At 44.4% G+C, this 1,153,433-nt stretch overlaps 1 protein-coding gene across 1 annotated transcript; it reads left to right on the top strand.

Annotated features, from left to right (window-relative positions):
* Nucleotides 1-267,657: 267,657 nt before the first annotated feature.
* Nucleotides 267,658-860,728, top strand: IDO2 (indoleamine 2,3-dioxygenase 2). The gene is made up of 10 exons (XM_069617631.1): nucleotides 267,658-268,095; nucleotides 308,141-308,236; nucleotides 402,278-402,397; nucleotides 426,105-426,223; nucleotides 541,020-541,037; nucleotides 638,166-638,265; nucleotides 658,394-658,511; nucleotides 685,163-685,214; nucleotides 737,073-737,221; nucleotides 859,198-860,728. The coding sequence occupies exons 1-10, from the start codon at nucleotides 267,973-267,975 to the stop codon at nucleotides 859,599-859,601; spliced, it is 1,299 nt and encodes a 432-aa protein (XP_069473732.1). The 5' UTR covers nucleotides 267,658-267,972; the 3' UTR covers nucleotides 859,602-860,728.
* The last annotated feature ends 292,705 nt before the right edge of the window (nucleotides 860,729-1,153,433 follow it).

Here is a 1,153,433-nt window from a genome sequence, read left to right as displayed (position 1 = left end):
ACAAAGTTTTTTTCACTGAATTTCATAGGTTTTTAGTAGCGCAACTTAACCATAACGTCCCTTTAACAAAGTTTTTTCACTGAATTTCATAGGTTTTTAGTAGCACAACTTAACCATAATATCCTTGACATGTAACATAGAACATACTAACCCCCTCGTAGTGATTTTCATGTCCGCGGACTACCGCCATGTCTGCGGACACATCGAAAATCTGAGCGTGGTGAATGTAAATTTAAATAGTGTGCCCCATTTCCCCTTTGAAGTTGGCTCTGAAAAGAGCCGTTCTTTTTTACAGATGCTTGACAGACACCTGTTATTTTATATTTTTTTTCTTGTTTTTTTTTCTTACTTTACTCCTAAAATCTTCACATAACCTTCTCCAAAGCAACCCTTACATTCCAAAATAGAAAGGCATTTCCGGTAAAAGATAAAGAAATGCCATCTTCTTTAAAATTAACAGCATTACTGGCATCAATATTCTCATTGTTACAGAAGAACATACCAGCTCTAAGCATGAAGGCACACATGCCTCGGTTGATGACACACCTTGCAATGTTTTGCTGAGGACAAAAAACTGAACTATTGTCCCATATTGCCCTAGGTAGTAATCCAGAAAAAATTACTTTCGCATTCGGAAGGATCTTCATTACGGCTTGAACCAAGCGTTCCAAATCAGCCAACAAAGTAGGGGCACTGACGTTGCCCAAATGGAAAGCACCATAGTGCAAAACTACCACATGCGGACTGTTCATCGTGGCCATATCCGCACAAACTTGTACAATTCCCTGTACATTGCAATCAGGCACAGTGCTCCACACCACCTCCACTCCTTTCACATCAAAGTTCTTTGCAACATGCCTGCATTCAGCTTACTGCTGTAAACCATGCACAAACATATCTCCGAGCACCAACACCCTGACTTTCTCCACTTCTGCCATCTGCACCACACACAGTCTCTTTCAACACAAATCCACAACCTCGACATCTGATTGGCTGATCCGTACAGTCTTCTTTCCATGTTGGATTTCCTGGAAAAACCCGGATGTACCACGCCCTGTCCACGAACAGCCGCGGTGTCCGCGGACGGCGTCCACTTTACTCTCTGTGCCATTCCCTCATTGCATACAGCTAAGCAATCACACAATACGAATAACATCCTCAGACACCCCCATTTTGTGAATTTTCGAACATTTCAGGACAATTATCATTTCATTATTCAACATATTAACATTACAAATATTATACTTTTATCTTGTACTCTGCACACAATGCTATCTTTCTCCGTTAGTAGCTCAGTATACTATATAGAATCCCATAATAAAATGCTATTTATATCAATGCATCGTTCAAAGCACTAATAACGGTATGATATTTATTGCAATATACTTGACACTTTTTTCGGAACATTATAATAAAAATCCCTAGTACACAAATTCCATGAAAAGTACATACACATGTGATGTCATCAGTGATTTCATCAATGACATTTGCGATGTCATCTTTGATGTCCTGGGTGTTAGTCTTAGCAGTGCATGGTGGTGGCGCAAGTTATTTTTCATAGCTTACCATAACTTGCTATTTTCAGGGGTCTTTCGGCTGTACTTAGAACCATAACGTCCTTTAAACAAACTTTTTTTAATATCACGCAAACAATATACAAACATGGCGTGCAAAAACCAACTTCTACAGATGGCTTTACACAGAATGTTGCAAAGTAAGAATTTATGCTTGTTCACAGTGAAGGTCAGCTGCTTCCATTTTTTTCTCGGGCCCCGGAGAGGCTCACGAAGCAGACTATAAGGTTGTATTGTGTTTTGACCTTGACAGACAGAGATTGTGATGAAAGACTTCTCTTGAAGGAGTGTTGCTAAAACGTAAGAGAAGATAAAGATGAAAATTCTGAAACGAAACCACTTTTATATATTATATCACTATGCGAAAGATCGTTGGCACACGCGGAGTCGTATTTTGGGACTGCACCACTGGTAGACAATGGAAATTGCAATTGTACTGTAAGTAACCCTTTAGATTACTTTATACCAAATATAATTACAATAGCGTAGCATTAAAGACCGCTGAAGTTGAACTTGTTCGTTGAAAGTGGCATAATGTTTTCTACCGCGCAATATCACCGCCGAATTGATCCCCTGTCGTTTAGAGGGCTCTGAAAAAGGCAGACGACACAGGGTGGGTTAATAGAAATAATTTAAGCGGTCTATAGCCGGTCAAGCGCTCTACTCGCTGTGCCACTTCACTGTAGCCTGTCAAGTGGCACAGCGAGTACAGCGCTCGCTTTGACATCCGTGCACAGCTTGCTAACGCAAGTTTGAATCCCGGCAAGGCGAAACTCAGCCTTTCATCCTTCCGTGGTCGATAAATGAGCACCACACACCGTGGTTAATAATAAGCACCGCTTACATACCTCACAGTTCTTAGCGCTATATGAATGGGAAAATATTATTATTTTATTATTAACATACTCTGTTGCACTTTCTTCGATAGCAAATATTTTCACGCCCTAATAAATAAAATGATGATTTTTAATGAAGATCGGCTGGTGAGACTAATTTATGTTTTTTAAAACAGGTACGTGGCCCCATTTTGTCTATGTCACGATTTACAGACTCCAGCGGATGGGGTCTTCAACTGCCAGGTGCAAGTCCAAATATGCAACTTCAAGACACTAACCATTTTATGGGACAATCGCCAAGGACCAATATGCCCTTATGCAGTACTAGCGGCTACAAACAACATACCAACCAATAGAGTGGTCTAATGGCTCGTTGTTGGAGCAACCTTCCGATTATCAGAGCGACTATTTACTGCTTTTATCATAAACCAACAGTCTATCTACCGCAAAGGAACAACGCGTGGCTCCAAATAAACTTTTCCTGATCGACAGCAGAGACAATAGCAAATCGCTGAATATTCACTAAACATTTCATGTGAAATAAATGTACTTTACCAAATGTACAATCCTGCTGTTTACTTTTAAACCACAGTTTCATATTCCGAATTGTGGCGCACTGAGTTGTAAGCGGATCTAACACTCTCTGTACCGCAAAGGAACATTGCGTGTCTCAACATGAACTTTTGCGGATCGACAACAAAGACAAATGCAAATTGCTGAATATTCTCTAAACATTTGATGTCAAATAAATGTACTTTACAACATTTACAATCTTGCTCTATGCTTTTAAATTACAGTTTCATATTCCGAATTGTGGCGCGCTGTGTTGTGACATAATGTGTGTTGTCTTCCGGGTTCTGTGTAAAGTCGCGTAGTACTGGAGACGACTGGGCGCGTTTGATTACGCACCCTGTAACGTCACGGAGAGAGGCGGGGAATATGAATGCTTTGATAATATCAGGCTTACGGGCGGGAGATATGATTTAGTGTCGCAAAAGCAAGTCAGCCAGGTCAATAGCGCCAGTCATAGGATTATCACATAATGTCAGCGCACACCAGCCGGATTTATCGTTTCTTTAGTGGACAAAAAGTCGGTTGACGCCCCTAGGAAATTGTACTATTAGCGAACAAAAGGAGTGCTCTTAAAACACTTTCACCCTGACAACGAACAATACAAACAACGTTCTCCGAACACCCCCATTTTGTGTAATTGCAACCATTTCAGGACACTGCGAGTGTTCTTAGAACACATTCAACTAGACAGATTACAATACGGAGAGCGTCCTGAGGACACCCCCAGTTTGTGTATTTACGAACAATTAAGTACACAGCGAGTGTTCATAGCTCATTTTTACCTTCCTTGCGAACAAAAATGACACATACTCCGTCCTCTAAACACCCCACCATTTAGCGGACATGACGCAAGCCCATGGGCCAATCGGGTGCTGTCCGCGGAGCGAACAGGGAAGTCCGTCCGCGAAGCGAACGCAGATATCACTAATTTTTTTGCCTTACATTTTGGTCATTTTTTAAAAAACTACTGGACAGATTTACACCAAATTTACAAAATCACGCTTTTGGGACCAGGCTGCCGGTCCTGCCGCAAATTTGGTGTAAATCCGTCCAGCGGTTCGGGCTGTAGCCGTGCGCAAAGTTTTTTCCCATTCAGTCTATGGGAAAAAAAAAGTTTTGGGACCCCCCCTATAACTTTCCCCCCCCTGGACGAATCCTCGCCAAACTTTGCAAAACAATTCAGAGTGACCCAACTATTTTTTTTGCAAAGTTTGGTGAGGATCCGTCCAGGGAGAGCGAAGTTATAAGCCGCCCAAAAAGTGTTCTTCCTATGGAAACAGCAACTTAACCATAACTACACGGCCACTACCGTGTACCCAAGAACAACATTATAAGTACTAGATGTGGAAGCCACTGCACACCCATCCCATGTAAGATCTATGGACATACAGCTAGGAGTGAAGCATCTGAGCAGAAGCACTGAAGGATACCACGCCTATAGAAAAACCCACACTACCACACATAACTGCGGTGGTTGTGGGGAGACTCTGTAGTCTTGGGTGCATGACCGAAGGCCATGCGCCCAATAACACACTTATACCTTCTTCATGATGTATTTTCTATGGCCTCTTTGTACGCATAGAAAATGAGGGGTCCAATAAGGGCAGTATTTCAGTCCGTGCAGTGCACAGGGAACTTGTAAGAGTTGTAAGGACATGTGCAGTGTTAAGGAACATTGAAATTGACACCATGCCGTAATTGCAATACTTTTTCCTATGGTTATTGTATTCATCAGTACGCCGCCATCGGTGGCACATGCTACGATGGTTGTAGCCGGGGCCTAGAGTCTTGGATCCATGGCCATCGGCCGAAGGCCTTACTTCCAAAACTCTAGGCCCTGGCCACCAACACTTCAGCATGTCACACCCATGGATACCCCCTTACTAATGCGTATCGATAACCTGGTTGTGGGGAGTGTGTGTACTCTTGGGTGCAAGGCTGAAGGCCATGCCCCCAACAACAAAGCTATAAACCCTTCACTTACAAGCCCACATGGGTTTCATGTAGTGCGGTGGTTGTGGACAAGATGTGTACTTTTGGGTGTATGGTTGCAGGCTGTATGCCATACACCCAAGCATGCACCCAACAGGAAACTTGTAAGCACTGGAGTTATAAGACACTTCACAACCATGTATTGAAATGTATGGCCATACACCTATAATTTTAGACCTGTGCGCAAACAGTGCAGCATTTCAGAGCTACAGAGACACTGCTAGTATTGAACATCAGTCAGGTGGCTGTGGGGAGAGTCTGCAGTCATGAGTGTATGGCCACAGGCCATGAATCCAACAGCACAGTTATATGTAGTGTACTTACAAGGCACAATGGGTACAATATGGTGTGGTAGTGCATCACTCTGGCGGCTGTGGGGAGGGGGCACAATCATGGGTGCATGGCCAAAGGCCATGCCCCCAAAAGTACATTGGTTTGTAGTGTATGTATATGCCACAACGCACGTCATATGGTGTGGTAGTAGTGGGAAGGATGCAGAGTATTTGAACAAAGTAATAAGCAATGCAGTTGTACGTAACTATGCATTTTAAATACTGTATACCCATACATTCATAATGCTACAGCCTCAGAATCACCTCTGTAGCCTGTGGCTACAAACTACTGCACCATATCACAGCTATTGGTACACTTATACTATGCAACATCATTAAGATGGTTGTGGGGAGGGCGTAGCGTTTTGGGAGCATGGCCAGAGGCCATGCTCCCAAAACCAAGTTTGTACATAGTAAAATGACAAGGCACAATGGTTCCGATATGCTGTGGTGTTTCTAGCCAGGACCCAGACTCTTGATTGCATGCCCAAAGGCCATGCACCCAAGACTGAAGTCATAAGCAGTGGAGTTACAAGTGAATATGGGTGTGGTGTAATGCGCTAGTTGTGTGGACGCCCTAGTGTCTTGCCTGCATGGCTGCAGACGATGGTCTGAAAAGTAAATTTATAAGTAGCTAATTTTCAAGGACCATGGTTTTGATATGCAGCGATGGCTGTGGCTAGGACCTATACTCCTTGCACCTTAGTCGTAAGGCGTAGATGGTAGGTTAAACACCGAAGATTCAAGGGCCAGCCTACAGGCACTGCAGCATATTAGTGCCATAGATTAGACGTGTAGATTTGCATGTGTAGAAAATGACTGTCAATATACTTACTCCTTACTTTGTTCAGAATCCACATACAATTTGTAAATGGTTATCATACTTGGAGGAAGCATCCCTTTTTCCATTTCTGTGATAAAAGAAACAGGTATGTTAGTCTTTGCATTTTTTGAAAATGTACTACATTGCTTAATAGACAGTTTACCTTTTTTTAACCCTCATATTTAGTTTACAAACCAGTGTACTGTGCATTGCGCTCAGTTTCTGTGTTGGTTTATCTAATCCTTGGGTCTGGGGAAATAAATCCTTGTCAGATTAAAATAAAAACTTCATTTACTATGGTACTAACTGCTTCCTTGTTTCCTTTGAGTGTTTCCTTCATCTTTCTGATTAATGTTATGTTTGTTGCATCCCTGAAAATGTTTGCCAACAGTTAGATACCTGTAGGCGTATTCTAACTGTGCATTTGTTCCTACAGCTTTGTGATATTCATTAATTTGTGTTGTTGTTATATCCTGTTTCCTTCATCTTTCCCATTAATGCTATGTTTGTTGCCTTACTGCCAATTTTTAACAACAGTTAGATACCTGTAGGCGTATTCTACCTGTCCATTTGTGCTCAACGATCTGTGATATTCATTTATTTGTGTCATTCTTACATCCTCTTGGGTAATTAGATACCTGTTGTCGTATTGTAACTGTTTGTAGTCTTTCACATAATTTCTTTTGAAAATCTTGAAGTACACACTATTTCGTAAATTTTGGCTTTAAGAACATTAAATACGCATTTGTAAGATTAGCTGGCAATCTCTGCTTTAAAGTAATGGTGCTATCATTACATTCGAACCATCCACAATTCTTTTTAATGTATGCAGTGTAGTGACCTGCATTGGTTGTAGCTCCTGCATGGTAGATTATACCTACTGTTGTAAAGGTTATTTTTCCAAGTGACACTTGACTGTGTTTGAATCCAGTCAGTTTGCAGTTGTTTTTGGTGCCATCTGCATTATAACGTAGAAGCATAAGTATTATGTAGGCACTATGTGATTGTATCAGTAAGGTGGAGCGATTGTCTGAATTGCAAATAGTACATAATCTGCCATGGTTTGTATTTTGTACTAATTGCTGAAATGGAATGCTCTCACAATTTGGTATGAAACATACACAAATCGCTCATTTTAGATTTCTTCCTGTATCACGTTGCTACAGAGAGTGCATGTATGCTTCCACATGTACGAAATCTGGAAGATTTAATTTACAGGTATGCTTTTGTTTTCCAGTACTAATAGTATGTACATTACAAATTCTTGTGGATCTTCTTGTGAGTTCATAGTAAATCTCACCATTCCAGCACAGTCGTCCAATTGTTGCCTTACTCCATGAACACTGTATGTGTTGTCAGGATTGATTGTTGCATTTCTATGCAGCACTAACATTTGCAAACACAATTGGTCTGTACTGTGCAGGTAAATATTGTTAACAATTGGTGGCAATTGAAATAGAATATTCATTGCTACATTTGCATAGCAACTTACCCCACTTTCATTTGCAAATTTGAATGGTCCAGCAAGTTCTGTATCTGAGTGCATTTTTCGGAATTTTTGTTGCTTCTTTGCCGACGTCCCTGGTTTACATTCCCCAATAGGTTCTTCTATGTTTGCGGTAATTGACAAAACTTTAGCTTCTTTTCTTTTCTTTCCGGAATTTGCTGTTGGATTCTGTTCCATTTCTGTTTCATTTAGTTTTCTTTTCCCACTTTTTACTTTATCTGGAACAGGGTATTGTTTCAGATGAGGGGTGTACAGTGAACGCAATCTATTGTATTCTAGAATGCAAGGAATATCAGCTTTCACTTTACTTGTATCAAAGTTCATTAGCAATAGACCGTCAAGTGTACGTAAGCGTGATAATGCTAAGTAGCTCATGCCTTCCTTAAAGACTGTGTTTCCTATATCTATCAATGCTTTGTCTTGGGTAACACCTTGAGATTTATGAATGGTAACTGCATATGCAAGAGTTAGAGAAAATTGCTCTCTACGTACATACATGTCTTTGAACAGAAGGAATCGAGCAATTGAGTGCCCCATCCTTTTCACTTCTGAAACTTTATCAAAGTGAATATTGACAAACTAAATGTTGCTATCATGTGGGTAAGATTGAAAGCCAACAACTGTGCCCAGTGCTCCATTAACTAGCCCTTGCTCTACGTCAAGGTTACGTTTAAGCATTACTCTATAATTTAGGGATCATTTCAATATTTTTTCCAAACCGGCTGCATACAATTGACATTTTTGTGCGCTATTTGTTCCATAACATCAGTTGCACATGCATTGTTGCCATAAAGTGCATGTATGTGCCGGTTTTTCAATACAACTTGTGCTTCTTGTGATAATACACCAACTCTTATACTTTTTAAGATGTTGGCATAAGTGAGATCTGCAGATTGCCGCATGTTCTCAGTTAATTCTCTATATTGGAAATGTTGCCAAAGGTTAATATTACCTATGCTACCAACAGTTTTCCGGCAGAGTTTGTGGCCTAAGGTTTTAAAAATCGGTTAAGCTTTTACTGGTGTCAATTGTAGAAGATCTCCGAAAACGATAATGTGTTTCTCTGCAAAGAATTCTTTGTTGTTACTTTTAAGTACTTCTTGCAATCTGAGATGAATCAAAGCCAACATTAGGTTGGAGACCATGCTCACGTCATCTATTAGTAACATTTCATTCCTTTCAACACTCTGCGTAATTCCATTGCAGCTTCTGCATAAAGTTTGTAGTAGTCTAATTTATTTTATTTATTTTGATGCTCTACTGGAAGCAGTAGTAATCGGTGTAAAGTGACACCACCTATGTTGTAGGCAGCTAAACCTTTGGGGGCCATTACAACAGCTTACAGTTTGTTGTTTGTCAATTGTTGAAGGAACTTGCTGATGATTTTGATTAAGAATGTTTTTCCTGATCCAGCTTCACCACTGACGTACAGCAGTATAGGTTTGTCATTTTGCAGGTACATTCTTTATGTTCGTGTTGTACACCATGTACAATTTGTTTTGTTACGTCATAAATGGTGCGCTGATCGTTGTTAAGTTTTGCTTGTTGTACAGTTAACTCTTCTGTATCTTCTTGATACTGATACATGGGCCCTCATTACAACACCAGCGCTAAACCATGGTGCTATTAGCACCATGGTAGCTGCCGGTATTGTAACGAGTCCGCCATGGTGAAATGGGGAAGTACTACTCCATTCCAAGGTTGGCGGGGCGGTACTTCCCCATTTCACCATGGCCCTTCCCCATTCCCATTTTTGCCCCATAGGTCATAATGGGAATGGGGAAGGCGGTAATTACGGTACCACAAATCGTGGTACTGTAATTAGCACCAAAGTCCCTTTGCGGGTCCATTCCTTAACAGCTGGTAAAACCAGCCGTTAAGGTGGGAACCCGCAAACGGACCTTGTAATCAGGCGCTAAGGGATTACCGGTACGAGTACCCTTACCGGTACCGGTAATCCTTTAGCGCCAGGGTCGTAATGAGGCCCATGGTGTTTTCTACTTCTGCCATAGCTACTTCAGCCTCATTTGCTATTAGTGGTTGTCCTAGTAGTTCTTGACTTCCTGTTACAGAAGGTTGACTACTGTCGGTAGAGTCCTTATCTAGTTGGGCCTGAAGTTCTTCTTCCTGTTGCTGCTCATTGTGTAACATTGTTTTGTACTGCGTAAAGTTCACATCGGTGATATCGCTTTCATTTGCTTTGAAAGCATCTTCATAGCAGTCATAGTTATCTAGTATCTCTTCCTCTTTTCTCCATGGTTTGAAAAGTTATAATAGAGACATGTAATATAGTTTTTTTCTGTTGAGGAGTTTTTAATGACAATTTTACATGATTAATTAAGCTTCGTTTGGTAAGTTTCACTAAGCTCCCTTCACAATCGGTCACTCTTTATCTATGTTTGCTTTCATCGGGTTTTACATTATTTTTGTATGCAAAGTTTTGAGCTATGTGGTATAGACACATGCTTTCCAGAGTGCTACTCCTGTTCGGATAGTATGTGTCCAGTAAATAGTTTTTTAGAATGTCTTGGCTGTTGGGATCATTTCTGGCAATTGTTTCTATGTCCTCAAATGAGCCATACTAGGTTGTCTGATTTTCCATACAAAGCAGTACCGGTTAAACGATCTGCTGCTACATAGGCGCCACATTCTCTATGAGAGAGCATGTTTATGCCTAGGCTGTACAATTTCTGTGATAATGTTTTGTCTGATGCTAGTTCATCCCAGAGGTCTTGAAGCTCTGTTTTTTCTGCTTTTGTTAAGTAGGCTGTAACATATCGTGCAACAGCAGTTGAATTGTCTTCAATGTACTGCAAATCTATGTTTGCATTCCATAAGAGGGCAATGATTGCATTGTAATCATTGATATATTTTGATTCTTCCCTTCTTTTTATGTAATACGTTTTCTTAGGTGATTTACATTTAACACTATGTCAAACTGAAGACATGAAGTTGTTTACTTCACCTGTTTCTGTAACTGATCTAGGGAAACCAAAGCGGTATTTGGTGTAGTATTTACCTTTGTTTTTGTATTTGCGGCGACAATATTTACAACATTTGTGTCTTTGAAATTGTAAAATCTGCCCATGCAGCTCACTATGTGTCTGTTGAGAAGGGATTTCACAAGTGACATATTTTTGGATAAACTGCAAAACAGTGCTGTCACTGTCATGACCAAATTTCGGTGCACCTTTGATCCATTACAGCATGTGAATATGTGGTGCTCCTCACGCTTGATATTCTTTTCTCCAAAAGAAGTGTTGCACTTCTCCAATGGGAGGAACAGTTTAATTGCAAATAAAGTGTAGCATGGCAATGAAATGATGATGGAAATATCTTGACACATTAACTGCATCTAGAGAGCAAAGTTCTCCAGGTGTTAATATATCTATCTTGTTTTTGTTGCTGTTTGCTATGCGTAGGAACTCATGTAAATCTTCCCATGCATATTGGGCAAAACTTAGCATAACAAACCAAGTCGGTGGTCCAAGGTTTCTGATCATACAATGCACGTCTCCGTGCCGTCGGAACCAGTATTCCTTTGTACCACGCATGTTTGCAAACACATTTGTTATACTTGATTGTAAAACCTCATCTTTTTCCTGTACTTTTTGTATTAACTGCGTAGCTGACATATTTTAAAAGTGGGTACCAGATTTAAGAATGTGTGCAACTCCGTAACATAGTGTTGCTAATTCACTTTCATAGAGTAGGTCGAATATGCATTCGTAATGAACGGTATTCTGATGCCCCAATCTGAGTGGATCTATCATCGTATCTTCCACCTTTGCCAGTAGGAAATAGCAGTGGAAAAGCATGTGCTTCTATACTTTTTTCCCATATACTCATTGGTGAACCTTTGGTTTGTCGCATTTGGTAAGTTTCTAGTGCATCATCTATGCTTTCATTGGAATGCAATGGATGAATTGTGTAATGGTCCAAAAGAGTGGATACTACAGCAGGATCCAGAAGTTCGAATTGTCCAGTTTCTGATGGATCTTGAATTATTTCAGTTGTTTCCCTTAAGCTTTCATCAATATTTATTTCCTTGTAGTACTCATTATTGTCTTTTAGATATTGTAATGCTTGTCTAACTTTGTGTAAGTCCATTAATTGTTGCAAATTTTTCTTGTCCTTTGTTGGTACTCCATTTACCAAGACTATTAAAGAATGCTCTATTGAACGTTCCACTCCTAAAGTGTGTACATTTTCCGTTAGATATAATGGCAAATAAACTACTTTGCCACGAATGCCTTTCACCAATTCAGAGGAAGGTAATTTTGCTGTTTTTGGATGAAGGCGTATAATTGCTTGAAATGGGTGAACTGTTTGAATTATTATGCTCTCATACAAATTGAGCTGTTGCAGGATTTTTGGTAATGGAAACAATTCCAAATTATGTGTAATAGCACGTGAAGGAGTGTGGTTGTTGTCTAATTTTGTAGTACAGTAACTGCAACATATTAGGCGTTCAGTTAGTCCATAATTGTTTTCTTCTAAAAGGTAGAGAGCTAATTCAAACCATTTAGAATCTTCATTGTCTTCTATTTTGTATGCTATGTCCACATTTTTTGTGTTCCTTTTGTAAAATGTTATGCGGCAACACACACACATATGGTTTGGTACTTCAGCCGATGACCTTTTAAATTTTACTATTTCTTTTCTGTATGTGTGTAATAGAAGGTTGCTATGTGCAGAATTGTTGCTATTATGTTCTAAAACTGTTGCATTTTGTAAGTGGCTGTCACTTCCAAAATACTTTCTCTGAATATGGTCAATTTCTTCTTGTAAGTATTTGGGTGTACCATGCAGAAGAGTGGTATTTAATTTGCCTAATTCTGAAGCTGGACTTTTTGCATAGTATATTTTATACACTAGATTTCTTACATTGGAATGATGTATTGATATCCTTTTGATATTATGGAAGGTGCTTTTGCAAATAGGCCAAGAAATGCAGGCTAATGAATGTCCTTTTAGTCCTGTGTATTTCTGCACAGGGCAAATATCCATATTTTGCAGCACTTTCATTTTACTTTTGTCTTTACCTTTTACATATTGATTGAGGAACTGACGTAAAGATTTGAACGCTTTGTTTGGAATGATACACATTGATGTGCACAGCCATTTGTATACTGGATGGTGTGGTTCTGCTGAATCGAGAGGTAATTCTGAGTTTTCATGGAATACATTTGTAAGCAGTGTTTCTTGTTCCATGATGGTAGTATTGATTTTCTCATACCCTCGTACACTGCTATGGATGGCAATTGTGTTTGTTTGATTTTGTTTGTATGATTCTTCATTAAAATATGGTTCTGTGGTTGTTGTGTGACTCCATTCACCACCATAAACATGTAAGAAATTATTTTTGTTCACATTCCGTTTATTGCTGAGTTTCTTTTGTAGTTTAGTACTTAGTTTTGTTAGTGCTTTCATCCTATTTAACACTAATATAAACAACTTCCTTTTGAGAAGGATTGTACTGTCCACGAGACCTTGTAGGATTAACTTTCTACGGTAGGTTTTAAGGGGTGAGGATGATTTCGGTCCTCTTCTTAGTAGATTCTGAAGGACTCTGTGACAAAACATTTTTGATAAAATACTTTTTTTACTATACATTCTTGTTACACTATCAGGATCATTAGGAGCATTGTTAGCTGTACTGGTAGTCGTTTTTTTGACAACATTTTTGTGTTTTGTAACACATTTTGATGGAGGAGGTAAAGTTTCGGTAGTTGAGACTTCCTTTGTTTTGCTAACCAACTACATTAGCTGGTTTGTTCCAAAATTCTCTACAAACTCAATAACAGGTAAATGCTTACATATGGCACTTTTATTTGTATTTTCTCTACGTTTGTGTTCCTTTCTACGGAGTTGCTTTTTGGTAGGCATTCTTTGGTGTCTGTTGAAAAAAAGGCATACTTTGGCCTGTTGTCCAATGTCTGTGTGCTGTGTGCATGTGTGCATGAGTCTGATGGGAAGCTCTTTGTCATGGTGTGTCGATGTGCATTGGACTCTTGCAATGATTTGGTAAGGCTACTTTATTGTTTGTATACTACTACAATGTACTCCAGATGAGAGTACAAAGTGGGCTACTTGTGAGGAGAACCATTATTAATAAACGAAATGACATAAACTTGCAACAGCAACTTCTTTTCTAAATCTAACCTTCTAAGGATTACGTATGTTATTTGAGTTCCAAACACACAGGGATTCGTGAGCCATTCTGCCTGTTATTCTTTGTTCAATAAATGGATATTTGTAGCTAAAATGGTTTAGAAATGAATGTTTGCTTTGGCACCCAAAATAAACAAATAACCCACACAGCCTCTTTGAGGAGTAGTTACAATATAAAGGTAGTACTGTACTTGTTGTTTTGCAAAATAAACAGGTTTCTTCACATATGTCGTCTGCACTGTAGATGCTGTTGATTCTCAGGAAAGTAGTCTTCACTGCGATGCAAAAAAACAAAATCAATTACTTTGTGTGTTTACAGCAGTGATGATACTGCACACATTAATTGTGTTTCTTTCGTCACAGCATTCTACTTTCATAATTCAACTCAGTGCATGTGTGCATTTCACTTCACTCTGTGCAGTATTTGCATGGTATTTGCAATATGGTAGTTGAAAGTCCTTCAAAATTGCTAACAATTTTAAGTTTATGGAAATTATTTGTTATTTACACAGTGTACTATGCATTGAAGAGAGGTTTGTAAGCAATAGGGCACAATAGTAGATGGGGAAAAATGTTCTACTTGCAAATTAAAAGCACAATGCCGAGAAATCGGGAGACCCTCAGAGGGAAATGTCACCACAGCAATCGGAGAGCTTACTTTCCTCATACGATTACATTGCAAGTACCATTACTGTAGCCTGTACACAGTACACAACTCCGACATTTTCACATACAAAATTGATTTCCGCCCTAAATAGGCATGCTTCCAACGTATGTATAGGTTATGCGGAAGACAGTAAGCAGTTGTGCGGTTTGTCAATGATAAATCGGACATCTTGCACTTAAAAGGGGGAGCATTGGTATGTATTGCCTATGCACATTTAGTGGCATTCATTTGTCTAAATTAAATCATAAGGGTTGCACATGTTCTCTGATTACAATATACACACCTGTATTCTATACTCATGCATGTGCGCATGCATTAGGCTGTATGTAGAAATTCTCAATACTTGCACAGTAGCTTGTGAAGTAGGTGCTTTGCAATGATATTCGACTTCCATTCAGAATTATCAACAGTAATTTTGAAGTGTGCAATGTTGATGACAGAGTAAGAATTAGCGATGTTCAATGTGATTGGTGGATGGTTGTGTGACTGCTTAGTTATGTCCAATGAGGGACTCGACTTGCTACCGCTGTGGAAAGGGTGGAAGGACTGGGTAAGAGTTACGTGCTGCATGTAGGCAACGCTTGTCCGCAGGTAGGGCGTGTCACATACGGGTTTCTACAGCAAATCCTGCATGGAAAGGGGACTGTAGGCATCAGCCAATCAGATGTTCATATTACTCTTTTGTGTCGAAAGATGGTGCGTACACTGAAGATGGCAGAGTTGGAGAGGGTCAGGGTTTTGGTGCTTGGAGACATTTTTGTGCATGGCTTACAACACGATGCCGAGAGTAGGCATGTGGCACACCATTTCGATGTGAGAGGAATGGAGGTGGTGTGGAGCACTGACACTGATGCCAATGCTGCGGCAATTCTGCAAGTTTGCAGAGACATGCGTACAATGACCACTCCTCATGTGGTAATTTTGCACTATGGGGCTTCCCATTTGGGATACGTGAGTTCATGTACTTTGTTGGCAGATTTGGAAAAGTTGGTTGAAGCACTCATGACCATCTTCCCAACAACGAAAGTCATTTTTTCTGCTTTACTTCCTAGAGTAAAATGGGACAACAATTTGGTTTTCTGTCCAGATCAAAGTATTGGGAGGTGAATCATCTATCGCGGCATGCGTGCATTCATGTTACGAGCTGGTATGTTTTTCTGCAGCCACGATAATATTGCTTCAAGCAATGCAGATTATTTTGAAGCAGATGGTGTTGCGCTATCTTCTTTAGGAAATGCGATGTTCTTTTGGAACGTAAGGCTTGCTTTAGAGAAGGTTCTGTAATGGTTGTAGGAGTAAAGAAAGGACAAAAAATACAAAAAAATAAATAAAATACCTGATGTCTGTACGGTATCTGGCCAAAAATAAAGAGCCCATTTTAAAGGGGAAAAAGGGGAAAAAGGGGAATAACACTTTAATGTACCGTTGTCACGCTTTGATCCAATACATGTCCGCGAATGTGGCGGTACTTTGCAGCCAGCGCATATCACCAACGGGGATTCAGGGGTGGAGACGCATGCAAATGAGAATGAGCAGAGATAGGGATTGGTCCATAAAGTTCAGTAGGTGTGTTCTGAACGGCACACTTTAGTAAAATCGTCTTTTCCCTGACAGGAGACCACACAGCCATGGCTTTCCATGTTCAAAAACAGATTATCTGGATTTTGGGAGACTCATGGATACAATGGTTGAAGGTGCATGCAGAAAGCTGCAGTTTATCTGCAGATCTCAGATTTCCTCATGTAGACGTGCACTGGCATGGCGTGCGTGGCATGAGGTGGCTGGACTTGGTACCTCTCTGTGTTACTTTACTGAAAGAGCGTCCTCCAGATATACTTATCATTCATTGTGGAGGAAACAGTTTAGGCCATGTCTCTGGAATTTCTTTGCAATTTTCAATGAAGGAAGGACTTGCAAAGCTCATGGACATGTTTCCAAATTGTCAAATACTTTTTTCGTATTGCACAAAGACAAATATGGCTGTGTTCTTCTGCTTTTGGTCCACAAAAGGAGAAAGTGAAACGCAATGTGAATAAGGCTGTTTGTGCCTTTTTAAGAGATGTTGGCATGTCCTCCTCCACAATGAAAACATTTTGTTTCGCAGGTCTTTGATTTTCCGCAGAGATGGAGTCCACCTCACATATGCTGGCAATCAGCTTTGACTTCACAATGTACAAAATGCATTGTGACCTCTTTTGAATTCACACTAACCTATCTGACAATCCGTTTTCTCCAATTCACAGTTTCTGACCCACACAACACACTACCAAAAGGCTCTTTTCAGAGCCACCACTTACTCCCAGCGTACACTTCATTGTGTTTGCTCCGCTTGCACCCTCCCTTTTTTCCCCTACGACTGTCTGTGAACCTTTCCACAACTCTGCGGGGGTCTACAACCGTCACTTCATAGTTCTATCTTTAAACTGAGGAGGGGGGCTCTGAAAAGAGCCTTTTCAGTAATTTCTGTTGTTTTCACGTTTATTGCTTCACAGCCACTGCATACAACACACTAGGAGGAGAGGCCAAAGGAGGGTAAGGAAGGGACACCAGCCACGTGGATAAGAAAGGCCAAGTGAACAGAGAAAGATATAGGGTGAGCTTTATTTAGGTAAGGAGCAGATCTTCTGGTGCTCTGTGACCGTAGCCTCAAAAGCACTTCGAAAACTCTCTCCCCAGCAGAGTACTGCGTCACAATACTTACATACTATTGTCATCTTTGAAAGGTAAGGCTCAACAACATTGCGAATGGCTTGGGAGACAACTGGAGGGAGGCACAGAGGATGCTGTGGAGGAACTCAATCGACTTTGCACTTCACATGGCACCACCTTGCGAATGTCCGCAGTATGGAACGAAGTGAGGTGTCGCTTCATGGTTGTCGTACCAAAGCTGTACGAACCAAGTCTCCCACGACTCAGCACCACCTCGCACTGGTTAAACTTCACCAGGTTCGCACGTGCTTTTAGTACGTTCCCATAAACGGAAAACAACCGCCACACCCACGACTCCCGGCGAGTGCTCCTAGTGCCGAGTTCCTCCACTTCGTTCTCTTCCTCCTCTTCTTCCTTGCTCTCTACATCCTCACCCATATATCTCTCTGCAGGCCCTTGGGGAGGTGGTGGTGGTGGCGGGTTTGGGGCTGGTGCAGAGGCTAATGAACCAACAGCAGCCATGGAAGCCATACTGATTATTTTCCTTTTGGTCACTACAGAAGTAAAGGTACTACACTTCAATCTGCTATAGCTAGAAGGACAATGAAGATGCGCTCGGGGGTGTGGCTATTTGTAGGGGTTGAGGGGTGTGCCTCGTGACCATCTTCATCACTGCAGAGCGGTACAAACATTTTACACACCAAGTCCTCAGGTCAGCTATTGTCTGGGATATGTGAAATTACATTTTTACACTGTACAATACTTTGCCTTGCGTCTACATGTTTTTTTGGACTGTTGCGGAAGCACACAAACTGCGCAAATTAGTCAACATGCTCAGCGTGGGTGCGGTCACATGATGACGTCCTGAACACATCCGCGCCAGAAATGGGAGTCCGCTGGACAGCAAATGCAGAGTACCAAACGTGTGCATATGCGCAAGTGTCCTACGGACAGTGTTTGAGTTCTCAAACTAATTCAAAGTGCGACACAAGTGAGACAGACAGTTAGGGACAGGCACGATGTTCGCTATACTTACGGTTGTACTGCGCATGTGCATACATGATATGTTCACTGTACGGACAGTTCCAGTGTCCTTAGGACAACTCCATTTTGTTTGCCTACGAACATGCCGGCCACCGCGCCTGTTCTACGGATGGCACCATTTGGCTGCGTCCAATACGGACAAGTATACTGTCCTTCACACACTACCATTTTGCACATTTACAGCTATCCCGGACATCTGGTGTGTTCTACGAACATGTTTCATCTCGTTTAAAAGAGGTATGGCGAGGTATAATGTCCTTAGGACGCCCCTTTTTGTTAATGTACGCACAACTTCAACAAATGGTGCGGTCAAACATCAAGTCCATCTTACTTGACATTAGTAAGGGTGGGTGTACTGCCGTTACAGCACCCACATGCCATTCCTTACGGAGAGGTCGAACAGGCGCGCTGTTCGCAAACATTTTATGTCTTTTTAAAAAAATATTTTTTTACTCACACTCTTTCACTACAACTACTGTACAAAAACATTCCAAACACACACACACACACACACACACACTTCAATCCAAAGAAATAGCGGGGGAAGCGGACACTGACACAAATATGGGGGAATTAGGATTCAACACAGGCTGGTTATGAGGAGAAGATTTGTGAGGGGAAGGAGGGATGGATATTTCGTCAAAACGTCTATTTTCCTCTTCAAGGTTTGGGTAAAGTTCACTACGGAATGGAGAAACGGGGCAGGTACAGGTGGGGCAATGGTGACAAACTTTTCCTCTCACACAGTCCTCCACAAACTCCCGTAAACCTTTAAAATTCTCGTTCAGTATGTCCATTTCCTGCTCTATCCTTTTTATCCTATCTTTTTCTATCTCGTTTGTTGCCCTTTCTTTTCTTTCCTGGTCTGTTCACAAAACATATACATATGTTAAATGCCTATAAAATACTGGTCATTATTTTGCATATGCAGAGCAATGTGTACCATTATTGTCGCTGTCTTCAGACATTTCCCCATGCAGAAAATACTCCTCCAGCCACTCCAAAGTACTAGCCATTTCTGAGTCAGTGGCGGCTGCTATGATAGGGCGGAAGGGCGCCGCCCCCCCAGAAAAAAAGAAAAGAGAGAAGCTAAAAGAGATGCAATCAGAGAACTTCTCTGATTGAATCACTTTTAGCCTAGATGCTGCTGCATTTCCTTTGCCAACAGCGCGGGGGCACTGTGGCAAGGAAACAATAGTCAGTGAAGTCACAGTGTAGTATAGGCCGACCCGGCAGCGGGGCGCGTCCCAATTTAGTATATTTTTTATTATAGTAGAGTGCTTGGAGCTCGTAGCTCCACGCACTCTACGTAGCCCCTTTAATTAGAGGCCTGGCGGGGCGCTTCAGGTGTGGCCCCGCCAGTATTAAAATGTGCGCAAACAGCGCACTTATCAATCCCTCCCCTGCCATGGATACAGTAATGTCATTGGCTGGCAAACAGCCAATGACATTGCTGTATCTATGACTCATGACTGTCGGCGTAGGGTGTGTGCGTGTGCCTGCGCCGCCTTCACACCCGTCTCTTTCTTTCCAAGTCCGACTCGAGTCAACAACAACAGCACACACGAGGAGTGCTGCTGCACCACCAGGCCACCAGCCCAGCAGCGCTGTGGTAAGTACCCCATTGTTGTGCGTTCTTTGTTTCTTCTTGGGCCTGGGGACTCGGGAGTGTTGCACTTCCACTCCCCTCCCCGGGCCCAAACTATGTGGTCCACACGCGGCCCAGGCCCAGTCAACACTGAACGACGTGTAGGCCATGGCCTACACGTCGTTCAGTGTTGCTGCTGAGCTGACTGCCGTCAACTTGGGGCGAGCCTTGGTGGTAGCAGGGCCCGCTACCACCAAGGCTCGCCCCAAGTTGGGCATCCACGGCACAGACCAAGGCTAAACAAAGTAGGCCCAGGCGGGCCTACTTTGTTGAGCCCCGGTCCGTGCCGTGGCCCATGGGCTAAAGCAGAGTTTGGGAGAGTTATTTCAAAATGCTTTATAAGGCCGCGGGAATCCCACCTCATAAAGCATTTCGATTCCCGCCTCCGGCAGTTGAGGGGCACTCTCCCCTGTGAGAGAGAGAGGGGAGCCCAAACTCACCACCACGGCTAGAATGGGCATCTGCTGGTAAGTGGATCCAGGTGACAGGGCTGCGCTTCCTGTTCGGGAGTGACCATTTTCATACCATGCCTGGAAGATGTGCCTCCTGCAGTACACATCAACAGGGGTGGGCGGGGGCTGTATCTTCCTCTCTGTTACAACCCTGTGCCATCCGAAGCTGGGGGTTATTTTAGCCCTAGGCACTAGGGTGATATTCTTCTTCAATAGCTCATATACATAATTGCTTTCCGCTTTACGGCGCAGGAGAGGACTTTGCTATGTAAATTCAATAATGATGCATTTTTTGCTTGGCATATGTTTCGCTTCTTGGGGTGCATAACATGGAGCTGTGCTATTTGCTATTTATCTGTGGTGACGTGCGTTGTGATATTTGAAATTACCACGGTCTTGGAGATTAGGAGGAAGGGGGACGGAATCGCTTGGGTTGCGTTACACAGGCAGGCTGGTTCATTTTGTGGTGACCCTGCCACATTGTGATTATTGTGAGGCCCCACTTCCCTCCCCAATCCAGCTGGGGATCCCTCTGAAACATGCGACGTCGCCACCTGTGTCGCATCGCTGCGTGCGTGTGGTACCTGGTCCTGGAAGGCTCCTTCCCTCTCATTGCGTAGCCCGCACAGGAGCAGGCTCTGCCGCAGACAGTCGGCTCCCTGTGTCCCCCGGGCGCACCCTGACTCTTGCATACCAGAGAGAGAGACCCGCATTGATTTCCATTGCACTGGTTGTCTCCTCACCAGTACCCCCCACCCCTGCTTCAAGCGTAATGTAATTGGGCGCGTCTCAACTGTTATTTTGTTATTGTACTGTGGGGATAAGAGTTTCGCGCCTGCGTGTGTGGAACAGTCATTAATCCAGTGAAGAGGTCCTCTTTGCAATATCCTATGTTGTGGTTTGCACCGTACTTTTCGTCTGTTTAGCAAGATATTGCTCCAGTTGTGTTTTGGCGAGAGAGTACACAGGAGAACGTATACGCCTGCATGTAAATCCAATGCTCCCATTGGACCCCTTTATGTAAACATATACTGGCAGTGTATACCCTTACTAGCCCCTGCTTTTAAATGTACGCCACTGCATGAGAACGTATACCCCCGCACCCCCCACTACATGTAAACGTGGACCCTGTTTTTGTAAACATACACGGTCAGAACCCCTGCAGGTATATATACACGCTGCATGTAAATATGTGTTGCTTCCTAGAGCCTAGTCCAAAGATGCAAAACACTGACACTTCCATGCCCAAAATGTGTACAATCCACCCACCTGTGCATAATGCGCCAGTGCCAGTTGATGCGAATGATGAGTTTATAATGCCTAAGATTCATGGCCTGTGCGGCCTGTGCTAATAAGGATCTTTGGGAGCACAATACTTGGCGTTAGACTCTCCCTGCACCTAATTCAGAGAAAACGAATTTGCCTGTACATAACATTGTCAATGCTGATCTGCTAAAGCCTAATATTAATGTACATGCTAATGTTGATTGGCCAAAGCTTGATACTGATGTACGTGCTCTTAAGACTGCTAATGGTGATAGACCGGAGCCTATTATTCATGTGCCTGCTAACAAAACTGTAAATGGCGATCAGCGGCAGGCGCCTGCACATAAGGCTGTTAAAGGTGATCTAGTGAACCCTACTATTGATGCGCTGGTTCATAAGACTATAAATGGGGATCTGCCTGATGTGTCTACACCTAAAATTGCTAATGTTGATTCGCAGCAGCCAAATGTTGTTCACGCTAATCTGCCTGCACCTACTTCCTTGGTAACAGATTTGCCAATGCCCAACACTAATGTGCTGAGGACCAACTCTAACAGTTCTGCACCTAGTCTTTATGCATACACCATAGTACCAGCTATTCTCAATACAAGCTGCTGTAAAATACAATAATACACTTGCACACATACGAATAGTGTATCACCAATAATTTGTAAAACCGAATGCTTTTTTCATATTTCAGTGCGTTTTTTGGACAGTAAATTGCACATTTTGTAGGCCATTTTTCCCAAAATTTCGCGGGGGGAGAAACCCCCCGGACCCCTCTTGGGGGAGTGGGCTCGCGCGCTGCGCACGCTCGCTACTAAATTCACCCTGGGAAATTTACGCCCCACCAGCTTTCAAACTCACCAGCCGCCACTGTTCTGAGTCAAAACAACAGAAAGAAATTATTAATTCTGCACCACATACCAAAAAAAAACACACACATATACAAAAAATGACCTCCACTCACTGTTTTGATGTAATCTCCCTTCTTCCTACTGCATCCGTCCACTGTCGTTCCAGGCTGCCGAGTTTCTGTGAAGTGATTACTATGGAGGCATCCATTTTTTTTATGGTACCATCCATTTCATTCTACATGCTTATTAAATGTGTCCTTATCTTTTCACATCTTCAGGTTTCCATAATTACTTATTACTACTTACAATATCTTTATGTCCTTCTTCTACGTGGTACCCTTTTTGTGTATGACAATAGTATATTTTCAGATACACCCTGCCTCTTTGGATAATGTTGATCCTCTCCTCCCCCATCCGCAAACAGGCGCTCAGTCCGTCCCTTTCTATTATCAATAGGGAGGGTGTTCTGTATGTTCTATGTGAAATGTATATCAAGTACGTAGATTATACTACATATCTCCCAAAATCACATCATCACAGTGTATATTCCACACAACACCTTCATTGCCACAATGTCATGATTAAGTTCCCCTTCCAACAACCTGTACAATTCACTACAAAAAACACTATGTTAAGGGTGACGTTAAGGTTAAGCTTCCCTCTCCTAAAACCTGTAAAATTCACTACAAAAAAACTTTGTTGAGGGGACGTTATGGTTAAGTTGCCCTCCCAAAAACCTGTACAATTCACTACAAAAAAAAGTTTGTTGAGGGGACGTTATGGTTAAGTTGCCCAACCAAAAACCTGTGCAGTTCACTAAAAAAATAATTTCAACCTCCCCTTTATGGTTGAAATTAAAACCGAAAAAACCCTGAAATTCGACAGTTATGGTAACCTAAGCCCCCAAACCTGGGTGGCTTATAACTTCGCTCTCCCTGGACGGATCCTCACCAAACTTTGCAAAAAAAAGTACTTGGGCCACTCTGAATTTGTTTGCAAAGTTTGGTGAGGATTAGACCAGGGGGGGAAAAGTTATAGGGGGGGTCCCAAAACTTTTTTTTTCCAATAGACTATATGGGAAAAAAATGTGCGCACAGCTACAGCCCGAACCGCTGGACGGATTTACACCAAATTTGCGGCAGGAGCGGCGGCCTCGTCCCAAAAGCGTGCTTTTGTAAATTTGGTGTAAATCTGTCCAGTAGTTTTTTAAAAAATGACCAAAATGTAAGGCAAAAAAATTAGTGATATCTGCGTTCGCTTCGCGGACGGACTTCCCTGTTCGCTCCGCGGACAGCACCCCGATTGGCCCATGGGCTTGCGTCATGTCCGCGGACATGCGACGTGTTCGCTGATTGGACGGTGAGGGGCGTGCAGCGCGTCAGATTTTCTGTGGCGCCCGCCATCTTGTATTCGCAGTCGACCGCGTACAGCACAGTGAAACGTGGATAAAAAATTGTATTTAGTGCCGTGTGTTGGTGTGTAAGAGTGTTTGGGGAGGGTTGGGGAGTATGAGATAGGTTCAATGTTTTGTTTTTTTATGTGCTATACCTTTTTGTTGCGTTCGATTTGTCCGCGGAGAACACGGCTGTTCGGACATTTTGTAAATAAACTAAATGGTGGGGTGTTTAGAGGACGGAGTATGTGTCATTTTTGTTCTTAAGGAAGGTAAAAATGAGCTATGAACACTCGCGGTGTACTTAATTGTTCGTAAATACACAAACTGGGGGTGTCCTCAGGACGCTGTCCGTATTGTAATCTGTCTAGTTGAATGTGTTCTAAGAACACTCGCAGTGTCCCGAAATGGTTGCAATTACACAAAATGGGGGTGTTCTGAGAACGTTGTTTGTATTGTTCGTTGTCAGGGTGAAAGTGTTTTAAGAGCACTCCTTTTGTTCGCTAATAGTACAATTTCCTAGGGGCGTCAACTGACTTTTTGTCCAGTAAAGAAACGATAAATCCGGCTGGTGTGCGCCGACATTATGTGATAATCCTATGACTGGCGCTATTGACCTGGCTGACTTGCTTTTGCGACACTAAATCATATCTCCCGCCCCTAAGCCTGATATTATCAAAGCATTCATATTCCCCGCCTTTCTCCGTGACGTTACAGGGTGCGTAATGAAACGCGCCCAGTCGTCTCCAGTACTACGCGACTTTACACAGAACCCGGAAGACAACACACATTATGTCACAACACAGCGCGCCACAATTCGGAATATGAAATTGTGATTTAAAAGCAAAGAGCAAGATTGTAAATGTTGTAAAGTACATTTATTTGACATCAAATGTTTAGAGAATATTCAGCAATTTGCATTTGTCTTTGTTGTCGATCCGCAAAAGTTCATGTTGAGACACGCGATGTTCCTTTGCGGTACAGAGAGTGTTAGATCAGCTTACAACTCAGTGCGCCACAATTCGGAATATGAAACTGTGGTTTAAAAGTAAACAGCAGGATTGTACATTTGGTAAAGTACATTTATTTCACATGAAATGTTTAGTGAATATTCAGCGATTTGCTATTGTCTCTGCTGTCGATCAGCAAAAGTTTATTTGGAGCCACGAGTTGTTCCTTTGCGGTAGATAGGCTGTTGATTTATGATAAAAGCAGTAAATGGTCGCTCTTATAATCGGAAGGTTGCTCCAACAACGAGCCATTAGACCACCCTATTGGTTGGTATGTTGTTTGTAGCTACTAGTACTGCATAAGGGCATATTGGTACTTGGCGATTGTCCCATAAAATGGTGAGGGTCATGAAGTTGCATATTTGGACTTGCACCTGGCAGTTGAAGACCCCATCCGCTGGAGTCTGTAAATCGTGACATAGACAAAATGGGGCCACGTTCCTGTTTTAAAAAACATAAATTAGTCTCACCAGCCGATCTTCATTAAAAATCATCATTTTATTTATTAGGGCATGAAACTATTTGCTATCGAAGATAGTGCAACAGAGTATGTTAATAATAAAATAATAATATTTTCCCATTCATATAGCGCTAAAAACCGTGAGGTATGTAAGCGGTGCTTATTATTAACCAGGGTGTGTGGTGCTCATTTATCGACCACGGAAGGATGAAAGGCTGAGTTTCGCCTTGCCGGGATTCAAACTTGCGTTAGCAAGCTGTGCACGGATGTCAAAGCGAGCGCTGTACTCGCTGTGCCACTTGACAGGCTACAGTGAAGTGGCACAGCGAGTCGAGCGCTTGACCGCCTATAGACCGGTTAAATTATTTCTATTAACCCACCCTGTGTCGTCTGCCTTTTTCAGAGCCCTCTAAACGACAGGGGATCAATTCGGCGGTGATAGTGCACAGTAGAAAACATTATGCCACTTTCAACGAACAAGTTCAACTTGAGCGGTCTTTAACGCTACGCTATTGTAATTATATTTGGTATAAAGTAATCTAAAGGGTTACTTACAGTACAATTGCAATTTCCATTGTCTACGAGTGGTGCAGTCCCAAAATACGACTCCGCGTGTGCCAACGATCTTTCGTATAGTGATATAATATGTAAAAGTGGTTTCGTTTCAGAAATTTCATCTTTATCTTCTCTTACGTTTTAGCAACACTCCTTCAAGAGAAGTCTTTCATCACAATCTCTGTCTGTCAAGGTCAAAACACAATACAACCTTATAGTCCGCTTCGTGAGCCTCTCCAGGGCCCGAGAAAAAAATGGAAGCAGCTGACCTTCACTGTGAAAGAGCATAAATTCTTACTTTGCAACATTCTGTGTAAAGCCATCTGTAGAAGTTGTGGAAGCAGCAGACCTTCACTGTGAACAAGCATAAATTCTTACTTTGCAACATTCTGTGTAAAGCCATCTGTAGAAGTTGGTTTTTGCACGCCATGTTTGTATATTGTTTGCGTGATATTAAAAAAACTTTGTTAAAGGGACGTTATGGTTAAGTTGCGCTATTAAAAACCTATGAAATTCAGTGAAAAAACTTTGTTAAAGGGACGTTATGACTCAAAGTAAAACCGAAAAACTCCTGAAATTCGCCAGTTATGGTAACATAAGCAACCATAATGTCGCGCCACCGTGCACTGCTAACACTAACACCCAGGACATCAAAGATGACATCGCAAATGTCATTGATGACATAAATGATGACATCACATGGCTGGCTCTCCCTTTTTATCCTTTACTGACATATCAAAGCCACATATTTTTCTTCAGTAACAGTCAGGAAGTAAAAATTGAAAAGGTACTATATTTGTAGACTTAGGGTCCTGTCACATCATATGAAACATGTACATAGCGGAAGATACAGGCTTGAAAGAGAGCAATCCTTTCTGTGCATGAAGATAATCATTATGGTTATCAGCACTTTCTCATAGTTTTATTTTTATTACTGTACCTTCCCTCTATATGCTCATATTTGTATACATTATACTCACTCTCCGTAGAGTGAATGGGAAAAAAATGTTGCTCGCGCATACAGCCCAAACCGCTGGACGGATTTCCACCAAATTTGGACCAGGAGCAGCGGCTTGGTCCCGAAAGCCTGCTTTTGCAAATTTGGTGAAAATCCGTCCAGTAGTTTTTTTTAAAATGACCAAAAAGTAGGTAAAAAAAAATTAGTGATATCTGTGTTCGGTTTGGGGATACACTTCCCTGTTCGCTGCGCGGAAAGTGTCCTGATTGGCCAATCGTCTTGCGTGATGTTCGCGGGCATGCAAAGTGTTCGCTGATTGGACAGCGTGGAGCGTGAAGCGCGTCAGATTTTTCGGTAGCGTTTTTAGAGTGTGTTGGTGTGTAGGAGTGTTTGGGGAGGGTGGGAGTGTATGAGATAGGATGAAAGTTGTGTTTTTTATGTGTTAGACGTTCTTTTTGTGTTCGATTTGTTTGCGGCCATCACAGGTGTTCTGAAATGTTGTAAATAAACTGACTAGTGGGTGTTCTAAGGAGTCAATATATGTCCGTTTTGTTCGCAAGCAAAGTGAAACTGTTCTAAGAACACTCCCGGTGTCCTGAAATGTTTGTAGGGGTTGTTCTGAGGACGCTGTCCGTATTGTTCTCTGTCAAGTTGAATGTGTTCTAAGAACACTCGCGGTGTCCTGAAATGTTAGCAAATAAACAAAATGGGGGTGTTCTGAAGACGCTTCTAAAAACACTTGCGGTGTCCGGGGAGTGTTCGTAGGGGGTGTCCTGAGGACGCTGTCCGTATTCTTCTCTGTCAAGTTGAATGTGTCCTAAGAACACTCGCAGTGTCCTGAAATGTTCGCAAATAAACAAAATGGGGGTGTTCTGAAGACGCTTCTAAGAACACTCGCGGTGTCCGGGGAGTGTTCGTAGAGGGTGTCCTGAGGACGCTGTCCGTATTGTTCTCTGTCAAGTTGAATGTGTCCTAAGAACACTCGCGGTGTACTGAAATGTTCGCAAATAAACAGGATGGTGGTGTTCTGAAGAGGCTTCTAAGAACACTCGCGGTGTCCGGGGAGTGTTCGTAGGGGGTGTCCTGAGGACGCTGTTCGTATTGTTCTCTGTCAAGTTGAATGTGTCCTAAGAACACTCGCAGTGTCCTGAAATGTTCGCAAATAAACAAAATGGGGGTGTTCTGAAGACGCTTCTAAGAACACTCGCAGTGTCCGGGGAGTGTTCGTAGGGGGTGTCCTGAGGACGCTGTCCGTATTGTTCTTTGTCAAGTTGAATGTGTCCTAAGAACACTCTATGGTGTCCTGAAATGTTCGCAAATAAACAAGATGGTGGTGTTCTGAAGACGCTTCTAAGAACACTCCCGGTGTCTGGGGAGTGTTCGTAGGGGGTGTCCTGAGGACGCTGTCCGTATTGTTCTTTGTCAAGTTGAATGTGTCCTAAACACACTCGCGGTGTCCTGAAATGTTCGCAAATAAACAAGATGGTGGTGTTCTGAAGACGCTTCTAAGAACACTCCCGGTGTCCTGGAATGTTCGTAGAGGGTGTCCTTAGGACGCTGTCCGTATTGTTCGTTGTTAAGTTGAAAGTCTTGTAAGAACTATCGCGTTGTTCTGAAATGTTCGTAGGGGGTGTCCTGAAAACGGTGTCCGTATTGTTCGCTGGCAAGTTCAAAGTGTTCTAAGAACACTCACATTGTTGGCAGACATTAAAAGTTTCCAATAGATCATAGTTGAAATGTTTGACTCTATGGATGTGATATGCTGCGGTGGTTGTTGCCAGGGCATAGAGTCTTGGGTGCATGGCCATTTGGCCATGCACCCAAGACTCTATGCCCTGGCAACAACCACCGCAGCATATCACATTCATATTTGCTTATAACTTTGGGTGAAAAACAAATGTATAAGGAACAAAGGTATTAGATACTATAGATGTGATATGCTGCTATGGTTGTCCTTATTATTGTATACTTACTGTTTGGTCTAGTAATGGGAGCCCATGTTTTTCTTCTTCATTTCTGTGATAAAAGAAAATAGCATGTTAGTATTAGTATTTTGTAATAACTTATTACATTGTATAAGCAATATACTTTTATTTTTTTTCGACCCTCATATTTAGTAGAGTACAAATCAGAGTACTGTGCAATTTGCTCAGTTTCTGTATTTGTTGCTAAAATCATTGGGTCTGTGGGAGAAAAAAAAATCCATGTTGGATTAAAAAAAAAACCTTTTTCTGTTATGCTACAGTTTATTTGTTTGTTTGTTTTCAGTGTTCACTTGTTGTTTCTGGCTAATGCGTTATACTTTGCTTTGTTGTATTTTTTTTGGAGCAGTAACAGATTCTTCATTTGTTTTGATATTATAAAATTTTGGAGCAGTTAGATACCAATTGGCATATTCTAACTGTCTATTTTTTTAATATATTTTAGTGGTTTTGATTTACCAATTTGGATATTGTTAAATTTTGGGACAGTTAGATACCAATTGGCGTATTCTAACTGTGTATTTTTTGGTCTAATTTAGTGGTATTTATTTATCTGATTAGTTGTTGTAGAATCTTTGAGCTGTTAGATAGCTTTTGGAGTATTCTAACAGTTTATATTATTTTAACACAAATTTATAATTTTGGGACAGTTAGATACCAATTGGCGTTTTCTAACTGTGTATTTTTTGGTCTAATTTAGTGGTATTCATTTATCTGATTAGTTGTTGTAGAATCTTTGAGCAGTTAGATAGCTTTTGGAGTATTCTAACAGTTTATATTTTTGTAACACAAATTTACTTAAAGGTTTAAATACAGTTTGTTTATCAAATTTTGGTTTTAAGAACATCAAATAAGCGTTTGCAAGATTTGCTGGTAATCTCTGCTTTAGAGTAATGGTACTATCATTACATTCAAACCATCCACATTTCTTTTTTATGTATGCAGTGTAGTGCCCTGAATTGGTTGTGGCTCCTGCGTGGTAGATTATACCTATTGTTGTGAAGGTTTTCTTACCAAGTGATATTTGACCATGTGTGAATCCAGTCAGCTTGCAGTTGTTTTTGGTACCATCTGCATTGTAACGTAGAAGCATTAGTATTACGTATTTACTATGTGTTTGTATTACTAACGTGGAGCGATTATCTGAATTGCAGGTAGAGCATAATCTACCATGGTTTGCATTTTGTACAAGTTGCTGAAATGGAATGGATTCACAATTTGGTATTGATATATATATGAAGCGTTCATTGGGGATTTCTTCTTGTGTCACATTGTTGCAGAGAGTGCATGTATGTTTCCACATGTATGAAATCTGAAAGATTTCATTTATAGGTATGTTTTTGTTTTCCAGTACTTGTAGTAAGTACATTAGAAATTCTTGTGGATCTTCCTGTGAGTTTATAGTGAATTTCACCATTCCAGCACAGTAGTCCAATTGTCGTCTTATTCCAAAAACACTATATGTGTTGTCAGGATTGTTTGCTGTATTTCTGTGAAGTACTAACATTTGCAAACACAATGGGTCTGTACTGTGTGAGTAAATGTTGTCAACAATTGGTGGTAATTGAAATAGAATATTCATTGCTACATTTGCATAGCAACTTACACCAACTATAGTTGAGAATTTAAATGGTCCAGGTAGTTCTGTATCTAACTGCTTTTTTTGGAGTTTGTCTTCCTTCTTTAAAGAAGTACCTGGTTTACTTTCTCTAATTGTAACGCTCACCTGATTCCCACGGAGGCGCAGGTCTGGCTTTGAGTGCTGATGCTTCTTCAATGGTGAAGCGCAGGACTCTGAAGATGGACAGGAAGGGCCCCTCTACTCTGCCTTCTCTGGCTCGCAGGAATATTCCCCTGTGCGTGAAAAGGGAATATTACCTACTGACTGAGTTATGCTCAAGCCTCCCACTCTCTTCCAACCCTCCACGATACCCTTCCACGATTCCCCGTGAAGTCTCACCTTAGGGTCAGGAAGGATGAGCTCTCCATCCTGCTTCTGATGCAGGGGCGCGTTGAAACCCAGTTACTTCACTGGATTGAGGATTGATGGGAGTTCAGGTAAGCTTGACTATTCAGGTAAGGCGCTGCAAAGGTTCTGCTGCAAGTTCAAAAGTCCAAGCTTAATAATTATGTTCATTGTCTTGTTGCAGCAAGCGCTAATGCTTATGTCTTTTTCCCCTTAGGGGCCGGGGTTCGGAATGCCTGGAAGCGGCAAGACCCGAAATGAAATGGGAATGACCCAACAGGTAAGTCTTAGGAGGAAACTGAGCTTTTCCTATTCCTTTCCTTCTCTCACCTTGTTCTTGTCTTTTTCTCTCTAGGCTCTGGGAAGTGGCTGTGGATCCGGATGATCGCTGCTGAAGATGGAGGCGTCCAGAATAGGTGAGTGAAATGCAGCGCTGCAGCGATCATAGCGAAATGCTTTTAAAAATGATGTCTTCCTTTTCAGGATCGTCGGTGTGATGTCTCCGTGGTGCTGATTTAGCAGGTAAGGTCTTTTGTCTCCCTTTGCAGGTGACCCAGGATACTGACAGGCGTGGCTGAGGTCCAGATGCAGGAGCTGACACGGTGAGCGTCCAGCTGCGAGGAGCAGAACAACGCAAAGCGTGAGTTGCTGATCGGGTGTGGTTTAAATAGCTTTGGAAGAAGTTCCAATTGTGTATCCTTTCACCGATCAGGTAAGTATCCTTCCCCGACCACACCCGGGTGGAAAGTAGTCCCACAGGTAAAGTAGTTCCATTCAGGCCTCAAGGGGCCTGGATGTAGCAGCATGGTCTGCATCAGGTAAGTGCACATTAAAACACTTGAACACATGTCTAGCTTTATGAGCCTGGCGACTAAGGCGCCAGGACAGGGGTCCAACATGAGCCTGGCGCCTAAGGCGCCAGGACTGCGTCCAAAGGGCCCCAGCTTGGGCCCGCTGGCACTCCCCTGGGGGAAATGATGCCTGCCTCTGGGGTTGCTGGGTCGGACCTTGCTTCTTGGAGGTAGGCATCATGACAGTACCCCCCCCTCAAGGCCCCTCCCAAGGTTCTTTCCTTCGGGGGTTTTGGCTTGTTTGGAAATCTCCGGTGAATCCTTTGTACAATCGAGGTGCGTGGATATGGTTACTTGGCTCCCACGATCTCTCCTGAGGTCCATATCCCTTCCAGTCAACAAGATAGAAGAGTTTCGACTTTACCACCTTGGAGTCTAAAATGTCTTTAACTTCGAATTCTAATTCCCCTTCAATTTGAACTGGATCTGGAGGCTTGTACAATCGGGTTCCTGGTTGTACTGGCTTCAAAAGTGATGCATGAAAAACTGGATGAATACGCATGTTGGACGGTAGATCCAGTTTAAAGGCCACTGGGTTGATGATAGCCTTGATGGGATAAGGTCATATGAATCTGGGATTGAAGGTTTGCTGGCCCTTGAGGGGTAAATGTTTAGTTGCTAGCCATACCTGGTCTCCTACTTGGTAAGGAGGAGTTTTACTTCGGTGCAAATCAGCGTTTTCTTTATACTTTTTCTTGGCTTGCTGTAAATGACTTGCAGCTTCTTTGAAGGCTTGGGTTATTGTGGAATGCAGATGATTTACTGCGGGCATTTCCAGGGTCAGAGGTGGATCTAGGTCAGAGGTCCGAGGATGGTGACCATACAAAGTATAAAAAGGGGTTTGTCCGGTTCCAGAATGCACTGAGTTGTTGTATGCATATTCTGCGATCCAAAGAATGTCTTTCCAATTCAACTCAGATTGGTGTAACATGCACCGAAGATATTGCTTGAGAGTCTGATTGGTTCTCTCGGTTTGTCCGTCAGTCTGGGGGTGGTGGCTGGTGGATAACCGTACATCTATTTGTGCTAATCGGCAACACTTCTTCCAAAAATGGGAGATAAATTGACTTCCACGATCCGAGACTAATACGCAAGGGAAACCATGTATGCAAACTATATTCTCCAGGAATTCCTTGGCCAAGGTGGAAGCTGAAGGCAAACCTTTTAAAGGGATAAAGTGAGCCATTTTGGAGAATAGGTCCACAATTACAAGGATTGTGTTGTAACCAGCACAAGGAGGCAGGTCGGTTATAAAGTCCATTGACAGGGTGTGCCATGGTGCCGGTGGAATATCCAAGGGTTGAAGTAGGCCGGCTGGCCTTTTCTTTTGAGCTTTCTTTTGGGCGCAAATTCCGCAAGACAGAACAAAAGACTTTATGTCTTTTCTCCAAGAAGGCCACCAGAAGTGGCGTTTGATTTTTTCCTCCGTTTTAGCGATACCAGGGTGTCCTTCCATTAAAGATTCATGATGATGGGCAATAACAAGTTCTTGCAATTCTTTACTTGGCAGAAACAACCGCTCCTGGAAGTAGGGTAAATCATCCTTAACGGTGTAATGAGGACCCTTTTGACTCCATTCCCGTAAGGTTGAAGAGTCTAGAAGTTGTTTTACTTGCGTTTGAATGTCCTCAATAGTTTGCAATGAAGTTAAGCCTAAGATTCTTTGCTCAGGTATGATGGGCACAGGTTCTGAACTCGAATTAGGTTCTTCCATGCCAATCTGGGATAAGGCGTCCGCTTTTCCATTCTAGCAGCCAGGGCGATAGGTAATTACAAAATCAAATTCCGCAAAGAATAGAGCCCATCGGAGTTGTCGTGAAGATTGAGCTTTGGCCGTCTTTAAATACTGTAAGTTTCTGTGGTCCGTAATTACTGTGATGGTGTGTCTTGCCCCGAGAAGGTAGTGACGCCAAGCCCTGAAAGCAGATTTGATGGCCAGTAACTCTTTATCGGTAATTGCGTAGTTGATTTCAGGAGGAGAAAATGTTCTGGACCAAAAGGCCACTGGGTGTAGTTGGTTAGTTTTTGGGTCTCTTTGCGACTGGACAGCTCCCATGGCCGAACTGGATGTGTCGGTTTCCACAATGTACGGGAGATCTGGGTGTGGGTGCTTCAATACAGGTGCAGAGGTGAATTTGGTTTTCAGGTCCTGAAAGGCTTGTTCGGCCTCAAGAGTCCATTCGAAGCGTTTGTTTTTCTTTAGGAGAGCTCTGATGAGTTGGACTGTTCGGGAAAATTCCGGAATGAATCTTCGATAGAAATTGGCAAAGCCGAGCATGCTCTGAACTCCCTTCACTGAGCTAGGAGATGGCCATTTGAGGATGGCGTCCACCTTTCGCGAGTCCATTCGGACTCCTTGAGGTGTCAGGATGAATCCGAAAAACTCAACTTCTGTGGTATGAAAAACGCATTTTTCGAGCTTTGCAAATAGTCTGTGCTGGCGCAATTTCTCAAGAACTGCCCAAACATGTTTTCTGTGATCAGATTCTGAAGAAGAGTACACCAGGATGTCGTCAATGTAAACAATGACACAGACATCGATAAGTTCCTGAAGAACATCATTCATAAAGTACTGAAATGCGGCAGGTGCATTGCACAAACTGAAGGGCATCACCTGATATTCGAATAGCCCAAACTTGGTGCGGAATGCAGTCTTCCATTCGTCGCCTTCTTTTATACGCACCAGGTGATAAGCTCCTCGGAGATCTAACTTGGTGTACACACAAGCATCTTTCACCTGGTCGATAAGCTCAGGGATCAAGGGCAGAGGATAACGATTCTTAATCGTTATTTGATTTAGGGCGTGATAGTCTATACACGTTCTAAGGTCGCCCTCTTTTTTCGGCACGAAGAATAGAGCTGAAGAGACAGGAGACTTGGACGGGAGAATAAAACCATTGGCTAGGTACTGATCTAAATACTGACGCAAATGCAGGTTCTCAGGTTCCGTAAGAGCATAAATCCTACTACAAGGGAGTTGAGCATTGGGTACCAGATCGATTTGGCAATCATAAGACCGATGGGGAGGTAACGTGTTAGCCTGTTCTTTCTGAAAAACGTCTTAGAATTCTTGGTATTCTGACGGTAACTGTACAGGGGTGGTAGTTGCTGAGGCTAGACCCATAGCTGGATTTCTTGGATAACAAGTTGGTTCACAATCAGGAAAACTTATCTTCTTTGCTCGCCAGTCAATTCTGGGATTATGTGTTTCTAACCAAGGAATTCCAAGAATTACTTGAAATTGTGGGGCCTTGATCACATCAAGCACGATTGCTTCCCGATGTCCATCCTGACCCACCAGTGTCACTTCAACAGTGGAATGCGTTACAGGCACTGAGGCTATTTCGGTTCCATCTACTGTAGTGATGACATCTTGGGTTACTTTCGGGCGGAGAGGAAGCTTAATCATGGAAGCCAATTCACGGTCTATGTAATTTCCAATAGCTCCACTGTCGATGTATGCTTTTATAGCATGCAACTGCTGAGGCTGTTTTGGGTCCACGAGCACCATTGGCATGACAAAATGCGAGGTCAAAGAGTTAGTTTTCAAGCTCGGCAAGCGGACCCCTACACTTGTCGGGCTAGGTCGTTTCCCGAATCAGGTGTCAATAATTCGTTATCAGTAGCTCCAACCACCTTCTTAGGTGGTTTAACTGGACAATTTCGAAGAAAGTGTCCGGAAGTCCCGCAATACAGACAAAGTTTCATTTGCCGCCTTCTCTCTCGTTCTTTCTGCGTTAATGGTCCTTTAACACCACCGATTTGCGTAGGTTCAGATACGTCGGTACTCTTGGAGTTAGCGTGGGTTTTGATTGGTATTCGTGTTTCGTACTTGAACCAATCTGCTTTTCTATTTTGAAGTCTGTGATCAAGTTGAACCACCAAGTCTATGTAGTCTGCGCAGACCTGGGGTGGGTTTACTAACTGAGCTAGAACATCCTTAAGCTCTCCTCGCAGGCCTCGATGAAACAATGTGATCCTTTTGTTTTCTGGCCATCCAGTTTCCACAACCAGTCTGTTAAAGATGGCAATGTAGGGCAGAAGATCCTGATTACCTTGTCGTAAGGATAGCAGTTCGTTATCAAGGGCCTGTCCTTGAGAGTGTCGAGCGAACAATCTTTCCATGCTGGCCTGGAAGACCTGAAAGTTCTGGAGAATGGGATCATCCTGATTTACCAATGGAATAGACCAATCGGCAGCACTGCCACTGAGGTAAGATAGCATAAAGGCTACCTTGGCCTGGTCGTTAGGGAAGGCTCCGGGTCTGCATAGAAAGTGTAAACGACATTGGTTCATAAAGACGGCATATTTCTTGGGATCCCCCGCAAAACATTCAGGCGGGGCCAAAGGCATGTGTCCAGGTAGATTGATTTGTACCGGGTTATTCAAACCCATTGATGTGGTAATGTCTCCGGAAGTAGGTAAAGGAGTGTGCCCTGCCTGGGCCTGTAATAACCTTTTGGCTAGGTCATCTGTTCTTTCCTTGTATAGGATCAGTTCTCTTTTGAGAGCGTGAGTCTCCTGGCGGGCTGAGTGCACCTCTGCCCGTAATTCCCCCAAAAGCTGGGCCAGCTGGTCAGTCTCGGAAGTCTCCATAGCGCCTGGGTGGGAAATTGTGGGTAGGCGTCGCGTTCTGTAACGCTCACCTGATTCCCACGGAGGCGCAGGTCTGGCTTCGAGTGCTGATGCTTCTTCAATGGTGAAGCGCAGGACTCTGAAGATGGACAGGAAGGGCCCCTCTACTCTGGCTTCTCTGGCTCGCAGGAATATTCCCCTGTGCGTGAAAAGGGAGTATTATCTACTGACTGAGTTATGCTCAAGCCTCCCACTCTCTTCCAACCCTCCACGATACCCTTCCACGATTCCCTGTGAAGTCTCACCTTAGGGTCAGGAAGGATGAGCTCTCCATCCTGCTTCTGATGCAGGGGCGCGTTGAAACCCAGTTACTTCACTGGATTGAGGATTGATGGGAGTTCAGGTAAGCTTGACTATTCAGGTAAGGCGCTGCAAAAGTTCTGCTGCAAGTTCAAAAGTCCAAGCTTAATAATTATGTTCATTGTCTTGTTGCAGCAAGCGCTAATGCTTATGTCTTTTTCCCCTTAGGGGCCGGGGTTCGGAATGCCAGAGATATGGCGCCGACCCGAAGTGAAACGTGCAGTTCCAGTAAATGACGGGTAAGTTCTGGATGAGAGCTCGTGTAATGTCTTTGCATTTGCTCATTCAATGTCTTTGTCTTTTTTCCCCATAGGGGCCGGGGTCCGGAAAATGCCTGGAAGCGGCAAGACCCGAAATGAAATGGGAATGACCCAACAGGTAAGTCTTAGAAGGAAACTGAGATTTTGCTATTCCTTTCCTTCTCTCACCTTGTTCTTGTCTTTTTCTCTCTAGGCTCTGGGAAGTGGCTGTGGATCCGGATGATCGCTGCTGAAGAGGGAGGCGTCCAGGATAGGTGAGTGAAATGCAGCGCTGCAGCGATCGTAGCGAAATGCTTTTAAAAATTATGTCTTCCTTTTCAGGATCGTCGGTGTGATGTCTCCGTGGTGCTGATTTAGCAGGTAAGGTCTTTTGTCTCCCTTTGCAGGTGACCCAGGATACTGACAGGCGTGGCTGAGGTCCAGATGCAGGAGCTGACACGGTGAGCGTCCAGCTGCGAGGAGCAGAACAACGCGAAGCGTGAGTTGCTGATCGGGTGTGGTTTAAATAGCTTTGGAAGAAGTTCCAAGTGTGTATCCTTCCACCGATCAGGTATGTATCCTTCCCCGACCACACCCGGGTGGAAAGTAGTCCCACAGGTAAAGTAGTTCCATTCAGGCCTCAAGAGGGCCTGGATGTAGCAGCATGGTCTGCATCAGGTAAGTGCACATTAAAACACTTGAACACATGTCTAGCTTTATGAGCCTGGCGCCTAATGCGCCAGGACAGGGGTCCAACATGAGCCTGGCGCCTAAGGCGCCAGGACTGTCTCCAAAGGGCCCCAGCTTGGGCCCGCTGGCACTCCCCTGGGGGAAATGATGCCTGCCTCTAGGGTTGCTGGGTTGGACCTGGCTCCTTGGAGGTAGGCATCATGACACTAATTGATTCTTTTTTGTTTGTGGTACTTGATGAAGTATTAGTTTCTTTTACTCTCTTTGGAGGATTTGCAGTGACGTCCTGTTGCATTTCTGTTTGATTTAGTTTTCTTTTACAACGTTTTAGTTTTTGTGGAACAGAATATGTGTTTAGATGGGGAGTGTATAGTGAGCGAAGTCTATTATATTCTAAAATGCAAGGAATATCAGCGTTTACTTTACTTGCATCAAAGTTGATTAGAAATAGACCGTCAAGTGTACGTAAGCGTGATAGTGCTACGTAGCTCATGCCTTCTTTAAAGACTGTGTTACCAATATCTATCATTGCTTTGTCTAGGGTAAGACCTTGTGATTTATGAATTGTGACTGCGTATGCAAGAGTTAGAGAAAATTGTTCTCTGCTTACATACATATCTTTGAAGAGAAGGAATCTAGCTGTTGAGCATCCTATCCGTTTTACTTCTGAAAGTTTGTCAAAGAGTATATTGACAAACTGAATTTTGTTGTCACGTGGGTATGTTTGAAAGCCAACAACTGTACCCAGTGCTCCATTAACTAGTCCTTGGTCCACGTCAAGGTTACGTTTAAGCATTACTCTGCAATTTAATGATAATTATAACATCTTTTCTAAGCCTGCTGTGTTTGAGATTGATTTTTATAAATTATTTAGTCTTGTTGTGGCTTGGTCACACATGGGTAGTGTCATACCATGTACATCTAGTTTGTCTGTGGCGCTAATTTCCATTATTGGTTGCATTTCTTTACTTAGCATGATTTCATTGAATTTGAAACAGCTTGCAAGAGTTGGCATTAAGGCCATACAATTGACATTTTTGTGGGCTAATTGTTCCATAACATCTATAGCACATGCATTATCGCCATAAAGTGCATTCATGTGCCGTGTTTTCAATGTTGCTTCTGCTTCTTTAGAAAGTATACCAACTCTCAAACTTTTTAAAATGTTGGCATAAGTTAGATCTGCAGATTGGCACATGTTTTCTGTTAATTCTCTGTATTGGAAATGTTGCCAAAGGTTGACATTTCCAATGCTGCCAACAGTTTTACGGCAGAGTTTGTGCCCTAATGTTTTAAAAATAGGTTCACCTTTTACTGGTGTTAATTGAAGCAGATCTCCAAAAACAATAATGTGTTTTCCTGCAAAGAGCTCTTCATAGTCTGTTTTGAGTACTTGTAATCTGAGGTGAATCAAAGCTAACATCAGGTTGGAGACCATGCTCACTTCATCTATTAGTATCGGTGTAATGTAACACCACCTATGTTGTAGGCAGCTAAACCTGTGGGGGCAGTGACAACAGCTGACAGTTTGTTGTTTGTCAATTGTTGAAGGAACTTACTCATGATTTTGATTAGGAATGTTTTGCCAGAACCAACTTCACCACTGACATACAGTAGTATAGGTTTATAATTATGGCAGGAACATTCTTTATTTTCATGTTTTAGTCCATGTGCAATTAGTTTTGTTTCTTCTTGAAAAATGCTACTTTGCTCATTGTTTAGTTTTGATTGTAGTATAGTTAAGTCTTCCTTATCTTCATACTGACACATGGTGTTTTCTACTTCTATCATAGCTAATTCTGCCTCATTTGTTATTAGTGGTTCTCCCAGTGGTTCTTGGCTTCCTGTTACAGAAGGTTGACTACTGTCAGGAGTATCCTTATCTAGTTGGGCTTGGAGTTCTTCTTCATGTTGCTGTTCATTGTGCAACATTGTTTTGTACTGTGTAAAGTTTACATCAGTTATAGTGCTTTCATTTGCTTTGAAAGCATCCTCATATGAGTCATAGTTATCTAGTAATAGTTCTTCTTTTCTCCATGGTTTGAAGAGTTGTAGCAGGGACATGTAATATACTTCTTTATGTTGAGGAGTCTTCAATGACAATTTGATATGATTAATTAAATTTGGTTTAGTGAGTTTAACTAAGCTGCCTTCACAGTCTGTCACTCTATATTTACCTTTTTTTTCATCGGGTTTCATATTATTTTTGTATGTGTAGTTTTGGGCTATTTAGTATAGACACATGTTTTCCAAAGTATTACTTCTGTTTGGGTAGTATGTGTCCAATACATTGTTTTTTAAAATGTCTTGGCTGTTGGGATCATGTTTGGCTATTGTTTCTATATCTTCATATGATTTTAGAACTCTTTTTCTAGATTTAGCTGGACCAAGACTTCGCCATACTATATTTTCAGATTTACCATACAATGAAGTACCAGTTAAACGATCAGCTGCTTCATAAGATCCACATTCTCTATGGGTGAGCATTTTTATGCCCAAGCTGTATAATTTCTGAGATACTGTTTTATCTGATGACAGGTCATTCCAGAGGTCTTGGAGCTCTGTCTTTTCTGCTTTAGTTAAGTATGCTGTGACATATCGTGCAACTGCAGTAGAATTGTCTGCAATGTACTGCACATCTATGTTTGCATTCCATAAGTGGGCAATGATTGCATTATAATCATTGATATATTTTTCTTCTTCTTTTCTTTTTATGTAATATGTATTTTTAGGTGACTTTCCTTTAACAGTATGTCTAACTGAAGACATGAGGTTGTTTACTTGATCTGTATTTGTAACTGGTCTAGGGAAACCAAATCGGCATTTGGTGTAGTATTTGCCTTTGTTTTTGTATTTGCGACAACAATATTTTCTACATTTGTGTCTTTGAAATTGTAAAATTTGTGCACGAAGATCACTATTTGTGGCTTCTGATGGAATTTCACAAGTGACATATTTTTCAATAAACTGTAAAACAGTGGCATCACTCTCTTGACCAAATTTAGGAGCATCTTTAATCCATAAAAGCATGTGGATATGTGGTGCTCCTCTGGCTTGGTATTCTTTTCTCCAAAAGAAGTGTTGCACTTCTCCAAGGGGAGGAACAGTTTTATTACAAATAAAATGTAGCATAGCAATTAAGCGATGGTGAAAATATCTTGAAACATTAACAGGATCCAAAGAACAAAGTTCTCCAGGTGTTAGAATATCTATGTTTGTTTTGTTTTTATTTGATATGTGTAGGAAATCATGTAAATCTTCCCATGCATATTCTGCACAACTTAATGTAACAAACCAAGTGGGTGGGCCAAGGTTTCTGATCATACAACGTACATCTCTATGACGTCGAAACCAGTACTCTTTAGTACCACGCATATTTGCTAATAGATTTGTAATATTTGATTGTAAAACATCATCCTTTTGTTGCACGTTCTCTAATAATTGTGTAGCTGTCATATTTTGAAAGTGTGATCCTGATTTTAATATGTGTGCAACTCCGTAACATAAAGTTGCTAGTTCACTTTCAAAGAGTAGGTGGAATATGTATTCCACATTTTGTCTAAATCTGGGATCTTCAGAATACATCCGTAATGAGCGGTATTCTGAAGCTGATATTTGAATAGGTCTATCATCATACCTTCCTCCTTTGCCAGTAGGAAAGAGTAGAGGAAAAGCACGTGCTTCTATACTTTTTTCCCATATACTGATTGGCGATCCTTTTGTTTGACGCATTTGGTAAGTTTCTAGTACATCTTGTACGGTGTCATTACAGTGCAAAGATTGAATTGTATAATGGTCTAAAGTATTTGATATTGTAGCAGGATCTAGTAGCTCAAATTGACCAGCTTCTTGTGTTTCTTGAATTATTTCAGTTGTATCTTTCAAGTTTTCTTCAATATTAATTTCTTTGTAATATTCATTATTCTCTTTAAGATATTGGACGGCTTGTCTAACTTTATATAAATCTACCAGCTGTTGCCATATTTTTTTGTCTTTTGTAGGTACTCCATTTACTAATATAATTAAAGATTGCTGCATTGGACGTTGCACTCCTAGAGTATGCACATTTTCTTTTAGATTTAATGGTAAATAAACTACTTTTCCACTAATGCCTTTTACCAATTCAGAGGGAGGTAATTTTGCTGTTTTTGGTTGAAGGCGTATTATTGCTTGAAATGGGTGTACTGTTTGAATTATGATGCTATCATATAAATTAAGTTGTTGTAGAGGTTTTGGTACTGGGTATAATTCCAAATTATTTGTGATAGAACGTGAAGGAGTTTGGTTGTTGTCAAGTTTTGTAGTGCAATTACTGCAAAGTATTAAGGGCTCAGTTATTTCATATTTGTTTTCTGCTAGAAGGTAGAGAGCTAATTCAAACCATTTAGAATCTTAATTGTCTTCTATTTTGTATGATAGGTCCACAGTTTTTGTTTTACTTTTATAAAAAATTCTACGGCAACATACACATACATGGTTTGGTACTTCAGCTGATGTACTTTTAAATTTTAGTATTTCTTTTTTGTATGTGTTTAGCAAAAGGTTGCCATGTGTAGAATTGTTGCTTAATTGGTTTAAAGCTATTTCATTCTGTAAATGGCTTTCACTTCCAAAATATTTTTTCTGGATATAGTGAATTTCTGCAAGTAGGTCTTTTGCTGTACCATGTAGAAGGATGTTATTTAACTTTGCTAGTGCTAAAGCAGGACTTTTAGCATAGTTCAGTTTATAGACTAGATTTCTTATAGTTGAATGATGTGTTGATATCCTTTTGATATCATGGAAAGTGGTTTTACAAGTAGGTCCTGTAATGCAGGCCAATGAATGTCCTTGTAGTCCTGTGTACTTGCGCACTGGACAGGTATCTATATTTTGCAGTAATTTAATTTTGATTTTGTCTTTGCTTTTTACATATTTATTGAGGAATTGGTGTAAAGATTTGAAACATTGTTTGGGAATGTTACACATTGACGTGCATGGCCATTTGTACACTAGACATTCTGATCCAGTTGAGTGGAGGGGTAATTCTAAGTTTTCAGGGCATATTTTTGTAAGGAGTACTTCTTGTTCCATTATGGTATTATTCACTTTTTCATAACCTCGACCACTGCTATTTATGGCAATTGTATTTGTTTGCTTTTGTTTGTACGCTTCTTCATTAAAATATGGTTCTGTGCTCGTAGTGTGATTCCATTCACCTCCGCAGATACTTAAGAAGTTCTTTCTGTTGACATTTCGCTTATTGAGAAGTATTTTTTGTAATTTAGTTATTAGTTTTGTTAGTGGTTTCATTTTGATTAACAGTAAAATAAATACATTTCTTTTGAGAAGAATTGCACTGTCCATCAATGCTTCTAAGATTAATTTCCTACGATAGGTTTTAAGCTTTGAACCTGATTTCTCTCCTGTTTTTATAAGATTTTGAAGGACTTTGTGACGGTATATTTTGGCTAAAGTACTTTTCTTGGTATGCTTACTTTGCACTATATTAAAATTTGAAGAAGTAGTTTTATCTGTACTGATAGCTGATTTTCTGTTAATTGTTTTTTGGTTTGTTTTACATTTTGATAGAGGAAGCGAAGTTGTTGTACTTGAAACTTCTTGTGTTTCACTAAATGATTGTATTAGCTGTTTTGTTTCAACTTGTTTTACAAATTCTGCTAGAGATGGATGCTTATGTTGGACACCTTTATTTTCATTTGCTCTAATTTTGCGTTTCTTTCTACGGAGTTGTCTTTTGGTAGGCATTCTTTAGGGTCTGTTGAAAAAAATAAAGAAGATATGGGTTGGGGTGTTCTGGAATGTATGTGTGCTGTGTGCATGAGTGTTTGAGTAAGATGATCAAGATGTATGTAATGGTGTGTGATTGTGCATTGGGAACTAAAACTAGTAGGGATAGGTATTCTTGAATTTATGTGTCACTAAACTGGGGTTCAGATGACAAAAAAAAAGTAAGCTAGTGGTGTGGAAAAGTACAAATAGTAAATCTAATGTATACAATTAAAACAGTTGTTTGTTCTATAATATGAAAATTGTAGTGGTTCAGTTGGCTAATTTGTGTGTCCAAAAATAGAAATTTGTGGGCCATTCTGGTTGTAAATCGCTGTTTACGACATGGAAAGTTTTGGACAAAATGGTACAAAATCTCTATTTTAAGAAACCAAAATAGCTGGTATTAATGTTATAGTATATTTGATTAATAATATAAATATTATGGTGATATTTTACTTACTTTTTTAAAAAATTAACAGGTAACTTCTTAGTTTTTCTTTCTTCTTCGAATTTGACTGCTTCTTTTCAGGAAACTGGTCTTCACTGCAACTGTAAAAGCTTCAAATTAGTAACTTAGTTTGTATATAGCACTGTTTTTAATTTAGATATTGATTTTTTTTAATTGAAATCCTCAGTGCCTTCTGTAAAACCATTAAACTAATTTATTTACATAAGATACATTGCATCAGTTCAGTACATATGATATGTTCTTAATGAACAAATTGTATTGAATGACTAACTGTAGCAAAAATAAATATCTTTACTATGTCTTGTGAAATTTATAATATATTAGTGAATACCACTATTTCTGTAAGTAAACTGTTCTAGGTAATAGCGCCTCAATGTTATGTCTAATTTAAAGTAATTAAGTAAATAAATAAATAAAAACAAAAAATATGAAATTGTATAAGTATTTTTATAAAGGTTTAAACATAGATTGTGTTTGCATGCAATTTTGTTTGAATATATGTAGTCTATATATTTCATTTAAAAAATGTTAGTTTAACATGATTTGAGTGTGTGTGCATAAAGAAAGTAAAAAGTATAAAGGTGTATAAGTGATAGTTGATTTTAGGAAATTGAAAAAAGTACAGTAAATTCATTTTACAGATTTTACAAGGTAAAAGTCTGTTTGAAAATGTGTTCATCTACTATACAGAAAATATGCATACCTGAAGTTTGTGTTCATGCATATGGATATGCATGGCGCTGCAAGTAGAAATCTTGAAGACTTGTGCAGTATTTCTGGTAGATGCTGCTTGCCAATGATATGACACTTGTACTCAGAGAGATTCAGAGTACATTTGCAGTGCTGATCTATGATGATGCAGTTAGATGTAGAGGTCTTGAATGTGATTGGTGCATGTCATGTGATTTTTGAGGTACATCCAATGAGGGAATGGCAGAGAGAGTGTAGTGGAAATGGTAGAAGGGCTGTTCATGTTACGATATGTCCGCGGACATGGCGGTAGTTCGCGGACATCGGGAGTTACATCCGGGGATTTTTGGGTTCAGAAGTCATGCAAATGAGAATAAGCCCTGAAAGGGATTGGTCAGGAAAGTTTGGTGGGTGTGTTGTGCCAGGAGAGATTTTCTTAGATACTCTTTTTGCTGAGAGAACAAAAGATAGCTATGGCTGTGTGTTTCAGAAAACAGATTGTTTGGATTTTAGGAGATTCGTGGATACATTGGTTGAAGGTGCATGCAGAAAGCTGTGGAGTAGCTGTAGATCTTGGATTCCCACATGTGGAAGTACACTGTCATGGAGTACGTGGAATGAAGTGGTTGGACTTGCTACCTCTCTGTGCTACTTTGGAGACAGAGCAACATCCAGACATAATTGTAATTCATTGTGGAGGGAACAGTTTAGGACATGTGACTGGAATTTTTTTGCAATTTGCTATGAAAGAAGGACTTAGGAAGGTTATGGACATGTTTCCTAATTCTCAAGTGATATTTTCACGGATTGCGCAGAGACAAATGTGGCTTCGTTCTTCTTCATTTGGTCCACAAATTGAAAAAGCAAGGCGCAATGTTAATAAGGGTGTTTGTGCCTTTCTAAGAGATTTTGGCATGTCTTCTTTTCACAATGAAAATATTATGTTTTGTAGTACATACATTTTTCGCAGAGATGGAGTCCATCTTACTTATGCTGGCAATCAGATTTTTCTGAGAAATGTACAAAATGCATTGCGACCTTTTTTGGAATTACAACAACGATTTTGAAGTAGATGTTAAGCATTTACAATTTTTGACTTACAAACACCACCCAAAGGCTCTTTTGAGAGCCACCACTTCTTTCCAGAGAAAATTACAATGTTTGTGATGGAGTAGCAACCCAATTTTTTTAATGTTCGCGAACTGTCCGCGGACTTCTAAAAAATACAAAGAGCCCTGCTTCATTTATTTTCACGTCTATTTTTTAACTGGGAAAGGCGGCTCTGAAAAGATCCTTATTTTTTTTTTGATTTTTGTAATTTTGTTTTTTTTTTGGTTTTTCAGACACGACACACTAGGAGAGGAGGGTAAAGGAGGGTAAAGGGGAGGACACCAACCACAGGGATAAGAAAGGGCAAGCTGAGAGAGGAAGATGTAGAGTGGGTTTTATTTGGGTAGTGAGCAGGTCTTCTCGTGCTCTGAGACGATAGTCTCAAAAGCACTCCAAAGTTGCTCCCCCCTGCAGAGTACTGTGTCACAGTACATACATACAACTGTGACCCTCGAAAGGTAAGAGTCATCAGCATTCTGTATGGCCTGTGAGGCAGCTTGAGGAAGACGGTGTCCCACAGAGGTGGTCCTTGTGGTGACAGGATCATAAACAGTGGATGAAGTAGAGGAAATCAACCTGCTACGTTCTTCGCAAGGCACAACCCTGCGAATAGCCCCAGAGTGAAATGACCTCAGGTGTCGCTTCATAGTAGTGGTCCCAAAGCTGTACTTACCGTGCTTCCCGCGACTGAGTATCATTTTGCACTCATTGCAGGTAACACGGTTCACACGAGCCTTAGGAAATTTACCATGAATGGTAAATAACCGCCACACCCAAGACTCACGCCTAGTGCGGGTAGTAGGGTTTTCCTCTACCTCATTCTCATCATCCTCTTCTTCCTCCTCCGCATCCTCACTCCTGTTCCCCTCTTCAGGCCCTTGGGGAGGTGGTGGTGGTGGAGGGGGTGGAGGTGGTGCTGAAGCAGGTGCAGCACCAAGTGGCAGTTCAGCAGCCAAGGATGCCATCTCGATGATGGTGTAGTCTGCAGGTGGCAGCAAAAATCACTGTGTTCTGAAGAATAGCCAGAAACACAATGGGAATAAGCTCTTGGGCATGGTCTTTTATAGGGGTGCTTGTGCGCGGTTCGCGGACATGCGCACTGTCCGTGGACAGATCGAACACAAAAAAAGGATCGGAAAGTTTCAAAAGGTATATAGAAACTCAAGATTGCTATGTGGGACTTGTGCCATGGTGAGATTTTATTGAAAAATATTATGGATTAACTGAAAATGTACTTTTAAATTGTTCGGGGACACAAACAGTGTCCGTATTTCGGGGACACACGATGAGCGTGGGCGCGGTCATATGATCCGTTCGTGAACTAGTCCGAGAAGGAAGCGCCTGTCCGCAGGACACCAAGTGCACAGAGATTAGTTAGCGCATGCGCATTGATGTCCTACGGACACTGTTCGGGTTCTGAAGTAATTAAAAGTGCGTCACACGTGAAACGAACATTTCAGGACACCGCATGTGTTCTTAGAACAGTTTAAACTTGGTAGCGAACAGTAAGGACAGATATAGTGTTCTTCAGGACACGTGTAATTTCGTTTATGTACGAACATTTCAGGACACCAATTGTGTTCGTAGAACAGTTTCAATTGGGTAGCGACCACTACGAACAGGTATATTGTTCTTCAGGACACCTCCATTTTCATTTACGTACGAACATTTCAGGACACCAATAGCGTTGTTAGAACAGTTTGAACTTGCTAGCGAACAGCACCGGACAGGTATAGTGTTCTTTAGGACACTTTAATTTTTGTTTGTTTACGAACAATTCAGGACACCGCGTGTGTTCTTAGTACAGTTTCATGTTGCTAGCGAACACTACGAATAGTTGTACTGTTGTTCAGGACACATCATTTTCGTTTATTTACGAACATTTCAGGACACCAATTGTGTTCTTAGGACAGTTTTAAGTTGATAGCGAACATTAGGGACAGATATAGTGTTCTTTAGAACACTTTAATTTTTGTTTCTTTACCAACATTTCAGGACACCACGTGTGTTCTTAGAACAGTTTCAACTTGTTAGCGAACAGTACGAACAGGTGTGGTGTTCTTCAGGACACCTCCATTTTCGTTAATGTATGAACATTTCAGAACACTCGCACTGTCCGCGGACACTTTTAATGTTTTTTAAAAAAAAACGGAAACTATTCACAATACAATATAAAAATTAAACTTTATTTAACATATATTAATAATTTATGACAGAGAAGGTGAGGCAGAAACAGAAACAAAAACAGGAGAATTTGGGGTTTCAACATGATTTGTATTAGGTGAAGAAGGGATGGAAGTCTCATCAAAACGTTTTGGATTATGGAGAGGGTTTGGGGATAATTGACTGGGATATGGTGAGGAGGGACAAGTACATGTGGGGCAATGGTACGAGGTTTTTGGTTTGAAATGATTTTCTACAAAAGTTTTTAAATTATTAAATTTAGCCAACAATACATCCATTTTTTCTTCTATATTGTGAAGACTGTTATCCATAACAGGGTTTTCTGAAGTTTTTTCTATTTTGGTATGCTCTGTACAAAAAAATAATATATATGTTAAATGTATATAAAAAAAATAATAAATAAATGGTTTATATTATAAAGTGTTAACCATTAGTTTCACTATCTTGTAATATAAATAATATATATGTTAAATGTATATAAAAAAATAATAAATAAATGGTTTATATTATAAAGTGTTAACCATTAGTTTCACTATCTTGTGACATTTCTTCATGTGGGAAATTGTCCTCTAGCCATTCCAGAGTACTAGACATTTCTGTGAGAAAAAAAAAAAAGATAATATATTTTTTAATCTAATACAGAAAGTTTATAAATATATGAGTAAAATGAAGTACACTTACTATTTCTGGTAAGATAAGTCCTATGTATTCAGTGGGTCTGGTCTTGTTCTCAGTTCTGTTGTGTCTGTGAGGTAATTATGTTGGAAGCCAATTTATCTTCTTGTGGTATATTCCATTTCAGAACATATTGTATTTAAATGAATGGTTAGTGGGTTACATATATGGGTTACATTTCTTATGTATTACTATATATAATGTGTTTGTGTGCTGCTTTTTGAATTTGTTAAATGTTCCTATATTATGAAAAAACAATCAAACATACCCCACCACCGCCCCCACAGTTTTTAGGTAGTGGTACTGTTCTCCGAACATGTCCGCGAACATTAAATAAGTTCGCGGACATCAAGTTCATAAGAAGAGATCTAGTCAGTTCCATATGACATGTATATAAAGTCAAAGTCATTATTGTTAAGTTGTGCTACTAAAAAACTATGAAATTCGGTGAAAAAACTTTGTTAAAGGGACGTTATGGTTAAGTTGCGCTACTAAAAACCTATGAAATTCAGTGAAAAAAACTTTGTTAAAGGGACGTTATGGTTAAGTTGCGCTACTAAAAACCTATGAAATTCAGTGAAAAAACTTTGTTAAAGGGACGTTATGGTTCCAAGTAAAACCGAAAAACCCTTGAAATTCGCCAGTTATGGTAAGCTAAGCAACCATAACTCGCGCCACCACCGTGCACTGCTAAGACTAACACCCAGGACATCAAAGATGACATCACAAATGTCATTGATTTACACCAAATTTGCAGCAGGAGTGGCGGCTTGGTCCAGAAAGCGTGCTTTATTTATTTGGTGTAAATCCATCCAGTAGTTTTAAAAAAAAAGACAAAAATGTAAGTGAACAAAATTAGTGATATATGTGCCCGCTTCGCGGACACACTACCCTGTTCGCTCCGCGGACAGGACGGGGATTGGGCAAGCGACTTGCGTGATGTCCGCGAACATCTGACGTGCTCTCCCATTGGCTGTAGTAAAGCGTGCAGTGCATCTTATTTTCAGAGACGCCCGCCATCTTAGTTTATTGTTCGTATATTGGCATCTGTGGCAAGCTCTGCGTGACTTCAGACTTCACAAGTGATTATCACAACTTAACAAGCGAAAATTCCGATGCGATAAGATCAGAGCACAGCGGGGCCTCCAATGGGGCTGTGTGAGGCTCATGTGGATTACACTTCCTGAACGTCCCAGGCTGCTGCAGACTTGCAGGAGACACACAATCGGTACACGATGGCCTGCGGAGGACCGAGGAGCGGATATCCCGTTCCCCCCACCACCGCTCATTACCCGTGTCTCCCTCCTGTATCCCCCACCCACGCTCATGCCCATGTCTCCCTCATGTTCCCCCCACCCCCGCTCATTACCCGTGTCTCTCCCTTGTTTCCCCCCACCCCCCGCTCATGCCCCGTGTCTCCCTTCTGTTCCCCCCACCCCCCGCTCATGCCCCGTGTCTCCCCTGTTAACCCCCACCCCCCGCTCATGCCCCGTGTCTCCCTCCCATTCCCCCCACCCCCGCTCATGCCCCGTGTCTCCCTCCTGTTCCCCCCCACCCCCTGCTCATTCCCCGTGTCTCCCTCCTGTTGCCCCCACCCCCCGCTCATGCCCCGTGTCTCTCCCCTGTTCACCCCCACCCCCGCTCATGCCCCGTGTCTCCCTCCTGTTCCCTTCACCCCCGCTCATGCCCCGTGTCTCCCTCCTGTTGCCCCCACCCCCTGCTCATGCCCCGTGTCTCTCTCCCGTTACCCCCCACCCACCGCTCATGCCCTGTGTCTCCCTCTTGTTGCCCCCTACCCCCTGCTCATGCCCCGTGTCTCCCCAGTTCTCCCCCAGCCCCCACTCATGCCCCGTGTCTCCCTCCTGTTCCCCCCACCCTCCGCTCATGCCCCGTGTCTCCCTCCTGTTGCCCCCTACCCCCCACTCAAATCCTGTGTCTCTCTCCTGTTACCCCCACCCCCGCTTATGCCCCGTGTCTCCCTCTTGTTGGCCCCTACCCCCCCGCTCATGCCCCGTGTCTCCCCAGTTCTCCCCCAGCCCCCACTCATGCCCCGTATCTCCCTCCCATTCCCCCCACCCCCGCTCATGCCCCATGTCTCCCTCCTGTTCCCCCCCACCCCCTGCTCATTCCCCGTGTCTCCCTCCTGTTGCCCCCACCCCCAGCTCATGCCTCGTGTCTCTCCCCTGTTCCCCGCCACCCCCCGCTCATGCCCCATGTCTCCCTCCTGTTCCCCCCACCCCCGCTCAGGCCCAGTGTCTCCCTCCTGTTCCCCCCACCCCCGCTCATGCCCCGTGTCTCCCTCCTGTTGCCCCCACCCGCTGCTCATGCCCCGTGTCTCTCTCCTGTTACACCCCTACCCCCGCTCATGTCCCGTGTCTCCCCAGTTCTCCCCCAGCCCCCACTCATGCCCCGTGTCTCCCTCCTGTTCCCCCGCACCCTCCGCTCATGCCCCGTGTCTCCCTTCTGTTGCCCCCTACCCCCCACTCAAACCCTGTGTCTCTCTCCCGTTACCCCCACCCCCCGGTAATGCCCCGTGTCTCCCTCTTGTTGCCCCTCATGCCCTTTGTCTCCCTCGTGTTCCCCCAACCCCCTGCTCATGCCCCGTGTCTCCCTCGTGTTCCCCCCAACTCCCGCTCCTGCCCCGTGTCTCCCTGCTGTTGCCCCCACCCCCGCTCAAGCCCCGTGTCTCCTGTTGCCCCCCGAACCCAATCATGCCGCGTGTCTCCCTGCTGTTGCCCTCCACCCCACGGTCATGCCCTGTGTCTCCCTCGTGTTCCCTGCACCCCCCGTGTCTCCCTGCTGTTGCCCCCCACCCCCCACTCATGCCTCGTGTCTCCCTCCTGTTGCCCCACACACCCCACTCATGCCCCTTGTCTCTCTCCTGTTACCCCCACCCCCCGCTCATGCCCCATGTCTACCTCGTGTTCCCTCCACCCCCGCTCATGCCCTGTCTCTCACTGCTGTTGCCCCCCACCCCCGCTCATGCCCCGTGTCTCCCTCGTGTTCCCCCAGCCCCCGCTCATGCCCAGTGTCTCCCACCTGTTGCCCCCCACCCCCCGCTCATGCCCCGTGTCTCTCTCCTGTTACCCCCACCTCGGCTAATGCCCCGTGTCTCCCTCTTGTTTCCCCCAACCCCCCGCTCATGCCCCGTGTCTCCCTCGTTTTCCCCCCACACCCTGCTCATGCCCTGTGTCTTCCTCTTGTTCCCCCCACCTCCCGCTCATGCCCCGTGTCTCCCTGCTGTTGCCCCCCACCCCCTGCTCATGGCCCGTGTCTCTCTCCTGTAACCCCCCACCCCCAGCTCATGCCTCGTGTCTCTCTCCTGTTACCCCCCACCACCCTCTCATGCCCCATGTCTCTCTCCTGTTGCCCCCACCCCCAGTCATGCCCCGTGCCTCCCTGCTGTTGCCCACCACCCCCCGCTCATGCCCCGTGTCTCTCCCCTGTTACTCCCACCCCCCTCTCATTCATGCCCCGTGTCTCTCTCCTGTTACCTCCACCTCCATCTCATGCCCCATGCCTCTCCTGTTGCCCCCCATCCCCTGGTCATGCCCCATGTCTCCCTTCTGTTGCCCCCCACCCCCGGTCATGCACTGTGTCTCCCTGCTGTTGCCCCCCACCCCCGCTCATGCCGCGTGTCTCTCTCCTGTTACCCCCACTCCCCTCTCATGCCCCATGTCTCCCTCGTGTTTCCCCCACCCCACGCTCATGCCCCGTGTCTCCTTGCTGTTACCCCCACCCTCCGCTCATGCCCCGTGTCTCCCTGCTGTTGCCCTCCACCCCCCGCTCATGCCCCGTGTCTCTCTCCTGTTACCCCCACCCCCTGCACATGCCCCGTGTCTCCCTCGTGTTCCCCCCACACCCTGCTCATGCCCTGTGTCTCCCTCCTGTTACCCCCCACCCCCGCTCATGCCCCGTGTCTCTCTCCTGTTACCCCCACCCCCTGCTCATGCCCCGTGTCTCCCTGCTGTTGCCCCCACCCCGCTCATGGCCCGTGTCTCCCTGCTGTTGCCCCCTACCCCCCGCTCATGCCCTGTGTCTCTCCTGTTACCCCCCACCACCCGCTCATGTCCAGTGTCTCCCTCGTGTTCCCCCCACCCCCTGCTCATGCCCCGTGTCTCCCTGATGTTGCCCCCCCACCCCCCGCTCATGCCCCGTGTCTCCCTGCTATTGCCCCCCACCCCCCGCTCATGCCCCGTTTCTCTCTCCTGTTGCCCCCCAACCCCCGGTCATGTCTGTGTCTCCCTGCTGTTGCACCCCACCTTCGCTCATGCCCTGTGTCTCTCTCCTGTTGCTCCCCACCCCCGCTTGTGCCCCATGTCTCCCTGCTGTAGCCCCCACCCCCCGCTCATTCCCTGTGTCTCTCTCCTGTTACCCCCACTAATGCCCCGTGTCTCCCTTGTGTTCCCCCCACCCCCCGCTCATGCCCGTGTCTCCCTGCTGTTGCCCCCCACCATCCGCTCATGCCCCGTGTCTCCCTGCTGTTTCCCCCCACCCCCCGCTCATGCCCCGTGTCTGTCTCCTGTTACCCCCCCACCCCCCTCTCATGCCCCGTGTCTCTCTCCTGTTACCCTCACCCCCTCTCATGCCCCATGTCTCTCTCCTGTTGCCCCACACCCCCGGTCATGCCCTGTGTCTCCCTGCTGTTGCCCCCAACCCCCGCTCATGCCCCGTGTCTCTCTCCTTTTACCCCCACCCCCCAGTCATGTCCCGTGTCTCCCTGCTGTTGCCCTCCACCCCCCGCTCATGCCCCGTGTCTCTCTCCTGTTGCCCCAACCCCCGGTCATGCCCCGTGTCTCCCTGCTGTTGCCCCCCACCCCCGGTCATGCCCCGTGTTTCTCTGCTGTTCCCCCACCCCCCGGTCATGCCCCGTGTTTCCCTGCTGTTGACTCTCACCCCCTGCTCATGCCCTGTGTCTCCATGCTGTTGCCCCCCACTCATGCCCTGTGTCTCTCTCCTGTTACCCCGCACCCCCTGCTCATGCCCCGTGTCTCTCTCCTATTGCCCCCCACCCCCTGCTCATGCCCAGTGTCTTTCTCCTGTTGTCCCATCCCCCGCTCATGCCCCGTGTCTCTCTCCTGTTAGCCCCAACCCCTCTCTCATGCCCTGTGTCTCTCTGCTGTTGCCCCCCACCCTCCGCTCATGCCCCACGTCTCCCTGCTGTTGTCCCCACCCCCCATTCATGCCCCGTGTCTCTCTCCTCTTACCCCCACCCCCCTCTCATGCCCTGTGTCTCACTCCTGTTGCCCCCCACCCCGCGGTCATGCCGTGTCTCCCTGCTGTTGCCCCCCATCCCCCAGTCATGCCCTGTGTCTCCCTGCTGTTGCCCCCCACCCCCGGTCATACCCCATGTCTCCCTGCTGTTGCCCCCCGCTCATGCCCCGTGTCTCCCTGCTGTTGCCCCAAACCCTGCTCACGCCCCGTGTCTCTCTCCTTTTACCCCCACCCACCTCTCATGCCCCGTGTCTCCCTCGTGTTCCCCAACCCCCCGCTCATGCCCCGTGTCTCCCTGCTGTTGCCAACCACCCCCCTCTCATGGCCCGTGTCTCTCTCCTGTTACCCCCCACCCCCCTCTCATGCCCCGTGTCTCTCTCCTGTTGCCGCCCCACCCCCGGTCATGCCCCGTGTCTCCCTGCTGTTGCCCCCCAACCCCTGCTCACGCCCCGTGTCTCTCTCCTTTTACCCCCCCACCCCCTCTCATGCCCCGTGTCTCCCTCGTGTTCCCCCCACCCCCCGCTCATGCCCCGTGTCTCCCTGCTGTTGCCAACCACCCCCCTCTCATGCCTCGTGTCTCTCTCCTGTTACCCCCACCCCCTCTCATGCCCCGTGTCTCCCTGATGTTGCCCCCCACACCCCGCTCATGCCCCGTGTCTCTCTCCTGTTGCCCACCACCCCCCTCTCATGCCCCATGTCTCTCTCCTTATCCCCACACCCCCGGTCATGCCCCGTGTCTCCCTGCTGTTGCCCCCCACCCCCCGCTCATGCCCTGTGTCACTGTCCTGTTACCCCCGACCCCCGCTCATGCCTCGTGTCTCCCCTGTTTCCCCACACCCCCCCGATCATGCCCCGTGTCTCCCTGCTGTTGCCCCCCACCCCCTGCTCATGCCGCGTGTCTCCCTCCTGTTCCCCCCACCCGGTCATGCCCCGTGTCTCCCTGCTGTTGCCCCTCACTGCTGTTGCCCCCACCCCCACTCATGCCCCGTGTCTCCCTGCTGTTGCCCCCCCTCGTGCCCCGTGTCTCCCTCGTTTTCCCCCCACCCCCCCGTTCATGCCCTGTGTCTCTCTCCTGTTACCCCCCACCCCCAGCTCATGTCCCGTGTCTCTCTCCTTTTGCCCCCACCCCCTGCTCATGCCCTGTGTCTCTCTCCTGTTACCCCCCACCCCCCGCTCATGCCCCGTGTCTCACTCATGTTGCCCCCCACTGCACGGTCATGCCCTGTGTCTCCCTGCTGTTGCCCCCCACCCCCGCTCATGCCCCGTGTCTCTCTCCTGTTACCCCAGACCCCCTCTCATGCCCCCTGTCTCTCCCCTGTTACCCCCACCCCCTCTCATGCCCCGTGTCTCTCTCCTATTGCCCCACACCTCCCAGTCATGCCCCGTGTTTCCCTGCTGTTGCCCACCAACCCCCGCTCATGCCCTGTGTCTCTCTCCTGTTACCCCACCACCCCCACTCATGCCCCATGTCTCCCTTCTGTTGCCCCCCGCTCATGCTCCGTGTCTCTTTCCTGTTGCCCCCCACCTCCCGGTCATGCCCCGTGTCTCCCTGCTGTTGCCCCCCACCCCCGCTCATGCCCCGTGTCTCTCTCCTGTTCCCCCACCCCACGCTTATGCCTTGTGTCTCTCCTGTTACCCCCCACCCCGCTCATGCCCCGTGTCTTTCTCCTGTTGCCCCCCCGCTCATGCCCGTGTCTCCCTGCTGTTGCCCCTCACCCCCGCTCATGCCCAGTGTCTCTCTCCTGTTACCCTGCACCCCCCGCTCATGCCCTGTGTCTCCCTGCTGTTGCCCCCCCACCCCCTGCTCACGCCCTGTGTCTCTTTCCTGTTACCCCCCACCCCCTCTCATGCCCCGTGTCTCTCTCCTGTTGCCCCCCACCCCGATCATGCCCCGTGTCTCCCTGCTTTTTCCCCTACCACCCGCTAATGCCCGTGTCTCTCTCCTGTTACCCCCACTCCCCTCTCATGCCCTGTGTCTCTCTCCTATTACCCCCCACCACCCTCTCATGCCCCGTGTCTCTCACCTGTTGCCCCCCACCCTCCGGTCATGCCCCGTGTCTCCCTTCTGTTGCCATCCACCCCCCCGGTCATGCTCTGTGTCTCTCTGCTGTTGCCCCCTATCATGCCCCGTGTCTCCCTCATGTTCCCCCCACCCTCCGCTCATTCCCTGTGTCTCTCTGCTGTTCCCCCCCACCCCCTTCTCATGCCCTGTGTCTCTCTTCTGTTGCCCCCAACCCCCACTCATGCCCTGTGTCTACTTCAATCCAGTATACTAAGGTACTCATGTAGAAACATAGGCATTGTGTGTCAATCCAGTATACTAAGGTACTCATGTAGAAACATAGGCATTGTGTGCAGCATACATGATGGGGGTGCAATATTCATAAGCTTGCCATGTTGAATAGTGAAATGATAACTGTTTTCATATTAGAGTTTTGCGTACAGTGAAACTTGTGATAAGTAGGTAATAAAACCCACTTACTACATATTTGCATTATTATAGACGAATCACAAACAGACAACACCACATACAAATATGAATATATACAAGGGAATTGAAGTAAGAAAAAAAAAACAGCAATAGTAGCAGAAAGTGTTCATAACCTAACTGATTACCTTTATGCAGATAAATGATTGCTCTGTTTCAAAGCTGTTACTTACCCTATCTATATATATCACATGATGTGTCTGGACCCTAAGGAAAATAGTGTGAGTACAACATATATAAATATGAGCATATACAGGGAAAGTACAGTAATAAAAAAACATCAAAACTATCAGAAAGTGCTGATAGCTCTACTGATCATTTTAATGCACAAAAAGGATTGCTGTCTTTCAAGGTTGTGTCTTCCCCTATGTATATGTTTCATATGATATGACTGGGCCATAAGGGAATTAAGAACATACTTGAAGGATACGTCTACAAATATAGTACATTTACAATTTTTAGTTCCTGACTGTTACTGAAGAAAATCATGTGGCCTAGATATGTCAGGAAAGGAAAAAAGGGGGCGTCAGACATGTGATGTCATCAGTGATGTCATCAATGACATTTGTAATGTCATCTTTGATGTACTGGGTGTTAGGCTTAGCAGTGCACGGTGGTGGCGCGAGTTATGGTTGCTTAGCTTACCATAACTGGCGAATTTCAAGGGTTTTTCGGTTTTACTTGGAACCATAACGTCCATTTAACAAAGTTTTTTCACTGAATATCTATCTATATCTATATATATATATATATATATATGTATATATATATATATATATATGTATATATATATATATATATATATATATATATATACATATATATATATATATATATATATATATATATATATATATATATATATATATATATATATAGATATTCAGTATCATGGCCACGGTAGTGGGCATGTAGTTATGGTTAAGTTGCTGTTTCCATAGGAAGAGCACTTTTTGGGCGGCTTATAACACCGCTCCCCCTGGACAAATCCTCAACACATTTTGCAAAAAAAAGTATATGGGGCACTCTGAATTAATTTTTTTGTAAAGTTTTCAGGGGGAGGGGAGTTATAGGGGGGGTCCAAAAACACCTTTTTTTCCCATAGACTGTATGGGGGAAAAAGTTTGCGCACGGCTACAGGTGAAACCGCTGGACGGATTTTGACGAAATCTGCAGCAGGTACAGGGGCTTGGTCCAGAAAGCCTGCTTTTGTAAATGTTGGCCCCAAACATGCAGTACGTTCATTTATGATTATGGAAAAGTAGGTCTGAAAAAATTGGTGTTATCTATGTTCGCTCCATGGTCACACTTCCCTGTCCGTTTGACGAACAAGAAACCGATTGGCTAAAGGGCTGCCGTCATGACTGAGTACATGTGATGTCTCTGTCCATTGGCTGCTGCTAGACGTCTTCTGTGTCAGATGGTTTGGATGCGCCCGACATCTTGGATCCGCAGAAAGCGGAGTAACAAACAGCGTACACATGCTTTTTTCATTACCCTATTTTGCTGTGGCACAGAGCATTTGGAAAGGTTCACACAGTAAGAAATGGGTGATCTATGCATTTGTTCCTCGGCCGTCATGATTTAATTTCTATGGACACCTTGTACGTACAGTAAATGTGGGGGATAATAACGATAGCACTTCAGTCCATATAGTGGGCAGGAAATGTGTAACACTTGAATGCATGTAGTGGATAGGAAATGTGTAACTCTTGAAAGCACACAGGTATAGGTAGGCAACATTGAAATTGACAACATGCTGTGACCGTATTATTTTTCGTAATGCTTATTATTACAATCATTAGTACACTGCCATGGGTGGCAAATGCTACGGTGGTAGTGGCCAGGGGCTACAGTCTTCACATATGGGTGATTAATGCACTTGTTCTGGGGGTCGGTCATCATGATCTAATGTGTATGGACATCTTGTACGCACAATACACTTATACCTACTTACTGACGTATGTTCTACGGCCTCCTTTTATGCACAGAAAAGGAGGGGTCCTGTAAGGGCACTATTTGAGGCTGTGTATTGCACGGGGGAGTTGTTATATTTGTACCGACATGTCTGGTGTTAGGGAACATTGAAATTGCCTACATGCTGTGAATACATTACTGTTTCCAATGCCTATTATTATATTCATTAGTAGACTGCCATGGTTGGCACATGCTACGGTGGTTGTGGCCAGGGCCAAAAGTGTTGGATGCATGGCCGTTGGCATGTGCATGTGCCGTAGCATGTGCCAACCATGCATACACCCCTTGTGTTGCATTTTCATTGGCAAGTTGTGGAGAGTGCGTGCAGTGTTGGGTGCACCCAAAAACAAAGAGGTGGTTGTGGGGACATCCTGCACTCTTGGGTGCAAGGCCGAAGGCCATGCACCCAATAATACACTTATACATACTTACTGTTTCTAATGCCTATTATTATATTCATTAGTACGCTGCCATGGTTGGCACATGCTACGGTGGATGTGGCCAGGGCCTGGAGTCTTGGATGCATGGCTGAAGGCCCAAGGCCTTACTTCCAAGACTCTAGCCCCTGGCCACAACCACCGTAGCATGTGCCAACCATGCATACACCCCTTGTGTTACATTTTCATTGGCAAGTTGTGGAGAGTGCGTGCAGTGTTGGGTGCATGGCCGAAGGCCATGTACCCAAAAACAAAGAGGTGGTTGTTGAGACATCCTGCTCTCTTGGGTGCAAGGCCAAAGGCCATGCACCCAATAATACACTTATACATACTTTATGACGTATGTTCTGTGACCTCCTGGTACGCACAGAGGGAGTTGTTAGATTTGTAGGGACACGTGCATTACTGTTTCCAATGGCTATTATTATCTTCATTAGTACGCTGCCATGGTTGGTACATGCTACGGTGGTTGTGGCCAGGGCCTAGAGTCCAGGATGCATGGCCATCGGCCGAAGGCCGAAGGCCTTACTTCCAAGACTCTAGGCCCTGGCCACAACCACCACCGCATGTGACAACCATGCATACACCCCTTGTGTTGCATTTTCATTGGCAAGTTGTCGGGGGAATGCGTGCAGTGTTGGGTCCATGGCCGAAGCCCATGCCCCCAACAAGAAAGTGGTAAGTACTACATTTGGAAGACACTGCACACTCATCCCATGTAAGATCTACAGACATGCACCTAGGAGGGAAGCCTCTGGTCAGAGGTACAGCAGGATAACACACCTATAGAATAACCCCCACTACCACACACCACCGAGGTGGTTGTGGAGAGACCCTGCAGTCTTGGGTGCATGGCTAAAGCCCATGCATGCAATACTGAAGTCATAAGCAGTGGAGTTCCAAGTTAATATGGGTGTGGTGGATTCTGGTTGTTGTTTTGATGCCCGAGTTTCTACACTTCATGGCTGCAGACAATGGTCCAAAAAGTAAATTAATAAGCAGCTACTTTACAAGGACCATGTTTCACATATGCAGTGATGGTTGTGGATAAGACCTGTACTCCTTGCAACTTGTTTGTAAGGTTTAGGTGGTAGGTTACGCACCGCAGATGAAAGGCCAGCCTACAGGCACTGCAGCATATTACTACCACACATTAGGCGAGTACATTCCCATGTGTAGAAAATGCCTGCCAATATACTTACTCCTTACTTTGTTTAGAATACAGAAACATTTTTTTGTGTTTAGTTTTCGTACTTGGCAGAAGTATCACTTTTTCCGTTTCTGTGATGAAAGAAAAAGGTGTGTTAATGTTTGCAGATTTTCCACATTTACACATTGTTTAATGGACAGTAATTATTTTTTTAGACCCTCATTTTTACTTTACAAACCAGTGTACTGTGCATTGCGCTCAGTTCCTGTGTTTGCTTCTCTAATCCTTGGGTCTGGGGAAAAAAATCCTTGTGGGATTAAAAAAAACCTTCATTTATTATGCAACTAAGTACTTCATTTTTTCCTTTCAATGCGTTCTTCATTTTTCTGATCAATATTATGTTTGTTGCCTTCCTGCCCATTTCTATCAACAGTTAGATACCTGTAGGCGTATTCAAACTGTGCATTTGTTCCTACAGATTTTCGATACTCATTCATTTGTGTCGTTGACATATCCTGTTTCATGTATCTTTCCCATTAATGTTTTCTTTGTTGCCTTCCTGCCTATTTTCAACTACAGTTGGATACGTATAGGCATATTCTACCTGTGAGTTTGTTTCCAACGATCTGTGATAATCATTTATTTATGTCATTCTTCCATCCTGTTGAGTAGTTAGATACCTGTAGGCGTATTCTAACTGTGCATGTGTTCCTACAGATTTGTGATACTCATTCATTTGTGTCGTTGACATATCCTGTTCCCTCTATCTTTCCCATTAATGTTTTCCTTCTTCCCTTCCTGCCCATTTTCAACTACAGTTGGATACGTATAGGTGTATTCTGCCTGTACATTGGTTTCCAACAATCTGTGATAATCATTTATTTGTGTCATTCTTAGTTAGATACCTGTGGGCGTATTCTAACTGTTTGTAGTCTTTCACTTACTTTGTTCACAATTTTGAAGTGCACACTATTTCGTAAATTTTGGCTTCAAGAACAGTAAGTACGCATTTGTTAGGTTAGCTGGCAACCTCTGTTTTAGAGTAATGCTGCTATCATTACATTCAAACCATCCACAATTCTTTTTAATGTATGCAGTGTAGTGACCTGCATTGGTTGTAGCTCCTGCATGGTAGATTATTCCTACTGTTGTAAAGGTTTTCTTTCCAAGTGACACTTGACCGTGTGTAAATCCAGTTAGGTTGCAGTTTTTTTTGGTGCCATCTGCATTATAACGTAGAAGCATAAGTATTATGTAGGCACTATGTGATTGTATTAGTATGGTAGAGCAAATACTACATAATCTGCCATGGTTTGCATTTTGTACAAGTTGCTGAAAAGGAATGCTCTCACAATTTGGTATGGAAATATACACAAATAGCTCATTTGGGATTTCTTCCTGTATCACTTTGTTACAGAGAGTGCATGTATGTTTCCACACGTACAAAATTTGGAAGATTTCATTTACAGGTATAGTTTTGTTTTCCAATACTAATAGTATGTACATTAGAAATTCTTGTGGATCTTCTTGTGAGTTCATAGTGAATCTCACCATTCCAGCACAGTCGTCCAATTGTTGCCTTACTCCATAAACATGTGGGCCTCATTACGACCCCGGCGCTAAACCATGCTGCTAATAGCACCATGGTCCATGCCGGGGTCCGCCATGGTGAATGGCGGAATTACCGCCCCATTCCAAGGTTGGCAGGGCGGTAATTCCCCATTCACCATGGGCCCTTCCCCATTCCCATTTTTGCCCCATAGGGCTCAATGGGAGTGGGGAAGGTGCTAAGTACGGTGCCGCAAATTGTGGCACCATACTTAGCACCAAGGTCCCTTTGCGGCACCCTACTTTAATGGCTGGTAAAACCAGCCGTTAAGGTCGGGTCCCGCAAAGGGACCTCGTAATTAGGCGCTAATAGGTTAACGGCGCTGCAGCCTTTTATGGCGCCGTTAACCCATTAGCGCCTGGGTTGTAATGAGGCCCTGTATGTATTGTCAGGATTGCTTGTTGCATTTCTATGCAGTACTAACATTTGCAAACACAATTTGTCTGTGCTGTGCAGGTAAATATTGTTAACAATTGGTGGCAATTTAAATAGAATATTCATTGAAACATTTGCATAGCAACTTACCCCACTTTCATTTGTAAATTTGAATGGTCCAGCAAGTTCTGTACCTGAGTGCATTTTTCGGTTTTTCTGTTGCTTCTTTGCTGACGTGCCTGGTTCACATTCCCTAATAGGTACTTCTATGTTTGTGGCAATTGATGACACTTTAGCTTCTTTTCTTTTTTTTTGCAGAATTTCCTGTTGCATTCTGTTGCATTTCTGTTTCATTTACTTTTCTTTTACCACGTTTCACTTTATCTGGAACAGGGTATTGTTTCAGATGAGGGGTGTATAGTGAACGCAATCTATTGTATTCTAGAATGCAAGGAATATCAGCTTTGACTTTACTTGAATCAAAGTTAATTAGCAATAGACCGACAAGTGTACGTAAGCGAGATAATGCTGAGTAGCTCATGCCTTCCTTAAAGACTGTCAGGGTAATTCATAGAATTTCGCAGAAAAGTGTCGCAAGCGGCTGGCGCAGAGTGTCCGCGTGCGATTGACTGCGCCAGGCACGTGCGCTAAAACCGATTTCCGCGCACAGCGTATTCATGGATTTCAGGCTCCCAAACCAGCCGTGGCGCAGAGTATCGCAGCGACCCTGCAGCAGCGCCAGTAACGCCCCCAAGAACGCCCTCGCGCAAGGAAAAGCCATCAAAATCGCTAAATCATCGCAAAGGGCAGCGCTAACCCTGGACCAGTCCACAGGGCTGCCAAACAAGGAACGCAAAGCGGGTAACGTGCATATCAGGGGTACGCGTGAAGTTTTACACGCGATTAGCCAGGGCACGTGTATCACAGGGGTACGCAGGAATTATCACACGCGATTTGGCTGGGTATGTATATTACAGGGGTGCGCGGGAATTATCACACGCGATTTGGCTGGGTACGTGTATTCCAGGGGTGCGCGGGAATTATCACACGCGATTTGGCTGGGTACGTGTATTCCAGGGGTGCGCGGGAATTATCACACGCGATTTGGCTGGGTAGGTGTATTACAGGGGTACACGGGAAGTTCTACACGCGATTCGGCTGGGTACGTGTATTACAGGGGTGCGCGGGAATTCTCACATGCGATTTGGCCAGGTACGTGTATTACAGGGGTGCGTGGGAATTATCACACGCGATTTGGCTTGGTACGTGTATTACAGGGGTGCGTGGGAAGTTGTACACGCGATTGGCCAGGGTACGTGTATTACAGGGGTATGTGGGAATTATCACACGCGATTTGGCTGGGTACGTGTATTACAGGGGTACACGGGAAGTTCAACACGCGATTCGGCTGGGTACGTGTATTACAGGGGTGCGCGGGAATTCTCACATGCGATTTGGCCAGGTACGTGTATTACAGGGGTGCGTGGGAATTATCACACGCGATTTGGCTTGGTACGTGTATTACAGGGGTGCGTGGGAAGTTCTACACGCGATTGGCCAGGGTACGTGTATTACAGGGGTATGTGGGAATGATCACACGCGATTTGGCTGGGTACGTGTATTACAGGGGTACACGGGAAGTTCTACACGCGATTCGGCTGGGTACGTGTATTACAGGGGTGCGCGGGAATTCTCACATGCGATTTGGCCAGGTACGTGTATTACAGGGGTGTGCGGGAATTATCACACGCAATTAGGCTGGGTGGGTCCTCACAGGTGTTCCCTGTACACCCTCCACAGCCCCTGCAGGCAGCCCACAAAACAGGGGACTACCCTGCACACCTGCTCATGTCCCCCTGCACCCCCACCCCCCAGCCACCAGGGTCACCCTCCACCAGGCCCCCACTCATGTCACCCACCACCCCCACCCCCCAGCCACCAGGGTCACCCTCCACCAGGCCCCCACTCATGTCTCCCACCACCCCCACCCCCCAGCAGTGCAGGGGCAGCCTCCACCAGGCCCCCACTCATGTCACCCACCACCCCCACCCCCCAGCCACCAGGGTCACCCTCCACCAGGCCCCCACTCATGTCACCCACCACCCCCACCCCCCAGCCACCAGGGGCAGACTCCACCAGGCCCCCACTCATGTCTCCCACCACCCCCACCCCCCCGCCACCAGGGGCACCCTCCACCAGGCCCCCACTCATGTCTCCCACCACCCCCACCCCCCAGCCACCAGGGTCACCCTCCACCAGGCCCCCACTCATGTCTCCCACCACCCCCACACCCCAGCAGTGCAGGGTCACCCTCCACCAGGCCCCCACTCATGTCTCCCACCACCCCCACCCCCCAGCAGTGCAGGGGCAGCCTCCACCAGGCCCCCACTCATGTCACCCACCACCCCCACCCCCCAGCCACCAGGGTCACCCTCCACCAGGCCCCCACTCATGTCTCCCACCACCCCCACCCCCCAGCAGTGCAGGGGCAGCCTCCACCAGGCCCCCACTCATGTCTCCCACCACCCCCACCCCCCAGCCACCAGGGTCACCCTCCACCAGGCCCCCACTCATGTCTCCCACCACCCCCACCCCCCAGCCACCAGGGTCACCCTCCACCAGGCCCCCACTCATGTCTCCCACCACCCCCACCCCCCAGCAGTGCAGGGGCAGCCTCCACCAGGCCCCCACTCATGTCCCCTATCACCCCCACCCCCCCGCCACCAGGGGCACCCTCCACCAGGCCCCCACTCATGTCTCCCACCACCCCCACCCCCCAGCAGTGCAGGGGCAGCCTCCACCAGGCCCCCACTCATGTCCCCTATCACCCCCACCCCCCCGCCACCAGGGGCACCCTCCACCAGGCCCCCACTCATGTCTCCCACCACCCCCACCCCCCAGCCACCAGGGTCACCCTCCACCAGGCCCCCGCTCAGGTCACCCACCACCCCCACCCCCCAGCCACCAGGGTCACCCTCCACCAGGCCCCCACTCATGTCTCCCACCACCCCCACCCCCCAGCCACCAGGGTCACCCTCCACCAGGCCCCCACTCATGTCTCCCACCACCCCCACCCCCCAGCCACCAGGGTCACCCTCCACCAGGCCCCCACTCATGTCTCCCACCACCCCCACACCCCAGCAGTGCAGGGTCACCCTCCACCAGGCCCCCACTCATGTCTCCCACCACCCCCACCCCCCAGCAGTGCAGGGGCAGCCTCCACCAGGCCCCCACTCATGTCACCCACCACCCCCACCCCCCAGCCACCAGGGTCACCCTCCACCAGGCCCCCACTCATGTCTCCCACCACCCCCACCCCCCAGCAGTGCAGGGGCAGCCTCCACCAGGCCCCCACTCATGTCTCCCACCACCCCCACCCCCCAGCCACCAGGGTCACCCTCCACCAGGCCCCCGCTCAGGTCACCCACCAACCCCACCCCCCAGCCACCAGGGTCACCCTCCACCAGGCCCCCACTCATGTCTCCCACCACCCCCACCCCCCAGCCACCAGGGTCACCCTCCACCAGGCCCCCACTCATGTCACCCACCACCCCCACCCCCCAGCCACCAGGGTCACCCTCCACCAGGCCCCCACTCATGTCTCCCACCACCCCCACCCCCCAGCAGTGCAGGGGCACCCTCCACCAGGCCCCCACTCATGTCTCCCACCACCCCCACCCCCCAGCCACCAGGGTCACCCTCCACCAGGCCCCCGCTCAGGTCACCCACCACCCCCACCCCCCAGCCACCAGGGTCACCCTCCACCAGGCCCCCACTCATGTCTCCCACCACCCCCACCCCCCAGCCACCAGGGTCACCCTCCACCAGGCCCCCACTCATGTCTCCCACCACCCCCACCCCCCAGCCACCAGGGTCACCCTCCACCAGGCCCCCACTCATGTCTCCCACCACCCCCACACCCCAGCAGTGCAGGGTCACCCTCCACCAGGCCCCCACTCATGTCTCCCACCACCCCCACCCCCCAGCAGTGCAGGGGCAGCCTCCACCAGGCCCCCACTCATGTCACCCACCACCCCCACCCCCCAGCCACCAGGGTCACCCTCCACCAGGCCCCCACTCATGTCACCCACCACCCCCACCCCCCAGCCACCAGGGTCACCCTCCACCAGGCCCCCACTCATGTCTCCCACCACCCCCACACCCCAGCAGTGCAGGGTCACCCTCCACCAGGCCCCCACTCATGTCTCCCACCACCCCCACCCCCCAGCCACCAGGGTCACCCTCCACCAGGCCCCCACTCATGTCTCCCACCACCCCCACCCCCCAGCAGTGCAGGGGCAGCCTCCACCAGGCCCCCACTCATGTCACCCACCACCCCCACCCCCCAGCCACCAGGGTCACCCTCCACCAGGCCCCCACTCATGTCTCCCACCACCCCCACCCCCCAGCAGTGCAGGGGCAGCCTCCACCAGGCCCCCACTCATGTCTCCCACCACCCCCACCCCCCAGCCACCAGGGTCACCCTCCACCAGGCCCCCGCTCAGGTCACCCACCACCCCCACCCCCCAGCCACCAGGGTCACCCTCCACCAGGCCCCCACTCATGTCTCCCACCACCCCCACCCCCCAGCCACCAGGGTCACCCTCCACCAGGCCCCCACTCATGTCACCCACCACCCCCACCCCCCAGCCACCAGGGTCACCCTCCACCAGGCCCCCACTCATGTCTCCCACCACCCCCACCCCCCAGCAGTGCAGGGGCACCCTCCACCAGGCCCCTACTCATGTCTCCCACCACCCCCACCCCCCAGCCACCAGGGTCACCCTCCACCAGGCCCCCGCTCAGGTCACCCACCACCCCCACCCCCCAGCCACCAGGGTCACCCTCCACCAGGCCCCCACTCATGTCTCCCACCACCCCCACCCCCCAGCCACCAGGGGCACCCTCCACCAGGCCCCCACTCATGTCTCCCACCACCCCCACCCCCCAGCCACCAGGGTCACCCTCCACCAGGCCCCCACTCATGTCTCCCACCACCCCCACACCCCAGCAGTGCAGGGTCACCCTCCACCAGGCCCCCACTCATGTCTCCCACCACCCCCACCCCCCAGCCACCAGGGTCACCCTCCACCAGGCCCCCACTCATGTCTCCCACCACCCCCACACCCCAGCAGTGCAGGGTCACCCTCCACCAGGCCCCCACTCATGTCTCCCACCACCCCCACCCCCCTGCCACCATGTGCAGCCCCCACCAGGTCCTCACAATGTGCGTAATGGTCAGCCTCCACAGCCAAAAAGCCCTACCAAGTAACCCATTCACCCACATGGAAATGGAAATCACATGTTACACCCCCAATGTTCATGAAGCAAATGAACCCATGTCCATCACACACATATTTTCCAATTGAATGGGAAAACACACAACATGACATGCATGAAACCAATGAGATGAAACCACACAGTGAACAATGTAAAAAAAAATGTATTAGAAAAAAATACGAATGCTAAAGAAAGAAAACTAACTACAATGTAAATGTGAAAAAAGAAGCTGCATGTCCGCATAAAAACACAAAACTAGAAAATCTAATCCAAAAAATTTTGTCCAAAGTCAAATGTCAAAACTCTCCGTGCAACAAAGAACTATGTACAAAAATAACAAGGGTCCATCATCACAACAGAACTAAAGAAACCTCCTAAAAAACCTACCTAAATATCAACTATATACAAAAAGTGGAGCAGTGTCCGTCGACTCCAAATCATAAGAAAAACCAAAGGAAACCTAAAACTAAAGAACTATATACAAAGGCGGCGGGCAAGTCCAGCGGCTCACTCTGTGGTGTTCCGGGCCAGGGCATCATCGAACTCCTGTTCGATGTCCCGGAGGCGGTCCAGTTCCATGGCCCCGAGGGTCCGCAGGGACGACGCCGTGTCCTCCTCCAACCCCCTGCGGATAGCCTCGAGGCACTCGGCCCGCCTCAGGGCCCTCCGCATGGAGTTCTCCGCCCTGACCATTGTGAGCCGCGCCTCTTCCGCCCGCCGCCGCTCCGCACCTATGGCGTGGCCCAACCGCTGCCACACGGAAGACACTCTCTGTCCTGGGTCCTCCTGCCCTCCGGCCGATGCCTGCCCCTCCGATGTCGAAGGCCCCGAGCCTTCATGGCTCCCACCATCTTGCTGCTGCTGCTGCTCTGCCTCTGCCCGTGCACTGCCTCCTGCTGCCTGCACATCCTCCGCCGGCTGGGGTGCACCTGTTGATGTGGCCACCCCTGCTGGACGTCCGACTCCCGACTGTGGCAGGGATGCCTCCTCCACCAGCCTGGCCGCACTGTCAGAGGCAGCTCCACAGGGCACCCAGGTGACTGATGGGTGGGAAGATGGCACAGAGGACGACTGGCGCGTAGGGGGTCCAGTTGAGGAGGGGGTCGGAACAAGCCCCATCAGACGGAGGAATCCGGTCTGGGTGACCTGTCCCAGCAGGCTGACGTGGTCAACGAGCCATTCGAGATGACGTGCAGTCTCTCCATGAAAAGACTGCAGGTCACCTCGCATGGCCCGTTGACGCAACGCCACACCAGCCAGGACAGGCTCAACCCAGACCTGGATAGCCACGTCCGCAGGCAGAGGAAGGCCAGTTGACGTCAGCTCATCCCCTGCCTGAAAACGGGTCTGGACGTAGGCATCCCTGCTGGTGCAAGATGATGCAGGGACAGGATCGGGGACAGGATTGCACACAGGCACCTCCGCGGCCGCCTGTGCTGCCTCCTGTCCCTGGTCCTGGACTGCACCACTAGCACCAGTGGGATCCCCACCTCCAGACCCCGTCTCTGGTGCTTGCACGGCCTCCTCCTCCACCAGAGCCCCCACCAACCTGGATGACTCCGTGCCATCTTCCCCTGTTGGGCCCTGTGGGGTCCCAGCTGCCCCTTCTGCTGCCGAGGAGTCCAACTGCAACCTCCGCCTCTTGGACCTCCCCCCGGCAGCTGCAGCCTGGGACGCGGCACCGGACTCCTCACTCCCCGACGAGATGACAACACGGGAGGGGAGCCGGGCCTTGCGTCTCCGGCTGGCGGTCGGATCCCCGCCGCTGTGCTCCACAGCACCTTCTCCGCCCTCTTCATCAGTTGACGCTGCAGACAGGGAGAAACAAAACACAGGCATCAGGGCACTGTACAATGGACACATACACGCATGACAGTTGCACATGAGTGGCATTGGCAAACCTCAGACATGTCATCACAATCCCCAACACACATGTCATTGCAACTGGCACACATGAGCCATACCACAGCCATATCGCAACTGCCACCACCATCCCTACACATACAACAGCATCAGCAGCCAAAGGGGAGCCATACATCACATGCAACACAGGAAGTGCACCACACATGTACACACACCACCACACTTGCATGCATGTCTACACCTCTGCCAAGTGTCGCACTGTTCAGACGGGCATCCATGTCACATCTGGCAATCAGGCTTCCACATACCGCTGTCACATGCATTCATGTAGCATCACTGTTGCACCTTTGACAAATACACACACATGCACATGTACACAGTGCTCATACATGCAGCCGAAAACAACATACATGCCTGACATCACGGACATGTCTACTTACATACACATTCATCCAAACATGTGTGCACGCACAACTGCATTTGCCATGCAAGCCCACACACACAAGCACCATCCATGTCTCACACATTACAGCCCTCGCATGTGTCAGCCCCACGGCCCTGTACACCCCCACCCATACTCCACCCCATACAAACAGATGTGCAACCGGCACAATGGGGAATGATCACCACACGCCCTGCTCACAACCAGGATGCATGTACACTCACCGCTCGACTCCAGACGGCTCTGCTTCTCTAGGACCTGGACGTGGAGCGCTGGGGATATGCGTTCCAGGACCCCCATCTGTTCTTCCGACAAGTGGCCCCGGCGCCCCTTGGCATCCGCTGCCTTCAAGAGGCGCCGGGCCTTGTTCAGGGTCCTGGACCTGAAGTCCTCCCAGCGCTTCCTGACATGTTGTAAGTCCCGGACTGCCACCCCCTCCGCGTTGATGGCAGTCACGATGTCAGTCCAGATCCGAGTCCGTCCTTCCTTGTCGGCGCGGGAACTTCCAAAGAGGGCATCATACTGCCCCAGGACTTGCTCCACCAGGACACCAACTTCGGTGGCACTGAAGCTGGTGCCCCTCTGCCTCTCTGGCCGGGGGTTGTCAGTGGTCGCAGATGGTGTTAGCCCCGACATGACAACCCCAGAGGCAGGAGTGGGTGGGCAACTGGGTCCTGGGGCTGGGCTGTGGAGCGATGGAATTCCAGTCGGGAGTCTTCTGTTCCAGCAGGGGTGGTCACAGCAACAGCACCCCTGGCTGATGTGCAGGCAGCAAATGGCAGTGCACGTGGGCAGCAGGCAGTCAGGCAGCAGCAGATAGCAGGTGGGAGCGTGCTCGGGGCTCTGGGGGGCAGTAATTCGGCCTTCTGGGCAGGAGCGTGGTCTCCCGTGTGCTCACGCGTGGCCAGCTTGGTACGGAGTGAATTGGCACGTGAAAATCCTGCACGTCAGCGTGAAAACCGAGGAAAGGCCCTTAGCGCGTAAGCGCGTCAGCACGCATACGCGATTCCATTGGACCAAAGGCCCTCAGCGCGTAGGCGCGTCTGTGACGTGACCCGCACGGGTGTTTCCCACACAGCACGTGATGACAGCACACGTGGAAAGACTGCACGTCAGAGTCTCATTGCGTGTGATTGGTGGAAATGGCCGTACACCGGGATACAGGTGCGCTGACGTACTTGCGTGTGTAAGTGTCCGCGCACACCTCATATACACGTACATAGGCCAATCGCGTGTACACGCACTTTTGTCCAATTACACGCGATGAGACTCTGACGTGCAGTCTTTCCACGTGTGCTCTGTCATCACGTGCTGTGTGGGAAACACCCGTGCGGGTCACGTCACAGACGCGCCTACGCGCTGAGGGCCTTTGGTCCAATGGAATCGCGTATGCGTGCTGACGCGCTTACGCGCTAAGGGCCTTTCCTCGGTTTTCACGCTGACGTGCAGGATTTTCACGTGCCAATTCACTCCGTACCAAGCTGGCCACGCGTGAGCACACGGGAGACCACGCTCCTGCCCAGAAGGCCGAATTACTGCCCCCCAGAGCCCCGAGCACGCTCCCACCTGCTATCTGCTGCTGCCTGACTGCCTGCTGCCCACGTGCACTGCCATTTGCTGCCTGCACATCAGCCAGGGGTGCTGTTGCTGTGACCACCCCTGCTGGAACAGAAGACTCCCGACTGGAATTCCATCGCTCCACAGCCCAGCCCCAGGACCCAGTTGCCCACCCACTCCTGCCTCTGGGGTTGTCATGTCGGGGCTAACACCATCTGCGACCACTGACAACCCCCGGCCAGAGAGGCAGAGGGGCACCAGCTTCAGTGCCACCGAAGTTGGTGTCCTGGTGGAGCAAGTCCTGGGGCAGTATGATGCCCTCTTTGGAAGTTCCCGCGCCGACAAGGAAGGACGGACTCGGATCTGGACTGACATCGTGACTGCCATCAACGCGGAGGGGGTGGCAGTCCGGGACTTACAACATGTCAGGAAGCGCTGGGAGGACTTCAGGTCCAGGACCCTGAACAAGGCCCGGCGCCTCTTGAAGGCAGCGGATGCCAAGGGGCGCCGGGGCCACTTGTCGGAAGAACAGATGGGGGTCCTGGAACCCATATCCCCAGCGCTCCACGTCCAGGTCCTAGAGAAGCAGAGCCGTCTGGAGTCGAGCGGTGAGTGTACATGCATCCTGGTTGTGAGCAGGGCGTGTGGTGATCATTCCCCATTGTGCCGGTTGCACATCTGTTTGTATGGGGTGGAGTATGGGTGGGGGTGTACAGGGCCGTGGGGCTGACACATGCGAGGGCTGTAATGTGTGAGACATGGATGGTGCTTGTGTGTGTGGGCTTGCATGGCAAATGCAGTTGTGTGTGCACACATGTTTGGATGAATGTGTATGTAAGTAGACATGTCCGTGATGTCAGGCATGTATGTTGTTTTCGGCTGCATGTATGAGCACTGTGTACATGTGCATGTGTGTGTATTTGTCAAAGGTGCAACAGTGATGCTACATGAATGCATGTGACAGCGGTATGTGGAAGCCTGATTGGCAGATGTGACATGGATGCCCGTCTGAACAGTGCGACACTTGGCAGAGGTGTAGACATGCATGCAAGTGTGGTGGTGTGTGTACATGTGTGGTGCACTTCCTGTGTTGCATGTGATGTATGGCTGCCCTTTGGCTGCTGATGCTGTTGTATGTGTAGGGATGGTGGTGGCAGTTGCGATATGGCTGTGGTATGGCTCATGTGTGCCAGTTGCAATGACATGTGTGTTGGGGATTGTGATGACATGTCTGAGGTTTGCCAATGCCACTCATGTGCAACTGTCGTGCGTGTATGTGTCCATTGTACAGTGCCCTGATGCCTGTGTTTTGTTTCTCCCTGTCTGCAGCGTCAACTGATGAAGAGGGCGGAGAAGGTGCTGTGGAGCACAGCGGCGGGGATCCGACCGCCAGCCGGAGACGCAAGGCCCGGCTCCCCTCCCGTGTTGTCATCTCGTCGGGGAGTGAGGAGTCCGGTGCCGCGTCCCAGGCCGCAGCTGCCGGGGGGAGGTCCAAGAGGCGGAGGTTGCAGTTGGACTCCTCGGCAGCAGAAGGGGCAGCTGGGACCCCACAGGGCCCAACAGGGGAAGATGGCACGGAGTCATCCAGGTTGGTGGGGGGTTTGGTGGAGGAGGGGGCCGCGCAAGCACCAGAGACAGGGTCTGGAGGTGGGGATCCCACTGGTGCTAGTGGTGCAGTGCAGGACCAGGGACAGGAGGCAGCACAGGCGGCCGCGGAGGTGCCTGTGTGCAATCCTGTCCCCGATCCTGTCCCTGCATCATCTTGCACCAGCAGGGATGCCTACGTCCAGACCCGTTTTCAGGCAGGGGATGAGCTGACGTCAACTGGCCTTCCTCTGCCTGCGGACGTGGCCATCCAGGTCCGGGTTGAGCCTGTCCTGGCTGGTGTGGCGTTGCGTCAACGGGCCATGCGAGGTGACCTGCAGTCTTTTCATGGATAGACTGCACGTCATCTCGAATGGCTCGTTGACCACGTCAGCCTGCTGGGACAGGTCACCCAGGCCGGATTCCGCTGTCTGATGGGGCTTGCTCCGACCCCCTCCTCAACTGGACCCCCTACGCACCAGTCGTCCTCTGTGCCATCTTCCCACCCATCAGTCACCTGGGTGCCCTGTGGAGCTGCCTCTGACAGTGCGGCCAGGCTGGTGGAGGAGGCATCCCTGCCACAGTCGGGAGTCGGACGTCCAGCAGGGGTGGCCACATCAACAGGTGCACCCCAGCCGGCGGAGGATGTGCAGGCAGCAGGAGGCAGTGCACGGGCAGAGGCAGAGCAGCAGCAGCAGCAAGATGGTGGGAGCCATGAAGGCTCGGGGCCTTCGACATCGGAGGGGCAGGCATCGGCCGGAGGGCAGGAGGACCCAGGACAGAGAGTGTCTTCCGTGTGGCAGCGGTTGGGCCACGCCATAGGTGCGGAGCGGCGGCGGGCGGAAGAGGCGCGGCTCACAATGGTCAGGGCGGAGAACTCCATGTGGAGGGCCCTGAGGCGGGCCGAGTGCCTCGAGGCAATCCGCAGGGGGTTGGAGGAGGACACGGCGTCGTCCCTGCGGACCCTCGGGGCCATGGAACTGGACCGCCTCCGGGACATCGAACAGGAGTTCGATGATGCCCTGGCCCGGAACACCACAGAGTGAGCCGCTGGACTTGCCCGCCGCCTTTGTATATAGTTCTTTAGTTTTAGGTTTCCTTTCGTTCTTATTATTATTTGGAGTCGACGGACACTGCTCCACTTTTTGTATATAGTTGATATTTAGGTAGGTTTTTTAGGAGGTTTCCTTAGTTCAGTTGTGATGATGGACCCTTGTTATTTTTGTACATAGTTCTTTGTTGCATGGAGAGTTTTTACATTTCACTTTGGACATAATTTTTTTGATTTGATTTTCTAGTTTTGTGTTATTATGCGGACATGCAGCTTATTTTTTCACATTTACATTGTAGTTAGTTTTCTTTCTTTGGCATTTGTATTTTTTTCAATACATTTTTTTTTCCATTGTTCACTGTGTGGTTTCATCTCATTGGTTTCATGCATGTCATGTTGTGTGTTTTCCCATTCAATTTGAAAATATGTGTGTGACGGACATGGGTTCATTTGCTTCATGTACATTGGGGGTGTAACATGTGATTTCCATTTCCATGTGGGTGAATGGGTTACTTGGTAGGGCTTTTTGGCTGTGGAGGCTGACCATTACGCACATAATTGGGGATTGTGAGGACCTGGTGGGGGCTGCACATGGTGGCAGGGGGGTGGGGGTGCAGGGGGACATGAGTGGGGGCCTGGTGGAGGTTGAGCCTGCACTGCTGGGGGGTGGGGGTGGTGGGTGACATGAGTGGGGGCCTGGTGGAGGGTGCCCCTGGTGGCTGGGGGGTGGGGGTGGTGGGAGACATGAGTGGGGGCCTGGTGGAGGGTGACCCTGCACTGCTGCGGTGTGGGGGTGATGGGAGACATGAGTGGGGGCCTGGTGGAGGGTGACCCTGGTGGCTGGGGGTGATAGGGGACATGAGTGGGGGCCTGGTGGAGGGTGACCCTGGTGGCTGGGGGGTGGGGGTGGTGGTAGACATGAGTGGGGGCCTGGTGGAGGGTGACCCTGCACTGCTGGGGTGTGGGGGTGGTGGGAGACATGAGTGGGGCCCTGGTGGAGGGTGACCCTGCACTGCTGGGGGATGGGGGTGGTGGTAGACATGAGTGGGGGCCTGCTGGAGGGTGACCCTGCACTGCTGGGGTGTGGGGGTGGTGGGTGACATGAGTTGGACATGGGTGGGGGCCTGCTGGCAGGTGCCCCACAGTGCTGGGTGGTGGGGGTGGTGGGAGACATGAGTTGGACATGGGTGGGGGCCTACTGGCAGGTGCCCCACAGTGCTGGGGGGTGGGGGTGGTGGGGGACATGAGTTGGACATGGGTGGGGGCCTACTGGCAGGTGCCCCACAGTGCTGGGGGGTGGGGGTGGTGGGGGACATGAGTTGGACATGGGTGGGGGACTGCTGGCAGGTGCCCCACAGTGCTGGGGGGTGGGGGTGGTGGGAGACATGAGTTGGACATGGGTGGGGGCCTGCTGGCAGGTGCCCCACAGTGCTGGGGGGTGGGGGTGGTGGGAGACATGAGTGGGGCCCTGGTGGAGGGTGACCCTGGTGGCTGGGGGGTGGGGGTGGTGGGAGACATGAGTTGGACATGGGTGGGGGCCTACTGGCAGGTGCCCCACAGTGCTGGGGGGTGGGGGTGGTGGGAGACATGAGTTGGACATGGGTGGGGGCCTACTGGCAGGTGCCCCACAGTGCTGGGGGGTGGGGGTGGTGGGAGACATGAGTTGGACATGGGTGGGGGCCTGCTGGCAGGTGCCCCACAGTGCTGGGGGGTGGGGGTGGTGGGAGACATGAGTTGGACATGGGTGGGGGCCTGCTGGCAGGTGCCCCACAGTGCTGGGGGGTGGGGGTGGTGGGAGACATGAGTGGGGCCCTGGTGGAGGGTGACCCTGGTGGCTGGGGGGTGGGGGTGGTGGGAGACATGAGTTGGACATGGGTGGGGGCCTACTGGCAGGTGCCCCACAGTGCTGGGGGGTGGGGGTGGTGGGAGACATGAGTTGGACATGGGTGGGGGACTGCTGGCATGTGCCCCACAGTGCTGGGGGGTGGGGGTGCAAGGGGACATGTGTTGGTGTTCATTAGTTCAAGGAGACATGTGCCTTTGCTGGGGGGCATGCCCATGTTGGGTGGGCTGCCTGCGGGACATGACCAGGGATGCAGGGTAGTCCCCTGTGGTGTGGGCTGCCTGCAGGGGCCGTGGAGGGTGTACAGGGTACACCTGGGAGGACCCACACTGTCAAATCACATGTGGGACTCCCCGGCACCCCTGAAATACACGTACCGTGCAGAAATCGCGTGTAAAACTTCCCGCGCACCCCTGAAATACACGCGCCCAGGCTATTCGCGTGTAGAACTTCCCGCGCACCCCTGAAATACACGCGCCCAGGCTATTCGCGTGTAAAACTTCCCGCGCACCCCTGAAATACACGCGCCCAGGCTATTCGCGTGTGGAACTTCCCGCGCACCCCTGAAATGCACGGGCCCAGGCTATTCGCGTGTGGAACTCCCCGCGCACCCCTGAAATACACGCGCCCAGGCTATTCGCGTGTGGAACTTCCCGCGCACCCCTGAAATACACGCGCCCAGGCTATTCGCGTGTGGAACTTCCCGCGCACCCCTGAAATACACGCGCCCAGGCTATTCGCGTGTGGAACTTCCCGCGCACCACTCAAATTCACGCGCCCAGGCTATTCGCGTGTGGAACTTCCCGCGAACCCCTGAAATACACGCGCCCAGGCTATTCGCGTGTGGAACTTCCCGCGCACCCCTGAAATACACGCGCCCAGGCTATTCGCGTGTGGAACTTCCCGCGCACCCCTGAAATACACGCGCCCAGGCTATTCGCGTGTGGAACTTCCCGCGAACCCCTGAAATACATGCGCCCAGGCTATTCGCGTGTGGAACTTCCCGCGAACCCCTGTAATACACGTAGCCCGCTCCCCCAGGCCCGATCGCGTGAGGAAATTCCCGCGCACCCCTCAAATTCACGCGCCCAGGCTATTCGCGTGTGAAACTTCACGTGAACCCCTGAAATACACGTAGCACGCTCCCCCAGGCCCGATCGCGTGAGGAAGTTCACGCGAACCCCTGTAATACACGTAGCCCGCTCCCCCAGGCCCGATCGCGTGTGGAACTTCCCGCGCACCCCTCAAATTCACGCGCCCAGGCTATTCGCGTGTGAAACTTCACGCGAACCCCTGAAATACACGTAGCACGCTCCCCCAGGCCCGATCGCGTGAGGAACTTCACGCGAACCCCTGTAATACACGTAGCCCGCTCCCCCAGGCCCGATCGCGTGTGGAACTTCACGCGAACCCCTGAAATACACGTAGCCCGCTCCCCCAGGCCCGATCGCGTGAGGAACTTCACGCGAACCCCTGTAATACACGTAGCCCGCTCCCCCAGGCCCGATCGCGTGTGGAACTTCCCGCGCACCCCTCAAATTCACGTCCCCAGGCTATTCGCGTGTGAAACTTCACGCGAACCCCTGAAATACACGTAGCACGCTCACCCAGGCCCGATCGCGTGAGGAACTTCACGCGAACCCCTGTAATACACGTAGCCCGCTCCCCCAGGCCCGATCGCGTGTGGAACTTCACGCGAACCCCTGAAATACACGTAGCCCGCTCCCCCAGGCCCGATCGCGTGAGGAACTTCACGCGAACCCCTGTAATACACGTAGCCCGCTCCCCCAGGCCCGATCGCGTGAGGAACTTCACGCGAACCCCTGTAATACATGTAGCCCGCTCCCCCAGGCCCGATCGCGTGAGGAACTTCACGCGAACCCCTGTAATACACGTAGCCCGCTCCCCCAGGCCCGATCGCGTGAGGAACTTCACGCGAACCCCTGTAATACACGTAGCCCGCTCCCCCAGGCCCGATCGCGTGAATAACTTCACGCGAACCCCTGTGATGCACGTACCCTGCAAATCGCGTGTGACACTTCCCGCGCACCCCGGTATACATGCACACGTATTTTTTGTCAGCGGGTGTCCGTGTTTGTGGGTACCCCTTTGCACGTCATTTTTCCTGGAGGGCCACAGTATGGGACATTCATCATGGCAGTATATAGGTGCTATTTGTTGGAGCACCTTTTGGCGCACATTTCTTACAGCCGCAGAGACGCTACCGCCTCCTTTCTTGTGGCGGTCGTGTTTGTGCCTGTGCGCTGGTTTGAGCGTGCGCTTTTTTCCCCTATTCTATTCCATGAATACGTGTTGTAGGCGAGCGTGTGGGCGTTCCGCGCACTTGTGCCCTGTACTTCCCCCGTGACGCCCACGTTTTGGCAAGTTGTTCCCCATTCCGAGTGTTACGCCCGTGTTCCGCCTACTTTTATTGCGTGCGCTGCGCTATGTGCGAATTTCGCTGTGGCCTGTGCGATTTTCGCTGTGACCTGGCGCACGCTGTTAGATGGCCTGTGCGCCAACGTGCGCCAACGTGCGCCGCGCACTTTTTTATCGCACATCCGCTGGTTTTCTCGCGCACGGCCTTCCATGAATCGACGTGCGCTGCTTTTCGTGCGATTTTCGCACTTGCACTGCGATTTTCGCTATTCCACTGCGATTCGCACGTTTTTGCCCACTTGCGCCGCGCTAATTATTCCATGAATCGGCCTCTGTGTTTCCTATATCTATCAATGCTTTGTCTAGGGCAGACCTTGGGATTTATGAATGGTAACTGCATATGCAAGAGTTAGAGAAAATTGCTCTCTACGTACATACATGTCTTTGAAGAGAAGGAATCGAGCCATTGAGCGCCCGATCCTTTTTACTTCTGAAACTTTATCAAAGCAAATATTTACAAACTGAATGCTGTTATCACGTGGGTATGATTGAAAGCCAACAACTGTGCCCAGTGCTCTTTAACTAGTCCTTGCTCTATGTCAAGGTTATGTTTAAGCATTACTCTACAATTTACTGATAATTTCAATACTTTTTCCAACCCAGCTATGTTGGAGATCAAAATTATTAGCAAGTTGCTGCAGCAATTGACAAACAACAAACTGTCAGCTGTTGTAACAGCCCCCACAGGTTTAGCGGCCTACAACATAGGCAGTGTGACTTTACACCGATTACTACTGCTTCCAGTAGAGCATCAGAATAAGTTAGACTATTTATTCTTATTGTGGCTTGCTCACACATAAGTACTGTCAAACCATGTACGTCTAGTTTTTCTGTGGCGCTAATTTCTATTATTGCTTGCATTTATTTCTTTAGCATTGTTTCATTGAATTTGAAACAGCTTGCAAGAGTTGGCATTAAGGCCATACAATTGACATTTTTCTGCGCTATTTGTTCCATAACATCAGTTGCGCATGCATTATCGCCATAAAGTGCATGTATATGCCGCTGTTTCAATACAGCTTGTGCTTCTTGCGATAATACACCAACTCTAATACTTTTTATGATGTTGGCATAAGTGATATCTGCATATTGACGCATGTTCTCAGTTAATTCTCTGTATTGGAAATGTTGGCAAAGGTTAACATTACCTATGCTACCAACAGTTTTCCGGCAGAGTTTGTGGCCTAAGGTTTTAAAAATCGGTTCACCTTTTACTGGTGTCAATTGTAGAAGATATCCGAAAACTATAATGTGTTTTCCAGCAAAGAGTTCTTCCTTATTACTTTTAAGTACTTCTTGCAATCTGAGATGAATTAAAGCCAACATTAGATTGGAGAACATGCTCACTTCATCTATTAGTAGCATTTTTATTTGCTTCAATACTCTCCGTAATTCCATTGCAGCTTCTGCAGAAAGTTTGTAGTAGTCTAACTTATTCTGATGCTCTACTGGAAGCAGTAGTAATCGGTGTAAAGTCACACCGCCTATGTTGTAGGCCGCTAAACCTGTGGGGGCTGTTACAACAGCTGAAATTTTGTTGTTTGTCAATTGCTGCAGCAACTTGCTAATAATTTTGATTAAGAATGTTTTCTCTGATCCAGCTTCCCCACTGACGTACAGCAGTATAGGTTTGTAATTTTGGCAGGTACATTCTTTATTTTCGTGCTGTACGCCATGCACAATTTGTTTTGTTACATCTTCAAAAATAGTGCGCTGATCATTGTTAAGTTTTCCTTGTTGCACAGTTAAGTACTCTGTATCTTCTTGATACTGATACATGGTGTTCTCTACTTCTGCCATAGCAACTTCAGCCTCATTTACTACCAGTGGTTATCCTAATGGCTCTTGACTTCCTGTTACAGAAGGTTGACTACTGTCGGAAGAGTCTTTATCTAGTTGGGCCTGAATTTCTTCTCTTTGTTGCTGCTCACTGTGTAACATTATTTTGTACTGCGTAAAGTTAACATCAGTGAGTGTGCTTTCAATTGCTTTGAAAGCATCTTCATAGCACTCATAATTATCTAGTATGTCTTCCTCTTTTCTCCATCATTTGAAAAGTTGTAAAAGAGACATGTAATATAGTTCTTTCTGTTGAGGAGTTTTTAATGACAACTTCACATGATTAATTAAGCTTCATTTGTTAAGTTTCACTAAGCTCCCTTCACAATCGGTTACTCTATATCTACGTTTACTTTCATCGGGTTTTCCATTATTTTTAAGTTTTGAGCTATGTGGTACAGACACATGCTTTCCAGAGTGGTACTCCTGTTCGCATAGTATGTGTCCAGTAAATTGTTTTTCAGAATGCCTTGGCTGTTGGGATCATTTCTGGCCGTTTCTATGACCTCATAGGATTTTAGCACTCTTTTTCTAGATTTTGCAGGACCAAGATTGAGAAATTACTGTGTTGTCTGATTTTCCGCACAAAACAGTGCCGGTTAAACGATCTGCTGCTTCATAGGCCCCACATTCTCTATGAGCAAGCATTTTTATGCCTGGGCTGTACAATTTCTGTGATAATGTTTGGTCTGATGCTAGGTCATCCCAGAGATCTTGAAGCTGTTTTTTCTGCTTTTGTTAAGTAGGCTGTAACATATCGTGCAACAGCAGTTGAATTGTCTGCAAGGATTGCATTATAATCATTGATATATTTTGATTCTTCTCTTCTTTTTATGTAATACGTGTTTTTAGGTGATTTACCTTTAACACTATGTCGAACTGAAGACATGAAGTTGTTTACTTCACCTGTTTCTGTAACTGGTCTGGGGAAACCAAAGGGGCATTTGGTGTAGTATTTATCTTTGTTTTTGTATTTATGGCAACAATATTTGCCACATTTGTGTCTTTGAAATTGTAAAATCTGCCCATGCAGCTCACTATGACTCTGTTGTGAAGAGATTTCACATGTGACATATTTTTGGATAAACTTCAAAACAGTGCTATCAATGTCGTGACCACATTTCAGTGCACCTTTGATCCATAACAGCATGTGAATATGTGGTGCTCCTCTTGCTTGATATTCTTTTCTCCAGAAGAAGTGTTGAACTTCTCCAAGGGGAGGAACACATTTATTGCAAATAAAGTGTAGCATTACAATGAAACGATGATGGAAATATCTTGAGACATTAACTGGATCTAGAGAGCAAAGTTCTACAGGTGTTAATATTTCTATTTTGTTCTTGTTGCTGTTTGCTATGCATCGGAACTCATGCAAATCTTCCCATGCGTATTCTGCACAACTTAGCATAACAAACCAAGTTGGTGGTCCAAGGTTTCTGATCATGCAACGCACGTCTCCGTGCTGTCTAAACCAGCATTCCTTTGTACCGCGCATGTTTACAAACAAATTTGTTATACTTGATTGTAAAACTTCATCTTTTGCTTGTACTTTTTGTATTAACTGCGTAGCTGACATATTTTGAAAGTGCGTTCCAGATTTAAGAATGTGTGCAACTCCATAACATAGTGTTGCTAATTCACTTTCGTACAGTGGGTGGAATATGTATTCCACATTTTGTCTAAATCTGGGATCTTGGGAATACATTCATAATGAGCGGTATTCTGATGCCCCAATCTGAGTGGGTCTATCATCGTACCTCCCACATTTGCCAGTAGGAAATGGCAGTGGAAAAGCACGTGCTTCTATACTTTTTTCCCAAATACTCATTGGTGACCCTTTGGTTTGTCGCATTTGGTAAGTTTCTAGTGCATCATCTATACTTTCATTGGAATGCAATGGATGAATTGTGTAATGGTCTAACAGAGTGGATACTTTAGCTGGATCCAGAAGTTTGAATTGTCCAGTTTCTGAAGGCTCTTGAATTATTTAAGTTGTTTGCCTTAAGCTTTCATCAATATTTATTTCCTTGTAGTACTCATTGTTGTCTTTTAGACATTGCAATGCTTGTGTAAGTTTGTGTAAGTCTACTAATTGTTGCCAAATTCTTTTGTCCTTTGTTGGTACTCCATTTACCAAGACTATTAAAGAATGCTCTATTGAAGGTTCCACTCCTAGAGTGTGTACATTTTCCATTAGATCTAATGGCAAATACACTACTTTGCCACAAATGCCTTTCACCAATTCAGACGGAGGTAAATTTGCTGTTTTTGGATGAAGGCGTATAATTGCTTGAAATGGGTGAACTGTTTGAATTATTATGCTCTCATACAAATTGAGCTGTTGCAGGATTTTTGGTAATGGAAACAATTCCAAATTATTTGTAATTGCACGTGAAGGAGTGTGGTTGTTGTCTAATTTTGCAGTACAGTAACTGCAACATATTAGACGTTCAATTACTTCATATTTGCTTTCAGCTAAAAGGTACAAAGCTAATTCAAACTATTTAGAGTCTTCATTGTTTTCTATTTTGTTTGCTATGTCCACATTTTTTGTCTTCCTTTTGTAAAACGTTCTGCGGCAACATGCACACACATGGTTTGGTACTTCAGCCGATGACCTTTTTAATTTTAATATTTCTTTTCTGTATGTGTGTAATAGAAGGTTGCTATGTGCAGAATTGTCGCTACTATGCTCTAAAACTGTTGCATTTTCTACGTGGCTCTCACTTCCAAAATACTTTTACTGAATACGGTCCATTTCTTCTTGTAAGTATTTGGGTGTACCATGCAGAACAGTGGTATTTAAATTGCCTGATTCTGAAGCTGGACTTTTTGCACAATATATTTTATACACTAAATTTCTTACTTTAGAATGATGTACTGATATTCTTTTGATATCATGGAAGGTACTTTTGCAAATAGGCCCAGAAATGCAGGCTAGTGAATGTCCTTTTAGTTCTGTGTGTTTTCGCACAACTACACAAATATCCATAATTTGGAGCATTTTGATTTTACTTTTGTCTTTACCTTTTACATATTGATTGAGGAACACACGTAAAGATTTGAAAGCTTTATTTGGAATGGCACACATTGATGTGCTCGGCCATTTGTATACTGGACAGTGTGGTTTCGCTGAATCGAGAGGTAATTCTGAGTTTTCAGAAAATAGTTTTGTAAGCAGTGTTTCTTGTTCCATGATGGTATTATTGATTTTCTCATACCCACGTCCACTGCTATGGATGGCAATTGTGTTTGTTTGATTTTGTTTGTATGCTTCTTCATTGAAATATGGCTCTGTGGTTGTTGTGTGACTCCATTCACCACCACACACATGCAAACAATTTTTTTTGTTCACATTCCGTTTATTGCTGAGTTTCATTTGTAGTTTGTTACTTACTTTTGTTGGTGCTTTCATCCTTTTTAACACTAATATGAACAACTTCCTTTTGAGAAGGATTGCAGAATTAACTTTCTATGGTACGTTTTAAGGGGTTGGGGATGACATTGGTCCTTTTCTTAGTAGATTCTGAAGGACTCTGTGACGAAAAATGTTTGCTAAAATACTTTTTTTACTATGGGTTCTTCTTACACTATCAGGATTATTAGGAACATTGTTAGCTGTACTGGCAGCCGTTTCTTTGACATCATTTCTGTTTTTTGTGATACTTTTTGATGGAGGATGTACCTTTTCGGTAGTTGAGACTTCTTTTATTATGTTACCCAATTGCATTAGGTGGTTTGTACCAAGATTCTCCCCTAACTCTACAACAGGTGGATGCTTACATTGGGTACCTTTATTATTATTTGCTCTAATTCTGCATTTCTTTCTATGGAGCTGCATTTTGGTAGGCATTCTTTGGTGTCTGTTGTGAAAAAAAAATATTCTTTGGTCTGTTGTCCAATGTATGTGTGCTGTGTGCATGTGTGCCTAAGTGTGATGTGGAAACTCTTTGGCACAGTGTGTCAACGCACAGTGACCTCTAACTATTATTTGGTAAGGCTACTTTACTGTTTACATAGTAGTACAATGTGCTTTATGGAACACGAGAGGATTCACGCACTTGTTTAACACTTTCCAAGAATCCTTGGCGAATGTGTTTGCGTTATGTCTACAGGAAACATGGCTACGGGATCCCCCGACTCGTGATGGATTCATTACGCTGATGAATCCAGCTAGAAAGAACCTAAAGGGTAGACCATTTGCAGGCTTGTTAACTCTTTTGAAAATCCAGAACTGGTGGTCGCTCGTTAGTTCCACGAACCCTAACCCATTCGTGCAAAGCACTTTGCTCAAACTTTCATTAAGAGCCACCGTCTCCCATCTTCTAATAATAAATGGATACTGGAATCCTGCCATGATTTCTTCAACATCTTTCATTCAGTCAATATTGAATGAAATAGATCACACTTTTGTAGAACACAACAATGTTTCTGTACTTATCTGCGGCGACCTCAACTGCAGTTGGTTCAAATATGATCCACTTACTAAACTAAATGTCCGGCTCCCGGACCTTGAAGTAGCCAAGCGAGGCCAAACTTGGTCAAAGGAACTTCTGGCACGCAACTGCCAGATGCTAAATGGAACAACAAAGGGCGACTCTCCTGCAAATCCGACGTGGCATAGCATGGCCCGAACAAACACCCTCGATTATATTTGGGCCTCGGCGGACCTCTTCGATAAGGTTTCTTCCCTCAAAGTACGGCCAATGCCATCTAGCGATCATAACCTGCTGCGGCTTGTTTGGCATGAAGAACTCTGCAAAACGCCAGACAAATATTCTTCTCAATTACAAACAAATGCAGCAGGCAATCGATTAGTAATCAATGGTTCAGCTATCGCTAATCTATGCCACAGTGTAAACGAATTTGAGACAGTAGAATATACACATCTGCTGATGGACCACAGTCAAATAATTTCCAACTCAAGAACGTATGGATCACTCCCGAAACATCTATATAGTTCTGAAATCAGACTGGCAAAAAAACTACTAAGGAAAGATCTCAGGCAAATTAAAAGAGAGCTGTGTGATCTACGCTGCAAGGTAATGAAGATCAAGGCCCGACGACAAGACTATCGAAACTGGCTAAGATCACACTCAACCATCATTGATCAAGGTCGAGAAGAAACGATGTTAAAACTTCTTGTACAGAAAAATACCCGTGAAATCTGGGCCATCTTGAATAAGGGCCGCTCCAAATCATCGCCAGCAATTTCTAATGAAATCACCGGCGACAAATGGCGCGAATACTTTACCTTAATGTACGAAAAACCTGAGTCTGAAGATCCCCCGCAGCCTGACGTGACACTTTCTACCTGGGACATCATACCTTCTTGTAAAGAGATTGAACATGCAATCTCCAAGCTGAAAAATTCAAGAGCCGCTGGGCCAGACCAAATATCAAATCTCATGCTCAAAAAACACAGTATACACTGGGCGAAATTTATTCACGAGCTGTTTTGTCGGATTACAAGCTGCAAGAAACTGCCTTCCTCCTGGAGCAGGGCTATTGTAGTTCCGATATATAAGAAGGGATGTCGAGCTGACCCTTCGAACTATCGCCCGATTACCCTTCTAGATACTATTGGGAAAGTATTCGGATCCTTTTTGCGCCAACAGCTGGTGAATTGGGCAATTTCAACAGGAAAACTTGACAATCGCCAAACAGGGTTCACGAAAAACGTGGGGACTGATGTGAATCTGACAATATTATCATTTTTAAAGCTGTCAGCGATGGAGGCGAAAAAAAGAATCTTCCTGGCGTTTGTCGATCTTCGACAAGCATTTGACGCCATAAACAGGACCAAACTATGGGCAAAACTACGTCTGTGGCATTGCCCAGAGTCTCTGTTAGAGCCCATCATCGCCTTACACTCCAATACGTCCATCCAAGTCAGAGTCAATTCACAAGGCGATCTTACAGATCCAATAAGAACATTTAAAGGCGTCAAACAAGGCTGCCCCCTCGCAGCAGACCTTTTTAAACTTTTCATAGCTGACCTACCCGAGTGGCTAAAGTCTGTTCATTGTTTTCCACCCAAGCTAAACGGAACCTTCATTAATCACCTGGTATACGCGGATGACATAGTGTTGGTTGATCAAACCCAAATTGGCCTTCAACATCTTCTTCTTCGCCTGCATGAGTTTTTAACCTTTAACGAGCTCTATCTAAACACAGAGAAAACAAAAATCATGTGCATCGGCCAAGGTAGATCAAAAAAAGACAGGTCTTTCCAATGGCACATAGGAAAAAAAGTGCTAAATGTTGTCAAGTCTATTCGCTACCTTGGAGTAATGGTCAATGACTCGGTTTGCGAAGCTGCATGGACCGGTGATCTGAAGGACAAAATAAAGATCCTGAGTATCCAAGCTGCCAAAATAAATACTGACTACGGGAAATTTTCTATCGCTCCCGTAGTAACGTTCTATCTTCAAAAAGTAATCCCAACTATTACTTTTGGCAGCGAAGCATCCTTGAATATCAACCACAACCTATGGTGCCAACTGGAGGGAAAGTTTTGGAAACGTGTCCTGAGCCTTCCGAATCAAATCCCCATGTCGGCTCTGAGATATGAGCTAGCTTTGAATTCCATGTATATGACAATTGTCTGGAAATCTCTATCTACCTTGCGCAAAATATTACTTAGCTCTACCATCCCAGCATATAACATCTTTAAGCTGGGGCTGGAAACCACCGACAATGTCCTCATCCAGAAATGGAAGCTCAAACTAAATTCTATCATGGCTGACGCAGGCATATCGGAGGAAGAGCTAGTCAAGCGCCCACAACATGCCAAAAAGAAGATAGCGGAATGGGATTGGATCACAACCTACAATACCCGCCTAGCCCTTAAATCAACCCTGCCCACTTCCAGAAGTCAAGTTAAACTGAATTTTCAACCAAAATACCTCACAAACTGTCCATCTCGCCACCATAGGGCACAATTTCTAAGGCTGCGACTGAACGCTCTAAATACTAATGAGACGCTCTGGAGGCAAAAGATCAATGGAACAGCAAATAATTACTGCCGCTTTTGCAAAACCACAGAAGTTGAATCTCTGAAGCACCTAGCTATACTGTGCCCAATGCTGACAGATCTCCGTGAGGTGCATCTAAATGAATTCAAAACACAATCCGAGGAACCCGATGATTGGTGGGATAACGCAACAGCAGGTCATAATATCAAGCTCTCTTGCAACCTCATCAACTTCTTCGATGAAGCCCTAAAGTCAGTACCCATCTGAAGGACGCCAATATCTGAAAGTTCTGCCCTCTTGGTGGCTGCTCTTTCCGGTAACTGTGTTACCATAAAAAATGTGTTATCCTAAACTACAACATTCACTGTTAAATCCAACTAAGATACCCACGGTGGAGATGGATGAAGTAGAATTTACTTCTTTTTTTTTTACTTTTGGAAATGTAGCAAAAACATGATATGAAAATATCAAGTTGAAGTTTTACAATAAAAAAAAAAAAAAAAAAAAAATAGTACACATTGCCCTACATGTGCCGAGAAACATTATTAATAACCAAAATGGCAAAAACGTACTACCGCCACTTATTTTGACAATCTAACCTTCTACGGATTTCCTATGTAATTTCAGTACCAAGCACACAGCCATGTGTCAGCCATTCCACCTGTTAATCTTTGTCCTGTAATTGGATATTTGTAGGCAGAATGGTTTACAAATGAATGCTTCCTTTGGTGCCCAAAGTAAAGAAATAACCCACGCAGCCTCTTTAAGGAGAAGTTACAATATGAAGGTTGTACTGTACTTACTTTTTTGTGGAAGGTTTCTTCGGATATGTCGTCTGCAGTGTAGATGTTGTTGATTCTCAGAAGAGTAGTCTTCACTGTGAATTAAAAAAACAATATCAATTACTTTGTGTGTTTGCAGCCGTCATGATACTGCAGCCTTTACTTGTACTTCTTTCGTCATACGATTCAACTTTCATGTTTCAACCCAATCAACGTGCACATTTCACTTCTCTCTGTGCACTCTGTATACTACTTTAAATATGGTACTTCAAAGTCCTTCAAAATATCTATCTTTTGTTAGGGGTTTGGAAATGCCTTGTTCTTTACAAAGTGTACTATGCACAAGAGAGAGGTTTGTAAGCGATAGGGCAACGTAGTAGATGGGCACATTTTTTGTACTTCTTAATGCAAAGCACGATGTCCAAAAATCGGAAGACCCTCTGAAGGACATGTCAGCACCACAATCGGGAGCAATTGCTATTGTCATACGATCACATTTCAAGTAGCATTACTGTTGGCAGTCCAGAGGACAGAACTGCACCATTTTCACATACAAAATTAAGGTCTGCCCTAAATTATACTTCTCAACTCACACGCTTTTGGTGGGTGTCACCCGCCTTGTAAAGGGCAGACTCACCCGCCAAGCCTCCTGCACGGCCATTCATTCCAATGGGCGTGTCACCCGCCAAAAACAAAATCAGCTAATTTCACCCGCACTTCACTCAAAAATGGTTGAGAGCTATGCCTAAATAGGCATGCTTGCAACGTATGTACAGGTTATGCAGAAGAACGTAAGCACTCGTGCAAATTGTTAATGGCAAATCGGCATTCTTGCACTTTACAAGGGGGAGCGTTGTTATGTGCTTCCTATGGAAATTTACCGGCATTATTTTGTCTATTTTAAATGATAAGGCTTCCACAAGTACTCTGATTAGAATGAACATACCTCCACTCTATACTGATGCATGTGGTCATGCATGGAGCTGTACGCAGAAATTCGCAATCCTTGCACAGTAACTTGTAAAGTAGGTGCTTTGCAATGGTATGCGATTTCCATTAAGAATCATCAACAGTAATTTTGAAGTGCACAATGATGATGACAGAGTTAAAATTTGCGAGGTTCTATGTGATTGGTGGCTGATTGTGCGCCCGCTTAGTTGTGTCCAATGATGGACTCGCTTTGGTACCGCTGTAGAAAGGGTGGAAGGACTGGGTAAGAGTTCCGTGCCGCACGTAGGCAACGCTTGTCCGCTGGTAGGGCGTGTCACATACAGGTTTTTACAGCTAATGCTGCATGGAAAGACGACTGCAGCCATCAGCCAATCAGATGTTCACATTACTCTTTTGTGTCGAAAGACGGTGCACACACTGAAAATGGCAGAGGTGCAGAAGGTCCGTGTTTTGCTGCTCGGAGACATTTTTGTGCAAGGCTTACAACACTATGCCGAGAGTAGGCATGCCTCACACCATTTCGATGTGTGAGGAGTGGAGGTGGTCTGGAGCGCTGACACTGATGCCAATGCTGCGGCAATTCTGCAAGTTTGCATAGACATGCGTAGAATGACCACTGCTCATGTGGTAATTTTGCACTACGGTGCTTGCCACTTGGGATACCTGACTTCAGATTTGGCACAGTTGGTTGAAGCAATCATGACCATCTTCCCAACATCCAAAGTAATTTTTTCTGCTTTAGTCCCCAGACTACAATGCACCAAAACTTCTGTTTTCTGTCCAGATCAAAGCATCGGGAGATTCAGCATCAATCGCGGCATGCGTGCATTCATGCTGCGAGTTGGTATGTTTTTTTGTAGCCACAATAACATTGCTTCCAGCAATGCGCATAACTTTGAAGGAGATGGCGTTGCACTATCCTCTTTCGGAAATGCAATGTTCTTTTGGAACATAAGGTTTGCTTTAGAGAAGGTTCTGTAATGTTTGCAAGAGTAAAGCAAGGACAAAAACTACAAAAAAATGCATAAAATACCACATGTCTGTATGATATGTAGCCAAACATTTTTAAAAAATGGCTCTTCTCAGAGCCTACCTTTAAGGGGAAAAAGGGGATTAGTACTTTAATGTACTGTTGTCACACTCTGCTCCTCTACATGTCGGCGCACATGGCGGTAGTTAACTGCCACCACATATCACCACCGGGGACTGAAGGGTGGAGCCGCATGTAAATGAGAATGCGCGGCGCTAGGGATTAGTACATAAAGTTCAGTAGGTATGCTCTGATCAACGTCCTTTAGTAAGACCATCTACTCCCTCACAGGACACCACACAGCCATGGCTCTCCATGCTCAAAAATAGATTGTCTGGATTGTGGGAGACTCATGGATACATGGGTTGAAGGTGCATGCTGAAAACTGCAGTTTATCTACAAATCTCGGATTTCCACATGCGGAAGTGCACTGGCATGGCGTGCGCGGCCTGAGATGGCTGGACTTGGTGCCTCTTTGTGTTACTTTACGGAGAGAGCGTCCTCCAGATATACTCAACATTTATTGTGGCGGAAACAGTTTAGGCCACGTATCTGGAATTTCTTTACAATTTGCCATGAAGGAAGGACTCGCAAAGCTCATGGACATGTTTCCAAATTGTCAAATACTTTTTTCCCGTATTGCCCAAAGACAAATATGGTTGCGTTCTTCTGAATTTGGTCCACAAATGGAGAAAGCGAGACGCAATGTGAATAAGGCTGTTTGTGCCTTTTTAAGAGATGTTGGTATGTCCACTTTCCACAATGAAAACATTTTGTTTCGTAGCAATTTTATTTTCCGCAGAGATGGAGTCCACCTCACATATGCAGGCAATCAGATGTTTCTTCACAATATACAAAATGCATTGCGCCCTCTTTTGCAATCACACTAACCTATCTGACAATCCGTTTCACCCAATCCACTCCTTTTTAACCCACACAACACACCACCAAAAGGCTCTTTTCAGAGCCGCCACTTACTCCCAACATACACTTGCGTTTGCTCCACTTGCACCCTCCCTTTTTGCCCTCTTCGACTGTCCGCATACTTTTGCTGAACTCCGCAGGGCTCTACGGCCTTCACTTCATAGTTCTATTGTTACACTGAGAAAGGCGGCTCTGAAAAGAGACTTTTCTGTCATTTTTGTTGTCTTTACGTTCATTGATTAACAGCACTCCACACACTAGGAGAAGAGGCGAGAGGAGGGTAAGGAAGGGCCACCAGCAACGGGGATAAGAAAAGGCAACTGAACAGATACATATTAAGGGTGATCTTTATTTAGGTAAGGAGCAAATCTTCTGGTGCTCGCTGACTGCAGCCTCAAAAGCACTTCGAAGACTCTCCCCCCTGCAGAGTACTGCGTCACAATACGTGTACACTACTGTCACCTTCGAAAGGTAAGGGTCCACAGCATTGCGAACGGCTTGTGAAGCAGCTGGAGGGAGGCGCTCCCCCACAGGAGTGTCTCTTGTGGTGGGGAGATCGGATTCCGACGATGCTGTGGAGGAACTCAACCGACTACGCTCTTCGCATGGCACCACCTTGCGAATGTCCGCAGTGTGGAACGAAGTGAGGTGGCGCTTCATGGTTGTCGTACCAAAACTGTACGTTCCAAATCTCCCACGACTCAACACCACATCGCACTGGTTACACTTCACCAGGTTTGCACGTGCTTTTGGTACGTTTCCATAAATGGAAAACAACCGCCACACCCACGACTCCCGGCGAGTGCTCCTAGTGTGGAGTTCCTCCACTTCATTCTCTTCCTCCTCTTCTTCCTCAATCTCTACATCCTCACCCAAATATCTCTCTGCAGGCCCTTAGTGAGGTGGTGATGGTGGCAGGTTTGGGGGAGGTGCACAGGCTAATAACCCAACAGCAGCCATGGAAGCCATAGTAATTTGTTTCCTTTTCGTCACTACAGCAGTAAAGGCAACGCACCTCTATCTGCTATAGCTAGAAGGACAATGAAGATGCGCTCCGTGGGTGTGGCCTTTTGAAGGGGTGCAGGGGTTGCCTTGTGACCATCTTCATCCTTACAAAGCGGTACACTCAATTTTACACAGCAACTCCTGAGGTGGCCTATTGTTTAGGATGTGTGAAATTACATTTTTCCACTCCACAATACTTTGCCTTGTGTCTACAAGTTCATTTTTAGTGTTGCGGAAGCACACAAACCACAGAAACTAGTCCCCAAGCTCTGCGTAGGTGCGGTCACAAGATGACGTCCTGAACACATCCGCCCCCTTCATGAATGTCCCCTGGACAGCAAATGCAAAGAATCAAACATGTGCATGCGCACAAGTGTCCTACGGACAGTGTTCGGGTTCTCAAAGTACTTCAAAGTGCGACACAAGTGAGACGGACAGTTAGGAACTGGCGCAATGTTGCCAATCCTTTGGTTTGTACTGCGCATGTGCCTGCATGCTATGTTCACTGTACGGACAGTTGCAGTGTCCTTAGGACAACTCCATTTTGTTTCCCTACGACCTTGCCGCCCACCGTGCCTGTTCTACAGACGGCATCATTTGACTGCGCCCAATATGAACCGCTACACTGTCCTTCACACACTCCCTTTTCTACTCATTTACACCCATTCCGGACATCTTGTGTGTTCTACTACCATGTATTATCTCGTTCCCAAGCGGTACGCCGAGTTAGTATATCCTTTGGATACCCCTTTCTGTTTATGTACGCACATTGTGAAAAGATGGTGCTGGTCCACATCACATCCATCTTACTTGGCATTAGACAGCACCCACATTCCATTGCTTGCGGATAGGTCGAACAGGCGCGCTGTTCGAAAGCATTTTACGTCTTTTAAAAAAAAATGTAAACACACACTCTATCTCCACAACTACTGTACACAACCATTTACTATATACACAAAAACAGACATCAATCTAAAGAAACAGCAGGGGAAGCGCACACTGAAACAAATATGGGGGAATTTGGATTTAACACAGGCTGGTTATGAGGGGAAGATTTGTGAGGGGAAGAAGGGATGGATACTTCGTCTATTTTCCTGTTGCAGGTTTGCGGGTGGGTCACTAGGGAATGGAGAAGCAGGGCTTGTGCAGGTGGGGCACTGGTACCGAACTTTCCCTCTCACAACATCCTCCACAAACTCCTGTAATCTTTGAAAATTGTTGTTCAAAACATTCATTTTCAACAGTATCCTTTTAATTCTGTCTTCTTCTATCTCATCTATATCAATGTTATTTGTGATGTCATCTTTGATGTCCTGGGTGTTAGTCTTAGCAATACACGTAGATGGTGTGAGTTATGGTTGCTTAGCTTACTATAAAGGGGGAATGTCCAGTGGAGTTTGGGTGTACTGTGAAGTGTAACATTCCTTTTGTGAAATTCTTTCACTGATTGTGCATATATATGTATGGCAGGGAAGGAAAAGAAAGGGGCTAAACAAGTAATGTCGTCATTGATGTCAGCATTGACATTTGAGATGACATCTTTCATGGTCTGGGTGTTCGTGGTAGCAGTGCACAGGCGTGGTGGCAGGGTTGGGGGCTTAGTTTACCATAACTGGTGAATTTCAGGGGTTTTACGGTTTTAATTTGAAGCATAAAGGGGAAGTGGAAGGTTTTTTTTGTGAACTGTACAGGTTTCTGTTAGGGCAACTTAACCATAATGTCCCCTCAACATGCCATGTAGTTATGGTTAAGTTGCTAAACCCATAGGAAGAGAACTTTTTGGGTGGCTTATAACTATGCTCCCCATGGACGAATCCTCACCAAACTTTGCAAACAAAGTATATGGCCCACTCTGAATGTTTCTGCAAAGTTTGCTGAGGTTTGGTCAGGGGGGGCAAAGTTATATGGGGAGTCCCAACATTCATTTTTTTCCCATAGACTGAACGGAGAAAAGACTTTGCTCATGCGTACTGCCCAAACCGATGGACGGATTTTCACCAAATTTGTGGCAGGAGTGGTAGGTTGGTCCCGAAAGCGGGCTTTTGTACATTTGGTGGAAATCCGTCCAGTAGTTTTTTTTAAAACAACCAAAAAGTAGGTCTAAATAAATTTGTGATATTTATGTACGCTCCGCGGACACACTTCCATGTTCGGTCCGCGCACAGGACTCCAATTGGCTTAGAGGGCAACATGGTGTCCGCGGACATCGGACGCGCCCGCTAATTGGATGGTGAAAAGTGTGAAGTGCGTCAGATTTTTGGAAACGCCTGCCACCTTGGATTCACGGACAGCGGCCGGTGACTGTGGACATCAGGGTAAAAACATATTAAAAAACACAACATTGTACTTGTCAAACTTATCAAATAGTCTCTGGGGAGGTGAGGGGTGATGAGGATGGGATGGGATATGGCTGAACGAAGCAAAAACCAGGTGTTTTTTTGGCAGCGAAATCCGCAAACTGTCCTGTGAAGTTCGCGGATACGTCAGCATTACAGGGTTGGTGAAAAACAATTTTTGGATGGCTTATAACTTTGTCACCACTTAATCAAACTACATGAAATCATATTTCTGACCTGATTCCGAAAGAGTTTGCAAAGTTTGGTGGGATTCTGTCAAGAGGTGGCAAAATTAGAGGGGATCCCAAAATAATGTAAAGGCTGATAATTTAGGTGCCATTTGAGGAGTTTACACTTAATTTGGCAAACTGATAATAGATTTAGATATAAATGTTATTGCAAAGTTTGGTGGGATTTAGTCAAGAGGGGCAAAATTAGAGGTGGGGTCCCGAAATATTGGAAAGGCTTATAAATGTGGTGCCATTTGACAAATACTAAACAAATGTTTGCAAAAAGAATATAGATCTAGATATAAATGTTTTTGCAAAGTCTGAATGGATTTTGTCAAGTGGGGGCTAGGTTATATGACGATTGTATGTTCATACATTTGACACTTTTGAAAAAATAAAACATGGGTGGATTTCCAGCAGACTTGTCTAAGGACATTGGCAAGGACCTGAAAGCATGGTTTTGCAAATGTGCCAGTGTTTTATTTTTAGCTGAGTGATATAATGTAGGTACACAAAATAGTGATGTACCTTTGGTGACTGAGGTGTAGCCATTGGCCATGGGCAGTGGCCAGATTCTCCAGGTCATGGAATAAGGTAATGTTCAAGACAATCTGGCTACTGGCCATGACCACAAGGGACAAAACATGGGGTTAAAGTGGCCATGTGCACCTGTGATTGGCTTTGTCGTAAAGTTATTTGAAATTGGGATATGTGTGAAAGGGAAGAACAATGTGCTTGTGTTAATATGGTCATAGGGTTCTCTTTTCACCTTCTGCAGGCTGCCATGGAAAGTGAAGAGGGGCCCTGTATGGAACCTGCCTTCCCTTTCCATGGTGGTCATCTTGCAAACGGATTTTCCTTTCTTCCCCTGGGATGGCGTGGGCGTCCCTGTATAGGAAGAAAAAAACTTTTTTTAGCACCCTGGGTTTCCGATTTGGGATCCTAGGGTGCTAATGGCCTTCATCCTCTATTACAGGGGTTGGAATGGGGGGATAATGGTACAGAGACCTCGTTATCCTTCCTTGCTTCGCTTGGGCTGATAACTTGGGATGCTGGGCCAGTATCCACTGTTGCAGTCCGTGGAACGGAGGATGAACGCCACAATATTCCAGTTAGCATTCACAAAATGCAAATAGAAATGTTGGAAAATCTTATTGAGTCTATGTACTTTACTGGGAAATATAAAGTAGATGGAGTCTATAAAAACATTTTTAGTTCTATTTTTTAACTGTGAAAGGTGGTTCATAAAGGAACATTTCTTTTGTTGTTTTTGGATGTATTTTTTTTTTGCAGGATAGCTAACAACGAAAGGTGGGGGGGATGAGGGAAGAGGCACCAAACACTAATATGGAGGGGTAGGTGGACAGGGGAAAATGTTACAGGTGTGTTATTTCTAAGGTGGTGGGCAGTGTTTCTCATGCTCCTTGATAACAGCAGTGGTGGTGGCTCTTGGGGATGAGGGATGGCATTAGCTGATGCCATTTTAAGATAAATAGCAGTTTTGCTAAAAGTATGTACTGTGTACTAGATTGTTAAGGGGTAATGATTAGGAATAGGTGTTGGAGCTGTGCAAGGGAAATGTTGAAGTTGAAAGTTCCTAGATCAATAGAAAATGCAGTTCCGAACTGTCCGTGAAGCACGGATCTTATCGTGAAGTGCGGCCGGGTTCTCGAACACGTCATCATGCCGCGCACCAGCGTATGGTCATGTGGCACTGTCTGGAAGGTCCGCAATGAAGTCAGATGTTTGTAGACGTCTACGGATGCAAAACTAATTGAAATAGTTGCAAAAAGTGTATAGAAGTGTTAAAAATGATTCTAGAAGGTGGGAAATTACAGAGTTTTAAGGTGACACTTTGTAAATTGGACACAAATATTGCTATATTGGGTAAGTATGGTATTAGTGAGTTGTAGGAAAATAGCATTCACTGGTAAAAACCTATGAAATTCACTGAAAAACGTTGTTAAGGGGACCTTATGGTTAAGTTGTACTAATAAAAACCTATGAAATTCAATGAAACAACTTTGTTAAGGGGATGTTATGGTTAAGTTGCACTAATAAAAACCTATGAAATTCAATGAAAAAACATTGTTAAATGGACATCATGGTTAAATTGCACTAATAAAAACCTATGAAATTCAATGAAAAACGTTGTTAAGGAGACCTTATGGTTAAGTTGTACTAATAAAAACCTATGAAATTCAATGAAAGAACTTTGTTAAGGGGATGTTATGGTTAAGTTGCACTATTAAAAACATTTGAAATTCACTGAAAAAACTTTGTTAAAGGGACGTTATGGTTAAGTTGCACTAATAAAAACCTATGAAATTCAATGAAAAAACGTTGTTAAAGGGACATTATGGTAAAGTTGCACTAATAAAAACCTATGAAATTCAATGAAAAAATGTTGTTAAAAGGACGTTATGGTTACAAGCAAAACCGAAAAACTCACATCTGTGATGTCATCTTTGATGTCCTGAGAGTTAGTTTTATCATTGCACACTGGTGGTGCGAGTTATGGTTGCTTAGCTTACCATAACTGGGGAATTTCTGGGGGGTTTCGGTTTTACTTGTAACAATAACGTCCTTTTAACAAGGTTTTTTCATTGAATTTATATATGTACATATGTATATTATTATACTCCCTGAAAATAAGCTAATATTCCCCAAAAATAGAAAAAGAAATTACAAATACTAAGTAGACCCTGATCCCCTGCTTTCACGTAACATCTCCATGGATGTTTGGAGAGGTAGTGCATGTAGTACCACAGGAAGAAAGTAAAATTATTACTGACCGATAGGTTGACATGCACATGTACCTTTTAATGTGTATGAGTAACTTGGTACAACAAAATAATTATTAGAAAAACATTTCCGTTTTTCAATTAAAGCATTTTTGCTTGCTTACAAAATACTCCCATGGGGAATTGGATTGACTTCTTTACTCCCTAAAAATCATTGTACTCCCAAGTTTACAAAATAGGGAGTAAAATTGTCCCACTTCAAAATCTTATCTGGAACACTCAGTATATACCCAAGCAGTGATTTTAAGTATTTCTTTTTGTAGCTTACTTTTAGGCCTGTCCTATCTGTCAGGGTTATAGTTTAGATTTGAGAGATTAACAGTTGCAACCTATTCCCCTATAAAGAAGGAAACCCCTAGTCCCTGAAAAAGAACTGATGTGAAGCATGTGTTCAGTGTCATACAGTTTGAAGTTAATTTTGTGGCATTCTCTGATTCAATGAAAGATTGGAGGAAATGCAGAGGATGCAGGCGATTGACAGAGGTCACGAGCCAATCAGCACAGGTCGCTCTTGCATCCTCTGGTGACCCCTAAATGATGTCCCTGAATGGAGAGGGAAATAGAGAATAAAGGAAAGGAATAGAGTTTTGTAGGGTGACATTTTGTTCACTATGCTCGAACATGCCCACTCAAGGAGGAGTGCAGCCACAGCAGCAATACATGCAGACATCCAACCTCAACAAATGCAAATGATACCACAGCAACAGATGCAACTGCAGCATATAGAGACACAGGTCATACCAACGCAAGCACAAGTATCAGCCCATGTTTGAATGATAGCTGGAGGTACTGTAAGACTACTGCAGGCACCAGTTCAAAACCAGGCACAAAAGAAGGTGACAATATTGAAAAAAATGAGGTTCCACATTACACTGTGGTCACAGTGGTGGGTGGAAATCCATTTACAATCATGGTTCCCAGGATACAATGAAAGGTCTTTCAACTGTCAAACAAATTTGCATTCAGACCACAGTGCCCTTCAATCATCATGCCAGGCACATACACAATGCTATACCTAGAGCAAGTAGTTGTGAGAAAAGATATGGTTATACTGGTTGCTACAGATGACGATAACATGGAGTGATGATCAGTATTGTGTATCAATCCCACACTAACACTGACAGGAGTAACAGCCACAGAGTTGTTCACCTAAAAAGACGAAGAGGAGGGAGAGATAGTGTTTCAGTTGAGCATACCCTGTCCAGTACAGATAAAGTAAAGAGCAGTGCTTCAGATGACAAAACTGTTGGAAATAGAGACAAATACATACAGGAGGATTTGGAAAATGTTTCAAAGAATCCATGGACTAAGGGACCCCATGATGTGGGAATATTGAAGTTGGCAGGAGCAGTGTGCATTAAGATAAAGGAAGGAGCACTGCTTCTGGGAGTGAAGCAATACCCCCTATCACGAGAAGCAGAGGAGGGTATATATGAGACACTGCATACCTTATGCAGCAAGGTATCATACAGGAATCTACATCACTGTGCAATACGGCGCTCCATCCACTTACAAAGTCAAAGGGTGGGGCATGAAGATTCATACAGGATCACCACCCTCTTAACCATGGCATCGAATTTCTGCTAGTTCCAAATCCTGCAACAATTGTCTGCTGCATCCCAGCAGAAGCATGCTACGTCACCGTTGTGGATTTGAAGAATGCTTTCTTTTCCATTGTCCTGCATCCGGACTCCAGGTATCTCACTGCGTTTACGTATCACAGGACCAGATTTGAACACATGAGAATGCCCCAGGGGTACTGTGAGGGACCCAGCATATTTAACAGAGTAATACAAATGGACATGGGCAATTTGCAAGTAGCAAATACAATGACACAATACGTGGATGACCTTTTAGTGTGTAGCACAACAGAAGTTGAGTGCAGAGAGGTCTCAGTGACACTACTACAAGGGGTACAAAGTGGACAAGGAAAAATTGCAGTATTTTCAAACAGAAGTGGTTTACTTGGGGCGTATTAGATCAGCAGATGGGAGAAAAATAACACCAGAAAGGGTTGAGGCAATGGATATAACAACCCGATCTAAGACAGTGAAATAACTATAACCATTCCTGGGTCTATAAAAGTACTTGAGAGCATGTTTATTTGATTACTCCACATGCACCAGGCCACTCCTCCAAGTGCTTAAGGAAATTCAGAAAAACAAAAGCAATATAAAATGAACAGCTGAGTTGAATGAAAATGTTGAAAAGCTCAAAAATTAGCTAGCACATGCACCAGTGTTGGCCACACCCAATTGCAAAGAGAAGTTTCATTTGTTTTCTCACTCAGACAGTAAAGTAATGACAGCCATACTCAAAAGAAGGGACAGGGACATAAGCTACTGGCATATTACAGTTGGTCACTAGACCCCGTGATGCAGGGACACTTTCCTTGTGAACAGGCATATGCTGCCGCTGCAATCACAATTGAGAAGGCATCAACAATAATAATGGGATGCCCAGTGATTTTGTAAGTGGAACATGCATTATATAAAGTACTAGAAAGTTCCAAATCAACATTGACCACTCAGAATGCATCAGGTTTTGAAATTATACTGACTGGGGACATGGTCTTTATTGATGGATTTTCAAGTATCTATCCATATTTAGGACAAAGGCATTCTGGTTCAGCAGTAGTAGAACACAAACATAGAAAACACAAGGAAGGGGAATTCACAATTTTATCCGAAACACAAATGCCAGCACACTACTCCGCACAAGCGGCAGAATTGGTTGCCTTAATTGAGGTACTAAACATGTCCGAATGACATGCATAAATATCTTTTCAGATTCTGCATACATCACATCTACAGTAGATTCAGGACTAGCAGGATGGGAAAGGAGAGGATTCATGCACACAGGTTTAACATGCAGCACTTTTATTTTTTTCTGAATGAGAAGCAAGTTTGTTGAAATAAAACATCCCATATATGTTTTCAAACAAACCCCCCTCACATTTCTATGCAAGGACAGGACCTAATTCAACATTTCACATTTAAACACATATTTTTCTTGTGTACAAAAAGCCACTCTTTTTACACGTGGTGAATGTTCCTTTTGCTGTCACTTCCAATGCAGTTTTCTCTTCCATCTAGATTCTCAATATTATTTGCAACCTAGTCAATTTCTCTTACAAAACAATCTGTTCAAGGCAAAGGTCCTCTGACACTAACATAAGCATAGAGAAATAGGGCTTCTTGTTGAAGAGTTCAGCTGTGATATTTTGTTTCAAAGTACAGCATTTTTCTGTATGTCTTGGAGTAAAGTTCTTGGTGATTTCACAGATCTTCCCTGACACAGCTTGTCATTCAATGAGAAATGCCCCTTTTTGTTGGAGCACAACCTGAATATGGCTGGGCATAGCTTGGTCTCCCTGGATCAGCACTGTGTATTGTTGAACAGATGAAAAAGAGCATCAGGTGACCATCATTTTAAATGTAAAATGTTTCCTTTTTTTCAAGGGGAAATTTTGAGCTAGCAGCAAAGCAGCGCTGCTTTTCAATTTGATTCATTGGTGCACATAAGGAAGCACATTGGCAGCCTTTCTCGGTTTTTTCCCTGTCCCATCTTGCCCAATAGGTGCTTGGCAAAGACAGCGCAGCCATCATTTTTGTAGCTGCAAAATGCAGTTTTGATGCAAGGGAATGGCGCACTGCAGAGCCAGCGCAGCCATTCTGCTGGTAACTGCTGAAGTGCAGATTGGTGATGGAGGGGAATTCTGCTGGGTAGGTAAATGTACTAACTAAACAACTCCCATTGGTTACTTTCATGAGTGAACATTCTAACATCTCTTTATCGCAAAGGATATGTTGTGTCTGTAAATTACCAGGGAAAATAGAGACCCCCAGGCGTATATTTACCAAATCTAAAACTTTGGGTGTTGCACAAATGACCACACTGGGAAAATATGAGCACCACTATGAATCAATTAAGAGCAAAGCATTTCGGGATTACTTTCTGAATAGTGACTCTGGACAGGTGCATATAGTTCTGTATTGGGTATGGCGTCAATTTGTTAAACGTTTGTGAAAATCATAAAGAATAAGTCCAGACGACAGTAGCAGATAGGTGGTTGGTAATGCCCTACTATTAACACAATGGTTGCCCACAGTCCTACAGAATTTACTGGTAAATGGCTGGTTGACTTTATTTTACTTTATTTTATATCACTGTTTTAATGATGATGACATTTTATGTAACAGTACGAAAAGAGTGTCTGTTTGACTGTTCTTACTATTTTATATTTTATATTGCTTAAAATGATGAGTATTGTGTAATTTTGATGCTAAATGTGTAAAGGTTCTTTTAGAATCAAAACAAATAAATGAATAATAAAAGTATCTGAATTTGTGAACAATTGTATAGTTTGTCAAAACTTTTTATCAGGCCACACTTTGAGAGTAATACAAGGAACATTACCGTGAGTGGAAGGGCCCTTCCAGCACTTGCATATAGCCTATGTTAATATGCAAGGAAGATATACCTCTTACAGATACATGCTTACTGTTGTCTGTCCATTTTCACATTGGCTTGAGGCTAGTCCCTGTGTCCGCAGTGACGCCTGCTCAGCTGCAACATGTTTGGTGAAGGAAGTATTTCCAAAGTGGGGATCCCAGACAAAATTCGATTTGGCAATGGTCAGTATTTTGCTCATGATTTGATTGGGGAAATAATTGCCCTTCTGGGAATACGGCACAAACTATGCAACATTTACCACCTACAGGTCAACAGTATGGTTGAGAGAATTAATGGTTTACTAAAAGAGTGCTTAGCTAAGCTAACACTGACACTTGTTAAGACATGGTTGCACTGCTTACCACTTTGCGTTGCGCAATTCACCTGGAGGAGACCATCACCTCACTCCGCATGAAATTGTTTCTGGTCAGAGAATGCATGTGCCTATTTCTACGGCATATACAATTTTGGATGCTAACTATTCTTCTAACATCTTTGGGGAGGAGTTTCTTATGTACCTCACAGAGCTTACAAAATCACTTGCCTACATATCCCAACAGACAAATACAAGAATATGGACAGAGCAAGCAGGTGAAATAACTCAGGCAAGGGAATTTCTGCGAGCAGCACTTCTATGCCACGGAGATAAAGTGTTTATAAAAACCCACATCAGAAAGATCAAAGAAGAATGTTTTACCGGTCCACACACAGTAACATACTTAACACCAACAGCAGTGCAGTTTGAAAGTCGCCGAGATTGGGTTCACATCACCGACGTGTGCAGGGAGAAGAGCACTAGCTCCCCCGGAGAAGAGGGGCAGAGTGCAACATGATGGGAAGTATACCTCAGCTCACATTTACTTTTTTTTTCAGCAATAAGGTTTTATAAAAGACCAACAAGGGAAGTATGAGAGGGTGTTTTGTGGGACAATATTATTATAAACAGACAACAAAAAATGTCTGTTCTATGTAGTTTAATAATATTGACATGCATTAGTATAAGATTTATGTTATTATTATTTTTTGTCTTACAGAAAAGAGTGTTACACGTTAAAACATTAGTGCGAGCAGAGCTAAACAAAATGTGTTAAATGAAGAAAGGTTCTAAATGAAGAAAGGTTCCATCATGACACTAAAAAGGGACAGGTTATATTATCCAGAAATATCGGGTACGATGAAGTGTTACGTGTGGGAAGAGAAAGGGCGAATGGCACATGTAACGTCTGCTCACTCATCCCACACATAATAGGGGCACCCAAGCTTTTCCTGCATCAGTCGGTATCCTATGAGGAATCAGGATGTCTAATGTACCTATTCCTCTGCAAAATTAGGGGTCTATTTCAAGGAACAAAGTTTTCTGTTGAGTGGGTGGATGAAAGGGAAGCGGTATACACAGATAATTACGTGCAACTTGACAGGATGTCTGCAAAAAGTGAAACCAAAAAGATGATGGTAGCATAAATAACAGAAGGCTTTAAAAAGGGGGAGAACATTATTAGTGGACACCAACGACCGCAGTGTGTCGATAAAGAGGCATATAACATTCCCTGCTGTCACACAAGACCATTTATGAGAATAAATAGCTCTCTGCTGCTCGACGGCACGGGAGGCGCTGCCAAACACTCTGTCACAAGTTAAGGCACCTAAAACTACTGTGTCAGATGTGCGCCCCTACCAGTGAAACCACTCCTTCTCTTTGCATGCCACAGAAATGCACGGCTGCGGTCGCGCACCCACCTCCATTTGCAGTGCCACTTCGCTCCCAGTCTGACCTATCTAAAGCTAAGGCTAGGTCACAGATGCACCCCATTCTCACCATGCCCACCTGTCATCTAATTTTGCAGTGAGACCCAGCCACTCACACCACATCACTCAGAGTCCCAAGCACATGTGAATACAAGGAACAAAGACAATGGGACCGTCATGCACCTAGAACCTGAGCCCCCTTTGGCCCCTATGCCTGTTGATGTGTTGGCCATTACTGATGTTGCACTATCCACCATGCCTAAGCCCTCTGTGGCCCCTATGCCTGTTGATGTGTTGCCCATTACTGATGTTGCACTGTCCACCATGCCTAAGTCCTCCGTGACCCCTATGCCTGTTGATGTGTTGCCCATTACAGATGTTGCACTGTCCACCATGCCTAAGCCCTCCGTGGTCCCTATGCCTGTTGATGTGTTGCCCATTACTGATGTTGCACTGTCCACCATGCCTAAGCCCTCCGTGGCCCCTATGCCTGTTGATGTGTTGCCCATTACTGATGTTGCACTGTCCACCATGCCTAAACCCTCCGTGGTCCCTATGCCTGTTATTGTGTTGCCCATTACTGATGTTGCACTGTCCACCATGCCTAAGCCCTCCGTGGCCCCTATGCCTGTTGATGTGTTGCCCATTACTGATGCTGCACTGTCCACCATGCCTAAGCCCTCCGTGGCCCCTATGCCTGTTGATGTGTTGCCCATTACTGATGTTGCACTGTCCACCATATCGACAGACCTCCTGGTCCTACTGTAGACTTTCAAGACGCCCTCATCCACTCACTGTCCAATAATATTAAAAAGACCTCACAAGTCATCCTACTGGGCGATCTAAACCTAGGGCTCGATGACCCAACGGACTCCCACGCCAGATCCCTTACGAAGGCCCTCTCTACCCTGGGCTTCACGCAATCGATCACAGACCCTACCCATGTCAAAGGACGCACCCTCGATTGGATCAGCCAACATAACTGCTCCATCCAAATCATCGCCAACAGCCCCATCCTCTGGTCTGATCACCACTATCTTCAATTCAACATCGATACTAAAAAAGGACCTCCTGTACCTATCACCCCCCTCCCTGAGGCACTCGCAAGGAGCTCACGCCAACTCACTGCCCAAAACCTACCACCTCTCCTACAGGTGCCAGCCCTTCAAGCCCCCTTCTCCAAAGATCCAGAAACCCTAGCCAACACCTTTAAAGAAATTGTCACCCAAGCAGTTGACGCCATAGCTCCACTTACCATAAAAAAGCCAAGAAAATTAAACATTCTAACACTTGGTTCTCAAAAGAACTGCATGACCAACGCTCACGAAAGAGGGCTAAACCCTCAGAAGCCACATGGAATGCCTTCAAAGCCATCTCCATTTCTTAGAAAGCTAACATCACCTTAGCCAAATCCTCATCGTTCAATTCAAGGATTAATGACGCCAAATCAGGCCCCACAGAATGATTCACTATCTTCAGGGAACGATAAAAGCCCAATAGGCCCATCACTACCGTCCCATTTTTATTAAAATTTCTCGACAAAGCAGCCTACCTGCAAGTCCAAGAATTTTTGGAAGAGAATCGTCTTCTTGGCCTGCAGCAATCTGGCTTCCACCCACGTCATGGCACTGAGACGGCCCTCCTAGACCTAAAAAACCAAATGGATGATCTCAGAGACACAGGCAAACCTGCGCTCCTCTGCTCCTAGACCTGTCAGCAGCCTTTGATTTGGTCGATCACAACACTCTGTGTCGCCATTTAGCTACTGAGGCCAACTTTTCCCCAAAGGCATGTGATTGGATCACCTCCTTTCTCCAGCAGAGAGTTATGAAAGAATTCTCTGACTCTGCCTGTGCCACCCATAGCCACATCAAATGTGGCATCCCACGGGGATCGTGCATTGCACCTACCCTCTACAAGACCCTTGTTCAGCATCCTTGATGCCATGCACATCTCATATACAAACTATGCTTATCCCACTCACGGGGGACTATGATGCAGATCTGAAAACAACCACCTCCATCTACTCCATCATCCAATCCTGGATGGCAGACAACTGCCTCTGCCTCAATAGCGAAAAAACTGAGCTCCTGCTCATAGGGTCACCCACCACTCTGGGCAACCTCGATAAGCAGTACTCATCCTTCTCCATTGATAAGATTCCTATCAAAGTCTCCAACATTGTCAAGACCCTAGGAGTCTACCTGGACGCCGACTTGACCATGGACAGACAAGTCAATGCCATTGCCTCATCTTCTGCGTACTACACCAAAGTGCTCAACACAGCCAGACCTTTCTTATCTCGTCAGAACAGCCTTACCATTGCTAGAGCTATAATCGTCTCAAGGATTGATTACTGCAATGCTCTCCTCATAGGAACATCCCAAAAAAAACTCAACAAACTCCAGCTGGTGCAAAATAACACACTCAGGGCAGCCACAGGAACTTCTAGAAGAGACCACATCTCTGAAGTGAGAAGGCAGATTCACTGGCTCCCAGTCAAATAAAGAATTGTCTTTAAAACCCTTGCCATCACCCACAAATGACTCCATGAGCTCGCACCCCCATACCTATCCCAGAGAATCACAAGGAATACTGCCTCGCGGCCTCTCGGAGAAGGCTATTCCAATACGATTCTCATGCCAAAAATCCGTAAAGCTCGTGCAGGCGGCTCCAGCTTTCCTACATTGGCCGCCACTCATTGGAACGCACTCGCTTCCCACCTAGGACAGATCGGATCCCACCAAGCTTTCCGCAAAGCCATCAAAACTAATCTCTATAACTGAAAGCTGTAAACCTAGTATCACCTTCTAAGGTAGTACTACCATACTGTTGCTCTTTATTTGCCCGTCACGTCTTTCATTCTTTATGTCATGTAATTTGTAACTAACTAAGAAGCCCAAGGGCGCTTTAACCTGTATGTCAAACCTTGTACATTTTCTTGTAACAGCGCCTCGATACCCCTGGGCTGCAAGTTGCACGATACAAATGCAAATAAATAAATAAATAAATGGAGCTGTGTGGTATTGTAGTCAATGGGAGGGGGGAATATTGCAATGTCGTGCTGAAGGCTTGGAGGGATTTGAACAAAATGTGGTGTCCAAAGTAAATAAAAGCTGCAAGGCAGTTTGGGGGAAATATGTACATGCATTAACTTGGATAGGTGAAACTCATCAATCAGTTTCCATGAAAAGCTTTACATGATTTGCTCTGTGTTTCAGGTCCAGTGGTTCCATCCATTTGGGAACTAACACCAGCTGTGCCAAGGTGATGAGGAGTGCGGCGATGATGCACGGGACAGCTGTCATAATGGACTTGAGGTCGGCGTGTGGATCGAAGGCCTATGCCCAGATTCCTCATGATTGGAACAGGGTTTTAGCGATTGTAACGCTGCACAGCCCTGCCCTGTAAGTATACATAGCTTAACAGTAGACTGAGGTACTGTAAACAGGCCTCAGAGCATGCTTTTCATTAGAAATGAATTCACATTTTACTAATGTGCTTAGTAGCAGCAGAGGATGACACCACATTGCAAATTACGCGTTCCCAGGATCATACAGCGAGAAATGAATAGCTGTTAATACTTTCGAGATCAGGGAGCTGAGCTCATGGGTGTCGAAGAAAGACAGTGAGCACACAGTAGTCTTATAATTTGGCAAATTGGTTTATGAAACTGGTCTACTGGTGCTTTCGAAGTGTCCTATAGCAGTTTCAAATTGTCCTTTGGCACATGTGAGCCTGAGAAAAGGTGTGAAGAGCTCTTAAAATGCAACATTAAAATTGTAACTTGTCAGTGGTTCAAGGCTCCTCCAGTGTCATGATCAACTATATTCTCATGAGAAACGGATGGAGATGACCGGCGGCAGATGAATAAAGAGCCACTGGTCATCTGAAATGTCTCAATGTTTTGGCATTCTGATGTGGGAATTGTCGGTTGGACTGTGACATCAGAGAGGTGGTGGAGGGTGGTGTGGCTAGGTTTGCAGGACCCAATCATGTAAGGATAATGTGTGTTCCACTATAGGGCAATGACTCAACTCTACCAATCAGCTTCACATGGAGGACTATCCTAATGTTGCATTGTGTTTTGATGCTAATTAGTTTGTATGCTTATAAAAGCTTATGTCTTACAGTGTATCTTGACTGCGCCTTTCATGCAGTTTTGTTCCACATTCTGTATGAATCTTGCTTTCCCAGCTGTGACTGGATACAGAATAAATTGGGCTACTTCTTGCTTGGTGTACACTCCTTTTTGGATTACTTTTGCAATTCTTTATTGGTGAGTTCGGAGGCAACCCACGGTACACTATAACCAACACACAGGTTCATTCATTGACTGCGTCAGTGTCTGTTGACAAGGGGACTAGCCCAATATTCATGTGACTGCCACTGCCATCCATTGGGTCACTTGGGCCTTTGAAGTCTTGGTTTTCTAAGTCAGTCCCCTCTGACATAAATGTAACTGACACAATTTGGTCAGGTGGCATGCACATTGAGATCTGACACATCTGCAGGTGCTTGTGATTGGGCCATGTGTGGGGCCTTGTCAGGTGCTGAGGTGGGGCCCATTTGCCTTTTCTTTACCATTGCCATTACTCCCTTTGGCTTCATTATGAAACTCACCAGTCTTTCTCACATTTTCTATGCTTGATGGGGTCATCATGGAGGTGGTGCTGGGGACACATGTGGCAGCGGCTGCGCCCATTGTTGCAGTTGTTTGAGATGTGGATGCCACTGAGAAGGTCCGCTATGAGTATAGAGGTGAGGGAGAATGGGTCATTGGCATATGTGTGATTGCTGGGATGATGCATGCATACATATCAATTTTATGTCTGACATGGTGCAGATGCATGTATGTCTTTCCTTCAAAATCAGATCTGCTGGAGCACTTGGAAATGGCAGCCCAGTACATTATGACTGATTGCAGTTCTGGGGTCTCTTGTGCATGGAGGAGGATTATGCAGCACATGGGGCATGCTTGTTTGCCACCGGCAGGTGTAAGCTGCTGTGGATTGGAAGGAGGTTTCCTGTTTGCCTATCACAGAGTTTTGAGGCCAATATCAAAGCATGTGTCCCATATGGTTGAGATAAGGCCAGGCATTGGTTTTCATTAGTTTGTCCATGACACAATGCCCAACTCACAGGTATGCTATTCTGCTCATGGATGTACGCCTGACCCACATGTCACATGGCTCTGATTATCAGGCAACATGTTATATATTGGCAGAATATGGTTGTTTTGCGCAAACTCTTTTTATTGAGCTCTGCATCAACACTTTGAAAGTGGGCTCGTTCACTAAAAATTGGAACGAGGACCATAGGGTGGCTTGTCTAATGTGTGGAGCAAGAGAATTGTCTGTAGTACATTTTTGATTTTTTAGTTAGGGTAATGATGACCTCAGAACAACATATTTGGTTCCGCTGTTTAAGCAGGCCGGCACTTGACAGGTTGAGTTGACTTGGCTCTCTCTGCACATACTGGCAACATAGCAGTGTGACTTCTGATGTTGCCAGGGATGTGCACAAAGCGTGGCTGAAAAGATTAAAAAAGAACAGTGCTTTGGCCTTAACTATTGGTTGAAATGTTCTGTTGCAGTCATTTTTATGCAGACGAGGGGCCAGATTACAGAAACTTTGCATCGGTGCAAGTGCAAAGTTTGCACAGTATTACACTAGGGCAAAGTCTGCCCTTTTTTTAAAAACACTTGGACACATTAAATAACCATTGCACCTCGAAAAGTGCATTTTAGCATATTAAAAGCACCAGGGATAAAATTGCCCTAGTGCTAAAAAGATACATTTTGGTGCATTTTTGCATCAGGCAGCGTTTGCCCTAGAGCTAATAGCATTCCATATTAGCACTAGGACACACTTTGCCCTGGTGCAAACATTTAGTGAAAATACATCTTTTTTGCACTAGGGCATTTTTTGCCCTGGTGCTTTTAATATGCCAAACTGCACTTGTCGAGGTGCAATGGTTTTTTAATGTGTCCCATTGTTTTAAAAAATTGGGTCAATTTTGCAACATTTCTATAATCTGGCCGCTGGAGTATGAGATTAAAATATTTGTAATGTATCGCACTGCACTGTAACCATTGAAAATTACAAGATGCTGAAAGAGTTTTTGATAGGTGTTAAACTGTATGTTATGTCACACTAGGTGCTATATTATTAATACAGGTTGTATGTAATTGAATTGCACAAAAAGTTCATTGCGGGAGGCATTTCTGCTGTTGCATCAACGTTGTGGAAAAGCAAAGAGTAAAGTTGAGTTTGCCTGTTTTAACTCGTTACTGTTGCACCCAGTTTTGTAAAATCAGAAAATTGCATGATGAAGAAAACCCAACAGCACGTCAGTGATAAGGAAGCATGCAAATATATATATATATATATATATATATATATATATATATATATATATATATGTATATGTATATATATGTATATGTATATATATGTATATATATATATATATATATATATATATATATATATATATATGTGATTCCAGCTGTTTCAATGCGTGCAGGTCATAAAAGACATATTGCTAGCAATGAATTGGCAAGCTAATTTAAGCTTGAGAAAGGCTCTCAATATGGATGCTTGCTAGTTTCAACCTACGTGTACGAGCATCACAGGCTCTTAACCATCCCCCTCTTGCCAATTCTCAAGGTAGGAAGTACAGACGCTCAAATCCCGCTCTACGGACATGGCATGACATTTCTCTCCCCCAAGAAAGAAGTAAGCAGGGTGAGTTTGAAGTAGGCCTTTCAAAGACTATGCACCCAACTAATATCGTATTGGTGTAATAAGGGAACTTGTATAGTTGTCAATATTTGCGAGAAGCCAGCGATGTCTCAAGGTATTGGCACACAGTTCGAAGAATTCAGTGTCCAGATCATTCCACTGAGTGTCTATGCAAACAAATTAGAGTTGCACTGTAACGTTGCACCCGTGCTTTGGCAGACTCCCAGGATTTAAGCAATTTAACCTTGCAACATTTGCACAACAGATTAACTATTTAAACATCAACTAGACTACCAGATGTAGCGCCTGCACTTTAAAGGTTGTGCCCAGTTTGCTTTTACAATGATGTCAAAGCCCTCTGGCAAATCATTGGCAGACGGTCATTTTGTCAGTGTAGACTTTTTATTGCACTCAGTCATTTGCACCCCCAGTACATTAATGTGAGAGACACATATATATGACCCTTACCGGATATGAATAGGCGATGCGGTTGTTAATCTCAATGTTGTGTAGATAATCATAGTTATGATAGGTTTTACGTGTGCAATTAGGCAGTTATTACAATGTAAACGTGTTCACTGTAAGCCTTGTGTTAATCTGGGCAGCACTGACAACACATCAGTAGAAGCACAACACGTGTTTGCAGACCCGGGGAAAATTATTTTTCTATTCATTAGATTATTGTTTTAATTAAAATGTTTCTACCTGCACCCCAAGTCTCTCAGAGTGTGTTCAGCAATGTCCTTTGGTGTTTGGTGATTGCCACCAGAAGAACAATATGCAGGGCAAATTAAGTAAATGCATTTATGTATTGTGTATTTCTCTGCTGCATCAAGTGTACCTTCACTACCAAACGCCAAAGAAAGGTGAGCAGACTCCAAAGAGGGGCAGGGAGACAAAAGGGAGAATGGGTAAGGAACAACATGATTTCTTTTGCCTCTTAGTGCGGATTGTCCTGAGGGTCTGTTATATGAAACACTTGTGGGCCAGGGGGAAAGAAATGAACGCAGTTTATATAGATGGAGGTGTGCTCTAGTCAAGCCACCTCCCCCCGCACCTTTCATCATCTTTGCAAACAGTGGTTCTGAGGTTAAAGCATTAAGATGCTTTGGGAATATGAGGATGTTGCATCACACACCAGACGACCTGGAACACTTACACCTCCACTGCATGTAATAATGTCAGTCAGACACAGCACCAACAACACACTCAGGTATGTTGCTGGACCTTCGGGTTTCATTTAGTACTAGTCATCATATCTAGGATGTACTTGTAAGTCCGATAGAACAGAACTGGATGTAACTGCACACTGAGAAGGTGTCATGCAAAACGCAATGGCAGACTCAACAGGAATCAGGGATGACCATGGATGCTGGTCCTTCAGGTTCACAGAGCACAATCCGATAGAACACACTTAGGGACTGATTCATGGAATTTGTGTGCGAAAAACAGGGTTTTGTGCATCATTCTGCCCTCAAATCCCCATTTGTTAAACAGGGATTTGCGGGCAGAATGGAGCACAAATCCCTGTTTTCCGGTGCACAAATACCATGAATCAGCCCCATCATCTCATACACAAGCTCCACCACTGCCAGAATGCAGCTACCCAAGTCAAATCGGCTGCACACATTCTTCTGATGTCACACAACCACGAGACCATGCCTAGCATTGCAATGCAGCTACACACCACGTAAACTGCCCTGGCTGCAAACATACGGAGTGCGCCCTTGCCCTATTTACTACCTATTCTCTCCACTGACCTGTACTACTGTCCCTCGAGGATGATCATCCCACAAAGCTCTGAGATCATACCAATGGTAAAAAAGAAACTATAAAAAATAACATAACATAACATTACCATACAGACCTATCTACACTTTGCTTCTGAGATCCTTCCGGTAGCGGGACTCAGAAAGAAATGAACAAACATACAGAAAACCAACCAGTGCTGAGGGGCAGTGCTCTTACAGTGCCCTATATTGCAAGAGTCTGAAAGAAGGCTGGGGTTGGTCCAGTCACAGGTTGTGCCAGGCTGAGTGCCTTCAGCTTCTTCCTCTAGTGGCAAAGATTTTCTTGGGTTCTCAAGGTATGGAACCACCTCTATTTTACTGTTAACTTAGTGGGAAATCTAACCCAATCTTGATGTATGCGTGGGAAGAATTATGCAAAATATGGAATGTTTAAAGACATCTCTGGTCAAACTGATATATGTGAAGCAGTGACTAGAGGTGTACTCAGCTAATACTACCAAATTACTCTATAATGAATTGAATGTGAGTACCATATAAAACGACAACAAAGATATGTTTACGTTTAGACTAACAACTGGACATTTGGTCAAAGAATACGTACTTCCCTATTGTGAGCCAATAACAACAGCTGAAAACCCTCCCTACCCAAAGCTGACCTTTCAGGTCCTTCTTCACAAACCCAATAATAATATTGCAATTAATGATTAAACCCATCTAGAAACATTTGAAATCTCTGATAACGTTGGTAACACTTGGCATTTAGAGTAAAAACAATGAAAGCGAACAACAGAAATGGCGGAACAGCATATTCCATCCTCTACTCTGGGACAATAATTGGGCCTCATTACAAGATGGGAGGTAGCCTGCCTGTAATACAGGCAGGCTACCTCCAAAATTGCAAAAAATCTGGCACCCGCGAACGGGCAATTAATGGGGTATTCTAGCCCTGCTGAACCCGGTAATTGCCCTTTTGTGTGTCCTGGAATCGGGTGATCCCCATGCCCATTGAGCCCTATAGGGCTCAATGGGAATGGGGATGCCTGTAGCACCGGCACTAATCATTACAGTGCCTGTGCTACAGGCATGCTGTGCTAGCAGGTTCCTTTCATTCCACCAGATCAGAGCTGGTGGAATTAAAGGCATCGATAGGCAGAACTTGGAGTTTTCCGGTCTGGACACAACGGTACTGGAAAGCTTACTGGTACTGTTGTAGCCGGACCGGCAAACTCGTAACGAGACCCTTTAAGTCTTTTATGAAAATAAGGGATTTGCCAGGGTTTTGCATGCCTTTGTGGTTTGCCATTTTCCTGGTGGCTGGATGGACTTTGTGAGTGCAAGCATGGTGTTGTCTGCAGCTGGTTTGTAGCTCATTTAGGTTTTCTCTAGAGTTATTTTTATGCAACATCAAGGCGCGATTTAATTGTCATTGTTTGGTCACCCTGTATTGTATCATTTGTACAATGTACTCAAACAGAACTCAGAAGCTTCTATAACTTCCATGAGTTATATGAAACGTAAAAATACATGCATGAATAGACATGCAAATACAGATATGAATAGATGCACATTCTAGCTAGGACTTGGTTTCGGTTCTGCTGAGCAAATGGCTGAGATGAGAAAGGGATGGTGGAATGCTTCAGGGCAAAGTTGTTCCTCTTATTCAGGGCCCATTTTGGGATTGATGACTCCCTGCAACCAATGAATCTTGGTGCATCAAGATTAGCATGTAAGAGTGACTGGCAAATAGGGGACTATTCCATACATGTCTATGCGGGGTGTTGCAAAATGGCACTGAAGATCATTTTCTTGGTTACAGGAAGGGGTCAGCTGGTGCAAGTGGATCTAAGTCATGTGACCTCTGCCCCTTCCTCCTGCTAATCACTGATATTTGGCATCTCTTCTTTGGCGCTCTTTTCCTTAACCGTCCCCCTTTCTTTCCTTACTAAAGGTGCCTTGCAGCCTCTTTTCTTTTGCAGTTTTCAGCTGGTGCAAGCAGATCTTGGGTACATGAACTCCGCCCCTTGAACCTGCTAATCAATGCTAATCTTTTTGGCGTCTCGGTTTTGGTCCTCTTTTTCTTAACCGGAGACCATTCTTTCCCTAATGAAGTTTCCTTCCTCCTCCCTCTTTTCCTTTAGAGCTTTTCGGCTGGTCCAAGTGTATCGAGGTAACGTGATCTGTGCCAGACCAGGCTGTTCATCCACAACAACTTTTTGTTTCCCTTGCTTAGTTCTTAGACCAAAGGACTTATCTATCCAGGACGCTTCAAGTAAACGGAAAATAAACACCTGGTTGATCCTGATAATGTTATCAAACGTCCCAATATGCGTAATATAAATGGACTAACCTGATTAGATTCACAGTTGAGGCTGATGACTGTAAGAATGGCCCCAACACGTTTGACACCCTGTGAAGTAGGTAAACACAGGGGAGACAAAGGTTTTAGGCAAACCCTCTGAGGAACAAAACCCTGTAGTTCACGAAGTCTGGATGGTAGGTAGAAGGTTCACTACTTGAAGAGGAGCGGTGATATCTTCTCGCTATTGAATCCACTGAAGGACCAGGAAGAGCCTTCACAGATCTCTCATAGGGGGAACCAGGAGAATCGAAGGTAAAGCCAGGAATATGGACTTGAACATTTGCAATAGCATAGCTATAATTCATGCTGTAATGTCTTATGTTCATCAGAATGGCTGAGTGCTGTAGGACAGTAAAGCTGTAATTAGTTATGCTAAATATACTATTATCAGGGCAGTGGGATGTGTCTTGCTGTAAGACTTACGATATTGAGTGGAACGGGACGCAGTGATTAGGAAAGGAGAGGCAGTGCAAAGGTGTGATTCTGTCTGTAGATAGATAATAATAATAATAATTTGGCACTTATATAGTGCTACGAACCCTCAGGTATCTGAGCGCTGCTTATTATTACCCACTGTGTGTGGTGCTCATTTATTGACCTCGGATTCGAACCTGCGTTAGCAGGCTCTGCACGGATGTTAAAGCGAGCGTTCTCGCTGTGCCACTTGACCGGATAGACATGAAATAGAGAGAAAGGAGTCATGGGAAATAACTAGGTAAATGACTGAATAAGAATAAGAAAGGAAACAAAATAATCACAGAATGATTCTTGATCAAACAAACACATGGAGCATCTGGTGAAAACAATAGCAACACACTGGTTCTTCAAAGCTACACCTAGTAAGTAGACTTCCTGTAACAACATTCTGCACCGAGGGTCGAGAGTAAGTGACCTGGCACACGATCACAGTAGCCACTAGACATTCACTCGGCACACCGGGCACCATGTTGGAAGAATACGATGGGGCATATGAAACAGCATGAATGTGGCACCAGTGATGCAAAAACGAATCCTGTTGAATGTGAGTCATTACAGTATGCACTCACCCTAAAAGAGAAGAGCCCGACTTACCCAGTTGAAGTCTGTGGAACCGATGAACCAATCTCGGAGCATGAAGAGAAGAGGCAGGTTCCCAGGAACGATCCGCAGGGGAATACAACTTGCAATAAACCAGATATTGCAGTTGACCCCTGAATAAACGGGAGTCACAAATGCTTGTCACTTCAAATTCAGGACCAGTGTCAGTACTGATATGAGGAGGATGAGGCAAACAATTCCTGTTAAAAAGATCTGGCACATTAGGGTTCCATTGTGAGACATGAAACACCAGGTGAATTCAAAAACATGAAGGAGGGAGACGCCAAAACTTCCAAAAAGCAAAGTCAGAGTTTTCAGTGAGAGTTTGGAAGGCACCACATGACAAGGAATAAAACGTGATCCCCAGGATGCAGTTCTGGAGTGGGTGAGCGATGGCGATCAGCAAAGCGTTTACTGAGCACCTGAGCTGCCGTGACAGCGGCTAAAGTACATTTATATCCCCGTTGATATAACTAATCAAAAGCTGGGGAATGAGTCAACAGAGGATCGACAGTTGGAAAAAAGAAGTGTGAAATCCGTAGGTGCAATAAAAAGGACTGAACCCCACAGTGGAGTGACAGGAATTATTATAAGCGAATTCCACAAGAGGTAGAAGATCACACTAATTGTCCTGAGGCACAGATGCAAAATACCTCATGTATCCTTCCAATGTCTGGTTCAACCATTCAGTCTGTCTGTTCTTTGAGGGTGGAACCCCAAACTAAGGCCCCTTTGTATATTCAATGAGGAACAAAGTAAATGCCAGTCTCTGCAAATGTACTGAGGTCTCCGATCCGAAACAATCAAATCAGGAAGACCATATTGCAAAAAAATGGTCTGCAAAAAGAGTTGAGCCATCCGATGAGCATTTGGAACCTGAGGCAATGCCAAAAAATGACTCAACTTAGAAAAATAATCAATGGTCACCATTATAGTCTTACAACCATTAGAAAGAGGCAATTATACAATGAAATCATTGGAAATGAATTGCCATGGTGTAGAAGGTAAGGTAGGCATCACATGATGACCTAAGGGAGCATAAATAGCCATGCCCGCCGTGACCCGTGGCACAAATAGCACTGAATCACAACATAGCGAACAATCTAAGGCTAATAGCACTATTGCCAGTTCACGGTGCTAATAATGCCGGCGGGAAACGATTCACCACTGGATGGGAAGCAATATGGCAGCCATTTTAAAAGACCCATAAACCGGGCATTTGCGACAGGGTGCAGTGAGTGGGTACCACATCAGCCACCTAACAAAGCATCCATGTGACAGTGCACCAAGACCACCCCTGTGAGTCAAAGCACTAGGGAGGGCAGCCAAGGGACCCATTCAATTATCATGAAACCCGCAATCATGGCGGGAGCACAGCAGTGCCTAATAGAGACCTGCCAGTGCCACATACACTGCCACCCCCCTAAATTCCACCCGTCGAGTTGACGTGGGTGCATGGGGATCAGAAGCACGCATGCCCAACAATAGCTGCCCCAGCACCAACATCTTGCCATCCACACTGACTAAATGCAAGCACCCTATGTGACCCCTCCAATCTGCAAATGTCTCATCAGTGTGAATCCACATGCAAACACCACTGACCAAGACTGCAGTTCGGCACAATTGCCTGGGGCCCTACACATCACCATGTATTGAATGCTATAGATACCACAATATGTGAGGGAATGAGACCTTACACCATCACGTATGTCCATCACAGGCACACACACTGAGGATGAAGTGGTGGCTGGTCCATATGGGAGTGTGATGTCTCGGCACACAGACACCACCAACAAAAGCACTGCGCAAAGGGACGGACGTGCCACACATAGGTGTAAGTCTCAACAGGCTACTCCACATGGCAGCAAGAGCATGCCCACCCCCCGCTCAGCAAATCAGGTGTTGCCAGGGTAACATATGGACAGGTATGTGAAGACAGGCTATCTATGAACATAATTTTTTTCTCCATTTTTCAATGCTTAGTTTAAAAGAACACCATTTTGTTTCTCAATTGAAAATGCCTCAATTACAGAAGACACATTAGATACTTGATTAATTAACTTAACTAACAAATACTTATCACTAATACTAATAAAATAACATCATAATGTGATCTCCATGTGAAAATGAGGTAGAAAAGACAGGCTCTGAAAGTCATTTAAACGTGCACTTGGATTCATTTTTTTTCTTTGTTCACTGTGTTACCTGGATGCAAAATCTGCATGCCAGGAAATGAGTAGATACAGTTTCTAAACTGTATAAGCCAAGCCATTGTTGAAGAAGGAGGATAGATTATAGTGGACTTTGATTGGGTACACGTAATTTTAAGAGTTGTGACAGAGGTTTCTTGAAGCAGCTCGGGGAGAAGGAGAGTTAGTGGACATTTTGCAAAGCTTCAGTGAAGACTTGGCTGGAGTTGCTGTGGGGTTGCCTGGCTGGGCTGCTGGAAGGCGTTGTTCCAGTGCACTGCTGACCTTCGGAGACTGGGGTGCCCAGTCAATTAGCACCGGCTTGAGAACAAAAGATTGCAGATTGGAACTGCATGTTCTCACCGGGTGCTTTAAAAAGAAGACCCTGAGCCACTTATCGGAGGCGACCAGCCAGGAGATTGTGTGTGGGAGAGCTACAAATAGTTGGTAAATATACGAATCTAGTGAGTTTACTGTGACGGACAAATGATTTATTGTTAGGCAGGCGGTGTAGCGATGGTCACTATTGGGGAGTCACCGTGTTTAAATGCCACATTCTAATGTTGCCATCTAAATGCAAGTCAATTGATGTACTGTTCTTTTTATTGTTGCAAAGAATTTAATGAAATGCCTTGTATTTTTGCAATTGTTTCTCTTCTGTTTATTCTAGAAAAGACTGCTTCGCAAAGCTGGTAATGTATGATTTTGAAATGAAACTGGTATAAATCACAACCTGTGTAAAGTTTATTTTTTTTGCTTCTGTCTTTCTCTGGTGCATTTAGCCCATATCACATAATAAAAGGGGAGGTTAATAGGTAACATATGTGCCAAACTGCCTATGTAGATAAAAGTAATGTTCTGAACAATTATAAATAGCTGTGTGCATGGTCCCACTCAGTGTATATGTATGTGTGTGTCTTCTGAGTGGAATATAATACAATAGTCTGCTGGGCGTATATGAATCAGCAGAGAGAGGCCTATGGAAACATAGGGCCTCATTACGACCCTGGCGGTAATCGCCCGTCATTACCGCCATGGCGTAATGAGCGTTTACGCCGTGGGACGATGGCGTAAAGAGCGCCACATCACGCCCCATCGCGCACGAGCATTACGCCATGGCGGTAATGCAAATAACGCCATGGCGGAAAAGGCCCCTACCGGCATCGCTAAGCGAGCAAGGTGCCCTTCCGCCAGCGTAAGTAGCGGCCACCGTAATTTACGGCCACCGTAATTAGCGGCGGCCGTAAAAGGCCAAACCGGAAATAGCGTCATCGCGCCGGAACGGGAAGCAGCCCGTCGGCCATCTTTAAAAACACAATCCATCGCCATCCTACCAAACAACACCAGACCCAACCCTGACACCTGTCCCAACAAAACACCCACCCATCCGAGTTCCCGAAAATGCCAAAATGCGTGAAAAAGGCATGTGACCGCCTGCGCCAGGAGCGATTCAGCCGGGAGGAACTCTGCATGCTAGCGGAGACCCTGCAGGACAACGCAGGTGTTGTTTTCTCCCCTGAAATGACCCGGACAGCAATCGGGAAGAAGAAGGCCATCTGGGCCCTGGTGGCTGAGCGCGTCAGCGCGGTGGGGACCGTACCCCGCACCCCACAGCAGTGCCGGAAGCGCTGGGATGACCTGCGCATACGGGTCAGAGCCGTCATCTCGGCAAACCGCAACCTTGCCCAGGGAACCGGTGGAGGGTCAGAATCCCCCCTGAAACTCCAACCGTGGGAGGAGATCTGTGCTGCCACCATCGGCATGGAATCCATCGAAGGCGTTGGAGGGATGGAAAGGGGAGCCCCGACATCAGGCGATGAAGGTAGGTGCCTCATACAAGACATGCCATAGTCACAGCAGTCCAATCATGTGTAGCACAAGGTTGCCCTAGAGTGTAAATGCAACACAAATCAATACTGCCCATAGCCACATGCGAGCACCACCCTGCATACACTGCTGGCACCCGCATACCTGCATCCACATACCACACCAAAAGGAGACAACCTGCATGGCACTGCCTGAAATCTGCCCCATCCACTGGCCAAAATAATGTCAACCATTGTCAATCAAAAGTCCGTATACCCATCAATAACGCCCTCCCACCTTTGCTCCACCACAGGCACAGAATCACACCCAGAGGACCAGGACACCCCTGCGCCGAAGAGGGCGAAGTCCACCAACAACCTCCCTGCACCCTCAACCTCAGCTGCAGTGAGGCAGACCCCACGACAAGCAGGTCCCACTGCAGGCATACCGGAGGTCCCACCGGCAAGCACCCCTGTTGGCAGCAGGCCAGCAGCAGCTGCTCCACCTCCACCGACATTGCCTGCCACAGAAGGCAGGGGGTCAGCGGCCAGCAGCAACATCGGGGAGACAGCTGCAACAGCTGCATGTTCTGACTCGGACATGGAGCAGGAGGTCAGAAGCCCCACTGACCAACTACATTCCCCCTGTTTCTCAGACGCCAGCCCCCATGAGGGCGACACACAGGGGCACACTGAGGCAGAGGAGTGGCCTTCCACCCCATGCCCTGTCCACACTCCACAGGAGGGGACCAGCCCCTCCATCACTCCACCTGCACTGGCCATGGGCCAGCACGGCCAGCCGTCCCTCGAGGACATCACTCAACGGCAGCATCAACTGTCCGCAATGCTGGATGAGCATGCCGCGGAATGTGTGGGGGCTAGGTTTAGCATTGAACAGGCCACGGAGACACTAAGGGCGGAAGTGGCGCAGAGCACTGCCACCCTGAGGGATGCCATGCAGGCCATGTCCAGGGACATCTGTGCAGAACTTGCGGCCTTGCGTCGTGCGGTCACTGGCCTCACCCACACACGACAGGACGTGCATGCACAGGAGCAGCCAGGGACATCCTCCACTGCCAGTTCTGCGCAGAGCAGCCCCGTGCGCCGTTCCGGACGCAACCTGCGCTCCACAGCCAGGGGTGCCCCGGGTGCCGGGAGAGGGGGCTTGTGACGGCCTGTGGACACTGTCACAGGCATCTGTTGACAGCTACATGGGGTGTGTTGGGGTGTGCAGGGGGGAGGTGGGAGGTGGGAGGGGGTGTGTTGGGGTGTGCAGGGGGGAGGTGGGAGGTGGGAGGGGGTGTGTTGGGGTGTGCAGGGGGGAGGTGGGAGGTGGGAGGGGGTGTGTTGGGGTGTGCAGGGGGGAGGAGGGAGGGGGTGTGACACGACAGTTCATAGTTCCAATACACTTTTTTCTTTCAAAAAAAGGAAATGTGTGGACATTTTCATTGCGTATGTGTGCTTTATTGGTGTACAGTCCACAGTGTGCATGTCCCAGAGACACACAGTGCCCCAAGTGCAGTCTCCATGCGATGAACACCAGCCGTGTGTGCTAGAAGCAGTGGTTGATGATACTTTGGCGCATGGCACGCCCCTCCTGTGCATCGCCTCCTCCATGTGGTGGCGCCCCATCTGCACCCTCCTCATCCTCATCCTCATCGTCAGGTGGTTGCAGTTCTGCGTCAGGGGGCAGGGGCACATTCCGTCTGACGCACATATTGTGCAGCATGACACATGCCATGACGATCTTTGCCACCTTCTCATGGCCATACAGGAGTGCCCCACCAGACCTGCTGAGGCTTCGGAACCGTGCCTTCAGGAGGCCGAATGTCTGCTCTATGACCACACGAGTACGTGTATGTGCAAGGTTGAAGTCCTCCTCGTGCTGGTTCTGCGGGTTCCGGACTGGCGTGAGGAGCCACCTCTTCAGGGGGTAGGCTGCATCACCTGTATGTAGGCGAGAATGTATGTGTCAGTCATGTTGTCTGATCAGGAACATGATGTTCCACCATGGCTGGCATGGAACTGTTACCTTGGCTCACTTCTACATGCACTAATTGATTCACACTATGCAACCAGTATGTGCTCATTGCTGCCATGGCCTGTTTTGCATGCCATCACCCTATGTATGCAGAGGGGTTTTGTGCATTGTGAGTGGCCTTCCTCTGTATCCGTTCTCTGTGTTACTCACAGCCAGGTGGAGTATGCATCATCCCCCCCCTTTCTGCCAGGTGGAGTATGCATCATCCCCCCCCCCTTTCTGCCAGGTGGAGTATGCATCATCCCCCCCCCTTTCTGCCAGGTGGAGTATGCATCATCCCCCCCCCTTTCTGCCAGGTTGAGTATGCATCATCCCCCCCCCCCTTTCTGCCAGGTGGAGTATGCATCATCCCCCCCCCTTTCTGCCAGGTGGAGTATGCATCACCCCCCCCCCTTTCTGCCAGGTGGAGTATGCATCATCCCCCCCCCCTTTCTGCCAGGTGGAGTATGCACTGGTACGTCATTCCCATGCCCACTTCCATGACATAGCACTCACCGAGTAGCCAGGATCTTGGGCCTGCATGTCGCTCCATGTAGCGTGGTATTGTGGAGTTCCTCAGGACCATGGAATCATGGGCTGATCCGGGGAATTGGGCACAACAATGTGTGATGATCTTGTTGGAGTCACAGACCATTTGCACGTTGATAGAGTGGAACTGTTTCCGGTTGCGGTACGGTACCTCCATGGCACGTGGAACCACCAATTCCACATGGGTGCAGTCGATGGCACCAATGCAACCGGGTATGCTGGCTAGTGCATGGAAACCCACTTTGGTGTTTGCAATCTCCTGGGCAGTCCGTGGTAATGAGATGTGGTCGTCTGTGTGCTTGAGGAGGGCATCGAGCACTTGGATGAGTGTTCGTGAGAATAATGGTTGTGAAATGCCATGCAGGTGCCCCACTGTGTGCTGGTAGGTGCCTGTGGCCAGGAAGTGGAGTACAGCCACTACCTTCAGTAGGGGGGGGATGGCGGTTGGACTTTCTATCATGCTGACGATGTCGTCGTGTGTCATGTCTACGATGGCGGTGATGGTGTCCCGGTCCAAACGGTACAGGGTGTGGATCTGCTCAGCAGTGAGGTTGTTTGGATTGGCTCTGATGCGTGGGATTGGGGGCTGCCTGCGTGGTGGCACTGGCTGTGCTGGTGGGGCTTGCTGGGCCTGCCTTGCCCTCCTTCTCCTCCTGCGTCTCCTCTGTGCTGCCTGTTGTTGTTGTTGTTGTTGCTGTTGTAGTAGCACATGCATTGCTATCAGGTCCTCCAGCCCCAACATTGCTAGTCGTATTGGCATCATTGTGGAGTGTGACTGGGTGTGGGTAGGGGTGGGGTGTGCTCTTTTTGTACTCCCCTGAGTCTGTATTGCCTTCACCTGTGCTGTTTCTGTGCACCTGTGGCAGCTGCATTCACTTGAATTGGCCCTTTACGGTTGGTTCGCGATGGCGTTATTTGCACCATGGCGGTAAGGTACTTAGCGGCCTCGGTGATGGCGTTAGGTGCATGGCCGCTTGGGTCGGCATTTGCGTGCCTTTCCGCCATGGCGCTAAGTACGGTGTGGGCGGTCGCGTGCGCGCACCCTTAGCGCAGTTAGCGGCAGCGTTAACTACGATGCCGCTATTGGCATCGTAGTTTACGGTCAGGAGTCATGATCGGACCTGGCGGAAAACGATGGCGGTAAGCATTTACCGCCATCGTTTTTCACTTAGCGACAGGGTCGTAATGAGGCCCATAGTCTCACTAATGTAAATAAATTAGTGATAACACCACATGTTATTGTGAATTCTTTATAGAAGCATAGCTCACTGGTGTAGATAAATCAGTGATAACAGCCACAAGTGGCACTCCATATGAAAATGTGGTGTTATTGAATAATGTAGAAGCCTGAGGCCTCTAGAGAGCACAAGAACAGTCTAAACAAGAGAAAGGGGTTTTGTACTTTGGGGCCACAAATAAAACAAAGAAATTATGCTCACCACTATACCACAACGAAATGTATACCAACCAAATGTAGCTGTGTACTGAAATAATGCATAGCTACTATACCACTATAATACCAAAACCAATCTAAATACAAGGAGTGGTTATTACTAATCTGTTTTGTTTTTGGTGGTAAGAAAATACCGCTAGGTCCCAAATCTACACAAAATACCCAACATATTTATGGTGCGTTGGCTGGGAAAGTGATCATAGAGCACCTACTGGGCGTGGCAAGTGTGTCTCACACCGCCATCTGTACATTAAAGGGAACCCATTTCATAATAGCAGTGTGTCACTAAAAACGAATTTCAGAATGTCTCAAAGGGAAGCCACATTCTCAGACCTAGTGCAATATTTAGAGGCAAAATTATTTGCACATGGGACGTGGTCATCGAATAGTACCTCAGAATGGCATGACCGCATCCATGTTGAGGTGCAGAAAGAAAAACTAGACAATATTTTTGCAGAAGGAAGCATAATTCAGGTCTGCCTTCTAAGGTTATTAAATGCAGCCAATAAAAATGCAGAGAAAGACTGTTTGATACGGCTATGCACCAAGATCTGGTTTATTTTGAATAGGTCCCTGCGAATGCAGGAAAATGATACCCAGCTAATTAACAGGTTAAAGACTGACTTAGATGGGGCAAGTAAGAAAGAGGAAATGTTAAGAGCGGAATTGGATGTATGTCAAAAAGATATGCTGATAAAATGCAGAGACTTTGATATTCAATTGTCCAAAAGCAAGAAACATTTTGAAGACATTGAGCAAGAATTGGTACACTTAAAAGCATTGGTGGACCACATTAGACAAGATAAAGATGAGATGGTTTCAGAAATGCAAGTTTTACAAAAAGAACATTTTGAAAAAGAAAGTGACCTCCAAAATGCAGAACAAGAAATGATTAAAATGCTTCAAGAAAGAGACAAGAGAAATAAAGAATTTAATGAATGCCAAATGCAAATGTGTGACATGCAGGAGGTAATTAATAAAATGAGTGATGAAAACAACTATTTGCAAAACGAAGCAGACAGGCTCCTTAAAAAGTGTAAGGACTTGGAACAGCAAATGTGCATTCGCAGGTCCCAGGAGAGGTGGCAGGGCACCACATTCAATGGAGTTGAGGTGAATTCTATTTCTACCCAAAGAGCTAGTGCCCCAGTGAATGGGCCGGTGACCGAACTTGGTTGCAGCGCCCTTGGGGGATTTGTTACTCCCATTGGGGGCCGCCACTAATCCCATACACCTGGAACCAGAGTTGAGTCACCAAGTAGTGCAATTCCATGCATTGCAACAAGTAGCCCAATAAAGATAATGAAATCCATTAAAGCCCTGATCAAACCATTTAAAAAGGGAGGGGAATGCTGCATAGAGGATCAGTTAGAAGCGGTTCATGACATTTTTAAAGGCCTCCAGATAGCTAAGGAACAGTACAGGCAGTATTTTCATTTAACTTTAGATGCTCCGACGGCCAGTATCATAAGGTGATTGAATGAACAGCAGAATATGACATGGGCAGAGTTTGAAAAAGAGATTAGGCGTAATTTTTCTCCTTTCCAGTCATTGCAGGAGGCAAGAAAGTCGCTTACACAATCACTGCTGGGCCTAATACATCCCATTGCCAGTTTTTACAAGACATAAAAAGAGCATTTTCTCGCTTTGATGTATCTTTTGACCCCAATTCTAATGAGCTTAAAACTGCCTACTTCTATGGGCTACAGAAAGACATCATATCCCAATTGGTCCGTGAATTTGACCGTGACAAGTCCCTTGAATGGATTGTACACAAAAGCACAAAACTGTATGAGGTACCCTATTGTCCGGGTAGAGAAAGTGATACAATGAACGATACTAGACCTAAATCTAAAGAACCTTCAGCAACAGTAATGGAAATCAGGTCAGGCAAAATGTCCCTTGAGACTGCTCAAAGTCCAAGTAAAAATAATTTGGCACCTGAACAGAGGGGTAATCAACAAAGGTCATCACACCCTGCACCAATGTTTCAATCATATGATCCTAGTAATAGGGAGAGCTACATCAGCCCCAGGTACTTAGGAGATAGGCCCGGGCAGGCTATCGAACTGATATGTCAGGTATGAACAATAACCAGAGACAAAATCAGGATCAAAGAAATGATAGTCCTTATCAGACATTGGGGACACAAAACAGATTTGATCCCAATACCATGATATATGAAAATCAGGATAGACCCCGATATGTGGATCGATTTGCTGATAATGGGAATCAACATAGAGGCCAGTACTCACAACATGAGAGACAGGACATGAGGCAGAGCATAAACTACACTCCACGTCAGTACAATGGTTCCCCACCAGGGGACTACACCCAAAGGATGGGCGCACCTCTCTCCCCTACACAAATGAATCAAGAGTTCAGGAACCAGCCCAATAGAAATCACTCACCTGAGAGGTATCAGAATAGATCCAATCAGGGGGAACAGCTCTGTACAGAGCAAAAACAGCCATCCAAGTAGGGGGCATAAGGCTATAGCATTGACCGGGGGGCTTCTGAAAAGTGACTAAGTACTTATGATACCTGCAGTGCCAAAAAGACAGATTGCTCTGATGTAATTTTGCATAATGATTCTGAGATGCCTAATGATTTAAACGTGAAAGTACCAGTAAATGAACATGTAACAGAAAGTACAAATACTTCTAAAAGAGAGGTACGGTTTAACCTAGTGCTAAATCAAATATTGGAGATTTCTACAAATGAAAAAGAAACACCTGAAATTCCAAAAGAACAAAGAGACAGATTTAAGAAAAAATATTCATGCATGGGGAATACCAGTGAACAGGGAGTAAGTGGGGAAACTATAGCTCCTTCCCTGGGCAATCAAAACAATGACCAAACTCAGGCAGAAAAAAGGAATACTCAAAAGGAGGGTACAGGTCAATTACCTGAAGAATTCTTTGAACCACATATTTTTGAAGAGGTTAAAAGGGCTGGTACCATACTGAATAATCACAAATGCACATAATTAGACAATGACAAATCGCCAAGTGATGTTGTTACACATGTTCAGTTGGAGGGTTGTAGTGTGACCTCTGATGATACCTGGTTTGATGGGCGAACAGTGGCCACACTCCAAAAAACCTCTGAACATGGAGAAATGAATAAAGTCTCTCACATAGGAATGAGCAAAACAGAGGGAAACATGTCTTTCCATTTACCAATGTGCTTAGCCAAAAGTGATAAAGGCCTGAGAAAGGTGAGCCCTGAAATCAGTAGGAATTCGCATTTCTTATGTGTGTTAGAGGACATTGAAGACAGGTATTATGCTCCCATCACTGTAGAAGAAAAATGCCATACATTTGCAATGATTGACACTGGCGCACAGGCCACAATTATGTCTAAAGAATTAGTAAAGAGTATCAATGAAGAGAGATCCCCGGAGAATCAGATCAAAGTGAAGGAAAATCACAGAGGTTGACATAAAGATAGGTAAACACAGAATGAAACAGGAGGTATTGGTCACATCCATTTGTGAAATACCATTTCTGATGGGAACAGATTGCCTAAAAAGATTGTCTCCTCTCATAGATGGGGTGAATGGAGTACTGTGGTCCTTAACTAAAAAACCATTGAGACCTAAGAAACAAAAATCACAAAACAGCAATATAAATGAATGTCACACCATTGCCAAAACAAATGATGCAGTGGAGTTGTATCTCCAGAATAGTTGCATACCTAGCGCCACTGTTATATTAATGTGTCAAGACAAAATGCAGAGTGAAAATGAAAAATTACCTGTACAAATATACTTAGACCCAAGGAAAGAATGGCAAACTGCCATAGATGAGCACACCTTACGTTTTTATTTAAAAGAGAAGACATGCAAACAGAATACTGCTCCTAGAGCAGGTTCAGAAAAAAAAAACATTACCACTCTTGCTGAAATACACATGGAAGATGAGCAACCATAGGTTCATGTTGGGATAAATGACCATTCTAAAACAATAAAAGCCACTTTAGCGCTTGAACAGGAAAGGAGCTTCATTAATAGAACACAACATGACTTTTACATGGGCAATGACATCATGAACAGAATGTGTATGGTGTTAGATTTCCTTAATCAAAAGATATGGTCACGCCTAGGTGGACCGGCACCTGAATTTGAAGACAAAAGAAGGGCTTATCATTGTGCACAGCTGGTCCCTTATGCAATTGAATTACAAATGAGGAACGATACTATTATCCCTGCATTCACAAAGCAGTTTGCAATAACACTGAAATGCAAAAATGGACAGAAGATGAAAGATTATGATGCATTTGTGTATCTGAATGAATCCATGAAACAGCAAGGCCTGGATTATGAATACATTCCATTGGTAGATGTGGGTGAAGGGTCTGTAAAAATTATGGTGAATAGTAAAGGTTGTCAGGATATTCATTTAGAGGAAAACTCCCCATTAGGAATGGCCATACAAAAATCACATTACACAGCAGATCTAAATAACATGGTGATTGGAAATATGCCTGAAAAGCATGTAGATGCTAAGGGTGAATTGCCAGAATACCTGGACTCTCAGCCCAAAGGGATTTTTAAAATTCATTTTGTGTACCCTTATTATTCAAGCGAGACAGTGTGCTGTCATCAGGAAGATTGCATAAATTTAACTTAAATGAAAATGAAACAGAAAATCAGCCCATTGAAGTGGAAGCTGATATGCCAAAACATTTAAAAGTGGCAGCTTTACAAAGAGACACAGCCACACAATTAGAGGAAAGCGCTGAGATTCCCCTGCCAGAACATTTTCCAGAATTCTCCAAAATGGTAGAGGAGCTGATTTTATCAGCGGATGCATGTGACAACGATGAGGATAGAAATGAAATGAGGACGATATTTATGGAGTTTAAAGATGTATTTGCAAAAGATGCTTATGATTGCGGGCTAACTGATTTACATGTGGCCACGCTACCGGAAGGGTGTAACAGAAGTCCAATATTTGTGTGTCACTATAGATTACCACTGGCATGTCTACAGTCAATGGCAGAGATTATTAAAAATTTGGAGTCGCGGGGAATCATCAGGCCCATTCATAGCACATCCAATACACCTATTTTAGGTGTCTTAAAGCCAAATGGTCAATGGCGACTGTGTGCAGATTTGAGGAAGTTAAATAAAAGAGTGCCAGTATCCAGATGGCCACTGCCATTCATTATCAGGGATTAGCTCAGATACATGGTTCAAAAGTATTTACCACATTAGATCTCACCTCTGGATATTGGTGCATGCCATTGGCAGAAGAGATACAGAATTTATTTTCCTTTTCATTTGATAAGACTCAATACGCATGGGTTAGAACTCCATTCGGGTATATAAATAGTGGGAGTGAATTTGGCATATTTTTGAGAAATGATATGCCTGATGCAGCAGAAAGAGGAACCATAGTTTATGTGGATGATGTGCTGATAAAAAATGAAAGCTTAAAAAGCCATTTTGATGAAATAAGACATGTGCTTGGTCAATTGCAGAAAGCTGGCGCCAAAGTATCTTTACAAAAAGCACAATAGTGCAAGAAAAAAGTGAACTTTCTAGGCCATGAAGTGACTGAACATGGACTAAATCCACAGAAGAAAAAAATAGAGGCCATACAAAAACTAAAAGACCCTAAAAATGTGAAAGGGGTAAAAAGTTTATTAGGAATGACAGGCTATAACAGAAAGTTCATTGAAAATTATGCTGAAATCACTCAACCATTGACTAAACTGCTTAAACTGAATACCCCTGGAAATGGTAAAAAGAGCAGTCTGAGGCAGTGGCTAAATTAAAGGAATGTCTTGTAAAGGCACCATGTTTAGCATATCCCATAAAGGACAGGGATTTCTTTATAGAAATAGGTTTCCCTGAACATTGTATGTCGGCAGTGTTATCAAAAAAACATGATTTGAATCACAAAACCATTGCCTATGCAAGTAAGGCGTTTTGCCAAGTTGAAATTAAATTCAATGAATGTGAAAAGGCCCTATTAACAAAATACCCAACAGACCCTAGCCGACCCAGGCCGACAACACCTTTGCAGCTGTGGACACTGGCACAGAGGACATGCCACCAAGTCCAGTGACATTGGAGACACAGGGCAACAGCAGCCCTGACTCTGATCATGCGGCAGTGCAAACAACAGTTGGGTGCAGTCTCTGCCAGAAGTCCACCACCACACCAGACACCCCACCACATCAGCTACAGCATAGCCAGACCGCTGTGATCCCACCACGCTGCAGGCGCATGTCAACGCTGGAGCTTGACACTGACACTCACTCGTTTGGCTTCCCTGTTGCAAGCCCACTCAGACTGCTCACCCCTCAATAAATGCTGCAAGCAGCTACAATCAGCATGCTGAGGCAGCAGCTGGCGGACATGGAACAACGCCAAAGAGGGATATGGAAGCCATTCGCCACACCCTCTCCAGCCCTCTGCAGGCTTTACACAATATAATCCACGGTGCAACACGCAGGATGGTGCGTGACAATGCAAGGTACTTTAGGGTCAAAACCACCAGTACAGTTGCACTGGTGGCATATGGACAAAGGGTGAGTGAATTGATGGAGGGTGCCTCAGCCCTTGCAGAGGTCATCAGTTAGAGTAATGAACTCCAACTGGAACAGCTCCAGGCAGCTGTCTTCATCCCTTCCCCTTTCCATTTTGCCAACCGAGGATTCCCAGGAGAGCACTCCTAAGCGCCACTCCCTGCGCCAGCTGCGCACAAGATCACTGGCTGCCGGGAGTCAGGGGAAGAGGGCATGGTTGCTGGTGGGTGGGCATAGGGGGATTGTGTGCTGGGGTGTTGGTAGTGGGCGGGGAGGGGAGCTTGTGTGCTGTTGGGATGTGGGGGAGGGGAGACTGTGTGCTGGGGTGTTGGTGGTGAGTGGGGGAGGGGGAACTGTGTGCTGGGATGTTGCTGGTGGGCAGGGGGAGAGGGGTAGTTGTTGAATTAAGTTAGATACAAGTTTGTTGAACATCATTCATGCATGGACAGTTGTGATTTTGTTCATGTGCAGTTTATTCACAGTGCTGGAAGTGGACAGAGGAAGGGTATTGTACTAGATTAATTTGTCTATTAATGCCTGTCAGGCAAGTCTCCCTTCCTCACGTTATCCCTGAGAGTGGCACCTATAGCCCCTGCTTCATACTGTTCATCTGCATTGTCCTCCGGATGTGGAATGTCCATGCCGTGGGGTAGTGGCACAATTGTCCTCAGGCAAATGTTTCTGTGCATGCTGTGTCACTGGTATCATGCATTCTTTGACCTTCACATGCACCCTGTTAAAATACAGTAGATGTTTGGTAATGGTTCTGCTGGTAACATGTTTTCCTGTAGGCGGCCTTGAGCTTGTGAATTGTTGTCTTGCTTGTGGCATGCAGTGTTTTCCATCAGCATTGCATACTCCTCGTGGGCAGTTGGGCAACATTGCTGGGTGGGTGTACAGGGGAACATGGCTGTGTCACTGTCAGGTCTGTAGTTGGGCAATGCAATTTGTTTGGTATGGCTTCTGTTCAGGCATGATGCATTGTGGTACCTGTTGTCATGTGTGTGGTTTGCATTGATGCTGTATGTGTTTGACAGCATGTCCGTCCAGGTGTGTGCAACTCTGACGTTGGTGGTGGGGCCGCCCAGGTACTACATTTGCATTTTCTTGTCAAGACATGATTTGTGTCGTTCATCGCATCCCCCCATTTTGTCAGGTGCTTCACAGTATATGCGTGCAGGCAGATGTACTCACCCGCTATCCACATCCATTGTCCTCTGTGCCTCTCCATGTATCCTAGCAGTGTTCTGTTCCGTAGGACCATGGAATCGTGGGTGGAACCTGGGTCACAGCACAGCTGTGGGTGATGGTGAGGTCAGGGCCGCAAGTCACCTGCACATTGAGGGAGCGGTAGTGCTTCCAGTTCCTGTATATGTCCTATGGGCCTGGGGTGCCACCAACACCACGTGGGTGCAGTCAATGGCTGCAATGGCATTAGGCAGTTGGGCGGTGCATAGCATCTTGCCTTCATGTAATTGACCTTGGTCAGTGGGGTAGGCAGTGCAATATGGTGGTTCACATGCTGAAGAAGGGCCTTCAGGGGGGCCACCAGCACCTGGGCCAGGACTGCACAAAATGTGGTCTATGTCATGCTGTGCATCATGGCCACAGAGGCTGGAACGTGCCTGTCCTCAGGAACTGCTGGACTGGAACGTGCCTGTCCCCAGGAACTGCTGGACTGTCACCAACTTCACCATTGGGGGCACAGATGTATGGATATTGATCCTGCTCCTTATGGCTTCTTGGATTATGGCAAGTAGCTCAGTGATGGTCTTACTGTTGAGCAGCATGGTGTAGGAAACAGTGTTTGGGGCTTGGGCGTGTCTTATGTAGTCCTCTGATAAAAATTGGGTGCACCTGTGGCTTCATTTCTGCCACTGGTGTTCATTTACTTTCAGCTGGAGGTAATTCTCTGATGTATCAGCGCTGGTTTTCGGCGCTAATACCACCGGACATGCACTTGTGACAAGGCTGTAATTGCGCTTTGTGTTGTCTGTGCTATTAGCGCCGGCTGTGATAGTGCCAGCTGTAATAGCGCTGGCTGTAATTGCGCCAGTATGTTTTGTGTCTGGTGGTATTTGCACCAACTTGTAATTCAGCAAAGCAAAATTGGCAGCGCTAATTCCATTACCTCTGTATTTAAGGGCTACTGCCCAACTCGTGATGAGGCCCTTAGTTTGTAGACAAATAACACAGGAAGCCAGGTAATAACGTACATCCTGTGCTGGAGAAAGCCACCAAAAATATCTCTTGATAAGGTCCATAGTACAGACCATACCCCAATGGATGGCCATGACAGAATCTTGACACATACTTAGGACTTCTTTGTGTAATTTGGTAGTAGGAACAAACACCTGGTGACCATGAAAATAAAATTAACTCTCATGAAGAAGGGAGTATTTTACAATTAGTGCCGAACATAAAGGCACCAGTCTCTATTTTTCATTACACCACAAATATGGGCTTAGGAAAAAGTAATTCCGGTTGGAATTGTGGGAACTGAGAACTGACCTTCCTGGATAGGACATCTGCCATAAGATTGGTGGCACCAGGAATGATGGTGAACATGATATCATATGATGAAAAGAAAAAAGCCCAGTGAGCCTGAAGACTGGTTGGTCTTTCATCATACTGCAGACTCCTCAAATTCTGATGATCGGTATTAACTTTAATTGGAAAAGCTAAACCCAATAACACATCTCTACATTCCTGAAAGGCCATTTTGATAGCTAAGAGTTCTTTTTTCCAAAACTGTATAGTTTATTTCAGATTGAAGCAAAGTCTTAGACATGTAGCTACCGGGAACTCCATTCCAGAAAATACAGGTTGTTTAAGAACAGCACCTAAAGCACTCGAAGATGCATCTGATTCGACTATGATTCGACGGTTCTGATCAGGAGTTCGGAGAATGGGGGCAGAAGAGAAAGCATGTTTAAGGGAGCAAAAGGCAGTGTGACGTGAAGATGTCCATTCATATCTCACACCTTTTATGTGGAAGGCAGTAAATGGTAAGATGTGATGAGAAAAATGATCAATACATTTCCTATAAAAAGGTGTAAATCCCAAAAAACATTGAAGTTCTTTCATAGATCCTGGAGGAGGTCAATCAAGAGCGTTCAATACCTTCTGAGGATCCACCGCCATGACTTTGTATGACAATACATAGCCTAAATATGTGACTGCGGATTGGTGAAACTTACACTGCTCTAGTAAAAAGAAAAAATTGGCTATCTCAAAGACGAGTCAATGCTGTCTGAACGTGGACGATATGGTCAGAGGAGTTGTGAGAAAAAAATGAAATATTGTTTAAATAGACAATAACAGAATGTAGAAGAAGATCAGCAAACATATGGTCCATGAGTCTTTGAAATATTGTGGAGGCATTGGCAAGACCAGATGGCATGACCTCAAAATGACCAAATGGGGTGCGGAATGTCGTTGTCCATTCATCACCTGCATGGATTCTGATGAGATGGTAAGTACCTCTAAGTTCATGTTTGGTGTAAAAAAATGTCCCTTTGGGTGCATCCATTATATCTGGGATGAGCAGCAAAGGGTATTGATCAGGAACTGCAATCGTATTAAGTCTGTGAAAGTCAATACATTGACATAGTTCTTCCGAATGCTTTTTTGGGATAAAAAAACAGAGATGCTCCCGCTGAAGATTTAGATTTGGTTATTAAACCGCTTTTTGGATTTTTCTGCAAGTAGTCCTTTAATACTCCTTGCTATTTCTTTGAGAGGATGTACATTCTGCCAAAGGGCCTAAGTTTCTCAGGTAATACATTGATTGCACAATCAACTCTATGCTGTATAGGAAAATCTTTGAATTGATTGGCAGAGAATATATCTTGGAATTCTAAATATTGATCAGGAATCAGTTGAATTTTAATTGACAGGTGTGGAGGATGTCAAAACTCGGACTGACGCATGGGAATAAGGAATTCCAACCAATCCCTCTGCTAAACAATGGGAGACACAATATGCAGACCCCCAAAACAAGGAACTGGCTGTCCAATTAATGTAAGTGTTATTGGTGTTATAACAACAGCAATCCCAAAATTATGGGTTAGTGAGCAGCTTTAATAATGTCAAATGTTATTTGTTCTTTATGGGATGCAATATTCATGGTAAGTGGAGAAGTCACTGATGGGTCCAGATATTTATGGAGATCCATCAACTCCATCCAAAGGAATGGGTATTTCTTTGGTTACACAAGAAATCCCCTTTCTTCTGGTCCATTGATCATCAAGGAACAGCCCAGCAGCGCCATAATCTACTAAAGTGGGTCCAATAATAGTTTCACTGCTAGCAAAATATAAAGAAACTCTAACCACCATTATGGACTGATCCAAACTAGGGTTAGATGATGTGCAGGCGGTCAGTTCAGGGGAACTGTGAGAAACAAAGGGGTGTCTTGCCTAGTAGTCCCCGGGGATCTCTCTCTCAGGTGGCCAGGGCACAGACATCTCCTTTGGATCCAGACCCTGGGGGTGGACCAGTGTGGGAGAATCACCTGAGTGAGGGGTCTACAGGGTGTGGGGATGAGGCAGCTGATGGTGAGACGCAGTATTCCACCCTTTTTTGTACACCTAACCTATCCTATTTTTTAGGATTCTCCAATGTCCCAACTCCCCCCTTTCTACACAAACAATGGGCGGAAGAAGAGGGCGACTGAGAGTAACAAGACTAACCCTTAAACATCACAACAGAAAAAATGTCCCGCTAATCCGGTTCGGCGAAGTCAGGCACATGACTTTAAGTGCATACATCTAATCCCAATTAGCTCTCCTCAAACGGATAAAGGGCGGAACATAGAGACCCACTCTGAGTAAGGTGGAACATGATTAACAGCATAACTTCCGGGGTGAAGGTGAACCTAATGGAGCAGAGCGACGAACCAAGGTATGACAGCAGCACGACGAGAACCCCAGGAGTTCCCCTTAGGAGGTCGGTGCTGCCAAAAGGCTGTGAAAGACACATGGAGAAGGCCAGATCGCAGAGCAGAGGGCTTCATTGTGTTTCATGGATGCCAGCAACCATCCCGGATGAACGGCAGAGTTGGAGAGGCGAGGCCAGGCCTGTGGTGCTAGCCTTGACTCATGATTTGGAAACCCATATAGACAAGAAAGAAACGCACACAGCCAGTAAGTTGGCAAGCGACCTGAGAGACTGGTGTGTGTCAAGGAAGGATTTAAGTTGCAACATTGTATTACAAGTGAAGGCTGCACGCCTGTGGATGAGACACAAACAAAGGCAGACCTGTGAATGAACTTTAAGTAAAGATAGCTGGGAAACCAGCGATACTGAGTAACTGATTCGTCCAGCAAAAGGAAGTAGCCCACTCAAAATCTCTGTGAAAGGTGAATTGTTGTAGCTATAAAGTGAATGTACTGTAAAAGCGAAGTGATCAAAATTAACACTGAGGGAAGGGGAGTAAAGAAATCGAACAGTGAACTTCAAGTCGAAGCGGTCCTGCAGAGGTCTTTAGAGAAAGCCACGCACATTCGAAAGTTTTTGACATACGAAAATGGTCTGAGCCCGACTGAGGGAGACCCAAAGTGTAATAAATTGGGTGAAGGGAGCCCCCTACAAGAATTGTTGAACTCTTGTTAAAGTTCACAGCGTGACAGAGGGGTACCAACGTGATCTTTTGTTTTCAAGAGGTCTGAGCCGGACAGATTTTGTTGAACGTTGTTTAGAAAGACGTGGAAAGCCAGGCGGGCCTCTATCCACATTTTGAATTGTTTTATGTTAAAAAAACCTGAGCCAGAGAGTGTCATCCTGCCTGTGGGGTCCACCCTATTGTGTGCTGCCTAACGTGGGGAGGAGAGCTGAGTTAGTCACATGTATTCTTTATATTTGAACACTGATTTTTCTTTACAATCACATCTCCTTTATACACTTTTTGTAAAGGGGATAGAGCAGGCAGTACATTTCGTTAGCAAAGGCCATTTTGATTTGACAGACTCAACTAGGACTGTTTTATTTGATGGTTGAGACTACTCCCATTCTAGTTATAGGGCAAAGTAGGAGTTTTTCCAAACCCAGAAACTTTAATAAAGGTTTTACAAATTGCACCTTTTGTGTCAGTGTCATGCTTGAGATAACATTCTTTCCCTACAGAACCTAAATGGCCTTCCTGGATTGTAGTTCCCTCTACAAAAAGGCATTTGCATTCCCCTGTCGTCTAGGTGGAGCTAGAGGACAATCACGTACCAGGTGACTCTTAGATACACAATATGATTTATTTCATCTGTAGATAAAGGTCATCTATCCACACCCAGTTGCATGGGCTCTTCCTGTTCAGGTGGTTTGGAAAAGCTCCTAGGGTCCTCATGTGTTTAATGTGTTGGTTTTCCCTTTCTGCATTCCATATGTCGCTCCTGTAAAAGATAATCTAATTGCAAGGCCAACAAGATAATTTCAGCCAAATTAACTGGCCGTGGTACCCACAATACCTCATCTTTGAGATGTTCAGCAAGACCCCATCTGAACAGAGTGATGAGGGAATTATCAGGCAATTCCATGTCGGCCGCCATTCGTTTAAAATGGGTAATATAATTCAAGAGGTCCATAGAACCCGGTCTAATGTCTAGGAGCTGTTCTTGTGCAGACAGAGTGATCACCTGTCTACCAAACATTGTCCTGAGACTGTTGATGAAAGCTTGGTAAGTATCAAGAATCAGATTATTAGTCCTGACTAAAGGAGTAGCCCTAGCTAAGGCTGCACCTGTGAGATGGGAAATCATGTGCCCCACCTTATCCCTTTCAGTAGGAATAAATATCAGCTTTAAAAGAAAACTGGACTGTGCAAGCATCTAGGAATTCCTTCAGCTTGTGTGGATTTGTGCACCACTTGATGGCGAAGTATAATATTTTCTTGCTTTACAGTCTGCATTTCCATGGTCAAATTCTGAAAAAGTCGGCTCTGCTTTGCATTTGTCAAAACTCAGCGGCAAAGTGAAGTGCAATTTCCTCAAGGTGTGGTTACCTGTAGGTGTGTCGGCAGTGTGGAGATCACGCTGGTAAGTGTGCAGTGGATCTTTCTCCCATTCCAGGGTTCTAATCTGTACATTTCCCACAAAGCTTGGACATTCTAATCCATTCTTGCTTGGACTGTCCAACAGTGGAATTGTTCTATTAAACGCTTCTTAGCTCCCATATCTCCCAGGGGGTGGCTAACACTAAACAGCTCTGAATGGCAGTGCCCATGAGAACAGGGCCATACGTTATCAGATGCGTGGGTAATTCTGCTTTGGGTCAGGATCTGCTTAAAGGGCTTTTTGGGGCCCCATCTATGTGACAAATTCATTTGGCATGGCATGGTGGCCCATGGGATCAATCTCACACTGCCTCCTAGTGACATATTATGTAGCAGATTCTGGCAACTAATACTCTTGCCATCTCATCTTCTACCTCTATATCAAGGGAGGGAAATTTGTCACATAGCCACACACCCCCTTCTCCTCAAGGCTCCCCTCAGTTTTGAGATAGTGGCTCCATCTTGGTATATAGGTTCTAACCAGGTTAGTGACCACAACCGCTCACTCAATACACTTTATTCTGATATAAAATGAAACATAAATGTCCATATACAAAAATAATCACAACATACACGGCAAAATGCTAGAGTTATTAAACATAAAAATCGCATGTGATTACAAAAAGGTCATATTGATTGGCATTATTAATACTATGGAATACATTCATTCAATACAACCCTTACTTTAGGTGTATGTCGAAGACATGTTGAAGAGTCCAAGCAACCAGTGGTCTGTGAGCCATTAGGAGAGCATGTACAGCTGGCCTGCATTGCCTGACCCATATTTCATGTAATAACGGTACTTGGACTGATGCCCTTACCTTTGAACGCATTGGGCAAAAAAAAAAACAAATAAAGTGCATCAAGTCTTCAAGGGGAGCGTTACTTAACAGGTAACGTTCACCATTCAAACTATTCGTGTCATTTTTTTTTGCCAATTTCCAGTAATCGCTTGCAGAGGTAATACATGAAACCTGACCCTAGTGATAAGAACACGTTCATACTTATAGGCAGTCCATGGTAGATAGAGATCTTGTAAAATGACATCATTAAGTTTGACTGGTTAGCTACTTTTCTACATTTCCTATGTTCACAGACAGTAGAAAGAAAAGATCTAAACAAATTCCCAAGATTTCTGCACACTCTGAATGTGTAAAAGATGTTGGATTTATACAATTAACAACAGCATTTATTGAAACCAATTGCATCTTTATAAAAGACAGCCAAGGAATAGACAGACATACAGTTGGCTTCACTTGAAACTACATGATTTAGCATTGCTTGCTAAAGATTTGCAATTCCATAAGCCCATATTGTGAGTCCAAGCTTAACTGGTTCACAGTATAAATTATCTTCACTTTTGCAAATCTAATTATGCCCTTAAGGATTGTGGCATTTTTGTTTGCTAGTTTACTATTTGCTGTGCACCTGTCAGTTTTAATGTAAATGTAAAGCACAGCTCTTCATATGATGTACAGACTTTAATGTACACTTTTTCTGCACCCAGATGGCTCAGGGTTAGGTGCGCTATAAAAATGAATAAATAAATAAATGACCTCATCACCGTCCTTGAAAGTCCGTAACTTACAGTTTTTCTGACGAGTTTGACTTATAATTATGGCAGATTTGAACGCATCAGTTAACAGATCCAATTTCCCCATAAAATTAACATAGGCAGTTATTAGTTGCTGAAGTGCTAACAGTGTTCTAGGAATTAACCCTCATTACGAGTCCAGCGGAAACTGTTCCAGAAAAATCGGCAGGTAGCCACCTTACATGTAATGATTTACCGGCGCCTGACTTGCCGGAGTAACTGGGGCATTACAGCCCCGGCGGTCTGGCAAGTCAGGCGCCGGTAAAATATTGACCCCATTCCCATAGGAGACCCATAGGACTCCACGGGAACGGGGAACACGGAAGCACAGGCACCGTTAATAACGGTGCCGGTGCTTCTTTGAAAGTCTGCTAAAGTCTACTACTATTGTCTGCCTCATGCCCCCTAAATATAGGCTGTATGTACATACCTCGCTCATTACTGCAGGACCTCCGAATCCTATTTCTAAAGCACGCTGCCCCTCCCTCCTTTACTGAGGGATGTGTACACTCCACTTACCAGTTTTCTAACGAGATGTCACAGCTCCTCACTACAAGATCCCTTTTTACCTTCTACTACAAAGAAAAAAAAAATATTTGCCGAAACAAATCACGTGACTCAAAATAACATTCACTCTACTTCTGCATCTATAATCACTGTTTGCATAGTTCTCGTATCAGATGTACTGACTCGCTGCCATCATCCAAAGTCTTCCAGTATGCTTCTCTCCTCAATGGTCTGCACTTGAGGGGATGAGCCACAAGCCTGGAGAGGCCAGGCAGGCCTTTCTGGTTTAACTCAGATGCCTAGTACCTTCCTAAACGAATGTGCACATTATTCTGTTTCCTCCAGGTGGATTTAACTTGTCCCCCAAAGTGCGGCAGAGGAGTCCAGAGATTTTCCTGGAGAACCTGTATTCCCTTTATGGGCCACCAAAATGTATGGCAAGTCCCTTTGTATTAATAAAAGGAATCCAAAGAGTCAAAAAATGAGATGCACAAGATATAAGAAAAACACATTTATTTTGCATCTGCCAGGGCAGGGAAATATCTAACAAACATTCAAATTGTAGAAGAGTTTTAACGTGGTTACAGAAATAAAAAAGCAACAATTTGTGAGTTACAGCATGTATGCTTGCATACATTATACAACTTCATTGGCCTATTCTACCCATGTGGACTGTGACGGATATGCTAGTTAGCTCATGGTCAGTGACGTCATCTCCCTTCTCATGCTCCACAATTGGATAACAAAAGTTAAAACCTGTAACAGTGAGATTTGGTTTGCTATTGGCTGTTCCAGCAGGAGTAGATATGGAGTGATTAAGCACAGAACTCTCGACCAATCATAATGTGAGATCTGACAGTGTGACACTAAATTATTACATTTAAGTTTCCGACCTAGATGATCTAAGCGTTTGGCACCCAAATATTGTTCCCATCATTAAGAACTGTGTCCTATCAGTTCATTTTGCAACTCAATTGGTAGAAAACCTACTTGCATGTCTTCCAAGTTTCCAAGAGTTCATCTGTCTGGATTCTGACCTTATGTGTTGTGGCCTAGCTTCTGCCAAACTTTGCTCTTTCATAATGGCACAAATGGGAATGTATTTGTGCAGTATATATTGCCATAGAATTGTCTTTATTTTGCTAGTACATTCGATATAGTCGAGGCACTGCTCAACATTTGTTCCTGTGTTCGGTATAATCGATGCTGAGGTAATACAATTTTTCAACCAAACATGAGTTTATAAGAGGACATTCAAGTGGCTGAAGTAGGGATAGATCACAGAATCATAAATGTCTTAAAAATGTCCACAGCTGTCTTTTTATATCACTCAACCATCTACACCAGATTCGGGGAAGTGTAGGCTTTGTAGTTTCACTTTTCCTTCTAGAATTTCCCACATCGTAGTCCTCACTTGACTGGTAAAATGACGAAGGAAGAAAGGAGCAAAGAATTGTTTCATTAATAAAGTGACAGTAGTGTCTATCTTGCGATTTGGGGATTGGAGGCATTCAATCCACTTGGAATATATTGAGATGACTATCCGCATATCTTTTGCACGGGCAGCGCCAATCACCGGACAAATTAAATCTGTACATCAGACCATCGCAATGTCATTCCTATTTTTTTTTAAAGGAGCCTGGTGAGTGGGATCTCTCAGTTGAAACTAAGCACATACGAGACACCACTTTAAATAAATACATATTTAGGTCTTGACCCACGTGTGCTGAATTAGAAACCTCACATAGGATCATTTAAAAAAAAATCCCTGATAACCTGATACTGCTGCATCATGGACATAATTTAAAATTATACCTTAGAATGAAGTAAGTACTACCCAATGACCGTAACCAGAATGGGGTTTGTAGGGATATATGGCAGTAATTTTAAAAGCAGCCTGCAACATGGGTACAGATGACAGTGTTTGCAAAAGAGGCAGCCAGTAAAATGGTTGCAAATAGGAGCAGCAGATTAGGGGTACAGGTCTGCATTTTTAGTGGATTATTCTAAATGCAGAAAGTAGATGGTAAATTATATGAAGCAGGGGAAATGCCACAGTGGTTCATTATAACAGTGAGTTAGGCCCGCCATGCCAAAGCAGAATGTTTGCAAATTATGAATTATGAGAATTCCCATCTGTGTAAAGTTGCATTGAAAAAATTACCCATATTAACTAATTAACTTCCCTTTTAATAACACCCTAGTAACTAATTAGTTCTCCTGATTAACATTGCAACGCAATGTCAGTGAACACGGATGGAAATTCTGCCTTTGTTTTTCTCCATGGAAGATAAAATTGCACACAAAAAAAATGAAATGAGAAATAAATGGGCTGTTTTTTACGTGCATTCTGAGAGTCCTTTGTGTGCGAAGGAAGTAGGAAAGTAAGTTGATACATGTACAAAATCCTGCAGAGGATTGGTCATTGGGATCAGGAGCATGGGATTTGCTTAGATATGTCAGAAAGGAGGCAGCTTTGTGGTGATTGACAGGGAAATAGGTAGGGGTGCACAGAAAGGGAGGGGGCTCTTTCCCTGGTGCTGCTCTGATGAGAGAGTTCGGAGAGAAGGCTGTGCTGCCCTGGCATTGAAGGTTTCTGGGATCCCAAAGCTGACTTTGGGGGCGCGAGCAGGCAGCGTAGGAGGTGCAACACTTCAGCACAGATAAATCATGACAGAAAGGGAGTTTTCCTGACCAAGCGCAGAAATCTCATAATTCATCGCAAGTGATGTTAAAACATGAGTAGTGTGTTCAGTTGAATGTGGTTCTTATCAGCTAGCACAGGGGGTTAATTTTAAAACAAAATCTTCAATGTTTTCTTTTACACACACTAAATGACAAAAGGACAGAATGCCACTTTATAAATATTTTCCATGTACTGCAATGCCTGTTTATATTTCTTCTTTTAGGTAACCACAGCAGTGTTGCTACGTGGGTAAGAATTGGTAAAGGCATGGTTGATAATTGAATTATGCTTTTATTGTAAATAACATGATGTTTAACAGATTCATAAAGTAGGTGAAAACTGACTTGGTGTAAGGATTTTTGTTATGTCTCCAATGCTTATTATCTAACTGAGGGGAGATAACTAGGAGGCGCTCTAGTGCCTACACCACAGTGGTAAAATATTTACCCCGGAGGTAAAATAAGAAACAAAAGGAAAATATTTATACAAGCTAGCAAGCTGGTTTGCTGTATCCATGCATTCAGCCATGCATGCCAGGGCTCAATGGGGCCCTTCAATGGCATAGGCTAATTATGTAGATAAGTCATTAGCACAATTTATACACAATCTATGACATTATTGATGACCTTACCGGGTTCCCTCTAAATGTGCTAAGCCTGAGTGGATGCCTACAGTCAACCAAAATACAGTTATAATAGTTATGAAACGGGAAAGGTTTGTCTTATCATATATGGCAGTGCTATGAAAGATATGCTCACCACTAAATTACCACCAAAATGAGGTAGTGCCAATTTACCGCCAGTATACCACAATACTAAAATACCGCCAAGCTATTTAATAGCCCAAAGACAAAACCTCCTACAGGTTTGAAAACCAACAGTCCATCTTGGATATTAAACATTTTCTGAAATGTCATCAAGGCACTTAGATATTGCGTCCCCTGTTAAAGATGTTGGCATGGGGGGAGGTTTTCTGGATCTTGCAGATAATTATAAAATATGCCAATGAATAGATCTTCTTTTTGAGAAATAATTAAATCAAGATCTGGAGCATTTGCATTTCCACTTCATTGAAGAGTGTAAAGTTCACTTTCAGCACATGTTTGTGTTTGAGTCACTGTTGTTCCATATCAATGTACTTCCCTTGGAGAGCTCCATATTTTGTTAACTGATGTACTAAATAATTTATTGTTTTGTCAGGATGCTCTACCTTTTTTGTTTTCTCCCAATAGCTGGTGACATTGTTTGCATCACCAAATCATCTATTGCTAGGATTAACTCTCCGTGCTTAAGGGGTTTGTTGTTGGCACGCAGCATAACCCTGGCTTTGCATTATGTCAGGTGTTCAACAAATCCATTTTGAACATAATCTGAATTGGTAATTCTCACTAGTTCCCAGAGTTGATGATTTACGGCCGTAAAGACAGCTTGATTATGCCCGCAATTCTGCCACTTCACTATTTTGGGGACCTAAGGGTTCATTGTTATTTACCCACGCATTTCCAATGCCAACCACTAATTCCTTTTTGCTATTTCCTGTGATTTGGTAGGAACATCCATTTACATACATTATGGACATTACTTGACATAGAAGATCCTAGGCATTCCTCCGTTTTGTCAGGTGTTGTAAATATGTATCCTGAAAACAGTTATACTTGACACAGTCTTGTAGATCTGCTAATCATTGAGCCATTGCTCTGATTTTCACAGAGCAGCCATGGATAGAAAGAATCCAGGAAGAAATCCTTGAATTATAGACATTCCTAGTCTGTAATCCCCCTAAATATATTGAAACGATTTGGGTAAGGTCTCAACTGTAATATGTTCCCCATTGATCAATGGATGGTAGGTTTTCAATGCTCATACTGTTGCCAGGAGTGATGTCTCACCTTCATTCAACTTAATGTCAACAGGAAATAACCTATAACTTTCACATTAAATTACATTATTAACCTAATCCTAATGTCACAGTTAAACAGACATCTGAAAAGCCTGTTTCCAGGAAAGAATATTTGTATTAAATGCACAGCCTATGTTTGAGGGTTTCCCCCCAACCACTTTAACCCTGTCTTCAATATATAGACTTAGGGCTGGGCGATCTCTACGTAATTCTCTATGAATGTATGACTGTAGCTGGTCAACTGTAAGAAACTTTGTAAATCACATAGTTGTGTTGGGATTCTTCCATAAACTTTAACCTTCTCTTTCTGAGTGCTAAGGCTCCCAAGTTTGATTTAACCACCTAGAAAGACCTTTAGGTCTGCAATGCACAGAATCTTCAATGTTCATTTGATGTTAATAATAATAATAATAATAATAATAATAATAATAATAATAATAATAATAATAATAATAATAATAATAATAATGATATCACTACTACTATTATATTATCACTAGTATTATTATTAGTATTATTATTAGTATTATTTTATTTGTTATTAAGTCATATGGGAAGCACACAGCGAGGGAAGCAGATATTTAGGGATCAACGCAAGGTAGTATGGATCTCAAAACAGGAAAGAGGTCAGGTAGGGACTTTGACAGAAGGGATCTAGAAGCAACCAGGGGAGGAAATAGTGGGAGCATATTGGTCAGTCACAATTTAGGTGTGGAGTGCAGTGGATGTAGACCTGGGTGTTACGGAGGAGCCAAACCTTGATGGGGAGGTTGTTTTGGTCCATCCTGAAATGGAGAACTGAGGGGCATGTCTGGTGTTGAAGAGGAGGAGATTCCAAAATCTGTGGGTTTAGACAACGATGGCCTGTCTTTGGATTATTTCTGTCAGGCAACAGTGCACATGTCTTTTCTTCTTGTGGTTTGTTGACCTTCTCGGCAATGAGATTCAGAGCTAGGTTCTTTGGGTACTTAAGAGCAATGACCTCGTAGATTATGCAGCAGGATGTGCAGGTGATACTTGCTTGCAGTGGGAGCCAATGTAGTTCTATCAGAGTCAGTCTAATGTGTTAGAATTTGCATAGTCCTTTGAAGAGTCATTCTGCATCATGTAGGACACATTTTAGGGGAGACAGAGAGGCCACGGGAAATTTTTCTATATGGGCATTGCCACCATTCTGGTCGGAGATTACTAAGGCTTAGACAGCATGACTTGAATTTCCTCAGGTGGGAAAGTCACAACTAATCAGATTGTGTCATCCTTGCTATGTGCTCCTTGAAGGAGAGGCAGCTGTTGAACCAATGATAGGCTTTGTTAAGGCCAATGAAAACATTTTTGAAATTGGCCGCCATTTAGGTAGATGTGTCTTGAGACAATGTGATACTTTGAGGATAATTATTGTGAACCAATATTCAAAAGGTATACTCTTTCAAATCTGCTAATGGACTTGGATATAAAGAATGTTTGTGCTGTAGAAGAATATCATTTATAAAATAAAAGCTTATTTATTAAGCAAGGTTTGTCCTTTTTTACCTTTATTGTCAGAGGATATTGTTGAGTATTTTCATCACTAATAATTTGATTCCTTTGCTTCTTTTGATTTGTCCTTCAGAGGCATAACATAGCAAATGACCTGACTGAAATGCTTTCTGGAGATCATTAACATCCATGCAGTGTCCCCCGATTTTGGACCAGACTTTATTGCTTTGAAAGTCCAAATGAATTTCTAATCAATGTAATAAGTAATTCCAGATATACAAATCAGAAATAACATCTACGAGAATGCATCTATTATGGTTTATTGCTTTGGTTTCCATTATGATATTCAATATAACCCTGCTATAAATCAGGTGTTAAAAACACCGGATTTATAGCAGGGTTATATCATACATCATATCAAGACCAGATTCTGATTCATCTAGTCGATTGAAAGTGGGAATTTTCTCCTCTTTCTGCAACTGTCTATGTCTATGCAGATTCTCACTGATAATGCATCTTTCTTGTTTTAAACAGTCTTTTGAGGGAAGCAGCTACTTTCAACCATTCATCATTTGAATCGGTTTGAATATGAGGTATTCTTTCATTTGTATAGTAGTTAGACACTGATTGATTTAGACCATCTGTGGATATCAGCCTTGGATAGATCTTCAAAAGACCCATTATTAGTTTGATTAATTATTTTGAAAGGTTCAGTGGTTGTTCCTACACTATCATCTTGTATCTTCTAAGATGTGATAGTGATGACAGGTAATTGAGTGTTTAAGAAATACATTTCAACTTGGTCTGGGTGATTCTCTATCAACCAATGCGTATCATTTAAACTGACATAATTGTAACTTCTTGATCAGGTGGCGAGATTTGGTTCACAGAATCTGTCAAACATAAAAGCTTCCATAGCAAATCATTCTCCAAAATGAACAGTGTCTGGATAAACTATGACTATCCCTGGATTTGGTGAGTTGATGTCATGCTATCTTGATTTTTACTTGGGTAACTCCATTTACTAGAAACACTTTTAAATCAAATGTTTGTAATTCCTTAAGGAGGGGTTTGATAGTAATGCAATGATGATCCCTTCATCCTCAGTGCAAGGTATTGAGATATGTTTCCCAGGCCCTTTATCTATGAGAAACAACAATTCACACCGTCCATCATCTTGGTTAGGCACAAAACACCTATTATCTTTCATTTCCAACCTTCAGAAAAAAATTGAATTTGTGGATTGGTCTGTATGCATGCAACTTTCTCATGTTTGGAGTGTCATGAACGTGATCTTTGGAACACAGCATATGCGCATCTTCCCCAACTCCATGTTCTGGTGGGTTGGTCAAGGACCCTTTTGGAATAAAGAGGTTTGTTTAACTAAGAAATTGAACAACCCCTCCTTCCCCATGTTGCCGGACACTGCATCTGCTTGGGGTGTTATCTCTAGAAAAATCTGGTGCTGAAGGAATATCCTTTTTTGTTTTTCAGTCACATATAATATGTATGCTTATTGTTATGTTTTGTGTCTAGTGTATTATTGGTTTATACCATCCTTTTCTTTAAAACTATGTTAGGTTTGATTTTTTGTTTTTTTGGTGGTGACAATCCATTTTTGAAAGAAAAAAAACCTTGTGGTGCCTTCTCCACCAAGTTCTCTCCTTTCTCCAGCATGATTGTCACATTTTTGTCATCATCAAACTTCACTTTCTTGTTTTTCTGAAGGAATGACAAGAAGTCACTATTGGTATTTACCAGTTTTTCAGCAAGCTTAGGGGTATTTTCACTGGACATAAAGAAAGTGTCCTCTAAGTTTTGTCATATCTTTTTCTTTTAAATTTGTTTGGGTAACATAATCAACCTTTCACACAAAACAGAAGTAAGAAGATAAAAATACAAAATGCAAAATATAAATTGGAAGAAACAGTCTTCATCTTAAACCAACTTAATTACCGTTCTCATGTTGATTGAATTCACATAGCAAAACATGTATGTTCACTTTTACAAGAATTTAAAAATCATCAAACCTCAATCATCATTACATGTCACCAATTCATCCTGTCTCGAATGCATAGACTAAAATGCACATCAGCAGAACTAGTAAATTATCATTTCCATTACCATTCAATTTTAATAAGATACATTTTTGCTGACATTTTTTAAAACTTCTGTTGTTAATGAGGTCTCTATTACCGAACGTAATCTATTTCAGAATGCATCTGCGTTTAGCCATTTGTTGCGGTAAACAAAATGGTCAAATAACTGCATCCTAATTTATTGCAGTGCGTCGCAGGTAACCATAATATGTTTTTGGGTTTGCAATTCTTCTCATTTCTACCACCTGTCACAATGCCTTGACAACTCTTTACTATTTTGGCAAGTTAACACAACCTCTCTACTATTCAGCAGGTTTAGTCTAAATCTTAAAAAATGATTGCACCAATAGGCGTTTGGAAACCTCCACAAATAGGGAGCTAACAAACCCAATGGTTTGTTAACCCTAGAAAAGAACAAATGTATAACTCTGCATTCTCTAAATCAATATTATCCAGTCAGAGGCAAATAAAGATTTTTTAACAGCATCTCGATTTGAGATTAGTGCATCAATTGACTGGCACCAGTCACTAAGAATTATGTTGGCTACATTTTTAAGCTTTGCTAGTGAAGTAGGTTTTCTATCAACCATTGACAGACTTAAGTCCACAAACACTGAGTCTACCGGTGGCACAATCACTTTACCACATAATGTAAGAATCCTCTAGCAGAACTACCCCCTAAGGAGACTAGGCCTAATTTGAATTTCACTGTGTCCATTGCAATACTTAGGGGGATATTAAAGGTTTGCTTCATGATGTAGCCCTCAATAAGCATCCAATTCACTTCATATGCCTGGCAATACATTTCCAGGTCATAAAGTATTGAGGGGACTACCTTAACTCATAGAACTCTGCTAGAAGTTGGATGGGAAACCTACAATATTTCTGGTGTGTTTTCCTCATTTGAATTGAGAATTGTCCACTTTTTCAAGAAGTCTTGTCTAATCTGTTCTTTTTATTTGGGACTGCATGGATTTCAAAGCCAAGATATGTTACCTTTCTCAATACTGGCAACTCTACAGCCCCTATCCTTCCTACTGCATCCCACTTTTCACTTTTCCTTGTACATTTTGGCTAAAATTTTCATCCTGCCATTTCATTGTCTACTCAGACCAGCTGATTCAATTTGATGCGATTTCAAGGGGCATTTATATATAGTATTTTCATGTTGGAATCTCTTCATTTACCCAATGCAATTCTCTCAGACAATTGCATGTTTATCTGTGCAATTGAAAAATATGTTGTCCATGCTCCTGATTGAGTGGTGGTCTTTAGTCATATCTCTGTTCATCCCTCAGAACATATTTTTCTGTAATAGTGACTAATTCTGTTCATTCTATAACTGGTGTATGTATTGCATGATCTAAACTAACTCTGATACTGGTATATATTTTTCTTAAACCTAGGAGGAAGAGGAGGCAAATTGTCTTGGTAATTGGTTTAAGGAGAGGGTGATTAATTTCTTTCCTAAGAACAATTCTGGTTTGGATTCCCCTGGTAAACAATAATGATTGTCAAAAAAGATATGACATTGATTTATAGTGTTTTAATATTGACACATTGTGTTTCAGTCCACTTAGAGACACTTCTTATGTAGCTCTTAATATAATTATCATAATAATTAGTATTATTCTTATTATTATTATTATTATTATGTTTATTATTATTATTATTATTATTATTATTATTATTATTATTATTATTATTATTATTATTATTGTTATTGAGCACAGACCTACCTTCAAAAAGCAACTGAATACTTTACAGAGGTATACACCAATACAGATACATAACGGAGTGCTTAACAGAGGTGTGCAACATTAGAGATGCATAACAGAGCACTTTTCAGAAGTAACGAAAGAACAGATATACATCGAGGGTTGGATACAGAGGGTTACAGCTGTACCGGGTGGTGGGGAGGAGTGGGGTGGGCAGCATCTAGCGAGTCAGGTAGCGTGAGGGCTGATGTGATGGACTAGGTGTTGAAGAGAAGCGACTCCTTGAAGAGGTGGGTCTTGAGTTATTTTCTGAATTGTAGGAGCATGTTGGTGAGTCTGATGCTGATGGGGAGGAGGTTCCATGGTCTTGGGGCATAGGCAGAGAAGGCTTGTTTTCTGGTCTTTCCTTTTTGCAGCAGCAGATTTCAAGTCTGCACATGTCATGGCTTCTGGTGGTACGCTGTTCGTCGCAGATACTGAGTTTGTCTGTGAGGTAGCTGGGTGACTTGAGTGCAACAACCTCATAGATGTTCCAGCAAGACTTGAAGGGGATTCATGCATGCAGTGGGAGCCAGTGAAGGTTGATGAGGGCCGGGGTGATGTGGTCATATCTGCATAGACCGTTGATGAGGCATGCATCCACATGTAGGACTCTTCTTAGGGACACAAGGTAGGAGGACAGGAGGCATTCAAGGAGTGTATCGCCCCATCCATGTGGGATAGGACCAGTGCTTGAACAGTGGATCTAAAGCTGTGCTGAGGGAGCAAGGACTTGACATTTCACAGGAGAGAGAGCTGATACCAAGCTGTCTGAGTTTTCTTAGCTATATGTGTCATGAAGGAGAGGTGTTTGTCGATGTGAAACTTGGAGGACTTGGGACAGGAGGTGAGCTTGGGTATTAAGTCCTCACTCGTGAGCAAAGTACCTTGACTAATCACTGCATGACCCGCCGGAAAATGCTGTTTCACTGTTTGCTCTAATGAATGTTTTCTCTGGATGTGGAATGCAAGAACAATTCCTGTGGATTGCAAGCACAATTCCTGCAACCTTTGGCACGCCCTGTTTTGGTGCCGCCCATTGCCATCCTTATTTCAAGAGAATGCTCGCGCAGCCGCGTGTGCGCACTTGTGAGCAACGTACCTTGACTATGTACAGCTTGTCCTTCTGGAAAACGCTGTTCCACTGTTTGCTCTAATGACATTTTATTCTGGATGTGGATTGCAAGAACAATTTGTGTGGATTGCAAGGTGACTAAGGTAAGTTGTCTATGTGCCCAAACGTTGTGTCAAGAACTAAGTATCTTATGCTTGTTTCTGCTTGATTGCAGCACAATTCCTGCAACCTTTGGCACGCCTTGTTTTGGTGCCACCCATTGCCTTCCTTATTTCTCGAGAATGTGTGTACACCTGTGCACGCGCACTCGTGAGTAAAGTACCTTGACTTACTTTGGGGTTATTGTTAAGGTATGTTGATATATGAGTGTATGTCGTATCATCAGTATTCTTTTAAATTGTGTATGCCGCTGCATCTGCACCACACATCTAATATGTTTGCAAGTGGTAGAACCAATATATATGCTTTCCACATACCTCCATTACTCTTACCCCGATAACCAAACCAAAAATGATTGTGAAAAATCTGGTTTGCCATGTGAAAATACGGCATCCAAGTCAACGCAGCCAAGAATCACTGTTGCCTCGCATCCACAAAACAATCAAAATGGTTCTGCTATTCACCCATTTGGGGCCACGCGAAGCAACCAACCAACGTTTGGGGCCATGGTAACCTTCCAACCATTTTTTCATGCTCGGATGAGCTCCAAGGTAATTCCGCCTATGCCGCAACTACACTCTAATTGTACTACGCTAAAAACAGAGGATTGTGACATCGCCAATGAACAGTCTGTCATGCTATCTCTGGTGAGACTGAATCACTCAGTTGGGAGTAGCAACACTGGCGCTGATATCTCGATTTTCGCAAGCCAATACGAATCACCGATATCAATTTGCACTGAGCGTACTTTGCAGCGTTAAAGAGGCTCAATGAATTCTTTGATCCAGGTTGCCTCATCATTGTATGCACATCCCATGCCTCGCCAATGCAACAAATTTGCAATTCAAGATAATGGCCTCCCCCAGGCAGTCATGATTGAATTCACACTCAACGCTATCGACACTCCTATGTTAAGTTTATTTAAGCTATTTGAAACCTTGGACGCTAAAGTAACAAAACAAGCGACACAACTTGAATCCATCTCGCAATGTATGACTTCTAATTTAAAGGCACAACGTCAGGCTGTTTCTATGCCAGTAATTGTCAACCACCAATTTCCGTCTTAGGCACCAACAATCTAACATTGGTTAGCATGAATGGTCTGTCATCGCTGCATGCTTTCCCCAGATAATTTGTCTGATTGCTGATTCGGCCGATAATACTATCAAACACATCAGTGATAACTCATGGGTTAGTATTAATCATGCTGAGACCTCATTACCAAGTTCCCCGACACGGTTGCCGCAGGTTGAGGAGTGTGACCAGAGTCTTGAGGTGATTTCTAATCCTGAGCCATTATCAAAAAAGCAGCAAAGGAAAAAAAGAGCTGTGCGGCTGCCTCTTATAAAGAAAAAAAAAAATATGATGGCGCCGAAAAACACGAGAAACACGCTGACTTCTAAAGCAATGACAGCCGCTCCAAAGCCCCGGGAGCAAATCCAACACATAACTCAGGTGCAGGACGCCCACAGGTCGTCAACTGCTACATCATATAATGTAAATATTGGATTACAGGCTGACAAAGCCAAAGATATAAATGAAGGTAGTTCAAATACAATTAATCATTCTCCAGCACTTAGCCTGCCTCTAGCGTATTCACCGCTTAATAGACTCTTGCAAGTCATTGAGCAAACAAATCCTAAAAGTGCACCGAAACCACTTGTTAAAGAGTTAGTTGCTTCTACATTGATGATAGACGGCTTGCAACAAGTGACTTCTAAAGGTTTAGACCCAACTTTGTCAATGGAGAGCATTAGAAAAGCAGTAGACGCATATTTAGAAAAACAACTTGCGTCTATTTCATCAAATATCACTTCTAACACAGTGCGTCATTTACCATTAGCATTGCCCAGTGTTCAAGTCCAAGTGCCAAATACCATTGTCAATGTAGACACGACTGCCCCTACTTCACATGCTCAGACCTTAGCTAAGTCCTCCTTAAACATGAATTTAGATTCTATGCAACATAAGACACTACCAGAACATCAAAACAGAACCTTTAATTGGAATAAGGGGTCTGAGGAGGAGTTTAACCATCTTCAGAAATATCACACTACCTGCCATTCTTTAATTATGAAGTGTCGGGGGGGGTCCTTTTAGATCTTATGACCTCAATAGACAGAGTGTTTTCAATATATTTAATGAAGTAGTAGAGTTGGAGGATATTTCCACCGGAGACATAGAGCAGGTTGAGTTCATAACAGATCAGACTTGTGCAATAGTGCGACTATGGATACCATCTGGAGTGTTTTTAAACACTATTTGGAAAGCGAAAATGATATTGTTCAACATGGGCTTTCTTATAGCACAAGATCCTGAACGTATGAAAAGACATGATGAACAGTCAGATATAAGATTATCCAGCCACCCTATTGCCGCCAATTATCAAGGACACGCTTATCATTCTGCCACATTGCTTCCGCCAAAAGCATAATGAGCAAATTCAAAGGACTCTGCCCTTTTTTCTTTGGCCAGCTGGAATACACGGGGTCATTTGCACTTGCAGGCTTCGATACATACATTTAATCACTCTTTTGATATCTTAGTGTTTCAAGAAACCTGGCCCTTGGCTCCTCCGGTGTGGGATAACTATCTTGTGTCATTGATACCTGCAATTGCGGAAGACAAGGGAAGACCATCTTCTGGCCTCCTGGTGGCAGCAAAAATGACCTTGGGATTTCTAATTCAGCTGTGGTCTTCACCTAGTGCATTTTTACAATTAGTAAAGCTTGTGAGCGCACAGGGCAATATTGCCTTGCTAAATGTGGACTGTAACCTTGCAGGCATAGTTGATGAGGTATTTTATCGTGAATTGGCAGCATTGATGGATATGATAACCATGGCGTTAGACATTACAGCCACAATTCTAGTTGGCGATCTTAATATCGATTGCCTGAACAAAAGGACGGGGAGTTCCCACCAAGAGGCACAGAGATGGACCAGTTTTATGCGTGAAAGGAACTTTCAGATGGTCAATGGTGTGGTCAATGGTGATATTCCAGCCCACACTAGTTGGCAAAGAGAAGCCATAACTAGCATCATTGACTACATGTATGTGGATATTCATCTCTTTATGCAGGTGCTAACATTTGAAATAGTGAGCTCACAAAATAGTGACCATCATTTACTCTCTTTAAAAGTTCAGTGGAAGCAGACTAAAGACAATTGCTAATGCCAAACAATGCCAGAATGCGGTTTTCACGGTCCATCCCAAAACGTCTTGCGTTGAATAAAGCAGTAGAGTGGAATCACATTGCTCAGTCTTCAGCACAATATACCATTATTTTGTCCCAATTTAAAAACAACATCATAAATACTGGTTGGCAATCGATCAAACACACACATGCATTTGATCCGGCTGTTCGTGCTAGACGGGCCACCTAACGTCAGGAGAGAAAGTCCATTCTAAAATCTTCAATTGTGACTCTGTGTGCTGCCTTATAATCGGCCAAATGCAGATATCAAAATTGGTTAAGGCTTGTAAATCTCTCCTGTTTCAACAAGATAGTGAAGCAATGTTAAAAGCGGTGGCCTAAAAAAACTCAGCTGAAATCTGGGCCCTACTCAACAATCGGAGCTTTTATTGCCAAGTCGAAACAGAGGCAAATGGCGTGCCAGAACAGCTATGGGTCACTCACTTTACACAGTTATATACAGATAAACGATGTGATACCTTTGTTTATAAAACTAGAACGAAATCTAAGTGGCTAGTTGATATATTTGAAGAGTACATTAAAAAGGTAAGTGGCTCCAGGAAGGCTTAAAGGCCGATAGGTTAAACAACATAATGTTAAAAGACCAATTTTACCTTCATCATGGAAAACATGTTTAATAGTCCCCATTTTTAAGAAGGGGAAGGGGGACCGCTTGTTGCCTCAGAATTATAGGCCGATAGCACTCTTAGATACACCAGGCAAAATATTTGCAAAGTTAATTTTAAGAGACTTTAATGCTTGGACATTAGTGAATCAACTTTGTAACCCCCAATAATCAGGTTTTGTAGCTGGAATTGGTACCACCATAAATCTGTTGTGTTAATCGCACTAAAGCACTAAAGCTGCAATGTCAAGCATTAAAGCAATCAATTTTATTAGCGTTTGTAGATCTAAATTCCGCATTTGATTTTGTGTCACGCGTGCTGTTGATGACGAAATTGATCAGAGATGAGTGTCCTGCGTCATTATGTGACATCATTTACAGCGTTCATTCAAATACTTCTATTTGTACTCGATTAACGCTAGATGGTCTATTATCTTCTTCCATCTCTACCTCAAGGGGCCTCAAGCAAGGGTGCTTGCTAGCTTCGGCTATATTCAACTATTTCATCCATGATGTGAGAATAGCATTTGAAGTGGTATGTTCCGACTCTCCAAAAATCAATGGGTCCACAATCAAGGCATTAATGTACGCAGATGATTTAGTGCTTGTATAAAAAACACCCATTGGGCTTCAAAAACTATTAGCGGCCTTTGATAGTTATATAATCCAAAATGAATTAAAAATCAATACAGCAAAAACACAAATTGTTTTATATACACCGAACAAGCGAAGCAGGAATCTGATGCCGTGGTCGAGTAATGAAATTAGATTAGCCATTGTTCCAAGTTATACCTATTTAGGTATGGTATTTGAGGGGTCAGTTATAGCATCAGGACATATGGAAGGCATTGAGCGTAAACTAAACACAGCCATATCTCAAGACAGGGTAATATTGCATCGTTATGGCAAATGTTTGTTGACACCTGCATTGTTATATTGTAAACAAAAGGCACCACAGTGCATATTCTATGGTCTAGAAACAGTAGCCCCTTTACTGCCCCATGTCTTGGACAAGATTGAAGCAAAATTTTGGAGGCAGACATTACAGCTACCACAATGTACACCTGGTCCCTGGTTACGATATACACTGGGGTTAATTTTGCTAAACGCAAACTATCTCTAGAGATTATGTGCTTTATTTCGAAAATTCCTTATTTCTACTAAGTTAGAGGTTATGCTTAAGACATTATCTGCATATTTTTTTTCCAGCCGACATACATTTGTACAACTTTGGTTAACAACCATTTATCGTATTCTTGTACATGCTGATGTTACAATTGATTTATTGCTGTCAAATCCAGATAAGGCCAAAAGTATGATCTATCGTATGGACTGGATTGATAACAGAGATGTGTGCTTACAATACAAACGCTCTTCTGGTCATAGATTTCATGATAAATTGTTAGGCACCATGGAACAATACCTATGTAAATTTCTATAACCATTTTATTGATAGTTCATATTAAGATTTCGATAAAATGTATGGCCAACTAGAGATCTGTTGTGCATACTTAAGATAATTCCAATGGAGCAAAATATTTGTCGGTTCTGCGAGAGCCATGATTGTATAGAAACTGTTGATCACATGATTGTATTTTGCCCAGTCCTTACTGGGTTGAGAGTTGTACACTTTGCAAAATATGCTTAGATTAACAGCAATGCTGGCTATTTATATTGAGTAACTCTTACATTCCTATTCAAATTTCCATTGTGAAATTTTTAACTGCTCTGAAATTTCACTTTGTAGATTGTGAATTTCAGTTGGTAAATTGATTTGATGAATGTTATGTTTGTTTAACTCTATAATTGCATGATGAGAATCTTGTAAATTGTACTTGTAAATTGAACATTTTATTAAATTCAGCTGATTCAATAAAACAAAATGTATAATAAAAAAGTCCTCAGAGTTCATGGTTGATAGCCAGGTCTGTATGTCTGGGTGTTCAGTGTTGTTGGTGAGGAGTAGGAATTCGGTCTTGGAGGGGTTGAGCTTCAAATATGCACTGGACATCCAAGACTGGATCAGAGAGAGGCAGATTTTGAGCCTATGTATGTCCTGAATGGAGTCGAATTTTGAGCTATAACTCTGTGTTCTCAGTGTATTGGCGGATGTGCATGTTGTGTGTGCCTAGGAGGGCTCCCAGAAGCTCAATGTATAGATTGAAGATCACTGGGGAAAGGATGGATCCCTGCAGCACTCCACAGGTGATAGGTAGCATTGGCAATTTAGAAGAGTCCATTTGAGCAAACTGCCTGTGGTTGGTGAGGTAGGACTTGAACCAGCGTAGGACAAAGTTGCTGTTCCCCATGCACCAATGTATGGCGTTGATAAGTGTTTGGTGGTCTAATGTGTCAAAATTGGCCGAGAGGTTGAGTAGAACCAGGAGGCAGGGGTTTCCGTCATCAAGGATGTTGAGAGCGGCATCGACCACCTGTATGGTTGCTGTCTCTATGCTGCATCTGGGTCTGAATCTGGATTGGTAGGTTTGGAGGAGATTGTTGGTGTTGATGTGTTGCTGCTTTTGTGCAGCTACCACTTTCCTGATGATATTACCTAGTAAGGAAAGATGGGTGATGGGGCAATAAGTACATAGATTGTCGGGGTTTGTTAGTAGAGGGATGATTTGTCCTGTTTTTAGGATTAATGGGAAGGCGCCTTGAATTAGGGAGCTGTTGATGATCTCCAGGTAGGGAAGAAGAGCTTCTGTGGCTAGGGTCTTGAGAATGGATGATGGGAGGATGTCATTTGTATACGATATGCCTTTGAGGGTGGCCAGCATCTCTACCAGGTCCTCTGTCAAGAGTTTCTTGAATGTTGTCCAGGGTGTGGAGGGACATGAGGTGGGTCTGAGCATACAGTGCTGGTGTCTATGCGCTGGCGAATCTTGCTGATTGAAGGTGTTAATGGTGGTAGATTTTTCAGTTGAGTGTGGTATGGCAGGCTTTGGTAGCTGGTTGACGCAGTGCCTGACCACTTTGAAGAGGGCTATGCTTTTGTTGTTGGCTTCAGCTACAGTATTCTGATCATAGGAGGCCTTGGCTGTGTTGATTAGTTGTTATCGGTTTGCTCCGAGTTCCTTGAGGAACATCATGTCAGATGTGGTCCTTGAGTGGCACCAGATTTTTTCTTGTTTCCTGATGACTCTTTAGCTGAGGTTGGGTTCTTGCGTGCACCAGGGTGCTGATGGTTTCAGTTTGCAGGTGCATTATTTCAGAGGTGTGTTTCGGTCGAAGGAGGCTGAGAGGGTGGCATTGATTGCTTCCAATAGAGAGTCATAGTTTGGTTGGGGGTGTTCAGTCCATGTGAAGGTGTAGGTTGGTGAGGTCTTCTGTGAGGGCTTTCACTGGGAAGTTCTTGAAGGACCTGAAGCTTTGTCTGCTGGGTTTGAGTGCTTGACTGGGGTGGTGTGCAGGATGTTGAAAAGCATGGCTAGCTGGTTAGACCAGTCAAGTGGGAGAGGAGAGTTATAGTCGAGGGAAGACAGTGCAGTGATGATTAGGTTGAGGATGTTACCTTTCTCCTGTGTTAGGTCTTTTGTGTGCATTGTGAGGCTGAGGGTGTTGAAAAGGCAGAGGAGAGCTTAATTCAATGGTTTGATGGCCTTGTTGCATCGGAGGATGAAGTTGCCTTGGAAGATGTTGTTTGCATGCATGAGGGACATGGTGGTCACCAGGTTGGTGAAGTCTCTGATGAAGGCATTGTTGGGTTTGGGTGGTCTCTAGATTAGATGGAAGATGACTGTGTCTGTCAGGTAGAGTGGAAAGTGGCAGAAGAGAACTTTGAAGGAGACAATGTTGTCAATCTCAAGTCTGGTGCAGGGCCACATTGTCTTGTGTATGACTTGTTTGAGCAGTCTCTTTGTTGGATGCTACAGCCGTCATGGAAATTGAAGTCTAGGATGAGGGGGGAGGTGGGTGTAAGCTTGGTCTCAATGATGAAGATGGCGTCAAGGTCTTGTGTAGTGATGAGGTTGGCAATGTCTGCTGAATGGGTGATAGATGAGCAGACGTTGGCGATCACCAACTTCTGTATTGTGTACAGTGAGGGGCTGTTGATGGGCTTGAGGCTGTGGTGGGTGAGGTTGCTGCATTGCATAGTCCATACCTTAGAGGAGGTGCAATGTCATTGATGTTGGCGTTACCTGGTGATGTGAGGATGGCCTGGGGATGAAGGGACAAAACACATGTCAGCGCATGCTTACCTGTTGTCTGATCATGGTTCCAGGTCCTGGGTCCTCCCGATCCAAGCAGGTCCAAACAGGAATTGCCCTTTTCTTCAAAGAGATGAGTTTGATCTAAGAGTTAAGAGCAGAAAGGAAGAGCTAGGGCTAAACAAGTGGGTAGAGCTTAACCCAGGTGACCTAGCTCCACTTGCACTTGCTCATCAACTGCAAAGATAAAGAGGCTGGAGCGCAGCTTAAGTAGGGAAAAAGGGCAGCAAAACAGGAAGACATCAACAGTTTAAAGTCATTGACAGGTGGGCAGGGCATATGCCAGCTGACCTCGAACCACCTGCACCTGCTCACCAACTGCCAAGAGGTGGATCTTCATCAGGAGGATGCAATTTTACACAATTAATGTTCTCCCATATGTTTTTATGAAGTGACATATACCTTCATAACCTTTAGAAAGTGTGCTGGTGCCTTCCTTCATCTTGTAATGTTTAAAGAGGCTAAACATGCTGCTCCTCTTGAAAATACTCACTAATGGTGATCTCATCTTGTATTTCTCCTGTCTCTCAGTGGTATCTAGATATAAATACAGAACAGTTATAATTTCTAAGGAAAAAACGAAGCCATCAGATGAATGGCAAATGATTGTAAAATAGCCCTAAACTGAAAGATGTTTACATTTTGTTTGTTTGTTATTTGACAGAAATATGTGACTTCATAAAAAAGCACAGGAGAATGGTAATTGTGCAACATTGCCTTGTTTCAATGAAGGTCTCCCATTAACAAGAGCTGGAAAATAATTGTCTCTAAGTGAACGTAAACACAACGTGTCGACGATAGCCCACTATGCATCAACAATCTATTTTGACAATTATCTTGGTTTTAAAAATCGGACCACATTGTGTTGCTGATGACATATTTCTTTGAAGAATCAGAGTATTCTAAATAAGGGCGCAGAGATGCACATATTTGAATCCCATGGAAGATGACTATCAAAGATGATTTTAAGGTCTTGCATTTTTAACACTTTATGATTTCAATATAATCAATTTCCATTTTTTGCAATAGGGGTCAGCTGGACACTCTGGTTTCAATTCAGTTTCTAACTGACTTGCTGAATTTGCTGAATTAATATTTAGTATGCTCTGCTGAGGGCAACATTTTGTATTGGTGTCTTGAAAATAAATTAGAGATGTTCTGACTTTTGTTGAGTTTAACTAATTGCCATTTAGTTTGCCCTGTTGAGGTCAAATTTCTGTTTTGGAGTATTGAAATGATTACATATTACTGATTGCTCTTCGTGAGTGAAGACCTTCAACCAGGTATCTCATATGTTGTTCAGGTGGAGTAATAATGTGTTTTCTTTGAAGGGAGGGTCTTCTCTGCCTGTTTGTACATTTACCACCAGTGGATTATGTCTTTGTCTCATGTCTAATTAAATGTAGAGGTATGTTTTCCCTTGGCTACCTTAATGGTGTCTGGTGGAGTTGTGTGTTTAGGGTTCTTTTCTTTGTTTTGGGGAATTATTGAGTTTTTCGTCTCATAAATTCTTTTAGCTTTGGTGATAATCCATGCCAGTGATCTTGATTTATCAGAATTTCAGACTAACAGAGTTACCAATTATTTTCAAAGGGCCTGGAAGGAAGTATCATTTAAGTTCCTTTTTTCAATATTGACATGTTGAGAAATGTGTATAAATGCTTGCTTGATTCCTTTAGCAAGCAACTGGAATATTGATCCTCAGCACCCATTAAATTGTAGGTTAACTTATTGGCTTCTAGGGCACTTCTATGTGCTGATCTGTTTTTGAAATGGCTGCCTTATAAGGGGACAAGTAATAGTGATAGAGATATTAAAGTCCCACAATGAAAATATTCACATCTGAGAAAAAGTCAATTTGATGCATTCAATATTGTTTTGGTCATTTTTCAATCCACATGATGCCATCATCTGCTCATACTTTGCATTTTTATGATTAGGGGTTATACACCATTTTTTAAATGTCTTTAATCAGTTTGATTGGGTCTTTCACAAAATGTGATTGTGTTTACGTTTTCTTCCACTTCTTAATTATAGCAAATTCCCATCATCAAAGTCAAAACCACTAGTTGAACTGCCCTCTCTATTTGCATATCTACTTTCCCTGTTATAATGATTGTAGAAAGGATTTCTATCTATATATATGGGGTCCTTTCTTATCTCTTTTCTCCACTGTTCATCTGGGGAATGGGACCCAAAACCTTTAGGATAATATTGTGTTTCTTCCTGTTGTTGCTCAACCACAGTTTTTCCCCATCTTCCTATGGGTTTGAGGTTCCCATTTAATCACTTGTGTAGAAAATGTTTTACCATGCCCTTTCTGGGTTGCATTCATTGTTTCATAAGGTTAGTCAGATGGGCTAAATGGTCTATATGTTGGATCATACATTGTAATTCTTGTTCTCTCAGCTCATGTTGATACAAACAGTGACTCAATGAAGAATCATTGAGTCACTGTTTCTGAGTATTCCATTCCCTATACTACCCACTTCTGACAAACTAAGTGGGCTGCTATGCTTTCCATTCATCTCAACATTTGGGGAGTCCTCTGTGTCTGAGAGGGAATCAGCCCTTCTTGTCTGTCTCTGTTTGGAGAGTCGAAATGGTGTAGCACTCACTATGTCCTAGATATGACCAGCTTTAACAGATATGCTTGTATTGTTCAGGAATAATCTGAGCACTTGCAAGACAGTCTCAGGAGTAGGAAAGATTCCCCCATCTTGAACTGTCGCTACTGATGCAGAACTCAACTTATTTTCTTTACTTTCCTGACTAAATTTAGCATTATTAATAATATAACATCTCATGTGTTTACTACCTTGTACTAAGTGTTCCCTAAATTCAATCAGATTGGCCTGGCTAGACTCAAAAACATTTATTCTACAGACCAGTCATTCTTGTGTGTTTTCTAACAGTTTTTAACAGAATATATGTATCACAGACAGGCATGGATTTTTTTCTATAGCTCTTTGTAGATAGACTGGCAGCTAGCTAACTGTTTCTTCAATTCTTATATTTGCAATATTCTACTATCAAGATCCTTCATTGCTTTTTCTGATTTATCACTCAATAGTAATTTAACTTGTATTCTTCTTACCACCTCTTTTATAGATAGCTCAATTGTATCACCTTGTGCCTGTGCTTGTGTCATTTACAGGGTGAGTTGGTGTGCTGCTTGAAGAGCAGTGTCTTTTTTGGCATAACACAACACTGCTGTTTTCTTATTTTAAATTGTGTTGTAACTGATCAAATTTAGTTTGAAATTCTACCTCTGCTTTGATGAATTTTGCATCTATTTCTTGACTTTCATTGAGTTTTGTTTTTATAGTTATAATGTCAACTAATAATGCATTGGATTATGTGGCATGATAACTTAATTTACCATCATTAATATTTAAAATGTATGTTTTAATTATTATTTTGCTTCTCTGCCTATTTTCAGTTTGTCTTGTATTTCCTCAAAGGGATGTTAAGAGTTTTTCTGCTGATGCCGTTTCGCAATCCAGGGCCTCATTCAATTGTTTTATTTCTTGTTCTCGCTGATCACCAACTTGTTGAATGAGTGTTAATTCTGCCGATGTTTTTGAGCAGTATATATGATTGTATTCATGTATGTTTCCATTTCATGCTAGTCAGTCAGCTGGTCAGGTGAAAGGTTCACAAGCATAGGTCTTTCTTCTTTGTTAGTTGAAGTCATGAACAGCTTCTGCAATGACTGGTCTCTTGAACTCTGTTCTTCCCAAAGGTTTGCTCTTACTCAGCCCATCCTTTTGCTAATTTTGTATGTTGACGACTCAAGATCCAGTGTCACCCATTGTCCATGCAGGACAATATCTCGAGAATGCATGAACCCGGGCCAGTTTTAAATCAATCACTACATTCTTGTACATGTTTAGACCAGGTACTTAATTATAAATAACAAAGAATATTTATTCATTCATAATTTTTTATTGAATAAACAATCTGCCAGAAGTTAATTTCTCATGCCCATATTTCAATATTTTATCAAACCACAACTCCACAAAAAACAAAACAATTCTCTTTCCGTCTATATATGGCTTATTCAAAAAGAAATCAACCTGTATCCTTCATGAGATTATCTAGCCTGGACAATCCAATTGAGCACATCAATTCACTTTCACACATATCTGTGATATTGGGCACAGTCTGTGTCACCGAATCCATCTATGTATTGTCATCTGTGACATTGTAACTCTTGCATCTGTGACAGATCCCATTTTTGTAATAAATCTATCTTTGGTATATTTTTTAAATGTACCTCTACCATGACAATCCCATACCAAAATCTGGAACAAGAAACAGATTGTTAATATTCCAAATATTCTGTTTTATTTAAAATAATAAATAAAAGAAATGGAACGTGATCCCCTAACTTTCAATGTTGGGGAGGTCACCCACAATATTTGACATTAACACACGCAGATTTTCTACATGAAGGAACCACAACTTGCCTGGCATTATTTTTCTAATGTTTACATTCAGAATACACATAAACATCCATATGTATAAAAGCAAATCTGAATAACATTTCCAGATAACAGAATAAAATCCTTGCTAGTATAAATGTAAAAATTGAGGTTGTTGGATTATTAAAAAAAAACATTATTAGGATAGATTTTAAAATTCACTTTGTTTCTAAAAAGTCCATCAACACCTGTTGGTGTCACAATTTGCTCCCTTGATTCTCGTTCCCTCCACTTCAGGACATCATTTGAGGACTGTCCCCTGACGGACTTGCCTTTCAAATTCTACAACACTGTACTGTGGTGATTTGGAAGCTCTAAAACAATATTTTAAACTTCACTTCCTTTCCAGATCAAGTCTGGGTTTTTGGCAGCCAGCATGCTTCTTTATTTCTATTTATTTTTCAAAAACATGTAAAACGTATTTTTATTCGTTTTCAGTAGTAATAGTTATTTATTTAAAGGAGTATGATTCACTACATGCCGTGGCCCACAGCTTCCCCTCCACCCTGCCAAGACAAGGTTGGGTGGAGAATAAGGAACAATTGTGTCTGGCAGGTGCTAGCAAACAGCACACCTGAGACATGTGATGGTTTGCCTGCTTTAACAGCCTCCGTTTGTTCCAGTCCACCGGTGGCCATAGTTGCAGTGCTACTGTTTGTAGCACATGCCTTGTTCCTGGTACTTTATAAATACATTTATAGTTCCTTATTCCTGGATTATTGGATTTCGAATGTAGTGTGCTAATTAGCATTTTCTAATTCCTGCATTCCTTTTTTGGCTTCCTCTGTTTTACAGTCAGCACATTGCAGTGCTTTCCTTTCCTTGTGCAGCCCAACTTGTCTGCGCTCTTTATTTCTTTTCACTTGCTCTGTTCTGCCGTTATACATGATCTATTAGACACACCTCATTGAGAGAGACTTCCTATTTTAGTAGCCTATGCCTTTCCTGGGACAGGTGTTGGCTTGTAATTCCATTTCCCTGCTCCTGTTCCTTGACTTTCTCTTGGAGTCTGTTCTTTGTTCTATCTTGCACTTCTCTCTCAGTCCCCTATTGATTGTTAGGTGTGGTGTGCTGTTGTGTGAATTATTGTGTCATACTGTAAGCATATTTCTACTGTACCTTGTCAGGAGTCTACTGTATTAAGTTATCCTCCCTTTAGTGTTATATCCTTTCTGGGTCCCTCTTTGGTCAGCATGGTTTATATGCTTCGCAGACATTCCAAATGATGTTTCTTGTCCTTGTGAATATTGTCTTTAAGTTACGTTATTTAATACCATCAAAATTGTTAGCTCATACACCCTCTCATTGATTCTCCTGCATTTGAGATGAGCGCTGACACAACATGTAACAACAATTCAGGGTGAGGAGCTTGCAGACTTTCTTTGTAATCAAAAGGAGCTTCCATGTGCATATCCAACATCCCTTCTCATATATGTGTATCATGTTCTATTTGCACATCCTGGAGCGTGCATGTTTCTTGGTTCCTGAGTGCATGCCGTTTGATACGTATTTCTCACTGTTTGATCTTTTGCACATTTCCTTTGCTGCATCCTCTGACCTTTTTTGTCTCCTCATGACAATTGTCATCAGAGGAACATTTTGACTTTCCATTTCTGGGGCTGATTCAACTTGAAAATATTGGGCACACTTGTTTACTAGCTTGGTAATAGATAAAAAAAAAATGTGTGGTAGTGTCCACTTGCTACACTTACTCTCAAGGCTTGTTTCAGGGTAGAAGCTTTCATTCCAGAGAGCAAAATATCTTGGTATATTAAAGCGTCACACACGCTTCAGATTACAGATCTGAAATAAAAGAGAAATCAACACATTTTTTTATTTGGCATTTTCCCACTATTTCTGAGAAACATTTTTGGAAAAATGCTGTTGGTTATTTAAATTAACAATACTTTCTTGAGAATGACTAATACAAACTAGCCTTCTTCTTATTCCACTTCGAGGAGTAGAAAACTCTATTCAGGATGTCTTGTTTATATAAACTATGATTTACACATGTAAAGAAGTTCATCAATCCCTAAAAATCTATGAATCACATTGTACAACATGCTCACCAACCTATATTTAATTTGCTCTTATGACAACTCAGGACATTAATTAGTTATTGGATATTGTTGAGAGTTATATGGCTTGCACAATTTACGCCTCTAGGACAATCTATTTTAAATACTTACACACAGTTTTATTTACAAGCTCAGTCCTGTTTTAGTGATTTAGCTAGTAAGGAAGACTCCCCAAAATGTTCTGTGGTTATTGTACTCACTTTTGGTTTGTCTTTCAAAGGCCTAGGACAGGGAGAGACATCAATAGCTCAAGACAAATCTGCCAGGTGAGCTCTTCTATAAGAGTCGTCTCAGCACTCAAATAATTCTCGGTAATTTGACTGTGTCTTAGGAAAGGCTTCTCAAGTCATCCCCTTCTTGAGAAAACCTTCATAAGCAGCATTTTATCAGCTAAATCCTGGTGGATTCCTAATCCGCATTTGTCCTGTCAGGCACACTCTCTTCGTTTTATGCTTTCCCCAAAATGCCCCCCCTTCCTATGTACCCAACAAACTACACCAATGGAGTATCATTTGATGTGTCAATTTAGGTGTGGACAGGGTCTGTGCTAGGTTCCCTTCACTTACTCAAAACCAGTAAAGAATGATCCTCTTTGCTTTGATTTGCCCAATGTATTTTACCATGTCATAAGTGCATGTATTTAGCTATGTGTTATCCATCCCCTCAGGATTACTGATCAAATTGGACTTATGATTTGCTGTATGAAACTGTTCCATTAATACGGACTATATATTCAGACTCACAAGAAAAGTCTGAATTCAGAGGAATTCATGTTTCTGTAGCTCCATGCCCAACAGAGTTATTTAAAAAAGTGAATCAATTAATAAGTCATAATTTAACATATCCTTCCTATATGTTAATGCCCGTGTTAATGTTAAAGGTTTTTATATCTTACACAGGTGCCATGTGCGTGGTCTCTCAGTGCTCTGGCAGTTCTGTGAAAAAAGAAGGGGGGTGGCTAGGTTAGTGGTAGGAGTGGGAGAAAGAGCAAGGAAGCCTTGATGTGCTGTTGGCAGCTTCAGTTCAAATGTACCATTCACTGAACTTGGGTATGAGATTCAGGAGGTGGAAGTCATGTGGTGTTGTGCAAGTTTGTGTGTGCTATGTCTTGTTGTTGTGGTGTTGTGAAGTGTGTGTGGTTTCCTATGATGTGGAGTTCTGGTTGTTTTAGTGCAGTATGTGAGATATGTATGCAGAGGGTTGATAGGATGTTAGTGGACTTGGCTGATTTTCTTCAGCTTTTCTGGTTTATTAGTTGGATCTTCACTTCTTCCGTGTGTCCTTTCTAGTAGTATGGGTAAAGTCGCCTCTGGGTGAAGGGTTCTTGCTCTACTTTGCTACACTTTTTGTTGCCCGAATTCCGAGTGCAGTCTCTTTTTCCTATTAGATGCCTGTTCCTAGCCCAGAGTGTGCTCAGCGAGGTGGGGAGCTCTTTAACTGGATTCCCTTGGGGGGGTTAAGTTCTAGTAGGGGCATAGTTAGTGTTTGGTCCAGTTCCCTCTTGTTGCACTTACTCGTGGCTTGCCTGGGGGTGACCTTACCCTTACCATTTCCATCCCTGGGTTTTCCTTGGCCTACTTCCCTTGCCCTAGCATTTCTGGTTTATCATCCTTTCTTTCCGGGGCTCTATGTTGGCCGGCGAGGTGGGTGAGGGGGGTGGCATGCTTCTCTTTTGGATCCTATCCCTCAATCTTGTTTTTCCCGGTTACTTCTCTTTTTTCCCATGCTTGGTTGATCAGGAGGTAGGCAGACATCGTTCAGTCAGCTTTGTTGTGTTTCGAGTTAAAGAGCCAAGTTTTCAGCCGTTTCCTGAATTTTGTATGGTCCTCCAAGGTACGAATTTCAGTCAGAATTGAGTTTCATAGATTCACGGCTAAGCAGGACAATTCTGAGCCACACAGTTTTTTATTTCCGGTACCATTTGGGTTCAAGACGGATGTCTTGGCAGGATCTCAGAGTTCTAGCTGGTTTGTAGATGGAGAATTTCTTTTGGATAAATTTTGCTGCCTGGCCATGTATTGCTCTGTGCGTAATGCACATGGCTTTGAAGGAGATTCTCTTTATGACCGGGAGCCAATGTTGCATCTACAGCGCTGGTGTGATGAGTCTGGTTGCCACGTTTTGTATTCATTGTCGTTTCCACATTAGGTATTCTGGCATTCCGAGGTAAATGAAATGCTGTTAGCATATTCAATCATGTACATAATGACGGATATGATGGCCAGTATTTTGTGCATGAATGAGAGGAATGATAAGATATTTTTATCTTTTGTAGGGGAAAAGATTTCTGGATTTTTGCATTCACTTGTGGTTCAAGTGTTAACTTTTTGTCCATGAGGATTCCAAGGTTTTTTACAGATTTGGGTGCTGCAGTTGGCTTCCCAGCTCTATTGGCCATGTTATGTTCCCTCTGTCTTCCTGTGTAATCATGATTTCAGTTTTGTCAGGATTGATTTTGAGTTTGTTAATGATCATCGATTGTTAGAGCTCCTTGAGACACTCTCCTAGGGTTGCGTTCTCTTCTTTTATGTCCTCATATGTGAAGATGATTTGTGTATCATCTGCGATGTTGTAGCATGTTAGTCTATGACTTTTGATGAGGTTGATTAGAGATGTCATGTAGATTTTGAAAAGAAGCAGGGATAGTGAGGAGCTTTGTGGTGCTCAATAGGAGGAATACCATGGCGTCGATTTGAAAGGCTTTAGCCTGATCATTTCTGTCCTTTCCAAAAGGAATTATTTGAACCTGAGCAGTGCTGTGTCAGTGAGCCCTATTTCTTTGATTCTTTTTATTAGGATGTTGTGGATAACTGTCTCGAAGGCAGCTGAGAGATCAAGTAACATCAGTACTGATTTGGTGTTGGAATCTGCGTTCATCTTTAGGGCATCCCATATTGAGATTATTGCTGGTTCATTTCATCTCAGGGGTCTGAATTCTATTTGCACCCGATCCAGTAGCTGGTTATTTTTAACATGCTCCAGTAGTTGTTCGTAGACATAGGTCTCTAGTATTTTCTCCTTGTAAGGGATGTTAGAGATTAGTCTGTAGTTTGAGAGGACTTCCACAAAGCCTGTTGTGTCATTGAGTGGGGGGTTTGAGGTAGGTCATTTTGAAAGCTCTTGATATTTTCCCTGTTGAATGGGATTGATTGAAAAGGTTTACATAGTATTCCGCTGCTGTGTCCTGTACGAGGATAGATTTATAGATGTCTGGAGGACTGGGGTCCATCGGAGTAAATGCCTTGTTGCTCTTTTTCACCAAACTCTCAGCATCTGTTGGAAGCAATACATTTTGTTAGCTGGTCCTGTGGTTGGTGGTAGCTGGTGGGTTGTCTGGTTGATTGGTTTGCTTTGTATGATTCGGTGTATGCTGGTGATTTTGTTCTTAAAATGGTCTGCAATATTTTGGGAGGGTGTTCGTGCATTGTTGCATCCCGCTAGGTTTCTCATTTCATTTATGATGTCAAACAATTCTTTTTGAGGGTGGGTGGTTTTTGTCGATCCGCTCGCTATAGTATTTCTTTTTTCCCTTTAGAATTTCGGATTTGTTGGAGTGCATTATGGAAAGGAGTCAAATGGGATTATAGGTTTTTTTATGCTGAAAAGGCCTTTGATAGAGTAAATTGGAAATTTCCTGGAATATACACTGTTAAAAATGGGGTTTGGTCCAGTTTTTATGCGAATGATCGACTGTATACATCATGACGTTAAGGCAAAGGTATTTGTTAATGGAATGATCTCTGGATCCTTTTCTCTATCCAAAGGCACTCAGCAAGGATGCCCCTTGTCACCATTTTTATTCAATTTGGCATTAGAACCATTAGCATTAGCAGAGTACATCAGACAATGTGCAGAAATTAAGGGACTTTATGTTGGGAATACAGAAGTTAAAGTGTTGTCTTTTGCGGATGATATGATGATTCATTTGTCAAATCCAGAAGAATGCAGATCCATGTTAAAACAAATGTTTGAAGAAGTGGGAACATTGTCAGGGCACAAAATAAATTGGGACAAAAATAAAAATGTTGCTCTGTCCAGGACATCTGATAATGGAATTTTGAAGTCCTGGAATTGTAAATGGTCTCTCCGGTGTGTTAAATATTTGGGTATACATATAATTGGTGATGTTCAATATAATGTTGATAAGGTAATAGATAAAATTACATTATCTATTAAAAGATAGGAAAACTTGAATTTATGGGTAAAAATTAATGTGATTAAAATGGTCTTGCTGCCTAAGGTATTATACATCATATAATAGCTGCCATTATTGGTTTATAAGAAACAATTACTGAAGATTGACAAGCTTTTTCAATACTTTTTATGGGGAAATGGCAGAAGACCACGTATTCCAAAATATATATTGATGCCGTTTTACTCAAGAAGAGTTCATATTATTTTAAGGAAGAAAATGTTAAAGGACCAATTTGGCTACATATGGAAAGAGAGATTTGTGCTCCTTATCATTTAGATAACCTCTATACTATGGGAAAACTGTCAAATAAGAAGCTAAAGTTGCAACCAATAATTGCGACTAGACAGGCACTATGGTCATGGTTGAGAGAAAATGATCAAAGTTTTGGTTTCAGTGAGATGCGTCTATATGGCATAATGAGGCATTGCAACTCAATAATAGGTGTTTGTATTGGCAGAGTTGGATTGGGAAAGGTATATTAAATCTAAGTGATTTGTTGGATGGTGGTAGACTACTGCAATTTGAAGAAATGCAAGGAAAACATAATTTAGGAAATAGAGATCAGAATAAATATCAAGACATATTTCATTAATTGATCAAAGGAAGTGTATGATTGGTGATTTGTTGGGGAAGAAACCAGAGATCTGTAAACTATTGAATGGGCAGGAATATAATATGTGTACTTACATGTGTTTCATGCCCTTGGAGATAGGACATATGGTTGCTTGGAATGATTTAAGGAATATTTGGTCAAATGCTGTCAATGTGGTCATTTCGGAAGCGGATTGTAAAGGAACTGTTAAAGTTGGTATTCATTTGGGATTGGATAAGAATTTATGTTTAGTTAGACAGAAAATAGTTGGTAGGGTTTACTGGACACTGGTTAAAATGTTCAAATTGAAGTTGAGGATGGATGAGTTGGGCTGGAGTTGTGGAGGAGATAGAGGTACCCTATTGCATCTACTTTGGGACTGCTCGAGAGTACAAGCATTTTGGAGAGAGGTCATTGATAGCATTTATATGGTTTTTGGTATAGTTATGCAAAGATCGGCAGCAAATGTGATCTTGCTTCTACATGGAGAGAGTTGTGTGAATACTAGGAAACATAATATTTGGCTAGATAAAGCTGTGATGGTGGCAATTAAGCTAATCCTTAGGGTCTGGAAGACGAGAATGAAACCTACTGTTGAGGACTGGTTGGTGGAGTTACACATTTTGTCCAAGTATGAAAACATTTCAATGAAAGATAAAGGTAAAGAGGTTAATTATCTTTCATTATGGGGGCCATGTAATACCTTGTACAAGTGAAGAAATCAAATTATGGTGGGTAGGTGAGAGAGTCTAGTTTTCTGTTAATTCTTTTCAACACTTTTAGGTGGGTGTGTACCATTTTGCCACCAGTTTTTTTTCCTGATGGGACAACACCTTTCTTCCTGCCAAATGACATTTATTGTTTCTGCAATCCATTTCTGGATTAGGTTTGCTTTTTTCCTCTAGGTCTGTTGCATCCAATGATGTGGTCACTGTCTTCGTGATTTCTAGTCACTCCTCTAAGATGCTGTTCTTGATGGTTCTCCAGTTTCTTTTCAAAATAGGTGGGTATTTTCTGGGTTTTTTAGGTGGCTGTGATGGTATTTAGATTACAAAAGGGATAATGAGGTGGTTGGTCCATAGTATTTGCATGGGTGGTTATGTTGTGATCAGGTTTCTATTGCCAAAGATGGCTTCCTGGGTGTGCCCTACTGTGTGTGTCACTCCTTTCACCTTCTGTCGGAGGTTCATAGTCTTGACTTGCTTGTTTAATATTGTCTGCGAGTTGCGGTTCTTATCTTCAAACCATATGTTGAAGTCCCCGAGAATGATCAGATGCTCATGCTGTATGGCTAGATGTGTGACTGCTTCTATGAAGGTGTCTGCGAAGGTCGCGTCATAGGTTGGTGACCTCTAGACTAGAATGAATGTGAAGTTTGATTGTGGGTCCATGGTGAGTGGACGAGGGACTTGCACTTAGCGATTTTTAAGGGGTTGGCTGTTTTTATTATTTTAGCCAGGTTTTTGTGATGAATAGGATGTAAATTCCCCCATCGCAGAGAAGATCGTAGATCTTGGTTGCGTGTTTGGGCATAGATCTGACTCTGACTAGGTTGCAGTGTTGCTTCCTCTTTAAGGTTGTTTGTTTTGTTATGGCTTGTGTCTTTGGCTGGTTTTGTTGGTTGTTCTCCCTGTCGTGTGTGTGGGTTATTGAGCAAGTGCAATTGTTTTAATTTTGTCGTTGAACAGATTGGTTAGGTTTTTTATCGGGTTTATGGCCTGCTCTGGGTCTTCCTCAGATTCAGGACGGTGTTGGCAGAGTTTCCCTTGGTGTTTGGTGATGTATGGGATGAGAGTGTGCTACCCCAATCTTCTAGGCATGGCATCTTTTTTGCTTTGAGGTCCCCATATCCTGCTTACGTGTATGATTGTTTGTTCTTGTGGACTACTAGTGCTGTGCATGGGTGTGTGTTCCATTGGTGTTCTATATATTGGTGGCATGGAGGTCTGTCGTGGTTCCCTTGCAGTTGTCTCTTCATCTTGCTTTCTCTTGAATCTGCTGGTTCTTTGGTGTGGCATTATCTGTTCTTCAGTTATCTAAAAGATGGTCTCACGGTTGTGAGCGTCTTCCCGTGGTTTAGTGATTGCTTGCCTCCCAGTTGCTAATGGTTTCCCGTGGTTAGTGGTTGTTTGCCTCATGGTTACAAAGCACTTGAGTTGTTGTTTTGTGTTTATGTCTGCAATGTGATTATTCTCCTCTATGGCTTAGAGTTAGGTTCATTTGAGTAGTTGTTTCCTTGCATGTTTTCTTTTAGTGGTTGTGTTGTGGGGTATTGGGGGTGTCTTAGTCTGGTTGTTGATTGGTGATAGTTTCAGTGTTTGTTGGGGTCTCAGTGAGCTGGGCCCAATGGTTCGCTGGGGAGCTGATTGGGTTGGGCTAGACTGGATGGGGAGGGGAGACCTGATTTTTTCATTGGAGCTTTTTTTCCACTAGACTATATGTGAGTTCTGTCTTCTTTGTTTTTTGGGTGGTTTGGGGTGGGGTTGTGAGAAACGGCTGAGCAAAATGTACGCCTAGCTGTGAGCGTAGGTTGAGCGGGACAGTTTGCCTAGGTGTGGGGAATGGCTAAGCACCACAGTTCACCTAGATATGGGAGCAATTTAAGAAAACAGAGTTCATGTAGATGTGAGACTAGTCTAAGCAAGGCCGCTCACCTAGATGTGAAAAGTGGATAAGCAATACAGTTTGCCTAGATGTGAAGGTAGCCTAAGCCACACAGTTTAACCTAGAGGTGAGAATAGTCAAAGCTAAGCCACTCACCTAGATGTGAAAAGCGGATAAACAAGATGATTTGCCCAAATCTGAGAGTAGACTAGGCAGCACAATTCACCTAGATCTGAGAGTAGACTAGGCAGCACAATTCACCTAGATCTGAGAGTAGACTAAGCAGCAACGTTCACCTGGATGTAAGAGCAGTCTGGGCAATGCAGATCACCTAGATGTGAGAAATGTCTAAACAACACCGTCACCTAAATTTGAGAAATGGCTAAGCAATACAATTTGCCTAGATGTGAGAGCAGACTAAGCAACATAGTTCACCCAGATTTGTGAAATGACCAAGCAACACAGTTCACTTAGATTTGAGAAATGGCTAAGCAATACGATTCACCTAGATATGAGAGCAGAATAAGCAACACAGTTCAACTAGATTTGAGAAATAGAAATGGCTAAGCAATACAATGGATGCAATTGGGGTGACTCTGCTGAATTCAAATCCAGTCTTATCTTCTAAATTTGACAAAGGCAATACTGTATGTTGTTGTCACTTTGAATGCACTTCTTTAATGCACAAATTACTGTGTCATTCAGAATGGATTAGGTGTCTTGCTAGGATCCTAGTATCTACAAAAACATCTGTTTTCTTCAAAACAAAATTCCATTTAAATGGGTTCCTTCATGGACAAATTCACAATTTACAAGAATCCCTATTGCTGGGCCAAGTCAGGTTCAGAGGCGTTTTCAATACCTCAGCCATTTGAAGTTTCTATTACTAGATCAATAGGCACCTGTACGTGTTCACCTTGCTCTCCTTGTTACTCCTCTTTAAAATGCCAGTTCACCAAACTGAACAGTAACAATATGTATCTCGCACAAATTAGATCTACTCTATTTCCTAGGTATTTTAAAACAGGACTTTCGTTCTGCGTACACACTGCTCTGCCTATTCATCTATTGCAAAGGATTTGTCACTGTTTAATACTGAGGTCTGTTTTACAGAAAGCTGACGCTTGCATTCCTTGCCTCAAGAGAGCAGAGACCTGCATAAACACACATCTTAGGTTTAACCAGAGTTCCAGCTAAGTTTACCATTTTGCATTAAATATAAAAATAGAAATTAAATTACAATATAATAAAGTGAACACCTATCAACAATTTCAACTCAATATATCAGATAACTTGTAAAACACATTAAATGGGCCTCATTACGAGTTGGGCGGTATCCCGGCTGTAATACCGCCCAACTTTAATTGCGTTAGCACCAACTGGTCTAGCTCTTTTAGCGCTGGATCATGGGTTGGGTGTTGGGTGACACTATCCATGCTGCCAAACATTGTGCCCTTAAAAAACCAAATAAGATGCATGACACAAACAATGGAGGCCGACACACTCTGGCCGCACACCAATGTGTAAATGTCAGGCTCACAATCAGCATCACCCTTGAACATGTCCACTGGACATCACCTGACCATACCCTCAGCACCACAATTCCCCATCATATGGTCACAAAGCGGCATACACATGACCGCATCGAAGCACCTCGCAGGTCATGCATCCATGAGTGCTCAGTATGAATTCCACCTCCGGCAATTCAGCTTTCACTGCCCCTCCCCGACATTAACACTGCATAACACCATGGCAACATATGCAGATGAATACAAATGGGAGAATACATGTGACAAGGATGCATCAAATTGAAACCATCAAGTAGTGAGCAACACCTGCATGGGTGCGATTGGTGCGGGAATCGCCCACAGCACATGAGTAAAAGCATGCAAGTCGACACCCTGCATCATTTAAGCTACTCTTCCCTACACTGGCGGACACTACCAACAATCACATTGTGCCATTGTGACTAGTGTGAAGACATCGAGGGACACGTGCATGGCATCAACAATAATCCATATGCATGATCGTCTAAACAAGCAGTATTATGTAGTCTATCAGCCTAATGCATCAAACAATGCCCGACATGCATTGGCCACATCCCCTGTCACACAACCCTCACATGTGTGTACATCATGGACCTTGTCACTCCATCTGGGTGGCTGGTGATTCCAATGCCAACGCCCCTAAGTGGTGTACATCACCCAAGACCAGCACCATGGATTGCCAAGTTGTGTACAGGGCAGATAGTTGTACAGATGTCAATAGCTGCCGTTGACAAAATACTGCATGTGAGCATGAAAGATGTACAGGCCGAGCACAAATGGAAATTGAGAAATACCCTTAGCATACCTTATTGTGCTCCAATGCAGGCGATGCTGGCTATCCCCTGAAGACGTGGCTCCTCACCCCTGTCAGGAATCTGCAGAACAGGCATGAAGAGGGCTTCAATCGTGCCCATACATGCACTTGTGTGATCATAGAGCAGACCTTTGGCCTGTTGAAGGCACGGTTTTGCTGCCTCAGCAGGTCGGGTGGCGCCCTCATTTTTGGGCCTGAGAAGGTGGGCAAGATCATCCTGATTAATTCATGCAATTTGTGTTGAATTGTTTATTTTATGCACTTTTTGATTATTTTCTTTTAGTAATTGCTTCAATTGGGCCTAGTAAGATCGTTGTTTCGTTCTCCCCTGTTCCCCTCCCTTGCCTCGCGCTCTGAAACACCTCTGTATGAGCGCAATATAAATAAAATTTCATATCATATCATGTTGACAATTGTAAATGTGCATGGCAATGTGGTATACTTATGACCTATGTTAGACAACTGTGGATTGAGTTGATTTCATTTGTCTTATATCAACATTTCATTTAGCATGTTAAAACGTTTTTTGTACTCTAAACACATATGTATGCTATCGGTTCAGCTTTTTCAATACAGCAGTACACAAGGTTCATGCTGGGTTTAAAGTATTCAACTATACCATTATTTTGTCTTTTTGGAGTCATTTTATGCAAGTTACTCTGTATCTTTGGCTGACTTTCTAGATTTCACTGCACCAGTATAGTGAAGGTCTAGTGTTTTTACACTTGCATTATCTAACATCAAAATGAGGGTGGACCCAACCACTGAGTTTTAAGGCTGACTATCACCTAGTGTTTTACACCCATCGAAGTTGGGGGAAGATCTTTCTCTTCACCTGGCACCTCCCTCTAGAACAGCCTCCCTACCTCTCTGAAACTTGAGGAGAACCATCACCAGTTCTGGAAAAAAGCTCAAGACTTTCTGCTTTGTGTCTGCCTTCTGTCTTCTGCTACCTTGATGATCTCCTGTCTGATACTGCACTGGTTACATGGCTGCCCTCTGAATCACGGACTCAGGTCCCTGCCCTCCCAGTCGCACACCTGCACTGCACTGTCTCCTGGCAACCATGCACTTGGGGCTGTATCTGCAAACCTACAAACCCCCTACCTGCACATATCTTATCACTTGTCTTCGGCACTTGACCCTGTACTGCCACCTGAGGCCGCACTTCATGTTGTCAATGTTTGATCCTATCTCTTGCCCTTGCTCCTCCTCCCCTTGCACTTCTCCACTTCCCTCTCATCTGAACTTGCACAATCTAAATGTCACTGGGCCTAGTAAGATCGTAGTCTTGTCCCCCTTGTTCCCCTCCAAGGCTCGTTGCGCCTTGAAACACTTGTGTATAGTTCCGCTATAAATAAAATATCATACCATATTATGTCCGAGCGAAATCCAAATGGTACTGGTTTTGAATGCAGAGCTTAGCAGATGGAACATCATGTGAGTTGGGTAACTCATGCCCATCAATTCTCTCCACATAATTGTTCTCTATCCTGTATGTCTTCATAAGGTAAGGATATTTCATATTCTTGATAATTTAATAGTTGTTGGATCCACGTATTGGGTAATTCTCATCTTCTTTTTTCTCATTATAGGAGAATACTGCACTGTTAGAAAGAGAATGCGCTTTGTTTCACTACTTTGGTAAGAAATACAAGCTCTTTTTTATGACCCTAAGGGGTAATTCATAGAATTCAGCGCACAAGTGGCGCACGCGGCTGGCGCACAGTGTGCGCGTGCGAATCCCTGCGCCAGACGCGTGCGCCAAAACCCATTTCCGCGCACAGCGTATTCATGGATTCCAGCCACCAAAACCAGCCGTGGCGAATAGTGGCGCAGCGACCTTGCAGCAGCGCCAGTTACGCCCCCAAGAACGCCTTCCGCGCAGGGAAAAGCCATCAAAATCCCCAATTCAGCGCAAAGGGCTGCGCTAACCCTGTACCAGCACGGCAAGCGGGCTACGTGTATTTCAGGGGTTCACGTGAAGTCACTCACGCGATCGGGCCTGGGGGAGCGTGCTACGTGTATTTCAGGGGTTCGCGTGAACTTTTTCACGCGATCGGGCCTGGGGGAGCGGGCTACGTGTATTTCAGGGGTTCGCGTGAACTTTTTCACGCGATCGGGCCTGGGGGAGCGTGCTACGTGTATTTCAGGGGTTCGCGTGAACTTTTTCACGCGATCGGGCCTGGGGGAGCGTGCTACGTGTATTTCAGGGGTTCGCGTGAACTTTTTCACGCGATCGGGCCTGGGGGAGCGGGCTACGTGTATTACAGGGGTTCGCGTGAACTTTTTCACGCGATCGGGCCTGGGGGAGCGTGCTACGTGTATTTCAGGGGTGCGCGGGAAGTTCCACACGCGAATAGCCTGGGCGCGTGTATTTCAGGGGTGCGCGGGAAGTTTTACACGCGAATAGCCTGGGCGCGTGTATTTCGGGGGTGCGCGGGAAGTTTTACACGCGAATAGCCTGGGCGCGTGTATTTCAGGGGTGCGTGGGAATTTTCTCACGCGATTTCAGCAGGGTACGTGTATTTCAGGGCTGCGCGGGAAGTTTTACACGCGAATAGCCTGGGCGCGTGTATTTCAGGGGTGCGCGGGAATTTTCTCACGCGATTTCAGCAGGGTACGTGTATTTCAGGGGTGCGCGGGAAGTTTTACACGCGAATAGCCTGGGCGCGTGTATTTCAGGGCTGCGCGGGAATTTTCTCACGCGATTTCAGCAGGGTACGTGTATTTCAGGGCTGCGCGGGAAGTTTTACACGCGAATAGCCTGGGCGCGTGTATTTCAGGGGTGCGCGGGAATTTTCTCACGCGATTTCAGCAGGGTACGTGTATTTCAGGGGTGCGCGGGAAGTTTTACACGCGAATAGCCTGGGCGCGTGTATTTCAGGGCTGCGCGGGAATTTTCTCACGCGATTTCAGCTGGGTACGTGTATTTCAGGGGTGCGCGGGAAGTTTTACACGCGAATAGCCTGGGCGCGTGTATTTCAGGGGTGCGCGGGAATTTTCTCACGCGATCGGGCCTGGGGGAGCGGGGTAGCACTCACCGTCTGCCTTGCGTGTAGTAGAACGCGTAGCCAACACCAACTGTGAAGTAATAGCGTGTGAACCCCAACGGATGGAAAACACACGCACCGCACGAAAAGCACGTACAGAACATAAAGGCACGCGGGATCTCCAAGCCCTGCCAGGGCAACGCCCGTGCGCAAAACGTCACAGATGCGCTTACGCTGTAAGGGCCTTTGGTCCAATGAAATCGCGTACGCGTGCTGACGCGCTTACGCGCTAAGGGCCTTTCCTCGAATTACACGCTGACGTGCAGATTTTTCACGTGCCAAATCACTCCGTATCAAGCTGGCCACGCGAAAACACATGGAAGACCACGCTCCTGCCCAGAAGGCCGAATTACTGCCCCCCAGTGCCCCGAGCAGCCTCCCACGTGCCATCTGCTGCTGCCTGCCTGCCTGCCTGCCTGCCTGCCTGCTGCCACCGTGCCCTGCCATTTGGTGCCTGCACATCAGCCATCTGCAGGGGTCCAGTTGCTGTGTCCACCCCTGCTGGAACAGTAGACTCCCGACTGGGATACCATCGCTCCACAGCCCAGCCCCAGGACCCAGTTGCCCACCCACGCCTGCCTCGGGGGTCGCCATGTCGGGGCAAGCACCATCTGAGACCAGTGGCGACCCCCAGCCAGAGAGGCAGAGGGCCACCAGCTTCAGTGAGAAGGAAGTTGGTGTCCTGGTGGAGCATGTCCTGGGGCATTATGATGCCCTCTTCGGAAGACCACGCGCCAACAAGGAAGGACGGGAGAGGATCTGGGACGATGTAGTGGTTGCCATCAACGCGGAGGGGGTGGCAACCCGCGACATCAAGCACATCAAGAAGCACTGGGAGGACTTGAGGTCCAGGACCCTCAATAAGGCCCGGCGCCTCGCGGAGGGGGGCCGGGCACGCCTGAGTGACATCCAGATGAGGGTCCTGGAACGCGTAGACCCAGCGCTCCACGCCCAGATCCTTCGGAGGCAGACCCATCTGGAGTTGGCCGGTAAGTGGCCAAGCATTACTGATGGCTAGCGTTAAGGAAACAACAGATGGCTTGGCAACATTCTCTAAAATCAAGAATCCAAAGAATGGGAATTATCAAGGTCTCAACTTCGTTTGGACAAAAAGGACAATAAATCGACAGTGGTCCTTTAACTTTCAATAAAGAATTAACAGAATTTAGACACAGACAGCTGAACCTTAATGTGATCATTAGCACATGGTGCTTAGCATAATGTGAACAGAAAAGATAGATCTGGTGGCTTTAGGAACAAGAGCTCGCTTTGTGTATTCTGTTCAAAGGTTTAGCCATCTCACCCTTTGCTCTGGTGATTGCGTAAAAGCGCACAAGATCGATTGCATGTTTGTGTAATGGTTGACATATTAAGCACAACATTCACAATATAATCTGAAAGTTATTTGAGCAGGTTCAGTTCACAGAGGTCATTCTTTGCATGTCAATCCTAATTGACACCAAGAGCAGGGCCACTTTGTCATAAGTCATTATTTATAGACTGTGAGACTGAATTCTGAGTTAGATATTTTGAAAGACTAATAGTTGGGGCACTGAGACATGTGTCAGTCAAGTGTGCCCGGTCAAATTCTCAATGACATTCCAAATTTAAGGCTGATGGGGTCAAAGCATATATCCTCATACGTTGGGTGGGAGCCTCAAATGCGGCAGCAACGCTATTACCACCGCATTTAAGGGCTGGCACTATCATGAGTCTGGCTGAAAATGAGATTTTTACCTCCAGATTATCGCTCGGGGTAAACATTCCATTTTCGTGCCTTTTCTGGCGCTATTAGGATGGAATGGGGATTTACCAATTTACCGCTACTCGTGATCCGGAGCTCATAGCGCCAGACCGAGTAGCGGTAACGCTATTTGCATTGGTGGTATGCCTGCCCAATTAGCCCCGGGATACTGCCAACCTCGTGATGAGTCTTTTGACAAAATAATTCTCAGTTATTTGTAAAAAGCCCTCCATTAACATTGAAACCTCAAATTGTTAAACCAAGTGCAACAGTAAGAACATGGGCCTCGTTACCCTTGAGCATCATTTTCAGTTTGAACCAAGAAATTACACGTTTATAAATGAGAACCTGGTATTTTCTCAAGATCCCGATAGTAATTGAATGTTAAAACAAATATCACAAATTGTTTCACTGATGCTTTGTACAGCTTGCTATGACGCTGGCAGATTGGGCTGCAGACAACTGGCAACATGTTTTGGATCCTGTTGAAGATGAAGTCTGAGAAGAAAATGAGTTTTCTTGATTTGTACAAGGTACTTATTTTTTCTTAATGGATACATTGTAAGAGTTCATCTCGTTTTTTCACTTTTTATGCTCACAGGTGCAGCACAAAGTTAGACATGGAACTGATTGGGAAATAGTGCTCTTGGGTCTTTTTGTAATGAAAAAGACCCTCATCAATAATACTTTGGAGTCACAATACTTTAGCTCCTATATGGCCGAAACACTGGAGCATTGACAATGTTTTTATTGTGCTAACTATTGTAATATGTTACAAAGAAGTGTTGTGTTGATGAACTGTCAGTATAATATCTTGTCAGTCCATCTGTGACCATTATGTATGAAAAATGTTGATCTATCTGACCTTAAGACATAAGATGTGTGGAATGACATAAAACCTAATAGCCACGTACCCACACAATGTATGAATATGGGAAATAGTGGTCTATTACATGATAACACAACACAATATTGATAGTGTATTTATCTCTGATGTTACGTATTTAATTACAAATAAAAAGTCTACATATGATTTTAAATTTGCAGATCCTGATCTTCACAGAACACATTTTGTGACAATCAGAAGATGGACTCATCTGTACCCACCATTCATGTGACTATGAATATGAGGACCAGTAGACAGGCAACAGACTATAGGGGTCATTCCGAGTCGGGTGGTAGGGGATACCGGCAACCAGTAAGGAGACCAGTGCCAGTAATCCCCTACCGCCCAATTCCGAGGTCCCCTAACGGTGCAAGAATTCAATCAATTGAAGCTTGACTTGTTGTTCCTACAAGAGACTCATTGGCAAAAAGGTAGGGTTCATTCACTGAAATCTCGGACCTTCGACACAATCTATCATGCATTGGATTTAACTGGAAAAAAGGGGTGGTGATTATGGTGGCAAGTAAGCTAGGTATGGTGGTAGACAGTGAAACTAAGGACTCAGAGGGGCGCTATATCTTTTTGGAAGGATTGGTGAAGGGGAGCATATTGACAGTGGGGACTGTTTACTGTCCAAATGAGGGCCAAGCACAGTTCTGGGAGTCGGTAAAGGAGAAGCTTCAATTATTCTTGGAGGCTCTCCTGGTGGTGGGAGGGGACTTCAACATAGTCCTTGACACAACGGCAGATAGGAAGAGAAGGAATGACTCGCCTGCATCCCATACGCTGGTGGCGCAATCTCTGTGTTTTCAACAAATCAATGAAGTCCATGACTCCTATTCGAGAATAGATGACATTCTCTTAGAGGGGAGTCTGAAAAGGCATGGAATCAAGTCAACCACATAGCCACTAGCATGGTCTGACCATGATTTAGTGAGAATCGATATTTGGGACTGGGTGAGGTAGGGACACAAGGGATGGTGGATAGGTAAGGATTTCCTCCTGAAGGATAGGGATGTCGCTCAGGGATTGCTGACCAGTATTCAAGAATATTTCCAAATCAACAACAATGGCGAGGTGGGGATTCCGGGGGTGTGGGAAGCCATTAAAGCAAGGATCGGGGGCATGCTCATAAGAATAGGTGCCCATAAGAAGAGCAAAAGTAGTAAATAGGATGTGGACCTGATGGGCAAAATTGAGGCCTTCCGACTGGGGGAGGGGGGATCTAACACACGGATATCACCTGCAGTGTCAGAAAAACGTAGAAGTAACAAAGCTCAATTGAAGGGCCATTTGCCCTATCAGATGAAAAAAAAGTAGATATTTCTAAAACAAAAATATCATGTTCTTGTTCACGGGGATGAGGTGGGGTTTATAAAGGGGCACCAAGGTCAGATAATGGCAAAACGAAAGAGGCGATGGCTGGAAGGTTTTGAATTAATCTTAAAATCTGGCATTGCTCTGGGCAACCCTCCAGACCATCGTTCTTCACCTGCCAAGCCATCAGAAAAAGAGGAAAAGACCATATGCAAATCAGGCTTCGTTCCACCCTAAAAGGGGCAGGCCAGCCTACACTGCTAGGTCACATCCCTTCTGCACAAAACAAAAAGCATCCCAAAACATATTTCGGCCTTGTAGGCCCTCATCAGTGAGGAGTAGCATGGGTCTCTAGGCCCAGCCGGCACAGGACCCTCATCTGACCAACCTCTCCCACTCAGGACTGCAGGGTCAGATATTGTTCAAGATGATTGATGTTTTCATCATGTCCAGGATCAAGACTTAGACGCATGCTTGGTATCAATCAACTCCGAAAAGGTATTTGACCAGGTGCAATTGGTCTATATGGGAAAAGTGCTGCAGAATATGGAGTTAGGTCACAATTTTCTGCAATGGATCTCATCACTGTACAGAGCCCCAATCACAAGAGTACTGGCTTATGGGGTACTCTCTGCCTCCTTCCTTCTCACTAGATGTATTAGGCAAGGATGCCCCCTCTCTCCCCTGCTATTTGCACTGATGGAGCCTCTCGTGATTGCTATATGAGAGAATCTGGAAATTTGTGGTATCCGATGCAGGGAGGTGATCTTTAAATTATCACTGTTCGTGAATAATATCTTGTCCTACCGGGAAGATGTCCACTATTCCCTCCCTGAAATTTTGGCGCAAATATGTTACTTTGGTTCCTTTTCTGGTAAGCGGCGCAAAATCTAATGACATGTCAATGCATCTCACAGACTCTAGCATACAGAATCAGAAGACCGTCAGATTACCTACTTGGGTATCTCCCTACCAAGACATTTGGACACATTTGGACACATTTGCACGCGTAATTTTGCCCCAATGCTAGAAGTCAAATGATCAGACCTCACTCGCTGGGCTCCCGCACCATTTTGCGGTATGGTAGAATGACCTTGGTGAAGATGAACCTCCTACTATGCCTGTTGTACCTGTTTAAGACCCTCCCGACGAAGCTCCTGGGCTCCTTTTTTGAAAACCTAAACCCCATAGTGCCATAGTGACTAAATTATTTTGGCCGGGGAAGTGACCTGAGGTTAAGAGAACAACCTTGATGCTGCCTAGAGATTTTGGGGGGTTTGGGTTCCCAGAGTTTCAACTTTATTACAAGGCAGCCCAATTTTAGATTCTTATGGAACATATGAGAGTTGACCTAGGTATGTATTGGACGTATTTGGAGGACATGATCACCCACCCTAAAAAAGTCAGGGATCTTTTGTGGTCCCCATTAAAGCTGTCCCTGATAGAGTGAAAACTCACCTGAGATTGGGAGTGTTGTGGTCCCTGCGGAAAAAAGGGGGTATGTATATCAGTCTATATTCCTGACCATCACCAATGAGTCCTTTGTGGGGGGGGCGCCTCTTGATTTGGGTAAATGCGGTTTTTGGGCACACAGAGGCGTGCTCAGACAGGGGACTTCAGAGAGCTGGGCAACTTTTCACTGAAGGGGTGTTTTATGAATTTGAGGTGGTCACCGCAATGGTGGGGCGAGAGACAATCAATGTCTTTGAATACATCCACCTGTAAGAAATTCTAGTAGACCCTAGATGGAACGTTGAGTTGGCACAACCCCTTACAATCTTCTAAAAAACACTTGACAGTGCAGTCACCAGGAAAGGGATACTCTCTAAGCTATACAAGGTTATGGTGTTAGTGTATACTATAGGGAAGAAAAAATACTAAGATATTGCGCTTTGAAGACCGGGACGGACATTTCTGAGGGAACTTGGGAGAAAGTTTATAGGATCATGTTTCATGGCAATCTTTTCACAGCAGCAATGGAGCACAACTTCATAATGCTGCATTGTTGGCATTTAGACCCCGCAAAACTCTCCATAATGTACTGCGGAGTATCTCAGCTATGCCCCAGAGCGTGTTACCAAATAGGCTCCCTGTTTCATATGAGGCACTCATGTCCAGAAATTCATATTCACTGGATCGAGATTCTGAATTGTACAAAGGAACTAGTGCGGGTCCCACTTACGGTCAATCTGCTACAATTATTAATGGTAGTCCCAGCAGGTGACAGGGAAGACTGTCATTTCCCCAGATTGTGGGAGACAATGTTCGATGCAGGAAGACTGGCGCTAGCCCAGGAATGGAAAGGCGAGTCTGTAATATCAAAAGTGGATTGGATGAACAAACTTTAGGACATATACATATTTTTGATTTTTATTTCTTTTTTCTTTTTTTTTAAAGTTGACGGCTATGGTTAATGACGACCTGGGGGCGTTCCATCAGGACTGCGGCAAGTTTATTCTGAAATGTGGCTATAGTAACCTTGTGTATAGTCCTCGATAGGGGTTGAATTGATGTTGCCATCCAAGCATGGGGTGAACCCTCGGTATCCTGGAGCCATGATGCCACTCCCCATTGACGTGTTTAGACAAAGGATATTGTTCTACATGGTGGCACTTGGAATGCCATTCAAGTAGGCAAGTCGTCCCCAAAGGGGTGTAGCAATCATTTCAAACCTTTGTTTATCTTCTTTGATGATGCAAATAGCTAAACGATCAGAAGTGTAACATTTGAATGGTAGGGTGGGATGGGAGGGGGCGGGTGTGGAGGGGAGGTTTGTTTAAACTGGTGTGTAATCTGGACACTGTAATATGTTCTGAACCTTTAAGAAGAAATCTCAATAAAAATGGAAGTTTTAAAAACACTGGCTGTATTCAATCAGATGGTTTTGAGGTGGCTAGGCAAACATGATTGGTTGTTGGCTTTGTTGTGAGTGACAAAAGCAGCAACATTGTGTGTGTAGGAAAGAGTGGGATTACAACCAGGTGTCCTGTGTTGCAAACTGCTGGGATCTCATAGTAAAGGACACAGGGGTTCACAATGTAATGGCCACATGATACGCAATATATGGGCATTTAAGACAATCTATTAAAGCCCAGAAGATGTTGAGAAGATTGCAAACCATTATTGGACTTCGAAAGGCAGCCAAACAGAGCTAGCCCTTGGCGACTTCTCAGTTAGTTCAAACTAATGGTTGTTGTTAAGCAGAAAAATTTCCGAAAGAGTGTGGCTGCCATACTTAGTAATTAGTATAGAAAAAGGGTTCATTGGGAATAGTTCTCAATGCGCCAACCATTGTAGTGAAAAAAAAAAAAAATAGAAATGCTATGCTGGTGAGTCGAATAATAAAACAACAGGCTTACACAAACTAAGGTTATTTAAGAGCTGGTGCTCTTATTAGTAGTTTTTATTCTTGATATGCTGGTGTTACTTCACAGCTTAATCCTTTCAAGTACTTAAAGTCCAACTTAGTTGGGTAATGCCATATAAAGTCAATTTTCCATATTAGTGTTGCTTCACACTTTTAATTGGTTAGATTAGTTCAATTGTTAATTCTTCTCAAGATCAATTTTCCAAATTAGTGTTGCTTCACCCTTATAACTGGTTTGTTTCTGCTGCTGACTCTCTTAAGATCCTCAGAAGACATTCCATCTCATTGTCCTCGGTCACTTGAATAAATCCTTGCGACTAAAAGCCTGTGTGCAGCATAGAAATGTTTGACAATAGCATATTTAGGGGCCCTTGGTTAAATTGTGCCACAAATAATGTTTTTTTGTAATGTGTCTATCTTTCCTATCTCCCTGGCATGCTTTTCAGGATGTTTGTTTGCATGTATGAGGTAACGAGTGCCCAGAGTACGGGATGTCATGTGAGTGCGCTGCTTTCCCTGCACTACTCTAAATTCTTTAATACACAGTTATGAATCCTCCCAATTGTATGTATTTTGCCGACCTCTGAAGCCTGAGAAGTAGATTGAGGCAGGTTTCACATGTGGCCAACTTTGCATCAGATTTGTAGATGGACTGGCCTGCTGTTAAATCTCAGTTACCAATTTTATGGTATCCACTACAGAGTGTAATTTGCTTTCTGGCTTTGAGAACATCATGTAATTGCTCATTTCACTATAGCCAGCGAAACAGCTATAGCCGCTAGCATAGCTCAGTGAGTTGAGTGCTCGCTGCTGTGATGTGTGTGTTTCAGGTTGGAATCCTGGCAGGGTCAACCAAGCCTTTCATTCTTCTGAGGTTAATAAATGAGTACCAACACAGGTTGGGTGATATTCTATGTATATTTGTTCTATATGAGACGCTTAAGCGTAACTGCTATATAATAACACTTCATTATCATTTGGCCTTTGTCTATACGCACTGATATTAATAGTACATATGGGGATCAATTATTGTATGAAATGTATATCACATTATAGCTATATCGTAACCATATATTTCGTAGTGTACTTAGGAACAATGCTATGTGATGCTACTTCCTGTTTTGTCAAGGGGTGAAAGGTTGTGTTCCATTGCTTTCTGTGATGTCACTTTGGGGGTGGGGTCAAATGACATCACTTCCTGTGATGTCATCAGAGGTCAGGGGTTGTGTGATGTCAATTCCGCTACCCCTGGCATTTTGGTGAAGTGAAGTCCCTGGATACAACCACAGTTCTCATGCAATCTAATTCCTAAATAGTCAAAGAATAGAGCCTGTTCCAATTTACAATTACCCACATAGATATTCAGTTCACTATACTTTGAGAACTGTGTTCTAAAGTCCATGGTCTTTGTTTTTCATATATTTCTTTGTAATTCAAGGGATTTAGCTTTCTTAAGAAATAGATTCAGATTTGCTTGTAAACCTTGGGGTTCTGGGAGGAGGGGGGGTTGGTGAATAGAATCAGAGCATCATCAGCATAAAATAGAGCAGGATAATTATCCTGCAACATCTGAGGGCAATTCATACACTTGTGCACCACCACCTTAACTATTTCTTCAAGGTGTATACTAAAAAGTGGGCAAGAACATCTCCTTGCCTTACCCCCTTCACTACACCGAAGAGAGCAGCTAGTTCTCCAGCTAATGTACAACTGCCTTGTTCTCAGAATATAGAGACTGTATAGCAGAGATCTTTTTTGTGGGAGCGCCACTGTCCATTAAAATCCGCCAGAGGGACACTTGTAAGACACTTTCAAACGCTGACCTGAGATCCGCAAATACAATATACCACTTCATCTTGAAAAGCACAGTGCACTTCTGAATCAACAGGAACGGCCGAAAAGTTTGATCGACAGTGCTATTATGTTTGAGGAACCCCGCCTGGAGGTCATCAATAATATTATTTTCATCAACCCAAATCTGTTGATGCATCAAGGTTGTTTTTACAAATTCTTTCCCCACACTATCTAACAGAGAAATGGGCTATTAGTTAGCTTTGACATCCATGCCCGCTTTTTTAGATACGTATAATATTTGCATGTCGCCAGGAGGCTCATCTTTGTAGCAGTCTAAGGGAATGATATCTTTCCCAGATGCTATTCTACTTTTAAGGGTCACAATAACCCTCTGTACTTCCTCTCCCTTGAACACAAGAGTCTCTTCCCCGGGAGTACCATCTCAGTTTAACAACAATGGAGTGCCTTGGGTTTCTCCCATGTCTCCATACAGATTAGAAAATTGTTGCAATAAGGCATCTGCTGGTAAACAGCATAAGAGAGATGAATCCCCATTTAAACTTTTGCCTGCTATCAATTTCCAATAGGAGGTAAAATCCCCTTCTTCATATGCCTTCAATACCTCCTCCAATTATTTACAACAAAATCTTTCTTTTTCCTCGCAATTTGGGACCTGTAATTAGATCTATATCGACAGAGTTGGATCTTATCCACGGCCCCAGCTAGACCCAAACATTGCACTATTTGGCTTTTCGCCTCTCGACAGGCCTTGTCATACCAGCCTGGCTTTATTATCACATGCCCTTTAACTCTAGGCCCTGCACAAGTCAAATGTGGGACTACATTCTCTTTCAGCTTAACTTCAGACGGTAACTCTAGGCCAGAGACACTGTCTGAACAGTGAACTTCAAGATTTTCCAGAATTGCTTCATATATAACTGGTTTTGTTCCTTGTTCTACCACTCTTGTCCATTTCACCACTTTACGAGCATAGCCTGTAAGAGCTATGGGTTCCACCAGATCTAAAGATTCAGCGGATACTAGAGCAACCTTGTTGACTTTAAAAATAACAATCAGAGGTTTATGATCACTTTCAATCCTTTCTTGGATCCCAAACGTGCTTACCCTGGCCCAATCCTTTGCTAAGATCATAATATAATCAATGAGGGTGCTCCCATTATTCCAAGTAAATTGTACTTTAGCAGGCTGATCATCTACAAACCAGCAATAACAAGCTCTCAGTTCCAAAAGCTCTCAGTTCCATATTATATCAAATATGAGCTGTATCAATGGCACAGTGATGAACCCTCCTTAGGGGTACTGCTACCAGGGAAGGGAGTTCCCATGCATTGTCCTGGTCTTCCCACAATCCCTTCAGTTCCCTTATGGGTTCGATTTGTAAGTTTAGATCACCTGTCACAATTAAATAAGTCTTCCTATGATTGGAGACCAACATAAATAAATATGTTTTTATCTGCGGTCTCATCAGGAAACCATACATTGCATTTGTCACATAAAGGACCCTAGGCCCCTCAGGATCATATGTCCTCTGTCGCCTGCGTAAGACTAAGTCTGTATTAGTGAGTTCCATTGGGTGGTGGCAGCATTTTGAGATTCTAGGACTTACTTATAGAGCAAAAATGGGGTCTGGTTGTGACCAAATATAAGCAAACTTTGGCCAGCTGTTGAATGGTGTTTTGGATTCAACCATGGATCCACACAGGTGGAAGGCTAGCCAACTTGAAAGGGTGACCCCAGGGGATGGGGACAGCCATCCATCCATGATGGTGGCCCCATACGCAGTATAAAGATTATGGGCCTCATTACACGGTAGGAGGTAACCATGGCGCTATTAGCGCCATGGCTACCCCCTACCGCCTTCTGTGTCCGGGTAGGCGGTATGGGCACTCACCGGGTCATTCCGATCCTGGAGGACCCGGTAAGTCCCCATGCCATTTACCATTCCCCATTCTCATTCGAGCCCCCATAGGCCCAATGGGAATGGGGAAGGAGCAAATAACGGTACCGCTATTAGCTCTGAAGTCCCTCAGCGGGTCCCGTCCTTAACGTGTGGTCTGACCACACGTTAAGGACGGGACCTGCTGAGGGACCTCGTAGTAGGGTGGTAAGGGATTACCGGCACTGGTGCCCTTACTTGTGCCGGTAATCCCTTACCGCCTACCGTGTAATGAGGCCCTATGTCCTGTGTCCCTAACCTATCCATTGCTTTGATGCAGAAAGTCCACTAAACTATCAGACCCCTGTTGTGGCCGAAGAATTAAATTACATGTTTTCAAAGGGGTACTAGACAATGCTGGATGATCCACTCAAGGACCTGTAGTAACAATCATACATGAACTATGTATTGACTATAAGGAAAACAATCCACTAGAAAGAAAGAATCTTATGAGCACTGCTCATGGATTCTACAACAGGCCGTGTACACTATAGTCTGCAGTATACCCAGGGTTTGGGGAGACAGGCTTGTCAATGCAGAGAGGCTTGAGACACAGCCTTGAGGTGGCATCAGGGAATTAAGAGTCCAAGGAAAATGGCTGACTAATTCCAAGATTGTGGGCAGACACTTTCTAACCTTGGCATGCAGAACCGTGGTGCTGTCTGCTGAGCATGTCAGACCACCAGAAGGAATTGTAACTTACTCTGGCTTCAACCGGTCTCCAAACCTACCTCAGTTGAACAAATAGCTAATACCATTCTCCTTCTCACATGACATGACACCACCTGCATTAGAACATATATATTGTTTGAAACAGTGGCTAGGAGTGATAATTATAAATTGGAATACTGAAGTGCAAAAGTTAGAGTGAGCGGAATAGAGTGTTGTGGAGAGCAGAGAATAACGAGAGAGAGTGAAGGCGAGGGGGAATGGAGAAGAAGAGAGTATAGAGGAGTTGGAAAGGAGAAGGAGAGAGAGTGGAGTTGAGAATAAGGCAGGCAGGAGAGAGATGAGGAGGAGAGGAACAATAGGGAAAGCATGAGGTCAAAAGGCAGATGAGGTAGCAGAAAGGCGAATGAGAGGATAATGAGGGAGTGTGGTGAGGAGGAAGAGACAGAGATTTTAAGCAGGAGGTTGGAGTGAAGAGAAGGAGCAGGGGTACAGAGGTATGAATTTCAGATGAACAAGGAAGAGACATAGGCAATGCAACACTCAGACACCAAATGAGAGGTGGAATATCAGAGAAAAGGGGAAGGGAAGAATTAGGAGATAAATCAAGAGGAAGTAGAGAAAGAAGAGGTAAAGAAACAAGTAGGAAGAGGGAGAGATAGAGAGAGGGAGATGTACCAAGGTAAGGAAGAAGCAGGTGCATTTCTCAGAGAGGAGCAAAACACACTGCAAAAGGTAAAGTTTTTGAAGCACTCCACAGCATGGACTATAATGGGGTTCATGAAAGTAGTGGAGGAGGGGCCACAATAACGGCTAAATATAAGAACTAGAGAACTTTGCACAGAACTCCTGTAGATTTCATCTGGAGAGGAAAGCTGATTTTACCCTTGAGTTCAACGGTCTGTATATTGTCTGACAACAGAAATCTGCCAAAAGACTGTTGAGTACCAGGTGGGAGTACATGTTAGAGCTGTACATGAAGACAAAAGTGTGCCCCTGACGATGCCAGGCACAACCAAGAAATGTATCGAATCCCAGAGACTGTGAGTGCCAGTTTTACCAGACAAGAGTTGGTCATGTAATTTGGAAGAGAGAGAAAGACTAGGGACCACAGTCCTAGGACACATTTAAGGGGAGAACAAAGTCTTGGTTGTGTGGTCTGAAGCCCCATTCTCCTGGCTCTTGTGAAACCTAAACCCTACTGTGTGCAACCAAATCAAAAACAATAGTAAACCTATATTTGGACTAAAGCCATCTGTTCATACTTTAGCTGTGACAAATTGTTAGGCAGAATTAGATGCAGTACCCTTTGGGAACACTGCACACAATTAAGACTACAAGTGTAAGCACAATTTCACCCTTAGTACAAGCCTGTACTACACAGTTATGTGGTAGCAGTGGCTGAGCAGCCAGACTTATCTGAAGAGTAATGTGAGCAGTCCAAGAGGTTACACAAAGGACTTGCAATCACAGTAGTTCAAACAAACACCATTCAAGGTTTCATGGTAAAAGAATATACATTTATTTAAAAAATCATTTGGAAAACATACCACTAGTAAGAAAACAGCTCAATATCACACACTAATATAGTACAGTACACAAACAATATGTTCCTGAACAAGTTAAGCTCCCTTGAAGTGGGAGCAAAATGGTACTTCAGTTACTTTCAAAAGGGGTAGAAAGACAAGGTTAAAAGAAGTTAAAGCACAATTACTTTCATAGGCAGGGCAAATAGTTTCAGTTCACTACAACCAGCAATTCAATTCAATAGGCATGGGCCAAAGTCAATGGTTCAGAGTCTTGGATAGGATAGCACAGTTCTGGCAGTAAACTGTTAAGTCTTTGCCAATGTTCGAGGAAGTAGCTTGCCAGAAAAAGAGTTATATATCAGTTTAGGAAAGAATGAGGCCCAAAGTTGGGAAAGTTTCACAAACTTTCACCGCAGCGGAAACAAGTTGCACACCGCGTTTTCACAGTGCCTTAGGTATGAAGAAAAGCTTTAGCTGAGGCGGTTGTTCCTGGCAGTTCCTGCAGATCTCGCTGTTCCTGAGCTTCAGTCGTGGGGACCAAAAAGAGGACGTCAGGAGGTTCCTGCCTTGCCCAGGGAAGAGGCCACAAGCTTGGCTAAGCGTCGGTTTAAGGTGTCAGTGCCTTAAAGCCCACAAACTGGTATCCTTCTCACTGGCGATCTGGTTTTTAACAGCACTCTGAAGAATATTTGACCAGTATGGAGACGGTGTCCAGGCGGCTTATGAGTTGGTTGTTCCCACCAGCTCAAGGGAAGAAGTTGTCCTTGAAGGTGCTTCTCTGTTGATGGATTTTCATGCAATTTGGACCTGCAGCAGGGCTTCACCGGCAAACCAATAGTCCAGGAGTTGAAGCAGTCATCTTCCTTCAGCTCGTCTTCGGTTCTTTCGTTCCAGTGGTCGACTCTGCCTTCCAGTCCTGGAGAATGGCCTTTTAAACAGTTTTCTCCCATTCATCCCAGCCTAGCTGCCACTCACCCAGCAAGGTGGCTGTCCTTGCCGGACAGTCAGCCAGCCAATCACGCCAGAGTGCATTCAGGTCTCCTAGGAGACTAAGCACAGGGAGTTTCGGGCACCTCCCTCACATCCTGTCCACCCCAGACACTCAGGCACCAGAGGAGGGCTTCAGCACTGAAGCCCACCAAAGGGCATCAAATAAAGGGACCAAACCTGGTTTAGCGCGCAGAGTTAAACACAAGAAGGAACTTTCCTAAAAGAAATGGCTAAAAAAGATGACCAGAGTCTGTTTTTACCGAGGGGTCATGGCAGCCAAATTGAAAAACATGGCTGACCCGATTTTTAGCTACACGTGTTCGCGGTCGGGAAAAATCATGGTAGTTTGTTCTGAAACCACTGCCACCAGCCATTTCAAGAGGAAAGGGTAACATCAGACTGTTACATGAGTGTTTTGACACAGGGGATGCTAAGCAACCCCTTCAGCACTCTATAGGAAGATGTGTGCTGGGTCTATGAATTTAAAAGGACTAGTAAAGTCAATTTAACTTTGCACGCTCTTGGAGACGGTAGTCAATCCCAGAAAAGTTATTTAAACCTTGGGGGGTCTGAAAGACACCCCTGTGCCACTGCACCGAAGGTGCTGTGTGACACTCAAGAAAAAGCTGAAATCAGAAAATGTTGAATTATACATTTTAAAATGTTAATACTGTTTTTTCTATTGTGATGTTTTAAGGGAAATTTTGTAATGTGATGTATTATTGTGAAATTGTATATGTGGATAATTTTATGTAGATGCATCTTTTTATACACTTGTATTTGATATGTTTTGTGAAGGTTTTAATAACCAAATACAAATAAAAAATAAAAAAAGATGATGCTAATGGATTTTGTCTAAATACACCATATCCAAGGAACATAAAAGTAAAACACACATCAAAATGCATGAAATAGTGGGAAAAAAAGGCTCACACTCTTTTCTGGTAATACTTAAAATCCTAGAAATCCAGCAAAGTTGCTCAGGGTCTCAAAAGGAAAGGGAAATTAGCACATTCTTGAGAATTCTCCCTAACACATATGGTGATAGAAAAGGGACTACAAATCTTCAGACACTAGCGTCCAACCAGCCTAGTCAACCTGCAGTAGAGCACTGGGTTATTGGGTTAAATCACCCCCATTTACAGTTCTTACGACAGGTGAAAGGGATGAGTCTACAGAAATATTAAATATTCAGAAGGCAGTGCTAATCTGGTTCAGTTCCTGAGTGCCTGCCTCTCTGTCGACATCAAGTCAGAATGGTCTCTGCCTTCTCCAAGTCTTAGGACAAAGAGCTTCCCTTAGCTGCAGATGAGGAGCCAGACAATAATGAGCCAATCCTTGAAGAAGGAGGCTGCTGCAGTCTGACAAACCCTGGAAGTTCACCTTTGTTGGGAAGAGCAATACCTCCTGGGGGTCAAGCCAACACTTCGGGTTTGAACCAGAAGTCAACCATCTTGCCAAGCATTTTAAGCTGTCTTCCAAGGGCATATAAGTCATTTAGCTGACCACACCTCTGAAATACCTCACACAGCTCTTCTTCTAACACCTACTTCAACCTTTGGACAGGGGAGAGAGGGAACATAGCATGTAACCCATCAATGAGATTTCTCTTGAAGGCTGCTGTAAGAACAGTCAGAATAAACATTTGAGCATGATTAGGGACTGACAGAAGTAGTAACTCCCTTATGGAATTAAGAGCCTGCAGAACAAATGAACCAAGAGATTGACTTTGGGGAAACTATAAGAGACCCCCATTTTGGAACAATTCTGAAATTCATAACACTCTGTATGCAGTGGACAGTGAAATATCTGCAATGACCCACCCAGAATCAGGCCATCGAGACAGCTAACAATCACTAGAGGATATATCAAATGTACCCAACCAGAGGATTTCACCAAAAAGTGACATGGTCTTGGAATCCAGAATATAGAGCCTAAGTCCCTTTCAACGCTTGGGGCTGGTCTGAAACCAACAATACCGTGGATACCTATGTAGGTCCCTGAGTGAACACAGAAGATGTAGCAAGGAGGCTTTCACCCACATTAATGGTATGACCAATTTGGCAAGTGTTAATTCCATATCCCAGGCTTATTCCACCGGATCACTAACAGTGGCAGACACTCCCAACACCCAGACGAAGTCCCTGTGGAAATACTTTAATTTGATATGTGATTCTTACACAAAGAGTGAAGAGTATTATGTGCCAGTGGTCTCCAACATCATTATTATTCGATTACGGAAGCACACACACTTTCATCTGGGTGGACATCATTTCACCAGATTTTCATGGCGAATCAGTTTGTCCATATAACTTGAATCCATGGAGATCAGACAGTATACAAGGGATACCCAGATTCCCCATTCCCTCCCTTGCATTGTTTGTAGAAAGCCCACTAAATCATTGAAGCCTATTTACAAGCTATGTATTAACCGGAATTAAACTTAAATGCTAAGGAGATATAAGCTTGCAAGCACAGTTCATTGATAATGCTATGGGCACCGTTCATCCCAGTTTCCGGAGCCCTGCAGATGTCCAGACGAAACCAGGCTGCCTTTCACAAAGAGACAGAAGAGATAATGGGCAGTCTTATTCCAAGGTAGGAGACAGCTGATTTCTGTCCTTAGCACACTGTTCCATGGGTGTGTCCAACAAGCATGTCAGATGGCATGGGGAATATATTGTTGATGCTGCTCTCCCACATAGATGTGTCTAAGAGCGTACAGCGGAAGTTCAGGTGAGTCAGAGAGTTTAGATCAGAACATGGCAGAGTTGCAAGAAGTGCAGGCGAAGGAGAGCGTGGAAAGGAGCAGAGAAGGAGAAGGTTTGAAGAGGAGTAGGAGAGTGGGAAGAGGGAGTTGAGCACAGAAGGGGAGTAGGAGAGAGAGCGGAGAGTAGAAGGAGAGGAAAGGTGAGACAGTGGAAATGAAGAGGTCGTGAGTGAGAAGAGTGAGAGCAGAGAGGCAGTGGAGAGGAAATTGAGTGGGGGAGGGGAGGCTAAAAAGAAGAGTAGAAAGGAAAGAACAATATGGAGGAGAAGGCACATCTGAGAAACAAGAAAGGGAAGCAGGTTGTGAAGTAATCAAAGGAGAGAAGATGGAGGAATATAAGATAAAAGGAAGTAGTGTTGTCAAAAGAAAGAAAAGAAAGGAGATCACAAGTAATACATGGGGAAAGGGAGCAATAGAGAGAAGGAGACAGGCCTGGATCAGGAGGGAGGTGAAGCTCTCAGAGAGGATAGATTAAAAAACCTAGGAAGAAGGCAACAACAGTGAAGTCCTTTACGACCTGGGCCATGTGATGAATCTGATGCTGTCCTACTTTGTGGCCAGTGGAAGGCAGCTGCTATTTGATCCTGACCCGGGCGGCAGCTATATGAGGGAGGATCACTTCCAGGAGCGGTGATGGTATCAGCGGGTGAGACACGGTATCCTCATTTACACTTGCAGGACAAATCTCCCATTTTCAACATTTTAATGGCCTATTGTAATACCTCCCTTTTAGTATTGAATCCCTTTTGTTATGGACTCAACCCTCAAACATGGACTTGCCTTGTACATCCGCTAAGACCATCTGTCATTAATCCATGCACCAGTCCTCCATGAATGACTTGTCATCAAAACCCATTATGACTGTTCATCCAAAGTTTTCATGCAAGTTGCTGTAAAGGCACTACTGTGCCCATAAACACCACAACAATGCAATGAGGAATAGGAGTAGAGAAGTGCAGAGCAAGAGAAGCCCTGAGCACAGGCAGTGCTCTAATTGCTGCGAGCACACATCTGTGCCCGGGACATTTAAATCAGAACCGCACGAAACTCAGAGAGACTGCTGGTGGGAGGGGACTGCATCTTTCTGTGTGATAGACGGGCTGGAAGAAGGTTGTGGAGCCAACCAGCTCAGAAGTAGAAGGCTGCACAGAGCAGTTAACACATGCCAGGAATGCCAGAAACCAGTGCAAAGCTTCTGGTTGTTCACCAGTGTTGGAGAGCAGCAGTTTACCTACCTGAGACCCAAGCGAAGCAGACAAGCCCTGTTGCAGATGCGGGAAGCAGGGACACAGAAAGGGAATGGTCTCAAGGAAGAAAGCACCTGAAACTATCACCTGCAGCCTGCAAGAGGAATAAGGAATCTTGTGAAGAGCTGGTGAGTCCACGCTGGGACAGAGGGAACCCTGAGGCGTATTGGCAGCCATGCCAAATTCAAATAATTAAACATAATGGAACTGAGAAACAAAGAGAGCCATTTACAAAACCAGGGAGAGAAAGAGTGAACGTCCATCTTCTAAAGAAGGGCACTTTGAACTGTATGAGTATGTGCTGCATATGCATGTAAGAAACACTAATGAAGTGTGCTGGCCAAAAAGGCAATCACAAGGGGGTGATCACAAAAAGGCCTGGCAGGAGAGTAGACCAAGCAGTTACAAGTGTGTGCTTTCAAGAAGTCCTGGTAGGAGAGTAAACCAGGCAATTCCAAGAGTGGTATTCCAGGAAGCCTGGCAAGAGAGTATACCAGGCAGGTGTGAGTGAACAAAGGAAGTCCTGATAGGGAAACATACCAGACAATCACAATTTGAGGAGCATTTAGGAATAAGGAAAAAGGCATTATCGGTCCAAGGGACTGGGGGAGCAAAAACCTGTCAGGTGAATACACCAGGTTTCCTGGCAAAACAAAGACCAAACAAAGTTGTTGTGATTTTGTTATTGATCAAAAGGTACAACTAAAGAAGAAAAGAAAATGTGGCAGGGGAGTGTACCTGATATCTCGAGAACATAAAACTAAAAAGCCAAACTGTTTATGAACTACTTTGGGGTAAACTAAATAAGTGACAGAGAAGTCCTGAGAAGGAAAGATCAGGGCTACCCAATGACCACATAATTCAGAGGAGAAGAACAAGGAGCCTATCTCTAAAATAGAGGTTTCAAACCCTATTAGACTTTTACTGTCAACATCCAGATACGTAATTATGTTCTGTTTGGAAGGTCCTGTGTAAGAAAGAAAAGTCTTAAGTTGACACCAATATCCAAATGGGTGAGAGGAAACAAGAGGAATAGAACAAACCTCCAGAGCAAAGATACCTACAGAGTTTCTGTATTGGAATAGAATTGGTATATAGCAAGTGGACACCCAAAATGTGCTATTTTTTAATTCAAAGGACAGTGAAGCTGAATCCAGGGGCAAGGAGCCATACACTTGTGAGATTTTTTGTTGGAGTTACCTATTTCTTTACCCGTTTGAACATTTCTAGAACACTGAAAGCCAAAAGCATTATCCTTTTCACGTTAGAGTTAATTTCTTTAGAATGTGATGGTCATAATAGTACATTCAACACAGAAAGGTTTTGTTTTGGGCAGTCTGACACTGACAGTTCCTTAGTTTTGAGTTTAGGTAGGGAAACACCTCTAGTGCTGGGACAGCCAGGCATTTGCCCAACACCTTTTTTTGGATCAATACAAGTCTTTAGCCAAAACGACATCCAGCCTGTGTCTGTGTTTCATTCCTGACTCTTCGCAGACAGCTACAAGAAGGGTCCTGAATTTATGTAGGAGGGGCTAGACAAAAGGCTAAACATAAGGACCAGAGAGCCAAGCACAGGCCGGTTGTGGGTCTGATCAAGATGGTAAAGCTTAATTAAGCCTAGTGTCTACCTGCTTCTATATTTCCTAATATCAGAACTCTGTCAGAAGGTAGCAGGTGGCTTACGAGAGTTGCCATCATAGGAGCCCGCCTGCAACTTCCACCATGATGCTCATTCTCTTGGAACTGGACCTGACTAGACTGCATCAATCCTTGGTTTCAGCTTATTTTCTTACTGAATCACCTTGAACAACTGATCGAGCCATGCCACCAGACACTAGAACCCTGGGAAACCACTGCCATTATACTCTGACTTTCACCAATCCCATTGGTGACTAGCAAACGACATTAGCTGCCAGAGAAACAATAGTCCACTCAGCTCATCCTCTGAAGGTTGTCCAAGGGATCCCCAATACACTCATTTAGCACACACATTAAATAAGAGTTATCCAAATGTTTCTTGAATTTCTTCCCCAGTAAATCGGCTAATTCATAGATGTGATTGCATGTTCCTTTACGCAATGTAATATTGTCTAATACTGTGTAACCTAACGTTATCACTCAACCAATGTTTCCTTTCAAAAGAGAAAGAGACCACCAGAGCACTATTCTTCCTAGACTTGGTAAGGTAAAGCTGGCTTCAACATATTGGGCTGGTAGTGTGTCCTCTTAACTGATGTTCATGTTTCATATCCTTACCCTTGCTTATTACATGTATTTGTTATGTTGTATGTCTCTCCAAAGCCAGTGATGGGCAGTAATTCTTCAGCAGTCCCTCTATGTGTCCTTGTCCCAGTCTTATGTTGATGATGTAGTAATATAGATGGTCCATGGCCAAGTGGTGAACCAGGTGTATCACTGTTTTTAGGGGATCTTGACAGCAGCATATTATAATATTCAATTTACCGTGCAATATCCCTGATGAACAATTGTGGCTGGAGATCTCTCTTTAAATAAATTGCACTTGGAAAATAGTGTGCATTTGTCACTGAACTCAATGTGCAATGCCTTTAGCACTTATTTGAAATAAACCATCAATCATCAATTGTATCCCTTATACTAATTGTGTTCAGACTGTAGGAGATTGTAGCAAACTTGAGAGATTTGTCAAGCAAGCCAGTGTCAGGAAGTTGACGTTTCAAAGAAATGTTGTCACGTTCAGGGAGAAAAATAACACAAACACTTAGATACGAGTTCCTAAGAAAGTTTATCCTGTGGTTTAGCACATCAAGCAGGCTTCTCGATTCCGAAGGCTTTAAAACACTGGCTTCTCTCAAGTTTAGATACCACTAGCACAAACACCACCCTTTCTTACAGTGACGAGAAGCCGATGATATGGAGAGGCATGTACATATATATTAGGTTCCACAGGATTCCTTTATATTCAGCTTATTTGATGATTTAGTTACATCCGAATGATCATGTCTAAAAAAAAGAGCTGTACATCAGAAAATCAGTGGTGATTTTTTTAAATCGAAATCCAATAATTCCTTACTCAGATCCGTCTATGATAAAAAAAAGTGGTCGTCTACGCATCTTGTAAAGAAATTAATATGTTTATTCTGAGGATTTGTCACCCACCCCATCCGCAATCTTTCTACCTCCTTTTACAGATGCGCTGATAGAGTGTGGAATGATCGAGTGATTAGCGCGTGCTCAATAGATCCATCTCCGCCCTATTGCAATTGCTGGTGAGAGCAACTTTCTGCCACTGTTATGCATGCAGTGCTTCTGAAGGTTTGCCCTGTCCAAGTCTCCATTGACCGAAGTGATAAATACTCTTTTGGCAATGTTAGAATTAGGTGTCATCAGGGGTGCTGCTAGGTCTGGAAAGGATGCTGGGCTATGCTGATGCCAGACAATCGGTACTCAGGGCTAGCTAGCCTTTTGGAAGGAGCACCTGAGCTTCTATCTGGAGCTATAACCAAAAGACCCGGGGCTAGAGCCCCCTTTTCCACACCTAGCAGAACCTCTGGGTGTCATAATTACTGTAGCCCACAGACCTGGATTGGGAGCCGCATTGTGCCTTTTTAAGGATGATTGGTCATCAGTTCTGGGTCTGTGCAGTCTGCATGTGTTCCCCCACACGAATGCCTAGTGCATGCCGATGGATTTCTGTAGAACCCTAATCCATGCCAATGCAGCCAGCATCCTCTGAATGAACGGTCCTCATCCCTACATGGGCGCAGGGAATGGTTTTGCGAGTTGTAGTAGTGTAAAGGGATCCTTCTACTGAGGGTCTCTCCTGGGGTTTATTCACAGGATGCTGGCATTAGGTCTTGGGGCTTCAGCGACTGTTTCCTGCTGGCCTTCTATGAAGCCAATATCACTTCAGTCCATACAGTTAAACTCTCCCGGGATAACCAGCATCTGAGCCCAGGACCTAAATGAAGGAACTCTGAGAAGGATTTGGGGTTACAACCTGCTGAGGTTACATCACAGTGTGGGTGGATTTTAATGGGTCCCAGTGTTCACAAGCTTTTTCTATTACTGGAAAGCTGGCATTGTCACAAATGGAACAATACAGCTGTTGTTAATGCCACACTCAAGAAAGTGTTTATAATGGACAGAACCACTTCACTCCAGGACAAATGGAACATTGAGTGACAACACACTGCACCTGAGATGGAAATTGGTTAGATAATCCATCATATATTCCAGCGAATATGTTCAAATCTGCACATTTCTGAAAACACCCTCTCAGCGACTTAGCTGAGTGTGTGATTTACAGTAGATGGTCCTGAATATTCACCAGTTACCTTTAGGCAATTGCCCAGTGCACTAGCTAGCTACCTATCAGATGGAATGTAAACAAGTGGTGTGACCCACATCATCGGGAGGAAAGTCCACACATGTTGTTCTTTATTCCATGGGCTTCAACCTTGGTGTTTTATGCAATAGTCTGTCTCTGTTGCAAGAAATATAATATAGGATTCAAAATCAGTACATTAAATGCCCTCTTACAGGACATATTACAGATAACAACTATACCATTTAAAGAAAATGTAAACAAATGCATCATGCCCAGTGGTGAGCCATTTTAGGAAATGCCTTTTTTTGCTCTGGAACAGTTCTCCGGTCCTTTGTAATTGACCAGTTAAGTATTGATGAAAGCGGTAGAAACACAGCAATGACAGTTAGACCAATAGAAAGTGGATGGATGTTGCTGCAATTTAGTAAACAGCCAGTGCCGGATTGCCAAATAGGCAAAGTAGGCACTGGCCTATAGGCCTCACTCCTTTTAGGGGCCCCGCAACACTGGATCAAAATAATATTGATTTGATCATGAAAGAACAATACAATCAAGCTTTCTTAAATTGTTTCCAAAAGATAGAAAAAAAATGAATCAACTCAAAGAAACTAACCAAAACTATACATGTCAGTAACATGCAAGGCTACTCTTTACAGCTAATACAGTATGATATTTGTCATGGTTTGTGTAACATTGGATATTCGTTTCTTAACTTTTGTAGACTCTCTTTGCAGGACACATTGGAAAGCTGCACTGTGCTTTTTTGGCACAACATGGTGTGACAGTGTGTGAGTTTGAGTCCCGGCTACAGGTGTACAGCTGGGTGCTATTAATTAGAGAGGAATCCCGGTAGTGATTTGTCCACTGCAATCGTGGAACCAAATGACTACTCTGTCTATACCCAGGAAGGGAAAACACATCAACATATTAGGAGACAGACCTCAATAACAGGTTGCACACCGCAATTAGGTTCCTAAAAAACTATATATATCTTTAATTAATACACATAAAGAGGTTGTGATTCCGACAACTAATAATAAACATCATACATTCCTATACATAATCTCTGTTAAGATCAACATCTAAAGAACAAAGATTATGTCAATTCCAATCAAATGGTAAGGTAACAAATAGGTCTAAAGTACATTCAGAAAACAGATGGCAATGTAATTCAATTTCTGATTAGTGTTCGATAACACAAATTGTTGTAATCCTGTAATCATCCAGGAAATTGTCTAGCTGGGTGCTACATATATGGACTGTGCCAACAATCAGGTTTCCTGCAATACCCTCCATTTGGTTTGAGAGTTACTGTTTTGTTGAAGGGTGATACCAAAAAAATAAAATAATTGTTGGCACATTACCAGAATGCATCAGGGCTGGTTAAGCCTTCGCGAAACCCGGTGTGCAACCATACAGGGGAAGGCACAGGTGACTGAGAGCAGCACTGTTGCAAGCATATTAGTCAGCTGAGCTATCTTAGTAGGATTGGATTTTGCAACCTGCAGGCTACACATGGATCTCTGCTGCTGACACCTTAGCATGCAGAGAGGTGTGATTGGGACTGGCGTCTCTAACTGAGGAGCTATCTCACCCACTTACTCTGGGTGACATTCATTAAGTGCACACTCCTCCATGCTGAAACAGAATGTGTGATGTAAATTTGAACTGGCCTCCCAAGAGGCTGTTGCTAACAGGTGCTAGTAGCCTCTAGAATGACACTTATCCGGCCACCCTGCACATGTCGAAAGGTTGACATGTGAACCGTAGGGACTGAGACCGGCGAGATGTTTGCAAACTATACACATATTGTATGTGTGATAGCAAAGAAAAAGGCTACAGACTAGCAGAGCATATGGTGGTGCAGCTGAGAAAGAAAAGTCGATGTTGACGTGTGAGTCTGCTTCTGCAGAGTTCCCGTGTTTGCAATAAAACATTTCCCCTCCACATCGTCTCTATTAACTGGCTTTCATCCACTCACCTCTGCTTCACAAGGCGCTCACACACAACCTCATTGCCATGAGACTGAGGGGTCGATTCATGGAGCAAACGTGCGCCGAAAATCCCAGCGCAAGCAGGTGCAAGGTGGCGCTAGCGTGAGAAACGCAGCGCACGCACACGCGTGCGATTCAAGGAAGACGATGCGTGTGTTTCCCGCTGTCCGTGCGCCCAATCCTGCCATGGCGCACGCGGGCACACACGGCATGCGCTACGCGCACAGCAAAAGCGCACATAGCGCGGCGCACACAACCAAAGTGTGCGGAACAGTGGGCGTAACACGCAGAATGGGGAATAACGCGTGAAAAAGAAGGCGTAACTGGGGAAGTACTGCAGGGAACTACACGGAACGCCACACGCACGCCAACAACCCGTATTCATGGATTCGAATACAGGAAACCCGCGCACGGCAAAAGACGCACACAGGCGTCAACGCATCCGCCACACGAAGGCAGGCGGAAGCGTCCCCGCGCACAGTATAAAAGTGCGCGCAAACAACAAACACGTATATACAGCTACGATGAATGCCCCATTTGTCGCACCACTGATCGTGGGACACCGCAGGAGGAGGAGAATAGCCAGGGCAAGTATTTTCGCACCACGGACAAGCCTTTTTGGGATGCCTGATGACCAGGTCTACGGCAGGTATAGGTTTCCACCCCATATCATCCTAGACCTGGTCAGGGAGTGGGAAGATGACCTTACACCCCCCACCCTTTGCTCCCAAGCATTGAGCCCCTTGGAGAAGGTGCTCAATGTCCTGCATTTTTTGGCCACTGGGTCATTTCAGCGGACTACTGCCATAGTGGGGGGGTCTCACAGGCCACGCAGTCACACTGCCTACACCAGGTACTGGCAATCATGACAGCGCGCCCCTCAGTCCGCAGGCACATATACATGCCCAGAACACCCGCAGAAAGGCAGGTCGTTGTCCTTGATTTTTTCAGGGTGGCACACTTCCCCAAAGTGCTCGGTGCCATAGATTGCACCCATGTGGCCCTACGTCCACCTAGGGCCACTGAGCACATCTACCGAAACTGCAAGCACTGGCATTCCATCAATGTACAGGTGGTATGCGATGCAAAGGGAATCATCACCTCTGTCTATGCAAACTACCCTGGCTCCACCCATGACAGTTTCATATACAGAATGTCCGCCCTGAGCCGGGCCCTGGAAGCTGGGCAGCATGGCGACACCTGGCTCCTAGGTGAGTACAAATGCCCTTGCACATGCATGCATGTCACACACACACACACAAATACACAAACCCCAATAATCACAACCATTTACATCTCCCCAGGGGACCGTGCCTACCCTCTGAGCAACCACATGATGACGCCAATCCAGAACCCCACCACACGACCCCAGGTAAGATACAACGCCGCCCATATTGCAACCAGGGCCATAGTGGAGCGCACATTCGGAGTGCTCAAGTCATGTTTCCGGTCCCTTGACCACTCTGGCGGGCAGCTACTCTATGCACCCCCAGTAGTGTGCAGGATCATTGTGGCAGCATGTGTCCTGCACAATGTTGCAACACGGCAGGGCGTACCGGTGGACATGGTGGTGCCCCCACATCTCCAACCACAGGCACAGGCGCTGCCCATGGGAGGGGACAGGGCACGTGGCGAGGAAGCCCGGACCCAGGTTGTGGCCACATTTTTCACCTAAACTCCCACCCCTGCGGAGTGCACACAGGCCTGGCACATACCAGGTGACAATCGATGATGACAAAGAGACAGTCAACTGTCACAACCCTACCACCCTGAGGTAGTTGCCATGGAAGTGCCACATTGTCTGCATCCTTAGCTACTTAAACACAAGCTATCCTGTGTGACCAAAAGGCACACATATGACATGACATGATATGGCCTATACACAAGTATTTCAAGGTTCGATGAGGCAGGGAGGGGGGAACAAGGGAAGACAGGCAACAATAATACTAGGCCAGGTGTCATTTAGATTGTGCAAGTGCAGGGGTAGGGGGAAGGGAAAAATGCAAGGGGAAGGGGAGGGGGGAGTGTAGTACAGGGTAAGTAGACTAAAAATAAATAAATAGGCCAGCTGGTGGCAACTGCAAAGGTAAGTGCAGACAAGTGCTGGGAAGGGGGGGCTGTAGGGATAGAGAAACAGTCCCGCAGTGCAGGGGTTGCCAGGGAGGCAGTGCAAGTGGAGAGTGGCTGGGCCAGGGACCGAGGTCGGTGAGAGTGGCCCAGTTGCAGATCCAGTGCAGTTCCAGTGAAGAATTTTGCAAGGGAGAGGCAGAGAGAAAGCAGAAGCAAAGAGGAAGGTCTTGAGGTGCTTCCGGAACGGGAGATGGTTCTCCTCAAGTTCCAGTGAGGCAGGAAGGCTGTTCCAGAGGGAGGCCCCTGCCGCGGAGAGAGATCTAACCCCAGCTAGTTGCTTTGAGAAGCGGATGACCCTGACATGAAAGGTGTGAATCACACACACCTGCAAAACAAGCCATGGCCATCACTGTTATGTCACTCAAACCCTCCCAAACCACAACATGACATGGCAAGCAATACCCATACACCAACACAGTAACAATAAGGTACACATTGCCATGTCAAAAATGTACAGTGGCATCAGACAATGATGCCTGACATGGAATCAGATGAAATGACTGACCAACAACCTGACACCCAAAATAAGTCATTTCCAAATGCATTACAAGAGTTGTAGACGTAACATAACAATGAATGCCTGTCTACATGCACATTGTGCATTGCAAAATCAACACTGCAGCTTCTGTGTGCTGTGTCCAACTCCTGCAACACACTGCTCAGCGCACAGCACAGTGAACAGCCATTGTGTGTGATGCACACCCTGAGCATCACATCTAAGCGACAGACCACATCAAAAAGCAAATTAGGCATGTACAGGATCCATAATTGGTCACAGAACATGTGCTGCAGGGACACAGTGGGCCCCAGAAGGCAAAGAGTGTACATGTGGATATGCAAGGGTGGTTGTACATGTAGTGCATCAGAATGCAAGTGTGTGGGTCAGTAAGGACATGCACTCAACATATGCATGTGCAATCAAGTGACCATCAGTGTCCTCTACACATCACATGTGAACACTCACCATGTGTACACCCCAGCATGTCAAACCACAACTATCCCCTCACACCTGAAAGGTAAACACAACACATGAACAGGCATTGATCAGCAGAACACAACATGTACATAGGATACCACCATTACAATGTCAGGGTTCCCATCACACTGCAGGGCAAGGCAACTATCAACAACAACCCCCCCCCCTCACAAATGACCATAACCCACTCAACAACTGCACCTGGGTCATGGAGCCTTCAACCCTCAATTCCACCTGGCCACAGGATCACCTGTCCCCTTCGTCACCATCTCCCACCTTGTGTGTAAAAAGGTGCCTGCACCCTCAGAGTCCACCCTCATTTGCAAAATCACAAAATTCAAGCCAGAAAAACGAACCAGAACACCCTCCAGTAGATGACTTGACGTAGCAGTACCTCACAAAGGCCAAGTACTACCACAATGATGTAACAACCAAGGTAGCACAGTAAAACAATGTCACAGCAGATGTGAACCATGTGTGGTACATAACATAGAATGATGCACCATGAACAGATGTGTACTGTCGCAGGTCCCGTGTACATGCGCGGGAGTGTCACAAAACAACCACCACCACCGTGTCCCAGGTGCCTGCAAGTTCAAACTCACACAGGCCTCTGAGACCCTGGTGGGGAAGGAGGGTCAGGGATATGCAGTTGGGACAGGTGTTGGCACACTGGATAACTGGAATGAGTGGCAGGAGAGGGGAGGAGGAATGACACATGAAAGTAGGGAATGCACGAAAATGTACTACCTGCATGAACACATACACAATCCAAACAAACTTGGACATCATTGTCATGGCCTTCTGTAGTCCAGGCTTAGGAGTGGCACGAACCAACCACCCCCTCTAGGGTTTTGGCGCATGCAAGTTTGGGGCTTACACAGGCATCCGCAACCCCAGCGGGGAAAGAGGGTTAGGGAACGTTGCTTGGATAGGTACGGGAAGCAGGAGCACGGGGTAGAGGGTACAGGGTTTAAAATTGGATAGGACTCAGGGTGATTAGGGGAAAAAAAATATACCAAATTGAATTACACATTCATCCATGCATTAGTGCACCCCCCAGCAAGCCTATGCAGAGCAGTTTGAAAGAAAAACAACAAGACACTTAGCTCTGGTTTGAGTGCTGGCCTCCTGCCTGCGCACTCTCAGGTCCGGTTACAGGAGCACTGCAATGCTGCAAAGAGAGCCACAGTCAATAACCCGTACATGCCCATTACACAAAAACACACCACCAAACATGCCCCATAGCAACAAACTACTCTACAAACAGACAATCTGGTGTAGATGCTTCGTACCCATATATAAGATTACCCCTGTGATGGGTCATACACAGTCAATGCAGTAAGTCAGCCGCCGGTGGGTGCGTGGCAAATGGAACACCAATGTGTCACAATTCACACAACATGCAATGTTCCCTGGGTAAGCAGACAGACCAATATAGAAAGGCATGACTTCAGAACAAGTTGTGTTCCACCATGACCGAAACAAAGTTGGCAGTGCATGTATGAAAATGTACATGGAAATGAAATGCACTGCACCCGAGTATGTCCCTTGCTGTATGTCCCTGTGAGCTGCCCCTTTCCATGTCTAGGAAGGCTACATGGTTGATACAAGTGCCTCAATGGACCTTGGTGTACCGGAGGGCATGTGCCACTGCCCCTGCAGGTGTCCCAGACAACCTTACAATCAACAGCCATCAGTCCACCAACACATCTGAGCTGCATTGTGTGCTTCAACACCAATATTCGTCCAAGCTCACCCTCAGTGCTGTGACGAAGCCTGCATGTGCAACTCGCCTGGTGCAAGCTTTGCTGTGTTGTGGCCCCCCTGTGCTGCTCACCTGGCCTGGAGTTACTTGGAACACGTCAGCAGTTCTAGGATGTAGGTCTGAAATCCCTGTGCCTCTGCTTGTGCACACATGTGCATGTGGGCACCAACAAACGTGTCCAGAATTCAGATGTCCAATGGGCCATGTCTGCTGGCAAAGGTGCTCTGGAGGCTCATCCCCCTGCAGAAAGGGCATGAAACACATGATTAATGCTTTAAAGTCATCTGTGTGTGTCTCTTCAGGCATCTCATAACTTGACCATGTCAGAGACTTACATCAGAAATCACAGTATCAGTCCGTCTTTCACATCCAAAGTGTGGAACACACTATCTACGGCATGAATTGCAACAAGCATGTGTACAGTAAAGATAAGAAACATACTACACAATGCATAGCTATGAATGTACACATTAATCATGAAACACCCCATCTAGCAAAAGCTGAACAGTGGACAATAACACCAAAATCATCCCCACTAGGGGTGTCAACACAAGTCACACAGCACCAGACATGCCACAGATATGACAGTCCAAAGCCCTTGTGTAATAGGTTGTCACACCGAACCATCCTTGCGAGCCCATGGATAAGGGAGGCAGGAGTGGCATATGTGAGTCAAGGACCCCAAGCAGCAAACACATACACAAGACAAGTCTGAAGGGCCCAGCTGGAACAGACAGTGGATGCCTTCAAAAGCCACAAAGCACTGCACCATCACATGAAAGCACAATAGACAAGCAATTTTAAACTATATTAACTACACTAACTATGGAAAACCTACATTACCTAATTAAACTAACTATCAAACAGAAACTTAACTAACTAAACTAAAAGAAAAATCAAAAATGGCCACATACGACCCAGGGGGAGGGGAGGCACCCAGGAGGGGGGAGGTACAGGGTGCTGCTCAACACCCACATGCAATGATGCTGAGCCAAAAAAAAAACCTCCATGGGCTCAACGCCTGCACAGCCCGACCTATGTGGGAGATAGATGGTCGTCCGAGTCTGGCTCATCCTGGAAAGGAGGACGTGAAACAGTAGCCTGGCCACGCCTAGCCGCAGCTTGCCCCTCGTCGGCAGAAAGTCTGCTGGACGGGTGAGCCTGGTTCTGTGTGGCGATGTGACGTAGGTCTGCATGCAGAACCTCACGTGATACACGTGCTTCCTCTTGCAAGGTAGCACGTGTAACACGGAGTTCCTCCTGCAAGGCCTGGCTGGACAACCGCTGCACCTCCCGGCAAGGCTGTAGCTCATCCGAGATGGTCCGCTCAAGCTGTGCAAACCTCTCCTCTGCCCGCTGCCTCTGGGACATCATAAGGACATCCAGAGTGGATTTGAGGGAAGCATACTCCTCCCTCAGGGCATCCATGTGCGCCTCTGCGTGAGCAGCAATTGCTTGACGCAGAGACGACATTTCAGCCTGGCGTGCCCTGTCTGAGGCCGCCATGCCGAGCCTGAGTGAGCGGGCCGTGGACCGTGCCGCCTGCTGCTGGAGAAGCACCTGCCTAGCAGGGGGGGAGCACAGATTGGGCCACACGCTCCATGCTCTCAGCGATGTTCTCCATTGCTGCCCCCTGCCGTTCTGAATTGGCAGTCATGTCTTGCTCCCACTCAGTATACTGCGGTTGCACGCGGCGACCGCGTTGCCGGGCTTGACCCCTGCAGGACCCAAGGACCGGGTGTCCTCGCTGTGTTGGAACCGCCCGCGGCTGCACAACTACATGCCCCCGTCGACGTGATGTCCCAGGCACATCAGTGACTGGTGTGGAGGGTGACCCTGCGTCCCGATCCACCACGGGCGAAGGAACCAAGACTGTCTGATCCCTCAGTGCAGGTGTCGCAGACAGAAGAGTGTCCACATCAGAATCACTCACCCCTGACACATGGACTTGATGCTCATCCAAATCAACATGGACGTCAGAGTCGTCATCAAGGCTGGACTCATAGGCAGCCAGAGACAAGATGGACTGTAGCACTTGGGGGTTTTTGTGGCCTACCACCCCACGACCCCCACTTGTGCCAGGTTGATGTAGTGGTAACAACCCTGTGTCTGGCATGACAACACCATCCTCCGCCTCCATAGCGTCATCACCTTAAAAATAGAGAGAAAAAAGGTTGCTACACATGTCAGAAGCACACAACACACACACACACCGACAACAAACGCATCAGGCAGACATGTGACACACAACATATAACCTGACATGCATGCTGGGTCAACTTTGAATTGCTTCTGTGATCAGACCTGTTGAAAGGTGGCAGTTTCCATGGAAGTGGGTCTATGCAGTGCAGAAAATGTGTACGCCACTCACTACCTACATGTACAAGGACTCCATGGTGTGTGCCAGGAAATATGAAGGCAGTGCAAGGTCAAATTCAGGCATCACGTGCATTGTGCATTCAATGTGTACCATATCTAGAAGCCAAGCACCCCTCCACCCCAGTACCAAAGCAGGGGTGCATAGTATGGTATCAAAAGGCTGACCATACACCTGTGTATTGACAGGCAGTGTTGACTGGCATCAACAGCTTAATGTGATTCAAGTGACAACACTGCAAATGATGATGGGACAGTAAGCAGGACACATGTTGAAAAGTCTGGAGGCCGCCCACGTGTGAAGAAGACACAACAACAGTTGGACAGAGTCATTGGCCATTGAACAGGCTGAGGCCTGTGAGCCACACAGATTGTCAGGCCCTAAACATGTGTGCAACGCAGTACTGAGCCACAGTTGACATGGGAAGGCTGATGAGATGCCATGCAATGTATGTTACCAAGGACTTGTATTACAGTGATCATCCAGTCAAGGACACATAGGGGCATGCGTGCAATGCACATGGAGCATGAATGGGCACTCATGTCCCTGCGGGACATCTGACCTATGCACAGTACAAGTGAGATACCCTGCATCAAGTACTAAGGCTGTACCACACGGCATATTTCTGGCAGATTCTACGCTGGAAGTTAGCATCTACACAGGACGCATGAACAGGAAAGTACACATTGGCAAGATTGAAGCAGACCAGTGCAAAAGTGGAACTGGGGTGCAGAGTGGCGGAGGAGGGGCAAGTGAGCATGCCTACATGGAGTCCCCGCATGCAGGCAGAGAAGACATGCATCACGGAAGCATTGCATTACTTACACATCAGAACCATGTACACGTCACATGTAGTGGCAAGCATGCACAACACATCCCACAAGTGAAACACACACGTCCTCAACAAACACGCATCAACACTCACTGGACTGGGCATCAAAGTCCAGCATCTCTCCCACTCCTTCGACCAATTCAGGTGGTATGAACTCTGCAACGAGTGCCTCATGCGGAGTGAGCTCTTCCTCCTCTGGTGCAGGCCCACCGCCAGTCACCAGAGTCAAGTTGTAATTAGAGGCACGCTTAGCCTTAGTGCTGCGTTTGATGTCATTCCAACGCTTTTTGCACTCTTGCGCCGTGCGCACCTCATGGCCGAATGAACTGACATGTTCCGCAACATGCTTCCAGTGGGTGTCACGTTGGGAAGCTGTAGTCTGACTATTGGCACCCACTAGCATGTCACGGCTGTGGCCCCGCACGTAGCCCACGAGGAAGTCCAGTTCCTGCTTGCAGAAAGGCTTCTTCCTTGACGTGCAGGAGGTCGTGGCTGTGTGTGGGGTCCCAGCCTGTGCTGCAGGTGCAACCTTCCTCCTCTTGGACTGTGGCGCAGACCCTGGCTGGCTAATGCCGCCCTGACCAGTATGGCCAGTGGGTTCGGTGGATTGAGCCAAGGGAGTGGCAGGTGGAGGGATGACCAAAGGCCTGACTTGTGTCAGTGGCAGCTGGGTGCCCTCTAATGAACCCTGCGCAGCAACATCAGCTCTGGCAGGGACATTGACCGCAATGGTCCTGGTTGGCAGACTCACAACCGGGGTGTTGTTGGCTGCATCTGCCCCTGCACTTGCCAACACCCGGCTGTTCGGGGCAGCAGATGACATAACTGCTCCAGGGACACGCGTCTTGGTCTGAGCAGCCTCGCCTGCCCCTATGGTTTCCCTCCTGGCCTGTTGGAAATCTACCAAGGGCTCCTCAAGTGCCAACGCAGCCTGCGCTGGCAGACCCTGAGCCTGGGTGGCGGTGTCCGCAGCTGCACCTGCAGCTACCACTACCCTTGGGCCCGTGGCAGTCGATAGAATGGACTGCCGGGTCACACGGGCGCCAGTGCCAGATGCAGAAGCTGCATCCCCCGGAACCACAGGGGGTGGTGGCATGACTGCACCGACACATGGCACAACATTGTGCTCAAGTGGCACACCCCTGCCTCTTCCCCCTCTGTGGCCGGCCTGGACACCCTGGAGTCCCCCTACTCCCTGGTCACCACGGCCACGTCCCCGACCACACCCGCCACGAGGAGTACGCCCAGCTGAGGCGCCCCTCACCTTTGGTGTCCTCCCAACCATGGCACAGATGTAGTAGTGCCGGCACAGATGGAGTAGTGCCAATGGGAGGTGTACACCATAATTGACCTGGGCAATTGGGGTGAAGGGGGTGGGAAGCAAGATGTTAACAGCCCCCCTGCACCTGCAAGGCTGTATGTGACCCCGGTGATGTAGTGATGGGTCACGCAACGCTCAGGCACCCCAAAACTGCAGTAAAACCGTGCACGCAACCCTGCAGCCTACGTGCGTGGATTCAAACTCCCGCAGTATGCGGTGGCACCAAGTAACATGAGTAACGCGTACGCGTGGGACACGCAGGCTACTATGACATTGAAAATGGGTGCGATACACAGGGGCACCCGCAGTGGGAAAAAGAGCGTGTGCGACTCACCGTCTGACTAGCGCGATGCAGAAAAACACGCGTAGCCAATACCCCCGCCAAAAGATGAGATACGTCCTTGATAGCTGTGAAGTTGTGATGGCGCGCGAAACAACAGGAAGCAGCAACACACGTCGGTCTCCACGAAAGGCACGTACAGCGAACTGCTGGCCCCGCTCACCTTTAACCCGTGCTGAGGGAAATGCCCGCGCATGTCACGTCACTTACGCGCATGGGCCCTTTCCTCGGATTACATGCGGACGTGCAGTTTTTCACGCGCGCTGAAATGCCCATGCACGCCTGCGCGTGTCACGTCACAGGGGTGCTTTCGCTTGAAGGGCCTTCTGTCCAATGAAATTGCGTATGCGTGCAGACGCGCTTACGCGCTAAGGGCCTTTCCTCGAATTACACGCTGACGTGCAGAATTTTCACGTGCCAAATCACTCCATATCAAGCTGGCCACACGTAAGCACACGGAAGACCACACTCCTGCCCAGAAGGCCGAATTACTGCCCCCCAGAACCCCAAGCACGCTCCCACCTGCCATCTGCTGCTGCCTGACTGCCTGCTGCCCACGTGCCCTGCGATTTGCTGCCTGCACATCAGCCAGGGGTGCTGTTGCTGTGACCACCCCTGCTGGAACCGAAGACTCCCGACTGGGATTCCATCGCTCCACAGTCCAGCCCCAGGACCCAGTTGCCCACCCACTCCTGCCTCTGGGGTTGTCATGTCGGGCACTGCAACATCTGGCACCACTGACAACCCCCGGCCAGAGAGGCAGAGGGGCACCAGCTTCAGTGCCAGGAAAGTTGGTGTCCTGGTGGAGCAAGTCCTGGGGCAGTATGATGCCCTCTTCGGAAGTTCCCGCGCCGACAAGGAAGGACGGATTCGGATCTGGACGGACATCGTGACTGCCATCAACGCGGAGGGGGTGGCAGTCCGCGACTTCCAACATGTCAAGAACCGCTGGGAGGACTTCAGGTCCAGGACCCTCAACAAGGCCCGGCGCCTCTTGAAGGCAGCGGATGCTAAGGGGCGCCGGGGCCACTTGTCGGAAGATCAGATGAGGGTCCTGGAACGTATATCCCCAGCGCTCCACGTCCAGGTCCTTGAGAGGCAGACCCATCTGGAGTCGAGTGGTAAGTGTACATGCATCCTGATTGTAAGCTGTGCGTGTGGTGATGTTTCAGTAGTGTGCAGGTTGCTCATCTGTTTGTGTGGGGTCGAGTATGGGTGGGGGTGTACAGGGCCGTGAGGCTAACACATGCGAGGGCTGTCATGTGTGAGACATGGATGGTGCTTGTGTGTGTAGGCTTGCATGCCAAATGCAGTTGTGTGGGCACACATGTTTGGATGAATGTGTATGTAAGTAGACATGTTCGTGATGTCACGCATGTATGTTGTTTTCAGCTGCATGTATCAGCACTGTGTACATGTGCATGTGTGTATATTTGACAAGGGCGCAACAGTGATGCAACATGGATGCATGTGACAGCGGGATGTGGAAGCCTGATTGGCAGATGTGACATGGATGCCCATCTGAACACTGCGACACTTGACAGAGGTGTACACATGCATGCAAGTGTGGCGGTGTGTGTACATGTGTAGTGCACTCCCTGTGTTGCATGTGATGTCTGGCTCACCATTGCCTGCTCATGCTGTTGTATGTGTATGGGTGGTGCTGGCAGTTGCAATATGGCTGTGGTATGGCTCATGTGTGCAAGTTGAAATGACATGTGTGTTGGGGATTGTGATGGCATGTCTGAGGTTTGCCAATGCCACTCATGTACAACTGTCATGTGTGTATGTGTCCATTGTACAGTGCCCTGATGCCTGTGTTTTATTTCTCCCTGTCTGCAGCGTCAACTGATGAAGAGGGCGGAGAAGGTGCTGTGGAGCACAGCGGCGGGGATCCCACCGCCAGCCGGAGATGCAAGGCCCGGCTCCCCTCCCAGGTTGTGATCTCGTCGGGGAGTGAGGAGTCCGGTGCCGCGTCCCAGGCCGCAGCTGCCGGGGGGAGGTCCAAGAGGCGGAGGTTGGAGTTGGACTCCTCGGCAGCAGAAGGGGCAGCTGGGACCCCACAGGGCCCAACGGGGGAAGATGGCACGGAGTCATCCAGGTTGGTGGGGGGTTTGGTGGAGGAGGAGGCCGTGCAAGCAACAGAGATGGGGTCTGGAGGTGGGGATTCCACTGGTGCTAGTGGTGCAGTGCAGGACCAGGGTCAGGAGGCAGCACAGGCTGCCGCGGAGGTGCCTGTGTGCAATCCTCTCCCTGATCCTGTCCCTGCATCATCTTGCACCAGCAGGGATGCCTACGTCCAGACCCGTTTTCAGGCAGGGGATGAGCTCACGGCAACTGGCCTTCCTCTGCCTGCGGACGTGGCTATCCGGGTCCGGGTTGAGCCTGTCCTGACTGGTGTGGCGTTGCGTCAACGGGCCATGCGAGGTGACCTGCAGTCTTTTCATGAGGAGACTGCACGTCATCTCGAATGGCTCGTTGACCGCGTCGGCATACTGGGACAGGTCACCCAGGCCGGATTCCTCCATTTGATGGGGCTTGCTACGACCCCCTCCTCAACAGAACCCCCTATGTGCCAGTTGTCCTCCGTGCCATCTTCCCACCCATCAGTCACCTGGGTGCCCTGTGGAGCTTCCTCTGACGGTGCGGCCAGGCTGGTGGAGGAGGCATCCCTGCCACAGTCGGGAGTCGGACGTCCAGCAGGGGTGGCCACATCAACGACTGCACCCCAGCCAGCGGAGGATGTACAGGCAGCAGGAGGCAGTGCACGGGCAGAGGCACAGCAGCAGCAGCAACGTGGTGGGAGCCATGATGGCTCGGGGCCTTCGACATCGGAGGGGCAGGCATCGGCCGGAGGGCAGGAGGACCCAGGACGGGAAGTGTCTTCCTTGTGGCAGCGGTTGGGCCACGCCATAGATGCGGAGCGGCTGCGGGCGGAAGAGGCACGGCTCACGATGGTCAGGGCAGAGAACTCCATGCGGAGGGCCCTGAGGCGGGCCGAGTGCCTCGAGGCAATCCGCAGGGGGTTGGAGGTGGACACGTCGACGGCCCTGCGGACCCTCGGGGCCATGGAGGAGGACTGCCTCCGGGACATTGAGCAGTAGTTCGATGATGCCCTTGCCCGGGACATCCAAAAGTGAGCCGTCGGACTAGCCCGCTGCCTTTGTAAATAGTTCTGTAGTTAGTGTTAGGTTTCCTTTGGTTTTGCATTTTTTTTGGACCTTTTGGACAATGGGCCACATTTTTGTATATAGTTTTTTTTGATTAGGTAGTGTTATTAGATAGGTTTGATTTCTTCTGTTGGGATCATGGACCCTGGATTGTTTATCTGTATATAGTTAACTGTTGAATTTTCATTTTTTTTTACAATTTACCCATGGAGCAATGGCTTTCAATTTTAATTTTCCATTGGATTTACTTTTGTGGACTGTGACTTTGGACACCTTTCCTTTGGATTATGATTTGTGGTTTTGCATTATTTCACGGACATGCTGCTTTTTATTTTTTTAAATTCCCATTTTTGTTTGTTTATTTTTGATTCAATTTATGTTTTTTTTTATACATATTTTTTGTTCAAACTTCAATGTGTAGTATCATCTCATTGGTTTCATGCATATCATGATATGGGTTTTGAGATTCACTGACACCCATTGGGTGTATGTGAGGGACATGTGTTCATTTCCAAACTTGCAATTGGGGTTCTATCATCTTATTGACATTTCTAAGTGGGTGGATGCAATACTCGGGTGGGTGTTTGGCATTTGGAGGCTGACCATAGGGGCCAGGGATCTAGATTGTGATGACATGTTGGCTGGGGGACATGAGTGAGGGCATGCTGGCAGGTGCCCCACAGTGCTGGGGGTGGGGGTGCAGGGGGACATGAGTTGGACATGAGTGGGGGCCTGCTGGCAGGTGCCCCATAGTGCTGGGGGTGGGGGTGAAGGGGGACATGAGTTGGGGCCTGGTGGAGGGTGCCCCACAGTGCTGGGGGGTGGGGGTGAAGGGGGACATGAGTTGGACATGAGTGGGGGCCTGCTGGCAGGTGCCCCATAGTGCTGGGGGGTGGGGGTGCAGGGGGAAATGAGTTGGACATGAGTGGGGGCCTGCTGGCAGGTGCCCCACAGTGCTGGGGGTGGAGGTGCAGGGGGACATGAGTTGGGGCCTGGTGGAGGGTGCCCCACAGTGCTGGGGGGTGGGTGTGCTGGGGGACATGAGTGGGGGTGCAGGGTAGTCCCCCGTGGTGTGGGCTGCCTGCAGGGGCCATGGAGGTTGTGGAGCGAACACCTGGGAGGACCCACACGGCCAATTCACGTGTAGTACTCCACAGAACCCCTGAAATACACGTACCCTGCTGATATCGCGTGTGAAACTTCCTGCGCACCCCAAAATACACGTACACAGGACATTCGCGTGTGGAACTTCCAGCGCACCCCTGAAATACACGTACCCTGCTGAATTCACGTGTGTAACTTCCAGCGCACCCCTGATATACACGTACCCTGATGGAATAGCGTGTAGAACTTTCCGCACACCCCTGAAATACACGTACCCTGCTGAATTCACGTGAGTAAGTTCCCGCGCACCCCGAAATACACGTACCCAGGACATTCGCATGTGGAACTTCCAGCGCACCCCTGATATACACGTACCCTGATGGAATCGCGTGTAGAACTTTCCGCACACCCCTGAAATACACGTACCCTGCTGAATTCACGTGTGTAACTTTCTGCACACACTGAAATACACGTACCCAGGACATTCGCGTGTGGAACTTCCAGCGCACCCCTGATATACACGTACCCTGATGGAATCGTGTATAGAACTTTCCGCGCACCCCAGTAATACACGTACCCAGCTGAATTCACGTGTGTAACTTTCCGCGCACCCCGAAATACACGTACCCAGGACATTCGCGTGTGGAACTTCCCGCGCACCCCTGAAATACACATACCCTGCTGAATTCACATGTGAAACTTCCCGCGCACCCCTGATGTACACGTACCCTGATGGAATCCCGTGTGGAACTTCTCGCGCACCCCTGAAAAACACGTACCCAGCTGAAATAACGTGAGGAACTTCCCGCGCACCCCAGTGATACACGTACCCCGCTTGCCGTGCTGGTACAGGGTTAGCGCAGCCCTTTGCGCTGGATTGGGGATTTTGATGGCTTTTCCCTGCGCAAGGGGCGTTCTTGGGGGCGTAACTGGCGCTGCTGCAGGGTTGCTGCGCCACTGTGCGCCACGGCTGGTTTTGGTGGCTGGAATCCATGAATACGCTGTGCGCGGAAATGTATTTTGGCGCACGCGGCTGGCACAGGGATTCGCACGCGCACACTGTGCACCAGCCGCGTGCGCCAATTGTGCACTGAATTCTATGAATTACCCCCAGCAACTCTTCATATGAGAGCACAACCGTGTGCTGCAGTTTTATGGAAGTGCTGCAAACAACCCAGAAAGTGGTCTCTCGGTACAATATTTACATATGAATGATTGTTTGGCTGCAAATAACAGCGACTCTAAGTCCAGGATGAATAAGCACCTGTAAAATTGTCTAACAAGTGTTTACAGGTTTCTGTCTCTATACATGGGTGCACACAATGGATTTTTTTCTGGCCTTTTCATGGGGCGGGCTAAGTGGGCAGCTGTCTCAGGCACACACATTTTTGACTCTACAGGATCACATGTTCCCAGCCAGTAAATGCAGAATGCGTGCCTTTAAAACAGGAAATACAGCACGGAGTGCGGCGTGGAGTCAAGAAGGAGAGTCAGTCTGCATCAGTCCACATCAGGCAGCCGTGGGCGGCTAGTGAGAATGACCGCCAAAACGAGTCACTCAGGTCCTGTCACCAGGCGTATAACTCTGCAACAACGTCAGATGATTAATCCTTGGACTGCTTTGAAAGCCGATAAAACAGGAAAAAATTCTGAGTTAAGCGATTTGACTTCCGCTTCCTCTGTACATGCTATGTCAAACCCAGACTCTGCTATTATAAATTAATCTGGCCTCGCGGACGAGTTTGTAGCTGTGCCCACCACAATGTTTTCATCTAGTAACAATACTTTTTCTAAAGCTGCGAAGCCCGATAGTCAGCAAAACACTGTTCGCATTAATGACGAAACTGAAACTGATGTGGTTACTTCATCTGAGGGTGACGCCGAAACCAGTCTTGTAGCTGCATCGGCGGTGGAGATGCCCGTTGCTGCTCCATTCGCTCTGAGAATGTACCATATTGCTCTCTTGACTCTGTCTGGTCTGGCTCCTGTACTCCGATATTCCCTACACTGGTGCAAACGCGCTTGAACATTGCATATCCTTATTCAACTGATGTTTTCTACTCACCATTCGACTTCTCGGACGCCGAGCTAATGGAGGCGACATACTCTGAAATCCCAAATGGCAATAACGAGTTCCTCTCTGAAACCGCCTCTCACACCCACACACTGGCAACTCACAATAATGACACTGCCACTTCATCACATGCAAGTGAGGCCTTGCGGGAAATAGTTCCAACATCCACACACGCCAACGTGAGTTGTAGAGATGTATTAACCTTGAAGAACCTCCCACGGGCAGACTGTATACCAGCCAAACCAAACCACGAATCAATGCAGGCACATAAGACCCTAACTATATTTCAGGACCTCACTACAGGCAAGAAGATACGCTCTAATCTTTCCATCAATTCAGGCAATCAATTACGTAACCAGCGATCAGAGACGATAATTGGCAAAAATTCAATTTCTTTGCCAATAATACCTGACGCTCCTTTTCCGCGCAAAAGCCTGGAGGCTGCTACAGGCGCTGTTCATGGAGTCAACTTCCAGGCACAGAAACATGTTATTAATAGCTCGACCACAAAACATCTGAGAAAGTCCTCTTCGATCACACCTCAAAATACAGCCACAAGAGCTGGGCTTTTCAATTCATCTAAAGTATCACCTGCACTGATGCCTGCAAATGTCTGTGTGATCGGCGACCAACACTCTGACTCGGTTAGCAGCACGCTCTCTAGTGTTGAAGAGCCCCCTGTGCCTCGTTCGAAATCAAGTCTTTCCTCTGTTGCCTCCACTCAGATCTACAATAACGTTCTAGCCGCTTCATCCATGCCAATGCTTCCCTTTATTAAACTGTATAAATCCTTTCATGAAGTGCTCAATGACCAGACAGCGATAATCATCACCTTGAAGGAAAAAATGGAAAAGTTTGAATCTTTAAATACTTTTCTCCAAAGTCAAATCTTAAGAGAAGCTGACCCAGCGACACGCTGGCAAGAGCGCTTAAGCGATTTAGCTGCTCAACACCATTGCCAGAATGACACCCTGTCCGATGGCCTTTTGGAAGCGGTTTAATGGATGCTCCACTCTTTTCTTATGGTGTCCCATAAAGCACAGCTGATGTAGGACCTAGCTTCACAACGTGCAACATTGACCACATTACCAACGGATCCAATTCACCAATCTGGCCCCTTGCCTGATGAAAACCTAACAATTATTCCATTGCTCACAGCTAACATTGTCAATCAACCACTTATTGAAAAAATGCTGAATAATGATGCTTCTGCTTAGATCGAGAAGCCGAATCACCAAATTAGCAAGCATACCACCGGCCTATGATGTCAAGTCCTCCCGCTTCTTTTGGTATATTCGTGGGGGCAGCTAAATCTGTTATTCCTAACCTGAAAGCAACTCTCCAACCCACCACAAACTTACCTAACCATCAGGGTATGTTCTCTAGAATGAAGTGCAGGCCCCTAAAAGTATGAAAGGAGGCAGCAAACAAAAGAAATTTATCAGAAACCTGATGCTACCACCAAAAACTGGTCTGGCAAGTACCACCAAAATTACCAAATTGGACAAGTTAAAAGACTTCTCGTCAACAAAAACTTTGGACTCTGGCACAAATCACTTAGGTCCTTTACCAACTAAACGATGAAGAGTCGACTCAGAACCTGAAAATGACCTGTGTGCCTCAGCAACGTCAACAATCAACCTTTGCGATCTCTCAGTATATTCCTATGAAGACGACGTGTGCAGCAACAGTACCATGAGCACAAATGTACATCCTTAGCAAACGAAACACTTATCTTTTTGGGGATTCGATCAGACGACAGTGCCCTGTCGAAAACTCAGAGGCAATCAGCTCAATACGACAAGCCCTCAGCAGTAATTAGCAAAGCCCCAGCTCGCAATCTAGTCTGCACAACAAATCTGAACCCAAAATTAACTCTAACGCAAAAGAGTAAGATGGTACACTACAGCTCACGGGTTCACCAGAATTTCAGTAACAACATTTATTATTATTATTATTATTATTATTATTATTATTATTATTATTATTATTATTATTATTATTATTATTATTATAACATGGTTAAGCCCATTTGGAAATTGAGACTACAAAATATTCACTCCGATGACAGTGAAATCAATCTAAACCGTCACAATGTCATGAAACTCTTTAATTGTATTCCCTCTCTACGCACCATACTGTCTGATGATATTATGATCGTTGAGTACCCGACAGAAAAAACCTCTGATCAAGTTCTTCAACATATCGTGTCAGCCCCGGTTCGCAACACAATCCTGAAAGCAACAGAAGAATTGCTTGTCTTCGGATTCGACATAACACTCGAACCTATGGCTACGGCAGAAGTAGCAGATGAGCAGCACTTAAGGTACACTGAACAGGCTAACATTGCACAAAAATGTTCACAGCTAAGGAATGCAATGACCACCTCATCGTTGAAGCGACATCACAACGACCAACAAAACCAAAGGCCTATGATGTCACAACACAAAATGGATCACCAACTGGCCCGTCAATAGCCATGACATGAGGTGCGTGAGTACCCAGGTATGTTCCTATCTTGGAACACAAGAGGTTTCACGCACCTATTCAATGAATTCGAAGCGGACCTGGAAAACGTGTCTGTAATTTGTTTGCAGGAGACCTGGTTATGTGAGGCACCTACAAGAGATGGCTTTGTCACACTTGTAAACCCAGCTACAAAAAATCTAAAGGATAGGCCATCATCAGGCCTCCTAATGCTAATAAAAAACAAATTTCTGGTGGTCGTCAGTGGATACATACAATCCGAATCCTTTTATCAAAGGAGTTCTCATGCAGACAAATGACGCAAACATCTTAAGATGGAAATTCTTGCTCATCATAAACGGGTACTAGAATCCTGGGAAAATTAGTACCAGGGCTTTCCTCAATTCAGTGACACAGCTCATTGATAAGGTTCTTATTGCATCTAAAAAATGTATCCATCATCTGCTGTGGAGACCTAAACTGCACATGGTTTAGATACGACGATGAAAAAGGGTCACACACAAACCTGCTTGCAGATGAGGTATCCGCAAGGGCTCAGCTATGGATGTCTGCACTCTCAAACCGATAGAATACATTTATTTATGCACAACAAGGCATGATGCAAGCATTACCAAAACTATGCAAATCTCAACTTTGCACCTTTTATGCTTCTGGTGCAAATCTACCATGCAATAACTATAAACCTTACAGGATTCTAATGCAATCTATCAGTGTCTAATGCAATATACATATGGCAAGTGTCACATCAGCATTCCTCTACATTCCACACCATACTTCACACTCACTCTCTAAGACGATCCCTGTCTGATTTCCCTTTCTAACAAACCCAAAGCTCTTTGTGTGAGTGTCTGTTCTAATCAATCAGTTTAGGCCATAAACCATACTTCCCATTTGCATGTGCCTCTCTCCCCTCTCCAGCTCTGTCTTTGTCAAGTCTCTCCAAGTCTCTCCTCTCCCGCTACTCTGCAACCAGCCAGTCATTCAGAGCCAGGCCTCGCTCTCTCTCTGCCAGATCGGTCTCATCAAGGACTCATCAGATTCTGCTGCACCAAGACACCTCTCCCTCATAGAACTAAATCAACATCTAGCACCATCTCCAACAGCAACAAAAAAATTCCCTTCTCTTCACCTCTGGTTATACTATTCCATGATGCACTCAAATCCCTATGGTTACTTTCATTCTCTACTAAGAATATCTCTTTCTCTGTCAGCATTTTCTAAATATGAACATGCCTGAAAGTCTGTGTTCTTTCACTCCGTGTTCTTGTCGTGTTCTGTGTCAATGTGACATTGGACATCATATCTCTGTCATGGACTTCTAATGCATGCCTGCAAAACACCATCTTCCTCTATATATCCATTCATACCCATTCACTCCACTGTTGGCTTCACAAAATCCTCTTTCCGTGCCTGTGTGCAAAGGCTCCTCTCACATCTCCCCATGTGGCGCTGCCTCCACCCTTTTATGTCTCTCTGAAGCACACAAGCCCATGCTGATAAGGCTTCCTTCGCCTTCCACTCGGACAAGGTTCGTGTTATCTGTGTTTGCATTCCAATCTTTCACACTAATTCATAACTACTTGGCACAGAGCTCAGTGGCGCTTCTGTGTCTCCATTCAGAATGGATGCATAGGCCTTAGGCTTTCAATAGTGCTTACTCTTTCTCTCACAATGGCAAGCGCTATTTACATGCAGACTTCATTGCATTTTCTAAATGCGTGTCTCTCTACATGCATACATAATACATATACATATCTCTAAATGTGTAACTACAAATATACCGTGTCATTATAAATGGCTCTACATGTCATTCCAGGCCTCATTCATTCTCTATAGTGCCTAGCACATTTCTCTCTCAGACTAAGTGCGACATAAATGGCATAATACATAATTCTAAAAGCATCTCTTTCAACATATATAACAATAACATAACTAAGCAAACCCTTCATATAACAGGCCCTATTTCTCTCTTCAAATGCATGGTTGTTACTAGCCAGTACTAATCAGAACTAAACAGAATATATGATGGATAACTAAACATGATACAATAATTCCTAAAGGGGTAATACTAAATAATGGTTCTGTAACCAAGAGTAATGATGGGTAAAGGTGTTTAATGATTCTGTAATGATAACAAACCAGGCCTCCCCATTTTATCAGGTTCTACAGACATGCTGTGGCTTCGCCATGACAATGGCCTCATTACACGGATGCCGCTAAGGGATTACCGGCACCGGTAAGGGCACCGATGCTGGTAATCCCTTAGCGCCATACTACGAAGTCCCTCAGCGGGTCCCGTCCTTAACGTGTGGCCAGACCACACGTTAAGGAAGGGACCCGCTGAGGGACTTCAGGACAAATAACAGTACCGCTAATAGCGGTGCCATTATTTGCTCCTTCCCCATTCCCATTGAGCCCTATGGGGGCTCAAATGGGAATGGGGAAGGGCCTTGGTGAATGGGGAATTACCGCCCCGCCAACCTTGGAATGGGGCGGTAATTCCCCCATTCACCAAGGCGGAATCAGTAAAATACTGGCGGCAACCATGGCGCTAATAGCGCCATGGTTACCGCTGTGCGTGTAATGAGGCCCAATGAAATCAAAGATAATCTTTGCTGCTACTGTAAATTGGCCCCTGAATCAATACAACATGTACTAAGAGCTTGTACGGCCACTACGACACTGCGCTCCTGCCATCTCGTGCGCTTTGCAACTGCAGATATCGACATGAAAAATTGGTGGGCATATGCATCTTCTGACCATACTATAAAATTAAGCTGCGCTGTTGTCGAATACATGGACTTGATAAAGTTGAAAGATAACCTCAAACAGATGGAAATTTGCTGAAAACGTTGGATCTATTTGTTTTTTCTACTTTTATCGGTCTATCTTGATTAAGAAAGATTGGAGGATTTTCCTCTTCTTCCTCTTCTTCTTTTGTTTATTAGTTCCGTACCTTACTGGTTTTTTGGAACAAAAGTTTAACTTTCTAAGTTGATCTCAACTTAAGTTTGTTGTACTGACGTTTCAATAAAAAAAATTAAAAAATGTAACATATAGCAGTGCAAACTCGATCTGGGAAGAAATGCGCTCATGTGACTAAGTTGCAGCCTATTCTGAAATATTGGCTTCACCACTTACCTAAACTGTGTGATCCTGGGCAAATCATGTAATCTCTCAGTGTCTTACCTTGCTAAATTGGGAGTCACTACATGTGATTCAGTGTGAACTGTGCCCTGTTCAAAAACAGACTCCCTCTGGTTGACTAAAGTATAGATACTGACAAAACCAACGATTATGGGTTGTGAATAATGAAAATGCTTTCTTTCTTGTGACGTATTAAACAGACAGAAAAATATTCACTATATTCAAATTTGCTGGTTGTCCAAAATCTCTTGTCTTAAGGTGCTGTTTCTGAGACACTCCTATCTGGACACAAGTCGCTCTTTGCCATTGACAAAGGCTATATAGAAACAGGTCTATCCACATTACCCGGATAATTCCAAACTGCATGCATGAACACAGCAGAATAGCTATTTTGGCTAATCTCACTCTCCTAACAAACCTAATCCAGCCCCCTTTCTTTCAGATCTGCCAGAGCACCTGAAGACCTTGGAAATGACAGCAGTGCATTGTATTGTTCAACTAATTTAACAATAAACGGTTGAAAGGAATGTCGCTAAATTTGCATCTAACAATAACATTTGTATAGTCTTTAATGGCTGAACAGGAGCTACTGTTATTAGTTATATATTCAATTAAGAGCCGAATCATAACGAATATAGAATCCACAAAAGCAATGGAAACGTTTGCAGTAGGATATTGTGCTTTAGACAATCAACATATTCAAGCGATAATAACATTCAGTGATTTTTTTCTCCATATGTACTTAGTACTTTAATTCCATCAATAGAACTTAGTTTTTGTTTATATTGCAGTGCTTTAATAATGTCAGGGAGGGTTGCAGTGTGAAGCTTCCAGTATGGGAGTTCATTTTAAGGTTTCACCCTCGAGGCAATGTGGTCTAGAAACTGCCATGGTGACACTTCTCTCTTTACTTTACTTTGCAATTATACCGCATACCAAGGCCCCGAAGGCTTTAGGGCGCACACAAAACAAAACACAGTAAATACCCCCACATGGAAGGGGGAGCAGCATGCCCAAGGGACACCAAAATAGAGAACTAAGAAAGACAATCCAAGCAGAATAGCAAGGTTTTTAATTATTTCTTTCTGAATGTTTTTGAAATTTAACTTCCCTTAGATCCATAGGGAGAGAGTTCCAGGCTCCTGGGGCAGCTGTAACGAAAGCTCCCTTTACAACTTTGCTAGCATTACAGCGCTGAGTTATCAATTGGTTGGTATTATTGGATTTTAGCACTCACAAACTCTGTTTCTCCACCAAACGATCCATCAGGTAAGGTGGCGTGAAACTGAACTCTAGCCCTCACCAGGAGCCAATGTAGACTTTGCCTTTCTTCTGACACATGGTCTCTCCACTTGAGGCCTTTGACCACCCTAACTGCACTGTTCTGTATAACCTGTAGGTGGTTGCATTCTGATTGCGGAATACCAATAAGCAGACTACAGCAGGAATCGATTTTTGAGCCTATTATGCCGTTGCAATCGTCTCTGCATTTTTTGGAGAAATGAGCGGCCAAAGGTGGGCAAGTAGTTTTATATAGTACGTGGATGACAAGACCAGTCCACTAACCAGTGCTTTCATATACAGGTTTATGTCCAGAAGAATGCCTAGGTTTTTCACTTTCTTTTTCACCTCAGTTTTGCAGTCGGCAATGGAGAAGCATTTATACAGTGGACCTAACTTCAGAATTTTATTATGTGAACCCACCACCATAAGTCTGGATTTATCCTTGTTTAGAGCCAGTCCAATCTGTAGCATCCAGGTGTCATAGACCCTGTTGATATTGCACTCGTCCTCAATGTGTGAGCCTCTTTGCGGGATGGCACATTGTGTGTCATCCGCATAGTTGGCGAACGTAATATTATTGTGCTCCAGTAAATCAAAAAGGGACCAAAAATATATTGTAAAGTGACGGGGAGACACATGCTCCTTGAGGCATGCCATATGATAAATTTACTGGCCTAGCCTCAGCTTCCCCACTAACAACTCTACACTGTCTATCACTTAAGAATGAAGCAATCCACTGGGCAGTATTCTTTGAAAATTTAGCCGCATCCTTCAACCTGGTGATCAGAATGGAATGATCCACCAAGTCGAAGGTCGCAGAGAGATCTAAAATCATAAGGAGCAAGGCTTGGCCCTTATCCATAGTCTCATGTAGCTTGGATTTCAAATCAAGGAGTGCCATTTTGGTTCCGTAATTTTGTCTGAAAGCTGATTGGAGTTTATTCAAAATCTGATGGTGATTGTGATATACTGATATTTGATTATACGCCACCCTATCCAATATCTTTAAAAGAAATGGAGTATTCGTAATGGGCCTATAATTAAGCGCTGTCAGTGGGCAAAGACCTGGTTTAGTTTAGAGAGGGGTCATCCAGGCTTTCTGGAATGTAATTTTTGACGAATTAATCTTTCACAAATTTACACATTGAGGAGATGAGTATAGGCAAGCATGCTTTAATGATAATGGTGGAACAAGGGTTCCCCTTGCAGCTAGTAGATTTCAGCTGCATGATGACCTTAGACAAATCTTATTCAGAAATAGGAGAGAAGTTAAAAACCTGCTGAGAAACAGACTCACCCAAAGTCTCTAGGTTATCTAGCTCTGATGACTTATTTATGATCAATTTTTGAACCTCTATGACTTTTTTGAATTTGTCTAATTTCCCCATCATGGCATCCTGAATTGCAGCACACCAGGCATAATCTTGCTTGCGCCCTTCAGAGATTCTTTTTCTCTTAAGATTTTAAACAGTTCTTTGCTTTCTGAACTTGAGTTCGAGTTTCTGTCATTAAGCATCTCTTTTTTAGCAGACAAAGTTGCGGTCTTGTAGATCTTGGCCGCTTTTTTATACATTTCCAAGCTTGGATTATCCTAATTCTTTCTCCAGGCGTAGAGATATTTCTACTTTGTTGATTTGAGCTTATGTAGATCCACATTAAACCACGTAATGGATTTACAACCATCAGAAGAGTGTTTTTTATCGGGGCTTGTGTCTCAGAGATCTCATGAAAAGAATGCAGGAAAAGATTAGGCATATCTTGCAATTCTATAGCATTTAGAATCTCTGGAACCATGGAGGAGACCCATGGGTTTAGTGTCTCTGGTGTAAGTTTCTTAACATTTCTTGCTAGTGTAAAGTCCATGCCTTTGCCTGTCTTTCTAGCAAATAATTCATTATTGATCTGAAAATGAATTAATGAGTGGTCTGACCAAGGGCTTGTGAGCAATTCGAGAGCAGTAAAATTCAAATTATGAGAAGCCACCCAATCCAGTGTATGTCCCTTGACATGTGTAGAATCTCTGACCAATTTCTGGATCCCAAGAAGGCCCAAAGCATCTTCAAGAGCATTGGCTGCAGTGTCATCATCACATCCGAGCCAAAAATTAAGAACACCCAGCATAACAAATTTAGAGTTAGGTTTGAGAAGAGGAAGTAAAGGATTACTCAACAAAACCGGGAATTCAATCCCTGATCCTGGGGCTCTATATAGCAATAGTAAACTGATGGTGGATTCAGCACTAATGCCAAATTTAACTAGTTTTAATTCATTACCAGGATGATCTTGGGTCTTAACCTCCCACATTTTCAGATCCGATTTAAAAATTAGGGCTACCCTCCCTAGCTTCCAGTCTATCCTGCCAAAAATATCGCATTTCTGTCTGGGAACATCAACCCTAAAGAAGGGCCTGTTGCATCATGGTCCCATGTTTCTGTGAGTACACAGATATCAATATTGCACAGCAGAACATAGGTAGCCACTTCAAGAGCATGTTCAACTTGCCATATGGTGTTCAACAATACAATTTTTAAAGCGCAAGTGGGTTGTTTGGTTTTCACCGCAGCATTATTCCCCAATGCTATCAATCGACTCCCCTCAATAAACTTGAAAGCCACAGGAGTAACATCACCTGGGACATACAGGTTTGAAGGGATGGCTGACAGTGGGGGGTTGGAGCTACTCATGACAGCACTAGAACAGGTACTCCTAGTCATTTGAGTCCCAGGCATTAACATGGGTAGGCTCCGTGAGCCTATCCTAGATGCTCCCCCTCTCGGAGAGAAGTAGAGACTATTTGCTTCAAGCCTTGCGCTAGCAGAGTCGATGGACTCTAAGACCGCTAAGATACCCATATAGTCGAAGACATAGCAGTGGAAAGAGAATGATGCCACGGAGGCAGAAAGTAGGCTCCTTCGGATGAATTTCTAGTTAACAAGAGTATTCAATCCTAACAATGCAATATTAAAAAGGTTAAAACCTAATCAAGTAAAATTGAGCAGAGTAAAATCAATAAGAACACAATTTGACAAAGTGCACACGCAAACTGACAAAATGCGTGTAAAAACACAGAAACAGAAGCCAAGTGAGGAGAAGAGCTTCTTTTTAAGGGGACCGCCATAGCCATATAACGGCTTGTCCCTCTGGCGCTGGCGCTCTCGCACCTGGCTTGCGCTAATGAGGGCTACTGAACTACAATCCCCATGGGATTTGTAGTTCAAAGGTTCAAGGCAGACCGAAATTAACATCTGTGAAACCGCGGCTGTTTCTGAAAAAAAAATTGACGCCACAGAGGCAAAAAGCAGGCTCCTTCCAGTTGAATTTCTAGTTAACAAAACTATTCAATCCTAACAATTAAAATATAACGTTCCTACTCAATATAATTTTGAACAATGGAATGTTAAAAAGGTTAAAACCTAATCAAATACAATTGAGCAGAGTAAAATCAATAAGAACACTATTTGACAAAGTGCTCTCTGAGGCCTGCCTCTCTTTTCCCATGTTTTAGAGCAATTGGGAACCGTCCCTAAGTATAATCCAGTCAAACAATTTTCTTCTATGACACTAGCAGGCAGCTCTTGACCTGTGCTTCTTCAAAACTCATTTACTTACAATAACTCACAAAATAACTTGATTTAAATGTTAGAAACCCTATCCTGTGTAGAAGAAAAAATATATGGCAGAGACCGGCATTCTTATTAAGAGTATATTTGGGAATGTGAGTTGGAGAGGTTTTGAACAGCAGCCAGATGAATTTCATTAAAACAGATCATGGTGTATATTTTTGTGAAACAGACCTTTGTGTCTGTTTTCTGTGTGATACCATCCCTGTTCATATGCAAAGTACAGACATAGGGCCTCATCACGACCTCGGCGGTAGCGGTGGCACTATTAGCGCGGGGGCTATTAGCGCGACCGCCATAGCCTCCGGCGCTAATAGCGCGGGATCACGAGTTGGGCGGACTTGGAAGTCCCCATTCCCCATTGAGCCCATTCGGGAATGCCCCATTCCCCATTGGGCTCAATGGGGAAATTTCGCGCTCATACTGCCGGCGGATTTCCCTCCGGCGGTATTAGCGCGAATTCTCGATGGATTTCACACCAGCTCAGAGCTGGTTTGAAATCCGCCGAAGCCCTGATTCGGCGGACCCTTAAATCCGGCGGTAATAGCGCTACCGCTGGATTTAAGGGTTACCGCCGAGGTCGTGATGAGGCCCATAAAGTAGACTTCCCTTTTCTGCATGTATTTGCCCTTTTAGATTTGTGATGTAAGGCAACATGTCTTGTTTTGCACGATTTATAACGTTTTCATGGCCTTTTTCCATCACATTAAGAAAACACATTAATTCTATTTGCAGCTGGAAAGATGTGTACTTAACATGTTTGTAATGGCAGTCAACCACACAGGCATATCTCACAAGTATAAGTATATCTTCAATTAGCAAAGTTGTGAAATTCATCTGCACCGGGGACCCTTTTTTTATTGGGGGAGGGAGGGGTGCAAATGATCACATTGCTCCATTGTCAATCCAGTTCTTGGATGCATAGTGTGTCACATGAGCAAGGTTAACAACAGTGTTGTGCAGGTGGCTGCCATAGCCAGAAGTGTGTCTCGTATTTGCATTTTATTTATTTGTATAGCGCACAAGGCCCGAGGGCAACCGGGCGCATTATTTAGTTACAGTCAGCTTACATAAAGTATTTACATTTAGAATATACAAAATATACATGTGACAAAATCGAAGGTATACATATTACACAGGATCAGCATAATGCAATGGCAGTGACATAATATAGTGCAGAAGCCTATGATGCCATGAATAATGTTACAGTCAAGGTCATAACTAGTAACTTCCGTTTCCCGTTTCTCCTTCCATGGCAGTGTGGCTTATAATTGCTGAACCCATATGCATGCATTAGTATTGGCCGACCCCCAAACCCTCTCCCGTAATGATAGGTACACAACTTGTGTCAAGTGTTGGCAATAAAAGGCTGTAGGATTTTATTGTACAGATATGGGTTATGGCAATACACAATATCACATCTCATAATGATATCATACTTTTGGGCACCGGGTCGTGAGGTTACCCCCTCTAGCCCATGCCGCCTTCTTGTGTCCCACGACTTGTTGTGGGCACCGTACAGTGCCTTGTACTTCTTTTTGTTCTTCTCCCCTTTTTGTAGGGTGGGCGGGTTCTGTGGTAAAGAAGCAAAAAAGATTTGGAAGACACCGAGTAAACAGTGAACCTCCTGTTTGCTTGGGTCCCCGTTCAGGGTCCACAAACAGATTGTGTTTACTCAGAGCATGCTGCTCTCATTTATAGGACCCAGGGAGGCCCTGGGTCTTTGTTATGTATGTGGTGGGGGCTGCTGTTGTTGCAGCCCCCGGCCGGATAGCCGACTGTCTGGCCCCCTGGTGGGGGCAGGTCTTTGAACCTGGGTCCTGTCTGACATTTGGTTTCGTTATGGTGCTTAGGTCCTTGGTATTTGGAGGAAGGGTGAGGTGACTGTTCACACCTCACCCTTCCATGGCTTTGTGCTGCAGAGACTGTGTGTCTCTGTAGCTGGGGGGAGGAGAGGAGCAGGCACAACTAAGGTTGGGGCTGCCCCTCTCCCAGCTGCTGATGGTAACAGCAGTTACCCTGCCTCGCTTTTGGGATGCCCATGCAGCATTGCCCAAAAAGGTCTCATAAGGGAGCGGTCTGCTGTCAGCTGTTTGTCATCCTCGGCATCCTGTGGATCCTCGTCTTGTTCTTCCATCCCTCGTACGTGTGGCAGCTTGTCAGCGCTCTGGTACTCTGTTGTGCAGCAGAATACAAATGAAGTTAATTGAATTAACAAATACTTTTTTGCTCCAAACGTTCCTCTAATCCAAAATCTAGAGGGCTTTTCAAGTGACGGCAGTGGAGGAGACTAATATTGGTGGTTTCTGGTGGAAATCCACCTACAGAGATTGTTTACTGCACCATTTAGTGTGCTTGTGTGAATTTCTGCTTTTGTCAGTTCATTTGTCATTTTCTTGTCCCTTCTCCATGTCGCACCCTTTCCTCCTTGGGGGGACATCTACAGACGTGTAATAGTTTTGTCATAATGTTGGTATTGGTTACTGGGATGTTGTGTTCAACTACGTAGTGAACGGAATCACGCGATGTACCCTAAGCACCTAAATCACTAGCTACAGAGAAGTTGTACCAACTGGGAAACTTGGGAAGCACTGCAAATCAAAGGAAGTGTTGTGAGTTCAGTTAATGCAATAACATTTGGAGAGCACACAGGGCACACTTGAAGCTCCATGCTCCCCGAACACAGCCAGAGGCCTGATAAAACGGAGTGACAACCGACTGTTGAAAGGCAGATAACTGTTGGAAAAGGAATATGATATGAGTAGTGCAACCACAAACACATATTGGAGCAAAATGAGAATAATGACGTCCAAAATCAAACTCCAGCAACAGAGAAATTCAAATGTAGATAATGTAGTGAGGTGACCGAACTTCCTGCGCTGACATGCAAGGAAGGTAAGCCAATAGGGACTGGGTTGTGAGACAAAGCCAGTAGCCTAGTATTGTCAAAAGGGGATGCTATCCCCTCTCAGCAAGGTGTGGGACGCTTACCACAGAGTAATCCTTTCCTTGCGGAGGATGGTAACAGTTGAGAGGGTCCTAATTCCTATCCCCCCCTTCTGCCAGCAAGCTTTTATGCAGTCCACCGTTGTATCACACCATGCCCGGGGCATGATGCCCCATGTGCAAAGTGCTTGCAGATTTATACTGTTTTTTTGTAGAGTGTGCAGCAACTCCCAAATAACCAGACCAAGAAAATACAACCCACTAGGGAAAAGACTCAGTGCACCTGCTTTTGAGAAAGACGAGCGTTTTATTTCGTATACAAAAAGGAAAAGGCGACAGAGTATTATGAATCCACTGCCACAGAGCTCTCTGATGGCTTTCGTACAAGATTCAGGTTGTAAATACACAAATCGTTACTCATGACATAATCGATATACAGTATTAACCCCCCTCCCGAATTTGACTGACACCTATTTTACATACTGAAATTGGTTCTGCTGTTTGTTCACTTATCTTTGCCAAACATGAGCAACGTCTGTGTCCATTATGGGATGTTTATGTTTATGTTTATTGAATTTATATAGCGCTTTAAGGCAAAGCGCTTTACAATATAACAACAGGTACAAAAGTGAGAGAAGCATATTTACAAAGATGAACAGGTCATTTGAACAATAAGTATATCTATTTACAAGGGGGGGAGACGGTGGGGGGAGGGTACAGGAGGGTGTATGTGAAGGGAGTTACGGTGTAGGATTTAAGGTATTGGAGAGGGTAGGGAAGGGCGGTGATCTGGTGTCCTCATTGCCCTTAAGTAGTATTTGTTACCAATTTAAGGTCAGAGGGGATGGGGGTAAATGAGTGGGGCAAGGGTAGGAGGGGAGGGGTAAGGAAGGGAAGTCAGGGGGGAGTGAGGAAGATGAGCTTTCAGGGATTGGCGGAAGGATGAGTAGGTAGGGGTGGAGCGAATGGAGAGCGGGAGGGAGTTCCAGTGTAGGGGAGCCAAGAGTTGGAAGGAGCGGAAGCGTGAGCAGGCACATGGGGTTGGGGGTACAGTGAGGAGGTAGAGGTTTGCTGAGCAGAGAGAGGGGAAGTAAAATGAGAGGATGGAGGAAAGGTAGGGGGTTCCAGGTCATGGAGAGATGTGTAGACAAGACAGAGGAATTGAAATTTTCGTTGTGAGAGGAAGGGAAGCGAGTCAAGTTGAGAGAGAGAGGAGGAAATAGAGTCTCGAGGGCTGAGGAGACATAGAGTACGGATAGAGGAGTGGTAGATGGATTTTAGGGGAGTTAGGTGAGAGACAGGGAGTCCAAAGAGGACAGAGGAGCAGTAGAAGAGGCTGCAAAACAATTGGTTAACATTAACTGGCACAATCCTACCTTTTATCATAGCCACGTGACATGCACCTGGTTATCAATATGAACTCAGTGGGGCTATTCGAGGTCAACCTGGTCCTTGCAGAAAAAGCTGCCCTTTTCTCTTCCCAGACACGTTTGCGGTCCCATTATGCCCTCCGTACTGTACAGGCATCATTTGTTAGCTCTCCCTGGCACAAGGCGTAGATCATGTTCTCTGTTTTCCTCTTTATCAGGTCCCCCTCCCCAAGAGTGAACTTAGTGAACTTAGTGTCCCACTAATCAATCAAGGCTTCGGGAAAACACACAATGTTGAAATTGCAGAAATACAGATCCATGTTGAGCCCAGGCAAAAGCTGGCAACCACAAGCCAAGGTTACCACAAATTAAGGGAGGGTCAGAATGTTGCAGTGAAAACAAGAGATAGCAATTCTCAGGACGTAAGATGTATACTCCACAATTAATTAAAATCTAGAAGAGCACAACAGACCATTGTGAGTCAGTGTGAGTGAACCATAAGCCACAAAAGACTCTACACAGAATAAATCATGAGTGTCCCCAGTGGTAGAAGAAACCATAACTCTCACATTATTATTAGCTAAAACACTAACAGGGTAAAATAATTCAGCCCAACGTCCAACTACGGTCCCATCAGATGTGACCCATGATGGAGGAACATTGTCTATTCAATAAAGATGAACATAGGTAAGACACCTGCTTACTCTCTACACTACAACCAGACACAAGATGCCACACACAAGGCCAAATATAAGGAGATCACCCTGGCTCATAGCCTACAAATTAGGGATGGTATCTTATTTAATTGAAAGAAAAGCAGCCGTGGACTTCTCTAGCCTCAACTTATTTCTGGCCTGTTAATTGCCCAAGGTTGGTCAGCAGAAAGCCGACCAATCAAAATTATTGATGTTAAGCTGTCCATTATGTATTATGCCAACCAATATCTAATTGCACAGATGATATCTTTTTACCTTTATTAATTCAGAGGTGGTCTCAGGAGGAGCTATCAGACAAGTGTTGCCCAATTAGAAATGTAACCCCTATAGAATGTATATGTAGTCAATCCCTTTGACCAATCCCGAATCCCTGTAGGTTTTGGTAATCAAGATTAGGGTATGATGTTAGTTATGGCAAATTTAGATTATACAAACCATTGTTTTTATGCAACCATTATGATCTCCAAGAAATCCAATGCTTGTCTGTTGTCTTTGCTTTAATTGGATGCTAATAAAGCTGGGATTTGCATTCACTTTGCGTTGTTGAGTCTGCTTTTATCTGGCTCCAAATCCTCTGTTTAATTTGGGATTGTCCAGGCCATTTTAACAGATGGTAAAAGAGGTGCTGGTTCGCTAGATTTCATCAGATCTTTGTGGGATCGCTGCTGCGTCCCTGAAGAATTCAGATGTAACCTGTGCAGAATGGGATTCCGCACAACACAGAGAGGTTGACAGGAGCCCCTTTTGGAGAAAGTCCTGCCCGGTAACTGCAGGCCACCCTGCAGGGCCTTAAGGGTCATGAGACTGATAAGGGAGAAAGGACACCAAAGACCCTTATCATATCCACGGGTGTAAGTATGACATTGGCCTAGCAAAAGGGGGGGGGGGGTTCTTTTTATATTTGGGAATTGTGATGAAATGAAGAGATAAATGGTAAAGAGATAGCTTCTGAAAAGGGTCATAAAAGATGCCGTGCTAAACCTTGCTATGGGATAATAATGAGAAGATACAAATACCTCACCAGGAGTTGGGAAAAAATATTTATTTGTGTAGTAATTTCTGGTGCTAGCCTCATGTTGTAAGACAGCTTATGCTTTGTAAAAAATGGACTCTTTGTGTATATTGGTATATATTGTGAAGAACGTGAAGTTGTGGTGTGGACTGGGGAGTGTGGTCCGGTGTGGGGGCAGCGAGACTGGGCTGCCCAGATCATGAGTAATGTTGTGGTGTCACTCAGAAGGTTAAGAGTGACTAGAGAGGTGGGGCTCTTCTGAGTGTGAGTGGCATTTGTGGTGCTGCTCTAAAATATTGGGTGATGCAGGAGTCATGGTCTCAGAGAGAGATGCAGAAGCATTAAAGGCAAGACAAGTAGTATTTTGAAAGGGTGTGTACGGGAGGTAAAATAGGGTGATTGAGACTTGAAATAAACATTTGGTAAGTATTGGTAAGTTAAGCTGTGACATATTTTCATGTGAGACACTACCATTACCCACCTGTAAAAAGTATTACCCCACTATAAGGCCAACATCCTTAAATACCAAAGGCAATGAGTTTGGGACACATCGGGCAAAATGTGTATGTCCTGGCTGCAGGAAGGCACTAATTGGAATGCAGTACTGCAACAAATGTGTACCTATTTAAATGCTGCATATAGGGCAAAATAGAGGTAGATGAGCCACTCTGCTCTGGAGCAGCTCCCGTCCTCAGAAGCACAGTGATTATTTCCAGTACAGGCATTAAAAGCAATGTAGGGTACACTAATCCCACATGTGCACCCCCGTGTACAGTAGTGGAGGCATTATGAGTGGAGAAAAATAGGTAAAACAAGACTAGTGTCCACACGCGTACAGTATGACGAGCCTCGTGACTTACAAGCAAAATTGACAGAAGCCAAGGAGGAGATTCAGAGAGAGAGAGAGTCATGTCGGGTAACAGAGAGGAGACAGCGATTACATCAAATAAATGGGTAAGGGGGACAGATAATGCTCAAATTGGATGGGAAGAGCATGAATGATTCTAAACAAAGGGAAAAGGAAAGTAGAGAAAGGCAGGAGAAAGAAAAAGAGAAAAGGGCACCGGAGGAGAGAGAAAGTAGACATGGAAGGATGAATAGACAAAAAAAAGTTATGAAGAAGAAAGGGGCAGGGAAAAGAAGCAGGCGATAGAAAGAGAAATAGAGAAGAGAACAGAAGAAGAAAGGAAACATGACTAACGAACAAGTGAGGCAAGGGAAAGAGAAAGGAAATGAGAAGTGGAAAGGGAAAGGGAGAGACAACAAGATGTGGAAAGAAGTAGGGAGAGGCAATGAAAAGAAGTAGATTGTATTATTAGGGGACATGCGCTCCCGGGCAGAGAGCGTATGCTCCCAGATAGAGAAAGAAACAGGAAGCAGGAACAAAGAGAAAGAGAATGGAGCTCAGAGAGATGTTGTAACGAAGCTGATGAGATTCCTAAAGAGCATACTCTTCCAGACCAAGCAGAGGATGGTGCTAGGCGGAGGATGATTGGCAATCAATACAGGATTAGGAGGGATGACACCAGCAGCATAATGGGCTATGGAGGAGGGATGCCAGAAAATGGGGGAAGGAATATTTTGGAAGAGATGATGAGCAGAAAGTATACAACGAGTCCCCTTGGGAGACTAGATATTGAAGACAGAGAAGACGATGAAGGTAATGACTATGATGATACTATGTTGGAAAAAGAAGAGGGTGAGGAAAGCAGAGAGGAATAGGGCACACAAGCCCCTTCCATAAGCATGGGGATATGAAAAGAAATAGTGTGGTTAGACTTGGAAGACCAATGAGGAAGGCAAGCCTGCTGAATATCCCAGATGCCCTAAAATACAATCACACTGTTTAGAGGAGAAAACATTGTACATGAAAAGACTTGGGAATTTATGAGGGCAGAAGAGAGTTACTATGACAGATGCGGGGACAAAGACAATATGTGCAGCGGGTTTACACAATTCACCTTATGGGAGAAAGGGGGAGGCCTGCCACAATATATTTTGAGACACAAATGGACACAAATAATTGGTTTATAAATTACCATCACTTACGTAAGGGCAGGCAAATGGATTTATGAATTAGCGAGAATGACAGTTGGAATGAATTTAGCAATTGGTGACATAAATAGAGGGGAGACTGTTTTGATATACAAGAGACACAGCAGGTACAGCCAAAAGTGAATGGATATTTTGTAGGAAGAGGGGGGGTATCTTTATTTTGTCTGAGAGTGAGGGTTTGCACCCAGAGTCATAGGGTTTGGTTTTCATGCTCCGCGAGGAGGAGAGTTTAATCGGGTCTAACCTAAATTTGGGAGACAGCCACAACAGTGTTGGACATGTGGGAAAATGGGGCACATTTCACGTATATGCAGAAGCAGGGGGAATACAACAAAACTGGTAACCAGCAGATAAAAGAGGGGTACAGCATATCCCCACCATATAGCACAAAGCCCTCAAAATATTATGCCCAAGATCACACACAGTATCAAGCACAAGCACCACAAATACAACAGACACAAGGGATGCCTCACCAAATACAGCAAGCCCCAATACAGACACAGCAAACACTAATGCAGATGCAAGCACAACACAACAGAATATAGTGACATCATGGAAGACAAACATATTGCCACAGGCACCTACACTTAGAATAGGGTGTGATGGTAGTGGAGTGAATCCTTTCAACCACAGAGGACTGGACATGTATCATGCCAAAGGACATCCCACAGAAAGACTTTATGCATTCCATCCTATCAATTACACAAGACCTACAAAAGAAACTGAGGGTCAGGGTGACCAAAGGTGACAAGACATTGTCCTTCCTAGTAGATGCAGGGCTGACTTGATCTTGTGTAAAAGAGGGAAGGTTGCCAATGTCAGGTATTGCATTGACTGCACAAGGATTTTGGGGGTGGAGGGAATGTCTCCTTTTTCATTTCAGAAAATCCTGTCAGCTTCCCTGAGGCATTGTGGGACAAGTACTTAGCTATAATTTTGGGAGAAGGTAGTGCCCCCTTCTCTGAAAATATATAACAACTACTGGACGGAATAACCCCAGACCCCTCCCAGAAATCAGCATATGACCACAATACTAACATCACAGATCACATAACTGATGACATCACTAATTACATTACAACCGTAACTGGCATTAAGCATGGCTTTGAGCCATGGTCAGTGTGCATGGCCAAATATATTTTAACAATTAAATGGGTACTAGTCATGGCCTTCAGTTATTGACAGGGGTCACTACCTTCACCCATGTGCACTGAATATTTTCTTTAAACACTAACAGGCTACCAACCATAGCTTTTGGGTTTGTCCATTGGATACAGCTTTCAACTGTGTCCACTGGATATTATATACACTGATCAGGCACTAGCCATGGACTTTAGCACAATACTGGCCAGTGGCCATAATCCTTGGCTGTGCCCGCTATATATTCTAAAATATATATTTGGGCCACTAGCCATGGCCTTTCACCATGAGCAGTTTGTACATCTTTTCACCATGTCCAGTGTATATTTTAAAATAATAAAATGCAATAAGCGATGACCTTCGGCCGTGCCCACTGTGTATTATACAACACTAACCAGCCACTAGATATGCCATTCGGCCATGCCCACTGTATATTATATATACTAACCAGCCAGTGGTCATGGCCTTTGACTGTGCCGACTGTATATTCTAACATATTACTGAACATTAGCTAATTAGCTATGAGGTTTAGCAATGGCCACTGACTAAAGCGATTAACATTGACCACTGTAAATCTTAAAACAGAGATGGGCTACTAGGCATGGATTTTAGCCATGCACAAATTGGTATTTTTTAACACTAACAACCACTAACTATTGCCTTTGGTGCTTGCCAGTGACCACAACCTTTGTCATGGCCAAGTACACAGCCTAAATTGTTATTAAGAAAATCAAAGTTTTCATGAGCTAACTTATAAATTATGTTATGTCTAATCTTTTATTGATTTAATCAGTTACATGCAATGTAATTACTGTTGTCACGAGTGATGGTATCAGTGATGGTAACAGTGATGTGATTTGTAATGTCATCAGTGTTCTCATACAACATGTAATTAGTGATTTCATCAGTGTGGTCATAGGCTGCACACAGGGGGCACAAAGTCAAGGTGGCTTTAGCTGAATTTCAGGGGGTTTGTTGCATTAAGTTCTCACCTTAACGTCCCTGCAACTAACGCTTTGTCATTGAATTTCAAAGTTTTTGTTACAATGTATTGCTCAATTTAACTTCCCTACAACTAAAGTTGTTTCCTTGAATTTCAAGGGTTTTGTTATTCCATAAATATTTCACATTAACAATACAGACATCTGGGCTAATGAAAACTATGTTTCATTTGTAGAAAGGAACAAAAAAAAAATGTAAAACAAAAAAAACAAATAAACCTGTTGTTATGACATGATATGATGATAGTTTATTTATATACCACCTATACACAATGTGTTTCAAAGTGCTTCAAGGCAAGGGAGGGAACAAGGGAAAATGCAGTGACTTTCTTATAGGCCATGAACTGTAAGGATGTGAAATCAACTATCGTACTCGGCCTGATGACATTTCAGATAGTGCAAGAACTAAGACATAGATAAGGAAGGTAAGGGGAGAGTGGGAAGGAAATGGAAACCGAAAGGCAACTACCGTACTAGGCCTGACAACATTTCAGATAGTGCTGGAGGGGCATGGGGCAGGAAAAAAACAAGTAAGGGGAGGGGAGAGGAGACAGACGAGATTGCTATCATACTACATCCAGGGACAATTCTGATAGGGTAAGTGCATATAAGAAAGTAAGGGGAGGAGATAGGAAAAGGTAGAAAGGGAGAGGAGACAGAGAGTAAGCAGTCAAAAAGAGTGGAGAAGCAAGAAGAGAGAGCGAATACGATTACAGAAGTCAGTAGTAACACATAAAGTCGCAAGCCAGGATACAAGTTGAAGATGGGAACAGCATGATTCAGTGCCACCATGAGTACAAGATTCAAAGGAAGTCCAGCATCAGAGTTGAGAAAGGGTGATGCACCGTGAATCAATGAAGTCCATAGAAGTCAAATACAGCATTGGCCACAAGCCGGTGCTGGTGAAACCAGAATGTATTAAGACAGACTCCTGCAGAAGTACGCTGGAGGGGGGAAGGGGTCTAGGGTAGAAGAATCAAGCAAAACAGGCAACACCTGTGTGCGAGAAGGGGGGGGCACAAGGGAACATCAGAGAGGGACCAGAGGGTTGGGGTTGGCATGCAGGGTTAAAATACTTTGTTTGCATATGTACTTAACTTTTTAAAGTGTTGAAGATATATCTGTACTATTGATAAATAGAAAGTTATTAAAATGCTACAATAAAACAGACTATACTCAATGTATCCTGAAGGAATTAATTAGAACCCTACTGCCCACATATATATATATATATATATATATATATATATATATATATATATATATATATATATATATATATATATATATATATACACACTCAGGCACCTGCGATTAGGCGAATTCTCAACAACCACTGGAAAATCCTCATGGTGGACCAAGATCTTCGTAGTAACCTAAAAACCGGCCCTCAGATAACTTTTAGAAGGAATCGATCTATAAAAGACTCTCTTGTTCAAAGTTATATGATCAAAGAAGAAGACACCAACAAGAAAAGCTGGTTATCAAATCAAAAGAAGGGTTTTTTCAAATGCACTCGATGCAGCATCTGCAAGTATGCCAAGAACACCCCATTACAGGCCAAAATGTTTCGATATTGGACAAAATCACATGTGAAACTGAATATGTTGTTTATGTCCTCACATGTTCCTGCCAAAAATGGTACATAGGCAGTACGAAATGTAAATTAAAGATTTGCATACAACAGCACGTACGAGCCCTCATCAATAGTGATGCTAATTACCCTATGGCCAAGCACTTTGCAGATTGCCACAACAAAAACATGGAGAGCTTTGGTTTCTTTGGGATTCACAAAATTGATAGAGGTCCCATAGGTGGTAACAAAGAAAAACTTTTACGACAAAAAGAGACTAGGTGCATTCTAGACATTGAAAGCAAATTCCTGTATGGGCACAATATAGACGCAGAACTGTACACTTTTTTAGGACAATGATGTCTGTACCACCTGGATTTTCTCCCCTCTTTTGAGTCAAAAAATATATGAATTAAGACAGAATGTTATAATTTCCGCTACAATATGCCACTTTGTAAGATTACAAAATGTGTTTTGTGATTAGGAGTCAAAGTTGGACACTACTATTTTAATATTTTTATGCTTTTTTCAGATTCCTTGGTGATTGTTTCTTTCATTTTATATTTACACGTGTGATAGTTGATATTTTTATCATGTGGTGCAGAGATGTTGGGAACTGGTGGATTTTAAGGAGCCTTAAGAAATGCAGTGGACAAAACTAGTAAAGGTGCAACTTGGTAAAGAATTGTATGATTAGGTTCCGTGCGAGATACACTGGATGCAGCAGTTCAATGCATTTTGCAATGGGAGATTCAGAAATAATTTTATGGAATAAGTATGCAACTGATAAGAATTGCTGCTATTGCACCTTGCACTTTATGGATATGTATGCAACTTATGAGTCTAATGCAATTTTGCACAAAACCAACTATGCTGCTAACTGAAAGTTTCAGTCGGGTTACATTGTTATGCTGACCAATACTGCTGTTACTGCACTATGCACTTTACACATTTTAGAACATCAGAGACAGGGACATGATCACAATCATTGCTACTGCATGATGTGGTTTCCCGATATATTGACACTTAAGGATTCTAAGGCTTTTATATGAACAATACCATGCTGCTAAATCAGAAAAGGTTTGGCGCTTGTCGCTATTTGCACTATGCACCTTATGGAATCATCATAATTGTTGCCACTGCACGATGTGGTCTATCGACATGTTGGCACGTAAGGATTCCAATGCATTATTTACGAATAATATCATACTGATAAATTAGAAAAAGCTTGGCGCTTGTCGCCTTTTGCACTATGCACCTTATTAATTGGAGAGCACCGAAGACAGCCACACTATCAGAGTGACTGCCATTGTAGTATGCATCATCTTGCTACCCACATATCATAGGATCCCAATGTACTGCGTAGAATAAGAATTGTGCTGCCGATTGTAAGCCAAAGATGGGAGAACTGGATCACTAACCAACATAGCCATTGGTGCAATATGCATTTCATGAAATACAAAGGTTTCTGAGAAAGTCAATGATATGCTGATCAATGAAGCCACTAGGCGTTAATCGCACATTGGGGCTGGGTGGCCCATAACCCTGTTAGTGCATTGTGCGCTTGTTTGGTAGAACTCTGTGTCAAAATACCGTTAAATGTCTATGTGGCTGTTTATAATTCTGTGGCAAGTCGGGCATCTATATGACATTAGATTTGAAATGTCGGACACTTTGTTTTAAAAATGCATGGAATCCCCAAAACAGAGGATACTCAAGCACAATTCAAAATATTCGATGCACGAGGGGTATTGTTCATGTGTCTTGTGTAGAGAAGCTGCATATAAGAGTCAAAAGCACTACCTCTGTCACATTATAAGATGGCCACCATGCTTTCACTAGACAAGATGTGCATTGGCAAAGGGAGTCCTTCTTCTATTTTGACTAAAATAATCTCCAGTGTTTCCCGTATGCTCTGCACTAATGTTTTAAAACTCACTGGTTGTTGGGGGCTTGCAGTTGTGAACAAGCGGCGAGATTTGCCGCGAAACGCGTTAACGCCTGAAAACGCACACTTTTTTGCACTATGGGAGTGCCATATTTTGATGGCCTGTAATTTTAACTTTTAAATTTTGCTTGCCGAGTTGTAAGGATCCAAATAAAGAACTTTTTTATACCAAACGACATTTTGGAATCCGTATGCTTTATTTATCAAAACGACTGTGAAGAGTGCCACTGACTTTGCCTGATGGAAATCAGTGCCCCAAAGATATATATATATATATCTATATATATATATATATACATGTACATATGTTTTTATTAAACGGTTGTCTAGCCACGGCTACCGAGGTTGAATGCGCGACCAAATGCAGCAAAGACTTGGGAGTTCTACCTGCAGTTTCCACAGTAGATAACCACGGCTATAATGAAATACATAGACATATTTAGTTTTTTTTTAACACACAATGTATTGAAAAGATCAATTAGGGGTCTTTGATCCATGTATACAGTATGGATCCAGACTCCACAGCTAGGCAAGAGCTACACTGGCTACCAGTGACTGCAAGAGTTGCTATCAAGATACTGGCTCTTGCACATAAGTGCTTCATGGCGATTGCCCCCATATATCTCAGAGATCGGTTGACACTATATAATCCAAAGAGGAACTTGAGATCCTTTAAAGCACTCCTCTTGAAGGTTGACCGTGTGAAAAGAGCCCAGGGAAGAGGTTGTTCCTTCCCGGTTCTAGCTGCCCAAGCATGGAATGAACTACATGACTCCATGAAAAAAGAAAGCAATCACATCACCTTCAGAACACTTTGGAAAACCAGGCTGTTTGAGTAAAACTTCTGTCACTCTGCACCTTTCTCTCATCTTCTTCCCTTTTAATAGAGATCAGCGCCTGGACGCCCTCTGGCTTTGGCGCCATACAAATGGCATAATATAACAACATAACATGTGTTTTTGTCCATTTTTATAACTGAAAAGTTGGTCAAGAAAAGGACTGTTTTTGGGGGTAAGGAAAAAAGAGGTAGGAAGTGGAAAGGGAAAAACACTAGGAGTCATACATATAGCAAAATGTAAAAAATGAAAAAAAGATTCCAGAATTTTATATTTTGTAAAGTGTTTCTGTTTTATTTTCTAAACAATGGGGTAAAAAAAATGGACACTCAAAAATATACCTAGCTTTGGCAATTGGCCACATGATCTAACACAGCCTTCCCCAAAGCATCTAAGGTGCCACTTCCCCCTTCGATCTAGCTGTAACAGGTTTTGCACAAACACGATGAAATTAGAAAGATCTGCTGCAGGCAGGATGGACTGAGGTTCGGTGTCAGTTGGTGGAACATAGCTGGTAATTGAATTGGAAATCTGTGGCGCAGATGACAAATGTTGCTGTGCTGATCTTGCTCCATGTGCTTTGACCTTATGTTTCAAATGTGCCTTCCTATAGGATTCATCCACTTCATCCCAATGAACACTGACAGGATGTTAAATTAACGTTGATGTCCCCAGGCTTTGCGACGGCTTGTGTGAAAGTCCCCTCCGTATAACCTTACCTCAGAAATTATGCATGACCTCCTCAATCTCCCTTTTGCTGTGTTGCTCCTTTATGCAGCAATATGGCCAACTTTTAGCTCTGGCTTTTGTGCGCATTGCTTTGTCCGTGGTGGTAAAGCTGAAGCCACCCACGCCACCTCATCATCACTGCTGGTCGTAGTCATTTTGAAATGCAGGATAGTGAAGGATAAGTACAAACTGTAAAAAATACACAACACATAAAGGACTCTGCCACTTAATATCAAAAAACATTTTTTTAAAATAGATAACAAGCTAAAATAACAAAAACTGACAAACTATAAAGCACAAGATAAGGACAAAGGTGTTGGAAGAAGAAAGGTAAGAAGGTAATTGATAAATCAAGGTACTGTTTTTTAAAGTTCCTCAAGGCTCACAATTAAGTTCCCCCACGAGAGACGAAAAGCAATGACAGAAAATATTAAAAAGGTGTTTGGTAGAGGGTGATAAACACAGTTATGTGACATAGACAACCAGGATGTGTTTTCCAAACACACTGGTATGCGGAAGTGCAATGACGTGTTCACGCCTCAATTATTGATTAATCACTTTGCCAAATGAGGAGTCACGCCTGCAAATGACAGTAGCCGCGTCACAGGAAGGCCCAATCAGTTTGAAAGGTACGTTGACATGGCTATGTGGTTTTGTGCCCGCTTTTTAAAGCCAAATGGATAACGGCCTGCAGCACCCTTCTAGCTGTGTAAATGAACAAGCAAATGACATACTGCAGTTTATTGACGCCACTATGCCCATTCCGTTTGATGAAATCTGTACCTCCGAAATGTCCCAAAAGGACAACAGGCTATGCGCCTGATGCACCAGTCAATCATATCATGCGATGTGGCTCTGCGCATACACGTGTCTTCTATCTGCGTTAACAAACAGTTTATTCACATGTTCTGATTACTTGATGCGGCTACACGCATGCCGTTTGACGTAATCCACGTGTGGGAAATGACCCAATAGGTTGTCAAGCTCTTTCAACGCAGCTACGCATCTGCATGACTAATGCGCCAGCCAACCATTTCATGTGCTGCAGCTCCGCACCTACACGTGATTCTTATGTGCATCAACCAACGGTCCAGTCACATGTTGTGATGTATTGTTGCGGCTACGCCCATGCCATATGAGGACGTCTGTGTGGACAAATGTTTCCAATCAGTGCGCACGGCAGTGTGTAGCCACGAATAATCACCACACCACAAAAAAATAAGTGTGTATTGATCATTGCTATCAGTGCTTGTAAGTGAAAGGTTATCCAAGTAATTTGAAGAACCTTTGGAACTGTAACTCTTTAATTCCTTTTCCTTTTTACACACTTTTCACCTAATCCTCTTTTCCATTGTCTTGTGATTTGTTCAGTTTTTCTATTTTGTTGTTTTAAATGTTTGTTTACTTTTTTAAAGTTTTTTATTTTTTGTGTTTTGTAGTTGGATATCAACACCAAAACACATACATAGCTGAAATATTTGTCAAGGGTAAAGTCATGCTTCTTGGCTGACACTAAGGTGTCTTATGCTCACCCATTTGTTCACATCTTCCACTGTCATTGAGAAACAACCTATAATTGGAAATATATTTTTCTCACACATAACCATAGCATAGCATCTCATACTGCTTGATTTCTCTCCTGAAAACATTGAGGTAAAATGTGGAAAAGCTGACTTTCCAAATAATACTTAAAGACTTGACTAAATCAGAACCCTAAAGAGACTTAATTTATCTTACATAAACAATTCATATTATAGATGAAATATAGAAAAACAATAACTCACCTTCAGCTGCTACAAATAATGAATAGATCTCCAAAGTAACCAAAGACAGAACATGTGCACACTCTGAGTTCATGGAATCAGAATGAAAAAAGTTCACAAAAAAGGTCACGTTCATAGTTTTCAGAAATCAATAGCACATAAAGAGGACTGTACAAAGCAAACAAGTAAAACGGCCAACACATTTTTATTATAACCTTTAACAGTCAATAAACACCAACCGTCCTTCTAAAGAATACTTTGTAGAACATGTAGAAACACAATTAAATAAAACCTTTTTTATGTGATGAATTACATAACCACAACTATAACTCCAGCTACACTGAGAGGAATTTCCCTTAGCTGCGGGTACATTTACATTTTTCAAATGCACTGAAAAAACACATACTGCAAAGGTTTCAAACTGAAGTCAAACTTGCCGTGAGATGAGAACATCCAAACAGAAGGACATGTACAAATATGTGCTAAAACATCCATAAAATAATATGATCACTGCACCAAAATACACACAGCTATAACCGCGGGTACAATCAGTGGGTTTGTAGCCATGGCTACAAAAGCCTGCAATAAATTATGATGTCCAATTGGAGCATAAGTAGCCGTGGGTCTGGTCAGCCACCAATAGCCATGGCTACCTGTAGCATTTTCCAAGATTTAAAGATACATATTAACAAGGTGTGGAAATGTAAATGACACAAAGGTACACATGAGGGCATAGAAACAAAAACACATGCAGAATTGTGTACTGTAAAATCCATGAAGTATCATGATCAATGCAAAAGAATTGGTACCATTGTACCTGTGGCTAAGGTTATAGTTACAGCCGCAGCTGCAAATGCCATTGGCTCAGAGGTACCCAATGCTATAACCCCTCTAACAGGGCTCAACGTTTCACATGCTGCTGTCGTAACCACAGCTATTTAAAAAAGGCATCAAGGGTATTTTCTTTTTCCAATATACTTAAATTGTTGTCTGGGTGGCTCTTAAAAGGGTCTTTCATCCTTTTAACCAATATATAACCAAAACATATATTGTCAATAAGATAAATAATCTTCAACTCAATTACAAAAAAAAAATAATGTAACATTTCTCTGTGCTCTTTCTTTACATGATGAATTAATTTATTTTCCCGAAGAAAAAAAAAAAACCTGTGCTCACAGTCAAAAATACTTCACAAACCTCCCATTTCAAACACTCTGTCTAAAATAATATTATAGAGCCAAAAAAACTTTGTATGCCAATGATTTAGCAACACATTACCTATTTCCTCAACAACACTATGAACCCCATTCTCAAAACTCTCCACAGTCTTCTAAACAATGAAATTCCTCTCCTTCTGAAATTGGCTCTATATTTCAAATGCCCAATGTACAATAAATATGCTCCATAAATAGCACAATTTCCTAAAACTGCACCTCACTGTTTAAATAGAAATGCACTATGAAGAAAAACTCTTAATATATTAAACAATATAATCTACAGTTGTATTGGCTCATATAAATACCATAGCATAGCATGAAATTAACTCAGCTCTTGGAGGATTGGGAATTGTTGGTAGCTAATTGGAATGTGAGGGGTGATTAATCAAAAAGGGCAACCTGGAAAAGAGGTAGTCAAACATTTAATATCGACTACTTGATGCTATCCTGATTGATGTATAAGCAGTGCAATAGGTTTGAGATCAATAACAAGCATTTGAGTGACCATAATATGCTGGTAGCCACATCTGATCTATATGCCAAACCCCAACCTAGGGAGCTACTTCAGGGATTGGTGGTCAGGAGTGAGGGTAATAGACTCTTGACATTTATTGCCATAATGGTACGAATTTAACAAGGAAATTAGAGGCCTTTGTTAACAATGGAGAACTCATGCTTGAAAAGTGTACCAGTGAAGCATTTAATGAGTTCATTTGAGAAAGTGAAAAGCTAAAACTAATTTCAAACGGCACACTATGCATGCCCACGTAATTAACCCAGTGGTATGGGATTGATAGAAAAAAAAAGAAAAAGCACAGGGCAGATATAGCAATGTTACGGCGGCAGTCACTTGACAGTGAAACCTATTGTAAAAGGAAAAAGGAATTAATAATAAACCCCAAAAACTGGATGCAAAAGCAGAAATTCCTAATGATCCAGTATGACAGTCAAAAAAATGCTGTCAGCACTCACGCAAAGTAACACCTATAATGTTTGTTCCATAATACCGACACAACTGATCAAATCGAACTACAAAGTGAATCAGTAGGGCAATGTGAATCGTGGCTGCATTGGGCCGAAATATGTGATAGGGCACTAAGAACACCTAGGATGGGCAGGTAGCTATTGTTCCTGGAGTGTAGACTTTGATCTGGAAGATGTTAGTCAGTTAATTATAAAATTGTCAAACTGAAATTGTTGTTAAGGTAATCAAACTTTTCATGAGCTAACTTATAATTGATGATATGTGAAATTCCATTAGTGATGTAATCAATTATATTCAATGTAATTAGTGTTGTCACCAGTGATGGCATCAGTGATGTGATTTGTAATGTCATCAGTGTTCTCAAACAATATGTAATTAGTGATGTTATCAGTGATGTGATCTGTGATGTCTTCATTGTGGTCATAGGTTGCGCAAAAGGGGGCACGAAGTTGAGACGGCTTTAGCTGAACTTCAGGGGTTTTGTTGTGTTAAATTCTCACCTTAACGTATCTGCAACTGATGTTTTTTCATTGAATTTAAAAGGTTTTGTTACAATGTATTGCTCACCTTAACGTCACTGCAACTTAAGTTGTTTCCTTGAATTCCAAGGGTTTTGTTATTCCATAGATGTTTAGAACACTTCCAGACCTCTATCATGTTTTAGGCCATGGTCAGTGGTGCCCACTGTCCATTTTAAAATGCTACGAAACCACTAGCCATTGCCTTCGGATTGCAGGCTTTGAGAACTCACAATGTTTTTAGGCAGTTCGCATTGAGACACAATTATTTGCCATGGACCACACACTTTCGTTAAGCGGCCTGCTCCAATCGGTACACCCCTTTTCGGCGCCGTCCTTTTGCGGCACGACAATTTGGCGCAAGCATTCCTCCACAGCACCCTTTTTGGCAGACCGTGTTTGGCAAGAAAGCCATTTTGGCATTGTTATTTAAGCGTGAGGGATGTTTGGCCTGGATGACATCACAGCCACGTCTAAACGCCCTCATGCCAAATAAGATCACATGACTGCACTGCTACAAACCCTGCCACCTCCCAGTTGCGTTGCTTTTCTTTTGAATTAAATTACATGAAATAAAAAAATGCACAACTTTGAACCCTGGTCTGCCAATTTTCAAGGCACATCACTTAACCACTGGGCCACAATTGCATGCTGCTTTACAATGCATACACTTCATACTTACCCTTTAATTTAATATATTCAATGATTAAAGGCTAGGTATGAAACTTGTTAGAATCCAAACAATAAAATAGCTGCAGCATAATGATTAAGTGCCACATTTTGAACTACTGCAGACCATGGTTCTCAAATAGCAGTGTTCAGCATAAACCTTTTTTTATTTTGTTTTTGTTAATTTTTTCTGTTTCATGGTGATTTTAGATGGTGTAGTCTTCTTTTTTAAAAATGTTATTTTGAGTTAATATACATATAGTTAGTAAGCCTTGTATATACAACATTGAACATTATAAAATACACAGAGAGTACTAGGTATGAAAGCATAATTACAAATTATTAAATACAATACATAAAACACAACATAAAACAATTAGGGTGTACATCCCTCCGTAATTTTAAAAACCATCCACTGTAAAATGCATTATGGGTAGGTTAAGATCAATGATAATATGTAATTATAAACTCATGAACATAAAATCATAAAATCTGTAACATTTCTGAAAATTTCAAATAAAAGGTAACCAGGCAATATATAAGATTAATATTGTTGCCCTCCATGAAAAGCGACCATAGTGGCATCATATCAGTGCAGTCAATTTGGTTATTGTACATCTTCATATACTTTGTCCTAAGTGGATACAAGCCTTCACATAGCACCAAAATATGTTGCAAGCTTTCAGTTATGTCCTCACCACATAGACGACATGTGCGGTTATTCCGAGTAACACCTATTTTGCTCCCTTTAACCTCTAGTGTCTCACAGATGTACAATTTTAGCAGGAGGTATTGATATAGCACTCCGCTATCAGGGTATGCTACAATATATGACGGTCTATGAGTCCTCTCCATTATATACCTGATAAATGGACCGCCATTGCTATTAGAGGCCAGGCGGACAATTCTATTATCATACATAAAATTGCACAACTTTTGTTTTAGCTTCAGTTTGATAGCAAACACTGAGGTAGTACTCTGGAGGATGTCTATATCAGACCACCATCTATCAAAAAGCTTTACTATGTTGCCCATAGTACCAAGATTCCTGAAGTTCTCCAATTTGAGAAATGACCTGATGTAGCTAACTATATTGGTAGCATTGTCTAACCTAGACAGGTCAATCCAGCCCATGAAGGATCTTTGGACAAATGTTGAGGCAATCCCAAATAGCCCAAATTATATATATAAAAACTCAATAGAGATGGCTGAATGCATACAGAATAATTTCCTTAAAGGTTTTGATTCAGAGCAAATCAGTTCAGATCCATATGCATGACCCCAGATTTCAAGACTGTAAGACAGAACTGGTACTATTTTGGTAGAAGTACAGTCTGGACGGACATACCAACATTTCTACCTATAAATGTGCTTAAGATATTAAACATATCCGTACATTTAACCTTTATTTCTTGCCAATGGAGATGCCACTTTAAAAGGTGATCAACAATTAGACCAAGATATTTGTAACTTGTTACAGTTTCAAGAAGGGTACCTTCCAACTGCCAAGCGGGACAACATTTTAGCCTCTTGGTTGGTAGAAAAATCATTACTTTGCTCTTAGAGATGTTCACAGTAAGGCCATTTTGGGCAGCATAGACCCCTAATGCAGAGGTTATTGTTTGGAGGCCCTTAGGAGTGTGGTCTAGTAGTATTAAGTCATCTGCAAAGGCTAGACAGCTGACGAACTCGGTAGCCACTTTAACTGCACAATGACTAATATCGTCAAAGACCTTATTCAGATCTGCTTAGCACAGGTCCAAACGTGTTGCCTCAAGGATGCATCCCTCTTTGACACCTCTATTAGAACACATATAGGCAGAGAGTTTACCTCTTCCGTCCAAGCATACCTTTGCGGTGGTATCTTTGTGAACAAGCATGAACATCCTAAGAAGGCCTGCAGGAATGTTCCACATAACTAATCTCGCCCAAAATCGGTTTCTCAATACTAAGTCAAAAGCTATGCTAAAGTCGATAAAGGTGCAATAGACCATGCAGTTAGTTCTGTGAGAAGTACTCTGGCAAACATCTTTGCTGGTATGTCGAGCATGGCGAGCATGCGTTAATTAGATGGACTGTTCCGCCAACCTTTTTTATAAATTGCTAAGATATGGCTTTCCCGCCAGGTCAAGGGAAGATTTCCAGTTTTGCCTGTATCTAGAAATAATAGAAGTAATGCACTGGCCCATAGTTCAGGAGTCAATTTCAACAATCCATTAAATATGCTCTCTGGGATGGCAGCGACACAATTGGTTCAGGTGTCAGATCAGAATGATAATGTCAAGGGTAGTAGATTTACAAACCCATTCCACTTTTGGTTTAGATACTTGTTCTTCTACTGAAGGTGCAGACCCAAGGGTGTGTTCTATATGTTCTGGCCATGCGGTTTCTGGAACACCTTTAATTGGTTAGTCCCGTTTAGAAGTCTGTCGCAGAACTTTCCAGATAGTAACATTATTGTTTAGTTTTGCAAGGGCAGTTAACTCCATCCATCGTGTTTTTTCCACATTAGCTTTGTGAGTTTTTATCCATAACTGGTATTCTTTTCTCACTCGTTTAATATCGTGTTTAATTATTTCAGATCTACAGTTGCGAGCTACAGATTATGTACGAGTTTTGATCACTGTTCTCATAGTTTTTTTTAGCTGCAGAAATAGCTGGGTCGAAATCACTGTGTCTTGTTATCACTTTACTACATCGTTCTGATGGACCTTTGTAATGGCAAGGCTTCTGTATAAGTGCACCCATAGAGGATAGTAGAGTTGTGAAAGAAACTGCTATAGGGGCCTGGGCAGAAGATATGACTGAGTAGGTTACAATAAAACGGGGTAGCAAAGTGATCATTGCTCTTTGCCTTTGCTTCAATTGTTGGGTTACCATATGCGATAACCTCCATGATTGACATAAATATCGCCATTTTGATCATACTTACTAGTGGGTAAATTAGACCGCATACGATGGAATAACACACATATCGGAAGATGGTCACTTTCTTGTTTTGGGAGTTGGGACTATAGCCATGTCTTCCACCACAGAGAACACCATAGCATTGACATACACATAGTCGAGTGTAGACCTGCCGCTACCACAGATGCGGGTGTAGGCGTGCTCGGAGTCACCAGTACATAGGCCATTAGGACATATGGCACCATATGATTTAAACAATGTGCTCCATATGCGTGCTTGGCATGTAATTAGTTTAGATCGCACAGGCGCCGATGCCATCTGCATTGTTAGATAAGCATCATTGATATTGATGTCTGCGTTAAAGTCAGCCACCACAAAATATGGTGTCTGTTTTCCAGTAGTTGCATTCTGCTTAGTAGCCTTACAACTAGGTGGATCATAGACGTTAATGATTATGAACGAGAGCTCAGCACAAGTTATTTGGGCTCCTAACACCAGATCTGTAGATCCAGGTAGTTCAATAATCTCCCATGGATGCCGAACTGAGATTAAGAGGCAACCTTGAGGGCGGCCAAGGGGACCTTTAGTTGACTGTTTCTTAATTCTATTGTGACCATCTAATTCAATGGTCTCAGTAAACCATGTTTCTTGTAGTGCTAGAATTGCAAATAAGTCTACTGCCGACCATACTGCTTCGGCTTCAAACAGATGCGTAAAGGCTCCAGTGTTCCATGAGCATGATACATTTCTGTCACCACCGCAAATTGCTAAAACTAGCTTTGAAGGCTACGGGAAGCCATTACCAGAATCCCTCACAAGTATCTAGGTCACAAGCGTTATCCCTTCCAGTATTCGGGTCAGAGATACTTTCCCATTGCAGTCCTCTTTTTGAATATATGTGCAGTGTAAGAGGGAATGTGTGGTATGAGGGTGTGCTTGTCATCTGAGAGGGTGTGCATGCAATGTGTGTTTGTTTGATGTGAACGCGTGTGTGTTGTACATGGTGTGGAAGTGTGTGTGAGGGATTGTGCATGTAGTGTGCATTTGCTCCGTGATGGTTAGTATTAGTGTGCGTGTACGTGTGTGCACCCGTGTGTGTATGTGAGCCTTGTGACATGTCTAGTGTGAATTTTCAGTGTCAGTGTGTATGTGGGTGGGTGGGTGAATGGGTGTGTGTGTGTGTGTGTGTGTGTGTGTGTGTGTGTGTGTGTGTGTGTGTGTGTGTGTGTGTGTGTGTGCATGTCTCCATTTAATTCTGAAGATGGCCATCCAGTTCATGTTTTTTTTTTGCATCTTGTGACTTTTAGTTTTGTTTTGTCCATTTAGTGTCCTGTACTACAAGTCCCAGAAAGCAAAGTAAAAAGGAAATCTGTATGATCATCTTCTAAATAACAAGGGACATGTGGCATTTAACAATATATAAAACACATGTAACTTGGCTATATTCATGTTTGGGATGAATGGCAGCAGGGGATCTGTAAGTTGTTGAAGGAGGAGGTACGTAGTGTAGAATCAGAGGCGGGGGGAAAAATATGTTTTTTTCAGCTGCGGCAAGTGAAAATAAGGGGCCGGAGGGGAGTGGTGTCTACTTGCCCCCACCGTTTTAATAGCGCAATATATTAATGGAATAATGGCACTGTGTGGCAACCCCCTCCCTTGAGCTGCAAAGAAAGTCTTGTTTGCGCTGGCTCATGTGCAATGGAAGACGCACAACTATTATTAACCCATTGGTAGTGCAGCTCAAAAGACCTTCTTAAAATCATGCAGTGATTGTGTGAACGTTTCAATGAAGGAGGTAACATGGATCAAAGACATGCCTGTTAAGACTTCATATTCCATAATACAGAGTTAATGTTTTACATTTTTTTTTTAGTCTAGAACCAGAGATCAAGGACCAGCATTCACCCAATACTCCAGATTTGCTTATTGTTTGATGGTACATACATTACATACATAGCCTAAAGTTTTACATTATCATTGTAACATAATGGTTAAGTGTTGCTTCTCAAACTCCTGCAGGCCAGGGTTCTTGAAGACAGCATTCAGCACTAATGTGCTTTTATTTCATTTTTTCAGTTTTATGTTTCCCAGAAATGGTGTAATACATGTTCCATTCTGTTTTATAATGTTGCAGTAAATAAATGGGTTTCATGTTTAATACGTGTTCAATTCTGCAATGAAGATGTTATACATATCCCATAATGTTTTATAATGTTGCAGTAAATACATGTTTTTTATGTTTAATCCATATTACAAAATGCAAAGTGCCTGCACGTTCATGTCTATTACGACCTCTGGTGCCAAAACATCCTTGTGCCGAGAGGTAATAAATGCAAAGTGCCTGCAGGTTCATGCTAATTGTGACCACTCACGCCAAAACATTCTTGGACCGAGAGGTCCCTATGCTCAACTGGCTGCATCTAACTGGCCACACCGAAATGTCCTGTCCTGTGCTCCAAGCCACCTGTTTTCAGGCCGGTCTGTTGGTGACTGTTGTGATACATCGCACAACACCAACTGAACACATTTAAGCAGCACAGAAACCCATAGCGAAAATCAAAAGCTGGCGCACATGAATATATGAACAATAAGTGAACATGTAACTTAAAGTGAAATATAAAAATGTAATTCAATAGACCTACTCCTTAGATGAAAGTGAGCAAGACAAAGTAGCATTTGACTTTAAAAAAAAGTAAGGAACATGAAAAAAATAACCTGAGAGAGAACATGTTCTAATACATATGCTGGAAAAGTTAAAACGTGCTCACCTTTCATACCCAGCAATCTGTCATTAAATATTCCCTGGAAATATAAATCCCAATACGAAAGAAGTGCTTGTTGTCTTGTGAGTAAGCATCTCCACTGGTTACATAACAACCTGAGTAAATTCCTGGTAGCGAAATACTTGAGCAACATTCCGAACCTCAAAAAAAACAAGTGTCCTTGACTGTTTCCATGAAAAGCAGCCACAATCTGGGGAAAATCAGGGGCAAATAATAGCACCAGTGTCAAGGACTGCACACTCTCTGCAAACTCTCTTGTCATATTGTGGGCAAATACTCATAACTTACTTTCCCTCTCATCATTTGCCCTCCCGACCCCCATGTCTAGATTTCAAAAATACTATTAAATTGCTTTATTAAGATAACTGAGAAGTACACATACCATAGTGTCACTAAAATATATGAATCCTAACAGAACTATTTTAGGCAAAAAGTGCACAATTGTGGCATGATTACCCCATCTTGACTGTGAAACTACAGCTACCAGAATGCAATTCAGCAAAAGGCAAAAAATTGTATCTGAGTGCAAAACTTTCATGGAATGTCAGTAGCACGGTTTACAATTAAAATAATGTGGATGCCATCTGTTATGAGATCTTTAAAACTAAGAAACACATGGCATTCTGGAATGTGGACTGTTTCCCATCAATGCAGTAACCAGGACTGACACTGCTTAGTTTCAAAGTGAGGAAGTATCCAGCCCGCTTAGGCCATTTTTCTCTAAGTGGTCTTGCAAGGTGGGCTGAGTTATTTGGCAAAATGGCCTTAGGTGGCTGAGCCCTTCCTCGCTTTGAAGCTATGCAGGGTTCGTCTCATTTACTGCTGGGATGGAAAACACACTTGTGCTGTAAAAATATCTATTTAATTTTGTAATATTGACTTCGGAGACTACAACTACCAGAATGCAATTCAGCAAAAGGTCAAAAATGGTCTCTGAGTGCAATTCTTTTAAGGACTGACATTAGCATGGTTGAAAAAATTAAAATATTTGGATGCCCATTCAGTCGCCCATCCAGGCAGTGACCAGGACTGACGCTGCTTAGCTTCAAAATGACTGGCCCATTTCTTTAAGTGGTATTGTAAGTTTGATGCATTTATCGGGCAACAAGGCTTGAGGAGGCTGGCCCCTTTCTCACTAAGCAGGGTCTGTCCTAGTTACTGCACGGATGGTAGACCTGGATGGCAATCGTGTAACTGGCCAGTGATTTTACACCGCCATCACTGTAGCTCTAAAAATATCTTTCATAAAACAAAATATATATATCTGTCACCACGGGTACTGAACTACACATACCCTGGGCTATCCGTAGTCCTTTATAGCAGCAAATATCGGCAAAACGGACCAAGAAAAATATACTTTCCACCCCTCACTAAGTATCTGTTCATCTGTGCTCATCCTCACCTTCCCTGTCCTCTCCCTTTCCCCTTGCAACACAAGCCGTTTCTGTGACACAGTTTTTGTTGAGATGTCAGCTATTTGAGACTATAGCTGAGGCTACAGAAAGCTTTGTGTTGCAAACTCAGTCCCTAGACCCCCTCAACCCCCAAATTTCACTTGATACCCTTTAGCCAACCCCCAAACCTCCAGTCCTATGGAATTAGCATGTTGTTTTACCTGTAAATAGCTTTTTTCCTCTGTTTCATTTTCCCATATACTCTGCTATATCCGCATATATCTCTTGCATCGAGAGAATAACAAGATTGTGTGGTTTTGGGTAAATCCCTGAGATATATCTATCTGCACCCCTTCTCCTCAAATATTTAAAAGAATACTGCACAGAATAACCCCAAACCAGGCATGGATCGTGAGTCAGCGAGTTGTTTCGAGCCTGGTCCAAATCCGTTCAGCGGTTTCAGTTGTAAGCTTTAGCAAAAATTGACCTTGTTTGTCTATGGGAAAATGAATGGGAAGTAGGCCGCACATTTGGAAAAGATTTGGAGACGCTTAATAACTTTTATTTTTTAACTAATCTTTAGGAAACATTGCAGTCTGGAGGGGTCGGGGGGCACAAGTTTTTAATCACTTTCGAAATTTCGTCCAAAACCATTGATCGCATCAAATGTTATTAACAATAGAATTTTGAGGGGTTCGTTAATATGGGAGTCTGACTCACCTTAACTATAGGGCAGCTATCACCACTCTATAATATATATATATAGTGCTTTGATATCAATAGTTACTAATCTGTCCTCATATTGCGATCTAATGAATAATATGTGTGGAGTCCCTCATATAAGTGTTTAAAGAGAAGACTTTTTGCCCACAAGCTCCAAAGCTATACTGTGTTCAAACAAGCCATAAAAACCCACTTCTTCAACCTGGAATAACTTGCTTTTGGTTCTCATCTTTTTCTGCCTTGTCCTTTTTTTGACTTGTTCTCCGTGTGTGCCCTGAGGCCCTCGAGCATGTGGCATGTTACAAAAATTAAAATAAATAAATAAATAAATAAATAGGCAGTTTGATTCGAAATTATATATCGGAGAATTTCTTTCAGTAGATATTTTTTCGGAGCACGTTATTGACAGATTATGCAGGCAGGGCTCTTTGTATATATTTTGTTTCATGTATTAATAAAGGCATTTGGCAGGGTGCTTTATGTTCTAGAGCAGCTGAGTCGCTTGATCTTTTTATAAACAGTTCAACTCACGTTTGCATGTGAAGAACTAGAAGTTAATTGGTGCAAAATTAACAAGTTACTGCCAGTTTACATTCTAGGATTCCATGTATCATTTTCTGTCTCACTCTTGCTGTGGATATGACTTTTACATCTTTTTCCTTGTGATTGACCTACACCATGCATGAGGGGAATGGGCTACGTGAAAAACATAGGTGCTAGTTAGGGGTATATATCTGCACGTTGCATACAGGGGACCACAGATGCTTGCACTTACTTACAATTAGGTCCCATAAATTCATGTATAATATCTACGAAACTGAGTGAAAAAAGAAGGGTGCAGGGGCAGACAGGCCTAAAGCGAACTCTGAAGATTTCCCAATAGGCCTGTTCACCCTGGGGATCTTTTGTGTGCTATTTAGAAATGTCCACATAGGAAAGGGGTTGGGCTTGCTGATCCTGCCTGTCCACTGCACTCATCCTCCCTTCTCCCCTCTTCCCCTTGCACTTGCTGCCTTGGCCCGCCTAGCACTTTCCCACCCCCACTTCGGGGCACCCCATTCCTGCACCTCTCCCTCTTCTCCCTGCCCACTGCACTAACCACCACTTCATGCAATTGCATGGTAGGATTGTCACAAGGCCAATATAATCATTTTTGTTGTTTTACTTTTGTGGATGCCATGTCCCCCTGTGGGATGTTTTTATCCACGCATCCAAGCCCTACCTCAAAACTGTGCAGTACTGACATGGAAAACATCATGATGGCCAGAGCTTCCCAGAAAATGCACAGGGAAATGCATGAAGAATAGGCTGCCACTCATTTTTGCCGATGTTATGGGCACAGAAGGACACTGCCTAAAACCACCATTGGACTACCCACACAGTAGTCTGAAACCATTGGGAATGGCAATGCTGATTGCCAAAAGCAAACCCATAACTGTTGGGAATTCATTTTCTTAAATCCCAAAAAGGGGTGCAGTACCAGTACTCACCACTATCAGAAAGCCGGCGTTTTAAAACCACCAGATTTTGTTTAAAACTGAATAAATTAACCCAAAGCAAGCCAAAGAAAGACTTACTGAGAGGTGGATCCAATGTAAAGTTATATTCTGAAGTGACTTGAAGGTTTATAACAAGACTGGCTGAGCTGTGGATTTCAGCAGTTTAAGTAAATTTGGACTGAAAGACACTAAAAATCTAAATGTTTAAATTGACTGAGTGACCTACTTTTGAGTGTCACATAGGTTTCAATTGTTTAAATGTCATAGTTTTAAACTTAGAATCAGCATTCTAGCTGCATATGTAAAAATGTTTAGTTTTATTTGAATGCAGAAAACTGGGGAACAGAAATGACATGTAGGTAAAAACTGACTTAAAGAGATTCCAATTTTGCCTGGCAACTACCCCCCATCAGGAGTGAAACTTGAGTCACAGCTGTGTTCCCAGGCCTATCTGCCTTTTGCTGGCCACACTAAGGATATGCCATCTCTCTGATAATTGAATTAAGGGGAGCCCCCACAGAATACAGGAGCTCTGAACAAAGCCCTGTCCTGACTCAGGCAAATGTTTTATTGGCGGGAGTCGTAAATGGAGCTTCCTCCTGGAAGGACAGGGGAGGGGCACTGCCTGTGAGAGCAAGCTGGCTTGGCAGAAACTGGAAAGACTGGTTTCTGTACCATGGGACCTGAAAAGACACACCCCTGCCAGCCAGAATATGGTTTTAGAAAAAGATGAATAACTCATAGTACGGACTTGTGAAAATTATTTAAATGACACCATAATTCTTGTGATTTTTCTGCCCACATTTTAAGACGTGTTAGGACCCGGTGGTATGTTCAGGGGGGTCTTAGCGGAAAAGAGGATATTACTCAAAATGTGTGCATGTGAAAAATCTGACACTTCATCAACTAATGTCCATACTCCTTGCACACATGTGTGTAAATTTGGGGTAATGTCCGGTATTGCAAACCAGTTAAAAAGTGCAAAATATTGCCATTTCTGAATGCAAGCTCTCAGGAAGAGCAGATTTGGACAGGGTATACCTCCTGTAATGCATGATGGGTGCATATGATTTTAAAACAATATGTACCTCTGCAAATATGTATTTGGTTCAAATCTAGATTTGTGTGCAAGTTGACAGGAGGAGTGGACTTTCTGCAGGCTGTAAAATGACATCACTCTGACACAACTTAGCTCCCCCAATCAGGGGAGAAATGAAAGCTTGGCCAATAATAAGTGGAGAGGGGTAGGGTCTAGTGATGCTGCACACACACCCATTTTAAAAACAGATAAAAGCAGACAGACAGGACAGATAGGGACCTTCAAATCCATTTGCAGCTGGAAGCTGCTGCTTGCCTTCCGTTGCAAAAATTTGTTTGCAACCTGACAACCATTATAGAGCATTGCTAAGGTGATCCTGAACTTATTCAAAGCATATACCACTCACCCTAAACCTCTAGAGGGAATTAAAAGCATTTTAGCATATTTTTCACTTCATTGCCAGCACATATAAAAGCATTTTGGGCCTGTGTTTAAAACTCCGATCTGTAGTCTAAGCTTGCTGGGGTGAACTGAATCACATTTGATTGCATTTCTGAGAACTGTGTGCCTTCCTTCCATTTCCTTGCATTGCATAAAAGGGGGGGGGGGGGGGGTGAATTGTCCAAGAAAGTGATTACATTGTATTTTGCTGAAATCCTATCAAGTTATTTTCTGTACTGCATTTCATTCCACATTGCATCCATTTGAAACCATAAAAGTAGTGTTGCTATCTTATCCATCCTATAACCACTCATCATTGATTATAAAGAAGTGTGCTAGTGCCAGACTATCCATTATTGATTACTGCTCAGATTCAGTGTGATATTCAATTATTAATTTATTATAACGTGTTATATATATATCTATTGTTTAAATTATCAATTAAACCTTTTAACTTGCAAAACAGAACTACTTCTTGGCTCAGTGGGGTCAGGAGGATTCCAAGAGAGGGGTGTTATATAGGGGTAGTCATCCAGAACGCATGAACTGGACATAAAGATATATCAATAAGGGTTTTCATTCAGTATTCTAGACTAGGCGTTGACTTGGCTGTAGTGCTGAATTGAATCCTCTTACACCCCACCCCTTGTCAATTGGCGTCTGTAAACAAGTGTGTATACGCGCCATAGAAATGTCAGATAAATAAAATATGGGGCCTCTTTGAACATTATTTCCAGGGCCTCTTTTGGTTCCTTGTCCACCCCTGGAAGGGTGTACCCATACAAGCTCTTATTCACTCTTACATGTTATGATCTTTTATGTAAATGTAACTATTGTCTACACAATGCACTTTGCAGGCACCATTTGCATTTGGATTTCTATGCAATCCCCTGACTCGTTGGCAGGTGCTCAGTTGATGCAGATTCCATAGGGATATTCTCATTTCACACCTGAATGCATATCCCAAGCTCTTGTCTATGCCCCATGCCATTCCTCCACCTTGTCACTGCAGGAATAGGGGCCAGATCATGAAACAGAAGCACACGAGCATGTTGTATTTTTTATCTGTACATTTTCCATGCTACTGCATGTGAAAAGGGGCTGCATATATTTGACTGCATGTATGTGTTGTACTCATCTGTTGACTCTAGTGTTGACTCCTCTGATTCCCTTAAAGTCACTGAAGTCAATCACTATCATGGCTTGTTTTTCCCACGTCTGAAAATCCAGCTCTGAGAGGGGCTGCAGTGCCTCCTGTGACCAATAATTCCCTACAATGTTTGATGTCTACCTTGTGGACATGCCTCCATAGGCCTTTTCAGTGCATCTGGACCTGGGCCAGGGCGTGCAAATTGGGTACGACTGCCTTCACCTTGGTGACGATGGGTTCCCAGATCCTCTTGCACTGGCATGACAACAACCTTCGATACGTAGGACCTGTGATGTGTAGTGAATTATTCAGTACAACCTCCACCAGGACCTTTAGCACCTCCTCTGTGACCTTTGTCTAGTGAGCCATGATCATGGGGGATAGCCAGTGGAGTTGCCCTTTGATGGGGCAAGCTTGCCAGGTGCTATGTGGTTCACAGGTTGAGGTCGCAGGAGTGGGGAATCACTTCTACTGGAGAAGGCATGACTGAGAATGAGGATGATATGACTCAGGGCAAGCCAGAGAGGTTGGAGGCAGCTGTGGATGTATCGTGGAACAAGGAGGAGAGTGTGAACAGGAGTGAGGGGGAGGGGGTGCACTGCAATCACTTGTCCAAGTGGAAAAGAAGTATCAGGACCAATGATGGAGATACCGACTCATCCAATTGGGGACTCGATGGGGTCAGGAACAGTCAGTTGAAGGGCAGGCAAGTGGGGTTACGGGTGTATTTTGTTTTGAACTTTTGAGTGAGTGGATGTGATCCCTGAGTCTCCTGCCCTGTCCTGTTGGTTTGGGTAACATGGGTTTGCCATGGGCGTGGTCTGTGGGTGTGAAGGGTGTATAATTACTTAAATGTTCCTATTGTGGGAGGGGCAGGGATTACTGAGGCGCCTGTCTCTTCCTGGTGCTCTAGGTTTTCCCTTGGGGTGTTTATTTACGTTGTTGCTGTACTCACCTGTCACGTCTGTTTCTGCTCACGCTAAATGGGTCTAATTCACACTAAAAACACTCAAAAATACTCTTTGCATCACTCTGCGAATTTGGCCCAGTGGAACTTATTTTTTGGCACTGTAAAGTGCCTTTGCTCCGCTCCAAACGTTCCATGAATTAGGCCCTAATAGTTTTATGAAATTTAGTAGCACCAGTGTGCAGATCACACTTTATATGCCATTATTTGTATTACTACTAGATGTCCCACAACCAAACCCTTCAGTGTTACTACAATGGACTTGTTTGCAAAGTCCTAGTTCCAATAGCATTGAACCTCTAGCTTACGCATTATTCACCATGAGTATGTGTTGAGCGCTGAGTTGATTCCATTAATGGAAAATCGACCTCTGTCAATATTTCTCACTTAGTTTCAATCATTCATTCATCTACCCTGCCATTGATCTATATCCAAATGTCTTTCAACATAAATCAGGAATGTGCAGCACCTGCCCCTGGCTGCTTTTTACTTCATGGTCTTTTTTAGTTTTGGCTCCTAGGTGGTACTGAAAGCGCTACCTTTAAACCCAAAACTATTGTCATTAACATATGGGTTTTGAATCAGGGTCTGCAATGCTTTCCCAATGGAGATATATTTTAGGAAGGATACACCATTGTTATCCCTCCCAATCCCTGCCCCTATCCAATCTAATCCCTATGGCTAATCCCACCCATTCATGCCCATCTCTGAACTCTTTGAGTTGTTTTAACTCTTCCATACAGGCAGCCATCTTTGATGACTGTCTCTAAGGAAGCCCTCTGGAAACAAGGCAAAACTAGGGGGAATATTTGAATGGGAAAGATACCATCCATCTTCCAAATAAAATCATATATTGTTTAAAATCGCTTGTTTGTGCTCTCTCTCACAGCCTCTGCATGTCCTACAGGGGAGGAGGCTGATGTGCCATGGCGCTGACTTCCCCAGGCGGCTTTTGATTTAGTGAGAGTTGTGGTGACTCGCTAGGCAACTTGTTTTATTTCCTCCTGGTTTTACCCTTGTTTACTAAGACAATTTGTCGGCAATGTTACAATTAAAATGAAACGTCCCTCCTAGCTCTGCACGAGTCCAGCATGGACAGCTGCAGCGTGCTGACCTCACTGCATTCTATCTTGCCAAGAGCTAGACAAAAAGGCAAGATTTACTGCAGGCAGATTTTGGCCCGCAGCAACTGTGTCACCGGTTTTCTCCTGGAAGATTATGGCGCTGACTTGTGTGTTGCTTGCTTAATACACCAGGAAAGACAACATCCCTTTGGAAGAACAGTTTGTGCTCAAAGCTGTCACAAGTTACGTGAGATCCTGTTACAACAGGATGCGTCAGAAATTCACAGCGAGAGCAAGAACTTATGTGCCCCAGTTATTTAAATTTACATTTACATTTATTTATTTATATAACACACAATGAACCCATAGGCATGATGGTGCATAACAGAACAGAACAGTAAACAAATACAACATAAAACATAAAGCAAGGTAAGTACAACCTAAAAATCCAAAAAGATCTATAATATAAGAATAATAACAGTAGAGCTAAAGTATGACACAGTAAGGTATCCCACTAACAAAGCACTTAAAGTATTAGTTTACAGTTTGTACCCCCTCTCAGGAAATAGTTGCACTTGTTGAGAAACTGTGGAAGCATACTAACCCCGCTATTTCGGCAGATGACCTTCAGGTCGGACAGTCTAACAACACCCGTTCCTGTGCGTGAGCGCAGCCAGGCTAGAACTTTATTGCGTAAGGCATCTCTAGTCTCAGTTCCAGCTGTTTTTCCAATGTTAGAGGTGACAACATTTCATTGATCCATGATGAAGTCATGGATGCTGCTATCCTTGATACTTGGCATTAAGGATTATTTTAGTCTCACGTCTCACATGGGTGCCTGCTTAGGAACAACATTAACCTCTGTAGCGCATGCGATAAGGATTTGATCATGGTTATAATCTGGTATCGGGGTTACAGAGGGTGTTTCCTTGACTTGACACTTGGAAACAATGCTGGAGTGATTGGTCTGACAGTTAGCAGCAGGTAAGGAACTGGAAGATACCTAAAGAGTACCTCTAATAAGGTTAGTTTGGGAGTCCTAGTCCGAGTCCTAGTCCAAACTCTCCACTGATATGTTCGATTGGCATCCACTATCTGTTTTATTTGGCTGATTTAACACAGCTGTCAATATTGTACTACAGTCTGTATTGTAACGCATTCTCTGTGAGGGCATATGGCCTAGACAAACTCGTTCAAGGTATCCATAAGTGACTGAAGACCCTGTAGGCTGTGACACTGGTGCAGTTCTTTTAAGATGCTCTCTTTAAGATGTAGAAATTGGGAGGGAGTAGCTTCATCAGGTTGAGTGGCGGAAAGCCTGGGGCCCTTTGCTAGAGTTCCAGGTGATGAAGTCTTGTAGTCAAGATTCCTCTTGGCGTATTTCTTTATCCCTCCTATTAGAGGTCACTGCAGGTGAGAAAGCGGATAAACCGTGGTCAATACTGTCCTTTCCCCCCAGAATGTTCTGGGGTGGCAGGTGCTAATCTGAGTCCGGACCACAAGAGAGCCTTCCTTGGCTCAGAAGTAAAATTGTTTACAGCCTGGCTAAACCACCCCTATTAAGGACCTCCATATAGATGGCCAGGAGCTTTATAGGAGCGGGCTAAGGGGTAAACAGGCTACATCACTGTCTCAGCGTCACTAACTGCTAGCACTAGCTGTTAACAAGTTTTGAGAGTGGTGAGATTATAATACCATGCCAATTCAGGGTCAAATACTAAAAAGTGTGGGGGCAAATAAAACACAAATGCAGAACATGTCAGGGTGCTAAAGACAGCAAAAGCATGGAAGGGAGTAGGTGCTTACCCACTCAATGATTAGTGCCGTGCCGTGTAATTGCACCAGCTGCACGATCCGTCACCACACAGAAGATTATCCAGTCATGAGGCTCTGTACACGTCATATGTAGCCAAAGTCTTTGTCTTGCCTTGCTCAATTGTTGTTGTTAATTATCTGGGGATAAGCTTTAGAATGTGTCCACAACTTTACCTGTGGTGCAAAACAGTATTACCCTTTGTGTGCAGCCAAGCATTTCATTGTGTAGTACCTTCCAATTTTCAAAATCTAGCCTGTAAACACAATACATTATCACACTTTAGGACATGCCCTTCTTAATCCATCTTTAGGACTATGGTCCACCTACAGACGTGACACACAACCATGCTATCCTCTCTCCCTTCTGTTGGGAGCATCTGGTCTCCTCTTCCCATCCACTTATCTTCCCTTTTGCTCATTAGTTGAGACTATTAGGTGGTGCTAAAGCTCCACCTATTAGCTGGAACTAGTGCATTAGAGTATAGATAGTGAGAAATGGGATATGAGGAAGGACACACAGTTTGTAGGTGTTGTTTGGTTATTTCCCCACCTATTGAGTGCCCATAGTCATGCTTATCCCCAAGACCCTTCCCAAGCAGTTCCTTCACCTCCCCGCCCAACACACCTCCTCATGGGAACTCTTGGAGCTCACTTTAATTCAAGCTTTACCATCAAACTTTGCACTCAAACTGCCTGCTAGTGTTTTTTTTTTTGCAAAACAGTCTTCCGAGAGTTAATGACTTAATTGGAGATGTAAACAGGAGACTGGTGTAATTTAAACGTCTTAGTAAGGGCTACCTTCAGCCACGCGAGTTACAAACACTATGCATGCCCTTTTCTGAAGTCCTGTTAATATCACGTGTTGGCAAAACCAACAGTTTTGGCTTGTTTATAAATACTGGGCATTTGCCAGGCAGTTATTAGATGCCCAGGTACTCACACCATTTTGCACTTGCTACCATCAATTGCCGGTTAATACCATTAAGGCAGTGCCTTGGAAGTACAGTACCCCTGGGTCTGGTGCGCAATACTTGTAATAAAACAAACAAACAAACAAACATGCCTACACAAAAGTCCAAACCGTTGGCATTGCCAATGTGTGTTATTTGATGCAGAGTGCCTTCTTTCGCTTACACGTGGATCCAAGTAAATCCTCAATGAGTGCGTTTGTGAATCAACAACTTGTCCAATTTTTCATTCACTAGCACAAAGAAATGTGTGCATGCATGGTAGATAAATCGTTCCTTTTCACTTGTAACCAATGTTTTTAAACATATCTGTAAATATTGTATGTTAAAAGCACACTGTTGATACATATCTTAATATGTCTTATGCAGTGTCTATAGTGCATTCAGTGTGATTGGTTTTGCTACATTTTGTATATTTTTTTTCCCATATGCTGTCACGTTTTCCTTCCCCCTCATAACCCCTTTACACCTCCTGGGGCCAGATTACAGAAACGTTGCACTGGTTCAAGTGCAAGTTTGCACAGTATTAGCACGTTTCCAATCCTTCCAGCTCCTGGCCCCCCTATATTGAAACTCCCTCCCTTTCTCTAGCCTCTACATATCCACCTATTCCTCCTTAAAATCACTCCTTCTTCACCCCCGCCCTGACTCCTCTCCCCTTCCTCCTCTTCTTTCTCCTCCCCACTCCATCTTCCTGTTCCTTTATCTCTCCCTGTCTCCCCTTTGATTTCCACCCTCCCTTCTACTCCCTCTACTCCCTTTTCCCTTCTCCTTTCCTCCTTCCCATACCTTTCCTCTTCTCTTGCTTCCCAAATGCAAATCGTTCCACCTGCTGTTTTTCTGGTTTGAATCATGTACATTTTATTGCTTCTATTTTTCATGTTTGATGTTTTCTGTATTCTGGTTGTTATGCTGTAAAGCACTTTGGAGTAAAGCGCTATATAAATACAAATACAAATACACTAGGGCAAAGTTTGCCCTATTTTAAAAAACACTGGGACACATTATAAAACCATACGCACCAGGGCAAAAATTGCCTTAAAGCAAAAAAGATGCATTTTCACTACATTTTTGCACCAGGGCAAACTAGTTGTCCTAGTGCTAATACGGAATTGTATTAGCACTAGGGCAAACTTTGCCCTGATGCAAAAATGCATCAAAAATGTATATTTTCAGCACTAGGGCAACTGGAGCCCTTGTGCTTTTAATATGCTAAACTGTACTTGTCGAGGTGCAATGGTTTTTTAATGTGTCCCAATTTTTTTAAAAAATAGGCCACATTTTGACCTAGTGCTAATACCGTGAAAACGTTGCTCTAGTGCAAAATTTCTGTAATCCGGCCCCTGATGTGATTTCTTCCCTCCCGCGCACTGATTCGTCACACAGTACCACTATGCTAACTATTAACACGCAATAATCAATTCCAAAGACCAAAACGTTTGGCTTTGCCAAACTTGTTTCAATGTTCCATGCGTCTGGTGCACCAACCTCACAGTGCAGCCCCCACCATAAATTGCCTTTTTGACCCCCTCCCATATTCCACTCCACTAGTGGCGGAATTTTGCCATGGATATTCCCGACATGCTTGCAATTAAAATGCCCTATGTTGTCCCTGACCAGCGGTACCCAACTACTGCCACATACAATAGCAGGACACTAGCTCGCTAAGTAAAGCAAATGCTTTCAGGTAAAGTAGACCAGGGGCCAGATTACAGAAACTTTGCACCAGTGCAAGTGCACATTTTGCACGTTTTAATATGTCAAACTGCACTTGTTGAGGTGCAATCGCTTTTTAATGTCTCCCAGTTTAAAAAAAAAAAATAGGGCAAACTTTGCCCTAGTGCTAATACCGTGCAAACTTTGCCCTTGTACTGCTGCAACGTTTCTGTAATCTGGCCCCAGGAGTACATGACCTCCCATGATGTATGTGTGAGTTAAATGACAAACCCGGGTCTGGCAGCATGGCATTGCCTAACCTGAACTAATTTATTCCATTTGACAGAATTATACCCAGCGGATACTTTGTTCCAGTATAGACTTGCCTTTCAACTGTGTTGTGCTTTTACCTATCACGTTTGCATTCAGAACCAGTTACATGCTTGGCAAAAGACCCATAGACCCGAGCCAGCCACCGTTTTTGAAGTACTTCTGTCACTGTACTAACAATGGGTGTGATAGGCGCACCTTCTCTAGTAAGGGGGCGTGATTTAGAGAAATGCAGATCTGCTGTGTTTGCAGAGAACTCGTTTAATAGATAAACGATTGCATTACTCTTTGGGGTTTTACTGCAGTTTGGGAGGCATGGTATTTGCACGTGTTGCCCGGCTCTACATTCTTATCGTCTGTCCGATTCTTCGTAGTGTTTGTTTAGTCTTAACGTTGTCTTGTTGCTTTCCGGACAAGGTCAGTCGAGTCTCTTGAAACAATGTGGGGTTGTGCTTAATTAACACAGTTACCTACTTTCAAGTCTCTTCCTTTATTCTCTGCCACTCCCTGCCCATGCCAGGAGCACGTCGGTGCCTTCACAGCGTCGGTAAGAAGTTGGGCTTGCAGCATCCGCTTGCAACGTTGTGAGTGAGCTCCGAAGGCAGCGTGTGCCATCTCATCACAGCAGGCGGTCGCGGCTCTGAAATGGAGACCTCATTTGCCAAGTCAATGGGACGTCACGAGCTTGATTCCAAGAGGCGCCGGCCCTTACATCTAGAGGCATTTCACATTTCTGAAGACTACGGATTCATTCTGCGAGATCCCCTGGTAACAGTCGTTCTTTTTTCTGAATATGTTTTAACAAAACATTTCTCAAGTTGGCCCAAGCAAGTTAGCCAGTCCAGTGGTTTAATTGTGGGTTTGGCGCTGGCATATTTTGGTAGCAGAGCCACCAACATGTCGCCAACACCAATGCTACAGAGAAGAGAGATAGTAAAGTGGTGCCAGCCGGAAAGCTGACGGTGAGGCTGGCATGATAACTGGACATTATGTGCCAACGCAATAAATGGTATTCCTTTTATCACTGCCAATATACTCCATTAGTGGCTTGTTTAATTTTCTCCCTATCAGGAGTTCTTTCCCATGTCGTGCAAGGCACTTAGGCTATAGTGTGGGTACTTTCCTGGTCCCTTTGGGCTACATGTGTGTTTCTCTTTGTGGATAATGTTCCCATACAAACGATTATGTTCTGGAGAGGTTAACTACATAGAGACGACCTCATAAAAAACATCTATGAAGTAGGTTGTGAGTGGTACTGCAAGTCTTCACCCTCAATGTGATTTCTTAGGAGGACATCTGTGTGCTGTCAGCAGTACTACACCTCCCCAATAAAATAAGTTGTGAGGCCATCTATAAGTTGTTCATTGTAGAGGTGCAGTACCACTGACAAATGTGCTCTCTTGCTCAAAACCTGTTTCCATGTCTATTTAATGTTGCTCTGTTTCTTGTTTATGTAATTTAATGTATTCTTTGGTGCAAGAACCGTATCACTAACAAACATACAGATGTCCACATAAGAACTCTCACTGTGATTTCTTATGAAGACGTCTGCATGTGAGTGGTACTCCACCCTCCAATCTCAACGTGATTTCTTATGAGGACATCTGTATGTAGTCAGTGGTACTGCACCTCTCAAATAAAATAAGTTGGGAGGACATCTGCAGGTTGTAGTTCATTGGATGGGTGCAGTACCGCTGACAGCATAAAGGTGTTCTTGTAAGAAATCACATTGGGATCAAAACAACAATAAAGGACAGCTACGACCAAAGGCTGGAATTAAGCTTACAACCAGCAGATATCTCTCCCCACTTGCATTATTGCTCTGCTCCCCCTTGAGCTGTCCCTCTTTTCATGTGCTGCCTTCCGTCCCTCGGTGTGCTGCCCTTCCTGCCCCCTTGTGCTGTCCCTCCTCACCCTTGTGTTCTCCCTCCTCCCACTTGCACTGTACCTCCTCGCCCTTTGTGCTGTTCCTCCCTTGCAGACTCGCTCCTTCCACCTTCCCTCCCCATTGTGCTGTCCCGCCTGGCACTTTCTCTCCTTCCCCCTTGTGCTGTCATTCCCCCATGTGCTGCCGCGCCCCCTTATGATGTTGCTCCTCAAACCCACTGTGCTGTTGCTCCCCCCCTTGTGGTGTCGCTCCTCCCCCTTCCACTGTCACTCCGCCCCTTGCTGTGTCATCCCCCTTGTGCCGTTACCCCTCCTGCGTGTGTTGTTGTTCTATCACTGTTACACTATTGTCCCTTTCCCCCTTGCGCTGTCGCACCGTCCAACTTGCGGTGTCACGCCTCCCCCTTGCGCTATCATGCCCCCCTGTTGCACTGTCACTTCTTCTGTTCAGGCGCTGTCACTCCTTCTCCCCTTGCACTGTCACTCCTTCCCGCTATAGTGCTGTCGCTCTTTCCCCTCTATTACTCTCCTCCCTCCGTCCTCCTTGTGTTGTTGCTGTGCAACCCCACATTTGCCCTATCTCTCACCCTCCCCCCTTTGCTCTGTCGCTCTCCCCAGCATTTGGGATTTCACTCTTTCCTTCAAATTTTGCACAATGCTGCTGTGTACTGCTGCCGGCCTACCTTTCATCTATTGGATTTTTTTATCCTTCCTCGTGTTGGGATTTATGTCGCATTCCTCCACTACAGTGCTTCTCTCACCCCGCCGGTGCTGCCCTTCATTCCTTCACATGCTATCATTGCTTCTTCCCTGTCACTCCTCAATACTTCCCTCCATGCTAAATGCAAAATGCAGTAAACTACTACAAACACCCAATCTATTGGCTTGGCCAATGTTTGTTACTTTGCATTTTCGGACTCCTACTCATTTTCTTTGTTTTTTTTAATCAAAACAGTCAAACTACAAGTCCCAGAATGCAAAGAGTGAAACTAGGCGTGAATGACCTATTCATGCTTGGCAGAGCGACTTGTGAGGGAGCTGTGATAAAGTAAATGCATAATACATGTTTCATCCTTTAAAGATAAATGGCCAAGTCGACTCTGCTGAGACTTGCTCCTCAGATTGCACATTGCACATGCATGTGTGAAACAGGCGCTTAATTCGCTGAGCTTCCTTACCCTCATAAATGGCGTAACAAAATAACTTATTATTGAATGAAGGGGTTTGACATGGTATAGGATGTTGATACATTATAATTAAATATCCTGTCTAAATGCATGATTGGTTAACGGCTGCCGCCACTACTAAGCCTTTTTATTCTAGCAAAAAGCAACATATTTTAAGATTGTGGAAATGAAACTGCCTTGCTTGTTAGGCTGCCAATTGAATAAACGGAGCTGTCTTGATATTCATTAAGCCTTTTACAAGGACTCTGGCAACCTGTATGTATGTCAGCCTTAAATGTTGAGTGAGTCTGCTCACTTGCAAAGTAACTCAGGCCCAAATGATACCCAAGGGACGAAGTGTCTCCTCCGGCCTACCCCTCACCACCCCTCCCATTCACCAACTACTCCTATACACACTCTCACAACCTCAACACAAACCCCATTCCTGGGTCCTGCCATCCATCCCTACACCACCCCAGCAACTATGGGCCTAATTCACAAAAGTGTTTTATAATGGCAAACCCCCATTGAAAAAACGTTCTGTGAATTAGGCCCTATGTGTTTTACAACGGTACCATCCAGACTGAAAGAAAATGCATCTTTAATGGTCACCAATAATTTAATTCGTTGTCCCCACAGCATGCAGCTTTATACACCCTCCTTTTCCAATTACCCACCCCTCAGACATCTTAAGGAACATGCCCAAGACAGTAGCCCCTCACCCCCATCCGTTACCTGCACACACTGCTGTGCCTACAGCAATTTCATGTTAATCGTGATCAACTGCAGAAGACACAAGCTGATCACCATGGAGCAGGACCTGTTGTTCCAAGCAGGCTATTCAAATGGACAAAACCAAACTAGTGCCTGGCAGATAGCTCAATAAGATATGTCGCATGGCATGGCTACCAAGATTCCCAGTTCTATACTGGACACCTCCAGGCAATCCTGGTTCTCATTGCATGCTGGGATGTGTAGGCCCATACTTAAAATGGAAATAACGAAACTACAAGTCGTGGCGTGCAATGCGAAAAATGAGGACTGGATAGATGTGTCACCATGGAACTGGTAAACTTTGCAGCTATGGGAGGGTGGTGTTCCTAGCAGATCCCAGGTTTAAATCCCCAGTGGGGGAGAGGGCAACAAACGAAGGAGCCGTGCCCCAGGTGACCAAAAGTGATATATGGCAGATTTTCTTGAAAAGTAGAGGAACATTGTACGCTTTAGTCCACGCCCACTTCAACCTCTGGCTATAACTCTCTTCCCAGCGCAAGTTTCCTTGCAATGTGATCCTGGCACGTGATGTAGTCAATATGGATGCGTTCTACAGGAACTGGTCCATTGCTCTGTTGCCAAAGGACTCTAGTGTGCAACAGGAAATATTGGCTTTTGCTTTAATAATAACATTTGCATTTCACTAACATCCCTGTAAAGTAGTTCTACCTAAAAATTCCAACTTCTTTTCACTAATCTGTCATTTTCGAGTCTGGTAATAGAGAGATAGTGCTGTGTATGAGTGATATGGTGGGTCTGTGTACAGTGTACCTGGGAATGAAGAAGAGTGTGTTAGGGCACACATGTCATACCATGGACACACGATTATGCTAGAATGCTAAGGAGACCAATACAGTGAGACATCAATTACATTAGATCACACATTGAAATTGGAGAAAAAAAACACACTCTCTAAGTATCAACATCTTGTTGGCCTACAATTAAACTAGGGCACACAATAAATTAAGTGGGAAAAAGTTTATCTCTGATGCTAATGTGAGAGTTTGTGAGTGTGCAAATATGTGTGTGCACAAGTGTAATTGTGCAAATATACGAAGGAACATGCACGTGTGCTAATGAGCAAATGTAAATGTGCAAGTTTGCACATGGCAGGAGCGCAACGTGGAGAAGACATGGCATAGTTACCATAATGGCAATTATGTAGAAGTGAGGGATACAATCTAAGTTGAGGACAGTATTGGACAGCGTTCCTTTTAAGAGTCTCTTTTTTCCATACTGCAAAAGATGTATTGTTCCACTTTTGTGCAGCATTACATTTTATATATTTTTTTGTAACTATTGTTATTATTTAAGCTGCTTGCGACGTTGTATGTTTGCATTATTAACTGCGGCCCCATATTTGCCTATGGCTGACCCTGCTAGTAATGAGTCTTCCGATGCAGAACTCATTTCACCTTCCTTAGGATGCTGTTGGCAGGCTGAGAGCCATTTCAATCCTCACGTCTGCTCCCGTGCTTGCCTAGTGCAGTCTCCTGGGAATTTTGCCCATCTGGACAATGCCTGATGTCCAGAGCATGACCTTTGTCACGCGTTTTTCGCAAGGGCCAGAATCTCTGGCAATAGCTCCTAGAAACCCCTTTGTCTCCAGCAGGCATGATATCGCTCTCACAGGGCACTCCCATCCACAGGCTAAAAAGGATGCACATATTCGCCTGCGCGATTGAATATCTTTTTTACCCCCAGTTGTAATAAGTAGGTTTGAATCTCACAGCTATTGGCTGTCTCGTAACACTGACTGTCATGTTGTTACACTGTTCCATTCTCAGAGGAAAATAATGTGCCAGCAGCGTGCTCCTGGCTATGGTACAGGCATATCGGTGTACAGGTATTACCAATATGGGGTGATAAGATTAATGGGCACATTACAACATTGCCAGTCTGGAAAAAATGCAAGATAAATTGACAATAATTCCGGCACCAGAATTTCGTCCGGACTGGCAAAGCACAAGTCTGCCGGTAGGGGCACCGATCTACCGGCAGATCTGACCTGCCAGCATTCAGGCCCCTACCGACAGGAAAATAACAGAAAAACCAGCACCGGTACTACCAGTGCGAGTGATTCCAGCAATCCCATGCCAGGGAGTCCTAAGGGACTCTATGGGAATGGGAATTTACCATTACTAAACCACCCGTAATATCCCAGTAATATTGGGATATTGGGCAGTGGAGATAGGAATTACCGGTGGGTTACTAATAAACCCGTATGAGGCTTTCATTCCTATAAACACTTTACTAGTTTGTGTTAATTACCGATTTGGTGCTGAAGATTTCTCTGGTTTAGAAAAGAGCACTGTTTAAAAAAAAGGCCTGTTGACCAATGGGCTCAGTCAAACTCTCCTAATCCTTTACCTACCTTCACTCCCTACCCACATGTACCCTTCCCTCCCTTTTATGGCACTCTGGGCCTCAGTACGGATCTCCCGGTAACCCACTGGTAATTCCAGGAGGTTACTAGCAAACCCGCCTTAGCGTCTCCGCCACCCGATATCCCGGTATTACCGGGATATTATGGGTGGCAAAGTGACCGTAAATTCCCAACCCCAAGGAGTTTCATAGGACTCCCTGGAATGGGATTACTGGAATCACTGGCACTGGTGATCCTGGCATTTTTTTGCCGGTAGGGGCCTGAACTAGCAACATGTCAGGCCTGCTGGTAGATCAGTGGCCCTGCTGGCATACTTAATTTGTAGAAATAAATATTTTCTCTTCTGCCACATAACCGTAGTCTGCATGCAAATACAGAATAAGGCAATTCTAAACGTTGATAAATCTAGTAAAATAAAACAATCTTATTCATTTTTTCCCTAGCATAATTTATTCACAAACACTTTGGTTGCTAAAAAGTTTATACTAAAACAGAGCCCTCAAATATTTTTTTAGAAATCCTGGTGTTGGTACCAAATAGCATGTTGCATTCATGTCCCCATTATAAATGTAGGATTACATGTTCCAGAATACAATATGATGTGAGCGTAACAGCCATCTCCTGTGATGAGGTAGAGACATGACCCTACAGAACTGGTTAGACTTGAGTTGTGTTTTATAAAGAGCTGACGATATGAGGTTGGGTGAATAACTAAGATACTATAGTATGGTTCTAGAAATAATAGGGACTTTCCTAATAAACATAAACTAGTCTATAGGATGGCATCATCTAGAGTCGGGTTATTTAAGGATTCCCTGCACCTCAGGGTGATCAGATTACTTAACATTCAAATTTTGAACCTATACTTAGAAGTCTATATCCCTCCAAGGATGCCCTGTTCCAATAATACACATTCAAACTGATGGCCAACAGAAAATCCAAACAAAATATTTCAGAGCCCTTTAGTCTTCTATATAACAAAAGAGATCTGGAAGTTTTGCCACGGAATTTCTTTATAAACCTATACTTTCAATGTCAATGTTACACATTGGATTCTACCCTGCAGGAGTACAAGAGTAAATAGAGGATAAATGGCCCTCTCTGCCCTCACACTTCAACAAACCAAGAGCCAACACAATCATAAAGTTAAAACAGGCACAGTGAAGAGATATACCTCCTTTTGCGGTAATGTGGGCTGAGGGAAGGCTATGATTTAAAAGAGTGTGAGCGTGATTTAATAGCGACTCAAACAGCAGAGCATACCAGTTAAAAATAAAGGGAATGTCCATTCAAGGCTCAATACAAATAGATATGTCTTAATACAAATCACCATCTGCAAAACTCTAAACAGAAAAACACTACACAAATGGGCCCATGTGGAAAGAACAGAGAATAAGCAAAGATAGCAGAATAAAGCACCCTGATTAATGAATCAGTGGTGTAAGAGAAGTATAAACCACAATGTTCTATAAAAAGGATATGTTTCTGGGATGGAAAAAGGAAATGAGTGACCTATCCAGTCTATAAGGCCCAGAACTGGACCAAGGGGGCAGTTAATAGTCAATGGTACCTTTTTCAGATCTTGGCTGTTTGGCAGAAAAAAACAGACTTCTTGGTAGGCCCCAGCGATTTGAAGATTTGGAGAGTGCAAAAGGCAGCACTGGAGGGTCATGGTGGGTCGAATGTGTTCAACAGTTCTTGAAAAAAGGGATCCAAGCAGGTCAATGGCAAAAACACTATGATCCCAACTATCTTGGCTCTCAGAATGCTGTGAGTCCCAATCCAGGGGCTCAGATGCAAGATGAGTGCTTTCCTTGTGCTCGCTAAAATTGTGAAGGCTGGCACACAACTGCAAAATCATACATCTTTCACCAAACTCATGCTAAGGAATATCCATCTATTCCAATATGTTAGGCAGTGGCAATGTTTCTCTCTCATTAGATAATGCACATATGTGATGGAGTGACAGAAAATACTGTGAAGGCTGCAGCATGTTTGTGGGGACGTATCCTGCATCAAGCAAACTTTCCCTCTATTTTGTAAAGGCACACAAAGAGATGCTGTTGATCTGTAACATTAATTTGCTGTGGGGAGTTACCACTGCTTTCTTTTATCATATGCAGACAGCGTAAATTGTGCCCCTGACTGTGAATGACAGTAACATGAGCCAATCTGAGGTCAGAGTTTACTGTCAGTCATGCACACATTCAAAGATCCATTGGCTTCTATTTTGAACCAACGGGTTGGAATGTGTGTTGACCAGGGGCGGGCTGGTGCACACAGCAGCAGGACTGGGCTTTGCATGCATCGGACTGTTCTTGCAGCAAGAGGGGTGATGCAATGAATCCGATGGTGTCATCACTCCCAGTGGTAACCTCACCCCATGTGGAAAGGGGATGGCAGCCACTAGCTGATCCTGACCCTGGGGGTGGCTATATGAGGGAGGATTACATGGGGAGAAAACCTCTGGGGGGGTAGCAGGGCACATCAGAGAAGGCATGGGATAGCACTTCCTCTCTTGAGGATACCCCATCCATACCCAGTGCCTTACTAACATGTTGTTACACCTCCCCTCATACCCATAGGAAACATACTGAAGACCTTTTAACAAGATCTGACTTACATTCCACAACTTATGACAATATCTCCTCTGACTCTGCATACAAGTTATTCAAAACTAACTTGCATCTAAAGACGTCTAAGAACACTCACCCAGACTTTCCATGTAAAATATCAGTAATGGAGGTCCATTCCCATAACTGCAAGAATACTGGGAAATGGAAGATGGGCCGAGTGATGTAGAGCGGAAAAGCCCAAGTTTTTGGGAGCTCGGAGATGTAAACAAAAGCAGCAGCTGACTTCGGAGAGCTGCTGAAGAGAGAGAGCTGCTTCTTTCGGTGAGGACCGGAAAACAGTGTGGTCACGAGAAGGGCCATGTTGCCGTCCAGCTCATAACAGGAGAAGAGGAAAGCTGTCCGCGAGAGAAGGTACGTTGCCAAAGTGGCAGAAGGCAGCACAAGGCTCCTGGGCACCCGCAGACGTTCACCGGCAGTATTCTCCTACATGGAGCCTGACAGGAAGCAGCCAGACCTAGCAGGAAACACAGAGCATTGAGAAGCCAAGAAACGAAGGCAGAGAGTCGATGAGAGATGCCGAACAACTGTTACTGGCTCAGAGCGAAGGGAACAAAGTACCCCAGGAAGAACCAGTAAGTCCCTTGAAGGGAAACAGGTACACCAGGTATTATTGGCCAATGTGCTTAGGGAGAATAATTGTAAAGACTATATATAAGACAATTGAAAGAGAAGGAACCTGTGAGCAATTTACTAAAAGCAAAACCATATGGAAAGTAATAAACTTTCATGAATCTCAATGTGTACAATACACATATAGGAAAATCCCTGGCAGGCAAGTGTGCCAGGCAGATGCAGAGCTAGATAAAGCAGACCCAAGAAGATATTACATTGAAAGTGGGTTCAGAACCCCCATGAAGAAAAGTCCTGGCAAGAGAAACATACCAGGCAGTTATAAGTTTGTTTAAGAAAGTCCTGCCAGAAGAAGCATACCAGGCAATTACAAGTGCATTAAAGAAAGTCATGGCAATACCAGGCAATTGCAAGTGGGTTCAAGAAATCCATGGCAGGAGAAGCATACCATGTAGTTACAAGTGTGTGCAAGAAAGCCCTGGTAGGAAAGTACACCAGGCAAGGACAAATTGAACTGTGTATAAGAAATACACTGCCACAAAGAGGTCCTGAGACAGATACACTGCCACAACGGGGTCCTCAGATAGATATATCAGGACTAAACAAAGTCTATGTAAAATCAGAGAGAAAAGAAGTGCAAACCTGGCAGGGGAGTACACCAGGAACAAAGTTGTTTTGTGTATCAGTTATGATATGAAGGAAGAGAAATTCAAGGAACTGATATTTTTGAATATACAACAGAAGGGAGATAAATCTAGGCGAAGGGAATCATCCTCTGGAAAAGGGAACTCCATCCTTCCGGAACATTTGTGTTGGAGTTATACATTTTTCCTTTTGAACATTTATCAATCACTCAAGGCAGAGGACATTACCCTTTTCACCTTAGAGATTGTTTAATTAGAGTTTTTGTGCCAGAATAGCACTTAAGACACAGGACAGTTTTGCTTTGGACATTCTGACATCGACATAACCTTAATTTTTTGTTTTAGGTAGGGAAATACCTCTAGTGCAGAGACAGAAAGGCATTTCCCCGCCCCCTTGTTTTCTTTAATAAAAGACTTTGACCAAAACCATGAATTCATTTGGTCCGAGTCTCATTCCTGGCTCCTCATAATGATGGCTTGAGATTCATCGCCAGTTGTTATGGCCACTCACACATGCTTTCACAAACGACACGGGACACCGTTGGCTCCTGTCTATCTCCTTTAATCTTCTTACAACAAGTGCCCATCCTTTCCTCTGTCCCCTCCCCTTCCTCCATCCTCCCACCTCCCTCTTCCTGCTGTGGTTTCTCCCTCCTAAAGGGACTGTGTTCCTTTTCCTCTGCAACAAGAATTAAACCACTAGCTCCGTCCAGTCCACTCCTGCCATCCTACACTGCTCGGTAAACCATTGCAGCTCTGTGAACCAATTTGGCTTCACTCAATCCTGTGCCTGCCACTAAAGAACACTCTTTAAAATGCTGGAAACCCAGCGACAGTGTCCAATAAAGTTCCACAGCTGTGTGGACTTACACCTTCTGTTAAATAATTTCTTCACCGGCACAAACTACAGTAGGTGCAAGAGATGAACAGCAAAACGACTGTACCGTGAATTCTATGCCGTGAATTTCATCAAGGAAATTTCACAAGAATACAAGATTCCTGCTTAACAATTGTGTTTTTAAAGTTCCCACAGACTGGGAATGCAATTTACAAATGTTTTGATTGGCCCTCGTTTTTAGCTGTGCCATAAGGGAACCTACCAGTCTTAAAGCAAGCAGAAAAATGAACATACAGTAAATATGCATTTCGAGAGCAATCTATTGGCCTCATTTACAAAAGCGTTTTATAATGGTGCAATGTCATTGAAAAACGGGCTGTCAATCTTTTCAAATGTCTAGTGTTGGGAGATACCATGCTTTACGTCATGTGATGTGGGATGTGTTAGGTGCGCTTCTGACATTTACTAGACCTCCTGAAGCGGATAGGCCACATCAAGCTCCAAGGTGATGTGGAACTTTTATTGGGCCAAGAGCCAACATTTCATGCAGTGCAGAGAACAGTAAGGTATGTGATGTCTCTGATAGGGGATTACAGCAGGCAAAATGCCATGGAGCATGTACAGGCAACATGTAATGGAAAACATACTGGACAATGCCCTACGCTGTTTTCTACACATTAATATTTACAATTTGAGGCACAAAATCACGCAATTGTTTGGTCCGGTCTAGACCAGAGCTGGTATTCGAACCCAAGTGAGCAATTTAGGTAATAATAAGCACACGCCTTTATTATGTAACCAAGCATTTGCTAATTTCTGGCAATGTCACATCCCATTCTGTATGTAATGAGTGCACCCACTTTTATTTTTTAATGTCTTGACCCCTGCTCCTAGGGTTGCTCCACTCCAGCGACACAGGGACAAGATGGGTCCTTGTTCCCATGCTCCCAAACACAGGGGATGCTCACACACAACTACAGGAGTCCTTCAACATGTTGACAACATATTGAGGTTCTGGGTACAGCTATGGCTGGCAGAGAGTTAGTTCTTGTTCCAGCCACAGTTCAGCCCCACTGGTCACGGTTAGGGGACAGAGCTTCCCTCTGCCTTGGACTCTCAGTCTTCACATCACTGGCGGGAAACTTTCTACAGATCTGCTCTCTCAAGAGAGTTCTAATGAAATCATCTTGAAAGGTTGGAGTCCAAAAGAGGATTCAAAGAAATGGTATCCCTTCTTTTAAAGATAAAGGTCCACAAGTGATTGTACTAATGATAGCTTGCTTTAGGGATACAATCCATGCTATTGGAAGACATGAACTTTGCATTCTGACATTACCCCCAAAGTGCTTTGCTCTAGAGGAAGTGGAGGGGACGGAGGAGAGAGACTGAGAGAAACAAGATGTTGAACTCTTCCTTCACTGTATAGATATCTTCCTGGTAAACCCATTCCCTTCTCATTAGAATCAAATTCCTTTAGAAATGCAGTACCCCGGTGTGAAGCCTAGCACTTTTTCAATGGGTGTGCCCTTCGAGTCCTGTTCTAATGCCATCCCTGGGGAAAGGCTATTACCTTACCTTACAAAGGAACATAGAGAGGCAATCCCATAATGCTACAGTTCTGCCAGTGAGCAGGGGGAGCCTGTCTGGAATAAATACACATAATACTTCCACAGCTGAACTGGTTCCACAAGGCTATTCATTTCAAGTGGCAGGGATAACTATGAGAGTTGCTGGCCACCATACGCTAACTCAAGTAAGGCGTATATATGTACAGTTTAACATGCAACCAGGACATCATCTTTAGAATCATGCAGTTTGTGGAAGAGGGTGCTGTAAGGGAGGCATGTTATCACAAGTATGACACTGTCACAAAAGGTACAATTTGTAAAACATGTATTCAATTTCCAGGGTTTGGAAAAAACCCTACTTTGCCCTATAGCTGGGATGGGAGTAGTCTCTACCATCAAATGATAAATAAAACAGTCCAAGTTGAGTCAGTCCAATCAAAATGGCCTACCAAACACAACCTAATGCCTGCCCTATCTCTTGTACAAAAAGTGTGTAAAGGAGAATATCTATGCAAAGGAAAATCAGAATTAGAATATAAAAGATAAATGTGGCTGAGTAAGCTCCCCTCCCCATGTTAGACAGCACAAAGTAAGGCAATCCCCGTAGACAAGATGACACACTGGCTCAGGTTCTCAAAACAAAGGCAGTTCAAAACATAGATCAAGGCCCACCTGGCCTTCCACGTTAAAGTCTCTCTTTCCAGCTTTCGAAACACAGTCCAACAAAATGGTCTCTCCGGTCTCTCTCAGTCAGGCTCACACAGTTCCAAACACAAAGTTCACGTAGGCCTCCCACAGTCTGGCTCAGACCTTTCAAGCACAAATTTCACGTAGGCCTCCCTCAGTCGGGCTTGAACCTTTCAAACACAGCACTTGCAGGGTTTCCCTTCTCCAAGCTTAATTCACATCCTTTAGGGGTTCCCTTGCCCCAATGTATCATACTTGAAAATCTCCCTCAGTCGAGCTTGGACATTTTCCTGATGTCCAAGACTTTCAAATGTGCGTGGCTTTTACTATAGACCTCCGCAGGACCACTTTGACATTCCCTTCAGCTCACACTCTTGTGTTATTTACCCCAGTGCCTCTTGGTCTGGGTAGTTCGATGTCATAAGCACAAAAGTTCAATGTTCACCTTTTTCTCCTCCCCTTTCTCCCGGGGTTAATTTTCATTACTTCGCTGTTTATAGTTTATTCACTTTATCGATTCCTAACAAAAACATTTCACCTTTCACAGAGACTTTCCAGTTGGCTACTTCCTTTCCCCAGACCACTCCGCTACTCAGTATTGCTGGTTTCACAGCTGTCAGTAATTCAAAGTTCATCACATGTCTGCCTTCCTTTGTGTCTCATCCACCCACGTGCAGCATTCAATTGTGTGATACACTGTTTCAACTTCAATCTTTTGTTAACACGCACAGTCTTTCTTGTCGCTTGCTAACTTACCGGATGTGTGCATTTCTTTCTTGTTTTTGCCATTTGTAATTCGTGAGTCAAGGTCAATACCACAGGCTTGGCCTCACCTCCCAAACTCTGCCGTTCACCCAGGAGGGTGGCTGGCATCCCTGAAACTCAATGCAGTCTTCCTGTCTGTTATTTGGCCTTCTCCATGTGTCTTTCACTGCCTTTTGGAGGCGATTACCTCCTGCAGGGAAATCCTGGCTTCTCTACCTTTTGCTCTCGTACCTCGGTCCATTGCTCTGATCCAGTAGTTCCTCAATGCCCAGGAAGTTCTGCTCTTGCTTGTGTTCCTCTTTACTCAGAGTGTGTCTCTATGTTCTGCCTTTTATCCGTGTGAGGAGAGCTAATTGGTATCAGATGGATGCACTTAAAAGCAAGTGCCTGACATGTCCAATTAGATATGTAATGGTTAGCCTCTTTGCTCTCAGTCACCCTCTTCCTCGGCCCAGTGTTTGTGTAAAAAGGGGGCCAGGGGGTTGGGACAGTGGAGGATCCTATAAAATAGAATGGGTCATGTGTACGGGAAAGGGCGGAATACCGCGTCTCACCATCGGTCGCCTCACCCCCACTTCCCAAAGACCCCTCATCCAGGTTATCCTCGCACTGGTACACCCCCAGAAACTGGATCCAAAAGTGATGGCCTTATCCTGACCACCTGGATGACAAGTCTCTGAGGACTAGCGGGTGAGACATCCTTTTGTTCCTCACAGTGCATACCTTAATTGCATCCACTGCACTCCACCGACTTGGCTGCCACTTCAGCTGTGACTTGAATCTGCTCTGTACCAAGGCTAGATACACTAACAAAGGAATGTTGTCACATGAGAATAATCTACAATAATTCAATTTTAGACTGTATCTATGCTTATCTATACAAAGTCTGAGGCTATAGTTACATTCACAATCTAATTGGTACAATGAACCTCTAATCACTTACAAACACACATTCTAATAATAATAATAATAATAATAATAATAATAATAATAATAATAATAATAATACATGTATTGTGAATTAGTCCAAAATCTGAACTTTACACAAATAATACAAATACATCCATTGACTTAATACATACAAGCACCACTTCAAATAAAGTAGAATCATACATAAAGAACATAATAAGAGTACACAGAAACCTAAGAACCGAAAGACCTAAAAATCATAAAAGTATGGCACAAATACAATCAAGAAATAATAATATTAGGAGGTGCTAAGCCGACTGCTCCGCCAAACCTCAGGATAGCGTCAGTTTCAGGGGATAACATCCTAATCTTGTTCCACTCAAGACTCAATGGCGTTAGTTGGTCTATACGCTGTATAGTGCCAGCTGTGTCCCAATAGAGTCTGAATTTAAGCAGTAGTCCCAGAAGGGCTCTCCCATGATAGAATCGTAATTGCATACCCATCTACCCAACAGACACATATACAGTGGGCCCAGTCAGGAGCACTGTGTTAGAATGTACCTAGTTGTCTCCAAATTCTCCCCCTTTCCACAAATGTCCTATCTTTAGGCAAAATGCCCAGCCGTGGGCCAACAACAGCCAATACCTGTAGATGGTTGGTACGCAACCTTAACTTAAATTGACGCACCTCTGGGTCGGGTCAAAGCATCAGATAGTGTTGGATCTTCCTATATCTGTGAATGACATGTGTGACAGCGTCATACCCCTTCAAGGTAGAAAAATTGGTGTAATTCTGGTTCCAATCCCATCTGTTCATTTTGTGCATGAAAGATTTTTTCAAATGCACAAATGGCATCGTTCTCTTCTTGTGATGGGACCAATTTATGTCAGCAAATAGGGACTGATTCAACTGTTTGTAGCTAAGTCCGTGAGGGGATTTTTCGGCTTCAAAGTTATTGCCTGCCAAACTAAGTAATTTACAAGTTGGAGTAGTGTGAGCTTTCAAACAGAACTCACTTTGTGCGCGCCGAGCCATGCCTTTAAGTGATGTTAAACCCAACTCCAGCCTTAGAAATTGAATGGGGCAGGCAGGGCCCATACCCAATACTGCGCACCAATACTGACCCTCCAGTATATTAAGCCAGTTCAGGTCCTGCATTGCTAATGCGTCTAGACCATACAGGATGGCCTGGGCAAAACACTGCTGTTAAAGTTGTATAATCCCAGCAGTGCTATACCCTGCTGTCCCCTTGGCAAATTTACAGCCCTGTACTGTAAGAAGTTTGGCTTTTCTCTTTTTTTGGGTAATGATCAGACTGTAATTAAGGTGAGCATCGAATTCCAAACCCAAATATGGATAAGCTTGATCAATGCTAATCCTACCCAAGCTTGTCTCAAGCCCAGAGTGGCTAGGTCCATTTCTGGCAATCGCCACTATCTTTGTTTTTCCCACATTAATAGTTAGTCCCAATTGGACCGAGTAAAGGGCCAGCTCCTCTAACATGCCCTTGACACTTGATAGCGTTCGATCAAATAGTATCAGGTCGTCAGCACAGAGCATACAAACTATAGGTGTATCTCCTAGCTTAGGAGAGCAAATTGCTTTGGTAGCCATCCGTGGCAATAGGTCAGCTATTTACAAGGTGTATAGCATCGGGGCCCCCACACATCCCTGTTTAACTCCCATGTTAACACAGATGGGATCGGTGGCCTCTCCCTCATTATCAAGTCTGACTCTAGCACTGTTATCACTATGTAAGGTCAACAATACATGTAATATACAGCTAGGGCTATTTAGTTCACTTAGCTTCGCCCACAGATTCTCCCGTTTGACTTGATCGAAGGCACTACAGAAATCGACAAATACTTTATAGAGGGTGGCATCTCTATTACTCAGTGTGGTGTTAATTAGTTGGTCCAAGACCCTGATGTTATGTGCTGTTCCGGAACCAGGTCTGAAGTCAGTCTGTGCATAGCTCACATTTTATTTTCTACCACCCAGGTCTCTAACTCCCTTAAAACAAGTTTCATAAATATCTTACTAGTAACATCGAGCATGGAGAGAAGTCGGTAGTTACCAACATTACACCGATTTCCCTTCCTATATACCGGTATAAGTACTGACTTTCTCCATGTCGACGGGATCATAGCGGATCTACAGACACATGAAAAGAGAGTCAGAAGCACCTGTGCTCAATTATCCGGGTCCTTTTTTAATACTGAATTTTCTAACCCATTAGGGCCCGGCAAATTTGACGGCTTGAGATGTAAAATAGCCTGCTTTACCATTCTGTGGCTTAATGGGAAGGAGCAAAAATCAATTTGCATCACAGTAGAGGGGGCAGGCACATTGTCAAAAAAAGAACTTGTAATATGTTCTACCCACTGCTCCCCACTAATGGGATTCAAGATTCCCAGCCTCTGCTCTCCTCCTGCCTCTGTTAGAGTTTGCCAGATCTTTCGCACATTTCTACTGCAGAGGGTCTGTATGAAATTTCCCCATTTCACTCTTTGTTGGGACTTACGGTAGTGGCATAGCCATGTATGATATTGCCGCTTGATATACATAATCCGGGTCACCCTCCCGTACTGATTCGACAAACTAGAGTCAACCGGTCTACAAGTTCTAATTTCTCGCCGCATGAATAGTTTGCAGTCCCAGAGCTTAATATCAAACTGGCTTCTATCTACTGCTTTCCATCTAATCTTAGCTAACGGTGGCCCTTTAAAAAGAGCCTGTGTGAGGGATTGTATCCACACCTCAATCTCCTCCGGGGTTTCCCCCCAGAAACCACTATTCATCTTACACCCCACAGGGAAGGTCAGCATATTCATTCTTTCAATCTTAATCTGTGTCCAGTGGATCCCGTTACCAGAATGGTTCAGAATCACATCACTACAAACATTCCCAGGTCCCTTTTCCGCTCCCCCAATCAGGGTCAGGGTAACTGGGGCATGATCACTAAAGGAGTTAAAAACAACATGTAGATCTGTGGCATTGCCCAATAGGCAAACTGACACCACCACATAATCCAAGATCGCCCTCTTAGATCACACTGCCCATGTCATTTGACCAGGACTATACCCAGTTGTACAACCATTTAGCAATGTACACTTCCACTCGCTTAGGTAGTTCATCCAGATCTTCCCCTTTGGGTTATATGTACTTTGTGGCATGCAACAATAGTCGGCTACATTGGGGTAATTTCCACAACCCCCTAGATCATGCAACACATCTTGCATTCAGATCTCCACATAAAATGACGGGATTACTTTCCTTATATGTGCTCCAATTCATTATTATAATGTCTAATTGATCACATATAGACTCAGTAAGTAGAGAACCCAGAGGTGCATATACACCAATGATTAACATCTCTCGTTCATATCCCCCTCTTTTAGGTGGAGTCACCACCACTGCTAGTAGATTACCGCCAGGTATGGGCTCGTTGATCAATCTTGGATTATAGGTAGACTTTATTCCCATCAGCAGTCCACCCTTAGGGCGCACAAGCTCCCCCTTGGTGGCCAGTGTCTGGAAAGTCAGAAATCCATCAAATTTCACCTCAAAAGTAATCCAAGTTTCTTGTAATATAAAATTCTCATGTGAGAACAGAATCTCTTGGGCACCGCCCTCACTTAGCCAATGGCTGAAACCCTTAGTGTTCCACCTCACTACTGCCCAATTTCAATCCAGGGATGTTTTTGTAGCAATCATATTCTTTAACCATTCCCAGCCTTGATTATCACTGTATTTAGTTATAGTCTTAGGATCACTTTTGGGGGCAACCGGTTTAGGCCCAGCACATTTGCATTTAGGGCATCCTTCTGGTGCGATCTCCCTGGTTGCCGGTATATCCAAGACATAACCTAGGTAGCCGAAGGATGCAACTTGTAGCCTAATAAGTGCAATAGTCTTGGGCAAGCTGCAGTGGACATTGGTAGTCTTAGTACTCAATGTGCGAAGAGGTTCCACAAAGTCAAAATTGCTGTATTGAGTATCCTGAGAGAGGGTACCTTGTTAAACGAAGATAAGAGCGATTTAACTGCCGCCCGTTTGCGACAACCTTTGGTGCAATAGTCAACGTTTTCTGAGGCAATAGGGGAGAAGGGGAAGGGAGGGGAAAGGGGATCGAAGAGGGATCTATCGCCTCAGTTTCAGTATTAAAAGAATCCAAGGTAGCGGCAGCCAGTGGTTGATGATGCCCCTGAGGGGGACTACTAGGCCCTGCTGCATGATTACAGGCTGCATGTACTCTATTAGCAGCTTTATCTTACTGCAGGGGAAGTGCCGGGTTAGTAGTGACCTCCTCTATTAACCAGCTTGTGAGTGTGCCGACTGCCTATTGCACCTCGCAGCTCGTTTCTGTTGTTTTTTTGACATATTAGAGCTGCTTGGGCGCAATGTTGAATTCAATGGGGGACAATTCACATCCTGCTTGTCCCCTAAAGGAGGTAAGTCTGTAATGGCTTGCAATTGTGTCTTTGATGTTTTCTGCTTTACAAGCCTCACCTGTCGTTTAATTACAGGCACAGGATCAGACAGACCTTTAATCAGGGCAGCAAGCAAAGGTGGCAGAGCCAGATCATAGTTCACCCCCAGTGGTTCCACAGTGGCATAGTCGGGGGTTTCCCCTATCACTGGAGGGAGTATTTGAGTGGCTTCCTCCCGCAGGTCAATAACTGTTTTTTTCTGTGGGCTGTTTGAGGGCTATTAAATATTTATGTAAACTTGCAATAGCCGCCCCCTGAAGTTTCAAATATTCATGTATTATGCCACACAGTTATAATAACATTTTTACCGCAAAATTTAAGATGCCATTATTATGGCTTGTAGAGGTCTCATGCGTACTATACTCATCTTCAGTGAGACCACTTGTTGCTAATGCAGTGTCATAGAAAAGGTTTGATTAGCTATCTGCTAGGCAGTGGAGTATCCCCTATTTCAGGAGCCAAAGTGATACCTTCCACCACCCCTACAGGGGACGCTGTTCCCAGCATTACATCACTCTTGGGTGCCATTGATGCTTGTTCCTCCTCAGCTAATGAGGGGTCTGGTCCAGGTTGTTGCGTTCCCAATTGCTCTTTATCCACAACCCTTCCTTTCCCCCCACAGTAGGGGAGGAGCGTTCCTGGAGGGCATAACATCATTGAAGCAGTGAGTCATTATGAAGATCCAGAGGTAAATAGCTATTTTCAGCCTCTGCTAGTGGAGGGATAGTGTCCAGAGCGGGTTTTGCTGTGGCAAGGGCTGGAGATTTGGCTGGGAAAAAGACATCTAACTGGCCTTTTTTTTGTACCAACTCCTCTTTCGGTTTGGGCCCTTGTTTCCCTCTTTACCAGCCTTCGCTGGCTCTTCGCTGATGCTATTGGACTGTTTGGCTGAACGCATCTCATAGGGTTTCTTGCCCCAGAGTCCCACGGCTTTACAGTGACTTGCCGCCTTTCCTGGCATTACTAATTTGGTAGCAGGATGAGGCTAAGTGCTAATGCAGTGGGCTATGGCGGTAACGTTCCGTCACACTACCCCCACACAACGCAGTCCCACTTTAACACTGCTACCTGTCCCCTTTGCTTGACGCTTGCTTGCTGTCAACCACAGATCAAGGGTCCCCCACGGGCATACCCGCAACCAGCAGTCAATGAATATAGAAACCAAAGGATACGTTGATGTTTGCGCAGCCAACAGCAGGTTCACAGTTTACAGTTTTGTCAAAAATAGCTGGTTTCACTCTCGGCATTGCTCCGCAGGCTCCACAGCACACACTGGAGACACACTGCGCACACCGTGCGCTCCACGTGAGCAGGGTTTTTTTAATCCAACCCCTCTGCCGGAGAAGATAGTAAAAATAGTAGACAGACTGCTCCGCTCACTCCGCAAACGTGTAACTTCTTGGGCCACTGGAGACACAATGCGCACACTGCGCGTTCTGCGCAAGAGGGTTTTTTTTAAGTCCAACCCCTCTCCCGGAGAAGATAGAAAAAATGGCAGACAGACTGCTCTGCTAACTCCACAAACGTGTAACTTCTCGGGACACTGGAGACACACTGAGCACACCGCGTGCTCCACGTGAGATGGGGTTTTAAGTCCGACCCCTCTCCGGGAGAAAATAGTAAAAATAGTAGACAGACTGCTCCGCTCACTCCACAAATGTGTAACTTCTCGGGACACTGGAGACACACTGCACAAACCAATTCTAATACACTAGGTTCCTCTAACCAATGGGTTCTGTGAAAATGTATACAAACATTTATTATCTACAATTCATCCTGAAGTTTATGATATTGCTGTGAGTTGTCACTACTGATTAAAAACATCAAATTGATTCATGCTTTACAGCATCCCCTGACATTCAATCACACATACATTCTATGGCTCAAAAACATAAACATTAAAACAAGCATACAACCATTGCTCAACAGCATCAACATGCACACTTTTAAACATACTATTAGACACTGTCAATGATGTAATTGTTGACCTAATTATTACAAATGTATAGACATACGTTTTGCCTCTTTTTCTTTGAAACTTTATTTGAAAAAATAGCATGCTCGTTGCTTGAATTTTGACTATAAGTAATTTTCGTTGTAACTAGTTACAAAATATTAGACGTGACCAATGAAGGAATAGGCCTTAGTCAAAATGTGTAGGCTATTTTGTATAGACATATTTATAGTGACTAGGCCGTAATGAAAGGAAAACGATGTAATATTGCTTTAGGACATTATCTGTCAATACTGGCTTGACCCTTGGGCTGATCTCTTGTTCCCATTTTTGGCTTCTAGACATTGCTTCTGAACCACCCTCATCCTTGTGATGCCTGCCTTTAATGGATGCACCAGGCCTTCGATTTTGGAACTATCTTGGGCTGTTTTAGCTCTGACTTTTACTGCCCAGGTCTTCCGACCTTGGTGTTGAATGCTGGCATCTTCTAAAAGAGTATTGAAATCCTAAAGTGCTATCTCAAATGATCTCCTTGACCATCTGGTCTCAACTCCACTGTAGTCTTCTTTGCAGAACCATGTTATGTTGGTGGGATGCCTTTCCCAGTTCATCAAGCCTCTGGAATCTCTTTTGACAGACGGTCTTGACTTTTTGGAGTCATCTTCACCATTGATTTTGCTTCTGGCTTGAGTGTACTACTTCTACAAAGGGTGATATTTCTTTTTAACTACCTTCCAGGTCAATACTGGTAAAGGGTTCAAGACCCTGGGTTTTAAGAGCCTGACCCTCTAAAATAATTCTGAAAATAAGACTTGTGCTTACTTGGTTGTTTGGGGCTTCCTAAACCACCTTTTCATGAAACATCTGTACCAATTTCTGGACTGTGGGTTAGTGGGTTGTTTCTAATAATCATCCTCATCTGTCTTGGTGGTCTGTGACCAAGGCTTTGTGCAGGCAGGCCTAAATCACATGTTCTCATTTAGGCTGATTCCTGCCCTGCTGCATCTCCTCTCTGAGTTGCTCTTTCACAAACCTGCCTCCAAAACTCTTCTTTGGGGTGTTATCTTGTGCCCGGTCAGAATGCTTAGCCACTAATCCACAACTTTGGAATGGACTGGGACGTGCCTGCTTTTCTACATACATTCAGATTTGTTGTGCATTTCCAATGCTTACTTTGGTTGCAGCATACCGTCCTTGTAAGCGCTCCATTTTGCCTCATCATTTAACTTTATTTGACCTCTTCATCACTGTAAAACCATCTCCCTGGCCCTCTCAACAGCATCCAGACCCTCCCAGTCTGCATAACCGCCTGCCAGCTGTGAGGAACTCATGGTGGCAACAAGTAAGACAGACACAAGTGATTACAGTTCAAGGGTCTTTATTGAACAATGAATGCTGTATGCAGGTTGGAAAAACGCCTACTCTAAATCTAAGATGGGAGCAAGCGTCAACCATCAAATGAAAAATAAGGCAGTCCTAGTGGCGTTGTGTCAAATAAAAGGGCCTATAAGAAACCGATTGCCAAAGTTTATGACTAATACAAAAAGGGGTGTGGGATAGTTGTCAAGAAAAGAAAGACATGTTCTCAGATAAGACATCAGAATGTGGTAGCCTGGATCTTCCTTCCCCACATTTTGAGCACTGGGTAAGGTGTGATCGTGTAGCACAGCATACTCTCAAGCTTTCCCAGCACAAGATGACACATCAGCTTTCAGCTATCAGAGTGGTCGATGACTAAGTCTCCTTTCACTTGAAAGTCTTTTGCCTACGATGACATGATGTCTTCAAAATAATAAAACAAAAGTTCCTTCAACAAATGAAAATTTGTTTCTTGATTTCACTTAGGGTGAGGATTCTCCCCCCTTAGGTCCCCCTCTTCCTGGTGATGAGCCCTCTCGAATCTTAGCCTCCCTCGGTCGGGTTCACTATTGCTTTTCCTAATACACAAATCTTAATGTCTTTTTGAACAGTTCCAGCGGACATATCTCGGCCGGGTTCACTTTTATCAACACACTGTTTCTTGGGACTTCAGACTTTGCCCCTCTTGGGATTCTATTCCCTTGCTTCCTCTCACTGCAGGATTCACTTCCTTTTCTTTAACATAGTTTGTAGATCAAAGTCTTTTGATTATATGGGAATTTTGCTTGACCCTCAGTATGACTACATTGACCTATTTCGGTGGCTCTCCTATGGCCTTCTGGTATCTTAAGTTTCGCTCAGATGGGGATCGACCAGAGTCTTTGGAGTTAGCACCAATGTGTTGCCAGATTCCCTCTGCAGCTGGTCTCCCCTTCACCACTTTTTACAGTTCTTTCACAATTCAATGAACTTGGTTCAAACTTGCCGCTTTGCGATTCTGACTTAATACAGCCCGGTTCTCATAATTTCCCCTTTGACGCACTGGCTGTGATGAACCGCATGGCTTTTCTTCTTCATTGGAGTGAAGGCTGGTACCTTGCTCCTGCTTATCGGCATAGGCTTGCCCCGTGTACTGTTGACATCTGCTGCAAAACACTTGTGCTATTGTTCACTGTCTTAGGCTTTCTTCCTCGAAGGTTCTGTGGGTGTGAGATGTAAAGGGCAAGGTCACTTCTCTCCTCGCCACCCTCTCGATTCCTGGCACCTTTCACCTTCTCTTGAACTGGCACGCCTGATTAGCTGTCTCGTCGTGCTGTCTGCCGTGCTCGTACTATGCTCTTGGGCTCCACCTTTTATCCCTGTGAGGAAGGGAAAAGGACGTCAGGTGTGTGTGATTCTGATTAATTGACTTTGCCTGACCCTTGTATTGGGACATGTCAGTTAAACGGCTCTAGTGTTAGTCCGTTGTTCTTTGTGTTGTGCAGAAGTGTTTGGGTTGGAAAAGGGGGAGCAGTGGTTTTGAATGTCCTACGTGAGAGGATGGGGAAAACGTAACCAATTTATTGGACTTAGAAAATGTTGAGGGTAGGCAATGTATCACCCTTAGAAGAATGTTTTAGGATAGTCAATGTATTGCACTTACAAGAATTATTTAGGGTAACCAATGCATTGCACTTAGACACATGTTGAAAGTAGCCAATGTATTGCACTTAGAAGAATTTTGAGGTTAGCCAATGTATTGCAGTTGGATGGATTAGTTGGGAAGCCAATGTATTGCACTTAGATTAATTCCTAGTGTAGCCAATGTAGTGCACTTAGAAGAATTGTTTAGGCTAACAAGTGCATTGCACTTAGACACATTTTGACAGTAGCCAATATATTGAGCTTAGAGGAATTTTGAGGTTAGCCAGTGTATTGCACGTAGATGAATTTGTAAGGTAGCCAATGTATTGCAATTTGAATAATTTTGAGGGTAGCTAAATTATTGCACTTAGAAGAACCATTGAGAACAGCCAATGTATTGCACTTAGATGAATTCTAAGGGTAGCCAATATATGGCACTTCGAAGAATATTGAGAAAAACCAATGTATTATACTTAGATGTATTCTTAGAAGACTTTTGGGGTAACTAATGTATTGTACTTAGAAGAATTTTGAGAGTAGCCAATGTTTTGAACGTAAAAGTATTTTGAGGTTAGCCAATGTATTGCACTTAGATGAATTTGTAGGGAAGCCAATGTATTGCTCTTAGATTAATTCTTAGGGTAGCCAATGTAGTGCACTTTAAAGAATTTTGAGAGAAGCCAATGCATTGCACTTAGATGAATTCTTAGAAGAATTGTGAGGTATCCAATGTATTGCACTTAGACAACATGTCAGTTTAGCCAATGTACTGCACTTAGATGAATTTGTACCATAGCCAATGTGTTGCACTTAGAATAATTCTTAGGGTAGCCAATGTATTGCACTTAGAAGACCTTTTGAGGATAGCCAATGTATTGCACTTAGATGAATTCTCAGGGTAGCCAATGTATTGCACTGAGAAGCATTTTGAGGGTAGTCAATGTATGGCACTTAGAAGAGGTTTAATAGAAGCCAATGTATTGCACTTAGATTCATTCTTAGAAGAATTGTGAGTTAACCAATGTATTGCACTAAGAAGACATTTTAGGTTAGCCAATGGATTGCACTTTGAAGAATTCTTAGCATAGTCAATGTATTGTACTTCAAAGTATTTTGAGGTTAGCAATGTATTGCACTTAGATTTATTAATAGGATAGCCAATGTAATGCACTTTGAAGAATTTTGAGGGTAGCCAATTTATTGCACATAGGTGAATTCTAAGGGTAGCCAATGTATTGCACCAAGAATAGGTTTGAGAGTAGTCAATGTTTGCACATAGAAGGATTTTGGAGGTTAAGCAATGTATTACACTTAGATGAATTCTTAGAATAATTTTGAGATAGCCAATGTATAGCACTTAGAAGAGCACCCCCCATCCAGGTGATCCTCCCTCACTGGTACCCCCCAGGAACTGGATGCAATAGCGATGGTCGTCTCCTAGCCACCTGGATGACAAATCCCCAGGCACCAACTAGAGTGACTCCTTCAGTTTCTCACACCGCCCATCTGGACCTGAAGAATTTTGAGGGTAGCCAATGTATTGGACTTAGAACATTTTGAAAGTAGCAAATATATAGCACTTAGAAGATTTTTTTATTTTTAGGATAGCCAGTGTATTGCACTTAGATGAATTCTTAGGGTAGCCAATATGTTGCACTTTGTATACGGTTTTAAGGTAGCCAATGTATAGCACGTAGAAGAATTGTTTAGGGTAACCAATCCATTGCACTTAAACACATTTTGACAGTAGTCAATATATTGAACTTAGAAGAATGTTGAGGTTAGCCAATGTATTGCACTTAGATGAATTTGTAGGGTTGCCAATGTATTGCAGTTTGAAGAACTTTTACGGTAGCCAATGTATTGCACTTTGAAGAATGTTTGAGGGTAGCTAATGTATTGCACTTAGAAGAATCATGAGGGTAGCCAATATATTGCACTTAGAAGACCCTTTGAAGATAGCCAATGTATTGCACTTAGAAATATTTTGAGAGAAGCAATGTATTGTACTTAGATGTATTCTTAGAAGAATTTTGCGGTAACTAATGTATTGCACTTAGAAGAATTTTGACAGTAGCCGATGTTTTGAACGTAGAAGAATTTTTAGGTCAGCCAATGTATTGCACTTAGATGAATTTGTAGGGAAGCCAATGTATTGCACTTAAATGAATTCTTAGGGTACCCAATATAGTGCACTTAGAAGAATGGTGAGGGTTGTCAATCTAAGGCATTTAGAAGAATTTTGAACTTAAATGAATTCTTAGAATAATTGCGAGGTAACCAATGTATTGCATTTGGATAAACTTTCAGGTTAGCCAATGTATTGCACTTAGATTAATTCTTAGCATAATCAATGTATTGCACTTTGAAGGATTTTGATGTTAGCCAATGTATTACACTTAGATGAATTCATAGGGTATCCAATCTATTATACTTTGAATAATTTGAGGGTAGCCAATTTATTACACATAGATGAATTCTAAGGGTAGTCAATGTATTGCACTAAGAAGAATTCTGGGGGTAAGCAATGTATTGCACTTAGAGGAATTCTTAGAATAATTTGGAGATAGCCAATGTACAGCACTGAGAAGAGGACCCTCCATCCAGGTGATCCCCCCTCCCTGGTACACCCCCAGGAACTGGATCCAATAGCGATAGTCATGTCCTGGCCACCTGGATGACAGATCCCCAGGGACTAGCTAGAGAGACTCCTTCAGGTTTCTCACACCGCCCATCTGGACCTAAAGAATGTGTATTGAAGAATTTTGAGGGTAGCTGATGTATTGGACTTAGAACATTTTGAAGGTAGCCAATATATTGAACCTAGTAGATTTTTTTTTAGGATAGCCAATGTATTGCACTTAAATTAATTCTTAGGGTAGCCAATATATTGCATTTTGTATACGGTTTTAGGGTAGCCAATGTATTGCACTTAGATGAATTCTTAGAAGAATTTATTTTGAGCCAATGTATTGGACTAAGAACATTTTGAAGGTAGCCACTATAGGGCACTTAGATTTTTTTTTAGGATAGCCAATGTATTGCACTTAGAAGAATTCTTAGGGTAGCCAATATATTGCACTTTGCACACAGTTTTAGGGTAGCCAATGTATAGCACTTGGAAGAATTGGTTAGGGTAACCAGTGCATTGCACATAGAAACATTAAGACAGTAGCCAATGTATTGAACTTAGAAGAATATTGACAGTAGCCAATGTATTGCACTTTGAAGAATGTTTGAAGGTAGCTAATGTATTGCACATAGAAGAATCCTCAGGGTAGCCAATATATTGCACTTGGAAAACCCTTTGGCGATAACCAATATATTGCACTTAGAAGAATTTGGAGGGTAGCCAATGTATGGCACTTAGGAGTATTTTGAGAGAAGCCAATGTATTGTACTTAGATGCATCTAAGAAGATTTTTGAAGTAACTAATGTATTGAACGTAGAAGAATTTCGACAGTAGCCAATGTTTTGAACGTAGAAGAAGTTTGAGGTTAGCCAATATATTGAACTTAAATGAATTTGTAGAAAAGCCAATGTATTGCACTTAGATGAAATTTCATTTTAGCCAATATATTGTACTTAGTTGCATTCTTAGCATAGTCAATTTATTGCATTTCGGAGAATGTTGAGGTTAGCCAATGTATTGCACTTAGATGAATCGTGACGATAGCCAATATATTGCACTTAGAAGAACCTTTGAGGATAGCCATGTATTGCACTTAGAAGAATTTGGAGGGTAGCCAGTGTATGACACTTAGAAATATTTTGAGAGAAGCCAATGTATTGTACTTAGATGTATTCTTAGAAGAATTTTGAGGTAACTAATGTATTGCACTTTGAAGAATTTTGACAGTCGGCAATGGTTTGAGCGTTGAAGAATTGTGAGGTAACCAGTGTATTGCACTTAGACAAAATTTCAGGTTAGCCAATGTACTGTACTTAGATGAATTCTTAGAATAGTCAATGTATTGCACTTTGAAGAATTTTGAGGTTAGCCAATGCATTGCACTTAGATTAATTCATAGGGTAACCAATGTATTGTACTTTGAATGTATTTTGAGGGTATCCAATGTATTGCACATAGGATCTAAGGGTAGCCAATGTATTGCACTAAGAAGAATTTTGGCGGGTAAGCAATGCATTGCACTTCAATGACTTCTTAGAATAATTTTGAGATAACCAATGTATAGCACTTAGAAGAGGACCCCCCCATCCAGGTGATCTGCCCTCACTGATACCCCCCCAGGAACTGGACCCAATAGCGATGGTCGTGTCCTGGCCATCTGAATCACAGATCCTCGGGGACTAGCTAGGTTTCTCACACCGCCCATGTGGACCGGAAGACTTTTGAGGGTAGCCAATGTATTGCACTTAGATGAATTTGTAGGGAAGCCAATGTATTGCACTTAAATGAATTCTTAGGGTACCCAATATAGTGCACTTAGAAGAATGGTGAGGGTTGTCAATCTAAGGCATTTAGAAGAATTTTGAACTTAAATGAATTCTTAGAATAATTGCGAGGTAACCAATGTATTGCATTTGGATAAACTTTCAGGTTAGCCAATGTATTGCACTTAGATTAATTCTTAGCATAATCAATGTATTGCACTTTGAAGGATTTTGATGTTAGCCAATGTATTACACTTAGATGAATTCATAGGGTATCCAATCTATTATACTTTGAATAATTTGAGGGTAGCCAATTTATTACACATAGATGAATTCTAAGGGTAGTCAATGTATTGCACTAAGAAGAATTCTGGGGGTAAGCAATGTATTGCACTTAGAGGAATTCTTAGAATAATTTGGAGATAGCCAATGTACAGCACTGAGAAGAGGACCCTCCATCCAGGTGATCCCCCCTCCCTGGTACACCCCCAGGAACTGGATCCAATAGCGATAGTCATGTCCTGGCCACCTGGATGACAGATCCCCAGGGACTAGCTAGAGAGACTCCTTCAGGTTTCTCACACCGCCCATCTGGACCTAAAGAATGTGTATTGAAGAATTTTGAGGGTAGCTGATGTATTGGACTTAGAACATTTTGAAGGTAGCCAATATATTGAACCTAGTAGATTTTTTTTTAGGATAGCCAATGTATTGCACTTAAATTAATTCTTAGGGTAGCCAATATATTGCATTTTGTATACGGTTTTAGGGTAGCCAATGTATTGCACTTAGATGAATTCTTAGAAGAATTTATTTTGAGCCAATGTATTGGACTAAGAACATTTTGAAGGTAGCCACTATAGGGCACTTAGATTTTTTTTTAGGATAGCCAATGTATTGCACTTAGAAGAATTCTTAGGGTAGCCAATATATTGCACTTTGCACACAGTTTTAGGGTAGCCAATGTATAGCACTTGGAAGAATTGGTTAGGGTAACCAGTGCATTGCACATAGAAACATTAAGACAGTAGCCAATGTATTGAACTTAGAAGAATATTGACAGTAGCCAATGTATTGCACTTTGAAGAATGTTTGAAGGTAGCTAATGTATTGCACATAGAAGAATCCTCAGGGTAGCCAATATATTGCACTTGGAAAACCCTTTGGCGATAACCAATATATTGCACTTAGAAGAGTTTGGAGGGTAGCCAATGTATGGCACTTAGGAGTATTTTGAGAGAAGCCAATGTATTGTACTTAGATGCATCTAAGAAGATTTTTGAAGTAACTAATGTATTGAACGTAGAAGAATTTCGACAGTAGCCAATGTTTTGAACGTAGAAGAAGTTTGAGGTTAGCCAATATATTGAACTTAAATGAATTTGTAGAAAAGCCAATGTATTGCACTTAGATGAAATTTCATTTTAGCCAATATATTGTACTTAGTTGCATTCTTAGCATAGTCAATTTATTGCATTTCGGAGAATGTTGAGGTTAGCCAATGTATTGCACTTAGATGAATCGTGACGATAGCCAATATATTGCACTTAGAAGAACCTTTGAGGATAGCCATGTATTGCACTTAGAAGAATTTGGAGGGTAGCCAGTGTATGACACTTAGAAATATTTTGAGAGAAGCCAATGTATTGTACTTAGATGTATTCTTAGAAGAATTTTGAGGTAACTAATGTATTGCACTTTGAAGAATTTTGACAGTCGGCAATGGTTTGAGCGTTGAAGAATTGTGAGGTAACCAGTGTATTGCACTTAGACAAAATTTCAGGTTAGCCAATGTACTGTACTTAGATGAATTCTTAGAATAGTCAATGTATTGCACTTTGAAGAATTTTGAGGTTAGCCAATGCATTGCACTTAGATGAATTCATAGGGTAACCAATGTATTGTACTTTGAAGTATTTTGAGGGTATCCAATGTATTGCACATAGGATCTAAGGGTAGCCAATGTATTGCATTAAGAAGAATTTTGGCGGGTAAGCAATGCATTGCACTTCAATGACTTCTTAGAATAATTTTGAGATAACCAATGTATAGCACTTAGAAGAGGGCCCCCCCATCCAGGTGATCTGCCCTCACTGATACCCCCCCAGGAACTGGACCCAATAGCGATGGTCGTGTCCTGGCCATCTGAATCACAGATCCTCGGGGACTAGCTAGGTTTCTCACACCGCCCATGTGGACCGGAAGACTTTTGAGGGTAGCCAATGTATTGAAGAATTTTAAGGTTAGCCAATATATGGGACTTAGAATATTTTGAAGGTAGCCAATATAGCATACTTAGACAATATTTTTTAGGATAGCAAATGTATGGCACTTAGATGAATTCTTAGGGTAGCCAATGTATTGAACTTTGTATACGGATTTAGGGTAGCCAATGTATTGCACTTAGATAGATTCTTAGAAGAATGCTGAGCCAATGTATTGGACTTAGAACATTTTGAAGGTAGCCAATGTATTGCACTTAGATTAATTTGTAGGGAAGCCAATGTATTGCACTTAGATATATATTCTAAGGGTAGCCAAGGTAGTGCACTTAGAAGGATTTTGAGGGTAGTCAATGTATGGCACTTAAGAATTCTGAGAGAAACCAATGTATTGCACTTTGATTAATTCTTAGAAGAATTGTGAGGTAACCAATGTATAGCACTTAGATGAATTTGTAGCATAGTCAATGTATTGCACCTTGAAGAATTTTGATGGTAGCCAATTTATTACACATAGATGAATTCTAAGGGTAGCCAATGTATTGCACTAAGATGAATTGATTTTGATGGTAGTCAATGTATGGCACTTAGAAGACGTTTATAGAAACCAATGCATTGCACTTAGATACCTTCTTAGAAGAATTGTGGGGTAACCTATTTATTGCACTTTGAAGACCTTTGAGGGTAGCCAAGGTATTGCACATAGATCAATTCTAAGGGTAGCCAATGGCATGAACGAATTAGAATTTGTGAGGATAGCCATTAATTAAACTAAGATGAATTCTTAGGGTAGCCAATGTATTACACTAAGAAGAATGTTTATGGGTAGCCAATGTATTGCACTTAGATGAATTTCATAGTTTGTCAATGTATTGCAGTTAGATGAATTTCAAGGTTAGCCAATGTATTGCATTAAGCTGGATTTTGAAGCGTAAACACTGTATTGACTAAGTTACTGCTACCCTCTGAATCCTGCATCTCACTTGTAAGTGTATTACACTCTGAAGCTTGCCACTGTACTAATTACCCCTGCTCCTCTCCCGCATACTCTCCAAGTACCACACATGCTCTAAAGCGCCAGCCACACTGGACATGAAGCCAAAAACAACACATCCACCACAACAAGCACCCGCAAACAACAAATCATACCTGACACTGGGCTTTATCCGTCCGGACACCACAAGCCAGTGCACACAATCAAAGCAAACTTAGAAAGCCAACATGCACAAACACCAGTTTCTCCTGGTTCTGTTGACATCAACAGAAGAGCACAACCTCTTTCCTATCCCTCTTCCCTCCCTAACCCACCCAACGCTCTTAATTACAGATTCACATGAGTCCCTGGAGACCATGCAAATGGTAATGATGCATGCTATAAGTCAACATAACATAACAGAACATAACAGATGACATTCGAAAAATAGGATTCGAAATAACGATAGAAGAGATGGCCGAAACCATTATGGATGATGAACGAAGAGATCTAAACCATTTGATGATGAACATCTCAATATGCTCAACTATAAGAAGCTGTGAAAGTACTTATTCTTAAGACATCGGTATGAACACCAAATTGACATCCGAGAGAATCCAGGGGAGAATACTACCAAACAAAACACCACTCCCAGATGACGAAACCTCCCTTTTGGAGAGATATGAGGAAATCACCAATATAAAAGAGGGCACAGCCACAAGATCAGCAATACCAATGATCAATGGACGACAAACAATTCTTGATGATTTTCTCATGGAACACCCGTGTCCACTCTCATTTATACAATAAAGAAAGACTGGAATTCCCAAATTCCCAAATCATATGTCTCCAAGATACATGGATCCATCAACAACCAATATGCGAAGGTTTTACCACATATATGAACCCCGCAATTTGCAGGAGGAAAGGACGCCCATCTGCAGGTTTGCTCACTTTCATTAAGCCAGGTTCACAACTTGAAGTAGTAGAATACCAAACTTAAATCCATGGGCTCAACTCACAATACTTCTTCAAGATTGGACAACTGGAAACGATTTCCATTATGAAAAAGCAAGAGCTCCTAAATCCCATCTTGGAATTATTAATGCATATTGGAACCCCAGAAAGATAAAAGATGCGATATTCATAGACTCAATAATCACAGCTATTGATGCAGCCACTCTGAAATATCCCCTTGTTGACTTTATTATATGCAGTGACTTTAACATCCATCTGCACAATCGCGAAGGGCAAGAAATAGAAGATCATATATTGGAACATCGTTCCCTAAAATGGTCGAAAGAAATGAAAGATAGAAACATGGAACATCTAGATGCACGTGATTTAGCCACAACTAAGCCCACTCCAACATGGACAAGGGGCAATACTATGGGAATTATTGATTACATCTACAGTTCCAGTGTTATAAAAGAGTGCCTCCAATGAAACGTTAACATCTATTCACACGACATTGACCATTTCATAATGATTCGAGCATGTTCAACAAGTAGACAGTACCCAGTGAGAATAACTCTTCCACAGATGGAACTTAATACATGCATGAATCGCCTTAAAATTGCACAACATCACCTCGAACAGCTCCCAGAAACATTCATGAAAACCCAGATGGAAGATACAGGGAAGATCAATAATGAATGGATCCTATGTAAATTCAGGCAACAGTCCACAGCCAAGGATATACAGAACCATGACCATGCACATGCCTATAGTAACCTCATAGCTGCGAGAAAAAAAGAATTAAGAAGGAAGCTGAAGCAAATAAAGAACAATCCATCTGCAGGAAAACAGGCAAAGATTAAAACAGCTCAACAAAAACATAAGAACTGTCTCAAAACAGACAAAATGACTCTCAAACAGAACGATGCTGAGACTATGCTGAGGGCAATGAAATCACGAAATACCAGGAAATTATGGAATCTGTTGAATCTGCAAACCTTGTTGAAAGATAAGATGAAAGACCTTCTACAGGAAAAAAATATGACTCCAATCACAAAGAAAAATTGTCATTTGCATGGGAGCCCGCTGAAATAACAAATGTTATTTATAACTTGAACGTCTCCCATGCACCTTGCCCAGATGGTCTTTCAAACTATAACATCAAAAGGAACCCCGACATCTGTGCCGCCTTCTGTGTGCATATATTTGAATAGACCGCACAAATCAAATACCCACCACGTGGCAGTTGGCGATTCTAATCTCAATATACAAACATGGTCCAACGAAAGAACCAGGGAACTATGGGCCTATTGCCTTGTTAGACCCTTTAGGGAAAATCTTTGCCAACCAAACTCAACATCTCGACCCTCTCGGCAAAGAGGCAAGCAATCCGACAAACCGGCTTTGTTAAACAAGTAGGGACGAATGGCAATCTCTTTATCCAGAATTTTTTAAAGCATGAAGCAATAAAAACAAAATCATGAATCTATGCAGCGTTCGTCTACATGCACCTCTCATTTGATAAGATAAACTGAAACATCTTATGGGACAAACTAGAGACATGGGGAAGCCCGAGAGATATAATGGAGCCAATTAAATTACTCTACTCGAACATCAAAGTCCAGATACGAATGACCAAGGAAGGTCTAGTAACACAGCCAATTCGAACATGGCATGGCCTGAAGCAAGGATGCCCACTGGCCGCAGCTCTATTTAATCTCTTCACATCAGATTTTGAAGAAAACATATACACCCCTCATGAATCTCCCAAAACTAAACACAACTATTTTGCCGTGTATGTTATATGCCGACGATCTTGTCATCTTTGCAAAAACCTCACAAGGTCTACAAACTGCACTGAATAATCTGCAGGAATACATGACATCAAACAAACTCGAAATCAATGTAAACAAGACTAAGTTATGACATTAACCCAGCAACAAGGTAAAAAGAAAAATCAACATTCGTTCTATCTCCAAAATCAAAAAATCGAGCAAGTCCAAACAATTAAATATCTAGGCATATGGATTAATCAATCCCATACAGAACAGAACTGGATAGTGCATCTCTAATCCAAACCTCATGCCAGTGGTATCGTTCTATAGGCAAAAAGTGGCAGCTATACTGACCCATGGTGGCGAGACCATGATAAACATTGATGCGCGTATCTGGGAAAAATTGGAGGTATTATTCTGGAGAAAGGTCCCATCTCTCCCTCAATCTACCCCCATAGCGCGTATCAGATACGAACTTGCCCTGCAATCCCTCCAGTCCATCATAACATGGAAGCAATTTGACCTCCTTAGAAAATTGAATAATGATGACATCATACCGCCCTTGGACATTCTTCAAACAAAAACTGAGAAGGTTAACGCTACTGCTTTGATAAAATTGAAAGAATCCGTACATTTTAAAAGAACTGAAAGAGATAGATCAATGGAAATGTTGATCAACAGACCGTAAAGAGGTAAAATACATCTTGCATTATCTGACTCGATAATGACGCAACAGCCTAAAAACCAATACAACTTAAATTTAACTTGTGAGGGCGAAATAAAAGCTTTATATCAAATGCCACATTATCTCAACCTATTTCCAGACCCGATGATTCGTGACACTTTCATGGGATTGCGATTAAATATTCTTCCCACGCAAGAAATTATAGGGAAAAGAAACCTGACACAAGACATTGATCAGGGGTGCAGATTTAGCAAGAACACAGAAACTATTGAAAACATCTATCACATCTTAATGCTTTGTCCAGCTTTAACTGAGAAACGCCTTTGTCTCAGTGAAATGTACCTTAGTTCTACAACCCAGCTAGATGCCAGTGAACAATGGTAATTCTTTACTTATGGGTAATAATATAAGAATGGTAAAGACCATCATCCGCTTCTGGACAGATATCATTGACAAAAACAATGGACACATGAATAGAATTTCGAATTTCACAGTGAATTAAGATTGTATGCATAAATGTAAAGGTTTAAGATACAAACCATACACATTTTAATTTAAAAAAAGAAAAGAAAAATATAACAAATGTTCCTATTGACCTTGTCTTCCTATGGTAAACATTTTACTCATTTTAAGCTGGACCTGGGCATTGTACCTGCATCTGTTTTGATCTATTGATTTGTAGGCCAAAGGCAGGTCTTTTACCTTGCACCTTGTGACATGGCCAGTAATCTGCCCCTGTAAAAGTTGGGCTTGAACCCCTCAAACCTACCAGGGAGCCATCGAGAGCCAGTCCTACCCCTGAGGCACACAGTGAAAAAAGAGTGGGTGCACATTTCTGCCCCTCTTTTGAACCGGCATGCTGGTATGCATACTCTTATCTCCAGCCCTTGCATCAATTGCTAGATACTCTGTAGTGTCTTTCTGACCTTTTCTGAATGCCTGCATCCAACAATGAATCCTCAATAAGGGAGACCATCTGATCTGCTGAACAGATTCCATGGACGAACAAGGGAGTGCTGCTTTGTAGACCCAAAGCAGTTGACTTTCACTAGGGGCTCCAGACCTATGCGGTGCAGAGAGAGATAGCGAGAGAAAGAAAGTGTTTGTGAGAGAGAGAGAGAGAGAGAGAGAGAGAGAGAGAGAGAGAGAGAGAGAGAGAGAACTGTCATGCACAACAGTCAGAAAGAGCATGCAGGGCTGCTAGAGGGCACACGGCACCACCGGACCATCAGGGAACACATTGTGAGTTCTGCCCAACCTCCCCAGTGAAAATGACCACAGTTCCTTGTTTGTCAAGGATCCAACAACCAAGCAGGAACATTGAGCAATCTATGCCTCCACCTTCAGTAAACAGCAAGCCTGTGGGCAGTAAGTGGGTAGTGCTGAGTCCCCTTTTGATGACTTTCCCCAGGTGGGGAAGACAGTCCCAGATTGCCCAGGGAGAGTTAACCAATCGAAGCAGAGGGAGGGGATTTTAGCACAAAGTAGGGATCAGGGAGTGTGAGCATTTTGGTTGAGGTCCTAGGTGGTTATGAAGGTGGTCATTCCCCAAAATACAAATCCCAACTCAGAATACACAGACACACCCCAGTAGGGAATGAGACCAGGAGAAAGATTGCAAGTGAAGTTTTATAAGGTAAATGTGACCAAGTGACCAACATGATAAATGATGCAGCAGTGGCTTGTGGGGAGGATTTGTGGAGCAGATGAGGTATTGACTTAGGAGTGGCAATGGTTCTGCAGGGTGAGTCTACATGTTTGTGAGATGAGTGAGGTAGACAGGTTAGTGTAAAGCAGAGCAACTGAGTGGCAGAGCCTGATCATGTGACCTGCAGCCTACTCAATGCTGTCTGCCTGGATCTGGCCTAGAGTCTTTAAGTAGAGGATTGGAAGACACGAAAACTGGAGGTGGATGGAGCAAATGAGTGGAAGGGCCTGGTCATGTGACCAGCAGCCCACTCAATGCAGTCTGCCTGGAGCTGGTCTACAGTCCTTAAGTAGAGGCTTGGCAAGTGCAAAAACTGGGGGTAGGTGGAGCAACAGTCTTAGAAGGTGCGCAAACTGGGGGTGGGCGGAGCAGCTGAGTGTCAGGTTCCGGTCACGTGACCAGCAGCCTACTCAGGATTCATGGAAAATAGATATTGGACAGGCCAAATGGAACAAATCTTGCATCAATTTTGATAAATATAGTGGGGCAATTAAAAGAGTCCTTTTTTACCCATGGAAAGGGTGCAATTAGAGCAACACTCGAAATTTAGATGGAACAATCCAAATCTTCCACCCTATATTATGCAGACATATAGGGCTATGGAAATCACGATAAATTAGGCATTGCCGAAAATCAATTTCTAAAAAAACTGCTCCTGCTCCAATTAGTTGTCCAAATGTTTCACTTCACTTGGAGCTTCATCTCTGACATACTGGGAATGAGGTGCACTTAAGACCTGTACTTTATTGGATGAGGATCTGGATCTCTCCTACCCTCCTTAGATTCAGGGGAGGGCTCTCCCACATTGTTACTTTGGAAGGGGGAAGGTCACTGCCATAGCTGGGACATGTCAAGAAAGTCCTTTTTTATTTGAATTTGAGCTCTTTCTGGCTCAATCCGCACTCTTGATAAAACATGTGGTGCTAGGGTAACAAAAACAGCTTTGGAAAGCTCACAGACAAAATTAGTGGAGGCCTGCAGCTTACTGCGTACAGGTTCGAAATATCTTTTAAGAGAAACCAAAATTGGCTTTGAGAAGAATGTGGGCTTGGTTAGTCTGCCATTGGTGGGTATGCTTTTTCTGAAGTTAAGATTTAATACTCTTCTAGTTATATTATAAGTTTGCCAGTATCCCGCTAGAAATTCCAGTGGGATATGGGCAAACTGACCTACTGTTTCCACCACCTGATATCCCGGATTTTCTGGCAGAGAAGGCAATTGCATTGACCTGCCTTGCTAGTGTCAGAGTGAAGTCGATGTATACACCCTGAGTTTTGACATTGCTAGACACTTAAATGGTATTGCCCTCTACGATGAAAGTTTTGTAAGATTGGTCAAGCTTGTTAAGTGAGATTGTGACCCAAACCTGAGTATATCGATCTTATCGTCATTGTGACAGAGGAGGTGGGACACCATCCAGGCCTGGATGGTGTGGTAGACTGAGTGCAGGCTGTTGGCATCAGTATTGTAGTTTTCCGTGAGGGGGAGAAGAATCTGCGTGTCGTCGGCGTAGTTGGTGTAAGATATTCCTTTGTCATCTAGCAAGTCAAAAAGTGGTCTTGTGAAGATGTTGTACAGGGTTGGGGAAACGCATGACCGTTGCAGGATGCCACATGGGACGGGTGCTGGAGGGTCTACAGCGGGCATAAGCTTCAGCTAAATTGAATAAGCAGCATGTTTAAAATTTGACAGGGGAAAGCTGATAGTACCCTTGGGTCCAGAATAATGAACAGTTACCCAATGGCACGACTTGATCAACAATATACATGCTGAAAGATAGGTGGTAAGTGCGGGATTCCATGCATCCCTGAGACTGTTTGCCTGTAGAGGAGATAGCCCTGCATAAGGGAAAAAGGGAGGGAAAGCATGAGGACCATGGTCTTAAAGAGTGCCAGAGTGGTAATTGTGATAGGTCTAATCCCATCCTGTGGCCTCAGTCAAAAACTAATTTCTGTTTTTGATTCACTTAATAACTATTTGAATGACAGTGTATGTGGTTTTCAGTTGTCTATTGATCCCTCAGGTGTGACAATCCATTAAAAGCAAATAATTGAAGAAGCTATAGCATCATGATGTATATAGTTTGGGAGCATGGAAAGACGATATGTTGACTCATTCAAATCAATTTAACATGTTATGGTGGAAGCACTGCAATTAATGAATGCATACTGAGTTCTGCATGATTTTAACATTGAAATGTATGCTAGTTCAGAATGTATTTACATGTTGTAATATTTAAAGAGAGAGGAGCCTTCCCTAGAAGCTCTGTAAATGAGGACATCTTGGCAGGTGGAGCATGCACATGCCTGGGTCCCTTACAATAAAGTACAATACACATTGAATTACACATATTTTTAAAAGTTGAGGGTAAAACTGGAGGTTTAGGGGATGAAGCTACTGGACAAATTCAGTGTTCATTCAAGGAAAATAAGGCACCTTTTGTTGGCAGTCGGTAATCTTGTTACAGTGCAAATAACTTTAATGTCAGGGGGTAAGAAGTTGAAAAGGTGGGGGCAAGGAGGATAAAGTAATGAAAGCAGGAAATAACCCAGACGGAAAGGAACAAAGAGGTTTTGGAAGAATTCTTTTCTCAGAGAGTGAGGCAGTGCATACTACTAGATAAAGTTAGGCAGGTTTGTTCAGAAATCCAGCCCATATGAAGGAGATGCAGAGATGTTGCTTATGGGGGTTGGAGATTGTGCTGGTGTCAAAAGTCAATACCTTGTCAAGCAGGGTTAAGGAGTACAGAGGGAGTCCCAGTTGGAGCATGCTGAGCTTAGGAAGGAAGAGTCTTAGACTGAAAAGTGAGATGGGCAGATTTGCCAGATGTTACCAATGTTAAGCCTGTCATCTGTTGTAGTGGAAGTAAGGAACTGTTGCAGTTAATTTCCCTCTTAAAGATAAATTCATGGTTGCAAGCCTTGGTGGGTAGTTTGAAGCTATAGAGGTGAAAGAACAGAGTTAAGGGCTGAATTGGTTAGCTGCGGAAAGCTGGTAGGTAACATAGATCATATCATTTTATAGATGTTAACGATCAGGAAGTTTAGCATTACAATGTACTGGTGTGTAAGTAAGCCAGATAATGTTGGGGTCAAATAACACTGGTGCCATGGAGATGAAGTTGAAGAAGGTACGTGTGTCACCAGCAAAGAGTTGATGCAGGAAATGAAAGGAGGAGATACGCTTTCCAAGGGACCGGTGTAGCGAATGAATAGAAGTGGATAAAGCAAAAACACTTGAGGCGATTACTGATAGGTGTGTAGGGGAGGAACTACCAGCCTTCAAGCAGCTAGAGAAGGAGCAGCAAGCTATGCAGGTGGCCATATAGGCAAGGGCAGTGCCTTGGATGTAGAGGTGAGCAAGAGTCATTAGGTCATGTGTATTGAAAATGGCACAGAGATCATGTGGAATGTGAATAGTGGACAGGGGGATGTGATGAGCCGTTTTGAGTTGGACAAATTGATACGTGGGGTAGAAGGGACACAGGTTGTTATTAGGCAGGCAAAAGGTTTATGAGAGGCATATGTAAACTTGGGCAAAATTGTGATGATTGTATCAAACTGGAAGAATGGTCCAATATCATATATTATTGGAACCCAGTCAATAGATGCATGATATGCTTTTCTTCCATAGATATTAGCTTTTTTGTTGCAAGGACATTACTGATGTTATTTGAGTGCTGATGTAGACAATCAAACAAGATATCAATTTTATTCTATTAAAATATGTATTCAAGTTACCCTTTCAGCAAGTCATTTACATATTCAATCAATACATATCAACTGGACACAATCCACATTTTTTCATTCCAACTATTAAGTGCTATTTTTATTCCAGAGTGAACTGCCAAACTTTTATGCGCCATGGATGGATATTGCCACAAATCTATCCTATCTCATTGAACATCATCAACTTCGATCGAAAATTGACCAGGTATGTTTACATCAAATATGAGTCTCCTCTAATGCTATTTATTTGAATGAATGGCAGTTTTCAAATTGCAGAACCCAGAATAGTATTAACTGTTATTTTTCTCTTTTAATGTGTAATTTTTCAAATGGGCCCTGATGTTTGTTTTGTTTAATTTAACCACGTCCTTTGTCAATCCCTCAAGCATATGCTAATAAATGTGCTTATCACAGTGTAGCATGGCCATTTTGGTGCCATCACGCCAGCATAACATAATATATGTTTTCATATGATATCACAATATAAAATAACATCATAAATCATAAATCTAGCATACACATATGTAGCATATCATGCCTGTAGGAGATTTTGTCTTATTGTGGTCAATTCGAGATTTGGCAGTATTTTCTTACCATAAAAATATTGGCAGTAATTTGGCGGTAAATTAGTCTTACATTTAGGGTGGGTCTGGTATCACACTATTTTAGTGACCATGCCTTGTTAGCTTGTATTGGTTGTAATTTTAGTGGTATCTTGTTTTGTGGTATTTCATTCCTGTGGTATAGTGGTGAGCATGGTTTTTTTTTTATACTATAACCCCATCATAAAACAAAACTTTCCTTTCTATTAAAATACCTTCTAGTTGCCTGTAGAGAGCCCCAGACGTATGCACTTCAGTGAACCCAATGAGTTTATTCAATGCACCACCTATAGTTTGTGACTGGCATTACTGGCTTATGTATATCTAGTAATCTATGTGCCATTAGGCATTACAGGCTTATGTACATCCAGTAATCTATGTATCAGATTAGACACCTTCCCATCAGCATGCAAGGAAGGGCTCACTCATGACATAGCACACACATCCTTTACCTTGTAGATATTTAATACTGACTTTCTCTTATTAGCAATTTCAATTACAGTGGTAAATTAGTAAATCACTACTGCACTGATATAAACCTCCCCTTTGTACTTCACTTATGTAAATAATTCACAGATGCATGAATGACACAAAATCCCAATTGATTTTATATATGCTTTTTGTTTTTTTCTCATTTACAAGTCACCAAATCTTACCATGTTATTTACAGCATCATCTGCAATATAAAAGAAAAAAACAGAACAAGCAGGTATTTTTGAAAACATGAATCAATGTTCCCACACTTTGAATATAGAGAAAAATAAACATGCAAGGATTTCTAATTTCTCTGCACTGCAAAAATCCTAGCCACATAGACAGCATACCAATTCCTCACTTGGCACAGATCCCTTACCGAGTCCAGTAATCTGAGATTCCCGCACGTCCTCGCTGTCTCTTGCAGTCCCAATGTCAGCGCGAAATTCCTCTGTATATTTGTGTGAGGAGCACCAACTGAGTAGATTCAGTCAACCCTCGACCCCCTTGAAACTCTGTCTGTCTGTCTCCTCAGCCCAGCATGAACTAACTCCTCCGTATATTTCTTCCTCTTAGGAAAACATTTACCCGTCCCTTTATTGACATGGCTTGTCTGCCTACATTTTCTCCCAATCATGTTAAAAAGAATGTGCTCTGTGCCAGCCTTACTTTTCAAAACAATGAACGCTTCATGTCCATAATAACTGTTTCATTTTGCTTCCTGTAATCTTGCATATTTTCTGTTCTCCACAAGCTGAAGAAAACGCTTGTGTGCATTTAAAATGAATTTTTAAATAGTGCAACCAAAACATGGATTTCACCTCATTTTGCATAGAAGACTACATTCTCATGTTAAAAGTTAGCACTTAATACTTTAGTTATGTTAGTAATGTTATTCGTTATGTATTCTAATGTAGTCTCCATACATGAAGCATCCAAAGTACGTGGTGCACCTCATTATTTCAACCTGGCAGCACACTAACGGGCCGATTCATGGAAGAAACATGCACCGAAAATCCCAGCGCAAGCAGGCGCAAGGTGGCGCAAGCGTGAGAAAGCAAGCACACGTGCACTTGTACGATTCAAGGAAGGCACTGCACGTGTATACCACTGTTAGTGCGCCAAATCCATGAGTGGCGCACGCGGGTGCACACATCATGAAATGGCGTGCGCGCACAGCGAAAGCGCACATAGCACGGCGCACACAACAAAAAAGGGCGGAACAGTGGGCGTAACACGCAGAATGGGAAATAAAGCATGAAAAAGAAGGCGTTACTGGGGAAGTACTGCAGGGAACTACACGGAATGCCCACACGCACGCGAAGAACCCGTATTTCTGGATCCCAATATGGGAAACCTGCGCACGGCAAAAAACGCGCATAGGTGTCAACACATACGCCACAGGAAGACAGGCGCGCAAACAACAAACACGTATATACCGCTACGATGAATGCCCCATTTGTCGCAGCACTGATCGTGGGACACCCCTTGGAGAAGGTGCTCAATGTCCTGCATTTTTTGGCCACTGGGTCATTTCAGCGGACTACTGCAATAGTGGGGGGGTCTCACAGGCCACACAGTCACGCTGACTACACCAGGTCTTGGCAATCATGACAGCATGCCCCTCAGTCCGCAGGCACATATACATGCCCAGAACACCCGCAGTAAAGCAGGCCGTTGTCCAGGACTTTTACAGGGTGGCACACTTCCCCAAAGTGCTTGGTGCCATAGATTGCACCCATGTGGCCCTACATCCACCTAGGGCCACTGAGCACATCCACCAAAACTGCAAGCACTGGCATTCCATCAACGTCAGGTGGTATGTGATGCAACGGGAATCATCACCTCTGTCTATGCAAACTACCCTGGCTCCACCCATAACAGTTTCATATACAGAATGCCCACCCTGAGCCGGGCCCTGGAAGCTGGGCAGCATGGCGACACATGGGTCCTAGGTGAGTACAAATGCCTGTGCACATGCATGCATGTCACACACACACACAAATACACACACCCCAATAATCACAACCATCATCACCTCTCCATGGAACCGTACCTACCCTATGAGCAACCACATGATGACACCAATCCGGACCCCCACCACACCACCCCAGGTAAGATACAACGCTGCCCATATTGCAACCAAGGCCATAGTGGAGCGCACATTCGGAGTGCTCAAGTCACGCTTCCGCTCCCTTGACCGCTCTGGCGGTCAGCTACTCTATGCACCCCCAGTAGTGTGCAGGATCATTGTGGCAGCATGTGTCCTGCACAATGTTGCAACACGGCAGGGCATACCGGTGGACATGGTGGTGCCCCCACATCCCCAACCACAGGCACAGGCACTGCCCATGGGAGGGTACAGGGCATGTGGCGAGGCAGCCCGGACCCAGCTTGTGGCCACATTTTTCACCTAAACTCCCACCCCTGCGGGTGCAGACAGGCCTGGCACATACCAGGTGACAATCGATGATGACAAAGAGACAGTCAACTGTCACAACCTTACCACCCTGAGAATGTTGCCATGGAAGTGCCACATTGTGTGCATTCCTAGCTACTTAAACATAAGCAATCCTGTGTGACCAAAAGGCACACATGCAAGGTGTGAATCACACAGACCTGCAAAACAGGCCATGACTATCACTGCTATGTCACCCAAACCCTCCCAAACCACAACATGACATGGCAAGCAATAGCTATACACCAACACAGTACCAATAAGTGGTATATAGAGAGGGGTAGGATTGCGCTTCACACCATTAAACTACAAAAAATCAACAATCTGGGTACAGTATTTTAATGAAGATATTTTGAAGAACAGGCTGTCCGCTGCGTTGTGGGCCCCCTGTGCTGCTCACCTTGCCTGGTATCCCCTGAAATACGTCAGCTGTTTTTGGATGTATGAGCGCAATCCCTGTGCCTCTGCTTGCGCACACATGCGCATGTCGGCACCACCAAATGTGTCCAGCTTCCATACGTCCAATGGCTCATGTCTGCTGGCAAAGGTGGTCTGGAGGCTCATCCCCCTGCAGAAACACATGATTAATGCTTTAAAATCATCTGTGTGTGTCTCTTCAGGCATTACATGACTGGACCATGTCAGAGACGTACAACACAAATCACACCATCAGTGCGTCTTTCACAGGCAAACTGTTGAACACACCATCTACGCCATGAATTGCAACAAGCACAAGTACAGTATAGATAATAAACATACTACACAATGAATAGCAATGAATGTACACACCAATCGTGAAACCCCCCATCTAGCGAATGAAGAACAGTGGTCAATAACACCCCTATCATCCCCACTAGGGGTGTTAACACAAGTTTCACAGCAGCAGAAATGCCACAGATATGACAGTCCAGACACCGAACCATCCTTGCGAGCCCATGGATAAGGGAAGCAGGAGTGTAATATGTGAGTCAAGGACCCCAAGCTACAAACACATACACAAGACAAGCTTCAAGGGCCCAGCTGGAACATACAGTGGATGCTCTCAAAAGCCACAAAGCACCACACCATCACATGAAAGCCCAATAGACAAACAATTTTAAACTATATTAACTAATTACACTAACTATGAAAAACCTACATTACCTATTTAAACTAACTATTAAATTGAAACTAAACTAACTAAACTAAAAGAAAAATCAAAAATGGCCACATACGACCCGGGGGGAGAGGCACCCTGGGGGGGAGGTACAGGGTGATGCTCAACACCCACATGTGATGATGTTGAAGAAAAAAAAAACCTCCATGGGCTCAACGCCTGCACAGCCCGACCTATGTCGGAGATAGATTGTTGTCCGAGTCTGGCTCTTCCTGGAAAGGAGGACGTGGCACACGAGCCTGATCACGCCTAGCCGCAGCTTGCCCCTCGTCGGCAGCAAGTCTGCCGGACGGGTGAGCCTGGTTATGTGCGGCGATCACACGTAGGTCTGCATGCAGAACCTCCCTTGATACACGTACTTCCTCTTGCAAGGTAGCACGTGTAACACAGAGTTCCTCCTGCAAGGCCTGGCTGGACAACTGCTGCACCTCCCGGCAAGCATTTAGCTCAGCCGAGATGGTACGCTCAAGCTGCGCAAACCTCTCCTCTGTCCGCTCCCTCTGGGACATCAGAAGGACACCCAGAGTGGATCTGAGGGAAGCATACTCTTGCCTCAGGGCCTCCATATGTGCAATTGCTTTACGCAGAGACATTTTAGCCTAGTGTGCCCTGTCTGAGGCCGCCACGCCATGAGCGAGCGGGCCGTGGACCGTGCCGCCTGCTGCTGGAGAAGCACCTACCTAGCAGGGGGGAGCATGGATTGGGCCACATGCTCCATGCTCTCAGCAATGTTCTCCATTGCTGCCCCTTGCCGTTCATAATTGGCAGTCATGTCTTGCTCCCACTCAGTATACTGCGGTTGCGCGTGGCGACCGCGTTGCTGGGCTTGACCCCTGCGGGACCCAAGGACTGGGTGTCCTTGTTGTGTTGGCACTGCCCGCAGCTGCACGACTACATGCCCCCGTCGACGTGATGGCACAGGCACATCAGTGACTGGTGTGGAGGGTGACCCTGCGTCCCTATCCACCACAGGCGGAGGTTCCAAGACTGTCTGACCCATCAGTGCAGGTGTCGCGGACAGAGGAGTGCCCACATCAGGATCACTCACCCCTGACATATGGACCTAATGCTCATCCAACTCAACATGGACGTCAGAGTGGTCATCAGCTGGACTCATTGCCAGCCAGAGACAAGATGGACTGTAGCACATGTGGGTTTTTCGTGGCCTACCACCCCACGACCCCCACTTGTGCTGGGTTGCTGTAGTGATGACAACCCTGTGCCTGGCATGTGCTGCAGGTGCATCCTTCCTCCTCTTGGATTGTGGCGCAGACCCTGGCTGCAAATGCCTCCCTGATCACTATGGCCAGTAGCACTGGTGGATTGAGCCAAGGGAGTGGCAGGTGGAGGGTCGACCAAAGGCCTGACTTGCGTCAGTGGCAGCTGGGTGCCCTCTAATGGACCCTGTGCAGCAACATCCACTGTGGCAGGGTCATTGACCGCGACTGTCCTGGTTGGCAGACTCAGAACCGGGGTGTTGTTGGCTGCATCTGCCCCTGCACTTGCCAACACCTGGCTGGTCGGGGCAGCAGATGACATTACTGCCTCAGGGACACATGTCTTGGTCAGGGCAGCCCTGCGTGCACCTACGGTTTCCCTCCTGGCCAGTTGGAAATCTTCCAAGGGCTCTTCAAGTGCCAACACAGCCTGCACTGGCAGACCCTGAGCCTGGGTGGTGGTGTCCACAGCTGCACCTGCAGCTACCACTACCCTTGAGCCCGTGGCAGTCGATGAAACAGATAGCCGGGTCACACGGGCGCCAGTGCCAGATGCAGAAGCTGCATCTCCCGGAACCACAGGGGGTGGTGGCATGACTGCACCGACACATGGCACAACATCGTGCTCAAGTGGCGCACCCCTACCTCTTCCCCCTCTGCGGCCACCCTGGACACCCTGGAGTCCCCCTACTCCCTGGTCACCCCAGCCATGTCCCTGACCACGCCCGCCATAAGGAGGACACCCAGCTGGGCGCCCCTCACCTTTGGTGGCCTCCCAACCATGGCACAGATGGAGTAGTGCCGGTACAGATGGAGGAATGCCAATGGGAGGTGTACACCACAATTGTCCTGGGCAATTGGGGTGAAGGGGGTGGGATGCAAGATGTCACCAGCCCCCCTGCACCTGCAAGGCTGTATGTGACCCACGGTGATGTAGTGACGGGTCATGCAACGCTCAGGCACCCCAAAACTGCAGTAAAACCGTGCACGCAACCCTGCAGCATACGTGCGTGGAATCAACCTCCCGCAGTACACGGTGGCACCCAGTAACACGAAAAATGCGTATGCTTGGGACACGCAGGCTACTATGACCTCGAAAACGGGTCCGATACACAGAGGCACCCGCAGTGGGAAAAATAGCATGCACGACTCACCGTCTGACTAGCGTGATAATGAAAAACACGCATAGCCAATACCCCCGCCACAAGAAGAGATACATCCTCGATCCGCTGTGAAGTTGTGATGGCGCGTGAAACAACACAAAGCAGCAACACACATCGGTCTTCACGAAAGGCACGTACAGCAAACTGCTGGCCCCGCTCACCTTTAACCCGTGCTGAGGGAAACGCCTGCGCGTGTCACGTCACTTACGCGTAGGCCCTTTCCTCTGATTACACGCATTCACAGGCTGGTGGAGGACACATCCCTGCCACAGTCGGGAGTCGGACGTCCAGCAGGGGTGGCCACCATGACAACTGCACCCCTGCCGGAGGAGGACGTGCAGGCAGCAAGAGCCAGGGCGCAGGCACAGCAGCAGCAGCAACATGTTGGGAGCAATGATGGCTCGGGGCCTGCAACATCAGAGGGGCAGGCATCGGCCAGAGGGCAGGAGGACCCAGGATTGCAAGTGTCTTCCGTGTGGCAGCGGTTGGGCCACGCCATAGATGCGGAGCGGCAGCGGGCGGAAGAGGCACGGCTCTCAATGGTCAGGGCGGAGAACTCCATGCGGAGGGCACTGAGGCGGGCCGAGTGCCTCGAGGCAATTCGCAGGGAGTAAGAGGTCAACATGTTATCGTCCCTGCAAACTCTCAGGGCCATGGAAGAGGACCGCCTCCAGGACATTGAGCGGGAGTTCGATGATGCCCTGGCCCGGGACATCAAAAAGTGAGCCGTCGGACTAGCCCGCTACCATTGTAAATAGTTAGTTAGTTAGTTAGTGTTAGGTTTAATTTTTGTTTTCATTTTTTTTGGGGTGCTTAGACACTACCCCACATTTTTGTATATAGTTCTTCATTAGTTAGTGTATTTTTGTAGGTTTCATTTGGACATTTGGGCTCATGGACCCAGGATTTCATCCTTGTAAATAGTTGGATTGTGGATTTGTCGGCATTTTCTTTTTTGATTTTTCCATGGAGCAATGCATTTTACTTTTTCATTTCTGTTTGGATTTGCTTTGTTGGAAGGAGACTTTGGAGACATATTTGATTTTATATATTTTGGATTCTGATTTCCTTTTGTTATCGTTATGTGACATTCTGCATTGTTTTCCTTATGTCCATTGTTTGGTCTTTGAATTTCTTTCACCACATTTTTTGTTCAATACATTTTTTCCCGTACTTCAATGTGTGGTATTCTCTCATTGGTTTCATGCATGTCACGATGTGGGTTTTCACATTCACTGGCACCCATTGTGTGTGTGTGAGGGGCATGTGTTGATGTACATACATGCCATTTGGGTTGTTTCATGTAATGGGAATTTCAATGTGGGGTGTATGTTATGCTTGGTTGGATATTTGGGCAGGTGAGGCGTGCCGTGGGATTTGGGTGGCCATGAGGGCCATGATTGTGGGTCATGTTGACGTGTTGGGGGGGACATGAGTGGGGGCCTGCTGGCAGGTGCCCCTCAATGCTGGGGGGTGGGGTGCAGGGGGACATGAGTGGGGGCCTGCTGGCAGGTGCCCCTCACTGCTGGCGGGTGGGGGTGCAGGGGGACATGAGTGGGGGCCTGCTGGAAGGTGCCCCTCACTGCTGGGGAGTGGGGGTGCAGGGGGACATGAATGGGACATGAGTGGGGGCCTGCTGGCAGGTGCGCCTCACTGATGGGGGGTGGGGGTGCAGGGGGACATGAATGGGACATGAGTGGGGGCCTGCTGGCAGGTGCCCCTCACTGCTGGGGGGTGGGGGTGTAGGGGGACATGAGTGGGACATGAGTGGGGGCCTGCTGGCAGGTGCCCCTCAATGCTGGGGGGTGGGGGTGCTGTGGACATGAGTGGAACATGAGTGGGGGCCTGCTGGCAGGTGCCCCTCACTGCTGGGGGTTGGGGGTGCAGGAGGACATGAGTGGGGGCCTGATGGCAGGTGCCCCTCACTGCTGGGGGTGGGGGTACAGGGGGACATGCCTGGAACATGAGTGGGGGTCTGCTGGCAGGTGCCCCTCAATGCTGGGGGTGTGGGGGTGCTGGGGGACATGAGTGGGGGCCTGCTGGCAGGTGCCCCTCAATGCTGGGGGGGTGGGGGTGCAGGGGGACATGAGTGGGGGCCTGCTGGCAGGTGCCCCTCACTGCTGGGGGGTGGGGGTGCAGGAGGACATGAGTGGGACATGAGTGGGGGCCTGCTGGCAGGTGCCCCTCACTGCTGGGGGGTGGGGGTGTAGGGGGACATGAGTGGGGGCCTGCTGGCAGGTGCCCCTCACTGCTGGGGGGTGGGGTGCAGGGGGACATGAGTGGGGGACTGCTGGCAGGTGCCCCTCACTGCTGGGGGTGGGGGCGCTGGGGGACATGAGCTGGTGATCATATTGCAAAGTGACATGTGGCTTGGCTGGGGGGCATGCCCATGGTGGATGGGCTGCCTACGGGACATGACCAGGGGTGTAGGGTAGTCCCCTGTGGTGTGGGCTGCCTGCAAGGGCCGTGCCTGCAATTCACGTGCGGGACTCCCCGCGCACCCCACTGGTTACACGTACCCCGCTCTGACAGCGAAATCGCGTGTGCAACTTCACACACACCCCGAAATACACGTACCCCGCTCTGACAGCGGAATCGAGTGTGAAACTTCACGCGCACCCCCAAAATACACGTACCCCACTCTGACAGCAAAATCGCATGTGAAACTTCACGCGCACCCCCGAAATCCACGTATCCTGCTCGCACAGGGCCAATCGCATGTGAAACTCCCTGCGAACCACAATAGTACACGTACACCACTCGCACAGGGCCAATCGCGTGTGTAACTTCCCGCGACCCCCAGTAATACACGTTCCCCACTCGCACAGGGCCAATCGCGTGTGAAACTTCCCACGCACCCCCGAAATACACGTACTCTGCTCGCACAGGGCCAATCAAGTGTTAAACTTCCCACAAAATACACGTACCACACTCGCACCGGGCCAATCACGTGTGAAACTCCCCGCAAACCCCAGTGATACACTACCCCGCTCGCACAGGGCCAATCGCATGTGAAACTCCCCGTGCCGGGGTGCACATGTATTCGAAGGGGTGCGCGGGGAGTTTTACAGGCGTTTTCATGGTTGGGAGGCTGTATGCTGGTCCAATGGCCTGTGTGCCATGTACGGGATTTGTGCGCTGTGCATTGCGCATGGGGAGGGGTTGGGGGCGTAACTGGCGCTGCTGCAGGGTTGCTGCGCCACTCTGCGCCACAGCTGGTTTTGGATGTTGAAATCCAAGAATACGCTGTGTGTGGAAATGGATTTTAGCACACGTGGCTGGCGCAGACTGTCGCACGCGCACACTGTGCGCCAGCCACGTGCGCCACTTGTCCGCTAGATTCTATGAATTACCCCCTAAGTTTTTCTATGTGTGCTCTGAATATCTGCAGTTTCAAACTGGGCCTGGCTGTGTTATTAATCCTGTACTTTGCATGCATGCAATAACGCTATATATTATATACTGGCAAAAAACATTGCTATATTATATGCTGGAAAAACATGCTATATTATATGCTGGCAAAAATGCTATACATGTCCTTACATACCCTCCTTTTTCCAACAATTGTGGCTAATCAAACCCACAATTGGAGGAAATCCAAATTATTCTTCTTTCTTTTTCCATCTTATATATCACAATTGAAATAATAACAACTCAATAAAATGAACATTGAAATATTTCATAATAAACCACTGCTTAATTATCACAAAATTAAAACAGATCCCAAACGGGCTCATATATTCTCATAGAAATATTGTACACGTTTCTTTCCAACCAAAGTGTCCATGTATGTTGGAATGTCTTTATAGTCATATTCTTAATATAGTTGTGATATCAACATTTTAGTTATGACAACAAAATAATAAAATAAAACAAATAGATAAAACAAATAACTAACATAACTAATCAAAACAATTAAATGAAATAATAAAGTTGTGAGACTCCATCACCCTCACTTCCAGTCACATAGGATGATATTATGCTCCACCTGCAACGCTGCAGAATTAAGTTCAATTCACTACTGTTCCATTAATGACGTTCACCATCTTTATGACCGCACCTCTGAGATGTCCTGATCATCAACTTTTCATCATCTGGTTCATTCGGTGAAACTCTTTCATCCTGGCATTCTTGGGTGCTTTTCCATAGAAATCATCTCTTTAGGCATCCCAGTCGCTTTGTCTTTACCTCCATACTTCGGTCAGAGGCTTTACTTGGGCTTCATCCCGTGGACTCCAGGACTCCATCATTGCTCGCGTCCTCCGGTCCTGCAACCTCTGACCCCAATCAATATTTCAGTTAGTTTCTAAATTAAATAGAAAAGGGACAGATTAAGTACATAACACAATACCAATTTCACCCTTTCCACCACTTTGCCAAAAATAAAATGTAGTTAAAAACATTCCGATTAACCCTTCCGGTATCTAAAACTAAGCACATGTTAGAGAGAAAACAATAATATACATATAACAACATCATATATCAAAACAATCTTTATGTAGAATATTTCAGCATTGTACCATAATAAGTCAACCTGATTCAGCACCTTCTTTCAATTTTTATTACCACACCTGTCTCAAATATGGTATTTTCATCTGCATTTATCTCCACAATAAAATATTATATCTATTTTTTTATGGCATGGGACACTATGAAAATAGTCACTGCATCTTTCTCTCCATGTACTCAGGGCACTTAAGCTGTCTCTACTTGCTCAACGCTCCTGATTTCATGTTTGGGGTGTCAGGGTTTAATTTGGTGAACATGAACAAATTGTTCTGTCACCATTTCACCCTCTGTTTTTAATATCTTGTAAACTACTGGGGACACCTTATCCACTATCTGAAATGGCTCTTGCTAGGCCACAAGAAATTTAGAATTTTTATGTTTACCTTTTCCAAAATGAAGCTTATATACCTGATTCCCCTACATTATACTCTTTCACAGACGCCTTTTTTATCATAATATGACTTTGCACTGTCAGCAGCTCATTCCAAATTTCGCTGCACAAATGCAAATGCATGTTGTAAATGCTTCCTCAGATCTTCCACATATGCCTGAATTGTAGATGCACTCACAAGTGTCTGCTCATGTGTCCTGTATAATAAATGCTGTGGCAGTACCATTTTCCTTCCTGTTAACACCTCATGAGGACTGATACCTGTCGCTTTGTCAGGAGTCAATCTAATTGCCAGCAATACGAGTGGCAATCCTAAGTCCCAACTGGAACCTGCCTCTGCTACAAACCTCTTTAATATCTCCACAACAGACATGTTGCAGCGTTCAACCTTCCCTGAAGAGGCGGGCCGGTACGCAATATGCAGTTTCCTTTTCACCCCAATATCTGCCACACCTTACTCATTAAGGTGCTTGTGAAATGACTTCCTCTGTCTGACTCTATTCTTTGTGGTAATCTAAATCTTGAAAATATATGATTTACAAGTAATGTAGCTGCTGTTTGCGCACTACAATCTGGTGCAGGAATACACCCTACCCATTTCGACATCAAACAAACCACGGTCAAAAGATAACAGTTTTCCCATCTTGACCTTTTTACGGGCCCTACATAATCAATTGTAAATCTGACCAAGGAAGAGTTAAAACGCTTTTTATCAGTTCAGCTCTATGAATTGGTGAAGCAGGTTTAAATTGAGTACATACCAGGCACCCCCTGGTGTATAATTCCACATATTGTGACATATGTGGCCAGTAAGCATAATCTTTCAGGATTTCTAAAGTCTTTTGTGAACCCCTGTGTCCTGCAGTTATTACATCATGTGCATGGTGTAGCATTAGCCTTCTGAATGAAAGGGGTACCACCTACTGTAACTGTCCTGTTATGGATTCCCTGATCATAAGTCCATCCTGTAGTCTAATCCATTTATTTATTCTTTAATAACACCCTCAACTCTTATTTTCCTGTACAGTCATTTTCAGTTAAAGGATTTTGTTTGGGATCCATCAAATAATTATAATAGATCCCCAATATTGGATCATCTTTTTGCACCTTAATTAGATCCTGATCTGGTGTATCATACCTCCATTGCACTACTGGTTGTTGTACCTCTTTTGGAGCTTTAGAGCGTGTAACTGCATCTATTTGTATTTCACCAATTAAGTGTTCAATGGGTAACAACTCTCCCATACCAGCCCCAATCTTAGCCAATTGATATGCTTTATCATTTCCCTCCTTAACTTCTCCTGGAGTTTTCAAATGTCCACAGATTGTCCTCCATTATACTGTTAAATCATTCTCTGACACTAATTTGTCTATAGCTTGTATTATTTTCCCATGCTTGAGTTTTTTTTAAAATTATATTATATGTGATCATGTCTCTTGTTTTCCATCCAGGCAAATATTCTACAAAGCTATTTCATGCATAATCAGAATCAGTCACCAGGACAATTGCACTGAATTTGTTATCAACTGCAGTAGTAATTGCTTTATAAATGGCTGCTAACTCTACTACCTGGCTACTCCTAGCCCCAATTCTCATTCCTATATTAGGAATATCTTCGCATCTCAACCAGACATTTCCATCCCTGATACCAACTGTTTACTGCTGCCATTGTCAATGTTAAAAGCACATCCTTCAACATATATAGTTGGTAATTTCTTGCATGTCTTTTCATCAAAAGCTTTGTGTGCTGACTGTTCAAACTCCTGCAAACTAGATTCCACCTCTACTTCATCTGATACACACTCAGCTGCATAGTCATGTAAATCTACTAATCCTTGAGCAACTGGGCTCTTTTTATTGTGGCCATACCTCACTTCTACAGGAAAGCCTTTTAATGCCAATGTCCATGAAGTAATTCTGAACTGTGCTAGATTACCTGAGCTAATCTTTTTACTCTGTAAAAACTGCAAATGTTGATGATTTGTCTCAATGATTATTTTTTCCCCTTGGACAATGGGACGAAAATGTTGCAATGCCTACACAGTGGTCAGAATAGCCTTTTCACATTCACTGAATTTAATTTCAACCTGAGAAAATGCCTTACTCGCATAGGCAATAGTTTTGTGGTTGAAATCATGTTTTTGAGATAACACTGCTGACATACAATGTTCTGTGAAACCTATTTCTATAAAGAAATCTCTGTTTTTTATGGGATACGCTAAGCATGGCGCCTTTATGAGACATTCCTTCAATTTAGCAACTGCCTCAGATTGCTCCTTTTCCCATGTATTCCCATATATTTTCCCGTATTCAGCTTCAATAGCTTAGTCTATGGTTGAGTGATTTCAGCATAATTTTCAATACATGTCCTGTTATATCCCATCATTCCTAATAAACTTTTCAAACATTTCATCACATTTCTAGGATCTTTCAATTTTTGTATGGTGTCCACCTTTTTCTTTTCTGGATTTAGCCCATGTTCAGTTACCTCATGGCCTAGGAAGTTCACCTTTTTCTTACACCATTGGGCTTTCTGTAAAGATACTTTGGCACCCGCCTTTTGCAATTGGTCAAGTAAATGTCTAATTTCATCAAAGTGACTTTTTAAGTTTCCATTTTCTATCAGGACATCATCTACATAAACTTTGGTTCCTCTTTCTGCTGCATCTGGCATAGTCTTCCTCAAAAATATGCCAAATTTGCTCCCACTATTGACATACCCGAATGGAGTTCTAGCCCAAGCGTATAGCATTTTATCAAATGGAAATGCAAATAAATTCTGAATGTCCTCTGCCAATGGCACACACCAGTACCCAGATGTGAGATCTAATGTGGTAAATACTTTTGACCCATGCACCTGAGCAAGGCCTTGATCAATGAATGGCAGTGGCCATCTAGACACTGGCACTCTTGTATTTAACTCCCTCAGGTCTGCAGACAGACGCCATTGACCATTTGGCTTTAACACACCCAAAATAGGAGTGTTAGAGATACTATGTATGGGTCTGATAATTCCCCTATATTCCATGTTCTTAATTATCTCTGCCAATGACTTTAAGCATGCCAATGGCAATCGGTATTGGCGCACGAATACTGGATTTCTACCACACCCCTATGGTAATGTGGCAACAGGTAAATTAGTTAGGCCGCAATCAAATGCATATTTGGCAAAAACTTCTTTAAATTCCATAAATATTTTTCCCGATTTATTCTTATCCTCTTCGCTATCACATGCATCTGCTAACAGAATCTGTTCCTCTACCATTTTTGAACATTCTGGGAAGTCCTCCAGTGAAGTAACCTCTGGGCTTTCTTCCAACTGTGTGGCTGCATCTCTCTGTAACATTGCCACTTTTAAATATTTTGGCATATCAGCTTCCATTTCAATGTGCTGATTTTCTGTTTAATTTTCATTTAAGTCAAATACTATACAATTCTCCTGGTGACAGCAAACTGTCTCATTGGAATCATAAGGGTACACAGATTGAATTTTAAAGATCCCTTTTGGTTGAGAATCCAGATACTCTGGCAACAGACCCTGTGCATCTACATATCTCTCAGGGATATTTCCAATCACCATGTTATTGAAATCTGCAGTATAATGTGATTGTTGTATGGCCATTCTTAATAAAGAATCTCTTCTAAATGAATATCCTGACATCCTTTATTATTCACCATAATTTTGATGGACCCCTCGAACATCTACCAATGGAGTATACTCATAGTCCAGCCCTTGCTGTTTCATGGTTTCATTCAAGCACACAAATGCATCTGAATCCTTCATTTGCTGTCCATTCTTGCACTTTAGTGTTATACCAACCTGCTTGGTGAATGCAGGGATAGTAATATCCTTCTTCACCTGTAATTCAATTGCATATGGGACCAATTGTGCACAATGATAAGCCTTTCTCTTGTCTTCAAATTCGGGCAGAGGTCCACCTAGTCAGGACCATATTTTTTTTCGTTAAGAAAATCTAACACCATGCACATCCTGTGCATGATGTCATTGCCCAGACAAAAATCATTTTGTGTTTTACTCACTAGCCCCACATTGTGGTAGATGTTTTTTTCGTCCAATATTGATCTTTAGCATGCACCTTCCTGCATTCGATTTTCAAAATCTGGATTGTCCAAACCAGAGATATATTGGTTTGTAATTCTAAATTTCGGGATCTCATCCCTTTCCATTATTCTCTGCAGTAGTTTCTCATTAATAAAACTCCTTTCCTGTTTGAGCGACAAAGTGGCTTTTATCATTTTAGAATGGCCATTTATACCAATGTAAATCCATGGCTGCTCATCTTCCATGCATATTTCTGCAAGGGTGGTGATGTGTTTTTCTGTGTCTCCTTTAGGAGTAGTGTTCTGTTTGCATTTCTTCTCTTTTAAATAGAAGCACAATGTGTGTTCATCTATTTCAGTTTGCCATTTCTTCCTAGGATCCAAATAAATCTGCACAGATTGTTTTTCTTTTTTACTTTGCATTTTGTCCTGACACATCAAAGTGACAGTGACACTAGGCACACAGCTATCCTGTAGGTACACCTCCACTGCATCATTTGATTTGGCAACAGTATGGCATTCATTTATACTGCTGTTTTGTGACTTTATTTTCTTAGGGCTTAATGTTTTTTTGGTTAAAGATCACAGTACCTAATTTACCCCATCTATGAGAGGAGACAATCTTTTCAGGCAATCTGTCCCCATCAAGAAATTGAATTTCACAAATGGTTGTGATCAATACTTCCTGTTTCATTCTGTGTTTTCCTATCTTTATGTCAACCTCGGTAACACCCACGATAGGCACCTCCTCACCGTTAAAGTTATGTACTGGGCCTTCACTCTGCTTCACTGTGATTTGATTCTGTGGTGATCTCCATTCATTGATACTTTTTACCAATTTGTTGGACATAATTGTGGCGTGTGCGCCTGTGTCAATCATTGCAAATGTATTGCATTTCTCTTCCACAGTAATGGGAGCATAATATCTGTCTTCAACTTCCTCTAACACACACAAAAAGTGTGAATTCTTACTGATTTCAGGATTCAGAGACCAGTACCACTTTCAACCAATTAACAGAGCCCTCACTTTCTCCAAACATCACCTCCACACTACACTGCTCCTTTCTCCCTCCAGCTTGTGTCCTGGTAATTCTCAACCCCCCGCTCCAACCTCACCCGAATAACTTACATGTTCTACTTCCTGCTGCTTCCTTTTATTCCCTCGCTCTCTCCTCGCATTGGTCTTTTTTCTCTGAACAATCTGACCCTGTCTTACCCACCAGGGGCATGTCAGAAATGCTAAAGGTTATAAGTAGAGGGCTAAAACCCTCCCTTTTTCAAATTAGATCTGCCGTGGAACAGCAGCCTGGTAGACATTGCTCATGTTTGTGTTCTGCGGACTGGTTCTGGGTGCCCCTAAGATAAATTCAACAGGGAATACGGTTTGGAATTCAACTGTTTGTCCCTGGTGGTCATGGGGTTGACTGAGTCATTGCGTATGCTCACTGGTCTTCCCTGGCAGCACCACACAGGCCTTCCCTGTGGCTCTCCCTCTACTATCTGGGACTTGGGTATGGTTGCCTAATAGGTCCACATAAATGCCTCAGCCTTTCTTCCTTTCCATGGGTTTCTCTTTTTGCATGGCTGATCAAAGCTGTTGCTTGATAGTGGTTGGGTTTTATTCTTTTCATCACATGTGCAGGATGTTGGATCTGGATTCATGAGTTGATGCTTATTTTTAGATTCTTGTTCCTATGGTGTGTCTCTAGAGAAGTTAGAAAGAGACTGACAAGCATCATGAAATGGAGACATGACTTGAGTTAAGTCAGGTCTGCACAAAACCATGCTGGCACAAGTGGGTCATCTATTGGGGCCCTCTCAACTGCCACTGTCTACCTCAGGGGTAGGACTGGCTTTGGACCTCCCCTCCAACATCAGAGAATGGTTGCCACCCCCTTTGACAAGGTTGGATAGTGATGTTGTCACATACCTCAAATGTTTGTCATAAGTCGTCCTCTTCTTGTCCCTCATACCACCTCTTGGCCCCTTATCCTCGTCCACTTAACAGGACCTCATCCAGTCCTGTTCCCTCATCCTAGTGCTACTCGTTTATCCTAGTCCTTAATTGCATATTTTGCTAATTAAAAAATGGGTGTCCAAAACGTTTGCCAATAACCATATTTTGAATGCAAGCATGTTTCATAGCAGACATGATGAAACAAAATCTAACTGCATAGATTTATCCAAGTAAAGTCACATTCCTAGACTTTGTCCTTATCACAGCCCCATTCTTCATCACCGTCATTTTCATAGACCTCATTACAGTTCTAGCCCTAGTCCTTGTCAATGACCTAGACCTAGTCAAAGTCTTGAACCGCTTCTTCGTCAGTCTTTATTCTCATCACAGCCTTAGTCTTCAACACAGTTCTAGTCCTGGTCAAAGTCTAACTCATTGTCCAAGTTCTCATCACAGCCCTATGAAAATTTGCTTACCAGTTTTAGTACTCATTACAGTACTAAACCTTATCATGGTCAGAGTTCTAGTCCTCATCCCAGTCCTATTACATGTCACAGTCCTAGTACTAGCCCTCACCAAATTTCTTGACCTCATCAGAGTCCAGGTCATAGTCCTTTTTACCATCCTAGCAGTAGTTAAATCTATTCCTCATCAGTCATCTCACAGACCGAAACCTGCTCACAGTTCTAGTCCCCATGAATGTCCTAGTCTTCATCATCATGGTTCAGGCTTTGTCACAGTCATTGTCACAGGCTAAGTACAACACCTCATCACAGTTGCATTCCGAGTCATCATCACAGTTCTAGTCCTCAGTACACTTCTAGCATTTCTAACTGAATCAGTCACACTGACAGTCCTCGTAATGGTCCTAGTTCTCACCACAATCCTAGTTTGCATTGTAGTCTGTTGTTGCCATGGCCTAGTGCATGATACTGTCCTCATCACATTCACAAACCTAAGCTGCACTACAGGCTGTCCTTGAAACTATTCTAGTCACAGTTCTCAGTACAGCCCTCATCACAGTGCTTATTCTAATTGCATTCCTAATCCTCATCATAATCTGAGTCCTTGTCATATCCTTTAACCCATCAGAGTCATAGTCATAGTCCTCTTGCAGCTTTTTCCGCACAATAGTAGTCCTCATCACTATGCTTGCACTAGTCACAGTCCTTCTTATTTCCACTGTCCTAAGATAGAACATGACATAGTGCTAGTCCTCATCCCATTCCTAGTCCTTATCAGGCACATTCATTATCACATGTATAGTCTATGTCACAGTCCTAGTCCAAGTTCTTGTCACAGTCCTAATCCTCCTCACAGTCATCATATAGTCTGTCAGTCAGTCATAATTAATATCAGTACTTCTCTATTTTGCAAACAGGGGACATTTTTGTGGGTGGATTTAGGGTATGCATGGAGCAAAAGCTCTCTCATTAAGCATGCAATTGTTAGACAAACTCTCAGTGGATCAGCTGCTGTGTTATTCACGAGGTAATTAGTAATGTATGTAGGATTAACTAATGTTTATAAGTCTGAAATGGGCATATGGCCTTTAAGCTATCAGGTCTTCATTACATCTAATATAACCAGCATTTTTACATGAATCTTGATGCCCTCCTTACATGAGCATGGCTGTTAAACTCGCCTGGGGTTTAGTGCAGCAGAATATTCTCATCTCGCTGCAAACAGCAGCTATCATCTGTATATTCCCTTCTCCTACTCATGGCCACAGATATATATATATATATTCACTAAAAGAAATTTGGCAGTTATGGTAAGCTAACCAACCATAACTCGTGCCACCACTGTTCACTGCTAAGACTAACACCCAGGACAGCAAAGATGACATCACAAACTCTTCGGAGTTGACGTGACGATTGGGCCTTGGCTGTCTTTAAATACTGTAAGTTCCGGTGATCGGTGATCACAGTAATGGTATGCCTGGCACCGAGAAGATAGTGACGCCAAGCCTTGAAGGCGGATTTAATGGCTAATAACTCCTTGTCGGTAACCGCATAGTTTAACTCGGGTGCCGAGAACTTTCTGGACCAAAATGCTACTGGATGAAGCTTGCCAGTTTCAGGGTCCTTTTGAGACAGGACAGCTCCCATGGCTAGACTGGATGCATCGGGTTTCCACTATGTAGGGAAGATCAGGGTGCGGGTGCTTTAATACAGGTGAGATGTGAATTTCGCTTTCAGCTCTTGGAAGGCATTTTCAGCTTCTTCAGTCCACATAAAGCGTTTATTTTTTTGCAAGAGTGATGTGATGGGATGTACAACATGTGAAAAATCCGGGATGAATCTGCGGTAGAAATTGACAAAGCTGAGCATGCTTTGTACTCCTTTAACTGAACTTGGTGATGGCCACTTAAGGATTGCGTCCACCTTTCGTGAGTCCATTCGGACTCCCTTTGGGGTCAGGATAAACCCAAGGAATTCAACTTCTGTGGCATGAAAAACACATTTTTCCAGTTTTGCATATAGTTTGTGCTGGCGCAATTTCTCAAGGACTGCTCGGACGTGCTTCACATGGTCAGATTCTGAAGAGGAGTATACTAGAATATCATCGATATATACGACATTGTTCATGAAGTATTGGAAGTCTGCTGTTGCATTGCACAACCCGAAAGGCATCACCTGGTATTCGAATAACCCATACTTAGTGCGGAAAGTAGCCTTCCATTCGTCCCCTTCTTTTACACGTACCAGATGGTATGCCCCCCGGAGATCTAATTTAGTGTATATACAAGCGTCCTTCACTCGGTGTAGTAGTTCAGGGATCAGAGGCAATGGGTATCGGTTCTTAACAGTTATCTGGTTCAATGCGCGGTAGTCTATGCACGTTCTGAGGTCACCTTCCTTTTTGGGCACGAAGAACAAAGCTGAAGATGCAGAGGACTTGGATGGGCGAATAAAGCCATTGGCAAGGTACTGGTCTAAGTATTGTCGTAGGTGAAGGTTCTCAGGTTCCGTAAGGGCATAGATCCTGCTACAAGGGGGTTGTGCACCGGGTATGTGATCGATTTGACAATCGTACGATCTGTGAGGAGGTAAGGTGTTTGCCTGTTCTTTTTGGAAGACATCCTGGAATTCTTGGTATTCTGGAGGTAGTTGCATGACTGCTGTGGTTACTGTGGCCAGGCCTGCGTTCTGACTTTTCTTTGGGTAACAGGTTTGTGCACAATCCGGGAAGGTTATTCTCTTCTCTCGCCAATCAATACAAGGATTATGTGTTTCCAACCAAGGTATCCCCAGTATTATTTGGAACTGTGGGGCTTTTATTAGATCAAACACAATAGTCGCTCGATGCCCATCCTGACCCAATAGTGTCATCTCTGCGGTGGAATGAGTTACAGGCCAAGAGACAATTTCAGTTCCATCGACTGTGGTGATGACATCTGCAGTGTTTTTTCGGCAGAGAGGTCGATTCATCCTGGAAGCCAATTCACAGTCCACATAGTTTCCTATGGCCCCGCTATCAATGTATGCCCTTACTGCGTGTATACGCGATGGCTGCCCTGGATCTACGAAGACCATTGGTATGATGAAATGCGAGGTCTGAGTATCCTTCTTCAAGCTCGGCAAGCGGACCTCTACGCTTGTCGGGCGTGGTCGTTTCCCGAGTCTGACTCCATATGGCTTTTATCAGCAGCTCCTACCACCTTCTTGGGTGGTTTTACAGGGCAATCCCATAGAAAATGCCCAGAAGTTCCACAATATAGACACAATTACATTTGCCGTCTCGTTTCTCTTTCCTTCTGGGTTAAGGATCCTTTAACCCCTCCGATTTGCATGGGTTCTGAAGCATCTTCTCCTTTGGGTTTAGCGTGGATTTTGACCAACACCCGATTCTCAAACTTGGCTCAATCAGCCTTTCTGTTCTGAAGTCTGTGATCTAACTGGACCACTAAGTCTATATATTCAGCGCAGTCTAGAAGTGGGTTCACTACTTGAGCCAAGACATCCTTCAGTTCTCCTCGAAGGCCTCAATGAAATAGCATGATTCGTTTTACCTCAGGCCATCCAGTTTCAACTATCAACCTATTAAAGGTTGCGATGTAAAATAGAAGGTCCTGGTTACCCTGTCGTAGGGACAAAAGTTTGTTATCCAGGGCCTGTCCCTGGGAGTGCCGGGCAAATAGTCTTTCCATGCTCGTTTGAAAGCCCTGAAAATCCCGAAGAATTGGGTCATCCTGAGTAACTAGTGGAATTGACCAATCAGCTGCACTGCCGCTGAGATATGACAATACAAAGGCTACCTTGGCTTGATCATTTGGGAAGGCTCCAGGTCTGCATAAAAAGTGCAAGCGGCATTGGTTCATATACACGGCAAACCTTTTGGGATCTCCGGCAAAGCGTTCGGGTGGAGCCTGTGGCGTTGCGGGTTAGGAAAGAAAATAATTTTCCAAGATGGCCACCATAGAAAGGGAAGGCAGATGTTCCATACAGGGCCCCTCTTCGCTTTCCATTACAGCCTTCAAAAAGCAAGAAGGAAACCCTGTGACCATATTACCACAAGCACATTTTTCTTCCCTTTCTAATGTATCCTAATGTGGAACAACTTTACCACAAAGCCAGTCCAAGGTGGACATGGCCACTTTAATCCTACATTTTGTCCCTTCTGGTCATGGCCAGTAGCCACATTGTCCGGATCATGACCTTATACGATGACCCCGACATTCTGCCCACTGCCCATGGCTACAGCCTACCCCTCAGTCACTGAAGCTGTTCCGCTATTTTTTTAACTACATTATAACACTTGTCAAATACGAAAACACTGCCACATCTCCAACACCATGGTTTTTGGTCGTTGCCAATCAGCCTTACGCAAATTTACTGTAAATCCACCCACATTCTTTTTTTAAACTGTCAAAAGAATACACAAACGATTCGTCATATTAGGTGTGCACAAAATCCCTACAAACTTTGTAAACTCATTCGCAAGCACGTCAGAAATATTCCAACCATCAGCATTAACCATCACCTCCCCACACATTATTTCATAAGTTTCACAAGTGCAACGGTCAGAAAATATTATTATCCCGAGGGTTCGAACATGTATTTTTTTTACAAACATTGATCTATCGCAAACATTTCCAATGCACTTTACCTCATTTTTCCCCTTTTAGAAACATACGAAATCTGACAGCAGTGGGCGTCCAGCTTGTGCTAATCTTGTCCATTGCTGAATCTGCCTAAGATAAATTGCCCTGACGTCACTAAATCATATGGCCCACCCCTGACCCTCACATAACCAACCCTAGTGATATTCAACACCTTTCTCGATGACGTTCCTCTCCAGCGTAGCCAAATGCGCCCATAAGCACCTACGTGCCGTGACGCAGAACCTGAAAATGAACACACATCGACTTACAACATAGCACATCACAATTTGAAATAATATACCGGTTTTTAAAAGAAAACAGTAACACTTTACAATTTGTAAAGTAGTTTTATTTCACAATTTGTAAAGTACGTTTATTTCACAATAAACTGTCTGAGAACATCGGACTATTCCCATATTCAATCAAATTGCAAAAATGTTTCTGCGCTCGTGATCGAAAATGTTAATCGTGAGGCACATGTTGTTCTTTTCCCATAAACAAAGTATTCGTTTTCAATAAAGGAACCACTTCGGTCGCACAGTGAACTCCAGGGCGTTGGCATTAACTTGGGCCTAGACCACCATAAAAGATGTTATGTTACTCCTAAGCGCCAGTGCAGCATACGGACACATGGGCCCTGTGCGACCGTCCCACAAAACAGTCACAGTGATCCAGCTATTCACAACTACGTGCACCTGGCATATAAAAAATCCATCACTTGGCATCTGGAATCCATGGCAATCGCAGTGAGGCAGCATGTAACTATTTGGAAAACAGAACAGAAAATATGTATCAATACCCAACCTTTATTGCAATACATCCATTGATTTCTTAATTCGGCATACAGCTTAAACTAACGATTAGTACACAAAGCAAACAATTTCAAAAAAGAGAAAAAGAACGTGGAAACTGATACACAAATCGATGTGGTCATACATGACATTTTAAAGAAATATTAGCATTGAACGTGGGTGAATTTAGTGATAGTCTACAAACGCCGAGATTCTGCACTCCTCATAACTACAAAAAAATGTGAGCTACACAGAAAGATAGGACTTCAGTTACATTGCCAAAATGAATGTTCAGGTTATAAAAAATTAAATTTCGTTCTGGTGTAGAGTCGCCAAAAGCAAACTTACATGATATTGACCATCTCCATTTTCTTCGTGTAACTCAGACAGCAATGTGCTTGCACCAAAGAATCTTCATGAACTGATTTTACATGTGTCTTACAAACATTTGGAATGCATAAACTTATCAAATGTTCCTTATTGCAAACCTCCTCTCCCTGCATTCTTACTGAATATTGCCTTTCGCTCAAGGTCAAAAAACAATTGTCCCTTATGGGTTCAGTCCCATGCATGGGCCTCCTGAGCTCGCAACCAAAAGGCAAAGCTAGTGACCTTCACTCAGAATCCAAATACATTCTCACTTTGCAACAACATGGCTCAACGCATTCATGAGAACTGGTACTCCCATACACTTGCAAACCCGCTGTTTCCATCAAACACTGCAGGTGGCTGCCTCAGATGTCAAACTCTAGGGCGCCAGTCTGACTTCAATATTATTTTAAGTACATTGTAACACAGTAATTCTTCGCCTGTACTTTACGCACATTATATTGAGAAACAACTCCAAATGTACCATATGACTTTTGTGACAAAAAAACACCACTTTTTTACTTCCTGCTGCCACATCCCATCCCAGCCTCATCAACCCTCACCTTCTGATACAGTATTTGATAAGTTTAACAAGTGCAATGTTGTGTTTTTTTATATGTTTTAGCGGCGATGTCTGCGGACACCAAAACACGGATGAAAGACGGTGGGCGCATCGGAACAATCTGACGCACTTCACCATCCAATGAGCGAATGTGTCTCATGGCTGCGGACATGACGCGGCCGCTTAGCCAATCGTTATCTTGTCCGCGGAGCGAACAGGGAAGTGTGACCACGGATCGGACATAGAGACCTACCTTTTGATTGTTAAAAAAAAAGTACTGGACGGATTTTCACTAAATTTGCAAAAGCACGCTTTCGGGACCAAACTGCTGCTCCTGCCACAAATTTGGTGAAAATCCGTCCAGCGGTTGGATCTGCAGCCGTGTGCAAAGTTTTTCCCCCATTCAGTCTATGGGAAAAAAATAAAATTGGGACCCCCCTATAAATTTGCCCCCCCTGGACCAAACCTCACCAAACTTTGCAAAATAAATTAGAGTGGGAGAGTGGGCCATATACCTTTTTTGCAAACTTTAGTGAGGATTCGTCAAGGGGGAGCAAAGTTATAAGATGCCCAAAAAGTGCTCTTCCTATGGAAGCAGCAACTTAACCATAACTACACGGCCACTACTGTGGCCGTGTAATATATATTGCAAGGCCCGCGGTAGTGGTCATGTAGATATGGTTAAGTTGCTAAACTCATGAGCAGAAGAACTCACAAAAGCTAAAGAAAACCAAAAAAAAAGGTGTTTCGGTAGAAGCATCTAAAAAAACCAAAAACAACTGGCTCTTTGAAGAGTCGTCCCTTACTACAAACTACCCCTACCCTGGTTGCAAGTTATTCCCCCACGCCCGCATGCAGTGTGAAAGCTACATCCAGAGATTTTGTGAGTGGCGGCCACGAAAATTGAACTGTGGGGATTGTCCAATCACATGCTTAGGGTGCGCGCCAATAGGAAGAGGGACTCCACTCTGGGCCGGCCCTAGATGTACCTGGGCACCTGCACGTGCCACATTCGACATTTCTCACCATGCTGGCCTATGGAAATGGGACTGCAGCGATTGTCCCATCAGGCGGTGCTCAGGGTGTGCGTCACAGGAAAGTGCACCAATACAAAGAAGGACTCCTCCCGCTGTAATGGGGCGCGGCCCGCGCAGTACTTGGAAAAAGGCACATGCCACATTCTGCGCTTCTTAGCATGCTGGCCAATAGAAATGGGACTATGGCCTTGGGCCAATCAGGTGCTCAGGGTGTACGTCAAGGAAAGAGCTTCAATAGGGAAAAGGAAACCTCCTGCCTCACCGGGGTGTGGCCCTCACGTTTATTGGGGAAAGGCACATGGCTAATTTTGCGCTTCTCACCATGGTGGCCAATGGAAGTGAGACTATGGATTTTGGCCATTCAGGTGCTCTGGGTGTGCGCCACAAGAAAGGGCGCCATTCAGTTTCCCATTACTCTGTGTACTGCGGCTGGCAAATATGGCAAGATGCACAGTTTTCATCATGAGTGATGGCTTTGTGGAAGATCTGTGTGTGTATGCCCTCCAAGAAGTCTTGTCCTGCAATTTCGGTTTGGATGGAGTGGACACTTTGTGGTGTAGTGTCGAATCGTGCTGTTTCGGTGGACTGCTTCTAAATGTCGATGCGTGGCCTCTTCGGCAACTGTACATTTGTTGTTGTACACTTTGGAGCCACCAGTCTCAGTATGGACTACAGGCCCTTATGACGTAGGCTTACTGAAAGGAGTCGGAGAAGTGAAGATTAAATTGAAACCAGGAGCAATTTCACCAAAAGCATGACAGCATGCCATGTCCAGGGAAGCAGAGGAAGGGATTTTTAAGACAATTTCTGCCATGATGGAGCAGGGCATCCTATTGAATCGTCATGCAATACTTCGGTTTATCAGATTAAAAAATCAAAGGGAGGGTCTTGGTGTTTAATACAAGATCTTTGCCCGATAAACCAGATAGTCGAGGCTGGGTTTCCTCTAGTCCCGTACCTGTCCACGATTCTATGTAATATACCCGTTAAAGCACGATATTTCATGGTGATTGACTTAAAAATGCATTTTTTTCAATCCGATTGCATAAAGATTTGCAGGATTTGACATCATTTACATTCAGACAAGTTCGTCTGAAAAGCACAAGGCTGCCCCAAGGGTATTGTGAGTCTCCTTCGATTTTCAATAGAGTCCTGCAGATGGACTTAAGTAATATTGCATTAGAGAGTGTTGTCTTGCAATACGTGGATGGCATCCTAATTTGCAGCACAACAGAGGAAGAGTGCAGACGCAATTCGATTGACTGTACTTGCTGAAAAAGGATATAAAGTTGACAAAGAGAAGTTACAATATTGTCAACACAAAGTGCTGTACTTAGGCCAGCTGATCGCACATGAAGGGAAAAGAGTTAGGCCCTCATTACGACCCAGGCGGTAAGGGGTTTACGCCAGCGTTAACAGCGCCGACCCTTACCGCCTGAGTACGAGGTCCCTTAGCGCCATGGCGGATTTAACACCTGCTTTTAGCAGGTGTTAAAATCCATGGCGCTAAGGGACCATGGAGTTAATTACGCCACCGTAATTTACGGTGGCGTAATTAACGCCTTCCCCACTCCCATTATGCCCTATGGGGCAAAAATGGGAATGGGGAAGGGTAAATGGGGATTGGGGACTTACCGCCCCGCCAAGGTCGGAATGGGGCGGTAAGTCCGCCAACCACCATGGCGGAATTGCAACCTTAGCGCCATGGACCATGGTGCTCATAGCACCATGGTCCTCCGCCAAGGTCGTAATGAGGGCCTTAGTCTGGAAAGAGCTGAAGCCATTTCAAAAACAGCTAAGCCACATGCGATAAAGCAAATGCAGAGTTTCCTAGGGCTTTGCAATTACATCACAGCATGAGTTTTTGATTACAGTTTGTATAACAGACCCTTGTTACATGCCTTAAAGAAAGCACAGGCAACAAAAGAGAATGTTGTGTGGACTAAGACAATGGAGGAAGGGTTTGATGAACTAAAAAAGGCCAATTGCACAGCACCAGTCTTAGGGATTCCCAATTATGCAGAGGAATTCTAGTTGTTTTCACACACGAATGGCAGTGTTATGACAGCAGTCCTTAAACAGAAAACCACATTGGGTTACAAGCCACTAGCATACTACAGGTGGAATTTAGACCTAGTAATGAGAGGTCACTTGCCGCGCGAACAAAGTTTGACTGCTGCAGCGTTCGCCATAGAGAAAGCTACAACCATTGTGATGGGATGCCCAAAGATCTTATTTGTCGTGCACGCATTATTTGCCATTTTAGAGAAACCGAAAGGCACATTAACATCTCAGAGAGCTTCTGATTATGAAGTGGTCATATTGAATCCAACAATTAAAATAGTTTGATGCAAAATAGTGAACCCAGCTATGTTTATAGCAGAGCCAGTCACTGAAGGATAGCCAATACATGATTGCGTGAACTACGAAGAGTTTAATGATGAGATTTCCAGAGTAAAAGAAAATGCATTGCCAGAAGGAGAAATCGTCTTTGTGATGGTTCCTCCAGAATCGATCAGAATGATGGACAGAGATATACAGGTGCCGCGGTGATGAAGCACACAGCGAATGGGGAATTCCGAGTACTCATTAGTGCACGGTTAACCTCACATTATTCAGCAAAGGCTGCACAATTATTGGCATTGATACTCACACTCAAGAATCACCCAGACCAGGAAGTAACAGTGTACAGTGAATCTGTCTGCCTATGTGATGTCAACAGTGCATGCAGGCTTAGCGCGCTGGAGGGGCTACCTCAGATGGGACGGCACGCCAGTGCAGCATGCCACCTTATTGGATAGGCTCATTAAGGCACTACAGCTCCCTGTGGGCATAGCGGTCGTGAAATGTGCTCACACACGAAAGAGACAGATTTGATCACACGTGGAAATCAAGCAGCAGACACTGAAGCCAAGCGTGTGGCAACCGAAGATTTAATAATAATAAATGTGGAAATGTCTGATGTGCATTAGAAAATGATTATTGCACGAAGTGAGCCAGAAGCACCACAGGAAGAAAAGAACCTATGGAAGCGAAGAGGGTGTTCTTTAAACCCCTCCGAGAGCTTGTGGTAACAAGACAGCACTGGTAAACCAGTGATGCCTATAGCCTTATTGAAGATAGCACTGGAACAGTTACACTATCCAGCGCACATAACAAAAGAGAATCTAGCAGCAACAAGATATGTAACATATTTCTACGTTTATAAAAGATGGCTTGCATAGTACACAAACCATAGTAAGGTACGCACACAGATATATAACATTAAAATATATTTGTGTGCATACCCTACGGTTTGCCTAGTTTTCAGGCCATCTTTTTTTTTTTAAAGATTTCGGGTTTATAAAAGATGGCTTTGAAAGTACACATTTCAAGCCATCTTTTATAAAGCTTTCACTACGGACAAAATTGTCCGTCGACAAAGCTTTATAAAAGATGGCTTGAAATGTGTACTTTCAAAGCCATCTTTTATAAACGTCGAGGAATCCCCAGGTTCGCCGAGGGTTAAAGACACCTGTGCGACCTGGGGAAACAAAGGGACAGTAACTGCCTCTGGTGACCTCTCGCGCGAGGGGTCAACAGATGCAGTTACTATGACTGACAGAAGTGGCAGCCAGTCACAGCGTCGCTGTGGCTGGCTGCCACTTCTGTCGGCTCGCCTGACTTCATGGCAGGCGCATCTCCCGTCGCGGCTGCGGCCGCGACGGGATAATGCATTCCGCCAATGTTGCGGTTGGACGGGGGCCCTGGCAGGGCCCCGGCTCAGTCCCACTTTTTGGAGACTGCCGGGGCCCAGCCCCGGCAGGCCCCGGACCACTTTAAGCACTGGTTATGAGGTCCGTTAATCGTCCTCATTTTGTTAATGCAGTCTTTGAACAGATCAGCTTGTTGCTTGGTACAAAGCACAAGTGTTCCTCGATGTATCATCATCAAGGGAATGGGATATGTGAGAAGCTCGACGGCTTGTTAAAGGAAAGGATAGCCAAGTTGAAGCTTACTCTGAAGAAGGGATGGTTACGCTGTCTTCCACTGGCACTGTATGCACTCAGAAACCAACCTGGTTCTGATCACCATCTCATGCCGCACAAGATCGTGATGGGCAAAAGGATGTGAAAGCCATTAACACCTTGAACTAGAGCTAGATGTGATGCTTAGCCTACAGGAGAAGTGTTAGGATTGGAAATGCAAAACTACTTGAATTGTATGACATCTTATTTTTCTGTAATTTCAGGGACAGCTGCAGCAGCAACAACAAGAAGGGTATAGGGCAGTACAGAACACAGAAGGAGATAAAGTTTTAGAATTATGTGTTCATCAATTATTTCCTGGGGACACTGTCCTAGTAAGGAATCACACAAGGAAAAAGTGGGACGAGCTAAGGTTCCACGGCCCATTCATTGTAGAGGACATTACACTTTCTGCAGTAAAGTTACAGGGTAGAAGAGCTTACAGCATCCTGCGCGACATCAAGCCATACATCAGAGAAATCCCTCTGCATGCACCCTACCGTGAAGAGACTACAGACAACGGGGAAGAACCACAGCATGTGCAGACACGATCCATGATGAGGAAGAAGGACGCATGACCAGTCAAGCAAGAGACAAGAACCGTTTGTGCAAAGTTGTGGCTTAATTCTAGATATTTCCTTTAAGCATAATAAGGATAGAAGGACACAAAACATGAACGCTCTGTGCATCCTAGTTGCAGAGTGAAGGAAGAGAATTGCATTATTAAGCCACAAAATAGAAAATAGCTGGTTGCTTTTGAACTTTGGACTGAGGCACACTGAAGCCTTGATAAGAAAAACTGTGCCAAATTTTGATCAAGGACATATAAACTGGAAGAGAATACAATATCCTGAGTCCTTCGCCACAGAATACTTTCTTGGACGCACTTATGGTGTCACGCAATAGGGACCTCACCAAAGACATTCTTATCTATTTCGAGTTAGTATTGAAGTCCTACCCGTCGTTGGTGGGAAGAGTCATGAACATAACAGAGTTTCTTAAAGATCCTGAAAACGAAAAGACAATAAGGAAGCTGCTCGCAGTGATTGCAGAAAAGTTTATTTTACTTCCGGCGTACAGCAAGGACAAGACAAATGTCCCAGTCACAAGAAAATAACAGACTAGCAAATGCTGTATTTCTTCGCTTAATTGAAGACTTTCCAGAACTTGTGGGGAGACATGCAAATATCAACGTCCTCACTTTCATCAGAGATCCAGCAAACACATGATACAGGTTGAACTTTCCAGTCATCATCAAAATCACAGAAGAGTGTAGAAATGTTTCTTCGAGGGACAGATCGTGAAGGTGTTGTCAAGGACTTCACTTTTGTATATGCTGACAAAAAAACAACATGTCGTCTGGAGTAAAGCAGATTAGAGGCATAGACTGGACATTGGTCTATATGGAACATACAATTTAAGACTTACTGAACTTATTGCCTGGTTTGGAACTTTTGTTAATGGAAAAGGAACTGTTTCCAGACCAAAGAGACAATCTAATATTTGAACCTAGAAGATAATTGGTCCAGCACTTGTGACCTACAAGCAACAGAGTCCAGATATACTGACACTGTTTAGCATGTATTAAAGGAATTCGTTTTGCTTCCTTAGATGATCAAGATGGGAAACCAAGGCAGCAGCATAGTCCTCCCCCATGAGGAGAAACATTCATATTGGCCCAGGAACAAATGCTGTAAAATTACTTACAGGTTTATAATTTACACATGCAGTGTATTCATTATCCTACTGTTGTCATTAACAATTAGAACTGCATTCTTTATCGGTGCACAAAGCAGTCAGATTCCCGTGCACCCACCTAATGATGTATGCATGAAACCTACAAAGGTGCCCAGACCTTACATAGTCATTCCAGTTCCTAGAAAGAATTATAGAGTGACTGAGCTTGAGATGGATGTGGTAAACAACGACACCCGCACAGCACTTGATTTAACAAATGAATTGAAATGCCGGAGACAGGGTTGGCAAAGTAAATCCGATAAGGGATTGATGCAAGATACACATACACAGATAAAGGGCACATACACACCTGGTCTAGTGTCAATGATTTCAGAATCACATTCCAGAGAATGGGGAAAGTATTGACAAAAAACGATGAGAAGTTTTACGCCAAAAGAAAATGAGTGACAGATGGAGGAAGCTGAACTTTTAAGGAGACAAAAAACTTTAGAGAATGCACAGACGGAGACAGCACTTACGAGCACAACTGATCCAGTGATGAAAGGGTCAAGCACAAGTCCCACAGAAAAATCATGTGCAGAGATGATAGCAGAGCTAAATGGACATTTATAGACGCAGCCAGAAAGAACCAGAGGGATAGAGAAAGACTTGCTGAACTTTCTAATACTCAGGGAACCTGGATGGATGTTCCTGCAGACAAACCAGCCAGAAGAAGTTATACTGATGTATTCAGAATTGTGGTTATAGAAAACTACATGAAGAAGAAGGATACAAGAAGATAACAACAAACTGAATGATTACCTGGATAGCACAGCACACCTGGGAAACAACATAGGGAAGTCAAAAATCTTTGTAGCAGTGGAGATTAATGTCAAAACAGCACACTGCTTATCACAATTAGCAATGTGCACGACCAGCGGCCAGTTCATGGGAAGTGATGCTTCACTCAAATGGGCAACAGAGGTAACTGATCCAAATTAAGATGATTATGTCCAAGACATAAAGATGAGAAATAATGGCAAAACAAAGAACATTGTGATCAGGTATGAGAAACTTGGAGTCAAAGGAGCAGAGATCAGTAGAGAAACAAACAAAAAACTTAACATCAAAAGAAAATCTACAGAAGACACACGAAGATTGAAGGACAGAGGCCACATGCTAATTTGGGGAACGGTGCTTTCTCCAGAAGGATGGGAAAAAGGAGTGGTGATCTGCAGAGCATGGATGATCATTGGGTACTATAAAGAAGCAATTGAAAATGCACAAATGATATGCAAACCATTATGGCCGAGGCTTGCAAGACTACTGACATGGGTCAAAGACAGAGGAGGACCCTTGCAAATAGTGCCCTTAGATAGTTCCAAACTATGCTTTAGAAACATTGGCACAAGAAAAATGGGAGCGAATCAGAACTGCAAACAAATCTTTGATGCTACAGGATTGATTGATTGATTGATTGATTGATTTATATGCATTGATTGATCAATGCATCATTGATTGATGCATGGAACTGCAGTGATCATGGATCTTTATTGGGTGTGTGGATACAAAACATCCATCAGATTGCCGAAGAATTGGGGAGGTATCTGTACATTGGTGAATGTACATATTCCAGCATTGGTGATTCCAAAAAGTTATCTGAATATCAACAGTTTCCCGAAAGCAGATGCTCACCTAAGGAAGAGGAGATCTGTGGAACTACTAAGCCGAGTGAAGAGAGAAAACTACTTCTCTGCAAAATCAATAGAAGCCTTTGATGCAATCCCGTATGAACATAGACTGTTCAGCTTAACCTCATCAGTATTCACGACAATTCTGATGACACTAATTCAGGTTGGAGCAAATACTAAATGGTTGCAGATAACCAGATGGGAGTTACTGCAGACCATCAACACGACCATAAAGGGATTTAATGCAATCAAAGAAGAGTTAAGAGCAATGCGACTAATGACACTCCAGAAAAGATATGTCCTAGACATGATCACAGCTATGGATGGAGGTGTTTGTGCAAACATCGGAGAATCATGTTGCACATTTATACCTTCACACGACGATGAGAATGTAACCTTAACAGAAGCCATAGGTATGCTGACAAAACTACAGAATCAGATGATAGATGAAGTTGACGAAGTTGAGGTTGACAGTTGGTTTGGAACACTGTTTTCATGGGTTCCACAATGGATGGCAGATGCATTCAAAATCCGAAGAGACCTGTTGGTGATGATATTGCTTGTATTCTGCGTAATCAAGCTAATAATCTCTCAGTGCCAGAAAAATGCAAAAAATGCCATAGGAATGAAAATCATGATTGATGTTGAATCAGGATGGAAGCCAAAGGACCCGACTGACAAAGAAATAAGAGATTTTGTCAAGGCCAGCATTTATGCACTAGAAGGAACAGAGTCTCTGTATCCTAGAAAACATAGACAATATGTGGGAAAATGGATCTATTGTAAGCCAAGTGGAGAATGTCAATTAAGGACATGGAACAAAGATGAACACGTGAGAACAGCAGGATGCTTAAAAGTAGTCATAAAGATATGGACCCCAAAGAAGTATCAGTTGAGACCTAGAAGTCTTGATCCAGAAGATGAAATTAAAGTGGATACAAAGAAGGAAGTGAGAGTGGTCGATGAATCGCCCAGAGAGGGGAGTGAACAGGAAGTGTCAGGTGTCATCCACACTCCAGCCACCCCCTTCGTAGTACCCTGTACTTTTACGCCAAAGTATGTGACGTATGAAGAACAAACAAACCAGCAAAGAGCAGCGGCAGGGCTCTGCCCAGTGCCTATTAGAGTAACAGCACCTGTTGAAGTACCAACACCTGGGAAAACATGGACAGTAAGATACCCATTGAGAAAACCATATCTACAGTCAAGACAAAATGACGGTTGTCAGAATGGAATACCTGAAGAAGCCAAGAAGATAATAAAGGAAGATGAATGGTGACGTCAAAAGACACCGGACAGACACACACTTAGATGGTATTAGACCAGATAATGCTGATGGAAAAAGAAGTCTAAAAAACGATACTAAGGATGAAAATGACATCTTGCACCCAAGGTGAAGAACCTTATGTCATATACACGATGAAGATATTCAGTTAGTTTAAACGTGCATAGATGAAAGAAACCGCAAGAAGCAAAGAAATCGTGAAGCTTGCATATGCTTAGCAGTGAAGTAGATTGTGGCAAGTGCCAACATGTACATAAATATTCCTCAAAAGCACTTTATATATGAGTATAATTCCACTACGCACATGAGCAGAATTGAACAAGCTTATTAAAGTTCTCAAGAGGGGAGTGTTGCAGCAAGCAAATTGAGAATTAAGACGGAGTGAAACTCAGCTGAAGGTAACCATGCCAAGAAGCCAAGGTCGTATTTGGTTGGGAAAGGCTGACAGTGGATACAATTAAAGTTAAAAGAACAGAGTATCATGTTTGGAAAGGTCAAGATAAGCCACAAATGGTAGAAGACTGGCAGAATTAAATCAAATACATGAAAATACATGAAGAAGAGGTCGATTTCACGGTGTCCTACGCATGGATCCCCGCCATACCCATACTCCCTAAAAGTTCTCAGTCCAAGAAGCAGACTCGAGGCCAAACTACAAGGCAGTAATTGACACATGGCCACTGAAGTGATGATTGATTGTAACATAATTGGAGGGAAGTAGGGGTGCAGATGAGCTCCCTGCACCTGGCTGATTGTTCGGCATGCTGCTAAGACATGAGTGGAAGGTATGAGTGGGGTTGATGCCAACCCAATCATAGTGGACCGAGTAATCTAGGGTCCTATAGAGAGTAGAGCCAATAGGACGTCATACTTTTAGTGATGTTCATAGTGGCCATTTTGAAGGGAGGGATTAGTTGCCCCACCTGAGATTGATTGTCCAATCTCCTCTCCCCGTTACCACATACAGATATAGTACCGATGATAAAGTTACCTTCCTATAACCAATCACGTTGCATGTTAGATTGCACGTCAATGATGATGAGTTTTTGCTATAAATACTGTGTTTTTTTCTGAAATTGGGTTGGAGTTGGAAGAGAGAGAGAAGATCGAACGATTGCTGATGTACATTGTACTCCCCGTTTTATGAACTTATCAAAATTAAACAGACTCCCTTTGCCAAACTATTGAGTTGTCATTGTTATTTGATGCATGAGTATGAATCTGCATCCCCATATATCTCGATGGTACTGCTACTCATCTTAAAGTGATGTTTGGAGATCCCCAGTCAGAGGGCTGGCTGGAGACCATCCAGTTCACATGTGTTTGCTTTTAACAACAGATGTCATTGGCAGCGAGTGTCATCAGACCTAAGAAACATTATCTTTGTGTGTGCCCAAACAAGCATACAAAACAAAAAAAATTCTCTTACAGGACCACTCTGACTGCAGGAGGTGTTTTTCCAAACCATTCAACATTAAAATATTAGCTATCTACGTCTGTGTGCCAGCCGAGTGCTATATGTGCCTCTGACCATTATTATTTTTAATACAATTAAGGCACGTAAAACTGTTAAGTGTTTGAAAGGTCATTGTAAGGACCATACTGCAAAACTTTTACCACGCACTTGAACATGTGGTGTACTGTTTCAGTGCATGAGTTGCGTTCATTTTCACTGTTGTACTACATAGGTTTGAATGGCCTGGAGAACCATGTGAACAAAACAAACACCAATCATAGTGCTCATTAAGAATGAATGCTGCAGGAATGGTACTGTAATGCAGCGTGCACAACTACTCTTAAAAAACCCACTACATTGCAAACGGACAAAGTGTACGGCATGGTATGTTAATAGTCATGCACACAGAGCTGCATCCTACTACATTTTAATCCCTACTCACATGTTATGTACAGGTGTACTTACATAATTTCTGCAAATTCCATTGTTACACTGTGTCTTCAGGAAATCGCACTGTACAGCGTACTAAACACTTGCAGACTACCTTTACAGAAAATGTGCGCTGCGACAACACAAAGTTACCTTTTATTTTATTTTAAAATTGCATACAATCTCTACATTTGGAGCAAGTCATGCGTACCACTGAAGCCTATTTTACAATGAGCTTTTCCCCTGTTGATTGAGAGGTATGGTAGGTTTCCATTTCTGCCCACCATGCGGCTACAAAAACAAAACCAGGCGCTAACATGTTAACATTTCATCATGCATTTCCGGTGCTAAGTACTCCAGTTACATTGAACTTACTTTTACGTACATCGAGACATTCTGGTACCTTATACATGGTGCAATGAATGTGCAGCTGACACAATATATTATTGTACATTTACGGCCCCTATCTACTATGTATATGTGCAGTGTCTTATGAATCAACAGTGTATGTTGGAAGACTGTGTGTGTGCAAAGGCTGCGCAAAAGTGGGCGGCAGGGCCATTTTACGCACTTTAGAACCTTGGGGAAGAGATTTCTGGACCTCTCCTTCATGAAAGGAAATGAATTCCTTTGCAACTTCTTCAAAGATTGTATGTGCTTTCTAACGTATTCAGTGTAGTGACCTGACCTGGTTGTGTCCGCTGTGTGGTATATTGCAGCCATTGGTTTGAAGGTTTTGTTGCCAAGTGATACCTGTCCGTGTGTGAAGGTAGTAAGCTTACAGTTACTTAGTTAGGTTTTTCCACCTTCATAGTCCGTTGAAAGCATTCATATTACGTATTGCCTATGGGATTGTATATGCAAGGTGGAACGATTATCGGAATTACAAGGCCTACACAAAATGCTATGGTTTGGATTTTGTACCAGTTGCTGAAATGGAATGGAATCACATTTTGGTATCAATACATTGAGAAACATTTTGTTAGGGACTTCTTCCTGAATGACATGATTGCAGAGAGTGCATGTATGTTTCCACATGTAGGAAATCTGAAAGATTTCATTTATGGGTATGTTTTTGCTTTCCAATACTTGTAGTAAGTACATTACAACTTCCTGTCGATCTCCTTGTTGGTTTAACATGTATTTACCATTCAAGCACAGTAGTCCATTTCCTGCCTTATTCCTGAGACACTGCAACTGTTTCCAGGATTGTGTGCAGTATTTGTCTGGTCCGATAGCACAGTGAGTAGAGCGCTTGCTTTAACATCCTGCAGAGCCTGCTGACACAGGTTTGAATCCCGGCAGGGCCAAACTCAACGTTTCATCCTTCCGAGGGGTCGATAAATGAGCACCACACACCGTGTGTAATAATAAGCAGCGCTCAGAAGTCTGAGGGTTCATACTGCTATATAAATGTGAAATTATTTTTATTATTTCTGTGCAGGCCTATTATTTCTAAACACAACTTGACTGAGCTGTTTCAATAAAAGTTTTCAACAACTGCTGCCATTTGCAATAGACCATTGCTTGCTACATTCGCATTGTAATTTACACGACTTGTATTGGAAAATTTGAATGGACCAGGCAGTTTCGTGTCTGAGTACTTTTTGCTTACTATACTTTGTAAGCAAGATTTCTTACACTACAATGGTGTGTTGGTACCATTTTGACATGGTGGAAGGTGTTTCTGCCAACAGGTCCAGAAATGGAGGCTACTGAATGTCCTTATACTCCTGTGCAATTGTGGTAGTATTTAACTTGTTCCTTTGTCGTTGCCTTTCACATTGTGCTTGAGGGACTGCTGCAGCGACTTGATAGAGTTGTGGCGACTGTTACAAATTGATGTGCAAGGCCATTTGTAGATGTTCCACATTGGTTTGGTACCATGGACAGTGGCATCTAAGTTTGCAAGGGATATTTCTTAAAGCAGTGATTCTTCTTCCTTTATGCTATTGTCTGCCTCTTCATACCCTTGTACAGTGCCATTTATGGCAAAGTGGTTTATTTGCTCTTGTTTGTATGATTCCTCATTGAGATATGCCTCTGCGCTGGTGGTGTGCCTCCACTCACCTGTACTGATGTTGCCAAAGGTATCTATACTGATATTGCGTTTGTTTCGAACTAGTGGTGGTAGTTTACTGATTAATTTTGTTAGTGGTTTAATTCTCATTAAATTTAATAGAAAGAATTTTCATTTCAAGAGCATTGCACTGTCTACAACAGCTTCCAGGATTACTTTTCTGAGGTAAGGTTTAAGGTTTGAGCGTGAATTCTCCCGTCTACTTATAAGGTTCTGAAGGACTCTGTGGTGGAAAATCTTTTGTAAAATTACTTTTTGGAATGCTTCCTTGTGGTGACGTTAGCATTTGTACATACTCTATTACCAGTAGTTACAGTTGCAGTCTTTTCAGTACCTTTCACTACCTTTGTTTTCATTTCTACATTTTGACAGAGGCATTACATTCTCCTAACTGGTAGATGCTTTCGTTTTCCTTAGTGACTGTATTAGCTGTTCTCTTTCAACTTTCTGTACAAAATCTGATAGGGGTGGACGGCTACTTTATATTCTTAAAGGTAGAGCTGGTCTATTTCTGTGTTGTTTTCTATGGAGTTCCTTTTTGATAGACATTATGTAGCAGCTGATGGAAATAAAAGGAAAGTGTAGGTCTGCACATTCTGTGATGTATATGTGTGCATCTGTGCACGAATGAAAGAATATGAGAGTAGGAATACAGATAGAGGTGTGTGATTGTGTAATGGTGTGTTAGTGTATGGTGGGAACGCCATATTGCTATTTGGGAGTTAATATAATGCCGGCGACATGATACCACAAAGTGAGCATCTGCAGAGGTGCAATGAGTAACCATGGAGCAAATACCAGTGGGTTCATGCAATTGTGTACCTTAATATACAAGAACACTGAACTGTCTTAGTAAGAGGTGTGCCTCCACGATAACATTGCACTTACTTAATTGGTTGTCAAGAGTAGGCTTCCTCTGGTTTGCATTTTCAAGTTGACATGCCACTGGATTTCAGAACAGAGGTGGTTACTGCAACTGTCAAAGAAGACAGTAAGAAAATATGTTTGTTAATGGCATACTGACTGCATTTGGAGAATACATTAGATGAAAGGGGAAGGAGATGTGTTGACACGAAGTGTGTGTGTGTAATTGGATGGCTTTGTATATGAATGCGGTTTGGGAGCATCAGCATCATTGTTGGTAAGGGGTACGTGGTTCATTTCTAAGTGTGCCATATGACATGCTGTTTAGCAAGTTTATGCATTGGTGTAGGAGTACTTACTTGGCAAATGGTTTAGTCCTAGTTGTATAAGGGTGAGAAAAAGGTTGGGAAAGGTGTACAGCTTGGCAAGGAAAATACTTTAGTGTGTGAAATTCGATTACTTTTTCTGCACATATATGCTTCCTACATGAATACAGCAATCATTTCACTTGTTGAATTTATATATCCACATTTATGATTGGTACTGTTGTCAATGCACACATACATTGTTTTGCCTTTCTAAGTAATGTTACATTCTGTGAAGTGTGCAAGGTAAGTGGCAAGCACCCTGTTGTAATGCATGCAATGTATGTACTTGGTTTAGGTTGGTAGGATACATCCAATGCTCCTTTTCTGCGAAAATGTTACGAATTTTATAGGAGATGCATTAGTGCGGAAACAATTCGGACAATTGACAGAAGGAAAGAAGAGAATAACTATTTGGATTTTACAATGGCTGATATAGGTAAATGAAAACTGGCATTTGATGGTAGGTGATGTGAGAAATTAAAGTATGCTTTTTGAGTACGGTATGGAGGTTCAGTGGCAGATACCCTGCTCAGAGACACTTATAACAGAGTTGCAAAAATACTGTATAAAAATATTAATACTTGTACTTTGTGGTGATGGGTGCCAATGTGGATGAAAGTGGATGCAGAAATCTTGGATAGTTTCAAAGCACTTTCTACGGGAGGTGCTTTCGAATCACATGAGACTTGCACTCTGTATGTTTAACAGTACATATGGAGTGCTGCACAGAAATCATTGTGTTAGATGCAGAGGTCTGGGATGTGATTGGTGGATGCATGCATGACTATTTAACATTACCCAATGAGGGAGTGCTGCAAAAAAAGTAGTGGAAAGGGAAGAAGGACTGCCTCTACTTTACTGGGGCAGAGCCCTCTTGGTAGTTGGGGAAGCACACATGCTACATCCTGCCCATCTTAGCATGCATGGCATGGAAATGGGACTGTGGGGATTATCCAATCAGTTGCTGAGGGTGTGCTTCACAGGAAGGGGCAATGATATATTTTTATCATTATTCTGTGTAGTGAATGTGGCAGAGATGGAGAGACACACAGTGTTGATCGTGGGTGATGCCTTTGTGCAAGATCTGCACAGGTATGCCCAGGAAAGAGGCTTTGCTGGCAATTTCGATTTGGAAGGAGTGGAGGATTTGTGGTGCAGTGTCCATGAGAGCAGGTTTGGTGCTGTGCTTGCACTTTGTAGAGATGTGAACACTGTCATTACTGTTCATCTTGGCGTGGTGCATTATGGAGCCCTGCATTTGGGCTATATGCCTTGTGCACATTTGTTCCGTCAGCTAAAGTTGATGAAAGCAGTGATGCAGATATTTCCCACTGCCAAGGTGGTTTTCTCATGCATACCACCAAGAAAAGTATGGCACTATCCCAATGTACTTTGTCCTGAGCCAGAGGTCAGAAGGTGTGTTATAAACAGAACCATGTGTGAATTTTTGTCCGCTGTTGCAATGTTTTCCAGTGACAATGACATCCTTAATTCTGGAAATGTGTACTTTTTCCATGCAACTGGCATTTCTTTGTCCACCATTGGAAATGGTATTTTGTTTTACAATCTACAGGATGTGTTGAAGATTTTCCTGTAAGAATGTAAGGAGGAGAAGAAAATAAAAAGCCCTATAAAAAAACCACCACTAAAGACAAAATCCCCTACCCAGGTTGAAATTTGTTCCCTCACTCCCGCATACAGCACCATAAGTCTGCGGACACCGCGGTAGTTCCAGTATTACACCTGCCACATCTGGGGCTTTTGAGGATTGCAGGCAGGGAAATGGGACTGTGGAGGATAAGGGATTGCTCAATAAGGTTTCTGGGTGTGGTGTGTTTGCAGAGACTGTGGCAGAAGGTCTATTTGTTGAGACAAATGTAGAAGCCTATGGTTATGGCTGTTGTAGGTGGGTAGCTGTTCTCGTGGAATTTCTTATATATACCTGTTTATAACTTGTCCTCAGCCACACATCCCCCTAAAAAGAGGATTGCATAGCTCTAATTTTTTTTTTGGTTTACTATGTCTTTTAGGGGGCAGAGTGTATGGATTTTGGGGAACTCCTAGATACATTTGTTAAAAGTGAATTCAAAAGCTGTGGCATGGCTGCACATTTTGGATTCTATCATGTGGATATGCACTGGTATGGAGTACATGCAATGAAGTGGCTGGATTCGGTTCCTCTTTGTGCCACTGTGATGACCTTCGATCATCCAGACATTATTATTCTTCATTGTAGGAGGAACAGTTTATGACATGTTACCAGAATTTGTCTGCAGTTTGCGATCAAGGAGGCACTTGGCCCGGTCATGGCAGGAGCAGATGCAGAGAATGCTGTAGAGGAAAGTAACCTATTGCCTTGTTCAAAGGGCACTACCCTCTGAACTGCTGCCTGGTGTTTCGATTTGAGGTGTCGTCACAGGCAGGTGGTGCCGTAGCTGTACAATCCAGGTTTTCCGCACCTGAGTCAGTGCATCTCACCTGGTTAGCATGACATTTTGGCACGTCCCCTACGCTGGTAAAGAGTTTCCAGACCCAGCAGTCATGCTGGATGCAGACATTCGGGATTTGCTTTACTTCATCCTCGTTCTCCTCTTGATCCCTATCTTCATCACCATGCCTGTTCTGTTGTCCAGGCCCTTCGTGAAGGAGTTGGTGGTGGTGAGGGTGAAGGGGTTGGGTCTGCTGATTTAGAGGCAGCAGCCATGGTTGCCATTAGTTGGTAAGGTGATATAGACCCGCAGAATTGATCAGAAAGCAATTCCAGCACAGAGCAATGTGGCCTGCTACTCTGCTCTGCAAAGCCAAAAACAGAATGCGGAGAGCTCTTGAGTGTGGCCTTTTGTAAGGCTGCTGTGGAGCCTTTGAATGATTTAGTGCTTCTATCTAGTTCCAAACAACTAGTTACATGTACAATGGCACAGTGTGGGATGTTGGTAAGTGTGTACTTTCACAATAACACTCCTTACATTGCAAAACACAGTACCTTGGCAATGTCTGAGGGCCCGGGTGGTGTCCAGCAAATAAGGACCCACGCGCAGCGTGGATGTGGTCACATAGTGATGCCGCAAATGTTCTCAAATAGGACGGCTGTCTGCAGTACGCGTATTGGGCGGAATACTTTGTGCGCATGTGCATAGGTGTCCTACGAACAGGATTGGCCTCCCCGGACTCATTAAAAGTGTGACACATGTCTGGCGACCATTTTCGCACAAGCTGGCTGTTTGTAGGCTAAAGCAAGTGCAATTTTCATGTGCACAGCTGTCTGTAGGGCGTGGGTGGATGCCTCAAACTACTGAAAGTATGTTACAACTTTTTCTCACCATGCTTGACAGAGGCAGTGTTACCGGGACACAGAGGATGACATACGCATAGCTGTGGAATGGAAAGACGTGCTCTCCCAAGACTAATTAAAGGTGCATCACAAGGTGCGGACATGCGGCCAGTAGTGGCGTCCTACTGATGCTTCCATTGTGATTGCATACGCCGGGCAGGTGCGGTGTCCATAGGAAACCTTAATTTTGCTTAACTGCAGCCATCCCGGACAGTACTGTGCACCGCAAACTCATGGTAGAATTTTAAATTAAAAGGAAAAGCCCCTCAAACACTCAGGCAACTGAACTATAACGTGCCTTTAACCACAATTTTTCACTGAAATTGATAGGTTTTTAGTAGCGGAACTTAACCGTAACGTCCCTTTAACAACGTTTTTTCACTGAATATACACATATATATTACAGGGCCTGTGGTAGCAGCCTTGTAGTTATGGTTAAGTTTCTCATCTCATAGGTAGAGCACCTTTTGGGTGGCTCATAACTTAGGTCCCCCTGGACGAATGTTTATCAAACTTTGCAAAAAAAGGTATATGCCTGACTGAATTTCTCTGGTAAGTTTGGTGAGTTTCGTTAAGGGGGGGCAAAGTTATAGGGGGGTCCCAAAATCTTTTTTTCCCATAGACTAAATGGGAAAAAACTTTGCTCACTCCTACAGCTCAAACCGGTGGATGGATTTTCAACAAATTTGCGGCAGGAGCGGTGGCTTGGTCCTGAAAGCGTGCTTTTATAAATTTGGTGAAAATCTGTTCAGCAGTTTTATTTAAAACAGGCAAAATGTAGGTCCCCAAATATTAGTGATATCTAGGTCCGCTCCACGGACCCATTTTCCTGTTAACTCCGTGGACAGGACTCTGATTGCCCCGGAGGGCAACGTGATGTCCACGCACATACGACGCACCCGCTGATTGGCTGGAGGGAAGCGCGATGTGCGTCTCATTTTCCTGAAGTGCCCGCCATGTTGGATCTGCAGATATCCGTGGAAAGCGCAGCGGCGAACAGGGCTGCAGACACATTTTGGGCCATCTGCTGGGGGGAAGAGGGGCTGGAAAGGGTGGGGGAGTGAAAGATGGATCATATGATGTATTTGTTTAGGTGGAAGAAGACTGTTCTGGGTTTGCAGTGTTCGCGGACACCGTGGCAGTTCCCAGATAGATCCTCAGGCGAGCAGCTTATGTGGTTACTGCAGGTAGGATTCACTAGGGTGGGGGAGTGGAATTTAGATGATATGAGGAAGTGTATAGAAGTCAACAGGGCTTCAGGTGGCTGGATTATGTGTGTGGGTTGTGGCCAGTGTACAGATTGTTGGGTGCAAGGGTGTTTTATGCTGTGTTCATTGTGACCAGTTACTAGAGTCTTGGGTGAATGGCTGGAGGTGATGCACTGAAGAGTCCAGTAGCGTGGCCACTCGTGAAAGTATGGTAATGGTATGTGTAGAAAAGTGGAGAGGCCCTCAGTCAGCTGGCTTTTTGGACTGAAGAATGTTCCGGCTAGTTGCACATACTGGAATGCTATGTGTACAGTGGTATAGACAGGGCTTCAATTGGATGCCTTGCGTGTTTGGGTTGTGGCCACTGGGCAGATTGTTGGGTATTTCACTATATTATGATGTCTTGGTTGTGGGCAGTTAGTAGAGTATTGGGTGGAGAGGCCATACATTCAAGAGTTTGTCCATTGTCTGCAAGTACTGTACTAGTATGTCAAGTGAAGTGAATAGGGCCTGAGGTGGCTGTGTTATGTTTGCGGGTTGTGGTAAGTGGGAAGATGTTTGCATACATGGCTGTATTATGCTGCATTGGTTGTGGCCAGGGCCTAGAGTCTTGGGTGCATGGCTGGAGGCCTGGCCTCAACCAGCGCTGCATATTACAGCCATGCATGCAAATATTTTTTATAGTGGCATATGGATCGCATAGGAGGCCATGTACCCAATAATCTGTCCAGTGGCTGCAAGTAGTGTAATAGTATGTGTACAAAAGTAGACAGGATGTGTGGCAGGTGGTTTGTTGGACTGTCTTGAGATTGTTGGGTTTTATGATATTCTATGCAGTGGGAGGTCATTCTGGTAAGTTACTATAGTGTTTGGTGTATGCACACAAGAGCTGTAGAGTCTGGCCACTGATCGAAGTACTCTAAAAGTATGCCTAGAAAAGTGAACAGAGCCTTAGGTGGCTGGCTTATTGGATGCAAGAGTATGTTGAGTGCTTGTATGTCCTTGAATATATGCGTATATGGACAGGGCCTCAGGTGTTTGGCTTATGTGTGTGGGTTGTGGCAGTGTATAGATTGTTGGGTGCATGGCTGTCTTATGCTGTGGTGATTGTGACCAGCTACTAGACTCTTGGGTGTCTGGCTGGAGGTCATGCACTCAATGTTCTGCACACTGGTTGTAAGTAAAGTAATAGTATGTGTATAAAAGTGGACAGGGTGTGTGTCAGGTGGCTTGTTGGACTGTCTCAAGATTCTTGGGTGTATGATATAGTATGTAGTGGGAGGTCATTTTGGCCAGCTACTACTGTCTCGGGTGCATGGATGGAGGTGATGCATTCAAGAGTTCAAGAGTGTGCCCACTGTTTGAGGTACTTTAATGGTATGTGTTGAAAAGTGGAGAGGGCCTCGGGTGGCTTGCTTACTGCAACCAATAGTGTGGTGACTGGTTGCTTGTATTGTAATACTATGTGTATAGAAGTGGATAGGTCCTCATGCAGTTGGCTTATGTGTGTGGGTTGTGGCCAGTGTACAGATTGTTGGGTGCTTGGTCGTATTATAGTGTGATGCTTTTGTCAGCTAGTAGACTCTTGGGTGCTTGGCCAGAGGCCAAGCACCCAAGAGTCTTTTCAGTGGCTGCAAGTAGTGTACTAGTATGTGTACAGAAGTGGATAGGTTGTGTGGCAAGTGGTTTCCTGGAGTGCCCTGCATTTCTTGGGTATATCGTACACTGTGCAGTGGATGGGAGCAATGTTATAGTATGTGAAGTGAAGTGGACAGGGTTTAGGTAGATGAGTTATGTGTTTGGGTTGTGGCACTGGGCAGATTCTTGGGTACGTCACTGTATTATGCTGTATTGGTTATGGGCAGTTAGTAGAGTCTTGGGTGTGCAGCCAGGAGTGTGCCCACTGTCTGGAAGTATTGTAACAGTATGTGAACTGAAGTGGATAGGGTCTCAGGTGGTTTTGTTATGTGTTTGAGTTTTGGTCAGTGGGTAGATGTTTGCATGCATGACTGTATTATGCTGCGGTGGTTGTGGCCAGGCCCTAGACTATTGGGTGCATGGCTGGAGGCTGTAGGCCGTAGGCCTTACACCCAAGAGTGTAGGGCCTGGCTACAACTACCGCAGCATTATACAGGTATGCACTGAACATTGTGATACTGGTATATGGTTTGTACAAATATGTCTACAGAATGAAATGTGTACATTACAAAGAAGTATGACACCAATCATTGTATACTTACTGTTTGTATTGTTCAGGCTCTATACAGTTCTTTGCATGGTATGTGGAAATGCAGCAGAAATTATTCTTTCAGTCTCTGTGATAAAAGAAAGCATAACATTTTAGGGTAGGTACTTCGTAATGTGTTATTGGATTGCATTGCAGACATGTGTGGACCCTCATACTTAGTACTTGACAAGTGCAATGCTCCAAACAAGTGTCCTGTGCAATGTGCTCAGTTCCTGTGTTTGTTCGCATAATCATTGAGACTGTGGGAAAAAAATCCTTGCAGGATTAAAAAAAACTTTTCTACATCTATTTGTTGTTATATGACACAGTCTGTTTTAGTGACGTGTGCACTAATTATAGCAATGTTTACGGTGGTCTGTTGCAGTAGGAGGAATTGAAACGGTGTGTGATTTTCATTTTGGAAGTGGTTGTACTATGTTTGCAGTTAGATACCAGTGGGCGTATTCTCAATGTTTATTTGTTTCCGCCTTTTAGCCGTTTTTTTTTTATGTGTATTGTTGTTGATGTTTTCTAAGTACTGTGGTATTGCACAATAATAATGTAGAATTGTGGGGGCACTTAGATACTTGTTGGCATATTGTAAATGTTGATAGTTTCAAAGTTGTTGAGGGTATGTTTATACCTAATAAGTGTTGAAGGGTTTCCTCAGAAGAACTTTCATTCTTACTGGTGGATTTCACATTGTGTAGTAATGGGAAGTTATATTGTAGTATTATGGTTGCACTCAGATACCAGTTGGCATTTTTTAACTGTTTACAGTTTCTCACTTTTGCAGGGTATGTCTTCAAGCATGTTCATTCTTGTTGGTGGATTTACATTTTTCACTCTTGTGAAGTGCTTTTTCAGCAGAATGGGTGTAGTTACAGTAGATGTGTATTTCTTGCATGGGTATGGGCATTGTTAGATAGCTGTTGCACTATTCTACCAGTTGGTGGTTTCAAAGGTTATTGAGGACAGTTTGTGGACGCTCATAGTCAGATCAGTGAGTACATTTTAGTTTCAAGAACATTAAGTAGGCATTTGCAGGATTTGCTGTTAATCTCTGCTTCGGAGTAATGGAAGTATCATTGCATTCAAACCACCCACATTTCTTTTTAATGTATGGAGTATAGTGACCTGCACTGGTTGTGGCACCCGTGTGGTAGATTATGCCTAATGTTGTGTAGGTGTTCTTGCCAAGTGATAGTTGTTCATGTGTGAAGCCAGGAAGCTTGCAGTTGTTTTTGGTACCATCTGCATTGTATTGTAAACGCATGACTATTACGTATTGGCTATGTGATTGTATCTGTAAGGTTGAGCGCTTATCGGAATTGCAAGTAGTACATAATATGCCATGGTTTGCATTTTGTATGAGCTGCTGAAATGGAATGGATTCACAGTTAGGTATAAATACATACACAAAGTGGTCATTAGGGAATAAGTCGTGCATGATATGGCTGCATACAGTGCATGTTTGTCTCCACATGAATGAAATCTGGAAGATTTATAGGTAAGTTTTTGTTTTCCAGTACTTGTAGTAAGTACATTAGAAATTCTTGTGGATCTTCTTGTGTGTTTATAGTGAACCTCACCATTCGTGCACAGTAGTCCAAATCCTGCCTTATTCCAGAAACACTGTAAGTGTTGTCAGGATTGTTTGTTGCATTTCTGGGAAGGAGTAACATTTGCAAACACAATTGGTCTGCTCTGTTTAAGTAAAAGTTTTCAACAGTTGGTGGCAATTGGAATAGAACATTGATTGCTAGATTTGCATAGCAATTTACACCAGTTGTATTGGAAAATTTGAATGGACCAGACAGTTATGTGTCTGACTCATTTGATGGAAGTGCAAGTAGTTTCTTTGCAGAGGTTTTGTTTGTGCAGTTGGGTATGCATTTGTCTTTTCAGTACATCCTTCTTTGGTTGTGGTTATTGATGAGGTATCAGCTGTTTTCAATTTCTTTGGTGGTACTGTTGTGAGATCATGCAGAAGTTGTGTTTGCATTTGTTTTCTTTTACAGAGTTTGCCTTTTTGAGTGCACATAGTCTATTGTACTCTACAATGCAAGGAATGTCAGCAGTGACTTTTTAAAAACATTTTTTTTAATTAAGATTGTGCATGTTAGTTTACAAAAAATAAAGTTTTTACACATTTCATACAAATTCGTTTTTCAGAGCAATTTTAAAAAACACTTTCAATCATATTTACAAAACAATCATATTACAAACAAACAATTACACATTTTACATCAAATCATATATTATTATTTACCTAAAATAAACAAAAAATGGCTTTCCAGTCCATAAATCAGCATCAATAAAATCTGGAACCAGTAAATTCTGTAATTGGCTTTGAATTAACAAGATCAATCTGCATCAATAGAATCTGAAACCAGCAAACACTGTAATTAGCTATGAATTAACAAGATAAATCTGCAGAGTTTAATGAAAAAGTTATAAGGATTGACCATACACGTTTGCCATAAGGATTCCCTAGCCAAAGAAGTAAGTTCGACATTATTTGCACCCAGATGAGCAATCCTCAAAACTTCAAAAAAATATATATATTACAAGGTTCTTTAAAGTTTTAGGCTATTGCCTGTTAAAACAAAATCTACAGGAGACAGAGGGGGTCATGGCCCAGTGTTGAGTACGTTCTAGAGTATGAAACTGGTTCATTCTGAATCTCATGTACAGGTCTCGAATCTTATCACAAGGAAAACATAGAATGTATCTTAGTCTAGGCATACGTTTATTGGCATGTCTAGTGTATTCTGTATAAAGTCGATGAGTAACAATATCGTCCAATGTTATACACCAATCATTCTCATACAATTGCTTTTTAGAATAAGCAAGACGTTGTCAAAGATCATCCCTAATTATGCCAACTTTTAACAAAATCTCTTCCATTCTTTCTTGGAACTTAGTCAACGAACTAGGATGTTAATCATTTGGGCAAATTCCTGATATAGGGAGTTCAATGGAGGATTTAGCATTTTTGAGTAAGAGTGAAGTTCTCTCCATTGAAAGCGGGCAGCTAAACTGGATAAGCCCAATTCAGTCTCAATTCAAGTGACTTTACTTGGATCAACATTGACTAGCAAAGTCCTTCAAGTGTGTGTGGGCATGACAGTGCTACGTAATTCATGCCTTCTTTAAAGACTGTGCTGCAAATATCAATCAATGCTTGATCTAGGGTTAGACCTTGTGATATATGGATGGTAACTGCGTATGCTAGAGAAAGAGAAAACTGTTCTCTGCTTACATACATGTCTTTGTAAAGAAGGAATTGGGCTGTTTAGCGTCCTATCCTTTTAACTTCTGAAAGTTTGGCAAAGTGAACATTGACATACTGAATAATGTTGTCACGTGGGTATGTCTGGAAGCCAACAACTGTACCAAGTGCTGTCATTAACTAAACCTTGCCCCACGTCAAGGTTACGCTTTAGCATAACTCTACAATGTTAACATGTTCTCCAAACCAGCTGTGTTAGAGATAGAGTTCTCTAAGGTATTTAGTTGTGCTGCGGCTTGCTGACACATAGATACTGTTATACCACTCACGTCTAGTTTGTCTGTGAAATAAGTTTTCACTAGTAGTTGTATTTCTTTTTTCAAAATTGTTTCATTGTATTGTGCACAGAGAGTTGGCATTAAGGATAAACAGTTTACATTTTTGTGAGCTGCTTGTTCCATGACATCAGTAGCACATGTGTTATGCCCGTATAGCTCATGGATGTGTCTGCTATTTAAGATAAACTTTGTTCCCTAGAAAGTACACCAATCCGAATGCTTTTCAAAATGTTGGCATAGGTGAGGTCTGCAGTCTGACACATATGTTCAGTTAGTTCTCTGTATTGGGAATGTTGCCAAAGATTTACATTTCCTATGCTGCCAAGAGTTTTATGGTACCGTTTGTGTCCTAAGGTTTTAAAAAATAGGTTGACCTTTTACTTGTGTTAATTGAAGATCTCTGAAAACAATAACAAGTTCTTTGTAGTCTTTTTTAAGGACTTCTTGGAATCTGAGGTGAATCAACGCCAATATTAGGTTGGAGACCATGCTCACCTCATCTATTAGGGGCATTTTCATTTGTTTCAAAATTCTGCGTAGCGCCAAAGCAGCTTCTGCTGAAGGTTTGTAGCAGTCTAATTTGTTTTGGTGTTATCCCTGAAGGAGTAGCAATCAATGTAAAGTGGCACCACCTATTTTGTTGGCAGCTAAGCCTGTGGGTGTAGTTAAAACAGCTGAAAGCTTGTTTTTTGTCAATTGTTGGAGGAATTTGCTGATGATTTTTTATTAAGAATGTTTTGCCTGAACCAACTTGACCACATACATATAGGAACATAGGTTTATAGTTTTGACAGGTACAAGTTTTAGTTGTGTGCTGCACAACATTTTCAATTTCTTTAGCTACGTTTAGGAAAATGCTACGGTGCTCATTGATTAGTTGTGATTTCAGTAGATCAAAGTCTTCTGCAGATTGCTCATACTGACACTTCGTGTTTTCTACTTCAGTCATGGCTAATTCTGCCTCATTTGGTATGAGTGGCTGTCCAAGTGGTTCTTGGCTTCCTGAAAGAGAAGGTTGACTGCTGTCAGGAGTGTCTAAATTTAGTTGTGCTTGAAGTTCTTCTTGTTGGCATTCATTGTTCAACATGTTTTTGTACTGCGTAAGGTTTATATCTGTTATAGTGCTTTTGTTTGCATTGTAAGCATCTTCATAGGAGGTATGGGTGTCTAATAAATCTTCTTCTTTTCACCATGGTTTAAAAAGTTGGAGTAGGGACATGTAGTACAGTTCTCTATGTTGAGGAGTTTTTAATGATAGCTTCATATGATTAACCAGGCTGTGTTTAGTAAGTTTTACCAGGCTGCTTTCACAACATTTGACTTTGTATGTACCTGTTTTTCTCATCTGTGATTTGTGTATGAGAATTGTATGTGATTTTTGTATGAGAAGTGTTGGGCTGTGTGGTATAGGCACATGCTTTCTAAAGAAGTGGTCCTGTTTGGTAGTATGTGTTCAATAATTTGTCTTTTAAAATGTCCTGGCTGTTGGGATCATTTTCTGGCTATTGTTTCTAGGTCTTGGTACAATTTAAGAACTTTTTTTCTGGATCTGCAGGACCAAGGCTTAGCCAAACTAAGTTCTCAGATTTCCCATATAAGGCGGTGCCGGTTAAACGGTCTGGGGCTTTGTAGCAGCCACATTCTCTATGGGAAAGCTGTACAATTATTGTGAATGTGTTTTGTCAGATGATATCTCGTCCCAGAGGTCTTTCAGCACTGTTTTCTCTGCTTTGGCTAAGTAGGCTGTGACATATGGTGCAACTGCAGTGGAATTGTCTGCAATGTACTGCACATCCATTTCTGCATTTCATATGAGGGAAATTATTGCATTGTAATCATTGATGTACTTTGATTCTTCAGTTTGGTTCATGTAGTATGTGTTCTTAGGTGATTTGCCTCTCACACTGTGTCTAACCGAAGACATGAAGCTGTTTACTTGTCCTGTTGATGTTTACTTGTCCTGTTTCTGAAACTGGTCTAGAGAAACCAAAGTGGCATTTGGTATAGTATTTGCCTTTGATTTTATATTTGCACCGAAAATACTTGCCACAATTGTGTCTTTGAAACTTCAAAATGTGTGGATGAAGGTTGCTATGTCTACTTTCTGAAGGGATTTTGCAAGTGACAAATTTGTGAATGAACTGCAAAACAGTTGCATCACTGCCCGGACCAAATTTAGGTGCATGTTTAATCCATAAAGGCACATGGATGTGTGGTGCTCCACTGGCTTGATATTCTTTTCTCCAAAAGAAGTGTTCCACTTCACTGAGGGGAGGACGTGTTTTATTACAAATGAAGTGTAGCATGGCAATAAAGCGATGATGGAAGTACCTTGATACATTTACAGGATCAAGACAGCAGCGTTCTCCTGGTGTTTTCATGTCTATATCTGCTTTGTTTTTGTTTGCTATGTGTAGGAAATTGTGCAAGTCTTCCCATGCATACTCTGCACAACTTAAAGTGACAAACCATGTGGGTGGGCGAAGGTTGCGTATCATAAACCATACATTTGAGTGACGTCGGAACCAGTATTCTTTCGTACCACACATGTTTACCAAGAGATTTGTAATACTTGACTGTCAAACTTCATCTTTCTTGTGCACCTTTTGAAGTAGCTGCGTATCAGACATGTTTTGATAATTGGAACCTGTTTTCAATGTGTGTGCAACTCCATAACATAGAGTTGTTCGTTCACTTTCAAAGAGGAGGTGGAATATGTATTCAGTGTTTGTCTGAATCTGGGGTCTCCAGAATACATTTGTAAGGAGTGGTATTCTGATGCTGTTATTTGTGTGCATCTTTCATCAGACCTTCCACCTTTTTCAGTAAGAAAAAGTAGAGGAAAGGCTTGTGCTTCTACACTTTTTTCCAATATGCTGATTGGCGATCCTTTGGCTTGCCGCATATGATATGTTTCAATTGCATCGTCTATGGTTTCTTTGGAGTGCAGTGGGTGAATTGTATAGTGGTCTAAAATATTGGAGGCTGTAGTAGGATCTAGAAGTTCAAATTGGCCAGTTGCTGAGGAGTCCTGGATTATTTCAGTGGTTTCCCTCAGGTTTTCTTCAATGTTTATTTGTTTGTAGTATTCATTGTTGTCTTTAAGATATTGCAAGGCTTCTCTAATTTTATTTAAGTCCACTAGTTGCTGCCAAATCCTTTTGTCTTTTGTAGGTACACCATTCACTTGGATAATCAAAGATTCATCTATTGGCGTTACACTGCTAGAGTGTCTACATTTTCTATGAAATATAATGGCAATTAAACTACTTTGCCACAAATGCCTTTCAGTAATTCAGAGGGAGGCAGTTTCGCTGTTTTCGGTTGAAGGTGGATTATCGCTAGGAATGGGTGCACTGTTTGGATTATAATGTTCTCATACAAGGTAAGTTGGTGGAGTGGTTTTGGCAGTGGGAATATTTCAAAGTTATTTGTGATAACAAGTGAAGGCATATGGTTATTCTCAGGTTTTGCAGTGCAATATGTGCCAAGTATTGAGGGGTTAGTCATTTTGTGTTTGTTTTCTGCTATAAGATAGAGAGCTCATTTGAACCAATTGGATTCCTCATTGTCTTCTGTTTTGTACATTTTGTCTACAGTTTTGGTGCTCTTTTTATATAAAGTTCTGTGGCAACACACACATACTTGGTTTGGTACTTCAGCAGATGTGCTTTTAAACTTTAGTTTTTCTTTTTTGTATGTGTGTAATAGAAGGTTTACATCTGCAAGGTTGTTGCTACTCTTTTCCAAAGTTACTGGATTTTCTAAGTGCTTTTCAGTTAAAAAATATTTGCTTTTGATGTGGTCTATTTCTTCGAGCAGTTCTTTGGCTGTACCATGTAGGTGAATTTCATTTAAATAGTTCTGTGCTAAACCATGACTTTTTGCATAGTACAGTTTGTGAACGAGATTTTGTACAGTCGAATGGTGTGTTGTTAACATTTTGATATGGTGGAAGGTGCTTTTGCAAGGAGGTCCAGAAATGCAGGCTAATGAATGTCATTGTAGTCCTGTGTATTTGCGTACTGGACATGAGTCTATAGTTTGTAATATTTTTATTTTTAATTTGTCTTTGCCTTTGACATACTGATTGAGTAACTGCCGTAAAGATTTGAAGAATTGTTTTTGCATGTTACACATTGATGTGCACGGCCATTTGTAGACTGGGTGTATTGGTTTGATTGAATGAAGAGTTGATTGTAAGTTTGCTGGGGATATTCCTGTGAGCAGCATTTCTTCTTCCATAATGGTATTGTCTACCTTTTCATACCCTCGCCCAATGCTATATATGGCAATTGGGTTTGTTTGCTTTTGTTTGTATGTCTCTTCATTGGCATATGGTACTGTGCTAGTGGTGTGACTCCACTCATCTGCACAGACGTTTTCAAAGGTATCTATGTTGATATTACATCTGTTGCGAAGTACTTTTTGTAGTTTAGTAATTCATTTTGTTAGTGGTTTCATTCAGTTTAAAACTAATATAAATAATTTCATTTCGAGAAGGATTGCACTGTCGATGAGAGCTTCCAGGATGAGTTTTCTGCAGCAAGTTTTAAGGGTGGAGCGTGATTTCTCCCCTGTTTTTATAAGATTCTGAAGGATCCTATGGTGGAACATTTTTTGTGAAATGTATTTTTTGGAATGGTTACTTGTGGCTACATTAACATTGGTAGGTGCAGTTTTAGCACTGGTGGTAGTTGTAATCTTTAGAATTCATTTCTTTTTAGTTTTACATTTTTAAAGAGGAGTCACAGTTACTTTCGAGCTAGCTGTTTCAGTTTTGCTCAGTGAGTGTATTAGCTTTTTGTTTGCATTTTTTGTACAAATTCGGGGAGAGGTGGATGACTATTTTGTATGCTTTTAGTTTGATGTGCTCTACTTCTGTGTTGCTTTCTACAGAGTGCTTTTTTGATAGGCATTGTTTACTTTCTGTTAGAGGAAAAAGGAGAGTGTGGGTTTGCAGGATGGGCAATGTATATGCGTGCACTGTGCATGAGTGTCTGAATATGAGGGTAGCCATACATATAATGGTGTGTGATTGTGGAATGGGTTGGTAGTTCAGGTTGGGAAGGCTCTACTGGTATGTGTGTGTTACTATACTGGCGTTCACATGACACTATAAAGTGTGTACCTGCTGAGGTGCAATGAGTTAGAGTGAAACAAATGCTGTTGGGTTGATAGAACTTTGTAGCCTACAATAGAAAAACACTCCACTGTCTGAGTTAGAGGCAGAACACTATGCTAGTATTTCACTTATGTTGTTGAATGTGAAGAGTAGGATTCTTCTGGGTTCTATTTTGCCGTTGAGACACCACTGGCTTTCAGGAGACTAATCTTCACTGCAATTACAAAAGAAGGAAGTCAGTACATATGTGTGTTAATGGCATAGTAATTGTACTTGGTGAACACAGTATTTAAAATTGTAGTATGATTTGTTAGCAGGAACAGTTGGTGTGCATGTGAAATTGTACAGCATTGTGTATGAATGGAGACTTGGGAGCACCAGTATTGTTGCTATGGCAGCCAGTGGTGTACTTATAAGTGTGTCCTATGTGGTGCACTTGTGTAAATGTGCGAGTTGTTGTTGCAGTATTTGGTTTGGAAATGGATTAGTGTAAGTTGTAGTACAGTGAGAAAAATGCTCAGAAAGATGTAGAGATTGGGAAGGAGAATGTGGTTTTCTTTTTTTCATTTAAAAAATACATCAGGGAGAGTGGTGATAAAATGGAAATATGAAGTTTGAAACAGTTATGCAAGTGGGCATTACAATAAATGTTTATAAGCAGAAAGGATTGTAAGGAATTGTCACTTGATGTTAGGAGATGGGAGAAATGAAAGTATGATTATTTAGTAGTTTATTCAAGGTAAGTGGCAGGCACCCTTTTATATACATGCAATCTATGTACTTGGTATGCTTTGGTAAGACACATGGAGTTTTCATTTTCTGTATGCCTATTAGGCATTTTAGAGCAGGAGTGTTAGTGGGGGAAGTGGTTGTAGAAATGATAGAAGGAACAAAGAGAATAAGAGTTCACACATTACAATGGGTGATATGGATAAAAGGACAGTTTCAAAGCACACAGCATTGTAAGTGCAACTTCATGGTAGGAGATGGGAGAAATTACAGTATGCTTATTGAGTAGGTTATACAGGGTAGGTGGCAGGTACCCTGTTTCATTGCATTTGTGAAACAGTTGGACATGTACTCTACAAAATATATGCAAACCTGTACTTTGGATTGATGGATGCAGATGTGGATACATTTGGAAGCAGACATGTTGGAGAGTTGTACAGTAGTTTGTTCCGGTGGTTCTTTGCAATCACACCAGACTTGTAGCCACAGTGTTCAGCAGTATATCGGAAGTGCTGAACTGTGACCACAGAGGTAGATGTAGAGTTCTTGGATGTGTTTGTTGGATGGTTGTTTGACTGCTTATCGGTAGCCAATAAGGGAGTGTTGCAGAGAGTGATGTGGAAAGGGAAGAAGGGCTGCCCTTGTGTTACGGGGTCCACGAACACCACGCTAGTCCGCGGACAAGGTGTGCCACATCTGGGGCTTTTGAGGCTGGCAGGCATGGAAATGGGACTCTGTAGGCCAGGGGATAGGACGGTGGCAGAAGTTCTGTTTGCTGAGAGAAGTGCAGATGGCTACGGCTATGGCTGTGTCTTTCAGGAGGAAGTGTGTCTGGATTTTGGGAGACACTTGGATATATTGGTTGCAGGTGTATGCAAAGCATTGTGGAATGGCTGCACATTTTGTATTCCATCATGTGGTTGTGCACTGGTATAGAGTGCGTGGAATGAAGTGACAGGATTTGGTTCCTCTTTGTGCCACTTTGGTGACACACCATCATCCAGACATTATTATTATTCATTGTGGAGGGAACAGTTTAGGACTTGTTACTGGAATCTCACTGCAGTTTGCGAATAAGGAGGCACTTGTGGAAGGCATGGATATGTTTCCAAACTCCCGAGTAATTTTATCTCGCATTGCGCAGACACATGTGTGGCTTCGCTCTTTTTCATTTGGTCTGAAAATGGAGAAAGCGAGGTGCAATGTCATCAAGGCTGTTTGCGCCTTATTGAGATATTTTGGCATGTCGTCCTGCCACAATGAAAAAATTACATTTCATAGCACAAATATTTTATGCAGAGATGAAGTGCATTTTACTGATGCTGGCAATCAGCTTTTTCTGCAGAATATCCAAATTGCATTGCAGCCCTTTTTGCAAGTATAGGATGCATTTTTCCAGTAAGTGTTGGTCACTTCCACGCTTCCAAAAACAAACAAATACCACAAAAGGCTTTTTTCAGAGCCACCACTTTCTCCCAGAAAAGAGTGCAATATTTTTGAAAGTGCAACCCCCTACATTGTTTTTAAAGTCCGCAGACTACCACGCTGTCGGCAGACTTCTCAAAAGGCCCAGGGCCCTGCACCATTCCATTGGCCCTTCTATTTTTAAGCTGTGAAAGGTGGCTCTGAAAAAAGCCTTTTATTTTGTTTTTTGTTGTTTTTTATTTTTTTGGGTGTTTTTATACATGACACATAAGGAAAGGAGGGAAGGGAGGGTAGGGAAGGGCCACCAACCACAGGGATAAGAAAGGGCAAGTGGAGAGAGGAAGATGTTAGGTGGGCCTCACTTAGGTAGGGGGCAGTCTTTCTCATGCTCCCGGACCAAATCCACAAAAGCACTTTGAAATTGCTCCCCCCCTGCAGAGTACCACATTGCAGTAAATGCACAGTGACCCTCAAAAGGTAAGGGTCTGCCGCAGTGCGTTTTGCCTGCAAGGCTGGTTCATGGATCTGCTGCCCCACAGAGTGTCCCTTGTGGTGACAGGAGCAGATACAGAGGATGTTGTGGTTCGACCTCAGGTGTCGCCGCATGGAGGTGGTCCCGTAGCTATACAGGCCAGGTTTGCCATGACTGAGCATAGTTTTGCACTCAGTCCAGTGCATCTTGTCTGAAAGTGCCCTGGGTACCCCTCCAACAATGCTAAAGAGCCTCCACATCCAAGACTCACGCTGGCCAGCAGTAGTGGGGACTTCCACTACCTCATCCTTGTCTTCCTCTTGATCCCTCTTTACATCATCACACCTGTTCCCCTCCCCAGGCCCTTAGAAAGGTTGAGGAGCTGGGGGTTGGGTTGGTGCTGAGGCAGAGGCAGCAGCATTAGATACAGCCATGGTTGCTATCTGGAATAGTCCTCCAAAAATAGCACAGCACCGCACAACAGAAAAACCAATCTCAAGAGACTAGCAATATGGAGCAAAGCTCTGTCCTGGTAGCCAAAAACAGAATGAGGAGCAGCTCTGGGGTGTGGCCTTGTATAGGAGTGCTGGGGAGCGCTGCACAGACAGCGACACACGCCGCAGACATTTCGGACCACAAACGGGCTCAATAAGCTCCAAAAAGTGTCCAGATTGCCAGGGGCATGGTCTGGGACCTGTGCAAAGGTGAGGTTTTTACAGTAAACTACCTTGCTAAAAAAAAGCACTTTATTGGTTTTCAGAGGCCCAGACACTGTCCGCGGACAAGGGCCTATGCTGCGCATGGGTGCGGTCACATGGTGACCTTCTTGCAACACATCTCACTCACCTCTCGCACCTGCCGATACCAACTCTACAATATTCGCAAAATCCGTCCCTCGCTCACATTCCACGCCACCAAACTCCTAATTTCTTCTCTCATCTTTTCCCGCCTCTTCTACTGGTCTTCTCTACTCTTTGGACTTCCAGCATCTCATCTTGCTCCTCTTAAATCAATACACTACTCTGCTGTTCGTACCCTTTATCTCCTTACCTCCCGTGACTCCATCTCTTCCTCGCTCTCTTATCTTGGCTGGCTTCCTTTTCACTTACAGCTAAAATTTTACTTTCTCTGCCTTGTCTTCAAATCCCTCCATGGTCTTGCTCCTCCTTATCTCTCCTCCCTTCTCTCCTTCTACTCCCCCTCCCGTTCCCTTCGTCCGCTGACCATTTCCTTCTCACTGTACCTCCATGACCCTGCGCTTCCTCCCGTTTCCGCTCCTTCCAACTCCTTGCACCTCTGCACTGGAACTCACTCCCTCTCACAATCCGCTCTACCACGACCTTCACCTCATTTTGCACTTCCCTTAAATCCCTCCTCCTCCATTCTCCTCCTTGAAATCTCCCCCTCTGCCATCTCTACTTCCCCCTCTCCCTTCATCTGATTTCTCTCTCCCCTCTCCCGCTCCTCCTCTCTCTCCCTTCCATTTTCCCTAGTCCAATCCATCTCCACCCCTCATACCTAGTCCCACTCCCCTTCCCCCCTTCAGTTAATTGCTCTTTGTACTGTTTTGTCGGATGATTCATGATGTCATTTTGCTCCCACTGTTATTTTGTTGTTGTTATCTTGTATTATGTTGTTCCACTGTACAGCGCCTTGGTGTAAAGCACTCTATAAATCAATCAATCAATCAATCAATCAATCAATGTTGCATACGTTCGCACATCGGACGGGTGTCCTTAGGACACCTATTGCATGGGATCCATTGTGCACATGCGCATAGGTGTCCTATGGACATGGTTGGGCTCCCTGGACTAATTATAAGTGCAACACGCATGTGGCGGACAGTTCCGGACAGGCGCAATTTTCCTAGGACCCCAAAGGTGGGATGCACATGTGCCCAGGTGTCTGTCGGACAAGGGTGGGGTCCCCGAACTAATTAGGGGTGCCTCAAACCTTTGGGGACATGTAGACAAGTGCAGTAGTCTACGAAAACCTCCATTTTGATTGTGGACAACCAGTACATGTGCAGTGTCTATAGGACACCTCTATTTTAATTAATTACGGATATTCCAGACAGTCTCCTTGTTCGTATGACCTCAAAGGTGGGATTCGCATGCGTTCAGGTGTCCGCCAGACAGGGTAGGGTCCACAAACTAATTAAAGGTGCATCACAACTTTGTGGACATGCAGACAGGCGCAGTGTTCTACGGACACCTCCATTTTGATTGCGGACAGCCTGGACAGGTGCTGTGTCCGTAGGACTCCTCCATTTTGATTAATTATGGAGAATCCAGACAGTCACGATGTCCGCGGACTCCGAGCAGGGATTTAAAACAAAAACACAGACACATACAGCAACAGTATACATATAACTTTACACACATAAATATACAAATTACGAAAGAGAAGGGGAAGCAGAAATGGAGACATACACAGGGAAATTGGGATTTTCTAGAGGTTGGGCAGTAGGGGAGGAAGGTATTGAGGTCTCATCGTAATGTCTTTGGTGATGGGGAATTTGTGAGGTTGGTTGGCTGGGACAGGCAGAAGAGGTACAGGTGCAGGTGGGGAGGTGATATTTAATGTTCTCCAGGATATGTCTGTGTACTAAATCTTTCAAATCGGCAAAAGTGTTCATTAATTGGTCAATTTTTTCTTTCAAGCTCAGTAGATGATTTTGTACACTGTGACTTTGTTGTTCCATATGCTCATGACTTGTAGATGATGTACTGTTTCTGGGGAATTCCCTTTATTTTCTGTATGTACTGTTAAAGAAAAGCAAAATGTGTTGGGTACATGTGAAGCAATGTGTATTAATTGGCTTACTTTTCAAATTGCACTCTGTACCAATAGTATCACTGTCTTCACTCATTTCATCCCGAGGAAAATGTTCTTCAAGCCACTCCAGGGTGCTAGCCATTTCTGTGTAATAAAAGAGAAATTATTTTTTAGTGTAGCATACTGAACAAACTGCATAGTTATAGGAAACAATGGGCCTCATTACGATTGTGGCGGTAAGACAACAACGGCGCCGGTAGTGCTACCGGCGCCGTTGCTACCATGCTGCCACATTACGGGTTCTGCTCGCGGCTGCTGCTCTGTACGCCTGGTCAGACCAGGCTTGCAGAGCGGCACTCGTGAGCAGAACTCAATGGTAGCAACAGTACTGTTATGGACGGTACTGCTCCTACCATCCTCCCCATTCCCATTGAGCCCTATGGGGGCTCAAATGGGAACAGGGACGTACTGGCTTTTGGTCCTGCGCAAGGGAAATTACCGGGCCCGCCGAGGTCAGAATGGCCTGGTAATTCCCCTTTCGCGGGACCCGGTGCCGGACCCGAGTTTGGGGGTAGCCATGCCGGTATAAACGAGAGGGACCCCCCCCTGGGGGTCCCTCTCCTTTACACTGCTAGTGATAACTAGCAAACTATTCCTGAACCTTGGAATCACCTCCCCCTTCATAGTGGGAATCTACTCTTCATTGCCTCACCCACCTTCCTGAGCTGCTAGAGACCAGGTTTTGCCCATTGAAACAACCGCATGCACCTGCACTGCATGTACTATTGAGCATAAGGCTCCTCTCATCTTAGGGTTTGTACTGCCTCTTAGTTAGGTGTGTGTTTGATGTTGAAGGGGACTAAAGGCTATCTGTACTGCCTATTTTCCTTCCCCTCTAGGTTGTGAACATATTTTGTGCCTTTAACCCTTTAGACCCAAATGGTCTTGTATACATCTTGTATTGATTGTGTTGTGTTGGTTTAGTAGGATTGCTGTGATTCTGTTACTGTGTGTTGAGTTGCAAAGGCCTTGTAATAAATGTGTTTATATTTTTGTTACACCTGTCTGGAAGTAATTTGTAAGTGTCCTTGCTCGGTGTGCTCATTGAGGTCCTTCAGTCACCCTCACCCCTCCTGAGACTTAGTCTTGACCGCCTGCCATAGCTACCTTGATTGGTCTGGCTTGTCCAGAGGTTACCCTGTTCCAAGAAACTAGGCTGGCCTTCTGAACATCTGCCCACCAGGTCAGAGTTCAGAAATCTGTCTTAAAAGTATGCCCGATGAACGAGGCAGAGAGACTTAAAGGCTATTCCTTGTTTCACCGGGAGCCAATGCAGATGGTGCAATATTGAGCTGATGTGAGAGCTATAAGGTGTGTCTGTGGCTACACGGTGGCCAGATTTTTAAGCAATTGAAGACAGTGAATTAGGCCCTGCAGTTGGGCCGGATACAGAGCATCGCAGTAGTGTTGTCTACTAGAAGTAAGAGAGGCGACGACCAAAAGACGAAGAGATGGAGGAAGGAAGGACAGGACCTTCTGCAGTAACCCTCAGAAGAAAATGCCCAGTTTGGCAGACTGCCCCAACCTTCGGGGCCATAGAGAGTGATGCCAAAAAATAGACCCCCAAGATCTTCACAAATGTCACTGGAATAGGGAACGTTCTCAACCAATGAAGAAGGCCAGAAGTCAGAGGACTAGGAACAGGATTTAGCAGCGGTCCCAACCATAAGAACCTCTGTCTTGTCCACATTCAGTTTAAGCCAGTTGGCACTCATCCAACCCCCAACGACTGACATACAATTACACAGACGAGACAACACCACTCCCCGGTCTAGATCTAGTCGGACCAGGATCTGTGTGTTGTCAGCATACGAGTAGCATCTGAAACTGAAGGAGCGGATGAGGTCACACAGTAGCTGAATATAGATGCTAAATAAAATCAGGGACAAGGCAGAGCCCTGGGGAACCCAAAGGAAAGAGAGTACAGAGAGGAAGAAACAGAAAAAGAGAAACTGATTGGCTGCTGTCAGTCAAGAAAGAGGTAAAGCATGCCAGGACCAGACAAGAGAGGCCAATGGAGGCAAGTATTACACTTATACAGGGTTGGACTGACCATTTCAGTCGTTCGGCCTTTGGCCAAATGAAGTTGGGGACCCTGGGGGCCGGTTTTTCGGACAGGCACCCTGGGCCGGTTTTTCGGACAGGCACCCTGGGCCAGTTTTTTAATTATTTTTTTTTTATTGACTTCTTTGTGTGCGGCGTGCGTGCCACGGCACGTGCGGCGCTGCCTGCGGGTGGGCGGCCCTGCTCACTGGGAGTTGCGACCCGAGTGGAGCGGCTCGCCTCAGCGGAGGAGGGCTGGGCTGGGTACTGGGCAGCAGGCACAGTCACTGCAGAATAATAATTCATCAAAGCAAGGTAACAGAAATGGTGTTACCTTGCTTTGATGATTGCATAATGCATCCCTCATCATTTATTTATGATGCATGCAGGTGGCCATGGCATTGCACAATTTAGCAAAGCAGCAAACAAACTACACCGACCGAGTGAGTCCTGACCCTGGGGGGCCGTCACGGGGCAGACACTGCCTGCCTGAAAGGGCTTGGCTCAGAGGTGAGCTGGCTGTGCTGCCTGGGGCCCCACCAACGCCACTTGGCATTTCAGGGCCAAAATTTCGGCTGCAGTGGTCTGCCCCGATAGACTCTGTGCCGCCAGGTGCTGTGCACGTGCGTCACCGTCAGTCACACCACGTGATTGACTCAATTTTCTGGGAGTTGGGTCTCTGAACCCTTACCTTGGCTGGGCATGGTTTTCGCCACACATATTCGCAACAGCGCAGACAGTGAGTCAGACCAGAGAGAGCCAGGCCCAGCTGAGCCGCACACACTGCAAACCAGGAGGACCCAGAGTAAGAGCAGACCACCGTTGTCCACCACCAGGCAAGTCGGAGCGGACCTGACGAGGCCGCCAATGCGTGCCCACAGGAGGACGAGGACTGCCCAGGCCACAGCTGAGTGGACCAGAAGGACCACAGCCGAGTCGGAGGCCGGCCCGGACGCCAGTAATGCCAACTCCAAGCCACAACAGCAGGAAAATGTGAGTAATACACTTCATAGAGGCACTGTTTGCTTTCTGACTGGAACTGTGAATTGTAAACCCAGGGCAAAAAAAAGGTACTGTCAAGGGAAGGGAACCCCATAGTGCTTGCTAAGCTAGTCAGTCTTAACGTGGCAACAGTTCTCATCTCTTTAGATAAAAGCGGGCAACTTCCCCTGCCCTTTAAGACCTGGGGTAAGATATTGAGGCCAGGCCCTCTAGCCCTCACTTTTCGTTGCCACCAAATCTCCAGCGTTCCCTGTAGGCCACTAGTCCAGCCCTACTGCTCATATGCCATTTTTCCCTATATGTACTCTAGTGTAGTAGTTTTGGCTTAAAGATGTCGCAAGCAACACCTAAACGCCCAAACTAAAAAGGTGGCAAGCCACCGTCATTTCTCTCAGTATACCCCTTCTGCAAGTTTCCTTCTGGCAAAGGAAGTGGGCGAAGCATACCACACTTCACTGCACACAAAGTGGTAAGCTACCGACAATTTCACAAATATTTATAGCACACAGCAGGGAATTGGCCGAGCACAGCGTGCTATATTGCCTGAACAGAGCATGGATCTTCAGCTGGAGGTCTATTGTATTAATGTGAAGATGCATGAACCAATCCTCATAAGCGGGAGGAAACTTCACTTTAAAATCCATTACTGAAATCCACTTGTCGTGATGGCAGCTGTGGCTGCAGGTACACTAAATGAGCAACGTTCTAGTGTGTAATGGGAAGACACTGGGTCGACTATTTTTTATGAGCCTAAAAGCGGTGTAGTGTGATGTCATTGCTGGCAAGCCAAAAGGCCCTGCAAATTAGGGACCAAAAGGAAGGGAAAGAAGTCGATTTAAAGGGAGCGTGGGGGTCAGCGGTGGGGTTTCTAGCAAATCGAGAAAGGCCTGAAGGTGTTGGGGCAGATGGTATGTCAGGATGAAAGGAAATGGCTCAGACTGGGGGGTAGATGAAGCCAAGGAATTAATGCAAGCAGTGATCCTCGGAAGTCTGGTAAACAAATAAGCTGTGTAGTGTATGCACCTGTCTTCCAACAAATTGGCCAAGAATAGAAAGTTAGGAGATTTAATTATAGAAGTAGGCAGTCACTGAGATTGTCTGGGTTTCCCAGTTAGCCTCTTAATTAGGAGGAAGGAGGAGGGCTGGGGTGTACTTTAGTGGGTGAGTACGTAAATGAGCAAAGGCGACACATGGGAGGCGTTCAGTCGCTTTGGGCCAAATAGATATATGACCCCAGTATGGTGACCTGTCTGACAAGTTTGTTCTATGGTACGAGCCAATCAAGAAAGGTACAGCCAAATGACAGCAGCAACAGGCCAACCACCGAGGCACCAGGCCCAAGTTATAATGTGAGCCAAATGCCGTGAACATGAAGGAACAGACACCCTTTTGGTTCCTGCAAGGCAGTACTTGGGGCCCAGAAATGGAGCAGCTCATTCCAAAGGTTTGCTACTGTCTGGCCTGCCCCAATCCCCTCTTTTCTGCAACAGCTTTTGAGTTAAGGGGCAAACTCATTGGCGGGGGACACCGCACCATTCTGCCTATATTCCTGTAAACTCCCCGGCAGTGCTTTTGCCTTTAAAATAAATGAAAGGGAAGGCCTCTGGGGGAGAGGACGTGGACTGCAGGCTGCAAGCATATGCAGCCTGGGTTTGCACTTGGCGCCTTGGAATGCCACCAGGTGGCTCGTTTTCCTGGCAATATCCTGTTTTTAACCAGTTATCGACACTTAAGTGGGTTCGGGCCAACCTGGTAAGAGCAACCGAAAATCATAAACCAGTGTTTCACCCCTCCTGTGACTGACTGCCTTCTAAAGTTGCCTTATGGTAGCACTGGATAGAAAGGCCTGGGATTAATTGCATCAGTTCTAATCTGGACTGGAGCCTGCCACAGGCCTACAGCCCTTTGTTGTAAACGGGGGGGGGCAATTGTGTAGAGTGACCCCATGTTCTCCACATTCCCACACTAGCACTAGAGTAGGTATATCTAATTGAACAGACCCAAAACCACATTGTATGCATTAATTTGCTACTGGAATTGTGGAATAGTGGTGTTTCCTTTGACATGCTTGCAACACAACCACTGGGCTCAAGCAGGGCTGTGACTGAGTGTGTGAGTTCTCTGGTCTCGTTCTGCAAGTAACATATCCCGGATTTACATTTTCCATTTTCAACTATTGTTCTTATTAAACTGTGGCCTGCCATAAACGTATTCAATGTTAATGCGCTATGAAGAAGTATTCTGTGGCAAGTAGCGCTGCAAGGTCATGTGTTGCTTTGAGAGTTCGCATTGTTTAAGCACAAAATGAACAGATTTTCCTTATAGAATGTTGTTTCCTCACTGCACTTCCCAACTGAACGACATGTTGGTATGATAGTTCACCCGTTGAGCACTAGCTGCTGCGCTCTGTGTTGGACCTGCGGAGGGTTCGAATCCCGGCAAGGCCATCTCAGCCTTTTATGATTCTGAGGTCGATAAATGAGTCAGTGCCAGCTTCAGTTGGGTGATCCTGTGCGTAAAGGTTCTACGCGAGCGCTTCAAACCACTAAACAGATTACAAATCAACGCAATGGGCCTCATTACGACCCAGGGGCTAATGGGTTAACGGCGCCGTAAAAGGCTGCGGCGCCGTTAACCTATTAGCGCCTAATTACGAGGTCCCTTTGCGGGACCCGACCTTAACGGCTGGTTTTACCAGCCGTTAAAGTAGGGACCCGCAAAGGGACCTTGGTGCTAAGTACTTAGCGCCTTCCCCATTCCCATTGAGCCCCATGGGGCAAAAATGGGAATGGGGAAGGGCCATGGCGGCATGGGGAATTACCGCCCCACCAACCTCGGAATGGGGTGGTAATTCCCCATTCCGCCATGGCGGACATCGGCATGGACCATGGTGCTAATAGCACCATGGTCCTCCGCCTGGGTCGTAATGAGGCCCAATGTAAGGTAACGGCTTTAACAGACACTTCTTGGTAAAGACTTTCAATAAAAAATAAAAGCAAGGAATCTATGATGTGATACCTTTTCTTAGACCAACTGAACAAATATAATGAGATGGTCTGTGCGACTTGGCAAGGTAGCCTGTGTGTGCGTGCGTGAGTAACCTGGGGGATGGGGGGAAATCCTCTGGGGCTCGGCGGGTTTGTGAGCATGGGGCTCAAAGTGTGTTGTTGTCGTAGGTGGGTCTGCCAGTGCCTGCATTCTGTGAGAACACCAAGGCTTCACTTAGTCTCTGAGCAGTGAGCACGTGGGTGCAGTGAGTGTGCCGGGCTCTGGGTTGAGGCGGGACTGGACTGTGTGCGTGGTGTGAGAAGCTCTGGGCCCAAGGGAATGGCTTGCTTGTGATTTTAGTGTTGTTGTGCTCCCTTCAGAGCTCAGGGTGATGGGAGCCCGAGTTTGAACCCCCACTCAACCATTCCAGGAGTCAGGTATAACAGTAATACATTACATTCTTCTTAGTACATCTACATTGGCTTACATTAATATCAATAATGTTTTCCATTCTATGAGGAAAACATATATCTGTAAATGGATACATTGATTTCCCGTGAATAGGCACATCTGCAATGCATTCTCTGCCATCGTGGCTCATCGCTTCTTCATTCTCTGCCAACGGGTTTCATCATTTCTTGCATCACAACCCCCGTAACACTTGCGAAATTACAGGACAGCATTCACTTCACCTTGGCCCTGCTGACACTTGCAGACTTGCCAGCATTCTGCATTACACGACTTGTAGCGAATTCAGTTGGCGGGTTTGCGTATTTGTGGCACGCAATCGCATTGGCAAGCAAAAGTGTACACCGGATATTTTAGCAGTTCAGACTGGTACACTATTTTGCATTGTAAATTATGTACTCTTGAAATAGCACACACATACTAAGTGAAGCAGTCAAGCAGAGCATATATATTGAAAACCCTGAGGGCAAATACATTACTTGGGGCTCATTTCAATGCATTTATCATGACATATTTTGTTTTATCTGTTCACTTATGAAAAAAAAGTGTTCTATTCATTAATGAATTGTTGATACACCCTTTGGGCTTTTGTGTAGGCATGCCCAAGGCACTTGCTAGGCCAGTCCACGTAGTAGTATTAACTGCCCATTGATGACAGCAGGTGCAAAATGGTGTGAGCGAGTACCTGGGCATATCTGAGCAATGCCTAAGAAATGCCACTTGTGCACAAGTCAAAACTGTTGCTTTGCCAATGTTTGTTTTTAACAGGACTTCAGAGCAGGTCACACAAAATGCCTATACATCAAGTGGCTCTAGGATGACCTGGTTAAGACATTTTTATTACACCAATAGTGATTTGCAACTCAAATTAAGCTATTAACTCTCAGAAGACGGCTTCAAGTGCATAGTTTGATAAGGCCTGATTTAAGTGAGCTCAAAGAGTTCCCATGAGCAAAGGCGTTGCTAGGGAGGGTGTGTGGAGGCTGAGGAGGCCATAGCCCTGGGTCCTCTTTTCGTTATAGCCCCTCCGATCCAACCATTGTCACCCTAACCCTCCTTCCCTGCTGGGGTTTTGGATCCCTGTATCAGCATTGACTTGCAGCAGGTCCCAAAACCGCAGGGGTGGGTGGTTGGTTCATGCCACTCCCGCACCTTGGAGTTGTGGACAGACCCTGTCACAGAACTGTATGCAAAGTAATATTATTTTATGAGTTGTGTTGTAATGTAACAGACACATGGATCCTCCATACGTAGCATTTTCTGTAAAGTCGTGAATTGATACGATTCACGGATGATGGTTTGAGGGCCACCTTTTTTGAGGCGAGGGGTGGGCCACTTTTTTGAAGCATGGGATGGGCCACTTTTTTGAAGTGAGGGGTGGGCCACTTTATTTTTGCTGTCCGGGCCTATTTCTTGTCCCAGTCCGACCCTGCCCTTATATTGGCCTTAAGGGTAAGGTCAGCATGCCATATTGGCCTACATTGGTTCAGGCATTCTGTTTTCTTTTACTAGCTTGGCATTTCTTTACTGGCAAACCTGAGGAGTATGTTCTTGCATGGGGATACTGTCATATATCAGCAGAGCTAGCGTGGTTATGATTTCTAATAGTATCATTATTGAATAGAATGTTCTCATGTGGGAATACTGGCATATATTGGTGAAGGCAGCATGCACATGTACTTGCACAGCTAACATGAAAATGTTTTTTATACTGGCATATTTTATAGGCAAAGGCATCAGGAAAATATGTTGGAAAATGCTCCTGTGCCTTATTGGTGACTTGGCATCTATTAGATTGTGTCTTGCCTTACCCTACAAAACCAATTGAAAACTGTGTTGCTGTTCACACAATTTTCTTCGTGATAACATTAGAGCACACAGCAGGGCTATTTAACGCATCATAGTTATCCACTTACATGTGGTGCCAGTGCAGTGCGGCTAAAATGAATGACAAACAGCAATGTTCGTGGTGTTTCATACATGGCTGTGGTGGGTGCAGCAACATCTGAGCCAGTCTCTTCCGGTCCTCCAAACGCATCCATGATTGAAGCTTGTGTATTAGCATATATAAACCGTGAACCAGAATGTGAGCATACTCCAGTGCACATGAGAATTGCATGGAATGTTTCAGTGTGCACGTGCATTACATCATCCACATGCCTGTTAACTAATTAAACAGTATATGGTGCGTTGTGCAAGATTAACTATGAGCTTCGTTTAACAGACCATAGCCTTAAATACCCGTCCTTCTTTCCTTAGAAATTCAGGCAAAGTAAGTTGATTGAAACACTTTCGAGAATACTGATTTTTTTAGTGTCATTTCATGTAGCAAAATTATAGCCGCCGTAAATCGAGCAACAACTAAAACCTTCTTATAAACAGTGCCGAATATCATATGACAAACACTTATCAATGACAAACATCAAGGGTGATCAGGTGCTATTCAAGTGAGCTCCCCTCAATCTATCGGGAATGGAGGCCTGACACCCAAATAAATCCACCCTCTCCAATAACAATTTTGATACGTTTTTTTTTCTCCAAGAGGGCTTCGAATGATGACCACAGGAGGGAGCACTTCAACTTCAGATTTCATCAACTTACTCAATATGTGCCAGAGCAGTATCTAGGCCGCAGACTACAGCTTCCTGCTCAACTCCTACTGAATGAGGATATTACTAGGAGATAAGAGTGTATTTCGAGCTCTGCTGCAAATCCTGACACTGTGATAACTGCTCATTAAAGTACTTCATTGCAAGCAGTGTTTGAGATGGCAATTTCTTTGCAAATGTGACTTACGCTCAGAGGTTTTAGATCTGCAAAAATGAATGTATACGTGAGATTTTTATTTTATTAGTTGTTTTTTTTATAACACGCTTACTGCCTGAGTTCGGTTTCTAAGCGTAGATCCGGGATTCGAAACTCTGTTGCTCTGCGTGATCTTGTTTCCACGACCAGCACGTTGCCCATGTGCTACCCTCAGTTCACAGACGACTGAAGGGCCTTATGCACTTTGAGCTGGATTCCCAGAATGCTACAAGAACAGAACATGAGAGTTCCTTTGCACTTACAATTTGACCCCACAGCGTCATGAACACAAGGTCCCCACATTTTGCTTGGTGCTTCATATGATATATGTCATTTATAACATGCCTGTACTCGCGTGTTTCTAGGCACGATCCTCTCCTATCTGCAGTCGGGGAGAGGTATCACCTCATGGACCAAAGGGCTCACAAAAGGCAAATCCATGCTTATGCAAGTGTCTTGCATGCAGAGGACATGCAGATATGCTTTGCATTTGTGAGTGGAGGTGTCCTCTTTTAGACACGCATACACCTGGCTGAAGCAATAACTCAATAGGGTGCAAGGGTGAGATAATTATGAACTGATCAGAGCCAGTCAGGGTCAGAGGCTGAAGGGCTTACCACAGGCAAATGTGGAGAAAGTTGGCAGACCAAGAAAGAAGTTGAGAGCCAAGCACCAACATTCTCAGAAATCACTCCTCTGCCACCTTCTTTAGGTCGTCTGGCCATACAACATTGGAGAATCAAGAGGATGTTTATGGGACCCAAACAGATGAGAAGGGCTGTGAGGCAGATGGTCTACTGCTCTGCACCAAATCTCCAAGATATTCAGCAGCTGCTGGTCATAACGTGCCAGTAGAGGTGCTACTTGATAAACAGAATTGATCGGAGACCCAGAAAAGGGTTGTTGAGAGCCCAGAAGGCCGACATATGAGTATGAGTGAAGCAGAGGCTAGGGGCTCTTAGCAATTGTGATTTGCCTGGGGCTATGGGTAAATCTGATATTGTGCATGGTGCTGGCCCCTGATTGGTGGAACAAAGGTAAAAAAGAGGAACAATGTAAAAATGTCTGCCAAGCAACAGATGCTTAGCGGTCTGGCATGGGAAGTCTGTTTTCTCTCTTCATGCTGCGGACGGTACAGAGTGTGCAGAGAGGAGCATGTAGGAAGTGAGCCACAAAAAGGGTGAAGGCAAGGCCAATGTGGACGCTGCTGGAGGGTCAAAGCTGGAGCCCCAGTTGAGAAGGAATTGGGGGCAAAATTGAAAGAAGAGCAGACACTGGCAGCACCTGATATGACATATGGAATTCTGAGAGCTTTCATGATCCATGGCTACCAGTAATTATTATCTGGAAGGCCTGAATCCTGAGTGATTGTTTCTCAGGATTCAATTGTTCCATTCAAGCTATTAATCCACTATACTGACAAACACAATTCCAACATATAAAGATAATTCAAATGTCTATATTATAATTTTAAGTAAATAAAAAAACAATCCCTCATAAAAATATTGCATTTGGTCTGACAAGGACATCATACAAACATGGAGAAGTAATAACATTGCATAATAACATTGGGCCTCATTCAGAGATTGGTGGTAGTCATGGCGCTATTTGCACCATGACTGCCACCAATAACGGGTCCGGCACCGGTATGGTTCAATGGGGACTTACCGGTGTAGTCCGACCTTTGCAGGACCGGTAAATCGTCATTGGAAAAGCCATTCCCCATTCCCATTTGAGCAGCGATAGGGCTCAATTGGAATGGGGAGGGCGCAAATAACAGGCACGCGTATGTCAAGCCCGTTATTTGCGCCCTGCTCCCTTAAAGGGTCCCGTCCATAACGCCAGGTCAGACCAGGCGTTACAGGATGGACCCGCTAAGTGACCTTGTAGGGTTGCAAGTGATAATTTTGCTGCAAAAATATTGCCTTGTGCGGCAAAATTCCCAACGGACCCTGCGGGGGACACCCCCGAAACCCCCGCATCACTTTTTAATGTGCAGGGGACACCCCCGCAACCCCCGCTCCCACATAATATCCCCAATAAAAATATTGCCTATGCTGAACCAAACGGCCATATATACAGCAATATTTTTGTTGGGGATATTATTACCTGATACCCCTAGTAGTAGGGCGGTAAGGGATTACCTGCACCGGTCTCCTTACCGGTGCCCAGTATCCCTTACCGCCCAACTTGTAATGAGGCCCATAGTCACATAAAGTGGTGCATTAACCTGACACAACCTAAATTCTGTTAAACTAGCAGCCCAACATGACAAAAACAAAATACGATATCACAGTTAAAACACATTTACATACAGAACAATGAATTACAAAAATAATTAAAAAATATGATTCCCAACGTCTATCCATGGAAGAACACAATGAAAGTCACAGGCCTAAATAAAATACTGTTAAACTCAAAGCAAGCCTTCTTTAGGACCAACAGTGTTGTGTTTGACAAAGACATGCTTGAAAGCTCAGGTCTGAGAAAAATAATTCAAACAAAAGTTATCAAAATCTCCAAAGCCAAACATCCAAAACATGCCTTGTATTGTTGCAGATGGCACAAAAGTCGCTCCAAGTTGCAGAGATGGTCCAAGGGATTTTATTGGAGCCATTGTGTGCCACTCTCTCTTCCTCTCATTCATCTTATTATGACCGCCTTTCCTAACCTAGGCATCCTAACACTGGTTAGTGATACCGAATGTTGATTCCTACTGTCTTGAATATGGCTTTCACCAGATGGAATGATCTAAATGCTGGCTATTTAAACAACCTCAAGAACTTCCTAACTGTCCCTACTCTATCCAGATATTAGTGATCCAATGGAAGTTGGGAAGTGTATTTCAGCCACCCTGTAAGATCTTAAGTGATCTTCCATGCTCACACCCTCCTTTCCCTTCTTATTTTTCTCTCTAAACTCTGATTACCCTCCACCTACCTCTATTATCCCTCTTCTCTCCTTTCCCTCCAATGTCTCTCACACAGTCTAAGTCTTACCTCCACACTTTGATGTTGCTACTTCATCATCCATGCTACCACTACTTCCTTCTCCACACTACTACTCTCTCCTCCTCCACACAATGCTACTTGCTTCTCCACACTCCTACTCTCTCCTCCTCCACACAATGCTACTTGCTTCTCCACACTACTACTCTCTCCTCCTCCACATAATGCTACTTGCTTCTCCGCACCACTACTACTTTCTTCTACAACACTATTACACTCTCCTCCACACTACTAGTACTCCCTCTGCCACAGTACTACTCCTACCCCAAAACAGCCCTCAGTCACCCTCCTTCCACTCAGTATCATCTGCTTCACAATCACGCCTTACACTTATTTAGGTAAACATTCACCACACAAACACATACCCTCAAAACTGCAGAACCACTTTAATTCCAAAGCCTAATATGTCAGCTGCTGAACACATCATATCCACAATCCACTGCTCCATCCTTACTCCAGATGGTCTCTTAGTTTTCCTCCACCCAACCTATGATCTCACGTAAAAAATCCACTCTTCCTGCTTCCTGTCCCCTGCTTAGATTCCCCTTTGACTGCTTAGATTGGATAACTTTCCATGCCAAATCTGACCCTGTCTGAAACAACCAGATCATGTACATGCACTGAAAGGTCATAGGAAGGGGCATAAGCCCTGCCCACTTTCTCAGTGCGACTTGCCTCTTATCAAAGATGGCAGTGCTAGTTATGCTTGTCGTAGAACTTGGTTTCTTGGGGTCCTCAGGTAAATCCATCTGGGATGGTTTTTCCTTTTCCACTGTTTATCCCTGATGGGATAGGAGATCTGCAAGCTCCTTTACATGTTATGTTATGTTATGTTATTTTGCATTTATATAGCGCCTTATATACCATTGGTATGGTCTGAAGGCGCTGGTAGGTTGAACGCCCTTGGGAACCGAAGTTCAGGTCAGTAGAGAGAGTAGGGGGGAGTCAAAAAGTGCGTGTGCGCACCATGTATGTGTGCAGCTGGTGCGAAAACAAGTGGTAGCTGCTTCTTAGCTGTAGGTGTGGTGGTTGAGAGATCAGGAGTATGTGTTCGCTCTGGTCGGCTTTATCCGGAACGAGTGTGGCTGCGTTAGGCCTGAGAAGAACGCCTGGCTGGGTGGTGAGAAACCAGCAATGTTTACTTAGAGTGATGTGGAGTAAGCGGGAGATGTAGATATGAGAACAGTTATACCGAATGGTGTCATAGTATCTCTGTGTTCTAGATGAGTGGAGGTGTAAGGGAGAGAGTAAGCGTGGGGTGTGGCGTGATGTATGTTTTCAAGAGTTTCCTTCATTCCAAGGCATGTTAAGTATCGTCCGTTGCACATAATCGTCCGTTCCTCATACTCGACCGCTCCACACATTCGTCCAGTCCGCACCCTACGTTTGGTTCGCACCCTCGTCCAGACCGCACCCTCGTCCAGACCACACACTTCGTCAGGTCTAGACACTTGTCGAGACTATATGCTCGTGTAGTTTATCCACTCGTCCAGTCTACATACTGGTCGAGGTAGGACACTCGTTCAGTCCATAATCAGTCGTGCGCTCCCCACACTCATGCGCTCCCCACACTCATGCGTTCCCCACACTCATCCGCTCTCAAAGTCATCCGCTCTCAAAGTCATCCGCTCTCCACTCTCAAACCGCTCTCCGCACACTCACCCGATCTCTGCTCTCACCCGATCTCCGCTCTCACCCGATCTCCACTCTCACCCGATCTCCATACTTATCCGCTCTCCATAGTCCTCCGCTCTCCATAGTCCTCCGCTCTCCACAGTTCTCCGCTCTCTAGAGTCCTCCGCTCTCCACAGTCCTCCGCTCTCCACAGTCCTCCGCTCTCCACAGTCCTCCGCTCTTTTCGGTTCCTCATAATAAGCCGCTCTATACACTCAACCGTTTTCCGCACTCAACCGTACTCCGCACTCAACCGCGCTCATCCGCTCACACACACTCATGCGCTCCCCACGCTCATCCGCTCCCCACGCTCATCCGCACTCCACGCTCATCCGCACTCCACGCTCATCCGCACTCCACGCTCATCCTCTCTTCACGCTCACCCGCTCAACCACACTCACCCGCTCAACCACACTCACCACACTCGCCCGCTCTCTACACTCACCCGCTTACCACACTCACCACACTCGCCCGCTCTCTACACTCACCCGCTTTCCGCTCTCATCTGCACTACGCTCTTGCTCTCATCTGCACTACGCTCTCGCTCTCATCCGCTCTCATCTGCTCTCATCCGCTCTCCACTCTCCACACTCATCCGCTCTCCACACTCATCCGCTCTCCACACTCATCCGCTCTCCACACTCATCCGCTTTCCACACTCAACCGCTTTCCACAACACATCTGCTCTCCAGTCACATCCACATGCTTCCGTTTAGTGTAATTGTCTGTTCTGTACGCTTCATCCATTCTAACTGTTTCATTTATGTCATTCACTGTATTCCCTTCTCATTCATTATGTCGTTTTGATCGGTTCAGATTTCCTGAGTTTCTCAATGATTTATTAGTATTTTCTGTTTCATTGTTTTGATCTACTTTACTCGTTTAAGCCTGCTTGTCTTTCTAGTTTACATTCGAGTTTATTTAGCTGTCATTCTCGCTTCAGGTAGTTTGATGGGTCGGTATTATTGTGATGATGCTCGATTGGTTTTATGGGAAGAGCCAGGTTTTCAGTAGTTTGCGGAAGGACGTTAACTCTTCAGTTAGCGGATGTGGGGTGGGAGTGAGTTCCACAGGGTTGGAGCCAGGGCAGAGAATGATGATCCGCCTAGCCTGACTGAGTTTGTCTTGGGAATTACTAGGAGGCCGGCTGAGCTTGATCTTAGGGTGCGCGTGGGATGATAAGGTATTAGTTTGTCTTGAAGATATTGCGGTCCAGTTTTATGCAGTGCTCGATGCGAGAGGCATAAGGTTTTGAAAGCTACCCTACGGGCTACAGGAAGCCAGTGCAGTGTTTTAAGGGCTGGGGATATGTGGTCTCTTGGACTGAGCGCAAGTAGTAATTTGGCCGCTGCGTTTTGTGCTCTTTGGAGTTTATTCAGTTGGTAGGTATGGATTCCGAGGTAAAGGGGGTTTCCGTAGTCCAGTCTGGATATAAGATTGATTGGACAGCGGAGACTCTGTTGGGAAATGAGAGGTATGGAAAGACGCGCCTTAGGTTTTTAAGGTGATGGTGGCAGGACTTTGAGACATTGTTGACTTGGCGCGAGAGTGTTAGGTCGGAGTCTAGGGTGCATCCAAGATTTTTTACTGTTTTGGAGGGTGTAGGTAAGTTGCCCATGGCGGGTGACCAGGGTAGTGGGTGCGGAAGAAGGTCGGAGTTGCCGCAAACCATGATTTCTGTTTTGGAGGGGTTTAACAAGAGGTGGCTTTGGGTCATCCAGCGCTCTATGTTTACAAGGCAGGATGCCAGGTCGGGTTGGGAGTTGGGTTTCGAGTTCAGGAATTTTAGAATTAGTTGAGTGTCGTCTGCGTAGTTGTAACATAGGATGTTGTGTGAACGAGAGTGATCAGATAGAGATTGAATAGGAGGGCGGATAGACATGCTCCTTGAGGGACTCCCGTGTTGACTGGTCGGGCTTGGGAGGTAAAGCTGGAGAGTGTCGTTATTTGGTGCCTGTCTTTGAGGAATGAAGCTATCCATTTAAGAGCGGTTCCACGAATTCCTAGCGAGTGGAGGCGGTCTAGGAGTATCGAGTGATTGATCGTGTCAAAGGCAGCGGATAGGTCAAGAAGGATTAGAGCGGCACATCCCGCGGAGTCTGCTGTCATTTTAAGGTCGTCCCAGATCGAGGTTAAGGTGGTTTCAGTTCCATGACGTGTTCTGAAACCCAATTGGGCGGGGTCAAGGAGATTGTTGGCTTCAACAAAGGCGTTTAGTTGGGAGTAGGCGGTTCGGTCAATGAGTTTGGCGAGGAATCTGGTGTTTGAGATTGGGCGGTAGTTTTTGGGCTCGAGAGGGTCGAGCGAGGGTTTTTTAATTAGAGGTTTGACGTGTACCATTTTGAATGCTTCGGGAAAAATACCGGAGGAAAGGGAGGCATTTATGATAGATCTTGCGTGTTCTCCTGCGCAGGTGGAGGCAAAGATTTCTTTAAGGGTTGTGGCTGGGCAGGGGTCCAGAGGGGATCCAGATGGTTTGCGGGCAGATACAAGTTTGAGAAATTGTTCTGGTGATATTGGACTAAAGGATTCCTGGTGGCAGGTGTATGATGGCGAGGCGGGGGGTGGATGGTTGCAGGGTGGGGTGTGGTAGTGGGGAGAGCGGGCATGGGCAGTGCTGGCGGGTCGGCGGTGGGGAGCTCCAGGTTGTTGCCGCGTATTGAGGAGGCTGGCCCAGGAAGGCTAACATCCAGGCTCTTGTTCTGGGACCATACTCAACAAGGTCTCCCAATAATTCTTCCATTGGAGGGTGGGTCCTTCAGCCCTATATTTTCCCCACTTAGCAAGCCCCGCCGACCTGGTGCCTTCCTGATTTTGCCGCTCTTTTTCCCACTTAAGGAGCCCTCCAGCCTCTTTTCCTTTGCAGATGGGGAGCAGGTGCAGGTGGATCTAGGTCACCTCGCCTATGCCCTGCCCATGTCTTAGCCCTGCCTCTTCCTTCCCGCTCTTAACTCTTAGACCAAGACAGTGCTTAATATGTGCCAGTATTTGGCAGTCCCCAACACCGGAACTGTTTTTTCGGCACCGGAACAGTTGCCAGCCCGAAATCATGACAAGGCCCTGGGAGCCAGTTCAGCCCACCCAGGCGTGGGCTTCAGGAACCGGCCTCAGGGCCTCGTGGGACGCGGACGCCTAAGTTGCAAAGGATCTGTAACTACAGATCCTTTGCAGCCCCGCCGGCGTATGCACACTGCATTCATCAAAAGAAGGTAACGCTGAAGTGTTACCTTTGTTTGATGAATGCGGCAGGGCGTGACACCATGGCGCCAGCAGTCAGTGTTACAAAACACTGGGAGGGAGTGGGAGGGCTGGGCGGGGCTGCCTCAGCCCGCCCTGCTCCCTCCCAGTGATTTGTATTACAGACTGTCTGTCTCACAGCAGAAGCTGCGTGAGCTCCAGTGGGGCTGCCTGAAAGGGCAGACAACCATGACTGAGCACGTGGTGTGTAGACACAGGAAGCGGCCCAGTGTGCTGTGTGCAGAAGAAAGTGTTTGAGGTGTGTGCAAAGGACTGGACTTAAGTCAAAGAGAGCCCGTCGAGCGCTGGCACCCCTGGGGCTCAAGGGGCGTGAGGTGCCTTCTCTGATGTGCCCTGGCCTCCCCTTCAGCTCCTGCCAGCGAGGGGCTGCCATTCTATAAGCCGGGGACAGTGCAGACAGCTTGAGACCCCATGCAGAGCTGCTCCGGTCCCCGTGCTCATTCCCCACACCTGACAGCAGCACCATGGCAGCTGCAGCATGCACGCTGGTCCTGCTCTGCGGCCTCTGCTTGGCTAGCGCCTTCACCCCTGAGGAGGTCAGGGACGCCCCGCTGCACAAGCTGGGGCTGCCCGAGGTGCACAGGATCCAGAAGAGGGACCTGCAGCACCTGCTCATCCCGGATCACATTAAGAAGACCAAGTACACGGACATGCTGTGGCAGGCATTGTTAGTGGATTGGAGCAGGATGTTTGTTTGCATGTATGAGGTAGTGCTCAGAGTATGGGATGTCCTGTGAGTGTGCTGCTTTCCCTATTTTGCCAACCTCTGAAGCCTGAAAGTAGATGCATGCAGGCTTGGCATGTGCCAACTTTGCACCAGACCTGCAGATGAACTTAACTGGTCTGCTGTTAAATCTCAGTTAGTAGTTTAATGGTATCCACTACAGAATAATTACTACTTTTACTATAGCCGATATGATAGCTCAGTCGGTTGAGCGCTCGCTGCTGCGATGTGTGTGTGATCTGCAGGTTGCAGCTTCAAATCCCCAGCAAGGCCATCTCAGCCTTTCATCCTTCTGAGGTCGATAAAGGAGTACCAACACAGGTACTCACACCATTACCCAGCTATTGCCATCTCATGGTCAGGTTGGTACCACCATTATGGCAGTACCTGGCAAATGTCTATCCTACTGAACTGACCCGGGCTGCCCCCGCTGCTCCAGGGCTGGCATTATGGGGCAAAGATTTTTTGGGCACTGGCACTTATTTTTTTACATATTAAGCACTGGATCAAGGGTTTCTCTCACCCGGGTGTCCAAAGCGAAGGGCAGACAAAGAAAAGGGCAATTCCTGTTTGGACCTGTTCGGACCAGGAGGATCCATGGCCCAACCCCCTGCTCAGACAGCAGTTAAGCATGCACCAACATATGTTTACTCCTTCTGTCCCCACAGGCCATCCCCAACCCCTCTGGTCCCCCTGTGCTGTTCCCTTGTGCCCCTCCCCTTCTCGCACACAGGTGTTGTCTGTTTTGCTTGATTCTTCTACCCTGCCCCCACCCTCCAGCCATACATTCTGGCTTCACCATCACTGTCTTGTGGCCAATGCTGGATTTGATTGATTCACAGTGTTTCACCCTTTCTCAACTCTCATGCTGGACTTTCGTTGCATCTTGTACTCATGGTGGCCCTGAATCATGCTGCTCACATCTCCATCTTGTATCCTGGCTTGCAACATTATGTGTTAATACTGACTTCTGCAATCATATTCACTCTCCCTCTTGCTTCTCCGCTCTTTTTGACCGCTTAATCTCTGTTCTCTCCTCCTCCCCCTTACTCCTTTTTCCTATCTCCTCCCATCCTCCCCTTACTTTCTTCTATGCACTTACTCTATCAGAGTTGTCCATGGACCTAGTATGATAGCAACCTTGTCTGTCTCCTCCCCCCTCCCCTTGCTTGTTCCACCCCCCTCCAGCACTATCTGAAATGTCATCAGGCCTAGTACGATAGTCGCTTGTTTTGTTCCTCCCCTCCCTATCTGCACCCCTCTCCCTCACCTTTTGTTTTTCTCTGGCTCTACCAGAAATGTTGTCGGGCATAGTATGGTAGTCGTCTGTCTGTTTCCATTTCCTTCCCACTCTCCCCCTCCCTTCCTTATCTATGTCTTAGCTCTTGCACTATCTGAAATGTCGTCAGGCCGAGTACGATATTTAATTTCACATCCTTACTGTTCATGGCCTGTAAGAATGTCATTGTATTTTCCCTTGTTCCCTCCCTTTCCTTGATGCGCTTCGAAAAACATTGTGCATAGGCGCTATATAAATAAACTATCATATCATATCATATGTGGGCAGCAGTGGCTCTGTTTCTGGTGTCTTGGACCTCTCTGTGCAGTCGGTCTTATCAGGCAACGTCACTCTGTTATGCCGGGATTTCCCCATATATGATGTGAGAGTTCTGCAGATATAAAGATACTGGAAAGTATCTGTTTTCAGGCAGTAGCCTGGAGATGACAATGGTCTGCACTGACACATCCTGGAAGAAGAGCGGACAGGATTGGGGTCCTCTCAACAGGTCTTTCCCAAAGCAGAAAAACGGGTTCTAGATTTCACCCTACTCCTCATCTCCACTGTGAAGAGGAACCTCCACTCCTATTTCCCAATCTCTGGGATTTAATCTTGTCACCCACCTCCACACATTCCTTTAATTCCTCCCCTTGTCTCTGGCTGCTGACTGTCTGCTCCAGCCACCCAAGATGACATTCTCTTGACCATTGCACCTCCCTGAGGCATTGATTGGAGCATGGGAGGTATGTGCATAATACGATTTCTGGGCATGGCTATCTTCTGTATTGCAACTCTGTGGCACAATACCTCTAGGGTTAAATTAGACTTGGGGTATATGTTGATGTACCCATAGAAACAAGTAATTTCAATGGGGCTTCCATTGCTTAGTTCTTCCAGAGTGATCATATGAGCACTGATGGCCATCTTCCTGCTCCTAGAGCTGAGGAAGACTTTCACCTGGAGCCTTCCATCTTCAATGGGAAGATGGAATTTGTGATCTCTTTACCCTCTGGCACAAAACTGCCCAGGCACTCGACTCCAGTCCCTCCTCCTCTTCTGGTAACAGGTCTGCAAGATAGTCTCCATTTAGACCCTCTTCAAAACACTGGGTCTCGTCTTTGGTTTGCTGTTCTATGTTGCCCCCGTTGTGGAGGAGACCCCTTTCTATTGATTCCTCCTTGGTTTTTCTGGGCAGAACATTTCCAAGTGCCCAGGTTACCTGCAGCTGTAGCATTGTATTGACTCAGTTCTGGGGGGTTCCAGGTTTCACCTAATCCATTACAGTAGGAGTTCTCAGTTTAGTCTCGTTGGGGGTCGAGATGTTGGAGCTCAGACTCTTGTGTTCCTGGATGCTGTTTGCTAAGGGTCCATTCAAGGGATTCAGCATATAGGTTGAAGAGAAGAGACAGGCAAGAGCCTTGCAGGTCCCTTCACTTGACTGGGGTGGGTGGGATCGAGAAGGGTGCTTGAAGACAACGTGTTTCCTGTCAGTAAGGAAGGCAGTGAGCCAGTTGAAGACGTTGCCTTAGAGTTACATCCCGTGGGACAGGATGTTGAGAAGAGTGGTGTGGTCTGTGGTGTTGAAAGCTGCAGAGTGATCAAGGAGTATCAGTAGTGCTGTGTGTCCTTTGTTGTGGATGTCAACAAGAATGTAGTGCACTCTCTGTTGTGTCCAGCTCAAACGTCATTTTGGAAGGGGCTCAGTAGACTGTCTGTGGATATGTGTTGTTGTGGGTTGGTAGTGACAAAGTGTGCCATGATTCTGGCGAGGCATGGCAGGATAGCGATGGGGGTAATTTTCAGGGAGTATGGGGTCGAGAGATTTATTTTTAGCAGGGTGAGAGTTGTTCAATTTTGAGTGTAAACGGGATAATACCATGTGAGAGAAAGAAGATGATGATGTTGAGCCAGCGGTGAGTGAGGCTGGTGATGCAATTGAACATGGCTTGAGGTGGGCAGACATCTTCCACAAAGTGTCCAGGTTTTGTTTTGATAGTTAGAGTGATATGTCTGTGTCGATGAGGTGGCGAGTGTCCAATGCGCTGGAATGTTTAGGAGTCGAGGTGGGGGCACAATGGGGTGTGGGACAGCAGAGGGGAGTTCTTGGTTTATGCTTTGTATTTTGGAGTTGAAGTAGTCCATGAGGGAGTTAAATACTGCAGTGGAAGGTGTCAATGGTGGTTTGGAGAGAGATTTGACAAAGTTGAATAGTGTCTGCGTACAATCAGTGGAGGATTGGAGTTCTTGGAGGTAATGTGTGGCTTTGGAATTGCGTATGCCTGTTTTTTGTTTGTTGCAGCAGAGATTGAGTGATGTTCTGGTGCTGGGACCTTAATTATTAGAATTCTTTCTAGGCATCTGGCTTCCAGCTTAATAGAGAGGAATGTGCTGTTGATCCATGGTTTAAGGTGGTGGATGCACTGCTTTTGTGATTTGAACGGGACAAAGTTCATGAGTGCCTGTGTTATGATGCTGTCATTGTTGAGGAGAGTGGAGGGATGTGTGTGTGGGGAGGATGAGGTGGTTTGAGTGGAGTTAACACTTATCTGTAATGTGTTTGGTTTGTCTGCTTTGGGGACGAGCGGCATGTGTGGGGCTATCTTGTGTGGTCGAGTCTGTGTGAACGGGATAGAAGAGTGATCTGACCATGACACATAGATTCGATTTTTCACAGAGACATGTTTTTTGCTTGAAATCAAAAGGTTCAGGGTGTTGCTAGCTGTGTGTGGAAGGTAGGTAATGAGTTGTCTGAGGTCATAGTATGTGAGTGGAGTGAGGTTACTCTTTAGTTTGGGATTTTGGACCAGATGGAAATTACTAGGGTTGAAGTCACCAAGGTAGATATTGATTCAGGGGTACCAGCGGTTGTTAGTTGTCAAGTCATTCCTGTCGGTGTGGACTGGAATGACTGTTTTTGATTGAGAATGTCTGCTTTGGGGTGGTAAATAATGTGGAGAAATATGTTGTGTGAGTGGGATGCAGTGTAGCAAGTGAGAGAGTGCTTCAAAGGTGTGTATGGAGAGTGTGTGGGTAACACTTTATGTATGATGTCAAATGCCACCACTTTGTTTATGTGGGTGGTGTTAGGGTTTTTTGTCAGAGGGCTAATACATAATTTGGTGGTATTTTAGTTTTGTGGTAAAAATAATGGTAATGTGGTGGAACCGTGGTGACATAGCATGTTTATGATGATGCCCTATATAATGTGACAAAACTCCCCTATGAACCTTGTATTCTATTTAGGGTCAGCTGCAAGTGCAAGGTTGAAGACTTTGTACATGCAGGGACATGCCAGCACTAACTTATTTACAAAACTGGACTACCGTCTTTGACAGATCTCCTCAGCTGTCAGCATGCACAGCCGAGACATCACAAATATACAATCTGTCTATCTGTAAAGCCTATCTTACAAATGACAGAACCAAGATCCCATGAATAATTTATCAAGACGTGCAGTAACTTTTAGAATATGCATTTATAATTGAACATAATTCAGCAAAAGAAATAAACAGCAAGAGAGAAATTTCACTGTGAACTCATTTCCCTAACACAATGTAAGTTTCCCCCACTTTGACCTTGGGTTGTGCTCATTTAGGAAGAGCTATGTTTAGCATGAAATACAATTTCCCCAAATTACATTTAACATGTGCTGAATCCTTTTACATAAAAATAACATTTCCCTACCTATCTCAGAACACATTTGTGCCTCAATTCACAAATATACTCACATCAAATATGAGCAATATTCTTTATTGTCCTGCCAGCATGAAGCGGTATCACGACTCATGCGCTCCGGCAATCCAAATATAAGGTCACAACCTCCCTCCGACCTGACTTCTCAGTCAGCTGCCTGGGGAATCTTGCTCACTGCACGGCTTTGCTCTGCTGACGCTGCACTTCTGGTCTCCTCTGGACAGGAAAAGACTGGCCCACCTCTTCTGCCTTCTAAATTAGTAGGTTAGCTGTGTCACTCAAACTAAATCATGCCCTTTCTCCTGACGTCTACATCATCCAAGCTGATTTCTCTAGAAGGATGGCTTCATAAAATAAAAAGAAAATTGCAGCACTCTTCCTTCGAACAATAGAACTACATATTTTCTTTCATACTTTGTGCACTTGTGTATAGGTGCGTTACAAATGCCATATCATAGCATATCACTGAATTACAACCAGCAAATCGCCTGCACATTATAATTCTAGTGTAAAACAGCACCTTATTTTGACATTTCATATGACTAATTGGGCACTGCTTGTTAAGGTTAACTCATGAATTACTGCAAATTGTTAGTCAGTTAATTAGGTTAATAGGTGTATACAGTGCAAGCTGGCCAGATGATCTGTTCACCCTGCAGTGAATCATTTGAAATGTGCTCAGCGGGCATTTCCATGTTCTGTCTGTATTTGCATTCATTTTACTACCTCCATTGAAAGTAATGTCATGTACTAGAGCATTCAGTTTACTGCCTCCATTAAAAATAATGGCATGTACTACACTACAGTGGTCTCTGTGGTGGATGAGATAGAGGTGAGAAATCATGTCAGGGATAATAGGTGTGTGGTTGGGTATCAATCATAGCATGGACTTTGTGGTTTTAAAAGGTTTTACAATATTGATAATGACAACACATGACATGTAAAAAGGCAAGCTAGGACATGTTGAATTACCTCTCTGAAAGTAAAATTATGACTAGCGTGGTGATGAGAAGGGGCATGTAAAAGACATTGGGCCTCATTACGACCCAGGCAGCCACGGAACGAACGGTGCCGGTAAGGGACCGGCACCGTTCATTCCGGGCCGCCCTATTACGAGGTTTGTAGCGGGTCCCGCTAAGGAACGACTGGTCAAACCAGGCGTCCTTAGTGGGACCCGCTAGGAGACAAGGGGCCTCATTCTGAGGCTGGCGCAAAGGGATTGCGGGCACTGGTAAGGACACTGGTAATCCCTTTGCGCCCTATTCCGGGGTCCCTTTGTGGGTCCCGCTAAGGCTGCCTGGTTTTACCAGGCGGCCTTAGCAGGAGCCGCAAAGGGTTCAGGGAGCAAATAACGGCACCGCAAATTGTGGTACCGTTATTTGCACCTTACCCATTCCCATTGAGCCCTATGGGGGCTCCAATGGGAATCGGGAATGGTGTTTTCAATGGGGACTTACCGGTCCCGCCAAGGTCCGACTAGACCGGTATGTCCCCATTGAATGAGAGCGGACTCAGTACCGTAATTGGAGGCAGCCATGGCGCTTTTAGCCCATGGCTACCTCCAATCTCAGAATGAGGCCCAAGGATGCTAACAACAAGCCCGTCTTTAACGGGCCCGTTGTTAGCATGCTCCCCATTCGCATTGAGCCCTATGGGGGCTCAAATGGGAATGGGGATGTACAGGGTCCAGTGAAAGTATTTTACCGGGCCCTCCAAGGTCAGAATGGCCCAGTAAGTCCCCCTTTGCGGGACCCGGACCTGGTGCCCGGTATGGGGGTCACTATGCCGCTAAAAGCGGCATGGATACCTCCATACTAGTAATGAGGCCCATTGAGTATTGTCCAATGGAAACATTTAAGGTACACTTTGACCTTTTGAATGTTAGCGTCTCCAGGCACCCAAGCCCCAGGGTAACATATGTGTTTACCTGGAGGTACATGGAACTTTAAGCAAAAGGGTACATCATTTGGAGCCCAGTTAATCCGTTTCCCAGCCCCACACAAGCGCACCTTTTTTTAGGACATATACATACATTATTAGCATATTGAAAGTGGTAATGAAATGTGTATTTGAATTTTGGAATTCATTTTTAGAATAGAATCGTTTTTTTAAAGATGGATTTGCAAGAATAATAGTCAATTAATATATCTAGTGAAATTGTTATGCCCACATAAAATTAAAAAAAAAAAAACGTAGATTAACAGGGAGTTACAGGAATGATTTTAAAGTGTGTCTTTGCATTTCAATTGTTAACATGATTTAAATCAAAGTAGGTAATAAAAGGGTGTTATTCCTTCAAAGCAAAATCATAAATGCTGATGAGTTACTATTAGCAAACATGTATGACTGCAGATTCGCAAGCCACTTGGATAGGCCCCTCATCCTTACGGCCCGTGGCTGGGCCGAAATCATCCCTGGAGAGTGGGGGCCGGTTTCTGGCCATGCCTGGGCCTGTTTGGACAAAATAAATGTTTTTTTAAAAGAAATTTGAAGAAAAAAAAATAATACATATACATATATATATATTTGAGAAAAAAAATACCTGCAACGGCATAATTCATCAAAGCAATGTAACACGTTACCTTGCTTTGATGATTTATTTGCATGCATGATGTGTGCATCATAAATTATGATTCATGCATCATGCACATGCTGCTGCAGCAAGCAAAGTTGAGGTGCCGGTGCTGCCGCCGGTTTGGTGGCTGTCAGCGTACCGCCACTCCAGGGGGTGAAAGTAGATGCATGCAGACTTGACATGCGGCCAACTTTGCACCAGACCTGCCGATGAACTTAATTGGTCTGCTGTTAAAACTCAGTTACCTATTTAATGGTATCCACTACAGCATTATTGCTCATTTTACTATAGCCGATATAATAGCTCAGTGGGTTGAGCGCTCGCTGCTGTGATATGTGTGTGAACTGCAGGTTCGAATCCCAGCAAGACCATCTCAGCCTTTCAGCCTTCTTAGGTCGATAAATGAGTAACAGCACAGGTTGGGTGATATTGTATGCATATTTGTTCTATAAGAAAGAGCTTAAGCGTAACTGCTATACAATAACATATTATCATTTGGCCTTGGACGTCTACTTGCATTTGCAGTAATTTGACAATATGGATCTATATACAAAGATATTAATGATACATATGGTGATCCAGTCTTGTATGAAATGTATATCACATTAGTGAAATCATAACCATATTTTTCGCAGTGTACTTAGGAACAATGCTATTTGATGCCACTTCCTGTTTTGTCAAGGGGTGAAAGGTCGTGTTTCATCGCTTCCCAGATGTCACTTTGAGGTGGGGTCAAATGACATCATCTTCGGTGATGTCATCAGAGGTCAAGGGTCGTGAGGCGAGGGGTGGGCCACTTTTTTGAGGAGAGGGGTGGGCCACTTTTTTTGGGGTGTCCGGGCCTATTTCTTGTCCAAGTCCGACCCTGGTGATGTATTAAGAACATACCCATGGTTATGATATCCCCAGTGCTGAGAAGAAACCCTTTGGCCATAGCGCTGGGATGCTAAAGGTGCAGAATATGCGGGTGTGGCAACAGAGGAAGGAATTCGAGCAAACCTCGTCCCATTCATCAGCTTTGCAGATGCCAAATCAAGTTCTCGAGCATTGCACTATTGGAAAGGGTAGCACCGTCAATGTTGCCTTAATGCTGACTCGTAGGAGAAACACATTTAGAAGATCATGGAGTGAGTTATTTTGGCATTATTTTCTGCCGCCAATAAATTTTCATTTACTCTTAGTAGTCTCATGTTCATGTTATGACTTTGTTCCACTAGGTGTCGCCATAATACTTAAGAACACATCTGCTAAGTTTCAATTTGTTGGATACAGGAACTTATATTACTTATTTTGTAGTGGCTTCTATTATTATTGACTTAAACAAAAGAGACGTCTTTAATATTAAAATTGTACCTGTGAATGAACAACACAGTGGATATGTATAGTACCTGATCAACTATATGACTATTTATTTTCCATGACCTTGTAACTGAACAAATGCACCTTTCCTTCCTGTTCTGATGTTTGCTCTTCAAATATATGTTTTAAAAAGTGGGTATCCCAACCCCTCTTTCTGACTTTTCACTTCCTTCTTTCCATCCTCTCTTACTCCTTTTAAAATGCGTTAGCCTTTTTGTTTGTTGGGCTGCTTAGAAGTGACCCGGGTAGAATGTTCACTGTAAAACAAAGTTGTAAAGAAATTATGCATCTAACCTGATGTTGGACTCTAACCAGTTACGCAATAACGAGACGGAGCCAGTGCTGCTGTGAACCTTCTTTATTCACTCCTACACTCTTTCTGCCTCCCGCCCCTCCAGCCCCTCCCCTTTCTCCTTCTTCCCGCACTTTCCTTCTCGTCTTTCTTGAAGGGGCTGTGTCCCTTTTGTGCAATGTACAACACCTCCCCCGTACTTAACATGGGAGCCCAGTTACATCTGTTCGATGAGCCTCACTGGTCTCTTTACTGTTCGAGGGGGTCTCCCCGGGGATTCTCGGCTTTCGCCGGTTGACTCCACTGGAGGTTCTGCTTCTTCTTCTTCACTGAGGTTCTCGTCGGGTGCCTCTTGTGTTTCGGGCTCCTCCAGATATAGCTTTTTGAAGAAGGAGTAGTTGCGAGTGATGTCTCCCAGTTCTCCTGTCGCTGTAATCATGGGCCCTTTGATGGCTGTGATGATTCGCGGCTCGGGACTGTGTCGGGTGTCCGTCTTCTTGCGTTGAGTTTGTTGCACCAGGACCATTTGCCCCATATCCAGTTGTTGTTCTTTCGCTCTCCGTTTGGTGTCGGCCCATTGCTTGGCCTTTCTCTTCTTTTCGGCATCTCGTTCCCTGATGACGAGGTCTTCCTCAGGGGTGTAGTCCTCCCATCGGGGAATGCGTGTCCTGGGTTGGTATCTCACCATGAGCTCAGCTGGTGGCTTTCCCGTGGCATCGTGTGGGGTATTTCGGTAGCTCCGAAGCATGCTGCAGATGGCTTTTGGGTGAGGCGTCTGCTCCGCTGCTGCTTTTTGTCTGGTTAGCTTGATTGTGGCCATAAACCTTTCCACCATCCCATTGGCTTGAGGCCAGAGAGGTGTAATCTTTTGGTGGTGAAAACCTAGGTGACTTGCGAAGTTTGCAAATTCTCTTCCTTGAAATGGAGAGCCGTTATCAGTCTTGACGATGTTGGGGATGCCCCACTCGCTGAATAGTTCGTCCACTATGGGTGCGGTTTCCATGAAGGATGTTGACGACGTCTGCTTAACAAAGGGGAATCTCGAATATTCATCCATTACTACTAATAGATAGCCTCCTTCTTCTAAAGGTCCATAGAAGTCCATTGCGACCTTTTGCCAGGGTCTTGTCGGGAGCGTGGTTAGTTGCAGAGGGTTTGGGTTTGGTCCTCTCGCGGCCAGTTGACATGGCCTGCAGTGTCTGAGCATGTCCTCTACTATTACATCCATGTAAGGGAACCAGACATAGTTCCTGAGAAATCTTTTTGTATTGTCTATTCCCCTGTGGCCTTCATGTGCTAGCGTTGCTAGGGTCTTCCTTAGGTCCCTTGGTGCTACTAGCCTTCTCCCCCGTAGTAAGAGTCCTTGGTCAGTGGCTATGAGTTCGTCGTGTATCTTGGCCAGCCGGTCCAGTTCCTTCTGGTCTACATTCTCCCCTCCGGTCTCCTGTGTGTGACGTTCCCTCCATTTGTTGGACCGAGTGAGAAAGACAGCAGCTCTGAGTGTTGGGTCGGCTTTGCTCCTTTCTTCGAACGTTGCGGTCGAGATGGTCGGTGGCATGGCATTTGATGACAGGTATGAGATGTATTCTGTGGCTTCCTGGGCTAGGGTGCCGTCTTTGTCCAGTAGGGGGTGTCTGGATAATAGTCTGCTGGGTTGGCGTCTCCTCCTGGTTTGTGGACGATGCAATAATCGTACTCTTGCAGTCTTATCCCCCACCGTTCTATGCGAGGTGGCATTTTCGTTTTGGGGTTCCCGAAGATTGATATTAAAGCTTGGTGGTCCGTTACTAGGGTGAACCTCCGGCCAATGATAGAGTGGTGGTACTTTTCGCATGCCCATACTGCAGCCAGGCTTTCCCTTTCTGCCTGGGAGTAGGCCTTTTCCGTGTGTGACAGGGCTCGGCTGGCATATGCAACTATCGCGTGGTGAGTTTTGTCTGCGGTGTCGGTCTGGGCCAAGATGGCTCCTACCCCCACTGGACTTGCATCGACCGTAATGATGGTGTGCCAGTCAGGACGAAAGTACGCCAGTTGTCGGTTGTTGGTGAGACCTTCTTTTATCGTCATGAATGCTTCCTGACACGGTGCATCCCATACGAATGGTGTATTCTTCTTTAGGAGGTTACGGAGTGGGTTAGTTGTTGTGGCGTAGTTCGGGAGGTAGTGTGCACAGTATCCTGCCATGCCTAGTAGGGAGCGCAGGTCTGCCGTGGTCGTAGGTGCTTGGAGATCGGTAATGGCCTTAACCTTGTCCGGGTCGGCTGTTATCCCTTTGCTCGAGAATATGTGGCCGAAGAATTTAAGGCTTGTCTTGTTGATGTCACACTTGTCTTCGTTGAGAGTCAGTCCCGCGTCATGTAGGATGGAGCAGATGGTTCTCAGGGCTCTGTCGTGTTGTTCCTGATCTCTTCCAAATACTAAGATGTCGTCACTGTAATTTAGTGCGTTCATCTCCGATGCCATGAGGCGTCTGATGGTCTCTTGAAAGATTTCGGCGGCAGATGATTTCCCGAAGTTGAGCCTTTTGTATCGAAAAAGGCCGTCGTGCGTTGCAAACGTTGTGATGGGTTGTGATTCTGGGTCTAGGACCAGTTGGTAGTAGCCCTGGTTGGGGTCAAGTTTTGAAAAGAACCTTGCTTGGTTTAACCTAATCAACATGTCCTCCAGGCTCGGGCCTGGGTGTCTTTCTCTTTGGATGGCCGTATTCGGGATGCGCATGTCAACGCATATGTGGAGACGACCATTGTCCTTGGGAACAATTACTATTGGCGATACCCATGGTGTTGGCCCTTCTGCTTTCTCTATGATGTCGTTGAGAAGGAGAAGTTGGATTTCTTTTGATACTTGTTCTTGTAGGTGGAAACCCACTTTGCGCGGGTGTTGTGGTACTGGCCTGATGGTATTGTCGATGTGTAGTTTGATGCATGATCCTTTTAGCATACCAACTCCTTCAAATAACCTGGGGAATTGGCTCTTGAGGTCTCCCTTCGCCAAGGGCCTGTCGATCATTGCTCTGACGCATTCGTGTGATACTGGCAGTCCCTCTATTACTTCTGACTGGTTGTAGTGTAGGTCAATTAAGGCGAGGGCGCTGGCCGTGCGGTAGCTGAGGAGGCAGCGGCCGATGGATGGGCTCTTTATAACGTGTATCATGGCAGTTACCGTGATGTCCCTGTGCCGTAGATCACATTGAAATTTCCCTTTGGAGGTCATTGGCTGCGCCGCTCCCTATTGAAAAATGTGAGTCCTGGATTCTTGTAGTGGGTATGAGGAGGCTATCTCCCTGTAGATATCTTCATTCATGACGTTTACCGTCGCTCCTGTGTCGACGATAAATCTGTTTCTGGTATTTCCCAACTGTATTGTTACTCTGGGAGCTGAGGTGTCTTTAGTTTCAGCACTGAGGAGGCATACGTACTCTCTGTCGTATCCATCTTGTAGGTTTCGGGCTGGTTCATTCCCTCCTAGCTGATGTTGTGGTGGGGGGTCGAGATATGGGTCTCTTCCTTGTTGGAAAGGGCTTGGGGTTTCTGCCTTGTAGGTCGTCCCGTGTTCCAGGTTTTGCATGAAGTCACTCTGGTGTATGTCATATAGTTCATGGTCTTTCCTATCTGGTTCAATCTGAAGTCCCTCGAGGGCTCTTACGGTGTTTGGACGTTGATAAGCATTCGTGGGCAATGTCGTACTTCTGTCTGCCTGGCGGGGTTGTTCCGTGTGTGTCTCCGTCATGCGGGTGGTGGGTCGCGGCCGTGTCGAGCTCCCTTCTGGTAATAGCTCTTTGCACATCACCTGGAAATGGTTTTCCATACCGCATCTCATGCAGCGTTGGCCGATGGCAGGGCACAGACCTCTGTGCGGATACTCGAACCCACAGCGATAACATTGGCGGTCGCTTGGTGTTCGTTGTGTCGGATATCTTGGGCTTATCCTTGTCTGTGGAGCTGGGTGTCAGGTGTATGGGTGCATTGCTGCTATAACCTCTCCTTTCTTGGGGTTCTCAATGGCTGCTGCCTGGATGTCCAATCTCTCATACACTCTTGCTAGGTCCAAAACTTATTTTAGGGATAGGGGTTTCTTTAGGAGGTGTTTCCGGAACATAGAGGATACACACCCTTCTATGATGTGTAGCCCTATGGCTTCTTGGTCATTAAAGTTGGCGAAATCGCACTTAGATATTTTTCTTTGAAGGCGAATGACGAATTCTCCTATTGATTCATGAGGCAGTTGGCCACATTGGTTGAAAGTGTATCTCTCATAGTCACGGTTGGGTGAGATAACAATCTTTTCATTGATGGCTTGTCGGAGTTTCGCATATGTGGTGCGGTCCTGTAGGGGAATCGTACGGATGATATTTTTGATTTCTCTCCCTGCGACATTTGCAAAGATGCTTAGTATGTTGGGAGGTTCTTGTGTGCCAATTGCACCCACAAAGCCCTCGAATTCCTCCATCCACTCTTCCCATCGTTGGCCCTGGTCGTGGTGTGGGTTCAGTGTGAACGGGGCGGGTCTTCTCATTAGGCTTGCATAGGAGGAGGGTGCTCCTGGTGATGTTGGTTGGGCATTGGGATCTGCTGCATCCTGGACTGACATGATGGCGCAGCTTGGTATGCTGTAGTTCAGTGGTGCGTGGGCATTGGTTACTATTCACTCTTGGTGCTGTGTCCTCCTGTGCACATGCGCCCTGGTTGGTGTTGTTGTCTAGGTGTGGTGTAGTGATCTACGGTGGAGTTTTTTTTTTCTTTTTATCACTTGTGGGAGACACGGGATTTCTTCCTTTGGCGCGGCCTTTGTGGCGTTTGTATCACTTGTGGGAGACACAGGATTTCTTCCTTTGGCGCGGCCTTCATGGCGTGACATCACGTGGGGTGGACACGGGGTTTCCCTCTGTAATGTGTCTTCCTTGGTATATAATAGACGTCACCTGGGGAGACGCGGGGTTTTCTTTTGTCGTGACTTCTTTCACCCTTAAATGTTTTATGGTAATGTCACATGCGGGAGACACGGGGTTCCCTTCTTTGCAGTTAGATTTTGTTAATGTCACGTGGGGGACGCAGGGTTCCCTTGTGCCGTGTTGTGGGTTTTTCACTCCTCTGTGTGTCACACGTGGGAGACACAGGGTTTCCCTCTTTTATTTGGCTTCCTTGGTATGTGATAGATGTCACGTGGGGGGGGGACGCGGGGTTCTCTTTTGCTGTCACTCCGTTCACTTGTAACGTTTTTATGGTACTGTCACGTGCGGGAGACACGGGGTTCTCCTCATGTAGTTATCCCACTCGGCACCTTACTTGTAGTTGGCGCCGCGGGCCTGCGGGTCTTCTCCGGTCTTCCGCAACGACGGACGGGCCTCTTCCGGCTCCTCAGGCTGCGGGTCTTCTCCGGTCTTCTGCGACGATGGACGGGCCTCTTCCGGCTCCTCAGGCTTCCGCGTCGCTGGCTCTGCAGGCTTCGGAGGGCACACGGGCTGCGGCTCGCTGATGTGCTGGCCTTCCAGCGTTGATGCTGGGCGCATGGGCCCTCCCGATCTTCTCTGGGCACACGGGCCCTCCAGCAGGGCGCACGGGCCGCTGCTGCCACCTCTGGGCGCACGGGCCCTCACAATCACTTCTGGGCACTCGAGCCCTCCAGCAGGGCGCACGGGCCGCTGCTTTCTCTTCTGGGCGCTCGGGCCCTCCAGCAGGGCGCTCGGGCCGCTGCTGTCTCCCCTGGGCACGCGGGCCCTTCTGATCACTTTCTGGGCGCACGGGCCCTCCAGCAGGGCGCTCGGGCTGCTGCTCTCTCTTCTGGGCACACGGGCCCTCTCGATCACTTCGGGGCACACGGGCCCTCCAACAGGGGAACACGGACCCCTACCAACTGCTGGGCTTGCCGCCCTCCTACCACTGCGGCCGGCACGCTAAGGGTCGCATCGGCTTCGTCGCCAGTGTTGGACTCTGTCCAGTTACGCAATAACGAGACGGAGCCAGTGCTGCTGTGAACCTTCTTTATTCACTCCTACACTCTTTCTGCCTCCCGCCCCTCCAGCCCCTCCTCTTTCTCCTTCTTCCCGCACTTTCCTTCTCGTCTTTCTTAAAGGGGCTGTGTCCCTTTTGTGCAATGTACAACACCTGAAGGATTGGAATGTCACCCAGCTAACGCAAGACACAGAACCAGGGCGGTTTCTGCCTAGAATTAGACATGAATCAGCCAGCTCACATCTGATGGTGTTTTGCCATGGAGAAATCTTATGTAGAAGTTAAACTTAGAAAAGGCTCAAAAATATATATCTTATGAAGGAAGCTGTCTATAATGAGCCCATGTGTCAAACTGGACTAACACTAGTTTCCTTCTTGAAATGGTCTGCACAGAATTCTGTCCAAAAAGTTATATGTCCATTAAAACAGATTCTGTATTTAATTTGCATTACACAATTATAAATATAAACACGTCTTTCTTTTCAGATGCCCCTTTTAACTATTCATAAACTCATAGGACACCGGCAACTGCGATTGGCCCACTTAGCTATGAGCTCGATGACGATGGGCTACGTGTGGCAGGAAGGCGAAGAGAACACCGCTAAAGTAAGTGGAAGTCTGTCTTTCCTTGTGGTGTCTCCATTCAAGAGATGTTCAATGATACATGAAATACACACTCTTCTCTGTTGCCAGCATTTCACAGGTTTATGGAGATTAATCAGCTTTTCATCCTTCTGGGGTTAATAAAAAGGTGACTATTACGTTGGCCAAAAGTAACAACCGCTATTTATGACACCATGAAATATCAGAAACTGTAGTGCCAAGTGTTCTGCACAAAGTATAATTCTTTCTGGGGCCTTTTAATATGTTTAGATTTACATTCTTTGCATTGCCTACCATCTAGTGGTTGCTGTAGAGTATTACAGATTTTTGCTTTTGCATTAGGAAATGGGACGTGGAACAGGGTATGAGGTTATTATATCCCTATCTTACGTGTTTGTACCCATGCTCCTTCACACGTGCACGTCCACACATTTTTTCCCCCGCCATTGTATTAGATGAAAAATGCAGAGCTCTGTAATTCCAACTGTCAAAAACGTTCCTTTTGTCGAAAAATACTGATTCCAACAGCGTCCAAATCGCATCTTTATAAACAGCACATTTGATGGTGATCAGCCGATAAATCGAAAGATGTAGTGAGATTGGGGGGAAGGTGGGGGGACATGGTTGAATAACACAGAGTTTCAAATATGGAATTTTTCTATACCTCAAAATACTAATAGCTTATAGCTTGCATAGTTCCCTTTGCTTCGAGGGACAATGCTCAATTTAAGTTGTGTGCCTTGTGCTGAAGGTCTCATCGACTTTGAAAGCGATGCAGAGGAGCGAGAATAGTAGGACAGAGAGGTTTCATCACAGGCAGTCCCCCCACCCTCGCTCCTAAGGTCCAAGGTCAAGTCGTGCCGTGGAGGCGACACCTGGCGTCCATAAGGATACAGCAGAAAAACTCAAGCCAAAACTCAAGCCCCAAAGTAAGCCAGACAATGCCTGCAAAGCCGACCATCAGAGCTTTTCACTTCGAGGAAAAGGTAGAGGTATCTGAACATCGAATGAAGTACAATGCAGACATTAAAGATTCATCGAGTATGACACCCAAAAACCACTCGAAGGGACATGTACATGTAAAAAAAGCATGCTTAGATTGTTTTTCCCACTAAAACAGTGGAATAAAACACTAAAAGGTATTGTGATGAAAAAAAACACCAGCAACGTAATTAAGCAGTTTATGAGGACACTTTAAGGCATCTCATCAACACATTTACTGGAATTGTTAAATGAATATTCGATTTCCCTGAGAAGAATTACTTAGATGGGTGCCTAAGGGGCTCATTACGGGTCCGGCGGTAACCGTGCCGGTATTACCTGCGGGTTGCCTCTGGGCCGTAAATATTTACCGGTACCTGATTTTCAGGTAACACCAGGGGATTACAACTCTGGCGGTCTGAAAAGTCAGGCGCGGGTAGATTGAAATTACCCATTCCCATAGAGTCCTATAGGACTCTATGGGAATGGGGACCACCAAAGTACCAGCACCGTTAATAACGGTGCTTGTGCTTCCATGATGGTCTGTTTACCATGACTGCTGTGTCCAGCAGGGTCCGACCTGTCGGGCACAGCGGCTCCAGCAGGCAGACCTGTAGTATGCCGGTCGGGAACCAACAGTGCCGATAAGCTTACCAGCACTGTTGTTTCTGGACCAGCATGCTTTGAATGAGCCCCTTAAGTGTGTTAGGTTCTACAAAGTAATGCTAATTAAAAGCCCTTCATAGCCATAACCCACCTTAATAGTGAAACCTTAAGTATGTGAGAGGCCGAGCATTCACAGAACATGGATTGTCAATTTGAAGCCATGTGTCTCAGCCTGGACTAGGTTATCTATTGTAGTGGATCAGGGAGGTTAACTGGGATTCTTAATTGTGGGTAGCTTGTTTGCTTCCTAGACTGGCTTGGTTTCTCTCGCTGAAACGAGAGTCAGGCTGCCAGACTAGAGAGAGGATGTGTTCCCTCATGCCCTTCCCCTCTGGGATGGATGAGGGGTGACAAGAAGTTGGCTTGAACTCAACCCGAGCCCAGCTCAGTCGGGAGAATGAGTTGTTTTGGGTCCAAGATCTGGTCTGCCTCTCACCCTCATTTAAGGGTGAGAAAAGGGAGGTGGTTTGAACAAAGGAGGAAGTGAAAGCTATTTAAAGGTCCTCCCAGTTCCTGTGTTTTGTTACTGGTAGTTGGTATTAACAGACATAGCACTAAAGAAGTCGGTATCATGGGAAAACAGAAGGATAAAGCCCCTTTCTCCCTCACCCAGTGATTCCCACAAATGGAAAGTGCATTTGAAGAGACTGGAAGTACCCAGACAATGCATCAGCACCCGGGTTTATGAGGACAAAGTATGCCTTGTTTGATGAGGCCAATATGCTGGTTAAGATCAAGGTGGACTCCTTGCTGCTTTTAGATCCCTAGGCACTCCTTACCTGTAGTACCCCTCCTTCCTGGAGGGCTTTGGCATCTGTGATGGACTCACTGGTATCTGGTCTCATCAGTCCGTCATGATCGCACGCCTGGTAAACCACATGAACAAAGATCCCGGTTACTACCCCATCCAAGATGGCCGCTTGTTAACGTTGGAATGCATTGTTGGTTAGAGCACGAGGTACAATCATTGATTCCGGAACAGAACGTCATCATGCAAATGCAGAGAATACGATGATCCAGCGACCCCAGACTAGATATTTAGAAACAGTTCTTGTTGTACAAGAGTGCTCCATGCTCTTTCTCATTACTTGCTTGAGGGATTTAACAGTGTGACAATAATGGTGGTTACTTATGGATTTGGTGGGTCTTGCAAGGATCCAGGGTATCAAGGTGCTTCTGGGCAGAAAGGTCCGTACTTACCCTTTGTTCTGAAATCCCCCTGACCAGAACTTATTGTTTGTCTTGCCCTCCCTGCAGGTCCTGCTCCCATTGTCAGTAATCCATGTAAAGGCATAACAGTTAGACCACCTCTACCCAGAGAGCTGGACTCTGACTGTTTACTGTCGCTAGTTAGACCTCATCTGTCAGGATAGGGGTTTAAGGCAATAACATCCGTGGCTCCCAGAGAATATCAGTGCTTCAGCATAATCCTGTACTAATTAAGTTCCAGAGCAACAGCTGGTGAGCCATACAAGAAAATCCTCAATGGCTACATAGGAACTGACAGTGAAAGATCCTACGGATCGCAATGTGGATTCTGTACTGAAGAAGACCTGTGCTGGAGCCCACCTGGTGCTCATAGTGGGTACCAAAGTCTCTCAATATGCCACATCTCTCTCGGAGTACTTCCAGGCATTTTATGATCATATGGAAGAGGGAGCAGATTGTTCTGATTTAATTGAGGCTAGCATATGCAGGTGGAGCTGTTGTGGAACCTGGCATGTGATCAAGTCCAGGCTGCTTCCTTGGGCAAGGGGCCATGATATGCACCACCAGGCACATCTATGCTAGAGTTTTTTAGGAGATCGTTTAGAGGTCAAGGTTCACCAGGCCCATGAAGAGGGTAAGCTAGCAGACTCACTCAGGTAGAAATCCCATCCACACAAGGGGTGATCTAGGATGGTCCTGTCCTCAAGGGTATCAGCAGGGGATGGACACTAGTTTTCAACAGCCCATCGACTAGCCAGAAGATCATGGGAGGACCCTGTCATTAAGAATCAGTCTTTCTGACTATGCCGGTCTCCCCAAAGCAGGAGCATGGCTGAGACTGTTTGGATGCCAATGGGAGGCCAGCTTCATCGACCTTTGGGTTGTTGGGATTATCACCCATGGCTACAGGATAGATTTCACCTAATTTCCAACTCATGCTGGATCTGTGCTTACTCATTTAGAAAACATTACAAGGAAATAGGCTGCCCTATCATCAGTGATTATTCTCCTCATAGAGAAGTGAGTGATTGTAGAAGCACCGGAGTTAGAAATGAGATTTGAGATGAATCAAGATTTTTCCACAATTCACACACCAAATGCACTTCGGAATTCCATCGCTGAAAAAGTGAGAGTCTAGCGGTGACCTCACCGTGCTGTTTGGAGCAGGGGCAGTTGTACCATTGGCATTGCGCTACATAGTGGAGAGATGCCGGCAGAATCAATACAAGTGGGGGAAGTTTGGGCTGGCTCGGGCCCCATGAGTTGCTGCACTAGAAGGGGAGGGTTCAGCATCCCTCACAGAAGAATGGCAGCACATCCAGAAGAACACAGTTGTGAATTCCGTGTCTCCCAAGTAAGGAGGTCAGGGTTCCATTAAGGACCTTCAGCAAAGAAATGTTGATACATTGAGTATACGCCGACGACAAACCTCAAAATTGATTCGATCATGGACATCCACAGGCTCAAAACCTGCCTCTCGCTGATCCAGTCTTGTTTGTCTATTGCATACTTGAAGGTCAACCCCTCCAAGACCGAATTCCAACTCCTCTCCAACAACACTGAACACGCATACAGACCAGGCTATCAACCATGAACCCTGTTAGCTTCACACCCAAGCTCACCTCCTGTGTCAAGTTCCTTGGGTTCCACATCAACAAACACCTCTCCTTCAGGACACACATAGCTAAGAACACTCAGCTTAGTATCAGCTCTGCCTCCAGTGGAAAGTGAAGTTCTTCTCCCTCTGGGCAACTTTAGATCCATGGTTCAAACACTGGTCCTATGCCACCTGGATAGGGCAATGTCCTCCTCGAAGGCCTCCCGTCATCCTCGCTTCCGCCTCTTAGAAGTGTGCTACATGCGGCCATAAGCCTCATCAAGGGTCTTACGGAGATATGACTACATCACCCCAACCCTCATCGACCTTCACTGGCTCCCACAGCACACATGAATCACCTTCAAGTCTTGCTGCATCATCTGTAAATCAGTCACCATCAAGTCACCCAGCTACCTTGTGGAAAAACTCAACATCTCTGGCAGACAGCGCACCACCAGAAGCCAGGACATGTGCTGACTTGAAACCTGTCACTGAAAAAAGGAAAGGACCAGAAAACAATCCTTCTCTGCTTCTCATCATCATCAGACTTGCCATCATTCTTCTACAATTCAAAAAAAGAACTCAAGACCAACCTCTTCAAGGTGTCTCTCCTCCTCAGCATCTAGTCCATCATGTTGCCCCGCCTCACCTGACTCGCTAGATGCCGTCTGCCCCTCTTCTGCTTGCCACCCTGTACAGCTGTAGCACTCCTCTTTATCCTACTCCCGTTGTATATCTGTTCTGTTGTTACTGCTGAAAAGTGCTCCATTACAAATCTGTACAGTTTCATACATCTGTAAAGCACTTAGTTGTGTATCTGTATTGTTGAACACCTCTGTAAAATGCTCTATTGCTTCTCAAAGCTAGGTCTGTGCTCAATACTTACAATACAATTAAGCATGGTAATAATGGAGTGGAAGAGTATCATTACTTTTTTTAACAGGGTAGGAGGAAAACAGAGAGCTCTAGCTACCAACTATCCAGGGGTAGTAAACCTTATAAACTGGAGGAAATGCCTTATAGAGTAAGATTAATTGGAACCCTGAAATGACTTAACATATATTCAAGCTTACCAAAAACGGGACAAACTACACTGGGAGGCATATGATGTAAATACTGCTTTCTTCAATTGGAAAGCCAGCCAGGACAGCCCATCAGCAGTTGGCTAGTGGAGAGAGAGGAACTGCATGAAGGTAGACTCAGTTCAGTTGAAATGTGTCTTAGCTGGGAAAGGGTTCCCTGTCTAGCTGGCTTGGGAAAAACAATGCAGACGAAGCTAGAAGCAGTGGAAGGAAGTCTGTCTTGCACCCAGTAGCTGCCCAACTGTGCTGAAGAGGGGAACCTGAGGGAACCAGCTGAACCCAGCAGGCAGGAAGCTCGTACCCCTTTGAACAAGAAGCACAATGGAACTGCCATGCTAGCGAGAAAGGGCTTGGTAACCTCTCATTCCGCAATGAAGAACAGAAAGTGGGGAACCTGAATGCTTCTGGAGGGGAAGACATCAAAAAGTGTGAGCCCAGTTTGACAGAGTCGTGTAAGACACTCACTCTGTCTCTTCAAGATGATGATACCCCCAAGAAAAGGGGAAATGAGGTAATATAACTCAAGAAAATATAAAGAGAGCAAAGACAGCCCAAGAGAAGTGAAAGAGAGCAAAGATACCTAAAGAAAAGGGGACGAGAGCAAAAATACCTCAAGAGAGGGGAAGGAAGCACCAAAGAGAAAGAGAAAGAAGATACAAGGAGCAGGGGAAAAAGTGAGAAACTACAGAGAAAATACTCAAAGGAGAGAGAAAGAGAACAAGAACTCCTTGGCTGGGTGCTGTATTTTGAACACTAAGCCATTATTACAGAACTGGAAGAACGTTTTTAACTTTTGTCCAGGAAATTACAGCCTGGAGAATTATGGGTCTAAAACAGCCCATCCTCTGTTTAGCTGTTCAACCATTTAGACTCTTTCAGACCTATGTCTGCTAGTTTCCTAAGGAAAGTAGCAGGCTAAAATAGGGTTTTGGGTAGGGATTTTATATTTGATCATTTCTGGCCAATAGCACACTTTCATTTGGTGTCCAGTCAAAGGGTCGACAGTCAAAGGGTCGACAGTTAAAGGGTTGACTCAATTTGGTCGAATTGTAATAGGGTCGAATGGTCAAAGGGTCGAAATTGGTCGAAATGCATTTAAAAATATAAATAAACTTTACAATGGTTTTTAAGTATTTAAAAATAAATAAACTTTACAATGGTTTTTATTTGATCTTTTTTATTATTGTCATTCAATAGATATATATTTATTTGTTGTAATATTTGTAATATTTTCAACATTGTAAGCAGGTAATATTAATAAATAAATAAACATTTAAATGTGCTTTTATTTAAAAAATAATGAAATATATGAATTGCTTTGTAACATAGAAAAACATTTATTTTGTATGTATTAATTTTTGAACACTAGATGGTGATGTTGTATTACTTTTAGCATGCTTAGTAATTTATAATTATTTTCTGTTTATAACGTATGACGTATTACGTTTCGTGCGTCGACGTAGACGCCATTTTTGAAGTATTTTGCTCGCGTTTCGGGTGCCTGTTGCTCACTTTCAAAGGATTTTCGGATGGATTTTTTCTATTTGTGGATTTTTTCTTCTGCTTGGATGCTTTTTTTTACTGGATCGTGTTTTGGATTTTTTGGCTTGGATAACCTGTTAATGGATTTTGGGTTTCGACTTCAACGGATGACGGATTCACTTGGCAAGGATTTTTGTTTTCCTGATTTTTTTTCTGCACGGATGGATTTAACTTTTATGGATTTTTTGGCATGGAGCACGCATTTTTTGGGATTTGTTTTTTTTTTCCAACGGATGGATTCTGCATGGAGTAGCTATTTGGATATGGTTTCCAGCATTTGGTGTGTGTTTTCGGTGTCCGGAGCTGGCGTTTTTTCTGGTGAGTTTGCTTTTATTTATTATAAACATTTTAAATTGTATGCTACTGCTTCTAGGAATTGCAGAGGTTCTGTACTTTCAAAATTGTTTACAATGCTTGTGATTCTTTCTTCATAGTCTCTGTATTTTTTTTGGTGGTTGGTTGGTTTTCCAGCGATATTGTTTGTGATAGTTTTATTTCTTGTCTATTTTGTTCAGATTTTAGATTGTTGATGAAGTGACATAAATTCGGGTTGTTTGTGTTGAATTCCTTATTTATTTTGCTGTGCAACCCCTCTTCTACATTGTTTGTTCTAGGCCAGTTTTGTTTCACCGATGTATAGCAATTCCATATGTGTATTTCATATTTTCCCTTTCTTCTGGTACCATGTCTTGTTAGTTGTCCAATCCATGTGCACTCCATATAGTCCATTAAATTACTTAATTGTTCCTCATGATTTGTGTAGTATCCTGATGCAATCAAAGTGTCATAATATTTCACAACCATGTCCTCCTTTACAAAAGCTAACACATATAATTTCTTGATCTGATGCTGGAATTCTGTGTCCTCTATTTACATTGTCCGTAATCCTAATTTCTGATTTTTTTTCCATAATGATTGTCCGAAATGAAAAAAACAACCTTGAATATGTGTCTCTGGATATATTTTTGAAAATGCTTTTATTTGTCCTTGTTCAAAGTCCATGATTATTGTTTTTTTTTTTTTTCTGTCCATGATTCTTTAATTAATTTATATATACAGCTGTACAGTTCTTCCGATTTTCCAGGCATTAAAACAAAAATTAAAGGTATCACTGTCCCATTTATTGTGCCATGAATGCTGTAAAACTGAAGAAATGGTGCTGGACAAGTTTTAAAAGTAGTGTCTCCATGCCAAGTAGTTGAATCCCCCAAGTGTGTTATATTTTGAAAAGTTGTAAAAAGTAACATTATTTCTCTGTTTATGTCTAACGATTTCCATAGAAATTGCTCTCCCTTCTCTGTTTTTTGTAAAACGTCCGGTACAATCATATTTACATAACTTTGTGGTGCTATTGGTAAGTTTTCTTTGCATTGTTTCTGCCTGTTTACATTCCATTTCACTAACTTCGTATTTGGCATTTGGGCTGTTACATGCAGTGGTAACTTCTCATAAGCTTTGCTTACGAGTGAACTTGTTGCTTCATTTTGATTCATTTCTACATTTTGTTTCAATTCATTTAGCGTTTTCTTTATTAATATTGTGGTATTGTCCGGCAAATGGTTATGCTCACCAGTTAAACGTATGTTTTCTCTTTCAGTTATGGCTCTGCCGTTACAGTTTAATTTTTTGTATTCCTTAACATTTCCAATAGCTTTTTTCGTTTCATGTGCATTCCTTGTTGTACACAGATCCTTCATATGCCAATTGTGATGCGCCCATTTGCGATTTTATGAATTCCATTTCTTTATCGAATTGCATCTGAAATATTAAATTGTATAAATTAATTCACCCACTCTGCTATAATCTTTGAGAAACGAGTGTGCAGACAAACAGGGTAATTCATGGATTCTTTGCGTGAAAAAAAACGGGATTTGTGCGCCATTCTGCCCGCAAATCCCCATTTGTTAAACAGGGATTTGCGGGCAGAATGGCGCACAAATCCCATTTTTTTTGGCGCAAAGAATCCATGAATCAGGGCAAAAGTATCTTTTGCTTAATGTGGAAAGTTATCATATGGAATAGTTTAATGTTGAAATAATAATCAAATTTCTTATTTTTTTATTTATATATTTTTTGTGAGGGGTATCGCATTTTTTAAAAAGATTTTTTTTAAAAAAGTGGGGGTTTGGGGGGGAACCCCCCATTTCAAATACAAAACTGTGTGAACGACGTTATAATTCGCTTATTTAGTGTGTGTAACTTACTGTTTTTCCAGTCACGTATACGCTATTCACTCGGTTGTTTTGGTCAGCTGCTCTCTCTGTCACTTTCCTGACGCACTGACAGTTTGTTTTCAACCGTCAGCTGTGCTTATTGTTCTAATACAAGGTGCTTTACTCTTCATTCACTTTCATGTTGTTTAACCCTTTTTTATGTTCATTGCTATTTTAATGGGCTAGCCCTTTGTTTCGATCAAATGACCCTTGTATATTATGTGTGTGGTTTGTCGACCCTTTGACTTTCAATCCTTTTGTTTCGATTGAATGACCTGTTTACTTTATATGTATGGGTTGTCGATCCTTTGACTTTCGATCCTCTGGTTTTGACCATTTTGGGTTTCAATACTTTGTTTTCGATCCTTTGACCTATAACCCTTTCATTTAACCTTGGGGTTTCAAATAGGCAGGATATCTCTTAGAGTTAGGGAAAGTTGTATAATTTTAGTTTATTTTCTTCAAGCTGGTGATGAGGGGATGCTAACTGGAAGAAAATTAAATAATGACCCTTTCATTAAGCATCCCCAGGTCTGAGTCCTAATGCTCGCTTACCACATATGCAGGTGCTATCCCATCATATTTCTGGTACGCAAGGCATCAGGGAGATTCTGCCTTGTGATCAACTTGAGGGGAGCTAACAAGTAGTGAGGAAGGTCAGCTTCAAAATGGAACCATTGCAGCGCATGGTCAAACTGATTTCATGGTTGATATCTCCAGAACTTCTTGATGCCTATATCCACATCCCCATCCATCTGGATTTTTGAAAGTATCTGAGATCCGCTGTGGGACAGACACACTATCCATTCAAAGTGCTTCCCTTCAGGCTACGCTCAGATCCCAGGATCTTCACAAAGGTTTTTGTTCCTTTGCGGGGGTTCCACATGAGGAAGGGATTGCCGTCTACAGTCACTTGGACGACTGGCTAGTCCCACCGTCATCCAGTGCACAGGCCAGATGATTCACCTGGAGAACTCTCATACTTCTGACATTGCATCGCTGTTTTGTCAAACAGATGAAATTGTACCTGATTCCAACCCGTCGTTTACAAATCATAGGTGCTGTTTTCAACACAGATGATTGGGTCTGTCAGCCGGTGGACAAGGCCCTCTCTCTGAAGGAGTGAGTGAGGAAACTGTGCCAGGGTCTGAGGGTTCAGGCTTGTTTGTGGATTTGGATTCAGGGTCTGATTGCCACCACAGTGTTTGTCACGCCATGGGCCACACATCATCTTCAGTCCTTTCTCACACACCTGCATCAGCATTGGCTCCTGACGTTGATGGATGTTGAACACTTCATGCCCATGCCACCAGTGCTGGCCAGAGTATTTGGTCTTCACCATCCCCTCAGAAGCTTTAATGCCTCGAGTTATCCATAGTCTGGAGTTATTCTGGTTGCTCCTTGATGGCCCTGTAGGGGTCGGTTTGCCCACTTGGTTCAGTTGGTGATGTCCCAGCCCATTCATCTTACTCGCACCCCCCAGCTGGGCAAATCGCAGATGGCTGACCCTTGCCGACAATTGAGCTTGGGAGGCATGGCTATTGAGGGAGAAGGATTACAGATATTGGCCATTAAGGTTAGAACTTCTGCCTCATTGCAGGTCTCCCTATGTCCTGCTGCATTACATTTCTATGCATGCCCACTGGCACTCTTTTGTAAATTGGGTCATGGGGCTCACCCTCTGGAGTATGTAGTAGGCCCACTTTCCCAATTTCTACAAGCTGGGTTTGACCTGGGTTTGTCTCACTCCTCTCTTATGGCCCTGTGGGTGGCATCTGGGGCTTCCGGGAAACTAGAGAGGGGGATTAGGGGCAGCATACTCTATCATTGCCAGCCAGTTGGCAAATGTTTTGATTGTTCACCCAAGGGTAAGGACCTTGGCTCCATCCTGAGATCTCCCTCTGGTCCTTTGAGCCTTGCAGGGTCCTCCATTTAAACCAGTCACCTTGCGACTATTTCAGCTGGATGGGTTGGAGAATTGGGGTGCTCCTATGTTCCTGCTCTACCTACCGTGAGGTCTGTAAGGGGAGTCCATCACCCTGGGGTGCTACCCAGTGTTCTGCCCATAGGTGGTGTCTCCTTTCCACTTATCAGAATAGATTGTCCTCTCGCCATGCCAGATGATCTTCTGGCAGAGATGGGCCTAAGGACTGTTCTCCTCACTTATCTTGAGAGAATTGCAGGGTTTCAGTTGTCTCCTAGTCTCTTTCTCATCCATGGTACAGTAGTTCAGGGGCCTAGGCTTGCTCCCATATGATCAGCATGTGGCTGAAGCAATCAGTCTCTCTAGCCTACTCAGTGAGTGGGTCCCGGAGTCTGCCAGATGTCTTGAGAGGTGTGTCAGAGGGATGGCAACATTCCTGGGAAGAAGATCAGAATGCTTCGGTCTTACACACCCTGAGGGTGTCAACATGGGCATCTCGTCTGGCATTTCTTAGGTATTATCAGCAACTCATGTCTGGTCTCATGGATCAGTCGTTTTCTAAATCTGTTGAGATTACTGTGTCATGTTGAAGTTTATACACAGAATAAAGAGTTGAGTCTGCTGCATGTCCTCAGTCTGTGTTTTCCTTCATGCTTCTTGGCGAGTAAATTGGTATACTTCATAGAGTAATTTACTGTGACAAGGAAGAGGGATGTGGGGGTAATGCCTGGATTACTCACCAGTAATCTTCTTTACTCCTGGTCATACTCTTTGTTGTCCCAACCCTCCCTCCCGGTGCAGAGACGCATCCATTGTTGGTATTTCACGCATTTCCTGGGTCACCCACCTCTATTATGGATGCCTGTAGGTAAGAGGTGTGGGGCTTTATACAATGAAAGGTTCGTTTTGGGTATGGCTGTCGGGAAGGCAGGGGCCATCCGAGAGGAAAGTACAGGGACGAGGAAGAGTGGGAGCAGGGGCAATGTAAATTAGCCGTAAGTAACCCAAGCATTTCACATCTAATCAGAGTCATTTCACACTATGTGCAGCTGTCAGCGAGGTGGCTAAGACAATATATGCGTGCAAAAGAAAAATAAATGGAACAGTACCATGTCGGAATCCTAACATATGTAGATATGTTGTTTGTACTGTAGTGCACTTTGCACACTTGCAGCAGAAAATGCAGAAAGGCATTTCCAACATTTGCACGTGTATTTGCATCCAGGACCCTTTAGAGTGTTTGCTCTGATTTAGATGTGCGAAAAATTACTTGTTTTGCACTTTCGAAAGTGTTTCGTAAATCAAGTCGATTTTCTTCTGGTGACTTCACCATCATCGATTAATTCTGTTCTTCGGTGGTCACCATGGCACGGCATGCATGGCTACTGCTACTTCTCATATATCACATAGGTTGAGGCAGTTTGTACCTGTATCTGTAAAGTTGGGCGTATTGACATTGCTGGGAGTTATGGAATTATGAGTTTTTTTCATTGCACCTTAATATTTCCTTACTCAAGTCAGTTGGCCACATCAGAGTTGGGCGGTATAACCGCCCTGGCTAATAGCGTTACAGCACATTTAAGGGCTACCGTCTGTTGCATGTCCCCCATTTCTGGGAGACATGGTATCTTCTAGTAATGGTGTCATGGTCACATGGGGTAACCATGTGACCATGTTAATAAAAGAGACAAGCCACTTCCGGCTCGCCAGTCTCTGTGATCCTGACTCCTGTGTCTTTGTTGGTGCACCCTGCAGGTGCGACACAGCATGACGAGGTCCTAGTCACGTTGGCCAGGCAACACCCTCCCCCTTGGTTTGATTCTGCCATGTAATCATGGCCTGCATTACCCTCCCCGGATTGGGTGCCCCCAGAGCCGGGGCAGGACCCGATTGGGAGCCCCCAGCCGCCATGGTCCGCTCCGGTGCCCCGGAGCGAGCAGGGTGATCCCTGCATCCTGAGAGCGGCATGGATGCTGTTCCCCTGGCCCCGTAGGGTGACCAACCATCTGTGTTGTCTGCTCCGGTGACCCAGGAGCGAGCCACAACAATGGCGATGAGGATAAAGGGCCCTGCGTGCCCTGTAGTATGGTGAGGAGCTGCCCCTGCCCCACCTGCAAGAGAGAGGAAGCAAACAGCACCAGTCATGTGAAGGGGAAGGTGGGTCTGCGCCCCCACCCCGTGGAGGGCGGCCCACAGCTCCTGCAGCAAGGACAGGCTGAGTGGCCATCTGCCGCATGAAGGAAGACTTCCTTGCGGCCTCGGCCGCAAAGTTGAAGGAAGCGGTTTCCGCCACATGGGGGAGGGTTCGGTTGCCCACCCTAAGGCGCCCCCACCCCACCGTTGTGGGGGAAGAAGAGATTCAGCCGCAGGAGGAGGAGCTGCTGCCCCTCCCCCCTTGTGAAGGAAGATTGATCTGCGGCATCGGCCGCACCAGGAAGGCAGCATTGGCCAAGTAAGCTGCTGCCCCCGAGACGAAGGAAAATGCTGGTGGCCCAAGCTGCAATGAAGAGGCGCTGCCCCTTCCCCCACCGAGAGGAGGGAGATGCCCGGCGGCCCCAGCCGAAACAAGAAGAATGCGGGTCGTCGCCCGCAATGGGGAAGAGAGGTCCGCCCCCCCCAAGAAGATATGGAGCGGCCCCAGTCACAATGAAGAGGTGAGCTGCCCCTCCCCAACCCGCAAGCCATGGAGGTGAAGGGCGGTGATGTTTGCCACAATGAAAAAAAAAAGAACTGCGTGGCAGCGTCCCCGCCCCCCAGTGAAAAAAAAAAAGAACGAGGAAGTGCTCCGAAGTGGAGGGCGTAAATAAATAAGATACGGCTCCCCGGCCCTCCAGAGACCTGGACCGGCGAGGGTGAGAAAAAAATGAAGTGGGACTGCAGCACAGCTGAGGCGGCCCCCCATGGGAGATGGGCCCAACTCCAACTGGGCCCGCAGGAAGAAAAAAAAACACGTGGACAATGGGGCAGATGCTCCCCCCAAGCAACAAAGAAAAGGGGCACGACGGTCACCCTGTCTCACAGTAATACTGCAGGTACCCAGCCTGCATTATCAAGGGTCGGGGTGAGGGTAAGGAGAACATAAAGGCCTCTAGCATCTCCTCCGTTCACCCTCAGGAGAGAGCGACGCCAATATCAAGTGGGATGGGGCAGCATCCAAATGAACTGGTGGGAAGGCAAGCAGAATGTATCGTGCAGAAGGTAGGCAGAATGCTAGGTGGCCTCTCGGCAACAAAAAAGAAGGCCAGGTCGATGGCACTGCACCAGTGTCATCTTGCCGGCAGCTCACAGTGCAAAGAGAATGGAAAGGGAAGGTTGGCAGCTGTTGTTGGTGTTTCTGTGCGCCTTCCCAGCCCTGCAGCTCAGGCACCCTGCCACCAGTTTTTTCCTGCCACCCGCCCCCATGAGGGAGAGTAAGTGTAATAAGTGGCCTACCGCCATGGTGCCAGTACTCCATCACAGGCGGCCCCTAGACTGTGGATTGGCCGATGTGGCTCCTGGGCCTCTCCAGTTGCGGCTTTGCCGGCCTTCGTGACTGTGGTGTGACTGTCCGAAGTGAGCATTGGTAAGGACAAAAGCTGGCTTCCTGCAACTCCAGGAGTGTGTAAGATGGGCATCATTGTTGACATCCCATGAAGACTGGGAGCCTGCGGATTTGGACTTGCTTAAAATGGCCCAGTCGGTGGGCAATGTAGGTGGGCAATGTAATGCGGTGCACATCCCTAGCTATGGAATGCTTACTGTGGTGCCAGTAGCTCTCATTGGTGCCCTTTGGGGACAGTGGAACCACTCACCTAGGTTAATAAAGGGTGTGAAAGTAGTAGAGTGGTGGTATTAGTATTGGTGTGTAGTTTTACTGTGGTTTTGACGGGGGGGGGGGTTTGTTTGGTTGTTATGAAAAAAGGAGGAGTGTTGCATGTCACCCCTTCTGGGGGACATGGTATCTTCTATTAATGGTGTCATGGTGGTCACATGGTTACCCCATGTGACCATGTTAATAAAAGAGACGAGCCACTTCCGGCTCGCCAGTCTCTGTGATCCTGACTCCTGTGTCTTTGTTGGTGGACCCTGCTGGTGCGACACAGCATGCCAAGGGCCTAGCCACGTGGCCCGGCTTTGGGACGACGACCCTGCCAGGCAACACCGTCCCCCTTGGTTTGATTCTGCCATGTGATCATGGCCTGCATTATCCTCCCCGGCATTGGTGCCCCCAGAGCCAGGGCGGGATCCAGTTGGGAGCCCCCAGCCGCCATGGTCCGCTCTGGTGCACTGGAGTGAGCAGGGTGATCCCTGCGTGCTGAGAGCGGCATGGATGCTGTTCCCGTGGCCCCGTCGGGTGACTCCGACATCTGCATGGCCCACTCCAGTGACCCCAGAGCAGGCCACAACACCGGCCAACTCTTGATGAGGCCCAGTGTCAAGAGTGATCTAACTGCATATAGTAAAACTTTAAAAGAAAATAAAGTATTCAATGTTGTTTTTTTACTACAAAAATGGGACACATAACTAAAGAAAATGTGTGCTTCTGTGAGTACACACACATATGCGCGCACACACAACATACACAGATATAAGTTAAGGTTGGATTTGTAGTCTGATGTACTTTGTTTTTATTTGTGAAATAGTTAATTTTTACCGAGGTTTTGTAGTCCCCATAATGTTGCAATTTCCAACATTAATAGGTTTTACATTTGTCCAGCTGTTTGTTCAATTTTCACTTCGTAGTTTTCTTTTTTTTTTCCTGCATGATCGGATTTCTTTGTGTCATGTTGGTGTGTACGTTTTCCAAAATGCAGTAGTCCCTGTCAGCGCTCCTGTTTTGATCTGTGTGTGTCGTTGTGGAATATATATTTTCCAAATAAATTGTAACCTTTCTTTTTCTGTATCACTGTTTGATGTATGTGCGGCACGTCTGCATATGTACCAGCACTCATGTTATTTATGTTTTGTGGATAAGGTATGAACAGAGCTTGCCCTTTTTTTGTACATGTCTGTGTGTTTCACGTGTTCTACACATTCCGGAATCCTGTGTTTTCCTTTCACATGCTAAAACAAGATCATTGCAGTGTCTCTGCATGTGTGTTCCATTTCCATCTGTATTTTGGTGTTTTCTCTGTGTTCTGGGCTTACCAGAATTGTGCATGTGTTGTTCGTGTTGGAAAGCCAATTGGAGCCTCCTACTGTGAATGTGTGTTGTGTTTTCATTATGCATTCCTACTTGTTTGTGTGGTTGTCGCCTGTTGTGTGCATATCGTCGCTGTGAGAAGTCCCGTATGGTATGATATGTTTGGTGTGTGCGTTGTTCCATTCCACATTTCTGCCTTTTTGGTTCCACAAGTATGTGTTTCACATTTCAGTGTATGTGGCATTGCATGTGTGTGTGTTCTGCATCTTTTTCCATAGTGTTCGTTTGTGTGTTAACTGTTGTGTACCAGTCTGAAGAATGTGTTTTAATGGATGCAGCCATTCGCATGTTTGAGTCTGATATGGCGTGTTTCCCGGTTTGTCAGCTCTACTGTTCAAAGGAATGATAGTTGCAGTTTGGACATTTAGACAAGTAAATACATCAAATGATCTTTTTCAATTATACATAAACATAGACACATACATATGCATGCACTCTCACCTATCCCCAGTAGATGGGTAACTATGATCATTAGGAATATGGAATATATTCTATTGAAAGGTTTGCAGGACAATCTGTTAAATAAAGACATCAAAGCTTGTCCTGTTGACGGTGTTATTCAGACCACGAATGTGAAATGAACCCTGATTCTAATAATGGCCCATCTGCAAACATACGGTGTTCATTGCACACTCTGCTTAATGTTTCCACACCCTGCAATCGCTCTGTGAACCAGCTATTCGGAGGTAGGCAAAGAGAGGCACTAGGGACGGACAGAAAACCTGGGCCAAAATAAATGTATAGAGGCTGGATTATCACAAATTAGAGACGGAGCAAAAGTATTTTACGCCTGCGCAAATACATTTTGCACAGTTGCATTAGAGCTAGTGCACATTCCATTTGTAAAAGCGCCAATGCACTTGCACATGTGGAAATCCTGTATGTGCATGCAGAAATGCATTTGAGGAACTGTGAATTTGCTCAAACCTGGCCCTTGGGCTACTGGCACCCTACTTATTGCTTTTGTCCACTTCCATCCCCTTACACACCTCTGGAGACTTGAGAGTCGGATAAAATCCTATATTCCCCTGCATTGATATCATGCCTGTGGAATATGACTTATATATAGTATAGCAGGAGTGTATGGCATTAAGAAAAATGTTCATATGCTAATTGTAGAAGGGTGCCCCCTGCTATAAGGCCTCCTGTTGCACCGTGAACCCCTCCGGCCAACAGAAGACACAGAAGACTCTGCTTCCCGCCTGGGCTCAACGTGCTCTGGTGAGCACACATGATTTGCCCAATTGATTGATTTCCACACGCAACAGAGTTACGTCACTCCGCCGCATGTGTCTATTAAAGGGACACTACACTCCTCCTTTTCTATAACAATAACAACATCTCAAATCCACCACCCACACAAAACATTTGGCAAATCACACCTGATAACGGAAAAGGTGTAACAGTCTCCAGCAACTCCCGTCTACATGACTCGGGTGTCCAGTACATCACCATTCAGCCGGGCAGGGCTCTCCCTCCCAGCTCGCTGGGGATAATGTCTGCTCCTTTCCCAGCTCAGCCTCTCCTCACCTGCATCCCCTTGGTCCAGGGGAATCTGAGAGCACTCAGTCACACCACCTTCATCAGGTTCTTTGTACGTTTCCATCCAAGGCTGTCACCATATAACCCTTCATTGCAATCACGTCCGTGGTGCTCAGTTTCTATGTCAACGACAGCTTCCCTTGGGGGTGCCTATACCGTACTATTACCTTTTCTCCCAGGTCTAACTGGTTCTGTTGAAGCACCCTTCTCATATTCTTACACTTATTTCTGTACCTCCTCCCCTCCTCCACTTGGGCATCATCAGTTATAGCCAGCTCTTGGTCACCTGCGTCCAGCAAGAGACCCCTCAGATATCTCTTGAACAACGCTTCCGCTAGGCCTACTCCAGACGAGCAATGGGGAGTTGCTCGATATTCCCTTAGGAACTGGTACAGGGCCCTTTGAAGACACTGTCACTGCCCATAGGTGATCCTAAACACCTTGTTGAGGGTTCTGATGAACCGTTCTTCTTCGCTGTTGGCCCGTGGCCACACCGGAGTGATCTTCCTATTGTGTACTCCATACTCCTTCAAGAATTGGGTGAAGCTCTCCCCTTGGAACGGCTGTCCATTATCAGAGCACAGGGTCTGGGGCAGTCCATGGGTTGCAGTGATGTTTTTTTTTCAGCTCCACTGCCACATTGTCGAATGACACCAAAAATTTGACCTCCGGGTACCTTAACCACTGGATAAGGTGCACTGCCTTCCACGGCTGTGTCCCTTGAGGCATGAACTTGATCAGGAGGTACCTCTGTGCCAGGGATGCCTCCTGGCAACACACACAGCCCGCTACAAACTCCTCTACCCTCATTTCCAAGTCTGAGAACCACACTTTCAGCCATTGTCTGGCTTTGGTCTTGGGCATTCCTTGGTGGCCCTTATGTGCTGGATTAATCACCTGCTGTACCTTGTTGGCGGGCATGACCATCCTGACCCTCACAGCAGTAGCCCTGACTCTGTGAACGTCAGCTCATCTTGAACCCTTCATGGCTGCTCCGGAGTCACTCATGCCTCCTGAGTTCTCTTACCCAGACCCTCCAGGACTAACTTCCATTCCCCACTGTGCGGTGCATCCCTAAGTATCCGGAAGAACACTTTCAGAGTCCATCTCCAGTTCCTGGATTTGCATTGAGGTAGTGGTGGCTGACTCCACAATGAGTTGTAAATGTTCATCGGCCTCCTCGATGCTGATCATGTCCTACACTTCATCCTTGTCCTGGGGGTGGCATGACAAATAGTCAGCCACGTTGTTCACCCCTGGTCGGTACACCAATGACACGCCATACTGCAGCAACGCTAGCATACACTTCTCAATCCAGGCTGAGGTTTTTGACAATAAGTCTGCCATGATGGGCAGCAGAGGCTTGTGATCCGTTACCACCATCACCGGTCCATGGAGCCCATATAGCTGAAAGTACCTGCACCCCCTAAGCACTCAAGGGCCTCATGCGTAATCTCAGAGTATCATGTTCGGTCTCCACAGAGAGCGGCTGGCATATGCAATGGACCTCACTTCTCCTTTTGTTGTCCATCTGCATTAGAACCACTTCCAGACCAAATGGACTGCTGTCTACCACTACCTCAGATGGAAGAGATGGGTCAAAGAACGTCATTGTATCTTCAGCTGTGAGCTCTCTTTTGACATCCTTAAACACTGCTTGCTCAAGAGAGCCCCAATGCCAGGTGATATCCTTCCTCGTGAGGCTCCTCAGGGGCTCGGATGGCGTGGCCAGATTCCTTATGAACCGCCTGCAGTACGTCACCATGGCCAGAAAACTGTGCATCTCTGTCATATTCTCCAGGGCCCTTGCTTCCATTATGTCATTGACCTAGCAGGGGTCTGGGGACACCCCACCTTCTTTGAAGAGAAAGGTTCAATGCTTGTCCTCAGAACCCCACACTTCTCCCGAAGCAGCATTAAGCCCAGTGTGTTCCAGGGTCCTCAGCAGGGGAGTGCCATGTGCTCAACCTCCAACTTGGTAAACACTAGGATGTCGTCACTGATATTTAAGACAGCTTCTAGGTCCGACCAGAGCCCCTCTTATCAAGTTCTGGAACAGCTCAGCAGCTGATGACACACCGGAGCTGAAGCGTTTATATCAGTATAGTCCTCGGAGTGTCGTCAATGTTTTGATGTACCTGGACTCAGGGTGTAACATGACCTGGTGGTACCCAGCCCTCAAATCTAGCTTGGAGAAGAAACTTGAACCCTGTAGCTCTGCAATGATGTCATCCATTGTAGAGGTAAGGTGTCTCTCCATCTTGATCGCCTTATTGGGCAGTCATATGTCCACACATATTCTGACAGAGTCAGGCTGTTTAGGTTTACAAGCAATCACAATAGGCACACCAGTCGGTCCTTCCACTTTTTTGATTATGTACAAGTTCACGAGATTCTCCATTTCCTTGTCCACTAGCTCCCATAAGTGAAAAGGGACTCTTCGGTGCTTCAGGGTGGCTCGTTGGATGGATTCTTCAATGTGCAGTCTCACTGGCTGACCAACCATCTGGCTGATAAACACAAATATCTCAGTAAATCTTTTGATTACCGCCTGCACATCCTCCACATAAACACTACATGCAAAACTAACACTACCCAGTGTTTCTGCCGCAGCACAACTCTGGAGCGTGTTGGTCTTCACAATTGTCACAAGGAACTGTGCCTTAATCAAACTGCTGCTCCAACTTTGACACAAACGCCCTCACCAATGGGATGGGTTGATCACCCCCGAAAGTGAAGATGCATGCCTTTGGACTATGCAGCGTTGGGGGGTCTCTCATGGTTTCATAATGCACCATGGCCATGATGTTAACCAAGGCACCCATGTCCACCAGCACTGGCACCGGCGATCCATCCACCTGCACCATGCATTTTGGCTGCCTCCTGGCTTTAGCTCGCAAAATGCTGCATTGGAGATAAAGAACATTTTCTCATCATCTTCTTCCTCTTCCAGGTCCTGGACTGCTCCTAACCCCTCCTGATCCATGAGGGCCAAATTTGGTGGGTGCTGCTGTCTGAAGAACCCGGCCTGATTGGGGCTTCTCTGGAATACTACTGGTAGCGGAGCACTGCACATGCATGCATAATGCTCTACATTCCTGCATCTTCCGCAGGCTTTTCCTTTTGCTGGACACTCCACGGGGTGTGGTAGGTCATACCCACACTTCAGACATGACTCAGACAACCTGTTGTTTCTGTCCTAATGCGGTCCAGTGGGCCGTCGGCCCCTCTCGCCCCTTGGCCACGGCCAATGAAACATACTTCCTCAGTCTTACCTGGGCGAATAGCCACATCCACCCTGGACACATGTGTATCCGTCACCTCATGCAACCATTCAAGCTTAAGGATACGGGGTAGTGTGAGGACTGGCTCACGCAGCACTTGATGCCCTAACTTGCCAGATACACATCCTTGGATCAACTGGTTGCAAATCATGGCGTGCTCATTGTCCCAGGTGCACGATGTTGCCATGGCCTGGAGGTGGATAAGAAAAGCGTCCAACGACTCATCGTACCGCTGCCTCGCACTACACATGATGAACCTCTCATAGTCCATATTTGCGAGAGGCATACAATGTTCACGTAGCGCATTCTTTGCCTCAACGTAGGACTCATCAACTGGTTGCAATTACTGGAAAAACTGATGCACTGCCGGGCTAGCTGAGTGCAAAAGTGTGGCCACCTTGCTCTCCTAATCAGTCTCCCAGTGGCTTTGAAATACATATGCATGCAGTCGATCCACAATTTCCACCTCGGCTGGATGGTGCCGCTCAGATCAGGCATTGGGGCCAGCGCACCCTGTTGGTGCAGGACTTGGGCACCCCCTGGCACAGCCAGTGCAGATCCAGCAGGGGCGCCTCCTGCATTCTGGTCATCCGCCGTGTTGGTGAGAGCAGCAGCACCCCAACCTTGCTAGGGGCCGCAACCCACACTGGAAACAGAGTAGAACGAATAACCCAACAGGTGTGTCCTTCACCACAAAATGTCCTGTAGTGCCCAATATGGCTCACCCCTCCACACTGTTCAGAAGAGCAGTTGCAAAATTGAGCACCTTGAAAAGCGTGAGGAATCGTCCCAGGAGTGTCCACCCTTACTTCCTACACAAGCTGCAATCAGTGCAAAGAACAGAGTCATAGGCCAAAATATATACCATCAAAATGACAGAGGAGAGAAAAGAAGAAAACTAACTTCCTCTCATGGGTCTCCCAAAGTCACACAGCATTCCCCTCACCTTCCAACTTCCAGATGAGGGATCCAGGTCACACTGTGCAGAAATTCACCTACGTGGCAGTGGGAAGTCCAAAAATGTGGCCTAGAGAGCACAAGCACTCCTGTAGGTAGCTGCAACCCCCTCAGCCATAACGACACAACATGGCAGCCGAAAATGCTGCATGCACCGGGTCCGCGGCATGAGAGAACATCATCTTCCGGTGAATCATAATTTTGATTTACAGTGTGCCCAGTGCTCCAAAAGGAAAACAGAGCCTTTATTCAAGAACGCTTTTCCATAGATGTGGTATACACTGTCCTACTGATGTTATATGCACCACTATGTAAGTACACACAGAGATCGGTAAGTAGGGGGCAGCACATCCAATGTCCAAAGAATGCTGTGAATTTAGGGCTTGCACATTATGAGCCTGTTTTACAAACATGTTTTATCATGGGAAAGTCCCATTGAAAACATGTTTGTAAAACAGGCACATTGCTTTGATGTAAGAGGTGTTCATTTTTCATGAGAACACCTATATCTATGCCCAACATCCCTGAAAACCTAAGTGCCAGGCTAGTATGAAGTCTCTGCAAAAAGCATGAGCATACTCGTCCTTGGCACTTAAGGGGTTTTAAAGTTCTCAACATTGGTTGACTTTCGATCTCTTCTATAAGTGCGTCCTAATCTGCTTATTGTTGAATTGCCTAATGCCACCGGGATGTGTCGATTTATACTTAGTATGTATGAGAAAACATCTGTTCCAAAAAACACACTGTAAGGCATATTTGAAAAGCCTGTATTCATATTTTGTAATGCTTTTGACAATGTAAACATCTGGCTTCGCCGTATTCCATGGCTACGCTGGATAATCAATGGGGCTCATTACGAGTCCGGCGGTAGCCGTGCCGGTAAAAACGGCAAGCTGCCGCCAGACCTTTAGTGATGTACGAGCGCCGGACTTGCCACATAAACTGGGGAATTACAGCCCGGTTTGTCCACTTAATCCGGCACCCGCAATTTTGTTAATCCCCATTCCCGTGGAGTCCCAAAGGATTCCACGGGAATGGGGAGGACGGAAGCACCAGCACTGTGCGCAATAGTGCTGGTGCTTCTGTGAAACTCTGTAGGCGTGTCCCGTACCGCCTGACAGTTCTGACCTGGCGGGCGGAACGGCACCCGTCCGTAGAACTCTTAGTTTGCCATACCGGAAACAACGGTTTCCAGACCGGCAAACTTGTAATGAGGGCCAATGCGTTCTTCTAACGTAGACTTCTTTATTAGAGTAGTACGTTCAATGAGATGTTTTCCCAGCTTCACTTTGAGCAGGTTTTTGTCTCATGAATGTAAAATATTACCTGTCCATGTGAAGTTTTATCTTCAAATTTGACTGCTAACAGGGAGTTACATAATTGTTTTGAGCATAAAGGTAAAATGGCAAAAAAAATCAATGGTTTTAGAAAATGTACTTTTTTCGTTATTACGTTTCTCCTTTGATTGACAATTCATTTTGAAGTAATTATAAACACATCAATCATTTTCTTGTTAATTTCTGTATTACAGGTTTTGCCAAGAAACCTGGCCATTCCTTATTGCGAGGTTTCTCAGATCCTCGGATTACCACCAATTTTAGTGCATGCTGATTTGGCATTGGCAAATTGGAAGAAAAAAAATCCTCTGGGGTAAGATGGCTTTCAAATTACATTCCAATACACAATAAAGTGTGACTGTACAGCGCTGCAATGCTCTCAGAGCCAGGTGTGTGCTAGGTACACATTTATGAGAACAAATGACAAATATATAAAACCTGCACACAACAAAATCAAAAGCCTGCAGATGATGTGCACATGTATACATTAAATGTTGATGCTCTTGTTAAAAAGGCTAGTAAAAAATACATCATTAGTTTGAGCAAATGAGAGATTTCTTGGCGTTAAAATGTATACAGATCAGTGAGCAAGCCAAAAGGCCTCATCAGGAGTCTGGCGGTATCCCAGCGTTAATTCCGTCAAGCGAAATTAGAGTTCCCGCTGCGTCCTGCTGCTCAATTTGCGTTCGATCACAACATGTCATGAATGTAGCACACATCACTTTGACGGTAACACTAAGTCCGTCTGGCGGAATTAGTGCCAAAACAGGGCACTCCAAACACAAACTGCCAAAACCCAGCTCAATTATCATTTCCGCTGGACAGTAGTTGGCGCTAGTAGTGCTGGCGCAATTATCACTGGCGGAAATAGCATCATCGGTGGACCGGGAAGCATGGTGCAGACCATCTTTAAAAACAGAATCCATCCTGAATCTCCCACTTCCTGCAGTCATCCGGCCCCAAAGCCACTGGGATCATGTCGCTGGAGAGGACCCGAGGGAAGGTGCCTGAAAACTGGCTCTTTTAGCCTAAATTCAGTGATGGGGAGCTGCAAGTCCTCACTGATGAGGTGGTGGGACACTGTGACAAGCTATATGGGAGTAAGCAGAGGAGAACATCAGGGCAGCACAAGACTACAATCTGGCAGGCAGGACGCCAAAAGGTCACAGCGGTTGTCATGATCCCCCGGGATGCTGAAGACTGCAGCAAGCGATGGAATGACCTCCTCTCCAAACACAGGCAGGAGGCCATGGCCACAGGAGGGGGCACCAAATAGCCTCACACTGTGGGAGGAGAAGGCAAGCAGCATCCGAGATATGAAGGGGATCGAGGGAGTAGGCGGAGCAGAGGTGGGTGCCAGCAGCCAGGAAGCAGGAGGTGAGTCACCCCCCAATGCACATTGCAAATTACCAACTAAATAAAATGTCCCTTATCATAAAATGTGCCAATGGACAGGGGCACATGCCAGCAGGCCCAGCAGCTGGCACAGGCAGTCAGGGTCAACTGATGGGTTAACACATCAGCCCCCCTCCACAGCAGCCTAGGGGGAGGCCACCAAGTGTACCCCTCAGCTGGTGTGAAGTGTGAAGGTGTGGCTAGCAATCTATACAAGTGCAACGCACCCCACTCAACTGCTGGCGCTCTCCATGCCAGCAGAAGTGTGGTGTGTGTGCATCTACACACTTCACAGCCATCACAACAACATGTGCTGGGCCCTGTCAGACAGCCCCATGCTGGTATGGCAGACAAGCCACATGGCAGTGTACATCTTCCTGCAACATACATGAGAACAGCAAGCCAAACACAAAACCAAACAGAACACTGCTGCTGGCTGCACAACTGCATCCTATTGAACCATGGAAGTGCCCAAGACAATGCAACTAAATCCACTCACAACAGGTGTGTTTGGCACGGGGAGTGGCAGTAGGGGCATGAGCAAATACGATCATCCCATGCGCAGATAAATCAATGGCAGGGCGTGGATGCCAGCACATGACCATGAGAGTATGCCACAATTTGCATGACAATGCAAGGCCTCTTGCATGCAAGGTTGACCCAGCCAGCTGCACCTGCATGGATAGCCTGCCTTGGCCGCTGAACGGCCAGATGCCACCTTGCCATGGGTCACAGACACACAGATGCAAACAGGTGCATCCTGCTGTGTGCACATGCAATGGACTATGTACATCCATGCACTTCTGGCCACATGGGTAGGGTGCCACTTTGATCAATAGCATGTGTAACTTGCATGTCAATGCACATGAACACACGATGCCTGACAGCATGTCATTACTCCACTATAGGCTCTCAGGTGGCTTAGGAAGAGGCTGAGGAGGATGAGGGTGAAGGCCCATTAGCTGAGGCCTCCAGCACTTCGACATCGACTCCAACCCCTGAAGGACAACCAGCTGTGATGCGCAAACGCAAGGTGTAGCGTACCACACCAGGCCCCAGCAAGACCAGGCCTTCTGGTGTCAGTCAGGCCTTGTGCCCACCCCATGTGCCTCAGGGAGCACCACCACTCCAACTGCACCCAAACAGCCGGCCATAGTACCTGTGACTAATGACACAGCTGCTGGCATGTGTGACGAGGCTATTCTGGAGCAAACCACCCGACAGCCACAGGGCGCTGTTAAATCGCACAGCCCAGACAGCATGCTACACGGCCAGCAGTCCCAGACAGCGGAGTGTGTCATGAACACCCGCTTGTATGGTTCTCCTTGTTTCAGTCAAGCCTCACCACATAGCTCCCAACCTATTCCCCTGCCCACAACATCTTACAGAGGCTCGACACAATGGAGAGTCGGCAAGTTGAAAAGGAGGCTAATGCCAATACCCACTCCCTCTACCTCCAGGCCATACAAGACTGGGTCCTGCTGTGAGCATGATAGTATGCCGACTCCTGTGGTGTGTGTGAATCCCACACAGGTGTCATTAGCCAAGGCAGCTGCGGGTATCTAGAGTCACCTGCAAAGAGAATGGCTGAGCTATGAGTAGCAGTGTATTGTGTGGGTGTTACCGTTCACAGCATATGGGCAAAGGCCATCATGTGTGGCATATGGGGCTTAATTGTGAGGCATGTGTTTAATTCACTGCATGTTTATGTTGTATATATCGCCTCATGCCACATGCACCCTGTTCTCTTGAAGATATATTTTCAAGTGTTTATCATCATGCCAAAATGACTTGGTGGCTCTCTTGTGCCAGTATATTTATCGGGCTGCCATAGGTTTGTGGGGGGCAGCAGCTCTACATTGATAGCTGAGTGTACCTGGGTACTTGGCTACGGTACCGGCAGGGTAATTCATGTGGGATGTTATGTCACACTTTGAGTAACATTGATTATGGATCTCACATGTTCCAATGTGGTACCTGTATTTATGTGTGTGTTGATCGTTACTGTTGATGTGCATCAGCATATACATACAGGTACGTCCAACATTTCCATGTTCTGTGGGGTTTACAGTGTAATTGACGTGGGAGGAGGGAAGGTCTAACTTGTACATTGGCTTGTCAGGGCATGCATTCTGTGGTTGTGCCCATGCAGCCCCACCCAATATGGTTGGATGCATTGCAGCAGCTTTGCGTATTGTGTGCTGCCACTTTTACTCACCACTATCCATGTCCGATGTCCTCTGTTCCTCTCCATGTATCCAGGTAGTGTACTATTGAGGAGGACCATGGCGTCTTGGGTGGAACCTGGGTAGCGGACGCAACAGTGGGTGATGTACATGTTGGTATCGGAGGTCAACTGCACATTCAGTGAGTGGTAGTGCTTCCTGTTGTGGTACATTGCTGTGTGGGCCTGGGGAGGCCACTAACGCCACATGGGTACAGTCTAGGGCTGCAATGACAGTTGGCATTTGTGTAACAGCATGGAACTGTGCCTTCATGGCATGCACCAGTTCTGGGGTGGTAGGAAGTGAGATGTAGTGTGATAAATACTGCAGGCGAGCCTTGAGCACCTGGACTGGCACACCACAAAATGTTGGCTGTGCCATGCCGTGAAGCATGGCCACGGAGTGCTGGAAGGTGTCAGTTCCTAGGAATTGTAGGACAGATCCAAGCTTTAGCAGTGGGGCACAGATGTCCTTATGTTGATCCTGCTCTCTATGTCCCCCTGGATTTTGGGGAGAAGCTCACTTATGGTCTCCATGTTGAGGTGGTACAGGGTTACCATCTGATTGTCAGTAAGGGTCATGGGTGAGGGTCTGACCCTAGGTATTGGTGTATGTCTTACTTGGCATCTCCTCCTGCTTCTTCTCCTCCTCATCCTAATCTCGACACCCTGTCCCTTTGGCTGGTTGTCCTCCCTCTGTAGCTGCAGGCACAGCATGAGAAGCTGCATTTCCAATCTCACAATGTGTTGTGCCAGCATTGTGCTGTAATCTGTGTTTAGGGAAGGCAGGTCCCTTATGCAGCCCTCTTGAGTGGATTGGGTTCACCTGTGGCTTCATTTCTGGCACCTATATGCATTTACCTCCACCTGGAGGCTGGAAGTAACTGTGCTTTGATTTTGGCAGTATTAGCACCGTGTTTCAGCACTAATTCCAATGTGTCAAGTCATATGATGCAGCAGTAATTGCGCTTCCTTGTATCGGTGCTGATTCCGCCAGCTGTACTGCAGTCAGCAGTATTTGCGCTGACTCCTGATTTGGTGGAGTGGTAAATGCAGCTGTAAATTTGTTACAGCCACTTTTAAAGGTTACTGCCAGGGTTTTGATGAGGCCCAACATCTTGATTAGTATTCAATGCTTTGGGCAGAGGTGACATGTAAGGGCCCATCTTTGAATTAAGCATTGGGATCGGAAAGTATAGCTCCTGTTAGACTCCAGGGGTTTTGTAAGCGACTTCAATTCAACACTACAGCTAAATCAATGCCTAGTCTGGAATGCTGAGGGAAACCCTTATTGATATATTTTTATGTCCAGTTTGTTACTCTGGATGACTACCCTTATATAACGCCCCTCTCTTAGAATCCCCCTGACCCCACTGAGCCAAGAAGTAGGTTTTGTTTTGCAAATTAAAAGGTTTATTGAAAATTAAACAATATATATCTATCACACTTTTATAGTAAATTAATATTTAATAGCACACTTGTGAAGATGATAGTGATAGACAATGGATAATGTTACAGTAGTACACTCTTTTTGATGGCTTAGAAGTCATATAGAGAGGATGAAGTAGCTGAGAATGCTTTTATGGCTTCAAGGACAATGCAATGATGAATGAAAATGCAGTACAGAAAATAAACTTGATATGACTTCAACAAAAGACAATGTAATCACTTTTCTTTGACAATTCACCTCCCCCCCCCCTTTATGCAAGGTAAAGAGATGGAAGGAAAGCACACAGTTCTCAGGAATGCAATCAAATGTAATTCAGTTCCCCCCTAGCAAGCTTAGATGAAAACAGGTAGGAGTTTGAAACACAGGCAAAATCCTTTTATGTGGTTGCAATTAAGTGAAAAATATGCTAAAAATGCTTTTAATTCCCTATAGGGGGTTCAGGGTGGGTGACAGCTACTTTGTATTAGTTCAGGATCACTTTAGCAATGCTCTATGAATGATTGTCAGGTTGCACATGAATTTCAGCAAGGAAAGCAAGGACAAATCGTTTTACACGTGGCTGAAATTAAGCAAAATGTCAAATCGCAGCAAATTTAGTCGCGTGCGTCGAGCGCGATTATGGAGGCACTATAAGGAGTAGGAAGTCGGTTCTAGGCTCATTGGAAAGCTTAGAATCTTAGCTTTAAGATGACAGTTAAAACTCCCTCCACAAACGGTTCCGGAGATACGGCCGATTTAGTCAAGGTAGTTTTTCGGATTTGAAATTTTAAAGCTCAGAATGACCGATGACAGTTTTCAGGTTTAAAGATGACAGAATGACACGATTCTAGGAGGCAGTTCTAATAGGCTAAAATAGTTTGGATTAGATTATTTTAAACTAAGAGATTGGTTTTGCACAGTGAGTACTCACACTATATTTTTGAAATAAGCCGTCAAGGTCTGGTCAGTTTGGACGGGGCTTCCGGCGGGTGGTTCTGAAGTCCCGGCTATCTGGTTCAGCTCTGCTCTCTGGGTCTGTCAAGCACCGGTTCTGCTCACAACGGACTGGTTTGTGGTTCTCTCTGGTTCCGGATACAGCACTGCTTTCTGGATACTGCTACAGGTTCTTGCAAAAGTTCTTGGCAAAGAATTCAAACAGCTCGCCCAGCTGTTGAATAGTTTGGTTGGTTTTGAGGCCTGCTGAAGAGGATTCAGCTTGTGGATTCAGGCCTCTGTGCTACGAATTTTGGAGTTAATTTCTGGTCTCTGGATATTGATGGATTTGAAGTATGGATCTCTGGATGTGAAGTCTGAAGTCTCCCGGCAAAGCGTCCCGCAAGAAAGTGGAAAGTGAATGTCCCTACATCTCCTGCACTGTCTGCTTTTATGTGTTTAGAAAGTGGGTGTGTGTGTAGCATAACTGAGCCTGCCCCTCTCTACTTGTCATTGGCCCAATTCTCCCCTCTCCCATGATTGGGGGAAGGAAATGGGGTGTCATCATGATGAGGTCTGTTTATGGGTCAGAGGATACTCCCCTGGTCAATTTGCCCACAAATCTATATTTGATTCAAATACATATTTCCCAGATACACAAATGGTTGACATTACATGTACATATTACAGATGAATTAAGACAGGTGTCTGTTCAAACCCCATGTTTCTGCGAGCCGGATTCAGAAATGACAACATTTTGCGCTTTTTGGTCAGTTTACCAATATCGGACATTTACCAAAAATTACACAAATGTGCCCAAGGAGTATGGACATTAATTGATGAAGTGTCAGATTTTTAACATGCAGACATTTGGAGTAAGACCCTATTTTCCGCTAGCAACCCCCCAGAATACACCACAGGGTCCTAACACCTCTTAAAACGTGCACAGAAAAATCACAAGAATAATGATATTACTTATATAATTCTGACAAGTCCGTACTATGAATTATCCATCTTTTTAAAAAAAAATATGCTCTGGCCCAAAGGGGTGTGGTTTCCCCCAAGCACATGGTGGAGTTTCTGGTTTGTCCACTTCCCCCAAGCTCAGCTTGCTAGCACAGGCACTTCCCCTCCCAGTTTCTCCCAAGAGGAAGCCATTTACGACCCCCCCAATATAACATTTGCCTGAGTCCAGGACATGGCTTTGTTCAATTTCCTGCAGTCTGCAGGTACCCCTCCCTTAATTCAATCAGAGAGGTGTGATCTCCTTTTGGTGGGGGCAGCAGGATGCAGCCAGGCCTGGGAAGAGTTGTTGAGACAGTTCAACTCCTGTCAGGGGTAGTTGTCAGGCAGAATTCAATTTCTTTAAGCCAAGCTTCAGCTAAATGTCCTGTTTGTTCCCAGTTTAAATCAAACTTACAATTTTTACACATGCAGCTAGAATGCTGATTCTAATTTCAAAACCATCACATTTAACAGTTGCAAACTATGTGACACTCAAAAGTAGGTCACTCATTTAATTTAAACATTTCGATTTTAGTGGTTTTAAATCCAATTTCAATTAAGCTGCTGACATCCACAGCTCAGCCAGTTTTGTTATAAACATTGTTTTGGGCTCTTCATCTTCCCAGATTTTGTATGCACACAACACTTCATTCTGCCAGATGTCTGCTGGTGTTCAGTAAGATTTTTGAATATCCTGCAATGTTTGAAATAGGCACTTTGAGCTTGCATTCAGGAAAACAAAGGTGATTTTAAGGCGCTTTTGGTCTAACAACACTGTTATTTTTCCTTTGACACCACCTTTCACCCCTTGCGCTTCCGGTCCATCATGCTGGCACTGGTGGGTGGCAAGTTAGACAACCATTTTGGTGTGCGCACAACCGCGCGGTTTTCCTGGTTCTGGGATGGAATTATGGGCGGCGACAGCTCATCCCCACATCCACCCAGTCTATTGATTTAGTTTTGTTCTGGGATAGAATAATGGGCGGCGACAGCTCATCCCCACATCTACCCCGTCTAATAATTCAACATGGGTCAAAACCCTTGACAGTTTCACAGATTCATAGAAGTGTTTTAAAATGATGCAATCCCATTTGAAAATGCTCTGTGAATCAGGCCTCAGGAGTCAAACAGCACTTTTCTTTTTAATTTTTGACATAATTACATAATAGTACATATAAAATTAACAGTTCATTTAAATAATAATTACACATAAAATGAGCAATTCAGGATACATAATGAGTCTCTCATAGAAGACACTTCAATCAAATACAATAATATTCCAGAAAAAGTATGATTAATTCACTATATAATTTTAAATCAATCAAGTAAGCTACACCTTTTTGACTTCTGACCTTAATCTGGGAAGCTGCTCACCCAGAAGCTTCTCCACACCATGAGACAAGCTGTTAGAGCTCCATCGACTCAATCTTGAAGGTATGCCACTGAGGCGGTCATTTGAGTTGTGCTGCGCACATTCTGAAATTTGCCACTAGCTGAAACTACTTTAATGGGCAATCATAGTTATTTAAATTGAACTGCAAACCGAGTGATAATGTCTACATTAGAGCATTTTAAATCCTTATCTGCAGTCACATCTGCTGCTTTTTATTGCTCCAACATGGCCCCCACCTCTTGAGCACCGGAGTGTTTTGGTGGGTTTGTTCCTTGATGGCCTGTGATTGGCCATGGCATAATACATATGGGCAAATCAGCATCACTGGCAGGCGAAGGCCAGCCCTCGTCCAAAGGCCCACTCCTAATGCCCCTGTCTGAGCCGGGCTGGGCATTGCAGGCCAATGTAATATACCACAGTCAAAGAATGTGCATTGATGCTGTGTCCTTTGTCCATGCGCCTTTGGACTATGGCAACTTCACTTCTGCTATTATATGAGTGCTGACTGTTTGCTCCATTTTCCAGCCTCAACCCTCCTTAGCACTTTGCCTGTGCCACCCCTGCCACTCTCAACGTTCTATCTCATTTGGCCCTTCTCTGTACTTCATGGTCATAAACTCTTACATTGTCTTCCCTTCATAAGCTCTCACTCCCATTGCTTCCACTTCTGTACTGCTGTGCTGCAATACTTGTGACATAAACACTGGATTTAGAAGTGCTCACATCCTGCATTGTCTTGTGTCTGTTAGTTTAGTTTAAAATTCGATTTTAGGTGCGTTTACTTCCTGCATTTTTGTGTCTGTTAGTTTAAATTTCAAACATAGGTGAGTTCACATCCTGCATTGTCTAGTGTCTTGTAGTTTAGTTTAAAATTTGAATTTAGGTGCATTCACTTCCTGTATGTTTGTGTCTGTTCGTTTATTTTAAAAATCAAATTTAGCTGTGCTCACATCCTGCATTGTTCTGTGTTTGTTAGTTTAGCTAAAAATCGAATTTCGGTTTGCTAACATCCTGCATTCTTCTGTGCTTGTTAGCTTAGTTAAAAATCGAATTTAGGTGTGCACAGATCCTGCATTGTTCTGTGTTTGTTAGCTTAGTTAAAAATCGAATTTTGGTGTGCACAGATCCTGCATTGTTCTGTGTTTGCTAGCTTAGTTAAAAATCAAATTTTGGTGTGCTCACATCCTTCATTGCTCTGTGTTTGTTAGCTTAGTTAAAAATCGAATTTTGGTGTGCACAGATCCTGCATTGTTCTGTGTTTGTTAGCTTAGTTAAAAATCCAATGTATGTGTTCTCTCATCCTTTATGTCTTGTGATTGTTAGTTTAAAAAATCGAATTTAGGGGTGCTCACATCCTTCATTTCTTGTGACTGGGAAATTCAAATCCTGAATTTTTCTGTGTTTGTTTGCTTAGTTAAACATTGAATGTAGGTGTGCTCACATCCTGCATGATTCTGTGTCTGTTAGTTTATTTTTCAAATCGAATTTTGGTGTGCTCACACCCTGCATTGTTGTCTGTCTGTTAGCTTAGTTTAAAATTCGAATTTAGGTGTGTTTAGTGCCTGCATTTTTGTATCTGTTAGTTAAAATTCAAAGTTAGGTGTGTTCACATCGTACTTTGTCTTTTCTATTTAGTTTAAAATTCGAATTTAGGTGCGCTGACATTCTATTTTATTCTATCAAATGTTTATATAGCACCAAAACGCCCACAGCCCTCATGGCGCTCACAGAACAGAACAAACAAAAAACACATAAAAGAGTCCTAGGCAGTGTGATGAATCAATTAGGTTCCTAATCTCCTCCTCCATCGAACATCTATGTCTACAGAGCTTTCTTAAACTGAGCGATTGTTGGAAGCTGAGATAATTCCAAATACTCAGAGCTCATACATTAAAACTTGAGCCCTCAAATCTCTTTAGCATAAATATTGGCTGCATTAACAAGTCTTTTTTATTGGACCGTAATGTACGCTTAAACGTAGTCTCCTAATCAGTGCTCTGAGATAGACTGGAGCATCACCAGCCAGGCATTTATAACCAGGCTTAGTGCTTTAAAGAGAATTGTCTGGCGAACAGGGTGCCAATGCAGCTCCCTGCGTGCAGAAGTAACATGATCTCTAAACTTCAGGCCACATACAGTTCTAACTGTACCATTATGAATGGTCTGCATCCTTTTTACATTACCTGTGATGAACCGACCAGCAGCCCATTACATTAATCCAGTCTTGTATTAATTGTGGCTGCTGCAATAAAGGCTCTGTTTTCCCCCCGATAGGTATGGGTGTATCTGCCAGAGCAGCTGTGTCATACAGGCAGAGCTAGAACTCAAGTGGGAAACATGCTTATTAAAATGTAGGTTATGATCAAAAATAACCCCCAGTGTTTTCACGTGGTCAGAAATCTGTATTCTGGTACCCCCAATTGAGAAGACCTAATATTGGGCATCAAGTATGTTCAGCTTGGCAGCTGTGCCAAGAATCAGAATCTCTGTTTTGTTGTCATTTAGATCAATTAAGTTCTCCTCCATCCATGCTTTTATGGCACCAAAGACCTCACCCACTCTTAATAGATCTACTTCGTATGATCCAGAAACTCCAGGATGATCTGGGGTCAACCCTGTAATATGCAAACTTATTTCTATTCTCTCCCCTTCCTCTTCCACTACCATTAATGGCAGCAACAGGTGAGAAGTCCTCTTGGCGGGCTTCTGCTCATCTCGCTGCTGCATCAATGTCTACTTCACGGGCACAATCCGGGTACAAGACCCTCAGGCCAACCTCCTTCTCTTTGTCCAGATCCTGCCATCTCTCATCAACTTTCTTGCTTCTTCTGCCTCTCCCCCTACTTCTCTCCCTGCTATGTGACCTCTGACTGAATTACCATACTCCTGTACTCCACCTCAAAGAAAATGTCAAAGGCAGCGACTGTCTCCCCCTGGCAACCCTCAACACACGCTCAGCCATCAAAAACTCTGCTGACCTCTGCCTTCTCCTTGAAGAAATTGACCATGGCATACTTGCACTCACTGAGACTTGGTTCAATGCCAGCACAGTCACTTCCTTTGACTCGCTCTTACCCAACAGTTTTAAGATCACCTCCAGGCCTCGACCTCACCGGGCTTGCGATGGGGTTGCCTTAATCTTCCCTGAGTGAATTCCTTCTTCCATCCTACCCACTGAACTCTATTCATCCTTAGAGAGCCCAGTATGCAAACTGGTCATCTCTCCCTCCTCCACCCTCCCTCCTCCACCCTGACCATTGCTACCATTTACTGGCCTTCAAGCGCTTCCTCTCTGTTTCTCTCTGATTGGGGTGATTTCCATTTCTACTCTCTACCACCTACAACCTGCTACTCCTGGGTGACTTCAACATTCATTTAGAGTCTCGTGCACAGCATCCACCATCTTCATTGACCTCTACACCTCCCTATCCCCCATTATTCCATCTGGTCCAACCCACTCTGCCAGAAACATGCCGGACACCATCATCCACCCAACCTCTCTTTCTCATCCCGGCTGGTCACCCCTCTCTCCTGTATCTGACAACTCTCTTCTCTCCTCCCACCTGGGACCCTATGGCCCTGTGACAACTCCTCTAAATGCCCTGCCAGCCTCATTCACGAGCTTCCGTCCGATGAAATGAGTGTCAGCTGCTTCCTTCACTTCCACCTTCATTCCCCCTTGCCCACAAATTGCAGTCTCTACCTCTGATTCTGCTCTCAGCAAACGCTATCTCTCCATTGCCAACACCCTTGATATCCTTGCCCCAGTCATGATCATCAGCCTGGAACCTACCTCGAAGTGTAACTCCTGGTATGACTCTGAACTTGCAGACCAAAAACGTAAGTGCAGTGCTGTAGAATGGAAGTGGCAAACCTCAGCTTCACTGTCATGATCTCTGCTTCCAAAAGATCAGGACTTGCCCAACTCCCTTGGAAGCAGACCCATAACCCCGGTTCCGAGTGCCAGCCAGTCCCAATTGGGACCTTTTGGACCCTGTCCTGGCGCCAGTGGCACCAGGCTCATAAAGTTGCCCAGTCCCAGCGCTGGAAGCGCCGGGCTCATAATGCTTGGGTGGATTTACCTGCAGCAGACCATGCTGCTTACTTACCGGCCAGTTGAGCCCCTGATCCTCTTCTGTTTGGGACTACTTTTCCTGTTGGGTGGGGCAGGAGCCACTCCCTAGGTTTAGAACACTGGAACTCTTCTGGAAAGCAGGAACTCTTTTCTTACCTAGGCGAGGCTGTGGAAGGAGACACCTAAGCACTACAGGAGGCTATTTAAACCACACCCGATGGATGAATCTTGATATGCGTTATTCTGCATTCTCTGCAGCAGAACGCTCATCATGTCTTCAGCTTCTGATCCTGGGCCTAAGGGCACAAAGGCTTACCATCCTGGAATCCAGTCTTCAGCAGCACCTGTAAAGACAAAGAAAGAACAGGTTAGCATTAAGGTCTTCAGTGGCAGCGCATCTCTTACCTGGTCCATCGGCTGTCACCAACGCCTCGCGCTGCATTCCGGCATCTGAAAGACAAAGGCTTACCTACTCTTCGCATGCTCCGGAGGTCTTCGCACTGCATTCCGGCATCTGAAAGACAAAGGCTTACCTCCTCTTCGCATGCTCCGGAGGTCTTCGCACTGCATTCCGGCATCTGAAAGACAAAAGCTTACCAGCTCTTCGCACGCTCCGGAGGTCTTCAGCGCTGCATCCCGCATCTGAAAGACAAAAGAAGGTGCGTTTAAAGACATTGGGCAACTTTATTACTCACGTGCCATTACTCCTTCCCACGCCGAATCCAGTGGGTATTCCAGCACCCTTCAGCTTCTCTAAAGCTCCGAACTTGTACCTGCAAGATAAAAGGGACAGTTAGTGCGCATCGTGAAGCAGGCTACAAGCGCTTACTTACGTGCTTCCAGGCGCTTCTATTCCTCACGCGGGTTCGATCCTCAATTCTCTTCAGCCCGCCATCCGCCATCGCCGGAACCCTGCAAAACAAGAGATATCATTACAAAAGACTTTTAAGACATTTGAAGTGCCCAGAACTTACCGTTCGTGCAGTTAACGACGGATAGCAGTCCTCTGAGGTCAAGAGGCCTGCACCCTTATCCAGTGAAGAAACTGGTTACGGCACTCTGCCCCGAGGCAGATGGAGAGCTCGGCGTTCACTTACCTAAGGTGAGGGCGTTAACCTTTGGGGTTCTACAGGAGAAGAGAAAGGGAAGAGGAGAGAGGCACCCAATAACCCCAGTTCATTAATCCCATATTTTCTATCTGCAGACATCTTACTCTTCGAGTCAGACATACAGTGCACAGAGGTCCAGCCCAAAGAGCCAACCGTGTGTTACACATCACCTTTGAAGATACGGCATTCACCCAGTCAAGACCGGCGCCTCTGCGGGAATCAGGTGAGCGTTACAGAACGAACAAAGCCGACCGCAAAACTCCCACCAAGGCGCTATGGAAACCTTGGATACCGACCAGCTAGCCCAGTTACTTGGGGAACTAAGAGCAGAAGTGCATGCAGCCCGTCAGGAAACGAATGCTCTAAGAAGGGAACTGATTATTTCCAAAGAGCGAACAGACGATCTCGCTAGACAATTGCTACAGTCACAAGCCGGACAAACTCCGTTACCCCCTTCAACATCCTCTATGAACCCAGCGCAGATCAACCTTCCTGGGAATGTACCTCTGGCTCCGCCCGAACGATTTTCTGGTGACCCAAAGAGGTTTGCAGTATTTATTAATCAGTGCCGGTTGCACTTCTTATGCCGGCCAGCAGCCTTTCCAACTGATCAAGCTAAGGTAGCTTTCGTGCTTTCGTACCTTAGTGGCAATGCGGCAGACTGGTCGATCCCTCTAGTTAATCAAGATGATCCCGTTCTCCATGATTTTCAAGCTTTTCAGCTCAGTATGGAAAAACTGTTTGCAAGACATTCACAGGGGCAGGCCTTGGACAATGAGCTCCTTTCATTGCGACAGGGTAATCAAGACCTTTTGGCTTATATTGCGTCTTTCAACAGACTGATAGTGGAAACTCGATGGCCTGAGGACAAAAGGATTACGCTGTTTTATAGAGGTTTACGTGGAGAGCTCAAAGATGTGTTAGCCCAAGTAGTGAATCCCCCGCAAGACTGTTCGGACTATATTGACTTAGTCGTTCAAATTGACCACAGACTGCAGAACAGGAAGGCCGATCGTTCCAAGTTTGATGCTCGAGTATTTTCCAAATCACCAACTCCTACCAAAGGAGTAGACTCCGGGGAACCCATGCAAATAGGGGGCCTGAAAGGACCACTAACACAAAAGGAGCGGGAAAGGAGAAAACAGCTGCAATTATGCCTCTATTGCGGAAACTCGGGGCACTTTCTTCGAGACTGTCCGGTGAAACCAGCGAAGAAGGCAGTGGGAGCTGCAGTTACCAGGGTCACAAACTCTGAGCAGGGAAACGACCTCGCCTGACAAGAATAGAGTTCCTCTTGCCGAGCGTTAAAACCAGTTCCATGACCTCGCATTTCGTGATACCTATGGTCCTCATTAGCCCTGAACATCCGGATCGATTACATGCGATTGAAGCTTACGTCGACAGCGGTGCCATCGGCAATTATGTGGATCATAAAATGGTTTTGAGGATGAATCTGACTCTTTGTCCAAAGGCTGTAAAGGACGTCATTACTACGGTGGATGGTACGGAGATAGCCTCTGGACCAGTAACGCATACCACCCAAGAAGTGACGCTAATAAGTCAAGATGGACACCATGAGAAGATCGTGTTCGATGTGATCAAGGCCCCTCAGTTCCAGATTATTCTAGGAATTCCTTGGTTAGAAAAGCACAATCCTCAGATCGATTGGCGAGCAAGAACGGTTCAGTTTCCAGAATGTGTCTCTACTTGTCACCCTCGACCTGGTGTTGCACTGGCAGCAATTTCCTCGGAGGCTCCCCAGTTACCTCCTGAATACCTAGAATTCCAAGATGTTTTCCGGAAGGATCAGGCTAACTCTCTACCTCCTCATAGGTCTTATGACTGCCAGATAGACCTGATACCTGGATCTACTCCTCCTTGTAGTAGAATTTATGCCCTCACCGAGCCTGAGAATCTTCACCTCCGACAATACCTGGATCAATACCTAGCGAATGGGTTTATTCGTCCTTCCAAGTCCCCTGCTTCCTCAGCTTTGTTCTTCGTTCCAAAAAAAGAAGGGGACCTTAGAACTTGTATAGATTATCGCGCCCTGAACCAGATCACCGTTAAGAATAGATATCCGTTACCTTTGATCCCTGAACTCCTGGACCAAGTCAGAAAAGCATGCATATATACAAAGCTGGATCTTAGAGGAGCCTACCACTTGGTACGGGTAAAAGAGGGCGATGAATGGAAGACGGCCTTCCGCACCAAGTATGGGCTATTTGAATATCAGGTCATGCCCTTCGGACTTTGCAATGCCCCGGCCGCCTTTCAATATTTTATGAACGATGTCCTCAGAGAGCTCATAGATGTGTGTGTTGTTGTTTACATTGACGACATCCTTGTTTATTCTTCATCGGAAACTGAACATCGGAAACACGTGAAAATGGTCCTCGAGAGATTGCGTCAACACAAACTTTTCGCTAAGTTGGAAAAATGTGTTTTCAACGTGACTGAAGTTGAATTCTTGGGATTCATATTATCACCTAGCGGAGTGCGTATGGATTCAAAGAAGGTCGATGCAATTCTCAAATGGCCATCGCCATCCTCCGTAAAAGGTGTTCAAAGCATGTTAGGCTTCGCTAATTTTTACCGCAGGTTTATCCCTGAATTCTCTCGAATAGTCCAGCCCATCACCGCCTTGTTAAAGAAAAACAAACGTTTTGAATGGTCTACCGAGGCGGAACAAGCTTTCCAGAATTTGAAGACTAGATTTATCTCTGCACCGATCTTAAAACATCCTCGCCCAGAACTCCCCTACATCGTTGAAACTGATGCTTCGAGCCTTGCCATGGGGGCAGTTCTATCACAAAAGGACCCAGTAACCAATCAGTTGCATCCCGTGGCATTTTGGTCCCGCAAATTCTCGCCTCCTGAAATCAATTACACTATTACTGATAAGGAACTTCTAGCTATCAAGTCCGCCTTTAAGGCTTGGCGGCATTATCTTCTGGGGGCCCGACACACCGTTACTGTGATTACAGATCACCGAAACCTGCAATATTTGAAAACCGCAAAAGCTCAATCCTCTAGGCAACTCCATTGGGCACTATTCTTTGCCGAGTTTGACTTCATAATTACCTATCGACCTGGTACAAAAAACGGTAAAGCTGATGCCCTTTCTCGGATGGAAGTGGAAGAACATTTGATCAATCCTAAACCTGTACCTATCATTCCCGAACAATGAAATCTGGGTGTAATCGCCACACAATCCATAGAGGAAGTTAAGGATAAAGCCAGGCTACTGGTGACTCCAACAGACATACAGAATTGGCATCTGCAGGGAAAGGACTTTACGGTGAAGGACAACCTATTATATTTCCAAGAACGGTTATACCTGCCCAGCACAGATTTACAGAAAAAGGTAATCTCTTGTTATCACGATTCTTTAATGGAAGGACATCCCGGTATGGCCAAAACCTCGGAAAAGATCAAGCGCTACTTCTGGTGGCCGTCTTGGAAAAAAGATATCAGACACTTTATAATGTCCTGTGGAGTATGCGCCCAAAACAAGAGTCAAAAGGAAAAACCAGCCGGCCTCTTACGCCCTATTGACATCCCACCTCGCCCTTGGCATACGCTTTCTATGGACTTCATCACCGATCTACCTCCATGCTCCGGATACAATACGATCCTAGTAATCGTGGACCTATTCTCCAAGATGGCGCATTTCATTCCACTCAAAGGCTTACCAACAGCAGCAACTCTGGCCCGAGAATTTCTCGAAAACATCGTCCGACTGCATGGTTTTCCTTCAGTTCTAATTTCGGATCGAGGGAGTCAATTTATTTCTCATTTTTGGCAAAGTTGCTGTCGGTCGGCTCAAATTGATGTGAGACTTTCGACCAGCCACCACCCTCAAACCGACGGACAAACCGAGAGGACCAATCAAACTCTGGAACAGTATTTGCGCTGCATGCTACAACAAACTGAAAAAACTTGGAAAGATATCCTTTGGATAGCCGAATATGCCTACAATAATTCTGTCCACTCGGGAACTGGGAAGACCCCGTTTTTTCTTTTATACGGTAGTCACCCTCGAACCTCGGAGTTGGATCCACTCCAAGATCTTGGAACACCAGAAGTAGACCACCTGCATTCTACCATCACCCAAGCCTTTAAGGAAGCCGTTTCTCACCTTCAAAGGGCTAAAGAACAATACAAGAAAGGAGCAGACCAACATCGGAAGGAAGCCCCCCAGTATCGAGTAGGAGATCAAGTCTGGTTATCCACCAAATATCTACCACTAAAAGGACCACGCACATTCAACCCAAGATACCTTGGTCCCTATTCCATCACTACCATAGTAAATCCAGTAGCGGTCAAGTTGGACTTGCCGCCTCACATGAAGATACATCCGGTCTTCCACGTCTCTCTATTAAAACCCGTGCAACCTCAAACCCGACTAACTAAATCTCCAAAACCTATTCTAGTTGACGGAGAACTCGAGTTTGAAGTCAAAAGCATCCTGGATTCCAAGATCTCCAAATCTAAACTATTTTACCTGATTGACTGGAAAGGCTACGGTCCCCAAGAAAGATCCTGGGAACCTGCAGAATATGTCCACGCGCCTCGTCTAATCAAAAGGTTTAATTGAACATTTCCTAACAAGCCAAAACCCCCGGAGAAGCCCGGTTTCGGAGGGGCCTTGAGGGGGGGTGCTGTCATGATCTCTGCTTCCAAAAGATCAGGACTTGCCCAACTCCCTTGGAAGCAGACCCATAACCCCGGTTCCGAGTGCCAGCCAGTCCCAATTGGGACCTTTTGGACCCTGTCCTGGCGCCAGTGGCACCAGGCTCATAAAGTTGCCCAGTCCCAGCGCTGGAAGCTCCGGGCTCATAATGCTTGGGTGGACTTACCTGCAGCAGACCATGCTGCTTACTTACCGGCCAGTTGAGCCCCTGATCCTCTTCTGTTTGGGACTACTTTTCCTGTTGGGTGGGGCAGGAGCCACTCCCTGGTTCAGAACACTGGAACTCTTCTGGAAAGCAGGAACTCTTTTCTTACCTAGGCGAGGCTGTGGAAGGAGACACCTAAGCACTACAGGAGGCTATTTAAACCACACCCGATGGATGAATCTTGCTTTGCGTTATTCTGCATTCTCTGCAGCAGAACGCTCATCATGTCTTCAGCTTCTGATCCTGGGCCTAAGGGCACAAAGGCTTACCATCCTGGAATCCAGTCTTCAGCAGCACCTGTAAAGACAAAGAAAGAACAGGTTAGCATTACGGTCTTCAGTGGCAGCGCATCTCTTACCTGGTCCATCGGCTGTCACCAACGCCTCGCGCTGCATTCCGGCATCTGAAAGACAAAGGCTTACCTACTCTTCGCATGCTCCGGAGGTCATCGCACTGCATTCCGGCATCTGAAAGACAAAAGCTTACCAGCTCTTCGCACGCTCCGGAGGTCTTCAGCGCTGCATCCCGCATCTGAAAGACAAAAGAAGGTGCGTTTAAAGACATTGGGCAACTTTATTACTCACGTGCCATTACTCCTTCCCACGCCGAATCCAGTGGGTATTCCAGCACCCTTCAGCTTCTCTAAAGCTCCGAACTTGTACCTGCAAGATAAAAGGGACAGTTAGTGCGCATCGTGAAGCAGGCTACAAGCGCTTACTTACGTGCTTCCAGGCGCTTCTATTCCTCACGCGGGTTCGATCCTCAATTCTCTTCAGCCCGCCATCCGCCATCGCCGGAACCCTGCAAAACAAGAGATATCATTACAAAAGACTTTTAAGACATTTGAAGTGCCCAGAACTTACCGTTCGTGCAGTTAACGACGGACACCAGTCCTCTGAGGTCAAGAAGCCTGCACCCTTATCCAGTGAAGAAACTGGTTACGGCACCCTGCCCCGAGGCAGATGGAGAGCTCGGCGTTCACTTACCTAAGGTGAGGGCGTTAACCTTTGGGGTTCTACAGGAGAAGAGAAAGGGAAGAGGAGAGAGGCACCCAATAACCCCAGTTCATTAATCCCATATTTTCTATCTGCAGACATCTTACTCTTCGAGTCAGACATACAGTGCACAGAGGTCCAGCCCAAAGAGCCAACCGTGTGTTACACATCACCTTTGAAGATACGGCATTCACCCAGTCAAGACCGGCGCCTCTGCGGGAATCAGGTGAGCGTTATATTCACCCTCTGACAAATTGGCCTGCTGCCTGCTCCAAAGGCATCACAGACTTTCTGACCATGCAGAAAAAGGGGCTACATTCAGGTATGAGTATCTGGCACATCCAACAACACGGCTGAACTCTTCAAAATCTGCAGGGAACTTGCCAACTTGTCTGCAGTATCCTCTGCCCCTACTCCTTCCCAGTCCCTTTGCAATGCACTTGCCACTCACTTCACCTTCAAATCTCAGGACATACTGAACAGCCTTGCCACACACTCTCCCAATCCTTCCCTCCCCCCTTTGCCTCCCCTGACCACTCACCCTCCTCCTACCTCCTTTTCCTCCTTTGCCTTTGTCTCCCCATAAGAAGTCACCATAGTTGTCAACTCCATGAAGGCTACTCCCAAACAGGTTGCCCCTTGCTCATCCAGAACCATGAAGGACAACATTTCCTCTCTTGCCCCTGCTCTCACTGATCTTTCTAAACACTCCTTTGCTACTGGCTCTTTTCCATACTCCCTCATGCATTCCCTTTTGTGCCCCCTCCTTAAAAAAACATCAGCAGACCCTTCCTGTCTGGCAAACTATCGGCCCATCTCCATCACCCCTTTTCTGGGGAAAAAACGTATTGAAAATTTGGCCCTCCCCCAACTTAATTCCCACACTGTACTTGTTGGCGGTCTTCACAACCATCAGTCTGGATTCTGAGCAGCCAGAGGCATGGAAACTGCTCTTCTGAACACATGTGAAGAACTGCTTGTGTTGGGAAGAACTCCCAGGTATACCAGACGGACACTCGAAGTCCTCAGATTTGGAGAGCCCAACTCCCTCCTTCCCAGACACACGGAGGACCCAGTCAACTGCAAGTTCAAACCTTCCATTTATTACAGACAACAGGGATCAGCACAGGGACAAGAATAATCCATGCGCCACACGCTCTTCCTCGGCTCGCAGGTCAATTTTACACTACAGTTATATCAGAGTGACGGTACAAACTGGCCCTTCTCCAGAAAACCTATTGGGTTTCACAATTGGGTGTTGAGCACCTTATCACATATAGTGGACACTAGTCATGTTATTCTACTGGCTCTCACATGTAAGGTGGCTGGCCTGGTCCATCCACAAGTTATTATCTGTAACAATGTTGCAGTGTGGTGGGATTACCAGTGGTTCTTGCCCGTTGCTACCCACGCCTAGGGTACTGATCTGTGATTGGCTAGAGCTGAGGTCCGCAGGCATGGGATCTGCAAAGATTCTCAGCTCTCGGTGTACCTTTTCAAGGTAATAAGAATGACTATGGGGGTCATTACGACTCGGGTGCCAGTAATCCCTTTGCGCCCTATTCCGAGGTCCCTTTTCTGGTCCTTCCTTAACGCCTAGTTTTAGCAGGCGTTAAGGACAGGACCCGCAAAGGGATACCGGGGTCAATAACGGTACCGCAATTTGCGGTATCATTATTGCCGCCTTCCCCCTTTCCCATTTAGCCCTATGGGGGCTCAAATGGGAATGGGGAAAGACATTTCAATTGGGGACTTACCGGTCCCGCAAAGGGCGGACTGGACCGGTAAGTCTCCATACCACCACCATAGCGCCATGACTAGCACCAACCTCGGAATGAGGGCCTATGTGTCTGCATTGTAACTTATGTATACCACCTTAGTGTATGAGAGTGCTCTCCTGCTCGATGCAACACTTGTCTCACATTGTAGCATATTTGTTGTGGTCTTATGTCTGGTAGCCTGAGACCGGCTATCATTCCCACAGCTGGTCACTGTGCATTGTCTGCTTTGGCCGCGTCACGTATTCAGAGACCACAGATTTGAGCTGTGCAGCTCTGAATTATGAAGAATTATTCACATTTACTGCAGCTGGTGCTTTTGTCATCTGTGGATTGGAATGTCATCCGTATCTCGTGGTCTTGGTAGCCTTCCTGTCTCACATGTCTTGCTCCTTGTCCAGGCGGAATCGGCTAAGCTCGTCTATTTCTCTGAGGATTTAGGCCTGCTGTGATTTTCCTAACTCTTATAATGCGGGTTCTACAGTGTCTATGCTGCACTATATTCTCCATAGATTAGTCACACTTCGGTCTGTCAGGTCCCATAGGTGCTACTGCAGTTCAATTGGGTTATTTGCATATGGCATTTGCAAGCTTCATTCAGGATCTCTTGATTCTTGTGGTTTCTGCATGCTGCGTTTGGCTAATGGTAAAAATAATAAAAGCAATGAGAGTATGTATGTGTATCTGTCCGCTCGTGTTCTTCATGTATTTGAGTGTGTGTTTGTGTCCTGGATTGCGGATTTCACATGTGCTTCATCTCTAATGCTGCTATGTCCCGGTGTCTCTATCGACATAAGAAACAAAGCTTCTTGGTGCTTAGTCCAGGCTGTCAATAGAGGTGTCTTTGTTCACGGCCTGTGGCTCTTCGTTCCCAGGCCTGGGTAAATTTGAACCGCTCTTGGTCGGTAGGGCTTGGCGAGGGAGTATGGTTGGCTGAGGGGATATCTCTTGACATACTTGTTAATCTTGAGACCACTAGGAATCGGTCCGAAATAGAATGGGTGATTGTGGTGCTTCCTGGTCTTCTTGCGTGTCATGAATTTTGTAGGAGGGGAGGAAGGGGTAGGCTTCCCCATCCCTCTTCAGTCCCCCCTCTGGTCGACCTATCAACCACATCCTTATATGACAGTCCTTTTGCTCTGGGCTGCCATATCTTTATTATTCCTCCAAGGTGGCCATGGTAGTTTGTGTGGTCATCACACTCGTTCAGGGTTGCACCAGACCCACTTCCCTTTGTATTAAATCGGATCGCATGGGTTGTCCAGCTTCATGGATTATGTTGGGAATAGTTGACATTGTGCAATTCTTTTTCTTAACGTGTTCCTTTCTCTAACAATCTTGTCCGTTGCTCCCCTATATTTACGTCCATCAGGACATGCATTCCGATAGCCTCTTCTGTCATTTTCTTGCATTTGGCCATGCAGATTTTAATTCCACACATTCATGCTGCTGCCAAAATGTGAGCTTCTGTTATCACGTTCAGTACATCTGCCAGCCATGAAGGTATCCATGAGCATATGTACGCTGGCTAACTCTTGTCTTTCCCTGTTACCTGTGCTTCATCTTCCATCTTGGCATGCATCTGCGCCAGTTGTGCTACTGCATATGATAGGGTCCCGTTAACTTCATCGTTGAAAGGTATAAATGTGCAACATGAACTCCCTATTTTTGCACAAACTTCTCTTTCCATAGCCATGAGGAGATCCAGAACATACTTATTTTGGAGTGCCACCAACCGTATTGCTCTGAGCTCTTCCTTTATTGTGTTGAACAGATTCACAGTTGAATTGATTGTTAGCATCAACTCCCAGTCAGTGGTATGTAACCACTTGGAGTTTGCGTACATCTGCACAGAGGGTATAATCGATGCAAAGAGCATTTGTGTCCTGCAGAACAGTCTGTGTTCTGCTGGAATATCGTCGGGTGTTGCTTCTGATGCTTCTGAGAAGTAATTTCCTCAACTTCTTACTCTGCTCAATCCTGCTTGCTTCTCCACTTTCTCTGTCTTGGCAGTGGGTGCCACCTCAATCAATATCTTCTTTCATTTGTGGTTGTCCGTCTTCAAGAACTCATTGAGCTTCACATCCTTTCTGGGCATGACCAACAAAGGCATATTGATGTGTACCAATAAACAATCTCCTTCCCAGTGAGGTGGCACCATCTCGTATGCATTCAATCCGCAAGCCCAATAGTGATCCATCAGCACTGCTGTTCCCATCTTCATAGATGCGAGTTGTTAATTGGTTTTGCACCCAACGTTCTTGCCAACTTCATCTTCATGGTTGTTCTGATAGCACAGTGCTGGTGTCTTCATGGGTATTGTCGGCATTGGACCAGCTTTGTGCTCCACCCATCTCAGTAACTTTGAACTTGCACCCCATTCTTTCAGGCACTTGTCATTTTCTTACTTCACCTTGTTCACTGATGACTGCACTAGTGTCAGGGCTTTTCTTTCCACCACTCCATCCTGCCATACATTGTTTGTGTATACCTGACCATACACTAGTATCTGTGGTCTTTCCCAACATCCTGGTTCTCCTCCTGTCTCGTTACTCTCATCCAGGGACAAGGCAGTAACCTTTAAGTGATAGTCTTTGTTTCTCCCTTCTCAGGTCCATCAGTGATGTACTGTAACTCTTCATCTAGTTGCGAATAATTGTTCATCATGTCCAATGTCTTTATGTAATTATCTTCATACGGGAATGTTCCCTTACAAATCCATCTCAGCGTGGCTGTCTTCCCTTGAAATCTTCCTCGAGTTTGCACCATCAAGAGATAAATCAGGCATTGTGCTCTTGCTGCCTGTATTTCAGTTGCTATAAATGTTTGGGAGGCACTCATTGCACAGGGGATTAACAAGCAGACATAATAGCTCTCCCCTAGAGTTTCCTTACCTACTTTTATCATGTGATTGTACCACATGTTATTAGACACCCGAGCAGTGTTGGTCTCCCCTCATGTCTGTGTCAACACTGTGCTTACCTCTCCTTACCGTATCAGCACTGTTCTCTCATCCACCTGACATGGTCCTTCCTCCTGCTTAGGTCGGGGAATGTTAGTATAGGGTACAGCGGCAGCTGTAACAACAATGTATAATTACCAGGATTTGAATCACAATAACCTACTCGGAAGTAATAGACACACTATAATGATAATGTTCGTTATTGTTTAGCTCATTTCAACTTACACTGCTTGATCGGTGCAGCCTGAAGATACAGCTGCCCACCTGAAATGTGTTACTTTGTTAGTATTGTAAAACACTCTTAAGCCCCATTGACCAAATAATCAATGATGGTGAAGGCAAATACCTCTTCCCACAGATTTCTTACTGAGGGTCCCCTTAGAGTGACACGTACTGGAGGTTATCCATGCTCAAGGTGAGGGTAGGTTTTGGCCAGATACTCTATAAAGGCAAGATAATACACTTTAGGGAATCGGGCTCAGAATCTACTAGTTCTCCTTACAGCATGGACAAACTGGTTGGAGAATGTTTCTGGGTGACGGGAAAGAGGCAACATGAATATACACAAACAGTACAGTTTCCTCGGCTTTCGCTTAGACCCTGTGTGTGTGGAAGAGAAAAATAACAGACAGTGTATCCTTAATCGATGTCTACCAGTGTTCCAGTCTCCACTTCTGCTGCTTGGGAGCATGTGACCACAGGATATTCTGGTCTCCCTAAACGTGTACATTCAGAACACACTTGGAGCTCTCCTAGGCCCTGAACATTGGCCCTGTCAGCCACAAAGACTTTATTGCCAGGTGAGGCCACTGCTTTGTAGGGCTTGACGTCTTGCAGGTGGTTACAGAGCGTCTTACCTACTAACTTGACAGCGCGGTCTGCCACCTGTTTGACCACTTGTGGGCCGGTGAACTGAGGCGCATTCCAGCACCTTACTCAAGAGGAAAATGTCCCCAACCTTCACAGTGTCTTTGTGTTCACAGACTTGTGGTGCATTGTCACAGTCGATCTCCTTGCTGTCTTCTGGGGCCCCCTGGATCTGCTGAGAGATAAAAGAAGCAATAGTCGCCAGAGAAGTGACATATTCATACATTTCCTGTGCTAACACATCTGCACTAGTCTCACAGCCTTTCAGTGCCCTTGTGGGAGGAGCCAGGGGAAGATGCATGTGCGATTCCTAGTGGTCAGACCCTGGCTTATTGCATGATGCAAACAGTGCAAGAGATAAACAGTGCAACCAATTTATCTTGGTGCTTTGCTGTGTTTTGGCTATGCACTCCTTTAGGAGTCCATTCAGGTGTTCACACACCCCATTTGCTTGTGGGTGGTATGCATAGGCAAACTTATGCTGAATACCTAACAGTGCTGTGATGTGCTGGAACATTTTGTTGGTGAAGTGAGGCAAAGTGAGAGTCGTTGTCAGACCACACAACCTCACACGTGCCCCATCTTGGGAAAACTTCCCTAACCAAGAACTTAGCCACTCTAAGGGTGTCAGCATGAGAACAGGGAACTTCATCAATCCACCTGGAGAATGTGTAGACAACCACTATCATGTAACAAAATCCTTGGCAAACTTGGATCACATCCTCATAATCCACGTGTAAATGCAGAAATGGGCCTACTGATCTTGGTATGGCCCCTCTCACAACTCTCAGAGTATGATTGCTGTAAACTACTGGCAAGTCAAGCATATACGTTCACATTCAGCAACGTGTTCCTTCAAACCAGGACAGAACCATGTTTCTCCAATGCGTGCAGCAATAACCTCCTTCCCTGTGTGTTTTGGATAGTGCAGTTATTCTAATGCTGTCTTCAATAGTGCTAGTGGCATGACCACTTTTCCTGTGTTTTTCCGTCGCCATAAGGCATCTGATGGATACATTGAGCACCCTCTCCCCACCCATAGCTCATTCTCCTCCTTTGGTGCAACTCCCTGCAACTCCAGTATCTGCGTCTTGCTCCTCCTTGTGCACTGTGTTTCTCTCTTAGTTCCCATAGATATCCGAAATATGCTGTGCATTTTGCCTCAAAATCTGTTGCTTCATTCCCTCTTCAGATAGGATCCTCCCCTTTTGTGTGGGCTTGGCACTTCACTATTGCTACTTGTGCTGGATAAGCAATTACCTCAATCAATATGTCCAATAATAGCACATTCTGCACTGGGGTCCCGCCTGCTCTCCTGAACCCTCTCCTGAGCCATTGTGCCAGTCCTGAGCGTACTGTTTACGTCACATATGCGGAGTCAGAATAGATGTCACTTTCCTGCCTATGCTATTTTCCAGTGCTAGTATGAGAGCCACTAGTTCTGCTGCTTGTGCTGAATAATGGAATGGTAGTCATGCACTTGCAACCGCCTCACTTGTCCCATCTCCTTCAGTATTACCACTGCAGTCCCTGTATGTCTGACCCCATCAGTTTGATCAAATGTTGAAGAACCATCAATGTAGAGCATGTCTCCCCCTCGAGTGCGTCCTCCCCTACCTTGAGTGTCTCACTGAACATCTCTACGTTCTTTGTGCAATTGTGTGAATTATCTCCTGCCTGGAGGATATCTTCCAAAAATGTTGCTGGGATTAAAGTCTTGCATCTCACTATCTTCAAGCCTACATTTGATAGTATCACCTTGTACGCTGATGCTCTCTGTGCAGTCAGTGTGCTCTTTGGCTTCTGCAGTATCGCAAAGAGGGCATGCTCCACGTAAAGAGTTGTGTTACAGCCCATTGTTATTGCTGCTGACTTCTCCACTGCGGAGGGAGCAGCTGCCAAAGCTTGTGCGCACAGATAATGGGCCTCATTATGTCTGTGCCAGTCTGGTAACAACAGTGCCGGTAAGCCTACCAACACTATTGTTACTGGACCGGCACAGTACGACTCCGTGTGCGGGTGCAGTCCCGCCCACCAGGCTCAGACCTGCCGGGCTGAACGGCACCCGCTTGCATAGTTTCAGGCAAGCACCGGCACCACTTTTAACTGTGCCGGTGCTTCCATGGTCCCCATTCACATTGAGTCCTAAAGGACTCAAATGGGAATGGGGATTAACAATGTACCGGTGCCTGACCTTCCAGAACACCGGGGTTGTAATCCCCGGTTTTACCAGCAAGTCAGGCACCGGTAAATCTTACAAGTCCTGCGGCAACCTGTAGCACCAATGTCCTCTGATTAATGGGTCAAGCTGCCCACTATAGTAAGCTATTGGTTTATGACCCATGCTTGTCCTTTGTGTCAGTACTACCTTCATCACTGCACCATCAGTATGGGAGAATAGGAACAATTGCTTCTTTTAGTTGGGGATCCCTAGCACTGGTACAGTGCTTATGGCCTCCTTCAGTTCCTCAAAGGCCTCAGTCATCTCTGTTGTCCACGTCTGCATCTTTGTTCCTTTCTGTGCTGCTTTCAGTGCGCCTAATAATGGCCTCAGATATGTGCTGTAGTCAAAGACCCATGCTCTGCAGTAGTTGCATAACCCTTAGAACTGTTGCATTTCACTCACTGTTGTGGGCTTAGGTGTTTTGCGTATTGTCTCTGCTCTCTATGGGGTGATCTGTCGACCATTTTGCAATATTGTCTGTCCAATGTATAGCACCTTCTTCTGGCAGTATTGTAACTTGGCTTTGTCCACATTTGTAACCTTTGTCGGCTAGCATGGTCAGCATGTGTACTGAGTCCTCTCTACATTGGTCCTCTGTCATGCTGCAGATTAAAATGTTGTTTACATACTACAAAACTGTGCTCTCCATCTGTATGTTGCCCAGGTCCATCTATATCACTCTGTTAAAGATAGATGTTGACACACAGTACCACTGTGGGAGCCGGGTATGTTTCCACTACTGATTTATATACATAAAGCTGGTCAAGTATTGTGAGTTTGGATGTAGTGGTACTGAGAAGAATGCATTCTTCAAGTCAATGACCATGAATCAGGCAGCTCCTGCCGGAATGCTGCACAAAATTGTTGCTAGATTTGCAACTAAAGTATACTCTGCTTCTACAATATGGTTAAGAGGTCTTATATCCTGTATGAAACGCCATGACCCTCCCTTTGCCTTGTGCACAGGATACACTGCTGTGTTACACAGGGACAAGAATGCCTCTCTCAATTAGGTCTGTGATTGTCTCATAAATGTCCTCATCTGCTTCCTTGGTTAGGGGGTACTGATTTACTCTTGGAAAAATTGCACTAGGCTTCAGCTTGATCTTCACTGCCCCCATGCTGTTTATGCAAACCATGTCATGGGGACTTGTGGTCCATAGGCTGCGAGGTATCTTAGCCATGTCCTCCTCCTGTTAAGTGACTTCAATTCAGCACTCCAACTACGTCAATGCCTAGTCTGGGATGCCCAAGGGAAGCCCTTATTTATATATTTTTATGACAAGTTCATAGATCTGGATGATAAACCCTTGTATAACGCCCCTCTCTTTGAATCCCCCTGACCTCACTGAGCCAAGAAGTAGGTTTGTTTGCAAATTAAAAGATTTATTTGAAAAATTAAACAATATATATTTATATATCACACTTTTATGAATAAATTAATATTTGATAGCACACTTATGAATATGACAGTGATCAACAAACGACAATATTACACTAGCACACTTTTTGAATCACTTAGGAGTTGGTATAGAAAGGATAAGGTAGCTGAGAATACTCTTATGGTTTCAAGGAAAAGCAATGTTGGAAAGAATGCAGCACAGAAATAAACTGATATGGTTTCAACAAGAGATAATATAATCACTTTTTCTTTCGACAATTCACTCCCCCCTATGCAATATAAGGAGATGGAAGGTGAGCACACAATTTTCAGGAATACAATCAAATGCAATACCAATTCAGTTCCCCTCTAGCAAGCTTAGACCAACCGGTATGCTTTTAAACAGTCAAAAATACGTTTAAATGTGGTTTGCAATGAAGTGAAAATATGCTAAAAATGATTGTAATTCCCTATGGGAGATTCAGGGTGGGTGACAGCTACTTTGAATTAGTACAGGTCAACACTAGCAATGATTCATGAGGGATTATCAGGTTGAAAACGAATTTCAGCAATGGAAGCAAAAGACAGCTATTTTTTTGACAGGTGGAGAAATTGAGTCAAATTGCAATTCGCTGCACTTTTTCCGAGTGCGTCGAGCGCGATTACGAAAAAACTATAAGGAGTAGAAAGTTGTTGGAAAGCTTAGATTCTTAGCTTTAAGATGACAGTTAAATCTCGCTCCTAGGACGTGCAGTTCAAAAGATACGTACAATTTAGTGGAGGTAGATTCTCAAAATTAAAGTAAAGCTCAGAATGACAAATGACACTTTCACAGCTTTGAAATCACCGAATGAACACACGATTTCTAATGCAGTTCTAAATAGGTTGAAATGGTTTGAATTAGATTATTTTAAACTAAGAGATTGGTTCTGCACAGCTCTGGCTGGATACTCACTCCTAATTTTGAAAGGAATGGGCCTCGTCACAGATCTGGTCAACAGGTTTAGCTGCGGTTCTCTCTGCTCTGCTGGTCTGGATCTCTGGTTCTGGCAAAAGTTCTGGCACTGCACAGCGGTCTGGTCTGGGTCTGGTCTTCTATCGGCACTGCAGGGCGCTCTGGATACAGCTCTGCTTTCTGGGTTCTGGCACAGGGTTCTAGCCAGAATCAAACAGCTTGCCCGGATGTTGAATATCAGGTTGCAAAACATTTTGAGGCCTGCTGAAAAGGATTCAGCTTGTAGATTAGCCCCTCTGCTTTAAGTTCTGGAGTCTAAGTTCTGGATCTCAGGATCTGTCTGGATTTGAAGTCTGGAGTCTGGTTTCCTAAGTTCTGGTCTCTGGATATTGCCTGAATTTGAAGTCGTCCGTCAATGTGCTTCGCAAGAAATCAGTTTGAAGCGGGAAGTGAATGTCTCTACCTGGGTCTCAGTGGCTCTTTTTATGTCTTTTGAAAGTGGGTGGGAAGGCTGACTTTCTATGCCCAACCCTCTGAGGATCCTGATAGGCTATAGTATTCTCTGTCGCCTGACTGGGGAACAGAGTTGTGAGTCATCCAGTGCTACCAATTTACAATCTATTGAAGAAACGCCCCTTTGCTTTTACTTAGAAAATTAATTTTTCATAACTAACAGGTTTCCCAGATACACACGTCGTTGGAATTACACATCACAGATTGCTTAAGGTACAGTTTGTTTCAAGGCACATGTTTCTACGAGCTTGGGTTTAGAAACAACAACATTTTGCGCTTTTTAGTGACTTTCGCCTTATTGGTTTTTCCTCAAAATTTACAAAGACCTGCACCCTCTCCCTGAGCATATTAATATAAGTTATCATGTCTCTAGCATAAACCCAGTGTCTGCAAGATTAATAAATCACAGCGTTCGGTCTCAGAACATCACACAGAGTTGAGCTTAGTCTCAAATTGTAGGCACATTTTTCATATAAAGAATCTCCAAATTGTACATTTCTGTATAGGAGATACAATATTTTATAAGCAAATTAATAAACATACATTTGCCCTTAATAGAATTCACATCTGAGTCTGGGTCCGCCCCCAGGAGCTTGGCTTGACTCAGAGATCAAATGTCTTCCTTCCCCCAGAGCAACTGTTGACAATTACACCTCAAATCAGCATATCCTATTCAGCTGAAGAGTCTATTGTGTTGACTGAGGTCAGCAGAGCAGGGTGCCACTCTGCATCTGGTTAACAGAAACCTGTGATCTCCTTGTGCTGTTGCTGGTAAGGGCAGGTGTGAATGCTTCCCCTGGACAGAGGCCTCTTGAACTTTTAATTAGATCAGACTGCCTTCTAATGTGGGGCCTGGGAACAGTAGTTGTTAAGAATTCTCATTAACAAGCAAGGGTTTGAAGTTTCCAGCTAACTCAGGTTCCTTGTCAGCTCCTGAAATACAGGCCTCCTGTCAGAGTTTAGACCGCTGGCGCCGGTTAGTGTCGAGCGCTGTTACTGCACCCCTTTTTGGGAGCTGTCTTGAATTAATACATTTCAAATTTTGAACAGCACCATATTTCTTTGCACTGTTTTTTGCTCTGTGTGTAGCCAAAGGATAGGGCCTGGCAATAGTCTCTTGTATTAACATTAATAGAGGTAAAAATGGATGGCAACCTATTTTTCATGTTTTCCCTGTGCATTTTCTGGGGAGTTCTGGCCATCATGATGTTTTCAATGCCAGTAATGCACAGTTCTTTGGTAGGGCTTGGATGCATGGGTAAAAACATCCCACAAGCCCCCCCTCTTGTGATGGCCATTCTGATCTTTCACTGATGGAACTTGCAAGATTTGGGATGTTCGCCTCATCTTCCGATTCCGCCGATGGCAAAGTTCACCATCTTTTCCTCCATCAGGGTGGATCGATCAGTTCTCCTTGCAGGTCCTGATGGGAGTATTGGGCGGTACCCCGGGCCACTCGGATCTTTGCCCCCGGTCCCTGGGTTGTCCTCCTTGGTCAGTCTCCATGGTTTATCTCTCCTAGGATGACAATGCAAAGCGGCAGAAACATATTCCTAAACATTTCCCCACCACTATTAATGGTGGGGCGACCATATACATTTTATACATCAGGAGACATTTGCATTCAAGAATCATAGGATTTTATAGGCTATATGTGGAATATTTTAGGGTTGGACTTGTATTACTCTGGAGCGGCCCCCTCCGGGATTGCAGAGGACTCCTCCAGTTGCTGCAGAGTGTGCCAGAGATGGCAACACTTTAGCTCATTTATATGAGCTAAACTACCCTTGTCTTCCACTTTCACCAAACTACCCTTGGGGATTCGGATCTTATAGGCGACTGGGGAGATCTTGTCTACAATTTCAAAAGGTCCCTTCCATGTAGGCAGAAATTTCTGCTGTTTGGCCTGGTTCCTTTGGAAATTATATAGATAAACCCGGTCCCCTACATTGTATTCTTTCCTAGTAGTCTTCAAATCATAGTGAGTCTTCATGCTATTGGCTGATCTTTCTAGGTTTCGCTGAGCATAGGAAAAAGCATGTTGAAGGTGTTTCCTTAAATTTTCAGCATACTCATGCGTTGTGGAGGCATTGATCAAGGTTTGCTCTTGGGTCCTGTAGAGCAAATGCTGGGGAAGCACCATCCTGCGTCCAGTCATCAGCTCAAATGGTGACATTTTAGTTGCAGATATAGGGGTAGATCTGATGGCCATTAGGACCAGAGGTAATCGGATATCCCAACTCGGCTCAGAATCTGCCACAAACTTTTTTAATATGCTCATATTGGTTCGGTTGTAACGCTCTACTGCCCCAGAAGAAGCAGGTCGGTAAGCAATGTGTAGCTTCCTTTTAACCCCCAGTATCTCCCACATCTTAGTCATTACTTCGCTGGTAAAATGGCTACCTCTGTCTGACTCAATCCTTTGGGGTAGACCGAAATGCGAAAAGATATGGTTGATCATCAGGGCAGCTGCTGTCTCTGCCTTGCAGTTTGGGGCCGGGAGGCATTCCACCCATTTAGTAAATAAGCATGTCACCGTCAGCATGTACTTATTTCCCATAGAGGAGCGAATCACAGGGCCTATGAAGTCGACTTGCAAATCTGACCATGGCAGTGTCATCCCCCTCTTTTAGAGAGGCGCACGGTGTGTGAGGGATGTTGGCTGAAATTGTGCACACACAAGACACCCCTTCAAGTATTGGTCGAGGTCCTGCCCCATGTGTGGCCAGTATGCAACCTCTCTTAAGATCTCAAGTGTTGTGTGAAACCCCCTATGACCAGCTGTGGCCGCATCATGGGCGTGACTTAACATCAGGCTTCGTAATGAGGTAGGAACCACACACTGATCATGGCCAGCTTGGGATTTCCTTACCAACAAACCGTCTTGGATTCAGAACATTTTTGGACATTTCATCAACACTCTAAGGTTCTCTTTTCCAATGTAATCGGTATCCGTCAGGGGAAAGTTCTCAGGGTCCTCAATGTGTTGGTAAAACTTACCAATTATTGGATCCCCCTTCTGAGCCGTAATCAAATCAGCATCTGGGGTCTCCTTACTCCATTGTGCAGTTGAAAGATCATTGTGAGCATTTGTCTGGGACCTAGTGATAGCAGTGACCTAGATTTCCCCCAACAGGCACTCAATCTCTATTAGATCCCCTTGGATGGCCCCGGTTTTGGCCAGCTGATCAGCTAAGACATTTCCAGTTTTGTCTGGTCCCTCTACTTTGGAATGACCCTTGAACTTTATCCAGTAGACGGTCATCCCATTCGAGGTGACCATATCATCAATATTTTGGATTAACTTCCTATATTTCAAGGGTTTGTTATTAGCACATAACATGCCTCTGGTTTTCCAATTAACCAGGTGCTCCACGAACCCGTTCCGTACATAGTCTGAATCTGTGATTATGACCAGTTTGTGGAGTTGATGTTGGACAGCAGTGAGGATGGCTTGATACTCAGCCATCAACTCTGCCACCTGACTACTTCGGGGACCAATCTTGTATCCAGCGGAGGGTTCTGGGGACTCATTCACCCATGCATTCCCTACGCCAGCCACCAGTTCTTTCTCCCCGTTGTTGTCAACATGGTAAGAGTATCCGTCCACATAGACAGTGGGCATTCCCTCACACTTGTCTTCTTCATAGACTTTGTGTGGGGAATTAAGGTATGACTCCATGTTGTCCTTGAATTTTAGACTTTCGTCCTCGAAGCGTTTTTCTCTGGCACAATCATGCAAGTCAGCCAGACCTTGCGTGAGGGGACTCTTCTTGTTTTGGCCATATCTGGCCTCCACAGGAAAGCCTTGCATTGACAGAATCCAGGAAGTAATTCGAGAATTACTCACATTCCGGCCCAGATTCTGTCACTTTGGAGATATTGCAGAGGCTGGTGTGGAGTCTCCACTATGATGTGTTCCCCCTGGATAAATGGGCGGTAATTCTTCAATGCCCACACCGTTGCCAGGAGTGCCTTCTCACAATCGTTGAATTTTTCCTCCACCGAGGATAAAGTTTTGCTCGCATAGGAGATTACCTTATTGACCTTGTCATGCTTTTGACATAATACTGCAGTCAAGCATGTATTAGAGAACCCTGTCTCCAAGAAAAACTCCTTGTTTCTGACAGGGTAAGCTAGGCAGGGCGCTTGTGAGAGGCTTCTTTTGAGCTGTCTTACTGCCTCGGATTGTTCTGGACCCCATTCCCACTTGACCCCTCCCTTCAAGAGATGAATCAGGGGTCTAGTGATCTCTGTGTAGTTCTCAATGAACATTCTGCTGTAATTAGTCAGTCAAAGGAGGCTCCTTAGTTCCTGCAGAGTTGTGGGGTCTTTCAGTTTCTGAAGTGCTTCCACTTTCTTTTCCTGGGGACAGTGCCCCTGAGGAGTAATCTCATTCCCCAAGAAATTAACACGGGTTCTACACCATTATGCTTTCTGAAAGGAAAGTTTTGCTCCAGCAGCCCTCAACTGTGTCAGAACATAACGGATCTCCGCTATGTGTTCCTCCACAGATGAACTTTTGATGAAGACATCATATACATAAGCCAGGTTACCCCTCGCACCCAGGTCGGGCATGACCTTATGTAGGAAAATGTTGAATTCATTGCCGGAGTTGAGGTATCCGAAGGGAGTCCGGGTCCATGTGTACTGTTGACCTCCAAAGGTAAAAGCCAGTTTTTATTGGTCCTCCCTACTGACAGGAACAGTCCAGTACTCATTGGTCAGGTCTATTGCAGTGAATACCTGTGACCCCTGGATCTGGGCCAGCCCTTGGTCAATGTAGGGAAGAGGCCACCGGGAAGTATGTACCCGTTTGTTGAGCTCCCTAAGGTCAGCGCAGAGTCTCCACTGGCTGTTTGGCTTCAATATTTCCAGCACCGGATTATTGAAGGTGCTGTGTACTCGACAGATTATTCCCCGGGACTCAAGGTTCTTAATTATTTCAGTAAGGGACTCCATGGATGCGAGAGGCAAGCGATATTGCTTCACAAACACTGGAGTCATGCCAGGGTCCATGGGAATTGTTGTTGTGTGGATGTCGGTGCGACCACAGTCATATGAGTCCACCGCAAACAGATCAACTTTTGCTTCTGCTCCAGAGTCACACAGGCATCAGCTAGGTTGACTCTCTCTTCAACCATCTGCCTGAAGCCTGGAAAGACTTCTGATTTTGCTATCTCAGCGGCCTCCTGCAGCTGGGTGGAGAAGTCCCTGGTCAGGGTGCTGATTTGGACTGGAGGCTTCAGGTGGGAAAGGCAGCCCTCGTGGACCTGGAAAATCACCTCATCCCTTCTGAAGTCACAAGTCACATCTTCCTTACCATAAGGGCAGGAAGTGTACACCAGGAAGTTCCCCCCATGCCGGGTAAAGATCCTGTCTGGTGTTGTGTTGTCATCACTGTCACTGTCAAAACAGTCCTTGGGGATTGGTCCTAACAGTTCATTTCCTAAATCAATGGAAAAATGTCGGTCATAAACCGTCATTCCAATAATGGTGCCTGCGGCTAGAGTAATACTCTTTAATCGCTGTTATCCACCTCTATTGGACTGGTGTCATGTGCTATGTTGACTAATGGTGTTGGGTTTACCCCCAACCCTTGCTGTTGAAGAGAAGCATTTAGATGAATATAAGCATCAGGGTTTTTCAATTTTTGTCATCTTTTAACTTTCACTTCCAGGGAGAATTGTCGGGTCCTTTCTGGGATGGTGACTTCCTCTTTAATCTGAATTTCAACTGCATAAGGTAGCAATTGAGCCGACCTAAATGCTTTTTCTGGATCATCAAAGCCCATGGGATTATCCACTAATCGGGACCAAGCTTTGAAGTTTATTAGGTCCAAACTAATGGCAAAGCGATTGAGAATATCACTGCCTAAGTAAAAGGCGGCAGTGACGTCTCGCACGACCCAACAATTATGGACTATGCTCTTGTTGCCAATGGAGATTTTGAGCATACACCTGCTTGGCAGGAGATGTTTGGAATTGGGTGTTTCCAGATCCATTTCCCATTTGTCTATCAGTTTGAATGTGGGAATGGCTGGATCTTTTGGGAGTTGGCAGAACATGGTTTCGCTGATGAAGCTCTTCCCGTTGTTCACACACACTCGGGCGAGAACAGAGTCCTTCCCAGCATTTAACGGAACAGGGATGAACAACTGCTCTCCAATTTGCTGAATATCAGCCAGGCTCTGAGCTGATTTCTCATCTTTCAGGACTATTGGAGTGGGAATGTCTGATTGTGGATTAGTAAAGAATTTCAGAGTGTCTCCTTCCAGTGTGGAATACCACCTTAAACTGGAAGGAAGGTTGATTTTCAGAAATAGAGAGGACCCCCCATCACCAGTCTGTTGTCCTTTTAGTTCATCAAAGGCCCTTCTGGACAGAAGAGTAGCTTGGGATCCAGTGTCTACCAGTGCCAAAATTGTACCCTGCCCCTGCACTTGTACCGGGGCATATTATCTTCCCTCCTTCTCCTCAAGGGGGCACAGATAATGCACATTTTTGGACAACTGGTGGGCTAATTTTTTAGTTTTGGACATTGCGAGAGAAGAGATTTGGGCAGAATTCTGTGGAGAGTCATGTGAATCTGCAAGAAAAAGTTGGCAACTGGAAATCAGAGCCATTGTGGGTTCCCCTGGTTCCGGTTCTGGGCCGCACCCCCCCGTTTTGGAGGCAGTCACCAGGATGGGCTTGAACCAGGGGATTTTTATGCGGTTGGTTCTGGGATTAGATGATGGGCGGTGCTAGCTCAGTCCCCACATCTCCCCAGTCGGGTTGTGAATCCCTTGGGACCCATCTTTCTTTGGGAGGAGTTCCCCCATCTCTGAAGGAGAAGATCCTTTTCCCATGATCCTCTGAGGATCCCTCTCCCTCAAATTGGAAGATCTGTACCTCCTCCACAAACTGGCTCTGTTTGGGTCCTTTGTTTCTCCTACCACCTCTCTGCTCCTTGGGTGGCAGACTTTCAGGGGTAGGAGATTTTGTTTCCGGTTCCTGGGTTTCCAGGGGCTGTTTACAAGTGGGTAAGGAAGCTTCCTCCAAGGCTTTACACCCCCCTTCCCCTTATGCCTCCTCCCTGGGAACCGGTGGGTTATCGGGATGCTGCCCCGTCATTGTTCTGGAGCACCAGGTCCAGAGTTTGGGGCATTCTGCACTGGCATGCTCATCTGAGGGTTCTGTTGCGCCCTCAGCATGTGACCCAGATACCGTGCCTTACTTTGGACCTGGCGTTCTAACTGTGAAACCCGCTCAGGCTGATACAGGGTTCTATTGTCTCCCCTGGGCTGATCCCAGGAAGGGTAGATATCCCTTCTCTGGTAGTACCCCAGGTTGGGAAGATTTGGGTACCCCTCCACCCTTGGCCTCCCCTCTCCCGTATTAAGTGGTCTGGGCTCAGGGAATTGGGTAAAGAAGGATGGAGGGGTACCCAAATCTTCCCAACCCAGGGTACGACCAGAGAAGGGATAGCTACCCTTCCCGGGATCAGCCCAGGGGAGAAAATAGAACCCCGTATCAGCCTGAGCGGGGCCATCATGATGTTTTCAATGCCAGTAATGCACAGTTCTGTGGTAGGGCTTGGATGCATGGGTAAAAACATCCCACACTCCCAAAATGCTAGTTGCACCTCCAGCACCAGTGCCATTCTCTGTGGCACCTCTCTGTAGTGTATCTGCAACCAGTGGATTACACTAATTTCGAACACCATCTCTAGTTCCTGTCTCTCTTCCTTCAATAGTTTGTCGTCTGTCAGTGGTGGTCAGCCTGCACCCCTCTGCTACTGTGACCGCTGCTCTCCGTGCCCACTCTGTATCATCCATCCTGTGCACTGCAATCCAATCCTCTCTTGCCACTGCTGTCTCTGTTTCTGTTGGCATTGAAGTTCCCTCGGGCTCGTCCATTGGTGTTTCTGGCCTGAATAGGTACTCATTTAGTATTCCCAAAATCTTCCCTGCTATGCTCGGAAGCCTTGCAATGACATTGCCAGTTCGATACTGGAACATCTCTGGGTCCACTGGCACCCCCCTCTGTACTGTGAGTCCACAATATGCTTGTACAATCTGTTTTATATTTAACATGTGAATTCCTGGTGTGGAGCATATTATTCCCTTGTCTGTGAATGAAATTGTGATGCTCAGCCTGCTCATAATGTCTTGTCCCAGAATGTTTACAGGTGCCTGTAGGGAGTACAGCAAAGGCAATGATAGATTGTGATCTCTGATAGAAAGTGAGATATTGTCTGTGAAAAGAACCACTTCCTGAGGCCCAGAGAATCCTTAAGTGTTCATTGCATCAACTGACAATGTACATGCTCCTTCCCTAAAGCAGGACCTAGTCGCCCCGTGTAAACAAGAAAGGAAACAGTTTTGTCACCTATTGCAACCCCTATGTGAGGTTCCTCTGCAGGATTGGGTGTGGTCAACAAGATGGAACACATCAAGTTTGTCCGTGGACTGTCCTATTGACGGTACAAGGACTTCCCATTTACTGTAAAGGGGTTGTTCCCCACCATGGTCATTCCCCTAGTTGTCTGATGGGTACTGTCGCCACTATATCCACATGTTCTGGTGTGTCCTTGTTCTGTATCTGTGCTAGTTGCTGTGTGTTCCCTCAGATCTGTGGTGCTTGTAGATACTGTTGTACTGGTGCTGGCATCTGTGCTACCTGCATCTGTGCTTGTGGTGCTTGTGGTGCTTGTGATTGTGCCGTTGGCATGCTTTATGTTTTAATATGTGCACTGCATCTGCCCTTGCTGTTGATGGTCCTGTGCATAATAGTCATCCTGCTCTAAGTGGTAGGGATTCTGGCCCTGCCCTGCCCAGTTCTGCTGCATTCCCCTGTATCAACATACTCTTGAAATGTGTCCTCCCTGCCCACATGTCCAACACTGTGGTGGCTCTCTCCCTTGCCCATGAAAACCCCCCCAAAAAGTTCCCTGGATTCTGCTGCATCTGTTGCCCATGTCCACGAAACCCCCCTGGTAAGCCCCCTTGCTTTTGATGCATCTGTGGCCAAAAGCCACACCGCCTTTATTGGCATCCCTTTCCTCATAACCCTTGCTTTTGGCCGCCCCGCCCCATGTACCCTCCTCCCATGGGTGGTGCAAACTGCTCCGGTGGGGGCTGTTGCTGCAGCTGCTGTACTTGTGGGGTGGAGCTGGTTACCTGCTCTTCCATCGCATACTTCGATAGTTTTTTCTGTACTAGCTTTGCTTCATCTGCCTTCCTGTCCTCTGCTTTTTCCTTAACCTTCTACTGCCACAGCCTACAATGATGAAATATCGTGAGCTGTATCTCCAGCCATCCTTTCACCTCCATCCCTACTAATTTCCTTAAACTCTTCTGAACTTGCTCTGGTAGCCCTTGCACTAATATGTGGTAGAATATTGCTACTGTTTTGTCCCAAGGCTCTCGAGTTTCGAGGTGCCAAAGATCTTAAATCTCCTGTATGTAAAGCACAGGACCTTCATTTTCCCTCATTTTGCGTGACGTAATTACCCCTATGTCGGATGTGTCTGGATATTGTGTCCTTGTGCTTGCCATAGTGCTGCGCAGCAGCTTGGCAATGGCGACCCGTCATTGGGTGGTGTTTTGTGTTGTCAACCCCCGGGAACCCTGCTCTTTTGCATACATCATCAGCTGCATCTCCTAAAATCAATACTAGTAGTCCCTTTACGTCTCCCACTGCTAACCTATGGCCAGTTGTCATCTTTTCCATCTCATAAATCCACTTCTCAGCTCCCACAATCAATGATGGTAAGCTACACTTCACATTCTCCTTTTCTGTGTGTTTCCATGGTAAATACTGAGGTCGCACTCCAGCTCTCTTTTCTAAGGGCCTCTGTCTAAATGGTGCAGAGTTTGTCTGGCGCTGTCCGTCTGCCCTCCTCAAGTCTATCTTTTTCCCTATCTAGTGCTACTTGTGTCTTTGCCACCCTTATTGATCTTGCTCTGCTATCTCTCTCTGTCTTTCTACCTTTTCCCACTCCCTCTCCCATTTGTCCCTCATCTCCCTTTCCTTTCCTTTCCTTGAGATCTCTCTTGATCCTTTCTTCCCATTTCCTTACCATGCATTCCCTCTCTTCTTCCCTCCTTCATTCCCTATCCTCCCTTTCCAAATTCTTTTCTCTCCTTCTCTCCATGTCCTTGTGCTCTAATCTCACGTCCCTATCCTTTTCCCTCCTATCTTCCTCGTTTATTATCTCTGCTCAATCTGTTGCTTTGCTGCTCCTCTTCCGGCCTTCTATCGCTTTGGTCGCCCCTTCCGCTTCTCCATTTGTCTTCCCCTGAAGTTTCAAGAGTACCTGTGCTGCTATCCATTTGTTTGTAATTATGGCCTCAAGCCCCTCCTTCGTGCCCTGTTGTGCCACACTGCTCGCCTCTCGGCCAATAGCTGGCTGCCCTGCAGCTTTCAGCTTCTCCTTCTTTGTATATGGTTACGGCTTATATGTCGGATTCGAATACTCCTCTGCTGCCCTCAGTTCCCTCATTGGGTACATCCCCTGTTCATCATCTTTTTCACGCTCGGAGGGGAAGGGGGAGGTGCAGAGGGATGAGTCCCTGGGTCCTTCATCTCCTGCTGGCTCAGTATCCACTGACACCTCACGACAGCCCCCTCGCCCTCCTGAAACATGCGCCATAGCTTGAATATAGCCATGCGCTTTGTCATTTTCATCCCCTTGTAGGCATCCTGTATGTGCGTCAGTAGTGACTGCCACATGTCTTTGGAGCAACTTCCACAGGGTGGCCATGTTTTGGTTAACCTCCCCTCTGTACCTTTGGACTATTCTATGCTATATTTACCCATTTTATCTCTATAAGGTGGTAATGGATTACACAAGTACTGAAGGGGTGTCCCCCCACACTTTTCCTGATACATTATTCAGTACCTTTACCTGACCTCAAGTCGAGGATTTCGTCAGTCTGCTCTTAAGGGGCAAAGGCACAATATTGTGATAATACTTTTCCAGTTTCTACGAGCCTCTCGAGATCCACAACTTAACAGGCATGCTCTGTGCGCCACCCTTGCTTCACACTCGTTGCCTCCTCAGGCACACTCACAATCCTGCACATATGCCTTCAGCGTATTGCCTCTGGTTCACCTCGTCTGCCAATCCCAAGTTTCCAAAACTAGCTCCTCACCATATCAAACTCTCGGTGTCCTATGTGAAAACCAAAGGGTGACGTCACCAAGCTAAGTGAATAATATAGGAAGATTAAATACTGCAAACACACTGTAATATCCCGTTACTCCCAAACCACACAAAACCCCACAGCTGTCTTCCCGCACTCCAGGTGGAGTATCCCAATATTCTCTTGTGATTGAACTGCACCTGCTGCGTCGCCTAGCGTGTGACACATTTCACTCCAGGAGACTTAACCAGTCAAATCACCTTCCGCAATCTAGGCCAGCTCCCTTGCTAACCCTCATGGGGATGCCGTCATCTATGACCCGAGCTAAAACGCCAAACCAACAGGAAAACCTTTACTTACATATCTGCCATCATCCAAGCCCTCAAGTCAATATTCTAGGTTATTCACCAGAATCTTTTACCTCTAAGACCGAATATGCCCTAAACATAGAAAAGGGACTTCTACCTCTGTTCCTGTCCATAGTCCTTGAACAAGGCTAAACAATACTCAACACTACTAAACAATACTTCACAATGCACAATACCCTCCCATATCCACAGTTGCCGTTAGACTGGGTCAATACTTACACTTTGAGGTCCGCTATCACTGCTTGGCTGCTGACTCCTCTTCAAGGCGCTCACCTACCTGTCCTGGTCTGCCTGGACAACTTGCTGACTTCGGGCAGGATTATACACAAGGGGCTGCTGACGGCCTTTACACGGGCATGCGCTATCCTGTCTTCTCGAAATATGCGAGGGTCCTGCAGCCCCCCATGTTCGGTGGCGAAGGAGACGACCTGGTGCCGGGCTGGAACAGCCAACCATCCCCTCTGCTACCAACTTGTTGGGACGAGCTCCCAGGTATGCCAGAGGGACGCTGGAAGTTGATCCATAACAGTAGTTGGAGTGAGAGAGAGGAAGCGAGGGAGAGAGTGACATATTAGGCAGGTTTCCTTGTTTCTGTGTGTTATTTCTCATTTGGGAACGTGGCGAGCCCGAAGTAGGAGTCATACCACTGGACATGGCTTAAACAGAACTTGTCTATTAACCTAAATAAAAATTCTACCTTACCTGGCCTTATTGCTACAATGGTGTTCCCTATCTACATTTGAAAACATAAGGCGTTCACCATGTTCTTTAGTCAACATAAAAAGTCTGTCCTCAGTTCGAAACCTATTCTAACATACTGGCCCTACCACTATGTACAAATTATTGGACCTAAAATAAATGCCTGCTAGGCTTATGATGTTTTGACCCCCTCCTTGATTCACAGTTAATGAATTTAAATGTTCCTATAAAAGAAATATTCATCACATTTCTCTGTATTTGGCCCATAACACCAGTCGATTGCACAAAAAGTAACAGTTCATGAAAATAAATGTTCATCACAGTTCTCAGTTATTTTCCGTTGCTAACGGTTCTTGGTATAAAAGAAACTAGGTTTGGTAAAAACAGGTTTACATTTTCAAACCTTTTTAAAATAAATTGGTTTTCCTTTCAATCCTCCACACTTAGAAGTCTCACTAAAAGAGAAAAAGGGTTCTTTTCTCATTCCCTGCAAGATACGTGGGCTATTTCTTGGCAGCTCATTTTCCAGGGCTACAAAAACTCCTCTCAGGCTTGTAATCAGTCTTTGTGTTTTCGTCAACTTTCTCTCATGGACCTCCTGGCCCACCTCATTATCCTTATATTGGTTTAGTCCCTTTAGACCTTCACTGGGCCCTCTAGCTCCATGGGCATACACCCTATATGGGTATTTCTTCAATTTTACCCTCTGTCTCATTTATTTGTTTGTCTTGGTTTTTATGGGGTTGGCGACTAGCATTATTATAAGCTTCACCGCTATTCCATATCACCAGGTCTTGTAGTTCCCTTTGTTTCTTGTGAAGCCCTACTACCACCGACCTCTGTTTCCTGGGTACAAACCATGTACCTGGTGCTCCATGACTCTCTCTTCAGAGTAGGTTGGTGTCTTTGATGGTGGCAGACTTCCTCATGTTGGACCTCTTCCTGATGTTCTGCGGTGGAAGCCTTCAAAGTGGCTCACCAGAACCTCTTCCTGTGGCATTCCTACAGCATCAGCCTACTCGTGGCCTCACTGGTGATTACTCTGGTTTCCTCTAGCAGCAACTTTCTTCTTGTGGGTTTTCTGGTATCACTTCTTGTATTCACTATAGTGCCAACCTTCTCATGGGCTTGGGGTATATCTTTCTCAGGTTTCCTCTGGTAGTAGCCTTTCCTGAGCATCCCAGTCTCTCTTCTCCATTCTCTGCTGACATCTCTTCAGGCGCTAGCGGAAAAACTTGTTTGGTTGACGTTCCTGGGCTCAGCAAAGTTCTGCGGCTATTCGCCCACCATGTACACGCTGTGGTCCCACCTCCAGGATGTGCTGGTTCTGCATGCTAGGTGCGCTCTGCACGTTTCTGTCCAAGCTGATTGACTCTATGTCAGGTGGTCTCTTCTCTCTCCAGATCAGAATCAAATGGTCTTTATAGGGGCTTCTGTAATGAGAGACAAAGTTTTGTTACAATATTTTGCACTCAAATGGGTTTGGGGGGTCAGCATTTCTACCAAGGTTATGATGTATGATATGATTTGATATGATATGTCATTTATAAAGCGCTTGTACACAAGTGTTTTTAGGTGTGAAAAGACAAGGGAGGGAAGAAAGAGGAAGGACAAGACCAGTGATCTTACTAGGTGTTGGGTCATTCAGATTGTGCAAGTGTGACAACACAAAGTGCAAGGGGATGGGAGAGGGGGAAGTGCCAGGGAGAAGGAGAGGGAAATGCAATCAGGACAGCATTCCTCTGAGTAAATGCAGCCAGGGCAGTGCAGATCTGGGTAAGTGCAAGGAGGCAGGGGACTGTAGAAGTTACAGTTACAACCCCAAGTGAGCGGTAGGCCCAGAAGCAGCGCAGGGGAGACTGATCATGGAGGAGCCTGGTACCAATGAGACTCTGAGGGTATCAAGCAACAAGTCGGCACAGCAGACAGGAAGGTCAGCAGGGGCGAGAGAGAGAGAAAGCTGAGGAGAAGAGGAAGGTCTTGACCTGCTTCCAGATCTTCAGGTGGTCCAGCTCAAGTTTGAGAGGGCCAGGGTGGACATTCTAGAGAGAGGCAGGTGCAGAGGAGAGGGATCTTCCCCCACGGTCTACCTGGAGAACCGCCTGACCCTCAGGGAGTTGGAGGTAGCTTTGCAAAGGGCTCGAGAAGGAAGATATTTTGGAAGATAGAGTTTGATGTAGTGCAGGCCCTGCCCCCAGAAAACCTGGTGAACGATGCACAGGGTCTTGAACTTGATCCTTGCTACCACTGGGAGCCAGTGGAGACATTTCAGGGCTGGATAGATACAGTCCCTGGGCTTGAGGCCAAGGACAAACCTCACAGTCCTGTTCTGGATGACTTGCAGAGGGCGTAGAGTAGATGAAGGCAGATTGAGAAAGAGGCTGTTGCAATAGTCCGGTCTAGAGAGATCCAGGGCTCTGGAGACAGTGAGCTTCTGGGGGAAAGTGAGAAAAGGAAGTATACCTCTGAGTAGGTGCAGCTGTTAATGGTCCTTCTTGGCAAGTTTTGTGGTGTGAGGACAGAAGGAGAGGGTGGAGTCGAAGATGACACCAAGGTATTTTGCCTCACAGGAAGGCAAAGGAAGAGGGCCCAAGGAGGGCAGCCAGAGTGAGAGAGGGAAAGCGGGAGCAGGGGTCTCAATGAGAAGGATCTCTGTTTTACTGACATTAAGGCAGAGATCACTGGAGGTGCACCAATCCTGAATCACGGATAGACAGTCAGGAATGAGCGAGAGAGGGGAGAAGGCTGAGGGGAGCCTGAAAGAGAACTAAGTGTAATCTGCATAGCACTGGAAATTAGAGGAGAAGGTAGAGAACTGGTGGGCCAAAGGGGCCAAGTATACATTGAAGAGCAAGGGTGGGAGGTGTCATGATCCATGCTCCTGTCCCCTCAGGTATAACAGCCCCCTGGCAGCAGTGGTGCTAAAGCCCTTCACACCAGCTCAAAGGGCCTTAAAACTCAATCAGAAACATACATTGAGTCAGTCCTGGCGCCTTTGGTGCCAGGCTCATTATTATGAATAAATCAATACCAGTTTTGGACCTTAATCCAACATGGAGGCAGCTCAGTTCTTTAGAACCAAGCCATGAGGACTAGCAGAACACGCTTTGAGTTATTCTCCACTCCTGCAGGGTAACGCTCACTGTGTCCAGCTCCTGCTCATCTGCTTCTCCGGTGGCCCGATCCTGAAGCCCTAGATCCAGATTCCATTAATAACCTGGAAGAATAAGAACAGCATTAGCGAGCAAGAACATTTACCTGTGAAATTACCGGCAGTGAATCCATCCTGCGCTTCGCTTACCTCGCCCATCTCCGGGTTTCACCGCAACCTGCAAGGGAGAAGAAACAAGGTCAGCATTAAAAAAGCACTTACCTGGGCAAGCAGCGCTTCGATCGCTCATCACTCGTGAACATCACCGGAACCTGCACAAAGAAGAGACAAGAACACAGGTTAGCAATTAACACCAATAAACAGCGCAGTGCTCCGCACATCAATAACTCACTGTGGTCTTCGCCATCGGCGCGGCAACTCTGAGATCGCAACCAAACCTGTGAAAATTAAAAGAGACATTGTTAGGGAATAGCGTAGTGGAGCAAGACGCAGAGAAGACAGAGAAAACAGAGGGAAAGAAAGAGACAGAATAAAGACGGAAAAGACATTATAACTCACCTGGAAGACAGCAAGCAGAGTCGGAGTCACAGCCGGTCTGGACCCGACATGAGGGCACATGGACCAATGAAGCAACTAGGTCCACGGAACACCTGCACCAACCACGCGCCCTTGCAAAGAGACGCAGGACGGAGAGTTCAACGCACAAAAACCTAAGGCGCTACCCAATGTCTGGCACATAACCAAGCAGAGAGGGGTCCGGGATATCGCTTAGACCTCCATCCAGTATCATGTGGTGCCCCCGTGGATACAAGGTGAGCGTAACAGAACGCATAGCCTCAATTAAAACATCCACCTAGGTGTCATGGAAACATCAGACACTGACCAACTAGCCCAGTTACTGGGAGATTTATGGGCTGAGGTGCACTCCGCCTGGCAAGAAACCAACGCCGTTAGGAGGGAGTTGATTGTCAACAAGGACCGCACCGATGAATTAGCCAGACAATTGCTCCAAACACAGGCTAGGCAGGCTCCGTTGCCAGGAAGTATTCCGTTGGTTCCAGCCACATCCGTCAATCCAATGCAGGTGGTCCTCCTTGGGGCCGTTCCTTTGGCCCACCAGAACGTTTTACGGGGGACCCAAGAAAATATGCAGTATTCATGAACCAGTGCCGCCTCCATTTTCTTTGTAGACCCGCAGCCTTTCCTAACGATCAGTCGTGGGTTGCCTTCATTCTGTCATATCTGAGTGGCAGTGCCCTGGATTGGTCCATACCATTAGTAAGCCAGGATGACCCACTCCTGTGGGATTTCAGGGGGATTCAACAGGAGATGGAGAAGCCGTTTGCCCGACATACCAAGGGCCAAGCTCTGGATAACAAACTTCTCTCCCTCAGCTGAGGCAGCCAAGATTTGTAAACATACATCGCCACTTTTAACAGACTTGTCGTTGAAACTGGGTGGCCTGAGGAGAAACGAACAACGTTATTCCATCGAAGATTACGGGGGGAATTGAAAGACGTCCTAGCTCAGGTGGTAAACCCACCAAAAGACTGTGATGCTGGAAATGCATCAGAGGGACAGGGCCTCCTTATCCTTGTCCTTAAATGCTTTTTATCGTGTGTTCTGTCGTGTTTTCCACACAGCAGTTCATGTGGGACTCCTGGCGGTACAGCTCTCACTTTTGGTTTGGGGTACAGACCCATGGGATACCCTTATGGCACCCATGGATGGGGGTACAACCATGTGCCCCATGTGTATATTTTTTTGGGCACATGTGTGGCCCACAGAGCAGGGTATGCTGAATTTGATAGGTGCCCTGAGTATCCTCCATTTTGGGATACCCAGGCCCTACCATTGGAATCAGTTGATTCCTGGTCAGAAACAATATGGCCCCTGTGGCCTCTTGCTTTCTGCTGCCTATTACCTTGTTTTCCCAAAGTCCTGGGAAGCCCTGACTCTGTCCCATCCCCCTGACTGGCTGTTGGGTGGAAGTTCTATATATGGTGTTGTTGTGATGTCCAGGCCAGACTGGCTGGAGCCTTCCCAGTGACTGTATGTTGTGGGTACACCCTGTTGGTGGGACCTGGGTGAATGGAATATGTGACGAATATGCATTCTGTGTTGTGGGTGTCTAGTATCTGGTGTTTGACACAATGACTGAGACATCCCTGCCCGAAACTGGTATGAATGCAGTGTGGAGTGTTGAATGACTGAGTACTTGTCCCAATACACATAAATTGTTGTGAGTGTCTGGAGAGGAGTGAATGGCCTGAATGCACTATGCACCTGATTGGATGCCTGCATGAATGCCCTTCTGACTGATTGGTTGCCTGAGTGTGACCCAGCAGAATGAATTGGAGATCAACTAGTATATCTGGGGACCTCTCACTGCTAGAATTTGTGTTCAGAAGCTGCAATGTCTCCAAGAACTGACCCGAACTACGAGGGACCATCGTGCACCAGCTGATCTTTGCCAAAGCTCCCTGGTAGACAGACCTATGACAGGCTTCTGACCGGAGACAGGGACTGCTGCAGAATCCCAAAGAGAAGCGTCTGGACTGTTCTCTGCCACTGTGGACATCCGCCGTCTCCGACTCGAGCCGCCGTGCTCCCGTTTGCCTAAGAACTTAATTTGAGCCAAGGACGCTCTCCTCTGCATCGCCGCCCGCTTTATCCCGCTGGGGAAGGCCTGACCGTCAATGCGCCGAGGAGCATCCGCCGGTGGGTTTCCCACCACCTAAAGACCACAGAGACGCCGACGACTCGACGCCCTTGCTGGGCCACAGTTCTTCAACATCTCTTTGCGGTCCAGAACTACCGTCACTGAGGTGCCCTGCACACCTCTTCCTTGCAGGACGCCAACACTTAGTCGTCGACAAGCACCGCTAGGAACGAAGCTGCCACTTCACCACCGTAGTTCACCCTGTTCTCCATCGGACGTTCGTTGACCCGTGACTCCTGCCTTAAAGGGAGGGCACTCAAGAAGGGCGGTCGATTTCCCATTGATGAACGCTACAATTCCAGGTACATTGGGGCTGTAGAACTATTGTAGAGGGAAATAAGACTCATAGAACAATATATGGACTGGGCTTGTGCTATATCTTTATCTTACAGGTTGCCCAGGTGGGGGGATCTCCACACAGAACTGTGCTTAACGGTAGAGGCCAGTATTCTGCCTATTGTTTCAACCATCTTGCTCTCCTTCCTATTTCTATTGCTGGTTTCCTTGTTATTAATCTGTGTGACATTTTGACAGTATAGTTGATGCACTTTAATGAGATCTGATAATAATTGTGGTACCACTTTAGAACTGTGTATATTTACCATTATTGATTTTCTGAACACAAAGTGAGTTATTGTGATAGTGTACATAACCTTGACTATTAATTATATAAAGACTGTGTTTTAACTAATAAAGTGTGTGGACATTCCGTTGTGGGGGCTTGGGGACTGCACTGTACTTAAGAACCAGCCTGCATCACCTCCTGAGAAGCTAGGCCTTGATTGCTTGTCCATTTCTACCACAATAGAGAATCTTGGCTGGGGACCTCTGTGCCTCGCCTCTACCATATAGAGAGTGGAAGTACAGACACCCACTCCAGTCCTTTACGCTGGTGACAGCGGTGGGAGGCTTATGGTTTTAAGAATCAGTGTACACTGTGCCACTTACAAAATATCTGCTCTTTAATAAATTGAGGTTTAGTTGTGTACAAGATGACTGCATTACAAGCAATGGAATCTATTGCAAATGGTAAATTAACTCGGATGAGCGTAGAGGCTTTCCAGAGTGCTTGTGAAGCCAGGGAGTTAGACTTTGTGGATAGGTCTAGGGCTGAGCTGATAGCTGCCCTGGTGGACTACCAGACTGATTGTGAAACTCTTGAAGGGGGGATGCAACCACTGAGGACTCTACCCCAAGGGTTGTTGCCAAATCTGATTCTGGGAGTGCCACCATTCCTACTGCCTCTGTTCCAAAACCCAGCACTTCCTTGGCGCTTGAGATTATTAAGGATGAAATTGGCCTTTGAATATCGCAAATTGGAAATAGATGCTGAGCTTAAGAAATAGGAGTTGGCACAGCAAGTGGAACTGAAGAATAGGGATCTTGAACTCAAAGACTTGGACACTGAATGTCAGCGAATCCAGTTAGAGAAAGCTCGAGTGGAGACTTCAGCTAAACCAATTGAGAGTGTCAGGTCCCCAGCAACCAAGTTTATGAAATATTTGGTTGGTGTGTATGCGGAGCGTTCTGTTATCCTCCAATGGATTGAAGCATTTGAGATGGCTTGTGCAATTCATGATGTTGATAAGAGAGATTGGGCTAAGTGTTTGTTAAGCAGAGTGCCTCAGACTATGTATGACTGTATTCTGAAACTGAGTGTGGAAGAAAGGGGTCAGTATGAGTGCATGAAGTCTGCTTTGATGGCCAAGTTTGGCAAGACACCTAACCAATAACTTAAACGGTTCATGGAATTTAAGAAGTGAGAGAATGTGTCTTGGATTGACTGGGTGAGTGCTGCGCACATGAACATGATGGGGTGGATTGATGGTTACAAAGTGAAAACGTTTGTTGAATTGTCCCACCTTTTGTTTTTTGAGCACTTTTCGGAAGCCTGTTCACCAGAGCTGTGCCAGTATGTTGCTGACCAGACCATTTTGGGCCCCTTTAAGATGGCTAGGTTGGCTGACAAGTGGGTCTCTCACCAGGTGTCCCCTAAGGACTCCAGTGGGAAGGACAAGGACAAGGAATAGGGGGCCTCTCAGAAAGCTGAGGAGTCCCAAAAGCAGTCACAGTCGGGTACACCAAAACCTTCCTCTCCGAAGACCCAAAAACCTAGTGGGGATAAGTCTGTTGTGGGTGGGAGTAAGAGAAGTGGTCCACCTGTTGCAAAGCAGGGTCCCATTGGTTCCAGCACCGTACCCCGCACTCCCGGCACATGTTGGGATTGTGGGGCTCTGGACCACCAAAGGGGTGTCCGAAAGTGTAAGGGTAAGGCTCCTGGAGTCCAGGCTGTCAGCCTGAATGACCCCTACTCTGTACCTGAGGTGGAGGCCACTGTCCTCCCCTCCTCTACTGGGATCACCTTTGGTGCTACCGTTGAGATTTCTTTAGTGTCCCTTTGGGCCTGGGACCAGTTCGCAGAAGTACTGGCGACTATCCCACAAAACACTCGTAGGTTTTTGAGAAGTGTCCTCTTGAATGGCCAGCCTTCTACTGGTTTGAGATACACTGGTGTAAGCATGACAGTGGTGGACAGGACCCTGCTCAAGCCAGAGGACTATGTAGGTGCTCCTCTGAGAACCACCAGGTTAGCTGGTGGGCCTCCCAAATTATCGCCTGTAGCCTTAGTCAACATTACGATTAGAGACAAGACAGTGAAGCTTCCGTACCTGGTTCGAGTTGGGGATGATCACGAATGGTCTACCCATGGCTGCTGTGGCGGTCACCCGATTGCAGGTCACACAGGGTCCGGCTGCGAGCCTGGTACCCTCGCCGATGGGGAAACCCAAGGCATGAAGGAAACGGAAGAGTAAGAAGTCCACCTCTCTGGAGGGAGCCCCTGCTCTTCCTGCTGTTCCGACAGCACCCATTGGGATCCATGCTCCGGACGGGCTGGATCCAGTGGTAAACCCTGTCTCAACTCCTGTGGGAGAAGAGCCAGAAGACTCTCCTCTGGGAGAGGTTCTCAACCCGGAGGATCATCCCGACCTTCAATGCTTGTTAGCTGAAGGGGGACCCTCCCAGGTGGACTTCTGTAAGGGACAGAGAGAGTGCCACTCTCTCGAGGGTCTGAGGAAACAGGCCCTGTCCCAGGCACAAGTGCCTAGGACATTCTGAATTTATTGGGAAGTTGAGCTCCTTGTTAGTAAGCTCACTAAGCCTGAACCTGGAGCCCGCAAGAGGTTGGTGGTACCCCAGGTTTACAGGCACTTCCTGCTGCAGTTGGTGCATGAGGTGCCCTTGGCTGGTCATCTTGGGACCAAGAAGACTAAGCAGAGGCTCTCTGCCCATTTCAACTGGCCACGGATGGGAGTAGAGGTGGAGTCCCACTGCAGGACCTGCCCAACTTGTCAGTTGTCTGGCAAAACTGGAGGCAGTGTCATTTCCCCACTGCAACCATTGCCAGTGGTTGGCACACCATTTGAGAGGGTGGGCATCGACATTGTCGGTCCCCTTGACCCTCCCACTTCAGGTTGACATCGGTTCATCCTGGTCTTGGTAGATCTTGCCACCAGGTACCCTGAGGCTATACCCCTTCGGACTGTAACTGCCAAGGTGGTTGCCAGGGCTCTCCTGGGCATTTTCACCCGTGTTGGATTCCCTAAGGAGGTTGTCTCTGCCAGAGGATCCAACTTCATGTCTAGTTACATGAAAACCATGTGGAAAGAGTGCGGGGTAACCTACAAGTTCTTCACCTCTTACCACCCCTAGACCAATGGTCTGGTTAAGAGATTTAATAAAACTCTCAAGGGCATGCTAGGCGCTTTGGAAGAGCCCCTAAGGAGGACATGGGATCTCCTCCTGCCATGCCTGGTGTTTGCTTACAGAGAGGTACCTCAAGAGGGTGTTGGTTTCAGCCCCTTTGAGTAACTCTTTTGACATCCCGTGAGGGGGCCCCTTGCCTTGATCAGAGAAGGTTGGGAGGCCACCCCTCCAGGTCCCACCAAGCAAGAGGGGGACTATGTGTTAGGCCTTAGATGGAGGATGACCCAGATGATGGGTCAAGCAACAGCAAATCTCAAGGCCAGCCAGGAATTAAATAAGTACTGGCATGACCTTAAAACCTTGCAAGTGGATTGGACTCCGGGACAGGAAATCCTTGTGAAGGAGCCTACCAAGTCTAGCGCTTTGGCAGACAAGTGGACTGGACCCTTCAGGATCATCTCCAAGGTGGGCAAAGTCAATTATCTGTTTGACATGGGAATCCCAGGGGTAGACCCTCAGGTATTCCATGTTAACAGGCTCAAGCTTTTCCACAGGTGACCAGAAGTCTCATGTCTCTTGCTAGCTTCAGAGCAAGAAGAGGATGAGAGTAAGCCCCTTCCTGATTTGCTGCATAGCAACCCTCAGGATGGCTCAGTGGAGGGAGTACATCTCTCTCCAGATCTGATGACAGAGCAGCAGAGGGCCTGCAGGGCTTTGCTCCGGCAGTATGCCTCTCTGTTTTCATTGACAGCAGGCCTTACACCGTGGTGTAGGCATGAAATTGACACTGGGACAGTGTGCCTGTCAATGTTACGCTCATCTGGTTCCCACAGGGGTGTCAGGCGGAACTGGACAGCCACGGTCTCCACCAACGTGAAGCGTAGTGCAGAGATGACTGACTGGACTGGCTCACCTAGCTTTGTCTGCTTGACATATAGAAGTAGTCTCCTAAAGGCGGAGAAAGGGAATTAGCCACCCGTGGATTTGAGTAATAGCCCCTCACTGCGTCCCCATTTATCACCTCTGATATTCCCGTTCACAAAGCTCACCTTATAGTTTTAAAAGATGAGCTCTCCATCCTGCGAGGTACACAGGGGCACGTTGATGGCCAGTTACTTCACTGGCTTGAGAATATTGGAAGAGTTCTAGACAAATCTTGGCTCCAAAACCCCTGGTGAAGGACCATAAGCATATAGTTCTTAAGAGTTCAAAAATGTCTGAATAATCACTCTTGTCCAATTTCTTTGTTTATCTTGCAGCTTAGACCCAAAAGAAGATAGTTCTGTGGCAGCTGAAAGCGTTCGGGTAAGAGTCTGTGCTATCCCACACTGTCCGTTAAATGATGCCAAAGTTTAACACACTGCTTCTCTTTTCTTACAGGTGCGGTGTAAGAAGATTTGGCGTGCTGGTAAATAACACCTCCGGCGGTAAAATCAGGTAACTATATGGTGGCAAGGGATTGTCCTTGTTTGTTTCCCCTCGGCTCACCTTGTTGTTTACTTGTCCCCCTTAGGTGCTGGAATGCGGCAATATAATGATGGAGACAGCGCCGGATCGTAGAGATCCTGCGAGGAACGGTGAGTATGGCGCGGCGCTGCTGCTGGCGATGCAACGTGTTTAAAATAAAGTATTTTTCTCGTTCAAAGGTGCGATGAATACGGAATCAGGTAAGAAACCCAATAATGTTCTTGTTCTAACCTTTCTTCTTCTTTCCCCTTCTTTCTAGGTGCTCTGGTTCAAGGCGGGTGTGGCATGAGGCTGGATGCTGACTGCAGGCACGGTGAGCGTTACGCTGCAGGATGCAGAATAACGCGAAGCGTGTGCTGCCCTTCGGGCGTGGTTTAAATAGCCTCCAAAGTAGTCCCAGGTAAGTATTCCTCCACAACCACCTCCGAGTAACAAAATAGTCCCTAGGTAAAGTAGTCCCTTCCAAGCCTCACATGGGCTTGGATCTTTTGCATCATGGTCTGCATCAGGTAAGTTTTAACATATGAGCCTGGCGTCTATGGCGCCAGGACTGTTCCACCATATGAGCCTGGCGCCATAGACGCCAGGACTGTACCCATATAGCCCCTACCAAGGGTTGCTGGGCTTTCTCTGGGTAACATGATGCCTGCTTCCAGGGTTGCTGGAGTTGGTCTGGATGCCCGGGGGTAGGCATCATGAAAGCCAAAAGCAGGTGCTACCATATGTCAGACACTGCCTTACACTGCCTTACCTAGAGGTGCCTTGCGCCCTATTTGCTTTCAGCTCCTGTGCTCTAAGTGTCTTGCTCTGACCCCAATCTGCATTTAGCATTCGTGTTGCTGTGATTTGCCCAGGAACACCCTGCGCCCATACTTGCATCTAGTATGTATAGTATAGTATAGTAGTCATGCCTTATGGTTGCTATCAAACCACTAGAATTGGGTTGTGCCCTATGGTCGCCAACAGACCACTAGAATTGTGTTGTGCCCTATGGCCGCTAACAGACCACTAGAATTGTGTTGTGCCCTATGGTCGCTAACAGACCACTAGAATTGTGTTGTGCCCTATGGTCGCTAACAGACCACTAGAATTGTGTTGTGCCCTATGGTCGCTAACAGACCACTAGAATTGTGTTGTGCCCTATGGTCGCTAACATACCACTAGAATTGTGTTGTGCCCTATGGTCGCTAACAGACCACTAGAATTGTGGAAAAACTCTAACCGACTCTAACTAGCCACCAACTATCTTAACCTGCCTGCTCCCCACCAGCGCCACTAGACTCCACCGCTATCCACAGACCATGATCTTCTGGCCCACCCTAATCATGTTCCCTTTCTGCTTAATACAGGACAACGTACCCTGTAGCAACAATAGCTACATAGCCCACCAGGACGGCCTGGCTAAACTAGGGTGCCCCAGACACCACCCCATCCCTTGCCCCACTCCGTTCCTACCCTCCGCACCCCCTTTCCCCTCCACTTACCACCACCCTCTCACCTCCACATCCATCGTCATCCATGGCCTACCTACCAACAGCCACCACAATCCCATTACTAAGTCTAACCAAACCAAACTGACCACAAAACCTCCCGCCCGCTTTAAGCCGCCCAGGCCAACCCCCCCCTCCCTTATTCCCAACATCACAGCCCGCAATGACAGATTAGGCTCCAGGCTCCCCACCACTATTTCTAAACCCAACTCCAAACCTTACACCAATACTAATACAAAGCACATTGCACCAAACAAGCCCACACTTCCCCCACTTAAAGGCGCCCTACTCAACGTCAGATCCCTGGCTGCCCACCCCACAGAAATTGCAGACATTATCCTTACCAACGACCTTGACTTTCTAGCCCTAACAGAAACTTGGCTTCATGAGGCGTCCGGACCCCATTTATCGCTAGCCATCCCAGACAAATACTCCATCCTCAGAGCGGACAGACCAAACGCCAGAGGTGGAGGAGTAGCGATCATTTCCAAATCCGCCCTAGACCTTAGACCAACCGACACAGTCGCACTCACATCCTGCGAGTTACTCACAGCCAAACTACAAACCTCCCCCACAACCACGATCAGCGTCCACCTCATATATAGACCCCCAGGTCCCCCTGGGACCTTTGAAGAAGACATCACATCCCTCATCACCGAAAATTCCAAACCAACAGCACAAATCATGATCCTCTGAGACTTCAACCTCGGCTACCAAGACCCAAACGATGCACATGCTGCATCCCTAGCCAATGTCCTAACCGATCATGGTCTTACTCAACTCATTGCACTCCCCACCCACCAAAAGGGCAGAACCCTTGATTGGGTAGCAACTCACAATTGCAACACAACCTGCAAAGACCCCCAACCTCTGGCATGGACCGATCACCACATGATCCCCCTTGAGGTTAACACCAATCAGGTACTGCCCAATAAGCACCCCATGGCACCAGCATGTCCCACCAGGAATAAACGCAACATCACTGCTGAAGCCCTACTACCACTGGTCCTATCTACCCTTAATGCTCTCCCAGCTAACGCTGACTTAAACCTGCTGATCGACACCTTCAATGATTCCATGGTCAGAGCAATGGACACTGTTGCCCCCTTAAAAATACGCAAAGTTAAACCCAAAGCTCATCTGAACTCGTGGTACACCCCTGAGCTCAAACTACTCAGGAAAGAGGAAGCTAAGGCTCATCACACCTGGAAGACTAACCCCAGCGCGGAAAACAAATCCAACCTCACTAACTTATCCTCACTTTACAAAAGCGAGATAATACGGACCAAAAAAGACACATACAACACAAGGATCACTCAGGCAGGATCCTCCACTAAAGAATTATTCAAAATTCTGAAAGAACTAGAAAACCCTATTTCACCTCCGGAAACCTGCCTGAAAGACAAATCCTGGTGCACCAAAATCCAGAACGCCCTCAACAATAAAACTTTAGGACTCCAAACTAAAATCGAAGACAAACGGCAACAACTCTTCAACAATAAGGTCACCAACCTTAGCCCATCCACACCCAACAACACTAGCGCAGGCTTCTGGTTCAAAAAAGTCACCATCCCGGAAGTTCAAAAAATCATCAACTCCCTGAAACCCTCTAACTGTAAAGGAGACAGCTGCCCGGCTCAGATCATAAAGATGCAGCCAGAGAGCTCTCACCCTTCATCACCAAACTCATCAACCTATCCTTCACCAATAACTCTATCCCCAGCAACTTAAAACAATCATGGGTTCTCCCTCTCCTGAAAAAAACTATCCCTCGACCCGGCCACACCCACAAACTACAGGCCCATCACCACAGTCCCCTTCCTACTGAAAATCCTGGACAGAGTTGCCTACATCCAAATTCAGGAACACCTAGAATCCAACCAACTGCTAGGAATACATCAATCTGGCTTCAGACTTTAACACGGAACTGAAACCGCCCTTGTCGATCTCAAAAGCCAGATTGATGAAATTAAAGACAAAGGAAATGTCGCAATCCTACTCCTACTAGACCTCTCAGCGGCCTTTGACCTGGTCAGCCATGAAGTCCTCTTTAATCACCTTGCCACCGCAGCCCACTTCTCCTCCTCTGCCATCACATGGATACAATCCTTCCTGGCAAACAGAACCATGCGAGTCTTTTCCACTACAGCTGCAGCAGACCCCATACCCATCACATGCGGGGTCCCACAAGGATCCTGTGTATCCCCCACCTTATATAACATATTTACAAAGCCTCTATTTGACCAACTGGACCGTCTGGGTGCCACCTACACAAACTACGCAGATGACACCCAGATACTCCTCACCATCTCTGGTAATTACCAAGAAAACTCCGCCCGGATCAACAAAATATTCTCCATCATTCAGGCATGGATGGCCTCCCATGGTCTCTGCCTGAATGATGAGAAGACAGAGCTCCTAATCGTCGGCTCCCGCAACACTCTAACTAAACTTGACCCTAGCTATAATAACATCACCATCGATGGTCATGCCATTCCCATAGCCAAAAGCGTAAAAACCCTTGGTTTCTATCTAGATGCCAACACCAACCTTAGCAAACACACTAACATGACTGCCTCAGCCGCTGCCTATACCGGCAAGCTCATTAGGGCCAGCAGACCTTTCCTATCACCCAACAGCTGCCTCACCCTTGCCAGGGCCCTAATACAATCCAAACTGGATTACTGCAACAGCCTGTACCTAGGTGCTAATCAATCCATACTCAACAAGCTGCTGGTAATACAAAATAACGCCTTGCGCGCAGCCCTCAACATTCCCAGACAAGAGCATATCTCTGATACTAGGAAAGCCTGCAAATGGCTATCCATACACCAAAAAATTGATCTAAAAACCATCTGCCTCACGTACAAAGCCCTCAATCACCTAGCACCACCTTATCTAGCTAATAAACTCACCCTGAAACCTGCCACCAGATCCACCAGATCCTCCAACACTCTTTGCCTATTAGTACCCAGGTTCCACCGAAAAAGAGCTGGAGGGGTAAGCTTCACAGTGCTTGCCCCCCAACTCTGGAACGCCCTACTGCTTAACATCAAGACTGTCGAATCCTTCCAGATCTTTAGGAAGCAGGTCATCAGCTGGCTGCTAAACAAAGAATAACGCCTCTAACACCAGACCCGTGCGGTAACTGGCTTAGACACTGTATCTATTCTGAAAATTGTATATTGTACGTACTGCATATGTTCTGTTTATTGACCACTGTATATATATGTATATATTATAAACCTGTACGAAGTATGCAACACAAAGATACTTCTCAAACGCTGTAATCAAATTCTTAAGCGCCCTTCTACCTCCGGGTTTGGCGCGCCATACAAATAAAATAAGCAAACAAACAAACAAACACAGTTAAGAACCGCATCCAGGCTGAGGTCGCCAAGATGTTGGATCTGGGTGTTATTGAACCCTCAACCAGTCCCTGGTCCAGTCCAGTTGTCCTTGTCCCCAAAGAAAGTTCCCAGGCAGGTACCAAGGATTGAAGGTTCTGTGTGGACTACCGAGGAGTCAATGCCATCACCAAAACTGACGCACACCCATTTCCCAGGGCTGATGAGCTTGTGGACACCATAGGTGCTGCCAAATTTGTGACCACCTTTGACCTTACCTCAGGCTATTGGCAAATAGCTCTGATGGACCTTGCCAAGGAAAAGACGGCGTTCTCAACACCAGAGGGACTCTACCAGTTTAGGTTCATGCCTTTTGGGTTGAAGAATGCCCCTTCCACCTTCCAGAGATTGGTCAATCATGCGCTCAGTGGGCTGGAGGCCTCTTGTGTGGCCTACCTAGACGACATTGCTGTCTACAGTTCTACCTGTTCTACAGTTCTACCTGGGAAGAGCATTTGACAAACCTGGATAAGGTGTTGCAGGCCTTGAAAAGGGCTAACCTCACCATCAAGGCCACCAAGTGCCAGATAGCTCATGGGAAAGTCATGTATCTTGGTCATGAGGTAGGAGGGGGTCAAATCCAACCTCTCCCCAGGAAGGTAGAGGATCTACGAGACTGGGAGACTCCCACTATTCAGAAACTGGGGTGAAACTGAAGCTTAACTTTGAACCCCTGCTGGAAGAGAAGAATTGCTGTTGCTCTCCTTCACAATCTGAAAGCTGCAATGTCTCCAAGAACTGACCCGAGCTACGAGGGACCATCGTGCACCAGCTGATCTTTGCCAAAGCTCCCTGGTAGACAGACCTATGACAGGCTTCTGACCGGAGACAGGGACTGCCGCAGAATCCAAAAGAGAAGCGCCCGGACTGTTGTCCGCCACTATAGACATCTGCCGTCTCCGACTCGAGCCGCCGTGCTCCCGTTTGCCTAAGAACTTAATTTGAGCCAAGGACGCTCTCCTCTGCATCGCTGCCCGCTTTATCCCGCTGGAGAACGCCCGACTGTCAATGCACCGAGGAGCATCTGCCGGTGCGTTTCCCGCCACCTAAAGACCACAGAGACGCTGACGACTAAACGCCCTTGCTGGGCCATAGTTCTTCAACATCTCTTTGCGGTCCAGAACTACCGTCACCGAGGTGCCCCGCACGCCTCGTGCTTGCAGGATGCCAACGCTACCTCGACGACGAGCACTGCTAGGAATGAAGCTGCCACTTCACCACCGTAGTTCACCCTGTTCTCCGTCGGACGTTCGATGACCCGTGACTCCTGCCTTAAAGGGAGGGCACTCAAGAAGGGCCGTCGATTTCCCATTGATGAACGCTACAATTCCAGGTACATTTGGGCTGTAGAACTATTGTAGAGGGAAATAAGACTCATAGAACAATATATGGACTGGGCTTGTGCTATATCTTTATCTTACAGGTTGCCCACATGGGGGATCTCCACACAGAACTGTGCTTAACCGTAGAGGCCAGTATTCTGCCTATTGTTTCAACCATCTTGCTTTCCTTCCTATTTATATTGCTGGTTTCCTGGTTATTGATCTGTGTGACATTTTGACAGTATAGTTGATGCACTTTAATGAGATCTGATAATAATTGTGGTACCACTTTAGAACTGTATATATTTACCATTATTGATTTTCTGAGCACAAAGTGAGTTATTGTGATAGTGTACATAACCTTGAATATTAATTATATAAAGACTGTGTTTTAACTAATACAGTGTGTGGGCATTCCTTTGTGGGGGCTTGGTGACTACACTGTACTTAAGAACCAGCCTGCATCACCTCCTGAAAAGCTAGGCCTTGATTGCTCGTCCATTGCGCGATCTAAATGACACCTGGCCTAGTAGGATTGTTGTCTGTCTTCCCCTTGTTTCCCCCTCCCTGCCTCGTCGCGCCTTGAAACACTTGTGTATAGGCGCGTTACAAATGCCATATCATATCATATCATCATATCATATCATATCATATATCATATCATATCATTGCTACCACAATAGAGAATCTTGGCTGGGGTCCTCTGTGCCTCACCTCTACCATATAGAGAGCGGAAGTACAGACCCCCCCTCCTGTCTTTACAAAGACTGTGCAAAGTTCATCAACCTAGTGGTGCAGCTAGATCGAAGGGCAGATCAAGCCAGAACGGAGAATCAGACTATGTATGTAAGCTCAAAGGAGAACTGTCCGCTTTCATCAGAAAACACTTCGTAACCCATGCAAATTGGGGCGGTAGAGAGCCCATTAACCAAGCCTGAAAGAGACAAAAGGAGGCAACAGCAATTATGCCTGTACTGTGGGAAATCAGGTCACTTCCTCAGAGAATGTCACGTTAAAACCCCCTAGGAGAACAGTTGAAGCTACAGAGAAAGAAGGAGGAGAACAAGAGTCAGAAAACTTCCAGGCCCGGCAAGCGTAGAGGTCTGTTTGTCGAGCGAAGGAAAAGAGCCACACACCTCACACCTTGCCCTGCTTGTGATTTTGATCAGTCACCAACAACCGTCTCGGATGCATGCTGTGGAGGCATACATAGACAGCAGAGCCGTTGGCAACTACATAGACCAAGGCCTGGCAACAAGGATGGGGCTTCCCCTCTGTCAGAAAATGACAACTGAGAAGGTCACCACTGTCCACGGCATGGAGATAGCTTCTGGTCCTGTAACTCAACGCACATCAGAATTGACCCTTTTGTGCCAAGGCGGACATCGGGAAGCCATTGCCTTTGACCTTATCAAGGCCCCTCAGTTCCGGGTGATTCTAGGGATGCCGTGGTTGGTGGCTCACAATCCTAACATCGACTGGTGAGCCAAGAGATTAGCCTTCTCCAATGAGTGTGCTCATGCACGCTACCAAGTGGAAATGCCATTGTCTGACCCACCGACACCTGTCCAAGATAAAGAGGCGTTGGTACTAGGTGTAACAAGTACACTAACAAGTGAATACCAGGATTTCCAAGACGGTTTCCAAAAAGAACAGGCTAATACCTTACCCCATCACAGGCCATATGACTGTCAGATCGACCTTGTACCTGGTGCACAAATCCCGTGAAGTCGAATTTATGCACTCACTGAACCTGAAATTCTCCACTTGAAATCATATCTGGACCAATACCTGGCAAACTGATTTATTCGCCCGTCCAAATCCCTGGCAGCCTCGTCCCTATTCTTCATACCTAAGAAGGAGGGGGTCTTGAGAACATGCATTGACTACCGTGCACTAAACCAGGTAACAGTTAAAAACTGTTATCCTCTACCCCTTATCCCAGAACTGCTGGACCAAGTCAAGGATGCCCAAATCTACACCAAATTGGACCTCAGGGTGCATACCATCTAATGCGTGTAAAGAAAGGAAACAAATGGAAGACCACCTTTCGTATTAAGTATGGGCTGTATGAATATCAGGTGATGCCATTTGGGCTTTGCAACGCTCCCGCCACATTCGAGCACTTCATGAACGATGTACTACGGGAATTGATCGACGTATGTGCCCTAGTTTACATCGACAACATCTTGATGTACTCCTCTTCTAAACAGGACCATGTTAGGCACGTTCGCTCCGTCCTTGCAGAACTCCGACAGCACCAGCTATACGTCAACATTGAAACATGATCCTTCCATGTCACCGAAGTCGAGTTCCTTGGTTTTGTCCTCATTCCCAGAGGCGTCCAGATGGATATGCACAAAGTAGACACCATCCTCAGCTGTCCATCACCATCTTCAGTCAAAATTGTCCAAAGAATGCTCGCCTTTGTGAACTTTTATCGCCGATTCATCCCGGGTTTCTCCCAGATTGTGCACCCGATCACATCTTTATTATGAAAAAACAGCAAACTGTTCCAATGGACAGAAGAGGTGGAGAAGGCTTCCAGGAACTCAAGAAAAGATTTACCTCAGCCCCGATGCTACGACACCCCCGCCCAGATCTCCCATATGTAGTGGAAGCAGATGCCTCCAGCATGGCAATGGGGGCTGTTCTTTCCCAAAGGGAAACAGGTCAGTTACATCACGGGCATTCTGGTCACGAAAATGTACTACACCTGAACTTAACTATGCAATAACAGACAAGGAACTCCTAGTGATCAAGGCAGCCTTTAAGGCTTGGCGGCATTACCTCCTAGGCGCCAGACATACCATCACAGTAATCACCAACCATCGCAACCTACAATACCTCAAGACGGCAAAGGCTCAATCATCCCATCAACTCCGATGTGCTTTATTCTTCACAGAATATGATTACATAATCACATACCGACCTGGAGTCCAGAAAGGAAAAGCCGACGCCCTATCCCGCATTGGTATTGATGAGAACGCAAATTCAACCCCAGACCCGGTGGCCATTATTCCAGGTGACAAACTACTAGGACTTACAACAACGTTATCTCTGGTCGAACACTAAAAGGAAATTCAGCTCCTAATGAACACCGAAGCTCTACAAGACTGGACCACTCAAGGTGAACATTACACAACAAAGAACCAACTCCCGTATTTCAGAGGGCATTTATATCTACCGAATAAGGCACTACAAGAACAAGTCATTTCTGGTTATCACGACCCCCTGATAGAAGGACATCCAGGAATTGACAAGACCCTAGCCGAGGTGAAAAGAAATTATTGGTGGGCGACCTTGCGAAAGGACATTATGCAGTTTATTCTGACATGTGGCATTTGTGCACAGAATACATCCCAGAAACAAAGACCTGCTGGCCTTCTTCAACCCCTGGAAATTCCACCTGCACCTTGGCACACACTCTCCCTCGATTTCATCACAGATCTGCCTCCCTGTCAAGGGTTCAGCACTATCCTAGTGGTTGTTGACCTACTCTCTAAAATGGCCCATTTATTTCCGCATACGGGTCTACCAAACGCATCCAGTCTGGCAAAGGTGTTTTTAGAGCAAATCGTATGATTACATGATTTCCCCTCCGTCCTGATTTCTGACAGAGGTAGTCAGTTTGTGTCTAACTTCTGAAGGAAGAGTTGTGCAATTGCCCAAATCGATATTCGTCTGTCCACTAGTCACCATCCCCAAACTGATGGCCAAATGGAGCAGACAAATCAGACACTAGAGCAATACCTACGGTGATTGTTACATCAAGTGGAAAAAAGCTGTAAGGATGTGCTGTGGATAGCCAAATATGCCAATAACAACTCGCTACACACCAGTAACACACAGAGTCCATTCTATACCGCATATGGAAGGCACCCACGTACTTCCGAATTCGCATGGCCTTGGAAATGCCCTAGGTGAAGACTTTACATACGACCATCACTCAAGCCTTCAACAAGGCAGCAGAACACTTGATCCAAGCCAAAGAAAGACAGAAAAGATTCTCTGATCAACACCGAAGAAAAGCCCCAGGCTACCAAGTCGGAGATAAAGTCTGGTTGGCGTCTCGGCACGTGCCCATAAGAGGAACTTGAACATTTTGTCCCAGATATCTAGGGTCCTATACAATCAAGGCTATTATAAATCCTGTGGCAGTAAAATTAACTTTACCACCCAATATGCAGATCCATCCCGTATTCCACGTGTCACTCTTAAAACCTGTTCAGCCTAGAACTCGGGTCAAAACACCATCAAATCCGGTACTGTTTAACGGAGAACCTGAATTTGAAGTCAAGCACATCCTAGATTCTAAACTCACCAGGTCCAATTTATATTACTTAGTGGACTGGAAGGGATACGGCCCTCAGGACAGGACATGGGAGCCTAGCGAGCATGTCCAGGGGCCACAGCTGGTAAGATGATTTCATCTGAACCATCCGACCAAACCAGGGCCAGACGGAGGAAATACCATGAGAGTGGCCTTAGGGGGTACTGCTGTCACGATTCATGCCCCTGACTCCCTCACGTATAACAGCCCCCTGGCAGCAGTGGGGCTAAAGCCCTCCACACTGGCCCCAAGGGCCTTAAAACTCCATCAGAAAAATACATGGAGTCAGTCCTGGCACCTTTGGCACCAGACTCATTATCAGGAACAAAGCAATACCATTGTTGGACCTTACTCCAACATGGAGGCCTTTTACACAGTTCAGTTCTTTAGAACCAAGACATGCGGTCTAGTGTGTTGGGTGTGGGTGGGCCTGGAACTACTTGGCCTGGAACTACTTTACCTAGGCTATTTAAACCACACCCAAACAGAAGAACATGCTTTTCGTTATTCTGCACTCCTGCAGCTTAACGCTCACTGTGTCCAGCTCCTGCTCATCTGCTTCTCCGGTGGCGCGATCCTGAAGCCCTACATCTGGAATCCATTAATAACCTTGAAGAACAAGAACAGCATTAGCGAGCAAGAACACTTACCTGTGAAGTAACCAGCCTTGAATCCATCCTGCACTTCGCTTACTTCGCCCATCTTCAGAGTTTGCCACAAACTGCAAAGGTAAAGAAACAAGGACAGCATTAATAACAATTCTTACCTGGGCAAGCAGCGATTCCTGGCAGAACCCTGCACTTCTCTTTCCTCGCCCATCTCCGGGTTTCATCGCAACCTGCAAGGGAGAAGGAACAAAGTCAGCATTAACAAATCACTTACCTGGGCAAGCAGCGCTTCGATCGCTCATCACTCGGGAACATCACCGCAACCTGTACAAAGAAGACAAGAGAACACAGGTTAGCTTTTAACACCAATAAACAGGCCAGCGCTCCTCGCATCAATAACTCACTGTGGTTTTCGCCATCGGCGCAGCAACTCAGAGATCGCAACCATCCCTGTGAAAACAAAAAGAGACATTGTTAGGGAACAGCGTAGTGGAGCAAGACGCCGAGAAGACAGAGAAAACGGAGGGAAAGAAAGAGACAGAATAAAGACGGAAAAGACATTGTAACTTACCTGGAAGACAGCAAGCAGGATCGGAGTCACAGTTGTTCTGGACCCAACATAAGGGCACACGGACCAGTGGAGCAACTAGGTCCACGGAACGCCCACACCAACCACGCACCCCTGTACAGAGACGCAGGACGGAGATTTCAATGCACAAAAACCTAAGGCGCTACCCAATGTCTAGCACATAACTAAGCAGAGAGGGGTCCAGGATAGCGCTTAGACCTCCATCCAGTATCATGTGGTGCCCCTGTGCATACAGGGTGAGCATAACAAGAGCTTAGAGAACTGGGGAACACTACATGTGGAGAGAGAGGTGGTGGAGAGAAGGGACACAAGGTGGGCCTGAGTTTCATCAAATTAACTTGTGTTACTCCCATATAAGCGGAGAAGACTGGGTTCAAAGTAGATTTTAATACGCATTTGTAGTCCTTGTCCCCTAAGTGGGAGTCACTCCCATTGAGATCCCTCTTCCCTATAACCCTAGAAATGGTTTGGCAAAGCGGGTTCCCCTCCCTAGTAGGTGGCTCCCCTATGGGGAGAAGGGACCGATACCCTTGATTCATCACAGAACATTGTGTTTCAAGCTGGGAAATCTTCATTTTTGATTCCTTACTTTTTTTTCCAGACACTCGGCCATTTGTTGTTTTAGGGAATCATTTTCTTCTGTGTTGTGATTTTAATTAAATAAATGGGTTACTTATGATGCGGACATTATTTTTATTTGGGAAGGCAGTTGTTTTGTTAGCCAAACCTGAGAAATCTTCATTTTTGTTTCTCAGAGGAAAAATACACCTGTATTTTCTTTTTGTGATGGACAACCTCTTTATTTTTGTAAGGATGCACAGGGGATGAATCTGATGTGATGCTGTCTGTGCAGTAGGAGTACAGTGAATTGACTCATTTGAATATGGATCTGTTACCCTCCTACTTATGAAGTGGGAGAGGCACAGTTTATGAGCAATCTCAGAATAAAGGACACATCTGTCTCCTCCAGCAGATGTTGTTACTGCAGAAGCTGTTATTGGGTTTTTTGGTGATGAAGAATCTAGTGAAGGGCTGATAGGGATGCTGGTGAAACCATTGGTGACATTGACACAGAAGCAGCTCAGTAGCCTGAACTGGTAACAGAGCCAGTACCACAGTTGCCAGGGAGATAGCCAGTATTGCAGAGGTCATTAGGAAGCACAAAGCCTAGTTCGGTTTAAGGAATGGCCCATGAGTTCCTCTGAAAGGGAAGACATCCTCTTCCCATTCTTTGTGGCCCACAGTCTGCCTGAACAACCCGTGGTACTAGCGCTAAAACGTTTATGACATGTACCACCCAGCCCAACCCCATTCGAGTGATGATGATACAACTGCAGCATAGGAGGCCACCAGGGGACACAGACAAGATGGCTGCCTGATTGCCTAGGTCCACATCCCCCTTTTGAAAACACTGTGGTGAGGCGGATAGACCGCCACCTCAAGAGCCCTAATGATCGGAATGTGGAGCTTAGATGCAAGAGCATCCCTGATGCATTTTGGTGGTGACACCTGTCTCCTACTCGTTGAGCTGAAGTGCATGTTGAGAGGCCTGCCAAAAGCACAGTGAGCCCTTGACAAAGGGCTGGGCAATGAGTGTTGTGATTCAGGGAGAGCAGAACGAGGAGGAGCCATGAGCGATAGTGGACCAGAGCCAAGGCAATTATGCAGGAATAGTTGGAGCACAAGACTCCCACCAATCCCAGCACTCTCCTAAAGGACTCCAACCAATCCCAGGGGCCTGGAGTTTCCGTGCTACCATCGGTTGAGGGTGGGCGGAGGAACAAGCAGTGCAGTGAAGAGCTGAGGCAAGGCCCTTTAGAGTGGCCTAATGATCAGTAGGATCCTGGTGGGGTGCAGCCCTGAAATTCCTTCGGATGAAAGCGGGTAGGGGGACTAATACCATTAGGCCAGGGTGCAGTGGCATGAGGTCGGCTGTAATGCTTTCTGGGGTCTGGGACCACTCTACCTCCAACTTTCTCTTCCAAACATCTTCCTTCTCGCGCTCTCTGCTCATCCACCTCCAACACTCTGTGGGTCAGATACTTCTCCAAGTAGAGAGTTTGAGGCAGATCTAGCTCCTGGGCTGTGGCCTCCCTCTGGAACAGCCTCCAGGCCTCTCTCAAACTTGAGCAGAACCACCTCTGGTTCTGGAAACAACTCAAGACCTTGCTTTTCGCTTCCGCTTTCTCTCTTCATCTCCCCTGCTGATGCACCTGATTGTGCCACGCACTGGTTACCTGGTCACCCTCAGAACTCGGGCCCAGGATCCTGCATGTCCACTTGCCCTTGCACTGCGTCTCGCCTCCCCAGCACTTAAGTGTCTGTATCTGAAACGCTACAATCCCTTCTCTCTGCACTTATAAGCCACCTGCTGGCTGCACTTATGATTTAATTGCACTTCCCCCTTCCCCTCCCCCTGGCACTACTCCCCTTTCCTCTTCCCCCACTTGCACAATCGGAACGACTGAAGGCCTAGGAAGATAGTTATTTTGTCTTCGCTTTGTTTCCCACTCCTTGTCTTGTTGCACCTAGAAACACCTGTGTACAGGTGTGTTATAAATGCCACATTGCATCAATTCATATTATAATGGATGTGTCTCCTGGGGGAAGCCGGGCATGAGAGATGAGAAAACACCCCATTGAGGCAATGGCATGCTGGAAGGGCACCACTGTGGTGCAGCATTTTCGATCAGATGTGCCTATGCTGGAGTGAAGCCAAAGGGGTCAGTGCAGGGCCCTTATGTGATGATCTTACAGGGGCAGGAGGAATGTGGCAAGATGCTGGGAGATTGTGTGCTCGGGAAGGGTTGGAAAAGCCCAGGTAGTCAATGCAAAGGTCTGTGCAAGTCTAGGGAGGGCGAGAGAGAATGGTGGAAAGCTGCTTGTGCGTACACCCAGGACCAAGAGGAAATGAGCTGGAGGGGGCACTGAGATGGCTTGGAATCTGGAAAAGGCAATAAGTATGGGATATTTTGAATATGGAGTTTCTAGAGTGACAATATCCCAGGACCTTTCCTCCTATACCTTGATGTGTTGTAAGAAATGCACATGCTTCACTCAATGACTCAGAAACAGAGGAGCAAGGTATGGGTCGGGATACCCATTTTCACTCTCTTTTGAATGGGATGAATGAAATATAAGTTGGTAACCGAAGATGACATTCAACGGGTGACTGAAGAACTGATTGGTGGAGGAGAAGAGGCAGAGGAACCTGCAGGAAGCTGGCAAAGGTAGGTCATTAGAGAAAAGGGAAACAAAGACATTGGCAAAATTCAAGGAGAAAGGACGTTTAAGAAAGCTGAATTCACCTTCACTCAGGAACAAGAACATCTGAACTGCTGGGCATGCAGTGGCCCTCGGGGTCAATGTTTTTGGCTTGGGCTATTGCAGCCCTTTGACTGAGGTTACGGATTAAGTGATGGAGAGGGGTCTTTGCAGTTAGAGGTTGGTGGATTTCAGTGATGGGGAGATGAGCTTGGGTGGACGGGGCAGTATAGCAGCCTCCAAAATGTATTCAAGAATGACTGTGTTACAGTGGGGTATGCATGGCGGGCTGTGGGTAAGTCAATGATGTGTGGGTTGTCTATGCCGTAGAAGTAATATTTGTGTATTACAGTTGGGAAAGAGGGGGGTTATCTGATGGTTCTGTCCTTTAATATGGGAGGGAGTGAAAGAGACTGAACTCCTGTTGGAAAAGGTGGGTGGGTTGTATTCGAACCACAGTTGGGGGTGGTCATTTGGAACTACTAAAGTGCAATGTAGCAGTTTATGTGTTATGTTTTTTTTTGTCGCATATCTCTCCCTATCCTTGTTTACCCACATGGTTTTGCTCTCAGAGGTGGTTCAAAGTTTAATTACAAAGGACTGGCAGGCTGAAAGCGAGGACCGGGGTGGTGCTGGGGTTGTGAAATGTTGTATACAACTGAAATGATAGTAGGTACACCAAATGTGAAGGGGTTTGAATTCACCATTTAAGAGGTCATTGGTGAAAAGGGAATGTAAGCATTCAAACAAACTTAAATATTCTCTGTATTCATGAAACTCATTTTGTGAACGGGAAAGCAGCTCTCCATAAAGCGGGAAGATCTCAAAAGCAATTTTCTTATCGGGGGCAGAAAAAAGAAGGTGAGTGGCCATAATCTTGGGGAGCTCCTGTAGATTACAGGTGGAAGAGACAGAGTGTGATCGGCAGGGAAGGTTTCTCTTTTTGAAGGGTCGGTACCAGGGTATTACATTGATGGTGGCATCGATATACTGCCAAAACTTGGGAAAGGAAAACTTTTGGGAGGAAGTGGGACTGCACCTTCAAAGGTTTGTAGAAGACATATTGATGGTGGGAGGGGATTTCAATATGGTCCTGAACCCTGCGACAGACACACTCCAAGAAGGAATAGGGTAATTGAATTTGAGTGAAGTCTCAAACAAATTCAAAGAGACTAATGAGATGTTAGGATTGGTGGATGTATGGGAGGCTGAGGCAAGAATAGGGTGTGGGGGGCTCAAACCCATGCCCCGTTTACATACCACTCGGCAGTACCCAAGTCCTTCTTGCGTATAGACTTGGTGTTGGTGGACTCAGGCACCATTTCATGGGTCAGGAGAGCGGATATGTGCTGACCATGACATGGTAACAGTGGTGGTAGGGATTAGAGAGGTGGGGGTCCAGAGAGGGCGTTGGTACTGTAATGATTACCTGCTAAAGAAAGAAGTGGTGGGAGAAACTATCTTCACACAAATTAAATAATATTTTAAATTTAATGGTATGGACGAAATTTCAGGCAGTGGTTAGGGGGGAACTGATTGGGATAGGATTGCAAGCTAAACTGTACTGTATGAAACAAAAAAAAGCCCTGAGAAGTAGGATTGTGAAACTACGACCGATAGGGGGGTTTGACACGCTGAAAGAGCTCAGGACATGTAAAACGAAACCTAAGCCTCTGCTAGCACATAAAATGGATTGAAGACTAAACCACCCTAAGCAAAGGTACTATGAGAAAGGTGTGAAGGCGGACAAGCTACTAGCACAGAGATTGAGGGCACAAACACAGTCTAGAATGAAGGTTTTGAAATCAGAAGTGGGATAAGAAGACAAGCAGTGTAGAGGTGTTATAAAAATTTAGACTGTACTATGCTACTTTTTATTCATCTGAGAGGAGGGGCGATGGGGAAGGAATTAGAACCTACTTAGAAGGATTGACACTTCTGGGGATCTCAGCAGACAATGTGCTGGTACTGGACGCCCCGATTATGACTAAAGAATTGCTTTCGACAATAAAAGGGATGAAGAGTGGTAAATCCCCAGGTCAGGTCAGATTCTATAAAATGTTTAGATTTACCCTAGCCCCAACACTGGGAATGTTTTGAATGAGGTGTTGACAGGAAAACCATTGCCAAAAATTATGCTCAGGCCATTATTATGTTCATCCCCAAGGAAGCTAAGAACCCTAAACAGTGTGCATCCTACAGGCCTATCCCCCTGCTCAACACAGATGTTAAAATACTGGTTAGAATTCCCGAGAACAAGCTTGACAAATTCCTCCACTCACTTCTTTATGTTGATCTGGTTGGTTTAATTAAAAGGAGACAAGGCTCATTTAACATCAGGAAAACACTGAATCTTCTTTTCCGGACACATAACATTGCTAGAGAAGCATACCTGGTGTCTTGAGACACATACATGTTTTTGACAGGGTGGAATGGGGTTTTCTGAATGTCTTGTCCAAGTTCGGTTTTGGGGTGAGTTGTAGGACCTCGGTGGTGGAGATGTACCAAGATCCCTCATCAAGTGTAACAGTGTAATGGGACTTTATCAAGATACTTTTCCCTGTATAGGGGGACAAGACAAGGGTACCCTCTGTCAGCTCTTCTCTTCTCTCTTGTGATTGAACTCCTGGCAGCAGTGATTAGGGCCAACCCGGGGATACAGCACAATGACTGTGAAGGGGGGGAATTTTAGGTGTTGCTATTTGCGGACGATTTGCTTTACTATGTTAAATACCCAATGATCTCTCTTAGAGCACTGATGAAGGCCTTGAAAACATATTGGATTTTTGCAGGTCTAAAGATAAACCACTATAAGTCATTCATCCTCCCGATAGGTAAGGTGGGATCCCCATCTATGACCAGTTTATACCAATATGGGCTCACAATAGTGGATGGAGCAATAAAATATCTTTGTATTAAAGATATCAAGGGAATCTTTCAGACTTGTTCAGTCTTAATTATGTACCTATAGTTGATGAAATGCAATGTGGTCAGGCCTCACTATCTCTTTGACAGGGAGAATGATGGTAATCAAGATGAATGTGCTCCCACGATGGTTAGTTTTATTCCAGATACTTCCATTCTTCCTGACATGATTTTTAAAGAGATCGACCATGTGTGCTTTACTTTTGTTTGGAATAAGAAGAAGTGTACAGTGTGTGAGACCTTGGAGCTACCAAAGGGAGAGGAAGGGTTTGGATTCCCACATTTTGTGCATTTATTACAAAATATCCCAACTCAGGATCATGTTAGAACATATGGGGGAAAATCTGAGAACCTATTAGACATACATTGAAGACTCTCATGTTCCTGCAAAAGGATAGGGATTTTTTGTGGGCACTAAGCAAACTCATTCCTCGGCAGGTATTGGGACACTCCAAGGTGGGGGTCCAGTGGGGATTGTGGAGGAACCAAAAGGACAAATAGTGAATTATCACCATGGCCCTCTCCTCTGAGTTCTCTATGCAGCCCACCACGCACGCTGTGTCACTTATGATTTAAAAGGGCCCAGAGATGGTCAGATCTAGGCTTGGAAAGAGTGGCACATCTCCTGCTCAATGGCAAGTTTAAAGAGTTCAAATTTTACACAAGATGTTGGGGAGGGAGAATGTCAGGATCTTTGAGTATCTTAGACTAAAGACATTGGTACTGGACTCGAGATAGAGGGACCATCTCAACCATGATCTTATGCTACTTGAAAAGATCCTGGAGGCGGGGCAATCGATTGTTGGGATTATTTCGAAGTTATACAGAGCCCTCGTAATGGCCACAATGAAATGCAAGAGGAAACTGAAAACCTATTGGGACCAGATACTAGGTCATACGGTACCAGAGGAACTCTGGGGGCAAATATAAAAGTTAATATTTCATGGGAACCTTTCCACTGATGCCTTTGAATACAATGTTAAGGTACTCCATGAGAGGCATAGGGATTTGGTCTGAGTCCCAAAGATGTTCCCTGAGGTTTCACCATTTTGTAACAGGGGATGTGGGGACATAGGGTTTAATCGCTGTGCATATGTGGTGGGACAGCCTGGATTAGGATCTGTTGGGCAGAGTTGATAAGCTGGATAAAGGATATCATGGGGATCCTCATGCAGTCATAACCTCTCACTCTTCTCCTTGGTATTCCACCAAAGATGTATGACACACATAGCCTTCCAAAGATGTGGGAAGCAATTCTGCATGCTGGAAGTATAGTGGTAGCCCAGCAATCCTCCAGAGCTGATAAGGGGGATTGGTTACAGAATGTATGGGAGGTATATTTGATGGAGAAATTGACATACATGGCTCACAATAACATGTCCAGATTTATGGAAGAGTGGGGTTGTTCACTTTGAATTACGGTACAGAACAAGGAGACGAATCACCACATGACTCTCAAAGGGGGCACAAACAGGTTCACAGGGGGAAGGAGAAGAGACATAAAAAGCTTGAATTGACCACTCACTGGGGCAGAGGAAAACCCTCATACCAAAGACCACCGCCCAGGTCATCGTGGAAGTTTACATAGCTTTAAGACTGTATGGTAGACCAGCCAGGAATATACCACTGCCCAGAATAACTTCCTAATGGTTTTTGTATTGCCGCCACACAGGACAATGTTTGGTGGTGTTTCCGATATGACGGAACATGAATCAACCCAAAGAGGGGGTGGATGTGTAGTGGACAGTTGACACCATACAGGTGTTTCCACAGGAGAGATATGGAGAGATTGTCACTGCTGCTCAAGCATTGTGTCTGCTTTGTTAATAGTATTGTCACAAATGTTTGTTTGTATTATATTTTTGCTGATTATAAAACTGCAATAAATACAGAATGACAACAAAAATAAGAAATGCAGCAGAGCACTCCCAAGAGGGCACAGAGGAATAGTAATGCTTTTGCAAGAAGTGTAAATGTGTCGGAACAGTGAGCACATCCTGTTAATGCAGTGACAGGTTGGTACCAATCATAAAAGGGCAAGACCAGTCCCAGGAACCATTCCAGGGGATGTGAAAGACAGATTAATTATTTCTGAGTTTAGTGCCATGGATAACTATGCCTGACACAGAAGGACACTGCCCTGGTGTGTGGGCACATCTTCAGCTCAAGATAATTCGTACGTGAGGTGGTAATGGACAGTGCACAGCATCAATTTGAGAAGAATCAGCCCAAGCACATTTATGTCGAGCTGCAACCTTATACGCTACTCTAACAGTGCAAATGAATATCAGAGGAGGGTGCTAGCATGGATAATGCAGCTGCTCTAAGCTCAAGGCCAAAAAAGAACAAACATCATCAAAGCTCTTATTCTCCAAATCTAAACTATGGCTCTCTCAAAACCTGTCGGCCTTGTAGTAAGTCAAAGTTACACGCAAATGATAGTAGCTCAAAACTTTACATTTCACTGTATATGGACTGTTGGTTAATTTCCATATGGCACAGCATATGCAACAAAAGCCGACATAACTCTCTACGGCAAGGTCTTGACCTTAGAAATTGATGTAGGCCGCCATCTTGAATCAAACCGCCATTTTAGGTTCTCTTGCTGTGTAAAAGTCACCCTGTACATCAAAATGGTGGACGATGCCATTCCGAACAGAATCTGGTCGACATGACCTCCGTACAGCTAATGCATAACTTGCCTGCAAGCCACTTGTTAGGGTCGTGAACTGAGACCTTGTCCTTCTGTTGACCTGCATGTAAATGGATTACCTGTATCAACGGAACTGATCTATGCACATACTGATGTATGTATTAGAAGATTGACCTGGCAGAGACCCTAGACCAGTAATACATTCATGGAATGGTTAACCCGCAAAGGGGTTGGACAACAGGCTGGAGAAATGTGTAAAAGCCTGAATGTCCCAATGTACAGTCTCTCACTAAATACATCGAACCCCGTTGAAGTTCGTTGTGTTGTACTGAGGGCCGATAGCTATCTGATTTGTCATTTGACTTTGTCATTGCTTGACCTTAAAATAAAGTACTTTGTATGTTCCTTTGTAACCAGTGTTTGGTGTGTTTCCTTTGGGTTTCCCAGCCTCATATTATTTTTCTCTTTTCACAGTTTGAAACCACTGCATTTGGTGGCTAATTGAAGGGGGGAAACAACAGAGTGGGAGAAAGCAAAGGGGAATGGAAAGGCATAGGAGAAAGAAAATGGAATAATAATATAATTAGCATCATAGGTATACAACTCTATTGATTCTCCAAATTAGTAGGTGACAACATTGATAATTAATTAGCAGAGCCAACTACAACCAACACATTTCACCCTTGCAATAAAGACGCATTAGTGTGCACACACTCCCAGTATTGTGTTAGAACTTCCAAGTGCCTACAACTACAAAATGCACCTTCGAGTTATCAGTTCAAGCACGTTAATGAATTAGCCGAGCACATGCACTGCTCTTTAGACTGGCAGTTTCTGAATGTCCAACACTGTGTGTACTTCGAAGTGCCATAACTCAGCCCATGCCTAAAATGGTTGAAAGCCACCCATGAATGCAAACTCTTCCTTCATGCAAAAACATCTAATGTACGAATGGATACAATTACCAAATAGTGTTGATAGAGTATGCTGTTAAGCTATGTGTCCTGTGGACGATGCGTACCTGTTTCTCCAGGGATCTTGCGTACTGGGGTAGCCAGGTCGTGGTTGGCGTGCGCTGGTACCAGGCGATGAAGTCAACAGGACGAAGCAATGTGGTGCAAAGAGTCGAGCCCCGATCCGTCCTGAAAACGCAGGATTGAACAGGGGCCAGCTCCTGATGCCACGAATGACACTTCCCCTATATTAACGTGGCGCCAGAACAGTGCAAGCACTGATGGGGAAGGTCATAGGTGTTATCTGGCAAACGATGAATAGAATGTCCAGGTCAGTAATGCAGGTAGGTGGCAGCCAATAAGCCAAAGGTCCAGGTCAGCAATGCAGGTAGGTGGCAGCCAGTAAGCCAAAGGTCCAGGTCAGCAATGCATGTAGGTGGCAGCCAGTAAGCCAAAGGTCCCAGGCAGTAAAGCAGATAGGTGGCAGCCAGTAAGTGAAAGGTCCCAGGCAGTAAAGCAGGTTAGTGTCAAAAGGATTCTTCACTGTAGCCGACAGATATAATCAAGCCACCGGTACCCTAGCAAGAAAGCAGGCAAAGAGCAGCCAAGACAATGGAAAGGTCAGGAAGGGAGAACAGGAGGACAGCAGGACTGGGCTGGAGGAGGCAAGGAACACGAAGGAAGGAGACAGGAAGGCAGGGACAGAGCGAACGCAGCACAGGAAGGGGCTGAGCAGAGACCAGGAACAAGAGCAAGATCAAACAGCAACCAGGTTGTGGGAGAGCGAAGCGGATGGAAAACCGAACTGCGTTGAGACGGAGTGATTACCTGGACCGGATCGCTTAAATAGCGATCTGGCATGAAAGTGAGGCTTGGAGCGCAAGGCGGAAGTGCATGCGCGAGCGGGTGCTGCCGTGAGAACCGGGCATGGAACAAAAGCTCGTTTTACACGGTTGCGCCGATGGCCTCCTTGCCCCGCTCTGATTTGGGCGGAAGGCGTCTGCCACGAAGGGGGCCCCAGAAAGGTGCGCCGTCCCCCCAAATTAAGGCGGGGATACAACTGCCACGAACGAGCCGCCCTCAAGGACCCTGCAGTCGTCCTGCGCAGGTAGGTGTACTAACATATGCTCTTGAAACCGCGCTCTTGTGCAGACCAAACTAAGACCAGAATCTGTAACCAGTGAGAAAATCAACAAGTCAAGCTTGCTAGTGCCAAAGCTTGCAATGAGTAAATAAAGAATCATTCTGTCCAAAGTTCCCAAATCGGATGATACCTGTTTGTTAAAGTCAACAAAGAACGCAGATTGCAAGCTGAAAGTCCAGGAAGTTCAAAGATTAGGCTGCCCTATAAAGTAAAAAAAACAATTATCAGATAATGCATGCAACGGCCATTGCAAAAAAAAAACCTTTAAAGAAGCACATTTACATGTACCTAGAATAGAAACACAGAACACACCAGTCCTACCCTGGCATGTTCCCTGGTAAGGTATAAGCACGTCCTGTGATCCTTCAATAATGTGAATGCCGCTGTCGGCAAAAGCCCGATAAGCATCACGCTGCCATGGGAACACGGTCCGTCTAAATACAAATAAATACCCAAACAAACTTTGTTCAATTTAGCTTGCTGTAATAATTTGGGTGTTGAGTAGTACACCCTGCTAAAATTTAGTGATGATGTTCTGTATCTAGCCCCACCCAGCTCAGCCTTGAGAGTTATGTATTGAGCAATTCCTCCTTAGTCCAGCTCATGTCTCATAAGAAATATAAAAATCAGGCCATGCCCACACCGGAGGGTGTTGCTAGGTCTGGAAAAGATCTGGGGCTACACTAATGGCGGGGTTGTCAGGCTTCGGGGCTAGCTAGCCTTTTGGTTGTAGCCGCTGAGCTTCTATCCGGGTCTACAACCAAATTAGCACCGTCCCTATTCCTATTGAGCCCTATGGGGGCTCGAATGGGAATGGGTTCCTTGAATGAGGAATTACAGGGCCCTCCAAGGTCGGAATGGCCCGACAATTCCTCATTCAAGGAACCCGGACCCGGTACTCGTTAAGGGGGTAGCCATGCCACAAATAGCAGCATGGTTACCTCCTACCTCGGAATGAGCCCCAATGTCTCCTGGTTGCCGACATGGAACGTCAGGTACATGGCATTCTGGGGGGTTGCTGCTGCTTCTTGATGTCTCTGCCTCTGGTGCTTAATCAGGGCTGCTGTGACGCGTTAGTTGGTCTCTCATACAATGCTCTGAAAAAAATAGAAAAAGTCTGGTGAGCATCATGAAAAAGAGTCAGGGTTATAGATAAGTGTCAGCAGAGATACATGCTAAAATATACATGCTAGAATAATGTGGGGGGCAGAAATGTGGGCCCTCTCCTGTGTCATGGTCCAACTCAGGGATATGACTGGCTCTGGATGGGTCCCTTGTAGGCATCGCTTCCCATGGACGAGAAGGGGCCCATCCCATCTGGGCAAGTGGTTACTGTGTGTTCAATTAATTAGCCCCAGTACAAAGTCAATTGAGCTGCCTGGCTGAGAAATTGAAATTTCTCAAAAAATCCTAAATGTTATCTGCCTTTCTGTATTTCTGTATGGCAGAGAGGAATGAAGCCGGCGGAAATGTAAGTCATGTTCTGCACCTCTGCCCCACCATACTAATTGACGAAAATGAGCTGTGACAGGAGTCAAGAGCATACCAGCTTTACAGTGGGCGTTTACACTGTTGAATAACATTACGAGGGGCTAAAAGGGAGCCTCTAAATAATTGTACTAATAAAAATTCTCATAGTTTACTATGCCCTCCAGGTGTAGGGTCGTGTGCCAAACACTGTCAGCATTCTTACAGGCTTTAGTACAACTCCAGGGCTGTAATATCTAAACATGTCTTACTGATGAAGTGTTGCAGCGGCTGTAAACAGAGCAACAGTATAGCAATGCCTCACCCTCTTATTTTATTCAGGCTAAGTTTTAGAAGATATCTTTTCCTGTATATCCCATGTTCACATCGTAACGTCCTGAAGTAAACTCTTATAGGTCAAAATAAGAGTGTTGAAACATAGACTTAAGGAATCAGTGTCCCAGACGGTGGCACAATATGCCAACTTCCAGACAATCCAGGCGCTGTGGTGGTGATTTGGTACAGTATAAACACCTTGTAACATAACATAGCTGCACGGTGATCAATGGCATCCTTGTCTATGTAATGCATCCTCGGTTATTGTTGTTGTCCATGTATTTCCCAAGACTTCATACAATAATGTTGCAATATAATGTGAATCTGAATACGTAATGGATGCAGTGAGACTAGTTATGCAATGTTGAGTAAGTGATGTTTTTTTGGAACTGTATGCAACATGCTACACGGCTACACGTCAAAAAGTCGAATAACTTGTATTTTATTTACACTATATTAAGATTATGTGGAAACCTTATTCACACAAAAATATTAATTTATATGTGAGGGAGCAAATCATTCATAAATTGTTGCATTCTTTTTTTCTCCCATTGCCTCATGCATCTCCTAATCTGAAAATGCACACAGAGAGCTGGAAATCGAGTGAGTATAAAACATAATTACCATTGTTTTTTTAATGTTTTTATTTGAGATAACAGGTATACAATGCAACAAATGCTTATACGTTATAGAACTTAAATATAGAGTGTCCATTAAAGTATTAACATCTGGTAAATGTAAGCCAAGTTTAAATATGCTACTAATGTATGAAGGAATTTAGAACTTTTGAATAAGGGGGTAAGTATTACAAATACAGAAGGACATACAAGACAGTATAATAAAAAGGAGACAAGACATGTACAAGAGGGGAGATTTATGCTAAAAGAATATTAATGGGTATTCATGTTAGATAGGAAACTGACAAAGGACTGCCATTTCAACTGATGTTTAAGTAGTAGACCAGAAGAGGAAGAATTACAACGTTCCATCCTGTGGATATTACAAATAGTATTCCACCATATTTTGTAATGGATATGGTCTACCTACAGTTAACAGTGACATTATGGAATACAATCAACATAAAAAAATCTAAAAGATAACAGGTATTCTTATCAATAGAATCTTGTATAAATCAGCTACCAAAAATAAGAAATTCAAAACAAAAATCTTGGTGAAGGTTAAAAATACATTTGATAGTATTCCATACAGAGTTCCAAAATGGTTTGACATGCTGACATTCCATAAACATATTATTAAAAGATCCCTGAGAATGTAGCCATTTCCAACATCTGTCATTGAGTGATATTTTTACATTTGAAGAGTGAATCAGTGGTGATAAATGCTCTATGATGAAAAAAGAAGAAAGTTTGGAGCAAGCTGGCTAAAGAGCTGACCTTAGAGATATATTTCCATTGTGTGCGCCAGCATAGTTGGTTTTCGGGTAAAATACAGTCTTGCTGCCAATCAATGTGAAGGTCTTCTCTATTTGAGAGGGGGTTGTTTAGACCAGGGTTTTGTAAAACATAGACGTGGTAATGTCAGAGTTTAGCAAATGTAGTAGTCTTTGCAGGTTAGGAATATTGGAATTATAACTTAAAACCTCATAGTGTTCCACAATTGCATAGGTAATGTTGAAATATGGCTGCAAAAAAGAGATAGGAAAATGGAATTTAGGGGTGAATTCATCGAAAGTGATTGGAACACCTCGTAGAAAAAAAAATAATATAAAAATGTAATGCACTGGAGAGCCAGGGTTTCCAACTTAATTTTTATTAAAGGATTAAACCATATAAATGGAGAGGTGAACAAGGAGGGTTTTGAAATAGAGGGGGACATATATAATTTAAGGAAATAGGCAGATACAGGAATTATTTTGTGATTGATGGGGTAAGAAATAAGCAAGGATTATTGGGAAAACCATAGCTCTCTCTATGAGTACCGAATTAGGTACGTTGATTGATTGTGCATGGGTACACCATAACTGCATCTGCCTGAGAATAAAAGCCATATGGTATGTTTTATAAATCAGGGAATCCTACTCCACCATGTGCATGAGATTTGTTTAATTTGCAGAGAGAAATTGTATCGGGGTCATCACGAGTTGAGCGGTAGCCCTTAAATAATTAATAATAATAATAATAATAATAATAATAATAAATAATTGTGGTGGTAACGCTATTACGCCGTATTTAAGGGTCCGCCCTATCACAAGTTTGGCGGCATAAACCCCAGCTCCAACACACGTGACGGAAAATTCACATTTTCGGGCGCAATTAGCATTGCGCTATTAGCGGCCGCTAATTGCGTTGAAAATTACAGTTACCGCCTGACCCTTGATCCAGTGCTAATAGCGCCGAACCAGTTGCGGTAACGCTATAAGCACGGGTGGTAACGCTGGCAGTAATAGCGCCATGAAACTGCCCAACTTGTGATGAGGCCCTACGTCTTTTTTTCCCCCACAGGAATTTAGCTAGGCAGGAATGTATGGATTTAAAAAAAGAGGGGGAAAGAGGAGTTGGTAACATATAAAGGAGATAGAGAATAATGGGGGAAAGCATAATTTTAATAGATTCCAGACGACTCTACCATGAGAGGTAAAGGGGAGAACAAGAGATTGTTAGTTCAGTAATTCTTGTTAGTAGGGTCTCAGAATTTTGCTTTTGGATGTTTTTACTGGATGCAGATACATGAATACCCGAGTATTTAAAACCTTTGGGACATCATTGCATGCCTATGGTTTAGGTGTGATCTTTTGTACAATGCACATTGTGGTTTAGAACCTCAGACTTGTCGATGTTTAACTTATTTTTTATTTTTATTTATTTATTTATAGAGCGGCGAAGCCCGCGGGCATCAGGGCACTATAACATGAACACAAAGATAGAAACATAATAACAAAACATATGCTAGTGAGAACTTTAATATAATATCTAATAGGTGTTGAACACTTGTCTCCGGATCCTTCAAGAGCAAGAGTACATCATCTGCATATGCAACAGTTTTGACATGTAAATGCAACATTGAATTCCTAGAATATTATCATTCTGTCTTATTGCTTCTAAGAAGGTTTCTAGTGCTAGAATTAAAATATTTGGGGTAAGGGGTAGCCCTAACATGTCCCTCTAAACAAGGGGAGATAGGAGGACATTTGTCCATTGACAAAGACTGCAATTTTAGGATTAGAGTATAGCACTCTAATCATGGAGAGGCATGGGGTGCCTAAGCCATGCCACTTAAGGGCTTTGAACATATAGTCCCATTCTACCCTATCAGAAGCTTTCTTTGCATCTAAAGCTACCGCTGCGTGAGGATCTTTGGAGTTATGTATCATATCTTGGACATCAAGAAAAACTCTAAAATTGCAAGAAGATATCCTGCCCTTAACATATCTAACCTGGTCATGTTTAAGTAAGCTGAGTAAGAAGGGAAGAAGTCTGTTAGCTACAATCTTGGCAAAAATGTGGCAATCTGTGTTGATAAGGGAAATTGGACAATAGGTTTGGGGAAGTTCAGAATCTTTTTTAGGCTTTTTGAAAACAATTAACATGCCTTCCAGGAATGATCCCTGTCCTTTTTTTCCATGATGAAGTGGGTATAGAGTTCACTGAGTTTAGGAACTAATAGATTTAAAAAATGGGTGAAAAAACAATAGGGAAACCATCTGGGCCAGGGGGTTTGCTCTTTTTAACGTCTTTAGCGGCTTGGTGTATTTCAGTAGAATATATATGGACATTCAGTGACTGGAGACCTGCTTGGGGATATGTAGTGTGGGGAATGTGATGAAGAAAATGTTGAATATGAGTGTTATTTGGAGGGGCCTCAGAGGAATTCAGATCATAATAAAATTGAGAAAAGCCTTATATAGTATATAGTAATATATAGTCTAATCGTGAGAACGAGTTGTGAGTGTTGGAGAAGAAAGTACATTCGGAATCGGTAGAAGACTTAACTCTGATATGAAATTTGTAAATTGTGTATGGGAAGTGGTGTTTTTGAAGCATACACTGGATTTCCTATCAAGGAAAGGGTCCATGATCTGATCACAATCTCCGCAGACAATTAGATTATAGGGGTTGCATGGAATCATGTAGTTTCTAAGTTGTCACCAGAAAGAAGGGTCTGCAGATGTGGGACCATAGATGCTCAAAACTGTATACTCAATGGATTCCATTAAGAATGTGAGTAGTACCCATCTACCTAGTTCATCCGATTAATTTGCTATCATTTTGCATTTAAGTGCCTTATTAATGAGTGTTATAACACCCTTCTTTTTACCATTTGCTGCACTTGAAAAGACCTGACCCACCCAGTGACGTCTAAGTTTATCTGCTTCCTCATTTGAGAGATGTGATTCTTGTATGCAAGCAGTCGATGGCTTTGTTCTGTTGAGGTGAGATTGTACTTTTTCTCTCCTGACAGGATTATGCCATCCTTTGACGTTCCAAGAGGTTATGTTAAGTGGCATAAATTAAGATGAGGTGAACATAAAATGCAAAGATCAAATGAACTGAATAACATCTGCTAATATAGTAAGAGTTGCAACAGCATATTTGAGAGAGCATTTGAGCAATATGCCAATAAGACAAATATATAGAGTTCTGCATAATGGATGGAATATACAAGGAGTGAAACATAACGGAGAAGGGTGGACGAACAGTGAAACCATGGATTTTCGTAACAATGAAACATGACCAAGAGCTATAGATAGGAATGTGACTAACAGGAAACAGCCACGCCAATCCATGTTAGGTATACAATGAGATGGGGTGGAGAGCCAATTGAAACAAGGCACGCCCAGCCCCGCTCCGGTGGAAGATGATCAAAGAAGATTCAATGTGTTGACCCATTAGATGTTGCAATTATTTTCAAGTAGGTGGTCTTGAAGTGTCCACATCATCCCTTTTGTGAGAATGAATATAGTGTCTCAGACCCCTTGGGTGCTGGAAAGTAGAGGTATGCTCACACAGGGTGAATTTGAGAATAGCTAGATGGATAATGCCATATCTCGCATTTAGCTGTCTCAGGGTGGGTCTAAAGGTGAGACGTTGTTTTCTTCTTGCTGTGGTAACATTGGAGACATCATGTGAAATACATATTTTCTTGCCTTCCCAAGACAGCTGCTTTATTTGTTTCACTTTCTCCATTATATGAGTAACATGAGTGTAATCCGAAAGGGCCAGGATGAGAGTTCTAGGTAAGCCTGCAGAGTTTGGACTGAATTGGTTTATCCAACACAATGGCCTCTTTGGATATTGAGATCCAAGTCATGGAGCTGAGGTAGGAAGGCATATATTAGAATGAAATAGGATTATCCTTTTCTATTCCTTCCAGAAGGCAAACAATACGTAAATATTTTCTCCCATTTCTGTTCTCAAGATACTCAGTCTGTTTTTGTAGAGATTTAACAGTGGTTTCCAGTGTTACTACTCTATTTGTGATCTCCTCAGCATCACCGATGCGCCTTTCTACCTCATTCATCTGAGATTCTAATATAAACCACTTATTGTCAAGCTGCTGCAATTTAGCATTAGTATCCTCCATAAAAACTTTCAGAGCTATTATCTATGACAGAATAGTTTGCATGACAGGGTCTAAAATGTATTCTTTTGCTGTGGGGGAGTCGCTTTTCTGCCTTTTGAGTGTAGTAGATGAAGGCGAAGGTATTTCTTTGGTCTGTCCTTTCTTGGATGACATAATGAACAAACTGGGCATATATATGGTGCATTAAATTATTCACTTAAAAGCTGCGAGAAGGTATCATTCATCTGCAAGCACACCCGTATAATAGTACTTGAAATAAAGCAACTCTGCTATAGTGCTTGGAGTAATATGCTGAGAAGTATGGGGCACACATTTGATGGAAATGCTTTTTAAAAGAAAATAAATAGAGCTATGTAAAAAATAATTTCCTTCAAAAAAGCATTCTGTGAGCAGGCATACCCTATAACAGAAAAGAGTTTGAACAATTAAATCCTTAAAAGGAAGATAAATGTCTTCATATATTGTTAAAAGCGAGCAAACATTAGTAACTGGGGTTTGTTTATAACATTGGCACGTGTTGTGAGAGCATCCAGTTACCAGTATGAGGCACGCCTCCCATGCAGCAGTGTTCGGGCAGCTGACTACGTCATGGGATCACGTGGCTGCAGGCCCAGCGCACACAGGGCTCCAGGCTAATTAGTCAATGAAGTTAAACGAACCCCTCCGTCGATGAACCACGGACCACCAGTCTCACAGTAAGTAGAGGAGACACTGCCAAACGTTTTTGAAGGGTCGTAAGTGTATATAATGTCGAAATTAGGCCACTTGAGCAGATCGCTGAAGACTGGGTAGCCATTGTAGTCGGCGCCAAGCCACGCCCCTATCATTGCTTTTTAAAAACCCATTGTCTGTTGTACATTCCCCATGTAAGGGCTAACATGTTTTATATATATTTTTTACTTCATTGTTCTAATGCATTCATAATTATTTGTACACTCACACCACCAGTTGGCTGATTCGTTGTGAATAAGTCTGAGTGAACAATTTCTGTTGTAACTCAATTCACACGAACTTCAGGTAGTTAGAAACCATGCCAATTTTAAAAATATATATATTTCTAGAGCTTCGTCATGCTGCACTGGACCCTATAACATGCTGTACTGCCCTTCTGGTTCCAATAAGGCCAGACTGGCCAGTGACTCATAGTGATTCTTTGATATTCCTAGTGCACACAAGTCCAATGTTCTTCTGCTGGACATAGGTCAAATGTATTTCCTTTTCTTCAGGTGCTGTGGGCAGTGGATAAAAGCACTGAGTTGAAGTGGTGGTGTTGATGGCAGGATAGGATAAGACCTGTCCTGGAGGATGACAGTGCCTAGGTGGCCCCCCCAAAAGTGAGCTCCAAAATCCACATGTCATTCATCCTTTTGATTGGTGACCCTACATTTGCACACGTAAATTTGAGGGGCATTCACCCAGCATTAGTACCGAGTACTAGAAGGATATAGGGAATAAGGTACCAACATAGGAAGAGGGACCTTTATATGAAGGTTGTGAGTTAAATTACAAGGGCCAAGTGAAACAGGTGTGCTCATGTGAATTTCTTAATGTCAGTAATTTGCCTGTGGATCCTTGTTATTTAAACAAATCTTCCACCAAGTAAAGATTTGCAGAGCCCCTTTCGAGTCTTCGGGGGGGGGGGGGGTTGAAAGGAAATACCTGTCCCTCCTCGCTGATTGCACAATGATAGTAGGGATTGTGTTGTGGATGCAGACCCACGTGCTCAACAGTGCAGTTGGCTGGGCCAGATTGTGCAATCTATTCTGACCATCTATAAGCAATCTCCATTTTCCTCCCAGTGCTCCCATAATATTCTCTGCCTCTCACTTTATCCATATTATCATACTTTATTACTTGATCAACATTTTTAAGCACACCTTTGCTTCACTGCTAGTGCCTAACTTTATGACATGTAGCACCCATCAAATGCGCACACACAATATTCTGCACAGCTTCATACCATTAGAGTCTCAAAATAACAATACATTAAAAAAAGGTTGCATAGATACTGCTCCAAAATGTGTTGGATTTTTCCAGGTATCTGATTAATGCTGAATATTGACTTCAGAACTCGTCTACCTCAAAATGAATTTAGCTCATTAGATCTGTTTGCATCGCAACCTGCAATTGGAAAAGAGTTCATGAAAACTAAAGCACAAAATAAATAAATAACACAATTAAAAAGTTCATAAAAACCTCTACAAAGTGTTCTATCACACCAACTTTACACTTTTTTTTTACCAAGTTTGGGGGTGACATATACACTAGGACTGTCCAGATGTGTTAGGTCTCTAATTTCCTAATCAGTTACTCGTTTATTGGGAAACAAGCAGTGATTATTACCCTCTCCTTTGGTATTCATCAATTACATTATGAAAAAGAGTTAATGCCACACCAACATGGGAAACATTAACTCATTCAAGAAAACCGATTAAGGTGGCTCCCATGACCTCACCATGTACTCATGGAATTTTGTGTATCCTCAATTCTTTCTTTGTATCTTTGGATCTCCAATATTTTGGCCGATGGTGAGGTGGCCTGAGCCCACAATGCATCGGCCCCAACTTCCATTACAACTAAACTCAATGGCAACCTCTTTCCCCACCAACGCATATATACATATTCAAGGAAAAAACTTTAGTTGCATGGATGTTAAGGTGAGAATTTAATACAACAAAACCCACCTTAACTTTACGCTCCTTGTTGGGCAGCCTATGACCACAATGAAAACATCACAGATCACATCACTGATGACATCACTAATTACATGTTGTCTGAGACCACTGGTGACATTACAAATCACACTGGGGACATGACAACCTGAGTAAAATCCTGGTAGCCAAATACTTGAGCAAGCTTGTAAACCAAAAAAAAAAACAAGGGGTTGTGTCCGCGATCTGAAAAAGAGTTACGCTCTTCACCCACATGTGTCCTTTACTTGTGCCCTGAAAAGCAACCACAATCAGGGGAAAATAACTGCACCAGTGTCCAGGATTGCAAACTCTCTTGTCACATTGTGGGCAAATATTCATGACTTGCTTGCCCTCTCATCATTTCCCCTTCTCACCACCATGTGTGACTTTCAACTTTACTCTGCTTTATAAAGCTAACTTGTAAATTGCTATTCAGTAAAAGACAAAGAAATTGCCTCAAAGTGCAAAACCTTCATGGACTGACAGTAGTACGTTTTTTTTTAAAAAAGAAATAGGCGGATGCTGTGTGTGATGAGATGTTTAAAACTTTGAGAACTCACAATGTTTTTTGGCAATGGGCCTCATTACAAGGTTGGCGGTCCGGTCATAACGATACCGGTAAGGCATACTGGCATCTTTTACGGGACTGGCCCATCATGACCTGCAATGCCGGTCCTGCCAGCATTGACAGGGACCCGCTGTGACCATGCACCACGGTACCGGCATGCGCACGGGCGCCATGCCCGTAATACCGGCATGCCGCAAGGGAAGAGGACATTGCGAGTCACACGGACATGCAATACTGGCATCCAGATGCCGGTAAGAAGGGCCACTATGATGCCGGCAATAGCGGCATCGCGGATAACCCATTAATAGGAAACTGCTGTGTTCCCAACTGCCACAGGTGCACACAATCAACACAGGTGGAGGCAATGGAGCCTGGCCCTGCACAAAAGGAGCACACCCACACACCACACCCCTTCCAAGTCCAAAATTAAACCACTTGCAGTCGACATACTGGAGCTGGAGGACATGCCTGTACTGCTACTCCTTGAGCAGGCAGTACAACAGGCAACACAGAGGAGACGCAGGAGGAGAAGGAGGGCGAGACTGGCCCAGCAAATCCCATCAGTGCAGGCAGTGGTCCCCCGCAGGCAGCCACCAATCCCTCGTATAAGGGCCAATCCATTCAACTTAACCCCAGCACAGATCCACACCCGTACCGCCTGGACAGGGACACCATCACCACTATAGTGGAACTAATACATGAAGACTTGGTCAGCCTGATCAACATCCGCTGGTGACTAGTAAAAAGCCATCCCCCCTCTGCTGAAGGTGCCATCTCTGCTCCATTTCCTGGCCACAGGCACCTACCAGCACACAGTGGGCCAGCTGCATGGCATCTCACAACCATGTTTCTCCGGTGTGCTAAACCAAGTGCTGGATGCACTCCTACAGCACGCACGGGCCTACATATCCCTACCACGGACAGTAGAGGAGGCGAATGACACAAAAATAGCATTTCATGCACTGCCAGGCATGCCCAATGTCATTGGTGCCATTGACTGCATCCCCGTGGAGTTGGTAGTCCCACATGCCCTGGAGGTCATGTACCGCAATCGGAAGCTATACCACTCCATCAATGTGCAGATGGTGTGATGCCAGCAAGATGATAACACATTGCTGTGCCAGATACCCAGGATCCATGCATGATGCAATGGTGCTGCAGAACTCCTTGCTACCCCGCTATATGGAAGGAGATGCCGTACAACATGGCTGGCTGCTGGGTGAGTCTGCTCTCTGGACCATGGGAGAGTGTTTTGGGGGGGTGTACATGCATATGCAAGCAGTTTGCTCTCTGGGCCATGCGAGTGTCCTCAATGGGGTGTCTGGACACTGTCCATGCTGCCAAACACTGTGCCCACAATCAACCAAATAAGATGCAAGACACAGACAATGGAGGCTAACGCACTCTTACCGCACACCAATGTGTAAATGTCAGACTCACAATCAGCGCACACCCATGAACATGTCCACTGGACATCACCTGACCATACCCTCAGCACCACAATGCACCATTATATGGTCACCAAGCTGAATACACATGACCGCATTGAAGCACCTCACAGGTCAAGCATCCATGAGTGTGCAATATGAATTCCACCTCAGGCAATTTCGCTGTCACTGCCCCCACCGACAGTAACACTGCATAACACCATGGCAACATGTGCAGATGAATACAAATGGGAGAACACATGCGACAAGGATGCTTCGAATTGAACCCATCAAGTAGTGAGCAACACCTGCATGGGTGCGATTGGTGCGGGAATCGCCCACAGCACATCAGTACCAGCATGCAAGTCGACACCCTATATCATCTAAGGTACTCTTCCCTATACTGGCGGACACTGCTAACAATCACATTGTTCCATTGTGACTAGTGTGAAGACGTTGAGGGACATGTGCATGGTGTCAACAATAATCCATATGCATGATCGTCTAAACAAGCAGTATCATGTAGTCCATCAGCCTAATGCATCAAACATTGCCCAACATGCATTTGGTCTCATCCTCTGCCACACAACCCTCACATGTGTGTACATCATGGACCTTGTCACTCCATCTGGGTGGCTCGTGATTCCAATGTCAAGGCCCCTAAATTGTGTACGTCACCCAAGACCAGCACCATGGATTGCAAAGTTGTGTACAGGGCAGATAGTTGTGCAGATGTGAAGTCAATAGCTGCCATTGACAAAATACTGCATCTGAGCATGAACGATGTACAGGCCGAGCATGAATGGAAATTGAGAAATACCCTTACACATACCTTGTTGTGCTCCCATGCAGGTGATGCTGGCTATCCCCTTAAGACGTGGCTCCTCACCTCTGTCAGGAATTCGCAGTACAGGCACAAAGAGGACTTCACTCTTACCCATACATGCTACCTTTGGCCTGTTGAAGGCACAGTTTCACTGCCTCAGCAGGTCGGGTGGCGCCCTCATTTACGGGCCTGAGAAGGTGGGCAAGCTCATCATGGTATGTGGCAAGCTCATCATGGTATGTGCCATGCTGCACAACAGAACGTACCTCTGCCACCTGAGAAGGACCAGCCACCACCAGGTGAAGTTGAAGATGATGAAGGAGTAGATGTTGCACATCGGCCAGGTCGCAATACACATGAGGGACGTGCTGTGCGCCAATCAGTCATAGACCATTCATAGACCATTCTTTCTGATGCACTGGGTTGCAGAGGGTGCTATGAATGTGGGACTCTGGGCACTTGTAACCACTTCATAAGGGCAGGAGCCTGCTCTCAGCACCGTTGCAGGGGCTGGAACCCTCCCCCTGACCGAATCGCAACGTGGACTACGGAAACTCTGACCAACCCATTCAGCATTCTCCCCGGAGCCAGTAAGCATGGCTGCCCAGTCCGCTGTATGCAAGAATATTTGCATTGTACAGCTGTTGATGCCCGCGACCTCAATCTGCTCTTTGTTGTTTACCATACACACGGCGCCCTGACCTAAGATGGCGGCCCGGCATTGCGGTTGATAGGCGACATCCACAGCCAGGATTGGCTCACCTGCTGTACATACTGAGTAGCCCGAAACCGGAAGGCGTAAGCCGGTGTACCCCCAAGGACCGGAGCACCATAAGGGTGATCTCCCTGTCTGTGTTTGTCCGTGACAGGACGCTGACATAATAAAAGAAAACATAGCGGAACACGATCAAGTATGCATCCAGTTGCAACTCTGACATTCCCACACTTCGTCTCGTCACAGAGACTACCTTTACCGCCATAACCACGAACTGTCAAGATTGGCTATTCCATTAACACATTAACAAATTCCCACGTGGCTATATGTAAGTCATATGGTACACCTATTTCCCTGCATTGTGGCCAAACGTGGCTTGACATTAATCATAATCAATTTGTGCTACCCGCTACCACCCGATCTTTAGCATTCTACTTATCAACACAAACTATTGGTTACAAATACTGCTACTTAACTTGTTGCCTATGCCATTGTATATCGCACTATGTTCTGTACAAGCTCAATATGATATACTGCTACTCCCTCTGTTAGTTCAACTAATGAAGTAACTGTGCTCTGAACTAATTTACTCTACTGTCCCCACTGGTCTTTGATAGCAACAACGCTGCCTGTCAGACCAGCCTGCTTTGCCTGTTACCATTACTAGCTCCATTGTCCCCTAACAAGCCTTTCTTCGACACACCCATAATCCTTGATGTAGCCTATTGTTGAACTAGCCTATGCTGTTGTACTATATTGGTTTGAACTAGCCTATGCTGCCATAGCTCCTCGGATGCCTGCCATTATATACTATTACGGCCTGGCAATCATTATCCCTTCAGTACTATTGCCACTACTTGGCTTGCAGCACTGAGCTGTTGTACCACTTTGAATGCTGCACTGTGCTGTCGCCTTACGTTAGATGCTGCATTATGCTGGTGCCATTACCGTAAATGCTGCACTGTGCTGTTGTGCTACTTTGAATGTCCTACTTTGAATGTTGCAATGTGCTGTTGTCCTACTTTGAAGGTTGCACTGTGCTGTTGCCCTATGTTAGATGCTGCATTATGCTGGTTCCATTACCTTAAATGCTGCACTGTGCTGTTGTCCTACTTTGAATGTCCTACTTTGAATGTTGCACTGTGCTGTTATCCTACTTTGAAGTTTGAACTGTGCTGCTGCCCTACTTTAGATGCTGCATTATGCTGGTGCCATTACCTTTAAATGTTGCACTGTGCTTAAGTGCGTAAGTGCTGTTGCCACTACGTAAGAGTAGCTTTACGCTGTTATTAATATTTCACATACTGGCTCACCCCTGCCCCTCAAGTACCAGTTCCCTAGAAAGTGACACTCTCACCAAACACTGGTATGCTCATTACAGCTACCTTCCAGACTGTCTGCATCGCATTACTCATACCAAGTTTTATATTCCACCCTATGAGACGCCATACACCGACCCATGGAAATTTATCCACCATGGCACCCACCAATTTGCCTAATAACACCATAACCAAACACATTTCAGACATAAATGACCTTAAACACCCAACACCGAGCGCTCCCTGCACAATGGAGGCTAGGAACACTTGTCTCAGAGTTAGACTAGCCAAAATATATTAGCCTCCCATCAGCTCACTACCTACCTCCATAGGAAAAAGGTAATCTAAAACCTTGCCCAGACCAACGCCCGCAAGCACTAATTTAGAATTCAACTGCCTTGCTAAGACAAAAAACTGTATAGTCCATGAACGCAAACCTAAAGTCCAACTAGCTTCCCATCTAACAAACACAACTGCCATGAGCCTGCCCATTAAAGGAGCAGTAATAAACACCAGATCTTTAGTAGCACATGCCATGGAAATTGCCGACCTGATCTAGAGTGACAACCTAGACTTCCTCACCATTCCGAGACATGGCTACACACTGCAGCAGGCCCTATGCGTATGCTAGAAGTCGTTGATGGTTATACAATCTTGAGACAAGACAGACAAGGGTCTAGAGGCGGAGGTATCGCCATTATGTGCAAATGCAGCCTTTCTATGAGATTAGCCCCCCGAATGACATTCAATCTTGTCAAGTAATGTCAGTCAAAGTATCTCTGACTAACTCCTAAACCCTCAATATCCATCTGATATATCGCCCCCCGGATGCAACGCGGACATTTGAGGAAGAAATTAACACTATTCTATCCAGTAATCTCAAAATTTTAACGCAAGTACTACTACTTGGGGACCTCAACCTGGGCTTCAATTACTCTTCAGCCCAACCTTGGCAACAGCAAATATTCTATCAGAACTTGGCTTTACCCAGAGAAGCAAAACATCTACCCATAACAAAGGTCGAATACTAGATTGGGTGGCAGACTCTATCTGCCATGCCAACATCCTCTCCATCACACTGTTAGCCTGGACCAACCACTAGCTACTCTCATTCACGCTTTCTCCAACAGACCCCTGCATACACCTGCCCCCAGGCTCCACCTACACTAACTAGAAACGAAAAGAGTATAACAGTGCACAGGCTTATCCCTGCCATACTCCCCACCCTCAACTCACTTCCCGACAGCACTGACCCTGAGAGCCTGGTTAAGGAGTATAATGCAATTATGGCCTCCTCCTTTGACCAGATCGCCCCCCTCAAACTAAGACCAAGTAAGCTGAAAATCCATCTGAATAAATGGTTTACACCATTTAAAAAAAACCTAAGACAACAAAAAAGAAACTGTGAGGCTGCGTTGAAACTAATGCAATCAGAAGCCAACAAACTAAAGCTTAACAAACTGTCATCCCTCTACAAAAATGAAATCTGCCTAGCTAAACGAATATCCTACGACACTCGCATATCCCAAGCTAAATCCAATATGAAAGAATTATTTACCATTCTTAAAGAACTAGAGACTCCCATCGCAATACCAGACACCTGTACTAAAGATAAAAAATGGTGCTCAGATATCCAACACGCACTAGCCAATAAAGTATCTACCTTACAAAATAAAATATCCCAAAAAAAGTCTCTTTAAAGGACCTACCATCACCAAAAATAACTGGTAACATAGACGAAGCCCAACCCACCCAATTCAACTTCTCCAAAGTATCTATCCTCGAGGTGGAAAGAATTATTTTGTTACTCAAACTATCCAACTGTCAGGGTGATCTCTGCCCAGCACAGATCAACAAGGATGCGGCTCGAGACCTGTCACCTTTCATAACAAAGCTTATCAATGCATCCTTCACCACCGGCAACATCCCCACTAACCTCAAAAAATCATGGGTACTCCCACTCTTGAAAAGACCGACCCTAGATCCCTCAACACCCACTAACTATAGGCCAAATACAACAGTGCCCTTTCTTCTAAAAATGTTAGACAAGGTGGCCTATATGCAAATACAAAAATATTTGGAACTACACCACCTGCTAGGAGCCAGACAATCAGACTTCCGTCCACAACATGGAACTGAAACTGCCCTCATCGATCTCAAAACCCAAGTCGATGAGCTTAGAGACAGTGGTAAATCAGCTCTTCTCCTCCTCCTGGACCTCTCTGCTGCATTAGATTTGGTGGATCATACAATTTTATGTAACCATCTTGACACAGCAGCACACTTCTCAAAGGATGCCATAACCTGGATTAGATCGTTCCTAAGTGGCAGAACAATGAGGGTCTTTTCGCCCTTAGCAGCGGCTGAACCCATACCCATCACCTGTGGCATGCCACAGGGATCCTGTGTCTCGCCCACATTGTACAATATCTTTACTAAGCCCCTTTTCGATGATCTGGACCATCTCGATATCACCTCCACTAACTATGCAGATGATACTCCTCCCACTTTCAGGGGAATATGAGAATGATTTGGCCTTGGTGTACATCATCATCCAGGCATGGATGGCCATGCATGGTCTATGCCTGAATGATGATAAAACAGAACTCATCATCTTGGGTACCGCCATTAACTTAAAAAAACTTGGATCTGACTATTCTTCATTCATAATTGACGACAACCTCATTAAGGTAGCACAGGAGGTAAAAACACTAGTAGCCTCATTACGCGGGTGGCGGTAAGGGTTTACCGGTACCGGTAAGGGAACCAGTGGCGGTAAACCATTACTACCTTACTATGAGGTCCCTTTGTGGGACCCTACCTTAACGGGTGGTTTTACCAGCCGTTAAGGACAGGACCCGCAAAGGGAACTAGGAGGTAATTTGCGGTACCATTATTACCGCCTTCCCCATTCCCATTGAGCCCTATGGGGGCAAAAATGGGAATGGGGAAGGGCCATGGTGAATGAGGAATTACCGCCCCCACACACCTTGGAATAGGGCGGTAATTCCGCCATTCACCATGGTATTAACCATCTACTCTCTCCTTTGCCAAACAGGCTAACTCGCTAGCGTCTACTACGGCCTACACGTGTTGACTCATTAGAACCGGTAAGCCATTTCTCTCTAAAAACAGCTGCACTATCCTTGTCAGAGCCCTCATCCTGTCCGGCTGGGATTATTGTAACCCCTTTTACATAGGTTCGAACAAATCCACAATTAGAAGAATCCAAACCTTACAAAATAATGCCCTTAGAGCGGCATTAGGCATCTCCAGAAGAGACCATGTGCCTCATTACACGGTAGGCGGTAAGGGTTAACGGTCACTGGTAAGGGTACCGGTGACTGTTAACCCTTACTGCCTTATTACGAGGTCCCTTTGCGGGTTGGTACTTTAACGCCTGCTTTTAGCAGGCGTTAAAAAACAAACCCGCAAAGGGACCTTGGTGCTAATTACGTTACCACAATTTGCAGTACCATAATTAGCGCCTTCCCCATTCCCATTATGCCCTATGGGGGAAAAAAGGCGAATGGGCAAGGGCCTTGGTGAATGGGGAATTACCGCCCCCGCTCACCTTGGAGTAGGGTGGTAATTCCGCCATCCACCAAGGCGGACACGGTAAAATACCGGCTGCAATCATGGTGCTAATAGCGCCATGGTTACCGCCTACCTTGTAATGAGGCCCCATATCTCCGAGAGCAGTCGTCAGAACAACTGGCTCCGGACTAACGACAAAATCCTTCTAAAAACTCTGTCGCTTACCTATAAATCTCTTAACAAAGCCGCCCCCATCTACCTCTCTGAGTAATTCCACAAACAGATTTCCCTAAGACCAACCAGATCAGCAAACAGGGATCGCCTGTCCATCCCTAGATTCAAACTATCCACGATTGGAGGTAACAGTTTCCCTGTCAAAGCAGACAATCTATGGAACTCCCTGCCTTCCACACTGAGAATAGAACAATCTTACCAAAACTTTAGAACTAATACTATCTTGTGGCTGAAATCCAATGACCACTAAATCGCACAATGTAGAAACCTGAACTGTAACTAGTAATGCCCTTCTGTTAATTGTAAATAACGACATATCCTGCTGTTGTAAGAAATGTATCTCACCTCATGATTAATTATCAGCTACCCTCACGGTGGTAACCATAACTCTGTATACATCGCCTGTAAAATTTGTAAATATCTGTGCATATCTTGTATTACCTGTAAATATCTGCATATACCCTTTTCTGTACATAATGCTTTGTAAGTAGGTATGTCATACCCCGATTCTCTGTAACTACGCTTTGCATCTTCTTGTAACTGTTGCACCCTGATACCTCTGGGTCTGATGTGCATTATAAATAATAAAACAAACAAACTTGGTGTGGGGGTATATGGGCACTGTGCACTGTCATGCAACACATTGACACACACCGAAGAAGCAATGTCCAGTCATGTGTTTTTTTTTTTTTACACAAAGCTTCAAAACACCCCCTCCCTCCTACCCACCAAGACCCCCACATACGCCCTCCTCTCTCCCCCATCCCCACCAACACCCCCACAAACCCCCCCAACACCCCAAAACATCAATGGCACAACAGGTGTCCGGATGCACTGCCAATCAACATGTGCAGGGTGCCCCTGCTACTGCGGCCCCCCCTTCAGAGGAGGGGGTTGAATCTCAGAGCGCTGCATGCTGGGCAGGGACCTGTGTACAGGGCTGGTGTGAGTATAGCTAGCAGGCGTGGTAGATGATGATGCCGATGGTTGTGACTTGGATGCCGCTGTATGCCCCTGCTCCATAGTGTTGGCTATTCTCGTGAGGATCTGGGCCACAGCTGCCAATCCATCATCGACCCGCTTAGAATTCCAGTTGATGGCCTTGATGATGGCCACAGTGTTGTCCCTCATTGCACGGCGTGTTGCCTCACCATCTGCAACATATTGTTTAATAAATCCGTGCATCTCCTCTTGCCGGCCCTCCATCCTTCACAGACGTCCCCCGACGTCCCGTATTGCGGTGGGGGATGTGGGTGGTTGGTTTACAGGTTTGGATGTGGCCAATACGGGGCTGTCCTCAATTGGAGACCACTCTCCATGTATGCCCTGTCCTTCAGAATCATGATGAGGGGTGCCCTGTGGGGTGACCTGTGGGGTGTCCTGGGGGCTTGGGGTTTGTCCAACATCCTCAGACAAGATACCTCCTGCATGGGTGTAGTAATCATGGCCCTATTCCTCATCGCCACTATTTGGTGCGGATGCAGCTGCCTCCCCAACCGAGCTTGTGGAGCTCTCATGCTCAGTGTCCACAGATGTGGCCACACCCTGTGTGGATTGTGTCTCCAGGGGTGCAGCGGCAGGTGTCTTCTGCTCCTGTGTTGGTGGCTGCAGAGCTGGTTGGGCACTGGTGAGTGCCTCGTGTGGCACTTGGCCCATCCTTGTTCCCCTCGACGTGGATGGCCTGGTGCCATCATCCCAGCCCCAGGGCCTTTTGGCATGTGTCCTGGCCTATGCACTTGCATCGTGTTTATCGCTGTCTGCATCCGTGCCTGTGGGGGACAGAGAGAGGCAGGACATCAGTGATGGTAGTACTTGCATCATGCATGTATTGGTCATTGTGCAGTTAGTGCCATGTGGATTGTTACATGCTTGTTGTTGTGGTGGATAGGGTGTGTGCAAGAATTGGGGGGGGTATTGGCATCCCTCAGGTGTTGACATGTTCACCATGAAGTCTGCTGTGGGGCCTATGGGTCTGTTGTGTCTTGCGTGCTGTGTGACACGTGCAGTTCATCTGTGTATCGGGTGTGTATTTGGGTATGGGAGTGGCATGCAGCATGCATTTTGATGTGACAGTGGAGTGGCCAGCATCTAGATAGGGATATGTGAATGTGTGTATGATGGGCCATGTATTGGCTCACATCACATTCACATTTGTTGGACAACTATGATCATTGGATGTCAGGTGTTTGTGGGGACACTCCCCTTCATCTGCCGATGATGGGACTCCGAACTCCGCTCCACCAACTCATTCGATGGACTTCACATCAATTACTGTGCTGCAGGTCTTTTCCCACCTTGCCAATTTCATGGGTGAGTGGGCACTGCCGCCTGTTGCTAGGCCCTGGCTGCGATTGGCCAACAGGAGGTTGCGTACTTGCAGGCGCAGGTAATCCCACCGCTTTTTACAGTCCTTCGCGGTGCGTGCGCTGGTGCCAACCACACTCACCTTTCTCGCTACATCCTCCCATATCTGCTTCTTCCTTAGCTTTGCTGGTCACCTCAGGTCAGCACAGAAGTCCACGTACGCATGCTCCACTAGCGTGTCAGCTGACATGTTGAGCTCCTCATCACTGAATCTGGGTTTGCGCTAGCGGGCAGTGCCTCTCTGGGTTGCTTTCGACATATTCTCCAAGGTGTGTTAGGGATTTTGCCTGCACAGGTCCAGTCTATAGAGGATGGCAATGGATTGTGTTTTTGAAGATGGCCCCTGGAGCATATCCCGTTCCGGCACGATTACGTTGCTTTCGGTGATGGTATTAACGGACCCGTTAATACCACTGTGTTAATACCGGTAGCGATATTTAGGGGATGCTGATGGCAGAGGAGGTATCTGTGCATTTCATGATGCTGCTATCTGGGGGTTTGAGGGACGTTATAGTCATGACGGTACAACCATTACCGGCATGCAGGTAAGCGCGTGCTCGCACACTCGTAATCAGCCGCTGTTTGCGGGATCAAGGCTACACAGACATGTTGTTACCGACATGCCAGTTATGACGGTTTTTTAACGCAAATCTCGTAATGAGGCCCAATGTGTTTTTGCCATGGAGCACACACTTTGGTTAAGCAGCATTCTCTAAGTCGTACACATGGATTTGGCATGGGCATTCCGCTGCAGTGCCCATTTGGGCACGCCCTTTTCAGCGCGAAAGCCATTCCGGTGCTGTTATTTTGACACAAGAGATATTTGGACGTGGCTGACATTGCAGCCACGTCTAAATGCCCTCATGCCAAATAAGATCACTGCAACAAACCATGCCACCTCACACTTGCGTTGCTTTTCTTTTACTTAAATAACATTTTTTTTGCATGCTGTTTATATTTTTGCAGTAAATACATGTGTTTCATGTTTAATCCATGTTCAATTCTGCAATGATGGTGTAGTACATGTCCCATCCTGTTTCATAATGTTGCAGAAAATAAATCCTTTTAACTTTTTATCCATATTACAAAGTGCAAAGTGCCTGCAGGTTCATGCCACGCCAATTGCGACCTCTCACGCCAAAACATTCTTGCACCGAGAAGTCCCTGCCCAAATGGCTGCGTCTAACTGCACGCACCCAAACAGAACTTGCGGCAAAATGGTCACGGCATAACGGCATGCACCTTATTGGCCATGCCGAAATGTCCTGTCCCGTGCTCCATGCCCCTTGTTTTATGGCCATTCTTTTGGTAACTGTTGTGATACATCACACAACCCCAACTAACCACATTTAAGCAGCACGGAAACGAAAAAAATGACTGACTGCAAGAATAACATATGCCCAGGTACTTTCTGCAACCATAGCAAAAATCAAAAGCTGGCAGCAGTGAATATACGCACAGTACTGCTTAGCTTCAAAGTGAGGAATGGGCCAGCCCCCTCTCGTCATGTTGCTCTTAATTGGTCTTGTAACTTTGCCTCATTTTATTAGGCACTATGGCCTGAAGGGGCTGGTCTGAGTGGTCTGGCCTTTTCCTCAGTTTGAAGTTACGCAGGACCAGTCCCGATTATTGCATGGAGAAGAGACTGGGGTCACCAGTGATGTTTTACCCTCAATGTCACTGTACCTGTAAACATATCTATTTTTTATTATGTATAAAACATTGCAGTTTTTGAAAACTCCCAATATTTTAGTTAATGCCTTGTGTGATAAAATTATTTGCAGAGGATCACACACTTTGGTTACGCAGTCTGCTACAAGACCCATGTTTTATGGGCAGTCTCTTGGTGACTGCTGTGATACATCGCACAACCCCAACTACCCGCATTTAAGCAGCAGAGAAAAGGGTAAGAAATTATCAGCTGCAAGAATAACATATGCCCATGTCTTTTTGCCCCATTGCAAAAATCAAAAGCTGGCACCCATGAGTGCATGCACAGTAAGAAGCCACATATTTTAAAGTGACATATACAAATTAAGTTCAATTGACCTTCTCCTTTGAAGAAAGTGTGCAAGACAAAATAGCATTGGACGTTTAAAAAAGTAATGAATACCAGAAAAATAACATGAGAGAAAATCTTTCAGTAAATATGATGGCACCGTATAAAAGGTGCTCACCTTTTAAACCCAGAAATCGGTATTGAAATATTCCCTGGAAAACAAAATCCCAATATAAAACAAGTACTTGTGGTTACTGGTATCATGGAAAGCAAACACAATCACGGGAAAATAACTGCACCAGTGTCCAGGATTGCAAACTCTCTTGCCACATCGTGGCCAATACTCATGACTTACTTGCCCTCTCATCATTTCACTTCCTCACACCCCCCCCCACCATGTCTGGCTTTCAACAATACTCTGATTTATAAAGCTAACTTGAAAAATACACATACCATAGTGTCACCCAAATATATAAATCCTTATTGAACTGTGTTAGGCAGAAAAAGAGTACAATTGTGCCATTATTCCGCCATTTTGACTGTGCAAAACTTTCATGGACTGACATTAGCACGGTTTAAAAAAATAATGTGGATTCCCTGTGTTATGAGATATTAAAACTTTGAGAACTCACAATGATTTTAGCAAAGCCCAATGAGATTTAATTATTTTCCAGGGAGCACACACTTTCGTTAAGCAGCATTCTCCAAGCGGTACACCCCTTACGGCACCATAATTTTGGCGCAGCCCAATTTGGAACGGGTATTCTGCTGCAGCGCCCATTTCAGCGTGCCCTTTTCGGGGCGACAGCCATTCCGGTGCCGTTATTTTGGCGCAAGGGATGTTTCGAGGTGGCTGACATTGCAACCATGTCTAAATGCCCTAATGCTAAAGTAGATCACAGCACTGCATTGCAACAAACCTCGCCAGGTCCCACTTGCCTTGCTTTTAATTAAATTAGTTACATTTTTAAAAAAAGTTCAAGAGTTCCAGGCGCAGCATTTAACCACAAGACCACAATGACTTGCTGCTTCATTGGGCATTGATTTCATACTTACCCTATAATTTAAAATGTTCAATGATAAAAGGCTAGGAATTAAACATGTGACTATTCAAACAATTACATCATTGTAGCCTAATGGTTAAGTGCTGCGTCTTGAACTCCTCAAGGCCAAGGTTCTCTGATAGCAGTGTTCGGCATGCATTTTTTCTGTTTTATTAAAAGGTGGATGCTTTGTGTCATGAGATATTTAAAACTAAGAAAACACACGGCTTTCAGGACGTTGGACTGTCTGCCATCCATGCAGTAACCGGGACTGAACATGCTTAGTTTTAGAGCAAGGAAGGATCCAGCCCCCTTAGCACATGTTTTTCTAAGTCTTTTTCTAAGGGGGAGCCCATATATTAGACAACATGGCATTAGTGGGCTGACCCCCTGCCTCACTTTCAAACTAAGCAGGGTTTGTCACAGTTACTGCAGTGATGGGAAACCCACTGTTGCTGTAAAAATACCTATTTGTTATATTTTTTATTATTGACTGGGAGACTACAAATACCAGAATGCATATCAGTAAAAGGCAAACAATTGTCTGAGTGCAGAACCGTCAACAAATGATAGGAGCCCAGTTTTAAAAAAGTTAATAATTATTCGGTCGCCCATCCATGCAGTAACTGGGACTGACACTGCTTAGCTTCAAAGCAGGTCTGACCCTGCTTAGCTTCAAAGCAAGAAAAGTGCTGGCCCATTCCTCTATTTGATTTTGTAAATTTGGTTCATTTATCAGGTAACATGGCCTGGGGAGGCTGGACCCGTCCTCGCTTTGAAGCTATGCAGAATCCTTCCTGATTACTGCATGAATGGTAGACCTGGATGCCAATTGAATCACTGGTCATGGGCAGATATTTTTCACCCAAATGTAGGCCATCCGCAAGTGCCCCCCTCACCTGTGCCAGCTCTCACTCCCCGCATGGCCTCCTCCCCTGCCCTCTCCATTTCACCCCAGAGCAGTAGGATTTCCGATGTAGCAATTCACAGCTACACAAAAAGCTGTGTGTTGCAAACTCTGTCCATGGACCCCCTCCAACTGCTAAATTTCACTCAGTGCTTTCTAGACATGGCCCCACATCTACCCTGATGGCATTGGTATTTTTTTACCCATAAATAGCATTTTACTGCATTTCATTTTCCCATAACCTCAGCTAGAGCCATGAATATGCATTGAGAGAAAAACAAGATGGCGGTCATTTCATTTCTGAAAATCATAATCCTGCAATGCACCATGGGAGTTGTAACTATAATTTTTGGAGAAGGGGGCACCTCCTTCTCCGTCAGATTTTAAAATAACCACAGAACGGAATAAACTCAAACCACACATGGCGTGCGAGTCAACGTTTGGTGCCCAAGGTGTTTCGGACCTGGTTCAAATCCGTCCAGCAGTTTGGGCTGTGTGCTATTAGAATTTTGAGGGGAGGGGTTCCTATGTGTCTACAACTCACCTTAAATATAGGGCGGCTATGCTGCCCTTTAACAGTCAATATTATTGACATTATTTTGCTTTTACACAATACATCTTTCAGGTATGTTAGTTGTTTCTTAGACACCCAGGCCCGAGGGAACCTCACCTAGATAACAAAAGTAATACAATGATTTCAACAGGACATTATAATCCGGTAACAGAGGAACCTAGGTTTGAGCCTAGGTGTCCTCATTTCCTATTTTTGTAATTTCACAGCAGGCTATATCTCTTCCCATCTCAATTCATAACATTCCAACGTTAGTTTTAGGTCAATGTAAATAGGTGGAGAAGCTGGAAAATTCATTGCTATAGACGAGTCAGGGGGTCTGGCTCCGCTCTAAGAGTGAAATATGTGCTGGCACATCTACAGACCCATTCCTTGCACCTCCCTCCCCACCCAACAACCCAAAAGCCATACCTGGTGCTGTGTCTGCTGAGAAACATAAAAAATGAGGGTGACCCAAAATTAAATCTGTTTTACGGGTCAATGGGCCAGCATCAAAATGCAATCTCACAAGAACAAGGAGCCCCAAACCTATTTAACCACAGCAAATCTCTAAAGCCAACAAATTATATGGAAAACTATTCACAAACTAACAATTCACAAACTAAGGGTGCATTATTAGAACAATTGATTTTCTTTTCATTTAATCACATATCAATAATAGCCAATATAAATCCATTCAACTAGGGCACTCAAGAAAGGAGTTTTAAAACGGCATGGTCCCTAAACATACCAGGTACATACACTCATTAAAACACCTTTAATGCACCCAAGATCATACAAAATTCAAGAAAACAAGAGGCAAATATTTAATTATTTTTAACGAGGACATTCTAATGATTGCACAGCTCTAACACAAGATACCATCCTATATATTTTTTCAAAGACACAAAAAGGTACCTAGCTTCCCAACACCCCAATGGATCTAATATGATGCAGGATTCAAATGTTTAACACAATCTAATCGTACGTATTGGCTATAGGTGCCAATATCATTCGGCTCAGCCTTCATCAGGAATGAAAGTTGACTTTGGGTGTTTCAGATGTACCGAGGGGATAGCTACAGATCAGAAGAAGACTAATGTATTAGCCATGCTGTTTCCATTAATCCGAGATTAAAACATTTTAAGTTAATTTACTTACAAGGTTTATTTATATCACTCAACAATTTCATATGGAATCCTAATTAAAAAATGGCAATTACCTGTATGTACCAACAACAGCACATCAGGAGATGTAATTTCAACAATGCCTCCACGTGTATCGCCAGTAATCATGGCAATCAGCAATTCACTGTCTCGTTTATGGAAGCAACCAGCATTTTAAGACTCACTCAACTCTACAAGAGATGTCACCTACACTGCTCAGACAATGCCTAAAGCACTCGTTGTAACAAAGCAAAGAATCAACTGAACTGGCAATAACTGTTATCTTTACACCTCTATGCATCAGAAGGGCACCTATTTAGGAAAGGGAAGCTACTCACAAAAGGATACAAGGGTGCGGTAGCCACATGTTAGTGATCATAAAACAATACGGATATGCCTTATTGTGCAAGAATACAATGGTTAAACTAAGCACAGCTTTTAGATATATAGATATCTACCCTCTCATGGAAAAAAAAACAACATGGTCCTCACGACCACGGCAAACAAACAGTTTCACTCTATGTTCGAAAGGCCCTGCCAATTCCGCAGCTCAATCATGATGGTACTGTGCTTTCAGTGTAGCCAAATGTGCTTGCATCAATCTAGTGCTGCTATGCCATGGGTTTCCGAAGGGAAGATTCAAACGGATGCCTTTGCCAGTCTATGAACCCACAAATGACCCAACATGATGTATATAGGCTGCGTGTTGATACACTGCTATTCAAACAACTTGAGCACTAGTTTGCGTCTTTAAATTAGTCCTATTGCCGTGCCTTAACTTAGTACCTGCCATCTTAGGTCAACCAGGAGTGTCCGATAAACTAAACTTTTAAAGCTAGAACAACTATGAGACAGAGACAACGGCTCTACGTCCAGCATATTATGCAGGTCAGATGTATCCCAACTACAAGGCAAGTAGGCCAACTTGATGGAGAAGCAGATATACATAGGCAAAAACTGGCATACCATCCCGGAAGGCAACCGGAAGACGAACACACCGGAAGAAAAATAAAGGGAGAACCCAGTGCTGACCGAGATATGACTCAACCTATGGATCCAAGCTATTCTACTTGCACACAATAGTGTGTCAACAAATGAGAGCAGGCCAGTGAATATCTTCATTGAGACAATCAATGTTTGTGTATAGTCGATGGATCCAAATTTGTTCAAGTCGGAACAACCTACTTGCTATGGAAAAAATATGCAAATCTGCTATTATCCTGTCAATAACCGTACACTGTAATTCTTTCATCAGTGTGATGAGGCTCTCAAAAATATTTTTGCAGTGGGGCTGTGATTTGTCCTGTGCGTATTTTGTATCTATGCTAAAAAACCTGGACGACTATGGATCTGGTTGTCATGCCAATATAAAGTTTATCACTGAGGCAGCAGTTGGAGTATATGTGTACCCAACCCACCCACGAACCTCAGTTGACCTCCTGCCTCACCACTTGTAGGCATAACATAAATGGTTAACATTTAACTGTGGACTAACACTATACATAAGAAAACCCATATGATTGAGACTTTCCCTAAAGACAGTAAAGAAAAACAAGGCACAGAGATGAAAAGTAAATTTGCTCAGGATCACATGATGTTTCAATTGTGTAATGTGGGGATTTGTGCCCTGGCTTCCTTGAGCCACAGTTTTAGATTTAGACAGCAGAGATGGTTTCTGTCTCCTATTCCATTTTTAATATTAGAACCAACAAAATACATTTTACAACCTTGTTGTTCAAGAGCTATACTAGTGCACTATTTATTAAATCTGGATTTCAAAGGACAAAGTCACATAATTAAGCAACTGACAGAATGTAAGAGAAGTCTTAATTGAAAAATATGTTCATAAAACAAGTATGCATCACTTTGACAGAAAAAAGGGTTTAAGCCAATCCCACAATCGATTGCAGTGGCATGCAGGTCAATCACAGAACCTAGCAACAGTCACGATATGCTGTCCTACCTTTCCGAATGTGTACCTCTTTCTCAGTTGCTCTATATTCCTTAACCATCACCCTACAGTGTCCTTCCTTTGCACCACAGAATTGATACCGTTCAACCACCTCCTCTACAATTAACTTTCATACTTGAATTCCCTTTTTGCTCTATCCCTTTGCTCCATCCTGTTCCCTTTCCTAGCATACACCCAGTTCCCTTGCCACATTCAGTCACCAATTCCTTGTCACTCACCCCCTGTCCATTGCTATGACTTACATGTAAGTAGAGCACCTTGATTTGCTGGTTGGCCTCTGCCAGACATGGCAAGAAGCAGTGGTTGTGATGTTGCTAGTAACTGTGGCCGTGTGTCTGCCCTTGGACAATGCAGACCCAAGATGTCGAGCAGACTTGGCTTTTATTATGCACCCGAGATGCACTTTCTTGGAAAGAAGGCTGCAGATTGCAGTTCATGGAATCAGAGGGAACTGCAACGGGAGTAAACAAAGGATCTGGTAATGCAGAGAGAGCAAGAGCGAGTGTGTGTGTGTGTGTGTGTGTGTGTGTTTGTGTTACTATCCTTGTGGGGACTTGGGTGTGTAAACATGCACACGCTGTGGGGACTTGATTTCACTGTGGGGACCTAAACCCAAGTCCACACATGGTAATGCCTTCCAAATGACTTAAAACAACTTAAAAGACATCTGTGCCAATTTTTAGAACTTTTAAAAAAATGGCTTTGTGGGGACCTGTGTTTATTTTGGTGTGTTGATTTTACTCAGCTCTGCCCCCGCAGGCTAGGTGTGGTATTGCAGTCATCAACACACGGACAGGAATTTAAACACACTTGATAAATCAGATGCCCTACATGCTTACTCAGCAGACAGCAAATTCATGGGAACCATTTATACACAAATTCAATTGTGTTTTAAATGGCCTGAACTCTGCGTCTAAATGTAAAATAATGAAATTAAGCTGTTTTTTGTGTAATTTGTATGTTTACAGAATTGGATATAATTGATACGCAACATAAGTCTTCCCTCATTGCACAACACACTTCCAGATTAATTTTAAGCATTGGCTACTTTTGTAACAAACCAATCACAATGTGAGTCCCATAGGGGTGGTGTGTGATGATATTGAATTCCACACTGTGAAGACAACACATTATGTTTACTGATGGCATCTTGTCCACACTGTGAAGACAACACATTATGTGCACTGATGTCATCTTGTCTATAGTCTGAAATGTGAATTAATTGAATGTTGGCATCACATTTTGTCTGATTATACAAACATACTCACAGGGTTAATGTTTATTTGATACTAATTTGGTTTCATTACAGGTTCATCTCTAAGGGTCAAAGTGGCAGTAATGGAATTGCCGCCACTTTGATCAATCTGCTAATATAAGGGTTATTGAAAATGCACACTAATTCCTCTGGTGGAATTAACACGGAAGAAATTAGCAATGGAAGAATAAGCAATGAAAACCAGTGATAATTCCCCCGGAGATACATCCTCCAGTGGAATTAGAGCTGGAAATAAAAATGCTAATTCCATCCTATCTTCAGGTTAAAATACTGAACGAAACACTGCCAAAAATAGTGGCCGATTTAACCAAAAATACCCAAAAGGCGAAGGAAAATGCATTCAGGTGATGCAAATGAAGCCACAGATGCACCCAATTGGCCATACAAAGGTATGTGAATACAAATAGTATGTAATGATGCTAGAAGTCCCCATGGAGCTGATATGATGGTACTGAGTCCACCAAAAGGATGGTGTGTGGTCATGTTCAGGTGCCAACTGGGATGTTGTTTGATGACATAGAGGTCCTCACAGGGATGGTGTGTCATGGCATATTAGGCCCTATAAGAATAGTTTGTAATTATGCTCAAGGTCCCATAGAGATGGAATGCAATGATATTGAATCCTCCAACTGGATGTTGTGTGCTGATGTTGTGGTCCCCACAGGGTTAATATGTGATGATATTTAAGTCCTCAAATGGATGGTGTGTGCTGATGTTGAGGTCCCCACAGGGTTGATATGTGATGATATTTAAGTCCTCACATGGATGGTGTGTGCTGATGGTGAGGTCCCTACAGGGAGGATCTGTGATGATATTTAAGTCCTCACATGGATGGTGTGTGCTTATGTTGAGGTCCCCACAGGTTTGATATGTGATGATATTTAAGTCCTCACGTGGATGGTGTGTGCTGATGGTGAGGTGCCCACAGGGATGATATGTGATGATATTGAAGTCCTCACGTGGATGGTGTGTGCTGATGTTGAGGTCCCCACAGGGTTGATATGTGATGGTATTTAAGTCCTCACGTGGATGGCGTGTGCTGATGTTGAGATCCCTACAGGGAGGATCTGTGATGATATTTAAGTCCTCACATGGATGGTGTGTGCTGATGGTGAGGTCCCCACAGGGATGATATGTGATGATATTGAGGTCCTCACATGGATGGTGTGTGCTGATGGTGAGGTTCCCACAGGGATGATATGTGATGATATTGAAGTCCTCACGTGGATGGCGTGTGCTGATGTTGAGGTCCCCACAGAGTTGATGTGATGATATTGAAGTCCTCACATGGATAGTGTGTGATGATGTTGAAGTCTCCTTAATGAAGATGTATAATGATATTAAAGTTTTCACATGTGGGCTCTTTGACATTACATGCCTTACAGATATATAATGCTTCAAGGAAGTAAAAGAGAGGTTTTGTGAAGATGGTGAAATAATTTAAGAAAGTATTTATAGGCCTGAGTGTGTTTTATGTTAATTTGAACTCATGTAATTTTAACGTTACATCAAGCTCTGCTTAGTACATGACCAAATCAGAAATCGAACGAAATCTCACCTGACAATAGGGGTCATTACGAGTTGGGCGGTATTCTGTCTGTAAATCCACTGGACTTTCGGTTACTTCCACTTGGTCTGGCAGATTTACCGCTGGATTACACGTGGCGGTGGCAGAGTATGTTCCCATTTTTTCACATTGGACTCTATTGGGCATTTTTGACAGAATTACTGCAGCAGTAATTTCACTGAAAATGGGTAGAAAGTCCGCAGATTTACCTCCAGTTCATAGCTGGAGGTGAATCCTTTACATTTCTGCCAAACGTCTGCCACATTTCACCTACTTCTCTGTGCCCATTTATTTAGCATGAAATTCATGACTGTCCTTCTTTACAGGCATGTTGAAGCTGTCCCTCAACTCCATTTAGGAGGTTTTATTTTTTGCTTCAGAGACCACGGCCCAAAATTCAAAAGATAACTTGGCCAAGGTGCAGGGTGCATTTTGTGCTTTCAGGGCAAGGATGCCCATAGTTAATATATTGCGCCCCTAAGCATCCAGTCCCTTGCTCCCCCTGTCAGGAGACAAAAGGGGGAAAATGTGGTTTGGAAGCTAGCCATCATGACCTTCACCACCAAACCTTATGCGGATGCATGGGTGGAGCGCGGCAAGACCACCCCCCTTACATTTCTTGGAGGCACTGCTGAGCTCACCTCTGGTGTGCCTATAGCTATCCTACCCTACCTACTGACCTAGGCATACCTACCCTTTCTCTTCTCTGGGTTAGAGTACATATTTCTAGTGTAAGTTTCCATTTTTCTTTCGTGTAAATAGGTTTTTTGTGCACATTTGTGGAAAATGATTTGATTATATTCTTGTAATAATTGTGATTTGCCACCACAGCAGATAGACAGGCACCATCTTAATAAATCGGGTTCCAGTAGCCAGCTAGGCTGAGCGTGAGGGGTTTAAAACTGACCATTAATTAATTATAGGTGATGTTGCATGGAGCACACCCCTACAACAGGTGCTCAAAATGACGGTGTCCCTAGAGTCCCTCGAGTCCCTCACAGGCTAGGTCAAGTGCCTGGGTAAAGACCTTGGCCCAGCAAGAACCGGTATCCTGGTCTGCCATGGCCCTAAGACAGTCGACGCTGAGACATTGCCCCTTACCATCCACAGGTGTGACTCAATATTGTCCTATCCTCTTTGGGCATTAAACATCTGGCATGTGTTAAAGGCTAGCCTACCATCCACACCACCTATGCCTACCTCAAGCCCTACCCTGCCCTTCCTTGACCAACACTGCATGCATTCACCCTGCAGTGACCACTGTAGGTGCCATCATAGCTGCACCCACAAGCAACCCTAGTTCACCTGGGTGTAGCATGCACCAGTTCTACACCAGAGGTAAGAGGCACCATACTGAACTCTTCCTCCATGGTGAATGCTTTCAAGCATATGTTGAATGAGGATATCATGACACCAGCAGAACATGGACCCTATTTCTGCCTGAGACCCTTCTCAGGTGAGAAACCGACCCCGAGATGTGAAGAGGAATATCGGGCATTGAGGGCATTGCAGTAGTCAAGTTTCGACATAATTAAGGCTATCGCTAGGGTGCTGCTGCTCTTAGTGGATAAGTAAGGTTTGCGGGGATGTATAAGCTTAGAAGTGTACGCTGTGGCGGATGAAGTGGTGTTAACTTGTTTTCCCATGTTCAGTGTGGAGTCTAAGTAGAAGCCTAGGGTTTTAGTCTCTTTAGCCACTTTGATGGTGATGCCATCAATAATAAATGCAGAGTATTGTGCATCGAGTTTATTGAGTTGTGCTGGAGCACCTAGGATTAGGATTTCTGTTTTAACGTCATTCAGGCATAATCCGTGGACCGCCATCCATGCCTGAATGACTTGGTAGGTGTTGTTTCGGAAGGCTAGATCTCGGTCGTAGTCGCCTGATAGGGGGAGTAGTATCTGGGTATCATCTGCATTGTTGGTGTAGATGATCCGTAGACGGTCCAGTTTGTCGAATAGCGGTTTAGTGAATATATTATACATGGGGGACACACAAGATCTCTGAGGCACACTGCATGTGATTGGGGAGGGGTCAGGGGCAGCTGCCCGAGTGAAGACCCTCATCGACCTGTTAAGAACAGATTGGATCCAATCAGTGGCTTTGTGCGCGACGTTAGCCGCAGTGGAAAGGTGCTTGCAGACAATAGTGTGGTCCACCAAGTCAAAGGCGGCCGACAAGTCAAGTAGGAGGAGCAGGCCATATTGCCTTTTGTCCTTGAGTAAGTCAGTTTGCATTTTTCGGTTGATCAGGGCGGTTTCAGTACCATGAAGTGGTCTGAAGCCCGATTGTCTGAGTCCTAGGAGGTTATTTGTTTTCAGAAAGTGCTGGATCTGTGGGTAGGCCGTCTTATCTAAAATATTAAGGAGGAATGGGACCGTGGTAATTGGCCTGTCATTTGTGGGGATGTTTGGGTCTAGGGAGGCTTTCTTTAACAAGGGTATGACCCAGGCGTCCTTCAGGTTGGTTGGGAATTTGCAGGTACGAAATTAAGTGTCTATTAATTTAGTGATAAATGGGGCAAGGTCTCTGGCAGCTTCTTTAATTATTTGAGGGGGGGGGCAGAAGCAGCCTTGGCATCTGGAAGGCTTGAGAGATGTGATGATTTTTTCCACCTCTATGATTGTAACTTGTGAGAATTTGAATTCAGGAGTGCATTTCAATTGGCGTTTTACCGGTTCTGGGTCTGAGTCAGGTTTGGCAATATTGAGACTTTTGGCTATGATCTTTTTTTGGAGGGTGTCTATTTTTTTGACAGAGCATTTTGAATGTCTGCACCATATTTTATCCTTGGTACAGGGATCTTCAGGCGTTATGGTGGATTCCAGTTCCCTTAGGATCGTTAAGATCTCCTTGGTGTTTGAACTGGATTTGCTGATCCGGTTGTTGTAAGTTTCTCTTTTAGTTCGAAGGATTTCAGCTTTGTATTTACTTGCTGATTCGGTTAAATTTAGTTTATTTTCTTTGGATGGGGGATTTCTCCATAAAACTTTGAGTTTTCTTTTTTCTGCGTGCATGATTTTAACTGGGGGGTGAACCAGGTTTTGAGATGGGCTTTGGATTTGCTTTTACGCAGTTTGAGAGGCGCGATGGCGTCTAGCGCAGAGGTCATGGTGGCGTTGTACATTTCAACTAGTTCAGCTGGGTCCGCCGATTCTGAAGCGGTGTTCAAGGTGGGTAATAGGAGAGGCAAGAGCCTGCCGGTAGTTATATTTCGTTTGCTCCTCGTAGGGAGGGGCAGTGCTATCTGATTTGTTTTGGTTTATACTCGTTTGGTCTGAGTGGTGAAGGAGATGAGAAGGTGATCTGTTCAAGTTAAGGGTAGGATAGATGATATGGGGGTGTCTGTATTGATGTCCGCTACCCAGTCAAGAGTTCTACCTTTCTCGTGGGTAGGTTGATTGACTCTTTGACTAAGGCCCAGTTCGGTTAAGACGTTGGATAGTGCCTTGGCTTGTGTATCATTAGGGTCATAAAGAACCCAACTTGAAATCACCTAGCAGCAAGATTTGGGATGAGGGCTTGGTGTTGTCTGAAAGTAATGTCACAACGTCTTCTTTGAAGCTACCAATAAGGCCAGTGGGTCTGTATATTAAGTGAATGGTAAGGGTGCTAGTCTTGGACGAGGGAAGTTTTTACTGTAAGTAGTTCACAGGATTTAAGAGTGGGCGAGGGGGTTGCTCTGAGCCCTAGGCTAGATCTGGTGATAAAGGCGTTGCCACCCCCTTTGCGACAAGACTCTGTCAGCTCTCACAATGGTGAAGTTGTCAGGTACGGCCAATGTGAGGGAGGGACCTGCTGCTTCATGTAGCCAGGTCTTGGATACAGCTAGGAAGTCTACATCACCTGTGGTGATTAGATAGGCTATGTCTGTGGCATGGCCAACCAGAGATCGGGCATTGATTAGCTGGGGGAAAGTCACGCCCAGGGTGTTGGATAGAATTTTTCTAGAGAAGCTCTATGTTTCTTGGGTGTCTTTAAGGTTGCAAAATTTTTCAAGTTTTTCAAGGTTTGTGTTGCGGGTTAGACTGTAGGGTGAGGTTAATGTTAAGTCTAGAGCAGAGCCTGGCATTTCTGACCATAGTAGAGCAAGGTTGGTTAGGAGTGTGTTTTGTGGCATATAGATTAATCAATGGTGCTGGTGTTAGGGTTGCTACTGTCTCCGGTTTGGTGTTGGTGTTGATCTTAGAGGCCTTGGGGGTTTTGCACAGTTCAGGTAAGAATGTCATGGGTCTGATGTTGAGGTGGTGTAAAACCATATTTCATATAATACTGCTTGATAATGAACATTGGCCTAAGCACATTCACATTGCACTGAAAACCGCATTCGAATGAACCTTAATAAAAGTGGACTCCGCCACCATTTTAGAATCATCCATAATTTTGTTTAACTCCCCTTTTTGTCTCATGTTAAACTTTGTTTTCGACTTCAGCAGAGAAAAATGAACTTTGAACTGTGTCAACATGTTGAGGCTGCCGAAAGCAGAATGTTTGTCCTGCACTAAGAAACCTTGGAGCTAAACTGAACCTCAATTTAGGTGTTGTCTGTTCCAATAGCGTCATCCTCGTGCAAACAGAATGGTGAATAGCTAAAACCGTGTACCTTTGCAGAAATCTTTGTTATCCTTCCGTGAAACTGGACTTACTTTAAGCTCAAAAAACAGATGTTACCATTGTATTTTGTGTGCAGAAAAAATGTCCAGTGTTTGAGGAAAACATCGAAGAATTTATAGTCATTTGATTGTGTATTAGCAATGTGAACTGGGTATGAACCCTAGCAAATTGTTAACTTGAAGAGGGGCTGGACGATGTAACCGGGATTCGGGAAAAGATAAGATAAATTGATGTCTTTGTAATGTCCAGCATTCTCTCCCCTCACAGTGTCTGCTGGTACACACTGAGAGGTGTTGGGAGCCAGAAAGCTATCTGCCTATTAAAATTGTACATGTACTTCTGAACTCGTGACTGGCGTATTTCATTTTTGTGGTACTAAGCCTCGATATTTGTTTTGCTCTTTCAGAGGTATGCGCTGTTAAGGGAAGGTAGGAATTTCGAAGGTTTGATCCCTAGTGAAGGCGGTAGGGTCATAATGGCTGTGACTTTGGGAAGCTCTGAGGTCGAATGTTGGGTCAGCGTGAGGTGATGGCGAGCCTGAGCTAGACTGAAGAGTAAGGTAGCTAGCAGGAGGCAGGCAACATGCATGTTGTGGTTGGGAGATATAAGTGGGGGGCTGTTCCCCATGGGGTGATAACGTGGGGTATACAGTATGGCAGTGAGATAGAGCTCAGTAAAGTTGGCAGAAGCAGTAGCACGGCATTTGAGGCATAATTCAAAGCAATACAGAATCAGTTGTGTCTGACATGCTGTGTGGTATACTACTGTGCCAGGAGAGATGTCCCACAATCAGTGGTACGATTCAAATGGCAGTATAGAAAATAGCCATAGAATACAGCAATACAATAGGTAGATGCTGGGCACACCATAGAGTATCAAATGTGGTGTCTCACTGCAAAGCAACTATAGAATATAGCAATACAATGGGCGAATGCAGGGCTCACCATAGAATACAGGAATGTAGGGCTCAAAATGCGAGGCTCACTAGGGAATACAATAATACAATAGGCAGATGCTGGGCTCTCCCAGGCATACAGCAATACACTAGGCGAATGCTGGGTTTGCCCAGAAGTACAATAAAACAATAGGCGAATGCAGGCCTCACCCAGGAATACAGCAGTACAGTAGGCAAATGCGGGGCACACCAAATAGTACAATAATACAGTGGCTCAGTGCCAGGCACCCTAAGGAATACAGCAATGCAATGGGCAAATGCGGGGCTCACCAAGGAATACAATAGTACAATAGGCAAATGTGCGGCTCTCCCAGGGATACAGTAATACAAAAGGCGAATGCAGGGCTCACCTAGGAATACAGCAGTACAGTAGGCAAAAAGAGGGGCTCAATCAGGATCACGGTGGATAGGCATCAAGAGATTGGCTATAATATGGTGAATGCAACCATTAGGCGCAAAGAAGTCAATGTTCCAAAAAGGGTCCTTCTTGACAAAGAATCCTAGCAAGTGGACACCAAGGTTAAGATCACCCAATACATATGGCTGGATATTGGGTGTCCTAAAGAGATTGGAGTAAAGTAGACTCCCTAAGGATTGATCATGCAATTATACATTCACATGCACAAGAATCAGCAATTGTGGGAAGGCGAAAAAATAACAGTAAGCAGTAAATACCAGTTATATGCTCAACGTGGCTGCAATATTACATTGATAATTGCATGTATTTTCATATTTCAAAGAGGTGGCAGGCAAGCTATAAACACATATGGGTATGTTACAAGTACTGGCAACATGTGTCATTAGTTCCATCAATAAAGGCTATGGAAAATATTTCGTATGTTGAGCTATATTGGCATTAAAAAGGTAGTCCTGTGTGATGTTCTCAGTGGACATCAGGATGGGAAAACCGATTTGGTCAGGGACCTGCGGAGGGGGTACTACCAAATCCCAATGCATCTGGTGGATGTTGAGAAAACGGCATTCAGCTGCTTGCTTGGATTGTACAAATTCATCAGGATACAACAAGGGATTTGCGGTGCACTAGCAAATTTCCAACACCTCATGTAAAAGACCATCAGTCACATGAACCATCTGAAGGTAATGGTTTACATGAATGATTTCATTTTGTTCGGAAGGACCCTGGAGGAACACAACAAGAGGCTCATGAAGCTGCTTCATCGCCTAAGGGAGCAAGGGCTAAAGGTCAGTGTGAACAAATGCCAGTTTTGCTGGACAAGCATCAAATACAGCGGAAACATCATCTCTGCAGACAGCATTCCTGTAGATCCCGCAAAGACGGAAGCCCTCCTCACCTGGTCAAGACCTCAGAACTTGAAGGAGTTGCAGAGTTTCCTTGAATTCTTTAACTGCTGCTGGAGATTTGCTGTGGGATATGCCAACATAGCGTGACCACTTGTGGTCCTCATCAAAGGATTTTCACACGACAAAGTCTCAGGTAAATTCACTACAAAATGTTTGTCTTGTCACTAAAGGTTGCCCTAGTCTTTCTTGCCCTTCAACCACACTGGACTAAACCCTTGTGTATTTCTATCCCTAGGTTGCGCTGATTGCTCCACTTATATAGGGTGAGGGGATAGTGCACAGAGGACTTTCCCCATCGCTAACCTATTGTACACACCATAGAATTCGCTAGTACCGTTTTTCTAAAAGGCACATGTCATGCTCATCGAGGAATGTGTCGTCTGCCTTACAAGTGAAATTGTATGTTTTTTATCAGGCTTCTTTGTTTGACAGAAATTTTAAAAAAAAAACATTCCATAAAAGTGCTGAGAGTACGTGATGTCAGAGAATTCTAGACAATTTTTTAGTTGTTCAAAATATCTCTACATATATCTGAGTGCAACCCCATCTATTGCACATAAAGCGTTCCTTTACTCTGGGCTTTTATCTGTGTTTGGTTCGTAAATAATACGATCTGTGTTCTTCCTATAGTTTTTGGAATCTTTTATTATTTCCGACCTCTCACCATATCACTGGTCAGTTTTTTGAGCGAGGTCGGGTAGAGCCTACCGGTTTCAGTGGTCTGTTATAAGTGAACCACTTTCTTCAGGGCTATCCACAGCATGTTTCTCTATGCTGTTTCTGAGAGGTACGAGAGGTAGAAGACCCTGAACAGTCCAAGACGTGTGTGTGTTTTGGTCCCTCATCAAAGGATACCTGCCTAACCAGAGGAGCCACAGGATTACCATCAACTCTGCCGACGATTTACACCATCCACATGAGCCCTTTCATGATAGGTGGACCGACTAATGCCAGGAGGCATTCAAGGAGCAGAAGTGAACCCTCACTACTTGAGCTCCTTGAATCCTCAAACCAATTCTGGGCTACAAAGATCCTCAGCTGCCTTGTATCTTGCACATTGATACAAGTCTTCTGCTTGGTGATTGTGTGTTGATCTACAGCCTGGGAAAGAGTGGACAGAGCCAGTTGAGTGACAAGTGGGAGTCTCAACCATTCATCATTGAGCATAAATTAGGAATGCTGCCTGTGTACTGACTGTGGGTAGGAGGACAGCCAAGAAACATCAAGACCTTTGCACCGGAACCATCTGCTCCAAGTCCAGGATGAGTTTTGGCTGACACCGGCAATGAGAGAAGAGGACGTGAACCGGAATCTGAAAGTGTTCATTCAAGACTATTCCTGATCACATTGCTCCTACTAAATTGATCGAATTACCACCATTGTTTGCACGGGTATCAACAACATGTGTTTTATAGTGGCAGTGATGGCAGGAAACTGCACATATGTTAGACAGTGGGCCTCATTACACGGTAGGCGGTAAGGGTTTACCGGTACCGGTAAGGGCACCGGTACCAGTAAACCCTTACCGCCCTACTACGAGTTCCCTTTGCGGGACTGGTGAATGGGGGTTTTCTGCATAAAAGCAGGGCTTTGGGGACTGGAACTTCAGACGTCGCCACAGGACGAAAGAATCCGAAGAGGGAGAAGCTGAGCTGACCTGCAACGACGAAACCACCGGTGGAGCCCTGCTGAACCGACTCACCACTTCTTCCAACGACAGAGGAGATCTTCAGCCCGAAGAGTCTTCTTCCTTTAACTGGTGGGGATAACCAGTTTGCCCGCCTTTTCGCCTTCCCGGATCATCTCGTGGCCGCCTTGCCTGTGCCAAGCACCCCGGCAACCGGGATACCACGTTTTACCACGACCGCGAATAAAAGGGTAGTACCTTTTAACCGGAGAACTCCACAGCTGGTTTCTTCCCTGGCAGTGCAACGACCTTCAGCTTTCCTCCACGTCTCTTCCTCTGGATGACGCAGCGACTTGCACCTGCTGCCAGGAACAACTGCCCCCGCTGGAGGATCCTCTCCACTTTCAAGGTACGGTGTCCGCCTGGCCTCCCTCGCAACAGTCTGTGTGGGGTGTCTCTTAAATCCTCCACTTACCACTTGGGTTGGCCCAAGGCTGGCTAACTGAACTTTTCTGAGCTGAACCCCTCCTTTTTAAACTCTCTGCAAGACTTTTCAAGACTTTTAAACTGTGTGATCCTGGGCACATTTATGTCCCACTCTCTCTAAGAGGGAGCCAGGCCTCTGAACTTTTGGCTCACCAGTAGAATTTGACTTTCCTGCCTTGCTGAGTATTTCTAAAGTGTTGTGTTGTGTGATTTTCTAATTTCTGCCTTTTCCCTCCCTTTTTTGATAACTTATTGGAGTGCCATCTTTAGTTAAGCGCTCACCTCTGTCTGGAAATAAGTGGTGTTAACTAAGACTTGTCTAATAAGGAATAAGGGAGGTGTATATACTTCTAAGTAACTGTGTTTGGAACTTGCTTGCCATATTAGTGTTAGTGTATTTTACAAGTGTGTTTTTAAATAAATAATAATATACTTTTATACCAAAGCTCTGGTCAGTGTTTGCTTGTGCTACTGTATTTCTGTACCTAATGTGTATACATACTGTCTAACTCTTCTTGAGAGAAGTCTGGCTGCTCAGCCACAGCTACCAGGTAAATCTGGGTGGTACAGACTGCTACCAATTGGGTTTACTGCCAACACCTGTAGTCCTAAGCCTTTTGCAGTGGTCCCTAAGGGAACTGCACAGATTTCTGCCTAACACTCCCATTGACTCAGCTGTGTGTGGTTGAAGCAATGAAACAAATAGAAATGTTACGTTGCATTGCATGTCATAACAGCGCTGCATTCGTAGAATTGTGTACAAATCTAGTGAGAGCGCTCAGTGAAGAAATGGCTCACTGAAGACATTGGTGTGTATGGTCAAAGATTTAAATCTTGGCAGGCCTGGCTCAGCATCATCCCAATGTCAATAAAGTGCATACCATTCAATTAGGTAAGTATAACTCCATTTATATCAGCTCATAGAAAGGGCAGAAATCTGGCATAAATAAAAAACCTGTAATTGTTATTGATGTTATGCCTGCACTTGACAAACGTGCTGGGAATACATTCGGACTGAGCTCCAGTAACAGAGCTGTCTGTGGATATTAGCACAATGGGCTGGTGATTTCAGGAAAAAACTGGTGGTAACTCAGTAACCTCCACTTTATTGGTCAGCAACGGAATGGTCGCCTTTTTACCACACCACCGAACTACAAGTTTGCCCTTGAAGTCTAGGATTTTCCTCGAGCATCAGGCTGGAGGTAAATATGCCCCATTAAGGCCAAACGTTGGCAGAATTACTGCTTGCGGAAATTCCACAAAAATCCCCATGGAGTCCTACGGACTCTAAAAATGGGGATTAACACAGTGCTTCCACCACTTGTAATCCTGTGCTAAACCCACAGGACCAAGTGGTGATAACGGTAAATGAGTTTGGCGGTAATTTGGCAGATTTATTGCTGAATTACCACCAAACTCATAATGAAGCCCAATGATAATCCCAAACTCATACTGAAGCTTTTCTTTCTGGAACTGCTACATCACCTTTTATTCACAAAACCACAGTGACACAATGTCGTCTGATGAAGGAAAGCAAAAGGACCAAAATACCATTTCAAAATGGTCCCTTGATCGTCTTCTGTCAGCCCTTCATGTCTTTCAATACATTGTTGTAATCTTTAAAACATGTAAGGTTCGGTTAACTGCTTCTTTTTAACACTCTGTTACAGCTCTTGGTACATATGCTGGTTATATAGAAGTGAATAAACAATAATAGATTTTATTAACTAGTCAACTTATTGGTACACAATCATTATCAAAGAATAAAGATAGAGGCAGCCCTATTATCATTTGAACTGGTGACTTGTATGTTAACACAAAACCCTTCTAGAGGTACTTGGGCAACCCTTTTATGTTATGGAGCATAACCATGTAGGGTATCTTGTGAGGAAAGAGAAAACCATCACCTCAGAAGTCAGTTCCGGTCATGCCCACTGTACGTGTTCCATCAATGATTTTAAAAGAGGGAAGACCACTGGCCAGGCCATGGCCATTTGCTCTGGCCTACTGGCCGAGGATCATAACCCCCTAGGGATCTCAGGATCTACTGCCATTTTGCCATTTCCAGTGGGCCAATAGCAATGGTCGATGGTCTCAGGGTCCACTGTCCACAGCTGTGTCTATTGTATTTCACTTGTCACAGTTGTGTCCATTTAACATGTTGCTCCAAGTCTTCCCAAATACTGTTTGCCCCCTGTCTAGCGATGTGATCTCGGCAAGCCCTTTGCCCTGCAAGAGGGCTTGCCCCTTTACATTTTAATGGTGTGTGGGTGAGGCGGAGGGACATGAGCCAACCCCACAATCTCCCCTCTTTGATGCCACCCATCAGTCCCACTTTTAGCATTGATTGGCTCAGATGGCCGAAGCTAGCTAATTTATGGGGGCAGCAGGGAGAGTTCTATGGAGAGAAGGGGACTATGGGCTAGGTGTACAGTAGTTACTATGACAAGTTACTCCTATGTCCTGTCTCCTTTCATCCATACTGTCAGGGCGACTATACAGGTCATAAAACCTATGTGAGGAGGACTCCTGACTATTCTAAGAGAATATATTTTTCATTCATTCATTCAATAACTTTATTCGGCCATAGGGCCATGAAAGTACATGAAAACACATTAGCAAAAACAAAAAACATTCAACAAATTAACAAATGAACCATAAAATAAGGGGGCTCTTGAGGACAGGAGGGTGCAAAGGGGAGGGAGGGGCCAGAAGGGATGGGACAACTCTCGGTGGAATGGGGGGGATCCCTGGCATGACGGGCTAAGGGGAAGATCTTTTGTGGGAGAGAATTAATTTGGCTAGGAATAGAGAGCCAACTAGGGGAAAAGGGGACGAGGGAATCCAGGGGTTAAGGGAAACAAGAGGGGGGAAAAGGGGACCTAATCGCATCCTTAAATAAAGGAGCCCAAGGCGGGCAATGGAGAATGAAACAAAATTAAGACATGAAAAGAAAATTGCACTTAAATAGAGATGGGGGACAGAAAATGAAAAGAAGAAATTGCAAAAGAAAGAAATGGCCAAAGGGTAGAGAGTGACTGTTAGGGAGGGACGGGGTGCCTGCGACGGGTCCCCCAAGGACCTGAAGGGGCAGGGGGGGACAAGTTGCATTGCTCTCAGCGCAGAATCCTGAGTATCAAACGGAACACCTGTAAGCTAACTCCTGACTTTATGTATGTAATAAAGTTTGCTGTGGCAATTTTTCTCCCACTCAGACAACTGTTCATGCCTTTCATTGGGGCGGCTGTGGGGGGGGGGGTTGGGCTCCAAGGGCGGAGGGTAGCGGGTAATGAAGGGGGGAAACATTTGGGGTGTGTGTGAGCAGCGATGGAGTCGTGCCCCCACTGAGGGTGTCGGCGATACAACGGGTTCCCGCGCCATTCAAAGAATGGCTCCTTGGCGGGGGCCCCCCTTAGTGCCGACGCTCTCATTGGGCATGGCAGTGTAGTAGAATCAAGGGGGTGGGGGCCATACAGGTCACCGCCCAGAAGGGGGGTGGGTGACCTCATCGGCGAGCGACGCAAAGGAAACGGCCCTAGCCGGAGACCCTATAAAAAGGGCTCTGCGCATGAACTCAGCCCCATTCTCCGCCGACTTCCACAGATTGTGTCTGTGTGTGAAAATAACAGTGGGCCATATTACGACTTTGGCGGTAGCCGTGCCGGTAAAACCGGCATGGCTACCGCCGGAGTCGTGAAATTAACGGCACCTGTCAATGGGCAATTACCAGGGCATTCCAGCCCCGCCGGCCCCAATAATTGCCCATTGCCCATAGGGCTCAATGGGGATGGGGAGGATGGTAGCACCGGCACCGTTAATAACTGTGCCGGTGTTACTATGTAGGTCTGCAATCGGATGTCGGTCTGCCCGCCAGGTCCGCCCTAGCGAGCAGAAAGTCACCCGCTCGCAGAACTTGTAGTATGGCGGTACGGTAGCAATGGTGCTAGTAGCTTACCGGCACCGTTGTTACCGTACTGCCATACTTGTAATGAGGACCAGTGTATATTTACTGCATATTTTAAAAATGAATCACAAATCTGCATTTTCAAGTAAATGTGTGTGTTTGGCAAATAGGTTCCTTAGTTTAACATGTGGACGTTGGGCAAAACCAATGTGTTACAGTTGCGTTGTTGGCACTGGGCAAAATGCATGCATTCAGGAAAAAAAATATGTATTTTAGCACTCTTGGCAAAATTGGTAACATGCTAAAGGGCAGTAAGCAGACTGAGCTGTCTCTTACTGATAGGGAGGCGCTTATGTTTTGGCATTGGTGATAGGTTGTGGTATGGTTTTTTCACCGGCTGTGGCATTTCTTATGTACAATCAGCTTGGAGAAATATGCATTGGCGTCTGGATCTTGTCACAAACTCACAATGTAATTGCTGTGGATCAGTCCTCCTTAGGATTTATTCTTTCGCTTGGACAATGGCAGAAAAAGTCACTCAAAAGAATATTATAAGCTGGTGACTTCATTTTATTCAAACATTCTGGTATAAAATGTTTAGAAATAATAACCAGGCATGACATTTGAGCATGTGATGTGTTTACAGTGGACACATTAATCTGGTAACATAAGCCCTATACATCCATCCATTCAAAGGAATGACTGAGACCTATAGGCATTTATTCTGAGGGTCAATGGGAAACTGGCATTGATGGTTACCAGCTCTGATTTTGGTGTGCACAAATTGCAAGCATTTTTATATCCACCTCAAGCCCCCCGTTAGAAATCCAGTTCAATTGTTGTTGAGGATCCGTGCCAAATGTGCATCTGTTTTCCACTGTTCCCATTCGATTTTCCCAAGAATAGTTAAGTAAATCGAAGGATGACAACTCTCTATATTTGTTTAAAGCACATCCTATTTTGAGCACTGCCACTGTTCTAGTAGGCTTTGGGAATTCACAATTTGACACGTTTCCGCAAAATGTACCTGGACATGAAAAACTCCTGTAAAACTGTATTTAAACTCTGTCTGATTATGAGAAATGAAGTTGCCTAGTGTACTTTAAAATGCACTATTTTGCATATATGTTCCTAAAATCCACTGGAGCTTAGCATCTACACAAAACCTTTCATTAGTAAGGATGCTTACATATATTTTGATGTTTGCTTTAAAATGCAAAATTTCCACAACTTTTCCTGAACATTTCAGACCGGGGCTTTCTGATTTATACAACATTTGGAACAATGAGAAGCAGGATTGGGCTGATAAAAAGCACGTTATTATTATTTTTTTTTCATAAGGCAGTACTGTGTAAACTCTAGAATACACACAGAATGTATGTTAAATAGGCTGTGACGAAATGTATCATGTCATAAGTATGACTGAGAATAGCACGTGTTTAAAATTAAAGAAAGTAAATGTGCAGTTGAAAGGTGTAGCATTTTGCTTTCACAGAGAGTGTGTTTCGGAAAACTAGTTTAAACCACTACGGCTTACTCAGCCCACTGTGCTGCACCTTGTTACCTTCCCCCTCCCTCCTCCGTATCAGTGGTCAAGCTCAGCCCAAGGAGGTGTGAAATTCCGAGCGCAGAGCACCTTCTACATAACAATAGCTGTGGCCTTCAGGTGCGGCTCTGGTGAAATCTGATCCCCAGTCCTCTGAGCCCAAGGAATTCACGGAGAGAGAAATACTTGAAAGGAGTCCTTGCACTTAGGATGTTTAACGCAAGTGAAGAAAGAGTACAATTTAAATATAAGTACATGTAAAGCTCACAGTTCTTTAGTGCAATTAAATATTTTCATGGTTTCGTATTTAAAACTACATTATATTGTGTCTAATTTAACAACATAAATGCATTGGAAATGCTAAAACAAAACGTTTTTCATATAATCTTTCATGATGTCACGTGATATCCACTTTAAATACTGAGAAGTGTGTGCACACTTTGCAACATTAGTGGCCTGATTTACAAAATCATTTTCAATGGGACTTTCCCATGTTACGTTTCTTTGATATATCGGGCCCTAGATGTTTGTTAAGAAACTGAAAACATCTTGTTTACATTAAACATTGCAGTTAAAACTTTTCTGAAAACGTAAGGAGGCATTAGGCACAAGCCTGTTTGATGGGTGCAGGTGGTGGGCGGTAAAAGACGGTGGGTGAAGGAATCATTTTTTTAAATTGATTGATTTTCATAAAGCAAAACTCACCTCAAAGTGACTAATAGAGCCCCAAAATAGCACGGTGGCCAGTATACTACCCCATTTATTTGAATTAATTGAGCATGTTTTAGGCGCCTATAGAACAGAATTGTGTTTCAAAGTGCCACAAAGCGAAATGGGAAGGGAACAGGGAAATAATAACAATGGCAAAACGGTAAATATATAGTCGTCGTCCTACTATGCGTTGTGGCATTTGGACATGCAAGTGCAGTGAGGGGAGGTGCAGGAGATAGGGATGGAGGTGGCAGGGGCAGATGAGTGGACAAGGGCTGGTGCAGGATCCGGCAGGGAAGGGCCAAGGGGGTCCAAGGAGGAGACCTCAGGCTAAGTGCTAGTGCAAGCGACTCCCAAGGGTGGACTGCAGAGCCGCCAAGCAGGTGCCTGCAGGGGCAGTGCAGTTGGGGGGTGGGAGGGGTGCTGATATCGACTGGGAAGAAGGGCCTGGAATCCTGTGAGATTCATGAGGATCAGGCCACTGGTATCAGCGGCAGTGGGGTGATTAACAGTGAAGGGAAAGAGGTAGAGAAAAGCAGAGTTTTGAGCAGTTTTAGGAACTTAAGGAGGTCCGGCTCAAGTCTGAGCGGGGCAGGGAGGCTGTTCCAAAGGGGGGCACCAGCCGAGAAGAGAGACCTGCCGCCCACTCTCTGCTTGGAGAAGCATGCTCTAGCAGAGGAGTATTTAGGGAGTGAAAGTTGGAGATGGCGTGGTCCCAGGCCACAGAAGGCATTGTGGATGATGCAGAGGGTCTTCAATTCGATCCTTGCAACCACCGGGAGCCAGTGGAGAGATTTTAGGTCTGGAAAGATACAGTCCATGGGCTTGAGGCCAAGGAAAAGTCTTGCAGCCCTATTCTGGATTAGCTGGAGGTGCATTTATTGGTAAAATTATCATTATACCATGTAATGCTATACGGCACCTGCTTTCAGAACAGAAATGTGCAGCTATAGCACACATACATGGTGAAGAATTAGGCTACTGTAAATAGCCTGTTCTTTGAGTTCAATGAAAATAACTTACACAGATTACAAGTTATCCTTAATACTGCAGCACATATAGTGCTAGACACATCTAAACAAGCTGACATAACCCAAGTTCTCAGAATGTTACACTGGCTTCCTATCATGGCTAGAGTAATGTATAAAGCAGTGACCTTACCGGTTAAAAATCTGCATGTACTGGTACCATCTTCTTAAAGGAGAAGGCTTCATGGTACTCTCCGATGCGATCTTTGAGATCTCCCAGTGAGCTGCTTGTTAAAGTGCACAGCATAGTTGGAAGAGAGCCTTTGGGAACTCATTCCAGTTGTTGGCAGTCTTCCCATGACATTCTTTGCATGTGGAGCTTCGTATAAGCAACACTCTTCTAAATTTACTAAATTAAGCGATCGAAATAAGACAATGGTCTGTTTATTACAAAGGACATCTTTTTTTCCAGAAAGGTCCATTTGGGAATGGACACATTTAAAAAAAATGGGTTTATGAGAAAGCTCCTAAAAACCACATCACAAAGAACATTGGGTAATAGATATACGTGAGCAACTGTATTCAAAGAACAAAGGTCATTGATATGCATATCCAAATCCTAGTCTCATTCTGCTGCTAAAACACTTCTGAGAAGCCTCCATGTTATATTCAAAAACTTTGATTTAATATGTAAACTGGGAATAAAGATCAGTGGATTAAGCACTCGTTTTTGAAATCTGATCAGATTTAACCTTTCATATTTCTGCAGTTGATAAATTGAGCCAGATGGGATTGGGGTAAAATAATACCATCTGTTGGGCAGCACTAAAATGCTGGATTAACATGGATGGAGGTGCTATTTCAAAATTAAACTATTGAAACATAGGGACAGTAAATGTGATCACTTTCTTTGGGATCAAAACTCCCATGCTCTGACATTATCATCTGTCAGAATATGTTAAAGAAGTACCTGTCACAGGAGTAGTTACTATTTCTACGTTGTGAAAGGTGTTTTAAATTTGGACTTAAATATCTGCCAATATCTGTGGATAAATGTGAGAAACGAATCCCATTGATTGATTCTAATAACTAGATATAGAGATTTGAATCAGCATGCCAATCAGTACCATCACAAACCATCTTTGGAGATACCTTTTTAATACATTTTACCCCATGTGATGCTAGCTGCACAAGGAACGAGGAGATAGTGTATTGCACTGGCAACAAGAGGTTATTTCTGTCACTCACATCCCTGAATATTACCAACAAACAATGTTTGATCTTATTCCAGCAATGAGTACCTTCTATTGTGTTTCAGGGTGGACATGGCACCCGCAGGAAAAATCACGGTATGCACACAATTCTCCCATCATTATATATATGTATATAAATAGTTATGGACATCTAAGAGAAAGAAGACATACAAAAGTGTGCGAATAATAGTATATTTAATTTGCATGCTTTTTAAACAATTCTCTCTGCACAAAGATTATATATGAGTTAAAAGTTATTAGCAATATTATTTTTGCAAAGTGGATCGATCTTAGGGTTCACCATAACTGTATATATTTTATACAGCAACGTTCGTCACCCTGAGATAAGGGTGAACCATAAGATCCATCGATGTAGACTGCTAATAACGCTTGTCTCTTTTGATGTATCTGTATGAAATGTTCCAAATATGTTTTCTACCACCATCCCCTAAAATGGAAAGTTTTTTGCAAATTCATCTAACGGTTTAAAAGTTATAAGGCATTGAAGAAAGGGGTGGTTTTCATCTTTTGTATTGCTTTTCCAATAGTTCATCATTAAACAGTTTCAGAACTCAAAGAGCTCCATGGATTTGCTTCAAATACAAAACAAATTGGGCAGGAAGCAATGCAGTTGTGCCTCGTGGTAGTTTGGTACAAATCCATTCAGTATTTGTTTTTTTATGTGGATATTGGGGTGCTACTGGCACCAAAATGTATATCTCCTGTGGTGCATTAAAGCAAGTAAGACTTTTCAGAAATTAAAATGTACACATTTGTTCCATCAGTGTGAGACGTTTTCGCAAGAATTCCTGCAAAGACAGAAAAAGAAATGTACTTAAAATTATACTAGGAATGAAGTAAAGGAATTTATTCCTTCAGGGTGGATGAGAGGAGGGTGAAACCGTCTAATTGGTGAGTTTGGAAATTAGGGTGTAACGCTCACCTTGTATCCACAGGGATGCCCCTCGACAGGCCCTGGATGCTTTCTGGGACTCTGCACCTTCACAGGGGTTCACGCTGCCGAGGATCAATTCTAGAAGACAGGAGGGTAGGTTTAGCTACTATTCCTTCTCTCGTGACCCACCTCCCGGTGTCCCCCCCCCCGCAGTTCCCCTTGGGGCTTCTCTCACCTTGGTTTCTGTAAGGATGCGCTCTCCATCCTGCCGCGTAGGGCAGGGACACGTTGTCAGTGACTCCGCTGAGTTTCTTCACTGGCGTGGGCCCGAAGTCCAGACCGGCTGCGACTCCGCTTTTCAGGTAAGTCTTGAAATTAAGAATAATGTATGTATTGGTTGGTGCACCAAATAACCTTCTCCTCTTATATTGCAGATGCTGCAGGCGGAGAGCGGATGCTGGAGGCAGAGTTCGAGAAGGTAAGGATGGAAGCGCAAAGCGGCGCTGAGAGCGTCCTTGCAATTGGCTAACCTGTGTTCTTGTTTCTTGCAGGTTTTGGGAGAATCCGGGAAGAATGGACCAACCAGAACCCAAAGCCGACGGACGATGTGCAGTTGGCGATGGCCTTCCAGATGGGCTGGGTAAGTAAGCTTAAACAATATCTCCTTCACGCCCTTCTTTCCAGGAATGTAGCTGGAGGAAGATGATGAAGTCTGGAGGACTTCGGTTGGATGGAGGCTGCAGCTGAGCAGGTAAGGATGACAGCGGTTCTTGTCTTCTCTCGCCCGTGCAGGCCAGGATGCTGAGCAGGACCCGGTGAAAGTCACGCTGCAAGAGCAGAATAACGCGAAGCACATGCCTCGCCCAGGCGTGGTTTAAATACCCAGCAGGTATCCCAGGAGCTTCGGGGCGGGCCCCGACCTGAATGCTAGACTGCTAGTTGCAGTTCCCCATTGGACCTCATGGGGGCAGCCATGTTTGTTCGTTGCCCATTGAAACCCCATCCTGGTATTTGAGTCCGATGCCAACGGCGCCAGGATTTACTCCAAGGGATCCGAGGGGGGCCAAATATGGTCTTTCGGGTCCCGTTACCATACGGTGGAGATAAGGTCGTGACATAGGGAGGGCTTTGAAATTATATTTAGTTCCTTCCATTTTTGTTGCTTTGTATGTACCGTTTTCACTGCCACTTCACAAAAACTGCAGGGTTCTCACAGGAATTGGATGTGCATCACAAAATTAAACATTGTTAAAATTATATTGGCAGATAGCCTGGGGGCACTTTGCCTTCAGGATGGATCTGGGTAAACAATAAAAGAGGATGTGTGCACATGTAAAGTTTGAGGAGTCTTGTAAAAAAATATAATTTTATTGTGAAGCCAGGTCGTGGGAAATTCTCCTGGCAATCGGAAACCACAATTATAATCTTGAGATATTTACTTGTGGTTAAATTCCATGAGTAAATCTAGTGAGAATAAAAAAGCGGGACACAAGGAAGCCTTTTCTAAATGTCTGCTAGAACACAGCCAGAGGAGCATAAACGTTTGTCCCAATCACTAATTGCTGCAAAGTGGCCACAGTCCATTGCCAATGGGCCATGGTGTCTTAATACCACAGGTCGAGTGAGATGTAGCATAACAACACCATTGGAATAAAGTCGAACAACTTAACTGTCTCATAACTATAACACTTTAAACAGCAAGATCTGATTGAGATGAAGCAAACACTTGCTCCGGTAATGAATCATGCCCCACACCCATCATGGCAAAATAAAAGGGGTGATGGCAGGAAGGTATAGAACTAACCTTCACCTCTGGCATTGCTCTGGGCAACCCTCCAGTCCATCGTTCTTCGCCTGCCAAGCAATTAGAGAAGGGGAAAGACCATATGCAAAATTGGGCTTGGTGCCACCCCAAAGGGGACAGTCCAGCCTGAACGGCTTGGTCACATCCCTTATGCACGAGCCCACAAGCATCTGCAAACATGTTTCAGCCTTGTTGGTCACATCTGCGAGGAGTTGTGTGGGTCTCTAAGCCCAAAAGGGTGTGCCTGTCCCACTCACGGTAACTATAGCAGAACAAAAGGGGTGATTGAAGGTTTAGAGTTAATCTTAACGTCTGGCATTGCTCTGGGCAACCCTGCAGAACATCGTTCTTCACCTGCCAAGCCATTACAAAAGGGGAACGAACATATGCAAAATCAGGCTTGGTCCCACACCAAAGGGACATTCCAGCCTGAACTGTTTGGTCACAAGCCTTCTGCACGAGACCACCATCCTTCTATTCAAGGAAAGTACCTCACGCGGTTAATAACGTACAATGGCATCCCTTTACCAGAGAGGAACTTCTTCTCTCGTGTTCGTGTGTGGCAATATACAGAACGGAATGGGTTCCTAGACGTTCGCCTCAAGCGCCACAGTACTTTTGTAGACTCTGACATAGTGAGCCAGGAAATAATACATGAAGGAACCCAAGTTCTTGACACTATGCACTCGGTTCACAGACCAATAATGTAAACATAACAATGTTGCAATTCTCATTGACATCTGTCTAGAAAACTTGTTCACTAAAGGGGCTCCACACATAGTTCCCTGCAACACAAAGTTGCCACAACCTCACAGGAAACCAGTGCCATGCTCCAATGATTTTTTGTCATTGTTTGCCATTGATCTGCCTGTTCACTGCTCATAAACCTGGTCTCTGGAGAACAGCCACATCCAGGATGTCTGCAGTGTGGCACACAAAGCGAAGGGGTTTGGAAGATGGGCATTTTGTAATATTCAAACTTTACCCAATCTCCCAGGTTCCCATTTGACTCGGGGAAATCATTTAACACCCAATCACAGGACTTCAGCCAATTACCCATTGGAGAGTGTTTGGAAAAATTGGAAGAGGGAGAGCCACTATAGGAGGAGAAAGAACAGCATGTTTGGCGGTAGGTGAATAGCAGGTGTTGGCTGGAGGTGTCCTGCATGAGGTGACTGAAGATGAGCAAAAGTAAGCGGTTGAAGATGAAGAGCAAGAAGTGGTTGGAGGTGTACAACAGGAGGTGGAGGAAGAAGTTAGTGATCAGGAGGAGGCAGAAGTGAACCGTTGGAGGAGTTAACAAAGAGCCTAGTTACACAATCAGTGAAGGACAGAGTGGGAGATCTTGGCCCAAGACAGGAGGTAGGGGTGAATCCCGGTCTGAAGGGATTACACCCATCGTGAAAGGAGGAATGAGACCATTGCACAGTAATCAGGAGGTAAAGAACAAGCAGAGGAGTAATGATGAGGGGCAGCAGAATAAGGCTTGCCATCCGAGAGGTTCTCCAACCCAGTGTTCCTTGACCACATCTGAAACACTCTACATGTACCTGTTTACTTGGGCAGCAATTACAGACAGAAGATCAGAGAACAGCATTGCCTACTGGCAGAATGTGGGAACCCCAATAAAGCTGGATGAATAAACATTGGCATTGACCCTGTGGTAGGTGAAGAAGTGTGCAGGGAAACTCTTAAGCCTGAGACTGTGATTCAAGAGACTTAACTTATATGCTGTTGTTTACCTTATATTTTGGTTGTGTAAATAAACTTAGTTTGACTCAAGGGGGGTCATTACGAGTTTGGAGGCAATGTAAAAATGATGCCGTTAAGGGAATACAAGCACTGCATACTGCTCCGGCCCATTCCGAGTCCACATCCCGGTATTAGCACCGCCGCTGATACCGTGCTCTCCCATACCGGCATCTGCGCGGTCACGCGCCCCTTCGGCCCGGCATTACCAGGATGGCGCTAACAGGAGGACATCACAAGTTATTGTTATTGTTATTTTGCATTTATATAGCGCCTTATATACCATTGGTATGGTCTGAAGGCGCTGGTAGGTTGAGCGCCCTTGGGAACCGAGGTTCGGGTCAGTGGAGAGATTAGAGAGAGTCAAAGGTGCGTGTGCGCACCAGGTATGTGTGCAGCTGGTGCGGAGTTTCTGTGGTAGCTGCTTCCTAGCGAATAGGTGTGGTGGTTTAGGAATCAGGAGTATGTGTTCGGTCTGGCAGGAGTTATCCAGTCCGAGTGAGGCAGCGTTAGGCCTGACTAGAACGCCTGGCTGGGGGTGAGAAACCAGCAATGTTTACTTAGAGTGATGGGGAGTGAGCGGCGGATGTTGATATGAGAACAGTTATACCGAATGGTGTCATAGTATCTCTGTGTTCTACTTGAGTGGTGGTGTAAGGAGAGAGTAAGCGTGGGGTGTGAAATGAAGTATGCTCTTACAACGGTTCCTTGCGTTCCACATCAAAGTCTGCACATCACGCAATTCAGAGGGGTCCGGTCCGTTCGATGTGTTTTGTTTCTCATCTGCTCTCATGCACTATTCATCGGCTCAGCGAATTCATCCGTATAGCATACTCCTCCATCTAGCATAATCATGCGCTCTGGTCCATTCATTCATTTGTTTCGTGCGTTCACCCGCTCCCCAGGCTCATCTGTTACGCACTCATTCGCTTCAGAGGCTCGTCTGCCACTCGTCAGTTCTGCATTCATCAGCTCCATTCACTCTTCCGTACAATGTACTTATCTGTTTAGTGTACACTCATTCTCTCGCTCTTATTCTCGTTCGTTCGACGCATACCCGTTCTCTCGCCATACTCAGCCGCTTACTACACTCGGTCGCCCGACATACTCAGCTGCTTGCCATACTCAGCCGCTCGCTACACTCCGTCGCTCGCCAGATTCAGCCGATAGCCACACTCAGCCGTTCCCTAAGCTCCTCCGCAGTCCATGTTCTTTCCCTCATTACACTCAACCGTTTTCTACATTCATGTGTTCTCCATATTCATTCAGCCCCATTCTACACTCATGTGTTCTCCACATTCATCTGTCCACCACATTTATTTGCTCTTCATATTCGTTCGCTCTGTACGCTCACCGCCCTCCACAGTCATCCGCCCTCCACAGTCATCCGTCCTCCACAGTCATCCGCCCTCCGCAATCATCCGCCCTGCGCAATCATCCGCCCTCCGCAATCATCCTCCCTCCGCAGTCATCCACCCTCCGCAATCATCCGCCCTCCGCAATCATCCGCTCTCCGCAATCATCCGCTCTCCGCAATCATCTGCTCTCCGCAATCATCCGCTCTCCGCAATCATCCGCCCTCCGCAGTCATCCGCCTTCCGCAGTCATCCGCCCTCCGCAGTCATCCGCCCTCCGCAGTCATCCGCCCTCCGCAGTCATCCGCCCTCCGCAGTCATCCGCCCTCCACAGTCATCCGCCCTCCGCAATCATCCGCCCTCCGCAGTCATCTGCCCTCCGCAATCATCCGCCCTCCGCAATCATCCGCCTTCCGCAATCATCGCCCTCCGCAATCATCCGCCCTCCGCAGTCATCCGCCCTCGGCAATCATCCGTCCTCCGCAGTCATCCGCCCTCCGCAATCATCCGCGCTCCGCAATCATCCGCCCTCCGCAGTCATCCGCCCTCCGCAATCATCCGCCCTCCGCAGTCCTCCGCCCTCCCTCCGCAGTCCTCCGCCCTCCGCAGTCATCCGCCCTCCGCAGTCATCCGCCCTCCGTAGTCATCCGCCCTCCACATTCATCCGCCCTCTACAGTCATCCGCCCTCTACAGTCATCCGCCCTCCATAGTCATCCGCCCTCCACAGTCATTCGCCCTCCACAGTCATCCGCCCTCCTCAGTCATCCGCCTTCCACGGTCATCCGCCTTCCACGGTCATCCGCCCTCCACGGTCATCCGCCCTCCACACTCATCTTCCACAGGCATCCGCCCTCCACACTCATCTTCCACAGGCATCCGCCCTCCACAGTCTTCCGCCATCCACACCCATCTTCCAAAGGCATTCGCCCTCCACAGTCGTCCGCCCTCCACAGTTATCTGCCTTCCACGGTCATCCGCGCTCCACGGTCATCTGCCCTCCACAGTCATCCGCCCTCTACCGTCATCCGCCCTCCACCGTCATCCGCCCTCCACCGTCATCCGCCCTCCACAGACATCCGCTCTCCACAGACATCCGCTCTCCACAGACATCCGCTCTCCACAGACATCCGCCCTCCACAGTCATCTTCCACAGGCATCCACCTTCCACATTCATCCGCCCTGCTCAGTCGTCCGCCCTCCACAGTCATCCGCCCTCCACAGTCATCCGCGCTCCACAGTCATCTTCCACAGGCATACACCCTCCACAGGCTTACACCCTCCACAGTCATCCGCCCTGCCCAGTCGTCCGCCCTACCCAGTCATCCGCTCTCCACAGTCATCCGCCCTCCACAGTCATCCGCCCTCCGCAATCATCCGCCCTCCGCAGTCCTCCGCCCTCCGCAGTCCTCCGCCCTCCACAGTCATCCGCCCTCCACAGACATCCGCCCTCCACAGTCATCCGCACTCCGCAATCATCCACACTCCGCAATCATCGCCCTCTGCAGTCATCCGCCCTCCGCAATCATCCGCCCTCCGCAATCATTCGCCCTCCACAGTCATCCGCCCTCCACCGTCATCCGCCCTCCACAGTCATCCGCCTTCCATAGTCATCCGCCCTCCACAATCATCTGTCAGCAGCGTTCATCTTCCACGCGCATTCCACTCGTTGGTACTCAGTCGGTCTCCCACTTCCGGCCTCTCACCCTCCACATTCCTCCGCTTTCCACATTCTTCCGCTCTCCACACCCTGTCGCTCCCCATTCAGTCGCTGATACTTTTCTCTATTCATTACGCGCATCTGCTCTCCACGTTCTTCTGCTCTGTATGCTCTCTTCGCTCAACAAGCTCCTTCGCTCTGCATGCTCTTCCATTCTCTACCTTCCTCCACTCTCTACACATAGCTGCTCTCCATACTCGGACCGCTTTCTACAGTAAATTGGTTTACACACTCATCCGTCATCCCCATTGATTTTGCTCGTATTATTCATCAGGTCTCCAGACTCAACCGTCTTCCAGACGTACCTGTCAACCGCTTTCATCCTCCACATTCATTTATACTTGTCTAGAATCATCATTATTCATTCGCCCTTCTCACTCATCCGTTCACCACACTCATTTATACTTGTCTAGAATCATCATTATTCATTCGCCCTTCTCACTCATCCGTTCACCACACTCATCGGCTTTCCAAGCTCGTCCACGCTCTATTTTTCTTTTATCCAGTGATCAATTCGTATTATTGACTTCACTGTTTAAATCTACATTACTCGTTTTAATTTCTTTTGTGAATATTTGATACAATCCGTTTTTCTTTTTGTTTTTTTTTTTTTTGCTTTTGCTTTTGCTTTAGGTGCTCCTACCGCTGCCACGAGTGCGGTAATTACAGATACTGCAATCATCACAGGTGGAGCTAATGGAGTCTGGACCAGCACAAAAGGAGCACACACACACACCACACCCCTTCCCACAACAAAATGATCCCACTTGCTGTTGCGATACTGGGCCTGGAGGACATGCTTGCACAGCTACGCCATGAGCAACAACTACAACAGGCACAACAGAGGAGACGCAGGAGGAGAAGGAGGGTGAGACAGGCCCAGCAAGTCCCACCAGTGCAGCCAGTGTTACCACGCAGGCAGCCACCAATACCTCGCATCAGAGCCAATCCCCTCAACTTAACTCCTGTGCAGATCCACACCCTGTACTGCCTGGTACATGATGACATTGTCAGCCTGATTGACATCCGCACTGCCATCCCCCCTCTACTGAAGGTGGTGTCCGTGCTCTACTTCCTGGCCACAGGCACCTACCAGCACACAGTGGGGCAGATGCATGGCGTATCCCAACCATTATTTTCACGCACGCTGAACCAAGTGCTCGATGCCCTCCTGAAGCACTCAAGCGACCACATATCCCTACCACGGACTGCCCAGGAGATCTCCAACACCAAAATTGGCTTCCATGCACTGGCAGGCATACCAAATTGCATCGGTGCCCTTAACTGCACCCATGTGGAATTGATGGTCCCACATGCCATGGAGGTGGCCTACTGCAACTGTAACCTATACCACTCTGTCAATGTGCAGATGGTATGTGACTCCAGCAAGATCATCACACATTGCTGTCCCCGATATCCCAGATCAACCCATGATTCAATGGTCCTGCAGAACTCCGCGATACCATGCTACATGGAGCGACATGCTGGACGATGTGCCTGCATGCTTGGTAAGTTGCATGACAGGCAGATGGCAGTGTAATGGGGGGGATCCATACTCCACCTGGGTGAGATTGGGGGGTGACTGGACAATGCCCATACTGCAATACACTGTGCCCCAAAGCATCCCTAACTGAACATGACACCTGAAACGCATATGAAAGACGTAAGCTGCACAACAATGAAGTAATGCCAGACTTGCAACCAGCCCACAACCCTCAACACGTACACTGCAAACCATCAGACCTTACCCTCTGCAACACAATGCAGCAACATGCTGTGAGTATGCACAATGAAAATGACCACACAACAACACAACACCGGACATGCATTCATAAGTGTGCAGAAATAATTCACACCAAGGGAATTCACAGATTTTTACTGGACCACCACCACAGTAGCACAGCATGCCACCATGGGAATGTCAAGAAGTGAATGGGAGATCATGATGGGACTAGTGGCAGGATCAATGCACACGATTCAATACACATCACATAGATGATCGCAGTTATTGCTGTAGGTAACCACGGTGCATGAACACCAGCAAGAAAGTGGACACCTTGCATCATCAGGATGATGCAACCAACACCAGTAGACCATAGGACAGCAAACATTGTGCCAAGTTAAAATGTGTGCATTCATCCAGGGACATGTGCAAATATCTGCAGGCATGTAAGTGATACGTACAGGTGTCATTGCAGGAATAACTTACACATACCTCATTTTGAACCCATGCAGGTGTTGCTGGCTATCCCTCGAAGCTGTGGCTCCTCACCCCTGTCCGGAACCCGCAGAAAAGGCAAGAAGCAGACTACAATTGTGCCCATACCCGTACCCGTGTGGTGATTGAGCAGACCTTTGGCCTGTGGAAGGCACGGTTTCGCTGCCTCAGCAGGTCGGGTGGGGCACTCCTGTACGGGCATGAGAAGGTGGCCAAGATCATCATGGCATTTGTCATGCTGCACAACATGTGCATCCGACGGAACGTGCCTCTGTCCCTTGACATTAAACAGCAACCACCAGGTGATGATGAAGATGATGAAGAAGATGTGGTTGCACATCATCCAGGTGGTGATGCACAGGAGGGATGTGCTGTGTGCCAGTCTGTGATAGGCCAAAAATTATAAGACACATGGATGCAGAAGGTGCCATGGATGTGGGACTCAGGGCACTGGGTGTGGGGATACATGGACACTGTGCACTGTAAACCAATAAAACACACATACAGAATAAGCAATGTCCAGTCATGTGATTTTTTGGTACACAACGGGTGTATTAAACATGAGAAATGAACAAAGTGCTATGACCCTCTACCTCACACACCCCCATTCCCCCCTTCCCCCAACAACTCCCTCACATGCCCCCCTTCCCCTCCCCCTCCCCCAACAACTCCCTCACATACCCCCTTCCCCCTCCCCCCACAACTCCCTCACACACCCCCTTCTCCCCTCCCCCCACAACTCCCACACACCCCCCCTTTCCCCCCTCCCCCCACAACTCCCCCACACATGGGGTGCAATGGAATGTAGCACGGGTATGCATCAGTTGCCATGTGCAGGATGCCCCTGCTACTTCTGTCCTCTTCCCGCCTCTGGTGGCGGCATGTCTGAGCGCCACAAGGTACGCGCAGACCTGCTCAGGGGGCTTGTCTGTGTGGAGCTTAGGACGAGCCCGTGCCCACTTGCTCCATTCTCGGGCCAGGACACTGTGCCTCCAGGGCATCCGCAATTCTGCCAAGGACCTGTCTCACTGCCGACAGCTCCTCTCAGATGCGAGTTGTGCTGGACTCTATGGCATCTTTCATTGCCGCAGTGTTCTCCTGGCCCACCTGCCATGTCAGGGCACCATCCGACACGTATTGTCTGACAAGCCCAATCAGCTCCTCCTGCTGCTTCTCCATCTGTGCCATTCGCCACTCCCCATCCCGGACACCTGTGGAGGTGGATGGTGCATCTGGCAAGGGTCCCAATTCAGGTTTGTCCTCTGTGGGGCTCCAGCACTCTGGTCCTGACTCTCCTCCAGACTGCTCATGCGTGGTGCCAGTGGGGATGATAATTTGGGTGAGCTGGGGTGATAGCCGGGGGCTGGGTGTGCCATGGAGTTCAGATGACACGTCATCCTCAAGGACACACACCTCGCCATGTGTCTGTTCCTTGTCGTCACTCAGGGGCGCGGTGGCAGCTGCCTCCCCAACCGAGCTGTTGGCAGCAGAGAGGGCCCCATCTGCCACTGGCTCCTCTGCAGTGGATACACCTGTTGTCAGCACTGTTGCTGTTGTGGAGGCCCTTTGCCGCCCCAGTGCCTTTGCGTCCTGTGGCGCCTTTGCCTTCAGTGGCTGATGTGCCTTGCCTGGGCCCTTCGACGTAGAAGGCCTGTTGGTGTTTTCCCTGCCCCTGGCATTCTTCAATGGTGTCGTAGCCTGTGCTGCTGAGTCCTGTGCATCGCTGTCAGAATCTGAGCCTGTGGGGGATGGAGAGAGGGACGGCATCAGTGATGGTTCTACATGCATCATGCATACATTGGTATTGTTGCAGTTCTACACATTTGATGGATTTCTGACTTGGAGTTGTGACATACAGGTTGCTTGATATATGGGGGGATAATTCAGGCATACATCCGGTTCACACATGTCTGAGGTGGTGTATGCTGTGTGACATGCCTTTCTGTTGTGGAATGTGTGCAGTGTGACACATGCAGTTTTCCTGCTTGTGGGGTGTGTCTCAGGTATGGCTTTGACTTGCTGCATGCATGTAGATGTGATGGTGCTGGGGACAGCATGTATGCAGGGATGTGTCCATGTGTGTGTGTGTGATGGGCCATGCATTGGTTCATGTCACTGTCACATTGCTGGCCCATCACCATGCTTTGCATTCCAGTGGTTTGTGTGGACACTCACCTCCATCTGCCGATGACGGCGCTCCCCGCTCCATATCTCCCACTCTCTCTATGGCCTCCATGCCTATGGTGCTGGCACAGGTTTCTTCCCAGCGTGTCATTTTTATTGGGGAGTTGGGTCCGATGCCTGTTGCCAGGGCCTGGCTCCGGTTGGCAGAAAGGATATTGCGCACACGGAGGCGCAGGTCGTCCCAGCGTTTTTTGAATTCCTTAACAGTGCGTGGGGTGGTGCCCACCGCACTGACCTTTTGGGCCACTTCCTCCCAAATGTCCTTCTTTTTCAGCTGGGCAGGCCGCCTGAGGTCTGCCACAAAAACAATGTCCTCATTCTCAGCCAGGGTGTCAGCCAGCATGTTCAACTCTTCCTCGGAAAATCGCACCTTTCGCTGGGTCATTGTGCCTTTTTTAGGGGCCTTGGGCATATTGCTGGTGTAGTGGATGGGGTTGTAGTTGCAGGTGTATGGATCCAGGTCCTGTGTCCCTAGGATTGCAATGGATTGTGTTTTTCAAGATGGCTGCCATTGCCTTTCCCGTTCCGGCTCGACGGTGTTACTTCCGGGTTCCGGTATTACCGTGCCCGCTATTACCGTGCCCGCTATTACTGTGCCCGCTATTTAGTGGTAGGCAGAGGAGGTGTGAGCGCATTGCATGATGCCGCTAACAGAGATTTTGTCCGATTTTTACCGCAAATCTCGTAATGAACCCCAAGGTGTTGGTGCTATCTCTTTGTGCTTAATCGTTGGCTACCTAACAGACATTTGACATCACTAATATGACATAGTATATCTATTTTGAACATGTAACTAACATCAAACAAGTACTAAAAATATGTAGTCTACTTTCCGTAGTAGAGATGGTCTATTTGCTCATTTGATGATAGTGGATCACTGAATCTTGACTTCTACTACATTGTTCTCTTCTTTCCTGTTATTACGCTCCACCCCTCTTGTGACACAAAACTCCTCATCTCATACAAAATCTCTGTTGAAAGTTTAACATCAAGATAATCACAAGCTATCAATGCAGAGAAATCAGAACTTAAAATACCATGTTTGCAATGATTTTGACATTACCATTATCACGCACTATTCATTTGAGGACCTGACCACCATTATTATCACACATCATCTCGGAGGGGCTTCAATATCACACAGGATGTCAGAGGGAATTTTAACATAATTATTATCACATTCAAGTTATCTGGGGGACATCAACATTGCCATTTTCAATCACACTGTCTCTGTGAGGGCAGATACACCATCTCTGTGGGGTCCTTCACATCATCATAACCACATACAATCCCTATGTGGACTGAAACACCATTTTCATCACAAAGAATCAGTTTGGGGATTTTAACATCCTTATTAACAAGCACACTCTCTGTTGGGACTGCAACATAACCAAGAGCATCATTATTGTCATCATCACCCCTTTTCCAAACACACACAATTCTATGGAGACTTGTATGCCCTATTTTTAACACACTACCTTCAAGGGAGACTTTAACATCTCCATTATCACACACAAACTCTGTGGGGACCTGAATATCAGTATAAGGACACACAATCTCTATTGGGACTTTAACATCCCCAACTTCACACAATGTCTATGGGAACCTTAACATCATGAACATACCACACTGTCTATGTGAGGAATTTAACATAATTATCACACACCACCTCTGTGGGGACTTTAACATAAACCTCACACACTATCTCTGTGAGGACCTGGACATCAGTATCATGACATACAATATATATTGGTACTTCAACATCAAACACCACATGTATGGAGACTTTAACATCAAGATAATCACACACCCTCTCTGTGGGTACTTCAACATCAGGATAATCACACACCATCTCTGTGGGTACTTCAACATCAGGATAATCACACACCTCTTTGGGGTCTTTAACATCATGATAATCACACACCATCTCTGTGGGGACATTAACATCAAGATAATCACACACAATCTCTGTGGGGACGTTAGCATCAAGATAATCAGACACCATCTCAGTGAGGACTTTAATATCATTATTATTACATACCATCACTCTGTGGACTTTAAAGTTATTATGAACACACACCAGCTCTGTGGGGTCTTTAACGTAAATATCACACACCACATCTGTGAGGACCTGGAGATCAGTATCATGACATACAATATTTATTGGTACTTCAACATCACCAACATCAAACACAACATGTATGGAGACTTTAACATCAAGATAATCACACACCATCTCTGTGGGGACTTTAACATCAAGATAATCACACACCATCTCTGTGGGGACTTTAGCATCAAGATAATCACACACCATCTCTGTGGGGACTTTAACATCAAGATAATCACACACCATCTCTGTGGGGACTTTAACATCAAGATAATCACACACCATCTCTGTGGGAACTTTAGCATCAAGATAATCACACACCATCTCTGTGGGGACTTTAAAGTTATTATAAACACACACCAGTTCTGTGGGGACTTCACCATAAATAGCACATACCATCGTTGCGGGGACCTTGATATAAGTATCACAAAATACAATCTCTGCTGGGACTTCACCAACATCAAACACCATGTGTATTAGTACTTTATCATAATGTTAATCACACACCAACTCTATGTGGACTTTAACAACAGTATTATAAAACAACATAGGAATGCTGTCTTTAATACAATTATTCATACAAACCATCTCTGTGAGGACCTGAAATCAGTATCATGGCAGACAATCTCTATTGGGACTTCAACATCACCAATGTCAAACACCATTTTAATGGGGACTGTAACATATTTGTCATCACACCAATCATAGAGAGATGAGTTTTGGTGGACAAGATGGTGACTGTGAAATAATGAAACCTGTATTCAAATATATGCTTCTATACCTGACCACATTGTGTGATCCTGAGCCATTCACCTAATATTTTGGTTTCCCAGTTCTCCTTTCCGACATACTTGGAGTGTTTTATAATATAGTCTCATGCCAAATATAGTACGTTTTTAGTGAGGTTCTTATTGAAAATACACCACCATTACAATCCATCTATTGTGTATACCTACGGTGTGGGTAGGTACTCATATATAGAAATAGAATTGTGCAAGTTACAAAGATGCCTATGAAACAAACATGTTGCTATTTGCATAGGGATACATTAGATTCCAAATAAGAATATTTAAGTCCTCACAAGGATGGTAACACGCGTTCAGGTCCCCACAGAGATCACAGAGATGGTGACGGACACACGATTAAAAATTAGCATTTTTGCAGATTTGAAGCTGGATCCTATATTAGCAATTTTTTCTGAATATATTTTTGCTGTTAGCATATTTTTAAAACATTGGGAAAGGTTAGTCCCCACAAGGCTGGTTTCCACACATAGTCCCCACAAGGTAGGTAAAACGTGTGTGAAGGCTGGTTTCCACACATAGTCCCCACAAGGTAGGTAAAACGTGCGCGCGCGCGCGCGCATGCGTGTGTGTGTGTGTGTTTTTATATTGAGTTTGTGTGATTGTGATGATATGTTTGAGAGTATTTGTAACTGGGTAAATTAGATATATCTCCATTCATGTGATTGTGTATTCTTATATATGAATGAGTCGTTCACTTGTATATTTATCTTTTGTTGGTCACATTAGAGTGTTCTGGACGAGACAACAAATGAAAAGCTTGGGGAGTCAGAGCATGATGGTAATGGTATAATTAGTGGTATTGGGCTAATGATGCCGATTTTGCCATTTGCCGCATTCAGAGTTTGCTCAGGTACTACTGACATTGTTCCATGGGGATATTGGCAGCAGTATTTTAGGTGGATCTTCTGCTGAAAATCGGCTTATGTTTACTTAGACCGAAGAGGTGGAGGTATAAAAAAAAATACAAATTGGCCCCAAATGATTCCTATAAGCATCATAAAGTAACATCCATGGGTGCTATTCAGGATGCTATTACATTCTTTCTGTAAGGAACTCATCAGTCATCAAGCAATTCATAAAAGCATAAGGGTAGCATTCTTACAGAATGAAAATGAGGATAGCTCTAAGATATATTACCCCTACTTCCTTGTCAAGTAAGAGACGTGATAAACTGCTGAGGATTGTAAGACACTAATAGTGTTTGGGTTGCAGTGATGCTAATATCACCACCCAGGGTCACAGTACCTGTCATTTAAATGTATACATTGGCACTGGGTAAAATAAACATGCACCTGTGGCGTAGCCTCTTATCCCTCTTGCTCAACTGGATGCCTGTGTGTGGGGGCCACCCAGATACATGCGCAACATTACTGAAATCAAGACGAGTGTCTCAATCCGTTGTCGCAGAAGCTGAGCATGCCTTGAAGCAATGGGTGCCTTTGGACAGCTCGGATTCTGAAGGATTATATTTTTTTTCAATCATTTCTTTACATGCTGCAGCTCTGACCCAGGAAACAACAGCACAGCCAGCCTGAGGGCCTATTGCCACCTTGCCCACCGTCCCACTCCGCCCCTGAAAGAAGGAAATTGGATGTGAACGAATGAACCATCAAAACATTTCACAGTGCATGAATACAAGATAAAACATGGAGGGGAATCAGCTACACAACTAGCGTTAATGTTCAAGGTGCTGCATGCTCTTGAATACAGAGAGCAACGAGTAAGCCTGTATTTGACACCACTCATACAGAGAGAAATGCCATAAGCTTATTTTGCTGTCTTCCATATGTTTTTGCTTCCCTTTTCATTTAGTTTACACTCTTCACAATTTCAGAGAAAAAAAATATCTCAATGATGGAGACCCGTCTGTTGGTGGCCAGATTATGACCTACACAAGTCAAATTGATACAGATTCTATTTTCTTCAAAGTGATACCGGCTATATCCAGTGTCAGAAAATGGAACTCTTGCAAATACCAACCCACTGGTGGACAGGGAAATAGGCCTTCTTTCCCTGAGATGCCTGTGGAGTTGCCTCTTGAACCCCCCTTTCCAGGAGCAGAAATCTCACAAAGTCATATTCCTGGCTAAAGGACCCCCTTCTTCCTACAGTCACCTTTTAGACCCCTTTTAGACACCCCCCTCCCCTGCACCACCTTCTTACATATCTTTTATTCATTTTCTATACAATGACTGCCACCCTTTATTTTTTTACTTTTTTTAAATATTTTTATTAAGACATATGGTTTATTACAAACCTTTACAATCCACCTTCTTCATCAAGAAAGGAAATCATAACTCATAACAATTAATCCATATGTAAAAAGAAAACAACCCTAAAAGAAATAGACATTTATAATCTCAATCACTCTTCTTAATCACCAAAACTGGTTTCCCACCTGTTTAAAAATGTCTCTCAAAAACTGCACTAAACTGGAAATTGCTGGCAAGATCTCCTCTAGTTGAATAGATAGTACCAATTTACTGAGATGTCTAGTCGGAATCACAGTTAATCCAGTACAGAACAGGGTCATGTGTTGTTTAGTTTAGGTCGCCCTTTTCTGACACAGAATCTACAATCCGAATTCGCCTCACATTTATAGATCTTTAAGATCTGTTTAGTTGGGCGAGTATTGTAGCGTAATTGCATGTATTGGCCTCCCTCGCCCTTTCAAGACACACCCTCGTAGTGCCTCCTATTACTATCCATGTGAGAGCTCAGTGGTATTCACTTCCCACTGGTATGCAATGTTGAAACATACGCAACATATCTCAGAAGTAAATTATTTTCTAAATCGCTCATGCATCATTTTGTAAATTAGTGGAAACAGACGCTTACGTTTCCTACTCTTGTTCCCGGGAGTAAGTTAGATTGATTCCATTTCCAGGAGCAAACATTTTGAATCGGTGCCAATATTTTCAATGGTGCGGTTTAGTCAATTTCAGATCCAGAGTGACTAGCTCAGCATCCGTTCTACGTCCCCTATAGTATTGTACAGTGTACATTGTTGTTTTTTGCTCAGTGACTATACACTAACTGTTAACTTACTCAAGCACAAACATGCATTTAAATTTGTCTGTTCTGTTTTGTGTGCCACTGTACATAACAAATCATGGCAGATTATATTAAGTCAAGTATACTGGCACAGACAACTCTTCCTTGAATTCATGAATAGTGAAGACATTCTTTTGTTTTGGGAGTGTACACATGCCACTTCTCTGCATAGTTGCAATGGAAACTAAAATTCCTTTTTTGGAGTTTGACCGGCCTGCTAGAAATAATTGCTTACGGGTTGCCAAATGCTGTGACAGCTTCTTCAAGGTTAGCAAAATAAGTGTCTCCTTCACTGTATTGGATATAAACATTAGTCGACATGATATTTGGTTTATGCACGCTGTAAGGCCTAGCTTGTCATAATATCAGCAACATCCAAACTTCAAACTTAATACATCATTATGCGCTGTGGTTCTTGTAATAATTATAAAGATAGTTGTGTTGTCCCTCCCCTTTTCTTCTCTTTCCCTCGTGGTATGTTTATAAGTCATGAGTAATTGTTGGCATGGCTGTTTCCCTGTTAGCCTTTATTTGTGCAATTGAATACTGTTAAAACTCCATCTTGTCAGGGCTGCAGTATTTAATTTCTCGTTCCCACGTTGGTTACTATCTATATTCAGAGGAGGAAGGGTTAACCTATTTTCTGTTAATGATATCATCACATGAGGGCACATACATTCCTATATATTGAGTTATAATCAGAGTTTTAGATAGCAGGCATCCACCCATAGTTTCTTTCTCCTGATTGGCTCCCTGTCATTATAGAGAATGAGCGCCAAGTTTGAGTTTTCTATATCACTCTGAAACGTGGTAGTAAACAACTATTAGTTGATACCTTCCCACTTGCAATAGTATGTCACGTTTGTAGTAAATCCAGCCCCACCTACATGCCTTCAGATGCCTTCATGCTGTGCTGGCGCGCTAACCGAAAACCAATACACATTTACCAAGAATAGCTAACTTTGTGCTATTGTCACAGGCCTCTTGGAGCTCCTTAACACCTGCCATTTAAATGTAATTCAATGATGGTGTCTCCAACAACTATCTGCCACATAACTAAGGTATTTGCTCCCATATCGAGTCCTGACCAGCCTGCTGAATTTAGTAACTCGGGGCTTTCCTTTTGTTTTGGATGAATATTTAAAGAATAACTATTCTCTTGTTACCCAACACTCCTCCCACAGATCGCCTCCTTCCACTTTTCCATTCCAAGGTGCTCTTTGTATTTGCAAAGGATCTGCCACCTCTGCCATTAATAATTGGGAAACCCTACTGCCCATCTATTTCTACCAACCCACTGAAGACCGAGATGTACAGTTGTAAATCACAAAACCCTTTCTTCAACTGTGAAGTCCTATATGGGGGACGAAGGAGGCAGTCCCAACATAACTTTACTTTTCACCTCTTCCTTGGGCCTGTTGCAACACAAGGAAAGAAGAACATTGAAACACTGAGCCAGCCCCTCATCTTCTACTCTAAACTTGGTGGATCCTGGGGGAGCTTAGGAAAGCATTATTGATATGAATGAACACTGCTATATGCCCTCATAGTGTGCAAACTGAATAGGTATCGGCTATTGTATGTAACCTCTATGAACAGGACCCATATACACACTGTAGTTTATACTTTGCCTGCCTGATGTGTTTTCCTCCTTGTCCTTCGTGGAATTGACCACTCGCTCCTCTAACTCTGAATCTGCTGCCATTTCCCTTGGACAGTGCTGGACATCAGGCTGAGCAATAGCCATTTTTTCCACTTTATCATAAATGTTTACGCTTTGTTATTTTAAAATGTGTGGGCACGCATGCTGGATTTACATGTTGATTAGGGAAAACATGTTCCACACTGGAGTACACCAATGTCTTACATTAAATAGTGCACATATGCACAGGACTGATATTTCAAGGGTATACATCTGACTTTGTTTCGTTTAGTATAAGTGGTTTGTTGGAGTGATTAATTCTGGATGAACCACCAAACCGTAAACTGAGGACATCCCCAGTTTATGTTTGGGGGGATAAACCAGCTAGCACCGACCCTAAAGCACCCCTATATTCTCCCAGCCTCACCACTGCACCCCAAATCTCCCCTCCTCTCCCAACACCCCAAGAATTGAAAAGACTGTTTTTATTTTTGGGAGAACTCATGACTTTTATATTTACAGCAAACCAGAACTGCAAATAGACTCACGTTGAACATATCCCACTGCGCCTTGGGGACCTGGATGGATCAAGAAGGGCAGTGGGACATATTAGAAGGTCTTCTGTGCAATGTCAATAACATGCCCACCCTCCCCGGGATATTAAGTATTACCCATTGATGAACCCTGAAAATGTCCAGATGAATATCCATAAAAGCTGAAAAGTCTCTGGAACCTTGAACCATGAGTGTTATCCCTTTACTACGTCACCGATGTACTCTGCTAATGCCCAGCTATTTTGTATCACTTGTTCATGTTCAGCTATCCTTTATAACTTGGAATTTTTTGGGTAATTGCACTTTAGAGTGGGCTTTATTGGAAATGTATCGAATAAGTAGACAGTGGGCTAGAAAGGCCAGTCGAGCTAGAATTATAAGGAGCTAGACAACTATGTAATACAATTCATCAGAGAAACACATTTAACAAGTCATGTATTAGAAAATGTGACAGTGTCAATGACCTGACCGGCCAAAGGGGGCTGGGACTCCTTAAATATCGGGACAGAAGGCCTATCAGGTTTTCCATAGCCAGTCCTGCCTCAGAGGCCCGATGATCGGGAATAGAGGGCTGAAGTCTCTGTTCCCCCCTTATGTGCCTGGCTGCACGTACAAAGTACCACATTCGATCATGCCATACCTGCCTTCTCAAATACTGTCCAGATTGCTTAACTCTTCCCTCCTAGGACCAACCAGTGATTCATGCTGCCAAAACATGCAACATGACACTTTCTGGCGATAGAGACAGCTGTGCACTGAGAGCCGGTGGAGAGTTATTCATTACATACCACCCATCATGGCATGCAACAACAGCACTGCGTGGCTGGAAAGGGGGGGACTGATGGCACTGAGCCACCATCATGGAATATCAGCGGACCTGGCCTCTGGAGGAGAGCCTCTGCCTTGCTTTCCCCCAGAGGCCAGCTCCTCCAGGTTGGCCATGGGAAACCAGATGAGCCTGAGGACCAACGGAAAGTAAAGGAGGAGGATACAAGGGGATGAGCCATACAGCAACGAGAAGATAGTTAGTATGAGGTCAAGAGGTGAGGTGGAGAGGCACAGAGAGGTCATGCTTTGGAAGGTAGGTGGAGCAGAGCATAGGGTAAACTAGCAGAGATGGTGTTTAAGGTGACACACTGGCTGTTGAGAGAAAGTGGTGCTTGGGAGTGAGAGTGCGTGTGAGGTGTGTGACAGAGACTAAATGAGGGATAGGGGTGTGCATGAGATTGATTGAGAAAATTGACCAGGAGAGTGAAGGGAAGGACAGCGTGGGAGAAGGAGGGGTAGAGTGGAGTGGGAGTGGGGAGTAGTGGGCGTGGAGAGTAGCAGTGAGTATTTTGGAGTGGAACGCAAGGGAGAGTAGTGGGGATGGACAGTAGTGGGAGTGGAGAATAGAAGGGAGCAAATTGGAAAGTAGGAGGAAGGAGTTGACATAAGAAAGTAAAACATCATAAGGAGAGTATAGAGAGAGGGTGAGAAGGGAGAGACAGTGGGAGGAACAGATGTGAGAGAGTGGAAGGGAGGAAAGGGAAGTCAAGAACCTCGGGGCAAGGAATTGAAGAGTGTGAAGACCAAGTGAAGCGTAGGCTGGTTGAAAGGCACCTAGTTCCATCATTAACACCATTGCTCTTTTTTGGGACCCTAGGATAGGATCCAGCTAGAAGACCCCAGAGGGAGTGAGTAAGATAAGTCAATTCTGCCTTAAGGCCCACACGGTTAGCCAGTCACATTTTTAGACAGTAGGGGGTTACCAATTACTAGTGACCATCTTGGTGGAATAGTGATGGCTGGGCATGAGTGGAAGAAGCACACAAGGATACAGAGAGAGAGAGAGGGATGGCCCTCAAGTTGACCCCTTTAACGAACAAAATAAACACCCTTCAACCTTCTCTGCAAGATTTTGTATTTTTAAGACCACCTGTGACACATGCCATTCTTAGTTAATTTAGTGAGTGTCATGGTTTGTGTTGGCTACACGGCTAAAAGGGAAATTGCCACCCAGCAACCTTAATTGCTCTTTCCCTTTAACTTTAACTTTAATGGCATCACCCTGCTAACTTAACTGGCTGTGCACCTCATTTCAGATTCAAAAGGGTTGAATTCTGGGGATTTAAAAGTTTAATAACTAATGTCCAATGAATTGACCACAGAAGGGAAATCTATTGATACATGAAGGACTGTATGCTTTAAGTGCAAAGGGGGTTCTTGAATTGCTACCCAATCTGACTTAAAGCACTGAAAAATATGTCTTTTTTTCTTCATATATAACAAAAAAAGTCAACATGTGTTTATTTCTCTGCGAGTTTTGAGGACTTATTACAAGATTAGTGTTATCAGTGACAAAGAGGTGGTATTTGTAAACCTAATATAAAGTGATGTTTTGTAGCACCCTTCTGTTGTGTTGCTGGCCATACTGCATGTGAAACTATAAGAAAGGAGGGAGGAGGAGTATCAGAAGAATAGCTCAAGAGGCAGGTGTGAAATGTATGGTGTTCATGGGTGCGGGTAACCTGGGGCTTGACTGCTGCTCTGCTTCTACGGGTTTGGTGGAGACTCTTGGGGATATGTTATCTGAATGGGAGAACTCAGGGTCCCATAGGTTTCAATGTGTTTGGCATGGTGACCTGCTTATTTGAAGGAGGGTAATAGGACTCAAGAAGAGTGCTTGTTCATAGCTATATTCATGTTGACATGCTAATGTCTAGTGCTATGGGGGATTAATATCTGGAGAGTACAGTGGTAGGAGATTGCAGAGCGGAAGAAGGTTAATTGGGGCAGGAGTGGTGTAGGTACATGTGAAAATAATGGTGGGTCTTTCTTTAATCCTGCCTTCGGCCTCTTGAAGACAGTTCTCATTTCAATGTTTCACTTGAAAATCCCTCTCTCTCTCTCTCTCTCTCGCTCACCCCCTCTCTCCCTATCTCTACCTCTTTATCTCTCCCTATGTCTCTGGTTTTTTGATTTTGAGTGCACAACAAAAACCTCTCTCTCTCTCTCTCTCTCTCTCTCTCTCTCTCTCTCTCTCTCTCTCTCTCTCTCTCTCTTGAAAGCATGAACATTCTGAATATCATCTGTTTTACCTCATCACCTAATAATGGGTTTGGAAAATCGAGAGTTCCAAGCTATTGTAGCAAGTCCATTTGCAATGGATATATTACGTTTTTCAAAACATGTTTTAGAGAAAAAGAAAACCATATTGGGTCTCATTTTGTGTTGCACTTTTTTTTATCTTACTTTATTTTCACTATATTGATGTTAACTGATTGAATTACATATAAAAGTCTTTTTTTTACATCCTTCCTTACCTATTAATTTATTCTGTGGGCTATTTTTTTTTTAAAAATACGACCATTGAAAAAAAAGTAGTTTACTCTTAAAATGGCCTGCGAGGTAGCTATGAGGATCGACCATGTTTATTTGTTTGCAACATGATTAAAATATGTCTGTTGTGAAGGATACCGGGGAAGGGCAAGTGGTTCTGTGTTGTTCTGGTACAGGTAGCTTGGATGATAGCAGGGTTCAGGCTCTGTGGTATTGGCAGTGAGCTGTAGCAGCCTATTGCTCTGGCATTTCAGTTAATGCTTCAGGGGAGCACACTTTAGGCCATGCATGTTTAGCTGCCACTCATACAGTTGATCCCGATCATGCTGATTCAACCTCTGCTTTAAAAAGTGAACTACAAGCATGGCAAAGTGGGAATAGAAAAAAAACAGGAGTCCTGCAGATCAATAAAAAGGGCAAGCAGCGCGCTGCCATGTTTAACAAAACACAGGATTCTTTTACATTTTTTAGGCAGAGTTGGGGAGCAGGAACGAATTTAAAATGGCCACCCTAGGTAACCCAGGTTGATCCAGATGTGGATCTCTTGCTCACTGTTTACTGTTTCTTAGAGAGGCTCAGCTTCATCTCACTGATAAGGCCCAACTAGCCAGAAACACTTGTCTGGGGTTGCTGATGGTACTCTTGTTCAGAGGAGATTTGCCTGGCATTTCGGTGCTGGACTGCCCTTGTGGGTGGGACAAAGAGTGAAATGCAAATGGATATGTCTCCTCTGTGAAGGGTGCAGTGGGCTAAAACGTCTTTGTTGACCCTCATGAGTGGAAGAACTTCCATAGAACAGGGTATTTGACCCATGTTCGTTCTCAGTAGAGGGGCTCCGACACTCCTTTATAACTTTGTAAAACCTGAGGTTTCACCCTAAGTAACCCAGGGTATTCCAGATGTGGACCCCTTGCTCACTGTGTCTTCGAGAGGCTCAGCTTCACCTCACTGACGAGGCCTGAATAGGCCGAAACACATGACAAGGGTTGCTGATGGTACTCTTGTTCAGAGGAGATTTGCCAAGCATTTTGGTGCTTGACTGCCCTTGTGGGTGGGACACAGACTGATATCCATATGGATATTTCTCCTCTGTGAAGGGTGCAGTGAGCTAAAATGTGGTTGCAGACCCTCCTCAGTGGAAGAAATTCCATAGAACACGGTAGTTGTCCAATGCTCGTTCTCTGTAGAGGCGCTACCACACTCCTTTGTAACATTATAAAACTTGGGGTTTCACCCTAAGTAACCCTGGGTAATCCAGGCATGGACCCCTTGTTCACTGTGTCTTAGAGAGGGTCAGTTTCACCTCACTGATGAGGCCCGGCTAGGTCGAAACATGTGTTTGGGATTGCTTATGGTACTCTTGTTCAGAGGAGATGTGCCTAGCATGTTGGTGCTGGACTGCCCTTGTGGGTGGGACAAAGATTGATATTTCTCCTCTGTGAAGGGTGCAGTGAGCTAAAACACAGTTGTAGACCCTCCTGAGAGGAAGAAATTCCATAGAACAGGGAATGTGTCCAGTGTTCGTTCTTAGTAAAGGTGCTCCCACGCTCCTTTGTAAAAATGGCCATCTTTGCCTGACAAATAAAGCTAAATTACTGACAGCATGGATCTTTATGCTGCTATATTAAGACTGTTGTACTTGTTATAAACTTTGCCATCCATGTCCCATTTCTCCATTTCAAACTCAATTTAACTAACTTAATAAAAAATAGGAATACAGCTGCCTTGTTCTGCATTGAAGCACTTTGGAGAGGAACCATTCAAGATCTTCAATGCATTTATATACAAGGAATTCAAATTTAGACAACTCTTTACCTCCATACGCTCCTTTTTATTTCAACCTACCTCCCAAGAGTGGTGTTTGATAGTTTCATCAGTTTCTCTAACAAGTACTGTGGGGTTTTATACAATCTCGATCAAACTACTCCTTCACAAATGTGAGCCACAAAACCTTTTTAGCTTCCTCCAATGCCATGTCATCAATCAAAACCTGTTGATAAAGGCCAAGCAAATGGGTTATGTTACCTATAGTGCAACACAGAAATTGCTGGATCAATAATACTTTACCTCACCATGCATTGCCCCATTCTGTAGTTTTCCTTTATGGGAATCCAGGCATGAGGACCCACAATAACCTGCGACAGAGTGAATTTCTCTCTACCTTCCAGTGCATAAACCAAACCACATTGCTTCCCTGGGCTATGGATGTACACACCTTACTCTTATGAGCGTCTCAGCCCTGGTGTTGGAGAGCCAAATCCGCAAATAATCAGAAACCTGGGCCTTCTTCAAAGGACATCAACCAACTTCAAAGACCCCTATATTTGAAGGGTACCTAACCCCTCAGATAAATCATTCTGTCACATTAGTTTCAAGTTCTCTTACGCAACACATTTCAACCAAAGCCTCTAATAAATGATGAAGAACAAGGGGGGTATATACCAGCAGCTTTGCATGTGCTGGTAGATCAGGTTTGGAATGTGCCATCTACTTATATATGAAACGTCAGCCATTCCATCCATGATCATTTCAACCCTACCACTGATTTTAATACAGCAATGTTGACCACAGCATCCACACCGCCTCATTCCAGGCCTGACTGAGATCCAACTCTTCAACGCCCTTATTGCTTCCCTCAGGACTGAAAACAGCTGCTCCTGGGACATCTCCTCCCACAAGTTACCTCTATTCACAAGATTAAAGGCTTGGCTTAGTTCTATTAAATACATAGCTAGGAAGCTTCGGGTCACTCCGCATGATCAGACATAACCCAATAAAGCACGTAGCAGTGTTATGCAACGCTCACCACCTTATGTAACACAGGTTGAGTAGGGTACCTATTGTCAATCCCTCCTGCTTATTATCTAGATTTGATAATAACACCGTGTAATACTGCCTGAAATACACCTTTAAAGTACTGTCCAGCAAAGAAATAAAGAAAAATGAGGTGTGTGACGCAGTGCCCCATTTCTTAAATACACAGATTCTAATCGACATCCTCCAGCTATCTGGATTTGGATGGATGACACAATTCTGTTTAATAATCTCTTTATAAATGATACTCTCAACTCAAGATTTGTTTATAAAAATCAACAGAATGTGATTGTGGCATGGAACTTTCATTGCCTTTTTTTTATAATTGCTTATTTAGCGGTTTCTAAGTGTCGACCCAGGGATCAAACCTGTGTTCCTCCATGTTGTCTTGCTTTCAAGGCGAGCGTGTTGCTGTTGAGTTATCCTCCCGAGACTAAAGCTGTCTTTTGGGATATCAAAGCAACCTTCACCAGGGTTATTGGTGGCAATGAATCTTGGGCTTGAGATTTCTGTCCAGAAATCTCTTGGGAGCACATCTAAGCCTCCGCGACAGCACTCAAGTGATCCTCAGGAGAAAAAAAAGTCCTCTTTCCTTCACTTATATTTGTCACATCATGAGGCAGAACATCAGTATCACCTGTTGAAACTCATTTCCAGACTATTAAGGAGCCTCTGCAGTCATTGAAACTGTTCCTAAAGCCAGTCAGTCTTGGCTCTCAAACTCAGTGCAGAACACGTCTTCCAGTGACACTCACCATTTCTGCCCCAGTGCCTTAGACAACAGGAAAGCTAATGACAGTCTGTCCTTGGCACAGTTTACTTCAGCATTATACTATCACTTTAAGCCATGTAAAAGCTTTATGACCAAGTCCCCAGCGGTGAGTATTGAAGCAAGTTGACAACATTTAACATAGGCTGCCAAGGTTTTTGGTCCGGACATCAATATCTAGAATACTTAATACGCTCATAACTATCCCTAACTGTGATGTATTCTAAATTGCAAGAGCAAGTGGGATCTCAATTCACTGATCACTACAGAGCACACAGCTGGAGTAAAGGGTTTATGCTTAACTATCAATCGGTTGTGGTCAGATTCAATTTGCCTGACCACCTGCATATCCACCACCAGAACCTAGTACCTTCAAGAGGGTACAAAGAAAGCAATTGATTTGTGTTCAATATTACCTGCCCTATTAATAAAACCCTATAAGAGTGTCTGATAGGAAGCAGTCATTAAACCTATACAGGGTCAGTGTCCGGAGTAGCTGAGCAGAGTTATTTCCCCCCAACAATCCCGATACCCATTCAAATGCAACGCCTTTGGAATAACACAATTTTAAATTCCTCCTCTTCAGACCCAGCCTAATTCTCAAACTCATATGCATTGAAAACATCCCCAAAATAGTATGCACTTATCAGGAATCTAAGTAATTTGGATCAATTGGTTATTTTTTTCTTTCTAACTCATAAAAGCTGGCATCTGAAGATTTAGGAAAGGTCCTAATGTGTTTTGAATCAATAGGGCCACTTTCTGTGCTGCATGTTTTGGTGCCGGCTGAGAAGAGTCTACAGACAGCACATGATTTGGCAAGTTTAGGAATGGTGAATAAGAATCTATGGCATTGTGTTAGCTTTCAGCTACACGTTATTTATTCACCATCCATTGCTGGCAAACGTCAGCCTAGGGAGTAGCATATTTATAAATGTTATGGGGTTGAGCTTATTTGTACACCTGAAATCCTTCCCCCAATCACTATTAACCTATAATAGGCTATACAAGAATAAAGCAGAAACCCTCAAGTTGAATAATACATTAGTTGCATGAAGCCAAGGAACCCCGAGTGTCTCACCAAACATCCTCTAATGTCTTGAACATTCCCTGTAAACGTCCGTACCCAGTATTCTTGCCTTCGCTCCGCTCAAAACCCCTTTCCAGAACTTGAAAATCAACCATGGCACCCACTTTCATGACTGTTCTTTGATGTTTATTAATATCTTGGACCGATAATGCCGGCATCTATTTTTAAACAACAGATTGAGTTTACCCCATGGTCAAAAACTTTTTTTATGGAAAGAAGTTCAGACCTCACATCCATTTTTCCATACAACCAATTGAAGCATGTCTAGAAACTGAGAGGCACTTGGAAAATGATACAGTGCAAACGCGGTATGGGATACATCCAAATCAGGAAAAAGAAGACCACCTACCCCAACACTAGAGGTCCATCCACGTTCCATGTCTCATAGCAGAAAACAACATATGTTATACATGACGGTTTTAAGACGTGTAGGTTCTATTAAGTTGAAGTTATTGAGCAAATGTAGTTTAGTCGGAACATACCGACTTTTAATGTATTAATATAACCCTAAAGACTACCCCTCACATTGCTCTTTACCCCAGGGGCATCACCCCATTCATAAGAACTGTGGCCATGTCCTCTCCGGCGCGTGTTGCTTTGTTGCGCCTGTAGATGGTATGTTGTATGCCACACCTATCCATATGTCTCAAGTAACATGAGTGGCAAACCGGAAGAGATGCATCACACTCGATTGAAACCCATAACCAAGCAGAGGAGCACATTGTCCACGTGTAAAAGCCTCGTCTACCCTTTGGCAGTGCGTGCTTCACTCTGAATGCCTTTGTCATTAAGGACAATTGCAGCCAAAAACAATGGCCAACGTGGGCACTGCTGGGGGATGGTTACAATGCCCATACAATGCCACAAATAATAAATCAGACTAGAAAGCTTTACCCTGGAAACAAAACACCTCGTTTATTCGGATAATGTATGTCTGCATAAGTGGAAAATAAACGAGTTCCAGGAAAAGTTCCATCTGGCAATAATGTGCACAAGAAAAGGACACGTTGGAAACATTGATTTCAGAGCAGGATGTTTTCATGCGAGTCATTTAATAATATTAATAAAGAAACGTTGACTTATTCTGCCCCTTTTCCACATAAATGTGTACACTCATATGAGTTATCCTAATTACTAAACTCAATAGCTGCTTAACTTGTATTTTAAAAATATGTATAATTGTAATAATGATTAAAATTGAAGAAAATATATCTAAAGCATATTCATTGTTCTAGGCGTGTATAGATATTTTAACATGTGTTGCTGTACAGATTTGGTTCTTGTGATAAGGCCAGTAACTTTCCCTCCCTCGTCAAAAAGGGGAAGACATCCCTCGCACTTATGGGGAGGGGGTGTGGAGGGTAATTCAAAGCCAGCCTTAACCCTAGAAGAAAATGAGATAAAGAGAGACACTGATTATGCCCCCACACGAAGTGCCCAAATGTATCTGTGTAGAGAAGTTGTCTCCAGCCCTTCCTCCCTGTAAAGATACTTGACAGTCTCTTTCCAATATCCACATGATTTTGGAAAAAGATGAGGCATCCCCACCGGGAGAAAGCCTAGCAAAGGTATCAATGGCAGTCGCAGCAACGTTAAAGGGGACAAGCTGACCACCGAGGGGGAAATTAAGCATGGCCCACACTGAGCCCTGCAGAGTGTGCTGATGCTTGATGAATGACTGTGGAGGAGAGAGAGAGAGAAAATCTGCACAGCTACATGGCAGCTGAAAGACCGTACTAAGTCGCCCAAGGGAACCGTCCAGCCTGCAGTCCATATCAGAGGTACTCTGTGCCAGTAGGGACTAACTGGGGAGCGGGATCCACCCACCTCGAGAAAACATACCCCAAGCGTGCCCGAAACAGGGACCCTAACCACAAATAGGAACAGTGACTTTTATATGCCACCATACCTATTGGATGGCCCCTCTCTCGTGCACATGCACGACCCAAGGAAGAAAGGAGATCATAGGTAGGATAGCAAAAGTTGGCCCACTCCCACAAGGTGGAGAGTATTTAAATAAAGATCAAGCCGCAGGAAGTCTGGGAAATCCCGATGAGGTCAGCAGTAGAGGTGACAGTGGACCAAAAGACCAGCAGGAGGTAGGAGGAAGCAACTGCGCATGGACAAGATTCATCGAACAGGTGAGGTTTTAGTTCTGGGGTGATAGTGGTTCTGCAGTGTTAATGGCAGTGCTTATGTGGCAAGTGAATAGATTAGATTAGTGTAAGGAGTGAATGTTTGGATGGTGGAGTAGTCATTGGAGGGTGGAGAAGTTGGTGTAGTAGTTGGTGGGTGGGCAGAGTGGTAATTCATAGCAGGCAGCAGTTTAGGGATGGAGAAGCGGTGAATACAAGGGAGGAGAGCTAGCATCAAAGTGTAGGGGTGAGAACTAGGAGAAGTGACATTTCGTAGGTACAGAGGATTTGATGAGAGCAGTAAGAGAGGGTGAGATAGTGAGAGCAGAGAGAGAGATGTGTAAGTGAGTGTGACTGATCTAGATTGAGTCCAACAGAGCAAGCGCAAGGCACAAACCCAAAAGAAACATTTGAATACTAACCTCTGATTAGTTTAGGGAAAACTAGGAAGTCCCTGATGGAGTTTAGACAGCCTGCACATGGCGATTCATCGCTAGCCAAAGCCAGCTATTAGTCGTGGTTACCGAGCGGACATCTGGGTTAGGGAGGGATGAGAGGGAGGGAGGGATGGTAATAGGGCCATCGGGCACACGCCGAAAATCAAAAACCCTTGGACTGTTGTCTTGTACCTTGAAAGAACCTGCCACAAAGCCCCATACTACAAGAACGCTTGGCTAAATGATATCTTTTTAAATCTCGTACATCATATGAAATAGTGTTATAGGCTCTCTTCATAGTGGATTGTCAGAAAGCCTCAAAATAAATAACCTTCAGAATGTTTCCTTTACTTGTTTCAACATCTTAATAAAGACATCTAGTGGCAACTCTGGAACAGAGATTCATTGCCGTGAGTCTCCCAGGTGCATATATATTGTTCATGAATTGTGTTCGTTTTTAATAGGTTAAGGCTTTTCAATGGTGCTAAAAATGGCATAAGATATGCAAGCAGTTCAGAAAAGCATAACCTATTGAATGACTGAATTGAGTGACACATATCAAGCTTGAATTACAGGAAAACACTAACAAATCATGTATTTTTAGTTTTTAGAACAATTATTTGTAGTACATCCTCTTGATTGGGGCACACATACATACTAATATGTGTCTCTGACAGAGGCAATTCTGAATGGCTAAAATGGACCAAGAAAACTCAGTTATTTCAGTCTAGGGACTTCAAAGAGGGGAAGGTTTTCCAAAGGTGTGCAGGCTCCACTCATATTGAAGTAGAAACAGCACAGGGGTGCAACTATGGAACAAAGGCCAGAAATGCCACTGCTATGGTCAAGAACTCTCATTTATTATCAGATAGCTACTGTAATCAGTTTGGAAACGTATCCAAATAAATCATGTCAAATGTTACACAATCTTAGAAATCCGTCTGTGAGTAGACAACATGCTTGGATTCCTCACATTTCTGATCTTGAGTTCTTAAACCTGCCTGCGAATGACCTGCCGTCATGTGTCTCATTTACATATTGAGTGGGTTAATGTAGGCCCAGTTACTTGTCATCCTTCACCCCTGAAGTGTGATGACAGGCATGTGTTAGCTTTGGCTAGATTCGCTATTGTCCATAACAACTTAGACACAGGGGTGCCTGTAAATCGTGACCACTTCATTTCTGGCCCTGCCATATTTTCTTATTGAAGTATCAGTGGTGGTTTAAACCACAGCTCTCACACTCACATCACCCTCCGTCAAACAGGGATGGAATTGTTTTTTCTTCTTCTGAGATCCACCAAGAATGGCTACTCTGTGAAATTCGCTCCCAGCAACCACTGTTTGTTGGGAGGCTGTCATACATTAGTGTCACAAGCGCACGCCCGACACTAATGTACTCAAGAAGGCTGGGCCGTGAATCTTTGCACTACTGTCCAGTCCCTCTGAAATGATCAGGTCACCTGTGAGAATAGGCTGACCTGAACATTCAGCAATGAGCACGAATGAAATGAGCACATTCTCAGCTCTGCTTTCATTCCCATTATTTTTTGTGAATCTGGCCTCTGTGTGCATGTGTCATTGTTTCCCACAGGTTAGTTTCTCTCCATGGATATCAGTGTGTGCTGTGTCTGCATCTGTGTTTTGTGCTTGTGTTTTCTGCGTCTAAATCTGTCTTTAATCCTTTTAGGCTCCTTATGCTGACTCTGATATTTACGCTGTGCCTGTCTTTTTCTGTTAATCTCTCTCATTAACACCATCCCCATCTACTTCCCTCTTTCTCTGCTTCCCATTGTTTTTCCACTTTCTTATGCAACATTGCATATTTGATGTGTTCCATTCTTCTGCAAATGTTCTCTTTTTATATTATTTGTCTTTGTCTAGTCTTTCTTTGTCTTTTATGGGCGCGCGCCCGCACACTCGTGGCAATGTCTATATCACCTATGTACCTCTGTGGCTTGCCATCTGTTACTTACCCCTAAGATTCTGATCATTCATCCACGCAAGCCTATGCCTTTGAGGAGGCCTCTGTCTGCCTCTTGCCCCACATGCCTCCTCTCTTTCTCTTCCCCTGTTTCATTGTGTGGTCTCCATGTCCCTCATTTCCCCCGCCCCCTCTCTCATTCTTTCTTGCTGCTCGTTCTCTTAGTGCTTGGTAGCCCCTGGCACCCTTCCTTCATCTCTTTGGGATAGGAAAGGAGCCTTGTGTCCATCACTGAGACTCTTACATGTGGTAGTGGAAGAGTACCACAGTTTTCAGCAAGTAATCAGGGCTATTTCTGTGGCAGCATTTAACCCCCCCCCCTACATTTCCACAATTGTGTAAGCACGTGGCCCCATCCTTGTGGCAGAAATACAATGTAAATGTTTATGCATATGGAATCCTGTCTGCTACCCTTTGGTGGAACCCAAGGCTTCCTTTAAATGGAAATTCCTGTTGTTTGGGTTATAAGGCCGTGGGGTCCTTTCCCCAGCACTGTTCTACTGACTTTGCAGACCTCTAGTCAGACAGGAGCCAAAACTGAAATCATAGACGATCGAACAACACTGGCTTTTAAAAGAAATGCTGTTTGAGGAAAAAAGAATGAAGTATTGCTTTTCTAAGTGCTTCTCCCCGCATGAATTTAAATGTGAACACGCACAAGTGAGGTTTGCTTTATCCATGTATTAGTTGATGTCAGTGCTTCTATTTCAGCCTGAGTTTAGATAATGAAGGGTGCACAGGAGCACAGATATTCTGAGAATCAACACAAAGGCAAACATGACTGTCACATAGATACTAGAGGAAACAATTCGCTGAAAAGACCTTACCTTTCACATGTTTAAAACACGCAGCTGGCTCTCATACAGAGGCCAGGATGGCTAACGCAGCTTCACATGTGTATTGGTCGAAATAATTGTACTGTGATGTGAGTGGGTGTTCAACTATCTTAATTCCACCACTGAGGGAGTGGGAAAAGCACTTATACATTTGAGGACTTTTTGGAAATTGTGGGATTATTTAACGTAAGGTGTATAGATTATACTTAAATAGTATCTGCCACTGCCTGTAGATGTCTATTCCCTACTCTCTGTGATGAAGTTACCTGTCTGGTTGTGGGGATCGCCAACAAGGGACCACCCTCACATCAGTGGATGATGAGTCACATGCATAATGGGGCCGATCCCATTGTCACCCTCACTTGGTTCCCAAATCTTCAAACCAACCCAGGGAAAGAAGGAGAGAGAGCATGAAGCTCCCTCTAAGCAGAACCAAGTCTCCAGTGTAGGACATTATATTTTTGCAGAGGTCAAAAGACTAGCAGTGTAGCACCCCAAATTCATAAAATGCAATGAGAGAAACAAAGTTAAAATAGCTTTGTTCCCCATCAGAATGTTCTCATGCCAGGGATACGATGTTGCAATTTCACCAGGCCCACACTATTTTCAAAGAAACAAATATTTTAAGTAGCATGCACAGTATTATCCCAGCATTTACCTCACACTCTGGAAAGCCCGGATACATCAGCACAGGCAGCACCAGGGAGATTCAGAAGGCCAACATAGCAGATAGGCAAATTATGGCTTAGTCCAGCCATGTCAGCTCAAAACAGCCCCAGATGCACTCAGGGTTATCACCCAATTCCAGCCCACACACAAGTGCAAACCACATGTGCAATCCCTCACTATGAGTACCACCATTGTGGAGAGAAGAATATAGCCACAGTGTGGGTCAAGGAGAAGGTAGAATGAAATTGGTGTTTTCTGTAGACTGGAGAGAAATTGAGAGAACGTAGGGTGGGGAGATGGAGGAAGCTTGAGAAATGCCAGCAGTAAATAACAGGAAACATGGTGAGGGCTAAGAGGGTGAAGGAGGGGGTGGCACTACCCGAGGGGGAGTTAGTACAGGGGGAGACAGCAGGAGTGGAGAAGGTGCAGAAACACATGATAACATCAGAAACGGGGGGCCAGAAGAGGGGGTGGTAATATGAGATAGAGAAAGGCTGAAGGAGGAGATTCTAATGCCGAAGGAAGGGAGTTGGCAAGGGATGTGGTAAGGGTGAGGGTGCAGGATGAGCTGGTGAAATCCACAGTGGAGTAGGAGAAACCATCTTCAGAGAGCAGAAGTGAGAGGCAAGGTGGTAGCATCGGCTGAAGATAACAACTGGTGAGGATGATTGTGAAGATGGTACACAGGAAGTGGGAAACATAACATTGAAAGGAGAAAGAGCATTAAGAGAAGATGGTGCTGGCCAGATGAAAGTCATGAGAGGGAACGATGAGGTAACCCCGGGAAGTGAAGAAGGAACTGGAGCGGTGTATGTGAGAAGTTTAGGTACAGCAGTAGGGATTGAGGAGAAGCTGAAGACCAGTCTTTTAGATAATATTGGAGGATTTCAGCTGGCCTATTTGGCCATAGGCAGAACCAGATGGTGAGCGTTGGAACAAGAACAGGACAGCGAGGCTAAAAGGAGTGAGGGGAGAAGATGTAGGTTTAAGCCCAGGCAAGGCAGATCCCTAGTATCCTATACACCTCTTCATGACAGAAACTGACACTGACCTCTCTGCTCAAAAGGATTTGCACCATAGTGGGTCTTGAGGAATGGAACCCTAGAGAGCCTACATCTAGATCACTGTCAAAAAAGTGTTGATACTCCCTAAAGGCCACAATGACCTGAGGAGGTGTACCAAGCTCCCTTTGGACTTGTTAAGACTTGGACTGAGGGTCCAGAGGCCAGGAATTCCTAAATAGCTGGGAACACTAGCAAGGAGATTGTAGGAAGTCCTCTTAGGGGAGGAAGGGGTCCATTTATTGTTCAGAAAGGTACCATCTTCTCCATTCTTCTTGCTTTGGTAAGATCCCTATTTATTTTATAAGGTCCTCCCTTCATGTAACAAACTTCAAATAAAAGCTTTTGGTTTCAAACATATGATCTTGGCATGCTTCTTGATTCTAGGCTAGCCTGTGACACCTCTTCTTTGCAAAATGGTATGCATGTTTTACCTTGTTGCATCCCCCTTTCCACATTCACTCAAATCATATACATAATTAGAAACACTGGTGTTCGATTTTAAAAGCATGTTACCTAGTCGTTCCTAAAGTGTTGTAATGACCCCCTCAAAAGTGTCAGCCTCATGATTAACTGGTCGTTCAATAGCTTAACTACTACTTCAAACCATTCAAAGAAAACCAAGGAACAGAAGTGCATGTCATTTTCAACATGCAGTCCTATTGTTTGTGCTATCCTCTTTCGAGTAGAACACGCAGAATGAATTGCTTTAGAACAGGGCATGCTCACTTCAATTTAAAAATACCATTATCAATCGGTTTAAGTGCCCCAACACGTTTCACGTGTTTGAATGGTTTTCTATGTGTGCAGGCACATTTGTAGTATTGAGGTAGTCCTCAAGTATATTATAAACACAGGGATTAGCCCCCCGCCCCATCACCTCGAATGTAGCAAAGGCACTTGTTAGGCAGCATTACTATTGGCCAATTGAAAGAATCCCTATTGCGAATGACTGCCACTTACGCACTTACCTGATGGTAGTCATATTCAATCATAATATTATCCCATTAAATAAATATTAAAAACTCTGACAAGCATGTTGTCTCCTATTAAAAAGTACATTGGCCATTACTCAGCAGAACTGTTAATGTCCAATTAAAAGAATAGTAGCGCTGTTGATTAGTATTGTGGCAGTTCAATTAAAGTAACATCATACAAAACTGCTTGAAAGTACCATTACTCTCCGACTTTGAGCATATCAGCCCTGCTAGAGAGTTAGTGATGTTCGACGGTCTATGCCCGAATGATGACAAAACAGAGATCATCATCCTGGGCACTCCCTCAACCCTCAAAAAACTCAGCCCCGCATACTCAGCCTTCAACATAGACAATAACATTATCACTGTCACCAAGGAGGTTAAAACTCTGGGTTTCTATCTGGACTCCACGCTCTCCTTCAACAGGCAGGTCAGTGCCTTGGCCTCGTCCACGGCATATACATGCAAGTTGATTAGAGCAGGCAAAGCCTTCTTGTCACACGACAGTTGCATTACCCTAGCCACAGCTCTCATCTTACCCAGGCTTGACTACTGCAACGCTCTATGCATAGGAGCCAACAAACAAACCATCAAAAAAATCCAACTCCTACAAAAGAACGCGCTGAGAGCAGCCTAGGAATCCATAAGAGAGAACATATCTCTAATACTAGAAGAGCCAGCAACTGGCTCTCCACACACGATAAAATAAAACTAAACGTTGCCTCCCTCACCCACAAATGCTTGAATAATGCAGCACCCCGCTACCTATCTGACAGACTCACTCGGAAGCCTGTCACAAGAATCACTAGACTTGCCAATACCAACTACCTCTGGGTCCCCAGATACAAAGTTACCAAAATCGGAGGCAGCAGCTTCCATGTCAAGGCAGCCCTCCTCTGGAACTCGCTACCATCCCCTCTAGGAATCGATCAAACCTATCAAAAATTTTGCAAGAGCATTACCAGTTGGCTCAAAGATGCTGACATCTAGGCCTGTCCCTCTGAAGACCTATTGATCACAAACGATCGCGAAACCACCAGCTCTTCTGCACACAGCCACCCACCACACTTCCTGCCGAATATGCCCGGCACCTCCCCCCACAACACATGCACCAACCTACCTTGTGAAACTTTGCATGCACACACCTCCTGCTTTCAATGTGCCTGCCTGTTTATATCTTAATTTCAATATGCCTGCATGTAACCAATTGGCACCTGTACCTAAATGCATTTTACATGTTGCAACCAAGCTGTGAGTAACCTTATGCCTTGCGCCTGAATACCCTTGGGTCTGGAGCGCAAAACTAAACTAAACTAAACTATACGTATAACAACCTTTACTCAGTGGTGATGCTAATGATTTGATAGGTTATTTATAACGTGCTTAATACCCAGAGGTTTCTAAGCACGGACCCGGGGATTAGAACCTGTGTTGCTTGGTGTTGTCTTGCTTCCAAGACTATCTTTTTGCCCCTGAGCAATCCTCATGTCCCATCAAAAGAATCAGTACAGTACCTTTGAAGAAATACACAAAGACATATTCCTGTACATGAATAGCAAAGTGCTACAATGTGCCAATCCTGCACACTATGCAAGTTAGCTCTGCTAGAATATAGAATTATATGTGCTGCCTCAATAATTTAATGAATGTGGGGACTTTCGAGAAATACAGGTGCAGTTCTTATTCGCATGTGGATGATAAAATACTTCAGGCATCTTTTGTGCTCGATGCTCTGCTATTCGAAGCCCCCACTGAAGTAATTTCCGACATAGAAATTGCTTGTGAAGAGGGTTTTTGGAGAAAGAAAACGAAATCGAATGTGATGCAGTTATGGACTTATATTCATAGAAACAAAGAATTGGAAAAGTGCATTCTCATAAAGCACGGCCCTATGTTTTGGCTAGCTCGGTCTGTGTTTTAGATCAATGTTTCATGATATGTTCCTGCCTGTAGCAATTAACATTATGCATAATAATTAAACAGTTCTCTAATTCGTCGCTACTAATTAGACTCCTTTGTAAATGCCTCATTACACACTTTGGACATTTATGCTGCGAGTTCCACAATTAGACAAATTGGCCAAAGTATGTGTGTGCTTGTGCGCATAACATCAAGAATCTAAATATGAGTTCATTTTTTTTTTAAAGGGTTTTCTTCACGTGCATTTGGTGATTATAACCTGTTGCACAACAATCAGAAAAAGATAATTAAAACATACAGATTGATTCAATATTCGACAGGAAACCCATATTATAAAAAAAAGATTTAAAAAAAGATAAAACACTATAAATCTTATCAATGATAAAAAAGGATATCCTAACCTTACATTCATAATCAATAATAATGCACAATTCACACATATTACAATTAATACATAGTTAAATCTATTTGCAGTTGATGACCCTTTTTCATATGTGATATGCTGCACAGCATATAACCAAAAACTCTGCAGAATATAGAGTGGCCCAACCTTGATCAGACAACCCCCTAAATAAGCTAGTAAGCACACTCTTATATACCAAACAATCATAGGAGGATATCACTGATAAGAAGTTAAAATATGTCTTACCATTTCAATTTCATTTACACAGAAACAACATTTTCTATCCTCAATAGGAATTCCTTCCCAAGTCCCAGTAATTGTATGTGTTGGACGTACATTAAAATGGAGACAGAGCAGAAAACATCTAAGATTGTCATCACAGAAGTTAAGCAGATAGCTACAAGGCTTACCAAGCACACCACTCTGTATTATAAACCCTTAATATATATTTTTGTAATGCAGAGAGCCTCAAGATTCTTAATCAGGTCCTATTCCAGGGTCTTCGCTTTTAGCTTCATAACACTAGTTGCAAGAGTTCAGAATTCCAACATGCTAGTAGCCCATTCAATGCTCCTGAGAAATTAAGTAAACATTCTTTCAAGTGCTAGTAAGGACGGATTACTACGATGCATCCTAAATGCAGCCACCTTGGGGGACATTAAGGTGCCGTCAGTATCTCCCAAGCACATGCTCTTAAAATATAATTTACATCATTGTATTCTCCAGAGTATTAGCTGCAAGGGAATTCCCAACTCACACCTTTATGCTTCTACGGGGAATGAATAAGGGATCCTCAATACTCCTCTCCACAGCTTCTCCTCAAGTTTATCTAACCACAAAAGATGTTTTTCCTGTAAAACCTCCAATCCAAAAAGAATTTCTGGAATCGCACTCCACTTATAGAAGAAACCCTCCACCCTTCCTCCCAATAAAGCTCTTAATGATGTTCCATTTGGAAATAACTGTGCTATGGAAGCCCATCTCACAAAAGGTACTAAATGGAAAATTAACAATATAAACGCCCAACTAGAGATACGTTTTAACTATCTCCAGGTGCATGGCATCCAGTTTTTACTTAAACATATTCTTTTTACTAGCTTTCCCACCAATAACTATAACTTTAGTTTTACTTGTATTAACATGCAGGTTAATCCGATTAGCACAGTCGTGGCGTGAACATAGAGATCTCTGAAGACCTATTGGTGTATAATCAAATATCACTGTATTGTCAGCATAGGAGAGCCACAGTATGTGATACTTACCAATTTTTAGTGGATAATAGTTCATCCGTTATACAAAAAGAGAGACTAACACAATTGCAAAGTGTATGTAAAAGGAAAAATATTTATTTTTTATTACTAAAGAGTCTTAAAAGTCACACTTAATTTTCAAATTGAAAAAGTTCCCTTTAAGTTACAGTTTCTTCCAATGTGAGTATGTTGTTCCAATTATTATGATAATAGGTTAAACATTAGGTTGCATACAATTGGGCATATTAATGGCTTAACTTTACATTACATTTTTTATGTTTGTGTTGCATCCTGCATGACATATTATGGGGCTCATTTTCACTCGCCGGTGTAATTTGGTGGAAGGGACCTGCACGCATGCCCTTTAGCGTGTACTGATCCCAAACGCTAAATTTACATTTGCATGGCAGAGTGCAAAGGTGCAGGGCAAAAGGTTGTGTACACATATGTAACTTCAATGGAAAGCAAAAAGCACTGAGTAAGGCTTTTACAACTTCCATTAAAGTCAAGCCCCGTTTTCTTCCATTTATATGGTGGAGATGATGGGCAGATCACAACGTCCATAGGGATATTTTGTATCCTTTGTACATGCTGCCTGCTATGCTCGTGTACAGCACCTTTTGTGCTGGCTTGCACTGTTAAAGGGGAATATGTGATTCGAACAGTGATTCGAGGGTGGAAAATGCAGGAATCATGGCTGTGTTGGCTCTTAGGTGCTGTGAGGGGTGTAGTCCTTGGGCTCCCAACACAGGGGAGACCGGTGCACATGTCCATTATTCCCTCACCATGATGGTATCCTGGCCAGCAGAGTGACTGGAAGAGATGCAGGTCTTGTTCAAGCAGCAGGTCACACCCAATATGCCCTGGGGATGTGTAGGGAACATAGCTCACCTTTGACTTGGACAGTCAGTCTTCACCTCATTGGAGAGGGTGTTACCTGCCCTCACAAAGGATAAACATAGGCAAACCCCAAGGCTGCAATCTTGCCGGGAGAGTCAGAGACAGTCTGGCTGAGGGGAATATCCATATCCTTCCACAGATGAGCTGGGCTCACAGGGCTGACACGTCTGATAGCAAATTGATGTGGCTGTAATAATTATGAGAAATACCATCCACCAGTCCTTAAATCAGGTATTGCTTATATTTAAAGTTTAGCAATCCACTATAACATTACACTCATCATTATGGAATTTTGCACCAGAGGTGTATATCTTAATTGCAGCGCTTGTGTTGCAGTGACTTGGCTGTCAGTGCACCTGTGAAGAGGACATGTGTGCCCTGAACCTGCACTGTGCCACAAGTGAGCGGAGGCTGCAGATCTGAATATTCATTCACCCGGGCACAGATGTAAATCATGCTTTTGGCATGGAGTTTGTGGAGAGGGGTGTCGGATCAGCAGTATGCCTTCTCTGAGAGAGAATGACCTTCATTATTTTATAAATAAATAAAACAATTAAAAAAGCCAGGGCCTGTACACCCTTGACAGATGACAATTCTTCACACAGAATCATTGTGCATGATGCAAGCAAAGACAAATAGCGGCAGAGCAACCCTCCAGCACCCCACATGGCACCAAAGGTCTGAACCCAACTCTGAGATAGTAACCCTCCAACATACCGCATCCCACTGCCTGAAACAGGAAACTGGTAGAAGAGAGGGATGCAGCATTACAACACCCATACTTCTGTGAGCATAGCCGCACTGTTCTTCCTGTCATCTGTAACAAATCTTTGCTGCCAGCGGCAGACTCACTAGACCACTAGGAATAAACAGAATGGCACATAAACCTGTATGGACTATACTTGCTCCAGGGGAGCCTGGAATAAGGCCCCCTAACACGAAATGGGACAATTTACTTCTCAGGTGCCATCAGTGTCCTTTTGTGGACCCATGTGGCGAAAAGGGTTGGGGCTTAAACTATTTGTTACTTTCATTTTTTGTAATCCCTCACGGGTGGGAAAGACAGGGCACGTGAATCTATAGCAGGACAATAGCAGCATGCAGACTCCAAATCATGCACAACTCTTATGAACACCCACTGCAAGCATTACATTCAAACATGCATGCATGCATACAGTACGCAACACTTACCTTTAGATATTTTGCTGGCCAATTCTTGCGTCTGCATCTTCTCTGAGACCAGGAGCGAGCGCTACAGCACTGGGTGGGGAGATATTAAGAAAGCAGTCCATGCCCTGGCAAGACTTGAACATATGGTGCACACTGGCTGATGCTAAACAACCTGGGGCCAGTGTCTGTGCCACACTTCACACTCCAGTGAGGACCAGTCCAGCAAGAGCCTGGGAGGGTTTAACAGGGACTGAAGAGGAGCGTTCGGGGCGCCTACCCCCCCTCTCCTGGTTCTTCTTCTGTATCTTATCTTCACTAAGAAGTATTGGGTCCGTCCTTTTGAAATCAAAGGGAGATCTAATGAAGAATGCTGATGCTGTCCTTATAAATATAATTATGAATCCTATTAGATGTTTTAGTACGGATGAGCCAAAACCAGTGTAATGCAGTCCTTCTGGCTCTGTTGTTTGAAAAAGAAAAAATAAAGGTATTCAGATTTTGACACAAGTGGCTCATATAAACCAGTAACCCTGCTGGTTCTACCGGCGGGCTCGAAATAATTTACCAGCGCCTGAGTTCCCCGTAAAACTAGGGGATTACAACCCTGGCGGTCCAGGAAGTCAGACGCCAGCAAATTGTAAGTCCCCATTCCCGGAGTGTCCTTTTGGACTCTCTGGGAATGGGGACCATGGAAGCACCTGCACCGTTGCAAACGGTGCTGGTACTTCCGTGACAGTCTGCCTACTGTGGCTGCTGTGCACGCCATGGTCAGACCAGTCAGGCACAGCAGCTCAGGCAGGCAGACATGTAGTTGACTGGTCTGGAAACAACGGTGCCGGTAAGGTTTCCGGCACCGTTGTTTCCGGACCGGCAAACTTACAATGAGGCCATTGACTTATTTAGCTAGACCCCCTTCCTCACTATCATGACTACTACTATCTACTCCTTTTGCAATGCAATTGGTACTCACTGTTTAGTTTTCTCATTCTAAGAATGCACGTTTCAAAAGCCTCTCTGGCCTTATGTCCAAGCTGCCCAAAGCCACTCTTATCTGTTCACTTTCTCACCTTATCCCTGGCTCAGCCCTGCATACTACCGCCTGCACTCTGTGCCTTAAACCAAATGATGCATGAGATAAATGCACTTTTAAGTAACTACATTAATACATGCGTTTGCTCGTATATCTGACCCCTTTTTGCCACTTTCAATCAACGCAACCCTTATCTTCCGATTATCGCATCCTGTGCCTCTCTCATCTTTCCTCTATCCTTTGCACGTATACCATTCTGATCTATGAACTCTTTTTGCTCCAATTGATTTTTTAATGGGCCATATTCATCCCCATGCCCAATTCGTTTTCTTTTCTTTTTTACCAAGTCATTAGCCGACCTGTCCCTGTTGGGTTTATCCAAAAGCTATCGCTCTCCCCTGTCTTGGTTTCTGTCACCTCCTCACTTCGTGCATTTTCTGGTGTCCCCTTTACTGCTAGGTCTTGTCCATGCCAGACTCTTTGAAGTGCGTGTCCTTCTGGGAAGGAGAGCAAAGCATTGCACAGCAATTCATGTTGAAGGCCAGTTGGGGCATGCAAGTCCAAGCCTCTGCACAGCCGCACCTTTTCGCACAAGGCTGGATTGACCTCCAAGTCCTATGATCTGCTTAGATGGGGGTGGAAACTCATCGACGTTCTCCCTGTTCATCGATTTTTTACAATGTCCTGGTGGCGCCTGTACTGCTGTGCTTCCTTGTGCTTGTTCTTTCCTGACTTACTCAATATAGGCTTAGGCTTTACATGAATTCCCCTGCCTGTGCATTTGGTTAGTGAGTATTAAAACCCATTGGAAAAAATTGGGGGGGTGTGGGGAAGGCTAAATAAGTGGTGGGTGTTGGGTCCGAATAGAGTTGCATTAATAGGAGAAGGGGGGGGGGGGGGGAGAACAGAGGGATTGCGGTGAACCTACCCAAAAAAAGAAAAACTTTTTTGAGTTTTTCCCCAAAAAATATTTAGGCAAAAAACATCGAAAAAATGACTGCCGACCACTATTTGTCCACACTCAGTTCCCCGAGAACTTTAATAGATCTTTGGTTACAGAATCAACTGCTGGCTTCCTTTGTGCCAAGCACTGGGCTACAGGCATCAAAAAGCTTTATGCCCTCCGCCCTTTTGGTGCACAGTCTGCAGATAATAATAATAATAATAATAAAAATAATTTGGCATTTATATAGCGCTACGAACCCTCAGGTATCTGAGCGCTGCTTATTATTACCCACGGTGTGTGGTGCTCATTTATCGACCTCGGAAGCATGAAAGGCTGATTTTGGCCTTTCCGTCAGCAGGCTCTGCACCAATGTCAAAGCGAGCGCTCTACTCGCTGTGTCACTTGACCGGAGATATTTGGAAATGGCAGCACGCTACAGGAATAATCAATGTCACAGTTCAGGATTGGATCAGGAGTCTGGATTTCCAGATTGATGTCTGCAGCGCTCCCCTGCTGTTCCGTTTATGCCACCTCTGTCCCCATTGAATGCCCGGCTCAGTTTTCCTTCCACCTCTTGGAATCCTGGTATTCGTGGTCCTATGATAAAAGAGAATGGACAGTGTCCAGCATTGTGCACAAAAGGTATGGGGCTAGAATACGTTTTAACTTGGATTATTTGACCAGGCACACGACGAAGGGACAGAAAACTTTTTCGCTGTAAATGTTCAATATTATCATTTGTAAGCCGCCTACCAACCTTTGGTGGTTTGCGCCTTTGTGTCATTATGTTGATTTTTCATATGAACTTTGTCTCTCTTTTTCAACAAAACTTATGAATGATTAAAACAAAAACATGTAAAGGCATTTTCTCTGGTAATCATCTAGATTCCAGCCATCTGATGGTGTAACACGTAGCAGTTACTGAATATAAGGGAGGGGTTACCTGCCTCCTTGTGTGTATAGCCTATTATTTAATAGGTGCAGGGGGGCGCATAATGCCTGGCATGTTGCACATTTGATTTTAAGCGGCACAAAAGTGGAATGAACCGCTGTTGTCCAAGTTAAATGTCCTATCAGTGTGAAATGTGCTGTCAGCACCTCTGCGGGTGCTGGGAACCTCTCAGAAATGAATGTCGTTTACATTCCCCTGACACTAATGTGTGCAAGGAGGACGGGAAGCACATGAGTGGTGCAACTCAACTCCCACGAAATGTGCAGGTTTCTTTTTGGAAAGGTGGCCTGGGCATTTCCAAAAATGGGCACCTAAAAAAACGCTTCCTCTGAGTGGAAGGTTCATGTCCCAAGTTATCCGCTGGAGAATGTTTAGTTTTGACACTTACAGATCTGTTATAACACCACCTGTTGTGGCAAAATGAATGCTTGGTGTTTGGAAAAAAATAAGGATGGCATTTGATGATGTATTGATACATATCAGTGCATTGGTCGCATCCTGTCCCACCTTTTCCACACTCCTGCTGTACAGGCATTGGTGGGACAAATCACAAGAAGACATGCTGTGACACATTGGATTTTGACCCACAACAGTGCAAGGATGAGTAGGGGGAAAATGGCCCACTCAGCCCTCCCGTTGCCACAAACCAAAACATAATGCAATCATAAAGGTAAAACTGGAACCCTTAAGAGATATACCTCCTTCGCCTTTTGTGGTAACGTGGTCCGAGGGAAGGCTTTGCTCTTAAGAGGGGTGTGAAGGTGAAACCGCATTGACTCAAACATAACAGAATCACAGTCCAAAATAAAGTGAATCTTCAATCAAGCTTCTATACAAATATAGACTATTTAATCAAACACACCATCTGCATGTAGAATGAACGAAAACACTGTACAAAAACCCACCAAAATGGAAGAACAGAGAAGATGCGATAGAAAGGAGAACTTAGCACATTTCAGGGGGGACTGGTAAAGTACTAACCACAAAAAGGATATATTGGTGAAAACAGGAGCCACCGTGATATAACAAGTCTCTAGGGTCCAAGAGGGTGAACAGTACCTGGATTTGGTTCTTGGTGGGCTGACGCAGTTATACTCAGAGTCCAACGCAGATACAAGCAGATCAGACTCATTTCAGGCACGTAGAATAGTGGAGGCCCCAGCAGCAAGGGGGCAACCCAGCATTGAGCAGTCACTTCGGGTCTAGCAGGTGATGAGCTTAGCCAGGACACAATCCAATGTCGAGCTGGTCGAAGGTGCAGGCAATGTTCGATGAGGTGGGGGTGTGCAGCACCCAGCGCCAGAAAATTCCCTCTTGTTCTAGGTGCAATGGACACAGAGCGACCGGTTCAGTGTGCTAGAACGAGGAGCTTCAGCTGGTCTGGTCCTCTGGTTGCTGTAGGCCCTCTCAGGGGGACTTACGGATACGTTGGTTCCATTTAAAGCCTGCTCTTACAGCTTAGGATATTTCAGCGCAGAGTGGTAGATCCTGATCCACTGCAGAGGTTACTCCTGATGTTCCCTGGTAACGATAGAGGGCATATCTTCCTTCTGTCTTGGATGATTCCTTATTCACCTCAGTCTGAGGGCTATGGAGAGTGCAACTCTCCAAAAGGAAGTCGAGTGAGATGTTTAGAATGAATATGCACCCTTAAAGATCTGAGTGAATCTGACAAAAGGGTAAACTACCCCTTCTTTTAAAGTCACATGTCCTCAAGTGATTGGACTAAAGCTAGCCTGCCTTAGTGGTCCAATTCCTGCTCTTGAATGCAGTAGACATTGTCTTTCTGATGTCACACCCAAAGTGCTTTGCTCCAGAGGAAATGGAGGGGACAGTGAGAACCAAGATGGTGGAATCTTCCTTCCTTTGACCAGAGCCATCCTGCCTTTCATAATCCCCGCTTCCCTTCTCACTGAGAGAAAAGACCTTTAGAGATGCAGCATCTTCGCGTGAGGCTACTTCTTTTGAAAGGGTGTGCACCATTGACGTCCAGGCCTAGGACAGCCACCTGCTGTGTGGCTGTCTTTGGCAGAAGGTGTTAGCGGCAAAGAAATGAAAGAGGAGGTCCGGCCTTCCAGGTTATTGACCTGCCATTTGGCAGGCTACTCCCGGCTGATTATAATACACACGACCTTCCACAGCAGGGCTGATCCACAAGGACTGACACATGTGTGATATCTATCGGAATGTGGCGGTTGTGATCATAAGTAGTAAGAATGCACTGTGCCTAAAATGTATTTAGGGTTTACCCTGCCACCTATGATCACCATAGTTCTGGATACAAGGGGGCATTTCTTTAATGTCACCTTTGTGCTCCAGGGACTTGACTGTCTCTGTGGCTATCAAGTGGGCCTCTTCTGACCAATGAACCTGCTCTGTGCCATGAGTAGATCAGGTGCTGTGGATCAGGCTATTGATATATCAGGGCATGAGTGCACTATGCTTCTGGCATGAGGTTGACGGAGAAGGGGAATCTGTTTGGCAGTTTACCCCTTCTGGAGATGATATTACCCTTATCATTCTATTTTTTAATAAAACATTTAAAAAGCCGGGGCTTTGCAACCTTGCCAGATGGCAATTCCTCACAAGCTCCCCAGCCACAAACGTTGAAACTCACCCTTTTGATGGTCTGGCTCATCCTCCTGGTGAAAGCACCGACTAAGGCCTTCTGCTCTGGAATGCTGCAAACAGGTTTTGTGTTGGATTTCAATGGCCAAACCCTAATGGGATATGGCCATATGCAGTAACTTGGTTTTCTCTCCTTGCATGGTTATCAGTCATCTCAGCGGTCTGTGGTCTGTCTTCCGTTAAGTGAGACCCAAATATGTAGGGTTTCAATGTGCGTACCTCCCAAACTACCCCAAATGCCTCCTTTTCAATGATAGCCCATTGCTATTGCTTGGTCAACGTTCAACTGCAGAAGGTCGTACTACCCCTTCAGAGGACAGTTGCACTAATAATGCATTGATGCCACATTCACAAGCATCTGTCTTGGGGATAAACTCTTGCCAAAGTCCCAGATCTATCTCAGGCCATCCTTCAAGCTCTGGAAGGACGACTCACAGGCAGGGGTCTACATACGTTTTTTCAGCAGTTTTTAGTTTTTTCATCGTGGCATTGTTTAAGGGAAGGGAAAGGGTTTTCTCATCCCCCTTAATAAAAGGCCAGTAATAACCTGTGAAGCTCATCAAGGCCCTCACTTGCATTTGGGAGGTGGACATGTCCCAATTCTCCATGACCTGGAATTGGGCCTGGAGAGTCTGTTTCTTATTGCCACCTACTTGGTGACCTAGGTAAGTCACAGTACCCTGTGCTAGCTGCCACCAAGACGCCCTGACAGTCAAGCCAATCTTTTGCATGGCTTGAAGCTTTTGGTCCAGGTGGAATAGATTATCTTACGAGGGGTTGATGAATACTGTCACGTCATCTAGGTAGGCTTCTCTGAAGTCTTCTAGGTCCATTGGGACCTGGTTCACCATCCTCTGGGAGGTGGCAGGGCCATTCTTTAACCAGTAAGACATAAATGTAAGCTGATAGCGCCCATCCAGGGTGGAGAATGCAGACCTCTATTTTGCGTGATCAATCAGACCGGCCTGCCAGTACCCTTCTGTGAGGTCGAAGGCACTCATGTACTTGGCAGTGCCTAGCAGGTCAATGAACTCATCTGCCGGAGGGACGGGGTGTGCATCAATCTCTGTGACAGAGTGCGCCCCAATGATATGTGCAAAAAACAACCTTGTTTTTCCAAACACTGGACATTTTAGGGACCAGTACCACTGGGCTCACCCAGGGGCAGCAGAATGTTTCGATCAACCCAAGGCCATCATCTTGGAGACCTCCTTCTTTAGGGTATCGTTGACCTTGTAGGACATCTGGTGAACCCTACTTTTCAACAGTTTTCTGTCACTAGTGCCGATATCATGGACACATGGATCAATCTTCCTGGGATTCAGCGAGAACTGCCCAGCAAACTGATCCGGCAGCCGCTGGCATCCTGCCGTTGCTGTTCGGTGAGGTCTGGAGAGATTCCAACTCCCTCGAGAGACCCGTCAGTAGGCTCTGCATGCAACATGTCGAGTAGGGTATCCGTCTCCTCTTCAGTCTCCTCATCCATTACCAGAGTCATCAATAAGTCATCTCAGCTGTCAGGGGGTTCAAGCCAGCTGACATGTAAAACACAATGCGTCTGCCTCTGGGTCTTCATATCAATGAGGTAGTTATACTCACTGATCTTCCCCAGTACCACATTGTGCCCAGCCCACTTCTTCTGTAGGGCGCTGGGCTTGACGGGCTCCATGATCCAGACCATCTGGCCTGGCATGTATTCCGTTATGGTGGCCTTCTGGTCATGGAAGTGCTTCATGAGCTCCTGGCTTGCCTTCAGGTACTGGGTGCTCTGTTCGCTGTACTTTGTCCTCTTGAATCAAAGAACAGCACATCATTCACAATGTCGTGGGAAGGAGTTTGGAATTGCCCTCTCATTCTTTCTGCACCAGACCTAGCACACCCCGGATGGCCATACAGGAGCTTGAAGAGACTGAACTCAACACTGTTCTGTGTCACCTCCCATTAGGAGAACAGGAGAAATGGCAGGAGAATACCCAACATTCTCCTAGGGGGCTCTTCCAAGCCACTTATCATGCCCTTGAGGTTCTTGTTAAACCACTCAACAAGCCAGTTTGTTTGTGGGTGAAAGTCCATGGAGTACTTGTAGGTTACACTGGATGTATACTATTTGGACGTGGCAAAATTCTTCATGGCCCAATTCACTGTGGATAATTTTGCCGCAAAGACAATTTTGCCACAGCCAAATCTGGCAAAACCTTGATGCACGACAGCCCGCAATACATTCCCCCACCAACTCCCTACTTACCTTTTTGATATTTGCTTTTCTTCTGACCCTGCGGCATCAGTTCCATCCCTCCTACGCAGGTCGGATCCAACGCTGCAGGGTCCGCTTTTCTTTTTCTTTTTCTTGTCCCCTGCCTCCAAACATCCAGAAGCGGAGGACACCCCCGCTGCCTCCAAAGGCCATGACTAACAAACATGGGGTGTGGGGGACACACCAGCAAATCCCTGCTCCCCATGTTTGGTAGTGATTACCCAATTAGATCATTTCGAATCGATTGAATGGTACTGGCCTAATTCAGCCAGATGTACCATACGATCAATTTGAAACTATCAAATTGGGTAATACCATTTACACTACATGCATCCCACATCGCCTTCATACATGCTGATATGAAGTTGGATCCCCCGTCAGAAATGACTTATTTAGGGAATACCACACAAATGACTACCCTGAAGAGAGCGTTTGCGTCATCAGGACCTTTGATTCTTCTTAGGGGGCCAGCCTCCGGGTACTAGGTGGAATTATGTACTATAACCAAGACATGGCAGTTCCAGAGGAAGTTTGAGTATCCAAAGGACGTACAGTGTCCTTTTGAGACAGCGCCAGCATTCTGGGGGAGGGAGCCCAATACCCAACTCAATTCCCTGGTGCCTTTATGAGAGCAGGCCCCCTCCCAGCCCCTCTTTATCCAAATTGGTGGTGGGGTCTGTTGGATATTTTGTGTAGATTTGGGGTCTGGCAGTGTTTTTTTACCGCCAAAAATAATGGTAATTTGGCGATGAGTACTCCTTGCATTTAGATTGGGTTTGGCCTTATTTCCTTTCAGTGACCATTCCTTATTACATTATATGGCATCAGTTAGCGGTATACATTATTGTTGATGGTATTTTGGTGAGCATAATTTTTCTGTTTTATTTGTGACCCCAATATACACAGACTCTTCTTTTTCTTAGACTGTTCTTGTGATCTATAGAGGCATCAGATTTACATTCAGAAATACCACAGCTTCACATATAGCATTCTCAATAACCTGTGGTATTATCACTAATTTATAGACATTAGTGAATTATGTTTCCCTAGGCATCTTTGCTGGTTCATATACACCCAGCAATGTCTATTGTATTAAATTCCACTCAGACACCACACGCTGAGTGGAAACACGCACACAGCTATTTATAATTGCTAGTGCTATTATTCCATCTGCATGGGAAACATGACACATGTATTACCTACAAAAAAATCTTCCCCCTCTCCCGAAATATTATCCTAAATGCACCAAGAAAAGACAAAAGCAAAAACACTCTACACGTTTCGTGTCCATAACATTTGTATTATAAAAAGTTGCATTTCAAAATAATACCTTACCCTTCTTGCTGCCACCTTATCTAACAAACAGAAGAGAAAACAATTGCAGCAATAAAACGAAATTCTCTCCACTTGAAGTTTTGCTGGCTTCTTTCTGAGCCTCAAGCTCCATCTTGCACAGCAACTCATAGCCCTTCAATGTTTCTTCTGCCAGGGCTGTGGCAGCCAGCAGTTTGCATTCTGCTAGCACTGCTCTCTTCAGGCGGAAGAGTCTTATCATGGATGAATTCTACTTATGGGTGGCTTGTGACCTTTGTGAAACCACTATGCCCGCCCTATGAGAGGAATACTGAGAAACACTCTTGCTGTCACTCTCTTTAGCAATCTCTATACCTCCTAGGTGCAAGGGAAATAGGGCTAGGGGATCCAGCTCACCACTGCTCCCGGAGAGCCCATTATGCCCCTAGCTTCTTGGAATGCTTGGAGGCTGTTTACCAGTTCGGCATTCATGACCTTACTGATATGAGGGATCCCCCTCTCTTAACAGAAGTTGCACACAGCAATTGCATAGAAGGTCTGCACCATGTTCCATGGTTAAAAAAATGCCTTGGCAGTGAAAGTTGACTGCACACTTTTGTGTTGGCTTGCTGAGATGCAGGCACAGTCTGTTTAAAATCCCATAGCTGCTACAGTGTGACAAATTGGATTCTGCACCACTAAGTACAAGGATAAGTAGAGGTAAAATGACTCACTCTGGCCTCACGCTTCTACAAACTAAAATACAATGCAGTTATAAAGGTAAAACAGGGACCATTAAGAGATATATCACCTTCATTTTTTCTGGTAACATGGGCCAAGTGAAGGCTATGCTCTTAAGAGGCACATGAAGGTGAATCAATAGTGCCCCAAACAACAAAGTATAACAGTCCCAAATAAAGGGAATGCCCAATCAATGTTCTATCAAATTATATGCAATTTAATCAAACACACCATCTGCATGTAGAATGAATGAAAACACTGTACAAAAAAACACCTCAATGGAACAACAGAGAAGATGCGACAGAAAGAAGAAAGTAGTACTCTGACCATATTTTCAGGGGTGGTCGTTAAAGTACTACTCACAAAAAGAATATCTTGGTGAAAACCGGAGTGATCATGACATAACCAGTCACTAGGGTCCATGTGGACAGAGATGGCAGACCAGAGTCAACTGTAGCTGGATTCAGTTCTTGGTGGGCTGTCGAACCGGCAATTGAATGTAGATGCAAGCTGATCAGGCTCATTACAGGCACATAGGATCGTGGAGGCCGTAGCAGCAAGTGGGCATTGAGTAGGGGTGAACATGGGTGCTATGGGTGGTAGAAAGGTGTCTCTCAAGGATGCAGGTTTGGCAATCCCATGAACGCTTTGCCTTTGGCCAGGCTTTAAACACTGGGGGCATGGGTGTGTTGATGAGTGATGCTGCAGTGGTTCAAGTCCGTCGGTTGACGATCATGGAAGTGGTTATCTTGGGTATGTCGATGTGTGATTGATGAGGCAGCAGTGCAAGAGCTAGCTGGGTCAAACTGTGGTTGTAACCCCTGGTTAGAGTCAGCGTGTGACTCTCCAGTGATTCAGTTTGGGTCAAGGCATAGAGCAGTTGCTTAGGGCCTAGCAGGTGACGAGCTTCGACAGGACACAATGCAATATTGAGCAGGTTGAAGCAGCAAGCAATGTTCGATGAGGTGGAGGAGTGCAGCAACCAGTGTCAGTGACTGCCCTCTTCTTCCAGGTGTGGTGAACATGGAACAACCACTTTGGTGTGGTAGAACAGGGACCTTTGGCTGGTCTGATCCTCTGTTTGCAGTGAGGCCCACTCAGGCGGATTTGAGGATCAGATGGTTCCAATCAGGGTCTACTCTTGCAGCTCAGGAGATTCCGGCGCACACTGGTAGATCCTAATCCACAGCAGAGGTTACTCCTGATATGCCCTTGTAGTGATGGGAACACATACTCCTTCTATCTCAGATGATTACTTCTTCACATCAGGCTGAGGGCATTAGAAAGTGCAACTCTCCCAGAGTAAGTCCATTGAGATCTTCAAACAAATCTATGGCCTTAAAGAATCTGAGAGGATATGAGTGAAACTGAGGAAATGGTGGCATTAGTCTGCAGGTGATTAGACTAAAGCTAGCCTGCCTTAGTGCTCCAATCAGTGCTCTTGAACAGAGTGGCCCTTGCCTTTCTGATGTCCCACCGAAGGGCTTTGCTCCAGATCGAGGGACAGGAAAGAGAGAGACAATGAGAATCAAGATGGTGGAGGCCTCCTTCCATTGACCAGAGCGTTCCTGCCTATCATAATCCTGCACCTTTCCTTTCTCCCTTCAAAGTTGCACCACTCTGGTGTGAGGCTGCTCCTTCTGAATTGGTGTGTGCCATTAATGCCCAGCCCCAGGACAGCTGCCTGGTGTATGGCTATTTCAGGCGTAGGGTGATGCCTGCCCTAATAATGAGATCAAAGTGCAGGAACAGCCCTCTAGGTTCATGATCTGCCATTTGGCGGCTGCAACCAGCTGACTGGAATATACATCACCTTGCACAGCAGAGCCGAATCACAGGAGCTGGCTCTTGTGCAATATCAATAGGAATGTGTTGGTTGTGATCATAAGTAATACCATGTACTATGCCCAAACTCAGTGAGAGCTCTTATTTACACTTTACCCTGTCACCAGCATTGTTTTGGGTACAGGTTGGCAGATCATAAATATGGGCCTAATTCCAAGTTTGCCGGTCTGGGATCTGCAGTACTGGTAAGCTTGCCGGTACAGTAGTTCTCGGACCGGCAAACTACGAGTTGTGCTCGCGGGTGACTTTCTGCCCACCAGGTCTGACCTGGCGGGCAGAGCGGCAACCGCGAGCACAGCATGTCGTATGCACCGGCACCATTTATAACTGTGCCGGTGCATCCAACCTCCCCATTCCCATTGAGCCTATAGGGCTCAATGGGAATGGGGAGCATTCCATTCCAGTGCCCGCGAACGGGCTATTACCTGGTCTGGCAGGGCCGTAATGACCTAGTAATTGCACATTTGTGGGTGCTGGAAATTTTCAGAAGTTTGGCAGCAGCCTGCCAGTTTTACCAGCAAGGCTACCACCAAACTTCTAATGAGGCCCTATGTCTCTGTGCCACAGGGTCTTGGCTGTCTGTGTGAATGTCAAGTGGGCATCTCGTGAATGTTGAACTTGTTCTGTGCCCTTAGTAGAGCAGGCACCATGGATAAGGCTACTGATGTGGCATGGAATTACTGCACAATGCTTTTGGCATGGAGTCAAAGGAGAAGGGGAATCTGATTAGCATATTATTCCTTCTGGAGATGCACATGCTCTCATTATTCTATTTGTCAATAAAACTCAAAAAAGCCAGGGCTGCTTTGCCAGATGGCAATTCTTCACACATCTTGCACCCTGGCCAGATGGCAATTCTTCATACATGCCAATTACCCCTTTATTTGTATCAGTCACATTTCGTAATGATGAAGAAGTGGGGCCAAACAATGTCCTTTTTATGTTTCCTTTAATATAGAAACAAATAACTCTGAAAAGAAATACATTGACATGTTAGTGTATCTAAGGCTGCAAAAATCCACAAGAAGACTCCAAATGACTAGGGTAATTTACAAGGCTGCCCACTTGATTTTTCCAACTAATCTCATCTAAAATGGACTTCCCACTGAAGGCTCACTCCCCGTCTTACACATGCAACTACAAATGAATATGAAACACCCCAATGGGGAATGAGACTAAGAGAACAGGTTGCAAGAGTTAAGTTTTCTTTATAAAGAATTGGCATCCAGAGAACTCTGCTGCCCCAAGAGCGCTCTGGCAAACAATACAAAGATATTGGGATATGAAGGGACAAAGCCTCACCACTGACATCATACTATATGGGACTACAAATGCTTGGGATTGGGTGAATAACATTGACACATATACGGCTATGGGTGCTGCTTCATCCAGATTGTTTGCTTAATTGGCGGGAGAGTGAGTATCACGTGGTCTGGCTGCCAGTGTCCAGGAGGGGTGAGGGTCAGGTCTTGTCTAGCCAGGGCAGACACTAACTAAGCTAGCATAAAAACTACCACTAGACATATAATAAACAATGACCATTAGTATGAGCTTAAGTAAATCTTCTTGAACCTATAAATCGAAGGCATAAAAATGAGAGCATCATTCATCATGACTTATATGGAGATAACAGGCTTAGGGATCTTGGTCAGTGTGATGACATCGATCATGGGGTGGGTCTGAGCGCATCAAAGCGACTATGGGGCATGCTGACATTTGTTATTTCTAGGGTGCAATATACTGTGACAGAGGTCTAGTTTAATAGAGGGCACACTGAGGTGGGCTTCACAGCGGGGTCACACCTCTGGTACATCAAGGGAATACCTTAAGGGGCACAGGGTTACAGTGGCAGTCATTTTCCAACAGCAGGGGGTAAGAGGGCACAGGCACGTTCGTGGAGATGGCTGAGCTACAAGCTCATGGTTCGGGCCGGTTCACACACAGGACAGTGATCTCAGAGGAAGAGTGAGATGTTACATTAGTATATTTGTTTCAATTGTCCCGGCACATCTGTGAGAATTGGAGCTGTGAAGCTTTCAGACAGAGTGAGAAAAGGTGGGGGCTATGAGCGTGGAGTGTGCGGCCCTGCAGAGGGGAGAGAAGCCTTTTTGTATTATCACAGTGAGGCCTAGTCCAAAGATGGAGCCGAGGGTGCACAAAATGGACGTCAAGTGTCCCTCACAACAGCCCCCCTTAAGACGCAGGCAATGGAGGCGTCCCCCGCTATTGTGCGAGTAGGTGGTCTACATTGTGCTGAATGCGTGAGGGGTGCCTAAATGACCGTCACTCCCACACACTATTCTAGAAAATTGAAATGGTTCTGTCCCATACAAAAGGAAGGGTAATTGCTCATTTTAGTTGGATGTAAAACTAGCATTTGCAAAGCCAACAGTTTTCGGTTTTAGTTTAGAATGTGTAAAGATGAGTTGACATTGCGGTCTGTGTTTTTGTGAATAATAGACAATGGTGAATTTTGAAATGTTGTGCTGTATTGAATAGTTTTTATAAAGTTTTATTCTTTTATTCAGTTCATGATATAACTATTGTAAGTACTATAGGTTAAATATGGGATTAAAACACATTTGCGTCAGCTATTCATTATGAACATTTTCTATAATTCTTACTGTCCAGAAGTAAAACGACTTGTTACACCATAGTCAACATACTATAAAATGCATACTTTAGGCTACTTCCAACTATAGTAAAGTGATAGATGCATGTGTGATAATGGGTTTATTTTCAACCTATATTTGTCCATGGAATCATGATAAGGGCCAAATACCGAGAGTCAGTACTAAATACGTATTATGCTGCATTTTCTAAGATATTTTAGATATGTTAGTTGAGTTGGCCTAATATGGCCTCTAAAAACATGTACTGTATAAATAGGATACATTTCAATATAAATGTTTAAAAGCTAAAGAGTAGCAAATTAAATAGTTGAAGAATAAAAACTATGTCTTCACAAAAAAAGGCCAGGAAACACAATGCGTCGACATTGTTATGTTTTCATGTAAATAATAGTTGTGTGCATAATGAACGTACAAAATGTTTTGTTAGGCAACAGTAGACTACTAAAAGTGTTGATAAAGTATTTTGTATTTGTATGTAATAACTGACATTTGTCTCATGCCCGTGCTTTAAACAGGATCGTTTTATTTTAATAAACATGATGTTATTGGTTGAGATGACCCTCTACAGGAGTGTAAAAATCCAGGCATTGGGGGCCGGAATCCTGCCGGGTTTTCAGAATATCCCTCATTAATATGTATGAGATAAATCGGCATACACTGATTCTAAATGTATGCAAATGTATTGCTCATGAATATTAATTAGGGATATCCTGAAAACCTGTCAGGATTCCGGCCCTCGAGACCAGGAGTTGGACAACCCTGCACCTACATGATTGTTTTGTGATTTAACTAAAGATAGAGCACTTATTTCTCTATTCAGACAACAATATTTTGTCCTCCAATGATCCCGATCATGTTTGGTTTTTGTTCCCGAGGAGAACATGTTGCACGTGAACTGACCATCTGGCTATGGGGCACTCTGCATGTCAGTAAAATGGGTTTGCACACAAATATAGACATATTTCTTAGAAAGTATGCATGTTTTTAATTTCAGAGTACTTGTTTGATACTCTATTGTCTGAATGCATTCTAAAGTGGTAAGGCAGTAGTGGTATAGGCAGCAGTGAGATTCTGCAATACCATGCACGATAGCTCATGGGAATGCACCGACTGCCTTGCCTGCTCTTCAGACTACAGATACCAGGCTCAAATTTTACCCAGCAGCTGTCAGAGTTCACTGTTGTCCGTAGTTGCATTTCACTGGTAGAGACAAGTGGTCAGAAGCCAGTGGCACAGTGGCACAGTGCACAGCAGGTTGTATACGGCTGATTCTATCCGCAGGAGTGAACCTGAAAGTATATATGTTATTTACCATCCGTATGTTTGTGTTCCATAAACAATATTTGTTTACCTCCACATGGTGTATTTAAATCTCACAATTAAAGGATACATGTTGGTTGATGCTTATTCTTAGGTTAATGAAGTGATCAAATCAGGGCAGTTTCTAGTCAACTTGGTGCCCAGGGCAAAACACTAGAATGTGCGCCGCCCACCTCCGAATGGCAGATGTCACTCACAAACTACACCTCTATGTTGTGCGACAAAACACCTCCTTAATATCAATAACTCATTGCTATACAAATGAATCTGGTTTCATTACATTATAGAAGAAATCTAATCTAAAAACAGCTGTTGTTTCCCAAATAAATGGTAATTTCGTCACCTGCTCTTAGGTAAGGCCTTGCCTGAATAAAGTTTCAAACTGTCCACATTGGCACACTGCAGTGTGGCCAGCCTGCCAGGGTCTGAGGGACCACTGGTGCTTGTTGCAGGCGTTCTGTTCATACCACCTCACTTGTATGGGGCAATACTAGTGTAACTATATGAATTATTTTCGGATGGAAGGTTATCATTCCAAGATGGACGGTCTGTAGTCTTTCAAAACACCTCAGAGAGTGGGAAAGAGGGCACATAGCACCAATGAGTGATCCTGTCTCGTTTTCACTGAATTACAGAGCATTTCAGGCAGGAATATAACAGTGATCAGAGATTTCTATATTTGATAAACAAGTCTATAATAAAAGGGTTGTATGTGTGAATACATACATACAAAACAGACACATAACTTAGTGCTCACATCACTGTTCACAGCATACACATTCTTGTAACCATGAACCATACATACTCATTTCAGACAGCTTAAGTTTCTGATGTGAGTATAAACTGGTTGCAACATCAGCCACTCAAGTGGGGTGCAAGGGCTCTTTTGTGTCTTGTTTCTGGAGAATTTTAGATGAGGAAGGGCTGGGTCTCAGTGTGAGCAAACCCAGCCTCCAATACAGAAACATCTTGAGAGAATTATATATATGGACAAGAGAGGATACCCTACAAGAAACAACCAATATGTAATTTGAAGAAAGGGTACACAACAAGGTTTGTACCTCTTTCAAGCATTAGCCTGGCCAGTGACAAGCTGCTGAAGTGCTTTAAACAAAACTGGCGTCTAATAAATGGTAAAGGGTCCACAGTTCCTCAGCCACTAGGTCCTTAACATTATGCAGGCCCAAGGGTTATTTCTAGAAAGAAGAGCAGGCCCATGCTTTACCTAACAGAGCTGGCATTACCATCTGTTATTAGTGCTGTCTTGCAGCTAGTAAAAATCATGAAGTGGCAGTATAGAAAGGGTGTTTGGCATAGTGGATGTACAATTTGAGCCAACTTATTTGAGTGCCTTATGTGTTTAAGTGTGGGTACAGTATGGCATATTCTTCAGAGCCACATTCACAAAGTGTTCCAGTATGCTATTGTATGGACATTGGACACATCAGACAAAAACAGGCACATGTTCTGTTACATAGAGGAGCACCACACATTAATTTTATTTATTTATTTATTTGGATTTGTAAAACGCCCATGGGCTTCGAGGCACTTTTGCAGGAACACATCTTAGTTACAGTCAGGTTACTTTGATTACATTCACGTTACATTGATACAATCCAAGGTTAGTTACATTAAGCCATTACCCAATTGGGTGTCAACTTGTGGGGCCCACAAACCATTGTTGCACACATATCACAGCATTTATTTGCCATGGACTACTGTCTGCACAGTGACACACAATGAACCCTGCTTTCCTAATCAAGGAGCCAAGTCACATTGAGGAACCATCTGATGTGCGCTAGGCAGTGGTTGGCTTGTTACGAAAAAAGAAAATGAAAAGACCTTTGATGCTGAGGGGATGCATTTAGTCCATGTCCCAACGCAGCCACTAGAATACGTAAGGAAGAAAATGACAGTTAACCGTCCCAGGCATGTGCCATATGTAACTAAAAAGTAATATACAAACAAAGGTTTTGAGATGTCAAATAGAAAGGCATGAAAATAACGAACATAGTTTAAAACCTTTTTCTGACAGTTAACCTCTCAGGCATGTGCCATATGTAACAAACATGTAATATACAAAAAAAATGGTTCTGTTGTGTCATATAAAAATAAGAACATAGTTTAAAACTTTTTCCGTGTTTCATGATAATTCTCTTGGAAGAATGCGTGGATTTGGTTTGCTAACTGATGCTTTGTGCTGCCCTTCAGAATAAAAATGCCCCATGTTCAGTGCTTAACACGGAAATGTTAAGCACATACTGTGTGAAAACAATGGCTTGTTGAATGAGCCATTACTTATAAAATTGCCCCCACTTTAAAGGCTGTCAACACAGAGGGCGAGGGTGCAGGGTGTGTGCCTCCAGAGCAGTATGCAATATGCATTTCTTTTGTTACAAAGAAATGTATATTCCGTATTGCTCTGGAGACACACACCCTGCGCAGCATGCTGAGCTATCTCTCGGCGATGAGCTCAGAAGCAACTGTCCGGATGGTGAAGGTCTGCCCTATGCTAGAGGAGTTTAACCAATGATTTACCCGTGATTGAAATCCATCCCTGTGATACAGTTACTTTACAGTGTAGGCAAGTCCCTTGTTATGCACACTCCAGAGTGAATACAACCCTCTAGGGAAATAAGCCAGGAGATAGCTTTGCAAGGACTCCAGACCATTGTGGTTAACCTTAGTGGAAGCAGAAGCTTAAAAAGCAGTGTGACGTCATCACATGCAGTACAAATTAGCACCACTGATTGTCGCACCCATAAACACGGGCCTGCTCCAAAGGGGATGTCAGGCTACAATTGGTTGGTTTCTCTGCCATCTGTCAGACTCAACGTGGGTCGGCTTTGCTCATCTTGTCTGCGGGTGAAGGTTGGGGTGCTCACAAGATACATTGTCTAAGCTAAACTAACATCTTAAGCCCGCTACTACAGCACTGTGGCATGAACCTGGGCAGTTTGGAACTCGGTGCCAGGGGGAAGGGAGGAAGAAATACAGTCATACTGACCCACAAATTCTGGGCTTCATTGATACTTGTCCTAGGAGGATAGCTCAACGGCAACGTGCTTGCCTTGGAAACAAGATGACACGGAGCAACATGGGTTCGATCCCTGGGTCCGCGCTTAGAAACCTCTGGGTATTAAGCGCGTTATAAATAACCTATCATATCATATCATACCTCTCCTCTCGCACCCAAGGTCGCCACCCTGGCATTTGATCTATAATTTATCCTTCCCCGTACCTCGTGTTACAAAGGATGTACTTTATGCTGGGGGTGAAACAGTTGCGTATGTTTAGATCTTTTATGGACACTTGATTTGTGCTAGGACAAGGGGGTTGCTTGCTTATCATAGAATGCAGGGGTGTGGGGGTCGGGTCAGTGGTATGGGGTTGGCTTTGGGCTGGCTGGATGGGGGTTAGAGGCCTGCTGGCAGCTTAGTGGTGTTGAATGGATGCTCTGCAGAGTCTGGTGTTGTCACACGCTCTTGCAGGGCGCATTCCTCTGAAAGATACTGCATGTTTGTAACAGTGAAGGGACATGGGGGAAGTGGATGTCCGTGAGAACTGGCAGTGCTGATTCATTCTTCCTTAATGATGTTTGGCCTAGTGAAATCTTTCCATGGAGCTCAGCTGGTGCAGCGCGGTCATGCAAGCCTGTGCTTTCATCATAACTACAAAATGGTGCTTCTTTCTATGTGTCTCCTAATGCCATGCATCTGCTGTTCATGCTATATTGCTTTTGCAACGAGTTTCATAGTGCGGATCCCTACCCACTCATAGGGGATTTGCCTCACCTGAAAGCGCTTAGGGGGATGGGATATACTCATTTGCAACCCAACAACAGTGCCACGTGTACTTTATAATGCAGATGAACACCAACTAGGCCATTTGTATTGCAATAGGGCGAGTACCTGATTTGTGTTGGGCATGTGCTGAGAAAAATGTTGATATCTGTGCAAATGATGCAGCACTTGGCATGATGCAGCACTTGGCATATGACAGCAATACCTGCGAGACGGTATACAATGAGTGCATTGGCCTATCATGCACTAAAAGACAATTGATGGTACTATTTGACTATCAGGTGGCACCACTTGTCAATTGATGTAATGTGGGAATGCGGTGCCAGTGCCCATGAAACGTCTATGGACTGCATATTTAAGCGAAATGCAATGGAAATGCGTACGCCCTATCGAAAAGACATTGAGCAATTTAATTTATATCGCTCATGACCACAAGAGGGCAGTAAAACCAAATAATTAGAAACCTTTCAATTGAGTAAACTATCCATGGAAAAGACAGTGACCCGTGAAGAATACGCGACAACTGTTTAAGCAACATTCAAAAACGTATCCAAATGAAAGATATCAAAATTCGACACTTAACGCAATCAAACAGCTACACACCCCGTATGATATGTGCACTTGAACAATAACGTCCAAGAGACATTGACGCTTTGTCACTGCTGAAAACTGGCAAGTGACATGCTTACCCTCTCTTTTACATCAGGTGAATTATTTTCCATGCGTTTATGCAGCTTGGTGTATTCAGCTGGTATATTCACCATTCACCGAGCACTCTGCAAAGTCGTCTAATAAAGTGTTGGTGGCCTTTGTTTATACAGTGGCCCTCATCACAAGGTTGGCGGAATGGGTTTACCGGCACCGGTAAAGGTGCCGGTGCCGGTAAACCCATTTCGCCCTACCACGAGGTCTCCTTGCGGGACCCGCAATGGGCGCCTGGAAAAACCAGGCGTACATACTGGGTCCCGCGAGGACACCAGGGAGCTAACAACGCTCCATCCCCATTCCCATTGAGCCCTATGGGCGCTCGAATGGGAATGGGGATGGACCGGGTCCGGGTTCCTCGGACGGGGAATTACCGGTCCGCCAAGGTTGTGATGGCCCGGTAAGTCCTCATTCGAGGGGCCCGGATTGCGGTAAGGAGGCAACCATCCCGCTGAAAGCGGCATGGTTACCTCCAACCTCCTGATGAGGGCCAGTGTTTTACTACTCGGAGATGTAACCAGGGGTTTTGCTAGGTCTGGAAAACATCTGGGTCTATTCTAATTTCAGGACTCAGGGCTATGCTAGCCTTTTGGTTGTAGCCCCTGAGTTTCTATCTGGTGCTGCAACCTAAAGACCCGGGGCTATAGCCTCTTCAGTGCACCCCCCACCTTAGCAATGCCTATGGATGCCACAAAAACGAAACAATCCGCTATTATGCATACACATATATAAACTTCTAATAATGAGAATTCTAGGGCTAAACAAAGGTTTCTTTGTGTATTTCACCCAAGTCTGCCTGTCCGTGTGATATTACGGTGGTGGTAAACGGGTTTATTCCCCACGATGCAGATGTCTTTCCTAAAGTATGACACTCCACCTAAAGAAGAGTATACTGAATATTCTCAAAGGAACTACACAAATCTTGCTGCATCCACCTACTGTGGTAATATTACAGAATCTTTGCACTGGTGCAATTGCATTGTTGCAGGGTTTTAGCACTAGGACAGGAATGGCTTAAGCAAAAAAAAACTCAATATATATATTTTTATTGTATTGTGGCAGTCAGCACAATATAGTTAAGTTGAGTATCAAGTTCTATAGGAAACAGAAAATGTTATAGTTAATAGGTTTTGACAGCAGGACAGATGTGTCTAATGTTTTGCAAACAAATAATTTGTCACCCCCCCCGAAAAGGCTGCCACACACGCCCCCCCTTCCCCTCCCAGACTGAAAATGTTTTAAAAGATTTGTTAAAAATTGAAAAAGAAATTAAGAAAGCAGAATAAAATTGTTTACACCGTGCTCGTTTCTCCCTAAAGAAAAAGTCAACATTTCTGCTCAGTGCTCAGCAAAAACCGCTGGATGGAATTGCACCAAGTATGAAACAACTTGGGTTCATATTGTTGACTTGATTTCCAAAAGGTTTTGTGGTTATTCCGTCCAGTAGTTGTTAAAATATTTGACAGCGAAGGAGTACCCCCTACTCAAAATTATAGCTATATCTCCCATCGTGCTTTGCAGCAGAGAGTCCTTTCAGAAATGAAAACACTGCCATTTTTTTTACACCTACTGTGCAGGGGAGCTGGGGACATTGGGGGTTGGCTGGGGACCAAGTTCAGAGCACAAACACTTTTGCATAACTGGAGTTATATGGCAATAAACACGCCTGTAGTAGACTTGGGGATGCGTGGCAAGTGAAAAGGGCCACTTCGTGAGTTCCTGGGAGGGCAGAGTTTTGGACTGTGTGCTCTTTTTCTGGGCATTTACCGATAACTGCTGTTGTTTGTAGTACATTGCTAGAGGTCATGGCTAGTGAGAGCGGAAGAAAACTATTGGGGAAACATTTAAAGGGGTGAAGGTCGAAGGCCAGGACCAGTGGTCATGGGTGAAGGCCATGGCTGGTGTGTACGAAAGAAAGGTAGTGTTTTAAAATATACAGTGGGCAATCCCTGGCCAGTGAGTCTGAAAGCCATGTATAGTAGCCATGGCAGAAAGCCATAGTTACCTAGTGGGCCCAAAATAATTTTATTGGGGGGGACACGTACAGTGGACAAGGCCAAAGGCTATATATCTAAATCAGTGCAAATGCATTGAAAGGATGTTTTTGCAATAAAGCAGTTTTTGTGCTTTTGCTTATAACATGCACAATCAAGTGCAAAGGCCAAGTTATCCAGCCCTTGATTGATGGGATGGCTGGCTTTCACCCTGAGTTTAGAAGCCTTTCAGAATGTCATTCTTGTGCCTCTTTCAAAATCAGTTTGGCAAAGACATTTGCACAACTATCAGCAGCTTGCTTACAGAAGCAGTAACACATGGCTAAACAGTTTACTTCAAAAGAAATATTGTAGGTATATAAAATTGTGTGACGCTAATGCTGAAGAACAGAGTTTCAATTTATAGAGCTCATTAATTGTAGCAAGAGCATCACCAATTTGAAATGTTTTACATAGAAGTGTATGTGTGCATGGTTGAGTTGAGAACTGTGGCCAACTGGGGTGATACGTATGCACCGCCTGCTCTTTCCAGCCACCCGAGGCCCTTGCCTGTATGGCGCCACCTTAATTGTGGGGAGGCAACAGGGAGTCGCTACCTGTTTCCTCCCATTGTCCCCATCCTGTCCCCACCCCCCAAAAACAAACCTAAGCCTTTCCCCACACCCCTCTCTCCCTCCCAACCTACCTGGCTGGACTGAAGTTTTTGCTGGACTGGAGTTTTTGCACTCTGGTCCCGGTGCTCCTACTGCCCGCGGCTACCGCCAAAGAAATAGAAAAGGGAGTAGGACTTAAGGAGGTATGGCTCAAGACGGAGAGAGGCAGGGAGGCTATTTCCAGAGAGAGGCACCTGCACAGGATAAGGATCTACCCCAAATCTTTGTTTGGAAAAACGACTCAACCGCAGAGAATTGGAAGAGGCCAAGCAGAGGGCTCTAGAAGGAGAGTATTTGGGAAGAGAGCATTGTAGGTAGTAAGGATCCCAGCCCCAGAAAGCCTTCTGGACTATGCAGAGGGACTTGAACTTGATCCTTGCAGTGACGAGAGCCAGTGGAGGGATTTTAGCACCAGAGAGATGCAGTCCGCAGGACTGAGGCCAAGGATAAGTCTTGCAGTCCTGTTATGGATAAGTTGAAGAGGAAGATTGAGAAAGAGACTGTTGCAGTAGTCCGGTCTGGAGATAACCAGGGCTTTGGAGATGGTGAGCCTCTGGAGTAAGGTGAGAAAAGGTAGAATACCTCTGAGGAGGTGCAGCTGATAGTGGGACTTTTTGGACATGTCTGATATGTGAGAAGAGAAGGAGAGAGTAGAGTCGAAGATGACCCCAGATATTTTGCCTCGCTGGCGGGTGAGGGTACATGACCAAGGGAGGCTGTCCAGCGTGAAAGTGGGACAGTGGGAACAGGGGTCCCAATAAGGACGATCTCTGTCTTCCTGGCATTGAGGCACAGATCATTAGCAGCACACAAGGACTGATTTATGGACAGACACCCAGGAATGAACGAGGAGGAGGAAAAGGCAGTGGGTAGCGTGAAAGAGAGCTGTGTGTCATCCGCATAACACTGAGAGTTGGAGGTGAAGGCAGATTATCTGTGCTCTGCCACCTTGACTACCCTTTTGGCTCCTCGCCTTCCCTGTGCTTATTCTCGCTTCCGCTCTTTCTCTCTTCTTGCTCCACTTGCATGGAATTCTCTTCCCCCGGACATCCGAGAAACAGTCCACACAGATTTTTTCAAAACCAAACTAAAAGCCTACCTCCTTGCCAACTAGTTACCCTCTTAACCTACTCCTCATCAGTTCCATGTAATAATGTCACCACAAAAATCTTGCCGTAAAATGGCCGTTTTTTGTGCCCTGTCCCCATATAAATGGTCACCCAAATAATATCACCACAACATTTTCCCGGCAATATTATTTACGGCGACCATATATATGACGATATTATTACCTGATACCCCCTCATCTGCCTACTATCTAACATTTTTCCCTGCCTCTAACCTGCCTCTGTCTCTCACTTTCTCAGCATCCACTCTAGCACTTCGCCCATCATGGTTACATCCTGAGCACAGCTGGCCGTACCTCCTACATGCACTTAAAAATGTCCAATGTTCATTGTCCTTAATATATGTTTATCTACTTATGTATTATCCCCGGTGACTGTTTCATTTACTCCGCTCCATAACGTGGTCAGAATGCTCCTCAAAATCAACCCATTGTAAGAAGCTCACTGCTTCCCATCAAATCTGATTTCTTATCTATTGTACATTCTTTTGTGATCAAAAGAGCATTGTTCCTCCATATTACATGGCCTGCGGTAACGGCCATGTAGTTATGGTTAAGTTGCTAAACCCATAAGAACACTTTTTGAGCGGCTTATAACTTCGCTCCCCCTGGGTGAATTCTCACCAAACTATGCAAAATACGTATATGGCACACCTGGATTTATTTGGAGAGGTTTGGTCCAGGGGGGGAGGCAAAGTTATAGGGCTGCCAACATTTATTTTTTTCCCATAGACTGAATGGAGAAATAATTTCTGTTGCGCATACAGCCCAAACCGCTGGACGGATTTTCACCAAATTTGCAGTAGTAGCAGTGGCTTGGTCCCGAAAGCGTGCTTTTGTAAATTTGGTAAAAATCCGTCTAGTAGTTTCTTTTGAACGACCAAAAAGTTGGTTTAAAAAAATTAGTGATTTGATAACATGGTCGCTGATTGGTTGGAGTGAAGCGTGTGGGCTGTAAGAAGCAAAAAAAAAAAACAGGTGTTTTTCACCACGAATGTCGGCGTATAGTCTGGATGTTCGTGAACAGTCCTGTGAAGTTCGTGGACACCTCTACATTACAGGGTTGGTGAAAAGCAGTTTTTGGATGGCTTATACCTTTGGCGCCACTTAATGGAACTGCATGAAATTTTGCAATTATATTCCTGACCTGATCCCGAATGAGTTTGCAATGCTTGGTGGGATTCTGTCAAGAGCGGGCAAAATTAGAGGGGGGATCCCAAAATAATGTAAAGGCTTATAAATGAGGTGCCATTTGACGAATCTACACTTACGGGCTGATTCATGGAATTATTTGCACCAAAAACGGGGATTTGTGTGCCATTCTGCCCGCAAATCCCTGTTTAACAAATGGAGATTTGCGAGCAGAATGGCGCACAAATCCCTGTTTTTCAGCGCAAATAATTCCATGAATCAGCCCCTTAATTTGGCAAACTGATAATACATAAAGATATAAATGTTTTTGCAAAGTTTGGTGGAATTTTGTCAAGAGGGGGCAAAATTAGAGGGGGGCTCCCAAAATAATGTAAAGGCTTATAAATGAGGAGCAAATTGACAGATCTACACTTAATTTGGCAAAATGATAATAGATCTAAATATAAATGTTTTTGCAAAGTTTGGTGGGATTCTGTCAATAGGGGGCAGAATTAGAGTGGGGGGTCCCAAAATATTGTAAAGGCTTTTAAATGTGGCCCCATTTGACAAATCTACACAAAGGTTTGCAAAAAGATTATAGATCTAGATATAAGTGTTTTCGTAAAGTCTGAATGGGGGGTAGGTTATATGATGATGGTATGTGCATACATTTGACACTTTTGAAAAAATAAAACATGGGGGATTTCCAGCAAACTTGTGTGAGGAGCATTGAGAAGGACCCGAAAGCATGGTTTTGCAAATGTGCCTGTGTTTTATTTTTTCATAAGTGTCATAATATAGGTACGAAAAATAGTGATATACCTTTGCTGACTGAGGTGTAGCCTGTGGCCATGGGCAGTGGCTAGATTGTGTGGGTCATGGAATAAGGTCTTGATCCGGACAATCAGGCTACTGGCCATGACCACAAGGGACAAAACATGGGGCTAAAGAGGCCATATCCACCTGGGACTGGCTTTGTGGTGAAGTTATTCGAAATTGGGATAGATTTGAAAAGGAAGAAAAATTTGCTTGCGGTAATATGGTCATAGAGTTCCCTTTTTGCCTTCTGCAGGCTGCCATGGAAAGCGAAGAGGGGCCCTGTATGGAACCCTCCCTTCCCTTTCCATGGTGGCCAACTTGGAAACAGCTTTTCCTTCCCATGTACGATGTCATCTTTGATGTCCTGGGTGTTAGTGTGAGCAGTGCACGGTGGTGGCGCGAGTTATGGTTGCTTAGCTTAACATAACTGGCGAATTTCTGGGGTTTCTGCAGTTTTACTTGTAACCATAACGTCCCTTTACCAAAGGTTTTTAATTGAATTTCATAGGTATTTATTAGTGCAACTTAACCATAACGTCCCAGTAAAAAAAGTTTTTTCATTGAATTGTATACGTTTTTTATTAGTCCAACATAACCATAACGTCCCTTTAACAAAGTTTTGTCAGTGAATATATATATATATATATATGAAGAACAATGCTCTTATGCTCTAATGCTCTATATATATTGCAGGTCCTGTGGTAGCGGCCATGTAGTTATGGTTAAGTTGCTCAACCCATAGGAATATCACTTTTTAGGTGACTTATAACTTCACCCCTCCCCCCCTGAACGAATCCTTGCAAAATTTGGCAAAAAAATGTGTTTGGCCCCATCAGATTGAGTTTGGTGAGGTTTCGTCAAGGGTGGCAAAATTATAAAGGGGTCCCAAAATGTGTGTTTTTTCCCAAAGACGCAATAGAAAAAATATTTGTTCACACCTACAGCCCAAACCACCAAACAGATTTTCACCAAATGTGTGGCAGGATGGCGGCGTTTGCCCAGACAGTGTGCTTTTGTAAATTCGGTATAGTGTTTTTTTTTTTCATTACCAAAAAGTAGGTAAAACAAATTAGTGATATCTGGGTTCGGTCTGCGGACTCCCTTCCCTGTTCAGTGCACGGACGGGATTCCAATTGGCTCAGAGGCCGAAGTGTGGTCAGTGGACATGGGCGGGGCCGCTGATTGGATCGTGAAAAGTGTGAAGCGCGTCAGATTTTTGGAAACAGCCACAATGTAGGATTCCCACACAGGTGCCGTGTCTGCGAACATAGCAGTAAAAACATATTAAAAAAAAAACACAACATTGCACTTGTCATACTTATCAAACAATTTCTGGGGAGTTGAGGGGTGATGAGGATGTGATGGTATTTGGCCTTAAAAAGCCACAAAAATGGGCATGTTTCTTCTCCGATGTACACGAACAGTCCGGGGCAGTGCTGTGATGTCTGTGAACATTTTAGCTGTAACACAAAATGCTAATGGAAATGTTGGAAAATCATTTTAAGTCTTTGTACTTTACCGAGAAATGTAAAGTAGATGGAGTCTATAAAAAAATTTTTAGTTCTATTTTTTAACTGTGAAAGGTGGTTCCTAAAGGAACCTTTTTTTTTTTATTCTTACTTTTGCAGGAGAAGTTAGAAAGTTAGAACGTAAAGTGGGGAGGGAAATGAGGGAAGAGGCACCAAGCACTCTTTGAATTTGCTCCCTCCTGCAGAGTGGTGTGTTGCAGTAATACAGAGGACTGTCGTCTTCGAAAGATGTGGATCAACAGCCTCTTTTATTACTTGCAAGGTAGCTGCTGGGATTTTGTGCCCCACAGAAGTAGGCTATTTGGTTACAGTATTGGTAAAGCAAGATGAGGTAGAGGAAGCCAGCCTAATACATGCTAAGAAAGGAGCAGCCTTTCTGAGAGCATTGCAGTGGTTGGATTGGGTGCGTGGTTTTTCACTGTATTATGAGTGAATTACTATTTAGAATGTAGTGCCGCAGCAACATGTTTTAGTTACAAGTTTAAAGAACTTGCAAGTACGTGGCCGTGCAGGATTCAACTACCTACTTGGCCTTGGGGGGCGAATTAACAAACTATTCTGTACACTGTAAAGTAAGCCTCAGATAAATGTTCTGCATTTAAAGAATAGATTGTATTACACATGAGTGTGAATGATAAACTAAATACATTGACATCAATATGAGTAGTGCCATTCCAAAACGGTTGCTAGGATTTAGCAAGTTATGTGGTGATTTAACAGATAATAGTCACATCACTGATCACATGTTAGATTTTCATGAAGTGAGGAAATAAATGATACCCCAAGCGTATTGTTTGCAGATTTCACCTGAGGAAGCACCAGAATTGGGTGTGAAACGCATGGCATTCATTAGAGGCTTGTATGGAGAGCTCTTGTAATTGGAAAGTCCATGCTGACTTATATGTATGTTTTTCTGATTTGATTGAAACTTTACAATAAAACAATGTTTTATCAAATTAAGTTTGGACCAAGTTTTCTTTTCAGTTGGTACCTACTATGTTTGTTAGTCAAAGAATAGTAGACACCAGCACAGATGGAACAAAAAAGAATGTAAAATTAAAGCGGTTTTTCCCGCAAACATAGAGAATGAGCACCCACTGATAGTAGGTTTGAGCACCACAGTGTACATATATATACATATATTCAGTAAAAAAACTTTGTTAAAGGGATGTTAAGCATTGTTATCTTTCAAGTGTGTATTCTCCTTATGTATATGTTTCATATGCTGTGAGTGAACCCCAAATGAATTACTCTAAGGGCATATTTCAAGTATAAGTCTACAAATATAGTACTTTTTTAATTTATTTGTTCCTACGTATTACTGGTTAAGATATGTCAGTAAAGGAAAACAGAGGGAGCCAAACATGTGATTCATCAGTGATGTCATCAATGACATTTGTGATGTAATCTTTGATGTCCTGGGTGTTAGTCTTGACAATGCACGTTGGTGGCGCGAGTTAGGGTTGCTTAGTTTATCATAATAGGGAATTTCATTATTATTTTTTTATTAGTCCAACATAACCACAAACGTCCCTTTAACAAAGTTTTTTCATTGAATTTCATAGGTTTTTATTAGTGCAACTTAACCATAATGCCCCTTTAACAAAGTTTTTTCAGTGAATTTCATGCTATTTTCCTACAACTTACTAATATCATACTTACCCAATATAGCAATGTTTGTGTCCAATTTACAGAGTTTCACCTTAAAACTCTGCCATTTCCCACCTTCTGGAAGCATTTTTAACACTTCCATACATTTTTTGCAACTATTTCAACTAGTTTTGCATCTGTAGACGTCTAAGAACATCTGACTTCATAGTGGACCATCCCCGGACAGTGCCACATGACCATACACTGGTGCGCGGCATGATGACATGTCCGAGAACCCGTCCGCACTTCACGATAAGATCTCTGCTTCGCGGACATTTCAGAACTGCATTTTCTACTGCTCTAGGAACTTTCAACTTCAAAATTTCCCTTGCAACTGAAAGTGATCGTACCCCAAAAAGGCATATAACACTCCCCAATGAGAGTCAATGATGGACACACCGCTGGAGGGAATGAGACCAAGACCAAGTGTGGTTGAAAATAAAAGTCTTTTATCTAAATCGATATAGGGCATGCAAAGGACTCTGCAAACTCTGAGAGCGCTCTGTCCGACAATAGCAAAGACATTCATATTTATTACAAATACACGTCATGCGCGAGATAAGCTATAGGGGGCGCATAGTCGTGGGGATTGGATGGCGATGACTAGCTACTATGTATGGTGTAGTTGCGGTGCTCCATGATTGGTGGAGATCCACGTGGTAGCATCACTGAGATCTTGGGTCAGATGGGCTCATCAGGGTGGAAAGTCAGGGTGCGAGCTGTCCATGCGGATACATTTCTACAATACTAACAATTTGTCCTTGTGGCCACTCATACACATTCATCACAAACTGCTATGTCATGTTACCATATAAATCCTACAACACGTCAATCTAATAGCAGGGGGGAACACAGGAAAACAGTATATAATACGAGGCTTTCTTAATACATCACCATAAAAGTTGCCTTAGCAAAGCACCCAGTCTCATGAGTCCAGGTGTCTTATCAGGGGGCACGGGTTAGGCTGCCTTTATTATTCTATTCTGTTAGATTTCGTGAGTGATAGTTTTACGGTGTGTTAGCACAGGGGTGAATAACTGTCTCCATGGCCCCGTTAGGCTTATGGTGAACTGAAATACTATTGGGTCAGTGGGGGCACGTAGCTGGCACCTCAAAGGTGGCGGATTTCGGGGCCGGGTGGCTCATAATTCTTCTGGGCGTGATCATTGTGGTACACAGTGATTTTATGATGGCATCTGGTGTCAGGGGAATGGGAGGGGTAAATACTTGCTGCAGGCCCAGGAGGAATGCGGGGAGGCGCAGCTGTAATGCTTCCAACAACAGAAAATTAGGGGCCTTCAAGCCCTGCCGAGCCTTGGGGGGAGGAGGGGAGTTAGGCGTGCAGCTCTCTCGAAGGAGGGTGGAGATGGCCTTGTAACTTTTTGCGGGTCCCTGTTACTGAACAGCATGAACATTATTGTAGGGACGGGTTGCTTAGACTTGGGGGCATTGTGTGAACTGCATATCTCTGTAACTCGTGAGTGCTCATGTTTTCAGGATCAATAGAGAGAGAGAGAGAGTTATCATTTACAACACACAACGTTTTTCATTCTGTTGCTTGGAGCCCATGACGAAAATCAACATAAAATGTGAGGTAGAAGAAGGTTGGTGGGTGCATCAATCCCAGTGACAAATTACAACATCATGCTCCTGATCGAATAACAAGTTCAACTAACATTCCAATCAACATCAGATGTGGTTCACTGCTTCAACATCCCTCCTCCCCAAGAGCCACCACCACTGCTGTAATCAAGGAGTATGAGAAACACTGCCCCCTACCTTAGAAATAACACACATGCAACATTTTCCCTTGTCCACCGACCCCTCCATCTTATTGTTTGGTTCCTATTCCCTCATTTCCCTCCCCACCTTTCGTTCTCAGTTCTCCTGCCAAAAAAAATACATCCAAAAACAACAAGAGACATATTCCTTTAGGAACCACCTTTCAAAGTTAAAAAATAGAACTAAAATAAAAATGTATGGACCCAATCTACTTTATATTTCTCAGTAAAGTACATAGACTCAATAAGATTTTCCAGCATTCCCATTTGCATTTTGTGTTATGCTAATGGGAATACTGTGGCGTTCATTCTCCGTTCCAGGGACTGGAACGGTGGATACCGGCCCAGCAGTCCAAGTTATCAGCCCAAGCGAAGCGGGGGTGGTTAACGAGGTCTCTGGACCATTATCCCCCCATTCCAGCCCCTGAAATGGGGGATGAAGGCCATTAGCACCCTAGGTTCCCAAAGCGGGGTGCTAAAAAAGAGGATTTTGTCTTCCTACACCGGGATGCCTGAGGCGTCCCGGTGTAGGAAGGAAAATCCTTTTCCAAGATGGCCACCATGGAAAGGGAAGGCGAGGGTTCCATACAGGGCCCCTCTTCGCTTTGCATGGCAGCCTGCAGAAGGCAAAAAGAGAACCCTATGACCATTTTACCACAACCACATTTTTCTTCCCTTTCAGATCTATACTAATTTCGACTAACTTTACCACAAAGCCAGTCCCAGGTGGACATGGCCACTTTAATCCTATGTTTTGTCCCTTGTGGTCATGGCCAGTAGCCAGATTTTCTGGATCATGAACTTATTCCATGATCCAGACAATCTGGCCACTGCCCATGGCACAGGTTACGCCTCAGTCACTAAAGGTATACCGCTATTTTTTGTATCTACATTATGACACTTGTCAAATAATAAAACACTGGCACATTTGCAAAACCATGCTTGTAAGTCCTTGCCAATGCTCCTTACGCAAGTTTGCTGGAAATCCACCCATGTTTTATTTTTTCAAAAGTGTCAAATGTATGCAGGTACAGTCGTCATATAACTTAGCCCCCATTTGACAAAATCCATTCAGACTTTACGAAAACATCTATATTCTTTTTACAAACCTTTGTTTAGATTTGTCAAATGGCACCAAATTTATAAGCCTTTACAATATTTTTGGACCCCCCCTCTAATTTTGCTCCCGCTTGACAGAATCCCACCAAACTTTGCAAAAACATGTATATCATGATAATAATAATAATAATTTTGCATTTATATAGCGCTACGAACCCTCAGGTATCTGAGCACTGCTTATTATTACCCACGTTGTGTGGTGCTCATTTATCAAACTCGTAAGGATGAAAGGCTGAGTTTGGCCCTGCCAGGATTCAAACCTGCTTCACAGATGTCAAAGCGAGCGCTCTACTCACTGTGCCACTTGACTTGATCTATTATCAGTTTGCCAAATGAGGTGTAGATTTGTCAAACGGCACCTCATTTATAAGCCTTTACATTATTTTGGGACCCTCCCTCTAATTTTTCCCCCTCTTCACAAAATCCTACCAAATTTCGCAAAAACATTCAGATCTAAATATATTATCAGTTTCCCAAATTAAGTGTAGATTCGTCAAATGGCACTTCATTTATAAGCCTTTACATTATTTTGGCACCCCCCTCTAATTTTGCCCCCTCATGACAGAATCCCACCAAACGTACTCAGAATCAGGTCATAAATATACATGCACAATTTCATGCAGTTCCATTAAGTGGCGCCAAAGTTATAAGCCATCCAAAATCTGCATTTCACCAACCCTGTAATGCTGAGGTGTCCGTGAACTTCACAGGACTGTTTGCGGACTTTTGCGGCAAAAACATCTGCTTTTTTTGCTTCTTGCGGCCATATCCAATCCCATCCTCATCACCCCTCACCTCCCCAGAGATTATTTAATAAGTTTGATAAGTGCAATGTTGTGTTTTTCAATATGTTTTTACCGCGATGTCCGTGGTGACCGGCTGCTGTCCGCGAATCCAAGATGGCGGGCGTTTCCAAAAATTGCACGCACTTCACGCTCTTCACCATCCAATCAGCGACTAACAGGGCTGGGAAACATGTTTTGGGGCATTTGATGTTGGGAAGAGGAGCTGGGAAGGGTGCGGGAGTGAAAGATGGTTGATATGATGTATTTGTTTAGGTGGAATAAGGCTGTGTGGTGTCCACGGCAGTCCATGGACAACACAGTAGTCCGTAGACAGGTCCTTGCATGGGCCGCTTGTCTGGCGAATGCAGGAAGACTTTATTAGGGTAGGTGAGTGTAATGAAGGTGATATGAGCATCTTTGCATAGGATACTGATAGGCCATGCACCCAAGAATCTACACACTGGCACAACTACTGCAGTGTCATATAGCCATACCACCAGAATGTATCCACAAGTATTGCAGTAGGCAGTGTTTGGTGGGCATTTGGAGAAACATGTTTGGGCTTATTTGGTGATTGCAAGAGGGCTTCTTAGAGTAGGGGAATGAAGTCTGGATGATATGGTGTTATTGCCATTGGTGAAAAATAGGGTTGGTGGTGTAATTTGATATCTGATCTAATTGGGAAGTTATTATTCTGTGGTGGTTGTGGACAGTCCCTAGACTCTTGGGTGCATGGATACACCAAAGAGTCTAGGGACTGGCCTCAACCACCACAGCATAATACGTCCATACACCTAAGCGTCTGTCCACTGGCTGCAAGTACTGCAATAGTATGTGTACAGAAGTGGATAGGGCCTCCGGCGGCTGGCTTACCTGGTGACTGTAGGCAGGCTTCATTAGGGTAGGAATGTAGATGAAATGAGGATGTTTGTATTGGCTTTATTTTGCTATGGTGGTTGTGGCCAGCCCGTAGACTCTTGCACCCAAGAGTCTGCCCACTGGTTGCATGAACTGTAGTGGTATGTGTACAGAAGTGGACAGGGTCTCAGGCAGCTGGCTTATGTGTGTGGGTTTTTGCCACTAGCCAGATTTTTGGGTACATGGCTGTATTATACTGTGATGGTTGTGACCTGCCCCTAGACTCTTGGGTGCATGAGATTCTATCCACTGGTTCACTGGTCCACTGTAGGCCGTAGGCCATGCACCCAAAGGTCTAGGCACTGGCCAAAACCACCACAGCACAATACGGCCATGCACCCAAGCATGTGGCTTGTGGTATAAGCATTGCAGAAACATGTGTATGAAATGCAATTTGCCCATTACAAAGAAACATGACAGCAATAGGCATATACTCACAGTACATACTGTGCATGCACTGCATACTTTTGGAACATAGTGACAGAATACCATTGGACAGGAAATAGCACGTTTGCATATGCTGACATTGCGGGCACACATTTTGTTTGTTACATGTGGAAATGCAGGAGACATCTTTGTTCATTGTCTGTGAAAATAACAGCAGAACAACTTAGGGAAGGTACTTCTAACTGTCGTATTGTACACAATGTCACATATTAATGTACTTTGTGAACCCTCATAATTAGTACATTACATGTACTATGCTTCAAACAAGGTTACTGTGCAATGTGCTCAGTTCCTGTGTTTGATTGCATAATCATTGGGTCTGTGGGAAGAAAAATCCACAAGGATAAGAAAAAAAACCTTAGTACATTTATTTAATGTTACGTGTCACACTATGTTTCATTGAAGCGTGCAGCACTTACACAAATGTTTAAGGTGCACATCTATGTGATTTTCCTGTAACATGCACTAGAATTGAAATGGTGTATGTGTTTTTGCTTTTTGGAAGTGGTGGTGGCATGGTTGCAGTTAGATACCAGTTGTCGTATTCTAACTGTTTGTCCGTTTTCACTTTTTAATACGATGCGATAATGCAGTTTCATTCCAGCTGGTGTATTGTAAGTACTGTACTATTGAAAACTAATATTGCAGTATTGTGGGGGCAGTTAGATACCCGTTGGCATATTCTAACTGTTGCAAGTTTGACAGTGCTAAAGGGTATGTTTTGTACAAGTTTCATTGTTGAAGCTGGATTTTAGCAATTTGACCATATGAAGTAACATTGTCGTACTGTGGGTGTACTGAGATACCAGTTGGCATATTCTGGCTGTTGATACTTAAGAAGTCTTGATGGGATTCTTCTGATGAACTTTCATTTTTGCTGGTGGATTTTAACTTTTGCAATATTGCAGTATTATGGTTGTAGTTAGATACCAGTTGGCGTATTCTAACATTTTACATTTTCACAGTGTTGCAGGGTATGTTTTCAAACACCTTCATTCTTGTTGGTTGTATTTCCATTTTCCACTATTGACAAGTGCCATTGTTGTATTATGGGTGCAGTTAGATGCCAGTTGCCATATGCATTCCATGGTAAAGGCACAGTTTGACAGCCGTTGGCTTATTCTAACAGTTCGCAGTTTTACAGGTTAGCGAGGACAGTTGCAGACCCTCATACTCAGTACTTTTCTTTTTAAGTACTATGGGTGAAACAATATTAGTGTGTGTTTTCCACAGTTGCTGTTTCTGTGACTAAAAGCATTGGGTCACTGGGGAAAAATCTGATGAATTCATGGGCCATTTGGTGTATGCTAAGGTGTTACAGTTTCACACGGCAGAAGGTTATTTTTCATTTGCAGTTACATACCTGTTGGTGGCTATTGGGCAGTAGGCTATGCTACTTTTGTAGGTCAGTGAGTACATTTTGGTTTCAGGAAAATTAAGTAGGCATTTGCAAGATTTTCTGGTAATCTCTGCTTCAGAGTAATGGAAGTATAATTACATTCAAACCAACACATTTCTTTATAATGTATGCAGTATAATGACCTGCACTGGTTGTTGCACCCATGTGGTAGGTTATGCCTATTGTTGTGAAGGTTTTCTTGCCAAGCGATACTTGTCCGTGTGTGAAGCTAGTAAGCTTGCAGTAGTTTTTGGTACCATCTGTGTTGTGTCATAAAAGCATTACTATTACGTATTGGCTATGTGAGTTTATGTGTAAGGTGGAACGATTGTCGGAATTGCAGTAGTACATAATATGCCATGATTTGCATTTTGCACCCGCTGCTGAAATGGGATGGATTCACAGTTAGGTATAGATACATACACAAAGTGCTCATTAGGGACTGGCTCCTGCACCACATGGCTGCAGAGAGTGCATGTATGTTTCCACATGTATGAATTCTGTGACATTTCATTAATTGGTATGTTTTTTCTTTTGAGCACTTGCAGTAAGTACATTACAATTTATTGTGGATCTTCTTGTATGCGTATGGTAAATCCCACCAATCCTGCACAGTAATCCTATTCCTGCCTTATTCCTGAGACACTGTAATTCTTGTCAGGATTGTTGGTTGCATTTCTATGAAGGAGTAACATTTGCAAAAACAACTGGCCTGTGCCGTTCAAGTTAATGTTTCAACAATTGGTGGAAATTGGAATAGAACATTGATTGCTACATTTGCATAGCAATTTATATCAGTTGAGTTGGAAAGTTTGAATGGACCAGACAGTTATGTGTCTGAGTCATTTGCTGGAAATCCACTTGCTTTTTTTTTGAAGACATACTTCTCTTTGTGCAGTTGGAAGTAAATTTGCCTTTTCACTACATCCTTCTGTGATTATGCTAATTGATGGAGTAAGAGCTGCTTTCAATTTCTTTGGTGGTACTGTTGGGAGATCTCTTATAAGTTGTGTTTGCACAAATGTTCTTTTACCAAATTCTCCTTTTTGAGGAACAGGGTACATATTGAGATGGGGTGTGTAGAGTGCAAGTAGTCTGTTGTACCCTACGATCCAAGGAATGTCAGCCTTGACTTTGTTTGTATCAAAATGGGCTAGAAATAGTCCTTCAAGTGTATGCAGTCGTGACAGTGCTACATTACTCATACCTTCTTTAAAGACTGTGCTGCCAATGTCAATCAATGCCTGATCTAGGGTTAGACCTTACCATTTATGAATAGTGACTGCATATGCAAGAGACAGAGAAAACTATTTCTTTGCACATACATGTCTATGTTCAATGTGTATTTCTTTGTAGTATTCTTTCTTTTCTTTAAGATATTGGAGGGCTTCTCTAACTTTGTTTAAGTTTACTAGTTGCTGCCAATTTATTTTGTCTTTTGTAGGTACAACATTCACTAGGATAATCAAATATAGATCTTATAGCCGTTGCACCCGCAGAGTGTCTACATTTTCTTTAAGATATAATCGCAAATAAACTACTTTCCCACAAATGCCTTTCAGTAACTCAGAAGGAGGCAACTTGGCTGTTTTTGGGTTGAAGGCGTATTATCGCTTGAAGTGGGTATACTGTTTGGATTATAATGATTTCATACCAATTAAGCTGTTGGAGTGCTTTTGGAATTGGGAATATGTCCAAGTTATTAGTGATACCCCGTGAAGGCATTTGGTTATTATCAAGCTTTGCAGTGCAGTATGTGCAAAGTATTGAGGGGTTTTTATTTTGTATTTGTTTTCTGCCATAAGGTAGAGAGCTAATTGGAACCATTGGTATTCCTCATTGTCTACTATTTTTTACGCTATATCTACAGTTTTGGTTCTCTTTGTATAAAAATGTCTGCGTCAACACACATATACTTGGTTTGGTACCTCAGCAGATGTGCTTTTAAATGTTGCTATTTCTTTTTTGTATGTGTGTATTAGAAGGTGGGCATCTGCAAGGTTGTTGCTACTCTTTTCTAAAGTTACTGCATTTTGTAAATGCTCTTCACTTCCAAAATATTTGCTTTGGGTGTGGTCTATTTCTTTCAGGAGTTCTTTGGCTGTGCCATGTAGGAGAATGTGATGTAAATGCTCCAGTTCTAAAGCAGAACTTTTGTATAGTACAGTCTCTGAAAGAGATTCCGTATCGTGGAATGGTCTGTTGCTAACATTTTGATGTGGTCGAAGGTGCTTCTGCAAGCAGGCCTAGAAATGCAAGCTAATGAAAGTTGTTGCAGTCCAGGGTATTTGTGCACATTACACGAGTCCATGGTTTGCAACATTTTCATTTTCATTTTCTCTTTCCCTATCAAATAGTGATTGAGGAATTGCTGTAGAGATTTAAAGGATTGTTTTCTTACTTTATACATTCAGGTGCAGGGCTATTTGTAGACAGGATGGATTGGTTCGGTGGAATGGAGAGTTGATTGTAAGTTGGTTGGGGATATTCTTTCAATTAGCATTTCTTTTGCTATATTGGTGTTGTCTACCATTTCATACCATTGGCCACTGCTAAGTATGGCAATTGGGTTTCTCTGCTCTTGTTTGTATGCCTCTTCATTGAAATATGGCTCTGTGCCGGTTGTGTGTATCCACTCATCTGCACAGAAGTTTGCAAAGGTATATATGTTGATATTGCGCATGTTGTGAAGTACTTTTTGTAGTTTACTAATTAATATTGTTAGTGGTTTCATTCTGTTTAAAATTAATATAAACAATTTCCTTTTGAGGAGCATTGAACTGTCTATGAGAGCTTCCAGATCAGTTTTCTGTGGTAAGTTTTAAGTGTTGAGCATGATTTCTCTCCTGTTTGTATAAGGTTCTGAGGGACTCTTTGGTGGAAATCTTTTAATTTTTTGGAATGCTTAGCTGTGGCTATGTTAACATTGCTAGATGCAGTGCTAGCGCTACTGGTAGTTGTATTCCTCTTAACACAATTCTTTGTAGTTTTACATTTTGGAAGAGGGGCCACACTTTTTTTTCCTGCTAGCTGGTTCAGTTTTGCTCAATGACTGTATTAGCTGTTTTGTTTGAACATTTCGTACAAAATCTGCTAGAGGTGGATGACTATTTTGCATGCTTTTCATTTTATCTGCTCTATGTTTGTGTTGTTTTCAACAGAGTTGCTTTTTGGTAGGCATTCTCTTTTGTCTGTTGGAGAAAAAAGGAAAATGTTTAAAAAAAAAAAGTAAAGTTGTGCAATGTATTTGCCTGCACTGTGCATGAGAGTATGAATATCAGGTTAGGCATACATAGAGGGGAGTGTGATTGTGTTATACGACTGGTGTACACATGAGAATATAAAGAGTGGACCTGCTGAGGTGTAATGAGTAAGAGTGAAGCTAATGCTGTTGGGTTGCATAGACTTTGGTAGGCTACAGTACAGCAACACTGCACTGTCTGAGTAACAGAAAGAATACTACCACAGTACTGCACTTACTTTGTTTGATGTGAACAGGAGGTTTCTTCTGGGTTTTATCTTCAAGTAGAGATGTTTCTGGGTTTCAGGAGGCAGTTCTTCACTCCAATTGTGAAACAAGGAAGTTAGTGGGTATGTGTGTTAATGGCACAATAATTGCAGTAGGTGAACATATTATTACACCTTGCAGGAGGATTTATTGGGAGACAAATTCAGTAATATTGCATGTGATTACTAATATGGTTGTAACACTGCTTTTGGTACACATAGTTTGGGACTACATTCCTAACACTTGTTTGGCAGCAAGCTTCCCAGTATCACTAGGATATGACAGGCCATGTTGGGCTGGAAAGTCAGGTGGTGGCCAATGTTAGTCAGTATGTGTGTGCAATTGAACAGCACTGCATAGGTATTGGGACTTGGGCGCATAAGCATTGTTGTTATGGGGGCCAATGGTGCAGTGATAAGTATGTCCTATGGGGCTGCACTTTTTCAAGTGTGTGAGTTGTTGTTGAACTACTTGCCTTGGAAATGGAGCAGTTCTAGTCCTAGCAGGGTTAGAATAAGATAGAAGCCCAGAAAGATGTACAGATTAGAAAGAAGAATGTGAGTGTAAGGAATGTTATTAACTTTCCCACACATAATTGCTTGCTACATGAGTGGCATTGCAGTATGTTACAGACATTGTTTCTTGTTGCTTTCATTTAGTTAGCACAATTTACACATAACACTGTTGCCACGGTACACAGGCATGTGTTTGCTTTCCTTCAAATGGTGCTGAAATGAGTTGTTGTAAGAGCAGTGCATTTTGTTCATTGTGCAATCTATACACTTACCATGCTTTTGCAACATACGTGCAGTTTTCGTTTTCTCTCTGCATTCTGGGGATTTTACAGCAGCTGTGTTAGTGGGAGAAGTTGTTTTAAATGAAACAGAAGGAAAGAAGACAGTAACAGTTTTCACATTAGAATGGGTGACGTGGGCATGAATGCATGTTGTGGTAATATATTGAGGTTTCACATAGGATCTGGCACTTGCAGTTGCTGTGCAAATGCTCCCAATTTGCTTTTCTGTTTTTATTAACAAAAGATTCACAGAGAGTGCTGCAAAAAAGTGAAATATGTGGTTTGCAATTGTTAAGCAAATGGTTGTTAAAAGAAAACTTTTAAATCATACAGCATTGCAAGTAACTGCCCTTGATGTCAGAAGATGGGACAAATTACAACATGCTAATTGAGTAGGTTATGCAGGGTAAGTGGCAGGCACTCTGTTCATATGCATTTGTAAAATAGTTGCAAATGTACTGTACACAATATAGGCATACCTGTAGTTTGTGTTGATGGATGCAGATGTGGATGAATCTGGAGGTAGAAATCTTGTAGAGTTTTACAGTACTTTTTGATAGAGGTGCTTTGGAATTACAGGTGACCTGTACTCTGAGTGTTCAACAGTACATCTAAAGTGTTGCACTGTGATGACGGAGTTAGATGTAGAGTTCTTGCCTGTGATTGGTGGATGGATGTGTGATTGATTAACAGTAGCCAATGAGGCAGTACTGCAAAGAATGAAGTGGAAAGTGAAGAAGGGCTGCCCCAGTGTTACGGAGTCCGCAGACAACGCGGTAGTCCATGGACAGGGCGTGCCACATCCGGTGCTTTTCAACATGCCAGGCATAGAAAATGGACTCTGGGGATTAGCCAATAAAGAGTTCAGGTTGATAGGAAGAGAGGGTAAAACTTTTTCATTGCTGTGTTGGTTGTGTATTTAAGATGGCTGGTGGTCGAGAGATGCATAGAGTTAGTGTATGGATAGTGAGAGATTCCTTTGTATGTGATCTGGAGAGGTATGCGGAGGCAAGAGGTGTTTCTGCTGATCTTGGTTTTCCAGGCCTGCAGGATTTGTGGTACAGTATGCCTGGCCGCAATTTGCAGGGACTGCTTGCACTTGCACTTTGCAGAGACAAGGCTACTTTTGGTACTCCTGATGTTCTGGTGGGGCACTTTGGAGGAGAGCATTTGGGTTACATCAGTGCTCCAAGTTTGGTTTGTGTACTGAAGTTGGTGGTTGAAAAACTCATGCTGCTTTTTCCTACTGCAAAGGTGTTTTTTTGTAAATAGCACCTAGAGCGCTATGGACCAACCCCAATGTCCTTTGTACCCAGCAGAATGCTGGAAGGTGCCTTGTTAACAGAGGCGTGGCTGTAATTTTGCAACATGCTCATATGTTTGTTTACCATAATGAGAACATTGATTATCTTAGTGTGCACTATTTCACTGCAGATGGCATTTCGTTGTCCATCCTTTGAAATGCTAGTTTTTTCGTAATCTAAGGGAAAACAAGAGAAAAATCCCCCAAAAATACAAAACAAAATGTGTTTGTGTTTCACCACTACAGAAGTTACCGGAATCTCACTGCAGTTTGCGATGAAGGAGGCACTTGGGAAAGTCATTGACATGTTTCCAAACACCAGAGTAATTTTTCCTCGCATTGCCCAGAGAAAGAAGCAGCTGCACTCTTCTTCATTTGGTCCACAAATGGAGAAAGCGAGGTGCAATGTCAACAAGGCTGTTTGCGCTTTTTTTGCGAGATGTTGGCATGTCCTCCTTCCACAATGAAAACATTACATTTCGTTACACCAAAAGTTTTCGCTGAGATGGGGTGCATTTCATTGATGCTGGCAATCAGCTTTTTTTGCGAAATATCAAAAAATGATTTTCAGCCCTTTGTGCGAGTATAACAAGCATTTGTGCAGTAGGTGTTGGCCACTTGAAACCTTCCAGAAACAAAACAAACAAACACAAACAAGCTATTTTCAGAGACATCACTTTCTCCTGGAAAAGATTGCAATGTTTTTGATGGTGCCACCACCTACATTTTTTAAAAGTCCACGGACTACCGCGCTGTCTGCGGACTTTGCAGACTGTGCAGGAGCCTGCACTTTCTTTTTGGTATTTCTATTTTTGAACTGTGAAAGGTGTCTCTGAAAAGAGTTGCTTTTATGGGGGTGGGCGGGTTTGTTTTATTTTTTTGGGTATTTTTTAACACGACACACAAGGACGGCAAGGGAACGGAGGTAGGGTAGGGGCACCAACAACAAGGACGAAGGGGCAGATGGAGAGAGGAAGATGTTGGGTGGCCTCATGGCAGTACGGGGCACTTTCGCTCATGCTCCCGGACCGTAGACTCAAAAGAACTCCGCAATTGCTCACCCCGCAGAGTACTGCAGAGTACCTTGTCACAGTACCTACACAGTACAGTGACCATTGAAAGGTAAGGGTCTGCTGCGGTGCGTATGGCCAGCGAGGCAAGTTCAGGGATCCGCGGCCCCAGAGGAGTGTCCCTGGTGGTGACAGGAGCAGATGCGGAGGATGTTGTAGAATAACACAACCTGCTACTCTGTTCGAAGGGGACAACCCTCTGAACTGCTACCTTGTGGCTCAATCTCAGGTGTCGCTGCATGCAGGTGGTCCCGTAGCTGTACAGCCCAGGTTTGCTACGAATGAGTATCATCTTGCACTCAGTGCAGCGAACCTTGGCCGCACGCGCCTTGGGTACCCCCAATGGTGGTTTACAAGCCCCCACACCCAAGACTCACGTTGGCAGCTGGTAGTGGGGACTTCCACTACCTCATCCTCTTCCTATTCTTGCTCCCCCTCTGCATCACCACACCTGTTCCCCTCCACATGCCTTCCAGAAAATGTTGATGGTGGTTGTGGGGGTGGTGCTGAGGAGCCAGCAGCAGCCATGGTTGCCATTTGGATCAGCACACACAGCACAGCACCAAACCAATTCCTGCAAGGAGCCAAAAAAAAAATTCCAGCAAGGAGCCAAAAGCAATACATTAAGGAGCCAAAAGCAATTCAGCAAGGAGCCATACGCAATTCTAGAAGAACAAATCTGCAGCAGTGCTCTGTCCTGGTCAGCCGCAACAGAATGAGGAGCAGCAGTGCGGTGTGGCTTTTTATAGCGGTGCAGGGGAGCGCTCCGTGAACAGTCACATTCTCCGCAGACACTTTGAACCCCAAGCCGGGCTAAAAAAGTTGCAAACAGTCTCCAGATCAACCAGGGCATGGTCTAGGACCTTTGCAAGGGTGAAGTTTCAGGGGTGGGATCCCCAAACTAATTAAAAGTACGTCACAACTTTGTGAACATGCCGGACAGGCGTGGTGTTCGTAGGACACAGGGGATGTAAGGTGCGTGTGCCCAAGTGTCCGCAGGATGGGGGTGCCTCCCCAAACTAATTAGAGGTATGTCACAACTTTTCAGACATGTCCGAATGGGCACGCTGTCCAACAGGCACCTCCCTTTTGATTGCGGACAACCTGGACAGTCGCGCTGTCTGCAGACTCCAATGGGGCTTTTAAAAAAAAAAAACTCCACACACAGCAACAGTAAACACATAGAAATGTATTAACACAGAGGAAACATATTCAATTATCAAAGGGACGATGTAGCTAAAAGGGAATAATATACAGGGGAATTGGGGTTTTGCACAGGCTGGTCATCAAGGAAGGAAGGGATTGAGTTTTCATCATAGTGTCTCTGAGTGCAGGGAATTTGTGGGGTTGGTTTACTGGAGCAGGGGCACTTTATAGTTCCCATTATATGCCTTTTTATAAATACTTTTAATTCTGCAAAACTGTTGTTCAATTGGAAGATTTTTTCCCACAGGCTCATTAGTTAATTTCCCACAGTGTCAGTTTGGGTTTGTATGTGCACATCCACTTGTGGAGCAGCTGGTGCTTCCAGGCCACTGCTTCTGTGCCGGTGCTTCCGGGATAGTGCTTCCGGCCATTCCGTTCATTTGCAGTTTGTACTGTTAAAAAAAAACATGTTTCCATTTCATGTGAAGCAATGTGCATTAATTTTCCTACTTTTCAAATTGCACTGTGTACCATTAGAGTTGCTACCGTGACCCATTTCATCAAGGGGGAAATTCCCCTCAAGCCACTCCAAGGTGCCTGCCATTTCTGTGGAAAAAATATGTTTTTTACTAGTATGGTTCTGCTGAACTATGTTAGACTTTTCCCATTGACAGTTGCTTCTCAGTGTGTATGGAAAGCAGCACTGAGGTAACACTGTTGGATGCACAGGTTATCTCTGCTTGGTGCATTTCATTTTGTTGCATGCCCTATGTAATTACACTGCTGCTTTTAAAAGTACAGAGTTTGTAGACCTACTTCATTTTTCACCATAATATCCTTTCAACACACCTTCTTCACTGGTTTTGATAGGTCTGTATTAAAGTAACCATAACGTCCATTAACAAAGTTTTTTCACTGAATTTGAAATGTTTTTATTAGCACAACTTAACCATAACGACTCTTTAACAACGTTTTTTCACTGAATTTGATGGGTTTTTATTAGCGCAACTTAACTATAATGTCCCCTTAACAAAGTTATTTCACTGAATTTCACAGTTTTTTCACTGAATCTATATATATATATCATAAGAATTAGGCACAGTTACCACATGTTCAGTCTTTTTGGACCAGATTTCTCAACTCTTTTACACAGTGTCATTAAAATGAATAATCCCCTGATGTGCAAGGTTAACATTTAACACAAATAACATTATGGATGCATCCCGGATCACCTTCCAACCAACAACACATTATCAGTTGACACTAAAATGCAAATGCTCTACCAGACCATACATAGATCACTTAGGATATGTGTGGGCATAGTTTTGCAAGCACCAAGATAATTGTAAGGAGCCCTATTATTAGCATCCTCAATAGCTTTAGTTGCATTGTAGTCTTGCTGCACATGAGCAGAAAACCTGGTTCTCACTTGCAATCAGATGATCACCAGTGCAAATATGGTACAAGTGTATTTGCACTGATGCCAATATGTCTGTGCATGCTCAAATACTGTTGGCACATGCACGATCAGTGGTTGCCCTTGGGTCCATGTGCAAAATTCGGCCCATACTTGGTTAACAAATAGAACTCATGTAGATGGATTTGAACACAAACTATTTTGGGGATACTTGGCTCTGTGGAACTGGAATCCATGTTTGCTTATGTTATTCTTTGTTCAGTAAATTGCTGTTTTTTCAGCGTTGATTCAGGTCGTCCTTGTTTGGACATCTGTGTTGTTGCGTGGAGCAAATCACAATTCTCTGACTGTGCTTCGTCATCACTACTTTCAGTTATGAACAGAAAATCATTTGGTAATGGCAAATGATGATGTGTAATGATATGATAGGTTATTTATAACACGCTTAATACCAAGAGGTTTCTAAGCGCGCACGGGGATTGAACCTGTGTTGCTCCGTGTCGTCTTGATTCTAATGAAGTCAAGGTGCGCTCCCCGTGTTCCTGCAGGCATGTGTATCTCCTGCTGCTCCATCTGACTTAGACTCTATATATATATAGAGTCTTAGTATGTAGCAGTGCAAGATCCTTAACTACTTTAACCCAAAATTAGATCTTCATAATCGCAACGTTGCAGGACAAAGGTGACACTACATGTAAATATTACACCGCAATCCCAGCATGTTCTGACCCTTTTACTAACAAACCATGCATTATTTTCTTTTCAAAGGAACCTGGAGCCCATCATTTCACTTCCGGGAGGAGAGAGCGTGAAGGGATTTATTCTAGTCACGATCCTGGTTGAGAAAGCAGCTGCACCCGGCATTACGGTAAAGTCTGTTTATGTTACGTTGCGCTTCTATAGCGAGACACACTTCAACAGAGGTGTCAGTCACTGTGTGTCATAGATGAGTTGTGAAGACGGTGACATGCTGGAAGATATTGGCATTGTGGCTGGAGGAAATGCTGGAGGCGTGCTTGTTGTTGCTAGAGGGTGAGGGGGGATGAGGGGGATATAGACATGGGTCTTTTGATTGTAGCCCTGGATAGAAGCTCAGGGACTTCAACCAAAAGGCTATGGCTAGCCCCGCATCCTGCCAGTCCCGTCATTAGCTTAGCCCCTGATCTTTTCCAGACCTAGCAACACCCAGAGTTTGCTGCTGTGGAATGTAACAAGTTTTATTTCAGTTCTTGAGTGGCATCAGTTGCCTTCTGGTTCTGCTCGTTGTGTGGTGAGTGCGAGGTGCACATGGAGGCATGCTGAAGGATGAAAACAGAAGAATGATCACGTAGCAACATTTATCATCATCCTTTTCCCCTGTATATTTCATGATCCCTCTGGGCGCCAAAGTGTGTCAGCCTTGTCAGTCTTTCTTTCTGTAATTGTGAATCAGTCTTATACTGGTATATGTGCTGCATAGTAGGTAGTTTGCATTTTACAATGTAGGGATGTATGTATGATGCATTGGGATTTGAAGTTTCCCTGTTTGAGACAAACAAGATTCCAAATGAGTGGCTGCGTTTGAGGTGAGATCCGCATAGGCCTATTAACCTAAATCGACAACAGTCAGTGCAGGATTATGACAGGTTTGCAAGTTTGTTTTGAAGTGGTTTGAAGGGATGAAGTTCACAGTATCATGGTAATTCCAGGGTGCCATTGTAGAGTCTCGTGATATATAAGGTTTCACCATATAGACGTCACGTTATGTCTACCAGGGGAATTTATAGTTTGGGCTACTATGGCCCTCATTAGGACACTGGCGCTAAGTGTTTAACGGCGCCGTAAAAGGCTGCAGTGCCGTTAAACACTTAGCGCCTAATTACGAGGTCCCTTTGCGGGACCCGACCTTAACGGCTGGCCTGCACCAGCCATTAAAGTAGGGACCCGCAAAGGGACCTTGATGGCAATTACAGTACCGCAATTTGCGATACCGTAATTGCCGCCTTCCCCATTCCCATTGAGCCCTATGCGGCAAAAATGGGAATGGGGAAGGGCAATGGCGACAAGGGGAATTACCGCCCCACCAACCTCGGAATGGGGTGGTAATTTCCCATTCCACCATAGTGGACTCCGGCATCGACCATGGTGCTAATAGCGCCTTACACCCAAGACTCTAGACCCTGGCCACAACCACCGCAGCACATCACACCCATACATCACACCCATAAAATCGAATATCTATCAGGTGGTTGTGGGCATGCACCCAAAACCGAAGTTATAAGCACTGAAGTTATAAGCCAGGATGGGTGTGATATGCTGCAGTGGTTGTGGTTGTGATATGCTGCGGTGGTTGTGGCAGGGCCTACAGTCTTGGGTGCATGGGCAAAGGCTGTGCACCCAAGACTGAAGTTATATGCACTGAAGTTATAAGCCACCATGGGTGTGGTATGTTGCAGTGGTTGTGGGCAGGGCCTAGAGTCTTGAGTGCATGGCTGAAGTTATAAGCACTGAAGTTATAAGCCACCATGGGTGTGATATGCTGCAGTGGACCTAGAGTCTTGGGTGCATGGCCAAAGGCCATGCACCCAAGACCGAAGTTATAAGCACTGAAGTTATAAGCCAGCATGGGTGTGATATGCTGCGGTGGTTGTGGGTGTGATATGCTGCGGTGGTTGTGCCCAGGGCCTAGAGTCTTGGGTGCATGGGCAAAGGCCATGCACCCAATACTGAAGTTATATGCACTGAAGTTATAAGCCACCATGGTTGGTTTACAACTTCGCTCTCCCTGGATGAATTCTCACCAAACTTTGCAGAAAGTGTGATATGGGTGGGCCCATATAGACAGTTAAAATGTTTGATTCTATGGGTGTGACCTATGGGTGTGATATGCTGCAGTGGTTGTGGCCAGGACCTAGAGTCGTGGGTGCATGGCCGAAGACCATGCACCCAAGACCTAAATTATAAGTACTGAAATTTTAAGGCACCATGGGTGTGATATGGTGCAGTGGTTGTGGGCAGGGCCTAGAGTCTTACACCGAAGACCGAAGTTATAAGCACTAAAGTTATAAGCCAGCATGGGTGTGATATGCTCCGGTGGTTGTGGCTAGGACCTAGAGTCTTAGGGCATGGCCAAGGCCATGCACCCAAGACCGAAGTTATAAGCACTGAAGTTATAAGCAAGCATGGGTGTGATATGCTGCAGTGGTTGTGGCCAGGGCTTAGAGTCTTGGGTGCATGGCCAAAGGCCATGCACCCAAGACTGAAGTTATATGCACTGAAGATATAAGCCTCCATGGGTATCTTATAACTTCGCTCTCCCTGGATGAATTCTCACCAAACTTTGCAGAAAGTGTGATATGGGTGGGCACATATAGACAGTTAAAATGTTTGATTCTATGGGCCTCATTCCGAGTATGGCGTTAAGGGATAGCGGCCACCGCTAACGAGAGCGGTGGCGGTAATCCCTTACCGCCATACTCCGAGTTCCCTTAGCGCCATGGTGCTTTTAACACCTGCTTTTAGCAGGCGTTAAATACCATGGCGCTAAGGGACCTTGATGTTAATTACGCCACCGTAATTTACGGTGGCGTAATTGACGCCTTCCCCACTCCCATTATGCCCTATGGGGCGAGAATGGGAATGGGGAAGGGTAAATGGGGATTGGGGAATTACCGCCCCGCCAACCTTGGAATGGGGCGGTAATTCCGCCAACCACCAAGGCGCTGCCGGTCCGGGTACGGCGTCAACCAAGGCGTTAATAGCGCCATTGGTTAGCGCCGTACTCGGAATGAGGCCCTATGAGTGTTATCTATGGGTGTGATATGCTCAGGTGTTTGAGGCCAGGGCCTAGAGTCTTGGGTGCATGGCCGCAGTTTGGTAACTGGAGTACATATTCTTTTTTAATTTATGTGATAAAAGAAAAGAGCATGTTAGTGTATGTATTTTATAAAGACTTATTAAATTTTATAAGAGACATTTCAGCTTTTTTACCCTCATATTTAGTAGTTTACAAACCAGTGTACTGTGCAATTTACTCAGTTTCTGGGTTTGTTTTTCAAATCATTGGGTCTATAGGAAAAAAAAAATCCATGTTGGATTAAAAAAAAACTTTTTTTGTTATGCTACAGTCTAGTTGTGTGTTTGTTTTCAGTGTTCACTTGTTGTTTCTGGCTAATGTTCTATCTGTTGACTTGTTGCAGATTTTTGGAGCAGTTAGATACCTGTTGGCGTATTCTAACGGTCTATTTGTCATAATTTAGTGGTATTCATTTATCTGTTTGTTTGTTTGTTATGGAATCTTGGGGCAGTTAGATACCTGTTGGCATATTCTAACAGTTTATAGTTTTTTAATTGAAGTATTGTTAATGTTTAAGTACAGATTAGTTATTAAATTTTGGTTTTAAGAAGATTAAATAAGCGTTTGTAAGATTTGCTGGTAATCTCTGCTTTAGAGTAATGGTACTATCATTACATTCGAACCATCCACATTTCTTTTTTATATATGCATTGTAGTGACTTGCATTGGTTGTGGCTCCTGCGTGGTAGATTATACCTATTGTTGGGAAGGTTTTCTTACCAAGTGATACTTGACCATGTGTGAATCCAGTCAGCTTGCAGTTGTTTTTGGTACCATCTGCATTGTAACGTAGAAGCATTAGTATTACGTATTTACAATGTGTTTGTAGTAGTAAGGTGGAGCGATTATCTGAATTGCAGGTAGTACATAATCTACCATGGTTTGCATTTTCTACAAGTTTCTGAAATGGAAAAGATTCACAATTAAGTGTGGATACATACACGAAGCGTTCATTAGGGATTTGTTCCTGTGTCACATTGTTGCAGAGAGTGCATGTATGTTTCCACATGTATGAAATCTGCAAGATTTCATTTATAGGTATGTTTTTGTTTTCCAGTACTTATAGTAAGTACATTAGAAATTCTTGTGGATCTTCTTGTGAGTTTATAGTGAATTTCACCATTCCAGCATAGTAGTCCAATTCTTGTCTTATTCCATGAACACTATACGTGTTATCAGGATTGTTTATTGCGTTTTTATGAAGGACTAACATTTGCAAACACAATTGGTCTGTACTGTGTAAGTAAATGTCAACAATTGGTGGCAATTGAAATAGAATATTCATTGCTACATTTGCGTAGCAACTTACACCAGTTATATTTGAAAATTTGAATGGACCAGATAGTTCTGTGTCCAAGTCATTTTTTCGGAGTGTGTGTTGCTTGTTTGAAGAAGTACCTGAATTACCTTGAGTAATAGGTTCTTCTTTGGTTGTGGTAATTGATGAAGTATTAGCTTCTTTTACTCTCTTTGCAGGATTTGAAGTGAGATCCTGTTGCATTTCTGTTTGAATTAGTTTTCTTTTACAAGGTTTTCCTTTTTGTGGAACAGGATATGTTTTTAGATGGGGGTGTATAGTGAATGTAGTCAATTGTATTCTATAATGCAAGGAATATCAGCGTTTACTTTACTTGCATCAAAGTTGATTAGAAATAGACCATCAAGTGTACATAAGCGTGATAATGCTACTCTATCAATGCTTTGTCTAGGGTAAGAACTTGTGATTTATGAATGGTGACTGCATATGCTAGAGTTAGTGAAAATTGTTCTCTGCGTACATACATGTCTTTGAAGAGAAGGAATCAAGCTGTTGAGCGCCCTATCCTTTTTACTTCTGAATGTTTGTCGAAGAGAATATTGACATCTGAATGTTGTTGTCACGTGGGTATGTTTGAAAGCCAACAACTGTAGCCAGTGCTCTATTAACTAGTCCTTGCTCCACGTCAAGGTTATGTTTTAGCATTACTCTACAGTTTAAGGATAATTTTATATTTTCTCCAAACCAGTTGTGTTGGCGATAGAATTTTCTAAGGTATTTAATCTTGTTGTGGCTTGTTGACACATGGGTAGTGTCATCCAATGTATGTCCAGTTTGTCAGTGGAGCAAATTTCAATTATTGGTTGCATTTTTTTTTCAACATTGTTTCATTGAATTTGGAACAGCTTGCAAGATTTGGCATTTGGACATACAATTGACATTTGTGTGCGCTAATTGTTCCATAACATCAGTAGCACATGAGTTATCGCCATAAAGTGAATGGATGTGCTGGGTTTTTAATATTGCTTGTGCTTCTTGAGATAGTACACCAACTCTAATATATTTTAAAATGTTGGCGTAAGTGAGGTCTGCAGATTGGCGCATGTTTTTTGTTAATTCTCTGTATTGGAAATGTTGCCAAAGGTTAACATTTCCTATGCTGCCAACAGTTTTACGGCAGAGTTTGTGTCCTAAGGTTTTAAAAATAGGTTCACCTTTCACTGGTGTCAATTGAAGAAGATCTCCGAAAACAATAATGTGTTTTCCTCCAAAGAGCTCTTCATAGTTTGTTTTAAGTACTTCTTGCAATCTGAGGTGAATCAAAGCCAAGATTAGGTTGAAGACCATGATCACTTCATCTATTAGTAGCATTTTCATTTGTTTTAACACTCTGCGTAATTCCATTGCAGCTTTTGTAGAAAGTTTGTAATAGTCTAATTTGTTTTGGTGTTCTACTGGAAGGAGTAGTAATCAGTGTAAAGTGACACTGCCGATGTTGTAGGCAGCTAAGACTGTGGGGACAGTTAGAACAGCTGACAGTTTGTTGTTTGTCAATTGTTGAAGGAACTTGCTGATGATTTTGATTAATAATGTTTTGCCTGAACCAGCTTCACCACTGACGTATAGTAGTATAAGTTTGTAATTTTCGCAGGTACATTCTATATTTTCATGTTGTACACCATGTGCAATTTCTTTTGTTACTTCTTCAAAATTGGTGCGCTGCTCTTTGTTCAGTTTTGATTGTAGTACAGTTACATCTTCTGTATCTTCTTCATATCGACGCATGGTGTTTTCTACTTCTTTCGTAGCTAATTCTGCCTCATTTGCTATTAGTGGCTGTCCCAGTGGTTCTTGGCTTCCTGTTACATAAGGTGGACTACTGTCGGGAGTGTCCTTATCTAGTTGGGCCTTGAGTTCTTCTTCGTGTTGCTGTTCATTGTGCAACATTGTTTTGTACTGCATAAAGTTTACATAGGTGATAGTGCTTTCATTTTCTTTGAAAGCATCTTCAAAGGAGTCATAGTTATCTAGTATCTCTTCTTCTTTTCTCCATGGTTTACAAAGTTGTAGCAGGGACATGTAATATAGTTCTTTCTGTTGAGGAGTTTTTAAAGACAATTTGATATGATTAATTAAGCTTTGTTTGGTAAGTTTCACTAAGCTGCCTTCACAATCTGTCACTCTATATCTACCTTTTTTTCATTGGGTTTTATATTATTTTTGTATGCAAAGTTTTGGGCTATGTGGTATAGACACATGGTTTACAAAGTGGTACTCCTGTTCGGGTAGTATGTGTCTAGTAAATTGTTTTTCAAAATGTCTTGGCTGTTGGGATCATTTTTGGCTATTGTTTCTATGTCCTCATGATTTGAGAATTCTTTTTCTAGATTTAGCAGGACCAAGACTTAGCCATACTATATTTTCAGATTTTCCATACAAAAGCAGTACCAGTTAAACAATCTGCAGCTTCATAGGAGCCACATTCTCTATGAGAGAGTATTTTTATGCCTAAACTGTACAATTTCTGAGAAAGTGTTCGTCTGATGATAGGTCATTCCAGAGGTCTTGAAGCTCTGTTTTTTTCTGCTTTTGTTAAGTAGGCTGTAACATATCATGCAACTGCAGAGGAATTGTCTCCAATGTAATGCACATCTATGTTTGCATTCCATAAGAGGGCAATGATTACATTGTAATCATTGATATATTCTGATTCTTCTGTTATTTTTATGTAATACATGTTCTTAGGTGATTTAGCTTTAACACTATGTCTAACTGAAGACATGAAGTTGTTCAATTCTCCTGTTTCTGTAACTGGTCTAGGGAAACCAAAGCGGTATTTGGTGTAGTATTTCCCTTTGTTTTTGTATTTACGACGACAATATTTGCGACATTTGTGTCTTTGAAATTGTACAATTTGTGCATGAAGATCACTATTTGTTGCTTTTGATGGAATTTCACAAGTGATATATTTTTCAATAAACTGTAAAACAGTGGAATCACTGTCTTGACCAAATTTAGGAGCATCTTTAATCCATGAAAGCATGTGGATATGTGGTGCTCCTCTGGCTTGGTATTCTTTTCTCCAAAAGAAGTGTTGCACTTCTCTGAGGGGAGGAACAGTTTTATTACAAATAAAGTGTAGCATAGCAATGAAACAATGGTAGAAATATCTTGAAACATTAACAGGATCTAGAGATCAATGTTCTCCAGGTGTTAGTATATCTATGTTTTTTTTGTTTTTGTTTGATATGCGTAGGAAATCATGTAAATCTTCCCATGCATATTCTGCACAACTTAATGTAACAAACCAAGTGGGTGGGGCAAGGTTTCTTATCATACAACGTACATCTCTGTGAAGTCAGAACCAGTACTCTTTCGTACCACGCATGTTTGCAAACAGATTTGTAATGCTTGATTGTAAAACCTCATCTTTTTCTTGCACTTTTTGTATTCATTGCGTAGCTGACATATTTTGAAAGTAGGTTCCGGATTTCAATATGTGTGCAACTCCGTAACATAGAGTTGCTAGTTCACTTTCAAAGAGTAGGTGGAATATGTATTCCACATTTGTCTAAATCTGGGATCTTCAGAATACATTTGTAAGGAGCGGTATTCTGATGCTGTTATCTGAGTGGGTCTATCATCGTACCCTCCTCCTTTGCCAGTAGGAAAGAGTAGAGGAAAAGCATGTGCTTCTATACTTTTTTTCACATATGCTCATTGGTGAGCCTTTGGTTTGTCGCATTTGGTACGTTTCTAGTGCATCATGTGCCGGTCAAGTGGCATAGCGAGTAGAGCGTTCGCTTTGACATCCGTGCAGAGCCTGTTAACGCAGGTTCGAATCCCAGCGGGCCCAAACTCAGCCTTTCATCCTTCTGAGGTCGATAAATGAGCACCACACACCGTGGGTAATGATAAGCCACGCTCAGATACCTGAGGGTTCGTAACGGTATATAAATGCCTAATTATTATTATTATCATCTATGGTGTCATTAGAGTGTAATGGATGAATTTTATATTGGTCTAAAATATTGGATACTGTAGCAGGATCTAAAAGTTCAAATCGACAAGTTTCTGGTGACTCTTGAATTATTTCAGTTGTTTCCCTTAAGGTGTCTTCAATATTTATTTCTTTGTAGTATTCATTATTGTCTTTTAGATATTGCAAGGCTTGTCTAACTTTGTGTAAGACCACAAGTTGTTGCCAAATTTTGTTGTCTTTTGTTGGTACACCATTTACTAAGACAATTAAAGATTGCTCTATTCGACGTTGCACTCCTATAGTGTGCACATTTCCTTTCAGATCTAATGGTAAATAAACTACTTTGCCACAAATGCCTTTCACCAATTTAGAGGAAGGTAATTTTGCTGTTTTTGGTTGAAGGTTTATTATTGCTTGAAATGGGTGCACTGTTTGAATTATGATGCTCTCATATAAATTGAGTTGTTGCAGGGGTTTTGGTAGTGGGAATAAGTTATTTGTGATAGCACGTGAAGGAGTTTGGTTGTTGTCAAGTTTTGTAGTGGAGTAACTGCAAAGTATTAAGGGGTCAGTTATTTCATATTTGTTTTCCGCTATAAGATAGAGGGCTAATTCAAACCATTTGGAATCTTATTTGTCTTCTATTTTGTAAGTTACGTCTATAGTTATTGGTTACTTTTACAAAAATGTCTGCGGCAACACACACACACATGGTTTGGTACTTCAGCGGATGTACTTTCAAATTTTAGTATTTCTTTTTTGTATGTGTGTAGTAGAAGGTTGCCATGTGCAGAATTGTTGCTAGTCTGTTGTAAAGCTATTGCATTTTGTAAGTGGCTTTCACTTCCAAAATATTTTCTCTGGATACGGTCGATTTCTTCTTGTAGGTCTTTGGGTGTACCATGTAGAAGAGTGTTATTTAAATTGGCTAGTTCTAAAGCAGGACTTTTAGCATAGTACAGTTTATAGACTAGATTTCGTATAGTTGAATGATGTGGTGATATCATTTTGATATGTTGGAGTGTGCTTTTGCAAATAGGTCCTGAAATGCAGGCTAATGAATGTCCTTGTAGACCTGTGTATTTGCGCACTGGACAAGTATCCATATTTTGCAGCACTTTCATTTTGATTTTGTCTTTACCTTTCACATACTGATTGAGGAACTGGCGTAAAGATTTGAAAACATTTTTGGTAATGTTACACATTGACGTGCATGGCCATTTGTATATTGGACTTTCTGGTTCAGTCGAATGGAGAGGTATTTCTGAGTTTTCTGAGGATATTTTTGTAAGCAGTATTTCTTGTTCCATTATGGTATTATTAATTTTTTCATAACCTCGTCCACTGCTATGGATGGCAATTGTGTTTGTTTGGTTTTGTTTGTATGCTTCTTCATTAAAATATGGTTCTGTGTTCGTGGTGTGACTCCATTCACTTCCACAGATATTTAAGAAGATATTTTTGTTGACATTTCCGTTTATTGAGAAGTTTGCTTTCTAATTTAGTACTTAGTTTTGTTAGTGCTTTCATTCTGTTTAACACTAAAATGAATAACTTTCTTTTGAGAAGGATTGCACTGTCTATTAAAGCTTCTAAGATTAATTTTCTACGGTAGGTTTGAATTGTCTCCTGTTTTTATAAGATTCTGAAGGACTCTGTGGTGGAACATTTTTGCTAAAATATCAAGATTTATAGGAGCAGTTTTAGCAGTAGTGGTAGCCGAATTCTTGCTAAGCATTTTGTGTTTTGTTTTACATTTTGATAGAGGAGGCAAAGTTTCTGTACTAGAAGCTTGTTTTGTTTCGCTAAATGACTGTATTAGCTGTTTTGTTTGAACGTTTTGTACAAACTGTGGTAGGGATGGATGCTTATTTTGGACACTTATTTTCATTTGCTCTATTTCTGCATTGCTTTCTGCGGACTTGCTTTTTGGTCGGCATTCTTTGGGGTCTGTTTAAAAAAAAGAAAGTATGGGTTGGGCCGTTTTGCAATGTATGTGTGCTGTGTGCGTGAGTGTCTGAGTATGATGGGAAAGATATATGTGGTTGTGTTTGATTGTAAATTGGGCAGTTACAATTAGTTGGGAAGGCTATTCTGCTATTTGCGTGGTACTAAACTGCGGTTCAAATGAGAGTAGAAAGTGAGCTAGTGCTGAGGAGAAGCAGTAATAGTAAACGTAATGGTATAAAATGAAAACAGTTCTTTGTTTTGTAGTACAAACATTTTAAGGGTTGAGTATGTTATTTGCGGTCCAAAAAAACAGGGATTTGTGTGCCATTCTGCCTGCTAATCTCTGTTTAATAAATGGGGATTTGTGGGCAGAATGGTTCAGAAATCGCTGTTTTATTTTGGGGCGCAAATTACATGAATGAACCACACAGTGTCTTTGAGGAACAGTAAGAATATTAAGGTAGTATTGTACTTACTCTTTTTTTGTGGAATGAGCAGGTTTCTTCGGATAGGTTGTTTGTAGTTCAGATGCTGCTGATGTTCAGGAGAGTGGTCTTCACTGCAATTGTAAAAGAAAGAAGTTAGCAATTTTGTGTGTTTATAGCACTGATGTTTATGTAGACGTTGATTTTTATGTTTTTGTTTTAGTATTCTTGTTTGATATCTGAACATAGTGTATGCATGCATTTCATTTGACTACAATATGTTAGTTCAACCTGCTTTGCAAATGAGTAGAATTTTAAGTGTATGAAATTAATTTGTTTTTTTAAAGGTGTGTTGTAGATAGCAGACAGGTTTGGAAGTGACAGTTGATTATAGTAGATGGGAAAAATGTCAATAAGTTCATTTTACAGATAGACATGACAACAATCTCGAGCCCCTGAGAGGGATATTTTACTAGAGCAATCGGGAACATTTATTTTACCATAGGATTGCATTGGGATTAGCATTAATTTAGGCAGGAGACAGTAAAAAATAGTGTGATTTTTCAATGCAAATCGGGAGTCTCACGTCTAAATCGGGAGGGTTTGCATGAATGTATAGGTTATGTGGGAGTCAGTAAAAAATAATGCGATTTTTCAATGAAAAATTGGGAGTCTTGCGCTTAAATCGGGAGGGTTGGCATGTAAAAATAGGCTATACAGGTTTAGTGGCATTACTCTGTTTATATGCATTCATGAGAGTTCTACATGTACTCTGAATAAAATATGCATACCTGTAGTTTGTATTCATGCATGTGGATATGCATGGAGCTGTAAGTACAAATCTTGGAGACTTGTACAGTAGTTTTTGTAGTAGGTGCTTTCCAATGATATGGGACTTGTACTCAGAGTGATCAACAGTACATTTGAATTGCGGAACTCTGATGATGGAGATAGATGTAGAGGTCTTGGATGTGATTGGTGGATGGTTGTGTGACTGCTTAGCTGTATCCAATGAGGGAATGTCGCCGAGAGTGATGTGGAAAGGGTAGAAGGGCTGGCTAAGAGTTACTTGCCGCGCGGACACCGCGGCTTTCCGGGGGTAGGGCGTGCCACATACAGGGTTTTCCAGCAAATCCAGTATGGAAAGGGGACTGTAGGAATCAGCCAATCAGATGTTGACATTGTGGATTTGTGTAGAAAGAGAGTGTGTGTAGTGAAGATGGCAGAGGTGGAGAATGTCAGGGTGTTGGTGCTCGGAGATATGTTTGTCCATGGTTTACAGCAGTATGCTCAATGCAGGCATGTGGCAAACAATTTCAATGTCAAAGGAGTGGAGGTGGTGTGGAGCGCTGTTCCTGATTGCAATGTAGAGGGAATTCTAAAAGTTTGTGAAGATATGCGTGGGATGAACAGTCCCCATCTGGTAGTTTTGCACTATGGTGCTTTCCATTTGGGCTACGTGAGTGTCTCTACTTTTTATTTATTTATTTTTATTTATTTTTACATTTGTATAGCGCGCATACAGCCCGAAGGCATTATGGTGCTGTTACTTGTGGCATACTTAGTTACGCAATGGTTACATACATAAGGTTACATACATAGGTTACATGTCAACTGACGGTATATGCTCAGTTTATAGTACATTTCACAGTATTTGTTACACAATCATTCAAAATGATTTTATGTTTAGGGTACCTTGAAGTGTTCCAGTGAATGTGGTGTGCCGGCTAGGTTTACAAACATCAGTTGAATAGCATGGTTTTCATAGATTTTCGGAATGCTAGGTGAGAGACCTCTGCTCGCAGGGTTGGTGGTAGGGCATTCCAATGTAGTGCAGCTAGGTATGGGAAGCTGGCCCCACCTGCTCTGGCTCTCTTGACTCTGGGGGTCGCGAGCATGTTTGTGTATGGGGTTCTGGTAGGCCTGGATGATCTGGTGAGGTGCATCCTGTCGGAGAGATAGGGTGGAGCAGTGAGATGGATGCATTTGTGGGTGATGGCAAGTGCTTTGAATACAACTCTTTCTCTTACTGGGAGCCAGTGTGCCTGTTTTCTCGCCTCTGTGATCTGCTCTTGTTTGGGTATTCCAATGGCTGCTTTGAGGGCGTTGTTTTGTATCGTTTGAAGTTTAGCTACGTTTTTGGAGGAAGTGCCCAGGAAGAGGGCATTACAATAGTCGAGTCCTGACCTTGTTGTAGCTCTGGCAATTATGATGCAATTTTCCTTTGATAGAAAGGGCCTGGCTGCTGTGAGCAGTTTAGCATGGTAGGCTGCTGTTGAGGCGATGGCGTTCACCTATCTGGTCCTTGTTAAATTTGAGTCCAGATAAACACCTAGTGTCTTTACCACGTTGGCCACTGGGATTTTTATGCTGTCGATTGTAAAGTGGGTGAACTGTGAGTCAAGGTTCTTGAGTGTCTCTTTGGAGCCAACTATGAGAAGTTCAGTTTTGTCTTAATTGAGGCATAGGCCGTTGGTTGCCATCTATGCTTGAATTGTGTTGTAGATGTTGTTAAGCGTTTTGGAGTCAGTGCCATAGTCTCCTGTTAGAGTGAGGTATCATCAGCGTAGTTACTGTACGTGATACCCAGGGAGTCGAGGATGAGGAATAAGGGTCGAGTGAAGATGTTGTAGAGGGTAGGCGAGATGCAAGAGCCCTGCGGAACACCGCATAGGATAACAGTGGGTGAGGCTGAGGCAAGGTCTGAGAAGACTTGCATGGTCCTTCCTTGTAGGAAAGAGGCGATCCATGCTGTGGCATTAGGAGAGAGGTTAGCTGTGGTGGATAGGTGGTGGCATAGGACTTGGTGGTTGACGAGGTTGAAGGCCGCCGATAAATCTAGAAGGAGGAGTAGAGCTGGTTTCCCTTTATCTCTTGCGTCGCTCCATTCGTTTTTTTAGGTCAAGTAGTGCAGACTCAGTCCCGTGACCTGGGCGGAAACCTGATTGGCGTAGCCAGAGAAGTTTGTTTTCCTCAATGAATTGTTGTACTTGTGTATATGCAGCCTTGTCCAAGATTTTGAGAAGGAAGGGGACCGTGGTAATAGGTCGGTAGTTGTTGGGTATGCAAGGGTTGAGGGAAGTTTTCTTTATGAGAGGGCGGACCCGGGCTTCCTTTAGGCAAGAGGGGACTTTGCTTGTGGCAAATGAGGCGTTAACAAAGGCTGTGAGGAAGGGGGCAAGATGGCTGGTGCAGTCTTTGATGAGTGTGGCTGGGCATATGTCTCCTTTGCAATTAGATGGCTTGATGGTTTTCATAATGCTGATTAGATCAGTTTCGGTTATGTCCTTAAAGGAGAAAGAGTTTGATGCCGTAGGTGGGGGTGTGTTGTTGGTGGTCGGGATGTTGAGTGTTTGCCTAGTTCTTTGAATTTTGGTTTGCAGGGTATTGAGCTTACTTTGTTGGCAGATTTTAAACAGTTGGTTCAAGCAGTAATGAACATCCTTCCAAATGCAAAAGTAATTTTTTCTGGATTACTACCTAGGGCATTATGGGAGAATAGTTCTGTTTTTTTGTCCTCAGCAAAACATTGCTAGTTGTGCAATCAATCGAGGCTTGTGTGCTTTCATGCTTAGAGCTGGTATGTTTTTCTGTAATAATGAGAATATTGATTTGAATAATGCTGTTTATTTTGAAGAAGATGGTATTTCTTTATCTTTTTTGGGAAATGCCATGTTGTTTTGGAATGTTAGGGTTGCTTTAGAGACGGTTATGTGAAGATTTTAGTTGTAAAGTAAGAAGAAAAAGAACCCAAAAAATACAAAATAGCAGGTGTCTGTCAGGCATCTGCAAAAAAACAAAAAAAATGTCTCTTTTCAGAGCCCAACTCAAATGAACATTCGCCACACTCAGATCTTCGATATGTCCGCAGGCATGGCGCTAGTCTGCGAACAGCGCGTATTACACAGGGGGATTCTGGGGTGGAGAGACATGCAAATGAGAATGAACGGAGCTAGGGATTGGTCATTAGAGTTTAGTGGGTGTGTTGTGTAAGGAGAGATTTTGTGAGAACATCTTTTTCCTGAGAGAAGAACAGATAGCTATGGCTGTGTGTTTTTGAAAACAGATGATCTGGATTTTGGGAGACTCGTTGATACATTGGTTGGAGGTGCATGCAGAACGTTGTGGAGTAGCTGCAGATCTTGGATTCCCTCATGTGGAAGTCCACTGGCATGGAGTGTGTGGAATGAAGTGGCTGGACTTGGTACCTCTCTGTGCTACTTTAGAGACAGAGTATCATCTGGACATAATTATAATTCATTGTGGAGGGAACAGTTTAGGACATGTGTCTGGAATTTCTATGCAATTTGCAATGAAAGAAGGACTTGAGAAGATCATGGACATGTTTCCAAATTCCCAAGTAATTTTTTCTCGTATTGCGCAAAGACAAATGTGGCAGCGTTCTTCTTTATTTGGTCCACAAATGGAGAAAGCGAGGCGCAATGTCAATAAGGCTGTTTGTGCCTTTCTAAGAGATGTTGGCATGTCTTCTTTTCACAATGAAAATATTATGTTTCGTAGCACATACAATTTTCGCAGAGATGGAGTCCATCTTACTTATGCTGGCAATCAGATTTTTCTGAGAAATGTACAAAATGCATTGCAACCTTTTTTGGAATTAGAGTGACCTATTTTGCAGTAGATGTTGTTTTCAAACACACAAAAACACCACCAAAAGGTTATTTTCAGAGTCACCACTTCTTCCTAGAGAAAAGTGCATTGGTTTTGCTAGGGCAGCACCCTAACATTTTATACGTCCTAGGACTGTATGCGGACTTTCAAAAAATGCACATGGCCCTGCACTGTTTCTTTGACACTTCTATTTTTAAACTCTGAAAGGCAGCTCTGAAAAGAGCCATTTTTTGGGGATTTTTGTTATTTCATATTCCTTTTGGTTTTTTACACAGGACACACTAGGAGAGGAGGGGAAAGGAGGGTAAGGAAGGGACACCAACCAGGGGAAAAAAAAGGGCAGGTGGATAAAGGAAGATGTAGGGTGGGCCTTAATTAGGTAGGTAGCAGGTCTTTTGGCGATCCGTGACCGTAGTCTTGAAAGCACTTTGAAGACTCTCCCCCATGCAGAGCACTGCGTCGCAGTACATACACAATATTGTGACCCTCGAAAGGTAAGGGTTAACAGCATCGCAAATGGCCTGTGAAGCAGCTGGGGGCATGTACTCTCCCACAGGAGTGTCTCTTGTGGTGAGAGGAGTGGAAACAGAGGATGCTGTAGAGAAACTCAACCTACTACGTTCATCTCAAGGTCCAACCTTGCAAATGTCCACACTGTGGAACGAAGTTAGGTGTAGCTTCATGGATTTCATACCAAAGTTGTATGAACCACGTCTCCCACGACTCAGCACCAATTTGCACTGGTTACAGGTGACCTTGTTCGCACATGCTTTTGGTACGTTACCATAAACGGTAAACAACCGCCATACACAAGACTCCCGGCGAGTGCTGGTAGTAGGGAGTACCTCAACCTCATTCTCTTCATCCTCTTCATCCTCATTCTCTACATCCTCTTGCGTGTTCCCCTCTGCAAGCCCTTGGGGAGGTGATGGTGGTGGAGTGTTTGGGGGTGGTTCTGAGCAGATGTAGCAACAGCAGCCATGGATGCCATTAGGGTTGATGAGATAATCTCAGCAAGAGCAGCAAAGGCAGCAAAAGTCAATCTGCAATAGCAGAAGTATAATGAAGATCAGCTCTGGGGTGTGGCCTTTTATAGGGGTGGAGGGGTGCGCGTCGCGAACATATCGAACACCCAAAAAGGTTCAAAAAGTTACAAAAAATATGTGGAAAGCCAGGGCCATTGTCTGGGACATATGACATGGTGGATTTTTACTGTAAAATAATTTGGATTGTCTGAATAAGTTCTTTTAATGTTGGGGAGAGTCCGCAAATTAGGACACACGCTCAGCGTGGGTGTGGTCACATTATGATGTCGGCAATACGTCTGCGAAGGGAACAGGTGTCCGCAGGACACCAAATGCACAGGAAGGGACCTTCGCATGCACGCGGGTGTTCTACAGACAGTGTTTGGGTCCTGAAGCTAATTAAAAGTGCGACACAAGTGAGACGGACAGTTACAGACAATGCGATGTTTGCAGGACTTATGGGTGTGGTGTGCATGTGTGTAGATGTTCTGAAGACTGTACGGCCAGGTATAGTATCCTTAGGACACCTCCATTTTGTTTGACTACGGACATCCCGAACACCGCGCGTGTTCTTAGGACAGTTTCAACTTGGCTGCGGATGGTACGGACAGGTATAGTGTCCTTTGGATTCATCCATTTTGTTCACTTGTGGATATCTCAGACAGCAGGTGTGTTCTACGAACAGTTCCATCTTGGTTTCGAACGGTATGGACAGGTATAGTGTCCTTAGGACACCCCCATTTTGTTCATTTATAGACATCCCAGACACCTGGTGTGTTCTAAGAACAGTTCCATCTTGGTTGCGAATGGTACGGACAGGTGTAGTGTCCTTAGGACATCCACATTTTGTTAATTACGGACAGGCCGGACAGGCGCATTGTCTGTGGACATTTTAACTGCTTTTAAAAAAATAAAAAATAAGACACAAAAAATGTCATTAAAAGAAACATAACTTTTTTGTATTATATACATATACACAATTTATGAAAGAGAGGGGGAAGCAGAAACTGACACAAATACAGGGGAATTAGGGGTTTGGAGAGGATGGATGGGAGGGGATGAAGGGATGGAAGTCTCATCAAAACAGTTATCTTGGTGTTGAGGGTTTGGGGATAGTTCACTGGGACATGGAGAGGGGGCACAGGTACAGGCGGGACAATGGCATTTAATTTTTTCTTTTATGTGGTCCTCCACTAACTGTTTCAAACTGTGGACATTTTCCTTGAGTATGTCTATTTTCTGTTCCATGCGTTGCAGGGTCTTTTCTAATGTGTCTTTTGGTGTAATATTTTCAATGTTTGTGTGGTCTGTTAAAAATAAATATATATATATATATGTTAAGTACACATAAAGTAATGATTATTAATTTGCTTATATAGAGAAGTGTCTACCATTATTATCACTGTCTTCAAACATTTCCACATGTGGAAAATGTTTTTCAAGCCACTCCAAAGCACTGCACATTTCTGTTTGAAAAACAAAAATATTTTAATTTTACTTTACCTAATTCAAAAATTTTAGAAATATATAAGAAAAATGAAGTTTACTTACTAGTTTCTGGTAAGTAAGTTTCTGGTAAGTGTATTCGTAGTGCTATGTAGGTCTACTGTTGCTTCTAGCTCTGCAGTTTCTGTGAGGTAATTATGTTGGAGGCATATCTTTTTTGTTATGGTATAATCCATTTTATTACATATGGTATTTAAATGGAGGGTTGGTGTGTTAGATATGTAGGTTTCAGTGTTTATATATTATTACATATAATGTGTTTATGTGCTGCTTTTTGAACTTGTGCAGTGTTTATATGGTACGATAGAACAATTTCAGATGCCCCCTGAGTGTTTGGGTAGTGTTGATGTCATCCGCGACCGTCCGCGGACATCAAAATCATTAGCGGGGTGTTTGGTATGCTTTATGTTACATGTATATAAAATAATGTAATCCTAGTAAACATCTATCAAATTTACACCATGAAAATGTATATTCAATAAAAAAAGCTTTGCTAAAGGGATGTTATGGTTAAATTGCCCTACTAAAAACCTATGAAATTCAGTAAAAAAACTTTGTTAAAGGGACGTTGTGGTTCCAAGTAAAACCAAAAAAAACTGAAATTCGCCCGTTATGGTAAACTAAGCAACCATAACTCGGGCCACCACAGTGCACTGCTAAGACTAACACCCAGGACCTCAAAGATGACATCACAAATGTCATTGATGACATCACATGTGCGTTTACCTTTCATGAAAAGTCTGCACAATGGATTCTTATTGTAATGTTAATGAAAAAGTGTCAAATCATTGGACTAAATATCATGAGGTACGTAGTGCATTAAGTAATGCATTAATCCAAATAGCATTGTATTATGAAGTTTTTTCCAATATGCCAAGGTACACATGTAGTAACGTATGCATAGTGTGCAGCAGACGTGATGAATATTCAATATTAATAATCTTGCCATGTTAAATAGTCTTGCATACTGTGAAACATTTAATAAGTACCTAATCAAACCCACTTAGTCCATTATTGCATTACTGCACAAAAACACAAACAGACAACAACACATACAAATAGAGCATATACAGGAAAAGTGAAGTAAACAAAAAAACAGCAGTATTACCCGACAATCTTCATAACCTAACTGATTATCTTCATGCACAGAAATGATTGCTCTGCTTCAAAGCTACTACTTCCCTATGTATAACTATCACATATGGCGACTAGACCCTAAGGAAAGTAGAGTAAGTGTAATGTGTACAAATATGAGCATATTCAGGGAAAGTACAGTAATAAAAAAAAAAACAGAACTATAAGACAGTGTTGCTAACCCTACTAATCATCTTCATACATAGAAAGCATTGCTGTCTTCCAAGTCTGTGTTTTGCCCTTTCTATATGTTTCATATGCTTTGAGTGGACCCTAAGTGAATTACTGTAAAAACATATTTGAAGTATACGTCTACAAATATAGTACTTTCTACTATAGTACAGTGAATTTTTAGTTCTTGACTGTTACTGGCCTAGATATATCAGTAAAGGAAAAAAGAGTGAGCCAGACATGTGATGTCATCAGTGATGTCATCAATGACATTTGTGATGTCATCTTTGATGTCCCGGGTGTTAGTCTTAGCAGTCGACGGTGGTGGCGCAAGTTATGGTTGCTTAGCTTACCATAACTGGCGAATTTCAGGGGTAGGAAGGGTATTACATAGTGGGCTGACCACCCTATTCCAAAGGGGGTGACTCCCAATTGGTGGAAAGGGACGGATTTCCTGGATTTGTCACATGGGTCAGCGAGAGCACAGTGGGGCTTCTGAGCAGTGGTGTAATGAGCCTATCATTACATATTGTGGTAGAATTCCAGTTTCCAGTGATGAAGTCATGGCTTTGCGTGAATGGATGGTGTTTCTATTAATGAGTCCTTGTTGATGTCTGGGAACAATGTGACAGATCCTACGCTGATGCTTTCTTTAACCAGTTTGGTGCGCAGATAATTTAAACACATCAAAGTAGAATCCTCCACTGTAGGTGGCGTAGGCTCACTGTGAATAGGTTCTTTCTTTCTTAATAATTCATGATGTGTCAATGGCTGGCTGGGTGTTCAGGGCTTTTTTTTTTAGAATTGTGTGCTATACTAAAAGGATTGCATATTTTTGGGGTGGTACAAGCTTTTTTTATGTAGATAATGAAACATTCGGAATATGTGTTGTGTACTTGATTTAAAAACAAAATCTTTACTAGAGTATTAGTCTTGTATTCATAGGCAATGACCAATTATTAAATACATCCGGACTTAGATTGTGTGTGTGTGTTTGTATTGCTTGTTTCTACTCATATGTTGAATATTATAGATCATTTGCTGCTCACGCGTGTCTTTTCTACTTCACAAATGCCAGGCTGTTGCCCAAGCAGTGAATGCCATTTTAGAACACAATGACGAGTCGCTGATCGATGCTCTGCAACAAATCACAAGTTCCATGGCAAAGATGAAAGACGTTTTAAAGAAAATGCATGGTACAGTACACATATTATTCATTTCGTATTGTAGTCAAAAGTTCAAATATGAATTGTTTTCATCCCAATATATCGGTGCACTTAAACATGTAAATAAACAATGTTATCTGCTTTTAGTGTATGCAATGGTGCTTAAATCATATTTGTTTGACTCAGGGTTGCAATTTACTGATCAGTTTGCCGAAACTTATGATATGAGAAAGACTATCAGCCTGATTCATGGATTATTTGCGCAAAGGAAAACGGGATTTGTGCGCCATTCTGCCCGCAAATCCCTATTAGTTGAACAGGGATTTGCAGGCAGAATGGCACACAAATCCCGTTTTCTTTTGGCGCAAATAGTCCATGAATCAGGGGCTATAATTGTAATGTCCCTCCGTGATATGTCCATTATGCCAATATAGTCCAAGAGGTAAGATAAACACTTGCTATCCCAAGCCTTTCTAGAAACTCCATGGTAGCTCCAATGTATGCACCTCAAATGTACTCTCCTGAATTCCAGTTTGCACATTTTTTTTTAATGTGCATTTAGTCACACAAAAGGACTTTTTACAAATTTCATCATTTTGAATTACATATTATCAGTTCATAGCTTTATTTCAAAATTAAAAATAAAATGAAATTAATGAACAAACGCAAAGGCCAGCACTAAAAGCGATAAAAAACACAATTAAGAACATAACAAGAAATGCATGAAGTAAAAACAAATTCAGAACATTAAAGAAAAAAGAAAAAGAAAAGACAGAAAAAAGAAAAAGAAGCAAAACGATATGCAATTCTTGGAATACTAACATTTACAGATATATAACAGCCGTTTTATAAAATTCACTTCATTCAAAAGTTTTAATAGTGCAATGGACAATGAAATCTCATTTCCTGCTGAGAGCCTACGCCAGAAGTATTGGGTAGAAAGTTATATTATGGACAAAACTTGAGAAGTGTTTGACACTAAGAGTTAAAGTAAATTAACATGAAATCAAAACATGCTGCATGTCCTGTCGAAACCCTTCTCTGGATAGAGTACATTCACCAGCAGAATGTTCTAATTTCTGCCAAATTCGATTAGTTTCGTTGGTTTTTATCAAATTTAAATGAAAACATAACTCATTACGCCACAAATGATTTGGAAATCTTCTGATGTAATGTAGAACATAAGAACTTGATTTTTCACACAGACTAACTTTTTTAGTGTTTTTCAAATGAGTAATCACTGTTCTTGTTTAGATCCAATCGAAGCAATATAATGCACGTTTAACCTTATCAAGGTTATCTATAAGCGTTTGAGATGTACATTCGCATTGCTCTAGAATCTTTTCAGCGTCATTGTGTATGTCAGAAAGATAAGTATTCTTTTGCGTGTGTGTACTCACTGATGTCTATGTACAATGATTGATCAGGAGTGATCAGAATTAATCGATAAAGGGCCAGAACTTTCCAGTAAAATTGAGATTGAGAAGAATGTAAACCCAATTCATATCTCAGCCTTGACATGGGAACAGGCTGTGGCAGAGATAAGGTTATTTTACATAAACAACCCTCAAGCCGATCCCAATTGACGGGCACCAGGAGTACCTTCCATCCCATATAGAAGGCATGGAATAATGTTGCCTTTATAAAAGGTTATTAGAGGCATCAGGGAGAATCTACATAAGAATATAAATGTTTTTTAATTGGCACATATATTGGTGTGATTTGCTCTCAAGATCTGATATCAATTATTGGAGGGACTGATTGGTTCTGAGATTAAGGCCTAAGTGTTTTACTTTTTTAACTATCTGGAGTATTTGCCGAGCTATGCTCCAGTGTTGGTTACAGAGCTTGTTGGATGGTTTCCCGAACATGATTATGTGTGATTTTGTAGGATTAATTATTAAGTCATTATCCTTGGAAAACAACGCCATTGCTGAGATTACATGTTTTAGCCCTATCAGAGTGTTGTCAATAAGGGCGTTATCGTCTCCATAAAATAGTAGATAGATTTTGCTATTTCCAATGGAAGGGGACGCAAAGGTGTAATTTTTCAGAAAAGGAACCAGATCTGCCAGATATAAATTGAAAAGTAAAGCTGCGAGTATACACCCTTGCCTGACACTATTGTCGGTGAGTATATTTGAAGAAAAGTCACCTTGTGGGTGAAAGTGAGCGTCCCCCAATAAGGCAGTTAACCCCCTTCAATGAGAGGCAATAATGGACACACCCCAGCAGGGAATGAGACCAAGACCAAGTGCGGGTCAGATATAGACGTTTTTTTATCTAAATCAATATGGGACATGCAATGGACTCTGCAAACTCCAAGAGCACTCTGTCTGACAATAGCAAAGACAGTCATATTTATTACAAAAACACGTCATATGCGAGATAAGCTATAGGGGGCACATAGTCGTGGAGACTGGATGGCGATGACTAGCTACTCTGTATAATGCAGGTGCACTGCTCCATGATTGGCGGAGATCCTCGTGGTAGCATCACGGAGTGCTTGGGTCAGCTGGGCTCATCAGGGTGGAGAGTCAGGGTGCGAGCTGTCCGTGTGGATACATTTCTACAATACTAACAATTTGCCCTTGTGGCCATTCGTACCCATTCATCACAAACTGCTATGTCAGGTTACCATATAAATCCTACAACACATCAATGTAATACCAGGGTGGGGTTACACAGAAAAACAACATATAATATGAGGCTTCCTTAATACATCACCATAAAAGTTGTTTTAGCAAAGGACACAGTCTCATGAGTCCAGGTGTCTTATCAGGGGGCATGGGTTAGGCTACCTTTATTATTCTATTCTGTTAGATGTAGTGAGTGTTAGTTTTACGGCATGTTAGCACAGGGGTGAATAACTGTTTCCATGGCCCGTTAGGCTTAGGGTGAACTGAAATACTATTGGGTCAGTGGGGGCACGTAGCTGGCACCTCAAAGGCGGTGGGATTCGGGACCGGGTGGCTCATAATTCTTCTTGGCCTGGTCATGGCGGTACACAGTGATTTTATGATGGCATCTGGGGACGGGAGCATGGGGGGGGGTAAATACTTGGTGCAGGCACAGGAGGAATGCGGGGAGGTGCAGCTGTAACGCTTCCAACAACAGAAAACTAGGGACCTTCAAGCCCTGCTGGGCCTTGGGAGGAGGAGGACAGTTTGATGTGCAGCTCTCTAGAAGGAGGGGGAGATGGCCTTGTAACTTTTCATGGCTCCCTGTTTACTGAATAGCATGAACACTATTATTGAGGCAGGCTGCTTAGGTTTGGGGCATTATGGAAATTGCATGTCTCTACAACTGGCATGTGCTCATGTTTACAGGATCAATGGAGAGAGAGTTATCATTTATATCATACAACGTTTTTCATTCTATTGCTTGGGGCCCATGAGGAAAATTAACATAAAAAGTGAGGTAGAACAAGGTTGGTGGGAGCATCGATCTCAGTGACACATTTCAACATCATGCTTCTGATCAAATAACAAGTTCAACTAACATTCCAATCAACATCAGATGTGGTTTACTGCTTCAACGGGTTCACATATTTCACTTACAATCATATCATACGCAGGCTTTTTATACATTGCTTATTTAACCGTTTTATGATAGCAGCCCTCATGGGTCAGTAAAGGGTAGATTTGTGTGTACCTATGTTTGATATCGTTACCCGGAGATGTCTTGATGAGTCGTACCATTTTAATATGGCAATTGGAAATACGGGTTTTAAACTTTTTTTCACAAATGGCTTAGCAGCATAGATAAGACTGGAAGGCACAGGGATTTGGCATGCATGTTTAACATTTCACCCGGGGAAACAGGGTTGGGGGGTCATAAACACTATATATCATGAACGTGGGGTTCTGTGGGGGTCAAGGTATCTTTCATAGGGACAACTTTGTTCTTTACCAGACCCCAACTAAAAGTCAGGTCACCGCCAGGGCAATGATGTACTGCAGAAACTAAATGATACTGGCCCTCATTACAACACCGGCGCTAAACCATGGCGCAAGTCCGCCATGGTGAAATGGGTAAATACCGCTCCATTCCAAGGTAGTATTTCCCTATTTCCCTATTTCCCCATGGCCCTTCCCCATTCCCATTTTTTGCCCCATAGGGCTCAATGGGAATGGGGAAGGCGGCAATTACGGAACCGCAAATTGCGGTACCGTAATTGCCTGCGAGGTCCCTTTGCGGGTCCCTACTTTAACAGCTGGTCCAGACCAGCCGTTAAGGTCGGGTCCCACAAAGGGACCTCGTAGTAAGGCGCTAAGTGGTTAACGACGCTGCAGCCTTTTACAGCGCCGTTAACCACTTATCGCCAGGGTCGTAATGAAGCCTGCAGTGTTTGTTCTGTTACTTGTTCGCCTCTAGTTGCTCGTGAGAACGGGCCTTAAGTGGAGCTGCCATGGGGAGGAGGCTGGTGGGAAGTGCAGGCTCGCTGTGCACGATCAAGTGAGGGTGAGATGCAGCTTCTGCAGGCGGCCTGTTCTACAGAGGCCTGGGTTTAGTATACTCAAAATGGAGTCTAAATGCATTACAAAATGGAGTCTATGTTATGTTACAAGGTGAGCTGTGCAGCCTCATGTGGCGATCTGCAGCCATCCTGCATCTCGAGCCCAGGTGCATAGGTGGCTGCCAATGAGTCATAAGTCTCACGTAGGAGAGGGATGTGGGGGAGGGGGGTTCTAAAGACCTGTCCTCCCATACATTTCCCCCCCTTTCGGTACTTAAGTAACGAATATTGTAACTCACCCAACCTCTGGTGTTCTTTTTCATCAGCTACTGCCTCGTCCCATGCTGGTGTCCCCTGAATTGGCCTCCAGGCTCTAGATACCCCCCGGAGACTCTCACCTGCCCTTGCATAGTCGTCAGGGGTGCAGGTCATGTATATGCATTCCCCATACCCCTCCAGGTCTACCCATACTTCCATGTACCACTCTGGCTGCAGGGGCTCCTTTATTGTCGTGTGATACAGTCTATCCACTATATCCCCATCATAGTACACATCCACCATTCTATATTTAGGTTCAGGGTCCTCACTTGTTTGTACTTGTGCCTCCTGCATAGTTTGCGCTTTTCCTCTAGTGCTGCCCTTTGTCACCATCATCATTGTACCATTAGGGACTGCGTTTGTGCAGCACCGAAGACCCAGCTGGCACACACAAAAAATCAAGAGCAAAAATATGATGATGGTTATCAGGATTTTGACAGTCGTTCCGAGCCAGGATGGTACCCATGCAAAAATGTTGTCGAACCAAGAGCGCGGGTCCACTTCACCTTCCTTCTTCATCAGCTCTCCTAAATTGTGCACCACTGCGATAATGTATGACAGTGTTCCGTTGTCCGAATCCGCAGAAAGCACGAACGTGCAGCATGCGCTCACGATTTTTTGGCAAACACCTCCATCCATCGCCGTTAACAGATCTAAGACATACCTGTTCTGCATTGTCATTAGCCTTAGGGCCCTTAGCTCCACCTTGATTACGTTAAGTCCTTCTTCAGTGTCGTTGGCCAGTTGGATCAGCTCCCAGTGCGTTATTTGCAGCCATTTTGCGTTGGCCCGCGCTCGGATACTGGGGACGAGGGAGGCAAAAAATGTTTCAGCTAAGTTGAATAGCCAGAACTTTTCAGGGATTTGTGCCAAAAGTTCTGTGGAGGCCTTGGATATGTAGTTGGACCACCTTTGTTTTCTCGACATCAGGCTTTGGACCTTGTCCGCGGATAGGGCATACATTGGCGTTTCTTCCGTTGGTTGCATGTGCTCTGGAGCCTGAGCGGCTTGCAGTCCCTTTTCCCCTTCGATGTGACTCTCCGAAACCACTATCAGGGCAGAGTGCAGCGTTGCCAAAGAACATGTATACCTGTTTACCACAGACCCAGTAAGTGTCCATAAGGGATGCTGTCCCTTTCTTCATATCTGGGATGATGCTTGGATAATGGGGACGAGGGAGGCAAAGAATGTTTCAGTGGAGTTGAATAGCCAAAACCTTTCAGTGATTTCTGCATTATCTTCCTTTATAATTTCCAGGGATTCATATTTTATGGACGGGCGGCCTGTCGGTGTGACCACGGTAGAGGTGGTATCATGTAAACATGATAAAGAGGGGTTTCGATCATTTAACTCATAAATACTGAATTGAGAGGCGTTATGTGCATCGATTGGGCATGGGGTTACTGACTTATCGTTGGTGTTATTCAAATGGTGTGCACTACCATGGTGGGTGTCATACCCCCATATGAGCTGGAAGCCATCCCATATGAGATAGGTCCCTTGTTTGATCATGCTTGTTCCGTTGATCATGTTTGTTCTGTTTCCTCTCACCTCATTTATATCGATAGATATAAATATAACTGGGCGGTATAAAACCAGGCCAAACATTAATGTAAAAAATATTACAGCGCATACAAACAGGCCACACTCATACGAATAGCTACGCAAGTCAAAATGTACATTCCCATTTCTTTCTGCCCTATCACTATTCGTAGTGGGGGCCCCGTCCATTTTAAAGAAAAGAGGTAGTAGGGTCATTATGAAGAGGGGTTTGTGAGTGGGGGAGAGAGGAGGGGAGAGAGAGAGAGAGAGAGAGAGAGATTTCTGCAGTTCATTATCAACATTATGTACCATCCAGTAGTACTTCATTTTAGTACTTCTTATTTTTTGTCACTGGCTACTCGTAGAAGAGATATATTTTTCTTTTTAATTATTACGTTTGCATTTCCTCCTCATCCACCCTCCCGTCTTGTCCCTGTATGACAGTATCATAGGCTTTTCGGACATCTTTTAAATGTTTCCAATATCTCAGCCCTTTAACTTTCACAGCCGTCGGTGTGCAATAAACTACCTCGTATGGGCCATGAAATCTTGGAGCATTCCACCTACGTACGAAACTCCTCACGTATACCATCTCCCCTGGCAGTAGTTGCCCTGTTGGACTATCTGTACTAGATGTTGTTGCCTCACTTTCTTCCTTACTTGTGAACGGGGGCGCGAGCTGTCTTGCTATCATGCGGGCTGCTTTTGTGAGCTTTGTCAGATAGTCATTAAATTCTTCTCCTAATACTGTAGCACTTCTGTGGGCGTCTGATTGCCCGCGGAGTGGATAATTTGCCGTGTGCATGCGCCTTCCTGTTACAATTTCATGGGGTGACAGATGGTGGTCCTTGCTGGGCTGATTCCTCAGCTCAAACAAGACCAAAGGCAAACAGTGCACCCAATTATTTTTGAGTGTGAAACAAAGTTTAGACAATCTCCCTTTAAGGAGACCGTTGATCTTCTTAACCACGCCGTTACTTTGTGGGTGATAAATCGAACATAGCTTATGTTTTATACCTAGCAGAGCTGTTACTTCTTTGAAGAGATCATTTACAAAGTGTGTGCCGTTATCAGAGCAAATTACGTCACAAATTCCCCAGCGCAGGAAAACTTATCGTACTAAGAACTTTGCAGCACATTTGGCATCCGGATGGGCACACGGTCCTGCCTCAACCCATCTTGAAAATGGGCACACTACTACGATCATGTAGCGTGACCCATTGCACCTTTCTCCCATGTCTGCATAATCAATATGCAGTTCTCTGAAGGGGCCTGATGGTTTAGGTAATGTTCCCCGCAGTGTCCTCAATGTCATTCCTGAATTGTATATTTGGTAGGTTTTACACTCCATTGCAAGTCTGGAAAGTTGTTCCTGCTTCCCTGGGATAAACCAATTCTCCTGTATCTCTGTGGCAATGTGCTGTTTTGCATTGTGGGCTGGAAAGTGAAGTTTTTGGAATGCTATTTCTGGTAGCTTGCAGGGCATCACCACCTTACCTGTGTTGTTCTGGCGCCATAAGAGGTCTGTGGGAGACTGGCTACACCCCCTTTTTCTCCCACAACTCTTTTTCCTTGTTTGTTGCCCCATCTTGGAGTTCTTAATATTTGTAATATGGGCATTGTATTATACCCGTCTGGGAGATCTTCCTCCATGCTTTTTTGTATCAAGTACTCACCTGTGCATTCCCCAAAGTTATAAAGTCAGTGTTGTTTGTATGGGCCTTGCATTTCACTATCGCTACAATTGTGGGGTCTTTTAAGGATACTATCAATTCCTTGAATAGTTCTGCGTGTTGGACGGGCGACCCATCTGCCCTGTGAAATCCCCTTCTCCCCAATCTGGCCAATCCGCTGTGTACTGTTGTAGTCATGTAGGCTGAGTCTGTATAAATTGTGACAGCACACCCCTTGGCGGCATGTAAGGCTTCAATGAGTGCTACCAGTTCGGAAGCTTGTGCTGAGTAATGGGCTGGTAATCGCTGCTGTATTAGCACTTCATACTCCTCCTCCTCTAGTCTTACAACAGCTATTCCCACATGTTTTTCTCCTGTCTCTGAGTTTATTGATGCTGACCCATCTATTAAGTATATTTCGCCTTCAGCTAGTGCGTTTTCACTCACTGTGGGCATGTCCTCCTCCTCTCCTCTGTACGTGCACAATCATGTGCTTGCATGTCTTCCACTCTGCATGCCTCTGTGTTGAATGTTGCAGGATTCAATGTTTTGCATCTCACTATGTGTATGTTAGCGCTGGACAGAATAATTTCATACGGTGTGGCTCTCTGAGTGGTTAGTGTGCTTTTTGATCTTTCCAATATGCGAATAGGGAGTGTTCCACGAACAGTGTCACGGAACATCCCATCACAATTGTTGCACTTTTTCAATTGCGATTGCTGCGGCTGCGAGAGATTGTTCGTGGGCGAAGTGGCCTTGCATTCATGCGTCCAGTGTTCCACTGTAATAAGCCAATGGTTTGTGCCCCACAGATGTTTTTTGTATCAGTACTGCTGTCATGAGGGTCCCACTGCAATGTGAAAATAAATAAAATGTGCGCTCATAGTCTGGGTTCGCGAGTACTGGTACTGTTGAAATTAGTTCTTTAAGTGTTGTGAAGGCCTCATCAATCTCTGCTGTCCATTGTATTTCTGTGTTTTCTTTTTGCGCTTCCTTGAGTCCCTGCAGTAATGGCCTGGTGTGTGCTGCATACTCTAATATCCAAGCTCGGCAGTAGTTACACATGGCTAGGAATTTCTGCATTTCCTTCACTTTCCTTGGCCTGCTCACTGCTTTGATGGCAGCCACCCTGTCTGGTATGATTCATTTACAGTCTTTTGAAATCAATAGTCCCAGATACAACACTTCTTGTTGACAGTATTGTAATTTTCCATTATATACTTTGTAACCTTTGCGGGCCAACAATGTCAAAAGTGTAATAGAATCTTTCCTGCACTCATCCTCATTTTTCCCACAAAACATTAAATCATCCACGTACTGGATAATTGTGCTGTCTGTGACCACATTTCCTAGATCTTCGTGTAAAATCCTGTTGAATATACTTGGGCTTTCACAGTACCCCTGGGGCAGCCTACAGTGCTCGTACCTCTTTCCTCCCAATGTAAATGCTGTTAAATATCATGATTCCTCAGCTAGTGGTACTTAGAAGAATGTGTTCCTCAAGTCGACCACAGTGAAACAAGATGCATCTTTTGGTATACTGCACAGAATTTATGCATGATTGGGGACCAATGGGAATTCCTTTTGTATGACGTCATTGAGTGGGCGTAAATCTTGGATCATCCTCCAGGCTCCACCTTTTGCTTTCTTAATGGGGTAAGTACATGTGTTGCATGGTGAATGTGATGGTACAATTATTCTCTGGGCTAATAGGGCAGTGATTGTTTCTTTTATTCCTTCCTCTGCTTCCCGGGACAGGGGGTATTGCTTTACTCTGGGCAGTAAGGCTCCTTGTTTGAGTTTTATCTTAACAGGTGTTACCTCATGCAACAGCCCCACATCATGTGGGCCGGTGGTCCAAAAGTCACCCGGTACTGCTTGAATGTTATTGTCAAAAAATGAAGGTGGCACCCCTACCACTGCCATCAGCTGCACTGGTACCTGTCTTGTCAGTATCATGATATCACAGGGGATTGCTATTTACATTATTATTTCCCCATCACTGTCTGAATCAGTGAAGAGGTCTTCGTCTGATAAATCTCGCAGCGCAATGTCAGCATTGATGCACAACCTTGTGCGCCACTGGCAGCCATGTATATCCATTCCAGTAACTGCTATTCTCTGTGCCGAAACCTGTACTGCATGCAAATCTAAAGATATCACTGTCCCTGGCACTATCTCTGGGCATGCTATGGGATGGAAAACAAATTCTGCAGGCACCCTCCATTCCTGGCGCTTCAATTCTGGGACCACTCCTGCCAGTGTTTTCAACCCCTGAATCAGCCTCGGACTGGCCGCATCGGTCAGCCAGCCACGACGCAGCGGGGGGCCGGCGGGCTGCCCCGCCCGCCCCCCGTGAGAACGTACAGTCAGTGTACGAAATACAAACAAACACTGTCTGCACTCAGACAGTACTGCACAGCAGGAGGTTGCTGGCTGGGCTGCGCTCCCTCTGGGCTCCTGCTCCTCTGCCCAAGGCCGCTGGTGGGCTGGGGGCAGGGTGCCCAACCCCCATCAGGTTCACACACAACAAGTTGCTTTCAACTTTCAGGAAGTGACAACAACGAATTGCCCTGCAATTTGCAGGTCAATTCGTTGTTGTCACTTCCTGAAAGTTGAAAGCAACTTGTTCCTGTGGGGGCTGGGGCGGCGACAGTCTTAGACAGACTCCGTGCCGCCACAATCGGTGGACACGTGGGTGACTCACTCTCTGTGATATAGTGGGCCTCCTCCTGACACTGACATTATTTTTTAGCCACGAGTCAACGAGGCAGCCCACAGAGAGTCAGCCAGCCCAGTGCCCTCATAATCCCCATTGCCAAGAGACTGACGACGACGAGTGGACTCGATGAAGACACTCCAGCTGGCAGCAGGCAGCAGGCCAGGCTGGCCAGCAGACTAGTGGCCAGCGGCCACCCACAGCCTGCCCTGGGCCTGGCCAGTGTCCTCTGAGCCCGCCCCCGACCCCCCAGCAGCAGGCAGACTGAGGCTGAGCCGTGAGCCCCCACTGTTTGCATCGAGACCTGACCTCCTGTCACACCAGGCTGCCAGTGCCAATTTGGCGACGTCGCAGAAGTTGAAGTATCTACGGTGAGTGAGTACCAGTGGGGAAATTAGCGTATTATTTATTTTATTCTGCACAAAGTCGTGCCGTGTTGTTGTTGTTAGAAATAGCCTCCTGGCCCTTTAGGGGCAATTTGCACACAAGTAGCGTTAGTCTCTGATTATGGAGTCAGACCGAGTCAGTGGTGACGACAGTGTGGTTGGACTGGACTGGAAGCCGGATTTGATGTCAGCAGCCAGCAATATGAGTAACTGGGTACAGCCAGCCAGGTGACATCACGATAAGCCATCACAAGTGCAGCGTTTGCAAAGGTTCGTGTCACGCACTGCAGAAGTGGATACGCCCCTTTGTCCATCCAGTTAAGTCCTAGAATAGACTGTCAGTAACTTACAGTAAGAGCATGTTGAACTTGTGTTTTTGCAGGTACTTTGTACCCTTTCTTTACCGATGCCCCGTCTTCCGGAATCATGCACTTTGCGTGAGATAACACAGCTGTACCTCCAACCCCGGCACAACTGCGCAGGAAAGGCACTAACATGTCCAGCGCGAGCCCGGCCTGGACATAGCAACCAATGCGCCGCCTTGTGTTGAACGGTGGTTGGCCCCTTAAACCCTCGCAGCCCATTAACGAGGGTCTGACCTCCAGGCTTCGCTGATTCAAAACATGATGAAACCCAAACTGTGCAAACACATCTCCATCGTTCCTGTGACCGACTACACGTGCGCACTTACCATGTAACCTGCGCTCCTCGCATGGTAACCAAAGCCATGCCCGTGCGCCATGTGCGCAATGATTGCGCAGGCAATATCAGACTAAGCCAAACTTTCTGCCAACACCACGGGAGCCCACTAATACGTGGTCTGCTGTCTTGGACTGATTGTGGCCTTTGTGTGTTTCAGAACTGTGGCGACGACTGATCTGGACATGCATTTGTTTGGTCCCAAAATGAATGCATCGCCCGTTCAGATGCGTCAGTTGGTAACTGCCAGCTTGCCACGGCAAGGCCTGGTGACATCATACTCCCATTGTTGTGTGAGTGGCATGTGCCATGTTTAATCTGGTTGCTGGTGCTCAGGCACGATTGGTTGCCCTCTCCAGAGAGATTTAAACATCTCCTGTAGACGCCAATATTTGTACGCTTGTATACCAATATAAGCACCGTTTTTTAGGTATGGTCCTTGCTCGCTGCCAACCTCTTTCAGCTTGCTGGAGCACGAAATAACTGCTCTTAATAATGCTTTGTTTCTTAAATAGCGCCTTCTTTTGCTGCAGACTGGCGCCGGACACACAAGTGGTGACGTTTTCACCCTACTCAATGGTACCCATGTTCTACCCTGCGTTAGAATAAGGGTGCCCACGCGGGGGTGACTTTGGCCAAATCCCAGAAGGTCAAGCGACAGAGCGGACCTAAAGCAAACGCGTGCCCTTGCGGATGTGCACACGATGCAGGTCACACCAATAGCATCCATGCAGAGAAAAAGAAGCATGGGTGGTATTACAGAAACGTTTCACCAGTGCCATTCGCACTAGGGCCAAAATTGCCCCCGCGCAAAAAAAAATATTCTTTCACCGCACTTCTGCATCAGGGCAATGTTTGCCTAGTAGTTGAAACTGTGAAATTAAGTGTGCACGTCCTCTACACACATCCTTTTCTTTCATGCAGGCTGCATTCCAAGAAGCCTTTGTACATAGTATGCATCGATTTCTGCTTTTTGGCAGGTGTGTGCTCCCTTTGCTGTGCTTTACGTGGGGTAAGAAAATTTTGCGGCATGGCTTGCATGATGGGCGTGGTCTAAGACTTGATGGGCATGTCCTAAAGACAAACATCTAAAAATGTTGTGGCCTACATAACACAGACTGCTTGCCGCATTCCTTAAAGTATACCAAATCAAAGCTAAGCATGCTATGATGCACACAATAACCTCACAGCCCACTGCTGGCATACTGTGCCTATAGTGCACACACTACCCTCAAAGCCCACTGCTGGCATACTGTGCCTATAGTGCACACACTACGCTCAAAGGCCACTGCTGGCATACTGTGCCTATAGTGCAAACACTACGCTCAAAGCCCACTGCTGGCATGCTTTGCCAATAGTGCACACAATACCTTCACAGCCCAGTGGCATACTGTGCCTATAGTGCACACACTACCCTCACAGCCCACTGCTGGCATACTGTGCCCATAGTGCACACACAGCTGGTCTCATAGAGTGATAGCAAATTAGCACAATGAGTAGAGCACTCGCTTTGACATCTGTGCAAAGCCTGCTGACGCAGGTTCGATTCCCGGTGGGGCCAAACTCAGCCTTTCATCCTTCTGAGGTCGATAAATGAGCACCACACACCGTGGGAAATAAGCAGTGCTCAGATACCTGAGAGGGTTTGTAGCGCTATATTAAAAAAAAGCACAAACAAACTGCCGTCACAGCCCACTGCTGGCATACTGTGTCTATAGTGCACACAATACCTTCACAGCCCACTGCTGGCATACTGTGTCTATAGTGCACACAGTACCTTCACAGCCCACTGCTGGCATACTGTGCCTATAGTGTGCACAAAATCACGAATGATGGTTTGAGGGCCACTTTTTTGAGGTGAGGGGTGGGCCACTTTTCTGAGGCGAGGGGTGGGCCACTTTTCTGAGGCGAGGGGTGGGCCACTTTTTTTTTGGTGTCCGGGCCTATTTCTTGTCCCAGTCCGACCCTGCCCTGAATGAACATGTCTGGGTCTACCGGTATGCCGCGTACTTCTGGCGCTGTTGCTCGTGTGTGTACTACGAACATCACTCGTAATGGGCAGATCCCGGGGGTCGAGCAAACTATCCCCCTTTTGGTAAAAGAAATAGTCATGTTGAGCTTGCTGAGGAAGTCCCTCCACAGCAAGTTGATTGGGGATTGTTCATAATACAACAGGGGAGCTCATACCGTTTTACCTCCCACAGTTACATCCAAATCTTCTGTATAAGGAACTTCGACCACCATCCCAGAGAACCCCTGCGTCTCCAATTTCCGATTAGATAGCCGAAACCTGCCTTCACGTAGGCATGATTTTTCAGCTCCTGAATCTACCATAAAAATGAATTGTTTGTTCCCTATCTCCGCCCCTATCCTCTGATGCATCGAGGGTTGTCGATAGTACTGGACACGCAAGTGTTATCTGTGGGCTGTCCTATGCTGGGTGTCTCGTGGGACCCCCTTGGCTGAAAATATTCCCTGATACCATGGCCACCCCCCCAAAATGTGCAGGTGCACCATTTGCGGTTGTGGCGGAAAGGGTTGCCCTGGGTATATGGCATGTGATCGCGACATTGTGGGTGTTGCTGGACATTGTGTGTGTGTTCACTACGTTCTTCCAGGTACCTTTGGTCTTGCTGTTCTTGTCCCCCTCCACTGCCCATTGGTAGGCCGTATGGGCTTCCCGAGTCGGGGTGTCCGTACTGCTGTTCGTTCTGGTAATTGTTCATTGGCCTGCTTCTACATTCTCACGAAAAATGCCCCCACCGAAACAATTCCAACAATTTCCTTGTCCTCTCCTGAGTCCTGGTGGTCCCCCATACCCGCCATTCTCTCCATATCCCAGACCATCCCTTCTGTTCCCTCTGTACCCACATTTTCCTCCCCGGGCACTCCGCACTTGCCACTGCTGTCCTCCGTACTGTTCTTGTCCATTCCACTGTGACTGCCCATTGCCTGCCTATTTTGTTGCCATTCTCCCTTGTATCGCTACTGACCCCTATTCCTCCTCCGCGTCTCTATCTGGAGGGAATGCAGCTACAGCCACGTTCACCAGTTTAATTTGTATTAATTTTGCCTCGTCTGCCAGCCTTTTCTGTGCTCTCTCCTTCTCCCTCTCCTTGATCCTCTTGCAGTGGTGTACTATTATACTTAGTATTTCAGGCCAGCCTTTTGCTTCAATCCTGGCTATTTTGTCAAGTGCTTTCTGAACCTCTTTTGGAAGCCCTCTCTTCATTAAAAAGTTAAATAAAGATGTTGATTGATCCCAGGCCATACCCGTTTCCGCTCTCCACATCTCCTGTATCCATAAAATGAAATCCATAGCATCTTCCCCGTCATTCATTGTACATTGCATTACTGATTGTAAATCTGGTGTGTCTGAGAAGGTGTCCCTCAATGCATCCCAGATCCTTGCGCGTACTGTGTTAAAAGAGGCACCATCATGGTGGTCACAATCTACTTTTATCCATGGGAATCTGGCCTTTACCCCAACCTTGTCAGCTTGGTCACCCACTGCAGACATTAACAAACATTAACAAAATTTTAACATCACCAACAGCTAATGGGACCCCAGCTGTGTGCTTCTCAAATGCATATATCCATGTACTTGCTCCCCCAGGGGCAATGATTTCAATAGGTTGGCTTTATCCATCTGAGCCCAGCGAATGTAGTTTGGCCTCCCTCCTCCTCTATGTATCAGGGGCAGCAGTAACCTAACTTTTTGTTCCTTTCCCAATAATCACCTTTGTCCCCTTCTTTCCCAAGGCTGCCATTCTTTCCACTCTATTCCTCAATCTCCCAGTCCATTCTTCTCCCAAAGCCCTCCCCAGAGGTTTTTCGTCTAGCCTCACTGGCATCCCTCCTGTTGTCAACCCCAATCTTCTTCCTTCCAACTCATCTTCCTCTATGTCACACCACAACTCCTCCATCCCTCCTGTGGCCATTCCCTCATCCACTGGGTTCTCTCCGGGCATGTGTTGTTCTAACTCTATTATTCTGGTTGGCACTTCTTGTATTCGGAATAGTATCTCCCTCTTTTTGCACCCTTCCTCCATGGACCTGTCAGGCGTCAGCACCCTCTGTGTTTGCTCTGTCCTGGACATGGTTGATCAACTTTGCTCAAATATATCTCGTAACCTAGAAGTTCACTTTGGGCCATTGAGAGTCGGTAATCTAAGTCTCCTGTTAACTTTTCAATATCTATTGTGGAAGTACTTACCTGCCCACTCATTCTAGGACACTCATATGGTGGGGGTGCAGTCGATAGGTGCGGACACATATACGGGATCACTATATCCCTCAGCCGGCACTGGCTTATTTAGCAGGGGATACAACCGTGTTACCTCTGTTGATCTTTCCTTCCCTTTGCCCTCCCTTTCACTTTCTTCTATTGCCAGGGGAGAGGTAGTTTGTTCCTGTGCTAATTCCTTTTTTTTAAATTGGGGGTACTTCTTCGAACAGCCTCCATAAATCTAATATCTCTCTTCTGTTGTGGAACAGTTTTCCTTTGTACTTTATGAACAAGCATGTTGCCACCATGTCCAGCACGCTTTTATCAAATGATCCTCCTTGGGGGTAGCCCTTCCCCCTTTAGTTCTGTGACCCATTGGTAATGGTAATTGGTTATGCATTCTGCGTAGCCTGGTTACATTTTTACAAATATGGGCCAGGGGTGCTTCAGCCCCCATGTTGTTCCCCTGTCTTCCACCCACTCTTGTCACCTTACGTTAATCGGGGTACCTTGTGCATACGCTTATAATGATAGCAGCTCTTAGATACTTATAAATCTCTGTCACACCCTGGGTACTTAATTTCAAAAGGTCACACTTACCATGACCACTTTTCACCAAATTCTTATGCAATCAATGTATCTCCTTGTCACCAAATTTGTAGTAAAAAAGGGAGCATAACATATTCAATACATAATGTCACTTCGACAAACGTTTTACTTATAACACAAAACATATACCTCCCTTTCCTTCCTCTGCAGTTTTTTATTCTAAGGATCCCCTTCCCACTGACCCGTTACACCCTCTTCCCCTTGAAATGTCGGACTTTTCCCCTTATAGGTTAGAAGAGATGAGAAAGAAAAAGCGTTTTCTAATTTTTACAACGAGTCTTACTCCTCTGAGACTCTTACTTATATTTTCCCTTGTTTCACTTATTCCCAGTACTAGTCAGGATAGTACTAAGCAGCGCTGCCATCTACCCTCTTACAGAGCTAGGTTCCTGTCTTCTTTTTTCACCTCGTAATCTTTTCTAACTTATCCTATTGGCCATATGCAACAGAAAGAGAAAAGTATGAAATCACCAGTTAATTTACCCCTAAGAGAACCCCCTTTGGCTTAGCTTAACCTCATACACTTCTATCAATAACCGACTCCTTTTAATGTCACTCGCACTTAATACTCACATGCCCGTCTTGATCCGAGACTCTCCGGACTTGGTCCATCCAGGCGGCACTGCCTCACACTCAATGGCCTTCCCCAGCTCCAGCGAGCGGTACTAAGGGTTTTTTGAAGTGGGACCCGTACCCTCTTGCCCTACTGCGTGCGCACATCTAAGCGTACCAGTTGCCATAGGCGGGCAGCTCTATTGAGGGGGCGCGCCATGCGTCTCCGCTGTGGCCGGAGATGTCTCCTACGAAAAGGGGACAAAAAGACGAATCACGTCTAAGGGGTCACCACTTGAAAGTGAGCGTCCCCCATTAAGGCAGTTAAACCCTTCAATGAGAGGCAATAATGGACACACCACTGCAGGGAATGAGGCCAAGACCAAGTGCGGGTGAGATATAGAAGTTTTTTTTTTTAATCTAAATCAATATAGGGCATGCAAAGGACTCTGCAAACTCCGAGAGGGCTCTGTCTGCCAATAGCAAAGACAGTCATATTTATTACAATAACACGCCATACGCGAGATAAGATATAGGGGGGATATAGTCGTGGGGATTGGATGGCAATGACTAGCTACTATGTGTAATGTAGGTGCGGTGCTCCATGATTGGCGGAGATCCACGTGGTAGCATCACGGAGTGCTTGGGTCAGCTGGTCTCATCAGGGTGCAGAGTCAGGGTGCGAGCTGTCCGTGTGGATACATTTCTACAATACTAACAATTTGCCCTTGTCGCCATTCGTACGCATTCATCACAAACTGCTATGTCCGGTTACCATATAAATCCTACAACACGTCAATCTAATACCAGGGAGGGAAACACAGAAAAAAAAACATATAATACGAGGCTTCCTTAATGCATCACCATAAAAGTTGTCTTAGCAAAGGACACAGTCTCATGAGTCCAGGTGTCTTATCAGGGGGCACGGGTTAGGCTGCCTTTATTATTCTATTCTGTTAGATGTAGTGAGTGATAGTTTTATGGCATGTTAGCACAGGGGTGAATAACTGTCTCCATGGCCCGTTAGGCTTAGGGTGAACTGAAATACTATTGGGTCAGTGGGGGCACGTAGCTGACACCTCAAAGGCGGCGGGATTCAGGACCGGGTGGCTCATAATTCTTCTTGGCCTGGTCATGGCGGTACACAGTGATTTTATAATGGCATCTGGTGTCAGAAGCATGTGGGGGGGGTAAATACTTGGTACGGACCCAGGAGGAATGCGGGGAGGTGCAGCTGTAACGCTGCCAACAACAGAAAACTAGGGACCTTCAAGCCCTGCCGAGCATTGGGAGGAGAACGGGAGTTGGATGTGCAGCTCTTTAGAAGGAGGGGGAGATGGCCTTGTAACTTTTCGCGGGTCCCTGTTTACTGAATAGCATGAACACTATTATTGAGGCAGGCTGCTTAGGTTTGGGGCATTATGAAAATTGCATGTCTCTACAACCCGCATGTGCTCATGTTTACAGGATCAATGGAGAGAGAGTTATCATTTATATCATACAACGTTTTTCATTCTGTTGCTTGGAGCCCATGAGGAAAATCAACATAAAACGTAAGGTAGAAAAAGGTTGGTGGGAGCATCGATCTCAGTGACAAATTACAACATCATGCTGCTGATCAAATAACACATTCAACTAACATTCCAATCAACATCAGATGTGGTTTACTGCTTCAGCAGGTTCACATATGTCACTTACAATCATATCATACACAGGCTTTTTATACATTTAACTGTTTTACGATAGCAGCACTCATGGGTCAGTAAAGGGTAGATTTGTGTGCACGTTTGATATTGTTACACGGAGATGTCTTGGGGTGGGCAAGTCGTACCATTTTAATATGGCAATTGACAATACGGGTTTGAAACTTTTTTTCACAAATGGCTGAGCAGCATAGATAAGACTGGAAGGCACAGGGATTTGGCATGCAGGTTTTACATTTCACCCGGGGGCACAGGGTTGGGGGGTCATAAACACTATATATCATGAACGTGGGGGTCTGTGGGGGGGTTAAGGTATCTTTCATAGGGACAACTTTGTTCTTTTCCAGACCCCAACTAAAAATCAGGTCACCGTAAGGGAAATGATGTACTGCGGAAGGTAAATGATACAGTGTTTGTTCTCTTACTTGTTCGCCTCTTGTTGCTTGCGAGAACGGGCCTTCAGCGGAGCTGCCATGGGGAGGAGGCTGGGGGGAAGTGCAGGCTTTCTGTGCACGATCAAGTGGGGGTGAGCTGCAGCTTCTGCAGGTGGCCTGTTCTACAGAGGCCTGGGTTTAGTATACTCAAAATGGAGTCTAAATGCATTACAAAATGGAGTCTATGTTGTGTTACAAGGTGAGCCGTGCAGCCTCACGTGTCTATCCGCAGCCATCTTGCATCCCGAGCCCAGGTGCATAGGTGGCTGCCGACGAGTCATAAGTCTCACGTAGGAGAGGGATGTGGGGGAGGAGGATCCTAAAGATCTGTCCTCCCATACATAGGTTTAACCTTACTTTGATTGATGTATGGTCATGCAGGGCAATGATTATTTGAAACAACCCATCAGGTATATTCCATGTTTTCAATTTTAGCTATAACTTTGACCTGTCAACTAAATCAAAAGCCTTTGATAAATCAGTAAGGGCAAAGTATGTTGGAAGTGATTGCATTGGCTCACTTTGGGCTTGCAAAATGTAAAGGGTCAGCCCATTTATGATTGTTGAGAGACCTTTGCGAAATCCTACTTGAAATTTGGATAGAATTAGATGACTGGTAGCCTATTGTTGTAAGTCATGTAAAACCAAATCATAAAAGATCCAGCTATCGCAGTCAATCAAAGCAATCAGACAATAGTTTGCTGGATCCAGGTTATCGCCATTATTGAAAATCAAGACTACTATGGCCTGCTTCCAAAAACATGGAATTACTTTAGACAGCACAATCTTCTTAAACAATTTTGAAAGAATTGTTGAGCAGTCATGGGGGTCTGAACAAAACATCTGATTAGTTAAGCCATTGAGACCGGCAGTGCAAGATTTAGAAGCTGACATGATTAAAATCAGAATCTTGTCTTCATTTATCTGCAAGTTTCATCTAATACTATTGTCTATCTGTTTGCACAAATAGGGAGTGGCCATCATTTGCACATGCTTGGTTTTAGCATGGCTGTCCATAAGGCAGCAATGGTCACTAGGCAATTTGGAAGTAGCATTGATGGCATGCGTGCGAGGGGCAGGATTGGGGGCAAGCAGATTGGAGGAAGCCATGTGAGGGAGTTGTGACATTTTGAGTGGGTTTTTTTTGGGGGTCTTCCCCGCAGGAATGAGTGAAGTGACTAATGGACAAGCAAGAGGAGGTGGATTAGAGTAGCAGGTTCTAGGGTCTGCCCCTACACCAAGCATGAAGAACATAGGAGTATGAAAAGGACAGTAGGTGAGAAAGATGCAGGAGGGATTGCTGGAGCCACCCCATGTGACAGGGGATTGTGAAAAGGCAATGGTATGCAAGAATAATGTCTGCAATAGAGTAAATAACAAAGACAACACAACTGTAATGATGAAGTATAGGAAACAGCGCATGTATTATTTTAGGATGTGTTAATGTAGTGAAACAATGTGCTGTGTCTTGATACTGTATTATGTGACCTCTACTCAGCCCTGCATGCTGCCTACAACTAGTCACATTATTTCTTTCCTGAATACTAGTGAGAAAGCCATATAATATGGCATCCGGGAAGTGAGTGGGCAAAACACATGCCATCTGGTGATACCAGAGAGAAGGAATAGGAGGAGCTGGAAATGATTTTGCTGGGAGGTGCAGCAGAGTTTCAAGAAGGCAGGCGACACACTATCAAAGTCCTTCTCTGGAAGGACTTACGGGTGTGGTGCGCATGTGCGTAGATGTTCTGCTGACTGTACGGCCAGGTATAATGTCCTTAGCACACCTCCATTTTGTTTGACTACGGACATGCTGGACACCGCGCCTGTTCTACGGACAGTTCCATCTTGGCTGCGGACGGTACAGACAGGTATAGTGTCCTTAGGACACTCCCATTTTGTTCATTTACGGACATCCCGGACACCTGGTATGTTCTAAGAATAGTTTCATCTTGGTTGCGAACAGTACGGAGAGGTATAATGTCCTTAGGATGCCCCCATTTTGTTGATTTATGGACATCTTGGACAGCTGGTGTGTCTGTCACCTACTAAAGAATTTATCTGTCACGGAAATTTGAGTACGAAAATCAAGGACTTTATTAACTGCCGTTCTAAATACATAGTGTATGGTATCATCTGTGTATGCAAGAAAGTTTATGTGGGCAGTACCATCAGGGAACTAAGGATCAGAATCAGAGAACATCTAGCAAACCTCAACAGTCAAGATGTCAAGTTACCATTGGCAGCCCACTGGCAAAAAGAACATCAATTGGTGCACAAGAGTGAAATCAGATTTGTTGGACTGCAACACATCAAACCTCATGCCAGAGGTGGTAACAGACAACTTCTTCTTCGACAAGCGGAGGCCCGCATGATATGCAGATTAAGATGTATTCAAATGGGACTTAACCAAGAACATGAACTCAATGTTTTTCTGTGATCTAACTATAGTCTACCTTGGTACAAATGAGTATTATCACATACTAAGATTGTTAACGAGTTGTTACACCTTAGAGGACATCAATAGGTCTAATCCTTAACACCATTCCCATGTTATCCACTGGGCATTGATCTTTTCTTTGTACTTGGCAACTAAGCACATACCCATTATAATATGGGATACCATAACATGTTATTTTGAAACTCTGCCTTAGCCTGAGCTGCTTATAAAAATGTTATTGACTACACACTACCAATCACTTTGCTGCTTCTGACTTCGTTATTAGAACGACAATTCATGGATGACCCACATTAGGTATTTGATTGGTATGGCCCATAGAAACTGCCACTTTAACTAATTTTCTTATTACGTAAGGGAATCATACTATACCTCCAGTATAATCCCCTCACATGCCTGACTGCTTATAGACACCACTAAACAAACAAGATGTTCCAATACGTTTCTTATAACTTTAGCGAACTATACGACTCACACAGGTAATTATAGCCTCGTAACGTTGTCAGCGCACATTGCAGTATATGTCAACGGTTGCTTATACCGCTAAAGTTCAGATTTTCTTTGAATGGCTTCTAAACAGAATAACTGCACTCATAGTGCAGTCCCGATCATTAAGCTTTCTTTCATTCAGTTACTTAGCAACAGGGATTCAGTCCGGTCACATGACCACACTCTCCTTTAGCACAAGCAGCACATAAACAAAGCATACGACTCACACAGGTAATTATAGATTTGTAACCCTTTCATCGCACATTGCAGTATATGTCAACGGTTGCCAAATCACAAAAGCTCAGGCTTTCTTTGAATGGTTTACAAACAGAATGATTGCACTTACGTGCAGTTCCGATCACCAAGCTTTCTTTCACTTAGTTACTAAGCAGCAGGAACTCAGTCCGGTCACATGACTGCACTCTTCTTTAGCAAAAGCAGCACAGCTATTGGCTTAACCAGCCACACCCTCACTTCGCTCAGAGAACCACTGCCTGCAGGCAGAAACTACCGTGCAGGAACGCATTCAGGCGTGTTATGGTAAGCGCTCTGTCTTTGTCTTTGTTAAGAGATATGGTTATATCACGACCAGCAAGTACTACCAGCTTCCTATGATAATATCCCCCTTTCCTTTTGAAATAGATGACGCTCGTATTTTACGGACATTAGACTGGCATTAGCACACTACTTTTTTCGGGATTACGCTTTCCAGCACTGTTACCAGTGGTAAGCAATCTTTAACATTATAAGTTGATACTTGCTTGAGCACACTTATTAGATGTAATTATCTATTGGAACTTTTAGTTCCCTATAGAATGTTAAATATGCTTATATGTATATTCACTGCAGCCATTTCCCGACTCGAACAAATCGACCCTACAGAGGTGACTTATTGGGCAATGTCAACCATTTTAAGGTACAGCATACCATTTGACTTTTTGTTGTCTCTTTGGTGTAACGACCTCACCGAATAAGAATAATATTCTTTAACTCATTTCAGTACATAGTATGTGGTAATTTAGTAATTATAGGTTGTTAACACAAACTAATACTCAAAGTACAATCTTTAATAATAATGTTCAATTTTAATTTTAACTCTTTGTTTTCTCTTCTTTTCCTCTCTCTCCCCACACCCCTTCTTTTGTCCCCCATCCCACTCCTCCTCTCCACCCTATGAACTATATGATCTATGTAAATAATTTCAATTCTACTGAATATTGTAATTTTGGCTGTTTCATCATTCTGGTCTAACATTTGATAAATGTATTTCGACATGTTTATTGAACAGCTACACTTAATTGTTATGTGCATACGCCCTGAGGACGGCCCAGAGAGGGCTGAAACACGTGTTGGCATGTAGTGTTTCTTTGCTTTTATCAATTAAAAATACTTACTGTATAACCCACGATAGTGTGGTATTGGACTAACTTCTGGTACAAAACTAACCTCAGATTACTGTTCGGTTTGGGTAGCGCAGATTGGCAGGCATTACCTTACCTAGTGTTCTAAGAACAGTTCCATCGTGGTTGCGAATGGTGTGGGTAGGTGTAAAAAAAATTAGATGCAAACAATTCCATTAAAACTAACATAACACTTTTTTTTTATCAATCATATATATAGCAATTAAGAGAGAGAGGGGGAACCAGACACTGAAACAAAAATAGGGGAATTAGGGGTTTCCACAGGCTGGTTGTGAGGGGATGAAAGGATAGAAGATTTGTTGAAATGTTTATGTTGTTCTTGAGGGTTTGGGGATAGTTCACTGGGAAATGGACAAGGGGGACAGGTACCTGTAGTACAGTGGTATCTAATTTTTCCTTTGACATGGTCCTCCACAAATTGCCTTAACCCATTAAAATTCTCTTTCAGCATGTCCACTTTCTCTTCTCTGCGTTTCAAGGTGTCTTGCACTGTGTCTTTTGGTGGATTTTCTTAAATTTTTGCATGGGCTTTTAAAAATAAATATGTATATGTTAAGTACACATAAAGTACTGTCTATTAATTTGCTTACACAGAGAAGTGTGTATCGCTATTATCGCTATCTTCCGACATTTAGCCATGCGGAAAATTCTCCTCTAGCCACTCCAAAGTACTGCGCATTTCTGTGTGAAAAAAACAGAAATACATTATTTGTTCTGCACCTCATACAAAAAGTATACAAACATATGAGAAAAATTAAGTTCACTTACTACTTTCTTGTAATTTGTATTCATTGTGTTGTGTTCGTCTACTGTCACTCCTAGCTGTGCACTGTGAGGTAATTACTTTGGAGGAATATCTTCTTTTTGTTATGGTATAATCCATTTCATTATAAATGGTATTTAAATGAATGGGTTATGTGTGAGACGTGTAGGTTCCAATGGTTATTTATTACTACTTATAATGTGTTTATGTGCTGCTTTTTAAACTTGTGCAGTTTTTATATGGTATGATAGAACAATTTCAGATACCCCCTGAGTGTTTGGGTAGTGTTGATCTTGTCCGCGCCCGCCCGCGAACATACGCTCAGTTCGTGCCCTTCAAATATCATTAGCGAGGGGGTTCAGTATGTTCTATGTTACATACATATAAAATAAGGGAATCCTAGTAAATATCTCCCAAATTCACATGATGAAAGTGTATATTCAGTAAAAAAACTTTGTTAAAGGGATGTTATGGTTAAGTTGCCCTACTAAAAACCTGTGAAATTCAGTAAAAAAAACTTTGTTAAAGGGACGTTATGGTTAAGTTGCCCTACTAAAAACCTGTGAAATTCAGTAAAAAAAACTTTGTTAAAAGGTACGTTATGGTTAAGTTGCGCTACTAAAAACCTATGAAATTCACAAAAAAACCTTTGTTAACGGGAGGTTAAGGTTCGAAGTAAAACTGAAAAACCCTTGAAATTCGCCAGTTATGGTAAGCTAAGCAACCATAACTCGCGCCACCACCGTGCACTGCTAAGACTAACACCCAGGACATCAAAGATGACATCAGAAATGTCATGAATGCCATGATGCTGGCACTACTGGAATTGGTGGTTGATGTTTTGTGCTGCAAAGCATATCTCTGTTTTTCAACAGGTATTGAAAATATGTGCAAACTCATTACATGTTCCTCAGGAATTCTATTGGAATTACCACCAAACTCGCTCACCATTACCACCACTTGGCCTCACAGATTTACCACAAGATTTCGATTGGTGGTAAGGTGGTCCTAGTACCCTTTTTTGTTCCCAGGACTACATGGGGATTTTTGTCTGATGTACAACAGGTGGTAATTCCAAAATGCAAAATCTGATGATTTCTGGAGGTGAATTTGAGGATTTAACAACAGGTTTGTGCTGAAGTTAAAGTTGACACTCCAACTTCAAATTCGTAATTCTGTGGTGTGATAGAAAAAAAGCAGTAATTCTGTTATGACCCAAAAAGTGACTGTAACAGAAAGACCACCAAATTCTTACCACACCATCAAATCATTTATTTCTTTTGTAATGTCAGTCCTGGATTTATATATTATTGATTATAGGGAGATTTTTAAAAAGTGCTGCCCAATTTTTAACAGTACAATACATACGTGCAATCAGAATTCGAACGTTTGCAAATATAGTGAGTAGAATAAAACATTTTTTTTTAAATGTAGCCAGCAGGATGAGAGGGAGGGAGGCGGTGTGTTTTGAAGGGGGAAGGAGTTCCAATGTATAGTTGCCGGGAGCTCAAAGAACCAGCAGCAGTATGAGGCTCAGGGTGGGTTGTGTATTGTGAGTTGCAATAGAATGTAGGAGCGGAGAGAGCTGGGTGGAACATAAAGAGAAAGCAAAGAACAAAGCTAGGGGGCGCTAGACTGTGTATGCATTTACATATGATGCAAAGAAAATGGAAGAGTGGGCGGGATTCAAAGATAGCCAACACAAGGACTGTAAGCGGGGATAGAGTTGTACTGGAATAGAGACAGCCTAGAGTACGAATAGAAGAATGAACAATTCAATGAAGTGAGGTGAGAGGATGGGCCCGGAGGCCATGAGTAGTCCAGAATAGTAGTCAAGACGTGAAAGAACCAGTGTCGAGATGTGCACTTGGAATTACAATGCACATCAGTTGAAACATATTTTGTAGTTGAGCAGGATAAAATGTAATACATTACCTATGGGCATTGAATAGAAGAGGTGAATGAGGAAGTTGATGAAACACAGTTATAACAGGTACAGGAAACTTTCTTAGAATTACCCTTTAGCTAACACATGCCTTAGATTAAATTAACTAAAAACAATCAGGAACTAAAACAAATGAAAATGACAGAGTACTCCACATCGTTTGTGTGTGTTTTAACAAAATGAAACATTTAGTAATACATACATTCAAGTATAACTATGCACTTTTTTGGATGGATTCACATGAGCCTGATCTAACCCTCTTATCCATTATTTACTTCCTCAGATTACGTTGACCCAGCAATATTTTATTCAGTAATCCGGATCTTTCTATCTGGGTATGTATTGATTTTTACATTTAATTCATGAACCCAGTCATATATTCTAAATGCCTGCACATTTCATGACCCAATATTGACAAATACATTGTCTTGACGCCAAGCGATGGATGTTTTTGTTCAACATTTTGCAAGCTAGTTCACTGTGTTTATCTGATGTATTTTCGTTACTCTTGCGTGTGATGATTATTATTTTTTTTTATTCTTGGCCATTTTAACTTTTGGTATGTCCCCACTGTATCCCCTCATCTCTATTTAAAAAGATGCATTCCCATTGGTCAGTGTTCTTTAATTTGTGTCAGAGAAATTAATTATGTTCATCCATGTCTTCTAATAGCTAACATTGTCTCTATTAATTATATATTCACATTGTCTGGTTACAACAACCTTTCTCTATTTAGTTGGTGCATGGTATGTGGTAGATGCACTGAATTGTAATGTTCCTGGGATATTAAAAACAACATATATCTCAGATTATTAGTGTGGTGGCTGATGTAGAAATCCACTAAGACATTGTATGTGGGGTAGGGATAGGCCAATATGAATTCAGTTTTCTAATACTCCAATCTGTGTTACAGGCCCAGTGCTATGATATTGCCGGAACGCAGGCTAGAGCCCCATCTAACCCTGTGGCCTGTGATACTCACCATTAAGCTTTCTCTAGCATTGTGGACAGAATTTGCATTGTTCATTCTCAGAATCAGCTTTACCGTCTTCGTTTTCTTTGTGGTATTTTGTGTGGTCTTCTCCGAGCTGCCGAGGTGTGAGCTCTTGCTATCTGGTAAAACCCCAGTAAGAAAGTACAAATGGCTCCTCCATTACGGGAAAAACAAACCTTGACCCTCCACTCGATGGTTTAATTCCTGTCCAGTTCTCCAGACGAAAAGCAGAGGGATATGAAACATCCAATCAATGTCTCTAGCAAACAGCCACCTGCCCAATGACCATACACAACTGCTCCCCATGGAGAAAAAGTCTTCCTCTCTACAAGGCCTCAATACTGGGATTCACTAATTGGACTAAAACAATCATCACCAATCTTAGTTGACCATATTTCTTTTGAAATATGGAAAATTGACATTTACTGGCTTCTCCATAACTCCTTGCTGATGGTTTTTTAAGGTATTCATCATAGTCAACTGTTATTTATGAGGGTACATTATCAATTGCGTCCAGTGATAAGGATCTTCTGTTTTTGTAGCAAAAAGTATGATCATCTGGTTGAGTACAGCACATTCCCTTGTTGTGCTTCAATCACACCTGCATCCAGTCCCCATGTCTAAAACTGCGCTCATGTGAACCAACTCTGAAGGCTTACCTCTTCCCACCACGTCACTCCACTGATATCAGAGGTTGAATTCAACAATCATTGCGGTGAAACCCTCAAAGAATTTACATAATAGCCCACAATATCCAACAGCCGCTGCTTTGGCCATCAATCTCGAAGTCTGTAGCATACAATTAGGATGTTCCTTGTTGAAAACTAGTTCACAACAGGAGCACTTATTCCTGATTGACCATTGTTAATTACTATTCACATTTTTTTTTCAGCCACCAGTTTGTGTTTTATCACCAGTCATATTGGCGACAATAAAAAAGGGTGTTCTTGCTCTGTCATGAGCATGTTCACAAACATGATAATATATTAAAATGTTGTCCGATCAACATACACCAGTTTTTCTTTAATGAAAAAGTGGTCTGGTCACATAAGTCTGTGTGTTTGTGCTACTTTTGACCCACTAATTAAATACGCAAGACTCTGATGATCTCACATTGTATGTATATTTTTCCATTTTTATTCCAAATATCAATCTTTTTGGATTTGGATTATATAATGTCAGACAAAAAAATGAAGATTTTGGAATAGTCCAAATCAGTTGTATGGGGTGTGATGAAGAACCCTGACTGATTCCAGTGGGGTGAGCAAGGTGGCCAGGTGCATCTCAAAGCAAGCAGAAGATGGGCCTGGTGGTGATGTGATAAGGAGCCCCTGGTCACTACCACATAGCCCCAAACACAGGGCCCAGGATTGTCACATTCGGCTCCCAGTAGTCAAAATCCCTTTAAAAAGCATCAAAATGGGCCGCAGTACAACTGTAAAATGAATTGCTTTCCCTAGTGCCTAAAGCAAACTGCAGATCCATCATGGTTTCAGATGAAAAACATGTTCGAGAACCTGAAGGATAAACCATGGTTTAGGGAATGGGACATCTATGGGGCAATCCAGTCCTGGTCCCTAATGCCTGAGGAATATTGAAAGAGATATCCCAAGGCCATGTTGTTCAGACATGGCTGGAATGCCACCTGGAACAGAGCTATATCTACTGTAATCCTTCTATTTTACATCAGGAAATCCCAAATAGGAATAGAGAGCTGCCATTACTATGTAATAGTCAGTAGGACTGTGGAGAAGGTCTGAGCAACCCACAGTACTTTTCACACCCCAATGAGTATATCCTGTGAGAAACCACAACCTGTGTTCGTATGATACAGGGGAGTGACTCCCCCCCTTCTTAAAATCAATAGAGAGAACACTACTTTACAGCAGTCCCCTTTATACAAAGGAGTTAATGAAAGGCACATTGATCTGATGAAGACAGGGAGAGAGAGATTTACAGCAGCAGACAGGCTGTGAGAGCAACAGAGACTACATTTCAGAATGTGCCTCTAAAATGGTGCCTGCTCTCCAAGGGGACAGATTTACATAGCTCCCATGTGTCTGAGCATGCCCAGACATGTCATGTGACCCCTCCAATCAATCATATCCTCTCCAAGGATAGCTGTGTGTGTGTGCTTCGGGGAGGAGATACTTTGGAGAAGGCTGGAGAAAGAAGCAGAAGAAGCTGAAACTAGAGTAGGAGTACAACAGCTGGATAGAGGGACTGGCGCTCAAGCCCAGTAGTTAGGAGGGTAAACTGAATAAGAGGGCAAGGAGAGTGGGAAAGGTGATTGGCATTAGGAGATAGAGAGAGGTGGATATTTGGAGTGAGGGAGAGATAACTATCAGGTAGGGGGTGGAGGTGAATATCAAGAGGTGGAGTATGGTGAAAATCAGGAGCTGCAGATACATGATCATCAGATACGTGAACATCAGGAGGTGGAGAGAGCTGAATGTTAGGAAAGTAAGCCCCAGGAGGGTAACGGCCCAGCTGGGTGAAGAGAGTGGAAGAGTCAGGAAAATGATAGTGTATCAGATGTGTGGAGTGTGAGAAATCTGAATGTGTCTCCATAACTAGTCCCCAGGTATCTGTCATCCAGGTGGCCCGGACACGGCCATCGCTATTGGATCCAATTCCTGGGGGTGGACCAGTGAGGGAGGATCACCTGAATGGGGTTCCTTGGGGAGTGGGACACAGCGGTGGGTGAGGCACAGCATCCCGCTTCTTTCAACACCTTTTCCCCATCCTACCACTTAGGATATTCCAAAACAATGGCCCTTCCCCTTTTGTGACCTGAACCCTTTGTACAACACAAAAGATAAAAGACTAAAACCAGAGCCATTTACCTGACATGTCCCAATACAAAAGTCAGGCAAAGTCAGGCAATTGACCAGAATCTCTCACACCTGACAGCCCTTTCACTTTCCCACAGGGATAAAAGGTGGAGCACAAGAGCACAGGAGGAGCAAGGCAGACTGCACAACGTGAGGGCTAATTCAGCACATCAGTTCAAGAGGAGGCGAAAGACGGTGAATACCGAGAGGGTCAGCAGGAGAGACGTGACCTTCCCCTTTCCGATCCACGCCCATGTAAGCTCCACAATCGGAAACATAAGACCACAAACAATGGCCAGCGTGTGTTGCAGCAGATGTCTACGGTGCATGATACACTCCTCCGCTGATAACCAAGCCGGGAACAGACGCTTGTCTCAGTGGTACCAACCTTGACTCGAGGAGAAAAAAATGCAAGTGGTTCATCAAAGCCGGTGAGTCCAGGGCAGAGTTTATGAAAAACCGGACTGTATTGAATGAGAAGTAGCAAACAGATCATTTGAACTTTGAATGCAAAAAGGGACAATTGAGAAAGTGGGGGAAAGCCTGCAACAGAGGCGTCAGGCACCACGTAGGTGCTCACGCAGAAGATTCTGGGCGATTACCCGAAGGTAGAGACTAGCATAACCAGACAGCCTTGGGAAGAGGCAGAGAGTGGTCAAAGTGGTCATATAGGGATCTTGTAAAATCCTCTGTACCTTCGAAAGACTTTGACGGACAGATGATTGTGAAGAAGGGAAATTAATCCTGCATGGTGAAATCAGTACTGAACTGTGATTCATAAAATTAGCTAGAGTGAACCGGACCACTAAGGGCAAAGCCTGATGAACTGTTTAAAATGACATTGAAGATCCGTGAATGCAAGACCAGGGGAAGTGAATTGCACACCTTGTCTTTTGGGTCCATGCCCGACCGAGGGAGATCCAGGGGTGAAAACTCATCACCCAAGCTCATTGGGAAAAGGGACTGTTTAGCTGTTTTGTGGAATATGACTGGCGAGGGGTCTGCACCCGGATGGGGGGACCAAGGAGTGAAGCCGTCACCCAAAGTATATATGGAACAGAACTTTGTGTTTGTATGTTGAATGCATCAGGCCCTTGAAGGCAAGAGCATTTTATTGAAAGGAGACTTAACCGTTGAAGAACCTGATAGCTGATATGGAACTGTTAGCTCGTGCTGAGAAGGCTTAAGTGTGTGCTGTGCTCCAAGGTTCCACCTTGTCCCGTGCTGTAAACGTGGGGAAGGGAGACCCCTGGCAATCACATCCCGACTTAATATTTGTGAACACTTCTTTCTTTATTGTAAACCTTATGCACTTTCTGTCATTAGTTGTAAGGAATTGGCAATAGGTTTTTTAGTATGGGCCTTTTTATTTTGACACAACGCCACAAGTACTGCCTTATTTTCATTTGATGATCGACGCTTGCCCTATCTTAGATTTAGGTTTAGATTATGCATTTTTCCACCCTGCATTTACAGTTTAATAAACACCCTTGAACTGTGATCACGTTTGTCTGTCTTTACTGTTGCCACCATGAGTTCCTTAGAGGAGACAGATGCCCAACATGTTGAAGATGGTGAAAGTAAGGTGAAGTTTGAGTGTACTGGTTGTGAGGAGACAGGTTCCCAACATTGTGAAGAAGGTGGAAGAGTCAGGAGAACACTAGAGTACACTAGTTGTGTGAAGGCGTTGCCTAAATGTCTGAAGATAATGGGAAATATCATAAGGAAAAGAGGGAGACATCCACTGAAGTGAGGTGGTTAGGAACAAAGAAGTTGGAAGAAAGTAGTGGATTTCTGGAAGGAATTGACAGGGTACAAAGTTTTTTGGAATGCTAAGATCTGGAGAAGCAGAGTGCTAGATGGCAACACGATTGGGCATCCTGTGAGCATCATTACTAGTTGACTAAATGTGATTAGAGCAAGGGGGGATAGGGAAATCAGGGGGTACCCATTCAATAAATCTAAATATTACAGAGTGGTACATTTCAGAGTGGACCATAATACCGAAAAACACCGCAAACATTAACTAAAGAAAGAAAGGGTAGTCGGGTAAAGGGATTAAAATATGTCGGGATGGGCACTTATGGGTGACCCCAAATTTAAAAAGAAAACAAAAATTCAGTGTTATTCTGTATTTTGTCTGCGATCAAATTTACCACTCTGTAATTGTGGTTGGTAAAATCACATATTACTAATCAGGGGTCAAATAGTGAAGAGAGCCGAAGGAAGCACTAGCCTCGACTTGGAATGAGAATGTCAGGATGGAAAGCTGTAGGCAGGGTTGGTGGCCACTCTCCCCGTCTACCCATATTTCTTGCCCCAAATCTAAGTCTCTGGGAGTTGCTAGGGGCTCCACCCTCAACCTTGATTTCATTGCCTGGATATCTCGGCCAATTCAATGATGACCGAAGATGGTCCTTGATGTAGATCGATTCCTGAATCCAATAGGTGTTTGACCATGAATAAAGTCGCTGCTTGGGGAATCTTAGTTTATAAAGAATCTATGTCCATGGTGACCAACCATTCTAGTTCTGTATCGAAGGAAAGGGTGTCGAAGAGGACTAGCATCGCTGTGGAGTCTCTATTCTAGTTTGGAAGGGGACATATTGGGCCGTTGGCACAAAAGAGAGCCCCTTCTGAAGTATGCCTTCCTCATCCTTGGTGAGTACATGTGTGGATAGATTCACTATCAAGGAAATGCTGGCTGAGGTACACCTCATCCTCTGCTGCGAGTTACTCTCTGTGATTGTGTCTGCCACTGTTGTTTCCCTCTGTTGGCGCTGGGTGTGCCTAAAAAAGGCACATTGGATCCTGTGGGTGCATTGCCCTGGTTCAAATTAAACTGTAATCATTGATTGCCCGAACCATTGTACAACCCCGATGATGATCCTGATCTCGATCCATTATTTCCCATTTTGTAGTTTTGGAAACAAATGTGTGCTGCATCCCTTCTGGCCTGCTTAGCAGCTTCCGAACAGTAATCAGTCCCTACATACGGATAGATTCTTTCGTGTTCAAATGCCGCTAGATCTTTTTTAAGCTTGCTGAGTTTTTTACTTAAATTAAACTCTTTGAAGTCTTTAATTGTGTTGTCGAGGGCTGCCAATTTGATAGTATACATATGTATGGCTAATTTCAATTTTAGAGCTTTTCGTACATTTGTTTGCTATGTAGGACTAGTCTTTCCGAAACTGTATTTGAGCCAGAAAGATTCTCGGCTCGATCTTGATTATAAGCCCTTTCGGGGTGGTGTGTGCCCTGAGGTATTCTATCTTCAGGGCTCCATGTAACTCTGTACAAATGATTTTCTTTCGCAAGATTTCAATGTCGTTCCATTCGTCTGGATTACTGACAGAGGAAATGTTAGGGTCTGCACCCAAAATCGATGGGTTGGCCAAAATCCCTTCTACAAGCAATGTATTCAGCAGCAGATGTCTGGCCGCCGGAGTGGTGAGTTCAAAGAAGGGGGAGAGAGGGAAAGGAGGTGGTGGAGAGGAAAGGGAAAGGAGGGAGGAAGAAGGAAAGGAGTGAATTTCCCGAAAAGCTACTTACCTCTAGGTAGAGCTAGATATAGATGACACCAGGGTCTAGAAAGGTGGCCAGCCTTCGCCTTGAAGCGCAGAACCAACATTTGCAACAAATTTGTCAAAACATTACAAGAGCAGCAGACCACTCCCAGCACAGATGACCCTTTGGTATACCAACCCCCTCACAGGCCATGCCCCATGTGGCAACTGCACCATGTGCCCACAAACATGACAGAGCACACAGATAGATGTAGGATTAAAAACACCCTGGATACAAAGAACGCTCACTAATTGCAACACCTCTGCAGTTATCTACCTAATCACATGTCCATGTAATTTACGATATGTATGCATGACATTGAGAAAGGTCAAGACCAGGATGATTGAACACAAATCATGCCCAAGAACTAAAAAGATCACTGCCCCCCTTGTAACCTACTAAAGAAAGAACAAAGTTGGATTTTCAGACTTAAGACAAATAGAGACGGTATGAATGAACAGATACAATGGAATGAATTGGCAGTTATGCATGGATGACATAGTCGACACCATGACCACCCTGAGATCTATGTGCAAGAGAGCTGCCCCTATATCTATGTATATCTCAATTCACTGTTGCTAGAACTGTCAGCAACTCACTCAGTGACTTGGAGATGCCTGCAACACACATGCCAGTGATTTTTTTAGCTCTTCCATGCCTCGTGCACTCTTGCATTATGCAAATATTTGCATGGCTATATGAAAACTGCATGAAAATCTATATTCCAGCTTCCTTTCTGCGAGTAACTGATAGAAGTTTGATACCTTTCCAACACTAGACATGGGGTCTATTGAGATGCTCCAGTACCCCTGATAATTCTATATACTGGTGCCATTATTGCTATTCTGGCTATGCAATCTCTACTCTGCAAGTGCCCCTCCAGCCCCTGCTCGTAGATGCCGTTCATCTACATCACGTGATCGGGAGGCTAAAGTACACTTTTCAGTTTTCAATAGTACAGTGTTCCATTTCTTCACCAACATTGGGGACGCGGTACCCTCACCCAAGGTGGCGCCCCACAGAGGCTCTACGCTGCCTAGCATACGTGTGCAATGATATCAGTACACATGCCGCCGGCTCCAACATGTACGTTCTCTGTGGATGCCGGGGCAGACGCAGCGTTTGAGGGTTCTTGCAATAAGCAGAATGGATTACAATTCAGAGCATGGATATACCCACAGCAATTGTCGAGGCTCTTTTTAAGAACAATAGATGCTAATTACTGGGCGTTTTCTTTCCGTACAGCACTGTAGGGACACGTGCACAAAATCATTGACGTCCGTCTGACAGCTTCCCCCGAGGGTAGGGATTCCTGCATCTACAAGCCCCTGTCACCTACACCAAAGGTAATTCGACAAGCTTCAGTTGCATAGACTGTCCATAGCTATTTCAGTGTACACACTCAGTATTCGTGTATCTTTATATCTTTGATTTCTATTGATAGGAAGATTACATCCCACCCCCAGTAAGATCAGATTGTGGTAAATCCACCTGACTACAACCATTCACTTGCTTTCCAGCTACCTCCATTCGGCTGTTGGGTAAGGACTCCAGTCAGCGCCTCTGGAGCCACTGTTTACATTGGTGACATACACACACAATAGTGCATGTTCAACATCACTGAGGCATGAAAGCTATTACAGTATGATTCTGGCAGGTTCTTCTTGCTCTTTTCTGGACATGGGTGTCCACTTTTTTACACTTCATCGAATATTTGCACCCTCTTTCTCTCCCTCCCCTCTATCCTTTTCCCACACATTACAAGCGCATGAATTCAGAGCCAACAGATGGCATCCATTTATTCTATAGCACAGAGCTATTTTATGATTAAGAAGTACATACATTATTTGCGTACTCTAATATTTTGGAGCATGGTGACACTTGGATATTGCTCTGGGTATTATTCTATCCCCTGATTCTCTGCCTTCTGTTCCCCCTAGGTAGCTGAAGTGCTTCTAAAATCAAAACGACGATCTCTAGAAGGAAGCTTTCCTTGATAAAATACAAGTCCTGAAGAAGGTGATCCCAATTATATACATCATTGAAATCGGTCGACAACATAGGGCATGAACGACCTCATGCTGAAGACAATGTCCAATAGAATTGAATCCGGACATGTCCAGGAATAGTGACATTTTTATTAGAGAGCTTTATTAGCCCGAAGTAGGTTCATCTCCTGTTCTGTGTTGAGAGCATTTTATATCACTGATAACAATTTATAGGTTTACAGTGGCAGTGATTGCCTCCTAGCAATGGTAATTAAAATATGCATGGAAATCCTGGTGTGAGCACAGTGCACAACCACTCAGACAGAGACAGATATAATTGGGATTGTGTCTCTATATAATAGCCTTTTTGTAACCTATACCAAATTGTCTTTACATGTTTTGGTCTAAGTCAATGGAATGAAAGAAGATGTGATAGGGCAAGACTCTTCTCTATCCCTTTTAAATCGGCAGCACACCACTCGCAGCCTAGGGAGAGAAGGTACCTTTAGACAGGGACAGGGTGTTCTTCCTAGTGGGGACAGCGTATATGAGTTTTACCTAGATACTATAGGTATGGGAATTTCTGTTCAATCATTATTCCATGACCCTTCGCTTGTGATATCAGGTTTAGCACTAACCGGCGGATGGTGTTTTTTGGACATCGTGTCCTTTGAATAGCGAGCGCTACGTGTTTTTCTGTAGTTCCAGTACACTCAGTCTTGCTAGGGTGAAAAACAACTTCATGAAACAACTGTCACAACTTCCCAGTTCGATTCCTAATGCATTGATACATCTGGAACTCAATGTATGTCCAATCAGTGATATGGCTTCACTTTTTCCCTCATTGTATTGACGAAGACTTTGGAGTTCCAATGATCTGGGGAAGTACTTAGATGCCCTGAAACATCTTCTGAGTCTTGAGGGTGTCAAAACCATTCTTTGGATGGCCTATGTGAAAAAAAGCTTTTATGATCCAAGAGAGGCCAGACTGTGGGAACAGCCGCAAAATATGGACAAGGCTGCCTACACAAGAATTAAGAAGTCTGCCATTGCCCAGTCAAGGAAAAAGATGATACAAAATGCAAGTAGATTGCAATGCGGCTAGGAGCTAGAAGAACCTTATATGTAAATCTGAATTTGGCCTAGAATGTTATCCCTATTATCGATCCCCACACATGCAAGATCACTTTTTTTAAAACTACAGCTTGGGTTGGAGTCGGGTCAAAGTTCTTCCCTGTACATGTCCTGTATATGGCCTGTGAGTCGAGACAGACTCCCACTTTCTCTTTTTATGCACGAGCACAAAACCACTGAGGGAGAGAGATATTTAGGCCCCCTTCTGTAAATCCATCTATAGTAAGTTTTGTTTCCAAATATGTCATAGAGCTTGGCTTCCAGGATGCATATGAATGCGACCAGTGTGTAAGAGGATTCAATTCAACACTACAGCTAAGTCAATGCCTAGTCTGGGATACTGAATGCAAACCCTTATTGATATATCTTTATGTCCAGTTAATGCGTTCTGGATGACACCCCTCTCTTTGAATAACCCTGACCCCACTGAGCCAAGAAGTAGTTCTGTTTTGCAAGTTAAAAGGTATTTGATAATTTAAACAATAGATATATATATCACACTTTATAATAATTTAATAATTGAATATCACACTTAATCTGATATGATAAAGATTAACAACAGAGAATCTGGCACTAGCACACTTGTGAATAGGAACAGAAGAAGAAGGTGGTAGAGAATGCTTTTATAAGTTCAGATGGATGTAATGTTGAATGAAAATGCAATACAGAAAATACTCAATATGATTTCAACAAAACAATGTAATCACTTTTCTCTGGCAATCCCCTCCCCCCTTTATGCAATGCAAGGAAATGGAAGGAAAGCACACAGTTCTCAGAAATGCAATCAAATGTAATTCAGTTCAACCCAGCAAGCTTAGACTACAGAAGTTGGAAACACAGGCCCAAAATGCTTTTATATGTGCTGGCAATGAAGTGAAAAATACGCTAAAATACTTTTAATTCCCTCTAGAGGTTCAGGGTGAGTGGTATCTAGTTAATATTAGTCCAGACTCACTCTAGCAATGATTCAGGGATGATTGGCAGGTTAAACGAATTCTTTCTTTAACGGAAGGCAAGCAGCAGCAGATTTTTACACGTGGAGAAACTTGAAAATCGCGGCAAAATGTCAAATCGCGGCAGATTTTTCTGAGTGCGCCGGGCGCGATTACAGAGGAACTATAAGGACTAGCAATATCGTTTTGGGGTCCTAGGACAGCCTAGGATCTCAGCTTCCAGATGAAAGTTACTGCCAGTCTCTAGGACAAACGTCACGGAGATATGAGCGATTAAATAAAGGTCGTTTTTCAGATTTTAAATTTTAAAGTTCAGAAAGACAAGTGACAGCTAGCAACTGGAAAATGACAGGTGACAGTTAGGAGGCAGTTCTACTTAGATTAAAATAGCTTGGATTAGATTATTTTAACTAAGAGATTGGTTCTGCACAGTTCTGCTGGGTACTCACAATATATTTTTAAATAGGCCTCGCCACGGATCTGGTCAGGTTTTAGACGGGACTCTGGTCTGGTCTCTGCACTTCACAGTGATCTGGGTCAGCTCTCTCTCTCTCTCTGGATTCTGGTGATTGATGGATTTAAAGTCTGGATCTTTCTGCACAGCTTTCTCTAGAGATTGATGGAGGTAAAGTATGGATTTTCCGGCAGAGCGTCCTGCAGCAGATGGAAATGAATGTCCCTATCTGTCCTGTCTGTCTGCTTTTATCTGTTTTTAAAATGGGTGTGTGTGCAGCATCACTAGACCCTACCCCTCAACACTTGCCATTGGCCCAATTCTCCCCTCTCCCATGATTGGGGAAGGAACTGTGAGTCAGAGTGATGCTGTAGGTTTTATGGGTCAGAGGATCCTCCCCTGTCAAATTGCACACAATCTATATTTGATAAAAAAAAAAACATATTTGCACAGGTACACATTTGTTTAAAATTACACGCACCCATCACATATCACAGGAGGTATACCCTGTCCAAATCTGCTCTTCCTGGGGGCTTGCATTCAGAAATGGCAACATTTGCACTTTTTAACTGATTTTGCAATTTCGGACATTAACCCAAATTTACACACATGTGCGCAAGGAGTATGGACATTAGTTGATGAAGTGTCAGATTTTTCACATGCACACATTTTGAGTAATATCCTCTTTTCCGCTAAAACCCCCCTGAACATACCACCGGGTCCTAACACGTCTTAAAATGTGGGCAGAAAAATCACAAGAATTATGGTATCATTTAAATAATTTTCACAAGTCCGCTCTATGAATGATCCATCTTTTTCTAAAACCATATCCTGGCTACAGGAATGTGTCTTTTCAGGTCACATGGTACAGAAACCAGTCTTTCCAGTTTCTGCCAAGCTCAGAGACCCTGCCCCTCCCAGCTTCTGCCAAGAGGCAGCTGTTTTACGACATCTGCAATAAACCATCTGCCTGGGTGAAGGGGGTTGCATTGTTCAGAGCTCCTGTATTCTGTGGAGGCTCCCCTTAATTCAGATGGCATAACCTTAGTGTGGCCAGCAGGAAACAGCAGGAAACAGCAGGAAACAGCCAGGCCTGGGAAGTTACTTGTGAATCAAGTTTCACTCCTGATGGGGGTAGTTGCCAGGCAAAATTGGAATCTCTTTAAGCCAGTTTTTAGCCACATGTCATTTCTGTTCCCCAGTTTTCTGCATTCAAATAACTAACGATTTTTTACATATGCAGCTAGAATGCTGATTCTAAGTTTAAAACTATGACATTTAAACAATTGCAGCCTATGTGACACTCAAAAGTAGGTCACTCATTTCTTTTAAACATTTAGATTTTTAGTGTCTTTCAGTCCAAATGTACTTAAACTGCTGAAATCCACAGCTCAGCCAGTCTTGTTATAAACCTTCAAGTCACTTCAGAATATAACTTTACATTGGATCCACCTCTCAGTAAGTCTTTCTTTGGCCTGCTTTGGGTTCATTTATTCAGTTTTCTACAAAAAAGAAAAATCTGGTGTTGTTTTAAAACGCCGGCTTTTGGATAGTGGTGAGTACTGGTAATGCACCCATTTTTGGGATTTAAGAACATGAATTCCCCACAATTCTGGGTTGCTTTTGGCAATCAGCATTGCCATTCCCAATGGTTTCAGACTACTGTGTGGGTAGTCCAATGGTGGTTTTAGGCAGTGCCCTTCTGTGCCCATAACATCGGTAAAAATGAGTGGCAGCCTATTCTTCATGCATTTCCCTGTGCATTTTCTGGGAAGCTCTGGCCATCATGATGTTTTCCATGTCAGTACTGCACAGTTATGAGGTAGGGCTCGGATGCATGGATAAAAACATCCCACAAGCCCCCCTCTTGCGATGGCCATTCTGTTTCACTGATGGAACTCGCAAGATCTGGGATGTTTCCTCATCTTCTTCCAATAGATGGCACAGTTCAGCATCTTTTCCTCCATCTGGTCGGATCGATCGGGCCTCCTCGCCGGTCCTGATGGGAATATTGGGCGGTACCCTGGGCCCCTTTGCGTCATCCTCCCAGTCTCCGGATCATCCTCCTTGGCCATTCTCCAGGTTTTCTTTCTCCTAGGACGACAAAGGAAGAGCGGCAATACCTATTCATAGACATTTTTCCACCACTGTTGAGATAGTGGGGCAGCATATGCATTTCATCATAACGAAACATTACATTCTTATTTTGAAAAAAAAACAGTATAACTAAGAGACAGTTTCATGCAAATCACAATATTTTAGAGACTAGATGTGGTATGTTTTATGGTTGGAACTGAATTAGTCTGAGACAGTACCCGCTAGGATTCCAGAGGATTCCTCCAGTTGTTGCAGAGTGTGCCTGGGATGGCAACATTTCAACTGGTTTATGTGGACCCACTTGTCTTCCCCCGCTGCCAAAGGACCTTTGGGGATGTGGATTTTGTAGGCCACAGGGGAGATTTTGTCTATAATCTCAAAGGGTCCCTTCCATGTAGGCAAGAATTTCCGCTGTTTTGCCTGGTTTCTTTGGAAGTTGTATAGATAGACCCGGTCCCCCACCTGATATTCCTTCCTGGAAGTTTTCAGGTCATAGTGGGTCTTCATGCTATCAGCTGATCTTTCTAGATTCCGCTGAGCATAAGCAAAAGCATGTTGAAGGTGTTTCCTTAAATTCTCCACATACTCATGAGTTGTGGAGGCATTTATCAGTGTCTGCTCTTGGGTCCTGTAGAGCAAATGCTGAGGAAGCACCATCTTGCGCCCAGTCATCAACTCAAATGGTGACATTTTGGTTGCAGATGAAGGGGTAGATCTGATGGCCATTAGGACCAGAGGTAATCGGAAATCCCAACTTGGCCCAGAATCTGCCACAAACTTCTTTAATATGCTCACAATGGTTCGGTTATATCTCTCTACTGCCCCAGAAGAAGCTGGCCGGTAAGCAATATGCAACTTCCTTTTGACCCCCAGTATCTCCCACATCTTTGTCATCACTTCACTGGTGAAGTGGCTACCCCTGTCTGACTCAATCCTTTGAGGTAGACCAAAACGGGAAAAGATGTGGTTAATCATCAGGGCAGCTGCAGTTGCTGCCTTGCAGTTTGGGGCTGGGAGACATTCCACCCACTTGGTAAACAAGCATGTCACAGTCAACATGTACTTATTCCCCCTAGCAGAGCGAATCACAGGGCCTACAAAGTCGATTTGTAAATCTGACCATGGCAGTGTCATCCCCCTCTTTTGGAGAGGCGCACGGTGCGTGAGGGATGATGGCTGAAATTGTGCACACACAAGAAACCCCTTCAAGTATTGGTCGAGGTCCTGCCCCATGTGTGGCCAGTATGCAACCTCTCTTAAGATTTCCAATGTTGTGTGAAACCCCCTATGACCGGCGGTGGCCGCATCATGGGCGTGACTTAACATCAGGCTTCGGAATGAGGTAGGAACCACCCACTGATCGTGGCCAGCTTTGGATTTCCTTACCAGCAAACCGTCTTGGATTCGGAACATTTTTGGACATTTCATCAACACTCTTAGGTCCTCTTTCCCAATGTAATCGGTATCCGTCAGGGGAAAGTTCTCAGGATCCTCAAGGTGCTGGTAAAATTTACCAATTATTGGATCCCCCTTCTGAGCGGTAATCAAATCAGCATCAGGGGTCTCCTTACTCCATTGTGCAATTGAAAGGTCGTTGTGAGCATTTGTCTGGGACCTAGTGATAGCAGTGACCTGGATTTCCCCCAACAGGGACTCAATCTCAATTAGATCCCCTTGGATGGCCCCGGTTTTGGCCAGCTGATCAGCTAAGTCATTTCCAGTTTTGTCTGGTCCCTCTACTTTGGAATGACCCTTGATCTTTTTCCAATAGATGGTCATCTCATTCGAGGTGACCAGATCATCAATGTTTTGGATCAACTTCCCATGTTTCAAGGGTTTGTTGTTAGCACACAACATGCCTCTGGTTTTCCAATTAACCAGGTGCTCCACGAACCAGTTCCGTACATAATCCGAATCTGTGATTATGACCAGTTCGTGGAGTTGATGCTGGACAGCAGTGAGGATGGCCTGATGCACAGCCATCAATTCTGCCACCTGACTACTTCGGGGACCAATTTTGTATCCAGCGGAGGGTTCTGGGAACTCCTTCACCCATGCATTCCCTACGCCGGCCACCAGTTCTTTTTCCCCGTTGTTGTCAACATGGTAAGAGCATCCATCCACATAGACAGTGGGCATTCCCTCACACTTGTCTTCTTCAAAGACTTTGTGTGGGGAATTAAGGTATGCCTCCATGTTGTCCTTGATTTTTAGACTTTCGTCCTCGAGACAGTTTTCTCTGGCACAATCATGCAAGTCAGCCAGACCTTGCGCGAGGGGACTCTTCTTGTTTTGGCCATATCTGACCTCCACAGGAAAGCCTTGCATTGACAGAATCCAGGAAGTAATTCTGGAATTACTCACATTTCCGGCCCGGATTCTATCACTTTGGAGATATTGCAGAGGCTGGTGTGGAGTCTCCACTATGATGTGTTCCCCCTGGATAAACGGGCGGTAATTCTTCAATGCCCACACCGTTGCCAGGAGTGCCTTCTCACAATTGTTGAATTTTTCCTCCACAGAGGATAAAGTTTTGCTCGCATAGGAGATTACTTTATTGACCTTGTCATGCTTTTGGTATAATACGGCCGTCAAGCACGTATTAGAGAACCCTGTCTCCAGGAAGAACTCCTTGTTTCTGACAGGGTAAGCTAGGCAAGGCGCTTGTGAGAGGCTTCTTTTGAGTTGTTTTACTGCCTCGGCTTGTTCTGGACCCCATTCCCACTTGACCCCCCCCTTCAGGAGATGAATCAGGGGTCTGGTGATCTCTGCGTAGCCCTCAATTAACTTTCTGCTGTAATTAGTCAGTCCAAGGAGGCTCCTTAGTTCCCGCAGAGTTGTGGGGTCTTTCAGTTTCTGAAGTGCTTCCACTTTCTTTTCCTGGGGACAGAGACCCTGAGGAGTAATCTCATGCCCCAAGAAATTAACTCGGGTTCTACACCACTGTGCTTTCTGAAAGGAAAGTTTTACTCCGGCGGCCCTCAACTGGGTCAGAACATAACAGATCTCTGCTATGTGTTCCTTCACAGATGAACTTTTGATGAGGACATCATCTACATAAGCCAGGTTACCCCTCGCACCCAGGTCGGGCATGGCCTTATGTAGGAAAATGTTGAACTCATTGCCGGAGTTGAGGTATCCGAACGGAGTCCGGTCCATGTGTACTGCTGGCCCCCAAAGGTAAAATCCAGTTTGTATTGGTCCTCCCTACTGACCGGCACGGACCAGTATCCATTGGTCAGGTCTATTGCAGTGAATACCTGTGACACCTGAATCTGGGCCAGCCCTTGGTCAATGTAGGGAAGAGGCCATCGGGAAGTATGGACACGTTTGTTGAGCTCCCTGAGGTCAGCGCAGAGTCTCCACTGGCCGTTTGGCTTTAATATTCCCAGCACCGGATTATTGAAGGTGCTGTGGACTGAACGGATTATTCCCCGGGACTCAAGGTTCTTAATTATTTCAGTAAGGGACTCCATTGATGCGAGAGGCAAGCGATATTGCTTCACAAACACAGGAGTCATGCCAGGGTCCGTGGGGATTGTTGTTGTGTGGATGTCAGTGCGGCCACAGTCATATGAGTCTACCGCAAAGAGATCTTGGAAATCCAAGAAAACTTGTTTCAACTTTTGCTTTTGTTCCAGAGTCACACAGGCATCAGCTAGGTTGACTCTCTCTTCCACCATCTGCCTGAAGCCTGGAAAGACTTCTGGTTTGGCTATTTCAGCGGCCTCCTCCAGCTGGGTGGAGAAGTCCCTGGTCAGAGTGCTGATTTGGACTGGAGGCTTCAAGTGGGAAAGGCAGCCCTCATGGACCTGGAAAATCACCTCATCCCTCCTGAAGTCACAAGTCACATCTTCCTTACCATAAGGGCAAGAAGTGTACACCAGGAAGTTCCCCCCATGCCGGGTAAAAATCCTGTCTGGTGTTGTATTGTCCTCACTGTCACTGTCAAAACAGTCCTTGGGGATTGGTCCTAACAGTTTATTACCTAAATCTATGGAAAAATGTCGGTCATCAACCGCCATTCCAATAATGGTGCCTGCGGCTAGAGTAATACTCTTTAAGTCGCTGTTATCCACATCTATTGGAATGGTGTCATGTTCTATGTTGACTAATGGAGTTGGGTTTACCCCCAACCCTTGCTGTTGGAGAGAAGCGTTTAGATGTATGTAAGCATCAGGGTTTTTCAAATGTTGTCCTCTTTTAACTTTCACTTCCAGGGAGAATTGTCGGGTCCTTTCTGGGATGGTGACTTCCTCTTTGATCTGAATTTCAACTGCATAAGGTAGCAATTGAGCTGACCTAAATGCTTTTTCTGGATCATCAAAGCCCATGGGATTATCCGCTAATCGGGACCAAGCTTTGAAGTTTATTAAGTCCAAACTAATGGCAAAGCGATTGAGAATGTCACTGCCTAAGTAAAAGGCGGCAGTGACGTCTCGCACGACCCAACAATTGTGGACTATGCTCTTGTTGCCAATGGAGATTTTGAGCATACACCTGCTTGGCAGGAGATGTTTGGAATTAGGCGCTTCCAGGTCCATTTCCCATTTGTCTATCAGTTTGAAGGTGGAAATGGCTGGATCTTTTGGGAGTTGGCGAAACATGGCTTCGCTGATGAAGCTCTTACCATTGTTCACGCACACTCGAGCGAGAACAGAGTCCTTCCCATCATTTAACTGAACAGGGATGAACAACTGCTCTCCAATTTGCTGAATATCAGCCAGACTCTGAGCTGATTTCACATCTTTCTGGACTATAGGAGTGGGAGTTTCTGATTGTGGATTAGTAAAGAATTTCAGGGTGTTTCCTTCCAGTGTGGAATACCACCTTAGACTGGAAGGAAGGTTGATTTTCAGAAATAGAGAGGACCCTCCATCACCAGTCGGTTGTCCTACTGCTATTACTGTCACGTCTGGAATTTGGCTATTCTGGAAGTGAAATTCTACTTGGTCAGCTTTTTGTTCAACCATGTGGCAGGTGCCGTTTAAACTAACATGGTTGACACTCTGTTTTAATTTTATTGGTCGGCTAGTCTGGGTCCAGAGGACCTTGTTTACGCAATCTATTAGGGGTGACAACCTTCTCAGGAGGTCATTCCCTAGTAAACAAGGGGTGCCCTCTGGAGTCACAACTATGACTGGGTGTTTCAACTTGTGTCGCCCAATTTTAATGTCCAAGTCTGCCGTCCCCTCAACGGGAATTTCCTTCCCGTCAAAGTTCTGCAGTTGTCCAGGAAGTGAGGTGAGAGGAATTTGGTAATTCTCTCCCCTTCCTGCATTCAGTTCGTCAAAGGCCCTTCTGGACAGAAGGGTAGCTTGAGATCCCGTGTCCACCAGCGCTGAAATCGTACCCTGCCCCTGTACTTGTACCGGGGCATAATATCTTCCCTCCTTCTCCTCAAGGGGGCACAGATAATGCACATTTTTGGACAACTGGTGGGCTAACTTTCTGGTTTTGGACATCGCTAGCGAAGAGACTTGGGCAGAATTCTGTGGAGAGCCTTGGGAATCTGAAAGAAAAAGTTGGCAACTGGAGATCAGAGCCATTGTGGGTTCCCCTGGCTCCGGTTCCGGGCCACCCCCCCCTTTTTGGAGGCAGTCACCAGGATGGGTTTGAACCAGGGGATTTTCTTGCTGTTGGTTCTGGGATGAGATGGTGGGCGGCGGTAGCTCAGTCTCCACATCTCCCCAGTCTGGATTTGCATCCCTAGGGACCCATTTTTCTTTGGGAGGAGTTCCCCCCTCTCTGAAGGAGAAGATCCTTTTCCCAGGATCCTCTGAGGATCCCTCTCCCTCAAATTGGAAGATCTGTACCTCCTCCTCAAACTGAGTCTGTTTGGGTCTTTTGTTTCTCCTACCCCCCCTCTGCTCCTTAGGAGGCAGACTTTCAGGGGCAAGAGATTTTGTTTCCGGTTCCTGGGTTTCCAGGGGCTGTTTACAAGTGAGGAAGGAAGCTTCCTCCAAGGCTTTACACCCCCCTTCCCCTTGTGCCTCCTCCCTGGGAACCGGTGAGTTATCGGGGTGCTGCCCCCGTCATTGTTCTGGAGCACCAGGTCCTGAGTTGGGTGCGTTCTGCGCCGGCATGCCCATCTGAGGGTTCTGCTGAGCCCTCAGTATGTGACCCAGATCCCGCGCCATGTTTTGAACTTGGCGCTCTAACTGGGAAACCCGCTCAGGCTGATACGGGGCCCTGTTTTCTCCCCTGGGCTGATCCCGGGAAGGGTAGCTATCCCTTCTTTGGTAGTAGCCCTGGTTGGGAAGATTTGGATACCCCTCCACCCTTGGCCTCCCCTCTCCCGGATTAGGTTGTCTGGGCTCAGGGAATTGGGGAAAGAAGGATGGATGATTTTGGGGTTGGAAATTGGGTGGATACCTGGGGAAAAAGTTCTGCCCAGGATTTGGAGAATTTCTGCCCTCCTGTGGGAAGTTGGGAGGGAAGTTCCCTGGGTTAGGTGCTTGGCTGGATCCCCCCCCGTTGGGCTGGAGGAGTCCACACATAACCCAGGATGGGTCTGTTTCCCTTGTAACGGGGGCTTACATAATCAGGAGAGCGAGGGACCCCATTTGTGGGGCTGCCTCCCTGGCTCCCTGTCTGTGACTGGCCCGAGGACCTTCTGGGCCTAGCATTATTAGGTGCAGGTAGGTTTTTAGGCCCCCCCATCTCCAACTCTAAAACGGGGGTGACCTTTACCTCTGCCACCTTGGCAGCAGCAGGGGTGCTGTTGGTTTTGGGATTTCTCTGGGTATTGCTTTTATTTTCTATGGGCTTCTGCACCTCATAGATCCGTGTCGCCTGTTCAATGACCCAGTCTAAAGATCTTTTCTCGTGAAAATCCCTCACGAGCTGGGTCATTATGTATTTGGGCAAGGCATGGAAAAATGGATTAATAAATTCTCTGCTGTCGGTGCGCACCCTTCTTGTGGTCTGTGCAAAAGCACGCTTTAACTCTTGCACAAACTCTTGTGGGGCCTGATCCTCCCCACATTGTAAATTGTAGGCTGCCTTGCGAGCCTCTTGGGGATTTCTGTGAACAGAAAAATGTTTTAATATGGCCGCCCTATAGGTGGACCACCTGGAATGATTTTGGTCCTCCAGCCCTGCAAAGAAACTGGAGTACTCTGGGGAGAATGTCCACTTTACATATTGGATACAGCTTTGGCTGTCCTTCAAATGAAAAGTCTCCATCATTTGCTCATAGAGCTCCAAGTGTTCCCAAACAGAGTACTTGGCGTTCTTGTGATAAGGCGTGATGACACTCCTTATTGCCTTTATTTGCTTCAATGGGTCCTTAAGCAAGGCCCTTTTTGCCTTATTGGCCTTTTTGGTTCGGGTAACCCTGGTCCATTCATCTTCTGACTCAGAGGCACTGCTCCCAGAGGTTCCCGTCTGTTCTTCCAGGTTTTCCCGGATTCTGCGAGCCTGGGAATGGCTGGCAGAATGTGGGGACCTGGTCTCCTGTGTCCTGTACTGCTCAGAGGAGTCTTCAGATCCCTCCTTGCTGCCAGGATTTGATGGGTACCCCCCCCCACTGACCTAACTGGGCAGAGGTTTTCAGGATGCCCTTAATGGGCCTACTCACCTGGGGTTCCCCATCAAATTGCACTGTGCTTGGGTGCCCATACCCGGATGCCCGCCCATCCATTCCTGGGAGGTACTGGCCTATGAGCCCCATGCTTCTGGCTGGATAGTAATCTGCCATCCCTGTGGCCCTGTGCTCATGTGCGCCAGGGGACATGGGGGTGGCAGAGTCCAGGGACTGAGAGAAATAAAGGCCTCTGGTACTAGGGCTCCTGGGGTTATGCTCAGGAGTTTCTCTTTCCCAGCGAACCTCATCTCTATCCGCCCCTGCTCCCTGTTGCATTGCAAGAGCCTGCGCCTTCAGTTCCTCAGTTAAGGCCTTACTAGACTCTATCAGTCTCTCCTGCATCGCTACCTGTTGTTGGAGCCTATCATTGTGCTGGCAGAGAGCCTCATTCTCTCTCCGCGTTTCCTGATTGGTCCTGGAGCACTGGGCCAGTCTTTGCTGCAGGAGGGTTACCTCCTGAGCTGTGTCCCTATTGGCCTGCTCCTTTCTTGCCAGAGCATCCTCCACCTTCCTGGTGTACTCTAACAAGTTATGGTGTTCTTTTTGGAGGTCACCCAGTCCCTGGAGGGCCAGGTGATTTTCTGCCATTTTCCTTTTTAAGTGGCAGACTTCCTGGCCTAAGGTATCCCTTTCCTGACTAAGAGCCTGCATCTGTGCCGCCAGGTCGTCCCTTTGCCTTTGGAAGGCACCAGCTTTCTGGCGCTCCTGGTCAAATTCTGCCTGAGTATCCAGGTCTTTCAAAATCAGTTTATTGCTCTCTGCCTTCACTCTATCTAGATGACTTTGCAGGGTGGCTACCTGCTCCGTGCATGCCCTGTTAAAGTCTAATTGTTGCTCCAGCTTTTTCTGGCTCTGCAGTAGGGAGTCCAAACCGTCTTGGCGTTCCTTCTGCAAAGCCAGAATTCTGGCATCCTGGTCTGTCTTTTCCTGTTGCAGGATGTCCATATCCTTCTTTATTTTAATGATGTGCTGTCTACTCTCATTTTCTGACTCCTGGCTCCCCTGCAGCCTCTGCTCAGAAGAGACCAGGTCAGATTGGACCTTCTCTAACGCCATCTGTCGCTTATTCGCCAGATCTTTGCTTTCAGTACATTTATCCTGCATGTCTCCCATATATAGGTACAGGTATGCCGCTATCCTAACCATCTTGTCTTGTTCATCCTTAGCTTAAGGAGCCATGTATAGTTCACTCAGGGCCACATGTAAGGGACCCTGGTCTCTCCATGTATCTGACCCTGTTTCCGTGATCTGGGGTGCGATTGCTTGCAACCAGACCATCTGGTCCTGGTGAGTCCACTCACCTCTCACAAATAACTTATGTAAGAAGTGCTCTCTGGCTATTTTCATGTCTACTAAGGTCTTCATTCTAGAGATTGGTCTCTGTCCTGACTTACAGAAATTAGTATTTTATTTTTGCAAAACAGACCTTTTTCTTAGAGCGTTCCTTTGAGGAGTGCTTTACAGCGTAACACAGCGTGTGCTCCGACCGGATATGTGTATCTGGTCAGCTGGCACGCTGTATTAATCTGCACAAGTGATAGATCTAATCCAAACGTCCGGCACGAGCCCCCAATTTGTAAGAGGATTCAATTCAACACTACAGCTAAGTCAATGCCTAGTCTGGGATACTGAATGGAAACCCTTATTGATATATCTTTATGTCCAGTTCATGCGTTCTGGATGACTACCCCTATATAACACCCCTCTCTTTGAATAACCCTGACCACACTGAGCCAAGAAGTAGTTCTGTTTTGCAAGTTAAAAGGTATTTGATAATTTAAACAATAGATATATATATCACACTTTATAATAATTTAATAATTGAATATCACACTTAATCTGATATGATAAAGATTAACAACAGAGAATCTGGCACTAGCACACTTGTGAATAGGAACAGAAGAAGAAGGTGGTAGAGAATGCTTTTATAAGTTCAGATGGATGTAATGTTGAATGAAAATGCAATACAGAAAATACTCAATATGATTTCAACAAAACAATGTAATCACTTTTCTCTGGCAATCCCCTCCCCCCTTTATGCAATGCAAGGAAATGGAAGGAAAGCACACAGTTCTCAGAAATGCAATCACATGTAATTCAGTTCACCCCAGCAAGCTTAGACTACAGAAGTTGGAAACACAGGCCCAAAATGCTTTTATATGTGCTGGCAATGAAGTGAAAAATACGCTAAAATGCTTTTAATTCCCTCTAGAGGTTCAGGGTGAGTGGTATCTAGTTAATATTAGTCCAGACTCACTCTAGCAATGATTCAGGGATGATTGGCAGGTTAAACGAATTCTTTCTTTAACGGAAGGCAAGCAGCAGCAGATTTTTACACGTGGAGAAACTTGAAAATCGCGGCAAAATGTCAAATCGCGGCAGATTTTTCCGAGTGCGCCGGGCGCGATTACAGAGGAACTATAAGGACTAGCAATATCGTTTTGGGGTCCTAGGACAGCCTAGGATCTCAGCTTCCAGATGAAAGTTACTGCAAGTCTCTAGGACAAACGGTCACGGAGATATGAGCGATTAAATAAAGGTCGTTTTTCAGATTTGAAATTTTAAAGTTCAGAAAGACAAGTGACATCTAGCAACTGGAAAATGACAGGTGACAGTTAGGAGGCAGTTCTACTTAGATTAAAATAGCTTGGATTAGATTATTTTAACTAAGAGATTGGTTCTGCACAGTTCTGCTGGGTACTCACAATATATTTTTAAATAGGCCTCGCCACGGATCTGGTCAGGTTTTAGACTGGACTCTGGTCTGGTCTCTGCACTTCACAGTGATCTGGGTCAGCTCTCTCTCTCTCTGGATTCTGGAGATTGATGGATTTAAAGTCTGGATCTTTCTGCACAGCTTTCTCTAGAGATTGATGGAGGTAAAGTATGGATTTTCCGGCAGAGCGTCCCGCAGCAGATGGAAATGAATGTCCCTATCTGTCCTGTCTGTCTGCTTTTATCTGTTTTTAAAATGGGTGTGTGTGCAGCATCACTAGACCCTACCCCTCAACACTTGCCATTGGCCCAATTCTCCCCTCTCCCATGATTGGGGAATGAACTGTGAGTCAGAGTGATGCTGTAGGTTTTATGGGTCAGAGGATCCTCCCCTGTCAAATTGCACACAATCTATATTTGATAAAAAAAAAACATATTTGCACAGGTACACATTCGTTTAAAATTACACGCACCCATCACATATCACAGGAGGTATACCCTGTCCAAATCTGCTCTTCCTGGGGGCTTGCATTCAGAAATGGCAACATTTGCACTTTTTAACTGATTTTGCAATTTCGGACATTAACCCAAATTTACACACATGTGCGCAAGGAGTATGGACATTAGTTGATGAAGTGTCATATTTTTCACATGCACACATTTTGAGTAATATCCTCTTTTCCGCTAAAACCCCCCTGAACATACCACCGGGTCCTAACACGTCTTAAAATGTGGGCAGAAAAATCACAAGAATTATGGTATCATTTAAATAATTTTCACAAGTCCGCTCTATGAATGATCCATCTTTTTCTAAAACCATATCCTGGCTACAGGAATGTGTCTTTTCAGGTCACATGGTACAGAAACCAGTCTTTCCAGTTTCTGCCAAGCTCAGAGACCCTGCCCCTCCCAGCTTCTGCCAAGAGGAAGCTGTTTTACGACATCTGCAATAAACCATCTGCCTGGGTGAAGGGGGTTGCATTGTTCAGAGCTCCTGTATTCTGTGGGGGGTCCCCTTAATTCAATTATCAGAGAGATGGCATATCCTTAGTGTGGCCAGCAGGAAACAGCCAGGCCTGGGAAGTTACTTGTGAATAAAGTTTCACTCCTGATGGGGGTAGTTTCCAGGCAAAATTGGAATCTCTTTAAGCCAGTTTTTAGCCACATGTCATTTCTGTTCCCCAGTTTTCTGCATTAAAATAACTAACGATTTTTTACATATGCAGCTAGAATGCTGATTCTAAGTTTAAAACTATGACATTTAAACAATTGCAGCCTATGTGACACTCAAAAGTAGGTCACTCATTTCTTTTAAACATTTAGATTTTTAGTGTCTTTTAGTCCAAATTTACTTAAACTGCTGAAATCCACAGCTCAGCCAGTCTTGTTATAAACCTTCAAGTCACTTCAGAATATAACATTATATTGGATCCACCTCTCAGTAAGACTTTCTTTGGCCTGCTTTGGGTTCATTTATTCAGTTTTCTACAAAAAAGTAAAATCTGGTGTTGTTTTAAAACGCCGGCTTTTGGTTAGTGGTGAGTACTGCTAATACACCCATTTTTGGGATTCAAGAACATGAATTCCCCACAATTCTGGGTTGCTTTTGGCAATCAGCATTGCCATTCCCAATGGTTTCAGACTACTGTGTGGGTAGTCCAATGGTGGTTTTAGGCAGTGCCCTTCTTTGCCCATTACATCGGTAAAAATGAGTGGCAGCCTATTCTTCATGCATTTCCCTGTGCATTTTCTGGGAAGCTCTGGCCATCATGATGTTTTCCATGTCATTACTGCACAGTTATGAGGTAGGGCTCGGATGCATGGATAAAAACATCCCACAAGCGATAGAGGAAAAGTGACTCTGATATCATTTAAATATGAAATATGGTCATTATTTTTTAAGTGATAATGTGTCAAGGACACTCATTTCTGTCATTATTAAGAGACATTGGGCCTGCAATTATAATCTCCCCATCGGACTCTCAAAAGAGATGTGTTTCACATTCTACATTCATTTTAGCAGACACCCTGCATTTCCCTCTATATATATATTTGTAATTAATTTTGATTGATCGTGCTTTAAATCTTTTACGCATGCATGTTTTTATCTTTGTGACTTTTATGGCATTTTATCAGAATAAAGTTTGATTGATTGATCACACGCAAAACATTTACCCACAGATAGCATATCTGTGTCATAGTCCCATGCCTAACCTTGGGAACGGGCAATGCTGTGGATGTGAGAACCAAGGAAGGTACATGAGGGATCAGCAGATCATCCCAATTAGGTCCCACCCCGTTTCTACAGACTCCTATGATCACCCTTGGGGCTAGTTACAAGAATGTCTGCACCCCTGCTACTCCTATTGAAATACAGAGACCATAAGGGCATAATCTCTGGGGTATTCAATGGCAACGGGATAGCCATGAGGGCCTCCACCTCAATGGTATGCTTACATGAGCCTTCACTCCCCTTCCCCACTAGTACTCATAGGCTGTACTCAGACACATAGCAAACCCAACTCTACCAGTGCCCCCCACAGAGGTACACCCGTTAGATAGGCCATTTCATTTTAAGTAAATACACTGAAAATACTGTTCTAGATTCTTGGCTAGACCCAAATTACTAACTTGAGAAAATAAATCTCTCCCTGTAATAGAAATAGATTGCATCATTTCAGTGTCCCAAATAAATAGGAAAATACATTTGTTTCTCTGGCATTGATGATGGAGGAACCATTTAATATTGCGAAGCACACACAAATGTTGTTATACAGTGAAACTCCCACACAGAGGAGATACATGGTGCAGAATATATGAGAATACAATTGTATTCTCTCAACAACGCAGGGAAACCTTCCAAAACATTCCTTGTGAGACAAGGTATCTAAATATACCACAGAACTTCCCCCACTTACTATGGCATTTTCAGCTTTTGACTAAACTAAAAGGTCAGCCAGGTATGTTTTGCAGGGTGTATTGTGCGAGTAGGAGTTGGGGGACAGAACTTTTAGAGAGTACTAAGAAAGGCAAGCTGGAGGTTGGCAGGAGAGTTTGGAGGAGGTTGGAGTAAGAAAGAGGTGTCATCATGGGAAGAAGAGGTTTTGGAGAGTGGAGGATATTGGAAAAGAGAAAATTACTTTCAGAAATAGGAGAGTGTTTGGGAGAGATGGAGGTAGTTTGGAAGAGAGGAGGAAAGTTTGGGAGTGAACGAGGCAGATCATCAGAGAATGAAGACAAGTTGGGAGGAGGCTGGAGGAAGTATGTTAAGGAGAACGTTGGAGAGTGAAGCTTATATTGAGAAGGTGAGGAATTATTATCTAGGTAGAGGGAGCAGTGAAGAGGCTAGAGGAGAATTGATGTCATCGAGAAAGAGAATTGGTGGGATGTTTGAAGGGAAATAAGCCCAGTGCTGGCAAAATGGAAGAATTATGTGAATTCAGTAACTACCAACTAAGAAGTGGCCTTTTGAACGTATTGTAAAGTATACCTATTTTTGTTGGTTAATTGTGCGCTTGTGTAAATAATATCTAAATATTTTAATGTACATGTATGTGTAAGTGTTTTTTTGATGTGCATTACTAACTGGGTTACTTGTATACCTACAGCTCACATCTTCCTCTTTAGATAAGCCTGGACTCTCTGCCACTCGACCAAGGTCTCTGAGTAGCACAGACTAATACTAAGAGTTGGGGATCTTCAAACCATTGGAATATATTACTAAAGTCTTACCTTTTGTCTCTCCCTGGAGCTCAAGGAGTAGCCCCCACCTTTGTGAACCTTCTGCAAGCCAAGTTTACAACCTCTTCACATGTCCATTTCCTGGCCTTGAGAATCTGCCATTGTTCAGTCTCTGGCTGCAGACAAAAGTCTGTCCTACCCCACAATTATCATATGTCAGTGAGTATCTGCTGAGAGGAATGGCCTCCCCTTGGGGGAAACGTGTTTTTCCACTTCTTGCAGCCCAGCCAGGCTAATCTATTTTTAAATTCTTGACTTAAAATCCAGCAGAAAACAAACTTGTTGCATCAAATGTCATAGATAAATTACTTTCTTAGATTTAAACCTGTGGGATCAAAAACAACTGAAATCTGTGTTTCTTTCAGCAACAATCCTTTTATATTTGTTAATCCGGCTGACTTTTAGTTTAAACAACTTAAAGTTTCATCAGGAGAGCCCATTTGACAGGAACTGTCATTCACAGGTAGCCCAGTCTGCTGCACTACGATTTTTGACAGGAGCTGTCATTCACAGGCAATCCAGTTTTGCTGAAAAATGTTTTGCTCTTAACCTTCCAGGACTTTGTACATTCACAGTGCATCATTAGGTTAAATGGATTTTAGCGCCAAGCAAGATGTTGAGAGTTGGAGAATGTTTTCTACAAGCATTTTGGAGTTTCAGCAGCAAAGTAAATGTCATTTACAGGCACATTTTTGGAGTTTCATTTGCAAAGTGCTACTTCTCCCTCTTTACTTATCATGGAGTCCACTGGCACTTTTTCTGCATCATGTGCTCTGTTCCGCCACACATGCTCCATGGGTGGCAAGTTGTCCAGCCATCTTTTTGTGTGTTGAAACGCAGTTTTGAAGGTTTCTGCGAGCACAAAGGTTTTTGCCGCCATTTTAATGTTTCTTGTGCCATAGATAGCAGATTGAGGCCGCACAGTATAGCAAAGTGGGTCAATACATCCCACACCTTGTTTGTTTATGTCTATGTTTGTTCATTTGTACTGCGCTCCCGGTACCTGAGGACTTAAGGGCGCAAACAAGAAACAATACAAGACAAGACAGAACACATCATAAAATTGGTAGTCCAAGATTGAGAAAGCAGACAGTGACCTAATGGTATCTAGCAGAATAATAAGGTCTTGAGTTTCTTCTTGAATACTTCTGTAGATTCATTGATTCTAATATCTGGAGGCAAGGCATTCCAAGCTAACGGGCTGCAATATTTTTTTTAAATTTTTTATTTGATACAGTTTATACAAACCTTTAAAATCTTTTACATACACATTAACAAAACAAAACAACATAAAACAATGTCATTAATCAGTGATCCACATGTTTCTCCCATCCTCCTTCTCCCTCCATCGTCGGATTACCCAACCCTCATTTTAGCCATCGCTCAATCAACATCGACCAGACTTAGTCGCTCTTCAATTATTTTTAAAAAGTGAGTCAGAGGAATTAACAATTTGGAGTCGATTCCATTGAACATGTGGCCCCACCAATCATCCGCACCCAAGGAGGGATGGTTGATGCTCCATGGGCCCAGGTGTAAGGATCTTTTATTACGGAGGTTGGAGCAAAAGAGAACCAGATGCTTCAATGATTCTGGTTCCCTTGTGCAAAATCTACACATAAGGTTCATGTTCTTGTTCCCTTTCCACATTTGTAATCGCTCTTTAGTTCTAAATAAGTTCATGCGGAATAACATGAAACGTCTACGTGCCTCGGGATCTGGGAAAAGGCTGATGTAACGTTGTGCCTTGTTGAATGTGCGAGCTTCAGCTGGAACGTCTATCATCAGTTTCACTATGGCTCTTTGGGCACAGGATCGCTCCCAATCTATATGCCAGATTTTTGTTTTAGCAGCGTTCGGGTTTTCGTTTAGTGTGAGGATCTTGATGTCAAATTCAGTTAGTAAGCTTTTGCATCTTTGCAACTACATAGCCACTAAATTCTGACCTTTATCCGATGCACTGTAGAGGATTTCGAACTGCAGAATATTTTCTTGCGCTCTGGTCTTTCGAAACAAGGACAACAGGTTCCAAGTGATTCTAGCCTGAAGTGAAATGAGGGAAAGTTCATATATGATGCATACAGTCTTCGTTCCTCTAGGCAGTCCCAAAACGTTCGTACAGAATTGATTCCTGAGTGAGGACCAGAGTTCGTGTGTACAGCCCAGTTCCTTTTTTTCGCCCCATAGATCAATACTGGGATGACCTTCTGTTGATAAAACAACCTTAGTGGTTCGAGAGAGAACTTCTCAAATTTATTTTTCACAATAATGTCTTTCCCAAGTATTTCACACTTTGCGAGGTCCTCAATGGAGTTCCACCCAGGGTCCATCTGAACTTTTTGGCCGTTTTCGAGGAACCTCCTTTCAAGTTCTTAAATGTTAGGATTTCACTTTTGTGTGAGTTGATTAACAGCCGATTCTCGCTTACATACCTCTGAACGGCATCTAATTTTCTTTGTAAGCCGATAGGCGTTAAATCCATCACGACAAGATCATCGGCGTAAAGAAGCCAGCTTATGTGTGATCGGTTTATTTCCGGTGGGAATGAATTTACCGCATCTATCGAGATGCCAATTTCTGATATAAACAAGCTGAAAATGGCTGCAGCAAGCGGGCAGCCTTGCTTTACACCGTTCCCTGTAGGTACTGCCGTTGACAATGTTCCAGCTTCATCCAAGTGTATCTTGATCGATGTTTCCGTGTGTAGTTCTTGGATCGCAGATACAAGGTCTCCCGGGCAGCCCCACCGCCGCAGTTTTGCCCACAAAAGGACACGATCAACAGTGTCAAAAGCGCTTGAAAAGTCTATAAACGCTAAGTATACTGCAGTATTTGTTTTTATGGCCTTCATTTTTGCCAAGTTTAATAATAATAAATTTAAAGAGCAGCCAACTTGTTTGACGAAACCTGACTGTCTGGCATCAACGTGACCAGTGTCTGATGCCCATTGAACCAACTTTTGTTGAAGGAGGGTGGCATAAACTTTGCCCAGGACATCTAGCAAAGCCACCGGTCGATAGTTTTTTGGATTTGACCTGTCCCCTTTTTTAAAAATTGGCACAATAATTGCAGTTTTCCATGATTTGGGAGAGTTGCCTAGATGGTTTATTCTTTCGAATAGTGCAATGCATATCTCAGCCCAAATCTCGGGATGTTGTTTTATAGTATAGTTCGTTAGGCCATCCGGGCCGGGAGCTCTTGAGTTATTGGCCCTCTTTATTATGTTCATGATCTCATCTGTACAGTTTGTGAGACTTCTGGGTGGGAATGTTGGCTTTATCGCATCACCCGCAAATTTAGTCCCCCTGTAAAGGGCCTCAAAATGGGACGTCCATGCTGTTTCAGTCACCAGACACGTTTGCAGCAATTTTTGCGGGGCCTGCATGTTATTTGTGATTCTCCAAAACTCTCTTGTATTTTTGTTCTTTAGGATGGATAACATTATCTCGGCATCGTTTTGTAAAGTCATGTGTATATGTGCCTTCAGCCAGTTCTTGTATGACTGCTTGACTGCTTTGGTTTGTGAATTTCTAGTATTCGAGTCTGATAATCGAGCCTGTCGAATGACCTGTCACATCTTCCGTTTACGTTTCTGAATTTCGGAATCAAACCAATGTTTTCGAACCGAATGTTACTTTTTCAGTCCAATGTTCTTAGTCTTGAATTGGAACAAAAACTGGTCGTATTCCAGTTTAGCACTGTCCTGACAATAAGCTGTTGACAGTTGGTTGACCTCTTGTTCTTCAAGACACAATCGTACCCTATTTGCTACTGCCGAGATAGTGTGTTGCCACATCGAGGATCCATCCTTTAATGATGTAAGGAGTTTTGTTATTAGCATGTTATGATCACTGTTTGTTTGCTTCTTGATCTCAAAGGATTTTATTCTGGCATGCAGATCAGTTGATACAAAGACATAGGGCCTCATTACACGGTAGGCGGTAACCATGGCGCTATTAGCGCCATGGTTGCCGCCTGTATTTTACTGTGTCCGCCTTGGTGGATGTTGGAATTACCGCCCTACTCCAAGGTGAGCGGGGGCGGTAATTCCCCATCCACCAAGGCACTTTCCCATTCCCATTTTTGCCCCCGTAGGACATAATGAGAATGGGGAAGGCGCTAATTACGGTACCGCAATTTGCTCCAAGGTCCCCTTGCTGCACCCTACTTTAACAGCTGGTAAAACCAGCCGTTAAGGTCGGGTCCCACAAAGGGAACTCGTAGTAAGGCCGTAAGGGTTTACCGGTACCGGTGCCCTTACCGGTACCGGTAAACCCTTACCGTCTAACGTGTAATGAGGCCCATCATAGTCGATCATTGATGCAGAATCGGCATGCTGCCACGTTGATGCAGGTGGCATATCCCCAATCGTGTTTCTGTTCAGCATTTGCAGTTGTCTAATTTCCATTTCTTCAAGCCAATGATTGGCAATCACCTTTTTGTCTTCAGTTGCCAGTTTAAAGAGATCAACATTCAAATCCCCGCATATCAGGATGTTTGCCCTAGCCTTCCCTTCAAGGAGATCATCCAGAATTTCAGCAATTTTCTCCATAAATTCATGTTTGCCTACTTTTTGATGGTTCCAGTAAACATTTAGAAGTGTTATTTCGTCATTGGTCTCGCAATCCATGTTCTGTTTTATGATAGTCGTTTCTTGAATAAAAGAGGAATGGTTATGGGACTTTGAGATTCTAAAGCACGAAGCCCTGTTTACCAGTGTCAGCAGCCCCGCCATCGGTCACCCTTTCGCCAGTTTTATTGCTGGGTTCACGGCCACTTCGAAGTTGCTGACTAGTGGCATTTCAGTTAGCCATGTCTCCTGCAGACAAGCGATCGCTAATCCCTCTAGCCAATTTGAGTTGAAGAGATGTGTAAAACCTCGCGTGTTCCAAGAGGCCACTAAACACTCATTTAAAATTGACTTATCCTGGCATTATTGTCGATCTTTTGTGTTGAGTGTAGCGGCAAGCCAACCCCAATCACCATTTTCCTTGCTTGTGTTAGTACAATTGTGCGTTTCAGCTACAGGCAATTGAGACCCTTGATTTCCGCTTATGGTGATTCTGATTTCCGTTTTAAGTGCTTCAAGTACACACGTGTCATAAGTCGTCTTGGGATTAGTATTTCGATCCTCTATCCTATTGCCTTCACGTGTTAAATTTGACCACTGGCCGCCTGCCTTCGGCCTTGCTTCAATCATTTTAGTTTGTGAGCACTCTTTTTTTGTTCATAGGAGCGCAACACAGTGCTCTGGTGCAGGAAGCTTTAATGCCTCGCCGTTATCTCGTAAGTTCGATACGTAATGGCTCAGACTGAGAGAATCCCACATATAGACTTCGAATCCCAATGAACGTTTGCCTCGATGATTGTATTCGCTATCAGTGTAGAACAAACATGAAGAATTACTTTGTCATTCTGGGTTTCATTAGGGAATTCGACAATGTTTAGATCTTTAGACGTGATAGCATGTAAACTGGGAATCAAGTTAAATAACTTAGTGATGTTTGCACGATTTAGGATTAGCTTGTCCTTCGAGTCGATCCTCTCGATCATCACCTTATTCCCTTGTTCCATTTCGTTCTCTCTTTTCGCCTTGCCTTTATGGCTCCCTTAGGAGTCCACTTGTGGGAGCGACTGAGCGATATTTGAAGGTTCCTTTGTTTTTCTGTTAAAGGTTCTGCCCACACACCCCTCGGCTCTTCTATTGTCTTCGATGTTTAATTTCTCTTCGCAAATCATGATGGTTTGGGGGTCCTCTCTTTCGCTCATTTGTGCTTCTTTTAATCTATTACATAAGTTGATCCTTTTTTCGTACAAAGTCACAAACGCCGGACTTCTCAAAATGTTGTGTTCCACTTCTGGGTTTGCTGGTTCATTAACCAGGTGTTATGTTCTCGAGGTCTTTCGGACCGCGATCTGAGCAGTGGCGGTCAGATCCAAGCCCTGAGCCCTCAGACCTACGACTGTGGAGGGTTCTTTCTCTGTTTCTACTGGACGATCGTTAGATGAACTCTCTTGTGAGTCCCCAATGGTTTTTAGAGAGCCATTAACTGGTTCTCTAATGACCTCCACTTCCTCCATGTCATCGTATGTAGACATATTCAGGAGCTCTTCAGGAATATGAACCGACGATTTAACAGCCTCCTTCCCTGGTTGGAGAGAGACCACTTCCCTAGACTGCTCTGGTCTTTGGCTGTTTTCTTTCATTTCGGATTTGGATAAGTCTTTCGTCACTATCTGAACAAAGTTAAGGTTCCTCAAAAATGTTCTTGCTACTGTGTTTTTATTAGTTCTTTTGGTCAATAAGTTCTTTGGTTTTTTGACCATCTTTATGGATTTTGTTTTGGATTCACCTGAGTTCTTACAATTTACTGGAGTACCTCCAAAAATCGGGAATACCTTTAGCTTCTCTGCGCCTTTGCTAACCGCTAGCACGTTTTCTTCCTTACTGGTTTGAGGCGCTAAATTTGAAGCTGAAGTTGAAGGCCTTTGGTCGACGAAGCCCAACTGCCTCTTACAGGCCCTTGCCTGTTTGAAGGCAGTATTAAAGGAAACGTCAACAATTTTTTCACGCTCAAATGAAGTGGTTACTTCCAGTCCTCGTGGACTTAACACGGCCTCAACTAGGTTCGGGTGTGCTTGACTACCTTGAACCAGATCTTTACCGTTGGTAAAATCTATCACCTGTGTCTGGGCAGCTGAAACCCACCCCTCCGACTCGTGGGGTACCTTCTTCATTATGGTTGAAGTTGCATCGCTACTCATTCCAGTGTTCAATTGCTTTGTTTCAGTGCACACAGTTGGCTGTCATGTTGTACTTCTTTGTTGTATATTGCTGCTGTTTGGATTATTGTCACAGTGTGATCCTATACAAGTTAGATCTTCATATTTAAATAAAGCTAAAGCTTCTCGGGCGACCTCCGCCAAGAGTTTTTTGTCCAAGGAGTCATTTCTCTTTTGCTCACATAAAGCTTTGAGTGAGGTGTCCAGGCCTTTTTAACCCTTCCTTTATGTTACAAGAAGATTGGTTGCAAATTTGATCCGAATGAGAAACTTTTGTGTTCAATAGGGCCATCAAGGTTGTGGAGTCCTTCATTGAGTCATTCAGGTTTTCATAAAGCTTCATGAACGGGTCCATGGAAATCGCAAGCAAAGATATTATAACGGCTTGTAGATCTACTTTTAGGCCAACGTCGCAGCCCTCAATATTCCTGGCCTTGGAGTTCTGCTTCTTCACTTTCTTTTGCTTAGAAAGTCTTCCACTCCGTATTTTCGGAAAGGGGCGTTCCATAAAGGACAAATCAGAGAGGTCATAATTGTCTGATAAATTCATACAACTACTGGGTTGTGAATTTTGCATGGTCAGTGGCATTGTCTCTGGTAGGAGCTGTTTCACATTTACAGCTCTCTTCTGTGAGTTCATTTGATTAAATGACGAGTCCTGTGGGGGGGACTCGCTAATCCTTTTAATAGGTGCACATAAAGCCTGCTTTGCACATTTGTATTGAACATTTGCCCAAATATGCTCGTTTGGCTCCATTGATTGAGTGTTCTGCTGTTTTAGAGCTACTTTCTGCATTTGAGGTGTTTCGTCCTGCAAATTTTTGCACTTTTTCATTTTGCTGTTACATATTTTGTTCATTGCCATCATTTTATGCAGTATATTATTTACTACATCTATGGAGTCACGGCGCTAATCGCTTCTTGGACCTGCCAACTCCTCTGTTACAGGTATTCTTCCCTGCCAGGCCATTGTAATGGGGTCATTAGATAGTACCATCGAGGTGTAGAATACCTCATCATGAGGCTCCCCCGGGGCAAGCCCAATGAAGAAAACCTCAGGTCTTGCCTGTGGACTAGGAACCAGAGGACCAGCAGCTGGTCCATCGCACAGGGACCTGCCCCCCCTCTCGGCTGCCCGCAGTGCATCTCTGATGAGCTCTGCGTCTCTAGCCGAGGCATTCTCTAACTTGGGAGGCGGGGCCCTCCCTCCCGAGCATGGTGACACGCGTCCTTCGCAAACCAAGTGGTGCGTGCCCGTCAGAGGGTGTGCCGCCCGCATGCATACACGAACTGTCATCCGTGTGCAACCCCACTCACGGACCTCTGTTGGCTCCTGCTCCCTCGCCTCCCGCAGCCACAGCAGCTACAGCAGGTCTCTCCGAGGGGATCGGACACCGAACAACTGCACCCACTTCTAGTGCCGGCCCATGCACACCCGGCACCGTGCTCGCACCATCACGAACCGGTGACACCCCGGGTAAGTAATCCCAAAGGTTGGACTCATTGTCATCAGGGTGCAAAGAGCTCTGCCGGGGGCCCCTCTCGCCCGTCCCATCACCATCACCAAAACTACAGTCTGAGTTGGGTGGGGCGTGACTCAGAGTTTGGTCTCAACTAACGTTGTACACATTAGGGATGGACGTTGAAATCTTTTCCGTTCCGACATTCTCTTCACAACTTGACATTGATTGTTCATGCAAAGCATCTGTACGCACCCCGGTTGCAATGTGGGCTGTATTGATAGAATTGATAGTGTTGATTTTAGTGTTCTGGCCACCCACACAAGGTTCTTCAGTCGTAGATGTACAAGAATAATATCGACTTACTTTCCTTGCGCGAGGCGGATTTACAGTATTGCAGGCACCAGTTTCTTCCTTACCATGTTTCTTCTGTGCACGTGTTCTTGAAACAGGGGTGGCCATTATTTATCTGCGCTGGCGCCACTCGCCAAACAGCCTATCAGCAATTTGTCCAAGCCCTTTCTCCACAGGGCTTACGCCACAAGGGCACTAGAGGTGGCCTTTTAAGGTCAGCTGATCTGCAGGTCTTGTTCCCTTAAAGGAACACGCACCTCTCCTGTAGACTCTCCTTGAACACAGAGTGTGGGTCTCCTCTCCTCTCCACTTCACTCGCCACAGCCTAACAGCAGTTTGTCCAAGCCCTTTCTCCACAGCTTACGGGGCTGCGATATTGAATGTTTCATTGTGGGCTTTAGTGGATATACAGCAAAGAGTTTTTAAGATACTTGTTTTGTCTGATCTTAAGGATCTGAAGGTTTGCTTTTTTACAAGTGTTTACATTAGGTAAACTGGCATCTGACCTTGCAGGCATTTATGGGCAATAAGTAACATCCTAAAACGCACTCTGGCCTGTACAGGAAGCCAGTGCAGGCTCTGTCTTGCATCCGATACATGGTCCATACGGCGAAGTTCTTTCATGACCTTGCGAGTTGCCAATAAGGAGACTGCAGCAGTAATCCAATTTAGAGCCAATAATAGCTCGGTTTAGGGTCTCTGAATTTTTCTCAGAAATCAATGGACAGAGGTGATGGAGCAATTTGATGTAATAGGATGAGGAAGAGACTAAGTTGTTAACCTGAGCTTCGATATTCAGGTTGTTATCCAAAAATATGCCTAATGTCTTCACTTTAGTCTTAACCTTGATATTGCAGCTGTCTATATTGAAATTATTATACAATGAATATAACTTGGCAAGCCTAGAATCCGAGCTGACAATCAAGAGCTCTATCTTGGCACTTTTCATTTCCAGACCATTCAGAACCATCCAACATTGAATAGCGCAATAGACTTTGTTAACATTTAATTCATCCTCACTATATGAACCTGAGATGGGAATGATGCATTTTGTGTCATCAGCATAGCTGGCGAAAATAATTCCTTCTTTTTCCAACATATGGAAGAAAGGTATCATCAAAACGTTATAAAAACATGGGGACACAAAAGCTCCCTGTGGGACCCGGAACAGCAAAGGCATCGGTTTCGCCTCTGCAGATTCACTGGCCACTCTCAACTGTCTACGAATCAGAAATGAGGTGACACATTGGGTGGCCTGAGAGGAGAAATGGGCAATGTCCCTTACCCTGGTGGACAAGATGGGTTGGTCCACCAGGTCAAAGGCTGCCGAGAGGTCTAAAATCATGAGTAGGGCTGTTTGGCATCTGTCCAACACAATTCTGCGCAAAATAAGCATTAACAAAATTAGTGAGGGCTGAAATGCGAATGGGAGAACATTCCTTAATCAGAATAGCATAACAGGGACCTACGCTTACAGCTGGTGATTTGTAACTGTGCAATTATTTTAGATAATTCAGCTTCAGACACGGGTGAAAAATTAAAGGTCTGAGGCTCATTGCCCTCTTTGGGTGCTATATGGGGATTCTTCTTAGGACGTACTGGTTACTACAGGAACTTAACTGAGAACTATGGAACCATAACTTCTCCTCCGAATACTGTATCCTCTCCTATGTACCCTAAAACGGTCAAGGAGAATGAGGTCTGTGAAAAACCTTGCATGGCCTGAAAAAGGCCCTTTGTAAAGCTCCATTGCTGAGAGCTCCAGATTATACTCAGGCCTTCTTAGTCCAGACTGATGCGTCCAACACAGGAATATGATCAGTCTTGATTCAATTTGATAGTAAAGGAAGGCAGCACCCATCTGCTTTAATAGTCAAAAACTAAAAGATAGGTAAACCAGGTGGGCCACAATTGAACATGAATGTTTTTCTATTGTCCGGGCCCTGAAGAAATTCAGACCATACCTCCATGGAACTACTTTCAGGATTCTAACTTTCCACCAACCCTTAAGCAGGCTGATACAGATGAAAGGAGAAAACCCCAAATTGCCTATGTGTTCCAGAGGCCTACAAAGCTTTGATTTCACTATTGAGCACAGGCCAGGTACCGGACATAAGAATGCGGATGGTCTCTCCAGAAAGTATGAGCGATTGGATCAAGAGAGCCACCCAGGATTTGATTAGATCATCCTGTCCACAGTATAGGGGGTCGAGTGTTAGGGAGATGTATCATTTGAATGCTTCATCCCCTCTCCTAGTGAGAGCCCCAGCACTTTTTTCTGGACTTCTGGACCATTTTCTGAAATCCTGAATGAATGGAGCCCTTTTCCACTCATGAATTCTTATAAGCTCTTTCTTTTGGAACTCTCTTCTTTGTATCGTACCTGTCCTATGGAGTCTATGTTCCTCCATAACTCTTAAAGGCATCTGTATTTTACTATTGTAGCACACAGCCCCTTATGGTTAGTGTTGCTGGGGACCCATAGGGTCTTCCTTTGAGATTTGTTTTCTTTATCCTAGAGTATCTACAGTTCTTATTGATGGGGAGATACTTAGTATCTCTTCTAAAACTCTTTAGTCCAAGAGATTGGCACACACCACCGTATGTGGAATGCCAATGGGATACCGATTATCCCCCTTCGCTCTGCTCCTGTGACTTTTTAGTCATATAGATAATCTCCTTTTTATGGCTGGTTACAGTGGATGTGTTCTACCAACTATTGTGTAATTTGTCTACCGCAGGCTATGTCCAAAGCCTCGGTAGTGCACAATAGGGCCACCCGAGTACCAATTTGAGGCCTCCCTTCTTTTTTCGCAACTACTAGAATGATTGTTTTTTGTCAGCCCTTCTTCTACCATTCTGGGAGGAGAAGGCCTGTGTGTGTGTTTTGCCTTTGGCAGGAACACTTGGGTGTAACCGCCTGGATCAAGAGTGTACGGGGAAACAAGAATGGGGCAGTGGTTATCGACACCCCTATCCTTTGTCTGCCAGAGTACCTGAATGGGGCCAGCTCCCACTGGGGGTCTGTCTGTCCTGATTGGACAGCCAATCACGCCTTTCTGTAAACTGCTGAGGAAGATTGCAGAGGAGTGTGTGCTGGAACTGTATAAAAGGCTCCTGGAGTGAAAAGCAAGTCGACCACTGGAAGCTGAAGTAACCAAAGAAGAAGATGACCAGGCATGCCTGCAGACCCTTTGCAAAACTGCAAAGTGGCCACTGCTGTCCTAGCCCTGTTTTCTGTGTGACAGAGTAACTCCAAAGAGGATAACTCCATCCCTTTGACTGGTGGGAACAACAGTCCCAAGATGAACTTTGACTTGACCAATCTCCCAATGTCCTTTGAGTTTCAAGAGCTGCAGAACCACAATAACAGGAGACCTGCTGCCCATTTTTAGTGCATTGTCGTGGAAAGGCCAAATCCGCCCACATCTCTGCTGAGCCTTCAAGGACACTCCAGAGACACAATGTTACGCTCACCTGGCTTCCACAGGGGCGTCGATTTGAGCTGGACAGCTGTTGTCTCCACCAATGTGACGCGTAGTGCCAAGATGACGGACTGGACTGGCCCACCTAGCTTTGTTTGCTTGGCCCGTAGGAATATTCTTCTGCAAATGCAGAAAGGGAATTAACCACCCGTGGAGTTGAGCGTTAACCCCCCCCCCCACTCCCGCTGTTCTCCCCACTGATCACCTTTGATGTCCCCTCTTATAGTCTCACCTGATGGTTTGGAAAGATGAGCTCTCCATTCTGCATTGAGCGCAGGGGCGCGTAGATAACCAGTTGCTTCACTGGCTCGAAGGAATTGGTGAGTTCCAGAACAATATTGACTCTGAGATTCCCGGCAAGACGCTGTAAGTATGTAGTTCGTAAGAGTTAAAATGTCTGACTTTCACTCTTGTCCGATTCCTTGCAGGTTGCAGCTTGACCCTAGCGAAGAGTTCCTCATGGCAACCGGTAATATTCAGGTAAGGATTTGTGTTATCCAACACAGTTCGATAAAATGATGTCAATATGTAACCCGTTGCTTTCTCTGTTATTCAGGCGCTGAGAGAAAGTATGAAGTCTCAGGGAATAATGCCTCTGGCGGTAAAATCAGGTAAGTGTATGGTGGTGAGGAGGTTTCCCCTTGTTTGTCCCTTTGTTTCACCTTGCTGTCCTTTTGTTTCCCCTTAGGGGCCGGGGTTCGGTGATGATGCAGTGGAAGCTGTGCCGACCCGTGAAGAGGAATAGTACCCCCGGTGGTAAAATCAGGTAAGTCTATGGGGGTAACTAATATTGCCTCTGTGTATTCCCTTGGCTCACCTTGCCGTTCTTGTCTTCCCCTTAGGTGCCGGAGTGCGGCGGGAACATGCAGAAGGATGCGGTGGAATGTGAAGATGCTGCGAAGGCCGGTGAGTTCAGCGTGGCGCTGCAGCAGGCGAGGCGACGCGCATAAAATAACTTCTTTCTTCCAGCTCGAAGGCGAGATGGATCGGGAATTCAGGTAAGGATCAAAGGTATTGTTCTTGTTCTAACCTTTTCTCCTTCTTACTCCCTTTTTCTAGGAGCTCCAGACTTGAGGCGGGGGTGGCAGAAGACTGGATGCAGACTTGCAGACACGGTGAGCGTTACGCTGCTGGATGCAGAATAACGCAAAGCGTGTGCTGCTCTTTGGGCGTGGTTTAAATAGCCTTCAAAGTAGTCCCAGGTAAGTATTCCTCCCCAGCCCCACTTGAGTAAAAAAATAGTCCCTTTTGGCTTGGAGCTCTTGCAGCATGGTCTGCATCATGTAAGTTTGCAGCATGGTCTGCATCAGGTAAGTTTAATCTATGAGCCTGGCGCCTATGGCGCCAGGACTGATTCTCCATATGAACCTGGCACCATAGACGCCAGGACTGCACCCAAATAGCCCCTAGCAGGGGTTGTTGGGCTTGCTTGGAATAACTTGATGCCTGCTTCTGGGGTTGCTGGACTTGGTCTGGGTCCCCGGGGGCAGGCATCATGACACACAATCCAACTCACGCAGAACCCTTCATCAGAGTGTGGGACTTCAGAAACTGAAGATGATTGACCCAGCAAATTGTGTCCTTTGTTGGTGCCGCAGAAAAAGGCCCAAAACGCAGAGGGACTGAAGAAGTGGAGGTCGGGTCCAGAGCTGCAACATCATGGAGCATCCACCACAAACATTTTCTTCAATCCTAAAGTACTGTGGACAAAAATATATTGCTTACCTTATTCCAGAAAGTTGCTACAGAGGATTGGAGTGCATGTAAAGGTGTACAGGGAAACCCCCTCTTACCTTCGACTCAAACCGCTGCTTGTGTCTCTTTAGCGAGTCCTTTAACAGGGCCTCCAACGTTGGTTAAGCCTTCTTGTATCTTCCTTCCTAGAGACTAGAAAGTACCCACAGGGACTTTTGACTTCTGCTGCTCCTTAAGACTTTAAGCCTCTCAGAACTGCCTTTTAGCTAGGCTTGCGTTTTGGACCTTAAAAGACTTTCTGTGTAAGGAAACTGCCTTTAAAATCTGACGCTCTACTAGGATAACACTAACCAACTGTTTTCCTTCTAAAAATCACTATCTTATTTGTGTATGCTGACTAAATACAATTACGGTATTACTTTGTGGGTGTGCATTATTACCAATAGTACGGTAGACGTGTCAAATTCTTGTAATAATCACATCTTCCTCTTAAGATAAGCCTGACTGCTCTGTCAGTCTACCAAGGTTTCTGAGTAGTAAAGACTGATACTAAGAGAAAGGGATCTACAAACCACTGGGATAGGTTACTAAAGTCTTACCTCCAAGTGGGACTTTAGGAAAGCTCAGCTAACATGGACCCCCCGCCCCCAGAGGACAGGCAGACCCAAGATAGAGATATGTGTTCATCTCCCATGTCCCAAAATTAAAACAATGTTGTTGTTTATATGCTAATTGAATAGTACACAGACTCGCAACTTCAGACACAAGAGCTTGACTTGACTTCTGACCCCTGTCAGGCACTGTCCTTGCCTAAACTGAGAATACAGAGAACAAGCACACCCCAATTTGGGGTGGAACAAAAATGTGATATGCACTGAGGAGAAGAAAGCACGTAGTCTGCAGAGTACCATAGTCAACAAGTCATACTCCTGAGAGGTGTGTCCAGGGAAGGCAGATTGATGCCTAGTTTGGCATTTGACACACTGCAATACTGGCAGAGGGAGAAGTCGGATATACCTGGAGGTTCTCGAAACTAAGAGACCGACTTTCGGCAGAATAACAAGAAGAGAGAGAGGCTCTAATACTAACGTCGGCAAGACGAGAGAAGCAGGTGAAGAACCTGTAATGCTAAACCCAAAGCTTCCCGACTGACCAAGGAGGACCGCAATGGAGAACCAGGTACGCAACAGCTCCAGGAGACATGAGTGATGAAGGACAACTATACCCCAAGGAAGGGTGCCAACTAACATTCGGCAGGGTGGTACAATAGAAGCCTTAGTGCAAGGTGGGCAGCAAGACAAAATACCCAAGGTGAAATGCCAACATACATAACTCAGGGTTTGGCAATAGTTGCCATAGACCATTGTTGGCCACAAGAATCAATACCCCAATGTGGGGCATCAGGAAACATACCCCAGGGTGGGGCAAGAGAAGTCATCGCCAAGGCGTTCCACAAGTAACATACCCCAAGACTGGGTGTCAGCAAATATTCCCCATGAATGGATGGCAGAAGCCACAGCACAAGGCGGGCTACCAGAATCCATACCCCAGAGCATGGTGAGCAAAAATATACCCCACAGTGGTGTGAGAATGAATATACCCCATAGCAGGGTGAGCAGAGGCAAAGCCAAGGTGGGCTACATGAAATTTTAAAAAAAGAGGTGGTACCAGATACAAGATCTCGGAGAGGGTGAGAATGACTATAAAGCAAGAAAGGGAAAGAGAAACTAAATCCCAGAGTGGGGTACGAGAGACCAAACTACAAGATAGGGTGAGAGTCACCCATTCCCAAGATGGGATATATGAAACCAAAGTACAGAGTTTACTGAGGAAACAGACAAACCAGAAAAGTGTAACGATCACTGGACAGCACTGAGCAAAAACGTCTTGTTTGACAACCCAGGGAAAGTACCTGTTACTGAGCAGTGAATCAGAGAACAACCCACCTTGGTTGGTCAACCAGAGGCTGAGATGTGCTATCTGGTAAAGTGTAATACGTAAGAGATCATAACAGTATGATACAACCCATCGGCAAGCCGACGTGATCAATGACCGTGTTTCCATCTTTCTACAAAGCAGTTCCTTTCCACTCGAAATGCTTTTTGCACCAAATCGACACGACCTACAACGAGGTTCTGACCCTTCTAAGATGGCCGCCCCGCTTCAGTGACCCACTCCACTCCGCCAACTGTGGCTGTAGCAGCTCCTGATTGGCTGCCAAATTGCTTTTGCCCGATTGGTCTTCACCGGCAGGCGAACGCCGGCCCTGAATGAAGGCACAGGAATAAGGCACAGCTGACTGAGCTGACCGTGCGTGCCGGGCTGCAGTCTGCGGCCGCCCCTCCTTATCCGGATCCGACTTCAACACCCCCACGGTGAGGCCCCAGGGGCGTTTACTGTAGAGCACTCACTACTATGTCGCACCTAGTCTGCTACTGTTGACCACTTGCCATACAGCCAGCGTCTCTTGATATTTTGTTTTGCTCCTCTATTTGCTTGCAACAAGTTAACGCCGCTTTCTAGCCCTACTACCTTAAATCACCGCCGATCGAATGCCTTGCGCCTATGTAACGCTCCACACGTACCGCATGTCGTCAACCGTGCCTCGTCCCTGCAGCCCTAGTTTAAGAGTGTGCAGCACCGCGCACCCCGCACTTAACTATAAGCATGTCTCAAACACCCTGCCATTGCAATGTCCCCCCTGCCTCCACTTGACTCTACAATAGTGAACCTGTGCCTTTACCACAACACAGCACTGCTGCCCATATCGGCTTCTGTGCTAGCTCCCATCTGGTGCCTCTACCCGCCGTGTGCCCTACCATTTATGTGCCCAGCCTATATACGGCACGATGCTTATGTACCTGAATTTGTTATTATGCCTTATCTGATCTGTGCCTAGTTTACATACCGTACCTTGCCTATGTACCCAGTTTAGATACTATGCCCTGCCTGATCTGTGCCTAGCCTAGACACTGCAGACCTTTATAGGTATGGTGATCCCAATATATACACCTGTGTCTGATATGTGCCAAGCCTACATACAGTACTCTGCCTATGTACCTAGTTTAGATACTATGCCGTGCCTGATCTGTACCTAGCCTAGACTTTGCAGACCTTTGTGGTTATGGTGATCCCATTATAAATACATGTGCCTCACTCACCATTACCCTAGCCTGCCTGACATTCGGATACAACTTGACACCAGCCCATCCCTCTGACATTGTTGTTATTTGGCACTACCCTACCCTATGTCACCAATGTCCCATATTTGCCAATCCTCTGCACGGTGCCTCGGCCTCAGCGTCTCTATTATGCTACTTTGGCTCACCGCTATCATGTTCCCCTTTTGTGTCATGCAAAGCATTATACCTTGCAATGGTAACAGTTACATAGCCCATAAAAATGGTCTAGCGAGACCTGCCTGCCAAAGACATCACCATATCGTCTGCCCCACACCGTTCTTGCCCACCACACCAGCCTTCCTCCCTGTCTCACACTCCGCCTATCCCACCCATGTCCACGACCATTTTTCTAATGTCCTAGCCAACACGAACTCAGATAGTTCCAAGCGGAACCCTACCGACACGAGAGCATCCTGCCCCACCCCTGACTACAGCCCCACTAGATCTACTGACCTAACAGTCTCTCAAACTACTACCTTCAACCCTACCGATCGTAACAATAGACTAGGTGCCAGAATCAACCACAAAACTAGCAATCGCCCAGCTAAACTACCTGACAAGACTAACAATCACACTGTAACTTCCATCAATTCCACCCCTCTTAAACTAAATGAAGCTCTTCTAAATGTTAGATCATTAGTCGCCCATTCCATAGAAGTCGCCAACATCATTCTGACCAACTACCTGGACTTCCTTGCTGTAACTGAAACCTGGTTGCATGATGCTGTGGGACCATCTCTTACCTTAGCTATCCCTGATAACTACACCATCCTCAGAGTAGACAGACCTAGCGCTCGAGGAGGTGGTGTAGCTATCATCTTTAAGTCCCCGTTTGATATTAGACTAGCCTCCTCTTCTCCACTCAAATCATGTGAGCATCTCACAGTTAAACTACAAACTTCCCCTAAGAGTACTATCACGATGCATCCAATTTACAGGCCCCCGGGCCCACCTGGCTCATTTGAGGAAGATATCACCTCACTAGTAGCCGAATGTTCCAAACCCTCAGCACAAATTATTATACTTGGAGACTTCAACCTTGGGTTTAATGACCCTCATGACACCCCAGCTATTGCCCTGGCCACGGCATTAGAGGAGCATGGCCTCCTAAAACTCTGCTCCAAACCCACCCCCTCCAAGGGCAGAACTCTTGAATGGGTAGCCGCCCTTAATTGCAATATCACCCTGAAGGACCCCGTACAGCTCATCTGGACGGATCACCACTTCCTCCCATTTGACATTAATATCAGCAACCTAGTGCATAAAAGGCCTGTTATTGCCCTGGCCTGCCCAACTAGGAATAAGAGCAACATTACAGCGGAAGCCTTAATACCCCTGGTGGCCCCTATTCTGAACACACTACCAGCTACAACTGACTTGAACCTGCTGGTCAACGCCTATAATGATTCCATGGCTAATGCTATCAACATCATTGCCCCACTAAAAATGCGCAAAGGGAAACCGAAAGCGCACCTGAACACTTGGTACACCCCGGAGCTCAAACATCTCCGACAACAAAAAAGTACACTTGAATCACTATGGAAATCAGCACCCTCAGAACTAATCTCTCCAATATCACCACTCTCCACAAAAACGAGATTACACGCACTAAAAAAGAATCTCTTAATTCCAGGATTTAACATCCTAAAGGAATTAGAAAACCCTATTCCCCCACAGATACCTACACAAAGGATAAACCTTGGTGCACAGGGATCCAGAATGCCCTTGCCAACAAAATTTCAGAGCTCCAAACTAAAATTGAAAACAAACGGCGACAACTCACTCATGGTCCTACTTCCAGTTCCACCCTTTCATCACCCAGCGCCACTAGCTCAGGCTTTACTTTAAAAAAAGTAACCATACCTGAAGTACAAAACATGATAGCCTCCTTGAAACCCTCGAAAAGTAAGGGGGCAGCTGCCCCGCACAGATCATAAAAGATGCAGCCAGAGATCTATCCCCCTTCATTACCAAACTAATAAACCTGTCATTCACCAGTAACACAGTCCCAAGTAATCTGAAACAATCTTGGGTCCTACCACTGCTAAAAAAACAAACTCTCGACCCAGATATACCCACAAATTACAGACCCATTACCACTGTCCCATTCTCACTAAAAATTCTTGATAGAGTGGCCTATCTACAAATTCAGGATTACTTTGAGAGAAACCAATTACTAGAACTCGTCAGTCTGGCTTTCGTCCTCAACATGGGACGGAAAAGGCCCTTGTTGATCTCAAGAGCCAGATAGACGAACTCAAACATAAAGGTAGTGCTGCCATCCTTCTTCTCCTAGACCTTTCCGCTGCCTTTGACCTGGTTCACCATAAAATCTTTTGCAACCACTTGTCATCGGCAGCACACTTCTCCCACTCTGCGGTCACATGGATCCAATCCTTCCTTGACAACAGGACCATACGGGTCTTCTCACCCCTAGTAGTGGCCGACCCAATTCTCATTACCTGTGGTGTCCCAAAAGGATCTTGTGTCTCACCTACTTTGTATAATATATTTACAAAGCCCTTATTCAACAAGCTGGACCATCTGGGTGCCACCTATACCAATTACGCAGATGACACCCAGATACTCTTCACTTTATCTGGCAACTACAACTCGGTTGCCAACCGGATCAGTGAAGTCGTCTCCATCATTCAGGCATGGATGGCCACACATGGCCTCTGTCTGAATGATGACAAGACCGAACTGCTCCTTGTCGGTTCACCTAATACCATCTGGAAACTCGGCCCCAGCTACACCAGCTTCACCATTGACGGTAACACCATTCCCATTGCCAAAAGTGTAAAAACACTTGGTTTCTATCTAGACACAAATACCAACCTCGCCAAACAAATCAATATGACCGCCTCAGCCACTGCTTGCACGGGTAAGCTAATTAGGGCCTGCAGACCTTTGATCTCCCCTAACAACTGCTTCACTTTAGTCAGAATACTCATACAGTCCAAACTGGATTACTGTAACAGCCTTTATGTTGGCGCAAACAAAACGGTAATCAAAAAACTGCAAGTTCTACAAAATAATGCACTCTGTGCCGCCCTCAATATTCCTAGGAGAGAACATATTTCGGCTGCGAGAATCTCATGCAAATGGCTCTCCATCCAACAAAAAATAGACCTAAAAACCATCCGCCTCACCTACAAAGCTCTCAACCATCTAGCCCTGCCATATCTAACCAATAAATTCACCTTAAGACAGAATACTAGAATTACCAGATCTTCCAATACACTACAACTGATGGTGCCCAAATATACCCTTAAAAGAGCCGGTGGATCCAGCTTCCCAGTTCTTGCCTCACAACTGTGGAACACTATTCCACTGGATATCAAATCCACCCCCACCTTCCAACCTTTCAGAACTAAGGTCATCACCTGGCTACTCAATAAATAACCAACTATGTATGTATGCCTAATGTATGAATGTATCCTTCACTATGTCTGCTTGCTACTATTTTTGCACTAACTGCATTCTTGTAAACTACACATATACAAATAAATAAACAAGCAAACAAAACAAACCCGAGGAGCAAAATAAGGAAAAGAGAGACTTGTTTCAGTAACTGGACCTTGAAGATTACAATATAAGCAACGGTGCACACACGTGCTAGAGGGGTCAGGCCCTATGAAGTTTGTTCTTGGTCCGAACATTATGAATACTTAACGACATAATTGGGTTTTGCCGGAGCTCTTTTTTATATATATATTTTTTATTTTATTTGCATTTTTAAAGCGCTCACACAGCACGGGGGCATCGATGAGCTGTTACAGGAATATGTCTCTTAGTTGTGTATTTATAACGTGCTTAATACACAGAGGTTTCTAAGCGCAGACCCGGGGATCAAACCTGTGTTGCTTTGTGGCGTTTTGTTTCCAAGGCGGGCACGTTGCCGCTGAGCTATCCTCCCAGGACCCAGCTCTATTATAGCGTTTTATATTCTGCAATTGTTTAAAGGACACACGTGTACATATATGAATCTTTATTCTTTGGAGTCTACAGTCTTCAGACTTTCTCAAGGCGATAATACTCAACCAACCTCTACTACACAATTGGGCACTAAACAAAGAACAACTGCCTTGAAAATTACGTATGTCGAAACATTTGTCGGCTGACATCCTGTGGAATAAAGACATTGATACTATTACCATTGCTTATATTGTAATCTTCATGGATTCCAACTTCTTTTCTTGGAACATTTATGATTTAAGGGCACAAGCGCGCAGCGCTGGTCACACATCAAAAACACTGACTGTAAATCATGCAAACTCTTCCTGTTACCGGTGGCCTATTGCATGCCTTAACAGTACCTGAGTTTGGAGCTGTTTATAAGGCAAATCGCTCTAAACTCTGAATAAGTCCCTCTGGTGACATGATATAGACATATTTTGAGTTACCTGCTGGCGGAAAGAAAAAATATCTAGGAGGAGCACTTATTGTTAGTCAATCCCCATTGAGAGGGCCAATTTGGGCCTTTAATTTCTTACTATTGCTTGGCAGCTACTGCTTTGCTAACTTGTTCTGCTGCTAAGATGTTTCATGTTACATTCTAGGCACTGCCAAGAGCGTGGCATACGCGTTTTGAAAATGTTATTGCTAAAACAGTACCACTTATCACTGTGGAAGAATGCATGTAGTAGTAAAGTTAATCAGACTACACTTCAGGGGCTGCCTGACTTTTAGGTCAGGATCATACGTTGCATTTAGTATGCATTTCTCTTCTCTACTCTACTCTATTATTCACCCCCCCTCCCACCTTCTCTCTGTCGTTTTCCTTCGTAAATTGGAATGTTATGATGTGTTTAAATTATTGTATTTTTGACTCATTGTTTATGTAATTGTGGAAAGAATAAATACAACATGAACAAACAAAATGTCAAGTTTCATTCTGGTCTAATGGAGTTCCCCACTAGTGCCTTTTCTTGTTCTACACACATTGGAAATCTTTATATAATTAAACAATATAATGTGTTATTTATAATGCGCTTAATACCCAGACGTATCTAAGCAAGGACCGGGGGATTGGCCCTGTGTTGCTTTGCATCGTCTTGCTTTCTAGGCGAGTGTGTTGCCCCTCAACTATCCTCCGGACCATTTCGTGTTGCTTCGTATCCTCTTGCTTTCTAGGCGAGTGCGTTGCCCCTGAACTATCATCAGAACCCTTTTGTGTTGCTTCGCATCGTCTTGTTTCTAGGCGAGTGCGTTGCCGCTGAACTATCCTCCAGACCAGAGGTCGCCAAACAGTCGATCGCGGGCGACTAGTAGCTCGCCTGAGCCTTTTCAGTCGCCCGCCTGAAGATACCGAAAAATAAACATTTATCCTAAGTTATATTATTTAATGGTGCGTTTTCCGAATCCGAACCCTGGTCCTCCCAATTGCGGGCGGGGAGCTTGGCTGCTGTGCCACATGGAGCTGCTTGGAAATCCACTGACAAGTGTCAGTATCACGTTATGCTTCTGCAGTCCGCCTGTAGTACCACAGTTGGCCTTGTGCGCCCCCACGACAAGCTGCTCTTGTTTGCCAGAGATGTTGGAGGGGCTGGGGCAGGATCAGGATCATTGTGACCACGCAATGTAAATATCACAGTAGCACTGCCACACGCCTGGAAATGTTCAAAATAATATTTAAAAAATGGTGCAATTTCTTTTATGTGGCTTCTTTCCAAATTCCACATTGTACATTTCCACTTTAAATCACTTCCATGACACAGGTACACCCACTTTTAGTACATTAAGCGATCCATAGACACGCTGTACAGTAGAAGCCTACCAGGGTAGCTCAGCAGGTTGACAGACCGATGCTGAGATGTTATATATTCAAAACTACAGGTTGTTAATCGTATGACTTTTTGCAATGCCTTATAAAAAAAGTGCTATACAATGTGTTTGGCCAGGGTATGGGTTGGGCTGGTTGCTTGCTTATATTCAGGGCTGAGGTGGGGATATTTCTGCCCCTGTAGTGAAAATCAAAAGTTGGCACCCATGAACCCACAGTTTAATTTTCTAAAAACTGCTGTCAGCATAACAGAAGCATTTATTTGTGATCAACCAGTTTGACAAGCATTTAAAATCTTTATAAATATAACTTGTGCTAAAACACAGAGGGGCACACAAATAATGATAATGATGTGTTATTTATATAGCGCTTAATCCAAAGCGCTTTACAGAGCACATATTTACATGCAATATCACCCAACTGAAATTAGTACTCATTTATCGACCTCAGAAGGATGAAAGGATGAGTTGGCCTTGCCGGGACTTTAACCTGCGACCTGCAGATCACGCTCAGATCGCAGCAGCGAGCGCTCAACCCGCTGAGCTATCATACCAGCAAATAACGGAGTATGTGTGGTGTCTGACAAAAAAAACATTTCAAAGAAAACTCGTGAACGCAAGCAGCATTTTTCAATTTGGAAAATGCTTTTTTTTTTTTTTTATGGAATTGTGAAATGCACATTTGGAAAACAATAGTGTGCCTAGCATGTAGAAAGCCTGCATAAAACGCAAAGGAAGGGGCACAAAAATTACAGGATATTTGTGTGGAAGTCCAACAAATATCTGTCTTTTTGAGACAGCTACTAATAAATAATAATTCAACAAAGAGGTTTTTGAAGTTCTTATTATATTCGTGAAGGGATTTGTTATTCTATCTGTTTAAAGAGGGGAAATAATAGAGCCAAAATAATATTGGTAAAAATTCCGAGGTTTATAAATATCCCCACCCTGATATTGCCCCCTAGTAGCTCTCCGCTGTTGGCCTCCACTACAAGTAGCTCTAGCTAACGTAAAGGTTGGAGAACCCTGCTCCAGACTCTTCCGTATTGTTGTGTTTCGTGGAGGCGTTTAAAAAAAGGCGCGGCAAAATGCGATCATTTCTTCATCAAACGTACCATACATAAATCGCATTTTATTTTAAATTTCATGGCATTCTAGAATATTCCAAAACCAAATGCCAAGTTAGCCAAACGGTAAGGAGATGTTGTGTTTTTTGAGACCAAATATATAGTTTGTCTGTATTCGACTAAAGGATGTTTGAAACGTCACAGTAAGGATCACTGTTTGTTGATGAATAATATTGATTGCAACATCATGCGCACGTTTTACCCGCAGTTATTACAGCAAGGGTTCATTTTGTCATGGTAAACTTTGTTTTCACACAGTTGGAAGGATAACCCATTGCTGCCAGACGGCTTGATCTATGAGGGAGTCTTTGAAGAGCCGAGGTCATATTCTGGAGGAAGCGCCGCCCAGAGCACTGTGTTCAATGCCTTCGATGCTTTGTTAGGTGTCCGACACACCTCAGAAAGTGGTAAGTGAAACATGAAATGTCAAATATGCATCATTGGACAATGCTAAAGGCCTGTGCCTTGCGCAATGGATATTGGGTTTGCTCTATGATGCAAACTTCAGAAGCAGAGTTATCTTTAGAATTTGGTTTTGGACAAGCAAAAGGATGTATTTGTTTGCTTGCAAGACAAATGGGCAGCATCCTAGCCATGAAACCATTCCCAACTAAGTAACCCGCACCACACCCTCCATATCTGCCATTTTATTATTCTTTGTAGTAGTGAAGCGAACCGATTTACTGCAAGTATTTAGCGTGTTCAGAACATCTGTGCTGGCTGGACGTGCTTACCTGCTCTCAAAGGTTGTTGTTGTTGCTGTTTTTCTGAGGCTGTTCTTTTAAGGACACCGGACCTTAACACCACACGTAGTGGCGAGGCAAAGCGCTGCAAGTGTTCCGTTTGTTCAAGTGTGTGAAGGGGTGAGCAGCCTCTCCTTGTAGTTTCCCCAAAGAACATGCTTTCGAGGGCCTTTGATAAGACTGCTGTGTTGTTCTGTAGTGAGGTGATAGGCGCTGCCCGAAAACCAGACACTAATCTGTGCACAAGGGACTCCATCAAGAGTTTGGCCAGGATTTTTCTGATTTTGTCATCGCCTATAACTACTGTGTCTAGTAGAACGTGGCCCTAGACTGCGGATTGCATATGATAGCCCAATGGCTATCGCGTCCTTTATTTTTGGACCTCGGTATTCTGTGTATTTTGCCACAGTGCTTTTATCGCTTCTGGCATAGGCACACGTTCTCGACTTTCCCTAAGAAATATGTATGATTTAAGAAAGAGGGATACAGTATTGGGGTTTCCCGTTACACCTGGAGTGATGGGGGATATTACAGCGACTCCATTGGTGTTTTCCAATAAGTAAGATAGATTCAAAATAGCCATGGCAACCCTGCTACCTCTCTCTCCTCCTGCTGTATACCATAACATATACGGTGGATGAGGGGGGGAAACAAAGACATCGAAAACTAAAATGATGAGCACTTCCCAGTTTTAGTTAAAAAAAAAAAAGTAAACTCATCTCTTTCCAAAATAGTGTTTGGGGGTTTTTGCTTGAAACTATTGAAAACCAGATTGTGGGACATCCGGAAGTGACTATGGCTAAGTCACATGATCAGACACATTTGAGAATTGATTTGCCGCCTTTGAATTCTTCACTATAGCTTCATATATATTCTTCACCTGCTTATTTTTTCAGAGGAGGTTTTGTCTGTTTCTGAATGTGAGGAAGATTCACAGGTTTTGGGCACTACGGGAGATATGGATTATGATCAATGTTTGAGATCAAAAAATGTGGGGGAGCAGCCCACCGCATGGGCAGGCCTTCAGAAAGCTTTCTCCAGGGTGGTGGAAGTGTGTATGGACATATGGGAAGAAGTTAGGGGACAAACAAAGCACCTGAATGGCATTGGCAAACGTTTGGAGAGGCTTGGATCTTCAGGAACCGGTGAAGGTGGTCAAATGGAATTTGGTGCACAATGCAGAAACGCTTTGCATAATCAAACCTCTCTTAAGGTGCTATTAAAGAAGGGGAGAAAGAAGAAAAAGAAGAAAAATATGAGGTAGAGTGGTTCAAAATCCTCGAGGAAATGGATAAGATTGGTCTTGAGGGAAGAGCAATTGATTACTCCATGGGGTCAGTGGAGTAACTTTGCTGAAAATGTTGGGGGGGGACAGGATGGTGGAAGAAGGGTGGATGTGGCTCTGAGGGATCGTTATGCTGAAATTGTTCGTAACAATTTCAATGAATGGTAGATTTGACCGAATTCGGTCACAACAATTAGTTTGAAGCCGAAGATACTAAACATGAAGAGCAGGGGTTGTGTGGGTGTCCCCCGCTCCCCATGTTTGCTATTTTTGTCTTGAGGGGTTGCAGGGGTGTCCCCCGCTGCCTAAACATTGGAGGCGGGGGACCCCAACAAAAAAAATAGAAGAAAAAAGAAAAAGGGGCCCTGCGTCGTCAGATCCGATCCACATTAGAGGGATGGAACTGAAACCACAGACTACAGGAGAGGCGGCGGACGGAGAAAAAGTAAGTGGGGGGTTTGTGGGTGTACTGGTAGTTTGGGGGAACATGGGTTGGTTTTTTTGTAGTGAGATAAAAACGTATTCACAGCAAAAATGACTATTTTTGTATTGCAGAACCATATCTTGTAAGATTTCCAGATGTAGAGTATCGTAATGCTCATATGCATTTCTGTTTCAATGTATTGGAGATTAATTAAATCATTTGTATTCTAACTAATCTTCTGACAGAATTGGCTTATTTTCGATTTGTAAAGATCTGAAGGGGAAGGAGAATTTAAAACACATGCTGCTAGAATGTCCGGCACTTTTGACCCAACAGATAACACATTTTGGAAGATTTGTAAACCATTTAAGCTGTGTTAATGTGGAAGGTCCTTGCTTATCTATGCTGCGAGGAAGATCTATTGCATTGTTTTTAGCAATTGTTAGATTTTTAAAGGTATGTCAACTCAGCTGGTGTATTTTGTGAAGGCTTTAATTAAATGGGAACATTATTTAAATGAAATGATTTCAGAAAGGTTTTAGCATTTCTTTTTACAGGAAATTAGTTGTGTGTTTTTATTTATTGTGCAATTTACTATGACATTGTGCAGTGTAATTTGTGAATATTGTAGAGGTTTGTTTTCCTCAAACCAGGCACAGTAAACAAAACATGTATGCCCTTCAAGGTTTTTAGAAACACTTACCAGGCCATCAAACACACTATTCCCACCTCCTGCCTAAAACAATAACCCCTGTGTCTTAAAATGTAGCCCATCATCTGTGTTCATGCTGTGCGACACCAGGTGACATAATATTTCCTTAAAAGGCATGCTTAGTCATCTTCTGGTCTCATCCTCCTCTGTGAAGAGAGGTGTACGTCCACCTTCCCACATGACAAATTCCATAGCTGACTAGAGGCTCATTGTTCTGGCTGACTTGAGCCATTGAGCCAATATAATCCATTGGCCTCGGTTCAACGTCCTTGATCTTGTGCACCCAGGCATGGCAGAAAGTTCATTCTGTGGTTTTGGCAAACATGTGCAGTCTACTTCATAAAGATCAAGCATTGCCTGATGACAATATCAGGCAAAGGGACATCCTGATCAATGTTCGCAAGCAGTGAAAGTAAAAAAATAAACACTAGGGTGATGAAACTGTATGATGACATGATGGGGGTATATTTTTGCTGTGCAAAGAAAATCCCTCAATCCCACCTCTCTTTTTGTTGTCTGTTTTGCCCTTGATCAGTATTGTGGTTTACATTACTGATTGGGGTCTGCTTTCTTCCACACACACCACTGTTGTGCTTCTAGTGCAACTATCATAGCAACAGCCATTTTAGTTTTCTACCTTTTCATCATTCTAAGAATTTGAGATTTGTAGGAACTGGGCTATCAACGTTAGTTCACTGTTCCTATTACATTTCAAACTTTCTTGAGCTGATGCAGTTCTCGTTGTAGAATATGTGTTTCTATGCTCATTTCCTGAAGTACTAGAGACAGATATAGATCTTGCGTAGAACTATGGCAGATGGAACTGGAGGTTGCTGTGTTGGCAACCATTGTTCTCTTCTTACTGAACCACCTGCGACAGCGACAGCACAAGATGATACCTGCCTGTAAGAAAATGAGTCCCCTTGGCAAGGATTATTTGGCAAGACAGAAGAAGGACTCGCACCAGAGGACATGTTGTCAAAGAGTTGTATTTCCTTCCTAACAAACTATACTTAGGTGCTCGTAAATAGTCCAAATAAATTAATAGTTCTCTGTCCAATCCCTCTAATCTGGCCCTACCAGTTGGAAAATATGAAAGAAATAAAAAAGAAAAACTAGGAAGAGTGCCCTAATTTCAGAGATGTTCACCCCTATCTCTCTCTGGTCTTTCAGAAATCCCTCCTTGTTCCAGATACAATGGTTATCTGAAGAAAAAACAATTATACCTGGTTTAACAGCTCTTGAAAATCTGTCAAAGTTCCAAATGTATCTTGAGTTTACAAAATAAAGTCTGAAGTTCCTAAAAATACTAAATCTCTGAGCATTCTTAGGTGGAGGGCTAGTTCCCTCTCTTCTCTCTGCCCCCTTCTAATCTGAGCAACCCAGGTACTTTCTATTTCGTAAGGTCTGCTCCAGCGAAGTGGTGCCTGCTCAGGAGCAGTGGTGTTCTCCATGGCTTTCTGCTCTTCCAGACAGAAAACAAGCAGGTTATAGGTTTCAATCATTTCATCTTTAACTTGTTCCCTTTACCTCTTCCCCTCAATGACATCCTCACGTCGGAGTCTCCCTTCTGCCCAGTGTTCTTGCTCCTCCATTCAAAGGAGATTGCCCCTATATTCTCGCTCTGTAACCAAAATGTGGTGTGTATTTTATAATCAGCTGTCAAGTACATGGAGAGACCAGCATTGTCTTGAACCAAATCAAATTGGGACAGAGCAACCCAAGGGAACCAGATTGGCCCAATAACACAGGTGAAGAACAGATGTGAGTGGATCGCACAGGCTTTCTAGATGTGAATCAAGTGGGGGGAAACCAACAAAAGTGGTCCCAATATCTCACTTATCTCCCTGGAGTATTGATAAATCCTCTTGCCATATGCCTCTCTTGGTTCTTGGGGAGTTTCTGTGAGTCTTTTGGCTGATTGCATTATTTGAGTTTCTTGGACTCCTGTAACACTTATAGTTATTTGTTTCTTTCCCTCTCTAATCTTTATGCTCCTGTTATGGGTTCAGTGTAATCCTTCCCTCTTCCCTATTTTCCCTCTCTTCTCTCTGCCCCCTTCTAATCTGAGCAACCCGGGTACTTTCTATTTTGTAGGGTCTGCTCCAGCGAAGTGGTGTCTGCTCAGGAGCAGTGGTGTTCTCCATGGCTGTCTGCTCTTTCAAACAGAACACAAGCAGGTTATATGTTTCATTCATTTCAGCTTTAACTTGTTCCCTGGCTCTTGTGTTTCAGAGCAGTGGATTTGTTTCTCACACGGGTCCTAGTTTTCGCTGTATTTAACAAGACCACGCCCACCACAGTTGCTTTGCGGTCACACCTGCAAGCAAGGCCTGCTTTACTTGGCCTTATCCTCGCCGACTCTGCCTGGCTCTCTGCTGGGTTGGTGGCATCTCTCCTCCTCTCTTGCCGCTCCCCGTGCCTCAGAGGGCTCCACTGTGCAGCGCAGCTCTTCCCCTCAATGACGTCCTCATGTCGGAGTCTCCTCTCTGCCCAGTGGTCTTTCTCCTCCATTCAAAGGAGAATGCACCTATATTCTCGCTCTGTAACCAAAAAGTGGTGTGTATTATATAATCAGCTGTCAAGTACATGGAGAGACCAGCATTGTCTTGAACCAAACATCCAAAAGCACTTTCAATATTATTTTGAGTCCCACAGCTGAGTGTAACATCAGTTTCTCTGACTCCCATGTATGCAGATAAGATAAAGGGAGTTCTACTTTCCCAAAACCTTTCCCGAACCCTTATGCAGGGTTTTGCTGAGTGCGCTCACCTCCCTAACCTCAAAGGGGATGGCTGCCCCCAGGGAAGAATGGACGGAACCTCAGATTCATCACAATACTATATGAACATTTCTGCTGTCATTGGTGCTCTGGACCCTTTCTTTCACCAGCACAATTCTTTTCGTCATGTAGTGGAAACAATACATTGTTTTTAGAATCTCTTTTCTTCCCGATCTAGAGTGCATAACAGAGTAAATACTATGTTAGATCTGTGACATGGGATGGCAGGCAATACATTTCAGGAGCTCGGGTTAGTTTGGTAATAGTGTCATTTTATTTCCTATCGGATCTGGAGTATGGGTCAATTTTGAGGATTGTGATTCAGTATTTAGAGCAGGAAGGTAATCTTCCTCATATTAAGGAGGGCTTTATATGGGTAAGGAACAACACCTTGGGGGAACATAGCTGGTCTTTCCAATGAAATATAAATCTCCTCCTGTACCATGGCTAATATTCAATCAACTGCAGAGATTGATACCATATTCTAAAGTTTATAGCTTTGTATTAATTCAGAGAAAGAGGCATACCAGAACATAGAGACCAGCCAAGAAGCCAATATAATTGAAATGTACACAACAGAAATGTTTACTTTCAACTGATTGGTGCTGCATCCTGGATTAAATAGACCCAACTAGGATGGCCATATACCTTCACAGCAGAGTTTTAAGTCAGAAACACTTGGTTTGTCCCCTTCCAGCAAGGAGCCAAACCCAACTTCCTCTGGTGTATTTTCAACAGCACAAAGTCACGTGGCTGCAGAGAGAGGGACTGGCTGGTTACAATTGGTCCCTTGGGCAGAGCTGTCTTTACATGAATATGTACAAAACTGTCAGAAGAAATTAGGAACTTCGCATACCCCAATAAGTAAATATCATTTAAGTGTAGACTAACATCAACTGATTTTACAGATGGATATAAGGAAAGCCTCATGAGCTGCCCGTAGAAGAGTATTTTCGATACTGAATAATACATGGTTAATGGTGACAGGCCATGTTAACCCCATTTATTGACATATTCTACTTTACTTATTTTTAATGATGCCATTTTGCCTCTCAACTGCCCCTCCAGACTGTGGGTACTTTAGGCAATGTAAATTAGTTGTGAGGAGCGGAATTTACAAAGTACGACCCATGGTAGCTGTTAATAGTAATGGGTACAACAAACATGGTTAAAATGTCCCTGACCAATTTCTTAACCAAAGTTACAACATCTGCCCTCCAACAGGGTTACAGCTCCACCCGCCCAGGGAACGCATCCAGGATCACAAGGCGAGAATGGCACTGATTGAAACAGGGGAGTTGTAAAGAAATCGTTCTGAAGATCCACAAATGGTCAATATGGGAAAGGATGCACACCCTGGTTGGGTGGAGCATCCTTTCCCACATTATTTTGGAGGCCTGGGCAGCATTGTTCAGTGTCAAAGCGCTTGTTTTGGAAGCAAGACAATGCAGAGCAACATAGGTTTGAATCCTAGGTCTGTGCTTAGAAACCTCTTTGGTATTAAGCGTGTTATAAAAAAACTATTGTAATTATAATGATGCAATCCTTAAAATACTCTTGAGCCTTTTTGCAGAGCTCAGGGATGCATTCAATAACATAATCATCCCTTCCTTTCCTACATGAGCTTGGCCATGGTGCACTCTAACAAGATGACAGAGTCATATTTTGGGTTTGGTGCCACTGTTCGACGTTGTTCATTTCTCCACAAAGAATCTTTGTGTAATTGACAACCCCTCTATGACCAATTATCATTTTCTTTCACTTTAAGGAGCATTTTCTTGCATTCATGCCAATTGTTCTAGGGTTTTAAATGGGTAGGGCTCAAGACTGACCTTTACTGGAAGTATATATTCATTCTCTAACTCTATTTTACCAGCTAATGTTGCTTACTGATCTGTCTTCAAAATCATTGCTGAAACTAATATTGTCATTCACAGGCTGAGGACTAGCATATTTGATTATAGCTTGATTTGCAGGGAGCTTGATAGCATCTAGGAACACTCTAACATATTGCCCTTAGGTCATCGGTTGCAGTTATCATTAGCGATGTTACTGCTTGTGTCGTGATGTGAAGCAGACCCTATCATTCTCTGTTTCACTGGGAAAGTCTACAATCTTAATGTACTTGGGTTTGATCACTCTGAGTTGGGGCATGCTTTGCAGCAGGGTCATTAGATTTGAGCGGTTCATGATTAGACTGTTGTTTGCTTTTAGGACTCGCTCTAATAAGATCTTATGTGTGCTGCTTCCCAATTCCCGGGACTTTCTTGAAGGGCTCAGATACTGTCGTTCCCCAGATTGGTACACTTGCCACGTCTTTTTTGGCTTCTCTTTGGGCCTTGTTTGCAGATGTCTCTCCTGTCTTGATCGATCTACCAGGGCCTCAATTATAGCTTGTTGTGGCATCTTTATGATCGTCTTGACTGCCAAATTGGCTCTTCTTTCTTCTAGGTTTTCAAAGAGGTAGCTTTGTTCAGGAGTCCCTATTTCACATTCCTCATTGTCTGAGTTAACTATTGTGATGTTACAAGGCACATCACCTTCTGTAACAAAGGGGACCTCATAGGTGGACAGATGTAACAAATGGTATGTGGCTCTTTCCACGATCGGGATTCCGACTTCTGGTTTTGACAATGTCATCCCAATTTCTCTGGCATTTGTCTCTTGCCTCTTTGAAGACTTATTCGGAGAGTCCTTGCCCCTACCAGTGAGTGGAGTTTTGTTGTGGCTATGTTCCGATGTCATTCCCAAATTTCTAATGAAATATGTGGAGCCTCCCCCCGCCATGTATTTACATCTTGGCAGGTTTTGGACTTTTTTTTGTGTGGAGCCATGAATGAGTTTGCACCTTGCACCTGCACCCGCCATATTAAGCACCTGTGAGGCATCTGAAAAAAAATAGGGAAAATGTCCTGAGTTAGGTTTGTTGTTTTTTCTTGCTAGAGATTGCCCTTGCTTTGCCTTTCCCATTTCTGGGATCGTGTGGCTATTTCTGGTTTCCCTATTGGTCATCTGACGGCAAATGCTGGCATTCTTTGGCATGTCCAGTGATTGTGCATTAGCCCCTACCTCTTTGGTGTTACCCGAAGTATCATTCTCTTTCATGATAGTAGCCCCCATCTCCCATTGCAGACCCATTGTCATCCTGAAATACATCTGTGTTGGTTTGGACTGATAGGCTTATTTCCTTGTTTCCGCCATCTTGTGTTCTCTATAGTTTAACAGTATCCCTGAAACAAGCCAGGAAATATTTTTTGTATTCTCTTGCCTCCTATATTAGATCGATTAAAGTTTTGAAGATGACACTTTCAGGCTCTTTTTCTTTGGCTCTCTTCTTCGTTACTGCCTCAATGTGCGACTCATTCAATGAATATCAGCTTAGACTGCATCAATGCAATGAGCGTTGTCTGGTCTTTGTAATTTTCAGGGAGAGATTCATACAATTTGAGAAATGGTGACAATGCTATGGACACCATTGAGCTCAGTGCTGCTTGCAAGTTTGCACATTGGTCTTCCTGATTAGGATCATTGCAGGACTGTCTCCTCTTCAGATCCAGGGGTTCAGTCCCCGGATTCCATTTGCCTTTTTCCCAGTTTTCTTGTTGTTCAAACTCATCTTTTTCCAGGTCTTTGGTGTCAGAATTGTCTTAATCATCCATGCTTGAAAATCTGGAGTATCCTCTCCTTTTTCGGGTCCCCCGGTGCTTCTGAAGGTTAACCTTGTCCTGAATGGATGACCCCACTGCTACAGTGTTCGGAATGTTGTTTGTCTCAACTCTTCCGTCACTTACAAGTTTAACTATTTTTCCCGGGGACACAGATGATAAAGATCTGTCTGGGTCCTCTTCTATGATTGTCCTTTTCATCCCTCTTTTTGTTGAGGGGACATTTTCTTGATTATGATGTAAAACAGGTGCATTCCCTTTTCTGGTAGCCTGCTCTTGTATCCCAGAGGGAGGCACCTCTTCCTCTTGCAAACCGCAAGTGTTCCACTTGGTTTCTCTGGCAGTTGTTTTGCTTATATTACAATTGGGGGACGGGCTGTTTGACGGTGTGGTCAGAATCATAAGGAGTGTGTGTCAGTGGGTATCCCTATGGTATGGAAAATTTCCATGTTCTCTGTGTCTTGTTAGTGTACCATGCCTCCCTCCTCTGATGGTAATTGATCACTCTCTATGATTTCACTGGAAGGAGGGAACTGCCTTTCAATGCTATTCACGCTACTAGAATTTGAGCCCACCAGCAAATCGGTGTATGATATGTCCTGCCAAGGTTCCTCCTGGTTCCCCAGGTTGACAGATTTATCTTTTGCCTGTTTCAAATCTGGTTGACCCTCTGACAGAGTGACAGCTTCTTTTGCTCTAAAATGGCATCTGATGGTATTCACATCTGAGAGGGATTTACCCCTTTTTTGTTGTTGTTGCAGGCAGGTTGGTTTTCTTGGCAATAAATCACCCGGTTCTTAAGGGGGCTGCTGGGTCTGCAAGATCAGTGAATTGCTCTGAGTGGCTATCTCAGTTTGCTTTGATGTGCTCCGCGTGCAGGGAGGTACTGAGGGACAGGACACGGAATCCTCGGAATCCGCTTGGAGATTGGATCGGGTCTTGACGTTTTCCCCCATTCTATTTTCACCTCCCGGAATGGAGGGCTTTTACAAAGAATTAGAGTCTGCTTGCAAATTAGGTTGTGTCTTGATGTTTTCACATGTTGTATTTTCGGCCCCCGAAACAGGTGGCTTTTCCAAATAATTAGAGTTCAGTGGAAATCTGAGAGTGATGTCTCCACTGGGATGCGTGAAGAGATCCTAGGAAGTAACCCATTGGGTTTTCTCAGTATCACGCTGAGCAAGATGCGGGTCTGCTGAACTATAACCCTCCTCTTTTCTATTTTTCCATACTGCTGCTTCTAGCATTGACAGGGTTTCGGCCGCTTGTGCACTCTCCAAGTTGGCCGTTTCTACATTTGCAGGCTAGAGGAAGGGGAGAGACAGCATTGATGTTTCGTGCGGGAGGGGAAAAAAACAGTACCTTCAAATGCCATTGGGCTGGGAAGCATCGCCTCTAGTAAACCCGAATCTGTGGCTCCTCCGGCTCCAGCTATTTCATGTTGCTGTCCCTGTTGGAACGCCGTCCTCACTTGGCTCCATGTTCTCAAGGGCAAACTGGTGTCTGGTAGGTTGCGCTGCTCATTGGCACACACGGCACCTTCCGCAAACATGCTGCCAACACTCTGTGTCGGGAGTGGAGTGTTTGGTAGCTAAGCCCCGCCGCCAGGCAAGGCCAGTGAAGAGATACTTTAATACAGGCAGGGATGCAGGAAAACGCTGTGAGCCACATGAGACCTGCTATCTGCTGCTTACTGCTTGGCTACAACCAACACTCCAGTGATGTGTAATGAGGAACCCTGGTGAGATCAAGAATCTGTTCTGCTGCCAGAGCTGACCAAAGATGTGGTCTACTCCAAATGCATACTTTGAATCAGTATAAATGTTCATAGACTGTTGTTCAGCTAGCCTGCATGTCCGAGCGAGTGCCACCAGTTCCGAAATCTGTGTGGAAGTGGCCTGAGTCAACTTCCCTCTTTCCAATAACTCACCAGTTACTGATCCCATGTCGCCCATAATTCTGATCTTGGTAACACAAGCCATAGATGAAGTAAGCCGATGTAGCCAGAACAGATACCGATCCATTTGAGGGTGGCCTGCAGCATAGGTAGGGGCATTTGGGTTCTTCAGGGGAGTTGGCTTGTATCATTCATATCCGGGAACGGAGCAGAGTCGAGTGCAGAGGGACCTTGTGTGGTGTTCTTTGCTTGATTGCCCTAAAAGTAGGGAGCCTGAGGTCTATATGGACACTCATTCTTTCAATTCCCTGTTTGTTTACAGCAATTGCACACTAACAGGTTTGTCTGTTTTTCCTTTGGTCCTTGCTGTCCCTATTGTCTTTGCTGATTCTGCTGACCCAGGGAGGGACTCGCCTGCCCCACATGTCCTATCTGCCCCTGTGGTGGGCCTCCACTTCCCCTATTTCAGCTTTTACCTAACCCTGCAGCAGGATTTTGCACATTCTAAATGTGTCCTTGTAAATCCTGCATTCAGAGGGACATCAGTGTATTCTCAACATTTTTTTTCTGGTTATTGACATCTTACACAGTGATTCAAAACTATCACTAGATCAGCTTTTTCTGCCACCCAATGCACACATTATTTAATTATGCTTGAACTTTGAGTAGCAGACCAGAGACATAGGTGTTAGATATAGCTGCATGTGCAGTCTCATGTGACTTAGTGATACCAAAATCTTGGGCGAATACTACTTTAAGTCAGTCTAAGTAGTCTTCAGGTGATTCTCCCTTGTTTTGCTGACAATTTCTTATTTTCACCGACTCAGTCAATTGGGGTAAAATGATGAGGATAGCAGTGGCTATTCTTTCCCTAGCATGAATGAGGGGATCCCCTGTTCCTTGATATTGATCTGGTCAAGTGGCACGTTCTGTAAGTCACTGTCTAACTTCTGCCAGCATCATCACCCCCATCAGCTGGTTCATTTCTGCCCAAGCAGGAGTATTGAATGTTATTAGTGTGAACAGCTTCTGTTAACCATTGTGGGTCCTCCCTAATATTTGGGAATTTCTTAGCCAGGCTCCTCAAATCACCTGGTGTCCATGGAACATGTATGATAATGAGATGGGGCTGTTGTTGCACTCCCTCTTCCTCATTTCCTGACAGCATCTTTCTAAGGAGTACGTGGACGGCCCTAGAATCTCCCCGTATGTTGTGCCTCCCCTCATGACCAATGGAGCATAAGAGAGAGGTGAACCAGGCAACAGGGGTCCCCCTTGGGCACCCAGATTGATGGATCTGGGCAGTGCTGGTGCAAAGGATACAGCGTTTTGGGGTTTTACAGTGGCTAGGAGCTGAACAGCTCCTAGTACCTGCGCCCCCTGCCCCGGTTTCCACTGTTCTTCTTTCACTATGCAGCGCACAGTGGTAAACAAGTCTATCATATCTTTGGCTGTCTCATTATCCTGATTGTACTGCTACATGTTTGTCTTCCCCTCTATGATCTGGGGCACAGGTGCGTCAATTATTTTGACATCCTCTTGCCCCTTAAAAATGGTATCTGTCCTCACGGTTTGTCGATTACCTCTCTTAGCCCACTAATAATATAGTCATTTTGTCTATATGTTGCTTCCTCTAACCAAATCGCAAATGCTCCCCATTGAAGATGTTACCCTCCTGTTCCTGTAAAGAGTACCTAAGTGCTCCTAATTTGTCCAAATTAACTGTTCCTTCAATGGGGAACTAGGTGTGTTTGTCAAGTCAAGAGGGCGATAGGGCGATAAAGCTGCAAGCTTTTGTCTTCCACTTTTTAAGTGTTGTGCTTTATTATCCCACCAGGTCCCATTTTATTTCTCCCTCTCTTTTCCATTTTATTATTACCCTATCTGAAACTGACATATTTACAACATACATGCCTCCTATGAATGCCTGCATCTAAACATATTGTGAATGCATCCAGACCATTCCAAAATATCTGAAGCGTGCATGATTTATTTCTAGACCAGTCTAACTAAATTAGCATTCCAGTATTTTGCTAGATATATTTCAGGGTAGAAATAATACACAATTGCCCAAACCACCACATTAAAACAGGTAAAAACAAGAATTATGGTGCATTCGCTGCAATATGGGTTGAGGGACAGTTCCTGGTTGCAGAGTCAATCTGGAATTTCAAAAACAAACATACCTTTAGAATTTGATTTTGGTGAAGTAAACCGATATAACATTGTAGCTCATCATTAGTGTTCATGCAACACTACATGAAGATAAATTTTTCGGGTAAACTAAAAATGGCCTCTCAGTTCAGCTTCCGGTCTGGTCCTCCTCAGGCAATGGCTGTAGGGTCTTCACCTCTGTTACAACTTCTGTCACTGGTGAGAGGCTAGTTGTTGTGGCCTGCTTGGGCCAGAGTGATCCATTGGTCTCATTTCAACGTTTTTGCTCAAGTGCCATTAGGCAAGGCAGAAACTTTACAGTCAGTGATTTTTGCACACATGCTCAGCTCAGTTCAATAAGATCAAGCATTGGCTAACGCCAATAGTGGGAAAAGCAGCACTATGGCCAAAGCCTGCTAGGAGTGAAAGAAAAATAATAAACTTTAAGTTGATGAAACAAGAGGATGACATGATAGGGTGGCGTGCATTTGTGACCTGTAAAGAACAAATCTCAATTCCACCCCGCTTTTCAGTGTACCTTTTGCCCCTGTTTAGTGCTCTCTGTTTCCTTTATTGATTCAGGTCTATATTCTTCCACAATGAAAGGTACAGCAAAAAAAAAATATGTGTCAGGAAAATATAAATGGATGTTATATTTAAACATCAAGGTTTCAAATAGTATATTTAGGCAATATACAAATGGTTGGAGGCTGTCTTAAATCTGAAATAGGTGCTTTAGGTGAATCACTGCATAATGAAATAACAAATTTTGCAGAGTAAATGTCAATCAATAAATATATTTGTACTTGTTCAACCCAAAGTAGGTTTTACAATAAATGATACAATTTTTTTTAAAAAAACGATTAAAAGGTAAATTCATCAATAACTCAGTTTCCAGCAACCTAAAACAATCATGGGGTCTCCCACTCTTGAAAAAGCAATCACTAGACCCAGCCATACCCACCAATTACAGACCTATCACCTCAGTCCTATCACTATTAAAAATCCTGGACAGAGTCGCCTACCTCCTGGTTGGATTCCAGGAATAACTGGAATCCAACCAACTGCTAGGAATACGTCAACTGGCTTCAGACCTCAACATGGAACAGAAACTGCCCTTGTTGATCTCAAAAGTCAGATTGATGAAATCAAAGACAAAGGCAATGCCGCGTACCTATTCCTTTTAGACCTTTCGGCGGCCTTCAACCTGGTCGACCATAAAATCCTCTGTAGACACTTAGCCACCGCAGCTCACTTCTCCTCCTCAGCCGTCACATGGATACAGTCCTTTCTGGCAAACAGAACCATGCGGGTTTTCTCTACAACAGCTGCAGCAGACCCATCCCCATCTCATGCGGGGTCCCACAAGGCTCCTGTGTCTCCCCCACTTTGTATAACATATTTACAAAGCCACTATTTGACCAACTGGACCGTCTGGGTATCACCTACACGAATTATGTAGATGACACCCAGATACTCCTCACCATCACAGGCAACTACCATGCAGACAACACCCGGATTAACAAAATATTCTCCATCATTCAGGCATGGATGGCCTCTCATGGCCTTTGCCTGAATGATGAGAAGACGGAGCTCCTCCTTGTCGGCTCTCCCAGTATCCTATCTAAACTTAATCCCAATTACAACAACATCATTATCGATGGTCACACCATCCCTATTGCCAAAATGGTGAAAACTCTCTTTTTTACCTTGATGCCAACTCTAACCTCTCCAAACAAACCAACATGATCGCCTCAGCCTCCGCCTACACCGGCAAGCTTATTAGGGCCAGTAGACCCTTCCTATCATCTAACAGCTCCCTCACTCTTGCTGGAGCCCTCATACAGTCCAAACTGGACTATTGCAATAGCCTGTACCTAGGTGCTAACCAATCTATAATTAACAAATTACAGGTACTTCAAAACAACGCACTACGTGCAGCACTTAACATCCCTAGGCGAGAGCACATCTCCACTGCCAGGAAATCATGCAAATGGCTCTCCATACGACAAAAAATTGATTTGAAAACTATTTGCCTCACATTCAAGGCATTAAACCACCTAGACCCACCATATCTCACTAATAAATTTACCATGAAACCCAACACCAGAACCACTAGATCCTCCAACACTTTATGCTGGACAGTGCTTAGATTCTCCTTAAAAAGAGCCGGAGGGGCCAGCTTCACAGTACTTGCCTCCCAACTCTGGAACACCTTACCACTCAACATTAAAACTATTGAGTCCTTCCAGATCTTCAGGAAACATGTTATCGGTTGGCTCCTAAACAAGAGTAGCACAACAGATATGTGGGTACACCTCCTTCTGCTTAACTATGTCTGTGAACTCTGTAAACTGTTGTATTTTGAAACTGTAGTACCCCCCACTGCTTAACTATGTTTGTATACTCTGTAAATTGCTGTATATTGAATTTGCATATATCACACTATGTAACCGTCTTCTTTAAGCACCCTTCTACCTCTGGGTTTGGCGCGCTATACAAATAAATAAAACAAACAAACAAAAATCTTTAAAAGATTTTAACACAAAAAGACCTCTGACCAACATGCAGCAGCCCGACACGTTCCTACCGCTTATTTGTCCTAATTGTCATTGATTTCCAAATGCTGTGGGCTACTTCAAGCACAACCTCCTCATTGGTTGAACTATGGGCCCACTCCATTTCCTCGTACAAAGGCTTAATCCTGCATTTTTTAGTGCAGGTTTAAAGGCCGCATATAAAAGGCATAAGAACAACAAATGTTTGACTCACTTGGGAATCCGCATGCACAGTGGAGGTCTCTCGGGTTAGCTCCTTTCTAGCTCACCACCAGCTCAGCTAGGGCAAAGGAGCCAAAGCAAAATCTGGCATAAAAGGCCTTCATATGTGGATTTCAAAGTCTCTCTAAGTATTTGGCCCAGACCATACAGTTTTTGAGACACAAGTAATAAGAGATTCTCGAGATTTTTCTAACAATTTCACCACCATACTCGCGCTCATGTCTCGTTTTGCAATCAGTTTCTGGTGTTCCAAGAAGAGGGCTAGGCCCAGGGCTACTAATTCTGTCCCAATCTCTCTAAACCAGGTAAGGCTTTCAGACCCTGCATGAGCAGGAAGCTCTGTGAGATACGTTTTATTGGTAATGGCCCAAAATGTCACCCTCACGATTACGACGGCTGAAAATGCTGACTTTTATTTTTTTAGACCCCCCCTACACCACATACATATGTGGGTGGTATATGATATTATATTAATATGTTAGGGCCGCGGGGGGTCTCTCCCCGCAAAAATATGTGATGTAAGGGGGCTTTAAAAAAAATAAACAAAAAAAAGTCCGCATTTTCGGACGTCACAGAGTCCTTCAAAATCTTATAAAAACAGGAGAGAAATCAGGCTCAACTCTTAAAACCTATCGTAGGAAATTAATCTTAGAAGCGTTGACAGACAGTGCAATCCTTCTCAAAAGAAAGTTATTTATTTTAGTGTTAAACAAAATGAAACCACTAATAAAACCAATGACTAAATTACAAAAAAGACTTCTCAATAAACTAAATGTCAACAGAAATAACTTCTTAAGTATCTGTGGAGGTGAGTGGAGTCGAGCACAGAGCCATACTTTAATGAAGAAGCATACAAACAAAAGCAAACAAATACAATTGCCATACATAGCAGTGGACGAGGTTATGACAAATTAATAATACCATAATGGAACAAGAAATACTGATTACAAAAATATCCCCAGAAAACTTAGAATTACCTCTCCATTCAACTGAATCAGAACGTCTAGTATACAAATGGCCATGCACGTCAATGTGTAACATTCCAAAAAGATCTTTCAAGTCTTTTCGCCAATTCCTCAATCAATATGTGAAAGGCAAAGACAAAATCAAAATTAAACTACTGCAAAATATGGATACCTGTCCAGTGCGCAAGTACACAGGACTACAAGGACATTCACGTTACAATGCAGATGGTACCAAAAACAACTGCAAGCTGTCTGGATTCACACATGGTCAAGTATTACTTGGTAAGAAAACCTTCACAACAATAGGTATAATCTACCACACAGGAGACACAACCAATGCAGGTCACTATACTGCATATATTATAAAAAAAATGTGGATGGTTCGAATGTAATGAAATTACCATTACTCTAAAGCAGAGATTACCTGCAAATCTTACAAATGTTTATTTAATCTTCTTAAAACCAAAATGTATTAACTAAACTGTACTTAAACCTTAACTTAACTTCTATTAAAAAACTATAAACTGTTAGAATATGCCAACAGGTATCTAACTGCCCCAAGATTCTACAACAACTAAACAGATACATGAATACTATTAAATTATATTAAAAAAATTGATAGTTAGAATACGCCAACTGGTATCTAACTGCCCCAAGATTCTACAACAACTAAACAGATAAATGAATACCACTAAATTATATCAAACAACAAACAGTTAGAATACACCAACTGGTATCTAACTACCCCAAGATTTTCAATAACCAAACAGATAAATTGCACAGCACACTGGTTTGTAATCTACTAAATATGAGGGTAAAAAAAAATGATTATTCAATGCTATAAGTCATTACAAAATACCAATACTAACATGATCTATTCTTTTATCACAGAAATTAACAAGAAATACATGTACTTCAGTTACTAAACCAAACAGTAAGTATATTATAATAAGTACAAACGTCGCAGCAAATCACACCCATAGTGACTTATAACTTTGGTGCTTATAAATTTGGTGTTGTCCATGCACCCAAGACTATACGCCCTGCCCACAACCACCACAGCATATCACACCCATAGTGGCTTACAACTTTGTTGCTTATAAATTTGTTCTTGGATCCCAAAGTTATAAGCCACTATGGGGGCCTCATTACGACCCAGGCGGTAAGGGGTTAATGGCGCCGTAAAAGGTGGAGGTGCCGTTAACCCCTTACCGCCTAATTACGAGGTCCCTTTGCGGGTCTCTACCTTAACGGCTGGTTTTAACCAGCCGTTAAGGATTGGACCCGCAAAGGGACCTTGGAGGTATTTACGGTACCGCAATTTGCGGTACCGTAACTACCGCCTTCCCCATTTCCATTGAGCCCTATGGGGACAAAAATGTGAATGGGGAAGGGCCAATGGGGAATTACTGCCCCGCTAACCTTGGAATGGTGCGGTAATTCCGCCATTCACCATGGCGGAATCAGTAAGATACCGGCGGCAACCATGGTGCTACTAGCGCCATGGTTACCGCCTGCGTCGTAATGACCCCCTGGGTGTGATATGCTGCGGTGGGTGCGGCCAGGGCATAGAGTCTTGGGTGAATGGCCATATGGTCATGCTCCCAAGACTCTATGCCCTGGCCACAACCACCGCAGCATATCACACCGATAGAGTCAAACATTTTGACTATGCCATATGGGCACTTTTAATGTCTGCGGACATGATGAGTGTTCTTAGAACACTTTCAACTTGCCAGCGAACAATACGGACAGCTTCCTCAGGACACTCCCATTTCGTTTATTTACAAACATTTCAAGACACAGCGAGTGTTCTTAGAACAGTTTCAGCTTGCTTGGGAACAGTACAAACAGTCATACTGTCCTCAGGACACCCCCATTTTGTTTATTGATGAACATCCACCGTCCTCAGGACACCCCCATTTTGTTTATTGATGAACATCCCAGGACACATGATGAATTCTTAGAACAGTTTCAACTTGCCTGCGAAAGAAACGGACAGACATACCGTCCTCCGGACACCCCCATTTCATCCATTTACGAACATTTCAGGACACTGCAGATATTCTTAGAGCAGTTTCAACTTGCCTGCGAACAAAACGGACAGGCATACCATCCTCAGGACACCCCCATTTTGTTTATTTATGAACATCCCAGGATACATCATGTGTTATTAGAACAATTTCAACTTGCCAGCGAACAATACGAACAGTGTCCTCAGGACACTCCCATTTCATTTATTTACGAACATTTCAGGACACCGCAAGGGTTATTAGAACAGTTTCAGCTTGCTTGTGAACAGTACGAACAATCATACCATCCTCAGGACACCCCCATTTTGTTTATTTTCAAACATCCACCGTCCTCAGGACACCCCCATTTTGTTTATTGACGGACATCCCAGGACACATGATGAATTCTTACAACAGTTTCAACTTGCCTGCGAACGAAACGGACAGACATACCGTCCTCAGGACACCCCCATTTCGTCCATTTACGAACATTTCAGGACACCGCAGGTCTTCTTAGAACAGTTTCAACCTGCCTGCGAACAAAACGGACAGGCAAACCGTCCTCAGGACACCCCCATTTTGTTTATTTACAAACATCCCAGGACACATCATGTGTTATTAGAACAATTTCAACTTGCCAGCAAACAATACGGACATCGTCCTCAGGACACTCCCATTTCGTTTATTTACGAACATTTCAGGACACCACAAGTGTTCTTAGGACAGTTTCAGCTTGCTTGCGAACAATACTGACAGATGTAGCGTCCTCAGAACACTCCCATTTTGTTTATTGACGAACATCCCAGGATACTTCATGTGTTCTTAGAACAGTTTCAACTTGCTTCCGAACAGTACAGACAGTCGTACCGTCCTCAGGACACACCCATTTTGTTTATTTTCGAACATATCAGTACACCACGTGTGTTCCTAGAACAGTTTCAACTTGCCTACGAATCATACGTATGGACATAGTGTCCTCAGAACACCCCCATTTCATTTATTTAGAACATTTCAGGACATCCGTGTTGTCCGCAGACAAATCAAACGTGAATTCAAGATGTCGGGCATTCCCGAAAATCTGACGCGCTTCACGCTCTTCGCCGTCCAATCAGCTAACGTGTTGCATGTCCATGGACATGACGTAACCCGATTGGCCAATCAGGACACTGTCCGCGGACCGAACATAGATATCACTAATTTTTTTTTACCTATTTTTTGCTCATTTTATAAAAAACTACTTGACGGATTTTCACCAAATTTGCAAAAGCACGCTTTCGGTTGTGAGCAAAGTTTTTTCCCCATTCAATCTATGGAAAAAAAAGAAGATTTGGGACTCCTCTTATAACTTGACCAAACCTCACCAAACTTTGCAAACAAATTCAGAGTGCAAAGATTGGTGAGGATTCGTCCAGGGAGAGCGAAGTTATAAGCCACCCAAAAAGGGCTCTTCCTATGGAAACAGCAATTTAACCATAACTACACAGCCAATACCGTGTGGCTGTGTAATATATATATATATCCATGTGTTTTTTTGCTTCCTGCAGATGTGTGCATCTGTTTTTATACTGGCATATCTGAAGCTGAATGAGACAGGGTTATGAATGTGTTAACAGTGAGATGAGATAACACCGTGACACAGCTTGTTGGCAACAGAAATCAGGCGATATCAATTTATAAATTATATAGAGAAGACTTTGTTAAACATAGTGAAGACTTTGTCCATGTTTCTAGCAAATGTAAGTGCCCCTTACACCCCCATAAGTAACCCCTGGACACACCACTGTACTGCCCCAATCCATCTGGTGGTGGTGAACCACATGAAAAATACCTTCAGAATAAGTCATCTGGGAATGCTTTGTCATATAAACTGGATAATACAGTTCGGGGTCACACACAGGGATAAGGCAGAGATCATGCGTGAAGCAGGTCGTCCAAGCAAGCTGCAGAAAGTCCAGGTGGCGCAGAGGTGATCTCTGTGCATAAGACAGCCGGGGGCAAAATGGGAGCCACAGTCAGTTTTCATTCTGAGACGTACTACACCCTACCATGTCGCTGATGGTGGGTTATGAGAGGTATTAATGGCTGAGGGAATAAACACTAGCCTGATGGCACCAGTTAGTTATTCCCCCTGCTGACCACCCTTCTTAATGTTCCCAGGTGAGAGTGGGACAAAGTTTGAAAAGGCTGTGTGACGCATTTGGAGACCGTGAGGATGCACGCGTTGACAGATGACTGCTTATGCTTTCCACTGATCTTGTTTAACCCGAACCTTGCCCTGTTTTCTTTGCAGCATTGGACTCTGGGAAAGCCCAGCACTTTCAATGTCCTATTCCTTTTGTGCTGGTTTAGGTAAAATGCTTTAGAATCAGCAGACCACCCACTTGTATTCACTGTGCTCTTAGCGCACAACGCAAACAGAACAGCCCCTTGGCACTTTAATAATATGTCCTTATTATCCTCACATGGTCAACACGAAGGGCAGGATCCACCTGCTACTATCCACATATGAAGGACATAATAAATAGGAGTAAAAGCCCCTAAATATAGCAACTAATCATGTATACACACAGTGAACAGCACAGATATTTAGAACAATGTGTGTCAATGTATCTGGAATGCCCAAGGTTTAAGCAGGTACATCTGAAAATAATTTGAAAAATATATCCTTCATTTTTTGTTTGTTGAAATAAACCCAATGATTCAAATAAAATTGAGCGTTGTAAAGACATCATCTATATATATAAAAGAAGAAATCATGACTGACTGATTCATTGTTACCAAAAATTTCACTTACTGCTGTTTTACCTCTATACTTGTGGACCCCCATATTTTTGCTTTCGTTTCAGCCTCTTGTCCTGACTTTATGCCAGTGTAGACCAGCCTTCCGCTGCACTCCACTGGACTTTTTCTCATTGTTCTGGGAAACTGACTTGTCCTTCTGACATTCAGTACTGGGAAACAATGTTTCCATTAGTCTTATAACTTTGTTGCCACTTTCAGCAACTGTATTTCATTGCGCAAAGTACATTGCAGTACCGTGCACTGGGGTCCTTTCGTTCTCGGACCTTAGACACCCCTTAAAGATGTTTTGGTAACTGGACAATGTGCCTAAACATAGACTGGTGGCAGCGTAATCTTTTTCATATGTTTTCATTTACTTTTACCAAGCCGTTACGTGCCAAAGAACAGGCTCATGACTGTGGCTAAAGTCTGTCATGGCCGTGCAAAACGTCTTTTGTCTTCACCTTTGGTTATTTTGTCCTTTGGCCTACCCATTGCACTTTGTGACCGAGGCAGTCCTTATTTGTGGATGTATTCACCCACAAAAGCTGACGCTTTTCGCGTGCTATTGCATATCACCATGACCATCAACAAATCTCAAGGGCAGACTTGGAAGGTAGCAGCGATTGACCTAAGGGAATACTGCTTCTCGCATGGGCAGTTTTAAGGGGCCTGTTCCAGAGTGGGCCCACTTAACTCTCTAGTAATCCTAGCAGATAAAGTGAGAACCACTATTGTACAAAATCCCCAAATCAATGCGATCAAAACCGTAGGCAACAGCTAGTACTGTTAAAAACGCACAGTGAATGACAACGCAATTTCTGAACAGACAAGTAATTTTGCACACTGCTCGGTGCAGAACCAGCACTCTTAATGATTATCTGCAAACATTTTGGCCCAGTCGGGACATGGTGTGGCATGGAAAGTGAGGGGTGGCTATCTAGCTGTGAAGACTCTCCCTGCAGACCCATTGTAGGATATCTCATCAATGTTTGCAGCCACAAAGAACATAGGACTTTGCTTTGTATCTTGTTGGATATCTGTGACCTGACAAACTAACAATGCCCTAATTGTGCCCCTATCTAGTGTTCATCAATTACTGTGGCTCTAAGCAGTGAACCTGGTGCCCTAAGTGACCAATATTTCTGCAGCCACTGCACAGTCATGAAACAGTTATTGGGCCTCATTACAACTCAGGCGTTAAGGGTTAACGCCACCGTTAACCCTTAACGCCTGATTCTGATTTTAACGCCTGCTTTTAGCAGGCGTTAAAATCCATGGCGCTAACCTGCCATGGTGCTAATTACGCCGCCGTAATTTACGGCGGCGTAATTAGCGCTTTCCCCACTCCCATTATGCCCTATGGGGCAAAAATGGGAATGGGGAAGGGAAAATGGGAAATGGGGATTTACCGCCCCACTCACCTTGGAATGGGGCGGTAAATCCGCCATCCACCATGGTGTAAACAGAGTTTACACCATGGTGGTAAAGTTGGTGCACTTAGCACCAAGGTTGTAATGAGGCCCACTATCTGGCTTCCCTAATTTCCAGGACTCAGAGGTCAGCCCACATCATAGTGTGGTGTTTTCACTGTAAGATGTCCCCCGCACTGGCTGGGACAAAGTTATATCTGTGTTTACAAACACAAAATGAACACTAAAACACTCTTTCAATTAAAGTAGTAATCTTTGTTTGGCTGCAAGAGTGTCACCGAGGCTTAACTGTGTTACAGTCAGTGCCCTGTTGTTGGTTGCACAGAACAATATTCCCCCTTCCTCTTGCTGTTAGAATTATCATATTGTGTTGTTTGTCAAGCAATGTATTCTTTTCTGTTTGTCTTTGTGATGTAATCAGGTCTTTAAGAGGGCCAGGGCTTGCCCAGGCTCAGCCCTGGCAGTCTCCAAATATTACCCTTGAGCCATGGCTTTCTGAATTGACCTCCTTAACAAATGTATTTAAAAATATGATTGACAATACTGCTCTTTGCCAGTAGATGTCACCTTCAGTAATGTTTAGAATCACAACAGCAATTAAAGACATTTGAAAATAGGTACTTTTCAAACAGGAAAGGAACATTATAAGAGCGTACATTGTTTGATTTTTGCCACACATTGTATTAAAGTTGTATAATTATTATGCCTTTAATTAGTATTTATGAATAACTGATTTCTGTCAGAAGAACTGTGTGACTGCATGGTGTACTGACCCCTTTTGATATGATGTTATGTTTCATATTTGATCATATTTATAATACATCTTTTAAACCCGAATTGCTGAGCTTTCCTTGCACATATGCAAACTCGATTGTCTCTCGTAGGTCACTCTTCCAATTACACAAGGCACTGCTCTTTTAAAGCTTTATTAGCTACTTGTGATTTGAGGCTGTGAGAGAGCTTTTTTTAGGCCCCACCCCCAAATATTGCATCATGACGCTTTAGAACCCCCCCCCCCCCCCGGTCCCCCTAGATTTCCTATCCCACTGGATGAAATGCAAGAGTAACAAATCAGTCTTTAAGAGCAGTAACTTTCACCTGCTGCAATGAGAAGTTAGGCCCGGGTAACTCTAGGTGAGCAGCCTTCAACAATGCTTTGAAAAACCCTATTGACACACGGGGAACCACAGTTCCGGATTTATAGCAACCAAAAATAGTGAATATAAGGTTGAATTATCTGAAGGTTTGCATTTTTTCTGCACCTCAAAAATGGGGGATAAATGAATGTGCATACAATGCATTGCGAGTGGCTGTACGAACACTTGTTAGGTACACAGACGAAGGCATTGGTTTGCATTCTTTGTAGATAAGGGCTGTGTTGACAGATATACTGGAAACACGTAACTTGTAATAACACCCCACTCTACTTTGCAACCTGCAGTATTCTTTACAAAGGTGGGACTTCCTGAGGGTGCGTTTTATGTGGCTCACAGCCAGAGACTCATGGGGAGTGGCAGCCAACGCAAAACAGCATTAGAAAAGACATAGTGGTGTCAGGCCCCATTGCCCCCCCTACCCCTCTCTCATGGCGGCGTGGGGGGATATACCTTAGAACATAACCTTACTATCCAATAATAGACAGACACTAGTTTTACATTTTGGAAACAACAGGTCACAATTTACTGGAGCATAACAACTCAGGTGGGCAGTCCCAGCGCTAAAGCATCATGGTTCACGACCATACTGTTAAAAGTGACCCAAAAGCAGGGCAGAGCTATAGTTCTAAATGTTCTCGGTGTCCCCTTGCTGACCACGGCTTTTGCAAGGCACCGGGCATACACTCCAGATTTGTCCTCCATGGAGTACTCCTCGGGCCATTGAATTGCAGGTGAGGAATCTCAAGTGTCCCTAAGGGACTCAGTGCCCATCGTCCGAGTGTGGCTTGAGTGCGGCCATCAGGAAACTTGCCCATGGTTCAAGCCGCGATGTTACTCTCCTCCCCGGACAGGACTGCCTTGAACTACACCTGTGACAGAAATGGGTGAAATCAAAACAAACAATTGTACATATTTTACCATATTTACATTTAGTACAGTGAATAAAACATCCAACAGTATTTACCAAATCACACCCCGAAATCCACTGTAACAAATTCAAACCTATTTACACATTTCCTACAATTTCCATCTCTAAGGCTACCCTAGTCAGCTATCCCCTAGAGGTCCTACCAGCTCTGAGCTAGCCAAGAAGGGTGAGGGAGGGTGGGTGTTCAGGCAGGGGGGGTGTTGGAAAGTGATTGGGCTCCAGTCCCTCACCACCTTATATGCGGTCTGACGGGCGTGCCAGAAGCTCCTGCCCTGGGGACGCCCCCCACCTCCTGGAGTATAGGTGGGGATATCCTGTCGAGGTGAGGGGGCAGCCAGAGGGGTCTCCCGCTATGTGCAATGTCCCTCTAGTGCCCCCCACAGTGGCTTGGACATCCCCTTAGGGCTGACAGCCCCCATTACCCCCCACCCCTCTCTCATGTCGGGGTAACAGACCCTAGAACATAACCTTACTAACCAATAATAGACAGACACTAGTTTTACATTTTGGAAATAACAGGTCACAATTTATTGGAGCATAACTACACAGGGGGGCAGTCCGAGTCCTAAAGCATCATGGTTCATGACCATACTTTTCAAAGTGGCCCAAAAGCAGGGCAAAGTTATCGCTCTGAATGTTCTTGGTGTCCCCTTGCCGCCCACGGCTTTCGCAAGGCACCGGACATACACTCCAGATTTGTACTGCTCCACCTCGGCCCACTGAATCTTGCAGGTGAAAGGCATTTGTGGCAACGTAGTTTATTTACCATTAGATCTGAATGCAAATGTCCACATACTTTTCTGAAATTCATGTATTTTCCATAAATTTGCAGATGACGGGTTTTCATTAAAATATCATCAAATAGCAAAAACACCAAGAACATAACAAATTTGAAAATCTGTACATTTAGATTTTAAAAGGTAATAAAAACAGTGATAAAAGAAGAACCAATGTTACTTAATGAATACTGTTAATATTGAATAATTAAATAATGTTTAGAATAAATTTGTAAAGGTCCAGATGCAATGATGCCAAGAAGAGCGCACGTACCAGTTGCGCAAGTAACATGTTGATGTCAAGAGTGTCTTGGTGAGTGACATCAGGGGTGGGGACATCATTGAACGCGGCGCTGCTTGCATAAAGTGACACGAAAGCAGGCACAGCAAGCAAAGTCCCTTGGTGGAACTCAATGAGGGGTAGGTGCTTTTGGCATAGTATGGGGTAGTTGTATAGAGCGGACAGCGAGTTGGGGTGCAAGATTTTGTAGGGGGTATATGGTATGGGTAATTTTGAGCAATATGTGAACAACAGAGAAGCCATTTTATCTGTAGGCCTACGGTAGGAAAGCATTTCTCGCAAATAGCTCATAAGAAAAGAACTGCAGGCCTTTTGGGTGACAAGTAGTATGCATTTGTTGAGCATTCAGCAGAAACAGTCTGCTGAAATGTTGCATGGCAGGTTTGTCAAGAGAACACAGCCACAGTGAAGTCAATGTAAGAGATACTTTTGAGGCCAATGAGCTAAGCACCTGAGTGCACAAGGAAAATTGGCAGGGAAATAGAAATGAAATATGGTTAATTAAACTCTAGCCACGGCGTGGTATATTTTTCAGACTACACTTGGCAGAAAGGCATGAGAATGGAGCTGGGGGACCAGAGCATTCGGGTATTGGTTATGGGGCACGGGATGAAGAGACAATCAGCAGGGAGAGGTTTTGGTGTCCCTAGGGTGCAACATTATACAGTGTCCTCACTGATGTCGGCAGGGCTCACCATTGGTCTGACTCAGTGTGAATGTCTCACCCCATGTCATCTCAAGCCATTATCTATATTAAAAATTGCCAACCAAAGGCAAACAAGTGTTTTTGACTGATCAGCACTTTGAGGGCTGGTGTGTAAAGGTTTGTGACATCATAAGGGATGTTAATGTAAGTGTGGCCAAAATGTGTATCATTCAACATATATTTGGATAGTCCCACCAATCAGCTCCGGTGTCTTGCCGGTGGCGTTAACCCTTAACGCCTGAGTTGTAATGAGGCCCATTCTCTGCACTGTAATGTGACCATGCATATCAGCATGCCATCCACCTACCACTATGCACATACGCACCACTGCCACCAGCACTCCTACCCAACCTGCACACCGCCATGGAGCTATGCAGCAAAAAATGCAACAATTACCATAATGTAGAAAGGAAACACTGTCTCCTGCACCACTGTGCACATTCATTCACATACTATGGGCATACCCACTTCCTTTCACAAAGTATTGTGTCACTGCCAACCGACCCACATACTGTTCGCAAGATTGGCCCTACTCCAACCAATCTGCACACAGCACACTATGCAAGCACCACCCTCTACCAGATGCAGAGTCAGGCATACATTGCTGCGGTGGGTGTGCTGAAGCCCTAGGGTCTACGGCCTTCGGCCCTGCACCCAATAGTCTAATCCTTCAACAGACCCACTGCAACTTCATGCACCCATGCATGCCACCATCTGGCCAACTACCATAATCCTTCCGCAGAGCACAGCCACATGCGTTCCCACCCAACCTGTGTCATGTGCAATTCACTCCCGTTCTGAAATTCACGTGCCACCACTCACCACGGAAAAAGGTTGCCTGTCTAGGTACCCGCGAATTGGCGCAAGATGCACAAATACTGCAGGCACTCCTCTAACTTCTTCCACCTATTTACATATGTCACATGAACCCCTTCTCACTCCCCCACCCTTTCCCTCCCTTCTTGCCGCCAACCCATGGCATACAGTATATTTTCCAGTCCCTTCCGCCTGTGCACTGTCCTCCGACACACCATGGCAGCATTAGCCAAAAAATGTTGACGCACAGCACGCTTCCCTCCAGCCAAACCACCGGCCGCATCCAAAGTTCTCCGACACCACTCCATACCATAGGCCAATGACACTTCAGTCCGCGGAGTCAACAGGGAAATGGGTCCACGGAACAGACCAAGGTATCACTAATTTTTTGGGATGTACATTTCAGTTCTTTGCAACAAAAGTACTGGTCTGATTTCCACCAAACACACAAAAGCGCAGTTTCTGACCCAAGCCCCCGCTCCTGCCGCAAATTTGGTGAAAATCCGTCCAGCAGTTCAGCCTGTAGCCATGCGCAATGTTTTTCCCCATTCAGTCTATGTAAAACAAAAGAAAATTGGGACCCCCCTATAACTTTGCCCGCCCAGCACGAAACCTCACACAACTTGGTGTGAAAATTCAGCTTCGTCCATATACTTGTGTTGCAAAGTTTGGTGATGATTCCTCCAGGGGGAGGGAAGTTATAAGCCGCCAAAAAAGTGGTCTTCCTACGGGTTTAGCAACTTAACCATAAATACACACCCGCTACCGTGGGCTGTGTAATGTGTATATAATTAGTAAAAACATGTTGTTAAAGGGATGTTATGGTTTCTAGTAAAACCAAAAAAACCCTGAAATTCACCAGTTATGGTAAGCTAAGCAACCATAACTCGCGCCACCACCGTGCACTGCTAAGACTAACACCCAGGACATCACAGATGACATCACAAATGTCATTGATGACATTACTGATGACATCACATGTCTGGCTCCCTTTTTTCCTTTACTGACATATCTAAGCCACATGGTTTTCTTCAGTAACAGTCAGGAACTAAAAATTGAAAAGGTACTATATTTGTAGACTTATCCTTCAAGTATGTTCTTACAGTAATTCCCTTAGGGTCCAGTCACATTGTATGAAACATATACATAGGGGAAGACACAGGCTTGAAAGACAGCAATCCTTTCTGTGCAGGAAAATAATCAGTAGGGTTATCAGCACTTTCTGATAGTTCTGTTATTTTTTTTTTTATTACTGTACTTTCCTTGTATATGCTCATATTTGTATACATTGTACTCACACTACTTTCTTTAGGGGCAAGTCACATCATGTGATATGTGATATACATAGGGTAAGTAGCAGCTTTCAAACAGAGCAATCATTTCTCTGCATAAAGATAATCAGGTAGGTTATGAACACTTTCTGTTACTACTGCTGCATTTTTGCTTACTTCACTTTCCTTGTATATTCTCATATTTGTATGTGTTGTCTCTTTGTGTTTTGTCTGTAATAATGCAATTATGTAGTAAGTGGGTTTTATTAGCTACTTATTACATGTTTCACAGTACGCAAAACTCTAATAAGAAAGCAGTTATCATTTCACTATTCAACATGGCAAGATTATGAATATTGCACCTCCATCAAGTATGCTGCACACAATGCCTATGTTTCTACATGAGTAGCTTAGTATACTGGATAGAACTTCATAATAGATTGCTATTTATATCAATGCATTGCTTAATGCACTAAGTAGCTCATGATATTTATTCAAATGATCCTTGACACTTTTTTGTCAACATTATAATAAGAATCCCTTGTACAGACTTTTCATGAAAAGTAAATGCACATGTGATGTCATCAGTGATGTCATCAATGACATTTGTGATGTCATCTTTGATGTCCGGGGTGTTAGTGTTAGCAGTGCACGGTGGTGGCGCGAGTTATGGTTGCTTAGCTTACCATAACTGGTGAATGTCAGGTTTTTTTTGGTTTTACTTGAAACCCTAACGTCCCTTTAACAAAGTTTTTTTACTGAATTTCATAGGTTTTTAGTAGCACAACTTAACCATAACATCCCTTTTACAAAGTTTTGTTACTGAATGTCATAGGTGTTTAATAGCACAACTTAACCATAACCTCCCTTTATCAAATTTTATTTTACTGAATACACATATTTATAGTGTGAATTTGATAAATGTTTATTAGGATTCCCTTACTTTATATACTTGTAACATAGAACATGCCGAACGCCCTGCTAGTGATTTTGATGTCCGCGGACTGTGTGTATGTCCGCGGAGGGACACGGACACCAGCAACACTACCCAAAAATTTAGGGGGTATCTTAGATTGTTATATTATGCTATATAAACACTGAACAAGTTCAAAAAGCAGCATATAAACACATCATATGTAATAATAAATAAGAAGTGGAACCTATATATGTAACACATCAACCATCCATTTAAATACCATATGTACTAAAATGGAATATACAAAAACAAAAAAGATATGCTTCCAACATAATTACCACACAGAAACTGCACAGCTAGGAGCACCAGAAGACCTACACAACACTAAGAACACAATTTACCAGAAACTCGTAAGTAAAGTTAATTTTTCTTGTATATATTTATAAGCTTTTTGTATTAGGTACACTAAAAGTTATATATTTTTTTTTACACAGAAATGTCCAGTAATTTGGACTGGCTTGAGGAAAATTTCCCACATGAGAAAATGTCTGAAGACAATGATACTAATAGTAGACACTTCTCTATATAAGCAAATTAATAATCATTACATTATGTGCACTTAACATGTATATTTTCTTTTAAGATTTTAAGAAACCATACAAACATTGAAAAGAATACAACAAAAGAGACATTAGAAAATACTCTCCAGCGCATGGAACAAAAAATGGACATGCTTATGGAAAATTTCAATCTTTTGAAACATTTTGTGGAGGACCATAATTAAATATCATTGTCCCACATGCATCTGTTCCCCCTCTCCATGTCCCAGTCAACTATCCCAAAACCCTCAACACCAAGAAAAACATTTTAATGAGACTTCCATCCCTTCATCCCCTCCCATCCATCCTCTCTGAACCCCTAATTTCCCTGTATTTGTGTAAGTTTATGCTTCCCCATCTCTTTCATAAATGTTACATATGTTTATAATTAAAATAAAATATTTTGTCTGTTTTAATTCAGTCCTTTGTGTCTTATTTTTTTTTAAAAAGGCAGTTAGTGTGTCCGCGGACAGCACGCCTGTCCGGGATGTCCATAATTGGCAAAATGGGGGTGTCCTAAGGACACTATACCTGTTCGTACCATCTGCAAGCAAGATGGAACTGTTCTTAGAACACACCAGGTGTCCAGAATGTCAGAAATTAACCAAAATGGAGGTGTCCTAAGGACACTATACCTGTCCGTACCGTCTGCAAGCAAGATGTAACTATTCTTAGAACACACCAGGTGTCCGGAATGTCCGAAATTAACCAAAATGGAGGTGTCCTAAGGACACTATACCTGTCCGTACCATCCGCAAGCAAGATAGAACTGTTCTTAAAACACATGCAGTGTCCGGGATGTCCATAATTAATCAAAATGTAGGTGTCCTAAGGACACTATACCTGTCCGTATTGTCCACAAGCAACATCAAACTGTTCTTAGGACACACCCGGTGTCTGGGATGTCAGTAATTGCCCAAAATGGAGGTGTCCTAAGGACACTATACCTGTCCATATTGTCCGCAATCAACATCGAAATGTTCTTAGGACCGTACTGTCTGTAGAACATCTATGCACATGCGCACCACACCCATAAATCCTATGAACATCGTGCCTGTCCTTAACTGTCCATCTCACTTGTGTCACACTTTTAAATAGTTTGAGGACCCGGACACTGTCCATAGAACACCCGCGCGCACGCGCACTACTGTTCCTGTCCATTTGGTGTCCTGCGGACACCCGTTCGCTTCGTGGATGTGTGCGCGTCGTCATCATGTGACCGCACTCACGCTGAGCGTGCGTCCTGATTTGCGGGCACCGACTGGGTTCCCAACCATTTTTAAAGTACTTTTTCAGACAATCCAAAATATTTTACAGTAAAAATTCACCAGTGCACATGTCCCAGACAATGACCCTGGCTTTCTACATACTTTTTGGAACTTTTTGAGCCTTTTTGGACTGTTCGATCTGTCTGCGGACAGCGCGGCTTTCCGAGGAGCACGCCCCTCCACCCCTATAAAAGGCCACACCCCAGAGCTCATCTTCATTGTGCTTCTGGCTATTGCAGATTGACTTTTGCTACTTTGCTGCTCTTACTGATATTTTCACATCAACCCTGATGACTTCCATGGCTGCTGTTGCTACATCTCCCTCAGCACCACCCACAGCCCCTCCACCACCACCACCTCCCCAAGGGTCTGCAGAGGGGAACAGGTGTGAGGATGTAGCGGAGGATGAAGAGGATGAAGAGGATAAAGTAGAGGAAGTCCCTACTACCAGCCCTCGGTGTGAGACTTGGGTGTGCGGTTGTTTACCATTCATGCTAATGTACCAAAAGCATGTGCGAACAAGGTCACCTGCAACCAGTGCAAAATGGTGCTGAATCATGGGAGACCTGGTTCGTAAAGCTTTGGTACAACATCCATGAAGCGACACCTAAGGTAGTTCCACGGTGGGGCCATTCACAAAGTTGTACCTTGTGATCAACGTAGCAGGTTGAGTTCCTCTACCACATGCTCCGTTTCTGCTCCTCTCACCACAAGAGACATTCCTGTGGGAGAGCACGTCCCTTCAGCTACCTCACAGGCCATTCACAATGCTGTTGACCCTTAGCTTTCGAGGGTCACAATATTGTGTGTGTACTGCGTTACAGTACTCTGCAGGGGGAGAATCTTCAAAGTGCTTTCGAGACTGCACCTAAAGACCTGCTACCTACCTAAGTAAGGCCCACCCTACATCTTCCTCTCTCCACCTGCCCTTTCTTACCCCTGTGGTTGGTGTCCCTTCCTTACCCTTCTTTCTCCTCCTCTCCTAGTGTGTCGTGTGTAAAACCCCCCAAAAAATATAAAACAACAAACCCCCCCCCCCAAAAAGGCTCTTTTCAGAGCTGCTTTTCACAGTTTAAAAATAGAAGTGACAAATAAATGGAGCAGGGCCCTGTGCATTTTTATAAGTCTGCGGACAGTTCGTGGACATCTAATATTTTGGGGTGCTACCCTAGCAAAACCATTGCACCTTTCTCTGGAAGGAAGTGGTGGCTATGAAAAGAGCCTTTTGGTGGTGTTTGTTTGTCTTTGAAAAACTTCAAATGGTCAACACCTACTGCAAAATGGATGGCTGTAATTCCAAAAGAGGTCGCAATGCATTTTGTACATTTCTCAGACAATTCTGATTGCCGGCATAAGTAAGATGGACTCCATCTCTGCGAAAAAAATATATGTGATACAATACATTATATTATCATTGTGAAAAGAGGACATGCCGACATCTCTCAGAAAGGCACAAACAGCCTTATTAACATTGTGCCTTGCTTTCCCCATTTGTGGACCAAATGAAGAAGAACGCAGCCACATTTGTCTTTGCGCAATACAAAAAGAAATTACTTGGGAATTTGGAAACATGTCCATGACCTTCCCAAGTCCTTCTTTCATTGCAAATTGCAATGAAATTCCAGACACATGTCCTACACTTTTCCCTCCACAATGAATTATAATTATGTCTGGGTGATGCACTGTCTCGAAAGCCGCACAGAGAGGTACCAAGTCCAGCCACTTCATTCCACGCACTCCATGCCAGTGCACTTCCACATGAGGGAATCTAAGATCCACAGTTACTCCACAGCGTTCTGCATGCACCTCTAACCAATGTATCCATGAGTCTCCCAAAATCCAGATAATCTGTTTTCTGAAACACACAGCCATAGCTATCTGTTCTTCTCTCAGGATAAAGACTTTCTGACAAACTCTCTCCTTACACAACACACCCAGTAAACTTTACTGACCAATCCCTTGCTCTGCTCTTTCTCATTTGCATGCCTCTCCACCCCAAAATCCCTATATGTAATACGCGCTGTCTGCAGACTACCGCCATGTCCACAGACATATCGAAAATCTGAGCATGGTGAATATAAATTGAAATAGTGTAGCCCATTTCCCCTTTGAGGTTGGCTCTGAAAAGAGCCTTTTTTGTGTTTTTTTGCAGATGCTTGACAGACACCTGTTATTTTGTATTTTTTGTTTTTTTTTCATTACATTACTCCTAAAATCTTCACATAACCTTCTAAAAAGCAACCCTTACATTCCAAAACAGAGTGGCATTTCCCATAAAAGATAAGGAAATGCCATTTTCTTTAAAATAAACAGCATTACTGGAATCAATATTCTCATTATTACAGAAGAACATACCAGCTCTAAGCATGAAAGCACACATTCCTCAGTTGATTGCACACCTAGCAATGTTTTGCTGAGGACAAAAAACAGAACTGTTGTCCCGTATGGCCCTAGGTACTAATCCTGAAGAAATAACTTTGGCATTTGGAAGGATGTTCATTACTGCTTGAACAAAGTGTTCCAAATCTGCCAACAAAGTAGGAGCACTGACATAGCCCAAATGGAAAGCACCATAGTGCAAAACTACCACATGGGGACTGTTCGTCCTACGCATATCTTCACAAACTTGTACAATTCCCTGTACATTGCAATCAGGCACAGTGCTCCACACCACCTCCTTTAACATCAAAATTGTTTGCCACATGCCTGGATTGAGCATACTGCTGTAAAACATGCAAAAAACATATCTCCAAGCACCAACACCCTGACTTTCTCCACCTCTGTCATCTTCACTACACACAGTCTCTTTCAACACAAATCCGCAACCTCAACATCTGATTGGCTGATCCCTACAGTCCCCTTTCCATGCTGGATTTGCTGGAAAACCCCGGATGTGGCACGCCCTGTCCGCGGACAGCCGCGGTGTCCGTAGACCGTGTCACTATTAGACAGCTCTTCTACCCTTTCCACATCGCTCTCTCTGCCATTCCCTCATTGGATACAGCTAAGCAGTCACACAAACATCCACCAATAACATCCAACACCTCTACATCTAACTCCATCATCAGAGTTCAGCACTTCAAATGTACTGTTGATCACTCTGAGTACAAGTCTCATATCATTGGAAAACACCTACTACCAAAACTACTCTACAAGTCTCCAAGATTACTGCTTGCAGATGCATGCATATCCATATGCATGAATACAAACTACAGGTATGCAGATTATCTGCACAGCACATGTACAACTCTTATGAATGCATATAAACAGAGTAACTGCCACTTAACCTGTATAACCTATAAAATGAACTTACTGTCATTTTTCCCATCTGCTATAATCAACTGTCTAGGCTGCACAAAGTCAAAGGAAACTGCATGCACACACTATGTTTAGATATCAAACAAGAATACTACTACAAAAACATAAAAATCAACGTCTAAATTAACATCAGTGCTATAAACACACAAAATTACTAACTTCTTTCTTTTACAATTGCAATGAAGACCACTCTCCTGAAAAGCAGCAGCATCTGAAGTACAAACAACAACTCAGAAGAAACCTGCTCATTCCACACAAAAAGAGTAAGTACAATACTACCATAATATTCTTACTGTTACTCAAACACACTGTAGGGTTGATTCATGGAATTTGTGCACCGAAAAACAGAGATTTGTGCACCATTCTGCCCACAAATCCCCATTTGTTAAACAGGGATTAGCAGGCAGAATGGTGCACAAATCCCCATTTTCTGGCGCACAAATGACATAACTCAGCCCCTAGAATGTTAGAATTACAGAACAAAGAACTGTTTTAATTCTATACCATTAGATTTAGGATTAGTGCTTCTCCTCACCACTATCTTACTTTCTACTGTCATCTGAACCACAGTACAGTAACACACAATAGAAGAATAGCCTTCCCAACTAGTTTAATTCTATACCATTAGATTTAGGATTAGTGCTTCTCCTCACCACTATCTTACTTTCTACTGTCATCTGAACCACAGTACAGTAACACACAATAGAAGAATAGCCTTCCCAACTAGTTGTAGCTGCCCAACGCACAATCACACACCACCACATACATCCTTACCATCATACTCAGACACTCATGCACACAGCACACATACATTGCAGAACAGCCCAACCCATATCTTCTTTTTTTTCAACAGTCCCCAAAGAATGCATACCAAAAAGAAAATCCGTAGAAAGCAACACAGAAGTAGAGCAAATGAAAATAAAAGTGTCCAAAATAAGCATCCATCTCTAGCAGAATTTGTAGAAAAAGTTCAAACAAAACAGCTAATGCAGTCATTAAGTGAAACAAAACAAGCTTCCAGTACAGAAACTTTGCCTCCTCTATCAAAATGTAAAACGAAACAGAAAGCAATTAACAAGAATTCAGCTACCACTACTGCTAACACTGCTCCTATAAATCTTGATGTAGTGGCAAGTAACCATACCAAAAAAGTATTTTAGCAAAAATGTTCTGCCACAGAGTCCTTCAGAATCTTATAAAAACAGGAGACAAATAATGCACAACCCTTAAAACCTTACGGAGAAAATTCATCTTAGAAGCTTTGATAGACAGTGCAATCCTTCTCAAAAGGAAGTTATTTATTTTAGAGTTAAACAGCATGAAACCACTAACAAAACTAACTACTAAATTACAAAAAAGACTTCTAAATAAACGGAATGTCAACAAAAATAACTTCTTAAATATCTGTGGAGGTGAATGGAGTCACACCACGAGCAGAGAACCATATTTCAATGACGAAGCATACAAACAAATGCAAACCAACACAATTGCCATACATAGCAGTGGACAAGGGTATCAAAAACTTAATAATACCATAATGCAACAAGAAATACTGCTTACAAAAATATCCCCAGAAAACTTAGTATCACCTCTCCATTCGACTGAAGTAGAACGTCCAGTATACAAAAGGCCATACACGTCAATGTGTAACATTGCCAAAAAAACTTGCAAATCTTTATGCCAGTTCCTCCATCAGTATGTGAAAGGCAAAGACTAAATCAAAATGAAACTACTACAAATATGGATACCTGTCCAGTGCGCAAATACACAGGGCTACAAGGACATTCATTAACCTGCATTTCAGGACCTATTTGCAAAAGCACCTTCCATCATATCAAAATGGTATCAACACATCATTCAACTATAAGAAATCTAGTCTATAAACTGTACTATGCTAAAAGTCCTGCTTTAGCACCAGCCTGTAAATAACAATCTTCTACATGGTACAGCCAAAGACATACTCGAAGAAATGGAGCATATCCAGAGAAAATGTTTTGGAAGTGAAAGCCATTTACAAAATGCAATAGCTTCACAACAGACTAGCACCAATTGTACAGATGGAAACCTTCTACTACACACATACAAAAAAGAAATACTAACATTTAAAAGTACATCCGCTGAAGTACCAAACCATGTGTTTTATAAAAGTAACACAAAACATACAAAATAGAAGGTGATGAAGATTCCAAATGGTTTGAATTAGCTCTCTACCTTATAGCAGAAAACAAATACCAAATAAGTGACCCCTTAATACTTTGCAGGTACTGCACTACAAAACTTGACAACAACCAAACTCCTTCACATGCTATCACAAATAACTTGGAATTATTCCCACTATCAAAACCCTGCAACAACTCAATTTATATGAGAGCATCATAATTCAAACAGTGCACCCATTTCCAGTATCAATATGCCTTCAACCAAATACAGCAAAATGACCTCCCTCTGAATTAGTGAAAGGCATTTGTGGCAAAGTAGTTTATTTACCATTAGATCTGAATGAAAATGTGCACAGTCTGGGAGTGCAACGTCCAAAAGAGCAATCTTTAATTGTCTTAGTAAATTGTGTACAAGTCTTGCAATATCTAAAAGACAATAATGAATACTACAAAGAAATGAATATTGAAGAAGACTTTAGAGAAACCACTGAAAAAATCACCAGAAACTGGTCAATTTGAACTTCTAGATCCTGCTACAGTATCCAATATTTTAGACAATTATACAATTCATCCATTACACTCTAATGACACCATAGATAATGCACTAGAAACGTACCAAATGCGACAAACCAAAGGATCACCAATCAGCATATGGGAAAAAAGTATAGAAGCATGTGCTTTTCCTCTACTCTTTCCTACTGGGAAAGGAGGAAGGTATGATGATAGACCCATTCAGATAACAGCATCAGAATACCGCTCGTTACAAATGTATTCTGAAGATCCCAGATTTAGAGAAAATGTGGAATACATATTCCACCTACTCTTTGAAAGTGAACTAGCAACTCTATGTTACAGAGTTGCACACACATTGAAATCAGGTACCCACTTTCAAAATATGTCAGCTACGCAATTACTACAAAAAGTGCAAGAAAAAGATGATGTTTAACAATCAAGCATTACAAATCTGTTAGCAAACATGCGTGGTACTAAAGAGTACTGGTTCTGATGTCACAGAGATGTACGTTGTATGATAAGAAACCTTAGCCCACCCACTTGGTTTGTTACATTAAGTTGTGCAGAATATGCATGGGAAGAGATACATGATTTCCTACACATATCAAGCAAAAACAAACAAACATAGATATACTAACACCTGGAGAACTTTGCGCTCTAGATCCTGTTAATTTTTCAAGATATTTCCATCATCGCTTCATTGCTATGCTACACTTCATTTGTAATAAAACTGTTCTTCCCCTCGGAGAAGTATAACACTTCTTTTGGAGAAAAGGATACCAAGCCAGAGGAGCACCACATATAAACATGCTTTTATGGATTAAAGATGCTCCTAAATTTGGTCAAGACAGTGATGCCATTGTTTTTCAGTTTATCGAAAAATATGTCACTTGTGAAATTCCATCAGAAGCAACAAATAGTGATCTTAATGCAAAAAATGTACAATTGCAAAGACACAAATGTGGGAAATATTGTTGTCGCAAATACAAAAACAAAGGGAAATACAATACCAAATGCCGCTTTGGTTTCCCTATACCAGTTACAGAAAAAGGTGAAGTGAACAACATTATGTCTTCAGTTCGACATAGTGTTAAAGGTAAATCACCTAAGGACACATATTACATAAAAAAGAACCGAAGAAGGAAAATATATCAATGATTACAATGCAAACATAGATGTGCAGTACATTGCAGACAATTCCACTGCAGTTGCACAATATGTTACAGCCTACTTAACCAAAGCAGAAAAAAAAAGAGCTTCAAGACCTCTGGAATGACCTACAATCGGACAAAACACTGTCTCAGAAATTGTACAGCTTAGGCATAAAAATGCTCTCTCATAGAGAATGTGGCTGCTATAAAGCTGCAAATCGTTTAACCGGTACTGCTTTGTATGGAAAATCTGAAAATATAGTATGGCTAAGTCTTGGTCCTGCTAAATCTAGAAAAAGAGTTCTCAAATCATTCGACAACATAGAAACAATAGTTAAAAATGCTCCCAACAGCCAAGACATTTTGAAAAACAATTTACTAGGCACATATTACCCAAACAGGAATACCACTTTGGAAACCATGTGTCTATACCACATATCCCAAAAATTCACATATAAAAATTATATAAAACTAAAAGAAAGTAAAGGTAGATACAGAGTGACACATTGTGAAGGCAGCTTAGTGAAACTTACCAAACAAAGCTTAAATAATCATATCAAATTGTTATTAAGAACTCCTCAACATAAAGAACTATATTACATGTCCCTGCTACAACTTTTTAAACCATGGAGAAAAGAAAAAGAGATACTTGATATCTATTACTCCTATGAAGACACTTTCAAAGCAATTGAAAGCACTATAACCGATATAAACTTTATACAGTACAAAACAATGTTGCACAATGAACAGCAACATGAAGAAGAACTCCAAGCCCAACTAGTTAGGAACACTCCCGACAGTAGTCAACCGTCTGTAACAGGAAGCCAATAACCACTGGGACAGCCACTATTACCAAATGAGGCAGAATTAGCTATGACAGAAGTAGAAAACACCATAGTAACTCAGATACTTCTTCAAAGAAGCAACACACACTCCGAAGAAATGACTTGGACACAGAACTATCTTGTCCATTCAAATTTACAAATATAACTGGTGTCAATTGCTATGCAAATGTAGCGATAAATATTCTATTTCAATTGCCACCAATTGTTGACAACGTTTACTCACACAATACAGACCAATTGTGTTTGCAAATGTTAGTCCTACATAGAAATGCAAGCCACAATCCTGATAACACATATAGGGCCTCATTACGACCCAGGCGGTAAGTTACCGCCTGGGCCGTGACTTTACCACCATGGCGTAAACTATGTTTACGCCATGGTGGTTGGCGGACTTACCGCCCCATTCCGACCTTGGCGGGGCGGTAAGTCCCCAATCCCCATTTACCCTTCCCCATTCCCATTTTTGCCCCATAGGGCATAATGGGAGTGGGGAAGGCGTTAATTACGCCACCGTAAATTACGGTGGCGTAATTAACTCCATGGTCCCTTAGCGCCATGGATTTTAACACCTGCTAAAAACAGGTGTTAAATCCCCCATGGCGCTAAGGGACCTCGTACTCAGGCGGTAAGTGTCGGCGCTGTTTACGGCGTTGTAAACCCCCTACCGCCTGAGTTGTAATGAGGGCCATAGTGTTCATGGAATAATAAAAGAATTGGACTACTGTGCTGGAATGGTGAAATTCATGATAAACTCACAAGAAGATCCACAAGAATTTTGAATGTACTTACTACAAGTACTGGAAAACAAAAATACCTATAAATTAAATCTTCCAGATTTCATACATGTGGAAACATACATGCACTCGGTGCAACAATATGGTACAGGAACAAATCCCTAATGAACGTTTTGTGTATGTATCCATAACTGTGAATCTGTTCCATTTCAGCAATTTATACAAAATGCAAACCATGGCAGATTATGTACTACCTGCAATTCAGATAATCGTTCCACCTTACAAATACAAACACATAGTAAATACGTAATACTAATGCTTTTACGTTACAATGCAGATGGTACCAAAAACAACTGCAAGCTGACTGCATTCACACACTGTCACGTATCACTTGGTACGAAAACCTCACAACAATAGGTATAATCTACCATGCAGGAGCCACAACCAGTGCAGGTCAATACACTGCATATATAAAAAGAATTGTGGATGGTTTGAATGTAATGATATTACCATTACTCTAAAACAAAGATTACCAGCAAATCCTATAAACGCTTATTTAATATTTTTAAAACCAAAATGTAATAACTAATCTGTGCATAAACATTAATAAAACTTCAATTAGAAAACTATGAACAGTTAGAATACGCCAACAGGTATCTAAATGCCCCAAGATTCTGCAACAACCAAACAGATAAATGAATACCACTAAATTATAAGAAGAAATAAACCATTAGAATATGCCAACAGGTATCTAACTAGCCCAACATTTTGCAACAACCAAACAAATAAATCAATACCACCAATAACTAATCTATGCATAAACATTAGTAAAACGTCTATTAGAAAACTATAAACAGCTACAATATGCCAACAGGTTTCTAACTGCCCCAAACTTCTGCAACAACCAAACAGAAAAATCAATACCACTAAATTATAAAAAGAAATAAACAGTTAGAATACGCTAGAATGTATCTAACTGCCCCAAGAATCTGCAAAAACCCATCAGATAGATTAGCAACTTGAGAATATAAATAAAAAACTATAACCAGTTAGAATTCGACAACAGGTATCTAACAATCTGCAACAAGACAACATTAGCCAGAAACAACAAGTAAACACTGAAAACAAAGAAAGAAATGTACTGTACCATAACAAACAAAGTTTTTTTTTTTTAATCCAACATGGATTTTTTTCCCACAGGCCCAATGATTTAGGCAACAAACACAGAAACTGAGCAAATTGCACAGTACACTGGTTTGTAAACTACTAAATATGAGAGTTGAAATAAAGCAGAAATGTCTATTATTAAATGTAATAAGTCTTTATAAACTACCTACACTAACATGATCTTTTCTTTTGTCACAGAAAATGAAAAAGAATGTATCTGCTCCAGTTACCCACGTCATGAAAATATATATCCAATCACAAAAAATCAAACAGTAAGTATATAATAATAAATACATCTCATAAATACTGCTCCATAACACAACCATTGAAGCAAACATCTAACCATACACCACAATACAAAATGTTTACTTCCATGGATATGTTGTACTGCAGTGATTGTTACCAAACTGTACAATCTTAATGACATGACGTAGCCAAAACTTCACATACAAACTATACAAATCAAACAGTACACAAACTGTAGATTTGCAAATATTTGATAGATTTTCGATTCTATGGGTGTGATCTATGGGTGTGATATGCTGCCGCCGTAGGCCATGCACCCAAGACTCTAGGCCCTGGCCACAACCACCGCAGCATTCACACCGATAGATCACACCCATAGAATCAATCATTTTAACTGGCTATATGGGCTACTGCATTGCATTTTTAATGTCCGTGGACAGCCGTGGTGACCGTAGACATGACGGACACATCAGGGGTGCCTGCCACCTAAACAAATACAGCATTTGACCCATCTCTTACTCCCCCACCCTCCCCAAGCACTCTTACACACCAACACACTTGCCAAAGTTGTATTTCTTCCCTGTTCACCGCCGCGCTGTCCGTGGATCCAAGATGGCGGGCGCCTCAAAACAATACGACGCAGCTCACGCATCATTCCAGCCAATCAGCGAACACGTTGCATGTCCGCGGACATGACTCAAGCCGATTAGCCAATTGGGTTCCTGTCTGCGGAGTGAACAGGGAAGTGTGTCCGCGCAGTGGACATAGATATCACTAATTTTTTCTGACCTAATTTTTGGTCTTTTTTCTAAAAAAAATTCTGGATGGATTTTCACCAAATTTACAAAAAAACATTTCCAGAGCCAAGCAGCCGCTTCTGCTGCAATTTGGTGAAAATCTGTTCAGCGGTTTGGGCTGTAGGCATGAGCAAAGTTTTTTCCCATTCAGTCTATGGGAAAAAAAGACATTTTGGGATCCCCCTATAACGTTGCCCCCCCTGAACCAAACCTCTCCAATCTTTGCCAATAAATTCAGAGTGGGACATATATTTTTTTTGCAAATTTTGTTGAGGATTCGTCCAGGGAGAGCGAAGTTACAAGATGCCCAAAAAGTGCTCTTCCTTTGGGATTAGCAATTTAACCATAACTACACAGCCACTCCCATGGCTGTGTAATATACATTACTATATATATTACACGGCCTGTGGTAGCGGGCGTGTAGTTATGATTAAGTTGCCAAACTCATAGGAAGAGCACTTTATAACTTCATCACTTCGCCCTCCCTGGACAAATCCTCACACAACATTCCTGAACAATTATATGGCCCCATCTGACTGATTCTGCAAAGCCTGGTGAAGTTTCCTGCAGGGGAGGCAAAGTTATAGGGGGACCCAAAATATGTGATTTTTCCCGTAGATGCAATCAGAAAAATAATTTGCTGACGTCTACAGCCCAAACCTCTCAATGGATTTTCAAAAAATGTGCAGCAGAAGCAGCGTCTTGTTCTCAAAAGCGTGCTTTTGTGAACTTGGTGTAAATCTGTCCAGTAGTATTTTTTGAAACAGTCCAAAAGTAGGTACAAAAAATGTGTGATGTCGGGTTCGGTCCCTGGGCTCAATTTCATGTTTGGTCCATGGAAGTGCCTCCGATTAGCCCAGAGGCCGGCATGATGTCCATGGACATCGGACACGCCCGCTGATTGGATGGTGAAAAGATTGTGGTACATCCATTTTTGGAAACGCCTGCCATGTTGGATGTGCGGACTGCAGCCGTTATCTGCAAACACCGCTGTGATGACATATTAAAAACACAACATTGCACTCATCAAACTAATTAAACAATCTCTGGGGATTTGAGGGGTGATGAGGATGGGATGGAATATGGCCTTAACAAGCCAACAAAAACAGTTGTTTTCTCAACTTCGACATCCGCAAACAGTCTGCATGTCTGGGGCAGTCATGTGATGTTCGCGAACATCTGAGCATCTATGCCTATTTCTGCATTACAGGGTTGGTGAAAAGCAGATGTGGGATTGCTTATAACTTTGGCGCCTCTCAATGAAACTGCATGTAATTTTGGAATTTCATTGTAGACCTGACTCAGGAGGGAACACAATTAGAAGGGGGGGTCCCAGAATACCTAAAAGGCTTCCAAATGTGGTGCCATATGACGAATCTGCACAAATGTTTGCAAAATAATTTTAGACCTAGAAATGAAGGTTTTTGAAAAGTTTGCTGGGATTTTGTCAAGAGGAGGCAAAATTAGACTATATTTTAAAGGCTTATAAATATGGTGCTGTTTGTCGAATGTGGACAAATGTTTTCAGAAAGATTATGGACCCAACCTTCAATGTTTGTGCAAAGACTGAATGAATCTTGTCAAGTGGTGGCAATGTTACATGACTATTTTATGTACACATATTTTGACACTTTTCAAAAAATAAAACCTGGGCGGATTTGCATGAAACTTGTGCAAGGAGCATTGGCAAGGACCCGACAGCATGGTTTTGCAAATGTGTCCCTGTTTTATATTTTGAAAAGTGTCATAATGTAGGTACAAATAATAGTGATATACCTTTGCTGACTGAGATATAGCCTGTAGCCATGGGCAGTGGGCAGATTGTCTGGGTAAATCTGGCTACTGGCCAATAGCATGAGGAACCAGCAATGGGATTAAAGTGGGCATGGCCACCAGGGACTGTCTATGTGGTGAAGGTTTTCGAAATTGGGATAGGTTTAAATGGAGAAAAACATATCTTCTCATGAGTACAGGTTAAAGTGCTGAATGGGAATGCAGCAAATATGCACGAGGAGAGTCAGCAGGAACTTCAAAGCATGGTTTTGTAAATATGTCCTGTGTTTTATATTTTTGAAAGTGAGAACATGTTAGTAGACAACACAGTGATATAACATTGGTGCTTGGGCAATGGGCCTGGCTGTCTGCAAGGAGAAATGTGTACTTTAAGTTCCTTATTGGGGAAGTGGCATGCCGAAGTGATAGGTTTGAATGGGAAACAATATTCTGCTTACGGTTACAGCCTTAAGTGGTGGACTAGATTACAACAAACTTGCACAACGAGCATTAGCAAGGACCTAAAAGCATGTTTTGGGAAATATGTCTTCTATTTTACTTTTCCAAAGTGTAAGAATGTAAATAGAAAAACTAGTGATATATATTTGGTGTCTGCGTAGTGGGCATGGCGCTCAGCAAACGCAAATGTGTACTCTGATTTGCTTATTGGGGAATGCGGCATGGACAAAGCCCATGCCCCATGGATTTGTAGAGTGGCCATGGCTGAACACTGGCCATTGATTACATTATTAGGGTATAGTGGACACTGAGCTAGGATGCGGGGTAGGTGCAGTGAATAATAGGGGTGGTTGGGCTGGGGTCATGGTTGAGCAGTTACCATAACTGGCACATTTCTGGGGATTTTCGGCTTTACTTGTAATCATAACGTTCCTTTAATAAAATGTTTTCATTGAATTTCATAGTTTTTTATTAGTACAACTTAATCATAACATCCCTTTAATAAAGTGCACCCTAATTTGCTATAACATCCTAATATCATACTTACCCACAACACAGCGGCGTTATTGTCCAATTTAAGTTTCATTTTAAAACTCCACCATTCCCCAAGTGCGAGCATCCATTTTAACACTTCTATACACTTTTTGCAACTTTTTCCACTGACGTCATCGCAGACTTTACGGACATTGTCACATGACCACATGCGCGCGTCATGAAGATGTGTCCGTGATCGCATCTGTACTTCACAAACGGGTCAGGGCTTTGTGGACAGTTCAGAACAGCATTTTTCAGCTCATCTAACTTTGAAACTCAAACTGTGCCTTTGCCCAGATCCTACACCTATTCTTACTCATTATCCTTTAACAATCTAGCACACAGCACATTGAACCCACCAGTGGGCCTTTTAATCAGTAACAAGTCATACAAGGATGGGGATGCAGAATAACTCTTACACCAAATAATAAGACCGATTCAGGAAGTTGATAAAAGGTCTCCTCTGACTGTTTTTTTTCAATTGTCTAAAACAGGGAGTTACAACAGACATCAAGGGACGTTCGATCATGCTCTCAATCATTTTGCATAAAAAACACATTTATATAGCAAACGTTTGTCACACGTGACGTCATAATACATGGCAAAATAAGAAAAACCTATGTGCAGTTGTGATTGGCTTAAGGGTAACATTTACATATACTTTCTTTAAGGAATCAGGTTGTAATTGGTTCCCTACAGTCAGGTGGACAACTTATGCCCACCCCTAGTGCAAGTCATCATCATTTGTTAATAGATACAGAATACACCATAGGCTATCAAACTATAAGGCCCTTCATTATATGGCCATCTAGTATTGGTTGGCATGCTTGTACCCTTCTGGAACATTGAACTCACTAGCAGCACGTAAGATGGTAGCCCAGGTGCCAGTGGGCAGACTTGGCCGTGTCTCCCCACCCAAATAGCCCAACATCTCTCATCACTCATGGCTTCTGCCATTCAGATTGCCTTTGAACGTGTCCTTGCAAAGTATCACTCCTCTTGAGAATAAAAGTGAGTATAGGCACACTCTTACCGCAGTTCAGGTTTGTACGCCCAACCCCAACTTCCATCCTGGACTCACTTGACATGATACCATATTTCGGCCTGTTTTGCAGCATTTTATTGTCTTGAATTTATAAACTTGGCACTCATGCTGTTCTTTCTTGCACCTTAACAAGGGCTGATTCAGCTTCTCACGTTCACTGTTCTTCAAGGATCGATAACTAGTTCTTGGCCACTACATCCTTTGACACCAGGCCAGACAGCTATTCCTGGCCTTTCCTCAATCTTCAGCGGTTTTCTTGCTGCGTCACACCCCTCCGATATTTCTTTCTTGACGGGTCTGAGCTTATGTCACACCGATGTCCAGAATTCTATACATTGATGGCACCGCCTGCAGTCTGTTCAGTACATATAGCTAGCCTTTATGATCACTTTGACTACTTGTGTTACTGCATCTGTACAGTTGTAAAATGGCTTCCATTTTCTGCAGTGCTCTTCACATATGCAATCTTCATTCTGCATATGAAAGTTTGCTCAATTCTTTACTTCGTAATCAGATTCTATAATGTCGTATGCATCTTCTTCTTTGAACATTCTTCTCAGTGCGTCACGCTCATTTCTCGTGACGTCACCAGCATCTTTTTCTCTCATTGTCATATTTATTCGGGGATCTCCTCCAAGAGATTGTCATCTCTGCGAGGGTACATCATATAGGGTATTCTTAAAGGATAAGTTTTCTCTAAGTCTCTCATTAGACTAGGCACAATCACTTGTGCCGTGCATGTCGTGACTTCTGGCTTCCAGCATATAGGAAGGATAAGGGCGGGACTTCCTGCAGAGGCATTCAGCTGCTCCTCTACACTCCCCCCTCTGTTTGATTCATCAACGACTCCGTCATCAGTCTTCACATCTTGGTATCCTCTCTTGAAGAAGTGCTTCTTTGGAGTCCAGATCTTCACTAGTCCCTTCTGGGATGCTGCTGGCTTTACATGTTCATCAACACTCCAGGTCATATAGCTGAACTGTCCATTCAGACTACAGTAGATCCATCGTCCCACATACTTTTTTGATTATTTGGATGCAGGAACTTCATTCCCTCAGGTGCTAAGACGCTGGCCGCTATACATGTTCTGATCTCTTGATCTGTCAATTACTTGGGTCCAAATCCTGAGTCGACATCGATCATGATCTTCAATCCTACTGCTTTCTTTGTGACCTTCTTGCACTGTGTGATAATTATCCTGATCACTCAGAATCCAAACATTATTAGCATCAATACTGCTCCCAGGAGTTTGAAGTTATTCGCCATCCATTATGGAACCCATGCGAAGATAGACGCAAACCAACTGTCATCTGAAATATCTTTTGTCTCATCTTCCATCTTGTTGTGTAGATTCGTCAGCAACGTTATGGCCTCTGTCAAGGTCCCATTCTCGTCATCATGAGAAGGAATGAACGTGCAACATGCTTCTCTGATTTTGGTGCAAACTCCTCCATCCTTTGCTGTGATCATATAAGGAACAAAACTGTTCTGGAGGGTCATCAATCTTATGGCCCTTAGTTCTTCCCTGATGGCATTGAATCCATTTATAGTGGTGTTGATCATCTGCAGGAGATCTGAGCGAGTGATCTGTAACCACTTTGCATTCGCCATTGTCTGGATTCCTGGCATAAAGATAGTCGTGAAGATCAAAGCAGTCTTACTGAATAGCCTATGCTCATAAGGAATAGCATCAAAGGCTACTATTGATTTAGCAGAGAAATAATTCTCCCTTCTTGTTCGATTGAGGAATTAAAGTGCTCTTCTCCTGTTCAAATGGGCATCTGCTTTTGGAAACACTCCACTATTCAGTTTTTTTTGAGGAATCACTAATGCTGGAACATGAATAAGCATTAAAGAACACATCCCTCCCTGTCTTTGGGCAGCTTCAAGTAGGCTCTGGACCCACAAGCCCAATAGTGGTCCATCAGAACTACTGTTCCATCCTTCATGCCTGGTACATCAAAAATTTGACCACACTGGTGATTCTCTACAACTTTCCTCATGCCATTATTTCTGAAACACAAGGACGCACTTGGTAGAGGTATTCTCTGCAATGGTCATCCTTTATCGTCGACCCATGTCAGCAACTTCACAATTTTTGGCCAATGATTCTTACATTCGTTCTCTGCAGTATCTATAACTGGATCATAATACCCAGTTAACGCTGCTGCATTACACACAATCAGTCCATCAGCCCATCCGCCTGGAGTCAGCACTGTTCCTTTGATTTTCAACCGACCTATGCTCAGCATCTCTGTATTTCTTCTTTATTCTTGCTTTGACAATCTAGCATCTTGTTTTCTTCCACTCAAATTCCTGCTCCACTCATGCCAGGCTGTTGCTATCTGATCACTAGATTCTTCGTTTCAAGCTTCCCTCTTGTCTTTAAATCTTGTACATAGTTATCTTTTCTTTGAGATGTCTTTCCAGTTACTCATATCAGGGATGCTGTCCTGCAATGGAACTGTTCTCTTGTCTGGCAGAGTGCGAGATGCGTCAGGCAATGAGCTCTTTGCACTGGTACATCGGTAGCTATGAATATCTTAGAGGTTCCCATGGCATGAGGTATGAGTGCACAAACATAGCAACTCTCCTTAGACGTTTACTCTCCTACCTTTTTATGTGCTAATACCACATGTTATTACCCAAGTGTGCTGTATTATATAGATATGTGTTTATCCCATTATTGTCGTCCTCTGCATTTCTCCTGTGTCTTTTTAACAAAATGTTTTCAGCCCTTGGATACAACTCTAAAGCAGCTCTATGCTTGTCTTGCTTCTGGATCAAAGGTTGGGGGTGCTGCGGCCTCACCAGTGTAGAGTTTGACGTCATTCAGGTGGATCCAAGCTCATCTACCTTGAACTTTCACTGCTGAGGGAGTAATGTTCTCTACAACATACGGCTCATTAAACCTTGGCTTGTGTCACTTCCTTGTGACATTTTTTATCAACACGGTATCACCAGCAAAAATTCTCTGTGCTGATAAAAGTTCTGAAGATCCGGTTGCTGAATGGTTTTCATCTGTGTTCTCAGACCGCCCCCCTGGCGCTTGAGTTGATCTGAGATGAGAGAGATACTAGCGGTCATACATGTAAAATAATCATGTAATTCATTTCCTAAAATCTTTGCTGTAGTTTGGGCATCACTACTACTCTTCGATGGAGTAGTCAAATACATTCTCGTGCATCTTCCTGTCACTAGTTCGTAGGGTGTGAGGTGATGGTCCAAACCAGGTTGATTCCTTAGGGCATATAAAGCTAAGGGCAGGCAATACAGCCATCCCCTTTTTAGAATCATCTTAAGCTTGGCAATCCTTACTTCAAGGAGGCCATTGAGTCTCTCACATATCCCGTTCGCAGATGAAAACTTGTGCTTAATATTTAACACTAATCCTATCTGTTCAAACACTTCATTAACACAATGTGGCCCATTATCGGATCTGCATGCCGCCCCCTCTCCCTCTACTTATGGACTGTACCCTACACTGAAGCCTGCAGCAGGGTACACAAACTCACTGCAATAAGCTTGATAAAACTATGCCATTGGGTAATTCCCATTGGGTAATTCCAATAGCTCATGCTCTTCCCCTTTTGATTTTCTGATTCACCAACGGAAATTGGATTATCGTAAAGCCAGGGCTAAGATTAGACGTAGCCCCACCATGAATAATCAAGAGAAAGAATCACATGTCATTAATTTGACAACTCAGTATAAGAACTGGTTGCACTCACACTCACATAAACATTCTCTGAGAAATGTGAATTAGTTATTACTATTTGGTTTATTAAAAACTAATGATAAGCTTAAATTCTGGGCAGCTTTGATGATGTCAAAACAGGGTGTACCATTATGGAATAAAATCCAATTTCTGCTTCAATTTATGTCGCTGAATTATACATAACGATCCTCAGAGTGACAAGCACGTGATGATCACTCTTTTCGAGAGACATCACCTTACCCTCTTTGACCACGACCGGCGGTATTAGCCCCAGATCACGAGTAGCATTACAGTGGTAAGTTCCCATTCCCCATTGGGTCCATTGGGCCCAATGGCGTTGGAGGGCGCTATTACCGCTGACGGTAATTGCACCCTTTGTAATAGCACTGAAAACGGGCAAAAACAGGCAGTACGGGGGGACATTTTTATCTCCAGCAAAATGTTGGAGGTAAAACTCCCACTTACCGCCCGACTCATTATTGGGCCAACTCTTGAATACAACGTTAATAGCATTACCGCCGCATTTAAGCACTAAGGCCCAACTCATGATGAGGCTGAAAGCCTTCAAGAGCATCACAGTCAGCTGGTATGTTAAATGTTAAATGTTGAAGGTATTTATATAGTGCACCATCATTAACGGAGTTGGTCCCCAGGCGCTCTGTTGGATCTGTAAACAAGAAGGAGGGCAGGTACGGTTAGTGTGGATGAGGCGTCTAGGAGAGTGAGAGAAGTGGTGTGCTGTTGGTGGCTTCAGTTCGGTATACACCGTGCGCTGAGCTTTTGGTATGAGTAGCGAACAGGGAGATACCATGTGTGCTGTGTGTGTGTTGTTGATGCAGTGTGGTAAGTGTGTGTGGTTTGCCGGGCGAGAGATTGGGCTAGTGGGGTCAGTATCCTGGTTCAAGTACATCTTCTTCCATTCGAGTTGTATTGTTGTGGGTGGAATTTTTGCTGATTCCCTTTAAAGGCCATCTGACTTTGGTGTATGATGGCCTGGCACCCTCCCAGTTGTATCCTAATGAGCATTATATGATGTGATAGGGTGTTTCTGTGTCTCTCCCTGTTTCCTAGCTATCTGTCATGACATGGGTCTGTTGGAGCTTGTGAGTGGTTCAGGGTCAGGACGCTATTGATGGAATGTCCTAGAACTTGTGTTTATGTCTGCCTGTGTTTTTTATGTGGTGCTCCTATCTTGGGTCTCTCTCAGTTGGTCATTCGGTATGTCGTGGAGTGTCTTCCTTAATTTCTATGGTTTAGTTGGTTGCTTTTGTAAGGTGGTAGGGTCCGCTCCCCGCTGTGTCTTGATAAGCTTTGTCTAGTGTGGTTTGGTGTGTCTGTTTCTCATCTTCTGGTGTTCGGGCAGAGGTTAGGGGTCGCTATTCCCTTCCTATCTTATCATGTCATGGTTCTGTTGGAGCTAGGTTGCGGTTTCGGGCCAGGCTGCTATTGAAGGGGTCATCCTGGTACTTCCATCTTGGTCTGGTTATATGTGCAATCTTTTTTGTCCTATCATGGCAATGTATTGCTCAGTCATTTGGTATGTCGTGTGGTGTCTTCCTTAGATTCTTTCCAGTCGATTGATTAGTGGGGATTTGGATCTGTGTCTTCATTCATCGTTGTTTTCGTTATGCGCATGGCCCTGTGGACGGTCTCCTAGCTAGTTAGTGATGAGCCAGGATTTGAACAGTTTTCTGAATAGTAGGTGGGTTCTGGTGTTCCGTATATTCTGAGGAAGGTCATTCCTGGTTTCTGGCACCTGGTGAGAGAAAGAGGATCCTCTGAGGTTTCTTTTGTTGCAGGGTTTTGGTTCCAGGCAGATGTTGTTGCTTGATATGAGCAATCTTGTTGGTTGATGTATACCCAATTTGTATCTCAGGAATTCACACATGGTTTTGAATTTTATTCAGTGTTTTGTTAAACTTGTTTTCTTTAAAGCTAATGCCCAGTACCGGGCTTGTGTTCTATTCAATATTTTTAAAGTAATGTAATCTACCGGAATTATTCCAAACAGTTGGTTGAAATCTAGATTTATTCCTGTTTTTAAAAAAGGGGATCAACGTGATTCTCCAAATTATCTGCTACTAGCAATGGAAGAATCTAGCCAAAAAGTATTTTCCACTATCCTTTTGAAAAATGTAATGATCTGGGCTAAAGATAAGGTCTTACTGAAGCCATTTCAAACTGGCTTTAGAAAATCATTTAGTACGATTAACAACATCTCTGTTATTCAATTATTGATGGCAGATGTGACAACTGTTACTAATAACAATCTGTTTTGTCGCTACGTCGATTATATAGCAAATCCTTCGACTTGGTATCATGCCCATTATTGTGTAAATTGGAGTCCTGAGGGATAGAGTCACAATTACTACTCTTTATGAAACTATTATACACATTAATCACTGTACGACTTAGTCAATACTGTGAGTTATCCCGCTATTGCAAGACCAATCGGGGCCTTACGCAAGGCTGCAAATTGGCACCTATGTTACATAACTTATATGCTGCAGACATGGCAGACACCATCAATGCAGCGCATCATTTTCCACCTAAAATTAACAGATGGGAATTTCTTGGCTTGCATATGCCGACAACAACATTTTATTTGACCGCACACCGATTGGTTTACAACGGTCTATAGATGCTTTTTCAGCCTATGCAGAAAACACTTCCATGATCAACAACTCCTCCATCCGTTTGTCTTGGTGGTTTTCTCCCCAAAAGGTGAGCATATGTTTAGTAATAGCCGAGATGTTCACGATCCGACCAGCTCACACAATTCAAGCCTCTATTCACAGTGATCTCACCCAGCCCATCAATCTCATTACTCCCTGTGTTGTTTACCTCCATGATGATAGATAGCAGAGCATGATCACTATAATTTAAGAAAGTGCATGTCAAACATTTAACCAACTCCTTAATTATCTTACTATCATAAAGGCAGTCTATCATGGCGGTTTTATTGTTCATCCTCATGTTAGAGCTGGGGGTACATCACCGGCTATCAATCCATTCATAATGGAGCCCTGCATATCACTGTGAAACTCAACCCATTTGACTGCAGTCTGTTTAAGCTTATGGCGTGCATGTCCAATATAAAGGCACCTTTCTCAGTTCTCATATAATAAATTCAGCTGGAGTTCAGGTCTCCCCGAACCACCAGTATGTGGGTGGCCAGCCCTCCAAAGGCATAAGCAGAAAGGGTCTCATATGTGCTCATTTGGATATTGTCTGTCTGTTGGCCCCCCTTGTGTTTTTTATACATATATATATATATATATATTTGCAAAAGCCGGGAAAAAGAATTTCCAGTTCTCCCAGGGAGGGATGGCACTCGTGCAATACACAAACCGCTGGTGTCAGTTGCTTCCTCAAATCAAAAACCAATGCAGTGTAGGGTTAAGTTCATTATCCAGTTTTATTAGGCATCTGCCAGATTAAAAAGTGCACGGTACAACGCGTTTCGCCGCCTACTCGCAGCTTGTTCACGTACCTTCATATATATATATATATATATATTCAGTGAAAAAAACTTTGTTAAAGGGACGTTATGGTTAAGTTGCGCTACTAAAAACCTATGAAATTCAGTGAAAAAACTTTGTTAAAGGGACGTTATGGTTCCAAGTAAAACCGAAAAACCCTTGAAATTCGCCAGTTATGGTAAGCTAAGCAACCATAACTCACGCCACCACCGTGCTCTGCTAAGACTAACACCCAGGACATCAAAGATGACATCACAAATGTCATTGATTACATCACTGATGACATCACATGTGCATTTACCTTTCATGAAATGTCTGTACAAGGGTTTCTTATTGTAATGTTAATTTTAAAAAAAGTGTCAATGATCATTGGAATAAATATCAAGGGCTATTTAGTCCATCCAGTATACTAAGGTGCTCATGTAGAAACATAGGCATTGTGTGCAGCATACATGATGGAGGTGCAATATTCATAAGCTTGCCATGTTGAATAGAGAAACGATAACTGTTTTCTTATTAGACTTTTGTATACTGTGAAACATGTGATAAGTAGATAATAAAACACAAAGAGACAACACCACATACAAATATGAGTATATACAAGGAAATTGAAGTAGTAGCAAAAAGTGTTCATAACCTAACTGATTACCTTTATGCAGAGAAATGATTGCTCTGTTTCAAAGCTGCTACTTACCATATATATATATATATATATATATATATATATATATATATATATATCATGATGTGCCTGGTCTCTAAGGAAAGTAGTGTGAATACAAGATATAAAAGTATGAGCATATACAGGGAAAGTACAGTAATAAAAAAACAACAGAACTATCAGAAAGTGCTGACAACTCTACTGATTATTTTAATGCACAGAAATGTCGGGGGGAAATTCTCCCGGGGTCCGCTGGGCCGTCCGCGGACCTCTGGGCAGGGAGGCCCCAACTCCTCCCGTATATCCCAAAGAGATAGAGTATGAGACACATGCAAGAAGCAAGGTGATTCTGCTGTTTATTAAACAAAACGGCAGGGATGGGTCAAGGATCGTACGCGTCCGTCCTGACACTCTCTCCATCGTGGGGCTCGCAGGCCCTTTTTACCTTAGTATGACGCGCTACTTGCGTCACCTGAGAAAAATTAGCAAAAAACCTATCGCCACTCTGGATTGGTTCCCCGAGTGGTAGGGTTAGTATAGCATACGTATAGAGAACGTTGTTATTGGTTAAGGGTTCGTCAGGTGGTATACTTGGGTTGTTCCTTCAATTTGATACATAAAAATTGTTACATGAAGACTCCTGAGGATTGGTCAATGTTAATTGGTCAGTGATAAGGGCCCCATGTTCTGATTGGTTCACCCGTGAGCCCCCCAGTCTGGGACCATCGCTGTTCCCAGCTCACGGTGCACCTGTCACTTGCAACAATGTTTCACTATGGGTATGTGCAGACAATGTGAGGATTTATTCATAAGCAGGAAGGCCGACTACTCCCACCGCCGCAGATGTCCATTGAGTCGCTTAATTGTATATGCCTGTGTCTTGAGACGGGGGGATCCAGGCGCCTTCTTCCTCCTGGGCTTGGCACCCTATCAAATTCGGCTTGGTCACGTGAGGTGGGACCGTAGTTGAGGCAGAATTCTGCACAATTAATATTGCATTTCTCACTGTGTGCCTGGCTTATCTTGCAGGTGCGACCTTGGCGTCGGCTTGCGGAATGAGAGTTTGCAACATTGTGCCCTTGACTGTCTGCTTTCGCTGGGCTCATTCTGCAGGGTCAGCAATTGTACTCTTGCTCATTCAATGTTCATGGAAGCTTTTGCTTGCGGCCTACTTGGGCCTGGTGCACAGGTGGAACCGTTTGGTACAGAGCGCTTTAGGTTATGGTATCATATTGCTCTATCCCCAGTATCGTGTCTTCGTTATTTTTCTCATTATGGTACATGGTTTTAGAAGAAGCGTGAGCAAGCCTTTTTAGATGAGTTCATTATGCGTCTTGCGTTTCTGCATTTTGAAAAGCCTATGTGGAAAATAACAAAGATGCACGTCCGTGGGTGTGTCCGTCGCCTACGTCATAGCACTGAGTATGTTCTTCGTGTGGATTGGTGTGGGAGTGTCCGGTGTGTATGTTTGCACGAGTGTGCTGACCGTTGGCTAGGTCGTCATGGCATCTCTAACGATGTGTTGATTTGGTGCTGGATGGTTTAGTCGAGTCCATCCATGCCGCAGGTGTCGGCATGTGCAGGGCAGGCTGGTGGGCAGGCGGGTGGGCACACGAGTGGGCACATCCGTATGTTCTTGTACCAGGGTATTTGGTCGTCTGGGAGATGGGCAAACTCCTCGCGTCTCGGGTGTCTGGGCCGTGATCCTCTAGGCCAGGGTTGAGAGGGGATCGGTGGGAGCCTTTTGTTCACTTTTCCCACTTCAGTCCCCCCTCTGGTCGACTTGTCGACCACAAACATATCCTTTTCCTTATCTCCTCTTACTCTCCATATTTTAGTTACTCCGCCCAAATGTCCATAGTGGTTGACATGGTCTTCAAATGACCAGTACATATATACACAGGTTCCTCCAGGTGTGCAGTATACCCATTTCCCTATGTATCTCCTTGGGTTTCTTGGGTTTTCGAGCTTCACAGATGGTGGGTCCAGGTGGTTGGTGATGATCTGGTTGCGCAACCTCTCTCTCTCTTTTATTATTGTGCCTGTGTGTTGGCCGTCATCTGCTGGCATCAAGGGGTGCATACCAACCATTTCGATCATCTCGTCTGTGGTGCGTGCATTCCGGGCCTTCCAAAATCTTATTATGATAAGTGCAGCTCCAGCCAAAATAATGCATCCAACTATAATCTTCAGCCCATCTGACAGCCAAGATGGCATCCAGGACCATAGCGCCGAAAACCAGCTCTCATCCTTTTTCACACCTTTACTTTCATCCATCATTTTGGAGTGCATCTGGGCCAATTTTGATACTGCTTCTGTCAGTGTACCATTGTCAGCATCTTTAGCAGGAATGAATGTGCAGCATGATTGTCCTATCTTTGCACAAACTCCTCCTTCCATTGCTGTGAGGAGGTCCAGTACATATCTGTTCTGTAGTGCTACCATCCTCACTGCTCGCAGTTCCTCTTTTACTGTGTTGAATCCATTTACTGTAGAGTTAATTGTCATCATTAGTTCCCATCTAGTTATCTGGAGCCATTTTGCGTTTGCGTAAGCCTGTAGTCCCGGATGTATTATTGACGAGAAGAACATTGCTGCTCTGCTGAATACTCTGTGTTCTGGCGGAATTGAAGTGAGTGCTGTTTCCGAGGTTCTCCTTGTCTTTTCTTTCTATTCAGGACAGTGCTGTTGCCGTTGTTTCGGTGCTCTGGCCCCTTCTGAAGCTGTGCAGAACTCTTCTTCCTCTTGTTTCCTTCATCCATTTTGGGGAAGTTCGCCACATTCACATGTTTCTGGGGCACCACTAGTGATGGTACATTAACGTGTACTATTGTGCATACACCGTTCCACAGAGGGGGCAGTGTGTGGTATGCCTTGTCTCCACAGGCCCAGTAATGGTCCATTACTACTGCTGTTCCTGCTCCCCCCTCAGGTAGCTCTGTCACGCTTGCACAGTTGGTGTTGTATCCTACGTCCACCTCTCCTTTGTGTTGGTAGCATACCTTAGGTGCGGTCATCGGCAGTATTGTTATTGGGTCTTCATCCTTCTCTATCCACGTTAGCATGGGTACGTACTTGACCCAGGTCATCCAACATCTGTTGTTGTGTTCAGCAATAGTTGTAGTATCTTCTCTCATTACCATGTTGCTGCCAACCACTCCTGCGTGCCATTTGTCACCCAGGTACACCTTCCTTGTTATTATTATCAGTGGTCTTTCCCAGCATCCTTGTTTACGAGGAACTTCAGTGGCGTACCAATCACATGGTAGGTACTGTAGTGTAACCTTCTTTGTTTCTCCTTTTTCAGGGCCACTTGTTATGTATCTGAATGCTTCAGCATGGAAACTGGCCTTGTGGTAACTCAAATAACTCTTAAGGAAGTTATTTTCGTACGGGTATGTGTCTCGTGATTTCCATACCAGGTGCACCGTGTTCCCTTGAAATCTCCCTTTCGTTTGGAACAGTGCCAGGTATATTATACACTGTGCTGTTTTTTCATCTATTTCCGTGGCAACGAAAGTTCTGGAAGCACTCATGGCGTATGGGATCAATGAGCAGACGTAGCAGCTGTCTTCTGTTGTTTGTTTACCTATTTGGGTCATGTGTTGGTACCACATGTTGTTTGAGACGTGTGCTGAATTTTGTATGTAGTTGTCAATATCTTTATTGTCTGACTATGTGCTGCGTTTAACTCTATTTCCCTTGTGTGGAATTTTGCTAGTACCACCTGACGTAACACCTATTGCAGCTGGGGGTGGGGGTATATTAGGTTTGGGTACAGCAAAAATATTGATAGCATAACTGTTCCGCCATACAGAGGCAGCCACAAACCCGGTGATCATCAAAATCCCTATCATCTTTATTACAGAGGCTAGTCTCACCGGCATTTTGCTCTTACCTTGCTGCAGTCCGGCAGCTAATTCTTGTGACGTTAAAGTTGCCCGCCTGAAAATTCTCAATATGCTTGTTATTAGTGTTAGTTGTTGTTTTCAAGCTCTCCCTATCAAGTAGTCGTTCAGTGCCCAGGCGAAGAGCTGTTCCCACGCCAATCTAAGCGATCTATCTCTTAGGACAGGCAAGTATGGTTGGAGGTGGGGCATTGATTGTTCTATGGCCAACAGAAGTGCTGTGTAGTAGACACGTACCCTCCTCCTTTTCAGGAGCTTTGGCCTTTTTATGTAATAGACAAATTGGTGCGATAATTCTTCAGGGTAGTTATTGTCTGAGGGTATCATCTACTCCTGGGCAGTGAACTTTGTTAGTTATCTGTTTTCTTAGCAGTACAATAATACACCGTACCTGCATGTGCGAGAGAAAAAAAAAGAGAACATTCAAATGTCTACATGTGTATGTGTAAAACAATGTCCTTCAGTTGGGTTATTATTGCAGTGGGTAGGGGGTCAATGGGCAGATGGTTTGGGGCTCAACTGGTAGAGGTTTCTTTACTCTTTGATCGTGTGACCATGGGGTGGGCGTTATGGCGATTACCCCTCTCTGTTTCAGTAGTTGTCTTTGGGGAATCAGGGGGGTGGCAGGGTATGGGGACACTTTGGCCGTTAGTTGCGGTAGAAATCCCTTCCTCCATTGGCGACGTTGTTGCTGCTCTTCCAATTGCCCTGTTGGTGACGCTATGGCGGGTCTGGAGTTTGCAGATATTTCCGTCGTGTAGGTGATCCCAGGCACGTTTGTCCTGTAGCTTTACTGCCCTCGTTGATACTTCCTCTACCAGGTGGGGGCCAGTGAAGCGTGGGCTATTCCACTTTCTGTTGAAATTGCGGAGTAGTACGTGGTCACCTTTGGCAATTTTGCACAGTTTTCCCTTTTCCAATTCTTCATCCGCGTCTTCTTGTTGATCACTCTTAGACCCGCCCCGCGTGCGCTCGAGCTGTTGAGACACAAACACTACACTAGTAATCAAAGAAAACACATATTGGTACATTTCATCACCAAGGACATTTGCAGTACTCTCATGGTCGGTGAATGCTCTTGATTTTGGCGTCAGAGGAAGGCGCATTTGGCGTCCGGTCACCACCTCGTGAGGGGTGAGGTGGTGGTCGGAGCCTGGTCTATTCCTTAGCTCAAATAGGGCTAGCGGAAGGCAATACAGCCAACTCTTCTTTGTTGTTTGCTGTATTTTTGCAATTGCCTCTTTTAATAGGCCATTCAGGCGTTCGCATATACCATTGGCCTGCGGGTGATATGCACATGCAAATTTATGCTTGATGTTCAGTAAGGACGTGATATGCTGGAACATTTAATTGGCGAAATGCGGCCCATTGTCTGACCGCAGTATTTCGCACACTCCCCACCTGGGGAAGACCTCCCTCACTAGGATTTTAGCTGCTCGGAATGTATCTGGGTGTGAGCAGGGCCCTGCCTCAATCCACCTCGAGAATGGGCACACAACTACAATCATATACCTATTTCCTTGACATACGTTGATCATATCAACATAGTCAATATGGATGTGTCGGAAGGGTCCCTCTGGCCGGGGTATAGTACCTTTTATCACCTTCAGCGTGTGACCGGCCGTGAACTGCTGACATGTGAGACAATTGCTGACAAAGTTTGACACATGGGAATTTAACTCGGGGCAGAACCAATCTTCCCTAATTCGTGCTGCGATTACTTCCTTGCCTGTGTGGGCTGGGTGGTGTAGTTGGCTCAGGGCGATGTTCAATAGTGCCAGTGGCATTACCATCTTTCCAGTGCTACCCTGGCGCCATAGTGCGTCAGTTGGAGACATTGTACATCCTCTTTTTACCCATATTTCTTTTTCTGCCATTGGTGCAGCCGCTTGTAGTTCCATTATCTGTGTGGCTGGGAGATGGGTGTACCCTCCTCTTATTAACATCTCCTTAGCTATTCCCCTCCCTCTCCCTCTCTCTGAATCTGGGGGGTTCCATATCTCGGCAAAATATGCAGCATACTTTGTGTGTGCGTCTGCTGCTGCATTCCCTTTTGAAATATGGTCTTCTCCATTAGTGTGTGCGGTGCATTTGACCAAGGCTAATTCTTGGGGGTCATTTATTCCTTCAATTAGTTCAGCCAATAAGAGGGCATGTTGCACTGGGGTGCCATCAGCTCTCCTAAACCCTCTTCTCCTCCACTTGGACAACCCTGAGTGGACAGTAGATGTGACATATGCACTGTCGGAATATATGGTCACTCGCTTGTCAAAGCTTTCCTTCAACGCCAAGATCAGTGCGACCATTTCCGCTGCTTGGGCAGAGTAATGCTGTGGTAATTGTACGCATTTCATCGCCACACACACCGGTACCTCTGTCATTTTTACCACTGCTGCCCCAGTTCTCCTAATCCCGTCACTTTGGTCAATTGTGGATGACCCATCAATAAACAAGAGATCACCTCTGTCTAGTGCATTCTCTTCAACCCTTCTAGTGCTTGAATATATATCAGTAGTCTTTGTACAATCGTGTGCATAGTCTCCTTCCTCAATTGCTTCTGCTATAAACCTTGCAGGGTTGACCGTGCTGCATCTAACAATTGATATTTCAGCTCTAGATAATATTATCTCATAACCTGACGCCCTCTGCGTTGTTAGTGTGGACTTAGGCTTGTTCAAAATTGCAAATAGTGCATGTTGCACAAATAGTGTTGTTGGGCACCCCATGGTGATTGCTGATGCTTTCTCTACCGCAAAGGCAGCTGCGGCGAGACCTTGTTCGCAAGGGAAATGACCTAGCATCACAGGATCCAAGTGGCTGCTGTAAAACGCTACTGGTTTGTAGCCCATGCTTGTTTTTTGAGCCAACACTGCTATCATTACTGTTGAGTCGCAATGTGAAAATATAAAAAATTGTCGTTCATAATCTGGGGTGGCCAGTACCGGAGCGGTTGATATTGCATCTTTCAGTTCATCAAAAGCCTCTTTCATTTCCATTGTCCACCCCAACTTTTTCTCCCCTTTGTTAGCTTCTTTTAACCCCTCAAGTAGGGGTCCTATGTATGAGCTGTAATCAAATACCCATGCTCTGCAGTAGTTGCACAGGCCAAGGAACTGCTGTAATTCTCTCACTGTTTGTGGCAATGGCGTTTTTAAAATTGCCTGTGCTCTTTGTGGTGCAATCTGTCTTCCATATTGGGATATGAGCTGTGCAATGTAAAGTACAGTATTGTAACTTTTCCTTGTCTACCTTGTAACCTTTTTCAGCCAATATTGTCAACATCTTTAATGAGTCCTCTCTGCATCTTTTTTCGTTTGTGCTGCAAATGATTATGTCATCAACATACTGTAACACTGTGCTTTCTACTTCAATGTTACCCAAATCCATCTGTATTACTCTGTTAAATATTGAGGGTGACTCGCAGTACCCTTGTGGCAGTCTGGTGTGTTTCCACTTTGTGTTTCTGTAAGTGAAGCTAGTCAGATCTTGTGAGTCTGGGTGCAGTGGTATTGAGAAAAAAGCATTTTTAAGGTCGATCACTGTAAACCGTGATGCCTCTGCTGGAATGCCGCACAATATTGTGGCCGGGTTTGCTGCTATGGGGTATTCTGCTTCCACTATGTTGTTCAAAGGCCTGAGGTCCTGTATGAAGCGCCAAGATCCACCTTTAGCCTTGCGCACTGGGTATACAGCTGTGTTGCATGGAGATTCTGATGGGACCAATATGCCATTATTTATAAGGGCCGTTATTGTTTCACATATGCCCTCATCTGCCTCTTTTGATAGTGGGTACTGTTTCACTCTGGGGAGTATTGCACCCTTTTTCAATTTTATTCTTACCCCCCCTATACTTTTTATGCACCCCACGTCATAGGGGCTAGTAGTCCATAATGATGTGGGTACTTTTGCCATATCCTCCTCAAAAAAGGGAACTGGGGTGGACGTGGGTGCCTCAAGTGCCATTGCGATTTTCTGTGCCACTTGTTTGTACGTCACCCTTAGCCATATTTCCACACTCATCATAAATACCATTTCACCTTCTTCCTTTTCTCCTGAGAAGAGCTCCTCATCTGACACCTGGGTGAGTCTACATCCCTCTGCTGGTGGTATCACTGCCCTCCATGCTCTTCCTTCTCTGTCTTGGGCATGCACTGCAATGTAATCAGCGGTTGCTATAATGCTCTCTATGTCCACTGAAATCACCTTTCCTTCTTGTTCGCTGGCTGGTGTTTCTGGTCTAAACAAGTAGGCTGCTGGCCTCCTCCAGATCTTTCCCTCTATCGCTGGCATCCATGCAAACGCCATGTCCGTCCCGTACTGGAACAGTTCACCATCTACTGGCTCAGCCCTAATCACTGTCTGTCCACAGTATGCCTGCATAATCTGTCGTGCAGTGAGCATGTTAATTCCTGGAGTGGAGCAAATTATGCCGTCCTCCGTAAAGGAGATCGTCATATTCAACCTGCTCATTATGTCTCTCCCCATTATATTTACTGGTGAGGCCCTAGAATATAAAAGTGGGACTGACATGTCATAATCCCCTATTGATAAGGGTATGTTATCAGTAAAGGGAACCAACCCCCTAGCCCCAGAGAATCCTTGGGTGTTCATGGCTTCACCTGACATCTTAAATGTACCTTCCCTTATGCAAGACCGAGTCGCCCCGGTGTCAACAAGGAATGATAATTTTTTGTCACCTATTGTTACCTCTATGCATGGTTCCTCTGCACTATTAGGTGTTACCGACAGGATGGGACACACCAAGGTCGTCTGTGGGCTGTCCTATTGGGGGTATAATGATTGACCACTTCCCGTGTAAGGGTTGTGTCCCAGGACTGTCACCCTACCCAGTTGTGTTTGCTGTAGTTGGGTATTGGTTGAGGTTATGTTATGGTCTTGGACTTGTGCAGGTGGCTGTACTTGCTGTGCTTGGGGTTGTTGTGTAATCGCTACCTGTTGTTGGGGCGGTGGATATGTCCGTGGCTGTTGTTGTGTTACTAGTTGTTGCTGTCCATTTCCCTGTTGCAATGTCTGCTGTTGCTGGATGCCCTGCTGTTCCTGTGTGAGCTCTTGTTGTCCCTGTTCACTCCACAATGGTGTGCCTGGTCTCACTCTACACGTACGTGACATGTGGCCTACCAATCCACAAATCCAGCACACCAGTGGTTCCCTGTTCTGCCATGGAAAGCTTCCTGTGTTGTCCTGGTATACTGGGTGCCCGGTGAGTAGGAATTTCTAAGTCCCCCCCTGTTGTTGTATGTTAAATCTGTATCCTCTCCCTCTCATTATTCCTCCCCTTCCCCGGTTGTAATTATAATACCCAGCTCCTGGCGTTGAGTATCCTCCTCCCATGTTAGTCGTGTATGGTTGTAGTGGCGGCATCTGTTGTGTTACAGTCTGCGATGATTGTATTTGGGAGGGGTCTTGTGCAGCCACTACTTGTGTGGGGCTTTGAGTTATTGTGGCAGGTGTAGTTATTAGTGCGCCTTCCATCGTGTATTTAGTGAGTTTCTTCTGTACTAGTTTAGCCTCTTCCGTTTTCCTATCCTCTTCCTTTTTCTTCATTTTTTCTTGCCATGTCCTGCAATGATGTACTATAGTCAGTTGTATTTCTGGCCATGCTTTTGCTTCCATCCCCACTACTTTCTTCAGTTGTTTCTGGACTGCTTCTGGGAGCCCCTGTACTAGTATATGATAGAATATTGCTGGTGTTTTGTCCCATTGTTCTCTAGTTTCCATACGCCCCTTCTCTTGAATTTCCTGGAAATAATCAACAGGATCTTCGTTCTCACGCATCTTGTGCGAGGTAATTGCTCCTATGTCTGATGTGTCTGGATACTGTACCCTCAGTGCCTGGCATAATGCATGTCTGCAGTTTGCGAATGGTGCCCCATCGTGAGATGTGTTTGTTATTGTTACCCCGGGGAAGCCCGCTCTCTTCCAGATGTCATCCGCAGCATCCCCTAATATTGATATGAGAAGGCCCTTTACATCTCCCACTGCCAATTTCTGTCCTGCGGTGTGTTTTTCCATTTCATATATTCATTTACCCGCACCTCCACTTAATGATGGGAGTCTGCAATTTATATTTTCCTTGTCTGCATGCTTCCAAGGGACGTATTGTGGTCTAACCCCTCCCCTCTCTAGAAGAGGCATTAAGTTATGTCCCGTTTTACCCCCTGGGTTCCACAAAATCGAGTCCTCACACCCCTCCTCTTCTTCTGTCTCTTCTACATCGTCAGTTTCGTCCATATTTCTTCTGGTCTTTACTCTTTCTCCGCCACCACTTCCCCTTCTTTCATCATTTCCTTTATTTATAGTGGGCGTGTGTATTCGTTCTCCCTGCCTGCGTCCAGGGAGGTCTCTAAGCCTTCCTTCATAGGGTGTCAGTTCGCTTGTGAAGGGCGCTAGTTTAGATGGGCATGTTGCACGTAATGAGCGTGAGGTGGTGGAGCATGTATGACGGGACGGTGACGGCGTGGCTTCACGTGTCTGCCTTTCCGCCATTCCATGCTCCTCCTCCCCACTTCTCTGCAATTCTTCCTTTCTCCTGCAGATCCATGGTGAATCTTTATTTGTCCGGGTGGTGTATAGTTTATCTAGGCTTTCCCTTTCACTATTTCTTCCTTCCTTCTCCATTCCTTCTTCTTCCTCACTACAAAAGTCATTCATAAATGGCAACCCCCAAACTGTCTTTTTCCCCCCAATCGTTACTGTTCTTAAGTCTATTAGGTCCGTTCCTCCCTTTTCTTCTTTACTAATCGCTCCCCTTTGTGCCGATGTTGTTGCTACTTCTGTGCCTCTATATACATGCTTCCTTACTTCACTCTCCCCCCTCCTATCTTCTCTTTCCCCTTCGTTTCTCTCCGCTATTTCTCTACCAATTTCCTCTCTTTTCTTTTTTAATTCTTCCATTACTTCACAACTCATTTTTTCCAATATCTTTTCATCTTCTTTCTTCCTTTCCCATCTCTCCCTCTCCCTTTCTAATATACTCTCTATCATCCTCCCTTCTTCGTATTTCCTTGTCGTTTCTGACAGTAATCTCTTCTTCCATATTGCCATTTCTTTTTCTTTCTCCTCTTCCTCTTTTTTCCTGTTGCGCAGTGCTGCTCTTGATACCCTTTCTGCTGCTGCCTTTAACCTTTCGGCTTCTCTCCTTTGCTCCTCAGTTCGTTCTCTCATTTTTCCCAACTCATTCTTACCTTCTTTCCTTTCCCGTGCTCTCTCTCTTTCCCCCCTCTCGAGCTGCTTGATCAGTGCATTCTGCTCATCCCTCAATTCTGCTAATCGTTCCTCCAAAGTCTCTTCCTTTTGTCTTAACAGCTCTTCCCCCTTTCCTTTCCCCTCTTCCCCTTCCATTTCACTCTCCCTGGCATTATCCTCGTCCATTTTCCTTACCACCTCCTTCTCTTCTCCTGTTAATGAACCTCGTAATTTTAATAGTATCTGTGCAGCTACCCACTCATCATTTCCTACGTCCGTAGTCTGCTCTTCTTCAGTCCTCCCCTCCCCTGCTAGCATCTTCCTATGGGCTGATCCCGTTGTACTAGTCCGCTCCCCTCCCGTGTGGCCACCTGTAGCTGTATATGGAGGCGGGCTTTATGCCGGGTTCGAGTACCCCTCAGCCGCCCTAAATTGTTCTCTTGCTATTTCTCCTAGTTCTCTTAAAGGGTACAACCCCTCTCCCTCTGTTTTCACTACCTTCGCTAGAGGTGTATCGTCGCTCTGTTCCTTTTTTATTTCATTTTCGGTTGAGTTGTCACTCTTTTCTCCTCCCTCTTGTCCTTTCCCCGTGTTCTTTGTACCTTCACTCTCCTTTTGCCCATTCTCTCCCTCCTCCTTAATCTCCTTATCTCCCGTTTTTTTACAATGAACATTCTGTTTGGTCCTGGTCGGGACCCTTGGAACATCCTCCATAAATTGAACGCCTCCACGTGGTGCGTCAACTTCTTCCCCTTGTATGTATTGTGCAGATGGTTCAATAGTGAGTGTTGGGTATATGGATCTAAGCTACCATTAGGCGGCCATGGTGTCGTCATTTTGTTGTCCGTCCCTTGTGTCCATTCTATGCTGTACTTGATCAATTTCTCCCTATGGGGTGATAGTGTTTTACATATGTGTTGCAGCGGGGTAGTGAGGGTGTTCCCCCACCCCCCCGATCCTGTCCCGTATGACATAGTAGCGCTCCACTTGTTACCCTTCCCCTATTTGGTAGCGGTTACCTCACTAGCAGTTTACAATATACAGCCTTATATCTTTACCTGGCCCCGTAATTTTGGGGACTTGCGATAGTCCGCTAAGGAAAAATTAGTAAAATATAGTATTTACATTTGTATATTCTTTTCTTTCGTTTCTTCCTTTATACAACACCCTTACGGCCCCCTGCGGCCGAGGCGCACGTAGCCCCCTGCGGCTGCGTGCCCCTTGTGACGATCTTATACTGCCGTCCCACTTTCACTTGCTCCTCCTCCCTCTTCTACACTTGCCGTGGCCGGCGTTCTCCGTGCGCAGCCACGTCCCCCTTTTCGCCTTCCCCGATCAACTCATTACCATGTACCTCCGTTTCCACGCCCTTAACAAAGCTCTCCTCCCCGCCACTCAAAAATAAAAGATGCCTGGTTCTCGAGATGTCCTATGTAAGCCCTGCTGGTGACGTCACCGATATCTTCGAACTACTGGTAAGTTCTTCATATATTCTTTAAGTCCAAAATACACTTGCAATCTACCCCTGTTAACCCCACAGCTGTCTTCCTGTCACTCCTGGAACAAGGTCATCAATAATATAATCGGACTGCGCACGCTGCGTCGCCTCGCGTGTGATACGCCCCTCGACAGGAGGGCTTAACCAGCCAATTATCTTCCATATTGGGCAACTAACTAGCTACCGCCTACAGGGAAATGTCATCTATCTATCGAGTTTCCTGCTCGAACAATAGGGATCCTCATCTACTCATTGATCAATAATTGCCAAATCGTAGGAAACCATGCACACACACACACCCTTACACATGGTCGCGACCTAGGCCAATCAGTGTCTATGAGCGGCCGCACGTGATGTTTTCGTGCTCCGCCCCCTTCTCTTCCGTAACGTAGCGGACTGCTCTCCCACTCGTCCGGCTACCATTCATTTCATTGCCAACACTAAATTATCAAACCTTCGCCGCGCACCTGTGCAATACCTCCCGTATTCAATTCCTCCCCCCTCCCTCACAATTTCACATTGCTTGTTGTGTGTGGCATACTCACCAAGTTCTCTTGATGCGGGGCCGCTCGACTGCGTGCACCCCTCCGAGCGGCTTGCCACCTCCCCTCGTCTGGACTACGTCTGGACACTCGCCAACCGCAGGCGATATCCTTCTCAACCGGCTCCCGAGGGCCAATATCCGGATTGCGCTGTCCGGTCTTCTCGCAGTTCCGCGATGGTCCTGTAGTCCTCAAAAGGGGGCAGCGGCAGAGTGGGCCGTGCCGCCGGGCCTCCTCGCAACGGGAGTACTTGGAAAAATAAAAATAAAAGCGACCTTAAACAGATCTCAGCAGTGCCTCCAACTTGTCGGGGGGAAAATCTCCCTGGGTCGGCTGGGCCATCCGCGGACCTCCGGGCAGGGAGGCCCCAACTCCTCCCATATATCCCAAAGAGATAGAGTATGAGACACACGCAAGAAGCAAGGTGATTCTGCTGTTTATTAAACAAAACGGCAGGGATGGGTCAAGGATCGTACGCGTCCGTCCTGACACTCTCTCCATCGTGGGGCTCGCAGGCCCTTTTTACCTTAGTATGACGCGCTACTTGCGTCACCTGAGAAAAATTAGCAAAAAACCTATCGCCACTCTGGATTGGTTCCCCGAGTGGTAGGGTTAGTATAGCATACGTATAGAGAACGTTGTTATTGGTTAAGGGTTCGTCAGGTGGTATACTTGGGTTATCCCTTCAGTTTGATACATAAAAATTGTAACATGAAGACCCCTGAGGATTGGTCAATGTTAATGGCGTCAGTGATAAGGGCCCCATGTTCTGATTGGTTCACCCGCGAGCCCCCCAGTCTGGGACCATCGCTGTTCCCAGCTCACGGTGCACCTGTCACTTGCAACAATGTTTCACTATGGGTATGTGCAGACAATGTGAGGATTTATTCATAAGCAGGAAGGCCGACTACTCCCACCGCCGCAGATGTCCATTGAGTCGCTTAATTGTATCTGCCTGTGTCTTGAGACGGGGGGATCCAGGTGCCTTCTTCCTCCTGGGCTTGGCACCCTATCAAGTTCGGCTTGGTCACGTGAGGTGGGACCGTGGATGAGGCAGAATTCTGCACAATTAATATTGCATTTCTCACTGTGTGCCTGGCTTATCTTGCAGGTGCGACCTTGGCGTCGGCTTGCGGAATGAGAGTTTGCAACGTTGTGCCCTTGACTGTCTGCTTTCGCTGGGCTCATTCTGCAGGGTCAGCAACTGTACTCTTGCTCATTCAATGTTCATGGAAGCTTTTGCTTGCGGCCTACTTGGGCCTGGTGCATAGGTGGAACCGTTTGGTACTGTGGGATGTATTTACCCATGCATCCGAGCCCTACCTCAAAACTGTGCAGTACTGACATGAAAACATCATGATGGCCAGAGCTTCGCAGAAAATGCACAGGGAAATGCATAAAGAATAGGCTGCCACTCATTTTTGCCGATGTTATGGGCACAGAAGGACACTGCCTAAAACCACCATTGGACTACCCATACAGTAGTCTGAAACCATTGGGAATGGCAATGCTGATTGCCAAAAGCAAACCCATAACTGTTGGGAATTCATTTTCTTAAATCCCAAAAATGGGTGCAGTACCAGTACTCACCACTATCCAAAAGCCGGCGTTTTAAAGCCACCAGATTTTGTAGAAAACTGAATAAATGAACCCAAAACATGCCAAAGAAAGACATTTTAAGAGGTGGATCCAATGTAAGGTTATATTCTGAAGTGACTTGAAGGTTTATAACAAGACTGGCTGAGCTGTGGATTTCAGCAATTTAAGTAAATTTGGACTGAAAGACATTAAAAATATAAGTGTTTAAATTGACTGAGTGACCTACTTTGAGTGTCACATAGGTTGCAATTGTTTAAATGTCATAGTTTTAAACTTAGAATCAGCATCCTAGCTGCATATGTAAAAAATGTCTTGACTTAAACTGGGGAACAAAAAGTGACATTTTATCTGAAACCTGGCTTAAGGAACTGAATTCTGCCTGGCAACTACCCCCATCAGGAGTGAAACTTGAGTCACAGCTGTGTTCCCAGGCCTATCTGCCTTTTGCTGGCCACACTAAGGATATGCCATCTCTCTGATAATTGAATTAAGAGAAGCCCCCACAGAATACAGGAGCTCTGAACAAAGCCCTCTCCTGACTCAGGCAAATGTTTTATTGCAGATGTCGTAAAACAGCTTCCTCTTGGCAGAAGCTGGGAGTGGCAGGGTCTCTGAGCTTGGCAGAAACTGGAAAGACTGGTTTCTGTACCATGTGACCTGAAAAGACACACCTCTATAGCCAGAATATGGTTTTAGAAAAAGATGAATAACTCATAGTACGGACTTGTGAAAATTATTTAAATGATACCATAATTCTTGTGATTTTTCTGCCCACATTTTAAGAGGTTTTTAGAACCGGTGGCATGTTCAGGGGGGTTTTAGCGGAAAAGAGGATATTACTCAAAATGTGTGCATGTGAAAAATCTGACACTTCATCAAATAATGTCCATACTCCTTGCGCACATGTGTGTAAATTTGGGGTAATGTCCGGAATTGCAAACCAGTTAAAAAGTGCAAAATATTGCCATTTCTGAATGCAAGCTCCCAGGAAGAGCAGAGTTTGAACAGGAGATACATCCTGTGATATGTGAGGGGTGCATGTAATTTTAAGCAAATGTTTACCTGTGCAAATATGTCTTTTTATATCAAATATAGATTGTGTGCAATTTGACAGGGGAGTGTCCTCTCTGCAAGCCATAAAATGACATCGCTCTGACTCGCAGTTCTTTCCCCAATCAAGTGAGAAATGGAAATTTGACCAATGGCAAGAGGAGAGGGGTAGGGTCTAGTGATGCTCACACACACCCATTTCAAAACACATAAAAGCAGAGAGACAGGACAGATAGGGACCTTCAAATCCATTTGCAGCTGGAAGCTCTGCCGGGAAAATCCATACTTTGCCTCCATCAAACCTCCAGAGAGCCAAACTAGAGACTTCAATCTATCCAGAACCAGAGACCCAGACCAGACCAGCAGAGTAGAGCTGACCTGTTAGCAGAACCAGAGAGAGCTGACCCAGATCACTGTGAAGTGCAGAGACCAGAGGCGAGTCCAAAACCTGACCAGATCCGTGGCAAGGCATATTTCTAAATATAGTGTGAGTACCTAGCAAAACTGCGCAGAACCAATCTCTTAGTTAAAATAATATAATTCAATCCTATTTTAATCTAAGTAGAACTGTCTCCTAACTGTCACCTGTCATTTGTAAAGCTGTCACTTGTCATTTTCTAGTTGCAAGCTGCACTTGTCTTTTGAACTTTAAAATTTCAATCTGAAAAACGACCTTTATTCAATCGCTCATATCTCCGCGACCGTTTGTGCTAGAGACTTGCAGTAACTTTCATCTGGAAGCTGAGAGCCTAGTCTTGCCTAGGACCCCAAAACGATATGGCTAGCCCTTGTAGTTCCTCTGTAATCGCACCAGACGCATTCGCGAATTTTACCGCGATTTGCAAATTTCTCCACTTGCAAAAAGATAGCTGCTTTTGCTTTCCTCTGAAAGAAATTCGTTTAACCTGCTAATCATCCCTGAATCATTGCTAGTGTGAGCCTGGACTAATATTAACTAGATACCACTCACCCTGAACCTCTACAGGGAATTAAAAGCATTTTAGCATATTTTTCACTCCATTGCCAGCACATATAAAAGCATTTGGGCCTGTGTTTTCAACTTCTGTAGTCTAAGTTGCTGGGGTGAACTGAATCACATTTGATTGCATTTCTGAGAACTGTGTGCCGTCCTTCCATTTCCTTGCATTGCATAAAAGGGGGGGGGGTGAATTGTACAAGAAAGTGATTACCTTGTCTTTGCTGAAATTCTATCAATTTATTTTCTGTACTGCATTTCATTCCACCTTGCATCCATTTGAAACCATAAAGTATTGTTGCTATCTGATCCATCCTATAACCACTCATCATTGATTATAAAGAAGTGTGCTAGTGCCAGATTCTCTGTTGTTAATCTTTATCATCTCAGATTAAGTGTGATATTCAATTATTAATTTATTATAAAGCGTGATATAATATATATTGTTTAAGTTATCAAATAAACCTTTAAACTTGCAAAACAGAACTACTTCTTGGCTCAGTGGGGTCAGGAGGATTCCAAGAGAGGGGTGTTATATAGGGGTAGTCATCCAGAACGCATGAACTGGACATAAAGTTATATCAATAAGGGTTTTCATTCAGTATTATAGACTAGGCGTTGGCTTAGCTGTAGTGTTGAATTGAATCCTCTTACAGTACAGAGCGCTTTAGGTTATGGTATCATATTGCTCTATCCCCAGTATCGTGTCTTCGATATATTTCTCATTATGGTACATGGTTTTAGAAGAAGCGTGAGCAAGCCTTTTTAGATGAGTTCATTATGCGTCTTGCGTTTCTGCATTTTGAAAAGCCTATGTGGAAAATAATAAAGATGCACGTCCGTGGGTGTGTCCGTCGCCTACGTCATAGCACTGAGTATGTTCTTCGTGTGGATTGGTGTGGGAGTTTCCGGTGTGTATGTTTGCACGAGTGTGCTGACCGTTGGCTAGGTCGTCATGGCATCTCTAACGATGTGTTGATTTGGTGCTGGATGGTTTAGTCGAGTCCATCCATGCCGCAGGTGTCGGCATGTGCAGGGCAGGCTGGTGGGCAGGCGGGTGGGTACGCGAGTGGGCACATCCGTATGTTCTTGTACCAAGGTATTTGGTCGTCTGGGAGATGGGCAAACTCCTCTCGTGGCGGGTGTCTGGGCCGTGATCCTCTAGGCCAGGGTTGAGAGGGGATCGGTGGGAGCCTTTTGTCCCACTTCAGAAGGGATTGCTGTCTTTCCAGCTTGTGTCTTCCCCTCTGTATATGTTTCATATGATATGACTGGATCCTAAGGGAATTATTGTAAGAACATATTTGAAGGATAAGTCTACAAATATACTACCATTTCCACTTTTAATTCCTGACTGTTACTAAAGAAAACCATGTGGCCTAGATATGTCAGTAAAGGAAAAAAGGCGGAACCAGACATGTGATGTCATCAATGACATTTGTGATGTCATCTTTGATGTCCTGGGTGTTAGTCTTAGCAGAGCACGGTGGTGGCGCGAGTTATGGTTGCTTAGCTTACCATAACTGGCGAATTTCAAGGGTTTTCCGGTTTTACTTGGAACCATAACGTCCCTTTAACAAAGTTTTTTCACTGAATTTCATAGGTTTTTTGTAGCGCAACTTAACCATAACGTACCTTTAACAAAGTTTTTTTCACTGAATTTCATAGGTTTTTAGTAGCGCAACTTAACCATAACGTCCCTTTAACAAAGTTTTTTTCACTGAATATATATATCATTGGTATGATCTCAAAGTGCGAGTAGGTAGAACTCCCTTGGTGACCGCAGCCCAGGTCAGCAGAGAGAGAAATTTTTGAAGGGTGCGTGGGTGCACCAGTTATGTGTGTAGCTGATATATTTGCCAGATGGTAGCTGCATCCTAGCGTTAGGTGGAGAAGATATCAGTTAAATGTGTGCAGTCTGGTCGGTGGACACCCAGACTGGGTTCTGGCTGTATTAGGCCTGTAGGACGCCTATGTGAGCAGCTAGTCCGGAATGTCATGGGATAGCTGCGTTTTATTAGAGTGATGAGGTGTTCATGGGGTAATGTTTGGATGTGAACAGCTAGGCCGAATTGATCAGGGGTTTAGCTGCATTCTAATTGTGTGATGTTGCAGAGTAGAGAGTAAGCATAATGATATGAGATGGGAGTGTTTGCATGGGATTATGAGCCAATGAAGCAGTAGCAATTTCTAGGTTGACATTACTGATAATATTAGATTTTCTATTTAAGTGTGGCACTTGCCAACATTTTTTCTATCATGTTTAGATGTGATGTAGGCTAATGTGCACAACTCTAGCTAAGTGTCGCATTTGCTAAAATTCACAATTCCATATGGGTCCGGCACAGGCTTATGTTTGTAGTTCTATCTAATTGTGCTAGTTGTTAATATTCGAAAAAATGTAACTAAGTGTGGCAATTGTTAACATTCATGACTCATCTAGATCCTATCAGGCGCAGGCTGATGTTCACAATTCTAGCTAAGTGTGGCAATTGCTAGCATTCAAATTCCATCGGGTCTGGCACAGGCTAATGTTCACAATTTTGATTAAGTGTGGCATTGCTAACATTCACAATCCTGTCTGGGTCTGGCACATGCTAATGATCACAATTCTAACTAGGTGTGGCATTGCAAACATTCACAATCCTATCTAGATGTGATGCAGGCTAATGTTCGCAACTCTAACTAAGCGCGGCATTGCTAACATTCATAATTCTGTCTGGGTCTGGCACATGCTAATGTTCACAGTTCTAACTAAGTGTGGCTTTGCTAACATTCGCAATCTTATCCAGATGTGATGCAGGCCAATGTTCACAGTCATAAATAGGTGTGGCATTGCTTACATTCACAGTTCTGAGGTAGGGTAATGTTGTGTGGCAGGGTTTTACGGAGTAGAGTAACTGCTCTACTCCCCACCCATGCCACACTTTATTTTTGATTGCTGCTGGTTGACGGCTGGTCGCTGGCTTCACTGGCTTCCGTTGCAGACAACTGCTGATACTTTCTGGAGCCGCCTCTGTTGGAGCCACCCTTTGCCTTGGGGCCCTTAGCTGAAGGGGCTGCATGGGCAGAGGGCTGCCCTGGAAAAGTCACTTATGACTTTGGTGGAGAGCCAATCAAATCACAGGCGGATTTCTAAAAGCCAGTGGGGAACAACGACACGGTAGCAAGACTAGGAACTGGGAACACGATTAGCAAATCACGGATGGGGGGCTGGTTGGGAGGCGGCAGGAAGCGGGAGGACGCGGGAGGGCACTCAGGATACATGCGGGTGCAGGGGGGCCTGGAGAAGCACTATTTTTTTCAAAATGATGCGCAAAATAGAGGAGGTAAAGAGCACACACTCAACTGTCTCTGGGATTTCTAAAAAGCCACTGGGCAAAAACGACACAGTTGCAAGACCAGGAACTGGGAACACGATTAGCCAATCATTTTTGGAGACAGGAGGAAGCGGGAGGGCACTCAGGATACATGCGAGCGCGGGGGGCCTAGAAAGGGCACACACTCATCTGCCTCTGGGATTTCTAAAAGCCAGTGGGCAACAACGACACATTTGCAAGACCAGGAACTGGGAACACGATTAGCCAATCACAGCTGGTAGGCGGGTTGGGAGGTGGGAGGAAGCGGGAGGCCACTCGGGATACATGCAGGACTGGGGATCTGTAGAAGCACTAGTTTTTCAAAATTATGGGCAAAATGGAGGAGGTAAAGGGCACACACTCACCTGCCTCTGGGATTTCTAAAAGAAAGTGGGCAACAACAACATGGTCACAAGACCAGGAACTGGGAACACGATTAACCAATCACGGGTGGAGAAGCTGGTTTGGATATGGGAGGAAGCGGGAGTACACTCGGGATACATGCGGGCACGGTGGGCCTGGAGAAGCACTAATATTTCAAAATTATGGCCAAAATAGAGGAGGTAGAGGGCACACACTCACCTGCCTCTGGGAGTTCTAGAAAGCCAGAGTGGAGAAAATTATTCTTTTCAGAGACAAGAAAATTAACTTATTTGAGCAGATCTGGGGAAGGTTCTGATATACACCTCCGTGGAATTTATTTTATAATGCTTGATTGTTTCCTGAAATATGTAAATACTGTCTTTAATGATTGTGTTGGGTACTCTAATGTGATGAACTTAGTTTTAGGCTTGTTGTCTTTACTATGGTAGTTAATGTGTATTGAACATGGTTATATATATAAACTTAATAAAAATGTCCTGTGGCTGACCAGCTCCGATGTTGTTCTACCGGCATCACCGTTCCGAGTTCCGACCTGGAACTTGGGGGATCCTCAGCTGGCCCTACGAGACAGACTTCTACGAAATGTCAGTGTCTTAGCAGATGGGACCCGAGATAGGAGGAAAAGACCAACCGCGACTTTTGAGTCCCTTTGCATCACTGTGCTGCGGTGACCACTGTCCAAAATCACTTACATGACCAGAGTACAGTCCTGGGAGGGGTCCTGCATCGAGATTTGCTGCATTCTTCCATCGACAGTCCTTGCAAAAGTGAAAGACATCAACCGGAAATCAGCTAGAAACTGCAACCACTGTGAATTGAGGACTGATTTTTGGTGGAAAAAGCAACCTCTGACCCTCTTCTTTGTCCTGCCAAGTCTGGGGAGGAATCAGAGTACTTTCTCTATGCTCCAGAAAAAGGTGCCAAATCAACAGAGCCGCATTCATTTGTGAGGAAAACCTTGCCTAGAGCCTTCCCTGTGATCCTTGTTGCAAAAGACCTTCCAGTGTTCTGTCTTCTTGATGAAGGAATTCAACCACCAGATTTGTGGCTGCAGATCCTGAAGTTGACCTGCTGCAAACTCATCTCTGCTGGCTTGGGTATTTACTTACCTTAAGTCTCTTATGATTCCTGTGTAGTTTTGGGGTATTTTCTGTGTTTGGGAGGTCCCTCATCCAGTTCACCCAGACCCCTGCTGGAATCCTCCATGGGAGTTTTCTCTGAAGTCCCTGGACACTCCAATAACTCTAAAGTAAATACTTGTTTGAACAGTCTTCCTCTGGAACTCTGAAACTTTCCTGCAACTGAGCCCTTTATCACCCTGCCTACAGCTGGCTCCGAGACCACTGGGTTCTGCTTCTGCCTCTGAGAGAACACATATACTATAATTGGGAAGGACTGGATACTTTAAGGGGTCTGCCTTGAAAAGTAATACAAGCATTGAAAAGTTTACTTACCTGTGAATGAGTTAGTTGGTAACTACAAACAGAGTGAATAGTTACAAAATATATCACTTATCGTAGATATATTTTGCCAAGGCGCAAGGCGCAAGTAAATTTCGCATTCTCCACCTTCTTCCTGCCCACCCCACCCACGCCTGGCCACTGCATTCGCACAGTGTCTTCACCTCACTGTGTTCCACAGTTGTGGTAACTAGGGTTTTTCTCTCCTCGCAGGATTCTCAAACTTAGGTGGCCTCTCCACTGTGTTCCTAAAACACAATACTGTTGTTGTTCTGAAATGTGGTAACCTGTCTTGCCGTTCCTTCCTGTCTGTGGGCTCTCGCATCATCTGTCTCCCCCCCCCCACTCCATGGTGCTCTCTATCTCGCCTATCTTCTCTAACTGCTTCTCTATTGACTATCCTGCTCTCCTCAGTAAATCTGGTAGGAAAAAGTTTAAGGGGAAAGGCAGAGAAGGAGGGAGGAGGGGTGGCTGCAACTCATCCAGAACAGAACTGCGAGACTTGTCCTTGGCCTCAAGCCCAGGGACCGTATCTCTCCAGGACTGAAATCTCTACACTGGCTCCCAGTGGCTGCGAGGATTAAGTTCAACACCCTCTGCATTGTCCACAAGGCCTTCTGGGGCCTGGGGCCTAAATACCTTCAACTCTCTCTTCCTAAATATCTTCCTTCCCGAGCCCTACGCTCATCCGTCTCCAACTCCCTCAGGGTCAGCCACTTCTCGAAGCAACGAGCTGGGGGTAGATCTCTCTCCGCGGCAGGGGCCTCCCCTTGGAACAGCCTTCCTGCCTCCCTGAAACTTGAGGAGAACCATCTCCGGTTCCGGAAGCACCTCAAAACCTTCCTCTTCACTTCTGCTTTCTCTCTCCCTCTCCCCTGCTAAATTCTTCACCAAAACTGCACTGATTCTGCAACTGGGCCACTCTCACTGACCTCGGTCCTGGGCCCAGTCACTCTTCACTTGCACTTGCACTGCCTCCCTGGCAACCCCTGCACTGCGGGACTGTCTCTGTATCCCTACAGCCCCCCCCTGCCCCAGCACTTGTCTGCACTTACCTTGCACTTGCCACCAGCTGGCCCTATTTATTTATTATTTTATTTCTATTCTACTTATTTGTACTGCACCCCCCCTCCCCCTTGCACTTTTTCCCTTCCCCCTACCCCTGCACTTGCGCGGTCTGAATGACACCTGGCCTAGTAGGATCGTTGTCTGTCTTCCCCTTGTTCCCCCTCCCTGCCTCGTCGCGCCTTGAAACACTTGTGTATAGGCGCGTTACAAATGCCTTATCTTATCATATCATATCATTCTGAAAAGTAAATATAGGATTTACTTACCTTGAATAAGCTGTGTGCCTTCTAAATGCTTCTGTTAATTCTGGTGTGTAGCCTTTTTACTTTCATATTGCACAATATTAGGAGTCAATTATTGTGTGGAAGAATAACCGGAAAACTTGTAAGCCTTGTCAAATTGCCTTATTGGCAAAATGGGAAGTATGGAAACATAATAATTGAATATTAGCAAATGTATGCACATAAATTGTCTAAAGATAAGTGCTGGCAATCTATAAGAATTCAACCAGAGGTAACAGCATATATATCTGCCAGTTTCAAGGTGAATCAGGGGTTCTCAAGGGCCCACTAGTTCTCCTAAATTCTTTAAACAAATCTCATGGCACCCACAATTTTTAGTTTAAATTTTGGAGGGGGAATCTATTCACTGCGTGACAGCGGGACCTTTTTGTCAACGTCATCATTCCCAAGCTGTGCTCTAAACATATTAGAAATAATGCCTTCTTGAATGTCTTTAATTTACAAATAATAGACGGCTGTCTTTTTCAACGTAGAAAAGAGAATAATAACTACCATCTATATGAATAGAGCACAATGCAATCTCTCTTCCATGTTTTGATTGTCGGTCCAAGAGGCATAGCTGCGACAAAGATGCTTGTTATTTTCCAGAGGAAGGTTTTCTTCTTGAATAATAAAATAACTTCTTTAGGAGCTGTCCCACTGATGCCACACACAAAGTTGAATTCATGATCTCTGGTATGTTTTTGGTATGTTTTTGGGTATATGCATAGCATGTAGTGGTCCTTCATCTGATTTGGCATACACACAACACAACTATCTGTAATCCTTGTTAAAAATGCATGGCACAATGTCGTTTTTCTACTGTTTTATTGCATGAGATAACAGTGTAGTGTAAACATGTGTTCATCTTCCTAATGGTGCCCTCACTCGTTGACCGCTCCGAAATATGTCACGTGGCAAATGGTGGTTAGCTGTGTGTATAGTTAAAACGAAGACTACAAAGGAAGGGCACAATGTGTCTTGACTGTGTGTTTTTTTATTTATAAAAATATTGTTTTATAATATTGTAATGATTTCTGGTAATAGTGGTTGATACTGTCCTGTATTCCTGTGTTAAAACAGCTGATTCATGTTTTTATAGCATAAGGCAAACATGCTAATGTTCGACCAATATATATGAAGAAGGAGATCCAGATTTCATGATATGGAATTTTCCTAAACGATAAGATGTTATTTAAAAGAGATTCAAATATGGAACAATGCTATTTTGGCAGGACAATGCCCATGAAAGAATTGCTTAGCAATAGAAAACGCTTATAGAAGTTCTTGGCTGTTCTTGTTAATTTCCACACTCACAGTTCAATGGCCTATAGTTCTCTCCACAACAAGCCATTGTCATTGTGTTCAATGTCACAGTACCTGCTGTCAACTCAACCAGTTTACTAAGAATTTCCATTCCGGAAGTTGTGCAAGATGTGAGGACAAGGGACACTGTGTCACTGTGTCCTTGGAGCCAGTTCCAACAGGTCATGCAACCTCTGTTAAATTGTTTCCCTTGTGCAGAAGGTTTCAAAACGTTCTACTTTCTGTGTGTGTTTTTTTGCCATAAGCATATCCGTGTGCCATTCCCTGAAGGTTTTTGCGATTTACAATTAACTCTTGTTTATTCATTGATGCATGTTTGACTACAGTAAAAAGACCTTGTTTTCATGAATTGAAAACACTTATTTTCAAATAATATAATTCAAATGTTATTAGCTCCTATTCAGAAAGTATAATTCACAAGAAAGCCTAAATGTTGAGGGCTGAATATCAGCTATTTGAAATATTATACTCAAAACATAACATGTTTGTTATGTTTTGAGTATAATATACATATATAAAATATCATTATAAAATATATCAATGCTTACAGGAAATATTAAGATAGGAAATACTCATATTACGGTTGATTAGGTGCAGCACTAATACAGATATGGTACGGCCCGAGCTGCATAGGTATTTGTGTTGGTGGTAATGCCATCTGTTGGGCTACGAAGATTCCAACACAGGTTATTCCATCGAGGGAGAATTTGTCGAATTATTTCCACCACATTGTACTGCAAATGTATGTGGGGAGTGGGCTAGGGTAATAATAAAGGTAGAGGGGATGGGGGCGGGGGTTGTGGGGTGTGTCCCTCGCATACATTTGCAGTAAAATGTCCTATAAAAAATATTCAGTGCTCACATCAAACATTGGAAACCAAGCACATTGGGGCAACTGATGAATGTTATTTAGACATGCTGGGTAATAAAAGAATAAGAATACATGTAATGTCCAGGGGAAGGGACAACATGAAGATCAAGAAATGGAAGTGATAGAGAATACAATGATACATGTTTTGTTTAAGTGCTGACCAGTGCTCCCTCTAAACTGTGTGAGTGTGCGCTTGCCCAGCTTCCTTCTGCGATACGCTGAGAAGAATTTTTGCAGCGCAAACAGACTGTTCCCACCTATTCTCTGCAAATAATGCTACACTTTATTGTTTTAATTTTATTTGTGATATAGTTCTTTAAAACCATTCTCAAAAAAAGACAGCATTAAATATACTACAAATTTACAAAATGATCTAAAACACTTAAAAATAACAATTAAAATATTCACAAATATTACATTTCTACTTTGCATACAATCAATTAAATACCATGACAGTAATACCAAAGAAAAATTAAACCCATCTAAGAGTAAAAAAGAAGCCCATCCCTACAATCTATTTGACACATCAAGTTCCTTTTCAAAAGCCATCCACACATGAGAAAGGGTGATGGCTCTAGCCATGCAGCAACCAGAGATACCATTCGGTCAAAATAGGTCACTTTGAATATCCCAAAAACCTTCTGCTAAATGCCTATAATATAGCATTATAGACCTGCTGCGAGGGTCGTGCAGGGCGTTATGGGCCCTGAAGACCAAGTTAAAGGACCTATGAGGGACCATAACACCAGGTACGGCCCGAACGGCAGGTTTATAAAGCTACTAGAATCCCATCAGTATTTTATTAAATCAGTATTTTATTACATCAGAAACAGAGATAAATGAATAATAAATGGGCCAATTTGATAAATTACTTCACCCTGCAGCTAGTAGTTTTGACAAGTGTTACTGAACATGATATAATATGATATGGCATTTACAACGTGCCTGTACACAAGTGTTTCTAGGTGCTACAAGACAAGGAGGGGGAAACCAGGGAGGACAAAATAACGATATTACTAGGCCTTGTGTTATTCAGATCTCGCAAGTGTGGGGTGAGGGAAGGGAGGAAGTGCCAGGGGGGATGGGAAGGGGGAGTACAGTGAACTCACAAGTGCAGTCAGCAGGTGGCTCATAAGCACAGAGAGAAGGGACGGTAGGGTTGAAGATACAGACACTTAAGTGTTGGTGAGCACAGAGGCAGTGCAAGGTCAACTGGACATGCTGGAGCCTGTGCCTGAGTTCAGAGCATGACCAGGTGACCAGAGCACAGAGCCGTCAGGTGCATCAGCAGAGGAAGAGAGAACGCAGAAGTGAAAAGGAAGGTCTTCAATTGCTTCCGGAACTGGAGGTGGTTCTGCTCAAGTTTCATAGAGGCAGGAAGGCTGTTCCAGAGGAAGCCCTGAGCCGAGGAGATAGATCTCCCCTAACTCTCTGCTTGGAGAAGCGTCTGACTCTCAGAGAAATGGAGGTGGATGAGTGGAGAGCTCGAGAAGCAAGATGTTTTTGAAGAGAAAGTTGGAGGCAGAGTTGGCCCGGGCCCCAGAAAGCCTTGTGGACAGGGTCTTGAAGTTGATCATTGCAGCCACGGGGAGCCAGTGAAGAGATTTCAGAGCTGGAGAGATACCATCCCTGAGCTTGAGGCCAAGGACAAGTGTTGCAGTCCTGTTCTGGATAAGTTGTAACTGTCGAAGAGTAGAGGCAGGAAGATTTAGAAAGAGGTTGATGCAATGGTCCAGACTAGAGAGGACCAGAGCTCTGGAGACAGTGAGCTTCCTGGGGAATTTGAGAAAAGGAAGAATGCCTCTGAGGAGTTGCAGCTGATAGTTTGACTTCTTAGAGACGTCAGAGATGTGAGGAGAGAAGGAGAGGGTGGAGTTGAAGATGACACCAAGGTTCATAGCCTTACAGGAAGGAGCAGGAAGAGGACCAAGAGTGGATGGCCAGAGAGAGAGAGGAAAGGAGGGAGTGGGTGTCCCAATGAGGAGGATCTCAGTCTTACTGGCATTAAGGCAGAGATCATTGGTGGCACACCATTCCTGAATTTCAGCCAGACAGTCTGTTAAGAGAGAGAGGTGGCTGAGGGGAGCCTGAAAGAGAGGTGAGTGTCATCCGCATTACATTGAAACTTGGAGCAGAAAGTAGCGGTACGGTGGGCAAGAGGTGCCAGGTAGCGGTTGAAGAGCCAGGGAGGGAGGTTAGATCCCTGGGGAACACCACAAGTATAAAGAGAGATAGAAGAGAGGAAAGGCCCCAGTTGGACCCGAGAATGTGGGTCAGTGAGAAAGGAGGTCAAACAATTTCACCTTAAAAACCTAAACACCCTAAAAAGAGAATGCACCCACAAGAGATCAAAAACTACAATGAAGAAGTGACTCCATGAACAGAAGATATGCATGCACATACTAACCACATTATTTACCTTCCGTACACATGACTCCTGTACTTGGCTCTGTCACACATATACCTCATGACTTGAACGTCGCCCTGGCCACAATCAGATGTTACCAGACAACCTTGACTCTGCAAAAAGTTAACAGACTTGTACCTACGTTCAATCGTTTTATTACTGTTGTAATGTGAACGTCTTTCAGCACAAGAATTTCTGCTAATTATGGGGTTTTAGCAAAGAGTCACCCAGACTACGTAATCCAACTGTCAGCTCAAATAACAGATACTGACTGCAGGCTACTTGGATTTGTAACCTCACCCCATGCTTCTTATTCTTTGTACATCTGTCACACAAGCCCTTTTTAGTGCCCGCCTTGCAGGTTAATGCATTATAAAAGTCAAATATTAATTTGCCCTCTAAGGATTTTGAGTAGGCAAATGTCATTCTCAGTTTCTCCTATGTTAGCATTTATAACATTGCCTTATAAGCGGAGAGCAGCATTGTAATATCATTTACTTGGCCTGCAGGGGATAATGGGTATGGACAATGGCTGGCACTATTCATACATAGTATTAGGGCAACAGATGTTCAGATTACTCAAATTATGTTCATACAATCTGCAACCTTTCCAGGTTTTCTGAGTTCCATGGGGCATATACCATAACACATTATATGGTAACTCACTACTATTGTCCTTAAAGGCAAATATATGTAATTTTCCTCTACAGGGCTCCAGAAGAAACCTCAGTATGGCTCTTGCTGGATTTTGTCTAGGCTGTCGTGAGGAAGGTTGGGCAAAAATAAAAGCTGTATTATGTGCCCTCTCATTTCAATTCCCGGGTCAGGGTTACAAGCAGAGCTCTGATACGATTTTACTGCCTACTTAGAATCAAATAATTGTTCAGGGAGTCAGAAAATAATTATCTTTGCCAGTAGGGATAGTTCATACTTATTAAAATGTGTTCTTTGTGGGTAGAAACAGGGGGTGGCTTCCTATATGTTCATGGTCTCCTGTGTTTGTTGGGCTCATTGGGCCTCATTATAAGTTTGCCGGTCTGGGAACTATGGTACCGGTAAACAAATACCACAGGCACGGCTACCTCCAGCCTCGTAATGAGGCCCATTGAACATTTTTTGGGGAAAGAACGTGGATGGTGTATATGACCAAATTAGTTTTTTCTTTATTTTTATTTATTTGCATTTATTAAGCACACAACAGTCCTCAGGCATCGCAGCGCTGTTACAGAAAGCTTACTTAGTAAATGCTTGAAAAAACATACATTCATACATGTTGACCAGCCCCATGTTGCAAGGCAGTTTACTTAGTTTCATAAGTGCTTGCAAAGACATACAGATTGCCTAACCCCATGTTGCAGGGAGGCAGCAGTATACAAGGCAGAGTCAAATTAGGTGGCAGAAACGTGCTGTCTAACCCCATGTTGCAGGGCGGCAGCAGCATGCAATGCAGAGTCAAATTAGTTGGCACAAACATTCTGCCCAACCCTATGTTGCAGGGCAGCAGCAGCATACAATTCAGAGTCAAATTAGGTGGCACAAACATTCTGCTCAACCCCATGTTGCAGAGCGGCAGCAGCATACAAGGCAGAGTAATTTAGGGTGGCACAAACATGCTGACCAACCCATGTTGCAGGGCGGCAGCAACATACAATGCAGAGTCATTTTGGGTGGCACAAACATGCTGCTCATCCCCATGTTGAAGGGTGGCAGCAGCATACAATGCAGAGTCATTTAGGGTGGCACAATCATGCTGCCCAACCCATGTTGCAGGGCGGCAGCAACATACAATGCAGAGTCATTTTGGGTGGCACAAACATGCTGCCCATCCCCATGTTGCAGGACGGCAGTAGCATACAATGCAGAGTCATTTAGGGTAGCAAAAACATGGGTAGGGGGAAGAACAAAGGGGGAAGAGGGTGCGGCACATAGCCTCACAGGTGACTGGGGGTAGGTGTGGGGGCACACAGTATGACAGGCGACCAAGGCGGGGGGCACACAGCAACACAGGTGACCAAGGGGGGTGGGGGCGCACAGCATCCAGATGACCAAGGGGGTGGGGGCTAACAGCATCACAGGCAACCAAGGGGGGGCACACAGCATCACAGGCAGGCGACCAACGCGGGGGGTCCCACAGCATCACAGGCAACCAAGGGGGGGGGGGACAGCATCACAGGTGACCAAGGGGGGTCACACATCATCACAGGCGACCAATGGGGGGCACACAGCATCACAGGCGACCAAGGGGGGGGGCTGGGATCATACAGCATCACAGGCAACCAAGGGGTGGGGGCACACAGCAATACTGGTGACCAAGGAGGGGGTGGGGGCACAAAGCATCATAGGTGACCAAGGGGGGGCACACAGCATCACAGGCGACCAGGGGGGAACACAGCATCACAGGCGACCAAAGGGGGGGGCACACAGCATCACAGGTGATAATAAATCTTGTTTTGAGTAAATGTCACAATTCACAGGACAAGGTAATGTGGATAGTAAGCATAGACCAAACAATTGTGATCAGCATATTCTGTAGTGCAGTTATTCTGAAGCAATTATTGTCCGTACACAAATTATGAGAGACATGTTCTCCTGGCCCATGAATTACTTCATTAAGGTATTAAGGTGACCGATGAACTCCTGTTGGTATGTTAACAGACACATTCCTTTTAGTTGCCATGTTTCCATTTAGAAATGGTATCCTGTCTGAATTTGTTGGTGCCCACATCAGTGATAAGTGGTATTTGTTTCTTGAGTGTTTTTTGCAATGGCTTTAAACACTGTCTGCATTGTCTCTGAGCAGTGACGACACATGAATTGCCACAACTGAACCTATTGTTTATCCTGAGCATGCCAAGCTTTTTTTGTGCATTCACAAATTTTTTCTCTGCACAGGAATTCTTTTGGTAGGTACGATGGCATATCTTGAAGTCATGGACTGGTTGATGAGCTCTCTTTATAGTAACATATAAAATGTTTGTTTTTTTACACCATATGTTTGGAAAAAGTGTTGCAAGATGCACCTTTTATACTCATTTGTAAACTCTTTGGAGATGGTAGTTCACTATGTACGCATGCTCACAAAGTAACTTAGTTTGTTATTCAGTTGCACACATGGAAAATAAGGTGCACACAAAAGCTTACAATTTCCGCACTTAAGGAAAATAATTAGAGGGAACAATGGTGCTAACTCCATGAAGGGAAAGAACAACAAATTTAAAAAGACAAATAGAGAAATAGAGAAAAAGAATCAATATTTGTTGAAAGGATTTGGCATTTAAAACACAATCACCAGCTCTCCTTGCTTATTGCATATTGCTATGGGACAGTTTTTTAGACAAACGGCACTATAGTAGCACTAAAGATTGATTTAGGTGTTGATAATAACTTATACTTTCCATTATTATTGAGGACTGTGTGTCAGTAGCATGCTCCAGCACACAGAATGTAAGGTGTGCACCATTCTGTATGACTGATTTCTTTTTTTTTTTTTTTTATTGAATTGGTTGCATTAAATCAACCTTTCAAAAAAAAAATGTATCACAAAGAGTACAAAAAAGAAAGCTATCTATACAACAATATACATTTCAAAGAAAATTAAACATCTTAAATAAATAATCTTGATTATCAATTAATCACAATCAGCCTTGTTGTACAAGTTTCCCTATATCTTATAGAATTTAATTTCATAAGATATTTAAGCTTAAAATAACTATAATCACAATTAAAAACAAAAGCTCAATTTCACCAATTTTGCCAAATACCTCTATGTATTTTTTCCCCTGTGTGCGATCTTAATTTCATTATCATTCTCCAGATTAAGGCTATCCAAAAAATGTACAGCAGCCACTTGGATTGGTAGATAAGAACTATTCAGTATAATTGACAAATATCGGTCCAATTCCGGATTGCCCAAATATTGACAATGTCTTGATAAGTGGGTGTTTCTTTTTTCAAATAGGGCTGGACATTGAGTTAATATATGTTTTAAAGTTTCAGGAATGATTCCTGAATTACAGAAATGGCAATAGCTATCTTGTCTTGTTATTATTTTCCATTTCAAGAGCAGGGCTTGAGTTGGCAGTATGTTAAACCATAGCTGTAAGATTTGAGCGCGATATTTTGGAGAAGGTGATCTAATGAGAAATGCTGGTAATAGTCAAATTTTCTTTGGTGGAAAACGGTCAAGATCCCACTCTGCATATAGTCGGCAAAGCTCACATGTCTCAATCCAATTAGTGCTTTTTGCATTATCAGGGTTATTAATTAGCATATCAATTGTTAAGTCTGCGTTAGCAAGGACAGAATATACCCTGTTGATCCAAAAGCGTAAAATCTTATGAATGGTTGTGAATATATATGCGGTCAATTCTTTTATGATTACATTGTTTACAGTAGATATTAGACATTTTCTGAACAATGAACATAATCGCTACTCATGTAAGGCTTGGAGGGAGATCAGACCTAGCTCATATCGAAGCCAGGAGCATGGTATGGACACAGGCAGAGTCAAAACTTGTTTCCAAAATTGAGCTTCCCATTTATCAAAGGTGAATTTAGTGGAAACAGCAAGAGTTTCTAAGCCATATACGATACCTGGGACAGCTTTTTGTGTCCAGTAGAACCAAACAGGTTTGACTGAAAATGTTCCATACCTATGCATGAGTATCCTGGATTGTGATATTGCAGTGTCTAGTCTCTTCTCCACTTGCTCAAGATGGGCTACTGGTTGAATTAAGCCATCGAAAACCATACCTAAATAGATATATTGAGATACCAAATCTAATTTTATCTGGCTTATGTGCCATGAGTATTTATTGCAACCATTTCTCTTAGGTGAGTACATCATTATTTTAGTTTTATTTGTGTTTATTATGAGTTCATTAGTCACTATATAGGAATTGAACGCCGTAAGAAGGTTCTGCAGACCACTCTGAGTTTTTGAAATTAAGACCATATCATCAGCATACATCAAAGTGTGTATTTGATGATTATTGATCTTAGGAGAGTCAGAAATCTACTTATCGAAAACATGAGTCAAATTGTGAATGATATAGTTGAAAATAGAGGATGCCAACAGGCACCCTTGTTTCAAACATGAGTGGTTGCAATGGGAGCTGACAAAATTCCATCCAAAGATAGGCGGACCCGTATCGATGTACTTGAGTGTAGGGCATAAATGATCTCAAATAAGATAGTGGGGCATCGATCTCTCTTCATCTTATCAAACAGAAGAACTCGGGAGACAGAGTCAAACGCAGAATTTAAATCTACAAAGGCAAGATATAGTGGTTGTTTACTATCTTGACAGTGTGATTTTATGGCGTTTATAGTTATTAAATTAATTTGAGTGCCCATGCCTGCAATAAATCCTGTCTGCTGAGGATCTCGAAAGTTAGTATCTAAAGTTCACTTGTTAAAATCATGCAGCACAAATTTAGAAAAAATCTTCAATGGGGAGTCTAAGAGAGCAATTGGTCAATAATTCTTTGCTTCAGATCTGTCCCCTTTTTTAAAAATCGGGATGATTACAGAAGATTTCCAGGAGGTCAGGATGGATCTAGAAGACACCACTAGCTTGAAGATGCAAAGTAGGATACGGGCTCATTCTACAGAGTTACTTTTAAGGGTATAATTTGAAATACCATCTGGTCCAGCAGTTCTGGAAATACTAGTTTTTTGTAGGTATCTTCAATCTCACCTAAGGTTAAGTCCAGATTCCAACTGGGCTCTGATGATTGCATATAAATCACTTCTTTAAATTTAGTATCTGCATATAGAGCGGTAAAATATGCAATCCATTGAGCTTCATTTACCGCATTAAGTTGGGCTTCAGCTTGTCTGTTTTTCGCATGGTTTTCAAGCAGGTGCCACATCTCAGCCGAATTTGTATTACTCATTGCGTTTGCCATCTGTTTACTATCTCTCTGAAACATTAGTGATGTGTTGCTTCATATGCAATTTTTATACCGAGTTTTAGCCAATGTTAGTTCTTGCCATCAGGTCTATTCCTGCAACAAGATAATCATTCTTTTTAGCTGTCTAGATCCTCTTCTTTTGATCAGAACAGCCTGGTTAAAGTGATGTTTGTGTTTGATTTGAGCCTTAATCGGCAGGGTAATAATGTGAACAAAGGGGATTAGAATTTCAGTATATTGCAGCCCCTCTCTGGGCATATTCTGAGACAAAAGGTGCTCAAACTCACAAATGCTTATATTTGTCCAATTTATTCTTGTTCTTGCATTGTTGACTCCAAGTACTACATTCTCTGAACGTTCCCTAGATTTCAAATCATTCCAGTCAATTAAGAGAGTGAGCAGTTTGTGATCACTATACGGTTGCACACTAATTCCCAGCTTCTGTATTTTTCTGAACAGACTCATACCAGCATATATATAGTCAATAGTGCTAGAGGAATTGTTGCGAAACCATGTAGTTTGATGTGGCAAATCATCAGTGACTGACCCATTAACCATCTGAAAATGTCTCTCTGCCATGAAGTTCTGCCAAATAGATCCTGCATTAGAGAGCCGCTTTGGATTGAAGCAATCTAGATTAAGATCTCCCATAATAATCGTATGAGAGGTCGAAGCCGATATGTTAATTAACTCTAAAAGTCTATTCAAACTGCCATAAAAAGCGGCATCACGCCAGGCCATCGAATTTCTGTACACATTAAGAACAGCCAAAGATTGGGCAGCAAGTGTCACTTTAACTAATTGTAAGTGAATATTTTCTTCAGCCCAAGGTATAATGGATAGACCTCTTCAGCGATTGACCACTACAAGGAGACCCGATGTGGGTCTCCCTCTAGTTGTCAAGGCTGGAGAGAGGACAATTTCATGTCCATCCCAGATCGGCGGCACAGTAAACCAGGTTTCTTGGAAAACCAAGATATCGAACTCGGTGGGCAGTGACTGAATAGAAGAGTGGAGATGAGCATGACCTCTAGTGTTCCAACTAGCAATTGTCAACACTTGTTGATTTGATGTAATTAATGGTTAATGTCTTTGGAAGATTTGAGAGTCCATAGTATTAGCATTATTCACCGAATGTCTCAGGTAAATATTTGATTCGGGTATCTGACTCTTAGTTGAATTTAGAGGTACTTTAGGCTCCTGAGCAAGCAAAAAGCCCATCTCGAATAGAGACATTTTGGCCTGCCAAATTATATTGGCTACCACCCCAGATGGAATCCATAATCTGACAATTGATGACGATGTGTCAGAAATGAATTCAAACTGTTCAATATCTCTTGACGTGATGTCTTGAAGTTCAGCCACATCTTTAAAGATATTCAAGACGCTACGTCTATTAAAATCTTAGATTGGAAATTGTCCTTCTCTCCATTTCAGAATGAAAGAGAATGGAGCTACCTTGTCCAACAAAGATGGTAATTTAGTAGAAGAATTAGACCACGCATGATTCATAACATCAGAGCTCATTTTTTTTGCATTTAGATTGTGAGGATGTTGAGACCACATATCATTCATAGGTGTATCTTGGGTGGTATGATGAGACTCAAAAGATGTGGACGTGGGGTAAGAGATGTTAAGTATTGGAGGCTAAGTTGAATGGGGCAAGACTCGCTGAGGTTCTTTCGAAAATGGGAGCCGTTCCATCAGATATACATCAACTGCCTGTTTTAATAGATCAGTAGCTATAAGGCCCTGATCTTTAGTAAGTGAGGACGGCAGTGGCGGAGAGGGTTTTGGAATACATTTTGTATCATCAGAACGAACAGGAGCAATAGTTCGAGGCACAAGCTCTGAATGAGCAATACTCTCCACGAGATTGTCTAGAGGGGCATATTCAAGACTATTTTGGTTTTTGCTAGTCACCAGGTCAGCACCACAAGCAGCCACAGGAATTTCGAGCAGCACTGATTCTTGGGCTAGACTGTTCAAGACAGCCGAGGCTGAAGACGTCACCCTTGGTTGCATCTTGGAAGCGTGTGCTAATGGAACAGAGCCTCCTATCGCTTTAAAAAAAGCATTAAGAGTAATTTTAACTCCTCTACGAGCCAGAAGATTTTTAGATTTCTTTACCATGGAGAGGTGTGTTATGGGTGAAAGGGTTGTTTGCCTCTAGTACCCAAAATTTGTTGGACTTTAGGAGGTGATTCACACAAGACTGATGCATCGGGTGCCATTGTCATAGAAAGATTTTGGGACTCAATTGCCTGCACACTTACATCAGCTATTTCATCATCAACTGGACGGATGATTTTACTGAACTGCGGTAGCTGCGAAGGAAACGGGCATTGGGCAGGTGTTTGTGCCCTCCCCGTCATTCTCATGCAAAAGATTAAAACTGACACACCCAGACGGGGAATGAGGCTAAGAGAGCAGGCTGCGAGAGTTCAAGGCAAGGTTTTTATAAGTAAAGGGCATTCAAAGATCTCTGTTGCCTCTGAGAGCGCTCTGACCAGAATTAAGGTTACAATACATTTTATAGGACAAATGACGCAACTAACACAGGGTACTACATTGGTCCTGGATTGGACTGGACAGTCCATATGGTGCCAATGGTGTGGGCGGCATCTCTTCCTCCGGGTTGGCTGCCTGGTTGGCGGGAGGATGGACGTCAGGCATCTGTGCTCCGAATGGGTGAAGGTCAGGTCGCTGTGAAGCAGGGTGGCCCCTGGCTAAGCTAACAGAATATATTCTCAAAATGCATGCTCTAAATAATAATCGTTCGAAGTCTTTGAACAACTCATCATGTCTCTATTAACTTCACAAATGTATCTATACTATCAATAACATCGGATTATAAAGGCCTTAGGTTAAGGGTCTTGACCACCATAATAACACTGGTTGAAGTGAGGGTCCGTGTTCATGAGAATCTTTGGTATGTTGACATTTGTTAGTAGTAGACAACGATATACTGCAGCAGGGGTCTAATGTTAGTTGGGTATCTGTTGGTTGGGCATCGTGGCGTGGTCAGCGGTCTGGCACATAAAAGGAATACCTTGCAGGGGCACAGGGTCACAATGGCAGTAAGTTTCCACTGGCAAGGGTGCAGGGGCAAGGGCACGTTTGTGGAGATGAAAGAGCTATGTGCTTAGCTCATGCTGGTTCACATGCAGGACAGTGATCTCAAAGGAAGAATGATGTGTTACATGTATTATTTGTTGCAAGCACCTCCGGCCTCAGCGTGAGAATGGAGCCGCAGAGTTTTCCAGTCAGAGTGGGAAAGATGGTGGGGGCCATGTGCCCTGCGCGTCTGGCCGTTGCGAGAAAGGAAAGAGAAGCGTTATGTACTATCGCAGTGAGGCGTAGTCACCAAGATGGAGTCAAAAGGGGGTACAAAAATGGATGCCCTGTGTCCTGCTCGGTGGTCCCATCTACGCGAATGTTAACCAAAGTCGACATCGCATAAGGGCAAGGGGTGAACCCACCACTGGAGGCACTTGGTCCGAGTTTTGTACTGAGAAATAAAGAATGCGAGGGGCCTTCTGGCCCCTCGCTCCCTAACATTCCCCCCTTTCGTTACATCTAAAGTAACGAATTAAGAGCCTTGTTTTCTTTCATTCTCCCTTCGGTAATACTCTGCTTCAGCAAATGCTCCTTCCCAGGCTGGGGTATCTTTTATTGGCATCCATGCTCTGCATACACTTCTCAAGCTATGCCCTCTTCTTGCATATTCGTCTGGGGTGCATGTTAGGTAGATCCCACCATCCCTATCCAGGTCTACCCATACCTCTTTATACCATTGTAGTTCCCTTGGTTCCTTAATTGTGGTGTGGTATAAATTAACAACCCTGTCCCCATATTTCCTGTAGATGGCAGTCATCCTGTATTTTTGAGTGTTATGTTCCCCTGTTTGTATTTGTGCATCTATCATAGTTGCTACCGTTGTCGGTCGGCCCATTGTTACCATCATCATAGTTGAGGTAGGCATACTTTTTGCACAACACCGGAGGCCTAATTGGCACACGCAGAAGAATAGCAGCATAAAGACGATAACGGGAATGAGGATTTTCATCATCACATTTACCCATGATGGTATCCAGCTGAACATGTTGTCAAACCATGTACGTTCTTCTACTCCGCCCTCTGTTCTCATCCTCTCTCCTAAGTTGTGAACTGCTGTTATCACATGCGAGAGTGTTCTGTTATCTGCATCTTCAGATGGCACGAATGTGCAACACGCCCCCCCGATTTTTCGGCAAACACCACCATCCATCGCCGTGAGGAGGTCTAGAACATATCGGTTTTGCATTGTCATTAGGCGCAAGGCACGGAGCTCTATTTTTATTACGTTGAATCCTTCTTCAGTGTCGTTGGCCAGTTGGATTAGCTCCTAGCGCACTATTTGTAACCATTTGGCATTTGCTCGCGCTTGGAGCCCTGGCGCTAGGAGCGCTGCAAAACATTTCTCTATGGATGTGAACAGTTTGTATTTTTGTGGGATATCAGCAAGGAGTTTTGATGATTCAGATGAAATATAGTTGGATGATCTTTTACTTCGTGATAATTTTGTTTTCAACTCGTGTTCTGACAACAGTTCGTAAGCTGGAGGTTCTGTTTTTACTTGTTGGGGCGCTGTTGATGGGTCAGCCAATTGCCCTGCTGCCGATTTGCCAGCCGATTCTCCTGCTGCTCCTTGGACATGGCTTTCGGGTATTACCATCAGGGCCGTATGGAGGGTGGCTAAGGCGTAAGTACCTTTCCAGGATGCAGGTAGTAGATGCAGGTAGGCTTGTTTGCCGCAAAACAAGTACATGTCCATGAGTGCTGCAGTGCCTTTCTTCATATCAGATATTATTTCTGTCTTGTTGCATTTCCTTGCCTCCCCCATGTTCACTTTCCCTTCCCCATGGAAGCATAGTTTGTGCGGTATTTCTTTTTGTATTTTTATAGGTTTTTCAAGTTCTGTGATCCATGTTAGCTTAGTGACGTGTTGCGACCAAATAGGAGCACACACTTCCTTTATCCACTGGAAGCTGTCCTCAGGCAGTCCCCGGAATGCTTCTGCTTTTATTTATTTATATATTTATTTATTTATATTTATATAGCGCGCAAGAAGCCCAGGGGCATTGAGGCGCTGTTACTTGCAATAACTTAGTTACATGGTACAGGCATGAAAGTGATTGATAACACATTATGAATACTACAAGATATCATACTGTTGTTACAGATATTGCATTGGGACGTATATTACAACATATATGATAAGTATTCGTGCTGGTGTGTCGGGTCTTATGTGAAGAGGGTAGTTTTCAGAGTTTTGCGGAAGGTGGTGAGGGAGGCCTCCCCTCGGGTAGTGGGAGGTAGGGCATTCCAGTGAGTGGGCGCTAGATAGGGGAAGCTGGATCCGCCCGCTTTTACTCTTTTTACTAGTGGCACTGAGAGCATGTTGGTATATGGTGATCTGGTTGGCCTTTGCATTCGATAGTTTCATTGTGCCATTTGTTCTCTGCATACCTCGTCCCTTTTATGACAAAGAATGGCTCTTTGATGCAAATTACTCCTTGACGCCGGCTCGTGCACATTCTCTCATTTTCCAGCCTTTCCATGGTGACAGTGTGTGCCTGGAAGGTGCTTTATATCCTACACAAAACTAAGTGAATCAAACATTGAGCCTCCGACAAGGGCACTTCCTGTGGTACCAACATTTTGGGTGTCTCTGATGCATGCGGTATGAGTGAACAGACATAGCAGCTTTCATTTGTTTCTTGCTTTGCCGTAGCACTCATGTCTGAATACCATTTGTTAGATTGATCAGGGTGGCGGGGGTCTTCTATTTCATCTAATCCCAGGTCATGATAAATGTTGTATCTTTTCCTTCCCGCCCCCCTTTTTCTCTCCTTTTCCCTCCCTCCTTATAGCTTCTCACTTTTTGATAATGTATTGGGCACATTCCAGCCCAGGCAGTATCATTGCTGTTGAATATGGCATGTATATACTCGTTAGTAGCAGCAGCATAATATGAGGTAGGTTCTATGGTTGTCCGCACATTTATACTTGTGTTGGCTAAGTTACACGGCCAATAATAGTCGCCATCATATTCATTTGGTTCATAATCATTACTCATATTTATGCCAGGATGTGACAAGGAGACAATTGTTGGATCAGCAGAGGCGTGCTCTGAAGTTTGTGTTGCATTCGTATCATTAATACCAATGATATATGTTTCTCCCCATATTGTCTTTACTCCAGTCCATATCAGGCTTGACCCTTCTTGTATCAGCTTAGCCCCGCTCCCCCCCTTTGTGCATGTCATTAACCAGAGATAAGAGAGTGTAATACAAGGCCATGAAGAACAACATCACAGAAAGCAAGACAGCAGCACATTTCAAAACACATTCAACATTGCTATACTTAATAGCCCTATTGGCATCCCTATTGCTATCTAAGATTAACGTGTTCTCTGCGAGTGCACTTCATTGGGCCATTTTGTCACCTGGAGGGGCGATACAAATTTGTTAAGTGACCAGAATATCCTCATTATATACATATTTACACATCATATTTACTCATTGTTTTCATTTACGGTTGCTGTATTCTTTTATTATACATTCTTCTATTATCCGCTTCACTTATATCCTCTTTTTTACTGTGCATTTTTATAGTGGGAAGAAGATATAGCAAGGAAAAGAGAGTGAAAGAAAGAAAGATAGAGAAGTAGGCCAAGGCAAATCAGAGGGCACATCATTGTCTTTGCTCCTTACAAGTTCCTCCTTCATTTGATCAGGTTGTCATTGCTTCCCAACCTCACTTGTTGTGCCACTTGCACATTCCTGTTCGCTCTGAGGGAGTGTGCCATCCTCACATCTGAGAGGTGCACCCAATATTTCAGTCCCTTAACCTTCACTGCAGTGGGCGTACTGTAAATTACCTCATATGGGACGTGAAACCTTGGTGAATTCCATCTCCTGACAAAACTCCTCACATATACCTGTGCTCCTGGCATCAGCGGCCCAGTTGGGCTGTCTGTAGCTGGCATGGTAGTATCAGTTGCCACATTTTCAGTAAAAGGCTGTGCTATTTGTCGTGCTATGCTGCGTACTGCGCACGTCAGCTGAGTCAAGTACTCCTTAATTTTTTCCCCCAGCACTGTGGCAGCCCTGTGTACATCTGATGCTCTCCTAATCGGGGAGAGCGGTGTGTGTATTTGCCTCCCAGTCACAATTTCATGGGGGCTCAAATGGTGGTCCTTGCATGGTTGCGTTCTGAGTTGGAACAGTGCTAGGGGTAAGCAATGCACCCAGTTTTGCTTCAGTGTATTACACAATTTTGAGAGTTTACTCTTGAGCAGGCCATTGGTCTTTTTCACCACCCCATTAGCCATTGGATGATAAATGGAACACTGTTTGTGCTTCACCCCTAGGAGTGACATTACTTCTTTGAAGAGGTCATTCAAAAAGTGTGTGCCATTGTCTGATCGTATCACATCACATATTCCCCATCGGGAAAACACTTATCTCACCAGAAACTTCACCGCACACTTTGCGTCAGGGTGGGGGCATGGACCCACCTCCACCCACCTCGAGAAGGGGCATACTACCACAATTGGATACCTCGCCCCGTTACATCTTTCTCCCATGTCTGCATAATCTATGTGGACCTCCCTGAAGGGCCCTGCCGGCCGCGGCAAAGTACCTCACAATGTCCTCAATGTCATCCCTGAATTATATGTTTGACATGTTGTACAATCTATGATAAATTTTGACAAATGTTCCTGTAGGTTAGGGACAAACCAATGTTCAAGGATGTCTGCAGCGATGTGTTGTTTCGCTACATGGGCTAGAAAGTGCAGCTGTTGGAATGCTAGCTCTAGCAATTCTATCGGCATCACTACCTTCCCCGTTGTCTCCTGCCTCCAAATGAGGTCTGTAGCCGATTGTTTACATCCCGCTTGCTCCATAATTCTTGTTCCTCCAGTGGTGCTCTCCTCTGTAGCTCTATTAGCTGTGTTATGGGCATGTTACTATAGGCTTCTTCTAGTGGTTCTGCAGTGATGGCTTTAACAACGCACTCAGTCGCTGGTGTTATATTGAAATACGAGGCCTCCTTCGCTGCTGCATCGGCTGCCACGTTTCCCAATGAGATCGCATCTGTGTTGTTGGTATGGGCTTGGCATTTCACCACTGCCACTACCGATGGCTCTGCCAACGCTTCTATTAATTCATTCAATGATGTGGCGTGTTGTACTGGTGATCCATCTGCTCTTCTGAACACTCTTCTACGCCAGCGTGATAGTCCTGAATGGACAGTGGTAGTTGCATATGCCGAATCTGAATATATAGTCACTGTGTATCCTTTGGCTGTACGTAATGCTTCAATTAATGTCGTTAGTTCAAACGCTTGTGCGGAGTAATGGGACGGGAGACACTTTTGGACGATTGTTTCATAGCTATCTTCCTCCATTCGTACTACTGCCATCCCTACATGCTTCTCTCCTGTTTCTGGGTTTATTGATGCTGGACAATCTATGAAGTATATTTCCCCTTCCTTCAGGGCGTTTTCACTCGCCTTGGGAATATCATCACCCTCCCCCTCATAGGTTGCACAGTCGTGTTCCTGCATATCCTCCATAGTACATGGTTCTGTAATGAATGTTGCTGGGTTTACTGTTTTACACCTGACCACATGCACGTTAAATCTCGAAATTATGAAATTATTATCTCATATGCGGTTACTCTCTGTGTTGTCAGTGTTGATTTTGACCGGTCAAGAATCACAATTAATGAATGCTCTGCATACAACGTTACTGAACATCCCATTACAATTGTGGAACTTTTTTCAATGGCGAAGGCCGCAGCTGGGAGGGCCTGTTCGCACGCGAACTGATCTTGCATCACTGCATCCAGTGTTCCGCTGTAGTAGGCCAATGGCTTGTGGCCTAATGATGTTTTCTGTGTCAACACTGCAGTCATCAATGTTCCATTGCAGTGTGAGAACAAGAAAAATTCCCTCTCATAATCTGGGTTCGCGAGGACTGGGGGCTCTGTTATAAGGTCTTTCAGTCTGAAGTACTGAGCCATCATGTCATGTTTCCATTTTATTGGGGCTCTACTTTTTTGCGCTTCTTTTAATGCTTGCAAAAATGGGCGTGTGTATGCTGCATAATCAAGGATCCATGCTCGGCAATAGTTGCATATGCCAAGAAATGTTTGCATGCCCTTCACTGTCTTTGGTATTATTATGTTACGTATGGCAGCTGCCCTGTCAGGGAGTATTCGTTTTCCATCTTTCAATATCAACTGTCCGAGGTATACAACTTCGGCAAGGCAGTATTGTAGTTTCCCTTTATCAACCTTGTATCCCAGGTGGCTAACACGTTTAACAGTGTTATAGAGTCTTCTCTACACTTTTCTTCTGTTTTGCTACAGACAAGTAAATCGTCTACGTATTGTATAATGGTGCTTTCTACATCTATGTTTCCAATGTCTTCACGTAATACTCTGTTAAAAATACTTGGGCTTTCGCAATATCCCTGTGGGAGCCTGCGATGTTCATATCTGTTATTTCCCAGTGTGAATGCTGTGAGGTACTGCGATCCTGGGTCAATTGGTATGCAGAAGAAGGCATTCTTCAAGTCAACTACAGTAAAACATGTAGATTATTTGGGTATGCTGCACAGTATTGATATCGGGTTAGGCACTAGTGGGAACTCCTTTTGAATTACATCATTGAGTGGGCCGAGATCTTGGATCATCCTCCACGCCCCTCCTTTCGCTTTTTTAATCGCAAAGATGGCTGTGTTACACGGGGAATTTGATGGCACTATTATACCTTGGTTCAGGAGTGCAGTTATTGTCTCCCTAATTCTTTCCTCTGCCTCTCTGGATATTGGGTATTGTTTCACTCTTGGCGGTATGGCACCTGGTTTGAGTTTTATCTTTATTGGTGTTACTTCATGTAATAACCCTACATCATGGGGACCTGTAGTCGAATTTTCTGGAGCTACTTTTGCCATGTCTTCCTCAAATATTGTTGGTGGGGCATTAACACTGGCCATAAGTGGGTTGTGTACCTCTCTGTACTGGATCATGATGTCACATGGTATGCTTATTTCCATTATTAGCTCTCCATCATCTTAGTTGTCAGTGAATAGTTCTTCGTCAGTTAGAGCTCTTAGCATTATGTTTGGATCTATGCATAACACAGTTCTCCACTCGCATCCATGCGTGTCCAAGTCTATGACCACAATACGTTTGCTCGATACCTGAACTGCCTCGATGTCTATGGACATTATAGTGCCTGGCATGACATCCGTATTTGCAATTGGGCGGAATATAAAGTCTGATGGTGTCCTCCATTCTTTTCTCATTATCTCAGGTACTACTCGGTCTAACACTTTGATGCCATAGATAAACATGTCCATATCAATGGGTATCCCTCACACTACAACCTAATTCGGCATTGTACTAATCATTAACATTGCTCACACTGGACATACTCCTGGTGTGGAACACACTATTCCCCACTCAGTAAATGAAATGGTCATGTTCAACTTACTCAGCAAATCTCTACCCAGCAAGTTGATTGGCGCGTCTTTGTGGTACAGTAAGGGTGCGCGCACTGTTTTTCCCCCCACAGTTATATCAAGATCTTTGGTGTAAGGAACTTTTAAAAATAGGCCCAGAGAACCCCTGCGTTTCCAAATTCCTGCCTGAGAGCGGAAACCGCCCTTCCATAAGACATGATTTTTCTACTCCTGAGTCTACCATAAAGATAAACTGCTTATTTCCTATCTCTGCCCCCACTAGTGGTTCCTCTTCTGCATGTAGGATGGTGGATAGGACTGGACACGCAAGTGCTCCCTGTGGGCTGTCTTAATCTGCCTACCTTTCTTGTCCTCGCACTGAGAAAACATTATCGCTAACTACTGTTGTGCCGCGGAACGGTGCGGGTGCACCATGTGCAGATGTCGCAAAAATGTTGCTGCCGACATTTTCTACAGTGTTTTGTCTTGCCATGGGCTGTGATGTGCTGTGCTGTGGTTGTGAGGGTGGTTGTATTTGCTGCATTTGGGGTTCATTATAACACTGGTCCTGTGGTCTTCCCCCTTCCATTGGTAACCCATAGGGGCTACCTGGGTGTGGGCATCCCCATACCTGTTCATTGTCCATGGGTGGTTGCCCTTGGAAATAACCTGAAGGCCGCATCTTGCATTCTCTTGAATAGTGTCCCCATCTCCCACAGTTCCAATATGACCCTTGCTGTCCTCCTCTCATCCCTTGGCCACCGAATCCTCTATTCCCCATGCCTCCGAATCACCCTCTCTGGCCACGGTACCCACCTCGTCCTCTTGCCGGCCTTTCTTGCCACTGTGGTCCTCTGTGTTGCTCCTCTCTGTTCCACGGTCCTTGTTCTCCTGCTGCCCACTGTGCTGCTATTCCTACTGGCCTGCCTCCCGCACTCTCATACCCCTCATTCTCCCTATCTGTTGTTACGCTGGCATTTATGGTGGCGACCTTCACTAATTTATTCTGTACCAATTTCGCTTTGTCCGCCAGCCTTTTTTGTGCTATCTCCTTTTCTCTCTCTTTGATCCTCCTACAGTGGTGCACAATTATGCTCTGGATTTCAGGCCAACCCTTGGCTTCTATCCCAGCTATCTTGTCCAAGGCCTTCTGCACCTCCTTCGGGAGCCCTTTCTTGATTATAAAATAGAACAAGGTGGTGGATTGGTTCCACGCCGTACAAGTTTCGCTTCTCCATAAGTCTTGCACCCGCAGTATGAATTGCGTAGGATCCTCGTTCTCCTCCATTGAACATTGCATTACTAAATGTAAATCTGCAATATCTGGAAATGTGCGCCGCAATGCGTCCCATACTTGTGCTCGAACATTGTTGAAGGGTGATCCATCGTGGCGGTTACAACTCATTGTTACTCCTGGGAACCCCGCCTTCTCCCACACAGCGTCTGCCTGATCACCAATGGCGGACATTAGCAAACTTTTTATATCACCTTTCGCTAACGGTACTCCTGCCGTGTTCTTTTTCGAACTCATGTATCCATTTCCCTGCCCCTCCCGCAAGTGGGGGAAGGAGTTTCAACAGGTTGTTCTTGTCCATCTGGGCCCACGGGATATATTGTGGCCTACCTGCTCCCTTGTGTATCAATGGCATCTGCAATTTATGCTTCTTTCCTGTCTTACTTATCAACCCTTTCTTTGCCTTACTCAATAGCATATTCCCTACTCGCTGCCTTAATCTACCCTGCCATCGTGTGGGTGATCGTTCATCTAAGTCATCGAAATGATGTGGCAGTGGGGATCCCACAGCTGCTACTCTTTCTTCGTATTCGTCTAGATCACTCCACACTTCTTCTATTTCCTCTTCTTGCTTGCCATTCTCCTCTTGTCCTTCCCCTCGCTGGCTTTCTGGGGTTCCTGGGCGTATTATTCTTACAGGTTTGTCATTCAGATGGAACAGGAATTCTCCCGATCACCATTCTTTTTCTCGCCCTTGTGATGTGGGTGTTCCCTGAGACAATATGGACTGCGCTGGTCCTGGTGTTGCTGGTGCTGATTCCCCTGTTACACTTAGCCGGGGTGTGAGATCTGCTACGGACAATGGTGGTACTTCCCCTCCCCCGGTAGCATTTGGCCCCTGTCACACAGTGCTCTTAGCCATGTTATTTCTCGGTTAATCACGCTAAATTTACAGGGGGCGCACTTGTTGGGCCATAAAGGCCTCCTTTGTCATATGGCGGTGGCGCCGTGGCTACCGCTCTGCTTGGGGGACTGGGGGTGGTGCATGCTGGTACATACAGAGGCTCGCTGTATCCTACTGCTGGTTTTGTCATTAAGGGGTATATTTTGGTTGTATCATTCTCAACTGTGGTCGTTGTGCATTCACCCTTTGGTGTTCCGCTTACCTCTTCCTGTGTTTTCTGTTTTTCGATTGTTTTTTCTGTATTTACCTCTGCTGTAGGGGTAACTTCCTCGAACATTCGCCACAGGTCCAATACTTCCCTTCTGTTTTGCAACTGCTTTCCCTTATATCTTGCCAATAAGTGTGTGGATACTAAGTCTAACACTCTTTTGTCAAACGACCCTCCCTCTGGCCAAATTGGTGTCACACTGTCCCCTTTTATCTCCGTCACCCATTGATCGTGGTATTTCTGTATCCTTTCACTATATAGTGGGAGATGTTGGCAAATGTGAGCTAATGGTGTTACTCCCCCCATGATGGTGTTTCTCCCTTTGCTTGTGTGTGCACTTGCACCTGAGCCTCCCTCTAATCTCGGGTGCAATATTTGTTCTCTTTCCTCAATGTCACACCCTTCAACCACCTTTCCCTTTATTATAGGTCAACAATATATTAAGCGTTTCCCAGTTATTGACAGTTATTGTGCATCAATATTCAACGTCACCTTTGTAATCATTGCATTACCAATTCCAACAGTTCACTTTTGCATATATAACCCCTTACCGACAAATCCTTACAACATTTTGACATACGTGACAATAATGGACAAAAAGGGCATATAACACATAACATGCACTACCTGCGCACTTTTATCTCCCCCTTGTTCCCGTTACTGAACAATTTTTACCCTCCCCTGTGGCCTACTCTTCTCATTCACTCCCCACCTCTTACACCCTTTTACTCTTTCCCAAAGAATCTTGCTTACACGTAAAAAGAATATTCTAAATAACTACTCCGAGTCTACTTAATATACAAGACCCCTACTATTTTCTCTTTATCTTCACTTATTTATCTGCACTGGACGAGACAATGCTATGCGGCGCCGCCTTCTACCCCGTTCGGGCTAGGATACCTCTTCTCTTCTTCTTACTTCTCCCAAAACCTAAGGGCCATATAAAGGATAGATCAGAAAAGCCTCAGCATCACTCACACAGCCCTTACTCTTGGTTTTGACCCACTAACTACTGTTCCCCTGTTCCCTTATTTTCCCCCTTACCTTTCCTTGGGAACTTTCGCAACCAGCACTCACGTGTTCAGTCAGGTAATCCGAGGGTCACCGTTCACGGTCTGACCCCAGTCAGGTCCGCACCCCAACCAAGCCATGGCCCGCCTCGGTGAGCAGCTTTTTTCATTTGGGTATTCGTCAACCGGGAACCCTTGACCATTTCTTGTAGTGTGCACAGGCTGGTCGGCCACAGAGGCGATGGTTTTGCTGGGGGGCATCCCGGATCTCTCTGCGCGGTGCGGGCCTCGAGTCACCTTTCCAAATCACGTCACAGGGGGTCACCAAATGTTTGTGCCCTCCCCGTCTTTCTCATGCAAAAGACTGACACACCCCAGACGGGGAATGAGGCAAAGAGAGCAGGCTGCGAGAGTTTAAGGCAAGGTTTATATAAGTAAATGGCATTCAAATATCTCTGTTGCCTCTGAGAGCGCTCTGACCAGAATTAAGGTTACAATACATTTTATAGGACAAATGACGCAAATAACATAGGGTACTACGTTGGTCCCGGATTGGACAGTCCATATGGTGCCCATGGTGTGGGCGGCATCTCTTCCTCCGGGTTGCCTGCTTGGTTGGTGGGAGGATGGACTCAGGCATCTGTGCTCCGAATGGGTGAAGGTCAGGCTTGATCATTCAAATTTCCACAGACAATCACGGATTGCTCAGCATCTTTCGGCGAACTAGGAGATGATGGGTGGGACATTGTGGGGAGGTGATTATGATTTTTTGTCCATAAAAAAAATCATCTCTAGTTGAGCAGCTTGTTTCTGTAATTTTTCATCCATTTGTTCAAATAGTTTATGCACAACCAAGACAGAAGTATTAGTGGCAGAGAATTGTTTTTATTGAAGAAGAATCAGAACTCGAACCCTCACTCACCGACGGTGACCAGCAGAACAAATGGAAATGGGTGATTCACACTGACTGGCATGTAATGATATGCCAGAACTATTTTAACACACACTCAAAGATTAAATAGCAGCTTTAGGGGAGATATTCAGTGAAGTGTGATGATTATAACTCTTCATTCTCTTCTGCATTTTCAAAGAATCCAAAATAGTTGTGTCTGAGATGGATTGAATAGGATGCACATCAGCCATGGAACAATTGCTTTCATCCCAATTTGACCCGTTTGTGCCACAACCACGTATATGCTGTTGTTGTGAAATAGAGGTTGCATGATTGATAGGGCAAACCTCAGAGATCACATGTGTTTTTTTTGGAAGCGTGGTAGCAGAAAGAATTCTGTTTGGAAGTGTAGGCAGGATGGAATTCCTCGGAGTAACTACAAATGGAAGAATTTGGGAGTTAAACATTTGGGGAATGGTGCGGGGGTGCTATGGAGGAGTAATATTATTAGGCATATTAGATTTGAGTGTGTAAGCCACAAACACCATATACATCAATACGGATTAATGCAGTTTAACAACACTATTGAGGATCTCACCAATTGACCACAACGATGGAATCAGACTCAAAATAAAGCAGAGGTCAAGGCCACGGTTGCATCGCCACAGCAAAGTGGGACTTAACGTGAACTTGCTCGTGCGCGCGCAAGCAATTTTTGTGCACGTTGAGCACTGAGTTTCATGAGCAGGCCCAAAACAGCCTGTCAATGACAGGCAATGCCGGGAAAGCACTAAAAACCAACAAAACAGCACAATCAGGCAGAGTCAATCAGGCAGAGGCACCAGCAGGCAGAGTCATTAGTCTGGCGTTGTAGTGGTTGGTTAAGTCACCTAGATAAAGACAGTGGAAATCACTCAAGTCCACAAAGTTCAATCCGTAGGTAGAAAGCAGCAATCAAGCCGGTGAGCAGCAGCGAGTTCCAGCGGCAAAGCAGGACTTAACGTGAACTTGCTCGTCCCTGATTTCACAACACTATTTTCCATAGAGAAATATCAAATTCACAAAGCAGTTCTATTGATGTACTTGAGGAGAGACTGGCATTATTCTTAATTAATCGTGTTCGATTCCACATCAAACTCCAAATCTTCATTTTAATGCTCATTTAAAAATGTGTTTCCTTGAAAGGCAGGCTATCCATGTCTCAAAGCTTTATGCACACAGTTTGCCGTACCTGGGAAGGGGGAAAACCGGCCAGATTATCTAACATGTGCACTCATGCTAAAAAGTGAGCAAATGCTTTGATAATACAAAATGCAACAAACAAGTTTAGTTCCAGTATGTATTATGTCAAAATGTTTGCATTAGTGCAAAAATTAATCAGGCTGTTTTTTGCTACATTTCTTTTCATGCTACACAGCAAACACTCTAAATAAAGCAAAGTACTCCAATTTTGCCCAGGTGAATACCAATTGGGGCTAAACCTGTTTGCTCCATTCCGTATTCTCTAAGCAGCAAAATTCGATCCAAATTAATTCGCTATGGTTTTTTTGCACATGTGTAAAACTTTGCCAATCTGACCCCTAGATGGCACAATATTGGTTATTAGTCACATCTATATGCGTAGGCTCCAACTGCACTAATCCAACCTTTGGTACTTGGAGAGTATGCCAGAGGTTGTCATGGCCTCCCATCATATCTGTTGCATTCCAAAATGCAATCATTGTTTTTGTGTGATGAGGAATTCATTGGGTTTGGTACCTGCATTCTGCATTCTGAAGAATAATGCCGGCAGGTAGTTCCATATCTAAGCAAAACAATCAAAACAGGGAGCATTTCTGTTTTATTTAATACAGCTCTTCAAATTACCCCTAAAACCTTAGCATTTGTTTAAATAATACATCTCTGGATTGCATCTAATCAGTGCATTAGAAGACACCTCTTTAGTGTTCATTTCACAACGGCATTGAGCTTCAGTTCAAAGATTTGCAATATTCTGAAATGCACTAAGATTAGCACAATGAATAACAAAATTGCCATATACCTAGTTATCAGCTACAGCTAGGTAGGAATAAACTCACTCTGCTGAGGAAAAGGAGTTTTTCTTGTGCACTCTAATTTGATGACTGTGTCTAATCAGGTTACTGTGGAAGAGGCATTAAAACCTTTTGCCCACTTCAAAATCTAATAGTAAGTCCAGCTGTGGCAATTTAGGGACAGGATTTAAGAACAGTGTGCATCACTGTAAGTGACCCAACCTCAAGACATGATCAACAAATGAAGGGCTAGTCTCCTGTTCTTTTTTTTTTCAAAGATGTTATCCAAAGTAAGGGAACCTTTTCTAAGTCCTTTACTTTGAACTTCTCCCTCATTCTCCCTCATTCTCCTCACATCTGGCCTTCATTCACCCTTTCAGTGGTTTCTGAGCTGAAGATAAACTCTCTTTGTTGCATGTTAAAATTGGTAATCATTGCCAAAAACACCACTAACCACAGGCTTTCCCATTGCCTAGCACCAAAACAAATACACACAAAGGATGAGGGAGGTGGGGACAAGAGCATCTGTGCCACTCGTGTCATCGAATTAGCAGCTCCTATGCACAGGGATCAGACAAATGTATACTGTGAGATGAACGAGGCGGGGAAGAAGGCAACTTTGCTTCTCCCATCATCGCATTAGCAGCTCTCGCATGCAGGATTGGGCAAAATGTGCCGCAGGATATAAGGAAGGTCAAGATGAAAGCAACCACACCACTCGTGTCATCGCAGAGGTCCGCATGGAATGAGGAAGAGGGTACCATGCAGCCGAAAACTTCACTGGAAATGGAAAAGGAAATTCCACCCACCTCTACTCTTTATACAGGTCATCATGCCACTGTACTATAAAACACATTGGCGGTGGGGTTGCATTATCCCTTCCCCACCAAACACAAAAGGCACACATGCATGCAACTTCATCTCCCTGTCTCTCTATCTCACACCCACACATGTATACAGACATGTGGGCGCAGTCATTCAAACTCTATTACATGCACAGACTCTCACACACATGCACATTGGTAAACATGTGCAGCACTAACACAAACACATTCTTTTTTAACCTTTACTTTTCATATGATTATGGCGTCATCTTTCTCTTTGAGGGACTTGTCCATGTAGAAAGGCACTGTCCAACGGACTTGAGGTTGTACCGTGATATGGACAGTGCTAGAGTTGGGAGAAACCAAGTGAATTTCCCATGAGAGATTCCCCACTTTCCAACTCTTTTGTTTTACCTCCCATTCACAAGAACCAAGGGAAATTTGAACTATGTATTTGTGCCTCTATGTAATGTGCGAAGAATATATCCCTTAAAACATACAGATTTTATATGTAATGCTGGGTTCCGGCAAAGCTTGCTAAGTGCAAAGGAGTATTTCTTAGTTAATCCCATCTTGTCAAATCTAAGCACTGCGGAAGACTGACACTTCCACCAATGAGCCCAACTGCTTTTGTGGGAATACAATCACATTTTTGAGTGTGTCTTGTAAGGGTGTTAAAGAAGGAAGCTGACATACATGTGGCATGATGGTGGTGATAGACATTCATTAGTGCAGAAAACGGTCCTCTCTAACCCTATCTTCTAAGAGAGTTTTCCCTTCCTCAAAACTGAAACTAAAGGGTGCTTCAGAATGTCTGTCAAAATCAAACTCCACTGTCCTGTGTCACAACCTACTAATATGCCTTACACTACAACTAAAAAATAATCCAACAGAAAGTTCCTTCTCCAGGAGAATTCCTCCCTTCTCCTAATGCTACAATAGTGTTTAAAAGAATGTTCTCTTGCAAAGAAAAGGGCCAGGGGGAGTGACTCACTTTCCCTGACTTGCGGGTTCCAAACAGTCTTTTACTCAATTCCATGTTCTAGGCCAGGAAAATGATTCCCATCTCCTGGTATCGGTCTATAGAGTTCACAACAAAGCCAGAGGGAATGACTCACTTCCCCTGGCATCTTTAGACCAACTCCCAGTTTGAAACCAGACGAATGACTCCATCTCCTGGTATTGGTCTGTATAGTTCACAATAAGACCAGGGGGAATTACTCCCTTCCTGTGGTGTCTCTAGAGTATGTTACAATGGTTTCAGCCTTTTCTCCAGTAGAATGCCTCCCTTCTCCTGGCAACTACAAAGCTCTCTCTTGTGTCCTTCAACTTGATGTACACTTTGCCACTCTATTTTGGTGTTAGCAAAGTCCCAAATCCTTCTTTGGTGTTCAATCGGCTTATCTTGGTCACTCCGGTGAGGAAGTTCTCCTTAGATGCCAGGTTCGCTAATGTTGGGGCCCCAGAATCTTCAATGTTGGTCAGTGGTCTTATTGCCACCCCTGCGATGAGGAAATTCTCCTTGGTTTCTCAGTTCCCATTTGTTGGGGTCCCAGACTCTTCCCTGGTGGTCAGTGGGTTTACTTTTGCAACTGTGGTGCGGAGGTCCTCCACGGATGCTCATTTCACACTTGTTAGGGTCTCCCACCTGTCTCTTGTAGTTGTTGGGCTTGTCGTTGCCACTATGAGGAGGTAGCTATCCACGGATGCTTGGTTTGCAATCGTTAGGGTCGCCAACCCGTCTCTGGTGGTCAGTGGAATTATTATTGCCACTCGGATGCTAGTTATCGGCCATCTCTCTTTCACCCTTGTGTCCCCTCTGGGTCTCTCGTACCTCCCGATACATTCCGAGGGACTTCGGTATGCCACAAGAACTTCCTGGGGTTCATCTCTCCGATTCTTCTGGTTTCTTTCTCCGGCTTCAACAGCAACGGAGTGGCTCCACGCTGTGCTATGCTGCTCTGCTCTGCTCTCCAGCTTCACTTTAGGATCTACTCCAGTTGGACTCATGGGGAACTCCTTCTTCAAGTTGCTGGTGCCCTTCACTCTTGTGCGCTGAGCTTTGGTGTGAGTATCGGACCGAAGTGAGATCTTGTGTACTGTTGGTGCAGTTTATGTGTTTTTTGTAGGTTGTTGTCGCGTAGTGGTGAAGTGCGTGCAGTTTGCTGGGCAAGAAATGGTTGTGTTGGTTTTCGGGTGAATTAGGTTTGCAGAGATTAGAGGGTGGGTTAGTGGTTTGTATATCCTAGTCCTTGCAGATCATTCCTAAGTAGCTAGTATTCCTGTGGTTACGCTTATTTGATACTTTCCTTTGTCCATCTAACTTTTGTGGGCGGTGATGCGGCTCATTCGTCGTATTATACCTGGTCTAATGGCAGGGGTTTGTCTGCCCCCATCCCTAATTTGGTGCTGTGGATTGGCTGTCTCCTATGCCCTTGCTATCTGTCGACAGTGGTCTGATGGTGCTTGGTGTAATTTGGGCCAGGATGCTGTTGGTAATTGTCCTTGTCCTTCCGACCTGATCTAGCTATGTATTCAGACTTTTGGGTGGTCCTATCATAACAATCTCTCAGTTTGTAACTTAGATATGTCCTGGAGTGTCTTCCTTGGCTTCTGTTTGTAGTTGATTACTTAGTGGAATCTGGGATCGTTTATTTAACTCATCAGTGTTTCAGCTGTGTGTATGCCCCTGTGGGCTTTCTTCTAATTATACACTGAAGAGCCAGGATTAGAGGAGTTTTATAATAATAGTAGGTGGTTTCTAGTGTTATGTATGTTCTTTGCTAAGTTGTTCCAAGTTTTTGGTGCGAGATGAAAAAAAGAAGATCCTCCGAGTTTTCTTTTGTTGTAGGACTTCGGTTCCAGGCAGATGTCGTTGCTTTATCTGAGTGTCCTTGTTGGGTGATGTAGGCTTAATTTGTCTCTCAGAAACTTGGTTGTGGATTTCTCTGTGTCTGATGCACATTGATTTGAATATGACTCACTGCTTTGTTGGTAGCCAATATAGTGTTTTAGCGCTGGTGTGATGTGTTCTCTTCAAGGTAGTTTGACAAATTAATGGCAAATTAATTTTGCTCTGGATCCCAATGTTTAAACACCCTCTCGTGATGCCTATCCTAACTACAGAAATGTTCAGCTTCATTATGTCTTAATAAAAAAAAAAAAGAAATAGCAGTACTAAATATTGGGGTACCCTTGAAAATGAAGTTAAAAATAAAGCATGCTTTTGTATCCTCCACAATTCCAGGTTCCTGACTGCTGGGTTGAATAGAACGAGTGATGATTCTGTACTGGCTGGATGCATTCTGTTGTAGGCTGGTGACGGCGAAGGCTAGTAGAGTTGTGACAGCTCCCTGCGAATAGGCATTTTTCTTCAGTAGCTTGACTCTCGGTGTAGAAGTGGATAGACTATAGCTGGCAGGCTGGACATACCACCTTGCACTTGTCTTTGTTGACTTTTTTATTGTGCGGTGCAGGCTGAGGGTGAACAGGCTAGAGAGGATGGGCTGCATTTTTAACTTTGATGGTGCTGTCTGTGAGGCAGCGCTCTCAAGTGGTCCCTGTAAATTCTGAAGTAATGACAGCCTTCTGTCATTGTTATCTTTATGTACCATATCAGAGAATATGAGCACTTTACCAGACTGAGGGGCCAATCACTACTTCTTTTTCTGAACCCAGCATCTTTTTTGTTGTTGTTGACAATATATCATTGTACATGAACCATCCTAGGGATAGTGGGAAATTTCACAAGGGCACTATCACAAGGCCTGTGCTGTATGCATACACAGAAGAATGGATTTAACTGGGATAGGGTTGTTCACATTTCTTTATTTCTACACAGGTTACTGGAGTGTTTGCTCCTTCCCCTGTTTGAGTCTTCCAGTGAGGGTCTGTGCCTGGGGTTTGTAATTGAGCGAGGGCCAGTATTGACTACGTGCAAATGAGATTGTTTGTGGGTCAACAGGTTGCAAAAAGGCTATTATTGCCCTGTCCACCATCCTGCTTCCAAGAACCTCCTGTGTGCTAACTCTGCCGTGCAGGTTTCAAAAGTGTGATTTAAAAACCAGAAAAACAGAGGGTGCACCCTTTAAATATTTTGTTTCACTAAGCGCGAAGGGAAATGTTAACATGGCGATCTTGCCATGGGCATCTCTAGCCAGGGAACAATGACTTTTGAAAATTGTCTTCCCTCACTGAACTCTCCACGTTCAGGAAGTCACAAACTGTAAACATGTTATGCACAGAACCACATAGTTCACTGTGGGTCACATGAACCCTATGAGACAAGTCCTTTGATGTAATGGATGGAACTGAAACAGCACCCAATCATTTACTGCTATCATCGTGCATAGACACATTATTTCATGTAAAGGGAAATCCTAATTTTTCTGGGATGAAATATTACGTCTGCTCAATTAGAGTTTCCAGCATATTTAGTTGGGAAGGAAAGCATGAGCATTGCCCTGCAGGGGCTTACCCAGGATTTCACCTGCGGGGTTGGAGTTTGATCTTACCCAGCCTTTACCCATCTATGGACATGCTACTCCTTATGTTCATTCGCACCCACTACCTGCCCTTCCCAGCACGACACTCATACTTTGGGATCTCCTTTTGCTAGCTCTGTGATTTCTTAGCAGTCTTCTCAAAGGTAATGGCTTCATTGGGGGTAGCAATCAACCAGCTCGGCGTGAAATGAAACATGAATTGACCAGGAGTGCCTAATCCATAAGCAAGCGCATTGTGCATTACACACTGTTATTTCTAGTGTTGCAAAAGCAGCCTTAACAACCGTGCATCTCATTTGTAATAATGAAGAACTCTATACCCTATATGTCCTCGATATTATGAGAGTTACTTAGACTGATACTACTATGGACTTAAGTATTACCATATAAAAAGAATATGGTGACCAAAGTATCATGCAGAAATTATGCTAGTGGGGATTATATTGATTTGATTTGATTTGTTGGTTGAGTTGAGAGATTTGGAATTCTTATGCTGTGGGTATTGAGGTAAAAAGTAAAAGGTAAAATGAAAAAAAAAAGGATTGAAATGTTTGATATATGTTTGACCTCTCATCCGAAATTTTAATAGGTTATCCTGATTTTGTGTACTCACTTAGGGATATATATATATATATATATATATATATATATATATAATTGGAGGTATAACTGTAATATGTGCTTGATTTATAGTGTTATTGATTTCATTATGTGAAAAGTTTTTCTTTGTAAAAAAACGATAACACATTACATCAACTAAATAAATACATAAATAAATAAAGAATGAATTACAGTAATGTTAATGCTTGCAACATGAAATCTTCAAATTGCGTAGCAGCTTTGATTTCATCAAATGTTGATGAAATCTTCTGTGTGGTTATTCCCAATAAAGAAGCAGATGCAAATGCTATTGGGCCCACGGGGAGGTGTTGAATTTGTGTCACCAATGGGGTTATGGTTTTATCTTCTCAACTACTGGCAGAGAGACTTGGGGAGAGGGCAATGAGTGTTTCCTGCCATTCTCTCAGGAATCATCATGTGTGTGCATGTGGAATAAGCAGGAGGGGGTGGGGATGTGTAGGGGAATTGGGCAAGGGAGGTATGGGGCACCACTCATTTAAAGAAAAATAAACTGTTTTACGACCAACAAAGTAAGTCAAAGAAGTACATGTGTTCAGTGAAGCCACATAGAACCATGGGCTGGGATTCGTCTGAGTCTACAATGAGGGAATGTGCCACCATTTTGCACCCACTTAGGAGTTGACAATGACCACCCTCCAAAGTGCCTCTCTCAGGACATGCCATGCACAATCCTGTGAGCAGTACACACTTGTGGGAGTTGTGCATGAGCAGACAGCCTCTAAAATGGTCTGGAATGCCCACATTAAATAATTGGATGGCCTTCTGAACACTCTCAAGTAGCAGAATGTGCACCCTCTCTTTTATGGCATGTTGTGTTCCACACCGAAACTAAGAAAACTTTTTACAGCTGCATGATACATCACGTTTTTCATACAATAATACGATGGAAAGCACCAATAGTGTTTCAGTACTGCCTTGGAATATATGTATACCTTCTGCTGCGTTTTAAGTAATACAGGCCATAGTACCCCTTTATGCCATGTTCAGTGCAATGAGCGCACTATGCATTAATCAAACATTGATAGCTATGAAAGACAGTCTTTCTGTTAATTAGCAAATTATTTTTTTTCGTAATTCAGGAGCCTGCAATATTATTAGATGGTGGTTTTGGGGAACGGGCTGTATGTACCATTCGTTAACGACTGAGTTGTCCAAGCTAGTGGCGTTAGCAATGGCTGCTGGGCAGTGGGTGATTCCCACATGGTAAAGCTCACGTTCAGTGCCATTAAAGAAAACCACAGTCACAAACTGTTTCGCTTGACTAATTGCGGTCATGTGCAATGAATACAGCGAAGGTGATGTCAGTTTCTGCTCAGCTCAAGGGATAAAAGACATCAATATGCAAATTGATACATATGACTCATATCTGGCAGACATCTTACAGTTAGGGTGAGTTTTGTGACAAATGAAAACCGGGCCCATTGTTAACCTGGTGCTCAAAATAGTTGCATGCTTACATCATTATCTCAGAGACGAATGTTAAGTATACACATCTATGTGAATTGTTTATGTTCCCAAAATGCTCTTTGACTTTATGGAAAGCAGCCAGCAACTATTGTGCCATTTATCCATCATACCCTTTCCCTTAGGAGATGTATTTACAGAAGGCAGGAGAATTACTCACTCATTCAATTGGTTATATACTGAGTGAGAGAATATTGTATTTATAAACAATGATTTATTGTTACAAAGCGAGCCACAGAAATGTATTTCCAATATGCAGATTGGATGCAAACATGACAACCCCAGTTCATTGGCCCAAAACACATGTTTGCAGTGTCCCATGAAGATTATTATGATTAGTGTTCTTATTATTAATACTTATAATAATGGTATTTTTATTATGGTATTTATTGGGTGAAGTCCTATCTTTGGGAAGCAAAGAGAAGTTTACAAGTCACAGGAGGAAGTACACGGTGAAAAAAGCAGATTGCAATAGATCAATACAGTGGAGCATGGATCTAACTATGGGGGAGGAGACGGCAGTCAATTCGGCATCAAAGATTATACAGTAACCAGGGCAGGAAAAAGGGAAGAGCAGATCACTCAGTTTCAGGATATGTTTAGACCTGGGCATTTGGAACAGGCCATTCCATGAAAAGGAGCCTCTTGAACTTCATCCTAAAGGTAAACGACAAGTGGGGCACGTCCGGTGTTTACAGGAAGGAGGTTTCAGAGTCTGTGGACATAGATAAAGAAAGCCTGTCTTCCGATTATTTCCTTCCTGCTTCAGCGATGTTCAGGTTTGCACATGTCATTGCATATTACTTCTGATTTCTTGTGTGAGTTATGTCAGTGTGTGTGGGATGTGGGGTTTGGTGGATGTGTCAGTGTGCACAATACATCTATGTGTTTGGAGGCAGGGGCTGCATCACAGAAGTGATTAACAGCGATAATGATGGCTTACAACATTTGCACAGTATTGTCCAGTTTGCTACACTGAGAATTGTGAAATACATTATGGGTGAAGTTCCATCAGCGTGATTAACAATGACCATACACCCCTAGAATGTTTTCACAGCTCCATACAAGTAATTTACAGTGACCATAATGACATAAATTGTGCCACGAAATCAAACTGCTTTACACTGGTAATTCCTACATGTAGTATGGACGCAGTTTTACACTGGCAATATTGGAATACATCTTGGGCAAAGCTGCATAATCATGACTTAAAATAGTAATGCTGGCATATATTGTGAACTCGGGCATCATGAAAAGGTTGACAAATGCTTCTGTGTCCTCTTGGTGGCATGGTATCTACTAGATTTGTTCATGCATTACCCCCAGAGAATCCATTGTAAATTGTATTACTTTTTAATTGACAATTTCCCCTATAATACCTAGAGTTCTCTTGCTATGCTTGCTCTCTTGCCCTAATTTGTGGACATTTGAATACCCCTCTGCTAAAGATATCCACTTCCTGCCACTGACCTTGAATTGTTTACAATGCCAGTATTCCCTCCGGACTAGCCTGACCCCATGCCACCAAAAGCTGCCTCCACTACCGCCATGTGCATTTTGTGAACAAACAGCTAATATTGTCTGGCGTGAATGATTTGGGTGGGTACATAGTCAGGTGACAGCTTGGCAAGCTAAATAAAGGACCTCACACCATGACGATTTGGCCAAAATGGCATTAATCAAATACATCAGTTAAGTGGACATGGTTGTTTTAAGGACACACATCAAAGCTCACAACCACGGCTATGGCTTTAACAAAATAAAACATCCCTATAAATGTACTAATACATAAACTACTTTCAGTCCTCCACACAGTCCTCTCCTCTCATCACCGCACTCAATTTAATTTCTCCGACAATATATCTCTTTTTCCCCAATTCTTCATGTTTGTATATGAGCCGTTCATGCCCTATCTTTCCTAACTATTCCCTGAGCTTACCTGCTCATATTAACAGTCCCTCCTTAAGCTGCTCAAAAGTGTCACAAAAACACCTCAAGTATTCGAGTGTTGCCCCTGTTGACCTATAATACTAGCGACACAAATATTGAAAACATTTATAGTGGCTACAAAAATGACCCTAGAAGACATAGAAAAAAAATGCTTCATACGAGAGCACAATTGAATCTACAATAAGGGAAGGCTGAAAACGATTGCACTGAATGCTGACACTTATAGGGCCTCATTACGGCTTTGGCGGTAGCCATGCCGCTATTGGCATCATGGCTGCCTCCAAAACCGAGTCCGGGTTCCCTGAATGGGGAATTACCGGGCTATTCCGAGTTTGGAGGGCCCGGTAATTCCTCCCTCAGGGAACCCGGGCCCAGACCTTCCCCATTCCCATTCCAGCCCCCATAGGGCTCAATGGGAATGGGTGCAGGGAGCTAACAACGGGCCGATTATGACCGGCCTGTTGTTAGCTCGCTAGTGCCCTTGCGGGACCCGGTAAGGATGTCTGGTTTTACCAAGCGTCCTTACCGGGTCCCGCGAGGGGACCTTGTAATCAGGCGGAATGGGTTTAATGGGTCCGCATCCATTAGCAGCACCCGTTAACCCATTCCGCCAAGATTGTAATCAGGCCCATAGATGTTTACCTATCTTAAACCATGTCTCCACCTAACCATTAATCTCCGGGAAGGTTCCTGGACTGACCTGTTCACATAAACACTCTAAGGGGAAGCTTGACTATATTTCTCCCACAAGGCCATCTCCTATTTACCCTTGGATTTCCCATGTTTTTTGTAGATTTTCCATACTATGACCCTCGTAAAGGTTTAACTAAGCATAAACTACCAGCAAGTAGATGGTGCACTATGGGGTAACCAGAATATGCCCAATGTTGCCTGTTTCCCTAGATTGTGTCTTTGTTTGCATTTAGACCACATTGGGCCCCATTATGAGTCTGGCGGTAGCCATGCCAGTAAATCATGATAATTATTACTCCCCATTCCCATTTGAGTCCTATTGGACTCAATGGGAATGGGGAGACGGGTGCACCGGCACCATTCATGAATGGTGCCGGTGCATCTGTCAAGGTCTTCTCGCGGTTTGCCGGTACGCACACCAGGTCAGACATGGTGGGTGGAAAGGCACCCGTGAGCAGAACTCGTAGTTTGCTGGTCCGGTAACAACAGTACCAGCAAGCTTACCGGTACCGCTGTTACCGGCCCGGCAACCTTATAATGAGGCCCATTGTATATACTAATAGCACTTCTCAGGCAACCAAACTGCATTCATTGCAGAACATTCTGACTTTGTTTTGAGCAAGAGCCATGAATTATTGTGAGAGTGGGTTTTTCGTCCAGCAAGAAACAAGGCAAGATTGGGCGAATGGACTCCCTCCTCACAGCTCACCCCAATATTATCTTACTGTGCACTTTAATAAGACCTACGTGCTGCTTCTAATGTCACCTCTGTACTGCTTGTCTGTCCAGATGTTCAGCAACTAAACTCATATAAATAGAAATGCAAATGAAGGAAAAGTAAAAGAAAACTGAAGCAATGTCTCAACGTGTATGTTTCTGTTCTATCACTACTCCCACTACTCTCTAAACACAATCTTCCACTACTACTGACTTGCTCACATTCAGATCTGACGAACGAGACTCCAGCACCCAAACATGATGTTAACTTGTTTTACTGGAAACAATGGGCCTGACTCACAGCGTTGTTTTTTTTATTTTATTTTTTATGGGATGCACATGTTGACAAACACTTTGTGAATCATCTGCAATGCATCTAAAATGATTGATTGCCACAAAGTGTATAGCCATGTATAGCCATATCTGTGGCATATGCCATAGCACGCCCCATACCTCCCCCATCTGCTGCATTTTGGAACATTTAGGGCTGGACTTGTTCGGACATTGTCATCTTGTGAAGCATTAGTTGCAAACGTTCTGTGACAAGTAGCTTTGTAGAGTGATAAGCTCACCACTGGTGATGTATACCACACATGTGTGCCTCGGTGAGCATGAGCATTGCATATTTGTATACCATGAAATTGTACCAAAATATAAAACAGTGCAGCAAGGTGCGTGTGCGTTGAACACACCAGTGTGCTCATGCTTCTTCTGTGCATGCTGGTATGATGTAATGGATATTCACTTTAAGGTTGAGATCAATTCCTGTATTAAGGTTGATGAGGACAATATGAAACGACTGAAGAACCTCCTCCTTCTCAAGCTCCCTTCTCCAACCTCTCTATCTTCTATTGTAAGTCACCATTCCCTAACTCAACTAATAACTTTCTAAATGTGCACTTAAACAGTTGCTACCTTGCCTTAAAAGGATACACTTTATAACACATCTCCTTCCCTCTCTCAATATTTATGATAGCCAAATTGGGACTGGGACAGATAAAAGCATAACAGTAATCAATAAGTAGAAATGCTTGTAAATAAGGTTGATCAAATCAAGAACAACTATTGATTGGGTTGCTGCGAATGTAAAGTTGATGCATCAAGCATTATTTCAAATTTGCTACTTTATCTTTGTTCCAAACTTTACCTCCATCCCTCTCATAACATGTCCACACTCTCTATCAACATTTTTCTCAAGCGAATGCTTGGACTGCTCTACTTGGTAACTTGATATTTACTCTTTCCCCTCGGAGTAAAGATTCACCTCTGCATTCAGGCATATGATCACATCTCAGTTTGGATATCTCCAAACTCTTTTTGATCTTGTCCCCAATATTCTCTGCATCTGACGTAAAAGCTTTGTATAAACCTAGCCACCGTGGTGGCAACAAAGTATTTGGCTTGCGACCACTATACACCTCAAATGGCAAGACACCGATGGTCCTATGAGGAGTGGTCCTGTATTGAAACACCCTCTGCATTAAAACCCTTTGCTAATTCTCATGGACACTCACAGACATTATTATCCCACCCATGATTGTTCTATTAAACCTCACTAAACATCCATTACTTTGGGGATGATGTATGAAGGCCCTGCAATGTATGATTCTCACATCTCTCAACCAATTTTTAAACTCTCTTAAGGTAAATTGAGCCCCATTGTCACTAAAAATACATTTTCCATTAATTGTATTATGCCTTTGAATTTGACATCTCTCACAACTCCCACTTCTGGCCATTTGGACAACAAGCCATCAGTACAATAACATAACTTTCTCGAACACCTGCAAAATTCAAGGGAGGAAACAAACCAGCAGCTATTGCTTCCCACAGAACTCCAGGTTCTTATGAAACAACCATGAGAGGTAACATATTCTCCAAAACCTTATCACTGTCTCTACATTCTCCACATTCCTTGATGTGTACTTCAATGAACTCATCCATATTTGGCCATGAAAAATCCATCCGTATCACAGACGTTGTCCTGGAAATCCCAATGTGTTCTTCATGCCCTACATTCACTACACATTATATCATACCATCAGGTACCAACAATCTTTGTCCACTGCACACATACTACCCTTGAAAACTCAGCTCATCCTTCACTCATTTATATTTATTAAGCTCAACAATACCAATACCTCCCTCATCACCAGTCTCCTTCCAATTCTTTCCCTTGTCTCTTCATCTCCTGATAGTATCTCATCTTACAAACATGCTTTATACCACGACTCTTCCTTGAGAAACTCCTCAACCACTAATATGTCTTTAATATCATCTTTTAAATTTAAATATTCAGCATTGTCATCATCTGCAACTTGATTTCAATACATTCCATCCACCACTGCATTGTCATTACTAGACACATGTTCTACAATAAATTCAAGCCTTGCAATGTTCCTTGATACCCATTCCAAACCCTTGTTATTAAATATTGCCACTAAAGGCTTGTGATCAGTCCTCACGATAAAAGGCCTTTGTACAGATAGACTTTAAATTTCGATATTGCTTAAAGAACAGCAAATGCTTCCTGTTTGATAATATGGACTCTACGTCCTCGAGCGTTCTGGATGAAAAGCTATTTTAATCCCCTTCAAACCTACCTCTTGCATTAACACTGCACCTAACCCAGAGTTGCTGGCATCAGTGTACACTATGGTCTTCAATTCATGCATGTATCCTTTCAAAATTGGAGCTCTCATTACAGTTTCTTTTACTTCTCTAAATTCAGCCATGATCTCTTTTGACTAGACAAATTGCACTACTTTACTAGTGGGATTCCTCAAACTACTGCTTTTGCTGGACAGACCTTTGACACATTTGCCATAATATTCTATCAAACCTAGAAAGGAAGATACTTAAATTTCATTCCTGGGAGTGATCATTTCAGTTATGGCTTTAACTGCACCCTCTTTTGGTTTTACTCGCTCAGATAAAATAAGGCTAAGTAATCAACCGCTGAATTCCTGAGTCAGGAATCATGCCCACTTCATCACATCCCCATATTAATATATCAACCTGATAATATTTAACTCTTTTAACTCCTCCTAATATGCTATTCTTGACCTTCTGAAATACACTTGCAGTCAAGATTGAACCAAAAGGCATCCTCACGCATTTAAACATTCCAATATGTGTTATGAATATTGTCACGTTAGATGACACTGGATGCAGCCTAATTTCAAGACAGGCAGACCTAAGGTCAAGAAGAGAAAATCATGTTGCACCAGAAAAATCAGTAATAAATTCATCCATCTTTGTCAGAGGAAACTTCTCTGCCACAACATTATGGTTGACTTTTCTCAAGTCTACGCAAGTTCTAAGTGCTCCATTGGCCTATCGTACCACAACAATGGAGCTGACCCATTTTGATGCATCTCTGTGTTCAATCACTCCCTTATTCAGCATTCTGTTTAAATATGACTCTTCTCCCTTCTTGAGAGACAAGGGAACTTTTCTCAATTTAGCTACTATTGGTATCACTCCTCTTTTGGGTTTTATTTTGTGAATGAAACCTTTTAGACAACATACCCTGTCTTCAAACACACCTGGGACCAACTTGTGTGCCTCTTTTTCTCTTAAGCCTAGTACCGTAGCAAGCTCGTCTTCACTTCTTATGTACATGTGTTCCTCTGCATTGGGATCAAACTGTATCCTATAACTCAGCTTAAATCACTCCAATTATCTCAATGGGTTTTTCTCCATAATAATGTGCCTTATCATTTACTTCTCGTTGAAAACAGCATCCTAGTTTTGATTTCCACTTATCCTTTCCAATGAGTGTGTAGTCTGCACCACCACAAATCAACATTAACATTCCTACTCCCTTTACTTTCATTACTGATCTGGGTTTCTTTATTTTGGCTCCCATAACTGCATTCTCTAATTATACTGTCTCCAATCCATGATGCAACCCAGCTTCCATATCGTCGTCACTGGTATTTTCATTCACACTACCACTTCGAACAGGGCCTAATCTAGTACATTTAGCCAAGTGCCCTCTTCTGCTACACTACTTGCACTTAACATGTACTACATTGCACCCGATGTCCATGACAAGATGCTGCATACTACCATATCTGTAACATTTCCTGACTTGATGATCAAGTTGGCAATGGACCAGGTGGCCATTGTATCCTTCTTTCTTGATAATCACACCTCTCCCTTTCCATTTGTGTCTAGTTCTCCAATCAAGGGTTCTCCTAAAAATAGAATTTTGATTCAACACATTCCACTCTTCATGTATCACATTATTCACTCCTAAAGATTTGTCTTCATCTCTGTTCAATTATTTGACACAAGATAGTGCGTACTCAACTTGCTTGGCTATCTCTATGGCCCAATCCAAATTGGGAACCTTTTGCTTTTCACAACTCTTCACATACTTGAACATTAACACATTTGATCATAAGTTGGTCTTGTGAATATTTTTCTTGACAATGTCCAAATTGAGATTTGATCATTAGACCTCTTAGCACTGTCACCAACTCTTCAACAGTCTCTCCTTTCTTAGGATCTCTTGTGGACAAATGATATCTAGCTAATGTCCTGTTTTCTTTTACTTTTAAGTGTTTGTCCAATTTGGAAATGCTAGCCTTGATTATGTTCATGGCCCCTGCACCCTCTGGCTGCACTGGATCAGGTAATCTATTGTATATTTCCTGACCAGCATGATCCAAACAATGATTTAGCAGTACACCTTTCCTTAGTATGGAATAATTCAGCCACACACTCCCAAAACTAACTTCAAAAAATCAAATTTTCCAATCCTTCCAACGATCATTGATTCACCAGGTTGAGATAAGAACAGTGCTGACCCTGGGATATTTGGCATTATTTCAAAAACAGTGTAGTACACTCATCTGCTTGTGTTGCAAATCCCCCTTCCTTTAATTATGTATTTATTTATTTATTTATTTATTTATTTATTCATGTTTAACTCTTACCCCTGTGTACATCTTTTCCCCCTTTCTCCTTCCTCAGGAAAGGACGTTGATGACTGTGCGGAGTGCTTAGATAAGCATCATATTGCCATCAGAAGCCACATATCATACTATCAAGGGTTTTTTGCTTTGTTAGGGTACATGACACTGCACACAGTAGAGCATCTATATTCTCTTCTTCCTTTTTTTCTTTTTGCCGCTGTGTTTCAAAAATGTAGTGGCATCTCTGTTGCTGGGCAGTGTTCCACAATCTGAACTTCCTAGTCCTTTCTCACTTACCTTTGCCTACATCTCCCTGTTCTCACGTTCACCTCTCGTGAATCTGAATCCTTCAGGCTGCACAGGGAAAATTGAGCCGTTCTCGCTCTGCCTACTGTACATGAACGGTACTCAGCCGTCCTACCCTAAGGCATGTGGGCCGCAATGAGTTGCCCCAGTGCATACAGTGGTATCCTACCATCAGGCACCAATCTGCTTCAATGCGTGATCAATCCTGCTGGTCACTGACACATCCAGGCTGTGCCTCATGAGTTCATACATTTGCCCCTCTGGCTCCACCACAGTTGTCTTAAGGTAGATATTCACCTTAAGGTGGAGATCAATTCCTGTATTAATATTGAAGGGGACAATATGCAACGACTGCAGTACATCCTGCTTCTCGCACTCCTTTCTCTAACCTCTATTCTCTATGTTCTATTCTAACTCAGTATTCCATAGCTCAAATAATAACATGCTAAGTGAGCACTCTACTTAAACAGTTGCTGCTTTTGAGGGGGTAAACTAGATAGCAGCGGCCACTACAGAAACATTTTCAGCCACCGTGCCACAACCACATGGAACCTGTGTGCATCATGCCCACGCAAACATTGTGTCATACTACTCCTTTGGTAAATCATTGTTAGTCTCCTTGTTTATTTGACTTTACTATTTCTTTAACCTTTTTCCACTGATGTTTCTTTCAGGTACGTTTTTGCATCGGATGCGAGACTACATGCCACCATACCACAAGGCTTTTTTAGAAGAAGTCCAGGCGATTCCCCCGCTTCAACAATATATACTTTCCTCCGGAAACAGCAAGTTACTCACAGCGTACAATAACTGCGCGGGGGCGCTCATTGAGCTAAGGAATTACCATATTACTATAGTAAGCAAGTATGTCTCTATTGCCGGAGCGAAGGCCAAAGCAAAGCGAGACCAAGCAAACAGCAACGGGCCACACCTTGCAAGATCTCCATCATTCTTGGAAGAAATGGGCACAGGCGGAACAAATGTAATAAGCTTTCTCAAAAATGTTCGGGATGGAACAAAAAAAGTTACCCTTAGTGCTGAAAATCATTGCATAGAAAACAACACACAAATCCATTAGTCAAGTGGTGTTGAATTTACACTGGTTTTGATTTTCTCAAGCTCTCAGTTCCTTTTGTTTGCCAAACTATTGTATTTATATTCTGATTTACAAACCAAATGCCTTGAACTGAAAGCATGAGTTTTCCTTTAAACTTGCCTTTTTGTTCCTTTCCATATGCTACCATTTATTTAATTTAATCATGTTTTTTCAAAGTCCAATTCAAGTACATTTGTTTATAGTTCTTTTAAAAAAATAAATTATATATAAATAAATATCTATAAAGCACGTGTGTGCCTATTGTATACTTGGGGTGTTGCTGTAGCAAACCTGTGACTCGTGCTTATTATAAAAATGTTCTCATATAAAAAAGTGACAAATGCATGTGTTGTTTTTAACAATACTTTATTGAAAATATGCTATGCATTTGATAATGTAATCTAGTGTGCCTCCTTTACATGTATGAGAAAAAATGAGCATGTAATTAATTGGTTGAGGTGGATAAAGTTATCCAACCCCTTGATGTACATTTGTTAAGGCTACCTACCATACCTTGGATTGGTCATGAGCATGTCTGTTTAAATCCAGAGTTGATAACAAATAGGACAAGGACATTGTAAAGAGGGACTTTCAAGCCAAGGATGAAGCGCAGCACTTTGTGCTCAAAATCCTTGGCCCAGGCTCCCTCTCTACACACTGTTCATATCAGAAGACTCCATGTTACAAGGAACATCTCAATGTCATAAGATCAACGTACATGTGTTCTCTGTACATGCAATTTAGGTTCGGTACCCTGCCTCGTGCCTATCGGTTGCATACATGGGATGAAAAACCGTCCAATACATGTATATATTGTAGTACTCGTACAGAGAGCCTTGTGGATTACAGGATAGCCAATTGAAGGCCAAGATTCCTGGCCTTCGACATACAAACGACAGCTCGATGGATGCATTTTTGTGAAAAGGCTGGAAGTGAGGTCACAGTATTTGCCATGGCGCAATATGTGCACAGAGCTTGCATTTGGAGTAAAATATTTATAAATGAAATACTTTGATACAGCATTTTTGTAATTCTTATTATATTCCATGATGTTTAATTAGGGGCTTAAGCAGATTGACAATTAATACTAAAACAAGACAAGCATTTGATCATGGGCCGAAATAATTGCCATTTTGTATGTAATAAAGACATTATTTTTAATGGCATTATCTATCAATGTGTTGCTGTATTTTAAATGTTTTGATGTGTCTGTAAACATGATGATGCCCTGACGATTAAAGGTAATATGGGGGGGGGGGATGATAGAATTATTGCCTAGATCAAAATTTGGATTGAAATTGAATGTATAGGGCTTAGTACCTTGTATTTCTTTAAATGCATGCTCATGTGAGAAATGTGATAATTATTTTGAAAGCACAATAGGAGTTACAATGCTTACAGTATGTTTATGGATACAACAAATCCCACTGGACTTACATGCCGCTACCTTTAAACCAGTGAAAGATTTGTTTAATTTTGACAGAGGGGAAGTAAGTGCATTACGTTAGTGACCAAACGAATACTGGTGTTGCAGAGGTTCAGTCTTATGTGCAAGAATGTGCAAGAATACTACACTTGAGACACTTGGGCTTGTTCCCATTGTGCACTCATCCAATCACTAGTGCATGCTGTAGCCTTGGTCCACCCTCATTTCAGGCGGAGGCTACAACATGTATTCCTCATTGTCCGAGCTGAATAAAAAGGAAGCTTTGAGTATGGAAAGCTTTATAAACAATTAGTCAGCAGGGGTCCTTTACCACTGAGTACGGAAGGCTATATAAACAATGAGTCAGCAGTGGTCATGCCAAGAGTCCCCCCCCAGTTCCAAGGCCTTTTTTGGTGATTTCAGTATTTCACCATTCAAAGCCTTCTAACATATTCTCCTTCATTAACCCCTTAAGTGCCAAGGACGAGCTATCTCGTCCTTTGCACTGGGGAGGTAATCCCAAGGACGAGATACCTCGTCCTTGGCACTTAAGGTGTTAACCACTGAGTATGGAAGGCTATGTAAAGAATGAGTCAGTAGAGGTCCTTAACCACTGAGTATAGAAGGCTATATAAACAATGGGGGTCATTCCGAGGTGGGCGGTAGGGGATACCGGGCACCGGTAAGGAGACTGCTGCCGGTAATCCCCTACCGCCCAATTCCGAGGTCCCTTAGCTGGAACCGTAATGGATGTGTGGACCGGTAAGTCCCCACTGAACAACACCGGACTCGGTACCGGTATGGGAGGCAGCCATGAAGCTAATTGCTCCATGGCTACCGCCATACTCGGAATGACCCCCAATGAGTCAGCAGAGGTCCTTAACCACTGCTACACATCTTTATATGCAGTGGCGTCACTAGGGGAGGGTCTGGAGGGGCCACCCCCCCTGTGAAACCCTGTGCCCCCCCTTGTGCCCCCCTACCTAAGACGAGCAGTGACCATGTTCTCCCCCTACTTTTGTCTGTGCCCCCCCTACTTTTGTCTTTGGCCCACTCTGTGCCCCTCCTAAATTTGATTCCTGGCAGTTATATGTCTCTCCTAACATTTCAACTCAACAAGTATTGTCCCCCCTAGCCAACATTTCACCAGGACTGCTCTCTGAATGGTTGTAAGCAGCTTCTGCAGCTGTGTCTAACGGGGTTTAACTTTTTTTTGGGCCTCATCACGAGTTGGGCGGTAACGCCGGTGGTATAACCATCGGTGCTATTAGCCCTACTGCCAAACCCCCGGCGCTATTAGCGCCGGATCACGGGTTTGGCGGAACGGTTAGTGCTCATTCCCCATTGGGTCCATTCGGGAATTCCTCATTCCCCGTTGGGTCCAATGGGGAAAATGTGCGCTATTACTGCTGGCAGATTTTCTGCCGGCGGTAATAGCACCGAAAATCATCAATTTTGCCACGGATTTCCCCCCAGCTCGGAGCTGGGGGGAAATCCACCAAGGCCATGATCTGGTGGACCCTTAAATGTGGCGTTAATAGCGCTACCGCCACATTTAAGGGTTACCGCCAGACTGGTGATGAGGCCCTTTGTGTTAAAATGGCCATATTCGAAGAGCATTATGGCCGTAGAGGGAGAACTGATACAGGTGTTATGGTCTTTTACCCTCGCTACGCGCCCTCAGAGTAACCTTTGTTCTATACATTTAGTGCAGGTTGTTAACAGCCTTTAAAGCCCTGCAATGACTCATTATATTTCCTTGGACACTGCCATGCCATAGACTCATTTAGGAGAAAATGGCTGCCTGTTGAAGAATAATTCCTTATCAGCGCTCTCAGTCCAGTGCCTGGAAAAATGAGTTGTGTGTCTATGATTCTACCTCGTTGTCTGACTATTTTCATCTCTTATCATGTATTGATTCATGAGAGTGTGTGCTTGGGAGCAGGTACGTCATTTAGGGGTCTCCAGAGGTCGCACTTGCTAACCCTGAGGTTTCCCTTGCTACCCCTGTGGTCTCCCTTGCTACCCCTAAATAAAATTTGAAATATATTTTATGTTTTTTATTTCCTTTTTACAAATTGAAGCTCCTGGACTTTGAGTAGTGACCCTAAATAAGAAAGAAAAGGAATTACAAATAATGTGTCTTTCTGGAATTCTAAACAATAATTGCTAGACTCATTAAAGGTTTATTTCAGGCACACTTCAGGGGGTGAATCACTGATTTAGTCTTTGTTCTTAAACACCTCATATTAACAATGCAGACAAAATCCTCCAAAATGCATTTAGAGTAGAATAAGCATCCATTTCGGACTATGTATTTCGCCTTTCGCAAGTTGAAGTTATTTCAGAATACTGAATACTGAATACTGAACTGCCTTCCAAGGTAACGCTGCAAGCAATGGGCCTCATTACGACCCAGGTGGTAAGTTACCGCCTGAGTCGTACCCTTACCACCATGGTGTAAACTATGTTTACACCATGGTGGATGGCGGATTTACCGCCCCATTCCAAGGTGAGTGGGGCGGTAAATCCCCATTTCCCATTTTACCCTTCCCCATTCCTATTTTTGCCCCATAGGGCATAATGGGAGTGGGGAAGGCGCTAATTATGCCACCGTAAATTACGGTGGCGTAATTAGCACCATGGTCCCTTAGCGCCATGGATTTTAACGCCTGCAAAAAGCAGGCGTTAAAATCACCATGGCGCTAAGGGACCTTGTAATCAGGCGTTAAGGGTCGGCGCCGTTTACGGCGCCGTTAACCCCTTAACACCTGACTCGTAATGAGGCCCAATATGTTTGAAACGATCATTTTAGCAAGAGACAATGGGGGTCATTACAAGTTTGGAGGTAGCCATGCCGCTGTTAGCGGCATGGCTACCCCCTTCCCGGGTACCGGGTCCGGGTTCCTCGAATGAGGAATTAGCGGGCCATTCCGACCTTGGAGGACCCAGTAATTCCTCATTCGAGTAGCCCTTACCCATTCCCATTCGAGCCCCCATAGGGCTCAACGGGAATGGAGAGGGTGCCAACAACGGGCCCGTTATTTTTGCACCCTGGTCTGCTCACGGGACTTGCTAAGGGTGCCTGGTAAAACCAGGCGTCCTTAGCGGGTTGCTGTGAGCAGACTCGTAATGAGGCGGTAAGGGGTTGACGGCTCCGGCACCTTTACCGGTGCAATTAACCCCTTACCGCCTCACTTGTAATGACCCCCAATGTTACTTTAGAAATTCTATAAGGCTATCAATGTAATTGCCATTGTTGCAACTGTAAATGTATCTTGAAAAGGAAAATATAATACTGAATTTTAGAAATGTAAGTTTGGATTTTGCAGTGTATGACATCCATAGCAATACAAATGGTACTATGCAAGCTCTCACCTTGTGTAAATATGCTGTTTCCAATGCATTTTGTTGTTTGTTTGTTTGTTGTTTGAGTATGGTGAATGAGTAACCTGCGTGTGTATTTGTGCGTGTGTTTTCAGGAATAAATGATTGTTCATTATAGTTGTTCAATCCTTGAGACGTCATATTTATGGCTACTCCTGCATAAACCCCTTCTACTGTAGAAAGACTCACAGTACTCCACTGCAGAGAGTGCAAAACCTCTGCAAAACCTCTGTCTCACCCCTACTTTTCTTAATGTCATTTTCTTCTATAATGCTTCCATAATTAAAGGACTTTTGACTGGCATCTTAACTGGTTCCCTCAGTCCTGTGATCCTATCTCGTTTATAGTCTCGGGAGGATAGCTAAGGGGCAACGTGCTCGCCTTGGAAGCAAGATGACACGGAGCAACACGGGTTTGACCCCCAGGTCCGCACCTCTGGATATTAAGCGCATTATAAATAAACTATCATATCATTACCTCAGACTACCACTTAGGCCTTTGATGCTTTGGGATAGCTGGGTTTCTTGTGCCTTCCTTTTACCTGTTTAATTTCTCTTCCAGTTTTCTGCCCTCTCTTTCGCATTCGCCTCCTGTTCTGGACCTACCATTTTCTAACACGTCCTTCATTCAGCATATTCCCTTCGGTAAAATATCCTTTCATCGCGGGAATAACCCTTGCTGGGCTTTTCTCCGTGGAAATTCTATCAAAAAAAAAAACTCATCGAATTTTTGGGCGGACTACAAATAAATATATATTGGGTGTGGCTATTCGAGTATATAAAAAACATTAAAGGGGATGAGTGGTTTGGGGGGAGCCCCCCAAAAATAAAAAAATTAAAAATTCGATGAGTTTTTTCAATGGAATTTCTGCTGAGAAAAACCTAGCAATGGTTATTCCGCAATGAAATGACACGGAACCTTCCCTTCACTATGCACATTATTTGTTACTGCACTGATCCTTTTCAACTCACCTTTGTATTTTCTGATATGAATGCGTACAAGGCCTTCAAAAGAACAGTGTTCTTCCCCCACTTCCCTAACCCTGGAGGATCTACAAATTGGCTGTAACCACAGTTGGCACCCTACACCTCACCAATATATACATACAATAAAAAATAAGTGGCCTGCGAACAACAAAAACACATAACTGGGGATAAGTCACCAATGTAACTAGAGAAAGGAGTAACTTTAATAGCCATACCCATGGGTCATTTCAGATTGGTTACCCTTTGTTTTCCTAATACTCAGCAGCATTTTACTCAAAAGAAACATTAGTTGGGACTCAATACAAACATGCTACCTTTGCTGCTCTGCCTGGCAACACTGGATCGGCCAGCCTTAAATTGGTAGCCACCATTAATGTACTTGCCCTCTGTGCCATACAAGTATGAGAAATCCTAATGCATCATCCACGTATGCCTTTTGTGATTGCTACTCATTCTGCCAAAAGCATCACACTTGCTATTCTACTGGTCTTTAATTAATCAGTGTTCTAGGGTGCTGTGGGGTATTTAGCTGATTGCCCCTAGTAGGCAGCATGAGCTTTCATCAGTGAAGTGCCCAGTGCCAGACCTCTTATGTTACCATAGAACATGTCTGCTGCAATGCCATCTTATTCCCCTGGTGATCATCCTCAATAGTTCGTCAGCAAGTATTTGCCTTGACAGCCAATACCCATTTTTGAAGCATATTTGCTTGTTTATATTACTAACCTGTACAGCCCAATAATCCCGATTTGCTCACAATTGAATTAGTGTTTAGAAATCCAGCAAATGTGGAAACAAGATAGGAATGTATCCCTTCACACATTTATCCATAAAACACATGTATTGTGGTGTGAATTGCCCAGATCAGTGACTAAAAGGCTTTAGCATGTCTGAAAATCTTTTATCACATCAGCATCATTTGGCAAGTGATTTAAGAGTTTACTCTTGCAACAACATTGTCCATTTTGGCCCACAACAGAGCATCCAACCTGTGTCGATGAAATATCCACCTCCAGCATTGCTACGTTACCATACGTAAAGCGAAGACATGACATGTCTCATTGTTTGCTGGGCCTTCATAGGTAAAGCTGCGTATGGTACTAAGCAGCATTCTGAAAGGCAGGAAAAACGCCACACTAGAACCAATGCTAGCAGCATGCAGACAACCTGCAAGGTTGGCTTGCAGGAGGCAAAAGGAGAGATTGAACATGGAGGCACAGCTGGGGCTCAGTCAACCACAAGCATGTTGGCAACAGCGTTGGGAGCTTACATCCAGACACGGGCAGGGAAGTTGAACCATGGGGCCATCGTGTGTTGGGGGAGTGTTCATTTGAATCCTCCGAAACAAAGAAATTGTGGGTCAGGCTGTTTGGCGGTCAAAGTGGAAGGGCATATAGGTAGGCACATGTGGCTATGATATGATATGGCATGTATAACGCGCCTATACAGAAGTGCTTCAAGGTGCGACGAGGCAAGGGAGGGGAAAAGAGAGAAGACGAGATAACGATCCTACTAGGCCAGGTGTCATTCAGAGCGTGCAAGAGGACTGGAAGGGGGACAGGGTAAGGGGGGTGTGAGAGGGGACAGTGCAGTACATGGGATAATAGAATAAATAACAATAAGTAAAAGTACGGCCAGCTGGTGGCAAGTGCCAGGGTAAGTGCAGACATCAAGTGTAAAGTGCTGGTAGTGGGACTGTAGGGATACAGAAAACAGTCCCCAAGTGCGGGGGTTGCCAGGGAGGGGGCTTCCAAACATGAAAACAAAGCAAGATATGGGAATACTGGCGGCACACAGAGCCACTGCCACTATCATTGACTCACAGTCAGAAGGCATACATCTTCCAGCAGAATAACATTGGCCTACAAGTTCTCAAGGTCTTATTGCAGTGACATATTCAAATAGATCTCCTTGTGCCAAATTCCCATCACAGCCGCCGTACAGAACATCTTTAAATTCCTTAAATCCTTTCACAAATCCAAACCTTTAGCCCTCACGCAGCTGGTGATCCTATCTGTGTCCCTCCTACTGTTAAGCCAGCAAAGTTGAAAGGACATGGGATAACGTTCTGGACCGAGAGCAGAGAGGAATGTCTGACGCCCCGCACTCCCCCATTTTCCCGGGAAAAGAAGACATTTGCTGTTCAGCTTAGGTCAGCTGGCATCGGCGGGATGTGAAACATTTTGGAACCAAACAGGGGAGCCAGGCTTCAATAGCACCATCAGTAATTCCCCACCCTTTACCTGCCAATTGCCGGAAGCTCCCTGGTTGAACTCTCGCTCCCCTGCCTACCTTCCCTTTTAGTATATTGCGAAGCGACTACTGGGACAGCGTGGCTAATGCACACTGCTCCCGTCAGTCATTACTGCCTAAGTCAAGTCAGCCACCTCAGAACATTGCATTCCCGCATACTCATTACATAAAATGAACTTTTAGTATGTTTCTGGTTGAACTGTAACCATTTCATTAAACTAATCCGCAATCCGTGTACACAGGATGCACCTGTATCTGTTTATTGACGGAGGGATATTGTGCACATACATTTACCTCGCTCCACCGAATCTTAAAAGGTCAACACGATGGTGCGACATCGCTGTCACTCAACAGCTAAATTCAGCAGACACACAGAATTCTCAGGTTTACATATTTACCCAGGAAACATCTGTCAAGGGACTGTTATTGCAAGCAATGCTGCACAAGCGAAAAAACTAACGTCACAAAGACAGTGAATACAACAACTTATGAGATCACACACAGCATCACAAATTACATTCTTGCTGATAACAAGGGCACTTGGATCTATAGAACTGGTCCAATACAATCTCCAAACTGCACTGCTCATTGTGTTATAAAACTGGCTTCAATTGTAAAGAAAAAAGAAAATATAACTCAATGGCCTCTCAGTGATTGGCCTCTGGAGCCACAGACATGCCAGAGACTGGTTGCAGCATTTACATTTGTGTACGTCAGTTTAAAGTGCGCAAGCTTGCCCTGCTAGACATGTTGACTGATGTACATCTCCCCTGTTCAGATGGCAGCATGACACTTTTGCATCGAGTGCAAAGTGATCTGTTCAGACTGAGTTTAGGTCCATGTAAGTGTGTGGGAGCGAGGGGCCAACAGGCCCCCCTCTGCCGTCACTTCTCAGTACAAAACTCAGACCAAGTGCCTCAAGTAGTGGGTACGCCCCTCGCCCTTATGGAATGTTAACTTTGGGTTACATTCGCATAGATGGGACCACTGAGCAGGACACAGGGCATCCATTTTTTGTACCCCCTTTGGACTCCATCTTGATGACCAGGCCTCACTGCGATAGTACAAAATGCCTCTCTCCCTTTCCCCGTCGGAAGCAGCTCAGAGCACATGGCCCCCACCCTCGTTCCCACTCTGACTGGAAAATTCCGCAGCTCCATTCTCACGCTGAAGCCGGAGATGTTTGCAACAAATAATAAATGTAACACATCTCTTTTCCTCTGAGATCACTGTCCTCCATGTGAACCAACATGAGCCAAGCACATAGCTCGTCCATCTCCACAAAAGTGTCCTTGCCCTCTTTCCCTCGCCAGTTGAGACCCCCAACTAACATTAGACCCCTGCTGCAGTATATCGTGCCCAATACTAACAAATGCCACATACCTGAGATTCTTGTGAGACTAACCCCACAGTTCAATGACAGTATTATAGTGGTCAAGACCCGTAAACCTGTGATCTGTATAACCCAAATGTTACAGATGATATAGATACCTGTGTGATTTGTATAGTGACATGATAAACTACTGAGTGTATTTTTGATCAACCATTATTTAGTGCATGCATTATTCAGAATGTATTTACTTAGCTTAGATAGTGACCACTGTTTTTCACAGCGACCTGACCTTCACCCATCCGGAGCACAGATGTCTGACGTCAATCCTCCCGCCAACCAAGCAACCAACCCGGAGGAAGAGATGATGCCCACACCTAAGACACCACCCTGGCTGACCAATCCGGGTCCAACGTAGCATCATATGTTAGATATGTCAATGTGCTTATATAATGTGTTGTAACCTTGATGTGGTCAGAGCGTTCTCAGAGATCTAGATACACTTTTCCTTGAACTCTCGCAGCCTGCGCTTTTGTGCCTTATTCCCTGTCCAGGGAGTGTCTGTTTTATTCATTTTACACGTGTACGTCAGGGAGGGCACAAACATAAGTAATGGTGTATTAATCATCCAAGGTACTTACTTATGTATTAATGCATTTATTTTATTAATACATGGCAGGGTTGTGGTGGCAGCCACCCAACCATCAGCGGGATCAGAATGGGGGGATTTCCACATGGGAAACCTCCCGCTCTGAGCCTCCTTGAAGCTGGAGGCTGCCATCGGCTCCTGCCGGGACTTAGGTAAGTGTGCCCCTACGCACTCCTGCATCCCCTTCCCTCAACCCCCTTTTCCACATGCTTAACTCCACCACAGCCCCACCCCACTTACCTGGTGCTCCCTTCGCTCAGGCTTCTAACTAGCCCAGGACCTTACGTGACCCAGTAATGCCTTGCCTTTCAGAGTATATTGCTTAAGTAGACCACTTCAGAGCACTCGGGGAGTAGAGGTAAGTGGTAGAACCAAAAACACAAAGTGTAGCGTATCTGCATAGCACTGGGAGTAAAATCATCAGGGATTCTAGGGAAGGAAAATAGTGTGTCGTGGAGGATTGGAAGAAGGTGAGGATGTGGTGGTTCCCAATATGACATGACCGAGGCTGCACTGCTCGAGCTCCACTCCAACTTCAAGTGAGGTTGTTGGTATTTCAGTAAATGCAGTAATAATCATGCTTAACCAAGAGGGGTTCATTGTCCAGCTTATGTTGTGTTATATGGCACTTGTATAGCACCTACTGCCATTGGAATGACCTTGAATCGCTGTGGGGTCCAATGACCTTCGGATAACCGTAGTCAGAGATGTAAGAAGTGAAGAGTGGATTTCTAAAATTCGTGTGTGAATTTCTAGCCAGCACAATGGTGTGTAGGGAGTGGCTAGGTCCTTAGTGGCAACCCATAATTATTGGGTGAGAGAAATGGTGCAGTCACAGCGTGTCAGACGAGTGCGAGAGTCAGAAGGGTCAGATATGTGAACGGCTGGTCTGAATTTTGTTGTATTCTATTTGAAGAGGTGGTGCGTGTTTTGGGTGTGTGTAATCAAGTAGAGTTTATTGAATGGTATGCCCATGCATGATATGTTATGTCTCATAGTACGCAGTGGTGGCGTGATTGACGTTCCACTGAAGCGAGATTGACACTTGGTTGGGGAGGATCTTGCAGAGTTTATCTAAGAGGCTTGACTGGCCTGTATTGAAAGGGGGTGTGATGAGTCCCTCCTTGTCAACTCCCCAGGTGCCCCAGCATTCCCATCAGAGTGCGTAATAATTCATCCAGGAGATTGGCTGAGTTTGTCAGGGTCTCAAAGGGAAAATACAGGTGTTGAGACTCTTCCTCAAGGAGAGGTGATCTTCTATGAGACAGATGGTTCTAGGAATTGAGTTCCAGATGGTGGGTGCCCGGACTGAGAAAGAAGAGTCCCTTATTCTTGTTGATTTTGTCAGTGTAATGATGAGGATAATCGCTGTGTTTCATCTGAGGTTTCTGTTAGGCCTGTATTGTGTACGTTTACACTGCAGATGTTCCGGTCCTGTGTATTGGAGTGATCGGTGGGTGATGCACATTGCCTTGAAGGTGGATTGTTAGCTGATCAGAAGCCAGTGACTGAAACAGAGGGCAGGTGAAATGTGTTCTATAGGGTCTAGGGCTAGGAGAAGCATTGCGGATGGCTTTTGTACCTGTTGGAGTTTTCTTACCTGTCATGCGGGGGGCCAACAGGCATAGGGTGTTTACATAGTCTAAGTGTGGAATGATGATATCCATGATTGTGCAGACTCTGTGAGGGAAGGGCAGGCAAGGAAAAAGGCACCAAAGAAGGAACATGTGTAGGTTACAGCTTTTTGGCACAGAGTTGATGTGCTGTAATAGAGTCAGGTCTGAGTTCATGATGGTTCTGAGGTTGTATACTATGCTGGAGGTAGTGTGTGGTGGGCCGAGAGAGAGTGGCCACACGGCAGGTCAGGGAAAGAGGAAGGTCTTCCTGCAGAGCATGATCACATGTTTGCCTGGGTTGAGTATGAGGTGATTGAGGGTCATCCAGTGTTCGATTTCTGAGAGGCAGGATGTGAGATCGGGGGAGGTGGCAGAGTGTTGAGTATGCCACTCAGTCGGTTAGTTTAACTATCAATCACTGGTTTGATATGTGTCAGCAATTAGATTGGACTAGGAGGTCGAATGTGTTTTTTTCTGAGAAGGGGATGTATGTAGAATGTTTTGAATTCTGCTGGTCGTGCCGGAAGTGAGAGATGTGTTGTTGATGGATCTTGCGAGGTCGCTGGTGCAGGTAGATGTCAGGATTTCTTTAATTAAAGTGGGGGCAACCGTTTCCTGGGGATCCAGAGGGATGTATTTTTGTTAGCAGCTTTAGAAATTCAGGATGGTAGAGTGGAGAGAAGGATGAGAAGAGTGGGAGGGTGTAAGGCAATACTGATCTCCCAATTGATGTTGATGGGGAGTGAAGGGTTAGCGATGCTATTTTAGAGACAGTGGTGTTGTTTTTTTCTAGGGCCATGATGTAAGTGATAAAAGACGGAGTTGCAAAGGGTTTGGGTGTCGATGAGGTGGAGACGGTGGATGCTAGTGAATAGAATTCGGAGATAAGCTTGTGGAGCTCCCTTGATGGGTTAGGAGCATTGCTGATTCTATTCCAGTAATAGGTTATTTTTGCCTCATGTATATCTGCCCGGTAGGCTTTGAACTTGGAGGAATAGGCTAATCTGTTGGGTGGCGAAGGGTCTGCACGCCATGAGCGTTCTACGGTGTGTTTCTGAGAATTAAGAATGTTAAGGGCAGTGGTGAACTATTTGGCAGACAGGTCTTGTCTACTGGCGAAGGACCTGGGAGGGGCAATGGGGATTAGTGCTTTAGAGATCTAGAGAACAAAATCAGGGATGATGTCTGACCGGAGGGGAATGGTGTGTACGTGAGGGAGCTGGGATCCACAGGCGAGAATGTGTAAGTGTCCCCAGGGCTGCCAGAGTGGAGGTAGGGTTCAACGTTCAAAGATTGAAGAGGATGGCAGCTTGGTCAGTCCAGATAAGAGGGTGGGGTGGCAGTACAGTGATGAGACCAGGTGAGCTAAAGATTGGATGAAGAATGTGACCTGCAGGGTATGTAGGGCCTGAGACTAGTTGTGTTAGATATTGTGATACATAGTGATATTGGTTAATAGTATCCAGTGTTAGATATTGTTTGATGCATAAATAAGTCAATATACATTGTTTTCAAACATATAGTATTTCAAGCATTAATTGCGAACATTGGAGGAGGAAAGAAGGGAGGGAAGAAGGGATGCAAGAATGTACAGTTATTTATATTCTGTTGCTATCTGTGTTCTCACATTTGTGAAGCCTTAAAATAGGGCTTGTAAGTTGTTTGACCTGACATGGAAGGAATTACCTAGTATGTGCATTTTCATTGCCTGCTGGCTGTTCTCTGTTGGAAGACAGCTTTCACTGCTTGTCTGGTTGGTCTTTTTGAATATCCACCCAGTTGGGCATTATCTAAAATGTAGAAGGTGATTGGAGTCAACTGGCGTGGTGGCAGCAGTCCCAGCTGTAGAGTGGTTTTGTGCAAGGCCAGGAGCATGTTGTATTGGCATACAGCTGGCAAGTTAGCCGTGGGTCCAAAATGCATATAGGCAATCTAAATCCTTGGATGGTTATCAGCCTTTTTGGGCAAGTGTCTAAACTTGATTACAATTAGAAGTGAAACAACCGGCATGGTTGCAGGGCCAGTGCACAGTGGTGTTATGCAGGGCCATGCATATAGTATATTGGCATACAGTTGGTGGAGTTGCACGTACCCTGGCATACGTTAATCACTTGTGATCATTTGTTTTTGTTGAGCATGAGGCTAGCAGTTACATCTAATTAAGTCTTGTAAAGATTTGTGGCTAAACAGGTTGTGGTTGCTTAGAGCATTGTCTATAAGTGGTGAAGCTATTAAACAGCCCCCACTGTTTGAACTTACTTTGCCAGTTAATTCCGCCTCGATAAAGACCCTGAGAGGTTGAAACATGTGTTGGCTGACCACTTAAACCATGCAAATAATATGCACACAAGCCACTGCAAACAGGAATGTGAAGAGTAATTCTTTAAGTGCTAGCTATGCATACCCAACTCCATTCAACTCCCAGCACGAGGTGTGGGCAACACCTCCCCTAGCCGTGACCTTGCAGCAAATTAACATTAAAAAACTAAGTTGTGTCAAAGCCTAGTGCCCTAACATCTCTACTTATAGTTGTGTTAGATTTAGGGATTCCAGGTTGTCCAGTAGGGATCATGTCACTGGGTTATGTTGGATGTCTTACCAAATATTGAAGTCCCCATTTATTGTGAGGAGGGGGTGAGGAGGTGGTGGGAGACCCTTATGGCTTCTGAGGAGTCAACAATGGATTCTGCAAAGTGTCTATTTTCTCCATGGGGTCTATATAGGAGTAGGAAACTGTGAGTGTGTGAGGGGGTGAGCTGGAATTTTACCAGGACTGATTCACAATCTCAATTGCAGGCTTGTTCCTCTGAGTGCGAGAAGGAGAGGAAGGGTTTGTGGAGGATAGCAATCCCGCCTGTCCGGCTGGACCTGTTTTGCACAAATTGTAGCTAGGAGGGAAGGCTTCATGTGCATTGGGCCATAAGTCTTGTGAGAACCAGGTTTCGGTGATGAAGAGGATATCAAGGCCTTCCGATGAGATAAGGTCTTAAATGCTTTATGATTTTTAGTGATGGATTGGCATTGATCGCAATGCCACTGATTAGTTATTTATTTGAGCAAGGGAGGTGCACATTCTGAGGGGGAGCTGAGAAGCGGAGATAGCAGATTCCTGGTGGAGGGGAATTGGAGGATATAGATGCGGAAGAGGGTGAAGGCAGAGGTGGCGATAGCTGTAATGAAGGGGGGAAGGCCTGCTAGGGGTGGTCATGTGGATGGCAAGTGCTTAGAGGCAGACCACATCTGCCATGTGGCCTGTAAGTGACTTCAATGCAGCACTCCAACTAAGTCAATGCCTAGTCTGGGATGCCCAATGGAAGCCCTTATTGATATATTTTTTATGTCAAAGTTCTTTAAATCTGGATGATGAACCCTTATATAACGCCCCTCTCTTTGAATCCCCCTGACCTCACTGAGCCAAGAAGTAGGTTTGTTTAGCAAATTAAAAGATTTATTTGAAGTATTAAACAATATATATATATCACTTTTATGAACAAAATAATATCTGAATAGCACACTTATGAATATGAACGGTAATCAACAATGGGTAATATTACAAAATTGACAATCTCTTTATTCACTTAGGAGTAGGAATAGTAAGGATAAGGTAGCAGCGAATACTTTTATGGTTCAAGGAAATGCAAGATGGAAAGAATGCAACACAGGAATAAACTTGATAAGATTTCAACAAAAGAAAATATGATCACTTTTTCCCCTGTGACTACTCACTCCCCCCCTATGCAATATGACGAGATGGAAATGAGGGCACACAGGTTTCAGAAAATACAATCAAGAATGCAGTTCAATTCCAGTTTCCCCAGCAAGCTTAGAGCGACACAGGAATGATTTTAAAACACAGGTCAAAATGCTTTTGAATGTGATTGCAATGGATGGGAAAATATGCTAAATTGATTTTTATTCACTAAAGGATATTCAGGATAAGTGATAGTTACTTTAGATTGGTTCAGGTCAACACCAGCAATGATTCATGAATGATTATCAGATTGAAAACGAAACTCAGCAGTGGAAAGCAAGAGACAGCTATTTTGACAGGAAATGAAATTTAGCCAAATTGCAATTCGCAGCAATTTTTCCGCATTCAAAAGATACAGATGTTTTTGTGAAGGTAGATTTTCAGAAATAAAGTCAAGATTTCAGAAATGACAGATGCCCCTTAGAGATTTACCAACAACAGGATGGACACAAGATTCTATAATGCAGTTCTGGACCGGTTAAAATCGTTGGAATAGGATTACTTTAAACTAAGAGATTGGTTCTATACAGTTCTAGACTAGATACTCACTCCTACTTTTGGAATGGAATGGAAATGGGCCCCGTCAAGATCTGGTCAAGGGATTGGGCTGTGGTTCTCTCGCCACCGGACAGGTCAGGCACCCTGGTCTGCGATCAGCACTGCACGGCGGTCTGCGCGGCCTCTTAGACTGGATCCAGCGGGTCCTGGATACAGCTCTGCTTTCTCTGGATCTTGGTTCTAGCACAGGGTTCTTGGCTAGAAGCAAACAGCACAGCCCGGCTGTTGAGAATCAGGTTGCAAAATATTCTGAGTCCTGCTGAAGAGGATTCAGCTTGTGGATTAGGCCTCTCTGCTTCAAGGTTCTAGAGTTTGGTTCTAGAGTTGGTTCTAGATCTGGAGTCTGGATTCTAAGTTCTGGTCTCTGAAGTCTTTCGGCAGGGTGCTGCGCAGGAATCAGTTGAGTAGTGCAAAGGTGTGTTTTTTATCTGTCCTAGGCAGTCTCTATTTATCTGTTTCCAAAGTCGGTGTGCAGGCTGACTTTCTATGCCCACCCCCCTAAGGATTTGATAGGTCAGATAATCTCCTGTCCCCTGACTGGAGAAAATGATCAGCGTCTCATGAGGTGTCATCATGATACTATGTTTATAGTCCAAAAGAACTCCCTCCCTTTTGCTTTTACAGAGAAAATCTCTTTTTCATAACAAACATATTTTCAAGGTGCACAACTTGTTCATAATACATATATACCTCACATATTACTTAAGGTACATTCTTGTCCAACTCTGAACTTCCTAAGAGCTTTAGTTCAGAAATGACAACTTATTCACGCTTTTGGTGGGTTTGCCAAGATTGGTTCTGCACCAAATTTTACCCAGATATACACACCCACTCTGAGCATATTACGGTAAGTTCTTATGTTCATAGCAAAAACACTAGAGCTGCAATATTAATAAATCCTGGAGTTCGGTCTCAGAACATCGCACGACGTCCAGCTTAGTCTTAAATTGTGAGTGAATTTTTCATTGTAACCGTCTCAAAGTTTTACATTTCTGTCAGCTTGGTACGCTTTGTTTATAAGCAATTTCATAAAACATATATTTGCTTTCAATTCAATGCACACAATGGTTTGTCTCCGCCCCCAGAAGCTTGGCTCTGACTAAGAGGTCACATGTCTTGTTTCCTGCCAGGAGTTGTTGAGCAGGCACCCCCAAATCAGCATATTCTATTCAGTTGAAAGAGTCTGACTGTCTATTGTCTATTGTCTCTTTCCTCCTGCCAGCAGAGGGATCTCCTCCCCTGCTGATTTACATGTCAATGTGATGTCCTCTCATGTTGGTGGGAAGGCCAGGTGTGAAGGGTTCCCATGGACAGAAGGCCTCTTGAAGTTTTAATTAAATCAGATTCCTTCTAGTCAATTTCAACAGAGTTCCTTGTGAAAAAAAAATGCATTTTATAAACTTAAAATAAGCAATATATCTTTAAACCAAGTCTTTTTCAACATGAAATCACTCTGTAGCACTCTATATGGCATTTTGATGGAATCCTCTTCTTTGGCATATTTAGCTTCTGAAACACAGCTCTCCTGTCAGAATTTAGAGATCGCCAGCACCTGTCAGAGGTGAGCAACGGTACTACACCCATTTTTGACAGCTGTCTAAAACAGGAAATCATCTGAAGACAGAATTATTCCGAAAACCGACAGATTGCAAAGCTTACTCCATTTTCAAAGCTACCATCCCATGAGTTTGACATACAACCTACTCTACGGACAGTTTCTGCGGATCCGCAGGAATTGCACGGAGATTGAGATGTATAGAAAACATGCTGAAGACCTGCAAGCTCGTCTGACAGAAAGAGGCTACCCCCAAAAATCCATCAGACAAGCCAAGAAGAGAGCGAGACATACACCTAGAGAAATCTGCCTCCAGAAAAAGCTGAAAAAATAACTAGGGAGGCTTGTGTGTGTCACCACTTTTGGACCATTGAGCCAACTGATGCAAAAGACCATAAAGAAAAATTGGCATTTGGTAAAACAGCCAGGCACTTTGAACCAAAGACTGTGTTTCACATTCAAAAAGAACAAGAACTTAAAGGACTCCTTGGTACACACATTCATCGAACCACCACCACGAGTAGACAACACGTTGTGGAATATACCCCCACTCATGGGACATTACAAGTGTGGAAAGTGTGTTGCCTGCCCGCTCACATTACAGAAAAAAATCATTTGAGCACGAGACAATCAAATGGATAATGAAGGACCATACTAACTGTAACACAAAGGGCCTGATCTACATAATACAATTCCCATGTGGACTACTCTACGTAGGAAAGACAATCCGTCCAATCAAGATGCGCATTTCCGAACACCGGTCATGCATAAGGAACATGGTAGCCGATAAGCCCCTGGTCGAACATTTCAGCAAAGAGCACCACAAAGAGACAGATTTAAGGTGGTTTGTCCTACAAAATGTGACACCTGCAAAGCAGTGGGGAGACATAAACAGAATTTTGACACAGCTTGAGCAACGTTGGGTACATAAATTGGATACTGTGCAAGCAGGACTCAACATTTCCATTGAATGGAAATCTTTCATGTGAATCTCCTGAGTAGATCTTAGATGTTGTATATAACATACCACCCTGCATGTCAAAATGAGGTTATGCTGATATGACAATGATCTCTCTGTTACACTGCTCACAGAAGTGATAGCTCCATACACAGTCCTACCAATCCTGATCTGATACAGTAGTTAATATGTCTATGTAAATTAGTTAATATTTGTATGTAAATATGTATATTGACAACTGCCTGTGTTTACAAAGTGTTTTAGCCCCATTGAGATTCATCAATCAGAAGCCACTATGCATCCATCGAGTGCCTGAAAATTAAGATCTGTTTTTTTCGGCACGAGCAATGTTGGTTTTTTAATTCCTCCTTGTGTTTTTTGATACTATGGGCCTCATTACAACCCAGGCGTTAAGGGGTTAACGGCGCCGTAAAAGGTGGCGGCGCCGTTAAACCCTTAACGCCTGATTACGAGGTCCCTTTGCGGGTGGCACTTTAACGCCTGCTTTTAGCAGGCGTTAAAAAACCAACCCGCAAAGGGACCTAGGAGCTAATTACTGCACCATAATTTACGGTGCCGTAATTAGCACCTTCCCCAGTCCCATTGAGCCCTATGGGGCAAAAATGGGAATGGGGAAGGGCCATGGCGGCATGGGGAATTACCGCCCCGCCAACCTCGGAATGGGGTGGTAATTCCCCACTCCGCCATGGCGGAGTCGGTAAGTTACCGGCATGGACCATGGTGCTATTAGCACCATGGTCCAACGCCTGGGTCGTAATGAGGCCCTATGTCAATGTACAGCCACAAGTTTCTTTTCTGTGCCGCACTTCACGTGTCAGATTCAATGCAGAGACACCAATGATAGGTTCCCGAACACACATCCACATGTGTTGTCCTTCACATGGATAAAATTAATTTGTGCAGTCACCACGCAACGGACACGATACTATTACCGTGCACAATAGATTTTTTCGATATGGGAATGGTGGCAACCGCCATAAACTTTATGTCGAAATTAGACCAGAATTAGTGGATTGACCAGGGGACCGGCCAACATTGTTTCATTATCAATTTCAGAACCCGCACAGGTCACTAGCTTCATGTTATGGCCCGTTACAGTTCCGAATATTATTTCAAGATGGCTGCCCATATAAAAGGACTCGAGACCTAGCAACGGCATTGGCAACGATGTGCTTCCTGGTCCTCGAGCTCACGGAGTGACTCAGCAATCCATGCAGAGTTCTGCAGCTCTTCGTTTCACATACGGGGCCTGCGAGCGCCGCATGAGAAAGAAATCAATAGGTTTGTAATAAGCTCCAGAAGTATTTTCACGCTAGCTACATAATACTCGATCTGGTAACTGATACAATGCCCTCTTCTAGGACAAATTTAGCCGTGAGGCCAGTACTGATCACAGATCACAGCCCCACTAAGAGGTAAGCTCTTTCAAGCAGACAGTGGCCCTCATTACAACTCAGGCGTTAAGGGTTAACGCCACCGTTAACCCTTAACGCCTGATTCCCACCTTAACGCCTGCTTTTTGCAGGCGTTAAGTTCCATGGTGCTAAGGCACCTTGGTGCTAATTACGGCACCGTAATTTACGTTGCCGTAATTAGCGCCTTCCCCACTCCCATTATGCCCTATGGGGCAAAAATGGGAATGGGGAAGGGAAAATGGGAAATGGGGATTTACCGCCCCACTCACCTTGTAATGGGGCGGTAAATCCGCCATCCACCATGGTGTAAACGTAGTTTACACCATGGTGGTAAAGTTGGTGCACTTAGCACCTCAGTTGTAATGAGGGCCAGTATCTATATTCAATCATGTATCGTCTTGCAATTATGCAAGCTTCTGAGGAGACTTTATTAAGTATGTCACCCCTCACTTTGGCAATAGGAGCCGATTGGGACCACCACAACACGAGACTGTGTCCCCATAAAAGTGCCTGTGGCCATTCATCCCCATAGGTAAGCTGTGTCTTCTTCCATGATACTTTTCACATGGCACAGTTAATGATTTATTCATTGCAAAGCAATTTCCACTTGAGCACTCCCCTGAATAATTTTCCCTTTCCCTGTCCACAGCACTCAACGAACATCCATCTCATACAGCCCCCCCGTCCTGAAGAAGGCTGTGTCAGATATGAGGCATATTTAGCCCCTATAGACGGCTGAAACACCCCGGTGTAGACGCACCTTTTAACCACAGTGTATTGTCATTGTTCTCTGAGAGAACATTTTGTTGTCTGTTTTGTTGTCCTGGTTAAAAATGTTTACTTGTTCTCTTTGCGATACTGTATACCAGATCACGACAGTGAAGGATTCATTTCTTGTTTTGATGCACAAGCAATTGGATTAATTATTGTTTATGCTTTTGTGTTTTTTTCACCCTGTATGATTGATACGGATAACATTTGTGTTTTTTTGATAATGCACCTTGCCAAACTATATAAAAATCAAGAAAGTAACCTTACTTTGGTTCCACAGATTGAGTGTTGTTCATAATTATTACGGCAATATGGAAAAAGGAGAGTGTAGAAGTGAACTTCTCAACCTATTCAATTGTACCCTTATTTCATTTTAAATATAAGCCATACCTGAGTTTAAGGAATGATGGCTAGCATCTCTTCTGATCATTACAGCCATTTCAAATTGGTAGCCTACTAATGTCAAACCTGTGAATCCAGCCCAGCCACGAACAGGCTATGTGTATTTTCCCTTGAATTGCTGTCTTGCTGCACCCAGCAGAACTGGATCCAGTTCGGCATGCCTCTCTTTTGATCCTTTTTGGGGTCAGGTAACTCCTCTTTACAGCAAGACAGCCCCCAGCAGGACTAGTCCTAGTAAACAGGAATTAACTTGTATCACCTTCACAAAAGGACTAGCCTCACACCAGCGATTGCATATCAAAGGGGCCTTTGATGCCATGGGCAAGGGAAGAGGCCGGATTAGTCTAGACAGAGGGAGTTCCATCATTCTGTTTCTCTCTGTACCTCACTCCTTTCTATCTCATCCATTTCCTTTAGCACAAAGCACAAAGCCCTGTGGGTATGATGCAAGCAGGCAAAATCCACTTCTTACAAAAACAGAGATTGGTCCCCTAGAAGCAGACTTGCATTTGTCTAGTCACATGTAGAATTTTTCCTATGAACTAGGGTGTCTCCCAATGCTTCTTTGATTCACTATTTCAACTTCAAGAAGAATTAATATGGACCTCTTGTGTAAAGTAGACCTTTCTAAAGCACTCAGCAATTGAGTTGATGAAGGGTGGTTCCAAGGCAGAGGCAAGCACTGTTCCCTACCAACTCACCAGCAAATTGGGGGTGATTCGTGTAGAGGACAAGGGCTTGCTACTATGCACCAAATCCCTAGGCTGGGAGTGCAAAACCCCAAATGACTAGCACTGTCCCAGAGCCCCTGCAGTGGGTTTCACAGTATCCTGAAACAGGTTCCCTGGTTTTGCTCCCTTTGACATGGCCAAGCAAACTGGAGCCAACTGAAACCACCGGTACTACCTTTTGTGCTCATTCAACTTTGAACAATGGTACTCACATTATTGAATCGGCTCAGTTCTGTAGCACTCCAGCAGAATATCAACACATGCCTGGCTCGAGCACCAGAGCACTACGCAGTTGACTCCCTTGCAGCATCAGAAACAGCAGGAACCACCAGGATTTCACATTGCAGCTCAACAAGAACCGCTGTCATGCATTGACCCGAACAAGTAGTACCCATTGTCTTGTTGGTCAAACTGCTCCTGGTAATCCCTTTGACTTGCACTATCCAGGACTGCTTCTGAAGCACATGTAGCTCCCGCTCACCGGACTTGACGCCGACTTGCCACCATGACCTACATGACTTGATACCTTGTGGACCAATTTGACATGCAAACATTGGATTAAGGCACACTAAACTAACCCTGTCCCGTCACCCTCCTTTTGGGGACCCAGAGACTAGCTAAGTTCCTTTTGCTCTTTTTAAATTTAAAGACATATTCTTTTCAAAGCATTGTGGTTGCTTATTGCCTGTAACTTCCTGTTTCATTTCCCAGAGCAACATATATTTCTATCTATTGCGTATTCAGTGTTCTCTCTTACGGGCGTTGTGTTTTATTTAATTTATTTATTTGCATTTATATAGTGCACATAGGCCCTTGGGCATCGTGGCACTGTTACAGTATAATTGCTTAGAATCGTTATGGTATCTTTATAGCTATTTGTATGGTGGTGTGTTTAATTCATGTATTTATATTTTACTAGAACCATGATAGGACATTTTATTTTGGATTGTTTTTGCTTTCTGTTTGGGTTGCTACTGGATCACATACAAAGCACTTCTGAGATTGGAGTCCCCCCTTGGCCCATCTTAACCACAAAAGGCAAATGAGGTGTATCACTTGGCTGTGCCTGTTTTACCTTTATGATTGGGTTCAGTGTTGGTTTGTAGATGAGGTCTGAGCAGGTGGTTTAGCCATTAATTACTGCACCTACAGCTTAGTCATCCAATATAAATGTTTGTGCAGTTAATGTTGGGAATAAGAGGCATTTTTGCTTCCTTGGTGTTAGAGATGAGCACAGCAGCAAGCTTGAAAGCAGGCACAGTGTGTGAGCTATGTCAGCAAAGGGGACTTCATCATGTTAGCCATTTTAAGAAGGACAAACTGTTGAAAAGCCTTGAGGTTTATGAGGAAGCCAGGTAGGTGGAGGAGTATCAGGGGGCTAATACCGATGAAGAAAGCATTTTTCAATACAGACTGAAAAGTGCAGCCCCAAAAGGGCATGGAGTGTAGCGTCTCACAGGTCCCAGCATTCTCGTGGGTCTCTAGTTTCTGCTTGTTCACATGGTTCAGCCAGATCAATGGGGAATTTCTCCAGTACTGAACTGGCTGAGAAGAAATTCCTCTTAGAGGCGAGGAAGGTGGCCTTAGAAGAATAGGAATAGAGAGATGTGTGACAGAAACAGCAGGATTTTGTAATGCTGCACAAGTTTGAGCTGGAAGAGCATAAAAAGGTGTCACCCAGCAGTCATCCACTGATGCGTCATTTAAGGTAAGCCCTACTGGGTCCCTTGTTCTTCGTTTGGTGCTTTTGCTTCATTGCAATACAGCATCCGCCTCACACCAGTCCATTCCGACAATGAGATGTCCTCCTCTCTGCCCTCCCATTCACGCAGCTGATAATCTGACTGCCCTGAATAATATTGGAGCCCACGGGAGCCAGCAGGTGAAGCTGGCCTCCTACTCAGGCCTGCTACCAAGGCCTTCATCCCTTGTCTGGCCCTGTCCGGCTGTGTCCGGCACACTGGCTTGCCTCTGCCCACCTTGCCCTTTATGTATATTTTCCCTCCCCAAACCTTCACAGGAGCCAATCACAAGGTCACTGTCATGCTTGTTTCATTCCATGGCCTTTGCGCCCAGCCTTCTGTGCCAGTAAGTAAGGCTCTCATTTCGTACACCCATCCATGTCTTTCTTCTGTGTATCTCGTATCTGCCATGTAACTGTAGATGCCCCATGGCTTTGTCCTCTGATATAAATGCAAAAATAAATAAATAAAGTAGACCCGTAAACAAACTTCCATTGGGGCCAGAAATATTTCTATTGGTTGCTCCCAAGGAAAGTCTATGTGTCACCTGCCCAAGGACCTAGTACAAATGTATGATGAGGGGAAAGATATTTTTTATTTTTTTGAAAATCTGGAATTAGCTTTCTGCCTAACAGAGGGAGAAAGGGAGTTTGTGCGGTGAAGCACTTTTGAGACATCTACCGACGGTTGCTACTGATGTGATCATTCAGTTGACTCCTGTGGAAGGGCCCATTTTTGCCAAAATGCAGTCTGTCATCCACAGGGCATTCTTCAAGAACACAGAACATTACCTCAAGAGCTTCAGAGAGTTCACCAAGAAGGAGAGTCAAACCTTTGAGGCATTTGCACATCAGTCTGTGAAATATCTGAGCAGATTGGACGCAGTTAAGACAATTGACACTTTTAGAGGCATGTTTAGTTTGGTTGTATGCAAGAATATCCTTAAGAATTTTGAGATGGAGCTACACCAACATTTAGTGGACAAAACTATCACAGACCCTAGTTAGCTTGCAAAGGCGGCTGACATCTATATGAGTACTCAAGTACCAAAAAAGGCTGTATAGCTTAAACCTGCACTGCCATATGCTACTTTCTACATGCACGGAGCACCCGCTTGACCACACTCGAATCCAATTCGCCACTTGTTTCAACAGGCCTCGATGCCTTTGATGCCAAATCAACCCACAGAAAGAAGCGTTCAACGTCCCTCTCAACGCTGACATCCGTCGAACAGTGGATTAAGTTATTATGAGCTGAGCCTGTCCTCCTGGACCAGCCTTTTGGACCCTAGAGACTGCCTAAGTAACTTCCACAACTTTTTCCACTGAAAGACATATCCTTGTGAATTTGTTGTGGTTGTTTGTTGCCTTCTCACCATGTTTCATTACTCAGAATGCTGCATCGTTCTATACATAGTGCATATTATGTGTTCTCGATTACAGGGGTGGGCTTTATAGTGTTTTTTTATAGTTATGTGTACAGTGTTGTGTTTAATTAAAACATATATTTTTTTCTAGATCCATGATTGGGCATTCTTTTTATTTTGGACTGTGTTTGCTTTGCTCTCTGGATCACATACAAAAAACGGCAGAGAGTATAACCTTTCCTCCTCTCAAGTTGCCACGAAAAGTGAAGGAAGTATATCTCTTGGCTATGCCTCTTTGAACTGTATGATTCAGATCACTGTTGGTTGGTTGAAATGTGTGGACTGAGTAGACAGTATAGCCAGTACTCACATTTATACTCATTTCGTCACATGTGTTTTCTGGATACATGGTCCCTTTTCTGAAGAAGTGTTGAACTGGAGCTCTCTTTTGCTTTTTCCCCTCAAACTCACTCTTTTTCATAAGTGTATCTGTGTGTCCAAAGTCCTTGCAAACACCTTTGTTTGCTCAATAAATATCCCTTTTCTTTTTCAGTAACACCGTCCCTGTTCATCCACTCTGCCTTAGCTCAGATCATGCCCTGAGGCCTCATGAACAAAGGTCTCTTGCTGCATTAATTCATCTCTCTGTCTGGTTTGATGTTTCCATTCAGCTCAATGGCACTTGCTTACTGCAGTGATTGAATATGGGCAGTGTTATGGGCTTGATGTTGCTCAACTACAGTAGTTGTGCATTCAAGATGTCTAGCTTGCTGTTGCTCTGTTTTCATGATGACGAGCTCACCAGGTTTCATTGGCAGATTTTTGGTGACATGTAGGATTCAAATAAGTTGTCTCAGGCTCCTGGAGTCAGCCTGGTTATGTATTGTGTCCACAGTGATGTCCTTGAAGCACCTGGCACTTCTGGTTTGATCATCATTTTCATTGTGCGAAGCAGGTCTTGATATCTCAAATGTCATTCCATTGCATGTGGAAACACTGGTCTGTCAATAGCAGCTCAATATCTCAATGCTGGACCAAATGTTCTTTTAAGCCTGCTGCACAACAGCCAGAAATTGTTAAATGGAATTAGTTTAAATATAGTTGCAGGTCATTGTGCATACATAAGTACATGATATGTTACCAGGAGGCGATATGGCTACATATAGGGTTACAGGTGTATAGCATAGTGTAGCATAGCACAATACATTTACCTGTTATTACATCAAGGCTTAACATGGAGACGCTGCTGGTTAGGTGGGGGTTTAAACGAATAGCCTGGTTTTGATTGTCTTACGAAACGCAAGGTGAGAGGGTTCAGATCTGAGCGTGAGGGAGTTTCAATGCCTAGCAGCGATGAAGAGGAAGCTTAAGCCACCCCCTGTGGCGCGCCTGACTTTGGGCAAGAGGTTGCTTTTCTCAAACTAACCTCTTGAACTGGAGCTCTCCTTTGCTCTTCTTCCTCAAGGTGAAGTTTCAGCTACACTCCCAAAGACACATTCTTCCTGTGGATATCTGAGTAGCCTGGGTCTATGAGACTCAGCAACAGGACAGCAACCTGGTTATCCTAGCATGTGTTGAATATTGCCTCAGGTATTTTAATGAAAGGGTCTTTCTAACTTTGTGATTTCCCTATGTTGCTCTGATAGACGGTTGCTCTGTGCCCTTAAAATCTGAATAAGTAACTGCCAGAATGGGACTTTCTCATGCTATATATCCCCAAGCCCTAGAATTGGATTGGTCATGTTCATCCTCTGCTCTAGGATGCTTTGGGGACATCACCTTTGTGGAGTAACCATCTTCTTTTTCAAGAGATCACACAGTGGGGGTCATTATGACCCTGGCGCTAAGGGGTTAATGGCGTCGTAAAAGGCTGCGGCGCCGTTAACCCCTTAGCGCCTAATTACGAGGTCCATTTGCTGGACCCGACCTGAACGGCTGGACCAGCCGTTAAAGTAGGGACCCGCAAAGGGACCTTTGAGGTAATTACGGTACCACAATTTGCAGTACCGTAATTACAGCCTTCCCCAGTCCCATTGAGCCCTATGGGGCAAAAATGGGAATGGGGAAGGGCCAATGTTCAATGGGGAATTACTGCCCCGCCAACCTTGGAATGGGGTGGTAATTCCCCATTGAACATTGGCGGACTTGTTACAACACCGGCAGCAACCATGGTGCTAATAGCGCCATGGGTTACCGCCAGTGTTGTAATGAGGGCCAGTGTCTTGCTTCTGGTAGAGTTCCTGAGTGGCAGATGTTGAGCATTCTGTGAGATTTAAAATAGTACAAGTGACTCTCAAAGGCTGAAGCTCACAATCTGCCTTAGAGCAACCCAGGCCATGTCTATTAATTAATAAGGGGACCTGGTTGCATTTAATCATCACCCGATGCAAACATTACCTACAGTGCAGGCTCCAAGAGAAAGTTATCTGGTTAGCCAAAACATGCAATGTCCCTCCTTCACACCTTGATAAGGTTTGAATGTGTCACTCGGTAACACAAATAGTTTTCCTTGGTTAGTGTTGTATCTGCTTTCCATATCTCACGTTTGAGTGGATGAATACTATAACTGGGTGATATTGCTCAAATGAAATGTGCCCTACTTGACATGTAGAATTGTGGGACTGGCTGGACAACTATGCACATCTGAATAATTTATAAATGTACCAGTCAGGGTCCCACTTATTGGACACGTTTAAGGCTCCACAGCAGTATTTTGAACCTTTCCCCTTCCCCTAGAGTTAGGCGCTTCATTCTTCTACTGGATCATCTGCCAGCATTGTCAGTAACTGGGACAATTGCTAAAATGCCATGGGAAGATCGATGGTGTAGGATATGTAAGAACAGGGATGCCATTTATACTGCTAAGCATCTTTTATCAGAATGCCCTAATCTAATTTAGACATACCATAGCTCATATGGAAAATATGTCCATAATCCTTACACGATAAAAGATATGGCTTTTTGGGCACAGTGTATCAATACAAGGAACATGAAGGTCTATACCTCAATGTATAATGTCTGGCAAAAGGTAGAAAAACTTCTGGGAATAACTATGTAGAAGTGGACTGGTATACTTACTCTCCATATACACATAGTGGAGAAAGATTAAGATAGACCCTCATGTAGATGTAGTATTGGAATTGATCTGCTTTAAATTGGTTAATTGGATAATTGTTGAAACATTGTGAATGTATGTTTCCTTTTCTTTTTAAATGTTATTCGTGTATTTATGACATTATTGGCTTTGACAAAATGTATGAACTGATTTATTTGTATTTATGTAATGTGAAAAGGTTACTTGTAAACTATAACACACAAAATAAATTGTAAATTGTAACTGCGTGATGCCAGAGTGTAATTGATGTTGTGAGTGGAATGTGTGTGTGGATGTAAAATGCCCAACCCTTGGTTTTCTCCTGGAGAGAGTTGGAGGCTGAAAGCTTAATTTGCTCCCTCTGCTATGGTGCATGGGAGAGTCTTTAGTGCTGCTGGCTCAATTCCCATCTCTCAAAAACAGTACAAGACTTGCTATGCCTCATGTGTAACAAATGCCCTTTGTATGAATGAGGACTACATTGTCAGACATAATGGCGAAATACATTGCAGAGAACTGTCTCACATTGGCACAAGCTATCCTAAAAAGTAAACTTGACTACTGAAATGAACTCCTCATGGGCCCCTCTAAGAAAAACGTCGGCAAACTACAACTTCTCCAAAACCAAGCCCTTCAAGCTGTCTTGGGCTTGCGACACTCTGACCACATTTCAGCTACCAGACGTGACGTCCACTGGCTCCGCATCAAAGCCTGCACTGAATTCAAGACCCTTACCATTGCACAGAGATGCATCTATGAAGAAGCCAGGCTCTACTTTAACAACAGAATTGCCCAAAAACACCACATGTGACTACTACGATAACCTGCCAGCCTCATTCTCTACACCCCTAGATGATTCAAGAGTAAAAGAGCAGGACGTGTGAGCATCTGTCTCACAGCCCCCTCCCTATGCAATTCCCATCCTATAAGAATCATAAATGAATGTTCCTACTTGACTTTCAGAAAACTTGTGAAAACTTGGTTGTTTAACAAATATGACTGTTTATAGCTACTGTCTTGCTCCTCATTACCTGTCGTTTATCTGTACAAACGATGTGATACCTCTGGGTTTGGGCGTTACATAGATGTACATAAATGTAATAAATACATAAATAAAAACCCAAAATAAAAGGGGAAATGAAACAACACCAGCTCAGAAAAGCATAACTGGTGCTTGGGTTGACAAGAGATAAAGAGATGTGGCATATGGGCATTGCAGTGTGATAGAGACAGTAGCATTTCTAGCACAGTGGTCACTGACTGGTGAGGATGGCACTAATCCAGGGATGGGAGCTGATTCAATTGTCTATGTATTGTGGAAAGGCAGAATCAAGAGATGGACAACTCATTGTGGTTTAAAGCCATTAATTGTATTTTGCTCCCAAAACCCTGCCCTAGCCCTATGTCTCTGGTCCATATGTTAAGGGAAAGGAAAGAGTTAAAAGGATGCATGTCTGGATGTCAAACACACTAAAGTATTTCTGTTGTCTAGAACCATAACTAGCCTGAGCCCTAGTCCAACCACTCCACTACAAAGGACAATAATCTAATCAGAACACAAAATCACGTATGTGCTTTTACCCAAAGTGTATATTCTTGGCTGATTTCTGACTCGCCCTAGACTGTCTCAGTATTAGACAAGGGCTTTTTGCCCTAAGCAGGATTCCAGTGTTATCACCAGCAAATGTCTCTGGGTTTTTCTTCACAGTTCCAACACAAACGTTCAACAGGTCTCCTTGGGGCTTCCAGCCTGGTAAGCAATGGAATAGAGAATCTCTCTAGGCATCCTTGCCTGCTATTCATTTCCAATTCTCTACAAAGCAAACTCCTTTCACATGTCCTTAAATGGACAGGCCTTGGCCGGCTTGGTTCTGAACCCTTTTGGCTTCTACTGATCCCTGGGGGTCTCAGGTTTCACACTCTCTTGTGGGATATCTGGTCTCTCTGCCCACTTGGGCAGTTTGGTCTCTCAGCCTCTCTCAGGCTCTACATCTTCCCACTCCAGTTTGGGATATATGGGGTTACACCCTGCTTTGGATTATTTGGTGCCTCAGGCCCTCTTGGGCTATTCACCTTCTCACCCCAGCTTGGGCTCTATGGATTCTCACACTGGATAAGGCTTTCTGTTGCCTAAGGTCCTCTTGGGATAGTCGCCTTCTCTCCCTGGGTTGTGGTATGCCTGGGACAGTCCACACTCCTTCTGGTTGCCTCAATACACCACGTGCCTGGATTGCAGTGGTGGCGTTCCACAAAAAAGGCAGCAACGTGGTTCCGGCATTTCTTATGTCATCTGTGTCGGTCTGTGGGCTTCGGTGCTACCCGTGGCTTTGTGATGGGACTTCAGCATCAGCTCCAGCCAGTGCTGGTCGATCACATTCTAGGTGGTTGTGCGTCTTCTCTTATTGGTGGGGCAGAGTTTTTCTGATTCCAGGCTTGGCTCCAGGTAAGTAGCATTCCAAGGTCTTTCTTGCTCCCTGTTTCCTGGCTCCACCTAGAAGGGGGACAGGCCCTCCTCTGCGTCTCGGCTCTGCAGGCTTGCAGGCATCTGTCCTGCTCGCCCTTCCTTAGTTCGTCTCCTGGCCCTTTATGGTACTCTCTGGGAGGAGACAGAACAGTCCATTGGTCCTGCATTTCATATTCTCAGGGAACAATAAAGGGTGAGAAACCATACCAGTTACCTCTTTGTGAACATTCCCATAGTTGTTTTGTGTAATCCCCAAATAGCGAACAAAAACCTTAGCTTCTAGACACACAGGAGGATAACCCAAATCTCTGTCAAAGGATAGCCCATCCTCCAAGCGGCCGTAGGATCACACCCAGTGGGGTTGTGTATTCCCTATCACACAGGTGGTGTTCATCTTAGCGGGCTCACCTCCCTAACCCGAAAGGCGGTTGCTCCACATTGTGGATAGGGGACCAAATGCCTGTATTTGTCACAGTGTCCAGTAGTTAGAGTCAGTCCAAATCTGCACAAAAAAACGAAATTACTGTGGGGAAAAAAGGCCCAAACTTTGGGGGTGGGGAAAAAAGGGCCAAACTGTGGGGGAAACATGAAAATCTTCTTAAACAATAGTTTTAATCTGTCTTAATTTAATGCTAAAAACAAAACATTTCATCAAACAATATTCAATGTATTATTTAACTTATTATTGAATGTAAGGAAATCAGTTTCTGCTGTGTTGCTGCGTGGATCCAGTCCTGGGTGGCCAGTGCTTACCTGAAGCTCAACCCTCCAAGACAGTATTCCTTCTGCTGACTAGCAACACCAACAACCCTGACATCCAGACCTGACTCTCTGCCAATAAGCTAGATGGCTACACCCCCTAGCTGGCATGCTGTGCCAAGTTATTTGGGGTCAACAAACACCTGCACTTCAAGCAGCACATAGCAGGAAATACACAGATGGTTTGATACCAACCTTCTCAACTGCCGATCAAGCCCTTCATCCAACAAAACACCCTCTGATCTGCTGTCCAATCCTTGGTCCTCTCCTACCTGGATGGTAATTATGCCCTTTTTGAGGGCTGTCTGCCATCTAGACTGGCAGACGAGAGATGTGTCCTGCATGCTGCTGCATGACTCATCAAAAGACACTGCAAATTCGACCACATCACCTTGACCCTCATAGAACTGCACTGGCTCACTCTTTAAGTACGTATCATCTTCAAATCCTGCTGTATCATCTACAAGGCTTTTGCCTGAAATATACATTTTTTCTGCAGACATGTCTTTACTACAGTTTTGGACTAACTCTACAAATAGTGATGTTGAGTCAGACTGTTAGAACCTCAAGAATAAATGCATGAGCCAGACTGCCACAGAACACAGAGCTCCCTCAATTTGTGGTGCTCTTTTGACTTACAAGTAGAGCCTCCCTCAAAATATATCTTGGCTCTCCTTTGCAACATGAGATATTCTTCTTCAACATATTTATGTCTCCTCCTCCCATGCAAGAGAACTGATCCATCAAAATGTGTATGACTTCCAGACTCATGTACGTGAGGTCCTTATCCATATTGAGCCCCAGGAGGCTGCCCTTGAGTGGTAGCGGTGCAGGTACAAATCAACATAACATAATCTATTCAAAAATGTGCACAACTCTTTAAACCAAGAGAGCTGCTCCATCATATCCATGTATACATTTCTATTCAACAGCTGTTCATCAAGACTTCACAACACCCCCAATAACTTAAAATAACTGTTCCCCCCTCCTGCTTCTGAAACCCTGAATCTACGACTCGGCCCTCCTTTATCCCAGGATCTATTACCTCATCCATCATCAGCCTCTTGGCCTCTGCCACCGCCTTATCCATTTGCCCCACATCCAAATCCTCCCTTACCAAAGCCAGCATATGTTCCTCTGCGTCACGCATCTCTGTCATTTCCACATACATTTCATTCTTCCACACCTCCAGTTCCTGTAATACCACATCTGCCATATTTTCCTCCTATCTTCCTACCCCACTGCTTGCTCCTGCCTCCAGATATATGCCATCTCCTCCTCAGACCCATTCATTACCAGCCTTGAGCCATTGCTGCTATCACCTCTCCCTCTTTAGATGCCTCACCACATGCATCAAGACAATGTCACCAACCAACAAGATATACCCCAATGGAGGGCATTCCAAAGGTATTTGTTTCTTCAAGTTGAAAACCAATGTTGCATAACAAGCAACCAAGCTACACAATTGCAACTTTTTCTCCAGAAGGACCGAACCAATGGCATGGGTGTTAAGGATATGAGAATTACTAATTGTCACTACATGCTCCATGTTGTAAATTGCATTTTAGACATTTGCATTCCACATACCCAGAGGGCTCTGAATAAATTGGAAAAAAAAGAACACCTAATGTTTTTGCAGTAGATTGGACATGAATTCGAGACACTCCACACGAAAAATACCACATAACACTTCACCAGGGTGTGATATGGCATACACTTTGTCGCTAGGTTAAAGCTATTGATGCCACTCTTTTAGTCAGGTGCTGCATCAGTGTGTTCTGAGGACAAGACGAAAGATCCATGCAGGGATAATTCATAATTTCCACATGGTTACCCCAGAGATCATTATGGGATATCTGGTTAGATTGCTGTATCCCTAAAGGATGACTTTTGATACTTGCCCCACACATGATGCTGACAGCTTTCATATCTGCCAGCAGTGCTTACATTTACACAGCGGACACACCCACTGGATTCAGTACTGATGCAGCAAACTTGCACCAAAGGTGCACACGCCTGGACCATGCTGCCTCCTTCCTATAACAAACAACATCCCTTCCAATAGGTTCTGCTCCTAGTCCCCTAGACTATTCCATAAAAGAACTACTTGATCATTGCACTGTTTCTTTGAGTCCTTTGGAAGCTCCTGTTCACAAAATCTGTACTATTGATATGTTAGCCCCTTCTATTATGAATGTCCTATAGGTTCCCCTTACTAACTGTTTTATCACTTCCCTACCTCCTTTACAATATACACTGCCTCTTCCTACAATGTTAAGGCACTTCTTCTCAATGCATGCTCTCCTGGTTAGTTGGACGTGTGAGACACTATTTCTACCCATTCATTTGTTTTTTATATTTGTCACCAACACTTGTCTCTGTTATACCACTGAACCAGACATTGTTTCAGGCATTCTCTTTTGCTATTCTCTTTTGTATGTTGATATATCTACAGTATGACTCAGGGAGGGAGCATTGCATTATCCTTTGCACTGCTTGTCACCATACCCTTTTCCTCATTATAAGGAGCCAATGTTATTGTGGCAACACATATTGTTTCTCCATCTCTTTCCTGGCATTGCTTTTTCTTCTGTGATTCTCTTTTTGATGTTCTGTCTCATATTGCCTTCTCTTTGTTCCTCTTCAGGTTCTGAGAGATTACATTTTTGGTTGGATTGCTCTTGTTTTTTGGTCACTCACTGAACATCTTGCAATCTTTAACATCATTCAGATTGTCTCATGCCCTACTCATTTGCACACACTCAATCTCATTTTCAGCAGTTCCAAACTTGGTGAAATTGTTCTAGTTTAACTTTATATCTGGTCTGATCCTTTTGGCATTCCTCCATGTTTTCTGTCCCCTTCAACTCCTTCTATCATGTTGTCCTGCAGACGATCTTGAGGGGAAACATGTGTTATACAATTGCACTATCCAACAATCTCCCTTTCATTTCAGACAATCCTTCACTTTATCTTGCCCAGGAAAACATTATTTGCTTACTTCTGGATTTTTTTTCCATGATACATCTAAAAAACCATTCATTTAACCCCAGATAAATTTGTCCTTAACAGTTTACACCACACAATTCCACTCACAAAACTTAATACAAAGTGTCAGTACTCAGTTGATGAAAAATGTCTGCATCATGTAGAAAAGTGTCTTTCTCTACTCGTGTTGCATCTGCATATAATGTATACACTCTCCACTATGTTCACTAGACACTCTCCACTATGTTCACTCACAATACATCATTAAATAACTAACCAGGTGAAACAATTAAGTAATGCAGATGGAGATGAGTTGATGAGAACCAGTCACAAGTTCAATTCCCTATACTTTAGAAGTTGTGATGAATCTGATGATGTCATCACTCCTTTCCCAGTGGTAGCCGCTCCTCATGTGGCCAGGGAACGGCAGCCGGTAACTGATCCTGACCATGGGGATGGCTATGAGAGGGAGGATCACATAGGGGAGGCGACCCCCAGAGGGTTGGACAGGCCTCATCACATGAGACGTGTATCCCCACTTTCCTTTTAGGGATATCCTCTCCATTCCCCATGCCTTGACGGAAAATTGTGACAAACCCTCTCAACATTTGGAAAAGCTGCTGAAAGACCTCAAGAAAATGTTCCAGCTTGTGAAACAACATATACTGAGATGAGGAAGAGTACTGCAATGAGCAAGTGTGTTAACCATAATGTGCAATCTATTGTTCTGAAGAATGTGATTGATCCAAGACGGTATCCAGTCATTGCATCGGATACAAAGCATTGAATGCCAAAAGCATCGAAAAAATGCATTAAAAAAAGCATTGAATGCATTTTTTCAAAGGTAAAGGTTTTATTTTAAGTATAATGGGTTTTAAGGGGTAAATAAATGGGGGTTGGGGGAGCCCCCATTAAAAAAAATGGAAAAAAAAAAATGTGATGCTTTTTTTTGTTGCTTTATTTTTAGATGCTAAGGCATTCGATGCAATCACTATAAGCGGTCCAAGACAGTTTCCAGCCTGGACCTGAGACTTTAAATCATCTGCTGCAATAAAATGGAGAGACCCTCCTTTTCCAGGCTTTGGTTTGGAGTGCGACAAGAGATGCATGGTGCAGTGCAGAGAAGATGGTGCCCCAATCTGGGAGCATATCCCATAGGCAGGAGAGTGAAGGTGGTGATAGAGGGAGCTGACCTAAGCACTACTGGACGGTCAGGCAGACCAGGAAGTAGCCCAGACCGAGAGCCATGGCTGCAGAGCACTATCTGCAAGGAGAGACGCAGAGAGGCGAGCTCTGGACCAGCCACATCCGGAAGTATTGCCGGTTGACCAAGGAGTTACCTGAAGAAGAAGTAAGTCACAGCAGGCTTTGCTCTGATGCAAGGATGGAGAACTTCTGTGTTGCAGACTGGGAAAAACCGCTGGAGTTCAGTAAATATCCAGTGAATGTTTGCGAATGGAGCGAGAGAACACAGATGATGTCCAGCAACCCAGGTCAGAGAACGGAATGCCAAAACTGAGACAAAGAGACCTTGAAAGAGTGAATTGCTTGCCAAGAGTGGGGAAAGAGAGTCATCCTCATTGGAATTAGTGTCATCTTCATTGTCACAGTACTTTGCCATAGAGTAGCTTGGGTAAGACCCATGCCCCCTTATACTGAATGAGTGATTGTAACATAAAGCCATGGCAGGAGAGTATACCAGGTGAAGAGTGGATCTGGGATCTGCACCCATAAAGGATTTTATTGTACAAGAGAACCTGGCAGGGGAGTATACCAGGTGTTTGCGAGTCTGGGACCACTCCCAAATTGTGTAAAGGAACTGTACAAGATAACCTGCCAGTGGAGTACACCAGGTGTTTTTGCAAGTCTGGAACCTGCACCCAAAATTGTGTAAAGGAAATGTACAGAAGGACCTGGCAGGGGAGCAGACCAGGTTTCATGCGAGTATGGGAGCCGCACCCAAGATGCCTTATCTTGAAAAAAGAATCCTAAGGAAGACTCATGCCCTTAAGATTGTATTGAATGCCTGAGAATCCTGGCAAAGGGAGTTGTTTCCCCGGGAGTGAATTGCAACACAATAGGATGGAGTTATCCTCTTGAACTATAAAGAACTTGGTTATTCTTTGAACTATTTTTGTGGAGAGAATCCTGGGGAAGGGAGTCATTACCCCTGTAACTGTAAACATTATCCATTTGTATCTTTTGTTGGAGTTATACTTTTTGTTGAACTTTAACATGTGTGCACTTTCTAAGCAATGGACAATACCCTTAACACCTTAGAGTTAGTTTTAGAATGTGAGGGCTAGAATAGGATTTCAGACACAGGACATTTTTGCCTTTGGACATCTTGACATTTGACAGACCCTTATTGTCGGTTGAGGTTGGGAAAATACCTCCTAGATTAGGGACAGTGAGGCATTTTCCAACCCCTTTATCATGTCAATAAAAGTCTATAACAACCAATATGAGTCCTCTGTGTCTGTGTCTCATTAATGGCTCCTCACAAAGTTCACCACAGAAATGTATGGGCCCTAGTACCAAAAGGTCACAGGTTCCAAAACAAGGTTCCTCACAGGTATGGGTTCTCTAAATGGATGCAATGGGCTTCAGGTGGTGCCTAAGAAAAGTTTCAAACTATTTTAAATTTCAGAAACAATTTACCAGAGGGCAAGTAAGTTCTCTTCTCTCTTCCAGACCCAAAGCTAACACAGGGGCAAGATATTTGGCCCAGTTTTTATGACCAAAGGCAAGTAAGAGGTAGATAGGAGAAAAATAGCTTTTCATCCAATGTTATCATATGAAGCAGACGCACAGGTATGCTTATTTACCCCTGAGTCCGATTTTCCCAGGGAACCTGATGATGGGTCATCTGGGTGTCGCTGGGAGTGCTGTTTTCCATCCTTTGTTTAAGTGAGAGGTACCCAGGGGGAGTGCAACTGCAAGATGCAATCCCAGTTGATTAAGAGATGCAGACTTCGACAATGAAGTCCTCTTCAAGACACTTCAATGGCTGGAAGAAGGCAAGGTCCAGCGATGATCGCCATTTGCAAACAACGACAGTCATCATTCCAGTCTTGGTCAAAGAAGCTGCTCCATGATAGGTTGTCTTGATTCTACGAACCTACATATCCAGGGGGGCCAGGTACTTTCTTGTCCAGTCTACTCCAGCACCCCTAAACCAGCACTTGCCCGTGGGCACCCTACCCTGACTAGCGTGATTCTGCTCCATCCCGCCATCGAACAAGTTGACATTTACCCCTGTTTTTCCCCCTTGCACTTGCCCTCCCTGGCTCCCCTCAGCACTTGCCCAGCCCCTTGGGCCCCTGACTTCTGCACTTCTCCCTTCCACCCAACGCTGTTTCTCATCCACCCCCTCCTTTACACCCTGACCTGCCCCCCTGCACGTATTGTCACTGCAATTGCTTGATCAGAATGTCAAAAGGTCTAATAGGACCATGTTACTCTTATTTTCTCCTCTGTTACCTCCCCCCAATTTTCCTGTGGCGCCTTGAAACACTTGTGTATAGGGGCCATACAAATGTCCAATAGAAACACAAATAAATAAGGAGAAGTTGACTTAATGGACTAGCTAGTGACTACCAAAGTTCTGGGCATGAACACAGAACTGCAACAATTCTGGCGAGAGAGACCATGGTTGAGTTGGTCAGTGCACTGGGCAGTCCGGGGGCACTTCCAAAGGCTCTGATTGGCGGAATCCTCAGGAGGACATAGGGCCTCATCAGGGGTTGAGCAGAGTGGTAAAAAATCAGAGGAATGCTATTACTGCTGCATTACCTCTCCGTCCAATCCCAAGTTAGGGTGGAAAGTAGCAGATTTACCTCCAGCTTTGAGCTGGAGATATATTTTGCCACTTTCCACCCATTTGTGGTGCTATTACCATGGCGCTGTTGGTGCTGGCAGTAATATCTCTGACACTACCCCATAGAGTCCTATGGACTCTTAACAAAATGGGGAGTAACAGCCTTACCACAACTCGAGTTGCAGTAATGCTATTTGCATTGGTGGTATCCCGACGGATTTACCTCCGGGATACCGCCAAACTTCTGATGACGCCCGTTGAGACTAGTTGGTCCAACTAGTCCAATGGCTGAGGCACCAGAAAGGGTCTTTGGAGATCAGGGAGAGGAGCAGGGCTCCATTAGGCCAATAGTTGCAGAGGATGTGGTCCACTGCAGAAGTTGTCCCCAGGTCCTCAATAGAATGCTCTTCCTCGAAATATTCTTGGCTCCAATTTAGACGTGAATAATGGCTGCAGGAATCCTCCTTTAATCCAAAACTGGAGCTGAAAGCACCTTCCAGCCAATAGAAAGGATCTGCACCATTCAAACAGCCAGTAGTTGTCCAATCAAGGACAACTACTGGTTTCACATCTTCCCTAGTGGCAGACTTTCTGGCACCAGTGTTGTGGACTGGGACTAGACAGTCCCAGCCCCCTTCCAGGGTCATACACACACAAAGGGTCATTAGCCCACAAAAGCAAGAAGATTTCCCAGCCTTTTGCATGATGTTATAAGTAATTTCCTTACCTGGCAAGGCAGGAAGAAGTCCAAACTACAATATGGCCGAAGAACAAGCAAAAATCTCTTGGCACAGATATTTTAGTGCACTAGTCACGTTTAGCAGCCATATGCAGTAAACAATAATGTGCACAAGAAACAATAAAGGGCAAAGTGTAAAAATGTAACTGCTACCACTGGCTTGCCTTTATGCACATATAAAAGTAATCATAACTCTCATTAGTAAAAGCTTAGGGGGATACAAAAGTATCCCCATTGCACTGCACTGTAAGGTCATGTGTTCAATATAAAAATACAAGAATTCAGAAGGGAAACAAAGTTTCCCAGTAATGGTAGTCTGACTGACTAATCAGTGTCCCGATAACAATGGAGCAAGGCTTTATTTCCCTTCAAAAAGTTAGGTCAGGATCAAAAACAAAGTAAAAAGAATAAGGTTCGACAGAAAACTATGGAGGAAGTGAAATCCTTGATGGCTTATGGACCACCTGAGCAATTTAAGATTATCTCCCTTCATGTTCAGTAGCCACTTAAAGGGCTTATGGTCAGTCTGCACAGTGAAGTTAGTCCCAAAGAGGTAGAGTCTCAGCTTCCTGAGGGCCCACACAATGGAATAATTTTTTTTTTCACTTTTGCACACCTGAGCTCTCTGTACTTAAACTGGTGAGACAGAGGACAGTGCCTATACCAGTGTCAGAGGCATCTGTCTGAACTATAAAATGCCTCTGGAAATCGGGTGCCCTGAGTTCCCTGGGAACTGGGACCTGTCAAAGGGAATCTGTTACCCCCTTTAAGGCCTTCTAACACTCCTCAGACCAAGTGATCTGCCACAACATTCCTGTAATACCCATTCAGGCCAGAACAGCTTTCACCTGGGTTTGGATTCTCGGAGTTGCCCAGTCTTGTTGTCATGATGCCTACCCCCGGGGAACCAGACCAGGTCCAGCAACCCCGGAAGCAGACATCAAGTTATTTTGAGCAAGCCCAAAAACCCCTGCTAGGGGCTGTTTGGGTGCAGTCCTGGTGCCTATAGCGCCAGGCTCATATGGAGAGTCAGTCCTGGCGCCATAGGCGCCAGGCTCATAGAGTAGAACTTACTTGATGCAGACCATGCTGCAAGCTCACCTGATGCAGACCATGCTGCAGAGCTCCAAGCCAAATGAGGCTTGGAAGGGACTATTTTACCTAGGGACTATTTTTTACTCGGGTGGGGCTGGGGAGGAATACTTACCTGGGACTACTTTGGAGGCTATTTAAACCACGCCTGAAGAGCAGCACACGCTTTACGTTATTCTGCATCCAGCAGCGTAACGCTCACCGTGTCTGCAAGCCTGCATCCAGTCTTCTGCCACGCCTGCCTCGAGTATGCAGCTCCTAGAAAAAGGGAGGAACAGAAGGAGAAGAGGTTAGAATAAGAGCGAAACCTTCGATCCTTACCTGAATTCCAGATCCACTGCGCCTTCAAGCTGGAAGAAAGAAGCATTTTACGTGCGCCGCCTTTCCTGCTACAGCGCCGCGCTGAACTCACCGGCCTTCGCAGCATCCTCACGATCCACCGCAACCTTCTGAACGTTCCCGCCACATTCTGGCGCCTAAGGGGAACACAAGAACAGCAAAGGTGAGCCAAGGGAATAAACAGAGGCAATAGTAACTACCCCCATAGACTTACCTGATTACCGCCGGGGGTACTATTCCTCTTCACGGGTCGGCGCAGTCTCCATTGCATCCTCGCCGTACCCCGGCCCCTAAGGGGAACAAAAGGACAACAAGGTGAGACGAAGGGACTAACAAGGGGAACTCTTCTCACCTCAATAGACTTACCTAATTTTACCGCCGGAGGCATTATTCCCCAAACTTCATATTTTCTCTCCACACCTGAATAAGGGAGCAAGCCACAGGTTACATTCTGGCCTTATTTTATTGAACTGTGTAGGATAAGCCAAATCCTTACCTGAACTTCGTCAGCTACCACGTGGAACTCTTCACTGGGGTCAAGCAGCAAACTGCAAGGAATCGGACAAGAGTGAAAGTCAGACATGTGAACTCTTACGTACTACGTACTTTTCGGAGTCAATATTGTTCTGGAACTCACCAATTCCTTCGAGCCAGTGAAGCAACTGGTTATCAACGCGCCCCTGCACTCAATGCAGGCTGGAGAGCTCATCTTTTCAAACCATCAGGTGAGACTATAAGAGGGGACATCAAAGGTGATCTGTGGGGAGAACAGAGGGGTGGGGGTATTTACGCTCAACCCACAGGTGGTTAATTCCCTTTCTTCATTTACAGAAGAATATTCCTACGGGCCAAGCAAACGAAGCTAGTTGGGCCAGTCCAGTCCGTAATCTCGGCCCTACGCGTCACACTGGTGGAGACCGCAGCTGTCCAGTTCAGATCGACGCCTCTGTGGGAGTCAGGTGAGCGTAACACTTGTACAGCTTGTATCTTGCTGGCTAGAGGCTGCATTTTCCCCCATCAACCTCATGCCCAAAGTAGGACACTGAATCTAGACCAATTTGCCAATTGGTACCATTTATGGTCAAGTTGGCCTGTTGAAGGGCCTGCAACACAATTCTGATGTGTCTCACATGCTCTTCACACCTAGGGTTGAAAACTGCAATATCATGTAGGTGTGCCATGTAGAACTGAACTGGTGAAGTGCATCAGGCATTGAGAATGCTGTTTTCTTCTTAGCATTTTCTGTCAGGTATGTTTGCCAATACCCAGCAGTAAGATGTACTGAGATACTTTGCAGTAACCCGTTTGTCCTCTAACTCATCAGTTTGTGGAAGAGGATGAACATCTCTCTTGGTGACAGCCTTAAGAGCACTGCAGTCCACATAGAACCTCACTTCTGTCATTCCTGCTTTTGGTGACAATACCACTGGACTAGAGCAAGGACTACTAGATGGCTCCATCACCCCAAGAGCCAAGAAATTGTTGTCTTCAGACTTGATCTGAGACCTTCCTTTGTATGCCATTGTATAACTCCTACTTTTGGTAGGCACCCTATTTCCAGTATCATGCTTACACCAAGGTGTTAAGCCTGGAGTTAGGAAACACACAGGGGGAAATTGCCCAAGCAATGTTTTCACCTCTCCTTGCTGTTGTAGTGTCAGTTGAGTGGACAATTTGATGCCTTCAATGGAGCCATCTGAAGGGCTGCCGTGGAATAAGTCAGGCAGAGGGTCAGATTCTTCTTCCTCCCTTAATGAAGGAAGCCAGAAGCAGAGCTCCCATTTCAACCCTGGGGATGAAAACCTTCAATCTATTTACATGAAACACTTTGAGAGCCTGACCAGCTCTTCCACTAAAAATTTCTCATCACCTAGTCTATCAGCTGCACGGAAAGGAGAAGACCACTTGTCTGGCAAAAGGTCTAGGCCTAATTGGATTCATGATCAGGTTTTCCTCACCTGGGGAAACATGTACAAGTGAAGCTTTCTGGTTTCACCAATCTTTCACCAGCGCCTGTGAACCCTAAGACTTGTCATTTTCCTGAGCCATCAGAAGGGCCACCCTCTCCCTTAGTCCAAGCACACAGTCCACTACATTGGTAGTGACGGGAGGAATGGGGGCCTTTTACCCTTCTTTAACTATAGCAAGGGGTCCCTTGACAGGGAAACCAAAAAAAGAGTTCAAAGGGGCTAAAGCCAGCCCCTTCAAGAGGTGCATCTATGTAGGTAAATATCAAGCATGGCATCAGCAGGTCCCACATCCTTCTTTGCGGCTCTTCAAGGGCTCCAATTATGCTTTTGAGAGTTCTGTTTAATTTTTCTTTCCTCTAGACCATTTGTTTTCTGGATAGTATGTGGATGGAAATTCACACGACACCCCACATTCCTTTCAAATGGCCTGCATGTACATAGACATAAAGTTGCTTCCTCTTTCAGACACAACCTAGTGAAAATTCCTAGTAATGATCTAGTAACTGATTTGGCAGTTGCTGTTTTCAGTGGGATGGCATCAGGATATCCTGTGGCATGATTAACTACTTCCAGGATAAACCTTCTGTCTGAGGATATTGGAGGATCAAGGGGAACAACGTCAATCCCTACCCTCTGAAATGGTACACCCACTACTGACAGTGGTACCAATGGAGCCTGAATCTTTGTTCCATTCTTACCAGACACCTACTGGCAGTTAGTGCAACTCCTGCAGGGACTTTCTACTTGTTTCCCCATCTTAGACCAGTAGACGTACATGCTTAACCTCTCCTCAGTCTTCTTGATGCTAAGATGACAATGAGGACCTCATGTGCCAAATGCAGGAGGAAGTGCCTCACATGCTGAGCAAACACCAACCTCCTATGGTCTCCTCCTGTGGACTATTTAGGTTCACAATACTGTAATCCACATTCTCAAATAGATTATGTGTGTCCCAAAGGATTCACCCTGCATCTGGGAGCAGACCTGTCTCCTTAGGCATTCAAGTGATGCACACTCATGTTGACCCTTCTTACTGAACTCATCCCTACAGGGTCCCATTTCTGCAAGTAAACTTTATAGTTCAGAGTGTTCATGGAGATTGAACATTTCTGGCAACCCTTCCTCCTGGCCAGGTTCAAGGGTTTTGTCAAATTCCTCAGCCTCAGCTTTAGGTATTGCAGGGGAAGAACTCTTCTTTCCCGTCTATGGACTTTTCACTCCTTTAGCCTTAGGTTTCCCCTTTGGCTTAGGCTTGCTCTTAGGCTTAGCTAAGGCAGCCTTGGTTTGAGAGCTAATGCGTGGATGTTCTGCAGTATCCCCTATGGGACCTAAGTCTCTAAGGTCATTCTGTAACCAAACGTTCCCTGGAACTTGCCCTGCACACTGACAGGTATCCTGACCACTACTCCATTTACAGTTAGATTGACAAGAACAACTGAGAAGTTGAGATTGGGACCATCAGTCAACTTGGTGGGCATCAGAGGAGCTTTGGACAGAGCATCTGGGTCTACCAGTGTGGAATCCACCACAGTTCAACTGGCCAAGGTGTCCCTAATAGCAGAGTTATCTACACCATCTACCTGTACACTATCCTTAAAATACTGTTTGGTGTTGTCAGAGATGAAAGTATAATCTTCACCAACTCTAGGTTCACAGCATCCCAGGGAAACAAAAAATAATTAAGATCCAATACCACTGAGTAAGGAATCTGATGAGAAGGATGTTTCTGTAAGAATCTCTTCCTCTTCATAAGGAAGTGCCAGATTTGGCAAGTGATTGCCTAAGTGAAAGGAAGTTTGGGAGACACTTTACCTGCAGTGAGGAGTTTTACTTGACCAGATTGTGCTTGACTCGCTGGCCCGGGGGCTCGCTGCTCAGCTCATCAGGTCTGGTCAGAGACACTCTTCCCCGACAGTGCAAAGGCACGTGTGATTTGGCAAGTGATGTGCTAAGTGAAAGCAAGTTTGGGAAACACTTGCCTGCACTGAGTAGTTTTACTTGACCGGATCGTGCTTGACTAGCTGGCCTGGGAACTCGATGCTCAGCTGATCGGGTCTGGTCAGAGACACTCTTTCCCTACAATACCTCTGGGACAGCGTGAATGAACGTGCGATTTGGCAACTGATTTGCTAAGTGAAAGCAAGTTTGGGAGCTCGGAAGTCGGCAGTTGGTGAGTCACTTCCTTTCCACTTTTTGTGTTCCTTGCTGTTTGGCTCCTCTCCTCTAATACTCGCAGTGGGGTTTGTCTTCCTGGTTTGTAAACAAACACTCTGCCATATTGATGGCAGCCATGCTGCGTAGTAAAACACAGACGGTGGAGCAGATAAATTTGACAATACGAGGCACGCCTTTTATTTCCACTATGACCATTGACTCATCAGCAGCAGCGACTGCCTGTCCACCTACTTCAAGCATGCTGACTGTTCCTACTTTGCACTCTAACTCTGGGGTTCCAAGTGAGGCTGTTTTGGGAACTACAGAAATGGGTATTGTACCAACAACTACTTTATTGACGTATGCCCAGGTTCTTCATTCTGAGACATTGATGAAGAGTGCGATTGGGCATTGTTTACTTAGACTCGACCGGATGCTATTAGTGTACTGGGCATAGATATACCGACTGGGGGCATGCAGAGAAGCCCACTTGTCTATCTAAATCTCCTTCTTTGGAGGACTTGGTAATTTTGTATGAGTCCTTCCTACCATTATGTAAGGACATGCAACCTTCCGAACCTACAAGAAAAATCTGCTAGGTCAATGGGGGTGACTTTGAAAGTTACACTCCCACTAACTTATGTTGCAGAGGAAGGTCCTGCTTCACATGTCCCACTGCTGCCGATTGACAAGTTCTGTACTCCTCTGTGCTTGACTGGTCCAAATGTACAGCTGCCTCTGCCTTCCACATTTGACTCTTTGAGCTCACCCTGCATTTCGGCGCTTCATTTGGTGCTTGAGTCTCTGTTAAGAATCTATGATAATATTAAGGGTGCGCTATTGCAGAACCTTTCCTGTGCGAGGGGGCCCTGGGCTTTTCCACCACCTGAGTTGTATGACCATCATGCCAACAGGGAGACTAATGCTATACCGGCAGGGGCGGGTCGGGATGAAACTTACAATGAACACGGGGCGTTGGAAGGGGTGGGGGATGTGCTGACTACTCCTAAGTCTATTACACCTAATTCTCCTTCTGTTTTGCTTGCTTGTGTTACATGTTTAAGCACCTTCCCACTGATGTTTGTTCTCTGCAAACTCTGATAAGAATTGAGGAAATCGGGGAGACCAAGGTGGTGCTTAATCGCTCATTTCTGAGGACCCAGATTCCCCCAAAAAATCTTCAAAGGAAAAAAAAAGAATATTAACAACAAGAGAAAATCTAAAAGTCAACCTGCCAAGAAGCATATTTCTGCTAATTCTACTACAAGGCATGTTAGGCAACTGTCTTCAGTGTCAGCATTTTTGTAAACGTTGCCTAAGACTTTTAGCCTGTTTGTTTTCCTGCTCGTGCTGTCTGGGATACTAAAACTACATATCCCAGCAGCCTTGTAGTTTTCGGCTGCCTTATCTGTTTAAACCCGGCGCGAACACGTCGGCGCGAAGGGGGCACGCCGGTCTGTGCCGGTCTGGCTGGACTATAAAGTCCATTAGAGCTCCCTCCTCCCTCAAGACTCTTTTTAAATACGCCGCCTTATTTTCGCCGCATTTCGTTTTAGCATTATTTTAAGGATTTAGTTGATTCATTTGTTATAGAATTGTTATAGGAATAAAACGCTTTTAATTTGTGACATTAGCAGTTTAGCCCTTTAGACACCGTGCCAGTTCAAGTCAGCATTTTTGTAAACATTGCCTAAGACTTTTAGCCTATTTGTTTTCCTGCTCGTGCTGTCTGGGATACTAAAACTACATATCCCAGCAGCCTTGTAGTTTTCGGCTGCCTTATCTGTTTAAACCCAGCGCGAACGCGCCGGCGCGAAGGGGGCAAGCCGGTCCGTGCCGGTCTGGCCGGACTATAAAGTCCATTAGAGCTCCCTCCTCCCTCAAGACTCTTTTTAAATACACCGCCTTATTTTCGCCGCATTTCGTTTTAGCATTATTTTAAGGATTTAGTTGATTCATTTGTTATAGAATTGTTATAGGAATAAAACGCTTTTAATTTGTGACATTAGCAGTTTAGCCCTTTAGACACCGTGCCAGTTCAAGTCAGCATTTTTGTAAACATTGCCTAAGACTTTTAGCCTATTTGTTTTCCTGCTCGTGCTGTCTGGGATACTAAAACTACATATCCCAGCAGCCTTGTAGTTTTCAGCTGCCTTATCTGTTTAAACCCAGCGCAAACGCGCCGGCGCGAAGGGGGCAAGCCGGTCCGTGCCGGTCTGGCCGGACTATAAAGTCCATTAGAGCTCCCTCCTCCCTCAAGACTCTTTTTAAATATGCCGCCTTATTTTGGCCGCATTTCATTTTAGCATTATTTTAAGGATTTAGTTGATTAATTTGTTATAGAATTGTTATAGGAATAAAACGCTTTTAATTTGTGACATTAGCAGTTTAGCCCTTTAGACAACGTGCCAGTTCCATTCAGCATTTTTGTAAACGCTGCTTAAGACTTTTAGCCTGTTTATTTTCCTGCTCGTGCTGTCTGGGATACTAAAACTACATATCCCGGCAGCCTTGTAGTTTTCGGCTGCCTTATCTGTTTAAACCCGGCGCGAACGCGCCGGCGCGAAGGGGGCAAGACGGTCTGTACTAGTCTGGCCAGACTATAAAGTCCATTAGAGCTCCCTCCTACCTCAAGACTCTTTTTAAATACGCCATTTTATTTTCGCCGCATTTCGTTTTAGCATTATTTTAAGGATCTAGTTGATTAATTTGTTATAGAATTGTTATAGGAATAAAACACTTTTAATTTGTGACATTAGCAGTTTAGCCCTCTAGACAACGTGCCAGTTCAAGTCAGCATTTTTGTAAACGTTGCTTAAGACTTTTAGCCTGTTTGTTTTCCTGCTCGTGCTGTCTGGGATACTAAAACTACATATCCCGGCAGCCTTGTAGTTTTCGGCTGTCTTATCTCATTAAACCCGGCGCGAACGCGCCGGCGCGAAGGGGGCAAGACGGTCTGTACCGGTCTGGCCGGACTATAAAGTCCATTAGAGCTCCCTCCTACCTCAAGACTCTTTTTAAATACGCCATCTTATTTTCGCCGCATTTCGTTTTAGCATTATTTTAAGGATTTAGTTGATTAATTTGTTATAGAATTGTTATAGGAATAAAACACTTTTAATTTGTGACATTAGCAGTTTAGCCCTTTAGACAACGTGCCAGTTCAAGTCAGCATTTTTGTAAACGTTGCCTAAGACTTTTAGCCTGTTTGTTTTCCTGCTCGTGCTGTCTGGGATACTAAAACTACATATCCCAGCAGCCTTGTAGTTTTCGGCTGCCTTATCTGTTTAAACCCGGCGCGAACGCGCCGGCGCGAAGGGGGCAAGCCGGTCTGTGGCGGTCCGTGGCCGGACGTGTCAGCGTTTGAGGTGAGTTTTGTTTTCCCAATTATGGAAACACTTCCTACACCCCCCAACACTACTGCCCCTCATCCATCATCTATGCACAATCTCTCTCAGGCCAATACTGCCCCTTGCACAACCTCGCCTAACTCTTTTGGCACACCCTCAGAAGATCAGCACTTAGACTCTGATATTCCTAAGTTTCAACCAAATATTTCATCTGGCTGTAACCAAGGAGGAGTCCACACCATTTCCCTTCCTATTAGCTCCCTCAATTGTATGCTCCTCAATGCTAGATTCTTCACCAAGCACGCACATGAAGTCTCCACTTACATTGACGAGTACAATTTTGATATTTGCGCTATCACGGAAACATGGGGTACTGCGGCATCTGGACTCGCATTACAGCTCGCCATCCCGGAAGGATATTGTATGATTAGGCAGGATAGAGAATCTGGAAGGGGAGGTGGGGTAGCCTATATTTTAAGGAAATCATTATCTGTTTGGAAAGTTAAGGGTCACCTAATGGAAGGAACAGATTTTCTCCATATAAAAATAGGGAAAAAAACCACAATGAATATAGTCCTCATTTACCGGCCTCCCACATGTTTAGGCAACTTCTGCACAGACCTTGCTAGTTATCTCCTCCCATTACTAAAGCCCAACTCAGGTTTTGTGATGAGTGATTTCAACTATTGGCTGGGCCACCCTGACGACCAGACTGCATCTGAACTTGCGCAATCTTTCAGTGATCTGGGTTTCACCCAAGATGTGCAGGTCCCTACCCACAAACTGAGACACACCCTCGACTGGGTAGCAGCTATTAATAGCCCCTATTATGATGTCTCAGTATCACCCTGCCCATGGTCGGACCATGATGCTGTTCACTTCTCTATCACCATACCATTCGTCACTAAAGTTCAAACTGCTCGCTCGGTAGCCGTTGTATATCGTAACACCAAGCCCTTAACTATGGATAAAATTGAAGCCCTTTCCTCTAAGACTCCACATATCTTAGAGACAGATAATTTGGACACTCTTACTAAAAAAATGTGTTTTAACCTTAAACAAGTGGCGGACTCTCTCGCTCCTACAAAAGAAAAAAAAGAAACCTTCTGAAAGGAAACCCACCAACCCTTCGTTTTCATCTGAACTCCAATCCCTCAAAGCTTTGTCTTTTAAATTATTCTATAGCTGGAAAGCCAATCAATCACCCGCAGCACTTTCAAACTATAAGGAAGCTGCCATTAATTACAATAGAGCTATTACGGATGCCAAGAAATCCTACTTGGATTCCATAATTTCTCAGGCCATATCGAACTCTAAAGAATTATTCAAAATCCTAAAAGAACAAGAGGCTGTCCCAGAACCGGCACTCTCCGCGATCATTAAAAATGACGAGTGGTGTCTGGACATCCAGAATGCTATGGCAAATAAACTGGATGTTATCCGGGATTCCATTGCAACCAAAAAAAGTGCTACCGACATACTGGGCACCCATCCAGTTAGTAACACCTTCATTAGGGATCCCAATATCCCCATCTTTGATTTCTCACCCATCTCAGAGGAGGAGTTGGCTTCCATCATTAATAAACTTAAGGCAACTAATTGTACAGGGGACTCCTGCGCCTCAACAATCATTAAAACATGTCCCCCATTTCTTGTCCAAGCAATATGTAAATTTGTAAATACCTCGTTGCAGATTTGTACGGTCCCAGACGATCTGAAACAAGCATGGGTTACCCCTCTACTAAAAAAAACAGCTTGGATCAAAACGTCCCCACCAATTATAGACCCATAACTAATACCCCTTTCTTACTTAAGATACTGGACCGGGTAGCCTATATCCAAATAGCGCAACATCTCAACTCCTACCCTATCCTTAATCCTTTTCAGTCAGGGTTTAGACAAGGTTTTGGTACGGAGACCTCGCTTCTGGATCTCAAGTCTCAACTACTACAAAGAATGGACACCCAAAAGATCTCCCTTCTGATCTCCTTGGACCAATCGGCAGCGTTCGATCTTGTCGACCATGCCATACTAGCAGATAGGCTCATGTCCGTAGCCAACTGTTCGCAGGCCGCCACCAACTGGCTACTTTCTTTCCTATCCAACAGATCCAGCAGGGTTTGTGCCAACGATGCCAAAGCACCAGCAATCCAGACACTATTCGGAGTGCCACAAGGCGCCAGTTCGTCGCCGTGCATCTATAACATTTTCATGTCTCCCTTTTTTGCCCATCTTGCCCAGCAGGGCATTCTCTTTTCCAACTATGCCAATGCCACTCAATGCGTCATCCCTCTTACAGGCCAACATGAGGAGGATGAAAAAGAACTTAATCGCATCTTTGCCATGATAGAACAATGGATGATGCTGAATAATCTTGCTCTTAATCGTAGCAAGACGGAACTTATGGTCGTGGGATCTGACAGCATTGTGGCCAAACTAGACCCAGCTTATAAACACTTCCAGCTGGGAGACGCCCTAATCCCTACTCTTCCTAAGGTTAAAATCCTGGGTGTGGTTTTGGATCAATCACTCAATATGAAATCTTATGTGGCCAGTACTGTATCTTCTGCCACCTATTACATTAAACTACTGTCCCACCTGCGACCTTTCATCTCTCAATCCAACGCAGAGACCATCGCTAGAGCCATTATTGGCTCTAAATTGGATTACTGTTGTAGCTTATTAGCAGGCTCCAGTAAAAAAAACATAAATCGTCTTCAGGTGGTCCAAAACGGAGCAGTCAGAGTGGTATCGGGTCTTACAATCAGGGCACATGTGTCTGAGGCACGGAGAGCGCTACACTGGCTGCCTGTAGACTCAAGAATCTCTTTAGACTCATGGTCATCACATTCAATTGCCTTAAGGGCTAGATGCCCGCCTATCTTCAAAGGTATATTGGAATAAAATCATTGATTAGAAATCTTTGGTCTAACAACCAGAACTTGCTCCACCAGCCCAAAGTTAAAAGTAAAAAAGCACAACGTGGTGCCTTTGCCTTTGCCTTTGCAGCACCGGCGCTCTGGAACACTTTGCCAGACCAACTGAGAAACTCAGCAGCTCTGGGCTCCTTTTAAGAAGGGCCTTAAAACTTTCCTCTTCAAATAGTCGCACTCAGTCTGCGGTTCCTTTCCTTAGATTTCCCGACCAACTCTCTCATTCTTTTTTGTGTCTTGTCTGCACCCTCACACCTATGTGTCTATGGTAGCGCTTTACAAATGTAATAAAGTAAAAGTAAAGTGGATGCTATTATCGATTTAAACACACATAGGGGGTCATTACGGTGCCGGTCCCTCCCTTAACGCCTGGTTTTACCAGGCTTTAAGGACGGGACCCACAAAAGGGATACCGGGGTCAATAACGGTACCGCAATTTATGGTACCGTTATTGACGCCTTCCCCCTTCTCATTGGGCCCTATGGGGTCTCAAATGGGAATGGGGAATGGCTTTTCAAATGGGGACTTACTGGTCCCGCCAAGGTCGGACTGGACCGGTAAGTCCCCTTACCACCAAGTCGGTGGCCGTACCAGTATTGGTGCTAGTCATGGTGCTAATAGCGCCATGACTTGCACCATCCTCGGAATGAGGGCCATACTCTTAAAAAGGGGAGGCTGTCACAATGGGGCAAAAGGAGGTGGGGGGAAGAAGGGGGCTGACAGGAGGAAAAGAAAAGTGGCTATGTCATCTACCCTGGGGGTGGGTTTGGCTGGTCTGGTGGATCACTCGACAAGTCCTATTTCTTGGCCCAGGATTATGGGGTCCAATGTGGCACTTAGGGAGGGGCCGGTGGATGTAGTGACCAATGCTCCTTCTCAAATTTCAGACCCCATGCAGGTTTTAAACCAATTGCCCAGCTACTAAGGGGTCAGCAAACCTCCATTACCTCCTTCTGAAAACCTTTTCAAAGGCACACTATAGTAGCTTCTGCTTTGACCTCTACTGGCTCTTCTCAGCTGCAACTTTTGACTCCTATACCTTTAGTGGCTGAGGAGAGGCAAACCAGCTCTACCAATATGGTTCTCTTATAACTATTAGTGAGCCAACAGTTGTGGAGAAGCCTTTTGGGTTGTGTGTGAACTCTGTTATGCGGACTAGCACTATTCCCAGAACAGACATTTGTACATCTAAGATTCTGGGGTGGGAGGTAGACCCCAAGATTCATGGTTCTATTCGGCTGAACAAGTCTAGGGTCTTGCAAATGACCAATCGTATTCCTCCCCTAGGAGCTCTTCACTCCGAGGACATGGATTTGACCACCCTCCCATTAGGGAACAATAATCGTATGGTGTTGCACTTCCACTCTGAGATTGTGGAAAATTTAGTGTGGTGCCAGAGTGTTGTCATACAGCCTTTAGGCTATGTTTGATCTGAAATCGATAGACAGACTGAGGCAAAATCCTTTTTGTTATATTCTTTGCCCAAATCTGCTGGGGTTGGAGCGAAGTCCACTGTTACTCCACCCATGTTATCACAGAAGGCTCAGTTAGCTTTGGTGCTACAAGATTCCCAAGATTGGTCTTGGTTGGAACCAGCACTGAAAACATTTGCGAACTTGACTCAGGGCCTGATCCCATCCTAGTCCACTGAACCTTAGGTTCTATCTTGGAATGTTTGTTGTTTTCTAAGTTTTAGAAGAGTATGGCATGTGTCTAGCCATTTACAAAAGTTTAACATTCTACTGTTACAGGAAACAATGGCTATCTCTTCCTTCTATTTGAGAAGTTATGTGACCTTTACTATGCCTGCCACGAGGGCTGCTAAGGGTCGCACAAGTGGGGGTCAGGCCATTTCTAATGGCATTAATCGAAAAGCTGACGCTGATATTTGGTTTGTTTCTGATGGTATTTTAGCAGGACCTTTGACATTTAAGGACACTAAGACTGAATGTTAGTAATACATTTGATTGGAATCCTTCAATACATTCCACTGAGGCTATTCATGCGATTTTGAACTCGCTTTTGGAGAAATGGCTTGCAAATGGTCATTCACATGTCATCATCATGGGGTGACTTCAATGCAAATTGTGGGGAGTGTCACTATTACAATACTGCTTGTATGAGTCTGTTTCTTCCATTCAAATCTCTCATATGGGAGATGCAGTGGGACCATTATTTGACAAATTGGGATCTGCAACCTCTTGGTGTACCCAATGACAGCTCTGGAGTGGTCTTTACATGGCATATGATATGATAGAATATTTATAACACGCTTAACACCCGGAGGTTTCTAAGTGCAGACCCGTGGATCAAACTTGTGTTGCTCCCTGTCATCTTGCTACCAAGCCGAGCACGTTGCCCCTGAGCTATCCTCCCAAGACATAGGGGCATTCAATCATCATGGATTGATTACTTTTTTTGTTTCATCCCGCTTGAAACCTCTTGCTGGAGACAGACACCTTTAAGATCCTTTGCAGAATTTTGTGGCAATTAAATTACCCATGCCAAAATAATTGGACACCTTAAGACGTGCGATTTAATGTTTCCATCGCGGCAAAACAAAAAGACCCTTGCAACAGTTGGTAGGCTGTTTGTTCCCTCCAATCATGACCCTCGGCTAGAGTGAGATTGTATAACATAGAAAAAAGCACACCAAGTATAAAAATTAAAATACAACTCAGGCTTTTCTCCCCTGGTTTTATCTGTAACAGAAAGTGAATGCATCACCACTGCAGCAACTTCTCCCCTTTTCCTGTGTGTATGCATTAAATCGAATAAAGAGGGATATTTAATCCAATCCTGTTCTACCTCAAAGGTGAATCCCCTTTTTTGCGCCAACATAAGCAACAAACATCCGGAATAAAGACATAGTTAAGCCTGCAAGTATAAATCATTTACCATATACTTAAAATAGCCTATTTTTGTAGGACAATTCATAGAGTCATTCAGACGCTCTTCAATGCAGAACTCAAGTATTCTGAAATCTCATTGATTCCCCTGTAAGATTACCACAAAGGGCTCTCTGTGTCTTGTTTTCTCAAAAGGTTTTAAGGTTTGTGTACACCATTGGCTATTGTGTATTGTTTCTGTACAACCCAACCAAGCGCTGTTTTAATGTTTATAAAAAATTCAGTCTTCGCATTTGATTGATTTGTTTAGAATGTTTTACTAAGAATTTGGTCTGATTAGATTTTTATCGGATTTATTTGAAGAGTGGGATTCAAAGATTTTGAAAAAAAAACCTTGATGAAAGAAATGGGTACCATTGTTTTCAAAACTATATGTTCCAACGTCCTGAAGACGGCTATACCTGCTAAGACCGACACTAGTGATAGTGTCTGATCTACTGCCAAACGCCGAAACATGTGTCGACTATCACATTGGCTAAGAAACATCTATAAGCCTATTTCGTTGACAGAGTCTCGATAAACATAATATCTCTGCTTGTACCCTATTATACATTTGTGCAATCAACATTGCATTAAAAAAACACATACTAACCCCACTTTTCTAGTGACTATGATTTTGCATTGTATTGATTTTGTCTTGTGTAACTTGAGTTTTTTCCGTATTTCACTTTTAGATACCCCCCTTCAGGGGATTCTTTTATGACACTCCAATACATTTAAAAACAAAAAATCATAGCCTGGTGGGGGAATACTCCTTTTAAATAGTGTACTGTCCCATGTACCCGTCCCTGGGATCTTTTCACAAGTCCAATGCCTGTACATCATTCCGATTAATCTCGAGATGAGATTTGGGGTAATTACCTTCCACTGTGCTCTTTCTTACATGTCCCTGACCCAGGAAGGTTTTCCCCCACAAAAAATCAGGATCTTCTCATATTTCTGATATCAAGTTATTAGACTCTACATGGTCCAAGATTTGGCTATATGTGTGCATCTCCAGACCTTTGTCAGGAACAGTATATCTGAGATAGGATGAACCTTGGATGGGTCATATGAGTCTACTTCAGAAAGGGGTGGGCTGTGGAGATGTTAAACAAATTGCAAGGACTGACAGAAAGAAGACTGCCTGTCATGTTGTTCCTATGGGCATACTGCCCGTCCATCTCGTTAGGTGGGCGGACCGCCTTTGCGGTCCTTCTTCCCGCCTCACGGGAAGTGACGTTGTGGTGTGGGAGGGGGTCGAGGGGGTTCGGCAGTTCATGCCTGGCAGTTAATAAAGCAGGTTATCTTTACAACGGCTCCTGCATGATATGTGCCTCTGTCGGTTTGAGGACCGAGCAAAACCTCACATCTGGCGACAAAGGTGTGTGTTACACCCACCCGTGCCAGGAAGGCCCGCAGTCGAGCGGTGTACAGCGCGTCGGCGCACGGTCGGATATGCTTAACACACCAAAAAAGGCTGTAGCGACACAATACATGCATCACACTTTGGAGGGCTTGCAAGTTCGTTTTTCACACGTTGCAGCTGTAGTAGGAGTGGTACAATAGGCCGACTGAAACTGGGCCATGCACACAGTGCTTAGAGGGGAAATGTAAATTAGAGATTGGCATTTTCAGGAAGGCAGCCATATTCAATGATGCATGCTGTGGGTGACAGTGTCGTTGTGGAGCTGCCACGTATCATGTTACACAGTCGAGAGGCAGACTTCAGGATGGCAGTTATTAGCACAGCTCAGGTGCTATCTTGACCTTGTCCTGATTCCGTTGCCCACCACCCAGGCTGAACACCTCCAACTGACACCATCCATCACTCGAGGAACCCTACACAGCCTGGATCTCGTGACCTCAAACACTCTTGAGAAGACACCACAATATGTATACATGACATTTAAAAAAAATTACAAATGTAGTACATTCATAAACATATCTTGGTACCTAACATAGTGACACATACTATTTTAGGGCAATTTGCATCACTTTGATCTGCAAACTATACTATGATATGATATGGCATTTATAATGCGCCTATACACAAGTGTTTCAAGGCACGATGAGGCAAGAGAGGGGGAACAGAGGGAAGACAAAGACAACGTTCTTACTAGCCCAGGTAACATTGTCATCGTGCAAGTGCAGGGGAGGGGGAAGGGAAAAGTTCATCGGGGTAGGGGGAGGGGGCAATGGAATATATAGGATCAACAGTAAGAAATATAAATAAAATAAATAAAACAATAATCAAAAAGTGCAGCCAGCTTGTGACAAGTGCAGGGGTATGTGCAGATATCAAGTGTCAAGAGCTGGTAGTGGACTATTAGGGATACAGAAACAGCCCCCAAGTGCAGGGGTTTCCCGGGAGGCAGTGCGGTGGGCAACTGGCGGGGGAGGGGACCTTGGCCCAAGATCAGAGGGTAGCCGGGTGACCAGTGCAGTTTCCGTCAGGAGTTCAGCAGGGGAGAGGAGGAGAGAAAGCAGAAGCAAAGAGGAAGGTCTTGAGGTGCTTCCGGAACCAGAGATGGTTCTCCTCAAGTTTAAGGGAGGCAGCGAGGCTGTTACAGAGGAAGGCCCGAGCCGAAGATAGAGATCTATCACAAAGTCTTTGCTTGGAGAAGGGACTAACCCTGTGAGAGTTGGAGGCAGATGAGCAAAGAGCTCGAGAAGGAAGATATTTAGGAAGAGAGAGTTGAAGGTATTGAGGTCCCAGGCCCCAGAAGGCCTTGTGGACAATGGAGAGGGTTTTTAACGTAATCCTCGCAGCCACTGGGAGCCAGTGCAGAGATTTCGATCCTGGAGAGATACGATCCCTTGGCTTGAGGCCAAGGACAAATCTTGCAGTCCTGTTCTGGATGAGTTGCAGAGGTTGAAGAGTAGAAGCAGGCATATTTAGAAAGAGGCTGTTGCAGTAGTCCGGTCTACGTGAGCCACTGAGCGTGTTTAAACCATGGATGAACAGGATGTGCGGTAGGGATTCAGGCTCCATTCCTCAGAGGGAGATTAAACAGCCAGCTTCTATGTATTTTGTTCAGAGTTGCACATTTTTAAGCATGGTGCAGGCCTTTCGTTAGCTGAAAAATAATATGAGACAGGCAGTTGGTGCCCTCTCTCTGCTATGGCTACGGAATCGCAGTGTGTACATGATATAAATACCTACACATTGTGATGGCGCACTATCATGTTGCAAACTGCTAAGACCGCCAGGATGGCTGGCAGGCTGACACATTTCTGATCCCTTTGTTATTTGGAAAAGGGCCTAGCAGTAATCCCCTTGTTGAAAACAAGTTAAAGGGGATGAGGGCATCACTGGCATAGACATGGATTGCCCAATTCTCTGAACAGGAGGGGTTCTTGTGGAAGCATTTTAAATGCTGAGAATCAAAAGAGCAACCTTTGGGCGAGTAACAAGAAGGAATTAAGGGCACTACCATCAAACATGTCCACCAGCTGAAATCCATCCTGTAAATGCAGATCTCTTATCCACGGCACCTGTGTTGTTTTTATTGTTCTTATTTCACACCAGAACATATAATTTTCTAAGTCTTCTCGAAAGGCCCTTCTGCCACAGAGCTTTGAATGATAAGGGGAAGGCAACCCACCTGTGTGACTCACGACAGTCGGTAATTGCACCGAGGACCAGAATGAGCCGTTTTCCATCATACCAGGAAGGTTGCCTTTATGCCACAGGCTGCCTTTTTTGAAAGCGCTTTACCCTTTAGAAATACATTATAGACCTGTGCCTTAAAGCACTGAAAATGTACTCGATTTCAAAGGTTGCCGGATAAGTTCCAATTAGATCTGATCTACAATTCTGCCGTCTGTGAACAACACATAATATACACGTAATAAATGACCGAAAATGGATGCCCTTAACTGCAGGTGTCAATTCTTCTGCTTACACGGCTGCAAAACCGCATATCAGGTTAGTACTGGTGTACTGAACATTGTACCTCCACCAAAGTTTCTAATTGTTTCTGTGTCGAAGAGATGAACAGTGGATCACTGTCAAGTTCTTCGTGGTATACGGTCGGTGTAGCCTTCTTTCATCGATGGGTGACATTTCAATGGGTTTTTTTCCTAGTTAATTTTTCCGAAAAAACTAATCGAAATATTTAGAGGGGGGTTGGTAAAGTATATATAAGGGGTCGGGGTGGTCGTGAATAGGTAAAACAGTACTTGGGAAGGAGGGGATTGTGGGTGGAACCCCCATAAAATGAAATAAAAATGTTTCAGAGAAACCCATCAAAATGTCACCCATCCATGAAATGTCATAGAACCATACGGTCTACCTTTACATGCGACACATAGGTTCAACCCTGCCCCCGTTCTCTTGGGTCCTATTGGCAAAGTGGGTGGCTTGGTGTGTGCTTGTATAACGCATGCACAGCCTGAGTCTTTGTCCACTACCAAGACAAAGCACTGTGGGCGCACACCGTATCACCTGAATATTGCATTTCTGATGAAGAGTTGTGTTGTGTGATTCAGATGGTTTGCGCCAGATTGTATAAAAAGGGCTGGTGTGGCCTGATTTCAGTCTATTTAGGCAGATGCTGAAGGTGAAGGTTGCTGGTCCAATTGAGGGGAAAGGCTTTAGATGAGAGAGATAGGAAATGAATTGTATAGGGTCGGGTTAAAGGGAATGTAGAGCTCTGGATTATGATTTAGTTATGGGACAGGTAGAACCGGTAAGATGCTTTTACATCGCCAGGCTTTTTTTCGCTACGTTTTTTGCCGAACATTTTCGGCCGAAAAACTCATAAAAAAATATAGGGGGTGGGTGGGTGGGTAAGGACATATCAGGGATAGGTGGGTGTGGGAGATATGAACTACAAAATAGGGGAGTGGAGTTTGGGGTGGACCCCCAAACATAAACAAAGAAATCGATTCGTTTTTTTCGGCCGAACATCTTTCATTTTGCCCACTTTCTGTATTATTCCCCCTAACAGACCACCTTTCCCAAATGGTGGCCAATCAGGAAATAGTGCATCCATTGGCCAATCAGGAAATAGTGCATGCATTATTCACGCCTGCGAAAGTGGCAGGTGTCGGAGGGCCAGCGGCACAATGGGAAATGTAAGATGGGGAGTGGTCAGGGTTGGGGGTAGTTTAGGATTGGACGAAGGGGGAGGTGGGATGTCAGAGTGAAAGGGGATGGAGTTACAGGAGGAAACCGAGTGGGACTTGCTGGGACAAAGGACGCTATCGGCGCGTCCCTCACGAAAAAAAGAGGGATGTGGGAATGGGGGTGAAAAAAAAGTAGCATGCACCGAAGGAGGAGCAAGATCTGGGAGCACACGCTTTGGCAAACCCAGACTGTGAAGCGACACCATGCAGCCCCATCTTTTGTCACTTCACTTCGAGTGCTGACTCTTCTACATTTCAGTGAACAGACCACATTTTCTTGACATAAACACATGTAACATTTCCTGGCAGTGTGAAGAGAAGGACACCACATAATTGTATGGTGGTGGCTAAGAAATTAAATTACATTGAGTGGCTGTACGTGACACTACAAAATAGGAGAGTGGAGTTTGGGGGGACCCCCAAATATTTATTCCATCAGATGCTAGTTAGAACTTGGAGAGACAAAGGCCCTCATTACACGGCAGGAGGTAACCATGGCGCTATTAGCGCCATGGCTACCCCCTAATGCCTTCTGGGTCCGGGTAGGTGGTATGGGGACTTACCGGGTCATTCCGACCCTGGAGGACCCGGTAAGTCCCCATGCCAATTACCATTCCCCATTCACATTTGAGCCCCCATAGGGCTCAATGGGAATGCGGAAAGAGCAAATAACGGTACCGTTATTAGCGGTACCGTTATTTGCTCTGAAGTCCCTCAGCGGACAGGACCCTCAGCGGGTCCTGTCCTTAACGTGTGGTCTGACCACATGTTAAGGACGGGACCCGCTGAGGGACCTCATAGTAGGGCGGTAAGAGATTACCGGCACCGGTGCCCTTACCGGTGCTGGTAATCCCTTACCGCATAACGTGTAAAGAGGCCCAAAGTGTTGGATGAGATAATGTTCAGTGCCTGTCACTTAGTGAGTTGTTTTCTAGTGGTGGTGCGCAATAACTCTTTTTTTAAAACTCACATTTCTTGCTAGGCAAAGGGAGACTATATATTCAGTGTTTGTAAATCCAGTGTGCCAGCTTTTAGGGGTCAGACCAAATTTTACTTATTAGAAACCGACTTGTAATTATTATTAGGCAGGAGATTTTATTTAGTAGCTGTAATTGAGTGTGAAACTGTTTTTTTTTGTCATACCAAATAATAGTTGCAGATAACAAGTTTTACATGTCTTGGTAATTAGGATGAGATGATATTTAAAGGCTGCAAATCATTGCAATAACTTTCAGTGGTCCGACCAAATCCTTGCTATTAGTTGTTGTAGAGAATACATCAAATAATGCCTGCTAGGGCAAAGCATTTTGTTATTCATTTAACTAGAAATGGGTCTGCAACATGCCTTCTTCCTATGGTTGTGGATACGTGACACGAATACAGAACTAGGAGGGAGAGACAAAGCTATCCGCAACACGTGTATGGGGTCTTGCAAAGGCAGCCTGTCAGATATGAGAGTTCACAACTTCAGTGTTCCGCTGCAACAGGAGCAACGTTGCCACGTCCAGCAAAGCCTTCAGAGCAACAAGAGAGTAGGTGTACAGTCCAGCAAGACAGTCTTAAGTGTGGATGTTCTTCATAGTACATGGCAAGGATTTACAGCCAGTTGTCACCTGCAATCTGCACAGTACACGTGTATGTTGGGGAAAATGAAGGACTAAGCTGGATAGCACATGTTTGTGGTGCCATCTGATGTAACACCATCCGCAGGAATGTGAAGCACACAGAAGATCTCTATTGTCTCCCACTCAACACCAGTAGCCAGTAACCCGGTAGACCCTAGTCTGCACTGCCAACTCAGAAGATGTTGCTGCTGTTGGGACAAAGCTCTAGGGATTGACTAAATTGGGGCTGACTTACTAGACAGAGCTACAACTAGCTTTTGTTCCACAACTGTCCTTTTTTAGTCCTGCTCCCGATACCTTACAAACATGATATACACAACAACCTCTGGCTACTTTCTTGAATGTTCAGTTATCCTTGTGAAAGTTTAACTTCAGAAATGAGATTGGAGGCAGGTGTTCTTCATTCCCACTCTATTATTTTTTTTAATTTCTGTGGTGACACAAAGGGGAAATGGAGTAGGGGACAGGACAGAGAAAATGTTTCAATGTTAAGGAAAGTATAGCTAAAAAAGAACAATGATAAAAGGGTTATATTGAGCACACAAACAGACACAAGGTGCCATTTAGAGAACAAAACATAATTTAAATATAACTCATTCTAAAGAAAGATCACCAAACCCCTCCAAGATCTAACAAACCATCTCCAAAACCCAAGTTGGTTTCTTTCCCTCGAAACTTCTGCTCCTAGGGCCTCACAAATCCCACAAAGAGAAAGTAAAAGTGAGAAGGACCTTATATCAAGCATCCTAGACAACACTGACTCTCAATGGAGGATATTCAGTGACTCTGAATGGTCCACCAAAAAGAGCACTTCTTCAAGAATGTCACTATACAAATGGGAACAACTCAACCTTGCTAACTAGATTCCCTATGGAAACATTTACTTTCCCAGTTGATGAAGAAAAATCTTGTTATGTCTATCATTAGGTTTCGGTGGTGTGTCTCCTATCTAGTAAAGGGAAAGTAAAGAGAAAGCTACAATCACCTTGCTAACCAACAGGAAATGTGTGCTTCAAAAGAATATCTGATTAAAAACAAATCAACTGAGATTACTTGGGTGGGACCCAAAGATAACCATCAACCTGTCTCAGCGTTCCTTTTAATAAGAGAAGAAATTAAGAGTAGGGATTATTAACACTTTTTTCGACCCTGCTTTATTTCCTCACGTTCACCTTTTTACTGACTACATTATTTGTCAGAACACCTATAGGTATTCCTGAATTTTAGCTAACTGGTTTCTGTGAAATATAAGTGCCTCACATTAATCAGATCCATGACCACGCTTGCTCGTTGGTGTTCAAAACATATTGTTTAGCATGACATATTCATTGTTATTACATGACATTACTTGGGTCAAACGTCATATCATTTCTACCACTGCTTTGCCTGTGTTATGTGTCCCTAGTTTCTCACGATATTTGATTACATGTTGACTCTGTGTGTGTTGAAAGCTGCCAGCCCTGTGATTATTAGCGATTAATGATCTATGTATTTAGTTGCTCAGGGTGCACCTAGAACTCCAGCATGGCTCAGTTGTTAAATGTGCCAGCATTCTGGGTGCAAGAAGAGACGGGGCGTACTGCCAAAAAATGTGCTTTTCAGGAGGTCAGGAGTCTTTAAGGTAGTCTAAACAAGTGCGGAAAAGCCAACAATTTGCTTGTAAGTGTTTCAAAGTTGAAGAACAAGAGCAGTAAAGTTCTTATGAGACCCTCTCCCAACCCAACCACCTTAGCAGAAGCACAGAGGAGGATCCTTGCCAAGACCTCCACCAATCACGGTTAGGCAAGGGAGACCTACGGCAAGGACTTTACACCCGTTAAACCCTACAGAGACAGGGAGGAAGAAACAGGTATGTTTACTCACCCGCCTGCACTCTGATTCACTTGAGGAGTACTTCTGGTGTTCCTGAAATCTCTTGGCTTCTATAACTTGTGTTTTGGCTCTGATGGAGGAGATCCCAGGTTCACTGGTGCAAAGGTCACTTTTGGCATCGGGATTTAGGTCAAGCTAGTCAGAGGTTCTGCTCTCTGGCGAAATGGTTTCTGGCACTGTACAGCTGGAAGACACTGGAACAATGAATAATGTACCACCACATTGGGGATCGCCTCAGGGGATATGATGTAGGTGGAGATCAGTGAAAGACACTGAAAACTAATGACAGAAATGTACCCATGTGGTGCAAACAAACAATCCGGTCCTGCAAAGATTCCTCTTTGTATTGCAGAGCTTCAACTGCAGGGAGGTAGGGTGGGGCCTCTTGTTTCACAAGTCTGTGGCGCCCCCAAGTCCAAACTCAAGAATGTGACTGATTGTGTGAGGTAGGCCACACGGAAGCTGGCCAGTGCACTGGATGGGTCCAGGACATTTCAGAAGACTTCCAAGGGCAGGATCCTCAAGCAGGGGGCGAGGATGGTTGTTCCTACTGGTCCAGGGATTGAAGCGCTGATGAAGGTCTTCTGGAATCAGCAAACAAGCAGGTCCTTGATGGGATGGTTGAAGAAGACAATGCTGGGTGGCTGCAACAACGGGTTGTGAGTCTTCTGTGACATCCTCTCTTCGTAGGCATCTGGGCTCCAATGGTGATCTGATGCCCACCTTTCATCCAGGATTCCAGCTGGAGTCCTCCACAAGCCCATCAATGGCAATAATCTGTATCATTCCAACTGGCAGGTGGTGTCCGCTCATGGCTAGCCTCCGGTCACCACATCTGCTCAGCAACAGAAAGACTTTGGCCAGGATGTGGACTGGCACCAGAGAGTTGCAGCCCATGCAGCCGGCCACAAACACATATTGCAGCTTTCCCGGGAAAGCTGAGGCTTTGCTTGGGTAAGGCAATACCATATATGGCAAACCCAGCCTTGGGATGGTTGGAAGAATGCCAAAATACAGGATGTCTATGGAGGGAAAGCAGCAAAAGGAAAACTGTTCCGTAAGATGGGATTTCATCCAAGTCTGCACTTTAGACACTTGACTACATATCCTCTCATCTCTAGCTGATATGAATGTGTGTTAATGTTCATTTTTAAGGAGCTAAAATAATGCTCTGCTTCATAAGCAGTGACTTACACATACACAAATCCCAATGTAAGCCCACCTAACAAAAACATAGAGATAGATGAGGGAGCGGTTCACACAGCGTAAACCCAAAAGTCAAAGCTGCTGCTGCAGCCACTGCGTGGAAATTCAGGTTCCAACACAAGTGTCGCTTCTGTGCTGCAGACCTTCTTATAAGTCCAACTGTCACAACTGCTGCTGCCTTTGAAAGGAATGCTGGTTAAGCAAGTCTCCAAAAGAACACATTCAGTTTCCAGGCATCTTGTTTTTTAGTTTTCCACCGCCAGAAAGAGTGACTCCCTTCCCCTGGTCTATTTGTTCCAGGAGAATTCCTCTCCTCTCCTGCTACTCCAGCAGCACATTGTTGCAGCACCAGGGGGAATGACTACCTTCACTTGGCGTTCCCTTTTATGGTTTTATGCAGTTCAACAATACACGGGGGGAATGACTTCCTTTGCCTGCTTTCAGTATTTCACAAAAAGACAAGGATTGTTGATCCTTAAACCCTCTGCTTTAGACATTTCACTATTTTTTGTATCCCAACGGGAATGGCTCCCTTGGAATGGAACACTGGTTTGATCCTCCTTGTGAGTTTCAACCGCCAGGAGAATGACTCACTTCTCCTGGCCTTCTTTGGCTTTGCTCTCACAGTTCACAACACCAGGGGGAATTACTCACTTTCCATGGTCTTTCTTGGCTGTGTTTTATAGTTCACAACACCAGGGGAATAACTCCCTTCCTCTGGCCTTTCTCGAATACTCTGGTCGATGTGGGTTCCAGACCTGTATCACAGTTCCTTTAGTGATTGAAGAAGATGCCATTAAGAAGTTGTGGGGCTTAAACCCTTCTTTCTTCTCTGTATATTTATTCCTGATAGACCTTGTTTACTCTCCTGCCAGGTACTATTGTGTAGAGCTTTCCTCTGTGGTATATATGGGCCACAGACCCTTGGTTTGAGGTTTCTCTTGTCACCTCTTCTGACCCTGACAGCCCATGTACCTTCTGTGTCTCTGTAAATTCCTCATTTAGCAGTCTCTGGCACTTCCGATGGAAAGTTAGCTTTGTTAGCTTTCCTGCTACTTCCACAGTGCTTATGGTGGCTTTGAAGCATTTTGTTCTGTGCGGGCTCCCTTTCCCCAGAGTCAGCCTGTGCATGGCTGAGTGGGTCGGTACACCTCGGTTCCTCTTCTCACATCCCAGACAGCAACCTCTTCTTCCTTCTTGACTGGATGTCCTCCCAGTTTGCGGTTCATACTAGGAGGGTCTGACAGAAAGGTAACTCCTTCCTCAGTCTTTATTTGGAAAGGGTGATGCCATCTAGACCGCTCATTCAGGTTCCAATGAGGATTCGTTGTGGCTCTGAACCACCTCCTCAACTCAGTATCTCTTACTGAACTCATAGTGAAGTCATCACTACTGTTCCTCATTTCAGTGACCGCTGCCTCATCAACCTCACAGACATACATGGGAGAGTGTAGCATGTGTGTGGCATGGGACAAGGGGTGTTAAGGAGTTGGGTGGAGGTCTGGAATACCACGTTTTCCTGAGATCTCCTCCCTGATCCCCAGAGTGGGACTCTTTCCCCATGAGATCCTCCCGCTGAGTACCATCCCAGGTCGACAATCGGGTAGCGGCCTCACCTCCATGGCCTCATGGGAAGGATCTCCCCTTAGAGAGAAGTTATGACATCTCAGGATTCGTCACACTATACTATAGGTGCTTCTCAATAGTCAAAATAACATAAATGGTCCTCGTTCCAAAGCTATCCTATAAACTGGCCCTACCACCTAGAAAAAAAGATAACACATAAAAGAAAAGTAGACAGATTGTCCTGCCTTTAGAGTTATTCACCCGATCTCACTGAGGGTTTCCCGGAATCCCTCCTGGTTTCAGATCCAATGCTTATTTGTAGAAAACAGTTCTCCAGAGTTTAACAGCTCTTACCCATCTTGTCAAAGTTCCAAAAGTTTCTCAAGTTTACAAAATAAAGTGTCAAGTCCCTGAAAAGATCAAATGTTCAAGTTGTCGCTAGGTGGAGGGATACCTCCTTAATCCCTCTCCACCACTTGTGTGGTTTCCTCCCCACTAGGTTGCCTTCTTGGTGGTCTCTGTGTTCCACTTGAATGTGTTCTTCACTTGTCTCATTGGGGCCCTTTTGGCTCCCTTGGGCTTCTCTCTCCTAATGTCTCACTTATCTCCCAGGGAGATTGGTAACCCCTCTTCACATAGGCCTCTCTTGGTTCTCGGGAGATTTTTGTTTCTGATTACAATGTTCAGGTTTCTTGGGCACCCTAGGGGATGTATATCCATCTTCTAGGAGGCACACGTTGGAGTGAACAGCAGCGCCCACATGTCCTAGATGGTGGAAATTTGAGGACAAAAACTAAGGGTCTATGTTGCAGGTGGAATGCCTCATGTCTACGCAAGCATCCCCTTGTCTAGGACCAGTTTGACCCCCCCACTGACTTAATCGCAAACTGCATAGAATGTGGAGTCTCCATGGACACTGCCCATAGCCAGGGAGCAGAGTAAAGAAAAATGTTCAGGCATGCTCCTGATACAGTACGCACAATTGGCCTGGGACAACCCTCTTGTGCACCAAATATTATAGTGCCTCATCTGTATTTCTTTTAGCTAGGAGAGGAGCATGTTGTAAAAGTAACAGACCAATTAGCAAGTTAAGGGATACTTCATCCTGTGGTGTGCACTTTATAAATTACTAACATGTGTATCATCTTTGGAGCAAACACTGTAGTTTAAGGATGAATGCCTTTCCTTCATTTGCATTCAATTTGCCATACATTTACTGAGCCACATTTACTTATCCATACTTTTACCTCTCCTGCCTTTCACTTATCCTAGCATTCACTTCATCATTACATGGGGAGACCCCTGCACCGCCCTTCTTGTTTACACCATATTCTACCCCTCTTCCTCCCTTTCACCCCATCCCTAACCTTTAGCTAACCTTAGCCACATACATTGACACCTTTACAATGTGAAGATGCAAAGAAAGTAAAGGCATGAAGAAATAAATGTATGACAAAGTAAATGTCTGGACAATAGAAGGTAGACTTACTAAGTAAATGGGATATAGTAGTTTAATCCTCCATATATAAGGGTGGCTTTATATGTGGTGCACATTTGGGTTCCCAGTTGTGGCAGTTAAAGGAAATATGACCCATTGAGGTACAGCAATTTGCTCAGGATTGCACAGATTGGTCAAGTCTGGAAAACAGATGCTCTGGTTCCAAAGTTTGCAATTTTGCAGATTCCAGAACATGCATGCTCCCATTGCATCTTTATTTGTGCATCAACATGCAAGTCCCGGCAACAGAGTAGATGATTTAATGAAATTCTTTTGAGTGTTACTGGGTGGCAATGTCACTTTGGCTGGCTCAGCTGCCCCACCTACAATGAACACCCAGTGGCTCTATATAATGTGTCTGTAAAGCGCTGCAAAATAATTCACATGGGATAAGGTACCCATTCAATAAATGTATGTTATTAATTAAATTTAAAAAAACAAAAAAGTGATCAGTACTTTTCAGTTGTAAGAGGATTCAATTCAACACTACAGCTAAGTCAATGCCTAGTCTGGGATACTGAATGGAAACCCTTATTGATATATCTTTATGTCCAGTTCATGCGTTCTGGATGACTACCTCTATATAACACCCCTCTCTTGGAATCCCCTTGACCCCACTGAGCCAAGAAGTAGTTCTGTTTTGCAAGTTAAAAGGTTTATTTGAGAATTTCAACAATATATATATATATATATATATATATCACACTTTATAATAAATTAATAATTGAATATCACACTTAATCTGATATGATAAAGATTAACAACGGAGAATCTGGCACTAGCCCACTTCTTTGTAATCACTAAGGAGTTGACATGAAATGGATAAGGTAGCACACTGGTAAATAGCGACAGAAGAATAATGTGGTAGAGAATGCTTTATAGGGTTCAAGGAAATGCAAGGTTGAATGAATGAAATGCAGTATAGAAGATAAACTGATATGGTTTCACAAAAGACAAGGTAATCACTTTCCCTTTGTGGCAATTCACCCCCCCTATACAATGTAAGGAGATGGAAGGAAGAGCACACAGTTCAGGTATACAATCACAATGTAATACAGAGTTCCAGTTTCCCAGCAAGCTTAGAGGAGAATAGATATGAGTTTTACACAGGCTCAAAATGCATTTAATATGGTGACAATGCAGTGAGAAATATGCTGAAAATGCTTTTAATTCCCTTCAGGACGTTCAGGTTGAGGATTAGTTGGTTTAAATTAGTTCAGGCTTACTTTACCAATGTTCTAGGAATGATTGGCAGGTTAAACGAATTTTTGGCAAATGAAAGCAAGGAAGCTGCTGTTTTAACACGTGGAGAAATTTGCAAATCGCGGCAAATTCGCGAGTGCGTTCTTCGCGATTGCGGCAAAAGTATAGGGAGTAGGAATGCAGTTCTAGGTTCGTTGGAAAGCCAAGATTCCCAGCTTTCAGAGGAAAGTTACTGCAAGTCTCTAAGACCAACGGCCACGGAGATATGAGCGATATGGTAAAGGTCGTTTTTCAGATTTGAAATTTTAAAAGTTCAAAGTGACAAGTTACAGCTAGCAACTAGAATTGACAGGTGACAGCTTTGCAAATGACAGGTGACAGTTAGGAGACAGTTCTGGTTAGATTAAAATAGATTGAATTATATTATTTTAACTAAGAGATTGGTTCTGCACAGTTCTGCTAGGTACTCACAATATATTTAGAAATAGAATGGGCCTCGCCACGGATCTGGTCAACAGGTTTTCTTCACTCGCCACGGACGGTTTCTGCGCACAGCGTCTGGGTCAGCTCTCTAGTTCTGCGAACAGCGGTCTGGGTCAGCTCTGCTCTGCCTCTGGTTCTGGATACTGCTCTGCTTTCTCTGGGTACAGCACTGCTTCTGGATCTTTCTGCACAGCTTTCTCTGGACCCAGCCCTGATCTGCACGGCTCCTGGATGCTGCTATCGCTGTTAGGTTTGCTGGATGCTGAGGCCCACTGAGAAGAGTTCTCAGTTTGTGGGTTTAGGCCCTTGCTTTGAGTTCTGAATCAAGTTCTTTGGAGTTTTAAAGTCTAAGTGTTGAATCTAGTATCTTCTGGATGTTGTGTGGTCCGGCAGAGCGCGTTGCAGCAAATGGAATTGAATGTCCCTATCTGTCCTGACTGTCTGCTTTTATGTGTTTTGAAAGTGGGTGGAGAGGCTAGCTTTCTAGACCCTACCCCTCTCCACTTGTCATTGGCCACTTCATCCTCTTCCCCTTGATTGGGGGAATGAAATGAAGTGTCATCATGATGAGGTCTTTTTATGATACAGAGAACCCACCCCTGTCAAATTACACACAATCTATATTTTGACCCAAAAGACATATTTGCACAGGTACACATTTGTTTAAAATTACATGCACCCATCACATATCACAGGAGGTATACCCTGTCCAAATCTGCTTTTCCTGAGAGCTTGCATTGAGAAATGGCAACATTTGCACTTTTTAACTGGTTTTGCAATATCGGACATTAACCCAAATTTACACACATGTGCGCAAGGAGTATGGACATTAATTGATGAAGTGTCCGATTTTTAACATGCATACATTTTAAGTAATACCCTCTTAACTGCTAGCTTGCCCCCAGATCATACCACCGGTTCTAAAAACCTCTTAAAATGTGGGCCGAAAAATCACAAGAATTATGGTATCATTTATAAAATTTTCACAAGTCCTCTCTATGAATGATCCATCTTTTTAGAGTTATGTTCTGGCCCCAAAGGGGTGTGGTTTCCCCCCAGCACAAGGTTGAATTTCTGGTTTTTCCAGTTCTGCCAAGCCAGCTTGCTCTCACAGGCAGTGCTCCTCCCATTTCCTTCCAGGAGGAAGCCACATTTATGACTCCCACCAATAAAACATTTGCCTGAGTCAGGACAGGGCTTTGTTCAATTTCCTGCAGAGCCCAGGTAATTCAATCAGAGAAGTGTCATATCCCTTTTGGTGGGAACAGCAAAAGGCAGCTAGGCCTGGGAACACAGCTGTTGTGCAAGTCTCATCTCCTGTCGGGGGTAGCTGGTGGGCAGAATTCAGTTCCTTAAGCCAGGCCCCAGCTAATGTCACTTTTAGTTACCCAGTTTTCTGCATTCAAATAAAACTAACCATTTTTACATATGCAGCTAGAATGCTGATTCTAAGTTTAAAACTATGACATTTAAACAATTGCAACCTATGTGACACTCAAAAGTAGGTCACTCATTTCTTTTAAACATTTAGGTTTTTAGTGTCTTTCAGTCTAAATTTACTTAAACTGCTGAAATCCACAGCTCAGCCAGTCTTGTTATAAACCTTCAAGTAACTTCAGAATATATCTTTACATTGTATCCACCCCTCAGTAAGTCTTTCTTTGGCCTGCTTTGGGTTCATTTATTCAGTTTTACACAAAAAAAAAAAAGTCTGGTGTTGTTTTAAAACGCCGGCTTTCTGATAGTGGTGAGTACTGGTAATGCACCCATTTTTGGGATTTAAGAAAATGAATTCCTCACAATTCTAGGTTGCTCTTGGCAATCAGCATTGCCATTCCCAATGGTTTCAGGCTACTGTGTGGGTAGTCCAATGGGGTTTTAGGCAGTGCCCTTCTGTGCCCATAACATCGGCAAAAATGGGTGGCACCCTATTCTTCATGCATTTCCCTGGGCATTTTCTGGGAAGCTCTGGCCATCATGACTTTTTCAATGCCAGTACTGCACAGTTTTTGAGGTAGGGCTCGGATGAATGGGTAAAAACATCCCACACAGTTATACTACAGGACTATGCTATTTATGATTTTAATGACATTTTGTTAAACAAATGGAAGTCTCTTTCTAGGAAGACAAAAAAGAAACCTTTAATATATGCTTGTGAGCTCATGGAAAGGAATGTGTGGGCCTTTCAGGACACACTCATTGATACGTTGATTGGGCTAAATTGTTTTTCCCTGTAAATCCATAGCATGCTTTAAACTTTTTGCAGTTTAAATGCACATCCCGTGTTTAGCATGTTGGACCCCACAATAATGACTTCTGGTATACAACTTTAGACAATGAGGGGAATGACTCATACAGCTTCATTCAACGTAAGACACGTGTTTGCAACCCCTTGATTGAATCCAGTGTGTGAAAGAAAAGCATGCATTTTGGAGACCCTGTTTTCGCCTAAACACACTGGCGTGTTTCAATCACATGACAGGTATGTTGAAGTGCACAGGAAGCTATTACTGTCTTCAAAATCCCCCCCCTCCTCACCTAATAAGAGCCATCTCTAAAAAGTACCTTGACCAGTTTAGTCAAGCAGATGAATTGTTGTTACATTATAGACTGTAAATCTATTCTATTTATTTTTCCAAATTCCAAGTTGGTTAATACATGTTGGCATGTTTTGTATCAGTTTTGTCAAGCATCATTTTCACTAAATTCAAGTCAATTTCCATTTTCAATGTTTATATTGAGAATTCTGTCATTTCTTGACATAGAACATATTACAGGCACAGTGAAAGTGTTAAAAAGAGAATAGTCTGTTTACTTCTATGGACATGTCCTTCGGGATGGACTGCAGTTAGGATGGGGAATTAAAAATTAATTTGCCCACTCCAGGCTGGGTTGAGGAGGGGAATCGAGAGGGTGAAGAACTGTTACCTCCACCAGGTAGGCATCTATAACTACGTAAGGGGAATATTCAGGAATGTTACTATAGGAACTTTGCTGTAGTGAGCGTCGTGAATGCTCACATTGCCAAGTATGACTGCCTCTTTCTTTCTCTTCATTGTTAATATATTTGCCTCTTATTCCCATGTTCCCTCCCTGCTGCCCTGTGGATGCTTTGAAACACCTTTACTTAATGTACAATTGCACAATAAATAAATAAAATAAAAATGAGGTATGGACAAGGGTGGGCACCACAAAACGGTGTAGGATTAGCATGTAGGAGGTACATAAGCCGTTCTGAACTCAGATGATACATCTCTAAGAAATAAGACTGAATCTTGCTTGTAGAAGTGATTGCGAGGGCTGGCGTAGTTTGCTGAAGCTAGGAGACTTGTGTTTAATAAAAGGGAATCCAGGTACATCGTGCTAGGCCAAGATACAAGGGAACTGTGGAATTTTCGTTGACAGGTGGATACCTGCTTAATGCCCCATCCTGTAATTTTAGAAGGATGAGATTTTCTTCCTTCATTACATGAAGAGATCAACAATCGAAGTTGGCTACAGCCTTAGTACAGTCAGCTAAAAGGTGCGTTTGTTTTGTCAGGAAAATGTAAGCACCTACTCCAGAGGAAGACCTTGTGTATCTATCGATCAAAGGATCTCACATCGGGTGTGTATCGTGCGGGGCTATAGAGTTAGAGGTAGTGATGAGGGCAGTGAGCACCTTCTTCCTCGGTGTGCTAGGAGTCCCTCGAGGAACTGATCTGCATTAGGGCAGAGCCTGGTACCCAGCCATTAGGGATCTTACTCCAGTTAAAGGATCTGCTGATGCAGTCCTATTCATTCTTTAAGGAACACACACCTGTCTATCACAGTGCCATTGCAGATGTGAGAGAGCTGGACCATGCTTGGAAACTCCCTGGTGGGATGATGAGGAGAATTGCCTGCGAGAATTGGGGCTCACCAAATTCTGGTTACACCCATAAACAGTTCCTACAGGAGCAACCAATGAAATTAATAAATCCTACTGAATGTTAAAGGCTGGCCAGTGGACTGAAAAAGTGCCAGGGAGTCAGGTATGACAGAATTATTTCTCAAGAAAACTTGTTATGCCCTGGATGCTTACTTCTACTGGCTATCTTACTGGAGAGCTGGGGAATTTCATTCAATGACTTTGCTGGAATAATTTTAATTGGAGGTGTTTTAAGAAGGTACCTGCGGAGTGCCTGCGCATGTGTAGTCTTGGAACAGTGGAGGGGGATGCACATTTCTTTTTTTCCTGTCCTTATATTAGAAGTTGAGATCCTAGTGTTATAAGCTATTCCCCTAGAGGTTGGTATTCATACACTCACATAAATGTTGCCTCAATTGTCACATAAGATCACCAGCCTCTGGTTTGCTCCACATTGCCATATGTGTGCAGGGCTTGAGCCATGTAGATCATTTATACTGTTGTCTTCATGGTTGAATTAATTTATTTATTTATGTTTTACATTTGTAAAGCGCCTAAACCCTCAGGCATCAGGGTGCTGTTGCAAACCAGTCACATGTAACAACTTCATCAGGGAGGGAACAGACACAAAGAGTGACTATACATTGAGTACATTGTTCTGAGGGAGGGCTATTTAGGCAAATAACCATGTTTTCAGTGTTTTGCGGAATGCCCAGGGCGATTTCTCAGCTTTTAGCTCCAGTGGTAGAGAGTTCCAATGTATTGGAGTGACAAATGGGAAACTTGCCGCCCCCCTTTGGCTTTTTTGACTTTAGGTAGAGCAAGTCTTTGGGCGTAGATGGGTCTTACTGGTCTGTTGGACTTTGGTCTTTCTATTTTCTGTGAGAGGTATTGTGGGGCAGTTTTTTCTCAGGCATTTATGCGAGATGGAAAGGGTTTTGAAAATAATCCTTTCTCGGATAGGGAGCCAGTGCGCCTTTTTCTGGCTGCTGTGATGTGGCCCTTTTTTTGGGATATTCTGTGATGCATTGTTCTGAATAATCTGCAGTTTAATTAGGTTTTGTTTAGAGGTCTCCGGCAAATAAAGTGTTACAGTAGTCCAGTCTAGCACCCTTTATTGCTCTGGTGATGGTCATGCAACTGTAGAGGAGGAGCCAAGTGCCTCTACCTGAGTCCTGCCCCCATTTTGCCTATATGTTTGAAATCTGATATTGCGACATGCACAACACCAATAATGGTCCCTATACCGTGAAGGATCCTCGAAACAAGGTATCCATTGAGAAAACCCTATGTGATCTACTCGCGGAGAAATGACAGTCTTTTAAAGGAGATTCTTGAAGAAGTGTGAAGATGTATAGAAGAGAAGACTGGTGATGTCACATGAAGCAGAAATGACGCACCCAGAGGGGAGAGTATACAGATCTCATAGAATTTGATGGCGCAGTGAAGAATTGAACAACAAGATTGCACATGCGAAGAGCACTGAAGAAAATGCAAGCTGTTTTATAATGGACAGATGCTGAAACGCAAGTAGACTAAGTAATCATTAGGCTGGCTATGCATAATGAATAGAATGCAGGCAGTGCTGCCATTACATATATATGTATAGAATCTGGATGGTCCATGGTGTGTTTTACCAAACTAGGACCCCATGAACAGAAGGGCTGAAAGTGTGTCGCAGTAGAAGAAAACAGCTGACAATGAGGGAAGATTTGAGAAGGTTTGTCTGGCCTAGTGTCAAGGATTGGGGCAGCCAAGAAACAGATGATCTATTTGAGAAGATACAATGAACGTGAGAAGTGAGGTGAGCTCCTGTTCATGTGTAATGGAAAAACACTAGAAGTGCCAGCTTTTATTCATTTAATAGTGTTAAATGTGAAGAAGGAGCTCAAAGCATGGTCCCCTGTAACATGGTCAAGATGAAAATAGGCTTTGGGCAAACTACACCAAGACTTGAAAATAAGACCATGCTCGCACTCCATTTTATTCTCGGGTGCAGTGATACTTTGCAAGGCCCAGTTCAAAGACTAATTTGAATGGTAGACAGAAGGAATGATGATAGATGTTGGGCTAATTGGGGGGGGGCACGGTCAAGTCCAACCCTCCAGCACCAGGGGTACCAGCTGAGTGTTGCTAGCAAGTGGAATATTCCAGAAGGGTTCAAGAGTGTCAACCAATCATAGAAGGCCATGTAGTAAAGAGCCCTATAGTTTGTCAGCCAATTAAATGTGTATTTCATGACAGCGAAGATGAGTTACACTAGGGGTGGGCACAGCTGTCCACCTGACCTAAGAGATGCAATCACAATCCTATCCCTCATAGAAAGTATATCTAGATGCTTCCCTTAAGCCTATCACAACCCCAAGTAGGTTTTCTTATTTTGCCACGCAGTATGACATCAGCAATAACAAGTTTTTACTATATAAATGTAATTTTTTATGAAATGCTTTGAGAGTGAGTTGGAAAGACTTGAGCGAACATCCGTTGACGTCAGTTGTGCTCCCTGTTTTAGACAATTGCAAATAAAACAGTTATGTTTTTGCCAACTTCATGAGTCAGTCTTATTATTGGTATCAAAGTAAAATCTGCATCCCCATCCATCCAATAGAGCGCTACCTTGCTTAAAGGGCCTACAAGCTTGGCCTTGTTGGCCGCTGAGGTTGCTATTGAGTTGACATGTTTGTTGAGGCAGAGGGGGGAATCCAGGTGTGCACCAGGTGTTTTTACCACCTCAGAAATCTGGATCTGGAAACAATCTATCCGGAAGGAGGAAAATTGTGGGCTATGTTTTTCTAACATCAAAGGGGGACCCACGAGCAGGATCTCCGTCTTGTCATCGTTAAGGCAAGGTAGTTGATTGTGATCCAGGACTGTATGGTGGCGTAGATCTTCTTGATCATTCAGGAGTCTTCTTCATACACGCCAGAGAGGAGAAGGAGTATTTGCGTGTCGTCAGCATCATTTGTGTAAGATACTCCAAGGTCATCCAAAAGATCAAATAATGGCTTTGTGAAAATGTTGTACAAGGAGGGGAAGACACGAGAACCTTGGGGAACCCCAGATGGTATAGGGATGGGATGGGCAGATGCTGTGTCTGAGAAGATTCTCTTGGAGCAGCCTTGTATGAATAAGGCAATCCACAGTGAAGCTTCCTGTGAGATGTTTGCTGCTGACGTGAGTTGGTGGCAGAGGGTTTTGTGGTTATTAAATCAAAAGCTACAGACAGGTTCAATAGTATGAGGAGTGCTGGTTTGCCTTCATGGTGTCCATTTGGATTTTCAGATCTAATAGAGCCGACTCTGTGCCATGGTCTTGTCGGAACTCTGACTTCTGCATCCCTAGGATGTGGTTAGATTCTAAATAGTGCTGGATCTGGTTGTAGGCTGTTCTGTCTAGGATCTTGAACAAGAATGGTACTCTGGTGATTGGGCGGTCGTTGTTGGGCAATGCTGGGTCCAGGGATGTTTTTTTTTTCTGGAGGGGGGACCTATGATTCCTTGAGGCATGTCAGAACCCGGTGCATGGAGAATGTCGTCTTACTGAATTTTGTGATGAATGGGAGTAGGGTATTGGAGCAGTCTTTGATTACTGCTACTGGACAGATGTCACCTTTGCACCTTGATGGCTGAAGTTTTCAGATGATGTTGGAGGTTTCTTGTTCCAAGATTTCTCTGAACCGGAAGGCTGTGGGGGTGGGCGCATGCCGTTTAGTAGGGGAGAGAAGGTTAAGAGGACAGATCTTTCTTGGTTTTCTATCTTCTGCTGCAGTGTACATATTTTTGGTTGCACAACGTTCTGGATGTTGGTACACCAGGCTTTGTCTTTAGTGATTACGGTTGGTGGGGAGGCGGGTGTCCCTAGCTCTCTATGGATCTTGAAAAGTTCTTGTGAATTTGAGCTGACTTTCTCGAATCTGGATTTATAGATGTAAGCTTTTGCTGCTGTGATGGCCTGTTTATAATCCTTTTCTAAGTTGTTGAAGGCCAGTTTCTCGGTCTCCGAGGGGTCTGTTTCCAAGTGGCTTCCACCATGTCTTTTTTTTGCTTGCAAGGTTTGGAGATCAGCTGAGAAACAGGGGTTGCGGTGATCGCTAGGCTTGGGTTTTCTTGAGAGAAGAGGGGCTACTGAGTTTATTGCTTTTGTCAAGGTGCTTGAGTATAGTTCTGCTAGGTAATTTGGATCTAAGGAGTTCAGGTGTTCGGGGCTAGGTAGGGGGATCTGGATTCGTTGGAGATGTTCTTGGAACTCTGTGGCAATGTGGGCAGGAGTGTGGATGTGGGGGTGGAGCTTGTTTAGTTGCTGGGAAGGTGAAGGAAATGATATGATGGTCTGACCAAGGGCAGAGGGTATTAGAAATGATATTGATGTGGTTGCTAGGGTCTGCTATCCAGTCTAGGTTTCTGCCTTTGCTGTGTGTCGGTGAGGATGCCCAGTGTTTGAAGCCGCGTTCTGATAGGGCACTACCTACACTTAAGGCCTGGGAATCTATGGGGGTTGTTAAGGCCTAAGTTGAGGTCTTATCAGGAGGGAATCTCTGTGGATGGGGGCAGTGCCCCCTCCTCGAGAATATACGCTGTCACACATAAGGATGGTGTACCCTTCAGTGATCGAGAGAGACGGAGCTGGCCCGGATGCCGGGTGAAGCCAGGTTTCCATAATGGCCAGGAGGTCCAGTTTGCATGTTATGATTATGCCATGGACATGTCCATGGCATGTGCAGTAAATGATCTGGTGTGGATGAGTGCTCTGTTTAACGGTTGGCCTTGAAGTAGTTTCATACTACTATTAGGAGTTAGAGGACAGGGTTTAATCTTAGAGTTCTGAGGACTATTAAACTGAGGTGCCAAGGCTGTGGCATCAGGTACTGCTAGGTGCTCTTTCCTTGAAGTGGGTGATCCTATTTGAGTGGTGCAAGCTAGGGGTAGGAGTGGTGGGGTTGGCGGTGTTGCTTAGTGCTTAGATTCAGTCTAGTCTTCAAATGGGTCTGTTGTTGAGTTTGTTTGTCTTTTCCCCCTTGAGGAAGGCAGGCAAATGTGTGTTTGTGTAAGGATACCTAGAGTGCGACCTTTCACTCCAGTTGCTGTTTCTACTAGAGGTAGGTGTGGGGTAGGTGGCTTCTGGGAAGTCAGGGATGCAAGTATTAATAGTTCTGTAACAAAGTCTATTGTTTCTTGCCTCAATATGGTTTGTGGAGTTCGAGTCATTGAGTCACAAGTTTAGGGGTATGTTAAGTAGTTTGAGTATTGGGTGGGACCAGTTTATTGTTGATGGGTGGTTTGGCGCAATTCTGGTATGTAGTTGGGTATCTGCACATGGGGGGCTTATTGGCCTGCAGTTTGGTGTAGGCAAGTCTGAGGACGTTTGAAGAGGAGGGAAGTGCATTGGGTGTCGGGGCGTTGCAGAGCTCGGATTGGATAGGCAGAGGAATGAAGGGAGTTAATACCTGTTGGCTAGGATAGTAATTGTCTACAAAAGGCTTAGTAATGGGGCAGTCGGCATGAGTGGTTTTAGGACAGGGGAGGCTAGCTTCTCTATTGTTTTGTGTAGATTGGGGCAGGTCCCTTTCTCCAGCCCTATATTTTGTGCCACAAGGGTGATGAACAGGGTTTCATTTCTGTGGGTGTGGATCGCAGGGCATAGGCTGTTCATTTGTTTGAGGGACGGGTGCCTTAATCTTTGACTAGTCCTTGTAGGGAGTGGGGTGGGGCAACAGGCTAAATGACCCTTGCAATGGGAGGAAGGGAGTTGGGCAAGGGGTCTGAAGATGGAGTGGGCAGACTATGTGACAGAAGACAGAATTGACTGAGCAGTAAGTGCCGGCCATAAAATATCGCAGGACTGGCTTACCTTCTGAATGGAATTGTGGAGGACTTCTCCCATCGGTCTCCCAGAAGGCAGCCGCAGCAAGCAGCGAGAGCGACAGAGAGCTCCAGAGGCCTTAAACTTCAGCCTTCAAATGAGGCCGGCTTCGCCATCTGCTGATCTGCATCCCGGGTCACATGGCCATTCACTGGCCAATCGGAAGGAACCCTCGGTGCAAGGCTGATCTGTGGGGACCTCTCGGTGAACGTGGCGGCCATCTTTTCAAGTATATAGATGTGGTTCTCTTCAGGTGTGGAGTCCATGATTCCTATGTTCTGTGTAGCTGCAGGGGCACTCATAACAGGCCCATTGCGCAGCAGAGCGGCGGAGAGCTCCAGAGGCCTTCACTTTCAGCCTTCGAATGAGTATGTCTTTGCCATCCGGCGATCTGCATCCCGGGTCACATGGCCATTCACTGACCAATTGGAAGGCACCTGTGGTGCAAGGCTGATCTGTGGTGACATCTCGGTGAACGCGGCGGCCATCTTTTCACGTATATAGATGTGGTTCTCTTCAGGTGTGGAGTCCATGATTCCTATGTTCTGTGTAGCTGCAGGGGCACTCATAACAGGCCCATTGCGCAGCAGAGCGGCAGAGAGCTCCAGAGGCCTTCACTTTCAGCCTTCGAATGAGTATGTCTTTGCCATCCGGCGATCTGCATCCCGGGTCACATGGCCATTCACTGACCAATTGGAAGGCACCTGTGGTGCAAGGCTGATCTGTGGTGACATCTCGGTGAACGCGGCGGCCATCTTTTCACGTATATAGATGTGGTTCTCTTCAGGTGTGGAGTCCATGATTCCTATGTTCTGTGTAGCTGCAGAGGGACTCATAACAGACCCATGGCACAGCAGAGCTGCAGAGAGCTCCAGGGGCCTTCAACTTCGGCCTTCGAATGAGTCCGGCTTTGCCATCCGGCGATCTGCATCCCGAGTCACATGTCCATTCACTGGCCAATTCGAAGGCACCCTTGGTGCAAGGCTGATCTGTGGTGACATCTCGGTGAATGTGGTGGCCATCTTTTCACGTATATAGATGTGGTTCTCTTCAGGTGTGGAGTCCTTTATTGCCATGTTCTGTGTGGTTGCAGTGGGGGGGGTCATAGCAGGCGCATGGCACAGCGGAGCGGCAGAGTACCCCGCAGGCCTCGGACGTCGGCCTTCGAATGAGGCCAGATTCGCCATTGGGTGATCTGCATCCCGGGTTTTGACATACAGTTTGCTTCATTGGCTCTTGGTGGGGTATACAACTTAATTGATTGATTGATTGGTTGATCAACGGTCTGATGCAATGCGAAAGATATGATTGTGTGTGGCTAACCTGACAGTATTATAAGCCATTTAGTCAACTAATTAAGCATGCCCTAATATGCACAATTACAATTTTAAGTGATTTTCCTAGTGCCTCATAATTCCACCATATTGCCCTCTTCTATAGTTATAAACATGCACTGCAGCAATAGATTGGAATCATCCGTCCTCTATCAAATCCTCCATAATATCCTTCTGTCCTTGTTTAGCTCCCAACAGAGTTTAGGCTAAAACTCCTCGTTTAATAAGTATATCATACAACAGCATTATCATCAATATATGGTGGCATGCGTATGCCTTTCCAGCGCTCTGTCTTTTTGAGGGGTCTGAAAATGAGGGCATCCCTTGCAGGTAAGGAATGTTTTACCGTAAACATGTTTCAAGGGTTTGCCATCATCCGTTTGTTCATTGCAGACACTGGCGTAAGTTGTTATATATTTGCAGAGCTTTGTCTGCGTACCAGCCAGCAATTGGCATTCCTCGACACTTAACACGGACTGCTTCCCCTCTGCGACTCTGCTTGAGACATCCAGTTATTAATTGACGTGCAGCTGCCTTTCCCGTTAGAGGGCATTGCAACTCGCAGCCAGCATACCAGAAGGAGGAGTTAACAGCTTCGTTCTGCAAACCTCGCAGCAGCTCAAAAGATATGTGTTAATTCTCTCAACAAAACGCACTCGCATCTTTCTTAATTGCAATGCTTGTGAAATGATGTATGGTTCAAACAGTGTAAGATTTCAGACTCAGTTCCTCTGAGTGCTGAAGTGCTGCTCCTTTACCTCAAGCCAAGAATATGCAAGGTTCGCTGCTTAGCCCACTCTACGTAAGCTCGTAATAGTCCAGGGCTCAAGTCGAGGGTACACGCGGGGGACGGAGCCCCCCCCTCCCAGCTAAAATGAGAAACATTAAACATTACATTTCCTCTTTGAATGTATACATTAAAGCCGACCGGAGTCATCAAACCACAGTCCTCAGGTTTGTAGGCCGGACACTTCGCAACTACTGCAATATATAACCTGATGAAAAAGAACAAACAACTAAAGGTGGAACATCTCTTTTCGGTACTGTAAGTTCCATGGAAAACATTTGTATTTTCAAAAACACTATTAGAAGAAAATATCATATTTTGGTTTAGTGTGTGTGTTGATTTTATGAAAGGCAAATGCCATTCGTCCTGTGCAATTTGGGTGGTTATGCAAAGCCAATTTATTGAAATGTGCATATTTCACCTTGATATGCTAATTTCTGTTGATGAGTCCCCCCACTTTAATTTTTAGGACTTGACCCCTGAATAGTACACGCCTCATTGTAGCTCTGGTCGATCAGTTCAGGGACACAAGACATCCTAACGTTGGTCCTCGCAGTTCTTATGAAGCTTAATAACTCTTATGTTGTTGAACAAATAGTGTGACAATGAGAAAAACACAGAATGGAACAGAACGAAGTACAAATGCTGACCTTCATATACATTTTCTCTCTAGTTATATCAAATCCATTTCATTGGGAGTTTTATGCAAACTCTGCAAAAGTAGTAGTCATTACACCAATGTACAGCACTGTTTAGACTTAGCCATTTGTGAATCAAATACATTTATAAACAAATACATACAACTGGTGCAAGGATTGTCCTTAGATAAGTGATGTTTAAAAAAAAAAAACTAATTTAAACACTAGTTATTCGTTCGTAGTCACAATTACCAATTGCATTGCCAACAGTAACACTCATGTAATTGCTTCAGCGGAAAGTCTAAAGCTATTGGGCTACAGCTGCTGCATCTGGTGAAAATAAAGACCCTTTGAGCCTATGAGGTTGTCCAGCTGATATTGTCCTGGCCCTGAAGACTAGTTCATTTGGTCAACTCTTAAAACATGCTAGAGATTAGACGCTGCCTTTATTAACTTGGCACATTGTAAGGAAATAAACTATGCTGGCTATCAGATTAATACAATATTAAATACAGCAATATTATTGTCCTGTTTGTTGCTTTTCTCACTGCATAAACTTCTTTTTTTTTTTAAATGATCAAACCTACTGGCAACTGAATTAAATGCAATCAAAGAGCATCACCTGGACAGAGAGAGAGAGAGAGAGAGAGAGAGAAAGAGAGAGAGAGAGAGAGAGAGAGAGAGAGAGAGAGAGAGAGAGAGAGACCATTCTCATATTTATTTTCATATTCCACCAAATATTGTTGTTTGCTACAAATGAAAAACATGAAACAAGTTAATTTCACTAATTAATTGAACATCAAATGTTCATGTATCACTGATTTAAATTGTCACCTGAATATCATATGTGTATGCTTACTCTGATTATTTGTGGTGTTGTTAGCAGTGGGGCCATTTTCGCTGCTAAACAAACATTGCAAATAATCAGTGTAAGCATACAAATATGATATTCATGTGAGAATTGAAATCGGAGGTAAATACAAATTTGGTGTTCAATTAATTAGTGCAATTCACATTTATTGAGTTTATTGCAAAACAAATCAATGAAAAGAAAAACACACTTACAAAAATTTGAAAACAAAAAAAGCAGTACCTGTTTAGCGCAGACAGCGCAATGATGAGCACTTTCGACAAATGACCTGTAGCTGGCGCGCAGAACGCCAAAAGATGTAATGCCGAAAAACCAAAGAAATAATTATCTCGGGAACGGGATGACCTATTGAGCTAGAAATTAATTCGGCAATGAAATAAGGAATATTACATGCAAAATTCATGACACCCGTCCTTACCGTTCATGAGGAGTTACGTCCCCAACATCAACGCCATATACAAACCCAGAGACACAACTTTGTTTTATATATATAGATTCAAGGGGGCAGCATAATTCTTATTGTCTTTCTGTGTTTAAGACCTGAATGTGAACATTCTGTAAAAAAGACCAGATTCAGTTACTAACAGGAGCAGCAATCTGAAAAAAAGTCACAGACAGAATGTTGACATATTGTAGTCTGTCAGCACCTCTTTCACATGTTCTTAGTAATGGCATGTGAATCCTGAGCCTTTTATGATGCAACAGGATTAAAATGCATGCTGGCACTAAAGTCCCATACAAGAAGCTAATAGCTGAATAATTATTACCACCACAGCAATGTCCCAACAATAGAAGGCAAAAGACTGTCTGGTGACCAGTACACAAAAAGACATGTTCCAGAATGAGATAAATATGTAATCTATTTTTTTTTCCTTCTATTTTAGTTGCTGTTCATGTTGATTAATTTGCACCGGCTTACATAACAGCATGCTGTAATGCTAAACCAAGCATATGTTATCCTGTTTCTTGCATTTGTATAGTGCCTCCTGCCATAGTTTATGGCGTCAAAGTGCTTTGCCTGTCACAGAGGTAAAGGAGGAGTTTAATAGAACATTTTAGTGGTAGAGAGAAACAAAGTTGGGTAGATTGTTGGGATGAGGCAGATGAATATATCAAATGCAGGGGAAGGCCTGAGAATGAAAAGGTGGAGGAGCTATCTGTACAATTGGAGCAAACATATTGTCAGACTCAACTGTATTCTATGGGGCACTGCAAGAAGAGGAGAGATAGCAACAGAGGAGGTGGTGTTTACTGCACCAGAGTGGTATGTCTGGAATGTACATGCTGCATGGTGAGCCTGGGCATGTTGAAGCCATCCCCAAGAAAAACACAGATGGCAAAGCCCTTCTGCTTTTCTCCCTAGGCCCCCAACAATATTTAGTAAGGGCTGTATGTCAAATCCGAATTTGCCAAGTTTGCAAAAGCTCTCTGAAACATGAGTAATAAATCTCATGTTGTTGGTTTCCTCATTTGTGTGATGGTTATCAAAACCCTAGGTTGGTGTGTAAAAGTGCTTAAGGGCACAAAGTCTGTTTATGGCCAGTCTTTTGAGCCAAGGCACGTAGAAACCATGTGTAAGAAAACACAGCTTGCAAAACCCATCTTCCTGCTCTCCTAAGCTACGAACAACCAGGTTGTATAGCTGGGGAAAGCTGGAAGGAAATATGGGCACATTTAATTAAGGGTGGGATTTTTACTGTGGCTTCCTTGAGAGCAGAAGCCCAGCACAGCCTTCCTGGAGGTTCTTGAGGCCCTTGAGGGAATGGATATGTTGGTGTGTAAGTCAGGAAACCTTTTAGGCGGAGGCTGACGCTTATGGGGGTTAATTTACACAATCCAACCATCTAGTTAACAGATTAGATTTCCAAATCTATCTTCCTTTGTTTTGTTTTTTGTGTCTAGGTGACTGATCCCTGCTGTATTATGGTTGTTTCATAGGCACATCCAAATTAGACATTTAAAGAAAAACATTATAATGAAACCTCAACATAACATGACCTAACCAGCTAGTATAAAAGGCAACAGACATCATATTCCCCCTTCCCGCAAAAAGAATAAATGAGTTCAAAGAGTGGTACTTAGGTAGATTCTAGTGAACATGCATTTTCCTTTTGTGAAAATAACACATTGATCCCAGGAGAGCAAGACATTACCAACATCATTCCTTCAATCCACAACTTTGAATGTCTTGTGGGGTAGTTTTATTTTAGGCATAGCTTTTTCGTACCATGAAAGAGAGAAGTGCAAGATGCATAGCACCTCTACCAGGGATCAGCTGTGCAATAGAGTCTGGCATCCTTGTGGTTTGAACATTGGGGCGCTGTAAACTAACGCCAGCAAAGTTATGATGAGTTTATGAAAACTTGAAAACACCCTTCCATGTGAAGTGTGAAATTAGAATAAGCCATTTGGCAAAGTCACACTTGCCACGTCTTCATTCAGTAGGCATCACTGGAGGTTCACCTCCAGTTCAGACCTCATGTGCATTCACAATGGGCATGCAAACTAACTCAAATGCACGGTTTCTATCCCAGAAAATGGGCTTTGCCTGTAGGCTGGTGCTGTTTGTTTTTGTGAATGAACTGAAGTTGTTTATTTGACTTATTCTACATCTGGAGGATCTAAAGAGGGTTTCTGTTGAAAGGAAGTCGGTCCAGATTCCATGAATAATGCAGAGACTAAGCTTGGGAAAAGGGAGGCCTCTATGATATTTGTGCCCAAGGGTTGCTTGAGGTTTCTTTGCGTTTCCAGCTTTTTATAGCAGAGAGCTGGTTGGAGATCCAGTGGAGGACGTCATAGAGTGTTCGACATCTGTTAGCAAAAGTGTTAGAAAGAATCAACATCTGATTTCTTCATCATGTGAGAAGCAATGGGAGGTGTTATTTAAACTTTGATTCCATTGTACAGTTTTGGGAATTTTGTGTAACTGGCTACATCATTACACATTTATGACATACGTTTTCTATATTTTTTTTTAAAGTCCACGATCAGTCTAAACAAGACCTTTGCAACATTGGAGGCTTGCTGTGTGTACTTGTTTTATTAGTGTCCATGCTATATGCTTGTGATAGGCCTGATGTTATGATGTAAACCAGTTTTACCAGCAGGATAGCACAACACTGCGAATACCACTATACGGCTCTCTTCGTCGATCTTGATAGAGAAACTACTGCACAGGTTTCTGCTTTATTGATTCCTTTAATATGTATGATTGGGTTTGAAAGCCAAACAAATGGAGAGCATTAGCCTGATCAGAGAGCTGCAGAAAACCAGCCTGAGATGGCAGTAAATCAGTGTCCTGCTTTTGCAGATTTCTTTTCATCCCCTTCGCTCATTTCAGGTGTCTCAGAAGTTAGACTACAGTCCGAAAAAAGGTAGAGTCTCGAAACATGTCAATTTCATGGAGCAAAAGGCCTCTACTTTAATAACATTATACAAATAAGTATAACGCTAACACTGTGGCCATGGAGCTAAATTGAATCCACGCCATGTTGAATAAGTTCTTGCAATTCTATGAAGAACAAAAGATGTCCATTTGATCTGCAGGACAGATCCGTCAGCCCAGATGTTGAAGTCAACCACTATGACAAGAGAGAGGAACCTGATGGAAGGTTCTGTCAATACAGTCTTTACACTATCAGAACAAAAAAGAAATAGAGTGTTCATGATAGTTTACATGTTAAATTCATCAGTCATGAGCCAAGTGATTGTTTTTCTGTAGATGTATTGTTCTCTTTTGGGGGGGCACAGGAAGCTGCTGCTATTCCTCACTTGAAGCACTGAAGGCAGGCAAGGGAAGTGCTTGGAAGATTTGTATAAACCAGTGAATTTTGAAAACCTGTGCCAAAGGTGCACTAGTGGCATATCCATCTGCACTCATCCACATCAAGAATGCACTGAGTCACTGTCTGCTTCTTCGTGCTTCTGCCATACATAGTCTCCGAATTCTGGTCTTATCACTCTTTCTCCTGTGCCTCCTCTCCAACCCCCACCTGAACTTATTGGCTCCCCTCTAAATCTCACTCCTCCACACTCTGCTCAGGACTCTCCACTGGCTTTCTGCATTTCACTCCCCTCTCTGTCTGTCTCTTTACACTACTTTCACTTCCTAGTCTACCTTCTCAGTCATCATATCCATTCTCCCTTATCTAAGCAGATCTAACCTCTCTCTTTGTCTCTCTACCTACCTCATGCTCTCTCTCTCTCTCTTATTCTCAATAATGCACATGCACACAGATGGACTGTAACACCATCTCTGTCCCAATACCTTCACTTCACTCTGTGCAAACAAGCTAAACCTGCAGGTCCTCTTCCATCTGCTACACCCTCCTCTCTGGTCTCTTGGTCCCCCTCTAGCACGTCCTATCTCACATGAACACCTCTCACTATCAACTGACTCCTCTGGCTATTTATAGCCCCTTTCCTGTCTTATCTCTGCACCCATTGGTTGCTGGTGTCACCTGCTTCCCTGGGCCAACCACTTCCTAATGTATCCCCAAATCCTCCACATTTGGGCTGGGACTTCTCCGGAAAGTGTTTGTGATGTCCTTTGACCTGGCCCATTTTCAGCCTCCATCTTTGCCACATAGTCGACTGCAGCATTTGTCATCTGTGTTTCTCCTTTACTTGGTAAATTGAAATGTAACCAGGATTTGAGAAGGTTTCCTGGATCAGCCTTCCTACTTTATAATCCCTTGTCAGTTCCAGATCAGTTCCTGCTCCCTCACAGTTCTTCTGTATGAAGGCTGCATTGTGTGGGATGGATGTTGTGTCTTCCAATATGCTCATGAATGGGAAGGTTAGGCCATTCCCATTAGAGTAGTGCATCATTTCCTTTTGTTCCGGCTGAGTCTTGTAAGTTGGACCAAAGGTCATTATGGTACCTGTAGTTTTTTTATGTTTATTTATGTGCGGTATGTATTAATAATCCTCTAATTCTATGTTTATGGTCTCTTTCAGCTACTTTATCCTGACACTAGGAATTTGGGTCAGGAGGAGGTTTCTCAAACTCATCCCAACTAAAATTGAGATCTTAGTAAAACACTCTCTGGAATGCAATTTCTTGTCTTTCCCCATGGCCATTGAACCTACAGAGATACTCTAGGAATGTGAAAGGCTTGGGATGAGAGGATAGGTTATGAGCAGAACATGTGTCTTGGAAGCAAGACAACACAAAGCAACACAGGTTTGAATCCCAATCCCACGCTTAGAGACTAGTATCCAGTCTGAATTGTCCTATAAAAGTTCAATGAGTTTTGCTAATTAATTATATATTCAAATCAAACCTTTTCTCAATCCCAACATTGTGCAGATGGTAAGCCAGTTGTTATCATCCCCTCATGGTTGATAACAAAATTCCATATTTGTTGTGTCCCTTTGGATTCAAAGCGATTTTGGCCCTGATTCTGCCTGCTTCATCACAACATTACTTATCTGGGTGAACCAAAATGTCTCATTGCCAGCTACCAAATGCTCCAAAATGCTGTGGCACACCTATTAACATAATTATCCAGATATGAGCAATTTTATTCCATCCTTATCGCCCTCAAGCGGCTTCTGGTTGAAGCTGCTGCTGGTGGCCATCTAGGAGTACCAAGGAATCTGCCAACAAATATCACAAATGTTTTAAACAAAAAATGCATTTTATTTTCTGGCAGAAATCCATCCAATCCGTTCGCCAACCTTTGAAGACAGGCTTCTCAAACTGAAAACTGGCAGTACTTGGGGTCAACTGCCCACATGTGTTGAACATTGTAATCTACAAAATGTAACATTGCATAATCTAATAGTGCTGCTGTGAGCATGATCTGTAGGGCTTGAGGCTCGAATTCTGCATATCCATGTTCTGACTCCCACACATCACGTGCCATGTTCTGGTCAAACACACAGTACACCCAGATCTTCGGTGGACCGATTGTGGGATGTTTGCTTAGGTAATATGATTTATTTAATGTATGTATTTATATTTATATACAGGAGGAACAATTCTCTTTTGATCAAAGAAGAACGTACAATAGATATGAAATCAGATTTGACAGGAGGCAGTGAGCTTCTTACAATGGGATGAGTTTGAGGGACATTCTGACCCAGTTGTGGAGGGGAGTAAATGGAACAGTCACTGGGGAATACATAAACCAACATTGGACATGTTAAGGCCAGTCCAGACCCATTGTTCCCATTTTACAGACATCATTTCACTTGAAGGCCTTAATGTTAGCCCCAGGGCATTACCTCACACAGTATTCACCCCACCCCCATAAGGGTTTATTACCATTAGCATCACAGCATGTTTCACCGGGAAGGTAATAGTTTTACTTTTTTACGTTGAGAAATGGTATGTTTGAAGTTTCTCGACTTGAAAAAAAAGTCAAAACAAGGTTGCTCCATGTACAAGGGAGAAGGAAACTACACAGAGTCGCTCCTCCCATTCTATGGCGGCCAGTACTTTGAACTGACCCTGTCCCCCTGGTACACCCTTTGGGACTATAGCGACTGGCCAAGGACCTTTTGCAACCTTTTCCTCCAAGGCTTTTTCCTTTTTGAACTCTGTCTTGAATTTCTTGCCTGTTCCTTCTCCATGCTAAGTATCCATAGGGCTGCATTACTACATTTCTGCATTTCTCAGTCTTTCCTTTACAGGGGTCGGTATTCAGAGTGTTTTTATTGAGCACGTGTGCCATGGATTTGTGTATTTAAAGTATATATTGTTACAGAACTGTGGTAGGACATTCTTTTATTTTGGGACTTTGCTGATTCAGTTGCTACTGTTTCACACACATTTACATCACTCTTAAAAGTAAACCCTGCTTTAAACCCACATAACCAGAAAGGGCAAAGGAGGTTATTCTCTTAGCTCTATCTGTATTACCTTTATGATCCGGATAACTGCTGCTTTTGTATATGTAGTCCTCTTGCAGGTGTCCTTCCCAAACCATTGCACATCCTACTCTAGTTCTGTCTTCAGTAACATTACCAGAATAGATCATAAAAGCATGGTATCACAAATCTCTTCTTAGGATATTGACAATGTTCTAAATGACACTTGACAATTGAGGCCATCAGACCTTCTTTGCAGCATCCATTCACTAAGTGTTCATCCAGCTGAGGGAGGATGCTAATGTTAGATGTTAGGGCAACACATATAGAAACAAACTGCAACATTTGGAATGTGCAGACTATGATATGATATGATGTTGCATTTATAACGTGCCTGTACACAAGTCATTGTAATTGTTTATTCATTTATATTGTGCGCCGACCCTGTAGGCATCTGGGCGCAGAGCAGGTTACAAAGTTACATATGAAATGATATAAATATACATAATATATACAATGTGCAGATATATACAGGTGAAAGTGGCAGCAATGTACATATGTACAATAGATAGATTCCTTAGTTACTGTTTCTTATTTAAGTGAAGTCTACAGAGAGTGGTACCAGAAAACAGACCAGGGGGTCAACGGTCTAGGGAGTGCAAACACTTCTTGACGTTAGTCTTAAAGCTGTGGAAGCGAGATGTGACTGTTAATGAGTCAGGCATAGAGTTCCATAGTTCCACAGCCAAGACTGGAAAGCTAGCACATCCTGTTTTTTTAAGTTTTAACTTGGGTATTCTGAGACTGTTGGATTGTGCTGCTCTGATAGGTTGTGTAGAGGTGAGTTTGGTAAATCTGGCCATGAGGTATAGGGGAGCCTTGTTGGTCAGACATTTATGAGTATTGTTGAGTGATTTGAGCTTGATTCTGTCATTTATGGAGAGCCAATTGGTATCACGTCTCATGTGAGCGATGTGCTGAGTTTTGGGTATGCCTAGAGCCACTCTTAGGGCATTAGTGTTTCTAGGAACCACAAGACAGAGGGAAGACAAGACAGACAATCTTACTAGGCCTTGTGACATTCAGATTGTGCAAGTGTGACAATGAAATGTGTGGGGGTAAGGTAGTAGGGGAATTTCAAGGGAGAAGGTAGGGGGAAGTATGGTCAGGGCCAGTAAGGCTCTGGGTAAGTGCAAGTCGGCAGGGGGCTGTAGAGATTACAGATGACAGCCCCTAAGTGCGCAGTAGGACAGGCAGCAATGCAAGGGGGATTAGTCGTGGAGGAGCCTGGTACCCAGTAAGATTCTGAGGGTACCAAACAACCAGTCTGTACATCAGACCGGAAGGTTTGCAGGAGAGCAAGGGCGAGAAGGCAGAGTAGAAAAAAGGGTCTTTAGCTGCTTCCGGAACTTTAAGTGGTCCGGCTCAATTCTGAGAGGGCAGGGAGGCCACTCCAGAGGACTCCTGCAGAGGAGAGAGATCTACCCCCACTCTCTGTCTGGAGAAGCGTCTGACCCTTAGAGAGTTGAAGGTAGCTGAGTGAAGGGCTTGAGAAGGAAGGTACTTAGGCAGAGAGTGTTGGATATAGTGTAGGCCGTGGCCCCAGAAAGCCTTGTAGACGATGCAGATGGTCTTGAACTTGATACTTGCAGCCACTGGGAGCCAGTGGTGAGATTTCAGGGGTGGAGAAATACGGTCTCTGGGCTTGAGGCCAAGGATAAGACTTGCAGTCCTGTTCTGGATTAGTTGCAGAGGGCGCAGAGTAGAGGCAGGCAGATTGAGAAAGAGGCTGTTGCAGTAGTCCAGCCTGTAGAGAACCAGAGCTTTGGAGACAGTGGGTTTCTGGGGGAAAGTGAGAAAAGGTAGAATACCTCTGAGGAGGTCCAGCTAGAAGTGGGCCTTCTTGGCAAGTTCTGTGATGTGAGGAGAGAAAAGAGTGGAGTCAAAGATGGCACTAAGGTTTTTTGCCTCACAGGAATGCGAGGGTAGAGGGCCCAAGGAGAGTGACTAGAGTGAGAGAGGGAAAGCGGGAGTAGGAGTCCCAATGAGAAGGACCTCTGTCTTACTGGCATTAAGGCAGAGATCATTGGAGGAGCACCAATCCTGAATCACAGAAAGGCAGTTAGGAATGAGCGAGGCAGGAGAAGCTGCTGAGGAAAGTTAAGAGGGAGTCGGGGTTCCTGGGACCACCCCCCACCCACCAATTTCATGACGAGATGGAACGCCAGAAGAGAACACATCCACCCATTCTATTTTGGATGATTCCCTAATGCACCAATGATAGATAAATACACTGAGGCATACCCTCACAGCAAGCCATACAGATCAGGTGAGCTACAAATCTATCCATGCGTGAATGAAGAGCCGAAGAGCATGGTCAGAGACACCTATATGGACCGCCTGGTCTAAGCACCAAGAAGCCATGTTGATGATGTCATTAGAGACACCACGACACAGCAGCGATAGACACAAAGCAAATGTGCATTCTGCACTGCACCACACAAACACACACTTGAATACATGAAGAAAATGAATGCCCAGTTCTATAGTTAGAGGGCAGATAAATATCCATACTGACATTGCTTTTATTATGTTGTCAATAGCCAAATGCAGTAACAAAGAAACCGCAAGGCACAAGAGATCTTGATCGAGCTTGCTGATGCTTAAAGCCAATAATCGAGTAGACGTACAGGGGTCGGTGCAAGAATGAGGACTGTTCTTGGAGCTGTTACAAGGTAGATCCCTTCCATGTTCTCTTTGTTTATTTCTGGGCATTTGAGCGCTTTGCCCACGGTTCAAGGTCCACGGCCTCATCCTCCACCACCTACACCTCTTGGCGGCTTTCAGGCTTTTGCCGTGGCCGTGCCGTGATGGCCATCCTGGACAGGGAACCCGGCTGCATCATTTACAAGCTGGGGAACGGCTTCAGTTATTTTATTTTCCTGGCTTATTTAGTCACTCACTGTGTCTGCGTAATGGCGATGCCGGTGTTTCCGAGGCTGCAGACCTTAGCTTACTTGGCAGGTACCGGTGCTGGGGACCTGCGCTTCATCCTGGGGGATTTTGGGATTGTTATGCTCCAAACACTGCTGTCCAGCTGAGTATTTAGCAGGCCTGTGGCAGTTGTTTGTGGGAAAGCATACCTCCCTTTCCAGAACACTGCCTTCCTCCTGGTTTCTACCTAATTACTTACCATCATGCCAACTACTAGGCTGCAAGTACTGCAAACCATGCCCAGCAGGGACAAGGATATGGTTTGCCCCTCTGAATCACTTACAGCTACTAGTTTAGAAGGGGATGCAGCTGATATCCAGCCTGCCATTTTGAGTACGGGGGATACCCACATACAGCCACCACCCCGTGCTCCACATAGGAGTGGAAGCCGCTTTCGGAAGTTTTGGCCCCCAGCGACAAAAGGAGACAGAATTTATCGAAGGAACACCTCCTGCTCACAGATTTCTTGTTCAGAAAAAAAGACCCTGTGCACATGGATAGCACTGTTGGTTCCCCTTCGAGTAGGTCTATGCAAACTTTGGCTAAGGTCGCGGACTGTCACAATGTCTATGGAAGGGCAAACGGTGTGTCACCTGAAGACAAGGTCCCTGACGAATTAGAAAGTCCTGTATTAATGAGCTGTTAGATCAGCAAAAGGATATAAAGGAGCAGTCTGAAGAAGCCACTATAATAAGGGTGGAGAGAAGATCGAATGACTGCAGAGCACCAGACAACTGGTTGTGCTTCAAGGACCTTATGTTGCGAGACCTTCCGACCTACTCCAGTTTCAAAGACTTTCAGTCTTGGGTAGGCACTGTTGGTTTGAAGTTGTCCTTGCCACACTTACTTTCTCAACAGAAGTCCATCCATGCGGAGTCAATAAGAATGGGCAAGTTCTCCCAAACATCTGCCTATGAGAACTGGGCCCATATCTGCTGTCAAACAGACCCCAGTGAGCAACCACATACAGATCTGCCTTTGCAGGTAAAGTCAATCCCTTCCACGTCCTTTCCAAGAAGTACAGTCTCTATAAAGGGCATCCTGCTCCCAGTGTCAACCTGTATCAAGCCTGCGCTTACTACGGCCCACTCTGTCTAAAATGACATTTGTCAAAGAAAATCATCCATGGCCAGAATTGTGGACCCCAAAGTAAGGAGTTTTGCCCTAGACTCAAAAAGCATCATATTAACAAATGTGGACAAGCCCAGCAAAGCGGAGTCAAGGGAGTCACTCAAAAATAAAATCTTATCATGGCTTCATCCTAAAGTGGGAGAAATGTGTATTAGATCACAGTATTTGAAAGTCCTTCGTAGACTCCAGATTGGTAATTGGTGTACCGAGGAGCATACTGATTGCATTCTTGTTGGATGCGGGTCCAGCAATCTGCCTGCGTTCATACATAGACTCAGAAATGTTCAGGACATGTTCTCACCTACTAAAATAAGAATTTTTCTGAATTAAGTGCCTTAGCCTTGCATGTTTTTGTATACTTTTTAGGTTGTTCCTGATGATTATATATCGCCAATTTTTGATTCCAGAGTGCCAGTTTAATTTGGGTTGACTGTTTTGTTATGTATTGTTTGTATGTTGTTTGTTATGCACCATGATGCCCTAGGGCTTTGGTGCTCTATAAATATGCAAATAAAATATGCAAATAAAAATATACAGAACCTGATCAAGCCACGTATAGCTAACCTATAGGGAGCATAGTATAACATGGACAATGTAGAAACCACATTATAAGGTTTAGGAACATTACAGAAGGCCTCAAATCATTGAGCAGGAGATGAACTGAGTGGATTCAGGGAGGACAGAGAGCAAGATGTGTGAGACAGGGCCCACATCCTAGGTCAAGAGATAGAAAGACATTCCAATCAACCTGACAAAGGGACGAGCTGCAGATAATTGGAATAAATCCTCATAATTCTGAGCTGCGGTCTCCAAGTCTGTGGACTTCCAGCATTGCTCTGGCATACCTGGGAGTTTTCCCCAACAGAAGCATGAAGGAGAGTGAGTATAATTCGCATAACATGGAAAGTTGGAGGAAAAGGAGGAGAGCAGGTGGGCCAAAGGGGCCAGATAGGAATTGAATAGCCAGGGAGAGAGGATGAGGCTTAGTGGACACCACATATAGAGAGAGTTGTGGTCGAGAGAAAGGACCGAAGTTGGACCTGGGAGGGACGGTCCACGAGGAAGGAGGTCAGCCTTGCCATAGCCTGGTCTGTGATGCCCATGTTCAATTGATCAGGGTGGAGTGATTGACTGTTTAGAAGGCAGAAGAAAGGTCAAGGAGGATGAAGACAGAAGGAGAGCTAGAATCAAGATTAGAGAGCAGATCTTCACGGGTGTTCAGAAGAGCAGTTTCCATGCCTCTGACTGCTCTGACTGCTCTGACTGCTCTGAAGCTGACTGATGGTTGTGGAGGCAACCAACAGATTCTGTGTGGGCCTTGGGATAAGAAGGAATGCCGAGAGATAGGTAAGAGGAATATGGGAATACGAACTATAGGAAGGATGTCCCACAGGCATGTCTGCCCACCACACACCAACTCAGAGAAAGCATGACTGTGTGGCGTGCAAAAGAAGAGTGCGACCAATGGGACACAAAGGATAAAGAGATAGATACAGAGAGGATGGGGGTGGTGGCGGGTTGATGATGATGCGAGAGGGGTCATGGGGAGGCTGTGAAGAAGACAGAGAAAGTGGTGAAGGAGATCTGGGACATTGGGGTGGGAGCCGAGGGGCTGCACAGCATGGGTGTATGGCAGTGATGGAGGGAGGCAGGTGAGTGGGTATGAGGTGCAGAGCCCCCATTGACAGGTACGAGGGGAGGTAGGGGGGCAGAAGTCACCGGGGCGGCTAAATGAAGCAGGGGACAGGGAAGGATCTGAATCATATAAAGTGATTCAGCAAAGTGAGGTGGGCAGGATTTGAGGAGTTGCACAACTGAATTGGATGTCCTGTGGTGCAAACACGTAGATCCATTATGTACTAGGTTAGCCACATTTTGCATCTTGTATAACAATATAACTAAGCCTTATACTCCCTGCTGCACCCTGAGAGAGGCACTATTTAAGATCTGTAGCATACAGAGTTTGGCTCCCCGAGATGGATTGTTGGGATGGGAAATGCATCACACTTCGATAAACTGTTGCGGCAGGAAATGTATCAAACCTACATGGATTAGTTCAGAGATGGGAAGTGTGTTGCACCGGGGTGGATTGCAGGGGGTGGGATATGATTCACACTTGGATGGCAGTTGGGGACAGGAAGTGTACCACACTTGGATGGAGTGTTTCGGGGTGGGAAGCATGTCAAACTTGGATGGACAGTTGGGAACTGGATATGGATCACACTTAGATAGACTGCCAGGGGTGATAAATGTGTTGCACTTAGATGGATTTTCTGGGGGAAGAAACTGTGCCACACAGGCAATGTGTCTCCCTTGGATGGATAGGTGGGGGTGGGAAAGACATTGCACTTGTATGAACTACTGGGGATGGGAAATGTATTGCATGTGGAGAGACTGTTGGGTGTAAGAAATGTATTGCCACTAACCAACCATACAAAAAACTCACCTTTCTGCATATGCACCCTCTGAACTAAGGACAACCACTCCTGTACCGCACCAGAAACTGCATGAACTTCACAAAACCGGATCTGAAAAGAAACCATACAGAATCACATCTCAACACCACATGACGCTACTGACCGAAAACTCACCAATGAACCGAAGCCGTTAACAGCACATCAAAGCTCTCTTTCTCTGTTCCCTCTCAATCTCACTAACAAACCCCACAGTCCTCCTTCCTTTGCAGAACCGCCAAATCTCCAAGATACCACACAAATGGCAACAGTGCACTGTACAAGACCCATTAACATTAAGATTAATATAGAAAAATATGTCAATGAGGAGATTATGCCCTTCCACCCAGATGCACGGGCCCTGGGAGAGAAATAACATCCAAATATGAGACTAAAATAAAATCTAGCTTTCTACAACAAAAATGCTGAGGAAATCCCTATTTTATAACAAGCCTTGGCAGTCATTTTATTTCCATATTTGAAATGCTGGATTCACACGAGAGGAGTTTGTGCAATGAGCTTGAAATCAAGGAATTCATTGGTAGAAATGCAAGAACATACCTAAAAATGTGTTCTTGCCATGCTCTGGAGACAAAGTCCTGTAATGCGATCACTGCCCATGAAGAATGCGCTCCAAAAGGAGAAGTGTCTAGTCTGGCCGTCTACAACACACATGCCAATCTGTAAACAATGGGTGCAGAGAAAGAGAGGTGACTCTTCCTAAAGCAAATTAACTCTTTGTCAGATATCGCACCCAAAACAACTTTACACACATTTATTTAAGCAGGCACAGGACTAGGTTATTTAGAAATCTTTGTTAAAACAAAAAAAAAAAAAACGTAAACCCATCCCATTCACACGTTTTCATATTTAATTTGTGGTGCCCACTGTTGGGGGGTGGTCCTGAGCCCCGCCGTTGCGTGCCCGTAAGCCCCAGCCCCGAAAGGAGACGCGGACACAGCCTTTCGGTTCGGGCTTCCCGGTCGCTCTGCTCGCGGCCGGGAACGCCCCTTTATTTATACACTAGGCGGCAGCGTGCTACGTCACGCCGCCGCGTATGCTCGTCACTGCGGGCAACGCCACACTCCTCCTTTTTCGGGAGGAACCACAAAACAGTCCTTTTAATGATCATTATATTTTAATACACACCACTATGCTACAAAACCCCACTGCACACCCAACACCCCTTTATTGTCAACCACCCGGATCCCTGCGTCACAATTTACACACTCAGTGTCCAAGAACATACTCGTTGAGGTAAGCAGGTTTCCCTCGCCCAGCCCTCTGGGGGTACCTCCTGCCTACCTCCGGCCCGCGGTGTCCCTCAGCTGCGGCTCCCCGGATTGGGGAGTCTGGGAGCTCGTCCCGGAAGTCACCGTCGCCGGGGTCCTCTGGTGGGTCAGGTTCCGGTGGAGGGTCAGTCCGGGGATCACCCAGTTTCTTGAAAAAACTCACATTCCGGGTAACGGCAGTTCGCCCATCCGAGGCCGTCACCATGGACCCCTTGACGGCCACCACATCCAAAGGCTCGGGTTCATAGGGAAGCGAGAGCTTCCCGTGGGGGTGTCGGTTGCGGACCAGAACTTCGTCTCCCGGCTGCAACCGTTGGGGCCGGAGACCCCGTCGTAGGTTTTCCTGGTCAACCCTTGTTCTCCTCTCCGTCGCAACCCGCTGATCGTCAATCACTCCCGGTTCCTTCTCCCCCACCTCTGGGAGCAGACCCCGGGGACATCTTTTGAACAGCGCTTCCGCAGGAGCCACTCCAGTTGACGCATGCGGGGTGGTTCGATACACCCGCAGGAATTGGTACAGGGCCCGTTGAAGGGGTTGACCCTGTCCCTGGGCAATCCGGAATGTCTTGTTCAAAGTCCGCATGAGCCTCTCTGCATCGCCATTAGCTCGGGGCCACAGCGGGGACACCTTTCTGTGCTGCACCCCGCAGCTCTCCATTAGCTCGGAGAACCGCTCACTTTGGAAGGGAGCCCCGTTGTCTGAGCACAGGTTGTGGGGAAACCCGTGGGCTGCAAAGATCTTCTCCACCGTCACCACCACATGCTCAAACGCCACAGACTCGACGAACTCCACCTCTGGATACCTGGAGTACTCGTCAACAATGGCCAGGAAGTGGGTGCCCACCGACGTCGATCCAAAATCCGCGTGGACGACCTCCCAGGGCCGGGTACCTCGAGGCATCACTTCTATTTCGGGCTCCCGTTGCAGAGGAGAAGCTGCCTGGCACCACACGCATGCCGCCACAAAGTCATCAACCTTCCTTTCTAGTTCTGGAAACCAGACTTTCAGCCGGAGTCGCGCCTTGGTCTTGGCCCCGCCTTGGTGTCCATGGTGTGCCAGGGTGATTACCTCCCTCACTTTTGACAGGGGTACGACAATCCGGTCACCGCGGAGCAGAAGGCCCGACTCCGAAAACGACAACTCATCTTTGACCTTCCACAGCTGTTCAAGCATTGTCTTGGCCTCAGGCGTCTGCCCGGCCACCGCCTCAAGGACGGACTTCCAGGTCCCGTGTTGCATCAAGTGCCTTAATACTTGAAAGCACTCATCCTGGGCCGCCGCGGCCTCCAGCTCCGCCAGCGGCATCGCATTTGGTGTGGCCGCCTCTACCACCATCTGCACATGGTTGTCAGCCTCCTCCTCACAGGCATCGTGCCCCTCTCCCCCGCGCACCCCCGGGTGGCGGGACAGGTAGTCTGCCGCATTGTTGGCCCCAGGCCGGTACACCAGGGTGACAGAATATTCAAGGAGGGCGAGCATCCACCTCTCAATCCTTGCTGGCGGCTTCGACGATGACCCCACCAGAATCGGGAGCAGCGGCTTGTGATCGGTGACCACCGTCACCGGACGACCCAGGACATAGAGTCGAAAATGTCTGCAGCCCCACAGCACCGCTAGGGCCTCCCGCTCGATCTGGGAGTACCTCTGCTCAGTCTCTGATAGTGCCTTACTGGCATATGCCACTGGTCGAACTCCCCCGTTGCTGTCCACCTGAGTCAGCACGGCCCCCAGGCCAAAAGGACTGGCGTCAACAACGATCTCCGACTCCAGGGCTGGGTCAAAGAACGCCATGGTGTCTTCCGTTGTGAGGGCTGCTTTGATGTCCTCGAAGGCGGCCTGCTCAAGTGGGCCCCAGTGCCACGCTGACAGCGCCCAGAGTGGTTCCGACCTGGAGGCGAGGTTCTGGATGAAACGTCCACAGTAGGTCACCATTCCCAGAAAACTCCTCACCTCTGACACTGACTCTGGGGGCTGTGCCGCCTTAATGTCCTGGACCTTTCTCGGATCAGACGAGACCCCTCCTTCCTTAAACACAAACCCGAAGAATTCGATGGAAGTACGCATGAACTCGCACTTTTCCTTATGCAGGGTAAGGCCCAGAGATTGGAGTCGTTCCAGTGTTTTGCCCAGCCTCCTCATGTGAGCAACTTCCGTTTTGGCAAACACCAGGATGTCGTCGCTGATGTTGAGGACACCCTCGAGATCTGCCAGGGCGCCGCTGATGATGTTCTGGAACACCTCCGCCGCAGATGACACTCCAAAACTCAGCCTTTTGTACCGGTACAACCCCCGGTGGGTGGTAAACGTCGTTATATACCTGGACTCCGGGTGAAGGACGACCTGATGGTAACCAGCTCGGAGGTCCATTTTCGAGAAGAACCTCGCCCCCTGCACTTCCGCAATTATGTCGTCGATCGTGGGAGTGAGATGCCGCTCCCTCTTTATTGCCTTGTTGGGGAGCCTCATGTCGACACAGATGCGGACCGCATCAGGCTGCTTCGGCTTTCTGGCCACCACGATCAGAGACACCCAGGGGGTTGGGCCCTCCACCTTTTCGATAATGTCTAGTTTTACCAGACTGTCCAGCTCCTTGTCCACTTGCTCTCTCAGATGAAACGGTACCCTGCGATGTTTCAGGGCGATCGGTTGGACCGATTCATCGATGTGAAGCCTGACCGGTTCGCCGGTCATCTTCCCGATCCCACTGAAGGGTGCTTCGTACTTGTCCAGGAGGTCATTGATGTCTTCCACGTATACTGAATGGGCGAAGCTGACGATCCCCAGGGCCTCGGCGGCCGCACAGCTGAGCAGGGTGTTGTCACTCACCGAGGTGATGTAGAAGCGAGCCTTGATCTGTGCGCCGTCATGCTCCACCCGGGCTTCAAAGGCACCATCCAGTGGTATCGGTTCCAGCCCTCCAAACGCAAAGATGCAAGCTTTCGGTGCGTCCAGCCCCGGGAGGGGATCAAGCATGTCATAATGTCCTCTGGCCATTACATTCACGGAGGCCCCCATATCCACGAGCACCGGGACTGGGGAGTGGTTAACCTCTACCACACATCTGGGCTGCCTCCGGCTCTTCCTTTTCAGAACCTCCACACTCGAGACGAAGAAGATGTTCTCTTCGTCCTCCTCCTCGGCACCCTCCACCTGGGGATCCACCTCTCCCTGATCCACGTGGGCCACATTTGTCGGCGGGTTCTGGCGTGGGGGCCACGTCCTTGGCTGGCCTCTCAGCACCATCACGGGCAGGGCTGCACGGCATACGCTCGAAAAGTGGTCGGCTAATCCACACCTCCCACAGGTTTTTCCAACCGCCGGACACTCTGTCGGGTGAGGGAGGTCGTATCCGCACTTCTGGCACGACTCCGCGGCTCTGCCTGCCTTGTCACGGGGCCCTCCACCGGGACGTCTCATGCCTCTGCCGCCTCGCCACACCGCACACACCTCCTCCGATCGCTTGTTGGCCCGAGCCTCTGCCACCTCATGGCACCGGCCGAGCTCCAATATGCGGGGCAGAGTGATGCCTGGCTCTCTGAGAACCTGCCTTCTGAGTTTGCCGGACGAGCATGCCTGGATAAGCATCGTGCGCATCATATCTTCTGCGTCCGTCCATGCACATCCAAGAGAGAGGCGGCGCAAACGGCCGTAGAAGGTGTCCAGTGTCTCATCGTCCTTCTGTTTGGCCGACAGCATAACAAATCTCTCAAAGTCCACATTGGCAAGGGGGAGGAAATGCGCAAGGAGCGCCGCCTTAGCCGCGTCATAGGAGGCATTAGCAGGTGTGAGGGATTCAAATATCTCCTGGACCACAGGTCCTGTGGAATACAGCATGGTGGCCACTCTGCTGTCATCGTCCGTCACCTGAGAGGCTCTGAAATACATGTCCAGGCGACTTATCCACCTTCTCCACTGGGGGCCCATGCTCGACGGAGGCCCTGATGCATCAAACTCGGGAATGGGCTGCAGAGCAGCGTGGGCCGCAGGAGCTCTCGCCTGAGCCATGATGGGGATCCCAGGTTGGACAGCTGGCAGCACTGCGGGAGGTCCTGGCAGGGGCAACTGTGGAGCCGGTGGCGGCTGTTGCATTGGACTTACTGGAGGCTGCCCAAACAATTGAAGGTTTGGCGCAGTCCCTGCCCCGTCATCCGAATCTCCAGAGTCACTCATAGGACCGAGCGCACAGGCACCCCCACTAGTTATCCTGGGGGCCGCAACTCAGCCACGCTACACCACCCACAGTATGAGGGCCTTCAATCAGTCACATCAGATGTCAAGTACCCACGTGGGATGGGCACCAGCTCCCAAATCCGTACTTCCCTGATGATGAAGAGGACGAAGAAGAAGCCACAGCTACTTGATGATGAAAGGGATGAAGAAGATCCACCACTGACCTGGTAGTTCCAAAAATTAAGCCATGAGTATGGAGTAGGCTAAGCAGGTCGAGCCATATTAACCATTCTCCCGGCTTTCACACGACGTAGTTACACCAAAACTACACAAAAATCCACAATCCAACCATGGGTGTGCAGATCAAGCTGCCTGTAAGCAGAATTGGCAAAAATTAGGCCCGGATTCACTTCCCCTCACCAACTGGAGCTCGGAGAACATCCGCGGCCTGTCACACAAAATGGCCGTCGGCCGCGTGTACGAGCCGCAGCCACGGCGTAACACAGAGCATCCAGGCGCTCCGCGTATGCAGAAAAAAATTTCGGAAGCCTGCACCGCCGGGCCCGGGCATCCGCACTCGCTCGTCGCCACTGTTGGGGGGCGGTCCTGAGCCCCCCCGTTGCGTTCCCATAAGCCCCAGCCCCGAAAGGAGACGCGGACACAGCCTTTCGGTTCGGACTTCCCGGTCGCTCTGCTCGCGGACGGGAACGCCCCTTTATTTATACACTAGGCGGCGGCATGCTACGTCACGCCGCCAAGGAAGCCTGTCACTGCGGGCAACGCCACACCCACTGATTCGTTTTTTTGAATGTTCATTCAGGCTTATTCATTACCTAAACTGTCCCCTAAAATCTGGGCCAGAACGTGCTGTTTACTGACCTTAGCAGACTCACATGCAAGGTCAAAGCCATGTGTGCCAACAATTTGTTTTCCCAAGGCAAACATCAAAGATAGAGTGATATTTTCGCTTTGATGTAATGACACATGCAACAGTGCTGACCGCAAGCTATTTTGAACAGTAGGAATTGCCACTGGATGTTGCATGAGGCCCAACATTGTTCAAAGGCCATGTTTTAGGATGACTTCAATATGGGTAGGTTCTGGTCAGCCGGGACAGGCACTGATGTATCTCGATGACATCACGCGTAGGCAGCCAGTAGGAGGAACGTTCTGAAGTTTAACTGGAAGGTGCGAAAGCAGAGTTATGCCTCTTCCGTTTCTGGGAACATTTTTAGAAAGAGACGGCCGATTCATGGAATAATTAGCGCGGCGCAAGTGGCCAAAAACGTGCGAATCGTAGTGGAATAGCGAAAATCGCAGTGCAAGTGCGAAAATCGCACGAAAAGCAGCGCACATCGATTCATGGAAGGCTGTGCGCGAGAAAACCATCGGATGTGCGATAATAAAGTGCGCGGCGCACGTTAGCGCACAGGCCATCTAACTGCGTGTGCCAGGTCACAGCGAAAATCGCACAGGCCACAGCGAAAATCGCACATAGCGCGGCGCACGCAACAAAAGTAGGCGGAACACGGGGCGTAACACTCGGAATGGGGAACAACTTGCCAAAATGTGGGCATCACGGGGGATGTACAGGGTACTTGTGCGCGGAACGCCCACACGCTCGCCTACAACACGTATTCATGGAATAGAATAGGGCAAAAAAGCGCACGCTCAAACCAGCGCACAGGCACAAACATGACCGCCACAAGAAAGCAGGCGGTAGCGTCTCTGCGCCTGTAAGAAATGTGCGCCAAAAGGTGCGGCAAAAAATAGCACCTATATACTGCCATGATGAATGTCCCATACTGTGGCCCTCCAGGACAAATGACGTGCAAAGGGGTACCCACAAACACGGACACCCACTGACAAAAAATACATGTGCGTGTATACCGGGGTGCGCGGGAAGTCTCACACGCGAATTGGCAGGGCATGTGAATTCCAGGGGTTTGCGGGAAGTTCCACACGCGATTTGTCAGGGTATGTGGATTACAGGGGTGCGCGGGAAGTTCCACACGCGATTTGGCCGTGTACATGGATTCCAGGGGTGCGCGGGAAGATCCACACGCGATTTGGCTGGGTACGTGGATTTCAGGGGTGCGCGGGAAGTTCCACACGCGATTTGTCAGGGTACGTGGATTTCAGTGGTGCGCGGGAAGTTCCACACGCGATTTGGCCGTGTACGTGTATTTCAGGGGTGCGCGGGAAGTCCCACACACGATTTGGCTGGGTACGTGGATTTCAGGGGTGCGCGGGAAGTTCCACACGCGATTTGGCCGTGTACGTGGATTCCAGGGGTGCGCGGGAAGTTCCACACGCGATTTGGCCGGGTACGTGGATTTCAGGGGTGCGCGGGAAGTTCCACACGCGATTTGTCAGGGTACGTGGATTTCAGTGGTGCGCGGGAAGTTCCACACGCGATTTGGCCGTGTACGTGTATTTCAGGGGTGCGCGGGAAGTCTCACACGCGATTTGGCCGGGTACGTGGATTTCAGGGGTGCGCGGGAAGTTCCACACGCGATTTGTCAGGGTACGTGGATTTCAGTTGTGCGTGGGAAATTCCACACGCGATTTGGCTGTGTGCTCCCAGGTATTTCCTGTACACCCTCCACGGCCCCTGCAGGCAGCACACACCACAGGGGACTACCCTGCACACCTGCTCATGTCACCCAGCACCCCCACCCCCCAGCATCCAGGGGCACCCTCCACCAGGCCCCCACTCATGTCTCCCACCACCCCCACCCCCCAGCCACCATGGGCAGCCCCCACCAGGCCCCCACTCATGTCTCCCACCCACCCCCACCCCCCAGCCACCATGGGCAGCCCCCACCAGGCCCCCACTCATGTCCCCTATCACCCCCACCCCCCAGCAGTGCAGGGGCACCCTCCACCAGGCCCCCACTCATGTCCCCCTGCACCCCCACCCCCCAGCAGTGCAGGGGCACCCTCCACCAGGCCCCACTCATGTCCCCCTGCACTCCACCCCCCAGCCACCAGGGGCAGCCCCCACCAGGCCCCCACTCATGTCCCCCTGCACCCAGGTCCTCACAATCACCAACCATGTGCGTAATGGTCAGCCTCCACAGCCAAAAGGCCCGACCAAGTAACCCATTCACCCACATGGAAATGAAAATTACATGTTACACCCCCAACGTACATAAAGCAAATGAACCCATGTCTGTCACACACAATGGTTGCAAATGAATCTGAAAACACCCAACATGACATGCATGAAAGCAATGAGATGATACCACACAGTGAAGTATGAAAACAAAAATGTATTAAAAAAATATGAATGCAAATGAAATGAAACAAACTACAATGCCAATGAAAAAAAGAAAAGGTGCATGTCCGTCCCAAAAAATGAAAAACACCAAATCCCAAAAAAATGTACTTCAAAGTCACATTAAAAATGAAATCAATCCGACAGAAAAAAAATAAAATCCAAACACCATTGCTCCATGGAGAAGAAAGAATAAAATTAAAAAATAAAACAATCCAATGAAGAACTATGTACAAAATATCCAAGGGTCCATGAGCCCAACTGAACAAAGGAAACCTACAAAAAACCCTAACAAAAATGCAACTATATACAAAAAGTGGAGCTGTGTCCGTCGACTCCAAATCATAAGAATAAACAAATGAAACCTAAAACTAAAGAACTATATACAAAGGCGGCAGGCAAGTCCAGCGGCTCACTTCGTAGTGTTCCGGGCCAGGGCATCATCAAACTCCTCGTCTATGTCCCGGAGGCGGTCCTGTTCCATGGCCCCGAGGGTCCGCAGGGACGACGCCATCTGCTCCTCCAACATCCTGCGGATTGCCTCGAGGCACTCGGCCCGCCTCAGGGCCCTCCGCATGGAGTTCTCCGCCCTGACCATTGTGAGCCGCTCCTCTTTTGCCCGCCGCCACTCCGCACCTATCTGCTGGCCCAACCGCAGCCACACGGAAGACACTTCCAGTCCTGGGTCCTCCTGCCCTCCGGCCGATGCCTGCCCCTCCGATGTTGATGGCCCCGAGCCATGATGCCTCCCACGTTGACTCTGCTGCTGCCTCCGACGCAACTGCCTCTGCCAGCACGACGGCATCCAGGCTGATGGAATCCACCGACGCCGTTGTGCACGTGCCCTGCCTGATTATGCCGGCACATCCTCCATCTGCTGGGGTACAGTTGCTGTGGTGTCCACCCCTGCTTGACCTCCGACTCCCGACTGTGGCAGGGATGGGATCCCCACTGAGCTGGCTGCATAGGTCAGGGCAGGTCCACAGGGGGCCCTGGTGGCATCTGGGCCGGAAGACGGCAAGGAGAACGACTGGCGTATAGCCTCCACAGAGGAGGAGAGGGTCGCCAGATTGGCCGACACATGCAGGAAACCCCCGAACATGGAAGATCCCAATTGGGCCACGTCGGCACGGTGCTCTTCGTGATGATGTGCATGCTCCTCCCGGGAAGCACGCACGTCATCACGAATTGCACCCGCGCGCATCGCAACCCCAATCAGGACCTTCTCCATACGGACACAGGTCCCCTCGTCCGCAGGTGGAGGGGAGTCAGGTGACATGGACATCCCCTCTACCTGCGGACGGGCCTGGGACGGGGCAACCCTGCTGGTGCATGGTGGTGCTCTCACAGGGTCAGGGACAGCGACATGCACAGGCCCCTCCACGGTGACCTGTGCTGCCTCCTGCCCCTGGCCCTGGACTGCACCACTTGCACCAGCAGGGATGCCCCCACCAGGCCCCATGTGTGCCCCTGTGGCGGCCTCCTCCTCCTATGTGGAAACCACCAACCTGGATGGCTCCTCACCGTCTTCCACCGTAGCAGGCCCCTGTGGGGGCTCACCCACCCCTGCCGCTGCAGCCGTGGGGGCATCCCCGCCGCCTTGCTCCACAGCGCCGTCTCCGCCCTCTTCTTCACTAGCTGCTGCGTAGAGGGAGACAAAGAACACAAGCATCAGGGTACTGTACAATGGTCCCCTAGACAGGAAGCAATAGCAGATGAGTACCACTGTCAAAGTACACTTCCATCATGTCCCTCCACAACACATGGGTCAGTCCAGGCAAAACACACACAGTAACAGGCATGGTGCATGCCATGGACATTTCCATACATGTCCAATGGACTCTTGAAACATACAATGATATGGAACTCACATGCATCATGGGTCATGCCTATCACATGCACACACTTCACCTCAGTCACATCCATCTGGCCCCATACACCCCAAACACAGCGGATACAAGGGTAACTAGACTGCATCAGTGAATCTGTGCATTGTCACACACATGTGTCATGCATCCATGGCATGCACAAGTCACAGACACGCAGGTCAGGCACACAGACATGGCTACCATATATGTACCTGCCATCAGCACCCATCCCTCACCCCCACCCATGTCCAGGAACAGAGACTGGCATGCTCTCATGTCTAAAATCTGCATAGGGCTCCCCATGTGGCATTTAAACACATGCAACAACCATGTGGTTCACACATCACTGGTCGCACAAGCATTACCATGATGTCCCTGCACACATACATGCATACATGGCCTATGTCACAGATACAGGCAAGTATCAGAGAACCAGCACACCGCAACATGCCCTGTCTCACACAGCAATGCTTGGACACTTACCGCTCAACTCCAGACGGGTCTCCCTCTCAAGGATCTGGGCGTGGAGCGCTGGGCGTACGTGTTCCAGGACCCTCATCTGGATGGAACTCATGCGGCCCCGGCCCCCCTCCACGAGGCGCGGGCCTTCACGAGGGTCCTGGACCTCAAGTCCTCCCAGCGTTTCTTGATCTTCTGGATGTCGCGGGTTGCCACCCCCTCCGCGTTGATGGCAACCACACAGTCGGCCCAGATCTTCTCCCATCCTTCCTTGCTGGCGCGGGACGATCCAAAGAGGGCATCATACTGCCCCAGGACATGCTCCACCAGGACACCAACTTCGGTGGCAGTGAAGCTGGTGCCCCTCTGCCCCTCTGGCCTGGGGTTGCCACTGGTGCCAGATGTGGAAGTGCCCGACATGGCAACCCCAGAGGCAGGTGTGGGTGTGCAACTGGGTCCTGGGGCTGGGCTGTGGAGCGATGTAATCCCAGTCAGGAGTCTTCAGTTCCAGCAGGGGTGGACACAGCAACTGGACCCCTGCAGATGGCTGATGTGCAGGCACCAAATGACAGGGCACGGTGGCAGCAGGCAGGCAGGCAGGCAGGCAGCAGCAGATGGCACGTGGGAGGCTGCTCGGGGCACTGGGGGGCAGTAATTCGGCCTTCTGGGCAGGAGCGCGGTCTTCCGTGTGTTTTCGCGTGGCCAGCTTGATACGGAGTGATTTGGCACGTGAAAATCCTGCACGTCAGCGTGAAATTCGAGGAAAAGCCCTTAGAGCGTAAGCACGTCAGCACGCATACGCGATTCTATTGGACCAAAGGCCCTCAGCGCGAAAGCGCGTCTGTGACGTGACCCGCATGGGTGTTACCCACACAGCACGTGATGACAGAGCACACGTGGAAAGACTGCACGTCAGAGTGTCATCGCGTGTAATTGGACAGCACGTCAGAGTGTCATCGCGTGTAATTGGACAAAAGTGCGCGTACACGCGATTGGCCTATGTACGTGTATATCAGGGGTGCGCGGGCATTTACACACGCAAGTACGTCAGCGCACCTGTATCCCGGGGTGCGCGGAAATTTCCACACGCTATTGGACTGGGTACTGGATTTCAGGGGTGCGCGGGTCACACGCTCGCCTACAACACGCGCAACGCATAAATTTGCGCGCTAACAAAATAACAAGCTCAGACCCAGTATGAACATACCGTTCCTAGCAGCAGTGGGCGTGGGCTACCAAAGGAGGAGGAGGAGGAGGATAGTCAGGGCCAGAATATTCACACCCAGAACCAGCCTTTTCGGGATGCCTGATGACCAGGTGTATGGGAGGTACAGGTTTCCACCACACATAATACTGGACCTGGTGAGTGAGTGGGAGGATGACCTCACATCACCCACCCTGTGCTCCCAAGCACTCAGCCCCCTGGAGAAGGTCCTCAATGTACTGCACTTCTTAGCCACTGGATCATTTCAGCGGACAAGTGCCATAGTGGGTGGAGTATCACAGGCCACCCAGTCACGCTGCCTACACCAGGTCTTGAACATCATCACTGCACGCCCATCAGTCCGCAGGCACATATACCTGCCCAGAACACCTGCAGAAAGGCATGCTGCCGCCCTGGATTTTTACGGTGTGGCACGATTCCCCAAAGTGCTAGGTGCCATCAACTGCACCCATGTGGCTCTACGTCCCCCCAGGGCATCAGAGCACATCTATAGGAACCGCAAGCACTGGCATTCCATCAACGTGCAGGTAGTATGTAATGCCAAGGGAATCATCACCTCAGTATATGCCAACTATCCCGGGTCCACCCACGACAGCTTCATTTACCGAATGTCCACCCTAAGCCGGGACCTAGAAGCTGGGCGGCATGGCGATACATGGCTGCTTGGTGAGTATGAATGCCACTGCACATGCATGCATGTCAGATACTGAGCAAGGTCACAACCCCACCAATGATACCAATCACCACCTCCACAGGGGACAGTGCCTACCCTCTCAGCCCCCACATGATGACGCCAATTCGGAACCCCACCACGCCACCCCAGGTAAGATATAACACAGCCCACATTACAACCCGGGGCATAGTGGAGCGCACATTCGGAGTGCTAAAGTCACGCTTTCGCTCCCTTGACCGTTCTGGCGGGCAGCTGTTGTACGCTCCCCCAGTAGTGTGCAGGATCATAGTGGCAGCATGTGTCCTGCACAACGTTGCAACACGCCGGGGCCTGGCCGTGGACATGGTGGTGGCCCCACATCCCCAACCACATGCACAGCCGCTGCGCATGGGAGGGGAAAGGGCACGGGGGGAGGCAGCCCGTACACAGCTAGTGGCTAATTACTTCACATAGAAATCACACCCCTGTGGAGTGCACACTGCCCTGGCACATTCCATCTGACAATCAATGATGACTCAACCTGACACTGATCCTGAATGTCTGGAGCATCAACCGTGAAAACCATATCAGCCTGAGATTGTTCACCTGGAAGTGTTACAATGTGTGCATCCCTACCCACACAGACACCACCAATGCAGTTTTGTGAAGAAACACATTCAAGCAGCTAAAATGAAAACCCACTTGCAAAATGCAACAAGAGGACAGTGCCATGTCAGCCAACCCATCCCCAGCACTGCCACACGACACACCGTGCCATGTCATGGCATTTGCAGGTAAACAAAGTAATCCCCACAACATGACACTAGTGTCACAATGGACAGTGTCCCTAATTGAAACTTGCAACACCTGAAATGCTCACAGTAATGCAGGACCAACAACAAACTTGAGCTTTTTGTGCTCCTTATAATACGCATACTCCGGAGTCCAAGGTCTTTGAGAGAAAGGTTCTGGAGGAAACTGACATCCTAGAATCACAGGGGATACCACATCATTCCAATTTGAATAAAACTGAACAACGTACTCTAAAAAACTTGGGGGCAAATGAGCAAATTGTTATACGCCAGGCCGACAAAGGTGGTGCTATAGTGGTAATGAACAGGAGTGATTACATTGAGGAGTGTTTAAACCTCCTCTCCAATACAGACCATTACAAAAAGCTAGATAGAGACCCTAGCAATGATCTTATTAAGAAAATAAAAGAGAAAGTCACTAAAGCGGTGGAACAGGAGATGATTAGCAAACAGGAGGGGGAGTATTTAATCAGAGAGAATGGGAGAATTCCCATTTTTTATATTCTCCCCAAAATTCACAAAAATTTGGAGAAACCCCCGGGTAGACCAATCGTCTCGGGAGTCAATTCCCTTTTAGAGCCGATCTCGAAATTTGTGGATTTTTACTTAAGACCGTTCATTCCTACTATGAAAAGTTATGTCAAGGACACAACAGATGCCATCAATAGAATTGAGGGCAACACTTTTGACCCAAGGACTAATTTGTTAATGTGTCTAGACATACAAACCTTATATACGAATATACCACAATTGGCAACATTAGAGGTAGTAGAAGAGACTTTGCTGAACAGACAAGATCATTCTCCAGTTTCGAATTCCTTTATAAAATGGTGTACGGAAATGGCTCTCACAAACAATTTTTTTCAGTTTATGGGCCAGTTCTATAAACAAATTGAAGGAACGGCCATGGGGGCGGCAATGGCACCCAATATGGCCAATTTGTATGTGAACATGTTCGAAGAAACGGTGGTGTACACTGACCGAAATCCTTTCCAAGAGAACATATTATGTTGGCTCCGTTATATAGATGACGTTTTCGTCATCTGGAAGGGGAACGAAGAGGAGTCTAGAAATTTCGTACTATGGTTGAATCTACAGAATAGATATCTCAAATTCACCAGCAACATTAACAATGGACAAATACATTATTTAGACATCTGTATCTATCATGAACAAGGAGTGTTACTGGTAAAACCTTTTACTAAGGAAACGGATAGGAATGCACTATTGCATTACAACAGCCACCACGCGCCCCATGTGAAGAACAATTTACCCTTCGGGCAATTTCTTCGTTTGAAGAAGAACAGTAGCACTAATGCCTCGTATGAAGATGGGGCAAATGTGCTTATTGACAAATTGGTAGACAGAGGATATCCCTCTTCTTTGGTCAAGAAGGCGGCTAAGAGAGCTTTCAATAATAACCGAGAAGCCCTCTTGAACCAACAAATACACAGAGATAGAGATACCAGAGAGACCCCGCTAGTATTTGTGAATACATTTAGTAATCTTTCATATAAAATCAAGAGCATCATTCAGAGGAATTGGAAGAAAATTATGACTAAGGAAATGGGAAGTCCAATTATAGCTTTCAAAAAGAGCACTACGGTACGGGAGCTAGTCATGAGGAATGATGTTAAGACTAGGAAGAGAATAGGTCAACAGACAAATTTGTGGGGCCTTTCACCAGTCCAGGGTCATTATCCCTGTGGCAACGGTACTATGTGTCAGCAAACGAGGAAAACTACATCAGTTGACTTAGGTTTGGGTAAAATATGGCAAATAACAGAACACACAAATTGTGAAACAAGTAATGTCATTTATTTGATCAAATGTCCATGTCAACTTATGTACATAGGAAAGACAAACAGAAAATGTAAAACAAGGATGATCGAGCATAGGAGCTGCATTAGGAATAGAGTTGAACAAGCGCCAATGGTAAAACATTTTATTGAAAAGAAACATACTAGCAATGAATTTGAATGGGTGATTCTGAAACAAGTTAAAGGGGAGTCACAGATATTGATCAATAGAAAGCTATTACAGTTGGAACAAAAACTTATTTTTTTATCCAGAAGCCATCTCCACGGTCTGAATGAAGGTGTAGAGTGGCATAATACTTAGGCAGCTACCTCTGACTCGGTTTTTCCTTTTTTTCCATTGGGCACTTTGAATTGGGATTGATGTAACTAAGAGATCATGTTGATCGCCGAATATGTGCGCATATTATATTTAATGACATATGAGAAATTGTTGCAGAGGGTATAAAATACATGTATAATACCGACTGTTTTTCAGAATGTATGGAGGATTCTACTGCAACGATACGAAACGATTCAATGTGTTTTGAATTGAAATGGTTTTGTGTTTCACATTGATTGTGAGGTCTTTTTCAGGATGAAATTACAGTCATAAGGGCATCTGGGTGGCCAGACTAGCATTCTGCAGCAATATGGCGGATTAGTGGGCGACCCGGGACTTCAATTCCCAGCTATGGGTGCGCGCATGCATATTACGGGACGTAGTGACGTCACCATTGCGCGACACGCGTTTTCCGATCCGCGTGGGGCGTGATGACGCCATCGCGTTGCCCGCGAGGACAAACACGGTACCTAGATTTTCTCCTGAGCTGTTCGTTGCTCGTTTTGTGAACAAGCTGGGTCGAAGTTAAGAGCAGGATAATTGAATACTACCAAGCCTGCATTTCTTCCTATTAAGGGAAAGAGCATTTAGAGTGCTGTAGATAGCACACTGGATAGGGCTAGCAGGACAATATTGGAGACATCCAGCCCCAGTGGGAGTCATGAGTAAGTAATGTTTTTTGCTTACTTAAACAAGATGTGTAGGAGATTTTAACACATGGACATTCCACTGAGGTTTTTGTATTTTCGTTTTGATGTCTTTCAGGTATATATAGCCTGAAGGGTAAATGAAGTCTTCAGAACCAAGTGAAAGGATACAGTACTGATGGAGTAAATCTGGATGGCATAAGTCTAGAATTATATGGTAAGATGCCTCCATGAGGAAAACAAGGGCTTTTGAGCTCATAGTTATGGGTAATAAGAATCTAATACGTGTATATATTGTGTATTAGGACAGAAGATACAGGAACACAGGCATGAAGTCCTTCATTAATTGGATATTTGCCTTAATTTAACCAATCGAGGTTGAAAGAAGACTCCAGGATAAAGAACCCTCGAGTCAGGAAGGTATGTTATTAATAACATTTTCTTCACCCTTATGGGGATAAGGGTTAAAAAGTTAGCATAATCAATGGACTAACATTGTGATAAGAGAGAGTAATATAGTGCCTCCTTTATATTAACAGGGTATACCGACTTCTAAAAGAAGATAGAATTTTGGAAATGTGGTTTCATCTTGAATAAGATCTACACAAGACACTACACACCCCTGAAGAATGTCCTACATTGTTGTGATAATGGGACAGAAACTTGTACAAGTTGGGTTTTTGGGAAACTAAGAACTGAATTAGCCAAAAGTTGATTTCGAGACGAGGGGACTCAGTGTGATTGGGTCATACGGGTTGACCAAAAGATCAAATTTGAGACTAGAACCGATTGAAGCTGAATTATTTGTGTGGTTTTAGAATTGATTGTTTGTTCCATGTGATATGATCATTTTTTATGATGAATTTTCTATTTTTAAAATGAATTTTGTACGACTAATAAAATTTATATCTATTTTTGCCTAAAAATTTATCTGTGAGACAGGATACCCATGTAAGTGGTGGCACTTTCTTCCCTTTTTTAAGAAATAACCTTAAACTTCTTTTTGTAGATATTAGACTTCACTCCACGGAGTAAGAGGTTTACCAATCCCCAACTGTGGTTTTCCACTGTCTTGAGAATAGACTACCATTAACATGACATCACAAATGTAATAAATTAGTAGTCTCACCACCTGGAAATGCCTGCACTCCCACCACTACCAACTGTGCAGTGTTGGCGCCATGTAGAGTTGTAGGTGCACTGCTGCCAACATGGACCCCATCTCCAAACTAGAGGGCCTTGTGTAGACATGAGGAAGGGACCTGCAAATTGGGAGGTAGACACAGATGATGAGTTACACATCAATGCAACATGCAGTGTACAACACAACAGCAATATGCACTAGGAATGTATACACAGTATTGACTAGACTACCCACACATGTAGTGGGAGTCCAATGTCACCATGTACGTCAATGTCACTTGGGCACAACCTTTGCAAGCCCATGGAAACGGGAAGCAGGAGGGGTGTGTGTGACTCAAACCCAAGCATCTGAACCAAATACATGAGAAGCCTGCATGTGCCCAGCCACAATGCAGCGTATGCCCACAGGAACCACGGAAGGCAACAAATTGTCCCAAAAAAATTGGGAAAAATAAAAAAAAAAATAAAAAAAAAATAAAAAAAAATAAAAAAAATAAAAAATGGCCATTGATGGGCCCGGGGGGGTTGGGGAGGCCACCCAGGAGGTCCGAGGACAGGGTGCACACCAAAACCCACCTGTGTGGATCCTGGGAAAAAAAAACACCTCCATGGGCTCATGGCCCACACGGCTACCCTATTGTGGGAGTATCACTGCTGTCGCTATTATCACCCTGTGCAGCTGCATCCGGAGGTGGTTGCACTATGGGAGGCAGCTCACGCAAGGCCTTAGTCTGCTCCTCCATGGCTGCAAGCATGCGGGTGTGGTAGGTCTCGTTCTGGAGGATGAGTGTGCGGAGGTGTACATGCAACAACTCACGGGATGCCCGGACCTCCGCCCTCGTTGCCTGCATCTCAGCTGAGAGCGTACAGGTGAGACGCTCCAGCTGCTGTTCTGTCCTTTGGTGTGTTGAAGCCTCAAGCTCAACAAGAGTCGTCCTGAGGTGAAGGATCTCCTGCCTCAGGGCTTCCCTGTGGCCCTGGGACTCTATGGAGATGGCCTCCTGCAGAGTCGCCAGTGCCGCCCGCCTGTCCCTGTTGGAAGCCAACATGTCCTCCCTGTGTGACTGGCAGATGGAGTCGGTTGCCTGCTGTAGTCGCTCCATCAGCCTTTCAGGGGGGACAATGGAAGTGGCCACCCTATCCATGGCCTGAGCCATCATCTCGGATGATGCTGCCTGTTGGGTTGCCATACCGTAAATGGATTGCTCCTATGCAGTATTGCCAGGTGGCGTACGGCCACCACGTCGGCGGGCACCACACCTGTCTGGGGCAAGGCGAACCGTGCCTTGCTGTGCCGGCACTGCCTGAGGCTGCAGGACTGCATTCCCCCTCTGATCTGCTGGCCCAGGAACAGGATCAGATGTCGCGGAGTGTGACCCTGCATCCGTAACCACCAAAGGCGTAGCTGCCAACACTGACATCCCCATTGAGGGTTTTGACCCTGGTGCAGGTGGGTGGGACAGAACAGAATCCCTCCCTGGAACACTCACCTGCGACGGCACGTAGGTCTCATCATCCGAATCAACACCTGAGTACAGCTCGGGGAAGGTGCAGCCAGAGACACCCCTTGAGAGCACGACCTGCAGCACTTGTGGGTTCTCACCCACCACCACACCACGTCCCTCACTGGAGGTTGGTCGGCCCTCGGACCCCTCCTGGGTCTGCACCATCTCCACAACCCCAGCAGTATCAGGTGCGTCTTCCCCTGCAGACATAAAAACAAAGAAATGGAAACAGGCATTAGCACCATGGCACACAATGAGGGCTGAGAAGCAAGAGAACCAGTACTTGATTGACACATGTCCCACATGACTAAAACCCTCCCATGCATGCACCCTCACTGCGTATGAAGGGGAGGCAAATGGCACACATTGATGACACCAAGATGGAAGATGAACACATTTTCTGCATGCTGCCTGGCAGTGGCATCACACATTGGCCTGTGATTGCCAGGTGAAACACACATGCCATCACACAGATGGCATGTACCATTGCTATTGAGTGAAGATGGAGAGGAGGGCAGCACCTATTCATTCAGTCCAGTTCCCGCATGTAATAGCTTTTCTAATTCAAACAGGTCAGATTTTTCACCTGGAGCTGCCAGTCCAAAATGGTCCAATTGCACAGGGACATGTGTGAACAAATGATATCCAGGTAACAAAGTCACTCCACTTTACCATAGCCATGTCAGACATGTGACTAGAGGACTGCGAAATGCCTAGTAAAAGTGGTGGAATGCAAACAATCTGACTGAATGAACAGTGAAAAATAAGCAACAATGTTGTGGCAAGGTGACACTTCAAGGGCAACTGGCGTGCAGTTGGGCTAGATGTCTACTGTTGGCAGAAGGGATACTGCTATGGCCAAATGCAGCTGCGTAGGATGTATTGCATGAAGCACATGGCTGACCTATACGAGCACACACTCTCACCTGGCACACAAACAGAAGCCCTCACACACACACCATGCACATGGATGACACACACATGCATGTGCACTCACGGGACAATGCCTCGTAATCAGGCAGATCTCCCACACCTTGGATCTGTTCCTCCGTGACGTAGGTCCCAGCGACTGACTCATGTGGAGTGAGTTCCATGTCTACTACTGGAGACACACCTCCAGTCACTAGAGTTGCGGCATGACTTGAGGCCAGCTTACTCTTTGCCCTGCGCTTTAGGTCATTCCAGCACTTATAGCAATCATTGGCTGTGCGCCTCACGATTCCAAGGGCACTTACGATGTCCGCAACGGTCTGCCAGTGTGCCTGGCGTTGTGCAGGTGTGGTCTTGGATCCTGCAACAATGACCATCTCGTTATCATGTGCGGACACATACTCGACAAGTGCATTCAGTTCGTCATCCGTGAAGCTGGGCTTCCTGGACGGGCCGGACTGTGTAGCCGTGTCTGGGGCATCAGCCTGTGCCGGACGAGCACTCTTCCTCTTCCGCTTGGAAGGTGGTGGTGATCCTGAGTGTCCTGCGCCGCTCTGGACACTAGGGGCAGGAGCCCTGGTGGACTCTGTATCAGGAATGTGGGATTGCACACTCAGCATGGGAGTTGGTGCAGGCATTGGCTCAAGTGTAATGGTGTCAGGGGGAATGTCAGCAGGATGGACTAGGACCGACACTGTCCTGGCTTAGTGTGTGAGAGCTGGGGTGGATGGAGCCGCAGCTGCCCCTGCAGCCTCTCCGCCCTGCCTACTTGGGGCAGCAGATGACCTTGCTGCCCCAGATGCACGTGGCATGATGACATCAACGTGCACCAGCGCACGTGTCATAGGCCTGCTGACCTGGAAGTCAGCCATGGAGTCAGCCAGGTCTGGTGCCACAATGGGCTGGTCCAACAAGGGCTGAGCATGGATGGTGTCAGCCACATCAGCCTCAACGGGAGAGGGGGCGTGGGGGGGATTTTGGGTGCCCTTGACTGGTCCTCCACACATGGGGGGACAGGCTCACCCTGCAAGTAACGACCACGTCCCCTACCGGATCCACCACGGCCACTACTTGTGGCTCTTCCACCTTTGCCACCCTTACGGAATCCTCGCCTCCCAGCCATGGCACTGATGTTAATGTGCGTATGGGAGTGGCTGTAAACTATTGTCCTGGGCAATTGGGGGTCAAAGGGGTTGGGTACCAGATGGTAATTGTACCCTAGTGCTCTAGTGAGGGTGAATGTAAACCCTGGGGAAAGATGACGGGTCACGCTACGCACAGGAGCCCCAAAAAAGGGAGATGACGTGCACGCAACCCCTCCTAGACCACGTGTGCAGAAAGAAAAACCTGCACTACGCTGTGGCACCCAGTAACACAAGAATGAACGTATGCGTGTCACACGCAGCCTAGAATGACCTCTGAAGGGGTAGGCTACACACGGGGCAAGCACAGATGTTAGATACGTGCGTGACTCACCGTCTGCCAGGTAAAAGAGCGGGGAAAAAGGAGCGCGTTTGGTTGGCAACACCCTCGCCAAAAGAAGATTTGTACGCTGTCTGAGGAGACAGGACAACAGTAGAAGGGAACACTGTTTGAGGGAACAGGCCCAGGTAAACCAGTAAAAGAGAAAAAAGAGAAAAAGCTGTCAGAGGTAACAGGGAATCCGAACTTGAAACGCTGTGAAGTAAATCGCGTGTGAAACGACAAGAAGTACAGAATTCACCCACTCGCTCTCCACGAAAAGCACGTACAAGGAAATGGTGTTCTACACGTACCTTTTATACAGGCCCACACGTCCAGCGTCACTTACGCGGCGTGTACGCGCTAGAGCCATTTCCACCAATTACACGCTTTGTCACTTCTGCGTGTAGGCCCATTCCCACCAATTACACGCTTTGACACTCGGACGTGTCTTTCATTTTTTTAACACGCAACATTTTCAAACGTGTGCCCAATTCAACGTGCACGTGACTTCATAGACGTGCATACGCTGGCGACGCGTTTACGCGCTAAGGGCCTTTGGTCCAATGACATCGCATATGCGTGCTGCCGTGCATACGCGCATGGCCCTTTCCTCATATTACACGCGGACGTGCAGTTTTTCACGCGCGCTGAAATGCGCATGCACGCCTGTACGCGTCACGTCACAGGGGCGCTTGCGCTTGAGGGGCCTTCTGTCCAATGAAAATGCATATGCGTGCAGACGCGCTTACGCGCTAAGGGCCTTTCCTCGAATTACACGCTGACGTGCAGATTTTTCACGTGCCAAATCACTCCGTATCAAGCTGGCCACGCGTATGCACACGGAAGACCACGCTCCTGCCCAGAAGGCCGAACTACTGCCCCCCAGAGCCCTGAGCACGCTCCCACCTGCCATCTGCTGCTGCCTGACTGCCTGCTGCCCACGTGCACTGCCATTTGCTGCCTGCATATCAGCCAGGGGTGCTGTTGCTGTGACCACCCCTGCTGGAACCGAAGACTCCCGACTCGGATTCCATCGCTCCGCAGCCCAGCCCCAGCACCCAGTTGCCTACCCACTCCTGCCTCTGGGGTTGTCATGTCGGGGCAAACACCATCTGTGACCACTGACAACCCCCGGCCAGAGAGGCAGAGGGGCACCAGCTTCAGTGCCACCGAAGTTGGTGTCCTGGTGGAGCAAGTCCTGGGGAAGTATGATGCCCTCTTCGGAAGTTCCCGCGCCGACAAGGAAGGACGGACTCGGATCTGGACTGACATCGTGACTGCCATCAACGCGGAGGGGGTGGCAGTCCGCGACTTACAACATGTCAGGAAGCGCTGGGAGGACTTCAGGTCCAGGACCCTGAACAAGGCCCGGCGCCTCTTGAAGGCAGCGGATGCCAAGGGGCGCCGGGGCCACTTGTCGGAAGAACAGATGAGGGTCCTGGAACGCATATCCCCAGCGCTCCACGTCCAGGTCCTAGAGAAGCAGACCCGTCTGGAGTCGAGCGGTGATTGTGAGCAGTGCGTGTGGTGATTATTCGGTAGTGTGCAGGTTGCACATCTGTTTATATGGGGTCGAGTATGGGTGGGGGTGTACAGGGCCGTGGGGCTGACACATGCGAGGGCTGTAATGTGTGAGACATGGATGGTGCTTGTGTGTGTAGGCTTGCATGCCAAATGCAGTTGTGTGGGCACACATGTTTGGATGAATGTGTATGTAAGTAGACATGTCCGTGATGTCATGCATGTATGTTGTTTTCGGCTGCATGTATCAGCACTGTGTACATGTGCATGTGTGTGTATTTGACAAGGGTGCAACAGTGATGCAACATGGATGCATGTGACAGCGGTATGTGGAAGCCTGATTGGCAGATGTGACATGGATGCCCGTCCGAACAGTGCGACACTTGGCAGAGGTGTACACATGCATGCAAGTGTGGTGGTGTGTGTACATGTGTGGTGCACTTCCTGTGTTGCATGTGATGTTGGGCTCACCTTTGGCTGCTCATGCTGTTGTATGTGTATGGATGGTGGTGGCAGTTGCGATATGGCTGTGGTATGGCTCATGTGTGCGAGTTGTAATGACATGTGTGTTGGGGATTGTGATGACATGTCTGAGGTTTGCCAATGCCACTCATGTGCAACTGTCATGTGTGTATGTGTCCATTGTACAGTGCCCTGATGCCTGTGTTTTGTTTCTCCCTGTCTGCAGCGTCAACTGATGAAGAGGGCGGAGAAGGTGCTGTGGAGCACAGCAGCGGGGATCCCACCGCCAGCCGGAGACGCAAGGCCCGGCTCCCCTCCCGTGTTGTCATCTCGTCGGGGAGTGAGGAGTCCGGTGCCGCGTCCCAGGCCGCAGCTGCCGGGGGGAGGTCCAAGAGGCGGAGGTTGGAGTTGGACTCCTCGGCAGCAGAAGGGGCAGCTGGGACCCCACAGGGCCCAACAGGGGAAGATGGCACGGAGTCATCCAGGTTGGTGGGGGGTTTGGTGGAGGAGGAGGCCGTGCAAGCACCAGAGACGGGGTCTGGAGGTGGGGATCCCACTGGTGCTAGTGGTGCAGTGCAGGACCAGGGACAGGAGGCAGCACAGGCCGCCGCGGAGGTGCCTGTGTGCAATCCTGTCCCTGCATCATCTTGCACCAGCAGGGATGCCTACGTCCAGACCCGTTTTCAGGCAGGGGATGAGCTGACGTCAACTGGCCTTCCTCTGCCTGCGGACGTGGCTATCCAAGTCCGGGTTGAGCCTGTCCTGGCTGGTGTGGCGTTGCGTCAACGGGCCATACGAGGTGACCTGCAGTCTTTTTATGGAGAGACTGCACGTCATCTCGAATGGCTCGTTGACCACGTCAGCCTGCTGGGACAGGTCACCAAGGCCGGATTCCTCCATCTGATGGGGCTTGCTCCGACCCCCTCCTCAACTGGACCCCCTACGCGCCAGTCGTCCTCTGTGCCATCTTCCCACCCATCAGTCACCTGGGTGCCCTGTGGAGCTGCCTCTGACGGTGCGGCCAGGCTGGTGGAGGAGGCATCCCTGCCACAGTCGGGAGTCGGACGTCCAGCAGGGGTGGCCACATCTACGACTGCACCCCAGCCTGCGGAGGATGTGCAGGCAGCAGGAGGCAGTGCACGGGCAGAGGCAGAGCAGCAGCAGCAACATGGTGGGAGCCATGAAGGCTCGGGGCCTTCGACATCGGAGGGGCAGGCATCGGCCGGAGGGCAGGAGGACCCAGGACAGAGAGTGTCTTCCGTGTGGCAGCGGTTGGGCCACGCCATAGATGCGGAGCGGCGGCGGGCGGAAGAGATGCGGCTCACAATGGTCAGCGCGGAGAACTCCGTGCGGAGGGCTCTGAGGCGGGCCGAGTGCCTTGAGGCAATCCGCAGGGGGTTGGAGGAGGACACAGCGTCGTCCCTGCGGACCCTCGGGGCCATGGAACAGGACCGCCTCCGGGACATCGAACAGGAGTTCGATGATGCCCTGGCCCGGAACACCACGGAGTGAGCCGCTGGACTTGCCCGCCGCCTTTGTATATAGTTCTTTAGTTTTAGGTTTCCTTTGTTTGTTCTTATGATTTGTAGTCGACGGACACTGCTCCACTTTTTGTATATAGTTGCATTTTAGTTAGGGCTTTTTGTAGGTTTCCTTTGTTCAGTTGGGCTCATGGACCCTTGGAGGTTTTGTACATAGTTCTTCATTGGATTGATTTTATTTTTGATTTGACTTTGGACAAAAAATTTTGGGATTAGGATTTGGTGTTTTTATTTTTTTAAACGGACATGCAGCTTATCTTTTTTTCATTGCCATTGTAGTTTGTTTCATTTCTTTTGCATTCTTATTTTTTTTAATACAATTTTGTTTTCATACTTCACTGTGTGGTATCATCTCATTGGTTTCATGCATGTCATGTTGGGTGTTTTCCCATTCAATTGCAACCATTGTGTGTGACGGACATGGGTTCATTAGCTTTATGAACATTGGGGGTGTAACATGTAATTTCCATTTCCATGTGGGTGAATGGGTTACCTGGTAGGGTTTTTTGGCTGTGGAGGCTGACCATAACGCACATGATTGGGGATTGTGAGGACCTGGTGGAGGCTGCCCATAGTGGCTGGGGGGTGGGGGTGGTGGGAGACATGAGTGTGGGCCTGGTGGAGGGTGCCCCTGGTGGCTGGGGGGTGGGGGTGGTGGGAGACATGAGTGGGGGCCTGGTGGAGGGTGCCCCTGCACTGCTGGGGGGTGGGGGTGGTGGGAGACATGAGTGGGGGCCTGGTTGAGGGAGCCCCTGCACTGCTGGGGGGTGGGGGTGGTGGGAGACATGAGTGGGGGCCTGGTGGAGGGTGCCCCTGGATGCTGGGGGGTGGGGGTGGTGGGAGACATGAGTGGGGGCCTGGTGGAGGGTGCCCCTGGATGCTGGGGGGTGGGGGTGCAGGGGGTCATGAGTGGGGGCCTGGTGGGGGCTGCCCATGGTGGCCTGGGGGGTGGGGGTGGGTGGGAGACATGAGTGGGGGCCTGGTGGGGGGTGCCCCTGCACTGCTGGGGGGTGGGGGTGGTGGGAGACATGAGTGGGGGCCTGGTGGAGGGTGCCCCTGGTTGCTGGGTGGTGGGGGTGGTGGGAGACATGAGTGTGGGCCTGGTGGAGGGTGCCCCTGGATGCTGGGAGGTGGGGGTGGTGGTAGACATGAGTGGGGGCCTGGTGGAGGGTGCCCCTGCACTGCTGGGGGGTGGGGGTGGTGGGAGACATGAGTGGGGGCCTGGTGGAGGGTGCCCCTGCACTGCTGGGGGGTGGGGGTGGTGGGAGACATGAGTGGGGGCCTGGTGGAGGGTGCCCCTGGTGGCTGGGGGGTGGGGGTGGTGGGAGACATGAGTGGGGGCCTGGTGGAGGGTGCCCCTGGATGCTGGGGGGTGGGGGTGGTGGTAGACATGAGTGGGGGCCTGGTGGAGGGTGCCCCTGCACTGCTGGGGGGTGGGGGTGGTGGGAGACATGAGTGGGGGCCTGGTGGAGGGTGCCCCTGCACTGCTGGGGGGTGGGGGTGGTGGGAGTCATGAGTGGGGGCCTGGTGGAGGGTGTCCCTGGTGGCTGGGGGGTGGGGGTGGTGGGAGACATGAGTGGGGGCCTGGTGGAGGGTGCCCCTGGATGCTGGGGGGTGGGGGTGGTGGGAGACATGAGTGGGGGCCTGGTGGGGGCTGCCCATAGTGGCTGGGGGGTGGGGTGGGTGGGAGACATGAGTGGGGACCTGGTGGGGGCTGCCCATGGTGGCTGGGGGGTGGGGGTGGTTGGGAGACATGAGTGGGGGCCTGGTGGAGGGTGCCCATGGTGGCTGGGTGGTGGGGGTGGTGGGAGACATGAGTGTGGGCCTGGTGGAGGGTGCCCCTGGATGCTGGGGGGTGGGGGTGGTGGGAGACATGAGTGGGGGCCTGGTGGAGGGTGCCCCTGCACTGCTGGGGGGTGGGGGTGGTGGGAGACATGAGTGGGGGCCTGGTGGAGGGTGCCCCTGCACTGCTGGGGGGTGGGGGTGGTGGGAGACATGAGTGGGGGCCTGGTGGAGGGTGCCCCTGGTGGCTGGGGGGTGGGGGTGGTGGGAGACATGAGTGGGGGCCTGGTGGAGGGTGCCCCTGCACTGCTGGGGGGTGGGGGTGGTGGGAGACATGAGTGGGGGCCTGGCGGAGGGTGCCCCTGTACTGCTGGGGGTTGGGGGTGATAGGGGACATGGGTGGGGGCCTGGTGGAGGGTGCCCCTGGTGGCTGGGGGGTGGGGGTTGTGGGAGACATGAGTGGGGGCCTGGTGGAGGCTGCCCCTGCACTGCTGGGGGGTGGGGGTGGTGGGAGACATGCATTGTTGATCAGTAGTGCAAGGTGACATGTGGGTTGGCTGGGGGGCATGCCCATGGTGGATGGGCTGCCTGCAGGACATGAGCAGGGGTGCAGGGTAGTCCCCCGTGGTGTGGGCTGCCTGCAGGGGCCGTGGAGGTTGTGGAGCGTACACCTGGGAGGACCCACACGGCCAATTCACTTGTAGTACTCCCCAGAACCCCTGAAATACACATACCCTGCTGAAATCGCGTGTGGAACTTCCCGCGCACCCCTGAAATACACGTACCCTGCTGAAATCACGTGTGGAACTTCCCGCGCACCCATGGAATACACGTACCCTGCTCGCACTGGGCCAATCGTGTGTGGAACTTCCCGCGCACCCCTGAAATACACGTACCCTGCTGAAATCGCGTGTGGAACTTCCCGCGCACCCCTGAAATACACGTACCCTGCTGGAATCGCGTGTGGAACTTCCCGCGCACCCCTGGAATACACGTACCCTGCTGAAATCGCATGTGGAACTTCCCGCGCACCCATGGAATACACGTACCCTGCTGAAATCGCGTGTGGAACTTCCCGCGCACCCATGGAATACACGTACCCTGCTTGCACGGGGCCAATCGCGTGTGGAACTTCCCGCGCACCCCTGAAATACACGTACCCTGCTGAAATCGCGTGTGGAACTTCCCGCGCACCCCTGGAATACACATACCCTGCTGAAATCGCGTGTGGAACTTCCCGCGCACCCATGGAATACACGTACCCTGCTTGCACGGGGCCAATCGCGTGTGGAACTTCCCGCGCACCCCTGATATACACGTTCCCCGCTTGGCGTTTGCTGTTTGCCAGCCCGGTGAACTGGTCCAGGGTTAGCGCAGCCCTTTGAAATGATTTAGCGATTTTGATGGCTTTTCCTTGCGCGAGGGCATTCTTGGGGGCGTTACTGGCGCTGCTGCAGGGTCGCTGCGATTCTCTGCGCCACGGCTGGTTTGGGAGCCTAAAATCCATGAATACGTTGTGCGCGGAAATCGGTTTTAGCGCACGTGCCTGGCGCAGACAATCGCACGCGAACACTCTGCGCCAGCCGCTTGAGACACTTTTCTGCGAAATTCTATGAATTACCTCTTTACAGTTCAATGAGTGGATACGAAAGCAAGATTTATTAGCCTCCTCCCAGTCAGAATTTCGAGAGGGGTGCAGCACAGAAACAACCACATTTCAAATCTTAGATGATGTCCTGAAGATTTTAGATGCTGGGGCTGATGTGTGTAGGTATTATTAGATTCATCAATGGCCTTTGACAGTATCAATCAGGAGATCCTTCTTGATACACTGAAACAGAGAATGGGCATCAAGGATACAGAATTGAAATTGACTGATTCCTTCTTAAGAAAGGAGCTTCAAATAATTTAAATTGATCAAGATTGTTCAACCCCTAGACCTGTGCCTTTTGGAGTCCTTCAGGGCTCCGTTTTATCACCCAGCATTTGTAATCTTTATATGGGGTCACTTGGCGACATTATAGCCAAAGATAACTTTTGTATGCACCAATAGGCCAATGATACTCAACTTTATTTGAAGTTATCATTGACTGGACATTTAATGAGGTTGGGTGATTGCTTGCAGGATATTGAAAGTTTAAGGACTTCAAAGTTCATTAAATTAAAAACACTAGAAACTGTATTTTCTATTTTTATTTTCACATGCAAAGCCTAATCTATCATTTATAAAGAAGTTTCATGAAGCAAAGATTTTTGGTGCCTCTTTCCAGTTGGCAACTTCAGCAAAATTGTTAGGCTTTACTCTGAATGGCCAGCTCTCTTTCGTCCCTCATATAAATGCATTGGTGACATCAGCCAATGTTCTTGTATTTTCTTTAACATCAATGAAGCCTTTTATCCCAAAGTCCCATTTTTGTTCTTTAGTACAATCTTTAGTCCTTTCACGGATTAAAATCGGAAGTTCTGTGGTAACGGGATTTAGTCCCAGGAGGATAGCTCAGGGGCAACACGCTCGCCTTGGAAGCAAGATGATGCAGAGCAACACATAGGTTCAATCCCTGGGTCCACGCTTAGAAACCTCTGGCTATTAAGCGCATTATAAATAACCAATCATAACATGGCTCCCTAAAACTAAATGTATTCCTCTGAAGTCAGTTTTAATGGAGCCATCTGCTTAGTTTGTTGTGAAAGGAATGTTAACAATATGTTTCCTCGCTTAAAGAACCTCCATTGACTGAATGTTGAATTCAGGATCATATTTAAATGGATCTGTATTGCATATAAAACACTTCATCTCCCCTCGCCTGAGTATTTATCCCAGAAATTGCACACCTCAGGGGCTCTAAGAGGGCTACATAGACGTGAGTGTCTGCTGCTCGAGGTACCAAGTTTTAAACCTACTTTTACATTGAATAGGTGTTTTTCAGGGGGACTTGTGAAACTTTGTGATCCCCTGCCAAAAGATCTTTGCGTGGCCAAGGATTATCTCAAGTTTAGAAAGAGGGTAAACCCCTGAGTTTGGGCTCATGCTTTTTAGATTTTTAGGGACTTAGCTGTGTGTTGTTAGAATCTTTGTTTTACGTGTTTCAGAGAATGTTCATTACTTGTCTTGTACAATCTAAATATGGTTTTAGCGAGAGGGATCCTGTGTAATGAATTCTAGGCTGGGTAAAATGATATGGATAGCTGTATTGTGTTTTAACTGTTTGTGATTATTAACTGTAAAGTTGTGTGTATGGTTTTATTGTGAAGTGCTCTGATGCTCTTGTCGGCTATGTTCGTGCTATACAAAAAAAATGTAATAAGTTTAGGCCTGAAATGGGTCAGTATTGAAAAAGGTCTGAAATATACCTGAAAGCATGGGAGATTACCACCCCAATCAATTTAAAAGGTAAAAGGGCGAATGCCAGACGACCTTCAAGAGCTCTAGATAGCTTTTCAACATATACCTATGTCACTGAGAAGCAGCACAACATGAGGAGGAATGAGGACTCCTCAGGCACTGTACAGAGCATTGTGAAAGTAATTGAATCTTATTAACAATCTATTAATTGGCCTATTGACGAGAACATACAATAAGGAAATATGTTCTTAATAAGTGTTGTGAACCTTGATAGAAAAACATGGAACAACCATAGTGATCATAGAAGCCATGCCCTATGGCCCCAGATGACTGGTTACACTTCGTCACTGACATTTATCGGTCACCACTTGACTTCACACGCACTCGCACAACATGCAAGTGATGCTGTCTGAAAAATCTGTGGTCTGCCACGGTAGCGCACTTATTCCAAATCCAGTCGATGAGAGTCTCTAGCACTCAAACCCTCAGTTAAGACCGATGACCGATCATCTCTTATTGCGGCTTTCCAAAAAGAAAGCAATAACCAGAAATAATGAATGCCTGTTAGTGGTTTTTCATACAGACTTGTACGGCATGTGATATGGCATGTGATATAGAGACAGCAGCATACTCTGGGAGTTTAGCAATGTTGTGTGATGCACCGAATAGCTGTGTATAATGTTCCAGCAACGTCACCCATTCAGCAACAGCGTTGGACAGAATCTACACAGGAATTGTCTAATACTAAACGTGCCTGCCACGCTTCTTAAGAGGTAAGGCAGATAGGGTGGTCAGAATGCTATTTTGTGTGGTCTGGAGATTTGAATTTACCTGCTTCAAAGGTGGGAAATTAGAGAGTTTGCATTTGTAATGTCTGAACTGCAGAGTCACTAATACATAAAGCAAAACCAAAAATTGATGGCTTGAAGGTATTGAAGACAAAACGGAGGGGGAAAGACTTTATGCAAATCAGGCTTCGTCCTACCCCAAAAGGGGCAGTCCAACTGCACTGATAGCGCACATCCCTTCTGCACCAGACTACAAACATCCCCAGACATGATTCGGGCTGGACTCTTTTTGCAATGGCACAGACGGTCTAAAAAACATTTGTGTGGAAGGATGCGCAGAGCAGTGTCAGAGTTCAGATTAATTCAAAAGCTTCCATCCATCACCTTTTTGGTTATAGTTTGTCTCCTATGTGAGAGAGGTTATGCCCAGACGTGGGTCCCTTGCTCGCTGTGCCATAGGGAAACAAGCTGTACCTCACAGATGAGTCCCAACAAGGCCGAAACATGTCTGGGTTTGCCTGTGTTTCAGTGCAGAGGGGACCTGGCCTATCAGTTCAAGCTGGGGTGTTCCCATTGGTGGCAGTACCTGATTGATTTGCATATGGTTGGACTCCTTTGGCAACGGCACAGACAGGCTAAAAAACAGTGCTGTGGAAGGTTGTCCAATGGAAAGCCAGTGGTTCAGATTAATTCAAAACCTTCCTCTCATCACTTTTTTGTTTACAGTTGGTCTCCCCATGTGAGAGAGGGTATGCCCAGACATGGGTCCCTTGCTCGCTGTGCTATAGGTCTAGGGTTGCTTGTGTTTCTATGCAGGGGGGTCTGGTCTATCAGTTTGGGCTGGGCTGCTACTGTTGGTGGCAGTACCTGACAGATTTGTTAATGGCTGGACCCCCTTTGCAATTGTGCAGACAGGCTAAAAAACTGTGGTGTGGAAGGTTACCCAGTGCAGTGCTAGTGGTTCAGATTCATTCAAAACCTTCCACCCATCACTTTTTTTGTCGGTCACTAATACATGCCAGCTTCTTTGTACGCCTGAAAAATTAACAAATACATTTAGGGCCTCATTACACAGATGGCGGTAGGGATTTACCGGTACCGGTAAAATACCGGTACTGGTAAATTCCTACCGCCTTACTACGAGGTCCCTTTGCGGGTTGGGGGATTTAACGCCTGCTTTTTGCAGGTGTTAAAATCCAACCCACTAAGGGACCTCGGAGCTAATTACGGCACCGCAAAATTGCGGTGCCGTAATTAGCGCCTTCCCCATTCCCATAGAGCCCTATGGGGCAGAAATGGGAATGGGGAAGGGCAATGGCGGAAGGGGGATTTACCGCCCCTCCAACCTTGGAATGGGGCGGTAAATCCCCTTTCCGCCAAGGCGGTGCCGGTATTTTACCGGCATGAGCCATGGCGCTAATAGCTAATAGCGCCATGGCTCACCGCCTACCGGGTAATGAGGCCCTGATTCTTTCTTTAAGAATGAACCAAAGGTATTGTAACATTGAAACCTGCGTGCGTCAATTGTTAGGAGTATTGGTATATGTTTCTTTTACTCTGTTGCGCCACCTCATTCTTCTCGCCTGTCCTTAGCACGTAACATTGTGTTGGAACTAGAAAAATATTGTATGCTTAGAACATTTCATTGATGCAAAATATGAATTATGTAACTTGTGTTATAAAATCCATAATAATTATAGCGGACCTACACCCCTCATCACTGTTTAACCTGAAGACCAATTTCATTTAGAAATACAATTTCGGAAACAATAAGGTTTGTTTCGGAATATTCAACCATAAAACTTCAAACAAAATAGGAATACGTATAAAACGTTAAAACAAATTCCAAAAAACCTAGGATTCTTTCAGCATATTATTTCTTAATTTGAAGGATGCCTTTTAATAAGATATCATAGTCATTTTACCTAGGCTCATTCTACCAGAAGAGTATCAGCCATTGAAATATAATGCATAGGCGTTCTGCACTGTGTAACATTCAGATTCCTTAATAAGGGGACCAACGTATGCCTGTGAATCCTGGTGTAAGCAGGACAAAAGAACAGGAAATGCAATACATCCTCACGTGTAGCTTTGCATAGCATGCAGTCTGCCTCCGAGGGTGATACCTGCGAACACTTGGCTGTTATTGTGCGATAAAACAATAAAGCAGACTCTTGTAATCGAATGTGCTTAGACCAAAGTAAATAATCTGAATTGAATTACTAACTCAAATCAAAAGGCTCTGGTAGAAGGTTTCATCATTTCTCCGAGTTCTCTACCCAGTGAAATAGTCTCTGACAGTCTTGCCTTAAAAGTGGAGACGTATTGATTATTGATAAGGGCAGGCTTTTCAAAAAGAGATGTATGGCATTGATCATCTGCAAAAGATGATGTTTTATAAGACAGCCATGGCAGTGACATGTAATAACCTCCGATGATGGGCAAGAACGCAGCGAGTTAAAGTCTCTTCCTCATTGTGCCGCATCCTGACTGTAGAGTAGCAGTTTGCAGCTGAAATGGTGAGCCACAAAAGTGTATTTCAAAAATGTGTTTCCTGAATTTGTTATATCTCCATAACACTGCCACATATTTTGCAATTGCTTTAACCTTATGAATATACACCCTCAGCATCATTGCAATTGGGTGGTATGTATACATTTTAACAAAGAGAAATATCTCTCCTAATGCCTGTACCATTTTAATTGATTGCTTTGTACAATGCAAAGCCCCCTTCAGGGTAGATGACAAAGACCAGCCAAGACAACCACAAGCACCAGTTAGCCTTAAAAACTCACCATTTCCACAGAAGGCACAGGATCCATCCCACTTTCTCCTGGTGTCAGTTTGACACCCTGCAGCGGCAGTATTAGGCACCTTATCGCCCAAATCCAAACTATTCATGAATTCCCTGTCTGCATCAATGAGAGTTTGCAATGCTGGAGGAGTTCTTGCAAGAACTGTGTGGTCAGCGCAGACCAAGATTGGTCATTGTAGATTCCCAAATTGTGGGACAACGGCCTTGTTACCAGTTAGTACATCCATTGAATCACATATGCATAAGGAAACAGGAGAGGGGCTAATTACTCCAGTTTACACTGGAAAAAACGACGTACAAAGTGCTCCTCTGCCAGAATGGACACCTGTGTGTATTAGTCTGTTAATCATAGACTAGTGCACAGTTCATGAGACTAAAATTTTACTAAGAGCTTGGAGGAGCTATTATCTCACAGAAAATATGCATTTCCAGCTTTTAAATGTCAGTGGCATTACCCTAGTTGAACGCTGTGTGTCGTTTATACGAACATGCATATTAACAAAGACACCTTTTCAATGTCATAGATGTTTTTGAAAACCTGCACATAACCTTTAACCCCGAATATGCTGCTCTATGAGAGAGCCCGCTGGAGTGTTTTCGAAATGTGTTCTATGCGACTTTAGTGCCCTTGTGGCTGGCGTGCAGTATTATGGCTCTCTGTGTAAACATGACTGGGAGTTCTGCAAGAGATACTTGCAGTAAACATGGGGAATATTGCCCACATTTCACAAGCGAAAGATCTTTTATGTACATATTAGTAATTAAACACAGCAACGTGGGGGCGAGGGGGGAAGGATAGCACATCCGAGAAGCAGACAAAGATGCCTTACAGGGCCAGTCATGCGTTGTAAGGTTGGTGCAGCTTAAAGGGCGCAGACGGCCTCAGGCTGTGGATTTAAATGCTCGGCCTCCTCTTTCCCAATTAACAATAAACAGACTGTGACAGAGTAAATATCGCACAGGAAATTCCCAGGGTTTTTAGCTCTATTTTGCGGATGAACACACATTTTAAGATCAACATAGATACCTGTTTACTTGTCCCGAGTTGGAAAGCATCCCTTTCCTGAAGACATACATTGCTGCATTACTTGAAAGGACTTCTGGGAAATAAAGCACCCTTTTCCTCGTTCAATAACTTACATCATAAGGTCAGTGGGCCCAGAAACTTTGATGGGCCCAATGTCCCTCAGCCTCAGCAGGACGCTATTCCATGAGACGTATGCATTAAAGGACCAGCAACCGTTGCATCGGGCACTCTGCTGTAGGTTGGTTTACAGCAGCCGTCCTGCCCATCACATGACCTGCTAAGTGTGGCGAAAACTGTACACCACGAGCCAGTGCGTGGCCGAGGAGCCCATTAGAATCATTCACCCCGAGGCCAGACTGCTGAGTTGTTGGCTTTGCCTTCCTGTTATGGATAGCTATAGCCTTTATGGTAGGGTGACTAGACGTCCCGTTTTTACCGGGACTGTCAAGGTATTTGGTGTTCTGTCCCCCTTTCTCAAGATTATGTTCCCATTGAAAATTGCAGTGGTCCTGGTTTTTTTTAATAGTAATTCTTCATAGCTGACACGCAGGAATGCAGGAATGCACAATTTCACATAGAGGAAATGCTGAATTGTACAGCTTAAGATAGTGTTAGTTTAGGATAAAATAATTATAATATGTGTTTCTTTGTACAGTAACACTGAAACCCCCTTCTCCTCCAAACGCTAATGAAGTGTAGTGCCTCGACAGCCACTTTCAAGAGTTGATTCTACTTTTTACTTTTATGTTAGTTGCTCTGTCCGGGGGCTTTTAACTTTTTAAATCTGGTCACCCTACTATGTGGACATAGTGCTAGTTACCACGATGACCACAAAGACACCTCCCTTCCCTGGGCAGGATTTCAGATAACACACTTAAAAACTGACTGTCACTCCCTAATGCAGGAGAGTGGTACCATATAAAGCAAAGTCTTTCTTCGGTATTGCTTGGTATATTGCAGTGCCATTTTATGTGATGACTTCATTGTGCTGACCTGTTAAACTGTTGCACTGGCTTGGACTTCATTCTACTGACCATCAACTACTTATCAAGATCACAACATTGTCAAAACCTGCACACCTTTACCCTAGCGGTCAACATCAGACTCGCGCTACCCAACCCCCGAAATGTAGCATGTTCTATTGCACACCAGACATCCTTCTGTTTTCTGACCTATGACCTACTACTACACACTGACAAACAGTTTAAACCTACTGATGCTTAAGCATATCCACAAAAGCACAGAAAGTACAGGCTGCCGCCTGGAACACTTGCAACATCAAACCTTTGGACTGCATTCCCTTTGACATACATATACTTCGTTGAAATACAGGCACTGATCTAATGTTCCTTTTGGACAGCATCCAATTACTTAGTTTTTGCAAATTTATATTTCCACAAAACCTTGCCCCAAAATTGATCAGGTATACAGGATGGTAATACTCTGAATGCACATTGTCCTAGGTTCTTTCTTTATTCATTTTTCAAACTGTGACGGTTTCTAAGATCATTTTGATAATAATTGTTTATTCATTGTGGCTGAAATTCTGCAAAGCCAACGTTGACAGATCATTCCTGTGTATTTGGTCTGTAGGTTTGATGTATGGGTAAATTGCATTTCAGGCTATTTTGCCTTCCTGGTTGTAAGGCATTAATTCTTAGTAGGATCATTCCATCTTGCCGTTTTAGCACATATAAGTGACACCATGTGAAGAAACATTGATACAGAGAGGAGAGAGGAGAAAGGGTGATGTACACCAATGCACCTTCATCATTGTCCTTCATCACAGTCATTCACCACGTTCATGCCTTCTCCGGCATTATTGTTCTCCTTTGTCATACCACCTTCTCTGCTATCAAAGTCATTGGGCCTCATTACACGGATGGCGGTGAACCATGGCGCTATTAGCGCCATGGTTCATGCCAGTAAAATACCAGCACCGCCTTGGTGGAAAGGGGAATTACCGCCCCATTCCAAGGTTGGTGGGGCGGTAATTCCCCCTTCCACCATTGCCCTTCCCCATTCCCATTTTTGCCCCATAGGGCTCTATGGGAATGGGGAAGGCGCTAATTACGGTAACGCAAATTGCGGTACCATAATTAGCTCCACTGGTCCCTTAGCGGGTTGGTTTTTAACGCCTGCAAAAAGCAGGTGTTAAATTCCCCAACCCGCAAAGGGACCTCGTAGTAAGGCGGTAAGGATTTTATCATTTGTCACAGTGAGTCATTACAGTCCTTATCCTTTGTCCTTTAAGGGTTTTCTTTATCACACTCCAGTTCCTTCATCAGTCCTCCTCCAAAGTCCTTGCCTCAGTCATGTTCCTTTGCCTCTCCATCATAGACTTGCTCCTCCATGATCGTCCCTCGTTCTGTGTTAAAATTCTCCTTTGTAATAGTCCTTCTTCTTCATCACAGTCATTTTCCTTCACTGCCGTAAGCCTCCATCAAAGACCTTCTCTTTTGTCATGCTCAATCACACTTTGTCATCACACTTCTTCTCCTGCTTCATAGTCATTTTACATAGTCCTTCCTCACCACATCCTTCTCCTGTATACCAATCCCTCTCTTCTGTTAAGATCCTTTGTTATATACCTTCCTTAGCCTTTGACACAGTCTTCCTTCATCATAGTCCTTTTCATTTATTGTAGTCCTTCTCCTTCATCACAGTATTTTCTCTTTCATCACAACCCGTTCATCACAGTCCTTCATCATTAATTCTCCATTGCAAGTTATTTGTCCCAAAATATCTTCTTTGTCACTGTCCTCGTCCTTCATCAGTCTTTTGTCACAACCCTTCTTATTTATCACTCCTTCACCACAGCTATTCTCGTTCAACACACTCCTCCTCCTTCTTGTTATGTTATGTTATGTTATGTTATTTTGCATTTATATAGCGCCTTATATACCATTGGTATGGTCTGAAGGCGCTGGTAGGTTGAACGCCCTCGGGAACCGTTCGGGTCAGTAGAGAGAGGAGAGAGAGTCAAAAGTGCGTGTGTGCACCAGGTATGTGTGCAGCTGGTGCGGAATTCAGGTGGTAGCTGCTTTTTAGCGGTAGGTGTGGTGGTTGAGAGATCAGGAGTATGTGTTCGCTCTGGCTGGCTTTATCCAGGACGAGTGTGGCTGCGTTAGGCCTGAGGAGAACGCCTGGCTGGGGGGTGTGAAACCAGCAGTGTTTACTTAGAGTGTTGTGGAGTGAGCAGGAGATGTAGATATGAGAACAGTTATACCGAATGGTGTCATAGTATCTCTGTGTTCTAGTTGAGTGGTGATGTAAGGGAGAGAGTAGGCGTGAGGTGTGTTATGATAAGTACTCTTTCAAATGTTCACTGCATTCCAAACCATATTATGTATGTCACGCAGTTCCGAGCGGGCAGGTCTGTTCTATTCATTTTGTTCATTTCAGGCGTTCGGGATTGTACTACACATTCATGCTTGCTTGACCTATTCTTCTCCAGTGTGCCTCACGCATGCTCTCATGTGTTCCATAAGTGTGCCCTCCTGTCTTTCTTGTGCATGCATTCCAGTCTACCCAGCGTTCTCCACACTCATCCGCTCTCCACACTCATCCGCTCTCCACACTCATCCGCTCTCCACACTCATCCGCTCTCCACACTCATCCGCTCTCCACGCTCATTCGCTCTCCACGCTCCACACTCATCTGCTCTCCATACTCATCCGATTTCCACGTTCGTCAGCTCTCCATGTTCGTCCGTTCTCGACGTTCATCCGCCCTCTTCGCTCGTCCCCTCTATATCCTCATTCACTCTAACACTTTCGTCTGGTCAAAGCGTCCATCTAGATCTCCTAGTTTTCTGATGATTTATTCATATTATCCACTTCACTGTTTTGATCTACACTATTCATTTGGTATTGTTTGTCTTATGGTTTACATTCGATTTTATTTATTTATTTATTTATTTATTTATTTATTTAGTTGTACATTTCTTGCTTCCGGTCAGATTGCTGGTTAGTTTTAGGGGAAGAGCCAGGTTTTCAGTAGTTTGCGGAAGGCCGTTAAGTCTTCAGTTTGGCGGATTCCTTCTCTTTCATCAGTCTTTCATCATAGCTCTTTTCCTTCAGTCTTTTATCCAAGTGCATTGCCTTCATCATATCCCTTCATTGCAGCCCTTCACATTTGCCACAGTATTTATCCTTTTCCAAAGCCCTTTTCCTTCATCATACTCCTTCCTCAGCACTACCCTTCATCTCAGTGCTCCTATGTCACAGTCCTTTTCCATCCTTACAGTTACGCCTATCCTCATAGTCCATCACAGTTCTTTTTCTTCATCACCATCATCCTTTATCATCGTTCCTTTATGTCATAGTCCTTGACCTTTATCATGGTTTTTCTTTTATCATAATATTCCTTTTAATTCATCATATTTATTCCTCTTCATCACTATCATTCTCCTTGGTCACATTCCTCTGTCACAAACCTCAATATACATAGTCCTCTATCACCACAATCATGTATTGCCATAGACTTTCTACATCACAGTCCTTATTCACAACATTCCTTCATCACAATCCTTATCCTTCAAAACAATCCTTCTCCTTTGTCATAGTCATTTTGATTCGTCAGACTCCTCCTTTGTTCCAGTGCATGTCATTCTACAAAGTCCTTGTTCGTAGACAGTGCCTCATTGTCACTGTTCCTCATCACAGACCTTCTCCTTTCTTATAATTGTTCTCTTTTATTACAATCCTCATCACAATCCTCTCCTTTATCACAACCATTGTGCTCCATCACGCCTTCTCCTTCATCCTTGCTCCACATAGTCCTTCTCGTCCATCAGTCATTCATCACACATCTTCTACTTGGTCACAGCCATGCTCAATCTCAATCCTTGTCAGAGTTTTTCTCCCTCTTCACAGTCCTTTTCTTTCATTAAAGTCTATCTACTTTTTCATAGTCTATCTCTTTCATCACAGTCTATTCTTTCATCACAATGGTTAGTCATGTTTTCTTTATTTGAGTCCATTCCTTCCATCACAGACTTTCTCCTTCATCAATCTTGCACCAAAGATAACCTGCTTCATCATGTTCGATTTAACTGCATCACATTGATTGTTCTTCTTCACTGACTTCCATTCTACTCCTCTTTCATTGCAGTTCTATTTCATTGTTTCTGCTTTGCATTAGCCCTTCACCTCCATCAAAGTCTTCATCTTACATCTTAGTCCTTCTCTTCATGAGAACACTTCTCCATCATCACAGTAATTCACCTTCATCACAGTCCTTCATCACAGTTCTCCTCCATCACAATACCTCCTTCAATTCCTTCATCACAATCCTTCCTCCAACACAGTTTCTTAACATGCCATCGTCTTCAGCATAGTACTTCTGTAACATCACAGTCCTCATTTGCTGATGGTAACCTTTGTAACAGTACTTGTCATTCACCAGAGTCCATCTTTACAAATCGTCTAATTTTTCACAGCCCTATGTCTCTTTCCTTAATCACAGACCTTCTCCTATATAGCCGTCTTTTCCTTTATCCCCATCATTAGTCCACACTGTACTTCTCCTTATTAGTCCTTCTGCTTCCTCACATTGCTCAATTGTCCTCTGTCCTTCCCCTTCATCAAAATTGTTCATCATCACAGTTCTTTGTCATATTACTCCCTTTTGATAGTTCTTCATTATAGTCCTTCACTTTTACCAAAGTCTTTCATGACAGTCCACCTCAATCATGGAAGTATTTTTTGTTTGTTGTCAATATTCTTCTTCATCACTTTCTGTCCTTCATCAGTTATTCTCCTTTATCGCAGTCCATCTTTCAAACTGTCCTGCTGTGTTACTCTTTCATCACATATCCTCTTCTTCACTCTCCTTAATCCTTCTTCATCAGATTCCTTCCCCTTTGTAAAAGGCAATTTTGTTTGGCACAGACCTTCACCTTCTTCTCAAACTTTCTTCTTTATTAGTGCCCTTCCAGTTCACCACAGCATTGACGCCTCATCACTTTCTTCCCCTCATCACAACACAATCTTTCATCACCAAATTTACTGTTCATCACAGGCTTTATCTTTCAACAGAGTCTATCTCTTTCAGCACAGTTCTTCATCACGGATCTTCCCCATCATCATAGTCCTTCATCCGCAGTCCCTCTGCTTCATCATAGTCATTTTAATTCATCACACTCATGTTCCTTCTACACAGTCTTGCATGACATTCCTCCTTCATTACAGTATGTTTACTTAATAACATTCATTCACTTTCATCACAGTCCCTCACAGTCCTTTACCTTCATCACAGTCCTGTTGCAAAACCCTTCTGCTTGGTCATAGCTCTTCGCCTTCATCATAGCCTTCATTGTTCTATATAGCATATCAGCCTGTGTCACATCTAGACAAGTTTGTAAATGCTGGCTTGCATCACATCTAGACAGGATTGTGAATATTAGCAACTGCCACATTTAGATAGACTAGCAAATATTAACCACTGCCGCATTTAGATAGAATTATGAGTACTATCCATTGCCACATTTAGATGGAATTGTGAGTATTAACTTGCATCACTTCTAGACAGGATTATAAATATTGGCTTGCATCGCTTCTAGACAGGATTATGAATGTTAGCAAGTGCCGGATCTAGATAGAAAGGGGGAGATTGTCACATGCTTCATCTAGAAAGAACTTGGAAATTCACAAGTACCAGATCTAGATAGCAAGGCCAATAACCAACCCACTTACAATCTCACCCCTCTGCATACACCTCTCAAACTCTAACCAAACACAACCACAACCCTAAAGCACAGCAAACTGCACAAACTTCACTAGACCGCAACAACAAAACAAATCACACATAGCTCCGCACAACAGAACACGACGGCTACCGACCGAAAAACACACCTAAGCTCAGCGAATGATGCTAACCAAATTGAAGCTGTCAACAACACATCACTGCTCTCTTGCACTTTTCCCATTCGGTCACACTAACTCACCCCCACCTCCTTTCCTTTTCAGATCTGCCAGAGCACCAGAAGATCACTCCGGTGGTGATAGTGCACGGTACAAATATCCTTTAACATTAACATTAACATAGTCCTTTTCATGCATGACAGTGCTTCTTCAACAGAGTCCTTCATTAAGCAGGTGCTCAACAGGAAATCATTCCCCCATCGCTGTCCCAATCTTGGCTAACTGATCTGCTTTGTCATTCCCCTCTTTGTCTTCCCCTGGTGTTTTCAGATGGCCTCTTATTTTTCTCCAGTGAATGATCATGTCATTCTCTGAAACAAGCTTATCAATGGCCTGAATCAGTTTTCCAGGAATGAGTGGCTTCTTGTTATATGTGACCATTCCTCTCAACCGCCACACCAGTAAGTACTTTACAAAACTGTTCAGGGCCTAATCAGACTCAGTAACTAAAACTATTTATTTACATTTATTTTTGATGGCTGTAGATATTGCCTTATAGATGGCAGCCAACTCTGCAACTTGACTGCTTTTGGAACGTAGGTTCATGCTCACTCTTGGAACACCGCCACTTCTGAGCCACAATTTCCCTATTCTGGCCACCAATTATTTTTCAGAATAACACATCACGTGATATGCACATCCATCTACATACACAGTTGGGAGATCCTTACACATTTCTTCATTGAAGGCCTTGTTTGGGGATTGTTCAAATTCGACCAGATGTGTTGCTAACTCTGTGTCATCAGTAGCACTCACTGCTGAACAGTCATGTAAATTTGCCAGCCCTTGGACCACCAGACTCTTTTTATTCCGTCCATATCTAACTTCCACTGGGAATCCCTGCAACAACAATGCCCATAATCTGGTTATTGACTAAGCTAAATTCACTAATCTGGTTCTTTTACTCTGCAAAAATTGCAGAGGCTGGTGATTTGTTTCAAAAACTACACGCTCCCCTTGAATCATGGGGCGGAAATGCTGTAAACATCTAACTGTGGTCAGCAGTGCTTTTCACATTCACAACATCTTGTTTCTACCTGTGACAATGCTTTTCTAGTAAATGCAATGATTTTGTTGTTTGAATCATGCTTTTGATATAAATCTGCTGACATACACTGACATGTGAACCCTATTTCTATGAATAAATATTGGTTCTTCTTGGGATAAGCTAGACATGGGGCTTTTCTTAGATGATCTTTCAACTTGGGTAATGCCTCACCTTGTTCCTTTTTCAATTTCCAGGGCCCCCTCTGTTTTAATAGCTTGGTCAATGGTTGTGTAATGTTGGCATATGCTTCAATGAATTTTCTGCTGTACCCTGTCTCCCTTATAAACTCTTCAAGCCTTTCAAATTTGTGGGATCTTTGAATTTTTGGATGGTTTCAACCTTTTTTCTTTTGCGGGTTTAATCCTTGCTCTGTCAATTCATGTCCCAAAAGGTTTAGCCTTTCCCTGGGCCATTGTGCTTTCTGTAATGACACCTTTGCCCCAGTCTAATTTCATTGGAGTGGCTTTTTATGTCTTTGTTTTTTATCAGGACATCATCCACATAGATCACAGTTCCTCTCTCGGCTGCATCTGGGAGTGCTTTGTTCATAAATATCCTAAACTGACCCCCATTATTGATATACCCGAAAGAAGTAAGATTCAATGCATACTATAGTCAACCAAACAAAAAGACAAACATATTTTGTATATCTTTGGCTAAGGGCACATAACAATACCCTGCTGGAAGTTCCAAAGTGATAAATATCTGTGACCTTTGAATCTGCACAAGGCCCTGATCAATAAATGGAAGAGGCCACCTTGACACAGGTACCATCTTATTTAGTACTCTCAAGTTTGCACGCAAATGATGTTGACCATTGGGCATTAGCAAACCTGATATAGGCATTTTTTAGGTACTCTGAATAGGTCTAATGATTCCTCTGGACTCTAAATTTGTAATTATTTCTGCCAGGGACACCAACCAGCCCAAATGCAGCCTATATTGTCGCAGAAATACAGACTCCCTGCCATACCCTTCTGGCAGTGTAGCAACATGTTAATCAGTGAGTCCACAATCAAAGGCGTTTTTGCCAAATACATCTTTGAATTCCATGAATATTGTTCTCAATTAATCTTTCTCCTCTTCATTGGTGCACTCATCTGTGGCTTGAATTTGCTCATCTACCATCTTAGAAAATTCTGGGAAATCTTCTAAAGGAGGAACTTCAGTGCTTTCTTCTGTGTGGCAGCATCCGCTTTGGAGACACCACCCTCAAATATCTTGGCATTTCAGTCTTTACTTCAATTTGCTGTTTTCCTCCTCATGTTCATACCGCTAAAACAGGATGCAATCATCCTCATGACAACAAATCACATCCTTTGGTTCATAAGGATATGCAGCCTGAATCCTGAAAATTCCATTTAGTTTAGAATCTAAGGACTCAGGCAATTCATCTTGTGAAGTGACATAGCTTTCAGTGATGTTTCTAATAACTGTGTTATTTAGATCATCATGTACTGTGATTCCTTCACTGCCATCCATAATGCTGTACCTTCCTCCAAGTGACTGTCTTGGCACCCTTTAATAGTCACCAGTATTCGAATGGGGCCATCCCCAATTTCGACTAATGGTGTATGTTCACAATCTAGCACCTGCTGTCTCATGGATTCATTGAGACTTGCAAAAACATAGGGCCCTTTCATCTGTTGTCCCTTTCTGTACTTAAATGCTATAGTGATTTGCCTTGTGAAAGTAGAAATAATAACATCCTTCTTTACTTGTAGCTCATTTGCAGCTAGCATCATTTGTGCACAATGGTAGGCTTGATTACTGTCCTCAAATTCAGGTGCTGCTCCACCCAGTCTATACCAACCTTTTGATTCAAGAAATCTAAAACCATACACTTTTTGTGCATGATATTATTTCCTAGATAGATTTTAGCTTTGGTTCCACTTACAATCCATACATTATGATGTCCCAGAGGCATGGAAACACACATGTGAAGACTTGCTCGCAAATTTTGAATCTAACTTACCTGCTGTTCTAATTCTCCTCAATCTCTCCTCTGCCTTTGACGTGGTCAACCATTCTATCCTCATAAAACCGCTCTATGATACCCTCGCCATCACGGACCGGGCACTGGATTGGCTGACCTCCTTCCTCACTAGCTGCCCTTCGCACTGCAACTAGGCCCTTTCTCCTCCACCATCTCACTCTCTATCTGTGGCATCCCGAGGGCTCTATCGTATCGATTTGGCTCTTCACTATCTATCTCCTGCCTCTTTCTCTCCTGATCTCTTCCTTCTCTCCTCATTTCCATTGTTATGCTGATGACACATAGCTTTCCTTCAAACATGCCTCTACTTCCTCCTCTTCCTCCTCTCTTATCGCTGATTGTATGACAGCCATCCAGACATGCTATGCGGCTAACAACCTCTGCCTTAATGCCAGTAAAACAGAGATCCTTCTCATTGGGTCACCTGTGTCCTGTTTCCTTCCTACCCTCTAGCCACCCTCCTTGGACACTCCACCCTCACCATGCTGTGAGGCCAAAGAACTTGGGGTCATCTTCGACTCCTCTCTCTCCTTCAGCCCTCACATCGTAGACTTTGCCAAGAAGGCCCGCTGCCTCCATGGGGACATTCTCCTTTTTCTCACCTTTCCCCAGAAGCTCAATGTCTCCAGGGCTTTGGTCATCTCTAGGCTAGACTACTGCAATAGCCACTTCTTCAGTCTCACCCTTTCCTTTCTACATCCCCTTAATTTAATCCAGAATAGGGCTGCAAGACTCATCCTTGGCCTCAAGCCCAGGGACCGTATCTATCCAGCCCTAAAATCTCTCCACTGGCTCCTGGTGGCCATGAGGTTCAAATTCAAGACCCTTTGCATAATCCACAAGGCTTTCTGGGGTGTTGGACCACCCTATCTCCAACTTTCTCTCCCTCAATACTTCCTTTCCAGAGCCCTCTGCTCCTCTAACTCCAATTCTCTGCTTTTCAAACGCATCTCCAAGCAGAGAGTGGGGGGAAGTTCTCTCTCTTTGGCTGGTGCCTCTCTTTGGAAAAGCCTCCTGCCCCTCTCAGACTTAATCTGGACCTCCTTAAGTTCTGGAAACTTCTCAAAACTATTCTTTCCTCTACCTCTTTCCCTCTGCTGCTAATCGCCCCACTACCGCTGAGACTGGCGGCCTGGTCCTTCATGAATCTCACAGGTTACCAGACCGTCTACCCAGTCAACACCAGCAGCCCCCCTCAGCACTGCCCTTGCAGTTCCCCTTGCAGTTCCCCTGCCTGATGACTGTGCATCCCACCGTTGGCATTCCTCCACCCTAGCACTTAGCCAGTGGTCTCCTCCCTTGGCACGCCTCCCGAGCTCCCAAAAGCACTTGCCCTACCCATTCGCCCTCACACCGTCCATTCCCTATCTCCTGCACTTCTCTTCACAGCACTGGCACGTCCGAATGTGACAAGGCCTAGTAGGACCACAATTGTATATTTACTGTTGCCGTTGTTATTTACTCACATTGTTCCCTCCCCACTTTGCCTTGTGGTGCCTGGAAACACAATAGGTAATATGCTCAATACATCAATAAATACATAAATAAATAAATGCTTTTGGAACCTATTGTGAATTTCAACATGCATCTCCCTACAATTCTTTGTCCCAACTCAGGGGCCTCTAAGCCAAAAATGTGTTGCTTTTTTATTTTAAAACTTGGTATCTCTTCTCTGTCAAGGATTTGTTTGAACACCTTCTCATTAACAAAATTCCTTTCCTGTTCCAAGGCCAAAACCGCTTGACTCATTTCTGGACATCCATGTACTTGACTCTGCAGCAATATCTTGTTCACAGTCACAGTCCTATTTTGTTCACAGTCCTCATCAACGCAATGTGTTTTCATCTATCTGTGTCTGCCAGTTTTTCTTGGAGTCCAAGTGAATCTCTAATGACTGCCTTTCCTTTTCGCCATGCATTTCACTCTGGCACATGAGAATGACAGTGGTTCTAGGTACACAGCCATTCTGAAGATACACGTCCACTACATTCTCTGATCTAGAAATAGTGTGGCTTTCTTTTACATTGTTAATGTTAATGTTAAAGGACATTTGAACCACGCACTATCACAACCGGAGTGGTCCCCTGGCGCTCTGACGGCTCTGAAAAGGAGGGGAGGTTGAGTTAGTGGGAGGAAGCAGGAAAAGTGCAAGAGAGCAGTGATGTGCTGTTGGCGGCCTCAGCCCGGTGGGTCCGTTGGCTGGGCCTGGGGTGTTTGCGTCCGGTAGTCATCGTGTACTGTTGTGCAAGACTATGTGTGTTTTTGTTTAGTTGTTGCGATGTAGTGAAGTTTGTGCGGTTTGTTGTGCTGTAGGTTTTGGTTGTGTTTGGTTTGGAGTTTGAGATGTGTTTGCAGAAAGGGAAATTGTTAGTAGGGTTGGTTAGTTTGCGTCTCTATCCTGAATTGAGGCGCTCGGCTTGCTTAGTCTCCCCTGATGTGGCTCTGTCCTGATCTGGGTCCGACTGACATATAAGGTTCCTTACTCCTCTGGCCCCCACCTCTAACATGCTCTCTCATTGCTCCCTTATCTTCCCTTCGTACTCCTGTGGCCAGTGCACCTGCCAATGTCAACCTCTTAGGTAATGTGGTGATTGCCAATATCTCGACACTTCCACATCACTGTGGTGCCTGGCGGTAACTAAGGGGCCGGCGAAAGTGTTGGTGGGATTGTCTGGGTTAGTTGACTCAGTTTCTGTGCGTGCCACCTGTGTTCCAGTCTATCCATTGTCACCTGTCCAGGTGCCGTGGGAGTTAGCCTCTCGGGTCGGGTATGTCCGTGTCTTTTCCGGTTTATTCATCCTTTTTCTGGTTTTGATTTCCAGATTTAGTCTGTGGTGTTGAAGAGCCAGGTTTTTAGTCATTTTCTGAATTTTAGGTGATCTTCAGTGTTTCTTATTTCTTTTGGGATGTTGTTCCAGGTTTTTGCAGCTAAGTGGTAGAAGGAGGTGCCTCCAAGTTTTTTCTTAAGGTATGGTTTGAGTTCCAGGAGGATTTCGTTGCTTGATCGGAGGAGTCTCATTGGTTTGTAGACTGTTATTTTCTTTTGTAGGAATTCTGCTCCTTGTCCGCTGATTGCCCTGTACGTTATGCACATTGTTTTGAAGGTGATGCAGTGTTTTACTGGGAGTCAGTGTAGTGTTTTTAGGGATGGAGTGCTGTGGTCTCTTCTGGATAGTTTGAGGAGTAGTCTTGCTGCTGCATTTTGGATCCGTTGCAGTTTCTTCATGAGGTATTCTGGTATTCCAAGGTAGAGGCTGTTTGCATAGTCAATTTTTGACATGATTAGGGCGACAATAGTGAGTGTTTTGTGCGCGAAGGAGAGGAAAGGTAGAATTCTTCTTGCTGTGTGGAGGAGGAAAAAACATTTCTTCACTGTTGCATTTATTTGTGGTTCCAGGTTTAGGGTGTTGTCCATTAGGACTCCCAGATTTTTTACTACCTTCGGTGGTGATGGTGCGTTTCCCATTGCCGTAGGCCATAGGATGGTGGTTTCGTTCTCTCGGTCTTTAGACACGATCATGATTTCTGTCTTTCCTGGGTTGATTTTCAGGTTGTTGGCATCCATCCAGTTGAAGACTTCTTTTAGACAGTCAGTTAGGGTTGAGTGGTCGGCATTGGTGTCTTTGATTTTGTAGATGATCTGAGTGTCATCTGCGTAGTTGTAACATGTAATGTTGTATTTTTTGAAGATTCTGATGACCGGAGTCTGATAGATGTTGAAATATAGTGGAGATAGTGAGGATCCTTGTGGCACTCCACAGTCGTTAACTCGTGGAGAGGATTTGAAAGGTTTTAACCACAAGGTTTCTGTTCTGTCTGCTAGGAATGATTTCGTCCAGCGTAGTGCTGTGTTTGTTATGCCTATGTCTTCTAGTCTTTTGGTCAGGATGTCGTGGTTAACTGTGTCAAAGGCTGCAGAGAGCTCGAGCAGAATAAGGGCTGAGGTCGTTTTTGAGTTTGCATTCGTTTTGAGGTCATCCCAGATGGATAGTAGTGCTTTTTCCGTTCCTCTCGCTGGTCTGAAACCGATTTGAGCTTGGTCCAGCAGGTGGTGATTTTCTACGTGTTCTTGGGTTAGTTTATATACGTAGGTTTCTAGATGTTTTGCTGGGTAGGGGATGTTAGAGATCCGCCTGTAGTTGGAAAGGTCATCTACATCACCACTTGTGTTTTTCAAGAGTGGCTTGATGTGTGCTGATTTGAAGATCTTTGGTACAGTCCCTGTTGATAGTGATAGATTTAGAAGGTTTCTGTAGTGTTCTGCTGGCGATCCTTGCGCGAGGATTGATTTGTAGATGCCTGGGGGACAGGGGTCCATGGGCGATCCCGCTTTCTTGCTTCGTTTAACCAGCATTGGGAATGCCTCTGCTGATATTTCAGGAAAGCTTTGGAGTTTGTGCTATGGTTCCGTGTTAGGTTCGTTGGGTGGTGTGTTGTGGTTGGTTGGTCGCTTTTGTATGGTTTGTCGGATGTCATTGATTTTTTTTTTTAAGTGGTCTGCCAGGTCGTTGCATAGTTTTTCTGAGGGGGATGGGGTGTTATCGCAGCCTGGTGGGTTTCTCATGTCTTCAATGATGCTAAACATTTCTTTTTGTGTACTGGTGGCATTGTTGATTCTGTTATCGTAATGTCTTCTCTTTGCCTTTTAATTTCCTTCTTGTATGCACGGATTTGTTTCTGGTGCAATGTTTTTTTCCCTGGGTTGGATTTGTTTCTGGTGCAATGTTTTTTTCCCTGGGTTGTATTCTTTCCTCCATTCCAATTCCATCTTTTTGTTTTCCTTTTTCATGTCGTTTAATAGTGGGGTGAACCATTTTGCCATTGCTCTTTTTTTTGATGGGGTGAATGGTTTTTCCGGGGCGATCTTGTCCATTGTATCCGCAATCCATTTGTGCAGTATCTCTGCTTTCCAGTCTAGGTCCTCTAGCTCCAGTTCTGTAGTTGTGGGTTTCGTTAATTCCAGTTGTTCGAATAGGTTGCTTTCTTTGACATGTTTCCAGTTTCTTTTGGTGGTGGTTGTGAGTTTCGTATGTTGGATGTAGGCTTGAGTAGGCAGGGTGATTACGAATGGGATGATGAGATGGTCGCTCCACATTATTTGTGTCGGAGGTGTCGTGGTGATGAGTTTTTCTTTGGTGAAAATTGCGTCTAGGGTGTGTCCTGCTGAGTGCGTTGCTCCTTTGACTAGTTGTCGTGCTTTCATGGTGCTGAGCTGTTCAATTAGTGAGTTTTGGGGGTTGGCGTGGCTGTCTTCAAACCAGTTGTTGAAGTACCCCAGGATGATTAGGTGTCCGTGGTTGATGGCTAAATTGGTGATGGCTTCTATGAAGTTATCGACGAATGTTGCATCATATGTTGGTGGTCTGTACACCAGGATGAATGTGATGTTGGTTTTTGGGCTCGCTGTTAGGTGCATTACCATGGTTTTGCAGTTGAGGATGTTGAGTGGTTCGTCAGTTTTTATTTTCAGGTGTTCTTTGAATGCTATAGCGATGCTCCTCCTTTTTTGTTTTTTCTGTTTATTTGTAGGCATTTGAAGTCGGTCGGAAGGCAGCTTTGGAGTGTGATTCTGTAGTTGTCATCCAGCCATGTTTCTGTGATGAACAGGATGTCAATGCCGTTGTCATCGAATAGGTCAAAGATCTCTGTTGAGTGTTTTGACATAGATCTTGCGTTTATTAGATTGCAGTGAAGTTTGGAGGTGTTGTTTGATTTGGGCTTTGTCGAGGTCGTCTTCTGTTCGGTGTTGAAGTTTCCTTCCTAGTCAGTCACTTGTTGGGCTGTCGGATTAGGGGTATCAGTGTCTTTGAAGAGTTCTTCTAGGTTTTGCGTCGGTCGTCTGTTTGTTGTTTGTGTTGGTCATCCTTCTTCTACTTGCTTGAGTTAGGTTGTTTGATGTTGTTGCTTCAAATGTTGGGTTGGATTGCCGTGGTGGCCAGTTGTCTGCGAGGTATGGAGTTAGGTAGAGGGATTTTTCTTTTCTCTCAGAGTTGCTTCAGTTTGTGTTCCTGTCTATGGGGGTCCAATCTACGGTGGTTGTTCTAAGTTGCTGTTCTGGAGTGTTTGTTCTTTCATCTCTTCGTCTTTTTCTTGGGATGGGTCGTTTGCACGGCATTGTAAGATTGAGAGTTGTTTAGTCTTTGTTTGGTTACGGCTAGTTGGTTCTGCTTTGGTCTAGTTGTCTTGTGGTGTATTGATGGGTGATGGGGTGTCCGCTACTAGTTTGAGCTCCGTCTGTAGGTGGTATTCCGGTTGGATTTGGCGACTCGTTCAGTCGCTGTCCTAGGAGGGTAAGGGGGGTGGTAAGGGTTATTAAGTTGGGTGTTATCGGTGGCTCTCTTTACTGTCCGTCTCCCTGAGCACGGTTCACTGTGGTGAGCAGGCTGTCTGGGTTGGGAAGGGTATCTGCTGGTTGGAGGTTGGCTTGGATGGGCGCAGCTAGGACTTTCGCCTTGTGATGCGAGAAGTCCTAGTTAGAGTGACCCCCCACCTTAATTCACTGGTGACTTGAGAGTTAGCTAAATTAGCAAGAAAGCTAGGTTTGAGATACCTGTATAGTGGGAGAGAGGCCTGTCAATGCGGTTTGGAGGTCCTCAGTGCAATTTTGGCATGGAGGCCCTGCTAAGTTTGAGACACCAGTACAGTGGGAGAGAGGCCTATCAATGCAGTTTGTAGAACAGAAAGTGCAATTTTGGCATGGAGGCCCTGCTAAGTTTGAGACACCAGTACAGTGGGAGAGAGGCATCTCAGTGCAGTTTGGAGATCAGACAATGCAATTTGAGCACAGAGGCCCTACTATCAATGCAGTTTGGAGATCAGACAATGCAATTTGGGCACAGGGCCCTGCTAAGTTTGAGACACCTGTATAGTGGGAGGGAGGCTTATCAATGCAGTTTAGGAGATCAGACAATGCAATTTGGGCACAGAGGCCCCGCCAAGTTTGAGACACCTGTATAGAGGGAGAGAGGCCTATTAATGCAATCTATATGTCAAACAATGCAATTAGGACGCATGTCCCCCGCTAAGTATGAGAGACCAGTATAGTAGGAGAGAGGTCCATGCAATCTACATGTCACACAATGCAATTTGGACAGAGAGATGCCCATCCCTTCAATCTGTATGACACCCCATGCAATTAGGATATGGGGAGGTCTGCCAATGCAATCTATATATCATACAATGCAATTTGGACACACAGAGGCCTATCAATGCAATCTATATTTCACACAATGCAATTAGGATGATTGACCCCTGTTAGATATTTTGAGAGACCAGTATAGTGGGAGAGTGGTCCATCAATACAATCTATATGTCACACAATGCAATTTGGACACAGAGAGGCCTATCAATGCAATCATGTCACACAATGCAATTAGGACGCATGGCCCCTGCCAAATTTGAGAGACCTGTATAGTGGGAGAGAGGCCTATCAATGCAATCCACATGTCACACAATGTAGTTTGGACACAGAGAGGCTATTTTGGATCATCGCTTTTTTAGTTTTAAGTGCTTTCTGGCCAAAGACCACAACACCCCATTCAGGAGGAGTGACAGTCTCTTAAGGCAAATTGTTCCTAGAAGAAATGGGGTCTCTTCAATGGGTGTGACCACCACCTCATGTCTCAGTCCATGCTTCCCCACCTTAATGTCAACTTCAGTGGCAACTTCCACAGGTATTTCTTCTCTTTTGAAATTATGCACAGGCCTTCCATCTGTCTCAATCTCAGTGTATCTTGGGCGGGTCCCCCTTCATTTAGGCTGTCTAATAGTTTCCTTGACATCACGTTTATCTGTGCGCATTTGTACACCATTGCAAAAACATTGCATTTCTCTTCAATGGTAACAGGGGCATAATACTTTTCTTCACATTCTTCAAGTATGCAAAGGAAGGGTGAATTGTTGCTAATCTCTGGATTCATTTTCTTTAGGCCTGCCTTGATTCTTGCCAAGCAAAGGGACATATGAAATTACATTATACCCCCCTTTTTGCTAATTTCTTTTTTAATTTCTCTATTTATTGTTTTGTCCTGAGAATACATTTGGATCTTTGCCATCAATTGCCTCCCTTCTATATCGGGACCACCGGTGTTCTCACTCCATTCCACTTCTGCTTTTTCAATATCACTTGGATGTCTTACCCCCAGTCTAGAGTAACATTGTTTTGTATCCTCATGAGCATTGTGTTGCAGAACATCAGCATCTTGTGTGTGATGCTGACCTATTTCTGGTACTGTACCTGTCAGCTCTGCCTCCTAGATCATCTGTGGCTCGAAATACTCCTCTGGGGACTCATTCATATTTGTCCTTTGCAACATTGTCATGTCGGTGAAGATATGATCACTGTTAGAATTGTCAGGTAATGAAACCCTTTAGTTTGATTTTCTATTTTCATCTATAATTTCATTACTGTCATGTTACATGTTCTTTTTGAATTGTCTTCTGACCCTTTGCTCATTGGGTTCTTCCTTTGTATTTCTCTTTTTTTTTCTTTCTCATCTTCACACACATGAATGGTTTGGTTACACTTTAAATTGAACCACACTCTCTTTGTGTGTGTGTTTTAATTTCCTATGTCATTATTACTCACTTGTTTTCTTGCTTCTAAATCACTAGGCAATGTGGTTTGCTCATTTGATGGTGGATCATGGTCATTTGTGTTTTTATTGTAGGACGTCTGGATGAGTAGTCATTTGTCACTGCTCTGCGCAATGCCACGCTTGTGACATGCTGCACCCTCACTCAGCTGGTGTTTCTGCACTGAACACAGTTTTCCTATTTGCTCAGCCAGAATTTTGACGTGTGCCTCAAAGAAATATTTCCCTATCCCTAATCTCATCCCTCTGTGCTCTAGGCCCGTACTGGTTGAATTTGAAATTGACCGGGCCTGTTTTGGCTCCTTTCCAGAGAAACTTTGGTAAAGCGAACCAAGCACCCAAACCTATTGCACAATCTGTCTGCCCCTGACAGTTATCGGCTTGAAAGAAACCTTAACATGCAGTTTTGTAAAACACTTACTTCTGCAAATAGCGCCTCAGAAGATTCCTTATCTAGGTCGGAGACTAGCCTTTCTCTCCAACTCGAGATCATGTCAGAAGTCCAGGTTGCCAGCACATAAAACTTTGTTTCTGCATAGTTGGAGGTAACAGCAATCTCAACTTCTGCCATCTTTGTAGTGCACTAATGTTCACACAATATTGATTGTCCCAGCACAATCAATATTACCTGTACAATAGCAATTCACATAGAAGAGAACAAAATCATTATTTTAAAGTGCACCAAGTATAACACAGTATGATCAAACTACAAATGGCCAAATTCTCCCCAACATCTCCACTAAAATGATGTAAGGAATCTACGCCTGTGACTCTCTGATTTTCATTTGCTAAATCATGGGAAATTGGCTAAGTATTATATCTTTTTTACATGGTACTCTTAGGCTAGGACAATGATACACTCATTGCTAGACTGAGCATGCTAAGTTTTCTCACTGAAAGTTCAGAAGCACCTGACTCCAAACTCCATGTATCACAAAATAAACAGACTACACTATAAAAGACAACACATGACATTCACATTAACACTCTCTGGCATTTTATCTTCAATTATCACAATAACACAAATGCAGATAACATGAGCAAGAAATCAAAATAAAACAATCTAAATGCAGTTTAGCAAAATGCAGTTTTCATAACCGGATACTTTTTTTTTATAAACATAGTACATTGGCATAGACTGTCTTAATTTCCCACCAATACAATAGTTCCTCTTCCGCGCCCAGCAAAACTGGCTTCTATTTTAGTAAACCTGACAGAGCACACACTTTTTTATATGCAACCTTGAAATATAATTGATACATTGTCAGGCATACAAACTCCCACTTTCCAACAAATGACTATCTGTGCAAAGAAAAGTAAAACATCTGTTCTCTGGTGCAGGAAGAGGAGATGTTTTTTTCATCTTGCGCCTAATCTGACAGTTCACTACTTAGAATAAAATAACTTCTAATTAGGTATTTCTCTTTTATTTTGTCACTTATGCTTACTAGGATCTGAGCAGCACTTTGCAGAGGCGCAGAAAAATGTCTTCTATGAAACAGGCCGTTTCTCTCCCACTATCCAATGCCAGCACTCAACCGTCTCCCTTCTTCCTTCACTGTCACCGGCTCAGCGAATGCATCCCTCCACCGTCTTCTTTCGCCCAATCTTTCTCTCACCAACCCGTCCCCCTGTTCTGTCTTTTAAGTCCTATTTTGCTTCCATCCCCCTATCTATATTTTCCTGCACAAACCAAAACCACCTCCCCTTTAGCCAACACCCTATTAATTCCCCGAACTCTTTCTGCTTCTTCATTGTGACCTCTGTACAGCCCTCTTCTCCAGGCAGGATAAATGTGCTCCATACTGCATCTTCTCTGCATTCCTGTTTAAACAAAGAGTTGTGTTTTCTAATGCATGTTCTGCTGTTTTCCACTTCCCCCAAGTATATTGCAGCTCAGCTTTCAAATTGTACATTCATTTTCTAAGCCAACGTTGCAGTTCAAGTTCATACACCCCCCAGCCTGCAGCTGGGCTATGACCTAATTAACCCCATTCTAAATTACTAAAGCCACTAGTATTAGTTTTGTTACGGTTAGTTATTAGGCATATTACTACTTAATAATGTTAATTGTTAGTTGCTTACACTACCTGCGCTGAGCTGTCTCCCAACTCATCCCTAACGTCAAGTCACACATCTAGCACTACACTAGCATCATTCTTGTATAGTGCACCTTATCTCAATTGAAGTCAGTGGCACTGCTAAAATGAGTGCACAGTGGAAATGTGTGCACCAATTATCCCTAGAGAACAGCTATACATGTCTGGGAATCAAAAGAACTAGTGTGCTCACAAATGCATCCTCACCTAACATGGCGTCATGGAAATGGAGGGGGGGGCTTCTTACATATCCCCTCTTCCATTGCCATAGCAGCCATAGGTGTAGTGTGGGGTGTGGTGCGAAGGTGATAAGTCAGGTGAGTGGGGGCTGCCGGGAAACAGGGTCAGGAATGCCTTGGGATTAGGGAGCACAGGAAGTGGGAGGAAAGATGTCCAGAGGATGTCTTAAGTGCTCAGGTTACTCTGAACCCGGACGTGGATTGTAAGATTCATCTGTTGATTGGAGCAGACAATTTGGTGGATGCACGCACCGAAGGTGCTAATAATATGGGTATTTCTATGAAACATTATATAATATGTCAGGAAACACAATTCTACACATTCAATTGTATATAACTGAAAGGATTGTGATCATAAAGAATAACAGTGGTCTGCTTTTAGGCAGCGATCACATTTAGAACATAGATTACAAATGAACACCTGGCAGGAAGACCTCATTTCCCAAAGGGTAAAAAAAAAAATTCAAAGGCATACATAGGGATGTTTAATTAAAACATGCATTGCACCTCACAAAATTGGATGATTGCTCCAAAACAACATAGAAAATCCATGCACACCCAAACTACTATTCTCCCAGAAAAAGCAAGGTAATGACACAATACAGAAGGTATAATTGGAGCAGCGTCATTTTTTTTCTGCCAACTTAATTCTGCTGATGTTTCTGTTTTTTTCCTGACACCAACGGCAGCTTTGTTTTGTGCCTCCATCGTTCCTGTATCAGATGACATTTTCCACCAATTATTCTTGGAGCTAAAAATAAAACATGCATAACGACATTTGCATAAGAGTATTACTGATAAAGTTTAGTGAAAAACACTCATAATCGTGGTTGCATTCCATTTACGACTTTCCATCCCTCCCACAAATAAAAAAATGGTCACCAAAATAAAGTTATAGTTATACTAAATGTGATTATTAAAAAACTGTGTTTTAGTATAAAAAAAACAATTTGATGATCACATAGCTGACCAAAGTATGCGGTCAGCTTCTTGCAGTCACGAGGATGTCGTCAAACATCATTCCCAGTGCAGTTACGAGTGAAAAACAGGAAGTGGAAGTGGTATACTCTGCACTGTATCCAGTTGCCTGAAGTGCACAAAATGCCTGTTTCTAGTATCCAGTTTTGACTTGAAAGTAACTGGTTTGCAAAAAATCATTTCAGCAAAAAATGTTCAGAGGGATTTTTTCTCTGGACCACTTTATTTAACGCATTTATTTCTTATTGGGTATTTATAAAGTGCATATGCAACAAATGGTGTTTCAAGGTGCCACAATGCAAAAAGGGGGGGGGGCAAGGGAGAAAACAGGCCTTGTGTCATTTGGATCATGCAAGTGCAGTAACGAGAAGTGCAGGGGTGGAGGGGAGTGGAGATTGGGGGGAGTGACGGTCGGGGTGGAAGTGAAAAATGATAGGGTGGGAAGGAAGTGGGGGGGTAAAGTGGCAACATAAAAGTGCAGGGGGTGAGGGTAGGAAGAGGGCCCAATGGGAAAGGCAAGTGCTAAGGGGGGGGGGCAGGTGGGCAAGTTCCAGGGGATGGAGAGAGTTCAGGGAGTGAGGACTACATTCCAGGTGCGAGGACAGGGGTGGACCAAGCTAATCTGGGTGCTGAGCTAGACTGGGCGAGGAGGGCATGGTGCCCTGTAGGACTCAGACGGGACCAGTCAGCCAGTCAATGTGGCAGAGAGGGTATTAGCAGGGGAGAGGGATGGAAGAAGAGAAAAGGAGGTTCTTGAGAAGTTTCCAGAACTTAAGGAGATCCGGCTCAAGTCTGGGAGGGGCAGGGAGGCCATTCCAGAGGGAGGCTCCTGCCGAAGAGAGAGATCTACCCCCCACTCTCTGCCTGGAAGAGTCTCTTATCTGCAGAGAGTTGGAGCTAGAAGAACAAACGGTTCTATCAGGGAGATGTTTAGGGAGAGATCGTTGGATGTAGCATTGTCCCAGGCCCCAGAAAGCCTTCTGTATGATGCAGGGAGTCTTGAACTTGATCCCCACAGCCACTTGGAGCCAGTGGAGAGATTTAAGGGCTGGAGAGATACGGCCACTGGGCTTAAGGCCAAGGATAAGTCTTGCATCCCTATTCTGAATCATAATTTGGACCATTCATGCTTGCCCACCAAGCAGCACACCTACACGGATGCTAACAAGATATGGTGGTAGTGGCTGAAGGCAGAGGCAGTGCTGGACCTTCCTTGGGATGAGGGGCAGTATTATATCCTCACTTTAAAGAAGAGGTGTAGACATTATGTACATCTCTCAGGCATTATGCTACTGCGTTGGACTGCGACTGAGTCACAGTCCAAAACCCCAGAGCAGTAATTCAGTGCCTGCAGCACAGTCCACCCGGCTGCTTTATTTGCATTGGTGGTGCAGCCAGTCTGGCCAAGTTTTCTAACTGGGACATTCAATGTAATACCGGGCATCAAGAATAAAGCAAACATGATAAGTGTTAGTATGTTGATGGACTGGCCCGCATTGGTCCAGCAAGTCTGTCCATGCTTTCTAACTTCTCTTTCTGCTCATCTGTATCCATCTGCACCACCACCTGCACCCTCTTCACATCTGACTCTGTTTAGCCCAACACCTTTTTTGCTACCTCTCTGTGTGTTACCACCGTCTGTTCTCCAAGTTTGGTTAAGGCAATGCTCAAAAAATCAACTGGATCTGCAACTGCAATGCCCTCTTTCTTCATTGTGACATGAATTACCTTCAGGTCCTCCAAAGCCATATCAAACACCTCTGCCATAAAGACTCCCTGCACCAGACCTGCCACCTCCAACTCCCATTAGATTGGCTCCTCCTGTGGAAATGCCAAAACCTCCTTTTTGATACCTGCAGCCTTCTTCATCTCCTCCCACTCTTACAGTGGCAAACCTTTCATCAGCCCTGCCTCTTCTCTTCCTGAGCTATCCCCCACTTACTCTCCAACCTCAGGAATCCAGTTCTTTGGCTGTTGACATCTGCCACCTGCAGAGGCTCACAGGACAAAGAAACATCACTCTTTTGTGATACCTCCATTTGTCAACCAATATCTTTTTCCAAATCTAAATCCAAAACACACGAGATAATATAAACAAAGACAAGTGACCGACTAGGGCAAACAAATGGAATCACATCAGGTCCTTGAAACACAAAGGACTGGGATTAAAATAGGATGGCATGTCTGTTTCTCTATAAAACACAATGGGCCTCATTAGAAATTTGACACTGTGGGAAAAAAGTGGCAGCAATTCCATTGCTGACACTTTCTCGGCCAGTAACAGAATTGCTGCTGTTTTCCTCCCACTACCAAATTATATTTGTTGGCACTTTACCGCCGGCAGAATTACTGCATGGTAAATCTACAGAATGTTGGAGGGAAAGTGGCATATTCACATCCAGTGTGTGCTGGAGGTAGATCCTCCACGTTACCGCCAAAATGGGTGGATTTACAACATAGTAATTCAACCAGTGGTAAATCTGCCAAACATTTCTCTGGGGTTATAAAGACTCTAAACATCGGGAATTATCACCACTTGTAGTCCATGGTAAACCCACAGGACAAAGTGGCACTAATGGTAATCGAGCTTGGTTCTAATTCAACGGAGTTACCACCAAATTATTGCCAAACTTGTAATGAGGTTGAATGTTTTTATCCCTCAAAAAGCAGAAATACAAAGTGTAATTTATTCATCTTATTCACAGAGGCTTATACAACTAGGAATACAAAAGAGAAATGAACTTTTTTGTTTTTTAAAACAATTTGTGGTGACCCAAGGAGCAAAGGGATCAGAGGAGAGCACATGCAAGTCTTCTTTTATTAGAGAAAGTGAGGGTAATAATTAAAGAATATGAAGGGTGCATAATCAACACACAAAAGTGGCAAAAGGAAGCCAACAATCACTCAGCTCTAAGGCTCTGTCAAAAAAGATCATTACGCTCCAAAATCTACCATAATTCCTCTAAAACCAAAGTTGTAGGCGTGTCTTGTAAACCTCCTACAAACACAACCGATAAAGACAAGGTGATATACAGCTTCAAAACCTCTTGGAACACACACACACTCTCTATAAGTGATACAGTCACACTCATTAGCATATTTAACAGAACCCCATCCTCATTGGCTGTTTTCTAGGGCCACGGTTGCATCATTAACTCCGAAAACGTTGGTATTCGGTTTCTTCCTCGTGCATGGGCCGACGTTCTTTCTACTAGTCGTACTGATGACTAAAATAGCTTGCCTCATGCTAACGTCCTTCGCAAGATTCGTATGTTTTGTCTTCGGTTATACAATCATATACTGTGCCTTTTTTCATCTACTTCGTCATCAGCCATGTGTGTGCCCAAAAATCAAATAATTCCTTGGGTCCTGCGAACCACCCCACACTACCCGAGCTCCACCTCACTAACTCACCACCAGGAGGTCTTGTGCTCTGACAGAGTGGAAGCTGCTAGCCTATCACAATGAGATCTCTGCAGTTCGGTTTCTGTCATACAGCAGGCCTGCATGCTGCAAGCACTCGTACTGTTACAGTGACAGCTCTGCTGTCAGGTGGGAGACTGCGCCTGCTGCTTGCCAGGGCAGGGCACATGCAGTGCCGTCAGGAGTAGCTTTGTTGCTTATGGCGCGCCTTCCCCCAGGCACAGTGAAAGCCCCAGGTCAGGGAAACTAGCGCCCCCCACTCTCCTCTGGTCTGATACGATGTAGAGGGCGTGACACAGTGCACATTTCAAGCATCGGACCAGTGCCAATAAGTTGTATTTTTTGTTTATGGTTGTGTTTTTAATGTATGCCATGTACAACATACATGTGTAAAACTGATTTAAAAAGCACTATTTATCAGTTTATTCAAATAGACGTAAAGTGAAACGCCCCTCATATTGCGCTCTATTGCAAGTAGTTTGTGGATGCCCAAAGTGTAGACATAATGTGAAACCTGTGTTACTTCACCTGCTGTATAGGTTTCTTTATAATCAGAATGGAACACTTTTAATGTTGGCAGTGATATTTTACATCGGGTTAGATATTTAAATGTGTATTCATCTTTACACCTAGCAACATATTCAGAATCTATTAGGAGGTTAAAGTATGGTTCCATGCCTTGTTGAATTCTGCATATTGGACCCTTCCTTGGCCTCATGCTAAAAGCATGGTGGCAATTGTGACACGGAGCAGTGCTCTCAGTGCGGCTCTCACCTTCATCACAGGAGCACCACGCCGAGACTCACCCCACACACCACGCCCCGCTTTGCGGGGGCCACACCTGGCACATGTGGCCCAGGCATGCTGAATCCTCTCCTACGGAGCCCCTCCCACCACCTACATGAAGTTGGGTGCCATCTTTCGCTGCACTCCACCTTTGCCAAGCTGCACCTGCCAGATGTGGCCAGGTCTTGGCCCCTTCCACCCACATCACCACTCATTTTATTGGCTGGGCCGCACCCGGCAGAAACAGGCCAGCCCAGGTTAGCACGCCCTACCCTCTCCCACATCACTTAGCAAATTTCTAAGTGGTCAGGTTTTTGAGAAACAGTCAGTTCCCAGCAAACTCCTCAGGCAGATTGCCTACCTTTTTTATCACCATGCCCCTGCACATGGATCATAATATTTTTTAATTATATATGCACTTATTTGTTTATTTTTATAGCGCCGAAGTCTGCAGGCATCAAGGTGCATGAAAAGGCAAACAACAGAATATGAAGCACAGGACACAGCTAGGGGAGATGTATACCTCTAGAATGGATGTGAATAAGAGGGTCTTTAGTTGTTTACAAAAACGCAAGAAGTTTATTTCCTGTCGAAAGGCCCAGGTTAAGATATTCCATGATTTAGTGGCTGTTGTTACAAAGGATCTTCCGTTCCCAAGGTGCTTCTTGCTTTAGTACATGTAAGTAACCCGGAGTTTTGCTAGGTCCATATTTGGGCCGCACTCGGGAGATGTGGCCCAGCCAAGGTTAGCACGCCCTACCCTCTCCCACATCACTCAGCAAGTTTCTTAGTGTTCAGTTTTTTGAGAAACAGTCAGTTTCCAGCAAACTCCTCAGGCAGATTGCCTATCTTTTTCAACGCCAACCCCTGCACATGGATCATAATATTTTTTATGTATTTACTGCGTTAATTAATTTCATTTTTTTGTATAGCGCTGAAGTCTGCAGGCATCAGGGTCCACGAAAAGGCACAAGACAGAATATGAAGCACAGGACACAGCTACGGGAGATGTACACCTCTAGAATAGATGTGAATAAGAGGGTCTTTAGTTTTTTACGAAAACGCAAGAAGTTAGTTTCCTGTCGAAAGGCAGAGGTTAAGATAGTCCATGCTTTAGAGGCTGTTGTGAAAAAGGATCTTAAGTTCCCAGGGGGCTTCTTGCTTTAGTACATGTAAGTACCCCGGTCCCAGAAGATCTCAGCGTTCTGCTAGGTTCATATGTGATCAGTATCTCCGAAGTGCAGAGCCATGCAAATATTTGTGCACCGCGGTAAGTACCTTGAACTGTATGCAGGATGTAACAGGCAGCCAGTGCAGCTCTCTCCACAGTTCAGAGACATGGGAGTTATGTGGCAGTTTATTTGCAATGTGGATGGCGTCATTTTTTAGGACTTGTAGTTTTGGGGGTTTTTTTATCTGTCTTACAGTAATGCATTATAGTAGTCCATTCTTGGAAGGATGGTGGGACGCACAAGAGAGATACACTATTTTTCAGAGACGAACAGTCTCATTTGTTTCAGTAATTGCAGGTGGTTTGAGAGTTTTTTTAAAAATATGATTAACGTGGATTTCAGCGACTAGTGATGCTTCTAAAATCACTCCGAGAGTTTTGATTTTGTTGAGATCTGGGATCTCACAGTTCGCAATCAAAAAGGTGGAGTAGTCTGGTCGGAAGCTTAGTCCTGGACTGGTGTGAGCCAAATACCAACACCTTGGTCTTGTTGTAGTTGGGACACATCCAGTTGCCCGACATCCACTCTTGGATGGTACTGTATATCGACTGGAGTCTAAGTCTGCCTGGTTTGTCCCGCAAAGCTCCCACAGTAGCTGGGTGTCATCAGCGTTATCTGTAAAAGTCACAGCCCTGTCAGCTAGAATATCACAGAGCAGTTGGCATGAATATTGAACAGCACCAGTGACAAGCTTGCACCCTGTAGAACCCTGTGAGCAATACAGGCGGGGGTGGAAAAGGCACTACTGCATCGCACAGTTGACCTTCTGTTGGTCAGGAAGGATTGTATCCAAGTGATAGCATTCTCTGAGCAGGGACATGATGTGGTGAGACTGGTTACTAGAAGGTTGTGGTGCAGGAGATCAAAAGCTGCAGAGAGATCGAACCGGACCAGTGTCCTGCTTTCCCTTGGTCCATAATCTTTAGCATGTTAGATTGTAAGTCTATCAGAGCACATTCTGTCCCGTGGTACGGGCAGAAACCGGATAACTTGGGATGTAAGAGGATTGCTTCTTCCAGATGTTTTTGGAGCTGCAAGCAGGCGACCTTCTCAATTACTTTTAGTAGAAAGTGTGAGTTAGTCATCGGTCTGAGGTTAACCGTGTCCCTTGGGCTGAGCCCAGTTATTTTACAAGTGGCATCACTGTAACTTCTTTAATGCCATCTGGCACCAACGCGTGTTGGAGTGATGAGTTCACAAATGAGGAGAAAATTGGAATGTTGTCCAGGAATAATTGGGTTGGAATAACATCCTAGAGGCATGAGGTGGGATGGAGTTTCCTTAATGCATCTTCCATGTGAGGATATGTTAATTGAGTGAAAGGTGAATTTGGAGATGCCCGGTGGTTGTCTGATGCTCGTGGACTTCTCACCTCTCTCCCCTGTATCCTGGCTGTTGTGTAGGACAAGTTTGGGGTTTTCAGCCTTATTTACTTTGTCCAAGAAAGCTTTTTGGGCCTTGAGGCAGTCCACTGCAATGGGGGCCAAAGGCTCTGCTTGTGCTTTGGGCTGTTCCAGGGATCTCATATTCTCGAGTTTCTTTGAGTCATTTTCAGCGTTCGAAATGTAGGTGTTCAGGAAGTTCTCTTTGACTTCATATGTGGCCAATTCGTATGTTTTTGCAAGACGTTTCCATTTAAGCTTGTTGACTTCCATATTGTATTTTAGCCAAGATCTTTCTGCCTGAAGTTTGTTCTTTTGACGGCCGCTAGCTCTGATGTGAATGAACTTTGGTGATTCGGGCTATGTCTCACGGTCTTCCATCGTAAAGGTGCCAACTGATCCCAGATGTCTGTCAGGATTGTCCGAAAAGAGGCAGCCAAATTCTGTGGAATGTCTGTGTCTTAGTTGGTTTAGTAATGCATCCATACATTTAGAGAAGCCAGTGGTTTTCAACTTCCCAAGGATTCTCTTAGTATGGTTAACCCTTGTCTCAATTGTACCTGGGAGGTGAAATCTGAATTCCACACATGAGCGTTCTGACCACCACATGGCTTCATGTTGGTTATGTCGACGTCTAGGTTTCGAGCAGCCACCCAGTCTAATATATTTCCTTTCATGTGTGTGGCTTCAGTGTTGCGAACTGTGAATTCAATGTTGTCAAGGTCAGATTCCAGAGAGAGAGCCTCCTTGCCTGAGATATCGCCCCACCAGCGATTTAGGTCACCCATTAGAATTGTGGAGCAGTTGTTTGTTTAGTGGGCTCAAAACGTGCATTATTGCATTGTTAAAAATGACCATGTTTTCAGGTGGGTGGTTAAGTAAAGTGAGGTTTATTAACATGTGATTTGGGGGCGAATGTAGATGCATGCTTTTGCAACCACTGCATAGGCATGAGACCTTGGATAACAAGAGCTCCTTTTTGGCTGATACTTAACTCCTCCCCCATTACCTAAGGCGAGGTTCTGGGCAAAGAAAACATAACCTACGGCGGTGGCTAAGTCGATGGAAGGACCGTTAAAGTATTTAAGCCAGGTTTCTGTTGTGCAAAATATGTCATTGGTATAATAGCTTTATTGTGCTTCCCGCCCCCAAATCCCCCAGACTCCCTGGCTGTACCAAGAGTTATGTGCTCTCAAACCATGTTAAGCACCCTCGCTGCACGGGGCCTTTTAACTTGGTTTTCAGGGCTCATAACTCCTGGTACTTGGGCAGGAGTGCAAAGCACAATTGGAATCAACTCCAACCAAACAGCAACTACCAGTGGCGTGTGAAACATTCGGTGACAATTCACAATGTGATGTGCATGTGGGATGGAGAACAGGGAGAAAGCAATCTTAATTCAGCCTCTTGTATGTGTCTGGAGAAGTGCAGGCACTTAGGCGCGCATTGTCTGACCCCACACGGGTGCGGTCAGCTGCTTACAGAAGGATGGGGACAGTAAGTGTATTTTTAGCACTTGCCTTTGCACGGGCCTATCAGGGCAAACTACATTTTTTTTTTACATTTCCTTGTTTGCATTTACACCTCATTATGGAGGTGTAAATGTAGAAAATATATTGAGATGCTTGAGCTAAGCGTGTATTATTGGGGGGAAAATTGCTTTTTCATCGCATCACACACACACACACACACACACACACACACACACACGCGTAGAGTCAATATTGTGTGATATATTGCCGTGCAAAAGCAATCACAGCACTAAGGCAGCAGCTTCAATAGAGTTTCAAAGCACACCCACAAACTCCCAATCTCTGGAAAACACAAAGGAGCTGGTTGTTCTCTGTAACATAACTTGCCCAGAGGGAAACGCGTAGGTTTGTAATTATGTGTAAACAGGTCTCCCGCAAGCAATTATCATCATCAGAGCTTCTCAGAGTGCAAATGAGAAGAGTCAGGAGACGACAGCAGTCTCTTTTCACTTTCTTTTCGCACTCCGAAGTGCAAATACAGTAAAGCCAGCACGCCATGTTTACAAGACAGGTGACATTTGCAATGATTTCCTATCGAATACACTTGATTTTTTAACCAATCAGTGGTTTTACGACAGCACAAAAATCGCTTACGACAGCATGCTAGCCAGAGGCGTAGCCAGGATTGTCTAGCAAATGGGGCCTGATGCTAATGTAGTTGGACACACTGCATAGACAAAAATATCTGTAAATAACCACACAGTGCTGCGGAGTGGGCATTTACAGATTTTGGGTGGGCCTTGCTCCTCAGGCCCTACCCTGCCTATGCCTCTGATGCTAGCGTAAAACCAAGTTGTTTTTAAAGGGCGGAGGGCAAACTGAAGGCGGAAACGTAACTCCCGTTCCCTCTGCCCTACACCTTCCAAAACAATTAATACAGTAAAGCCAGCGCGCCATGTATACAAGACAGGTGGCATTTGCAAATATTTCCTATCGAATACACTTGATTTTTTAACCAATCAGTGGTTTTACGAAAGGACAAAAATTGCTTACGACAGCATGCTAGCCAGAGGCATAGCCAGGATTGTCTAGCAAATGGGGCCTGATGCTAATGTAGTTGGACACACTGCACAGACAAAAATATCTGTAAATAACCACACAGTGCTGCGGAGTGGGCATTTACAGATTTTGGGTGGGCCTTGCCCCTCAGGCCCTACCCTGCCTACGCCTCTGATGCTAGCGTAAAACCAAGTTGTTTTTAAAGGGCAGAGGGCAAACTGAAGGCGGAAACGTAACTCCCGTTCCCTGTGCCCTACACCTTCCAAAACAATTAATACAGTAAAGCCAGCGCGCCATGTATACAAGACAGGTGGCATTTGCAAATATTTCCTATCGAATACACTTGATTTTTTAACCAATCAGTGGTTTTACGACAGGACAAAAATTGCTTACGACAGCATGCTAGCCAGAGGCGTAGCCAGGATTGTCTAGCAAATGGGGCCTGATGCTAATGTAGTTGGACACACTGCACAGACAAAAATATCTGTAAATAACCACACAGTGCTGCTGAGTGGGCATTTACAGATTTTGGGTGGGCCTTGCCCCTCAAGCCCTACCCTGCCTACGCCTCTGATGCTAGCGTAAAACCAAGTTGTTTTTGAAGGGCGGAGGGCAAACTGAAGGCGGAAACGTAACTCCCGTTCCGTCTGCCCTACACCTTCCAAAACAATTAAAACCCCTAGAGCGTGAATGGAGGCGTTGAGAAAGGTCTAACACCATATTTGGCACTTTCATTTATGCTCTGGGTTCACTTGAAAATGATCCCCAAAGCTGGTTTGCCCATTCTCTGCATAAACGGGTCAGCAATTCGAAAGAAAGCCTTTTTGTGTAATGACCAACAGTGGTTTCTTCATGGCTGGTCTGTCCACGTGAGACACGGGTCGAGCCATTTCCTCATACACATTACTATCCACATGGTGGAGAAAGCCTGCAAAGCTGGGGCTCCGCAGTGCCGGGTATCACTTAGATGTCCATGGCAGTGGTTTTTGAGGGCAGGAAGTGAAGGCATATGTGGTGGTCCCGAGGGCGTTCAACCTACCAGCGCTTTGAGGTCATACCAATGATATATAGAGCTCTATATAAATGCCAAATAACATAACATAACATGTTGGGGCCACCGAGGGAGGCTGAGAGTTAGGCGGAAGACACCTTCTAGGCCCACTGTGATAGGAGCTGGAAACAGCAGCACGGCAGAGTCCTTCCAGGCCCACCTGATTTCTGTGCCTTGAGGGATATGGAGAGTCTACAAGGCTCCATGGTGGTCGGGAGGTGGGTGAGTCAGTCCAAGACAGTGGCGACTGAGTGGTGAAACGAGGCTGGCGGGTTGGGAAACTGATGGAAGACTCTGTTTGCTGCTTGGAGAGTTCTATGGGCAGTTTGCAGGCTGGTAATGTGACCTTCCTACTTGGCTAGATTTCATCTGCAATGCCCAATACACCGGCATGTAGAAGCTACACAGCGCTACGCTTTCCTTCTATGATCAACCTTAGTAATGAAGGTGTTAGCCCCGTATTTTTGCTGAAACCTTCAGCTTTGCCATTTCACCTCCCTACCTGAGCCTGATATCCTCCTGCTGCCACGGAGTCAAGAAGGCACATTGCAGGACTGGGGCAGGGTGTTACCTGACCAATGTGCATTGACCAGGAGGCCTGTTATTGTGATGGTTCAGATGGGACCCAGGTGGGGTAGGTTTAGTGGATGTCTACTCTTCTGGATCACCCCATGTTCCTCCTGCTGGCTCATTTTTCCCAGTGTGGCGCTTTCTTCGAAAGGTCCCATGCACTTTGAGATTTATCCACTCCTTATCTCAAATAACTGATGGGTGCCCTCTGTCCTGCTGAACCGGACACAGGACCTCCGTTCTTTCATTCATTAGCTTGTATATGCTATTACTACTACTTTTATTGACATGCTTTCTCTCCTTCTGCTCCAAACATGCACAGCTTCCTTCTGGCACCAAGAAGCTTCACGTTGACGCTCTGAGTGCTCTATTAAAAATAAAATGAATCAAAGAAATTGGGCCTATTCCGAACGGCAACACATGTTCTGGGAAGAATATATGTAGTTTAGATTGAATTTGCGCCTATTTAAATGTTCGCTCACTCATGAAATATTTCACTTCTGCAAACCTTAAATAATATGGAAGAAGAAACCTGTTCCTCTTAAATTCTGCACTTACCCATCGGCGGTGATGGATGCGTCATAGAGCTCACTTCTCTGACCGAATGGAGGAAGTGTCCCCTTCATTGTGTAACCTTTAGATAAACCGTGGTTGCTAAATATACTGTTCTGACATGTGATAAACTGCTCATATCTACAGGGACATGTCAACGTGACTGGGAACGTGTCTCAACGTTTGCTGATAAAACCAGTAGGTCAACTAAAGGTATGTGTGCTTCATTTTACAACAAGCATTGGCAAAGCCAACAGTTTTAACGTTTGGATAGGTATCGGATAGGTTTTTGCTAGGCATTGATATACTGGAACTACCTGGTTATATGTTTGAAAAGGCTAAACAATGAAGTGGCTGCCTGGGCAGATCATGGCACTACCTGGAAAATGCCTATATAATACTTTAAGGGAAAACTGTTGGCGTTGTCTGTGCCTGTTTTTAACAGTACTTTAGTGCGGGGAAGAGGTATAAATCAAGTGGCTGATCAATGGGCTAAGACGTGTGTATTATACCAGTAGCTACATACTACTGCAATTAAGCTACTTCCTCTTGGGGGCCTGCTTAGAAATAACACTGCCAGACTAAAGGTTTATTTTAGTGATTGCTGTGCTTCGAGGTGTACACAATGTGTTAAAACGGGCAAATTCACCTTAAAACCACCATAAAGCAAATAGTGTCACAATGATACCGCCTGCATGGCAAACAGCATTTACAATAGATACGTATGGAACACATCTGCTTTCAGCAGATGTTAAAAACAGGCTGATTTGATAGGAAGCCATTCATTTTACATGAGCATGGACATGTCACGTTGTCTTAACACTTCGTTTTATTTTTAGACAAGCATGCATGCACCACAGGAATGAGAATTGCTCCATGCAACCACTCAATTTATATGCCAGGATTTTGCACCAAATATATTCCCATAGGACTTTCAAATTGAGGCCCATAGACTACTGGTATACTCCTGAAAAAAAAACAGGCTAAGAAAACCATCCCATTGCATTTAAACCATACATATTCAATATGCAGGTGCAACAGGTTTACATCATAATATATTTTTAATTCTTGTCATATTTCTTTTTCTATCAATATATTTCTTATGTATCATAATGCGAATTGCTATCTTTAACAAGATACATGAAGTCCTGGGCACCATGTATCCACATTCCCGTTTATGATGATATCTTGTCACATCTTATGCAGCATGTTGTGCCAGATTCCCTCCTCTGCAGGCATTTTAATAAATACTAGACATTAGCACATTCAGGTCGTTATTGGCCTCCTCAATAACTACTGGTATTGACTGCGTTCTGAAAAGAACTGACTTCAAAGCAGACAGGGAAGCAAGAATGCATTTCATAGTCAAGATCTCTTTCATAAATACACCTCGTCTCTGATGATGCTTTTTTTAGCTGCAACATTCAATTTGTGTCACCAAAGAGAAAACTGATACGAACATTCCTTCACATTCTTACAGAGAAACTGTCTTGTTTTATGTGACACCTAATTCATGCTCATAAGAAACCGGCTGAAGTTTAACCAAGTTTACAAATACAATGCTAAAATTAATGAAGACAACCTTTTTTTTTAAATACTACAACATAAACCAAATGTAATTTACTAATTCAGTGATCTTTTTTACTTCACCACGAAAACTCCAAAATATGTATTGCTACTACCACTTTATGCTAATGGCCTTATAGAGGGATCCATATCGCTTGGGATAATGACCCGTCCCAAACTTGGTGGCGGGTTTTTATCCATTGAAAATGACCCCTCCTCCAGTCTATCAGCCTATCCTGCCCAATGTATTGGTCCTCAGTGTATTAAACATGAAGGACGAAGGGCTGGTTTGGCTCTACCGGATTTGAGCGTGAACAATCCATCTGGCTCATCGTCTCTTAAAGAACGTTTCCTGCAGGAGCGTGGTAAAGGGTCTATTGATACAGCACTTTGTAGAAAGCAGCAAGCTGGACACCCATCAAGTCAGGTTCAGACCTTTCTATGGCACCAAGTTGATCAACACGTTTGTTTCGGATGACCTGAGATGGACAGTGGATCACCACCCATCAGGAGCAGTGGTCCTATTCAATCATTCGGTCAGGTTCAACACAGTGTGCCATATGACTTGGCGTGCTAGACTCTGATGGGTTGGCATCATAGGCAGGCCCTGACAAGAATTAATTAGTTTTTGACTGATAGAAGACAGATGATTGCACTTCCCCAATTTCAATCTACAGTATGACCTATTGATCGTTGAGTTCTTCACGGCTCTGCACTGTGCAAGTAAGTGTTTTTCATTTATATCATCTCCTTTTTTAAGTTTATTTGGTTTTGCAACATATAACTATGCAGATGACATTTTCTTTAAATCTCAGTACAGCTGAACCCAATGATCACACCCATTCCTAGACTGTTTATTGTCCATTCACAGTTGAACATAAGAAACTCATCTTAAGAAGAACTCAACCTAACCAGATTTCATGGTTATAAGGAATGAAAGCGGATCCACTTTGTACCTACAGCAGGAGATCGCTAAGAAGAATCTTCCCTTTCTTACATTTCCCCAGAAGAGAAGTTTTGACTCTGTATCTTTTGATAGAAGCAAGTCGATGCTCAGCAGATGGCAGAAGTTACAGATCGCAGCTCTCATCTGCTGCCAGGGTTTTGATGGCTCAATGTGTCACGTGCACGTAGGCTGCTACACTTGCTCCCGGTAGTAAGGCTGGTCAAGTTCAAGTCTTCGTGGATTGCATTCAGAGTATTACACAGAGTCAATGTTTGTTTGGCCTTCAGGAATTCTTAAAATAAAGCACCTCCAATCTGGCTAAGGTCCTCGCCCCTCTATCCCTGTGGATACCTATACAATGCACGAATGCAAGGTGACAGCCCTACATTATGGCTGTATGTAGCCTGACGCTGGAACACTTTGCCAGTTTACTTAAAGTCTACACTGACAAACATTTGTAGTTCAGAAGAGCCTTCATCGTACAGTCTTGAGTTAAAACAAATACTTAAGGCCTAACTTTAATGAGGTACAGCCGTCAGGTTACGAGTGCTAGAAATCGATATTTGGTGTATCAATGCACACAGCAAAAAAGACATTATAAAGGTAGCTAACACAGCAGTGCAGGACTAGAAGAGTGATACAATTCTAAAACAGCACTCATAAACCATGCGTCAGTATCGTCAATGGTTTGGCTCACCCGAGTCTTTCTGCGTGATACCTTGAGTGTAGACGATCCCTGTGTGTCTTCTGTTGGGTGCGGGTGTCATGAAGATAGGGGCGCGACTCTCCAGACGCCACCCTGCCTGATTAGTATTACTCCCAGGTGCAGTGGAGTCTGGAGTAGAAGGCCAAAAATAGGGGTGGGGAAACCTCCAACAGGAAAGAATACCCTGAGAACAGCCAGGTATTCAGTAGCTGTTGTAGATTAGATAGTAAACAGAAGACAGAAAACCAATAATGCAGTTCCAGAAATTCAAGGTCCAGCTACTGGATCAAAACAACCCAATTAATTTAAATGGATTCTCAAACATAGACTGCAAGTAGAAACTGAAGCCAAGGAAAGCAGGAAGGCAGAATAGACAGAGAAGGAGTATTCTTGGAAAACTGGGATTCCAGGAGTAGAAAGCCAGGCAGTAATAAGGAAAGACAATATCAGGAAAAGTGGGAGAAAATAAGAAGGAAACCTTCAATGCGCTGAGCGAGGCAGGACACAACCACATACCAGGCGTTGAGACACGATGGTCTGTTCTGTGTGTCTTGTGTTTATTGTGCAACAAGTGGAAATTGAGCCCATGCTCGGCACAGGAATGTGGGAGCAGATGAAAAGTTTTCTTGTGCTGGTGCTCTTTGCCATATTGGTAGTAAAAATTGACCCCGCGAGGCGTGGTTGCAATCTCCAAGACGACCAGAGGGACCCTGGTCAGTATGTCGTGACACCATTATATTACTATAATTAATCAAATAAATGAGTTAATGATAGAATTCAAACTCTCAGATGGATTTGAAATAGAAATGTATAGCTAATCATACCAATGCAGAAAGGTCTTTGAAGACTGCTTTATTTGTAAGTTTTACAACTGTCCAGCACCATCAACTTATATGAAGGGTTTATGGTTGCAGAGAGGCTCCAAAAGTGTGTTAATTTGGAGGGAAATTACAAATAAAGGAACTCAATAAGGGTCATTTAAATGGGGTGGTTTTGTAAATCAGTGAGTAAAATGCAAGTTGTTAAGGCTCTTATGCCTTGGTTAGCCTCTCTAACTCATTGTCCAGGCCTGACAAGGCCTTATGACACCCTCCTTTGACGTGAAATGTAAATTGCATGCAGCGGACCACCAACATTAGCACTCAGTGTTTAGGGGTCACGTGCATGCACTTTTACACAATCACGAAATGGAGAAGAGAAGGACAAAGTAAAAAGGAGTCAAATGCGCTTTTACTCTTTCATTCTCCCAGTCCTTCTCTCATGAAAAAATAAACACCGTCTGATTATACGTGCTGCAGGCAGTGTTTACTAACGGATTCCTATGGAATACGCCTGGTTTACCAACTGCAAAATCGAGGCAGATTTCATGGGAATCCATTCATTGTACAACTGCATGAAAATATGCGTACAATGAAACACACTGATGAGACAGAGGAGATTAGCATAGTGGATATCTTATCTACTGCACCTTGGCATTGCATCAATATGGGCCAGCACTTTCAATCAATTCGGAAAAGCATTCTGCTTGCTTTTCCTCCTCCATTGAACACGCTGACCCATTTAAAATGAGGCTGTGGATGTTTAAAATGGCATGCTTAGGACCTCCCAACACGTGAGTGTGAACGTTTGTAGTCCCCTGCATGCCATTTGCATGCTATCCAAAATGACCCTGGAAGTGTTAAATATGACAAACCTTTCAAAAGGGCGCGGCCAAACAAAATCAAGTTGTAAGCCCACATGTGGACAGGTAGCAACGCTTGTTAATTTACCTCATCAAACGGGCAGGTATTGGGCATATTCAAGGGGAGCCTTTTCCTTTGCTAAAACGCCTTAATCACACAGGTGGGGGGAGGGGGGGGAGGGGGGGTGCAGGGATTTGATATGTAGGGCAGCAGTTTACGGCACGGCATCTGAAAGTCTTGCTAAATAGCAGCAGATGCAGTTTTTACTCCTATGCATTACATAATTGTAGATACAAGTGTTTTGATGCACATGATGACAGTGTAGATATGTGGAGGGGCACGTGTGGTAAGATATTGTACTGTTTTCATGTGCTTTGCAAACAGAAATGTATAGCCACATGGTTTAACAGAAAAAAAAAAACTATGTACATTTAAGTATTTTTCTGTTACATTCTAAAAAGGGAAGTTGATTGTAAGAGAAGGGAAAGTCAGCTTGTGCTCTAATCTGAGACTATTTTCAGGTTGGTCGGGCATCCTTGTGGGACTAATGTCTCTGTAGAGTTTCTGGGAGTTTTATTATACTAACAAGATGCCCGCTAGTTATGTAACAAAGTCATCACTGCTTTTGCAACTTTTGTAAATTGTGTACATAATGTGAACCTTGTATCAATAATGTACGACTATATCTGAAATTGTATATTGTATTCCAAGATTTCAATTCATGATGTTAAACCACATGTTCGTGCTTACTTTACCATGTGCTGTAACCCTTCATTGATTAAGTTGAAGCTCATTCCTGTAACCAATCTCTTAAGAATTAAGCGCCTAAATATCTCTGGTTTTTGTGCGCTATATAAATGTACAAATAAATAAATACTGCATCCTAAAGTGGTGCACTCATTCACAGGGTTCCACTGCGGCACACACATTACTTTGATACCCTTGAGCTCAGAGATTCACATCAATGCATAGTGTGCCCTGGCCGCCATTTTAGCACCTTATTTTTTAAAGTCATTTCATGTGCAAATCTTATGCTGCTCTTATTTTTCACAATGTTTATGTACCTCTTTGTATACTGCTTGTCTGACATTTCGGAGCATGTACTGCTCAAAGCAAAGGCACCCACCCACCACCAGAGCGGCCATTTCTGACAGGTCGGCCACTTGGACCTGAACTGAATTATGAGGGAAAATTCCCAGAAGGTCACTTCTTGCTCTGACAAGCTGTTAGTCCTTGTCCCCCCAGGGGTTTCATGTTCCGGACTGCAGACACATTGTCCATGCATTGAAAAGGATATTTAATGATGCGGCACACACTTGCAAGAATCTCTAAATGGATTAATGTGCCATGAGAGCTCCTTCTGAGTCCATGCTCCTACAGTACAAACTGAACCACACATGGGGCCTCATTACGACCCTGGCGGAAGACCATGGTGCTATTAGCACCATGGTCCATGCCGGTAAGTTACCGACTCCGCCATGGAGAAAGGGGGAATTACCACCCCATTACAAGGTTGCCGGGCGGTAATTCCCCCTTCCTCCATGGCCCTTCCCCATTCACATTTTTGCCCCATAGGGCTCAATGGGAATGGGGAAGGCGCTTAGTACGGTGCCGCAAATTGCGCCACCGTAATTAGCACCAAGGTCCCTTTGCGGGTCCCTATTTTAACGGCTGGTCTACACCAGCCGTTAAGGTTGGGTCCCGCAAAGGGACCTCGTAATTAGGCGCTAATAGGTTAACGGCGCCGCAGCCTTCTACGGCGCTGTTAACCCATTAGCGCCTGGGTCGTAATGAGGCCCATGGTGTCCCATCCATTCCAGCTTGCACTTGACTCCAAGTATTGATGTGTGAAGATGGAAAAATAGTGCATCCCATCCAAGGTTCTAGGAAATCCAATCTCCAACTGATCTCCACCCTTGATTCCATGAAAAGTGGCACCAAATCTGAGTAACCCAACCCAATGCTTAAAGCTTTGATCTTGATTCTCTGATGAGCATTGTAATGGAGTGGGTGGGAAAGGCTGTCTGAATTGAAAATGACAAAAGGCCTATGATCTAGGACAGAAACGTTTACAAAATGCCTGGAAGGGAAAGCATCCTCTGTGTTCATGGATATCTGCCTTACCTTGGATATTGGGATATGTAAAATGGAACTTTTCAGTAACTCAGAATGCACAGGAAGATAATTAACAGAGCAATAACAAACCCCTACATTCCACAGTGGAACACAAACCCTAGGTTCAGGAACAGTCACATTGTCAGATAAATATTCCTCCTCCCTGGATTGGGCCATGATGAGAAAGGCATATAGGTAGACCAATAAAAACACACCTCTTGACCTCAGAAATGCTGCCATTGGCCTAAATCACTTGGTGGAGTACCCAGATGCTGACACTAGAGCGAAGGGAAGAACAGAAAACTGATTAAGCACAACCCTCCATGAAAACAGAAAGAACCTCCTGTGTTCCTAGTGAATTACCGGTTAGGAAGGCACCCTGCAAATCAATCCTGGTGAGCCAATCTACAGGAGGCAACATGTCTTTCAACTATGCAATTGTCTCCATCTTGAATGGTTGATAGACAAAATTGTTGAAGTCCCTAATGTTGATCAGAGGTCGAAAGCACTAGTGCTTCTACTGAACCAGCAAGATGCTGCTTGCTATTACCCAGGGAAGGGAAATGCAACTCTCTATGCCCTCCTTTCATAGCAACTTTCTGACCTCCTGAGAAATCACGCCCGTAACTATTAACTAGTTGGGATACCAATATTTCCGGACTGAATCTTGCCTGCTGAGGAAGGCAAACAAAACCCCACTTGAAACTCCAAATCATCTGGACGACAGCGAAGGATCTTGAAAAATGCCACACCAATTGGCAATAAAATGCCTACTACAACCCTCCAAACGAAGGCCCTGGCGCAGATGTTGAAGACTCACCCTGAGAAAAAGGACCTCCTCCAAATTGTGCTCTTGATCCCCTGTTCCTAAAATGATGGCCTCTTTTTTGAAGAAAATGGGTCTGGGCTGCTGAATTTACTGTTTGGCGCCATGTTGCCCAAATGAAAGGCCTGATGCTCTAGGGGAATGATCAGCGTATACCACAATCAGCCCAGCCAGAAACCCATGACATGATATTTTACAGAAATGGGCCTGCACCTTGTCAATAGCTGTGAAAGTAGGAACGAACAATCCAAGGCTTTTAGCAAAATCATAACCACATTGATTAGAAACAGCCACCCTGGAATCGATTGAGTCAATCATACACTCTAATTTAATGTTAATCTTTAATACGTACCCTTAATGGTTTTCCTGGGAGATGGACTATTTTACATAGCCCAAAAAACAAACTGTCCTCTGGCCCACACTGCTATCCTCTGTGAATCAAGTGGGGAAAACATAGGTTTACCCTCCATTGCAGAGACATCTTTGTGGGAGGGCAAATAGGGCACGTGTGAGGGCTCTCACCTTGGGGGGAGTCCCACAAGATTCCATGATCCAAAGAAGTCAGTGCTCATGTTGACAGATATTTTATAGTGTGCTGCTAAGACTCTAAACCTACTGCCTGACTGTTGTGCACAGGTACATTCTGCTCTGATCAAATAATCCTGTAATAATAATAATAATAATAATAATAATAATAATAATAATAATAATAATAATACTTGATTGTGATATAATCCTAAAATTAGGATTTTACACAACATTCAATTCTTAATATACAAAATCATATTAGAACAAAATTATACAAAAAATGCATTTAAAATGCATTTACAATTCAGCAATGCACCATTTAAAATACATCATTTCAATTTCAGTTTCAAGATTACAGAATTCAACTTCCAAAACCTCAAGCAAGTGCATCAATTGATACAATTCATTACATAACTCAGGTTCTTAGAGAAGGTAATGCAGTGTGAATGTGAGAGATTATTTCAAATTGAAATACAACTTCAGAAACCGCCAGTGATGCATCAGGCGGTACAGATCATTACAAAACTCAAATTCAAATTCCAATTCTTGATGAGAATACTAAAACATCAACATAAAAAATAAAATTAAAATAAAGAGGAGAAAAAAAGAATAAGGAGAAGATTTAAAATAATGAACGAGAGAGTGGAAGCAAATCAATTCTCAATCACCACTAACTTAGTTTCATCCATCAGGCAATCAGCTTTTAACCTGCTCCTAGATTCTAAAGAGAGGAAGTTGGGCTGAGATGGAATGAGTATTTAAACAGTAGTCCCAAAAAGATTCTGAGGTGATAGCCTCGTAGGAATGGACCAAATTACCCAGCGTACACATATAAATGGACCCCAGGTTCTTGCATTGAGTTAGGACATGCCGAACCGATTCCGCCTTATCTGGCTGGGCAAATATTCGGCAAAACCTAAGTTCAAGGGGTACCTTTAAACGCGGACCCAGCACAGTCATCACCGGGAGTTGGTTTATGCGTAACCTCAGGATGAACTGTCTAACTTCAGGGGTTTGGCAAAGCTGTAAATAGGTTTGGATCTTATGATAGAGGTGCACAACATGAGCTACCGCCTCTTATCCTTTTAGCTTCATGTTCCGATCCCACCCGTTAAATTTATGCTCAAAGGATTTTTTTTAATGGACAAAACTGTAGCCTCTCTTTTTAATGATAGGCCAATCGATCTTCGTGAATAGGGCGTCATTTAGGGTCTTAAAGTTGAAGCCATACCGGGTCCTTTCCGAGTCATAACTATCTCCAGCCGTATCCAGTAGCTTGCAGGTGGGATCAGGGCAGGATTTAAGATAATGTATCCCCCTAGCGCGCAGTGCCATACCTCTTAAAGATGTTAGGCCTAATTCAAGGTGGATATATTCCATAGAGCATGTCGGGTTCAGTCCTAACACGGTACACCAATAATGGCTCTCAAGCTTGTTTAGCCTGTAATGCTTTCTATATTCACTGTGAAATAGTTGGTGCATTGACTATAGCACAACTCCTGTAGCATTCTCTTCTTTCTGTAGGAAATGTATATTGATGATCTGCAATAACCAAAGCTGAAATGCATATTGATACATTTGAGTGAACTGGTGGTTCAGAAGATAGCACAGTGTATTAAGCATTTGTTGCATAGTTTTATTCTCATATGCCAGATCACAGTAACACATTTCTGCAAAGGCAAACTCAGCTTTTCCTACTTCTGAAGTTGATCAACTTGCATGTGTGTATATATGATTTGTTGATAGTGACAACTAGTGTCCTTACGCAACAACTCACCTCCATCAGACAGCAGTAGCTATAAAAACTAGCATATCATCAGCAGGCCTATTTGCAAGTCTGCTTATCTGACATAAAATAGTTATCTTTCTGTTTACACAATTTCAAAGTTTCTTCTGCACATCATAAATAACAATCCAATCTCTTCATTGGGTGCTTTTAAAGTTTTGTAATGCACAGAAAATCCCAGATTAAATATTTTATGCTCAAATCAATTAGTATTCTGGTACTTGCATACATTCCTTGACAATTGAGACAATTAAGCTAGAATAATTCCCCTTTAGCATAACATGCTCAAAATAAACATTTGTTTTAAAAAATGGTAATCTCTAGTCATATGATTTGTGTACTTTCTACGTCAGTTCTACAAAATGGGATTATTTTTGCTCAGAAAATTGAAACATTCACAAACAATTGAACCTTGCTTATAATAAGAACTGGAAAACAAAGTCATAAAGAACGGAAATCGCATATTGGGCCCAAATCCCAGCTTGCCCTCTTAACCAATGTGTTTGATCCTGGGCAACACATTTGATCTTGTAGTGCGTAATGTTGCCCTGGGAATGGCACTTGCTTATTATTCTGATTCCAGCAAGGATAAAGAGACTAAGGGCATTAAAAGAGAGTATCTTTGCCTATTGTGATGACTGCAGGGAAGCATACCAAGCTATGGATTGTAATAGTCACAAGGGGGGATGTGGCCAGATTTTCTGAATGCCATAATTTGTTTGGTCCAGTCAGAGGGGGGACCCAAATGTGTCTGAACCCATGCCCCCAAAATTGCTTAAAATGGCCATTCTACTTTACCAAATTATGAATTGTAATTCAAAGAATATTGGTGCTAAAAATCCTGTCGTTGCATGTAGAGCATGCCCTGTCAGTTCCCTTTCCCAAATCCAATTCATGCATAGATACAGAAATGTCATCTCGGGGTCAATGAAGTGTGCCTGCTCCATCATCCCAGGAGGGTTAGAGTGGGAACATTCCAGTCTAATCTTGATACAGGTGACTGTGTCCAATTTAGAATGTACTGTAGAAACGGATGCCTGCCTCTTGTGTGAGTGATGCTTTTAGGGTCAAACATGGACTTTCCCAGTGAGTCCTCCTCCTATGGCACAAGTCCTAATCAGTGTCCTCATGCACCACTAAAGGGGTCTCTTGCAGATCATCAACAATGTCTACCAATATAGGGGGAGATAAAGACCGTTGATCTCTAGGCAACAACTCTTGATCCCAGTACTAGTCACCTTCTGGCCACAGGTCCTGGATAAGGCATAGAACAACACTGCGGTGCTGTTGCAGACAGTCTGAGACTTGGAGTTGGTAGCAAAGGCAAAACACTGCGTGCATTCCCTTCATGCAGAATGTGCTTCCCCTTGGTGGGGGCATTTGAAACATAGGGTGTCAATCCCACATGAGCAGACTGCGTACTCAACCCATAGGACTAGACCCAAAGGATTCCACAAACCCAGGCCTTGCATTGAGACAATGGTTATTGCAGCCAATGTCAATGCCTCATTTGCATTACCTCCAGCAGCATGCGTCATATGCAGAACAGCACTCCTCTGGCAACCAACACTATGGAAATAAATGCCTTGAAATGAAAATGAGAGCCAACACAGCTCCTGACACTGTAATTTAGCACTTAGGGTATGTGAACATGCGTGTGGTTTCTTACTGCCAATGCAGAAGAATCTGTGAGGAGAAATAACCTGTTGAAGCCGCACCGGCCCAGAACCACTAGGTCTTTAGTGGGATATCCATCGGTATAAGAAACGTGGGCAGATCCCAAGCCACAAAGACATAAAGGGCCTCATTACACGGTAGGCGGTGGACCAAGGTGCTATTAGCACCTTGGTCCATGTCGGTAAAATACCGGCACCGCCTTGGAAGAAAGGGGAATTACCGCCCTCCTATTCCAAGGTTGGTGGGGAGGTAATTCCCCCTTCCCCCATTGCCCTTCCCTATTCCCATTTTTTGCCCCATAGGGCATAATGGGAATGGGGAAGGTGCTAATTACGGTACCGCAAATTGCGGTACCGTAATTAGCACCCTGGTCCCTTTGCGGGTTGGTTTTTAACGCCTGTTAAAAAGCAGGCGTTAAAGTACCAACCCGCAAAGGGACCTCGTAGTAAGGCGGTAAGGGTTAACGGTCACCGGTACCATTACTGGTGACCGTTAACCATTACCGCCTTCCGTGTAATGAGGCCCAAAGAGTCAACACTGCTCTACTGTGTACACTAGTACAAGTATGAAACCTGAAGAATCAAGTTGCCATAAACATTACACATAATGTAGAGAAATGAGTACACAGAACACTATGAAGAGAACGTACATGAACGGCAGTGCACCTCCTACGACTGTTTGAAAAGAAGAACAACAGGAGGTCCTGCACTTTATGGGCCCTGATGCTTAGGAATTGGTGGGCAGAAATCACATGACATGGACACAGACTTATGGAACCTGCAGTAAGGGATGGTGTCATGGCTCTTTTCTCTTAATTGCATTTTTTACTGCTGGAAAAATTAAATGAAACGAGTTGCTTGAATAATAGGAATCCTATGTACAATGCCTTGGAACTATGTTTTGATGTGCATTGCTTGCTCTAGGTACTTTGGGCGGTGAACTTTAAACGATCCAATCAATTTGTTGGAAAGTCGGTCTGTTTCAGGAAGTGTGCCCAATGAAGTCTAATTTGTAGTTGATGAATACGGTGCTGACATAAATGACACCGATATTTACTCAGAAACTAATGTGAGGGAAACAAGACTGACATGAGGAATACCCAGTATCTGAAATAGGTAAGAACATATGTGTTCGAGTCTCACTTACGACCCAGGCTACGAACTTGCGAAGGCCGGAAGTTGAGTTATTTTAGATGAATGAAATTGTGAACATATTTTCTGTTTGGCGTGCTCTGTGGTTGGCTCTCTCTGGTGATTCCCAGATAATGGAAGCAGACGCTATGTTTTCTTGTTCCCTTTTATAGACAAACAGCTGTAGGGAATAAAAAGAGAAGCCTTTAACGCAGGAAGCGAACAAAGAGAATTACAGACAAAAATAGCAATTAATATCCTTAGGAATGCATACAACTATGATCTGTGTAATGCAACTTGATTAAGGATGCCTGACCCGATTCTGACCCAGGCCTTTTTTAAGTGCTTCAAGATGATCTGATTTTTTTATCGTTGTTTTGGATTCTCTGGGATGGTGACCTAAGACGGATTCTGGTGACACTGGTTTCTAAATTTAAAATTCATAAAAACACTTTCTCAGCCAGCACATGGACCACATACTGACTTATTTTCTTGCAGTTCTAATGACTGGATAGTGAAGATTATACTGATATCTTCCATGGATAAGACATCCGTTTTTCAAGCAAAGATTTGTGAGCAGGAAAAGAATCCAGCCCTCTGTCTAGGCTCGGACTGGCCTGTGGGGCAATAGGCCCATGGCTGAACCACAAATGCAAAATGCTGGCATGGGCCAGTTTTTTTGGTCAAAGTGTGCCCCTTTTTTGGCCAGTATAAGTCAGTTTGATGAGTTACTTCACTATGTGGCTAATAGTTTTGACCAGTGTTGTTGAATAAATATTCTTTAGAATGCCAAATGTGCATCTTATTTTTTTTTTTAAACTCACCCTTGGGTACTATTCAAACAGCATCACAAAAGGAATTAATAGACATTTGCAACGGTGGTCCAATTTTTCATTGGTGCCCGAGACAATTTTATGGCCCAGTCCGACCCTGGCTATGTCCCTTTAAATGCTGCATCAGAATTCTCTGCCATATGCCCTAATTGCTCTGATGAGCCTCCATGAGTAGTTCAAAAAGACCAACTTAAATCTACATGAGTATTTAGCACCAGCAAATTGTGTTCCTGTTGGGTGTGTAGCCCATCTTATCTTTAGCATGAAATTATCTGGTCATGGTGCTCCACCTTCAAAGTTGTTCAGCTGCCGCTCAGCTTCCAAGGTTCTGCTTTCAAAGCTGAATTCACAATATGCTGATCGAAATAAAATGAGCGCTCTCCAAAATAAAGTTCTCTGAACAAAAGCCCTCTACGCTAGCTTGCACGGTCCCCTTAACATCTCTCTGCACACTCCACAAGACCTCCTGCCCTTCTGCTTCAACCCAGTCTCAGAATCTGAGGTCTCTCCGATAATAAAAGGCCTCAAACTGTCCTGCTGCAAAGGGGAAGTATACCCAGCCCCTGTCATCAAGGGCTGTGCTGATGCCCTCACTCCAGTCATCACTTCACTCATTAATTTCTCCTTTACCGCTTGCTCAGTGCCCTCCAATCTGTAGAAAGCATGGGTTCTCCTACTCTGAAAAAACTCATTAGACCCTTCCATCCCCACCAACGACCGCACAATTACCACCGTCCCTTTCCTCCTAAAGATCCGGGACCAGGCAGTTTACCTCCAGATCCAGAAATAGCTACAAGGCAATAAAATCCGAGGAGTGCACAAGTCTGGATTCTGCCCTGGACATGGAACTGAATCAGTGTTACCGGATAACAAAAACCAACTCGACAAGATTAAAGACGCAGGCAATCCTGCACTCCTACTATTACTAGACCTGTCTGCAGCCTTCGATCTCGTAGACCATCAAATCTCGTTCTGCGACAAACTTCTCGCCTGAAGCTATCACTTGTGTAACCTCCTTCTTATCTGACAGAACCATGAGAATCTTTGCTGAAAATGTCTTGCTCCCCTTGACTGTCACGTGCGGTGTACCCAAGGCTCCTGCATAGACCCCACCCTTTACAACATACTCACCAAAACCTTATTTGACCTACTGAATGCCCAAGGCATATCCTACACCAACTATGCGGATGACAAACAGATGCTCCTACCTTAAATGGCAATTACCCTACTGACTCTGGTACTCAACTCACAGTGTACCAAACCATCCAAGCCTTAATGGCGATCACCTCCTCTCCCTCAATGATGACAAAACCGAAATTCCCCTGATCGGTTCACAAGTCTTCATCAACAAGCTGGACCATGCTTCGAAAGCCTTCTGATAGGTGGCATCACTATACCAGTTTCTAGCATCGTGAAGACATTGTTATGCTATGCTATGTTATGTTATGTTATTTTTATTTGTCAAGCGCTCATACACCCAAAGGCATCATGGCGCTATAGAGAGGGAGTGAAGGGTGGAGACACAGAAGCAAACCTATTTGAAAAGCAGGGTTTTTAGCGTTGGCCGAAATGTGAGATGATCGATCGTCTCACACAGGGAAAGAGGCAGATTGTTCCACCCTTTAGCAGCTACTACCAAGAAGGAGCAACCGCCTTTGCGGGTGAGCCTAAAGCGGGGTACCATCACCCAGCAGTCTCCTTGAGAACGGAGGGCACGAGTAGGCAAGAAACGGGGGAATTTGGCTTGCAGGTATTCAGCACCGGTGCCATAGAAGGCCCTGTGCACCAAGCACATGGATTTGAACATAATCCGCTGAGCAACGGGAAGCCAATGCAGTTGACGTAGCAGAGAGGTCATGTGGGCACCAAATGGAGGATGGATGATTGATCTGGCTGCAGCATTCTGAAGTAGTTGCAGCCGTCCCTTCAGGTGGGCAGGTTGGGCCAGATAGAGTGAGTTGCAGTAATCCAACACACTCAAGACCAAGGCCGCAACCACAGGTGCCTAGTTTACAGCTGTGATGAAAGGGAGAAACTTTTAGGAGGATCCGGAGTTTAAAATGACCGGATTTGCATACCGCACTGACCTGTTCATGGTCAGTGTGGATGAGATCCGCACGGCAAGGTTACGCACGGATGATACAGGTGTAAGAAGAGGACCCGGGGGAAGGGGGCCACAAATCAGCAGTCTAGAATAATTGCGGACTGGGGATGCACACAATAAGGACCTTGGTTTTACTTCCATTTAGTTTCAACCAATTCTGTGACATCGATATTCCTAGTTCCTCAAGGCAGTGTCTGAGACAAGATGCCGTTTTAGATTTAGTTAGATCAAGGCGGACCAAGATCTGGGTATCGTCCGTGTACGAGTAGAAGCGGAACCCATGTGTCGCAATGAGGACCAGGAGGTATTTTATATAGATATTAAATGAGATAGGGCATAATTGGGGTCCACCTAGATGCTACCTTGTCACTAACTAGACATGTCAATGCTACAGCATCCACAGCTGCTCACAACACCAAGCTAATTAATGCCAGCAGATAATTCCTCTCCACCAACAGCTGCCTCACCATTGCCTGTGCACTTATTCAATCTAGACTTGACTACTGTAGCGCCTTTTTTGCTGGCATTTCCACTCACTACATCAACAGACTTCAAGTCATCCGGAACAATGCCCTGCGAGCCACCCTGAACATTCCCAGGTGAGAGCATATCTCGGTGGCCAGAAGGATAGCTCACTGGCTCCCAATTTATGATCGCATTACTTTCAAAACTCTGACAATCAACCACAAATGCCTTTCCAATTCTGGACATATATACCTCTCCCAATAACTCAAAAAAGTGCAATTCCCAAGACCTACTCACTCAAACATACAAGAGAGCGGGCGGGTTGAGCATCCCAGTCATCGCCACTAAGAACTGGAATGCTCTTGCTTGTACTGAGAGAAGAGCAATCCTACTGGACCTTTTGGAAACAATCTTAAAACACTGCTATTCTCCCTGGACCCCTCCCAGACTGATCAATGACCCTAACTGTTTCTGACTCTATGTACCAGACATTGTTGATTAACTTGCAATGAGCGCCTTGTTGCCCTTGGTTTTAGTGTGCTTTATAAATGCATTAATAAATAATAAATAAATGAATAAATATAATTATAACTAGTGTCGGTCCACTCTTGAAAGAGAATTATGTCTAGTTTCTGTAATGTGCTAATACGTTTATGCAAGATCCTTACATTTACAGGTGTTGAATCTAGAGAACTTGGCTTTGACTGACAGGAGAAGGGAAGAGGCAAGACCAGCTAAATCCTAACTGGTGACTTTTTGGCACTTTACATTGGACAGAGCAGATTAGTTGAGGCAACTATTTGCATGGGTGACAGACTTTTCTCGAGGATGTTAAACAATCTTATACATGATTCTCCACTTTATTGTGAGTCAAATCTGAAAATAAGAAACCGGGGCAGTCCACAGACATAAAAGTAGGACTGCACCTTGACACTACACCCCATGAATGGGAAAGGGTTGTGGGGCAGACTACAGACATTCCCCTGGATTTAAATAGTGTGGCTGTAAATATGAAAGAGCTTTTGCTCTGATTCATATACTAGGTCTGCTTGGAAAATACTTCCAAAGCCGTCTTTTGGTCGCGTTCAGATAAACAGTGGGATGCTAACTGAAACGTTGTGGGTTGGAGTCTGCCTCAGGACAGATAAAGTGATGATGCTGTGAAATCACCAAGCTGTAAATACCTTTCGCTGGACACAGTTGATAAATTAATATAATTCTCAGGACAGGTGGACAAAACATCCAATTCTGGTGACAGTCCCGTCAAAACTTGGTAGTTTTGTTACCCTACCCCATTAGGGTGTGTCAGAAGCCAAATGCAAACATGGACATGCAACTCTTTTTTTTCCCTTAATTTGTGTCATGATTCCTGCCCCTCATGTCCCCAGCCCTCCAAGATGTCATGCTGGAGCCAGGCCACGATCACCTACATGGCCCTCAAGGGCCTCTCCATCCCTCCAAAGACACACTTGGATTCAGACTTGGCGCTTGTGGCACCAGACTCACTCACCCCCATAGGATAACATTGGGGATTGGACTTGTAGTGCATTGATGGGGACAAGATGGATGCCCCCACATATTTCGGTTCCCAGAACTGCATGTGCAGTCTAGTATTTTGGGTGTGGTTCAGCCCAGAGACACATGGGATACCCAGAGACTATTTAAGCCACGACCAGGCTGCGAAACATGCTTTGTGCTTTCTGCACCTGCAGCGTGGCACTCACCGTGATCGGATCGGTCTCCAGTAGGCCTGCATCTTTCTTCTGAGCTCAGCTCCGGCAAGAACAGAACAGGAACACCGTTAGGAACAGCCTTACCTTGCGGCGCTTCTGCCCATCATTCATCGCTTCTTCTGTTCTGCGGGCATCTTTGGCGGTGTCATTCCCATACCGGCACGCCGCTTCCTAAGGAAAAGGGAAAAGAACAGATAAAAAGGCATTAGTAAGCATTCAGCAAATCTTCGCTTATTTGTAAAGACTGTACGAGCTTCAAATGCTTACCTGAATCCCAGCCACTCTGGGGGAACTCTGTCTCCGGAACATCTCATCCATCTGCAAGAGGGAAAAGACACTCAAGGTTAGCGTGGAAACATCTAGAGGCGCTGCATACCGCACTTACTCACTGCATTTCTTCTTCATAACTGGCATCCACGCTGAAAATGCCGCGGCACCTAAAAGACACAGAAAAAGAACTCGGTTCAATACAAATACGAAAGGGTCGCATCGCACATCACGCTCTCACTCACCTTCAGCGCTACTCATCTCAGCAGCACATCGCCATCCCCCGACGCCGGCCATCATGTAAGGAAGGAAAGGAACTAAGTTAGAGAACTGTTAAAAATACTCATTATACTTACCTGTCGGACTCTTGCCAGTGAAGTAACTAGGCAGCAACAAGCCCGCATCAATCAACGCGCCCCTGCGCTGAAAGCAGGATGGAGAGCTCACTTTCCAAGAAAACAAGGTGAGCTGTGGATAAAAGGGAAGGGTTGGACCCCGGGGAAGAAGAGGTTCACGCACACAGAGACAATAGGGAGTTAAACTCTACAAATCCTGTGTTTCAGGCCCAGTCTCCAGTCGAGTAGACTCCAGGGAAGGGTTCGAGGTCGTGAGAGGTCAGAACAGGCTGAGTGACGTCCCCGTTGATACCAGGTGAGCATTACTTTAGACAATCCAAAAGTGTTGTATCCAGGCTCTGACCAAATTAGAGACCAATATTCTATGCCTCCTCTTTGCCCTAGGCACAGCTACAAGCACTCTTGTCAATCAGCAAGCATGGAAAAGAGGTCCTAACAAATTGTTAGGTCCTAACCAATTGTAGGCTGCATTCTAAGTTTACTTTTGTGTTCTGTATGGACTGGGCACTTGTAAAGAAGACATGAAAAAGTTGTGTAAAAGGAAGCCAAAGGTGTGGCTACCCTTCACCCCACACCCCTGCATAAGCTATACCAGCATTAAAGATATTGGGATCTCTTTGTTCTAGAGAACCTTTAACCTGACAGTTTCTTTTATCATGAGAACAATAGCTTGGGAGGCAGTCACCTATGGGGGTGTAGTCCTGCAGTGCTTGGATCAATTTTTGTAAACCTTTTGGAGTTTTTGAAAGAAGTACCAAATCATCAGCGTAAAGCAGCCAAGGAATGGCACAATTGCCAATTTTAGGGGGATCAGATATCAACTAAAATGCAGCCTTGTTTAAGGCCTCTCTAAGTTGGAATGGACGCTGATAATAACCCATCAAGTGATAGATGAATCTGAAAAGAGGTGTTAGAGTGTAGAAAGGAAATTAGAGTATAAATATGAGAGGGACAAGCCACTTTTGACAATTTATCGATTAACAATTCACGGGACACAGAGTTGAAGGCACTCTTGAAATCCACCAAAAACACATATATTGGCTGATTTATCCGTTTTTCATACATTTTAATAGCAATTCTGATCATCAGATTAATTGCTCTACCTAGACCCGCTAAAATGCCCGTCTGGTACTTGTCATGCAATTGTTGTTCCGTCATCCAGGAGTTGAAATCGTGAAGAATCAGGCATGCAAAAGTTTCCCTGGTATATCTAAAAGAGCTATAGATTGGTAGCTCTGAGGGAGCTCACGGTTGCCCTTCTTAAAAATGGGTATTATAATCTATTTCTGCCAAGAGGGTGGTATCTTGTGACTTTCAACAACATTAAGGTAAATGTGTTCTAATACATCGGCCCAGAGTTGAGGATAGGCATTGAGAATGGCGTTGGTGAGCCAATCAGCCCAGGCACCCTGGAGGAGCTTAGTTTAGTGATATGCAATAATATATTGCTTCTATTACAGCAAATACTAGTATCGACAGGCATGTGCTTCTGAACTGGAGCACATAGAGGGTTACATGGTCTATCATAGAGTTATTGAAAGGACAAAATCAATTTTTTTTCCAGTACTGCATTAATTTGTGCAGGTTTTTGGGAAGATTCCAAACAGAAGCAGTATTTTTTTTAACTAAGGTGCATTGCATATGCTCGGCATCATTTTGGATAATCAGAGCTTTCCATGACCAGTTCTTGTGTTGGGTCTTGAGATGCCTGATTCTGATGATTTTATGTTCGAGAGGCAATCCTAGCAAACTCCTAAGATTTCTGCGTAGATCTGTTTTCTTGTTCCGCATGTCTTGATCATAGTGATGTTTGTGCCTAAATACAGGTTTGGCTGTCATAGACAGCTGCTCCATAAATACTTGTAAGGTAGCTACATAGAAGCCATGGTTACCCGCCAAATCATAGCTGGACTGAAGGCCAAGGTTCTGCAGGAGGGACTGCATATGGATGAGTGATGAAGGAGTCCATATGAATCTATTTAGTTCCTCCAAACACAGTAAGAGTAGATTCATAGTATTGTGGTGAAGTGGAAGAAAAAATATGTTGACCAGGTCAGGGATAATAAATCATGGTCACTATATTTTTGCGGTACAATTCGGAAAACATTCTGCAAGTGCAAAGAAATTGCTGGTTGTGAATATATAATCAATGATAGCTGATTGGAGGTGTCTCCTCCAAGTACTTTGAGGAAGGACATCGCCATGAAATGGTCCATTAAGCATGAAAAATTGATGCTCTTCCATTAATGATAGCCACCGCTGTTCAAGTGGGTTAACTTTGCACAACTTGCCAAGGAGACAGTGTAAAATTGAGAATTGAGATCACCCAATATAATGACATGATCAATCGAGCGTTCATTCATCTAAGACATACATTATATCATGAAGAAAGCGCCCAGCGTCAATACTTGAATGATTCCAGTATAAGTTGACGAGAGCAATGGTCTCACTGGGAGTGATAATTTTAACAAGCTGAGCATGCATATTCGGATTGGCCCAAACATCCAATTTAAAACCTTTAGAAATGTGTACTGCAACCAATAAACCCACCATTTGACAACCTTTGGCTTGGGTTTTGGCCGGAAGCATTGAAATTACATGAGTATCCCATATTGGGAGATCAACCAGCCATGTCTCTAGAAGTGCTATGATATCGTATTTATCAAAGGGATGACCGTTGGAGTTCAGAAGATGCTGAAAGCCTCTGGTATTCCAACTGCCAAGGCTGCACTGAGATTGTTCCATTGGTGTGGGTTGCTAATTTGAACTGGGGCCTTGCAATTGGACAACATGTGCTGGTTTATGCGCCGATTCAACATTGTGAAGAGTCTTGAAAGCACCTTGAGAACAGGTGATTCTTAGGGAAGAATGCCCTAGAGAATTTGATAATGACATCAAAGGATTGAATGTTTCTCCTGTATTGATGATAGGTGATTGCGAGTCCTGCAAAAGAATGAATCCTAATTCAAATAACTGCTTTGGCCTGCCACAGAGTGTTCCAAGCATTCCTGTATTCGATCCACAGGCGAACAGCCGTAAGACCATTTTGATGAAGAAATTCTACCTGCGTAATATCAGATGAGGATAAATCATCAAGAGATTTAACATCGCTATAGATTGTGAGTATGCTGGTCCTGTTAAGATCATAAGCCGGACACTGTTCACCATGACAAAACAGGATTAGCCTATGTTGCATTGGGAATGATGGAATCACTTTGTTCTTTCCACTTACCGTTTTAGCTTGTGTTTTGTGAGTAACTACAGCATCAGTCTGTCTCTGCCACTTGGTCTCTGCTACTAGGCTTGAACTAGGGGGGAGCATGTTAAGTTTAAGATCAGTATAATATTGGGAAGATAAAAGTTGCAATGGTTCTGTGTCGGGTGACAGTATCCATGGCTGGGAAAAAAATTGATGAAAGTGGGCCATGTTGAGCAAGAATTTGAACAAGCTCAAGGAGACTTTGCACAAGTGTGCGGAAGTAAAAATTGTGTAGAGCTGTGCTATTAGACTGCCATTCTTCAGACAAGTCGTCAGTAGATAAAGTATGGGAGGAATGTTTACTTTCTCACGTTCTACTTCGTAAAGCAGAGCAGTACAGGGTTCATATTGCAGTTCTTTGGTAGAAGCAACATCACAACTGGAGATTTCAGGATTAAGCATCGCAGGTTTCTTTGCTCATGGGAGGGCAGCATATGTTTGGGTAATGGCATCAGTTGCTAGATGCCTCCACTTGTTGGGCATAGTATGCAAGAGAAGAAACATTCGAGGGTTTGTTCGCGAAGAAGTTGAAAAGGTCTTCATATTTTTTGTTTTTTTAACAGAAGCCTTGGTTTGGGTATTTAATTTTGGTCGAGAAAAAATAATAAAGGTTGGCTTAGAGGAGACCACTGGAGCCTTGGCAGTCTCACAAGGTATGTTTGGTGGGTTAGGTTGATAAGGAATACAATGGTATGCAGGGGTAGTCACAAGCTTTGTGCTAATGATTGTATTGTCTTCCAAGTTGCACAAAGAAGGTGATTGATTCTGAATCAGTGCAGTGTCAGGAATAGCACGATTGCCACCCCGAAGCTGCTCTTGAAGGTATGACAAGGTTGTTTGATTATTCACTTTGGCATTGAGTTTTTCTAATAGCTTACCCATCGAGGTAAGGGTTGTATTCTCTGCAATAAGCGATATGTCAATCAAGAGGCTGCAGTCACTAAGGCACCCTCAATAGCAACTGAATTAGAAGCTTTGCGTGTTCGCTCCAAATTACAAAAAGCTCCAATATCAGTAGTTAAAGACTGGGAGCAAAGTCGCAAGGACGCGGCTTTAATGCAATACGACCATGCAGGTTTGATTGTTCAAATGGGTTTGCGTGTGCTTGAGTGAATTAACTTGCTAAAATCACCAACTTTATTTGGCATGGCAGTTGTCAATGTGTAGTTACCCACCAGGGAATGCAGGTAGCAAGAGTATTGTTATCAAATCAGGAGTTAAGAGATGAAAAATTGCCACAAACTAAGGGGAAACAATATATCACATTCACCATATACCAGTGCAACAGCATAACAGCACTCGACTGCACTACCCTCAGTTTAAATCACGGACAACTGGAAGAGGTGGGGCTGGGCTTACTATAATACGCTTTTTCAAAGTTGTATGTATCTACAATAAACGTAAATAAATGCAATATATTAAATTATGTCCTTTGCAGTTATAGGAGTCAGAAGAGATGATGATGTTAACCCAGAGGCAGCATACCATCAGATGCATCCGATGGGTGCAGTAAGTCCAAGAAAGACTGCAAATGCAATAGGGTCTGGTCCAGTGTAGCAAGACTCAACCGCACTCCACAAACACGTGCACACAAATGCGCATGAACCTCAGTTTAAATCACAGAAAACCGGAAGTGGAGGGGCAGGGCTAACTATAATCCGCTTTTTAAAAGTTTTAGGTATCATCCGATGAATCCAATGGGTTCAGTAAGTGCAAGAAAGACTGCAAATGCAGTAGGGTCTGGTGCAGCATAACAGCGCCTGACCGCACTGCACAAATGCAAGACTTCTTCTTTCTGAAAGCTTCTTACCCAGCATATGCAACCCCTATTTTGCTTTTACCTCTGCCTTCAGTAAAGTCAGAGTGTACCAATATTGCGTCCGTGTGCGACACAGCTGCAGTAGTGGACTAACACCTGCACTATCTGGTTGCAGACCACAATGGAGACTTAGGAAGTAGTGAGGTGAAATGTGGCACCAGATTGTGTTTCTCTTGGACTTCAACTGAGAAGTCAGACTCTCCAGTGCTCAGGTGGAAGGTGAGGAAAGCCATGATTCCCCACGAGAGGGCTAAATGGTGTAATCAGCACAGGTGTCAAGGGGAGAGATGTATTGTCCTATCAGGTGCCCATTCTACCTTGCCCAATTATTTTCAAAATGGTGGATCACCCTGATACTGTACCTGGACATGCAACTGAGACATGCACATAATCGCTACTGGGTATCTCAGAGAGGAGGAACCTCCAGGAGTGCCTGGATGATGGGAAAGTGTTCTGAGCAACGAATCAACAGAGAAGAAAATGGGGACACCACTGCGCAGGATGGAGGGCATTGAGAGCAAAAGAGGTTGTGGCAACAAGAAAGAAGGAGGGGTGGGTAAGAAAGGAAGGAAGAAGAGCATGTGGTGGAGTGACCAATACCCAGAGAGAAGAGGAAAGGGAGGTAACAAGGAAAGAAAAATAAGTTAAGGAGGTGAAATGGAGAGGAATATGTGAGAAGGTAGTAAAGGTGGACAGAGAAGTGCAGAAGATGGGAAGAGAGAAGTGGTGAATATAAAATTAATAATGGGGTGGAGTGGCAAAGGGGCTGAGAAGAGAAAACTAGAAAAGGATGATTGTCAGAGTCATGGCATAATGAATCAGAGTTGGAGAAAGAGGCACGTGCTAGATTAAAGCAAGAAGAAAGAAGAGGGAAGGGCAGAGAGTGAGTGTTCATTTACAGTGAGAAGCAAGAGTTTGATATCCCTGCAGGGAATGTGTAATGAAAGACAAGATGGATTGAAACATTGTTGTAAAATAAGCCATGGGAAGAAGGAATGGAAATTGAGAAGAGCAGCTGAACATGAGGAAAATTGGAAGTGGAGAAGTAGTTTTGTATGAAAGAGCATTGTCTGGCAATGAGAAAGATGAGGAGAGAAAAAGTGAATGAAGAGAAGATTAAATTATCAGAAATAAATGAACGAGTGTGGAAGAAATGAAGAAGTAGAAGAAAGAAGGAAGAGGAGAAAAGGTACAAGAGTAGAAGAGTAATGATGTAATTAAAAAGAAAATAACCAGAGAAAGAGCTGGCATAAAGGCAAGGAGGTGGAAGGGAAGGCTCTGAGACTGGCATAATAGAAGTGGAAGATGAAATGCTTCCCCTACGTAAAGAAGGACATGTTAAAATATGAGGAGAGAGAGATATCCCCAGACAGAAATGCCAAGACAGGAGAACATTTGAAAACAATGAGAAACATGGAGAGAATGTGGTGAATGTAAAAGCTGGGAAGGAATATAGTAAGTACCTAGAAAGAGGAAAGCTGGAAAGGAATATAGTAAGTACCTAGAAAGAGGAAAGCTGGGAAGGAATATAGTAAGTACCTAGAAAGAGGAAAGCTGGGAAGAGTGCACAACAAAGCCCTGTGAAAGAAGGGATTATAAACAAATGAAGAGGAGGAAAACACAATCAAAGAAAGAAGAGCGTGTGCAATTAAGAGGAGGTGAATAACAACTACAAAACTCAGAAAGGGGTTTAGCACTACGGATAGATGACATAGAATCACTAGACTTGGGAATGGAAAGGTTAAAGAAAGAGGATGCTGACCAACACCTGGAGGAAGGCATATGTGGCAAGAAGGAGAGCAAGAACAAACAGATGCTCCCGAGTCTGCGGCACCGATGAATCATCCTACCACAGTAGAATGTGTGCCCGGTTGCATCCGAAAGGTTGAGAGCATTGATGTTTAAAGCAGTTATGGTACTTGGGTCTGGTACAATAGAAGAGATACAGCACCATAGGATCAAAGAGAAATACAAGTATCTCACCCATGCCCCCCTCTGGAGGATCACCAAAAGATTTTGAAAAATGGCCACACACACGACAGAATGAAGAATTGTGTGACACTTTGAACACAATTAATGCAATTGACTATTCACCACCAGGAAGGTGGATCCAACCAAAGGAATTAAGAGACAGACAAGCGACCACAGTTCTTAGGAAGGAGCCATGGTCCTCGTGTAATGGGACTCTTTTATGAAATGTTTTGAAAACAAAAAAAAAAAACACGTTGTGTATTGTCTATTGATCTACCTTTGCATGTTCACAGTGGAACATTGTGGATGTCCAAACCATTCTGTCTACCCTGGTGTCAATTCTCCATCTGGAGAGAGGGACACATTATTACCCAAAAGAAGAAATAACATGTTTTACTGATCCCACAAGTCACATGCCAATGCACAGAATGCCATGGGCAGGAGGCTATGAGCTCTGTAGTCTGCACAGCAATATAATTCCCCTGTCATTAAAGGGCTCTCCTCCATACCCACCTCTAAGTACACCGTAAACCATGCACATACTGGACTTTGACCGTCTCATTATAACTTTCCAATATAGTGGATAGCCAGTGCAATCAATTCTCATAAATCCAGGATTAGAAGTACAACATTTGGATCTGAAGATAGGATTGAATGACTAGATTATGAGGCTACCTGTCCTTAAGCCTGGATTGCACGAGTTTGGAGTGTTCTATACATGCAAGATGATCACCAATCAGGCGGTCCTATGTACTTCGGTGGTGTGCATCAGCACACTGCAAATAGCCCGGCTGCCATTATGGAGAAGCCCCAGGCTACCAAAATGGAGCATTGAGGCCACAAGGGCCTTTTCCACAAGCTGGCTTCGTGTAGTTTATGCAAGAAATAAACCCAGAACAGGGCAGCTTGACCCTTTGAGGTGGCCCTTAGAGGGGGTCCGGTGTCGCCTGCTGGCTCCCCGTGCCTGATGGGATAAGAGGATCCTAAACACCAATCAGGTGTTCTGATCTACTCAGGTGGTGTGCATCAGCACAGTGCAGATAGCCCAGCGGCCATGATGGAGAAGACCCGGGCTACCAAAATCACTCGAGGCCACAAGGGCCTTTGCCAGAAGCTGGCTGGATATTGGTTAGGCAGGAACTAAGTCCAGACCAGGGCAGCCTCACCCTTTGAGGTTGCCTTTAGAGGGGGGCTGGCGTCTCCTGCCAGTTTCCCGGGCCCTATGGGATAAGAGGATCCTAAAATCCAATCAGGTGGTCCGATATACTCTGGTGGTGTGCATCAGCACACTGCAGATAGACCGGTGGCCATGATAGAGAAGGCCCGAGCTGCCAAAATCAATGGAGCCTCGAGGCCACAGGGAACAATGGCTCTGGAAAATATCCCTGTTATGTCGTTGAAGACAACGTCAATATGGTTTTCAAGTCCATGCATGATCAGTGTTGTATTATTGACTGGTACCAATAAACAAGTGCCATTAAATTAACATTGACATTTTGGGATGTTTTGTGGTTTTAATGTTTAAACTAGTTGTAGGAAGATTTTTTTTTTTATGAGTCAAGTGGGTGAAGGCACACTTGGTTAAGGTATTTGTATTATACCAGGTGCTGATTTACAGATGCAAGTAATCCTTTGTCTTTCAGAAGTCTGCTTAAAAATAACTTTTTTTATTAGTGTGTTTCAATTAATACAACTTTTCACACGTTACGTAAATAAGTTAATATTCAAAGATAAAGGCATCAATAAATCATTGACAACATTACTAGATTGATACAGCATACAATACAAATTAAACCAAACCTAAATACATTACTTTGTGCAAAATCACACATCCAATACTTTTAGATTTTTTAAAGCTAGTGTGTCCATTTCTCTCAGAGCCCTATCAATTGCCAATCATAAAAATTAAAACAATCGTAAATTCATTACATTGTGCAAAATTACACATACAATACTTTAGCAGCCGCAGCATTTCCTCTATCTCTAACCTAAGGAGTAGCAGTCCCACCAACTCAAATACGGGTCAGTTAATTAGTATTTTTGTGAACAAAGATGTCAGTTTCTCTCAAAGCCTTATCAACTACTAACCAAAATACATTGATAGCTAGCGTTAAAGAGCGCCTATACACCACTAGACAACAGAGTCAAAACTGCTCAGTTTAAAGTTAATCAAATACTCCAACCAAGGTGCCCAAATTAAAATATGTGCCTATCAACCAATGTCTTACTTTCAGTTAGTACATGTCGACACCTTTCCAAAGTATTGGTTTCCTTGCAATGGCAACAATTTCTTTCTGATACTGGAATGTTAAACCAAGATCCACACACGTCCAAGACTTGCAATTTATTTAATCTTAATTGAAGGAATATTCTCCTGTATTTTGGGAAAGAAAATTTCATCAAATCTCCCTGTGGTCTTAAATATGTGAAATTAAGCCTGAAAAAAAGTAAGAAGACTTTTAAGTCTTCCAACATGGTTGTGGCTCAAACACCAGTCCCATTTCTTGGCATGCTTTTTAAGCTTCCCCGTAAGAACGCCTCTACCCTCGTCCCAATGGGGAGTCCAGGCGACCTCTCTAAAAAATTCCTCATTAATGGTTTTGAAGTCAAGTAGAGGTTTGCAAGCACCACAGGCAATAGCTTTTTTCATAATCGTTACCACCAGAGGTCATTAACTTAATATATAGTAATCCTCTTTTAATTTAAATGATATAAGATAAAGACGTGAGGCCATATTCTAATCGTATAACCTCAAACAGGGTACTTTGGGATAATCCCAGCAATTTACACCATACTTCTACCTCTAGTTCTAATCCATCTGTCATGATTACCAGTGCAAGCTTCCAGGGCATACATCACCCCCATAGCCAATTTCTGTTTGTATGCTTGGATGATGCCAAGTAGGCATAATCCTGCAGTTTTCAGAAGAAAAAAAAAATCTTAATCATAACCATTACTGACAGTGCTTCCATTCTCCTACGATCCACTGGGCCATGATGTCATATCCCGACTGTGTATTTCAACACTCTTTCAATCACTCCTTCTGGAGTCTGTATGGAGGCGAGGCAACGTTTACCTGTATAAAAGCACAAGAATTTTGTTGAGTTAATGTTAATGACTAGCTTGTTGTTTTTAGCATATTGTTGGATAGCCACAATACTTCTCTTCAGGCCGTAATAGGTGTGATTGAACACGATCACAACATCCACATAGGTCAGTCATTTTACTCAATTATTTCAGCATGGGTGCCAGGACACACCCCTGATTAACAAACCTTCTAGTAGGATACTCTGAAGTTGTGTTATCAACTGCAGCAATCCCACAGGGATGACAAAGAAAATCAAATAGTTGCCATAAAATGCAGTGAAATCTATAAACAAAGCATACCATGGTGGAATTCCTTTCATCCTAGAGTATTTAACAACAATGTGGTATGTGTGGATGCTAGACCAGGTCTAAACCCGTTTGCAGAGTGTCAAAAATGTTATTACCACTGAACAATTTTTCCAAATCTTTGAGTATGAGAGTCGCAAATACCTTACTTGGTACATCCGATAGGGATAATAATCGATCATTATCAAGGAAATTCCTGTTACCCTTTTTAAAAATCAGCATCAGGAGAGGTGATTTCCAAGATTCAGGAATCAAACATATTCTGAGAATAGATTTGAATAGTGTGACTAAGATGTGGGCCCACATCTCTGGTTCCTTTTTTAGCAGTCCATCAAGGCCAGAAGCTCTAGAGTACTTGCGTTTCAGGATAACCTCCAATATGCTTTACTAATCTTATTCTAATTTGTATTTAGCACAAAGTGGGGGCCCGCTATAACTGTCAGCAAACTTAGATTCGATATGATCACGCCATTCTGCTTCATATACTTGATTAATAAAAAGGCCTTATTATCCCTTTTAACCTGATTAAGAGTTTGCCAACATTTCTTGATTTCTTGTATTCACCACTATTAAGGATAGCATATATTGTTTGCCATTCCATATTTTTTATCGAAAATGTATATTGTTTAGCCCAAATATTATATACTTGTAGATAAGCCCATTGACAAAGGCTAATGTGTGTAAAGGAAGACATTTTCAGAGTGTAAATATATTATGAGGTGAATTTGAATGAAATTTATGTTAATAGAAAAAAGAATGTGTAAATGTTCTTGTTCCTTTTACTTGGAGGAGTAGTAACCTCAAATAAAATCTCACAGAATCCGTTAAAAGTTCAACATGGTGCATAGGGCCAATTGCTGTATTTACTCTTCATTGTCTTGGGTTCCACTTATGGGTTTTGGACTCAAATATTTCATGTTGAGGGATGTCAGAGTAACGCAATTCACGTGCAGTATGATTTGAAGTAGACATGAGATCATAAAATAAAGTACATTGAAGTCAAATAAAGTTTAAAATGTTCCCGAAGCAAATGCACGCTCTGGAAATAATATCAATGAAATGCTCTCCAATTCATACTTGCGCTATGCTTTCCCCTTGTGCAATGCCATTTTTACAGGTAGCACTGTCCCCATGAAAGCCTGTGCTCAGCACAACACTGTTCGGAAAGAGCCACTCCCAAGTCAGTCTAACACCCATAACAAACAATGCACGCCCTTTAGGGAAGTACCATGCCCACGTGCATTCACTCACATTCATTGTGCAAGCAACATCCTTCTTCCAACACCCAGCAAATTCCTGCCACCAGCTCCGGCTCTTCCGGAGCCGAGCACGTTTTATGCTCCCCCTATGTTGTACATCCTCCCCACGGAAGTTGGCCGCATGCCTGAGACGGCCATCACTCAGCAGGTGAGTAAAGCAAAGGCCATGGCGATTGAACTTAAGCTGTTCATTTCGTCCACGGTTGTGGCCTCATCAGCCACCCAGAGTCCTGTAACTGGCTCGCCGCTACACAATCTGCACACAAAGCCTGCACTTAGTGCCTGCAATAGCCTTCTTAACACTCCTGCACCATTACAAATCCCACAAGTCTGTGCCCGCGTGCATGCGCATCTGCAGGACAATCGGGGAACTGCCCTCAGGCTGCCTGCCCACTCAGTGCAAAATTCTCACAGCACCAAGATTTCTGCTGCTAAACATGCCACCTCTTTGAATTTCAACTCCAGGCAACTGTGATCCACCCACTGGAACCTTGCACTACCAGCAAACCATCTACGGTAAGCCATTCCCAGCATCTGCACTCCTTGTTATGCAATCGCACTAGCAAAACACTACATTCCACCTCTGGCACCTCCCCCACTTGCAGGCTAGAAGCAGCCGTACCCCTCCTCCAGACACAGAAATACATTTTTTCCTCCCGTACTCTTCTCCTGACCCTATCAAGGAACAAAAGACTGTGCTCTCACTTCTGTGGCACCCCCACTACCACTAGACCCCAAAGTCCGACAATCAGAAAAGCCAGTCTCTGCCTGCACACATGGTCCCACTCCCACAAAGCTGCCTCTCCTATACACAACCACTACATCACAACCCCTCGCCCATGCCAACTCACATGCTCTCAACATTATGCAGCCCATTATACTCAGCACTGCACCTGCCCCGCCTCAATACACCCAGACTACACTTAAGACCTAGGAAGTAATGTCCTCCTCACTTAGACACCACCACAGCCTCCCTCACAGTCAATATTAAGCCTTCCCATCCCTATAACGTCCTCAAAAACAAGCCCTCACTACAGAACAGCCACGTCACTCAATCAGCACCCAGCCCCCAATTGCGCAATCAACAGTTTCTTCAGTGAAACCTCAAACTTGCTGATGGACCGCTTGTCCCAAACATTCCCAACCAGCCCCTTTGAAACTGCGCCATCATCAACGCTCATTCTCTGACCACACATGCATTAGACATCAACAACCTTATACCTGTACACAACCTTGACGCCCTAGCTATATCAGAGACATGGCTTCAGGAGGCCTCTGGGCCCGCACTATCCCTAGCCATACCTCAAGGATACACATCTTCCAGAATGACAGAGCCTCCACCAGAGGAGGCAGTGTCACACTTATATCCAGAGAATCCCTCCCCATCAGATGCTGCAAGTCCACCATTGAGGGTCCCTCTGACATCATGGGCCTCATTCCGAGTACGGCGGTAAGGGATAGCGGCCACCGCTAACGAGAGCGGTGGCGGTAATCCCTTACCGCCATACTCCGAGTTCCCTTTGCGCCATGGATGTTTTAACACCTGCTTTTAGCAGGTGTTAAAATCCATGGCGCTAAGGGACCTTGATGTTAATTACGCCACCGTAATTTACGGTGGCGTAATTAACGCCTTTCTCACTGCCATTATGCCCTATGGGGCAAGAATGGGAATGGGGAAGGGTAAATGGGGATTGGGGAATTACCGCCCCGGCAACCTTGGAATGGGGCGGTAATTCCGCCATCCACCAAGGCGCTGCCGGTCCGGGTACGGCGTCAACCAAGGCGTTAATAGCGCCATTGGTTAGTGCCGTACTCGGAATGAGGCCCCATGTCACTCAAATTCTCACCCTCACCCACATGCACAATCATCATCCACCTCCTTTACTGGCAATCTATCCCATAACGTCGAGCAAAATATACTTCACATTCTGCAGGACAACCTTAAAGCCTTCTCTCAAATCCTCCTACTTGGAGACCTCAACCTGGGCCTCCATGGCCCTAACAACACACAGGCATCCTCACAATCCAACGACCTCAACACCCTAGGATTCTGTTAATGCATTACCTCCCTCACTCATTCTAAAGGACGTATACTAGACTAGATTGCTGACCACGACTGTAATATTATCATCGGTGCCATCACTCCCTATACCTGGTCTGACCATAACATAATTTTCTTCTCTATGCCGCAGCCTGCCAAAGTCATAACAACTTCTAACCCTCTACCTTCTGCGATAACACGCAGTTCATGCAAACTCACTAGAGACCACATCCTTCCCATGCTTAACGACCCAGAGCTCCATCCCCCATTCATACTCATCCCCGACATACTGGTGGCATCATACACCACTATTCTCTCCAAAGCAGTGAATATCTTAGCACCCCAAGCCCCTCACAAATCAAAGGCAGTTAGACACTCAAACTCATGGTTCACACTGAATCTCATTAAATTCTGCATTCTGAAATGCGAAGTCCAGCTCTCCTGGGTGAAGGACCCTTTCCACTCTGGGAAAAATGAGTTTAAAATGTTTTCTAAAGAATACAAGACAGCCACTATTGCTGCTAAATCCAACTTTTTTAATACAAGAATTGACACTGCCTCCTCCAATACCAAATAAATCTTCACCATATACAGGGAATTAGAATCCCAGACTTCACCACCCTTCAACATCACCAAATATGCATCATGGTGCTCTAAGATCCAAGCAGACCTTTCCATTCCTTCCAGCTACAGGACAATGACAACTTTCCCATTCCAACTAAAAATCTTGACTGTGCAGTTTACCTGCAGGTTCATCAATTCCTGGAGGATAATAAAATCCTAGGGATGCGCCAATCCAGCTTCCGCCTAGGAAATGGAACATAATCTGCTCTTCTGGATCTCAAAAATCAGCTTGATGAGATTAGAGATAAAGGAAACTGAACCTTGCTCCTCCTCCTAGATTTATATGCAGCGTTTAACTTGGTCAACCATCAAATCCTCTGCCAACATCTCACAACCCATGCCAACTTCTCCACTCATGGTGTTCCCTGGATTGCCTCCTTCCTGGAAGGCAGAATCACAAGAGTCTTCTCAGACACATGCAATGCCTTAACCTCCACTATCACCTGTGGTGTCCCACAAGGGTCCTGTATCACCCCTACACTGTACAATATCTTCACTAGGCCTCTCTTCAACATCTTAGACTCCCTTGACATAGCCTACACCAACTATCCTGATCCCACTCTCAGCTAATTACACAGAGGACTCCAACACTCTCAACATTTACTCTACTATTCAGGCTTGAATGGCATCAAATCACACTGTCTTAACAGCGACAAGACAGAAATCTTAATTCTCGGCACACCCAATTCCCTCAAGTCGCTTAACACTCAATATTCCTCTTCCAGATCGACCAGTGTGTGATTCCACTCTCAACTTCAGTAAAGACACTCAGAGTCTAAATTGATGCCTCACTCACCCTATCCAGACAAGGTTATGCCATTACATCCTCAGCAGCTCACGTTACCACAGTTCTCAACGCTGCCAGACCCTTCCTCACAAAACAAATTGCTTCACCATTGGCCGGGCCATCAATGGCCCTAAGTTAGACTATTGCAACGTCCTATTTACAGGCACCTCCGCAGGAAACATAACAAAATTGAAAGTTATACAGAATAATGCCCTGTGAACAGCCCTAAATATCCCAAAATGAGAACATATCTCCAAAGCCAGGAGAGAAGCTCACTGGTTGCCCACCTAGGAACAGATCACATCTAAGACATAATCCATTGCCCACGAGTGCCTATGCAATACAGCACCCCCATACCTCACACAAAGAATCACCAATACCATCCCCTCCAGACCCACTAGGACCCCCTACACAGACAGCCCTTTTGTACCTAAAGTGAGAATATGTAAAGCTGGAGGCTCCAGCTTCCCCTACCATGCCGCCAAACTCTGGAATGACCCCCCCCTTCCTTAAGGGTTGAGAAATCCTACTGTATCTTTTGGAAAGCCCCCCAAACCCAGCTTTCCTCCTAACACCCTCCACACTACCACTCAGTCAGCCTCTTCCACACTTTACCTCAATATGTACAGCTCGACCAATACGTATGAAGATACTCTGTATCTATGTAACAAATGTAATTCTTACCTACTCTCCCATCCTTCCATCAAAACCTTCTGTATGCCTAAGCGTGTCTTCCTGACTTGTACCTGACTTGTACCTGTAGCAGCGCCTCAATGCCTCTGGGTTGTATGTGTGCTTTATAAATACAATAAATAAATGAATAAATAAACATGAAGAATAATATTGATATAATAATACATAGATGGTGGGGCGGTAATTCCCCATGCCGCCATGGCCCTTCCCCATTCCCATTTTTGCCCCATAGGGCTCAATGGGAATGGGGAAGGCGCTAATTACGGTACCGCAAATTGCGGTACCGTAATTGGCACCAAGGTCCCTTTGCGGGTCCCTACTTTAACGGCTGGTAAAACCAGCTGTTAAGGTCGGGTCCCGCACAGGGACCTCGTAATTAGGCGCTAGGTGTTTAACGGCGCTGCAGCCTTTTAAGGCGCCGTTAAACACTTAGCGCCTGGTTCATAATGAGGCCCAATGAATAATTACATAATATATAAGCATATTAAAAGAAGTAATTTTTTTGGTTAGAGAAATAGTGCTTAATCAAATGAATTTCTGTGTATATGTTTTTTAAAATGTATATATTTTCTTAGTGTATGCAACTTGAAGTATGCTGTTAAAGTGGTATCCATATCTTGGGCCTTTTCTGCAGCTAATTGTATTTTATTAGTGTTGAAATACACATTTTGTTCACCTAGAAGATGAACTTGAATTCTTATTGTTGTATGTGTGTATGTGAAAGAAGGTACCGGCTCCATCTAGCGGTGATAATAGGAGAAGCAGGCAGGAGGCTTCAGACAAACATACATCTGGCTTTTATTATATAGTATGATATTCTTAGCTTTCGTAATATAGAAGGCATGGGCATCATAGTCGTCATACATATTATTGACTTTCCTGATTTGTTGCCAACGTTGTCTTTAGCTTGATGCAATTTCAGCATTGTATGTCTGCACTGTATGCATCTGCCTTTTGTGTGCATTAGTGTATCCTATAGACATACAAGTGGAAATCTCATTTGGGGAAGTGTAGTTCATTCTTCGGTGAAAGCAAGACGATGATCATTCATTGCTGTCAGGCTTCGTTCAGACCAGCCAAGTCCAGCTTTGTGGCAGCAGCATTGATTTCTACCATGCTGTTTTTTTTATTTTTTTTAAAGTACGGCTGCTGGTCTCTACCAGTGTAGTGAGTAAAACATTTGCGTGGTCGCTGTAGGTATTAAAGGTGGCTACCATAGATTTATGGCTCTGTAAAATTCTACTTCTTTAATAACGAAATAATCTAAGGTGGCCATCTTGTTGCCCATTTTAGAAGTATAAGAACCAGGGCAAGCACCCTTTATTCTGCCATTTAGAAAAACCATATCTATATCAAGGAACATGTCACTCTAATGCCTGCCCTGCCTGTTACTCACTGTCTGCTTCATAATACTACCTATCATATCAGTTCAATGGGTAGTCAGATTTCGCCCAATAATAACAATCTCATTAGGATTCTATGTAATAATGTTTCATGAAGAAGGAATTTAGTACGCTCAGTATGTATACCACCGAGGGGATCATAAATATTCAGAAGTAAAATATTTGTCTCCTTATTAACTTAAATCCCTGCAATTATAATGTTAGGAACTAGCTCAGAGAGGTGAATTTCATTAGAGATAAAATCATTACATTAACCAAGTAAAAGACTACCCACGGGGCGACCAAGAGCGCTCTTCCTAGCATGTCTTTGATGGATTCTAAAGCCATCAAAGACTATCAGCCACATCACGAGTTTGGCGGTAACCCTTAAATACGGCAGTATGGCTATTACTGCTGCATTTAAGGGTCCGCCAAATCATGGGTTTGGCTGCATTTACCCCCAGCACTGAGCTGGGGGTAAATGCGCTAGGAATTTGCCGATTTTCAATGCAATTACCACACGGTAATATCACCAACGGTATTTGCACCAAAAATTCCACGTTAGACCCAATGGGGAATGGGGAATTCCCGAATGGGCCCAATGGGGAATTACTGTTCCACCAAACCTGTGATCCGGCGCTAATAGCGCCGGGGGTTTGGCGGTAACGCTATTAGCCCTGGCGGTATCCCCCGCCCAACTCGTGATGAGGCCCTATGTCTGTTGTGAGCCAACTCTCCTGGGTCATAAAGACATCTGCTCCTCTTAGTATTTTACAAGTCCTGTGGTTATTATTCAGTAAATGTCTATGCCCACATTGTTCCATGTGGCGATCATCAAATATCACAGGCTTTTATCAGGTAAAATAGGTCAAAATGCAGACCGCCAGGCCCACTGCCCATCTTTATTTGCCAGGTGAGAGTCTTCCTTTATTTTAAAATTCGTGCACATAACTAATCTCCCCCTTGCGAGTGCCGTGATCTTTAATGATATGTCAAGACTGTTTACTGTTATGCACAAGGTATTTACTATAGTACTGATCCCATTTTTAGTAGGGAATAAGAGTGGGCTTTTATAGTTCTCACTACCTCACTTCATTTGCAATGTATCCTAGATGTTGATGTGAGGGAGGCATCAAGTTCTTCCACATATTCAAAGTCCTTTCTGGTTACTACTCTTAATGCCGGAATGGACCCCAGTAATGGCTATAGATAGGAACGATTCAGCTGGAAATTATTACCATCAGCAAAGAATCTACAAATAATGCATTCTGTTGCTTGCAGTAAAGGCTGGGGAGACGATTCACAATCATCATCACCCTGCAAGGATTCTTTACATGCCCCCAATTGTTTATGGCCCACCCTCTCAGTCTTCATGCCCTAATTGCTGCTGGTAATTCGGTATACCACTGGTGCACTCTTCCCCAAAGCATCAGAACGGTTTATTTCCAGGGATCCATTTTCATCTTGCTTCGCCTCATTGTTTCTAATTGCCCATCTAGTCCTTATGCCTGGTGATTTAGCTCTTAAGTTTACTCTTAGATCTTTTCCCGCTTTTTGTGGTTCCTACCTCTGATTTAGTGGGGCTGTCAAGATAACAATGGCGTACCCATAGCAGCCCATTGTTGGGTGTGGGAGGGATAGGGATGGGCTTCAAAAGTCATTGGGCCTGATTCACAATCCTACTCAAAACTGCTTTCTGAATCAGGGCAATAGTCTTTAGCGTCCACAGGTTGGGGAATGAATGAGCCAAGCAAATCCTGCAGGCTGTGTGGAACTCCGTGGATACCAGCTCCCTTCTTCTCTTTCTACACCAGTGTATTTAGCTTGTAGGTGGTGGTAGCGCACCACGTAATAGCCACAAATAAAAATCTCCTGAATGATTCTGCACTGCGTTGCAAAGTTTACAACTCCAGGGTAAGGGCTGGACCAACTTCACAGCCTTTCTCCGGGCATTTCCTGCAGCAAAGCTCTGGAGCCAAGTGCGCGTGTGTATGCAGGTGTCCTTGCAAATGCATTTCGCTTACAATCATGTATCGCATCATGTATCGCAGCATGAAGGAATCTCTTCCTTGAGAAATGATTCATTAAACATGTATGTTAATGTATTTATTGATTTATTTATGTAACGATGTATTTTGCACATCTCTAACCACAACGTTGTTGGATAAACGAGAGATCGATTTCGGGTGATGGCGCTCAGCTGTTCTGGATCTAGGTTTGCGCTTTAATAGCATCCTAATCCTATCTGGCACTGACTGCTCTATCCTAACCCATCCTTCAGACCCCTCCTCTTTATAAGTCACTAGTCACCTGAGAAATGAGAAAGCTAAATACATTCCGGAACCATTTGCTACTGATTCCGGCAACATATCCTGACTCTAGCCAAAAATATTAATTATTTCATTAGTCTTTCTACAATGTCCACTTTGGGGTACCACATCATATAACGATTTCCTGTCCTGCGATTCATGCCAAAGGGCATAGGAGCCCTTCCCACCATGGCATCTGTCATTTATGAGCAAACCAGTGTCCTCGCCTGGTCTGACCAGTTCAGGTGATCCCATTGGTTCCAATGACCCTTGGCATCAGTTCTTGCTGGACAGCACTTTTCAGTCAATCATGGCGTGCATGCTCAGAAAGGTCTAAGGAAGGAACCCACAGTGGCAAAGGCACCAAAGTCTGTGAGTACTTCAGAGACCACAAACAAAGAAAGCTTTAGGGATTTAGCACTGCAAAGCCAGAGGGGGTTGTGGTCATGTATTTCCCAATTTCCACGCACACTGTCGTGCATGCACTGTATAAGAACAGTCAAAATACATACACAGGGATGTTTTAGAAAGGTAAAAGTTATCACGACCCAAGCCTCAAAAATGTACCAAAAGAAAAATCACAATTCAATATAAATAGAATAATGTAACATTTAAAATACAAATGATAAATGTCACACAAGAGAGATGAAAACATTGTGGTTAAGTAATACAAACATCTTAGACATGAACACTTATGGAGGCTACGAAAAATTCAAATAACAAAATGAGGTTTTAAATCTTGAAAGTAATGAAGGAGGGAAGACACTTGTTTTCAGAGACAATGCATTTGCACAGGGAAGGCACCATGGCTAATGAAGCCTGCATAGAGAGCAGGAAGAATCTTTGCTACATGTGATTTGGGAACATGCACCCATTCGCAGGCTACTGGTCAACCGTGCATGATATCCCAGTTCTTTGTGACTGGCAAAAGGTAATTCAGTTTTCAAAGAATAAACCAGAAGATCTCATTTTTCAAACATGTGTCCAAGAATGTTTGAACTTACTCTGACGCCAAACGTTTGTTTGTTTGTTTGTTTGTTTGTTTGTTTGTTTGTTTTATTTGCAGGGCACACCAAACCCATAGGTTAACTGGGCGCACAGAATACAAGAATACGTTTAGCTTAGGTTACATTGTGAATCAAGTAGGAAGCAAAATTATACAAAAAAGAATGCAAGAAGACAAAATTCTACAGTAGGTTACAGATAGTAGGGTAGATGGCATATACAAAAGCTGTGATATGAAGCAGGATTAAATGTCGTTGGAACTCAGCCAGTTCTAGGTATTGCGTCTAAAGCTGAGGAAAGTTTGGTCCATTCTGAGAGACAGAGGCAGAGCATTCCAGGACTGAGTGGCTTTTTTAACTGGGAAGCTAATACCTCCAGATTTATTTAGATTGAATCTAGGTCTGTTCAGGCAGAAAGAATTTGCAGCTCTGGAGGGGCGGGTGTGGGATTTTCTGACTAGTCTCTCTGTTAGGTACGGGGGTGCCGCTTTGTTGAGGCACTTGAAGGTAAGTGAGACTGTTTTGAGCAAGAATCTGTTGTTTATCTTCAACCAATGATGTTCTCTTCTAAGTGCAGATACGTGTTCTCTGTTAGGAATGTTCAGAGCAGTTCTTAGCGTATTGTTCTGTAAGATTTGTATTTTGAAGAATATATAGAGGGTGCCTGGCGGAGTCCTGATATGCCCAGGAGGGTACCTGTATGCAGTGCTTAATTTGTGCCGGTGGTTTCCGGTCCCCAACACTGGCACTGTTTTGTCGGCACCGGCACTCCCTCTGTCTGCAGCTGCCTTTAATCATGGCTTGCTGCGCGGGGGTGCAAGGAGATAGAGGCATTCATCAAAGAAAGCTAACAATTAAAGTGTTAACTTTCTGTGATGAATGCACTCATTAGCTGAGGCCCTGCAGCCTGTGCTCCAGGCACCCGCCGGCGTGGCGCCAGTCAGGAGGCAGCCCAGCTCAGGCCGCGCTCTCCCTCTCAGAAACTAATTGTTGTGGGTGGGGGTGGGATGCGTGAACTGCAAGCTTATGTTACTTTGGGGGGGCGGGGCTATCTAATCACAATCATGTAGTCCCTCAAACCCCTCATGTTCCTCAGTCTAGGGGCATTTGTTGCTTGACTGGACAGAGAGTGCTGTTCGGGACTCCCCCCCCCCAACCCCCCTCCTCTAGTGGGAGGGCTGGCTCGCTTCAGTGCACACGGCGCAGGCCCCTGCTAATGGCACGTGAATCATGTGCATAATCTCCCCTCAGAAGAGGAAGGAAGGGGCCGGTGCTGCTGATTGAGCTTTACACAGCCGGGCCTCTCGCAAGTAGGTGCTAACTAACTGCTGCCACCTCCCCGTCTCACGTGCATCTTCAGGCCAAGTGGCAGCGAAATGTGCAGAAAGGAGGCAGCTTTGCTGGCAGACTTTTCTAGGGCAAGCGTGGGACGCTGGCTCTGCCTTTCATCCTTCGAGGCAGAAGAGACAGTGTCATTACGTGATCATGATGCATGCACACGGGCGTTAAATAAGCGCCAAATTGGGTTTCATTTCATTAGGTTAGCGCCGGGGACGCATGTTAACATTGAGGTTGTGTTCATGCAGACAATTCAGAAATAGCCTGGAACCCCGTGTTGATCTGTTTCCAGGGATTTTGTGCTGCAGATACTATGATGCTTTTGCTTCAAAAGATGCTACGCCTGTGGTGCTTGCATGCTTTGGTCAGGAATGTAATATGTAAATTGGTTGTAGAGGTCTAGAGTTCCAATATGGGGTACTTTATGTGCAAGTGGCTTGTTTTTTATGCAAATCATGTGTCTGAACATAGAAGTTCAGAATGTTAGTTGGGGAGAGGTTTATATTTAAGAATTGGGATCGTCTATCCATTGTGGGTAAAATGTTGACTTGGTAGGTGTGGCCCTTCAGTGATGTTTTTGTAGTGGTGCCCATTGGGAAAAGTGTGACAAGATCATAAAGAACACTAACGTAGACTGGTTTCTTGGGCAGTAGACGGGACTCTGGGATTGGTCCTACACAGTGGTTGAAGCTGGTGGGAACTGAATGGTACGACGTTCTTCTACTTTCCTAAACAATGAGCCATTGTGCTTACATTTTTCCATTTGGAGTACCGTCCCTGGACTGTTGGTGTCCTCCAGGTAATTCTCTAGTGTCAAAGATCACTGCATCATGATGCCATGGCAGCTTTGCTTCCTTACAGTTGCCTGCTCGGGACGTAAAACCCATTCCTGCTCCATCACACAACACGGATCCCTCTGCGAGGAGTTCTCCCTACCGCAGAAGAGCTCTGCTGCGGGTTGCCTTCTGCGTTTCAGCAGGATTTGGGGTTTCTGCCAGCACAGCAGGGCATGGTTAATAGTGGTGGCAATGGTCTTTGGAATGTCCCTTAACAGGTGCTGATGGTGGGTAATAGGAAGCAGGATGGGTGTATACAGTTGTATGCCGTGGGGAACTGTGAAGATGTGGATGAGCCTACAACATGAAATCGTCTTGCTAATAAGTGCTCTCTCATAAATGAGGGACGGACACAGGGAGGCTCGATCAAACACGTCTTTATTGAATGAACACTTCTCAGGAACTGTCTGAGCTTCAACACATCTCGCCCCTCCCCTTCCCGTTGCCTCGTGTCCCTCTCCACGTGACACGGGAGTTGGTGACGACATCACACCCCCCCCCATAATAAACATAAAGTTCGGGATCATGGCATCTCCTCAATGAGACAATGTGTTTTTTTCTGAGACCTTTGAGGTCTCACACTATTTCTCTCACTCGATTCCTGCGACGGCCAACATGGCTCATCTGTGCCAGAATCCTCCATGTCTCCTTCGTAAGGTGCATCTCTTTCCCATGCATCCCTTGGTGTGCAGGGCTCAATTAGGGGTATGACCCCTGGCAGTCTTCTGAAGTGAGAGCTGTTTCTTGTCATGACAGGGGGACTGCCTTCAGCCGTGATGAGGGACCCTTTTCTGTGGGTTATGGTGAGGGGTTCTTCGTTGAAGGCCACCATGTTTTTGCGGTTTTGTGGCTGTCTTGCGATGACGATGTCTCCTGGTTCTAAAGCATTCTCTTCGGCCCTTCTTCTCTTGTCGGCCATTTCTTTCATGTCCATTTTCCTTGACGCATCTTGCTGTCTAATTTCGGCGTCACCTTTGTATCTTTCCTCTTCCAGGCCTATGTGAGGAAGTCTGGTTCTTACATTTCTTCCGAACATGACTTCTGATGGCGATTTGCCTGTGGTACTGTGTGGGGTGTTGCGATAGTCCCACATCAATTGACACAGTAGTTTTTCCACTGATTCTCCAGTCAGGCGAGCTACCTGCGTGGCGCGCTTAATGTTGCCCATGAAACGTTCAACTGTACCATTTGCTTGGGGCCACAACAGTGTTATTTTCCGGTGATGGAAACCCATATATTCTGCGAAGTTTCTGAAGTCATGTCTCGTAAATGGTGGCCCATTGTCTGATTTTAGTACTTTTGGAATGCCATATGTGGCAAACATCCGATCCAGCACAGGGATGGTGTGATGCGGCGCTGTGGATGGTACGATTTGCACATCAGGGAATCTTGAATATTCATCGATGGCTACAAGAATGTAGTCACCTCCCTCCAGAGGGCCATAGTGATCTACTGCTATTCCTTCCCAGGTCCCTCCAGGTAACTCAGTCATTCTTAGTAGTTCTGGTCTAGTCTGAGGGTTAATGACCGCACAAGTGGGGCAGTTCTTCAGTAGTTCTTCCACCTTGGTGTCCAATTGAGGGAACCACACTCTTTGCCGCAACATCCTTTTTGTAGACATTATCCCTCGGTGTCCTTCGTGTGCAAGCTCAAGGACTTTTTTTCTCAGGGTCTGGGGAATTACTAATTTGGTTCCCTTGAGTAACAATCCTTCCTCTGTTTTGGCAAGTTCCTCTTTTACAGCCAGTAGACATGTAATGTCTTGTTTGGTTTCAATTCCAACATTCTCCTTGAGTTGTTTTGCATGTTTCCATTGGCCCGTCTCAAGGCATCTCATGATGATCTGTAATGCTTGGTCCGTGTTGGATTCTCTGGTGATTTGTTCTATGTCCAAACCACACGGGGCATTTTCTTGGCCACATACATTATGTATTGGTCTGCTACGGATGGGTCAGGGCTGCAATCTTGAGTGGGGTGACGCGAAAGGAAGTCCACTGGATTTTGTTCTTTTCCTGGCCGATGAATGATGTCAAAGTGGTAGTCCTGCAGTCTTAGGGCCCAACAAGCAATCCTAGGGGGCATTTTGGCCTGAGCGTTGCCGTAGATGAACAGTAGCGCCTGGTGGTCTGTGACTATTGTGAAAGGTTTCCCATAGAGAAAAAGATGGAAGTGCTCACATGCCCAAACTACGGCCAAGCCTTCTTTTTCAGCTTGTGAGTACGCTTGCTCGGTTTTTGATAAGCTGTGACTTGCATAGGACACTACATGTATGGCCTGACCATCTTTGCGATCAAGTTGAGTCAAAATGGCTCCAAGTCCAACTGGGCTCGCATCCACGATTAGTTCGGTGTGCCGCTGCGGATCGAAGTATGCCATGTTTTTGGCATCTGCAATGTGATTTTTGATGACTTGCAACGCTTGTTGGCACTCGTCTGACCATCTGAATTCTGCGTTGGTTTTGGTGAGAGCTCTCAGGGGTGCACTGACCGATGCAAAGTCATTTATGTACCTGGTGCAGTAACTTGCTAGGCCTAGAAATGATCGTAGATCGGTGACAGAATTTGGCGGTGTAGTGTTTGTGAGGGCACTGACCTTCTCGGGATCTGGTGTCATTCCACTTTCAGAGAAGATGTGCCCGAAGAATCTTAGTGTTTTGTCTTCCTAAATTTGCATTTGTCTTTGTTAAGAGTGAGGTGGGCTTCCTCCAGTGCCATGCACACCCGCATGAGTGTATCATCGTGCTGCTCTTGAGTTTGCCCAAACATTAAGATGTCATCGCTATAGTTCAGACAATTTGGCACGTGTTTGATGATGTTATGAATTTCTGATTGAAAAATTTCTGCTGCTGAAGAGACGCTGAAGCTGAGTCTTTTGTATCTATAGAGACCCAGATGGGTAGCAAAGGTGGTGATGTACCTGGATCTTTTGTGGAGTTCGAATTGGTGGTACCCTTTGTTGAGATCCAGTTCCGAAAAGACAGTGGCTCCGTTGAGCAGATGTACCATAGCCGTTATCCGGGGAGATTGATGACGTTCTCTCAAAATTGCTTCGTTTGGCCTTCGCATGTCTACACAAATGCGGATGTCTGAAGAGTCTTTCTTTGGTACGAGTACTATGGGGGACACCCCTGGAGTGGGGCCCTCTGTGGGTTCAATAATGTCCGCCTCTAGGAGTTTGATCAGTTCGTTTTCTACCTGCTTATTTATGTTGATGGGAATTCCCCGGTAGTGTTGTGCTACGGGCGGGATGTTTTTATCAATGTGCAGCTCAATCTGTCTGTCCTTCAATTTTCCTAGTCCTTTAAACAACGCAGGAAAAACTTGGTCAATGTTTGCCGTGAGATCCAAATGTTTGTGCATCATGAGTCTGTATAGAACATGGATTAGTCCCATGTCCACGGCAGTTTTATAGCTAAGAATGCATCCACTGTCGGTGGCGGCTACTAGAAAGTGCATGGGTATTTCTTTTGCGTGATCTTTGTATCTACATGATGCCATGAAGAAGCCTTTGCCCGCTGGGGGTGTCTTGGAGCTGTATGGAAAAATGAGCGCTCTGGCTGGCTGTAGACGTGGTGCATTTGGTATGTTGTTGTATACCTCCTTGCTGACCACGTTGACCGTGGCTCCGGTGTCCACCAGAAATTTGGCAGCCACTTTGTTGACTTGTATGAAGAGTGTGGGGCTGTTCTCTTTTGCAGTGGGGTTCCCTAGTGCATACAGGTAGACTTTTACCCGTGGTTCTCCTTTTCTTGGTTTCGTTTCGTTACTGGGGTCATCCTCTGAAGAGGTACTGAAGACACTGTCTGACTGTGACTGTTTTACCAAGAATCTGACATATCTCCAAGGACGCCTCCTTCGCCCTGATGATGTGGGCTTGTGATTTCTCCATTCTTGTGTTGCTCTTGGTTGTCTTCGGTCTGGTGCTTCTTCCCTGTTTCTGCGGCATGTCGAGTCATTATGGTGGTATGAGTCGCGGCTGGGGCTTGGACGCCTCGACTCTCTTTCTGGTGTTGAATGCCTGTTTCTCCCGCTGCCTCGCATTCTGCTGTGATATATGAAGCATACAGCCTTGTAGTGGTTTTCCCCACCACATGCAGAGCAAACCTGACCCATGGTGGGGCACGCGCCCTCATGTGGGTATTCATGCCCACAAGGATAACAGAATGGAGCAGCGTTCCCCTTTGAAGTGTGTTCAAGTTTGTGTACAATCTCTTGCTTCCCGTAAGTGATGGTGATGCCAGCAAGACCTTCCACTTGTGCTGTCAATGCCGCCTCCGATCGGGCCAGACGTAGGATCTCTTCAAGGTTTCGTGGCTTTTGCAATAGTCATCTCCTGAAATCACCGCTTTCGCACCCCACTATGATTTGGGAGCGAAGCACCTTCTCATTTGAATATTTGTTGAAGTCACAGTGTTTCATTTTTACTCTCAGTCTCATTACAAAAGCATCCATCGTCTCACCTTTCAACTGTTTTGTGGTGTGTAAGATGTGCCGTTCATAGTCCACATTGGTGTGCGGCGTGAAATAGTCGGTGAGGGTCGTTTTGAGGTTGGTGTAGGTGTCTATATTGTCTTCAGGAAGTTCGTCTAGAATGTCTCTCACATTTGACCCTATGGCGTGAGTGAGTAAGCTGTGTTTCCTTTCATCCTCCAGGGGGCCTACTTTTTTGAGACATACTTCAAAGTCCCTTAACCATTTCTTCCATCTGGGCCCCAATGTGCTGGTTTCACTCAGATCAAAATTGGGGGGCAGCTGTGATATACGGCTGTCCGTCATGCTTGTGCACGCTACTCGGGCGGGTGTTAGCTGTACGGTTAGTGATTCCTCCGATGAGTCATCAGGCATGACAAATGTTTCGCCGGCGTGCACTTACGATTTGTCGCGGTAGGAGAGTGGGGAGCCGCTTTGTTCCACCCTCTGGCTGCTGCCTGCACAGGAACTTGCGATGTGTTGATATTAAAGAGGTGTGGGGAGCCGATGCGCTCCACCCACGTTTTGCCGCCGTAGCCAGAATACCTTCTGCGCGTGGGAAACCGAGGTGCTCCACCCACTTGGGCCGTTGCTATTTTTGGCGGGAAGACTGTGGGGAGCCGATGCACTCCACCCACTTGGGCCGTTACTGTTTTGGCGGGAAGACTGTGAGGAGCCGGTGCACTCCACCCACTTGTGCTGTTATTATTTTGGTGAGAAACTGTGGAGAGCCAAATGCTCTTCACCAACACGTTTCCGTCGTTGGCAGGAGTACGGGCGTGACGGCCTACCTCCACGTGAGGATCCGATGCAATGTGGGGAGCCGATGCGCTCCACCCACCGTTGCCTTTCCAGGGCCAGCGCCGTTGACGGGGATGATCCGTCCGGAATGCAGGGAGCCAATGCGCTCCACCTGCAGGGTGTTCGTTGCCATTGGCGGGTACTCGCAGTACCCCGCCCGGAATCCTGACGAAGATTGTGGCTTGCGGGGAGCCTTCTCACTCCCACTGCCTTACCTTTACCGTTGCGCCTTGTCAGGGCCGCAGCCTGCCGCTCGTTCGCCACTTGATGAGTCCAGCGCGAAAACGCTGGAATGGTAATTGTCGTGGCGTAGATTCTTCCGCCTCGTCGCCAGTGTGAAGATGTGGATGAGCCTACAACATGAAATCGTCTTGCTAATAAGTGCTCTCTCATAAATGAGGGACGGACGCAGGGAGGCTCGATCAAACACGTCTTTATTGAATGAACACTTCTCAGGAACTGCCTGAGCTTCAACACATCTCGCCCCTCCCCTTCCCGTTGCCTCGTGTCCCTCTCCACGTGACACAGGGGTTGGTGACGACATCACAGGAACAATGACTGAAAGTAATGATGATCGTAGGAGGCATTTTCATTTAATGTTTCTTAATAGTGCAGCGTCTTGAGTGGTGAAGAGACAGGATTCCAGGTAGGGGTTTGTATTAGGGCCAAAGTGTGGGCAGGGGCATGGTTGATGAGTATAGAGGGACATTTCATACTTCTGCTGCTGCTTTTATTCATTTATTTACCCTTGACCACTGATCCTGCCTCAGAGCAGGAGAAAGAGGGACGACCAGGCTCGGGCTAGCTTATAGGGCAATAGGCACATGGCCAAACCAAAAACGCAAAATTCTAGTCTGTGCCAGTTTTTTTGGTCAATGTGAGCCAGTTTGATGAGTTGATTGACCAAGCGGCTAATAGTTTTTACCAGTGTTGCATATTCTTTAAAATTCCGAATTTGCATCACATTTGATCAAAAAACTCCACCTTGGGTACTATTCAAACTGTGTCACAAAAGGAATGAATTGCCGTTTGCAACTGCGGGCCACATTTTCATCGGTGCCCGAGACAATTGTATGGCCCAGTCCGACCCTGGGGAAGACCTATAGAGCAGGCAGATTTGGATACTAACAGTAATAATGTCTTACAGAGTTTACTTACAAAAAACACAAATTGCACAATAAAGCCACATGACAGCATGTAAATACGTATAGCAACATGTCCAGCTAAAAGAATATGATTGTGGCTTTAATGGTAAACTATAACTCCCAGAATGATAATTCCGAACTGAAAAATCTAGTTAACCCCACGTACTTTCAGTGATTTAAGACATGAAATAAAAGTAGTTGTGTAATAAACAAATATACTTCCCACTGTCCCGTGCCAACAATTGCTGCAGTGCCAAAGATGTGACATGGAGCAGCAGCAGTGTGATGGGCTGGTGGTGGGCCGATCAAGCACTGAACCGGGCCGCTGGTGCCGTGGTGCCGTCGGCATTAGTGAGCCAAGAATTTTTGGGCCCTGGCACTTAATTTTTTACAAATTAAGCACTGCCTGTATGTAAAATGCTAGAAATCAGGGTGAGAGATCCATAGACAGCTGTCAAGTTTTGAAGCTAATTTATTTTGCCTCCAAAACGATTTTGCACAGATGAATATATTTAAACATTTACAAGACTTTCGATAAGCATGAAAGTTTTTTGGACAGACATTTCTTTATCAGGGGAAATACAGGTGAGTATCGTCCTCTTCTACTCTCGAGGAACAGTTTCCACAGTGATGCACGAGTATGCAGTACAGGTAAGTGGTGACATAGGATTTTTACAGGGTGCGACCCAGGACTGTGGTAGGTCCGGGGGTACTAAACACAATAGTGTACACAACACTATCTATAAACACATATACACAGGGGTTGTGCAACAAAACATTGACACAGAAGTGTTTCGGCCAAACAGGGCTGGGTAGGAGCCTGAGGTGGTAGTGGCCTTCATCAGGATGATCACTTGGTAGTGGTGCTGTCCGTACAGAAAATCGTCTGCAGTGGTGCAGCAGGGACGCTGTGCTTGGAGTCCTGTTATGGGTGACAGACTCTTGGAAACATGTCTATATTTGACATGGGAAGACTCGTACAAATCGGGTCATTGCGGCAAATCAGTACAGCCTTAGGTCTCCAGGAGTGATGCCTATCAATAGCGATTTCACTCCTCATGGCAATGGATTCCATTAGGTCTCTAGGAGCGATGCCTATCAATGGCGATTCCACTCCTCATGGCAATGGATTAAAGGTTAAAGGCGGACGACAGGTCGAGGAGGAGTAGCATGGCACTTTTCCCTTTGTCCTTGAGCTCATCAATTTGAGCTTCTAAATTGATTAATGCCGTTTCCGTGCCGGGGCCGGAATCTGGATTGGCGGTTACCTAAAAGATGGTTATTTTCGAGGTATTTCTGTATTTGAAGATACGCTACTTTGTCCAATATTTTAAGGAGAAAGGGCAATGTTTTAATAGGCCAATAATTAGTTGGGATGGAGGGGTCCAATGTTTGTTTTTTAGCAAGGTAGGACCCAAGACTGTTTTAGGTTACTTGGGACAATATTAGATGTGAAGGAGGCTTGATTAATTTGGAAATGAACGGCACTAAGCCTCTAGCTGTGTCTTTGATTATTTGGGCAGGACAGTTGTCACCCTGGCAGTTAAACGGTTTCAAGGAGTAGATGATTTTTTCAGTTTCAAGGATGGATACTTTACAGAATCTGAATGGATCTAGTATGAGGGATTCAGTGGCGCTTGTCATTTGAGTCTAGTGATTGGGCAGTGTGGTTTTCTTGTCAGCAATCTTATTTTGGAGTGATGTTATCTTGTTGGCTTGGGCATTCTGTATGCTTGTGCACCAGCATTTGTCCTTGAGCACGTTATCTGTGGGCGGAATAGGATATTCCATTTGTCGTAGTATCGTGAATAGTTCCTTAGTATTGTAACTGGCATTAGCGATTCTTTCGTTATAGAGATCTTTCGTGGTGCAAATTATTTCTTTTTTATAGTTGTTTGCAAAGTTAGTTAATTTTGTCTTGTTTTCTGCAGAGGGGGTAAGTCGCCATAGTGTTTCCAGTTTTCTTTTTTGTAGTCTGAATGCTTTGAGATGTTGTGTAAACCAGGCATTCAAGTGTGCACTCTGTTTGCTTCTGTGCAATTTAGTAGGTGCAATAATGTCTAAGGCTTCAGCCATGGTATTATTATAGGCATCGACGAGAAGGTTACGATCAGAGGCATTTGGGTGTGAGTTAAGGGATGGTAGGATATAAGGTAGCAACCTATCCACCGTAATGTTTTGTTTGCCCCTAGTAGGGAGGAGAGGTACCATAATTTTGTTGTTGAACTTTTGTCTGTTTATTGCTAAAGTGAAGGCAATCAGGGAGTGGTCTGTCCAGGGTTGCGTTGTTATGGAGGTGATAGAGGTTTCGCAGTTCAGGTCAGCCAGCCAGTCTAATGTCCTTCATTTGACATGGGTTGGTATGGATATTCTTTGGGTGAGTCCTTGTTCTGCTAGGATGTTAGCTATTGCCTGGTCATGTTTGTCCGCAGGGTCATTAAATCCAAGGTTTAGGTCGCTGAGTATTAGTATTTGTGAGGAGTCTTTAATGTTATTTGCGAGAATGCTGGAGATATCTTCCTCAAAGGTACTGATGGGACATGGAGGTCTATAAATTAGGGAGATAGTTGGAGTGTGGCAGTTGGTGATTGGTAATTTGGCAGTAAGGAGTTTGCATGAATTAAATGCAGGTGAAGGTTCTAGTCTTATTGTGAGGTTAGATTTGGCAATGAGGGCTAAACCACCTCCTCTGGCACTTGTTCTGTCCGCTCTGAGGATTTGGTAATTGTCAGGGACCCCTAATGTGAGAGCTGGGCCCGCTGCACCATGCAACCACGACTCTGTGATGGCTAGGATGTCAAGGTCATCTGTTGAGATCAAGTCTGCTATTTCAGTAGCATGAGCCACCAAATATCTGGCATTAATTAGTGCTCCAATGAAATTAGTGGTGTTTTCAGGATCCTGAGATTTAGAAGGTTCAGGTTTAGGTAGATTGTTTTTAGTCTTAGAATGGGGATTGGTTACAGGATTAAGTGTTTTATGTGTAACCTCGTTATTTAGACTGGGAGGATTTGAGCTTGGAGATATCATTGTTGGAGCGAAGGCGAGAATTCATACTGTTGTTACTATGCGGCTAATAGAGGCAAGGTAGTCTGGCCCGTAGTCTGATGTTTTTATCAGATAGGGAACAAGGTAAGCACATAATGTTGATTATAGTTAGGGCTGTAGTGAGCTGGACAGCTATTAGTAGAGTAAATTATATTAGGGTCGACTGGGTATTGTTCAGGCGGGAGCGTCGTGGTTTATAGAGCTTTCTATGGCAGTCTAATTTTTATAGCAGAGGCAATTGTTAAAATGTGGTATCTAGAAGGTGGTAGTAGACAGCAGTGGACTGTAATTAGCAATCGAGTTGTACAGTTGGCAGTAGTTAGACAGTGGTACAGCATTGCAACATTGCATAAGAGAATGGAGTAAGAAACAGACAACCGATCATCATCCAAAGACACAAATATTCCACTCACCACTCACATTCCACTGACACAATAACATTCCACAGACACCCACCACACTGGCAAGTAATGTACACCAGAATATTAGTGCAGAATACTGCTCTTCCAGGTGAAACATGAAAACAAAGATTCCGTTTCTGAATTCAACAGTATCATGATGTGTGTCCCCCTGGCTGGCAATCCTTCTAGTGTGATAGTTACAGTCTGAAGTGTTTCAAGTGCCCCATCCCCTTATTTTTACAAGTATGGTAGTTTCCCTTGTCTTCTTCTCTGACTCTGTAGGTTCTTGGACTGGATGTTGCACACAGATGCAGTTTAAAAACTGTCACTGGAAGGTGGTTGGGCGTCATCATGTTATCCCCATGGTCCCTAGGTCTTTGCTTGGTGTAAGGCAGGTTAGCTGAGATCTTAGAGGGAGAGATTGCTACCTCTGGTTCAGGGGTTCGCTGACTAACCCCCAATGACCACACTCAGGTTGTTCTCTTTGTGCCACTGTATTTTTCTTAATTATAGTGATTCCTTATTTTTTCTCCCTCTTTATCTTCACAGGTCTCTCCATCCTATCTCTTTCTAGTTACTTCAGCATATGCTTTTATTTCTCTCTCCTCTAATGGTGTACAATATATTAAGCCTTTCTGAGGAACCTTCCTTCTCTCTCGCTGCTTGGCCAGGATTTCCTTTTCATCTCCTCCTTTTATTTTCTCCTATAGTTTCTGATTCCCACTTTCCTCTTCTGTCCCCACTTTCTCCTTCCCACTACCCCATTCTGTTCTCTCATCATTTCCTCCAACACTCTTAACTCTTTCTCTTGCTCTTGTGGCACTGCTTTCTCTTTCTCCTATGGCTCTTTCACCTCTTCAACGCCTTGTTATCCACATTGAATTTTGGCTGTCTACCTTCTGCCCTTTCCTCATTGTCTATGCTCACTCTACTCTTAGCCCTTTCTCCTAACAGCCTCTGTAGGCTCTCACTCGCAGCCTCCCAGGTTTCTATCCTCCAAGCCTCCAGGTTTTCTCTCTCCCCAACCCCTTGGGTCACTCACTCTCCTGGATCTTTCTGCTCCCAGTTAACCTCTTTACTCTCCTCCAAGTTTCTTCCTCCTCCTCTTGTCCATTCACCCACACCTCTCATGCAGCTGTCTAGAAAATAATCTCATTCTCACCTTTGGCCTGCTACTTTTCCATGGTTTCTCCCTCACCAGTCTGCCACTGGCTTCTACCACCAGTTCTCCCTTGTATAAGGCATTGTCCCCACCTTTCAAGACAAGTGGGAGCTGTGAGTTCAATCCTGGGAAAACCACCCCGATTAAACAAAGATTAAAATGGAAAATCTCACAGGGTCCTACCCCAGGTAGCACAAAGTTGAATCTAAGGGTATGTGACAATGAAGTCAATAAGCACATATCCTGGATTCTGGGCTGGAAATCATAATCAGTTTTCTAGTACAATAGAGTGTGGGCAAAGGTAGTCCACAAGCAATCCAGACATCAGCATTGGAGACGGTAATCAGTTTAGCAGTTCAATTATATATAGGCGGTAGCAGTCCAGAGGGCAATCCAGTAGTCAAAAAAAGGTGAGAAGTCCAAACACGCATGTTATGGTGATTGGTCAGTGTGTCATGTCTCTATTGCTGGCTTGCAGTTTTTTTTTGGGACTTGTTGTTGGTTCGTTAGTCCCTACATGCAGGCGGTCCACTCACCGGTTGCCACATTCTGGCCCTGCCTTTGGAAAGGAATTACGTACCCTAAGAGACTGTATGTGTGGATCTGTAGAGACTTTGTGTGGGGACTGGCTAACTGCTTGAGTTGTTTCTCTTAGTTTTGGCATCACTCCTCCCACCTGTGATTTTCAATAACATTTCTGCACCTGGGAAAATAGAGCCACATTTGAAAGTGCTGAAACCTCAGAAGGACTGCCCCACATAATTGCTTCCCTTAAAAGGGCACAGCTGATGGTTTTGCCATTATGACAAGCCCCTACCAAGCTCAAGGGGGAGGATTGGTAGACCATAGGGGCCTCCCTACACTATCCCAAAACTCTGCCTCATGCAGTGAGTGGCAGGCCTAGGACCCCTTTGTTACCCTATCTGCAGGCCCTAGAGTAAGGGCATTTTATCACACTTGGCAGCTTCAAGAGTGAAGACCTATGTAGAGTGAAAGTTGTACCTGAAAATATGTCTAGGCACGAATGGAATAATAGTAACACATAAGAGGGGCCTCATTACGAGTATGGAGGCAGCCATGCCCTTAATAAGGGCATGGCTGCCTCCATACCGGGTTCCAGATATGGGTTCCTTCAATGAGGAATTACGGGGCCATGCCAACCTTGGAAGACCTGCTAATTCCTCATTGAAAAAGCCCATCCCATTCCCATTTGAGCCCCCAGAGGGCTCAATGGGAATGGGGAGGGAGCTAATAACGGGCCTGTTAATAACAGGCCCGTTATTAGTTTCCTGATCCCCTTGTGGGACCCGCTAAGGAAGTCTGGTCTGACCAGACGTTCTGAGCGGGTCCCGCAATGCAACCTTGTAATAGGGTATCCCGTAATGAACAGTGCCGGTCCCATACCGGCACCGTTCATTACGGGACCGCCAGGGTCGTAATGAGGCCCAATATGTTCTTCTGAGAATTGCATCATCGGGACGCAGTATCAATCTGCAAAGAGTTTCTCCATCTGAAAACATGAGAGCTCCTCTATTGCATCATACTTGACAAAGTAATCAAAAATATGTGGGAAGAACAACACGTCCTCCAAACTTACAGAGAACACCATGTGCATGCTATCAAGCTCATAAACCCAAAATATCTGATTGCAACATAGTATAATATCATCAAGTACTTTGTATTCCCGTTTTCAACTTCATGGACGCAAACGTGAGAATTTGGCACAGTCACAATGTTATTCTCAATGGGATAACTTTCTCCTCTAGACATAATCAGTATTATGGTTTGTCAGACATGGTAAAAATAGAGTCGTTTGCAATATGTATACATGCATAAGTGGATTGTCAGCATTCTGAGCCACATGAAAAACAAACGCCAATCAGCCGAACACAGCTCCTCTCACTGAATGACAGCCAATAGTAGATGTATTAATACATCTGGCACACATCAGCCTTCTGGATCCAAGAGATGTTGTCTTCATTCAATCAGGAGGATACAAACATCCCCAGACTTCATCTACAACTGCCGTATAGTACGTTGTTGAATGTCCCTGGATTGATAGAATATATGCACATTTGAGCTTGAAGTGGTCCTCTCTGTTTCTTACATCATCTTCACCTGCACCAGCTTTAAGTGAAGTACTAACCAAGGTGACCTTGTTTAATTCTCCTTTGTGAAAGAAACCGTTTGCCTCTTTCTCGTTTGTTTGCAGAATTTGTTTGTGCTTGGTGACGATCTTGGTCTATACTCAAGGCAAGAGCAGGCTTCCTATTCTTTTATTTTTAAATTTATTAATTGTATGCATGGTTTTAAAAAATCCTTAATACATTTGTCACATCAATTCATACACATCACCTAATAACACGTATAAGAATGAAAACTAATGCCTTCTTTATTTCTAAAATCCGCAACAAAAATCATACAATTGCCTCAATCATAAAATTCCATATAGATCTACTATATATTTCCTACAGCATGTAAGCCATCATGAACAGTGTAGATGTCTTAATACGCCAGAAATGTGTCCCCCAAAAGAACATAAATTGCGCAAATCACTGTACCTCAGAAATTATAATAGCAGTTTAAGTTGTGTCTTAAAGGCGGCACCAAAATGCACTTGAGTTAACACATTTTTGTTGGTAAACAAATCTACTAAAAAATAGTCATGTAGTGTCCATGTTGTTTCACATTCTACAGGCTTCCTATTATTCTTAACGTCTCCTCTACATGTAGATGCTACTTATTCAGGTAAAGAACCTGACATTCAGCAAATCCTGTTTGTAGCAGACAAGTGCACACTTCTCAGGACCCCTACAGTTGGCACTATGTTTGTACGGGCGAACTGCTTCACTGACTTCCACTGTTTGACAGTTCTTCACCAGTGCCCATTTTTTGCAGCACTCCTGCCCCATCCCTGTTGGACACCTTCTAGAGCGTATACGCAAACCCTTGTAACATAAACTCCCATCACATTTGTGAAGGTTATCCATGCTCTGCAATACATGGAATAATCCCATCTAGAGACAGTACATTGTTGGGCCAGAACGTGGCAACCCACTACACAGGAGTAACTGTTCTGGGGGTGAACCCATTCCTGTTCCAGCAGAATATAACGCCCCAATAGAAATACCAAAAAAGAAAGTGTGTGTGTGTCCAGTCCTTGCAGTAACTGAAGACCCCAAAGATGAACCTGAGGTAGCAGTGAAGATAGGACAGCAAGATTTCTCCTTCTTGATGGATACAGCGGCCACCAAATCTTGCATAAGGGAGGGTGGGTTCCCACTATCAAATAAGGTTATGGTCACCAAGGGCTTCTCTGGGGCTATTGTCACAGTTCCAGTTACACAGGATTTACCCTCAAACACCTTTTAGCACCCCTATTATACTCAAAGGACACTCCCATAAACATATTGGGAAGAAACTTGTTAAGCAAGCTAAACACAACCTTTTCATTCTCAGAAAAAGGCATGGTGTGCTCAACTCCTGGTATATACCCAGAAAGGGTGGTGTCCATTATGCAGGCCTCCTATGCCCACAGCACATTACACGGGTAGCCCATTCACCCCAAGTTGTTGCTACATGGGGTCCAAGTACTATTGGGATGGTTGCCAGGGAAAAGGGGAAAAACATTCTATCAACAGAATTCCTCTTCAGACCCTCGTGGCACAGGGAAATTGCCCCAGGTATACAAATTATTGTTGTACTTATAGGAGGTAATTACAGAAAAAGAAAAGACATGATGATACTATGTGGGACAGTTGAGGATGACACCGAATGGAATACAGTACTCTGTATTGACCCTATATTGACATTGAGTGACGTGACTGATGAACTGCTTTTTGCAGATGGGGAAGAGGAGGAGTCGGGAGAAGTATTATTCCAATTACACACACCATGCCCTATAAGAGTGATAGAGAGACAGGTGCCGCAACTGACATAGATAAGAAAAAAGCAGACCAGCTACAGTTGGAAGATATGAAGGACCAAGAGACATTATGGACAAAGGGGCTCCATGATAAGTGAGTGCTTAAATGAGCACGGGCAGTCAGCATACAATGAAAGAAGGGGCATTGCTTCCCCGGGTAAAACAATACCCACTCTCCCGCAAAGCAGATGAAATCATTTGTGACACACTTCTCAGACAAGGAAAAACTACAGTATTGCTTGACAGAGGTGGTGAACCTAGGGCAGATAATATCGGCAAAGGGGTGAAAGATGACACCAGGCATAGTGGAGGCAATACACAGGACCCTGCCACCCCACAGAAGAGAGGAGATTAAGCAGTTCTTGGTATTGTGTAATTACTGCTGAGTGTGGGATTTTGACTATTCTACCTTCACAAAGCCCCTTCTCCAAGCCCTCAACGAAGCTTAAACGGTTAAGCGCCACATTAATGAAAATTTTGCCTACCTCAAAGAGGCACTGGCACATGACCCAGTGTTGGCGACCCTCAACTATAAAGAGAAGTCCTACTTGTTTTCACGTTACGGTGGCACAGTGATGAAGGATGTCCTCACCCAAAGGAAACCACAGGGGCACAAGCCTCTGATGTACTACAGCGGATTGCTAGACCCAGTGATGCACGGTCATGTTGCATGCGAACAAGTGCTAGCAGCAGCAACACTTGCCACAGAGAAGGCAGTAATGATAACAATGGGGTGTCCTGTGGAGCACTCGCTTTTCGCAATACTCGAGAAATGAAAGTCCAGGTCGATAACTCAGAGGGCCTCAGGATATGAGGTGATACTAACAAACCCAGAAATTGGGGTTGTTTGATGTCTTGCAGTGAACTCAGAAACCTTCATAGCACAGCCAGCTGCACCAGGAGAATATAGTCACGACTGCGCCTCTTACATGGACAGAATAGAAGGGAACCCCCAGGTGAAGGAGGAAGTAATAGGGGTGAGCATTGTCTTATTTGAGGGTCATCGACGATAGATTCCAGCACAGGATGTAGGCATACTGGTGCTGTAGTGGTGTGTCATATGGAGGGATTATTTTGCATTTGCTCTCATGTGCGGTTGCCAGCTAATTGCTCAGCACAGGCGGCAGTGTTAGTGGCCCTAATAAAAGCACTAAATGTGTCAGAAGGACAATTCGCCAACATTTTCTCAGACTCTGCTTATGTCACTTCTACAGTGCACTCAGGGTTGGACTGATGGGAAAGGAGGGGGTTCAAGAGGAGGGATGGGTCCCCAGTCCAGCATGCAGAGTTGCTGGTGCAGCTAATTGAGGTGCTGAAGCTCCCAGTAGAGGTAGCAATAATAAAGTGTACCACCCACTGCTGGATTGTATTTCCCAAGGCCAACAGAGCAGCAAAAGAAGCAGCCTACCTGTCCGAAGGGACCACTAGATTATATCCAGATGCAAATAAAAATTACCCATGATGACGCTGAGGTCAAAGTGAACCCAAGAGCTCTGACACTACAGAGCCATTCAATGGCCCATTGTCCAGATAATTGAACTGCAGTGAGAAGCACCACAGGAGGAAAATGAGCTATGGATACAGAGAGGATGTTCTCTCTCCCCTACTGAATTGGTGTGGATGCAGAACAGCACAGGAAACCAGCTATGCCCAGAAAATGACTGAATGTAGAGCCAGAGCTCGCCGATGTGTCAAAGGCACACATGGCCGCAGAGATAAATGGAAGATGGTTTGTGCCTAAGCTTTATGAATTAGTGGCTGAATTCATAGGCAATTGCATGACATGCCAGAAATTCCTGGCTAGGCACACTTTGAAAACTGTTAGGGCAACACTACCACAAGCGGAAGGGCACTTCTGAAACTTGCATATTGACCATGTTGATTGCAAGACAGGTGTGCCTCTTACAGGTAGTTACTTGATGTAGCTTGTCCTTTCTCATTTTGGCTTGAGGCTTGACCCTGTGCCCACAATGACACATGGTTGGCAGCCACATTTTATGTATGGGAGGTATTTCCAAGGTGGGCCATATGGGATGAGTTGAGGGCAGACAATGGGCAACACTTTGCCAATGACCTCTTCAAGGAGGTTACTGCCCTTCAGTGGATAAAGCACCGCCTATGCTCAGTGTGCCACCCACAAGCCAATGGTTTAGTAGAAAGTTTAAACAGATTGCTTAAAGAATGCGTAGCTAAGCTAACAATGATGCTTGGACAAAACTGGCTTTATTGCTTAGCACTCGCTTTTTTTGCACTGCGCAACTCTCCTGGCCCGGATCACTACTTGACTCAGCATGACATTGTTACTGGCGGGAGAATGCATGCATCTCTCACTCCTGCATGTACAATTTCAGATGCTAAAACCTTGAAACAGATCCTTGGTGAGAATTCTAAATGTACTTGACAGAATTTATGGATATATCTCATCAGATGCACCCATGCCCACACCGGCCAACTACAGAGACATCACCTACATAGACACAAAGACAAGATATTTTTCCACCAGTCGTGTCTCTACCAGGTGACAGGATCTTCGTCAGGAACTTTGTCTGAAAGTGGAAAGAGCCTTGCTTTACCAGCCCTTAGACAATTGTCTGCACAATGCCTAATGCAGTGAAAGTGACTAACAGAAAACAATGGATTCATCTTTCCGACATCTGCAGAGACAACAGCGCCGGCAACCTCAGAGAAGAGGAGAGAAGCACAACTTGATTGGGAGTATTATGCAACTTTCAATGACTTTGTTGTCTGCTATTAGATTTTACAGGAGGCCTGTGGAGGAGGTGGATGATTTGCCTCACAGTAGTGTTGACAATAATAGAAAGCATGAAATTAATGTCCCATGGTTTGTTCTGACTTTTTTCTGTGTTCTTCTGTCTCTTTCTTTTTTCTGTTATATAAAGGGACAGGAAGCACTGTAATAAATAATTACAAAAATATAAGAACAGAAAGGAGTGTATTCAATGCAGATATGTTTCACGATGGCATTGTGGGAAAGCATGGCACAGCTTCTGGCAATGTGTGGTACTATGATATGTGACGTGTGGGACAATAGAGGGCTAATGACACTTGTTACATGTGCTCTCTCATCTCACACATCAGAGGGACTCCCAAACCTTTTTGGCCCCAGGAAGCGACTGTGGGGGACGAGGGGTACATAATGCACTTGTTCTTTTGTAAAATGTTGGGTCTTTTTCAGGGACAAACAGTGTCCGTTAACTGAATAGATGAAGGGGAGAATGTGTATTCCGACAGCTAGGGAGAATGTCAAGAAATTAGACTACAAAGCACATAATACTAGAATACATAACAGACGGGCTAAGTTAAGGAAAGCAGCCATTCACAAATCACAGAAGAGTGCACTGAAGAAATTCATCAGGACATGCTATTCCATGGTGCCACGTAAGGCCATTGATGAGGATACAGGGATCAGTGTTTCATGAAGGCAAATGGGAGGGGGGGGTGGTACAGCGTGAAGCAGAGGAATCAATGGGGTTTGAAGAGGATGTAGTAGCAAAAATAATTTATAGTTGTAGGGCAGTTTGGAACAAGTATGTACATCCCTTGACATGGATAGATGAGAGACATAAACCCATCCGCATAAAGCCTCTTTCACAATTTTACTTATGTTTCATGTCCACGGGGTCAATATACCTAGGGGCTAACGCTGGCTGCACCAAGGTGATTAGCATCCCAGCACTGCAGAGCGGGTCAGCGGTGGTGATGGATCATTGGTGGCCATGTGGAACCCAGGCGTACGGTCAGCTACCTCCTGACTGGGTGGGAGTGTGCTGCCTTGTCAGACTTCACAGCCCTGCCCCGGTAGTGCCCCGAGCAGACCTGATGCCCTTCATGACCACCCGGCAATAGTGAAAAGAAAAAATTAAGGAGGAAGCAAAGGCACAAGAGGGACAGACACAAACATTGAACAGCAAGGGGCACAGCAGTAATTACTGGTAGACCGCATCATCACAAAGTCTGGCTGCTAACCCATTTCATATCCATTTGCTCTCAAATGCTTCAGTCTTCTTTGCGTCTTAGTAGTTCTCTTAGTAGTTTTTTTTTAAATAGTCAAAAAGTAGGTACAAATAAATTGGTGATATATGGCTTCGGTCCGTGGACTCATTTCCTGATTCGGGGTCCGTGGCCACTCTGGACCAATCAGAGAGCAGCGCAACATTCACCGACATCATACGCACCCGCTGACTGGTCAATTTAAACGACGTGCGTCAAATCTTTTGAAACGGATGCCATGTTGAATTCGCGACTGCGCCCGTAGTCTGCGAACATCGCTGTAAAAACATATTAAAAAACACATTGCACTTGTCAAACTAATGAAAACATCTGTGGGGTGGTGAGGGGTGTTGAGGATGGGCTGGGATATGGCCATAAAATGCCAAAAATGGGGTGTTTTTTTTCTCCGAAGTCAGCAAATATGTCAGATGTTAGGGGAAATTCCTGTGAGGTTCGAGAACATCTTAGATGTTTGGTATCATCCATGCATATTTCTGCTTTAGGTGGTAGGTGATAAGCAGATTTTGGATGTTTTATAACTTTGGCACCACTCAATGAAATTGCAATATCACTTTAGACCTGATCCTGAATGGTTCTGCAGAGTTTGGTGCAGTTTCAACAGGAGGGGGCAAAATTAGAGAGGAGTTCCCAACATTTTTGAAAGGCTCATAAATTTGGTGCCATTTGACAAATATGCACAAAAGTTTGCAAAATGATTTTAGACCCAGATTTGAATGGTTGTGCAAAGTATGGTGAGATTTTGTCAAGAGGGAGTGAAATTAGATGGTGGATCTCACATTTATAGATGGCTTATAACTTTGTTGCTGTTTGCAGAATATGCACAAAAGCTTTCAGAAAGATTATAGACCCGACCTTGAATGTTTGTGCAAAGTCTGAATGGGGGCTAAGTTATATGACTATTTTTGTACGTACATTTTGACACTTTTCAAAAAATAAAACATGGACGGATTTGCAGCAAACTCGTGCAAGGAGCATTGACAAGGTCCTGAAAGCATGGTTTGGAAATGACTCAGGCCCTCATTACGACCCTGGCGGAGAGGGGTTTACGCCAGCGTAATGCATGGCGTACCTCTCCGCCAGACTACGACATTCCGTAGCGCCATGGAGATTTTTATGCCTGCTTTTTGCAAGCGGAAAAATCCATGGCGCTACGGGACTTGTTGTTAATTACGCCACCATAATTTACGGTGGCGTAATTAACGCCTTCCCCACTCCCATTATACCCTATGGGGCAAAAATGGGAATGGGGAAGGGTAAATGGGGATTGGGGACTTACCGCCCCGCCAACCTCGGAATGGGGCGGTAAGTCCGCCAACCCCCATGGCGGTGTTGGCAGCTCTGCGCCATGGTCCATGGTGCAAATTGCACCATGGACCTCCGCCAGGGTCGTAATGAGGGCCTCAGTGTTTTATTTTTTTTGAAAAGTGTCATAATGTAGATACAAAAAATAGTAATAAGCTTTTAGTGTCTGAGGCATAGCCTTTGGCCATGGGTATTGGCCAGATTATCCGGGTCATTGGCATAGGTTTGAATGGGAAAATAAATTCTGCTTTCGGCTGCAGCCCCAAGTGCTGGACAGATTGCAGCAAACTTGTGCGAAGGGGCATCAGCAATCACCTGAGAGCATGCTTTTGCAAATCTGGGATAAAAAATGTTGAAAGTGTCAAAAAGTAAGTAGAGCATATAATGATATAACTTTGCTGCCTGGGCAGTGGGCCTGGCCCTGGGCAAGGACACATGTGCACTAAGATTTGCCTATTGGGGAATGATACATGGCCAAAGCCCTTGCCCCATTGATTGTGGAGACTGGCCATAGCTGCAAGCCATGAGCACTGGCCATTGGTCACACTATGAGGGTATAGTGGACACTGAACTAGGATACAAGGTAGGTACAGTGGATAACAGAAGTGATTAGGTGGGGCTGGGGTCATGGTTGAGCTTCATGCCCGAGGCAATTCAACCCTGACTTGCCTCCCCAGCATGCGCTGTTGATAATGACACGCATCAGTATGCGTTGCAAAAAATATGTTTTTTAAAGGAGGTTTACAGCTCTTTCATATATGTTAAAAGAGGAATCATTAATAACTTATATACAGTGATGTAACGTCATGAAACATTTTCACTCATAAAAACCTATGAAATTCACAAAACAAACTTTCTTAAAGGGACGTTATTGTTAAGTTGCCCTAAAAAAAAAACAATGACATTTAGTGAAAAAACTGTGTTAAAGGGACACTATGGTTAACTTGCACTAGTAAAAACCTATGAAATTCAGTGAAAAAACGTTGTTAAAGGGACCTTATGTTCTAAAGTAAAACCCAAAACCCCTAGGAATGTGCCAGTTACAATAAGCTAAGCAACCATAACTCGCGCCACCACCGTGCACTGCTAATACTAACACCCAGGACATCAAAGATTACATCACAAATGTCATTGATGACATCACTGTTGACATCACATATGAAATTAATTTTGATGAAAAGTCCCTACAGGGGGTTGTGTTTATAACGTTGGTGACAAGATGTCAGGAGTGATCCGGAGACCTGTCATAAATTTAGGGATTAGAAAACATGGATTCGATAAGGTTAAGCTGTGCGCTATTGACCACTTCTTGAATCTGTGAGTACTAAAGAAAGATTCAATGTAACTGGCAGCAATATCACCTCACCCCCTAGCTCATCCACTAAGAGCTGGTATAATTGGAACAAACAAAATTTTGGGTTGTGGGTGGGGACCATGCGCTCTTGTTGACACAATACGTTATGAACAAAAATCAAAGAATTATTATGGATGTGTATGTCTTGATTGAAAGATCTCTTCAAATCACATGTATTAAAGAAGAGTAGATTTTATTCATAGTCTCGACAGCCGACACGTTTTTCGACCTACGGGTCGTTCTCAAGGCTGTATAAGTCCCACATTACAAATGTATTATAACATTATGACAAAACACAAATGGACATGACCAGTAAAGAGGAAGATAAGTCGTTGTCAAATTCAAAGAAGAAGAAAAATGAAAAAATGAAAAAATAAATAAATAATGAAATTGCATAAATATTAGTGTTCAATAACAACAAAGTAGAGCAAATACCACATACCAGTTGGTGGAGAGGCAGGTTCAAAAGATCGTAGGTCAAAGCCACAGAAGGTTTCAAAAAAGAAATCATTGTAAGAAACGTTTTGTACATAAAATATGAACATGAATGAATCAGACACAAAATTCTCAAAATCCCAACTAGGCCGGCTCTGAGGTTGTAAGTGTGTGATACATGAGAACCAAATATACCATGATATGAATTAATAGTATCCATTCCTTTGTTATAGATTATGAAAAAGGGCCTGTGCAATGAAAACAGGGAAAGCAGCAAAGTGAAACATATGGAAAATGCCACCTGAGGTGCTAGGCTTAATGGACCAGATAGCGTGGGTCAAGTTAGTGTGTGATAAAAGACCCGTGCTGACTTATAGCCACTACTTAAGTTACCAATTATCTGTGAGTAAAAAGAGCTCTCTTACCGCATATATCATTCCAGTTCAAGTACTAGAAATAAATAATGAGAACACATCACATCATGTGCTTACTCAGAGAAAATATAAAGAGCCACAGACCATGTAAAGGATCCAAAAATTATAGCGATGACGCAGCATACCTGCAAATATGTTGCCAAACCATCATTCAATAGAAAACATGGCATCCATTCCCTTGCAAAATAACAATCCCTTCAATGGACTCCGGACATCAGTACATCTGTGTCAAAATTATATATATAGAACCTAGTAACAAAGAGGGAGACAAACCAATAATGGTTTCTGAAAAATTAACTTGAAACAAGATAGTCGCACCTAATTAGAATTAGTCATGTCCAAACATTCCTGCCACCATACGATCATCATAAAATGTTGTGGTGTAATCATCCAGGAATGAAGAACACAAAGGATATTTCACTTACTTACCAGTCCGGATAGAAACCAGTAATCAATGGACCAAATCCCCGCAACAATTTAGAAAGAGGCTCAGTCCGCCATTGTTAAAGTAAAAATAAACGGCCACTATGTCACGTTAGTGACGTGCGTAACATTGTGACGTCACGCGCAATCCGCGTCTGACGTCATGAAAATAAACAAAGATGTAGCGTAAAAGCATATATATTTTGGCGCTCCCGTACTCATGACATTATTACTGTAGCGTTCTTGCCATTCCTCATGTCTGGCACACTAAAATAAAAAGGAAGAATATTATCTTCCCCAAAAATGTTCAATAAAAAAGGTACTATCATGAACTACTTAATGTTTTAAAGAATGTACTCATCTAAACAAAACATTATCTGGTCGATTCAAGGAATAAATGTGCGCCGAAAACGGGGGCGCAAGCAGGAAAATCGCAGCGCAAACGTGAAAATCGCAGCACACGCGTGCCAAAGCTGCGCACATCGATTCATGGAATTCAGTGCGCGTGTAAATCCTGGGATCTGCACTAAAATTGTGGGTGGCGCACGCGGGCGCACACGTCATCAAACGGTGGGCGCTGTGCTCACCGGGAAAGTGCACATAGCGCAGTGCACACAACAAAAGTGGTCGAAACATGGGGCGGAACACACAGAATGGGGAACAACGTGCAAAAATGTGGGCATTACGGGGGAAGTACAGGAGGTAAATGCTCACAACGCCCAATGCCCACACGTGCGCCAACACCACGTATTCATGGAATCGAATAGGGGAAAGGCGTGCGCCAAAAAAGGTGCGCTAATCCGAAAACACGTACGCCAGCAGGAAGCAGGCGTAAACGGCACCGTGCAGCATAAAAGTGCGCGCAAACAATAAACAAGCTCAGACGCTACGATGAATATACTGTTCCTCGTAGCAGTGGTCGTGGGACACCGCAGGAGGAGGAGGATAGCCAGGAGGATAGCCAGGCCCCGCATTTTTTTACCCAGGACCAGCCTTTTTGGGATGCCTGATGACCAGGTGTATGGGAGGTACAGGTTTCCACCACACATAATCCTAGAACTGATCAGGGAGTGGGAAGATGACCTCACATCACCCACCCTGTGCTCCCAAACACTGAGCCCCTTGGAAAAGGTGCTCAATGTACTGCACTTCTTGGCTACTGGGTCATTTCAGCGGACAAGTGCCATAGTGCGGGGGTGTGTCACAGGCCACGCAGTCACGCTGCCTACACCAGGTGTTGGCCATCATGACTGCACGCCCCTCAGTCCGCAGGCACATATACATGCCCAGAACACCTGCAGAAAGGCAGGGTGTGGTGCAGGACTTTTATGGGGTGGCACACTTCCCCAAAGTGCTAGGTGCCATTGATTGCACCCATGTGGCTCTACGTCCTTCCAGGGCCAATGAGCACATATATTGAAACCGCAAGCACTGGCATTCAATCAACGTGCAGGTAGTATGTGATGCCAAGGGAATAATAACTTCAGTATATGCCAACTATCCAGGGTCAAGCCATGAAAGTTTGATTTTCAGAATGTCACCCATAAACCGGGACCTGGAAGCTGGGCGGCAGGTTGACACATGGCTGATTAGTGAGTATAAATAAATGCCTCTGCACATGCATGCATGTCAGATACTGAGTAATGTGACAACCCCACTAATTGTAGCCATCATCACCTCCCCAGGGGACAGTGCCTACCCTCTGAGCACCTACATGATGACGCCAATTTGGAACCCCACCACACCACCCCAGGTAAGATACAACACAGCCCATATTGCAACCCGGGGCATAGTGGAGTGCACATTCGGAGTGCTCAAGTCACGTTTTCGTTCCCTTGACCGCTCTGGTGGGCAGCTGATTTAAGCGGCCCCAGTAGTGTGCAGGATCATAGTGGCAGCATGTGTCCTGCACAACGTTGCAACACGCCGGCGCGTGCCATTGGACATGGTGGTGCCCCCACATCCCCAACCACATGTACGCCTGCTGCGCATGGGTGGTGAAAGGGCATGTGGTGAGGCAGCCCGTACCCAGCTTGTGGCAAATTACTTCACCTAAAATCCCACCCCTGCGGTGTGCACACAGGCCTGGCACATACCAGCTGACAATCAATGATGATGACAAAAGGGACAGTCAACTGTCACAACCATACCAGCCTGAGATTGTTCACCTGGAAGTGTTACATTGTGTGCATCCCTACCTACTTAAAGACACCCAATGCTGTGTAACAAAAAGACACACATTCATGCAACAGGAATGAATACCCCCTTGCAAAATACCACATCAAAATAGTGCCATGTCACCCAACCCCTCCCCATCTCAGCTACCCAACAAACCATGGAATGGCATTCAATGTGAAAGCAACTAAATGAATGCACAACACATGCCACAAGTGTCACAAAGTGCAATGTCCCTAATGTAAACAGTCCACAGACAATATGCTCTCAGTAATCAATAAGAAACACCACACATGAACAAATACTTACCAGCAACACAAAACATCAGTACAGGATGAAAGTGTGGCAATATATGACAGCAAAAAATTAAAGTAGTGCAAGTCTCACAACCTGACTAAGGCAGCACATCGACCCCTTCCAACTGCAGAGTGTTGCTGTCAGGCAAATGTCTCAGTGTACTGCATACAACATGAACTGCATCTGCAAAGGAGACTGCCTTGTGAAGACATGAAGAACCTACATGTATATAAGGAGAAAGACATGGATGCACAAGCACATATCAATACACCATGCAGTGTAGAATCCAACACCAATCCCCACCAGGGATGTATACACAGTTTTGACTACAGATTGCCCACACAACTAATGGGAGCCCAATGTCACTGTGTAAGTTACTGTCACTTGGTCACACCCTTTGCAAGCCATGGAAAGGGGAAGAAGGAGGGGAGTGTGTGTCAGGAAACCAAGCAACTAACCCAAAGACAGGACAATCCTGCATGTGCCCAGCTGGAATACACAGTGGATGCCCATGGGAGCCACACAAAGCAACACACTGTAAAAAAAAAAAAATGTAAAAAAAAATTCAAAAATCTAAAATGGCCATGTGTGGACCAGGGGGGCACCCAGGAGGCACGAGGTACAGGGTGCATCGCAACACCCACATGCTCGGATGTTAAAAAAAAAAACCTCCATGGGCTCATGGCCTGCACGGCTACGCTACTGTGGGAGAACTGCCGTCGCTGTCATCACCCTCTGCTGCTACATCAGGAGGTGGCCATGATATGGGAGGCAGCCCACAGAAAGCCCTGGTATGGTCCTCCATGGCAGCAAGCATGCAGGTCTGGAAGGTTTGGTTCTGCAGGATGATGGTACAGAGATCCCCATGCAGCACCTCACAGGTAGCACTCATTTCTGCATGCATGGCCTCGCGTGATGCCCGGATCTCCTGACGGGTTGCCTGGAGCTCAGCTGACAGTGAACGTGTAAGCTGCTCCAGCTGCTGTTCTGACCTAAATTCCAGGAAACCTTAAGTTCACCCAGAGTATCTCTGAGGGACTCGTGTTCTATCCTCAGGCTACGATGAAGAACGCGAAAGACAGCTTAGAGACATCAATACCTATGCACAACTAGAGAATGATCCAACACCAGAAATTAAACATAACTTGGAAATCCTTTTGGACAAGGCAGAAGAACTCGAATGGATAAATCACCACACAAAGAAATTCTTGACCAACACATACCCTCGGATACCACACTTTTATACTCTTCCAAAGGTACATAAAGATCCAGTTAAACCACCATGGATACCGATCGTCGCAGGGATCAACAGCATCCTAGAACCTCTTGGTAAATATGTAGATTATTTCCTACAACCTCTGATTCAGGAAACTAGTACATACATCAAAGACTCCACACATTTTTTGCAACATTTGAATTCGATACCATTTGACTCCAAGAATATCTGCTTTACAATTGACGTCAAGAGTTTGTATACGTCAATCACTCACGATCTAGGGAATGAAGCTGTAGAATGGATACTTCTCAAAAGAGAAGAAATACCGGCACAAAAATAATTCATAATGGCACTCCTTGAATTTATCAGTAACAATAATTCGATACAAAGATAAATACTCTCTACAGGTGGCTGGTACAGCTATGGGAGCCACTATGGCTCCCCCTTATGCAAACTCATTCATGCATACATTTGAGACTGACTACGTATTACTTAATCAACAGTGGCAACAGCATCTAAGTATCTGGATAAGATACATTGATGACATTTTTGGAGTATGGAAAGGCAGTGAACCAGAACTACTTGAATTTTTTGATTACCTGAACAGTAAAGATACAAGGATACAGTTCACACATGAATACTCCCGAGAAAGTATACACTTTCTAGATGTACAAATCAGAATTACCAACACGGGATACCAGACAACTATTTTTCGAAAACCCACAGATCGTAATAATTTGCCTCAGCGATTAAGCTTTCATCAGCCAAGCCTTATTAAAAATTTACCGTACAGTCAGATGCTTTGATTAAAAAGACTAGTGAGTGATCCGATAGAATATGAAAAGGAAGTCAAAGAAAGGGGCAAAAAGTTGTTGGACCGTGGATATACCAATGAAGAAGTGACGGCAGCAGAAACACGCATAGCGACTCAAAAGCGGGAAGATCTGCTAAAAATTAAAACCAAGAAAAAAGATTTACCTCCTTTAGTGTAGAAATTTTCAAGACAGAGCAATCGCATTAAAACTATCATCAAAAAACATTGGAACACAGTAACTTGTGATCAACGGGTAGAACATTTATTCAAAGATATCCCGACATTTGCCTATCAGCAGAGCCATAATCTCAAGGACAAACTTGTAAAGACCAGACCAGCACAAAAAATGAAAGTCACCAACAGAATCGGCACCTTTCCCTGCTTGAGTTGCAGCAATTGTGGCTACATTATGAAAGGAGATTCTTTAAAACATCCCTATACAGGAGAAACAATAAAATGTAAGATTTTTGCTACATGTGACTCTCAGAATGTGATATACACCATAAAATGCCCTTGCGGTTTGTATTATGTTGGACAAACTTCGAGAATGGCAAAAACAAGATGGAATGAACATAGATCTTGTATACGTAACAACAACAAGAATTCGGCAGTGGCAAGACACTGGCACGACAAGAAACATAATTTGGCACAGATTTGGTTCGCTATTCTTGAAATAGTGGAAAAGAGAAATCCACATGAAAATTTTCAAAAAACAATGGATCAACGAGAAACTTTCCGGATTGACCGCTTGAGTTCCCTGATACCAAAAGGAATGAACGAGGAGATTAACTTTATGTGTTTTTTTTATAACTAAGACTTTCCTTTTTAAAGAGCAACATTAGTTAACAGATCCCAGAATAAGGTGACGTTTGGGGTCCAGACATTGGTGCTTGAGGCATGAGACCCACCTATTTCGAAACCTTGATTGTGGTTCAAAACACTTTGAGTAGTAATTGATCTTTCCAATTTCTCCACGTGAATATTGTCTGATTACTTGTATGTCGACCATAGGATAAGTAGTGATTTATATGTTTGTGCTTTTTAAACTAGACCCACTGTCTTTAGTATGAAACACATAAGCATATTATGGGTGTCAATACACACCCATTGTGGATGCAAGAAAATAGTATACACATGAGTTGGGAAAAACACCTACAACCAGTCATTACACATCTACAAATGTGTAAAAGATAGGTATCTCTATTGAGTGCATAACATCAACAAATTTGGTACAGCACTGTCAGTGTGGTTCATTACACACGGGCTCCATATCAAATATTTTTAGGTTAAGTTTTTGTACTGGAATTGGTTAAAAAAATTATTGAGTTGGATTTAGTATTAGCCAGTACTTATCTGTTTGCGTATATAATACAGAGATCACCATTTTTAAAGAACTGCAACCACATAGGAACTATACTGACAGCTCGCTGTCAGCGCAACCACAGTAACCATAGCAGCATATAGATTGTTATGGAGACATCCCCGCCCCAGGGCACACACCCGGGGGTGGGGCGCGAGGCATACGTGCTCCAGCATTCCAGCTGGACCACGGCGCCTTGCTACCGTCTCCATGACAACTCTTAAATAGACCACACAGGCATGCACAAGCAAGTCTCTCTGCGTTCTGCAGGACAACGCTAAAACAGAAGGTAAGCATCGGCGATAACTCGCTGCCTGATCTTTATGATCGGTAGCTGAAAGGGAGAGTGGCTAACTGATACACTTGCCATTCTAGCAGAGACAGAATTAACACAAGCGTTTCAACACGCATCGGAAACACACGCGGCTGCACTGCCGTAAGCGCTCTAACACGTGAAGGAAGAATAGAAGCCCGGGCGGCTCGTAATGCATCTTAAATACAGCGTATTCTATGCGATCAGGTAGGACACATTTCAGTCCATAAGTACCAAGGTATAAACAGTTAATTATGCTAAAACTAAATGGCTATTTTCATTTTTGTTTTTGTTTTTGTTTTGCATTTCCTAATTTCAACTTTTGAATATCCGTGGGACATCGAAATTGATGGTATGTGTTAACCTGCAAATGTACTGAATATATATCATGTTATGCACTGGGGTCGAAAATGATTATACACAAAAAATAGAGTTTGATGATGTTATCAAAAGCATATATGCAGCCCTGATGAAGGTTCTTACCGAAATGCATTGGCAAAATGTATATTGATGGCACAATATGATCGCCAAACGCAGTATACTGAAAAAGTACTATTACAAGAGATGCAAAAACAGGAATGTGAATAAAACAATCCTGGCTATAACTACATGGATGAAATTTTTGTTGTAATACATCGTATGAATGGAATGGATAAACTTTGGAGATATATACAATTTTGAAATCTTTCAGCCCCTAGGATTGGGGGCCAACTGAGAAGCACCAGTTATAATAAGGCAACGTTGCCTTGTTTTGTGTTTTATCTAACCTCAGGGCCTGTGACTCGACAGATATGGCTGCACGCAGAGTCTCCAGTGCAGCCCGTCGCTCGCTGTCGGACGCCAACATGTCCTCCCTGTGTGAGTGGCAAATGGACTCTGTTGCTGCTGCTGGAGCTCCATCTGCCTTTCAGGGGGGAGAATGGAAGTGGCCACCCTATCCATTGCCTGAGCCTTCATTTCACACGATGCCCCCTGTTGTGCTGCTATACTGTACATGGAGTTCTCCCACACAGTATTGCCTGGTGGCGCACGGCCACCGCGTTGGCGGGCACCACACCTGTTTGGGGCAAGGCGATCTGCACCTTGCTGTGCTGTCACTGCCTGAGGCTGCAGGACTGCATTCCTCCATTGATCTGCTGGCCCAGGAACAGGAGCAAATATTGGTGAGTGTGAGCCTGCATCCGTAACCGCCACAGGCGGACTTTCCAACACTGAAATCCCCATAGAGGGGTCTACCCCCGGTGCAGGTGGGTTGGACAGAACAGCATCCCTGCCAGAAACACTCACCTGCGATGGCACATATGTCTCACTGTCCGATCCAGCACCTGATTCATAGAGTTCTGCAGAGGTGTACCCAGAGACACCCGTGGACAGTATGGTCTGCAGGAGGATTGGGTTTTCACCCACCACCACCGCACGTCCTCCACTGGTGCCCGGTTGTGGCTGAGATTCCTCCTGGGTCTGCACCATCTCATCCTCCTCAACATCATCAAATGCCTCATCAGCTGCAAAAACATGAAAGTCAACAAATGGAAACAGGCATGAGCACCATAGCACACACATAGGCCTGACGAAGCAGAGATCCAGTACATAAATTGCACATGTCCCACATGACTATAACCCTGGCATGCATGCACTGTCAATGAGTTGGAATGGGAGGCAAAAAGCACACAATGAGGACTCCAAGATGGAAAAGCAACACATGTGCAGCATGCTGGATAGCATTGGCAGCACACATTAGCCTGTGAGTGGCATGTCCAATACACAAACATGACACATGCCATCACACAGATGTCACGTAGCATAGCCATGGTACATTTGACAAGTACTGCCATATGGTAGAAAATCAGTATTGTCACACATCCATGTGAGATGGACATGATGAGATGAAACATGCAAAATAGTGTGACAAAACACACGTGCCACACGCTGCAACAGATCCAGTGTTCACTGATACAGTGATGGCAGGCAGATGAATACATCAATGGTTGGTCACTTCAACATGACAGAAGACAACAGTCATGTTCAACAATCAAACAGGGCCCAAAATGATTGTGTGCAGCCCATTACTCAATCAGCCTGAATGGTTAAATCATTCCCTTAACAAGGTAATAAATGTGGGCCATTGTGGGGTGTAATGAATGGCAGAAGTATGTCACATATGTGGCAGTATGTCATAAAATGTGTCCTAAAAATGACAAGGATTGAAACAATCAGGCTGAATGAACAGGAAAACATTTTGAACAATTTAGTTGCAAGATGACAGCTGAAGGGCAACTGCAGTAATATGGTGCAAATTGGCAACTGCGGTCAGAAGGGATACTGTCATACCCAAACCCAAGGCCGGGGAATGGTTTTGAGGGACCACATGGGTGGCCCATACCAGTCATGACTACATAGCCTCACCTATATATTACTAAAACGATTGACTCCGATGATCCGGAGATGCTTATAAATAACTATAATCAGGAGATTACTGAAATGCTCCATAAATTTGCACAAATGAAAGACAAAATGGTTAGAGATTTACCAAATCGCCACAAATGGTTCTACCCTTCCCTGGCAGAACTCAGAGCGAGCAAAAGGCAGGCCGAACACACCTGGCACAAAGATAGATCCACTACTAATCTGTTAGATTAGAAACAGAAAGAGAAACAGTATAAAGCAGAAATTGTTGAGGCTAAGAAAACCTTTTACAACAACCAAATTAGCTTAGCTGGAGATGAGACAAAGGAACTCTTTCACCTTTTTAGATCCTAGGAGAAACCCACTGCTTGTTGTCTTCCTATAAAACCGACAGATGATGACTGCGAACGGGTACAGAAGGCTTTCGCAGACAAACTATTAAAAGCCCAAGACAAAATTAAACTAGAAGCACTAGCAGCCCTGTCGCCTATACAAATGCCTACTCCAGTACTTACCGAGACACATCATACATATAAAATTGCCACAAACTCAGCCAGCTTCTACATCCAGCAGGGATACTCTATCAGGTTCTGCTGCAGGTTTTACCTTTAGAGAGTCTACTGCTGCTGATATTTTGAAAATCCTTAAATCTATGCACCCCACTAATTGCCCTGGCGAACTGCTCCCATCCAAACTCATTTTGGAACATAAGAAACTTTTCGCGCCTTTTCTTTGTAGATTTGCAAATGCCTCCTTTCAAACAGGTGTCATTCCTCAATCAATAAAGAATGTAGCCGTTTCACCGCTGCTAAAAAAAAGTGGGCCTTGATCCCTCTGACGCAGCAAACCTAAGGCCAATCACCAACACCCTGTTCTTCCTTAAGCTAATAGACAAGATAGCAACTATCTAGCTACAGGCCCACGTCCAGATGGCTGGCATCTTACATGTTAAGCAGTCAGGGTTCAGAAGCCATCATGGCACAGTGAGTGCCCTTCTGGACATGCAGGCATATATGCTCTCTAGACTGGAAGGGCTGCTGATGTTGTTGGATTTATCAGCAGCCTTCGACTTGCTAGACCACAAAATCTTGCTTGACAGAATGCAGACTGTTGGGGGCCTCTCCGATAATGCCATAGCCTGGTTGAGAGCATTCCTGGAGGGTCATCGGTCACAGGTGCATTGGGGGGACAGTTCCTCTGGGTCACAAATCATAACGTGTGGAGTGCCCCAGAAGGCATGTCTTTCCCCACTGTTATTTAACATCTACATTTTTACTCTCTGTTACGAATTAGATCTTTTCCAGACCTTTTTTTGTAACTATGCCGATGACTTCCAGTTGGTCCTCAACATTACTGGCGATTATGACACGGATCAATTTACAGTAAATGCGGTTTATCAACTGATAAAACAGTGGATGTCCACTAACTGGCTGTGTCCGAAAGCTACAAAGACGGAGCTCATGATCTTTGATCTTTGGCCCACGTCAGGCACAAATCAAGTTGGGCCAGGAGTATACTGGTTTTAGGATAGATGGTACTTTCATTAACACCGTGCAGAAAGTAAAAACCTTGGGCACATTCATGGAAAACAGTTTAGACTGTGAAGCACATGTTGCAGCCATTACCACTAGCACTAATTATCATCTTAAAGTGCTCAGACAAGTTTCACCACTAGTCTCGGTTGAAAACCGTATTAAACTCGGGAGAGCTGTCATCTTACCACGTGTAGATTACAGCAACGCACTTCTAGGCGGTGCAGGTAAAGCAGAAATCCAGGAGTTACAAAAAATACAAAACAAAGCTATTCACATCATTTTTCAAATGAAGCGCTCAGAACCCACTACTGCTGCTAGAAAAAAATTGCACTGGCTTCCTGTGGAAAGCAGAATTCAATTTAAATTGATAACTATATGCCATAAATGCATCTTTGGTAGTGCTCCTGCTTACCTTAAAGATGTCATTAGCATTTACCAGCCTAAAAGAAACCTCAGGTCGGCTGAAGGCTATCTTTTGGTACAGCACTGGGTGAAACGCTCTCGAGGCTCTGGAAGGGCCTTTCACACCCAGGGAGCTAAGGCATGGAATGCATTGCCTGCATCCCTGCGCAAGACAACAGATCTTCTTGCCTTCCGAAAAGAATAAAAAATGCATCTTTTTAATTAGCGTAAACCCCTGCGGTAGTCTTTTTGCTCACTGTACTCTGTTCTCTCGGCGCCTGGATGCCTATGGGCTTTGGAGCGGTATAAGCACAATAACAATAACAATAACAATAACAATAACCTGCCACTCAATCAGAACACATCACCCAAGCAGCATACACATGGATTGCACACACATGCATGGGCACTCACCGGACAATGCTTCAAAATCTGGTAGCTCTCCCACACCTCGGATCTGTTCCTCTGTGACGAAGGCTCCAGCGACAGACTCATGTTCAGAGAGTCAGTCGTCCTCTGGTGGAGACCCACCGCCAGTCACCAGAGTAGAGGCAAGATTGGAAGCCAGCTTGTTCTTTGCTCTGCGTTTCAGGTCATTCCACCGCTTATAGTAATCATCAGCGGTGCGCCTCACAAATCCAAGGGCAATAATGTGGTCTGCCATAGTCTGCCAGTGGGCCCTACATTGAGCAGGCGTAGTCATGCACCCTGCAGTCACCACCATTTTGCGGCTATGTGCCAGCACATAGGCCACAAGAGCATCTAGTTTGGCGTCATTGAAGCTAGGCTTCCTTGACGTGCCAGAGTGTGTAGCCGTATCTGGGGTCCCAGCCTGTAATGCAAGAGCACCCTTCTGCTTCTTGGAAGGTGGTGCGGATCCTGAGTGGCTTACGCCACTCTGGTTGGTAGGGGCAGAAGCGCAGGTGGACTGGGTACTTGAAGTTTGCAAAGGCAAAATGACCAAAGGTCTCAATGCAGGCATTGGCTGCAGGGTGATGTTGGCAGAACCAACCTCGGTGTGAAGGACTTGGACCGACACTGTCCCGGCTGGGAGACTCGGAGCTGGGGAAGATTGAGCTGCAGCTGCCCCTGCAGCCTCCTCACCCTGGCTACTTGGGGCAGCAGATGGCATATCCACATGGCCTGGTGACAGCAACTTTCACCGCCACATGTGGTTTAGACTTGGTGACACGGAAGTCAGTCTGGGAGTCATCCTGTGCCGGTTCAGTTGACAATATGGGCTGGTTTAACAAGGGCTGAGCTGGGATGGTGTCAGCTACTATTCCCACAAGTATTGGGGGGGCATAGGCGGGCCAGATTGGTCCCCCACACACTGGCCTCTTGTGCCACCCTGCACATCCTGGCCACATCCCATACCGCGCCCACCTTTTGGAGGTCGGCCACCTTTGCCTCCCTTACTGCTTGGTCGCCTCCCAACCATGGCACTGATGTTGTTGTGCGTATGGGAGTTGCAGTAAACAATTTTCCTGGGCAATTGGGGTGAAAGGGGTAGTGTACTAGATGGAATTCGTACCCTAGTGCTCTAGCAAGGCTGTGTGTGACCCCTGGGGGAAGATGACGGCTCATGCAACGCACAGGCACCCCAAAAACAAAATTAAACATGCACGCAACCCCTAGTAGACCATGTGTGTGGAAAAATGAACCCGCACTACGCTGTGGCACCCAGAAACACAAAAATAAGCGTATGCGTGATACACGCAGCCTACAATGACCTCTGAAGGGGTACGCGACACACAGGGGCAACCACAGTTGGAAAATACGTGCGTCTGCCTGGAAAAAGAATGTGAAAAAGACGCGCATGTGTGCATTGGCAAAACCCACAGCAAAAGAAGAAATGAACGCTGTCTGAGTAAACAGGGAGTACGAACTGGAACCATTGTGAAGTAATTGCGTGTGAACCAACAAGAAGTACAAGAATCACCCGCTCGCTCTCCACAAAAAGCACATCCAAGAAAAGGGTGTCCTATGCGTACCTTTTAAGCCAGCCCACACGTGCCACGTCACTTACACGCGTACGCGCTAAGGGCCTTTCCTCCAATTACACGCTGTGCCACCCGGACGTGCAGTTTTTTCACGTGTACAATGAACATGCACCCATGTTGTGGGAAACGCCTGTGCGCGTTACGTCACAGATGTGCTTACGCGCTAAGGGCCTTTCCTCGAATTACACGCTGACGTGCACTTTTTTCAAGACCAAATCACTCCATATCAAGCTGGCCACGCGACAACACACGGAAGACCAGGCTCCTGCCCAAAAGGCCATTCTTCTGCCCCCCAGAGCCCTGAGCATGCTCCCACATGCCATCTGCTGCTGCCTGCCTACCTACTGCCCACGTGCCCTGCTATTTGGTGCCTGCACGTCAGCCATCTGCAGGGGTCCAGTTGCTGTGTCCATCCCTGCTGGAACAGAAGACTCCCGACTGGGATACCATCACTCCACAGCCCAGCCCCAGGACCCAGTTGTCCACCGATACCTGCCTCGGGGGTCGCCATGTCAGGGCAAACACCATCTGAGACCACTGGCGACCCCCAGCCAGAGAGGCAGAGGGCTACCAGCTTCAGCAACAAGGAAGTTGGTGTCCTGGCGGAGCAAGTTTTGGGGCATTATGATGCCCTCTTCACACCATCGCACGCCAACAAGGAAAGACGGGAGAGGATCTGGGAGGACGTAGTGGTTGCCATCAACTCGGAGGGGGTGGCAACCCGTGACATCAAGCATGACCGGAAGCGCTGGGAGGACTTCAGGTCCAGGACCCTCAGCAAGGCCCGGTGCCTCATGAAGGCAGAGGATGCAGAGGGGTGCCGGGTCAGCCTGAGCAACATCCAGATGTGGGTCCTGGAACGCATTAGCCCAGCGCTCCACGCCCAGGTCCTTGACAGGCAGACCCATCTGGAGTTGAGCGGTAAGTGGCCATGCATTGCTGTGTGAAACAGGGCATGTTGCAGTGTGCTGGTAGTTAGCTGCTTGCCTGTATGTGTGACATGGCCCATGTATGGATGTTTGTGTGCAGGGACATCATGGTGCTGCATGTGAGACCAGTCATGCAGGAACCACATGGATGGTGCATGTGTTCCGATGCAACATGGGGAGCTGCATGCGGAATGCACACGTGAATGCATGCTTGTCTCTGTTCTTGGACATGGATGGGGGTGGGAGATGGGTGCTGCTCTCATGCACATGTATGGTGCACATGTCTGTGTGTCTGAGAAGCGTGTGTGTGACTTTGAAACGCCATGGATGCATGACACATGTCCGTTAAATGTGTTGATTCACTTATGCAGTCTAGTCACCCTTGTATCCACTGTGTCTGTGGTGTACGAGCCCTGATGCATGACCCTCCGGTGATGCGTTTGCATGGGATCAGTATGAGCCATGATGCATGTGAGTTTGAAGCCAAACTTTATGTCAATAGAGGCCCTTGTACATGGATGCTGATGTTGATTGCATGCGCCGTGCCTGTTTCTGCATGTGTGTTGCCTGCATTGACCCATGTGTTGTGGAGGGACAGGATGAAAGTGACGTTTGACAGTGCCACTCATGTGTTATTGCTTCCTGTCTAGGGGACTATTGTACAGTACCCTGATGCTTGTGTTCTATGTCTCCCTCTACGCAGCGTCGAGTGAAGAAGAGGGCGGAGACGGCGCTGTGGAGCAAAGAGGCGGGGATGCCTCCACCAGGCGGCGATGCAAGGCCCAGCCACCCTCCCAGGAATTGCCATCATCCAGGAGCGAGGGCACTGGTGCCGCATCTGCCACTACGGCTGTAGCAGAAGGGCCGGGTGAGCCCCACAGCGGCTTGCAATGGCGGAAGACAGTGCAGAGACATCCAGGTTGGTGGTCTCCACAGAGGAGGAGGAGCCTGCTACTGAGCCGCACATGGGGCCTGGTTGGAGTAGTACCACTGGTGCAGTCCAGGGCCAGGGGCAGGAGTCAGCACAGGTCGCCACGGAGGGGCCTGTGCATGTCGCTGTCCCTGACCCTGTGACTGCACCACCATGCACCAGCAGGGATGCCCCATCCCAGGCCTGTCTGCAAGTAGGGGGGAGGCCCACATCATCTGGCTCTCCACTACCTGCGGACGAGGAGTTCCATAACCGTATGGGCTCCGTCCTGATTCGTGTTGCGTTGCGCATGCGTGTCATTCGTGATGACGTGCATGCTTCTTGGGGGGACCACGCACGCCATTACGAAGAGCTGCATAGCAACGTGGCACAGTTGGGAGGGGCCATGGTCGGAGGGTTCCTACATGTGTCGCGCACTCTGGCGGACCTCTCCTCCTCTGTGGAGACAATGCGCCAGTTGTTCTCCCTGCCGTCTTCCACCCCAGATTCCACCAGGGCCCCCTTTGGACCTGAACCTGACCAACACAGCCAGCTTGGTGGAGATCCCATCCCTGCCACAGTCGGGAGTCGGAGGTCCAGCAGGGGTGGACACCCCACCAACTGGAGACCAGCAGATGGAGGATGTGCAGGCATCTTCGGACAGGGCACATGGACAGCAGCAGCAGCAGGCTCAAGGTGGGAGTGATGATGGCTTGGGGCCATCAATATCTGAGGGGCAGGCATCGGCCAGAGGGCAGGAGGACTCTGGAATGGGAGTGTCTTCCGTGTGGCTGTGGTTGGGCCAGTGGATAGATGCGGAGCGGCAGCGAGCAGAAGAGGCACGGCTCACCATGGTCAGGGCAGAGTTCTCCATGCGCCAGGCGTTGAGGTGGGCTGAGTGCCTCGAGGCAACTCGCAGGGAGTTGGAACAGGCCATGACTGCATCCCTGCGAGACCTCGGGGCCAGGGCAGAGGCCCGCCTCCGGGACATCGACATGGAGTTCGATGATGCCCTGGCCCGGAACATCACAGAGTGAGCTATAGGACTTGCCCGCCGCTATTGTATATAGTTAGTTAGTGTTAGGTTTCCTTTCTGTTTTTATTTGTTTTGGGACGCTTGGACAATGCCCCACATTTTTGTATATAGTTCTTCATTAGGTAGGGTTTTTTTCATAGGTTTTATTTAATTCGTTGGGCTCATGGACCCTGGAATCAATCTTTGTACATAGTTGAACTGTGGATTTATGACAAAAAATGTATTTTAAATCACCATGGATCAATGGATTTTAAAATGTACGTCTCATTTGGATTTGCTTTGGTGGACGGAGAGTTTGGACTAACTTTCTTTTCGATTACTTTGGATTGAGACTTCATTTATTATTTTAATTTTTGGACATGCATTTCTTTTCTTGTTTAAAATATTTTTCATTCCTTTTACTTCATTTTGTGCAAAATACATTTTGATTTATTACTTCCATGTGTGGTACTCGCTAATTGGTTTACTGCATGTCACAATGTCGGTTTACACAATCACTGGCACCCAGTGTGTGTGTGTGACGGACATGTGTTGATGTACATAGTTGACTTTTGGTTGGTGTCATGAAACAGGCCTTCCAGTGTGGGTTGGATGGTAAACTTGATTGGGTCTCAAGACTGGGGTGGCGTGCAGTGGTATTTTGGTGGACATGAGGCCCATGAATGTGCATCTTTATGACATGTTGGGGGGGACATGTGTCGGGGCCTGCTGACAGGTGCCCATCAATGCTGGATGGGTGGGGGTGCTGGGGAACATGAGTCGGGGCCTGCTGGCAGGTGCCCATCAATGCTGGATGGGTGGGGGTGCTGGGGAACATGAGTCGGGGCCTGCTGGCAGGTGCCCGTCAATGCTGGATGGGTGGGGGTCCTGGGGGACATGAGTCGGGCCTGCTGGCAGGTGCCCATCAAGGCTGGATGGGTAGGGGTGCTGGCAGGTGCCCATCAATGCTGGATGGGTGGGGGTGCTGGGGGACATGAGTCGGGGCTTGCTGGCAGGTGCCCATCAATGCTGGATGGGTGGGGGTGCTGGGGAACATGAGTCGGGGCCTGCTGACAGGTGCCCGTCAATGCTGGATGGGTGGAGGTGCAGGGGGACATGAGTCGGTGCTCACTAGTGCATGGTGACATGTGGGCTGGCTGGGGGGCATGCCCAGGGTGGATGGGCTGCCTACGGGACAGGACCAGTGGTGCAGGGTAGTCCCCTGTGGTGTGGGGGGTCTGCAGGGGCTGGGGAGGGGGTAGAGGGCACACATGGGAGGAAAGTCACTGCCAATTCACATGTGAATCTTCCCGTGCACCCCTCATAATACACGTACCCCGCTCCCCAATCCCTATCGCATTTGATTCTCCATGCGCACCCCTGAAATACACGTACCCCGCTCGCACAGGGCCCATCGCGTGTGAAACTTCCCACGCACCCCAGAAATACACATACCTCACTCACCCAAGGCCTATCGCGTGTGATTCTCCACGCGCACCCCCCAAATACACGTACCCCGTTCGCACAGGCCTATTGCGTGTGATTCTCTACACGCACCCCCCAAATGCACGCACCCCACTCACACAGGGCCTATCGCATGTGAAACTTCCTGCGTACCCCAGACGTACACGTACCCGCTCGCCCAAGGCCTATCGCGTGTGATTCTCCATGCGCACCCCCCAAATACACGTACCCCGCTCGCCCAAGGCCTATTGTGTGTGATTCTCCATGTGCACCCCCCAAATACACGTACCCCACTTGCACAAGGCCTATCGCGTGTGATTCTCCACACGCACCCCCCAAATACACATACCCCACTCGCCCAAGGCCTATTGCGTGTGATTCTCCACGCGCACCCCCAAATACACGTACCCTGCTCACACAAGCCCTTTCGTGTGTGATTCTCCACGCGCACCCCCCAAATACACGTACCCCACTCGCACAAGGCCTATTGCGTGTGATTCTCCACGCGCACCCCCCAAATACACGTACCCCACTCGCACAAGGCCTATCGTGTGTGATTCTCCACGTGCACCCCCCAAATACACGTACCCCGCTCGCACAAGGCCTATCGCGTGTGATTCTCCATGCGCACCCCCCAAATACACATACCCCGCTCTCACAAGGCCAATAGCGTGTGATTCTCCATGCGCAACCCCCAAATACATGAACACCGCTTGCCCAAGGCCTATCGCATGTGGTTCTCCACGCGCACCCCAGAAATACACATACCCCGCTCGCACAAGGCCTATCGCGTGTGATTTGATTCTCCAGGCGCACCCCCAATACATGTACCCCACTCGCACAAGGCCTATCGCGTGTGATTCTCCATTGGCACCCCCCAAATACATGTACCCTGCTCGCCCAAGGCCTATCGCATGTGATTCTCCATGCGCACCCCCAAAATACACGTACCCTGCTCGCACAAGGCCTATCGCGTGTGAATCTCCCCGCGCACCCCAAAATACACGTACCCTGCTCGCACAAAGCCTGTCGCGCGTAATTCTCCATGCGCACCCCCCAAATGCATGTACCCCGCTCGCACAGGGCCTATCGCGTGTGAAACTTCCTGCGCACCCCAGAAATACACGTACCCCGCTCGCCCAAGGCCTATTGCATGTGATTCTCCATGCGCACCCCCCAAATACACATACCCCGCTCGCACAAGACTTATTGCGTGTGATTTTCCACGCGCACCCCGAAATACACGTACCCTGCTTGCGCAAGGCCTATCGTGTGTGATTCTCCACACGCACCCCCCAAATGCATGTACCCCGCTCGCACAGGGCCTATCGCATGTGAAACTTCCCACACACCCCAGAAATACACGTACCCCGCTCGGCCAAGGCCTATCGCATGTGATTCTCCACGCGCACCCCCCAAATACACATACCCCGCTCGCACAGGGCCTATCATGTGTGAAATTTCCCGTGCACCCCAGAAATACACGTACCCCGCTCGCACGAGTCCTGTCGCGTGTGATAATTCCAGCGCACCCCAGAAAAACACTTTCCCCGCTCGCGTGATTGCAGTGTAGCGGACCTGTAAGCTGGTCCAGGGTTAGCGTGGCCCTTTGCGCTGCATTGGGGATTTCAATGGCTTTTACTTGCGCAAGGGGCGTTCTTGGGGGCATAACTGGCACTGCGGGACGTTCTCTGCACCACCGTTCATTATGACTTGGGAATTCCATGAATACGCGGTGCGCCAGAATGCTGTTGAGCGCACATGGCTGGCGCACAATCCCTCTCTGCGCTGCTCACGTGCGCCGCCTCTGCACTGAAATCTATGAATTACCCCGTTGATTGGAGTGCTGTTGTCAATACAGGAACCTAATCATACATACATATAGGTAATGACTGCAGCATGCACCATAGAAGTGCAATATTTTTAATCAGGTCATTTTGGATAGTAAAATGATGAATGCTAGCTTATGTGAGTTTTGAGCAATGTTAAACATGGAATACATAGCTAACAATATAAGACTTACTACACACGTGCGTTAGTACAAACAATACACATGAAAACCCAAAATGCATACAAATCGGAGACACATAGATGGAAACTAAAGTAAGGAAGAAAGAAACATCATCACCAGAAAATGTCAATAACTTTAAAGTTCATCTTCATGTATACAAATGCATTGTGTGTTTGAGGCCTGCTTATTGCCCAATGTATGTGCACCATGAGCGTCGATCAAAACCTAAGGAAAGTACTTTAAAAACATACGACAAGGTTAACGTCTATATATATATCACCATTTGAATTTTCCTATTCTTTCTGTCAGTGCACAAAACATCTAGCCTAGATATGTGATGCCATCAGTGCAGTCATCAATGACATTTGTGATGTCATCTTTGAAGTCCTGGTGTTAGTCTTAGTGCACAGTGACACTGTGAGTTATGGTTCCTTAGTTTACCATAACTGGTGAATTTCTGAGTGTTTTTGGCTTTACTTGTAACCATAACTTCCCTTTAACAATGTTCTTTCACTGAATTTCACAGGTTTTTGTTAGTGCAACTTAACCATAATGTTGCTTTAACAAAGTTTATTCACTGAATACATATACACATATTTGTTTGAGTGGCCTGTTATGATTTGTGTACTTTTCAAGTAATTTCTATGAAATAGAGTTACTGTTTAAAGGCAAACATGCAGGTGAGGCCGGGAAATTAGCAAAGGGCAAGTGGTTTATGATTTGCCAATTACAGGGATATGCAGAGTGAGTTTGCTGGTCTGGAAAGGTTCTTTCCCAGGTCGTGGCTCAGGCCCCCTGCCTATTTTGTTAAGATTGAACGTCTTGTGTAATTGCTTCCTTTTACCACTCCAAGACCTCCAAAGTAAACAAGCTTTGCTTTGATTGCACTTTAAGGCAACCTGCATTACAGGCACTTTGCACTGTACTCCCCAACCCCAATTCATGCCATGACGCTCTTGAAACCTGTGATCACAGCAGGACACATTAGTTAGTGACCTCATCTTCTGTTAAAAAATAAAAATTACACTTTAACACTCATAAAAATCCTCATCTGTATCTTCTTTGTTAAAAGCATATTGCTTTTTTGGACAGTGTTGCCAAATACATACACCATCAAAATAAAAACAATCCTGAAACTGAAACAGGTACTTAAGGTAAGTTAAGTTAACAAAGCATAGTCACAAATAGTTTCTACTGTATTCCAAAGTCAGATGGTATTTTCAAACCAAAGTTGTAAAAGGACCTGCAGAAAAATAAATGTCAGTCAACTACAGCTATTAAGATGTGTTCAAGTGTGAGAGTGGCCTCAAATCCTGGATTCACCAACTAACCAAGGTGTGCTCCGGGGCAAGTAAATCATTTTACCTCACTACGCCTTATCTATCAAATTAGAAATGCCCATAGATGATTTAGGTCACACTGTCCACTACTCTAAAAAAAGCCCCAGTTATGACGATGCCCCATATATAATAATAAAAGTGACCACTAGGCCCTGCTAGCTAATGTTACATGTTGGAAGCATTGGTAGCGAGTGGCTATCAAATACTTACCCCCATATTTGCTATACCTAAGACATGGGTCTGCAACCTGCAGCTCTCAAGATGTTTTGGCCTACATATCACATGATTCCTCATCATTGATTATTCTGGCAGCGATGATGGGTTGATCTAGGATAATATTCAGAAAGTAGCAATCTCGGTCTGCTCCCATCAAAGCCATACATACATTTCTTCAATAGTACAATGAACTATGATTGGGTTTAAACACATATTGCAGTTAGAACAAGGATTTAAAATGACATGTCATAGGTCCTAGGTTTTTCTTCAATGCAACATCATTAAAGTATATTCCACACAGGAGTTCCTATTGCCATACTGTCAATTGAGAACAGGAATAGTGCTAAGCAGGGAGTGAGTGTATTTGGTAGTAATAGTGTATTTGCAGTAGCATGTTATGTTCATAGGGCCTGGTTACTTGAAATGAAAATATTAGGAAAGAACGCGGAGGATGGAAGTAAATCAGACACTTTGCCGTAAGCCTGTTGAGAAGTGTGGTGGCTGTATATTTTCTATAAAATTATTGGAGGCTGCGAGTTTGCACTCCTTTTGTTAAAAGCTGCCAAGAATGTGCACTATCTGTATCTGTTTAGATTTGGATAAGATCAATTTATTGGAAAGATTTGAGGCAAAATTAATTATTTTTATCTCCAGAGAATGGATATTGATCCTGTATGTGTATTTTAATGTGTTTCCTACTTAATGATTTTGTGTTCTCTCTATATATATATATAAACGGGAAATGTGTGGATATGCATGTGTGTCTGTTTTAAATGTTCAGCATACCTCTCAACATGCTACAAACCTGAAATGTGGCATTTCGGTAGGTTACATGGTGTATACAATGCTAACAGTATAAAATATGAATATACCATTGTCTAATTTCTTTTTTTGTGTAGGAATTCCTGTGCGAAGCACGGGTACAACTGCTAGTACTGAATGAAGTATTTAAACGAAACATAATAGAGTGGCTAAGAAAAAGAGGGTGTTATGAAATGTTTTAAAATTGCAGGCTATTCTAAATTTGAAATGGCTTCAACATCAATCAACTCCCAGGCCCTGAAAAGCTGCTTTATGTATTATTTTGGATAACTCGAGAAATTAGAGGTTGACGAAGAATTTGCTTTGTGTAAGTGCATAGAACTAGAGTGTTGAATTGGTACCCTGATTATTATTTGAATGCCTTTACTGGTAATCAATGGATTTGCGGTACCATGTGTATTTGTTTAGAGTAAGTCACCCACCGTCATCTCACTGTTGGTAGCAGAAATATTAATTAACTCTTAAGCGAATTAAATTGATGATACGAGAGTGGAAAGGATATTTTTAGCTTGTACCAAATCATTAGAATGGTGAAACATGCATTAACCCAACAAAGTAAGGCAGACCCAAATTGTGTGGAAATGGGTCAAAATATGTTTCATAGAATAACTGGTTCCCACCTGTGATTGTTGAATTAATTATCTTCTACTTTGTTGAGAATTGGATTATTCCCATATATACAAAGCCCAATGATGTGATCACCTTCTCATTTATGCCGCAAGAAAAATCATGTATTGATTAAGTGTTCTTTAATAAAAACTACAAGCATAGAAGGTTTCTTTTATTTAGTTACCAAATTCAGTTCACATTGCTTGGCCATAGAACACATATGTCAGTGTGGTTCTAGTCAACATGTGCTCCAATGACTTGGGAGGTGTACTTAGTTCCCCTGTCGCTACACACGCCTCCACTAGGACTTTATGATGGTATGTATCTTCACCACAGCGGGCCTCATTTTGCTCCAGGGAGTAATATTGCGGCAGGGAGCTGTTAGGTGTAGAAATACACGTAAGCGGCTCCCCACAGCCACATTTTGATCATTTGCACAGCGGAGTGCAAACATATTTTCTTTTCTTTTTTATTTGAATGTGTATATCGCTTTATGCTAAAACACTGGTCAAAAAAACAAATCAGGTGAAAAATAACATCATAAACCAATATTAGGATGACAGAAGATGGTCTTTAAGGCCAGAACGAAAGAGCGGGGAGGAAGAAATAGTGCAACGAGAGAGTGGCATCTCGTTCCAGTATAATGGGGCCAGAAGAAAAAATGTGCAGAAACATGATTTGGCACTTGGTAGGTGGAGGACAATAAGAAGAATCTATGACTGGGAACAGTTTGAGTGGGAAGGAGAGTGGAACGGTTGTAGGTCAAAGGATCGACAACCAAAGGGTCGAATGGTGAAACGATCGACACCAAAGGACCGAAAACCAAAGGATCGAATTTTTTTTTTTTTTTTATTTACATTTTTTTTATTTATTTTTATTTTTTTGGCAAGGTCCCCCAACCCCCGTTTTTGTGGTAAAAACCACTTTTTTTAACAAAACGAAACCCCCCCAAAAAAAATAATAAAAAAAAATGTGATCCTTTGGTTTTCGATCCTTTGGTTTCGATCCTTTGACCATTCGGCCCTTTGTATTTGATCCTTTGACCGGACACCGAGTGGAACCATACCAGGGAAAAGAGATAAGGAGGGGAAAATTATGAAGAGACTTGAAGTCTAACACGGAATGCAAAGGCAGCCATCAGAGGGCTAAGGGGGCTGTGCAAATTGGGTCACAAAGGTGTCTATGAAGTTTGCAATGTAGGTCAGTGGTCTATAGATGAGAACAAATGTGAGGTTTGTTTGTGGGTCCAATGCCGGGTGAAGGACGAGGGATTCGCAGTTTGGGATGTTCAGTGGGTCAGCTGTTTTTCTTTTAGATGTTCTTTGTAGGCTACTGCAAGTCCTCCTCCTCCTCTTTTTCCTTTTCTGTTAATCTGGTTACCTTTATGCATTTGAAGTTGTCGAGTAGACAGCTTTGTAGAATGACTTTGAAGTTGTCATCTAGCCAGATTTATGTGATGAATAGGATGTCAATTCCACCGTTGGAGAGTAGATCTTAGATCTCTGTTGCGTGTTTGGACATCGATCTTGCGTTGATTAGATTGCAGTGTATTTGTTTTTCTCGTCTTTATAAAGTCCTGTTTTATTCTTGCTTGCATTTTTGGGTGGTCTTGTTGGTGATTGTCCTCACTATACTCAGTATGTAAGTTGTGTTCTGTTAGATCTGTTTCATCATTGAGTAGGCCAGCTAGGTTTCGTATTGGGTCCATGACTTCTTCTGGCACCTTTTCTGTATCCAGTTGTTGTTGTCACAGGTCCCCTTGAGCTTTGGTGATGTATGAAGTGAAGATGTTGTCCCCATCTTTCTCCTTCTGCATGTTTCTGTCCTTTCCTTTATCTGTGGGGTCCCGGTATCCTGCCAGTGTGTCTAACATTTCTAATGGTTGGTTGCTGCTCTGGCGAGTGGTCCCTAGCGATGTAAGGTGTTAGGTATAAGGATTTGTGTCTAGTTGTCAAGTTGGTTCTTTTTACCGTCGTGCTAATGGCCGAGAGCAGTGTTGCTGTGTTGGCATTAGGTGGTGTGGTGGCCTGGTGTGTTTCCATTTAATTTTTCTTTTCTCTGGCATGTAATATTCTGTTCTCTTTGTCTTATAGTTTTTTCTAAGTGTTTGTTATTGTGTTTGGGTCAGAGGAGCGCTAGCCCTCCTCCAACACTTTCCCCAAGTATTTGTTGGGCTTGTTGTCTTTTTTTGTTTGTTTGGTTTGAGGTCCACTTTTAGTAGCGGTTTTCTTGGTCGATTCTGTTGTCTGTAGTTATTGTCAGGGGGTTGTGACTGTGACTCAGTCAGGGGCCGTTTGCATGCAAATGAGTGTCTCTGGTTCACTACCCTTGGGGATGAAGGGGTCCTAATGGGACAGGGTTGGATGGTGGGTGGTAAGTGCACACTTTGGTGGCCTTACCCTTTGGTTTATCTACTAAATCTGCCCTCCTTGGACAACTAGTTACGGCTACCATTCTGCTAATTGAAGATGTTGCCTATCTTGGGCCACTGGCTGTGGGTACTTTGGTCCATTCACTAGGTGCTAGTTTCGGCTGCCTTACAACACTTAGATCAAATGCCAAGTAAACGTTTAGCAGCACTGCGAAGCACCTAGGATTGGAACACATGACTAATGGGTAAACACCTAGATAGAAGGACCTGCATGGTGGGTAGACCCCTAGATTCGAAGCACAGCAGTTGTGGTGAAGCACCTAAATTGGAGCACCATACTAGTGGGAAACCTAGTTGTGGAGCACCTAGAATTGGAAACAAACAGCAGTGGGAAAAACACCTAGAATCAGAACACAGCAATAGCAAGGAATCACCCAGAACTGAAATACAGTGCTAGAGGAGAATCACCTGGTATTGGAGAAAAGAGACAGCAATGGGAGAGGCACCTAGATGTGGAATAAAGCAGCAAAGGGAAGAACACTCAGATTTGAAACATAGGAGTAGTATGGAAACAACTAGAACTGGGACACAGAGCAGAGGGGAAACACCTAGAATAAGAACACAGCAGTGGTAAGGAAACACTTATGACAGAAAGACAGTTCTAGGGGGAGAAACACTTAGAATAGGATCAAAACAGCAATGGGAAAAAAACACCTAGCTTTGAGATACAGCAGTAAATAGAAAACACCTTCATTTCAGATATCGGAGGCCGTCTTCTTGAGGCATAGAAATGCAAGTTTAGGTACGATGAATTTACTAGAGGCTATACCAAAATGAGTTACAGTCTATTTGCAAGTATGACATAACATTTGAGAAATTACTTGTATATGTCACAAATTATTGGATCTCATATGTGATAACTCCTGTCACAAAACACTTTTGATACTGAGCTATGGACTCACAATGTATTTTTAATATTGTGTAGATGATGAATAAAGGAAATACATATATTTCTTTACTGATAAATACATTTGGGCATTCTCTTTTGAAGAAGTGAGCAGAATTTCTGAGCTAGTACTACTCCCGTTAGGTGCTTTATTCTAGCGCATTGAACCCAAATCGAGGAGTAGGATTCCGGGTCCCCATATTATCATGATTGTTAAAGATGCTGTCAACAGGAGTTAATTGAGGAGGAAACTGTGTGAGCTATACCCATCATGTTATCCAAGGTTCCCACAACACCTAACTCAGGGCAGGATTCTCAACCATGTAATGGTGCAGTCAATCACATATTCAAATAGTCAAATTAGGCCAGAAAATTGAGCAGGTATGACATTCATCTCTAACATTTAAAGTAAGGACAGGTCTGGTGAGCTATGCCCTTTTGACATTGGGTGGTTGGGATCTAGTTCATTGCATTTCTATGGTGAAATGTGACCTAGAGCCCACACTACAGGAGTCATCCCTTTCACCCTTTGTTTTGTATATGGGATGCTTTCTCATTGTGATCCCCAACCAAATGTAGGTTTGATGAAATGTGCTTCCACAGATCAATATTGCTGACGTTATTTGAAACAAATCACCCTGCCTGGCAGCTAACTATGAATCCACCTGCTTGGTTCAATGCACAGTATAGGAGATCTAAGGCTGCCCTGCCACATCGCTTGGGTCATCTTGTCACTTTGAGACACAATATAAGAAATTGATTCATCAAAAGAAGAGTGAGGGATGTACATTTCTGAAACTATTCAAACATACCAATATTAATTACATTTTGGTTTACTTGTATGCCTTGAATCAGAGAACAAGCCTTCCTGATTTGAGTACTCCCAACAGTTATTAGTAGATCAGAGTGATGACTCCCAATAACACATTTCCAGAAGCAGTAGAAGAGCTATTACATCTCCCACACCTCTGCATTATTTCTTTATGGCTTTGCAGGCCAATAGGGTGCCTGGCTAGAATATATCTCGCTGGATATATCTAAGAAGTATCCATTGATAGGGTCTCAGTGTTTCTCTGTAATTCTGGTCGCTCCTCATGAGTTGCTATCCAATATTGGAGGACATTTTTATTGAATCTATATTTTAAAATGTGGTTAGTGGAATCCCAGGGATTTCAGAGCCATCTTTATTTCTGATGTGGCTAGAAAGTTGTTTGGTAAACTAACTCTCTCCCCTCTATAGGCTTGGGAGAAGAAGTATGGTATCTCTCCTTCCTATGAGAGATAAAGGTGGTGTGAATTTCAACAAGGTAATGATTTTCACTGACAACTCAGACTCCTGTAGAAAGTGGATGTCAGGGCGCAGTTAGTACTAGTGTGTACTTCAGCATGTGTGTGTGTGTGTGGCTTAGCGCTGATGTGAGACAGTGTTGTGAATTCATACAAACCAAAGAAAGGGTAGCTGGAATTGGTTACATAGCATTACATAGCATAGCATAAGCATAGTGTACCATAGGACAGCAGACTAATACACGATAATCCCCACTAATCTCTAACATACTAACCATTAACTTCTAACCCATTAACATATTTAGTGATTAGAATGGGACAGTTTAGTCCATGGAAAACTAAGGGTGCAAACTAGGGGGTGTAAATGGGGCTGCAGGCACAGGCTCTGCAATTCTGTTTAGAAATAAAATGCAGGAATTAAAACTGCTTTCGAAATGTGGACGTGCGCTGAGGAATTTGAAATACATTTCTGTTTAAAACAGGCCATTGTGTTTCAGCTGCTATTGCAGGAAGCCAGAATGAAAATGCTACGTGTCTATTCCAGGCCCATTGAACCAAACTCGGTTCAAGGGTGACTGGGAAAAAGAATAGGGACTTCTGGAAATTCCAGAAGTCGTGGTCATGTCAGACGAGTTTGTTTGATTGATGTATGATGTCACTGGCAGGGGCTGGGAGATCACATACCTTCGGTAGGAAGATATATCTTGAATGGATCGGCAGAGAGAGGGTTTAAAAAAGTGCAGAGAGCAAAAGGAGGGGCTTTTTGTCAAGGGAGTGAGGACTAAGCTAAGTCAGAAAAGAAAGCATGGCTTTCGTCAAGCCTTTCACTTGGGGCGCTATTCTGAGCCAAACTGCCTGTGTGCCTTGCTGGAGAGAAAGGAGAGCTGCAGTGATTCTCTGTGAGTCGGGATAGAGGGAGTGAGAGAGAGCTTGTGTGCTGCCAAGAGGGGTTGCTGTCGGTCACCAAGGACAAAAAGCTTCTACAATTTATGGTAAGCATGAAGTGACAAATTAAGATCATTTTACATACTGTAGATAAACCTGCCCTGATTATTGGAAAGTCAAATTAGGCTTCAGGAAAACCTTTTGTTCTTCACTCGTTGGATTACAAATCCGCTTTCCTAAGCAAAACTAGCTGCCTGCAGAAAGGGAGAGATATACTGCTGTAAATGAAACATTTATAATTCAAGGTTATTAAAAGAGAAAAAAGAAAATGAGTGTGTACTGCAAAATTTAGAAAATTAAAGGCCTGCCTGGCTGTTTGTGGAGGGGAACCTTTCGCTTGCAGTGAAAGAAGGCAGGAAAAGATTCTGAAACTGCTATGGGTGTAAAGGTATTGTCTCATTACTGACTGATTGTGAAACCAGCATGTGTAGATAAATGGGAATATATTTCTGTTTTCTCAGCTCGCTTTCAATGTTACAATGATCGCGCATTGTGTGTATTTTTGTGTGTTTTTCTTCTGATCTGCAGAAAATCTATAAAAAAACAAAGGCTGTGCATGACTACTTTCTGTTTGGCATATCTATTTGGCAAGGTGTAAAGGCTTGAAGTTGGTCAAACCACAACTGCGAAAACAGGATAAAAGTTAGAGTGCCCTACATAACGCTAGGTCCGGTGCTGTCCCTTAGTCAGTGCACCAAATAAAGGATACATTTGTTATGTGTGCTGTGAACAAATCTCCATGCTAAAATTCAGAGAACCTGCGCAAGAAGTTATGGCCTGGAGATTAAAATATCTAACATTCCCAGGTGGGCTTTATAGTAGTTAAGGGGGATAGCATCCAGGGTTCTAGGATGTCCCTGGTTGCAGGCAAATATACTGTGTTGCAAAACAACAACTTTATTTTGGTAATTTATAGATTAAAAAGTTGAATGTGGTTATCCCTCCTTTAGGAGGTCCTTGCCAGTAATGGATGCAGTGCAGATATAAATGTGAAGGTCCTTCATGTGGAATTTAAGGTCCAAATTTGCATTATTCCAGCAGGAGATCTACCCTGAAGTTCACCTGCATTACACCCTGAGCTGAATATTTTTCAATATATTTTAACAATCTGGGTGGCTCAACAATCTGGAACTGGATGGCCCATCATTGTACAGAAGGAAATTCCTCTCGGTCTTTTTCACCCAGGATAATATCTTGTGAACTCAGACACTCCATCATGTACATTTACTGAAAGCTTTGAAATGATATTGTGGACAGAACCACCAAATTATTAATACCCTCAAATCAAAATTAAAGTTGCTTGGAAAAAGGCACTGGAACAGATAAAAAAGTGCACTTTCAATAGATTATATTTGCTCTCTTATGATTGCCACAGCCTTACATTTTCAAGCTTATACCCGTGCATTCCACAACTGAAGACTGTTGTCACTCTTGTTCACTTTGCGTGGGCTAATATCCTTTAGTAGGACATTTGATGTCTGTTTAGCACACCATTCAATTTGGGTCTATCAAGCTAACGTATGCACAACACCTCTATATATAGATGGTGCACAATTGTGCAGTTGTGATTAAGTACACCTCCTAGCACCTGCTGTAAAGAAGTTTCTCTGGCAAATTATTGTGTCAGTGGCTAGTTTGGGCCCACTGCAACGTGAGATGGACATACACAAATGTTTGACATGGTTGTCCTTGGACCATGTCTTTATTGGATATACCTGTTGTTAAACCATCATCTATGTACCACCTGGTGGTATACAATGGTATCACAATAGAATGGAAGATCTTTTGTCCTCATTCCCGGAGATGTCAAAAGACACATGTCAGGAATAGGTAGGCCATAGACGGAACATCATAAACTTGGGATGTCCGTAGCAGCAGCGGGATAAACCTACAATACCCATGCACCCTAGCTCCCATGTGCACAAGAGGTTTACGTCCATATAGGCTTCCGGAGTAGTGAAACGCAAAACGCTTGAAAATAAGAATCACACAGAAAGTCTGCATGGTGCTCAACAACGATAAACTTTGCTGCCTGCACCTTCTGATGCTCGACCATTCTGATTTTATGGGTGTTGTTTCCCACATTTGATCTGCACTAGTCTGTGCCTGTCTGGATGCTTTTTGTTGACTAATAGATTGCCTTGTGGCCTTCCTCTGCCTATATCTTATTGAACTGATGTACTGACTACTGTCTCCAATGCTGACATCTAGATTGTGTGTGGGCTGCCTCTACCCATACCCTATTGTACTAGTAAACTGATTACTCTGGTCCCCTGAGGGTAATCACCCCTCAAGCATGTTGATGGCATACTAATAGGATAAAGGCACTATATAAATGACAAACTACTATTACTTCTACTATTCCCAGCATGGAATCCTGGATCTGTGACTACTGACACCATTGTCTCATACCCCTAAATCCTACTTTGTGCTGCCCATGGTAGGACCCTGTATATTTTTCCTGTCACATCCTTGTTTCATCAGGGTGGTTTTGCGGGGTCTATTGGACTTAACTCTTAAACCCCCCTCACTGTCACAGAGCATCAGAAACCAATGAGATATAAGGAATGGCTTTGAGAGTAAAGGGCTTAATGGGGACTGAGGCCACCTCTAGTGTTATAATCTGAAAGCTGTCCTTTCCTTAACAGATTGCCAACATTGTACTATTCTATAGGCTGCCGCAGTCATTTCTTTTCCGGCGCCCGGAAATGGGGACTTACCAGGGTATTACAGCTCCCCATTACTCCCTATTCCCATTTGAGTCCCATTGGACTCAATGGGAATAGGGAGGACGGATTCACCTGTGCCATTCTTGAATGGTGTCGGTGAATCCGTCAAGGTCTGCGAGCGGGTTCCGCCCGCCAGGTCAGATCTGGCGGGCTGAAAGGCACCCACTCGCAGTCCTCGGAGTATGCAGGTCAAGTAAAAATGGTGCTGGTAGCCCTGTTTCAATCTTCTAGAAGTGTAGATTTTCTCAGAATATTAACCTTGGGTAATAAGTCTAACTCACACATTTGTATTCGAGTAAAGAGCCATAATTGCCTCAACCAAGTCTCTCGGGCAATCACGGGCTATGAGCTTCCCCCATAACCTTTCTCTGCTGATACTATCAAAGGCTGGCTCAAGGTCAATAAAGGCTATGAACAGCCTAGATTATGTGCCAAATGTTTTAGTCTTTAGGCTGTTCAGCAGGAACAAGTTAAGGTTGGTCCCCGCCCCCTTAATAAATCATGTCTGTCTCGGATGGAGGCGCCCGGCCTCTCTTGCTCACTTAAGTAGGTGCCCAAGCAAAATGGAAGAGAATCCTTATCCTAATGTGTCCAAAAGGGCGATTGGCCTGTCGTTTTTGGGTCTTTCCTACAGCCCTTCTTGTACACTTTGACTATCAGGGCTGATTTCCAGGATTCGGGGACCTCCCTATATTCTAGAACTTGGTTGAACAATAAGAGGCAAAAGTCAGCCCACAACAACAGGTTTTGTTTTAGTATTTAATTATTTAGACCATCTGGACCAGCTGCCCTGGATATGTTCAACTTTTTTAATTAGGGCCACTATGAGATCTTAATCAAATTCAATGGCCCAAAGGTCTCTAGTATTTCCTTTGGCAATTTCTTTAAGCATTTATTCTGCATCTTGCTGGAGGTGTAATGCCCTGAAAGAGAGTGGCCAGTTGCGATATTGTTTCCTTATTTTTAATCTCATCCAGTCTCTCATCCGTCCCCAGCCTGCTAAACTTTCTCAGATCAGAATGGTAGAATTTCTGTTGCGCTACTAGTTTTTTATTATAGAAATGGAGTCGAGTTACACCATGTCTCACACCTATGCTATATTTTACTTGAAACTATAGGAGTAACCACTCGTAGTGCAGAAAGGCTCCTTCAGACATAATGAGCTTTTTCAGCTCCTCCACTGATAAGGGACTTCCTTGTGCCGGATTCTAAGTCTAGTACCGGCTTGATTTACCTGTAGAGTATCAATGACCCTTGTTGGCCTATGGGTACCCATCCAATTCCATTTCAACTCCAACAGGTTATGATCACACAGTTCCATTGACACAACCACTAAGTCATACACCCATTTATGAATACTGTTGGATACAAAGTAGTAGTCTAGACAAGAATGTAGACAACCCATGTATAATTGGCTAGTATATCCCCTTGGGTTTATAAGGATAAGGATAACACACTCTTTGAGTTTGTTTATCCATAACAGAGCCTTATGCTCAAGCCCGGGTGGAGGAAACAATTTGCCCATGTCATCAAAGCATTTTATGTTAAGATCACCACAAATAATGATATTGGTGTTGTGATCTTTCATATAAACCTTGTCAATCAGAGTCATAATCATATCAACAAACAAACTGTCATAACCCAGGGTTCCATTATATATTGAAGATCACTAGAGAAATGTCTGTTGGACCCCCCATTTTCTCCCAGGTTAAGGTGTCATTGTGACGCATAGGTTTGCATTTATAGTTTCCATTACAGTCAAGCCTCTACCCAGTTTTATCATAGTAAGTAGAGCAGACGATGGACGGCACACTGTTTTTTTGTTGTTGGCCGGTTTGCATTTGACTTCAAACCCATTTCAAATTGGTGGAACCGAAAGCAAGGACTTTTGTAAGCAGATGACATCATACTTTCCCGAGGGCCAATCCTTCCTTTTGAAATAGATGTTCGTGGCGCCTAGTATTTCAAAAACACTAGCATTTGGGTGGCCCTTCTTCTTTCCGCAGACATTAATCCACGATTTTCTGAAAAGGAGTACCTGCCAACCATGACCAATCCTTTTTCTCTTGCCTCTTGAGCTACTGGTGCATCTTTATCTGTCTTTTGCCCCCTGTATAGAACAGTCAACAGTAATTTGTAGCGATGGAAAGACCCTGACTTGCCATGGAATAGGTGGATCTTTCAGTATGCCTCCCAGGGCGGGCACCGAAATCCTGGGTTTATTCTTTCCCTGGATTTTCCTTTTTTCACACTCCCTTTGGACCTTCCATGCTGGGGAGACCCAGATGGTCCTGGCCCGAAATATACAGAAGGAGCTGACCCCGAAATTTCAAACCCCAAAGGAAGCAGGTCTCCTGCAGATTCCAACAGGATGGTTTGCACCAATCTGGAATATAATTGTAGTACGATCCAGTCCATGAGGGACTCATTTACAAATTGCACTATTTTGAGGTCTTCTCATTTCATGTTTCTCAATTCTGGGGCATGATGAAAGAGTCTCAACACATTTTCACGATTTAGAAGCAATCCATCCTTGACTGGAATACGTCTTTTAATTGTCACCATCGGCTTGAGTGAACTATATGGGGCCATTTATTTGATGACTTTCTCTTTTGATTCATCTCTCAGATTATGAGGAGATTGTATTCCATTGGCTCATGTTGAGTCCCCTTTGGAACAAATTGTTACTCTTTTTCTTCTTTCCTGTAAAGTTACAAAGCCTGGGGAGGACTGGTTGCCCTCCAGTTTTGATTCAAGATAATCATTTAGGGCTCTAGATGGAGGAGAAGCATCACCTCTGTTGGATGACAGAGATTAGTTTGAGCATTTGTCACCTTGAATTATTTCCTTAGCCGTGGCTTCAACATTAAATGGCTCGTCGGAGTAGCCGGAGAGGTCTAGGCAAAGAAGCATCTCTTCATCCATAATCACCTTATCTTTTTCAGGCTCACTAGTTGCGTCCGCTCTTGATGGATTGTTTGTTTTCAAGGATCTTACTTGCCTTATTTTTGTCAGGGGGGTGTTGTCAATTTAGCACGAAGGATCTAGAACCATTGGATTTGGTAGGTAGGTTTTTAGACTTTTTCAATGCGTTAACTTCATCTTTTTTCACCCTTTCTTTATTTTTAAATTTCTTTAAAATTACAAAGGGTTTAGAGGCTTGACCCTTGGCTTTTAGCCCTGTGACTGGGTTGTACCCCATCCTCTCCTCTGGCCCTTCGGTCATTTCAAGGGGCATTAGGTCAATTTCTCGTGAGAGGCAATTTACTGCATTGCCCTCGGATTGGGCGCTGGTCGAATCCAGGGATTTGGCTGTCAATTGGATAGGCAGAATAGATACTCTGTCTGCAGGATTGCAGGGGAGGAGATCTTTAGGCCTAGAGGCAAAATCTGTGTATTCCTAGCCCAATTCAGGGTTTCCAGGATGGACAACATTAGGAAATCTTGTTAATTTGCTTCCCCCTTGCGAGGTTGAACAATCTCTCCTGGCCTTGTGATGAGGTTTCGGCCTCCCTATACAGACAACCTTTTACAACTTCTAGGAATTATTCGAGGAGCAGTTATTTTTCACTGCCCATTGCCAATAAGGTGATTTGGGCTTTCATAATATCACTTAGGGTCTTGTAGATCTTGACAAAAGGGTTTAGAGTCACTGTCAGACTTGACGCTATAATAGAAGGAATATTTTCCAAGGAAGGAGCAGCCATATGATGCACCTAAAGGTCATATTTTGGATGTGGAAAGCGTCATCCAGCCGTCCCGAGTCTGAAGAAGGAGACGAGGCAGGTCTCATCCAGCTTAGTACTTTCTCAGCAAAGGTCGACAGAGAATTTAGGATATCAGTGTGTGTCTCCAGAACTCGATCGACCACCTCAGTATTTCTTAGTGGGCTAAAGTTGGTTCTACCTGCATCGAGAGAGACTTGTTTTTGTTCCACAACGTTTCGCTCCTATTTTCGATCAAAATGTCTGCATCCAAACTAATGTTGGTTTGGGCTATTGTCAAGGGCAGCTGATTATAAATGTCACTAAGCCTTCTCTGGCCTTTCATTTTACTTTCCATAGCAGCCCTGTCACGTGCAAGTTTTGCTATTACAGCTGAGTGAAGTATTACACAAGGCACAGAACTATTTTGCAAAGCATTTGAACAGAAAGGCAGGGAAAGCATTTCTATTTTGTCCATTTGTTCCCGGCGAACTCTATTCTGCTTTCTCGGGGCATTCCCATTCCTATTCTGTAAATGTGGGCACTGTCCTCGCCAATGGCTTTCTTCCTTACAATATGCACATTGATTCAGTCCAATTGGACCTCCGTGCATGTTGGAGTAATTCCCCCTCATTTGTGCATTTCCTCCACCCCTATTATTATTCGTTACATGTTGCAGTAACACTCTTGTTTTTAGATTCACTCTATCCCTCCCCTCTTTCTCTGTCTCTGTCATAGTATTTCACTTTGCGATTTCGCTTGCCACGCACTTTCGGATGTCATTATTAAATTTTGAATTTTCGGTAGTAACCCTCTCACATATTTGTCAACAAATAGTCTCTTCCCGGGTTCAGTGCTTAAATCTTGGCCACTAAAATCTGTAAACACTTCTTCAAATCTATAAAAATAGTCAGTGGCCAATTAATCTTTACCTTGCACGCATGCAGTTAATTTGTCCAAGATAATTCTTATTTCAGGCACCAAAATCTGGTAATGCTGCAAATGTTGGCGATGGCTTTTCGCCAGATTTTCTGTCTGTATCCTCTTTTATCAAATGTTCCCATGTACCACCCAAAATCTCAAATTCATCTACATTCCTAATTTGCTTCCATATATCTACTTGGAGAATAACAGGAAATAATAGGTCAATGGGCCTCATTACACGGTAGGCGGTGGACCAAGGTGCTAATAGCAAAATACTGGCACCGCCTTGGTGGAAAGGGGAATTACCGCCCTATTCCAAGGTTGGTGGGGCGGTAATTCCCCCTTCCACCATTGCCCTTTCCCATTCCCATTTTTGCCCCATAGGGCATAATGGGAATGGGGAAGGTGCTAATTACGGTACCGCAAATTTGCGGTGCCGCAATTAGCACCAAGGTCCCTTAGCGGGTTGGTTTTTAACGCCTGCTAAAAGCAGGCGTTAAAGTACCAACCCGCTAAGGGACCTCGTAGTAAGGCGGTAAGGGTTAACGGTCACCGGTACCATTACCGGTGACCGTTAACCATTACCGCCTACAGTGTAATGAGGCCCAATATCACTCATTCTGAAAATGGATAATTTCAAATAGGACTCAATCTCTTTATAGAAGCCTGCCAGATTTTTCCTTAAATCAGGGATTGTTTGTTTGATATTATTCACCTCTTGTCTAGGAAAAGGGACATGAACGTATTGTGCTGTATAATGGGCTTCTATTACGCTCAGTGGATTCCCATCAGCGGCAGGAATTTCCACTTTTGGCACAAAAGTGGGAGGGACTTCTCTCATGGGAAATATCGAACTGGCCGTTTCCCCTTTTGTTCTCATATTAAGCACTATAGCTAAATCGAGGGTTAGGGCAGTCTTTCCATATTCAGGTGAAAGCGCTCTCTTATACATTGCCATTAATTCAGAATGACAACAATCATTTTTCTCAACACATTTATCTTGCAAATACTCAACCATCACTTGCAATACCTTCCTTTGCATCCCTATTGTGTACTGTTCAAACATATCATACACCTCCATTATTGTATTGCTAGCATCCATAATCCAGCTAAGCACCTCTCGTATACATATTTTCATGTCTTCACTAACAGGTTTTGATCGCGGGAAGAATCGCTGCACGACATATGGTGTCACCTCTTCTCTCCCTCTTTTCACCTCCTTGTGCCGAAACCCAGGAACAGAAAACATCTCTGCACGCAATTCATCAAGTTCATCTTTAAACTCAAATAGCCTGTCTATGTGCTCTTTTATTTCTACCTCACGTTCCCTCATACGTAAAAAAGCATTCAGATCCCGCAACTTCTGTGGCGCTACCATACCAAGTACTTGCCTCCATCCATTCATAAAATGCTCTCACATGAATTCTAACAGTACTTGTTTTTCACCGTGCTTCTTATAATCATACATTGCACTCAGTGTGGATCCCTTGTTATTTCCTTCAATATACATTTCTGCCCATTCTTTAAGTTCTTCTCTCCTCTTCCTGCTAACCGTACTACAGGTTACTCTGGTGCTAATTCATACTCTGTCCGTTGAGGGGGAAATGGTATCTCGTGCTCAGGGGGAGATGGTGCGGTTGGAACAACAGGAATGGGGAGTGTTAACAGAGATGGATCAATGGGTACTGGTGCAGTTATATCAATCTTGCTTTCAGGGCGTTCTTGTCTTTTTTCATTCAAAATCTTGTTGTGGATATATTTTGTGTATGCCTAATTGGATGCTCCTATCCCCTCTTCAAATATCCTCATCCCATTTTAGCTCTTCTAGTTCCCTTGCTTTCTCTATGCTTGATTTGTGCCTTTGCGCATGTTTCGCTCTAGTTTTTAAACAGAGGTTAGCTTCCTTCCTCCAGTCTCTAATGACGTGAAATGACGCGGGTGTGCTTTCTTGCGCAGCAGAACTGATTCCAAATGCTCTATTCGGGACATCTCAAAAGTACCGTCTTTCAGCCATTGCAAATCTTCTACATGTCTGGTCTGCCTATGCCAAAGTTCATTGAACATTATTGCTCCTATTCCATATTTCACATACATCTCGAACGCTGGCGACCCTAAAGGTGGCGCAGCCTGGCCAGTTTCCAAAGATTGTCTGCTGCAGTGGAAAAATCCCACTAGACACGAAGACAATTTCCCAGGCATGTTTGATCTTATTCGTACCTTACCCTTGGCATTTGATCTTGCAAGAGAAACTCTCAACCAATATCAGGGCTGCTAAGAATTGGGGCACAATTCACCTGATCAATCAGCTCGTCTCTCAAGACGCAATTCGCCCGTATACAGACGCAACCAAGGATCTTCGTGACTGCGTATCTGGCTCAATCTGCCTCATTTCGGGACCCTCGCCTTCTTGCTCTCTGGCCGCTGCACGTCGAACAGGGACTGGCTGTGTACAGATCTGCAAAGGAGTCTCTCATTACTTTCACAGGGGCACCCCGAACACCTTCCGATCCCGGCTCGACGGCCTTGTCCTCGATTCGTTTTCGCCTTCTTCAAATTCAACGTACACGATGGAGCAAATGGTTAGGGTCCCTATTCGGGCACCATTTTTATGCTAGTCCCTGAAGACCCTCGCGCATGGAAACAAGGCACAATCACCATACAAAAACTGATACGACAGACACGAGGTTCAATTCCCAAAATCTAGGGTTTATTGCAAAGCAAATATTCTCAGTCGGCCGACCGGGTCTCACGTCTCGCAACGTGTGTCACCCAGACCTTGTGAGACGCAAGAACACGAGCATTCTACAACAGTATCATATATATAAAAAGACAATCGTACAATCTGTTTGTGACACATCAAAAACTGCCCATAATGTATCTTCTTGAGCTAGGCTTCGGTAATTGACAATTATGACAAATATGACACAGTATTTCTTAATCTATATTACTTGATTTAGCAACTGTTGCAATTTGCAGGGGGCAGGCATGTTTCTTTGTTATGGAGAACATAAAGCACGCAAACTGTGTTTGCAGGAGTGACACATTCCAAAGCAGGCTATTGTCTAGTTTCCATTCGTGAACTAGGGGTCAGCCTGATCTAAGACGGTCCCTAACGGGGGCCACTAGACCAGTATAATTCATGCCTTTAACAGCCTGTTTCTGCAGTTTCAGCGAGACCGGCTGGCACCTGGCTTGGTGATTAAATGCCTCTCTGCTCGCCTTCAAGGACTTGTGAGGGAGGAAAACAATGTATTTCTGTACTACTTGGCATCTCTGTCTGGGCCGGTCTCTCAACGTGTAACTTGTGGCCTTGCTTTGTGTTAGAGCAGACAAAATAAAATACATTTTGCAAAGCGTTTGAACAGAAAGGCAAGGAAAGCAAATGGTGGATCTAGAGACAAAATGGACGCTCTATGGTTAAACTGACGATTCTGTTATTGCCGATGTAGGGCATATGATGCTATTGGTTTACGGCCAACATAATATACCATCTATGCTTTGGTAGGGTAATTTCTAGACTTACAAACCCCAACAAATTTTTGCCACAATTCGTCATCAAAAGAAATTGACATAAATCGGTGAATGGCGCCAGTGAGATCAATACCGGCTGAGAGACCAGACTGACCACTGGCGTACCAGAGAACCCTACAGAAATGTTGTTATGCCCTGACAGTGGAATATATGGAACCTGTGAATAATCAATGGAACACCTCTGTGCTCCTAATCTATCAAAAATAGATGCTTCCTATTCCACACCTTCATATCAATATAGGGCCCTTTCTGATCGACGGGAATAGGTACTGCTTCCAGACTCTGCTTTGGGCTGTCCTAAAGAAACAGTACATCATCAAATTGAAGATCCTCAGAAAAATAAACAGTTGAAGGATTGTCAAAAAATGTTCCCATTATTAACACTATGCAGCTGGCTATCCTGTGAAAATGGCTGTTGATTCTGAGTGAATTGACTTCTAACAGGACCCCCTATCCCAGGACGGCCTCTGGATCATCTACCCATGGTACCATATGTGTTATTTGATCGCTGCTGAAGTATCAGCATTTTGCTCGCCAATGACCTTCTTGTCTGCAATAAGCACATTGTTTCATGTATACAGGACCCATGTGCGCATTACTCTGTGGTGCAAACTGACCTCCAAACTGTGTATTCACACCTCTGGTTCCTCTTACTGTTTGCTGCAACAAAACTTTTGTTTTCAAGTCTCAATTCTTCTTTTGTATCTTTTCTTTTTCAGTATTGACCCTATTCTTATAATACTGAGCCATATGCAATACTTCAGACTGAGATTTAGCTTGCCAGGTCCTTCGGAAGCCATAATTTGAGATTGGATATCAGGATACAATCCACGCAGAAATTTGTCTGCAAACAGCATTTTTCCTGACTCAGTAGTTAAGTCCTGACCGCTGAAATCTGAAAACACTTTTTCGAACTGATTAAGAAAATGTGGTAGCACCTTCAGATTTCCTGTGGATACAAGCTGTAAGCTTGTCCCAAACTATTCTTCTCTCTGGAACCAAAGTTTTCAATTTAGTTACTATCTGTCTGGCAATGTCAATATCACCTGTGGCGGTTTCTCACCAGCATTCCTTTCTCCATCTATCCGTACTAAGTTAACGCATGTGTCACCCAGCCTTGCCTGACATCTACAGTTCTACTCTGTTTCCATAAATCAGCAGGTGGGATCACAGCGAACAGCAAGTCTATATCACCCAGCATGAAACTGACAAATGCAAGACAGATTCTATTTCTTTATAAAAATCCTGTTGGATTTTTCCTGATATCTGGAATTGTTTTTCTAATGGTATTCACTTCCTGTCTAGGAAATGGGACATGAACAAACTGTGAGACATAATAAGCTTCAATAGTAGCGGCTGCTGTGCCTGTTGCGGCATTCGCTGGAATTTCTACTTTAGGAACAAATGTCAGCGGAACCTCCCTCATTGGCAATTGAGAAGTAGGCAATTCTGAACGTTCATTAAGAAACAAGGCTAAATCAAGTGACAAAGTAGTCAAAGCAGTATTGGGTGAAAATGCTCTATTATAAAAGACCATCAAATGTGTGGGACAACAAACCGTTTTTTTCCTAAACTCATCCTGTAGGTACGCTACCATTACCTGTAACACTTTCCTTTGCATTGCCGGAGCATACTGACTAAACATGTTGTATACTTCAATGGGAGAAATTGAAACATCCAAAATCCATCTAAGCGAGTCTCTTGTGCAAATACGCGTTTCTTCACTCATTGGTTTACATGAAGGAAGAAATAGTTTCTGCACATATGAGGCTTCCACTCTATTACCATCTGTTTCATCATTCAGTAACCGATCTAACTCCCTCTTAAACTCAAAAACTCTTTCAACATGCTCAGGTACTTTCTTCGCAGCGTCCCTTGAGCGAGCTAAAACATTCCAATCCCTCAACCCCTGGGGACATTCATGTCTGTCAAATCACTCCTAACATCAGCCAAATGCATTTCCATCCTCTCTATTAAAATATTCTTTTCTGGAATACTTTCTTGGTCGGAGATTACAGTTAAGACAGATAATTTGTCACCTTCTTCTATATATTTCTTAGCCCATGCATACAATTCTCTTTTCTAGCTTTAGATACTGTACTACGAGCCACTATTCTTGAATCAGCACTCACCCCTTCAATCGCTGCAAGTGGAGCAGAACCACTTGGAAAATAAAGTTCAGACAATTCTTGCACAGTAGGCAATGGAGACACTACCGCTGGCGGTAAAGATGGAATTAAAGGAACAGCAACTGTCAGTAAGGGCAAGGATGCAGAAGGGGAAACGACAACAGGAAGAGGAGCAACAACTGGAGGAGGAGAAACAACAGGAGGAAAAGGAACAACAACGGGAGGAGGTGCAACAGCGGGAAGAGCTAAAACAACAGGGAGAGTCACATAAGGAGGTGGTGCAGTGGCAACAGTCCTACGCTAATTCAATAGCTTATCGATTAGCTTGTCTGAGGTATGAAAATCCTGAGACGGATATATTTTCTGTACTCCAAGTTGAAAAGCTCTATCCATACTTCTAATAGATTCTGACTGTTTCTGTTGATCATACAATAATGCTTTTTCAGTGTTAGACATATGTCGACGTGGGTGTTTCTCTTTACTCTTAAGTTGCTGCATAGCTTCCTTTCTCCAATCCTTAATTACATCAAACGCTGCAGGCCTAGCCTTTTTCTTCAACAATATAGACTCTAAATATTCTATATGGGCAATTTCAAAACTACCATGAATTGGCCACTGAAGTTCAGAAGCATATCTAGTGCAAACACTGCAAACACTTTCAGTAGCAAGGCCAACATGTCTTGCAAACCTCCATTTGGGATATAATCTAGTACTAGACCACAAGTTATTGGAACCTTGTTTTCTATTAAAAGATTCATTGAAAGAACAGGCCAACACACAGCACCTTAATCTTCACAAGGCATTTGAGCCATACATAAAGTGGGCTTTCTCTACAGATTCACTAAAGAGGCAACAGCCCATATGAGCTGCAACATTTATTCTTCATCCATGAAGTTACCTTGCAAAGCCATTCAGGGATTAACCCCCAGTAACATCTTGGCCCTGATAATGACCTGATGTTCGGAACACGTGTCGGCTGTGGCTGTACTTGAAATAAAATCACTCTTCACATAATGGACAGTTTTCATCTATCATTTTTTAAATTGTTATGAGATTGGAATCTCCCTCAGAGAGTATTGAATACTATGATTTATTAATCTGTTTGTGCAACTTAACTATACAACATAACTACTCCAGATAGCTATCTGGCTCTCAACACCTCACAGTGTGTACCAGCAGACACAGTGAGGGGTGAGAGTGCTGGACATCTTAATGTGAGCTATTTTATACATTTTCATGATCATTATCCAGCCCCTCTCAAAACGAATAATTTACATGCTAGGGTAATGCCCAGTTCACATGACAAATATTACAATATTGTTCAACGGATTCAACAAGTTTGCATGTCGATGAAGATACAATGACAGTATTGAGTTCCCGGCTCATAGTAAGCCTAGTTTCAAGAAAGAACACAATATATTACAACCAAAGCGCACAGTTTGAGCTTGCTCTACATTGTCTCATTGTTTATATGAGGATGAGGGTTGTGAGCACAGAAAACACTTGGATTGCAGTTTATACGAGTCACAAGGTGTCTTTTCACAGAACAAACAGTCTGCTTTCGGTCAGCCTAAATATTGACACAACTCAAAGGTCGTTTGGCTTGGCTGTAGTTGAAAACCCAGTCCACCATTTTAGGACACAAAGCAAAAATTAAAATCAAAATGGCGGATAGTTCTTAAAATGGCAGCGATGATGATCAGAAATCGGAGCATTGCGAACACAGTTTTCTGTGCAACGTGAATGGGGTTAGGCCCATATTCATAACAAGGCATATTATACGAATACAGTTTAACACAAATGCCATTTATCTAGCGCTTTGCAACCATTATTCTTTTTCCATTCTTCTTTCTCATTGTCAAATTCAGTTCTCCACCTAGGTTTACCATGCTCTTTGGAACAACTCAACAATGGCCCTTCACGGTCCCTACTATGTTGTGATCTCATCACAAAGGCAAATACACTAAAGAAACACATGACAGAATAGAGCACTAATGGTACACATGATCTGTAGGGCGGACAATTCAAACCAGAGAGATGAAGCTGTTAACTACTCCAATGATTTGCCACTCTTTCCTTTCGAAAACAGACAGACATTGTTGGACGAATCTCAGACTAACAGGATATGTCCATACAAATGGCACACTCAATGTTCTGTCCCTTTGCCAATAAGAATGGAAACACAAGTTCAGCAAGCATTAATTGAGAAGTCATAGCATGAGTATCTAGATAATAAAACCCCTAAAACATACTTGGGCTAATTTTTGGAGTACTCATAACTAGGCAGCGGAGACATGACAATTATGTGGCAGGTGCCTGTTACGTTTACACTTGTGTGCAAACTGGTCCCTGCCATGTCATTTTCCTCATTTGCATGTCAGAGTGCATAAGCGGAGTGCAAAATGGTATCATACTCGCCTGTATGCCACAATTTTGCACTCCAACATGCAACAGAGTAAACGCTGCCTGCCATCTGCGAATGGCAGGCAGCGTTTACAAGCGATTCCATTAGGATCCGCCTACTTTTTAATGCTGTAAAAAGCTAGCCGATACCCTAGGAATCCACAAAGTTAGCATCAGAATCAATATGCATGCTGGTGCAAATGCTGAACTATTTGTTTGGTGGAGAGGAAGGTGAAGGCGGAATCGTAACTTAAGATCCGTCCCTCCTCCCGCCATTTAAATGAATTAAAATGGGGCATGCTAATTTCATTTATGTTACTGTCGAGAGCAAAATAAGCTCCACTGTAAGTTTTTAGAGGCACATCCAAGGTATTGCATGGTCAGACATTAGATGTGCAGAAGTTAGTGCAGATGGTTATCAGGATGACACAGATCTGGAAGCCTCACGGCTGTGTGAATCAGCAAGCAAACAAGTTTCCAGAGCCATCTTTCAATCGATGCAGTAAAGTTTTGCCCCTGTGAAAGAAATGTACCTGTACAATTAGCACCCATGGTGGGTGGAGCAAGCAAACAGCTCGGATCACAGGCGGAATCTACCGATACAATCCCACTTTCTGAGCAACCTGATGGCTGCTTCCCCGCCCCGCCATCTTCCCCCACCCTCTCTTCCTTTCCTAATTTTAATCCCCCCAGGACCACTTACCTGGTTACCGTGGTGGTGTTGCCCGCTGCGACTGCTGATGCCTCCTCACTGTGTCTTTGCTGGTCACCGCGGAAACTGAAGACGGACTCGGTACGCGGCCCCATCTTCCTGATCCAGAGCGCCCATTTCACAGTGTCCTGTTCATTCACACAAAATGTTTTGCTCTTACCCTTGGTTACCGAATTGGCAACTAGGGGGGCTAATAGCAATAATCACCCGTTTCAAGGGCTGGAACAGGTGATGCCGGCACCAGGGAAGCTCGTTAAAGGCCCTCGCAGAAACTGGTGATTATTGCTGAATTATATAATGGAAAAATGCATTTTTGTACTGTACAATTTGTGCCTTGAACCAAATGTGGCACACTATTGCATTTCACTTCTACAAAAGTGCATGCAGTAGTATCTGCAGTCTTATGTACAAGATGGACACCAGATCACCAGGTTTGAGCTTCATCGAAGAGCAACTTTACAGGCTTTACAGTATGACAATATTAAGTAAGAGCAGTGGTGGATTTCAAGAAGAGGCAGGGGATGTCCCCATCCCTACGCAACCCCCAAGAGCTCCTTTAAAATGCAGTTATGCAACGTAGTCCGTCAGTAATATCACCACTAGCTTGCAATAAGAACATTATTACATGAAACGTTACTCCAGTTTTATTGTACATTTTGACTGTATAGCGGGTGACCAGTTCTGGATCACACTTATTGGGGCTATCGTGATCACGGCTGTGGCTTTCCACATATGGAGGAACACCCTGCATCTGATCAATACAGCATAGGGGTTAACGTTATTCTGTTTCATTTGGCTGGTCTTTTTTTCAGCTGTGTGTTATCTCTTGCATATCAATTATATTCTTGTCTTTCTATTTCATAATATTAACTTAATGGTACTGTAAATTGGCTCTTTGGCTTTTTGTGTTCTGTGCATTTTATATTATATTGATTAAGATGTTTTTACTATTTCATTTTGGACTGATATTGTATCATCTATTTTGTGTTATTATTAATGTATTCAAAGTGTAATGTTTTTTTAACCAAAATGCACAATGAAAAATAAAATAACAAATAACAACATTATTTATATGATGTTTATGCGGATATTGCAGTTTGCCATATAACTCGTCGATTCAGGTGAGATAGGGGATGTGGACCTCATGCATAGTCTGACTGGGTGTAAGCGTTTTCCCATCAGGTCTACATGTTTATACTGAACTCCATATGGTCCTCGTTTTGTGAAGAACCTCTTCTGTTTTACTAAAATGTACATTCAAGGTATTCCTTTCTCCCATCCCTTTGATGAATGTCCATATATTCTCGCACTATTGGCAGGGTGTGTACAAAAGACGAGGGTGCAAGTACACAGCAATCCGTGATGAAGTGGTGTGAGCGGTCCAGCAAACTATCAAACCATGATTGTGATGCCCCAGTCTATAGACACGTTCTTTTGGGTATTTTTTTCTCGATTTGATACAGCTTTATTTTGGTCAACAGACCATAAAGCAATATTTACAATCATTTCATATTAACACACATTTCATCACCCATAAACATCCTTAAAAACAATAAAAACATAGCAACAGGATTTGGCTTTAGAACTGTCCGCTCAGCAGCAGGCTTAAAATATCTGTGTATTAAGCGCTTTATAAATATCCTCTCATATCATATCATATCATATTTCATGGTTCCTTTTCCTCCGGGCCCACGTAAGGTAATTAAGCTACAGAATGAACTGCTAAATCCTCTTCCAGGTTGAATCAGAGAGCAATCAAGAGTGGCTCTTTTGTGTATTCGATGTGTAAAGCACCCAGACACCAAAGAGCTTGTAATCACTCAGCATGAAGCCATAGGCCAAGCCATACCATCACAGACTAAGATCGACTGCAAGCCCAATAGTTTAAATAAGAATGCCTAACATCAATATAAAGACAGTCGGCAGGCTGAAACAATTAAGTTGACAAAAAATAACTCCAGAGGCTAATAAGTGAACTTTGAATTTGTTTACAAGGTTATGATGAGGCCATCCTGCTTTTTTAGTTTCTAGAAAAAGATTCAGTAATGTAATTGTCTGGGGAATCTTCCTAGGAACAATTTCCCAGGCAGACATCATATTTACAGAAATTCCAATGTGTATCTCATTTGATGGGAATATCAAGAGCTTGATCCCAGTTGATTACTGGTTGTGGATAAAAGGGTGAAAACAATGAATCATATTAGATTAATTAGTTCACAATTTGAATTGATATAAACATATGTCTATGCACAAGCTCCGAATTAGCCACTTTGATCGTTGTACGTAAGCGTCCACTAGAATTAAAGCAGACATTATACATTACAAAAATAATTGTTAGGTGAGGAGGAGAAATTAAAAGACCTCAAGACATGGGACCTGATTCATGGAAGTGTTTCATAATGGCGCAATCCCATAGGAAAACGGAAGTGTTTTTATAATGGCGCAGGCCTATGTATTCATGGCATTATTCATTTCATATATTCACCGATTGCATACACATAGTATAAGCGACATTAGGGCCTGATTCTGCACAGTAGTAAGATTGCGTGGCACAAACAAATTGTGTAGGGAACTGATTCATGGAAGTAATGGCTCTCAGATACCAACAGAACAATGTGTTATAATCTGTTGCACTGGGCACACTCACAACACACCCCAGCGCAGAACAAGATTGTGCCATAGGACAGCATTGCGCCATGATGGGAAGCACTAAAGAGGAGATTGCATGGAGGCAATCATACAGAATGAATAGTTGATTACTTCTCATAATATCCATTACTTCCACTCCCACTCTTCCTCTTCGCAATGCTCACACTATCAAAGTGCTTCTTCACAATCATGAACACCGAAGCCACATAACTCCTACATTCACTCTTCCTCATCACGGTACTTACATGATCAAGGCGCTCCGTCACATTTAGGCACCCCAAAGTCACATTACTCCTACACCCACTCTTTCTCTTCATAGCACTTACACTATCATGTTGCTCCCTCAGAATCACGCACCCCAAATCCACTTTACTCCTACACATCCACACTTCGTCTTTACAGTACTTACACTATCAGGGCTTTACCTCACATTTATGAACCCAAAAGTCGCATTACTCCTACACCAACTCTTCTTCCTCATCATAGTACTTACACTATCAAGGCGCTCCATCACAATCATGCACCCCAAAGCCACATTACTCCTACACCCACTCTTGCCCCACACAGCATTTACAGCAGGTGGTAGAGGAGCTGGTAATTGTTTGAGCACTGCCATGTTGAATCATCTTGGTTCAGAGTGCCTTGACAAATTATTATACGACCCAATAGGCCTCCTGCAATCCATGGGCATTTGTCTTCACCCTACATGGACAAGAGGTTACTGCATTTCCCCTTGTATCCCTTGCACTCAGGAACATAGATATTGTGTGGTCATGCCTGCACAATTTCTGTTTCTGTTGAACACACTAAACTCTCTGCTGGCCCTGATTCATTTACTGCAGTCAATAGGGAGTATTTCCCATGTACGTCAGGGATGGATCGCCTTACCCCTCACAGACCCTACAAGCTGCAGAACATGGTGAGGGCCTTGCTTAGCTGGAGAGAGCAGTCAGCCCCACAAGGGTTGTAAGTGCACAGAGATTTGCAAGCTATGTACCTTGAGGTCCCATGGGCCAGTTTACACTTCAGACGATTTGTTGGTCACCCCCTGCCCAGATGGGGTGCGTCGCCCATAAATCACACCAGCCAACAATCCTTCACAGTATCAGAAGGAAGCTGGACTGGTGGATCAAGGTCAATCACCAGCTTCTGTTCTCCTTGGATTATTCGCAGACACTCATCCTCCCTACAAACGGCAGGTAGATGGGGGTGTGTGCCACCCTAAGGCACTTTCCCCTCCAGGAGGAATACTTCTCATGGAAGGAGGAGAGGACATTGAATTAAAGAGAATCAATATGTATCTGGAGGGCTCCCATTTAGACTCCCATTGCTTTTAATCTTCATCCATTGTGGAAGGGTGACCTGATCCACATGGACAATCAAGTGGTGAAAGTATGCATATACTGGCAGTGCAGCACAATTGTATACTCCCCACAACATGCTGTAATTTGAATAATTCAATGCTAGCAATTAATCAGCTGTCTCAGAAATCAATCCTACTATATCGGAGTACTGGAAAACCTCAGGGCAGAAACCTGAACAAGTGCATTTCTGTCGGCACTAGCCTACAGGATCAGGAGATAAGGCACATGTGTACTCATAGGATGAACGAGGAACCTACAATGGCACATTGACCCAATACTGAATAAACCACTAGTGGACCACCATTGGTCAATTATCAATTCAACCACTTCATAGGTGTCAGTACTAAAGCCAAGCTGCTGTGACTGAATGGCCAATTGGTGATTTACAGCTAATGTAAAACTGCTGCAAGAGGAAATGGCAGGTGTATGGATGGAGGGAGAATGCTCAGCATGGACAATGTGGCCGCCACTGTACACAGGTAATTAATTTGCTGACTTGATGTGTCATGTGAATGTGGACCCACAACTGGCACAACATTAGGAAACATACCATTCTATTGATGTACTGTGTCTACCACAGTATGCGTGTGATGTGGACACACTCCATGCAATGAGCCATGATCTCAGTGGGAACATACCTTTGTTACCCTGTTTTCCAAAGGTGGAATTTCAAAAAGAGCACATTCACTGGACATCACTCACTGTGTTTGCTAGACGCTTACCTGCCGTGGACTTGGATGGTTATCCCCCTTAACTTTTGCCTGCGTGGCAGAAGATGAGACCTTCCTTGTACAAGGCTGTGGAAATGCAAGGCATCAGGGTGTGTGTTCATATAGGTGTTTCTAGGTCCATATTCCCAGCAACACTGTTGGGCATTGATAGGATGTACAACCTGAGATCATGGTATTACCATGCACTTTGAGATATGAGAGGAGGATGTACCTCATGAGAACGCTGACAGCCAACCCTTGGAAGTCAATGAAGGAAGTAAATGCAAGGTTTTTCACTTAGTGGATGAGTGATGTGGTGTGACTTGTATGGTAGACCTGTAAGGATATTTGGCATGTTACAGCACAGAGTACAGCACTACTGCACAGGTAGCAATTTTTTTTTGATGCAGCACCACCACATGGGTGTGGTGCATTGCTATATGTGTTGCCAGATTAACATGGACATATAAGTAAAGACAGGCTATTCAGTCAAAAACGATTTTAACATATAAGATGCAAATCTATTTTTACAGTTAAAAGCACACGTGCACATTCAAAAATGCACACTATTTTTCACCTGAAATGCCTATGGTGCAAGAGACACATTTGAAAATTAATAACTAACCTTATTAATAACTAACCTGACTAATAAAACTGCATTTAACGTAACCCACTAATAAAAATGTGTCTCCACTGCAGAATTAGGCCTACTCTGAAAGTGAACTTTTAAACGCACATTCATTTTTTTTCTTTTTCTCTGCTGCTCTGTCCACATAACTACAGGAAGCAAAGGGCTCGAAGGAACAGGAAAACAGTTGGTTACAAATGGTTACTGTAGAAATGAGCCATTGTGTAGTGAGGGAGGAGATGGCATGATTGATTCTGATTGGAGCAGCGTCATAGCAAGTATCATGCTAGCGGCAGTGATTAGAGTTTTGCTGGGGGAGCTTGAGGAGAGGGGGAGGACATTCGAGATTTGGCAGAGCTGGGAGAAGGACCTGTTTCCTGGCTGAAGCATTCCTGCTGCAAAAGCTGAGAATTCCAGGCAATAACCCCGGTTTGAGAATGAAAGATGCTTGTTTTCACTGGGGTTAATCTTCAAGGGAGCCAAATTCAGAAAGAGAACAGCTGAAGAAAACTCATGCTGAACAGATAAGGTAATTACAGAAGTGTGGGGGCTGAGTGTGTACGAGAATATTCAGTCAGTGTAGGAAAGGAGATTCCTGTGCTTTACTCACATGTTTAATGTTGCAAATAGAGTTCTTGTCTCCGCCACTCTCTTTTCAGTGTATCACAGACAATGCTGTTACTGTGCTATTTTATTTATTTCTGTAAAGAGTGAGATCGTGTTTAAATGCAACTTTTATAATACACAAAAATATTTGAAAGCAGACGGGTGGTGTGTTTTATATTTACCAATACAGTGCTGATGATGTGGGGGGATGTTTAGACAGTGCAATTGTCATTTTCAAGGTAGCTAAACATCAAATTTGGCTGCAGCCGTGTGCACAATGTAATTCAGTATGAGCAATTATAACTAACTGTGTGTGTTGTAGTTTGTCGGAGGTCTATGAGTCGGCAAAAAGGGAGGCCCGGGACATAGTTCACTACCGTATATAAGATAGTGAAAATACCACATGATAGCTCGCTGCCGTAGATAAGACAGAGAGAAATTGCCCATGGTGGCACACTAAAAATGAAAATGTGGTGTTCCTGAAATGCAAGCCTGAGGTCTCTCTAGTGATTACACGAAAAATCTAAACAAAAATAAGGGGTTCTGGATATTGGGGCCACAAATAAAACAAGGGAATTATGCTCACCAAAATACCACCAACCACGCATACCAACCACGCATACCAAATACGCATGTCTGTGTGCTGAAATAATGCATGTCCACTGTATTATTGTTGTACATGGCCCAATCTGAATACAAGGAGTGATTGTTGCTAAGTTATTTTTCGGCGGTAAGAAAATACCGTCAGGCCCCAAATCTCCACAAAATACCCTACATATTTATGGTGCGTTGCAGGCCGGGAAAGTGATCATAGAGTACCTACTGGGCGTGGCAAGCGTGTCTCACACTGCCATTTGCACATTAAAGGGAACCCATTTGATAATAGCAGTGTGCCACTAAAAACGAATTTCAGAATGTCACAAAGGGAAACCACATTCTCAGACCTAGTGCAATATTTAGAGGCAAAGTTGTTTGCACATGGGACTTGGTCGTCGAATAGCACGTTAGAATGGCGTGAACGCATTCAGGGTGAGGTGCAGAAAGAAAAACTAGACAATATTTTTGCAGAAGGCAGCATAATTCAGGTCTGCCTTTCAAGATTATTGAATGCAGCCGATAAAAGTGCAGAGAAAGACTGTTTAATACGGCTATGCGGCAAAATATGGTTTATTTTGAATAAGTCCCTGCGAATGCAGGAGAATGATACTCAGCTAATTAACAGGTTAAAGACTGAATTAGATGGGGCAAGTAAAAATCAGGAAATGTTGAGAGCAGAATTGGATGTATGCCAAAAAGACATGCAATTAAAATGCAGAGACTTTGATGCTCAGTTATCCAAAAGCAAGAAACAATTTGAGGATAGTGAGCAAGAATTGGTACACTTAAAAGCCTTAGTGGACCACATTAGACAGGATAAAGATGAGTTAGTTTCAGAAATGCAGATTTTACAAAAAGAACATTGTGAAAAAGAATGTGATCTCCAGAGTGCAGAACAAGAAATGATTAAAATGATTCAAGAAAGAGACAAGAGGAATAAAGAGTTCAATGAATGCAAATGCAAATGTGCGACATGCAGGAGGTGATTAATAAGATGAGTGATGAAAACAACTATTTGCAAAATGAAGCAAACAGACTCCTTAAAAAGTGTAAGGACTTAGAACAGCAAATGTGCATTCCCAGGTCCCAGGAGAGGCGGCAGGGTACCACATTCAATGGAGTGGAGGTGAATTCTAGCTCTGCCCAAAGAGCTAGTGCTCCAGTGACTGGGCCGGTGACTGAACTTGGTTGCAGCGCCCTTGGGGGATTTGATACTCCCATTGGGGGCAGCCACCAATCTCATACACCTGAAAACAGGATTGAATCACAAAATAGTGCAATTCCATGCATTGCAACAAGTAGCCCCATACAAATAATGAAATCCATTAAAGCCCTGATCAAACCATTTAAAAAGGGAGGTGAATGCTGCATTGAGGATCACTTAGAAGCGGTGCATGACATTTTTAAAGCACTCCAGATACCTAAGGAACAGTACAGACAATATTTTCATTTAACTTTAGATGCCCCGACGGCCAGCATCATAAGGGGATTAAATGAACAGCATAATATGACCTGGTTGGAGTTTGAAAAAGAAATTAGGCATCATTTTTCTCCTTTTCAGTCATTGCAGGAGGCAAAGAAAGTCGCTTACACAATTACTGCTGGACCTAATACATCCCCTCGCCAATTTTTACAAGACTTAAAAAGAGCATTTTCTCGCTTTGATGTATCTTTTGACTCAAATTCCAATGAGTTTAAAACTGCATACTTCTATGGGCTACAGAAAGACATCATATCCCAATTGGTCTGTGAATTTGACCGTGACAAGTCCCTTGAATGGATTGTACATCAAAGCACAAAACTATATGAGGTACTCTATTGTCAGGGTAGAGAAAGTGATAAAATGAAAGATACTAGACCTAAATCTAAAGAACCCTCAGCCACAGTAATGGAAATCAGGTCAGCCAAAATGTCCCTTGAGTCTGCTCAAAGCCAAGGTAAAAATAATGCGACACATGAACAAAGGGGTAATCAACAAAGATCGCCATTTCCTGTACCAATGTTCCAATCACATGATCCTAGTAATAGAGAGAGCTACATCAGCCCTAGGTATTTAGGGGACAGACCCCGGGTAGGATATCGGCCTGATATGGCAGGTATGAACAATAACCAGAGACAAAATCAAGATCAAAGAAATGATGGTCCTTACCAGTCATTGGGGACACAGAGCAGATTTGATCCCAACACCATGATATATGGTAATCAGGATAGGCCCCGATATGTGGATCGATTTACTGATAATGGAAATCAACCTAGGGGCCAGTACCCACAATCTGAGAGACAGGACATGAGGCAAAATGTGAACTACAATCCACGTCAGTACAATGATTCCCCACCAGGGGACTATAATCAAAGGATGGGTGCAACCCGCTCCCCTCCACAAATGAATCAAGAGTTCAGAAACCATCCCAACTGACATCAATCACCAGAGAGGTATCAGAATAGATCCAATCAGGGGGAAAACAACCAATATCGACCTAGGCCACAGAAAGAGGATCCTAGAGAGATGGAAAGGTTCCAGTGCCTTGAGGCCCAAGTGAAAATGTTAGCTGAGCAAATACGAAAGCTCTGTACAGCGCAAAAACAACCTTCCAAAGAGGGGGCTGATGGCCATAGCAATGACCGGGGGGCTTCCGAAAAGTGACTAAGTACTTATGATAACTGCAGTGCCAAAATGACAGATTGCTCTGATATAATTTTGCATAACGACTCTGAGATGCCTAATGGATTAAATGTGAAAGTGCCAGTAAATGAACTTGTGACAGAAAGTGCAAATACTTCTAAAAAAGAGGTACGGTTTAACCTAGAGCTAAATAAAACAGTAAAGATTTGTACAAATGAAAAAGAAACATTAGGAATTCCAAAAGAACAAAGGGACAGATTTAAGAAAAATGACTCATGCATGGGGAATACCAGTGGACAGGGAGTAAGTGGGGATGCTATAGCTCCTTCCCTGGGCAAGCAAAACAATGACCAAACACAGACAGAAAAAGGAAATACTCACAAGGAGGGTACAAGTCAATCACCTGAAGAATTCTTTGAGCCACATATTTTTGAAGAGGCTGAAAGGGCTGGTATCACACTAAATGATCACAAATGCACAGAATTAAAAAATGACAAATTGCTGAATGATGTTGTTACACATGTTCAGTTGGAAGGTTGTAATGTGGTCTCTGATGTTACCCAGATGGATGGGCGAACAGTGGCCACACTCCAAAAAACCTCTGATCATGGAGAAATGAATAAAGTCTCTCGCGCAGAAATGGGTAAAAAGGAGGGAAAAATGTCTTTCCATTTACCAATGTGTTTAGCCAAAAGTGAAAAAGACCTGAGAAAGGTGAGCCCTGAAATCAGTAAGAATTCACATTTCATATGTGTATTAGAGGAAGTTGAGGACAGATATTATGCACCCATCACTGTAGAAGAAAAATGCCACACCTTTGCTATGATTGACACTGGCGCACAGGCCACAATTATGTCCAAGGAGCTGGTAAAGAGTATCAATGAAGGGAGACCCCCACAGAGTCAGATCACAGTGAAGGAAAATCAAGGCCCAGTGCATAACTTTAATGGGGAGGAGGTGCCCATCATAGGTGTAACTGAGGTTGACATAAAAATAGGAAAGCACAGAATGAAACAAGAGGTATTGATCACATCTATTTGTGAAATTCCATTTCTGATGGGGACAGATTGCCTGAAAAGATTGTCTCCTCTAATAGATGGGGTGAATGGAGTGCTGTGGTCCTTAACCAAAAAACCATTGAGGCCTAAGAAACTAAAATCACAAAACAGCAATATAAATGAATGTCACACCGTTGCCAAAACAAATGATGCTGTGGAGGTATATCTCCAGAATAGCTGCATACCTAGTGTCACTGTTATATTAATGTGTCAAGACAAAATACAGAGCGACAATGAAAAACTACCTGTACAAATATACTTGGACCCAAGGAAAAATTGGCAGACTGCCATAGATGAGCACACATTACGTTTTTATTTAAAAGAGAAAACATGCAAACAGAATATTGCTCCTAAAACAGATTCAGAAAAACACATTACCACTCTGGCAGAAATACACATGGAAGATGAGCAACCATGGGTTCATGTTGGTATAAATGACTATTTTAAAACAATAAAAGCCACTTTAGCGCTTGGACATGAAAGGAGTTTCATTAATGAGAAATTGTTGCAAAAAATAATGGAGAGGGAAGAAATCCCGAGATTTAGGATTAAAAACCAATATGTTTCTGGGTTGGACAGTCCAGACTTTGAAAACCGAATTGCAGGCAGATGCATGCTTAAAATTAGCATTGGGCAGAAAACAATTTACCATAATGTATGGATAGTGAGTGGAGCACAAAATGAATTTTACATGGGCAATGACATCATGCACAGAATGTGTACGGTGTTAGATTTCCTTATTCAAAAAATATGGTCACGCCTAGGTGGTCCGGCACCTGAATTTGAAGACAAAAGAAGGGCTTATCATTGTGCACAACTGGTTCCTTATGCAATCGAATTAAAAATGAGGAAAGATACTATTATTCCTGCATTTACAAAACAGTTTGCAATAACACTGAAATGTAAAAATGGACAGCAGATGAAAGGCTCTGATGCATTTGTATGCCTGAATGAATGTATAAAACAGCAAGGCCTGTATTATGAATACATTCCATTGGTAGACATTGGTGAAGGATCTGTAAAAATTATGGTAAATAATAAAGGTTGTCAGGATATTCATTTAGAGGAAAACTCCCCATTAGGAATGGCCATACAAAAATCACATTATACGGCAGATTTAAATAACATGGTGATTGGAAATATTCCTGAAAAGTATGCAGATGCCAAGGGTGAGTTGCCAGAACACCTGGACTCTCAGCCCAAAGGAATATTTAAAATTCATTCTGTGTATCCTTATGATTCAAATGAGTGTGCTGCCATCAAGAGGATTGCATAATATTTAATTTAAATGAAAATTAAACAGAAAATCAGCCCATTGAAGTGGAAGCTGATATGCCAAAATATTTAAAAGTGGCAGCTTTACAAAAAGACACAGCCACACAGTTAGAGGAAAGCGCCGAGATTCCCTTACCAGAATTTTCCAAAATGGTAGAAGAGCAGATCTCCTTAGCGGATGCGTGTGAAAGCAATGAGGATAGGGACAATCTGAGGGAGATATTTATGGAGTTTAAGGATGTATTTGCAAAAGATGCTTATGATTGTGGTTTAACTGATTTACATGTGGCCACACTACCAGAAGGGTGTAGCAGAAATCCAGTGTTTGTACGCCAGTATAGACTAAAGCTGGCATATTTAGAATCATTGGCAGAGATTATTAAAAATTTGGAATCGCAGGGAATCATCAGGCCCATTCATAGCACATCCAATACACCTATTTTAGGTGTGTTAAAGCCAAATGGTCAATGGCGGCTGTGTGCAGACTTGAGAGAGTTAAATAAAAGAATACCAGTATCTAGATGGCCACTGCCATTCATTGATCAGGGCCTAGCTCAGGTACATGGTTCAAATGTATTTACCACATTAGATCTCACCTCTGGATATTGGTGCGTGCCATTGGCAGAGGAGATACAACATTTATTTTCCTTTACATTTGACAGGACTCAATATGCCTGGCTTAGAGCTCCGTTCAGGTACATCAATAGTGGGAGTGAATTTGGCATATTTTTGAGAAAGGTCATGCCGGATGCAGCGGAAAGAGGAACAATAGTTTATGTGGACGATGTCCTGATAAAAAATGAAAGCCTGAAAAGCTGTTTTGATGAAATAAGACATGTACTTGGCCAATTGCAGAAAGCAGGCGCCAAAGTATCTTTGCAAAAAGCACAATGGTGCAAGAAAAAAGTGAACTTTCTAGGGCATGAAGTGACTGAACATGGGCTAAATCCACAAAAGAAGAAAATAGAGGCCATACAAAGATTAAAAGATCCTAAAAATGTGAAAGGAGTAAAAAGTTTATTAGGGATGACAGGCTATAACAGAAAGTTCATTGAAAATTATGCAGAAATCACTCAACCATTGACTAAACTGCTTAAACTGAATACCCCCTGGAAATGGGAAAAAGAGCAGTGTGATGCAGTGGCTAAATTAAAGGAATGTCTTGTAAAGGCACCATGTTTAGCATACCCCATAAAGGACAGGGATTTCTTTATAGAAATAGGTTTTTCTGAACATTGTATGTCAGCAGTGTTATCACAAAAACACGATTTGAATCACAAAACCATTGCCTATGCAAGTAAGGCATTTTCCCAAGTTGAAATGAAATTTAATGAATGTGAAAAGGCCCTATTAACCACTGTGTGGGCGCTACAACATTTCCGCCCCATTGTTCAGGGAGAAAAGGTGATTAATGAAACAAATCATCAACCTTTGCAATTTTTAGAGAGTAAAAGAATTAGATCAGGTAATCTAGCGCAATCCAGAATCACTTCATGGACGCTGGCATTACAAGGTTTTCCCGTAGAGGTGAGATATGGACAAAATAAAAAGAACCCAATTGCTCAAGGGTTAGCTGACTTACATGACTGTGCAGCTGAACAAATACCAAATGAAATGGAAGTGGAAACTAGTTTGCAGGAATTTGAACAATCACCACACAAAGCTTTTGATGAAAAAACATGCAAGGATTTGCCAACTGTATATGTGGATGGTTGTGCTTTTCACACTGAAAATGACAGTAATAAACAGTTAGTGGCAGGAATAGGAAATGTCTGGTTGAAATGTGAAGGCGTCCCCAGTATAGGGATGAGGATTGGAGATAGGAGCAGTCAGGTGGTGGAATTGGCAGCCATTTATAAAGCAATTGCTACTGCAGTTGATAAAAAGTTCAGTGAAATTGTCCTGGTGACTGATTCTGACTATGCACGGAATAGCTTTGTGGAGTATTTGCCTGGTTGGAAAGCAAGAGGCATGGTTACATACAACAAAAAGCCACTTAAACATGGAAAAATGATACAAGCCATAGACAAATTGGTGTCAGAGAATAATTTAACAATATACTGGAGAAAAATTCGTGGGCATTTAAAAACACCAGGAGAGGATAAGGAGGGAAATGATAAGGCAGACCACCTGGCTAAGATTGGGGCTGTGATGGGAGAATTGCTACCTATTGATTATTTAATGGATGAAATACAAATTGATGCAGTCACACGTTCTAAAGCACCAAAGGAGGTAGATCAACCGGTGGTGCAGTGGAGTCATGACACGCCAGACCAAGATTTGATTGAGGCACAAAAGAATGATCGAATTTTGGGAATCTATTATAATCATTTGATAGATCCCGAACAAAATTCTTTAACAGAAAATGATTGTATGGGAAAAGAAGAGTTGAGGGTGCTATTAAAGAACAAAACACGAATTAGATTACAGGATGGACTCATGATTAGAGAGTCCATAACAGGACAAATACAGTGGGTAGTACCCCTTTCATTCAGAGGGCTAATGCTACACCATGCACATGATGCCATAACTGCAGGCCATAGAGGTTCACAAAAAACATTAGAAATCCTAAAAGATTATGCTTACTGGCCACATATGTCCCAAGATGTGGAATTATATACTAGAGGATGTCTAGTATGCGCCCAATTTAAACCTGCTTCACCAATGCATAGAGCACCATTGATGAAAAGAGGCCTAACTCTCCCATGGTCAGATTTGCAAATAGACTATGAAGGTCCTTTAAAAAGGTCGAGCAGGGGAAACCGTTATATTTTGAGTGTGGTATGTTTGATGTCGAAGTGGATTGAATGCATTCCTGCACCAGATTGTAGTGCGCAAACAGCAGCCACATTGCTGGTGAACCATGTGTTCTCAAGGTTTGGGTTGCCACAAAGAATTGAGTCAGACAGAGGAAGTCATTTCACAAGTACTCTAATGAGTAAGGTATGGCAAATACTAGGTGTGAAAAGGAAACTACATACCGCATATCGGGCAGCGTCTTCAGGTACAGTTGAAAGAAGCAATAGGTCTGTTGTGGATATTTTAAAGAAATTTGTGGCAGAAGCAGGTTCCAGCTGGGATTTACGTTTACCGTTGGTTTTGATGGCAATCAGATCAACTCCTGCCAAAGCAACAGGTGTTAGCCCCCATGAGGTCTTGACAGGTAGGAAAATGGTGTTACCACAACACCTACTATACAGAACACATGAGCAGACACTTGTGAGTGCATCCACAGTTCATGAATATATTGATGAACTGAGGAGGCATTTGCAACGTGCATTTGCTTTTGTGCAGAGAAATCTGGAAAGAGCTGCTGACAGTGCAAAGTCTTATTATGACAAAAAGACATCAGTAAAGGAATACAGTGTAGGGGATCAGGTGTACAAGTTTCATTTTGGAAAAAGTAAACAGAAAAATTCTAAATTTCTAGCAGCCTGGCAGGGGCCATTTCGAATTATAGATAAGGTCTCTCCTGTAGTTTATAAAATTTTGAAAAATGAAGGTGAAACGGCAATAGAGCAGTTTGTCCATGTAAATCAAATAAAACCATACCATCCCAGACATGAGATCAGGCAGCTTGAGCATGTAGAAACAGATAAAGTCCCTTGAACACAAAAAGAGAAAATAAATGGGTACAATCAGGAGGCAGTGACAAAGAAGTTAAAAAGTTGATTGTTATAATGACACATAAACACTGTAATATATGTAAAAATATATAATAAATAAATAAATAAATAAATAAATAAATAAATATATATAATGGAAGCTCATGGTTAGTGTGCAGAGAGAAAATGTATTAAATATTGAATGCTGTTTTATATGTGCTTGTTTTCTTTTTAACTTGTGTTTAATTTCAGAAAAAAAAAAAAAAAACGAAATATTTTTACCAAGCATGTTTTATTTTTGGCAAAAGGGTGAAGTTAGTATTGTGCTATGTACTTAATTTGTTTATTTTCTATTTCATTTAGAAAATTAACATTATTTGGTCGGAGGTTCTGGGATCAGAGCCCACTGGAGACGATGGAGTCCTGGAACCCACGTGGACGGATTCCGGGAAAGCCCCAAAGAGGGGTGAAGACCAAGGCTGCAAAGCGATCAGCATTGAAGATGATACCGATGATATGGTTAATGATGATGATATTTGGAGGGATCTTCAAGAATTCAGAAGCACAGGTTGTCATTGAACCTGGACCAGCATCTGGTATCGCGGTGGAAGAGGCACCAGGATTCATCATGAGTGATAGAAGGATGATTTTCCAAAATATATACATACCATTGAATCCTGAGATTTTGATTGAAAAACACTTGAACAATACCGAAATTAAGATTGAACAGACTAAAGAGTGGCTGGAAATAAGAAAAGAGGACACTAAGCAGTCAATAAGAGATATATTAATGCAATTGGAAAAAACATTCGTGAATTCAGCAGACATTAAGAAGAAGAGAGGAAAGAGAGGTGCGGTGATGCTCGCGATATCATTGGTAATGTCTATAGTTGGAGCCATAATAGGTACCACAATATCAACAGCCAATTCTATTTCGGTAGGAACACTGAGTACTAAAGCGCAAAACTGAGTATTGACCTAGAAATAATACAAAAAACATTAGATGGAATTAGAGGGGGACTGGATGAACAAGTAAGATTCATAAATGAAACTGCAATCATTCTAAATGAACAAGCGGATGTAATGCAACGGGCGACTAAAATAATACTTAAGCATGACAGAACTTTAAATGAAATATTGAACATAATGAGTCCTGTTGATAGACTATTAACGAATTATATGAGAGAAGTTCAAACGGCAGTTTCACAATTGATTCAAGGACATATCCCCTTGTATTTTGTTTCGCAGGATATTATTCGTCAAATGATAGAAAGATTGACCAGGAGGGAAATTGATATAATACAGGTAAAAATTGCATTTGAAATGGGTAATGCAATGCCGTTATATGTGGACTTGGAAAGACTAGAGATCAGATTTTTGCTATGCATCCCATATGTAGCCCCTGAACTTATTTACCAAACGAAGTGGGTACACGACGTGGGATTTTGGCAAGAGGACAAATTTATTAAGATTAAGACTCAAGAAGTGGTGGCATTTCAGTCATGGGAACCTGAAGTTTATTTAATACCAAACCTGGAAACATGTGTAAAATTTAAAGAACAAAATTATATGTGTCCAGGTAAACCGTTTGTTCCTGATGCCACAGATGCTATTTGTGGTTTGAAATCTGACCCAAGTATATCAGAGGGATGTGAAGTGATTATTAGCAATATGGGGAGTGAAGAAATGGCACAGGCTAACATGGTCAGAGGTAAATGGTTGGTCAGCACCTGTTTAAAGAACATGACGGTAGTACATTTAAACCATGGAACATACGTGGTTAAACAGGTGAAATATAATGTTTTTTATTTACAGGTTCCAAAGGATACAATTGTGTCAATTGGGGGGTTAACATTGTTTCATGTAACAAATGATGTTTGGGAAAGCCAAGTAGAAAAAATTGATTTTTTTCAAAGGGATACTTTTCCAATAGATCCGGATGTGGAATATTTATTGAATCACAAAGAAAGACATGTTATAAAAATCAATTTGAGAAAAAACAATATTACAATTAGTAATCTGGGGATAATAGAAGTGGAAAGATTTAATTGGGGAACCTGGGGGGAACGCTCAATAGTGGGTTTGGCTGTCCTGGTGCTAATCATGGGTGGATGGTTGATTGTGCTATCAGTAAAAATGAAAATGTTACTGATTTTACTAGCTACGTCAGGAAGAGAAAGATATCCCAATACACATGCATTTTAAAAGAAAAAAAAGAACAAGTTGTTTTTAGGAATTGGCATGGATCGTAGCCAAGTTCTAAAAACAAAAGGAGGGTATATGTAAGGATATTTGGCGTGTTACAGCACAGAGTACAGCACTACTGCACAGGTAGCAATTTTTTTTGATGCAGCACCACCACATGGGTGTGGTGCATTGCTATATGTGTTGCCAGATTAACATGGACATATAAGTAAAGACAGGCTATTCAGTCAAAAAACATTTTAACATATAAGATGCAAATCTATTTTTACAGTTAAAAGCACACGTGCACATTCAAAAATTCACACTATTTTTCACCTGAAATGCCTATGGTGCAAGAGACACATTTGAAAATTAATAACTAACCTTATTAATAACTAACCTGACTAATAAAACTGCATTTAACATAACCCACTAATAAAAATGTGTCTCCACTGCAGAATTAGGCCTACTCTGAAAGTGAACTTTTAAACGCACATTCATTTTATTTCTTTTTCTCTGCTGCTCTGTCCACATAACTACAGGAAGCAAAGAGCTCGAAGGAACAGGAAATCAGTTGGTTACAAATGGTTACTGTAGAAATGAGCCATTGTGTAGTGAGGGAGGAGATGGCATGATTGATTCTGATTGGAGCAGCGTCATAGCAAGTATCATGCTAGAGGCAGTGATTAGAGTTTGGCTGGGGGAGCTTGAGGAGAGGGGGAGGACATTCGAGATTTGGCAGAGCTGGGAGAAGGCAAAAACAAAGAGGTGATGGCTGGAAGGTTTAGACTTAATCTTAACCACTGGCAATGCTCTGGGCAACCCTCCAGACCACCGTTCTTCGCCTGCCAAGCCATTACAGAAGGGAAAGACCATATGCAAATCAGGCTTGGCCCCACCCCAAATGGGGCAGTCCAGCCCGAACTGCTAGGCCACATCCCTTCTGCACGAGACCACAAGCATCCCCAAACATGTTTCGCCCTTGTTGGGGCTCATCAGTGAGGAGTAGCTTGGGTCTCTAGGCCCAGCAGGCACGGGACCCACGTCTGGGCATACCCGTCCCACTCGGGGTGACATAGCAAAAACAAAGAGGTGATGGCTGGAAGGTTTAGACTTAATCTTAACCACTGGCAATGCTCTGGGCAACCCTCCAGACCACCGTTCTTCGCCTGCCAAGCCATTACAGAAGGGAAAGACCATATGCAAATCAGGCTTGGCCCCACCCCAAAAGGGGCAGTCCAGCCCGAACTGCTAGGCCACATCCCTTCTGCACGAGACCACAAGCATCCCCAAACATGTTTCGCCCTTGTTGGGGCTCATCAGTGAGGAGTAGCTTGGGTCTCTAGGCCCAGCAGGCACGGGACCCACGTCTGGGCATACCCGTCCCACTCGGGGTGACATAGCAAAAACAAAGAGGTGATGGCTGGAAGGTTTAGACTTAATCTTAACCACTGGCAATGCTCTGGGCAACCCTCCAGACCACCGTTCTTCGCCTGCCAAGCCATTACAGAAGGGAAAGACCATATGCAAATCAGGCTTGGCCCCACCCCACTAATAAAAATGTGTCTCCACTGCAGAATTAGGCCTACTCTGAAAGTGAACTTTTAAACGCACATTCATTTTATTTCTTTTTCTCTGCTGCTCTGTCCACATAACTACAGGAAGCAAAGAGCTCGAAGGAACAGGAAATCAGTTGGTTACAAATGGTTACTGTAGAAATGAGCCATTGTGTAGTGAGGGAGGAGATGGCATGATTGATTCTGATTGGAGCAGCGTCATAGCAAGTATCATGCTAGAGGCAGTGATTAGAGTTTGGCTGGGGGAGCTTGAGGAGAGGGGGAGGACATTCGAGATTTGGCAGAGCTGGGAGAAGGACCTGTTTCCTGGCTGAAGCATTCCTGCTGCAAAAGCTGAGAATTCCAGGCAATAACCCCGGTTTGAGAATGAAAGACGCTTGTTTTCACTGGGGTTAATCTTCAAGGGAGCCAAATTCAGAAAGAGAACAGCTGAAGAAAACTCATGCTGAACAGATAAGGTAATTACAGAAGTGTGGGGGCTGAGTGTGTACGAGAATATTCAGTCAGTGTAGGAAAGGAGATTCCTGTGCTTTACTCACATGTTTAATGTTGCAAATTGAGTTCTTGTCTCCGCCACTCTCTTTTCAGTGTATCACAGACAATGCTGTTACTGTGCTATTTTATTTATTTCTGTAAAGAGTGAGATCGTGTTTAAATGCAACTTTTATAATACACAAAAATATTTGAAAGCAGACGGGTGGTGTGTTTTATATTTACCAATACAGTGCTGATGATGTGGGGGGATGTTTAGACAGTGCAATTGTCATTTTCAAGGTAGCTAAACATCAAATTTGGCTGCAGCCGTGTGCACAATGTAATTCAGTATGAGCAATTATAACTACCTGTGTGTGTTGTAGTGTGTCGGAGGTCTATGAGTCGGCAAAAAGGGAGGCCCGGGACATAGTTCACTACAGTATATAAGATAGTGAAAATACCACATGTTAGCTCGCTGCCGTAGATAAGACAGAGAGAAATTGCCCATGCTGGCACACTAAAAATTAAAATGTGGTGTTCCTGAAATGCAAGGCTGAGGTCTCTCTAGTGATTACACGAAAAATCTAAACAAAAATAAGGGGTTCTGGATATTGGGGCCACAAATAAAACAAGGGAATTATGCTCACCAAAATACCACCAACCACGCATACCAACCACGCATACCAAATACGCATGTCTGTGTGCTGAAATAATGCATGTCCACTGTATTATTGTTGTACATGGCCCAATCTGAATACAAGGAGTGATTGTTGCTAAGTTATTATTCGGCGGTAAGAAAATACCGTCAGGCCCCAAATCGCCACAAAATACCCTACAGACCCAAAACTTGATCAATGGCGCTGGTAGTATAGCTCAGTGGCAACATGCTTGTCTTGGACGCAAGACGATGCAGCGCAACACAGGTTCTAATCCCAGGTCTGCGCTTAGAAACATCTTTGGTATTAAGCGCATTATAAAAAATTAAAAAACTATTATTATTTTAAAATACACTCCAACGGGATCAATAATAAGTGCACTGTTTGCAAAAACAACCTAAGCTTTGACTTTGAGCATTGAGAGAGGTAGCGTTCTCCAGCCAACGTTCCTTCATCAGCTGCTGTGCAGATTTACATTTCCTGGTTTCAGGTTGGTTTCTGTAAAAACTAGAGTGCAGCCTGCGCTCCTGCCCTCCATTGATCCTCATTACTCGGCACATCTTCCTTGTTACAGTAATTACACACTTAGTGAAATAAAAGTCTGTTTCTGATAACCTGGATATGAAATTTGGTACATTGTTCTTAGTGATCTTGAATGGCAAGTCATTCCTTGATGTCTTGTGTGCAGAACCTGGGAAGATGTTGTCAGTACCTTTCTTGGGTCGGTGAGGAGAGGGATGACAATATGCCATTAGGGCATGGGGAATGGCACGGGTATCTTTGAAAGAGAAAGGGGGATACCATGTCTCATTTGATGATGTCAAAACATCCCCCTGAGGGTCGCTTCCCCATGTGATCCTCTCTCATATAGCCACCCCCAGGGTCAGGATCAGGTAGTGGCTGCCGTCCCCTGGCCACACAGGGTAGGCCACCACCGGGAAAGGAGTGATGACACCATCAGATTCATCACAGTACGTACAACACATTGCATGGACAATGCATTACAATACCTATCAAGTTCAATGCTAACCTTGTTCTGATGTGCATCGTTGGGCGCTTTTGGGGTAGCCTTTGAGGGCACTTGGTGTTAAGTCCCATTTCCGCATTGGGGGCTTCTTGGATAGGTTTGGTGGTCCAAGGTTTGGGCAATCAAATGTGGGTTTCTGTGGCAAGATGCAGGTCTTGAGAAACTTATTTTGTTCGATGGTCATTGAATAATGGAGGCCTTTAATCACTACATGGATTTTGACCTGACCTCTTACACATATGCTAATTACAGCCATCTTCTAACATTTGGTTGAAATCAGTTCCGAGAACATGGGGGGTATGCCCTGAAGCAAAGAACACCTTTGAGTATAGTCATTTCATTCTGTAAATCAGTGTACCAAATCTATGATACAGTAAGGTCTATGTGTACTTCTCTCATACTGTAGCTTGAAATTTCTTACCTGTATTTGTGCTAGAGCAGGTATGCAATACTCAATCATACCATTTTATCAGGTATTTGGAACTTTCCCATGTTGGTTACAATAATTCGTTTCTGTTCTTTATCTCTGCTGGTATATGTGTGCCTTTTACATGTACCTAATCATCTCTGCTATGTATGTACTATTCTGGTTATAGAATGGATGAAGGGGAGCAATCCCTTTTAAGGGTGTGGCCATGATTACTATATTTTGATTTTTGCCTACAGTATAAAGCTACTTGTGGGCTATGACAGGGATAAGGTAGAGGACAATGAAGAGAAGGAGCAAACAGAGACAGTGACTCTCTATTGCCGGCCAGTTATTGTCTGCTGTGAGGGGATCTATTTTACTGTGACCTTTTTATCTGATGATGGACAGGCATGCCATTGGTTATGCCCAATGTATCTATGCTGATATGTTTTACGGCTGGCATGGTCCAGAGTCTTCTGCTCTACAACAATGAGCAAATCTTAATCATACATAAAGTAATGTCAGTTTTGAACATTCTGCCCTTAGCTTGCAGCAAGAAAATACAAAATGTGTCATTTGGGGTCCTTCCTTCACTCTTCCCTCATGCAGGTAAGTCACAGGACATTAGCTATATTTTTGTTTTAGATATTTTTGAGATGCAGATGCATGCGGATGCCACCCTTTTCCACTATCCGTGTAGCAATGCTCTGGTAAATCCTGGGAATCTCAAATAGAAGTCCCGGGCCCTAGAGAAGGAATTCAAGCAAAGACTGTAATGTTAGGCTACGTTTTGAGGGTTACAGGTATTCTGTGCCTGGCTCGATAAAACCAAGAAGCTGCATGTTCTGTGACACAGCAGTCATAAATCTGCCATTTGGTGCCCCCGACACTTGGTCCTAACCCGGAGGATGCCTCACAGCTCTGCTGTAACACAGATGTGCTGCATATTGAAGTGTTGACATGCTCAGCAGTTAGCAATTAGCTTTTCTGCATTAGAAGTCACTAAGTGTGGTGAGGGTCCCACCAAATGGCGTGCAGCGAGGTTGGGGAAAGGTAAAATACATTAGATCCGGCCTACAGTGGGTCCTGAGCCTTCTGGATCTAGAGATCCAAGTTACACCTTACTGATGAGGCCCAATTAGGCCAAAACATGTCTTCATGTAATTGTGGTCTCATGCAGAATGGATGCGAGCAAGCAGTTCAGGCTGACCTGCCCCTTTTTGGGATGGAACCAAGCCTGAATTTGTATATGTTTGTCCCCCTTTCTGTAATATCTTGGCAGGTGAAGAACAGTGGTCTTGTGGGTTGCCCAGAGCTCTAGCAGAGGTTAAGATTAATTCTGAACCTTCC

The sequence above is a fragment of the Ambystoma mexicanum genome, chromosome 10 (genome assembly GCF_040938575.1).
Source record: "Ambystoma mexicanum isolate Mex_15411 chromosome 10, UKY_AmexF1_1, whole genome shotgun sequence".
Taxonomy (NCBI): domain Eukaryota; kingdom Metazoa; phylum Chordata; class Amphibia; order Caudata; family Ambystomatidae; genus Ambystoma; species Ambystoma mexicanum.
This window is presented reverse-complemented; position numbering and strand designations above follow the sequence as displayed.

What these genes read in the sequence shown, in the direction of transcription:
- IDO2 (XM_069617631.1), top strand. Translation starts at nt 267,973, where the DNA reads ATGGAGACCTCATTTGCCAAGTCAATGGGACGTCACGAGCTTGATTCC. An exon ending in TCATTCTGCGAGATCCCCTG is followed by an intron (nt 268,096 to 308,140) that starts GTAACAGTCGTT and finishes TTTTTATTCCAG; the next exon opens with AGTGAACTGCCAAACTTTTA. An exon ending in CAGCTGCACCCGGCATTACG is followed by an intron (nt 638,266 to 658,393) that starts GTAAAGTCTGTT and finishes CACAAATGCCAG; the next exon opens with GCTGTTGCCCAAGCAGTGAA.